The sequence below is a fragment of the Pan paniscus genome, chromosome 13 (assembly GCF_029289425.2).
Source record: "Pan paniscus chromosome 13, NHGRI_mPanPan1-v2.0_pri, whole genome shotgun sequence".
NCBI classification, from domain to species: Eukaryota; Metazoa; Chordata; class Mammalia; order Primates; family Hominidae; genus Pan; species Pan paniscus.
The window spans coordinates 122,468,957-123,622,389 of NC_073262.2; the positions used below are offsets into that span (position 1 = coordinate 122,468,957).

Consider the following 1,153,433-nt stretch of genomic DNA (forward strand, 5'->3'; position numbering starts at 1 on the left):
GTGGATTTAAGCACTTGTGTAGTTCAGGAAAGACAGATTTATTCCCTGGGAGTTGTGTGTAACTTACAACCTACATATTTCTGGCCCCTCCCCTGCTTTCCCCATCCTTTTTTCTGTCTTTGGATTTAGAAGGCATCATGTTTCCCCCCCTGGTTTGTTGGTAGTACAACGTTAAGGAGCTTGGGTTTAAAATATTGATCTAGCTTCTCCCACAAAGACTTTGGTTGTTGAGTTTTGCAGCTTGGTATGGCTGACTGAAAGTGGTCTGGGTTGAATTTGCTTAATAGGATGTTTCACTCCCCACGAGTCAATTTTTATCCACTTTATCAAGTTACTTATTGATTACAGCTCTTGTCATGTGCACATTAGTTTGCTGGGAAACTTATATGTTTTGTTTCTTGCTTAGAGTAGGCTAGGAATGTCATGAAGTCTAGTTCACCTGGCACCCCAGATTCCCTCATGTTTAAAGAGGACTCCATTCTGTCTTAGGCACTTGGCTCAGAATTGCAAGAATGACATTTGTCGTCTTGAGTAGGAACACAAATAAGAAGTTTGTGGGTTTCTTTTTTTTTTCCATTTATTTTACTTTCTGGTAACGTGTAGAGGCAATCTCATTCTTTCTTTCTTTCTTTTTTTTTTTGAGACACAGTCTTGCTCTGTCACCCAGGCTGGAGTGCAGTGGCATGATCTCGGCTCACTGAAACCTCCGCCTCCTGGGTTCAAGCGATTCTCGTGCCTTGGCCTCCTGAGAGGCTGGGATTGCAGGTGTGTGCCACCATGCCGGGCTAATTTTTGTATTGTTTGTAGTGATGGGGTTTCACCATGTTGGACAGGCTGGGGCAATCTCATTCTTGAGTAAAGGAAATAAAAGGAATGTACTGGAGCAGAAATTTTGGACTGGACAAGGGGAATAGAACAGAAACAAGTAAAGCTAACTGGTCAAGTTCAGGAGAGGATGGGGCTGAGTGTTTCATGCCTAAGAAGAAAGTGAGTTGGAGAAAGGAAGGATAATAAGCTTTCTGCTTTTGTACCTTAGGCCTGGCCAGCTTTTCAAACATCTTCACTGTCTTTAATTTGCTATCGGATATGGAAAAGTCCATCATGAAAGCAGTGGACTCTAATGAGCTTGATTTAGAAGATTTGGAATGCCTCAGTAGGTCATGTATTTCCCCAATTATTGGGGTTATTGCTGCCAAAGGAACAAAGAGCACCTAGGAACACACTAAAAATGGAAACATATATTTCTCTTGAATCTCAGCTTTGTATGTGCGAATGTTATTTCTAAGCCCAAGTCCAAGCAGAATAGTAAAGTTGTCTTTAGTGCTATCTTATCTCCATTTCTTTACATAACTCAAAGTAGTGAATGATGTTACCCAGAATGTACATAATTTGACATTTATTTATATTAAATTGAGAAAACATTATTATTATTACTATTTGAGACAGTTTTTCTCTCGTTGCCCAGGCTGGAGTGCAATGGCACGATCTCGGCTCACTGCAACCTCCACTTCCTGGTTTCAAGTGATTCTCCTGCCTCAGCCTCCCGAGTAGCTGGGATTACAGGTGTCTGCCACCACCCCCAGCTATTTTTTTTTGTTTTTAGTAGAGATGGGGTTTCACCATGTTGGCCAGGCTGGTCTAGAACTCCTGACCTCAGGTGATCCACCCGCCTCGGCCTCCCAAAGTGCTGGGATTACAGGTGTGAACCACCGCACCCGGCCAGAGAAAACATTATTTTATGTTATTAGTGTTTTCTTCTATCAAAGTGTCAGCAACTAGAGGGCAGGCTTTGTACCTAGGAGGTACCAGCAATGAATATTCACTGTTACAGGCTGTCCAGTCTCAACACCTTTCTTTGTTTTGGAGAAATCCAAGTACACTAGCCAGCCTCCGAGAAAGCCGACACTGACCCCTGTCCCTTGTCTTCATGCTCTTGTATTGCCCCTTCTCACATTGTGCCAGGGTTATTCTGTGTGACCAATAGCAAATGGCAGAAGTGAGGGTATGTAAGTATGAGGCTAGGTTATAGAAGACATTGTGGCTTCTGCTTTGCTCTCTCGGATCCCTTGCTCTGAGGAAAGCCAGCTGCCGTGTTATGAGTGCACCCCAGCAGCTTGCTGGACAGGTCTACACGGTGAGGCACCAAGGTCTTCTCCCAACAACTAGCTGACCACGTGAGTGAACCACCTGGGGAGTGCATCCTTCAGCCTCTGTAAGCTTCTAGATGACCGCAGCCCCACCCAGCTTCTTATCTGCAACTTCATGAGAGACTCTGAGCCAGAACTATCTAGCCAAACTGCTCCCAGAGTCCCAGTTTTCAGAAACTGTGTAGGAGAATGCATATTTATTGTTCTAAGCTGCTAAATTTTGGGGTGATTTGTTGCATAGCAATAGATAGTTAATACATGAAGGAAGGCATGTCCCATCTCCCACAGTGCAAGCCAGAGGATGGTAGAAATTTTCTCTCCCAGCTTGGCACTAACTGGGACTAACTGGCAGTTAGTTCTTGGGCATGCAACCTTAGCTAAGCCAATTAGATATTTACGCTTGGGTTTGTAATCTATGGTGGGCCAATCAAATGCTTGTTTTTGAGACTGACTCGAGTTATAATAAAACAGAGGCCAGTTTAGAATTATCTCCTCCAGCAGCAGCAATAGCAGCAAATGGTGTCTCTAGTTGGTGGGGCCCTTGCGTGGTGCATGGTGTCTGTAGCCTGATTTTGCCATGGCATAATTTTGGATGTTGTTCTGCCTGTTTGGCCTCTGTTTGTTTCCCCCTGTTTTCAGAGTTGCATTATCTAGCCTTCCTAGTAATCCCTCCAATCCCTCCAATGAACTCATTTTTATTTAAGTTAAACCAAATTAGTTTATATTTTATGCAACCAGGAACCGTGACTACGGCAGCATAGACGTACATTTTTATAACGATGGTGGGATCTTCTTTCTCAATGCGTCCATTGCACTGAACGCAGGCTAGGCACACAGTGGGTGATGAGTAGATCTTTGTGGATTGTAGATCTACAGTTAGTGAGTGTCTTTTTTTGTGTGTGTGACTCTATGATTTATTAGCAGCTTTGTGGAAATGGCAATGTAGTACTTGCTTTAAAGGAGTTTATAATCTAGACTAGAGATTACTCACCGCCTGTAGCAATCTGGCCCAGGGATGTGGTGAGAAGAGGTCTCTCTCTCTGGAGGCTGAGCCACTCCACCTATTAGCTGTACAATTCAGGAAAAGTTTGACATCTCAGAGTTTCATTTATCTCACTGGCAATATCACAACCCTTACCACACTGGCTTGCTGTGAGATTAGATCAGGTAACATGTGTGAAAAGAGCACACTGCAGTCAAGGAAGGTCATTACTGAGCACTTACTGCTAAGCTCTGGTTCAGGGCTGGGCTGCCTTGCTCTGATAAATGAATGGTGAAATCTTGATCATCACTCACCTTTACTTCTGCTCAGTTTCCTTATCTGAAAGATGAGCAAGTGGGATTGGAACTGTGGTTTTCAAACCTTTGTTTGTTTCTTCTCTTGAAAAACAAAATCGTATATCGACTTCAACATGAAATAAATGGTATTTTATTAGCATGGATTTTAAAAATAAATTTGTCTATTGTAAACTCAGTCATGGAGAACAACGGGGGCTATTTTGATGAATGTAAACATTTGAAATTAGGATGCTGGATAACATTTGCAATCCAGGCTTACATATTAAATTTAATTCTGCAAATTATTTTGGATGTACATCAATAAGAAACTCCTGTTTTATCTACATATGTAGTTGCAAATGGTAATTGTTTTCAATAGCACATTTTGTAGTCTCAGTCTAGTTAACAGAGAAGGCAGGAGAAGCTTTGGTATGAAGACTGCACGAACAGGAGCTCCTGGAAGTACATGGTGATGTGCAGTGGGTTTAAGTGTGGTCTCCACCCCACATAGGTGTGTCTGTGGAACCCTAGGGAAAGCAATTTACAACCTCCTGGAAAACAGATGATGCTATGTCTCATTTCAGCTCCCAGGTTTAGTGGATCTAAGGATTGACACAAGGTTGATATCTACATAACACCAGTCAGTCATCTCTTTAACTTATAAAAGTAGTACGTGAACATATGCTCACTGCAAACAATTCAAACAACACAGAAGCATAAAGAATGAAAAGAGTTCCTTTCCCTTTTCTCTGGATCTTGTTGGTTGCTGTGCATTCACACACATACACACATAGGCTGTTTCTATTCACATAAATGGGATCATACTATACGTGTTATTCTGTGACCTTCTTCTCTCTCTCTCCCAACAACATCTCTTGGCAGGCATTCTATGAGAAAAGCTCTACCTTATCTTTTGAATCTCTTATTTAATATTTTATGATACAAATATTCATAATTCATTGTTCTATTAACAAATATTTAAAATATTTCCTATTTTTGTTATTATAAGCCGTGTTCTAATAATCACCCTTGTGTAGATATCTTTGCTGGTCTCTCAGTAGAATAAGTTCTGAAAATTGGAATCGCTCCATCAAAAGGAATGTACATATATTTTAAAATTTGATATATGGTCCAATTGCCCTTCCAAAAATCTGTGCCAATTTATACTCCACCAAGGATACACGAGAGGGCTTTTTGCCTACACTCCTGTCAGCATTGAATATTTTTCCTCTTATTAATTTCTGCCCATTTGATGGGTAAAAAAATCTTATTTTTGGGGGGCAGAGTCTTGCTGTATTGCCCAGGCTGGAGTGAAGTGGTGCAATCTTGGCTCACTGCAACCTCCACCTCTTGGGTTCAAGCGAGTTCTCATGCCTCAGCCTCCCAAGTAGCTAGGATTACAGGCACACGCCACCACACCTGGCTAATTTTTGTATTTTTGGTAGAGAGATGGTTTTGCCACATATTGGTCAGGCTGGTCTGAAACTCCTGACCTCGAGTGATCTGCCAGCCTTGGCCTCCTGAAGTGCAGGGATTACAGACGTGAGCCAATGTGCCTGGCCCCATATCTCATTTTAATTTACCTTTCTCTGGTTCCTAGTGAAGCTGAGCATCTTTCCATGCTTACTAGCAATGTATGGTTTTATTTTGATGCATTGCCTATGACTTTTGTTTCCCATTTTCCATTGGGATATAATAGCTTTTCAAATTCCTAATTGGTATCTCATGTCTTTTAATCAGTATTTGATATACAAAACTATTCCAGAGAACCAACAAATCTGAATGGATTTCTTGGAATTTGATGCAGCAGCAATTGATCATATAAGTAAAATGTTTCTATTCATTCGTTAATTTACTCAATGAACATTAAACCATTATTATTATGTGCTACATATTAGAAAAACTAAAATACCAAAGACAGCCTCCTTAAACTCAAGGTGCCCACAATTGACCTGAAGATAGATACTTTATCAATTATAATATTCTGTGATAAATACTCTGGCAAGTATATCTGGGGAACTGTGGGAGTACCAGGTGCACCAGGTGTGGGTTATATGCACAGCATCATACCCTATTAACCCTGAAATTGAGCAGTGGAGGTAGCCATACATTTTTTTATATTAATATTTTTTAGGGAATACATTTTAGAAAGCTGAAATTTCAATAAATGCTTGAAAAGCTGGAGAGGGGAGCTTAGCAGCCTTAGGAAAAAAGAAAGAAAATGGCATGAGAGAAAGCCTTGAGTCTATGATGGGAAAGTTACTTGAGTAAGGGAGTGAGTAGGAGAGATTGGGAGGAATAAAAGAGAAAGTGAGAAAGAAAAAGAAAAGATGATGAATAGTTTCTGAAGTTAAGAGGATCTTAATATAGATATTTATGGAGTTTGGGGACAAGGAATTATAATGTCAAACAAGTCAAGGAAGAAGACTTCATAACTGCCACTGAAGATTTATGAATGCGGACCATTGCGGGAGAAGGCTGAGTCCCTGAGGGGAATTATATCAGCTTTCCTGGGAAGCAGTCAAGAGCGTGGCTAAAGAATTGGGTTTCAGGGCCAGGGAGAAATAAGCACTTACATTTTTTTTTTAAGAGGTGAAAAGGCAACATTTAGTGTTAGAAAGTGGTAGCATAAGGATTAAAGCTGGGAATCATGATAATGGTTGTCTTAGCCTAGAGTTCTCTGAAAGAAGAGCCTGAGGCAAGCAAGGGCTAAAGTGCTGACACTATTTGGGAGGTTCAGGCTTAGGGCTGTGAGGATGAGGAAAAAAAGGAAGTGAGGCAAGATGTGAAATGCCAGTGTGCAAAGCATGATTACACTGGTCATTGCTTCTCAATGAACCTCAACAAAACACAGATGCGGCAGGTCACTCAGCAGGTGTGTTTGCTTTGTAGTGGGACTTTTTGGGGAAGGACTGGAAAGAGAAACCACGTATTAAGGAGAAACTACATCTCAGAGTCGTCCACAAAAGAAATAAAGGGTGAGGAGTTTAATGGCCAGCCTCTTTCTTCCTCCTATTTTCCTTGTATCAAATTTCACTCCATGGGCAGTCGATTGCCCTGTGCTCCAGGTTGTGACATTCAGCATTTTATCTGTGTCCAGAAGTTAAAGTGCTGACCAAGAAATGAAGGAGGCAGTTGAGGCAGGATGAGGAGGAGGGCAAGGTGGGTTTTTGTCCTGGCTAATTCTCAGGCTCTGGTCTCCAAATCCCTTAATTGTCATGAACGTTACTCATGTATGTCAGATCGGGACAATGGCAGACCTGGACTCTCATCCCAGTTTGCCACCGACTGGCTGTGTGGCCTTCAGGAAGTGACTTGCTCCTGTTGGTCTCAGCCTCCTTGTCTATAGAATGGGGAAGATGGAGTAGAGGGCCTCTAAGATTCCTCCAACTGTCAGTGTTCTTGGTATATCCTTGCTGGTCTTGCCTTGTAGAAGATAGCCAGGTACATTGAAGAGAACCTTGCATTTGTAGGGAGAAAGCCTTGCTTTGAGGCTTGGTTCTGTCAAATACTAGCCATGTGACCTTGGGCAGGTCATTCAATTTCTTTGGGCTTCAGTTCTCTCATCTGTAAAATGGAAAATTAATACTTGTTCTGCAGCATTGCTGTGACAATGAGTGTACGAGCATATTAACATGTACAGGCATAGTAGATACTTGATAAATATTGGTACAAAGTTTCATAGTGCTGTGAAGGTAACAGTAGGTGATAATGCAAAAGGAATTTATACATTAAAAGCTAGATTCAAATGCAAGTTACTACTTTACTATTAAATGGACAGAATTAAATACGGAACAGTGGGAAAAATAGTCTAAGCCTGGATATGCAGAAAGCCAAAAGGATTTAATTAAACCAGTGGTAAACTTCAAACCAGACTATGCCACATGAATTTGCCAAGCTCTGGAGTGAACTGAAATAATGAAATGTTGCATTTGTTTGTTGTTGTTATCAAGCTGCTGTGCACTAATTTTTTTCGATTTCCAGTAATTCTTGACACACACACACACACACACACACCATATATATATATATACACACATATATATATATATACACACACACACATATATATAGGAATTGGTCACATGATTGTGGAGGCTGAGAAGTCCCAGGATCTGCTGTCTGCAAGCTGGAGACCCAGGAAAGCCAGTGGTATGGTTCAATCTAAGTCTGAAGGCCTGAGAACCAGGAAAGCTGATGGACTAAGTCTCAGTCCAAGGATAGGAGAAGACCAATGTCCCAGCTCAACAGTCACACAGAAGGGGTAAATTCTCCCTTCCTCTGCCTTTTGTTCTATTCAGGCCCTCATGGGGTTGCATAATGCTCGCTCAAACTGGGAAGACAATCTGCTTTACTGAGTTCAAATATTAATTCTATTCAAATGTCAATCTCTTCCAGAAGCACTCTCATAGACACACCCAGAATAGTGTTTAATTAAATATCTGGGCACTTGTTGATCTAGTCAAGTTGACACATAAAATTGACCATCACACCTTGTGAAAACACAGGGAGATGATGGCTATCTCCAAGCCAAGGAGCGAATGTCTCAGAAGAAACCAACCCTACCTTGATCTGGCACATCTAGCCTCTAGAACTATGAGAAAATAAATTTCTGTTATTTAAGCCACCCAGTCTGTGATACTTTATAACGAAAGGCCAAACAAACTAGTACAGAGCCCCATTTCCTCAAGACAGAAATCTGAAAAGTAATTTTCCTACTTCCTTCGCAGCTAGAGCACAGGCAGGTGACCTCAGTTCTATCCATTAGAGGCCACAGAGGTAGACTTTGGCTCAGACATGAGCAATGTGAGAACACAGGCTCAGTGTGGATTCCATTGGTCTGGGGAGGGTGGCAGTAAAGACATCTGCCTGTTGAGGGTGGCAGTGGCTGCATGTCAAACTTACAGAGCAGATGTGGGTGGCTTTCACCCAGGCAGGGGATGGTCTGTCACAGTCATATATGCACTCAGGACTTGGTGGTATCAATGTGGGAGGCATACGTGTTTTTTTTTTTTTTTTTTTAACCAGGTAAATCCTGTATCATTGTGCATGGTGTTAAATGTCATTTCTGAAAACTTATCCTAGAGCTGTTTCTCCAACCTACCCAAGGAGTTTATAAGCTGTTCAATACCCTTTAATAAACTCCTTTTGCTTAATCCACCAGAGTCAGCTTCTGTTGCTTGCAATGAATGACTCTGACAGATCCATATTCTGATGACCTGATGGGTCCCATCTCCATAGCTTGCCTCTTCTCATACTTGATTCAGCCTGTAGTTGCTGGGACCAATGGTGTCCTTACGAAATTTAATTAGCTCAGGTGGTTCACCGTCAGATTGGCCATTCTTCCAGCGAGTCCCTCTCTGATCACAGGCTCTGCTTGTGGTTAAGTTCATTTCTAGCCGTTTCATAACTAAGTCTCTATCCAGTACTCAATGGTTGATTCTATGTCTTATCCCTACATCCCTTCCTTACAACCTGGGTGAGATTTACAAGAAAGTAGATTTGAAATTAATATAACTCAACCCCAAACTGGGCCTCATGTGGTCCAGCCTTGGCAGAGAATTGCACTCCAAGGAACACAGTCCAGCAACCAAAAGCAATTAAATTAAATGAAAACTGTACTGATATCTCTGGAAAGAATATCAAGGGAAGTAAATATATTTTTTAATGTACAGTAAGACTTAAACATTTCCCCATCTCTGATATTCTCTACATTCCTCAACCCATCAAACTTTTCTCTCTTTCACTTTGATTCTAAACCCAGAGTTGCTTCCATCACCCTGATTTTGTGGGCTCCTTTTTTCCCTCTTCCACCTTTTCTTCTACATTAATCATTTTTATTTTTATCATTTGAGAAAGAATTGGCTTATAATTAGAACTGCTCAGGGACATTGTGGTAGGGTTCTTGTTCTGGGCAATGTTGGATCAGATGATTTAGAAGCTCCCACTATATCTTAGATCTCAGGTTTAGGGTTGTGTCTCTGTTTTAAACTGGACCACAGTATTGGGATTGAGTTAATATTAACTTTTGCCCTCTTTAGAAATCTCTATGCCAGCGACGGGGAGCCCTGGACCCTGAGCTTGATCTAACTCTTGTCTTGGTTTCAATTTCTTTGAGAAAAGTTGATCTTTTCAACATTCCTGCCCTTTCTGCTATAATCAATGAGCACAAGGACATGTGTGTTCAAATGCCTCAGATGCCCCATCAGGGTGTCAACTTCACAACCTAGCTGTGCCAGGCCCTCGCTCGAGAACTCTTTGTTTTGCTCTGAGACAGCATTTTCCAGGGAAGGGATGGGCACTGGCAGATGCTGGAGTAGAGGGAGGCAGTAGCCAGGAGCGTGGATGTCCCAGGTGAGGGGATGGAACAGGATGATGGGCTTGCCTGGCCCACCATGCTCTGGGGCAGCAGTGTTGGGGGAGAGGGAGTGCATGCGCTTAGGGGAAGGTGGCTGTGGTCTGAATCTGCTGCTCACACACGAGGAATATTAGTTGGGACCTGTTGGGTTGCAAGTGACAGAATTCAAACTGGTTTGAAAAAAAATTCAAAGGGGAGAGGGATTTCTTGGCTCCCCAAACTGGGAAGAGCAGCCATTGCTGTGTCCAAGAACTCCAGGGACTTGTGAAGACTTTCTTGCCTCTCCCTCTGTCTCTTTCTGTCTCCCTACGCTTAGCACCTCCTATGTTACTTCATTTTCAATCCCAGTGGGAAGAAATCTTCTTTATGAGTAGCTTGAACTAAATTCTCAGATTTGAATCTCACTGGCCTGGGTGGAATCACATATTCGCCCCTAAACCAGTCTTGGTGGCTGTGGGATAGAGTATGCCGAGTGGCCACTTTTCCCAAAGGAAAAGTGAAATTTTGTTACCCAAGACAGGGAAATGGATCCTGGACTGACAGAAACAGCTCACATCCACTACAATGTAATATTAGCAGTTAGTGATGTCTCTGAGCCCAGTTTCTTCCTGGGTAAAATTCCCACTTCATAGCGCTGCGGGGAAGACTGTAAATAATAAATGCATAGCAACTGTCACATAGCAGGCCTTCGATAATTAGTAGCAATTCTTATTGTTAGGTACAGAGAACCAGCTGGCAGGAGGGAGAATTTTACCCAATGGGAAGATGTAAGTGTGTGTGTGTGTGCATGTGTTTGTGCACATTTGTGTGTCCATGTGTGCACTCCTGTGTTAGCTATCAGGAGGAGCAGGTGAATAAGCCTTGGTTTCTACCATCACAACCTTTCTTTTCCTTCCCCCTTTGCTCACTCACTGTTTTTCTGTCTTTCCTTCTCACCTATCCTCTCCCTCCCCACCTTCTTTTTCCTTTCATTAGCCGTATATACATTCATATATATATATAAAACAACATGGTAGTTTCTTATTATTTGTGACATGAATTAAATTTTTTTTTACATACTGTCTTTATAAAATGATTTGAGATATACACACACATATATGCCATAGAATAATATAAATAGCTGCAGAAATTGGAATGGAGGGAATAAAGAGAAAGTCAAATTAGAAAACAAAGTATATGCCACCCTATCTTGTATAGTTGCTACAGGTGGGCTCTATTTACTGAAAATAAAGCTTCATGTTCTCTAGTCATAATTTAAAAATGGAGCAAGTTGCAAATTTTCTATTTTCTCCAAAATAAGCCAAGCAATAAAGTCAGTTGTATGTGGCTGTGCATGTGTGGCTTTTGATCTCGTCCATGGGACGGTGGCTCTTGATAGTAAAAAGGTCCCACCCTAGTTTATAGGGACCAGAGAGGGTATTAAAGACAAATCAAGATAGGGGGCTAACCAGCCTCCAGGCAGGCAGGAGAAAGGAAATAGCAAATATCTCTTCTGAGGTCCATAGACTTTTAGAGAGGAAAGAGATTAGTACAATGGAAGTATCTGTGGGAAGGAAAATGCAGGTAAAGATGAAGAGGAAAATCTGCCTTGTTAAAGCCCAGCTCCCCAAAGTATTAGACACATGAATTTGCTTCTGTGCTGAGGCCATCTGTGGCCATCAGGCTAGCTGTTTTCTGGCTGATACTTTTTGGGAATGTTATTGTTGCTGAGAAAGATAATTCCATGTCAGAGCTGTCAACAGAATGTGGCCATCTGGACAACCATGTGTAAACCAACTTATTGCTTCTTGAATGCCACCTACAAACATGACTACCTGTCCTTTCTTGTTTGAAGGGGCACTAACAATACTTGGGAAGATGGAAAGTGAACCGGACATTAAGGCAGACATGAGGAATTCTGCCTTGCTTCCTGCACTCCATGGAAAAGGGAGGAGGAACACTAGCTGGGAAAGCTGTTGAGCTTGAGCTGTGGATGGTCTGATGGGAAGAGGATGTGCACAGACAAGAAGCAGGAAGAGAGGTTTGGGTATAAGTTTAAGCCATAGGTTACCAGATTGCAAAGAACCCTAGCCCAACTCTAAACATGGTGCCAGAGCCCATGAGAGTGCATGAAGGTATATGCTTTTCATCTACTGTCATGTCGTCACAGGAGAGTGAAAGAAGGCTCTATCGATCTCAAAACTCACCCGACCCCTCGTGCCCTGGCTGAGTCTGGGGGATCTTCTCTGGGCTTTGCCCTCCTCTTCTGTAAGTGGGGACCCTAATCCTTGCCTCAAGTCCTTTGTGGGGCTGTTGTGGGAATTCCTTTATTTGGAAAGAATTCACCAAGCTCTGACCACACATTCAGCACTGGGTCAGACACTTCGGGGAATAGGGAACAAGGTTAATTCTCAGCCTTTATCCTTAAAGAACTAACAGATGTGAAGGGACTTTCAAGAGTGGTTAGGGCCCGGGTGTGGTGGGTCACGCCTGTAATCCCAGTACTTTGGGAGGCCAAGGCGGTTGGATCACCTGAGGTCAGGAGTTGGAGACCAGCCTGGCTAACATGGTGAAACCCCCCCCCCCACTCCACCTCTACTCTACTAAAAATAAAAAATTAGCCAGCCGTGGTGGCGGGTGCCTGTAATCCCAGCTATTAGGAAGGCTGAGGCAGGAGAATCGCTTGAACCCGGGAGGTGGAGGTTGCTTGTGAGCCAAGATCACACTGCTGCACCCCAGCCTGGGTGACAGAGTGAGACTCCGTTTCAAAAAAAAAAAAAAAAAAAGAAAAAGAAAAAAGAGAAAGGAGTGGTTAGGGGTGTTTGTAGACGAGTTATGCAGACTGAGGTAGGTAACCCACCCCGCCAGGCCTGGACTCAGTCCTGCTCTGCCCCTCACTGGCCGGGCTGGGAACCTCCTTTCTCCGCCTCACAGACAAAACGAATCAGTGGGAGTAGTTGCTGTAGGGGGTCTCTTCAAGGTCCGGCCTATGCTAATCTGACCATTCAAATCCTTGTGAGGCGCAGAGTAGGAACAAAAGCTAACACCTGGAGGTGCTAGGTTTTTAACCATGGCAAAGCCGGGTCATCTTCCCCACCCCAAAACCAAAGGTTCTTCAAAGTGCTGTGACCTTCCAAGTTGGAGCTGTGTGAAAGCAGCCTGGTGGTTCTAACCCTGGCTGCCTGCGCCTGGTGCTGGGGGTGGGGGTAGGGGTGGGGGCGGGGGCGGGGGGGCGCTGGCCTGTCCTGATCAGGGAAGGTGTGAGCCTGACCTGCTGGCTTCGCTTGCAGGGGGACAGGGGAACTGGCTAGTGTCCTGGTATCAGGTGCAGGGTGTGTCGCCGTGGGCAGTGGGTGCCTCTGCCTTTGGCACAGGCGCCATCTTTGTTGTTTTTCTCTTTAAGGGTCTGATCAAGGCAGCTGGAGACTCAGGGAGCCTTTCCACAGCCAAGTGTTTTCGTTTTTGTCTTGGCTGGGCTCCTGGTGCTGTCACTCTCAGTGGCTGCGGGCAGGCCGGTGTTCCAGGAATGTTCTGCGTACCCCGCGGGTCTTCTCCAAGAGCCACCTAAGGGGAGAGTTGAGGGCATTCCCCAAACTGGCGCCCACACTGCCGCTGACCCACAAGCCAGAGGCAAATTCCCGCACCTCGCCTTCTCACAGCTTGTGCAGTCCGCCTAAAGCAGAAGCTCCCCAGGCGTCCCCGCTTTAAGACAGTGTAAAGAAAAACAGGTGCCCACTGGTCTAGTCACATCCCCTATAAAACGGTGGGAGTCTCTGTGTTTTGTGGGGAAACAGCAGAGGGGGGTTGGACTAATTAGTTTCCTCCCAGGAATCTGATTAAGGGAAGGTTAAGCAGTGTGGGAAAGAAAAGGGAACCGCTATGAAGAACTGTCACCGAGGAGAGGGTTTGAAAGTTAATGGCAGCCCGGAGGCGGAGGAGCGTCCTGACTCAGGCAGTGTTCCAGTAGGGGCCGGAGGCCACCTTGGGGAGGAACTAATCAACTCGGCAGAGGTTGGAGTAAAAAACCTAGAAAGTTGGCATTGACTTGTTGCAAAGCTGAGATCCAGGAGAGAGGGCAGCTTTTCCTCCCATCTCTACTCTCGTTATTAGCCAGACACAAGATTTGACTCTTATAAATGCCTCTCTACTCCTTTCTTAAAAACATTTTTTTTAAATGTGGTAAAATACACATAACGTAAAAGTTGACATTTTAACCACTTTTAAGTGTACAGTTCAGTGGCATTAAGTACATTCACGTTGCTGTGCAATCACCACCATCTACCTCCGGAACGTTTTCATCTTCCCAAGCTGCAACTCCATACTCGTTAATTACTCCGCGTTCTCCCCTCTTCAGCCCCCCTTACTTTTGTTTCCATGAGTTTGACCACTCTAGGTACCTCGTGTAAGTGGAATCATGCAGTATTTATCCTTTTGCAGCTGGCTTATCTCACTTACACAGCATCTTCAGGGCTCATGCATGTGGTAGCCTGTGCCAGAATTTCCTTCCTTCTGAAGACGGAAGAGTATTTCATTATGTGCTTATAGCACACTTTGTTTATCCACTCGTCTATTATTGGGCATTTAGATTGTTCCCGCTTTTTGGCTATTGTGAATCATGCTCCTGGGAACATAGGTGTACAAATATCTGTTTGAGTCCCTGCTTTTAATGATTTTGAGTATATACCCAGAATTGGAATAGCTCGATCACATGGTAATTCTATGTTTAATTTTTTGAGGCGCTGCCGTGCTGTTTTCCACAGCAGCTGCACCATTGTACACTCCCACCAGCAACACACCAGGGTTCAGTGCCTCTCCTCTTAATGAGCCACCTTTTTTTCAGTACCCTAGCACTCAGAGGAAGTCTGATAAGAGATGCCCCGTTGTATTTGCCTCTGCCTGGGCCATCAAAAGAGAGACAGAAGGGCCGTCAGCTCCATCTGGCCTCAAATGCCAGGAAGCTGGAAGGTAAATAACCCTGGAAGATGCCAATTCCTGTTAGTAGTTGGATGCATTAAACATTTTACAGGAAGGGCCCAGTCACCATCACAAAGGTAGAAGAGAAGAGACGTGGGTCTTCTTTATTTCTGTTCTAAGGAGCACCTGTGGCTCTTTAAGGCAAGGTTTATTAATTTCACATGTCTCTTTCAGGGCAGGTATCAGTATTTGTGCTTTTTTTTTTTTTCCTCTTATAGGCCCTAATGGAGCCAAACACATCTTCAGGACCCAACATTTATTGAACACTTACTATGCACCAGGCATTGTAGAAGTACTTCAAGTTCACCTCCTCCTGAATCCTCTTTACCTTTTGGAAAGCGTGTGTCCCGAGAGTCACCGGAATCAAAAATACCTCTGTAGCCTAACCTCCCTCCCCCATAAAATGCAGTAGAGTATGACCAAAGATTCAAGTGAGCACTGAAGACCCTTAATGAGAGTTTCTAAGAATGTGACAATAGGAGGACAATAAACTTCCCTGTAGATTTGGAGGCTGAACTTTTGGACTCTGTCTGACCTTAGGCTGTGTGCCTTTTATTTTCCTGCTTAATCAATCTTCACTGATTATCTTGCTTCTGCAGTGACTCAAGGTTATGTCAATTAGCTGTTTCCTAGCCTGGGTCTTCTGCCTAATTGTCAACTCAACTTAAGACAAAGATCTAAGCAGTGAGTTTATTCTTATTCCTCTCTGGAGTCAGAAACGGGTTTTGGAGCTGCCTTCCTGGACCCAGAAGGGAAAAGCATTTCTCTCTGCTTTCTGGACAGGTAGGTCCATCTCTGGCACCCTTGATTTAGTAGATGTGGTTTGTATTCCCTCTTCCTCCCTGGCTCTGACCTTTACCCTCTCTCTTTGCCTGGGTCTCCCAAGGGCACCTAAAACCTGTCTTCCTAAGCATCTGGCATCTCCTGTGTCCATGGTCACTAGGGGCATCCTGGCCTCCCAAGCCTTCAACCTTGGAGTCACCTTTGACTGCTTCCTCTCTCAGACTGTTCCTTTCAGAATGGGCTGGCATCTATCTCTGGGATCTGACCTTCTCCAGCCAATGACACAGCCAAGCCTCCCACAGAGTCCAGGCTCTGATCTCCTCACATGCTGATTTCTGGAGCAGCCTCCTTCCTAGAGAGTGTTTTCACTTGCAGCCTCACCCCTCCTGGTACATTCTATAACCAACAGCTAGGCTAATTTTCTCCGAGTGCTATTTTGATTTTGTCACTCGTCCATTCAGAAATCGGCAGGAGCTCCCATTTGCCTCCTACCTTTAATCTAAACTCCTCAGCATGTGTTTGAAGACCTTTGTAAACTTACATTTAACTACCCTCATCTTCTGCAACCTTCTGGCTTCTCATCTTGGCTCATAGCACGTAGGTTGCTAGCTTTGGGGCACGGCTCTCCCCTTGCCCCTCCAAGTCATGTCTATTCCTATTAAGACACGACAAAGATATTATGAGCAGGGACCTCACCAGGTTTGTTTGACATTATATTCCTATGTCCTGGCTTGTCACGTAATAGGTGCTCAATAAATATTCGTTGAATGAATGAATGTTAAAGACACATCTCTTTGAATAACACTCCTTGCATTAATCAACACACAATGAAAGACTTTGAACTAAGTGTTTAGGTCACAAGATGAATAAGCTTCTTCTCAAGGAGCTTGCATTTTAGACCTAGAAATATGCCGCATTTCCTTGATTATAAGATGGATTGAGGCCAGCCATGGTGGCTCATGCCTATAATCCCAGCACTTTGGGAAGCCAAGGCAGGCGGATCACTTGAGGTCAGGAGTTTGAGACCAGCCTGGCCAACATGGTGAAATTCTGTCATTAGTAAAAATAACAAAATTAGCCAGGCTTGGTCGTGAGCACCTGTAATCCCAGTTACTGGGGAGGCTGAGGCAGGAGAATTGCTTGAACCTGGGAGGTGGAAGTTGGAGTGAGCTGAGATTGCACCACTGCACTCTAGCCCGGGGGACAGAGTAAGACTCCATCTCAAAAAAAAAAAAAAAAAAAAAAAAAGAAAGAAAGATGGATTGATTGTAAGATGCAGTGTTAACTTAAAAGGAGATTTTGGGGATAAAAGAAACTTAAAAGGAGATTTTGGGGATAAAAAAAGATTACCACTTTAATTATACACAATGAATGTTGGGCCTTCATTTCAGAAACTTTGAAATATGAAAAATACAATACATCATAGAATGGAAAAAATAAAGTGCTGCAATATGGGGCTTTGGTGCCGTAATAGAGGGATGTAAAAGATTCAGGGGAAGGATCTTTTGTACTCTGTCTGAGCTGGATCTTGATTGGTTTCCCAGGTAAGCTGGGGATGGAAGTAGACATCAGTAGGCTCTGAACACTGGCATTTCTACCTCTCAAAGCTGTGTGGCCTGAGACAAATGACTTAATCTCTTTTAACCAAGTTTCCCCTTCTGTGAAATGGAGATAATAATAGAACCTACCTAGTCTCCAGTAGTTGCCATTTACCAAGCAGCTACTATGTACCCAGCCTGGGCCAAGTGCTTTATATGTATGTTATTTAATCTTCATTCGTAGAAAGGATTAGCCTAATCCTGGCACATGGGAAGCATTCACCAAATGGATTGAATTAGTGGATATGAGTTTTGGTTGTTGTAGGTGTGGTGTTCTACACCTGTTTGATGTTCATTCACCCTTTTTCTGGTAACTCAGAATAGAATACCCTTTGGGGAAACATCTCTCCCACTGTCAGTCCATATTGGTGGGGCTGCTCCCTCTGCCCCTCCTTATGGGGCCCAAGGGTGGGTATGTGACCCCATCTTGGCCAATGAGACTGTTGAGTCTCCAGGCAGCAGTGACTGGTTCAGAGATGGTGCCTGACCCCAGGCTGTTGGATCTAGGAAGAGGACGCTTCTCTCTGCTGGGGTTGGTAGATTAGTGGGAAGTGAGTCTGAAGCAGCAGAGGGCATCTTGTATGATATCCTGAGCACCTGGCTAGGGGGAGGGCAGGCAGGAAGGAGATGGATCCTAACGGGGCATTCGGATTCAGCTGCACCGGTTCACCCCAAGGCTTTTCAGGGAACGTTTCAGTTACTTGAGTCAATACATTTCATTTTAAATTTTTTGGCTTAAACTTGTTTTGCTTGGAATGTTATACTTTATGCAAAAAGTCTTCTTTGACACAAACAGAAATTCTTCTTATTATAATTATATAATTTTTATAGTGATACTTAGTGTGTTCTTGGAGGGTGAGAAGAAACTCAGTGTAACTGGAGCATAGGGGTGTGTGTGTGCAGAGCTGAGCCCATGTTAGGCACTTGAATAGCTTAGCTACAGTAAGCTTAGCTACCCATGAACAGCCTATGGGTTAACTAATTGCACAAGACTGGAAACATGTTCAGAGAAAGAGTGGGGCACCTGACGGTTATTGGAAGACTTCTGAAGAGGGAGGCTAGCTTGCTGGGTGGCTGAATTTTTTAGGACTTGGGAAATGTGAGAGTTGAGCCTGTTGGGAAGACTGTGCCCTGGCAAGGAGTAGGGGGCATGGTGCTGCAGGGAGCCAGTGAGCCATGCAGACAGAGGGCAACACAAATGTATGCAGAACAAAGGGAGTAGACGAGAGCAGAGGGAACACGGAGCAGGCAGACCAGTCTGGGAGCTAACACCAAGGACTTTGGGTCTAGCCGGAAGTGGGGGCCAGGTCCTCCCTCCTCAGCAGCGCCTCATTACGGATGCACCATATTTTATTCTGTGAAGCAGGATTGTCAAGCAGTTGCTTGTGTGCTTTCTTTGATCTTCTAATGTGTCTTTCACTCTTCTACATTAGAGTGTGAGCTCCCCGGTAGGAAGCAGTTCTGTCTTTTATTTTTGTGCCATTTTAGCATGGTGGTGGCTAATGCTCAGCCCCTGGAGTGGTCTGCCTGGGTTTAAGTCCTGGTCCAGCACTTGCCAGCCTTGACCCCTTGGGCAAATCACTCATTCTCTCGGTGTCTCAGTTTCTCATCTGTAAGATGGGAATACTAAGAGTATCTTTCTCAGAGAGGTGCTGGGAACATTAAATGAGCCAGTACCTAGCATGTAGTAAGGCTATATAGTATAAGCTATTCATTATTGTTATTATTATTTCCACCGTACAATGTTCATTGGAGAATATTAAATTTTCCAAAAGAGGAAGCTCCGGCAGAATGGTGAAGTGCCTTGCCTAAGGCATTAACTGACTAGGGGAGGATAAGTACATTTTTGCAGTCCAGGGAGGAACCTTAACATCTCTAACCAAAACCTAGCTTGAGGGTGTTTGTGGGGGGATTTGGTTTTTCTCTTGATCCCCCTGCCTATTCAATCCTTTGGAGTTCCATCACTGACATCACCTCTCTGGGGGCTGCTGGTGGGGCAGAGGCCCTGATTGGCGTAGCAGTGAAATGCCCCCTGGCTGTGGTCTTGGCTTGAGTTTCTTCTCCTTCTCAGGCTGCTTTTATTTGGAATACCAGGAGCATCTGTTTGCAGGGTTTCCAGCACTCCTGGGCTCTCATAGCAATGGGGTCTCACTGATATACGGTCCCTCGTTACTACATGGAAAGACGATTTACCTAACAGATGGGCTCTTTTGAATATTTATGTCTGGACACATCTGTTCTGGACTTGAAAGTTTAATAAAGCTTTTCATTTTCTGAAGCGCTTGTGAAGCCTGTCTGTGGTGAGCTGACAGCCCCCCTGGGTCAGCTCCTCTGTGGTGACTCTGGGGCATGGGGTCCAGCTTGGGTCACCCCATTTGGCAGGCAGCCACACTCTCCAAACCCCTCCTCCCTCTCTGTGGCAAAGGACAGCAGGGCTGAGGGGCCAGAGACAGTTGGTGGGGTGCTAACTCAGTGGACCCGTTGAATATGTCCACAGAGAGGAAAGTAGCAACAGTTATTTGCAAAGGGGAAAGTGTTTTCTTGCACTTTGTTTGTCCTTGGGAAGACAGGTTCTCTGTGATTGGGTAAATGATGGAGCAGCCTCACCCTGTCTAGGTCTTTGCCCCTACAGCATACTGGGGTTCCTGGCGGTGTCTACATGGATGTGTAGAAAGAGGGCTTGGACAACAATACTCTCAAAACTGGGATGTCCGAGGAGTATGCCTTGAGTACCTCAGCTTCTTAGTTCTTGCAGCCCATTTGGTCCTCTCCTGACCTTGGTGGCATTCTCTAATGGCTCCACCCACAAAGGCCCTGTTCCAGTCCAAACAGGCCCCCAAGAAAGAATAATAAAGGAATATCAAAACATGCCATGCAAACATGCATTGACTTCTTACCTGTGCCCAGCACTCTGCTAAACTTTTTATCTTTATTATCATTCTGGTTATCACTGCAACACCAAGGTAAGAACTCTTATTACCTCAATTTTCCAGATGAAGGAATTGAGGCACAGAGAATTTAATTGACTCGCCTAAAGTCACACAATTACTAAGTGGGGCAGCCAGGATTTGAACCCAGGCCATCTTACACCAGAATCTAAAGTGTCAATGCTTTATTGCCTACTGATTGGAATCTGTCAGCCAGTATTTTCTAAAATGTGTTTTTTGGAATGTAAGGTGCCATGATCAGGTAACTCCAAATGCTATTTCTCTTCAAGTGAATTTAAAATACACATCAATGTCATAAAGGCTCTGAGGAGTTCTGCTGTAAAGAAACTTTGCATAACGATGTTTTCAGAATTTCTTTGAGCACACAAATTTCTTTTCCTTAATACCAATTAACAAAGCTACTTTGGGAAACGTTATTGAAAATGAGTGTTGGCTTAAAGTCTTCTCTCTCCCAGGTACACTTGCTCTGAACAAAGTTCAAAACTTTAAGTCTGAGAAAGCAGGAGGATGGGAGTGGGTAGAAATCATATTGATGGGATTTTAAGTATCATTAGGTAGAGAGAGTTTTCTTAAGGGGGAAACTTTAAAAAGCACTGGATTACTGTCTACATACATTTTTAATTTTTATTTTAAAACTGTTTAAAGCTTACAGAAATTTGCAGAAATAGTACAAAGAACTCCTGTACATCCTTTGCCCTGAGACCCCACTCAAGTTTTGCCGATGTCCCAGAGACATCCTTTATAGCAGTGGATCCGTGCCGGGGTCACAGGTAGCACTCAGTCATTGTGTCCCTCTAGGCTCTTTCAATCTGGAACTGTTCCTCTGTTTTTCTTTGACTTTTATGACTCTGAAAATTCTGAAGTAAACAGGACAGTTATTTTGTAGAATGTCCCTCAATTTGTGTTGGTTCCTTGTTTCCTCTTGATGAGACCAAAGTTATGTATTTTGAGTCAAAATATCAGGAATGCTGTGTTCTTTCCATTGAAATCTATGGGTGGTAGGTACATGATGTCCATTTGACCCGCTACTGGTAGTATTAACTTTGATCCCTTGATTAAAATGGTGTCTGCAGATTTCTCTGCTGTAAAGATACCATCCTCCCGCCTTGGCATTTAATACATGTCTTGTGGGAGGTATTTTGATACTGTGTAAAATCCCATCTCTCTCTCCACCTTAAACCACTAGTTTAGCCTCGCTTGATGTTTCCTGCCTGAATTAATTGTTATTATGGTGGTTGTCAAGTGGTGAATTTCTAATGTCGTGGCTCCTTCTGCATTTAGTAGTTGTCTTTCTACTACAAAGAAAAGCTTTCCTTCTCCCCATTTATTTATTCATATAAAAATATATATCTATGTATAGATATATGGATTTCAATTTTATTCAATGGCTATAATCTGTTAGTATGATAATTTATTTTGATGCTCTAAGTTTTCCAGATTTGGCCATTGGGAGCCCATCCAAACTGGCTCCTATATTTCTGACACGTCCCCATCATTCTTGAAGCACTTCCTTACTTTTTGGCAGCACTAGATGTTCCAGGCTCATCTTCCACTTTCTCTGCCCCAGCCCTGGAATCAATGATTTCTCCAAGAAGCCCTGGCTTCTTTTAGTGAAGAATTATATTTAGAAATGAAGATTCATGTAATAGATGTGCTCATTGCCAGTGGGATGTCACTGCTTTCGGGCCCTATCGATGGGTAGAGGTAGGGAGTTACACATTATATAATACATATAAACTAACATCTATATTTCATATAATATAGACATAATCTGTTTCTATATATTGAACTCCATGAATTCATACCGATGCTTCCAATTCCAATCCAACATCAGGAGGTATATTCTAGTTTTCTTCCTTTCTATATTTGTACCTTCCTTTTTGATTGTAAGAAAGCTGGCTCCTCCTAGCTCAGTCTCCCTCTACATAGTTAATCCCTCAGTTCCCTGATTCCTGCCTCCCTTGCGTGCGGGCCCTGACACCAGGGTGTGTCTGCATCTCCCAGGGCTACTATCTCATTTAGGCCTGCCTAATGGTGCTTTGATGAAAAAAGGAAAAAAAGGAAGGAAGAAGGGAAGGAGGAAGTGAGGCAGGGAAAGGGGAAAGAAGGAAGGAAGCTAATAAAGGAAAAGAGAGGAATAGAATGGGAGGAGAGCTATATGGATTTTGAAACTTGATTTTTATATTCAAGATGAAAAAATTGGGGTTTGTGGTAAAGTCAGTATCCTTTGATACTCTGAGATATTCATTTATTGTAGTCTTAGTATTCCCATGGGCAGAACTGAGACCAATAAGTAGAAATTAATGGGTGGCATATTTCACCCTAGTATCAAAAATATTATCTAGTCAGACTTACTCAACGATAGAATGGTCTTGGTTGCAAAGAAATGAGCTCCCTGTCAAGAGATGAGTTCATTTAGGCACTATAGGACCATCAGCCAGAGTGACATTGCATTGGGAAAGAAGTTGGTTAAACGTCCATAGTTCTATGTTGAGGTGGTAATAGTGGCATAGCTGGAGGCCAGCATTTGATCAGGCTACCCAAGGAGCAGTGACACCAAACACCCCTATGGGTGGCTAAGGAGGCAGCCAGCCAGCAGCGAGGGGGTCTCCCAGAGTCCTCTGTGTATGCAGCCCCGGAGCTGCACAGCACAAGCTGCACCTACGTGAAGAGCTATGTGTGTATTTGCAGGATGAATTTGCATCTCGAGATGAAACGTAGCTCCAGATTGAGACAGCTCTTAGTTCCAGTGCCAACAATCTAATGTTGGCTTCAAAGGAGAAACTAAAAATGTTCTTCTTGGAGCAAGTTCTGGCCCTTGTATTTCTTTTATTGTTCCCAAATGGACCACATACTGGGGCACCTTTGTGATTGCCTAACAACAGTAACCTGTCAAACACAACAAGCAAAGTCCTAAATGGTTTCTTCTCAGGAGCAAATCCCAGCATCAGATGTTTCCATTCTCTTGTCTCCTCATTTTTACAGCCCCCGCCCAATCAATCTACCCAGAACTTTACCTTAAAGAAGCTGGAGTTTTGACATCTTTTCAAATGTTCAAACAAACTGAAGTCAGAAAGTTTTTTTTTTTTTTTTTTTGAGATGGAGTCTTGCTCTGTTGACCAGGCTGGAGTGCAGTGGCACAATCTCAGCTCACTGCAACCTCTGCCTCCTAGTTTCAAGCGATTCTCCTGCCTCAGCCTCCCTAATAGCTGGGATTACAGGTGCCCACCACCACGTCCAGCTAATTTTTGTATTTTTTGTAGAGACGTGGTTTTGCCATGTTGGCCAGGCTGATCTCAAACTCCTGACCTCAGGCGATCCGCCCACCTCAGAGTCCCAAAGTGCTGGGATTACAGGCATGAGCCACCCTGCCCAGCCCGAAAGTTCTATATAGTGCCAGAAAACATGCCATCAGCTGCCTGCCTCCAGCAACAGTTCAACAAGCATTTGTTGAGGGTCTTTCTTGTGCCCAGCTGCTATGCAAGAATGAAACAAGATATCCAGGGTCCCATTTCACAGAGGAAAAAACTGAGGCAGAATCACAAACAATAACAACTGGCAGCATCAGTCTGCATCTTCCTTTCTCACTTCCCACAGAGTGAAGTAGTTGCCTTGTTGCTGGGGAGGAATGGAGGGGGGCTCACCCACCTTCCCAAAGTAAAACTAAATGTCAGCTTTCATGACTGTCTTTTTTTTTTTTCTTTTGAGATGGAGTTTCACTCTTTTTGCCCAGGCTGGAGTGAAATGGCATGATCTCGGCTCACCACAACCTCTGCCTCCCAGGTTCAAGTGATTCTCCTGCCTCAGCCTCCTGAGTAGCTGGGATTACAGGCATGCGCCACCACACCCGGCTAATTTTGTATTTTTAGTAGAGATGGAGTTTCTCCAAGTTGGTCAGGCTGGTCTCAAACCCCTGACCTCAGGTGATCTATCTGCCTCGGCCTCCCAAAGTGCTAGGATTACAGGCATGAGCCACTGTGCCCGGCCTCATGACTGTCTTTTGTTTTCCCAATGAAGGGGCGGAAATCAGAACCATTTTGGACAGGCAGTCAAATCTTGACAACACCCTGCATCTGGACACTTCTTTAATACAAAGTCTGATGCTTGCTAGCTGGTTTGTCTTCACATATATGTAAATGTTTATGTGCATATATATTTTTCAGTATGAAGTGTTTGTGCTTTGGATGCATTATTTGTAGGCGGGCAGCCATTTTAGTCACTGTGAATCCTGAAGAACAAGCTGTACCATCAGGGAATAGCAATAATAGTGGCTGTTTATTGAGCAAATTGCTGCACGCTAGTTCGTATGTGCCTTATCTCCTTAAACCTTCACAACGGCAGAATGAGAGGGGTTAATTTGCAGAGGAGGAAACTGAGGCACAGAGAGGTTGTCATGTATTTCACCCAAAGCCCCACAACTAGAAAGTGGGAGATTCACGTTTTAAACTCAGACTTCTCTGACTACGAAAAGGCAAAGCCTACCATGCAACGCTGCCCCTTACAGAGCATTGCCCCCAAAGCCGGTGGCCAAATATTGGGAGCAGTTATAATGGGTGGCAATGGGTCACAAGGGGGCCTGAAGAAATAGGGTGCATAAGAGTTAAAAAAAACTTCTGCCAGGGAGGTTTTTCATGTGTCTTTTCCAAAGGTCAGAGTTCAGATTTACGATGTTGGAATACTCATGAGTTGCTGCAGTGTGCAATACCAGGGTACTAGGGAGAAAATTTTCCTGTGATATAAATTAACCTAAGGTGAGGGCTCCTCTGAACTAAGGTTCAGATATGGCAGATGTGATCAAAGCAACCACACAACCCACCTGGGAGGCTGGGGATTCACATCTTAAAATAGTAATTAATGATTTGGAACATGGCAGTGCCTATTTTCATCCATCTGCCCAACTGTCTATCCATCCATCCATTTGTTATCAGCTATTTGCAAAACCCCCTACTGGAGCCAAAAGAGGTATACCAAAAACAAGCCAAACCAAACCAACCAAATGAATCCCTCATAAGTAGCTTTGGATCAAGTTGGGGAGAGATAGATATATGCAAGAATAGATAAACCGCAGGGCAAAGATGTGTCTGATTAAGTATCAAAATGAGTGATCCAGATAGCAGATGTTTTACAGGGACCCAGAAGAGGGAGGTCTTTGAGGATGTGGTGTGGCCGGTCTGGCCATGTTGGTTGCCTTCAGGGATTATTGTGGCACCCTTGAGACTGCCTGGAGTCCAGTTAGTTTCCATCTTGATACAAGATGAATGGAAAAATTGGATTTATGGTCTGCCCACTGCTGAGATACAGTTTGGGTCTCTTTAGGCCTGTTTGGAAATGAGGTGCCGCCTTTAATCTTTAATATCAGTTAGATGGTTCCAAAAGATTGAAAGAAGATGAAACAAACAGGTATTCATTTGAGGAAGGACTGTTGCTCTTCATTCCCTGGTTTGACTGCCAAAATATAATGAGAGTTTGTTTGTATGTCCAACCAAAGCCAGAAAACCCAGCTACAAAACCAGATCTCCAGCAGCTGACTCCCCTGGCTTTTATGACCTCAGGGGCTATGAGGTTGACAGTAGGGGACCCAGACACCGAGGAGGCCTTGAATGAGAGGTGCAGACATATGTGACATAATTAGGCAGCCTTTATGAGGCAAGCAGGGAGAAGTCATTAGGGCTGCTGTTTAACAAAGGGAAACTTCCTGCTCCCACCCCCCCATTAAAGAGCTGCTTTTCAACTGTGTTGGGCTTCTTTGATCCCTGAAGGCTCCTGATGTTTTGCTCACATCCTGTCATGATATTTAATGATGCTTCACGTGTGCACCAGGAGCACGGCCCAACTTAGCATCATTTGGGGAAAGGCATTGTAACATGGCAAGGTTTTGATGTGATTCCTTGCATGGCCAGGTTAGTGAGGTGGCTATGCAGACACCAGTGAGTGTATTGATTCCACTTGGCGGTGGAATCCATTGAAAGGAATGATGGAGAGACCAAGATATTGCCAAGTTCTTCTGCAGTTCCTTATTTTGGGATCTATATATCAGCTGGTACACTGCTCAGGAGAAGAGAGAAGGAATTTGGTCTTGGACAGCCTTCTTTCAAAAGGCTGAAATGTTCTGGAGGAATGGGTCTCTGCCAACCTGTGGTCATACACATGAACAGCTGCTAAAAGGAAGACTAATAGGCACTTACGGACCACCCAGCCCATACCAGATATATGAATCCTACAAAATTCCTGGTAGACACTGTTCGTGTATTCTGCTGTTTGCCTAAATACCTCTGGAGAAGAGGAACTTAACACCATAAGGCAGCACAGCTATTGTGCTTGTTCTGATGGTTTAAAAGCTCCTCTTCATTTAGTTGTTTATTGCAGCTTCTAACTGGGCCAGAGTGCTGCACTTGGTGGCTACACAGAACTGGGCTCTTCTTGGTCAGAGTTCTTAAAAAACTCAAAGGCACTTGGGGAGTGTCCCCTGAGTATTCTCATTTCCAAGTAAGAACCCCTATTTCTGCTACTGTTCCTCCCATTCCCTGGTTTCTATACCCTTATATCTGATGGTCCTTCTTGGAAGGTCCTGGTAGGACAACTTTACTACCCTTGTTCTTTAAATGCTGATTAACTTTGCTTTGGCCTTTTTGGTAGATATTAAGCCCAAATCTCTGAAATGGGGCAAGAATCTCAACATACAAAGGCAATAATTTGGATTTCCTGTAAAGTTCCAGAATGAATCCCAGTTCATATTCCAAGTGTTGGCATCTGTTAACATTTCTTTTCCCTTCTAGACTATTTGGATTAAAAGCATATCAGGGGCTAACTGCTTGGACCTCTGTCTTTGGTGCTGTCACCCAGAGGACAGTCTGACTGCCTCCTAAGTGAACACACAGTGGATTGAAGCAATTGTTCCTAGCTGCCATGCAGTGGAGATGCCTCTCAGTCCATCCACTTCCATCCATCTGCATTGTTACCACCTTGTTCAGGCCCTGTCATTTCTCTCTTGGATCACAGCCAGAGCCTCCTAATCATCTCCCACACATATTCCTGACCCTTTCCAATCTGTTCTCTATGCAGCCTCTGGAATATATATATTTTTAATTTTAAACATAAATTGCTAGTAAAACCCAAACATGTTATCATGGCCTTCAAGATCCTGCAAGATCTAGCCTCTGCTTACTTCTCCAGCGTCATTTTGTACCTCTCTTCCCCCAACCCTGCGCTATCCACGTGGGCCACCTTTCAGGTCATTGGGCCCACTGGCTTCTTTCTCCCACACTGGGCTTTTACATGTGGTTCCCTTCACCTGGAATGTTCCCCTTTCCCATCTCCCTGCCTGGGTGCTTCCTTTGTATCTTCAGACCTTAAATATCATCAGCTTCCATACTGCATGCAGAGAAAGACCCTCTCATATCTCAGATTCCCTGTTATTATTATTTTTTTGTAGAGACAGGGTCTCACTATGTTGCCCAGGCTGGTCTTGAACTCCTGGGCTCAAGCGATCCTCCTACCTTAGCCTCCCAAAGTGCTGGGATTACAGGTGTGGGCCACTGGGACTGGCCCCCCCTGTTATCATTGTCTGACCCTACACTATTTACTTTGTAGAACTGATCACAGCTTGTAATTATATATTTGTTGGTTTACTTGCTTATTTTCTGTCTCCCCTTGCCTCCCCCACTACTACGTCCCTGTAGATTCTAACTCTATCAGTTAGGGTCTCTCTGCTCTGGTCTATTTATCCCCAGCCCGAAGCTTAGCTCCTGGTGCATGATGAAGGTTCAATGTATAGTTGTGGTTGAATGAATGAATAAGTGAATGGATGAATAAATGCAGTGGTATATTTGAGTGTTAGCTGTCCATCAACTTGAATACAAGATTTATTATTGAGTTAAAGCCCTTATATTTTAAGAGAAACTTTAAAAGACAAAACCAGTTTTGCTGAAATAATCATCCCTTTTGATTTCTTTATTCTCTGTGTCCCAGTAAAATGAAGTTTTATTAGAATCTCATCAACAATGTAAATGCAGGCCCCAATTACCCTGGTCAAATTACAGATCTTCCTCTTAGATTTATATCACTTTTATTTTTGACAGGCTGAGAATATTTTTTAAACAGCCCTTTCTTGAGTGCTTTAATGCCTCATCCAGATGAAAAAAGAAAAGAAAAAGAATTTGAGACTTTGAGCACCATTTCTCTCATTCCAAAACAAAGGATTCAGATGTCTTTATTTTTTAGGTAAATTTAATTTCCCTGCAATTCCACCCAAAATCACACAGTGGAGAAAGATGATTGTAATCAATCCAATGCTTTCAGGTGTAATCTCTGAACTGGAAAATCTCTCAGTTTCTTAAGGCTGCTGTAACAAAGTACCACAAACTGGATGGCTAAAAACAACAAAGTGTATTCTGTCACAGTTCTGGAGGCCAGAGTCAGAAATCAAGGTGTTGGCAGAGCTGGTTCCTTTGGAGGCTCTGATGGAAAATCTGTATCATGCCTTTCTCCCGGCTTCTGCTGGCTGCCGACAGCCCTTAGCATTCTTTGGCTTGTAGATGCATCACTCTCATCTCTGTCTTCATGTCTCCCTCTATTTCTTCTTATAAAGACAGCAATCATTGGATTTAGGGCCCAGCTTTCCAGAATGATCTTGAGATCCTTAATTTCATTACATCTGTAGCGACCCTATTTCCAAATAAGGTCATGCTCTCAAATACCAGGAATTAGGACTTGGACATATTTTTTTTGGAGAACACAAAAAACTGGGTCATGAGATTCAGAGAGGCAAAATGACTTGCCCAAAACATATAGGTCCTTAATAATACAGTCAGAACCACAACAAATCTTTTGATCTTTGTACTCTACTATATTATCTCTTGTCTCTCAAAATAATGCACTCTTTTGCTTCTAAGGCAGTTGTTTTATACATACATACACACATACAGATATGGTTTGGCTGTGTCCTCACCCAAATCTCATCTTGAATTATAGCTCCCAGAAGTCCCACGTGTTGTGGGAGGGATGCTCTGGGAGATAATTGAATCATGGGAGTGGTTTCCCCCACACTGTTCTCATGGTAGTGAATAAGTCTCACAAGATCTGATGGTTTTATAAGAGGTTTCCCTTTTTGCTTGGTTCTCATTCTCTCTTGTCTGCTGCAATGTAAGATGTGCCTTTCACCTTCTGCCACAATTGTGAGACCTCCTCAGCCATGCAGAAGTGTGAGTCCATTAAACCTCTTTTTCTTTATAAATTACCCAGTCTTGGTTATGTCTTTATCAGCAGTGTGGTGGCTGCTGGCACCTCTTGGCATTCTTTGGAGAATAGACTAATACAGTAAATATATATTTATATTTTATACACATACATATACATATATATTTTATATATATATATATATATATATATTCTCTATTAGAACCCCTTTGATCACCTGGAAATCAGCTGTACAAGCCCCTATAGGCCCAAACCACATTAGTCAATCTAGTCCAAATAATAAACTAGTTTGTGAAGATGATTTTTTTTTTCTGTTTGGGAAAGAAGATAAAGGATCACAAAATAAATTTCTTATTGAGCTGATTATATCTATCTGGCAAAACTATATTTGTTGACGATCAATGGCAGCCACTCAAGCCCCTGTTAATTATAATTTCCTCAACCTTGTCTTTGACTGCGCAGCCTAGAAGCATTTGATGCCTCTAGTTAGAGCCCAACAGGTAGCAGCCATGGTTGGAGTGGTTGTTTGGTCACAGGTGGGGCAGTGGCCTTTGGCCATGTTCTGCCCCAACACCCACCCTAGATAATGGTCAGACACAGTATACATGCCAATAAGTCCACCTAGGTTTTCACAGGATTCAAAGCATTTTGCAGGAAAATAAAGCAAATAGAACCACAACCATTTCCTTTTTCTCATTTTCTTTTCTGTTTTTGGTGGGGGAGGAGTGTGAAGAGACTTGATATTCATGAAAGCATTTTACAAGCATGTGAGTAATGAAATCCATGTTTTAAAGATGTAATGCATTTTACAGGCTCTCTTAATCTGCCCTTGCTTTCCTTCTTCCTTATAAAAAATTTAGTGGTGATTAAATTAAAAGAAAACGGAAGTCATAATAAAATAAAAACTCACAAGCTCCACAGTAATTTGTCATTGCCACAAGTATTCATGGTACATCCTTAACTGGCACCCACTACTCCTGTGGTCTGGATAGGACACAAGTGTTAAGTTCCTTTTATTAGGCTGCTGTACTACCCCTTCCTCTTCTACCCAAGAGTATTGGGAAGGCAAGTGACTGGATAGATAACTATAAGCAATCCATTCCTGAACTATAAGGCTAAAGATTATCATTACTCAGCTGTATAATAGAAAACCCAACTTGAAATCCCTTTAACAATAAAGATTCACCAACCTCAGCACATTAACTTTTTCCTCAGACCAGTGCCCCTCATGGTTTCAAGATGGCTGCTGCAGCTCTGTGTATGTGACATCCAAGCGTGAGGACATTCAGCAGGTGTATTAGTCTGTTTTCACACTGCTACAAAGACGTACCTGAGACTGGGCAATTTGTAAAGGAAAGAGGTTTAATTGACTCACAGTTCCACATGGCTGGAGAGGCCTCAGGAAACTTACAATCATGGCAGAAGGCAAAGGGGAAGTAAGGCACCTTCTTCACAAGGTGGCAGGAAGGGGAAGTGCCGAGCAAAGGGGGAAGATCCCCTTATAAAACCATCAGGTCTCATGAGAACTCACTCACTATCAGGAGAACAGCATGGGGGAAACCACCCCCATGATTCAGTTACCTCAACCTGAGCTCTCCCTTGACAATGGGGATGATGGGGATTACAATTCAAGATGAGATTTTGGGTGGAGACACAGCCAAACCATATCAGCAGGGAAAGAAAAATCCCTGTTCCTTGTTTTCTCTCCTAAACAAGAAACCTCTTAAAAGCCTCCACAGAAACTTCTACTTCCATTTCATTGGAAGATTTAGGTCACATTTGCACCCTAAACCAATCTCTGGTAAGGAAATGGAGCTTCCACCATTAGTTTAGCTTATCACATTAGTTTAATCGGGGTATAGGTTACCCAAACAAAATTGAGATTCTGTCCCCAAAAAACAAGGAGGTATAGCAGGACCATTTTGTTTACAAGTGTCAGGACATCCAGATAAAAATGGCCTAAACAATAATAAAAATACCATTATCTCACCTAACAAGAAGACCACAGCAGGTGACTCGAGAGGTGGTAGCTTCAGCAGTGCAGGGATGTCAGGCTTCTGCTGGCCTCTTGTAATTTCCTTGGCTTTTTCTTGGTTTTACTTGTGTCTGCCACAGCTCAAAGCATTGCCTATATTCAAATGCAGGAAGAGGCCAAAGTCCCAGGATTTTGCCCTCTTTTTAGAGCACTGGAAACTTTCCCAATGACTCGCAACTCTCTCCTTCCTGTATCTTAAGGGTCAGGGTTACATCACAGGCCTAGGTCTGTATCTATCACTGGCAAGTGAATGGAATCAACAGGATTGGCTTAAATAAATTAACATTTAACATTTACCCTTGGGACGGGAGGGGGTGTCCTTGGCTGAAGACACAGGGTAGAAGGGAGGGTTGCTGCAAACATCTGGAGAATATTCCAGCATCTGCCAGCAAGGAAGGAAGGGGCTGGGAATGACTCTTGGGGAGTGCACCATGCATGAATCTGTATCTCGCTAGTGGGAAGGATTATAGCATGTATCTAATGTAATTGAGGGGTGTTCATTATTGGATTGGAAAGATTTAAGGGCCACAGACTTCTCAGTGAGAAAGATATGGAATGTCGTAGTCACTTCTAACTCATGGGAGCAGAAGTTAGCAATGCTTTTTTCAGGATTTCTTCTTCTTTGGGTTACAAGCAGAAAGACTGAGACTCCTTTAGGAAGTATGAGAGATACTGAGATGGGCTGCTCATGAGAACCCCCCTGGTGTGCCCCTGGCATGCAGGGACTAGGAGAGGTACTGACCTCTGTTTAGCTCAGCTTCTTGATTTATATCTGGGAAGGGAGATTCAGCTCCTTTCTCCTGATGCTGCCAGTCTAGGGCCTTTTATCTCCCATTCTCTCCGAGTTGTCCAGAAATACCTCTGGAACCTGTGGGTCTTCTTCCTCTAGTTTTCCATGGGACACCACTGAAAACTAGGCAAAGCTAGTCAGGGGGTTGTCTATTACAGCTTTTCATCAGGATACAAGAGAGCTGTGCACCGTTACTGTTCCAGGGGGTCAATTTGGAAAGCATCCCCACTGGACTCCAGTCTCCACTCTGTCACCTTCTAGCTTCTTATTTTTAGCAGTTTGGCTTAACTTGGTTTCCCCAGTTTTGTCACTGGCTGCTCTGCAGGCTGGAGTGGTGTAAGGTCTTGTCACTGAGGAGTGGTAAGTCTCTGAATAAGTCTTCACAGTTATGAGGCCTAAGTTCTTTGTCTCGAAAATAGGGACAATTACCCTGGCTTGATAAAAGTGATGCATACTATGCAATGGAAGATGTTTATACTCTGCAAGAATCCCCTTTTTTCCTCCTCTGAAGCTTTGCTCCAGTTCCTTTGTGTTTTAGAATCTGCGTGTTTGCTTGTTTACTTATTTATTTATTTATGGCAGTGAGAGCGAGACCCCTTTACCTGATGGCCAGGCTCAACAACAACTGCTCTGAACTCATCCATCCTTCATTAATATTCACCCGGTGCAAAGCACATCGCTCTGGAGGCCTCTCCTCTATGGGACGCTTTAATGTGGCAGTTATGAAAGCAGCTCAGACCGAGCTCGATTAGCATAATAATGAAGCTTCAGTGGCAGTGTTTCCATCCTCAAAGGAAATAGCTGGAGTGGTCACAGAGCCTTTAACAAGTACTGCTTTAGGATAAAAACGGACAGGGTGGGAGATGATGGATGGCAATGTGGAATGTGGGGAGGGGACTGTTGGGGGTGGGAACTAGCAGGGGAAGTGGGGGAAGAGATTGTTTGCTTTTCTTTTGCCTTGTTCCTAAGAGATGTCATCTGCAACGACAGAACTTCCATTAGTAGTGGGCCTTTAGAAATGCACAGGTTTCTGCATTTCCAGAAAAACGTAACGTTAGTTAGTGTCTCTTTTGGCTGTAGAAGAAAAAAAAAAATACCCAGCCCACAAGAGCACTGCACTCTTTCAGATGTTAAGTAACTCCTGAAAATAAGTGGGTAGGCATTATTATCTCCCTTTGACAGATGAATGCACATCCAAACATCCATCTGTTCGTCCGTCCATTCATCCACCTTCTGTCTTCCTTCAGAAATGATTTAAGGCAGTTTCCAGAAGAGGTACCCAAAATCTCAATGCCAGGTAGAGGCAGTGCTCCCATTTGAACTCAAATCTCCTGTGACTTTTCCTCTAACACCATGATTCTTTTAAAATCAATTCAGAATTCAAACCAAGGGCCCTACTTTCCTGACTCTTGCGGTTAATTGTCAAGAAACAGGTTCAGCTGGATTTCAGCTGATCCACACATCTTGCCTCCCAGTTGTTTTTGCAGCAGAGGGGTCCTCACCTGAGTATGGAGTGTGCCTCCACAGGGCCCCTTAATTGGCCGTTGACCCAATCTGGGCCAGTGTAATAACTTCCATTTGCACATGTTGGTTATTTTGCTGGATTTTTACAAATCTGGGATCAGCTGTTCTCTCATTATACAGACATGGGAACCAGCAGGACAGCCAAAGCACACCTAGGCTCTCTCCAGACATGAAAAATCAAGCACTATGTGGGAGGAATAGATGGAGAAATTCAAGAAAATCTCAAGGCCTTGCTAAAAGGGTAACCTGTGTATGACCACAGGTTACCTGGGTAACTCTTACCCAGTTTTGAGTGAACCACACGCTAAGATACCCATGCCTGACTTTCTAGAAACTAGGAGTCCAGGTTTTTGCCTGTCAATGAAGAGTCAAACTGTGTAAAATATTTAAAAGTGTTTTATTCTGAACCAAATATGAGTGACCAAGGCCTGAGGCCTAGTCCCAGGAGGTTCTGAGAACATGTGCCCAAGGTGGTCAGGCTACAGCTTGGTTTCATACATAGGGAGACATGTGATACCAATAAGACACCAATCATTACATGTGGGATATGCATTGGTTTGGTTTGGAAAGGCAGGACAACTGGACGGGGGTTGCTTACAGGTCAGAGGTGGATTGAAAGGTTTTCTGATTGGCAATTGGTTGAAAGAGTTATTATCTAAAGGCCTGGAATCAGTAGAAAGGAGTGCCAGGGTAGAGATAAGGGGTTGTGGAGACCAGGGTTCTTATTATGTAGATGAAGGCCCTTAGAGGCAATGGATGGTAAATGTATCCCATTCAGACCTCTAAAAGATACTGGACTCTCAGTTAATCTCTTCAAGATTGGGAGGGCCTGGACTGGAAGGGGAAAGATCTAGTTATGTTAATGGAGATTCTTTACAGATGCAATTTCCCCTCACAAGAACGGCTTTACAGGCCATTTTAAAATATGGTAAAGAAACATATTTGGGAATAAAATATTTTGATTTCCTTCTTTATCTATCATGTGATGTTATGCCCAGGTCCGGTTGGAAATTAAGCCATGTTATATAGGATTAAATGAAACTGTCACAGGCATGCAAACCAGAGCAACTCCATCTTAAATAGGGGCTGGGTAAAATAAGGCTGAGACCTACTGGGCTGCATTCCCAGACAGTTAGGTGTTCTAAGTCACAAGATGAGATAGGAGGTTGGTAAAAGATATAGGTCATAAAGACCTTGCTGATAAAACATGTTGCAGTAAAGAAGCCGGCTAAAACCCACCAAAACCAAGATGGCCATGAGAGTGACCTCTGGTCATCCTCACTGCTACACTCCAACCAGTGCCAAGACAGTTTACAGATGCCATGGCAATGCCAGGAAGTTATCCTATGTGGTCTAAAAAGGGGAGGCACGAATAATACACCCCTTGTTTAGCATATCATTGAGAAATAACCATAAAAATGGGCAACCAGCAGCCCTTGGGGCTGCTCTGTCTATGGAGTAGCCATTCTTTATTCTTTTACTTTTCTAATAAACTTGCTTTCACTTACTCTATGGACTCGTCCTGAATTCCTTCTTGCGTGAGATACAAGAAACCTCTCGGGGTCTGGATTGGGACCCCTTTCCTGTAACAAACCCCTCTGATGAGACTTCATGGTTTGCAGAGCGTGACTCCTTGGGCACCTTAGATAGGAATTTGGACAAGAGGAAAAAAAAAGGTCAGAGTTCAGTCCTTAGCCAATTCTGCAAAATAGGCATGAAAGCACACAACTGCCACATTGGGTTGTGTAGGTAATGGGATCAACATAACCAGCAGGAAAGAGAATTTTGGTGGGATTTTCTACAACTTGTAAGAGAGACTTCTCCCAACGCACTTGGAAGTTGACTGTAGATGTCTTGCAGGCCTTGACGACTGCTCTTTCCCCCAGCTGCAGGCAGGGGAACTTGTATTTCCTTCCAGGTAACAGTGTTGTCCATTTACCATGATACTGTGGGGCTTTGGGTCCTCTTGTCAGAGGCATTTGGACCAGAGCGACTCCATCTTGAATAGGGGCTGGGTAAAAGAAGGCTGAGACCTACAGGACTGCATTCCCAGGAGGTTAGACATTCATAGTCACAGGATGAGATAGGAGGTCAGCGCAAGATACAGGTCACAAAGACGTTGCTGATAAAAAAGGTTGTGGTAAAGAAGCCGGCCAAAACCAAGATGGTCGTCCTCACTGCTCATTGTATGCTAATTATAATGCATTCATGCTAAAAGACATTCCTACCAGTGCCATGACAGTTTACAAATGCCAGGACAATGTCCAGAAGGTTACCCTATATGGTCTAAATCGGGAGGAACCTTTGGTTTTGGGAATTGCCTGCCCCTTTTCCAGAACACTCTTGAATAATCCACCCCTTGTTTAGCATATAATCAAGAAATAACTAGAAGTCTAGTCAGTCGAGCAGCCCATGCTGCTGCTCTGCCTATGGATTAGTCATTCTTTTGTTTCTTTACTTTCTTATTAAACTTGCTTTCACTTTATTCTGTGGACTTGGCCTGAATTCTTTATTGCATGAGGTTCAAGAACCCTCTCTTGGGGTCTGGACAGGGACCCCTTTCCAGTAACACTATAGTTTTTGACCTACTGAAGAAAAAAGAGGAGGAAAAACAGCTGAAAGTCTTACCTGAAGCCCAGTCTGGCTGTAATTTTCTTATTTTTCATTCTATCTTTAGCTCTTATTTCTTCTCTGCAGGTAATCCAAGGCTACTCTCCCCCATGCTCTTCCTCTCCCAAGTTGTTATTTAAAGTACAAGGGCTTCTGGATACCTCCTCTCTGCCTCTGAGCTGCAGGGAGGGCGGGCAGGGATCACCGGGGCAGGTGCTCACTGTCATTCTTCCCGACAAGGTGGGGCAGGCTCTCTCCTCCAAAGCCTCAGAGCTAGGGTTGATAAGCGGCCGTGTCAACTGCTTTCTGCCAGAACGGGCCCTGAATCTCCCTGGAGTGAAACACCTGCTCCTTGGGTGGGCTGCACCAGGAGAGGCAAGGGACGAGAAAACTGCTGGAGGTTGCACTAGTCAATTAATTAACATCATATAACCAAGGGGAGAGGGAGCTCTTGAACTTGATATGCAGACTTATGCAAAATAATATGTAGATTATCCCAGGTTTGGAATGAAGAATTCTGGATTCTGGCATTTTTCTTAAATAGGAATTTAGTACTGCTGAAGCTCAGAGAGAATAGGAAGTGGACATATTTTGAGTTAAAACAGTTAAGTCTTTCCTAACTCGAGTGCATGATAATACCCACTGTGTATAATTTGGCAAATACAGATAAGGCTCACTCCATCTATCTGTTTAGCTTTATCACCCTGTTCCCTAGAAATTTCAATCTTGAAGGCTCCAACTGACCTTTTTTCAGAGGTGTTGGAACCAGAGCAACTCCATCTTGAAAAGGGGCTGGGTAAAATGAGGCTGAGATCTGCTGGGCTGTATTCCCAGGAGATTAGGTGTTCTTAGTCCCAGGATGAGATAAGAGGTTGGCACAAGATACAGGTCACAAAGACCCCACTGATAAAACAGGATGCAGTAAAGAAGCTGGCCCAAACCCACCAAAACCAAGATGGCAATGAAAGCGACATCTGGTCATCCTTATTGCTCATTACACGCTAAAACATTAGCATACTAAAAGACACCCCGGCCAGTGCCATGACAGTTAACAGATGCCATGGCAAAGTCCCGAAGTTACCCTATATGGTCTAAAAAGGGGAGGAACCCTCAGTTCTGGGAATTGCCCCCCCCCTTTCCCGGAAAACTCATGAATAACCCACCCCTTGTTTAGCATATAATCAAAAAATAACTAGTTAGTCAAGCAGCCCATGCTTTTCTGCCTATGGAGTAGCCATTCTTGTTTTTTTGTAAATTTTTTTAAATTTTACTTTAAGTTCTAGGATACCTGTGCAGAACGTGCAGGTTTGTTACATAGATATACATGTGCCATGGTGGTTTGCTGCATCTATCAACCCATCATCTAGGTTTTAAGCCCCGCACGCATTAGGTATTTGTCCTAATGCCTTTCTTTTAGTCCTTTGCTTTCTTAATAAACTTGCTTTCACTTTACTCCATGAACTTGCCCCAAATTCTTTTTTGCATGAGATCCAAGAACCTTCTCTTGGGGTCTGGAGCTGGACCCCTTTCCGGTAATGCTTTCAGTCATGCTGGAGCAGCATATTCAGGGCACCTGGCCACTATGCGTTTCCATCTCTGAGCTTTGCTTAGACCTTTACAGAGTAGCAAAAAGCCATGCAATATGTTGTGGGGTGTGCGTTTCAGAGCTAGACTTGTGTTTGAAACCTGAGCTTGGACGACATTATATAACCTTAATGAGCCTTAATTTTCTCTTCTGTAAAATGGAAATAATATCAATCCTAGCACAGTTTTGTGACAAGTAAATGAGATATGTTGCCTGGCACATAGTAAGCTCTGATGCTTATCCAAATCTGATGCAAATGTTAAAGCCCAGCCTGAGTTCTACTTCCTTCACAAAAGTTTTCATTTCCATCGCAGCTTAAAGTAATCTCTACATTCTCTTGAAGTATTAGCTATGCAATTCATCTGCAAATTAAAAATGCATTGCTTTATGACTTGTCTTTTTTGTTGTTTTATTAATTAACCTTGTGTTGTTCTTTGATTTACTCTTCACTTCTTTATTTCTTGTCTTCCTAACTTGACTGTAGGTCTTTGAGGATGGAAACTATGTCTTATGGTTTTTAGCCTCCCAAGATGTCTGGAATACATCTGCGCAACAAATACTTGAACATCTTCCTTTCCACAGATTAAGAACCAGAAACAAACACATCATTAAATACTCATAAGTGGTCATCTAGACCACAGAAGGTTTCTTCCACAAGGAGCTTACACTCTGACAACAAGAAAAGCCCCATTTGTTCTCCTACCCTTGTTTTCTATCTTGCATGCACGATTTTAATGAGGAACAGTAATGTCCAATGTTAGCCCGGAGTTTCCAGCAGAAGTTAATAGCAGTAGGCAGAAAACTCATGGAAAACCAAAAGAAGAGGTGGGAAGTCTTCTTAATTAGGTCCTGCTTGTTGAAAAGGGTGGCATCAGGAATAGGACTTACCAGGCATTTAACGTCTCCATATGATCTTATCAAGCCTTGAGAGAATTAGCTGTGGCTCAGCTATTGTAGCCATGTTCTGAGCCCTGGATGCCTGGGTTTCAGGGTTGGAGCACTGTCATTGCAGAATTCCTGCTTTTCCCTGGACTGAAGCAGAAGATCTCAGTGAAATTCAGTAGGTCATTTACTGAGTGAAATACCTTGATCTGTTGCTTATAGCTCTGGAGAAATCTTAGGGAGCAGATAAGAAGGTTTATGTAAAATTGTTCAGTGTTTTAAAAGACACACACACACACACACACACACACACACACAATTTTCCACTTTAACCACACTGTGATAAACAGGGTTATTCTGTAAAGTGATACACTCTATATTTGGGGTCATGTTTATTGGACAAGAACTCTTATTTTCTATACAAGTTCCAACATGAGACCAGAAAATGTGAACAATTATAAGAGTTTTATACTTCTCCCAGGGTCATTGTGAGGATGAATGAAATCTGCCAGAACCTCAGTTTTGTATCCTTGGTAGACACAGCTGAATACAAAAACAGGTTCTGAAAACCCTGGGTTTTCCTTTTGAATGGCATGGTTAATACTAAATACTCCATGCACATTTGTTACATTTGCATATAAATATGAGTTAATCTGAGGATCTGGGTATTCACAGGAATTCAGACCAAATAACAAAGCCATGTTGATAAGCCTGGTGTCTTCAGTACCTTGTCTTGGGTTGGCTATGCCCTGTGCTCTACTGGGCGGATGGTTGGCACCAACCCTCAGGTTGCTGCTCAGTGGGTTCAATTTCTTCTTTCTTTTTGATCTCCTGCTCTTTCTTTTATTCTCTCTTGCTTCTGTTTTTCTACCTCATCTTTCTCTTTCTACCTCTCTCCCCTTCCACCTCTACCTCTTTTTCTGCCTTTCCTTTCTCCCTTGACCAATTTTTCCCCCAGTAAAACACCAGTAAGTTATACATTGAGTAAGTGATATCTGGCAGGCTCCTTATTCTTAAAAAGTACTGGGTATAAATAAACAGGTTTCAAATATAATAGAGTTCTTGTAAAAGAAAAAAATAAACAGGCCAGGTGGCTCCTCCCTGTAACCTCAGTACTTTGGGAGGCCAAGGCAGGAGGATCACTTAAGATCAGGAGTTGGAGACCAGCCTGAGAAACATAGTAAGATCCTGTCTCTAAAATAAAATTAAAATTAAAAAAAAATTAGCCAGGCGTAGTGGTATATGCCTGTAGTCCCAGCAGCTGAGAGGGCTTAGGTAAGAAGATTGCTTGAGCCCAGGCTTTTGAGGCTGCAGTGAGCTATGATCATGCCACTGCGCTCCAGCCTAGGTAACAGAGTGAGACCCTGTTTCATAACAAACAAAACCAAAAATAGGCATGACATTGATAAAGATTATCTCCTTAAGAAAACGTAGTCAGGGTCTCCTGGACTTTTTTTCCACTAGGTAACTCTGCGTTGTCCAATTTTACCAAGAATTCTGCCAGGACAATTTAACCAGACCTCCATCCCACCTCACCTCCTCTATATCTGATCACCTTCGATATCCAATATGTCATCAGATTCCTCATTTTCCTTCATTCCCCAGGGTGATTATTGATCACCCTGGTCTGCCTTCAGCAAGAATCCTATCAGATTGGTTTAGCCGGAATTGCCCCCTTCCCCCTGGTATTTTTTTTTTTGTAGTAATTTTCTATCTTCTGACCTCCCCCTTCCTCCTTGGCTATAAAATTCCAACTTGTTCATGCTGTATTCAGAATTGAGCCCAATTCTATACTGAGGTCTCTTTTCCCTTATTGCAATGGTCCTGAATAAAATCTGTTTTTACTGTTTTAACTACCGTCTAGCTCTGATTGACAATATCTACAAACAAACTGCACACACAATTTTGCTCTTGTGGAATTACAGAAAGGACTATTTTTTGGTGATTAATGCTATCCAGCGAGCCATGTTTCTAGACTCTCATATAGGTACAGGTGGGAAGGAACCGATTTAGTTTTTAGCCCCTTCCTTCCTTCCTTCCTTCCTTCCTTCCTTCCTTCCTTCCTTCCTTCCTTCCTTCCTTCCTTCCTCCCTCCCTCCCTCCCTCCCTCCCTCTCTTTCTTTCTCTCTTTCTTTTCTTTTCTTTCAACAGAGTCGTGCTCTATTGCCCAGGCTGGAGTGCAATGGCACATCTCGGCTCACCGCAACCTCCACCTCCCGGGTTCAAGTGATTCTCATGCCTCAGCCTCCCCGAGTAGCTGAGATTACAGGCGTGCACCCCCAGCTAATTTTTTGTGTGTGCTTTTAGTTTTTATTTTGTGTGTTTTTAGTGGAGACGGGGTTTTGCCACATTGGCCTGGCTGGTCTCGAACCCTTGACCTCAGGTGATCTGCCCGCCTGATGGCTGAACTCAGTGGGAGATGGATGAGTAGCCACTGGGTCTGGGCCCAGGAGGAGACCCAAAGATCCATGGGGTCCTTTTCCTGCTATGAAAAGGAATTGAGAAAACTTCCTGTACATTGTTAATGGTAGGCAATTGGAACTCTATAGTAGCAAAAAATTTTTAAACTGTTACATTTTAATTTCTAAACTTAGGTTTTGGGATGAATCTATCCCAGGTTTCAAGTTGTGAGTCCTAAAAATTTGAATGCCCAAGCCATACTAAATCTATACATTTAGCATATGGAAGTACATGTATGTATATAAATTTATATGTAAATTTCTCTCTATATATATGTGTTTTATTATTTATTTATGTATGTTACTGAAAGAGTAATAAGAGAAAATACTAAGTTGTTTTAAGTGTGTCAACTTACTTCTATCTAGAAAGTTAGAATACTCCCTGTCCATGGAATCAGATCTCTGGGCCATTATTATCATTACTATTATTATTATTATTAATGAAACATTTGGTTTATTATTTTCACAATAATTTAAACATGTGTACAATTTGCCAGTTTTGTGTATTTTCTGCTTTTCATGTCTCTGCATATCTCTTTAATGTATTTCTTTCAAAAAATGTTTATTTCCATAGGTTTTTTGGGGAACAGGTAGTATTTGGTTACATAAGTTCTTTAGTGATGATGTGTGAGATTTTGGTGTACCCATCTCCCCTGGGCCATTATTTTTGAAGATATTGAAAAATACTACATACCAGATCCTGTTCTGTTTGCCTTTGATTTTTAGCAGTTTTCTCATAATGTCCCTAGATTTTCTTTTAAAATGAATCCCATTGGAGTTCTAGAATCTGTGGCATAATTCCTGTAATGAATTTTGCAAAAATCCCAGTCACCATTTCTTCAAATATTGTTTCTTCTCAATTCTTTCTCTTATCTTCCAAATATAATTACACATATATTAAATCTCTTCAGCGTATTCTCTATGTGTCTTATCCTTTGCTGTTATATTGCTCATCTTTTTAGTATTTTCATTTTTATTCTTCTATCTTCCAGGTAACTAATTCTCAGCTGATCTCATCAGTTGTTAAACACATCCATTGGATTCTTAATTTCTGTAATTGTATTATTTTGTTCTAGTATTGCCACTGAATTCTTTCTTACATAGTTTCAATTCTCTGATGAAATTGTACATCTTATAATTTAATTTTTTGAGCATGGTAGTTGTAGTTATTTATTTATTTATTTATTTATTTTTGAGATGGAGTCTCACTCTGTCTCCCAGGCTGGAGTGGCATAATCTTGGGTCACTGCAGCCTCTGCCTCATGGGCGGAGTGATCCTCCTGCCTCAGCCTCCTGGGTAGCTGGGATTACAGGCATGCGCCACTACACCCAGCTAATTTTTGTATTTTTAGCAGAGACATGGGGAGGTGGTGGGAGGGGTTCACCATGTTGGCCAGGCTGGTCTCAAACTCCTGATCTCAGGTGATCCGCCCACCTGGGCCTCCCAAAGTGTTGGGATTGCAGGTGTGAACCACTGTGCCCAGCCAGGTGTAGTTACTTTAAAGTACAGGTTGGATAACATCAAAGTCTGGATTTTCTGTGTTTATTTTTATTGTCTTTTATTTCCACTTGGATTTTGATTATTTCTTATCTTTTGTTTGCTTGGTTAGTTTTGACTGCATGCTGCTGGGCATTATATATGAAAATTGTAAAGGCAGTTCGAGGCTCTGGGTCATGCTTACTCCAGAAAGCACTGACTTTTTCTTCTAGTAGCAGTTAGTCTAAGAGCAGATAACCTTAACCCAATCAGAGACTGAGTTGATTTGGACTTCATTCTTTGCAAGAATAAAGAACAAGCCTTGATCTACTTATGATTTATTCTTTGGATTTACCAGGGCACTCTATGTTGGTGGGTCTTGGAGTCGAACTTTTGATCCTCCAACCCATGGGATTCTGGTTCACTCTGCTTACCTTCTCACCTATCAGCTGCTTTTACTTTCAGAATTGGCAGTTGCTTCAAGGGCAAAAGCGGCCCTAAGATGCTAGGATTACCTGTCTGTATTTCCCTCTTTTTCCAGATCTTGGCCCCTCAAGTTCTCACCATCTTAATGCTGTCAGATAGATATTGTTTTTAATCAACAATTTGTTCAATTTTTCTGAGTCATCTCAGTGGGAATGTTGGTCCGTAACAACCAGTTTGTCATTGCCAGAAATGGAAGTCTAACAGGCATACATTATCATTTCAGTTATTCCCCACAACAGCTGTATAAAGAAAGTAGTATTATTATGATCCTCTTTTACAGGTGAAGAAAATTCTCAGAGACGGTTAGGTAAATAGTCCAGGTCACTTGATTAAGAGGTCCTGGGGCTGGGAATTGAACCGGGGAAGTCTGACTGTGAAGCCTCCTTTTCAATCTTTTTCAAAGATATTGCTGCTGTATACTGTAATTGACAGTTTATTTGTATTTATTTCACCTGCTTTATTGTACATTTTACTTTATCTCATTATCAATACCAATAATACTTGTCTTTTCCATGATGTGTAAGTTATGTACATTCTTCAGTGCTGCACTGATGCCAGATAAAATTTTGGTCATCAGACTCCTATCTTTTTCTTTTAAATTTTGTTCTTGTTCTTTTTCTTCCTCTCTGCCTCCCTTCCATCCTTCCAATGTTTAGTGGTTTCAATTCTGGAAGTATAAATCAGAGATCTCTAGTTTTGAGGGTTAGCTTTATCTAGAATAGAAAAGCTTTGGCTCAAGTCTCCATCCCAGGAGTCTGGAGTCTGGAGCTCCACTGGTATTTCTCCCTGGTGTTTTTGCAGATTCGTAAAAGATGCATGTTCCTGTAGTTGCCTTTCATTCTAATTTCTTGTTCCTGCTGAGCTTCTTGCTCTTGTACATGTCTTGCTGCCTTTATCTCGTTTTTCTGTCCTGCATCATCTTGAAGGTTGTATGCAGCTCCCACTTTTTTCAAAAGTTCCTCCAAACCCAGGCCCTTCCTTATAGTATATGTTTCAAAAGGGTTGGGAATCACACTGCAAATTAGAGGTGATATTTTACTGACAGTTACGCACCACTCAGCCTTTTCCATCATAAGAATTTCTCTCTCACTCTCATCCTTAAGTCTTTCAACTCTCTTCAACTGGGGGTCCTGTCTCTCTCAACTTTTTTCTCCTTTTCTTGTTCCCTAAATCTCTTCCTTCAGTTACCAGTAAGCAGCCAACTTCCCAATTCTGATGACTTACCTAGCTAAAACAATTTACCTCTTCTTTGTGCAAACCTTTTCCAGGGGCCCTCATCTTCCAAAATGAAATATTTTGAACTTTTTTTTTTAACCAAAAGAAAAGTTTGCTCTCCAAGAGAAATTTTGTCTTCCTTCTAAATATCCTGGCTCAAAATACACTTTGCTTGTAAAAATAATAGTTTTCTTCCTCTTATTACATCATTGGTAGGAGACTCACATCCATGCTATATCATTTTATTTTATTTTCTGTTGGCTTCTAGAAATAAGGTGATATATGGTATAGAGTTCTCATAGTTATTCAGTTGGTATTTAACCCTTATTTGTGCATTATTATGTTTTTCTTTTAAAAATCAATGAACTCTTTAGCATCAATGAATAAAATCATTTTTATCTTAGAATTGGGTTGAAATCTACACTCTAAGATGAAACTATAAACTGAAGCAATCAGGTTTCATAGCCCCTTTTTATTCATTTGGAGTCCTATATTTATGCTCCCACAAGTGTGGAAGAGATTGCAGGGCAAAATAAAGCAATGCTATCTGATCATGAACCCACATGGAGCCTAGACTGCAGGTCATAACATTTCTTTACTTCCGCATCAATTGGAGTTTCAGTTGATATGGATTTATACTGGATGAGCACCTGAATCTCTTCTCTGTTCATCTCCCTGCCTTTCCTTCCTACCGCCCACCCTCAAGTTATTGCCCACCCCCAGGGTCCTGGTGTCACCCTAGTTTACCAGGTAAAGTTGAGGGCTCCTAGATGTTGTTGCTGGCACCATCCTAATGGCTATGGCTCCATAGAGTCCACTAGGCTGATGGGGAGAAAGGGCCACATCAGTGAAAGGAAGGAAAACCTCCTCCAGGCATGTATCATTCATGAATCACATGGGTTTGTAGCTGGGTAGCAGTGGGCTGATGGAAAAGGTGATACAAAAGCCAAGATCTGGGTTTCTAGGGCTTTGCCCATAGGAGGAGCTCACGGTCTGGTAGGTATTGGGAACAGTTATTTTGGAGCTGTGTGGAGTAGTGATCCTGTGCATTTGTTGGAGTGTTCAGATTTATCAAACTTTCTGATTTTTGTAACATCCCAACAAATTTCCTGTCTCCACTAGTAATTACTGTGTAGAGTTCTAATTTTGCTTGGTGTCCAGACTGGCTTCTCCCCTGGGCAGTGTCCATGTTTGCTGTAATTGGATGATGCCACACAATCCACTGCTGTTGCCAGATTTCATTATGACTTGGCGTCTTCTGTATTAATTTCCCCACTTTGGGGCTGTTTCGCAGCAAGTGAGGCCAATTTCCTTTTCAATAGCGCAAATCTGTAGACCCAATTTGAGCTGCGAGCTAAGTGGGTGCATTTGCTCAGCTCTGATTGACTGACAGTGTTCTCTTTGTTGATTTGATTTTTTTTTTTTTTTTTTTAATGAAAGCTTGATCCCAAGAGGCAGCTGGCACTCACTGGAAGCCAGAGGACTCATCCTTGGAAAGCCCAGGAATACATCTGGGCAGCTGGTTTTGTCCAGAATTATTTTGTTCTAGTTTAAGTTGTTGGGGAATGAGACGCCAGGTCTGCAGTCTCCTCTGCAGCTCTCACCCCAGTGGACCAAGAGGCCTTTGTGATCCAGTCACTGGAGGAATCTGGAGTCAGAAGGATGTAGGAGGGTGTGAATAGATTCACCAAGTAAAATACAAGATGCCCAGTTAAATTTGAATTCCAAAAAAACAACAAATAATCTCTAGCGTATCTCATGCAATATTTGCCCAATACTTTTTAGCATAGGTATGACCCTTGCAATTTCTGGGAAGAATTGCATGGTACATACTTATACTAAAACATTATTCATCAATTATCTGAAATTCAAATTTAACTGGGTATCCTGTATTTTTATTTGCTAAATCTGGTAACCCTAGGTGTGTATGATATGAAAGGATAAGTGCAGTTGGGATTACTGTAAAAAAGCCAAGAGGATGAAGGGATAAAATCCAAACCCAAGGGGGAAAGAAGCTTCCAATGGATTATTTGAAAAAGAGGAGCACACCCACGAAAAACTCACTTAATTGGCACAAAATAAAAATAAACATAGCTCATGGGAACCAAATTTGCTATTTTAGGCTTCCTAGCAACAGTAAAACAGGAAGAGTTGGTTTCTTAATGATTCATATCCCCCCTTAGACATTAGTGATGCCATGAAGTAAAAGCAGATTAATTTCTGATTTGGCGGCACATAGACCAATAAGTGTACATCACATTTACCTGGAGGGCTTGTGAAAACACAAATCGCTGAGCTGCATGCTGAGTTTCTGACTCAGTAGTTCTGGTGTGGGGCTGGGAATTTTGTGTTTCTAACAAGTTCCCAGTTGATGCGGATGTGGCTGGTCTGGGCACCACATCTGGGGCATTTTGGTTTAAACTTGTGCTATCAAATACAGTGGCCGCTAGTTCTTCACATATGGTTAGTCTGAATTAAGATATGTCATGTAAAAACACACCAGGTTTTGAAGGTGTAGTAAGAGAAAAGAATGTATAGTATCTCCATAGTAATTTAAAAATATTATCATTTTGACTACACATTAAAAAGATATCTTGGATATACTGGGTTAAGTAAGATATATTATTAAAATTAATTTTACCTGTTTCTCTTTTTTTAAAAAAATATGGCTACTAGAAAATGTAAAATTACACAAATGTAAATTACACATTTGTAATTTAACTGGGTGTCCTATTAACTCAGCTATTTCTATTGGCTGGTGCTGTTTCAGGCCACCATTTGGGTCTAAATCTGGACATCCATAAATTAGTGTGAAGGAGATAGGTGAGAATGCCTTGAAATTTTGTGACGCGTTCTTGAGTTTACTATCTCTTCTAAGACTTACTAAATTCTCTCCCTTGGGGATATCTTTTGAAAAGTTAAACATATTCCAGCATCCTGGTGCTTGATGCAAGTAGGCTTTGCAGGGAGCCCAAGTAGCGGTAGGGCGGGCTATGAAAGGCAGGCTTTATCCTGGGAAGGTGCGAGAGAGGACTAGCTGTTACTCCTGCTCAGGGACCTCTGCTCTGATAAAGGGGAGATGGTCACCATCAGAAAAGTGACCACTTCTGTCCCTACAATTGCCTCCTTGCCCTGTTTTGGCTATTTGCTGGATTGGAAAAAGAACTCAGTGATGGTGGAATCTATAAATAAACATGGGATGGCCAGTCCCTAAGAGGTCCCCCTTTCCTCCCTTTTCTCTCTCCAGTCAAAACTCAGCAAGAAGCCTGGTCCAGGTCTGGGTTCTACAGCTAATAAGCACATGCTGAACTTGAACAAGATTAGAAAGAAAGCCCTAGAGAAGGTTAAAGCATCAGAAAATTGAATTTCTGACAAAAGGCCAACGTTGGACTATTTCCTTTGGAAAAGAAAAGCCTTCAAGTACCTGAAAGGTTATCCTACAGAGGTTGTAGATAATTGTACTGCCCCTACCAAGAATAAAACTGGTGGAAAAACATTTAAACTGCTGTGTGGGGGATTTGGTTTTCAGGCAAAGAAGAATTTCCTGACACTGAGAATAGTTTATCACTGGAAGACTTTCTGTTATTGTCTACCCAGCCCTTTGCCTCACATTTTTTGCCTATACTGCAATGACATTTGTGGGTGATTTCCACTCCCTAGGTATGGATGGGATCAGGAATTATGCCCTGAGATGTAGTGGAAGGCTTGGTGTCATTTTGGCCAGGGAAAAGATGCCAGAAGGCATACCTTTTGGTCTTTGCCCAATTTCTGATTCCCAACCTTTGTAATCTTCCCTCTTGCAATTGATTATAGTTACCCAGGTTTTTAGTTTAAAACATGAAGTGAGCTTAACCAGAATAGGAATTTATTAGAAGATTGTAAGCAGTGGTGGGCTGGAGCCAGTATAAGCTCCAGAGCCTCAGATGGGTGGACTTAAATCATTACAATCCCAGGAGCTTTGTAAACTGGTTGGTGTCACATTGTTAGCTTGAAATCAGCCATGGTAGGGGTATTTACACCATGGAAATTGGCAAACAATACAATTCAGATCCCTCTGCCTCATCTTGCCCCAGGAAAGCCAGTTGTTAAGCATTAGCACCCATAGCCAGATGTTCAGTAGCATAACAAATGCTTCCTGTGCTCATGTCACGTCCCCTTGGTTGACCTCTGTCTGATGTTAGCTGTGGCTGTAGTAGTTAGTTCAGCTGCCCACAAATTGCATCTCACCCCGTGTCCTCTGTCTGCATGCTCTTCTCTGACTCAGGGCTTCTCCTGAGGCCATGAAGTTTGCCCAGTTCTTACAGAGGGCAGCCTGGCAGTACTGGGGAGTCAACACTGCCAAGTGCAACCTCAACAAATGGGGTTGGAAGCCAGGGGATAGACGCTTCAGACATTTATCCTTTGGAGGGAGAATTTTGCATTTCATTCTGCATGATTCTTCAGTGGGTCCCCACTAGGACTGAGCCCCAGCAACTCATTAACTTTTCTTCCTTTTCTGTTTTACTCTCCTCTTTCCTTCACTCCTGATTCCTGGGATCACCAAATAAATTACTTGCACCCGTATTTGAGCCTTAGGCTCTGCTTTTGAGGGAACTCAAATTGAGACAGTTAGCTCAGAGAGTCCTTAGAGGAGCCAGAAAATCAGGCTGGTGGCCACATAGCCAGAAATGATGGCCCACGTTGTCCACAGAGCTGGGTGTGGACACTGCTGCCACCCCCATTGGCCACAGAGATGTCACTGCTGATCCTGGGCACTAAACATTACTGCTAGAAGTTCTGTCACTGCCTGTGGAAACCAGATATAGTTGCCTCTACTCTTGACAGGTGCTTCTTTAATCCGTTAGCTTCTGGCAAAAGCCTACAGTGATTGAAGACGAGTGTCTAATTGGTGGGACCTAGATCACATCACATTTACACTTCCTTTATAGCTGTAAGGAAGATTGGGATGTAAGTGTTTCCGTTATTTATTGCTGTGTAGTAAACTGCCCCCAAGTGAAGTTGCTTGTAACAACTATTTTATTCGCTCATGATTAATGAGTAGCAGGTTGTGCTGGGCTTAGCTGGACAGTTCGTTCACGTTTCTTGCCTGGAGTCACTCATGTGGCTGCACCACCTGGCCACTCTCCCAGGCCTGGATGGTCTATGGTGGCCTCACTTCCATGACTGGTGGTTGGTCTTGTTGTCTGGGCTTCTCTTTCTGCATTGGCTTTCATCTTCAAGGAGACTATCCTAAGTTCCCTCTCATGGCAGCACTGAGTTCTCAGAGGGTGATAATGGAAATTGCAACATCTCTTGAGGCCTAGGTTTCAAAGTCACAAAACATTACCTATACCCAGACTCAAGGGGTCAGATAATAGATACCAGCTCCTGATGGGAGGAAAAGCAAAATCACATTGCAAAGGGACAGGCAAATGGGGATAAGAGGATTATTGTGGTCATGCTGCTAACAATCAGTGTTTTCCACAAGGGAAGACAGGAATTCATAGGGTGGAGAATTCCCCACTATAGAGAAGACGTTCAAAGGTGTTGTGTGGGTCAAAGGAGTGACACATGTTCACTCTAATTGGCTTTCTCCTGAGTTGACTGATTGCATCTCCCATTCTTATCCCCAGACCTCTCCTGGGCTACTGATCTGCTAGAGGGACCACTTCCTGCTTCCAGTCTCAAAGGTGCATGGCCAGAGAGGGATTGAAGTTGGCCTTGTGGCCCATGTGGCCCTGAGTGGATGCAGCACAGAAACTGTACAGGACTGGAGTCTGATGATGAATTTCACTTTTGAATAATTAAAATGAGAGTTCTTAATAAGGCATTGTTTAGAAGAAACACACTGATTGTGTAGGCATGTACTGTTTATTAACATTTAATAATTCAAAAAACATTGTGAATACTGACTCTTAGAATTGGACCAAGGCCTGAACCAGTGATAAATCTTGCTTAAATTATTGACTTTCTGGCTGGACGCGGTGGCTCACGCCTGTAATCCCAGCACTTTGGGAGGCTGAGGCGGGCGGATCACGAGGTCAGGAGATTGAGACCATCCTGGCTAACAAGGTCTCAATCTAAAAATAGTTTTTTAGGTTTTAGTAGAAACCCCGTCTCTACTAAAAATACAAAAAAAATTACCTGGGCGTGGTGGTGGGCGCCTGTAGTCCCAGCTATTCGGAAGGCTGAGGCAGGAGAATGGCGTGAACCCGGGAGGCGGAACTTGCAGTGAGCTGAGATCCAGCCACTGCACTCCAGCCTGGGCGAAAGAGCGAGACTCCGTCTCAAAAAAAAAAAAAAAAAAATCATTGACTTTTTTCACACGGGAGTATGATAATTAGACAGGAAGAGGAAGGAAAATGAGGAGGGGAAGCTAATGCTTCTGGGGGCTGATGTTGTGGCAGGCGCTAGCCTGGGCACTGGCTCATGCTTGCATTGCTATCTCCTTGCCTTGCCTGTGAGATGGGAAAAACAAGCCTCAGAAAGTTTACACATCTTGACCAAGGTCAAGACTAACTAAGACTACATGACACAGTGAATCAAGATTCACATTTGTCTGACTCCAAAACCTTTGGTTTCTGCACCTACTGTTCTACCAGGAGATAAAATTTCAGTGCCTTCCAGAGGTTTCTCTAAAGAGCTCAATCATCTACTGGTGTGTTTGCTGTTTAAGAGCTTGTGCTCTAGAGTCAGAATGGACCTAGATTTTCTAATTCTGATTCTGCTACTTGGGAACTCTGATCTCAACTTCTTAGATTCTCAGTTTCCTCATCTGTAAAATGGGAATCATAATAGTAAGTCTCTACAATGTTAGTAAGCATTTAGCATGGTGCCTGAGCTAGTACATTATGGTGATACCAACTGTTATTGTTAATAATAACTACTAGCAATTAGTTTCCTTTCCTATGTTTTATGATCTGTTTAATACTGTTTAGTCAAACTGAAAAAATATTGTTGATTTAGTTTTTGGGGTAATTATATGTGCTGACTATGGTACAATTGGTGGAGTTCCTGTCTAGATAATCTAATTTGGTTATTAGGTGCTTAAATTCTTGTTGAAATGAATTGTGAAAAAATACCCTTGAAAGCATTGTTTCAGCTGTTTAATGATATGTTTAGTAGAGATGTGATAATGATGGAACTGGATTAATTATGGGGTCCTCCAATGGATTGTTTGGTAGTAAATTTTCAGATAAGTCCAGGTGTCAGATGAATGGTTTAAATTTCAAGTTTACCTGTAGCAGCATGAGAGATGGAACAGGTCATTTCTGAAGAAAGACTTGTAAAGACAAAATATTTGAGTCTTTCAGGATGCAGAAGTTGATATTATTAAACTGCAAAGGAAAGAGAAGGAAGAGTTGTGCATCGCTGATTTACATTTATTTCTGTCTTGGCAAAACTCACACGGGGCTTCGTGGGAAACATTCTGCATAATCGTAATCACCAAAATCTATTTAATGTTCACTGGTTTCCAGGCACCATGCTAAGTACTTTACGTGTATTGTCTTATTTATTCCTTGCATGAAACCTAAACCAGTAGAAACTATAAGCTCTTCTCTGTCTACACACAAAGAAGGTAGTCTTTTACTCAGAAAGCCTAAGTAACTTGCTCAAGATCACATAGCTCAAAAAGCGATAGGATGGATATAAACCTAGGCCAACTGACTGCAGACGCCTCACTTTTATCCTAACCAAAACTTGTGAATGAAAGTCCTTTGTTGGCAATGAGATCCCTGTTGACTGAGGAATAAGGAATGGTCTTCAGTATGTATCAGGCACAGTTTAATGTCTATGCTTAAAAGTGTCCCCTTACTTCCTAGCTCTTAAAAGAGATGGAGGGGAAGCCAGACTCTCCTGCTGGATATGAACAGGAGGCATGTAGCCCAATTGCTACTGGCAGCTAGCCATAACATGGAGGAAAGCTGGCCTTAGGCTGAAGCAAATGCTGCAAACAGCGGAGTGGGGAAATGGGAAATTCCTGGGTTTTTGATGACATCAATGGATTGACCCAGAAGCCAGCTCTGTTTCTGAACTTTGGCTAATGTAATCTATTTCCTTATTGAATATGGCAGAGACAGCTAGTTGCCTCTCCAATATCATTCTTTCCTCTAACCAAACCCCAATTTTGTTCAGTGTGGCCATTGCCAGTTAAAGCCTTGTATTTCTCTGTCCCTTTTGTGTGGGGTGGCTGTGCAAAATAGTTCTGGCCAATGAGATATAAATAGAAACTCATGCTGGGCATTTCTAGGAAAGTTATGCTTTTCTGATAAAGGCACTACTTCTTCTTCCTTCCTGATTCCTGGAATACTGGTGGCTGGAGCTGGATGCATGAGGAAAAACAAGAGAATTGTGGAGACCTGGGCTCTAGGCTGCCAAGGTAATGCTGGGGGGCCTTGCCTTCATGCTATGTGAGAGAAAACAAAACTCTGGTATGTTTAAGGCAGTGTTTCCTTGTTCTTGATATTGGCATAGAAATGAAATTCTTTGTGAGTTTTTTTTGTTTTTTGTTTTTGAGACAGGGTCTCACTCTATCACCCAGACTGGAGTGCCATGGCATGATCTCAGCTCACTGCAACCTCTGCCTCCTGGGTTCAAGTGATCCTCCCATCTCAGCCTCCCAAGTATCTGGAATTACAGGCACCCACCACCATACCTGGCTAATTTTTCTTCGCATTTTTAATAGAGACAGGGTTTCACCATGTTGGCCAGTCTGGTCTCGAACTCCTGACCTCAAGTAATCTGCCTACCTAAGCCTCCCAAAGTGCTGGGATTACAGGAGTGAGCCACTGTGTCTGGCCTACAAATACAATTCTTAGCCCAGAAATTGAAATATTTCCTTAATGTGAATCCTTTATTGGTGTTCTGGCTATCTATTGCTGTATAACAAACTACCCCTAAAACCTAGTGCCTTACATCTATTGTATTATTTTTCATGTTTCTATGGGTAAGAAATTTGGAAGAGCCACAGAGAAGACAGCTCGTCTCTGTTTCAGAATGTTTGGGGCCTCAGATGGGAGGACTGGAGTGGACGGAGGCCAGGACATTCAAGGTGGTTTCTTGATTCACATATGGCACTTTAGTGATGTCCCCACATGGCCTCTGTCTATCGGCATAACCTGGCCTTACATGGTGGCTTAGGGCTCCAAGAGGGAGAAAGCAGAAAGTGCCAATCCTTTTAAGGGCTGTGCCCAGAGCTGGTACTGTACCTCTACCACCCCATTCGATTCCTCACAGCTGCACAGACTGAAGGGAGTAATAGACCTAGTCTTCACTTCTTGATGGGAGGAGGAAAGGAATTGATGGTGGCTGTCTTTGGAGACAAGCATCACACTTGGTAAATTGGGAAAGAAGGATTTGTGGATTTGTAGGCAACTCCCCCTTTTTAGATATAAAGGGTAGTCTTAGAACTTAACCTCTATCTGCAAAGAGTTCAGTGCTTCCTTGTGGGTTATATGGTGCTATTTGGCTCTTTATGTTTTTCATCATCAGGCAAGACTGACAATTTGCCATTTTGCCATGGCACCTCTGCAAAGTTGGCAGAGAAGACAGTCATGTACAAAGACAGGAGAATGCCAGTGGTGGATCAGAGAATGAGGATCTGGGAGGGGTGTGTGTGAGTGAAATTAGTCTTTCACTAAGAAGGAGAGAGATAATTTAGGATTGAGTGTGTTGGAGTGAATTAATGAAGAAAGAACCTGCTAGTTGGTATTTGAGCCCAGAAATAATGGGGACTTGGTTGCCATCTGAGAGATGTTGAATCAAGGGTGTTTCCTGATCACCTACCACCAGCCTGGTACCGTGCAGCTATGAACATGGCAGATGTGGGTCCCTTTACATGTTCAGTAAGGAAATGGGGTCTTCATAAGATGAAGAGGTCAGAGTTATTTCCAGTTATAGGGGTTTCAATAGGTTACAAATGGAAGTAAAGACAAAAACTGTAGTAGATTTCAATGCTTGCATTTAACAAATGAATACTTTGAATGTCAAACACCTAAGCAAGTAAACGCAAACCAGACTAAGCCAGTGACTGTGTGTGCCCTCAAGCGGAGGAAGAACTAAGGTTTTTGATCTCAGGCCCATGTGGCAGCCCTCGCAGATTCTAGACATGGGTCTCTAGTGCCAGAGGCAAAGGGATAATGGAACTTTTTAGAAAGTTGACCCTAAAACCTGGGGGTCATGTGGTAGTAGAAGGGTTGACAAGGATTAGGACACGGCCTGCATTGCCCAGGGAGCAGTTGTCTTGGTGGACTCCACTCCTGAACCAGAGCTTGGTTGAGACTGATGCAGGTTGATGTGGTTTAGATTTGGGTCCCTGCCCAAATTTCATGTTGAATTGTAATCCCCAGTGTTGGAGGAGGGGCCTGGTGATAGGTGATTGGATCATGGGGATGAACTTCCCCTTTGTTGGTCATGTGATAGTGAGCAAGTTGCCATGAGATCTGGTTGCTTGTAAGTGTGTAGCACTTCCCCTTTCACCCTCTTTCTCCTGCTCTGGTCAAGTAAGGTGTGTCTCCTTCTTCTTTGCTTTCTGTCATGATTGTAAGTTTCCTGCGGCCTCCTAAGCCCTGCTTTCTGTACAGCTTGCAGAACTGTGAGCCAATTAAACCTCTTTTCTTTATAAATTATGCGGTCTCAGGTAGCTCTTTATAGCAATGTAAGAATGAACTAATCCACAGGTGTTGTTACAGGCTGACCATGAGAGACCCTATAGACAATCTTGTGACAGAGCTGGAGAGGGTCCTGGGAGAAGACTCTCATGGTTGGGATTAGACTTTTATAAAGCCACCCTTCACAAGTGCCTATTTGCATTCACTGACCATGAAATTATATTCAATTTCTGCTGCCAGGCACTGGGTGGGACCCTTTTCTTGCCCATGGTTTAGAGAACACAGAGTAGGTGAGAAATCTCTCTTAGTCTGTTATCTATTAATCAACCCTAAAAGGAGACTTATGTGCTTGTATAGGTGGGGAGGGTGTTCATTTATGGTATCAGTCTTCTTCAGGTTTAAACTGGAAATTCTGGGCTCATCCACAATACTTCCCTCTTTCAAAAAACCTTTATTTTATACTACCCTCACTAGAGGGAGCAAACAGGGAGACAGATTGATGGAAACATGCATGGATGGTTACAGGTTGAGGACAAAGATGCTACGATGAGGGTGTGGGCAGATAAATTGGCATTAGGGCTCCCCTGCCAACCACTGAGCTGCATGGGATGGCCTGTGCTTCTAAGAAATGACTCCTGCTGGCCAGGCCCCAAATCCTTTGCTTGATTGTGCATTTTGGTTTTGTTGAGGCATGAGGCAGTTAGCCTTGAACCAAAATCGAGGAGATGGTTGCTGATGTTTGTGTCAATCAGGAGAGCATCTGGAGGCAGTCTGCCAGCATCTGTCTTATTCCAGGCCACAGAGGAACCCAGGGCAGGTTGGAAGACGGTCTGGGGGCACTCCTGGCTTCCCCTGTATGAAGAAGAGTAGAGTAGTCTATTTTGTGTTGCTGTAAAGGAATATCTGAGGCTGGGCAATTTGTAAAGAAAAGTGGTTTATTGGCCTCATGGTTCTTCAGGCTGTACAAGAAGCATGACACTAACATCTGCTTCTGATGAGGGTCTCAGGGAACTTCCAATCATGGCATAAGGGGAACGGGAGCCAGTGCATCACATGACAAGAAAGAAAGCAAGAAAGAGAGGGGATGGAGGTGCCAGACTCTTTTTAACAACCAGAGCTTGTGGGAACTAACAGTGAGAACACACCCAATCCTGCAAGAATGGCTTCAAGCTGTTCATGAGGGATGCACCCCCATGACTCAAACATCTCCCACCAGGCCCCACCTCCAATGTTAGGCATCAGATTTCAACATAAGATTTAGAGAGGACAAGTGCCCGAACTATGTCAACTGGCAATTCATTGCTTATCTCTCCTGAGCTTGAAGGAAGGAAATAGATTTATTTTCAGAAAGATACTACAGGACCAGGATTGGCCCAGAGGCCACATCACTGTGGGAGGTAGAGAGGAGCAAACAGGGGAAATAGCACCAAAAGCACCAGCCCGATGCCTATCTTTCCGCTATTAGAGATGCATTCCTTTGACACTTCCAGTTTTTCCCAACCTCAGGAGTCTTCTACTGAAATGCAACTACCTTCAAAAACTGATATTTTAAATCTGTGTCTCTCCAATTGCCACAGGCAGTGGTATAAACGGGGATGGAGAAGACCATGTGATAAAGGTAACACAGTCGCCTGCCCCAGCAGAGGTTGCCATTTGCCTAGTAAGAAATGCACAGCCAGGCATGGTGGCTCACGCCTGTAATCCCAGCACTTTGGGAGGCTGAGGCGGGTGGATCACGAGGTCAGGAGATTGAGACCATCCTGGCTAACACGGTGAAACCCCATCTCTACTAAAAATACAAAAAATTAGCCAGGTGTGGTGGCAGGCACCTGTAGTCCCAGCTACTTGGGAGGCTGAGGGAGGAGAATGGCGTGAACCCGGGAGGTGGAGCTTGCAGTGAGCCGAGACCACACCACTGCACTCCAGCCTGGGCAACAGAGCGAGACTCCATCTCAAAAAAAAAAAAAAAAAAAGAAATGCATAGTATTCTTTCCATATTAAAATTAGCCCAGATGCAGTGTAACACAGCACATACTTGCATGAGTGTTTGAGATGTATCTTTAAAGAACCCAGAACACCATGTCACAGGGTCAGCTTTTTTTTGCAATAAGGGATATGCAGTTAGGCTTATGTGATTAGAGCAATTGCATCTTGAATTAGTCCTCTGCTGAGATCAGGGCTTTGTGGGAATCCTTCAAAGACCACAGCAGGTGGGGGGTGGAGGGGAGGACATCAGACAGAGTTGCCTAAGAGGGAGCCATTGAGGAAAGGATTCTTAACTTTCCTTTTATCATCTGAAGTAAATTTCACTGATTTTCTTAGGACTAGTCCAGACTAGGACTGTGTACTAGTTTTCAAAAGCCCAATTACCTGGTATTAACTACAAGCATACCTCAGGAATATCATGAATATCACAATGAAGAAAGCCACCCCAATTTTTTGATTTCCCAGGGCATACATAAAGGTAATGTTTTTTTCTACACTGTAGTCTATTCAGTGTGTGATAGCATTATGCCTAGAAAAACAATGTATGTACCTCAATTTAAAAATACTCTAATGCTAAAAAATGCTAATGATCATCTGAGCCTTCAGTGAGTTGTAATCTTTTTGCTTTTATGGAAGCTCTTACCTTGATGTTGATGGCTGCTGATTGATCAGGGTGGTGGTTGCTGAAGGCTCAGGTAATTTCTTAAAACAATAATAAAGTTTGCCACATGAATCGACTTTTCCTTTCACAAAAGATTTCTTTGTAGCATGCAATGCTGTTTGATAGCATTTTACTTAGAGTAAAATTTCTTTCAAAGTAGGAGTCATTTCTCCCAAATCCTGCCATTGCTTTATCAATGAAGTTTATATAATATTCTAAATCCTTTGTATTCGTTGCCACAATGTTCACAGCATCTTCACCAGGAGTAGATTCCATCTCAAGAAGCCACTTTCTTTGCTCATCCATGAGAAGCTACTCTTCATCCATTCAAGTTTTACCATGAGATTGCAGCAACATCTTCAGGCCCCACTTCTAATTCTGGTTCTCTTGGTATTTCTATCACGTCGGCAGTGACTTCCCCTACTGAAGTCTTGAATCCCTCAACGTCATTCATGAGGGTTGGAATAAATTTCTCTCAAACTCCTGTTCGTATTGATATTTTGACTTCTTTCCATGAATCACAACTGTCCTTAATGGCACCTACAATGGTGAATCCTTTCCATTTTTCAATTTACTTTGTCTGGATCTACCTAAGGAATCACTATCTATGTGGCAGGTATAGCCTTACATAATTTATTTATTAAATCATTAGACTTGAAGTAGAAATTACTCCTTGCTTCAGGGCCTGCAGAATGGATGTGGTGTTGGAAGGCATGGAAACAAGATTAATCTCCTTTAACATCTCCAGCAGAGATGTTGGGTGACCAGGTGTATTGTCAATGAGCAATAACATCTTAAAAGGAATGTTTTCTTTTGAACAGGTCTCAACAGTGGGCTTAAAATATTTAGTAAACCGTGCTGTCAACAGATGTCACCCAGCATACAAATGGAATGTGTCGTTCCGTTTATAGAGCACAGACAGAGTAGATTTAGCATAATTCTTAAGGTTCCTAGGAATGGTAAATGAACATTGGCTTCAACTTAAGGTCACCAGCTGCATTAGCCCCTAACAAAAGAGTAGCCTGTCATTTGATGCTTTGAGGCCAGGCATTGACTTCTTCTCTTGAGGTACGAAAGTCCTAATAAGATCTTCTTCCAACAGAAGGCTGTTCCATCTTCCTTGAAAATCTTTTGTTTAGTGTAGCCGCCTTCATCAGTGATCTGAGCTAGATCCCCTGGATAACTTGCTGCAGCTTCTCCATCAGCACTTGCTGCTTCACCTTGCACCTTTATGTGAAGAAAATGGCTTCTTTCCTTTAACCTCATGAACCTCTGCTACCTTCTAACTTTTCTTCTGTAGGTTCCTCACCTCTTTCAGCCTTCATCGAATTGAAGACAGTTAGGGCCTTGCTTGGGAGGATTGCTTCCTTTGACTTAAAGGAATGTTGTGGCTGGTTTGATCTTCTATCCAGATCACTAAAACTTTCTCTGTATCAGCAATAAAGCTGCTGGCTTTCTTATCATTCATGTGTTCACTGGAGTACCACTTTTAATTTTCTTCAAGAACTTTTCCTTTGCATTCATGACTTGACTGTTTGGTGCGAAAGGCCTATCTCAGCTTTCAACATGCCCTGCTCACTAATCGTAATCATTTCTAACTTTTGATTTAAAGGGAGAGATGTGAGATACTTCCTTTCACTTGAACACTTAGAGGTCATTATAGGGTAATTAGTTATCCTACTTTCAGTGTTGTTGTGTCTTAGGGGTTAGGGAGGCCCGAGGAGAGTGGGAGAGACAGTGGAATGGCCAATCAGTGGAGCAGTCAGAACGTACACATTTATTAAGCTCTCCATCTTGTATGAGCACAGTTCATGGCACCCCTCAAAAAATTACAATAGAAACATCAAAGATCACTGATTGCAGATCACCATAACAGTTATAATAATAACAAATCATTTGAAATATTGTGAGATTTACCAAAATGTGACACAGAGACAGGAAGTGAGCACATGCTGTTGGAAAAAATGGTACCGAGTGACTTGCTCAAAGCAGGATTGCCTAAAACCTTCAGTTTGTAAAAAATGCAATATATGAGAAGTGCAATAAAGTAACGTGCAAAAAACACGATATGCTTGTATTTGAATATGTTTATGTGCAGTCTAACTTTCAGTTGTCTCACTGCTTAGAATCTCAGAATCTTGTCTGACCACAAGCCTCCCTTCTGTGGGACTTTCTTGTTTAGTTGGTCTACGTGGCCATCACCTGGGTGGTGACCTGGGGCTTATTAATTCTGCAACCTTGACACCTCATTGATGCAGCTTATGCTAATTGTAGGTGCTGCTACAGCCTTGGTTCTATTTGTTCCTTTTTTCTCTTTTAGCTGAAACCTCAGGGGGACTGGTTGTGTCATGTTGCTCATTTCCATTTTTTGTTGCTTTTCATTATTTCTGTGGTAGACACAGTGTCAGGCTGAAAAACGTGTATTCCTATTTTTAACACAATGTAGGAAAATCCAGAAGAAAAGAAGACATAAGCATGATTTTTACTAAAACCTATACAGTTCTTCATTTTTCCCTGTGATATTTATTATTTATTTTTAAAACAAAGACTTTGGAGCATCTTAAGCAATTTAAACACACAAAAAACAAAACAAAAACTGTCATACCTGCTCAGACATTCTTGAGCACGTGGTGTGAAAACAAAATGAAGCAATCACTTACTCCAGCAGATTCCCATACCTTGCTAAATACCCTAACAATTTGGCTACAAATATGACTACAGGGGGCAAAGGGGCCTTGGGTTGAACAAGACAACAACAAACAAACCGACCGACCCCACTGACTGGTTGACGAGATGGAGGATACATGATTGCAGAACCAAAGTTGGGGGATGTGATGAAGTAGCAAAGAGCCACAACAGGCAGTGGTTCCCAGCTCTTATTCATTTTCTTTCTTTCTCTTTTTTTTTTTTTTTTTTGAGACAGAGTCTCGCTCTATTGCCCAGGCTGGAGTGCAGTGGTGCAATCTCAGCTTACTGCAACCCCTGCCTCCTGGGTTAAAGGAATTATCCTGCCTCAGCCTCCCAAGTAGCTGGGATTACAGGTGCCCACCACCATGCCTGGCTAATTTTTGTATTTTTAGTAGAGACAGGGTTTCACCATGTTGGTCAGGCTGGTCTCGAACTTCTGACCTCAGGTGATCCACCCGCCTTGGCTTCCCAAAGTGCTGGAATTACAGGTGTGAGCCACCCCGCCCAGCCCTCTTATTCATTTTTAAGTTACTAGTGTGTGGTTGTTTGGTAATGCGCATAGGACACTGTGGGGGTGCTGACATCCAGAGAGAGTGACAGAGGTGTTGGAGTGGGGGTGCTATGTGGGGGAGAGCCGCAGTCTGGTGACAATACTGAGTATGTTACTGTGTGTTTTTGTGTGTCTTTGGAGTGAATGAACATGGCAGAAAAAGACCCTGGAAGGGGAGGTTGAGGTCAGACAAGGAAGGCCCTGAATGCCACATCAAGTTTGCCATGGCCCCCACATTCTGGTGACACTGGTGTTAGTCAAGGTTTCAGCAGGCTCATAGTAGGATAAATTGAGCAGTTAATTAGAGGATCATTTGTAAAGGGGTGAGCATGGTGTGGGGAAATTGTTCAAGGTTAGTGCAGTCCTTGGATTTAAGAAAAGAGAGTGCAGGTATCACCTGCAGGCCTGAGGGTGTGAGGGGGGGGCATGGCTCCCCTACCCTGAGATGGCTGGGGCTGTGTGCAGACCCCACAGGGGAGGAGCTAGGGAATAAATACTTGCTTCCCTTCCTCCATCTGGTCTGATTTCCTAGCGTTGCTGCCTGTACTAGTCAGGGTTCTCCAGAGAAGCAGAACCACTGGTGTGTGTGTGTGTGTGTGTGTGTGTGTGACAGACAGAGGGACAGAGAGAGAGAGACAGAGAGAGAAAAAGAGAGAGATTCATTCGTTTATTTAAGGAGCTGTCTCATGTGATTGTGGAGGCGTGGTGAGTCCGAAGACTGATGGGGTAGGCTGTGAGGCTGGAGACTCAGGGAGTTCAAAGGCTGTCTGCTGGCAGAATTCCTTCTTGCTCAGGGGGAGGTCAGTCTTTGTTCTATGAAGGCCTTCCACAGATTGGATAAAGCCCACCCACCTTATATAGGGTATTCTGCTTCAAGTCCACTGATTTAAATGTTATTTTCATCCACAAAACACCTTCATAGAAACATCTAGAATAATGTTCGACCGTGTATTTGTGTACCATGTCCAACCAAGCTGACACGTTAAAATTAATGATCACACTGCCTCTCGGTCGATCTCAGTCAGAAGCCAGAGGGCAGGGGAATCTGGATGCTGTGGGGGTGTGTCAGCCTCTGAGGCACAGAATGGTAAAGGCTGGACATCGAGGGGCAAACCACTTACCCCAATGTGATGTGGAATAAAGTAAGGGGAGGGTTTTACCTTTGCACCCTCTCTCTTCTGTCTAGAAGCTTGGATTGGGGTCGTGGGTCTTTCTGAACTTTAAGTGTTTCCAGAGACCCTATATAGTACAAGCGCTCCTCCTGCCTCCCTGCAAATGAGTACAAGCATGAAGCAGAAATGAAATCTCTTAAAACACTGCTGGTTTCCTTTTGCACTTTTATTTAATTTTTTTCTTAAACTACACGAATGGCAGTATAAGCCGTGTGCGATTTCAAAAGGCAGTCACCTAGACGGTCTGGAGAAACAGCAAACTTTCATCTTGAGATCCATGTGCCGATTTCACTGTAATAATCCCCCCACATCCTGCAACCTGCACTCTGGCTGTTCTGCACTTGCAGAGGATGGTGCAGAAGGACTTAAGTTGTTTCAAGAAAGATTTAAATTAGATCTGATAAGGAGCTTTATTACTGATGCTGTGGAATACTGGGAGGGGGTCTTTCTGTTGGGCTATTTTGGATTTTGGACTTTACTGAAAAACAAATAGGCCAGGGTCAAATTCACATCAGAGGAACACATGTAAAATGGAGACTTGAAGAGTTATTTAGCTAACGAATAAGAAATGGTTTTTAATAATTGGATAATTACCTTAATTCTCCACTTCATTTTGTATGATGCAATGTATTTTGAGTTCTGCAATGATGTTCTGGAGGAAGTGACAAGAATTGGAAAACTATTATCACAAACAGATGACAAAGTGCTGTACTGGAGATACCATAGGTCTAAATTCAGCTGACCTCAGGGATGGCTTCTAGAAGCAGAAAAGCCATGACTGCAGGGGCCACCTGGATAGGGGGATGCAGACCAGCCTCTGCCCTGGTTAGCAGGAAAGTAGCTGGGAAAGCCTCCTTCCCTCTCTTGGATCTTCCTCCCTAAAATGAGAGTCCAGTCATGTCCCAGAACATGGAGCAGAGCCGTGAGCATCGCCTCTGCCAGATAACACAGCTCAGATCATTATTCACATGCATGTCATGTATGGCATGGCTCATGGGTGGAGGGAAACCAACCTTTTTATTCTGGCTATAGCCGATTGGACTGGGCAGATACGCTGAGGCCACAGAAAGGCCGTGTCTGGGCTGGACATAAGGGATGTCAGAGGCCTCTGGGGTGCCTGGGGGAGAGTCTGCTTAATCCAGGTGCCCACTTGACTAGTAGAAATCAAATCAAATCAAATAAGTGTCTTCTCTTTCAAGTTAATGCTAAGAAATCTGGCAGGTCACTGAACTTGCTACCACCCCAAAATGCCGAGTGATGCATCTGTCTCCATGAGGTTGCTGTATGTTTCAGAACTGGGATGCAAAGTTCAGCTTCCCGTGACACCCGATTTTCAGAAGTATCCTTGCAAGACATTGCCATAATTCCAGGTGATCTGAGTCCCTCTTTCTTGTCCGCTTGACTGGTTTGACTGACTTGACCAGTACAATTTCATCAAGCTCTAACAGTGTGAGATTCCAATTCTACTGTGATGTAATATGGTGCCTGGGAGGCAGGGTGGTGAAGGAGCTAAGTAAATGGGCTCTGGGATCACACCACCTGGATCCATTTTGAGCTCTGCCTGTTAGGTCAGGGTAGGTTCAACCCCTGTAGCACAGGGGACACCAGGTAAGAATGCCTTCACCAAGCAAGATGGGTGTTTATTTCATGATCACTTAACAGTGTGGGTGTAAGCAGTTCAGGACTGATATGGCAATCCTAAAATTTGAGGGATCCAGGCTCTTATCTTGTTGCTTCACCATCTTCAGGGTGTTTCTCTCACCCCTGTGCTTTAGGTGGCTTTCCACAACATCCATAATCCTGCCAGAAGAAGAGGGGAGAGATGAAGGGAAGGTACAGAGGGAAGCTACTCACATCACTGCAGCTAAAACCTATTGGCCAGAACTTAGTCACATGGCAACACCAACTGCAAAGGCATTTGGGAAGTGTCACCTGCATTAGTTTTGTATTGCTGTATGACAAATGAGCACAGACTCAGTGGCTTAAACGACACAACTTTATTATCTCTCAGTTTCTGGGGATCAGGAGTGCTCGTCCTTTGCTCAGGGTCTCATCAGGCTGCAATCAAAGTGTCATCCAAGACTGTGATCCCATCTGAGACTCAGGATGCTTGTCCAAAGTGACTGGTTATGGGCAGGATTTAGTTCCTTGCAATCGCAGGACTGAGGTCCCACTTCCTTGCTGGCTGTCAGTGAGTCCGTTCCCAGCTCCTAGAGGCTGGCTGCTAGTCTCTGCCATGTGACCCTTTCCACAATAAGGCATTGCACCTTCAAGGCCAGCAAGAGCATTCCTCTGACTCTTTCTCTTTAGCAAAGGCCCAGTTTCTTTTAAGGGCTCACCTGATTAGGCCAGGCCCACCCAGAGTCATCTCCCTTTTGACTGACTCAGAGACAACTGATGTGGGACCTTAGCTCCATCTGTAAAATCCCTTTACTGCTATCATATAATACAGCCTAATCTAAAGGGGCAATCATTTCATCCTATTACCAGTCCTACTTGTACTCAAGAAAAGGGGGTTTAAAGGCTATATACATCAGGGGGTAGGAATCTTGGGGACCATTTAGAATTCTTCCTATTTCATAATCTTTATTTGGGTGGCTATATGCCCAGCCAATAGTAATCAATACAATTCTGATTTCTGTAGTTCTATGACTGGAGAAGAATGGGAAAACGATATTGGGGATAACTAGTTGTCTCTGCTATAATAACTTATTATCCATGTTATCTTGTTATTTAATTTTTCTGTGCTTCAGCTTCTCCTATAAAACAGGGATGATGACAATACTTCACTGATAGGTTTGTTGTGAGGCTTAACTTAGATTGCACGCAGAACAGTGCTCTACACATATGAAAATACTCATTAATGGTCAGCAATGATTCCCCTCTTCTTCCTCCTCATCCTCCTCATCTTCCTCGTCCTCCTCCTCCTCCTCCTCCTTCCAAATCATGGATGAAACACAGAAATAAAATAAGGGAAAAAAATTCAAGAGTCATCAAAAAGTCTAGCCATATCTTAATGACTAATGAGTACAAAAGGGGCTTGTTGAAATCTTTCCAATCTTGACCTTTTTTATACAAGTGCTAGACAAGTGGAAATCTGCAGAATATTCCCAGCACCTCAAACTCACCATTGCATAACAAATGATGTCACACAGTGAAGATGCCCCTAGGTGACATCACATCCTGAGAGGAGGAGCCGCTAGGGCAAAACCTCTAGAACCTGATGTGCATTTTGCCAGGGAAACCAGAGTTGCACGATTTCTATGAACTTGAAAGTTAATCATGTCCAGTACAGATACAAAGCAAGAGTGTGCATATGTGTGTGGCATGCCTGTGTGTGAAATTAGCCACATATTGATTAAACTTTCCTATATGCTGAAGGGATGGGGTGGTTTAGAGAGCTGTTGGAAGAAACAAAGCAATGAACTTATCATGTTGCTTGACTCAACGAGCTCTGGGATTTAGAAACTAAATCTGAGCTATTAGTATGTGGCTTTACTTTTTTAATAGGAAAACATTCCACATAGGTCTAGCAACGTTCACGTTAGGGTTTTTAACACTTTCATACGCATCTCAGATAGCCAACCTGGAGTGGTCCTTGAATAACACACAATACAAACAATTATTCCAGACATTTCAAAAATGAAGTGCTACCAGCTTCATTGTGTCCCCCAGCTCTGGCGAGTAATGAAAGACATATTCTTAATGTGAAACAAAAGAGGATTGTGAATATTAAAAAAGCAGCCCAGCCAGTTAGAGTTAAACCGTCGGGATAAGATATTAACTTAAACCACATGTGAAGTGCAGCTGTTTCTGGTGAAGCTTTCATCAGGCTCAAGTGGAAAGATTGGTGGGTTTTAATATGTGGTTTCCAGCCAAGCCAATAGGAATCTGGGGAAAATGTGTGTGAAATCAGGCCTCTGCTGGGGGGTCTCGGGCTCTGGGCTGGCTTTTCTTTCTGTGAACATAAACAAAGGTAACCCAATGCTGAGGGCAAGGCCTGCTCCATCCAAAGGTTTAGCTGAGAGACTCTGGAGTGACCAGCCAGCCTGTGGAGTTTCTGGACTCTTCATTCTCCCTTTCAAGAGGAATGCATAAATAGGTCCCATGGTGTTAAGAGTAGGGATGAAGGAGGAGTCTTCTTGTATCTGTTCCCTGCCACTTCATCTCAGGAACATCTAGAATTTGTTCAGCTCCTAATAACTGACAGCATCAAATGGTGCCAACTCTATTCGAACTTACTGGCATGCTGGTTGGGTTTCACCTCTGAGGATTTAAATTTGCTTAAGAAAAGTGGTGCTATATACGATGCTTCACCTACCTAAGAACATGAAAATATTAGAAATTAATGAAAAAGTATGAGATGAGTGCAAAAATAAGGATTAATTGCACACTATTTCTTTACAAAGACTAAATTAATTAAATAGCTTAAAGGTTGGTTGGGCTGCTGCCTGATTTTGTCCAGCCAGTTCTGGAGGCCCTAGATGATTGCTTCTGGACTCACTGCTGGGTGACGCTGTCAGCCTTCCACTGCTTACCTCCTGCATCATAATATTGCTTTCAGCTTCAGAGGTGTGGAACAGAAATAATCTTTATGAGCCCACAAATTCAGGAGTTGTGGGAGAAAAGTGGAAATGTCTGAACTGTACTCATTGACCTTAGGAAAACAGTTGAAATATTACCATTTCTGTGCATTGATTCATGTATTTAACATTTATTAGGCAGCTAGATGATTCAAAAGACTTTGCAAAATGCTCTTGGGGATGCAAAGATGTGTAAAAGGGAAAGGAATTGACATTTATTGAGAATATACTATATGCCAGACATCACAGAGGCCATTGGATTACATTTTCTCATTTAATTCCCAAAACCTTGAAGGGGAAAGATTATAAGATAAGATCTTTGCTCTCAAAAGCCTTCCAGTCTGTGATTAAATAGTAGATAAAAGACATATTCAAATATCCATGAAATAAGATATTCTAACTATATGCCAAAGAAGAGGTTTTATTGGGAGTTAAAAGTCTGGAGTCATTACTTGGGGAATGAAAGAAAGTTTATTGGAGAAGGCCATATTTGAGTTGGACACTGAAGGTTGGGTAGGATTTAGATTCACAGAGAGGGAGGACAAGGCATGACCCAGGTGAAGGAGAAGATGAGGGCAGGGGAAGCAAAAGGAAGAAGCAATCCCTATGAGTCTCATGCTACTCAGAGGTCAAGGGAAAATCACTTATAGAAGTTTCCCTTATTATCACTTCATGGCTCTTGTACCAGGTGAAGTCCATACCTTGACTTTAAGGCCACACTGTATGAAAAATGCAGGTCTTTAAACACTAGATGCACATTCAGTGCGGTGAGATGCTGACACCATCAGAGGCCTGATCAAATTAAAGCCTGGTGAGGGCAGTGCAGGCTCTCCTTTCCAATCTCATGCTCACTCTGGGGGCCCAAGTGCGTGGAGTGGGATGACTGGCCCAGTGGCCACCACTGTTTCATGTGTGCTCATCTCTCTGTCTAGTTATGATGGGGCTGTGAACTTCAAAGGTTAACTTCACATAGAATTTGATTATGAAGACTGAGATAGGGACCAAAATACAGAGTCAAGTCACTGTGGGTGAGAATATGTCTGTGGAGGTGGGGGCAGTGTTGGAAGGTCAGGATATTGGACAGGCCAGCCCTGCTGGGGACAGAGAGTGAAGGATTGGTGTTTGGACTGCATTTGGTGTAGGGTTTGGTGGCAGTAGGGTATAAGGAAAAGTTTCGGGTAAACTTGTTTCAATACATTGGGGCTACTGGATTGCAGCTAAGAAGTGGAGATGTGTTCTCTGAGAATTAGTCGCCCACATTCTACTTCATCATGTTGCTTTTAGGTTGGCACAAAAGTAATTGTGACTTTTGCCATTACTTTTAATTTGGCATTCCTTGTTGAGTCTGAGAAGAAAGTAAGTGCCTTTTCTAAAGCAGCCCCATTCCTGATGGAATGTTGAAGCTGAATCCTCATGCTTGAGGTTAAATCAATCAAGTCACTAGGCACCAGGCTCTAGGAAGGCTGCAAGGAAGTTTGGCGGACAGTTTCTATCCTCAGGCAGTTCATTGACCTATAATATTCTCATAAGAAGGTGACCAGTAGTATATGGTGAGTCAGGTGCCTATAAGCCCAACCAGTGACCCAAAATGTTGTACTGGTCTCCTAGGGCTGATATAACAAAGTACCCCAAACTGGGTGCTTAAACAATGGAAATTTATTCTCTCATAGTTTTGAAGGTTGGAAGTCCCAATTCAAAGTGTCAGCAGGGCCACATTCTCTCTAAAGGCTCTAGGGAAGAATCTTTCCTTGCCTTTTCTGGCTTCTGGTAGTTTCCAGCAATCCTCGGTGTTCCTTGGCTTATGCCAGCATAACTCCAATTTTCTCTGTGTCTTCAAATCTCTCTCCATAGAGGGACACACGTTTTTGGATTTAGGGCCCACTCTGATCCAGTATGACTTCATCTTAATTATATCTGCAGAGACCCTATTTCCAACTGTGATCACATTCATAGGTATGGGGGTTAGGACTTCAGCATATCTTCTTGGGAGACACAACTCATGCCACAGCAGATGTTAATGTGCAGGCTGGCTGGATAGAAGGACCCTATGAACTGGGATAGTCATGGATGACATCTTGGCATGATGGGACTTGAGCTCTTTATCAAGGATATGTGGTATTTGGATGGAGAAGGGGTGGGCTGGACTCCAAGGAGGGTGGAAGGGGAAAAAGGGAAGAATTATATGGCTGGGGTCACAGAGACTGACTGAAGCAGATTAGAGACTGGCGAGGAGCCAGCCTGGTAGGGACAGAGGAATGAACTGGGGAGTGATGAAGATTGACACTTTGGAAAGAAACTGGGGCCAGATTGTGGAGCTACCCAAGCATACTGGAAAACTGAATGGCTGGGCTTCAACCGTATTTCCCATATTCTGGAAAAAACTCCATTCAACATCCCCAAAAACCTTCAGAAGACAGAGGCAGTCACACATGAAGAGCCTTATGCCCAATCTGCTTCTGAAGTGTATCCCCAGATATCTTGTAAAAGCTTATGGGCCACCCAGTGAAGTGGGTGCCTTGGGTTTAGCCTGAAGAAGACCTACCAGCTCTGGCAAGGGCACTCATGAGGTTAGCCAATATGGCATTAGTAAGGTAGAGCAGTGAGCAAAAGGCCTGGGATCTGCTCTTCTTCTCTTTGGGCATCAGATTTCCCATTTGCAAAAAGCAATGGCTTTGGTTGTGACATGCTGCAGTTTCTTGACTCTATATAATAAAATGGTGTAACTTATGTTTGAATAGACTTAAACTAAGTTCATCTGCAAATATTCCTTCATTTGATACAGCATCTCTATGAGATGGATAGAGAAAAATTTTTACCCCATTTTGATAGATGAGGACATAGACTCAGAGGAAGTTCACTGACTTGCAGAGGCACTGAGCTGGTTAATTAGCGGAGCCAGAACTTGAACACAGGTCTTCAGAATGCTAGTCCAGTGTTTTCCATTCCACACAATGCCTCCTTTATAATCAGAATTTCTCCATGTGCTCATTCATTCAACAAGCAAACATGTATTAAGGGTCCGCTATGTGACAGGTACTCTGATAGGCCCTAGAGATACATGAATAATTAAAGCAGGGTCCCTATCTCAAGAAGGTCCCAGAGTGCTGGTCCAGTGCAAAATCTTGTACATAATGGTCGGGCAGAGACTACACTTCAGGTCGGGTGTCCTCATCCCACCAAGCCAGGCCCGCCATAAGATCAAGGGTCTACCGGGCAATGCTCTTGGGCCAGTTTTTTAAAATTTCAGTTCATAAACATGGAGCTGCTACTGAAGGCACATCTGACTTCTTGTATAGTTTAGTCAGTATCTACTATATTAGCAACACTTAACATCAACTAGAGAGAGGATTGTCAAAAGGGAACTTCTGAAATTGAGTGAACTACTCTTACTGAATTTGTAGCTGTTGTGAAATAACTCTCAGGTCACAGTCTCTTAGATTTGCATTGCATCTCTCAGTTTACAAAGCCCTTTAATAAATGTAATAGCACTTGGTAGTGTTACAATCTGAGACGGCATCTCCTTTAGGAACAAGCAGACCTCAGACCCTACGACCTCTAGGTGAGTGACCTTCACAATTGCTTAGCACAGTGAAACCTCTAGCTCCTCATTTGCAAAATAAAGATGGATGATAATGGTGCCAGTCTCATAGGATTTCTGTGTAGGAGGATGTGTGTGAGGTGCCTGGTTGACCTTCGAGAAATGTGAGTTCCTTCTTCAACAGAGCAATGAATAGCTCTCTTGAGTGAGGGAAGCAGCCCAGCATGCTCAGCTGGCAGGCTGTTCTCCACACGTGTTTTAGACTATGCTGGCCTTTGAGGGAAAAGGATGTGGTTCTCCTGACTCCTGTCTCTGCTAAGATTTTTGCATTGTCTCCCATAGATAAGCTTGGTGCAAAAGTGATTGCGGTTTTTGCCATTGAAAATAATGGCAAAAACCGCAATCACTTTTGCACCAAGCTAATAGAAACCAGTGAGGTAGACAAATCAGTGAGGTATAATTTGGGAAACCTCTGACTGAGTCTACCATTTTTAGTTGCTTTCAATTTGATTAAATTAGTGCCCAAATGCTTAAAGTGGTATGCCCAAGGTCGTGGTCACCAGCCCGTGCCTTCAAATCCAGAGCTCTTTCCATTAAGCCACTTGTCCAAGATACATCCCTCGGAAGTGGTGACATCCTCAATGTGTATGAGAAAGGATATCTTTAGAGATGCTGGATTCAGAGGCTACCCTTCTCAAAGTTCAGCCGGGAGATACGGAATGAAACCACGGCTTTGTTTTACAGCTAATATTTTAACTTAATTTGTTTTGTTCAGCTTGTCCAAATTCCAGGTTGCTGATAAATCAGGATGATGGCTCACACGCTGGTCCCATCTACCAGGGATAAAAGTGACCCAGAAATATCTGGAAGCCCTGGGAGCATTTAGATAGATTCCTTAAAATATGATTCTCCACCCAATCGCCTTGCTAGGGGTGGAGTGTCTCAGGCATAAAAATACGACTTAGGGCGATGAACAGTTAAAGTCTAAGAACTTGTAAGCAATAGAAGCAGGAATTATTCACTCTTACCAGTGCTGGCTCTGTGTTCAGTGTTTGCTCGCCATCTCATACATCTCTTCAGAAGGGAAAAACAACTAGAATTTGCCACTGGGACACATGTATTTTTTCCTGCACTGGAGCTGATGGAGCTGTTGGAAAACACTCTATAAATCTCGTCTCCTGTACCGTGACCTTCAGCCCTTTGGGGCAGCTCTCACTTTATGTTCATCCTGCAAACTGCAGTAGATGAGACTTGCAGCAAGACCCAAGGGCTCTGTGTCCAGCATCCTTGCCAGGTGAACAAAGGGAAAGGAGTTGCCGAGGCCTGGGTTGTTGTTAGGAGTTGGGCTCCGTTTTCCCAGCCAGAAATCAAGCTCACATTCCAGCCGCCAGAGAACAGCAATGCTCTAAATGAGGTCACTGTGTTTGCAAGGGAGAAACAATTATGTGCTTTTCCTCTCGCACTCATTACTCACAGCACTTCATAGGGAGGACATAGCATCTTTTTTGTCTGCCCCCGAAGAAACTTTACAAAATAAAACTGGGTGCAGAAAGAGGCTGACTTTGGAAGAAGGTGCCTCACATTTTATTGGCTAGAAGGTAGATTCCTTTTGATTTTATTTTCCAATTTAATACAAGGTGTGCCTTGAGAAATGCTTATGTTAATTTGAAACAGGAGTAAAACAGTGCCAGGCCCTTGTGTGGCAAGGCCCTGTCTGTCTGATCACACCGGGCACCTGGTCTATAAATCTGCACCAGGGCTTAGACCTGAGGCTGGCTCCCAGGGTTGGGGGAACCAGGGCGATGCTGGGAGTTATCTGGCTGCATGGGACCAGCATGCCTTGTTCTCCAACCACACAGTGTGTGACACGTTTTCTGGGACAGGAGATTCAGAAGGGAGACGTTGCAGAGAGATTTGTAGAGAGGACAGTAGCCTCGTCCTAAGATGAGGTGTGGTGTTGAAGGGTGTATTAGTCCTTTTTCATGCTGCTAATAAAGACATACCTGAGTCTGGGTAATTTATAAAGAAAAAGAGGTTTAATGGACTCACAGTTCCAAGTGGCTGGGGAGGCCTCACAATCATGGTGGAATGTGAAAGGCACGCCTTACGTGGTGGCAGCAAAGAGAGAATGAGAGCCAAGCAAAAGAGTTGTTCCCTTACAAAATCGTCAGATCTCGTGAGACTTATTCACTACCATGAGAACAGTATGGGGGAGCTGCCCCCATGATTCAATTATCTCCCACTGGGTCCCTTCCACATGGGAATTATGGGAGCTACAATTCAAGATGAGATTTGGGTGGGGACACAGCCGAACCATATTAAAGGGGTTCAGAGGCGGCTCTGTTTAAAATTCTGTGCTGCATCATGAACTTCTGAGTGCAGCCCAATCATCAGAATGGCCACAACACCCTCCCCAGTGATCACGGTAGGGCTTCATCTCGTTTCAGAACCTTTGACAAGCTCGAGTTTGGCACGGTACTTCATTTTGGCATGTAACTTTCTTCAGCTATTGTCTGTGAGTTTTATTTTTCTCCAGTGAGACTGCCCATTCCTTGAGGGTCCCCTAGAAGTTTCCTGCCCATCCCTGACTTTAAGCAGACCCAGGCAGGAGAATGAAGCCCACACCACCACAGTCCTGCACCGGCCTCCACTCTGCCCCGCAGTTGATGATTCTGGCCCTTTTGTTAATGACTCTGGATTCTCAAGGCTGAGAGGCCCAGGAACTGAAGCATGGTCTGAGGCAGGAAGAGGAGGGCATCCTTTCTCCACGTTATGCCCTCTGGCTGGGCTTACATGGTTCCCAGGGAGGATGCGCTGTGGGAAAGTGGGATGCAGGAAGCAGAGCCGCTTCATGGCTCCTTCTCTGAGAGTGCGTCTGCAGTGGCTGGCTGTGTGTCTCAATTTGTGTCTTTACGTGGCTGCCAGCCCTACCTTTGCCCACTGTGGGTTACCTTCCTGCCTTGGGGCACCATTGCCTGGGGAGGCATTGTTGTGTGGTGCAGCCATGAGACCCAGGTTGCAGTACTAGCCTTGGCAAACCCACTCTCTGACTGAGCTTGACTCAGTGGCCTTATCCGTCAAAATCAAGTACTAGCTTATACCCTCTCCAGCTTGGCCAAGCCAAGATCCAATGCCAGATCTGCCTGGTTCTGAGGGCTGAGCCCTCCTCACTGCCCTGAACTTCAAGGGGCTGAGTGTGCAGCTCTTTGTGGAAGCGCAGAGTGGGGCTGACAGGTGACACCCCTGAAACCGTCTACAGAGCCACCCACCTGCTGGCTTGTCCAGGCTGTCTTCATTTCAGCTCTCGTGTGAGTAGCTGATGTGGGGCACGACAGAAGCCAGCACCAGCGAGGACAGACAGACAGATCTTATGGCTCCTTTCTCAGTGTCCCAGTTTCAAGGCCCTGTCCTGGCCTTTGAGGAGCCTCAGTTAGGACTGCACTATTCCATGATGATGTGCTCTTGGGCATCTGCAGATTGTTGAAGGGAAGATATTTTCAGCATTTTCTTAGGCATAGCAAGCAGATTTATTTGCCTGTCATTTGCAGGGTTAACAACAACAAAAATAACCCCATAAAATAAAAAACAAACCCAGGCCCCATGCTGGCTGTTTCTCAGCTCTGGGCTTCATTACTACCACTGTCCTGGCTTATGAGAGCCAGCATGGATCTTTCAGTATTCTAGAAGTTTCTGAAACATTGTAGGGTGCAGGTTTAGCAGAGACAGTCTACCTTTCTCGCTTGTGTAATTTGCCTTACAGAATGCTTCTATGTGAGCTTGATTTCCCTCCTCCCTTTTTCATGTTAGCTGTCCTGATTCTAGCTTAATGCTTTTGGGGGTGAAGTGGGGAGGGGTCTGGGGATTAGTGACTTTGCATAAAAATACTACTAAAAGCTCTGTCTCTGGGGTCACCTGACATTTGCTTTCTCTCAGCAGTCGATCAAAGTACAATAATGTTCTCTGGTGAGTTTCCTCTTTCTGATACATTTGATGGTGGTCCAGTGGAAGGGGATAGATTTTTGGAGTCAGTGAGATTTAGGTTCAAACCCCTCCTGTGTCACTTATAGGCTATTTAATCTTGCACAAGTTTGGAAATAACTGGAGCTTCCGTAAGAGAAGGAAGGGACCTTTTGTGACAGAGGAGGGCTATGGCATAGCTGTCAACAGCCCTCAGGTTTGGGTGGGTGCTCACTGTACTAAGAATAGATTACTTATTGATTTTTATTATTATTTTTCTAGTAATTCAGACAGAAGAAATGCTAATTAAATGCCATTTAGTGCTTATCAGGTGCTAGAAACTGTCTATTCATGCCTTTGGTCCTCACAATGACCCTATGAGGGAGGTATGATTATTATCTCCATTTTTCAGACATGGAAATTAGAGCGCAAAGAAGTTAAGTAATTTGTCCAAGGCAACGCTGCCTGTAAGTGGTAAAGCCAGGGCTTAAATCGTGGTGAATTTACTTCTTGCTTTAGGAGATTTTTCTTTGAGTTCTTCCATTTTTTAAAAAACTCGTTTAATATTAATTTCTACTTTTACCTGTGGAAAGAAAAGTGTTAACAGTGGAGAAGACGAGGACTCACTGTTTGGAAAAAATTCTTAAAAGAAAGAAGCAGAAACCCACCATCCCGCTATGTATTCTCAGAAAAGCAGCCCAATGTGGATATCGGTAGAATGGGTCTCAGCTGTGGCAAGAGAAGGAAGAACAAAGTTTGAGGGATCAAAGACACTGTGGCCACCCAATGAGTTTCATCTTAAGCATTACAAGGAATTAAGTGGCTCTTCTGAGTCTTGGAACTTTGGTTCTGTCATCTCTGCCTTGAGCAACTAGAGATAAGTTATTGGTCTTTCTTTTCGTCATTCATCATGGAGGCCAGCTCAGACTTGGTTGAGTTCCTTTAGGTACTGATCCAGAAAAATGGAACCCAAGTTGGCTCCCTGTTCAATGAGTCACATAATAAGCACCCACAGGGCTTGTCCCTGAACCGTGGCGACAGTGCTGTGTGAATGACAACGGGGAATTTGTATTTGAAGCCTCTTTGTAAGCTCTAAATGGATAAGCAAATACAAAGACATATTGTTACAAGTGTAGTGGGTATTGAAGGTTGGAGTGTTGGGTTTTGAAAAGCAAGGGGAACAGTTTGTGTTCTCCATTGGAAAGAAATAGTAGGTAACTGGATAGAAATCATTTTAAGTAAGCAATGTTTAGAGGCAAATTAGAAATTGGGCACCTACAAGGCTCACTCTGAGTGGGGGTGATGCATGGAAAGGACACAAAGGCCTGAATTACTGGAGGAATTTAGGAAAGGGATGGTAGAAAAGCACCTGAACATTGTGTTAAAACAAAAATACATTAAATGAGCATGGGGCGAGATCAAGGAGAAGAGAGTTCTTGGCAGAGGTTGCTGCTGTAATTTATCCCAGACCCTTTAATTCCTGACCACCACCCCAGGGAGGAGATTATCACCTCCCCCAGCTAGCACAATTGGCTGGTATGGAGGTTGTTAACTTGAGAAAATCACCAGAGATAGTATTGGGCAACTTCAAAAGTCCACTGTCTTTTTCAATGAGCTTGTTGTGAAAGGGCTTAAACAGAACACTAATAACAGCTAAAGATCTAGCTGCAGGTGGCTGTCTAATTCCAATCAAAATAATCTTCTCCAAGTCTTAGTGGATAAAGGAGGGCAGAATTAAAAAGGGAACCGAGAGTGATTTTTGGCACGGGCACCAAGTCTGTTGTGGAGGAAGACTATTGGTGTTGGCAGTGCACAGTTAGGTTTTTTCCCAGCAACAAATTTTTCTCTTCCCTTGATGGCTTGGAAGGTCTGTACACAAATGCCTTTGTGTCAGTTGTATACAGCTGCACACACCATGTGGTATTTGCTTTAGTTAACAGTACAGTGGAGGGAGAGTAGGTTGTTGGCTTTTGAAAGAATCAGAATTATTATATACAGGCATCTTTCTCCCTTTCCTAGAAGCTCCCATGCTGGCTTGAAAATATACTGTTTTCGAATTACAGACTTAATGCCCTTAGAGCTTCTTTCTTTGGGGGTAGTTTGTGTTTAATCAATGTTCTACTAGACTTTCCAAGACACTGTTCCTTGGTAATGGATGTCACTTGAATACAATTTTCTGTAGTCAGGTAAGATTGCCAAATGCTAGATCCCACAAATTTTAACAGGTATGTTTACTGCAGGACTTTCCAGAGCCTTCAATGTGCAAATTAGTTTTGAATCACCTACTAAGTGGTACTTTGACTCCCCAAAATAAAAAAAAAGTTTGCTCCAAATCCCAAATTATCTGGCTTTTTTTTTCACAGATGCATCCTGGGAAATACTGTTCTCTTTAAAACTGCAGGAGTGGCCCCCGTTGAGATGGAGGTTGAACAAGCATTTCCCTAGAGTCCTGTGGTCCATAGCGTTGTCTGCTAAGATGCCGGGCTGTCCTGGAGCTGCGGCTGGAGTCAGGTTCAAATGCAGCACCCGGCAGCACACTACACAGGTGTGTGTGTGTGTGTGTGTGTGTGTGTGTGTGTTTGTGTGTGTTATGTGTTTGGGCTGGTGGTTGGAATGAGGACAAAAGAGGAAGTTGGAAGAAGAGATGAGAACTTGCTCCCTCCTCTTAGGAACACCCAAACTTGTGGATTCCTCCAAGAATCTTCCTTCCTGGGCCCAATTGTCAAAGCCTAGTCATAGGTGGAATTGTTGTAAAAGTCATTCCCAAGTGGCTCAGTATTTATAGCTTGTCATTGACGTGAGCAGATTTCTGCAGCTGAAAATAGTGACATCCAGTCATTTGGGCCAATTTGTGAATTTTCCTCAGGGATGTGAGCTTGGGGAGGTAATTTTATGCCAAGAAGAAAGTCATGGAAACAGTTGTTTTCCTGAGAAGACCTGCCCCCTATTTCCCTTAAAAAGAAGACAGGAACTTTCAGATGGCTGTAGTCCAGGAACCTCGAATACAGTTGGTGAATAATCACCCCTAGCTTCATGAATCCTCATGAGGTCCATCATTTTGGCAGCCTTCCTTCTTGTTCCCTAAAAGGGTTTGAACTCGATGTTTCTGGGTCTGTGAAGGCTTCCACATCTTCCATCTAAATCATTTTTATTTGCTGGACTGCAAGGGAAAAACCACACCAAAAGAACTCTCCCCATATCTCTCAGACTTCATGAGCAAAAGGAGAGCATTCCAGAAATGGCAGAGCCAGAAAAACCATAAAGATACACTTTTTGAAAGACAATCTGGAAATGGAGCTTAAAAAGGTTTTTGCTAAGCCTTGATCATGCCAAGTGAATTCTCTTTTAGTCATTAAAGAAGGAAACCTACCCCCTAAGAACCGAAGTTAGCAGCTATATCAGGTCAAAGGAACTTGGGAAGAGAACAGGATTGTTTATTAATCTTATAGTATCTCTTTCCTAATAAAACCCCAATCGTCTGCCTTATGCATGTTACCATAACACTCAAACCAGGTTTGTTGGTTATTTATTTATTTAAGATGTTTGGCCTGTTTGGAAATTAAACACTTTCTTGGATTTCATCTCTTTGGGCCAATGGCAGACCTGCTAGGGGGGTGATCCTAAGAGGATACAATAATAAAAGCCTTAATAGGGTAGCACAATGGGAAAAAGCCGAAATGAATTAGCTTGCTGTGACATGGCTAACATCATTGCATTTATATATGTTTCATTAAGCGGGGGCTTGACAGCTTTATGAGGAAACAGTGGGGTTTGCAATGGAGGAAGGCCCTGTAACCCTGCCAAAGCTGATCTCGGCCTGTGCCATGCATGCTCTTTAATAGAATAATATTTGCACAGTGAAAATGTCATTTTAAATGACTGGTTTGATAATCCCTTAAGCTTTTAAATGATCTGCAAAGTCTGGAAATTCTACCCGTGTTTAAAATTGACGGGAACATTAATGAATGCAAACATTAAAGGATGGTCTCCAGCTTTGTTTCCTGAGTCAGACATCGCTTACTGGGATTTCTTTCCTCTTTTTGTCCCTTGTGCTCTTTCTGCAACACAAGCGTACTCACCGAGCAGCTGCAGTGGCCTTCACTGCAGGGATGTCTTTGGGGTGGGACAGCTCAGCCTGTAGTGGGACATGGACTTACCAGGATTGTTGTTAGCATGCAGCTCTTTCCTGCAGAGTAGAAAAGGCATCCCCTCTGGGAGGGAGCCTGCAGAAGGGAATCCCTTTGGGCAGAACAATTAGCAAAGGGCATGTATCTCTCCAGCTGGCGCATCGTGAGCCAGGGTCTTAGCGTGGTGAGCACAGAGTAGGAAGAATTTAGCCCTTACTGCAGCCCCCTCAGGGAAAGTCCTGCACAACCATATGCAGCATCCCTGGTGATGTCTACCTTGTTTTGTTCAGACCCCCTTTGGACCAGGATAAAAGCCTCCCTGTCTGCTGGACAAACATCCTGTGCGAGATGAGATTTTGGGAAGGCTTTTCCTTGGGAGGACAAAGCCCCATTCAATCCCTTCCTCCTTTCAATGACTCTCGAATAGGGTAGGAAGGCTGTGTAAGGATTACCTTCTCAAGAATAGAGCGATAGATGGAGGGCTTGGCAAACTAAAGCTTCGGGGCCAAATCTGGCCCTCTGTTGTTATAAATAAAGTTTTATTGGAACACAATCATACCCATTCATGTATTGACTGTGGCTCAATGGCAGAGCTGGATAGTTGCAATAGAGACTGTATGGTCCACAGAGCCTAAAATATTTGCCATCTGGCTCTTAACAGAAAAATCCTGCAGATGCCTGTCCCAGACCGCTGGACAAAATGAGGTAGAATCTCTGGCTGGAGTCCTGGCTCTGTCAATTTTTGTATGTCCTTGGGAAAGTTACTTAATATCTCTTTTTCTTAGTTTTCTCATAAGTAACATGGGGATATTTCTGCTCTGCCCACTTCGTGCAGCTGCTGTGAGGATTTAATGATTAAATAGAAAAGTGCTGTACATGTGTGAAGTCTGCCAAGGTCTAGAGATGGTACCTTGGGGAAAGCCTTTTGACCTCTTTAGAGCTATTTCTTTATCTGTAAAACAAGAGAGGTTCTCTGGATTAATACTCGTCAGACTTTAATGTCCATATGTTCAACTGGAGATTTTGGTAAAATGCAGATTCTGATTTGGTAGGTCTGGGGTAGGGGGTGAGATTCTGCATTTTTTACCAGCTCCCAGAAGACGCTGATGCTGCTGGGCTGGTGTATTCATTAAGGTGCTCCAGAGAAACAGAACCAATAGGATATATATATAGAGAGAGAGATTTAAGGAATTGGCTCACTCAGTAATGAAGGCTGGCAAGTCCAAAATATACTGGGTGAACTATCAGCTTGAAAACTCAGGAAAGAGCCTTTATTGCTGTTCGAGTCCAATGGCTGTCTGTGGCAGAATTCCCTCTTGCTTGCGAGAGATCAGTCTTTTGTTCAATTCAGGTCCTCAGCTGATTGAAAGAGGTGCAATATGGTGGGCAACAGCTTTACTCAAAGCCCGCTGATTTAAATGTTAACTTCATGTAAAACCACTCACAGAAAGATCCAGAATAATGTTTGACCAACTATTTGGGCACCCTGTAACCCAGCCGACCCATAAAACTAACCATCACAACTGGGTACCGCACTCGGAGGAGCAAGGGGCCAGATAATCTTGCTGGTACTCTCTGCTCATGTAATTGATGAGCAACTGGCAAATGCTGTTGTAACCATAACAGTCACTTTCCCAGGCACCCTTCTCCCACCGCATGCCTCAGCAGAGGGGTCCTGCACTTGTCCCAGCTCGTAGCCTAACCTTGCATCTGGTAAGAAGAGATGGTTATTCTTCCACTTCCAGGAGGGCTCTGGCCAAACCCTTCGTCTGGCAGCCAGGTGGCTTGACAGAGCAGCTAGTGGCAGGCTGAACCCTTCCTGGCTGGCCTCAGCCTGGACGCAGCTGGAAGGTGTCCCACCTCCCTGCTTTCTTCCCCAGAAAACAAAACTAGTTAGTGGCAACCTGGCATGTGGAGATTGCAGAATTTGAATCCTCCTGCATTTCACTGAAGTGAAATGTCTCCTGTGCTCCCACTGGCTGCTAGTGCTGCCAAAAAATTCTCTCAGGCTTTTGTTTCCAACCACATTTTTCACAGGCCACTAGAGGCTATTGGCTGTTTGTCCTAATTGTCACCTGAAGCCAGTAAGGCCTTTTAAGGAGAGGATTGTCTTGTAGGTAGGGTCAGAGCCAAGATTCTGCCTCTGTGTGGTGGAGCAGGTGAGAGAGGACGGAGTGGGAAGATGGGTCTGGGGATGGTGGTAGAGAAACACATTAACGGGATTATTTGCCAACAATTGCCCATCAAACAGGTCAGGGTGCTAGATTAGACCCAGATACACTGGGCAGCAGTACAGGACTATGATGTAAAAAGATGCAATTTTAGACTCAGACGAACCTAGGTTCAAATCCCACCTTTGCCTCTTTTCCCAGCGGTACTTGGGCAAGATTCTTAACCTTTCTGTAGTTCAGTTTTCTCATAGCTTTGTTGTGAGAATAAATGATACCTATTTTTCCATTCAGAAATCCTCTGGGGCTCCCTGTTTCCTTCTCATCAACTTCCAGATACCCTCTGACTGGATCTGGGATCCCACTTAGCTCAGTCTCTGGCACTAATAGAAATCCAGCAAAAATTCAGCCAACAAATATCAGGCCATGAAGGCCATACACACAATATACGTTTTTTTACAAAGGAAAATGAAGCAGACTAAAGCACTAATTTGATCAATTCACATTTCAATCCTTTAGCTCATGAGTTCTGGAAACTTCAGCAAGTTCCTTGACTTCTTTGTGTTTTGGTTTCCTCTTCTGTAATAGGATAACCACTGGGCTTGTTTGCTGGGATTGTTGTGAGGATTAGATGAGATAATATAGCCAAAGCTTTAGTGTGGACCTGGTACACAGCAAACCCTAGCTCTTAGCTCTTCTTGCACCTGTTATTTCAAGATTCCCCAGGTGTGTTCAGCTGTGTTAAGAAAGGGTTTGCAGAGTAGTGGTTGTGGATTCCCTGCGCAACTGTGGCCTTCAAGATGCTTTAAAAACTAGCTGGGGAACCAAGCCCAAATCTCTGGGCTCTGCTCCCTCACAAACCTTGGGTAAAGAAAACTTAGGTAGACCTGGCCCACAGTTTCACTTGAACTGGACTCTTAACCTTTCTTTTTAACCCTTGCCCTTTTCGCCCAGCACATTCTCCAAGGCTGTGCGAGGGCTTTATTCCTCGTTTCTTGAAGCCACCTTTATGCTTTCTTCTTTACACCCTGTATGTAGTTTCTCATCAGGACCTTGAGTCTTTCTCTACCATGTTTCACGCCAATGCTTCTTTGCTGTTTCTATTAGCCCATCTTGCCTTGGCCTTCTTCCTTGGGCATCTGGCCTGCTGCAATAGCTCGAGGACAGCAGCTTTCAACCCTGGCCACACCAAAATCACCTGGGGGAAGTTTTAACAAGATAATGAAGTCCTAAAGCACCAAGCCCCAAGATTTTGATTCAGCGAGTCAGGGATGGAACCACAGACAGCTGTGTTTTAAAGTCTCCCCAGGTGATTCCAATTTGCAGCCTGGGTTAAGAACCTCTGTTAGAGGCTTTCCTGTGTTCAGCTGCAAAATCAGGAGCCCAGAAGCTTTTAGAACTTTGCTTTTCTCATCTGCAGAAGGGATAGTCCTGCCATCCACCCAACCAATGAGATTGGGTTGGATGCTTCAACCCCAGCTCAAACGCCCGTTAAACAAACAAACAACCATGTTTCTCTCAGATCATGTTTTGCCTTTCGTTGTATTTATTTGAGCACTTATGTCGTTCATTAGACAGTAAGCTGCTTGGGAAAGGATCCACAGCTTGTTTAACTTTGTACCTCCCATAATGTTTAGTATAAGGGCTTGACACATAGTAAATATTCAATATATGATCATTGGATTGATTTTCAGTTGTTTTGTGTGCCCTGCAGGGTCTGGAACAGTACTGAGCACATAGTAAACACTCAATAAACACTGATTGATTGATTAATGTATCTATTCAAAACCTATATAGAGAAAATGGAGGGCACAGAAACAGACCCAGCCCTATATTAACTGAATGGTGGTAGGGAAGTAATTTAACTCTGAGTGCCTTTGCCTTTGGTGTGTGGGTATGTGCAAGAGCTCATGGAAATACACGTACACAAGTAGTGACATACACATACATACAGAGTTCTTGGAAATTCAAGAACTGATCATCTGCTTAGGTGATCCTCTCTGCTACTACTTGGTAGAAACTGAAATGTCATATGAGGACGTTGGTAGACTTAGTTTAGTCATGCTCACAGTAATAACATAATTTAATATAAAAGTATTTTGGAAAGTACCAACACATGCAAGTTATTACAGATGGGTTAGGCACCAACAGGTTGGGACTGTAGATGCTTGGGTTCTAGTCCCTGGGCAGCCTTTCACCTGTTGGACAATATTGGCTACATCCCTTAATGTCCCTGAACTTCAACTTCCACATCTGGAAATAAAGCTTTGCATTAAATCAGCAATTCTTATGCCCTGAAATGCAGCCAAAAGAACACTGATTTTTCAGAATATTAAAGATGTTGATAGGTGTTCAAGACAAATCAACCAATAAACAAATCTTCGGGAAACAAACAAAAGTTGTTTCGGATATACTATTATACTTAAGCCAAATGAAATAACTTTTTCTATTTACTGTGACTCACCAAGGGGATGTGGAAAGGTTTCTTGCAAGCCATTTGGCTCTGAAACACTCTCCCTCCACCCCAGAAAGCTTATTAACAATCGGAGGCATTTGCAAACTCTCACTCAGCAGCGGCTGATGCTCAGTGTACCCTGGTATTTTGCTAAGATAACCACCTCACAGGTTGCCTCTAGGCACCAGCTCACTACGAAGAAAATCTCCTTGTCTGTGATGCTCTTACCTCAGTTTTGTTGGTATATAGTCTTACCTGTCCTTCATTAATTCACCTCTTTCAGGAAGTCTTCCCACCTTGCTCCATCGCATAGTGATAGCCCCTGACTTGAAAGCAGTTAATGCAGCAGAGTAAAAAGAGGAAGGACTTCATAGTCAGACAGCCAATGTTTGAATCCTAGCTCCACCAGCTGTGTGGGTACCTGGTCAAGCCACAGCCTCTCTGAGTCTGGTTGCGTTTGTCTATACTTTGTGGGTAATACTCCATGGGCATTTGGGGTTTGTACCATGCAGTATTTACTTGTCCTTATTCTTTTTTTTTTTGGAGATGGTGTCTCACTCTGTCAGCCCAGGCTGGAGTGAAGTGGCGCAATCTTGGCTCACTGCAGCCTCCGTCTCCTGAATTCAAGCAATTCTCCTGCCTCAGCCTCCCAAGTAGCTCAGATTACAGGTGCACCCCACCATGCCTGGCTAATTTTTTGTATTTTTAGTAGAGATGGGGTTTCACCATGCTGGCCAGGCTGGTCTCAAACTCCTGACTTCATGACTGGCCCGCCTCAGTCTCCCGAAGTGCTGGGATTATAGGCGTGAGCCACTGCACCTAGCCTACTTGTCCTTCTAGTACAACATCAGGTGAAATTTCCCTCTGGGGCCCATCCCAGCCATGCTCTGAGCCAACATGGGGGTAGGTGCCCAGGCCCAAGGCACCACTTTATCACATTCCCCTGGCCATAGCAATGGGCCTTGGACACAATCAGGATCAATGAAACACAGTATTACTTTGCTAATATTTCTAAAAAAGAGGCTCTTGCTCTTTTCTACTGGATTTGAAACTTAGGGCAGATAAAGCCTGAGGATGCTGCAACCATCTTACAACTGTGAGGGGAGAGCCTTTCTGATAATAGAATCAACACAGTAGAATATAGGCTTCATGGTTGGAGTTTCAGCAGCCATCTTGGACCATGAGGTGACCTTGGGAATGGAAATCATAAAAGATGCCTAGGTTTCTGCCACCATGAACGCTATTCCAGTTTTGGACTACTTTTTATCATTTGAAAGTGAGAAGTAAGTATCTATTACATTTAAGTGACTGTCACTGTTTTCTGTTATTCACAGCTGAACCTCATCTGAACCCATAGTTTGAGTCAGCTTTTGTTTTTTTGCTTGTTTATTTTTAAACAGAAAGGGTCCTGTCTGACATAGTCTCCCACCCCCAAGGTAGGATTATGTCATGGGTTGAACTATATCACCCCCCAATTTCATATGAAGTTCTAATCCCTAGTCCCCAAATGTGACTGTATTTGGAGACAGGGTATTTAAAGAGGTAATTATATTAAAATTAGGTCTTTAGTGTGGGCCCTAATCCAATATAGACTGGGATCCTTGTAAGAAGAAGAAAGATGGACACAGATATGTGTGCTAAACAGAGGAAAGGGAAGAGTGAGAAGGTGGCCATATGCAAGCCAAGGAGACAGGCCTCGGGATAGAACCAGATCTACCAAAAGCTTCATCTTGGACTTTTGGCCTCTACAACTATGAAGAAATAAATTTCTGTTGTTTAAAGCCACGCAGTCTGTAGGACTTTGTTATGGCAGTCCTAGCAGACTACTACGGAGTAAATGAAATAATCATGTATAGTAGGCATCTAGCTCAGTGTTTGTAGCTAAGAACCCTCAGCAGATGTGACTTCCTGTTCCCCATGCACTAACTCATACTGTCAGGAAACTCTCTATGGGACAATGTGCTCCATTTTCCTAACTAGATCCTTGAAGGCTCCGAAGCACCTGAGTCAGGACTATTATGCACATTAGAATGCTCAATAGATGCTTATTGATTAATTAGGACTCCCTAGGCCATGCTAGGCAGGCAGAGATGGATTAAGCTGTTTGATAAAGTCTACCCTAATGCACCGTACTTCTCTGGCAGCCTTTTTCTTTAAAGGGAGAAAAGAAACAGAAGGCAGCTTTTACAGTTGGTTGAAATATCCTGGAAGAAACTGTCAGGGGAAAATAGTCATGGAGATGAAGTTGACGGAGTGATGGCCAGGCAGCCCTTTACGATTAGTTTCAAGCTACCAGTTATGTCTGTTTTAATCTGGAGGATGCTTCCGTAATGAAGCGAGTGCGTGAATCTCAATAATGCAAAGTTAATGTTGTTAGCATTGGCCACCATCATTGCTTCACTTTTGTCCAACAGGGATTTTTTTTTTTATTATTATTATCCTCCTTCAGAGCTGTAATAGGATGGAAATATTCTCACTCACTGTTATTTTTGAGAACAGTAAGTGAATGTTAGCCCTTCTGCCCCTTAAATCCATAGCAACAAACCTATTCCTTTTAAAACCTAATTTCAAAACGGTGGCTAGACCTAGAAATCTATCCTTTTAAGCTCACATGTGGTATGGCAGAGGTTATATCTTCACTCCTGTAATTTTCCTCTGGGGAACGACTAGACTTTCGCTAACAAAGTATTGGTTAAATTTCACCCACTGGGAAAAAGAAAACTGACAAAAATGTGTCACATTGCCTGGGTATAGGGCTACAGAAGATTTTTTTTTTCTTCGGTAGTTGGTAAAGATGTAATGATGTTATTTGATCCTGTGCCCTTCTCTGGGTAAAGTGGCAAATAATGTATTTACCTGGATAATTAAGCAAATGTGAAAAACAGAAGGAAAACCAAACAAACAAAATACATATTTTGTCTGGGCTCTCTGAAGTTTTTCCTGAGATAAGATGAGGGAGGAAAGGTGAGATGAAATTATTCAGATAATTGTCTCACTTCTCTAGCTCACTTTCTGCAGGGAGATGGTCTCATCCTTAGAGGTCTAGCCTTTCTGTGGTGTTGGCTCTTTTTAAGCCGTTATCAGGGTAAGCTATTTGAGAGTATCCCCTGTAAAACCATGCAATTTTCTTCGAAGGGTTGCCACAGAAGTTCCATTAGACAGCTAACTCCTAGTAAGTACATTAGAGGAATAATCTTGTCTCATTGGGGCTACTGGCTGAACTGATACTTCTCATTTAAAAAATTTCCTTGTATCTGATTCTGTCAAAAGAAACATTCTTTTAAGAAATATGCTGATTACCAAGCATTCTATTAAATGCTTTATGGCTGAATTATTTTTTTCCTTACCAAGCATCAGATAGCATCAGCTTATAAATGCCCTATTCAAAAGAAAGTTTTGGAAAAATTCACCATTATTTCTACATTTCAACCTTGAATGATATGAGGAGAATCTTATTGTTAACTGTTAGTTTTTGGATGTTTAGCCTCTTTATTTGTCTATAGTTTGCAAAAAGAGTCTGTAGACAGGTATGTGTGTGTGTGTGGGTGTGTGTGTGTGTGTGAATAGAAGAGTCTATTTTTGATTCTTAGAGATACCTGGAAGGACTATTAGTTTACCTATGGTCAGCAAACCCTGATGGTCTGAGACAGGGAGAGAGTCCTGTCCTGCCCTGGATACACAGGGCATCCTTGGAGCTGTTGGGCAGGTCTGCTGCTGTTACCCCCTTCAATAAGAGTTCCCCTCTCGCCCCATCATCATCTGGTGGCTGATAGACTGGGCTCTGTGGGTGGGAGAGGGGTTAGTATGGAGGCAGCAACCAAGGGCATGTGATAGGGGCCTCTTCCAAGAGGGGTGATGGGCACATACTCAGCAGGTGTTACATAAATGGGCCAAAGATGGTCTCTGGATATTGGCCCCTGGGTTGTTTATTTCTTCACTTCGGGCTGAGACTTATTAGATCAAAAGCCTATTGGTGCCAAACTCAGTTTTTTACACGTCCAATTATTTTAAAAATAGCCCAAACAAGCAGATTTTTAGCCACTTAGGGCCTGCTTGCTTTGCATATCCTGCAAAACCTCACCTCCCATCTGCTGGCCTTTGAAAGGCAGGGCCTTATGCTTACAAGACCCAAGCAGCTCCCATCCTTCCATGTTCTCTGACCTAGACACACTCCACCATCCTGCTGAGGAACATCTCCTGGACATAACCCTCCTCTTTGCTCCCCCTTCTGGTCCCCCTCTCTCCCAAGAGTTCCCTGGTTCTCTTCCTCTTCAGAGCAGTAGTTCCTTCTGGACAGTCCCATGATATGAAGGGCTTCTCCTCTAACGCAACCTTGTCCAAATGTCTCCCAGTAAAACTCACTGAGGGTTATTTTTCTCTTTATTAGCCCTCAAATTCTTTGAACTCTCACAGTAGATTATGATCAAGGCCCTGTTACTCTTGGCCATCAGCTCCATACGCTGTCTCTGAACTGAAGGGCTATACATAGATTTGACTGCACTGTTTCTTTTCTTTTTTTGTGTGTGTGTATACCTCTTCTAATTGGGACAATGCTCAGTCTTCCAAATCCTGTCTATTCTGAAACACCCACAGAAATAAATTATCTTACCTACTAAGAGGCAATCATTGACTGGTAATGTTTTTGCTGCTTAAGTATAATGGAAAGTACATAGATGTCATTTTATTATTGTTCTATAAACTGCAGTGTATATTTTAGGCTTTGTGATTACACACACACACACACACACACTATATATATATATATATATATAATGAAATATAAAAAAAGAGTCAACTTTTTCTAACACAAGAGACAAGGGAAAGAGTGGAGTTTGTGGTGGAGAAAGAATGAGACATAGAAATAAAATTAGTATCCAATTATTTAAGGCTGCTTCATGTCATTTGCTAATCTTGTTTTTATAACTAGATTACAAACTTTGTGAGATCGTGGATAAATGTCTTATTCCTTTACCATCTGTGTCCTGCTGCAATATTGGATTAGTATTTGTTCTCAATAAATTTGTTGATGAAGGCAAAGATAGAGAAGAGGAAGTTGACTGGGGAAAAGAAGAGATGGAGGGAAATAAGAGGACAAGGGCTTAGTGAAGAAGAGAGAAATCTAGGAAAGGAAGCTTAGCCAAGTGACCTTAGGCAAAAGTCTTTGAGCTTCAAATTACTAACTTATACATGGGGATAAGATGGCAGGTGTGACTGGATAGGGATGTGGAGTGACTTTTAATGGGGCATAGGTACACTTGCGGGTTGCGTCTTTTCCTATGCCAAAAAACCCATGAAGGTGGCCCTCAGAAGAGCAGGTGACCACCTGGGCTCTGGAATCACCTGGAAAGTCTCAGAGCGTTAGTTAGGAAGAAGGTGCCGGGGGACCAGTTTAGAAGAGTAGCCCCTTTGTTTGGGGGAGATGTTATCTAGTTAGGCTCTTTGTATTTTTAGGGCTCAGAAGGGAAATTCTGGGCAATAGATCCTAGGGGAGGAAAGGAGCCCCCGGACTCTGTGTTGGTAGATCCTGGTTCCTCCTTCACCGAGCTCTCTAAGCTCATGTGGCAGCTGGATGTGGTCACTACACGTGGTTTACAGCTGGATGGAAACCAAAGCACTTAGAGCTAGATTTGGGGGGCCCAGTTAGGAGGCTCCCTCAGAGGAGCTGAGTACTGAGGGAATGGCTGATGTTCCTAGAAAGAGGTGTAACCACCGGCCCCAGAGAAATGTTCACAGACGGTGTGGATTATCAAAGGGTGAGAGGAGTCTTAAAAGGGAGACATTAGACTCCCTGCTAATAAGGCCTGTGGAGATTTGGATGATTGATTAGAAGAAGAAGAGACAATGGGATTCACACTTACATTTACAAAGCAGTTCTGACCAGTTATACTATGATTAAACATGCTGCCTGCCTCCCCATGCATGAGGAGCCGAATATGTATTCCAAGGCAAGACAAGGACAATTATAAAAAGATTTAGGAAGATGCCAAGGTTATGGATTGGAAACCTCTGTTGTTCTAAATCGTGTGGCATCACTTGGGCTTTCTCCCTGGTGCAATTATGTTACAGAAAATCACTTTCATGCTGGTGTCCACAGCATGTGGGCAAAATCAGGGAGTTTAAAAGGCCTTCACGGTTAAGAATCTTGGATTGAACACCACATAACTGGTTTCAAAAAGTCTGAAAACAATGGATACTTGAAAATTTATAATAACTTACCTAGAGGATCACTTGATTTTTTATTGAAGTAATTAAAAATAAAACAACTTCTTCTTGATTCAATTTGTTATTCTTCACCCTCATCTGCCATTGCCAAAAGTTATCCATTTCATTGAAATTTACTAATATGTTTACATACCGGGTACGTTTTTTACTTATAATTTAAAAATCTTCTCCGTATTCCACTATCATCTTTCATTTCTAAATGCATTTATTTATGATTTTGCTTTTTATGTTTATTGATTAGCTTATTCAGAGATTTATCTATTTTACTGAATTTTCAAGGAACCAATTCTTGGTATCATTTATCAACTTTGCTTTTCTATTTTTAATTCATTTATGTATTTATTTATCTTTATTATCTTCTTCCCCTGCTTGAGTTCCATTTTGCCATTTCTTTAGTTTCTTGAGTTGAAAACTTTATTATCTTACCTTCTGTTAAAATAGTAGCAAATATATGTGGTTATATATTATATGAAAGCACAGTTTTAACCATATCCTATAAATATGTGTGTGTGTATATATATATGTGTGTATGAATAAAAATAAATTTAAAAACAAAAATATTATACAATATTGCAGATATTTGCTGGTGAGGCCTCAGGAAGCTCAGGGAGCTTCCATTCATGGCAGAAGGTGAGGTGGGAACAGGCATATCACATGGCAAGAGAGGCAGCGAGAGTGATGCCAGGCTCTTTTAAACAACCAGCTCTTGTGTGAACTCAGAGTGAGAACTCACTCATTACCACTGGGAGGGCACCAAGCCATTCATGAAGGATCTGTCCCCATGACCCAAACACCTCCCACAAGGCTCCACCTCCAACACTGGGAATCGCATTTCAACATGATATTTGGAAGGGACAAATATGCAAACATATCACATTTGTTATTAATTTCCAGTTTTATTGTGTTGCATTCAGAGAATGTGGCCTGATCACCTCTAATTTTTAGAATGCATTGAGGATTTTTAGTACAATACTTAAAAAGCAGAGCAGGTGTTTCTCCGTAAGTTAGGGAGAACACACCCACACACACTCACCCCCCCCGACACACGCCAATGTAACCTTATAGATTCAAAAACATCATTTTTTTCTCTTGTTTTCTGATTACTTGACCTGTCATAGATTGATAATGATATAATAAAGTCTTTATTTGTAAATGAGTGCCAAAGGCAGTGTGATGAATTAATACTTTGGAATTAGAAAAACCTGTTTTCAGATCTCAGCTCCATCTCTTAGTAGCAAAGGATTTCCCAAAAGCAGTACCTGAGACAAGGGTTTGAGTGCAAGTCAATTATTTGATAGGCGACAGGAATACTGGTAAGGAAGTTAAGAGATGAATCAGAGAAGAGGAGGCAGCACTATTTCAGTAAAGTGGGTATCTGTGTTGCTTGATATTTATTCTTTGAAATTTGAGGTTTAATTTATTTGCTGTGAAAACCATAGATCTTAGTTGTACGGTTTGATGAATGTTTTAAATATAAACATCCGTGTAACTTATACCCCTATTAAGGTATAGAACATTTCTATCACCCCGGAAAACTCCTTCCCAGTCAATTCTGTCATCCTCTAGAGGCAATCATTATCCTGACTTCAATCCCATAAATTGGTTTCACGCACTCTACAACTGTACATAAATGGAATCCTATAGTGTGCATTCTTTTGCATCCAGCTTCGCTTTTGCACTCAGCATGTCAGTGAGATTCATTATGTCTTTGCATGTTTCAGTGGTTACTTTTTATTGCTGAGTAGTATTCCATTGTATTAATATATTATAATTTATTTTTCTATTGTTTTTTGATAACCATTTGCACTGTTTTCTGAAGAATATGAATAAAGCTGCTGTGAACATTCTTGTACCCTTTTTTTGGGGGGGGCAAATTTGTCTTTATTTATTTTGAGGAATGTAGTGGTTTGAATGTATTCTCTCCAAACTTTAGGTGTTGCCAATGTGATAGTATTAACAGATAGGGCTTTACAGAGGTAATTAGATCACAAGGTCTCGTCCCTGTTGCATGGGATTAAATAGAAGAAGCTTCACGCAGTCTTTGGCTCACTTGCCCTTTCACCTTCTGCCAGGTGAGGACACAGCATTCCTCCTTCTGCAGGATGCCGCCCTTGCCAGACAGCTGCACCTGCTGGTGCTTTGATCTTAGACTTCTCAGCCTCCAACACTGCAAGAAAGAAATTTCTATTCTTTATAAATTAACCAGGCTCAGGTATTCTGTTGTAGCGGCAACAAAATGAATGAGGACAGAAATCAGTACCAGATAAGTGGGGGTGTTGCTACAACAAAAACCTAAAATTATGAAAGTGGCTTTGGAACTGGGTAGTGGGTAGAGGCTGAGACTGTTTTCAAGTGAATGCTGGAAAAACCCTGTATGGTTGTGAACAGAGCATTAACAGCAATTCTAGTGAGGGCTTGAAGAGAGGTGAAGGCTCTGTCTTCTTAGTGATCACCTAAATGGTTGTGATCAGAATGCTCATAGAAACATGGGCAGTAACGACTATCCTGATGAAGCCTCAGATGGAAGTGAGGAACAAGTTATTGGAAACTGGAGGAAAGGCCACCCTTGTTATGATGGCAGAGAACTTGGCTGAAGTATGTCCAAATCCTAGGACTTTTAAAAAAGCAATGAACTAGGATATTTGGATATAAGCAATGAACTAGGATATTTGGCAGAAGAAATCTCTAAGCAGCAAAGTGTTCAGGATGCTGCATAGCTTCTATTAACTACTTATAGCAAGATGTGAGAAAACAGAAATGACTTAAAGGCAGAATTGATAATCAAAAGGGAAGTAGAACACAAAATTTGAAAAATTCTCAGCCTGGCCATGTAAAGAGTAAAAAAGGCATGTTTAGGAGAGAAAACCAATGGTATGACCAGGTGACCATTTGATAAGGGGGTTAGTATGGATAGAAGGAAGGCAGATACTCTTCATCAGGACAATGACCCCAAAGCTTTTCAGAGAACTTCGAGGCTGTCATGCCCATCACAGGCTCAGAGTGCCAGGGCCTTGAGGGCATAATGGTTTCAAGAGAGGAGTACAGGGCACCCGTGGAAACTTGGATCTTGTTGCTTGGCCACCTTAAGTCTCTGCTGCCTGCATTCCAGTGCAATGCTCTGTGGCTGCCCCAGCTGTGGCTCAGGCACACCAAGACGCAGCTCAAGCTGCCACTTCAGAGGGCACAAGCAATGAGCCTTGGTGGTGTCCCTGTGGTGCTAATTCTGCAGGTACACAGAGTGCAAGAACTGTGGAGGTATGGCTTCCCCCACTTACATTTCAAAGGATGCCTCATAGAGCTTTAGGACCTATGCAAAAACCTGGTGCAGGGGCAGAGTCACTATAGAGTCCTCACTAGGGCAATACCCAGTATAGCCAAGGGGCTGGTGTCACCATAGAGAGTATTTATTAGGGCAATCCCTAGTGGAGTTGTGGGAATGGGGCCACTCCTGAGATCCCAGACATGCAGAGCCACTGGTGTGTAACACCAGCCAGAGAGATCTGCAGGAACTGTACTACAGCCCGTAAGAGGTGAGGCATGAGCTGCTCCCAGCAAAGCCAGGGGGCAGGGTCCCCTGGAATCTTGGGGACCCAACCTCCACTCCAGTGTGTCTGGAAGGTGGGACTTGGAGTCAAAGATTATTCTCAAACTGTAAGATTTAATTTTGTTTGGCTTGTTGGGTTTTGGACTTAATTTGATACTGATTACCCCTTTCTTCTTGCCCATTTCTCCCTTTTGGAACAGAGATGTCTGTCCTGTGCCTGTTCCACCATTGTATTTGGAAGCACGTAATTTATTTGATTTCACAAGTTTGCAGCTGGAGGGCAATTTGCCTCAGGATGAAACACACCTTTGAATCTCACCCACATCTGATTTAGATGATATCTAGATGAGATGCTAAACTTTAGACGTTTGAGTTGATTCTGGCACAAGCTAAAACTTTTGGGGGGCTATTGGGATAAAATGCATGTAATTTGCCTGTGAGAATGACATGAATTTTGGAGGGCCAGGGGCAGAATGCTATGGTTTAAATATGTTCCCACTAAAATTCAGGTGTTGCCAATGTGATAGTGTTAACAGGTGGGGCCTTTAAAAGGTAATTAGGCCATGAAGCTTCCTTTATCATGAATGGGATTAAGGTCCTTATCGAAGAGGCTTCATGCAGCATTTGGTTTGCTTGCCCTTCCTCTTTCTCCTAGGTGAGGACACCATGTTCTTCTACTGTTGTGGATGCAGCCCTCACCAGACGACCGAACCTGCCAGTGCCTTGTTCTTGGACTTCCTAGCCTTCAGAACTGTGAGTAGTCTATTTCTGTTATTTGTAAATTACCTAGTTCCAGGCGTTCTGTTATACCAGTGGAAAATGGATGAAGACGGGGAAATATCTAGGGATTAAATTGATGGGCCATAGGTAGATGTATGTTTAACTTCATAAGAAACTGTTAAATAGCTTTCGAAAATGGCTGTGCCATGTTATGCTCCTACCAACAGTGGATGAACATTCCAGACGCTATACTTTCTCACCTACTTTTGGTGGTGTTAGTGTTTTTAATTTCAGCTATTTGCGTGGACGTGAAATAATATGTCATTGTGATTTTTAATGTGCATTTTCCTGTTGATTAATGGAGTTGAACATGATTTCACGTGCTAATTGACCAGTTTTATAGTTTTCTTTTTGGAATGCTTAAGTTTTGGGTTGTATCTTTTTTATTATATAGTTCTAGGAATTCATTATTCTGCATACAATTTTTTTTGTCAGATATATGTGTTGAGCATATTTTCTCCCAGTCTGTGCCTTGCCCATTTATTTTCTTGAAAGAATCTTTTAATGATCAGAAGGTTCTAATTTGGATGCAATCCAATGTATCAATTTATCCTTTATGGTTACTGGTTTCTTCCCCTTGCAGCACATAGATCTTCACCTCCTATGTTAAATTTATTCCTAAGTATTTGATTTTCTTTTTGATGCTATTGTAAATGGCATTGTTTTCTTAATTTCTTTTTCAGATCATTTGTTAGTGTTAGTATATAGATACACAAATAATTTTTGTATGTTGATTTTTGTACCGTGAAATTTTATTAAATTTGTTTATTCTAAGAGATTTTTGGTGGAGTCTTCAGGGATTTCTAGACATAAGGTTATATCATCTGCAAACAGACAATTTTACTTCTTCCTTTCCAACTTACATGGCTTTTATTTCTTTTTCTTGCTTAATCGTTTTTGCTAGGACATTACTATACTGAATAAAAGAGGTGAGTATGGGCATCCTTGTCTTATTCCTGATCTTACAGAAAAAATTTTCAGCATTTCACCATTGAGTATGACGTTAGCTGTGGGCTTTTCATATAAGGCCTTTATTGTGTCGAGGCACATTTTTTAAAATTTAGTTCTTTTTTAATGTCTTTCAATACAGTTTGTAATTTTCTCCAAAGGTTATATACTTTTTAGATTAGTTTTAGGTTTATATTTTTGTAATTGCCATTTTAAATGTTATCTTCAAAATTATATTTTCTAGTCACATATTAATTTTTCATCATATGCTACCGTATTTCTTTATTATACTTTAAGTTCTGGGTTACATGTGCAGAATGTGCATTTTTGTTACATAGATATACACAGAGGCACATTCTTTTTATAACTAGTTTGTTGAGAGTTTTTATTATGAAAGAACTTTGACTTTTCAAATTCTTTTTCCACATTGATTGAGATAATCATACGATTTTTATTCTTCATTCTGTTAACATGAAGTATCACATTTATTGCTTCGTGTACATTGAACCATTCTTCTGTCCTAGGGATAAATCCCACTTCATCATTGTGTGTGATCCTTTTAATGTGCTGTTGAATTTGGTTTGCTAGTATTTTTAAAGGATTATTTACATCTATCTTTATCATGGATAGTGGACCTATAATTTTCTTTTCTTGTAATGTGGCTACCTGGCTTTGGTATGCAGGTAATACTACACTCATAAAATGCATATGGACACATTTCCTCCTCTTTAATTTTTGGGCAGAATGTGAGAAGCATTGGCATGACTTCTTTAAATGTTTGGTAGAATTCACCAGTGAAACCATCAACTCCTGCACTTTTCTTTGTTGAGACGTTTTTGACTACTGATTCAATTCCCTTTCTTGTTATTGGTCTGTTCAGATTTTCTACTTTCTCGAGTTTCAATCTTGGTAGATTGTATTTCTAGAAATTTATCTATTACTTCTAGGTTATGTAGTTTGCTGGTAAATAATTGTTCATAGTTGTTTCTTATGGTCTTTTGTATTTCTGTGGTATTAATTATGTTTCCTCTTTTTTATTTTATTTGAATCTTCTCACTTTAGTTATTCTAGCTAAATGTCAATTTTGTTTATCTTTTCAAAATAGCAGCTCTTAGTTTCATTGATGTTTTTTGTTGTTTTTTCAAATCACTATTTATTTCTGCTCTGATTTTTATTATGTCCTTCTTACTGCTAACTTTGGGCTGAAGTTTGTTCTTTTTCTGGTTCCTTGAGGTTTGTAGTTAGGTTGTTTATCTGAGATCTCTTTGTTCTTAATGTAGGCATTCATACCTATAAATTTCCATCTTATAATAGCTTTTGCTGCATTTTGTAAATCTCAGTATGTTTTGTTTACATTTTGTTTGTCTCAAGATATATATATTTTTAATTTCCCTTTTGATCTCTGAGTTATTTATTGTTCAGGAGTTTGTTGTTTAATTTCCATGTATTTGTGAAATTTCCAATTTTTCTCATCTTTTCCCCCCTGGTTTTATATCATTGTGTTGGAAAACGCACTTGATGTGATTTTCATCTTAAATTTGTTAAGACTTGTGGCCTAACATAGGATCAATCCTACAGAATATTCCAAGAGCATTTGAAAAGAGTGTTACCTCCCTTTTTGTTTATTCTTATACCAATATCGTACTGTCTTAATTATTATGGCTTTATAGTAAGTCTTGAAGACAGGTTGTGTGTAAAAAAAAAAAACTTCTGGGATTTTGGTTGGGATTGCATTAAAGCTATAGATCAATTTTAGAGAACTGGTGTCTTAGCAATATTGAGTTTTCCAATGCATGAACATAGTATCTTTCTCCATTTAAGTCTTCTTTAATTTTTCCCTGCAATGTTTATGGTTTCCAGTGTAGTGGTCTTACATATCTTTTGTTAAACTTATTCTGAAGTATTTTATGTTTTTGATGATATTATGTTATTCAAAAATTTTCAATTTTTCAAATACTTGCTGCAAGTATGTAGAAATACAGTTGAGTTTTTTAAACGTTGACTTTATGTAGAACAACCCTGTTAAATTCACTTATTAGTTCTAGTAGGTTTTAATTTTGGTAGATTCCTTAGAATTTTCTACATAGACAATCATGTTTTCTGCAAATAAAGGTAGTTCTACCTATTTCTTTCTAATATTTATCCTCATATTTTCTGTTTTTATTGCTTGGGTTAAGACCTCCAGGTATTAAATGTTTGATAGAACTGATGAAAGCAGACATATTTGTTTCCATCTTAGGAAGAAAGTATTTACTCTTCTACCATTACATATGATGCTAGCTATAGGTTTGTGTTTCTGTTTTCTAGATGCCCTTTATACAACTACATGGTTTTTCTTCTACGCAAAGTTTACTGAGCAGTTTTTTTAAAAATATAAAATTATGAGTGTCATAACTGCCAAATCTGTATTTATTTAGATAATCAGGTGATATTTTTCTTTATTCTGACTTGTTACTTATTGGCTGGTCTATTGCTGATCAACAAGTCAGAAAACCTGTCAGAGATTATAGCTTAGCAGCAGTGCTGAGGGATTTCTGGTGAGTTCTTCTCTGTGGAAAGTAACTGAACATGGTAACTATGTGCTTCTTCACACAGCATTTGCCAGAGTGCAATGCCATTAGAAATGGCTTAGCTAAGGGGTAACATTGATAATCTACCACTAAATATTCCCTTCAGAAAAGATTTTGTGTGCTTCCGGGCTAGTCAATTCCAATATTTCTGCAAGTCAACAGTCATAGGCCATTAAAGTCCTGTCAGTGACTGCCAATTAGTAATTGAGAGAACCTCAGAAACAGAGTATGAAGAAATGTCAGGGAGAAACACAGTGAGATGTGGCCACTGCAATCCCTCAATGCAGGACCCTGAACTGGCTGCTTTGGGATTACTGCAACCTTTGTTAGAATATCTATTCCTTGGCTCTACCTCAGATCTTCTGCATGAGATTCTTGGTCAAGGTGAGCTCTGGGAATCAGCATTTTATATAAGTACCCTTGATGATTCTGACACAGTCACGATTAGAAACCAGTGGGGTAGAAGGAACACTGGATCGGGCATTGAATGACACAGGATGATCCTACTTCATTCACCAGCTCAGTTCCTCCATCTGGTTCTCAGTGTCCCCATCTGTATAATAAGGGAGTTGTACCAGTTGGCAGCTGAAGCCCTCCTGGGTGTGAGGTTTTTGGTCTTATGATCTGCACTAAGATTCTCTGGCTTGGCAAATGGAAGATGGGTTGGCATGCGTGGTATCAGCGAAGTTACACATGTGTCACCACACATCATTTCTGACAATCATGTCAAAGCAAGAGAACTGAAAACAGAAATTGCAGCTCCAGCATGGGAGTAATCTCCAAAGGACCTGACAGAACAGCCGCTGGCTAGAAGTTGTCGAGTAGCAGCTGGTTGGGTCTATGAGCTTCTTGCAGCTGTTTGTGATATGTCACATGAATTTTTGTTTTTATGTGTTAATGTACTCTGAGCTATTTTACAGTGCATTTGACATTTTACAGTATAGTAAAGTGTGTACATGCCTAATTAAAACAGATGCGCATTTGATAAAATAATTACTGGATATGCTGAAGAAAAATGGCTAATTATATATACAGCATAAACACCTAAACATATGCTATAAATATATACTTGAAGTACTGGAAAGTAGGTATAATTGGCTGCATTCTCTGTTCGTGCCCAGACTTAGAGTCATTCCTTTAGATTTTCCTGGCCTTGGAATTCACCAGTGTTAGAATTTTCTGCCCCAAATTTGACCCCCATCTCATCCTTTTTTCTCTCCTGGAATGGAGATGAAGAAACATCCTCCACTGAAATGAGGCAGAGTTAATACAACCAAAATATAAAAAGACGACAGTTAACTTGAGTTACTATGTGCCAGGCATAGTGCTAGATACTTACATTATCTCATTTAATCTTCACACTAGCCTGGTGAGGTAGCTGCTATTCTTTGTCTTTTATAGATGGGGAAACTAGAGGCTCAGGGAGGTTGCTAAGTTGCCTAAGATCTCTAAACTGGGAAATGGAAGATACAAGATTCAAACCAAGGTTTCACTGCAGAGCCTATTCTCTTTAATTACGACCCTATACTGCTTCTCTGAGAACATCTTTCTGCCCATCCACTGTGCTCTCAGTTGGGAAATACTGCTGGTGAGGGAAACTCATCTCAAATGTCTCTGGTACCACTTTGTACATTTCAGAATATCTCAGCCCAGGAGTTCTATGATCGTGCCACTGCACTCCAGGCTGAGTGGCAGAGTGAAGCCCTTCTCTGGAAAAAAAAGAAAAGGAAAAAAAAAAAAAAAGAATATCCCAGACCAGACTTCTTCAATAGAAGGTCTTCATGCCTTTTTTTTTTTTTTTTTTCGAATGAGTGGAAAGTCCTCACTAAATGCCTACACACCCTGGGGGTTGTGGTACATGCTCCCAGGTTCTGGGATGCTGCCAGCTGGGTGAATGTGTTGATGTTAGGTGTTCAGAGGCAGAGTTGGATGCCTGTGACTGCTGGAAGTGCTGGGGTAAAAAGTGTTTGGGTTGTGAGAAATGTAGAAAATATTGAGAAGCCCTTTAAAAACTAAACAAGGATTTGTTTTCTCAAGATTAGTCAAGTGGACTTGGCCTTTTTGTAAATCCTCCAGTTTGCTTGGAGTATGGAGAAGACTGAAACAGTTATCAGATCCTACTCATGGGAAGCAGCTACAATCAATCTGTTTTTTGACATTTTGGAGAAATGGGTTATCCTGGCTCTCTATGACTACGTATGATTCTACAAGGATCCTGAAAATAACGTAGGTAGTGATGATTCAGGAAATGCCTAGGGTCACAGCAGGAATATTGAATGTCAGAGTATAAGATGTATGGTTAAAGGCATGGGCTCTTCCATCCACCTGCTATGTGACCTCTGGTCAGTGTCTTAAATGGGTTTCAGTTGCATCTGTAACATGAGAATAGAGTACCTTCCTTATAAGGATTGCTGTGAGGTTTAAATGAAATAATCTCTGAAGTGAGGCACTCAGCACAGTGTGTGGCAGCAGTGAGCACTGTAAAGGGAAGAGGGTGCATTAGATCAATTTATTGATCACCAGACTATAATCCTGGGTAAGCCATCCCTACCCTCTCTTGATCATAATACTTTGATCTGTAAAACAAAATGAATGGATTAGAGGAACTTTTAAGTCACTCTGGCTCTAAGAATTGATGACTCCAGGGTACACATTCTCTAACCTCCTTTGGTCTTCTCACTTCATTTCTCAGCTTATGGAAACCATGCATCCTTAGAGTACAAGTGGAGGGAAAGCCTCATGTATGGTGCAACAGTAAATGCTGTGAAGATGTGTAAAGGACCAGTTTTATTGGAATACCATGTTCTGAGCTGGTTTTCTTCCTTTCCTTTAAATTCCTTCTACTTGAGAGTCCCACTTGGCAGGCATGAGAGTGAAAGTGGGGGACCCCGGAAACTCCCCTGGGCTCCTGTGGTGAGCAAATTCTAGCCAAGGCCTGAGGTCTGTGAGCCTTCAGGGTTTGGAAGGCTTTGCAGGTTCAATCAACTGGCCCACCAGCAAGTGTTTATTGCAGCAACCTCATGGAAGAACTGTTCCAAAGTGGCATAGTTATTACAGCCCTGCTCTAGTCGGGGGAGGAGGCAAGGAGGAAGAGAGCCGTTGGCACAGGTAGCTTGAGAATTCTAGGGCACTGGCCCACCCTTGTTGTGCCCCAGCCTGTAACCCTTCTTGGGCTCTGCATCTGCAGCTCACTAGGGCAGCATGAGCTGAGTTTCTCCCCTTATCCTATACCCACAAGTGGACTTATTGTTAAAGGGAATAACCGTGTTTGGACATATATATGATATTGGGAAGGCATTACTAATGCATGGTTTAAATAATTACCATGTGTAGTGAATTTTTTATAAAGCAAAATCAGTGATTCTTCTTATTAAGATGGTGCTTTGAGCTGTAAGAATGCTATTTTCAGATTCCCTCATGCCTCTGCTGCACATTGCATTGTGAATTTGGCTTCAAGCATACCAAGTCTTTTAGTCACAAGAGGGCACAACTACAAAAATGGGTTAGACCATGTTTTTCTTCTTCCTGTGACTGCAGAGATGAAGGGAATGAAGGTTAGCTCATGAATGGTATGGGGCTGGTGTTTTGGAGTATACTGGGGGTGGCAGCAGGGGCAACTATTTGGGAGTTAAAAGGTCCTGGCGCTGGATATAGAGATGGATTGTGGCAAAGGACTACTATGAGAAAATAGAAAAGGAGGCAAGCTGTAGTTTTGTTTATCAGTCCTTTTGAATTTTGAAACTTCAATTTCCACAAAAGAGCTGATGGATGGATGTCAAGAAAAATGTCGCTGGGGACTTATTCCTTGTTGGAGTAATTAACACGTAAGTGAATGAAACACACTGTTCTCATCTGGTACCCGGTCTGTTTCTTTAGCTAAATCTTAGGCATTTAAACTTATGTTTAATTTAAACTTATATTTATTTAAAATGGCATGTGTCACATTGGAAAATATTCTTGTTAAAGAAATAAATCAAGCATTTAATATTTATAAAAATGGAATAGTCCCTTTATCCTAAAGGTGGAAACTGAAATCTAGATTGATACAGATGTAGTTACCATCACCCACGGTTTATGAAAGAGAATAGATTCATCCAGAGTCCCTGAAAGAAAGATTTATTCATTTCATCCTGGCCATACTTTTGTACCCACAGAGTCAAAGTGTGGGCTGGCCAACTAAATTTGTAATCACCAAGCAGATATAAGTACAAATTAAGGTTACAGAAGGAGATGATGCAAATTAATGGATCTCAGCTGTAAATGGATTTTTGCCTCAAACCTTTTTTTTTCTTCTTTTCTGATGAAAAGCAATAAGGTTATTATATAAGTTACTTCTGAAGAGACTTCTTGTTTTGGAAAAAAATCCAATTTGTTGAGCTTGATTCTCCAACTTAATGGTTGGCGAGCAAGCTTTACAGTATACAGTTGGAGTGAAGACAAAAATTGGGAGGAGAGACCCAGGGCCTATACTAATTTCTAGTGAAGAATTTGGAAGGGTTATAGAGAGAAGTAGTTCCCTGGAACTTTTTTTTCAAGATTGTTAGTGATGGAGAGGATAATTGTATAGACTGATTTTATTCTTTTCGTAAGTAAAGAGGTAACATTTTTTGATGTCCTGAATATGAGTAATTTACTGTACTTTAAGTAGATGGAAAGTTACATCTCATATAAAAAAAAAAAAAACCCTGACAAATGATTAGGAGTTAAACACATTTTCTACCAAAACAACGTTCTCGCTCATAAGAAAAAAAAAAAATCCCTGGTGGGTGTTTTGAATTCCACCTAAAAATAATAAGATGAAGAGAAAATTGAATACTACAAGAGACTAACGACATGTGTGGTACAGCTTAACATTTGGTTCTTTTGAGAGGCAAATTTAGTGTTCTGAAGGCTTCACATCTCATATGGCCATCTGATAGCTAGTGATGTGCTGTGTGGGGGTGTCTAGTTAAGACTGTTAGAGAAGGAACTTCTGCACCATTTCCAGATCTATTTGTGAGATGAGAGTTTTTTTCCCCCCTCTCTCTCCTAAGGAAGAAGAAATGGAAAATTAATCTGGCCTTAACTATCCAACTTTAGTTTTGAAATATTGTTCTAAAGTATGGATCCCTTTTAGGCGTGTATCTTTTTCTAGGTGTGGTTTATCTCAAGACAGTCATTCAAGACTCTGCCCAGCTCTGGGTTTACAAGTGGCTATGTTCTAGAAGAAAATGTTTGACCCTTCTGATGCTGTTCTTAATAATATACACAAAACCTAGTGACTGGAATTAATCTGTTAAGCACATGAAGAGGTATTTCATGACTTTAGTCATTAGAGGAATTCAAATTAAAACTGCACAATGAGATACCACCATGAGCCATCAGTATTGATGAGGATGTGGAACAACCAGAATGCTTATATACTTCTGGTGGGAATGCAGTTTCTTATAAATTCAAACATATACTTACTGCATGACTTAGCAATTCCACTCCTAAGAATTTACCCAAGAAAACATAAAGCATATGAGCACACAAAGACTTAAATTTGCCTGTCCATGGCCATTTTATTCATACTGCTCAAAACTGAAAGCAATCCAGATATCCATCAACTTTGGTATATCCATACAATACTACCCAGGAATAAGAATGGGTCAAGCACCGTGGCTCATGCCTGTAATCCCAGCACCTTGGGAAGATGAGGCAAGAGGATCACTTGAGCCCAGGAGTTTGCAACCAGCCTGGGCAACATCATTAGATCCCATCTTTACAAAAAAAAAAAAAAAAGCTGGGCGTGGTGGCTGGCGTCTGTAGTCCCAGCCACTTGGGGGGCTGAGGTGGGAGGATTGCTTCTGCCTAGGTGGTTGAGGCTTCAGTGAGCTGTGATTGTGCCACTGCACTCCAGCCTGGGTAACAGAGCAAAACCTTATCTCAAAAAAAGTTAAAAAAATGAATTATTGATACAACAGTGTGGATAAATATCAAATGCATTGTGGTAAGTGAAAGAAGCCAGACACGTATGATTCAACTTATATAAAATTCTAGAAAACATAAAACAATAGTGATAGACAGTGGTTTCCTGGCGTTAGGGAGTAGGGAGATGGAAGAGCAGGAAAATACTTTTTGGGGTGATGGCAATTTTCTATGTCTTGATTATAGTGGTAGTTACATGATTGTAAACTTTGTTAAAATTCATCCAATTGTACTCTTAAAATTGGTGGATTTTATGTAAAATTGTAGCTCAATAAAGCTAGTTTAACAATATAGCCACTTATAAACATAGCTACTTGTAAATCCTGAGCTTGGCAATTTCTTATAAAGTCAAACATGTACTTACCACATGACTTAGCATTTCCACTTCTAAGAATTTACTCAAAAAAACATAAAACGTATGACCATACAAAGATTTGTACTTGCCTATCTATAGCCATATTAACCAGTCAACGTGTATGTGTAGAGAGGCTAAATGTGCCACCTTTGCTAGGTGCAATGGGATAAATGTTGTGTCCCTTTCTAAAAAGAAAGAGGTTATGGTCTGATTGAGGGGAAGAAAGATTTCCCCTCATGTTTCATTACAGAACAAGACCATGTATTAAAACATAACTTCACATATTCACAAATTCATTTATCCAAAATGTATATTGAGACATGATTAAAGCCTAGCACTAAACAGGATGTAAGTGATTGCTGAAGATATATCTGTTGCTCGAAAAACTAAAAAATGGAAAAATTTGGATGTTTCATGAAAATAATTCAAGGGTTTACAAAGTAGATCCTCCTTGAATTCACTGGCTATGTTAGGTTCAAATCACTGGGCTGTTTGTGATAATGAGAAAACACTGGCACTGACTGAACTCTTGATTTCAGTTTCATTCTTGAGCCAGAGAAATGGAATTCTCCCCTGACTGCAATTCTCCATGTAGCCTTCAAAGACTGTGGGCCCTTCCTGAAGGACAGCTCTTCTGGTTAGTGAGAGGATGAGTTAGAGGTATTTTCATTCTGTGTATATTCTTAGAACTTTATGGTTGGTTTTCAGTGTGATTATGTAATCCCCATGCAAATGCCATCTGCCATATTTGGCACTTATAAAATATTGGAGATATTTATTCATTTTGCTTGAAAAACAGATTTTGAGAAGTCAGATCTCCCCCTTTCTGAGAACACAACTGTGTAGAGGGTGTGTACAAGTTCTTTCATGCATGACTATGATAACTATTTTTATTCATGGCTTAGCCTATCAACTTGGTGTAAAATTTTTGTTTAAGTTTTTGTTTGCCATTTGGAACCAGAAATTATAAGATCAACTTTAAGGTTTGCCTGCTTTTTGTTTTCTCATTAGTATGAATTTTTACTGTTCTTTTTAAAGGCAGTTATACTTTTAGAATAATATAATGAAGGCTAACTTCTAGATTTGGGTGACTAAAATCTAAAAGAAAAAAAAAAGAAAAAGGGAAAAGACCAAAATTCATCATTATTTGGGTAAAAAGGAGACTAGTTTTCTCTAATAAAGCTGATTTCTGATTCATAAGCACTTAACTTAGAAATAATCTTTACATATAAGTCATTGACCCAATCAAAGAGTTGCTGCTGGCCCCTACCCACATCCTACTTTCTTCCTTCTATTCCTGGATTCCTGGGAAGAAGAGAAACAATAAACTATGAGGTTGGTGCAAAAGTAGTTGTGGTTTTTGCCATTAAAAGTCATGACAAAAACCTCAATTACCTTTGCACCAACCTGATATAACAATACATCTTGGGTATTTGGACCTGTGGGTTCAGAAGTAGAGGAAGAAATAAACAATGGTAACGTTTGAGGGAATGGGATCCAGGAGAATTTCCAGGCCAGGCCCACCTCTCTGTGTGATGGATTCCTTAAATAAAAACAATGATTTCTTCTGCATTCTCCAGAAAATTTTATTTCACTTTCTCTCCTACTGATTGTAATTTTATAAATCAGTAGGAGATAAATAAGATTAGTAGAATTTTATCAATTTTATTAATCAGGACAATTAAAATTCTAATGACTCACAAAGGTCCTACTTAAAACCTTTAAGTAACTTTGAGAGGGTTGAGAAATTGTTAGCTGAGCAGATATTGGAGTAAAATAGTTCAGTTAGCTTTTATTTGACCTATTCCTACCTTTGGCCAATGGAAGCTTTTTAAAAATTTCAACATTTTAACATGAAAATTTTCAAATATACAGAAAAATCCAAAGAATTATGCAGTGAACAGCCATATATATGTTATAGTTATGTCTGAGTTTCCTGTTGCTCCTATACAAATTACCATGAATTTAGTGGCTTGAAAGAACACAAATGTATTATCTTACAATTCTGATGGTCAAAGGTCTAAAATGAGGCTTATAAAAAATCAAGGTACTAGCAGGATGTGTTACTTCTGGAAATTCTAGGGGGGATCTATTCCTTGCCTCTTCCAGCTTTTAGAAGATGTGCATATTACTTGGCTGTGGTCACATCATTCTATGCTTCTGCAGTCATACCACTTTTTCTGCCTCTGGCCTTCTGCCAGGGTCCTCCCTCTTTAAGGACCCTGGGATTACGTTAGGCCCATTCTGATACTCTAGGATAATCTTTGTGTTTTAAGATTCTTAATCCCATTGGTAAAATACCTCTTGTTGTGTAAGGTAACATATTCACAGGTTTTAGGGATTAGGGTGTGCACACATTTGGAGATCATTATTCAGCTTACTATAAGCTACCTCCTATATTTTAACATTGGCATTTTTCTTTATTACATAGCTATCTCTTCATTCCTGTGTTTGGCTGTATCCCCACCCAAATCTCATCTTGAATTCCCATGTGTTGTGGGAGGAACCTGGGGGGAGATAATTGAATCATGGGGGCCGGTCTTTCCCATGCTGTTTTCGTGATAGTGAATAAGTCTCAAGAGATCTGATGGTTTTTTAAAAATGGGAGTCTCCCTGCACAAGCTCTCTCTTTGCCTGCTGCCATCCATGTAACACGTGACTTGCTTCCCCTTGCCTTCAGCCATGACTGTGAGGCCTTCCCAGCCATATGGAACTGTAAGTCCAATAAACTTCTTTCTTTTGTAAATTGCTCAGTCTCTGGTATGTCTTTATCAGCAGCATGAAATGGACTAATACACCATCCATTAATTCATTTTTTTGGATGCATTTCAAAATAAATTGAAGACACCAGAGCACTTTTCCCTATATATCTTAACACATATATCATTAACTAGAGTTTGATATTTGTTTATTGTTCAATTTTTACTTTTTTAATTTCAGAGATAGAGTCTTGCACTGTTACCCAGGCTGGAGTGCAGTGGTGGCAGCATAGCTCACTGTACAGACTCCTGGGCTCAAGTGATTCTTCTGTCTCAGCCTTCCAAGTAGCTGGGACTACAGGTGTGTGTTATCATGCCCAGATAATTTTTAAACTTTTATAGAGATGGGCTCTTACTATGTTGCCCAGGCTGGTCTCAAACTCCTGCTCTCAAGCACTCCTCCTGCCCCATCCTCCCAAAGTGCTGAACTTACAGGCATGAGCCACTGCATCTGACCCCATTATTTTTTTGAGGTAAATTTACATATCATGAATTGCACAAATCTTACTCATGCCCTTCAATGAGTTTTGACAAATGCATATACTTGTGTAATACAAACTCTTATTAAGATATGGAACATTATAGCAGGGTGCCATGGCTCACACCTGTAATCCCAGCACTTTGGGAGGCTGAGGAGGGTGGATCATGAGGTCAGGAGATCGAGACCATCCTGGCTAACATGGTGAAACCCCATCTCTACTAAAAATACAAAAAAATTAGACGAGTGTGGTGGCGGGCACCTGTAGTCCCAGCTACTTGGGAGGCTGAGGCAGGAGAATGGAGTGAAACAGGGAGGCAGAGCTTGCAGTGAGCCAAGATCGCGCCACTGCACTCCAGCCTGGGTGACAGAGCGAGACTCTGTCTCAAAAAAAAAAAAAAAAAAAAAAAGATATGGAACATTACTCTCTCCCTGGAAAGTTCCCTCATTTTTTCTTAAGCAAATCTTGTCCTATTCCAAGTTTGGTAATTTTTCACTATAGGTAAATTGAATCTAGAATGTTGTTACTAAGTTTAATGTTGTTGAAATTCATTCCTGTTGCTGCACGTATCAGTAGTTCTTCCCTTTTGTTATTTAGTGTTGTATGTGTCCACTGTATTAATATAGTACAGGATGCTTAGCTATTGTCCGTTAATGCATGCCAGTTTTCGACTCATGAATAAAGCTGCTGTGAACATTTTCTTGGAATTCTTTCTGTAAACTTAAGCCTTTTTTTTTTTTTTTTAAGAGGAATGAATACTTCCTGACAGTTTTTAAAAAACTGGCTGTTCTAGAGATTATGATATATAACCTTAATTCCTTAATTTTTCATAGTGTATTCATATAGAGTTAAAATTGTACTATTTTATAAAAAATACAAGAACTATTCAGATTCCTTGTCCCTTTTACCCTCACCTTCCATCCTTTATTCTGTAGTTGTCGTATGTATTACATCTATGTGTCATAAACCACAAAATAAATAGGACGTTAAATTTTTGCTCTAAGTGCTCATATGTCTTCTAAATAAATAGAAAATATAAATTTTTTAACCCATATTTTACCACTTCTCATACTATTAATTCTTTCCTAAAGATTCAAGTTTCAACTGGTCATTTCCTTCCAGTCTGAATAATTTTTTTTAACATTTCTTGTAGTGCAGGTATGACGGCAATGGGTTCACTAAGTTTTCGTGTATCTCAAAATGTTTTTATTTTTTCTTTATTCTTGAAGGATATTTTTCTTACATACAATTTCAAGTAGACAGATTTTTCTTCCTGCATCATAAAGATGTTGTTTCACTGTCCTTTGGTATTCATTCTTTTTTCTGATCAGAAGTCAATGGTCATTCATATTATTATTCTCCTGTATATAATGTGTTGTTTTTCTCTGGCTGCACTCAAGATTTTTTCTTTGTTTGATTTTAGCAGTTTGATTATAATGTGCCTAGCTGTATTTTTCTATTTATTTATTCTGTTTTGGTTTACTAGGCTTCCCTTTCTCTTTCTTTCTTTCTTTTCTTTTCTTTTCTTTCTTTCTTTTTTTTTTTTTTTGGAGATGGAGTCTCACTCTGTCACCTAGGCTGGAGTGCACGATCTTAGCTAACTGCAACCTCTGCCTCCCAGGTTCACGCCATTCTCCTGCCTCAGCCTTCTGAGTAGCTGGGACTACAGGCGCCCGCCACCACGCCTGGCTAATTTTTTGTATTTTTAGTAGAGATGGGGTTTCACTGTGTTAGCCAGGATGGTCTTGATCTCCTGATCTTGTGATTCGCCTGCCTTGGCCTCCCAAAGTGCTGGGATTACAAGCGTGAGCCACAGCGCTCAGCCCTTACTAGGCTTCTTGAATCTGCAAATTTAATTTCTTTCCCCTAATTTGGGAAATTTTTGGTCATTATTGTTTCAAATATATATATATTTTTTGAGATGGAGTCTCACTCTGTTGTCCAGGCTGGCATACAGTGGTGTGATTTGGCTCACAGCAACCTCCACCTCCTGAGTGATTCTCCTGCCTCAGCCTCCAGAGTAGTTGAGATGCAGGCACCCACCACCATGCCTGGCTAATTTTTGTATTTTTGGCAGAGATGGGGTTTTGCCCTGTTGGCCAGACTGGTCTTGATCCCCTGACCTCAGGTGATCCACCTGCCTTGGCCTCCCAAAATGCTGGGATTACAGGTGTGAGCCACTGTGCCCTGCTTTGTTTCAGATATTTTTTCTATCCCATTTTCTCTCTACTTTCCTTCTAGAATTCCAATTATACGTATGTTACATCTTTTGATATTGTCCTTTTTGTTTTTGAGGCAGGGTCTTGCTCTGTTGTCCAGGCTAGAGTGTAGTGGTGTGTTGACAGCTCACTGCAGAATTGACCTCCTGGGCTCAAGTGATCCTCCCACCTTAGCCTTCTGAGTAGCTGGGGCTACAGGTGTGTACCACCGCACCTGGATAATTTTTGTATTTTTCTGTGGTGACTGGGTTTTGCCGTGTTGCTTGGGCTCGTCTTGAACTCCTAGGCTCAAGCAATCTGCCTTAGCCTCCCAAACTGCTGAGATTGCAGTTGTGAGCGAATGCTGATACTCTCCTTTTTTCTTTTGAGATGGAGTCTCACTCTGTCGCCCTGGCTGGAGTACAGTGGCGTAATCTTGGCTCACTGCAAGCTCCGCCTCCTGGGTTCATGCCATTCTTCTACCTCAGCCTCCCAAGTAGCTGGAACTACAGGTGCCCGCCACCATGCCTGGCTAAATTTTTGTATTTTTAGTAGAGACGGGGTTTCACCGTGTTAGCCAGGATGGTCTTGATCTCCTGATCTCGTGATCCACCTGCCTTGGCCTCTCAAAATGCTGGGATTACAGGCATGAGCCACCGTGCCTGGCCAATACTCTCCTTTTTAAAAAGCAATTCTTCCCCATTTTTCAGATTCAATAATTTGTATTGATTTTTTTTTCAAGTTCACAGGTGCTCTATTTTGTTATCTTGTTTTCTGTTAAATTTATCTAGTCGATTTTTAAATTTCGGATGTTCTTTTTTTAGTACTAGAATTTCAATCATTTAATAGTTTCTATTTAATGAAATTATCTATTTGTTTCTTCATTATGAGCCAGTTTTTCTTTTTCATTCTTAAGTTATAGAAACTGCTTTAAAATCCTTACCTGCTAATTCTAACATTTGGGCCATCATGGGGTTAGTCACTATTGATTGCCTTTTCTTTTGAGTATAGGTCACATTTTCCTGTATCAATATATGATTAGCAATTTTGGATTGTGTTCTGTATGTATATGGTAAGAAATATGTTGTTGAGGCTCTGAATTCTGTTATGTTCCTCTGAAGAGTACTGATTTTTTTGCTTGTTTGTTTCAGCAGCATTAGCTGGGCTCAGACTCAAACTCTTTTTCCTTTGAGGAAGGCAGCAGATGAAATATGTATTCAGATCTTTTAGCCCTGGCTGGGCTTCTTGGGATCTGCCCTGTGCTATGCATAGTTTAGGGATGAGCCAGAGATTTGGGCTTAGTTTATATGAAAAATTTAGCACTCTCCTTGGTCACCCCCTTTCCAGGATTTCCCCTCTGGCTTTCCAGCTGTGGTGGTCACACCACTGTCTACTCATTATCCAAGCTAAAAGACTGCTGATTTTTGATACCAGTTTTAGCTGTCTGGCCTAGTGTTGACTGAGTCCAGAGACAAAGAACTATAAAAGCACTCAGCATTCTCCTAAGCAAGACTCCCTCTACCCTCCTCCATTTTCTCACTGCTTTGGTGACTTTTTAGGGCCTTAGGGTTAATTTTTATATTTTTAAAAGAGTTTATAGCTGTTTTCTATGAGAGGGTTAGTCTGGTGGGAACATCTCCTCTATTCTCTCAATGGAGCTCTGATTTAAGCAGATAAAGATGAGTTTTAAGCACTGGGTGGAGAGAGTATAGGCCTGAGTGTTAATTTGATGAAGTACTGGGAATGTAGTTCAAAAAGTGAGATTGAGAAATGTCAAACCTAAATGTTTATTACTTCAGAATTTTGTTTCAGGCCAACATATTTCACTACCTCTACCTTTTACTTTTTCTCTATGTCTATCTTTTTCACTTCCTCCTCTTTCCCCAGTATCATGTCACCTACCTCATTTTAGGGCCCAGACCTTAGCAAAGCTAGTGTCTGGGCTACTCTCCAAGAATGCTAAGGACTAAATAAGCATTTCTAGGCTACTTAGGGAATGTAACCACCACCTGTGAATTTGGGTTCTGAACATTTAGAAGCCAGCCTGTGAATAAAGCTTGCCCATACTTCAACATGCAACTTCTTCTAAGTTTCAGTCCAGTGCCAGGGGTTTGTTCTGTGTTCCATCCCCTTCTTTTACCAGTAGCTCCTGAGAGGTTATCTCTGCTAGGCCCCTAGGATATAACTGCTGTACTTGGTTGCTAACTTGTAAAACACTTGACTTTTCAGTTCTCTTTTTAAAATGAACACTCTGTTGTAAAGTCCTATGCCTCTGTTTGTTTCTCTGCCTATGGTACAACCAAGTAGACCATTGCAACTGAGTTAGTTTTTTTCTCATGTTACTAACAGTGGAGTACAGAACAGTTGGGTTAGGGATGGTCCGTGCTGTTGTTTTAGCCAACCAAGTCACCCCAGCCTTTCAGCAGACAGTCAGCCCGTCTGCCACAATGACAGAAAATTGATGATAGAAAGGCCACTTAGGTAGAATGGAGAGACGTGATCTTAAATTCTATTAGACATTCTTCTAGGAAGAAGTGACTCAAATTTTGCAGCTGGAAAATTGAGAGAAGGAGGGAGCTTAAAATTTCTTTATCATTATTATGTTAGAGGGCAGACTTTGAAAGCTTACGACTTCTACTCAGAACACTTAGTTTCTTAAATCTTCTCTTACTTACTCATACACTTTTTGGGATATGCATTGAAAACAGATTCAGTGTACTGGAAAAAAATCAGCTCTGAAAAAACACCTAACTCACAAAACAGCTACATTAAGAATTTAGTGTTCACAGCACTAAAGGGTTATTTGTTTTTATAAAATGGTTCTCTGAAGTGTTCCCTAAAAATACCAAATTCCCTTGGTGCCTTTAAAGTGAGAATCACATTACAAAAATCCTATTTAACAGAACATTCTGGGAACCTACAAGGTGTGATTGTAAAAGATTGTGGCTGATTTGAAGAAAAATTCCAGGACTTACACATTCAAAGGAGTGGTGTTCCCTTCAAAGTAATCACCATGTGGGTCTTTACACTTACCTCATTGAAAATGAGGATGACAGTGTCTCCCTCACTGTGTTGCCCTAGAGGTTTACACGAGATAGCTAAGAAAATGCATGGGTGCAGTAAATGCTCAAGAAAAGAGTAGGTTTTGTCTTCAATTCCAAAGAAACTACAATTACTCATTCATCACTAGAACTCCAATGTGAAAACTATTCTGTGTGTTCCAATGAAGCTTTATCTCTGGTCTGTGGGATGAATTTGGAGTCAACCATGGAGAGTAAGGTAGTGGGCTAATGGACTCTGTGTGTGTGTGTGTGTGTGTGTGTGTGTGTGGTGGGTGTGTGCATGCTGCAATTTGTTTTCTAATTTTTATGAGCTCTTAAATTACTGATCTCATAGGGTGTGTGTGTGTGTGTGTGTGTGTCTTGTAGACAAAGTAACAAATGTAAGAAGCCATGTTTGTTCATTTCTGCTTGCCAGCATAATTTCCCAAACCCCCTGACTCGGTGACAACCTGCAGCTCTCTGGAAAGATGCTTTGAAGACAAAATGGGGTAAGGCACGTGCTTCCCATGTCTCTTGCCTGAGTCACTACTTAGCTTTGCCTTTTCCTACACAGAAGATAATGTCCAACGGGGTTGGTGACTATGCTTCTGTAATCTATGACCAGATATACTCTCACACTGAAGCCTTGATATGATCCTTACTTCGATGTAACTTCTGAACAAGTTGGAGATGAATTTGTACATTCAGAACCTCCACCACCTGTATGTAAGCAATGGGCTGAAACACTGCCTTGGTGGTCTGCCAGGACTGCTCCGTGGCTGGAGGCCTTGATTTACAGTCTTATCGTCCTCCATAAGACTTTTGAATGAAACTAACTTTAATTCTTTAAAAGCTTGACATTTTTTTCCTTTAGCCAACAGTGTGTATGTAAGTATACATATGTATATAAAACATATAACATAATTGTATGTATTATTTATGTATTTAATTTGGCAGGGTGGTGGGGTGGAGGTGAAATAAGTGCTGTGTGTCTGCAGCATGGGATATAAACTCAAATGCCCAGAGCAGTGGATCTCAATCTTTGCCATATATTCAATGGCCCAGCAAACTTTTAAAAATCCTGATCTCCTGCCACACCCTATGCCAATCAATACAGAACCCGTAGGAGGAGATGTCAGTCATTTTTAAAGCTCGCCAGGTAATACCAATGTGCAGCCAAGTCCCGGAGCAGGAACCCAGGCGGTCTTCAGTTCCAGATGCCTCTTAGAATCACCTCGAGAGCTCTCAAAACTTACTGGTGCCTGGGCCCCACCCTTCAGAGATTCTGATTCACTTATCTGGAGTGGAGCCTGGGGTATGGTTTGGGGTATTCAGAAAGTTCTCCAGCTGATTCCAGTGTGTAGCTGTGAACCCCCAAAATTTGAGACAGGTCTCAGTTAATTTAGAAAGTTTATTTTGCCAAGGTTGAGGACGTGCACCCATGACACAGCCTCAGGAGGTTCTGACGACATAGCTTGGTTTTATACATTTTAGGGATATATGAGACATCAATCAACATATATAAAATGAACATTGATTCAGTCCAGAAAGGCAGGACAACTCAAGCAAAAGCAGGAGAATTCAAAGCAACTTGAAGCAACTCGAAGTAGGAAGGGGGCTTCCAGGTCACAGGTAGATGAGAGATAAACGGTTGCGGTTGCGTTCTTTTGAGTTTCTGATTAGCCTTTCCAAAGGAGGCAGTCACATATGCATTTATTTCAGCAGAGGGATGGCTTTGAATAGAATGGGAGGCATGTTTGCCCTCTGCAGTTCCCAGCTTGAATTTTCCCTTTAGCTTAGTGATTTTGGGGGCCCAGGATATTTTCCTTTCACATAGCCAAGTCTGGGAACTGGTGGCTTCAGGTGCCCAGCTGATAAAGGAGAGGGATGAAGAGGGCATAGGGGGTGGCCACACAAAATGGGAGAGCATCTTCTGTAAGGGGGCAGCTGCTGTGCAGATTTCTGTGGGGATGCGGGCCCACTGTCACCAGCCCTTCTATTTTTCAAATGACACTGGAAGTCTGGGTATTTACATAGAAACATCTAATTTTTAAACTGTGATAAAATATACATAACATACAATTTACCATTTAAACCGTCTTTAAGTGTACCTTAAATACATTCATATTGCTGTGTAACCATCACTACCATCCATCTCCAGAACTTTTTCATCTTCCCAAAAGAAAAACCCAAACTGTTAAACAATAACTCCCCACTCCTGGTAACCAATGTTCTATTTTATGTCTTTATGAATTTGACTACTCTAGGTCCCTCGTGTAGGTGGAATCACATAGTATTTGCCCTTTTGTGACTGGCTTGTTTCACTTAGCATCATGTTTACAAGGTTCATTCACGTTGCAGCATGTGTCAGAATTTCCTTCCTTTTTAAAACTGAATAATATTTCACTTATGAATGTATGCGCTACATTTTGTTTATCCATTTATCTGTTGATGAACACAAGGGTTGCTTCCACCTTTTGGCTATTGTAAATGATGCTGCTATGGAAGTGGGTGTACAAATATCTGTTTGACTGACCTGCTTTCAATTCTTTTGGGTACATACCTAGAAGTAGAATTGCTGGAGCATATGGTAATTCTAGGTTTAGGAACCACCATATTGAGCTTTCTAATTTTTAAATGTTTGTAATTAATTCCAACTGAAGCAGCAACAACAACAACAAACATAGCCATTCTGCTAGACTGGCCTTGTGATCTCCAGACTGGCATTTTCCAGAACAGTCCGTAAGTCCACAGGTTCCTTCTCTCTGGGTCTCAGTTTCCTCATCTATAAAATGAGGAGACTGGACTATATCTTTCCTGCTTCTGTTTTGTTCAAACAGTCCAAGGTGTTGGAGTCAGTATTCTAAATTGATTGCAGTTCTTATTCTTGCATGTGGAGCTTGAGTCTCAAGACCAGCATTCAGTATCCTGGGGCTCAAATCTCCAAAGCCCACATGATCCCGGCTGTCTGGATAAGAGGGGGTATCAGACCAGACACATGTTTGGGTCCGATCTGACACAAGTAAAGTCTAAATCAGCCAAGATATAACCTGCTTGTGCTAGCCACAGAGCAGTCAGCGTGCCCTTTTAAGGAAAGAGTAATCTATTTTCCAGTCCCAACAAACTTCAACCACATTTGAGCAGAAAAGATCACATTTCCAAGCTGTAGGTAAGACTGCTGAGGTTGTAATATGATTCTTTGAATGTTTGTGACAATCTCTTAGCGGGAACTCTTTGTTGGCTTTTTAGAGGAAGATGTAGGTCCAGACTTTTGAAAGTTTGTTTGCTTATTTTTATGAGCCCCTTAAATTACTAACCTCTCAGGACCAAAGCACATAGCAGACAGCTGCTCCCAGAATCCTGTGGGTCCTCCCAACTCTCAGGCAGATTTTACCTCTTCATGTTTTTGTACCGAAAGGACTTTAGTTTGTGTTTTATCACTATTTAAACAGGTACAACAACTTCTTCAAACACTTTTTTTCTCTCCTTTCTTATTTTTAATTTGACTCTGATTTTTTTCATAACATACTCACTGAAAGGAAACCAATATTTTTCATACCTTTGAAAAAAATTCATCAACTATTTATTGAGTCATGTCAGGGTGAGATGGAGCATGGACCCCTTTTAGGGGTCTGCTGGTTCCTTCTCAGGCATGAAAATGAAGAAGTACCTGGAGTTCCGTTAAGGGAAATTCCAGGCATCTAGCTAGCCCTGAGAAGTTAGTGAGTGACTTGATAAGAAAGAAAGTAATAATAGCTTAAAACAATAGCCAAAGAAGTTAGAGTCAGGAGACGTTTGGTCCCCTGTAGAAACTAAAGATAACATCTTAGTTAGTCCTTGGGTTCTTTTTCAGAAACCCAGACCCCCACCTAGTGAATCCACTGGCACACAGACCTCAGATAAGGGAGAACTGAGGACTTAGTTCTGAGAACCATTCTTTGTCCTAAATTTCTTCCAGAGGGGCCTGGAGGAAGTGAGATCCATGGGCCAGATCTAACATTCTTTTCTGCTAGCATCTAAAGAAAGCTTCCTTTCCTTGGCCAATGAGAAAATCTTTGAATCTACTTATGACCTGTAAGTCCCTACTTCAAGATATCACACACCCTTTCAGGACAAACCCACGTTTAACCTCATGTATTGATTTATAATTTTGCCTGTAACTTCCGCTTCCCTGAAATTTAGCCCTGACTTTAAAAACCCTTGCTTACAAGCCAAGCTTGTCCAACCCACAGCCTGTGAGTCGCGTGTGGCCCAGGATGGCTTTGAATGTGGACCAATACAAATTTGTAAGCTTTTCTAAAACATGATGAGATTTTTTTGTGATTTATTTATTTATTTATTTATTTAACTCATCAGCTATCATTAGGGTTAGTGTATTTTATGTGTGGCCCAAGATAATTCTTCCAATGTGGCCCAGGGAAGCCAAAAGATTGGGCACCCCTGTTATAAGCCACTGTGGAGGGGGGTCTTAAGCATGAACTACCTAGTTCTCTTACATAGTGCCCCATAAACAAACACCTCCCTTTCTCTTTCCTTTTCTGCAAAATCTCAGGTGTAAATGTTTGGCCTTACTGCACTGGGTGAGCAGGCCTCAGTGTGGTTTGGTAACAAGGGTTTTTTGCCATTTGTGATTCATTTCAACAAATGTTTTTGGTTTCTGTTCATTAGGGAGGAGATGATGCTGGGGTGAGAAAGCATGGGATGTGGGGACAGGCCGGTCTGGCCCACTCACCAGCTCTGCCATTTACTTGGTCTGTGACTTTGGACAAATGCCTCCTTTGGTTGGGCATTTGTAAAATAGGGACTGTCTATCATTTAGGGTTGTAACAAAGATTATTAATGTATGCATAGTACCGGAGGAGGGATGTGGCATGTAAGTATTCAATAAGTGGAAGCCATTATTAATAATCTCTGACCCCCTTCAGATAGGGACAAGATTCAGGGAAATTCTGGGCAGAAAAGGGTGAGTCCCTGGCAAGGGCCCTACCCTCAAGCTGAAAAGCCTGATACTGTAGCCCAAAGTGAGAACTTACATCCCTGTTTTCCCGCTCAAATGTTGCCTTTTCCAAAACTACCCATGGCCCACCCTGCCCTCCATCCTATGCCCATAAAAACCCCAGGCTTAGCCAGCAGAGAGGAGAAGCAGCTGGAGGTAGGAGACTGTTGGAGACTGTCAGAGACTACAGTTGGATGTCAGATAGAAGCGGCTTGACTTCAGAGGGACAGCTTGATGTCGTAACTTCGGAGATTTCCTTTCCCACTCTGTCCCCTTTTCAGCTCACCTTCCAGCTGAGAGCCACCTTCATCAGCAATAAAATTCCCTGCATTGCCCATCTCCAATTCATTTGTGCGACCTCATTCCTCCTGGATGCTGGATAAGAATTCGGGTGCCACAAGTGTGGGTGCAAAAGGCTGTCACAGTGATCCTCCACTGAGCTGTTAACACTTAAGCTGTTTGCAGATGGCAAAGCTAAAAGGGCACTGTAACACTCCTTCTGGGGCCCTAGGGGTCACAGGCACCCCACTAGACACTGCTGTGGGGCCCACATAGTTTTTCTCCTGCTGGCACCCAAAAACACTTGCCCTGGCTCCTGCACCTGTTCACCTGTGCTTCCCCTCCTCCCACGAGGGTGGAACACAGTGGGACCAAGTGAGTAGAGTCCACCCCTGCTGGCACCAAAGCAGTGGCTAGTTCTAGTGCCTGTGCTCTCCAGTTCCCACTTGTGAAGGGGTCAGGGAAATATCCTACTTCATTTCTGGGCATTGAGAAAGAAACACAAGGGGCTGGGAATAGGGAGACTTGGGTTGTTTCTGTTCCTAATTAGCTGTGATCTTGGGCAAGGGACAAACTTGCTGGGGGTCAAGGTCTGCATCGTTTATTTAACAAGCACATAGTAGTTGCCTACCAGTAGGCAGATCTTGCAGTAGGAGTTGAGAATAGGCAGATGAATGGGATGTGGCCAGCTCTAAGGAGCTCACCAGTTAGTTGAAGAAGACAGATACTCCAAGGTGGTGGATAGGCATTAGAAGGGCTGGATGAAACTTTAGTTAGAGCATCAGGGACTCAGCAGTACAAAGGTGCATTAACATTTGCCTTGAGTTACAACAGTTTTAGGTAGAGGCAATTATGGGGCTCTGGTGAGCTTTAGAGGTCTTGGTTACCATGATCTAATTGGAATTACCTTCTGTGTGCAGGGAGTACTTTACTAACCCCTGTAGTGAGGCAGAGACCCCCTCCCTGGGCATCAAAGCAGAAAATTAGGTTTTGTATAAACCATTATATATAAACCTCTTGTTGACTGGCTCTGATAAGAAAGCCATAGTAAGCCCCCAGTGCTTTGTTATTTGCTTTGCAGCAACTTTGCCACCAAGAGTGACCGGCAGGGTGTCTGTGTTTTACTTCAACTCCTGGTTGAAAGAAAATCATTCTTTGTTAATCGCTGTATTGTAATTGTGAAACACCATGTTTGAGGAAGAGTTTCAAGGCAGAAATAGCCTTGAGGTCTAGTTCCCTTGTTTTTTAATTTGGAATGAAGGAAATGCTCTCATCTGAATTCCCCTATAGCCTGCAGGCAGTGGCATTCTAAGCAGTCTGCACACAAAAAAACCAGATCATATTTTAAGAGTCTTTTTTTCTCTCACTCCATTTACCTCTGTTCTATTCAGGAGAATGAAAAAATGGGAATCTTTATTTTTTTAAAAAATGCCTTAAAAAATAACATCAAAACGTCAGTCTTTGCTATTTTCCAGTGCCTGGGGAATTGGCACATGTCTTCAATGCTAAAAGAATGTACTTTTCATGTTGCTTTGCATTGCAAATGAGCTTCATTCTTGGAAGACCTGACAGAGTAGGGGTGGCACATTCACCATTTGGTTTCCTGATGCCCAGAGCGATATGGGGATTCATGAAGTCCAGTGTGGCTGGTGGATAAGATACTGGCTGCCAGAAAGTGGTAGCTCTGGCTCCTTGGTTGATTCTGAGACTCTTCTAGACCTCTGTGCTCATCACACATGCAGGAAGTAAGGATCCAGGGTCAGCATGGGGGCTGGCACCACCCCTTCTAAATGTAGGCATGGAAACTACAAGGCAGGCAAGTTTCCGAGAAAGAGACAGAGACTATGAAACTTACTTTGAAATCATCCATAGTGATTGAAATACAAAAAAAGCACATTGGGGCCGGGTGTGGTGGCTCACGCCTGTAATCCCAGCACTTTGGGAGGCCGAGGCGGGCGGATCACGAGGTCAGGAGATCGAGACCATCCTGGCGTGAACCCGGGAGGCGGAGCTTGCAGTGAGCCGAGATCGCGCCACTGCACTCCAGCCTGGGCGACAGAGCGAGACTCCGTCTCAAAAAAAAAAAAAAAAAAAAAAAAAAGCACATTGGTTTTCTGAATCATTTTCAAGTTATTTAGTTCCCAAATGCCACTCCTCCATGGATCCTCTTCTGAATTCCCATTGTCTGTTCCTCCTCACCCTTGGTCCTGAACTTTCCCCTTCCAAGCCCTAGAACCCTTGTGAAACTGCCTTTGCAAAAATTTTAACAGTGAGAAAATTATCACGGTAAAAGAGATCTAATATAACCAACCCCTGTATTACTTTTAACCTCCAAACTGCTCTTAATCATTCCTGGGCTTAGGCCAAGCTAACTTTGGGAGCTACTTAGTTTATAATTTGAATGATATTAGCCCTTCCCCAAAACTAAACCACTTTTGTAAAGCTAATGAAAGACCACCAGGTTAGGAGAATGAGGAGTCTTACCAGCCATTATTCCAAAGGTCACAAGATTTGTAACATCCCCAATTACTCCTGAAGATAACATGACTATTGTAGAACCTAAGATTGGCCTTTTGAGATGTCTTTTCAGGTTTTTGCATTTCTGGTGACCAATGGCTCTAACCTGGAACCGCCAGCCAGTCCTTTGTCCCCACCCGAAGTCAATTCCCTGGTCTGCCAAACTATCCTTGAAAAACACTAGCCTCTGAATTTTCAGGGAGATTGATTTGAGTAATGACTCTGTCTCCCAAGTGGCATGGCTGGCCTTGTGTCAGTTAAACTTTTCCTTTATTGCAATGTCATGGTCTCAATGAATTGTTTTTGTCTGTGAGATGGGCAGGAAGAACCCATAGGTGGTTACACTTGTGCTTGCTTTGAGGGCCTGACCTCCAGCTTGGGAGGAGCAGCTGGGCCCCAGCGTCCCTGCGGGGAACTGAGCTAGGCCCTCTGGTTGGGTTAGTGAATCTGTTAGGCAGCCCCCAGTCCTCCGCTGCCTTTGTATACATCTCCACACATCTTGCTTTCCCATTACTTCCTTTAACATTTTTCCCCTTAGTGTCCTAGCAACTGTCATGTCTACAAATTAACCTGAGAAAAATGTTGAAAAGGCACCGCTCTTACAGCCTGTGCTCCAGCTCCCCTGCTTCCTCCCAGCCCTTCCTCTGCTTCCTCTGCCGTATGGTACAGTCATTAGTTGCTCCTCCAATTCCCCACTTGGCTGGCTTAGCTGCCTCTCTGCATGCCCCATTCCCATCTTTCTGTGTGCTCTGGTCCTCTCTCTGCCCTCCACTAGACCATAAGCTTCTTGAGCAAAGGGGTTGTCCCTTTCCGTTGTGTAGTCCTGGCACCTCCAGCACAGTTAGGGTGCACGTAGTAGGCATTCAGCAAATGCTTGCTGCATTAGGTTGCACATATGGTTCACATTTTCTAGGAATGTCTGTTTGTTCTGATTATCTGCCAGCCAAGTATACTCTTGGGTAGAAAAAGGGAAATGGACTAAAAGATGTGGTTCAAGGAGTAGTCAACAGCCTGCTCATAATTACTAGTGGGAATGGAATAAGCATAAACTTTCTTGCATAACTAATCAATATCTTAATATATCTCCATTAGCAGGGGTGTATCTTATGTTATTGATATTAAATATCTATCTATTGTGTCAAAAAGGTTTCAGGGTAATTGTTATTGATGGTTAAAATCTTGTCGGTTGCTGACTGTAGATTTTTTTTTTAATGGATGATGATTGGCTGAGATTTATTTTTCCTGTATTGCTATAAGCCAGATTCTCCATTAAGCTATAAAATATTATGATACACTTGAAGCAATGTAATGTGATCCAAACACACAGTTATAACTCATTTCATTATTAGTCTCATGTGCCAAGACATTAGCATAGCAGTTAACTAGTACTGGGATAAGAGTGGTGCTCAGGAATATTTTTTAACAATCCAATTGCATTAGTGCCAGCTATAGTTTAACCATCGGATGGTTATACTCACATGCATAATGATAATTGAGCAATAGAATGCTGACATGAATTTTTGAGGCAGAATCTCTGTTTTTAGCTTTAAATACAAAAATCCAATCCAGAGAACAGTGTGATATCTACCAGCATTTGGTAGATTTCAGTTTGTTAGAAGAGGCTCTGGTTCCCTTTGTCCTCTGTGGTTGGTACCTGAGTTGTAGCTATTTAGAAATGGATTTCTGGAACAGTCTAAATCTTCTGTGCTGTTCTCATATTTCTCTGTACTATCCCAGAGGTATGAAACCACATCATCCAGCCTACCCTTTATACCCAAATGTGGTTCAGAAATCCACTTTGTCTGAGCTGTTGTCCAGATTTTTGTCGTAGGCACTTAACACTTCTCCCATGGAAAGCTGCTGGGATAGAGTATATGAATGGCCCCAATCCTTCATCCTCGCCCTGGTTACATCCTTTACAATGTAACTTTGCAGTTCCTGCCACTAAAGAGGAGTGATGTCTCCCTGCCCTTTGACTTTGGGTTTGGCCATGTGACTTGCTTTGGGCTGTTAGGTGTCACATGACTTATTCTTCACTTCCTGACTTTCCCTACTTTGTGTTCCACTTGTGCTAAATCGTGTGCATTCCTGGAATACATTACACACCTTGGCATCACATATTTCCTATGAATAGTTCTACAATATTCTCTCATGCATCCCCACATCCACCACACCCCGAGGGCACCACACTCTTTCAGGGCACTGCTGACTCATTCTTCAGTCAACACACAGTCAAGGATCATCTTCTCCCAAAAGCTCCTGCCCCCTCACCTCCCACACGCCCCAGGGTCCTTCGGGACCACCTTCTGTTGCTGCACTTGTTGCCTTGTTTTTTAATTTCTGACTTCTTTTCCTATGAGTTCCTGAAGGGCAGGGATATATTCTTCTCCATATTCCCAGGGCCCAACACAGTTCCTTGTGTGTAGGTGGTAAGCCAGCCAGTTTCAGCCCTTTTTCCTTTGGTTGTAACCTGCTTCATTCCAAAATAAGATTGAGTCATGCTAAAAAAAAAAATTGAAAACACAGGATAACAATTAAGTAGATGAAAATTTAGGAGAGAAAGGAAATAAGGGGATAAAGAGATGATGAAATAAAAATTCAAATTGGAGCCCCAACATGCCGGGAAATCCTGTATAATTATTATATTTAGGCCTCTAATTAAGCTCTAAGCTTCTAAGTAGCCAAAGCAAAGGAGAAAAAACAGGAATGGTTATAATGTTCGGTTTAGATACTTCACGAAAGAAGATGTATGTAAGGCCAATAAGCACATTGAAAGATGCTCAACATGATTAGTCATGAAGGAAATGTAAGTTAAAATCATGAGTTACCACATTATACTCACTATATTGGTTTAATGAAAAAGACTGACAATATCAAGTGCTATTAGAATATAACGCAACTGGGACTCTGACACAATGCCGGTAAGAGAATAAAAGTCTGGCAGTATTTTATGAAGTTAAACACATACCTATCTTGTGACCCAGCAATTCCACTAAGTAACTGAGAGACTCATTCATGACTTGTACGCAAAAGACTTGTACGTGAATGACAACAGCAGATTTGTTCATAATAGCTAAGAACTGGAAACAACTTAGTTGTCCCAGGGTGAACAGACAGTTGAATTGTGGTATATTCATACAATGAAATAGTACTCAACAATGAAAATGAACAAGTTGCTGGTATATGCAACATGGATATATTTCACAGGCACTATTTGAGAGACAGAAGCCAGAGAAATAAGATATATATATTATATAATTTATATGAAGTTCTAGAATAGGTAAATGTAATCTACAAGGAGAGAAATCAGATCAGTGGTCGCCGGGGATGGGTATAATATGTGAAAAATTTACTGTAAAGAGACATGAGACAATTTGCTGGTATGATGGCACTGTTGTAAGTCAGAGTCAGCCAACTTCTTCTGCAAAGGGTAAGATAGTAAACGTATTAGGCTTTTCATATTATGGTCTGTGTTACAACTACTTAGCTCTACCATTATAGCCAAAAAGTGGCCATAGACATGTAAACGATGAACATAGCTGTGTCCCAATAAAATTTTATTTGTACATTGAAACTTGAATTTCATATATAGTTCACATGCAATGAAATGTTATTAATTTTTTTCAACTATTTGAAAATATAAAATCCATTATTTTCTGGCCATACAAAGATAGGTGGCAGGCCAGAGTTTGCAGCTCCCATTCTAAATTTCAACTAGGGTGGTTGTTATCTGGGTATATCCATCTGTAAAACTCATCAAACTACTGTCTAAATTTTTGTGTTTATTTTATACTTAATTTTAAGCATAATGTAAATTATGTTTAAAAAAATTTATAGTTTACACGTAAGATAAAGAATGTGTATTTATCAATCAGCTGAAACCCAGATTTTCAGGATAGAAATTTCTCCTCTGGGTTTAAACAAGGTAGAAATTAGGTGGATACTGTTTGGCCACTGGTGGGCTGGCTCTTGCCTGCAGATAGGTTTTACTTGGCCTACAGAGTGTTAAGCATACATGATTTGAATTGGACTAGCCCTTCGGGCAACCCTCGTTAGTTCTGCAGACCCCATCATTCCCTGATAACTTAATTATTATGGGCTCCTTTTCACCCTTTTACAATCAACCTCTCACTATTCTTTTTTTAAAAAAACTTATTATATATTATTATGATATTTTATTACTTATTGAGACAGGGTCTCACCCTGTCTCCCAGGCTAGAGTGTAGTGGTGTGAATGTGGCTCACTATAGCCCTGACCTCCTGGGCTCAAGGGATCCTCCTGCATTGGCCTCCTGAGTAGCTGGGACCACAGACACATGCCATGTCTGGCTAACTTTTTTTTTTTTTGCAGAGACAGGGTCTTGGCATGTTGCCCAGGCTGGTCTTGAACTCCTGGGCTCAAGCAGTCCTCCCACCTTGGCCTCTCAAAGTGTTGGGATTATAGGCATTAGCCACTATGCCTGGCCTTGCTACTTTTTTTTTTTTTTTTAAGATGGAGTCTTGCTCTGTTGCCCAGGCTGGAGTGCAGTGGCATGATCTCAGCTCACTGCAACCTTCATCTTCCAGGTTCAAGCGATTCTCCTGCCTCAGCCTCCCGAGTAGCTGGAACTACAGGTGCACACTGCCACGCCCAGCTAATTTATGTGTTTTTAGTAGAGACAGAGTTTCATCATATTGGCCAGGCTGGTCTTGAACTCCTGACCTCATGATCCTCCCACCTCCCAAAGTGCTGGGATTACAGGTGTGAGCCACTGTGCCCAGCCATTATTCTTACATTTAAGTTGTTTCCCCTGGAGGCAGTGTGTATTTGGAACATGTGCTCATTTTTATTCATTTTTATTTTTTAGCATCTTTAAATCATTTGGGGAACAAAATGTGAGGGTAGGGCCACTCACATTTTTTTTTCTCAGAGCCTGGCATAGTGTTTGCACATAGTTGGAGCTGAGTCAATACTGTTAGACACATGCATAAGTACATTGATGAAAAAGTGTCCTTCAGACAATCTTCACCATGTTCATTCCTCACAAGAGAGTTTTGATAAGAATTAAGAAGCAATGAGTCTGAGACGATGTTGTCTGGTAGGAAAGCAGAGTGGTAAAATCAGTAGTTGTACCCTTCTATGTGTGCACAATGGAAAATATAGACAAATAGCATGTGATCTACACCTGCACTGTTCAATATTGTTCACGTGTGGCTATTTAAATTTAAATTAATTAACATAAATTAAAATTGAACTCCTCAGTTGTGCTAGCCACATTCCAAGTGCCCAACACCACATGTGACTGACTACTGTATGAGATGGCACAAATAATATAGAACATCTCCAACATCAGAGAAAGTTCCACTGGACAGTACTGATCTAGAAACACACTATTTGCGCTAAACAATTACAGAAAACAGAAAAATAGTACGCTTAAATCATTTCTAAAACTTCAATATCAGATATTGATATGCAGTAGGCAAACTGTGGCCCTAAATGCAGTTTTTGTAAATAAAATTTTGTTGGTACACAGTCATGCTGATTAGATTACATAGTGTCTGGCTTCTTTTGCAGTGCTATGGAAGAGCTGAATAGTTGCAACAGAGATGATATGAATGGAAAATCCTAAAATATTATTTAGCCCTTTACAGAAAAAAAAATTGCTGATCCTTGATACATAGCATGAAACTGATTTGTATTTATGGTGTTAATATTTATTTTAAGTGTGTTTTGTCAAAAACTCTACCTATATTCTGAAAAGCAAGTGGAAGAAAATAGAAATAATCGCTGTTAACCTTTTGGCAGATATCCTTTTAGTCTTCTCCCCACCCCACACTATGGTTGTATTTTTTAAAATATAAAATACATAATATATAAAATATTATGTTTTTCAAAGTTGGGATTACAGGGCACAAACTTTTTGAAACTCTCACTCCTACTTCCTATACTGTCTACATTTTCTTTCCCAAGGCAAAGTATTTTATGATCTGACTTTTTTAATGGCTGTATTTTATTCCTTTATGGTTCTGGAGTAATAGTAATTTATTTCATCAATATCCTATGGATAGATATTTGGACTGTTTATAGTTATTGCTAAATGCTAAGTTTTTATTGTTTTGTCTTTCCCAAGTAGGCATTCTCTTTTACATTCTATTAATGAGTAATTTTAAGGTCTTCAAAAAGATTCTTTAACCTGTATTTCTCTAATTGTAAAAATCCAGCCAAACCAGTATCTTTGGGTCACTTGTAGCCAATATTTGAAATTTAGCATACTGTCACACTGTTCTCCTTTTCTTCTCCAACTTTGTTTATATATTCTGGGTTTCAAATCCTGATAACTGTAACTTAATGCATTTTTTTTACATTATATTTCTCTAATTGTAAAAATCCAGCCAAACCAGTATCTTTGAGTCACTTCTAGCTAATATTTGAAATTTAGCATACTGTCAGTGTTCTTCTTTTCTTCTCCAACTTTGTTTATATAATCTGGGTTTCAAATCCTGATAACTGTAACTTAATGCATTTTTTTTACATTATATGATTTTGCATTCAAGAATAAATTTTGACCTTTGTATTTGGTGTTATAGTCACATTTGCCACAATTATTTAGACTTATCTTTATGGTCAGCTGGGTTTAGTGTGTCTCACCAGTTCTTTCATATCTTGATTTCTTCATTCTTAAAACCTTAATTTTGTTTAATCTCTTGGTTGATTGAATTACATCAAGTGATTTTTTTTTTTAAAAAAGAAAAGCTAGATGAGTAATATATATTTTTAGCCTTTGTATATCTGAGAATAATTTCATATTGTATTTACACATAAAAGACAAATGGACTTCTGCCCTTCAAACTCATTAGATACTATCTAATTATTTTTTGGCAATTAGTGTTATCGAACAGAAGTCTGAGGCTGACTCAATTATTTTTTCTTTCATAGATAACCTATTGTTCCTTATTTGGATGTTTGAAGGATATTTTCTTTATTCACATACATTTTAGAAATTGCAAAATTTAATCTAGGTGAGATGCCCCTTTTCATTGATTTTTTTTCTGGTTTATGATAAATTCTTTCAAACAGAATACAGCATATCCATATTTCTTTCACCTAAGATAGTTTCCCTTCATCTTTTATTGTTGCTTTAGTTTTATTTATTCTGGTATTTTCTTCAAAAACATCAATTATCCCTATTTTTTACTTTTTATTCTTTATTTTTCCTCTTCCATTTTCCTTCTGTATTTACTCTCATTGTTTTCATGTCTGCCCATTGCATTTTCAGATAGCATCTCAAGTTGGTCCTGTGATTCATTGATTTGACTTTTTATTGTATTTTACTACCTTCGTCACTGTCACTGTGAAGGTATTACTGTTTTCAGTTTGGGGCAGTCTTTTCTTACTGTATTAGTCCGTTCTCACGCTGCTAATAATGACATAGCTGAGACTGTGTAATTTATAAAGGAAACAGGTTTAATTGACTCACAGTTCTGCAGGGCTAGGGAGGCCTCAGGAAACTTAGAATCATGGTGGAAGGGGAAGCAAACATGACCTTCTTCACATAGAGGCAGCAGGGAGAAGTGCCAAGCAAAGGGGAAAAAGCCCCTCATGAAACCATCAGACCTGGTGAGAACTCACTCACTACCATGAGAACAGCAGCATGGGGGTAACCACCCCCAAGATTCAATTACCTCCCACCAGGCCACTCCCATGACATGTGGGGATTATGGGAACTACAATTTAAGATGAGATTTGGGTGGGGACACAGCCAAACCATATCACTTATCTGACCTGATTTTTTTTTCATATCATTCTGTTGTTTTCTTTTGTATGTTGACTTTTTAATAGAAGCCTTGTGTTGTATCCTTTTAAATTTCAGCTTTTCTTCTTTATCCCTAGGTAATATATTTTCAGAAGTATATCCTATCTCTTAGTCTTCAAGACACTGTCCCCTTTCTCTTGTCTCACTGCATTTCCCCATAGACCCTATGATGTTTATTATTTTCCTTCCTTGAATAAAGCAAGATCTATATAGACCCAGAGTTTGCCAAATGACCATGTTAGTCTATTCACTTGCCCTTCACCCTTTTCTCCATCCATCTAGCTGATGGTTAATGGTCCTCATTTCTTGAGTGGAGGTGTGCTGAAGGTACAACTCTATGAGTGAAAATCCCCATATAGAACAGGCAACTCAGCTCCTGGGAGTCCACTGCCCATTTCATTGATTCTTTGAAACAGTGCATGCACAGAGAAAACCACAATTCCCAGAATGCTCTTGTCTCGCCCTCCTTGACCCTAAAGCACTACTTTACCTATGGAGACCACACTTCCCAGTATGCAGTGCGCCACAGGTAGCCCGTATTATTTTGAGGGGAGACAGAAAACCAGCTTCTGAAGTGATTATAGAAAGTCACTGTTTCTGAAGGAATATGTACAGTTATAAGAAGGCCACACTGTAGCCCCGTGAAGGAGCAGCACCTACACAGTTTTCTGGTTCACACACACACTTAATACGCACTTAATTTGCTAATAGGAAGGAAGGTAGGATCTACAGCATAGTGTTCTGTCTTTCAGCCCCTTCTCTTCTAATCTGTCATCTTTTATTTCATAGAGATTGACACGGTTTGGCTGTGTCCCCACCCAAATCTCACCTTGAATTGTAATAATCCCCACCTGTCAACAGCAGGGCCAGATGGTGATAATTGAATCATGGGGGCAGTTTCCCCTATACTGTTATTGTGGTAGTGTATGAGTCTCATGAGATCTGATGGTTTTATAAATGGGAGTTTCCCTGTACATGCTCTCTTGCCTGCCTGCATGTAAGACATTTGCTCCTCATTCACCTTTCACCATGATTGTGAGGCCTCCCCAGTCACATGGAACTTTGAGTCAATTAAACCTCTTTCCTTTATAAATTACCCAGTCTCAGGTATGTCTTTATTAGCAGCATGAGTAAAGACTAATACAAAGGTGGATCCTTCATATGGTACAATGGGGAATTTGGGTGTCCAGTTTAGTTTAATGCACACTAGAGACTCTTTCCGGATTCTGGAATTCGATTGACCTCCCTGCTGGTTTTTGTTGTTGGGAATTTTGGCATTTCCCAGTGCCATGAGAGTCTTTTAGTGGGAAGTTAGGAGAGGCTGTGTCAGGTGGGTGATTGCTAGCTCAATAATATTTTCAGCTGAATGCTTGACTTATTTTTTCTAAATTAGGATTTCTCAGGCAACTATGTTGTTTATCATTTGATCACTCTTCCTTCCAAAGCCAGCAGTGGCATTGCTGAGAAGCTCCATGATTTCAGCTTTGCTTTTAATGGGCTTCTGCCTAGGTTTGCCTTTAATGGGGCCACCCTTTTCTCTCATCTCTGTACAATTCAAACCACATTTGAAAGGACCATTTGAAAACAGGGTTATAGAGTGATTTCTTCAAATCTAAGGAAGCGTAAAAGAAACCTCAGATAGCAAGTGAAAAAGTGAATCCTTCTTTCCTTGTCTGCCTTGGCTTGACAAAGGGATAACAAAGCTATTGTTAGTCTCACTGGCAACTCACAACAAGAATTTTCTAGTTGTTCTGTTGAAGTTTTGAAGGACTTTCCGAGTCAAAAAGGTCAGTTTTGTATTGAGGACTTGCTATTTATTTTAGAATTTAATTACACAGTGTAGTGACATCTTGGTTCAAGAGACCTGGGTGGGTATACCTAATTTTGAACAAAGTGGGAAATCACTGGAAAAAAAATGATGTGAAATGGAATTTAATGGAATTTACTTCATCACTATAGAGCACTTACTAGGAAATAATTTTCTCACTGATGCGTTAATGATAGATGTTGATGTACAAATGCCAAAAGAGGGATTCCATGAGGCATGGTATTTATGGAAACATATTTTATTAATGAGAAATTTGAAGTTATTTGCAGATATTCACACACAGCACCACTTGCTGAAAGCCACAATGGTAACGTGATACTTGACTTCAAAGTCGAGAATGTGTCTAATCAGTGGATGAGTTTACTGTTCTTGCTTTACCCACGGGTTTTTATTTTGTGGTTATGTCAGAAAAAAGGAAGGACTAACAGTGAGTCTAACCCCAATTCACTGTGTTACTTTAGAGAATTCATATAATCTCTCTGGGCCTCCTTTCTGCAAGTACAGGAAAAGGATGTCTTGGAGGCTCCTCCCAGCCTACATTGTCTGATTCCTTGTTGAATGTGCTTTGCAAGCACAAGGTGGTTTTTGTGCGGTCAGTCCACATTAACTACCCCACGAGCAGCAGGGATCTAGAATTATTTGCTGTGCTTGTTCTCTAGGGCATTCTAATGAGCTATGGCAAATTGGAGCTGTTGAATCTTTCAGGCAAGTCCTGTTCCCCCAGTGATATGTCCTGAGATAGCACATTACAGAAATGAAGATGTGTTTTCATGGACTCTATGCTATAAAATATTTATGCCCTGCCTTTGGTTATATACAGTATTTTGCAGTGTAGGTCATCTTCTCAGCAAAATGTTCTACTCTGAGAACAGCTTCCTAAAGCCCCCATGGATCTTTAGGGCAGGCGCATAAGACAGCCGTACAGAACAAGACACTGTCAAGGCTAATGCCTGAATATAAATGGATCATGCATGACTTAACCCTAAAGGAAGATTTGGTGTGAATAGAATTTCCAAGATATATAATTAACTCTTTTATATTAATGAGAAATATAACCTCCAAAGATGTTAGCTGTCTCAGGATATAGTGTACTAAATTTTAACTCTTTCTCTCCTCCATGTGGAAGAGTGCTCCACTGTTCAAATCTGCCTAGGTATGCAGGGCACAGAATGATTAGAATTGCTGTTCCTTTTGTCCTGTGTTTCTTTTCTGGGACAGTTTGATGACATAGCTATTTATTGGGTCTCTATGCTCTACCTGCCAACATTCTGGCCACTCTGCTGGAGGCTGCAGAAATATATAATATGATTGCTGCCCACAAAAGGCTGTTTCATTGTTTCACTTAGTTGGAGAGTTAAGACATCTCCCAAAGAAAGAAACAAGTTAAAACAGCATATGATGAAATATATGTTATGTGTGATGGGGTTGAGTTCTAATTTATATGATGTTGATAATGAGTATGATTATAATTACTAATAGTAAGGATTAATGCCAGCTGTGGGGGTTAAGGAAAGCCTTTTGAGCAGCAGAGATTTTAGCTGCCCTGTAAAAGATGGGCAGGATATGGGCAAGTAGTAAAAGGGAAGAACTTGTGTGGCTCACTGGGTGAGAAGATTTACCAGCTGCTAGACATAGAGAGAAGGCCCTTAACAGCTGTATCAGCCAGGAGAGTCTAGGTTATGCTTCAAAAACAAACAAGCCCAAATCTTAGCTTAAATCAACTAGAGTTTCTTTTTCATTCGAGTTACAAATTTAGGTTGGCTGAGGACTCTACATTGTCCTCTCTGAGGGATGCAGGCTGAGAGAGTCACCACTCCCTGGGATGCCTCTGGTCACCATGGTGGAAGGAGAGAAGAGAAAATCACACACTGGCTCTTACAGGCTTCTAACTGGATATGACACATGCAGCTTCTTAGGTCCATGGCTAAAGCTAATCACATGTATAAGCTTAATGTCAAGGGGGAAGTGGATTTCTCCTTTGTTCCTGCAAGAAAAAGTACAGGAAATACCGCAGAGTATCTCTTAGAGCACTGCAGTGGTCTGCATCGGTCCCCGCAAGTTCTTGTATTAAAACAATCCCCAATGTGGTAGTTTTAAGAGATGGAGCCTTTTGGGAAATGATTAAGTCATGAGAGAGGGCTTTGCTGTCATGAAAGGATTAGTGCTTTGTGAAAGGGCTGGAAGGAACTAGCTTAGGCTTCTTCCTTTTCCCTCTTCTGCCACGTGAGGACACAGCATTTGTGCCCTACAGAGGACACAGCAACAAGGCTCACCATCTTGAAAGTTGAGACCAGGCCCTCACCAGCCCCCGAATGCCCTCATCTTAGACTTTCCAGCCTCCAGAATGACGAGAAATAAATTTCCATTCTTTATCAATTACCCAGTCTCAGATATTTTGTCATGGCAACACAAACAGACTAAGAAACACCAACTGTATGTCCAGGGCAAGAGAGGCTGTGTCAAATAGTGGATAGCACAAGGATATTGTCAATAGGTGCACCTAGATTGGAACGTTCTGTCGCTTACCGACTGGGACTGCATCTATGGAATGAGATTATTCTCATATCACAAGGTTGTCGTAAGGACTACATATACCAGTAAGTATTGATTTGTTTGGTTATCGCCTGCCTCTACTAACAGCTGGTTTTTTTTTGTTCTAATCTTACATGATATCTACTATACCGCTTGCTCTTGGGTTTCAAGAAAATACCTATAATCTTGCAATAATTTTCCCTTTTTTGCTTAAGCTATCCCAAGTGGATTTTAGTCAAGGCCTGTGCTAGTCCATGGGGTGACTTTGCAAAGTAGAAAAGGGCACACCTTATGAGTGGGGCTGCCTAGGCTTGTAGGCATACAATGACACAGTGACTTTGTATGATTTAAGAAAGGTTCCCTTCCTTTTGATAGTGCTGTCCCAGGATGGACGGTTTGGTAGCAGAGCATGGGTCAGATTTCAGCCTCACTTTCCTTTTTGGAGGATAACCCTGTGCAGTGAATATTGTATATAATCACGTGTTGGCCCTGGCTTTAGCACCTTTTAACAGATTCCTGAGAAAGACAATAGTCTCTTTATTGTCCATCTTCCCCTTGTAAGACAAGAGAGAACCTTTACATGTTACATATTTAGTCTTGCAAGAGTGCTACACATAGAATCCCAATATATGAATTCCCAAGAAAATAACTAAGAGGCATCATGCTCTCGTACTCTTAGAATATCCTCACTTATCTGCTATGTTTCGAATCAGTAGCATAGTTATTTATAAGCAAATCCCACTGATCTTAATGAGTTTAATGAATAAAGAATGAGTATAATAAATGAGTTTAACTTCACCCAGAAATAATTCCTCATACAAAAGAAGTTTGATATTAAACTACCCCCAAATATAATATAATTAAATCACATTAATTCTCTTAGGTATAATGCAATTGTCTGCGCTGTGCATAGATAAGAAGCTGAAAGCAAATTTCTGGCGTGCCTTTGGGAAGAATTTGTGTAACTTTAAAAATAACTCAGAGGAAAACAAGGCCAGAATTGAGAGAGTTTTCTAGTATTTTTCTGTTTATTTTTTTCAAGCGGTGTCTTGCTCTGTTGCCTAGGCTGGAGTGCAGTGGCATGATCATGGCTTACTGCAGCCTTAACTGGAGCTCAAGCAATCCTCCCACCTCAGCCTCCTGAGTAGCTGGGACCACAGGTGCATGCCACCACAGCTGGCTAATTTTTGTATTAGAATTGAGAGAGTTTTCAAAGATTTAGGAGTTACATCACTTACTGGAGCAGTGTCTTGTTTAATGGTCATGATTCACAGGATGAGATTAGAGAAAATATTGACTTCAGCTTTCCCCTCGCTCTGTGGGGAGAAGGGGCCTCTTATTGGAGGCAATAAGGAGAGAAGGGAAATCACCTTCTGTGTGAACACAAGGTCTCTGCATGCTGAGTGGGGCCACCTTCTTTTGTGTGCACTGACACTGTGAAAATCTAAATAGGAGTGTAGTTGGCTGAACAATACCCTGCCTTCCGTGGATGTCTAAGACGTCCCAATCCCAGGAACTTGTGAATATATTACTTTACATGGCAAATGAGATTTTGCAGATGTGATTAAATTGTGGATTTTTACATGGGCAGATTATTTTGCATTATCCAGTGGGCCCAATGTAATCACAAGGGTCTTTATAAGTAAAAGAGAGGGAGGCAAGAGAGTCAGTCATAGATGTGAGGACAGAAGCAGAAGTTGAAGTAACGCAGCCATAAATACCTGCAGCCTCTGGAACTTGGAAGAAGCAAGAAACAGATTTTTCCCGGGAGTTTCCAGGAAGAATCATTATCTACAGGTACCTTGATCTTTAGCCCTATAAAACTCCTATTTGACTTCTGACCACTAGGACTGTAAGAGATTAAGCTTATGTTGTTGTAATCCACTAAATTCTGGGTAATTTGTACAGAAGAAATAGAGAACTATTACGGGGAACAAGGGTGTGGGGCCTTCTTGAGGAAATAGCTAGGGAGGGTGAGAGTGGAGGATATATAGCTAGATCAGGAGTCAGCAAACTATGGCTCAAGGGTCAAACCCAGCTTGCCACCTATTTTTGTACAGCCTGTGAGCTAAGAATTGTTTTTAGCCAGGCACAGTGGCTCACATCTGTAATCCCAGCACTTTGGGAGGCTGAAGCAGGAGGATCGCTTGAGCCCCAGGAGTTCAAGACCAGCCTGGGCAACATGGTGAGACTCCATCTCTACAAAAATTAAAAAACAGGCCGGGCGCGGTGGCTCACGCCTGTAATCCCAGCACTTTGGGAGGCCGAGGCGGGTGGATCACGAGGTCAGGAGATCGAGACCATCCTGGCTAACACGGTGAAACCCCGTCTCTACTAAAAATACAAAAAATTAGCCGGGCGTGGTAGCGGGCGCCTGTAGTCCCAGCTACTCGGGAGGCTGAGGCAGGAGAATGGCGTGAACCCGGGAGGCGGAGCTTGCAGTGAGCCGAGATCGCGCCACTGCACTCCAGCCTGGGCGACAGAGCGAGACTCCGTCTCAAAAAAAAAAAAAAAAAAAAAAAAAAAAATTAAAAAACAAAATTAGCCAGGTGTGGTGGCGCACACCCGTGGTCTCAGCTATTCTGAAGGCTGAGGTAGGAGGATGGCTTGTGCCCAGGAGTTTGCAGCTGCAGTGAGCTGTGTTCATGCCACTGCACTCTAGCCTGTGTGACAGAGCAAGACCCTGTCTTTAAAAAAAAAAAAAGAAAGAGGGCCTGGCCTGGTGGCTCATGCCTGTAATCCCAGCAGTTTGGGAGGCCAAGGCGGGTGGATCACCTGAGGTCAGGAGTTCGAGACCAGCCTGGCCAACATGGTGAAACCCCATCTCTACTAAAAACACAAAAAATTATCTGGGCGTGGTGGTGCATGCCTGTAATCCCAGCTACTTGGGAGGCTGAGGCAGGAGAATTGCTTGAACCCAGGAGGCAGAGGTTGCAGTGAGCCGAGATGGTGCCACTACACTCCACCTGGGCGACAGAGTGAGACTCTATCTCAATTAAAAAAAAAATTAATATCCATAAACCAAGTTCTATTGGAACACAGTCACACTGATTCTTATACATGTAGTCTATGGCTGCTTTTACATAATTGTGTAGCAATCTACCACAGCAAATGGCCGATCATGTACCATCTTGCTTCATCCACCCCCAAACTGAGACTACTATCAGATTATTTTAAATTGAATCCTAGATGTCATATTGTTATATCCACAGAGCCTTCAGTATGTATCTCCAAGTTTTTCTAAAGATAACCACAATACCACTAAAACAGGAGTTTTTAAGAATGAAGAAGTGGGGTCAAGAGGAGAAAAAAATAAGGTGGAAAAGTAGACAAAACCAGGCACAATACCCAGAGGCTGTTTAAAGAGCATGTCACTTACCATAAACTCAGACCCAAGGTTGCATCAATTTTCCTGGAAATCTAGATAGGTAAGAAAATTAGACAGTTCTAAGCATTAAACGTGGAAGCAAAATGTCATCATAAGAGGCAACAAATTAGGTTGTTGAGAGAAAATATCAGATCAAACCTTGAAGCAAGGCCATTAGCTTGGTGGTTCTAAAACCTTACAGAAGAAGCAATGAGCAATGGGGCAGATTAAAGCTTCTTGAGTCCTGCTCAAGAAAGATGTGCAGCTACAAATTTGACTCTCTTATTTCTCCTTTGATGTTAGCCAACTCAGTGGTCATCTTTATGTTCCCTGTAGAGAGGAGAGTTAACTGTGTATTGTCATTTGGTCCCATCTCTGGATGTAGGTGGTAATAACAATTGCCTGCCACTTTCCAGTGACCAAGCATGGAGTCAAGGCGTTGGAAAGAACAAAGGACTCGGGGGGATCAGTTTGTTGGTTTTTGTCCTTTGAAAGAAAATCAGTTTTTGTACCTATTTTTTAAAATGCTGGCCAGGCGCAGTGGCTCATGCCTGTAATCCCAGGACTTTGGGAGGCCGAGGAGGGCGGGCCACGAGGTCAGGAGTTCGAGACCAGCCTGGCCAACATGATGAAACCCTGTCTCTACTAAAAATACAAAAAAATTAGCCAGGTGTGGTGGCGGGCACCTGTAATCCCAGCTACTTGGGAGGCTGAGGCAGGAGAATCACTTGAACCTGGAAGGCAGAGGTTTCAGTGAGCTGAGACTGTGCCACTGCACTTCACCCTGGGCGACAGAGTGAGACTCAGTCTCAAAAAATAAAAAAAATTTTTTTTTTAGATTCAAGGTGTGCAGTTTTGTCACATGGGTATACTGCGTGATGCTGATATGATTGATCCCATCACCCAGGTGGTGAGCATAGTACCCAGTAGTTAGTTTCTCAGCCCTTGCCCCTCTTCCTACTCCCACTCTATTAGTTCCCAGTATCTATTGTTGCCATTCTTTTTAAAATTTTTTAATTTTTTGTTTTAGACAGTCTCACTCTGTTGCCTAGGCTGGATTGCAGTGTGGAATTTTGACTCACTGCCACCTCCTCCTCTAGGGTTCAAGCGATTGTCATGCCTCAGACACCTGAGTAGTTGGGATTACAGGTGTGCGCCACCACGCTCAGCTGACTTTTGTATTTTTAGTAGAAACAGGATTTTGCCATGTTGGCCAGGCTGGTCTCAAAGTCTTGGCCTCAAATGATCTGCCCACCTCAGCTTCACAAAGTGCTGGGATTCCAGGTGTGAGCCACTGCACCCGGCTATCATTGTTGCTATCTTTATGTTCATGAGTACTCAATATTTAGCTGTCACTTATAAGTAAGAACATGCAATATGTTCTCTATTTTTGACCCAAGTATTTTGCCTACCCTTCCTTCTTGTGTTGTGGTGAGCATCTGATGAAAGTGTACATGTGAAAATACTATATAAGTCAGAAAGTGTTATGCCAATATAAGACTTGGTATTAGATTATACTGAGTGGGATATATCTATATATATATATAGATATATGTATTTAAATTTATTTTATTTTTATATTTTAGTTTTGTATAGGGATGGGGTCTCTCTATGTTGCTCAGGCTAATCTCCAGCTCCTGGGCTCAAGTGATCCTCCCGCCTCAGCCTCCCAAAGTGCTGTGATTATAGATGTGAACCACCATGCCTAGCTACCTTCTTATTTTCAACAAAATTTGTTTTGCACCTTCTATGTTCTTCGCTCTGTTCTGTGGATTCCTGGAGGACTATTAAAAAGCATTGGCAGGTGCTACAAATTCTCTTTCTTATTATTAGTGTTTTGTTTTTCTTGTCTGGCAGGGAAATGATATTTTATGTTACTTTGACCTGATTTCACTGCTACTATGGTTCACATGTTTATGAAATGTAATCTACTCAAGAGAAAAGCAGACATTTTTCTTCCTGAGATGCCTGTAGGTTTGCCATGTTGAGCAATAATGATGGAATTTCCAAATTCCTATCAGTAAGAAAACAGCATATTCTTGGTGTGGGGAGTGAGTCTTTTGTGGGAGGAAACCCAGGTCAAGAATTATGTAGGAAAATGAGACAGAAAAAGAATACAAATTCTAAAGTTTTTTAATGACAACCCTTCTAATTTGTGCCTAGAAGATTGTGCATAGGGAGATTACTATACTGGGTTTGAATTGCAACAAATAAGATCATCCACCCAAAGCATCTGGCTTGACCCAGGAATTGAGGAATATAAAAATAGTTATGGGGAAGTTTTAAAGAAAACTGGAATAGTTTTAAAGTTGGAATGGGATCCATTTGGTCTATGACTATTTTACAGGTGTGGTCAAATGAGACATGCTTGAAATGTTTGCTTTTAATAATTTACTGCAACTCATTATAAATGGCAGGGTTGCACTAGTATGGGTATAGATTGCTTTAAGAAAACTCAATATTTATAACCCCACAAATGTATAAATTGTGAATTATGAATTAGGGGATGAGTATCTCCATTATAAAAGAATTTGCCTTCAGGATTCTCTCTTAGAATACTTAAAATATAACTTGATTTACAAATACGGTTTACAGAAATACATCTGGGAAAAGTAAGAGCACACACATACGCATGCTCTGAGTTTAGATTCTTCGTAAAGATAGACAGATGGCATGTTATGTCTCAGGATAACTATACCTGCTATGGGCTTGTCCTTACTACAAACAGCCAGCTCTCTTAACAATCAGAGACTACTTATTGTTACAAGAGGCAATCTGCCATGGGCTCTGAGCATCCCTGTAGTTTTTGCTGGCTATGCTAACAATGCAAAGCTTTGACCATTCTTTACCTGGACATTTGCTAGTATTGTGTTTACTATGAGCAGATTGAGGAATATGGTAATGTCTCTATTTGGGATAGGAAACAGGGTTGCTTACTGCTTACTATAAAACAACATGTTCCCTAAGCTCAGTGCTCCTCATCTGTGCTGCGAGCCTACTGTGTGCAGAGCATCCATCTGGGCCCACAATATTGCTCCGATAAGACTTGGAGGCAAGGAGAACTGATACACATGCTGATGCTCATGCTTCTTGCTGTGCTATGAGTAATAACGTCCTTTGTCTCTGACCCAGGAATCTCTTGCCTTCTGCTAGCACCCATGAAACAGTAACCAGCTAAATTATTAGCTTGTGTACAAGGGTAAAACCAGATCTCAGTCCTGACACTTTTCAATTTGACTGTGCTGAGTTAAATCTGTGGATTTGGGGTTATCTGAGTACTTTGTTGACTTAACATAAAGGCACTTACTACTTTATTTTCTCAACTTTTAATTGCTTAGGACTGCATGCTATATTATTTTTACCTTTTAATTTAGTTTTTTAATTTTAATTTTAATTTTTCTAGAGGCAGGGTCTTGCTCTGTCACTCAGAGTGGAGTGCAGCAGCATGATTATAGTTCACTGCAGCCTCTAACTCCTGGGCTTAAGAGATCCTCCTGTCTCAGCTTCCTGAGTGGATAGAACTAGAGGCCTGTGCCACTACACCTGGCTAATTTTTTATAAAACTTTTTTTGTAGAGCTGAAATCTTGCTATGTTTTAATTTTTTGTAGAGACAGGGTTTTGTCACGTTGCTTAGGCTGGTCTCAAGCTCCTGGCCTCAAGTGATCCACCTGCCTTGGCCTCCCAAAGTGCTGCGATTATAAGTGTAAGCCACCACGCCCAGCTATTTTTGCCATCTTTATGTTCATGAGTACCCAATGTTTAGCTGGTTTTAAACTCCTGGCCTCAAGCAATCTTCTGCCTTGACCTCTCAAAGTGCTGGGATTACAGGTGTGAGCCACCTTGCCCAGCCAGCATGAAACAATAGCAGTACTTTTAGTGTCTTAGGGCTAAGCTAGAGCAGCTGGTGTTTAGCTTAGATTTTTGTGGTTGTTTTCTTTTATATATAGGAAAGGAAAATCGCTGAATCATTTAATTAATGTCATATTCTCCAAGTATAACTCTTGATTATACATAGAAGGGAGAAACTGATGACTACCAATGAATCTAAACATTGAGGGAAGAAAAATGGGACTGAGCCTGTATGTAGGATTTATGAACTGACTACATATATAGGATGTGTATTTTAAAGGTATCTTTAAAATGCTGCTGTGCTGTGTATGGAGTACATCTTACTAGGCTGTGTCTACTTGGACCACATTAGATGGTACTTTGTGTTCTGAGGATTAGAATTCTAGCTCTAAGAAGAGGTTTCTCTTTTGCTTTCCTTAGCCTGGGTCAGCTACTTAATCTCTTAAGTAGGTTTCTCTTCTACCAAAACATCTGGGAAACAATAGATACTATTCTTAAGGTAGAATATATGTGTGGCCTATGTATGGGTGATTTGTAGATCTGATTTGATGCATATATTTGCGAATGGGCATGGCAATGAGCTGGATTTGTTTTAAGTGAACATACAGAAATTTCCAAAGGGATGTTGTTTCCTTTAAATTATCACCTCAGAAATCTATGTGTTATTGCCAAGTTATTTCCAATAACATGGCTCAAACTTTCCTATTACTCCTTTTATGGGAGTGCATTCAGAGTCCAAGATCCAGTGGTGATCAAACTTTGTGCTTTTTAAAAATTTACCAAAAACCATGTAGAGCCAATTCTATGAGTAAAGTGTGAGATCAAATGGAGTTAAAAAAAAAAAAAAAAAGAAGACACACAAAGTAGTAAAATTGATTTTCTTGAGTGGTTTGCAAACAGACCCCAAAGGCTACTGCCAAGCAAACTTCTGGAAACTCTTTAGATCAGGGGCCCCAAACCCCAGGCCATGGACTGGTACCAGTCTGTGGCCTGTTTGGAACCGGGCTGCACAGCAGGAGGTGAGAGGTGGGCCAAGTAGCATTACTACCTGAGTTCTGCCTCCTGTCAGCGGTGGCATTAGATTCTCACAGGAGCACAAACCCTATTGTGAACCGTACATGCATGGGATCTAGGTCGTGTGCTCCTTATGAGAATATAACTAATGCTTGATGATCTGAGATGGGACAGTTTCATCCTGAAGCCACACCCTTCCATGGAAAAATTGTCCTCCCTGAAACAAATCTCTGGTGCTAAAAAGGTTGGGGACTGCTGCTTTGGGTGATGGCAGTCCCTCAGTGTATGGCTTTTCAGTGTCAGCTATGAAGGGACCAATGAATGTGTTCAACCTATTACACTTAGCTGCACGACTGAATTATGCCAGCACGTCAGTATCACCAAGGGTGTGTGTGGGATGGTGGACAAATAAGTAGGTGCTTCATGGTCACCTGCATGATTTGATTAGAATGGGTCTCAGCCAGTTGATTTTTACTATTCAATTTATTGCTTTGAGCTCTGTGAAAAGCCAGCTTCTTTAATAGCAGTGAAACTATTTTAATGACCAGTGACATATTGGTCATGTTAGACCAACACTTATGACTTATGTGGAGACGTGGCCTGTTTTCCACTTTCAGGATTACAGGGGGAGGTGCAGGGAACTTGGGCCTCTATCTGGCCCAGTGTTTTCCAAATTTCCATCATCTTGTATCACGATTTTGCAATATATATGCCAGTGATATTATCTTCTTGAAAATAACTCACTTAAAAAATCATATATTTATGAAGGAAACTTTCTATTACTGCTATAAATGAATAAAACAATTGATGTGAATACAAGAAAACCATAAAATAAATATTCTGAAATAAAATAATGCTATTAAATTCTTACTAGATACTGATTTTCTGAACCCGAGTTTTGTTTTTTGTTTGCTAACAAGGGAGATTAGTAAGTGCTGGAAAGATGTAAAAGACATAGTAAGCCAGTGGTGAATCATTGCCTCTGAGTCTGTTTATGCTGCTGCTTATCCACAACGTTGGGCAGTCTCTTTCCACACTGAGTTCATTCTTGGCCATGTGACTAGCTTTGACCAATGGGCAGTAGCAAATGTCATGTTAGCAGTGACTTGAAAAGTGATTGCTCACTGGGGCTTTTCTTCTCCTGCTGTTCTTGGAACCTCTGACCAGCACATGAATAAGCCCAGGCTAGCCTGCTGGATGATGAGAGACACATGATCCAATCACCCCATCACTCCAGCCAACAGGCAACCAATGACCAGATATGTGACTAGCTAGTTACCGCTTGTGAATCCTCCAGCTACAAAAGTGAGCTCAGCCAAGATCAGCTGAGCCTGGCTTATGTCAGCGGAACCAATAATCCCATAGACATGAGAGCACTAATAAATTATTGTTGTGCCACTAAAACATTTCAGGGTGGTTTGTATTTTCTTTGCTTGAATGAGTTTTTGTTTTGTTTTGTTTTTAAAATTTGTTTGTTTGAGACAGGGTCTTGCTATGTTGCCCAGGCTGGTCTCAAACTCCTGGGGTGCAAGTGATCCTCTTGCCTCAGCCTCCCAAGTAGCTGGGACTACAGGCATGTGTTACTGCACCTGGTCAGGGTGGTTTGTTATTCATCCAGAGTTAACTTAGACCCTAAACTAAGATTTGTTCCAGGCATTTCGTAGCATAAAATTTATCAGTATAATTTCTTTAGTGTTGGTTTTGAGTACAACCACCTGGTCTACAATGAATGGTATATATCTCATACTTCAAGAAACACCGATCTAGTCCAAGCCCCACCTTTTAGGTTTAACAATTAAAGTCTCAGAGAGGTGAAGTGACTTACTCAGACTTCATACTTAACTAGTAACAAAGATGATACTTACACATCAGGTCTTATGTATCCAACCTGAGTTCATTTCCAGAGCATTTTGCTGCCTTTAGGATTGGTGTGTTTAATCATATTAAAGTGACGAGTAGGATTTTTGGGAGTTATTGTGTCAGCTTCTGATATCTTTATCCTCTCCTGAAGGGAGCAGGAATAAAGTTAACTCATAGAATTAAAAATGTATTTTTAAAGTTTTGGATTATCTTGTGTTGTGGATTGAATTGTATCCCTCTCCCCCAAAGATATGCTGAAGTCCTAACCACCAGTATTTGCGAATTTACCTTATTTAGAAATAGGACCTTTGTAGGTATAATCAAGTTAAGATGAGTTCATGCGGGATTAGGGTGAGCTCTAAATCCAGTGTGTCTCTGTGTCTGTATTCGGACACAGCCATATGAAGACAGAGGCAGAAACTGGAATTATTCTGCTACAAAATGCCAAGGATTGTTGAAAATCATCAGAAACGAGGTAGAGGCTAGAAAGGATTCTTCCCTAGAGCCTGTAAAGAGAATGACTGTGCCTTGGTTTCGGACTTCTAGCCTTTGGAACTGTGAGAGAATAAATTTCTGTTTGAAGCCATCTGGTTTGAGGTACTTTGTTAGAGCAGCCCCAGGAAATGAATGTATCTTGCTTGTTTACCTTTGTTTGGAATCATGTTCTATCTAAATTGCACACTAACTAATATGGGCAGTAGAGAAATTGACAGACAAAATAGGAAAGTTAGGACCTCAAAATCAAAAACCAACCCTGTCCCTCCCCTAGAAATAAGCTACCAAATAGAAAATGCCCGCGTGGCTGAGAGTTGAGTGTGTGCACAGACGCAAGTGCAGCCTTGTCTTAGATTTCTTTCCATCAACAAAGAAGAAGGCCCATTGCATTACCTTTGGGCAACTCTGTCTCAGCCCTTGTGCAACAGAGCGAGTCTATTGGCATTATCCTTTCCAGAGTTCATAAATAATGTAGAAATTCAGTCATCGTAGGGGAATTAACATTCACTAAAGAATTCTCTGTAAATTCATTTTATTGGGGGCGTAACAAACATCTGTATCTTCTGTCAGCGAAACTGTCTTCAAGGAGAGAAGACAGGTATGCACAGAATTGACGTTACCTCTTTTCTTCCTGCTAGTGGCATTGTTATCCTAATGCTGGTCTTCCTATTCAGCAGTAAGCGATGTTGGTGCTCACTGTGAATTATCACCTCTGCACTTTGTGCAGTCAGCAGCACCTCCTTTTCTTGGTTGCGTTAATCATAATCTATTTACAGTGCTGTGCATTTTGAAATCCTTATCCTGCTGCATCTAAGCATTAATGAGGCAGCGGGGCAGGGTTTGTAGGGCAGCTGCACCAAGACAATTTGCTTGGTTTCTGAAAACCTCCTCCAGATAATCCAGAAAAATCCTTTACTATGGGGACCCTAATTTGTCTGATTACCTTTTTCCAACAGATGCTGGGGTCATATCCTTAGACTTTCATATTTGTCAGTTTCATTTGGTTAATTCTATTAGTGGCTTATTCCAGACATGAAAGTCATTTGCTATTAGAAACAACTGTTGTCATCTTAAAAGGAAAATCCCGGGGCCTCCTTTCCTTCTGAACTTCACGTCAACAGCATAGTCTGGATGCTCAAAAGTGCTGCTTTGCATTAATTGTCTTCTATCCACCTACACCTCTTTAGTATTTGGGAAATAATGCCCTACAGTGAAGAAGAAAATGGGGCCGTGACTAACATAGGGAATGGGACGAATTTGAAACTGTCCCTCAAACTGGATCTGGATGACACAACCAAGGCTCATGCCAACTTGGAAAATTTGGTGGGTTAGTTTCTCAGTGACTCCTAGCCCCCTTAGAATAACCTGTCACCGCTTTTTTTCTTAAGTATGAAGTTATTGGAACCACCAATGTGCTTGATATGGTTTGGCTGTGTCCCCATCCAAATCTCATCTTGAATTGTATCTCCCACAGTCCCCATATGTCATGTGAGGGACCGGTGGGAGGTCATTGAATCATGGAGACAGATCTTTCCTGTGCTGTTCTCATGATACTGAATAAGTCTCATGAGATTTGATGGTTTTATAAAAGGGAGTTCCCCTGCATGAGCTCTCTCTTGCCTGCTGCTATGTAAGACATGACTTGGCTCCTCCTTGCCTCCACCATGGTTGTGAGGCTTCCCCAGCCATGTGGAACTGTGAGTCCATTAAAATTCTTTTCTTTATAAATTACCCAGTCTCGGGTATGTCTTTATTAGCAGCCTAAGAACAGACTAATACAGTGCTCATCTGCAAAACTCCATTTCCCAGCTTCCCTGCAGCTTGGTGGGACATGACAGCAGTTCTGGCCAATGGCATGTAATGAGAAGTCTGCTGAGGATGTCTGGGAAAATTTTGCTCTTCAAATATAGACGTATTTCCTTCCTCTTTCCGGCCCAATTCTCTTCCCTCCTGCTTGGAATGCCTGTGAAATTTTTGGAACTGGAGCGGTCATCTTATGACCATGCAGGAAAGGCCAACAGAACTGCAGAGACCTTGCCCTGAGGCACTCAGCTACCAAACCAATGCCAGGAACCATCTATCTCTGGACTTTTAGTGTCATGAGGAAAAATAATCTCCATTCTATCCATATCACTGTTAAGTGTGTTTTCCATTACATGCAGCCAAACTTGATAACTGGGTGATATGGGGGGTTTCCAAGAGTCTAGTGTGTTGCTGATGTCTTGGGTTAAAGAGTTTTCAGGAGCTGGAAGGAAATATGAGTTGGGCAGGGAGGAGAAGCCCAGCAGAGTAGGAAGCCCTGGTGTTCCCCATGTGTGTTTCAGACTGGGCCTTTTCTCATAATTTCACTTCACCCTATGGTTCAGAGTTTTATTAGTGTTCTGAATAACTTGTCCAATGAATTCCTTGGGTTTCTGTGCCCTTTGAGAAATTTCATTTAGTGAACAACTGCTTTGTTCATTTCTTCACTAATTTTACATTGCTTGAGAGAAAAAGCTCTGACTGAGGTGAGGATATCTTAGTATGCCTTAGGAAAGAACTGTGTACCTCTGAGTGAATTGGGGAGGAGCAGGATACATTTTGGGGAATTAAAAATGTCACTTTGTACACAAGAAGTCATTCTGATTAAGGACAAATATATTCCCTGAAAGCAGGAATGTGGCTGGATTAGACCATCTCCTTCCCCCCTACACTTTAAAAAGTTGGTTTGAGAATGTTCAAGTAATTATTTACCACCTCAGTCTGAAAATTAGGAGTCTACTGGGGTCTCATGAAATAGTTCTGCTGGGGTGAGGTCTGGTGGTGGCGGGGGGAGGGTAGAGTATCAGCGGGGGTTCCCACTGCAAGGTAGGGAGCTCTGAGCTTGCTCCTGGCTTTGGGGGGTTTCTGTGGATCCCCCTCATGGCCTTGGACCTAGACTTAGAGAAGGACAGTTGGTATGGGCAGGGCTCCAGGGTGCAGAGGGACAAACGTCTGTACAAGGAGAGCAAGGAGAGAGCTGCTCTGGATTCAGTCTCAGTATCTTTCTGGCTAGGCCCTGGGCTATCTTGTTTACTTTTAATTGCTCTGGCTATTCTCTGCACACAGCTCGACACAAAACACACCTCCTTGGACAACAAGTAGGAGGCAGAACCCAGTCTTTAGGATCTAGAAGAACTGGGTTCTGCCCTAGTTCTTCCATTTATATGCTAGCTGACCTTAGGTAAGTTACCTAGACTCTCTGAGCCTTGGTTTCCCCACCTATCAACTTAATTATTAATAGTATCTACTATTGCTACATAATAAACAACCAAAAATCTCAGTGGCGCCCAACAGGAAGCATTTATTTCTCACTCACAGGGCTGTTGGTCAATGGAGGCAAACTTTCTCAGATCACAGAAGCATGAATCTTGGACCCAAGTTTTGGGTCTGCTCCATGTGGGTTGCTCTGGGGCCCCAGCTAGAGAGCAGTGACTGCTGGAGCTGGCTCTTCTGGTGGAGCTCTGAAGCTTCCAGATGGGTGAGAGGGAACCTGCAATGCTTCTTCAGCTTACAATTCTTATACTGTCACTTCTGCCATTCCATTGGCCAAAGCAAGATACATGGCCAAGTCCTGCATCTACAAGTTCAATTTCCTACAGAGTAGGAAATGCATTCCTACTATGGAGGGAGATGAGAATGAATATTTACTGAACCATAATCTAATTACTACTCCCATTGGAAACAGATGTTTTGGAGACTTAATGAGATAATGATGAGGGGCATTTAGCATGGAGCCCTAGACATAGTAAGCTCTCATTAAATATAACTTTTTTTTTTCTGCTGCTGCTGCTGCTGTTCCTGCTATATCTATTCCTGTGACACTCCCATCCTTAGCCTAAGAGATGAAGTTCTGGAGAAGAATGCATGTGAGCAGGCTGTGTACCATTCAAGGCCTTGCTGGCTTGGAGAATCAAAGCTCCCTCCTTTTACCCCAACATGTAATGTTCTTCCCTTTGACCTCAAATGGGTCCATGGAAGCTTCTGAAAACTTCAGGTCCTTGTACATCCTATTACATTTAAAGCATGTTCATGCCCATTCTTATTTGACTCTCTCAATTACTTGTGAAGTAAACTCAGAAGCCATTGCCACTGTCATTTTATGGAGAAGAGAAGAGGTTGGGTTGATCCCAGGTGACATCTGTCCTTTGGGACTTTCTAGTCTACAGCTCAGATGGCACAAAGTGTCATTCTCATTTCTATTTTTAATTTTAATTTAATTTTTTTTTGAGACAAGGTCTCGCTCTGTCACCCAGGCAGGAGTGCAGTGGCACAATCTTTACTCACTGCAACCTCTGCCTCCCAGGATCAAGTGATCTTCCCACCTCAGCCTCCTGAGTAGCTGGGACTACAGGTGCTTGCTACCACACCGGGGTAATTTTTTGTTTGTTTTTGGTAGAGAAGGGGTTTCTACCAAAAACAAAGGCTGGTCTCAAACTCCTGGGCTCAAGCAATCTGCCTGCCTCAACCTCCCAAAGTGCTGGGATTACAGGCATGAGCCACAGCGCTCAGCCCCAGAGTGTCATTTTCATGACACGGTTATTAGTTGAGGTTGGCAGAAATCAAACATAAGCATTTGAAAATTTAGTGTTCATTTTGTCATTCATTCATTCACTCCTTGAATAAAGCAGGACGTTTTGGAGCTCTCGTTGTGTGGTCCATAAGCATGTTATGGTGGACGATTAGATAAGTGCTGTAAGGCATTAGGGGCTCAGCAGACTGCCAATTTCAGGCCCATTTGGGGTTCAGATATTGGCAAGGTGTTGGCAGTGAGGGCCAGAGGCAGGAAGACTGAGCCTTCTAATCACTCCTGCCTTGCTCATTGCTGTGTGTCCTTCAGCCATATGATGTCTCCTCTCACATCTCCTTAGAGCACCCATTAGGTCCAACTAAACTGCTCTTTTAGGATGCACTGGGGCAGTTCAGGGTCCCAACACAGCCTCCTACTCTAATAGGCACCCTTTGATGATGGAGAAGGCAGGTCTGATGCCTAGAGTTGGGGTCGGCAATCTGGGCTGTTGCACTGACTCTGTGGCTGGCTGGGAGTTTGGGAGGCATCTAAACACATTCCCTTCTCTTTCCTTTTCCATCTTCCTGTCTCTGAGATGGAACTTGTAATGGACTGAATGGAGATGGTCTTGATTACTTAGTTCCTTTTTCTCAAACCATAGCTAAATGTCATAACTATTTAAACTTATGAAACAGACAGGGACCATTTATCCCCATTTTACAGATGAAGAAACAGGCTCAGAGAGAGTAAAAGATTTGTCCACTGTGCTGCTGCAATCCCAGGTGACCTTACATATCCTTCCTAGTCTTCAGATTCCTTAATACTTTTGAATTCACAGACACCTGCTCTGTGTTGTCCTTGCAATGCCCAGGGCTTGCCAACCCTTACCTGTCGGTGGTGTGAGGAAGCCTGAAGTAGGAGCAAACAAGGAAGGAGAATTTCTCCCTCTTCCTCCCAGGGATTCCTGGTCATCTACCACAACTCCTTTGTTCTCTACCACCCCACAACCCTGGATCTTGCAAGGGAAGGAAAGATCCATTCAGGACCGAAGCCCATTGGAGCCATTCATGTCCTGGGTTGACGTGGATTCAACTGGGTATGGCTGCTCTGTGTTGGGTGGGCACCCTTACATCTCTACCAGTCCTGGTCCCTTGGCCTTTGATCGTCTCTGGCCTTGGCCTGTTGTGGACCTGAGGTCTCTTGCTTGCTCTGTCAGTCTCCCTCCTACCCTCTTGATGAAGGTCTTGACTTCAGAGGACCTTTCACAAATAATAAAGGTGTCTGGGCTGCCTGGAGTGGGTGTTCTATGCTAACACTCCACTAAGTGCTTTATATCTGCAGTTTGCTCTGAGTGAATTGAATCCCCAGACTCTAGGGTAAAGGTGATATCGTCTTCATTTTACAGACAGGGAAACTATGAAGCTGGGAAAGGCTATTTATTTTTCTCAGGATTATACATCTGGTAAATGAAGCTTACTCCTTCTATAATTTTACTCCTTCTATAATATAATAATATATTACCCCTTCGATAATAGCTGCTGATATGGGCCAGGGGCTTCTTATCCATTATTTGCAATCCTCATAACAACTCTGCTGTCTCATCCTCTTTGTTTACCAAGTGATGGAATTGAGGGACAAAGAGGTTAAATAACTTGCAGTGGGTCACACAGCTAATAAGTTATAGTTATGAAGTTTAAGTGCAGGGCTCTGAGACTCCCAAACTCCTCTTTTATTCCCTTTCTCTTGAGACTTCTTAGACTTCCTCATGATCTCACCGAGCCCTTCTCAAATAACTGTGTGTGTTAGAAGTCTGGTTAAAAGAACATCAAGAACCAAGCTGACAGGCAAAACATGTCTCATTTACAGGGCAGCCTGCGTGTGTTGTGTGCAGAGGGCAATGGTGGGAAGCGAAACCCCGTCCCTGGTCTTGGTAGGTCATGGGCTGATTGTAAGAACGTGAGACCCTCTTACACTTTCTTTTTGAGCATCTCCTGTTGGCACCACCTCCTTTTCTCTTCCTTTTGACTTCTACAATCTTTGGTCTGTGTTGTCACCTCCTTTTGACTTCTGGAATCTTTCATCACTGTTGTCACTCCATGCACTGGCCCACGCCTCTGTCTGGGCCTGTACCCAAGCCCCCTCAAATCATTTGAGTGTCTGCCTTAGTAAGGGAAGCCATGAGGCACCAAAGGTACCAGGAAGTGAACCAGGGTCTTGTCTGGACCCCAGCCCAAGCCCAGACTATGCAGCTAGAAGGAGATCACTGGAAAATGGTATTAGCTCATTGTGACCTTTAGCACCATTGCTGTGGCTTCTTTCCTGCCTTGGAAAAAACTGCCTACTTTCAGTTTTGGATGAAAGTCATCCTACTTTCAGTTTGATGACTCCCCAACTCCCTCCCACAAACCCAGATGCTTTGGGCCAAAATCTATTAGGACAAAACACACCCTGCTCACTCCAGGCTGTGAGAATGGCTAGACTTTGTGCATCTTCTAATCTGATTACATTTCCAGTCCCAACCACCTTCATTTTTCACCTCCTAATTGATTTCCCTGCTTCCACCCCTCCAATTTATTCTTTGCTCAGCAGCCATCCCAATCCTCCTAAATTGTGAGTCTGCTCATGTCACTCCTCTAATGGTGTCTCATGTTCTTTAGAGAAAAAGCTGAAGTCCTCACAGTGGCCTACAGTGATCAAGGGAGGGGCTGGCATTTTTTTTTTGGCAAAGGGGCAGATGGTAAATACTTTTGGCTTTGTGGACCATTGGCGTCTGTGGCTACTACTCAGCTCAGCTGCAGCAGGAAAGCAGCCACAACATGTGAACAAATAAGCATGGCTGTGTCCCAACCAAACTTTACTTATAAAAGTGGGTGATAGGTTAGATTTGGCCCACAGGCCGTGATTCGCTGACCTCCTCTCTAGGTGATGTGGCCCTGACACCACATGGCCTTATTACCTTCTGCTCTTGCCCTCTGCTTTAGCCCACTGACCTCTGTAAACATGCCAAGGCTTTGCTTGGCCTTTGCATCAGCTGTTCAATCTCAAACATTTTCTCCCTTTATCTCCGAGTGGCTCATTTTCTTACTTCTTCAGGTTTCTGCTTAAGTATCATTAGCAGAGAGCCCACCCTGACCACCTTATCAGAAATAGCAACCTTCTCATTTTCTTAGCACCCCATCCCCTTTACTCTGCTTTAGTTTGCTCGATAGCCATTGCTACCACCTGACATCTTTATTTATTGAATGAATAAATGATTCCTTCGGCAAATATTACCGAGTGCCTCCTTAATGCCAGCCAACTCTCTAGGTGCTGGAATCCCGTAAAGAACAAAACAAAGCCCTTGCTATCATTGGACTTTAAGTCTAAAGGGGAAGACAGACAACAAAAGCAGTAAAAATAAATATAAACATTGGTAGAGATAAGTGCTATGGAGAAAATTAGGCTGGGTGGGAGATGGGTTGTGGTGGAGGCTCATGTCTCTGTTTCTCTGGTAGTAGTTGTCTTCTGCCTGGCCTCATTGCTAAGATTTCACGAGTTACAGCAACAGTGACATTAGCTCCCATTGCTCAGCTTAGAAGTTGGTGACGCAGAGCTGGAGCGTCTGACAAAATCCCAGAGCCAATAGGGGGCGCCACAGACTGGGAAGAACTGGCTGTGCAAAAAGGTGTGATCAAGGCAGGGGCAGCCAAGCTTCTGAACACGGTGGAAGGGGAGATGAAGGCTGGCAGCACAGGGGCAGGGAAGTTGAAAGTTGTGGGAGGTAACCGGATCTGAGCGCAACTGCCTCCACTACCTGTGTTTTTCATGGAGTGCTGCCTAAATTACAAGGCGTTACCGAAGAATGCGCTTCTAAGTTGGATGCTTCATAAATCAGCCAGGCATGCATTATTATGCTGCAACAGAGCCCTTGTTGTGTCTTAATGCTCAATGATACAGCACAGAATCTGGGTTGGGCTTTCTATCATCTTGGACGTGTGGCAGGAACTCGCGCAGCTCTAATTGCTCTACGTGGGAATGGATTCATTGGTGCTTTGGCAGAATGACTCACTCTGATCAGCATTTAGATTGAAGGGGCCCTACCTGGAATCACAGGCTCAGAGAAATCTAGAGACCTTAGAGAGTTGATCCTAGTCTAATCTGCTCATGCTACAGATGGGAAAAATGAGGCTCACAGAGAGGAAGTTACTTGCCCAAGGTCATAAGTGGCACTTAGGGACACAAGTCAGGCTACTGATTCTGAGTTAAATACTTGGGTCACCATCCCAGATTCTCAGGAGAGCCGCCGTGCCCCTTCCTAGGCCTGCAGCAGGTGCCTCGGATGGTGACATTCTCTTGCCATCTGACTCAAGCTGCAGACCAACTGGAAGAGGCTGTGCCTCATTTACTTGAACACAAATGGACAACCAGTTAAAAAAAAAAAACAGACTTTCACATTTTATGGATCCTTAGGGACTTAGTGAACTCATGCTCCCAGATTAAAGGAAAGAGGAAAACCATACCCTTCTTGCTGAACTATGCTGCCTGCTGGTTCCCCAGCGCACCCTGGTGTTCTCCGGAATGGAGACAGCCTTTAGGACAGCTGGAGAGCATTATCACTTGAAGGCTTACATTCTGGCTTTTATATTTGATTTACATACATCTGCATACTGTATGCTCTGAGCATTGTTTTCTGTGTCATGCCATCTTCACAGTCTCCCTTCTCCAAGCTCACTTGGCAGTTTGGCTTCCTCAGCTCTGCTGGGTGAGGTGAACGCTTGGTTGGAGTTTGATCTGGAGAAGCATCTAGAAGTTTCACCTCAGCGGGAGAGACTGGGACAGAGAGTGGCTGCTGAAGTCAGTGATGTGTCAGAGTCCAGTGGCCATCAGTTTCCTTAAGGTTCTACAGTAAGATCTGTTTATCACACTCCTTATCTGTCTCTGTCCTGAGCTAACTGTGTTTCTGAGTGCCAGGGGTCACCCATGGGATCAGAATGACTGTCTATGTGTCAGGTAAAGTAGAAACTTTAGGATGCCATGGAAGAGACAGCCAACTTTTGGGCACCCTAGATAAGAAATGTGAATTAAAGCCGCAGTGAGATTCTACTACCCTAGTGGGTTAAAAAGACTGATAATACTAAGAGTTGACAAGGCTGTGGGTCAAGTAGAACTCTTATACATAGGAGGTAGGAGTGTATATTGGTACAATTACTTTAGAAAATTACTTGACAGCACCACCTAGAGGTAAATCTTTGTCTCCCCTGTGACCCAGTCATTCTACTCCCCTGTGACCCCTTTCACCAAGGAAAGGGGGCACACATGTCCATCAAAATACATGTACAAAAATGTACACAGCAGTTTCATTAGTGATAGTAAGACATTGGGATCTACCCAAGTGGATAAGTAAATTGGATATAATCATACAGTGGAATAGTGCCTGACAACACAAAAGAATGAACTACTTATATACTACTTATACATACAACAACATAGATGAATCTCACAGATGTAATATGCAGCAAAAGAAAATAGATACAAAAGAATCTATCCTATAGCATTCTATTCATGTGACATCTGAGAGCAGGTAAAGCTAGTTTATGGTGATAGAAGCAGAACTGTGGTTACCTCTGGTGAAGGGAGTAGACTAGGAAGGGGTAAGGAGAAGCCTTCTGGGGTTGATGGAAATGTTACATCAATAGTAAAAATTCACTCATTCACTTAAGTAAGATTTGTGCACTTTATAGTGTGTCTGTTATAACTCAATAAAACTGAAGGAGGAAGAAAAGGGGACCTGAGTGAGAAAGACTCAGGGTCATTCTGGTAACATGTTCTATGTCTTTGACTTCCAGGACTTGGCCTCTATTTCCAGACTCCTGATACCAGCTTGCTTGATGGACTATGCTCTTTAGCATTGCCCAATATCAGCTCTGCTATTTGCCTATGGCTTGATGTTCAAACACATTCTAAGATTGACACTAACTTCTGATACTTGTACAGTGTATGCTCAACTTCAGGTTTGCCCAACTTCAAGGTGAGCTGATACTATCAGAGCTTGCCTGCACCAAAGTAGCTTTTCTGGGGCCTGCCTTCCCCACTCTCCAGCCCCCTTAATCCAACACTTGGTACTCATGATGAGATAGGCCCCAGAACTCCTCATACCATATTTCCATCAGCTGCCCACAGCTGCCACAAATTCCTGGGGGCACCTACAGAGTTGATCACTTCAGGTCAATGTACAATTGCTGGTTGTACAATAAACCCTGGGGGTCTTAGTGACGTGGATTGCTTAGAAAAGTCTGGACTCCTTTGGGCCATGCTAGAGGCTGACTTAAGGGCTAGAATAAAAAGACCTTCTTGCATCCTTTCCTCTAGGCCAGGGATGGCAAATACTTCATATATGGGCTAATATGTCTTCCCCAGCTCCTTCCTACCCCACAGCAGACATTAATAATCGACCACAGCAAAAATCCTGGATAGAAAAGCATTCTAAAGAATGTACAAGAAAGCAACTATGTATCTAAGCCTCTGGAGAAGAGTTGTTTTCGCAAGACCTAGCTAGGCAGCACCTCCCAAACACAAGGAGAGCTGCAAAGAGGAGAAGGGAGATGAAAGTTCTAGGTCTGGTTTCTTAGAAGTAGATGCTGAAGAGAGGATTTGCCGCAAAAGACTTATTAAGGAAGTGCTCCCAGGTTAGGGAAAGGGATGTAGGTGAGCAAGTGCCATCTCAGGCCAAAGGTCCCAGAAGTGACTTTATTCTGATGGGTAGAGGCACTGTGGGGTGTAAGTTACACTCTGAGTTGTCCAAGGGAACTGGGCCTGTGTACCTCCACACCACTGGTCAAGGGCCTCCTGGAGAGAAGCAAATTCCCAAGAACTCCTGGCTGCCTGTGTGTGGGAAGTGCTCCAGTGTCCTGAGGGCAGTCCTCCCAAGAGGAGCCTTGATGTGAATGCGGGAGGCAAAGGTGCACACACACTGGGGCACACAGAAACAGCAAAACACTCTCCATGACTAATAATAAGGCAATTCAAAAAGATAAGGCCAGTGAGAAAGATGCGGGGCCTGGCCTCTTGGTCGTTAATCCCTCCCTGCTCTGGAGAAGAAGCGCGAGGAAAGAAAAAAGGCTTGGACTCCTCACGGTTCTTACCTGACCCACCTGCATGGTAGTCATTCCTAGTGGATGGACAAGGGAGGGAGGGCAGGGAGGCTGCCTGTAGATGCCACATTACATAGGGTACAGGCAGCTTCTGGAGGAGACTGCTGGCCCCTGACACTCATACAAGGTCCACTAGAATCGCAATCACTTCCATTTTCCCAGCACTGTGTGGTTCCAGAGTCCTTTTACCGGCATGACTGCATTTTCACTGCCTCTGAGGTAGGCAGAGAGTTTAATTTCCATCAGTCATGGAATATAAAGGGTGAATGCTCTCCCCACTACCTTCCTTTGTGCTCCTTCTTTAATTACTTTATATTTTTGTCTGAAACTGACCCTTGATTGTATAGATCCATGGCTGAGCTGGGGAGGGTAAGGAGCAGGTGTTAATGCTCCACCTTTAAATGGCTCTCTCCTTACTCTGTAATAGAATGATTTCTTTTTCTTTTGTTCAAAAAGATTTGGACTCTGGACACCTGGCCCAAGTATTGGCTCAGCACCTGCTTGCTGTTAAAATTCTTGAAGCTCTCTGGGCCTCAGTTTCCTCATTTGCAGTATAAAGAGGTTGGCCTAGATTACAACTCCAGTCCTGGCTCTGAAACTGTGTGCACACATGGCTTCAGGTTATGGGAATTGTGTTTCTTTGTTCATTAGGAACAAAGAGCAGGCAGTATATTTTAAAGGTTGCTACTCTATTTTGGCTTCAGTACCTTAATTTTTAGGTAACCTTTTTCTTTAAGAGGAGGGAACTGGCTGGTATAAGGAGACCTGCTTTTTTCTTTTCTTTCTTCTTCTTTTTTGTTTAAACATTAAAGCCCCTGTCTTCAGGGAAGAAGAGGCTGTTGGATGTGTTTTGAATGTTTCAAATCAAAGCCTGCCAAGAGATGGAGAGCTATAGGTTTCAATAAGCACCTCTTTCAGTAATTTTAAGAATTTCACTTATGAGGATAATGAAATCTTCAGAAACCCTAGGAGACATACCAGAAAAAAATATGACTCATCAGTGGAATTTTCCTGAATACTCTCTCCCCCTACTACATTTGTCCATCAGGAGGGCCTCCTCTGCAGATTCCGAAGACGTCTATAGCCTAATTGGATGATTGGATTTGGGAGCTCAAGAACCTTGGGAACTTGAATACCGCTCCCCACACTTCTCAGGTCCTCCCAGCAGCCTCCAGGCCCGCTGTTGAACATTGTGACTCTGGGGACCCGGCTTGCTGTCATTTGTTGGTGTGTCTGTTGTGGCAAATGTTCCTGCTGGAAGTCTGGGCCATCGAGAGCAAATGCTTGTTTCCTTGGATCCTGCTTCTCACCGTGTGACTTTAATAAAAACAGGTAGAAACTGTCACTGTTTCTGTGACAAGATGTGTAGGCTTCTTTCAGATGTGGAATCTGTACCCTGGGGTTTGCAGGCCTCAGTTGGATGTTAAATGCCCTGAGGTCTATGTGTGTAGACCTTGACTTGGATTATGAGCCCTGCTCCTATGCAGGAGAGAGGGGTAGAGCCGACTTCTTCCCTTTTGTAGGTTTTCTTGAGCTGTTGCCAAAACTCACTCCCAGCTATTTAAAGATTAAGAAATACATTTTTGAGAACTTGATTGGATGTAATTTCAGAAAAAGACACGTACATTTAGAAAAGACAATGTAAAATCCTAAAAGACCCAGTTGAAAGAACGAGTTGATGTTTAATTAAAAGCAGTGGGCATAAATGGATTCTGCACATTTTCGAGGATCAAGTTACCTAGAAAGAAAGAAAACTTGTGGGATGGGTATAATATAAACAGAAAGGGGAGTTAAAATGAAGACTTTAAGAAATTAAAATCAAAAGGGACTCTTCAAAAAGAGTGTCCGTCTTGGGTATTAACCTCCAACATTGAAATGAAAACAATTTTGAGAAGCTTAAAAAAAAAAAAAAAGACAGCCCACATTGCGGCCTGCTTCAGATCTCTGGTGCTTTAGCTTTCTGTGGGAAGCTACAGTTTCCTGTCATTTGCTTGCTGGGTGTAGCATTTGTTCTCTGCCATGTGCATCTAGGATTTCTTACTAGCTATCCAGAGTTATGCTGCCTTGAAAGAAGAGGACATGTGGCTGTTCTTCTAGGCAAGGCCCTCACGGTTTGTGAATCCAGTGTAATGGTTAAAAAATGCTGAGCAGTAACCAGGAGACTTAGGTAAGAACCTAAGACAGAGCTCATGTTTTCATTTCTCACTCACTGTGTGACTCGGGGGAAATTACTTTCCTTCTCTGAGACTCAATTCTCTCATTATAAATGAGATCCTTTCAGTGCTATCCAAAGGGACTTTCTGCCATGATGGAAATATTCTCATATCTGTGCCTTCCCGTGCAGTGGCCTCTAGACAGTGGCTTTTGAGTCCTAGAAAAGTGGCTAGTATGTCTGAAGACTTTCAACTTCATTTAATTTCAGTTAATTTTGATTTATTCTTAAATAGCGACATGTAGCTAGTGGCTAACATATTGTACAGAGCAGTTTGAGATGTTGCTGAAATCCTTTCCAGTTCTAACATTCTACGATTCCACATTCTGGTGCTGAGGCTTGCGTTGCTGGCCAGTCTCAAGCATTCATCAAACTGTTATGCAGAACTTTGCCTGATCCACTTCTCATTTCTAGGGGAAAAAAAAGAGCAGCCAGGCAGAATTCTTCTTCCCAAATAGCTCATAGTTTTGTGGGAGAGAATCACACACTTCTATAAACTGTAGGATGTTTAGGTTGGGACTCCTGGGAAAATGAAAAGTAGAATCAGCCTTCATCAATATTTGTTACACAAGGGTCTTTAACATTCCTCGAGCAAGGATGCACCACCAGGTAGTTTGTTCTGTCTGGGTCTGGCCCAGTTTTCCTCCTTAACCCAGAAACTAAAAGTAATCTGGACATTCACCCGCTGCTGAGTCAAACGTGGTTATTTTTAGTTTTGGGAGCCTTGAAACCTAATGAGGGTAAATGACCTAAAAGAATAGGAGTATGGGATTCTGTGTTTCATTCAGCGGATAAGCACTTACTGCATGCATTTTGAGTGTCAGACATTGGGTTAGGGATTGGGGGATACCATTGTGTGTGAGACAGGCAGCCCTTCACCTTGGGGAGCTTAGGAGGCAGACAATGCACGAGAGGGAAGGATTTTAGATAGTGTTAAGAAAAGAAGATGGTGGCACTAATGCAAATAATTATTTTAAAAATAATTTAGGACACCACAACAAAAGATGCTGGTATTTAGCTTGCGGTCTCTGGTTAGCCATTGGTGTGGGAATAGTGAACTTGGAGTTAAAAAAAAAATGAGTTCCGGGCCTGACTGTGCTGCTTACTTTGGTGTGAAGTTGGGGAAGTACAGGGTTGTTCTGGGGATACAATAATGTGTGTGAAAGGGCTGTATAATCAGCTGAGCACTCTACAATGGTAAGATTCCATTACTATTGTGTAGGCTGCAAAATCTCCTTGTAGATAGCAATTGACTAGTTGAGGTTCTCTAGTTTGGAACACAGGAGGGAAAAGGAGACTCTCCAGAGGGACCGAGAATGTTGTGAGGAACATGAGAAGGATGCTGTGGGTGGAAGGGTCCTCAAACTGTCTTCTTTGAAGCCCTTGGCTTCCACTGAGGGGCTTCAGCAGCAGTATTGGCTAAGGTGCTAGCCCAGTGGGTCTGACTCTAATTTAGCTAGAACCAGGTGTCTTAACTCTTCCCTATATTATACATACTAGCTATGTGTAAAGTGTTACTAAAGGTATCTTTTGGCAATTAAAAAAATACTGGTTAGGTGGATGCTGAGAGAAGGTGAGCTCAACAGGGGAGAGGGGTCAAGGAACGTTGGAGGAGCTCAGGCCAACTTCCCCTCACTTTAGGATTTTGCTTCCTCTTAGGAAGTGGGTGTGAAACTGTGAGGCTGGCAGGAACCTGGGAGAATCCCTGGAACAGGATGGGGAAGGGGCAATGGCTGCACCAGGCATATCTCAACCTTATGTGCAGAGCACCTACGATTCCCATTGTGTTTCCCAAGTCCTGCAATTCATCTTGTGTCCCAAAACAAATACAATTAGGATTGACTGGTTATAAATTGCTTTAAATTGTGGCTATAAACACAAAATGTGCTTGAATCACAGCACATTAGACTGAAAAATACCTAAACTCATCTTATCCCCTAACATCTTAATTTAACAGACAAGAAAACAAAGGCCAGAGTGGGGAATGGACTTGCCTAAGATCCCAGAGTCAGTGGCAGGGCAATAACCCTGAGGTTCTGGATCCTCCTGCAGAGGCAGAAACTTCAGAACCAGGAAAGGCTGAGGCTGAGTGGTCTTTTCCTGGCCCACAGTTTTCCTTCCCTAGGGTGCCTCATCTGTGTGGCATCCCTGCCTAGTAACACATATGAAGCTGTTAGTACACACTGAATGCATGTTCCAGGCACTGCACTAAGCAATCTACTACCTTGCCTCATCGAATTCTTGGTGCTCAGTGTCTCCCATTTGCCCCTGCAGATCCACTTGCTGCTGGGTGCCTCATATGGAATGCATTAAGGGGCTGCCTTGTCTGTTGGGTTCTTATGGTTTCAGCTGAAGGGATGCATGGAGACCCCAAGGGAAAGAGGAGAGTGTGGTTGATGCATTTATTCATAAGCCTCCCTTTCTGTCAGGTTGCTACCAGCTGACTGCGTGCCTGCATTGAAGGTCATAGCTCGCATCACGGAGCTCCTACTTTCTTTGGATGTGGATACACACACTCTTCCAGGTACCCCTTCGGGACTGATAATGGCACCCACTTTACCATCCTCGGGCGCTGCACCCTCCCTTGTGCTTTTTCTGCACTCTCCACACTCCTTTGTCAATAGTTCTTTTATGAAACCCTCCTTGGGTTATCCCAGTTTGAGTGCCCCATCTGCTTTCTCCTGGGGCTCTCATGAATGTTCCACACAGCGACCCTATGAGGGTCATTCATTACTCCCACCTCACATGTGAGGAAATGGAGACACAGAAAGTTAGGAATGGACCCAAAATCACACAGCTAAGGGAGCCCAGGAGGTTCCAGAAACTTTGCTCTTGAACGAGGCATTGCAGCTCCTTGGAGAGCAAGTGAGGAGGGCGGGAGGGTGGGTGATAGGATGGTCCAGGGCTTGACTTCCATCACAGACAGCTTCTGCCTTCTGTCTAAAGTCCCTTTGCAATTTGGGCTTCCTCATTAGTCCCTCCTGTCTATCAGCCCAGCCAGGGCCATTAAATGCTTGGTGGACAGCCTGTAAGAGTTGGCAGTGTGGTGGGGCCTAGAGAAAGTGGACAACAAAGTTCGTTTCTGTGGTTAAAATAAAAACGAAGACAAGACAACCCTTAATTAATTAAAGGAGCAGAAATAGCTCCCGGATGTGGCAGGGGCTGACAGCTTCTCCTCGATGATTTCATTCGGTGGTGATGGTTTTGTCAATATTACATGCTGCCCAGAACCACACACAGTCTCCTCTTCTGTCTGAGAACATTTTTTTCCCCTTTGAGTTGCACAAGCTCAGGCTGGGAGTGACAGAAGCCAGCCTATAGCTTCACTGACCTACTTCCCGCTGGCTCTCCAGCCAGCAGCCCACGCATCATCCATTTTAACCAGCTTTTCAAGGTCAGGACTTTTCACTGCAGAGACTGGCTTTTGCTTGACACAAAGCCAGGTGCCATCAATTGTCCTGTTTACTAAATTTTCAATGTTCTTTTTCTTTAGCTGAGCAAAAAGTATGGGTTGGGCTCCTGTTTAGGACAGATAACAAATGCAGTGACTTTGAGCCTAAATTGGCCACTTCACGTGCTGAAAAAGCAGGTTTTCCACTATTAATGGAGCACCTGGGCCAGACCAAATGCAAACAGTCAAGGATTTAGGCTGTCCCAGTAGACGGTCACACTCCTCTTTTTTTGTGACGCATACAAATGTATGCTCCACATAAACACAATGTCTTATTTTTCACTTTTATGAAAGAATTATATGAAACCAGCTCTTCACAGATAAAAAGCAACTGCTTTGTGTATCTATTACTGTACCTTTCTTCTCAACAGGCTTTGTGAGAAACTTCCAGCTGGAGGTACATTCTTTTCTGGTTTGATAAAGATAAATTGTATTCAGTAAGAGAGAAAGGGGAACATTTTCTTGATTATTCTCTAAATATGAAGTCAGGGGAAATGTGATTTTTTTTCCCCAGTATTCAAAGAAGTTAGTCCCCCTTCATAATGACCCCAAATTTTCTGTGCTGCTCAGCATACTAAAACTGTTTGATCTTGAGAGAAGCTTGTTATGTATGGAGTTCTGGGAGCTCATTAGAGAATAAAGAGGACACGTCGCTTTCTCTACTAATATCTGCTAATCATTGGCTGTAAGGTACGGGCAATATGGTGTAGTGGTTTATGGCATAGACTGTGGAGTTTGAATGTCAGCTTTTCTCCTGCTATTGTATGAATTTTGGCAAGTTACTTACATTGTCCATGCCTCAGTTTCCTCATCTGGAGTGTAGAGATAATAATAACCCTTTAAGGGGTTGTAATGGGTAAATATTAGGTGTTTCAAACAGTGCTTGGTATGTAGTTAGCTTTTGCCTTAGCCCTTTCTGATTGTTGAAACAAAAAAAATGGATAATTTATAAACAACAGAAGTTTATTACTCACAGTTCTGGGGCCTTGGAAGACCACAATCAAAGAGCAGGTAGATTTGATATCAGGTGAGGGCCTGTTCCTCATAGATGGTGCCTTCTAGCTGTGTCTTTTGGTGGCAGAAGGGGCAAACAAGCTCCCTTGGGGCTCTCTTAATGCCTAATCACGAATCCCATTCACCTAAATCACTTGCTAAAGGCCACATCTCTTTGTACTATTGTGTTGAGAATTACATTTCAACATATAAATTTTGGGGGGACACAAACTTTCAGAATGTAGTAGCTTTTAATAAGTGTTAACAATTATTTATCACATGAAGGATAGAAAGTCAGGAATAAATGCAGCCCTATACGTATGAATGCATATGCATGCACATGAGTGTGGAACCAAGTTGGTTGTTTGCTGGGAGAAGGGAGCCTGGAGAAACAGGGAGCAAAGGAAGGGGTGGTGATGGATATTCTAAAAAAGGCTCAGTGAGATCCTGAGGACTGATTCTCTTCTCTGTGGACTTTCAGCACAAGAAGGAAGACAGGAAGAGGCCCACTGCCTCTCAGGTTGTTGTCCTTGCCTGGATAAGGAAGCAGAGAAATGTAAAGGAATACATTCACAAACACACATACACAAAGATAGAGAGGAAAATACATAGACAAAGGCATAGACTAGACTCAGGGAAAGTGGGAGATTTACAGGGGCAGCCACACAGAGTGAGGGAGACAGGGAAAGAAACACAGGTGCAAAGAGGAAGAGCAACACAGGGAAAATGTCCATGCATGTGAGCGTGCGCGCGCGCGCGCGCACACACACACACACACACACACACTCCATACCAAGGAGATGACAGTTGTTCTGGTTTGTTGATGCTAAATTCTTGGATATAGCAGGATCAACATACTGCTGGAGTCAAATTGTGAAGTTGAATTATCTTTTGATCAAATGGCAACATTAAGATTATGTATAGAAAGTTCCTCACACAGTGCCTGATAAAGAAAAGTTATTAATTTTAATAGAATCTTCTTTTAGTGCAGATACTGGCAGAAGAAACCCCTTTCCTGGAGTTTATGTGACCTTACAGAATTTTTTTTATGTGACCTTACCTTACAGAATGTTTCTTTCCCAGGGTGGATGTATCTTGGTTCTGGAACCTCCTCATCTATCGGCATGTCCCCACCACTTTCTGATTTGCTCGTGAGAGTCATGGAGGACAGATGGGATATAACTACTATTTCCTCTCCACTAACAAGCTGGCAAACCTTAAAAGATTGGAGGAATGGGGGCTGGTGGGCAAAGGAATTTGGTCAAAGTACAGACAGAAATAAAATGTCCCTGACTGGGGCACCATATACAGTGAGACCCATACTAAGCAGTGTTTCATATGACTGTTTCATGATCTCAAAATCCTTATGGTTTCTTAAATCCCAAGGAAATGGGCCTGAAGACACACAGAATGTAAACTAGATCTTTGAAATCCCCTTTGGTTATTCTCTAGAAACTTATTTCTGCAGAAGTGCCTTCTGATTGACAAAAGCTCACTTTTATATTCACAATCTCACTCTGTCAAGGTCTAGTCTGAAATCACCCTCAGAGAATATTGTGCAGTAACTTTTAAAAAGCCCAAATCCTGTCGATTTATGCATTTAATTTATTGTTTTCGTTGGTCACAGCTTTGCTTTGTACATACCAAATCCCAGTTTTGAGTGCCTATCGCATACTGCTAAGCCATGATGTTGGAAGGCATTTTTTTAATTTAGAGCTTGAAATTCCCTTAGTTTACTTTCAAGTTTCTAGTCCTTTGGAAATTTATATAAAATTTCCCAGCCCCTCCCAGCCTCCTATTTTCTGCTCCCTTTAGAAGCAGTTAATTAATTTTATTTCTCAAAGATGCTTTGTTTCCTTAAGTAGTTCAGTCTGGCTAGTCTTCCTCTGGGTATCACTTTTCACCAGCACTTTATGCAAACTCATTCAGAAATAGCTCATTGTGGGCCAGTTTTCTCTGTTTGGAAGGACAATTGCTTATGAGGTCAAGGTCCTTATGCATCACTCAGTTATTCAACAGTCTTCCATGAGTCCCTGATTTGGACCATGTCCTCAGGATAAAAAGACTCAACTTCTGTCAATCCCTACCCCCACCCCATAGAGTCCCCAGTAGATGTGAGTGGAGCTCAGTGGGGTCTTCACAGGCACTTTGAGTGTGTGTGGGGGTTTATCCTGAAAATAAAAAAAACATGAGAGCTGGTGAGTAAGACCAAGCCAGTGCCTTTGACAGGGAGTTGAGAGATCATGAGAATACACTCACCTGTCAAGCCAGCAGGACTATAAATGGGAGATAGAACCAAGAGTCAGTTGCCAGACAAACAGCAGATCAGAAAGGGATTAGAGGGAATCAGTTCCAGGATGCCTGCTGTGAGCTCTGTTGGGGTGTTGACAGCTCAGATTTATGGTCTGGCAGGTACACAGTGCATGGAATACAGTGCAGGTGCACAGTGGCTGGACTAAAGGTACATGATCTGGAAGGGGTCTGTCCTGACTCACCATCCCTCAGGCCTTCCATGCAATATGGGATGGAGTGGGCAGCCCCCATTTCACTCAATGAAAGGACAGTGGAATATTCTGGGACATTCACACTTAAAGCCTGATGACTGACTTCTCTTCTGGGTCATCTCCTTTGCATGATTCTAGGTGTGGAGCTGGAAAAAGTATCTGTGATAATCTCGTGTTTCTTTTATTGCCTTCTCCAGCTTCCTGTCTTGAGCTAGAGGCTGAGTCTCGGGGTAGAGACTAGGATGAAGATCACAGGTGCAGACAGGTCAGGATAGAAGGAAGTGGTGATCAAGAAAGTGAATGTGCATAGATGGTGTGGCTTGAGGCAAAAGTCAACATGATCATTTGCTGGTATGACTTAGGGTAGGTCTTGGGCAGAGGTAGATGATGATGACTGAGACATCTCAAGAATGGCCGGACTGATGGAACCAGGCAGAAGTCCAGTGTAGAAATTTATCATTTTGGTTAGTGCATGATCAGAATTGCATGTGGCCTTAGAAGGGTGATAGCTCTACTCTAAAATCTACAATGATGATTTTAAAGGAGTTTTCAGGTTTAAGAGCAAAGGGTCCCTTCGGTTGTCCCTCGTGGGTTTTATATTGATTATAATTGAATTGGATTTAAAATTGTGCCCAGGCCTTAGGGATTTGCTTACCCCTTGTACCCCCTGCTACTTCCAAGCTCTGTTGTGTGGGCTTCTCCATGGCATGTGGAGCCCGATGTTGTGTAGAGGAGACCCACTTAAAATCAGTTCATTTAGGGGATGCCCAGAGTGTCTCAAGGCATAGACAACTCCTGTCTTTTACGCTAACTTACCTTAATTAAGATCACCTGTGTCTGGACTGAGGCACCAGTTTCCTGGGCAGGGAAGTCCTTGGAGTAGGGTGTTTGGCTGTTGTGTCATAGAATAAGAAAACTGCTCTGCAGTGTGAAGGTATAGCATTAAAAAGAATTTCACCACATATGAAGGTCCAGAAGTAAGAAAGTTGACGTTCTGACACAGGCCAGAGTAGAGCACAGACGAGATGGGTCACAGATGACAGATGAAAGATGAGGTACTTTAGCAGTAGGATGTGGCAGTGTGGTGATATTTTTTAATATATAAAATTATTATTTTGATTTTCATCTACAGTTCCTGGTTCATAACTCCCACAGCCCTTGTTACAGTCTTTTGTTATAACTTTGGGTGTGTTAGGCGTCAGGGGCAGGCCTCAGGAAACAGAATCTAATTTTCCCTCCCCTTTCTGATTGTGAGTCGAGACCCTCATTCCAGAGAAGTTCCCACACTGCCTCATACCATGTGGGAAGGAATGCTGACATCATGAAGCTTCCATGGAAACCCCAGAGGACAGGATTTGGGGAGCTTCTGGATAGCTGAACACCTGGCAGTTCCTGGAGGGTGGCACACCCATGGAGAATATGGAAGCTCAGGACCCTTTCCCCCATATGCCACCCTATACATCTCTTTATCTGTATTACTTATAATATCCTTTATAATAAATGAACAAACATAAGTTAGTGCCTCTCTGAGTTCTGTGAGCCATTCCAGCAAATTAATTGAACACAAAGAGGGGGTCTTGGGAACCCCAACTTGAAGCAGGCTGGTCAGAAGTTCCAGAGGCCTGGACTTGTGACTGGTGTCTTATGGGGAGGGCATCTTGAGGCCTGAGCCCTCAGCCTATGGGGGGAGGTCCGACATTCTTTCCAGGTGGATAATTTTGGAACTTAATTGGAAGACACCCAGCTGGTCTGTGCTGCAGAACTAGTGGCTTGCTTGGTGGTAGGGAGAAACCCCCGCCCATTTATTCACAGAAGTCTTCTAGGTTGATTGTTGTTGTGATGGTGTGAGAGCAGAGGAAAAACATGGCTTGTGAGTTTTCCTGAAATAAGCAGAAATGACAGTTCTGGGCCTAAGCTTTAAAGAGGCCAGGTAGTTTCCCCCCTTTCACCCTAGGGAATCCTAGGTGGCCATGTCATGACTGAGAAGTGAGGCACAGCAGCTGGGACTTAGCTGTTTGTGTTCCTGCTGAGTCCAACCTATCACTCACCTCTGCCAAGGCGCCAGACAGGTGAATGAGCAATCTTTAATATTTAAGCCCTGTTGATACCCTATGTCCCTTCAGATGCAGAAAACTTCACATAGAGCAGAAAAGTCACCCAGCTGAGCCCAGTCAGTTCACAGAATCATGAGACAATAAAATAATTGTTTTAAGCCACTAGAATTTGGGGTGTATGTATGTTATGAAGCAATAGGTGGTGAAAGCAAGATATATGTGTGTGTGTGTATATATATATATATATATATATATATATATATATATATATATATGTCCTTTATACTTTATTATAAGACTGGTAAGCTATGACTCATGGGCCAAATCAGGCCCACCATCTATTTTTGTAAATAAAGTATTATTAGAACACATTTATGTCCACTTGTTTAAATGTTGCCTATGGCTGCTTTTGCACTACAATGGCAGAGTTAAGTGGCTGTAACAGAGACCATATAGCTCACAGAGCCAAAAATGTTTACTGTCTGGTCCTTCATAAGCTGACTGCTGACTCATCAGCTATCACAGTAATATACAAAAAGGTGAAAAATAAACAGACTGATCTTTTTTAAAAGTGTATAAGACTCAGTGTGCGAAAAGCAGTAGCATATAGGAAATGGCTTGTCTCAATATGGGGATAGTTTCTAATGTTCCTTGGGCTGTAACAGAATTGGGCTTTGGCTGCAATGTATCTTCCTACTACCATAGAGTACAATAGAGTAGATCTGTGGCCAGATTCACTCTCCCTCCTCCTCTGTGGGAGTCATATACTTCCCTACTATCCCCTGATGTACTTGGCCATGAGGCTTGTTATGGTGAGTGGAAGCTAAGAGAACGTGACATGAACAAAGGTTTTAGCTGCGCATATGTGGTTTGGCTTAACTTCTTGAGCCCCTGCTGTCTGCCATGAGATGAACATACTCCAGGTAGCTGTAGCTGATGTTGCCTGGATCTCAGAATGAGTGACCATGGAGCAGAACTAAACCCTGCTAGTGAGTGAGTCCAAATCCAGCTGAGTCCAGCAGAGCACAGAAAACCTACAGACATATGAAAAATAAATTTTCCTTCCTTCCTTCCTTCTTTCTTTCCTTCCTCTCTGTCTTTCTTTTCTTTTCTTTTCTCTTCTTTCTTTCTTTCTTTCCTTCTTTCTTTCTTTCTTTTTCTCTCTCTTTCTTTCTTTCTCTTTCTTTCTCTCTCTCTCTCTCTCTTTTAAAATTCAGTGACCTACAACAGCAGCTCTGCCATTAGTCACTGAATTTTTTGGAGTTGTTTGTTACTTAGCATCATTGCAGCCATAGCTAATTAATACAAAGCCCAAGAAGCATAGAAAGAAAGGGAATATTCTATACATAAGAATGCTACTAGCCCATTTAGCACCTTTTTGAAAATTAACAAAAGTGATCCTCTGCTGAGAACGCTTTCTTTCCCATCTTCAAAAATTCCCATATAGAGTAGTTATCTTCCCCTACCCATGGGGGATATGTTCCCAGACCACCAGTGGATGTCTAAAACTGCAGATAGTACCAAACCCTGGATATACCATGTTTTTCCCTATATATACATACCTATGATAAAGTTTAATTTATAAATTGGCTCAGAACAATTATAATAATATTCTATAATACAAGGTATGTGAATGTGGTCTTTCTCATAATACTTTACTGTACTCATCTATTTTCAGACTGTTTGACCTCTGGTAACTAAAACTGCAGAAGGCAAAACTGGATAAGGAGACTACTGTAATGATTATGCTATTACAAGACGCTCGATTGCTAACATCAGACATTTTTATAATAGGTAAGTGAAGCTATGAGATCCACAATGTGAATGTCACCCAACCAGAGGTGTTACTTTGTGCCATGTACAACATACACAACCATAGGTGATGACTCTATACTTTGAGAGAACTCAATGAATTGTATTGTCCTGAATTAACTCTTGAATGTTAGAGGCAGGAAGCAGGATTGGTATCATCAAAGACATTAGCTTGCTGCAGAATATTATTTTTCAATGGCAAAAGATATAAGTTATTTCACATAGCTCTTTGCATTTTTTCATGAACAAATTCTGATTGCCCCCTTTGCAGATCAGAATCTGGTCGCAAAGTTGGATGAGGGCAAAAGTAGTGTACTCAGAAAGGGAGAAAAGAAAAGCTCATTTTAAATGTTAAAATATTACCATTGCTTATGCATGGTAAGATTTTACACTTGCTGGTCTTTCTGTTGGGGCAAATGCAAGAGCAATGCCTCTCTCTTTGTCTTCCTTCTGTCTTTTATTCCCCTCTAGGGTAAGGAGGAATACATAGACATTGGTTTACTGGAGAGTCAGAATGGAACTGGGTATGACTAGATGAATTTCCCAGTGACTTATCTAAATTAGTTCAGGCAGAGGTATGTACTTCCCAAATGGCTTGTTATCTAACTTAAGCCTGTGTATCTTAAAGCCCTGGTGAGCACACCATATATAGTAATGGAGAAAACCTAGATTGTATAGTTTGTTGTTGTTGTTGTTTTTTTTAGATGTGCTTTGAATTCTGGTCCTTCAATTTATTAGTGACCCAAGTTTCAGTCTTTGTGTTTATATAACAGCAAAATGAATTCCTATTTCAAAGGGTTGTTATGAAGGTTAAATATAATATACAAGAATAATCCAGAAGAATGTGCTATATACTAGGCATTTGCTGTTGGTAACATTTCCATTTCTCTTCAGGGCAAAGGAAAAATAAATGCAAAGTGAAAAGCTTATATCTTTGATGTCTTTTCATCTCTCTTTTCTCATCTTTAGTGTATAATCTGCCATTTCTCTAGCTCCTCTCTTGCCATCATTTTGTGAGCACTCAGGTTTAAATTTTTGTTCATACAAAGTTGTAGAAACAAGTACATGATTGTAGCATGTGTGTTCCTTGCTCAGTTAGACCCAGGCAAGCCCGGGCACATCTGCATCTCTTATTAGATTCTAAACTCCCTGAAGACAGGGACCTATAAATCTTATCTACACCGTATGCAAAGGGCCCAGCCAGCACCCAAATTCACTGTGAGCAAGTAGTGATGCTTATTGAATTAAAAGTGTGTTGTGCAATAATAGTGAAATCATAACTATCACATTGTGATAATTCTTCCATCTGCTCATTCAATAAATACTTATTGCTTGTTAATTATCTTCATGTCTGAATTTTATGGCTATAAGTAGAAATGGTGATACTGTTGGAGATTTAACTTGGAAAGCAAATGTTTCCTAGCGGTCTTCTTCAAGCTTCTGGGTCAGTTTAAGATATCCTGAAAATAAGCTAAATAGAAGTATTAACTGTACATCAATGCTGATATGAGATGGCTATTAAGCTCTATAAACTCCTTATTTTAAAATGTTGTGTTACTGAAAGCTACCTTTCAAAGATGTTGATTGAATTTCCAATAAGTAAATGTTATATAAATTTGAATTTATAAAATGCAGTGCTAACCATATTTGGCTATTTATCTATTGTGTATGTTGAGCATTCTGATAAGATTTTTATCTGAGAAAATTGCTGTCATACTTTTTTTAATATTATTGCTACCTTGGCATCCACTTTTAGGCATGACAGAAGTTATTTAGTTTTTCAGGTTTGACGTAAGTTATCATTTTTGGCCTAGTTAAAACACCCCTTCTTCCTGTTTGTGATATGGCCCACTTGTTCATTGTCTCACCACTCCAAAACCTAACACATCCCACAGCTGCTGACCACATGATATGGTTTGGCTGTGTCCCCAGCCAAATCTCATCTTGAATTGTAGTTCCCATAATCCCCAAGTGTTGTGGGAGGGACCCAGTGGGAGGTAACTCAGTTATGGGGGCAGTTACCCCCATGCTGCTGTTCTTGTGATGGTGAGTGAGTTCTCATGATATCTGATGGTTTTATAAGGGGCTTTTCCTCCTTTTGCTTGGCACTTTTCCTTGCTGCCATCATGTGAAGAAGGACATGTTTGCTTCCCCTTCCACATGATTGTAAATTTCCTGAGGCCTCCCTACCCCTGCGGAACTCTGAGTCAATTAAACCTCTTTCCTTTATAAGTTACCCAATCTCTGCCCATGCCTATGTCCTGAATGGTAGTGCCTAGGTTTTCTTCTAGGGTTTTTATGGTTTTAGGTCTAACATTTAAGTCTTTAATCCATCTTGAATTAATTTTTGTATAAGGTGTAAGGAAGGGATCCAGTTTCAGCTTTCTACATATGGCTAGCCAGTATTCCCAGCACCATTTATTAAATAGGAAATCATTTCCCCATTGCTTGTTTTTGTCAGGTTTGTCAAAGATCAGATGGTTGTAGATATGCAGCATTATTTCTGAGGGCTCTGTTCTGTTCCATTGGTCTATATCTCTGTTTTGGTACCAGTACCATGCTGTTTTGGTTACTGTAGCCTTGTAGTATAGTTTGAAGTCAGGTAGCGTGATGCCTCCAGCTTTGTTCTTTTGGCTTAGGATTGACTTGGCAATGCGGGCTCTTTTTTGGTTCCATATGAACTTCAAAGTAGTTTTTTCCAATTCTGTGAAGAAAGTCATTGGTAGCTTGATAGGGATGGCATTGAATCTATAAATTACCTTGGGCAGTATGGCCATTTTCACGATATTGATTCTTCCTACCCATGAGCATGGAATGTTCTTCCATTTGTTTGTATCCTTCATTGAGCAGTGGTTTGTAGTTCTCCTTGAAGAGTTCCTTCACATCCCTTGTAAGTTGGATTCCTAGGTATTTTATTCTCTTTGAAGCAATTGTGAATGGGAGTTCACTCATGATTTGGCTCTCTGTTTGTCTGTTTTTGGTGTATAAGAATGCTTGTGATTTTTGCACATTGATTTTGTATCCTGAGACTTTGCTGAAGTTGCCTATCAGCTTAAGGAGATTTTGGGCTGAGACGATGGGGTTTTCTAGATATACAATCATGTCATCTGCAAACAGGGACAATTTGACTTCCTCTTTTCCTAATTGAATACCCTTTATTTCCTTCTCCTGCCTGATTGCCCTGGCCAGAACTTCCAACACTATGTTGAATAGGAGTGGTGAGAGAGGGCATCCAAGAAACTACCATCAGAGTGAACAGGCAACCTAAAGAATGGGTGAAAATTTTTGCAATCTACTCATCTGACAAAGGGCTAATATCCAGAATCTACAATGAACTCAAACAAATTTACAAGAAAAAAACAAACAACCCCATCAAAAAGTGGGCAAAGGATATGAACAGACACTTCTCAAAAGAAGACATTTATGCAGCCAAAAGACACATGAAAAAATGCTCATCATCACTGGCCATCAGAGAAATGCAAATCAAAACCACAATGAGATATCATCTCACACCAGTTAGAATGGCGATCATTAAAAAGTCAGGAAACAACAGGTGCTGGAGAGGATGTGGAGTAATAGGAACACTTTTACATTGTTGGTGGGACTGTAAACTAGTTCAACCATTGTGGAAGTCAGTGTGGCGATTCCTCAGGGATCTAGAACTAGAAATACCATTTGGCCCAGCCATCCCATTACTGGGTATATACCCAAAGGATCATAAATCATGCTGCTATAAAGACACATGCACACGTATGTTTATTGCAGCACTATTCACAATAGCAAAGACTGGGAACCAAGCCAAATGTCCAACAGTGATAGACTGGGTTAAGAAAATGTGGCATGTATACACCATGGAATACTATGCAGCCATAAAAAATGATGAGTTCATGTCCTTTGTAGGGACATGGATGAAACTGGAAACCATCATTCTCAGCAAACTATGACAAGGACAAAAAACCACACACTGCATGTTCTCACTAATAGGTGGGAATTGAACAATGAGAACACATGGACACAGGAAGGGGAACATCACACTCTGGGGACTGTTGTGGGGTGGGGGGGAGAGGGGAGGGATAGCATTAGGAGATATACCTAATGTTAAATGATGAGTTAATGGGTGCAGCACACCAACATGGCACATGTATACATATGTAACTAACCTGCACGTTGTGCACATGTACCCTAAAACTTAAAGCATAATTAAAAAAAATAAGTTACCCAGTCTCAGGTATGTCTTTATTAGCAGCATGAGAATGGACTAATACACCACACTAAAACCTAATGGTCAACACCAGGTTTATGTAAATAAGTTCCCCGCCTTCACAGAGGTTTTCTTTAAATTAGCTAATCAATGAGCCTCACAGGAAAGCCCTTGGAGCTCAATAAAGGGATAATTTCACAGGTTTTCTCTCTCTTCCTCTCCCCTCCCTACCCGTTTCCTCTCTCCCCCTCTGTCTTCTCTTTTTTCCCCCACTTATCCCTACTGGTTGAATTCCCTGCTGCCTCCAGACTCTCCCTGTGGGCACCTGTAACCTCTCTGAGACTTGTGAGTAATAAATTTCTTCTGTTTTATTAATTTTTGTTCACTTCCTCATTGTGTCTCATCTGACACCCGAATGTAACTTTCCCCTATCAGAGCTCACCTACAGAGTGCCTATCTTGGCTTGTGGTCATGCTCAAGAAATAGAGTCCACAAGACCAAATTAAAAAGAAATCATAACAATAAAAATCACAGCAGCACAACTGCTGAAAACACTACTCTAGAGCTATTAGCAAACTTTTTCTGCAAAGGTCTAGATAGTAAATATTTCCAGCTTTGCAGACCATATGGTCTGTTTCACAATCTCTCAGGCTGTTGCACCATGAAAGTGGTCACAGGTGATAAGTATAAAAATGGGCATGGCTGTGATCCAATAAGATTTATGTACAAAAGCAGGCAGTGCACTGGGGGTTTGGCTTGTGGGCTGTAGTTTGTCAACCTCTCGTCTATAGGAGATAGGGTGAGCTTTATCATCTATAGACTTGGGTGAGTCAGTTATTCTCTCTCATCTCCCATGTCCTTACCTGTAGAGGAGAGCTAATAAAACCTACCTCACTGAGTGTTGAGAAGATTAACTAAGATAGGATATAAAAATACCTAGCGTTGTCATAGTTTTCTTTCTTGATTTTTTTCTCCAATAGCCAATGTTGCAATTCATTCTTTCCTTTTTTATTACCCTGATTGGAACAGTTACATTACTTTGGTACAACTACTTTACCTAGTAATTGTTATAATTTAATACTCACAAAAAAAGATTACTAACATTTAATGCTCCCAGAGGAATTTGCATTAGAAACAAGAATTGACTAGCCTAACTGATTCTATCAGTTGAATGTATCTTCTGATACATTCAAAGTGTAAACTAGACCAGTGGATTTTAATGTAACAGAGCATAATGAATTACTTGATATGGTTTCAGAGTCCACATTGCACCCAACATTTAAGTTATCACTAATTGAGTTTCAATGTAATATCAAAGAAGAATACCTGTAATTATCTGAAAAGGCTATTAAAACATTTCTCCATTTTTTTTTCACTGCTTATCCTCACACAGCTGTTTGAGGCTAGGTTTTCTTTATGTTTGGACCAAAACAACATATCATAACAGATTGAATGCAAACAGATATGACAATCCAGCTCATTCGACCAAGCTAGACATTAAAAAGGACCTTCCAAAATAGAAAACAATGTATTTCTTCTCATAATTTTTGTTTTTGAAAATAATAATTTTTCCTAAAAATATTTGTTGCCTTTAACATGAAATGTATTTATATTTTAACGTTTTCTCAGTTTTAATTTTAATATAGTGAATATAGATATAACACACATAAACAGAAGCTTTTTGGGTACTTAATAATTTTGAAGAGCATAAAGGGATCCTGAGACCAAATATTCAAGAACTGCTACCGTAGTATAAGAAGTAAAGGAGCTCAAGAATGATGATAAGTAACAGCTAATGCTTGGCTTGGCTTCACTGTCAGGGAGCGATGAGGGAGCGATGGGGTTTGTGGCAGCCTGTGAAATGCATGCTTTGTGTAAGCAGCACAGCTATCCTTCAGTGCATACTGATTTTTGCTGTGGGGTAAGGCATGTACAGAAGTTCTAGTTTTTAAAGAAAAGCTAACATTCCAGACCTTAATGTGAAATATCTCGATTTTAATATTGGCCGTACATTCAGGAAAGTATTAGCATCATGTGTAGGCCAAAAGAAATCCACCCAGGGACAGGATGCTGCCTGTCAGACATCAGGTGTAGCTTCTGGTCCAGGTTTGTGGGTTGACAAATCTCTTTACTGCAGGAGAATAGTATATGTCTATGGTGATAATATTTATCAGTAAGGGTTTCAAGAATGGGTAAGGATTTCAGAATTTTGTGCAGAGGCTAAAATATTCTTTTTAAAAAAATCACCAAAATCACAAATAGCTTGACTATTGTGTTCAGCCCATTGGGGAGCCTGGAAGAAGAGGGGGCTTTTCTTTTTTTCCTCTGAATCCTTTTTCTGAAAATGAGTGCTTTTTGTCTCTACCCCTCACTGTAAAGAAAACCTACTCCACATAACATAATAGCTCTTTGTTTTATTAGTGTGGTTGTGTTCTTCTGTTCTCAACTGTTTGTCACCTTATACACTGGCAAAAAAAAAAAAAAAAGCAAAAACAAAAACAAAAAAACACTGCTGGATTCCTTAATGTTCTGCAGCTTATAGCTCCGTTTTTAACAAAAATAAAAAACAACTCAGAAGTAGCACAATTGGAAAATTTGTTGGGATTGTCTGAATAAAAATGCTTTTGTCTTTAATCTAACAGACTAATTTTAAGAGAAAACCAATCCATAGAAAATGTGCTTTTATGTTTCTAAATTAAATAGCTCTAGATTTGTAAATGGTTTGAAGTAACAAGTATTGCATACACTCAAATTTTCTTTAACATTTTTTGATATTCTGTTTATTTACAAAACAAATAAGCCCTTCTACAGCCCAACCATCAATTATTATTTTCCTCATAGCAATTATGTCAACATTTTTTTTAGCCCTGACATAATCCATCTTTTTCATTTGTGTGATATAAGAACAAAATCAATTTTTGAGGTCTTTGGTATAATGGAAGCAGGGAGGGTGGAGTCAGATGGCTGTACGTGGATAAGAATTTTCCCTCTTTAATTCGTATTAGCTATGTGGTATAATTTTGAACAAATGGTGAAACTCTTTGAAACCTACTTCTTCTTTTGCAACATGGAAAAGATAAAGCTGATTATGCTGGCAGTGAACACAGGGCCTGGCAGGTGGGAATAACTATAACAATAATAAGAGTTAATCTTGAGTGGGAGTTTATCACCACATACTAGGTATTGATTTAAATCCTCTATACAAATTAACTCATTTAATACAAAGGCCTCTTGATGGAGGTACTATGATCATTCCCAGAGATTAAGTAATTTACCCAAAATTACATAGCTAGAAAATTGAAGAGTCAGGATTTGAACCCCAATAGTAGAGCTTAATAAATCTTTCTTTCCTCCTTTTCTATTCCCTCTCTGCTTTAGACACTTTCATTGTGAGGCTACTAGGTCTGTGACGCATTTGAGTAAAAGGAAAGAAAGGAGATTTGGTGGGTGAAGCACATCTGTGATACACACAGCAGAGCGTGCCCCTGCCAAGAGCACCAAGGATTGGGTGGAGCCGAGAGCTACGTTCAGACTCAAACCCCGTTGTGATGATCACTCTAAGTTTAATATACCTTCGGGAATCAAATTTCATGGATGCATTTGAAGAAAAAGAATACAAAATTTGTCCAAAGGTGAACAGTTACTTAGAATGATAAAGGAAGCAATCTATTTTTAACAAGCCGATCAATATCACAACCACCACAAAATCTAGAAACAAAGGTGTGTTTTCATATGTCAAGGATTTTATAATATTGTTTTCCATAACAAGAACATAAAGATAATTCAGTTTGTTGGAACTTTAAAAAGATTATAAATAATTGAGTAAAGTTCCTTGGAACTTCATAATTTGTTCTTGGTAATGTCATTTACATTCAGGTTGGCTGTTGGATTTGAGAAAACCGCTAGCAAGTTTCATTTGTAATTGAGCTGTTACAGACGATGTACTTAGTTTGTGGTGCTGCTATGGGTTTTTCCGGTAGATCCAATAATTCTGATAAATTTATTTCACATGTTTCCCATGAAAAAGAAAAAAATCAATGACGCATTTATAATTATATATGCTACATTATTGAGTGTATTTCCTCAGTAAGAGAGAAGCTCTGTTCTTATTAGGCAATAAGAACCAAATCTTCTACTTACATTTGTAAATCTCTGATGATTGTAAGAATTTTTCACAGACTGGCTTCTGGTTCCATACATTTCAAATTACATTTCTTCTCTAATACCCACATACTTCCCTCCCGGGTGCCGTAAGATCTCTGAGTATTTTGATATGGCCTTTGGCCCTGGTCCTAGTGCCAGATAAGTGGGCACAGTGGGTGGTAGGGGTGTTCCTACACCAGGACAGTCATCAGTAACTTCACTACGCACAGAAGTGACTGTGAACTACCAAAATACACCCACTGAACTCAGACGAAATGTGCCCCAACTCAACTTCCTTTTAGCTTGATTTCTAAAATGGCTATGGCCACTCTAACACCTGGCATGACGGAAAAGCTGGGTAGATAGTAAATGTGAACAGAAAGCCTTACTAATTTTAACACATGGCAACTAAAATATCTTACTTTTGCACATTTTAAAAAGCAATTGACCATATGCACCATTGCTACGAATCCTCAACTGAACTTTGTGACAAACTCACCAAGTAATTGCAAAAAGATCACGTCACTGACTGGGAGAGAACGGTTTGAAAAAGACACATTATCTTGAAATGATTTCGATGAATGCTAGCTGATCACCTAACTCAGAGGTTAAAAAAGAAGGAGGCAAAAAATTTAGTGCAATTTATTAATTAATCCTGAGGTGATGGCCTCATAACTACAAGCATTGGATGCCATTATCAACCAGCCTTTTAAAGACCACTTGAAAAAGCAATAGATATTACGTTATAGGAATTTTGACGAACGACAACACATCCTGTTCTACAGTTAGGAGACTGGGTACTTGTGCATTGGGATAAAATATCCAGTGCAACACTTAACAGTTCAATTTCATACACAACCTAGATGGGAGTGAAGATGGTCTGCTCTGGAAAACTATAATATAAACACACTGCTATCTGAATTGTTTGTGAAGATTTTAATACAATTGTTTGATGAATTGTGAGAATTGAAAAGGCAGTGTTGTATGATTTTTTATAAATCTTAAAGTATATATGTATAACTAAATAAAATATTATAACTAGATCTAATTATTCCAACCATATCTCCACCATATTTAACCATATTCCAACCATAACAAGCAGCTGCAAAACCTCAGTAGTATAAGCAACAGGCATGCATTTATCACTCTTGTGTGTGTGTGCAGGCCTCCTGGGGTTGCCCTGGGCTAGCCTAGGCTCTCTGGGCCAGGCTCCAGGCTGTGGGCTCTGTTCAAGTTGGCGTCAGGTGCTCTCATTCTTCTGAAACAAGCAGGCTGCCCAGGCATTTTCTTCTCTGGCAATGGCAGAAACATGTAAGATGAAGTCCAACTATGTAAGATGCATGTACGATAAAGCCCAACTATGCAAGCACAGCTCAAGCCTCTGCCCGTGTCCTATCCACTAACATGCCATTGGCCAGCAAGTGATGGGGCTGAGTCCAAAGTGAAGGGGCAGAGACACAGTTTCCATTTGCCTTGAGATGACAGTTGGTCTCACGGCCAAGTTCTGCATCAGTGGGCAGGGTCAGACTTATTCTGAAGTCTGCTATAACAAATTACCAAAACCTTGATGGCTTAAAACAATAGAAATTTATTATCTCCAAGTTCTGGAGGCCAGAAGTTCAAAATCACTGTGGCTGGACTGAAACCAAGATGCTGGCAGAGCTGCGCTCTCTCCAGAAGCTCTAGAGAAGAAGACATTCCTTGCGTCTTCAGTTTTTGGTGGCTGCCAGCCTTCCTTGGCTTGTGGTTACATCATTCCAATCTTTAAGGCAAGCATCTTCAAGTCTCTCTCTCTCCTTCTTCTTCACATCGCCTTCTCCATGTGTGCCAAATCTCTGTCTGCCTCCCTTTTCTGAAGACACTTGTGATGGCACTTAGGTCTCACTTGGACAATTCGGAAAACCACACGGATCTCATGATCATTGACTTAATCACATCTGTGAAGTCTTTGCCATGTAAGGCAACATTTACAGTTTTCAGGGATTAGGACCTGATATTTTTGGTAGCCACTGTTCTGCCTATGAATACCACAATTCTTAAAAATGTATAGGTCAGAATAAAAATCTTGTATTTGGAAATGATGAATCGTTGCATATTTAGAATGGCATTATATTTGGTAATTTAATTGGTTCTGTGGAATTAGAAAGATTGGGAATTAGGGCAAACACTTGCATTCAGGTGTTCAAGCCTTAAATCCAAAGCCTTTAACAGCTCAGCTGCACAGCCCTACTAAACTTCCCTGCCAGCTGCCTTTAAGTCTCTGACCCCTTGACCTTTGACCATTCCCTTTATGATAAGATATAGAAAAATGGTCAAAGAGAGACTGATTTCAGTGGTTTCGTGGGGCCACTAGATACAGACAAGAGGTAATAAAATCTGTATTTTATTGATATTCAGGCCAGAATCCTGCTAGGACATCTCTGCCTGTGGAAGGAGGGCTGGATGGCATACTGGGAATGGCTTTCTAGGATGACTTCCTGTTGCTACAGACTACACGCAGCATTTCTGGCCTTGATGTTGTCTGAATGAAGAAGGCCTAGGAGTTTCACCAAAGGTAAGAGGCTCTTGTGACCAATTTCTTTTTTCTGTTTTTCTTCAGATGGAGTCTCGCTCTGTGGCCCAGGCTGGAGTGCAGTGGTGTGATCTTGGCTCACTGCAACCTCCGCCTCCCAGGTTCAAGTGGTTCTCCTGTCTCAGCCTCCTGAGTAGCTGGGATTACAGGCAGCCGCCACTGCGTCTGGCTAATTTTTGTATTTTTAGTAGAGATGGGGTTTCACCATATTGGTCAAGCTGGTTTCGAACTCCTGACCTCAGGTGATCCACCTGCCTCAGCCTCCCAAAGTACTGGGATTACAGGCATGAGCCACCGCGCCCAGCCTCTTGTGACCAATTTCTTAAAGACTTTGGAGATTTGCTTTGGAGGTGAGGAAACTGTGTAGCTTAGAGTTTTCAAGTGCATGGCAGCTTAAGGAGATACCTCCTAAGAATATAAAGCTCATGTTTTTGTTAAATATAATGGAATCTTAGAGGTGGAAATAATAGGGTAAGTTTAGTCCAGTTGCCTAACTTTACAAATGGAGTAACTGACACCCTGATTGATTAAGCTTTGCCAAAGTTACAGTATTTGCTCCAGGGCATGGACTAGAACCCAGGTGTTTGGAGGCCAGGCTCAGTGTTTTCCCACTGAGATGATGCAATAGATGCCATTTGTTTGGGCTGCCTGGCTTGCAAGGACTTCTCTTTCTCTGGGAAGAGACACAGGGCGATTTTTACCAGCATATTGATTACATTCATTGAATGGCATGAAGGCGTCTTGTAGAATTACACAGAAATATCCTGAGCTTGCTTTTAGATATTGCTGCTTTTATTCTGTAGAGTTGATTGAACCTGCTGCTATATATCTAATGTATGCAAAGCTTGTGACACAGGGGGATTGATCCCATAGGCCATGGTTGTACGGTATGGCCCTGCCTCCCTGTTGAGGGGAGGGTCTCCTGCCCACTCCTGCCCACGAATCTGAAATCTGAAGCGGTGACACCTGGAGAATGGCAGCGGATGCCGCCGTCACTTTGTAGTTGTGCTCTGAAAAGAAGGCAGCATGGAGTCTGTGCTCTAAAAAGAAAGTCGCTTGGAGTCTTGACTCCCAACAGTCATCAGCTCTGTAACTTGGAGCAAGTTACTGATTTCCCTTTCCTCAGTTTTCTCATCTGTCAAATGGAGATAGTGATACCTACCTCGTGACATTGATTCAAGGACTAAATGAGAAAACATCTTTAAAATGTGTACAGCAGTGCCAGTTACACAGTAAATACTGAGCATTTCTGAGTTACTTATCTCCTGCTGGGGGCCAGGAGAGCCCTCTGAGGGGCCTGTGCTTTCTGAGTCCTGCTTATTCAATTCTCATTTGATTCTGGCTAATAACCTGAGATCCTTCCAATAAACATCTTTCCCACCTTTCCTTAAACAGGCCAGAATCAGCTTCTGTTTCTTGAAACAGAAATAACTTTAAAAAATTACCTATGGTCATGCATAAGAGCACCTACATTTTAGGGAGATTATATAGAACGTGATGGCTTTCACCCCGATGTGTGAGTGCGTATGTGTGTGTATCCTGGTAGCAAAAAATGAGAGCACACATTCTATTTGAGAAAAAAATTAAAAACCAATATTTGAGGGGAGGCGTACTAAAAAGTAATGTGTACTGATGATACTTTACATCTGTGAATGGAAGTTGAGCCAGTTAAATCTATATAAAGAGGGGACAGACAAATTGATCCAGATAATGATGTGTAGTGAAATGGATCATCATTAATATATTCAAGAGCTTATTATCAATGCTTAAATTACCAAAATATTGACTTAAGTAACTTTATCTGTCAATGCTAGTAGAGAAAATTGCTGCATCTCACCATATTTATCACCTCACATAGATCTATATAGATATAATATACAACTATAAATAAAGTTCAGCTATTCCATTTAGGGGAGAAAGATCATTTTGTTAGCCTATATTTCATAACATTAGAGGGACTGATTCCTAATATTATGCACCAAATACACTATTGTTTAGCAACTTGCTGTCTTTGTGTTTTGCATAAATTAGATATATAGCAGCAGGTTCAATTAACCCTACAGAATAAAAATAGCAATTTCTAAAAGCAACTTCAGGATATTTCTGTGTAATTCGACAAGATGCCTTCGTGCCATTCAATGAATGTAATAAATATGCTGGTAAAAATAGCATTTGCATTGAATCTGGAGTGGAAAATAGAATCAGTGGGGGATAATAATAAATACTGAATCTCCAAATGAATCTCCAAATCCATTAAGAATTTTAATGTTGTATTTGAAGCTCATAACTCCAGGCAATTCCCTGTCTAACTTAGCTTTGGCAAATGTTTATTTTGAGAAATGCTCAGTCGTCTGTTTTACAAGCTGGTTCTCTTTCACCTAAAACTTTCCATAAGAAAGTTGTTGGCATAAAAATTAACTCCATTTTTGGAAGTCTTGGGCTCACCTGCTTTAGGGTTGAGGACATACATGAAAGGAATAATGACCGTCTGAACAAGGAAGAATCTGAGAGGATATCATATCCAGCCTTGTATTCATAGATTGGAAATTGAGGCTGAGAATGATGAGGTACCTGTGCAAGATCACACAGGAATATGGTAGGGCCAGGATCATGCTCAGTCCCAATCCAAAACTCGTTTCACCACATCCATGTTAACTGTCACTTTACACACAAAGAGACTGTACCCTGGAGAGGTTAAGTGACTTACTAAGAAGGTCAGATGGCTAGTTAATGGCTGATGGTGACTAGCAGGCCTCTTAAGGTTTGTCTTCTGGTTTTGATCTAATTCTGATAAAGAACTGAGCCAATGGGCCCTGCAAACTGTCCTGTGATCTGAAGATGACTTCTATATCTTCCCAAATATATATCTTCCTAGGTTTTGCTTTAATGAGGGAGATACCCCTTTTGTTAATTTTCAGCCCAATGTCTAATTATGAAAACTACCCTTGGGAAAAATATTGGCTCAAATTTGTCCTAAAGCACTCTGGATTTACCCAGACCTCACCAGCTAGTGAGTACAAACAAGATCCCAGTAACATTAGGACCAATGTTTTTCTGGCTCATGGCCTCCGCTGGCATAGACAAAAGTAGATTGGGCTTCTAGCTTAGGCTTTTCTGGGATATCTGGCCACATAGGGGTATCAATGACAAGTAGGGATGAGAAGCAGAGGTGCTAGTATCAAACTTCGCCTATCATGCCATTGTCCCTTTAGACAGTTCCGCATATACCCAGAGAAGCTTCAACAACCTGGCAGTTGCTTTCTATAGCCCTGTTGCTCGTGTCAATGACTAATTTTTCTTTGTCTATTAAACTTGTGACTTCTCTTCCTCAATTCATTCACTCGACAGATTCGTATGGAGCTCCCATCTATTAGGTTCCAGGAACTAGGGATACTATGATGAATGGCCAGATGTGGTCCCTAGCCTGATGGAACTTATATTCTGGAAGGAGACACAGACAATAAATACATAAGCAGACAACATACCAAAGATTTCAGATTACGATCAGTGCAAAGTAGGAACTATACAAAGTGTTATAATAAAGAATAATGGTGGGTGTGAGAGCAAACCAACTTTGTGTAGTGGGGTCAAGAAAGGCCTCTGAGAGGATGACACTTAGGCTGAGGCCTGACAGATGAGGAAGGGCCAGACATATGGGGACCCACGGAAGGAGGAATTCCAGGTAGAGCATCAACAAGAGTGTTGACACGAGGCTAATATGGCTGAGGGGTGTTGAGCAAGGAGGAGAGAGCCAGGAGATACATTTCTAAAAGAAACCTAGATGAATAATTGATCCTCATTGTTATGAAGAGGGAAGGCTATTGCTACAAACAGAGGGTGAGGAAGAAAATATTTGACTCCTATGTTTTTACTCCTCCTGGATATATGCGGTATCCATGTGTTGTGGATACTGTAGTGCTGTGTGCAGATCTCTACTCCAGGGTTGATAGTGCTGTGTGCAGATCTCTACTCCAGGGTTGATGTACCCATCCTAATCCTGGCAATATGACTGTTCACAGCTGTACCTATTACTGGGAATTCCCCCTTCCCCTACAGAAGGCAACTACCCAAAGTTATGTCCATCACCCCTCTCCTGAGAGGAGCCCATGATCAATGACTTCTTGATGTGGAGATCCAAAAGTCTGGGATTCTTGACTCAATTTGGGGTGACTTTCAAGGACCATTCTAGCTCCCCAAAGCATTGTGAGGTCTCTTCCCAATCTCACATTCTTTGTTTATTCTTTATAGGCTTATCTCTTGTAAAATATCCACAACCCAATAAACATTCAGCATGCAATTCTCCATATTAGAGATTATTTCCGGGCAACTCAATCTAGTATAGTTAGTCCTAGGTGTGGCCCTAGAATGCTGACTCCAAAATGGAATTTTGGATATGAGTCACCATTTATTCACCATTTATAGCCAGTGACGGCTGGCAATATCTAGCCCTGGTGGGATAGTCCCTAGCAGACTGAGGCATTGCAATTGTTAAAACTTTCAATAACAGTGAGCTGAAATGGGATACTAGTGGAAGGGGGGCTGCTGCAATATTATTGGCTATTGAGGGCTGTGAGGAAAGTGGTAACTTTAAGGACTATGGCATTGGGTGACTGTTGCTGAGTGCCATTAATTCCTTGAAGAGCAGCAATAGCAGGCTCAGGGTGGTTAATCAACCATTTCAAAATGTGAAAGCCAGAGGTCTCCTTGGCAGCATTTAAGAAAACCCTAATCTACAGTTAGAGGGAAGACAGAGTAGAGAACTGATTCTTCAGAGTAGTGGAGCTTCAGAGAGGGTTGAATTCTTAAGCCTTGGCAGGTCTCCTATGCTAAAGTTGAGGACCTTACAGAGAAGGAGAAGGAGCTACCTCGTGTGATGGGAATATGTGAGTGGATGCACTTTAGAATTTTGAGCTCTCAGGTTCTTCGAAACTTGCTGGGCCTGCAGAAGTGGCACATCCCCCTTGTTAGAAAATAGTGGTTCCCCTTTGTTTGCTTGAGGTTCATGAGGAGGGCTCAAGTGAAGCAGATGACTTATAAGATAATGCCTTGCTCTCTCAGCATCTACCTCTCCATGTCCCCTCTTTTTCTTTTCTTTTCTTTTTTTTTTTTTTCCATTCAACAAATAATGAGGGTTGAGTTATGATATAACCAGGCTTGGGAGGAGCTGGACCTGCTGAGGGAGGAGCGGGACCATACAGTAAAGTAGCCACAGGTCCTGGCCAACATGTACCAGCAGGAACTGGGAGACTATACATGGGACTGGAGCCTAAAGAATAAGTGGGGCATAAATTTGGATGGGGATAGTTTACCAATATGGAATTCTATAATATATAATTTAATACACTAGCAAGGATTCCAAGAGATGGTACAAGGATTCCAATATGCTTCTAAAATGGCTCCTAGAAACTTGGAGAAAGTGAAGGTCCACCTACACTAAGTGAAGTAGAGGATATGACAAATGACAGAGGGAGGAATAAAAAGACTCAAAAAAGTGGGCATGCTAGAGTAGATACACTGCGTTAAGACCAGAAAACCCACTGGTTGACTGAGTTATACAGGGAATCCTAGAGGGACACCATCATTGATAAGAATATCAATAGGGATTGGCTCCTGTAGGCCAGGAATGATGGCAGGAGATGTAATAGAACAGGACTCCCTGATTATAGGGATGCTAGGCTACTGAAGGGAGAGAGGCAGGTGGCTGCATCAAGGAGTGGGGTGAATGATTACAACGAGCAGTCAAAGCCAGAAGAACAGCCATGAGGCGCCAGCCTATAGAAAGATAAGGGGCTTGTTAGCAGATCATGGAACATGGTATTCCTAGAAGGAAGTTGGAAGGACAGCCAACAAGGATATTGCTTAGTTTATACAAATCAAAAGAAATCAAGAATTAAGAGGCTCATGGTTGTCACCTCAATAAAAACTTGTGATATCTTGTCAAGTTTCTAGGCCTGAACTATTTCTCAGTTCCATACCCATTGTTGGAATCTGGGCTGGGCCCTATGAAGAAGGACTCTAGTGTGGCAAGTGTAGTCAGTAGTAATTCCCTAGATTTTTTTCACAAAGGACCCATTTACTCCGATAATTATGCATTGGGGAAAGAGAAATAAGCTATTTTGATGATTGTTAGAGAGTCTGGACTGATAGTAATATCAGGAACCCCAAGTGCCAGCCTAGCCCTACTTTTAAAGTGAAGGTTATCAGGGCCAGGTAGTAAAGAAATCCTGGGGCAGACCTAGATTACGGTGGTTCCTCTGGCTCTAGACCTACTTGCTGGTCATTTTCCTAGTCCCTGAATATGAAACTGGAATGGACTTACTTGGGAGTTGGCAAAATCCCCTTGACCTGAAGGGTAAGAGCTATCTTAGTGGAGGAAGCCAAGTGGAAGTCTCTGCTAGTGCCTCCTCCCTCTCTGAGCTAAGAATGAATCAGAAACAACACTGCATCTCTGACATCAAAGAACTAAAGAAGACAGGACTGGTCATCTCCCTATTTTACTCTCCAGTATAGATCCCAGAAACCAGTTTGATCATGGCAGATGATAGTGGCTACTCTAAACTTGACCAAGTAGCTTCCACAATTGAAGTCCCAAGCTGGAGGTAAGGGTTTTTTTTTTTTTTTTTTTTTTCCCCTGGAGCAGATTAACACAGCCTTGGGCTAGGTATGTGGTCATTAATCTGACAAATTGACAAATGTGTCTTCTTCCATTTTTATTAGAAAATACAGTTTATATTTAGTATAACACATAAGAATAGTCATTTATAATTTTGTTCCAGGGCTATGTTAACTTTTCTCCCTTGTCCTGTATAATCTGAAGGGACAGGAACCATCTAAATATTCCTTAGAATATCACAATAGTCTACTATATTGATCATGTTATGTTAATCAGATTAGATGAACAGAAAGTGGCAGGCACATTGGAGATCCTGATAAGTTGTATGTCCTCCAGAGTATGGGAAATAAACTCTGTGAAGATTCAGGGGCCTGTCTCATTAATGAAGCTTTTAGAGTTCAATGGTGGGTGCCATGCTGGGACATATTCTTCAAGTAAAGGAAAATTTATTGCAACTTGCATTTCTCACTCGCAAAAAAGAAGCACAGTGCTTCACATTCTGGGGGCAGCATATTTTGTACCATTCTTACCCATTGACATGAGGTCATAGAAGTCTGTCTGGTTGAAGTGGGGCCCAGAGAAAGAAAGAGCTCTGCAGTAGGCCTAGGCTATGAAGGAAGCAGCTCTGTTGCTTGGGCCACATATCCTGGCCACGTCTATGGAACTAGATCTACTGGTGGTAGTAAAAGAAAAAAAAGACAACAACTGCGGGGTATTTATGGGAATCACCAATAGGAAAATATCAATATGGATTCCTAGGACTTTGAAGCTAGGCTATTTCATCATCAGCAGAGAAGTACTGTATACACCACTCAGCAAGCAATGCCTGGCACACTGCTGGACCTTGGTAGAGATTGCATATCTGACTGTGGGACATCAAATGATTTGTCCATTATGAGCAGTTGGTGTCTAACCCCCCAAGTCATAAGGCAAGGTGAGCCCATCAGCATTCCATTTTTAAGATGGGAGTGGGACACCCAATGGCCATTGTATGGTGTTTTTCAATAGGTAGAATGCATAGGTCTGGAAACCATGGGAGAAGTAGTAATGGTCCCTCACCATCACCCTTGATGACTCACTTGGGGAATTGCTCCTTTCCTTTCCCACCACTGTAGGCTCTGTGGGTCTGGACGTCCTGGTTCTCAGAGGAAGGATGCTTCTGCCACTGGCTGTGGCCTTTTGACCTTTAAACTGTGGCTGCTACCTAGTCACTTTGGGCTCCTTGTGCCAAGAGACCAGCAGCCAAGGAAAGAAATTCCATTCTGTTACGAGTAATTGATCCTCATTTTTAGGAAAAGGGAAGGCTATTGCTATAAACAGAGGGTGAGGAAGAAAATATTTGACTCCTATGTGATTTGCTGGGATAACTTACTTGGCTTTAATTAAAAAAAAAATAACAAAAGTGAAGCCACTACTGCCTGAGAATGACATGAGAATCAGGAGCTAGGAACCCCCAGAAAGAAAGGTCTGGGTCATCCCACCAGATACACCATTTGGACTAACAGAAGTTCTAGCCAAGAGTGAAAGGAATCTAGAATAAATGTGGTGGAAGAGAATGATAAGTATCGGTTGCAGCCTTGAGACCAACTGTAACAGCAAGAATTTTCTTTTGTAAGTCTTTGTCTTATAAGTTTTTTTTTTTTTTTTTTTTCTGAAAACAAGATCAACCAGAATATTGGAAAAACTGTTCCTATGATGGGGGCAGTCTTTGCTATAAAAAGCAAGTGGATCTGAATTTGTAAGGGGTAGGCTGCAACTGATACTGTTCTGCTCCATTCAGATCCCTCTTTAGAATAGATGGATCCATTCCTAGCTCCTGGGAATATTTGCTGATAATGGCTCACGGCTCTGTCCCTCAGTGGAAATTGCTTTGCAGTTCCAGAGAGCTGCCTCATCCAAGGTGTGCACCCCTTCCTACAAGACAGCTGATGGCCAATAGCTGGCTAATGTGGGTATAAAAGGCCTGGCCTCTTATCTTAATTTGGGACAACTCTCAGGGGCCATCCCAGCATCAGAGTCTCCCACTGGATAGTCTGAAATCTGTGTTGCAACCATATTGTGGGTCAGTTTTTTCCTCTGCATGATCCTCCCTTCCTCACTTCCCTACATCCTGACAGCACTCCCCAGTAAACCTTCAGAAGACAACTTTCCATCTCAGGGCCTTTTTCCAAGAACCCCAGTTTAAGACACAATAGAAGTGGAAACATAAACCAATTCTTTGGTGCTTGTCCTTGAAGCCAAGGCCTAGAACCTTGATTGGATGGAAAGTATCTGTCCTCCTGGGAAAAGGGTATAAACAAGTTTGAACTATGTTGCTCTGAGCTGTTTGCATCTGGAGCCCAGGCCTCTGTTGGGGGTTTAAATTCATGAATGATTGTTATTCTGTGCCTCGGGGAAAATGTGTGGGTTTTGTGAACAGGGGAGGTAGAGTTGGGGGTTGTGGAGAGGACTTGGACTGGTGTTCTTGTAAAGGGAAGTACATTTTGTAACAGGGGCCATGTGATGAGGAATTCAGAGTAAAAGAGGGAAACAGAGGAAGGAGGTAACTCTTTCAAAGACATCCTGGGCTGCCTGTATTGGAGGTTTTGTTCGAGAAATACATTTGGGAGCAAGGGACCCCTTCCAGCCTCTCAGAAATCACACATTCCTTTCCTTTTGAACTATAAGTTGTGGCTGCCCTGTTTTCTGCCAGCAATGATGGGAAGGTAACCTTCATCACCTCATTCACCAGCCTCTCCTGACTGCCATCAACTTGAATAAACAAAGCCTCCGGGGGACGGGAAGTGCAGGGCAGTATTCAGGGTGACCTTGTTTAGCTTACCCGCGTGCTCTTGGTAGGGGAAGGGGGCTTGCATATGTGGTGAGATCTTGGTATTGGCTCCATTTCTTGCTGGGCCGTGGGTGGCCAGGTGCCATGGCTGGGGGCTGGAACTGTAGCTGGATACTCTAGCATGCTTCATTCCCACCTTCCTGGGTGGTACTGTGTCCCTAAGGCCACGGGGACTGGTCCAGCTTGTGCAAAAATGGGTTCCCTGCTCAGGTCTATAGATGAATTGCCAGGCAGAAAAATGAGATCTGCAGTAGGCTCTGCCAGCTGCAGCCTGTGGGCTGGAAGGTAGAGTGGGGGAAGGATGCTGAATAGGCAGGGGGTCGTCATTTTTAGACCATGACTAATAAGAAATCTGGATTTTCTCAGTTGTAAAAACTCTTCCCACTCTTTCCTTTCCCTCTCCACAATGTAATTGCAAAAGTCTAAAGCTCTGGAGTTATTTTCTGTTCTCTTTTGATGGCCTAAAGTGAATTAGAAGCTGGAAAACATTGTACATGGGAAACACTATATGTGTATTGTGTATTACATCTTAAGCTAAATGTTACATGAAAACAAATGGTTTAAGGGAGCTTGTGTGCACAAAAGAGGTTGGCAATCATTTTGAGTCCAACATTTGGCCCACATTAGCAATTTTCAAATATTCATGTTTACATTTGAATACAAAGATTTCTTATTTTCAAACCAACTGCTGCTGATCAGTAGCATAACTTCAAATTTGTTACAGCCTACAGGAATGAGGAAGCAGGAAGGGCCAGAGTGAAGTGGAAACTTTGAACTTGAAGTTGGAAGACATTGGTACTCATCTCTTCTATTTGCTAGCTGTATGATCTTGGGCAACTTATTTAATTTATCTTCCTCCAGTTTACTCATTGATTAAATGAAGGTAACAATTTTATCTCATAGGGATATGGGGATGATCAAGAGAGATAATAAAAGTGAAAGTGTTTTGAAAAGCATAAATTCTACATAAATGTTAATTATTATTATTAGACGCACACGTGAAAGTGGTGCCAGAGCTGAAGAGGATTCAGGTAAATTTCTAGTAAAATTCAGATCCTACTCCTAATTTTAAAATCCTGGCCGGGCGCAGTGGCTCATGCCTGTAATCCCAGCACTTTGGTAGGCTGAGGTGGGTGGATCATGAGGTCAGGAGATCGAGACCATCCTGGCTAACACGATGAAACCCCGTCTCTATTAAAAATACAAAAAATTAGCCGGGTGTGGTGGCGGGTGCCTGTAGTCCCAGCTACTTGGGAGGCTGAGACAGGAGAATGGCGTGAACCCGGGAGGCAGAGCTTGCGGTGAGCAGAGATCGCACCACTGCACTCCAGCCTGGGCGACAGAGCAAGACTCCATCTTGGAAAAAAAAAAAAAAAAAACAGAATCCTAAGGAAAAATTCAGGCCCTGAAAAAGGGCCAGATGTGAGTCACAAACAGGAATATATAAAGCCCTAGGAAACATGGCTGTCACTGAACCCAATTCCTGGTTCCACCGTGTGTTTTTCCATGAGTCCTAGATCCTCACAAAATAACATTCTTTTTCTCTCCACATTTTATGATTTTATGCAGTTATTCATCACTAACCTTCTAGTCCTGAACAAGAGATACTTCTGTTCCATGGTCTACTTCCCTTGGAAATCATTACTGTTGCTTCCAGGTTTATCTCTTAGGACTTTTTCAGCCACTGGGACTTCAAACTCCGCTGATTTTGCCTTAAAAAAAAGATTCATTCCAATTCTACAACATACCAGTTTCACAGAATAGTTCACTAAAGCCGTCAAACATTTAATATAATTGCAACGTTAAGAGTTTAGTGCAAACTAAGCACTTCTACCCATACATCTTCTCATCACATTACAGACACTTCTGACAGCAATCAGACTGTGTGTTAGGACAAGGAGAGAGATACGCAACGATGTTAAATCTGTGTTCTAAAGCCTTTGCTAAACTTTTCTATTTGCTATAGGGCCTTGTAGCTATTAGGGCGTTTTTGGCTGCAAGTAAGAGAAAAATCTCCATTCGGTCTGGACTAACCATAGAAAAATGTATTATCTCACCTAAGAAGACCCTAGAGATTGGGTATGGGCTACAGGTTCAGTTCATCAGGGCCTAGGCTTCACTTCTCTTTTTGTGGCCCTGTTCTCTTCTGTATGTTGATTTCATCCTCATACTATTAGTCTAGTAGTTCTAGGTATGAAAATGGGATGTAGAAGTTCTCCCAAAGAAGAAGAGGGCACACCTCTTCCAGTGTTTCCTTTTTAGAAGTGAGAAGCTTTTCCTTGAAGCTCAAAGTAGATTTCCTTTCATGTCTCATTGGTCAGAATTTTGGGACATATGCTCATTTATAGACCAACATTTGGCAAAGGAGAATATGATTACCATGCTTGCATAAGAACAAATCAGGATCTACCCCCTGGAGCTTTGGGTGAAGTTGCCTTTCTCTGAGTCATGTAGACACTTGAACAAATTTGAGTTCTGAAAGGATGGAAAGAGAGGGAGAAATTGGTGGGGTAGGCAACTCAATGTATCCACTTCTTATCTTTCAGAACAGACTCCTTACTGTGCACCTTAAAAAGTTGAAAATTGCTAACCCTTGCTGAGAGTACTATTGTATACAAAATGCCTTAAATAAGAGCCCAGACAGAAAAAAAAAAAAACCAAAATGGGTGATGATGGAGCAATGGTAAAAGTGAGATGACATGGGAAAGGGGTCTTCCATTCCTTCAAAAAAAAAAAAAAATCACACAAACTGGAAAACACCCTTTAGACAGAAAAATCCCAACAAAGCTTTGTAGAGAATTCTGGCATAACTTTTTTTGTTTCCTTTTTATTTAAAGTATACAGAAGGAAAGTAGAACTCTGCGGCTGAAAGTTGTGATAAGTTATTTCAGAATTAAGCTGTAGAAGAGGAAAATCACAATTTCCTAGACTGAAACAACCACAGCTGGCAGTTGGGAAAAGCAATATAGGTTTTTGATTCTAAGTTGGCTTAAGGTCCAAAGCAATCCCAAGGAGGTTTCGACTCTGAAGTAATTATAATTCTGGATGATTTGGAAAGAATTCTAAACAAATCCCAAGAATAAGGCTAAATTAAAAAGCTACCACTGAAAATAGGTATTATTTACTTGTTTTACACACACTTAAATGTGCTTTCTATAAAAGCTGCTCCATAAGAATCATCAGCTGTATTGCTTACTATTGTTCAGGTGGAGGATTCTTGTTATACTCCTGGGAAGCAGTTTGGTAGAAGAATCCTGAATGCAATAGCATCCAAGAGGGAAAGTACCCATCTGTCTGATGCAGCTGCTATAGTTCTAGAGTTGGTAAGTGAGGCAGGCATCAGAGGGGTGTGGCAACACCCAGCTTTTGTAGGTGTTCCTGCCCCTTGATTTGGGTCTGTGATACCTCTGCAGCATAGGTAGTCTGCTTCTACTCAAGAAGGGTCACGTCTTCACCTATACTCCTTGTCCTCTGCCTTGATTTCTGTCTGCTCTTTGCTACGTCTGCCTCATTGGAGATGATATTAATGGAAGTTTGAAGCATCTCCTCCTCATTTCCAAGCCCAGCCACTCCATCCCTCAACCTTGCATATGTCTTTCTAGGCAGGGATGTTTTCCCACTTAGCCCTGTTTTGTTTCTTTTTGTAAGATAAATCTTCCAGGACTGTTGTTGGTGAGCTAGTCTTGTCACATGCTGTCATCAGGCTCTGTTGATGAAACATCTCAAGAAGACAGACGGGACAGTCTGATCCAGCCATGGGCTGTCAGAGGAGGTGGCCATTCATAGAGCAGATTCTTGGGGTCCCCGAAGGACTTAGTGGCCCTATAAGTTTCAGGAGACTCTCAGATTTTAATACTGCAAGGATAACTGCAGATAAACTCTAGCAGTTGCTCAGCAGGGTCCTATGGAAAATTTTAGATGAGCATATTTGTATATAAGACACAGAGTCCTATTCCTAACCAGTTGTTGACTGACATAAAGTCTGCTGGCAGGGTTAGACTATGGAGTGGGGAGTGCTATGGAGAGGATCAAACTGAGCACCAGTCTGGGATCCATGGCCAAGGCTGGGCCAGTCAGATGGAGATACCATACCAGAAGGAGTGGAAGAGGCAGTTGAGTTGTAACAGGCTGTTACTAAAGAGGAAACTGGGCAAATTTAAGTCCTACTAGTAATGACCAGCAGGGCTATGTCTGTGAATATTTGACTTGTAGATCTTTAGACAGTCATGCTCATGGGGGCTGCACATTTGTTGCCCATTTCCTAAGGATGATACAGGAATTTGTGGATAAGTTGATTTCTTTCTTTCTCTCTGAGATCTGTATTGGGAAGATGTGAGAGGCAGCTCTGTGCTCTGGAAAGGTGAGCAAATAGATCAGTTTAATATGAGGTTTCCTTATGGAAGTTGTTTATATCACTACCAAGCTCTTGGATAAATCCTAAATATGATTACATTCTTAGATGAGTATGTTTTTACTTTGTTTTTATTTTGCCTTTGATAATAATAATAATAATAGTATCATTTATTGATTTTCTTCTATTTTGTGCTGTTTTATATATCTATATCTATCTAATTACATCTTTTTACCCCTCACAAAAACCCTACAAGTTATTATTACTCCCATTTTATGAGTAAAGAAATTGAGGCTCCGAGACTTGACTAACAGCACATAGTAAATGGTAGAGGTGGGAAATAAATCCAGATCTGTGATTCTCCAAAGCCCCAATCTACCCAGTATACCATGCTACCCCACTGAGCCAGGATGGAAAGTGAGCATATCATTCTTTGCACTTCTCCTCCAAGGTGACTTAAAGGTTAGTGGACAATGGTTATGCAAATTGGTCTTTCATAATTTAAGGATTCCTACATAACCCCACAGGTAGCACGTAATCTGATTTATTTTCACAGAGGACTATAATGATCCTACCACTTTAAGACGTCAGCATTTCTGTATGAGAAATATTGTTTCTCTCCAAGCTTTGTGGCTGAGAGGAAGTCAAATCAACATATCCTAAATTCTATTTTAAAGTAGTGATTAGATCCCACCCTGTACAGAACATAAGAAAGTGAATTTAGAGTTAGAATTGATGGGTACCAGATGGCCTGAAAAGGAAGAAAAAAACAAGTAACGTTCAGCAGGAAAAGGTTAAGCTTGAGTGTTATTCAAAGTTTATACAAACCAAAATTTTAGCCTTGACCACCGCTGTAATGCATTTTTCTATTTTCCTCCTACCTTGTAATTAATTAGGACTGGGGCTAAGAGAATGAGGGGAGAAATATCAATGGAGTAGAACAGATGAACAGTTGAGTGGAGGCCTTGTTGCGGTTTGAGTAAAAAATTGGCTTGAAGTTTCCTTACCTTATTTGTGTTTTGTTTCAGACTTCACAGTACTGGAGTTAAAAATATGTATGTGTGTGGTGTTAATGTGTTTAACAGCATGATTGATTTAACAGATACTTGGAGAGACTGACCAGGAGTCCACTCTCTCAATGGCAGAACATCAAGCTTGAGCACCTTTCATTTTGAGTAGCCAGCCTGTAAGACAGCAACTTCCCTGGGCTTATTCCTGCCCTCCTTGGACTTGCTGATGAGCTGAGCATGATGCTTGGCAATGATGCCATTATGAGAGAGGGTGGCTAGGGAAATGGCAGCACCACTGCACTTATTGCTTTTAAATCGAAGCATTGGATATATAAATAAAAGATTGTCATGGTTTTCTTGGTTTTGGAAGAAAAAAGCCTCTCAACAGCAATGTTATTCAATTCAGCTCCTGCTTTCTTTGCCAGCAGCTCATTGAGGAGAATGGGGCTTGAAAGGGGGTGGGGTGGAAGTGGGGCAGCCAGTTGAGCCTCATTAGTCAACAACTGGAATCATCTGGGGTCAGTATGTGGTGACCTCCTGCTATGGCTCCATTGCAACAAAAACCCTTGAGGCCTCCCAAACACATATCAACCCTCAGATATATCTGGAGGAGTGACTTGAAAAAGCAATTTTTAACACACAGAAGATTTTCTGTCCTTGATTGCAAAGGTGATGCTTCTTTGACTCAGGAGGGTCTACTGTTATAGCTTCCCACTTCAGGAGCAACATAATCAGGATCATTCAGCGGAATCTCCTGAAATCCAGAGTATATTTCTTTAGGCAGAGGCTGGGGAGAATCAATCCTGAAACCTGTAGTGTGCCCAACCTTCACTTGGCTTCTGTTCTGGGCTGCTCTAGAATGTCCTGGGCAGTGCGGAGCTGGGCTGTGACAGTGTTTGGTGTTGTATGTTGCAGGAGGGTTACTGGTTCCCAGTGGCCTGACCCTGTCTCTGTGTTACCACTGCCGGAGAACCTGGGCTCATCATCTGTGCTATTGGCAGAGCCGCACTTACTAGTAAATCTTGGCGTGTGAAAGCTGGAAAGCACTTTGGATATTCTTTTTAGGTAATCCTTTTTGTTTTATTGCTGAGAAAGCAAGCCCAGGGAGGATAAGTGACCCGTCAAAGACCACAGAGCCCTTGGTACAGAACAAGGGCTGTACCAACCTCTCCTCTTTTCTCCTAGCCTCAGTTTCTCAGCTTGGTCCATTGCCTTGCTCCTTCTGGGTCTCCTGTGGGGCTTTTCCTGGGTTGGGTCGCTGGGATTTGCCAAATCCTGGTCCTGCCACAGCAGAGACTTGGCTGAGGTCCTTAGAATGTCCTTGGGAAGCTGCTGCCTTAGAAGGTCCCCCTTTGAGCAGCAGACAAGCTTGTTTAGCACCTTCTAGGAGGTAAAAGAGAGTGGAGCCAATTCTGTGTCCTGAATACTGGAACCTTCTTTTCCAGACCCGATTCTCTGGTCTCCCGTGGTGTATGAGTTTCTTGTTAAATTAATGTTTGCCTGTCTGGAGTGCCAGAGGGATATAGACATTATAGGCCAATTAGAGATAAAAATCAAACCAACCAGAGTTGTCCTTTTAAAAATTAAAAGTCCTTTTTATGTGCTGTGGAGGTGTTGGCATTATCATAAAGACTAATTAGGACATTTTACAACATCCTGGTAACAGGAGGAAACAATATTGTTGGTAACTTTAAAGATTATTAAGCATCTTTAGCACTTCAGGTCAGATATTTAAGATGCTTTCTGTGCTCACCTGCTGTTGCTGCAGGAAGTATTTTATTGTCTCATAAGAAGAAATGAGCATTTTGAAGGCATAAATGCCCGGCTGTAATGGACGGTCCTTCACTTTGCAAAGCCCTAAAACAGGGTCTCCAGGAATAGTTGACTGTGACTCCACATGAGATTTGTAACACAGTGTTTATCAGTCTGTGTGTGAAGGCAGTTTCCATCTCGACCACCTGGAGAAAAGCAATCGCCTCAAAGGCAGACATTACTTGTGAGGAGGAGGCTTCGCTCTGGCATTGGCGGCAGGAACAAGGAAACCAGACTGTGCATGTTTCTGTGAAAAATGCTGCCTTCACTTGTAGGCAGATGATTCTCCCACATTCTAGCAGACAGGTTCGAAAGCACTGAAGCACAAAAGAGTGGGGGTGGGAATGAGGGTCCACGGAGAATTTCTCGAGGGAGATCTTGTTTATGATTTGCCAATTCCTCCTAGAAAGCACTGTGAACTCAAGCAGATTCTTCCGAACTTGATCGAAGACAAAAGGCTTGTGGCAGATGTGGGTTGGATGCTGAAATTGCATGCTATTGTCATTTAAAGAATTGCATGTTGTCTTGAAATTCAAATGTCCTTTAACAAATAGGGAAATTATGTGAAGGTCAGACAAAGCAGAAGGGTAAATTTTAGTGTCATGAAAATACCTAAAACCGAAGATCTATGTGCAGAGATTTCCAGGAAGCTAAGGAAATCTTAAATAGTTCCCAGTCCCAATCTGAAGCACTTTAAAGGCTGTGCATTTATAGTGTTATTTATCTGTGAGACTGTTAGAGAGACTTCCACAATTTCAGCAATTTTAATTGAGACTAAAACCACACAATTAGGCTTTACTTAGTTATCAGTGAGAACAGTAGCTATTTACTTTATAGTCCTAATGATATAACAAATGTAAAGAAAGCGCGGGGCAGAGTTGATACTTATTTCTCAGCTTTGTACTCCGGGATTTTGCCACATGAACTATTCACTTTAATCAGGGTTTTTATAGTGAGATTTCAGAATATGGCTTCGAAACATTACCATTTCCTGCAGGCTAGTCTGTTACACTCTGATTCTCACACAACGATTTCTTTTTCTAAAAGTGTATTTTAAAAATTGTAACTATAATGTGGTCTTATTAAACAGAATCTGAAAAAAAAACTTACCAACATACACTACCCACACATAGTTAATATCTTTGTGTATTTCTTTTCACCTTTCCCCCTTATGAATAGATTTATTTAAGTTTTATTTAATTGTAACCACAGTATTTACCTAATTTTATATCCTACTCCTTTCACCTAATATATTGTAACCTTTGCCCATGTTATTTTATGGTATTTGTAAACATAATATTTAAGGGCCTCATAATCTGTTATTAAGTGACTATATTATAGTTCCCATAACCAATCCTCTCTTTTAGACCTATAGGTTGCTTCCAGTTTTTTTGGACAGGTTACAGAGTTAGAGTTAGATTTGAAATCCTTATCTAAATCTATTTTTCCTCCCTTTCCAGACTGCGAATATACAATATGCTGGCTACTCCCTAGCCAGCATGGGTCTTTTTTTCTATCTGAAAACCGTTTGCTAACTTGATAGATCACAAAATGGTATTTGGGATTAACTCGTATTACTTTAATTATTATTCAGATTCTTTCCCCCCATGTTTTGTCAATGAGTTGTACTTCCTTCACTATGCAAATTTATTTCTCAATTAACCTCTTTATTTTAGTTATTTTATCTTATTATGTTCAGAGATTTGCACTTTTTATGCAGTTAAATCCATGTAGCTTTCTTTGTGGCTTTTTCTAATCTCTTAAACTTAGAAATTTCTCTTTACTCTAGAGGTTTGACAAATATTCTATTCAGTTACCTTTTAGGTGCTTTTGATGACTTAATTCTTTTACCTTTTACTCTTTGGTGCCACCTGGTATTTATTTTGGTGTATGGTGTGAGATATAGGTATACATCAGTTTTGTTTCCAAATTACAAAACTATTTTGCTGACTGAGTTCCTTTTTGCCTTGTGATGACTTCTTTATCAGACATTAAGTGTGTGTGTGTGTGTGTGTGTGTGTGTGCATGTGCATGCAAGCTTTAGGCATTTTTCATAAGAAATATATCAAAAGCCATTGGAATCAGTCACTTTCATTTACATATAAAAATATTTACATATTTGCATTGTGATAGGCTCCTTTGACTAGGCAATTATGTGGCCTACTTTGGAGTAAAAAAAATGAGGTGACTGTGAACAGTAGACTATTGTGTGAAAATCCCTGAGAACATCAAGCAAGAGCAGAATCTTGAGCACCCTGTCAGAATTAAGGGTGCTCATCAGATTTATTTATGGAAACCAAGAAACATACACATACAACCTTGGGCTCTATCAGGAGCAATTTTCACTTAGTAGGTCTTATTTGGGGCCTGAGCATTTCCGTTTTATAAAAGCTACATAAATGGCCCTAATTTGTACCCCCAGTTGAGAACAGTCTGGAGCAGGGGTCTGTAAACTATGAACCACATGCCACATTCCAGCCTGCTGCCTGCTTTTGTATGACTCATGAGCTAAAAATGTTTTTTTATATTTTTAAATGGTTAAAAAAAATTTAAAGAATAGTGTTTCATGACATGTAAAAAAATATATGAAATCCAATTCCAGCATTCAAAAATAAAGTTTTATTGAAACACACCTATGCGCATGTGTTTATGTTTTGTTTATGGCTGATTTGCACTATCGTGGTGGAGTTGAGTCATTGTGACAGAGACCATATGGCCTAAAAGCAAAAGATATTTACTATCTGCCACTTTATGGAAAAAGTTAGTGATCTCTGGTCTAGAGCACTGAAGTGAGAATTAGAGTTCCTTGGTTCTGGGGTGTTATGGAAGCACAGTGCTAGAATGTTTTGTTGTTGTTCATTTCGGCAGCAAGATGACTATAGTTATGTCAAGGTTCTAAGGGCAAGAAACAGTGCTGAAAAAGATTATAAATTGCAGGTCTTCTGGTTTTTGCAATAATGTGAATTTGACATCTTGAAATCCTGCTAAAAAACAGCCTCATGAAATAGAAATAAACCACTCTTTAAATGCATGGCTGAACTGGAAAAAATTAAGGGTAATTTTCAGAGGCATCAAACAAGGTAGAAACACAAGCCCAGATGGCTGAGTGTGCACCAAGGTTAGCAGTTGCCTTAAGGGATCTTCTGATCCCTGGTGATCACTTGGGGAAACAGGAGACAGTGCCCTGGGCTAATGCACAGCAGGGAGTTGGATTGTCAGTCCCTCACAGTAACACCAGGACAACATCCTGAAGGACAACATCGTTACTGAAAGGCTGACCTAGAAAATAAAGGCACACAAGGGGAGATAAGAAAGAAACTTGCTATCTTGGCCTTTGGTTCAGAATAAGGAAAAAAATTCTCCCCTGAGAATTCATAACACAAACTAGCCCTTATGCAGATTTGGGGCCTGGATGCACACGAAGTATAAGGGTGATCCAAGAATTTAGTTTAAAGTAGTTTCAAGTTGATAGTGCCCCTAGGTACCTGGCAGTAGCAAATACCTATCCTCTCTGGAGGAATAAACCACCCAACATGTGGCTTATATAATTCCCACACATAAAGTTCCAATAGGCATGAACTCACACATGGATATACACACAAATAACAAAACACATGAGGAACTAAGAAACCATGAGTGAGAGTCAGAACAGATAACAAACAGCAGAAGTGGTCTTACACAGGGTTCAGACAAAGGAACTATCGGATATAGAATATAAAATAGCCACGTTTTATAAATTTAAAGAAATAAAAGAGTAAGTCAAAAGTATGAGTAAAAACAGGAGACCATTCAAAATGACCGACAGATTTGGAAAAGGATAAAATAGAACTTCTAGAAACACACACACAAAATAATTAAAATAGTGCAATGTCAATTTAATCCACTGTCCGACCTTTCAGGAGAACAAGTGACTACCCTAGATGGGTGGTATAGGTGGATACAAGATAGTTTAACAATGACCTGTAGAGAGCTCTGAAGGACAGGCTGAGGAGTTTGGAACTTATTCTGTATGCCCTGAGGAACCTCTGACATCTCTTGATCAGGATTGGTCACAGGAAGATTCAGGTCCCATCATGTTTAACCCCAAGCCTAGCATCTTTCAGAGAACGCAGATATGTACTTCCTTAACAGAGTCAGGGGCGGGCACAGTAGCTCTCACTTGTAATCCCAGAACTTTAGGAGGCTGAGGCAGGTGGGTCGCTTGAGCCTAAGAGTTCAAGACCAGCCTGGGCAACACGGTGAAACCCTGTCTCTACAAAAAATACAAAAATTAGCTGGGTGTGGTGGTGTGCACCTGTTGTCCCAGCTACTCAGGAGGCTGAGGCAGGAGGATCACTTAAGCCCAGGAGGTGGAGGTTGCAGTGAGCCAAGTTTGGGCTACTTCATTCCAGCCTAGGCAACAGAGTGAGATCCTGTCTCACAAAAAAAAAAAAAAAAAAAAAAAAAGAAGAAAAAAGACAGAGAGAGAAGAGAGAGAGAGAGTCTCAAGAACCTGAAATGTTGCAACTCAGTTGCAGGGTGAAAATAAGGGGCATGGTGTTCAAATAGCAAGTTCAATCCTATCATCAAATGGACAAACTGACACATTAATGTATGTGTTATTGATGTAAGCATGACCACCAGTAGGCAGGAAAATGAAACGCAAAAGAAGTCCAAAAGAAAGATGGTGGGCTGAGATAGAGAAATTTTGCAGGCAAATGGGAGCTGTGGCAGGGTGAGTAGGCAGGTAAGTTAACAATGAGTAGAAATAAAGATGGGAAGGAAAACAGTCAAGAATGAAAACACAAAAAGGTAAGTGGTTGCTGATTTAACCTCAGCACATATAGTATCAGCATGTTATGCTCTGAATGTTGGTATCCCCCTGCAAATTCATGTGCTGGAACTTAATCTCCAATGAAATAGAACTAAAAGATGGAGCCTTTAGGAGGTGATTAGATGAGAAGCATGGAGCGCTTGTGAATAGGATGCCTGCACTTGTAAAAGAGGCTTGAGGGAGCCCACTTGCTTCTTCCACCAAGCGAGGACGCAGCAAGGAAGAGCCATCTTGGAAGCAGAGTGCAGCCCCCAGCAGACACTGAATCTGCTGCTACCTTGACTTTGGATTTCCCATTCTCCAGAACTGTGAGCAGTAAATTTCTATTGTTTGTAAATTACCCAGTCTAAGGCATTTTGTTATAGCAGCTGAAGAGATTAAGACACAGCACCAGGGCGTTACCAGTAAACCAATCAATGTGGATCCCAGGACATATGTAGCTGAGAGGGAGGGAATTTTCTCTCATTCTGAAGACCAAGGCCTTTATTTTGTAATCATTCCTAAAATTCTTTGTTAGTATTATTTCCCTAAGACACTCATCTTTCAAAATTACACAATAACCCTGCTTTGTACACTTATTGCTTTGTTTGATATTGTTACTCTTTTGACACTGCAGCACCCCCTGCCCTCTCAACACTCTGACTCTACCTTCTGAAGCCTAACTTTTTCAAAAATTTCCCAGACAGCTCTGAGGAGAGTCTCTGATTCTGCTTATATTCTGTTTTCTGCCTGATCTTCATAGGTTAATCTCACTGTGAGATGGCATGCAATTAATGAGACTTATTATGTTAATGAACACACCAGTTATTATTTAATAATTATGTTAGCGATAAAAACAGTTATGGGTTAATTGTTACAATTACTATTAAAATAACAAACTGAAGGTTTAATTTATGTCTACAGTTCAATTAAAAAGAAATTTAAACAGAATTGTGAGCAAATGACTGATATATAGGAGACAAATAATGCATTTATACGTGTAAAAGTTAACAGCTTTCAACCTCAACCAACAGACGTGACACAAGAAAGATGTGGATGCTGAGAGACTTGGTGAAGAGTAATCTTAGGCATTTCCTAAGAAAAGCAAAACTGCTAGAAAAACATCTCAGTTTGGAAGAACATCAGTGGATAAGATATTGGGACTTATGACTGATTATAGTGTCAAAGTCAAGAAAGTATCAACACAGGACACAAGCCATAACCAGGTCAGGTGAGCTGTCTTCTTGGTCACCAAATAGCCATTGACTTTTGGAAGTTCATCTTACTCTCTTGAATAAGAAATGAGTATTTGTAGAGGCGTTGCTTCCCGGACATCAAAGTAACCTTTACTAGAGTCGGCCTCTGTATCAATGAATTGTGTGTGTGTGGGTACATGTGTACATGCATGTACACAGGCACAGGCAGGCAGACTTCTATGATTAGTCCATTTGCAATGAGGATTCTTTGCCCATAAATCATTTATCTTAAAATCTCCTTCTTGAGATAATGCATTGCAAAAACTACTTGTTAATGGCAAATCAGGCTATGAGGACATATATGGATTTGTGGAGAGAATGTCATGATCATAAGCCATATCTGCATTTCTGCATCTTCTTTATTATTATTTTAAAATGTAGTCTTTTTAAAAATATGTCGCTTGAACTTAATTAGTTTTCTTCTTTTTCTTTGGCTTGGATTCATAGACTATTCTTCTGGGAGGGAACCTAGAGCTCAGCTAGTCCAATCCACTCGTTTTCCAGATGAGAAAACCCAGGACCTGAAAGAGACAGTTATTTGCCCAAAGTTATCAGGTCAATTTGTGGCAGATTTGGAACTAAAATTCCAGCCTTTCTATTTCTCAGACACGATCTCTACTCTATGCTTTCCAGGACTCATCATCAATTATGTCATAAATAATGATATCATTTTATAGTTGAAAAAATTGTACAGTTTTTAAAACACTTTCATATATATCATCTCACTGGACCCTCGTAACACCCAATGAGATAAACTCAGACATTTTTATCTGTATTTTAAATAGATGAGAATCCTGAAATGTACTAGTCTGAGGTCACATGCTAAGTCAATGTTAGAAGTGTTACCGAAAGCCAGTCTTGCCAGTTCTGGCTTATGCTCTTGTATTGCTCCAAGAAACAGGAAAACAAGGGCTGAGATAATAGGGATTTATTAAAAAAAAAAAAACAACAACTCGGAAACTATTTTAAGTTTCCTTTGTAAATATTTTTTCAAAATATCAACCCATCACATCTGAAGAATTTCCCCCTTGGCATGTTCTGCACGAATCCTACAGAGTCTGTGTGGCAGTGGGGAGAGCCAGACAGACATTTGAGCTGTGAAGAGCACGAATCTATATGAACTTTTCATGTACTGTTTAGGGTCAGCAATCCCAGTCCAGTGATGCTAAGCAGTGCTACTCATGAAGCCCAAAGCCCTACCGCCTCTATAGGTATTAAAGAAAGAATGCTAAAAAGGTAAGAATTTAGAAGAATAAGAATGGAAGAAATGACCTAGGAGACAGGGGTAAAAGGAGAAGACGGAACAGTGGTGATGGGTATTATACCAGCTGCCATTGCTTGAAAGTCTACTGGAGTGTTGGGGGTGGGAGATAACCCCTGACAGGAGGAGAGAGGAGTAGAAGGACTATGGTAATGAGGACTAATCAGACGAAAGGGGTGTTTGATATTGGGATAAAGCTGGGGGTTTTATATTAATAATCGTAGTAATAAAGTTAATGGCCCCTAAAATAGAAGAAACACCTGCCAAGTGGAGTGAGAAGATGGTTAGATCCACAGAGGCTCCTGCATGTATTAGGTTCCCTGCTAAAGAGGGATAAACTGTTCAGCTGGTCCCAGCACCAGCTTCTACTATTGAGGATGCAAGTAGGAGCAGGAAAATGGTGGGGAGGAGTCAGAAGCTCATATTATTTATCTGGGGAAATGCCATATTGCGTGCACCAATTATCAGAGGGACTAGCCAGTTACCAAATCCTCCAATTATGATTGGTGTCACCATAGAGAAAATAATGATGAATGCTTGGGTGGTAACAATAACATTGTAAATCTGATCAGTGTCAGAGGCTCTGAGTTGGCATTTAGAATCACCCCTTTCTCCAGCTCTTAACTGACCTATGTCCTTGCTCCATTTGGGATGGCCTAAGGTAGTAGCCAACATGAGTGAACCTTTCACTTAGGTTTTTTCAGGTCCCGTAGACATGGCCAAAATTAATGAAAACAGCTGATAGCTATTAAGAGGAGCTTATAACAACAAAGCTAACATTTATTGAGAGTCTTCTATGTGCCAGGCTCTGTTCTAAGACTTGTATGCATTTGAGCTCTTTGAATTCTCACAGCTCTATAAAGTAATTTCCTTTTGTGGATGAGAAAAATTGATGCACAAAGAAGTGAATTATCTTGTTCAAGATCACACAACTAATAAGTGGCACAGTTGGGATTCAAACCAGGGCCCTTGGGATTAGTCATTATGCTGTATAGATAAACCCTGAGTAAATATTAAATGATTCCAGCAAGGACTGAGTCCTCAGCCTCTCTAGTGCCATCGAGGCTTCTAGGCATGCTGCTGTGTTCCTTGCTCAAGGTGCAAACTGCATGCAAATAAGTGAAACAGGGCAGAATAAGCCCTCCGTGGTCTGACTTTGTAGACTGGTGATTCCATACCCAATATGTTAGTCTCCTAAAAGCCTGTAAAAACCAGTTAGCTGAAGGTTAGGCAAACCACAAGCTCACAAAGGGGCACTTCTTCTGTGATTTAGAATATGCCAGTCTCAATGGACTTGAGCTCAAGAGTGTGGATGTGGTATTTCCAAGCCCTCCTTCACCAGTGAGTTCCGGGGATATATAGTATTCAGCCTTTCAATGAAGGTAGAGGGAGAATCAGTCCTGAGAGGTGTTAGAGTCAGGCCAGGGTTACTGGCAGCTTTCTGTGAAGGAGGAAAAATAAATTAGGAACAAAAGTAATTCTCTGTCTTCGTTGATTTCAGAAGCTGTTTATTTACAAGTGTCATGCAATTTTCCTTCTCCTTTGCAACAAATTTGTCACTGGTGGAGGGAAAAGATTTGCTCAATGGTGGCTCCAAGAGTCTTGAGGAGCTTAGAGCTGCCAAGATCAGGAAATGAAACACATACTTTTTGCTAAGGCAGTTTTTTTTTCCCTCATCAGATCAGTGGTCATGCAGAGAAAAGGAACATTTGACAGGTACACAGGCAAATTTAGTGGCAAGAAAATAGCCATAGCCTCAAATGTATTGTAGCTTCTGATCAGAGCCACTTGAAATAGTCTGTTCAGTTAAAAGAGGCCAACCTTCGAGTGTTGGCTTCTGAGTTCCTGGCTTGAGAAAGGTTGAGTAGAATCTAGGTCATTGCTTCTGTATAGCTATTATAAGGCATTATAGAACTCATGAATCCAATTAGAGTAGAGCAATAGGATTTAAAACAAGTAGGAATAATCTACCTTCAGGGTTAGAGCATGCAACATTTCCTTTGTTCTCCCAAGATGATTTGGCATTTTATAGATTACAGGTCTGTGATGATGCTGAATATCATTTGAACTTATCTAGTTATCCAACACTTTTAGAAGACATGGGGAGGAGATAGCATTTTACTCACCCCTGTGAAGCATTCCCAGTACTCATGCAGCCATTCTGTGTTTCACTTTCAGTATTGTATTCAATAAATTACATGAGGTATTCAACACTTTGTCATAAAATAGGTTTTGTGTTGGATGATTTTGCCTAACTGTGGGCTAATGTAAGCATTCTGAGCATACTTAAGGTGGGCTAGGCTAAGCTATAATGTTCATTAGGTGAAGTGTATTACATGCATTTTTAGCTTATGATATTTTCAACTTATGTTGGGTTTAATGGGATGTAAGTTGAGAAGCATCTGTATGTGTTTTTCAAATCCAAAGGGAGAAGATGTGAATGCTATCTGGCAAGTGCAGGCCATGATTACTAGCTGTACATATTAAAAACATTGAATAAGTTCCCGTTTCTTTTGAGTACAGCAAGCCATAAAGAGGGAGAAGGGCCCCCCTCTGCTTCCCCAACAGGGTTTCTCCCTACGGTTTTGTTTTTGAGTAACTTCAGCAAAAGAGAAGCTCCTTGCTGCAAAGCCTGGTGAGCTCCTGGGGAGGACGTTTGCTCCCTGCTTTCAAGTCGGCATGACATAACCAGCTGAATGGTGGCAGAGTCTCCACTCACCCCTGGACCTGGGCTCTGCCCTTGAAGTGTCCCGTTTGGGAGGTGCTACTAAGAGCTATTCAACCACTGGGGTGAAGGTGGGCGCTTGGAAAAATATGTCACAATCTAAGCATCGAAGGAGGAGCTTGGTGCTTAAAACAAAATTGAAGTATAACCAATCAGCAGTTGTTGTTGACTGTCAGGACCCTGGAGTTAGATGTGTATTTTTGTCTCATGCTAAAAGTAGATATCACCATTAGGGGAAGGCGAAGAGTCTGTAGGCAGTCTGCTTGTGATAGATCAAAGCAAGGAGCATCTCTCCATCAGAAAAAAGCTTTATGGAGCAGACGTTTTTAGGGTTCTTACTCTTTGAAGATTGTGTGGGAAGACTGACTTTCTGCAATACTGCAGGCTGGAGGTGGAGGTATCACACAGGGACATCTGGGCATCAGAACAGCTTTGTCTGCTCTGACAAGGATAAAGCCTTGGCTGATACCAAATTTGGTTTAAGAACTGGGAGGACCTGAGGTTCCTATGCATCCCCGAAATGGAAGTGCACAGATTGCTACTGTCATGGCAATGTGAGCCTGAGCATAAATGGACAAGAATTCTGCTTTTTCCCCAAATCTGGCAGAAGGAGAAGCTGGGGTAGAGTGTCTGCCCTTGCTTCTGGTCCAGGAATTCTCCTTGTTGCCTCCTCTGGATTCCTGCCTACTTTAGCTGTGCCTGTGTGGCCTTCCTCTCACAATTTGTAATGCTGCAAATCATTTCTCCATTATAACCCTCTTCATTGTAAGATGGTGGGTGGGAGGGTAAGTTAGACCAAATATGGCAACTAAGTCTACTCAATTTTCTGAAATTTGAGTTCAACCAAGGTGTTATATAATGGCTAAACTGTAAATGAACCACCTTAAAAAAGATCTAATGAGTTAATTTGAGTCAGAATTAAGGTAGTACTGTTTTTAACTTTTTATTTTGACATACTTTCAGACTGAAGAGCAAAGTTGCAAGAATAGTACAAAGTTTTTTCAGATGCCTTTAATCCAGAGTCCCCCAGTGTTAACATTTTACCGCTTTTGTTTTCTCTCTCTTGCTTTTTCTGTCTATATTTTTTGACAAATTAAGAAAAAGTTGCAGGCAGATGGTTCTTTACTTGTGAATTCCTCAGGATGTATTTCCTAAAAATAAGAACATTCTCTTACACAACCACAGTACAATCAAAGTTATAAAATTAATATTAATGCAATACAATCAGTTGATCTGTAAACCTTACTCAGATTTTGCCAGTTGTTCTAATAATGTCCTTTAGAGTGTGTGTTGCATTCAGTTTTCATATCCCTTTAGCCCTCTCTGCTCTGGAACAGTTTACTAGTCTTCCTTCAAAGTGATACCTATTTACAAGCATCTAGAGTAAAGGAAAGAATCCAAATATTACTGAGGCCACCAGCTTTCCCTTAATTTTTGTAATAGAATTACACACTAACAGAATTTTTACTTGTGTACATGGTCACCCTCTTAAAGACTTCATTTGCAAGATGTGTCCATCACATTTCTCTGGATATGACCATGGGGCTAAAATCCTGGGCAGTAAGAAGTGAGTAGAAGTAATGTGTACAACTTCTAGATCAAGTCCTTATAGGCAAAGAATGTGTTTTTCCTTTCTCCTATTTTTCATGTTTGCAGTATGTTATAGGATGTGCTGGTGGAAGCAGGAGTGCTCCTTGGAAAGGAGAATGATCAACAAGATATCTCTGATAATTGTGAAGGAATCCTAGCAGCCCTTGGCAGTCTTACCTAATCACCCCCACTCCTCTCAGTCTTCTCTAAAATTTAAGGACTTAAAACAAAACAAAACAAAACATAACTACCATGCCATTATCCCATTTAAGAAAATAAAGTTATTATTTAATATTATCAAATATTCATACCTTGTTTTCTTATTATTTACTTTTAAAAAGTTATATTTAATTTATTTAATTTTATTTCTGAGAAGACAGAGTCTCGCTCTGCCACCTAGGCTGGAGTGCAATGGGGCATGATCATGGCTCACTGCTGCCTCAACCTCCTGGGCTCAAGCAATCCTCCCACCTCAGCCTCCCAAGTAGCTGGGACTGCAGGTGCGTGCCACCACGCCTGGCTAATTATTGTATTTATTGTAAAGACGGGAACCAGTCTCCAACTCCTGTGCTCAAACGATCCGCCTGCCTTGGCCTCCCAAAGTGTTGGGGTTCCAGTGTGAGCCACCATGCCTGGCTCTTTGTTTTTTTAAATGAGGAAAAAAAAAATCTATCTTATATGCGTCATTATGATTTTGGGTTTCTTTCTCACAGCAGCTGTACCAGTAACCTGACCAATGCAATTGTGTAAGCCACCATTTAAGAAGTTGTTCAAATCTCTGGAAGTATTTTTACAAAAGGAGAAAGAGAACACCAAATTTTACAGTATAATAATATAACAATGAGGTGAAGTCATGTAAAAATTTTATATTGCTAATTTTATCAAGACTGAAAAATTTTGCCTCCTTTAGGCTTTTAATTAGCTTTTAAAAATCATTACATTTTTCTCATTTGCATTAATGTCAAAGTGTATTTTTTGTGAAATTACAAGGCAGTTTTTGTTATGCAAATTTAAAGTCTCCTTAGAGGAATTTTTGCTTTAAAGATCTGCCCCTGCAATTTTAGTATATTGGCATCAGGGGGCAGTGGAGTTGCGTATGTTCTGAGCAGTCTAGCCTGCAGTTCCACTGAGGACATTAGTGTGAGTCCCTAAGCTAAACATTGGACAAAAATATGATATGCTTACTTAAAAAAAATGTGATACAAACTGAAGAAAATTGGCCTTACAGAAAATACAAACAAATCATATAATTTTCATGTGTTCTTTAGCATAATGAAGCTAAAACATGATCTTAATGTTAAACTAGCAAAAAGACTTTATTTCCCACTTTCTGATTCTCCTAGAACCATTCTCATTAACATCCCTTTTTCTTAATTGCATTTTTCAAGTAAGGGAGTTCTCTCTCTCTTGTAATCTAGACACGGTTAGTCTTCCTGGTTATCTAAAATGTCCTGAATTTAAACTTTTCTCTTTAGCTTCTTGCAAAAATTATTCTCTTATTCCTAAAATATTGAAGGAAAAGATTGTAAATGGTAGCTCTTTATTAAGATCTGTGTTTATCACTGGTTATACTACATATAGTATTTTGCCACTCAGAATTCTTTCAAAATTTTCCCCTCATATAAGTTAACAGAGTTTGGAAACCTATTGGACCTAATCTGCATACAGTCGTTTTTTACTTTATTAACAGTCTTGTTTAGCATCTGGGTTACCAAAGGTAACACCACAAAGAAGACAGAAAATGGAAGTAAAGGGAACAATATTTGAATTAGTTTTTGTTACTTTCATAAAGATAAATCATCTCATGTGATTTGCTTTTTACCACCAATGGGGGCTACAGGAGAGAATGAGAAGGGAATTTTCTACATTTCCCAGTGAAGCTACAAAGAAGCCAGGAACACTTTGTTTTTAAAGCCGGGTGGGGGATAAGTCTGGTGAAACTATGTTGCTTGATCTCTTTCCTGTGACTATGTCGCTGTATATGGCATTTAGGGGCATTTCCTCCTTGATGCATTTTATTTGGAATTACCAGTGTCATTTGAACTAGAAATAACCATTATAAATGTTAGGTACACAATTTATGATTTGGTGTTTTGAAATCATTGCATAAATTAGAAAATAAAATCTGTAGCTCTTTGTCCTACCCAGGGGCAAATTTGTCCCTGGAAAGTTGCTTCCTGTTACAGGTAGATTTGGACCTAGAGTCCTGTCTAGCTCAGCGTGACCTGGATGTGAGACATAGAGTCAAAGGAGATCATTTTGGAGCTTTAAAATTTGACTTCTCCACTGGATTTTGGACTTGCATGGGCCCTGTAACCACTTTGTTTTGGCCACTTTCTCCCATTTGGAATGGCTGTATTTGCCCAATATCTGTACCCCCATTGTATCTAGGAAGTAACTAGCTTGCTTTTGATTTTACAGGCTCATAGGTGGAAGGGACTTGCCTTGTCTCAGATGAGACTTTGGACTGTGGACTTTTAGGTTAATGCTGAAATGAGTTAAGACTCTGGGGGACTGTTGGGAAGGCATGATTGCTTTTGAAATGTGAGGACATGAGATTTGGAGGGGCCAGGGGTAGAATGATATGGTTTGGTTCTGTGTCCTCACCCAAATTTCTTCTTGAATTATATTCCCATAATTCCCACATGTTGTGGGAGGGACCCGGTGGGAGATAATTTGAATCATGGGGGCGGTTCCCCCATACTGTTCTCGTGGTAGTGAATAAGTCTCATGACATATGATGAGTTTATCAGGGGTTTCCGCTTTTGCATCTTCCTCATTTTCTCTTGCCACCACCATGTAAGAAGTGCCTTTCGCCCCCTGCCATGATTCTGAGGCTTCCCCAGCCATGTGGAACTGTAAGTCTAATTAAACCTCTTTTTCTTCCCAGTTTTGGGTATGTCTTTATCAGCAGTGGACTAATACACACACACATGTATATATGTATTAATGTAATTTGTAGCTTTATTTATATCAAGGAAATACATAAAAAATGTGACCCAAAATAAAATGAGCTATTTATTCATGAAATATTTATTGAGCACTTACTATACATCTGATGCTGTATTAAGTGATATGACATCAAAGATTTTAAAAATAAGATTTCTACTTCCATGGGGCTCACGGTCTCTTCCATGTAACACATACTTAAAAGGGTATAGAGTAGATTAATGAGAGACTTGAAATATTATTGAGGCTGTCAGTTTTCATTTAATTCTCATTTTTTAAAGGTATGAACCACTGAGCTATATAACACATGCTTAGTCTTTGTTAGAGCTTCTCTTTAATAAAAAGAAGAATTAAGGGAAAACTTCTTAAGTTTGGGACTGAGATTCAGCTACAATGTGACTCAGACCCTAAAATGGGCAACTTTCTGGAAATAGCAAATCCACTTATAATAGGAAGCAGTTTTCCAGTGACATTTTTTGCCCCTGGGGAGGACAAATTTTGCAAGATTTCCCTACTTTGTTCCCCCCTCCCCACCCAAATTATTTTCCATATATTAAAACATTCGGACCTCACAACAATGTGAGGCAGTAATGTTTCTATCCTCATTTTGTATATGAGAAAACTGGCATACAGTATGTATTAATAACTTATCCCAAGGTCACGTAGCCAGTAAGTGCTAGCCAGGATCTAGACACAGACAGCTGGACTCCAGGACCTGTGCTTTTAACTACTTCTCTATATATTGATGGTCTTGAGTAAGGGGAGAGGGATGGGTTATCTATGACAAAAAACATATCCCTCGTTTTGGAATTTCACTGCAATGCATCTAACATGAATTGAGAAATCAACATGACCCGGCAGTGGTTTAGGCACCAGGAACTCAGAGTCCTCAAGAACTTACCATGGAGTAGGGGAGATAGACATATCTACAAATAGCTATAGTGAAAGGCAGAAAGCAATCAGTGCCCTAAGAAGCTGATGCCTGGTCAGCACAAAGGAGGAAGGAAAGATATTTCTTCATGATTTTAGTGATTAGAAAATCTCACCTAGAGATAATTGCTGGTTTGGGTTCTGCTTGTTTTGGATAGAACTTTTGTTGCCCTTTTTATTCGGAATGGGCAATTCTTGGTTTTATTCCTGTTGGATGAGGTTTTTTTTTTTTTTTTTTCCCGCCTATTATTTGGGAGTACTACCTATCAACAATCAGGAAATTTATAGATTTGTGCTTAGGCTGACACTTCTGTCTTCAGTCTGATGGTAACTTTATTCAGCAATCTTCTTTCAGCTCAGAGAGTTTCAGGGCACTCACCTAATTGTTGGGTGATTGTAAACTGGTTGATATTATCCATTGCTTAGCTCTTTTTGGGTGGAGGGAGCACCTTTCAGCTGGAGGCCCCAGACCTACCCCGGGACCAGGCACTCACAGAATAGGCACTCAGAAGTAAATGTTCATGGAATGAATGAAATGCAAACAATTCACCCTGAGAATGAGGACCCCTCCCTATCTATTTATCATATTGCCTAGTCCAATACACTTTTGACATCCTACCCTTTTAATGAGGACAGAAGCGGTTCATTAAAGAAATTAACCATTAAGTTGAGAACATGAATGTCAATATAGACACAGGCTGTTAATTTGCTGATCACTGATGCATCCAGTGCCCAAAGGACCTGAGACCTTGCACATATTGAAACAGCAGGGGATTGGCACATGGCTGAGACAGACTGGGCCAATATGGAGCTCACGCAATTCCACAGAATCATCCAAAATGAAATTCTCTTCCCCCTTGAAAAATGGATGCTCCTTGGCATCAGACTTTGAAAATATCTGTGATTAGACCCTTCCGTTCCCCTTTGACTGTTTTATTTCCATTTTAAAATAGATTGTACTATTTCTTACTTGTAATTTGGCCTCATGTTGCCTTGAAATAAGAGGGCAATAAAGAAAAGGAGAAGAAATCTTTGATCATCTGTCATACTGTGGAAAATCTGACAGTGACTTCAATTAACAGATGAGACCCCAGAGAATTTCCTAGCCTGAATCTTCCCCCAGTCCTCTGTCTAATTGAGTGGAGGAAAACAGCCTTCACTGGGACCTTGGATGGCTGCCGAATGAAGCCATCGCGTTTCAGTGAGGCTCAAATCTCTGCCATGCTCCGGGCTTTTTTTGCATGCTGCTCTTGCCGGCTGCTGAAGCATAGCAGTCCAAGGATGATGGCATTAGTGAGGTGCGGTGAAAAAAGCACTGGAATGGAACACGGGAGAGTTGAGTTCCTGCCGGCTCTGCTGCAACCATCCTTGGGAGCTTGCAGGTGCTCGTTGCTCTTTCTGGCCCTCAGTTTCCATATTCGTACATGCTTGGATCAGAGTCTCCAGGGTCTCTTTCAATTCTGACATTTGGTGAGTCTTTCTTGCCATGGAGAAAATAGAAAGGAGCTTAAACAGGATAGGTTTGAAAGATCCTTGCTTGGCACATATAAAGTTGGTATCCTAGAAATGGAATTTTTAGAGTGTCTTTGGTAAATGTGAAGACAGTTGAGGCCAGAGGGCAGGATAGACTATGAGGATGGTTTTGGAAATGCATCTGCAAAACCTTCATTCTTCCCTCCCCCTCCCATGCCTGCCCATTCCCTACAAAACTACTAAAGGGATCATATCTGCTAAAATATGAATTCAGTTGCATATTTTTTCTTCTGAAATGTAAGTGCAACAAGGGCAGGGACCACATCTATCTTGTCCACTGAGGTATCCCTAGTGCTATGCCAGTATAAGGTCTTGCTCAGGGGGATGCTCCATTAATATTTGTTGAATGAGTGAATGCACGCATGCTTACAGCTTTTCAATGGTTAACCATAGATTTTAATTTCCAAGTTGAAACTCAATAGTTTTATCCATAAATACCTTTGTGATTTCGCCCTAGTGACCTCTTTATATCCTCATTTTCTACAAGCCTCCTGAATGTATTCTTCCCTCCAACTATCCTGCATTATCTGCAATTCTCCTAGCTTGTCACGATGTTTTGCACTCTGTGTCGTTGTGCGTGTTGCATTTTCCAGGAATATTTTTCTTCTAGTTTTCCTTCTGGTTCACTAGTTCATCAAAACTCACAACTCTCCACTACTGAAAGCCCTTTTTTTTTTTTTTTTTTTTTTTTTTTTTTTTTTTTTTTTGTAGAGACAGAGTCTTGCTCTGTTGCCCAGGCTGCAGTGCAATGGCATGATCTCTGCTCACTGCAACCTCTGGCTCCTGGGTTTGAGCAATTTTCCTGCCTCAGCCTCCTCAGCACCTGTAGCTGGGGCTACAGGTGCACACCGCCACACCCAGCTAATTTCTTTTGTATTTTAGTAGAGATGGGGTTTCACTGTGTTGCCCAGGCTGGTCTCGAATTCCTGAGCTCAGGCAATCCGCTTGCCTCGGCCTCCCAAAGTGCTAGGATTACAGGTGTGAGCCACTGCACCTGGCCTTGAAAGGCTTTTTTGACTCCTCCTTCTTGATTACAATGTAATTGTCTCTTCACTAGTCTCCCGTGGCATCTGATGCACACCTCCACCTGAATAACATTCTGCTCTGCAGCTCTCACAGTGTCTGGCACACTAAATAGAATAGATACTCAGTTAATGTTTGTTCAATGAATGCTTCAAGGAATTAAGCTCTCAGCCCCTATTTCAGACTTAAAGCGCTTCCACGTTTTCTCCTCTTCCATGTGGAAGGTCCCAGAGTCTGTCTGCTTCCTTCTCTTGGGATTCTTCTACCCCTAGAACCTTGGCTACAGAGAAGAAGTCCATTTTTTTCTGTTCAGTCCTGGTTGTTGTCCTAGTGAAAGTTCACAGGCTCTTTTTGTTTATATGTTGATTACTTCATGGAAATAGGAGATAATAAAAATAACGAGCTGGTCCTGGTAGTTACAGAGTTATCACAGTGGCTATTTCTCACTGCCCTCTCTACCCAATTCTGATCATCTTTCCCTTAGTTTGATCCTACTTTTAGATATCTTATAAAACTCTTCCTTCATAATCCATCTCTCTTAGGCCTGAGGATATGGTTGAGGCAGAATATTAATTATCTATTGTTACATAACAACTCATCCGTTTAAAATAGCAAACGTCTATTATTTCACACAGTGTCTGAGGGACATTAATCCAAAAGTGATGCAGTTGGGTAGGTTTTGACTCAGGGTGTCTTGTGAGCTGCCATGTTGTTGGCTGGGCCTGTAGTCTCATCTAAAGGCTCAACTGAGGGAGGATCCTCTTCTAGTTAATTCCCACGGTTGTTGGCAGGCCTCAGTTTTTGCAGGCTCCTGGCTGTTGGCTGGGGGCCTCCCATCAGCCCCTCAGCATGTGGGCCTTTCCATAGGTCAGTTTACAACATGGAAACTCAGAAGTCTCATATCACTACTTTTGCCATATGCTATTGGTCACATAGACTCAGCCCTGGAGCAGTGTGGGAGGGACTACACAAAAGTGTGACTATCAGGAGGGTGGAGCACGCTTCTTGAAGGCTGATGATCGCAGGCAGAATTAGGGCCTTTCATCTCAAGCAGAAAATAACATTTTAAGAGATTCCCACCTAGATGATGCCCAGTTTGGGTGGTCTCTGGTGTATTTGGGGATAATTTTCTCTTTTTCTTCTTTTGTTATGGTCTATAGATTTGTGTCCCCCCCAAATTCATATGTTGACACCTACTCCAGTGCAATAGTATTAAGAAATGGGGCGTGTAGAAGGTGATTAGGTCATGAGTGCAGAACCCTCATGAATGGGCTGAGTGCCCTTATAAAGGAGGCTCCAGAGACCTTGTTTGCCCCTTCCACCATGTAAGCACAAAGTGAGAATATTCCTTCTATGAGAAATAGGCTTTCACTAGACACCAAATAGGGGAGAAACTTGGTTTTGAAGTCTGGCATTAAAGATCATAGCAAATGTTTATGATAGAGCATAGGTTTTTATTTCAATTTCTGCTAGGAAGTTCCCTGAATGTCTCATTTTTCTAAGATGATACTGGTGCCTTGATCTTGGGCTTCCCAGCCTTTAGAACTATAAAAAGAACAAATTTTTGATGTTTATAAATTACCAAATCTAAGGTAGTTTGTTATAGCAGCCTAAATGGAATGACACACTTCCTTATCAATGTTATGGAGTTTTAATCCAAACACTTTTTACAATTCAGGTACATTATTTCAGCTGATGCTGCTTTTGACTATTTGGAACAAAGATTAGCATCCCATGTAGTTAGGAGTGTAGAATGCAATCTTGGCCTTAAGCCATCCTATTTCCTAGAGTCCAAATGGCAAATTAGAATCAACATTTCTAATTTTTGCGTTATAAGCATAGCATTATTTTCAGCACACTGAAGGTAGGTGTCAGGAGGGCAGAAAAGTGCCTAAGGCAGGCTAAAATGATAGATTTTAAAAAATCACCTGCTTTGTGGTTACTTCTATTGCTTTATAAATTATACTTATGCGTTATTCGCATAAGTGATTTTCTAATTAGTTAGTATAGAAGTCCTCAAGGCAAGACAGCCAATGCTGTTGCTCCTCAGAACCTAGTAGATAAATTGACTTGACAGAAACATTTCCAAGGGAATATATTTTAGGGCCCAAGGGTCAGAACGTGGTGTCATGAAGTGGATCAGCACACCACCGCGTGAATTCTCCTGATACACACTGTTCTGCGCCTTCACAGCTCGGTTGCTGGACAGTGGTCTTCAAAGTAACACTCGCAGGGTCCTAGGAACGGGGTACAATGGGGAGGGGCAGAGATGGTTACGGGTGGCCATGAACAAGGAAGGTTCCAGCCCTTCCTGTCTACTCTTTCTGCAAGTAGAGAAACTCTATAATTTTTTTTGTTTTTAATATTGAACTTCACATAACCACAATTGCATTTTGAGAAGAGATTTAGCAGCTTCAAAAAGAAAGCTAAGAACCTGTAGCCTGGGAGACAGTGTAACTGGACATCTCAGGAAGGCATCCCTGAGCACATGCAGCTCTCTTGGTAACCAACTGAGTGAGCAGAGAGATCAAATGAGTTGTTCCTCTTCAACATTTTCCTTTGGGGAAACCAATTTTTTTTTCCTAATGATGTTGCTTTTGTTCAATATGTTGTTAACTGATGAAATCCTATCAAAAGAGTCAAGAAATTCTTCCTAATAACATCTCAATCTTCAGAGGGAGGATCTCACTGTCCTGAAGTCAATTGCAGCTGAGTCTGGTGTAGGGTTTCTCAATCGTGGTACTACTGACATTTTTGGCTGGATCATTCTTCATTGTGGAGGACTGTCCTGTGCACAGCAGCATCCTTGGCCTCTACCGCCAGATGCCAGTAGCACCTCACTTCCTAGTTGCGACAATCAAATATGTCTCCAGACACTGACTAATGTCCTCTGATGGGGGCAAAATCACCCTCCCCCGACCTCTGCAGAGAAGCACTGGTCTGTTGAGTTGAGTACAAAGAACTGCCAACACAACAATGCCATTTTTGGCCCTAAATCTGAGGTTGAGTATGATGCACTGCTCCAGCTTTTCATGTGGTTGGTTCAGAAACAGACTTTGAAGGAATTCTCCCAAGAGAAATGCCAAGAACTTTTGAATAAAGTCCTGGCATTGCTGGAGTAAGTGTTAAGTGTTTGGTCTCCTAAGATAACTTCTTGGAAGCTGGCAGGCTCGTTTGTTGTACCAGTCTAGTAGGTTTGTCGTAAACCAGGCCTGGTACGTTACAGGTTTGTTTTGTTTCTCACCAAAGTGTCTTCCTTACCCAAGGAAAAACTAAAGAGGAGAAAAAAGCACAGTGCAATTAATCTTGTTGTTTTAGTAAAATTTTGGCGGGAAAAATAAGAGAGAAACTTGGTTTTGAAGTCTGGCATTAAAGATCACAGCAAATGTTTGTGATAGAGTACAGGTTTCTACTCCAGTTTCCTTCTGGAAGTTTACTGGATATCTCATTCTTCTGAGCTATAAATGCAATCTCTTATTGTTATTTAATCACAAAAGATACTTTGTTTCCCTACCTGGCACTTGAATAAGTTTCCATTTTTCCCCTCTGCATGACTTCGGGTTAAGAACAACAAAAACAACAACAAAAGAAAAGCCTTATTTGAAGAGAATCTGTCTCTAATCAATCGCAGCTGTAACTTACGACACCACCAATTAAAAAGCCTGGGCTTCGGCTCTGCTCAAATGCAAAGGCCACGTGCTGACCTAGTGATCAGTCACCTTGGGGGCAGCAAGGGTCGAGGGGCATCTGTTTGTCATTTCCTGTCACAACAGTGCCATTTGCAGGAATGTCCAGGGAGCACACAAGGATGGTATGGGCATCCTTCATCAGACATCTCCTCTGATCGGTTTTTGGAGAGAGGCCCCAGGAAAGAAAGTGATTGCTTGGTGCTGAGCTGTGGGGCTCTGTTGCAGGAACAGCATGTGATCCAGGGGCTAGGCTATCCTTGGAGAAGGCCGTGTGTTTCCTCAGTGAAGATCAAAAGCAAGAACAGAGTCTACAGAAAAATACAGTTCAAGAGACCTATGGAGCCACCAGTTGCTATGGTGTGAGGAATAGATGAACAGAAATCTAGAATTTGTGTAGGTTAGATGCTTTCAGCAGAAAGAGCTATGTAAATATCTGGAGGAATAAATGAATTTATTTCCAGGTTACTTTTTTGTTATGGGCTAAGGTCTTCAAAGGATGGGGTTGATAATGAGATCTGCCTGATGTAGGAAACAGACTGAGATAATTGCTGTAAGCCACCAGAGCTTGGCACCTAATAAATGATAGATAAAATTATAAAAATAATGACCATCATTAGTATTAATAGCTCAGAGGCTATTACATATCCCTGTACATATCCAAAGTAAAGAGGAGAACAAGGTAAATATGGAGATGACTTAGATCTTCAAGCTAATTGTGTCTCAGTCACCTATTTTAGGCAAACTGTGAATGATCCAGATAATTCTCTCTGCCCTTGTATTAGTTTCTTGTGGCTGCTGTGACACGTTACCACAAAGTAGGTGGCTTAAAACAATGGAAATTTATTCTCTCACAGTTTTGGAGGCGTGAGGTCTGAAATCAAGGTGTCAGTGGGGTTGCGTGCCCTCCATTCATCCCCAGAACAAATCCTGTCTCGGTGGCCTGTGTCCTCACTGGCAGAATAGAAGGCTGGGACCAGGGTGGTGATATCGGCAGGATGTCCTGACAACGGCATTCCCCTGTGTTTGTTTATACTTAAAACAACTCTTCTCTGTGGTCCAGGAAGGGTGAATGGAGAGGCTCTGAGTGGAGATGACAGGGCTTGGTCACAGATTGCATGTAGGGTTGGAGGCCGAGAGTGGCCGATGATGACGGATTTCTTGCTTTGGAGACTGGTAGTGTTACTGACAGATGTGAGGAAGCCGGGAAGGTGACCCATGCTGAGTGGGCAGCTGGTGCATTTGCTTTTAAAGAGTAGATTCTGGCCTCATTAAAGCGTAGACAGCTCCTTCCTTCTCCATAGAGTCACCGCAACTTGATGTCACCAAGCCCAGTTCTACATTTCAGCTTTTCTCTTGCCTTGTCTGTGTGTGTGTGTTTTGGGGGAAGGGCAGGTAACATGTCAGCTTCACATCCCAGGATGTCAGTAGTCGGAAAATAAAAGCTCCCTGAGGCCTCTTTTTTTGATAGGTCTGCAGAACAATTTTTACCAACTATTTGTAAACGATGTGTGTCACTTCACATGATTTATTATTTTCAAAGGTAGGAAAATATGCAACTTCTTATGCTTAGTCAATAATTAGTTAATAATAAATTCCACCAAAGAACTTCTGTAATTTTCCAAGTACCAGATGTTTTGCTTCTCAAATATCTGTTTTTCCCAGTCGTTGACTGCTATTCGACCATTTAACTGGTTAATATGAGCACCAAGATAAATAAATGGAGACCTTTTAACCCACAGAGTTTGAGTGACAGCTTGGACTAAACCACCAGTCTCCTGCTATAAGAAAACACAAAGGCAACCCTTAACAAAGTTAGACACAGACGTGTTTTGAAGGTCAGGTAATTTATTTTTTTTGAGAGAGAGGAAGGGTAAAGAATTAAATTTTATTAATTATATGTATATTTTTAGTCTCAGGAAGAAATATCCATTTAGTTTTGCAATACTAAGGAACTACACAGAATGACTCAAAGTATTATATATTACAGAACAGGTCTAGACATTGTAGGTTTTCTAAATTAAAGTTGTTTTTCTCTACCTCCTGGGTCTTTGTGTTCTGTCACAAAAATGTTTTTCACTACAATGATTTTGTACCATTTCAGTACTTCTGATCAGATGTAAACACCTGAAAAAAATGTATAATGTTTTTGTTCCTTCAATATGATTTAGCCTTGAATTGGAAACACTGTCACATGAATTTATGGTTTGTACAATCCAGGAAAATGAAATACTAAAATATCTTGTGGTTTTGCAAACTGCAATTCGAACATGCACACATGCCCAGGCACACACATGTATGCACACACATATATATACATTATATATATATATATATATATATATATATAATCACACACGTATGCACATACACAATATCTGAGAAGAAACTGTCCAGTCGGAAGACTGAAGAGTAGAAGTAGAATCAAAACAGCAGGCAACCTGGAGAAAGCTCCCAGAGACAGGTTGCCTCATCAGTAAAACACTTTCTTGTCACTTCCTCAGCTCAATATTGAATTGCACCAGCATTCTCATGAGATTGTATATTAATTTAATAGACATTTCTGTTGGAAATATTTCTCCCCCAGTCATGCAGATTTTATTTCTCTTTGCCTTATCATTCCTCCTTTCCCAAAGTGAGTCATTAGAAACGTAGGATGTGATCCCACACTTGGTTGCGTTGAAGTGTAAGTCATTACTAGATATTAAAGGTTCTTAGTCCTGAAAGGAGATCCTCTTTCCAGGTGGGGAAGAGGAGGGATGGGTCAGAATCTGGGGGTGTGTCTGCTTTGTCTGTTTACACCCTGGCACTCCCTCAACAGGGAAAATCACGCAGGAGCCCAATTAAGGGGCAGGTCTGCTGGGCAATTGCTCAGAAGTGTTAAGACGTCACTGGAAAATTGGAAACAGCCTGTCAATTAATTCAGGTTATTACACTTAACCAGAGAAGTAGGCAGTACCTCCAAATGGAGCTTCAAAAATGAAACACTCCTTTCCAATGCCTTCTCTACCCCACTAAATAAATACTGGATTTAAAGCATATCAATCTGAAGTGACCCCCCCAATTGTTGGGCTGCCTGGTGCACCCAAATGCCTAGAGACCACTCTGTGGCCAGGGCCACTCGGTGCGGTCACTCACTTTTCTGACCACTGCCTGTCACAAGTGATGGGCAGCCCAGGAGTGCCCAGAGTAGGAGACATGGCAGCACAGCACTTCCTGGTCGTGTCCATAATGAACTCTTGGCCCTAATTCCTGCCTCCCACAAATGTTAGTCCAGTCCATCTGCAATTATTTCCCCATTAAATAACAATGACTAACATTATTATTTCTTGCAAATGGCTTTCCTTGTTTCTGCCTGAAATAAGGGACTTGCAAAGTCATAGTCTGTGTTCACAACATTGGCCTTGCTCCTGGCTTCTCTCTTCCCGCCTCTATTAATCCCATCCTCCCATCCTCCAGCCCCACCCTCCCAATTTCTCCCTGTGCCCACCTCACTCCACTACCTGGTGCCAGCCTCCACAGATGCCCTGCCAGTGGGTAGGATGAGCTTGGGTGTGGAATGGAGCATGGCTGGCTGACTTTAGTCAGGATTAGTTTTTAAAAGAACTATATCCAGACCTTAATAAGAAGGTGTTAGAGTGAAAAAAAATTTCCATTGTAAAAGAAGCTTAGAAAACAAACAGTTTCAAATTAGCCACAATAAAAGGATGCGTTATACATGATTATAGAATGTCTGGTAAGTTACAGAGAAGTTTGACCTGCTCCGGAAAACTTGAAAGGGTCTGCTGTGCAGAGAGTGAGGTGGGAGTCCTTGTGTTAGAACCTCTACCTCTCTCAGCTTCAAGTCAAGTTTCAAGCATCATATCCCAGATCACAGAGAGATTTGAGAATGTCAATGGTCGCAACTCTCCTAAAAATGTTGTCTGATGATAAACTTAAAAGAGTTACCTCTAATTTGTACATTTATATATTCCTAGGAAACTCTTGCTCCAAAGCAAAAATTCCCACATTATTTTATTGGTGTATTTTCAGGTGGGTAGCAGACTTATGAATAGAAGGGAATAAACCATTATTGAGCTATTATGACTCAGGACTCAGGAGGATATTGAGCTATGATGATAGCTCAAATTTATGTATATTTATAAATATATAAACTCCTGAGTCATAACAGTTCAATATCATAGATATGTATCTTTATTTTTTATCAAAATATCAAAAGTTTTTATGGACAAATATTAGGATTAGCGTTAAACTGCTATTACAAATAAACCCCTGAATTTCAGTAGCTTAACACAATAATTTTCCTTTACAACATAGCTCAGTTTGGTTTCAGGACAATGATATCAAGGATGGGGTGAGTGGCAGAGGTGGGGCCTCTGTTCCACATGGAGATTCAGGGACCCAGGCTGATGGAAGACTTCTACAACATACAGCTTCCAAGTATACCTTTGATGTCAACATCCAGAGGGAGGGAGTGAAAAGAGCAGGGAGAAGTGAGTTTGGGAAGTTTTATAATTCTGGCTTAGAAGTTACATGTGATCATTTCTGTATCCATTTCATTGGCTAGAACTGAGTCTCAGAGACACCCAGGACTTCAGGGTTGACTGGTAAATGTAGCCTAGCTGAAAGTCAGGAAGAAAAGGAATGGAATGTCTGATGGATAGCTTGTGGTCTTTGTCACAGACACCAGACTATAGAAAGTATGATTCCCATTTAACAGGTAAGGAAGCTATAACTTGTCCAAGATAACTCAGCTAGGAAGAGAAAGGATTTGGGGGTACAGGGAGCCCTGGAACCTCCAAAAATTAATGATTAAGGCGCTGCAGTAATTATAGTTGCTATTTATTGAGGATTGTGCTTTTTTTTTTTTTTTTTTTTTTTTTTTTTTGTGAGACAGGGTTTCATTCTGTTGCCCAGGTTGAAGTGCAGTGGCCGGATCCCCGCTCACTGCAGCCTTGACCTCCCAGGCTCAAATGATCCTCCCACCTCAGCCTCCCAAGTAGCTGGGACCACGAGGTTCTTGACACTGTGCCTGGCTAATTTTCGTATTTTCAGTGGAGACAGGGTTTTGCCATGTTGCCCAAGCTGGTCTTGAACTCTGGACTCAAGTGATCCGTCTGCCTCAGTCTCCCAAAGTGCTGGGATTACAGGCGTGAGCCACTACACCCAGCCAGAGCATTGTGCCTTTACTTCACAATAATAGTAAAATGTATATTTTATTATCCTGGAAGAGCTAGGCAAGAAAACTGAGGCTCAGCGTTGTTCTGTGTGTCCAACAAGAACAAGGTTGGACGAGGATGCAAACTAATTTCTTTCAGACTCAGTAACCTATCTTTGGCCAAACTTCTATAATGCTTCTTACCTTGTCTCCTTAGATTCAGCCCTGAATTTGTAATAACAACTGGATGGAGGTTTGGGGAGGATTAGGTCAACTAGGTTAGCTATAAGTACGTTTTGAGTACAGTTTGTCATTAATTAAGTACAACTTTCTTCCTTCCACTGTTTTAAGGAACAATCCTCCCATTGATTCATGCAACTTTGATTGGAAGTCTCAGTGGCAAAACGTGCATTTAAATTGTGTAAATATTACGGTACTACTTTCCCCCACATATTTGCAGTCGTTATCCTGCAAAAAATGGGGGATGGGTGTTATCATCATAAACAAATGTTTATTGAGCACCTTATTCCAGAGGAGCTCATGATGCTGGGAAATGGGAAAGCATACCATAGGATCCCTGTTCTCCCCAGACTTACAGATGGACTGGGGAGATGGAGCATGGATATATAAAAAGATAAATGATAACACAGGGTGGAGTTTGCTAGGAGCCAAAGGACCAGTGCCAATAATAAGTGCTATAGGATGGCTGGGAGGTGGTTTTTGAGCAGCTGCTAATGTGCTGGCCTCAGTCCTGGGTGATTTCATGTTATCACATGAATCCTCCAGGAACTCAGTGGTGGGAGTAATCGCTGTGGATTGGGATGGCCAGAACGTCTTCAGAGGGGAGGTAAGACTTGAGCTAAGTTGAATTATATGGTGATATTTCTCAACAGTAATGAAAGCTGGCTGAGCAAAAACCCAGAGCATAATTTCTCACTGGCTGGCTGCTCCAGATAGTAATAGCTTCAGTGCCCTTCAGAGTGGAATTTTCCTGAGCCTGTGAAGATGTGTGAGGTGTACCCGGCAGGTAAGCATTCTTCCATTTGCCTTCCACCCGTTGCTTTAATTAAATGCACATTGCTTCTCCTGGTTAGTTCCTCCAAGCCTCCAGAAGTTCTGGAATGTCACTGCAGCAGCTGAAATGGCAGTTTACTGAGTGGAAATGATGCAGACAGGGAAAGGGATCTTTTAAGTCTTTTTTTTTTTTTTCACATTGGTGATGGGGGTGGAGGCAAGGAGAAGGTGGGGTTGGGCTATCGGACCAAGGGAACAAATGATTCTGGGGAAGATTTCCTCTAATTTCTGAGTCCTTTTCTGATGTTATGGCTGCTTCTTTTATATATATATATATAGAATTCAGTTAGATTTGTGGCAGGAGGCTCCCAGATTTACACTCTTCCTCCAGGAATTAGGGAATCACAGAAAAAATAGCTACAGTTATGGAGGGCTTTCTATAAGTTTAAACCCTCCATATGGATTATTTTATTTAATCCTTACAATATGCAGGTAGATTTTACTGATGAGGAAATAGAAGCCTAGAGAGGTTAAACAAGTTGCTGGAGATTATATTGCTGCTAAGAGGTTTAAAGAGGAATTGGAATTTTCAATTTTCTTTAAACTTTAAAAAATGTAACAACTTTGGGGCCCAGGCATGGTGGCTCATGTCTGTAATTCCAGCACTTTGGGAGGCTGAGGTGGGTGGATCATGAGGTCAAGAGATTGAGACCATCCTGCCCAACATGGTGAAACCCCATCTCTACTAAAAAAAAAAAAATATATAAATATATATAAATATATAAAAATATATATATAAATATATAAATATATATAAAATATATAAATATATAACTATATATAACTATATATATAAATATAAATAAATAAATAAATAAATATATATAAATTAGCTGGGTGTTGTGGTGCGTGCCTGTAGTCCCAGCTACTCGGGAGGCTGAGGCAGGAGAATTGCTTGAACTGGGGAGGCAGAGGTTGCAGTGAGCCGAGATAGTGCCACTGCACTCCAGCCTGGGCAAGAAAAGCAAAACTCTATCTCAAAAAAAAAAAAAAAGTAACAACGTTATTAAGACATAACTCATATACATTACAATTCACCCCTTTAAAGGATATAATTCAATGGTTTTTAGTATATTCAGTTGTGCAACTGTTACCACAATTTTTAGAAAATTCTCATCTCCCCAAAAAGAAACCCTCTACCCATAGCAGCCACTCCCTAGTTCTCCCCAACCCCTTGCTCCCCTTCAGCCCTAGACAACCACTAATAAACTTTCTGCCGCTGTAAGTTTGCCTATTTCATATGAATGGAATAATATAACAGGCAGCCCTTTGTCACTGGCTTCTTTCACTTAGCGTAATGCTTTCAAAGTTCATCCATATTACAGCATGTGTCTGTACTTCATTTCTTGCTATGGCTGAATATTCTATTGTATGGCTATACCACATGTTACTTAACCATTCATCAGTTGATGGAAATTTATGTTGTTTTCATTTTTTTGCTATTATGAATAATGCTGCTATGAATATTTATGTATTTTTTTTTCTGTAGGCATATGTTTTTATTTCTCCTGGGTTATACCTAGGAATGGACTTACTGGATCATAGGGTAACTCTATGTTTAACCTTTTGAAGAACTGACAGATTATTTTTCAAAGTGACTGCACCATTATAGATTTCTACCAGCATAGAATCTTCCATGTAAACCACTCACAAGGTCATTTATATCTTGATCACTTTTTCTTTCTCTTTTTTTTTGAGACAGAGTCTCGCTCTGTCGCCCAGGCTGGAGTGCAGTGGCGCGATCTCGGCTCACTGCAGCCTCCGCTTCCCAGATTCAAATGATTCTCCTGGCTTAGCCTTCCGAGTAGCTGGGACTACAGGTGCCCACCACCACGCCCGGCTCATTTTTTGTATTTTTTAAAATAGAGACGGGGTTTCACCGTGTTAGCCAGGATGGTCTCGATCTCCTGACCTCGTGATCTGCCTGCCTCGGCCTCCCAAAGTGCTGAGATTACAGGCGTGGTTGGTCACTTTTTATGCACACAAAATATCCATCAGCTTACTATGGCTCTAATAAAAACCATTGAGAAACTGGAGAATTTTCTTGATGAGGAAACTTAAAGTCGAACTCCAGGTTTGGAAGCTTCAGTGCTTTTTGATTTGAAGATGGTAATTGAGCTAAGTGCTGATGAAGTAAATGATGAGAACTGCCATATTTGTATGTCCCTTCATTTCCTGAGGCATTAGGGAGATTTTCTGCATATTTCTAGAACTGAGTGGTTTTTGGCAGTACATGTGCAGGTGTGGCAATAGCTCAGGATTGTCTATTATTCTGAAAAGCCATTGACATTTGCTGAATGACAACACACAAAAGATGCATAATATCTATGCATATGTCATGCTGATCTCTTGAAATGTTAGGTACTCTGGGCATCAAATTTACTGGGCATCAAATTTACATCAAATTTACATAAACCCAAGGCCATTCTTTTAAGAGGAAATAGAAAGGAAACCTGGAAAGTAATTCTTTTTTGCTCTTTGCAACAGATATGTGAAAGGGGCCTAAAAGGTGATTTTCAACAAGGTATACTTGAATGAGTCTTGAGCCTTTCTGTCTGGGAATGGAGGAGCATTTGCTGAGTGTTTATTCTGAGTGCACTGGGCGGATGTGAGAAGAGAATAAGCCATGGTCTCTTGCCTCTGGCAGTTTCTAGCCTGTGTTACCACAGAATAACTCAATGCTAAGCTGTGATTGTAAGTGCTACAGGGATCGAGGGAAGGGAGAGGTGGAGTGTGCAGTAGTGGCAGCTAAGAAAGCTTACACAGGAAATGGGACCAACCTTACAGAAAGCCAAGCCTAGAACCGAGTTAGGCTGGAAGGAATGGTGAGACTATTCCAGGTGGGGTCAGTGGTACCAACATGACAGAAGCCACAATGTATTTAGGGGTCAATGGACAGATGGGCCTGGCTGGAGCAGAAGATATATGGGAAAGTTGGAGTGAGGAAAGGTTAGAAAGCAGAATAGCATCATGGAAGGAGCATGGGACAGGGAATCTGGACATATGGATTCTGCTTTTAGTTTTGCTACTAACTAGTTTTCGATGCAGGCTCTGTGATTTAGTATGGGGCTTCTGATTCTTAATCTATAGACTATGGGAGCTGAACTAGTCCTAGTTCTCAAATCTGATCTTATATGACAATTCCCCGAGTGTTTATTTAAAATACAGACTCCTGGGTCCATCCTGTGAATGTCATGTTTCCGTAGATATGAAGTGTGGTCCCAGGGTCATGGTTCTCTTGCTGCACAGTGGAATTATTTGACTTGTTTTTAAAACTAGGGATGCCTCAGTTCCAACTCCAGAGATTCTGATTCAATGGGTCTTGGGAGCAGTGTAGGCTTTGGGAGTTTGCAAGGCTCACCAAGTGATTCCCAGGGGCAGCTAGGCTGAGAAGCACTTATCTCTGGTGGATTTGGTGCCCCTGGTTGATTCCAAAGTACTGGAGGCCAGGCTGGAGACTCCATGGGAATGGAAGGTCTCCAGATCTAATCGTAACTCTGAAGGACTTTGATTCTGTAAAAAAGCATGCTGAAATCAGGCAGTGAAGGGCCTTAAATGTTAGACTGATTTATATCACATCTGGTTTTATAGGGAGCAGGAAACAAGTAAGATGTTTGAGCTGAAGAGTAGTTTAAGATGTCTCACCTTTGTACATTTCATTGTTTTAGGGCATGAGAGCCACCACCAGGGGAAGAAAAGAGAAAACTGCCTCTTCATTTATGCGTTTATCTGGAAAGGGTGACCACTGCCAATTCCGTCGTGTGACAGGATCTAGTGTCTCTGCACAGCATAAACAGAAACAGTCAAGGGGGAGAGGTGGAATACAACCCGAGGCCGCGGGGTGGTATGGTGTGGTTGTCACCGAAGTGCAGGCATCCTTAACCAAAGGACAGGCCACACTGGTGGGCTGGAGAGGACTGCAGGCAGGGTGGATTTAAAATTATGTTTTAAATTACATCCTCTTTTCAATTCTTTTAATCCTCAGATGAATCAAGGCAAGCCTCAGTTAATCAGTAGCATGGTTCATGGTTTTAATGGTTCTCTGGTATTTGCCAATCTTCCTTTTTTTTTTTTTTTTTTTTTGAGATGGAGTCTTGCTCTGTCACCCAGGCTGGAGTGCAGTGGTGCAATATCGGCTCACTGCAACCTCAGCCTCCAAGGTTCAAACGATTCTCCTGCCTCATCCTCCAGAGTATCTGGGACTACAGGTGCATGCCACCATGCCTGGCTAATTTTTGTATTTTTAGTAGAGATGGGGGTTTCACCATGTTGGCCAGGCTGGTCTTGAACTCCTGACCTCAGGTGATCCACCCGCCTCAGCCTCCCAACAATCTTCCCTTTTGACAAAGAAGAAGCAGGATCCCCAGGCTTAGAGCCCCAGGTGGCTAACATTATCTAGTTAGAATTTAGTAATATGACATCCCCTGCCTTGTCTAAATCCGTCTGGCCCTTCCCCTCTGGGGGGTTCAGATAGGGAGGATTGGGACCTTCTATAAATTTGCTTCTTGAATAAGCTTGACTAAAAACGTTAGTTTTAAGAGAAGGTTAATAATAGCACAGATGGAAAGGGGAGGCAGAAGGAAAATGGATCTGTGACAGGCTGTACATATAAATGACCCTCAGGAAACACTGGTGGGGTCTCTCCAGAATCTGGACTAGAAGTCGGAAACCCCGGTCAAGGTTCCCAGTGCTGGTGGGCTCCTCCTCTCTCTAGACTATCACAATAACTGTTGGGGTCTCCACCTAACAATCTTTAAATTTCTTTTCAGGTCTGAAATACTACATTTCCATGACAATATTTCTAAAATACAACCCCTTCCCGGAAGACTGATCATATCTGGTTATTGACAAGGGGTCATGCTGCCACCCTCTCTGCTGCCACTGGCTGCTGGGAGCTTGTGGGCAGCTCCCAGGGACTAACCCTGGCATTATTTCTGTGGGACCACCAGCTCCAGATTTCCTCAGAAATTGCAGGGCAAAAACATTTTAAGGAATGTGGGCCCTGCAGGCTAAAACATCAAAATATTTCAAGAGCAAAACAAAACAAAACGAAATGAAACAAAACAAAGCTAGTGAAAACCAAAACAAACCAAATAGCCTTGTAGTTAACTGAATTTTCTCCACTTTTTCAATTTTTTTTTTTTTTTTTTTTGGTGGGGGAATGTTTTTCTTTCCTGAAAATGTTTTGTCAGGGAACAGATGAGGTATTCTATGAAAATGCATTTGCTGCCACTATAGGGATGCTTCATAGATCAACATGAGAAATTCCTCCCCAAACTCCTCCCCCCACCAAAAAAAAGTGTCAACAAGTATCGTTCCATAGATGATTTGGGGGAAGTTTTGTGGTTCTCTAATCTGTGATTCTCAAATGGTGGTGTGTATAAGAATCACCTGGAAAGCTTGCTAAACACGAAGATCCTTGTCTCAGCCTCAGTAATCTGATTGCGCAGGTGTGGGACAGGGTCCGGGAGCGTGGGTCTTTTATGAGGTTCCCAGGTGGTTTTGATACTGATGGTTTAAGACCACCATCCAGGATCCTGCGCTGAGGGAAGGTAGGTGATGCAGTCTCTATCCAGGCCCATCCTGAGGGTGGTGGCATGAACCTCCACCCCTGCCCAATTTTCACTCAGGTTTCAGATTAATATCAAGGGCAACCCTGATGTGATCAGTATCTCAACAACAGAGGGTAGGATACAATTTAAGGGCATAGTTGGAGAAGTTCAAAAATCTATCTTTAAATCCCTGTTTGCTAGCTTTGTGACTTTGGGCAGTAATATGGTTAGGCTTTGTGTCCCCACCCAAATTTCATCTTGAATTGCAATCCTCATAATTCCCACAATCCCCATGTGCCAAGGGAGAGACCTGGTGGAAGTAATTGAATCATGGGGGCAGTTTCCCCCGTGCTGTTCTCGTGTTAGTGAGTTCTTATGAGATCTGATGGTTTTATAAGGGGCTCTTCCCCGGCTTCACTTGGCACTTCTTCCTGCTGCCTTGTGAAGAAGGTGCTTTGCTTCCCCTTCTCGTTCCACCGTGATTATAAGTTCCCTGCGGCCTGCCCATCCATGCTGAACTGTGAGTCAGTTAAAGCTCTTTCCTTTGTAACAGCATGAAAACGGACTAATATAGGCAGGTTGCTTGTATTAGGTAACCTTCCTGTCTCGACCTCCTCGTTGTTAAAATAATCCATAGAAAGCCCCTGGGTTGAGGTAAGCATTCAACAAAAGTTAGCTCTTATTATGGTGGTAGGAGTTAGGATATGGGAGGCATGGTGAAAGTGAAGTTTGTACACAGAAAGTAACAAGTGTAGGTGAGTATGTCAAAATATTGGAAGCTTTGTGCACAACCCTTGTTTGTGGGAGTGTAAAACGGTGTAGCTGCTGTGGAGAACAGAAAAACAAGTGGAGCTTGGATCCCAAGGGTTGCAGATGACAGGGGTGAAAGGTATCCCATCCTGTCCCAGGCCAACTTCTGTGGCTCCCTGGTGCCCTGAGTGGCAGTAAAAGTCAAATGTCCATGGGGGTGGGGTCCAAAGCTTGGAGCCTGAGCAGGAGAGAAAAGTGGTTCTCAGCTTGGCATGCACACGATGGAGGTGACTCAATGTCAAGTTTCTGAGCATTTGAGGGCACCTGGTGACATAATGGAACTCATAGCCAGGTGTCCCATCTCCAAGTCCACCTTAACTATATCCTGGGCTGTTCTCAACACACCAGCCCCTGGGCAGCCCCCAGCACTTGGGGTGTTGGCTAATGCCTCCTAGAAATGGCTTTCTGGGAGTGACTCAGCAAACAAGGGGTTGTTGCTTCCAGAGGGCCAGCAGGGCTTTGTTAGTAGATTGCTCTGGAGCCAACACATATGCTCTAGTTTTTTCCAGGTGCCTATCAAAATTTGTGCACAAACAGTGCAGGCATGAGGTATGTGGAATAAATTCCATATCGTTTTCCTGTATGCAAAAGCCCTGTACCTTGACTTTGACAGAGACAGCAAACCCTTCTCCCCAGGGATGTGTCTGAGTTTCAGAGCATGAATTGAGCCTTTTTGAGCTCTTACAATGTTTTGTTTCAGTCAGTGGTAAAGTCTGCTGACAAGGAAATATGAATAAATTTGAAGAGTAAAATAAGGGGGAATTTTCCTGTATGGAAGACAGAAAAATCAAGGTAGTCAGTCTAGCTGCTGATACTTCCCGACACTGATGATGGAGAGGAGCAGAAAGTCGGCTCTGTAAACTTACCGATCCGTTTTCCCTTTCCCTGCATCCTTTTTTTCTTTTCTCCAACCGCTTACTTCCACTAGACGATAAGGAGGAAGGGAACAAACACAAGAGCAGAGCAAGGAATTGTCTTTTTGGGGATAAATCTCTGATTTTAATCATATTTTGAATTTCTAAAGTTACCTTTCAGTCTTGGGATCCAACTTTATAAATATCTCCCAAGTAGCAGAAAAACAATTACTTTGACCTTCAAGGTGGGCTGTTAATTTAAACACCAATAATGATAGCTTTTATTATATTTAAGGCACAAGTTGTTACAGTGTTCAAACAAACCGGGAAGTTTGTTTGTACAACCCTCCTCCCTTTGACGCTGTTCTCTGGCCACCAGGATACGCTCTTTCTCTGCCTCCTCTCATCTTGAGCCGTTCTTTTCTGCCCACTGTCAGCCCGACATGAATCCAATAAGGGGCCTCCCTCTGTGTCACCAAACAAACTCCTGATGCAGGGGAAAGATGCAGAGCTCTGACTCCAGCCAATAATAACAATGTTGTAACATGTTCTAGATTTGCCTCTTAGGCACTCCGTTTGCTTTCCCCACCTGCCTTTAATTTTTGCCCTTACCACAAACCGATGGAGATATGCATCAGACTTATCAGATGAGTGCGTCCAATAGAACTAAAACGTTCAGTCTGTCTAATTTAGCAAATTCTAAATAGCTACCTTCAACTAAATTCAAAGAATATTATTGTTCCCATGTTCCTTCTTTAAAAAACAAAAACAATTCCTTCGGTTAACTGAATCAAGATAGCCACTAAGAGAATGTCGCAACATATTTTTAAAAAATGGAAATGCAAGAAAATGGAAAGTTAACAGAATATTTTCAAGTGGCAATTTTAGTTTTCACAAAGGCTTAGGTCGGTCGTATTCTGTTGTCATTGAAATATCCCTGGTTTAAACGTAAGTGCTTTAATAACTAGTTAAGGAAAGAAAAACTTTCTTTCCCAGGCAAGCAGCAAAAGAAATCTTTCTGTTAAATTCCTTTGATTACAATAGTTCTTTGTTAACAGATTGTAACTTTGCCCAGGATGGGAGATAAGCTCCTAAAAGCAAGACGACTTGTCCCTCCTGGGAAGAGAAGCTGTTGACCCTGAAGATGGATTGAAAGGAAAATACTTAATGCCTAGCACCTAAACTTTGTTCTTATTTGTCTTTACTGTCTCTGCCTGAGAAGTCTGACAAAATCAACATTAGTGTGGAAATAACGTAAAGCCAAAACGTTCTCCAGCAGGGGTGGATTTTACACCCAGATGGAAAACATGATTCACTCTTGTTGCTTGGAAACCCTTCCCAAATGGGAAAATATCGTCATCATGAGGTACGTCCCTGCCACTCAAAGCAGAAGTTTGGCAATGATGGGATTCCTTTGATTAAGTAGGATATCAAGGGGAAAAAAATATCCACCTTGGAAGACCTAAATCGTCTAGCCTGATTTAATAGCGATCAAGTTAAACAAGTCACCAAATCAGCAATTACCATGGGGGAGGGTCATTGATGGTATTTGGGTCTCAGGTAGGAATAATTTCATCAGAATGGACCAATTATTTTATGATAATGTTTTAGGTCATAGTTCACATAATGAAATTCTAGGGTGCAGAATTGAGGAGGAACTTGAAAGATAATTTCATATCCTCCCATTTTACGGTCAAAGAAACAGAGGCTTAAGCTGTTTTACCCAGTTGGTCAGGATTAGAATCCAGAGCTACATATTTCCAGGCCAGAGGGGCTTTCTGTCTCCTGCCACTGCCTTGTTATTTTATTAGTGGAGATTTACAAATGAGTACAGATGTACCCCAACCCCATCTTGTGAATGCAATTCCCCCTCGTCTGGGTACCCTCCTATCTGTGTCTCCTTTCAGTTCATCGATTGTCATGGTCAAGGGAAAAGGAGCATTGCTTTAAGAAGACAGAGGTAGAAAATGAAGGATTAAGAAAGGTTTAGAGGAAGAAGTAAGAGAAGGAGCCTGGGGAAATGGCTGGGCCGGCTGGGGCGGGTTTCACTGCACCCAAAACAGGGAGGAAGAGCTCTGCTGCCCTTCCCTTTACCCACCCTGACGCCAGCACTGCTTGCTAAGCATCTCTTCCACACTCCATCTCCATTTCCCCCTGCAGTGGATGAATGTTTTCATTCCTGTTATGCCTGAGAAAGTTCCAAAAATACACAGAGAAAGTCTGGTTATCTGATATTTAGAGTTGGCCCCAGAGCAGAAACTACTTTGGAAAGGAGTTTGTTTTCAGTGTCTGTTTGCCAGGACTCAGCATCTTTGGGGAGATTTGGAGTTTGAAATAAGCACTTGAATATTTATGTTTTGTTCCAGCCCATCTCAAGCATTTGAGTTTTTTTCATTGGCTAGGCCCAATTGATTTAATGATAATACCGCAGGTAAGAATCCTGGCTGGACTGCTACTTAACCATGGGCAAATTTCTTAATCACGATAGGCTCTGATGTTCTCACTGACAATAGGAATACTAATGATAATAATAATATACATCTCCTGGGGTTAATGAGGGGTAAATAAGATCATGTTACTCAGGGGGTTACCACAGTGTGTGGCATGCAGTTAGAGGGCAGTAAGCGGTGATTGGCATTGTCATCCAGTTGTAGTCATGCACCAGGTCTTGACATACATCTGTGCTTAACACAATGTTAACCTGAATTAGGGGCTTTCATAGAGTAATCTAGAATTTTTTTTTCCATTTGTTTGAGGATATAGCTATAAGTTTAATTTTCTCTAGCTACTTTGGAAGGATCTCGGCCGAAGCAGAGTCTGGGCATACCAGGCTGTACCTGCTGGTGATGAACTGGCTTCAAGCTGAACACATCATCGGAGAGGCAGGGTGGTAGGCATGGGGAGGGAGGGGTCAATCATTTGGTTCACAGTGAGGACCTGTGACAGGGACCACTTGAGGTGCAAAACTACTTCTGCCCGGGGATCTTTGTCTCCAAAGTATATCACCTGGGACAGGGGCCACTCCTAGTGCAAAACTACTTCTCCCTGGGGATCTTGCATGGCAGGATTATAAAGTTCATGAGACTCTTTCATGCTGAGAATTCTCAACTCCAGTATGATGTACACAGAGAATGTAACTTCCCAATTGTAGCATCAGGAATTTCTAGGAATCCCTGAATCCCACTTTATCATGCCTATAATAAGACTTGGAATTACACCAATTTTAAATTCATATCCTGGTGCCACCACAGACTAGTTTTGGGACTTTGGCAAGTTACTCAATATCCTTGAGCTTCACTGAGAATGCTTTGGTGGAAACTGATTTGTCACGTGACTTGCCCATATGAGGGTTGGATGAAGAGGTGGGAAAGGGAACACAATGAAACACTTTGATAAATATTGATGGTGTTGGCATTGACCTTGGGTAGTAGGAGAGGGGCACAGTCAGGACAGTTGGCATAGCCAGAGTTTCTGGAATTTCTTGAGATCTCTAATTTTGCAAGAAAGCTAGAGCCAGGCAGGTGTCCTAGTAGTTTTTCAAAAAAGTGACAGGTGGATCCCAGATACGAGTTGGACTTATGTGTTTGGGTTTGAGAGTCATCATGACATAGGAAAAATTCCTCGACTTCTCTGATCCTTAGTTTTCTTGTGTTTAAAAGGGGATAATGACTACTTCTCTGCTCATTGTGCAGTGTGTCGGGAGACTCAAGGTCATTTGTATGAAAGTGTTTCGTAAAGTTGCTTATGTAAGTGAAACAAATTCATAATATTTTCTTACTAAAGGAGATGACAGAGTAATCCATAGCTGACTTCCTTCTATCCTTTTTAATACTACCCTTTCATTCTCCTTATTACCACTTACTTGAGGAAGGGGGCATTGTGCTATTTAGTGCAATATAAGAAAACCAGTTGAAGTGATGAGATATTTAGAAGACTTATCACCATGCAAGAGAAAAAAGGTTCCCATCTTAATTATATTAGACAAAAGGTAAATAAATGATGAATTTGTGTTTGACATTTGCGGTCAGAAGTGGGCTTTGCTTTTTCCTAATAATGCAAAAACAAAATGACTTAAAAAAAAATTAGCTGATTTGATGGGTTATAGCACAGATTCGGGGTTAGGGAGGGGGATGGTGATGGAGGCTTGCAATTGAAAAATCAGCCAGAGAGATTAAAGTCTGGAAAATGCCTATAGAACCTATTCAATTCTGCCAAGGAAATTTCCATATCAGAACAGACCACTTGACCATATGCATTATAGCTTTGCCTGCCCCTGGTTTGAACTTTTATTAGGTTATTCCATCTGGCTCCTGGTCACAATTAGAAAGTATTCAATGTGAGAAATCTCTGCAGTCTGAGGTTTTAGTTCACAGAGAATTTTGATAATTCCACTTATCTTTATTGGGCTGCTCGTAAAGAGATTGAAGCTCTTTAACCAAACACTGTCTCTAAACCCATATGGAAAGAAGATGATGGGTAAGCGATTAAGATGTTAAAATGGAGGAAATGCAGGATCTGTTAATGGTCAGAAGGAAGATGTCAGGTGGTGTACTGAGGTATTTGGCTGCTTGTCTGGGATACTTAATGAGTGGGGTGTGTGTGTGTGTGTGTGTGTGTGTGTGTTTATGCACATGCATGCATCATAGCCAGTTTAGGTAAAATTGTGATTGAGGCTATTTCTAATCATTCCTTCCTCTTCATTTTTGTATTTTCACTGCTTCTCCCTCCTAGCAGGAGACTCGGATACTTGATTGCTCTTCTCCCTCTCTCCTCTAACCTTTCTCTTCAAGTCTGCCTTAGGCACTCTCCTGCATACCAAGGGTAATTGATCATTAACAGCTCAGGGTGGTATTAGTGGGGGAAAGGGAGATCTTTGCTATTTTAAGTTTATGCTTCAAAGAAACTCTTCAGCTGCAAGGGGTGGAAATGTTGACTAGGATTTCATGGCAGAGGTCTAGTGCTTGGAAAAGTCACTTTGCCCAACCACCGGAGGATGTTTTACCTGGAGAAGTGTTTGCGAAAGGGAAAAATGAGAGCTGCCTTTAAAGACAGTAACAGATATGAGGGAGATGACTTTGGTGTTGGTGCACTGCACCAAGTGGAGGGAGCTGGGGATGTAAACTCTAAGGGGAGAGATTTCGTCTGAGCTCATGAGGGGGAAGGGTCCCCCACAAGGTGAGGCAGTGAGCTCCGAGACCCTGGCATGGCTGTGGAGGGCATTCTTGCAGTGAGTGGGGAGGCAGGGCGGGACACATTAAGGCCTCTGGAACTCTAAGTACTTCTCGGACCAGTTGTCGGGGGAGGTCATCCTATAATGTGGAGTCAAAGTCAACCTATATTTTTAACAGAAAATGCAGTTTTCCTTTACTCTTTTGTGTTGTGAAAGCAATATCAGGTTTTTAAGAAAGTTTTGGCTGTGCCCCTTTTCCTGCCAAACGCTATTTTTTGCTTCTTCCTCAGTGCTTTGTTCTACATTTTTCAAGTGGTGCTTGGATAGCTCAAATTTGCTAATTTAGACTTTCACAATTTCCTGGAAACCGAATAAATTCCTGCCTTGCAGTTCTCAAGTGCAAGGTCGTTCAGATGACATGAGATACAGCAGAAAAATGGCATCGTTCTCATTTTCAATAAACATCTCCGATTAGTATTCATTTGAGATATTAAGAGTGCCGAGAGTAAACATCAGGGTTTTATCCTCTCATCTAAATGGGCATTAGCTCAAGGTATGTCCCTTCTGTTTTGTCATGATTCATAAATCACCTGCCTGTAAAAATCAAAGGCTGACAATATTTGGTTACCTGTGGCAATGATGGCCTTTCTATCAATGACATTTGCCTTCCTGCCCTGGGTTCTTTGTAAGTACTGGAGCCTTTCTCCCTTCACCTTTGACCTGGTCTTCCTGTCCCAGCATAAACGTCTCCTCTTTTTAATTCTGACAGACGCCTATAGAAGAGCAGTGAAACACTACAAGACTTGGGTTTGTTTGTGTTTGTTTGGTTCTGTCTGCAAAGTGGTCTGGCTGAATATAATCAATGTTATTCCTCTGCTTTGTTGAATGAGCTTCGAGTAATGATGTGCAGATGCCAAATGTGACATGTCTGGGGACAAGGTAGTTTAATTCTAGTCTCATTTGCAGAGATGACTTGCTATCATTAGGGGCTTTGTCTCCAAGAAGCCAGCTGACAGAAAGAGAAAGCCAGCCACTGCTCGGCAATGAGGCAAATGCATGCTATAAAAATGCTGGAGCATTCACTTAGCTATAGACTCCAAGTAGGAGCATTTAAGAACTGAGTTAAATCATTGTGGTCTTTCTTTAGTTTTTTCTTAAATGACAGTTATGAGTCTGTCTCTCAGTTTGCACCATTTGATGTAGGGGGTTTGGAAGGTTGTGTCAGTAAAGCAGACCATATCAAAGGGTCTTGAGCCTGGGAGTTTGGACCAAAGCTCAGCCTATAAATACCTTGTTAGCATTCTGATTGTGGAGTCTGATGAATGGAAGGTCTATGTGTTGATCCCTCGGTGTCCTCCTGGCATTAAGTGCCATTAGTTAGGAATGAAGAGTCTTTCCTTGTCTTCAGATGCCAGCACTGGAAATAAATCCTGATGAAATTATTTGTATTAATCATTTTTTTATTGTGATGAAATATGCTTAACATAAGTTACCACTTCAACCATTAAAAATGTGCAGTTCAGTGGCATTAAGTACATACACATTGTTCCTGCAACTATTGCCACCATCCATCTCTATATCTTTTTCATCATCCCAAACAGAAGCTCTATGCTTATGAAACAGTAACTCCCATTCTCTCTTCCCTGCAGCTCAAGGTAGCCACTATACTACTTGCTGTCTCTATGAATTTGTTCCAGGTATTTCATATATCTGGGAGATCATGGATATCCCCCTTTTATCCCCATTTAATCACTGCTTCTCTCCTTGAGATGTCCACTGCCAGTAGTGTGGCATCGCCTTCTAGCTTCCTTTCATGCATTTACATCCTTGTATCCCTCCTTATACACATTTCTTAAAAAAAAAAATCAATGGGCACTCAGTATTCTAACTGCTCTGCAATTTGCTGTTTTTATGTAATATGTCTTGGAAATCATTTAAGTTCAAAATTCCCTCTTTTACTGGTTTCATAGTATTCCATAATACCACAATTTATTTAAATTGCTCTCAATTGATGGCCATTTGAATTGTCTCCAGCTTTGTACTGTATTGTACTATATGATAAATAGCTATAAACAACTTTTAACATCCTCCTCTGTGCACATGAGCAAGTACTTTTTAGCGCATGATTCCTGAAAGTGGATTGCTCAGCCAAAAGATGTACACTTAAAATTTTCATAGATGCTGCCAAATTGTTCTTCAAAAAGGCATCACTAAGTTACACATTCCCTAAATGAATGATAGTGTTGCATTTCCTGGCATCCATTTCAGCATTTGATATTATTAGTCTTTTAAACTTCTGCCAATCTGACAAGAAAACCTTAAAACTTGGGATTCACATTAATCTACTATTGTAAAAGAAGAATCTAAAGAGGGAATAGGAAAGAGCAGAGGGGTGGAAAGGGAAGGGAAGGATAAAAGAATTGTTCTGGAGGTATTGGTACCTTCTGGGGAATGAGAGGCAAGATTAAGGCCAGTAAGAGCAGGTATTCCTGAAAGCATTTGCCAGCTCACCTCACTTCTGCTGCATTCACAAGCCATGTGGCCTCTTGCTGTGTGGTTGAGGAGTGATCCAAGGTATCTGTGTCCCCATGAGTTGTCCACAGTTGCCTCTGTCCATAGCAGAGGCCAACACGTGCTTGCTCTCACAAGAACAATGCTTTTTGCTGTCCTGAGGCTTAGCTTGAATCTGCTTTTCCTTCCTCACTGAAGGTTTCGTACACTTCTCTGCGATTAGGTGTTCATGATCCCTGTTGATGAATAATGTTAGAAGTGGAGACTGACGCATGCTCAGAATGGACCCCAAGTAGTCTGCAGTCCCTTTGCCCAAGACAACTCCTTTCACCATGGAAAACTGATCCTTGTTTCTGGAAACACAAATCCAGGCTGGTCTTGAATATAGTTGTCCTTGTAGTCTGCAGAAGTGAGCGAACTAGAGTCCCACAGCACAGTCCCTCCCCTGGGACCGCAGGGCCACTCTGGTCACTCCATGTGATTTGGATGGGGCTGTTCACAAAGAAGAAATGGGAGGAGATACAACAGGGCCCTTTCTCTATGTGCCTGTCCTGCTGATTCCACTTCCAAAATAATTCCCAATTGTGCCCACTCTTCACTCCTGCTACCACCACCCCACTCCTGGCCACCACCATCCCTCTCTTGGATGATTACAGTGGCTTTTGAGCCCATCTTCCTTGTCCCTAAGAGTCCTTCTTTCCAGCTAACCCAGTCTCTCCGGAGCAGTAGGAGTAATGTTAGGTTGAAAAATCAGATCATATCCCTCTGTGCTCACAACCCTAGAGCTTTCTATTTCTTGCAGGATAAAGTTCAGAATCTTTAATATGACCTTCTAAGCCCTGATTGCACATGACCTTGTCTTGCCTTCACCTTCTTCTCACCCTCAGCCATTCTCTTCCCAACTCCTACTGGTTTTCTCACCATTGCTGGGATGCTCAGCTTCAGTCTCAAGGCTTTACACACAATGGTCTCTCTGCCTGGGGCTCTCTTCCCTCAACTCTTCATGTGCCCAGCTGCTCACCTTCAACTTAATTTGAAGGCCACTTCCCCAGAAAGACCTTTCCGAAGTCCCACTGGTCCAGTTCTTTTTCTTCAAAGCACTTGTAACAGTGTGGCTAAATGTTTGTCTGCTGATTGTCACTGACTGTTCATAATTGTCAATAATATCCATCTCTCCTTCTACAGTGCAAGCTCAATGAAAGCAGGAAATGGGTACATGATAGTCATTGTTGCATCTTGGCTGTCACATAGTAGGCACTCAATAGATATTTATTGGATAAATCAAGGAAAGCCAGGCATTTCCAATTTACAGCATTATTACTTTCATTTTAGAAAGGAGATAACTAAGGTCTAAGGAGGTTAAAACACTCATGTACATTGAGTGATCACTGCCTACCAGGCACGGTTTTCAGCACTCTGCTTAGTGTGCAGAACAGTGTCTGCTGCTTGCTTGATTCATTTCACCTTGAAGCAACCCTATGAGGTGGTTATTATCTTTATCCCCATTTTACAGAAGGGAACATCAAAATACAGAACTACTGGTAGCAAAATGAGGAAGATCTATTTGCATCATAGCTAGGGTTGGTCCCTGACAACTTTGTAAGAAAAGGAAAGCCAATTACACACTGAATTTGTCTTCCTCTAAGGACTGACAGGCAATTGGCTAACTGCTCTCAAACCAAATGAGCTAAGGAATTAATGACTTAAGTATTCTACTAGGGTCCTGTGCATTTTAAAAGGATTCCTGGTGGATACTGCTTAACTAAAAGGATAGCTCTCCTTGTGGAAATACCAGGGTCTGTAGCAGGCGGGGGGAAAGATTCACAGGGTGACCTCACCCTTCCTGATGTCACATCAGAGAAGATCAGTCCCTAACTCTCCTAGGTGAAGACGTTTGGCCTTGCTTGAGGCTATGCTTGTATCACTCTCTGCCTAGGTGAAAATAACTCTTACAGGGGAAATTGTCTGAATTGCTTCATGGAGATGGACGAATGGCTTTAGGACTTTTGCTTTCTCCTGGGCTCCAGGACGCATTTAGGAATCACATTCCCAGTCTCAAAATAGAGACAAAAACCTACTTTAATTCATTTAATTTACTTATTTATATCTCAGATTTTCCACAAAGGGAGTCAGCCAGAACCTATTCTTAATAGCTTTGAGGCAGCCTGGGATTGTGCAGAGAACGTCTGAGGTCAGACTGGCTGGAGTTTGACTTGTCTTGAATATAGTTGTCCTTGAACCCCAGCTCTACTTCTTTTTGTGTTTTAAGCTTTCTGATCCAAAATTTTCCCTTCTGTAAAATGGAGGTGAGGATTGCTAGTCTATATGTCGGACCGGGAGGATTAGAATAATATGTGTAAAGTGTCCAACTGAGAGTCTGGCAGATCTCAGATAAACATCAAAACAGTAGCTACAATTTTCAATTTAAAGGAATTTGCAAAGTCAAGTTTTTTGTTTTGCAATCTCAGTTCATTGCAGTCTCTGCCTCCCAGGTTCAAGCAATTCTCCTGCCTAACAGCCTCCGGAGTAGCTGGGATTACAGGCACCCGCCACCACACTCGGCTAATTTTTATATTTTTAGTAGAGACAGGGTTTCACCATGTTGGCCAGGCTGGTCTCGAACTCTTGAGCTTAAGTGATCTGCCCACCTTGGCCTCCCAAAGTACTGGGATTACAGGCCTGAGCCACCACACCCAGCCTGAAGTCAAGTTTTGGGGCCAGTAAATTCTCCTAAACTCTGCCCTTATTAAATTTATTAGGTTTTGCAAGGCTTTTAGAAGCACTGGTGTGTATTTGATATATGTGTTTTGTTTTCGCTTCCTCCTAATTCATTTCATATTATAATATTATGAAAAAAATGTGACCCATCTAATAGTCACATTAATCCTGGAGAATGCTTTTTAAAATTAGTATGTATCTTTCAATTATTTTTATATTTAAAAATCTTTACTTGTATTATATTTTCTCTCTTTAGCTACCCATAAAACCATAAAGATTTTATTTTATTGACAGCCATTTTCCTGGGACTGCAATTAGGACACATCTCTGAAAATATGATAATTGCCTTTGAAACTTTGAATGATGTGGAATAATTTTTATTTCTAACATTAGGGTTTTCAAATAATATATGTAATAAAACAGCAAAGCTAAATAAGTATTACATAATTAAAAAAGGGCTCAGCATTTTGATATTTTGTTTATACCTAGTCAAAAGTAGATTGAAGATTGAATATAAAGGGAAAAGGAAATATTGTACAATAAGATAATAATCTGCAGAGGGGTTGCATTGATACCTACCTGTCTTATTTATCCTTGTGTTCTCTGGTCCTAGCACACAGTAGGTGCTGAATAAATGTTGATTGCCTGAATAAGTGACTAGGTAGGAAAATTTTTATATCTTCATGTTGACCTGCATGGTTACAATACATCTTAAGCCCTTTGTTAAACTTTTCATTTGTTCCACAAACTATTATCAAGGGCCCATATGCCAAGTACTGAACCTGGGGATAAATTGATGAGCAAAACCAGGTATAATTCTTCTTTGCTCTCTTGGAGATTTCATTCTTATGAGGGCAAGCCATCACCTGGATAAGAATAAAATCACAACTGTTAAGTCACTGGTGCAATTTAAGAAAGGGACAAACTAGAGTAGTGGAGGGTAGAGGGTAAGTGTTAATGGCATGTGAGGGTTCTGGAGAGGTGGTCCGAGTACAGGCCCAACAAGGCCATTGTATGGACTGAATTATGTGCCCCTCAAATTCATATCTTGAAGCCCTGTCAGTGTGGCTGTATATGAAGACAGGGTCTTTATGGAGATAACTAAGATTAGATGAGGTCATCAGGTCATTAATTCAACAGGACTGGTGTCCTTATAAGAAGAGAGAGAGACATCTGGATGCACGCACACACACACACACACACACACACTCACACAGGAATTTATGTGAGGACACAGAAGTTGGTCATCTGCCAGCCAAGAAAAGAACCCTCACCAGACACCAACCCTGCTGCCCCTTTATCTTGGACTTCCAGCCTCCAGAACTGTGAGAAAATAAATTTACGTGGTTTAAGCCATCCAGTGTGTGGTATTTGTTATGGCACAAGGGGCAGACAAATATAGCCACGTAGGCATCTTAAGGAATCTGGTTGCTACTCCAAGAGTAATTGGAAAATTCTGGAAGGTTTATATATATATATATATATATATATATATATATTTATTATACTTTAAGTTCTAGGGTACATGTGCACAATGTGCAAGTTTGTTACATATGTATACATGTGCCACGTTGGTGTGCTGCACCCATTAACTCATCATTTACATTAGGTATATCTCCTAATGCTATCCCTCCCCCCTCCCCCCACCCCACAACAGGCCCGGGTGTGTGATGTTCCCCTTCCTCTTGCTCAGGCTGAGTACAGTGGCGCGATCTCAGCTCACTGCAAGCTCCGCCTCCCGGGTTCACGCCATTCTCCTGCCTCAGCCTCCAGAGTAGCTGGGACTACAGGCGCCCGCTACCACGCCTGGCTATTTTTTTTGTATTTTTTAGTAGAGAGGGGGTTTCACCCTGTAAGCAAGGATAGTTTCGATCTCCTGACCTCGTGATCTGCCCACCTCGGCCTCCCAAAGTGCTGGGGTTACAGGCATGAGTCTGGATGGTTTTTAAACAGAGGTAGCGTGATCAGTTTTGTATTTTGGAAAGATTACTCTGGCAAGAGTATGAAAAAGCAATTGGGAGGAAATCAGAGAAAACGTGGGTCCTTATGGGGTGAAAAAAAAATCTCAGAAAAACCAATTTAGAGTCTAATTCTCTTTCCATTATGCTGTTCAGAGTTGGGTCTCAAACATTTCTTCCAGGGTGGATTCCAGGACGAATGATCAAAAATGAACGTAAAGCCCCATGGTGTGGTCACCAATAATGGCTCCTATAGTTTATGGAAATCTCTTCCTTGGCTTCTCTCATATCAGACCAGGCAGAAAACATCTCACAGGAAGACAGGGGATGTTGGTGAAAATGTGCTTCATCTGCAGTGCTCCTGGTAGGCCTGGCTCCTTTCTCTCTGCCTCCGAGGTTATTTTTGGTTGAATTCACAGGCCAGTAAGAGAAGGGGAGAAAAGTAAATGGACTTCAAAGCAGAGTTGCTGCAAGATACCTTCCTTGTCCAGCCGTCCCACCTTCTTTCCAGCTATCTCAGTGTTTGTAATGGTTAATACTGAGTATCATCTTGATTGGATTGAAGGATACAAAGTATTAATCCTGGGTATGTCTGCGTGGGTGTTGCCGAAAGAGATTAAAATTGGAGTCAGTGGGCTGGGGAAAGTAGATCCACCCTTGATCTGGTGGGCACAATCTAATCTGCATCCAGCGAATATAAAGCAGGCAGAAAAACATGAAAAGGAAAGATGGGCATAGCCTCCCAGCCTACGTCTTTCTCCCGAGCTGGATGCTTCCTGCCCTCAACCCTGGACTCCAAGTTCTTCAGTTTTGAGACTCAGCCTGGCTCTCCTGGCTCCTCAGCTTGCAGACAGCCTATTGTGGGACCTTGTGATCACGTAAGTTCATACTTAATAAACTCCCCTTTATATATATATATACACACACACATATATATATACACACATATATATACACACACACACACATACACACACACGTATATATATATCTCCTATTAATTCTGTCCCTTTAAGAGAACCCTGAGCAATACGGTGTTTCATCCCCAACCAACATTTCCGATACCCTAAAAGCAACTTTGATGAAAAAATTACCTATAAAATTGGTGAAACTGCTATCTATTGTAATCACTAGGTAAAATAAGCAGAAAATTGATTAGAAAGTTTGATGGGTAGTTTTAAAGAGCGCACTTTTTTCTTTCCTTTTTAAGCTTAAGATTCTGTAGATTGACAATTTTGGCTGGGTTCAGCTAGATGGCTCTGCTATATGTGGACACGGGGCTGGCTAGTCTTGTCTGGGGCAAAAGTCTGTGTCTGGAGTCTGCAGCTGGGTCAGCTTAGGGGCTGCTGATCATTAGCTCGTTGTCTCAATTCTGCTTCATGTCGTCTCTCATCTTTCAGCAGGGCAGCCTGAGAGAGAAGGCAAGCTCAATGAGCAAGCATTTTTCGAGCTTCCCCTTAGGGCACACTTGCTAATCTGGCCAAAGCAAACCATGAGGGCAGCCAGAATTAAGGGGTAGGGAAACAGACTCCACCTCTTGATGGGAATTGCTGCAAGGGAACATTGTAAAGGGATGAGGAAACAGGGAGGGGATCATTTATGGCTGGTTTTACGGTTAAGCTCACCCTCCAGCTTCTGTCATTCTCAGTGCAATGTTGACAAATTTTGCCATGTTCACATTACCATCCCTATTTAGTTTTAAAAGCATCAACTGTAACTTAAAAACAAAAGCCATTCTAGCCTCATACTAAACAATATTATCTGTGAAATCACAGACTTAATGGGCTAGTTATTGTTAATTAGTTGAATGGTGTCCCTCCAAAATTTGTATGTTGAAGTCCTAACCTCCACTACCTCCAAATTTGACTTTATTTGGAAATAGGGTCATTGTAGATGTAATTAGTTAAGATGGGGTCAGACTGAAGTAGGATGGGTCCCCGATCCAATGTGACTGGTGCCCTTATAAGAAGACAGAGAATGCCATGTGATGACAAAGACAGAGATTAGAGTTATGCATCTGTGAGCCAATTAATGCCAAAGATTGCAGGCAGATGCCAAAGCCTGGAAAAGACAAGGAAAGATACCCCTTCAGGTTTCAGAGGAAGCATGGCCTGCTGCCACCTTGATTTCAAATTCTTAGCATCCAGACCTGTGAACCAATAGATTTTTGTTTATTTGAGCTGCCTAATTTGTGGTACGTTGTCATAGCAGTCCTAGAAAGTGAATACAGTTATTTTTAAAGATAAAATATTAAGCAAAACCATATGAAGTTGCCACTTTTAAAAAAATGTTTGAACAACAGCAGTGTCACAGTAAAATAAATAACTACTTGGTTATTAAGAAAGTTTATGGACTACCTAAATTTATCTTGTATACAATCACTGATATATCACTATACTTTTGAAGATGTTGATTTAAAATGTTCTATTCAAAGATAAAGCATTTAAATTTCCTGGGAAGGTCAGGCTGTAGTTAACATTTCTCCCATACAATACTGTCTTTCCTTGTTTTACGCACTTGGGGAAGGATTAGAATAAAAATCTTTAGAATTCATTTGCAAATGCTCTAAACCTGGCTAATTTTTTTTTTTAGTACCAAAGTTAATTTTTTTAAAACACATAAATTGGCCTCTGACCTTGAGATATTAGAAAATCAAGGAGTAAATTTTCTAAAATAGACAAAATGTGCCATTTGGCTGCGAAATAAAATATGTGAATTGAATCAAGTTCCCTTCATTGAGGCAGTCCAAATTAACTTGTAACTACTTTAGTAGAATTAGATCCCAGTTACTTTTGCATGGAAATAATAAAAAAAAATGAAATCTAAAATTTCTGAATCTTGCAAATACTAGCTAATTAGGAGACTTTATCTGTCATGATTATTTTGAGCAACTGATCATTTCCATCAATCAACCAAGCAACCCTGATAAGCCAATCATTTTTTAATCGATGTTGAGCCACTGAAAAGTTGCCATAGATACCAAATTCTACAGCCATCACAACAGAAAGTAAGGTTAGAATTGGAAGTGACAGGTGTATTCATCACATAGTTAACAAGCCTTTGAAGGGAAAGAGAGAGTTTGTCAGAGTCCTTAGGCTGGGTATAAAAGATTGCAAAGAACACTCAAACAATTCCCAAAGAGCACTTCAAAAGAAGGAAGAAGAATCCGGTTTTCATTAGAAATGCAGGAAGATGTTTGCCTGAAATTCAAGCTGTAAGTAACAAGTTCCTTGAAGTCTTGCTTGGCTGTCATTTACCCGGGGTCACCAGCAAGTTATCTTAAGAGTGGAGAGTTTCCTTTTTGTTTCCTTTCCTTTCTACATCAAAAGTAATAAGGATGGTTGAGAGCGTGGGGCGGTAATAACTATAGAATGCAGTCCTGATTGCACTGTATATAAATGTGGAAATTTGAAAGTATATGCATTTATATAGATATAGATGCCCATATGTGTGTAGACATATATATGTATATTTACTTGTTAATACTTTTAGAATCAAAAAGTAGAACCAAGAAATATATTTTGAGAGTCACTGTACATAAGCCAGTATATATTACTAGTAAAAATATTGCATGTCTAGAACATTGGCAAATAGATAAAAAAGGAAAGGACTCACTTCAGGTGAAAAAAACTTAACGTATTTCAAAAGTATAGCACACAACTTCCTTTGGGGCGGGCGAGGCAAACTGGCTTCTCATCCTCGTTACCCGCATCAGCAGTGGGACTGTGTGGAAACACAGGGTTATCCTCAGGCTCCAGGAATGAGCACTGGAGAGAAGCAGTCAGGAGAACAGAGTTCCCACCCTGGCTTTGCCATTTACTCAGTGTAAATGCAAGTTTCTCTAAGACTGTGCAAACCAGGAGGGGAGGGGGGTCTGCCTAGATTGCTAAAGACTTCATCTTGCTCTAACATTCTTTGAGTCTGGGGTTATTTGTATCTATGCTACACAGCCAGCTGTGGCTTACAGGGACCCCTGTGTGGTTTGCACATCCTGTCTAATCATCGGCTCCCATCCGCTTCCTAACACTGTGTCCCGGGGATCCCTGCACACCATTTTGGTTTCATGTTCCTAAAATGCTCCCTAACATTTGGGCACCATAAAAAGAAATCAGTTGAAACAGTTTGATAAATAAAGGAACGTAGGTCTGAATAAGTTCCTGAAGGGCACGCAGTGATCTGGGTGTGGAACCAAAGCAGGACGAGGCGCTGTTCCTCCCCTAGGAGGGTGATTTCTCTGGGTTGCTCTCTCTGGGGAGCAGAATCTTGACTTTCATGCCCACTTGTTCAAGCATTTTGTTTTTCTCTCCTCTATGGTACCTGGAGGAAGAATTTTATTTGGAACTTAGTTATAACTACCAAAATGTCAAGGGAGGAGAAGCAAATCCATATCATGGCATAAACAGTTTACCAAGTAGTCTGTCTGTCTGTCTACCTACCTACCTACCTACCTATTTCTCTCTCTCTCTCTCTCTCTCTCTCTCTATTGTCTGTTTGTCTAGCTAATCTATCTTTTCATCTATCTTTCTATTTATTATCTATACCATCCAATATCTGTCATCTATTTATCTAAACTTATATATAAATTAGTAACCCAGTGTGAGTCTGATATTAAGTACCTCTAATATTCCCTCTTCTTTTTTTCTATATCTCAGGTCATGGCTATGATCAAAATCAATCCATGATGAGTAGTGGCTTCTTTCTTGCTTGTATGTGTGTCACTTAAAAAATTCCTACGTTTCAGTCCTCTCCTGTCCTCAACACAGTCAATGGTTTAATGCCTTGCAAATGTATTAATGCCTTACATACCAGCATTTCTAATCTACATAAATGGATTTTTTTATAGATCTCATTCTGTTTCTTGCTTTTTTTTTTTTTTTTTTTTTTTTTTTTCAGATTGAGTCTCTTTCTGTCACCCAGGCTGGAGTGCAGTGGTGTGATCTTGGCTCACTGTAACCTTCACCTCCTGGGTTCAAGCGATTCTCATGCCTCAGCTTCCCTAGTAGCTGGACTACAGTCGTGCACCATTACTCCTGGCTAATTTTTGTATTTTTAGTAGAGACAGGGTTTTGCCATGTTACCCAGGGTAGTCTCAAACTCCTGGCCTCGAGTGATCTGCCCACCTTGGCCTCCCGAAGTGCTGGAAGTACAGTGTGAGCCATGATGCCCAGCCTGTTCCTCGTATTTTTATTCACCAAGCACTATACAGATCCATCCTTATTGCTGTGTGTCTTCATCTTTTTGATTTGATATTCATTCAGTAAAATATTCATTGAGAATATACTATGTGCCAGGAACTGTTCTTAACTGGAAGATACAGTGATGAACTCTGAAAATAAGATCTTTACTCTCTTGGAACCTACATTTTACCGGGAAGAAACAGACAATAAACAAGTTAACACACAAACAGTATAATTTTGGGGAGTGATCAGAATAATCACTGTGAACAGAATAAAAGATGGGGAGATGATGATGCCTGCAGGTCTACTGTAGATGTGGGGATGGGTCCAGGTTGCTCTAAGGAGGTCATATTTGAGTTGTGACCTGGGGGAAGATCATTCCAGGCAGAGGGTAAAGCAGTGTGGTGTTTACAAAAGACTTATATGTTCAGAAGCAGAACTTTGTAACCCATTGAGTGAGTGGTGAACCCCTTAGGCAGGAGTGGTTAAATACACTCTGATGTACTTTGAGCTGCTTTGGTCCTTTGTGTCCTTTCCTGGGCTTGATGTGAGGTGTGGGTATGAGTGGACAACAGGCAGCAGCCACGGGACAGTCATTGAGTTGCCAAACATTCTTCCTTGATCACAATGAATGGTTCTTCTTTTTCTGTCCTTCCCTCCTTCCCTTTCTTCCTCCCTTCCTCCCTTTCTTCCTCCCTCCCTTTCTTCCTCCCTCCCTTTCTTCCTCCCTCCCTCCCTTTCTTCCTCCCTCCCTTTCTTCCTCCCTCCCTTTCTTTCTCTCTCCCTTTCTTCCTCCCTCCCTCCCTTTCTTCCTCCCTCCCTCCCTTTCTTCCTCCCTCCCTCCCTTTCTTCCTCCCTCCCTCCCTTTCTTCCTCCCTCCCTCCCTTTCTTCCTCCCTCCCTCCCTTTCTTCCTCCCTCCCTCCCTTTCTTCCTCCCTCCCTTTCTTCCTCCCTCCCTTTCTTCCTCCCTCCCTTTCTTCCTCCCTCCCTTTCTTCCTCCCTCCCTGCCTATATTTAATATTTTTGATGTGCTGGGCACATTGCTAAGGGAGCACACTGGTCAGCATAGTCCTTACCCCCACAGAGCTTAGACTCCAAACATTTCTTCTTTTGCATTACATCTGAGGATGTCCTATTTTCTCCCTATCCTTCAAAAGCTGAAAGATAATGGGAGGAATAACATACTCCCTTCTTCTCCATGTTTCCCAACAGGGAAACCCCTCTTCATCGCCACCTTCTCTTGTCCTGGTCATTGCTCAAGGTTTGCAATCTGTCAAAGGCTATTCAGAAGGATTTTATTTAGTTTTTTGCTAGAGCTGTTCACAAACAAATACAAAAAATTACATTTACTAAAAAATAAAATGAAAAATCCAGCTGAGTTTCACAACATTAAGAGATACTAGTCATGAGTCCAGTAAACAAAAATGTATGTTGGAAGAAAGATCTTGTGTTCTGTCAGCACAGAGGACAGTAGCTGATGAATACAAACAGCGACCTCTCTAAGGATGCGCTGGGACTAAATGGTCATTTGTAAGAGAGTTGTTAAGGAGGCTGGGTATGTCCTGTGAACACGGGTCCTGTGGCGTTGTATCTTGACCCTAACCACAAACCACTGGTTAACTCAGAGAATACTTAATAAGTTGTCCAGTTTGCCCAGTTGCACTCTGAAACCTAGCCAATGCCTAACAGTGTCCAAAGGCATTCCCCATCAAGATCATTCCCTCAGCCATTGTTCTGGTTCACGATCTCCTCTCTCTTACCTGCATCCCCCCAATAACGTCCTCACTGGTCTTTTTTGCCTCTGTCCTAGGTACCTCATCTGTATCACAGCCACCTAGAATGAGATTTCTAAAATGCAAATCTGATTACCGCCCCACACCCCTCACTCCCCCAAACTCAGCAGTGGTTCCTTGTTGCCTGCAGAGTGAGAGTAGACTCCTAATCGGGATTCAGGGTCTGCATGGTTGCTCTGTCACTCACCTTTTGAGTCTACTTCGCCTTGCTCTTTCTTCTGTGGCTCCCTGCGTCTGCTGTGCTCCTTCGGGCCTTGGGTTCGTGCCTTTGCTCATGTTGCTCCTCTTCTCGGAACACCCATCCTTCCCTCGGCTGTTTGGAGGTTGCTTCTTTTCAGAATTTCAATCAGGAGTTCTCTCTTTCTCAGTTAATCTTCCCACTCCTGGGAGTCATCTGTTTCTCTTCTGTAAGCATCATCCCAGTGTCTTGCACTTATTTGATTGTATGTTTCTCTCCCCAGTTGGATGTGGAGCTCCTCGAAGCCAGGAACTATTCTTACTCATTTGAATCTTGAGGTCTCGATGCAGCAAAGGTGGTCAACAAGTATTTACATAGATGAATGTGTTCCTACTCATGATGCTGGGACCCGAAATAAGGGCTAGGAATGAGATTCCACATACTCCAGGGGCAAAGATTTGAAGTGGGCTCTGGGATGAGGAGCACAATGATGGCTTAGGACAGGCTGGGCTTGACTCTGAGTGGTCAGTGTGTATGCAGGTGTGCGTGTGCGTGTGTGTGTGTGTGAGAGAGAAAGCGAGAGAGAGTTCTTATGGTCTGAACCCTAGGGTTTGTGCACAAGAGTTAAGAGAAATAAGCCTGGAAAGTTAGGTTGAGGTCTCAAACGCCAGACTAAGGCATTTTTACTACTCTCTCTGTGATGAGGAATGCCAAATGTTATTTGAACCTGGAAATGACATAATCCCAAAGGCACTCACTTGGGATTGACACACTGCAAAAAGCACTTTGGGACACTAATTAGCCCTATGCGGCTGGTTTGATGTTGGGGAGAGTGCAAGCAGGAGACTAGTTTGAGGATGACTGGGATAGACTAGGGATGACCTGATAGGAATCTAAAGTGCAGAAGTGTCAGTAGGAATGGAAGACAAGGCCTTATAGAGTTTGTCCTGATCATCAGGCTGTATCTAATATGGACTCTGTGAAATGTTTGACATGCCTTGAAATATTTTATCAGTGGCCCATGTCTTTCGGCTGCTTTAGAGCTCTTCCAGGGTGAGCTTATGACTGCTGGCTCTCCAAGGCAAAGCAGAGTCAGGAGTGAGGAGAATAGAGCTGAAGTTTGCATCTGAGGAGAGGGTGACCCACCTGAGGATGGGTGACCTTTCCTCCTAATTCGAGATGGAGATACTTTGTTTTATATTGAGGCTAACAAGAATTTTGTGATCAGCAGGACTTCTTCACTCAAATTCACATCTCACTGGGCATGAAGACAACATCCACAATTAGGCTTGATGTATAGGCTTCAACTGCTCAAATGTGGATGGTGTAAGCTAATGCCATCCTCACGTGAGATGAGCTCTACCTCTCAACTTTGGTGACTGCAGAACCCTGATAATATCTTTACATTAACTCTATACCTAAAAGCAGAGTAGGGGCACTTAATGTCAGAGACTCTTAGAGGTCTTCTTTAGCTGCTAATTACATCCAAGTCCTAAATGCTGATGGATAAATTGACATGAATGATCAACAAAAAAGCAAAAATGTTTGGAAGAAGTAACATATTGGCTTACATTTCCATTGAGGTGTGAAGGCTAGGACACCCCTCATGCCTGGCCCCATTCCTCCTTGCCCACCATATACTGCTGTGGCACAGCTTCATGGAGGTGTACCCTGAGAGAACCTTGCCCAGATACCCTGTGCATTTCTCATTTGCTTCTCTGGAGCTTCTCTGATGACGAGGTTTAGGACACTCTAGGAGCCCACTCAACATTTAGGCATGTATTGCCTGGAAGCGTGAGTGAGTTATTGTCTGATGGGGAGATCCTTGCCAATGGGGGTCAGGCGCTGCTGTTAAGTACTGTCTTTTGTCCCTCAGGTGGACAGTTCTGAGGGACATTCTTCACAGAGTAAGCCCTAGTTTCTGTAGTTGTGCCCAGCTCAAGGATATAATGTATTGACCTGCCTTTCTTCCCAGTTTCATTCTTCAATCCCTTTCTCCTATTCCTTGGGATCACCTCTAAAAATAAACCACTGGCATGTGAGCTTGTGTCTCAGGCTCTTCTTTGTGATGGGCAGGGAATCAAGTCAATCCCAGGACGAAGGGGTTACCCCTTCCTGCAAGTGGGTTTATTAGAAGTGGTGGCTGGAAGGACAACGTCAGGACTTAGTCTATTTAGACCTCCACGCCATGTCATAGGCTTAACCGTGTTGTGAACATGTCTTCACCATGTTTGCAGAAGGAACTGGGCAAGAAAATGTGTGTTCCATGTCTTTTTGGACAAAGCAATTCAATCAAGCTGAAATATCTGCCACCACAGGCCTTGCTGGAGAATAATCATGTCAGCATGCTTAACTTGTGACCAGAGTCAATGATGACGGTGAGAGATAGAGATACCATTGGGCTTTGGCTTGTTGCTCAAAGGGCTTTTTAAAAGGCTAATTGATGTTTTTGGTGTTTGTTCTCACCATGCAATTGTCTTCTTACACTGTAGCAAATTTTCCCTCAATAATGAATGCATCTAAATATAAAAGGACCATTTGGATTTTCTGGTATATATTTTATTTTCATAATTCTCTTTCTTCCATTTCTGCTCCTTTTTTTCTCTTGTTTCTCTTTCTCTTTCTCATCCTTCCTGTGGCTAGGAGCTCAGTGCCCTGGGTATCTCTGACCCTCTAGAGGGTCAATGCTTGATCTCATATCATGGAGCCATGATACCTGCTACATCCCCGATCACCTTCCACCATGTTTCCAGTGCATGTGCTCTGTCACTCCCTCCTGGCTTCTGTCCTGAGTGCCCTCCACACCCACTACCTCCAATCTCCACTGAAATAAGACAGATGTAAAAACCTTTGGGCCCTCTATTACCATCCAAAATATTTGTTTGCTTCTCACATCCCCATGTGGGTTTCTGACAGCCAATTGAGTATCCTTTCTCAGGAGGAAAAGTCCCAAGCAGTTCCAAGCAGAGAGTGAAAAGGAATATGAAGCCACTTTTATGGCCAAGTCTCAGAAAAAGCCCAGCTCTTAGCTTAGCTAGGCTAGACTGGCACATTTAACAGCCCCCAGCCCCCTACCTGGAGGATCAGAACCTGGGAGTGGTTATCCTCATTGCCTCACATAAGGACTCTAGTTTTGGCCTCCCATCCTCTGCTGTGAACCCCAGATCACTTCTGCCAACTTGTGCCTGGCATTCCCTGTTCAGCCCATCCTCTTTGGATGGTGACTTATTCAGATAATGAGGGTGACACTCCCACTGGCAGAGACCCTTACCCTCCACGTGACTGCTGCCCTTCCCTGGGCTGGGACGTTGAACAGATGAAGAAGCACATGGAGAAGAAGAGTTGACGTCTTAGCCCTGCAGTCCTTATGGCTATCTCCAGGACTACTCTTAAGGTGCTATTGAAACCAAAGGCTTTCCCAACTTACCATTGAACTTGCTCTGACCTAGATTAATGTTGAATCTTTGCTTAGCAGGGACAGGTGTTCAGTCCCCTGCATGAGGAATCATCATGCAGATGGGGGTGAGCATGGACCTCAAGTGACTGGGAAGAAGTCACAGGCCCAACAGCAGGACTATGTTTTTATGAGCACAGAGGTTAACCTAGGCCATGGAAGAAGACAAGGTTAGCCATCATTCATGGTTAAGCAGATGAAGGTTCCAAAAGGAAGAGGTCCTGGGCCTCCAGCCAAACAAGGCTTCTTCACCCACTGATCAAGGGCTGTGCTTCTGGCATTTGGGTTTCTTCTCATGCTATCTTCTATTTTACCTCTTTAGAATTGCATTGTGTGATGTTCATGAGGAGTGATCTTCTCAGGAGAGTGAAACTCTTTCCTTTGGTTCATGTAAAAGTGGATAAAGCAGACAGTGATTTTCTGTTGTTCTCTAGTTACACCTAGGTCCTGAATCTTGATAGGTTGCCCATAGCAATAGGGCTGGCTTGGCCACAGATGAGTGGTTTGGGAGAAGATCAAGGATAGAGAAGATGATGAATTGCATTGTGTGAGCAGAACTCCCATCACTCTGAGTGAAGTTGATAGATTAGGACACCACTTCTTAAAGTGTGGGCCCCAGACCCTCAGATGCACCTCACCTGGGACCATGTTAGAAATGCAGTTTGGGGGCATTGCACCATAGCTACTTAATCAGAAACTCTGGGGGTGAGATCTATCTAGCAATCTTTTTTTTTTTTTTTTTAGATAAGGTCTCACTCTGTTACCCAGGTGCCTCAGCCACCCGAGTAGTTGGGATTACGGTATACACCACCACGCCTGGCTAATTTTTGTATTTTTAGTACAGACTGGGTTTTGCCATGTTGGCCAGGCTGGTCTCGAATTCCTGGCTTCACATGATCTGCCTGCCTTAACCTCCCAAAGTGCTGGGATTATAGGCATAAGCCACCGCACCGGGCCATAGCAATGATCATCTAATGAGTCCTCCAGGTGATTCTGATGCCTGGCAAAGTTTGAGAACCACTGAATTCAAGGGACTTGACCAGGGACTCTCAAAGTTGGCTGCCTGATTAAATTACTGAGTTATCTGGGAAAGTGGTTAGAAATCTCAATTCTCCAGGTGGCACCCCAGAATAATTAAATTGAAATCTCTGAGGATGGAACCCAGTCGTCAGTATTTTTTTTCTTTTTTCTTTTTTAATTATACTTTAAGTTCTAGGGTACATGTGCACAATGTACAGGTTTGATACACAAGTATACATGTGCCATGTTGGTTTGCTGCACCCATCAGTATTTTTTAAAAGCTCCCCATGTGATACCAATGAGCAGCCAAAGTTGAGAATCACTGGCCTAGGTCCTAGGGAAAGGGAACGTTAATGAGCTGAAAGCGTTTCTACCTGACCACATCTTTTGCTTCTCCATCTCTCCAAACTCAGGGAGAAGAAAGAGCTTTAAAAATGCCCTCACATTGGATAATGTATTTCTTGTATATCAATTTTATCACAGTCTAAGTATGCATATGCTAATCACTTGTCATAATTTCCTTTCTTCCTGAAGTGTGTGTCCCTCGCTAGGCTATAGGCTGGCTCAAGCACTTTTTTCCCTAATACTAGCCTGGCTCTTGGAGCTAAACATGTACTATAGAGGCCCTTGGATTAGGTGCCTCCATCTTGCAAACTAAGGAATTCCCAAAATTCTCTTTTCTGTTTTGAAAATACCTTTGGACTTCATTTGAGATAGTCCTGAGAATTTATAAAATTGAGTTCTGCTCAGAAGAGCATCACTGCAATATTTGGCCCTCTTTGGGGCCCCTCTTAATTTTGTAACTGAGTTTGTAGACAGAAAAAGGGAGAATTTAGAAAGGTTTTTGTCTTTAAATTTGAAAATGACTAGGTCATGAGCATATAGTTTAAAGGGGTCTTCCTCTGGGTAGCTTTCAAAATCATAGCCTGTCAGCGCATGAAGCGGCCTTGAGAACATCCTTTCTCAAGGAGTTCTAAAATGAGAACTCCCTCATTTTAGAGATCTGGCAACCAAGGCCCAAGGAGGGTTCATATTCGCCCCAAATCACACAGCAAATTAGCGGCAGAATCAATCCCAGAAAACAGATCTCTCAACTCCCAGTTGGGTGCTGCTACCCTGGTACATCATGCTGCCTCGTATATTTTAAATTTTTTTTTTTTTTGTAACGTGGGCTTTATCCTCTCTTCCTCGCTAAGGATTTTTATTAAGGATGCCTGTTTTATTTTTAAGTGGCTGATAGAACTCATCAATTAGGTAATTGAGATGGTTCTGAGGATACATTAAGTCATTTTTATATATGCTGGAAAATGAGTCTGTAAAAGTATAATGCAGGGTAATGAGATGTCAAAAGTCATGGAAATGAGAGGATCTGAGTATAATCGTGGAGACTCTGAAATAGGCTTTGGAATTTTCCAGGATTTTTGGAGCACTTTTATTGTTTATATTTTCTCAGTTGTATAGTAATTGACATGAAAAGCCCAAATAGCCATATTTTTCCATTTGAGCCCATGGTTCAGAACACCGAGGATCTTTTTAGAGGATTTTAACTATTTACCACACTTTTAATGAGAAAAAAAGGTTCAAAAATTCCTTTATTTACTTTTTCACATGTTTTATATTTTCTGGATTTCTTAGTGGCAGCTGTAAAAAGGGATTTTCATGTGATCATTTCATTCAGTAATTTGTCTAAACCGAGGCCTTTTCCTTTTTTTTTTTTTTTTTTAATGCATGCCCAGCTGTCACTGTTGCCTGCTAAAGTGATTTTTCTCTATTATGTTGTCACTTTACACTCCCATAGGGTCCAATCCTGCAAGCCGTACATGCATGGAACTTGCATTAAAGTCATGGGAAGCTTTAACATGTGAGAATGTGTGTTCGGGGCCCAGAGGAAGGGCCTGGCTATTGTGAAACCTCAGCTCTGGAGTCCCGACCCGCACTGCAGTCAGCATGCTGGGGTTCAGGCTTATCTCTTATCTCCCTAGGGACCTTGTGACGCTGATACAGCCAATGGCCAGGAGATTTGAGGGGCAGATTCTGCATCTATCCAAAGGGTAAGCTTTCTAGAGTTTCATATTCCAAAGTGTATCCTCTCTGTCCTGATTCACTATTTGAAGTTGATATCCAAAGCAGAAAAGTGAAGGACCACAAGGGAGGTGAGGAAATATTATATTAGATTCAGTATTTTCTTTTGTGTTTTCTGAGGGGAGTGGGGTTGTGTAGTCAGAAAATGCATTGAGCAAATATAAGAGGAAATGGAATTGTGCTCCCCTGGCAGCGGGAGGAAAGCTGGTCAATATGGAGAGGGCCTTGGTTTTCCAACAGTGAATGTTATTTTTTTTCTTCTGATGGCTTGCTTCTGCCTGCTCACATATGGTTTCAAGGTGTATGTTCAATTGATCTCCTGTGAACAAATCAGGATCAAGTGGTTCTTGGGCCTGAAATGTTCTATTTTACCTTTTTGTCCGGGTCTTTCCTTTAAGAATTGAAAGTACTGCTACCTCCACCAGGAAGCCCTCCAGGAATACTCCAGCCTCCCTAATGGCAGCTTTCTCAGACCTCTCAGAGTGTGCATGACAGGAAGGGGTAGCTTCAGCTTGAACCGTTGCTGCTTGCGGATCTGACATGAATTATTATTGGGATGGGTGGGTATTGGGTTGGAAGGAGAAGTAGGACTTTTACCATGGAGAGGGAATTCTCTGAGATAAGAAGACTGGCTATCTCTCTACATAACCTGAATGGAGGGCCTGACAAACTGGTCTCTGCTGACTTGTGAGATCCTGGGCATACACACAGGGGAATTTAGGGCCCAGAGATACAGAAATGGGGACAGGACTCTTTTCTCCAAACTCCTCACAGATCTCCATGTAGTTCTGGTACTGGGAGTTCCCATGTGGGTAGCCCCAGTGAGCCCTATAGAACGAGCCCTGCAGAATCTCAGTGAAGTTACTAGCCACACAGATGGAGGCGCAGCCCCTGCCCAGGAGGCCAGAGGAAAGAAACTCCACAGACTTATTCAGGAGCACGGGAACATCCCCAGGGCCTCCCGAAAATAACCAAGGGAGGTTTGGAGGAAAGACTGCAGTGCTGTGAGAACAGATATGGGCTCAGAGCTCTACAAATTTGGATATTAATACTAAGGCGGACGTCATTGGTGCTTAAACTCTTTTTGAGAGAGCTGTAGGAATGTGACTTATTTAGAATGAAGGACAAGCCTGGATGAGGCCAGAGGGAAGACCCAGGTATGGGTGAGGGGCCCAGATGAAGACCCCTCCACCTCCTCTCACCCTCCACTTCCCAGATCAGTCCTGGGATGAGGTTGGGCTCCTATCGGCACATTCTTGCACACTCTAAGCACTCTCAAAGCTAAGCACCTTCCCAGAGGGAAAAATTCCTCTGTTGGTTTAAATATTTATCCATGTTTCCAGAGCTATTGACCCTGAACTTCCTGCTCCTGAGGGATCTATACCAATCTGGGGTTTGTTTACATGCTGTTTTATTGTAGACATTTTGTTGCCGATTGTCCAATAACACCATGGGGAAAGTGGCACCAATGCACTTAGGTGTGCATGCCACAGGATAATTTTTTGAGACATCTTAATATGTCTTGGGCTAATATATGAAAAAATGGAAAAAAATGAAGTAGGGGAAAGATACTTGGTCTTGAATCAGAAAAGCCAACTTGAATGGCTCTGCCATTTCTAGCTTTATGTCTTGGGGCAAGTCAGTCGAATGGTGAATCTCAATTTCATCCATCTACCTCCCAGAGTTTGAGCGAGGGTCAAATATTTTATGTATATCTTACCTATGCAAAGAGGTATAATATTCATGCCTGTAATATATAATTGACACACATATATACATGGTATTATCTGTGTATATTTATATATTATATACATGTAGATAGTATATATGTAAGCATACCAAAATCTTATTATACATATACATTTTGGAAAACTGAAGCACTGAACTGCGTGTATATTTGGGATTTTTATTTTTGAGATAATGTGGTTCTCACAATCCTTGTTTTGTGTTAGTTCTGCTGAAACATGTTTCCAATGACGTTCGAATTTTAAACAAGAATCACTGTGATATAAGAGCTCAGTTTTAAAAGGACTGTCCCTTCTCCTCTTGGGGAAAATGAAAGTAGGAACAGAAAATCGTCTAATATGTGCCTCTGTTTCCAACTTCAATTTACTGTATAGGCACAGGAACCAAGAGAAATGTAAGTCGATCAGCTGTGAATGGAATGGTGATCTTCATTCATTTTTACTCTCTCTCTCTCTTTTTGTGACTGAGAAACAATAATAAAAAATTGTCTCTTCCCTTGCCTATTTCAAGACAGAGATTTTAAGTGTGTTTTATGACTTGAGCTTCTCTTAGGCCAATCTGCTTCCCTAGTAATGATGAACTAACCCTCGACGTCCATTAGCATAAGTGAATGTTATTTTGTTAACTCTGATGGGGTCCTAATCAGCGCTGATTCTCCCACTGGCACTGCATTTTGGAGGGTGCACCCAGGTGCTCTCCCAGATGTGAAAGGGAGAGTGCTGCCTGGCTCCTTCCCTGCCACCATCCCAGAACCTTCAGCTGCAGACGGTTCATGCCTGACTGAGAACCACTCAAGTGTTGCGTGAGCCATGCACTCTGCTGCATCTAATAAAATCTTTCTCCCTCAGTCCTGCTCTAGGAAAACAGACACTAATGTGAGTGATGAGAGCCTGCCCATGGCCCAGGATGGCTGGCAGCCATGTGCAGAAGAGGCTGGCAATCACATTCCTGGGCATCTCTGCCAAGAGAGAGCAGATCCTGCAGCCCAGGATCCATCACCATTGACAAAGCCACGGGCACAAACGTTCAGTGGTTTAATCTTCTCCTCCTTTCCCTACAGGGGGGGTCCTTGCACTGTGTAGCTTACCTCCTTCCTGGCAGTGTGTGGGCTAGCGAATGAGTATGTTTGCAGGCATGCCTGCGTATGCTGGGTGGAGAGAGGAAGGAGGGGAAATAAAGTCTCGAGATGCCAAACCATGAAGAGATAAAAAGTTTCCTGCATTTGCACTTAGCTCTGCAGGGCACAAAGTAGGTGGGAAAATGGCATTCAGGAATGAGAAGATCTGAGATTCAACACAAACTCAAGCATCTCCTGGAAATTAATCTTTCCGTGTCTCAGAGTCTTGATCTGTAGAATAGAAAACAATACTTGTCCTACATTTCCAGAATAGCCTGAACTTCTATTGACAGCTATTCTTTGTATTGTCCAGTTTATAAAATAAACTTAAAAGTAACAAGGTGAGCTGTAGTATCTCTTGGAGTGTGAGCTGACTGCCCCCTGGGAGTAATTCTGTGACCATAATTAGCCACACAGCTCCTCTGGAGGCCCCTCTAAAGGACCCCCAAGCTTGGGCACATGACCCAAGGTCAGCCAGCAAGATGCCCTGTCCCGGAAATTTACATCTGTTTATAAGCCACATGAGAACAGGGAAGCTTGCAGTGAGAGCACAGCCATTTTCCTGGAACTGCCCCACAAGGCTGTCTCTGAGCCCCTTTTGCTGGGTCCCCAGAGCTGCTGTGGCTCCCATTCTTCCTGAGGTCTGAGATCCCATCTTCCTTCAGTTCTGTAAGTCTCTCGGGTATTCTTCTAATATATTCCCTTGTTTGGCTTAAGTTAGCCCCAAGTCCTAAATGATAGCACTTCTAAGCTTTCTCAACTAGAAACTCTCCATGGAGGACACTGAGTTGGCCTGAGTGGGAGAAGTTTTCCCTGTCACATTGGGTTTGGTCTCGCTTTGGGCTTCATAGGAACAATGCCTTCCACTTTGAGCAAAAGAGAAGAGACACAGTGGAGGTCTCCGGGGAAGTCCTTGCTATCAGGGTATAACTCTTCTGGGATGTTTGGAAAGTAGTCATGTTATGAGGCAATACCACGGTGGAGCTTCTTGATGGGCAAAACAAAGAGGTGGTTGAGATCACAGGTTCTTGAACCAGTTTACCTGGCTTCATATCCTGGCTCTCCTGCTTACCAGCCATGTGACCTCCCAGGCTACTGTGTTTTAGTTTCTTCCTCTGCAAAATGGGGACAATGATAATATGACTTCACAGGCTATTGTAATAATTAAATGACTTAAAACACATATCATGCCGAGAATGGTCCTTGGTATGCAGTAAATGCTCAATAAATGTTAGCTGTTAGTATTATCCTGATACTGGACACTCTTCTGTTATTACCATGAGAGTAAACATATAGAAGAAAATCTCAAGTTGGGTTAATAGGAAAATAAAAGCATTTTTAAAAATAAAAAAAATGGAAACAATGAATTGCTTTTTGCTGGTGCCTAGAGAGACATGCTAATGGCAGAGTTCTCCTGCCTGGAGGAAGAACTTCTTCATACTCTTGACTCCAGACTGGACTGTTCATCCAATAAAGGAGAGGTTTCTAGCCCAGCTTTCTCTCAGCAGTTAGGCTAGCAGCTACAAGGGAGCTAATATGGCCAAGTGCAGAGATCGTATCACATTTTAAAAAATAGACTTTGATTTTAGATACATTTTAGGTTCACAGCAAAATTGAACATAAGATACAGCGATTTCCCATGTACCTCTTCATCCCCAAATGCAGCCTCCCCCATTTCCAATATCCCTCTCCAGAGTGGTGCATTTGTTACAATGGATGAACCCACGCTGACACATCATTATCAGCCAAAGTCCACAGTTTACATTAGAGTTCACTTTTTGGATTTGCAGAAATTTATAATGCATTCTATGGATTTGCAGAAATTTATAATATGTGCCTATTATACCATTATAATAGCATACAGAGGAGTTTGCCTTAGAATCATGAGATTTTTGCTCACCTGGGGTCTGTTGAGCAGACTTTGAGCACATGAGGGCTCTCCTGTTGGTGAGAGAAATGGACTAGTGTTATGGGCTTCAGGACACCTTGGAGGGCACAGGAACTGATGACAAATGTATGTGTGCACCACAACACCCATGTAAAACAAGTCTACTTGCCCCGTGATGAAAAAACTATTCACCTTGACAAAACAGGCTTGATATTCATTTGGAAGCTTGCTTCTAAGAAAGATAAATCCTGCTGTCACTGCACAAAGAGATAAGAAAGACCGGATGACAGTTTTTCATTGATAAAAGATTCTGTCTGTATTTTAAAAGAGTTTACTTTCTCCCCTCTACTGATACCCACATGAGTTAAGGCAGAGATACACTATCTTTCATGTTTTTGTCAGAATGTGTTATTACTGTGGGTGGCGGTGACTCAATTGCCTCATTTAGTGATCTGACTGAAGTAGAATGTTGCCTGTACATGAGCTACAGGGCCCAAATAAAGTACAACCTCCAGAATTAAGAAGCAAGACCCGGAAGCATTCTTGGCTGGAAGGGAAACTAACATGAGTTCATGAAAAATGGGGGAGGTTCGCTGTGTGCAGAACTCTTCCTGGAAATTAATCTTTGCTAATAGAAGTTAAAAAAATTTGCTTATGTCCAGGGTGTTTCTAAAAACCTTACCGGGGAGACAATATTGTACGATAATTAATATAAGATGAGCAGTCATCCAATTTTCACATGAAGTAAGGTGGCAATAAGGTTGAAAGAAAAGAATTAGAGTAGCCATTCTGTCTACAGAGTATGGAGCAGAAATGAAAGTTCTGTTCCTCTTGGTAGGTCCAAATCTGAGTGAGCATGTTCTCACTTAGAAGTGGGAGCTGGGTGATGAGAACAATGGACACATGTGAGGAGAACAGCACACACTGGAAGCTGTTGGAGGAAGTGGGGCAGTGGGGGGGGAGCATCAGGAAGAATAGCTGATGGATGCTGGGCTTAATAACTAGGTGATAGGATGATCTGTGCAACAAACTATGCCACATGTTTACCTATGTAACAAATGTGCACATCCTACACATGTACCCCTGAACTTAAAAGTTGAAAAAAAAATAACAATAGATACACTTAGAGACTTATCTATGGAGATACTCATCAATGTTATTTATGGTAAAGAAATGGAAAACCTTCAATATCTAACAAGAGAGGACGGGGGCCGGGCACAGTGGCTCACGCCTGTAATCCCAGCACTTTGGCAGGCTGAGGCAGGTAGATCACCCGAGGTCAGGAGCTTGAGACCAAACTGGCCAACATGGCGAAACCTGTCTCTACTAAAAGTACAAAAATTAGCCGGCCATGGTGTTTGCACCTGTAATCCCAGCTACTGGCGTTTGCCTATAATCTCAGCTACTTGGGAGGCTGAGGCAGGAGAATCGCTTAAACCCAGGAGGTGGAGGTTGCAGTGAGCTGAGACTGCGCCACTGCACTCTAGTTTGGGTGATAGAATAAGACTCCATCTCAAAAAAAAAAAAAAAAAAAAAGAAAACAAGAGAGAGGACTGGTTAAATAAATGCTAGTTCACCCATTCTAACATAGCCATTGCAAATGATAAGGTTAGAAACTTAAGGCATGGAAAATAGTCATAATTGTATAAAATGTACAAAGTAGTTTATAAAATAAAATGTATTGTGTGAAAAAGAACTTAAGAGTATAAGGCAAATTTGTGGAAGACTTATTATCTTTGTTTTACACTTTAGTAAATTCAGGCTAAACCAATATCACATTAACCAGAATGAAGATTAGGGCTCAAGTCTTCTGACTTCCGGTCTAGATTCTTATGTGTTTTTTTTTTTGTTTGTTTGTTTTTTGTTTTTCTCCCACACGCTATGTATACTTTCTTAAATCTAATACTTTCTGAAACTGGAAGTTTTGCTTCTGAGGATTTATAATACAGCATTTCATATACTGGGATTGGATATAGCAAAAGAATCTCAGTAAAACTCATTTTAGAAATAGGTGAAATTTAATGATGAATGTATTTGAAAAAAAAAAATCTGGGTGAGCAGGCATAGTCCTTCCAGATCATACTAAGCAAAGAAACTTCTGATCCTCATTTGGTTTCCCAGGTAGATTTTCCATTGGGAATAGAATGCACTGGCAATTGATATGAATATTCCAGCCTGCTTATCACTGTTACTTATTAACAGTAGGTTAATCCTCACAGAAACCCAAAGAAATAGGAACTCTTATTAACCTAATTTTAAAGAGTAGGCAACTAAAGCCCCCAATATGTTAACTTATGTTTAAAGGGTTTTGGCATAGAAGATGTTATTGTTTCCATTTGACAGATAAAAACACTGCAGCTCAACACACAGTGGATAAGAACCTGGCTCTGGAGTCAAAGTCTTGTATCCCAAGCTCCATCACTCACTGCCTGGCGGCCTTAGGAAGATACCTGTGGCAGAGTGTCTTGCCCGACAATAGCCACAGCAACATTTCTGCTCCCACGTGCTCTTCTAGAATCTAGCCTTTCAAGGGGTAGAGTCTGTTTTCCCTCCTCTTGAACCTAGGCAAGACTTTATAACTACCTCCATGAATACAACGAGGTGGAAGTGATGCTGCCTGGCTTCTGAGGGTAAACTGTAAAGTTGATGCTGTTTCCACCAGGCTCTCTCCTTCTCTGGGGGCCTTTTCCCTTGGAAACTGCCACCATGCTGGGAGGAAACCCTCACAGAGAGACCTCTGTGGAGAGGAACTGAAGCTCCCAGCATCAAACTCCAGACATGTGAGTGAATACGACTTGAGATGATTCCCGCCCCCTGCCTTTGAGTCTCCCAGTTGAGGCCCCAGACATGGTGGAGCTGAGATGAACCATCCTTGCTATGTTCTATCTGTACTTCTGGGCCCCAGAATCCATACGCTAATAAATGACTTCTTTAGAGCACAAGTTTGGGGTAATTTTCTGCACAGATATAGTAACTGGAACAGTACTTAAGATACTTTTTGGCATCTTAGTGTCCTTGTCTGCAAAATGGGAGTAACAGCAGTATCTGTCTCATGGTGGTTGTGAGAATTTGATGTGCACAAATTGCTCAGTGTACTTCCTGGAAAATAATAATCCAGTGTTTACATGGCATTTACTATGGGCCAGGTATTGCCCTAAGAACTTTACATATATTAACTTTAAATCTTTAAAACAATCTTATGATGTAAGTACTACTTAAATTGTATTTTGTTGAGATGAAATGGACATAGTATACAATTAACCTTTTTGAAGTGAGCAATTCGGTGGCATTTAATACCTTCACCATGTTGTACAACCACCACCTCTCCCTGGTTCCAAAACATTTTTATCACCCCAAAAGCAAACAAGGGTACTACTTTTAAACCCAGTTCACAGAGGAGGAAACTCAGGCAAAGAGAGGGTCATGTAACTTGCCCACGGTTAGACAGATAGTAATGACAGAGCTGGGATTAGAACACACTTGACTCCAGGGTCTGTGATCTTTGCTATCACGCTGGGCTGCCTAGTGCACAGGGAAGTGACTTGCCCAAACCACACAACTGCTACATCCACTGGCAAAGCCCAGATTGCTCTGCTCCTAAAGCTTGTGTATTTTCTGCTGAGAGAAAGCTTACATTGACCATATCAGTCAAGTTTCTGAACACCTGAGTCAACATTCAGGGTCTGATCATTCCATAAACTCACCATGCTGAGGGTCAGACCCTGAGCCTTCCTAAACAACACCCACCCTCCGCCACAAGGTGCGGTCACCCACTGAGGTTACACTTGAAATGGTCAGCTCTGCTGAACATCTTAATTGCCACATTGATCTCTCTGGAGTGGAAAATGTGTACTACCACTCTGCAGTAGAATGGCTATTTGGCAGAGAAAAACATCTCTGGTCCAAAATGAATAATTCTTTTACTCTGTGGCCTACCAAAATATTTGGGTAATTGCTTTAGCTAGAGCTGTCCAATCTTAGGCTTCCTCACCCATGGTGGTTCTTCTGTAGCTGCGTAGACTCTGCATGCATATAAGGAGATTTACAGCTCTTGGCCCTGGACACAGAAATGTGTGCTGCCCTCATAAGAATAGAGTTTTATGTCCTACGGACTCAGTGTAGGTTGGATTGATTGCTTTTCCTTTCTTTCACAGTGTCAACACTCTCAAAATACAGAAATCTACACATGATTTGAGGCTCGAGTCTTAAGCAGGTCCAAGGAGCTGTGAATGCTACGGGCGTAGTGGTCAGGGTCTGGTTAGGAGACAGAAAGCCTATCTGTTATTGAACAGAGATTAAAATCAGTTCTGGCTGGTATGGGTGGGGTGGGGTGGAGGTTGCTTTTGTGGGCCTGGGAGCCCACCTAGAGGTGAAATGCCAAGAATTGAGGGAACACGCAACTAGAACCTGACTGTTAAGCATCATGCTGGCAGAAGACAAGGGATGTTTCTGACATCTGGGCTTGATGGGGCAGTGGAGTGGAAGCTTTGCCTCTTGTTACTTGGGCCTTGTACATGGACCATATTTACCACACGTGGCAGGCAAAAGGATGTCTGGGGTCCTAAGGGCAGGCACTCAGTGTGCTAAGAATAACCATGCTACATGTTCTGCAGGAAGATGCCACTATTAATCCATCACCAGCAAAGCATGTGCTTTGAGTGGTTTTGCTTATTCCAGCAGTCATGGGTCTGCACTGTACCATCCGCGACAGTTTGACAAAGAGGAAGGAACAGAGATTTTGCATTCAGTCAGATCCTGGTTTGAGCTCTGATCATGTCATTTATTAGTTGTGCCACTATGTCACAGTCTTCCTGGGTCTCAATTTCCTCATGTGTATCATGGGACTAATAACATCCATTATGGCTTATTTTTGAAAATGAATGCATGGAATGCTGTAACGTGCACTGCATGCAGTAGGTGCACAATGTAGGTCAGCATGGCATGCATATGCAAGAGAGTGGGGACTTTCTGACCATAAATGGAGCCAGTTAATTAGGCCACACATTGAACTTTAATCTTGGCCTTCACAGCATCCTACTCTAACCAACTGAGCCAGGCATATACTTACTTACAGTGTTGAGTTTATAGAAACTTCAGCTTCAGTGATTTGAATCAATATCAATGTTTTATTCTGGAGGCAATTAGCAACTCCTCAGTCACTTCGTAAATCCACTTTGCAGTTGCCATTTTGAGACAGAGCTGGCATTACGGGGCTTAATTCTGGCAGGTAACCGTTGCAGTTGCCCAGCGGAGCTGCAATCTAGTAATGGAAAAGTGTTTCATTTTAACTATGAAATTTAACACAAAGAATACAGCTGCTCAACCGGGCAGTGACAGTGTATGTTAATTTGATTTATATACATGCAATGTACCATGCCTAATGTTGAATGTTGGAAGACTCCAGCAAGCCTGATACCAGCCACATAAATGAGACACTACCATTACGAACTGACTTCACATGTATAAGCTCACCTGCTTGGAGCAAATAAAGCTGTGGGAGTCAGTCTGTGCAAGGGAAACAAGAAGGAGTGTTCTCCTGCATTGCACACGTGAGGGCTGGGGCTTCCCAAACCAAGGACGTGGCTTTTCTAGAAGTAGTCGTCAGGATTCCCACTATATGCCCAGTCCATCGGCAAGTCCGGGACACTGTGCTCAAGTAAATAAAGAATCTGTGGAGTGGCAAGTGGCTTAGGGCTCCCTGTTGTCTCACGGCATGCCCTACTTGGATAGGAAACTTCTGGCTAACCAGAATCCCTGAGAGCAAAATTCTTACAGGAACTGACAGCCACGTGGAATGCACTTGGCAAAAAAAGCACATGAATATGCCCCTGTGAGGTATGTTGGGGGTGTATGTGGTATGTGTGTGTTGTATGTATGATGTGTGTTGTGTGTATTGGGTCTGTGGTGCATGTGGTATGTGTGTGTTGTGTGTCTGTGTGTATTGCATGTATGGTGTGTGTTGTGTGTATGGCATGTATATGTGTGTTGCATGTGGCATATATGTTATATGTGTGTTGTGTGATTAGGTATGTGTGGTGTGTGTGGTATGTGTGTTTGTGTTGTGTGTATTTGTTCATGCTGGGTGCTTGTGTGGCACCTGGCACTCACATTCACTTTGGACCAACACTGTATAGAGATCTAGGTTCATCCTGGGTACCCCAGTGCGTGGCCAGATCACTTTCTGTCTTCATTTTCCCACATTATAGTAATGACAGTCTATTGACATATGGAAAACATTGAAAGTAGAGGAAAAAAATCACCCCTAATCCTACAGTCCCCTGGGTCTGGCTGCTGCCATTTTGAGATCTTCTCTTGTGATATTTATCCACATGAGTGTGAGAGTGTATTTGTACTCATCAGTGGATGCTACATCTTATGATAACTTTCCATGTTAAATTGCTACTTAGTCTTCATAACTCTCATCCTTAATAGCTGTATAATATTCCATCAGCGCTGTATCATTACTTCTAGTTAGGTGGCTTTTGAGCATTCTGTATGATAAATAGCACCACTCCGAGTATTCTCCATTCCATCAGGCCCGGTCCCCTTTGTCTTCTTTAACTCCGAGTTTAGCGCAAATAATTGTGGCTGTGGCTGTGGCTGGAATGGCTCATCTCTTGGCATCGACAGGTCTCTGTAGAGATGAAGGCATGGTTGGCTAATTCATCTCCCTCCCGTTTCACCCTTCATCAAGGCCTTGCATGGGCCCTGAGGTGGACAGCAACAGGCCAGGCCGCCACTCCAGTTAAAATGCCATGAGCCAGCTCTTTCACGTCGCCTCCCTGAGTGTGCTGCCACGCCCACAGCACCCCAGTGCAGTGGTACCCTGTTGCTGGCACTTCAAAGCCCTTGATGCTGTGTTTACACTTTTGCTTTCCCTCTTTATCCCAGAATAAATTCCCAGGGGGCATGTTTCCTCTTTATCTTGAAACGGGCAGGACTTTTTAGAGTGGAGTAGAACCCTGTGAAGCAATTTATTCTGTGGGCCTCCTGGAAAGGGTAGACTGCTTAAGTGATTTTCTTAGGATTTCCGTGGTTCTCAGGAATTTGTACAGTGTTCCTTGCTGTCCCTGGCCCCGAACACACAATCTTTTGTTGGCTCTGCAAGGGGGAGGTGGTGCATTTTTCCTTGGCACTCTTCCCTGTGTTGTCCCCTGTGCTTCCTCATGAAGCCTCTCGTCCATGTCGCTAGTTTCCTTGATGATCCCACAACCTACCCTGCTCTGCCCTGTCCCTGAGCTGGCACCTTATCATCCATTAGCCCCTGTGCTTCTTCCCCAGCTCTTTATTCCAAGGCTGTCAGTCTTGGCCTCTGGAATTATCTAATTGTGTGGGGATCACATTATTTTCCAGTATGTAAATCACCTGCCATGGGGTAGGCGCCATGTGTCCTGGAGCAATAGGATAACTAGGAGGAGGGAGTTGGCAGAAATGACTCAGTTTTCTGCCATGCTCTTAAAACAAGAATCAGCAGTTGCCACACCAATTGGGAAAGTCAACCTTCCACTTGCTCAGGTCATCTCCCTCATTCCTCTTGGAGCTCATCTAACTTTGTCTCCTTTTCACTGGCCCAGGAAGTAGAAGACTCTTGGACTTATGCCCTCAGTGTCCTCTTTCTCTACCTTCTCTTCTTTCTCTAGCTGGTTTTTGCAACACCCAATGCCCTTTCCCCCAGGAAAAGCTGCTCTCAGAAAGGAGTACTGCAGAAGCGATCTACACCTCCCCGTGGAGTTGGGGCTTCATTACCTTTTTCCAGGGAGGCAGTGCGGTGGTAAAAGATTGTTTGCTCAGGCAGAGCTGACTTCAAATCCATACTCTGCAACTCATTAGTTCTTTGGCTTCATCTTTCCGAACCTCAGTTTTCTCCTTTGTGAAATGGAAATAGCACCTACCTTGGTTGACGTAAGGCATGTAAAATACTTAGCAAAGTTCCCACACGTAACTACTACTTATTGACATGGATTATTTTTATTTGAACCTTAGGTCTATTTGTGGGATGAAAATATTTGAAAAAAGTTTAAGCTGCAGCAGCAGATTCTGGCGCGTGCTTGTATGTGTTTGTCTGTGTGCATGCATATCCATGGATGCATGCATGAGCAGTGATTTGGGGGAAGCTGGGAAATCTCTGAAATCACACAAAGAAAGCAGTCCTGTCCTCCTACTATTAACTTCATTCTACCCATTTCACGTGGATGCCAGTTATCTTTGGTTTTCTTCTTTTAGTCTTTAACCAGCCAGTTGTATAGTTCTTCTAAGCATGATGCTTTTCACGATCATACCTCTTGCTTTCCAAATGTCCACAACCTTGCCTTGAAGTGTCCACTGCCCTCTGCCCTTCAAGCAGAGCACTGTCAAGCCATGGATCTCCAGGGAAACCAGAGTGAAGAGCCCTTTTTAGTGAACAAGGGCAAAATTGTTGGCATGGCAAGAACATTTTGGAAAATGCAGTCTTTTGGAAAGCAATTTGGTAATATCTATAGACATTAAAACTATATATAACTGATTATTCCACCACTAGGAATCAACCCTAACCCTAAAGAAGATTTGCATAATATCCATAAAGAAGTATATCTAAAAAGTTCATTGCAGTGTTATTTGTTGTTGTAGAAAATTGGATACAACTTAGCTGTTTATCAATATGGGGATGGTTAAATGAATCTTACATATAATGGGATATTATATAGCCATAAAAATGAGGTTAATTTATGTGTCTTGCCACAGAAATCTCACCAAGGTGTTGTTAAGTTTAAAACACACACACACACACACACACACACACTCTCTCTCTCTCTCAAAATCTGATCACATCTAAAGAAAAATGACAGAGAAATATCTGGGTATATACCTCTGTATTGAAAATGAGGTGACAGGATGCACACCAAACTGCCGATAGCTGTATCAGTCAGAGTCAATCAGGGAAGCAGAAATATGAAGTATTATGGAATAAGGATTTTATTGTAGAAATTGGTCCTTGCACATTATGGGAAGAGCTGAGCAGGAAAGGGTCCAAAAAGGGAAGTTGAAGGATCAGAGAACAGTTACTCCCCTGCTCTGGTACAGCAAATGGGTAAGAGTATACAGGGAAATCTAGAAGCTAGCATGTCCAGCTGCTGCAGCAGGATGCAAAGGGGGTTTGGGTAAGATTGTCAACTGTTCACGGCTTCCAGCTCTGTATGTTTACAATGAAGCATCTAGAGGTTGTCTAGAGTCACTATTGGTCAAGAGCTTGACAGTTGGAAAGGAAAGCTGTAAATGGAAAGGGGAAGACAGTGATAAACTGGACTTGGCTGGCATCTCTGCTCTGTCTTTCATCACCTTTGACCAATGACAACCTTTAGAATGTAATGACTGCTGCTTCACTTTTGTCTCCCAAATCTCAAGAAACTTCACTTTTGGCCAACTCTAGCCCATAAAAGGAAGGCGATTCTGGGAAATATTGTTCCCAAAGTAACCAAGTTGACAGTGGAATAATTCAGCGCAATAGGGTTTTTACCTCTGAGGAAGGGAGTGAGAGCTAGGAGGTCAAGGCTTACTTGTCCACTATGCTTCACACTTTCCTGAATCCTTCACGACAAAAATGCTCACATGGACTGCTTGTGTGTGGAAACCAAGACAAAAAGGAAATCAGAGTCTCTTGACTTTTTTTTTTTTGCAAACTCTTAGTAGGCTTTCTTCTATCCTTCCATATAATTATCTCCTGTTGCCTTGTTTGTATTATTCTTTTCCTCCATGAGATTGCTAATGATTTCACTTGTTAAACAAAAACTGAAAAGGTACATATGTGTACAAGTGTGTGTGTATGCACATATGTGAGTGTGTATATGTGCATGTGTGTTGCATGTGTGAGAATGCCCTGTCTGGTTTACTCTTGGCCCCTTTCCCTTTAGTAATGGTCCTGTGACCTATGCCAAAGACACCCAAGGGACAGGAGAACCCAGGAGGAGGATTGGTGGGAGAACGATGGAAATGTAAACTCCCTGGGAGATAAAACTCATGTAGCACACAGGGGGGTTTTGTTCCATTAGTTTTTACTGGGAGAGGCACATCCCCTGCTGCTATAGACTGCCTCTCCCTCGGGCACAAAGCCAACTGTGTGTTCTAATGCAGCTGCCTCTTTGCAAATAACTTAGGAAAGAAGATACAGGGTTGAGATAGTTGCATCCAGCATGGAAGCTACAGTTCAAGGCCCTTGGCTTCCTCCTGCGGAGCATAGGAGACTGGGGAAAAATGGTGTGAGCCACAGGTGAGCTTCTGGCTCCCCATCAGTGCACAGCACAGGCCCCTTCAGATGTTGCTTGGGAGTAGAAGTGTCAGTGGACCAACATCATAAAGGTGAACTTGGTGTCAGGGCTTCCTGTTCTCCTTGAGCCAGAGCCTTTGTCTTTTGCCTTCTGTCAGACTGAACATCTGCCAAGGAGCAGGGGAAGTCACTTGAGACGAATATTCCCCTTTCTGAGTTGGCCACCAAGTATCCCATGTATAAGACATGTCACCATTTTGTGAGGGTAGTGGTGGAGCAGTGTGTGGCACAGACAGCATCTGAGATGCCCCTGTGATCTCTAGTTGAACAAAGAACTATGACACAGACATTAACCCCTTCATTCCTTATAAAGAACTCCTCTATAAGGCCAGCATCCAAGAATTCAGCTGGGCTTGCTCAGAGCCCCTTTGTTCCTCCCCTCTGGCAACACCTTCCTCTGGTGGTTAGCGAGCTCCCTGCAGCAGGAACACAGTTGCTGGATTTGCATCCTCAGTGCCTAGTACAATGGCTGGGTTAAAGCTGAGCTCCCTCTGTATTTGTCCACTGCCTCAGCTACTCCCTCCGATTCATCTGACCCTATTTTCTACTCCTTGTTTCCTTCCTCACTCTGAATCTGTCATGATGATCTCCTTCTTGTAGGCATTTGAATGCACCAAGCGTACTCCAGTTTGAGGGACTTTCCATTGACTGTTCCCTATGCGCAGAATGCTCTTCCCCAGAGACCCCATGGCTAATTCCTCACCTCTGCCCAGATCTCACTTCCCAACCATGCTACCTCATTTAAAACTGCAACCTGCCTCCCACTCCTCACTCACACGTTGATACTACATCTTTTACTTTACTTGCCTTTCCTTCCTGAGTATTTATCATCTTCTAACATACTATGTAACTCACTTATTTATTACATGTTTTTGTTTGTTTATTGTTTATATCCCCCAATGTAAAAAGTAAGCCTTTTGAGGGCAGGAATCCTAGTCTGTTTTGTTCACTGATGTATCCTAAGAGCATATAGAGCCTTTACATGAATATTTGTTGACATTTTTTGGAATTCATGGACAATCTTTCATGAAGAAATTGCCTGGAGATATTTCATGTTTTGGGACATTAAGCTGAGAGGACTTCTAGTCAAGTTAGCACTAAAATGAAAGAAGACTGGTATTTCAGAGATTCCTCAAGTTCCTGCAGCGTTAACACAGACTCGGGATGCTGTAATGACAACAAAATAATCATAAATAACAAGGAATTGATTCCTAACTATTGTATAGTGTTCTACAGACGTTGCATGCCTTATATTCGAGCTTCACGATTTGAGAAAGGCAAGGCAGATAGCATTACTCTCATTTTGCAGATGTGTAAACAGCTTCAGAAAACTTAGGTGGTATGCTGGAGGTCACACAGCTAGGAAATGATGTAGATGGATCCTCAGCTTAGGCATTCTGATTGTTAGTTTGTTCTTCTCTGTCACAAGGACTTCCTTTCATATACAGGCTGTTCTTGAGAGCCACATCAAGGAAGTTCAAGACAGAATGGCAGGGATGAGGCACAGAGGCTAGAAACATAAGAGTGGAGGTTGCCCTTGTGCTGTGGGATTCCCTAAAGGCAAGCTATAAGCTGGAGCTTTCAACATCAAGATGTAGATTTTCAGAACAGAGCAGGATGGAGCTGTCTGCAGAAGTTTTGTTATTTATTTATTCTTAATTGCATAAAAAACATAAAGTTATGGGTATATAAAATATATATATATATAATGTATATAATATGTATTTTTTTTTTTTGAGACAGAGTCTTGCTCTGTCACCCAGGCTGTAGTGCAGTGGTGCTATCTCAGCTCACTGCAATCTCCACCTCCTGGGTTCAAGTGATTCTCCTGCCTCAGCCTCCTGAGAAGCTGGGATTACAGGCATGTGCCACTACACCTGGCTAATTTTTGTATTTTTAGTAGAGGCAGGGTTTCACCATGTTGGCCAGGCTGGTCTCGAACTCTTGACCTCAGGTGATCTGCCTGCCTTGGCCCCCCAAAGTGCTAGGATTACAGGTGTGAACTACCGTGCCTGGCCATATGCAGAGAAATTTGATTGAAGTTTCACTTCGAAGAGTGGGTAATATTGCCTTTAGCCAGCCTGGCTCATCTAGGACCTTTTGAGGGTGACATTCTTTAGAGTTGTGTTTCTCAATGGGACAAATCTGGGGGACATTTGGCAATGTCTGGAAACATTTTTGTTGTCACAGCTGGAGACAGGGGTGCTACTGACATTGTAGGTAAAGGTCAGGGATGCTGCTACACATCCTACAATGCATAGGACAGCCCATAATAAAAAATTATTCAACCTAAAATATCAATGATGCTGAGATTGAGAAACCTTGCTTTAGAGTACGCTGGGAATGACTGTTCCTGGTCCCCATCTTGTTCTGTTTTTTCTGGATCTCTAGTTCTTTTCCTTCATAAGGAGTAGAGAGTGGGCTGAAAATCTCTCTTTAAAATGATTCCTTCTTGGGAATTAATTGGCAAAGGGAAAAAGGAGTTGCAAACTTCCACAGCCATCAGCTTGCCACCTGCTGTAGCATCAGTCACGTTCCTGCGTATGCCAAGCCTGGAGGTGGAGAGCCACCGTGTTGTGCTGCTGCTGAGGGTCTGCAGACTTCAAATGCCCTCCCTAAACCAGGGATGAGCTGGTGAACATGGAGGTAGGAGGGCCAGCACTCTATGTTGTCAGTTGCCTAGATGCCCAGGGCATTGTGTAACCCAAATGAACTCCTGAGTCTAATCTCCGTCTTCACAGTTCTCTGGTACTGCTAGAATGCCCAGGGATATTTGTTGTAACTCATCCAATTGGTATTGAAATACTTTCCAAATGAAGGATAAGGCTGTCAGCGACTACTCTGAACAGTAGCATATGCCTGCCAGTGTTTGCTTCCCTTACCAATACAGTCAAATCACAATTTCTCTCCGGTACACAGTGCCTTCCAGTTCTCAGAGAATAATATTGGGTTACAAATGGACCCACACACATCTTCACATACATAATTTTTAATAGAATGTTAAAATTTTTAGTAGAATGAGAAAGCAACTCTTTAAAGATTATTTCTTCCTTCACTATTACTTAGCAGATGAGGAAACAGATCCTGAAATGATTTAAATTATATTCTAAGACTCCAGAGTTAATAGAAGACCAGGACTAGTACTGTGGTCTAGAGGACTCCTAGCTGTGAGCTAGCTCCGCTATCCAAGGGTTAAATAAACTATCAGTTACTAGGATAAAGTTATCCCTTGTTTAGATGAAACGCATTTTACAAAATGTTCAGTTTACAGATTTGAACATCAATATGGACATCAATCCTTATTACAGAGACATGAGTCCTGGCCACCTCATGCTTTGGTATGCCGTGCCTTTGACTTAAAACACTTTTTACTGTCTGGTTTTCCTCTTAGCTCTAGGAAACCTGCTTTCTAGTCTCCTTGGCAGGCAGGCCCTTCTTTCTCTGGCAGTCCTTAACTTTTGGGGTTCCTTAGGATGCTTGGGAAGCTCTTTTCTTTTGCACTTGACATATTCTCCTGGGATAACCTCAGCTCTCCCTTGTCATTAGTTGCTGCCCAGCTTATGTCTCTTTGATGACGTGTGCCCAATCTGTCCTCACCCCAGGGTATGGGTGGGGTGAGTCCAGCCTCTGTGGGGAAGGGCAGGGATGTAGCTAGGAGGCTAACAACAGGCTTTGTGGGATGTACATCTCATTGGGTGAGAGTCTAATCTCTCACCAGATCCTGAGCTCCACCAGGCTCTGCATTTCTTTTCTTTTCTTCTTTTCTTTTCTTTTCTTTTCTTTCTTTCTTTCTCTTTCTTTCTTTCTCCTTCCTTCCTTCCTTCCTTCTTTCTTTCTTTCTTTCTTTCTTTCTTTCTTTCTTTCTTTCTTTCCTTCCTTCCTTCTTTCCTTCTTTCTTTCTTTCTTTCTTTCTTTCTTTCTTTCTTTCTTTCTCTCTCTCTCTCTCTCTCTCTCTCTCTCTCTCTTTCTTTTCTTTCTTTCTTTCTGTCTTTTTTTTGAGACGGAGTCTTGCTCTGTTGCCCAGGCTGGAGTGCAGTGGTGCAATCTTGGCTCACTGCAAGCTCCGCCTCCCAGGTTCTCACCATTCTCCTGCTTCAGCCTCCCAGGTAGCTGGGACTACAGGCACCCACCACCACGCCTGGCTAATTTTTTGTATTTTTAGTGGAGATGGGGTTTCACCGTGTTAGCCAGGATGGTCTCGATCTCATGACCTCGTGATCTGCCTGCCTCGGCCTCCCAAAGCGCTGGGATTACAGGCGTGAGCCACCGCGCCCAGCCCAGGCTCTGCATTTCTTCAGGGCCTAGCAAAAAGCCCAGCATCTTGATATATAATCAACAAATGGATGAATGAAGAAGGGGATTTCAGGGTTGCTGCACTGATGTGAAATGCTTCCAGGACTAGGGGGCTGTGGAGTTGCCTACCTTCTTTAGTTATTTACCACCCAGTGAAAGTGTTCTAAGTGTTGGTTGTGCGGCGGAATAATTTAGAGGACTTCTTTACAGCTAAAGATGCCAAGGCCTCACTTCAGACCTCCTGAGTCAGGACATTGGGATGTGAAGTCTGGGCATGTGTGGTTGTAGAAAGTTCTGCTGATGATTCCATTGTCTGCCTGAATGAAGAATGAACAACTCACAAATTATCTACTGGTTGATTTGCTTTTCTGTGAAAACACATCTTTGGTATCCAGTAGGAAAATAGGATCCCCTTTGTAGTCATTATTCCTGCGCATACCTGTGGCAGGTGTCTGCTGTACTGCCAAATGTAATCATTGTCTGTACTACCTGAGCCCAAGTAATATATATTCTTGCTACCACTGTAAGTATGTGTTTGAATGTCCTGTTTTTGCTGATCCCTGATCCACTAATGTGTGGGTATCTTAGATACCCACCTCATTTATTATTTTAAGTAAAATATTAATTTATTTTTTAGGTGTGGCAATCATAGTAATGAACACAAATAGACAAGTATCTTTGCTCTCACAGAACTTACAGTCCTTGAGGGAGACAGTCAATAAACAAGATAATTAAGTAAGATTTATATACCTAGATGGTGATAAGGGCTGTATTATTTAGCTATTGCCATGTAACAAATTATCTCAAAACTTAGATGCTTGAAACCATAATAATTTATTTCCTCAAAGTTTCTGTGAGTCAGGAATCTGAGAGTAGCTTAGCTGCATGTTTCTGGTTCAGGATCTCTTAGGAGGTTGAAGTCAGGGTTGGGGTAGGGGTGAGAGTGAATAGCAGAAGACATAGTCAGGAATGGCTGGATTCGGGACATATTTTGTAGGTAGTGCTTCTAGATTTGCTGATCAATTAGATATGGGATGTGAGTGAAATACAAGAATAAAAATAAGGATCATTTGCAAGGGTTTTGTCTTGTGCAACTGAAAGAATGGAGTTGGCATATGTTAAGATGCTAAGAAATTACCATACGTCTAGATAAGCTTGCCGCACAAAGTGAATTCAGGCTTCTTCAGTGAAGGTGACCATTTTTCCTTTAACATTTTTAAGCCAGCACAGAGACCCAAAAGCAAACGATGATTATTGAAATCCCTGGTGTCTGTTTTTCCAATTAATATTTAAAAACTTTAGGAAAAAACATGGGCTTGATTATTTTTACTAACCATCATTATTGACAACCTAAAAAAATGAAGAGGATGATTATCAGCAGTATCTACAAAGGGTCAAAGTCCCTGACACTAGCAAGTGTAACTTCAAAGATAAACTAGAAGATGCCTTGGACAGAAAAATAATCAATGCAGGTGCAATAAAGAAATTCATACAAGAATGCTCTCTATGCAAAACAACCAAGAAAACTCTTGTTCCTTCAGTTTAACATTCTCATTTAAAATATTTGAAAATTCATTTATCAGTCGTCTACCCTACAAATATTTATTGATAACCATAATATGCATTAGGTGTTGTTCAAAGTTCTTATTTAAGGCAGGAATATTGAATTGAATCACATCAAATTGCTGATATTTGACCATTTGTGGTTTACAACAGTGGCCATTTCATATTGTTCAAGACAATATTTTATGCAAAAAATTTTGAGTACAGGTTGCTCTAATCAACATGTCATTTCATCACATATGCATATGCTAACATTTGAGATTTTGAGGTCCATTCCTCCTGCACTGTCCTAATTATGTGGCTCCTATTTAATAACTTAGTTGTCCTCATTTCTGTTTTTTTATACCTGTCACACCTGCCTATTGTAATTCAAATGTCATTCCCTCTTTTCCTGTCCCCTGTATAAATGGAACACAGCTGTTTCCTGTCACCTGTGTGTACAGTGTCCCTTCATGTACTTGAACCTATCTGTAAGGTCCTATTATGAGGTATTACTAGGCCTGAGGATGTACTTATAACTAAGTACATCACATCTCAGCTGTTTTTGGTATCAGTTTAGAGTATTAAAGACCAGTCTGAGCCAGTTATAGTCTGACTCTGAGTCCCAGCTGTGTGGATCTTGCACGGATATGCTGTCTTGCATGTAACATTTGTGACAACCTTAAGCTGCTGGTAATGGTGTCCCAGCCTTGAGGGCAGGCTTAGCCAAGGCCAGTTTACAGTTATGATCATCATTTGATAATGCTTTTCAATTTCTTATTTCAGAGCTGAATGTCTGTGAACCAAACCAGAACTGTCTCTAGGTACACAGGCAATTTTATTTAAGATTGCAATAAGAAGTAGTGTGTTTCTCACTTCCCTTGGATTCACCTGCATTTTTTATTCCAATACAACATATGCTCAGCTCTGTACATCTCAGAAACACAACATCTTATCACTCTGTGGGGAAGTTACTCTTTTCCTATTATGTGGCTTCTCTTGTGCTCTACAACTTCATTTTGCTCATCTTGTTCTAGAAAACAACATTCTCAGAGGCTTTCCTGAGTTAAGTAATACAATTACATTGGAATAGCTGCAGGATGTGTCCAGACTGGAACATGATGCTTGTGCTATGTGAAACAGGGTTGCCGTTATTTTTGCCTGTCTTGCTTAATTAGTAGACACACAGCATGACTGGGGTCCAATCCCTACCCTGCTTATTGGGTGTAACACCATGAGGTAGAAAGAGCGTCCGTAGAAATTGAGAAAAGAATTTTTTTTTTTGTGGTACATAAACAATTAGAAGAATGGAGAGAGAATTATCCAGCACCTGTATTCTCAGAGACTCATCTGATTGCCTTGAAACCCATTATATTGTTTTTCTCCCCCTTCTTTATTGCATTTGGCTACGGGCGCAGCGGCTGTCTCTTACAACATCTATTGTTTGATTGCATCCGTTGCTTTTAAAAATCCAGGTCTGTGAGCCCAGTTCCAACTTCAAATGGAATTGGTGCAAAGGGATGGAGACAGCAGATCCTTGCCAGACGTGGAATGATGACTCCATTCCAATCGCATTTCCCTTTAATGAGGATCCTGATGCAGCTCTCATTCCTCTGCAAGTGCCATGCTGCATCCGGTGTAATGGCTGCACTTGATGGATAATTTATGCAAACAGAACACAAACAAGAAGTCATTAAGCCACCCAACGAGGGTCCTTGACTTTTGCAAAACCAAACAGTTATTCTGATCCTGATGAGTTTAATTTTACTTTTGGTTGAGTACCGATGAATATATTATATTTAAAATAAATATAATATTATCAATATTCATGATCAAACTGAATGTCATTTGGTGTTTAGTGTTTTTTTTTAAAGAGTGATACACAGAGCTTGATTTTCATCGTCACCAAGTATTCATATTTAGATCTTTAATCCTATCTTAAGTCTGTTTCTAATGGATTCCAAACATAGCTAGTGAAAAAAAGGAGGAGGAGGGCAATCTATTATTTGGATACATGTAAACACCTTTACTTTTCATTTGAATAGTTCTTGTTTGGTATTTGCAGCTCTAGAATGTGTGTAAATGTGAATTTGAGAATTTGACATAAAGAAACTATAAAACACTGGACCACATAAAGAATATTGATATTGAATATGATTTGGCTACCTAGTGATAAAAATCCACTTACCAGGAAATTAAAATTTAAAAAAGAACTCTTTAGCATGCATAATGCCTTTGTTGTAACTCAAGGGCCATGTAGGTGTACAATGTTTTGATGTCAGTTTACATAATATGTTGTGTTCTCGGTGCTTTCCAGATGCCCAGCAGTTTATTTTAGTAATTTTAATTTTATTACAACAGCATCCAATGATTCGGTTGCTGTACAGCTTCTCCGGGAGCACTCACGTGAAAATCATTAAAGCCTAAATGGTCCTGGCAGGTAATCTCACCATCTTTTCATCTTCCATTCCCTGGAAGGTGGCCCCTGTCGATTGTTTAAAGGAAAAGAAACACTGTTACATGAGGCACAAATAACAATGCTGCATCCCGATCCCTTTCCTGTAGACAGAAAAATAGGGCGGTTGTCAGTCTGTGGAGTGGAGGCTTATCTCTGGGGGGACCTTGCCTCCCAGTATCAAGAGCCACATGGCACCAGCCTCTGGGGTTGACTGAGGCCCTTTAAACCCAGTCAACCCCAGAGGGGACAGGACCTCCCCACTTGTGATGGACAAGCCTCCCAGACCAGCAGCTGGGGCAGTCAGATCTACTACATCCACCTCCTCTGTCACTTTAGGGTGACATGGGAAACGAGCTGGCAGGTTGGGCCCCGCAGCTTCAGGAGAAGAGATCTCTTGGGGAGATCATTGTGAAGCAAAAAAGAGGGAGACCGGAGGAGGACTGCAGGGAAGAAGGGAAGCGAGCTTTCTGAATTGTCAGGCCCCATACTTTTTCCCCAGGGAAGGGGAAAAGGGAAGGAAGGAACTACAAATACACAGTCAAGAGGAGGAATAGATCCCTAGGAATAGGACTGGGCAGTGGGCAGGCCTTCTTGCGGATGATCAAACAGCAATACACCCTTGACAGCTATAGTTGACGTGAATCGATAGACAGCATCACTGGGTCACCTTGGAAGGAATGCTGGTAGCTACACCCTGAATTCTTGGTTGATGCCAACGATTTCCTACTCCTGGCACCCTTATTCCAAAAATATCTTAGAGCCTCTGCCAAAGATACAATACTCAGTTTCCACGTCTAGATTTACTAGTTCTATGGGTATGGAGTTTAGGTGTTTAACAAGTCTCAAAGTGGTTCTGATCTAGACAGCCAGGATCATGTTTTGACAGTCATTGTCTCTGACTCTGAGGTTGGGGGTATTGCAGCTACAGAACTCCCTTCAATCTATAGCTTTGAAGACATTTTCATTTAACTTATGAGTCTCTGAGGACAGCTAATTTTCTTCGGCCTCCCTCTCTCGTAGTTTTCCTCTTCTCTCAATGCCTTAAACCTTCATTCAAGAGTTGGAGTGATCTGAATAGGAGATTGTTTTTAGTTTGGCATCCATGCAAAATTCCATCAAGAGTTCTATAGGTAATGTGCCAGTCTGTGCCCCTTGACTGTGAGGCTAGAGGCAAGAGACTCAAGTACAGAGAAAATATTCTTTCCTGTTCCATTTGAGAGAGGGGAGATGTTTTCGTATATTAATAGGAAAACGTTAATGGATTAGGGAGAAAAAACTGGGCCTATCCTTAGGATATGGATATAGCCTAGCCTTTTTTTGTTTTGCACATGTATACATATGTAAAAAACCTGCACATTGTGCACATGTACCCTAAAACTTAAAGTATAATAATAATAATAAAAAAAGAAACCTCATGGTCTGAAATCATGTCTATATTTATCTATTTATCTAGCAATACATTATTTGGTCTGTTACTGCTGCTGTTACAATCATGTGGCTATATTTCCCAGGCTTTCTTGGTAACTGACATATGAGTGGTTTGGTCAATGGAGACACTTACAGAAAACTAGAGGTAGGGGAGCAGGGAGAAGCCTTCATTTTTTCATCGTGGCTATACCTCTTCCATGATTCTAGCTCCCCATGGTTTCTCCCTCCATAGTTCCAACTTTTACCAGAAAGCTGCTGAACTGGTTTAGGGAACATTACCTTCTCCTTGTGTTCTTTCAGTCTAAGAATGACAGCAACTTTCTGCTGTTACTAATCCCTGGGTTGCTTCACTGGTTTTGCTTCTTAGCTCTCCAGTTACGTGTTACAAATTCCCTAATTAATTTCCTCTGCTTAAAATACCTAGAGAGGAGAGGTTTCTGCTTCCTGGCTGGGTCTTGATTGATTCACTGATCACAGGTAGGCACTCCCTTGCATAGAGCTTGATAGCATTTAAGGAAGGTGGGGTGGTGTAGTATAATGGCTCTGGACTCAAAATGCTGGAATTCGAGTTTTGACTACAGGCAAGGAATTTCATTTCTTTGGGCCTCTGTGAACCTCCAATGTGTAGACCCATTCTCGACTTCTCTTTGTCCCCACAATAACTCTCTCACAAAGGGAACAGAATTTAGACTTTAATAGGCTGATTGAGAGCAATAGAAATATCGTGTATGATCTGCCTTGTGATATGGCTTATTATAATTACTCATCATAAATGCTCACTATATATAAATACTCATTATAAGTACTCATTATAAATATAAGCACTCTTTTATGCTGAGCCCAGGCATAGCTTCACTGACGCTTTTCAACATAATGACCCTGGCAAAGGATAGGATTTGGCAAGCAGGTCGAAACCCATTTTCCACCCATGAGTCCAAGTCTTTATTTTTGTTCAGATTCAAAGACTGAAGCCCAGAGCGACTAAATGCTTATCAGATGCAAGGGAAAATACATTTTCATATCAAAATTATGTTGACATGTCAGCATAGTAACTCTTTTCTTATATATGTGTAAATACACATATATGTATACACACATATATACACATATATGTATGCTTATGTATGCATTTTATATATTGTGTATATGTGATATATGTATATATACATACATGTGTATATACACATACATGTCTATATGTATACATATATATTTAAAATTATAGAATTTGTTTCACTTGGGAAGGCAGCTGTGTGTTCATCTAATCCAATACTTTCATTTTATGGGTGTGAAAAATTAACCTCAGTTCCTGAAAATGGGCATGTGTTTAAGTTCTATGATGAAGTTGAAGGAAAACAATTAAAATTTTTTTTCTTTCATTTTAAGCTATCAGTACATCCTTTTTTTTTGTTGGCAAGTAGCCCACCACCACTAGATGTGCTATAGTTTTTGTACATTTATTTTGACAATTAAAACACTTATCAACTTTATGTTTCATTTTTGGAATTTGGGGAATGGAAAAGTTATTCTGTCCATTGTCACAGAAAATAGAGGGAATGAGAAACCCATACATGACTTTTAATGTCTCTTAAAATTTGCCATATCTCAAGTCTGGTGAAGTCAGCTTGTCTTAGGTCCCACTGAAGTTCTATCCTTTGCAGTCCTATATAGGGGTAAGAGAACAAAAGATGGCAGACAAATATAAAACTTCTGGGATTTCCTTTAGCGGTTTATTTTTGGCAGAGATGATGGGATTGTAGAATATGTGAAACTCTGTTTTACTTTCTGTAATCTGTCTACCTGATGATTTTTTAAAACGTAAGTGGTATAACAGTGATTGCTGTGGATTTCCCATTCATTGTAAAAATGCAAGTGTTTGAACTAAAGAGCAGAGGAGCCGATTTGTTTGGTACATTTCACAGGGACAGTCCATTCCCCATGTATTTGCTCCAGATGTTGGAGAGCATTAAGGCAGAGCTTTTCAGAAACCCGAGGCTGAGATTTTTCCTTGCAGGTTTGTCCATCCTGTTATTCGTATGCCATAGGTTCTCTCAAATTCACCCTTCTGCTATATCAATTAAAATCTTTTACTTTCTCTTTTTTTTTGGTGGGGGGGGTGGCGGTGGGGGGTTGTTGTTGTTAAACTGTGATTGTCTCTGTCTTGAAGCATTTTCACTTAAATGTTTATTGTTCATGATGCACAGCTCCTGAGCCATACCCACCGGAGGGAGGGAGGAGAAACAGGACATCAATCTCACCAGCTGGGTTTACAGCTTCATTGTCTGGGCTGATTTTATGAGAAGAAAGCGCATGGTGGTGGAAGAGAGAAATTGCTAGGGGGTAAACATGTCCTTTGAAATGCCACTCTTGGCTTCCTGACAAGAAAGAAAAAGCCTATGGTGGATTCGTTCAAGCATCGTGATGGAAAAGAAGCCAGGGCTGAGTTTTTGGCAGGGAGTTGAATTTTCCCTTCTCACGTAGAGATTAACTTTCATGGAGGGCACCCTCCCTCCCTGTGTGGGAACAGCATTATCTATCTGGTAGGCTAAATAGAGGGTTGGATTGTCTGAAGAGCCTCGGGGGCCTCAGCAGGATCTCACTGGCCAAGCAGCTTGATTTGTCATTAACTCTGCATCCTAATTATCAACCCTAATTCCAAGAGTCCAGTCGGCCCTCCGTTTATTAGCAGTGATCTCAGTCATCAACCAGCATCTTGGGTTTAGATTGCCTGTGTACAAATGTTATTTTTGCTGTGCACCAGCGATGTGAATTGAGCAAATTTCTCATTATTTAAAATCTCAGTTTCCCTAGCTATAAAATGGGCACAAAACTACAGTGTATCTCATAGGATTGTGGGGCTTCAGGAAGATCACTTGTGAACAGAAATTTGCACAGTGTCTGACCCATACTAAATGCTTAGTAAATGTTGACTTTTTTTTTTTTTTTTTTAAAGAGATGTTGCCATGCATGAAAAACATCCTATATGGGCCAGACATGGTGGCTCATGCCTGTAATCCCAGCACTTCAGAAGGCCTACGTGGGTGGATCACTTGAGCCTAGCAGCTTGAGACCATCCTGGGTAACATGGCAAAACCATCTATACCAAAAATAATACAAAAATTAGCTGAGTGTGGTGACACGTGCCTGTAGTCCCAGCTACTCCTGAGGTAAAGCAGGAGGAACACTTGAGCCTGGGAGTTGGATGTTGCAGTGAGCCAAGATCATGTCACTGCGCTCCAGACTGGGCAACAGAGCAAGATTTTGTGACACACACACGCACGCACGCACGCACGCACCAAAGACATGTTTAGGCAACTCAAGCCATCTCTTAACCTCTAGGCCTGAAGAATGTTACATGGCAAAGGCAGAGGGGGACTCCCTGGTTGAGTGTTGGAAGTTTGCCTTTCTTTGATTTCCTTCTCATTTCTGTAGGAAGTGTGCACTCCCTGCTCACAATGGTGAGATGCAGCCTGGTGTCTTTTGCTTGGGAGGCACCTTTGGCTCTGGAGGACTGAGTAAGCCAAGAGTGCGACCAAAGTATAAGGAAGGACATTTCTGTCTGTTTAGTGCTGACTCTGATGGGATATTGAAGTGTGAGAGGGGTGAAGGAAACCATGAGGTTTCTGTATTGTCCATCTCGGCTGGGTATCACAGAAAAATAGTAGAGCAGGAGCTCTGTCAGGAGTATCATGAATTCAATGGAACAGCATTTTGGTTTTATATCTTGAAGATAGTATGTAGTTGTAGAATTGTAGATAGGTAACAAGACCACATCTGACCACATGGTGTGGAAAGTTGGTTAATTTCTGATAAATATGGCCTATTAATACCAAACTAGAGAAGTCAGGGCTATTTTCCTACCCACATTTCCACAGTGTTTTTTTAAAAGTACATCTCTTTGAGGGTACACACGTATTTTGCCGAGGGATAAACTGGGGTATGAAGTCTTGCTGGACACATCACATCTTATTCATTCATTTAGTAAGTAGTTATTGTGCATGTGTTATGTGTCGGGAAGTGTAGTAGGCATTGGGGTATGCAGCAGTAAATCAGACAGATGTGGGCCGTGCCGTCACAGAGCTCCCAGCCTCTCACCTCCTCACAGGCAAGTGTGGTGTGGGAGTTTGTCCACAAGATGGCTGCCATCAATCCCTTCCCTCCCTTTACTCAAATGTCACTGCTTTGACCACCAGAACATGGTGGAAGTGATGTTATACCAGTTCAGGGCCTGGCCTTTAAGGGGACTAATAGGTTCTGCTTTCTTTATTTCCATTTCTCTGGATCCGTGGCTAGTCATTTAAGAAGTCTAACTACCCTGCGACTTCCATGCTGTGAGGAAGCCACTTGAAGAGGACGTGTCAGGGAAGAACTGAAGAATCTAACAGATAGCCAGAAACTATGCCACACACATATGGTTCTGGCAAGGCTATCCCAGTCTTCTCAAGATGTTTGATCTATTCCTTTGTATTCTCACTAATTTCTTGATTCCCCCAGAACCATGAGCATGTTAAAACAGCGGTTGTTTTGGGCCACACATTTTGGGGTGGCTTGTTAGGCAGCTGTTGATGGTTGGAACACTCAGTGTTTGGTCCATCTTTGATTCCCCAGCCAAGTCCAGTGATGAGCACATAGTATGTGCTCAATAAATGTGCTTTGGATTTTAATAAGCTGTGCTTCACTCTTTCCTCACATTTGCACCCTTGCATTTGAGGACCCCCATATTTGTCCTGAAGAAGAGTCAGACCCAAACTTCCCAGAGAAAAAGTGACACAGAGGCAGAAATTAGGGCATAAGCTATAAGGTTTAGGCTGATTCCACAGGATCTGATTTCCCCAGACACTCCAAAGATAACCTTGGTCTCTATTCACCTTCCTGCCCACTATGCACCCCTTTCAGAATTTCAAAATTGGCTCAGCCTTTACATGTGGATTCTTGAAGATGCAGATCTTGAAGATGTACCAAATGAGGTTGAGGATGTCTTGCCCCTGTGCTAAGGAAGCTCTGTGTCCTATGTCAATGTATTAGTCCGTGGGGAGGCATGCTTAGTTCTTCAAACAACCCTCACAGACCTACTTTTGGCCTTGAACTTGGCTGGCTCTGAAACTCTCCAACTCTGACTCTCAGCTTGTCTCTGGTGATGATCTTCATGTTGAGCCAATTGGCTGCTCTGCTCCCTCTGGTTTTTCCAAGTCAACCTTCCTTAGTTCCTGAGATGCCCTCATGTTCTGTGCCAAGACCTGGTGCTCCCATGAAGTCCTCTGTAGCTTCCCAAAGGAATTTTTCTGCATTCAGAAGGAATAAATTCAGTGACATTTTGCTTTGTTTTCCCTCTGCTCCTTCCTCTCCCCACAAGTGGGACTTTTCTGCACTCCCTTCCCCATGGTATAAACAATGAGCTCATGATCACATGTCAGGTGCAACGAATTATTTTGCTTTGCTTGCAAAATTTCTTTTCTTTTTTTTTTTTGAGACAGAGTTTTGCTCTTATCACCCAGGCTGGAGTACAATGGCGTGTTGGCTCACTGCAACCTCTGCCTCCCAGGTTCAAGTGATTCTTCTGCCTCAGCCTCCCGAGTAGCTGGGATTACAGGCACATGCCACCATGCCCAGCTAATTTTTATATTTTTAGTAGGTTTCACCATGCTAGATCAGAGATATGGTGGCTCTCCTGAGCTCAGTATTCACATCTCCAACTGCCTGCTGTACTACCCTCTCGGACCTCCTGTGGACCTCTCAAATCCTACATTAACAAAGAAATGATCTCTCTCCTAGTCAACTAAGATTTATACCTTGGACTGACCTTTACATATTTTCCTCCCCTTTTTGTCTTTTCACTCTTGTATCTAATCAGCCCTCTGGTCTGCTCATACCTACCTTCTCCATTCCATTGCTACTGCCATTACCTTAGATGGAGGCTTAATCATAAGGTACTTCTCTTGAAATTCCTCTCTCCTCTCCATGCTACCCACCGTGGATTAGCATTAATGGTCAGATTTAGACTCCAAATATGTAGCCACCAATGCCTCTACTGATGGAGACCCTTTGGTGACTCTCCACTCTTCATTAAGACAGAAAATTCACCAGGATCTTTGTGTGTTCACCTTCATGTCTCATTCTGCTCTTTACTACAGCAGAGCTGGGCTACTTTGTTTTCAAGCAAGTGCAAGGCTTTTCTGCAGATAGGACTTGTTTGTGAGGTTTCTTTCTCTAGAATTCCTCTCTTTTCTGAGAGACTATTTACTTTCTTTCTTTCTTTCTTTTTTTTTTTTTTCTTGAGATAGAGTCTTGCTTTGTTGCCCAGGCTGGAGTGCAGTGGTGCTATCTTGCCTCACTGCAAACTCCACCTCCCTGGTTCAAGTGATTCTCATGCCTCAGCCTCTGGAGGAGCTGGGATTACAGGCACCTGCCACCATACCCTGCTAATTTTTGTATTTTTAATAGAGACGGGGTTTCACCATTTTGCCCAGGCCAGCCTCGAACTCCTGACCTCAAGTGATCCACCTGCCTCGGCCTCCCAAAATGCTGGGATTACAGGCTGAGCCACCGTCCCTGGCCTACAAGCCTATTTACTTTCAAAGACCATCTAAAGTTTACCTCCTCCACCCCACCTCACTTTGTATAAGACCCCTTCCCCAGTCCATCCACGGTAGCCCTTTCTTTGTCTGAGCTCACAAAGCACTTGGTTGTTTTTGATGGTGGTAAACCCTGGGTTCTGCATTACAGATATTTGAGCACATCACTGAGACCTGCTAGACTCTAACCTCACTGAGCATAGAGGTTATGCACACAGGCATAGCTGTCCCAATATTTGGGAGATTCTGCTTACTTGACCTCAGCTGAGCCCAGACTATCTATTGGCCAAGATGGGTCAAACCTATTACAACAGATCTGTCTCTTCTGTGCTTCTCTCTGTCTCCCTTGGAGCCCAGCACTTCCATGCACACTTTGCCTTCAGAGGCACTATGCCTGGCTCCTGAGCTTTCCTTTCTCTTTTGACACCTCCAAACTTACCTGTCCTGCTCTTTTTCCTTACATTCTCACTCCTTACAGTAACTAACCTTATAAACTAATGTCAGTGAAGGTGATCATAGTAAAAGAATCAGAAAAGATTTACCATTTGTTTGTGGGTTCCTTGACTGCTAAATGGATCAATGGTTTTGTTTTTCCCTCTGACACATCCTAGTTCAGGATCTTCACCAAGATGGCCTATTTGTGTCACTACAACAGGTCTCAGTCTCTTTTCTCCTGTGATTCACTCTCTCAGCCCTGGAATCTTGCGCCTTGCTTCCTGACTAGTGTCAAAACATGGCTGTCATCATTTTTGCTCATTTGGAACCTCTGTGACCCTCCGCCGTCACAGGCTGCATCTCAGACTTCTTGATCTATCTCAAGTCTTCCATATACAGATTCCAGGCTATCCTTGCATTCCTCCTGCTCATAGCTCGCTCCTTGCTTAACTCCTTTGCTTTGGTCAGACTCACTCCCTCATTTATGGTCTCCATTCCTGTGTCTTCCCCTAATAATGCTCAGGGGTTTCTTGTTTTCCTGACTTGGCTTATGTTTCACCTTCACCCTGGGAGGACTCCCCCCGACCCTCTGCTGCCAGCTCCTCTCTGCTCATCTAAAGCCATCCCATTCTTGGTGCAGATTCCCTTTTCTCCTTAAGCAGTCCTGGGTCGTTTCCCCTCAGCTCTCTCTCTGGTCTTTGCATGGCTCTAATCCTCCCCTGCATCACTGTTTGGCAATTAATCATGCACTGGGTTGTGACGCTTCTTGTACAGCATTGAGCTGTTATCTCTTGTATATTCTTTCACTTTTCTTGCATTTATGTCTTACCTCTTTGAGTTCCCTGAGATCACAGAGCATCTCTTTGGCATTCTTTTTTATCCTCCTCAGTGCCTTGCTTGCATGTCATAGCTGTCCTATAAATATTTCTATAATATCAAGATTTAACCTTCCTCAGGTGAGCACTACATTTCTTTCATAACAGTCGTCTCTGAGGCTCTAAGCCAAACGTGACTATTGTGGACTTTTTCCGATGAATGGGGAGGCAGCGGAAGGGTATATTTTGGCATGTAGAGGCCTTCAGATGTCCTTTAAGTTGTGTGTTAATAACTGTGACTCACTCATCCTGTGGGCTACCACGCACCAGGCTGTTTGCTAAACCCTCTAATGTAATACTGTTTTAATCCTTACCATAGTCCTATGGGAGTAATTACTATCATGATTCCAATTTTGCAGATTAGGAAACTGAGGTACAGAGAACTTTCATCATTTTCCTGAGACCCATAGCCCATATATGTGGTGTGCTGAGACTTTAAATCCTGTGATCTGACTCCAGAGTGTGAAATTTTAGCCACTATTCATAGCACACCTTGACCAATATGCAAAATATCAGTCCTTGTCTGCATACTATTATCCCATTTATAAACGACTTTCATACATAGTGTCTTATTTATCTGACTCCACACTCCTATGAAAAATTGGGCACTCTTAATTTATTCTTTATATTCTATATTTTATTATTTATACTCTAGATATCATTCCTTCCTATAATCTCACACATTTTATGCTGTCGTTAAAATATAATGTAAGTAACACTTAAATGCATTCTCATTGTTAAAAAAACAATCCAGAGTGCCAAAAAATGCAGGATAAAAAGAAAATTCCACTCTTAACTCACCCCAACCATACGCCCTTCCCTGGAGAGAATTACTGCTGTTTCCATATGATACATAACTATCCCTTCACCCCTATGTGTAAGCATGGACAGGTACGTCACATGCACATATGTATACACAGGTTGAGCATCCCTAATCCAACATCTGAAATCTGAAATGTTCCAAAATCCAAAACATTTTGAGTGCTGACATGAAGTCACAAGTGAAAAATCCCACACCTGACCTTGTGGGATAAAAAAAACCTGCATAAAATCACATTCAATCTCTCTGTATAAGGAATATATGAAACATAAATATACTTTATGTTGAGATTTGGGTTCCATTCCCAAGATATCTCATTATGTATTTGGAAACATTCCAGAATATGAAAAAAATCTGAAATTTGAGACACTTCTGGTCCCAAGCATCTTAGATAAAGGATACTCAACCTGTATATATCTATAAATACACACACGTATTCATATATATTTTTCCATAAACATATGGAAATTTACAGTTTTCTACATGGAATTTGCTTTTTCTATAAGTGGGAAAATCTTGTCAGTTTTGGCTCTTTGATTTGCTCTTTTTTCCTTTGCAGTTGTCAGTGTGTCTTGGAAATCTTTCCATGCTTGCACTAATAGATCTCCCTCACGTTTTATCCCAGCGCTAGAGTATTCCCTCTATTGGGTGTGCTATGGCTTACTTAGTCTTTCCTCTATTTTTGAATATTTAGATTGTCTTACCTGGAACGATAACCTCAGTTTTGAACTAAGAAGGTACAGCTCCATAAGGGAGCAGTGAGCTATGTCATTTGCACAGCTAGTTATTAAGGTGGAGCGCTTCCGAGCCAGGTGTCAGGATTCTCCCACCCTGTCCATTTCCCAAAGCTGCCTTACAGCTGAGGAAGGCCGTGGCTGAAGCCACTCTGTGGGACTCCACAAGGAACTTGAGGTCATCTGCAACAATTCCTCTGGCAAAACTAATTGGAGTCAAGATCACACATCAAAAGACTTCTAACCAAATAGCTGCCAGAGATGTATACATAGTTTTATAAAAAAGTGACGGAAGCTTTTCTTCCTGAAATGATGTATTACAAGCACCCATGATTTCTCTTTTTTTCTTTTCTTTTTTATTTTTGTGGGATGGAATCACACTCTGTCACCCAGGCTGGAGTCAGTGGCGCGATCTCGGCTCACTGCAACCTCCACCTGCTGGGTTCAAGTGATTCTCCTGCTTCAGCCTCCCGAGTAGCTGGGACTACAGGTGCGCATCACCATGGCTGGCTAATTTTTTTTGTATTTTTAGTAGAGACAGGGTTTTGCCATATTGGCCAGGCTGGTCTGAAACTCCTGACCTCGTGATCCGCCTACCTTGGCCTCCCAAAGTGGTGGGATTACAGGTGTGAGCCACTGCGCCCGGCCCGCATCCATGATTTCTTAAAATGAGGTGATTTTGATTTTGTTTGGGAGTTTGTTTCCTAGGTGAAAAGGGGACAACAACACCGAATCCCTTGGGGTTTACACGCTTCTGAAGATCATAGTGGGAATTATCATGCCACGTTAGGATGGTTCCAGAGAATCATCAAAGTCTTTTTCCCCTTGTTTTGGAATGGGAGTATGTTTGCAACAGTGCTTGTTTGAAAGTGTAACACATACATTAACACTAACACAGGTAAAAGGCAATGAGATCACGTAATGATGCATTAAAATCTTCAGAAGATCAAATAAAGGTTCAGCATATCTGTATGATCTGGGGTTTGCCAGGAAAGTACCACCTGCTGGAACGTAGTTTGTGACAGTTCTCGTTGTGTAACTACTTGAATGAATGCAAAAGGTCCATTGCATTGTGCAGAAATGCTTTCTCCTTTCCTTTAGATATGGAGTAAGACTTGGACAGTCAGAGCATAGGTTGTCAACTGTTCCAGATATTAACCAAGGTCAATTGAAGGTGAGTGTTTGATGGTAGTAGAAGATTTTCCTATTGACCTTAGTTGGTGCATTCTAACCAGAAGGAGAAAATTTTGTTGTAGGAAAGGAAAAGCATCATTTTCTCTTGTTTCTTTCAAAGTCAAAGATTATTTACATAGACTAAAGTGTTAATTTTCTCAGAAATCAAAGCCACTGGCAGATCGTTAAGTAAAATTCATGTGTGTATGATTAATATTGGATGACCTCTTGCTCTAGTAGAACCTTGCTTTTCAGAAGACATATGGAACTCATTCATGCTTATATTACACATATCTGTTCATATAGATCTTTGACTCTGTGTTCAGTGAAATGTCATCATTTCTTTTACAACAGATCTGGAAGAGAAAATGCTGCTTAGAGCAGAATGTTATGAATGGGAAAGGAAATGAAAGTGTGTGTGAGTGAATTGAGGATCATGACAGTGACCTGTATTTCTACACTGGATAGAAAACTTTTAATAAAAGCTAGAACCCAAGGGGCAAATTTTAGAAATAGGATTTTGCCTTTGATTATACTTCTCTGTGTTTGGACTGCCAATTTGACATTCTGTTGATGAATGTTTGCTTTTGCATCAGCCTCTAATAGGTGAGATTTATGTCTGTTTAGGAGCTACCAGCTTTGTTAATTCATTGGCTTAACAATAAATTAAGAGAGTCCTTTTACAGATGTTAAAATGGATAATTTTAGGAAATTAGATAAAAAATACCAAAATTTTCAGAAATTATTTTCATGGTAAGTGCCTGGATTTCAAAAACAAATAAAATTATTCCTACTTTTAGAGAATTCTCTGACTACAAAGAGTATGCAATTACATAATTCAGGCAATGAAGTCTTCTTATTAACTCAATAAAAACATACTGATATTGGAACAATTAAGCAACCACTGGTAATTAAGTGCCCTGGTAGTTCAGATAGTCATGGCTGCACTGAGGTCTGGGCCTTAGCTGGCAACACTGGGCAGATGGGAAACTGGTGCCTGAGACAAGAAAGTGACCTGGGAAGTGATAACAGTTCTTCTCCTTTTCTTCTTCCTTCTTCCTCTCCCGATGTTTCTTTTGCTAAAATCAATGCCTACCTCTTGGTTTTCACTTTTCTGATCACTCTTTCACAATCTCATTTGCTGGTTCCTTTGCAGGTTTCTGACCTCTAAAAACTCGAGGGCCCCAATCAGTATGCATTCCCTAGGTGATCTTATCCAGTCACATGGCTTTTATATCATCTGTCTGCTGATGGCTTCCAAATAGATCTTCCAGCTTGAACATCTCCCCTGAACCACAGACCCATATTTCCAGTTGCCTACTTGGTCATTTCAGATGGTCCAGTAAGCATCTCAAACTTGACATTTCCAAACCTGAGCTTCTGATAATCTTTGCTAAACCCCTCTCAGAAACTTCCTCATCTTGGTTAATGCAATCTCTTTCTTTTAAAATCTTGGCACTGTCCTTTTATTAAAGTTTTATTTTTAATGGACAAATAATATTTGTACATATTTATGGAATACAACATGATGTTATGATACATGTATGCATTGTGGAATGATCAAATCAGGCTAATTAGCATATCTGTCACAAATATTTATTATTTCTTTGTGGTGAGAAGACTTAAAATCCTCTTTTAGTTATTTTGAAATACGCATTATTATTAATTAATTATAACTAAATTGTTAACTGTTAACAGTCATGTGCTATGCAATAGAAAACCAGAACTTATTCCTCTTATCCAGCTGAAATTTTGTAACCATTGACAAAGATCTTCCCTTTCTGACCCCTCACGTTCATCCCTGGCCTCTGGTAATCACCATTCTACTCTCTACTTCTAGGAGTTCAACATTTGTAGGTTCCACACGTAAGTGAGATCATATGGTTTTGGTGTCTCTGTGCCTTTCTTATTTCATTTAATATCATTAATATCTTCATTTAATATCTTGTTTCATTTAATATCTTCTAGGTTTACCCATGTTGTCACACATGACAGAATTTTCTGTTTTTCTTTTTCTTTTTTTTTTTTTAAGGCTGAATAGAAAATCCATTCATCCAAATGGGCACTTAAGTTGTTTCCATATCTTGGCTATAGTGAATAGTGCTGCAATGAACATGGGAGTGCAGACATCTCTTTGACAAACTGATTTCAATTCCTTTGGGTAAATAAATACCCAGTAGTGGGATTGTAGAATCATATGGTAACTCTATTTTTAGTTTTTTGAGGAACGTTCATACAGTTTTCCAAAATGGCTATAGTAATTTACAATACCATCAACAGTGTATAAGGAAGGGTTCCCCATTCTTTGCATCCTTGACAACCCCTTTATTTTTTGATAATAGCCAATCTAAGAGATGTGAGGTGGTATCTCATTGTGATTTTAATTTGCATTTCTCTTATGATTAGAAATGTTGAGCATTTAAAAATTTATCTGTTGGCCATTTATATGTCTTCTTTTGACAAATGTCTGTTCAAGTCCTTTGCCCATTTTTTAACTGAGTAATTTGTTTTCTTGTTATTAAATAGTTTGAGTTCCTTGTTTATTGTGGATATTAGAACCAATGTATAATTTGCAAATATTTTCTCAGTCAGTGGGTTGTCTCTTCATTCTATTTATTGTTTCCTTTGCAGTGCAGAAGATTTTTAGCTTGATGCAATCCCATTTGTCTATTTTTGCTTTTATTGCCTGTGCTTTTGGGGTTGTACTCCAGAAATCATTGCCCAGACCAATGTCATAAAACTTTTCCCTTATGTTTTCTTCTAGTAGTTTTATAGTTTCAGGTCTTAATATTTAAGTGTTTAATTTATTTTGAGTTGATTCATGTAAAAAAGGCCAGATAAGAGTTCATTTTTGTTATTCTATATGTCAATATCCAGTTTCCTCAGTACCATTTATTAAAAGACGCAGTCCTTTCCCCATTGTGTGATCTTGGCACCCTTGTCAAATCAATTGTCTAGGGATGTGTTTTATTTTTTTTTTCTGGGCTCTATATCCTGTTCCACTGGTCAGTGTGTCTGTTTTTGTACCATTGCATGTTGTTTTTACCATATCTTTGTAATATATTTTGAAATCTGGTAGTGTAATACCTCTAGCTTTGTTTTAGTCCAGGTTGCTTCAGCTATTAGGGGTGTTTTGTGGGTCCATATGAATTTCAGAATTGCTGTTTCTATTTCTTTGAAGAATGACATTGAAATTTTGATAGGGATTGCATTGAATCTGTAGATTGCTTTGGGTCGTATGAACATTTTAATAATATTAGTTCTTCCAGTTCATGAACACAGATACCTTTCCATTTATTTGTGTCATCTTCAGTTTCTTTCATCAATGTTTTATAGTTTTCGGTATACAGATCTTTCACTTCCTTAGTTAAATTTACTTTTAAATATTTTTTTTCCTGCTGCTATAATAAATGGGATTGTCTTCTTAATTTTTTTTTTTTTTCTGAGATGGAACCTCACTCTGTCACCCAGGCTGGAGTGTAGTGGTGCCATCTCAGCTCACTGAAACTTCCACTTTCCGGGTTCAAGCAACTGTCTGCCTCAGCCTCCCGTGTAGCTCAGATTATAGGCACCTGCTACCACGCCTGGCTAATTTTTGTATTTTTAGAAGAGACAGGGTTTCACCATCTTGGCCAGGCTGGTCTTGAACTCCTGACTTCGTGATCCACCCACCTTGGCCTCCCAAAGTGCTGGGATTACATTGTTAGTGTACAGAAATGCTACTGATTTTTGTTAAATTCATTTTGTATCTTGCAACTTTACTGAATTTGTTTGAGTTTTAACAGTTTTTTGGTGGAGTCTTTAGTATTTTCTATATATAAGATCTTGTCATCAGCAACAGAGACAATTTCACTTTATTCTTTCCTTTTGGATGCCTTTTTATTTATTTCTCCTGCCTAATTGCTCTGGCTAGGACTTCCAGTAGTATGTTGAACAGAAGTTATGGGAGTAGGTATCCTTGTCTTGTTTCTGTTCTTAAAGGAAAAGCTTTCAACTTTTCATGTTGAGTATGATGTTAGCTGTGGCCTTATTATATATGGCCTTTGTTGTGTTTTGAAACATTCCTTCTATAACCACTTTGTTGAGAGTTTTTATAATGAAAGGATGTTGAATGTTATTAAATGCTTTTTTCTGTATCTATTGAAATAATCATATGTTTTTTCTTCATTCTGGCAATAATTTATTGATTTGTGTATGTTGAACCAACCTTGCCTCCCAGGGATAAATCCCACTTGATTATGATGATACCCTTTTAATGTACTGTTGAGTATGGTTTGCTAGTATTTTGTTGAGAATTTTTACTCTATGTTTATTAGAGATGTTGGCCTGTAGTTTCCTTTTCTTGTACTGTCTTTGTTTGGCTTTGGTATCAGGGTAACACTGGCTTTATAAAATGAGTTTAGAAGTATTCCCTCCTCTTTAATTTTTCAGAAGAGTTTCAGAAAGATTGGTATTAGTTCTTTAAATGTTTGGTAGAATTTGGCCATGAAGTCATCCAGTCCTGGGCTTTTCTTTGATGACATACTTTTAGTTACTTATTCAATCTATTTACTCATTATTGCTCTGTTCAGATTTCCAGTTTCTTCATGGGTTAGTCTTGATAGATTACATGTTTCTAGGAATTTATCCATTTCTTCTAGGTTGTCCAATTTGTTGGCATGTAATTGTTCATAGTAGTCTTTTATGATCCTTTGTATTTCTGTGTTATGTTTCGTTTTTCATTTGTGATTTTATTATTTGTCTTCTCTTTTTTTCTTAATTAGTGTAGCTAAGCATTTGTCCATTTTTTTAGCTTTTAAAAACAAACTTTTAATTTTGTTTATCTTTTCTATTGTTTTTCTAGTCTCCATTTAATTTATTTCTGCTCTGATCTTTGTTATTCCTTTCCTTCTGCTAACTTTTGGCTTAGTTTGTTCTTTTCTCCTAGTTCCCTCAGGGGTACCATTAGGTTGTTTGTTTGAGATCTTTTTTATCCAGACCATCAACAAACCCTGATGGCTTCTCTTCCTCAACTGCTGCCACCTTGGTCTAAACTACCATCATCTTTTGCCTTCTCACTGGCCCTCTTACCTTTGGCCTTGCCCCTCTGCAGTCTATCCTCACCCAGTAGCCTGTATGATCTTGTTGGAACATGTCATGTGGTTTTTCATCTCTTAAATGACGATAATAAGAGTATTGGGTTAGATCATGGGATTTTCGTGTCTGTAGGTCAAAATGGTGGAATGTTGCTGAACTTCTTATGGTTCAATCTAATACCTACCTCATGAAGGGTGATAAGGACCTGATGAAGTAGTGCCAGCGCAATGCATTGTGCAGGGGCTGGCCTATAGTAAACTTGAAAAATAGTCAGCAATTACTATTGCTAAACAAAGTCCCTGGTGAGTCACACAAGGCCTTCTGAAACTTGGTCCCTGTTTCCTGTCTCCCCTCACATTCCTTTGTGCTTTGTACTTTATATACTGTGCTTTGACAATGTAGCACTTACTGCAGTTTCCTAAACCCATCTGACTTTTTTTTTTTTTTTTTTTGAGATGGAGTTTCACTCTTGTTGCCCAAGCTGGAGGGCAATGGTGTGATCTCGGCTCACTGCAACCTCCACCTCCTGGGTTCAAGCGAATCTCCTGCCTCAGTCTCCCGAGTAGCTGGGATTACATGCACGTGTCACCACGCCTGGCTATTTTTTGTATTTTTAGTAGAAACGGGGTTTCACCATGTTAGCCTGGCTGGTCTCAAACTCCTGACCTCAGGTGATCTGCTCGCCTTGGCCTCCCAAAGTGCTGGGATTACAGGCCTGAGCCACTGTGCCTGGCCACCCATCTGACTGTTTTATGTCCTTTTGCTTTTGATTATATCACTTCCTCTTTCTGGAACCCTCCTCTCTCTAGTCCTTAAAGTTTAGCACCCTACTTCTCTCCCTCCTCTGTATAGGTATCTTCATTCCTCCCCAGTCTGTCCCACCTTTTTCTGTGTTATTTCTGAATTTTGAACAAACTCATTGTATATATTACAATGATTGATTTACATGTCTGTCTGCTTCTTTACTTGACTCTACTTCCTCAAGTACAAAGGTGGTATTTTATTCATTTTGTCGTCAACATCTTGTACAGTGTGACATAAATAGCTCCCAATAAATATTTGGTGAACGAGTGGGTAAATGAATGAATGGACAAGCTGAGAACATGGACACCCTATTTTGTGATAGCTCTTATATGCCAATGAGTGAGGGTAAGGTAAAGATTAAGAAAACATGCAAACTGCTGAGGCATAATGAACACATTTTAGAAATCAGGTTAAATAGGATGCAGGACTCTAACAGGGCAGGAAGAGAAAGCAGGACTGGGAGGCAGAGATACTGAAATGAATTGTATATGAGAGGATGACTGCCTGCCTTTTGGCCTCTTGGTGGTTCCTGATGGTGTGGCTGGCTTTGGTCCCATGGATGACTGTAGGAAGATGTGTCCTGCCAGAGGGTGAGCTAGCGGGCTGTGGGCTTCACTCTGTTTCTGAGTGATGTACTACAGAAGCTGTAAGATGGTGAACAGGTTGAAGAGCTGTCTTTTTAGAGGCCCCAGGCTACACTGGCCTTGGAATAGAATCTCAAATAATTTTTAATTCAAATGAAATAATGGAGGAAAATTCCCCTGTACAATGGAACATTCTGGCCTGGCCTCAAGGCTGGTGGTTTAGGGCTGAGGGTGAATCTGGGAAGGTCCTGCAGGCACTTGTTGAAGTGAGCCCTTCCTCTACAGACCGTTGACCTGGATATGAAAAGTGCTGGTTTGGAAAGAAACTTGTTTGTGTGATAGCTGCATTTCCCTACAGTCCCTGGGAATGAAGTGGAGTGATAGTTACAGGAAAGATATAGTTAAATGGTGCTAAGATCCTGCTCAGTTAGATTCTTTATCCTGCTATGATGTTTCCCGACAAGAATACATAGGTTTGGATGATAACAGGCTTTCTGTCTGGTTATCATCCTGCCTTCTAATGCCTAGTACAGTGCCTGGCAAATGAACAGTGTTCAGTGAATTGTGCTACTAAGGCTGGATCCTTACAACAGAAAAAATGGCCATGGAGTGAGAAATTTAGCAGGTCCAGTTTGCTGGGATTCATCTTGGATAAGGAAACTGAAAGGACAAGATCTCCTGTAATTTTGTTTCATAGCTTAGCTATAGAAGGTAGGACCACCCCAAATTTTCCAGTCTGGTCTGAGTTCTTGGCCCTTAAAATATGTATTACCGCTAGTGAGGGGAAGAGAGTGATTTCATAGTATGCTTGCAGTTAAGGGAAATGGTTACATGCATGGATTTTAGGATGCAAAATCTCTGCTTACAAATCTTGTCTCTGATACATACTAGCCAAATAATACAGAATTCTTTTGTGTCTCAGCTCCTCATTTGTAGGATGAGAATAACAGTGGCACCTATGCCCTTTGATTAAATAGGTATGTAAGGTGGTTGGCATAGTACCTGACAATGAATTAATGTGAACTAATAACATCAGGCTTGATTTCTACAGAACAAAGAAGATGAATTGGTAGTGTAAAACCATGTCCCCTTTGTGCAGGCAGCTGAGAGGCCTCAAACCCTAAGAAGGTCAAACCCTAAGAAGAAAATCCTAGTCTGGCTCTCTAAGAATGGAGGCTCCTGATGGGGAGGAGTAAACCAAAAGTCGGTGGCTTTTTGTCCGAGACTGACCTGCGGAATAACGTATGTTGGGTAGTGGGAAGACGGCAGAGAGAGTAGTTGGACCTTTCCTTTCCTAGGGACTGCCAGGCTTCGTGAAGATTTGCTGGATCTTCTTTGTGTGCTCATAACAAGGATTTCTTTCTGCATATACAGTACTTTACAATTTCTTAACGACCCTGTGTGATGAGCTTCCCAAGTTGCAATGGAGACTTTTAGCTCCCTGTTGCCCAGGGAGGAAGGAGCCTTCTTCTTTCCCAACAGAAAAGGGAGGGCAGGGAGTCCTATAGGGGCCTGGGAGACACCAAGGGGAGATGCCCTTGGGGTTTAAGTCTGGGGTTCAGATATGGTGTGGAATCTCAAATCCCTGATTACCCCTGGGGTTGTCCACTAGAGGTTCACCCATGCAATGTGCCTGTAGCTAAGATCATTTCCCAGAGGAAAATGAGAGTCTACAAGGAGAAAAAAGTCATGGTCTTCCATATCAGTAATGATATCCAGGCTTTGAGTTCTGAAATAAGTTTTCTGGGACTTTAGTTTGATGTCTGTAAATCCCACTCCCCTTTGGATCTGCATATTAACCACTTTTTCTATCGTGGCCCTGATATGGTTTGGCTCTGTGTCCTCACCCAAATCTCATGTTGAATTATGATCTTCCATGTTGGAGGAGGGGTCTGTAGGGAGGTGGTTGGATCTTGGGGACAGATTTCCTACTTGCTATTCTCATGATAGGATATGCTCATGAGATCTGGTTGTTTAAAAGTGTGTAGCATCTCCCCCTTTTCTCTCTATCCTCCTCCACCATGATAAGATGTGCTTGCTTCCTCTTCACCTTCCACCATGATTGTAAGTTTCCTGAGCCTGCTCACCTCCCCCAGCCATGCTTCCTAGACAGCCTGCAGAACTGCAAGTCAATTAAACCTCTTTTCTTCATAAATTACCCAGTCTCAGGTAGTTCTTTGTAGCAGTGTGAGAAGGACTAATACAGGCCCACAGGCATAAGGGATACTGAAGAAAGGGGTATGGGAGGATGGGATCTTGTCCAGGCCCACCCAGTCACTGCCCTAAAGGGGCTGGAGTGAGGAGAAGGGCAGCTGAGCCTGCACGTGTTGCAGGAACCACAGGAAGTGGACACCTGTCAAAAGTTCAAGCATTGGCAATAGCTGGGAAAGGTCTCACTGCTAACTCTCAATCCCCATGAAAAAGAATCGAGGGTATCAATAGGCTCAGAAGATATTATTATTTATTGGAGTGACCTTTGTTGCTAAGTAACAGCATGATTTTCAGACTGTATTAAAAAATTATAATTGGCATGAGCTTTAAATAATGTGAGCTGGCATTGGAGACATTAAGCCACATGGCGGGGATGTAAATTAGCCAGAAAGGTTCACAGGGGGGTCAGTGCAATTGTCAGATAATGCTGAACCAAGTCAAATTAATTTCTAATAATTTGTAGAGGGTAGGCAGCAGAGAAACCACCAAGCTCCTGGAAGCTGTAGGGACCGCAAAGCTTGGGTGTCAGGCTAGAAATATGAGGCCTCACCCATGCCAAAAAGCATTAAAACCAGTAGTTGGAATTCAAGGAATGACATTATTGAAGTTCGGACTTAATCTCATTCCAAGTCCTATTTCCTTGATTTTGCTGGGCAGAAAATGAAGTAATGACAGACAGCCAGAGAGAATCTCCTATGCTTGGGCTACCTGCTTAAATGCTGTCCCTGAATTTTCTCCTGAGTTAGAACACCTTCAAGTGTCAGCAACAGGTTAAGTGTTGAGCTGATCATTAAGCTAGACCCAATTCCTTCTCAGCAGGCTGAAAATCTAAATAAGCTAGGCAGGCAGAACACCAGGTAAATTAAGATACATCTTATCCTTTCACCCCACTGTGAAATGGAATCTTAATGTACAGAGGCCCTGTGGGGAGAAGAGTAAACTCTGGCTATGGACTTGGAGTGGAGGGGTGAGAGAGGAAGCTGGAGAAGCTGGAACGAGTGATGCTTCCAGTGAGCCTTGCTGCCATTCCCCAGGGTGTAGACATGTGAAGGGCAGAACACATGTCTACTAGTTAATTCTCGTGAGCTCCTGAAACTAGGAAAGACAAAGTTGAGATTCTGTGGCTGCACCTTTTTAAGAGGCTTTAGTGTCTTGCCTAGTACTAGGCTGTGCATGGCACTGGAGGCCAGCCTCTTTGTGGGGCTATTCTGGAATGGTACTGAGAGCAGAGGAAGGGGTTTGAGTGAAGGCTAATTTTAAGTCTCTTGCTGAACCATTTTAGAAACCTCTGCTCCTTCTGTTTCTTAGGGATGAGCTCTGGGATTGAGGACTCAGGGAAGGAGCTATATTCTGTCTGTTGTAGACACTATGAATGCTCACCAACGTCTATGCCCCTCTCTTCTTCTTGCGGACAAGGGCAGATGACATTTCAGCATTGAGGAGAGGCATCTAATTCACGCTGGGGAAAGGAGCTACACCGTAGAATGATGTCCTTGCAGTAGGATTTTGTATCATGAAAGCCAGTGGGAGACATTATTATTAAGTACTAATAAGTATGGCTGATTTATTATTCTATGACTTTCTCAAATAAGCATGGTCTAGCTCCCCATCTGATTAAGAAGCCCCAAGTGACTGGGTTTTGTGGTTAGACAAATCTGCACTCACATCCCAGTTTGCCACTTACTTAGCTGTTTGATCTTGGGCAAGTTATTATACTTAAATTTTCTGGGACTGGATGTCTTTTTGGATACGACAGAGATAGTAATAGGCTTTCCCCAGAAGGCTGTGAGGATGAAATGAGATGAGTAGAAAAGCATGTTGCTCAGTGCCTGGCACAGAGTCAGTGCTCAGTATATCTTTGGCTGTGTGACACTGAGAGCAGCAAACTTCTTTATTTTATTTTTGACGCGGAGTTTTGTTCTTGTCGTCCAGGCTGGAGTGTAGTGGCGCGATCTTGGGTCATCAAAACCTCTGCCTCCTGGGTTCAAGCGATTCTCCTGCCTCAGCCTCCTGAGTAGCTGGGATTACAGGCACCCACCACCAAACCTGGTTAAGTTTTGTATTTTTAGTAGAGATGGGGTTTCACCATGTTGGCCAGCCTGGTCTCAACCTCCTGGCCTCAAGCGATCTCCCCGCCTCAGCCTCCCAAAGTGTTGAGATTGCAGGCATGAGTCACTGTGCCCGGCCTGATATCACCAGACTTCTTGTTCTGAAGACTTTATGAACAGAACACCAGACAAGACTTGTTCTTGTGTGCTCCATGGAATTTCTAGATCTTAATTGTTAGTTCAGAATGCCCAGGAAGTGTTTGGGAAATGACTGTTGGAGTACAGTTCTTTAGAGTCCTAATTAGTCAAGGAGAGATTGTTTCTGGAGGACAGGGGTGTTCAGGAGATGGCCCAGCCCCTCCTCAGAACAAGTGTTGACTTTGGAATCAGACAATCTGGTTCAAGTCCTAGGTCTGTCGCTTTCTAGTAGCATGAACTTGTATAGGTGATACACTTTCTCTAAGCCTTGGTCATATTGTCTGTAAAAGGAGGTGATGATTCCTTTGTCACAGGATTGCCATGAAGATACATTATAAAACAAACAACTGACTTTGAGCTGTCCTGAGATTAACCAACATGTAATTTGATATCAATAGAATAGATGATTTTTTTGTTTCCTGTTTTTCCTTGTGTTGAGGATTCCAGAGTTACATAGAGCCAAGGATTTTTAACATTTTATTCTGAAGAATTTCTGAAGAATTTAAGATAATCTGCCAAATATATATATTTTCCAGGTTATAATGATAATATATGCTCTTGTAGAATATTTGAAAAAATAAACACACAACACAAAAATAATAAAACATAACCATAAACTATAATTCCGCAACCCAGAAATAATACCCAGTGACGTTCACGTTTCTGTGTCTTTCCTTCCAGCCTTTCTTTCAAGCATATTCAGAATCATACTATGTGTGCAGATTTTTAAAAAAAAACTTAGATTTCCTGAATTTTTATTATATTATGAGCATACTTGTATTATCATTATTCATTAAGAATAGTAATGGTTAGTCATGGCTACACAAATATTCTATTGTTTGTAAGAATGATTGTATATTTAATTGTTCTCCAAATGCTGGGTGTATGGGTTGGTTTTTCATTATAAATAATACTTTGAAGACCTCTGGGTTGGGTGTCTTCCTTTTGCCTCTCTAGATCCATTCCTTACCTTTTTCTATCCCGCTTTCTGCTCCAGGGGGCCCAGAATCTGGTTTTCCTCAATTGTGCTTTTGCCCTCTGACTTACTCTTGGTTTTGGCCCATTTGGGACCCAGGCAATTGGTATATCTATTTTGTCAGCTTGCTGCCTGCTTTGAGAGAAGGTCACAGAACTTCCTAAGATGGCCGCCTTCTTACAGCTCTTTCTCTGTAGATTCTAGCACCTGCTTCCTCTCCATACACTTTCAGACTGTGAATTTAACAGCCACACTGTGAGTTCTGGAGTACCAGTCAATCCCTTGTGTGCTTTTTACACCTGCCCCCGACTTCTGTAAATAATTCCTTATGAAACCTCTTAAAATTATTCCATTTTGAGCTTGCCATCTACTTCCTGCTGGAGCCCTGAATGTGTTTATACATTGTATACACAGTTGTATGTTTGGCAGTCTTTACATATTTGTCTTATCATTCCTTCTATCTAATATTAATACATTTCTACAAGCCAGTTTAAAATAGCTGATCCTTAGTTCTCTCACCTGTAAAGTGACATTAATAATATCTAAACAGTAGCTGGGAGGATAAATGTGATAATGTATGAAAATTCTTTATAACTTGTAAATTGACTTATACATGTAAGACATAGGTTATTACCACCATCTACTTAACCTTGAAGGAGCTGAAAGCCTTTGGTCTGGTTCCAGGATGAAGTTTTGCAATATCAAACCTTGAAATGTTTTCAAAACCCCAAAGTAGCTGTGGCTAACAGGTTTCTTCACCCTGCTACCATAAACTTTACATTCTTGGCTTTACTACTTTTATTTTTTATTTTGTTTTGAGACAAGAGTCTCGCTCTGTCACCCAGGCTGGAGTGCAGTGGCACTATATCTCGGCTCACTGAAACCTTCGTCTCCCGGGTTCAAGCAAGTCTCCTGCCTCAGCCTCCCGAGTAGCTGGGAGTACAGGTGTGCACCACCATGGCTATCCAATATTTTTTTGGATTTTTAGTACAGGCAGTGTTTTACCATGCTGGCCAAGTTGGTCTCAAACTCCTGACCTCACGATCTGCCCTTCTTGGCCTCCCAAAGTGCTGGGATTACAGGTGTGAGGCTTTACTTTAAGAAAAGGTGATCTTAGGAAACTCTTGTGTTGTCCACACACCTGGTAAGCCATTGTTTCTGCATGAAATTTAATAAGGATGTATAGACTAAGGATTCTCTTGGGTGGTATATGCCAATATGTGGTTTGAAGTACTGCTGGCCCAGGATAATTCACTTTTCAAACCAAAGTGAGCAGTCTTTTTTGAGCTCCTGGGCTGATCTAGTCCATTGCATTCAGCGTGGATCTGTTTTTAAAAAATCCATTCAAGCTCATAAGGTAAAATTTGCCTTATTGGCTTTTTGTCTGAAATTTTGGCAGAGCATAGACAGATTTCAGCATTTATTGCTCTTTGAGTGATTTCCAACTTTGTTCCAGGAAAAATACAATTAATCTTGTGGCAGCCATGATATCAATCCTTATGAGGGGCGAGTTGTTTCAGATATCACTGGGATCTCTAACTCCTTTGACTGTGCTCATCTTTTTGGCTGAAGGTGAGTGTAATACACACCAGGGGAAGCCTCTTTCTTCTACTTCTGCAATTGTCTGCAAAGCCCCAAGACTTGCATGGGTGGGGTGGGGGGTCTTGTGCACCCAGCTGTGCTCCATCAGCCCCAGGAACACATCTGGGAAAGTAGGTGTGAGAGGCCCCCATGAGTGGATGGGAAGGGGGGTTACAGTAAGTGTCATGAGGGAGCATGAGCAAGATCTGGTTGACTTGCATTTGTCCTGTACACAATGGATGCTGTTTGACCCTGGCTAGCTGAAAGGAGGGGGGTTGTAGTCCTTATATTTGGAGACAGTGCCATTGGCTTCCTTCTTCACACAATCTTTGTTTTCATAGTGGTGTGCTGTAGCATGGAGCTTTATCAGGTCCAGGACAGCTGTGGGCCCTAGGGCCACTGAATATATTTCTTTTCTTTGCAACAGTTTTGCAGAGCCTAGTATTAGCCCCACTCTGAATCTGGCCCCAGTTGGTTTAATTTCTCCACCTTGATTATCACCCATGCTGATCCTGGGGCCCAGAGTGTTCGAGCCCTCACTCTGTAACCCAACCAAACTGTGATCTTAAACAAGTTGCTTAACGTCTCTGGGTCAGAACTTCCTCGTCTGTATTGGATTAGATCACAATTTCTCAAACTTCTTTCTTCAAACTGCAAGGACACCTCTGACTCCTTCCCACAAGTGCCCTGCTCTCCTGCCAAACTGAATACATTGTGATCTTTTTGTTTCCCAATAAAAACTCTAATTCATCCCTTGCTAATTTTATCCATTAAAACTGTCCATTTCCTCCCATATCCACAGCTGTTGCCATGGCCACATTACGTGGGCAGACTCAATAGCCCTAATTGTCTCCTGGTGTCCAAGCTTACTCCCACCCTGGCGTCAGAGTGCTCTTGTCAACTCCTCTCTCTGCATTGCTTACAACCCTTTCATGTTGTTCCCATTGCTCAAGTGATAAAATCCAAAATGTTAAACGATGACCCACTAGGCATTGATCAGCTCTTGTGGTATCACTGCATGTCACTCACTCTTCCCTCATTCTCTGGGAAGGCCACCCTGGCCTCAGTCCAGTAGGACCTTTGTGTAAACTGTTTCTTCTGCCTGGATTATCTTTGCCAGTTAACTGACTTTGCTAATCAATTTCTCCTCATCTTTATAGCTCATGGGTCAGTTTTCCAGATGGGGTCAGATTCCTCTGTGATGGGCTCTGCAGCTGAGTGCCCCTCCCTCACAGCATCATCTCAGGGCGACAACATGTGGGATCTGCCCTACCAGAACGAGGCTGTACCTGCACCAGGCCCAGCATGGTGCCCCCAGCATTTAGCACAGGGCCTGGTACATAGTAGTTACCCCATAGATAAACACTAAAGGAAGAAACGAGGGAAGGAGGAAGGGAGACCCAATAGCTCACTTGCTTTGGATAAATTTCCAGTTTCCACTAGAATCTTTTAATCAATGGCTATAATGTGAAATGCCCCATATTCAGGGTACTAGCACTCAGGTTGGAACCCCAGTTGCAGGCAGAGGGAGAGGGATCTGTCTCTCTCTGCTTCCACTGGTACCTTCCTTTTTATTACTGCCGTGGGTGGAGGGAGGTGATGCTGGTGCCTGTAGCAGTGTGCATTCTGTTCCTCTGATTGGGCACTGGCAGGGGTCAGGCAGAGTAATAATACAGAGTGCAATTTGACATAAGGATTATTAGTGGTGGCGGCACACATGAACAACGGTGGTAACACGGATAATAGGTTTGCTTTTTTCTCCTGCCGCAGAGAAGCTTAGAAATCATCCAGCCCAGGATGTCTGCAATTTCCTTATTCATCAGCATTTCCTGGGAATTTTGCTGAAATACAGATTCCCAGGTCCAATGCACACATTCTGATTCAATGAGTCTATGGAAATTCTAATTCAGTAGGCCCATGGAAGGACTTAAACCTCTGTTTTATTAAGTAGGTTAGGAACCACTGACCTAGAGCCCAGTCCCCTTATTTTACTGCATCTTTATTATAGCAGTTTTGAATATCATATAAACATGAACCTACCAATACAGGATTTTTTGTTTTGTTTTGTTTACTCTCATTAAGAAGTCCTAGGCCAGGTTCAGTGGCTCGTGCCAGTAATTCCTGCACTTTGGGAGCCGAAGCAGGAGGATCACTTGAGGTCAGGAGTTCAAGACCAGCTTGGGCAACATAGGGAGACCTTGTGTCTACAAATAATTAAAAAAAACATAGCCAGGGATGGTGACATGTGCCTGTGGTCCCAGCTACTCAGGAGGCTGAGGTGGGAGGACCACTTGACCCCAGAAGGTTGAGGCTGCAGTGAGCCACGATGGCACCACTGCTGTCCAGCCTAGGTGACAGAGTGTGACCCTATCTCAAAAAAAAAAAAAAAAGAAAAAGAAACCTTACATCTTTTTTTTCATATGACATGTAATTTTTTAAAGTGCTCTCACTTCTCTTATCTCATTTGATTCTCATAAAAACCCTTTAAAGTCATCGGGACTACCACCAGCCACCCTCTTGTAGCTTTTGTGGGCGCTGAGAGGGAAGGCGGCCCAGGGGAACAATTGTGGAGGGTACCGCAACATGTCAGTGGCACCTCTGGTTCCACAGCCTTGACACTTGTTTTCTTCTCTAGGAAATGCTTCTATTTAATTCTAGAATGCCACATACCTTATTTCATACTTTATAATATTTAACTTCTGTATTAAACATCTGCAATTAGCCTTAACAAAAATGATTGATGGCCAGAAATTCTCTTGGGTGCCCCCTTCCTCTGCATGAGGAAGCTCTCTCTCTGTCTTCTTTTTTTTGTCTATTAAACCTTCTGTTCCTTAAAAAAAAAGAATGATTGATGGCCTTTCCTCATTTTTAAAAGGAGTGCTTTACAGATACATGAAGGTAAGAAGCTGTTAGAGGAGCTTTTATGGCAGATGGTTCTTGGCAGCAATTGCTTTGCTTTTATGGCAGTCTGGAAATTTTCCTGGGTAATAACTTTCTTTTCTTTTAACAGGCATAAAACAAAGAGGTTCTAGATAGTTGGATCATTATCAAATGATTTTCCGAAGACAACCATAAATTGTCAATAGCATTTAGGCAAAAACAAGAGTTGCCCACATCTGGAAATCCAATGCATAAATTTAAAATTTTTCCTCTTTTGTGGTTTATGATATTCAGCTACCCAAACTGTTATTCCTTAAAGAGCAATTAGAGTGGGGAACTGGGAGAAAGAGATTTGGGGAAAGTTATTCATGCAACTTCCCCAAATGGTAATATTTCTCCTGTGAGCAGAGAAATTTACATTTGGTCTTGCTCTCTGCAAAGCTTCAGTTTCGGCTAAGGAGGCAGAAAATTTAAACTGTGAAAATTAGCACAGAGAGAAATTTGATGGGACTGAAAACAAAACATGCTATTCGTGTCCATTAATTCACTTAACCACTATTTTAAACCTCTGTTATATGATTATATACCAGGTTTTGTGCAAGGCACTGCAGATTAAGGTGCTAAAGAAGCAAAAGTGGATCACGGCCTGACAGGAGAATGCCATTGGATAGAAGCCTTGTACTGTGCTGTATAAAGAAATCATCATCCAACTCACAAATGCTGATTTATTGAGTGCTTACTTTATGCCAGGAACTGTGCCTTACACACGTTAACTCACTTAACCCTTACAACAACCCTGAGCTGTAGACACCTTTATTAATTTCATTTTGTCACTAAGTGAGGCATGCAGAAGTTAAGTAACCTACCCAAGGTCACCCAGATAGTAAGCAGCACTGGGATAGGAATCCCTCAGTCCAATCTCTCAGACCACGCACATGTATGGCAGGATTCTCCCTCAACAAATCCCTGCTGCATGAATGAATGGATGAAGTAATTGCAAGTGTGCTGAGACTTTTCAAAGGGGAAGTACAATATGGCAGAGGGATTTAATCCAGTTAAATCCCTCTCTGAGAAGGTGGCGTTTCTGAGAAGGTGGCGTTTCTGAGAAGGTGGCATTTAAGCTGAGTCCCAGGATGGGACCATGGAAGGGAGTGGTAGAGCTTTGCAGAATGTGAAGTTCAGGAAGACAGCAGAGATCTTGAGCCAGCAGGAACCTTAAACCTTAAAGATCATCTAATATGATCTCATTTCATAGGTGAGAAGATAGGGGCACAAATGATGGTGCAGAAACCTGGGATGACTGGCTTTAGGAAAGGCCCTCAAGTGGCTAACTATAGTAAAAATGGAGAGAGATATTTTTAAAAGCCCATTTACTCCGTTACACCATTAGGCTACAGCAGGGCTTTCTAACCTTTGTCACATCATGGCACACATAAAAAAAGGCACTATTTGGATGGTAAAAGGAGGTTAAAAGGAGACAGCTGTTTGTGGCTAGTGATGGCCATAAGGACTCTGGGTGCTCTAGGCCCCACTAGACAGATGCTGGGTACATCTGTGACCATTCCCAGTATGGAAAACCCAGCACAGATGCATGTGAATGGCTGCCTGGCACCACCCTTCTCTGCTTCCCTCTCCCACTTTGCTGTCCTCCTGCTCTCATCCGTTGCATCTTCAGTGTGTGGGTCCACACAGGCCCAACCTCACAGACACTGGAAAGCCTGGAATCCACACTTGGAAATCTCTTCTCCTCCCCAGCATAGCCTAGTGCCCCACACTGGCCTTTTTTCCTCCAACCCAACAAATGGCCATTCTGTCACCATTAACCTTTTTCTATTGGACAGAAACAACCCAATCACACTCACATTTACTTGTGAACGATTTGCTCTCTATTCTCCTAAGACAATATAAGGGTTTATTTACCTTGTGAAGGAAGGGTTAGTTAACTAAAGGGAGTGAATATTAGAGCCACAGTGATGTTGCCTGGTAAAGAAGGCCTCCCTCCACTCATCCCACAAGGACACCTGGGAAACAAGTCCCTTTTCTCCAGCAATGTTAGAAGTGTACTGTCTCTCCTTTCAGCTATAAAGTGTGATATATTTCCATAAGCCCAGACTAGGTAAACTTTCTTATGTTTTTGTATCTGGGAGCTTATTAGTGGACACTAGGTTCTCTTAATTGCTGGATGGCTGCATAGGGAATGCTTAATGGTACATGGAGAAAAGACGTTGACAAGGTGAAATAGATCTGGCACCTTAGATGTATTTTCATGTAGATGAGAATGTCTGATTGAAGGTGTAGCCTGTTTGTTTTTATTAACAGTTCCAGGATGGGCAGAATCTTAGAGGTTACCTTCTGGTGGGAGGGAGAGAAGAATTGTGTCTAAGAGTCAAGGAAACCTAACTTAAGAACTTCAGAAGCAAGTAGTGAATTCAGTGGTGGACAGGTGGAGATTGCTTGCCTGGCTTATAAATTGTCCTCTGTGTATGTCTGTGTACACTGGTACTGGGCTAGAGGCTCCCACAGCACTCCATCTCCAACCTTTTTGCCTCTCTCAGCTTGATGTGATGGTGCCAATTTCTGACTGATAAAGACATGCCTGACCTTGCCTCTTTCTGTGCTTGGATTCGTCAAGTGGGAGACACACAACTCCTCCTTTTGGAGCGTTCTCTGGTCAATTAAATGTTCGGGTGATGGCTACTTAGCACGAGTACGATTTATCTTAGCAGTGTGGACCTGGCCAACAGTTACCTCATCAGCAATTTGGGCAGTAAGGCCTTAGGTGGTGGTCAGGGCAGGTTAGCAATTAGTTAAGGATTCAGCCCGACTTCACTAACGTAATGTGGAGCATGAGATGTCTGCTGTGCCTGTCACACCTGAGCAAAGGGTACCGCAGCCTCAGTCACTCACCAAACAAGACTGCAATCTGAGGTTGTTAGTCATATTCTGGAGGCGGACCCCTAGTGGGGGTTTCTTAGCTGTTGCCTGGAAGAAAAGAAGAAATTTGGGCTTCACTTAGCAGATGCCACTGTTCTAGTTTCTAGGGAGTACTACCCAACTGGGACATTCAGATATATCTTTAGATATATCTTTAACCTATATATATATATTTTTTTTTTGAGGCAGACAGGAGTTTTATTATTAGTCAAATCAGTCTCCCTGAGCTTTTTAAGGACAGAGTTTTTAAGGACAACTTGGTGGGTATGGTGCAGGGAAGCCAGTGAGCTGCGAGTGCTGATTGGTCAGGTCAGAGATGAAATCATAGGGAGTTGAAGCAGTCTTATTGTGCTGAGTCAGTTCCTGGGTTGGGGGCACAAGATCGGATGAGCCAGTTTATTGATCTGGGTGTTGCCAGCTGATCCATCAAGTGCACGGTCTACAAAATATCTCAAGGCACTCCTCTTAGGTTTTACTATAATGATTTTATCCCTAGGAGCAATCTGGGGAGGGTCCGAATCAGAATCTTGTAGCTTCCCGCTGCATAACTCCTAAACCATAATTTGAATCTTGTGGCTAATTTGTTAGTCCTACAAAGGCAGTCTAGTTCCCAGGCAAAACAAGGGGTTTGTTTAGGGAAAGGGCTGTTATCATCTTTGTTTCAAACTATGCACTATAAACTAAGTTCCTCCCAAAGTTAGTTTGGTCTATGCCCAGGAAGGAACAAGGACAGCTTGGAGGTTAGAAGCCAGTTGGAGTTGGTTAGGTCAGATCTCTTTCATTGTCTCAGTTATAATTTTGCAATGGCAGTTTCAATCCCTCCCTTGGGGTTTTATAACACCTTAATCCTAAGGTGTTGGTTAATGGAGATGGGAAGAAGGTGAGGACCACCCTTCCTCCTGCTGACCCGTGGCGTAGTTGGGGTAGGTGTTGACCCCAAGGCGAGAGGAGTGGAACTGCTTTGCAACTGAACATATTCACGCAGGCCTGGTTGGGATTCCAAGGCTTGCATGACAAAGGCATTAGTATTGTCATCTATAGTTTTAGTACCGCCTTCAAGAGAACAATGTATTATAAGGTAAATAATGAGTACTAAGATAAGGAGTGCAATTCCCGCTTTTAAAAGTGAAGATTTGAAAGCATTAGTGTGGGGACTTGTAGTCCACAGAGAATTTAGGATTTAGTCCAAACTGCAGAAAAAAACTGAGAAACAACTAATAATAGGTGTACTATAGTTTTTTTGAAGCATATTTTTTTGTCTCTCCAGTCCCCATTTTAATTAAGAATAAATCATGATAGGACTGATTTGTTTGCAAAATAAACTTTATTCTTGTTATACTTGGCCTGTTGTTTGCATAAAGCACAGCAAGACTAATTATTAAATATTTTTACATAGGTTATTTTTAGTATTGGGGTTGCTGAAACTTTGTTTTATAAGGAATCTCAGACTGTACTTTTTAAAAGCCTTGAAACCCAGTCACAAATTTATCTATGCCTGCAAGTACCTGTGAATTTCTCACCTTGAGGTCCCAAGATAACTTGGGGCTCCTGGGCCTGTCAGAAAGTGACATTCTTTACTTACCACAGGTCAGGAATCCTGTAGAGGGACTGGGTAGACAAGGTATGTGGCCACCTTTCTTGAGAGACTTTTATTGGCTCTATAAGTCAACTTTGATTCCTTAAAGAAAGCATGCCATTTTGGTCAAAGCCTTGGTAAAATAACAAGTTTCTCCAATTGCGTCCTGTTACAAAAAACAGATTCTTATTGCACTATGCTGCCGTAAGTCGAGAATACTCACAAATCATTTCTAAATTCTGGAGAAATCACGTAGAGAGAAAGCAATATGCTTCAAATTTTGTTCCCAGGAGTATACTTTACTCACTTTCTAAAAGTTGTAAATAACTCAAAAGAGTTAAGTTTTCTTGACTCTGGAAACAAGAGGATTATCGATGTTTAACACATCAGCTCTCCATGAGAGTCCTGGAAGTTTGTTTTCTTGCTCTATTCCAATAGCACAATTTTTAAAGATATCAGAGACCTGACTTCAAAGGTAGCTGTCAGAGTCCTATATCTGATTACAAACTACCTTTTGAAAGGGATCAAAGCAAGACAAATTGTCTATGGATGACAAAAGTCTTAGGACAGCCACTATTAAAGATAACGTATACCTAGGCACGATTAAAGATAACGTATACCTAGGCACGTCAGAATTATAGGAATCTTACACAATTTTGTAACACATACTAATAACATCTTTATATAAATATAAACAGAAGAAAGTTAAACATCATTTTGTATTTAACCTATATGTTCTTATGCGAAGGAATTATCTGTAATGAGACAACATCCCCATCAATCTTAACAAATACCTGTTATCTACCTGGGTGTGTGCATTTAGTCACTACTTTAATGTGTGTCCTTTCAAGTAATACAATGACCTCTAGAGTGGAAGAGTTTTGCTCCCTTCCTTTCTCCCTCCCTCCTTTCCTTCCCTTTCCCTCCTCCCCCTCCTCCTCCTCTTTTTCCTCCCTTTCTCTTTTCCTACCTCCCTTCTTTTTTCCCTTTCTTTTTCTTTTTCTTTCTTTCTTTCACCTTTCAATGTATCATAGCATAATCCTTTGTGTTCCGCTGTGTGAGTTTTCTAGCTTAAGAAACTTAGGGACATTTAATCTTCGTGGTACCTTGGGAAAGTAACAGCTAGTATCAGCTTTTGCATACAAATGGGAGAAGTAAAGCACTGACAAGGAAATGTCTTCTCCATACTTGATATACATTAGGATGAGGTCTTTCATTTGTTGAATTTTAAAACAAATCTAGTATGGTCACATGTCAGTTAATGACTGGGATATGTTCTGAGAAATGTGTCATTGGACAGTGTCGTTGTGTGAACATCTTAGATTGTACTTACACAAACTTAGATGGTATAGCCTGCTACACACCTAGGCTATATGATATAGCCTACTGCTTCTAGGCTGCAAACTTGTATAGCATGTTACTGTATGAAATACTGTAGGCAGTTGTTATACAATGGTAAGTATTTGTGCATCTAAACATAGAAAAGGTATAGTAAAAATACAGTATTATAATCTTATGGGACCATCATTGTATAATAATCTTATAATGAGATCACCGTTGTATAATAGTCTTATACAGTATAATAATCTTAAAAGTGATCTGTCCACTTACAAGATCTGTTCAACAACAGATCACTTATAAGATTATTATACTGTATTTTTGCTTGTACCTTTTGCATGCATGGTAGAGATATTGGCTATTTCTGTGTAATAAGACATTCGATAACTCAGGAGCTTAAAACATTTATTATAGTTACAATACAACATAGTAGTTATTATGTTATTATATATTATTATGTTATTGTTATAGCTCTGGAACCTGGGGGTTGGCTGTAGGCCTGCTGATCTTGGCTGGACTTGGCTGGGTGGCTCTGCTGATCTTGGCTGTATCACATGGTCCCACTAGGCTGGGCATGGCCAGATTTGTTCTGCTCTGTGCATCCTTCATCTTCCTTTTGGGCCAGCAGGTTAGCCTGGGCAAGCTCTTTGCAAGGTGGTAGCAGAGACCCAAGAGGACAAGCAACTTGCAAGGCATTTTAAGTCCCTGGCACACCATACCATCACATCGATTCCACTCTATTGGCCAAAGTGAGTCCCATGCTGAATAAAATGAAGAGTGCAAGGATGGGTCAAGAATTGGAACCTAGAATGCAATGCACCACGTCTAGTGGATGACAGATTCACATAATAATATATATTTTTTCTTGGTGGGAGTGGTAAGGAATGAATATGGAGAGTGCAGGAATTAGGCAAAACAGATGTGATCCCAAGACCAACTTTACAGCTTGTTTTGTGTGCATGTGCATGCACACACACACAATGTTAAATAACAAAGAAATACAATCATTTTTAAAAACCCGGAAAACAAATACTCCTACTGTTACACTGGAATGTGTTTATCCCCCATTCTTCCACATATTGTCTGTGTTTTTATGCTTTAATGTATGCTTTAATTCTCATCTTAGCTTATTTACTCAATTAAAAAAGAGATTCAACCATGGAAAACTCCATCACTCATCACTCAGTAAGATTTGCTCTGGGAAGGGGTGCATATAATTTTGCAGACTCATTAACTATTCATTTTTTTAATTGCACATTCTGGATGCTGTTGGTTTATGTAAATGTTTCTTTGGCGTTAAAAGTGACCTTGTTTATTACCTCCTAGCCTAAAAGAAACTACTGCTTATTAAAGAATGAGAAGATAGGTCACCTTTTAAGGTTTGCAGAAAAGGTTGTCACCAGATGAACTGGAAAGGTTTGACTCAATCAATACCAACTTGTCCTTTCAAGTCATGGAAGGAACATTTATTATAAAAACTGCAGGAACAGGCCCTTGCCCTAAATAAAATAATGTCAGTATTAGCCTACAGGCAAATTTGGAAAAACAACAACAAAAGTCTACCAAAGGAGAGGATTAAGTGAAATTTCTTAAACAGATTTTTAAAACCGTTGTGAACTCCCTTTGTCTGTCTTGAGTAAGTGTGTTACTGTTTAATGAGATTATTTTGATGTTTCCACCAGGTTTGAGTGCAATGTATAACAAAGCGTTCTTTCTATTCCCCTTTCCTCCCAAGGAAATGTCTTTCTGTTGGGCTAACAGTTGATAGCTGAATTATTATACCCAATTGTTCTGATTTATATATTCCAGGTCTGCCTGTAGGATTTTATATTCTGCCTGCCTTTGGGCTATGCTACACTGGGGAACCAGATCGACTTCGTTTTTTCTTTTGCCATCTCTAGCAAGTTAGTGGCACTGGCTGTGCTGATTCTCCATCTTTGCCCTCTCAAATGCTGCTCTCTGACTCCTGTCACTGAGATGTAGTAAAATGTTCTCTGTGGTATAAAGAAGGTAGTTCTAGGTTTGGCTCCCATGGGAATAGCCTATGATATTGGGAAAAATGCTTTCATCCTCACAGTCTCAGTTTTCTTATTGCAAAACAAGAGAGTTAGATTAAGTAATCTCTTTCCAGCTCTAACATTCTTGGATTTTAAGTGCCCTCCAGTCTCTGCTGTGACTCTTTGATAATGATTGACAACCTCAGGGAAGTGAGGAGACTTGCAAATACCCAGAGTTGGCTGGAAGCAGCATAGGGTTAGCATGTGCACTCCAGAGTCCAGGGCAGTGCCCATGCTCTCACTCATATCCCTCTTCACAAACTGTTCCCCTTGCTAGACCTTTAGTATACAAAATGTCTGCACTATGCACTTTGGCACATGTATGTAGAGTACAATTTAGTGGGCTCCTTTCTTAACTTCAATCACCATTTTCTGAAGTGTTCATGAGCTCCTGGCAGATAGGACTATGGCTTTTCTTTCTTATTTTCATCTGACAGTAGTTTATTCAACAGTGAATGCCTACTATGTGCTAAGGTACTGCATTACATGTTGGGGATGGATGCAGTGGTGATTGAGAAAGATAGATGTGAGTTAGGGCAGAAGCTGGAAGTGAGTTTGATTTCCAAGATAGGCAAAACTTTGCCTGGGATCCAGTGTCAGGTTACTTTTGCTCTGGTTTCCTTCTAAGCCAACACATTAGAATAGCAGATATAAAGGAGATGAAGATGCAGGTTGGTGATGAAACTCCCCCAGGTCTCTCATGTAATTATATGGAGATATGTCAGAGGTTTGGTGGTCTTGGCAATCTATGTGGAGGGGGTGCTCTTTGAATTTTATGACTCCTGCTACTTTAACATCTGTAAACTATATATATATACACACACACATATATGTTATATTTGCATGTACATATATATATATATGTATATATATATCTCAATAATTTTGACACTCATTGAGGCATGTGATCTAGGTCTAATGCCCAATCCCCATATTCTAGGCCTGGAAAAAAATCTTACGGTATCAGCACTAAGACAATCTCTCTTAGCCTAATTTCAAGACCAAAGGTTTTTAAACTTACATCCTCAAAGAACCTTCATATAATCTCTTTCCATAGTCCTGGAGCTCACATGCTCTGTGATTGTCTAGTGTTGACTCAGAGTGACCTCAAGGAAAACCAGAACTCCCCAGTTAACCATTTGTTGTTTTTTCCCTCTAGGAGTGGACAAATTCAGATAATTTGTGTGTACTACTTAGTGTTAGGCTGTGAAATTTTTCTATGATTTGGCCATACTCCTTTCTCACAGGAAGAGGAGCTTAATTTCCCTCCTATTAAGGCTGATTTTCTCTGTGCGCTTCTACTTCCCATGTTGATTTATGGAACCTCATAAGGTTTGCTCTCTTGTATTTGTAGTTGAGGTCTTAATAAAAAATTAGATAACATCTGTCTGTCTTATTTTTTAATCTCTAAAATAAAGATAACCATCCCAATGGCATTAGATTCTTGTAAATATTTAGTGATATGATGCCTGTGAGAGAATTTAGCTCTATGCAAGAGACTTAATATATGCTCAAGTGTTTGTCCTACCTGATTTAGTTATAAAGATATTAAAAGACATACAAAGATGGAGAAGTCTAATAGTCCCATTCCTTATTATTACTTGTATTTTCATGTTAAAGGCTTAAGTGTTAAGGACTTGGAAGACAAAATTCTTGAGTCCTGTTGCTTACTAACTTGGAAAATTTACTTTTGCTGGTTTCCTCATCTGCAAAATGGCATTGGTACTACTACTGATTCCCATAAAGTTGTTGAGAGGGTGCAGTCACTTGTATAAAACACCCAGCACAGCACTAGTGTACAGTGGGCATAAATGTTAGCTACTGTCCTTGTTCCTTTAAAATTTTTGTTCACTTCCATGTGCATGTTTATTTCATTGTGATTTTAATGTCTGTACAATTTTGTATCCTGAGATTTTAATTTAAACAAGTTTGCACAGAAATTTAATTTTAATTAGCTTTAATGGTTTGTAACAATCAATAAAACTGATACACTATCGGCTACTCTTGGATATTTAGATTATTCCTCTATTTTTAGTATATAAATATACCAATAATGAGCAGATTAATACATTTGATTTCATCCCATGTATTGAATGATAGCTTTACAATAAATTCCCAGAAGTGGCTTACTGCATTAAAGGGTATGTATACCTTATAGGTAATTATCTACTGCTATACTGCTTTCCAAATAGCTTGCACCAGTAGACATGGATGTTTCAAAGATTTGGCAACATGGAGAAAGATTTTGGCAATTCAGCCACTAGGTCTGGTCTTTTAAGCAGTCACTTTGAGGACTTAGCAAAGAAATGAAAAAGTGATGTCTGCTTTGTCCCGCTCCTTACTGGCTGTTCCCCTACTGTATTTGTCTGTTTTCATGCTGCTGATAAAGACATACCCGAGACTGGGTAATTTATAAAGAAAAAGTGGTTTAATGGACTCGCAGTCCCACGTGGCTGGGGAGGCCTCACAATCATGGTGGAAGGTGAAATGCACATCTTATATGGTGGCAGGCAAGAGAGAATGAGAGCCAAGCAAAAGGAGAAACCTCTTATAAAACCATCAGATTTCGTGAGACTTATTCACTTCCAGGAGAACAGTATAGGGGAAACAGCCCCCAGGATTCAATTATCACCTGCCAGATCCCTCCCACAACACCTGGGAATTATGGGAGCTACAATTCAGGGTGAGACTTGGGTGGGGACACAGCCAAACTGTATCACCTACCCAATACCACACTGTGGGAAACAGAGAAGAGGCAGCTGTTGGTGGGCAGCTGCCCTGGCCTGAGGTATTGTCCCATGCTGTCTTCTCCTTGGCTATTCAGTAGTTTCCTCTTACATGCTCACTCTCAACTTATTCCTCAGTATTTTCCCAGGCAGTTCTAAGTTCTTGGAAACCTGTTTTTGGACCCCATGTCCTGGTTTCCTAACCTGACTCTTTATATCACCCTTCCCCTCCTTATCTCCAATCAAATCCTCCCTCACTTGACGCCAGGTGGCTCCTGAAGCCCAGGGTAAACTATCCTCTCGGCTGTGGGGAATTTCCACCAGCCTTCCCGGGGAGTACCTAAGCTCTCGATTTGATGCTGGCATTTTGCACCTGCTCAGCAGGTAATAAAAACAGTCTCCCCTGAGCACAAAGAGCCAACACAAAGAGGGGAACTGAACTGAGAGCTATGAGTGCAGGTCCTAGAATCAGCTTCTTAGATCCCACAGAGTGAAACCTCCATGAAAGAACTGCTATTTCTCTAGAATAGCACCATCTTCTTCAAAAACACCTGCAGAAGAGGAAACCATTTGGAACAATCTATTAAAGTTGAATATACGCATATACTATGACTTAGCAGTTCCATTCCTAGGTGTTAACAGAAAGGAGTTCCTATATCAACTAAAACACATTGTGCTAGAATGTTAATAGCAACACTATTCATAATACCATAAAAATTGGAAAAAGAATATCCATTTAAGGAAAATGGATAAGTAAAGTGGAAAATATTCACAGAAAGGAGTACCATTCAAAAATAAGAATGAACACACCGAAAGTACATGCAACCACATGAATGAACCTTACAACCATAATGATAAATGAAAGAAGCCAATCACACAGGAGCGCACACTGTGTGCATCCATGCAACATCAGCCCAGTGGCTCCTAGTTGGGGGGAATGGATGGGAGAGAGGATGAGAGGGCTGCTGGCATTCTGACAATGTTCTATTTCTTCATCTGGGTGCTGGATGTAAAGATTCATTGAGCTGCACATTTACAATTGGTGTACTTCTCTGCAAATGTAATCGACAAAGAATATTCCAGAACTCAGCCTAAGCGATGTTTTATTTAGAGTTTAGGATTTTTTTTTTTTTTGGCTCCCTGTGTCAGCGTTGCTTGGCAGTTAAAATGGAAGGAGATGACTAGTAATGGCATCTCTGTCTGTGATTCTTCTGCCTTGGTATTATCTCTTAGTAGGATGCAAGATTGTATCTTACATATCTCTCTGGCTCTGCTGCTTACCTGAGTGCTTGGCACATATAAACTGATCAGTATGTTTAGATAAACTATTTGCTGAAGAGGGCAAAAGGCCTCTCTAGGATTTAGGTAACCAAGGATTCATCCAAATAATTGTAGCAAAAAAATAAAAAATAAAATATCGGAACTTGCTTAGCAACGTGGTGAGTATTGAGTGGTCCCAGGAGAGTTGTTTCTCTGGAAAAGGACCAGCTGTTTTCACAACAGTCCTAATGAGGATGAGTAAATCCGAAGGGTCAAGTCCTTTGGTCAGGTCTGTCAGGCTGCAAGTGGGGAGAAGGCAGAGAGAGGTTTGTGCTAGAGCCCATCAAGCTGCAGTGAAGGGAACTTGGTTTGAAGGTGCTGGGGTGAACCAAGTGGGTGCAGTGCTGGGAGAGCAGGCCACAGCCACCAGTAGGCAGTCTAGATATCAGTTGCTGGGGCCAATCCAAAGTGTGGGAAATAGAAGGTTGAAGCATGGGAGCAGTTGGGGATTGGTGGTTAATGTAAGCAGAGGTCTGCAACCCAGGGAATCAAATAGCAGGAATATGACAATAAGTAAAATTTTGAAACATGTTTGATTGAAGGATCAAGGCTGGTTTATTAAGCATTTTACTATGTGCAGACATTTTTCTAAGTAATTAAAAATACTAATCTCATTTAATACCCACAACAACCTAATAAGGTAAATATTATTGTACCTGTTCACAGATGAGGAGCTGAGGTTCCAGCAAGGTATAATTTATTCAAGATCACGTAGCTTTTCTGTCTCAAAAATGTTGTTTCTTAAACACCAGTTTTTTTTCTTCTTCTTTTTCTTTTTTTTTTTTTTTGAGACAGCATCTTGTTTGATCATCCAGGCTAAGTGTAGTGGCATGATCATAGTTCATTACAACCTCAAACTCCTGGGCTCAAGTGGTCTTCCCACCTCAGCCTCTCGAGTAGCTGGGACTATAGGTGGCACCGCCATGCCTGGCTAGCTTTATTATTATTATTATTATTATTATTATTATTATTATTTAGAGACAGGGTCTCACTATGTTGACCAGGCTGCTCTTAAACTCCTGGGCTTCAGCCATCCTCCTGCCCCAGCCTCTCAAAGTGCTGAGATTAGGCATGAACCTCTGCACCCCATCCAGTTTTATAGCCCAGATTCAAGTGCAGAATTCCAGTTTTTAGATAAAAGTAAGGAGGAAGATCAGGCCTGGGAAGAGGAGCAGGGCCTAGTTTGGTAGGGACTAGAATACTTGCACAGGTATTCAGGGCAGAGGTGGCAATATAGAGAAAGAAGATGGAACCCTGTGCTGGAAATGCATCAAACATAAAGATGAACTAATAATAATTTTCTGAGCTATTCAGCTGCACCTCTCAAAGCCTGAAAAATTAACTTTCAGGTAAAGGATCAAGTGGCCTTAGCCACAGGGGAAGTGCACTTTGGGATGTGGGAAGGACAAAGGCTGGGCCAGGGCTATTCTGCTTGCCCAGCATCCATTGCCTGTTCTTCTAAAAAGAGCGCCTGAGTTTGCTTTGGGGAACTGCTGCTTCTCCTTTTGAGAAAATCTTAGTGAGTCTGTCAGTCAAGGTGCCCCACCTTTATGTGGTAAAGGGATGGCTATGTGGCACAACGGAAGCTGACTAAAATCCCAAGTGGTATGACAAAGGCTGAAAAAATAAAGCATTAAACTAGGGAGAAGCAACCTGAAGGCTCCATGCATTTTTCTTACAACCTAGAAACCCAAAAGGGATCTGGCTCCTGTCCTTTCTGAGACTTTGTTCTTTGCCTTGTTCTTGGATTCTATGAGCTCACCCTCATCCTTCTGAAGATTGCTATATTTTAAAGATAGGTAGAGAAGCTTTCTGTTGCTTACAACCTAAAAACCCTGCCTGATTCAAAGGCAATACATATGAGGATTGTAAAAGGCCCAGACGATGAGTTTCTTTCAAGAAGGGACACTTTCTTCTTTGATTTCAGAGGTCCTAGTTCAATGCCTTCTACATGATAAGTGCTCAGTAAGTGTTGGTTTAATGAACAAATAAATAAATGAATACAAAGAAGACCTTACATCATTCAGCCCACTGTAGTCATGTAGGCATGGCTAAGAACTGGTGGTAAAGCAAATCAGTTAGTAAGGCAGCATCTTTAAGCCTTCATGCCAATCATTTTAATTCAGCCAAGAATACTTCCTGTTATGCAAGTAAAACAAAGCACATCTTCATTTTTACTGCAGCCGCCATTTCTCCTGAGAGAAATGGGGTTACTGTAATTCTTAGTTGAAATACGTAAGGCTTACTCATCCTGTGCATAAAATTGATAACTTGTACATCTGGGACTGTCTATTTCTTTCCTATTAATCCATTTTAGACTTTATAAGTCAACCGAGCATTCAGCTTTTGAAAAATGATTCTGGAAAATTATTTTGCACAAGTACTAGTAAATACTGGCATGTATTCCTGGCAGGGGATGAAAATATTCCATTTAGACTCTGGTGGCCCCATGAGCAGAAATAGTGGCTGGAGAATTGGCTGGGTTGGACAGCAACAAAGCGTGTGCATGCTGGTCAGTTGTACTTTCCGAGTTCCTTTCTATTTAATGAAGATGATTTATTTTAAAATTTCACAAGAGAGGATCAGGCAGATGAGAGACACACACATACATATCAATAATCAGAATGACTAGTAGCGGGAAAATTGTTAGCTTTATTCCTTGGGTTCATGTATGTGGTCAATTGGAAGATTCTAATGATGTCATTAAGTTTATGTCTGTAGACTATAAGCATGGCCAAGCTGTTAATCTTTATATAAATTGTAAGCAACAAGATATTTTGCAGCTTTTAAATGACATGACTCCTGGCAAGTTTAGCCTATTTAATTCTGCTGTTGGCCATCTCTCTGTGCTGAAGGAATGGAAATAGTGGCTTCTTAGAAAATGCTTTTTTGTGGACCCGAGAGATACCAAAATCTTTATAAGCTGACCCAGCACTATTGTTTAGATCAAGGGTGGTGGGTTATTGGATTAGCTGTGGTTGCTACTATAGGCACATCTGACTTTAGAACAGGTCTCTGTCAAAATGGTAAATAGAAGATTAGTAGAATTAATCTGATAATTAGAGCAAAATTTGCAATCTAGTATTTTGTGGCTAAGACTTATTTTAAGATCCAAAACTTGGAAAATTACTGCAGCTTTCCATTTACATTTTTGTTAGTATAAACCTGAACTAATTTAATTACTTCATCTTTGAAGGAATTAATTTATTTTTCATAACTGGCCCCTCCACTAGTCTATTTTAGTTCCTGCCTTGCTGTAATGTAAAGTTAACTAATTTTTTTCTGCTTCTCAAAATTAGTTTGAGAAACTATGGTAACTATATATGGATGCCTAAAGCTGTATGAGAATTGCATGGGGTACAGGTGGAGGGATTATCGTTTTCATCATCACGAATGTGATCCTTATTTGGAATGTATAAAAAGCAAACTTGAAAAATTCACTTTTGGAAAATGAATGCTCTGGTTGGACTGTGCCAGGCCTGGCAGGTGGTAGAAGACAGTTTTGGATCCAGTGAAGGGAGGTTTCAGGAGGCCTCTAGAGCTGGTGGGCCAGAGAAGGGCTGAATCCAGGGTGGACTTAGAGGCAGTGGCTGTGGCAGAGCCTGGGGCCTGGTGATGTAGACAGATCTGACTTATTCCCTGAAACCAACTGTATTAGCCTCAAAATCTGGGTAGTCAGGCCAATGCCAAAGGATCAATTGATTTTTCAGCTTGGGTCCAGCGAATACAAGTCTGATTTGTCAGCCAAGAAGAACAAAAACACAAAAAAGAGTAACAGGAGGTAAGTCTTGGGAAGGATTTTGGAATCAGCAAGTCAGAAGCTAGGCAGAGAAGCTGGGCCCCAAATGAGGCAAGAGTTTGAGGTCAGAGTCTTGCCATGGGTTGAATTGTGCCCCTCAAAAGACATAGTCCCAAACCCCAGGAACTGTGAATGTGGCCTTATTTGGAAATAGGGTTTTTGTGATGTTATCAAGTTAAGATGAGGACATTAGGGTGTGTCTTAAGCCAAGATGACTAGTGTCCTTATAAGAAGAGGAAAATGTCGCGTGAAGACAAGCAGACAGGGAGAATGCCATGTGAGGACAGAGGCAGAGACTGGGGCGATGCAGCTGCAAGCCAAAGAATGGCCAGGGTTGGCCGGGGGGGTGTGGCTCACGCCTGCAATCCCAGCACTTTGGGAGGCCGAGGCAGGCAGATCACTTGAGGTCAGGAGTCCAAGACCAGCCTGGCTAACGTGGTGAAACCCCGTGTCTACTAAAAATACAAAAACTAGCCAGGCATGGTGGGGGCCTGTAATCCCAGGTACTCGGGAGGCTGAGACACGAGAATGGCTTGAACCCAGGAGGCAGAGGTTGCAGTGAGCTGAGATCATGCCACTGTACTCCTGCCTGACAGCAAGACTCTGTCTCAAAAAAAGAAAAAAGAAAAAAAAAAAAAAAGCCCATGGTCTACCTCCCAACCACCAGAGGCTAGGAAGAGGCAAGGAACGATTCAACCCAGAGCCTCAGTGGGAGCACGGCCCCACTGACACCTTGATTTTGGACTTCTGGCCTCCAGAATTGTGAGACAATCAATTTGTTGTTTTAAGCCAACCAGTTTGTAGTACTTTGCTATGCAGCCCTAGGAAACTAAGGCAAGTCTCCTTGTATGTTTCCCACTGTGCTGGCTGAAACCATGGGTAGATCCAATTCCTTGAATGGTGGCCAATTGGGGCCCCCAATAGAAGTGGGAAATGGGAAGAGGAACAAGGCAGTTCTTGTCTACATTAGCTGATCATAAACCTGAGGGCTGACCGATCTTTCCTCTGCCCATGTCATGAGCATCTTGGGTGGGCAAAGCACTCCTATGCTCAAAGTATGAACAGGAGGAGCACAATGTAAAAAATGGCTGTATACCTCATTCTATTTCTCCATTTTTGCATTCTTACGTTAATCATCTTATGTAATCCATATAGTAGAGCAAAGAGGCAGAGAGGTCCATGTTGGCAGAAGCACGATAGAATTTTCTTAGAAATCAACCCCAAGTCTTCAGGGAGTGCTCATGGTACAGAGAGATGCTGACACTAGTTATCTTGGCTTAAGACCTACTCTAATGTCCTCATCATAACTTAATTACATCACAAAGACTCTGTTTCCAAATAAGGCTACATTCACAGGTACCGACCGGGATTTGGAACTATGACATACCTTTTGAAGGGCACAAGTCAGCCCATAACGAGACCCAAGAATCCATTCTTGGTTGTCTGCATTGAGTTGGTGAATGCAGGGATAGAAGCTGCCTGAGCACCATGCGGTTAGAAGTGGTGGAGATGGTGGTAAACTGGAAAGCAATCTGATATGGCATTTTTCTTCAAATGCCACTGCCCCCTTTCCCTGCTGCCCCCAATACCAGCAGGCTGAATTCTGTCCAAGCACCAGTGTCCCAATGCAGATATGCTAGGAAGATCCGGAACTGGAATCATCTCTTGGTTCCTAAACTGGCATCCGCTGTAGCACCGCAGGAAACTGCGTGCTCTGTCTCCTCGCAGAGGCTTTTACCTTGGCCTGTGCTGATCTGAGCGCCAGAGCCAGCCTTGAACTGACCAGGGGCTGACATACTGCCAGCTAGGCCACCCAAGAGGTCTGTCTTCCATCCTGGGCCACAGTCTCTGGGATGCTTTCTTCCTCCTCAAAGGCCCTGGGATGCCACCTGCTTGCCTCTCCCTACCGCCACTTGCTTTTCCTTCTGGCACTCTCATTTTCCCAGACCGGCTGCAAGGTGGATGAGAACACCAGGCTTCCCAACTTTGTGCTGTTTCTCAAGCTTTTTCTCCACATCTAACCTCCACCCCCAGCTACAGGAAGTTTCTTTTTCTCTCTAATTTTTTTTTCTTGCTAACCATCACTGGGGAAACAGACAAGGTTACAAAGTAAAACTCATGAACAAAGTTACAGAAGCTCACAAAGGCTGCAGGGATAAAAATTATTTCTTTTGGTCTTTTCCCATTTTAATTCTCTGTGACTGCAGTTCCTGACTTTCTAGACAACTCTATAGGATGATTTGTGTCAAGTATTGTCTGTTTATCCTTGAGAGAGGGGCTTACTAATTCGCCCCCCCAACTTTGTTTTGAATGAAGGAAAGACTAAATGATAAAATCTTAATTTGTTTGTCAAAATATTGGAGACCCATTAGCACTATTACTACTGAGTATCAATCCAGCATTAAATAATAAAAATAACCTTTTCAAAGTGCCGGGACTCTGTATAACTTCACTGGGGACACAAGAGAATGTCCTTTTTTTTCAAAGGAAGTAAAGGTCAAAGGTATCACGAACATGGTATGACAAAGGGGCAACTATTATATGATTCCACTTATATGAGGTACCAAAATAGTTAGATTCATATAGACAGTAGGACAGTGGTTACCAGGGACTGGAAGGGAAGAAGGAATGGGAGTTTTTTTTTCTTTTGAGATGGAGTTTCACTTTTGTTGTTGCCCAGGCTGGAGTCCAGTGGCATGATCTCTGTTCACTGCAACCTCTGCCTCCTGGGTTCGAGCAATTCTCCTGCCTCAGCCTCCTGAGTAGCTGGAATTACAGGCAGCCACCACCACACCAGGCTAATATTTGTATTTTTAGTAGAGGCGGGGTTTCACCATGTTGGCCAGGCTCATTTCAAACTCCTGACCTCAAATGATCCACCTGCCTCGGCCTCCCAAAGTGCTGGGATTACAGATGTGTGCCACCGCGCCCGGCTGGGAGTTATTGTTTGATGGGTACAGAGATTCTGTTTGGGAAATGAAAAAGTTCTGGAGATGGATGGTGGTGATGGTTGCACAATAATTGTAAATGTACTGAATGCTACAGGACCGTATTCTTAAAAGGGGTTAAAGTGTTAAATTTGATGTTACACATATTTTAACACACACACACACACACACACACACACACACACACTGAGAAATGCAGGGCCAAAAGTAAGGGTAAAAAGCAGATGAGTGTAAGGTGCCCGGAGTAGGTGTTGCAAGCCACCACTCGTTTGGTTGTCTTCCTTTCTCACGGAGGTCATCTCAAAAACAGATGACTCTGAGGTAATGTGGCTTGGTGAAAGTGATATTCCACAGACCTTTTAGCAAGAGTTCTGGAGCTGCGAATCTACGCCATGAAATCTGTGGGCTTCTCATATTAAAAGGAAAAAAAGGTAACACAACACCACTCACCAAATAATGTAAAACGAACATTCTTGTTTTCTCTGGCTTCTCACAGCTGGCCAAAAAAAAAAAAAAAAAAAAAAAAAAAAAGACTCTTTATTTGTAATGCAAGTACAAGAAAACAGGGAGTATTTTTGAGTCCCTTTTGAAATTTTCTTTTGAAACCAGCATTTTCTTGGAGAGATTTATTAAATTCTTAGAAACCGCCAAGCAGCTTTTTTCTCATAAGATAGAATTTGCCTCAATAAAGATTCTTAAATACATGGGCTTTCAAGAATTATAGGTGATTAAAAAAAAGAATATACTTTCTGCCATTAGCATTGAGGTCCATGTCACGTGAGAGTACTTTCTGAGAATATTAACATTATAATATCATCCTGAAATTTTTCATTAAGAAAAAGTCATTCTTCATATACCTACAGCAATTAATTATTAAACACTACAATAAGCTATTCCAAGCTTATTTAAACAAGCACTGAAAATACCAGCCTAATGTTAACCTATTCTGGAAGGAGCTCCCCAGGATTTCAGAGAATGTTCGGCCTCTTTAGAATCACGTTTTAAAGAGGGTTTTAGAGTCAGACAAAATTGGTTTATAACCTTGTCCTATGACTTTTTGGCTTATATGACCTTGGACAAGTCACTTAATTTTCCTGAACCCCAGGTTTCCAATATGTAAAATGGGACTGATGATAGTTCATATCCAGCAGATTGGTAAGATAATTAAATGAGATAATAAGACACTTTGGAGGGGAAGGAAGAGCTGGGGAATCTATTATTGCTCCCTTTGGCCTTTTCATTTGTGTTCATTTTCTGGGTCATATATTGTATTTCCTACTAGGCTTTGCCTGAATACAAAATTGGTTTTATGAAAATCACTGTGAGAATGTATGAAAAATACTTAATATGGTGGTTGGCACACATAAGGGCATCAGTGGTGGTAGATTTGTTCATTCACAACCAATTCATCCATTCATTCATCCATCCATTTAATCATTTATTTAAACAAATATTTATTGAAAACCCCATCTATGGCAGGGGTTCTTCTAGCAGCTATAAATGAGATAGACAAAGGTTTTGTCCTCATCGAGTTCACAGTCTAGTTGTGGAAGAGAGACAATAAAGAGAGAAACATAAACAATTCTGCAAGTTATTCGATGCCAGAAAGCACATAATCTTGGCAGTTGGCTAGAAGGTGATGCAGGTAGAGGCCAGGCTTGCTCTTTGGCAGTTATTCAGTGTGGTTAGGGAATTCTTCCCTGAGAATTTGATATCTGAGTAAACACCAGAGCAAGGAGAAGTTAGGCCTGTGAAGATGTTGGAGAATGGTGTCCAAGTACTTGAAAATCCATTTGGAAATCTAGAATTCAGGGAAGACATTGATGAACTAAAGCTGTGGCAAATTCTGTCCATTTCTTCTTTAGGCTCTGGGGCCCCAGGCCTGACTTCAAAGACTTCACATGCTGGGTGCTGGCTGTGTGCTCACCACCTCCTAAGGACCTGCCAGGTTGCTAGCTCCTGGCTCAGCTCTTGCACCAACAGAAGCAGGCTCTATGCAGCAGCCACTTTCTGGGCCTCAGGCATGCATCTGTGAGTTTTGGGAGGTATGCAGATAAGGCCCTTGAAATAACACAAAATGATACTGTGGTTGACGTGAGCAGAGAGAATCCTGCTTTTTAAAAAATATTTCTGTCTAGGCGTGGTAGCTGCGGTCTATAACCTCAGCACTTTGGGAGGCTGAGGCAGGAGGATCCCATGAGCCCAGGAGTTTGAGACCAGACTAGGCAACATAGTAAGATCTCATCTCTACAAAAAATTTGAAAATTAGCTGAGCATGGTGGCATGCACCTGAGGTCCTAGCTACTAGGGAGGTTGAGGCTACCGTGAGCTATAATCATGCCACTGCACTCCAGCCTGGGTGACAGAGAGAGACCCCATCTCTGAAAAAACAACTCATAATTCTTCCTAGCCACACAGGACATTGGGGCTCTGTTGCACTGGAGACAACACTAAGGGGAGGGACCAAAATCAGTGAATGAGCAGACAACCTTGACAAAACCAAGGGCTAAGGCAGAATGGGAGGATTTGTGCCACAGGTCAGAAATGGAAAAAATAAGCAACAGTGGAGATCCAAAGGTGGGGTGAAGGGAGGTTAAGGGGCTGGATGAATTCTCTGAGACACAGCAGCCACACATCCTCTAAATAGGGTGTCTGCTGCCTTGGTCTTGGGTCTGAAAGTTGCTGGTTCTGTCACTGAATGGAGCTGTTTGTGAGGGAAGCCTTGGGTCTGCAGCAGAATACACTCTGAATCATCACAAGGAAGAGAATAAGGTGAGATTGTTTAGTTGTTGGGTGTGTGAGGGCTCTGGGAGATGGTCCAAGGAAATCAGAGAGTATTAGCTCAATGTGTATGATTTGCTCCAGATTATCTTAGGCATTGTGGGTGACACATTTTCGGGCACTCTGTAGTATTAAACCGCATCATTTCAGATACGTTCAGATATGTGGTCTAAGCAGTGCTTGAAATGCCCCTCTAGAGGGATTCTAGACTATGTTCCACTACTTTATTGTAATGTAAACCATGGAGGTATTACCTGGGCCCTCAGAAATGACTTCTTCCTCTGTAAATAATGAATAATCCCACTCTGATAATGTGTACGTAGGTGCCTTATAAACCAGTGAAAGCTGTACAAATACAAGACTTGGTTGCAGTGAAAAGAAGAGTGAAAACACCATGGAAATAGTGGATGGTTGTAGATGGTACAGCATGAATGTGGCTACCAGGGCATGAAACCCTTCCAGGACAGAGTCTCATTGATGGCAGGACCTTGACGAGGCGCAGTGTTCCATATTCAGAAGTTTAAAGTCTTCAGATTTGGAGATACTCAGATTGATTTTTGTCAGTTAGTTCAGAATGATCAATCCCTAGAGGACTGACCCAGGATACTCAAACTCAAAACAGACTGATGTACACCAGATCACCAATGGTTTATTCAAATGCTTTCCAGTATTAACATTCTAAGGTGGTTTATTTTTTTTGGATTTTGTGATAATCTTTATCCTGTGATTTAACACATTTCACCGGTAGCCTTAGTTTGGATTAAAGCATGTAACTCAACTTTTGTGTCTTTTAGGCTTGGAACTAAAGCTCAACTCCAAAGATTGTGGAGCAAAGAGACAAACATAGGTTAAATAACTCTCACATGTTACATAAGATTTCAGGGAAGTGGAATAGAGAACAGGATGGAGACCTCCCGAGTGCTTGGTTTTACCATTTCTTGGGGGAGACCTGGTATAAGAAACTAATTTTAGACCTCTTTTTACTAGTCATTGTTCTCCCATTAAGTGGCTTCAGAAAATGCCCTTACATAGCCTTGATTCAGACTTTTACAAGGTGTTGGTACATTTTTTCAGAATACAATTGGAGGAATAAATTTGGCTTGCCTGTAATATTATGGGCAAGAGTCTAATACTAATACTAATATTAGACTCTTGGCATACTAATTTGTATAAGCTCCCCCATCTACCCTGGTTGCCATTTGGATGCCTACCTGCCCACCACATTCACATTTCTCCATGGATCAGGCGGGAAAAATAAAATCTAAAATATTTACCAATTACCTCTTTACTGTGGAAAATGTGCATAGGATTCCTCAGAGAAAAAGAAATGAACTACTAAAATGTTAAAAACATGAAACTAGATTTTCTTTAGTTTGCCCCGGGAAACACAAGGGACTCCTTCATGAGCTAATTTAATAATATGCTAGCGGTCTGCATCTATGTGTATATTCAGAGACTCAATACACTTTCAGAGGGAGGCTCCAGCTGAATTGGTTTTTGATAAGACATTTTAAGGGAATATTGGGGGCCAGGCAAGTGACCGTCACCGATCTTTTCAAATCAAGAAGGTCATTCCCATTGATGTTTGAAGGATCAGGTTGGAAATTTCAGTCTACCCTACATTGCTCTGATGACCGGCCAGCACTGTGTTTCCTCCACACTGTGACCAAAATTCAAATTAATAACAATTATATCGTATAGCACTAGTAATCTGTAATAGTCTACAAAAAATTCCTTGAAGAGTCTGGGAAGTAAAAATGATCGTTACCCTCTGTTCACAGATGGGGAAACTCAGAAAGTTTCAGTCAGAAAAAGAGCTAGACTAAGACCCAGGCTATCTGATTATGGACTTTGTGTGTGTGTGTGTGTGTCTATATATATATATATATATATATATATATATTTGAGACAAAGTCTTGCTCTGTGACCCAGGCTGGAGTGCAGTGGTGTGATCTCAGCTCACTGCAACCTCTGTCTCCCAGATTTCAAGTGATTCTCCTGCCTCAGCCTCCCAAGTAGCTGGGATTATAGGCGCACACCACCATGCCCAGCTAAGTTTTGTATTTTTAGTAGAGACGGGGTTTCACCATGTTGGCCAGGCTGGTCCCAAACTCCTGACCTCAAGTGATACACCAGCCTCAGTCTCCCAAAGTGCTGGGATTATAGGCGTGAGCCACCATGCACGGACTGCACTTTGTATTTTTATTTATTTATTTTTTTGGGACGGAGTCTTGCTCTGTCTCCCAGGCTGGAGTGCAGTGGTATGATCTCAGCTCACTGCAACCTCCGCCTCCCGGGTTCAAGCGATTCTCCTGCCTCAGCCTCCCAAGTAGCTGGGATTACAGGCGCACGCCACCATGCTCAGCTAACTTTTTGTATTTTTTAGTAGAGAAGGGGTTTCACCATGTTGGCCAGGCTGGTCTCGAACTCCTGACCTCAGGTGATCCAACTGCCTCGGCCTCTCAAAGTTCTGGGATTACAGGTGTAAGCCACCATGCCCAGCCCACTTTGTATTCTTAATCGCATTTTATCTGTTGGGGGCCAGATGAAAACACTCTTTAGGTAAATTTACTTAAAGGAAATCTAATCCAAATTCACAGAAAACATATTATTTACTTTACAAAACAATTCACAGCAAAATTCTTTAAATGATTAGGATCTCCAGTGTACTTAAAATGTGGTCTAGTTTACAAGCCACTATTCATATCACTTTAGGAACACAACTCCAGCATGAAGATTCACTCACACAGGAGGGCTGAAGGTGAGGGAAGGGAGCCATTTTTGTTTGCAATATCAAAACACTAGTAGATCTCAAAATAACTTTTGGGTGGCACCATTTGACCAATACCCTTGTGAGGGTGTGGTCTATGTTCAAGACAAAAAATATTTAATTATCCAAATGCTCAGAACTTAAATACTCCAGGGAGTTGTTTATCTCGTTTTAGGAATGATGGGAAACTTCAGTAGGGATTTCAGCCTTCTTATTGTCATTGTTGCTAAAGCTACCTTTTGAGTGCTGATGAAAGAAAGTATTTCAATTGCTCAAGTTGGATCGGATCAGAGAAGATGTTTAAGAAATCAGGCAAAATCATTCTATCAACAGGATTAGTCCAGAGGTTGATGACTAAAGAAAACAGAAAAACTAAAAGGAAAGGCCAAAAGAACTTTCATTAGAGTAAGCCCATCTTATTAAACACTCAACCCTGTGGTCTTGCTGACACCGTCACATCACTGAAATTGGCCGCTGATAGGTTGTGATTAAAGCTATGTCAATACAACAGCAAAATACTCGGTTGAAAAGTGGAAGATTCAATTAATAAACGGTTTTGTTTTTCTCCCAGAAGATGCTGAACAACTGGTTTTGTGACATTTTCCTCATTCAACTGAGCCAACCAGTTGGTCTGGTATCTCAGGGATATGGTCTATGAAGTCTTTTTGAAGGCTGCTTCTCTTTGCTTTTAAGTGTTCATTTGTAGATTTCTTTTCTTTTATCTTGGATTCTACAACAATGCCTAGGACTTTTGAAACCGTCATACAAACGTTTCTATGGATTTCAGGGCAGCTTAATTGAATGTACCCCAAGTATCTTGAGTTAACTAACTTTATTCAGTGATTATCACAAATTCTTCATTTCCCAATTTTTGCTTAAATTGATCTCATCTGTGCATTCAAGGATCAATGTGGGTGGGAAATCCAATTACATCAATATTTTATTTTCAGAAAAATAGCAAGCAGGAGGGTCCACTGAGACCCATTACATTTTCAGAGTTCAGCACAATTGAGTGCTATTAAATAAATCATTGGCATATGATCACCTGCCATTTATTTTAGTGTGAAATGATCTGTTACAGTAGATAGAAACTATTCTATACCATCGACAAACAGATAGTTCATAGCCTTAAATTAGTTAGCCTATTTTTGTAACGAATAGAGACTTAATTTGAGTTTTCTCATCCTGGGAACATGAAACAAAATTATATCATACAGTGAGTAACGGTTTGAAAAATTTTAATTTAGTTTGGCACCGTGGGTTCTTCTAATTATTGCTGACTCTTCACACAGCAGAGACAGTGACCCTAAGCCCGGGGGCAAAACAGCTGCTTTTCACCTGCAGACTCATTATCGAACTAATTATTCTTCAAATAATTTTATAATATTCATGCTGAACCTAATTCTGAACCTATAAATACAGGTTTAAGTCGTTTATAGTATGTGCTCCTGCTCATTCCTGTACCCCAACCCCATACTGCATGGTAGAGAAATTGCCTGTTCCAACTACTCAGAGGGACATTTTTTATGTTTTCTATCTTGGATAAGAATTAGTGATCTGCACTTGTGTTTCCAAGGCCAGTGTGGCCCAGCTTTGCTTGTGGCCAAAAGACTGTAGATTAAAATCTTGAATCAGTTGTCAACATTTGGAAATTGGAAATTCTGCACAAGAATCCGGATTCCTGACTTGGCTTGGAAATTGGACTACTGGCAACATGAAAACCCTTTTCCCAGGAGAAAATTAGCTACAGCTAAGTGACAAGCGTCTCCTTCAGAAGGAACATGCACTTGCCACATTTCCAGAGCCAACACGGAAGCTCAGTGTCAGTTGCTGATCGTTAATTTATACCTTTCTCCATTCGTTTTATTTCCTGCTTGCTTCTAAGGTTGTTTAAGAATTTCATGGGCTCTAGGCATTCTTACTTTAAAAGGTCCTGCTTCATATCATATGAAATATATTTAATCTACATCCCACATTAAATATGGAATTTCTTTTTTGGTCATAAATGGTTTAGTAAGGATTGTATAATTTTATTTTTGAAAATAATTTCAATTTTTTCATTTTTTTAATATTATGGAATACATATATATATATATACATACACATATACATATATATTTTTTCAGTTTTCAGGCGATTATCACAGGCCATGGAAAAGCCCAGGCTGGGCACGGTGGCATGTGCTTGTAAACTCAGCTACTTGGGATGCTGAGGGGGGGAAATTGCTTGAGCTCAGGAGTTAGAATTCAGCCTGGGCAATATAGTGAGACCCTGTCTCAAAAAAAAAAGAAAATAAAAGTACATAGGCCTGAGATACTGTGGCTGTAATGCTGTAATGCTTAAGGAATCAAATGATCCCCTGGATCCCCATGGGCATTTGAAGTTCTGACCCCTAGCTAGGTTCAAATTGGCATTTTAGAGAGCTTGTAGGAGACTGGGCAGTGTCCCAAGGAATAAACAAGGCAGAAGTCCACTGACTCACTGACCTGGGGTGGAAGGAAGGGTGTAACTTCCCTGATCTTTTTGAGTTTTTGAGATTTGAGGTTTCTTTAAATGACAGCCTTGGGTCTTACTTGTCTTGCACAGTGCTTCTTCCTAGCTTGGAGTGGGGTAGGGCTGAGGGGTGGTGAAGGGATGGTTTTGGGTATTAGAGACGTTTTAAGACCTTGTTGTTTCTGGGTACATTCCCTTTTTTTTTTTGATACAGAGTCTCACTCTGTTGCCCAGGCTGGAGTGCAGCGGGGTGATATGGCTCACTGCAACCTCTGCCTTCCAGGTTGAAGCGATTCTTGTGCCTCAGCCTCCCGAGCAGTTGGGATTACAGGCATGTGCCACCACGCCTGGCTAATTTTTGTAAATTTTAGTAGAGACGGGTTTCACCATGTTGGCCAGGCTGATCTTGAATTACTGACCTTAGGTGATCTGCCTGCCTCGGCCTCCCAAAGTGCTGGGATTACAGGTGCGGGCCACTGTGCTTGGCCTACATTCACTTTTGAAATATCATCTACATGTCCAGTCACACACCGCATAATAACATTTCAGTCAATGATGGTGGACCTATAAGATTACATAATACAGTATTTTTTCTGTGCTTTTTCTATATTTAGATATGTTTAGATACACAAATACATTGTGTTACAATTGTCTACAAGCAAACTTGTTCAACCCATGGCCCACGGGCCACATGTGGCCCAGAAAGGCTTTGAATCCAGCCCAACACAAATTCTTAAGTGTTCTTAAAACATTATGAGATTTTTTTGTGTGATTTTTTTTTTTCAGCTCATTGACTATCATTAGTGTTAGTGTATTTTATGTGTGGCCCAAGACAATTCTTCTTCTTCCAATGTGGCCCAGGGAAGCCGAATGATTGGACATCCCTGGTCTACAGCATTCAGCACAGTGACATGCTGTGCAGGTTTGTAGCCTAGGTACCATGGCCTATACCCTAGAACGTAGGCGTGCCATTAGTACACTCCATGATGTTCACATGATGATGAAATTGCCTAAAAATGCTTTTCTTAGAATGTATTTCTGTCATTAAGCAGCACATGACTGTAATTTAATTTATTTTTAGTTGCAGTTGACTAGTTTACTAAATTTTACAGTGTAGACTTTTAATTGAACCATACATTAATTTTAGATTTCACAGATTTCTTTTTTGTTCTTATTTTTTTTGTGTTTTTTCTTTTGTATTCTGGGGCCAATGCATTTCTTTTATTCAGTGTCCCAACTCTTTAATTTGTCCTCAGCACTGTCTTAGGCGTGAGGCCTGTTCCTTTGCTGACTTACAGGCACAGCACCTCCTCTGTAAACAGGCCTATGGTATCTCAGAGGTCTGTAAGATTTCTGTGTAGATGGACGATGCTTCACTCTGAGTTTATGTGGCTTAGCTTCTCCTCCCCAGGTTTAGCAGAAGATGTATATGCGTAGGGAGAGCTGCTTTTTAATTTAGCTCTTTTGAAAGGTCCTTGAGGCCCAAGTCCATAATGGCATTGTAGGCCCCTTGATGGGACAAAGGGGAAACTCAGTGCAAGGCAAACAACCTCCCGACATGTGACATTCCTTCCATCACTGTTTATCCCAGGGCCTTACACAGCACCGTTTCAGGTGGAACCACCTGGGAGCTGTTACAAAGGCAGATTCCTGGCTCCACTCCATTCTTACCGAAGCCTTAAGCCAGAAAGTATTTCAGGATGCCTTTTAACTTGATGATAAACAACAGCAACAAAAAACAGAAGCCCTTTATTTTCTCTAATCTCTAATTGAAATATTAGCAGTTATGATAATAGGCAACAAGCCACAGTGGTATTAGTAATGCCTGTGACTTGTCACCCATGGAAATCATAGATAGTTTCATATCACATTATGGTGTTTGTGGGTATCTTGAAATGTCTTCGCTGCTCATTATCACCTCAAAGTCATTGATAGTTATTAGACTAACTAGATCTTACTATTTAATGTAGTAATAAAGAAGCTTGTATATTATATCACCTGTTTCTTTAATATTTGGATAACTGCATTCCAATATTGGTTTTCTTTATTAGTCTCTGTGTTTTATTTTAGATGTTTAAGAGCATTATTCTGAGAAGGTGCCCATAGGCTTTCTGAGACTGCCCCCAGGATCGATGCCACTGTAAGGTCAGGAAGCCTGGACTGGAGCTGAGACCGACTGATTAGCAGATTCACTTTCTGAGATCAGGAGAAATAAAAGCCAGCCTAGGGGTTGGAGGTGGCTAGAACAAAAGCCCCTGTGTGAGAAAGTACCTGGGATTTTAAGAATAGAAAGAGGCTGATGAGTTTTGAGAGTAGAGAGTATGGGAAAAGTGAACGTAGATGGGTCAGTGAGTGGACAGAGGCCAGGGCAGGACTGTGAATTGCACTTTGTGTGACTGAAGGCAGTTGGAGGGTTTCATCAGGGAAGAGATATGATGGTGGCTTATAGAGTAGACAGTAGAGTAGAAAGTGGATTTAAGGAAAGGTATTTTTTGTTTTTTTATTTTGTTTTGTTTTTGAGACAGAGTCTCACTCTGTCACCCAGGCTGGAGTGCGGTGGTGCAACCTCAGCTCACTGCAATCTCTGCCTCCTGGGTTCAAGTGATTTTCCTGCCTCAGCCTCCTGAGTAGCTGAGATTACAGGCACCCACCACCACACTCGGCTAATTTTTGTATTTTTAGTAGAGATGGGGTTTTGCCATTTTGGCCAGGCTGATCTCGAACTCCTGACCACAGGTGACTAGCTTGCCTTGGCCTCCCAAAGTGCTGGGATTACAGGCATGAGCCACTATGCCTGGCCTAGGGGAAGGTTTTTAAGTACAAAAACCTCCTCAAAATTCTAGGCATAAGTGGAAATACAAAAGATAACAATGACATTAGAATATAGTATCAAAATATATTCTTAAATTGTTATATAAAAACATATCTACTTTCTTAACATTGACAAGATCTAAATTTTATATGTGGGTATACACACACACACACACACACACACACACACACACACACACCAATTTCCATGGTGTAGCAAGAATTGACAAAGATTCTTTGCTTGGCCAAACTTTAGTCAGGCTTCTGAATCTTCTCCCAGGCCCATCTGTGTACTTCCTTGTAAAATCCAGTTTTAGGAAAGAGCCCTGCTAAGTCCGTCTAGCAAAACCTTTCTCATCTTTGATATCTGATCATCCTTAATATCTGATCGGTGTCCTAATCCTCTACCATCCCCAAGGTGATGTTTAATCACCCTGGCCTGTCTTCAGCAAGAATCCTGTTAGGCTGGCTTAGTCAGAATCTCTCTTAACCCTAAGGTTTCTTCTTAGAAGGAGTCCACTGACTTCCATACTACTCCTTGGCTATAAATTTCTGCTTGCCAAAGCCGTATTCAGAGTTGAGCCCAGTCTTTCTCTCCCACTGCAAGATCCATTGCAGTGGTCCTTATACCTATCTCGCTGGTTCTGAATAAAGTCTTCCTTACTGGGCTTCAACAATATTATTAAATAATTTTTTTCCTTGATGGAATAGAAGCAGAAGATAGAAGAATAGAGTTGGAAGACTCACTTCAGAACTTACTACAAAGCTACAGTAGTCAAGACTGTGATACTGGCATAAAGATAGACATACAGATCAATGAATATAATTTATGGTCCAGGAATAAACTCTTTCATTTATCATCAACTGATTTTCAACAATGGTGGCAAAGCAATTCAATGGGGAAGGAATAGTCATCTCAACAAATGGATAACTGGAAGTCTACATATAAGAGAATGAAATTGGACCCCTTCCTAATACCACAACAAACATTAATTTAAAATGGATCACTGACCTAAATAGAAGAGCTAAGACTATAAAACTCTTAGTGTAAAGAATAGGAGTAAGTCTTAATAATCTTGGGTTAGGCAATTATTTCTTAGATATGACACAAAAAGAGCAAGTTAAAAAAGAAAAAATAAATAATACTATCAAAATTAAAAACGTTTATACTTCAAATGTCACTATCAAGAAAGTGAAAAGACAACCTGCAGAATGGGAGAAAATATTTTCTTTACTTTTTTTTTTTTTTTTTGAGACGGAGTTTCACTCATTTTGCCCAGGCTGGAGTGCAGTGGCGCCATCTCGGCTCACTGCAACCACTGCCTCCCAGGTTTAAGTGATTCTCCTGCCTCAGCTTCCCGAGTAGCTGGAATTACAGGCCCCCACCACCACTCCTGGGTAATTCTGTATTTTTAGTAGAGATGGGGGTTTCACTATCTTGGCCAGGCTGGTCTCGAACTCCTGATCTCAGGTGATCTGCCCACCTCGGCCTCCCAAAGTGCTGGAATTACATGTGTGAGCCACTACACCTGGCAGAGAACATATTTTCAAATGATATCTGATAGGAAATGAGCATCTAGAATATAGAAAAACTCTTACAACTCAAAAATATGAACAACCCAATTATAAAATGGGCAAGGGATTTGAACAGATATTTCTCCAAAGAAGCTATGCAAATGACCAATAAGAACAGGAAAAGATGCTCCACATCATTAAAATTAGGAAAATGCAAATCAAAATCATGATGCAATACTACTTTATACCCACTAGGATGGCTATAATCAAAATACAGATAATAGTAAATATCAGTGAGAATGTGGAGAAATTAGAACTGTTTGTCACACGTTGCTGGTTGGGAATGTAAAATGGTGCAGCCACTTTGCAAAAACATTTGATCAGTTCCTCACAATGTTAAACATAGATGTGCCATATGACCCAGGAATTCCACTCTATGTATCAACCCAAGATAAATGAAAACATATGTCTACACAAAAATTTGTATTACAGAGATGTTCATAGCAGGGTTATTCACAATAGCTCCAAAGTGGAAACAACCTAAATGCCCATCAACTTGTAAATAGATAAACAAGATGTGGCACATCCATACAATAGAATGCCATTGGACAATGAGAAGGGAATAAAGTACTGATGCATGCTGCAAATTGGATGAACCTCAAAAATAGTAGGCTGTCAAAGAGTCCAGTCACAAAAGACCACATATTACATGATTCTATATGTAGGCAAAGATAGGAAGTAGATGAGTGGTTATCTTGGACTTGGCCTTTGGGGGATAGTTATGGAGATGGAGAAAATGAATGGATTTGGGCCACTACATTACTATGTTTAGTTAGTAAAGGTGCTAAGACTTGCTGATAGAGTGGATGGGGGATATGGGTGAAAGAGAGGGCTTAGAGGTGAAGCAAGTCTAGTTCTCCTCACAGTCCCCTCCTGCTCTGCACATTCATCATGCTGCAGTTGGGTGGCCAATGAATTCATCCAACTGGGTTACCTGGACTCTAGCTAGCTGGCTGTGGCATGAGGAATTTATGAGATCAAACTGCATTTATAGGCATGATGCTTGATGTAGTATTTACCTTGCTAGAAAACAAAGGGAGGTGTCCAGCATTCAGTGAGAATGATGTCTCTGAATTTTCTCTTCAATTCTGGAAAAGTTGGCTATTTGCAGGGCTCTTGAAGAGTAATAACCACTTTAGTCCCAAATGTTCGTATATAGGTCAAAATCATCTTTCTTCCTTATAAGCATTTCCTCTGAGTGTTGAGGGTCTGCTTTCAAGTTTAAAGCAGCTTTTTAGTGGTATCATCTCTTTTAAAACAGGATCAGAAGGTAAATGTTCTGGAGAGACTAAAATCACCTGGGTAACCATTATAAAAGACACACGCACATTTAAAGACCACAGTGCTACTGAGATATGAAACTTTCAGTGTAAATTCAGCCCAAGCTGAGAGGATTTATTTTTTTCCCCTGGTTTTTCTGATGAGAAGTGAGAACAGATATTTGGAGAGGAGGAAATTTCATATCCAAAGGGTTTTGTTTTCATCAGAATCCAGCTTGAACATGATTAACAAGAAACTTGTGAAATACATAGCCACTGTGAAAGAAGATGCTGGTCTTGCTAAAGGCGACAAATTGCCATCCAGCGTTCTGGTTTTATTTCAGAAAACTTACGGGCACTGTGCATAGCCAAGGGAGCTAGGGACAGAAGAAACTACAGGTTCATACAAGAGAAAGTAAAGCTGCCTGTGCTACTGAAAGGTTTTTTTGTTTGTTTTTTGTTTTTTTGTTTTAACTCTCAAGGTTGTTTTAACTCTCAAGCCACTGACAAAAGCATGAGAATAAAATTCCTTTGAAGATGGACTGTAACCTAGACAGGATACACTATTTAAATCAGTGATCTTCACCTCTTCAGACTCATATGAGGATAGGTCAGAAAGAAGGATAGGCACAATCTCCCTTATAGACCAGGATGCCCAGCTACTTAATCAACTAAAGGTTGTGTAGCTTAATGCTTATGAATACTAGCTCTTTGTCCAGACTGCCTAAGTTCAGATCCCAAATTCTTTAATTGTATATATATCATAAGGCAAATTACATAACTATTTTGCAGTACAGATTGCATATTTTACAGTGCAGATGGTAGTACCTAATTCATAGGGTTGTTTGAGGATCAAATGAACTTATTTGTAAGAAATGCTTAGAACAGTGCCTTGGCACATAGCATGTGCTCAATAAATATTAGTATCATTTACTGAGGTCCTATTATGTGCCAGGGAAGATACTAGATGCTAAGGATACAGTAGTAAGCAAGATAGGAAAGATCCCTGTACTTACAGAGCTTATGGTACACTGGAGTCTTATTCACATGGTTAGCCTCATGACACATGGGGTCCAAAGATAAGAGAGTCTGTTCTAGAACTGTGCCAACCTCCACATCCTCTGTGGTGACAGGGAATTTATTCATGACAAAGATGTGGAGTATGAATGCATGCACATAAAAGTCAAAATGTGATTCTCAAATGTGGGCAGAATTGCGGCTGCCCAAATGAATCACTGTTAGTGATGGGAGTCATTTGGGGCGGAAATAAGCCTGTAAATCACTAGCTCACACCTGAGGAGGTGCTGAGTGTGTCAACATCTTTGTTCCTGGCTTGGGAGTGGCTATCTGAGGAAAAGGAAGAAGTGAGTTGAGAAGCAGGTTTTCCAGAGGGAATTACAGCTGCGATGGCATTGATTTATCTATCTCCTCTTGGTTTCATTGTTTTTCTTTTTTAACCCTAATTGGGATGCATTAGTATTTTGTTATGAAAGGGGATTGGTGTTAGCAAGAGGGAAGTTTAATGATATGGAAAACCAGGAGGACCTAAGTCTGCTCCTCTGAAGAGCTGAGTTACTATGAATGGTGAAGTATCACCATCACCACCCTCCTGATATGAAGTCTGCAGTGATAGTTTCTAGGATATTGACCAACAAGCCTTCTACTGGAGGGACTTAAAGCCCACTCAGTAGAAAAAATAATTATTTTCTGTTGTTCATTAGGCTCCATGTATATTGTTCATCAAAAACTGGTATGATTACTTTCTTTGGGATAATATTCTATATTTTCATGCCTCTGTTATACATGGGGGAAGAATGGAAAGACTGCAAATCTTAGAATTCTTTTATTGAGATTCTACAGGCTACAACCTGCTATCTTCTGCCAGTCCTCATCATTGAGTGAATTACCTATGATCATTCTTATCTCCTTAAGGAACTAGAATCTGCCTTGAGAGTAGTAATCAAAACAAACAAACAAACAAGCAAACAAAAAAAGCCCCTAAAACGAGCCCATGCCTCGATGGGATATGTGTTCATTCTGAAATAGCTCGATGTGTGTGTATATGGGAGTGTCCATATTCTTTCTTTAGCTACTGAATATTCATCTTTCAGTGACCTCAATTTATCTGATTACATAATAGGAAGAAGAAAATTATCTTATTAAGTTCAGTAGTCAGGAAACTGCAAAGTTTAATTCTTACTCACTAAATGACCTTAGATTATATCACCTTCTGAGACTCAGTGTCCTCATCTGAAAAATAGGGATTCTAATACCTAACTCATAGGGTTTTTATGAGAATCATGAGAAGTGTTTAAAATTACACAGTAAACTTTGAAGGACCACACAAATGTAGGGGATGATTATCGTATATCCCTCACAAGTTCACATTTCTCTTCCTCCCAGCACAGTGAGTTGCTGGCCCTCAGGGGCCAGAGGCTGGTAGGTTGAATTGAATTATTAGTATAATCTGGCTCTGGTAAATTTTTTTTGTTCCTTTCTCTATCTTGTCTCTTGTAGAGCTACCATTTACTACCTTGTGGCCCAAGTGATCCGTCTAAATTACAAATTATAAATGTGACCATGCCATTTTACTGATTTAAAAAGTCAGGAAACAACAGATGCTAGAGAGGATGTGGAGAAATAGGAATGCTTTTACACTGTTGGTGGGAGTGTAAATTAATTCAACCATTGTGGAAGACAGTGTGGCGATTCCTAAAGGATCTAGAACCAGAAATACCATTTGACCCAGCAGTTCCATTATTGGGTATATACCCAAAGGATTATAAATCATTCTACTATAAAGACACATGCACACGTATGTTTATTGCAGCACTGTTCACAATAGCAAAGACTTAGAACAAACCCAAATGCCCATCAGTGATAGACTGGATAAAGAAAATGTGGCACATATACACCATGGAACACTATGCAGCCATAAAAAAGGATGAGTTCATGTCCTTTGCAGGGACATGGATGAAGCTGGAAGCCATCATTCTCAGCAAACTAACACAGGAACAGAAAACCAAACACTGCGTGTTCTCACTCATAAGTGGGAGTTGAACAATGAGATCACATGGACAGAGGGAGGGGAATATCACACACTGGAGCCTGTTGGGGGGTGCAGGGCTAGGGGAGGGACAGCATTAGGGGAAATACCTAATGTAGATGACAGGTTGATGGGTGCAGCAAACCATCATGGCACATGTATACCTATGTAACAAACCTGCACATTCTGTACATGTATCTCAGAACTTAAAGTATAATTTTAAAAAAATCATTATTTACTCCTAATTGCACACTGAAGAGAGTTCAAGCCCATTACCTGCTTACATCCCTGACCCCCTTTTTTCTCCTCTGGCCTCATGCTCTGTGGTCTAGTAGTACTGCCCTGTTTCCTGCCTTTGTCTGCCCCGTCATTCCCCACCTGGACACCAACCCAGGAAACACAAGGCATTCAATTTGATACTTTGGTGCAGTTACTCATGCTGCTTCCTCTATTTGAAAAGCCCTTCCAGTATCCTTTCTTCTGGTTAACTCTCAGCCCAAAAAGTTCAGGTCAACCATAGTCTTCCCTTAGAAGCCTTCCATGACCACCAGATTCAGCTAATGGGCTAGTCTCAGTGTTTATAGAGCCCCTAGCCATGGTCTTTTTGTCATGGTTGCAAGAACTCATCTTGAAATGATCTCTTTATTAGATTCAGACCTCCTCAGAAGTAGATATGATGTCTTATGCATCTCACCAGTGGATAACATGATGCTTGGCATATGGTAAATGCTCAAGAAAAAATAAACTGAATTACTGCAAACCATTCATATCAATTAGTGTACAACCAAAAGAAAAAGCAGAAACCACTCAATATTGAAAATAGAGGAATTTAATACCCAGACTTTAATTGCACAAATAATGGAAGAGATGAGAAGCCAAACATGGAACAATGAGGCAAATCAGGAAGAAGCAACAGCAGGAAATTCAACCAACCTTGGGAGGAGGTAGAGTTGCCAGAGCTACAGGGCTGAGGCTGCTTAGTGGAAGCTGGAACCAAGGAGGGTCTAACTGCAGACAGCTGGAACCTCCACTGTGAAAGATGATGCCCAAGCAAGAGAGATGGATAGAGAAATGCCATGGTTCTCCCTGCTGTCTGCTGTACATTCTCCTGCTCATTGCTCCTATTGCCTGAAACCAGCCTGGAAGTCAGCTAGGCTGACTAATGCAGCCTGTGGCAAGCAGTTCCCTGTGATGTAGAACTGAGCAGTGGAAGGGTGGTGAAGGGTCTGAGGGCAAACAGGTGGACTCATTGGGGTCCCCTCATTCTGAAAATAAGAGAGATAGGAAGGAAAGCTACCTAAAGTAGCATGTGTAATCATTTCTTCCTTCAATCAGTATTTACTTAGTGCAGGTATTCATGACAGTGTTTTTGTCTGTGACATCCAGATAAGATGATGGGGACTTGCAGATCACATCTCCGTGAATATCACGGATGCACCCAGGAATATTAGCCATTACAAGTGCACATATCTTCTCATTCACCACACGAGAAGGACATTGGGATTCACAGGTGTGAGAACTGGCATTGTTGTGGGACAAAGAACAGAGAAATCACCTGTGACAGAGACAAGTTTCATAACCAACCCAACTGTCCAAGTTTACCATCGTCACTTAGAGGCAGAGAACTGCAAGGCATGGTTAGAAGATTCTCCATGTATAAATGGGCCAAGTGATGTCTACAAATTAGGGCAAACCATTGAAGGAAGATTGTAGAGACTTTATGTGAGAAGGACTTATCTCAACTATTTAGGTATTGATAGTGGCAGTACCCTGCCTGGAGCAGCCACTGCAGGGATGCCAACTGCAGTTGGGGAGGCGCAGCCAGGGCTGTGCACTCCATGGAGTTGGCAGGAGCTGGGAACAGGTGGGAGCCCCACCCTCAACCGAGTTGATGGGGTGAGAGCCCCATGCTCCCGGGCACAGATGCAGTCACCCAGCAATGGCTCTGGACTTGGGTATCTCTACCCTCTTGGGGGCCCCAGGAAGCCCCTTGCCCCCACAGGCTTGAAAGTGCCTGATCCCACTCCCCGGCCTCTCCCTGCTCCTGGTGCCCTCTCTGGAGAGGAGCAAAGATGTGGCCGAGCCTGGGTGCTATTGCAATCCAGCTGGGTGTGCATGTGCTCAGGGTGGTGCTGACACCTCAGCCCCCTGGTGCCTTGGTACCCTCCGGACTTTGGGCACTGACAAGCACAGGAGGGAGCACAAATGGGGACTGAGAGTGGCTCAGGGCATGTCTGTAGGTACCTGTCGGCAAGAACAGCCTGGATGCTATGGATGGAATGTTGATGGCAGGAGGCAGAGAGTTTCCTGGGTGGAAAGGGGTGAGTCCCTGGTGAAACCCCACCATAAGCCTGGGGGCTGCGCTGCCAGTTCTGGTTGAAGTCTGCGGCTGGAAGTGAAAACTTACGGTGCTATTTTTGGGCACACCCATGGACCAATCAGCAATGCACTTCCTGCCTTCTGAGTCCATAAAAACCCCAGACTTAGCCAGACTGGAACAGACGTGGACAGGAGCTACCCACTTTGGGTCTCCTCGACTCTTTGGGACAACTTGCCTGTGGAAAGGAGCTACCCACTGTGGGTGTCCTCTCTGCTGAGAACTGGACACTCATTGGGATGACCTGCCTGTGGAAAGGAGCTACCCACTTCTGGTCTCCTGAATGCTGTTCTGTTGCTCAATGAAGCTCTTCTCTGCCTTGCTCACCCTCCAGTTGTCTGCATACCTCATTCTTCCTGGATGAGGGATAAGAACTCAGGACCTGCTGAATGGTGGGACTGAAAGAGCTGTAATGCAAACAGGGCTGAAACATGCCCCTTGCTCACCATGTTGCAGGTGATGAGAAGGAGAGAAGAGAGAGGGAAAGAAGAGCTGCAGCCCCAGACCTAGGAGCTCCCTGAGCTGGGGCTATGACACCCTCTTTGGGGATCTATGGCTTCTGGTGTCTCCAGGCTTCTGGGTGCCACCATGTTCCCTGGTGCCTGCAGTGGAAGCCACTTGCAGTACACATGGTCCAACCATAGCCTCACAAGGATCTGGCGCCTGTGCCAGCACCTGGAGCTGACCACCCTGCCACAGCCAGAATGCCTGGCACTAGGTGGCTTCATAAATATTTGTTGGCTGACTCACTGCTTTCCTTTTTGCATTAATTCAGAATGAAATATGAGAAAGATAAAGAAGTGACTGACCTTCCTAGCAAACACTTCCCTGGGAAACTGTTGTCTAGGCCTTCTTCCACTCCACCAAGCTGGGCCAAGCTCGGCCACATCTTTGCTCCTCTCCAGAGAGGGCACCAGGAGCAGGGAGAGGCCAGAGAATGGGATCAGGCACTTTCAAGCTTGTGGGGGCGGGGGGCTTCCTGGGGCCCCAAAGAGGGTAGAGATACCCAAGTCCAGACCCTGTACTCACTCACACATCCTTCACTACTCTACCCCTGGCTTGCCCATGGCAGGCATGGGATCTGGGCCGGTAGCAGGAGCTGAGCACAGCCTGCTGGACTGAGTGGGCAGAACAAGCCCAGTGGGCCTGAGCAAAACTCATGCAAAGGCACCACCTGTCACAGAGGTTTTGAGGTGGAAAAGTGACACTCCCAAGTATCCTGTGACAGTATTTCAGCTTAAAAGATTCATTTTTATGGAGTTCTATTATTTGGACAATTGCCTTAAATATGAATTTCAACTTATTTGTATAGACATAACCTACATCATACTGCAAGAGATAAAAAATTTTATAAGGAAAAAATGTTACACAGACCTCACGTTCCATGAATGGTTCAACCTACACAAATGTAGTACATTATTCTTGTGATTCTAATGTGGCTTAGCACAATTTTTTGAACATTATGACTAGCATAGCAAGCTTTTAAAAAATATAAAATAATTTCTTAAGCATTGGGGTATCCATCTATTTTTGTCTAATCTTGGCTATACAAATTCCACAATAATTGTTTTAAAACATTGAAAATTTTTAAAATTGTTGAATCATGAACAATACACATCTGTATTCAGAATTGCTGCTTATATTTTTAAAGTTTGGTGAAGAGAAAGTATAAAAGTAATAGAATCTTGTTTACATTGATGATTATTTAATCATGGGGATGCTGAGCAGATAAAATATTTCTTATTGTTAAAATCCCTACATGGCATTTAAAAATACATGGATTCAAGGTGCTTTATTTTATCTTCAGCATACCACTTATCAGAACTTAATATTTTTATTTGTATTTTTTTTTACATGTTTATTGCTGATATGGTTTGGCTCTGTGTCCCCACCCAAATCTCTTGTTGAATTGTAATTCCCCATGTTAGGGGCAGGGACCTGGTGGGAGGTGATTGGATCATGGGGGTGGATTTCGTCCTTGCTGTTCTCATGATAGTGAGTGAATTCTCATAAAATCTGATGGTTTAAAAGTGTGTAGCACTCCCCTCTTCACTCTGTCTTTCTCCTGCTGACATGTGAAGACATGCTTGCTTCCCCTTCATCCTTCTGCCATGACTATAAGTTTTCTGAGGCCTTACAGCAATACTTCCTGTAAAGCCTGTGGAACTGTGAGTCGATTAAGCCTCTTTTCTTCATAAATTACCCAGTCTCAGGTAGTTCTTTATAGCAATGTGAGAACGGATTAATATAATTGTCATTCTGCACTCCTGTGGGGGGAGGTGTCCTTCTCTCTTGTTTTCTGCTCTGTCCTTGGTGCCTAGAACAGTCCCAGGCACACAGAGGTGACTTCATAAATATTTGTTGGCTGACTCACTGCTCTCCTTTTTGCATTAATTCAGAATGAAATATGAGAAAGATAAAGAAGTGACTGACCTTCCTAGCAAATACTTCCCTGGGAAACTGTTGTCTAGGCCTTCTTCCACTCCACCAAGCCGGGCCAAGCTCTGAATACCCACTTATGTGTGCAGACACTAAAAGAAGAGAAAGCCTGTTAATTGCAAACTGTTTTTCAGTGTTGCTGAAAGGTCACCACTATCAATTATGACATATTTGAAGAGAAGGAAGTCCTGTCTATATGGCAATATATTCCATGGTGTCTAATTTGTTTGCTGTAATAAGGCCAGGCCCAGTTATTGATGAATCAATCATCCGTGTCTTGTATGCTGATGACACCACCTAAGTCTCTCTCTCAGGATAATGGTGTTGCATACGGAGCTTGGTGCTGGGCTGTATATTATTAAACTCCATAAACATGTTGAACATTAATTGCAACTGCTGTGCGAGAAAACATTTTTTTCCTTTTTGTGGTGGAGAGTTAAGTAATTTATACAGGATAACTAAAGCCTGTCTTTAGGCAGTGGTGAAATGCTGTTAAATCAATCCATATGGCCGGTCTCCGCAAGAGAATCAATTGTATGACCTGCATGGGTGAATGATATAGGGCATCTCAGCCGTGCTGAGTTCTTTCTTGCTGTAAACGGACTAGCCCTTGAGGTGTTATCTCCACATATTTCATGAGGAAAGAAGTAGCAAAAATTACCGGGTCAATTTAAACGAAAAATAAATGCTCATCTCAGTTAATTCAAGTGAATAGGAATTTTCCTTGATTTTCTTTTCTGTGTGCGTTCTGCCTTCAGTATCTAAATAATGATCTTAATGCTTCATTTCACTTTTCTGGCACAAATAGCTTAGTTCAGGGGAATAAACATCTTCTGATAAAGGCAGGAGGTGAGGCCTGAGGCCAGGCCTGGGACAAGGGCCTTGAGCTTTTAGTTCCCTGGAAAAGCAGCATGTAAGTTTGGTGCTACCTTTTGATTACTTTCTTTCTGCATGTTAGGGCTTTGCTTCAACTCTTTTATTTTCATTGTAGTCTTTCAACTGATTTATTGGTTTTAAAAGTGTTTTAAAGGGCAACTTTGAAGAATGCCATCAGAGAAAGCAAACTGCTTTCTCACTCCTCTGTCCTCCTAACCTCCCAGCTTTGCTGCTGGCTTGGTTTGATTTAATGTATTAGGGAATAATAATACTCCCCTAATTATAAGGACTCACCTGCATTTTCTAAGAAAAGTATGCTTCTTAATTGGTAAATTCGGAGTTAGTTTTCCCTATGCATCCACAAATGGCATTTACATAGAGTTGTAGACTAAGGAATAATTTAAGTCACATAGATTTATAAAAATTTAGCGACTCTCAGTTTTAAACAGAAGCCTGGTTAGATTGTATCTTGGATTTTCTTTATTGGAGAATGAAGAAAATAAATCTTATAAAATGCAGGGCAGGTCAAGGCACGTGCATTAGTTTTTTACTCCTTGATTTTCCATTGGGAAGCATGAATTGGAAAGCCAGGATGAACTGTTTTGACTGTGATTTGTAGATTATATATATATATATATATAGGTTTTCTCTGAATTTCTTCATGCAACCCTTATTCTGATAGTATTACTTCTTCTTTGAATAGGGGTGTGTGGGTGGAGAAGATTCCCTTCCATCAGATATTAGTCCCTTTTCATACTGCAGTGAAGAAATACCAAGATTGTGTAATTTATAAAGAAAAAAAGGTTTAATTGAGTCAGAGTTACACCTGGCTGGGGAGGCCTCACAATCATGGTGGAAGGCGAAGGAGGAGCAAAGGCATGTCTTACATGGTGGCAGGCAAGAGAGCATGTGCAGGGGAGCTGTTCTTTATAAAACCATCAGATATCATGACACTTATCACTATCATGAGAACAGCACAGGAAAAACCCACCCCATGATCCAATTACCTCCCACTGGGTCCCTCCCATGATACATGGGGATTATGGGAGCTATGATTCAAGATGAGATTTGGGTGGGGACACAGCCAAACCATATCACACTATTTTATTGGATTTTGATGGTGTAGACAACTGCATTAAGCATAGCACATAGAAGTGGTCATGTGATGGGGACCAGATTAATCTTAGTGCCCCATCCCCTTGGTTGTAGTGATCAGCCCAGGGATGGATTTGAGACTCACACCAAGTCAATGAGAATTTTTCCATGGAATTTTTTGTATGGACATATGTTTCTTCGTTTGCTACCTGAGATGTTATAAGTCTGGATTGTCTAATAGGGCATTCCCTAGCACCCTCTCAGACTATCCTTACTCATGGAGGGAATGTTGCAAGAGGGAGAGAATGATGGCAACACACCAACAGAAGCAGTAGGCAGGAGAGAAAGAAAGAATGAGAGAGAGATAGCAAGAGTGAGAGCACACACAAGTGAGAGGGAACTATGGAAAGTGTTTAAGTGCCCATATTCCATGCTTTCTTGAAGCCAACTCCTCCGAACTCCCATGTTTAAAGTGCTCATTACATTTTAGAGGTTTTGAGTTAGTTTTCTGTCATGTTCAAGTACAGGTTCAAAGTAATATATATCTCAAGTGTGTGTGTGTGTGTGTATATATATATATATCTCAAGTGTATATATGTATGTGTGTGTATATATATATATATATAGCACTAATATTAAGCACTAATCACTGCCTTATTTGCCTAGGAAGTACCAACAAGTCTCAGATTTTTGGGACACCCAGGGTTTCAGAGAAAACATAGAATGGCCTTGGGGTTTAACCTGCCTGAAGAGGAAGTGGCAAGAAGTTGCATTTACACATCAACCTTAGGCACAAGTAATTTTTCATCCTAACCAACACCCTAACATTCTTCTGTAATGCCCTCAAGCTTTTAAGACGTGACTTTTTTTTCCTTCAGTTCCTTTTATGTTTCTAGATGCAGCTGTCAACAGTCACTTCTTTATTTTCTTGCTTCTGTTTCTTAGTTTTGTTTCCCATCTTTTGAGATATACATGCAAGAATGGTAATTACTACCAAGCCATGTTGACTATTACCTTTGAGCAGGGGAAAATATGCCTCCCCTAATTCTCTAGGAATGCAGAGAACTAAGAAGCCATGATCCTTTGATAATTTGGTGATCAGAGTCTTTGCTTTGTTCCCCTGATCTTGGACTTCTACAGATTTATGACTACATGTTGTAAAGATTATTTGCCTTCTTTGCAGAAGACTCAGGATCTGATGTCAGATTTGTCATGTGGCCTTGAAACTGTGAATCAAGGTTGAGAAGAGTCAAAGGTTGAGGGAAGCTTCTACCCCTAGGAATTGCCTCTTATCTTTCAGATGGTGCAAGATTTTGCTCTGCTGTGTGCTGGTTCATTTTTTAGATATGTGACCATTTTTGATAGCTATTGAAAAGTAATGCAGAAGAGAGAGCCCTTTGAGGAGATTTAAGCCATTTGCCACCCATATTGCCAAGAGTACAGCTTCATTATGACGTTTACTGGGGAGGGAGATGGCAGAGAGTGGAATGAGTATTGGATATCAAGTTGGAGAGCCTGGGATGGGAGTCTCAGCTTTGCTCTAACTAGCTCTGAGGCAGTGGGCATGTTACTTACGTTTTGGAAACCTCAGATCAAGCAACTGTGAAATGAAGGAGATGGTAGTACTTGCTTCATGGACTTGTTGTAAGATACAAAATAAAAATGAGATAATAAATATGAAAGTACTTTGTGTATGGAAGAGAGTGGCTGAAACATAAGGCAGTGTTCTTGTTAAGATGCCATACATTAAATAGGCGTGACACATTCCAGAAGCATAACACAAAATAAAAATCAACTCTGCCTGGTGGAAGTTTGTTTTTTTGGAACAAAATATTTTTATTAGGATCTAGCAGTTTGAGGAGGTAAAAGATTCTGTGTTCATAATCTTTGTGTAGCTTTAAAATGAAAAACTCTTTGTCTATACTGGGGGACAGGTAAAGTCTGTGAATTGAGCCAGCATGTGCATCCACTGTGAGTGAGGAGATTGTTCTGCTTAAAAACTGCTAATATGTATTTACTGGTTTGGTGCATTCAGAATTGTTTATTCAGATTGTATAATTTCATAAAGCTCAATATTGATGTGTAGACACAGGCAGTTCTGTTGGTTATTTTGGCTGTGCTTTAATGTTTTCCCAAGAGAGAAATTGGGATCCGGGTTTTCCTCGTTGCAGCATGTGCAACTCTACACCATGCACACACATGCGCACACTTCCCACCCACCCACAGAGATTGCCAAATCACTGCAGTATTGAGGCTTCTGTGATATTAATCAGGAGCGTTGTGAATCATCTAAGAATCTGCAAGCCGTGGAGACTGACTTTGCCTGGGCATGAAGACTGCCCCTCCCCTTGGTCATTAGGTCAGATGGTATAGGCGCTGTATCTTGCCATCCCCAAACCTCCAGGGACCATGAAGCCAGGAAAGGGATGCAATGTTCAAATTCAAAACTTTACAAGGGGATGCTGTCTCTCATAGCCCTCCTGGTCCGTCACAGAACAGCTTGATTGCATGGGCACATGATGAAAGGCTCACTGTGATACACTAGGGTTCTCTGCCTCTTTTCATGGATGATTTTGAAAAATAGCTCCAGAACAGCTAATTACAAAATAAATAAAAAGAAGTCTCTCTGCCCAGAAGAGTTCTGAAAACAAAAATAATGTCCTTTTTTTTTTTTTTTTTTTTTTTTTTTTTTTTTACACAGCATCCTTTCCACATAAGCCCAAGGCCAAGAAATAACTCCCTGAGAGCAGGTTAGAAGGGGAAATCTGTGGACATTTTAGAAATAGAGTTTGCCAATTTATTCACATGTATAAAAGATGATTCTATCAATACAGGGAGGCCTGGACTTTCATTAAGAAGAAGAGAATGCAGAAGGGTTTTAACTAGCCAGTTACTGAGAAATCTGTAGAATTATTTGGCAAAAATAAACGCGTAAATAGCAGGGTAGGCAACAGTGAGTAATGAAATGTGCACTGTGATACAAGACTTCTTTAAGATCTTCCTGGATAAAGGAAAACAGCAAACCAAATGTATAATCCACTAGCTAGGTCCGGTTAAGAAGGAATCAGCAAGAGAATCCCATGGAAGGCAGATGCTAGTGTTGCAAATTATTTTGTTTTCTAAGCATCTATTCCCCATTAACACCACCCAGACTTAAAACACAGGCTTGGCCAGGCACGGTGGGTCACACGTGTAATCCCAGTACTTTAGGAGGCAGAGGCAGGTGGATCACGAGGTTAGGAGTTCGAGACCAGCCTGAACAGCATGGTGAAACCCCATCTCTACTAAAAAAAAAAATACAAAAATTACCTGGCTGTGGTGGTGCGTGCCTGTAATTTCAGCTACTTGGGAGGCTGAGGCGGGAGAATTGCTTGAACCTGGGAGGCGGAGGTTGCAGTGAGCCGAGATCACGCCACTGCACTCCAGCCTGGGCAACAGAGTGAGACTCCATCTCAGAACAAACAAAAAACACAGGCTTATCAGCTCCTTGCGGGGGGAAAAGGGAAGAAAGGAGAAGCTACAGGGAGAAGAGCTGTAGAGAGTGGCAGTAAAAAAAGAGGATGAAAGAAGAAAAGGGAAATCCTGGGGAGAAGGTTGGAGAGGGAGTGACAGAGAGAAATGCAGGAGCCTAAGGGAGCAAGATGGGGCACTATGAGGGGAATTGCCCCAGGGAAAGCCTGTGTCTCAGCCCAAGATGTGAGTAAGACTTTCCCTTTGGGGGCTGCAATTGGTTGTGAATTTGATGTCTAAGTAGGTTTAGCATGCTTTCTTCCAGAGCGTGTCTTCCTCTGAAGTTTCTTACCAGAGCCCCAGTCTCAGGCAGAAACATGTGAACTTCCCTCCAATATCTGTCTTGTGCTCCTGCAGGATGCTTTTGCTCTGGGAGAATCTCCATTCTGATGGTTGGAGATGGGGAGGCTCCAATGGGCAGAGCTTCCTGTGGCTTTCAGTCTGTCCTGGGTGAGTTTCTTCTGATCGTTTTCTATGCACAATGAAAGTGAGAACTCTAGATGACAGGTCTGAGACCAGCAGAAACCTGGAGTAGAAGCAGATACACAATTTTAATCATGAAGATCTTGCTATATTAAAGCACACTGGAGACAGGGCACCCCAAGTGCAGGTTGTAGTCTGTTTCCTCATCTGTCTCACAGAATAAAGTAGACTAGGTGAGATAAATGTTCTCAAAAGTGCTTTAAAAGGGTGGGATACTTAAGAAAGACAAGTGACTATTATTGCTATTTTGTATCAGAAAATGTGCTTCTATTTTCACCTGGTTTAAACCAGGGCATGCTTCTTCTGCTGTGATTATCTGACATTTGGGCCCAATAAACAGGTTTCTATAAACCATTCACAGAAAATATGGAAACTCCTCTTCTTCTTGCTCTCCACTTTGTTAACATGGGATACTAGGACTCAGAAATGGACATCTGTGTTCTTGTGGTCCTAATGGAAGAAACTGGGTTTCAAGTGCAGGAGCTGAGGGCCCGAGAGGTTAGGTGATTTGCCAAGTCAAGCCTTTTCCCTGCCAAGTGCCCGCTATAGGATACCACTGTGCTGCTCCAGAGTGGTGCTCAGGTGCATAAGACTCTGTGCTTTGCAGGTTCACTCCCTGCACCCCATCTCTGCTCTGGCCTGGTGTCCTGGATGGGACACAAATGAGCTGACCATTATGAACCACTTAGCACTGAGAGGAAAAGCTGCAAAACACAGGCATGTAAGGGATTTGGGAAAATGAGTTAAGCCAAATTCTACATGAATCCAAGGAATGAAAGTCTGGCTAAAAGGCTGGTTTTGAGGTCATTGACAGTCTTCACAAGCAGGTGACTGGGTCAGTCCAGTGTGATGACAGTGCTGGGTGGCCAGTTTTGTGTGTGGGGGAGTGGGAAAGTTCCTAAATGACATGGAACCAGGAATCTGGAGGAATGTTCCCTGAGAAGGTGGAAAACCTGGAAAGAAGTCTAACCAACAGCCAATCAAGCCTGGACCTCTTTGCACCAGTGGTGGCAGTCTCGAGCCCCAACAGCATTCAAAATTCCAGGTATAGAGTGCAAGGAAGGCGCTTGCGGAAACCAACGACTTTTGGAGTTTTCTCCTTCTGTAGGTTCTCCAGCACCTTCCCCACATGCATAAGCTTCTGGCCACATGGTGGCCAGCTAGATTAGCAACAAACAACTCCTCTTTACCTGGCCTAACCAGCATTCTCTGTTGCAGATGTAGCTTTTCTCCAGGCAGAACCACAGTTTTAGGTGAGTGAGAAAGAACACTTCTCACCACTCTCATTTAAAGAGTCTTGTGAAATTAGAGATAAGAAAAGAGGTTACTTTACAGAAACCATCACAGTGTTTTCTTGGCAGATTGCATATTGAGACAGGAATTCCCACACAATCACAATCTTTTGAGTATCACTGTAGATCACTCACTGTCACCAACATGGGAAAAGGAGGTTTTCTTATTCACCTGCTGCATCCTGTGTGCTACATTCCCCTTTCTCTTCTCCTGTCAAGCTATGTAGAGGAATCTATACTTGCTACCAGCCTTCTTGGTCTATGGAACACTGGCCAGCAACCAAATATGATCAGTTCCATTTCTGTGGGCCATGAAATCTGGACCCCTGGCATCTCCTCTGGCCTCAGGTCCACAGACTGGCCTTTACCAGTGCTCTATTCAGGTGCTTCCCCCAGTGATGGAGTCTGTGTTGCTTCCTTCTCAGCATGTTCTTAAAGACCATGCTCCTCATGGTTCATCTGTGAGCACTTCTGCCATTCCCCTATATACTCAGCTTCCTTCTTGTTGAAGAGCAAATTAAAGTTAGTTATTGTCCCCAGAAACAAAAGAAAGCCCTCTTGCTTCTTTGGTGGTTCCCCCATCCCAGGGTGTGTTTATATGCAGCCAGACTTTTAGAACATGAGAAAGGTCTGTCCTAACAATCCCATAACTACTCATGGCCAGGCTGATTGCTGGAGAGGGAAGTCTAGGACCCATGTTCTTCTGTGTGCAGTCTCACCCTGGGTGTATGCATTCTTCTCCCTTTCATTTTGAGTGGGTATTTTGCCCAGAACTCTGTCTTGGGGGTTTCTTGTCCTCACTTCTTCATAATTAAGTAAGGCCCTTCCTTATTCATCCCTTTTGATATGGTTTGGCTGTGTCCCCACTCAAATCTCATCTTGAAATGTAGCTCCTATAATTCCCACGTGTTGTGGGAGGGACCCAGAGGGAGGGACCCAGTGGGAGGTAAATGAATCATGGGGGCAGGTCTTTCCCATGCTGTTCTCATGATAGTGAATAAGTCTCATGGGATCTGATGGTTTTATAAAGGGGTGTTTCCCTGCACAAGTTCTCTCTTGCCTGCCGCCATCTAAGAAGTCCCTTTGCTCTACCTTCATCTTCTGCCATGATTGTGAGGCCTTCCCAGCCAGGTGGAACCGTGAGCCAATGAAACCTCTTTCCTTTGTAAATTACCTGGTCTGTGACATATCTTTACCAGCAGCATGAAAACAGACTAATACACCTTTTGATGAAATAAGAGCAAATCTGGCCAGGTGCAGTGGTTCACGCCTGTAATCCCAGCACTGTGGGAGGCCGAGGTGGGTGGGTCTTCTGAGGTCAGGAGTTTGAGACCAGCCTGGCCAACATGGTGAAACCCTGTCTCTACTAAAAATACAAAAATTAGCTGGTCATAGTGGTGCATGCCTGTAATCCCATCTACTCAGGAGGCTGAGGCAGGAGAGTTGCTTGAATCTGGGAGGTGGAGGTTGCAGTGAGCCGAGATTGCACCAATGTACTCCAGCCTGGGTGACAGAGCGAGACTCCATCTCAAAAAAAAAAAAAAAAAAAAAAGTAAAAATCTCTGAAACGTGAGGTTGGCTCCTTAGGTGGCCCAGACACATTCTAAGACCTAATTCCTTTTCAAGTTTACTGTCCTTTACAGACTGGGGAGTTTGAGGTAAAGAAAGATCAGGAGGACAGAAGACTATTTAATTAATGCATTACGTGGAAACCACTGCAGGTATTTTAAGTAAAAGGACATTTAATAGAAGGAATAAGGTGGTTATAAAATCCACTGAGCAGGTACCACTAGGCTACATTTTCTGGAATGATTTCCAGAAAAATATGGAGGTGACCCTCCAGAGGACCACCTCTGTAGCTACCACTGTTCATATATTCAAGAGTACATCCCATCAAGAAGCTGCCATCACCGCTACTGCTGTGTAACTGCCCAGGAAGCTGGAGGAGGGACCCTGCACACTTGCAGAAAAGTCTCATGTTTCCCGGACTGTGCTGGTTGGGGACAGCAGCCAAGAGGAGCAGGCAGGTGGTCACTGCCTCACTCCTGCCTTTGAAATCTTACAGGAATGCATCCAGGCTTCAGGTAGAGCCCCCAACTTCAGGAGAGTCTGGGAAGCATAGCTTTTGGTTCTCAACTTCTCTAACTGAAAGGATGGTAGCACAGAGGTTTAAGGACCTAATTCACAGCATCCACCTCAACTGTTGTTGGCTTTTATGCATCTGCTGCATTAATTTTCAGAGTTACAGTATCATTATAGGAAAATATATTGTAGAAAGAGACCTTGGAAATTACATATGTGGTATCTCATTTTACAGGTGTACAAACTGAGGTGCAGAGAAGTGAAGTGACTCCTCTAAAAGCCACAATGCTCATTGTCGGTAGAGACGGCAATAATGCTGGCCTCTTGGCTCTAGATTATTTCCAATTCAGCACTTTTCACTTAGGAGTCCCTGGGCTTGCAGGAAGGCACACAGGGTTGTGTTAAGAATACAAGGAATCAGGCCGGGTGTGGTGGCTCATGCCTATAATCCCAGCACTTTGGGAGGCCTAGGCAGGCAGACCATTTGAGGCTAGGAGTTCGAGACCAGCCTGGCCAACATGGCAAAATCCTGTCTCTACTAAAAATATAAAAATCTGCTAGGCGTGGTGGTGCATGCCTGTAGTCCCAGCTACTTGGGAGGCTGAAGCATGAGAATTACTTGAACCTGGGAGGTGGAGTTTACAGTGAGCTGAGATTGTACTGCTGCACTTCAGCCTGGGCGATAGAGCAAGACTCTGTCTCAAAAAAGAAAAAAAAAAAAGAAAAGAAAAGGAATCAGAGCAAACTAAGATTAATACAGAATTAATTTTACTTGTAATTTTAATTATGGGGGAAATGGTGTTGTTTGCTTTAAACCAAAGCGCTATGTTAGTGTGCACACATTTGTGTTATAAACATGGCATTTCCTGCAAGGGTGAGACAGGCCAGGTTTCAGGACCTGCTTCCAGGGCCTACTCACTCCCTTGTGTTGTTGGGGACCATTCTGGGAAAGAGCTTGAGAAGCTTGGCGGCACCCCATGCTGCTTTCTTGTTTCAGATATTGTCACAATATACTTTTGTTGAGTGCCATGTAAAAGTTTCATTTTCACTCAAATGCCACTTGTTCTGTGAAGTCTTCTCTTATGCTCCCATTGTAATTAATTGCTCCTTTCTGTGCACTTCCAACGCCCCATATTTATTGCTGGATTATAGGACAAATTATGGTGTGCCTTGTTTTATGGTAAACTCCACATGTTCCTATCTCTTTTATAATGATGTGAGGGCATCATGGTCAGGGACTGGGTGTAATTTATTCTGAATCCCAGCACCTAGCACAGCACCTTTTCTTTTCTTTTCTTTTTTTGAGATGGAGTCTCGCTCTGTTGCCCAGGCTGGAGTACAGTGGTGCCATCTCAGCTCATGGCAAGCTCCGCCTCCTGGGTTCACGCCATTCTCCTGCCTCAGCCTCCCGAGTAGTAGCTGGGACTACAGGAGCCCGCCACCATGCCCGGCTAATTTTTTGTATTTTTAGTAGAGACGGGGTTTCACCGTGTTAGCCAGGATGGTCTCGATCTCCTGACCTCGTGATCTGCCCGCCTCAGCCTCCCAAAGTGCTGGGATTACAGGCATGAGCCACCGCACCCAGCCAGCACCTTTTCATTCGGAATGAAGTGGTGGTGGGTATGGGAATGTTTCCTCTCATTCTTTCCTCCTCTTTGGGTAGCATAGGATGGGACTTCCCTGTTCCTTGTGGCAGGGCCATGTGCTTTGGTCTAGCTGATGAAATGGGGTTGACATGGGTCACTTCTAGGCTGAAGCAGTGAAAAGATCTTGTATGACCCTCCAGCGTTTTCTCCTCTGCTTTGATGACTGTAGAGGTCTTATATTGAGATGACAAAGCCACGAGAAGAAAATAGGGTGGCTTCTCTGGAGAGTTACTCCAACCAGGAGAGGAGTTTGCCTAAGGGGAAATAAACATTTTCTGTTTTCAGCCATAGAGCCTCTAGGGTTTGTTTTCCCAGCCTGGGCTAGCCTTTCTTGACTCAGACAAGTGGCCTATAGTTCATGGAATTGCATAAACAGCCCAGATACCTATAGATGTATTTCCTACAATGATACAATTTATTTGCAACTTTCCTCTTCCTCCTTGATATAACCTCTCTTAGACTTTGGGAATTCTGAATGAGAAAGGATAACATGTTGTTAAACTCTACAGGGGCCATGGAAATAACTGGGCAGAAGTTGTCACCCAATTCAATTATGCCATTACCCAGCCTAGGAAGGACTGAGGCCATTTGGAAAGCAATGAATGTCCCCAGCAGATGGGAAGGTACCATATCTCACCCAGGAGTTACTGTACCTTTGACATGTGAGGGAAATTTACAACCCCAGTGGCTCGCCTTCTCCACCTTGGCACCTGCTAATTTTACTTAGTTGTCTGTAGGGAACACAGGAAGACATGGGTTGACTCAATGGCTTTTCACTCTCTGTGCACAAATTTTACTTTGTTTATGTGTGATTGGTAGCTTTCTGCATTTATTATAGATGTGCATTTATTTTTTATACACACATTGTCATCACATATATGCAACATTTGGAGATTATTTCTGGGAACTTCAGAAAAAAATTCAGAAGACAATAGGTGTTTCAAACTGGTCTTATGTTTTGCTGGTTTAGTCTCAGAATATTTTGCCATTATTGACAGAAAATTTTATTCCGGCTCCACCTCAGGCAAGATAGTTCTCCTGTCTGCACAATCCATTTCCCTCTCTGAAAAGTGAGGCTAAAACTTACTCTTCAGGTTGTGTGGATATTGGAGAAAATGTTTGTAAAGGATCCAGCTCATTACTTGGCAGTTTGTAGGTATTTTATAACAATAATTGGGTAATACGTATGTGTTATATTCAGATAGAACATCGCTGTTTGAAAATTATTTATTTTTGAATTTCAGTTGACCCTCACCATGGCTCTTTGAGGTAGGTTTTATTACCTTTATTATGTAGCAGAAGAAAGTGAGGCTTAGAGAGGGCACAGTGAGTTGCGCAAGGTCACAGAGTAAAAAGTGGGAGGCCTACAATCGAATCTGACTTGTGCTGGTGCTGTAGCTGGGAGGTGCCTTGAAGCAGTGATTAACAGCAGAGCAGAGAAGAAAACAGCCTGGGGTCGTTAGTACAGTGCCTGGAAGAAAGTGGGGCTTCAACAAATGGTTATGATTATTGTGTGATAGGTACTGGTAACCATGAACTATGTCACCTAGTTCATCTATTTCAAAGTAATTCATCATCAGGGACCCTTTGGCCTCATCCAAGTAGCTTCTACAAATAAAGCTAATATGTTATTCAGACCATGCTATGTAAACCACTGTGAATAATCAAAGCATTTGAACAAAAGAGGAACAAATTATTAAAAATTATTGGGTGGTCCAAAAGTAACCACGGTTTTTGCCTTTGAAAGTAGTGGCAAAAACTGCAATTACTTTTGCACCAACCTAATAGTTTGTATATAGTCATCCACTGGTCAGAAAGCCATTCTCTGTAAATTAAAATGTTAGAAATAAAATATGGCCCTTCTCTGGGGTACAATAAAAGAACCAGAGGTTTGTACCTTAAAGAAGTTACCATGTATCACATCTCACATGCCTCTGTTCCTCCCAGATGCCAGAAAGCCAAGATGCTGGCTTAGTTCAGGATGGAGAATAATTGTGCATGTCAATATTTATCCTATCCCAACACTCAAATTAGCTCCTCTATAATCAAGCTGGAAAACACACCTCCCCCCTTGTAACCTGCTCTTCTACATGCAGCATTCTTCTGATACAGTTACTCATTTCAATTAATCTGAAAACAGAGGGGGTTGAGCTGCCCATCCATTTGGCAAGGGATTTGGGAATAGGATCAAAGTTGGTTTTATTTCAATAGCGTCCCTGGGGAGCTGTTAATTACTTGGGTTTCAAATCTGATGGCATTTGAAATAGAATATTGAATTACACCTGTGTTTGGGGGTCAGTTTATCTTCTGATATGAAGGTGGATTTGTGGCAGGAAGGAACAGGAGGAAATGAAGTTAGTTTTCTTCCTGTGTTTGATGGGGGAAGGTCTTTGTTGCTGCAATATTCCTCAGGGCTTTGCATACTGGGTTAAACCAATAGGGAAAATTATGTTTCAGAAACTCTGAGCAAGAGCAGACCTCCAATTATCCCTCAAACCGATTAAAAAATGTAATCTTAGATTTGTTAATATGAAATATCACTTGCATACTTACATAATTTTAATTTTTTTTTGGTTTTGAGTACTTAAGGTGAATTGAAAACCAGTTTGGTGGAAAACTGAAAGTGGAATTAATGTTTCTGACTTTAGTGTTCTAATATTTGTGTAGAACATTTAGATTCTAAATTTACTGAAAAATAAACATTTTGTCTGTTTGCAAATTTACACTTGTCAGAGAAGATATCTTATATTGGAATATTTCTCTTGTTCACTAATCTCCAAACATGCTCACCTCTTTTCTGTTCCTCAGACTCCCCAAGCTCTTCCCTGCCTTGAGGTGCTTGCTCTGTGCCCCATCTGTCATTTCCTAGCTCTGTGTTTTATTGTTTAGGCTTTAACTCCAATTTCACTTCCTCCCAGAGGCTTTCTTTCCCACTGACTGTCTCATCACTCTATGTATTCCTTCAAAGCACTGATCACAATTTGCATGTATTTAATTCATTTATTTGTCACAATATGTGGTGTGTCTTGCCCATGCGAGCAGGCAGGGGCTTAGGCTGTCTCCCATACTCCTGTATCTTCAGTACTTAGCCTGGTCCCTGGTATGTTGTAAGCATGTGGTATTTCTTTGGTGAATGAACAAACACATGGAATGAACACAAACCATGGACAAACCTTGTCTTTTCATAGTGCACTGACCAAACCATTTGGATAGTATGATATTCAGGTTCAGTCCTTATGATTTAAAATATAATTTTATAAAGCTGGACAGTAACTGAAAACCTGTTGCAAACCTGAAACCATTTTGGCTAGAGAAAACTTTGACAACACTGTGTATTTGGGAGTGGAGCTATTTATACAGCAAGGACTGCTGTAGCTTCTCTCTTGGTTTCCCTTTAGACTCTATCATTGTTTCTCCATCTGTGGGTCTTTCCTCTTGTCTCCCCCTCTCCCCCCTTTTTTTTACATTCTGCTTTTTGACTCTATTTCTACCCTACAAAAACTGCTGACGATTTTCTCGTGGGTTAGCTAAGAACTAAATACAAGCTATCTTTCTTTTTATCAAATTCATAATAGCTATTACTGGTAGAACTGATGGCAACAAAATAAAACTGACAATGACTAAAACAACTCATGGTAGAATTTGTTATTAGCTAAAAGATGGCAAAATTCAATCTTCTTGACAAAATTTAGACATGCAAAATTTGATTTAGGAAAATTGAACTTTCTCAAAGTAAAGAAAACTCAAAATGGCAGAAGCTGTCACTTAAAATTTGATCTGGCTAAAAAAAAACCTGATTTTCAAAATACTTTTATAAAATTTCTAAGGAAAAGGTTTGATGCTGACCAAATAATATCAAAGAAATGAAAATGACGACAAGATAAAAGCATTTACCTTATTTAATCAAGAGAAGGTGAGGCTGGAGGAAACTCAGTGAATAAATCTGAAAGTACGGGAACGGCTATTGTGCTGAAGAATGGATCGTGTTCTCCTTTTCCACTGACAAAAAGGAAGGTCTGGGAACACAGAAGGGAGCTTAGGAAGAACTTCTCATCACAGGGAGCTGAGAGGCCCTGAGATACATTAAGACAATTTGGGGAGTGAGGGATTGAAAAAGTGTGTATGTGGTGGGGGGAGCCCTCTCTGAAGTTTCTGAAAGAAAATGTAGTAGGAAGCTATCATTCTGAGGTGGTTTAAGTGCATTCCTTTCTGACTGAAGATACAAAGATGAATGAGGAGTTTTCACCCTCTCAAGGACTCTTTTAGGCTCATATTTCTATGACTCTATGACATTTTAAAATTCTGTTTTCCTCTTTGGTAAGAAAGTGAAATTGTGCTGTGTGGAAAAGGGAATGACAAAGCTTTGTTGAGAAGTTGCTTTATATTTTAGTATTAAAACTTTAGTGTTGTTTAAGTGGTTTAAAGATTGTTGTGTTCCTTCAACTTAGGTTTCATAAGTCTAATATTTTTTAGGAATTAGTTTTGTATGTGTGCAATTCTGTGAATAAAATGGTCACTGTGATGACTCTTAAGGATGATGGGTTTAAATTTGGAATAACAGAAATATTCACTCCAAAGGAGGAAACATCTAAAGGTTGAGGAGGTAAAAAATGATCCTTTGTGATAGCAAAAATGTAATTTCAATCTTTTGGAGAAATAATATGCAGATTGTATAAATGAAGAATCTTTGATGATAGCTTCATATACGTACATATGAAAAATGCAGGCAATCATATAACTGATTGTGATTTCTAGGTCTACAAGTCTGTAATAAAGGGTTGCACCAAACAGGTGGGATGGGAGACTGAATGAAAAGATAGGTCCCCTGAATCATCCCAGAGGACAGGAAGTGACTCTGATCAAAACAGGAAAAGGTTACCATGAATAGAACCAAGATGGCAACCATCAGTAACAGGCAGAGAAAGCTCTCCCTCTGATGACTGGGAGAGTAACTCTGCTTTCTCTGCTCCTCTAGCATGTGGGCATCATGGGGGAGGCAGTAATTGTGAAGAAGAGACCATAGTATTCAGGAAGAAAGAAGCAAAGATATCTAGTATGCAGAAGGAGACTGAACTAAAGAGGAACTGAAAGAAAATTCTAGGCTGTTTCCCAGTAATTACGTTCAATGAAATCCTGGGAAATGCTAAGAGACCAAATATAGCAGTGAGTGCACCCTAAGCTAACTTCTCAGAAAAGTAGTAATAAACCATCAGTGGTTGTGGATGAGGTTAATGCATTTTGCAGACCCAAGTGCCAGGAATTCAAAGGTACTGTTGGCCATCTCTTCAGCCTAACGTTAGGTACAGATCATATAGCATATTTTGTTAATATAACTTTGTGGTAAGAATATTTGTCTTGTATTTCAAATACTCCAGGAGTGCAGGAGAATGGAATATATGCCATCTGCCAACATAACACGAAACAAAATACCTGGACGAAATCATGAAGTCTTGCACATGTATGTTATGACACCAGGAAGGCAATGCATATTTTTCTCTTTTCTTAGCTTAGAAAATAGTCACATATCCAGTTTTTAAAAATATCAACTTTCATGGGGATGATGCCAGCAGATAAGGAGATCTACAAGGGCTGGATTAAGTTATCAATGCCTTTTGCTAAGGATTAGAAATTACTAAAAGAACCATGTGAATACACACAGATACACACATAAATATGCACACACACATGCATATACTTGTTTTTTTCCATGTGCTCCTATTGAATTTCCTATGGTGATTAGTAATAAAGTTGAGTGTTTATTTTTGTTTTTTTAAAATAAAGTGTGTTTATTATTTAAGTGTATGTAATTAAAATTATTATTTTATTTTTTAAAGGCATATCTGAGTATTTTATACGTTTTATTTAACAATCTTGTGATTTAGATCTCAAGGCTACATCCATAACTCTCATCTATCTAGTGAAGGATACCCTTATTTTAGGCAAAGTACCGAGGAGGGACAGACAGTCTTATAAGCCCAGATTTCTAAATTGATGGTTTATGACAGGGCATCTCTTTTCCATAGTACTCTGAATAATTAGTGTTTGATATAGAAGAAAAACACAGAGAATTGACCTAAAACAAGATGCTTTAGTTCTGTATATTTTTATATGAATTATGGGCCTAACAGAAGCCTGGATCTTCAAGCCAGTTTTGAACGTTAGGAATGTGCGCTGTTAAAAGGTTAGTTTATTACAGACAGACATGAATTTGTAAGCGATTTGCATTGGTCAGATGAAGTTGTTGTATCTGCACTTCTTGCTGAATAGACTTAAAAAGTCTTCTTATGTAAATTGTTTAAAGATAGGTTTTTTTGCATGTGAAAAAGTGTTGACAAGTAAATCTAATATCGACAGGATTATAGCTTATGAATATTTATGACAACTAAGTACCCTTATATGGATTTCCTGTTGTCTCCTGCAACACTCTCCTCCAAGAAATTTCAGCATGGAGAGAAAGAAAGTTTTACTGCCAATTTGTGCCTGAAACACAAGATGAACAGACGTCTTCTGCATTAAAAAAGGACATAGGCATGCATTAAATCCCTTATGTCTTACTTTTTAATGATGCAATTGTGAGTTATGTTCTTGTTGCATTTGTAATTAGAGGCTGCAGCAGATGGTGAAGACTTATTTTAAAGTGATGTGTCTATTAAAATAAGCCACACTGCCAAATGATTGTTCACTGTAACAGCATCTTTACACCCCTGAAACACTCTGATTCTTTGTTGATGTGGGGTTGATTACCACAGCTGATTACGTATGTGCACATATTTGCTCAAAAATGTATCAGGGATATTTGATATGTGCAATACTTTATTTTAAAGTGTGTGTTATCACAATTATAGATAATGAAGCTTTCAATGAATTATTCAGTTACACCATCTACAAAGGGAATGCAGTGATTTCCCTTTTCAATAAAATTAGGCATGAATCTTTCTAAACTATTGAGGCCGATCCTCCCCACACAGTGGGAGAAGCATTGAACGGAGAATAGGGAATTTCTGAGTATTGAAAGATTCTCTTATCTAAAATCTTGTAAAGAGCAGGTTTTGTAGGGTGAATTCAGTCTATGAATAGTGATGGTTTCTCCAGCTAAATGTGGGGATGGAGGGAGATAGGCATTGAGGAAGGGCCAGGTAAAAATACAGTAGAGTAAGTAGTGAAATTGATGGCAGGTATTGGACTAGGTTAATCTGTGATAACACACAATACCTAAGTCTCAGTGGCTTATAAAGATCTACTTCTCTCTCTGACTACATGTCTACCATGGTTTATAAAAGGGACTCTGCATCATAGTCCATAAGGGACCAGGCTGATGGAGACTACATCTCCACACAGCCTTCTGCAATCCCTTTGCCAACAGGAAAAGGATGTGGTAGCTTATATACTAGCTTTTAAACTTCTTTCTGGAAGAGTCACATGACATGTGATGAAACCTAACATTAAGAAGGCAGAGAAGGCCGGGTGCAATGGCTCACGCCTGTAATCCCAGCACTTTGGGAGGCCGAAGTGGGCAGATCACGAGGTTAGGAGATCGAGACCATCCTGGCTAACAGAGTGAAACCCCATCTCTACTGAAAATCCAAAAAAATTAGCCAGGCATGGTGGTGAGTGCCTGTAGTCCCAGCTACTCAGGAGGCTGAGCAAGGAGAAAGGCGTGAACCCGGGAGGCAGAGCTTGCAGTAAGCATTGATTGCGTCACTGCACTACAACCTGGGGGACAGAGCGAGACTGTCTCAAAAAAAAAAAAAAAAAAAAAAAAAAAGGCAGAGAAGTATAACACTACTCTATGCTTGGACAAATTTAGTGAACAACTGTTATGACTAATTCATAGTGTGATTTGCTGCCAGGCTGTGTGCTCTTTTTCTACCATCTACTCTGACTGTTCCATTTCTAACGTTGTGTCTTGAAATAACACCAGATTGACTCTTTTATGTTTAGCAAAGTATGTAAAGACTTTTAGAAAAAGGTGCAAGTTACCTGGAGGGGCAGAGAAGTCCTCAGTTTAACATTTCCCAAACTGTGTTATTTTAAGAGGTGTTAATGCAGAACAAAGAATTCCATGGTCAACTGCACCTGGGAATCTTCAGGTAAGCAAAGTTATACAAATGTCTTTACTTCTTGGGGCCTTTAATATGTTAATGTCGATATTCATAAGGCCACTGTGTGCAGGATTTCTCAATTCCACAGCATCCCTTTTTCAGGGAGTTTCTTATGGGACCCTATTCTGTGGGAACATGCTTTGGCAATGCTGCTCAGGTCTCTCGAATTGGTGCCTGATGGTAGGTTTGGACATCATTTTGGCTTCTGGGTTGGTGAACACATTGAGGTGCTGGGAGGATGTTGCATCTGGAGAGAGTCTGGAAGTTCCCTGCCACCACCCATCATACCTTGCCTTACACATCTCCACCCAGGTAGATAGTGTCAGAATTGGACTGAATTATTGGATACTCAATTGGTGTCTGTAGAATCTGAGAATTAGTTATTAATTTTGGAAAATGCTGCAGAATTGGTTTTGTTTATCATCTGGAAGGTATAGAGAGCTTCCATTGCTATACCCTCTTCCCCAACCCTTACCCTCTCCCTCTCTTGGAAAGGTAGGAACGTGATTTTGATGGAGAAGGGGCAGAGAAGTTTTATGATAGGTAAATGCATATGTTCTTTGAAGACTGGGCAAGGCTGACAGTTCTAGGTTTGGGAATGCTCTGTGCCATGATTCCATTCCCAAGAGACTGTTAAAATACTTATCTGATATTAAATAATTTGTATGTATAAAACACTTAGAACCAGGCACATGGTAAGCACTATGTGTTTGTTATTAATATTATTACTGGGCTACTAAACTGATAGCAATAATAAAAATAGCCAGTGGTTTTGAATACATTATAGGTTCTAAACACTGTGCTAGGTTTATGGATGATCTCATTTGGTCCTTAAAACACCCTATAAGAAGTAGCTACTCTTATTATGCTCATTTTATAGATAAGGATGCTTAGATTAAGATAAGTTAACATATTTGTCCAAGGTCACATAGCTAACAAGAAGCAAAGGTAAGATTAGATGAACCCAGGCAAGTTGACTACATTCTTAACCATTCTGCCACTTTAACAATTATTCCTTACACTTGCTAGTGTTTTATGGCCCTTAAAGCACATTTGTGTAGGTTGTGCCACTGGTTCTCCACAGCAACACTCAAATGACATGTTCATTTTTAGGGATAAAAAATGAGTCTGAAAGAATTTGTTGAATCCTCTATTAAGAACAGGAATTTTAGCACTTTTCTATATATCTTTTTCTGTGATATATCTTATTCCTTTTCATTTTATTTTTCTCTAGCTCTTTTCCATTTTATTTGATTTTCTTCTCACTTATTCCTCCATCCTGTAATTTGAATTTGCAGCCTGTGAAGAACCAAAAAACAGTTTCTTAGGATAGTCATAAAAATGTCGAGAGAAGTATTAATATAAACTGTAAATAATGTATCTGATGACTTGAGCCCAAAATATGTTAATGAAAATGCCACTGGATTTTATTGAATTTAATGAAATCTTCACTCAATGTGGTCTGTGTGTCAGGTCTTTGGGGAAGTCAAAGTATGTCCAAAACAGATACACAAACACACCCCCCCCAGTGCTGACAGAAGATTGAAAGATCCGGGCTACACAAACCCTCTGAGATGAGTATGGTGGCAGGCTTGAACAGCCATGGTCTCTGTGCTTTGGTCTCCTCTGTTCTCCTTTAAAACTTCCCCTTCATCACACTTTATTCGAAAAATAAAAACAGAGGGGAAGATGGGGCTATAGGGACAAGGAACTGGAAAAGGGGAACCAGGAAAGCTCTGGAAAAGTGTGAAAAGAAAGGGTGATTAACCTGCATGAACATGGTTCACTGAGTGGAATTTTAGCTGTCTTTCAGCTACACAGGCCAAGTGCTAGGCATGCTGGGGGAACCGCAGGAAGCCATGTGGGAATGACACTACCACACTCTCCACGTAGATGAAGGGTATCTTGAGTGTAATGGTGAGCAGCTGTCTCTTTACTCAAATGACAACATGAAAGGGAGAGGCCTGGAATTTCAGCATTTGCCACCAACGTTTAATGCAAGGTTAAGTGGCAGCTGTTCCTAGTCCTGGGTCAGGAAATGTGTGTGAGGGGCAGGGCAGCACCAGTGAGCATAGCAAAGCTGGGACCTTCAGGAAATCCAAGAACCCAAATGCCTGAAGGTTCTGGGTCTTCAGAGTTCTGTCCTTTTACTGAAATAATAAAGTGTTTTCTTTTTTTTTTTTTGTAATAGACGGAATGACCTAAATGTTGAAAAATTATTTAAGAAATGTTGTATAAAGGGTCACAGCAGTCAGATGATTTTAATGAAGTGTTTTATTCGAGTTGATCAGTGTTTGTAAAAAATGGATTTTCAATGCCTAAGTTAGCATGCATGCATTCTCCAGGTAGTTTCCTAGTCCAGGAGACGCTTGGTGGAAGTGGCCGGCTCTCCAGAAATTTGTGAGGGCTCCCGGAGGGGTCCACAGGTGGGTTCGCTTATAATGTCAGTGTTTAGAATAACAATAAATCTGTCTGTGTTCTTCGCAGAAATGAGTAACTTCAGATATGAAAATAAACTCAGGCCTTTGTAAATAGAAGTAGCCAAACCATTAATCTAATGAGAATATCAGGGAAGTGGCTGAGGTAGCCTTTAAACAGCCTTTGTGCTGTCAGTCAGGGGCCGTTGTATTTTCCCGAGAGATGATGAGCCAAGATGGCTTCTCAGCTAATAAGAAGGCAACAGGATATAGCCGAATATATATGTGGAGTCCGGGACCTTTATTTCAATTCTGGCTTTGCCAATAGCACCGTGTCACCTTGTGAAAATTGCTGATTATCTCTGATTTTGGTAACTCATCTGGAAAATGTGGAAGTTGGTGGGATGATCTCCAAGGTCCTGCCTAGCTTTAAAATTCTATGATGCTAGGAATATGGTTTGCCCATCAGTGAAAAGTCACAGAGCCGACCTTGGAAATTGCTTCATGCCAATTAATCTCTTTCCTCCCTTTAGTGGCAAATGATCAGCAAATGGTTTCATCTTATAAATCATGAGTGTTTCCTTAGAACTCCTCCTCCACTGCCGTATAAAAACCAGTGGCCAAAATCTGCTTGTGTCTGAGATAAATGTTAATAAACAGACATTACGAGTACTTCCATGAAGTTAACTCTTGAGATTGAGCTTGCTCAGGAGCACAAAAAGGAGGTGGTTCTGAGAAAATTGTTACTTTTGTGGTGCTTTTTAAAGCAGTCCTGCTGGGAAATCACTTTGATCAGCACACATACACACAGAAAAGATCATTTTTGGCTATTCTCACATTGTAAAGCCCCCAGTGGTGCTCTGGCATTTGTGAGAATGAGAGTTGTTAGCTGGGCACAGCCTGTGTCTGAATTACCTTTGCTGTCTTTGTCCCTTGAGTCCTTCCCTCTTGCTTACTTCCCATTCACTGAAGCTCTGAACTTGATTCTGGTTGTCCCCTCGGCATGCTCTGCTCCACTGTCTGACTGGTCCCAAACCTCGTTTTGGGTTTGTTTTGATGGGGTGCCAGGGATTTATTCCAAAAGATGCACACACTTTCATATTTTTCTTCCGCAGCAAAGAGTTCAGGTCAGAGACATAGAATAAACAGATCTACAAATGCATCTCTCAGTAATCTCAGACTCTTATTTATCATTTGGCCAGGCTTATTTTCTAGATGACCGTAGAAAAATTATAGGAACTAAAAAATTTCTTTGCTCTACTACTGATCAGATGTTCTTGGTTTTTCCAAGTTCTCGATATAATTTATTCTTATCTAAAAAGATGATAATTTGATAGTGTAAAAATAAAGAGTACTTAATTTTATATCATTGAGATACTTTTCTAACGATTCCTTTTATGTCAGTTTACACATAGGAAAAATTCCTTCATCAGACTGTGCCACTGAATTCTGGTTTCAGAAATTGGAGTCCCAGTGACTATAGACCTATGTCCAATAGCACAGAAAGAATATTCAAGCTGAGTTAAAAAAAAATCAAGAAGTATTGTGGTATAACAACATGGTTTATGTATCTTCATCAGAACCAAACCAAGAACAACAACAAAACCTCGTTAACTTAGGTTCTCTCCTCACATTGGATAAGTGGCTGAAATTAGATGATGAGCTTGGTTGTTTGTTGGGCTTGATACTAATTGGATTAGCTTGTTTCTGTGTGTCCTTGATCTACCCATTTAGGCCCAGACACACAGCCAGGGCATTCATGGGTTTCCAGTGAACTAACAGGCAGAGCTCAGTGCTGAAGACTGAAGACGATTAGATGACAGCGAAGAGATGGGATTTTCCTTGGAGGGGTGTGTGTGGGGTACCCCATCATGAGGCATACAATAATCACTAAGGAAGACACAGTAAAACAACAGAGCCCTGCCCAGAGTCAGACAAATGAGCAGCTGCTCAGGAGAGTTGGTTAGAGTTACTTTAGCAGTGTGATAGAGATTTCTGGAAAGGCTTCTTCCATCTTCCACTCAAGCAGCCTTTAGAGGAAGAAAGGCTATAAGCAGAGCCATAGAGACAGATTCAGGGAGAGAAGGAGGAAGCCCAGGCAGGAGCAGCCAGTTTGGGGTGGGTAGGTGGAGAATATGAACTTGGATTCTGAAGGAGGTGAGGGCATTCAGGAAGGTTCAGAAGGTCAGAGGAAGATGATGAAATCCTATGAAGGAGACATCTTAAGGAGCTGAAATTTAAAGTGAAGTTAAGTACTGGTTAAATAACCATCCTGGCTGAAAAGATGAAGGAAAATTTCAGAAGATGGGCAAGATATTTCCTAGCCCCAAGGAAAATCAATGTATTAGTCCATTGTGACACTGCTAATAAAGACATACCCAAGGCTGGATAGTTTATAAAGGAAAGAGGTTTAATTGGCTCACAGTTCAGCATGGCTGGGGAGGCCTTGGGAAACTTACAATCGTGGTAGAAGGGGAAGTGAACGAACACACCCTTCTTCACATGGCAGCAGGGAGAAGAAGAATGAGACCCAAGCTAAGGGGGAAGCCCCTTATAAAACTATCAGATCTCATGAGAACTCACTATCAGAAGAACAGTGTGGGGGAAATTGCCCCCGTGATTCAATTATATCCACCTGGCCCTGCCCTTGACATGTGGGGATTATTACAATTCAAGATGAGATTTTGGATGGGAACACAGTCAAACCAGATCAGTTAACAAACCTGAACACTGGACTCACATTGATTCTTTTCCTTTTGCTTGCTCCTAGGTATGGTTTTTAGTGTACAGTCTTACTTTGTGATACTAAAAATCTAATTCCCCTCTTTTTTTTCTCCCTTCCATTATGAAACCCTACTTATGGATTAGAACCAGCAGCTAGAGGTCGATCCCCACAAGGCAGATTTTTATTTTGGTGGCAGGTCAGAAGTAGGGTATTGGGTTCTCCCCTGCCCTTTCATCTCTCAGTGAGGACTATCAGACATCAGCAGACAGATCAGCCTGGAGTCAGCTGCCAGTTCCCAGGGCACATCTGCCTGTGCTGGCTTGTTTGAGGTGACTTCCTTTGAGGGCAACAAACCAATTCTCATACCTGAAACAAGTCATCTAAGCCTCCCAGAAAGGGTGTGTTTCACTTGTACTGACACACGGAATATGATTCTTGTTATTTTGAGTAAACAGTTCTATACAGTAGAGGGTGGGGCCAGATTAGAAAACAAAAGCCTGGAATTACATTGTTTCTCTAGCACCAACCTCCCTGGGGTGAGCTCACTGCTCAGAATGACACTCTTCTAGTCTGACCCACCTTTTTTGAAATATAGGGTAGCGTTTAATGTCCTCTGCTCTGTGGCAGCTGGAATTCACCTCTTTTGCATGCCAGTTATAATCAGACAGAGTCCCTTTAAGATCCCCAGATAAAATATGTGTAGATACGTCAGTTGTTAACCTGCATTCGATTGATGCACAATTTTCATTTCTATTTAGACCTGTTTGCTTGAGAAATACTGATAATACCAACACATATTCTTTAATGCTATTGGAGCTAGTGGCAAAGTACCCTATTTTCTACTTTATAGTTAGTTTTAAAATTCAAACTATAAATGTGAATTACTTTTCTGTCTGATTCCTCTGGTGTAGGTTATTGTTATGCTAATTCAGGTGTATGTCTTCCCAGACTTTCTAAGTATATAAATCTTCTGTTCTTTTGAACAAATTGGGTGGTTAATCCTTTAATCAGTTATTGAGAGATTGCTAGAAGCACAGAGAGAAAGCTGGACTTCTAAGCTTAGCCATTTGAAGGTCGCCATTGTTATGCATTTGGTGTTTCTCCTTTGTTTTTTTTCTTCTATTAAATGGGAAAGTTAGGCTAATCCTACAGGAAGCACTTTCCTTGAAAGTGGAAAGGTGGAACCCTGGGAAGAGAAGGAGTTCTAGTGATCTAAACCATAGGTAATGCTGCTTATGGGAGCAGTCTCTTGCTCTCCCTCTTTCTGTCCCTCTCCTCCTACATCACCTTTTACATGTGTTAAAATCCTTAGCCAAATTAAATTTAACAGAGTTTAATTGAGCAAAGAACAATTCGTGAATCCAGCAGTCTCCTGAGCCAGAGTAGGCTCAGAAAGATTCCATGCCAGCCATGTGGTGGAAGAAGATTTATGGACAAAAAAGGAAAGTGATGTACAGAAAATGGAAGTGAGGTACAGAAACAGCTGGATTGGTTTCAGCTCAGTGTTTGCCTTATTTGAACAGAGTTTCAACAGTTGGCCTCCTATGATTGACCAAAACTCGGTGAGTGGCACAAGAGTAGGTTACAGTCTGTTTACACTTCCATTTAGGTTATAGTTCATGATGTACAGAGAAACCTTTAGGCCAAACTTAAAATACCTAAGGAGGCAGCTTTAGGTTAAACTTGATTTAACACATATTTTCTGAGAACAAAGATCTGTCTCCAGCAGGCTGGCTGTATTTGTCATTTAGATGATCTGTTTCCTTACAGTGTTTATATGGATTCTGTAGATAACCTTTTGTTAGCATAAATAGATAGGTCGTTTTCCCTTGATCTGTCCCTGAAAATATCAGTTGAGACTCCATCAATTGCTCAAATACTCAGGTGAAATTCAAACACATTACCATCCACTGGCAGTGTCTGACTGTTATCGAGGGAGGAGGTTTAAGTTCATGTAAATGGTTAATGCTGACAGTAGAAGTACAGTGAAACTTTTGGCCCTCAGATCATCTTTGTGTAGGGAGGCCCTGGCTGGAACTCTGTCCTACTTGGGTTGATGATGGTCTCTTGTCCTACTTTATTTCTACAGAAACATGTTCTGAATCTATTTATATTTACAAGGACTGGGTCCATGTTTCTGCAACTCCAGCTGACCGAGGGCACATCATTTTATAGCTCCCCTTCTCCCCAGGTTTCAATCCACAGAGCCTGGGAAGAGCCTTTTTAGGGGTGCTTGTCCAGTGGAAATGGACAAGCTCCATGTGGAACTGGCATCAAGATGGTGCAGTTGCTAGTGTCCACTTGGAAAATGAAAACAAGACGCCGAAATTGGAGGAAATGATAGACATTGAGTTTCTGACTTGGAAGGAGAAAAAATTCTTTGTAAACCTTCTCCCATGGAATAAAGATTCAAATCAGAATCAGAAGTGCCAATGGGAGTCACAGACAAATGACATTTAAATCTTTGTGACTCTGAGGATTTAAAATTTTTCTTCTTTTTTAAAAGTTGCTATCTAAGATCTGTTTAAAATCTAAAGTGACTCACCTCATGTTCTTCCAGTGGCTCCTGTGTCTAACATGGGGCCGGCTGGTGTGATCACAACTTTTCCTTTGTAGGACTTATGTTGAATAGATACAGGTGTTTATAGAATTCTGTGCTGGGCTGCACAAACTTATAACTGAGGAAGATTGCATAGGTAACAAATATAGAGGTTCCTCATATTGAAAATTAAATCAATTTATTTAGAAATACAGGCCTATAATGATGATGATAATCATAGTTACCAACTTGTGAGCATTCACAATGTTTACTACTGCAAATGGGACATTACTGCGTGCTGTTTTATAAAGGAGAACACTGCAGTTCCAATTAGTTAAGTGAGCTGGTAATAATAGAGTGGAGGTTTAAACTTAGATCTATTGGCCACAGTAATTGTTTCAGGGATAATCATATGCTGAAAGCCAGGCCAATGGAAGATTTTAGAAGTAATTGGAAAGAGATGCTCTCTTGGGAGTCCCAAAAAGTAGACGTAAGCCTGAAGCTTCTGTGATAATGTCCTAACGGGAACTTGTTTAAGAATGAAGCCAAAGCAGAAGAAAGCAAAAGAAAAGGAAAAAACGAGATCTCTGAGGACATGATTTCAGCATGTGGATACAGCTATGCCTGAAGCCAGCTGCTTCTGGAATATTTAGTTACATGAAACAATATATTCCTTTTTTTTTGGTTTAAGCCTCTTTGAGAGTTTTCTGTCTTAAAACTGAAAAAAGAAAGGGCCTTGACTATTCTGTCTTTTTTGCCAAAGTTTCTGAGTTCCCAGGAGATTTCTTATATCCCCCGACCCCTTTTGTTTTTGAGACCAGAGTTTCACTTTTGTTCCCCAGGCTGGAGTGCAATGGGGTGATCTCGGCTCACTGCAACCTCTGCCTCCTGGGTTCAAGCAATTCTCCTGTCCCAACCTTCTGAGTAGCTGGGATTACAGGCATCCACCACCAAGCCTGGCTAATTTTTGTATTTTTAGTACAGACGGGGTTTCACCATGTTGGCCAGGCTGGTCTTGAAAAACTGTCCTCTGGTAATCCACCTGCCTTGGCCTCCCAAAGTGCTGGGAATACAGGCATGAGCCACCATGCCCGGCCTTCTACCCTTTTCTCACACCTGAAACCACAATCAGTATTGCAGCATCACAATGCATAGTGGTTGCTTTTTGAAACACATCAGTCCTTCACTAGACTGAAAAATTCTGCAGAGCAGGGATAATGCCTTTCTTTCAGTGTGCGTGTGTGTGTGACTGTGTAATTACTACCTATAGACCCAAACTGACTCCAAATATGCAAAGTAATCTTCAGATTTACACAAGAAATTCTTTAGGTAGCATTATGCATCAAGAAGATGGTTCTCCAACCTCTCCCCAGTATATAAATAGGGCCTTGCTTTTCAAACTTTGACATGCAAACAAATCCTCTGAAGGTCTTGTCAAAATGTAGATTCTTTTTCAGAAGGTGTGGGGTAGGGCCAGACTTTCTCATTCCTAAGAAGCTGCTTACTACTTTGAGTAGCAAAATATTGGGTATGTGTCACCAGTCCTCTTCAGGAAGATGTCAGGTCAGAACATATAAGAACATTCTCATAAATCTTTGACTTGTTAGGTGGTGAAGATGTATTTTTAAGGGCTGATCTCGATTAGATGAACTTAATATAACTTGAGGTGCACAGAGCTGTTATTTTCTTAATCAATTAATGAGCGTTGAACCAATGAATGTTGACACACTTCCCAAGTGATCAATGCATGATGTTACAAAGTCATGCATAAGTGAAAGATCCAAATGTAAATTTATTGGTATAGTTTTGGATTATTCATTGTAACTAGATATTAAGAAACTACCACTTGTAGAGTTTTGATGTTGCATCACAGACTGTGCATGCAGTCTGCAGTGTTGCATCCACAATTAATTGAAAAGGCTAGTAAAGTACTTTTCCCTTTTCACACAAAACATCTGGATGAGGCTGGATTTTCTTCATATATGTTAATGAAATTGATACATCACAACTGATCGCATGCAGAAGCAGATATAAGAATCCAGCAGATCCTATTAAGGTAGACAATAAAGAGGTTTGAAAAAAATGTACAACAATGCCACTCTTCTTAATAAATGATTAGTTTTGGAAAGTATAGTTATTTTTCATAAAAAGATGTCATATAAACATAATGGACTTATCTTTCTTTAAATGAGCTTGTTTATATTTATACATAAAAGTTTTTACAGTTTTAAATTCAAATATGGTAAATATTGACAGATATAATCTACATAAACAAATACTCTATGGGATCCTCAATAATTTTAAGAGTATAAATTGATCCTGAGACTAAAACTTTTGAGAGCTACTACTTAAGAGCAATTCATGTCTTCAGTTTCTATCCCAATTCTGCCATACAAATATCTGAAGTTGCTTGAGCATTGACTAAATTCCAGGTGCTTAATTGTTGCTAACCCTGGGAGGGAGGTATAATTATTACTCTCATTTACAGTCAAGGAAATTGAGGTTTACGGAGGTTTAAAAACTTGCCCAACATCTCATAGCTAGGAAGTAGTAATGATTTGAACTTAGGTGCCTGACTCCAGAAGTCCCACTCTTAACAACCTTACAACCCAGCTCAGCTGAAAAGAAAGATTTAAAAAGGAAAAGAATAGAAGATTTTTTTTTTAACTGTACTACACTCTTCTTAGATAGCAGTGGTGTCATAGGTTTATTAAAAAAAATACTTTTGTTGTTGTTTTGGTTATACTCCTATAACTGCTCCTGTAAGGAGGACCACTTTAGTTCATCTCTGTGAGCTGAATGACTCCTCCACTTCTGGCTGCAGCCTGGGAGACAAAGTCCCAAACGTGCCTTTGTCCTTAGACCACAGGGACAGATTGGCTTTTTTCCCTGATTGCCCAGCAGCTTTTCTCTATTGCTCTTTTTTTCAGCACAGTTTCTGTGTCTTTTCCAAATGTGTATTTCCCACTTCTCCAGTGGATTCTTGGCTCTCAGCCCGCAGCTGAGCCTGAATAAGCACGAGGGGCACAGGGACCCCATCAAGTACACACGTGGCAACAAAGCCACCCACTGGGCTCCTGATAGGGTGAATCGCACAGCTCAGGGACTTTCTCAGGAGATGTTCTCTTCTGGTCCTTCCAGAGCCATAGTCATGCCCATGTGGGCTCAGGAAACAGGAGCCCTCTGGGTCATGTGATAATTGGTGATCACCTTGTCATCACTAGTTCATGATGTAGAGATGAAGTCTAGAGATGCCTTGACTGGAGGGTTTCAGTTTGTGTAATAGCAAGTGGCATTTCAAGGCACACCACTTGGAAAATTCTCCCATGATATAAACACTGTAAATATTTATTTAAGCTCCCCCAACCTCCCACTGCCAGTTCAGAAGCAAATTATTCAAGAGGCTAGATTTTTACACATAGTGTACATAAAGAATACTGTGGGCAGTGAGAGTGTAAACATCCCAGCCATGCAATCTAACTCTTAGTAGAAATTACTTTCCTTGGGACCTAGATGGCATTTCAGATTAGAAATGGTGATTTATGGTGCTTAACCAATTTGCCCAAAGGCATACAGTTAGTAAATGACTTTGGAATCAGATAGATCTTGGATTAAATTCCATTCTTGTTCGTTATCTGTGCAGTTTCTGCATGTTGCTTAATGTTGCTGAGTCTTGATTTCTTTCTTTCTTTTTGTTTCTGAGACAGAGTCTCACTCTGTTGCCAGGCTGGAGTGCAGTGGAACGATCTCGGCCTACTGCAACCTCCACCTCCTGGTTCAAGCGATTCTTCCACCTCAGCCTCCCGAGTAGCTGGGACTACAGGCATACGCCACCATGCCCAGCTAATTTTTGTATTTTTAGTAGAGACGGGGTTTCACCACGTTGGCCAGGATGGTCTGGATCTCTTGACCTCGTGATCCACCAGCCTCGGCCCCCTAAAGGGCTAGGATTACAGGCATAAGCCACCACGCCAAGCGTTGATTTCTTTATCTATAAAATAGAGATCGAAATGCTGTGATGATTAAATAAAATAAGGAATATCAAGTTCTGAGCACAGTCTGGTGCATAACATGTGCTCGATAAATTTTCCATGATGATCATTGTGCTGTTATCTATTTTATTATTTTACAACTCTTATCTGTTCTCATGACGATTCCTCCACCTACTGGGACAGTAAGTTGTCTGTGTTCAGTCAATGCCTAGCTCAATGCTTAATATTTGGGGTCCTTAATAACTGTTTGAATGAATGAATAAAAGAATGAACAAATGATAGGATTATGACAAGAGATTTTTATTGATAAGTGAATTTCTAAATGGAAATGCTGGGAAATCTTGTTGAAATTATCTGAGGCTCAGAAATGACTGGTAGTGTGAACAGCGAGGAACTAGGTGAAAGAATGTCTTTGGGTGGGAAGAAATCCAGAACACAGAGCCTCTGGCTCACTCATGTGGGCATCCATGTACAAGTGTTTCTGTCTCTGGCTGATGACAAACCTTTCCTGGAGGGATATTAAAATGCTTCTATTCTTAGGTAACTTTTGAACTAGGTATTTTGCAGGGAAATGGGAAGTTTCTTTGACCTTTGAAAATCTGCCCCTAATTCAGTTTCTCTGGTTAGGAAATGATTCCTCTGGATTAACTAGTACTTAGGGTAGTATAACTACAGTTAAAAAACAAAGACCCAAATGTGCATTTCTTGTTCTTTAACTACATTGGGAGGGAAAATATGTATTAATACATGGGATGGCTATCTTCCATTAAATAATTCAGGGAATTCAGGTTAAGAGAGGTTTGCCAGATCACCTGGGGATTATCTCCCAGTCAGCTGAATGGGGAAAGGAACATGAGCTGCATGGAAGGTTTCTTAACAGCAGCACTTATCACTCTTGTCTATATTTTACTGGCCAGAACTCAGTCACGTGACCACACCAGACTGCAAGGGGATCTGGGAAATGTCATGTCCGGTTGGCACTTTCTAGTAACAATGTGCAATATATGAAGAGGAACATAAATATTTTGTGAACCATGAACTGTCTTTGCCATACTTTCAAGGAGACCTCTGGGAAGGATGATTTACTGTAAATTAGTTTGTCCCTGCCAGAGAAAGGAGACCTTTAACAGGAAGGTTTTATCCTAGAAAAGGTTGGGGTAAAAGGTTCAGGGACATCAAAGCTGAGCAGTGCAGTCCAGCTGCGGGAAAGAGAGCTGGGACAAGCCTATGTCCTACGGTCCTGGACTCCTCAATGTGAGAAGTAGTGCTTCAGGACAGGACAGGAGAAATACAAGATAGAGACATAAAGTCATCTAATTCACACTTTGCCAAGGATAAGAAATGGCTGCCCTCCAAGGAGCAAAATGGCGCTTGTGGGCGGCCTTTGCAATAAAGTACTTACAAGCCATTTGGGGGCTCTGCTCAGGTGCCTCAAGCTGTGGGGAAAGAATAAGGACATGTTTCCCCCATACTACTTTTACCCCTTCAAGAAGGAGAGGCAGGCTCATTATGTCTCTAGGTGGATTTTATAGTTCTGGATTTGAGCCTAAAAGTTGCATGTGGTTTTCAGATACTTATTTTATCACACTCCATGATTACCTCCATTATGTGTGGCTAACATTGAGTCTTTTCAGATTTAGTAGGGATATAAAAGGTTTAAATAAGACCAATATCAGATGTGTCTGGGATTCCATTTCTTGCATGCGCACTGTAAATAAACGCTAATGAAAAATATTTGAGTTCCAAATTCTGCCACCCCAAATCCTACAAATATGCACATTAAAGCCCCATAATCCCATAAAAGCCTTTTTACTTGTAAATAACACTATCTTGTTTTCCATCTCAAATTTCTTCTCCTGTAATTACACAATATTTGGTTTCCCCTTTTTAGGCAATTCAAATTAAAACTTATTTCATTTCATAATTACAAACATTCATTTTGAGTAAAGACTAATCTGACAGGAATTTGGTTCCAGTGATATTGTAACCCAGACTTATAATAGCAAAGCAATCCATCTCCTGACTAATGTCTTGGAATCTTTTACAACTCTACCCCGGCTAAACATTTGCATTTGGAAAGTTTTATCCTTTTCCTTGAAATAATAATGCTTTATTAAGAGCACAGTGTGATTTGAGTTTTTTAAAAATAATGATTTAAATCAAAGACTTCAAGATATAAAGAATTTAAAGGGTGAGCCATTCTACCCTCTTAGTTTTGGGTTTATTTTATAACTCCCATGAGCTTTAGAGTGGAATGTTGCTTAGAAAAATGTTCATTATTAAGTTAGGTTTCAACTGTTTCCTGAAAAAGGAGAAAGAAAATATTCTTTGTCTGGGTATCATAATAGGTGATAATTTTGAAATACTAGATAAAGTATATGTTATTGCTATTCCGAGTATAGATAGAGTAGAATAAGATCATGGCTGACTGATCATTTAGGCATAGAGAGTTAATATCTAGGAAAACACAGTGTTCATTAAAATGAGAGAAAAACATCACATGGAGTGTTTGCAGAGTGATCATTGCTTATCTATTAAAGTGTAAAAACCACTCCAAAACATGGTGGTTTAAAACAATGATGCATTACGTTGATTACAATGATTCATTCCTCTCCTGTGTCCTGGGGGTTGATGAACTCAGCTGGGCGGTTCTTGCTTGTTGGGGTCCCTCATGTGGTTGCAGTCAGATAGCTGCTGACGCGGAGACATCTGAAGCTTCTACTCCTTGTATGTCCAGCTTTGAGGCTGGAACACCTGCGGGCTGTTGGACCTTTCTCTCTCCAATGGTCTCAATGTGTGGCTAGCTTGGTCTTGTGCACAGCATGGGGGTGTCTCATGTTGTGAAGAAGTGGAAGTAGTAGTCCGTTTTCTCATATGGCAGCTTGTTTCCCTCCCGAGGAAATGCTGTAAGAGACCAAGGTAGGGGCTGCAAGGCTTTTGTGAGCCTGGCTTTGGAATTCCTGGAGGATCACTTCTGCTTCATTCTGTCCGTTGTGAGTGAGTCATGGGGCCAGTCCAAGTTCAATGGGAGGGGATTATCTACAGTCATGAGTAGAGGAATGCGTAGGTCATTGGAGGGCCACTTTGGAGACTGCTGACCACAATCATCAAGCAGTTGGTTCGTTTGCCTACTCAGATCATTTTAATGGGTGAAATGATCGTACTAAATCACAGATGTTTGTATTCAGAAGGATTTGAAGTTTGCAGGAGCAAAGGGAGCAGAGAAAGTTTCTTTGTTAGGTCTACCTCACAACTGTTTGAATAATCTGCAAGTGTGAGTGTGTGTGTGTGTGCGTGTGTGTGTGTCTGTGTCTGTTTGGTGGAATTTTTGATTACTCTGACTACAGTTGTACAATTGACCCCTGAACAATGTGGGTTTAGGGAAACTGATCCCCTCACAGTTGAAAGCCCGCATATAACTTTGACTCTCCCTAAAATTAACCACCAATAGCCTGTTGACCAGAAGTCTTACTGATAACATAAACAGTCGATTAACATGTAAATAGACTGGTATGTACATTTGTCTTATGCACTCATGACATACCTAACCTTTTCTAGGCTCTGTGGTTCATCTTTGAGTTTTTTCAAATTGTTGCAAATCTTTAAAAATTTTTCCAAAATATTTATTTTAAAAAAATCTGTAGATAAATTGTCCCACACAGTTCAAACTCATGTGGTTCAAGGGTCAACTATAGTTTGATTCAGAAGGAGAGAAATATTAAGTGCTTCCATTGTTCCAGGTTTTGTGCTACACACTCGAAGCATTTAATATAATTAGTGGTAGTTTAGTGGTCATGTTCAAATCCTTGGTAGCTTTGAAATTCACGAGGGTAAGTTACTTAACTTCAGTGGGCCTCTGTTTTATCATGTGTAACATGTTCGCGGGGCTTTTGTTCATGGAGAGGAGCACTCAGTTCCTTTTGCACTTTCTCGGTATCCAATTTATTAGCATTATGAATGTATTAATCAATGAGTATTTAAAAAAATATAAAAGCTTAACATTCCTCTAACTCTTCATATACTATTTATACAACAAATAAATTAAAAGTGATGAATTTAACAAATTACATTTTCCCAAACATGTAAATAATTACTGGTTAAATCTAAGATTTCTAAATATTTAATTAAAATTATAAGTCTAACTTATCATATTCTTGTAAATGTTTTAAACACTTTAGAAAGCAGACAACACTCATACAATATTAATGTGTTTATAGTACTAATCAAGAATCTTACATGAAAACCTGGTATAAAAATGGTAATATATCTATTTGTTTCTTCATTATCTCTGTTCTAATTTGGTTTGCTTTTCACCTGGTAGATTGATTTGGTACATTTACTCATCTGGAGATTTAGATGACCTTCCCAGACCTATTGATGTCGTGGATACAGGTTAACATTTTTGTTCCTCGTCCCTTCCCTCAATCAGAGCTCCTAAATCCCTACTGTTATGGTCTGAATGTATACCCCTAAAAAAATGTGTTGGAATTGAACGGTGAATGTTGACAGTAGTAAGAGATGGAGTCTTTGGGAGATGGTTAAGTCATGAGGGTGAAGCTGTTATTAAAGGGCTCGAGGGAATGAGCCCTTTAATAATACTCTTTTGTCATGTGCGGACACCTAAATGGTGCCATTTATTAGAAATAGGTCTTCACCAGACACCAAATTTGCTAGCACCTTGATCTTGGACTTGCCAGCTTCCAGAACCGTGAGAAATAAATTTTTAGTGTTTATAAATGACCCAATCTGTGGTATTTTGTTATAACAGCACAAATCAACTAAGATACCTACCCTTTATTTTTCTTCATATCATTTTTTTCAGCTAATATGTGTATTTCATTAATTTTAGTGTCTGTATATCCATGCAAGAATATAAGCTCTATGTGGACAGATTTTTTTTGTCTGTTTTGTTCACTGCTGTGTTCTCAATGTCCAGAACAGCACCTAGAGCACAGAAGTTGGTCACAATACATATTAAATAAACAGATGATGAACTTTGGACTATGATATAAATTAGCCTATGTGAGTCAGATATTTCCTCTGTAGAGATTCCCAAGTGGGCAGGCTCTGATCTAAGTCAGGCGTTATCCATTACATGGTAAATTGTTCAAATTATTGCTTTTGCTTGAGGTTGTAATTTTTGTTTTTTGTTTTTCTTTTTTTGAGCCTAGGCTGGAGTGCAGTGGCGCAATCTTGGCTCACAGCAAACTCTCCCTCCCAGGTTCAAGCAATACTTCTGCCTCAGCCTCCTGAGTAGCTGGGACTACAGGCATGTGCCACCATGCTCAGCTAATTTTTGTATTTTTAGTAGACACGGGGTGTCACCATATTGGCCAGGCTGGTCTTGAGCTCCTGACCTCATGATCCGCCCACCTCAGCCTCCCAAAGTGCTGAGATTACAGGCATGAGCCACCTCGCCCAGCCAGGTAGTAGTTTTTATTCCTCTTGATCAAGAACTTCTCCTGGATCACACTGATTTATATCCTATATTTATAGAAACTAATATAAGTCCATTTTAGAGCTGCTTGCTTTGAACTGGGGCCTAGACTATGTTAGACACATCTAAAATTTTGAGTCACTTTGGTGCTTTGCAATGACAAATTTCTTATTGGCTATGAAGACCTATAGTATTGAAACCTATATTAAAATGTTGAAGAATTAAATGGGGTAGTCCACATAAGGTAAATGGAACAGCACCTGACAGATATTAAAATCTCAATATTATTATTCTTACCAATATTGCTGTTTTCAACTGTCCTTGCTACAAGGCCATTTGTTTTCTCTATTGGTATTTCTGAGGAATTCCAGTCCAGTCTGAAAGATATGTTAAAAGTTATACATTGAAATAGTTACTTGACAGCAAACCTGTCCATTATATATTTCACCTATAGAACCAAATGCTATATCTCTCACAATGAGCTAATAAGCAAATATAGGAAAATAAATGACTCCTAGAGTAGTAAAGAGTTATCTGCTCTCAACTTCCCCTTCCTTTTTACACAGATCCTTGGTCTACAGATTGTATGACTACAAATATATACGAAGCTAATATTTGTTGATCACATCTTATGTGCAGTGAATTTTGCTATTTTTTATTTATTACAACCAATAGCCAACTGAGATATGAGCTTGTTCTTAAAGATATGCGTTTTTTTGCATGCATTTTATGGATATGGGAACTAAGGCCTAGGTTGGGCACGGTGGCTCACACCTGTAATCCCAGCACTTTGGCAGGCTGAGGCGGGTGAATCATTTGAGGTCAGGAGTTCAAGACCAGCCTGGCCAACATGGTGAAACCCATCTCTGCTAAAAAATACAAAAAATTAGCAGGGCATGGTGGTGCATGCCTGTAATCCCAGCTACTAGGGAGGCTGAGGCAGGAGAATTGCTTGAACCTGGGAGGCGGAGGTTGCAGTGAGCCGAGATGGTGCCACTGAACTCCAGCCTGGGTGACAGTGCTAGACTCCATTTCAAAAAAAAAAAACAAAAACAAAAAAAGAAAAAGGTGAAAAAACCATCCTAAAGTCACACAGCTAAAAAGCATCAGAATAAGAGTTAGAACTTAGAACTCACATAGGACTCACACAAGACCAACTGGATTTTTTCCATTAGACCTTGTTTCGGGGAAGGGCAGTGCTTCTGTAGAACATATGTTGCTGTTGTTACGGCTTTGACTGTTCGATTGTTTTTTCAATCCACCCAATATGAGTTTATCATTTAGCCTCTACTCAATTTTTATTAAGTAAATTTTCCAAATGAAAACTTGAATCCACTATGGCCAGATGCCTGTTGCCAAATATATGAATATAAATGGCATTTATTTGTTGAATACAATGTAAAATTATTTAAATGTAATAATGGTTTGTTATGCTAACATATAATTATGCTAGTACTTCAAGAAGATAAAGTCCTAGAAATGGAATCACAAGTATACACATTTTAAAATTAAATGGATATTGTAAAATTACCCTCCATAATAATTGTAATAATTTACCCCTCAAAATGCTTTTGCTTGTATAGATGTTTCCAACTTTTAAGTTTTGAACTGCTATTCTAGACAAGTACTACTTTAATATGTATTAATTTGTTAGCAATATTGTGTCTTTTTGTTTGCTTATTAGCTATATAATTTCATGTGTTCTATGAACTCTTGTTCATTTTTTTGCTCATTTTAATGTTGAGGGTTTTTTCTTATTCATTTGTAGGAGGTTTTCTTATACTTGAGATTAACCCTGACCTTTGTATGTGTTACAAATTATTTTTTCACATATTCTATCATTTATCTTTCAACTTTGACTACAAAATCCATTTTTCTGACAAAATTATTTCTAAAATTTTAATTATGTACATAAGTATAATTATATAAATTATATTTATAATTATATAATTATATAATTATATTTATAATTTATATAATTATATAAATTATATTTATTATATTTACATACTTTATATAAATTATATTTATTATATTTATATACTTCATATAAATTATATTTATTATATTTATATACTTTATATAAATTATATCTATTATATTTATATACTTTATATAAATTATATCTATTATATTTATATACTTTATATAAATTATATCTATTATATTTATATACTTTATATAAATTATATTATATTTATATACTTTATATAAATTATATTTATTATATTTATATACTTTATATAAATTATATTTATTATATTTATATACTTTATATAAATATAATTATAATTATATTTATATACTTTATAATTATATGTTATATTTATAATTATATTTATATAATTCATAATTATATACATTGTTTATAGTTATATAATTTATAATTATATACATTATATTTATATTTATATAATTTATAATTATATAAATTATATAAATTATATAAATTATCTTTAATTTATATTATATAAATTATCTTTATATTTATATAATTTATAATTATATAAGTTATATACATTACTTATGTAAATGTAACATAGTTTGTTATATTTATATTTATGTTGCTATATTTATGTAATTTATATAATTATAAATTTACTTATGAAAATAATTATAACAATATAATTTGTTATGAATGCTGGTCTGATAACAGTATTAAATAAACATCTGTTTAATGAATCAGCCAATATTCACAGAACTATCTTCAGGGAAAAAATACCTAATTCAGTATATGAGAGAGCTAACCATGGAAGACATAACAATATAATTTTTAATTGGCCAAGAGTATAAAAATATACCTTAAACAACATAATTTTTGGAGAAATGGGCTGCAAATTAGAATGAAGATAGAAATATTTTAGACTGTCATAGCAAAATATGCTCAGGTTCACGAGTTGATACATGTAAGGAGGAAAAATAGAGTACTAAGGAAAATTATCCCTTAGTAGCTCAAAAAAAAAAAAACCCATTTCAAGAAAGGACTCTTGGGGCTAGACACAGTGGCTCATGCCTGTAATTCCAGCACTTTGGGAGGCTGAGGCAGGCGAATCACCTCAGGTCAGGAGTTGAAGACAAGCTTGGCCAACATAGTGAAACCCAACCTCTACGAAAAATACAAAAAATTAGCTGGGTGTGGTGGCACGTGCCGGTAGTCCCAGCTACTCAGGAGGCCGAGGCACGAGAATTGCTTGAACCCAGGAGGTGGAGGTTGCTGTGAGCTGAGATCACACTACTGCACTCCAGCCTGGGTGGCAGAGTGAGAGAAAGAAAGGAAGGAAAGAAAGGAAAGAGAGAAAAAGAAGGAGAAAGAAGGAAAAGAAAGAAAGAAAAGGAAAGGAAGGTAAGGAAGGAGAAGAGGAAGGAAAGAAAGAACTCTTTTCTGTTACCAAAAACCCACAGGACAATCTCTGTTGACATGCACATGTATCCCTTGCCTTTCATTTGTCACTGTTGGCCTGCAAGGGTATTTACTAAGCAGTTTGACTGAGATAGCAGCAGTGGGGCAGTGAAAAATGTTTTGTCTCTACTACTTATTATCTGTGCAGACTTGAGTGGTTTACTTCATTCCTCAGCCTCAGTTTCCCCCTCTGTCAAATGGGAATGAGAATTTCGATGGGATGTCTCATGGGATGGTTGTGAAGATTAATGTGAGCCAGGATATGTGACACCATTTTAAAATCCATACATTCCTATACATCATAAGTTGTTTGTGATGACAATCCATTCATAACATCATTTTCAAACAATGGACAAATTAATCGATTCAGTTATCTTTTACTGAGATGAAGCATGGGAAGAAAATACATGGGTTCTGCTTTAATAGGCCTTAAAAATCTAATAATTACAATTAGCGTTTATATAGCATCGTAGAATTCACAAAGTGCTTTCATCCTCTGTATCATTCATTCATTCGTTCAACCATGGAACTACAATGGTGTTAAATTAGAGCCCCTGACCTTGTGGTTAGGGAAAAACCAATACATAGGAGAGTAAATAAAATACTTAAAAGTTATAATACTTCCGATGAAGGAATTAAGCATAGGGTAGAATGGTAAACCATAGGTATGAGTGCAGAGGGTGAATTTTAGGAGAATGATTGGAGAGTGTCTGAGGCAGTCATAGTCAAGTGGAGACCTAAAAAGATCAAGAGGGCTTGGCTATGTACAGAATTGGGAAGAATGTTCCAAGCAGAAGAATCAAGTGGCTAAGTGGTCCTGCAGCAGAACAGAGTAGAAAGCACTAGGCTCAAACCCAGGGAGGAGACACACAACCGGGCTGGTTGACAGAGGGCTGGCGAGGCCACATTAAGGAGTCTGGATTTTATTCTAAGTACAATGCCAACCCTCTGGAGGCTTGTAAACCAGGTGATTTCTAAATGATGAGAAGATCACTTTACTGCTTTGAGGAGAATGGATTGAAAGGGATAAGAATGGAAATGAGGAAACCACTAAAGAGGCTGTTGCATTAATCAGGAGAGAGAAAGAGAATCTTTATTTAATTATGACCAGTGGAATTTGTTAGATATGAGAGCAGACACATAAACTCTACTGACCTAACTCCATCTCATCCCTGGGGTGTCAGGGGTTCAGAGGAGGAGATATTATTTCATCTAGTTCCAGGATGGCAGTACTCTTTTTTGTCAGCAGTTTTGAGAGTTGAATTAAAATGATCATGGGAATTAAGCAATTGTTTTACATATTTACTTTAACCGATCTGTCATGGATTTATCCATGTCAAACATCTACAGTTTAGGATTCTGATATGGCTTGGCTCTGTGTCCCCACCCAAATCTCAAGTTGAATTGTAATCCCCATTTGTTGAAGGAGGGGCCAGGTGGGAGGTGATTGGATCATGGGGGTGGATTTCCCCCATGCTTTTCTCACGATAGTGAATGAGTTCTCACGAGATCTGATGGTTTAAAAGTGTGGCACGTCCCCCCTTGTGCACTCTCTCTCTCTCTCTCTCTCAATCTCTCTCTCTCCTGCCACCATGTAAGACATGTTTGTTTCCCCTTCACCTTCTGCCATGATTGTAAGTTTCCTGAGGACTCCCCAACCTTGCAGAACTGTGAGTCAATTAAACCTTCTTTGTTTATAAATTACCCAGTCTCAGGTAGGTCTTTATAGCAGTGTGAGAACGTACTAATACAGACTCCGTGTTAGTTTGCTATGGCTACCAAAACAAAGTACCACACACTGGGTGGCTTAAACAACAATAATGTATTTTCTCACAATTCTGGAGGCTGGAAGTCTAAGATCAAGGTGTCATTAGGGTTTCTTCTGAAACTCCTTCTCTGGCTTGTAGACACCATCTTCTTCTCCTTGTGTTCTCACACGATCTTCTTTCCATGTGTGTCTGCTCTAATCTCTTCTTAAAAGGATATCCATCATATTGGACCAATGCCCCTCTTAACCACCTCATTTTAGCTTACCTTAACAACCTCTCTCTCTTTTTTTTTTTTTATTTTGAGATGGAGTTTTGCTCTTCTTGCCCAGGCTGGAGTGCAGTGATGTGATCTCGGCTCACTGCAACCTCTGCCTCCTGGGTACAAGCAATTCTCCTGCCTCAGCTTCCTGAGTAGCTGGGATTACAGGTGCCTGCCACCAAGCCTGACTAATTTTTTTTGTATTTTAGTAGAGATGGGGGGTTTCACCATGTTGAGCAGGCTGGTCTCAAACTCCTGATCTCAGCCTCGGCCTCCCAAATTGCTGGGATTACAGGCATGAGCCACCGCGCTCAGCCTTTTTTTATTTGTTTGTTTGGAGACAGAGTCTCCCTCTGTCGCCCAGGCTGGAATGTAGTGGTGTGATCTCAGCTCACTGCAACCTCTGCCTCCCGGGTTCAAGCGACACTCCTGCCTTAGCCTCCTGAGTAGCTGGGACTACAGGCATGTGCCACCACACCTGGCTAAATTTTTGTGTTTTCAGTAGAGGTGGAGTTTCACCGTGTTAGCCGGGATGGTCTCAATCTCCTGACCTCATGATCCACCTGCCTCTGCCTCCCAAAGTGCTGGGATTACAGGCGTGAGCCACCCTGCCTGGCCTTTTTTTTTTGTATTTTGTTTTTGAGACAGTCTTGCTCTGTCACCCAGGCTGGAGTGCACTGGCGTGATCTCAGCTCACTGCAGCGTCCACCTCCTGGGTTCAAGTGATTCTCCTGTCTCAGCCTCCTGAGTAGCTGGGATCACAGCTGTGCACGACCATACATGGCTAATTTTTGTGTTTTTAGTAGAGATGGGATTTTGCTATGTTGGCCAGGCTGGTCTCAACCTCCTGACCTCAGGTGATCCTCCTGCCTCGGCCTCCCAAAGTTCTGGGATTACAGGCGTGATCTACTGTGCCCAGCCTTAGACTACCTTTATTTACCTCCGAATACATTCTGAGGTACTGGTGGTTAGGGGTAAACATGTACATTTTGGGGAGATGCGATTCCTCCTGTAACAGATTTTAAGAGGAAATCTGTTTTTGGGGAATCAAGTCTGATAATAGAAGTCAAAATACAGTTAACCTATTTCTGGCATTTGCTGAAATAGTTACATTTCTCCTAAGTCTTCAAGAAAAAGATGTCGTTTTCTTTCATAATTAGTACCAACTGTGATGACTTACATGCCTCCTCAAGGGATTGTTCAGCACATTCGCTAAACCTTTGTTAGACTACCAGGCTACCTCTTGTTAATATTCATGTGATTTGTGCTCTCTTTAAGAGTAATACATTAACTTCTCTTCAGCTAGGTAAACTTTGGGGGGGAAATGTGATAAGAACAAACAAGAGCTAGTGTTGATGCACTTTGCAATTATGTGCTTTCTCCATTTTCTCTCCGGTATATAGTTAAAAGAGTCAATTTTTTTCATGCACATTTTGTAGCCATGATGCTTAGAGGCACCCCCTTCTCTATTGAAGCAACCATGGGTGAAGCCACAAGTTGTTTAGGAGATATTAGCACTTCTCTCCCTGGACACAGCCTGAGCCCATGAAAAGAAGACGCTGCGGTCAACGAGAGGAGAGGCCCAGGTCGGTGAAGCTCGGAAGTCTCTCTGTGGGCATTGTGTGGATCCACGCTCACTCAATGGTTCGCAGTTTTGGCTTTTCTTTCCTTTGGTGAGGAGAGAGATTTGTTGCTAAATGGAATTCAGTTGGCTATTGATATTCACGTCTCATGAAAATTTTGGATGCGCTAGTTACAAAACTTTGAGACTAACAAGGTACATGAGTGTTTACCAGCCCATGAGTAATGTGGAGTCGCCACCCTTGAAAAAGCTTTCTGTTCCCCACGTGAATGATCATGATCAGAACCAGGAATGACTATTGGCATCTTCAGGAATCAAAGTTTGAAGCCAGAGAGTTTTTCTGGAAATTGGTGTTGGGCTACAACATGTGGTGTTGGGGGAGATCCTTAAATGAGCAGGGCCTTGGTATTCCACCAGAGAACTTTCACTGGGTTATTTAGGAAGTTGCTGGGGCCTTTGGCTTCTACCACACTAGATGAAGCAGAAAGATAACTGGCTTTGGACTCAGGTGCTGGCTGGACCACTACTAATTGTGTGACCTCCCTGAGCCTCAGTTTTTATACTTGAAAATAGGGATAACTCATAAATGGCTTGGGTCATAGAAGAAGCTTAGTAAATACTTGGAGACTGAATGACCATTTCCTTCCTTACCTCAGTTCATCCTCCCTCCATCCTGCTTTCTTCGAGTTCTTCGTCTCTGTCTTTATCAGAAGCACTTCTTAGAGATGATTTCTTTAGATTTTAATATATCTTCACATGGATTTAGCATACTGCCATCCATCTTAGGGCTATCTTTAATCTGTGTCCTTCACTATGAAGAGAAAATTATATGACCTCTTAAAGGGTTTTGAAGCATTATTATTTAGGAAATAGGTGGAAAGGCATTGGTAATACCACCCAAAGTATGGAACAAGAGAATGATTACAGGGGTAACTGCTTTGATAGCCTCAAAACTGTTGAGCTTCCATATCATACCTATTAGTCTTCATGTCCCTATTGTCTATACCATCACTCAGCCAACAGAAATAATATGTTCTTTCAGACAAAAACTAATTCAAGGCTGGCTTTGCTACTTCAAACTGTGTGAACTTGGGTAAGTCTCTTAGCTTCTCTGAACCTCAGCTTTTTCTGTAAAATAGGAATAATATATAAATGACAACATTGAAGAGGTATTAGAAGCTTAAATACAAAGAATACATTTAGAGCACTTAGCACAGTTGTGGTTACATGTAACTGCTCAATGAATGGTGTTATTTTTCTTGTTATTAATATTGATTCTAATGTATTTTTAAAAAGCCCCTAAGAAAATGTCTAGAATAGTGTATGCTCAGTATGTAGTAATAATGGTTATTTTGATTATTTTTATTGTCACAAGAAACCTTTAAAACTAACATAAATATTCTTCCCAGTGCCATACCTATGAAGGTGCCTAACTAAACCAGGCCCTAAGCTGCTGAGACCCAACAAAGGTGAGCCTGTAACCCACAGCCTCAATGCCAGCAGTTGTCTTGGACTTTCTTATTTTCATGCTTCCTTTTGCTCTTCTATATCTGCTGTGTTCCTTGGCTTCTGGCTTCTGATTTCTCAGCCTGGCCTTGCACTCCTAGCTCCATACATGTCCCTAGCGATCATCGATCAGGTGGCCAGCCTGATCCTTCTGTTTTAACTTGGGGACTGTGTACATGGCTTACCTTATCTTCTGACTCCTACAAACTTCTGCCTTTCCTCTGGCCTCTGCTAGGCTCTGGGATCCCCAACAAGGGCTTAGACAAAATCTAGCCATGATCTGGGTTTGGTCATTAGAAAGTCCTTGATCAATCAAATAGTTTTAAAATTTATTACTTCCAGATATTTATTTGGTACCGAATTCCATCTTGGATACTTAATTCTACTTTTTAGATGATCTCCCTTCATTTCTGCTGATTTATTTGGCTTGTAAGAGGATTCTAGGATCATTCATCTTGTCCTCATTGTGAGAAAGCTGCTAGCTATCTGCTGCTCATAGTATTAGCAATATTTTGTTGATTCTGACTCTGTCACTCTCTGGCACATAATTTTACAAAGATTGCTTTACAGGGTGTCTTAGTCCATTTTGTGTTGCTGTAACAGAATACCACAGACTTGGTAATTTATAAAGAAGAAATTGTATTTCTCATAGTTCCAAAGGCTAAGAAGTCCAATATCAAGATGCTGGCCTCTGGTAAGGGCCTTTTTGTTGTGTCATCCCATGGAGGAAGACAGAAGGGCAAAAGAGCATGTGAGAGAGCAAGAGAGAGCTGAATTCACTTTTATCAGGAGCCCACTCCTGAGAGAATTAACCCACTTCTGTGATAATAATGTTACTCCATTCATGAAGGCTCTGCCCCTTAAAGGTTCTGCCTCTCAACACTATTGATTAGGGATTAAGTTTCCAACACATGTACTTTGGGGGACACATTGAAAGCACTAGAGGGCCTGGTCTAATGATTAGGAGGATCATTGACCAATGGGTAGAACAGACTGAAACACTTTTGGGAAAACTGCCCTGGGTCTATGCCAAAATGTCTAGAGAGAGAGACCAAAGATCTTGCCAAAGCCCTTAGTCCCACTGCTGGCCCATGAATTCTGCTAGTTAAAGGGTTCAGCCAGCTTTAATTAAAAGCTTGATTCTGCAGTTAGCTGCTTGATATCTATATTATTTCTTACCCATTTGAATTCTGCAGACTTCCATAAGCTATTACCAAGGGCTATTTAATACAGGTTGAGTATCCCTTATCTGAAATGCTTGGGAGCAGAAGTGTTTCCATTTTGATACATTTTTTTTTTGGCTTTTGAAATATTTGCATTATACTTATTGGTTGAGCATCCCTAATCTAAAAATCCTAAATACGCCAATGAGCATTTTTTTAAGCATCATGTTGGTGATCAGAATGTTTTGAGTTTTGGAGCATTTGGATTTCTAATTTTCAGATTATGAATACTCAACCTGAATATACATTTCAGCAAATCCTTGTCAAAATAAGCCCAATAAATAAATAAATATGCCAGCTTAGCTCTCTAAACTGTGATCTTCCTCTCATGCAGAGGCTTCCTGATAACAATTAGTAAACTATGGTCATGCTGTGTGTGCCTCTTGGGATCTAAATAGATTTTCATTCCATGCAGAAAAGTGGACAAGTCGAATGCTTAAAAGAAAATACATACCCACACTCCAATAAAAACAACACAACATTTATTTCAGGGTCATTTCATCAGGCAAAAAGGCTGCCTTTTAGCTGCTTCGATGCTTTCTGAAACCTTTCAAGCTAGGAGGAGAGTGATTCTGGTTTGTGTGGCTAAAACACTAGAGAGGATGATTGGTTTCATTAGTCAGAGAGGAGTGATAATATGCTGCAATACTTCTCCAGTTATTGGGCACTTTATGTTAATAACTCATGATGGCTTGAGTGTTTAGGTGTATATTTCAAACTCAGTATAAAATACCATGCCATTAAGAATTTAAACCCATTTTAATTTAATTATGGCCAAGAGCTGGTTCAAGCAATCTCGTGTTTTTGTTGGCTAGTTTTAATATTGCAAATTTCAAATATAGAAAGATTTATTTTCTTTTACTCTTTGCTCTTTTTAGTCTGGATTGTTAAAAACCTTAATCATTTAAAAGAACACAGATTTGGAAAATGAAGTGCAATTGAAGTTATGGAAAATTGTATTTTTCTTCAATACTATTTTGTTTTCCATTTTGAAATGTGCCAAATTTTTCCTGCCCATAATAGATTGATTACTCACATGTTCTTTTTACCTTCTTTTTGTCCTTAAATGACTTTTCCATTATTTGAGCAGCTACACTCTTGTCACATAATTTTTCTGCCATGGCCTAAAGTGAAAAAAAACCCCTACCAGTTGAAAATATATCAAAGTGATTATCATTTAATTACCATCCAAGTCAACTTGGGATATGACAAATTGAGATGATTTCCTGGGTCCTGAATTCTGGGGCCTCCTGTGTGGTGTCTTAGCCTGGCTACTGTAAGGGGGCTGCCAGGGGAAGAGTTAGCACAGGACAACTGGTAGTAAATAATATCTGGGCTCATGTATAAACTGAATCACAAAAGACTACCTTATCCTATGGTTCTACCTTGTCTTATGGTTCCAGAATCCTTCTACACACTCTTCATGCTAACTCATTTTGGTGTCCTTTGATAATCAATTTAACTAGACCTAGCTTATACGAAAATATTTTTTAAAATAAAATGAGTGTCAGGAGTTTGAGACCAGCCTGACCAACATGGTGAAATCCTGTCTAATAGGTCTAATACCGAAATAGGTATTAAATATATATTTAATGCCTATGTATAGCTTATATTCCTGATGGCAACTTTTTAAGGCCAATCCTCAGTTCTCTACTATCTCCAGCCATGGGGACCTTGTGATCTCCAAATGCAGTAGGCAACAGGCTCCCTAAATATAAATCTTGGGTCTTTGAGTTCTCTGTAACTTTCCATTGGTAGCAAACAGTGAAATGATGGATCCCCAGGTGGGGCAGTGTGTCCATATAGTTTTGTATTATAATATTTAATTTTGAAAGTATATAATATTTAATTTGGAAAAAGTACAAGTATGTCAGTCTGGTTTTCTTATATAAACTACAAAATGAGAAAGATAATTGGTTGGTTGGGATATGAAGACAAAAAAATTATAAGGATTTAGATACAGGTTTAGGGAGAGAGCAGAATTACCTTCTTAATTAGCTTATGAATTAGCTTCATAATTATATAATATGTGTCCATTGTATATATATGTGTGTGTGTGTATATATATATGTATATAAATAAAATGTATAGAGGTCATTTTACCTTCCAGTTTTTTTAGTTAGCCAATTATAAATATTTTTCCATGTGGCTTCAAAAGCCTTCATGCTTTATATGTCTAATAGATGAGAGCTATCCCATTGTGTTGCTATAGGATAATTCTCTTAAACCTTATGCCCTGTTGAATTTTTGGTGTGAGATTTTTGAGTAAAGGGTAATAGACAGTGTGACCACTCTTGCTTTAATTGCCTTATTGTGACCAAAAAGCTGGCCAAAATTTACATGACAATCAGCATAAGGAAGTGAACCAATTTTCAATTCAACTTTACCAGCACATTCCCTTCCAGAAGCCACTGTCAAAATATTACCTCCCACATTGCACACTCCCCTTACCACAAACACCCACAGCCATTTCCTGAGGCTTGTCTCTATAGGACACCAAAACATTTAAGGGGAAAGTAAAATGCTCCAAATGCTTCCCAGATGTCTGAATGTGTGGCATAATTTGGCATCAAAATGATTGGAGTTTTCATTTTCCAACTAGAGGGTTGGTAACATGCAAACACAACCTTAATATAGTAAGTAAGTTTCTTTGGTTTTTCTCAAATAGACAAATTCATAAAGTATTTAATGAACACAAACTATGTGCCAGGTACAGTAGAGGGGAATAGAAAGCTTTAGTAAGTATGGAGCCCATGATGAAGTATATGCTGTTCTGAGAAGTATGCATATTGCATGGATGGGGCAAATATAGCAAATATTCATACTGTTAAGCAAGGAGATTGTATTTATTACACACCTGTTTAAATTTATAAATTCAGTACATTACGTTCTGGACAATGTGTCAATTAGCTATCAACATATTTTTCACATGTTAGAGGACAGAAAATGGAGAAAAGGAAGGAGGAAGTCCAAGCTTGTGAGTAGAGGGCAAGAAAGAAATGTACTGCCCTCTTCCCAGTGGCTCATCTTCCACCCTCCAAGCTCTAAGAATGTTGAGTTGTCCTGCTGGTGTGGACTCATCTCAAGGAGATACAAAAAAAAAAAAAAAAAAAAAAAAAAAAAAAAAAGATTGTTCTCATCAACTCCCCTAGTCAGGATTATCTTTCTGAGGTCTGATTGTTCCAATCACAATCTTGGTGGAAGAGGCAGGCTTAGAATCAATCTATCAAATCCAGTGTTACTCTGATCAAAGCATTTCTTTGCTAGAGAATACCCATGTCTGCACCTCTAACACATGCTTTAGGTAGGTGGCTAATTGGAAAAGTCTAGAGCACTGGTCCCTGACATTTTTGGCACCAGGGACTGGTTTTGTGGAAGACACTTTTTCCATGGACTGGGGTCGGGGAACATGGTTTTGGGATGAAACTGTTCCACCTCAGATCATCAGGCATTAGTTAGATTCTCATAAGGAGCACATAACCTAGATCCCTCGCATGCAGAGTTCACAATAGGATTTGCACTCCTTTGAGAATCTAATGCCACTGCTGATCTGACAGGAGGCAGAGCCCAGGTGGTAATGCTTGCTCAGCTGCTGCTCACCTCCTGTTGTGTGTCCAGTTCCTAACAGGCCAGAGACTCATATTGGTCTGCGGCTTGGGGGTTGGTGACCGCTGGTCTAGAGGGAATAATCTGACTTGACTATAGGACCTCCAAGTGACGAGAGGCTTTAAGCTTAAGCAGTCTATCACACTCCTTTTCAGGATGAAAAATCAGAGACTCAAAGGAAGAAAGTGACTGGTTCAAGGTGACACAGCTCATTGATGTCAGGGTGACAAACAAACAACACAGTCCTTCCATCTCTTGGTCTCCTAGATGCTTGTTTTCTTTTCCACCATCCAATGCTCCATGTTCATTCCATAGTGAGGAAGAGGCATAAAGGGGAAGAAGTGAATGATTATATGAAGCTAATTTTACTTATTAAGCAACTACTATTTCCCAGATTCCACTTCTGTGGTAGATTGCAAAGATGGCCCCAGTTCTTTACCCCATCCTGTGTCCATGTGATTTACTATGTAACTTTGTGGCTTCCACTATCACGAGGCAGTATCCATGGCCAACCCCTTGAATTTAGGCTAGCCTTGAGACTGGCTTTGACTCTTAGAGGTTACCAAAGTCTCACTCTGCCAGTTCTGAGCCTAAGCCTCAAGAGGCTTACATGCTTCTACTCTCTTTTGGAAATGTGTCAGCATCTTGAGATTCACCCCGGGCAACCACATAGCCCAGCCTTCATTGTCATCCCAGATTGCAGCTATCCTAGACCAGCCACTCCCCAGCCCACCTGCCACCTGGCTGCAGACTTATGAGTGAGTCCAGAAGTCAGCCATGTCTGCCCTAGGTCAGCTAAACCAACCAGCTGGGCAATAACAAATGCATGCTCACTCTTTTTATCCGATGAGTTTTGGAGTGGTTTTTTACTCAAAAATAACAACAGATATGACTATAATGGTGTCTAGTCATGTGATCCTGATTGTGCTACATATTCCCCAAGTCCCTGCATTCTGAATGGCAGAAAAAGTGTCTGGCCCACCTTTATCCTGGCTCAGCTGGATTTATGCTGACCCCAGGGAAACCTTTCAAGAACTGTGGCACCAACATGGGTATTGTCCTGGTGTGGCATCCCTCAGAGATAAGCTCCTAGGAGGATGCAGTTAGCAGCAATGAAGGCTATAATGAAGCCAGGGGTCATGCAGCTTCTGATGCTCTGGTTCACTGAATCTTTGCTTACGGGATCCCCCATGAACATCAAAGGTCTGTCCTACTTAATGCTTACATGCAGCCTGCTGTGGACTGAATTGTATCCCTTGACACCCTCAATTATATATTGAAGCCCTAATCCCAAATGTGATGGTATTTGGACATGGGCCTCTGGGAGGTAATTAGCTTTAGGTGAGGTCATGAACATGGGGCCCTCATGGTGGAATTAGTGCCCATAAAAGAAGAGACAGCAGAAAGCTTGCTGTCTTTCTCTTCCATATGAGGACAGAGTGAGAAGGTGGCCCTTGGCAAGCCAAGAAGAGAGCCCTCCCCAGGATCTGACCATGCTGGCACCCTGATCCCATACTTCCAGTCTCCAGAACTGTGAGAAAATCAACATCTTTTGCTAAAGTCACCAGTCTATGGCATTTTGTTATGGCAGCCCAAGCAAACCAATACACAGCTGTTTCTAGTTAGGCAGATGTTTGGCATTGCTTCAGGGGAAAATAATTTGAATGGGTAAATGCATTTGTCACCCCAGATGTTTTGACAATGTGAAGAGTTAGCCAATATGTGCTGTGGCTGTCCCAGGGAGTAGTTTCTGGGCAAAGGGAGAAATTTCAGGAGGGGCCAGAAGAAGCTTCTTTCTCTTCTGTGCCGGGGAAGTACATGTTTCTTTTTGGAAAGAGGGTAATAGAACTCTACATGCAAGTCATTGGCCCATGGAGATTTGTGAAAAGCATATAATTCCCTTCTTTTAGCTGTAAACAGTCTATAATAAGCAACTCCCCCTGCTAGTATGCAATTGTCTTCCTTCTTTCAGATACTGGTAGCCACTGTTGAATTTATGATTCAAAACTGCAGTAAGTAAAGTCTTCACAAAGTCAAATGAGTGAGAAGCAGAATGCAAAAAGATGAAAAGTATGACTAGGACTTGTGCCAAGCAGAATTTCCAGTACCCACTCAACTGGCAGGTCTTAAGGCATAAATATTAGGCATGGACAATTGTGCCCCCACTGAGACTTCCTCCATTTCCTGTAAACCAATAATTCTGTTAATTCTAAATTTCTCACGTGTGACTTGGAGAGTCAGGTATTCTGACCACACAACTGCAAGTTGAGCAGACTTTTTCTACACATGCCAGTTAACAAATATTTTCAGCTTTCCTAGCTATGTATGTGATAACAGCTCAATTCTGCAGTCATCCCATGAAAGCAGCCACACACAATGCTTGGATGAATGAGTATGGCCATGTTCCTAAAACACACCTTAAAGAGGTGACAGGCTAGATTTTCCCTGTGGGCTGTATTTTGCCAAGGCCTGCTCTACTGGGTTAAATGAATCAATGGCCACAAGGTGCTTTAAGCAGTGCCTGTAATATGGTGATCTCTTCTGAAGTGTTGGCTATTGGTTTTCCTTGCCTGTCATGAAGCAAGACAGCAGGGGCTGTGCGCTAAGAAAAGTGGGCTAGGAGGTGGTAAATTTAAGACTCAGTCAAATAAAAATAAGAATAGGGGTGAATTTGGTAGAGGTATGCGGAGCCCCAGTACTTGGTAGAGAATTAATTTAAACAATGTAATTCTCTTGTGGTGCCAGGAAATTAACATGTCATGTCCCATCGTGAAATAGGCTATCCTCCCTTTCTCTTCCATGTTAGCTTTATGAACTAACAGTCTATAGATATTCTGCGTGCATAAGCTCCCTTGATACCCTGTACCCCACTGTATCCATAAGAATTATGAGGCCATCGTTGTGACAAGACAAAGCAAACAGAGCTTTAAATCTCAAGGCATGTCATCTTGCATGATTCAGATTGTGTCTACACTAATGTTGTGTCCAAAATTCTTACATGATTTACAAATCTTTTCACTCAATTCTGATTGCATTGGCTCAGTTCTGGATGCATTGCTATATTAGTTTTTTGCAGGTGCGTGAAAACATTTGAGCATGATTAATTGTTTCTCCAAGAGCCAAAAGGTAAATGATGAAAGAATTGGATAGAAAACATGTTAACAAGATATTTTATATTAGCTCCAAGGAGCTAGATCAATTACTATGACGTGTTACATGTTCAGAAGTCAGGAAATTCTAAATTATGGCTCCCAGTATGAACATAACTCAGCCCCTTTGCACATGCAATATTTTATATGACTGTATATGGTGTTAACTTTAATGCTTTAACATCTATGCTTAATGTGGCAACTATAAATTTGAATTTCTTGACTTTAGAGGTTATAACATTTAACCGTACAGCTGCATTGACATACTTACTGCATTCAAATATTTCTTGGGATAATAGTTTGAAAAATAAATCCCTTATATTTACAACCTGGTCTTTTTAATTAACGTGAAGAAATAAAAAGAGTGTGGTCTTGTCAATGTTTAGCTCTGTGGCCCTCTCTGGATCATTTGAACTAAGTGGATTGTGACTGAACAACTTTCACTTCCTCGTGGTTTCTACACCAAATCATATCTTGAGGAAGATGGATTTTCTGAACTTTGTTGTGTTATTTATTTTAGGAGGTTTGATCATCCCTAGAGATGATGTGAAAAATATAAGACGTGCAGAGCTTAATTCCGGGTTGCATTATTTACATTGTAATAACTGTGAATAGAATCCTCTTCATTTTAAAATCTAACAAGAGAGTCAAATAGGAGATTTATAATTTAAAAAATTCTGCATGGCTGAGGTATAACAATTTTTTTCCCATTAAGAAAACTGATATTGTGGCTAAGTGTGGTGGCTCACACCTATAATTCCACCACTTTGGGAGGCTGAGATGAAGGATCCCTTGAGCCCAGGAGTTTGAGAACAGCCTGGGCAACATGGTGAGACCTTGTCTTTCTTTCTCTCTCTCTCTCTTTAAAGAAACTGGTATCAGGGGCACTTGTTTCTTCTAGATACATTTCTTTGCTACCATGTGCACATTGTCTCATGCAAAGAACTTTCTCTAGTTTTAGGAAAATCTATCTCCCTTTTCCTCATTCCCATACTATTTAGGGATACAACTTCCTCTGGTTTAAGCAAATAGGTTGTGAGACCCCTGTCCTAACCACTGTTGGCAAGAAGCTGGAAGAGCCAGGAGGGAGTCTGTACTCTTAAACCACTTTGCTATTATAACTAGTCCCAAGTTCCTTGTTCTTGAGCCAGGTACTCACCCCCCTCCACAGAAACCTACATGTAGGTACAGTCAGTATGGATCTTATTTCATAAGCTCAGGTGTGCAGGAAATGTTGCTTTTCTTTATTTTCTTTAAACTGATTTAATTTTAACTCCTGGCACCCATCCTACCAGGCTGTATTATATGCTGCTCACGAGAGCCATATTTTAAGTATAAAGATATAGAACAGTTGAAAGTAAAATAATGAAAGATGATATTGACACAGTTTGAATATATGTCCCCACCAAATCTTATGTTGAGTTGTGATTCCCAGTGTTGGAGGTGGGGCTTGATGGGAGGTGTTGGGGTCATGGGGTCAGATCCTTCATGGCTTGCCTTGGTGCTGCTCTCACGAGATCTGGTTGTTTAAGTGTATGGCACCTTTTCCCCACTCTCTTGCTCCTGCTCTCACCAAGTGAAGATACTGCTCTTGCTTCACCTTCTGCCATGAGTGAAAGCTCCCTAAGGCCCCCCAGAAGGTGAGCAGAGCAGATGCCAACACCATGCTTCCTGTACAGCCTATAGAACCATGAGCCAATTAAGTCTCTTTTTTTTTCTTTTTTTCTTTCTTTCTTTTTCTTTTCTTTTCTTTTCTTTCTTTCTTTCTTTCTTTCTTTCTTTTTTTTTTTTTTTTTTGAGACAAGAGTCTTGCTCTGTTGCCCAGACTGGAGTGCGACGGTGCTATCTCGGTTCACTGCAACCTTTGCCTCCTGGGTTTCCTGCCTCAGCCTCCTAAGTAGCTGGGATTACAGGCACATGCCACCACACCCAGCTAATTTTTGTATTTTTAGTAGAGATGGGGTTTCACCATGTTGGGCAGGCTACTTTCAAACTCTGACCTCAGGTGATCCAACAGCCTTGGTCTCCCAAAGTTCTGGGATTACAGGCATGAACCACTGTGCCCAGCCAACTTCTTTTCTTTATAACTTACCCAGTCTCAGATATTTCTTTATAGCAACACAAGAATGCCCCAATACATATATACTATACACACACTAACCAAAAGTAAATCTATACTAATATCAGACAAAGTAGATGTTAAGAAAAAAAAAGTATTACTGGAGGTAAGTGAGGTCATTTATTGTTTAAGGGACTAATTTAAAAAATATGATAATACTAGAGAGATCATGGCAGATGGGAGGCAGGATTGGATTGCAGCTACAACTCGGACGGACAGAGAAGCGTGTGGAGGCTTGCATTGTGAATTTTAGCTCCAGATTGACTGCAAGAAAAAACCAGCAATCCAGAGAGGACCCACAGACCCTCTGAAGGAAGCAGACTGCTCCTGCAGGACCCAGGAGACACCTCAAATACTGTGCAGGTATCCACGGCTGAGAGACCCATGGACGATTTACATCACAGGACTCTGTGTAGACAACCCCCAGTACCAGCCCAAAGCTAGGTAGACTTGCTGGGTGGCTAGACCCAGAGGAGAGACATCAATCACTGCAGTTTGGGTCACAGGAGGCCACATCCTTAGGAAGAGGGAGAGAGTACTATATCAAGGGACTACCCCGTGGGACAAAATAATCTGAACAACAGCCTCAGCCCTAGACCTTCCCTCTGATAGAGCCTACCCAAATGAGAAGGATCCAGAAAACCAACTCTGGTGATATGACAAAACAAGGCTCTTTAATGCCCCCCCAAAATCACACTAGTTCACCAGCAATCGATCTAAACCAAGACGAAGTCCCTGATTTACCTGAAAAAGAATTCAGGAGATTAGTTATTAAGCTAATCAGGGAGGCACCAGAGGAAAGTGAAGCCCAATGCAAGGAAATCAAAAAAATGATACAAGTGAAGGGAGAAATATTCAAGGAAATAGACAACATAAAGAAAAAACAATAAAAATTCAGGAAACATTGGACACACTTATAGAAATATAAAATGCTCTGGAAAGTCTCAGCAATAGAATTGAACAAGGAGAGGAAAGAAATTCGGAGCTCAAAGACAAGGTCTTCGAATTAACTCAATCCAACAAAGACAAAGAAAAAAGATTAAGAAAATATGAACAAAGCCTCCAAGAAGTCTGGAATTATGTTAAATGACCAAACCTAAGAATAATCGGTGTTCCTGAGGAAAAGAAAAATCTAAAAGTTTGGAAAACATATTTGGGGGAATAATCGAGGAGAATTCTCCCAGCCTTGCTGGAGACCTAGACATCCAAATATAAGAAGCACAAAGAATAAGTGGGAAATTCATCACAAAAATATCATCACCTAGGCACATTGTCATCAGGTTATCTAAAGTTAAGATGGAGGAAAGACTGTTAAGAGCTGTGAGACAGAGGCACCAAGTAACGTATAAAGGAAAACCTATCAGATTAACAGCAGATTTCTCAGCAGAAACCCTACAAGCTAGAAGGGATTGGGGCTCTATTTTCAGCCTCCTCAAACAAAACAATTATCAGCTAAGAACTTTCTATCCAGTGAAACTAAGCATCATATATGAAGGAAAGATACAATTTTTTTCAGACGAACAAATGCTGGGAGAATTTGCCACTACCAAGCCACCACTATAAGAACTGCTAATAGGAGCTCTAAATCTTGAAGCAAATCCTGGAAACACATCAGAACAGAACCTCTTTAATGCATAAATCACACAGGACCTCTAAAACAAAAATACAAGTTAAAAAGCCAAACAAAAAACAAGGCACATAGGCAACAAATAGCATGATGAATGCAATGATACCTCACATCTCAATACTAATGTTGAATGTAAATGGCCTAAATGCTCCACTTAAAAGATATAGAACTGCAAAATGGATAAGAACTCACCAACCAACTACCTGCTGCCTTCAGGAGACTCACCTAACACGTAAGGACTCACATAAACTGAAAGTAAAGGGGTGGAAAAAGATATTTCATGCAAATGGACACCAAAGCAGCAGGGGTAGCTATTCTTATATCAGGCAAAACAAACTTCAAAGCAACAACAGTTAAAAGAGACAAAGAGGGACATTATATAATGGTAAAAGGCCTTGTCCAAAAGGAAAAATATCACAATCCTAAACATACATGTGCCTAACACTGGATCTCCCAAATTTATAAAGCAATTACTAATAGACCTAAGAAATGAGATAGTCAGCAACACAATAATAGTGGGGGACTTCAGTACTCCACTGACACACTAGAGAGGTCATCAAGACAAAGTCAACAAAGAAACAATGGATTTAACCTAACTTTGGAACAAATTGACTTAACAGATATATACAGAACATTGCATCCAACAACCACAAAATATACATTCTATTCAACAGTGCATGGAATGTTCTCCAAGACAGACCATATGATAGGCCATAAAACGAGCCTCAATAAATTTAAGAAAACTGAAATTATATCAAGCACACTCTTAAACCACAGTGGAATAAAACTGGAAATTAACTTCAAAAGGAACATTCAAAACCATGCAAATACATGGAAATTAAATAACCTGCTCCTGAATGAGCATTGGGTCAAAAACAAAATCAAGATGGAAATTAAAAAATTATTCAAGCTGAATGACAATAATGACACAACCTATCAAAACCTTTGGGATACAGCAAAGGCGGTGCTAAGAAGAAAGTTCATAGCCCTAAATGCCTACATCAAAAAGACTGAAAGAACACAAACTGACATTCTAAGGTTACACCTCAAGGAATTAGAGAAACAAGAACAAACCAAACCCAAATCCAGCAGAAGAAAGGAAATAACCAAGATCAGAGCAGAACCTAATGAAATTGAAACAAAAAAATACAAAAGATAAACTAAAAACTAGTTCTTTGAAAAGATAAATAAAATTGACAGACCGTTAGCAAGACTAACCAAGAAAAGGAGTAAGAAAATCCAAATAACCTCATTAAGAAATGAAACAGGAGATATTACAACTGACACCACCGAAATACGAAAGATCATCCTACTGCTAAAGGCTACTAAGAACACCTTTATGCACATAAACTAGAAAACCTAGAAGAGATGGATAAATTCCTGGAAAAATAAAACCCTCCTAGCTTAAATCAGGAATAATTAGATACCGTAAATGAACCAATAACAAGCAGATAGATTTAAATGGTAATTAAAAAATTACCAACAAAGATGTCCAGGACCAGACAGATTCACAGCAGAATTCTACCAGACATTCAAAGAAGAATTGGTACCAATCTTTTTGACACTATTCCACAAGATAGATAAGGAAGGAACCCTCCCTAATTCATTCTATGAAGCCAGCATCACCCTAATACCAAAACCGGGAAAGGACATAACAAAAAAAGAAAACTACAGACTGATATCCTTGATGAACATACATGCTAAAATCCTTAACAAAATACTAGCTAACTGAATCCAACAACATATCAAAAAGATAATCCACCATGATCAAGTGGGTTTCATACCAGGGATGCAGGGATGGTTTAACATATGCAAGTCAATAAATGTGATACACCACACAAACAGAATTAAAAACAGAAATCACATGATCATCTCAATAGATGGAGAAAAAGCATTTGACAAAATCCAGCATCCCTTTATGATTAAAACTCTCAGCAAAATCAGCATACAAGGAACATAACTTGTGGATAAAGAAACTGTGGTATATTTATATGATGGAATGCTACTCAGCCATGAAAAGGAATGAATTAATGGCATTTGCAGCATTCTGGATGAGATTGGAGACTACTATTCTAAGTGAAGTAACTCAGGAATGGAAAACCAAACATCATATGTTCTCATTGATATGTGGGAGCTAAGCTATGAGGACGCAAAGGCCTAGGAATGATACAATGGACTTCAGGAACTTGCGGGGAAAGGTAGGAGGGGAGTGAGGGATAAAAGACTACAAATATGGTTCAGTGTATGCTTCTCAATTGATGGGTGCACCAAAATCTCACAAATCACCACTAAAGAACTTATGTAACTAAATACCACCTGTACCCCAATAACTTATGGAAAAAATAAAAATAAAAAATATGATAATACCAAATTTTTATGACCCTAATAATAAAACTCAAAATATATAAAGCAAAATCCAGCTGAAGTAAAAGGAGATGTTGACAAATCCACAATTATAATTGGATTTGTTAGAATAAATAGCCAAAACTGTTAGAATAAGTAATTATTCTAATACAACATTAATTGTAATTAATAATTACAATAAGTTACAATATATTGTACAATAAGTTGTAATTAATAATTACAATAAGTAATTCTAATAATAAGTAATTATTCTAATACAACTTATTCTAATACAATTGTGGTTAGAATTCCGACACAACTGTTAGAATCTGTAGACAAACAATACATAAGGATATAGAAGAGTTTATCATCGTCTCCCAACTTAGTTGGCATGTATAAAATTCTTCACTCAGCAATTGTGTAAGATAAATTACTTTCAAGTACCCACAGAACATTTATTTATCAAATATTGACCACATGCTGGGTAATACAGTAAGTCTCAACAAATGTGTAAAGATTAAAATTGTGCATAGTATATTCTCCAGTCACAGTGAAGTCAAGCTAGAAATAAATGCAAAATGATAACTAGAAAACCCTCAAATGTTTGGAAATTAAGCAATACACTTTCAAGTAAATCCATGGGTCAAAGAAGAAATCACAATAAAAATTAAATACATTTTTTTCACTGAATGATAATGAAAACACAACATAGCAAAACTTCTGGGATAAAGCTAAACAAGTGATTTGAGGGAAATATATGGCTTTAAATGAACATGTATAAAAGAGGAAAGGCTGAAAATCAAAGGCGTTATCTTACATTTCAGGAAGTTAAAAACAGAAGAGAAAATTAAAAGCTAGGAAAACAGAAGGAAGGAAATGATAAAGATAAAAAAATCAATGAGCTACAAAACAAATATACAATAAAGAGAATCAACAAACCAAAAGTTGTTTTTTTTAAATTATACTAATGAAATTGAGAAAACCCTAGAAAACTAATAAAGCAAACAAACACAAATGGCCAATATCAAGAATGAAGAAAGAAATTATCATAGAGATCCTATAGATATTAAATATATAATAGAGAATTATGAACAAATAACCCCATAAATCAAAAAATTTGACAAGATGAACAAATTCCTAAAAAAAATTTAACAAAGCTGAAAGAAAAAAATAGGCAATCTGAATTTTCTAGTTTAATTTAAAAAATATGTGATGAAAGTTCCCCGAAGACAATGATGGACTCAGATGACCTCAGGAGTAACTTTTTCTAAATATCTAAGAAAGAATTCACACCAACTTCTCACACACTCTTCTAGAGGATAGTAAAGGAGACATCACTTCCCAACTTGTTTTATGAAGATGAAGATGGCATAATTTATATGCCAAAACTTGATAAATGTATTATTAAAAAACTCAAAGTCACAGAACAGCGTTTTAAATGAACATAGATGCAAAAATCCTAAATAAAATACTAAGTAGTAATGCAGTACAATTTATATATATATATATATATATATAAACTGTGCATACAAACACACACACACACACAGCACTATTACCACCAAGTTGAATTTATTCTGAGAATATAAGGCTAACTTAACATTAGAAAATTAATCAATGGGATTCATAATAATAGAATAAAAGGAAAAAGAGCTTATATCAACTTCATACAAGTCAATACTCATTCACGATTAAAAAATACTTTTAGCCAACTAGAAACTGAGGGAAATTTCTCAATCTAAAAGGTATCTATAGAAAATCTAGAGGAACATCATATTTAATCATAAAATATTAAATGCTTTCCTCTGAGGTAGGGAATGAAATAGGTTGATTACTATTACTTTTCCTATTTAACATTGTACTGAAGAGCCTAGCCAGTGGAATAAGGAAAGGAATGAAATAAAAGATATATGGATTGGAATGGAAGATATTAATATATTTTCTTTGATGAAAATATTCAGTTTGTAGAATATTTGAAATAAATATTATCACTCAGAGAATTTTGCAAAGTCATTGAATGTAAGGTCAGTAATCAAAGTGTTTCCTATATCTAGCAAGAAATATTAAGAAATCGCTTTAAAATGATACCATTTTCACATGAAAACTATTAAATATCGAAAAATAAACTTAATGCAAGATATGTATAACCGCAAAAAAGAAGACTAAAGATGATTATTAAAAGAAATTATAGAATACCTAAATAATGGAGGAATATACCATGTTCACGTATTGAAAGGCTTAAAATTATAACAATTTCAATTGATTTATAGATCAATTCAATGCAATCTCAATGAAAAACCTCAGCAGGTTTTTCTTTTCATGGAAATTGACAAGCTGTGTCTAAAATTTATATAGAAATTCAGACACAAGAATAAGATCAATCTTGAAGAATAACAAAGCTAATAGATTTACAATACCAGATATCAGATTTTAATATAAAGCAAAATGAATTAAAATGTGATAATAGTGGCACAAGCATAAAGCAGTAGAACAGAATAAGGTGTACAAATATAGACTCTCACATTTGTGGTCACCTGATTTATAATACAGGTGTCAGTGCATTGCAGTGGTGAAAGGAATGCCTTTTTAATAAATGTGTTCACTTCTAACCAACAAGGGAAAAAAATAAATCTTTACCCCTATTTCACACCCCATACAAAATGTCAGATTCAGAGGGAACAGTAACCTAAGCATAAAAGCTAAGACAATGAAGCTGCTAGAAGATAACATTTGAGAATGTCTTTGTAATCTTAGGGTAGGCAAAATTTCCTAAACAGAACACAAAAAGCGCTAACCATAAAATGTAAGATTTATAAATTGCGCTACATTAAAATTAAGAGCTTCTGCTCATCAAAAACTCTAGTAAGGAAGTAAAAAGGCAAGCCACAGGATAGATATATTTGCAATACAAATAACCAAGAAAGGATTCGTGTTCAGATTTAAAAACAACAGAAAAACAACTCTTGCCTTAGCCTGCTTGGGTTGCCATCACAATATACCATAGACTGCATGGCCTAAATAACAGAAATTTATTTTCTCATGGTTTTGGGGGCTGAGAAGTCCAAAATCAAGGTTCTGGTGGGGTTTGACTCATGGTAAGGTCTTTCTTCCTGGCTTGCAGATGGTGGCCTTCTTGTATTCTCACATGGGAGAGAGAGAGAGAGAGAAGAAGAAGGAGGAGGAGGAGGCGGAGGGGGAGGGGGGAGGAGGAATAGGAGGGGGAGGAAAGAAGAAAGGAAGAAGAAGAAGAGGAGAGGAGGAGAGGAGAAGAGGAGAAGAAGAAGGAGAAGAATGAGAAGAAGGAAAAGGAGAGATATCATCTGAATTGCTCTCTGCCCCAGGAATCAATCTTTGCTAACTTGAGGGCATTCACACCCCTGTTGAGCGTGTATATTTAGAGAGAAAATTCCTATGGTGCTCCCCCAGAGCATTCCTATTTCCCAATTTTTCCTAGCCTGGTTTGTTTAACTCTTTCTTGAGTTTTGTGAGATACTACTTCTTCCTTTACGAACATTCCCTTTCTGCTACTCATAACCAAAATAACCTAAAGAGAAAAGCAAAAATTTCTACTAGTAAAGGCTTTTTAAAAATCTATTATGTTTAAAACACCCAGGGGGCTATCACAGGAATTTATGCAATGATATTCTTTGTCAGATATGTTTTCATGTTAGCACCTGCTTTTTGTACAAAAAAGGCAGATACTAGTTTTTAATTCAAATTGAAGATACTCTGAATAACACATTTGTATCTACATGTTATAGAAAAGGCAACAGAAAATTGCTTTGAATAATGGGAAATACCTCTGTATCTGAATAATTTAGATACTGAACCTATTTTCATTTGCATTTTACACATTTATACCAGCCATCCCACAAAATACTGAACAAGTGGAAGAATCAATATCTGAATTTAATTTTGCAAAGAAATTTAAAAGCTGGTAGAAATAGAAGATTAGAAGAAGGATCTTATTTCATCTCATCTCATGCAATGTTATATCATCAAATCAAATCTGAGATTAGAGTGTGATCTGTTGTTTTCTTTTAAGAAACTTATTTTAAAAGTACTATATATATTTACATTTATTTTAAGATAACTTTGGGAGGCAGAGGCGGGCGGATCACAAGGTCAGGAGATCGAGACCATCCTGGTTAACACGGTGAAACCCCGTCTCTACTAAAAATACAAAAAATTAGCTGGGTGTGGTGGCTGGTGCCTGTAGTCCCAGCTACTCGGGAGGCTGAGGCAGGAGAATGGCGTGAACCCGGGAGGCGGAGCTTGCAGTGAGCCGAGATCGCGCCACTGAACTCCAGCCTGGGTGACGGAGCAAGACTCCATCTCAAAAAAAAAAAACCACACAAAAAAAGATATATTTGATAAGACTGGAGTTATGATTATTATATTAGTTTTTTATTCCTGATACTTAGTGTACATACATGTTTTGTTTTCACTTTTCCTAGTAATGCAAATTAAAGATTCTATTTTCTATTGTCCTTTTAATTTATTAATCTGGTTGTTGATGGTCTATCTTTTGTTCTCTTTCTATTGTCATTCACCTAGATTGGAGAATCTTTATTATAAATTTTAATTCTTGTCTCTTTTGAATATATATTCTTTTCTTCACTACTTCCATGTTTTTGATAACACTCATCTTGAAATCTTTAGATCATTTTTCCATGACTCTTGGTTTTAATAGATTTCTCAGTTCCAAAAGCTTCTTTATAATTGTATTATTTTCTCTAATATGCAATTGTTAACAACCATAAAATAGAAGTAGGATCAAGCATCTCTCTTCTGCATTCCTGGCTTTACATAGCTTCCACTGGGGCTTTAAGAGCCTCTGCCTTCAATGACATAGGTGAATATCAATCCTTTATTAACATATACATTTGAAGGAAATGTGGCTGCTTCTGCTTTTTCCTTTGGTTGGGAAGACAATTTTTAAATAATATTTAATAATGTAATCGATTAAAATCAAACCCTCCATTCGTTGAGTGCTTTACTGGGCATGAAGCATTGTGTAAGCTTTTTACATATGTGATCTGAGTTAATCTCAGGACAATGCTAGGATGTAAAGTTCTAATTCCACACCTCAGAGGGTTGCTTAAAGAAACTGAACCTTGCAGAGGTTGCCAGTGAATAAATGTCACAGGGCTGGAGAGTGGTAGAAAAAAAATAACATTCAAATTGAAATAAAATATAGGTCTATATAATCCCAAAATCTAAGCTTTTTCCACTCAGGTAAATATTTCTGAAAAGTTTGAAAATATTAACTTAAAGGATAACAGATCTATGAAGATGTATTAAAGAACTTGAAGTGTTTAGGGGATATATGTGTGCCGGGACCATACTAAGTACTCCTTGTTTGCTTTAGAATGGATGATTGATGAAGTTATTAATAAATCAATGATTTAGAAGATAAATTGTTTCGTGGCGTCTTTTTTTTGAACCAGGAGACTAACCAGGTTGGCCTCTTTCTCTGATACACTTTGCATGTTTGTGTATTTGGTGCTGCAGAGATGTTTCAGTCAAGTGAGGAAATTCATGGCTTGTGTAGGTGACTGTGAGTTGATTAAAGAAACACTGTACGCCTTTTCCCCATGTGTCTTGCTTTGGCTCTCACACCACCCGAGCTAATGGCCAGGGCACCTGCAGTCTGTAGGCTCAGCAATTGCTTTTCGGGCTGACAGCAGCTGTCAGCTGAGGGCCCAGGGGATTTCTCATCACAAAGTGATCAGATGATCTCATCACAAAGAGGAGGTTGGAACTTTGTCCACTTCCTGGGCAAAGAAGAGCTCTCTTCTGGTTAGGATGTAATCAGGCACCCTCTTCTAATCAAATTGCACATGGGTGCTTCTAGTTACTTTGAGCTGGTATCTTTGCATCCATCAGCAGATTGACTGGGGAGAGGCTCAAGGGGAGGGGACCTGTGTTTCCGTTGAAGACAGCAGAATTGTCTTCTATGAGGCATTGAAACAGTTTTCATTTTTATTTTTTAGACCAAATCACAAGATTCTGCAGCATGGGGAAGGCTGCAGAAGTCAGGAAGGAGGCCTATGAATACGTAGGTGTCAGAGCAAGTATTGTAGGTCAGATAGGCATGTTCTTGTTTTCAGGGGAGCAGACAGAAACAATACATGCACATGTATTCTGTCCTCCCAGCCAACTCCCTGCAAGAATGAAAGCCTGGCTCTCTTCCTGTATTAACCTTTCTGTTCTGTGTTCATTGGTATTCAGATAAATGATATTTATACAACACCTACAAGAAGCCAATCCCTGTGCTAGATGACACTGTAGAAAATATGAGAGAAGAAAAATTCTGGAATTTAATGGAATGTATAGGCAGAAGATTTTTATATGGATAAGACTTAAATGACCACATGAGATGGCATGAAATTAAAAGATTAATGATGATACATGCAGCCAGTGACACCAGTGGACTGCAAGCTTCATGAGGGCAGCTGCTTTGGGTCTTCACTAGCATATCCCCAGCACCTAGAAAAGTGCCTGCACTTTTGAGCTGGTGAGTCCTGACTCACAAATTTGCTGAATGAGTGAGTGAATGATCAGAACATAGGGGAAGGTGAAGCAATATGTATTACAGCTAAAAGATTAAGCTATGAGATTTCAATTATGGGCCTGCCCCTCACTGCCGAACATTGGGATGGTTTTTTTAATCTCTCCAAATCTCAATGTCCTTATCTGCAAAATGGAATTTACATGAGCACCTAATTCATAGCATTGTTATGAAAATGAAATGAGATCACATAAAAAAGGAGATAAGCACATCTTGAGGTTTATATTAAAGGGTCAATACATTTTAGTTATTTTTTGTATTAATGGCTAGAGTGTCAGTGGAGTTGATTTTACATGGAGAAGAAATCAATAGATTAAGGCAAGACTTGCAATCTACTGGCAGCTCTGACATTCGCAAGATGGAAAATTTGGAGCAAGTCAATTCCTTTCTCCAGATCTCCAATTCCTCATTTAGAGAAGGAGGTGGCTGGAGAAGGTGGTCTCTAAGATTGCATTAGACTTTTTCAGTTTGGAGTGGGGTTGCAAAATCAAACGCCTGCAGAAACCTGGCAGGTAATAGTAACATGTCAAGTGAGCTATGTGTAAGAAAAACTTGATCTCAGCATCAGGGACAATTGAAAGGAGTGGAGACTTGGTAAACTGAACACTGCTGCTGAATGCTGCCATGGGGAAATGCGTGCTTGGCAGTACCATATATTCTGAATTTTTTTCAGAGAAGCTGGGAATTCACATTTTCCATGAATTCTTGCAATTTTTGAGAGCTAGGAATGAATTCAGTTTTTTTCAATTTATTTTAAATATTGTTTGGGCCACTACTTGTGAGCCAAACAAAATACGTCCATGGCCCACTGTGGTTTGATGCTTCCTTTTGGGTCCAGGAAGTTAAGAAGAAGCCAGGGTCTGGAAAACGAGAGTCCTCAGGGCAAGTCTTAACAAAAGCAAAATCACTTGCTGACTGTGGGCTATGGTGGCTTAGCCTCTGCTTTGCTTATAAAGGTTTCTAGGCCTTTATATTGGTAGGCCATGCCTACCAATACAGGAACTTATCTGCAGGTAGTGAGAGGACTGAAACTCAAACCTGTTCCTGATTGGGTTAGAAATACTGAGGTTTTTACTTTGTCTAATATTTTTAGCCACCTTTGGGCTATTTGAGTTGGTTAAGGGTGTTGAGAATGGCATAGGACTCCTAAGAGGGAACTAAAGTTGACACACACCCATGTGCCAATTTTCATGTGCATGTTTAAACTAGCTTTAAATAGGGGATTATCAATCTGGGAAAGGGGATGACCTCTCAGAGTTTCGAAATTAGGATAAGATGTAGTAGGAAGAAGCCTCCACGCCCAGGTGTTTTTGCTATGCTTTTTGTAGGATGAAAGCAGGAGACATGGGATTTAACCACATTGTCCAGAATCACAATTTCTGAGTTTGAGGTCTTGGGAAAGACAGAAAATCCCACCGAATCTATCAGTGTAGCTTGGGCCAATCAATGATTGTGTGAGACCCAGGCTGCTGGTCCAGTAAGAATGCCCTTCTGGATGGGTGGCAGTCAATTTCTACAGATGGAAAATTCATCTTAATTCAACCAACTGATTTCATGTAGGCATCAGCAGGAATCAAACTGAGGATGATATGGTCTTTAGATCATCTAGCAGCTGACCAGAACAATTGATTTTTTTGTAACTGCAGCTTTTCATTTGGCATCATAAAGATGCAACCTAAATAAAGCATTAGCCTCTAGAATGTGTTTAAATTGAGTTTCTGGATACTTTGGCATGTATCCAGTTTTAAATAAGTTCTGATCTAACTCTAATCTCTAATCAAAAGATCCTAGTGTATGGAACATTCCCGTTAATAATGATATCTTAGACATCCATTAAGTCTGGACATTAATTTTATGGAAATTCTCCAATACATCTCCATTAGGATTTTTTTTCTGGGGAAAATTAGTAATAAAAGCTTTTAATAAATGTCATAAATATCTATGTTCAATCACACTATTACCCAAATTAAAGCCAGACCAAAATAGAAAATAGTTACCTCTGCTAAAAGTCATGACCTTCAGAAGACATTCTGAAGAAAGAAATTATGTGCTCTCTTATTACTCAAAATGCATTTGTTACAAAGAATCATTAGCTAGTGGGAGCAAATTGCTACTTATTTGACTACTGCATGAATTCCCTAGTTTTGCATTGCATGCCTAGCAGCTCATGCAATAAACCCTATGGTCCATCCAAGTTGTAAAAACAGGCATAGCAGCCAGGAAAGTCAAGGTTTGAATCCTGCACTCTTTTTGACTAGATCTGAGATTCTGAGCAAGTTATTTACATTTCTTGAACCTTGCTTTCACCATCTTTAAAAGGGGTCCTACCAAGTAGGAGTATGATACATTATGAATGGGGAACATCTGATACTGCTCTTGATGCATGGGTGGTGCTAGTTAAGTACAAGCCATTATTGTTAATATCCAGCATTGAGAGGGAGTTAGGTGTACAGGTTTTCAGAGGGTGGGAAAGAAGGATCATGAGGAGTGAGTGCTGGCTTTTATTCTCATTGCTATGGCTGAGTAAATACAGACACTTTCCTGCCCTTCTTGGGGCCTTTCTTCTATTCTTGGTAACCAATGAGCTAGAAGTGACAGATGGAAAGATAAGTGCATGTTCTCTAGTCCTTTTCTTTCACACCTAAATCTATGGGGTATGGTACGATTACGGCCAATATTTGCCCCATTTGACCTGGCCTCTATAACCACAATAAAGTAAATCCAGTTCTTAAGAAATGTGGGTGGTAGAAACTTACTGGAAACGTGGAAAGACGGGACACAGAACCGGATACACTGGCTTCCCAGCTGCCAGATGGGTGTTGCCTTGCTTTTGGCCTTTGTTATTTGGCCAACACCTTGTACTTTTCAAGCTTCAGGCATCTGGCCTGAGACTCCTTTGTTTCTTGACCTTTTGGCCACCACCTGAGGTCCTTATAAGTAGATAGCTGTAATTTGGAAACATATTAGAAGTCATCTAGTTAGGGGATTTTCAAACTGTTGTTTAAAGACAGCAGGACTCTTTCTTTAAACCAAATCTTACAAGGAAATATAAATGAATAAAAGAGATAAAACTATAATTGCTCTGGTTTTAAGCAAGAGTGGATGGAGTACAGTTTTTCCCATTCATCCTCCTCATTCCAGCCCCCTGCTATTTCCAGGAATAGTAGTTAGAAAACCATAGATTCTAGTTTGATCTTCCCTGAAAATAAGTTCTGAGAGGATAATTGATCTGCTCAAGGTCACATAGTTAATTAATGGAATGATGAGTCTAGGGCACAGGTGTTCTTACTTGAGGGCGATCATACTATTTGCAGCTCTGGTGTTGAACTATAACATCAGAAAATCCTCTCCCCTTTATACCCTGTGCCCCCGTCTACCACATCCCTGATATAATCTCAAGTCAATGTTTCTGAATGCAACAGAACGTCTGGTTCACAAACATAAATACATGTGCGGGGAATGGATGCTAATATTAACAATGGCATTACGTAGAATGAGTAACGTAGGTTTTTATTGAAAGGACCCATTATTTCTGAGGACTCTAACCACTCCAGTTCTGTCTGCATCCAACCCAGGATTAAAAAAACATTTTTAGTTTTTTTGACTATCTAAGACCCCTCTATTCTTCCTCTGATTCCTGCTTGCTTTTATGTCTGACTTAAATGTAGCTTAAATTTCCTAAGAACTGGGAAAGCGCTGTCTCTTGCCTGACTCTCAGATTGTAGGATCAACTGGCTCATGGGTGGGTGGGCCCAGCTCAGGCAGATTTTAACTGAACTCCATCTTTCCGTGTTGCAATGTAAAATCAACAGACTCCACCGACAAACAAGATCAGATTGAGTCTATTACAAAGGAGAAAACTGTAGAAAATTTGGAACATAAAGCTAAGCAGGTAGAAAAAAATAAAAATTACCCATAATTTACCATAATGCAATAGTTTAAACATTTTGGCATGCTTCTTCTCTTTTCTGTTTCTTCCTTTTTTTTCTTTTAAATATAGACTTAATTTATCTTAAGTATTCCATGATTAACAATGTGTTTTTCATTCTTTTTTCCTTTTACAAACAATGTTGTTACAAACACCCTTGTACCTAAGTTTTCCTGTGTCCTTTTGATATACTCTAATAAGTTGGCTAAATGGGTTATTGGAAATGTGCAGTTTTAAGGGTTTTGATATATGTTGCCTGCTCCCCAATTTCGATCTTTCTTTTGAGCTTAGGTATGGCTTATTTAATTTTTTTCTACTAGGCTCTATTTTTAGTCTATTACTAAAGCTCTAAGCAATCTTTCTGCCTTATAACACATTCCAGTTCTGATCACTGCTAACAAAAAAGTCAAGATACATTGTTTCCATATGATCATAAAGATGTCTTTCACAGGTGGACAGTGAAAAAACTAAAACAATTTTAGTTATAAAGTGCTCAGGCCACTTGCATCATTCTTGTTGTTCTATTTTTGTTTTTAGTGTTGTTGTGGGTTGCACTTATTGAGCACTTACTCTGTGAGCCAGGCCCTGTGCTGAATACTTGACCCTCATAATTTCATTTAATCCTCAAGGTAATGAACATTCCTCAATTGACATAGAAAGAAACTGAGGTCCAGTAAGACTGCACCTTGTCAAACGGTTCACAGCTGATTTGGTCAGCAGAATAGCAGCCCCTAAAGATGTCCATGTCCTGACTGCTGGAACCTGTGAACAGATAAAATAGATTTAGCAGATATGACTACATTAAGTATCTTGAGATGTGGTGATTATCCTGGATTATCTGGGTGGGGCCCTGATGTAAACCACTAAGGGCCTTATAAATAAAAGAGCGAGGTGGGAGGGTAAGAGGAAGAGAAGGAGACATGAGGATGGAAGCAGAGTGATGTGATTGCTGAAAGGGGGACATGAGCCAGGGGACACAGGTGACCTCCAGGAGCTGGAAAAGGCAAGGACACTGATTTCTCCTCTGGCACTTCCAGAAGGAGAAGTTAAACAACGTTCCTAGGATCATATAATTAGTGCAACTGTCATCCAGATGACCCCAAGCCTATACCCTTTTTATTTTCTACACAATGCCTTCGTGACAGTTTCAACTATTTATGGAGAACCATGAATGATTTTAGCCAAAGTTGCTGCTTCAAACAAATCTCCAAACTCTTTGAGGGAAACTGGTTTGGATAGAAAGACTTTGCTACCCACCCCTGTAAAAGCTCATCTATTCCTTAGAAACGTATTTGACTGTCAACCAGAGTGGGTGTACAACTGTCAAGCTAGCTTTCTGAAATGACAAGTGTATAAGATTGGCATTCTGTGTCGTCTTGACTGATTTTAATTATTCTTTGGGTTGGAGTGAACACAAATTTTGTTCTAAAGTTGATAATGATAGCCTTCTATTGCCCCTTTTATTTCCTTGAGGGATATATCTACATTTTAAAATTCCATTACATACACATCTGTGGTTACTCTCTTAGTTTTCTAAATGTAATTATCCAGCTAGGCTAAATTATGGAAAAGAAATTATAAAAATCTTTTCCTGCCAACAATCTGAATCTGGCCAGCACATTCCTGGTGGTTCAAATGTTGGGTATAGTTTTTTTTATTCTTTCTACTTCTCCGCTGCTGCCCCCAGACCCTTTTAAATTCCAACATACTTTATAGTGGGACTGATATTTCTTAAGGTGTTTCCTTGAGCACTGCACTATTGCCAAATACATATTTGTACATATTTTGTAGGAATAGGTATATTATAACTTTCATATTAATTTTGAGTTATTGTTCCATAGGAAACAAAAATACACATGGTAGCTTTTATACATTATGAGATATTCATAGAATGAAGTCATATTTAAAATCACAAGTGGAATTTGGAATGTGGTATTAACACTATATAATACTTAATCTATTTTTAGTGAGAATAAAAATAATTGCAACAATTCTTAACAAAATTGGCATAAGCTAAAAGGGGTTTAGGTAGAACCATGGCAATTAAAAAATAAGAGATTCTAAATTGTTTTTAGTTATTTAGTTGTGCTTGGTCACAGACCCTATAAAGTGCTAACTTCTTACTCACACATCATTGATGGGAGGGTGAACTGTTGTAGCATTCCTGGAGGGTGAGAGGACAATGGCGTAATGTGTATAAACTTAAATGTGTGATTGCTTTACACCCTAGAAATTTCACTCCTGGGTAGACACCTTAGAAACTCTTGTAGAAGTCCTCAAGAGACAGATACAAATTAGGATGCGCCCTGCTTACTGTTTATGGTAGCAAAAGTTGGGAGTTACCTGGGACTCCATCCCTGGAGGAATGGCTTTTTCAAATCTGTTCTGTGTTTCAGATGGAATGCAATAGTCAGAAGCAATGTGCTGTGTTTCCCTATAGCAACGTGGAAGTCTTACAAATAAGTTGGGCTGCAAAAGTAAGCATTGCCTTAGGAAGCACGTGGTCTAAAGCAGTGGTCCTCAATCTTTTTGTCACCAGGGACTGGTTTCGTGGAAGACAATTTTTCCATGGATGGTGGGTGGGTTGGGAGGGTGGGGTTGGAGATGGTTTCAGCATGAAACTGTTCCACCTCAGATCATCAGGCATTAGATTCTCATAAGGAGTGTGCAACCTAGATCCCTCACATGCACAGTTCACAATAGGGCTCACACTCCTATGAGAATCTAATGCTACCACTGATCTGACAGGAGGTACAGCTCAGGCTGTAATGCTTGCCTGCCTGCCCCTCACCTCCTGCTGTGCTACCCATTTCCTAACTGGCTACAGATTGGCCTGTAGCCTTGGGGTTGGGACACCTGGTCTGAAGGAAGAAACCCACAGTAATAAGAAAAAGTCTTCATGATTCACTCACTCTTTACAAAGAGGCAACTGCTGGAGCTGGCTGGCCTGGCTTGGAATCCCAAATCTGATTTAACCTCTTTATGTTTCTGTGGCTTCAACTGTAGAATGGGCCTAATACTAGTACAGAGCTCCTAGGGCTTATCGAGGCTTAAATGAGTTAATATCTATAAAGTACTTACAACAGTGCCTGGCCCATCGTAAATACCATATTAACACACAATTATTCGCCTAGTCAGTGAATGTTTATTAATTATTAAATATCAAATGCCCAAGATATAAAGTGCTTATGTCATCCAATCAGAAAAGGAGGAGCCAGAAAAGCTGAGAATTCAATATGCAGCTGTAACTAGGATCATATGGTATGATTCTGGACCTTGAGAATGTCAATAAATAGCAGGGTATTCAAGCAAACTTGTTAGTAATTTTCCTTTGATTGTGTAAATTTAATATTGAGTGGAATACACAACTCTGAATTGAATCTTACTAGCTGGCTATAGTGTATGACAAAATATTTCCTTGAATTTCAGAAATAATCGCAGCTGCCCATTTCTGCATTCTGGCTGCATTCACACACCTGGCTCTCTGAAGTCACAGCTTGTTTGTCACGATGACTTTGCTCCCAGGTGCCTTGTACCTTAAAAAGGCATGCAAACCGAAGCAGGAAAGTGGAGCGAATAAGGGAAGGGCCTGGAAAAACTGGAAGTAAGAACTGTAACCTTGGACTCTTTTCATACCCCAAAAAAGGTTTTATGGATGTTGATCAGTTGTAGGCCAAGAAGGTGGAAATCATTTCCGCCTGAGTGCTGAGAGCCACAGAGGCATCTTCGCCCTGCATTTTCTCTCAACTTGTTCTCTTTTCTAAGCTTGGCAAGAAAGGTTCACTCAGTCCTACCCAACTCATGGTGGAGTATGGTATCCTGTACAAACAAACTGTAGCAGTCACTGGGCCTCTATTCAAATTGTACCGGGTCCTTTTATTTCCTCCCTGGTTCTTAGGGGTGGCTCACCCTAAAACATCATTGGGTGGTAGCTTGGCCCCATTCCAACCAAGTCACAACAATGAGGTGTTTACTGACCTTTGGGATTTTTTTTTTTTTCTTAACCCTAAATCATTTCTTCTCAAACTTGGTGGCACATTAGAATGATCCGAGGGGCTTTAAAAAGTACTGATGCCTTTCTAGGGGTCTCACATTGGGAGTTTCAAAGGTCTTCTGGTGATTCTAACATGTAGTAAAGTGTGAGAACTTCTGCCTTAACCCATGAAACCGCGTGGGCTTCTCGGGGGCCATGTGCACCCTTGGATCTAGGTTGATGAGTGTGAGCATGCAGTGTAGAGAAATATCCTCCAAGAGCCTCACGTTACCCATCTGAGAGCTGCTAGAAACTTTTGCAGTTTTTCCAAGGTCAGTGTTCCCATCACTGAGCACTGAGGTGACAAAGGCTGAATTGAGATACAAATAAAAGCAGCTCAAATTGAATCCTAAGAATTGCTGGTTGGTTCATAATGACCTGATTTCTTCTTTTCACTAAACTTTGTTCAGAAAAACTCTTAAGGAGGTTTTACCTGAAAGGGAGACATATTCTTTTGCTTTCTGTTATCAGATAAAAATTACAACGGGTGTAAAATTATAAATAAGTAAAAACATATAGGTGTATGTATATATATGTGTATATAATATGAACGTACATACATACGCGCATGCACACACACACACATGCACACACACACATACACACACACACACCCTACATGGAGACCAGGCGACAATGTCTGAAATTGGTGGGGGCCAAGTGTATTTCTATTTACTACTTGTACATATTTTCAAGAAAGAAATGAAAAACAAAAGAGGGTATTTCAGGATCATTTGTTGTGGAAGTGGTTAAAAACCCTCCGGGTGATTCTCGTAGGTTCTGATGAACTGTTACAGGCAGTTCAGTTTATGTACATTTCATTTAGCAAATTGCCTGCCTTTTATCGTTTTTATTTTCCTGATTTTGTGTATTCAAATACTACTCCATCTGCCAAAGGTCACAGATCCACCCAGGCACCAGCAAGACTTCCCCTTGAGGAATGGAGTTATTGATGCCCTCAGCAGGGGGTTTCCTGCCCCTGATGCTGCAAAGTTAATTACTGGAACTAACACCATCTCTAGTCTGTCATTCTGCAGGCCATGCATACGGCTGCAACTTCCAAAAATTGTTTTTGGGCTTCTTAGGATACTGATAACCCTGTGTGGCATATAGTATCATTATATTCTAAGCATACACCCCAGGAGATCCACAGATGTGTGGTGGAGAGGCTTGTGCCTCAGCATGTGCTGTTTAAATAATTTTCAGTGTTATCCAGAATCCTATCTTACAGATACTTACCAGAATGTGAAACCAGTTAGCCATTACGGACTGTGAATTTTAGCATGACTAAATAGATCTGCATTGGCAAGACAAGCTTTCCAATATTTGAGAAAAATATCGGAGTACACGCTCTGATATGAGCTGATACATTATTTGGGAAGTGGGACTTACTCTGTGAAACCAGGAAGGCTCCATATAATATGAAATGCACATTCTTCCCACTTTTACAAGCTTATTTCCTCTTGAATATTATTTCTATCCTTTTGGTAACTTTCAAATGGCAAATGGTAGTCCCCGTGATCCATGCATAGACAATTGAGAGATTGAATACAGCACTTCATCTAATGGCTTAATTCTATTTTTAATAAAGTAAATTGTTAAAATAGATCAACCAACATCTGTTATTTTCAACACACATCAATTTTGTGTTTAAACTAGAATAGCATTTGGAGCAAGGTTTCATATAATTATAGAGCTGGAAAATAGTTGAGATGTTACTATGTCTGACCATGATTAATCTCTTTAAAAATCTGCCTCAGCAATGAACTCTGTGGGCCTCTGCATGAATGGAACAACCTGGTGGAAGCTCTCTATTCCAGAGTCAGCTCTACATCCATCCTGTGTCACCTGCTCATATATATGTCTTTTTTTTTTCTTTTCTTCCAAGCCAATACCTTTTACTTGTTTTCTGGGTCATTTTCCTAGAACTTCAGCTTTATGGATTGAGTACTTTTCAATAGTTTCCAGCCTGGGGCCTCCTTTTCTGGCTTGTCAGCTAATCACTTACCCTTGGAGTTAATTATTTCCTTCGTGGTAAGAAAAAAAACTGCAGCCTCTGACTGTTGTCTGCTTGGAGCTGTCTGGTTGTAACAGCTAGACCATAGAGTTCTATAGGACATAAACAATTTCACAGAATGTCAATATTAGACAATACCTGTCTCCAATCACGGATGGAGCAAGACAAAAACAAAACACCTCTAAACATGTCTGAACAGAGTCAAAGACAAGAACATGTCCAGACCAAAATGGCCAAACATTTCCATTTCTGGGCTAATATGAGTGATTGCTGCTTCTTTACCAATTATAGCTTTAGCCTCACTGTTCCTCCTATTAGAAAAAAAATTATTAAGATATCCAATGATAGAATTGCCCTGCTTTCTTTTTTCTTTTTCTTTCTTTCTTTTCTTTTCTTTTCTTTTTTTTTTTTTTTGAGACAGAGTCTTGCTCTGTCACCAGGCTGTAGTGCAGTGGCGCATTCTCGGCTCACTGCAACCTCCGACTCCCTGGTTCAAGTGATTCTCCTCACTCAGCCTCCTGAGTAGCTGGCATTACAGGCACGTGCCATCACACCCAGCTAATTTTTGTATTTTTAGTAGAGACAGGGTTTCACTATGTTGGCCAGGCTCTTCTCAATCTCCTGACCTCATGATCAGCCTGCCTCGGCCTCCCAAAGTGCTGGGATTACAGGCATGAACCACGGTGCCCGGCCAGAACTGCCCTGATTTCTGATGGTACCCTATGTGAAACAAAACTGCTTTCTTAAGCCTTCCTTTAAGTTACCTAACAAGCCAAATCCTAACACAAGTCCATTCTAAAACCCTCTAACTAAGATGCCCATTTCATGGTTCCCCATAATGTGGTGTGTCCTTCAATGTAATGAGCCAATAAGCCTGATTTGGTTGAATATAGGTGTGTGTCTGGTGCTGTTGGGCTGGAGGACATTAGCAATGGTGACCTATTCTCTGTGAAATAGTCGTTCAATGACAACAACATTTCTTGACATCATCTGCAGTCTCTCAAATATCTAATACCAGCCTCCTAAGCAGTCCCACCGGGAACAGATCTGTCCTATGAGCAGACTTGGACCATCTAACCCAATTTCTTCAATTTTCAAATGAAACAAAACCAAACGCAAGCATTTTTCCTCTCTGAGGCCATCAGGTAGTTAGTGGCAAAGCGGTGATTAGCACCCAATCATCTGACGCCTGGTGTAGTGCTTTTTCTGCTCTACCGTGCTGACTATTTAAAGAAGTACAACTCCCAAAGTATAATGCACCTTTGAGCACTAAATTCAATTTACTATCCATCTCTCCTTAATTGAGTTTGGTTTCCATTCTCTCCTTAGAAAACACTTTAACCTTCAAATATTGGGCTCTGTCCAAGGCAGGGCTACCCACACGTTACTTTGAGCTTTGATTTTAAAAGCTCCTATGGGTACTTTCGGTAGGGGCATTAATTTCTTAGGTGTAAGAATCTTATGTAGCATTAACTCTGGTCCAAGCTGATGTTTTCTTTTCTGTTCAGAATTGGCAGTGAGTTCTGCAGTGTAGCTAACCAATGAGAGTTTTTATTTTATTATTTTTAATCTCTCACCTTCCATAATTAAGAGAGAGAAAGCTTCAGACACACACACACAAAGTGAAACAAAATACAAAAATTCTACCACCTGGCCTTCCTGTGTTAAGAAATGGTTACTAGTGAGACTGGATTCTCCCAGGCAATATTATTCACTCCAACCATTTTACTTCTCTTCTTTGTTAATCTCTAAGTTTTCTACCTTTAAAAAATAATTCTTTACACTGTAGTTTTACCCTCTGGATTTATATCAGAGAGACACTGCTTTTTGAAAGGACTTTCTTAAAAAATACACTTTTGAAGAGACAGAATAGTTTCTTGAAATCACAAAAATAATATTGAGGTGTTTTTAAGTAAGAAAGAAAATGGAACTTTGCTATAGAGTAAACCTGTATTTATTATTTTTATATTGCATGCATTTTCATGTCTTTTGAAAGAGGGTAGGTACATATTGATATCCTATTTTTCCATTTAACAATATATAATAAATATAGCTTCGTATTTTTACATGGATTGCATTGTAAATAATTTCAAGGAAGCAGAATATTATGTTAATGTGTCATAAACCTGTTTTGGACATTTGGTTGTTTCTAGTTTTTGAGTTTTTTGTTTGTTTGCCTTGGCAGTATAGAAAAGGCTATAGTAAATATCTTTGTGTAGATAGCCATTTGCTTCTTCTGAATTCTTTTATGTTAATTCTCAGAATTTGGATAATAGTGTTGCTGTTTAGAGACCAGGGACATCTCTATGGCTCTCATTATAGATTGGCCTATTGCTCACCAAAAGGTTGCAGGCTTCCAGCAGTCCTTGCATTACTGAAACCTCATCAAAATTGCATATTATCACTAAAAATATTTGCTCCTTGATTTTGAAACTGTAAGATCACACCTCTACTTTATTTTATTTTGCATTTCTTTTCCATTAAAAGGGAAAATTATCTTTTATCATCTGTTTACTTTTTTTTTGCAATGGCAATTTCAAGTTCTCAGGCTGACCTAAGGTAAATAGAAGGCTGTTTATCTTTTGCTGCATCTCGAGTTGTACACTCTTTAAAGTATTCAAATTCCCACCCTGGAAAAGAGCCAGGCTTCTTTGGAATTTGGGAAACATTTGAGGACAGAAGAGCATGGATCTTGTAGTCTTTATCTAGTAAAGAAATGAGACCCTTTAATCTGCTTCTTTGCACCCAGAATTACATTTTTAGATCGGTTCTGCTCTCCTGGCTTTCGTGGGCATTTTAACTTTAATTCTATAATAATTTTCATTCTTTCTGGTTTTCTTTAGCTGTAATATTTATATTGGGCACTTACCTTCTCTTCATAAGTTGGGAGTAGTATATATGTAGTATGGCAGATTTTATTTTTTTTCTTTTTATTTAAAAGTAGGTCAAGAGAAAAATTTTCTTTCTCCAAAGGCAGTGGGAGTAGAAGTGTCACTTGCTTGGGAGAAGCCTACATTATACGTTTTCTACATGTTTAGCAGTATTTCCTTTTAGTTGAGAAATGCATAATGGTTCTTTCCTTAAAAAAATTAACAATTTTCAAAATGATAATACTCCTTGGATAATCTTCATGCTTTCTAAGTTAAAGTTAAGATTATGGGGACAATGGGATAAACTATTTATAGATAATACTGGATGTCCCCCCAAATTTGGAAACCCCATCACTATAACTCTGCTCTATTTATGCATAGTCTTTTAACCAGATATGTAAAAGCATGCAACTTTATTTTTATGATGAGCCTCACCTTGCTCTAAACTCCTCAGTTCTGTTTATGGTGGAATGGGGGAGGGGCTTGATCTCATCAATTAAAGATGATTCAGTCAGTGGCATTTCTATTAGTCTCTTTCAAATCATCATTTGAAAGCTCAGCCCCCCAATCAAAGCAGGTTTTCTTCCTTTGAAGAGATCTCCTCTATCCTTCCTTCTTCCTAATTGCACGTAGTGTAAGAGGAAGTCTGTATAAGCTATGGAGGGTGGGGATTGGGTTGTAGGTGTTGGTGGGTCCTTGCTGGATTCCTCTGAGAGATTCACTGGCATCTGGTGCTATGGCCCACTGAGTGTAGCTGGGCTCACCTGGTTTGAGGGAATCATGTTGGCTGCTTTTGCTAAAGACCACGGTCCATGCCTTGGCTGACCTACAACCTCAATAATCCTATGAAAGCCCATTGGTCCCCATAGCACTCCTTGCTGACAGGGCTTGCTGAAATTTCTGAGCTCCCAGATGCCACACTTGGCCACAAAGATCTGCCTGGATACCTCATCCATTTGGCTGTATGTCCAAATTTTATCTTCTCAAGGAAGCTAATGCTTTCTATAACATGCACCTTGAAAAGCAAGAGGCAGGTATCCTCCCCTTTGGGGATCACCCAAATCAGTCTGGGAGCTCCCACCACTTCCTTCTCAAGCCTGGGGGTTTATGCTCTCCCCTCCTTTAGGCAGTAATAATGGGATAGCTTTTTAATTTTTATTTTTTTGGCGGGGTCAGGAATCAGATTACTGAAAAGGAAAATATCTCAGAAGACATATCCAAAACGTCATTCCCATTTTCGAGTTTTGGAATAAGAGGTGAAAAGAAGACCCAGGTGAGGTTGGAATGGATGGGAGAAATGAAGAGGTGAATTCCTTGATATACATTTTGGAGAAAACAAACTGCTTATCATATTTAAAAAGATGCTTGAAGGCTGCTTTTATAGCTGTCTCTAGGGCTGCATTAAGTGGTTGACACACACACATACATGGCACACATATATGCACATGTATTAACACATACACACATGGTGTTTGCCATTACTAATAACTAGGAGGGCATGGCCACTCTACTTTTATAACCAGGGAGATAATCATTGTTCTGAGTTTTTTAAAAATCAGAATTTTGCAGCCAATTACACACTTTCCCTATGTCTCAAGTCCAGTTAATAAACTGATTTCTCCATTCTCTCCTTGTTTGCTTGTAATTTAAAAAGCAATGGCTTGACATATTTGGACTGATTACTGAATAATAGTGGTAAAATATTTATTACTTACAGGATACTTCCTATGTAGCAGGTAGTTCTAAACCCTGCAACTTATTAATTCATTGAATTCTCCTAACAACCCTATGGCGTAGGTACTAATCAGTGGCCAGAGATGATTCTGAGTGGTAGTCATCCAGTCCTTCAGAAACTCTGTGAGTCTGGCAGAGGTTAAGAACCTGGAGTGGTTTCTGGGGTGGTGGGCTGTAGACCCTCTAGCTGGCTTCCCCTTGGCCTGCGCCAGAATGCATACGAGTGGCGCAAGGCAGAGTTGATGCCACCCTGAACTGTGTCCCATCTCTGCCCATGCATAGACTTTTCTGCTGTAGTGAATGCTCCTTTTGATGAGTAATACAGGAATCTTGTTGAAATGACAGGTATTTGGGATTGTTACTTTTGCTCATGGCAAATTCCTAAGAGGACCATGCCTGATTTGGAAGGGATATGGGGGAATAGGTCATGTATCAAGAAGTCCATCATGATGATACTAAATATATTAGTCTCTTCTTGCACTGCTATACAGAAATACCTGAGATTGAGTAATTTATATAGAAAAGAGGTTTAATTGGCTCACAGTTTGCAGGCTATACGGGAAGCATGGCTGGCAGAGGGGGCAGGGTCTCAGGAAACTTTCAGTAATGGCAGAAGGTGAACGGGAAACCAGGCACATCTTGCAGGCTTGTCTTACATGGCTGGAGCGGGAGGAAGAAGAGAGAAGGGGGTGGTGCTACACACTTTTAAACAATTAGATAGCCCACTCACTATAATGAGAACGGCACCAAAGGGGAAATTCATCCACGTGATCCAATCACTTCCCACCAAGCCTCACTCCAACACTCGGGATTACAATTTGACATGAGATTTGGGTGGGGATCCAGACCCAAACCATATCACCGTATTAGACCCACTCTGCATTCTGCAGCTCTTTATCCTTTCATACTAAAGTCTCAGGATGACCAAAACATTTCTTCTTGGTTCTCACTCAGATGGGCTTCTTCCCAACTTAAAATATAAACTACTCTTCAGGAAGCACTGTGGCTTACTAAATAAACAGTGAGTGATTCTCAGTGCTCATCACAGTGCTGGGCACTTGGTCAATGCTCAAAAACATGCTGAATAAATGAATGCAAAAAAGTCTTTCCTCCTCCCACACCTGCCCGCCAGAGAACAACCCCCCTTTGACTATAATTTTCCTTTACCTACCCAAATCTTATAAAATGGCCCCACCCATATCTCCCTTCGCTGACTCTCTATTCGGACTCAGCCCGCCTGCACCCAGGTGAAATAAACAGCCTTGTTGCACGTGCACACACACACACACACACACACACACACAAAGAATTTGTTGCTCTTAGCTTTTGCACTGTTTACTTTTGTAGACCTTCCTACATAAGTATTTGTGTATATGTCTGTATTTCCTGAATGAATAACTCCAAGTTTCTTGAGGATAGGGGCCTGTCCCTTATTAATTTCTCTAAGTCCAGCACATTGTACAGTGCCAAGCGCAGAGTGGAGGTACTCAATATAAGTCTGTTGAAATTCGGTGAAATGAAGGCAGAGTGATCTGATACTTTGGCTGGCTTTCAGAAAAATCATCTAGCATAGGAATAGAAAAACTAGAAATGAAGGGAGCCAGGGCTACACTCCCCAAGAGTGATAAATTGAGAAATAAGTTTTAAGCCTGGGAGTGCATTTTGAAGCAAATTGGCAAGAGATATGGGCCATAAGCACATTTCTCAAGGTCTGTGTCATTCCTTGGTGGAATTTTCAGAGGCAGACCTAGCCTGGAATGGTCTTCTCCTTTCCTGACCTCCTGTGTCTCCCATTAACTTCTTTAGTTTGTTATTGGTTTATTGTCCTGTATTAACTGTGTCCTCAATGTTTATGTTTTATCTTTACAGCTTGATTGAGAGCTATTTAAGGGTGATTCTTTCTTGGGTTTTCTTAGGTCTCCCTTTTATCAGGTTCTGGGAGCCTGTTCCCCTCTTTCCAACATCTCTCTCTCTTTACAGCAGGCCTTGGGGAAACTCCCTGTCCTCCAAAAGCCTCTTTCCCACCATTCTGCTTGGGGTTTCTGGCTCTAGTCTTGTAACTCTCTGATTTCTTTCTGCCTTTTCTGCTTTTGCAGAGAAATTTTGGTTCAATCCCCTGCTTCCTTCTGGTTTGCAGCTTTGCCTTCAATGAAATCCTTTGGATTCCTTGTGCTTAAAACTCTGGTTGCAGGCCAGTCATTCCTCTCTCTCATTTCTCCATCCAGTCTGACTCCAGGCTTTTCCCCAGGTTCTTGGCCGTGGGCCCTGGCTTGTCTTGGAGGAGAGTTTGCCCAAAGTGAAGCACTGAGTAAATATTTGATACCTGATGACACATGCTCTCCATGATTCTTTCTCCCATTAAAAGAGCTGTTGTTATTAGTTTTTTAATCTGAGGAATTTTATCTTTATCTTGAAAATATATATAAATGTTTATTAGGTTATTTAATTTCATCTAGATCTTAGGAAAGCATGGATTACTAAAATTCATATGTGGTGTAATATTTTGCCGCCTCCTTATGAAGCATGACTTGGAAAAAGAAATACATAGTCAGTTGGCTGACCCTGGTTGCTATCTTGGGCAAATCATTTACCTCTCTGAACTTGGCTCTTTTCTGTAAAATGAAAACAGAAACGGAGGTCATAGATATGGCATAGAAGTTTGGTGAGGCCCAGTTGTGTTAACATTTGTGAAAGAATTTGTAAACATTAAAGTTTAAAGTTTATTTGTTATGCATATATAAACATTATTATTCTTATATGTGATTAAAACTGTAGCCAAGCACTCTAAAAGTTTTCCTCCTACCCAAGAGATATCAAAATGGAATGCTGTGTTTTATTACAACTAGCTAAAACAATTAAAGAACTTTGAACGTGAGTGACTCCCTTACATCAGTCCTTACTGAAACCTTTCTTTACCTACACACAATAGGACGTGTTGGAACACTCATGGACACCGCACAGCTCTATTGGCTCGTTCCACACTGTGCAGAGAGCAAGTTTGACATAACCACTATCAACTCATTTGTGAATACAGGTTGAATATCCCAAATGTAAAAATGAAAAACTAAAATGCTCAAAAATCCAAAATGTTTTGAGCACTAACATCATGCTCAAGGGATATGCTCATTGGAACATTTAGGATTTTAGATTTTTGGATTTAGGATGCTCAATCAGCAAGTCTAATGCAAATATTCCAAAATCTAAAAGGATCCAAAATCTGAAACACTTCTGATTGCAAGCATTTTGGATATAGAATAGTCAACCTTAAAATTCCCAACTTTTACCTTTAACCTAGTTCAGTACATTTCTTCATTGGACTATATTCTCTTGCCTGGCAACCAAATAAACTTGTACATTCTTTTTTTAAAAATGTATTTATTGGCCAGGCTCAGTGGCTCATGCCTATAATCCCAGCACTTTGGGAGGCTGAGGTGGGCAGATCACTTGAGGTCAGGAGTTTGAGACCAGCCTGGCCAGCATGGTGAAACCCCGTCTCTACTAAAGAAACACAAAAAATTAGCTGGGCATGGTGATGCGTGCCTATAATCCCAGCTACTCGGGAGGCACACACACAGACACAGACACAGACACACACACACACACACACACACACAAAGTATTTATTATTGCTGGGAGCGGTGGCTCACGCCTGTAATCCCAGCACTTTGGGAGGCCGAGGTGGGTGGATCATGAGGTCAGGAGATTGAGACCATCCTGGCTAACACGGTGAAACCCCATCTCTACTGAAAATACAAAAAAAAAAAAATAGCCAGTTGTGGTGGCGTGCGCCTGTAGTCCCAGCTACTCGGGAGGCTGAGGCAGGAGAATGGTGGGAACCCGGGAGGCGGAGCTTGTGGTGAGCCGAGATTGAGCGACTGCACTCCAGCCTGGGTGACAGAGCGAGACTCCATTTCAAAAAAAAAAAAAAGTATTTATTATTATGATTTAAGTCCAGTGAACTTTATTATTTGTCAGCATTATCTGCTGTCCCAACCTCACCTCTTCCTGTATTAGTCATGAGTTTTCTTCTTGCTCCATCTAATTAAGTGTTGGGAACACATCTACCAACCTCAAGTCCCACCTCCTCCATGATTCTTCTCTGATTCATGTCCAGAGATTTCCCCCTTTGCTGAATTTCTTTCATGGTAAAGAACATTTGCCGTCTTTTGGCCGCCCTTCTTGCATTCCTCCCTCCTGATAGCACCTCAGTGCCCTTTGGGGGAATTACTCAGTGGGTGGAGTTGCAGAGAAATGATAAACCCAGGGGCTCTGCCCTCCTACGTGAGAGGCTGAGAAATCCATACAGTTTTTTTCCATTAGAACCTTCCTATTATTGCCCCAGTATGGTCAAAGGGAACAGCCCACTGGACTCTTTCTACTGAGACTGAATCTTGAATAGAATCTTGGAAGACACAAAGAACTGTTAATTCATTTTGAGGCTTCATGCCTCTTCAGCCTTCTTTTCTATCCCATGATACTCCATGTGCTTACACTAAGTTTCTTTTCTACTTCAGTCACTGTTTCATGCAACAAACAGAACCCTAAATGACGCATTATTTATTTCATTTAATTAAACCTGCCATCTAATGCTACACATTAAAATTCAAGCATTTCCTGAGTACTTGTCTTGTCAGCTAGATTCTTTAACTAGATTATCGTATTAGCCTATTGTCCTATGAGTCAACTAGATTCTTTGCTCCATGAAGTCAGAAACCATATCTTATTTTTCTCTGGATGCCTCTCTCTGTCAGTGTCCTAGGGTGCATTTTATTACAAATAGCTAAAACACTTAAAGAACTATAAACCTGAGTGACTCCCTTACACCACTCCTTACCGAACATAACTGAAAATTTTCTTTACCTACAAACAATAGGATATGTTGGAACACCTACATACAGTGCACGGATCTATCAGCTTATTCCACACTGTCCAAAGAGCTAAGACTCTATGAACTTTTGTTGATTAGTAGATAATAGACTGCTGGAGCTTCTTAATACCAGACTTACGCACCTAACCTTTTGGGGAAATGTGCTCCAAAGGTCTGTGGCAAGGACTCTGGATCCACTGTTGCATGTTTGAGCGCCTCTGGACAAGTCTTTAGAACTTTTCCTTTAATTTGCCTCTGCTTCCTTCAAGGGGAAAATGAGATGAATAAATGACCTCCATCAACTAACCACACAGGAGTGGTTTGATGCAGAATCCAATGTGCCAAACACGGCTGTGCTTTGAGCTTCTTAGAAGTATCTACTATATAAATACTATATGCGTATAACCAGAAAGATTTATTTTTGAAAATAAAATGTACCCTTCCTGCTCTTCATAACCCTTTGTTAAGGCATGTGCCTATTAATCTTCCCCAGGGATATGTATATTTCAATAGGAAGAGTGAAGCTGGAGTTTGGCACATCCCTATTTCTTCTCTCCCTCTTCCTTTCTGTTTTGCACACTGCATCTGCCATCACAACGCACTGACACATTACATGGTTAGGTCTGTTTATCTACTCAAGATATCTTTATTGGACACCTACTCTGTGAGGTGCTGGAACAGGCTCTGAGAACATGATGTATAAAAATACTGTGCTTGGGCCGGGTGCGGTGGCTCACACCTGTAATCTCAGCACTTTGGGAGGCCGAGGAGGGTGGGTCATCTGAGGTCAGGAGTTTGAGACCAGCCAGGCCAACATGGTGAAACCCTGTCTCTACTAAAAATACAAAAACTTAGCTGGGAGTGGTGATGTGTGCCTGTAATTCCAATTACTCAGGAGGCTGAGGCGGGAGAATTGCTTGAACCTGGGAGGCAGAGTTTGCAGTGAGCCGAGACCACACCACTGCCCTCTAGCCTGGGCGAAAGAGTGAGAGAGACTGTCTCAGAAAACAAAAAACAAAGACAAATAAAAAAAACCTGTCCTTTGTCACTAGGTAAGACAGATGCATGCATCCCTTCATTCATTTGTTCAACAAATATTTATGGAGTTGACTATGTGCCAGACACTCTTCTGGGTTCCAGGATATGGTAGTGAATAATGCAAACCCCCCTTTGAATTCTCTAGGACATATGCTACAATAGAGGCACATGCAAGTTTCAGTGAGAATGATCTCCCAAGGGAGGCCTCCTGGGACTGAGTCTAAAGGGCATACATGGCAGGAATTAATAGAATGGAAGAGGACACAGATGAACTTGTGTGGAGTTCCATATCATTATAGAAGAGCACAGAAATGTGAAGATGGAACAGATCAAGGACCAGGAGCCAGTGGCAGAAGGGATTCCTTATTTTATGAATATAAAACAAGTCCCTGATAACATGAAAAAAAAAAAATTTAACTGTTTGAAGCTTCCTCCTCCAAATTCGACCCACCGATGTTGGGTCTGAAAAATTTTACCTGCTTGGTTTGCAAGAGGCATTTGATGTTTATTATTCAATCTTTCTATGGAGCAACCATTGCAAGATTGGAACTTCTTTGCATTAAAAGCAGCAGTTGCATAGCATGGTATTCCTGAATTTCTCTCATAGGTAGAGGATGTTTTTGTTACTTTAAGATGCAAGCCAAGTATTATCAGAAGGCATAGGCACTTGGGAGTTACCAAAATTTCAGATGATTCACAAGCTGGCAGTGACAGACGGTGACATCTTGATTTAACACTCCCCTGGTGAAGAGGGAAACAGCAATTTTTAAAACTGCATCCATGACTGTGTTTGGGTCACTTTTGAACCATTTGTATGTAATTCAGGATTTACTGGATTTTTTTGAACATTCAAATGTAATTCCAGGCTTAACAAGTTGCTCTGCAAACTATCAAATATTTATATTGTTTTTTTCCAAATGTATTTATTATTTACTGTACAGTCTATGAAATATTTACACTGATTTTTAAAGAAAAGATATACATTATTTACATTGCCTTGAAATTTCTCCTGATGCAGGTAAAATGACACAGCACAGAAGGCTGAAGGACTCCCAGGGATGCCTCTCAGGTTTGTCAGTAAACGCACGGAGGCTCTGTCCCTCAGGAAAACACCTGACAGTGGAGTTATGTAATTAAAACAAGGTGGGGATCACCCAGGTTTCCTTGGAGTCCCTACTTCCTCATAGTTCTTGGGTCTCCAATGGCAAGAGGGAAAGTTGGAACGGTTCCTACCAGCTTCTCTCTTTATTCTCCCAGGTTTCCAGGTGCCTTTCCTTACAGGATGGGCAGCACCTTGATTTTCTCTCTGGGACCCAGAATATCCCCAGCTGCAGAAGGAATGATTCTTTTCCAGGAAAATAGAGTTGAGGTTCCCCAGATTGAACTGATCGTCAAACTTAACTGGCAATATTATTAATAACATGTATTCTCAGCCTCTATCTTATCCCAGGAGATTCTGAGTATGTCAGTTTGGGATGCTGCCTGGTAATCTATAGTCTTAAAAATGTGCCTGTATGGGAGGATTGCATGAGGCCAGGAGTTTGAGATCAGCCTGAGCAACATAGTGAGACCCTGTATATATAAAAAAATATTAAAAAATAGCCAGGTAGGCTGGGCGCAGTGGCTCATGCCTGTAATCTCAGCACTTTGGGAGGCCAAGGTGGGTGGATCACGAGGTCCGGAGATTGAGACCATCTTTGCCAACCTGGTGAAACCCTGTCTCTACTAAAAATACAAAAATTACCTGGGTGTGGTGGCACGCGCCTGTAGTTCCAGCTACTAGGGAGGCTGAGGCAGGAGAATTGCTTGAATCCGGGAGGCAGAGGTTGCAGTGAGCCGAGATCACGCCACTGCACTCTAGCCTCACGACAGAGTGAGACTCCGTATTAATAAAATAAAAAAAATAAAAAATAAAAATATAAATATAATAAAATAGCCAGGTACAGTTGTGTGCACCTGTAGTCCCGGCTACTCTGGAGGCTGAGGTGGGAGGAGCACTTGAGCCTGGGAATTGGAGAGTCCAGCGAACCATGATTGTGCCATTGCACTCCAGTCTGGGCAACAGAGTGAGACCCTGTCTCCAAAAAGAGAAGCGTGCCTATCGATTCTGCTTGTCTAGTAAGTGTGGGAACCTTTGGAGGAGAACCTTATTTATGTGTGTTTTCTTTTAATTTGAAACATACTTAGATGATCCTCAGTCTCCTCTCATCTGGCTGTCCACCCTCTCTTACCTTGTTTGTAGATGTCTGAAATCACCCTACTAAGTCTTGGTGTATGACTCATCCCCACTCAGGATTGGTGTGGGATATTGGTGTGGGACATTAGCACATGGTCCTTTTCTTAGGCAGATGCCCTCTTGATGAATTGATCTCAAAAAATGATGCCTTGACATTCTTATCTTTGCAACCACTACTGAACTTTCTTTCCTGATAGTAACGTCTTCAGTCCATGCTTCCCTGAGTCACATGACCTACTTCAGCTTTGTTTACAGCTCTACCATACCTGGTTTTGGGGATTTGCCATTAGATACTCTTAGAATCTGTCTTGAAAGAAACCTGAATATAGGACTTAGGATCCTACTTAAGTATGTATTTTTTAAATTTAATTTAATTTATTATTATTATTATTTGCTATTTAGCTTAACACATTTCCACCTTAGTGACTAGAAACTGGTTTCTGGGAGCATTTTTGGCTTTGGATCTCAGTTGCAATGTTGAAATTTGTAGGTTGGCCTAAGTCAAGTAGAAAATACCGTGTATCTAGGCCTGTGATTAGCGCTGTGGGGTAGAAAGAAGGGGAAGACTTTGCTCCTTCTCCATAAAATTTTTACATTCTGATCAAGAGGCTAAAACCAATGTATACATGTTAGTTAGGATAGGCTGCAGTAACAAACAATTTTGCTTTCTAGTCTCAGAAACTTAAAAAACAGGATTTATTTCTTATTAAATTACAAATCAAGCAAGAATTATCAGGGAGATTCGCTTATTTTTGTTTTGTGTGGTTTGTTTTTAAATCACTCTATTGAAGTATAATTTACACACAATGAACTGGATTTATTTTAAGAGTACAATCCAATGAGTTATGACGTATCACCATAATCTGTACATAGATCATTTCCATCACCCAAAAAATTCTCCTGGTATCCTTTCACAGTATGCCCCCATCCTCTGCCCTATGCAACCACTGATCCAGCACTACAGAGTTCTGTCACCATAGATTAGTTTTATCTGTTCCACAATTTCATAGAAATGCAATCATACAGAATATACTCTTTTCTGTCTAGCTTCTTTCAGTTAACATGTTTTTGTGATTCATCCATGTTAGTGTGTGTATCAGTGGTTCATTCATTTTATTGTTGGAGTAGTATAGATTCTGCTTATCACAGTCACTTAGGATCTAGACTGATAGGGGCCTTGTCTCAACAAATGCTTCCAGGGTTGATGACGGATGCTGGGGAAAGGACTCTAGAGGGTCTCTCACCAGCAATTAAATGGCCTAGCCTGAAAGTGATATGTCACTTCTGACTACAACTCATTGGCCAGGACTACTCCTGTGGGCTTCCCCGACTCCAAATGGCAGGAAGAGTGGGAAAGGACAATTCCCTTGTGTGCCTAAAAGGAGGAGAACAGAGTATTGTCATTTACCATAGCATGAAGAGGATACAGATTAACCCTTGAACAATGTGGGAGTTAAGGGTGCTGAACCCCCATGCAGTAAAAAAATCTGTATAAAACTTTTGACTCGGCCGGGTGCAATGGCTCACACCTGTAATCCTAGCATTTTGGGAGGCCGAGGTGAGTGGGTCACCTGAGGTCAGGAGTTCGAGACCAGCCTGGCCAACATTGTGAAACCCTGTCTTTACTAAAAATACAAAAATCAGCCAGTGTGGTGGCATGCACCTGTAATCCCAGCTACTTGGGAGGCTGAGGCAGGAAAATCGGCTTGAACCCAGGAGGCGGAGGTTGCAGTGAGCCGAGATTGTGCCACTGCACTCCAGCCTGGGTGACAAAGCGAGACTCTATCTCGAAAAAAAAAAAAAAAGAAAAGAAAAGAAAAGAAAACTTTTGACTCCCCTAAACTTAACCAATAGCCCCCTGTTAATCAGAAGCCTTACCTATAACATAAACAGTCAATTAACACATTTTTTATGTTAGATGTATTATATGCTCTGTCCTTATAATACAGCAAGCTAGAGATAAAGAAATGTTATTAAGAAAATCATAAAGAAGAGAAAATATATTTACTATTCATTAAGTGGAAGTGGGCTATCAAAAAGGTATTCATCCTTTTCATCTTCACACTGAAGAGGAAGAAGAGAAGAGGAAGGGTTGGTCTTTCTGTCTCAGGGTTGGCAGAGGAGGAAGAAAGTCCAGGTGTAAGTGTACCCATAAGTTCAACTCCTTGTTGTTCATGGGTCACCTGTATATATATAATCAAGTGCTGAGTGCAACTCGTGCAGTACACGCAGTGAAGAGAGAAAGTACCTGCGAAAGGTATAGGGTAAACCTTTGTAGGTGGGTGCAATAGACTAGGGAGAATAACAGCAGCCACAATATCTTTGGTCATGAAGTGTACGCTATGTAACACCAGGAAAGGGGCTAAAAAATTAAATCACCATCCAATTTAATCACGATGACAACCATTTGAGATAGATACTATTTTTATTAATATCTACATTTTATAGATAAGGATATTGAGGTTTAGAGAATGTTAAATACATTTTCCAAGATCTCAGAGCTAATAAATGGTGCAGCTGGGATTTGAACTGAGAGAGTCGTAGTTTAGAGGATGGAGAAAATTTGAGTAAAAGCAAGAAAATGGAAATGAGCCTGGTGTATTTGTGGCACGAGGAAGAGACCACCCTGCCACAAACAGCAGGGTGGTCTGCAATTAGTAGAGGACCAAAGTTAGCTTTATTTCCAATTCTACGTACAGTACAAGGAAATCTTCAAGACCTTTTGGGAAATAAGAGTATTTGTGGTCTTAAAAGAAGTAAAATAAGATTGCTGCCTTTGGTAAATAACTTTGACTTTTGGGGATTTGACCTTTAGTTTTTAACATGCTTTAAGACATTGCTGACCTATGGGATTAGGCATAATTTACTCCTATCATCAGTTTATAAACCTCCCTTTCCCTTGCCAAATCTTGATGGGAATGAGAATGACTAAAACTGATGTATATGGAAATTTGGATTTGTGATTCCTTTCTTTTCAGGAATAACATCATAGAGCTTATTTGTGAATGGAAACAAATTTGAGTGATGGACACATATGGTAATTTGGAATAGCGAAAACAGCCATGTCCGTCAGTTTTTGAAATATTTACAGGGGATGATATCTGTTGATATGGTTCTAAATTGGAATCCCTGTTGACTCAATGTGTGGTGAGTTACTCAGCCCTGAATTATTGGGCACCTGAATTATTGGCTGTTTCTTTATTGGCTATTTCTTGTTATACAGAGAGGGAGAAAATTGAGGAAAGGATAAGCAAGATTCAGATAAAAGGGTAACACCAACAGCAAAACTCTCAAAAAGAGACAAAAAATTACCCCAGCAAGAACAAACAACAAATGATTCTGAAAATTTACCTCTTGCAAAATATGGTTATCAAAGGGATAGTGAAAGGGATAATTTCACGTTAATCATTTGTAGTACCTAACACTCATTTAATTCTTATTATATGTTAGTAGCTTGGCTAAGCATCTTTCAAGGCATTTTCTTATTTAATTGTCACTCCTCTTTGAGGTGGGCAGTATTGTACCCATTGTACAGATGAGGAAATTAGGGCTTCTAAGGAAAAGTAACTTGTTCAAGGTAACAGAACAAAAACATGATTAGGCTAATGCTGTATGTCTCAGTTTTTCCCCTTAATTGATATTTGAAGATACAGTCATCATAAGGACTTGAAGCCTTTAAAGATAATTTACTTATTCATCCCATATTTACTAAGCTCCTAGTATACACCAGAGGCTATACAGGGCTTCAGAGTATGTAGATGAATAAGACACAGTCCTTGACTTTGGGGACTTATTCAACCCGTATATGCTAAACTCCTAGTATATACCAGAGGCTATACAAGGCTTCAGAGTGTGTAGATGAATAAGACACAGTCCTTGACTTTGGGGACTTATTCCAACCATATTTACTAAACTCCTAGTGTATACCAGAGGTTATATAGGGCTTCAGAGTGTGTAGATGAATAAGACACACTCCTTGACTTTGGAGACCTCACAGTGTTTCAAAGAAACATACAATTTAATAGGCAGTAGTAAGGAATTAATCTCACTGGAATGAGAAGCCCATGTGCAAGATATTATGGGAGCGAAGAGAAGCAAAGGAAGTCTTCTGGGAGGATGGTTATTACAGGATCCAGTGTTAGCCAGGGGATGGCAGTGGGGGAGATTCTAGACAGATGGCAGAACCTAAGCAAAGGTCCAGAAGTGAAAACAGCCTGGGATATGTGGGGTCTCTGAAAAGTTTACACAAACGGTCAAGGAGTGACAAGAAACAGTTAGAGTTGAACCCAGGTCACAGACACCACTCATGTACCCGGTTAAAGCCCTTGGTGCTTACCCTGTGGGTGAGGGAGCCTCTGAGGGATTTTAAACAGGTGTAAATGTCAGAGTGAGCTTCTCAGTGCTCAAGGTCAAAGGCTATGGCATTTGAGTTGATGAAGGACAATATTTGGAATTTCCTGATTGCTGTCTTCAACAATCTGTCCTTTTTCATGTTCTATGATGTTCGAATAATATCAGTATTGGCATTCCCCTCCTTTCTTATTTAAAACCGGGATGTATGTCATCTTCCTTTTGTGTTTTCTTACCATAACTCATGAGAACAGGCCTGTGGGAAAACACTGCATTTGGTTTTCGAGTAGCATCCCGGTTCAGGAGAGTGAGTGAAACAGTTGTGGAGCAGGACAAGGGAGAACAGCTTGGTTGTGGTCATGCCATTATCACCAGCAATCCCTGCCTTTTAGTGACTGCAAGGTGCCCGTTGTCTATTGGCACAATGAAATTCAACAGATGATTAACAAAGAATCCACGATAAGGGGCCATTTCAAAAACCAGAATACATTCTACAAAGTGACACATATATGTTGTAATAGAAAATAAGTGTGGTGACACTTTCTATCAGGACTCAAGGGCTACAGGGTATAGCATGTCCAAGAAAAAGGGAAACCACTGATATGTTTAACAGCATTATCTAAAGCAGGGCTCCATATATTTTTCATGAGACAACATAACTTTTAATTCCTAAGTGTGCTTTTTTTCCTCTCATACAAGTATAATAAGAGGTTTAGTGAGTTTGCAAAAAAAAAAAAATAATAATCATCCCACATTTGGTTCCACAAGGTCATAGCTAACTGTCCCTGGAAACTTGACCCTGAATGAGTTTAGGATAATCAACTACAAATTTGCCAGAATGTAGAGCCTCATACAATAAAAATGTATTACTACAGCAAAGCTGTCCAGAAAAAGTAAATTCAACAAAACAGGAAGAAATATACTGATGAGAATTGTGGGCACTTCAGATTTTTAACTGAAAAGAAATCCCAATGCAAATACTATAATGTTGAGATGAAATTTTATTTTTCAAACACAAAACTTTACAGTGGCAAAAGTAATCGTTTAGTCAATCAATGAATACAAGATTTTGTAAATGATTATGAAACAGTTTTTTGTTTTGTGCATGGAAAGTGTGTGTATGTGTGCACGTGCACAAACACACAAAAAGCACTCCTCTTCCTTTTGCTTCATACAAAGTCTGTTGTTCTGATAATCATGCCATGTGCGATTTACAGAGCACACGCCTGTCCTATTGTCCTTGAATGCTGAGTTGGTCCAAATTTTCCTGGGTGCAGTGGTCATGAGCAGGGAAACTCAGAAGCTGCCTGCTGAAAAGCCAGACTGCTCAGGGTATGAGAGGCTGCCTGGCTGAGCGACAGGTTCACATTTTAAGGCCATGAATCCACTGCTCTGAGTTAGGAGTCGTGAAATTGTTGATAGCAAATCACCGCCATGGCCACATAATTCTTGAGGAGGCCTAAAATTGTGCTGCCACGGCACTGGTGCCATATGTTTCTTCCTGCTCTGCTGCCTTGGAATATATAGAGAGTTCAAGGGCAATTGTATCATTTAATCAAACTGCAGCATTAATGACTATCAGAGGCAAAATGAAACCAACAAAAATGAAAACATTATATATACATACACATATATATGTGTGTATATATATTTTATAGTGAAAATATCTTACAGAAAGTCAAGAAATGTATAAAGTAAGTTCATCTATACTGTAAAATCAACCATTCATATTTTATAGAGAGCTATGTTTATGGAACACATTATCTGACCTAGTAGGTTTATGTTTCTGACCAATTTTGCTCTTTACAAATATTGTCACATTACTGCATAGATTTGGGGGTTGAAAAGGACTTAGATGATGCCTTTTACCAAAAGAATGAGTTCGAACAAATTGCTTCATCTCTTTAGGCCCCATAGTTTTCCCACAGGAAAAACTGAAAAAATAAAAAAGCAGTTTCCTATAGCTGTGAAGATGAAATGAAATAATGCACTTCTATAGCCTAGTAGGTAGCAGAGACTGAGGGATGAATTGGTATTGCTATATGCATTGATATTGTTATAAATCCATACTAATTAGTTATGAATAACACCTGGCTTCCAAATGTTTTATTTTTATTAATTTTTTTTTTTTTTTTTGAGACAGAGTCTCACTGTTTCCCAGGCTGGAGTGCAGTGGCGTGATCTTGGCTCACTGCAACCTCTGCCTCCCAGGTTCAAGTGATTCTCCTTCCTCAGTCTCCTGAGTATCTGGGATTATAGGCACCTGCCACCACACCCAGCTAATTTTTGTATTTTTAGTAGAGATGGGGTTTCACCATGTTGGCCAGGCTGGTCTCGAACTCCTGACCTCAGGTGATCCGCCCCCGCTTGGCCTCCCAAAGTGCTGGGATTACAGGCATGAGCCACCACGCCCAGCCCCAAATGCTTTAAATGATCACAAAAGAAAGTAACCAATTGTGGATCCTTTTATAATTATGAAGTCAATCATTTTGACCAACTAATTAGGAAATGAGAATTCATCTAATTCTAGAATGTACTTCCTCCACTAAACTGTAAACTCCCTGAGAGCTCTTAGCTCACCTCTAAACTCTCAAAGCCTAATACCACCAGTTCACTAACTAAATAAAAATCTATTGAATTATCCATATTTACTTTCTCGACCATTCTTCTTTTAGATAAGAATAGGTGTTTCTTACAGCTTTATAAGGGCTTTTTAAGTATTAAGAATATTAACTAACCTGTTTGACTGGCATATTGTTGCAAATGCTTCTTCATTTTTTTGTCTTTTTATAATATTTAGAAAATCACTTCTCAACTAGATACAAATTAAAATTTCCTTTACAGTTTCTTTTGGTTTTCTTTTCTTTTTATTTTCTGATATGGGATCTTTCCGTTTCTCAGGCTGTTCTCAAACCTCTGGGTTCAAGCAGTCCTCCCTGCTCAGCCTCCCAAGTAGTTGGGAATACAGGCACACAAACACAAGACTGTGCCTGGCTTTTTTTTTTTTTCACATTTATCTCTTTTATTGGTTTGGAATTTATTTTAATACAATGTAAAAAATCTAACCTGACTTTTTAAAATTTTTTTAGCAAAATTTATTGGCCAACTTATTATTTACTCTGTTAGTTTGCGATTCTTCTTTGAATATACACACACACTCTTACATACACACGTTTATTAAATGCTAATAAATACATAGTTTTATCTATATATGTATACATATTTATGTGAATATATATATATATGTATTTTCTCACACTAACTGGTTTTATCTTTTTCAAAGTACTAATAACTGTACCCAAAGAAAGACAAATAAGTCTTCTTCAATTTTATACCATTCTTCCACCCAAGAAAGACGTATCATTATTAACACTTTCTTCTACGTACCTCCAGAAATATGCCCTGCCTATACAAATATTTGTTGTATGTGTGTCTGTATGTATGGTGAATATCTTTTTTTTTTTTACACAAGTGGAAAAATCGTCTATATACTATTTGACATTTTGTTTTGTTTTTTTCCTTTACCAAGTACCTTGGAAGTTGTTTTCAAAAAAGCTCTATCTCATTTTTTACATAATTCTATAGTATTCCATTGTGTGAATATTGCAAAAGTTATCTAATCAGTTCCCTTTTGGTGGCCTTATTTACTTTACTTTTGCTATTACAAGCTACATTTCTGGTATTTTTATTTGGAATGTTTCTTTTGTTTATATTTTTTACCTCTTACTATTTAGCTTATGTTGTTTTTAATTTCATTTTTATGTTTTTATTGTTTAAAAATATTTTATAACTTGTTTTTTATCATCTTTAAATATTCCTTTTTATCTCTAATATATGAGGAAATTAATATTTATGATTCTTCCTATCTTTTTTGTGCTGTTTATATTATTTCAATTTCTCTAGGAGTTATTTTGTACTTAAACATATTACACTGAAGCCTGAGATTCATCTGCTTTAAACTGTATCTTTTGACCCCCAGCTTAGAAAGAAGAGGAGATTAGCTTATTTACTCTATTCTCTTACCTCCTTTTTTTACCTCTCAACATTTTTAGGTATAATATTTCTTCATTGCTTTGGTCTATAAAACTCATATCCTCTTCTCACAGTTATTTAGCCTGAATCCTATATTTAAATTTATATAATGTTCACAACCAGTCTTTTCATTATGGCTTCTCCATTCATGTCTTGATTGTCTGAGGTTTATTTACAAGTCGCTTCCCCAAGCAGTGTCCATGAAAACTATATTACCTGAAATTTGGAATGTATGAGGATATATATCTTTGGCCTTTCTAGTTGCAAGTATATAATTATATACTTTTTTAAGACCACACTTTTATTCCCCTAGAACATTGTAGAAAGTGTAGCAGTTTCTAGCATTGAATGTGGCTCGTAGGAAGGCTGAGGCTAAGCTGATGATTTTTTACTCTCATAGTTGATTTGGTGTTCTTGACATCATGCCCACGAGAGTCTGGTAACTTAAACAGGGAAAGTCTGCATTTTTCAGTCAGTGTTATCCCTCTTTGGAATATGATATGGTCTTTTAATCTATACATTTTGGTCCTGTTTTATTTAAGGAATATTTTTTTTTATCTTTTTGGGAAAAAAAGTTTTATTTCCAGATTTTGTAGTGTCTTTAAACACCAATTATGTATATGTTGGATCTTTGTTTGTCTTCCAAATGTGCCATTTTCTGTCTGATGCTATTTTAATAATCTCCATGTTTTTCATTTCTTCTTGCTTGACTTTCATCATTGATTATTCTTGACATTCTTACTCATTTTAGGAGCATTCCTTGAAAGTTTGAAGAAATTTGCCTCAAGCTTTATTTGACTTTAGCAGTCACTGCATTTTGGTGTCTATCTTTGAGCACTAGGTAAATCTACAAAGGAGGAAAAAAAAAAACACCTGAAATGTTTGGCTCCATTATTTCCTCCATCCAGTTTATTCTTTTACAAATGCCTCTGCTTTCTCTGTAGATGTAGCAAGTAATTCTATGTGCTAAATTTCAGTGAAAGTGTTAAATATCTATTTCATGCAAACTGGCTAAGTAATGTTCATGAGTGATTCCTTATTCTGCACTCCAGGATACAGAATATTTCTGCTCGTTTAATATTCATAAAAGGACCATTAGTACATTCTCTATAACCTACATAATTAAACATTGATTAAAAAGGACCAATTTAATAGTGCAGGTTCTCATTTACTCTTCAATAGATAACATGAAGGGAGGTAAACCCCCTCTTGCCACTGCTCTTATAAGTCATTTACTAGAACTTATAAAAGCCAAAATTCCTTCCAAGTAGTTATATTCAGTGTTTCCTGTGCTTGTATATACCTAACAATTGAAAGACAACCTCCACATTAAAAAAATTGGTGGTTTCTTTTTTTTAGGTTTTTAGAAATTAATATTCTCAAAGAATGTTGAAGTTTGTTAAGGTGGCACATTGTATATGTAGCTTTTGATTTTAAAGGTGTTAATTCTATTATCAGCCTATATTTTTCATTATTAGATGGATCTATCAACAAATTATTATTGGATAACCACTTTGTAGAAGATATTGCATCCTGCACTGGACTAAAAATGGTGTTTTCAAAACATATCTCTATCACTGAAAGAGGTCATCAGCTTATTTTTAAACAATTGATTGAATTGGCTGTTTGGCTGACCTGATTTAGTCAATAAGGCGTGAGAAAAGGCAAGCAATGGCCTGAATGAATTTGACATACAGAGGCACACAAAAACCTCCCTTTGGCTGTAGACAGGTTTTGCTATTTCTTGGATTGTTCACTTTTTGTTTGAGTTAATTTTGAAACTAAGCTTCTGTCCTTCCTTTATCACTCCCTCTCTCCTTCTTCCTCCTTGTTTATGTAGCTTCCTGTGTCACTCTGGCTTGTGCTGTCAATGATGTTTTTGCATCAGTAAAATACATAAAAACTGTAGTTCAATATGATTGATGATCCTACCAGCTGAAAAATACTAATGTAGGTGGGTTTTTAAATATTTAATGAGTTATAATCTTAATCTGGTGTTTCTCTGCCAAACCTCATGCCTTTCAGGTATATTTTATCAAGTTACTCTTAATGAGGAGCCAGAAATCAGATAGCCATACAACTCATGTACCTTTGAATATATTTTGGCTTGTGTTTGGCTGAAATCCATGAAGGTGGTTTGATACTGCCTAATTCTGGAGACATCTGTGTCTGATAAAGCACTCTGGTCAGTGTTAAGGTATTTTTTCAACATATGGCCTTTGGCCCAATGTTCTCAGGTTTATAGCAGGGCTGCTGGTGGAGTCAAACCCTCAGGGACACTCTGAGTGACTCACCTGTATTTAGCAGTAGTAATATTTTAGAGTATGTAAAAATCTGCAAGGGTGTCTGTCAATGGAAGGCCCTTCTTGCGATTCAGGATGAGATCTGTTTTAATAAAACCAAATTTTTGAATATGACCTAATCATGAATATAGACTGAATATAGCCTCCCCAAATTGAGTATTCTGAATCATTTTGAAGAAGGTGCTTATAAAGATACAAATCCATTTGATCCATAAATAAACATAAGATTAACAATGAAACCAAGCAATATTAAAGGTAACAGAAATTGCTTTCATTCATATATTTTCCCCTTGCTAGATCATTTATTTATCCTTGTATTCTTTCTCTTTCTTCCATCAAATACCTTTTTTATAAGCCTATTTTCAATCAGTCAATAAATAAGTAAAACTTATTGATATGGGTCAGCTGTGTCCCCACCCAAATCTCATCTTGAATTGTAGCTCCCATAATCCGCACATGTTGTGGGTGGGACCCAGTGGGAGGTAATTGAATCCTGGGGGTGGGTTTTTCCTGTGCTTGTTCTTATGATAGTGAATGAGTCTCATGAGATCTGATGGTTTTATAAAGGGCAGTTCTGCAACACACTCTCTTGCCTGCCACCATGTAAGACGTGCCTTTGCTCCTTGTCCACCTTCCACCATGATTGTGAGGCCTCCACAGCCATGTGGAACTGTGAGTCCATTAAACATCTTTTTCTTTATAAATTACCCAGTCTCAGTTATGTCTTTATTAGCAGCATGAGAACAGACTAATACATATATTTACAACAGAATATGAACTCAAACTGGTGTGCTATTGTTCTCTTTTTACACTGTAAAAGAAATCTTGACATCAGCAAGTAGCATTTATTTATTTTGTAACAAAGGATCCCTCTCCTGAATCCTGCAATTACTCCACTTCTGCAGGTCTGCCTCTGACAATATGTGTGGCAGAGATTGTATCCTCTCACATGTGTGCAGTGATTGTATTCTCTCACATCAGCAAACACTTCCTGCATGTTTACTATGTAACAGGCACTATAACAACTGTTTTGTATAGATTTTTCCATTAGATCTTAGCAACTGTGTGAGGTATGGGTACTATTATTGACCCATTTTATTGATGAGGAAATGGAGACACAGAGAGTTTAGGTAACTTGTCCTAAGTCACACAGATAGTGAGTGGTAGAGATGAGATTGAACCTGAGCAGTCTAATATAAGAGCCCGCATTCTTAACTACCACCACTTTCCTCCCACTACAAATCCAACACAAATTAACAGTGGCCCCTATGTACTTCCTAGAAAGGAGGAGGGAAATTTGAGAAAAATGACAGAGTCTGAAGGTCAGAGTGGAAAGACCTCAAAGTTTATTGAATCCAGCCCGTCTTTGCTATAAATAAAGCAAAAGAGGAATAGGGATACTCATTTATCTGTTTGCATCCACCTAGCCGTCATGGGTGGCTGCATACTAGATCTGTTTCTGCAAGTCTCTTTCTGGTATACGACTTATAGGGATGAAGGCCCATTAAAGATTCATGTTCTATAGACAAATTTCCCTGCAGTCCTTTATTTAATTTCACCCGGTGTATCTAGGGAATTGACTAATGTCACTGTAAACACAGAAGGTTCAGGACTCCAATTGTGGGAAAGAAAAAAATCATTATTGATGAGAAGTTGGAAGAACTGAGCCTCAAATTGCATAGTAACACCCCAGTGTTTTCAACTTCTTTACGTCAACTAAATTTGTGATATTATTTATATTTAAAGGCTTCCTTGGTGAGGATGCAAATTTCCTGGGTTGAGGTATAGAGGCAGTTAATATCCAAGATGCCAGGATACGGCCACCAATGTGAATGCAGCTTTTCAGTGGAGCCCCTGAGCCATGCCTCTTCTCTGAGATCTCTAGTATTGCAAAGATGTGGGCTTCCTTTTTTTTTTTTCTTTCCTCCCCAAAGACTCTTATGATGGGCACTTTTAATTAGGACACTTCTGATGCACAAACGGGATCTACATCTGACAGCTTCCTTCTCAACACATGTTTTCCCTCTCATTCATCCATCTTACTTGTCAGCCTCCTTTTTCCTCTGTGACTATGTTTGAAATGCTGTCCCACACATCCTTCCATTATAGAAAGGAAATCTGACACCTGGGGAGGCAGTATTTCCTTTTACTCTCTAACGGCGGAGGGCATGCTGGCTATTTCTCAAAATAGCACAGTCAGCAGTATTGAGGAACATTAGTGCTTTGTAGAGGAAACCAATGAATATTTTTTTTCTGATGAGATGCAAATTGTACATTCTATATCTCCCATCAGTGAGAACATCATTTTGCCTTGAATAGTTATGCAAGCACCTTCACATCAATTAAGGGGCTGTGATGACACTGCTTTGACATCCCATTAGCCCTTGCCTTTAGTTATGTGTCTATTAGAAGCAGAAATAAAAAGTGATTTTGCCAGTCAGAGGTGGAACTTGAAATATCCTGGTGTTCCAAGGCAGATAAAACATCATGAATCTAAGGTGTTTTGCTTGCTCCCTGGTTGTTTGTCTTTGCAGCTAATATTGGGCTAAATTTTGAGTTCTGTGAGGGCAGGGACAATATCTTAGCTCTTACTGAGACACTGCGGTGCCTAGGGCAACATCTTGCTTATAATAGAATCAGAAATTATAGACTGTTCAATTGTGTCTTCATGTGTACCTTGAATATTTAATGAGTGGTCATGACATGTGGGCCCTGTGCTAGGTGCTCTTCTAACTGAGAAGGACTTTGGGGTTTATTTAACATAATTCTTCATCGTGGAATCCTTCATTCATCAAAAATTTATGGAGTGCTTACTAAGTGCAGAGATAAAAATGACATGGTTTCTGGGTTCAAGAGGATTCTAGTCTAGTGGAAGACCCTGAGCTCCAGAAATGTCAAGTGCCATGCCTAAAGCTACACACACCATTACTACAGAGGTACCAGACTTGGATCTCTTTACTCAAATACTTGATACTCATTTGAATCTTAGCATTCTAGAAATGTAGGGCTACAGGGTCATGCCACTCATTTGGAATTCAAATTCTTCAGCAACAGCTGTCAAATTGAATGTCCGTGGTATATTGGACAAGGGCTAGAGTGGCTCAAAAATGTATGCTTATAAACATTTATCAGATGAGTTGCTCTTAATTTTCTACTTACCAAAGATAATTGAATTTATTTTAGTGTGGCTTAAATATAGTAGACATCTTCAATAATGACAGAAACAGATGGTTTATATGGTGTAATTTCAGAGCTATGGAAAGGTCCTCTGAGTCTTTTAAAAAAACAACTCCTTTCCCAGTATCCCAGTGTGCCTAAAATTTGACCACTACTATGTTGTTTTGATTGTCTCTTTGAGGAGGCTGAGCTGAAGATAAATTTTAATGTAGGGGGAGTAGGTAGAGAAAGTGTAGGACACTTAGAACATAGTAGGCACTCAGTAATTGTTGCCCAAGTAATTGAATATTTTAAATATAAATCAAGGTACAAAGTGCTATAAAACAGGGAAAGAATTCTTACTGCAGAGGGAGGAAGTTTCATAAAAATGTGACACTTCAAGCATTGATGCATGGGTTGAGTATTAACAGGCAGAAACTAAGGTGGAAGAGCTTTCTAAAGAGAGGAAATGTTGCAAGCTTGGGTGAACTAGTGTAAAAGCAAGACATAATTTACATAAAGCAATGGTTCTCAAAGTGTGGTCCAAGGATTTCAGGGGTTCTCCACAACATTTTCAGGGCATCCACGAGATAAAAATAAACTCTTTTTATAATAATACTAAGACGTTATCTGCCTTTTCACTTTCGTATTCTCATAAGCCTACAGTGGAACTTTCTGGAGGCTCCGAGATGTGTGATAGTGCCAGAGCCTGAATGGAGAAGCATTTAGGAGAATCTAGCTGTCCTCTGTTAAGCCAGACAGCAGAGAAATTTGCAGAGATATAAAACTACTGTTTTCACTCAATATTCTGTTTTATTTCATAAAGAATGGTTATTTTTCATCTTATTTATATCAATATATAATGGATTTTTCTTCTTTTTAAATTAATGCTTCAATATTTAAAAAATTTCAGTTTAATTTCTAATGGGAGTAAATACTGATAGACATAACCCACTCAACCATGAACTGTGGGGAGGGAGTGCTGGCTATTTGTCAAAATAGCATATTTGGCAGTATTGAAAACACTGTGCTTTGTAAAGGAGAGGAAGAATTTGTGGTCCTCAATAGTATTTTTCACAGCTTGGTTTTATACATTTTAGGGAGACATGAGACATCAATCAATATACATAAAATGTATATTAATTTTGTCTGGACAGGTGGAGCAACTTGAAGCCTTGAAGCGGGGAGGGGGCTTCCAGGTCATAGGTAGATAAGAAGAAAATGGTTGCATTCTTTTTAGTTTCTGATTAGCTTTTCCAAAGGAGGCAATCAGATATGCATTATTCTTAGTGAGCAGAAGGATGACTTTGAGTTCTGTTTGTTCTTGTCCACAAGGAAATTCCCTGTGAGGGGGTTTGTAGCTTTTTTTTTTTTTTTTTTTTTTTTTATCTTAGTAGCTATCTTTTCAAGGAATAGAATGGGAGGCAAGTTTGCCCTAAGCAGTTCCCAGCTTGACTTTTCCCTTTAGCTTAGTGATTTTGGGGTCCCAAGATTTATTTTCATTTCACAGGAATATGATGTCAGTCGCGATACACCAGGGAAGGCAGGTTACGGTCTTGATTGCCACTAACAGAGTGTTGGTTCCATTCTGTAAGCAAAGAGGAGCCATTGGAGGTTTGCGGGGAGAGATCACCACAATCAGAGTTGTGAGTTGGAAGAAACTCTGGCAAGAGCGTGAAGGATGGGTTAGAGTAGAGAAGGGATTAAAGACCAGAAATGCCACATACAGGGCTCTGACAGTGTCCCGCTGGGAAGGATTGAGGGAATGAAGACCTGACCTAAGGCAGCAGCAGTGGGAATGTAAAGAAGGTAAGGGACTCTTTAAGGTATTAGTGAGCTTGACGATTGCTTGAATATAAGGCAGAAGGAAGAATCAACGGTGACTCCAAATTTGCTTGCTATATCAACACAATTATCACACACATTATTTGAGTTCTTACTAAATGCAAAGCCTGGGCCAGGTGTTATTAAAATGCCAGACTGCTTCATTTCAAATACTGGCTTCAGTGGTTCCCATCTATGCTGGGCAAGTCACTTAGCTCTTCATGCCTCACTTTCCTCATCCGTAAAATGGCAAGAACATTAGTACCTACTTTATTAGGTGGATGTGAAGTGAATTATCACTAATAAAGTGCTTGAAAAGGTGCCTGGCTCACAGCCAACCCTTAATAAATGTTTGTTCAGGAAAAGATGGTGTGTAGGAGATATGAGGATGCAGAAACCGAGAGTCATAGGTGTCTTGCTCCTATATGGAAGTGCAGGAAGGTCAATCACATTTATTGAATCATTAAAAATGAAAGGGTTCTTATATACCCAATCTCTAGTTCCCATACTTACATCTTTCATATAGAGGATAGGGTTGGAGACATTGGCTGTTAGAAATCTTCGTAAATTTTTGGCTGGGTGCGGTGGCTCACTCCTGTAATTCCAGCACTTTGGGAGGCTGAGGAGGTGGATCACTTGAGGTCAGGAGTTTGAGACCAACCTGGCCAACATGATGAAATCCTTTCTCTACTAAAAATAGAAAAATTGGTCAGGCATGGGGGTGCATGCCTGTAATCCCAGCTACTCAGGAGGCTGAGGCAGGAGGATCGCTTGAACCCAGGAGGCAGAGGTGCAGTAAGCCAAGATCATGCCATTGCACTCCAGCCTGAGCGACAGAGCAAATTCCATTTAAAAAAAAAAAAGAAAGAAAGCTTCAATAATTTTTTCAGAAGAATTTTTCTTTTGTTGATTTAAATGTTAGCCAGGTGCTTTACTTAATCAAGGACTTCAAAGAGCAGAGCAGAGTGACCACCTGTGGGTTGGGGATGTGGGAGACCATGGGAAAGTGGTAGGAAGTAGAGAAGGTTGTGATTAGTGGCTTATGCAAAATGGCCTTCTGTTTTCTCCTTAAATTCATGTGAATTTTACATTTTATTCTGTAATATATCTGAGTTTATTTTGATACATAAAGGTCTTTTAAATTACTTACTATCTAGGAAAAACAATGCTTCGGAAAGAGGCTCCATGTTTATGGAGTACCTCCAGCTCTCTGCTGCATATTCCCAGCGGTCCTCTGGTTTGAGCAGTACTGATTTAACCCAATTATACAGCCCCAGTAGGAGAAAAAAAAATACTTTAAAAATCAACACAGTTGATGCTTTAGTTCTTTGCAGGAGAAACAATGAATCATAAAGATTAATTGTGTCTTTTCTTGTGAGTTTAATAAATAATATCAGTTTACAGGAAGGATGAAAAGTTGATATATGTAATTAATGCTGAACAAAAATGCTATAAAGATTTGTACAAAATGCTGTCTTTTTAAATATATGGAGGGGTGCTTTTATTTTAAAATTCATGAAGTCTTGAGTAAGCTCAGCAACATTTTCCTGCAAAGGTAATTGAAGAACCCTTCACACAGCCATCCACCCAAAAAGAAAAGGGATAAAGAAGTTCTACAAATAAACTAAGCGTTTTGGATTGCATTAGGTCCTAGGGAAAGGAATTTAACTTGGATTTCAATTATAAATAAATTTTGGAAAGTTTGCTTGAATGAGTTCTTGCTAGTATGAAGGGAGAGAATGCACCAATATAACAGACAGATCAGGTGGTCACCATCTTGATTTTGTGGTTAACCTCGGCGTTCCCAGTGGTGAACAAGTTGGCACTGTGTGCACCCTGTTGGGATGCAATATTAAGTAAGAAGCATTGCCTGTCAGTTATTCTTAGAAAACATTTTTAACTGAATCTAATCACAGTGTCAGGTCTGACTTCTAGTTTCCAGTATATATGGGAAATGGAAGAACAATTTAAATGACACCATAAGAAGACAAGCAGACAAACCCAGAATGTGGAACACTGGAGGACAATTGAATTACTTCAAGATTTCAGTACAAAGTAATAAACATAATAGTAACAACAATGATAATGTGTTTGTGTATGTGTTGGATAGGGGTTTCCAGAATCTTTTTTTTTTTTTTTTTTTTTTTTATTGAGATGAAGTCTCGCTCTGTCGCCCAGGTTGGAGTGCAGTGGCGCGATCTTAGCTCACTGCAAGCTCCACCTCCCAGGTTCAAGCGATTCTCATGCCATGCCTCAACCTCTGGAGCAGTAACCTCTGGGATTACGGGTGCCCACCACCACAACCAGCTAATTTTTGCTTTTTAGTAGAGACGGGATTTCACCATGTTGGCCAGGCTGGTCTTGAATTCCTGACCTCAGGTGATCCATCCACCTCAGCCTCCCAAGGGTCCAGAATCTGGATTAGATGCTACTTCGAAAGTAAAAAGAGACTTAAATATCAGTTGGTGCGATCTGAATGTGGTTTAGATATTGGAGGAGAGTAGAATATTATTGCTAGTTTCTTAAGCTGGCTTATGGTACTGGGGTTCTGTAGAGCAGACACCTTATTTTTAGATGTGTGCTGAAATATTTAAAGGAGAAAGCAAGTGACTGATGTCACTTACTTTCAAATGATTTAGCAATAAAACTACAGAGATAAAGAAATGAGAAGCACACACACATGGATCAGAGAGAGAGATCTGGTTGCTTATGGCACAATTTTCAATTTTTCTGTAAATTTGGATTTTCTTAAATAATGAAAAGGTGGTAAAATTTTGCTGTAGAAAAAACTTATATATATTCATTTATTCAAACATTCACCGTCTATAATTTGCACAACCATCACATGCCAAGTACTATGTTAAATGTTAGGGAGACAGTGGTGAGAACAATAGACAGGGCCCTTTTGCTGTTGTGAAATTTTAATTTGAGACAGAACACTATTAAACAGTGAGACATGCAAATAAGTGAATAGTCATGTATTGCAATATGTTATTAAAAAAACAAGAATAAAGTTCATGAGAGCGAGTGACAGAGGAGACATAATTGGGATGAGGGTAGAGTGAGTGCCTGGGAGGACCTTTCCAGAAAAGCAGCTTCTTTCCAAGAGGTTCCTTGGGACCCTTCAGTCCCCAGCAATGTCTCTGTCCCACAGCCTCCTGGGTCTTCACACTGTTCCTTCAGCACTTCTTTGGGCAGCAGTTCCCTTCCTGTGCATTTAATCTTGGCATCTCAGTTGGATGGTATGCTCCCTTGAAGGTGAATCTTTGATCTATTCATCTCTACATTCCTCAAAGCCCCATGTCACACAGGAGTTTGATATTTACTAAATAACTATATTTGTGCAGTTCTTTGTACCTTTGAGATTCCTTTTCTATGAATGAACTCATTTGATGTGAACTTTAAAATGGCCTTGTGATAGTTCATTTTATGAATCCTCTTGGCTAGGTTAGGGTACCTGGCTGTTTGGTCCAACACTAGTCTAAATGTTGCTTGAAGGTATTTGTGGATGCGATTAATTTTACAATGAATTGACTTTAAGTAAAACCAATTACCATCCATAATGTGGGTGGTTCTTATCTAATCAGTTGAAGGCCTTAAGATGAAGATTTTTTAAAAAGAAGCAATTCTGCCTCAAGATTGCCACCTGGAAACCCTGCTTGACTTCCCAGTCTACTCCTGCCCTATGGAATTCAGACAGTAACACCAATTCTTACTGGAATGTCCAGCCTGCTGAACTTACAAACAGATTTTGGACTTGCCGTTCCCCATGACTATGTGAACTTATCCTTAAAATAAATATCTCTCTCTCTGTCTGTCTGTCTCTGTGTGTGTGTGTGTTTATATATATTTGTATATACACACACATACTATTACTTCTAGTGGTTCTATTTTGCTAAAGAACTTTGGCTAATACAAGCCCTGGGAGATAAGGACGGTTACTTTTCCCACTTTACAGATATCTAAAGAGAGGCATGGAGCGGTTACACAGTTAATCCAAGGTTCCACACTGAGTTTGTGAGACCTGAAGGAAGCAAGTTCCTTATAACTCAGTTTTTGAAATGGAGTCAGCTGCTTGATAAAATATCCATCTGATAGCTGAAAGAGCTTGAATGTCTGAGAGTGACAGTTTAACAACATTTTCTCTCTTTGGCACTATACTGGGTCTGGATGTTAATCTGGATGACCCTGAAGGGTTTCCAGGATCCACACACATATTTAACAACCACCTTAGATGGGCTTTCTTCAAAGGATACATAAGCCTTCAGCTGAGCGAAACAATCACCTCACTGTAAATGCGTATGGGGACATGAAACCATCAGCAAGATGAAAGATTTTTATCCTTTGCAGTCTGTAATGAAAGCCTGAAAAGGATTTCTCTTGAGATATTCCCTTTTTGATGGATTTTCTTTGTTTACAATGAACCTGGGACTTAAATATTGTAGGCTATTCTTGCTTGACCGAATAACTGAACCACAATATCTGGAACAATAACTTGGGTGTTATTTCAAGTATAGTGGCCCGAATCTTGGTTCAGTTCATACTAGGTGGAATATTAAACAAGAAACAATTACAGTCTACTGGCTCCCTATACAGTGGGCTCCCGAATCTCACAGGCAAGTGAGAGGGTATGCTCCACCAAGCCTCTGGGTGGGACGGTCCTGTGTACGTCGTTTGGAGAAAGATCTGATCTTCTCCTTATCAGGATTACATTTCTCTTTGATGCCTGGACTAAGCTGTTTCCTCTTGCCAAGAGGTTAGGAACCTGCAACCCAAGGGTAAATGTAGGCTTAACTGCCTTCCTTCTCTGCTCATCTATTGGAAAATCACGGGAGTCTAAACTTCTCTATGGAGTCTGCTACCCACAAGATTGCTGGGCTCCCATGCATGGCATGGCCATGGTATTGGGCCCTGGCACTCCACTTTCCCAAAGTGTGTGTTGTCTTGTACAAGCTCCTTTACATTCTTTGCCTTATTTTGCTTAGCTGTGCAATGGGAATAACACTTGTTTCACAGGATTCTTTTTTTTTTTTTTTGTGAGACGGAGTCTCGCTCTGTCACCCAGGCTGGAGTGCAGTGGCGCAATTTCGGCTCACTGCAAGCTCCACCTCCCCAGTTCACACCATTCTCCTGCCTCAGCCTCCTGAGTAGCTGGGACTATAGCCACCTGCCACCACGCCCGAATAATTTTTTTTGTATTTTTTTTTAGTAGAGACAGGGTTTCACTGTGTTAGCCAGGATGGTCTCCATCTCCTGACCTCGTGATCCACCCACCTCGGCCTCCCACTTCACAGAATTCTTAAGAGGATGAAAGGACACCAAATAACATTAATCAAATAATATTAATCAGCAACATTTACTGAACACCAAGCTTGGAACAGCACTGAGCCAATCATTTCACATTTTTTATCCTGCCTGAAAGTCGCAGCAATTGCACACAGGCAGGTGCAATTGGTCCTGTTTTAAAGATGAGGAAATGGCAGCTAGGCAGGTTCAGGGCCTTTCCAGTGGTCCCTTACTGAGTCATTGGCAAGCCATATACTACACTCCGTGACTCAGGAACCCACCAGGGGTGCTCAGGACAGGTCGTTTTTCTCCTCCTTGGTGTAGTTTCTTGCCCCCTTTTCTTCCTGCTCCTCTTGAGGCCTCTTAAATGGAATCCCCAACAAAAGTAGTATAAGGGGTACAGTGTTTCTGCTCTAGCTGATGGGGTCTCCCTGAAGTGAGACTAAAAACTTAGGATCTTAGATATACAGGGGGAGCGTATATCTAATGCAAAGAGAAATAAAGTCATTTCATTCTCTAAGTGCCACTGTGTTCTATGGTCCCAAGAAATTATAAGCTGCTGGAGGTAAGGGGGCAAGTCTGTTAACTTACAGTAGACTCCTGGGTTTTCTGTTAAACAAATGATTTTGATGAGGAAGTTGCAGTTTCCTCCAATGATAATCTGCCCTGTGCATTGCCTGTCTCATTGTCAAACTCAGCTGGTAGGGCTTTGTGAGTTCTCATGAAAAGCTTTATTTCCAGGCAATGAGAAAGTTTAAGGTCAGAAGAAGGACACAGTGCTGAGAATGTAAAAGCTCGTGGGATTTGTTGAGTGATGAGACCCTCTTTAGCACATAGAAAAACAGAAAGCCCTTTCTACCTGTCAAACTAAAAATTTATCGAGACAAGTGAAAAACAAACACAGGAAAAATTATTCTGCAAGCATTATGCTTTCAGGCTTCCCATTCCATTGGAAAAAAAAAAAAACACAAACATTCTCCATCAGCAAGGGGTAAAAGATGAATATTGTAGTGAATGGGATAGGATGAAAGGAGACACCCAGCATATATAGTAGAAGATTGGACTGGAATGGGAACTTAAGGCCTGAGGCATTGTTGCTGTCCTTGTTAAACACAGTGTGCTAGAGGTCATGCTTAAGATTTCAGCAGATGAACAGTGAAGTATCTACATAAGGAGCGGTAAGCCCTACTTTGTATCTAAACATCATAGATGTCAAGTAATAGTCTCCCGAGGGCATGGCTGGCTAGTTGTCTGGAGTGTGGATCAAGAGAGACAGGATTATATTACATGCTCTGGTATATTACATTAAGCTGGGTCCTGATTCAGGGCCAATATTTTAGTTCACTGATGCTTGTTGCCTCGGATCTCTCTCTGGCTGAATTTATCTCCCTGAAGAAACATGGTGGTAAGTCTCATGAGCAGTCCATAGACTATGAAACAAAATGCTGCAGCTCTTTTCTGTCTCAGGATAGAGACATGTAGGAAAATGAGCACTGGGCTGAGAGTCACATGTACTATATTCTAGACCTGACACTGCCATCAAGCAGGTGTTTCACTCAGGGCAAATCTGTTGTATTCACGACAAAACTCCATTTTCTAATCTATAAACTGAGAGAAAATGATGGTTTTCCTAAAATTATAAGCAACCAGAAAACCCTATATAAACGAGAGATAAATTCAGAGAGCCACTGCTTGTGTAACAGACAAGGGACTGGGGACACATCACTCACCTTGTCTTCTGCTTCTTCCCACTATCCATCCCTTCAAGTGGCTTCTACGAATATTTAGGGATCCATAGTTCCCAAAATAGCTTCCCACGCTAATCCAGAGATCGCGAAGCAGAAATGTCAGGGTTTTATTACTGTGATTTTAGATTTGTGGGCCTTCTGTTAAGATTGCAGTAGGAGAATGACTCCTGAAGGTGATTTTTACAAAGAAGATAGAAATGTGCAGGGGGATGTTCTGCAATGCCCAGAGTTTACAAACATTTTAGTCCTTCTCTACAGTGTGGAAAACTGTATTTATTTTTCTTCAAATTAAACTATATTGATAAAATGTTATTATCTGGGTCATGGTTGTATATTGTTTTTGGTTAAAAAAAAATCCACTCTGTTGGTCAGTTTCAAAAGGAACAGTGTGTAAAGACAACAGCTTATTTAGTAGATGTTTTGTCCTGACTCGGAGAAGAAAAGAAGCAGTGGGGAAATAACAGCAGACATTTGTGGAAGAGCTGTGTTAAGGCTCTTGAGTGAGGGCTCTTGTTAGACCAACCTATCAGGTAAAAAAAAAAACAGGAAGTGGAGAGATGGACACGTTTGAACCCTTGGTTTTCTTTCTTTGTTTAAAGAATGTGTCTACGTTATGAATAGATTTTATAGAATCATAAAGTATTGAAATGTTAAAAGTAGCAAAGATCAAAATGATTTTCTCCCAAATGTGGCTTTAGATTTTGAGAAAGAAGCTTTTCCTTTTCCTTTTAATGAATGTTCATACATAAGCAAAGGATTTTGATCTTTTGAATAGCCACTTTAGAGAATGTTCTTTGCAATGTACATACAGTTTTGGAAAGACTAGCAAAGCCACTCTGAGAAAGAGCATGTATTAGTACATTAGGGTAGAATAAGAAATCTAAACAATTTCCCTCAATTTATCAAGATAATTTATCAATACTGGCCCATTATCAAAAATTATTTTTGAGGTTACTAAACAGTTTTCAATTGAACTAGAATTACTTGTGTACTTTAGTGATTATATATATATTTGTACTACCATTTTACTCAAAAGAGAGAATGCAATCAATTAAACCACATGTCTGGAAAAAAAAGGCCACATTTTAGCAATTATTTTACTATAAAGAAGTGTTGCATGTAGAGTCACTGTCAATTACTAGAAATAATTACATATTTTCTTGGGTAATTTCTTGGTAATTAAAGTGTCACTGAAGCATAAGATGCTTTGCTAATGAAAAGGTTAAAAAAACTCATATGAGTTTATCTCTTTTTGTTGAAATGTGGTTCAATGTTTAGTATCATAATTTCTGATTGTTATTGTATAACCTTGAATGGTATTAATGCACAAATCATGAATGTAAGCCAAGTAATAGCTCACTGAGTAAAAAATACATCACTCGAGGTGGTGCAATAGCAATCAAAATTATGACAATAAACATTAAACCATGTTTCAAGAAAGAAAGAACAAAACAGTCTTAACATATTTTTTCCTCCTGATTTTGAAAGAATTCGTGACACTAATTGCAAAAGAATTACCAAAGAGAAAAAACAAACAAATGTTGCGCTATTTATTTCCAAACATTCCATACTGAATAGTATAAATGAACAAAACTGTAAACATAATTTTTAAAAATAAGGAGATTTCCAAAATGGGACTTGGAGCCATTTTTCACATCTGGCATACTATAGAAAAGGCAGCACACTATTTTCTATTTTGAACCTAATAATATTAACTCACCCTCAGCTAGGTGAGGGTTTTCAGTTGTTACTTTAGAAGGAGGAGATACATTTAAATTAACTCACTCTTTGATTTCCCATTCTTCTTGAGACTAGTAAAGATATGAAAAGAGAGTGAATGTGCCCTTCTTGTTTCCAGATTTATGGATGTTTTGTGGGAGGAAGTACAGAAACTCAGTAAATTTCATAGGAATGCAGGCAAGTTCATCTCAAGCAATATTCACCTTGGGATGCCCAGTGAAAGAAAACCTTAGAAGAAAGGTATAAGATAAGTACATTTCGAAGATGAAAAAATTAGGAGTTGGTGTAATGGTGTCGTAGAGCTGGTTATTCCAGCTTGCAAGAGTCAGTTTTGTGCATCTCTTTTCAACTCTATTTGTAGTGACCTCCCTCTTGTTGGAAGCTTGAAATTGGTCATGGTCGGGATAGTTACACAATGGAAATTGAAAAATGTAACCAAACAGGGCTTTTTTTTTTTTTTTTTTTTTTGGAGAGCCAGTTTTTCAGCACACTATTAGTGGAAAGAGAATTGGATCATGGATTTTAAAGTCATGTCAATCAAAACAGGGATCAATGTAGAGGTCAGATAGACAATGTCAAGTAGAGGCAGGCATTTGCATTTATTTACCTTGTTGAAAATGACCCCTAGTTTGATGGATAACCTGAATCAATTGGGAGAATCTGGTACAGTGCTTTTGATTTGACTCTTTACCATTCACATGAAGCTCTCAATAAAGATATGACTTCAGTTCCCCATTCCTCCCACACACTCTTATTAGTCATTAATCTTTCTTCAAAAATCCAACAGAAAAGAAGATTCTCAAAAGGTACGTTTGCAAGACATCTTGTATGACACTCCTTTAATTTTCCAAGGAGTCATCACCACTTAGTGAAAGTTCATGCACACCGTGTGATAGAAGGCATCCCATGGTCTGGATCCCCAGGCTGTCTGCATTCCCACTCCCAATTCTGCACCACACTAGTGCCTTGCTCTTATCAGATTCCTCCTCCTTCCCTCTCAGTCTGTTATACATGTTGGGCACAAACAGATCTAAGTGCCTTTGCCAAGATTGTTCTCCCACTTCTTTACAACCTGTCTAACCTTCAAGACTAAACCAAAGTCACATTCCTCAGAGAAACCTTTCCCCACAGTAGCTCATTTTGTCTGCAATACTCATTGACTTATGTATCAAACTACCAAGCACTGAGAGCTTTACTTAGTGGTGATTCAGTAAATATTTTTGTACAACTTGGAGTGGCAGTTCCCAGTAAGCTCCACGTCCTACAGCCAAGGGTTCCCATTAACTTTGAAAAAAGTTTGGGAATTTACTGTTTTCATGAATAAAGGGATTGTCACCCACAAAATGGGTTGGTTCAGTTGCCTGGTGGGTATCAACCCAATGACCACAACCAAGGAGGATTTAGCAAGGGGATTTTATTACTTGTAACAAGTAAGAGAATACCAGGGACAGCTCCCAAAGCAGTGTCTTCCCAAGCTAGGGGCTGGGTCAGGTTTTATAAGCATAGGGTAATGAGGTATGGTCTGACTAGATCTTGCAATGAACTGATGAAGTGATGCAGGGAGGCAGGATCTGATTGGATCCTGCCACAGGGGTGATGCCAGAGCTCCATCTGATTGGACAATAGATCTTACCTTATGGTGTCCACTTAAGTCAGTCCCCACTCCTTGGTCCCAGCACTTAGGTTCCCCCAGTGGTTGCATGCTTGGTTCATCTGGGCATCCTCGGCTTACATGACCTGAGGGCCCATGGCAAAAGAAAAACACTGGTATATAAAAGTTGAACCAGATTGGTCTGGTGTGTCTGCAGGATGAGGGGAAAGTGAAGAAGAGAGGGCATCTATTCAGGATCAGATTGTAGTCGAATTCTCAGAACTCTTTAATTCAGGATTAATATTTGTGGCTAGATAAGTTTACTTTGTAGCATTATGCTACAGAGAGACTAATCTAAGATCATTAACAAATTCTGACTTATAGCCAAGAATTGAGTCTTGGGAACCCAGATTTACATTTTAGTCTAATTGCTGAGGGATGAATGTCTAACTGGATCCGTTGGGAGAAAGGGTTAAAAGCATTTTTGTATATTTGCAATCCTAGTTCTTCTTTTCCAAGTCTTCCTGTTTGTCATCTTCAAATAACTACATTATAATTTATTAATAAATATTTACATTTTAAAGTGGAAATATTTAAATATGACTTTCATTGGGATGTCATCTTCATAATATTTGCTTTATTGTTACTTTTTTTTCTTGGGTAGTTACCTGATTTTTATTTGTTGTTATTGTTAATCCACCTTTTAAAATCCAATGATCTAATTCTAGACAGAGTGTTTTAGAGAGATTTACTTAAGGTTTTGAAGTTGCTAGACCCACATCTGAACATCTAATCACTTCCCTCTCATCTCCTTGTACTGTTGAACTTTCCTGATTTGTGTCCCTGGGTAAGTCTTGTTTTCATTTTTCTGGAGAACAGCATTGTCTTAAACATTTCTGTCTCCTCACTTTGCTCAAATGTATTTCTTTTGGCAGGAATCCTAACCTGCCTGGATTTGCTTTGGTGTGGGTGTTACCTCAGCTTTCCTTCAGCCAAAATTTTATATGGCTTTGCCAGTTTGGAGAGCCAAGCTCTCTCTTCTGACTGGAGATTATAAAATGGCAAAGATAAGTGCTCAAGGCACTTTTCCTGAGATGATGATTTAAATTTATCATGCTCTCCTGGGGTCCTTGAGAAATAGGCCACTCTGTGATCATTTTTGAGCACTTGCCAGCATGCCTGAAATATGAGGAGAGGGAGAAGATGTGTCTGCTTTTCTAATTAGTTTTTTCCTCTAGTAAGTCATATCCCCTTCCTTTTAAGTGACGGAAAACATTAGAGTTCTTAAGAGATGTCTATTTTCCACTGGGGTTTACATCATCGTTTTATCTAATTATTTCCCAATTACGAATAATAATTAAACCAAATGGTGATGCAAACTGGAGCAGTAACAATATATCTTTTTAGAGGAGCTCCCCAAAGGAGACATAGAACACCAGGGTTGAAAATTCTTTGTTCAGTCTCAACAGTGAGTCTTCAAGGATGCACAAGTCACAAGTCTTGATTTTCAAACCATGTCTGATGTTCCTTGGCCCAGACCTAAGAGGGAAGACCGAAGAATCCAGTATTCAACTGTTTTTGACACCTCAATGCTGTTTTAGTAGTTGAAATAAACAGTTCTGCAGAAGTTAATAACTGTTGATTGAATTATTTTAATGGGAAATATCTAGGATGATACTTAACCAAGAGTCAGAAGACCCGAATCTGGAGTGATAATATGCCTGAGTTTGCCAGGAAAGTCCTGGCAAGACTCTTGTCTTGGCATTATTAAGGATGTTGTCTGGCACACCCCTTTTCACTGTCAGGGTGTTCTACTTTAAACTCTTTACAACTTGCCAGGTGGACAAATGGAATGAGATTAGACTTAAATACTCTTATTGATTCTTACAAGTGTTAATGGATATCTATCTGCAAGATTCTAAGTCTTGAAACAAGTTACTCAAATGGTATTTCTCAACCTCAGACATCTTATTTAAGACCCAATAAGAAACTAACAAATTGAAATATGTACTTCTCATGATCATGCTTAATATAAAAACTAAATTTGTAAAGCTTCTACAAGAAAATATAAGAGAATATCTTTTTGCCTATCTTGATATAGGGAAATAATTTTAGATGAGACTTCATAAAAATTAAAAACATTCTGCTCTTCAAAGACACTATTAAGAAAGTGAAAAGCCACAGACAGGGAAAAAATATTAACAATATGTTTATCTGACAAAGGACTCTTATTCAGAATATATAAAGAACCCTTATAAACAAATGATAAAAACCCTTACAAAAAATGATAAAAAGACAAACCACCCGATAGTTTTTAAATGGGCAAAAAACTTAAATAAACAGTTCCTCAAAAAGGCTATTAGAATAAGTAATGTGTATATTAGCATGTACTTAAATAGGGGAAATGGAAATTAAAACCACAATGAGATATTTTGAACCTATTAAATTTGTTAAAATTAAAAACACTGACACCATCCACTGCTGGCGAAGATGTGAACAATGGAAATGCTCTTACTTTGCTGGTGGGAGTATCAAATGATGTGACCAGTTGGGGAAACTGACCTTCTTATAAGGTTAAACGTATACTTACCCTGTATCCTACCAATTCCATTAAGTATTTATCCAAGAGAAATGCAAACAGATGACCACAAAAGGGCGTGAATATGAATATTGACAGCAGATTTATTTGTAATAGCTCCAAACTGGAAACTACTCCATAGATTGTTAGCATGTTAATAGAGTAAGAAATTTATGGCATCTTCATATGATGGAACACTATGTAACAAAGAGAAAAATTAACTGCAGTTATATGTAATAACATGGATAAGTCTTATCGATATTATGCTGAGAGAGAAAGAGAGAAGCCAGACACAGAAGCGTACAAACTACATGATTGCATTTATATGAAGCTCTAGACTAGGCAAAACTAATCTGTGGTGATAGAGCTCAGCTCAGTGGTTGCCTGAGGGCAGGGGTGTGTGCGTACAGAGACAGAGAGAGAGCTATTAAATGGAAAGTGGAATGAAAGAATTTTCTAAGGAAAGAAAATGTTCAATATCTTTATCTGAGTGATAATACAAAGAGTATGCATAAACAAGTCATTGAGTGTGCATTTGAGATATGTATATTTTTCTTTAAGTAAATTATACCTCAATACAATACTGCAAAAATAAGTTACACAGCTTCTCAGTTTAGCAAGCACATTGTCACACAGTAATGTTTTCCAAATATTTCTAAGCATTGCAATGCTTTCTTTATACTAAAATTTACATGGAATTCTAAGATATGAAATAGATATAAGTGGAGCTCCTAGAGCTGAAGTGAGAAGGGGGTCCTGAAGCTGCATAATGCCTGCTGTCCTCTGTCCAGTCCTCCACCCCTGGCACTGTATTCCATTCTTTTAACAGCTCTGTGCTAGAGGCACTAAAGATTTTTAAGATATTAACTATACAGATGAAGAAACAGGCTCCACGAAATTGTGACTTACCTAAATTACATGGCTAAGAGACGATAAGACATAGACCTGGAAATCATAGCTTGTGATCAGCAATCTGTATACTATATTTACTGAACAAAGCAAGTGTTCTAGGCTGAGTGCGGTGACTCACGCCTGTAATCCCAGCACTTTGGGCAGCTGAGTTGGGCAGATTACTTGAGCTCAGGAGTTTGAGACCAGCCTGGCCAACATGGCAAAACCCCATCTCTACTAAAAATACAAAAATTAGCCAAGCATGGTGGTGCACGCCTGTAATCCCAGCTACTTGGGAGGCTGAGGCATGAGAATCACATGAACCTGGGAGGTGGAGGTTGCAGTGAGCCAAGATCGTGCCCCTGTGATCCAGCCTGGTGACAGAGCAAGACTCCATCTCAGCAAAGAAAAAAAAAAAAGTAAGTTTTTCAAACATTGTGAGGGATATAAAATAGTATAAAAAATGCTCCCAGTTTCCAAAGAGTTCATGGCTTACTTGGTGACTTGCTCAAAGCTCACATGGCTGGAGGTATCATGGAGTTATCATGTTTGGTCAATGAGAAGTACTTTTAGGTAAGGGGCTACCATTCATAAGAGCACAGGTGACCCTTTCCAGTCATTCCAGTAACATCAACAACCAGGCTGGGGCTGTCTTTTGCTCTCTTGGGTGGTTGCTTTTTCGTGGATTCTTTCTTACTTGGCATGAGATAGACTTGGTCAAGGTCATCCCAAATTTCTTTCTACTGTCTAGTTTTGGTGGATCATCTATACAAAGCTTCGAGTTCTCATTTTGATGTGATCACCCATGATTGCTGAAAACACCTTTATTTCCCCCATTTAGATTAGGGCCACATGAAAAACACTGACTGGATGTTTTCAGATCAATTGATGCTGAGGTTTCTTTTCTCACAAAGTCCTACTCGTATATCTCTGCATTTCCCATCCCATAGCAGCTGCCTCTATTCATTTATTTATTTTAAAGTTCAATTTGTGATGCAGTTAGAAGAGACTGTCAGCAAGAGAGAGTCAAGCGGAAAGTTTATTTTTTTTCCCCAGCAGGGAAAAGCCAGAGGAGAAGGGGGATCACGTGTAGGGGGCTTATTGGATTTATTTGGTTAATTTTTTTCTAAAAGTCCTTCCCTCTGAGAGGACAAAGTTCTTTTCTCTTTAAGTGCAAAGCCCAAAGTGGGAAAATTTTAAATTTGATTTTAATTTTTTTTTGATGTGGAACAAACCAAAAAAACCAATGATGCCAAAATTTCTTTAATTGAAATGAAAGAGAGGTTGGAATTCTCCTCAAGGGGACTGGTTGTTCAGATTCTTATTTCTTTCTTATTTATTTATCACTAGAGATGCACTGTTTTAGAAAGATAAAACACTGAGTTAGGAGCTCAACAAACACGTGAAATTGAGCCATAGAAAGGATAAAAAATTGAAACTGATGATGGCCCCACAGACAGAGAGAAGACAGCTCGTGAAGCCGTGAAAAATCCCCTACCTCAACTATTGCCCTTACTGGCTCTCTCCTGGGCTTTCAGTTCCCTGCATTAGAAATATTTCATGACTTGAGTAAGAGCTATACAAAAACAAAAAGAAATGATAAAACCAAAAACCAAAAAATAAAAAATAGCAAATAAATTCCATGGTCAAAAAGCTTGGGAAAAAAATGGAATAAACAAAGACAGTAAAGTCTTTACTGCAGAATTTCCCAGGACTGGTAATATTGTCATGTACATTATGCATCTTTAAAAGGAAGAGCTGCAGTATGTAGCCACGTAAAGACAGCCAAACTTAGCTGAAAGGGAGATTTTACCCATTTGGCCCCCTCCCTCCACCAACATTTTATGGGGCTGATCTTCACTGAAATCAGATTGAGGAAATGCATTAAAGCACTGAAAAATGCTGGTTAAAATGCAAACCAGAACAGGGAGATGATAATACTTGAAGTCATTGTTAAGCAATCTAACTCCTCAGTTCCAATTAGTTTATCAAATTAACTGCAAGTGTCTTACAAAACTCTTGTGAGAAGGAGCTTGGAGATAAAATATGACAGGGGCCAGAGAGTATCAAGGGTGCTAATTGGGAGGCCAGGAAGACATGGTGGAGCAGAAAAAGACAGAAGGCTGGGCGCAGTGGCTCACGCCTGTAGTCCCAGCACTTTGGGAGGCCGAGGTGGGCGGATTACCTGAGGTCAGGAGTTTGAGACCAGCCTGGCCAACGTGGTGAAACCCCGTCTCTACTAAAAATGCAAAAAACAGCTGGGTGTGGTGGTGGGCACCTGTAATCCCAGCTACTCGGGAGGCTGAAGTAGGAGAATTGCTTGAACCCAGGAGATGGAGGTTGCAGTGAGCCGAGATTGTGCCACTGCACTCCAGCCTGGGCGACAGAGTGAGAATCTGCCTCAAAAAAAAAAAAAAAAGATAGAACGTTCCTGAATATTAAATATTTATCCTACCAACCTCAATTCATATGGGTAATATTGGCCTAGAACCAAATAAGAGAAAAGAGATGTTCAATCAGGGTTTACTTAAGCAACAAGAATCATACAAATCAGATTCTAATCTTTCTGTATTCATTTAAAGCATAAAGTCAAATAAATGATTGCCAGCAGCAAGTGGAGTTGTTTAAAATTTCCTCAGCATGCAAAAGTGTTTCTTGGTATATGGAGAACTGATATTCAAACTTGGAGTTTAGCTGGTTTATGGTGATACCACTAGTGTGGTACCAAACCTGTTTCCTTTCATTTCTTTGCACACATTTCAGTGATATTTCCAGTGTCTCATCCAGCTAGATGAAGCCAGGTGATTGAGTTCTGACTAGTGCAATGTGGGCAGAGGTGACAAACTTCACCTCTAATCCTGACATATACAGAAAGTCTTGCACATTCTTGCATTTTTTCAACTCTCCCATCTGCCAGTTATATTCTATCAGGGCAATAAGAAGAGTCACATGATTAAAGCAGTCTGGGTTCCTGAGTCACTGTATGGAGTACAGTCACACAAGCATACACACTGGACTTTGTGTGGGTTAGAAATAAATTTTTATTTTAAGCCACTGAGATTTCGCCTTTTTTGGGGGGAGAGGTTGTGAGTATAGTTCATGTTAATTTCCTTGACTGAGGCAAATTCAAACACTAAGAACATGTATAGCTGCAGAAACTAAATCTAGAGTAAGGCATTGCTAGTAACTAATTCTTTTCATGTTGACTGCAACAGGATGGGCCTTGCCTTACTCCTGACTTGTCCCATGGGAACTATTTTAAAATCAGATTATGTAAGATTAACGCTAAAGCGTTCCAGCTTTCTAATATCTCCCGCTGGTATTCTACTGTTCTCTTCCATCTGCTGCATTAAAAAGTGACCACCTTAAACTCAAACGTTCAAATTCCACTGTGGTGTGTTTTTGGTCATATACAGCACATGGAGCTGTGGGAGGCAGTTTCCCTAGTGATGAAGTGTAGAACCACCCCTCAGAGAATGAGGCCTGGGCAGAACCCAGCCAGAATTCTGTTAACCTCCTGGCCTTCCAATATTTACACACATTGGCCCTTAGCCCAACCCTGCACAGCTGGCTAGAACAGTCCTGGATACTTTAGGAGCTTCTCCCAAGAGAATTCCATGAAAGTAGGAGCTGGTAGGAAAACAAAGATGAAATTAATGTAAACCTTCCTTAGGAATTAAAAATGAATTTTCAGGAATAGGAAACTTTGCCAGGCACAATATTTTTCAGCCTTCTGACAGAATAAAGAGGTTAGGGATTATTTGTGTGCATGTTTACATCTGCTGAAAGTCTCATTTGATAAGAATATATGTATTGATTTGATTTTATATGTGAATGACTCCTTTTGGGGAGTAAATGCTATACTTGCTACTCAGAGGAACTCATAAATCTACATGTCTTCTTTTTTTTATAGCTAACAACAAATTTCAATTGACAACTCAGCTATTTTGAAGCTGCGTAAGATGTGGCCCTAGTAACAGGGTTGGATCTAGGCATTGTGAACCTAGAAATGTATACAATTTTGAGGGCCTTCTTTAAAAAAGTATATTCAAAATTGGGAATTAAAGTTAATATTTGTTTAGAGTAAGAAAAGAAATTACAGCAGGCTACAAAATATAAAAGTTACTGCTGTAAACAGCACAAAATTCAGAAACATTATAGCTCTATTAATATACTAGGATATCTCTATAATACTTTTTCCTATATTTTTGGTTGATCTTCATTGAAACCAAATTGAGAAAACGCTGCATTAAAGCATCGAAAAATGCTGGTTAAAATGCAAACCACAGCAGGGAGATGATACTATTCGAAATCGTTATTAACCAGCCTAACTCCTCAGTTCAAATTAGTTTACCAAATTAACTGCAAGTGCCTTACAAAACATCTGTGGGAAAGAGTTTGGGCATAAAATATGTCAGGGGCCAGAGAGTATCAAGCGTGCTAGACGGGAGACCTGGAAGACATGGCAGATTGATAAAATGACCTTAATGACTCTTTGGCCATCTTATTATATGACAGTATTTTGTAATATTTTCTGTACAGAAAATAGTTCAGTCTCACTGTTGACATGTTTAGAAGCTTCTTTGATCTCACAGCTCATTATTGGTAATTTCATGTAACTCATTAAAATTATTGTTAAATTTGGGAAAATTTCTATCATGTTCATTTCATACATGAGATATTAACATCAACGAACCTTCCCACAGACTATCTTCTTGCTCCCTACTTTTAAACTTGGTTTCTCACCAATACCTGTGAGACACATTCTTCTGGTGCAATGTCACACCTTACCGTGGCATCTGGCCCTGCTCCTGCACATCACGATATTGGGTGAGTTGGTACAGTGGGTAGTAGAAATTCCTGGAAAGACATTTTTGCATTGGGATGGCTGGCAGAAACTTAATTATACACGAAAGTAATGGCAACCCAAATAACTATATTAACCCCAACTAAATGTGTCTTCCAAGTCAGCATTCCTTTAATAGCCTATCTCAAATGCCTGTTTGCAGTATTGCCTTTAGACTGCAGCCATCAGGACCCCCACCCCAAACACTGAGCCTCAGGGGTCCATGCACTGTGGAGTGACTTCCTCAAAACTGTTGAGGTTTCTCTCTGGTTCCTGAGATTGGCTGGGGCTACCATTGCCACCTGGGTGGTGCACATCCAGCCCTGGATCTGGACCTGCATGTGCCCTGGTCCTCATTTCAGCCTGGTATGTTCTCTGACCCTCTACTGCATGTTTCAGGTTGGCCATATACCTCAAAGATCTGTAGGACTCAGGGTTTGAGAGGCCTGATGGGTACACTGTACCCACTGACCAGTATGGCATTTTTTCTGTTTTCATGATAACCTGTGTTGTTGGACTGATTTTGGGTGACACAGGATGAGTTCAGGGCTCTGAACTACCGACCATCTACTGTTAACCCTGGGGCCTAAGCTCTGGGTGTGGGCCTATGCACGGGCTCTCACCAGTCCTTGCTCCAACCGCAGGGCTGCCTCTGATCTACAGCCCCTGAGGGCAATTAATGATGGTAGCAGTTGTCTACTTTGCAGGACTCTTGCCATGGGCATCCAGACCTGTCACTCTAACTCCTCTGCAGGTTCCACACTATCTGTCAGGCATCCTCCAGAGTGGCTGTGCTTCTGTCCTCCAAGGGTTTCTCAAGACTATTGCTCTGTAATGTCAGTGGGCCCTTCCGATTAGTGCAGTTTTTTGCCGCCTGGGAAGGTGGTAGGGTGAGATATGGTGATGTCATATTCTCCCAGGTCACTCTTAAGCCATGCTTAATGCTTAATGGGCATTCTTTGTAGGAATGAGATCACTCTTCCCCCTCCTCCCGTGATCCTTCTTTCTCTCCTCCCCAGTGTGTGGAAGGGGGTGGTACAGTCAAAATGGTAAACAATCACATTCTAGAAACACAATGATTTGGCCTAAATAACTTAAGAGGAGAAATAGATGGTAGGTATGTTGTTCTGTACTTAGGCTATAAAGTAACAAATGGTAAATTTAACCTGACCAGCATATAAATCATTGTTCACATTTTCCTGTATACTTTGGGTAAGACTGGAATTTATGTTCATAATCAAATAAATACAGTAACAACTTCGAGGGTCACTGGAAGCCAGTATCCCTAGGTGGCACAATGGGTGATGTGGCTTATGAGTAATCATGTAAATAGCATTAAATAAATAGCATTAGGACTGCAGAGGCTAGAGGATCAGTATTGTTTCAGTACAAACAGGTTTCAAAAAGCCATAGCAGGATGCAATGGCTCACACCTGTAATCTCAGTACTTTGGGAGGCTGAGGCGGGAGGATTGGTTGAGACCCAGAGTTTGAAACCAACCTGGGCAACACAGTGAGACCTTGTGCCTACACACACACACGCAGACACACACTCACACACACACACACACACACTCACACACACACACACAAATTAGCCAAGCATGATGACCCCCACCTGTAGTCCTAGCTATAGGGGAGGCTGAGAGAGCCTAGGAGTTCAAAGCTGCAGTTAACTATGATTGTGGCACTGCACTCTAGCCTGGGCAACAGAGTGAGATGCTGTCTCAAAACAGTGTGCACACATACACAGGCACGCGTGCACACACACCCCCCCACACACCCACACCCCCATACCCACACACACACTGAGCCATGCATTGTGAATAATGAGTATGCTACTTTTTTCTCATGATGGGCGTTATGAAGTTTGCCAGAAACCACACATTTGATTGTATAGAACAAAAAGAAATGGCTTCTGGCCCAGAATGGGCAAAGATGGTCCCTGGATACTACAAAGGATATTCATGTGTCTTGATAAGACAACAGACATATACATAAATTTCTCATCTACTCATTATCCTAAGTCTTTGCTGACACATCCCTGTACTTCCTACAGGACCATTAATTTTGTAATATTCCATAAAGTTGTTTATATAGACAGGGGTTTCACAAAAATATTTTTGGGGGCTCTGCACACCCTATGGAAAGCTCTGGCTGTGGCCCCTGTAGTGCCACCTGATGAAAGAAAAATGTGGGCTGGGCGCGGAAGCTTATGCCTATAATCCTAGCACTTTGGAAGGCTGAGGAAGGTGGATCACTTGAGGTCTGGAGTTCGAGATAAGCCTGGTCAATATGGCAAAACCCCATCTCTACAAAAAACACAAAAATTACCTGGGCGTGGTGGCATGTGCCTGTAATCCCAGTTACTTGGGAGGCTGAGGCAGGAGAATTACTTGAACCTGGGGAGACAGAGTTTGCAGTGAGCCGAGATCTCACCACTGCACTCCAGCCTGGGGGACAAGAGCAAAACTCCGTCTCCAAAAAAAAAAAAAAAAAAAAGAAAAGAAAAGAAAAAAAAAGATAAAAGTGAAAGAGGAGAAGTCTGATGAAAAAAGGCACATGTCAGTCTAAACTGATTGAGGTAAAAATCTTTTTGTCAAATTTACAAAAACATATGGCCATTGAATACCTTGCAAAGTCCTCTCCCACAGCCCATGCAAAGAAAGGGCCCCGAAACTTGAGGCCTTGAAGCTTCACTGTAAACCTATCTCTGCCAGTTAACTTGAATCTCCAAAATGGTGGTGTTCATGCAGACTACTAGTGAGGCTTCATCCAGACAACGGGTTCAGGGTTTATTTAAAAATAAAATCATTGTTAAAACCTTTTGTTTTTTTATACAATCCTCTCTGCTGCATCCTACTGTAAACCCTGCAGAGTGACTTTTTTTCCCCACACAATTGACCTTAATAGCAAATACAGCAGAATTTGATTAATTCATCTTATATGTCCATAATTAATGTAAAAGGGCCAACAGTCTCTCAACTCTCTTCTCAGAAAAGATCTAATAATGGAGTTCAAGTGCAGTTTAATATGACCTAATTTTAAGAAATATAATGGCTGGAGAATTACTTTGAAAAGCGAGGAGTGCTATGCAAATGTAAAGTATCCTCATTATTATTGCTATTATTAGTGGAGTATCTATAAGTGTATTTGCTGCATTTAAAAATAAAAAGTAAAATAGTCTCTTGACATCTTTCTCTCTGGGCTCCTTGAGGGATCATATCTGTCTTATTAACTGTGGTATACTGGGCACCGAGCCAGGTGTTCCTGGTATTTAGTGGTACTTAAGAAGTATATGTTGAATTAATGGATTAATAATCTCTGATCATATGTTTAGGTTATTTTACTTTTACAAATTTTATGCTGTGATGAATAATTCTTTCAATACTAAATTTTACCGAAATGTAAGTGTTTTCTAAGGATGAATTTCAAGAAGTTTAAAATTTCTAGAAGTCTAATGTTTAGGCTATATGCTTTACGCATTTTTAAGGCTTTTGATACATATTGCCAAACTACCTCCTAGAAATGTTCGTTTGTTCAACAAGTATTTATTAAATACTTATTGGTGTCCAGGCATTGTTCCAAGCACTGGGGAAAAACAGTGATGAATAAGACATACCATCCTCCTGGAGCTTATGTTTTACTCAGAAATAAAGAAGATGAAAGATAACCAAATAACAACAAAAAAGAGATGTAATTTGAGTAGCAATCAGTGCCATGAAGAAAAATAAAAGAAGCAAGAGAGTTGAGTAGATTTGTATTACTGTTTTTAAATATTCACTTAACTCTTCCATTTATGAGTGACTATGGAAAAGGGGAAGGAGAGAGGAAAATACTTGAGAAAGGCAAGTACTCAGACAATGGGGGATTAGTGAACACTGGCTCTGAAATTATGCTTATTCCTGAGGACCCAAAGAAATTCTACGGTCCACTAGTCAACTAGGGCCTTATGGTGTCCAAGCAATCAATGAAATTTTGCCCAAGTCTGTCTCACCATTGGCCAAGTGAGTCAATGGACTCTCCTGTGGTTATTTTTCCAGTTGCTAGAGATGTAATTAGAACAGAAATACTCAGCCACATGATATAGTCACCTGTAGAGTGAAGTCCCTTATGGTAGGAAGGGAGATTGAGGAGATTAGCTGTACCATCAATGATTTATTATATACCCCATCACCCAGAAGCAGCTGGCCTGAGAGAGTCACAGAATGACCAAATAAAGGTTGAATTAATTTTTCAGTGAGGAGAAAACACTGGGTTCTATCTTAAATAATAAAATTAGTGGTCAGTATATGGTGCTGTTTCTCCCACAGCCAGTATGCCTGGGCCCCAGAATCAAGAATAGAAGCACAAATTGTTCTTCTCACTATGAATTTTGATAGCCCACCTACAGAATTTCTAATTCTTATCCCCAGAATGTTCAGATCAGCAGTTTTTTCTGACTTTGTTTCCAAGGAAGGAATGCTTCTATGTGGGGATACAACATTAGTTCAATTGCATTGCCAGTTGAGACTATCTCCTAGCCATCTTGGTAAAGAGTGGAATCCCTGCTAATTAGGAAAATTAATCCTGATTACCAAAGAAAATTGAGTTGCTACCATATGGTCGAGGCAGGGAGCAAAATGGCTGGAGCTTAAGGGATTCTCTGGGGCATCTCTTAGTGTTCCCATGTCCTCTTGGTAAAAGTCAAAGGAAAACTATAGCAACCAGCACAAAGGTGGGACTACTAAGAATCAGGCCTTTCAGGAATCAGGGTTTGAGTCACCCCACCAAGAACCCCAACTACCTGAGGTGCTGAATGAGGACAAGGAATATGGAATGGGTAAAATAAAAAAAAGACAAAAATAATAATTACTAAATATAGTCTTGTGGCCCACTGTAGAAATAACAACTATAGCAAGTCTTTCAAATTCCTCCGTAATACCACCACCTGAGCAGTGCCCACTCTTTTCTGAGTCTCATCTCTTTGGAGCCTCTCCTCCAAGCTTTTAATTTCTGTGAAAACCAACTTCTTCCCTTTGTTCCCTAGTATTGAGTGGTGTTTGCAGCTATTATTCTTATTAGCTTTGTGTTCTCTTTCTATCATTTTAGGTTTCAACCATGATTTTAACATAACACTTCATCATATTTATTTCTCTCTGTTAAGAAACTTAATGTGGTTTCTGTTTTCCAGGTAGGATCCTGATTGTTACACGAACTGTCCACCTCCATCCAGAGCCGTGTGGCTTGTAGTGCCTTCTCGTGGCAGGTATATTTTCCTGCCTGTTCACGTGACTTGTGTTGGCCAGTGGGATGTGAGTAGAGTGTGATACATGCCAAATTTAGGTAAGGCAGATATGGGAGGCTGAAGCAGGAGAATGGCATGAACCCGGGAGGCAGAGCTTGCAGTGAGCCAAGATCGCGCCACTGCACTCCAGCGTGGGCGACAGAGCGAGACTCCGTCTCAAAAAACAAACAAACAAACAAACACAACTAAGCTTTTTAATATTTTGAGAGAGATGTAAGTCCATATGCAGCTGTAAGAAATAACGCAGAGAGATCCCATGGACTCCATCCAGTTTCCCCCAGTGGTAACATCGTGCAAGACTATGGTATAGTATCACAATCAGGACATTGACATTGAATACAATACAATTGTCTTAGTTTTGGGCAGAAACTCTACAGTGATCACATGGTTCAGCTTAGACTCTTGCTCTACCCCTCTGTCATTTGAAGAAGCCTGTGAGTCACAGCCACAGCCAATCTGCAGCAACCAGAATTCCAGATATCATGCTAGGCAACTCTTAGTTTTTCTAAGAACTGAGAATTGGACATTGTGTATTACCTTAACATAACTGGTTGAGAGAGAGAGAGAGAGATAGAGGAAGGAGGAGATTATTCTGAAATTATTCTAGATAGATTGAGCAGTCAGCAACAGCCTCATGGATTAAGTGATGAGACATTTGAGCAGGGACCTGACTGGCGTGAAGATATGAGTCAGGAGAATGGCATGAGACGATCATTCAGGTTGAGGTAGCAGCAGGTGCAGAACACTTGGGTGAAACGAGCTTGGTCCATGTGTTGGAGAAAGAGTAGGGAGCTAAGGTAAGGTGAGGCAAATGCAGTGAATGAGGAGGGGGATGGTCAGCGATGCAGAGGCCTGATACTGTATAGGCCATAATCACAGGAATGGATTTTATTCTCAATGCAGTTTGGGTAATGATTTCCCGGGTGGCATATTCAATACCATGGATAGTTCTAACTATCAAGGACTTCTTCTTTAAATAAAGCTGGGATCTGCTACCCTGTCACATCTTCATTCTTGCTCTATTTTTGCCTTTTGTCTCCTACAGAGATTTAGTCCCTTCTCACGGGACCAGTCTTCATACATTTGAGGAAGGCAGTGATGTTTTCTCAAGTCTCTCTACTTCAGGCAAAACAGTCCTTTTTAGTTAAATTAAGCTTGATTGTCAAGTATTTCACATAGTTTTTTTAAACTTAAAGCTTTAATTCTAGTAATTGGCAATTCATACATTCATATCAGTGGTTCCTAATTTGAGAATATCTAGAATCTTCAAGGTACTGCATGTACATAGGTACCACATTGTTATTTGTGTATGTCTGCCTAATTTGCTACATTATTTTGAAGATGTGGCTCCAGGGATGGGTATTTGCAAATGGGTATTTGACTGAGCCCACATGATTTTATTATATAATGAAGGGATAGAAGGGAGTAAATTCTTATAAGCCAAAGAAGGCAGATCCTTAAAGCAGTGATAGCTACCCAAATTTTAATTTGCATGAGAAACACTTGGAGATCGTGTTAACATTCAGATTCTAAATAAGTAGATATGGGATAGGAGGACCCCTAGATTTCAGCAGATGTTCCTGGTCCATGGGCTACTGTCTCGAGTAGCAAAGTTCTAAAGAACTCAATTCAATAGAGAATTAATCCAAGTGTCAAGGCAGAGGCATTCTCGTTAACCTATAAAACTCTTAATTTCAGTGGATCCCCTCGATCATTTCAGGGTGTTCTCAGATGCCTGCAGAACCATGTAGAATACCTTAGAAAAATTCCCTTCCAGCCATCTCTAGCTTAATACATAGAGACTTTACAGAAAATGATTGACTCCCAAACTGCTCTTGTTCAATATCCCGTATAATTGCATGAATGTCTCCATGGGAGAGTGATGTGATTGATGGTAAGAGGACAGTAGACACACTTATGAAAGATAATGTTTTTTTTAATGGCAAAGCATATGAAGATTGCTCCAGAAAGAAGGAGACAATAAGCCATGCTCCCAGGAGAAGACTTCTCAGGTCCCTGAGTCTCTATAGGAATATATAACAGCTGCTGCTACCACCTGCATGGAGTTAGAGTTCTTGCTTGGTAAAAAGTGCCTGTTTGCCATTATTGGGGTACAGTCATATTCTCCTGTTCGTTGATGATAATATGGGGACTCACCAGCCTGTCTGCCAGTTCGCAGTGCAAAAGCAACCTTGGTGCCATCTTGAGTGTTCACCATCAGACCAGCTGAATTAAAGATTGGTTTCCCAGGTGTAGCATTTCTGAGGAGACCCACATGCCAGGCCCGCTGAAGGTCCATTGCTGTACTCAGGGGCACAACCATGAGTAGCTCATACATTATGATGGAAAACATCTGCTCCTAAGATAGTGAAAAAGCAAAGTCAGTGCTTTACATTTCCCTTTTATTTCATCATGTTTTTCCTCCTAAGTCACCAATATGATAAATGATGCAAGTTTAATTGTGCTGTATCAGAAAAATTGGGGTATATGAAAATATTTCCATAGGAACACTTTTATCCTGAGAAACATTAGTAAAAGTTCAGTGAATTTATAAGATCATAGAATGCCATAACAAAAGGTAAACCTAGAGATGTTCTATTTCATAAAATGTTTGATGAAGTCATCATGTCTTATTATTTTGAAGACAGAATATATTGATCTCTCTGTAGGTTTCACATTAGCCATTTGTAAACCAAAATACTACAGTGGACAATAATGTAGTGGGCACTTTCTAAACCAAAACATTACAGTGACTCTCCAAAACTTATTCCATCCCAGATGAGTCATAAGACTCAATCAGTTTATGTCGCTTTCCTGGTGGCTATTTTGGTCTGGGGCGGACTATGTGCCCTAGGTTGCCGCAATTAGATTGGGATGGAGACTTATATTTCAATGAATGTTAAGAGCTAAGTTTTTTTTTTCTTTTCTCTCTCCTCTTCTCCCAGATGCAGAAAAGGGCAACCTGTATCCAAAAGGTGAAATCAATAAATGCATGAAAAAAATGCATATGGTAAGACAGATAGATGGACAGAATTTGGGTCCTTTTTTTTTTTTTTGAGATGGAGTCTTGCTTTGTCTCCCAGTCTGGAGTGCAGTGGCATGATCTTAGCTTGCTGCAACCTATGCCTCCTGAGTTCAGGTGGTTCTCCTGCCTCAGCCTCCCGAGTAGCTGGGACTACAAGCATGTGCCACCACTCCCGGCTAATTTTTGTATTTTTAGTAGAGACAGGGTTTCATCATGTTGGCCAGGCTGGTCTGGAATTTCTGACCTCAAGTGATTTGCCCATCTTGCCCTCTCAAAGTGCTGGGATGACAGGCATGAGCCACCATGCCTGGCCACTTGGGTCCTGTTGAGGTAAAGATATTGATTACTGGATGTACCACCCTTGGAACTTCTTCTACCTCTGCACTGATGATGCATTTCTTAATTGTTTAAGCCAATCAGAGTAGTTTTCAGAAAACAGAGTCATTAGAAGAGGCACTCTGGAACCAGACTGCCTGGGTCCAAATCCTGTTCTGCTGCTTACTAGATGTGTGGTCTTTGGCAAGTTACTTAATATTCCTGAGCCTCAGTTGTCTTATTTATAAATCAAAAATGAAAACAGTGCCTAACCTTCTAGGGTTACTCAGGTTAAATGAATTAACACATATAAACTGCTTGGAATGGTGCCTGGCTAATAAGTAGACTAACAAAGTGTTGGTTATTATTGTTACTACTTTACTAATATTGCTGATAATAATCTGAATCTTCTCATCCATTTGCTCATTCATTCACCAGATGTGTATCAAGTGACCACAGTGTATGTGGTTGTTTGCTTGAGCTGAGATTTAAACACATTTTTGTTTACTATTTAAACTTTCTTCTTACCTTTCTCTCATCCTTCCTTCTTCCCTCACTCCCTCTGTTTCTTCCTCTTCCCTTCTTCTCTCTCACTTTCTTTTTGCATTAGGCTTATGAGGTAGAAATAATATGTTTTGGGGCAATACATATATGAAAATATTGTGGAAACTTTATGATTGAGTTATCCTGTTTATTAATTTTCAAAAATCATAGTTTTTTCTGGGCCACATGAAAGGTTTTATCTAGTATGAATCAGTAAAAACTCAGTAATATTATTCACTCCCAAACTGGTCATGCGAAAATGCACTCTTTACCATCTACAACACTTTGGATGAAGTTATTCGGTGGAGGCCCAAGAATGAAAAAGCAGACTGTCTGACTCTAAAGAATATTAAAAGGAACAGTGCAGGGAATTTTGGTTAACAAAATACCAGTTTTGCTGATATAATGTGTTATAAATAAAAGTACACTCACTGCCTTCTTTTCCTGGTCCATTGGTAGGCATTCTTACTCCAAAATGTACTTCCCAGTAGAACATCCCACAAAACATGGCAATTATATTGATCTGTGGCATCATCAAATGTTTGCTTGTTGGTAGCCTGGTGATTGGCCACCTTAGAAGAAGCAGGGAAACTCTATGAAGTGGAGCTCCTACAGAGGCATTAACACAAAACTCATTTTGCTGGGGAATTAAAACGTTTAACATATGTGGTGCTAGGTAGCTTACCTTCAATCCCTATCATGTGATGTGCCAAATTTCCCTGGATTTCGAGAAAATAATATGAGTTTTGTAAAGAAATTTCCTCTGGAGTCCCAAAGGAAATGTGGAAAAGGATTTTTGGACTGAGATCTTTTGATTCTAGGTGTGTTTCTTTTTTAAGGCTGTAGTAAAGCCATCTGAGTCCAGTGTACATGGTTAGCATGCCCTCTGCCTATGTGCATTAGTTGTTTGAACTGAATTTTCTCATGCCATAAGCAGTAACAGAATGTTATTTTTAGGATGGGAAAATATTGAGTTAGAATCTGGAAATCACAATCTTCTAAACCCTGAATCTAGCTTCAGCATTTTTCATTATTCCAAGATGCCTGCTCACAAGTACTAAAATATATGAGTTGAAGGCGGGTGCAGCAGTTTTTGAATTTCTCTTTTATTTCTTGTGGTACTGAAGCAATGGGAACGCTATATAGAGAACTAAATGAGGTACCATATGTCACAGTGGCTAGTCCTGTACAATTGGGACTCAAGGAGAACCAAGAAGTCCTCACCTTTTAGTGTCCATTTATCAAGAACTCTTTTTTTTTATCTTGGAATGTAAAAAATTTCAGATGTAATTTTCTCATTTTATAATAGAAATGCCAGAGGAATCCTTTCTATGGAAATTTCTTTTTCTTTTTTCCATGGGGGATAGAAGGTTTTCCATTTCCCATCTTCCCTAAAAATGGTGGAAGTTGACCCTGGAAAAACACGTAACTCCTGTGGTCTATCCTTGCCCCCCCACCTACTATTTTTGGAAGTATAGAAAAGGTTTAATTTTAATCATAATTTTCATTGATAGTATTTTTTTGCCTATAAATAACTTGTTGAAGAGTTTTAAAAATGACTTGAAGGACTCAGGGAACAGGGCTACAATTGATTAAGCAATTCAGCTAGTTGATAAGTGCCCAAGTTTAGTATCTTCTATTCACGTTCTGGAGACAAATACCATATAATATTTTAAGTGACTATTTAGTGCTTGCCATTTCTCCTTCACTGTGGTTGGCTTCTAATGTATGATCTTTCATTCATGCTTCAAAATGATGAGTTTTATTATTATAATTAATAGTTACTATTAATAATATTTGCTGTTATTATAAACTACTGTTAACTGTGATCACTACTATTATTAACATTTTACAGGTGAGGAAACAAATCTTGTGAGATGACATGACTTGCTCAGGTATCATAGATAATAAACGCTGGAACCAGAATTTCTGAATTATACAATATTTTTAAACAGTATGACACCCAGTACATGAATAATTGGTAAACTCTCTACCCAATGCAAAACATGAAGGAAGTAAACATATAGCACCTTTCCATTATTTAGATTTTTGTTCATTTTACTTGAGGCTTATTTCCTTTTTAATTCTTTTTTCAATTTTTGTGGGTACATAGTAGCGTATATATTTATGGAGTACATGAAATATTTTGATACTAGCATGCAATGAGTAATAATCACATCAAGGTAAATGAGACATTCATCACTTCAAGCATTTAACCTTTCTTTGTGTTATAAACAATCCAATTATAACCTTTTAGTTATTTTGAAATATACAATAAATTATTTTTGACTATAATTACAGTGTTGTACTACCAAATACTAGATCTTATTTATTCTAATTATATTTTTGTACCCATTAGCCATACCCACATCTCTCTCAACCCTCATTCACCTTCCCAAGCTCTGGTAACCATCAGTCTACTCTCTATCTCCATGAGTTCAATTATTTTAATTTTTAGTTCCCATAAGTAAGTGAGAACACGTGAAGTTTGTCTTTCTGTGCTTGGCTTATTTCACTTTACATAATGACTTCTGGTTCCATCCATGTTGTTGCAAATGACAGGATCTCATTCTTTTTTTATGGCTGACTAGTACTCAATTGTGTATATGTGCCACATTTTAAAAATCCATTTGTCTGGTGATGGACATTTAGGTTGTTTCTAAATCTTAGCTATTGTAAATAGTGCTGCAATAAAAGTGGGAGTGAGGATATCTCTTCGATATACTGATTTCCTTCCTTTGGGTAGATACCTAGCAGTGGCATAGCTGGATCACATGGTAGTTCTATTTTTAGTTTTTTGAGGAATGCCCAAACTGTTCTTCATAGTGGTTGTACTAATTTACATTCCAACCAACAGTGTATGAAGGTTTGCTTTTCTCCACATCCTCACCAGCGTTCACTATTGCCTGTCTTGTGAATAAAAGCCACTTTAACTGGGGTGAGATGACACCTCACTCTCGTTTTAATTTACATTTCTCTGATGATCAGTGATGCAGAGCATCTTCTCATATACCTGTTTTCCATTTGTATGTCTTCTTTTGAGAAATGCCTATTCAGATCTTTTTCCCATTTTTAAATCAGATTATTAGATTTTTTTCCTATAGAGTTGTTTGAGCTCCTTATGTATTCTGGTTATTAATCTCTTGTGAGATGGATAGTTAGTAAAACTTTATTCCATTCTGTGGATTTTTTCTTCACTTTGTTGATTGTTTCCTTTATTGTTCAGAAGGTTTTTAACTTATTGTGATCCAATTTGTCCATTCTGCATATAGATATCCAGTTTTCCCAGCACCATTTATTGAAAAGACTGTCCTTTCCCCAGTGTGTTTTTGGCACCTTTGTCAAAAATGAGTTTACTATAATGCATGGATTTATTTCTGGGTTCTCTATTCTGTTTCATTGGTCTATGTATCTGTTTTTATGCCTGTACCATGCTGTTTTGGTTACTATAGCTCTGTAGTATAATTTGAAGTCAGGTAATGTCATTCCTCTAGTTTTGTTCATTTTTCTGAAGATAGTTTTGGCTATTCTGGGTTGTTTGTGGTTCCATATAAATTTTAGGATTTTTTTTTTCTATTTCTGTGAAGAATATCATTGGTATTTTGATAAGGATTGCATTGAATTTATAGATTCTTTTTCTAGTATGGACATTTTAACAATGTTTATTCTTTCTATCCATGAACACCAAATATCTTTCCATTTTTTGTGTGTGTCTTCTTCAATTTCTTTCATCAGTGCTTTATAGTTTTCATCATAGAGATCCTTCACTTTTTTGGTTAAGTTTATTCCTAGATATTATATTTTATTTGTAGCAATTTTAAGTGTGATTACTTTTTAAAATTTCTTTTTCAGATTGTTCACTGTTGGCATATAGAAATACTACTGATTTTCCTGTGTTGATTCTGTATCCTGCAACTTTATTGAATTTGTTTATCAGTTCTAAGTTTTTCAGTGGAGTCTTTAGGTTTTTTAAATTTAAGATCATATCATTGCCAAACAAAAATAATTTGACTTTTTCCCTTTTAATTTGAATTTCATTTATTTCTTTCTCTGGTGTAATTGCTCTACCTAGGACTTCCAGTACTATGTTGAATTTCAGTGGCAAAACTGGGCATTCTTGTCTTATCTGAGGTCTTAGAGGAAAGGCTTTCAGTTTTTCCCCATTTAGTGTGATACTAGCTGTAGGTCCTTTGTATATGGATTTTATTGTTTTGAGGTATCTTTCCTCTATACTCAGTTTTCTCAGAGTAATTTTTTTTATCATGAAGAGATGTTGAATTTTATCAAATGCTTTTTTAACATCAGTTGAAATGATCATATGTTTTTTGTCCCTCATTCTATTGATATGATGTATCACACTGATTGATTTGTATAAGTTGAACCATCCTTGCATCCTTGGACTAAACCCACTTGATCATGATGAAAGATCTTTTTAATGTGTTGTTGAGCTTGGTTTGCTAGTATGTTTTTGAGGATTTTTGCATCAATATTTATTAGAGTTATTGGGCTGTAGTTTTCTTTTTTGATGTAATTTTGTCTGTTTTCAGTATCAGAGTAACACTGGCCTTGTAGAATGGGTTTGGAAGTATTCCTTCCTCCTCTATTTTTCAGAACAGTTTGAATAAGATTGGTATTAGTTCTTCTTTAAATGTTTGGTAAAAGTCAGCCATGAAGCCATTGAGTCCTGGGCTTTTCTTTGCTGGGAGAGTTTTCTTACAGCTTTGATCTCATTATTTGTTATTGGTCTGTTCAGGTTTTGAATTTCTTCATAGTTCAATCTTGGTAGGTTGTATGTGTCTCAGAATTTTTCCATTTCTTCTAGGTTTTCCAACTTATTGGCATATAGTTTCTCATAATAGCCACTAATGACCCTTTGAATTTCTGTTGTATCAGTTGTTATGTATCCTTTTTCACCTCTGATTTTATTAATTTGAATATTCTGTTTTTTCCCTAGTCTGGGTAAAGGTTTGTTGATTTTGTTTATCTTTTTTAAAAAAACAACTTTTCATTTTATTGATTTTTGGTATAGTTTTCTTAATTTTGATCTCATGTATTTCCACTCTGATCTTTATCATTTCTTTCCTTTGACAAATTTTGGGTTTGATTTGCTCTTGCTTTTCTAATTCTTTAAAATGCTTTGTATGTTGGGTTGTTTATTTGAAGGTTTTCTACTTCTTTGATGTCAGCATTTATTGCTATAATCTTTCCTCTTAGTACTGCTTTTGCTGTATTTGAGAGGATTTGGTATGTTGTGTTTCCATTATCATTTGTTTCAAGAAAATTTTTGGCCGGGCGTGGTGGTTCACGCCTGTAATCCCAGCACTTTGGGAGGCCAAGGCAGGCAGATCACGAGGTCAGGAGATCAAGACCATCCTGGCTAACACAGTGAAACCCCATCTCTACTAAAAATACAAAAAATTAGCTGGGCGTGGTGGTGGGCGCCTGTAGTCCCAGCTACTTGGGAGGCTGAGGCAGGAGAATGGCATGAACCTGGGAGGTGGAGCTTGCAGTAAGCCGAGGTCAGGCCACTGCACTCCAGCCTGGGCAACAGAGTGAGACTCCGTCTCAAAAAAAAAAAAAATTGAATTTCCTTCATAATTTCTTTATGGACCCACTGGTCATTCAGGAGCATATTGTTTAATTTCTATGTGTTTGTATAGTTTCCAAAATTCCTCTTGTTATTGATTTCTGGTTTTAGTCCACTGTTGTCCGAGAAGATACTTGATATAATTTCATGTTTTTTGAATTTTTAAAGACATTTTGTGGCCTAACATATGATCCATCCTTGAGAATGATCCATGTGCTGAAGAGAAGAATGTGTATTCTGCAGCCACTGGATAAAATGTTCTGCAAATATATGTTAGGTCCCTTCGGTCTATAGTGCAGATTAAGTCCACTGTTTCTCTGTTGATTTTGTGTCGGAATGATGCATCCAGTGCTGAAAGTGGGGTGTTGATGTCTCCAGCTATTATTGTATTGGGGCCTATCTATCTCCTTAGTTCTAATATTTGCTTTTAGTATCTGGGTGCTCCAGTGTTGGGTGCATATATATTTACAATTGTTATGCTGTCTTGCTTAATTCACCACTTCATCAATATATAGTGACGTTCTTTGTCTTTTCTTATAGTTTTTGTCTTGAAATCTATTTTGTCTGATATAGCTATAACTACTTCCACCCTTTATGGGCTTCCATTTGCATGGAATATCTTTCAATACTCCTTTATTTTCAGAGTATGTTTGTCCTTACTATAGGTGAAGTGTATTTCTTGTAGGCAACAAATCACTTGCGTCTTGTTTTTTTTAAATCCATTCAGCTACTTTATGTTTTTTGATTGAAGAGTTTAGTTCATTTACATTTAATGTTACGATTGATAAGTAAGGGCTTACTCTTGCAATTTCATTATGTTTTCTGGTTGTTTTGTGGTCTCTTTCTTCTTCCTTCCTATTTTCCTTTTACTGTAGGTGATTTTCTCTGGTGGTATATTTGAATTTCTTGCTTTTTATTTGTTGTGTATCTGTTGATATTTTTTATTTGAGGCTATCATGAGGTTTGCAAATAATATAACCAATTCTTTTAAACTGATGACAACTTAACACTGATTGCATAAACAAAGGAACAAACAGGCAAAGAGAAAACTAACAAAAACTCTACACTTTAACTTCATCCCACTGCTTTTTAACATCTTATTGTTTATATTTATATCTTATTATACTGCCTATGTCTTGAAAAGTTGATGTAGTTATTATTTTTGATAGGTTCATCTTTTAGACTTTCTATTCAAGATCTGAGTAGTTTATACACCACAGTAATACTGTTATAATAATCTGTGTTTTTCTGTGTATATACTATTGCCAGTGAGTTTTGTACTTTCAGAGGATTTCTCATTACTCATTACCATCCTTTTCCTTCAGGGTGAAGAACTCCCTTTAGCATTTCTTGTAGAACAGGTCTGGTGTTCATAACATTCCTCAGCTATTGTTTGTCTGGGAAAGTTTTTATATCTCCTTTATGTTTGAAGGATATTTTCACTAGATGTACTAATCAGGATAAAAGATTTTTCCTTTGGCACTTTAAATACGTCATGGCACTCTCTCTTAGCCTATAAGATTTCCACTAAGAAGTCTGCTGCCACGGGTACTGGAACTCCTTTTTATGTTGTTTCCTTTCTCTTGCTGCTTTTAGAATCCCTTCTTTATCCTTGACCTTTGGGAGTTTGATTATTAAATGTATTGAGGTAGTCTTATCTGTGTTAAATCTGCTGGGTGTTCTATAACCTTCTTGTACTTGAATATTGATATCTTTTACTTGTACTTGAATATTGATATCTTTTTCTAGTTTTGGGAAGTTTTCTGTTATTATCCCTCTTAATAAACTTTCTACCATGATCTCTCTCTCTCTTTACCTCCTCTTTAAGGCCAATAACTCCTAGATTTGCCCTTTTGAGGCTATTTTCTAGATCTCATAGGTGTGCTTCATTCCTTTTTATTCTGTTTTTCTTTTGTCTTCTCTGACTGTATTTTCAAATAGCCTTTCTTCAAGCTTACTAATTCTTTCTTCTGATTGATCAATTCTACTGTTAAGGAACTCTAATATATTCTTCAGTATGTCAGTTGCATTTTTTGGCTCTAGAATTTCTGCTTGATTCTTTTAAATTATTTCAATCCCTTTGTTAAATTTACCTGATGGGATTCTGAATTCCTTCTCTGTGTTATCTTGATTTTCATTGCGCTTCCTCAAAACAGCTATTTTGAATTCTCTGTCTGAAAAGTGACATATTTCTGTCTGTCTGAGATTGTTCACTACTGCCTTATTTAGTTCATTTGGTGAGGTTGTGTTTTCCTAGATGGTATTGATACTTGTAGATATTCCTTGGTGTCTGGGTATTGAAGAGTTAGATATTTATTGCAGTCTTTACAGTCTGGGCTTGTTTGTATTCATCCTTCTCAGGAAGGCTTTCCAAGTATTTGAAGGGAGTTGGGTGTTGTGATCTAAGTCTTTGGTCACTGCAGCTGGAATCTGCATTAGGGGGGACCCTACCCAGTAATGCTGTGGCTCTTGCAGACTCATAGAGTACTGCCTTGGTAGTCTTAGGTAAGAACCAGGAGAATTCCCTGGCTTACCAGGCAGAAACTCTTGTTCTCTTTCCTTACTCTCCCTCAAACAATGAAGTCTCTCTCTGTGCTGAGGTGCTTGGAGCTGAAGGAGGGGTAACACAAACACCTCTGTGGTCACCACCACTGTGACTGAATTGGATCAGACCCAAAGCCAGTGCAGCACTGGATCTTGCCCAAGGCCTGTGCTGACCACTTCCTGGCTACTGCCCATATTCACTCAAGGCCCAATGACTCTACAATTAGAAGGTAGTAAATCCAGCCAGGCTGTGTCCTTCCTTTCAGGGTGATGAGTTTCCCAGTTCCTAGGCAAGTTTAGAGATGCCATCAAGGGGCCAGAGCCTAGAGTTGGGAACCTTAGGAATCTAGCTGGTGATCTATTCTACTGCAGCTGAGCTGGCACCCAAGCTGCAAGACGAAGTCCTTCCTACTCTTCCCTCACCATTTTTCCCTTTACTTTTTTCAGGCAGAAGAGTCTCTCTCTGTGGCCACCACTGCCCTGGACCCATGGTGATTACTGCCTGGAAACTGTCAATGTTCACTTAAGGCCCAAAGTCTCTTCAGTCAGATTGTGGTGAATGCTGTGAGTCCTCAGTCTCTCCCTTCAGGGAAGTGAGCTCCCTGCTGGCCCCAGGGAGGTCCAGAAATGAGCCGAGGCCTAGAATCAGGGACTCTAGGAACCTGCATACTGCTGTACCCCACTGTGGCTGAGCTAGTGCCCAAGCTGTAAGACGAAGTTCTCTTACTATTCCCTGTCCTTTACGTAAGCAGAAAAGATCTCTCCCCACAGCTGGGAATGTGCTGGGTCACACATGAAGCCAACATGGCTCTGAGTCTCACCCAAGGCCCATGGTGAGTAAGGTCTTGTGGCCACTACTCATTATTCAGAACTCAAGGGCTCTCTAGTCAGCAGGTGATGAATCCTGCCAGGACTGGGTCCTTCCCTTCAAGGCAGTGGGTTCCCTTCTGGCCCAGGGCATGTCTAGAAATGTTATCCAGGAGCTAGGGCATGGAATAAGGGCCTTAGGACTCTTAGCTGTGCCAAATTTTCCTGTGGCTGAGCTGGTATCCAAGTTTAAGATAAAGTCCTCTTTGCTTTCACCTCTCCTCTCCTCAAGCAGAAGGAAGGAGTCACTTCCAGAGCTGTGAGCAGCACTGCCAGGAGTTGGGGAAGGAGTGACACCAGCAGTCCCTTGGTTGCCCCAGCTGGTGTCTCATTAGGTCATGTGCTCCCCAAGTCTGTTGGCTCTGAGCCCAGCACAGCACCAGGACTTGCCGGGAATTGTAGTCCTTGTGACCTAAACTGCCTTTCAGTTTTATTTAGGACCCAGAACACTTTAGCTCACCATGGCGGGGCTTGCTGGAGCTCAGGTTCTTAGCTGGGATGGACAATTCCCCTCTGGCTAGGGTTGCTCTAAATGTTCCCTCTGTGTGGGCCAGCTGAGTTCTGCCCATGTAGCTTTCTGCTGTTGACAGGGCAGCACTGAGTTGCAATGCGAAGTCCCACAATTACCACATTCTTCCTGCCGCAAGTGCACAGATTATCTCTCTGTGCCACTGGGCTGCTGCCGGGGGATGGGGCTGGTGGTGTCAGCGATTCAAGATTATGTCTTCTACCCTCTTCAGTGCCTCTTTCCTTAATATGATGTTAAAACCACTGTGATCACTCACTTGATTTTTGGTTCTTATGAAGGCCTTTTTTAATGTGGATATTTGTTTAATTTGGTGTTCCTGCAGGGAGGGAGAATGATCACTGGAGGCTTCTATTTGGCCATCTTGCTCTACCTCCCTATCACTTATTCCCTTTTTTAAATGACTTGAACAAGAAAAAAAATCATTAGCCTATGTCTCACTACAGAGATGCAACAAATTAATAACTTTTATTTTAATGTGTCTATCTGCTTTGAAAATTTCAATCTGCCCAATGAATGTTTTGGATAAGCTGGGACTCGTTCTGTTAAAATTAGCTCTAAGTCAGTCAGGTGTGGTTTCAATAATCCAATCAGTACATTTTATCTGTAGAAAAAACTGATGCTTAAAGCATAGCAAAGAACAGTTGAAATGGTAGTGAGGAGAGTGGTTGCAGCTTTGAATTTATTAAAGGAGTTTTTGGAGGTGTAGAAAGTATTAAGTGATAGTGGGAGAGCAAGGGACTTAAATCAGAAGGCCTGGCTTCCAATCATGACTTTGCTGCTCACGAGGTGTGCAACTCTGGTTATGCTCCTTGGCCTCCCTAAGCCTTAGTGTCTTCAACTGTAAAAGCAACAACTGTAATTACTCAATAGGATTATTGTGAATACAAAGTGTATTATTGTAAGTGTAACACTAAGATGCCATATGGTACAGTGGCCAGTAGTGAGCAATTGGGACTGAATAAATAATATTTGAAACTGTACTTTAGCACTTTTATAAATTTTACAGAGAAAAGTGGTAACCTTTCTTCTTAAGAGGCCATTTATAGTCATTCTAATAATTGTTTATTTTTATACTGAGATATGGATAAAATGAAAAGAGAGGTAAGAGACAGTCCTGACAGTTAATTTTATTAAACTCATGTTCCAGGAAATAGTTCTTGGTTAGGCACAATGTTTAAGAACAATAACCAGAACAATGACTATAACAATGATGATAATAAGGCCCAGAATTGCAAGTTTTGGCAGCCTGACAATCTGTTCTTATGATTTGTGATTGGACAAATTTTTCTCAAAGTAACAAACTGCTTGTACGAGGCACCAGCAGAATCTTCTGAACATCTGTAGTCAAAGGGAGCTAATTTTGCATGCTTTAAGAAGGTGCAGACAGGGAAGTGTGTCTGTGGAATTCTCTTTGCATAACTCTCTATGAGATGCCCAGTGGATGCTTGGTGATAGTGGTGGACATTTGCACATGAGAAATCAAGGGGGAAAAGAGGAGCCCCACCTGTCATGTTCAAAATACATTATCTATCATTGTTGATCAGGGCTGGTCTGTTTCCTTTTCATAAGAGGGATATTCTGTTTTTTGTTTTTTTTTTTTAACTTGTTTCCTTGAAAATTAAACTGGAAAGTTACACCTCAGGAAATTGGGTTTGATTCTTTGCAGAATAAAAATTAAAAAAAACAAATCCTGCTGGGATAAAAATATTTCATGAATTCAGCAATAACTGAATTCCCTTAACTCCAGGCTTGAGTTAGGTCTCTATTCCAGCAATGAGACCAGCTTTTTGTCAGCATGCTTTCCTGATTCTTTACTCACAACCTGGTAGATTACTTTGGAGTTCATATTAATACTTTGAAACTTCAAATTTCCTTAATTAAATGAGATGCATGGAAAAGCACTTAGACAGTCTAGAGATACAATAAAGCAAATAAAATATTAGTCTCCTTCCTTATTTTTGTATTTCTTTCTTCTTTGCCCCTAACAATGATTGATGAAAAACTTTACATCAATATGCTGATGATTTCTAAGATGATTTTTTTAGAACAATGCTCTGTGCAAACACAAAAGCAAAAATAACAGCAGATAGTTTCTTCCACTTTTTGAGCTATTTTTGTAAGCCCACAAGATACATTGGGTCATTTATGGCTTCCTGGTGAGTTTTTCTTAATTGGATCTCAATGAGGTTCCATTTTATTCAATCAACACCTCAGAGAGAAAATTATTTGTATGAATTTGTGGCCTATTTTTGATTTTGTTTTGATCCTAGTAAGCTATTTACAGTTTGAATCATTGATTGATGGAGAACATTCATGAAAAGTTAAAATTTAATTGTACCACACGACAGAGCATATTCACTTTTATTTCTCCTCTGGGAAATTTTATGGAACATATTTTTCTCTTCGCATCCAGACTGGCAGAATCTTTTAACATAATACATCAAAAAATACTACCCCTAAACTGGTAAATTTATTCAAACTCCCTTCCTTCCTTCCTTCCTTCCTTCCTTCCTTCCTTCCTTCCTTCCTTCCTTCCTTCCTTCCTTCCTTCCTTTATCCTAGCTTACTGTGGGGTAAGAACTTGGTACAAAAAGGTAAAAAGACACATTATTCACTCTCAGTCTATGGGCAAAGATGAGGCAAGTTCCCATAAAGCAGTAATATAATTGCTAAAAAAAAAAAAACCCTTTGGTTTATTTGCAATTGCAAATTCTTGGATATCCTATGTAGGATATTTGTTAAAGAATTTGTAATAAGTGCAGTAATGGACTATTATGCAGACATTTAAAAGTTATATTTTAAAATAACATTTATTAATGTGAACAGATGATCACTATGACTTCCAAACAAAGAGATTGCACACATATACACATACAGAGCTCTCATTTGGAATACTGTAATAATAATAATAGAAAAAGCAAGTGCTGGCCGGGCACGGTGGCTCAGGCCTGTAATCCCAGCACTTTAGGAGGCTGAGGCGATGGATCATCTGAGGTCAGAAGTTCAAGACCAGCCTGGCCAACATGGCGAAACCCCGTCTCTACTAAAAATATGAAAATTAGCTGGACGTGGTGCGGGGCACCTGTAATCCCAGCTACTCGGGAAGCTGAGGCAGGAGAATCGCTTGAACCCAGGAGGCAGAGATCGCAGTGAGCTGAGATTGCACCATTGCACTCCAGCCTGGGCAACAGAGCAAGACTCCATCTCAAAATAAAAACAAAAAACAGAAAAAACAAATGCCAACACTTACTGAGTCCGCTCTGTGTGGCAGACATTGTACTGAACGTGCCTTACAAATATTCATTTAATTCTCACAACAAGCTCTTTAGGTAGGCAATCTTATTAGCTATTCCAATGACGGGGAAACAGACTTAGGAATTACTTCTCTTGCTGAAGATTAAACTGATAAGAAGGTGTAGATTTAAATTTAGCAGGCCTGATACTGAACTCATGACCACTATGCCAATTTCCCCCCACTATTTTATGTTGTTGCTCTGCTTCAGGTGTGAGAAATGAATGCAGCTACTGTGGGAATTATGAATAAACCAAAGGTTATTTTTTGCGTGCTGCAGCCCAGTTGTCCAAACCTGGATAAACCCATGGGAATGTCCTACATGCAGAAGTGTGTGCCACAGAGAAAAGAATACATGCCGAAATCACGGGCCAGATGAAATAAAGATGTGAATAGTGGTAATCTTTGAGCCATAGAGTGTGGAGTGATTTTTATTTTCTTCTTTTGCTTACCTGAGTTTACTAAATTTTCTAAGTGCATTTTCTACATGTTTAGTAAGTACATATTGCTTTTTAAATTAGAAAACAGTTATCAGAAATGAATGAACAAAGTTAAGAAAAATACCTACAGAATAGAGTTGTGCCTATGTAATGAGAAATATTTATGAACGTTAAAATGTAATAATTGTAATGCTTCAATTCAGCAGCACCCCCCACCCCCACCCATATATCAATTAGAGTTTTAGAGTCTCATAGAAAGTGGCTGAGATAAACTGTTAAGCAATAGGAGTGAATGCCTAAGAGTCAAACAAGTCTGGAAAACGTTTATTCTTGCCCAGGTGATGGGCTGTTTTCCAATTTGAGAATCTGAAAAACATTCATCAGTGTTTATGGATAGTGTCAATTAGAAGGGATATGGGAGGCCATGAACCATATCCTTCATTTAAGAGGGCCCTATTGAACCCTAGCCAAAAAGGATTATTGCATTGTCAGAGTTTTACAAAACATATTCCCATATTATTTGCTTAAATCTTATTTTTACTTGACTATCCCCCAAATTGTCTTTATATATACCCTTATGAAGTAGGTTAGGCCCATTTAAAAGAAGTACCACTCTTAAGTAAATGGAAAATATCTGGTTACCTCCATGAGACCTCTATTAGATCACCCTTGAAGCTGAAAAGCCCAAGTTACTTTATCTTTTAAATGGAAGTCTTGCATTTTAAACCTATTTGTTCTGTGCCTTTCCCTCAATAGGCTTCCAGTCTTCATGCTTCCTCCAATGCCGAGAAAAACTTCCTGGATTGTAGCCCCTGGTAAAACATGTTCCTTTATCAAAAATGATCTGCTGGATAGATAGAGTAATCGTGGCTATATTTGCATATCTCAGCATCATGTCAGCTGGCCCTGAGTGGGTGCTTGATAAATATTATAAAATTAATACGCAAATGGCATCTTTTAAAATTGAAGCACAATTATTGGTCCAATGTCATCATATCTTCAATTCTGACTGTTTATGTCTTTTGGTTGCTATGCTTTTTAAAGACTGGTAGGGCCTCTCTTCTTTGTGGCCCTTTCTTCAGTTGGTTGCTCACATTGTTTCTCTGCAGTGAAACTCTCCTCCACATATCCTTTTCATGTTCAATTGTCTTTATTTCTGGATACTCTTCAAATACAAAAGGGCATTTAATCTTGCAATGCAAAATACCAGCCACTTTAAATTTGTGTCACCTGTAAAGCTTAATGTTGTGCTAACTATTCCATCATGCAGATCACTGGCAGAAACATAGAATACCAATATTCTTAAGTCAAAGTCAAAAAGAAATCCACTAGTGATGTTGCCCCAGTGTGCCTCAGATTGACACCAATCTATTGATTATCCTTCTGAGTACAGCCTCTGTAATAATACAGTGGATTGCTCCTGCTATCTATCAAGTATTGTGGTCTCCCAAGGAGTCACAGATGATGCATTGAAATAGTTTATTGGTGTAGAACATCTTTAGTCTCAGGAGAACAAGACATTTTATACAACAAGTGGGTGGTAAATCACATTTTTGAAAATTGAATTATTTTTAAAATGCTCTTAGGTACTGTTTAGGGAAGACCTATAATAAAACCTATTGTCAAATGAAAAATTTGTGAGAAAAGTTAATAACTATCCCCTAATGTATTTCTTTGAAACTGGCTATTTTACAGCAGATTTTCTCCAAGGAGATCGCCTGTATTCATTTTCTTCCCATAAGCTTTATAAAATCTGTAAGGGCTAATAGCTCTTGGAACTGTATGTGACTTATCTGAGGATTAATGACTCAACCTCAGTGCTTCCTTGCTGGTGTCCTGGGCTCTCTCTTAGACCTCACAGCCTCGAATGCCTTGAAAAAAAATGGCTTATCTGCCCAAATCATCCATTACTAAAACTGGCGCTTTCCGGTTTGCTTACCTTTCTTGTGTTGAGATGTTGTTTAAATACAGAACAACTAGAGAAGTTGCTGATGAGATTAGTTCTAATTGTGTGTACTGCTACCAGGAAACAGAAGTTGGCTGGCCATGTTCCAATGAAGTAGGGTGCAAGTGTGATGAATTTGTGGTTTCTCATTTAACATTAATTTGAGACAGATACCTTTGTGCATCATTAAGCCCACTGATAGCCTATAGAAGACTTATGAAATTATATCAAAATTTTGTGGGTACGTGTACCACACTTAATGGTTTTTTTCAGATTCTCAGAGGCCCACAACCTAAATAACTTTAAGAATTACTATGTTATGAGTATCTTTAGTCTTTGGCCCCCTGTTACTAGATTCTTTATTAGATATGCCCTTTAAAAATACATTATCTTTAAAAGTTTAGACTTTATTGGTAGTCAAAGCAATGTAAATATGTGTATCAGATATTACATTTTATTTATCATGTTGGTGAAGTTTACAAGGATGAAACTTCTTAGTGCTGACACACATGTGAGAAAGGAGACACTCTCATACTGTCCCGGTGAGAGGTGATACTCTGGGTGGCAGTTTGGCAAAGGTCTTGAAATATGCATATAATTGGAACAGCAATTCTGTTTTGAGGAACTTATCCTAAGGAAAAGAATTGGACAATTATACAAAGATATGTATCTCAAGATCCTTACTGCAGTCTTGTTTATAATAGCAAGAAGTTTATAACTGTGCAATAGTAGGAATATTCATTTGAGTCAGTTATCATGCACTCATAAATAGGATTTTCACAAAATAATATAGCTGTGATTTATCATTAAGGAAAGACACTCATATTAAATAATAATGGTAGTTATAAAATAATATGTGTAGTATTGAATCGAAACTATTTGTTAGGCATGAATGGGAAAGCAGTCTGAAAGGATATACAATGAAAAGATAATCAACAAAATTATATTTCTGTTTACACTTAAATAATTAGACTTTTGATGGTTTTTCTTTTTTACCTATTTTTAAAATATATATTTTGTCAACAAATATATATATAACCTAATTTTTAAACTTATATGTCATAAAATTATAAAAGGTTATAAAATCCTAGTAAAAAAAGGATGTGTTTTGAGAACAGAAAAAATTTTCTGCAATAATCTAGTGGGTAAAATTTCCGTCTTCTCATTATAGACACTAAGCATTCAATTATTTAGCTATTGATTTGTAGAAAGACGACCACTTCTTTCTTGAAGATCAACTTATGTGTACATTTTGTGTTTGGGTATGGAATTATCATCTGCTATGCGCTCTATCTAGGATCACCAAATGCCTCACTAAAGGTGAGAAGAATGCCATGAGCTTCTTATACTTCATCCTCTTTTTTTCCTCTTAACCTCCAGCCCAAGGCTGAGAACAAAGTTTTCACTGCGTTAATATGTGGCCTATACAAATAAAAGCTAAAGATTTACTTATTTCATCATCAAAACTTTTATGGTATTTACTGGGTTCCAGTCACTATTCTAAGAACTTTGCAAATACAAACTCCTTAATCCTCCAAGTGACCATAGGATTGCAGGATTATTATTATCCCCATTTTATAGATGAAGGAACGGGTGCCTTACACATAGGTGGAGTAACTTGCCTGAGTCCGAGCAGCCAATGAATGAGAGTGAATGTTAACCTTAAAAGTTGGCAATTGCAGTGATATAGATGAAAACCAGTAGTGGAAAAAGTCTGGGTGTTCTTACAATGAGGATGGTTTAAACAGACAATGACAGATGTTTACATTGGAATACTATGCAGCCACCAAAACGTTTTTGATAACTTTTTCCTTTTCTTTTCTTCTTAAAAAACGGCTTTATTGAGCTATAATTTGCATATCATACAATTAATCTGCTTAAAATGTTAAGTCTAATGGTGTTTAGTTTTATCACAGAGTTGTGCAATCATTATCATAATCAATTTTAGAAAATTTTCATCACCCCTCAAAAACACTGAATAAGTTGTACTTTGCCATTTCTCTCCCCACCCTCCACTTATCCTTTGCCCCTCTTCTCCCCACCCTGGGCAATCACCCCTACTTTCCACCTCTATGTATTTGCCTCTTATGGATATTTTCAGACATTCTTCCTAACTGTAATTATATATTCTTTGACCAATATCTCCCTGTCCCTCATCTCCCCTGACCACTCAAGCCTCTGGTAACCATGATGCTACTCACTACTTCTATGAGATCAGCTCTTACAAATTCCACATATAAGTGAGATCATGCAGTACTTTGATAAATTTTTAATGGTGTGAGAAAATGTTTCCAATAAAATATGCATCAAAGATGTCAAATGTATAACTAATACCACAGTCTTGTGCAAAAAAATAGCTAAATAAATAAAATAGAAAATAAAGACCAGTAAGTGACTATAACCAAATGCTAATGGTAACTGCTTCAAGGAGGAGTGAGACTGTAAACAATTTTAATTTGTATTAGTCATTTTGTGATTTTCACAATGAATAGGGTGAACAACATTACTTTAAAATAACAGTTGTGATTTATTTTCTTCCTGTTACTATCTAGCAAGGAAAGCAACACACCTCAAGAAAAACAGCACTACAATTTAAAATCTGGAAACATGATGTCTGTTTCAGTGGTGGCACCAATACATGTTACCCTGAGCAGATATGTTAGGGAACTGAGTATAAAAGAATTTATGAATTTCCCATGAGTTCGGCTCAAACTTCAGTCTCTGGGGAACATGGGTCATTTCTTTCTTCCAGTGCTAAAATTCTGTTGGGCTTCTCGCTTTGTAAAAGTGCAAAAATTGAAAAGTGTGAAGCAAGAGTGTAATAAATAAAAAATACCATAGTAAACAGTAGACAGCCATCTAAGTAGAGGGCTTTGAGGTCTGCTGGGAAAATCTCTACAGAAAACTGGAATGTAGAACTATTTTACTATTAAATATTAATTTGTTTGCTTTTTCTTATCTGTCCAAAATTCTGATACATGATAATAACAATAATGTTTTAGTATGTAATACATTCAACATATTACCAGTAAGGTAGTAGATCTTCTTTTTCTCTAGCTAGAAACACAGACAGCTAGAAATAGCAAAACTGAGTGGATTTTTTGCATAAACAAAATTAATTATTCTGAGGCAGGAATGGAATCTGATCTGGGGACAGAGATGCAGAGAACTTGCTTTACTCTCTCTTTTGCTGGGATGAGAAAGTTGAGGGAGGTACTTTAGGCACATAGCATAGCTAAAAGACTCAGCTAAGAGTGTGGGGGTATATGCATGGGCATGTGATTATCACATAGTAACAGCAGAAACACTGGACTCAAGGAAAGAATGAAATTTTGACAGTGGAATGTAACCTTGCAGGGAGGGGAGATTCCTTTTCTGCCCCTGGGTGAAAAGAAAATTACTGGAGGACTGTGGCAGTGATTCTCGGATAATAAGTTCATCTCTTTCCTAGAGAGGCATTGGATCAGCTTTCTGGGTTAACAGGTTCACTGATGATGCATAATCCATCTACAGTTCATCAGCCTGTGGAATGCCAGTCTGCCATGTTCAATAGCCATACTCTAAGGCACCTGTGTGCCCTGTCTGGCAATTGTCTCTTTTTAATCCTGTCTATACTACTTTGTCTTGCCTTCTTTCCTCACTGTCAGGCAAGCTGGATTAACCTTTATACACAAACTGTGTATTTCTTGTTCCTTGGAAGTTCTAAGATAACTGGGCTTCTTGGATGGAGCAGTGTTTATTTTGTTTGTTTTACTTTTTCTTCTCAAAGTACTGACATTCACAACTGATCCCTTGGATGGAACAGGCATTCCTCAAAGTCTTGGAGTTATCATGGAAGGAAGACCCTGGAGAAGAAGGACCAAGGGCATTTCTAGAGTTACTTGGCATTAGACTGTTAAAAGAAAGTGATTTCATTTTGTACCTTAAGCTCTTGAAGGGGTGCTGGTTGTCATGATGGGGAAGCTGTGGACTACCCCTCTACTGTGTTCCTCCAGAATCCTAATTTGTACACGTCAACACTTTGAAAAGATTCTGCTATTGTTTTTTAAAAAATCTATTCTCCCTTTTCTCTCTTTTTTTTTCTTATGGCCTCAGTAGACAGAAAATATAAACCTTCTCTCCAACATTGACCTTAGTTTAATACTTGATCCCAATGTTCTAATGAGTATTTACTCTTAGATGTCCCACTGTCTTCAAATTAATAATAATCATTATTATGTAGACAGCACCCTCACATCTGCATCAGACATTCTGAGCTTCATGCTGTTCTTCATTCTCCCAGACACTCGGACATAAAAATTCAGAATTACCTTTGTCTCCTCTCTTCACCTGTTCCCACAGCTAGTAAGTTCCTAAGCCTCTTGTGCTCTTCCTTTTGTCTACTGTTTTCCTGAATCAATGTGGCATTTTCTTTCTAAACCAATAGTTAAGGTGCTTATATTAGTCCTTGTTTTATTAACTATCATTTAGAAATGGCAGAAGGCAGCCATTATGAGCCACTTAGATATACCATATAATAGCATATCTACTAGCACAATAGCATATCAGCATTAGACACAGCAGAAGCTACATTAACTAACCCCTATCTACTCAGCTCATCAGTCTGATTCCTTTTCCATTTTGCAAACATTTTCAGTGATACCAATGATCTGCTGCATGCTGTTAGTTGGTTTGTATGTTTTCCAAGCTCCAGTTATGTTTCTTCTCAAACCTGTTTATGCACGTGAAAACTTGCTATTAAAATTATGCAGACCATTTAAATATAAACCCCCTGATTAGTCTGTTCTCGCACTTCTATAAAGAATGAGCTGAGACTGGGTGATTTATAAAGAAAAGAGGTTTAATTGGCTCATGGTTCTCCGGGCTGTACAGGCTTCCGCTTCTGGGGAGGCCTCCAGAAACCTACAATCATGGCGGAAGGGCAAAGGAAAAGCAAGAATGTCCTCACATGAGGAAGGGGAGGTGCTACACAATTTCAAACAACCAGATCTCCTGAGAACTCGATCAGGAGAACAGCAAGGGGGAAGTCCGCCCCCATGATTCAATCCTCTCCACCGCATCTCTCCTCCAACACTAGGAATTAGAATTTGACATGAGATTTGGGTGGGGTCACAGAGCCAAACCATATCACCCCCATTTAAAGAATGACTTGTTTCTTGAAAAATGAAGCCTAATGGTTTTGAAAAACTTAAAAAACAAGTTGCTGAAAAGATGCTGCTTTAAATTAAATATGTAGAATAAATATAGATATGTATTTATATTTAAATGACTTCCTGCTTTAGCTAACTTTTCAATTAATGAAACAACTACTCAACTTGACAATGGGGATCAGAGGCTGTAGTGTGTGCCTTGAGGGAGTGCAGCACAGGAATCCCAAGCATGGGCTCTGGCAGCTGTCCGTGTTCAAGTCCTGTTTCTATTTCTAACTACCTGTGCTTGGCTTTCCTTATCTGTGAAATGAGGATAAAATGAATTTCCATCTCGTATGTGGATCAAATGAGTTAACTTTTGCAATGCACTATAAAGAGTGCCTGGCATATAATAAGTACTCAATAAATATCATTTATTGGTAATTTTTAGGTAAAGGTAGGAAATGGGAAATATTAACCATTTTTAGGTAAAGCTGGGAAATGAGAAACAGTAAGACATGGAATTGACCTGGAAGGAAACCTAAACAATGCCCTTGATGTCCTGCAATTCATAAAATAAGGAGCCACTTCAGTCACTTTTCTGAGAACAGACAATAGAAAAGATAATCCTAGCTATTGTAATTGATAAAAATGCTGACAGTATAAATAACAACGGTATTTTCAAGGTACGTTAATAACTCTTGAATGTTTGTATGACTTTTCTCTTTGATCCATCAGAATAAACATAAGAATTAGAATCTAATTCTAGCTTTGCCACAAATTACTTAGGTGATCTCCTGCCAGACACATTTCCTTTCTAGGCTGAAGATCCCTCTTTGGGCAGTTGGAGGTAATAGCATCTGCCTGTCTACTACTTCACGGGATATAGGGTAATAAGGGTACAGAGAGATAGGTAGGAGAGAGTGGATTAGGGAGAGGCTGTCGACCCCCTGTAAGAATGAAGTCACCACATGACAGCTGTAAGAGAGTGTTCTATCTGGGGGCTTTTTGGGTGGCTGGAATTGAAGGTGTATTCATTTTTTTATAGGCCATACACCTATTCATGTCTTAGCTCTGTGTTCTGCAATTCTCATTTATGGTATAAATGGGAATGATTGGGACTTAAATGACAGGATACAGAGCAGAAAATAAAATAGATGGGAGTGGTTAGTGTGGGATCTGGATTCATTCTACATCTCTCTGTGGACAAATCTGCACAGAGAATATCGTTTGGGCTATATTGGGCTGGAATTTCTTCAGATTTAAAGGTGTTGAGAAGCTTGGCTGCCCATTGTTCAAATAAGGTATATGCAACTGATGTCAACACAATGTGTTGAGGAAATGTCACATCTGTCTGCAATTGGCTACCTCTCCATAGGAGAAACACTGCTGGAAGCCTGGAGACCAGATGTTGCTTTCAATCAAATAGAGGTCAAGCAGCTTTAGACCAAGAATGTCTGCACCTCTCCATCACTGGCCCTAAGAGAAACATGCAAAACATTTCAGTGGAATCATAATTGTTTTAGTTCATGTTCCCATTTTTCCTGGTATATGACATTGAAGTCACTAGTCTAGAGCAACCAAAACAGTGGCCCCTGGTCCAAAGACTATAAAGAAGACATCAGAGCAGTGAGATTCTCATTCACAATGTCACAAGCCTCAGTTCCAGCCCTGGCTTTGCCATTGCAGTTGTTGAGGGAGCATGGAAATATCACTTGTTCTCTCTGGACTTCACTATTTCAAACTGAGGAATGACAGCATTATCCTAGATGGTTCGTGTTATCCTTTCTGGGTTTAACTCTGTAATTATGCAGATATGAAGGAAGCTTGGCCTTGACTAAGCCTTGGGACAGCCACCTGGACAGTAAGTACAGTGAAGTTTCCAAGACAAAGTCTTTTTTAGTATTTTCTACTAGCCCACGAGGGAAAAACAGGCTAGAACAGCTGGTCGGAAACATGTCCTGTGCCAGAGTAAGAAATGACTGATTGTGAACTTAATTTTAAGGGACTCTCCAATTAAACCTCTTAGATTCATTAAAAAAAAAACTCATCCTTTCACTAACCCCATGTGCTGGGAGTTGGGGGGTATCTAGGAGTTAATGTGCATTCCAGGTGGGTTTGCTTCTTGCACATTTGCAAAGGTCTTCTGTTGGAGTGACAGTAAAACAGAAGAGGAAAAACATCCAGGTTTCTTTCCAACTCAATTTCATGCCAATAACTATGCATATATTGAGCATTCATTAAATGAAAAGCTCTCTGTTAGGTGCTGCTGGGGATGAACAGGACATTGTGAAGAGGTAATTGTTCACCCTAGTCCTGATGTTTTTTTTTCCCTGAGTACATCTCCTGCCTTTTCTCTCCCCTGTAGCTCACTTCCCATTGCTGAAGTTGGGGGACATATTGACTAGCAAACTTGGGAAGAACAACTGGCTTGATTCTGCCCTTTTTCCAGGGAGCCCGCCTCCCTGTGCAGGGTATTTGCTCTGAATTGCTTTGTTCCATGGCACCTTCTGCTGCTAAGTTGTTGTCAGGAGGACGGGAACTGCAGTTTTCAGGTAAATGACTTTATAACCTTCCAGTATTTTTGGTATTGGTCAGAGGTATTGAAAAATTAAAACGAAAGAGTGAAATTTGGAAAGCAAATTATACTTGTGGCAAGATGGGCCAAGATGTGCAGTGTTTAGTCATGGAATTAGTATGAGAGAAGGGTCCTCTGACTTTGGTGATTTGTGGAGGTTTGAAAAAACTGCAGATGCATTTTTATAGTTATGTAGCTGACATTTAACTACTGTGACCTGGGTGAGATCTTTAAGACAGCCACACAATATTTTGTCTTTGGTGAATGATGGAAATTTATAGAGGTTTTGTCCATAGGCAAGAGGCTATTTTTATGGAGAGAACAACATCTGTGGGAAACTTCAGCTAGTTCACGGGGGTGACAGAGAGCTCACACCTTGGTTTCTTGCAAAGGTCTGGCTGATAGACTTGAAGCTGAGACATGTGATTATTGAGCAAGAGCTTCTCCATTGGCCTTTTAGGCACTGGTGGGTATAACAATACTAGCTGCACTTAAAAGTCAAGGCAACTGGGTTTTACAAAGCACTGGTGAAGTTCTAGCTTACTAATGTTAGGTCTGGATGTTAACCCAGTCAATGCTAGATTGGCTGTTCTGAATCCCACTCTGCATTCAGGAGCAGGGAGGAAGCTGTAGAGAGACTAAGCCTGAATTCATGTAAGTAGCCCACAGGTTCAAAAATGAAAAATATTCAAAGAACTTTTGGGTGAGTTTCAAGGAGATTCAGTTTCTATAGGTGGGCATACATCCTAAAATCCATGCCAAAGAAAATACGGAATTCAAGTCAGAGGAAGCCAGTGTCTTGAAGAACGCATGGGGCAAAGGGTCTGGACTAGGCCCCTGAGAGCCTGGGCATGAAAATAGCATTAAAGCTTCCATTCAGGGATCCATTTGTGGGGCATGGGGGAAGGGGGAACTTCAGCTGAAACAAATGTGGGAATGAAGTCAAATATCTTCTCTGGCAGGCAGATTTCCTTGGGCTAAGTAATTCTGTAAGAGAGGCATGGAAGTGGCCCATATGACAAAGACTGAACATTCCTGGTCAAAAGAGGGTGGATGTTATGATTAGATAGAGGCCAGACTCAGGGCAGTACCAGAAGGCAAGAGTGTATGGGAGAAATTAAGAAGTGTGGGATACAGGGAACACGTAAAATATTAACCCACATTGGTAGGTGTCTGCTCACTGAACTTCATAGATCGTGGATTTTAGGCAACTGATAGCCATACTTTGGCTAAAAAAAAAAAATGCTTACACCTTGCTCTTCTTCATTCAGATACCACTGAGTCACTGTTATGGTTTTGGCAATGCTATGTTCTCAGCTCATAATTTTGTCTCAGGCAGCTCCTTTAGGGGTTAGAGATTGGCTCTCTCCAAGTTTGGTGGGTGGATTTTCTTGGAAGCTTTATTAACTCCTAGGATGCTTTAAAACATGAAGCTCATCTAAGCTTTGCATTAGATTGATATAACTTCAAAGGCTTTGAATGAACCACATTCAAGTCTGAAGGAGACATCCCAAGCTGTTGCTGTTAAAGGGAACTAATGGAACCCCATTGGTGAAGACAGAGAATAAGTGGAAGAGAGTTGCTATGGTTTGACTCTGTGTCCCCACCCAAATCTCATCTTAAATTATAATCCCCATGTGTCGAGGGAGGGACCTGTAATCCCCATGGGTCGAGAAAAGGATGTGATTGGATCATGGAGGCTATTTCCCCCACACTGTTCTCAGGATAATGAGTGCATTCTCAGGAGATCTGATGGTTTTATAAGTGTCTGGAAGTTTCTCCTTTGCTCTTCTCTTTCCTGCCGCCATGTGAAGAAAGTCTTTGCTTCCCCTTGCCTTCTGTCATGATTATAAGTTTCCTGAGGCCTCCCAAGCCAGGCAGAACTGTGAGTCAATTAAATCTTTATTTATGAATTACCCAGTCTCGGGGCCATTCTTTACAGCAGTGTGAAAACAGACTAATACAAGGATGAATTCTAGGATTTAATTTTGTTTGACTGAACAAGGTAAAAGAATACAATTTGGACATGGATTCCTTTGAACTTCAATTGTTTTGGACTTTAACTGGCTCAATGGCATAAGACTTTTTTTTTTAAGAGAGAAAAGTGGGCTACATAAGCAAAGGAAAACATGCTTGGGAAACAGAAGTCAACTTTAACTAAAGAGTTGGCTCTGAGTGGATGAGAAGTAGAGATAAAACTGTAAAGGTAACAGGAATGGAGTTTTTGAGCTGGAAGAGTACTTTGTGGTCATCTGGTCAAGTCTTGAAGTGGAATCAGGACACCTGTGTTCAAACCAACTCTACGCCAATTAGTAGCTATGTAACTTTATTCAAGCTAACATCATTTGCCTTCGGTTTGCTGATCATTATAATAAGGTTTAAATAACATATAATATGTGGAAATACCTAGTGGAATTCAGACATATATTAGGTGTTCAAAGAGGAATTCTTAAACTCATTGAATCTAAATCTATTCCCTCTCCCAATTTAGTACATGAGATAATTGGGGCTTAAAGAAGTTAATTTTTTTAAAGTTTCCAGAGTTAATAGTGGCAGAGATGAGATTCAATCTATATTTCTCTTTTCTCCCTATCCAGTGGACTTTCTGTTTAAAGTGGCATGATTATTTCAGTAACAGCTTTACAGATGGCTTGTTAGATTAGGATCACACCAGGGCTCTTGAAAGATGGGAAAGATTGTGCTGTTTTTGTCAAATCACTGATAATTTTGGTAATATGAGCCTGGTGACCTACAGGATGGATAAAGGAAAGGATGCTTTTTAGAGGACATTGATTTCTGTTCCATTGTAAACTTCAAGAATACAAGTGGCTAGTCTGTCCTTTTCCCAATATATACACAGTTCAAGCAGTATTCAGTTCATAGATGTACAATAAATATATGTTGAATGAATAATTAAAAGGAATTAATAAATCAAGTAAGTAAATAAGATACGTGCATGAGTGAATGTAGTGGTGTTTACTTACATATTGGCCTTTCACTTCCTTTTTCTAGCTGAACAGCAGAATATTCAAGGTTTAAAAACTCATAAGGACATGGTCAATGTCTTCTGGATCATTACTGTTAGAAATATACTAATTTTACCAAGACCTGTTCTTTCTTGAGAATAGGTAATGAGAATCCAGTCTGGTTAAAAGCATTAGATTCAGAATCCAACAAAATTGGATTTGAGTCTTGACTTGGCTCTATTACTTATTAACTATGTGATTTTGAGCAAGGACTCAAGGGGAGGAAATAGAGCAGAATAGGAAAAAAGTGGCCAATATATGATCATTGACAGATTTTTTTTTTTTTTCCAAATTAGTTTGCCAACCTATGGGAATTCCTGGAAACACTTATTGTCATAATTATTTGCTTTAGCCTGGGCCATACTTTAGCTGATGGGACAAGGACCAACAAGGTCCAGGAAAATATGAATTGTTCATAGATCCAAAACTATTGTGATGCAAGAGTGGCGGTAATGCATTTATTTGTCCAAATACACTGGGAAACAGACACACAGTCAGTTTCACACTTTTCAATTTGTGGAGTATTCATTTACTTTGCTTCAATTTTATATACCTTCCATTTGTGGAGAAGAAGCAGAAGCGATATCCCAATAGCACTCAGTTTGCTATTTATTACCAAGTTCTGGGAAAGAAAAAATGTTCAACAAAGAGAAGTGCTTTCTCCTTTGTCTAAATTCTCAAAGTACGTTGCAACTCCCTTGTCACAATGCACCGATCACCTAGCAATGCAGTTGTTTCTGTTTGTGTTTTACTGTCCTTTTATTATTCTCTTCCTTTCTCTCTCCTACTGCCTAGATCATAGTAGGCATTCACATCAGTTCCCTTACTGTTTTGAAGGAGTGCCTTCCGAGGGCTGAATTTATTAACTGAAAAGTGTTTCTAATTATGTTTTTAAAATTTATTATTATAGATGATTAAGAGACCATGATATTTGCTTGACATACCTAAATTTCTCTTTATGCTGAATGATTTGAACATCCAAATATTGCCTTGAGGCAAGAGCCACCTAAAAGCTTTTTGTATGTCAAAGCCAAGGCAAACCAGGAAAATGATGTACCCCTTCTGCTCAGAATTTAGCTGACTGCATTGAAGAATCTCTAGATTTTGGAAGTCTTGTTCTCTCTTGAAAATGTCCCAAATGACTTTAAGCAAGAAGGTTACCTAGAACCATTCTCATCCAGCAGGATCTTTCTGAACAGAATATAGAGGGTGGGAACTTTTCTTTTTCTTTTTCTTTCTTTCTTTCTTTCTTTCTTTCTTTCTTTCTTTCTTTCATTTATTTATTTTTTGCGACAGGGTCTCGCTATGTCACTAAAGCTGGAGGGCAATGGCATAATCATAGCTCACAGCAGCCTTCAACTGGTGAGCTGAAGCAATTCTCCTGCTTCAGCCTCCTGGGTAGCTGGGACCACAGACATACACCACCATGTTCCACTAATTTTTGTATTTTTTAATTTTTTTGTAGAGATGGGGTTTTACTATGTTGCCCAGGCTAGCCTTGAACTTATGGCTTCAAGTGGTCCTTGAGGGTGGAAACTTTCTACTGCTGAAGGAATCCCTGTGACTATAATCCCTTCTCTTTATCAGAGTTTTGTGCTAGTGGAAAGCTGTGGAAAGCTTGAGTTACCCAAATTATAGTTATTATAGCTTAAGACAAGCACCCTGGAGAGGGAGGGCATCTATGTTTCAGCCCTTACATCCTACCATAGCAATTAATTAGCAGAGCAAAGAAGCAGCAGGATAGATCTATGGAGGTGGGGAGCATCCACCTCTTCCTTATACTATAAACATAATGGTGGAAGAGAGGGAAAATTCTCCAAGTATTCCATGCAGCCTAATAGATTTATTTCAAACTCTAGATATAGCTTTTGCAGATATGGTCCTTATCTCAACTTCTTGCCTTTTGCCCATAGGATTCCTCCTGCAATGCATCCTAAGCACATTAAACTGCTATAGTTTCCCTAATTCCTCCTACTTATTCACACATAGTGCCTTGCATGCATGTTTCTCCATGCCTGGAATGCCCTCTTGGGCAAGTTACTCATCTTTCTAAGCCTGTTTCATCATCTGTTGGGTAAAGATAATCAAAACATCTTCCTCATTGGGGCTATTGAGAGGATTAAATAAGATGATCCGTGGAAAGGGCTTAGCACAGTTTCTGGCACCAATGAGCTCAATAATTGTTATTTGCAATTTTTTATTCATTTGTCTGCTTGACAAAGTTGTGCTCATCCCCTAATAACCATATGAAATATACTTTTTTGCTTTGAAATTTCCATTGTCTGTCAAGTAAATCATTGCTTTTTCTTGTATGCTTCCATATGATTCTATACATATTTACATTATAGTCAGCTGGAATTTATTTAGTTGTCTGTCTTCTCTGAAGGACTGTGACCTTTTGAAGATGGGGACTGTGTCTTGGTCATTTTTTTTTTGGCTTCTGAGTTCCTCTGTAAATAAAAAAATTAATATTTGTTAAATTAATTTTTGATAGAGCAAGTGAGTGAGTCAGCAAATTCATAAATGAAAAAAAAAAGATTCTTAAAAAGATGTACCATGGCAGAATAAATGAAGGTTTCTAAAAGTATGATTGAGAGACTGCAGGTTTTGACTAACTCATTGCTATTTCATGTTTCTGAAAAAAGTTCAAGATTCTATAAGCATTTGTTTTATGAATAGTGAAATATATAAGAATGTTACTGGGGTGGATCAAGAGATTAAATTGACTTAAGGTCAATTTTCTAGCTAAGGAATGAAAGGATGCACTGGGAAAATATGAGCAGCTTTGTGATGAAGAGAAGAGGAACAGAGAAAGTGATCAGAGAAAGGGAGACAAGATGGGAGTGGCTGGAGGAATTTTGGGAGAGAGATAATTGGGACAGGCGTTGAAATGAGAAGCTATTTGGGAGAAGGTGAGAGAGAATTCAAAGAGAATTTTTAGGAAACTTCAAGGCAACTCTCTTTTCCGTTTATCCAAAGAAGCCATCCTTAAACCACTCTAATTTAACTGACTTTCCACATAAAACAGCTCTCCCCATTCCCTCTGTAAAACACAGATACTTGGTGCTGGCGATTGGATGTTTCTCTGCCATTTTCTCTAAAAACATCAGATGTTGGTTAGAGAGACCGATCTTCCCGCATTTGTTTTCTGTCTTCCCTAGATTTGGTTTCTGGAAATCCTTTGCAGCAATCCGCAAGGACTTTCCTGCTTCATGACCAGGTTTTCTTCTGACCTTCCTAGATGCCTCCATCCATAACTTCTGAGAACATGTCCTTCCTAGATTCTTTCAGAGAGGGGCCCTTACTCACAGATGCAGGTCTGTGTTGAATTTCAGCCTTAACTACATGCCCTCAGAACTGCCTCTTCCCTGAGAAGAGGAACCACCTCTCCTGCCCTGTATGTTCTGTACTCCAGATTATTGATTTATCTCAGATTAGTGCTCATGGAGCATGCTGGGTAGCTGGGGACATGGTACATGGCATTTGATCTCTATCTTCTTTGAAACATATCAAAACATTAACATCAGCCTGCCTCTTACATAAAGCTATACTGTAAACATGTCTTTGCTTATATTCTATTTTTGCTTTCTGATGTAGGAAGAAAAAAATAGAAAGTTATTCTCTCCTTATGTATAACCCTATTACGTTGCAAGTAGATAAGCTTTGGAGGAAATAACTAAAATGTGATGTACCTGGTTAGAAACAGATCCTGTAAATTGATCATATAGTAGTAAACACAGTAAAATCGGTGATTTCCTCATGAGTAGAAGGAGAATTGCTACAGAAATATCAAAGGGCAAGCAGAGCTACAGGATTAATGGCCATACACCCTTTTGAGTTTATCAGAGCATGAATTTTTTGCAGGGAGCTGGCCAGGATCGCTGATTGAGTAGATTACTTTGTAAAAGTACAAAAACAGATTTTTATCATGCTGGGATGTTTACAAGCTGATATTTATGGGCTAAAAGTAGAAGGTGAGATATCAAAATGAATTCATCATATTGTTTTTGTACCACATTTTATGATTTCCCAAAGACTGTCTTGACACAGGACATGCATTTTTACTAACACTGCAAGAAAGGGAAAATTTGAGGTGCTGGTGGATTTGTCTTGAGCCCAGTTCTCAGTGCCACAGTGAAAAGTAGCTCCCTGTCCTTCCTATCTGGTGTGATTCCAGGGGCAGTAATAAGGGCCATCTTCTTATGATACCTGAGCCTGATGTACTAATGACTCATGCCTCTGGAGTCAAGTATTGACCTCATTATGTGACCAGTTTAAAAGAACCCCTTAATAGGCATTAACTCCTTAGCCACTTAGTTTATGAAGAGATTTTTATTTCCAACACTAGTGCCTGAAGACTTTATTTGTGTCATGGTGAAGGTGAAAGAAATCCTTGAAAAGGATGGAAAATTGAATAAATAAATTGCAATTTTATTTTAATGCAAAGCTATTTTGAAAATTGATTCTTAAAAGCAGTGTTTAGATTGTCAGTTCTAATCATCTGGGATTTGTTTGATGAATTTAATATCATAAACTTCTGAAGATAATATGAAATCAAAGATGCCTTCCAGCTCAAATAAAAGATTGATCCCACAGTAAGACAGGATTCATGAGTGGGATCCTTCCTGGGCTATTTAATACCCTTTGGCTCTTGGGCATGCCACTTCACACTGAATGAAACTCTGAACTTGACCTGGAAATTGAAGTTGGGTAGGAAAAGAAGGAGAGTTGGATTAGGTGATCTTGGGTCAGGTAAAATCACAGCTTATTTCTATACTGCTGGCTCCATGATGCCTTACTTTGCCAGTTAAAACATCTGCAAAAAATATAAGGGAAATAGATCCACGTACCTATTCAAAAGAGGTCCCTTCACATGTGGCTGTTGGAATTGTTAACCAAATAAGGCAAGTCATAAGCTGAAAGTTCATTGTAAACATGCAACTGCAGATCTAACTGAGGCATGGTTTCCTAACAATCCATGTTTTATTTCCGTGTTAAATAATTCCCGTAAATAACAGATCAACAACTTATTCTTTCTAGTATTTTAATGTGAACAAAAAAATCACTCTTTCTGGAGAATTAGGCTATGGATTACAATTCCTATATTGCAGATGGGGAAACTGAGACTTCATAAAATTTTGCTTTTTCCAAGTTCATACAAGAGAGCCCAAACTTATATGCAAGTCCTAGCTAATCACACTAATTTTTGGAACCCAATTACAAATTGTTGGTATGGTATTTCATGTTTTTTGTTTTGTTTTTGAGACGGAATCTCACTCTGTTGTCCAGGCTGGAGTACAGTGGCACGATCTTGGCTCACCGCAACCTCTGCCCCCCGGGTTCAAGCGATTCTCCTTCCTCAGGCTCCCTAGTAGCTGGGATTACAGGCGCCTGCCACGGTGCTCCGCTAATCTCATGCCTGTAACCCCAGCACATTTGGAGGCTGAGGCACGAGGTCAGGAGTTCAAGACTAGCCTGGCCAAGATGGCGAACCACATATCTACTACAAATACAAAAATTAGTCAGGTGTGTCTGTGTCATATTTTTGAAAATCATTTCCTACAGGTACCCTATAAAATTTCTTTTAGAGGAGGTTAAAACTGATTTAGTGAATTCACATATTATTGGGGTAAATTTGAGAGAAATAAGCCAGCTTTGCCACCTCCATCTGTCAGTTTCACTGTTGGAATGAATGAGGTGGGGACTTTAATATCCATCTGGAAGATATTCACTTTATAACATTGCTATACATCACTGTATGGGTCAGAGAACCAGGCTAATCATCTAAGTAAATATTGTCGTTAAATTATTTCCCATTGTGTGGGTTTAAGCTTCATTAGGTCTAGAGTGGAAAGAATACCATTAGCTCAGTGTTTATGGCTAACTACTATTTTTCATTTTGGATTTGGTGTGATAAATTTAGCAAATAACACTGAAAACAGCTCTTATGCTTGAAAGATGTAATTGAATTGTACTATAGCATTAAAATATTACAACTGGATACAAATTTTATCTATTGCCAGTTCATTTTTATTTTAAAACTTCTGGTTTGAATACACAATAGGCACAGTTTGAAAAGTCCAAGGAATAAAATCATGAAGTGTGCCAATGACCATGACCTTTTTGTTTCAGTTTTTGTGTATGCCTTTTATAGGAGAGTTGCAAAGGCTTGAAGAGTTGGAGAAAATTGCAAGTGAACTTCTGAAGTCAGTTTTAAAAGGACAACCTCTATTACTTAGAATATTTATGCTACAACTAGGCACCCAATTTAGTATGCTGGAGGTCTGCTGATTGCACAGGCAATGGGCCACTTGCATTTGCAATTAACCACTTACACCCTTGTTTTTCCTTACAACCCAAGAGGTTGATTATGTGATTGTAGGTATAACAATTAGCACACACGAAAAGAAAAACCCAGCAGAAGCCTCCTAAGAGTGTCCTTTTATTGAAAGCCTCAAATGTGAACTAATTAGGTTAGCAGGTACAGTAGATGGCCCCCAACATGTGCTATATCAAAACACTTTGCCTATAGTCTAGTTGCTCTTATTGTGTAATAGAAATTGCTCCCCCACCAGTCCTATGTGGGGATGGCTCTCTGTTCCAGTGTAGAAAAAGAGGAATGACATATATGAAATGGATGGGGAAGCCTCCCAATTCTCAGTTATATCCTTGTCACTGTAGGATAACACAGTGGAACTTTTAAAATACCTAGACCAAAGACAGGCCAGAGGAATATACAAGACCCATCTATCTTTCAGATTGTCTTCTTTCTTTTCTTTCTTTTCCCTCTTTCCCTTCCTTCTGTCCTTCTTTGCAATTACATTTTTTTTGCTTCTGAAAATATGGCAAATTAAAAAAATAATGAGAACTCTTTTGGTTTTTCACTTAGAAAAGTTAAAGTATTTAAAATATCACAAATACAGAGTTGAACTCATAGAAAAGAAAGTGCAACACTCATATAATTGCTAGTAATAATAAGTTTATTTGGATGCTTGGGGTTAGTATATAAACCAAAAGTTAGCAGAATTACAAGGAGAATGTGACAAATACCTCGACACATAAAACTCTAATACATTTTAAAAAGTTAGGACTTTTATGTCCAGTAGATACCATTTAGGAAAAAAATATAGAATTTTAAAACAATACAATTATGATGGACCATGTGGTAATAGATCATATATATGGAACATAGGGTTCTGCATTCAAGAATGTACATTCTTCAAAAACATACAGAAAACTTTAATTAAAAATGACCACATACTATGCAAAAGCTCTTTAGTTTAATTAGATCCCATTTGTCAATTTTGGCTTTTGTTGCCATTGCTTTTGGTGTTTTAGACATGAAGTCCTTGCCCATGTCTATGTCCTGAATGGTATTGCCTACGTTTTCTTCTAAGGCTTTTATGGTTTTAGGTCTAACATTTAAGTCTTTAATCCATCTTGAATTAATTTTTGTATAAGGTGTAAGGAAGGGATCCAGTTTCAGCTTTCTACATATGGCTAGCCAGTTTTCCCAGCACCATTTATTGAATAGGGAATCCTTTCCCCATTTCTTGTTTTTGTCAGGTTTGTCAAAGATCAGATAGTTGTAGATGTGTGGTATTATTTCTGAGGGCTCTGTTCTGTTCCATTGGTCTATATCTCTGTTTTGGTACCAGTACCATGCTGTTTTAGTTACTGTAGCCTTGTAGTATAGTTTGAAGTCAGGTAGTGAGATGCTTCCAGCTTTGTTCTTTTTGCTTAGGATTGTCTTGGCAATGAGGGCTGTTTTTTGGTTCCACATAAACTTTAAAGTAGTTTTTTCCAATTCTGTGAAGAAAGTCATTGGTAGCTTGATGAGGATGGCATTGAATCTATAAATTACCTTGGGCAGTATGGCCATTTTCACGATATTGATTCTTCCTACCCATGAGCATGGAATGTTCTTCCATTTATTTGTGTCCTCTTTATTTTGTTGAGCAGTGGTTTGTAGTTCTCCTTGAAGACGTCCTTCGCATCCCTTGTAAGTTGGATTCCTAGGTATTTTATTCTCTTTGAAGCAATTGCAAATGGGAGTTCACTCATGATTTGGCTCTCTGTTTGTCTGTTTTTGGTGTATAGGAATGCTTGTGATTTTTGCACATCGATTTTGTATCCTGAGACTTTGCTGAAGTTGCTTATCAGCTTAAGGAGATTTTCGGCTGAGACAATGGGGTTTTTCTAAATATACAATCATGTCATCTGCAAATAGGGACAATTTGACTTCCTCTTTTCCTAATTGAATACTCTTGATTTCTTTCTCCTGCCTGATTGCCCTGGCCAGAACTTCCAACACTATGTTGAATAGGAGTGATGAGAGAGGGCATCCCTGTCTTGTGCCAGTTTTCAAAGGGAATGCTTCCAGTTTTTGCCCATTTAGTATGATATTGGCTGTGGGTTTGTCATAAATAGCTCTTATTATTTTGAGATACATCCTATCAATGCCTAAGAAACTACCATCAGAGTGAACAGGCAACCTACAGAATGGGAGAAAATTTTTGCAATCTACTCATCTGACAAAGGGCTAATATCCAGAATCTACAAAGAACTCAAACAAATTTACAAGAAAAAAACAAACAACCCCATCAAAAAGTGGGCGAAGGATATGAGCAGACACTTCTCAAAAGAAGACATTTATTCAGCCAACAGATACATGAAAAAATGCTCGTAATCACTAGCCATCAGAGAAATACAAATCAAAACCACAATGAGATACCATCTCACACCAGTTAGAATGGCAATCATTAAAAAGTCAGGAAACAACAGGTGCTGGAGAGGATGTGGAGAAATAGGAACACTTTTACACTGTTGGTGGGACTGTAAACTAGTTCAATCATTGTGGAAGACAGTGTGGCGATTCCTCAAGGATCTGGAACTAGAAATACCATTTGACCCAGCCATCCCATTACTGGGTCTAAACCCAAAGGATTATAAATCATGCTGCTATAAAGACACATGCACACGTATGTTTATTGTGGCACTATTCACAATAGCAAAGATTTGGAACCAACCCAAATGTCCATCAATGATAGAGTGGATTGAGAAAATGTGGCACATATACACCATGGAATACTATGCAGCCATAAAAAGGATGAGTTCATGTCCTTTGTGGGGACATGGATGAAGCTGGAAACCATCATTATCAGCAAACCATCACAAGGACAAACAACCAAACACTGCATGTTCTCAATCATAGGTGGGAATCGAACAATGAGAACACTTGGACACAGGAAGGGGAACATCACACACCAGTGTCTGTCATGGGTTGTGGGCAGTGGGGAGGGATAGCATTGGGAGATACACCTAATGTAAATGATGAGTTGATGGGTGCAGCACACCAACATGGCACATGTGTACATATGTAACAAACCTGCACATTATGCACATGTACCCTAGAACTTAAAGTATAATAATAAAAAAAAAAAGTCAGTATGCTGATGGCCAGGGAGACGGGAGAGAGTTCCCTGACCAGGCTGGAACAGTAATTCCATAAGTGGTCACCTTCTGCTATAGGTTGGTGCAAAAATAATTGCGGTTTTTGCTATATGGCAAAAAAAAAAAACATGATTACTTTTGCACCAACCTATTTAGTTGTTATACTTTTATGTTTGGGAACTTTTCGGTATGCATATTATATTTCACAAAAGAAAAGTTTTTTTATAAAGTGGGAAGGGGCGGTCCATGAAGTCTCCTTTACTTACAAAGTGAACAAAGTATGGTGACAGAAATGTTAAAGGGATTCCAATGAAGGTAAAAATCAACGATGTAAAATTATTCTCCCTCTTTCCATTTACATATAAAAATCAAATGATTTCACCCCCCCAAAAAAAATGACCACATACTAGGTCACAAATAAAAAACAAAATCATTTCATAGACCATTTACTCTGATCAGATGAAATAAAAGTAGAACTGAACAGTGATAAAGAGAAAACAAATCCTCTTTTCTATACATTTGGACACACTACAAGACACTTCTACATGATGTATGAGTGAGAGAAAAAATAAAATTATTAATCAGGAAGTGAGAAAATGTTGAGAACTAAATAACGGTGAAACCACTAAACATAAAAGCTGCTGGATGCAGCTAAAGTGGCACTGAGAGGTAAATGTGCAGCATTATTGCCCGTATTAGAGAAGAAAGACTAAAAGGTAATAATTACATCCAAATAAGAGGGTTATGGTAAAAACAAAAACAGAATAAATCCAAAAAAACAGAATGAAGGAAACTACAAGATAAGAATAAAAAATAATAAATTAGAGCACAGGAATAAAAAGGAATATTAATCAAACCAAAAGCTCGTTCTTTGAAAGAATAAAAATAAACAAAATAAATATGAAGCACAAATACTACATTATATTACACTGATAAATAATATTAGTTATGAAAATGGGGATATTGTTACAATTAGAGATTAAAGGAATTGTAAGATAATGCTATAGAATGACTTTATAATAATAAATTTGAAAATATAGACCAAATAGACAATTTCTTAGGAAAAGGAAATTTACCATAATTGACTAAAAAAAAAATAGAAAGCTTAAGTAAATCTGTAATTATCATGTATATCAAATTCATAGCAAAATTTCTAGATACCAAATGCATTAGACCTAGATGGTTTTCAGGTGATTGGTACTAAAATGTCAAGAAAATAATATACAAACTCTTTCAGAACATAGAAAAAGAGAGAATCTCCAACTAATTTAAGAAGCTACTATTATTTTATTTAAAAAATGGTCAAGAACAATATAAGAAAAAATATAAACCAATTTTACTTGCAAATATTGAAAAAATGATAAAATCTGACAAATTCAGGAGTATATGTCAAAAATTTATCCTCATGACAAGGAAATTTTTATCCAATTAATATAAAAAGATTTCAGCCTCAATGAAATCTACCATTACAAACACCACAATAACGTTTTAAAATAAAAAAAGTTTATGATAATTCCAATAAACGAATAAAAACCATTTATACTATTCAAAACTATGTTTATTAGGAAGTACTCCTAGAAAACTTTGAGTAAGTGTGGAACTTAATTAAGCACTTCTATTAAAAATCTACAGCAAACATCATTGTTAATGGTAAATTATTAATAGTATTCTATTAAAATCAATAAACAAAAAAGTATGCTCACTATCACGATTTCTAATCTACCTTCTCCAAGGCATTGTAGCAAGATGAGAAGAGAAAAAAGATAAATACTAGAGAGGAAGAAACAGTTATTATTCCTCACTTATTATTGTTTGTATAGGAGATAGAAGAGGTTTCATAAACTATTTGAGCTGATAAGAGTTCCTAAGGTTGCTGGATACAAGGTCAATATATAAAAATTGTTTTCTATGGATGGACAGTGAGTAAGTACAACATAAATTAAAAATAAGATGCCATTAACAACAAAAATAAAAGTAATGTGCCTATGGATAAATCTAACAAAAGATGGAGAAAATTATGAACCTAAAGTTTCATATTTGAAACACATAAAAGAAGACTTGGGTAAAAGGGAAAATACACCTTGTTTCTTTAGAGATAGAATCAATGCTGTATGGATAGCATTGTCTTCCCATATTAACCTATAATTACAATGAAACCCCAATCAAATTTACAATAGAACGTCACAAACTCCTATTTTTATTTTTTGAAAAGCAAAGGGCCAAAATAACCATGAGAATCTTAAGAAGATAGTCATAAAATGACAGATGCTGGTGGGGCTGTGGAGAAAAGGGAAGGCTTATACGCTGTTCGTGGGAATGTAGATTCAGCTACTGTGGCAAGCAGTTTGGAGATTTCTCAAAGAACTTAGAAGAGAGCTACCATTTGACCCAGCAATCCCATTGCTGGGTATATATCCAAAATAAAACAAATCTTTCTACCAAAAAGACACATACACTTACATGTTCGTTGCAGCACTATTTACAATAGCAAAGACATGGAATTAACCTAGGTGCCTATCAACAGTGGACTGGATATACATACACACCATGGAATACTACACAACCATTAAAAAGAATGAAATCATATCCTTTGCAACAACAGGGATGCAGCTGGAGCCCATTATCCTAAGCAAATTAATGCAGGAACAGAAAACCAAATACTGCATGTTCTGACTTATGAGTGTGAGCTAAACATTGGGTAATCATGGACATAGAGATGGCAACAATAAAACACTAGGGAGTACTGGGGAGTGGAGCAAAGGGTGAAAAACTAATTATTGGGTACTAAGCTCAGTACCTAAGTGAGGGGATCATTCATACGTCAAACCTCAGCATCATGCAATATACCCAGGTAACAAATCTGCACATGCACCTCCTGAATCTAAAATAAAAGTTTTTTTTTTTTTTTAAATAAAGAAGACCAGGCATTTGACTTACCTGGCACAAAACTTACAGTAAAGTCTAGAAATACAAACAGTATGATAATGACACAGAAATACACAAACAGACCAGAAACAGTAAAAGAAGACCAAGTAACAGACTTATTCACACATGGGATAAAGTATATGACATAGGTGTATGACAAACAGTGGAGGAAGAGTAGGCTGCTCAAAATTATACAAGCCATATCCCTTTTTAACATATGAAAATAAATTCCAGATGGGTTAAACACCAAAATGTGAGAAGAACGACTGTTAAGCATTTAGAAGAAAATACAGGAAATTTTTTTTATAATATTATAGAAAAAGATTTCTTAAATAAGATTAAAAAACATAAAGCATAAAAATTACATCAAGCCAATACTTATAATGCAGAACACTATAAACAAGGAGCAAGGAGACTGGTATAACAGTGATGATGGGTGCCTAGGTATCTGTTACTTAATTTTCTGTATACTTTATATGCCTTTACAAGATGCACAATTAAAAATTAAAAACAATAAAGACTAAAAATCATTCAGGGAGTGTGGAACAGAGAGTAGGGCAGGAGAGCTGAAGATAAGCTTGTTTTTTAACCCTCTGTTTCTCCTCTCTCTTCCTGTCCCTCCACTCAGCTGCAGTATTATTTATGCTACCGATATATACCTCCCTCTAGCCTCTTCTTAGTTCAGCTCAGGACATGCTGTTTTAACTATGCTGAGAGCATTTGGGATAGACTACAGACAGAGTTATGACTAAGAGGTGTCTCTGCTTCAAGTCCTGGCAAGCATTTTCTCTCCAAGTTACCGTGAAGTATTTCTTGGGTCTGTGACAAAATAACTCTTGTGGGGTGGATGCATACCAGTATCCATAAGATGGCACCCAATTACAGCATGCCAATTCACTTATGTATCTTGAAAATGTGCGTTCATTTGTAATCCAGCTTGTGAATTTGCACAGACAATTCCCAGAGAGGTTTGATTGGAACTTAACCTGTTATGGCACTCCCACTTAACTCAATGGATTTTGCAACAGCCCAAAGCTGTCAGCCCACACATCCCCATGGATGGTAAGTAGATGAGGACCTCATTGTACTCATTCAGTTTTATTATCTTAGATCTCTTCCCTAACATATTGGATATCATATGGGGGCTTGTTCTTTATAAAGACCACATTTGGATTTTAGTAGGTCACTGGGCTCCTGGTGCCAGGAGAAAGCCGTGTTTAGGGCAACATGCAAAGAATATTGAATGAACCTGGGCTGAGCTGCCTTCTCGTCATGTGCATATTCATGGAGGCAAGAAAATAAGGCTCTTGGTTTACAGTTCTGTCACTGGAGATGGCCCCAAAGTGCTAAGTGAAGATTGCACCAAGGTTACTTTGAGATATAACTGGATGAATATTGGCTTGATAAATGAAATGAAACCATATGTCATTACATGTAAAAAGGAGACAGAACAACTTTTACCTAAGTTATCTCGCTCACTGTGGTTTTGAGTCAAGACTGGACTTATTTAATGGTTACTTAAAGTCTATTTTTATAGTCTGATTTTGAGGGGCTTTTGGGAAGTACAGTTATTAAAAGATATTTCAACTCAAGATGGTGATTTCTGAAATTCTAAGGTCATTCCATTAGCTCACACTACTGAAATACAATGATCCATCAACTCCAGCAGGTGCTATGTAGTAGACAGCACTGGAGCTTTGCCCTGACATCCTTGAATCACTTTTACCGTTTCTGCACTTCTCTCCCCTGGCTTTGATATGTCTTTGCTTCCAATGGCTCAAACTCATCCTTCAGGAGCTGCTTTGCCTTCTTGGGAGTGTGCAGAGAGCAGAACTAGCTGGGAGTTTAGGTCCTACCTCCACCCTACTCCCAGATGATGGCCCTTAGCCGATAATTGCTAGGGATGTGGCTTTGAAAGGCCAACTCCTAGCCTCTAGTAAGATCAAGGTAATTCTGAGGAGTAACTTACTCTGCAGGCTTCCTCCAGGGGATCAGGCTCCTTCCTTGCCCCCATCTTGTTTCCCTCTTCCTTTTTTGTTTTCTTCTGGGAGCACCTTCCTAATAAGTCACTGACGTATATATCATAGCACCTGCTTCCAGGGAACCCAACCTAATAGGTGGGTGATTTATTAAAGCTTTTCAGAGAAAAGAAAGCTGAAGGGTCTGGAGCAGTTGAGGTGGCTAAGATTAAATCCATGAAGTTAGAAGGGGTAGGAAGAGAAACTTTTATCAGAGGGTTCTGGGTGTTCAAAGAAAATATTGCGCCACTTAAAGCACGGCCTCTGAACAACATTTACCTAAGTTATTGGATAATTTCCTCAGTTCTCTGGATTTGTTTTGCTTGTGGTGTTTCTTTCTTGAAACTGTGTCTTTCTGCTCCTCTTCCCTACCCCAGAATGATCTTCATATGTGAGTTTAAATAAATGTAAGTTTGCTGTTTTCTCCAGAGACAGACTTTACGATCCCTGGATTGGTAGGCTACTTGGAAACGTGGCTCAGATATCATCTGGTTTGGGGAAACATTCATGTTTTATAAGGATATAAAACTCTCTACCAGTTAAGAATCCAGTCAACTGAGAGATACATTATGGTTGTAGGCACACTTAAAGAATTCTGTCTTTGTTTATGAATACACATATAGTAAAAATTAAAAGCTTGACTGGAAATGATAAATATCAAGTCAAGATGGTGGTCACTTGATGGAAAGGGGGAGGGGAATAGAACTGGAGAAATATTTATAGGGATTCAGTTTTTAGTGTAACTGAACAATTGTTAACTAAAGTATTTATATAACTATTGAGTTATACCAATATATAATTTTTAATTTAAGCATACTGGCAGGAACATAAGCATTAAACAAATTAAAAAGGGAATTTCATCTTAACATTTTCAAGTGAAGGGCTAAGGGAAGCAGCATGAAGGGGAATGGAGAATGCCCTTTGCTTAAGATGCATGGTCAGCTGGCCAGGGAGTGAGGGCTGGTCCCTACATTCTGAGTGTATAGCACTATCCATTGAAAACTTCCTCATTTTTGGAAATGTTCTATATTTGTGCTGCCTGATATAGTAGCCATTGACATCAGGTGACTATTTAATCTAAATTAATTAAAATTTTTAAAGATTAAAACTTTGGTTTCTCGGTTGTGCTAGCTCCATTTCAAGTGTCCAGGGGCTATTTTAGGCAGATAGCTGTAGAATGAAGCTTCAAAGCACAGATTTTTACAGACCCACAGATGGGAAAACCAAAACCCAATTTTTTTCTATAGGGGTGAGGGAATTAATTGAGTAAACACAGCTAGTGAATGACTGAGGCCCAGTTTTCTGATTCCTAGTTAATGTTTTAGCCTCTAGCACCCACCTCAGTCGGGGTATGGGGAGAAAGGTGAAGTGAGTTATGTGTATGCAGACATGGATGCTTTCTGCTTTAGCGTAAGAATGACTCTAGTATGTAGGGGTATCTCTTCTTTGCTCTCTAAGCACCCTCTCCATAATCAGACTTTTTCATCCTCTGACTTCCTGTTGAGTTTGTGAAGAGCACTGAGAGGATTTGAGTCTAAATCTGTTGAATAGGAGAGCCCAGAAATAACATTCACATATTTACAGTCAATTGATTTTCCACAAAGTTGCCAAAAACACACAATGGAAGAAGGAAATTCTCTTCAATAAATTATGTTGAAAACTGGATATCTACATGCAGAAGAATAAAATTGGACCCTTGTCTCACACCTTTTATAAAAATCAACTCAAAATGGAATAAAGATTTACAAGTAAGATCTGAAAGTATAAAACCATTAAAAGAAAGCATAGAAGAAAAGCTCCAAGACATTGCCCTAGGAAATGATTTATTAGATATGACCCCAAAAGCATAGGCAACAAAAGCAAAAATAGACAAAGGAGTTGTACCAAAACGAAAGCATCTGTACAGCAAAGGAAACAATTAACAAGTGAAGAGACAACCCATGGATTGGCAGAAAATATTTATAAACCATATTCTGATAAGGGGTTAGTATCCAAAATATATAAAGCATTCAAACAATGGTAAGAAAACATACAACCTGATTTTTAAAATGGGCAAAGGACCTGAATAGACATTTCTCAAAAGGAGGCATACAAATGGCCAACAGATACATGAAAAGAGTGCTCAACATCACTAATCATCAAGGAAATACAAATTAAAACCACATGAAATGTTACCTTATACCTGTTAGGATGGCTACTAATAAAAAAGACAAAAGGATAATGAGTGGTGGTGAGAATGTAGACAAGAGGGAACTCTCATACAGTGTTGGTGGGAATGTAAATTGGTGTAGCCATTTTGAAAACTATATGGAGGTTCCTCAAAAAATTAAAAGTTGAACTAACATATGATGTAGTAATCCCATTACTGGGTATATATCCAACAGAACTGAAGCCAGTATGCCAAAGAGATTTAATGATTAATTGCACAGAATGGAATGTATTATATAGTTCAAAATTGCTTACAAAGTAGATTTTAAATTTTTTGACAACACAAAATATGTATGCGGAATGACAGATATGCTAATGTGCTTGATTTAATCATTCTACGATGTATTCAGATATCAAAACATCACATTGTATCCCACAAATATGCACAATTATTATTTGTCAATTAAAAATAAAATAAGAATTTGGGTCAAAGGATGGTGAATAAGAGTAGGGTATGTGTTCTCCCAATTCCCTCCCTTGTAGCCTCTGAAGACCCAACTCCTGTCCCCCGGACCTCTTCATAGAGCTCTCCCTGAATCAGGCAGGGCTTCAGTAGGAAACACATAGCAATCCAAGTAGGATGATTTGAGAAGAATGTAATGAATAGCTACTTATAAGTAACAGTGGGGAGCCAATATAAACCCTGGGATTGGAAGAGAGAGGTAAGAGAGCAGTTTCTCCACACAGAGATAGAGTCACATAGTCCCCCTGTCTGCTTCTAAGGTATGTGCATGTTTTTTGGTGATGAGATAATTTTACTTGGGGACAGGGGCACAGGAGAGAGCTTGTATTTTCCTCTAGCCTCCAAATTCTTCTTTGTACAGTGTGTAGTTATTCAGTTAAATCAATTGTTATTATCTACAATTGATAAAGTTTTGTATTAGCTAATTTGGGGATATGGAATTGAATAAGGCCTTGTTCCTGCCTTTGAAGCTCTTTGCTACATATTTAGATCTGTGAGACACACATGCATGAAACCATTGGACCAATAAATCTCAAATGTGCATATGAAATATATTAGCACATTATGTATGTGTATGTAATATCTGCTACATTCTGGCTGTATAGTTTGGGACCAGTTGTTTTCTTCCTCTGAGCCCTTATTCACCTGAAAAATTAGGTTCTCTTTCAAGGTCACTTTGATTAAAATGATAATATGTAAAGTGCATCCACTTCTCTAGTGAATGTTTCTACTTGGATGTCGAACAGGCATCTGACTCTTAAATTTAACATACTCCAGTTGAATTTCTAATTTACTTTGCAAATCTATTTCCCTTATAGTCTTTCCATTTGAAGGAATGAAACTTTATTAAGTTAAAAGACTCCTTACTTTTTCTCATATCCCATGTTCTAGACATTAGCAAATCATGTTGGTTCTACCTGTCTTAGTTTGTTATGTGCTGCTCTAACAAAATACCTGAGAGTGGGAAAGTTATAATGAACAGAGATATCTTGGCTCAAGGTTCTGGAGGCTGGGAAGTCCAATATCAAGGTGCTGGCATTTGTTAAGTGCTTTCTTGCTGTTTAATCACATGGTACAAGGTGGAAGGGCCAAGAGAGAGAACCCACTCATGAAAACCCTTTTTCAAAGGCATTAAACCACCCAATGAGGGCAGCCTAACCACCTCTTAAAGGTGCCACCTCCCAATACCAATTTACATTTCAACATGGGTTTTGGAGGGGACAAACATTCAAACCACAACAGCCTTCAAATATATCTCAAGCTCACCCACTTCTCACCACCTGCCCTGTGATCACTGTGTTCCAAGCTACCATCATCTGAGATCTGGATCACTGGAACGTCTCATTACTGGTCTCCCTGTTTTCATTTAAATCTCCTAAGCATGAGCATGTGATATAATTTGGTTACCTTTAGATCATTGAAATTTAGATTCCTGACCTTTAACAATATGTTTTCTTTTGTTTAGTTTTGTTTTTTGTATTTTTTGTTTTTGTTTTTGCTTTGGTAGTCTGTTTTCTTTGGAGACCCTTTTGTGACAATTTTCCCTAAGGCTTTGTGACTTTCATACCTTTTGGTAAGAATAACATACACTTCATTAGATGTTATTTTACTTTATGGAGAACCCACAAAGAATCAAGCACTGAGCTATACATTTTAAAAATAACATTTAATAATCACATTAATCTGAATAGGTAGGCATTCTATCCCCATGAGAAATCACTAAGGAACAGCTTCCAATAAAAGTCATAACTCTGCTTAATGATCTTTGGCTTGAGACATTCTTTTTTGTTCCAAAGATAGATGTTTGAGAGTCTCTGTCACCAAGAGATTCTGAACCCAAACTTGGCCATGGCACATCAATCAAATCTTATTCACCTTTGGACTATGTGTATAATGCATTTGGTAAGCATTCACTGGAGAATAATTTTATTCAAGGAGTGCTGAGCTAATTCAGGGAGGAATAAGGCATTAACCTTGTTTTCAAAAAGCATATGTTCCAGTGGCAGAGATAGGAATGTGCACAACTTACTTCAGTCTACTTCAGAATGATGTGATAAGGGTATTTAAGTCATGTCGGAAGACTAAGCAGCTATTAATGTCCTCAGTATGGAAAATAATTACCAAAATGATTCGAAATCAGAGTTTATTTACACTTTCATTGTGAAAGAGAATCATTTGCCAGTTTAACTAAAATGTTATGATTTGATAACAGGTGTTGAAACAGAAAACTGTTAATAGGATCTGGGTCCCTGCCATAAAATTTAGAGGTTATGGAAATTTAAACACAGTTTACATTCTCTCCATGGCACTGAAACATTTTTGAAGGCAAGAAAATCCTTTTTCTTAAAACAAGTAGTCATTTGCCTAAAGAAGTGACGTGTAAACAAGATCCTCATTCTAAACTTGTCTTCCTTGTGTAGATATGAATATAGACATTTGGATTTAAGTTGTGACACGTGTATATCTGTCTTGAAGACTGACATATCCTTTCCTCTCTTTATTCTTTTGGTTACTATAAGTTTCTTTATCAATCCCATGGTTTTTATTTTTTCTTTCTATTCGAGGAACATTTTGAACACAGGCTAATGACTTCAGTTATCTTGGTCTATTTTTTCATGTCCCCTCCAGAGGCACATTTCAGATAATCACATGCTCTCCTCATTTATCCTACTGCAGCCTAGAATTTCTTGAGTATCTTCTGGAGCTCAGGTCATTTCTAACATCAGTGTGTATGTCACTTGATTTGGGGATTTATTGATCCATTCCCACCAAGTCCACTGATTGATGCAGGATTACACTTGCTTTCAGCTGTATGTAAGGAGAATGAGTTTCAATTAGTTATTTCCAGAGAGAATGGATATCAGTACATATGTTATTTCATGTTATGAAGATGGTTCATAGTAAGTTCTGTGTCTATGGAGAACGTTCAGAAGAATTGTCAGTAATTTCACTAATTTTATCGTTTGTCTCTCTCTGCACAAAAAGGGTTACTGGATGTATATTTAAAAGAACTTTGGAAATAACCCATAAAATCCAAGAGAAATATCCATTATGAAAAATAATTTTTGTGAATGATCGGTAAATTCCCATTAGAGTTTCTCACAAATTGTAATAGTTTCATAATAAGTTAAAACTGGATTTATTATGTACACAGTATTTGGTAATGTATAAAAAGACAACACTGGCTCCCCACACAATACGTTCTGTTGAAGGGGATAATCGATTTGTGCTTTGTATCCCTTGAGAGCACAGATTTAAAAAAAAACAAAAAACTGTGGCAGGAACAGTAATCTTTGCCAAATATCAGATTGCTCCTCTACATTTCCCAGCCTCTCTTGTACTTCATGTAAGGTCGTAAGACCAGTTCCGGTCAATGTCCTTGGAGTGAAAGTGATTCTTTTCACTGCAGAATTAAGGGAATAGGGGTGATTGTGAGTTCTCCATGCTCCTTTCCCCTGATGTGGCAATCTTGAACGTCATGTGTGGAAGACATGGTGATGTTACAAGAGGATGGAGTAGTCTCAGTCTGGGCCCTAACTGAATATAGAGCAAAGCCTGCTGATCTGTGTTGGATACATCCTGTAAACACCCACGTTAACCTCTACAGTGTGGAGTCAGTGAGATTTGGGTCTATATGTGATACCAGAATTACCTTGCCTAAAACAAATACCATTTTTAGGGAAATAAGGTTTGTTTCCTGGCTTCTCTTAATATACTGCCTATAGGTAAATATAGGTATTTACCACAGAACAAAGGTTTATGTCCCTTTTCATGGAAAAGGGAAAGAACTATAACATCCAAACTTACACAAAATGTCATTGCTAAACAAGCTGTTCTCATTTACATAGCATATAAGGATAATGAAATTAATAAGAGAAAACTAAAAAAGGCATACTTCATAAAATATTTTCCATCTGATATTTCTTCCTTTCTAAATATACCACACAGATGTAAAGGCACCTGGATGTCTTAGGAATCAAAATTGTGACCATCTAATGTGGAAATTCAGCATATTAAACATGTAAAAATGCAATGAGATGTTTCCCTGCAGCTGTTTCTGATGCACAGTTCATTGTCTGTCTCAATTAGAAACTCATCTTTTGCAGTACCATTTCCTTCTCCGTGGTTGATTTGATCAAACATCCTATTGTGTAAGCCAAAAACATAGCTTTACCAAATCAGCCGTAGTATTGTTTAAAACTCATCATTCATTACATTATTCTTCATCAAAGCTTATGCTACTAATATCTGTGAAGAAAAACAATCTCAAATGAAGATTTTCAAATCCACTTGACTAGAAGTAGTCTGTGAACAGAGCTTTTCCCCCCCACTTTTTATAGACAAAATGATTCGGTCTTGTGTGGATCACGACAATACCAAACAGATGCAAATAAATATTAAAGTAATATATTTTAGCATTGGATCACAGCCCAAATTCTTTGCCCCAGAAAATTACACAAATGCTCTAGTGTGCATGTGGTTTACATTTAAGGTGTAATGAACTGTTCAAATAGAGAAGGGCAGGCAACCATATTAAAAATAAACATCAAATTTTAACAAAGACACATCCACTTAGTTTGCAAATAGCACTACTGGTTTCAGTTTATTGCAGCCACTCTGGCATATAGCATCTTTGGTGAAACCCAATTTCTAATTTCAGAGTTCACAGTGAATCTGGAAAGGCTGCTATGTATAATTCTTTCATGGAGTAATTGTTTAACTGTGATCACATTGCCAGAGTGAGCACAGTCTCTAACGAGAGGCTAGAAATAAGAGTAAAATAGGAAAACAAATGGTATATAAGTACCCAAGACCGTGTAACCAAGACCACTGATTCAGAAGTCAGTCACAATCTATTTGTGACATGCATCATTATAATAGCACTTACTGACTAGTATTGTAATACCCCGCTCTTGGTTCTGATGCTATCATGTTACACAGCTCTATTGAGAAAGCCTGAGAAGAAACAGAAAGAATGTACTCTTCCCATATTACTTTAGGTTTCAAGGCACCAGCAAGGCATATTTCAAACTTGTAACTCACATGCACACATCTGCAAACACACACACTGCAAGCTTGGTGTTTGCCATCTTTGTTTATAATGACAAATATACCCTGCTTTTTGCCTCAATAAGTGGGTCTTTGAAACCAGGGAAATAATCTTGATTCTCAGCCCAAAGAAAGGCTGGGATGTTGTCTTTGCAAAAGATCAATGAGTGGAATCTATTGTTCCAGTAAACCCCTATGTTCTAGTTTACAGTTATAAACCATAAACTATTAACTTCTCCTGGAGTCTTTCAAGATTCAGCTGATAAAATGACAACCACTCTTGAAATGAAACAGCCAATTCCTGATTTTGACATTGGTTAGAGTTCTGTCTTGGCAACACCACCTCCCTCTTTGCTTGCTAGAGACCGAGGGAGCAATAGTGTCACCCATTTGGGCTGACCAACGGTTGAGTGACAGGATTCCAACTTTGCAGAAATGATGTGAGAAACTTAAAGAAACTAGGTGGAATTATCCCTCCAGGTTGTCTAACACCAGTCAGTTCATTAATTAAATCTTCAAATTAGTTACTGACACCAATATTTTTTTCTGTTATAATGGTCATTAAGGTGAACCTGAATTTGCTATAATATCAAAATGTTTCCAAATCCCTTCTTAGGTTCTTATATTTCTCATAGATTTTCATTTCTAAAAGTCAGATGCTATTTTTCACTTGCCCATTGAGTGAGACTTTTCCCAACTATCTGAAACTTCCCTGGTTTCCAAAAACTTGCAGTTTCACACACACAAAAAATCGTGAACACAAATTTACAAAAGAGATTTGCGAAAAAGAAAGACAAAAATGGAATAAAATGTAATCAGTTACCTAAGATGAATTTAACATCTGTAACTTTCTTTGAACCACTTTTTGCGGGCTTGTTCACTGAAGGGTTTTGCAGAAAGATGGAGTTGACCTAGTTGTCCTGGGGTTGCTTCATGGCATACCTGATTTTCACATATCCTGTAAGGAGTTGGCGTTGTCTCAGGCAAGAAATTCTATTATTTACCCTCCTTCTGAGGAATTTTGCATTTTACAAAGGGGAGGAAACTCTAGGGGCTTTTACAAGTGCTGAACACACTTGGGGCCACCAGGAAAAGAACAAGAACAAGGGTTAAAGGAAGTTAAAAGCCTGTGGGTGGGTGGTTAAAAAAAATCTGAAAAGGTCAGTTTAAAGTACAGGCAGGAAAAATAGAAAAATAAGAATCCCTACAGAAATCTTACAGTAATATTGGGAAACTCATTTATAGTGAAAGGAATGAACGAAGTCCACCTGGTTATTACTGGAAGTGGAAAAAATATTTTAATCTACTTGCTGTTTATTAAAATTGTCTTACAGCCCATGCCAAATTTTCTGTTTTTTAATGACTAAAGTAATATGTGCATTAAACCAAATTCCAACAATATGTGTATTAAAAATACTGCTCTTCACTCTTGTACTTTTCATTTTTAATCTTCCCCACTCTTCCTCATTTTAATAACTATAATAACTATAAAAATTGTTACTATAATCTTGCTACTCAAAGCATGGTCCTTGAATCAGCAGCATTGGCATCCTGCGAGTTTAGTAGAAATAGAGAATTTTAGGCTAGATCTGTTGAATTGGAATCTGCATTTTAACAAGATCCGTCGTCAGTTATATGCTGATTAAAGTTAGGAAGTACTGTCCTGTAACACTGAAATTTCACTTGCTCAGCTCTATCCTATAGAAACACTAGCACATGTGTGTGTATGTGTGTGTATGAGAGGGAGAGAGATATTTACAACAGCAAAAAATTAGAAACAATGAAAATGTCTACTAGCAGGGAAAAAATAAATATGATATAGTCACGAAGTGGAATGCATTGCAGAGTGACTTCTTTCTTTCAGTCTTAGTCATTTATCATCCAGCTGATGCTTTTGAGCCTATCTTTTCCTAATCAAGAGACCCGCCAACATGTTTTACTAAATGGAATAAGATCTACCATAAAGACATGCTATTTAAATCCTTTAGGGATGAAAGTATCTAGAGTTAACTTTTTCAATAACTTTTAAAAATATTGTATATTATACTACACATTATAATTTGTAGATTATATAACACATAAACATATATTACACAATAAATTAAACAAATGGAAAATATCCATCTAGTATCTCTTGCATCCTTCACTTTCCCCATTTATCCCCAGTTGCTGCCCATTAGCTGACCAAGCAGCATAGAGGTTGACTCAGTTCATTTCAAAGGGACACAGACCTGCTCCCAAATCCGAAGGTGTGAAAGAACCAGAGTGCGTGATCTGTCCGCTAGGGAAGACCTGTTGTCTTCCAGCAGTGCTTCAGTTGTTGCTACCTGGAGTCATGTTGAATCATGGGCATCTATGCAGCCTAATCTATATTGTCCATTATTGCAGGACTGCCCCTACTGGGCCTCAACCTTGTCTGGACCACAGGGATACTCGCAGGGCACTTAATCCCACTCCCCTTCTACGTGGTTTCCATGGGTTTCTCGTCAAAGGTTTAGCCACTACTCCTAAAGTGCATTTACTGTATCTGAGTGACTGAGTTAGGAAGAGGAGCACCTGGTTCAATAATGAATCCAGGTAGCAACAACTGAAGCAATGATGGGAGAGAACAGGACTTCCCTAGCGACTGATCACATAACCTGTTCTTTCTCAACTTGCCATTTGGGAGTAGGTCTGTCTCCCTAACCACATGCTGTTCTGTGGCTACATATTTGTAGACCAAAACACTACAGGAGAGAACAGCCTCCAAAGAGATACTTTAACTCACTGATTCTCAACCCTACATTACCTAGGGATCTTTATATAATGCTGACAGCCAAGTCCAACCCCCTGAGATCCTGATCCAACTGGGCTGCATTGAAAAACATTTAAAATGATTTTATTTAATCATCAGAATAACTACAGAGGAATAGGGATGAAGAATTGAAGGGCTTAAAAACCTCAGAATGAATGCCCAAGTCTCCTGCCTATAGGGGCCTTGCTATTCTGCCACTCACTCCCTTGCTTTGCAATGAGACGTAAAGTTCAAGCACCAGAATGTTGCTGAGCTCTGGTATGGATTTGAGCACCTGGATTTGTCTGTTTTAGGATGGTGCTCAGAAGTGTGACTGACATACAGCATACCTTACAAGCTGGAAGGGTCTGGATTCTCCATTCAGATCACAATTTGAGACCCATCAGACACTCCTTCTGGGAGAGAGGAAAAAGCACACTGTTCAATACTTTGTCTTAAAATGTAAAGTTAATGGAGCAGCCTGACTAATATAATGAATTTATTTTGATCTATAACATACTGTTTGATATGTTAGAATGAATTTTATATTAGCTACAGTAAACAGCAAAGAAATGTACTAAGTTCATTCTAGAAACAGCTTTTAAAAAATAACCAGAATAGTTTTTCAGTTTTACATGGAATTCAGATACCAGTAGACGGAGCTATTGTTGGATGGTTCAGTTGCATGATTAGATGCTCTTTTGGACAGGATCTGTGAGCACTGGATGTAGATTACTAAGCCATTTACAATTCATTACTGCATTATAGGTATTAATATCACTTTCATTTTTATCACATCTTGGGGCCAAAAATTTTTTTAAAAGGTCATTTAGCTTTCAGAAACCTATGAATTATGGTGAAAGCATTGTTCTTTCTCTGACTTTAATGTGCTCATTTAGAGAAAAGTTACAGGAAAATACTTTCACTTAAGCTCTGAATCTGACCCTCCTGTAATCCCTCACATAAAATAACTTGTCATTAATGACTTCTTGTATTCTCTGTGCTCATTGCTGATTACATAAATATTTTCTTAACTTACAATAGCATTCAGAGTAAAAGGATGTTTATTGTTTTTAGAATAATAAAACTCCAATTGTAAAAACTCAGGGACTGACTCACCAGAACGATTTAAGATTGGAATGCTTGAATCAATCAGAGGGGACAAGGAGAATTTACCTGCTAAGTGTCAAGCACAGAAAACAGAGCCATTTGGTTTTCATTCTAACAAGAATAAAATAAAATGTTGACCTGTTGCCTTGTTGGGTGACTTTCAAAAGATACCTAAGGTGACAAAGTGGTTAATGATCAGAACATTTTAACTATAGTAGGAGAGAAAACGTTGTTTAAAAATGTGAGGGATTTGGCCTGGCACAGTGGCTCATGCTTGTAAGCCCAGCACTTTGGGAGGCCAAGGCAGGCAGAGCACGAAGTCAAGAGATCAAGACCATCCTGGTCAACATAGTGAAACCCCGTCTCTACTAAAAATACAAAAATTAGCTGGCCGTGGTGGTGCGCACCTGTAGTCCCAGTTACTCAGGAGGCTGAGGCAGGAGAATGACTTGAACAGAGGTTGCAATGAGCTGAGATCACGCCACTGCATTCCAGCCTGGCAACAGAGTGAGACTCTGTCTCAAAACAAAACAAACAAACAAAAAATGTGAAGGATTCAAGCACAGCACTTCTCTAACTAGCTGCTAATTATTTATTCCCCATTTCATTTTCATTACTTAAGAATCAAAGAAAATAATATTTTATTTGTTTTTTATTTTGTGTATTTTTAATGTTTGTGGGTATATAGTAGGTGTATATATTTATGGGGTACATGAGATGTTTTGATACAGGAATGCAATGTGTAATAATCATGTCATGGAAAATGGGGTATCCTTCCCTCAAGCTTTTATTCTTTGTGTTACAAACAATCCAATTATATTCTTTAGTCATTTTAAAATGTCTAATTAAATTATTATTGGCTATAGATATTCTGTTGTTCTATCAAATACTAGGTCTTATTCATCTTTTCTAGCTAATTTTTTTGTACCCATTAACTATCCTTGCCTCCCCACCAACAGCTCTCTACCCTTTTCAGCCTCTGGTAACCATCCTTCTACTCTCTATCTCTATGAGTTCAATTGTTTTGATTTTTAGATCCTATAAATAAGTTGGAACATGCAGTGTTTGTCTCTCTGTGCCTGCCTTATTTCACCTAACGTAATGATCTCTGGTTCCATCCATGTTGTTGCAAATGACAGGATCTCATTCCTTTTTATGGCTGAATAGTACTCCATTGTGTATATGTACCACCTTTTCTTTATTCATTCATCTGTTGATGGACACTTAGGTTGCTTTCAAATTGTGGCTATTGTGAACAGTGCTGCAGCAAACATGGGAGTGCAGCTATTTCTTCAGTGTGCTGATTTGCTTTCTCTTGGGTGTGTACCCAGCAGTGGGATTGCTGGATCACATGGTAGCTCTATTATTAGTTTTTTGAGGAACCTCTAGACTAGTTTTTTTATTTTTATTTTTTGAGACGGAGTTTCGCTCTTTTACCCAGGCTGGAGTGAAGTGGCGCAATCTTGGCTCACTGCAACCTCTGCTCTCCGGGTTCAAGCGATTCTCCTAACTCAGCCTCCCAAGTAGCTGGGATTATAGGTGTCCACCACCATGCCCGGCTAATTTTTTGTATTTTTAGTACAGACGGGGTTTCACCGCATTGGCCAGGCTGGTCTCAAACTCCTGAACTCAGGTGATCCACCCACCTCAGCCTCCGAAAGTGCTAGAGTTACAGGTGTGAGCCACCATGCCTGGCCCAAACTGTTCTTCATAGTGGTTGTATTAATTTACATTCCCACCAAGAATGTATGAGGGTTTCCTTTTCTCTGCATCCTTGCCACCATTTATTATTGTCTGTCTTTTGGATAAAAGCCATCTTAACTGAGGTGAGATGATATCTCATTGTAGTGTTGATTTGCATTTCTCTGATGATCAGTGATGTTGAGCACCTTTTCAAATGCCTCTTTGCTATTTGTATTCTTCTTTGGAGAAATGTCTATTCAAATCTTTGTCCATTTTTAAAATTGGATTATTAGATTTTTTCCTATAGAGTTGTTTCAGCTCCTTATGTATTCTGATTATTAATCTCTTGTCAGATGAGTAGTTTGCAAATATTTTCTCCTGTTCTGTGGGTTTACTTTTCACATTGTTGATTGTTTCCGTCAATCTTATTAGTCAAGAAATTGTTGCTCAGACCAATGTCCTGGAGAGTTTCACCAATTTTTTTTTAGTAGTTTCATAGTTTGAGGTCTTTGATTTAACTTTTTAATCCATTTTCATTTTATTTTTGTCTATGGTGAGAGTTAAGGGTCTAGTTTCATTCTTCTGCATATGGATATCCAGTTTTCCCAGCACCATTTATTGAAGAGACTGTTCTTTCTCAAGTATATGTTCTTGGTGCCCAGTGAATGTTCTTGGTGTATGTTAAAAATGAATTCACTGTAGGAGTGTGGATTTATTTCTTGATTCTCTGTTCTCTTCCATTGGTCTGTGTGTCTGTTTTCATGCCAGTACCATGTTGTTTTGATTACTATGGCTCTGTGGTATAATTTGAAGTCAGGTAATATGATTCCTCCAGTTTTGTTCTTTTTGCTCAAAATAACTTTGGCTATTCTGGGTCTTTTGTGGTTCCATAAAAATGTTAGGACTGGTCTTTCTGTTTCTGTGGAGAATGTCATTGGTATTTTGATAGAGATTGCATTGAATCTGTAGATTGCTTTAGATAGTATGGACATTTTAACAATATTGATTCTTTCAATCTATGAACACAGAACACTTTTCCCTTTTTTTGTGTCTTCTTCCATTTCTTTCAGCAATGTTTTATAGTTTTCACTGTAGAGATTTTTCACTTCTTTGGTTAATTCCTAGGTACTTAATTTTATTTGTGGCTATTATAAATGCGATAAGTTTTTAAATTTCTTTTTCTGATTGTTCCCTGTTGGCATACAGAAATGCTACTGATTTTTGTATGTTGACTCTGTATCCTGCAACTTTACTGAATTTATTGATCAGTTCTAATAGTTTTTTAATGGAGTCTTTAGGTTTTTCCAAATTTAAGATCATATCATCTGTAAATAAGGATAATTTGACTTCTTCCTTTTCAATTTAAATGCCATTTCTTTCTTTCCTTTGTGTAATTGCTCTATTTAGGACTTCCAGTACTATGCTGAATAACAGTGGTAAAAGTGGGTATTCTTGTCTTATACAAGGTCTTAGAGAAAAGGCTTTCATTTTTTCCCCATTGAGTGTGATACTAGCTGCAAGTCCTTTTTATGTGGCTTTTATTGTGTTGTGGTATACCCAGTTTTCTGAGGGTTTTTTTTTTAATCATGAAGAAACATTGAGTTTTATCAAATGCTTTTTCAATGTCAATTGAAATGATCATATGGTTTTTGTCCTTCATTCTGTGGGTATGATGTATCACATTGATTTGTATAAGTTGAACCATCCTTGCATCCCTGAAATAAATCCCAGTTGATCATGATGAATGATCTTTTTAATGTGTTGTTGAACTTGGTTTGCTAGTATGTTTTTGAGGATTTTTGCATCAATATTCATCAGAGATATTGGCCTGTGTTTTCTTTCTTTGATGTGTCTTTATCTGTTTTCAGTAGCAGGGTAATATTGTTCTTGTAGAATGAGTTTGGAAGTGTTCCCTCCTCCTCTATTTTCCAGAGTAGTTGGAGTAGCATTGGTATTAGTTCTTTAAATGTCTGGTAGAATTTAGCAGTGTAGCCATCAGGCCCTGGACTTTTCTTTCCTGGGGGACTTTTTATTATGGTTTCAATCTCTTTACTTATTATTGGTCTGTTCAGGTTTTAGATTTCTTCCTGATTCAATCTTGGTAGGTTGTATGTGTCTAGGAATTTTTCCATTTCTTCTAGATTTTCCAAATTTTTGACATATAGTTGCTCATAGTAGCCACTTATGAGCCTTTGAATTTCTGCAGTATCAGTAGTCATGTCTCCTTTTCCATTTCTGATTTTGTTTATTTGGATCTCCTCTTGTCTTTCCCTAGTTAGTCTGGCTAAAGGTTCATCAATTTTGCTTAACTTTCCAGAAAACTAACTTCTTGTTTCATTTTTTTTGTATTCTTTTCAATTTCATTTATTTTTGCTCTGATCTTATTATTTCTCTTCTTCTAATTGTGGGTTTGATTTGATTTTGCTTTTCTAGTTCTTTTATTTTTATTTTTTATTATACTTTAAGTTCTAGGGTATGCGTGCACAACGTGCAGGTTTGTTACATATGTATACATGTGTCATGTTGGTGTGCTGTACCCGTTAACTTGTCATTTACATTAGGTATATCTCCTAATGCTATCCCTCACCACTCCCCCCACCCCATGGCAGGCCCGGGTGTGTGATGTTTCCCACCCTGTGTCCAAGTGTTTTCATTGTTCAATTCCCACCTATGAGTGAGAACATGCAGTGTTTGGTTTTTTATCCTTGTGATAGTTTGCTCAGGATGATGGTTTCTAGCTTCATCCATGTCCCTACAAAGGACATGAACTCATCTTTTATATGGCTGCATAGTATTCCACAGTGTATATATGCCACATTTTCTTAATCCAGTCTATCATTGATGGACATTTGTGTTGATTCCAAGTCTTTGCTATTGTGAATAGTGCCACAATAAATATATGTGTGCATGTGTCTTTATAGCAGCATGATTTATAATTCTTTGGGTATATGCCCAGTAATGGGATGGCTGGGTCAAATGATATTTCTAGTTCTAGATTCTTGAGGAATTGCTAGACTGTCTTCCACAATGGTTGAACTAGTTTACAGTCCCACCAACAGTGTAAAAGTGTTCCTATTTCTCCCCACCCTCTCCAGCACCTGTTGTTTCCTGACTTTTTAATGATCGCCATTCTAACTGGTGTGAGATGGTACCTCATTGTGATTTTGATTTGCATTTCTCTGATGGCCAGTGATGATGAGCATTTTTTCATGTGTCTGTTGGCTGCATAAATGTCTTCTTTTGAGAAGTGTCTGTTCATATCCTTTGCCCACTTTTTGATGGGGTTGTTTGATTTTTTCTTGTAAATTTGTTTGTGTTCTTTGTAGATTCTGGATATTAGCCCTTTGTCAGATGGGTACATTGCAAAAATTTTCTCCCATTCTGTAGGTTGCCTGTTCATTATGATGGTAGTTTCTTCTGTTGTGCAGAATCTCTTTAGTTTAATTAGGTCCCATTTGTCAATTTTGGCTTTTGTTATTGTTGCTTTTGGTGTTTTAGACATGAAGTCCTTGCCCATGCCTATGTCCCGAATGGTATTGCCTAGGTTTTCTTCTAGGGTTTTTATGGTTGTAGGTCTAACATTTAAGTCTTTAATCCATCTTGAATTAATTTTTGTGTAAGGTATAAGGAAGGGATCCAATTTCAGCTTTCTACATATGGCTAGCCAGTTTTCCCAGCACCATTTATTAAATAGGGAATCCTTTCCCCATTTCTTGTTTTTGTCAGGTTTGTCAAAGATCAGATAGTTGTAGATGTGTGGTATTATTTCCGAGGGCTCTGTTCTGTTCCATTGGTCTATATCTCTGTTTTGGTACCAGTACCATGCTGTTTTGGTTACTGTAGACTTGTAGTATAGTTTGAAGTCAGGTAGCGTGATGCCTCCAGCTTTGTTCTTTTGGCTTAGGATTGACTTGGCAAGGCGGGCTCTTTTTTGGTTCCATATGAACTTCAAAGTAGTTTTTTCCAATTCTGTGAAGAAAGTCATTGGTAGCTTGATGGGGATGGCATTGAATCTATAAATTACCTTGGGCAGTATGGTCATTTTCAGGATATTGATTCTTCCTATCCATGAGCGTGGAATGTTTTTCCATTTGTTTGTGTCCTCTTTTATTTCCTTGAGCAGGGTTTTGTAGTTCTCCTTGAAGAGGTCCTTCACATCCCTTGTAAGTTGGATTCCTAGGTATTTTATTTTCTTGAAGCAACTGTAAATGGGAGTTCACTCATGATTTGGCTCTCTGTTTGTCTGTTATTGGTGTATAAGAATGCTTGTGATTTTTGCACATCGATTTTGTATCCTGAGACTTTGCTGAAGTTGCTTATCAGCTTAAGGAGATTTTTGGCTGAGATGATGGGGTTTTCTAAATATACAATCATGTCATCTGCAAACAGGGACAATTTGACTTCCTCTTTTCCTAATTGAACACCATTTATTTCTTTCTCTTGCCTGATTGCCCTGGGCAGAACTTCCAACACTATGTTGAATAATAGTGGTGAGAGAGGGCATCCCTGTCTTGTGCCAGTTTTCAAAGGGAATGCTTCCAGTTTTTGCCCATTTAGTATGATATTGGCTGTGGGTTTGTCATAAATAGCTCTTATTATTTTGAGATACAGCTCATCAATACCTAGTTTATTGAGAGTTTTTGGCATGAAGGGCTGTTGAATTTTGTCGAAGGCCTTTTCTGCATCTATTGAGATAATCATGTGGTTTTTCTTTGGTTCTGTGTATATGATGCATTAAGTTTATTGATTTGCGTATGTTGAACCAGCCTTACAACCCAGGGATGAAGCCAACTTGATCGTGGTGGATAAGCTTTTTGATGTGCTGCTGGATTCAGTTTGCCAGTATTTTATTGATGATTTTTGCATTGATGTTCATCAGGGGTATTGGTCTAAAATTCTCTTTTTTTGTTGTGTCTCTGCCAGGCTTCAGTAACAGGATGATGATGGCCACATAAAATTAATTAGGGAGTATTCCCTCTTTTTCTATTGATTGGAATAGTTTCAGAAGGAATGGTACCAGCTACTCTTTGTACCTCTGGTAGAATTCAGCTGTGAATCCATCTGGTCCTGGACTTTTTTTGTTGGTAGGCTATTAATTATTGCCTCAATTTCAGAACCTGTTATTGATCTATTCAGGGATTCAACTTCTTCCTGGTTTAGTCTTGGGAGGGTGTATGTGTCCAGGAATTTATCCATTTCTTCTAGATTTTCTAGTTTGTTTGCATAGAGGTGTTTATAGTATTCTCTGATGGTAGTTTGTATTTCTGTGGGATCGGTGGTGATATTCCCTTTATCATTTTTTATTGCATCTATTTGATTCTTCTCTCTTTTCTTCTTTATTAGTCTTGCTAGCGGTCTATCAATTTTGCTGATCTTTTCAAAAAACCAGCTCCTGGATTCACTGATTTTTTGAAGGGTTTTTTGTATCTCTATTTCCTGCAGTTCTGCTATGATCTTAGTTATTTCTTGACTTCTGCTAGCTTTTCAATGTGTTTGCTCTTGCTTCTCTAGTTCTTTTAATTGTGATGTTAGGGTGTCAATTTTGGATCTTTCCTGCTTTCTCTTGTGGGCATTTAGTACTATAAGTTTCCCTCTACACACTGCTTTAAATGTGTTCCAGAGATTCTGGTATGTTGTGTCTTTGTTCTCATTGGTTTCAAAGAACATCTTTATTTCTGCCTTCATTTCATTATGTACCCAGTAATCATTCAGGAGCAGGTTGTTCTGTTTCCATGTAGTTGAGTGGTTTTGAGTGAGTTTCTTAATCATGAGTTCTAGTTTGATTGCACTGTGGTCTGAGAGACAGCTTGTTATAATTTCTGTTCTTTTACATTTGCTGAGGAGTGCTTTACTTCCAACTATGTGGTCAATTTTGCAATAAGTGTGATATAGTGCTGAGAAGAATGTATATTCTGTTGATTTGGGATGGAGAGTTCTGTAGATGTCTATTAGGTCCACTTGGCGCAGAGCTGAATTCAATTCCTGGATATCCTTGTTAACTTTCTGTCTCGTTGGTCTGTCTAATATTGACAGCGGGGTGTTAAAGTCTCCCACTATTATTTTGTGGGAGTCTAAATCTCTTTGTAGGTCTCTAAGGACTTGCTTTATGAATCTGGTTGCTCCTGTATTGGGTGCATATATATTTAGGATAGTTAGCTCTTCTTGTTGAATTGATCCCTTTACCATTATGTAATGGCCTTCTTTGTCCCTTTTGATATTTGTTGGCTTAAAGTCTGTTTTATCAGAGACTAGGATTGCAATCCCTGCTTTTTTTTTGTTTTCCATTTGCTTGGTAGATCTTCCTCCATCCCTTTATTTTGAGCCTACGTGTGTCTCTGCATGTGAGATGGGTCTTCTGAATACAGCACACTGATGGATCTTGACTCTTTATCCAATTTGCCAGTCTGTGTCTTTTAATTGGAGCATTTAGCCCATTTACATTTAAGGTTAATATTGTTATGTGTGAATTTTATCCTGTCGTTATGATGTTAGCTGGTTATTTTGCTCATTAGTTGATGCAGTTTCTTCCTAGCCTTGATGGTCTTTACAATTTGGCATGTTTTTGCAGTGGCTGGTACTGGTTGTTCCTTTCCATGTTTAGTGCTTCCTTCAGGAGCTCTTGTAAGGCAGGCCTGGTGGTGACAAAATCTCTCAGCATTTGCTTGTCTGTAAAGGATTTTATTTCTCCTTCACTTATGAAGCTTAGTTTGGCTGGATATGAAATTCTGGGTTGAAAATTCTTTTCTTTAAGAATGTTGAATATTGGTCCCCACTCTCTTCTGGCTTGTAGAGTTTCTGCTGAGAGATCAGCTGTTAGTCTGATGGGCTTCCTTTTGTGGGTAACCCGACCTTTCTCTCTGGTTGCCCTTAACATTTTTTCCTTCATTTCAACTTTGGTGAATCTGACAATTATGTGTCTTGGAGTTGCTCTTCTTGAGGAGTATCTTTGCGACATTCTCTGTATTTCCTGAATTTGAATGTTGTCCTGCCTCACTAGGTTGGGGATGTTCTCCTGGATAAAATGCTGGAGAGTGTTTTCCAACTTGGTTCCATTCTCCCCGTCACTTTCAGGTCCACCAATCAGACATAGATTTGGTCTTTTCACATAGTCCCATATTTCTTGGAGGCTTTGTTCATTTCTTTTTACTCTTTTTTTCTCTAAACTTCTCTTCTCACTTCATTTCATTCATTTGATCTTCAGTCACTGATACCCTTTCTTCCACTTGATCAAATCAGCTACTGAAGCTTGTGCGTGCATCACATAGTTCTTGTGCCATAGTTTCCAGCTCCATCAGGTCATTTAAGGACTTCTGTACACTGTTTATTCTAGTTAGCCATTTGTCTAATCTTTTTTCAAGGTTTTTAGCTTCTTTGCAATGGGTTCGAAAATTCTCCTTTAGCTCGGAGAAGTTTGTTATTACTGATCATCTGAAGCCTTCTTCTCTCAACTCATCAAAGTCATTCTCCGTCCAGCTTTGTTCCATTGCTGGCAAGGAGCTGCATTCCTTTGGAGGAGAAGAGGCACTCTGATTTTTAGAATTTTCAGCTTTTCTGCTCTGGTTTCTCCCCATCTTTGTGGTTTTATCTACCTTTGGTCTTTGATGATGGTGATGTACAGATGGAGTTTTGGTGTGGATGTCCTTTCTGTTTGTTAGTTTTCCTCCTAACAGTCAGGACCCTCAGCTGCATGTCTGTTGGAGTTTGCTGGAGGTCCACTCCAGACCCTGTTTGCCTGGGTATCACCAGCGGAGGCTGCAGAACAGCAAATATTGCAGAATGGCAGATGTTGCTGCCTGATCCTCCCTCTGGAAGCTTCGTCTCAGAGGTGCACCCAGCTGTATGAGGTGTCAGTTGGCCCCTAGTGGGAGGTGTCTCCCAGTTAGGCTACTCGGGGGTCAGGGACCCACTTGAGGAGGCAGTCTGTCCATTCTCAGATCTCAAACTCCATGCTGGGAGAACCACTACTCTCTTCAAAGCTGTCAGACAGGGATGTTTAAGTCTGCAGGAGTTTCTGTTGCCTTTTGTTCAGCTATGCCTTGTCCCCAGAGGTGGAGTCTACAGAGGCAGGCAGGCTTCCTTGAGCTGTGGTGGGCCCCACCCAGTTCGAGCTTCCCAGCTGCTTTGTTTACCTACTCAAGCCTCAGCAATGGGGGACGCCCCTCCCTGAGCCTCGCTGCTGCCTTGCAGTTCAATCTCAGACTGCTGTGCTACCTGTGAGCGAGGTTCCATGGGCGTTGGACCCTCTGAGCCAGGCACAGGATATAATCTCCTGGTGTGCTGTTTGCTAAGGCCATTGGAAAAGTGCAGTATTAGGGTGGGAGTGTCCTGATTTTCCAGGTACCATCTGTCATGGCTTCCCTTTGCTAGGAAAGGGAATTCCCTGACCCCTTGTGCTTCCTGGGTGAGGTGATGCCCTGCCCTGCTCCGTGGCCTGCACCCACTGTCTGACAAGCCCCAGTGAGATGAACCTGGTACCTCAGTTGGAAATGCAGAAATCACCTGTCTTTTGCATCGCTCATGCTGGGAGCTGCAGACTGGAGCTGTTCCTATTTGGCCATCTTAGAACTTCCCCGCCTTTTCTAGTACTTTAAGATGCATTATTAGGCTGTTTATATGAAGATTTTCTTCTTTATGTAGGGACGTATAGTTATAAACTCCCCTCTTAGTACTGCTTTTGCTGTATTCCATAGATTTTGGTATGTTGTGTTTCCTTTATCATTTGTTTCAGGAAATTTTTCAATATATTTCCTAATTCTTTATTGACTTGCTGGTCATTTAGGTACACATTGTTTAATTTCCATGTATTTGTATAGTTTCAAAGTTCCTCTTGTTATTGATTTTTAGTTTTATTCCACTATGGTCAGAAAAGATGCTTGATATTATTTCAAGATTTTTTCAATGTTTTAAGACTTATTTGGGATTTAAAATATGGTCTATCCTTGAGAATGATTCATGTGCTGAGGAAAATAATGTGTAGTCTGCAGTCATTTGATGAAATGTTCTGTAAATGTCTATTAGGTCCATTTAGTCTATAGCGCAGGTTAAGTCCAATGTTTCTTTGTTAATTTTCTGTCTGGAAGATCTGTCTAATGCTGAAAGTAGGGTGTTGAAGTCTCCAGCTATTATTATATTGGGGCCTGTCTCTCTCTTTAGCGCTAATAATATTTGCTTTACATATCTGGGTGCTCTAGTGGTGGGTGCATATACATTTATAATTGCTATATCTACTGCTGAATTGACCCCTTTATCATTATATAGTGACCTTCTTTGTCTCTTATAGTTTTTATCTTAAAAACTATTTTGTCTGATATAAGTATAGCCAATCCTGATCTTTTTTTGATTTCCATTGACATGGAATATCTTTCCATATCTTTATTTTCAGTCTATGTGTGTCTTTATTGATGAAATGTGTTTCTTATAGACAATAGACCATTGTGTCTTGTATTTTTAAATATATTCAGTCACTCCGTGTCTTTTGATTGGAAAGTTTAATTCATTTACATTTAATGTCACTATTGATAAGTAAGGACTTACTCCTGCCATTTTGTTATTTGTTTTCTGGTTGCTTTGTGGTCCCCTCTCCCTTCTTTCTTTCCTTCCTGTCTAGAAGGAGCCAATATTTAACATAAGAGAGATTAGAGGGTGGATTGATTTGATGAACATTCAATTTTATTTCAGCATCTGGGAGCATTACAGAATTATTTGGTTGTCAGTATGTATAATTCTAGAATTTGATCACATGAATATTATAATCATAATACATTAAAGGAAACATTAATAAAGAGAAGTTGACAGCATAATATTTATTGGAAATCGAATTCAAACCAGGCAGCTTCTGGTTCAAATGATTACTTAGACAGGAGTTGTGATCTGTGCTCATCTTGGCTTAAGACCATTGCATTTCCTAAAATAAGTATCTAAGAACATTTTGCTTGTGATGAACATTTACACTGGAATATATATTATGGAAAATATTTTTTGCATCATAAATCAATAATGAAATAGCCTAATTCTCATTGATCTGTGGCTAAATGGAAAGTGGGCCACAGCTGGAAACATGCGCATAGAAAAACCTGAAGCCTCCTGGATCTCGTGGGTTGTCACTTCACACAGAATGTTTCTGGGCAGGAGCTTTCTCTTTTCTGGGGTTCCTATATCTAGGGAATGTGAGATGAACTCAAAGAAAGCATACACTCTTGTCACTTTTAAAGATCCAAGGTTAATCAAGTCAATAGACTATACTGAAAGAAGACACTAAATCTTTACTGAGTTTCTATTAGTTAATAATGAAGAATGATTAATAAACTCTCAGATGTCAGGTTTGTGAATATTTTTAAGCAATTCTTTCTTTTGTGGAACATTTTACCATGAGTAAGAAAGAGTAATTCCCTTAAATAATCTATTAGCAGCAAAAAAGCAAACCAAAAATTAGCAAGGAATGGTAACAATAACTATGATGTCTCAGTCTAATTCTGTTAAGAGACAGATTTAGTATGCTCCAAGGCCAGAGAACAACTTGAAACAAAAGAAACCATAAAAACACAGTCCCCAAACTGTAAGAAGACCCTAAAAACTCATTCTTCAAAAGCCATTTTGCAGGTCTATGGCTAGCCCAGAGAAGGCAGAGCACAAGCTTTGGCATCAGGTAGAGCAGCAGAGGTTTAAATTCGATGTCTCACAGATAGTGGCTGTGTAACCTTAGGCAAGTTAACACACTGAGGATAATTTGTTTGTTTCCAAAGTGAGGATGATAGTGAAATTAGAATAATGTGCAGTTAATCTTTATTATTCATAGAATACACATTTGCAAATGTACATACTCACTAAAATTTATGTGTAGCCCCCAAATTAATACTCAGCAGTGCTTTAGTGGTCATTTGTGGGCATGTGCATGCACAGAGCCACGGAAATTCTCCGATATGCGAAGCCATATTCCCAGCTGAGAAAGAACAAGGTGTTGACAACATGCATGATGCTCAGCCTTCTTTTTGCAGCTCTCATACTGTAAATAAGCATTTTTTAGGGTACATTTAGTGCCATGTTTTTCTCATTTTTGTGCTTTTTTGGGTGATTTTGCTATTTAAAATAGCCCATGCCTAGTTCTGAAGTGCTGTCTAAGTGTTACTGAGCACAGGAAGGCTGTGACATGCCTTACAGGGAAAATATGTATGTTAGCTAAGCTTCATTCAGGCATATGTTATAGTGCTGTTGGCTGTGAGTTCAAGGTTAATGAATCAACTATATATTAAATAAGATATTATTGAACACAAACACACCTAGAACAAGGTTGTATATTGATGAAAATGCTGTCACCAGAGGCTTGCAGTTCCCTAAACCTATATTTCCCCTAGTAACAATTGTTCAGTATTAGCAGCGACTTTATAGAACATAACTACTGTGAATAATGAGAAGCAACTATATATGAAGTGTCTGTACACTTTGGATTTAAGCCTATTTCAAAATTGGAATTTCTTCCAGCCAACTTGTTGGACCTAAAATATAATGGTATGAATCTGGTTTCTCTCCATTTTCTCAATCTCTATCAGCCCCAACATTATCCTCTGGCCTTTTTTACACGGTAGAATAGATTATGCTGCAATAAATTTTTTTTAGAGAAACATATTCATTAAGTATAGAATGTATGTCAAGCACTTTGCTAAGAAATAGATGCCCTGCAGCTGCTTGGAGATCTGGTAAGATAGAGACATACGTATCAGTTCACAATTGAACATGGCCATGATGTGATGGATTATGGACAAAGCGCAGTGGCAGCACAGAGGATGGACCAGCTGAATGGCTTTGAAGGGAGAGGGATAGAGGAAGAGAGGGCTTAATGTGGGATGTGGCACTTTGCCTGGGCTTTATTGTATATAATAACGTTCACCAGGCAAAGAAGGTAAAAGCAGACCAAGAGAAGAGAATTTCATGTGAAAAGACACGAAGGTGTAAAAGAATATCTTATGGTCAGTGTGGCTGGAAGGTAGAGTGTAAGGTGGGTGCAGGGGAGGAGGGAGGACCAGGGAGAGGGGCAGGGAGTGCCTAGAGATGAGACTTGCAGGAGAAGCTGAGACTATATTGTGAGGGCCAGGTATCCAGGATAATTTGATAGAGACTATTAGGCAGATTTTAAAAATAATTTTTAATGTGAAAAAATACATATATTAAAATTCGCAAAATAAAAATGTATACTTTAAACATTCTTTTAAAGTGAATACTCATGTAACCATCCCTGGGTCAGGAAACAGAACATTTCCAGACCCCTAGAAGCTTGCTTCCACAAGCTTCTTTCTAACTCCAATCCCTTCCCCCATAATAAGGGGAAACTCTGTAATGAATTTTCTGGTCGTCACATCCTGGCTTTTCTTTATGGTCTCACCACCTATGGTAGGCAGAATAATGATCTCCCCAAATCTGAGCGCCCATGTCCTAGTCTCCCGGAACCTGTGACTGTGTTATCTTATATGACAAAAGAGACCTTGCAGATGTGATTAAAATAAGGATCTTGAGATGGGAGAGCACCCTCGATTACCTAGGTGGATCCAATGTAATCTCAGGTGTCCTTAAAAGTGAAAGAGGGAGGCAGGATGGTCAGAGAAGGAGACAGGAAAACAGAAGCAGATGGCAGAGTGATCTGATTGCTGGAAAGGAGCCACACGAGAAGGAACACAGGAAGCCTCAAGAAACTGAAAAAGGCTAAGAATGGATTATCCTCTAGAACCTCCAGAAGAAACACCATTCTTCTGGCCTCTTATTTTTTAAAATTTATTTATTTTTATTTATTTTTATTTTTTGAGATGGATTCTTGCTCTGTCACCCAGGCTGGAGTGCAGTAATGCAATCTTGGCTCACTGCAACCTCCACCTCCTGTGTTCAAGCGATTCTCCTGCCTCAGCCTCCTGAGTAGCTGGGATTACAGGCACCCACTATCATGCTCAGCTAAATTTTTGTTGTTGTTGTTGTTGTTTTTGTATTTTTAGTAGAGATGGGATTTCACCATGTTGGCCAGGCTGGTCTCGAACTCCTGACTTCACGTGATCTGCTCGCCTCGGCCTCCCAAAGCGCTGGGATTACAGGCGTGGATTACACACCCAGCGTGGCCTCTTAAATTTAGCTCCATCGTACCCATTTCAGACTTTTGTCTTGCCAAACTGTAAGATAATAAGTTTTTGTTATTTGAAGTCACCAAATTTATGGTAACCTGTTACAGCAGCAATGGGATACTAATATACCACCCAACATTGCATCCCAAAGCACTATTATTATTATTATTTTTAACTTTCTGTAAGTAGACTCCTTGGGAACATTCTTTCTTGTCTGGCTCCTTTTTCTGCACCCTGTGTCGTTGGACATAGGCGATTTATTTTGAGGCAGAAGAGTGACAAGACTAGATCTATATTTTAGAAGCTGACTTTGACATCAGTGTTCTGCCTGGGAAGCATAAAGGCTGAGAGGGGCAGTACCTGCAAAGGGCCAATGCAGCAAGCCTAGCAAGAAATGGCCAGGATTCAAAAAATAAACAGTGGAGGCAGAGACTGGGGAGGAGGGCTCATAACTGAGTTTAGAACACAGAATCGATAGGAATTGATGTCCAAATAGATGTAAGGGATGAGAGGGTAGCTAAGAATAATTCCAAATACTCTAGTTATACAACTGTGGGGGTGGGATGTGGTGGACACAGGAGAAATTGCTGGTATAAGAAGAAGGATAATGTCTTCAGTTTGAAATCTTTGAAGTGCATACCAGCAGATGTTTCCAGATATCAAAAAGTTTCACCTGCAGATAATATTCCACCTGCTGGGTTGACCTTCTTTTTGGTCAAAAAGATGTAGAGGGAGCAACAGAAACTTCAATGAACGAATCCAATCTTAAAATACAATGGGGATGCCCTACTTTATCCTCAATAATGGATAATTACTTTGTTGTTCAATAGAAGTTAATTTCTACTCCCTCTTTTCCACTCCAATCACATAACAGGTGTAATTATATCTCACACTCAGGGTGATATAATTAATATAAACCTTTGTAGAGGCGCATTTCCAGAGAGTCTTCTTAGGCAGATGATTTAGGCACTTGTCAGGTTTATCACACAATAGATAAATGTTTTCTTCATGTAGCTTAATATAGCAGGGTATCTGCCTCTGAATGGGAGTGTTCCCAGAGAGTCCAGGCAAACAGTCCGTTTATTGCATCTGACAGCTTTATTGCTTTATCAGTTATTTGCTTAGGGAGGATTTTATTATATGTAAAATACTGACATAAATTATGGGGAGGGGAATTGATTTTTTTTTACATAGGTTTGATTCATTTTTCATTGTTTGTATGTGCCAAGTTTGATATTGCACATTTTCTCCTAGTGTATTTATTTAGTTTACAAGTTATTTCCCTGGTTCTACAAATAGTGGTATTTAGTTCTCAATTTTATTCCTGTGACTGCACATGTTCTCAAATTAAGTCATATATATAGTTAATACATAAAATATAGCTATAGGTACATATATGAATGAAATATATATCTAATAAAATTAAATACATTAACTCTAAGAAGAGTTTTAGAGTTTGGCACTTCAAAATTCAGAGAGATGTGATGCCAGTTTCCCTCCTGGCAATCAGGAGAAAACCAAGAGTAGAACCTGGCTGGGGAAAGTCATGTAGATCATCATGATCAGGTAGATCCAGGGGGTCAGCCCAGAAAGGACACCTCAAAGCCATTGTCATGGGGCCTGGCCTGAGAAGGTCTGGGTCCAAAAGGCAGATCTGGATCTCAAGCCAAGCAGAGCCAAGAATAGAGAGAATGTGCTCAGTTAGTGGGGAGGTTCAAATAGAAAGATAGTAGGCATGGAAAGTTGGCAACAGACTTCATGAATTTAGTCATAGGAAGCTGTAGCAGGCACAGTTGGCAGCCTGCCCAGATCCCCTCAGATCTCTTTTACTTGTTTCATGGGCCCATGGTTTTCTACTCAGACCTTCAGAGGATTTTCCTTAGGCACCTGGAGTTGCCTTACCCCAATGGAGGGCCTAAGTTCAGAAGTTACACCCTCTAGGGACAGTTGCACACCCCCTCCCATCCTTTAACCAATGACAGGCGGGTGCAGAAGTATAAAAATCCGGCTTTGTTGCTTTCAGATGGGACAAACTCTGAGGTACCGTTTACACTTTACAGTTCCTTCTGAGACCAGGCTGAGTCTGAAATTGACCTGAAATCACACCATTCCTTGACTTCTTTCCATCTTATCCTGGTTTCCTGACTCCTGTCCTGGTTTCTTCTAGGAGCAGTCCCTTAATAAGTCACTTGAATTTGAATCCTTAGCTCAGCATCTGCTGGGAGAAGCTGCCCTGAGAAAATTGGCGAACCAACTGTCAAGGCAATAGAGTTACAACAGCAAGGATAATAGTGATCATGGTAATAATAACCAACCTTGACTGAATTCTCACTACTTTCCAGGCATGGTGTTAAGTGTCTTCTACATAGTTTTCCATTTAATTCTTCCAAGAGTCCAATGCCAGTCGATGTTATTATCATCTCTATTTTACAGGTGAAAAAACTGAGGCTTGGGACATTAAGCAACTTGTTCCAAGATCAGATGGCTAAAAATTAGAAAGGGCTTCAGAGAGAGCCCAGTAGGACTATTATGGCATATTACGTATTGAACGTTATATTTTAGAACTCTCATCTTTATTTGCTCCACCCCAGCCAGATGTGTCTATTTCTGAGCCTATATTTGGAGTGATGTCGATTTACCTGCTGTATAGATGAACTCTTGGGATATAAGCAAAGCCAATCATTTTAGTGATTCTAATCAGCAGTCTTGCACATTAATAATCTTGTGATTATCAGGAAGCTAAATAAGAAAATCTGGATGGTTGGGGGCGAATCCAGTACTATTGCTAGATACAATGGCAATATTGCTTGGTATCTAGTACACAAAGGTGAATTGTATTGAATGACCATATTGAATGTGTGAATATGCTCAGGTGATTGCTATAGGCAATGTGTATAGTCAGTGGAGAGTGAGGAGGATGCTGTAAGTGCAAGGACCAGTGTCCAGATGCAATGTTTGAACTTTTCACCCAGGATTGACCATTTGCCTCCAGGAGGACTGGATGCCTGGGGCACGAGAACACTCACTGTCTGGAGCTTTTTTGTTATGCAAAATTTTTTTCATTTCTACATATTTCATGGAAGAATAATATATTGAGTTAAAGAGCCTCAAGTGTTTTATAGAGAACTTCAATATGTTTTCTTATCCAGAAGAATCTTGTGTGGTTGAATAATGCCAGGCTAAGTCATGGTGTCTGGTTTCTAGTCTAACTCTATCATCGAATAGATTTGTAACCTTGAGAAAGCTTTTTAAAATTTCCCCCAAGATTTTCATTTCAGGGTTTCCCATCTGTAAAACCAAATTAATAAGTGATCTTTGGAAAAGATTCCTGTTCCCCTGGGACCCTCAACCCTTTCCTTGATGAAAATTATATATCTTTTAATATCTGGTATGGAGTCATCAATAAAAATTTTGTAAGTACATTTCACTATGTTCTTATCAATTCATTTAAATAAGTCATTGAAATATCAGATAAGAGTGACAGTGAAACGTGCACAGAGTATAAGACTACAGCTCAATGAATGTTCCCAAAGTAAAGACATTCATGCAACAAGCACTTAGATCAAGAAACAGAACTTACCAGAGTCCTGGAAGTGCTCCAAGACTTTCCAGTCACTTACTCACCCCATCCTGAAGAGTAACTACTATTTTAACTTCTAGGATGATAGCGTGGGACTGCCTGTTTATGCCCCTAATATAAATGGAAGCAAACTGCAGATACTTTTTTGTACCAGGCTTCTTTCACTAAGTATTGTCCGTGAGATTCACCGATGTTTTTCTGTGTAATTATAGTTTGTTCATTCTATTTTTTTTTGTAAATAATTCCATTGTATGAAGGTCTCAATTTATCTGTTCTATTATAGAGGACCATTTGGTTTGTTGGTTTGTTTCCAGATTTTTTTTTCTTTTTTGTATATTGCCGAGAGTTACTATGAACATTCTTATTTTTTATTTTTTTGCTGAACATATGTGAGCATTTTTTGATGGGTATGTATATACTTAAGAGTAGAAGGGTTGGGTCCTAATGAACACATATATTTAGCTTTTGTCAACACTTCCAAGTCGTTTTTCAAAGAGGTTCTTCAGGGATATTGCATGTTAACATATGAAAGAAGGCACAGAAAAGTCCCTGGACACCTTAGAACATTTCTCCCTTGGTGAGATGCTGAGTATGAACCTGGGTTATTTGTACATATTAAGCCAGAGGTGAGTACCAGACAACAGAAATGAGAAAATCATGGTTATTAGTAAATGAGTTAGAAGCTGTGGGAAGGCAGGTAGGTCTTCCAAGCTAAGACTGTGAAATAGCAGCAGTGTCTTACTGGTCACTTAGAATAGAGGTGCTCAATAGGGAGGCCATTATCTGGTTTGATAGGGACCTGGGAGCCTGGCTTTTTGCGTTGGCATTGAATATGTGGCCAGGAGCTCTGTCCTTTTTTGGGAAGGAGAATTGACCAGAACTGACTAATGAGCATGACATAAACAAGTCCAGGCGGGGATAGACAGATAATTTAGGCCCTGGATGACACAATTAAGGTTTTTGGGTTGGCCATAATACCTTTGGTTTAAGAATCGGAGATGTGGTTAAGAAATAATTTGTAACAAAGAGTAGATAAAACCACTGTGGTTCTAATTTTTGAGACTGTTCCTTATATTTCATTCTTCCCATAATTGCCTTTACTTAATGTCTTAAAGCTCACGGATAGCTTTTTGTGTGGTTTCTACAGTATAGAATGTGGAGTGAGTAATATGCAGACAAATCAAGACAATCAGTGGGGAGACATGGGTCACAATGAGGCGTGATGTACCTTCTGCTAATCCTATAGATCGAGGACTTTGAAGACAAGAAAACACTGGGTGGAGAACTTGGCAACATTTAGGGAAAAAAGTATTAGTTGTGAGCAGGACAGGGAGGAGGATGGGACTCCAAATAGCACTTATTGGGCTCTCTTCTGCCCAAACTTCAGTTCAAATCCGCATTTATAACTCCCAGGGTATATAATTATGTACTCATAATGTACTTGTTTCATTTTGGCCTTTCAGTAAATCCAATAATATCAGTGAGTTTCCACTGGCCAGTAACCGAACATTATAGTTGATGATTGTTGTATGTCTATAAATCTATAAAAATATGGCACATTTCAAAGTGAGGAGGGCTGCTGTGAAGTAAGTTTAATGAGATGAGAAATTATCTGAGTTGTTTCAGGGTGGTATTACTGAAAAAGGGGCAGCGGTAGCCATTCAGTTTATTCTTAGGTCCTAGGCCTGCCTCCAGTCTGGGCAGAATTCTCTATCCTGGGTTCTCAACATTGAGTTCAAAGCTCAAGGAAAACCCTGTAATTATAAAGAGTGCATATTTCCCTGATCTTGTCCTCTATGCATATAAGTCTCTTAGGACCTCCACATGGGAAAAGGGGATTGGTGGAATACAGGATTCTCTGTTCTGGCTTCCTGCCATCTCCTATTCTCTCAATGCAAATATAATTTCCCCTTAAAGCACTATATATATATATAATATATATATATTATATATATATTATATATATTATATATATTATATATATATTATATATATTATATATATATTATATATATAATATATAATATATAATATATATATAATATATATAATATATATATTATATATATAATATATATTATATATTTATATATATATAATATATATATAATATATATATATTTAGAGCAGTTTTAGATTCACAGCAAAATTGAACAGAAAGTACAGAGAATTATCTAATACTCCCTGCTCCACACATTCACAGCCTCCCCCACTATCAATGTCCCAGACACAGTGGTACATTTGTTATAATCAATAAATCTACACTGATACATAATTATCACCCAAAGTCCAGAGTTTATACTAGGGTTCACTAATGTACATCCCATGGGCTTTGACAAATGTATTATGACATTCATCTATCATTATAGTATCATACAGAGTCATTTTCACTGTCCTAAAAATCTTTTGTGCTCCAACTATTTATACTTTCCTCTCCCTAACCCCAAACAACCACTGAATTTTATATTTCTACCATAATTTTGCCTTTTTCAGATTGTCATATAGTTAGAATTGTACAGTATGTAGCCTTGTCAGATTTGCTTCTTTTACTTAGTGATATACATTTAATGTTCTTTTATGTCCTTTCATGGCTTGATAACCCATTTCTTTTTAGCACTGAATAATATTCCAGTGTCTGGCTATATCACAGTTTATCCATTCACCTACTGGAATACATCTTGATTGCTTCCACGTTTTGGAAATTATGAATAAAGCTGCTATAAACTGCATATAAGGATATACAGGTTTTTGTGTAGATGTGTTTTCAACTCCTTTGAGTAAATTACCAAGAAGCATGTTTGCTGGATCTATGGTAAGAGTATGTTTAGTTTTCTAAGAAACTGCCAACCTCTCTTCCAAAGTGGCTGTGTCTTCATTTTGCATTTCTGCTAAAATGAATGAGAGTTCTTGTGACTTTACATCTGTGCTAGCCAGCATTTGATGTTGGTAGTGTTTTGGATTTTAGCCATTCCAATAACTGTGTAGTGGTATCTCATTGTTTTAATTTGCATTTCCCTGATGACATATGATGTGAAGCATCTGTTCATATGCTTACTTGCCATCTGTATATCTTCTTCAGGGAGGTGTCTGTTTAGATTATTTGCCCCATTAAAAGGGTAAGGTTGTTTATTTTCTTAGTGTTGAGTTTTAAGAGTTCTTTGTATATTTGGGATAACAGGCTTTTTTTAAACATTGATATTAAAAATTTATTATTTATTTATTTATGATCCAGGTTCCTCTGTTTTTTTATTTTATGGCAAAACAAAGAAACAGTGTTTTTGCTAGCATAAATTAATTAATGGACAACAGTTTTTTTTTTTTTTTACCAAATCTATTATTTTGCAAATATTTTCTTCCAGCCTATCTTCCTATTCTCTTCATCTTAAAGTTCTTTTAAAGACTTTCATACCTGATTCTTTCACACCATGATAAATCAACCCTACATCCAAGTTTCTAAAAAAGTACTCTCTTTTCCTTTTTCTTGCCCAATTGTCTTGGCTAGAGCCTCCAATACAGTATTGAACTAGAAGGATGAGGACTGACATCCTTTCCTTGTTCCTGCTTTTGGGTGGAGGATATTCCATCTTTCACCATTAAGTACAATATTTGTTGCAGTTTTTTTTTTTTTTTGGTGCATGGAATATGCCTTATCAAATTGAAGAAGTTTCCTTCCACTCATAAAATTTTGAGAGCTTCTATAAGGAATCAATACTGGATTTTAAAATGCTCTTTCTCCATCTATAGAGCTGAATAAAATGTTTTTGTTTTTTTTAGTTTGTTAATATGGTAAATTACATCAACTTATTTTAAAATGTTAAATCACCTTTCATTCCTGGAATACATTTCACTTGGTCATCATGTATTATCATTTTTATATATTATTAGTATAAATTTGCTATAATTTTGCTTATTTTTTTGCATCTGTATTCATTAAAATATCAATCTATAGTTTTCTTTTCCTTAATAAATTTTCTAATTTTTGGTATCGGGAAAATGTTGCTTATAGAATGAGGTGGAAATCATTACCTTCTCTAACATTGTATAAAAGAGTTTATGTAGAATTATTTGTGTAGTATTAATTTCTTCATTTGTGTAGTATCATTTCTTCATTTGTGTAGTATTATTTCTTCATTAAAAGTTTACAGTGAAGTCATTGGGCCTGAGGTTTTCCTACATGGAAAGCTTTTAAATTATATGTTCAATGTTAAGAATAGTTAGAGGACTACTAATTCTATCTACTTCTTATATGAATCTTGGTAATTTGTGTCATCGAAAAAATTAGTTTGTTTTTTTCTGGTTCAAATCTATTGTCATAACATTGCCTTATTATGCTCTTAATAGCTATAGAATCTATAATGCTAACTGTATTCCCAACTGATATAGTTTGGATGTTTGTCCCCTCCACATCTCATGTTGAAATGTAATTCCTAGTATTGGATGTGGGGCCTGGTGGGAGGTGTTTGTGTCATGGGGGCAGATCCCTCATGAATAGTTTGGTGCCCTCCTCACAGTAATGAGTTGATATGAAATCTGGTTTTTTAAAAGATCCTGGCTATTTGTCCTCACTTCCTTGCTCCCTCCCTTGCCAGGTGAATTATCTGTTTCCCCATAACCTTCTGCCATGATAAGGAGCTTACTGAGACCCTCACCAGAAGCAGATGCCAGTGTCATGCTTCTTGTATAGCCTGCAAAACAGTGATCGCCCAAACATCTCTTTCCTTTATAAATTACTCAGTGTTAAGGATTATTTTATGGAAATGCAAATGGACTAACATAGACCATTGGCACTGATGAATAGGGCATTGCTATAAAGATACCTGAAGATGTGAAAATGGCTTTGAAACTGGGTAATAGGCATAAATTACAAGAGTTTGGAGAGTTCACCAGAAGAGAAGAAGATGAGAGAAAGTTTGGAACTTCTTAGAGACTGGTTAAATGGTTGTGACCAAAATGCTGATAGAAATATGAACAGTAAAGGCCAGGCTGATTAAGTCTTAGATGGAAATGAGGAAGTTATTGGGAACTGGAGTAAAGGCCACTTGTGTTACACCCTAGCAATGAACTTGGCTGGATTGTGTTCATGTCCTAGGAATCTGTGTAAGTTGGAACTTAAGAATGGTGACTTAGGATAGCTGGTGGAAGAAATTTTAAAGTAGCACAGCACTCAAGGTGTGGCCTAGTTACTTCTAACAGCTTGCAGTAAGATATGAGAGCAAAAGAATGACTGAAAGTTGGAACTTATAATTAAAAGGGAAGCAGAGCAGAAAAGTTTAGAAAATTTACAACTTGGCCATGTGGTAGAGAAGGAAACAGAATTTTCAGGAGAGGAATACAAGTGGGCTGTGGAGCAACCACTTGCTAAATAAATTAGCATGACTAAAAAGGAGCCAAGGGCTAATAAACGAGACAATGGGGAAAAAGCCTTGAACACATTTCAGAGACCTTACAGGAAGCCCCTCCAATCACAGGCCCAGAGGCCTAGGAGGATAGAATGGTTTCAGGGATCAGGCCCAGGCCCAGGGTCCTGCTGCCCTGAGCTGCCTTAGGAGGCTGCTCCCCAAAACCTTGCCTCTCAAGCTTCAGCTACAGATCAAAGCACCCCAGATGCAGCTTGAGCTGCCACTCTGGAGGGCACAAACAGTAAGCCTTGGCAGCTTTCATGTGGTGTTAAGCCTGCAGGTGTGCAGAATGTAAGAGTGAATGAGGCTTGGCAGCTTCTGCCTTGATTTCAAAAGATGTATTGGAAAGCCTGTATACTCAGGCAGAAGGCTGCCACAGGTGTAGAGCAACCCTCCCACCTTCCACAGAGCTTCTACTAGGTCAGTGCTGAGGGAGAAATGTGGGATTGGAGCCTGCACACAGAATCCCCTCTGAAGTACTGCTTAGCTGAACCATGGGGATGAGGCTGCTGCTCTCCAGATCCCAGAAAGGTAGAGCTACCAACAGCTTGCACTCTGAGCCTGAAGAAGCTGCAGGTTCTTAACTCCAACCCATGAAAGCAGCCACGGGGGCTGCACCCTGCAAAGCTGCCCAAAACCTTAGGAGCCCACCCCTTGCACCAGCATGCCCTGGATGCAGGACATGAAGCCAAAGACGATTATTTGGAGCTTTAAGATTTAATGAATGCCCTGCTGGATTTCAGACTTGAATGGAGCCTATGGTCCCTCTCTTTTGGTTGACGTCTCCCTTTTGGAATAGGAATGCCTGTACCACCATTGTATCTGGGAAGTAAATGTCTTTTAAAAAAAAATCTTACAGGCTCATAGGTGCATGGAATATGCTTTGAGTCTCAGATAAGATTTTGGGCTTTTGAGTTGATGCTAGAATAAGTTGAGACTTTCGGGGACTATTGGGAAGGGGTGATTGTATTTCGCAATGTGAGAAGGACATGAAATTTGAAGGGCTGGGTGAAATAGTTTGGATGTTTTATCGCCTCCAAATTTCATGCTGAAATGTGACCTCCAATGTTGAAGGTGGGCTTAGCGGGAGGTGTTTGGGTCATGGGGGTGGATCCCTTTTAAATGGTGTGGTGCTGTACTCATAGCATAAGTGAGTTCTTACTCTCTGAGTTCACATGAGATCTGACTGTTTAAAAGAGCCTGGCACCAGCCAGGTATGGTGTCTCATGCCTGTAATCCCAGCATTTTGGGAGGCCAAGGCAGGTGGATCACCTGAGGTCAGGAGTTTGAGACCAACCTGGCCAACATTGTGAAACCCTGTCTCTGCTAAAAATACAAAAATTAGCCAGGCATGGTGCATGCCTGTAATTCTAGCTACTTGGGAGGTGGAGACAGGTGAATTGCTTGAACCAGGAGGTGGAGTTTGTAGTGAGCCAAGATTGTGCCACTGCACTTCAGCTTGAGTGACAGAGCAAGACTCTGTTTCAAAACAACAACAACAACAACAACAACAACAACAACAACAACAACAACAACGAGATCCTGGCAACTCCTCCTTCTCTATCTTGTTCTCTCTATCTTGCTCCCTCTCTCACCATATGCTAGCTCCTCCTTTGCCTTCTTTCATAATTGTAAGCTTTATGAGGCTTCACTAGAAGCCAATCAGATCCTGCTGCCAGGCTTGTATAGCCTGCAGACACTTGAGACAAATAAATCTCTTGTTTAAATAAATTAGCCAGATTCAGGTATTCCTTAGCATCACAAAGGAACTATAACACATTAATGTTTATTTTCTTTTTCCGATTAGTTTGGCTAGATGTTTATCAATTTTGTTGATCTTCCCAAAATATTAGCTTTAGGTTTCGTTAATTTTTATCTACCATTTTTCTGTTTTCTGTTTTATTGATTGTTTTTCTGATGTTCATTATTTATTCTCTTCTGCTTACTTTTTTTTAACACTTATTTTATGTTCAGGAGTACATGTGCATGTTTGTTATATAGGCAAACTGAGTGTCACAGGGATTCAGTGCACAGATAATTTCATTACTCTGGTAATAAGCATAAAACCTGATAGGTATTTTTTTTCTGATCCTCTCTCTCTTCCCACCCTCAACCCTCAAATAGGTTCCAGTGTTTGTTGTTCTCCTTCTAGTATTCATATGTTCTCGTTATTTAGCTCTCACTTATAAGTGAGAATATGTGGTATTTGGTTTTCTGCTCCTGGGTTACTTTGCAAAGGATGATGACCTCTACTTCCATCCATGTTCCCATGAAATACATCATCTTGTTCTTTTTTTAATGGCTGCATAATATTCCATGGTGTATATGTACCAATTTTCTTTATCCCGTCTTTCATTGATGGGCATTTAGGTTGATTCCATGTCTTTGCTATTGTGAACAGTGCTGCAATGAACATTCATGTGCATGTTTCTTTATGGTAGAATGCTTTATATTCCTTTGGGTATTGTATTAGTTTGTTTTCATGCTGCTATGAAGAAATACTCAAAAATGGGTAATTTATAATGAAAAGAGGTTTAATTGACTCACAGTTCTGCATGACAGGGAGGCCTCAGAAAACTTACAATCATGGCTGAAGGAGAAGTAAACATATCCTTCTTCACATGGTGGCAGGTGAGAGACTGCAGAACTGAGGGAGGAAAAGCCCTATATAAAACCATCAGATCTCATGCAAACTCACTCGCTATCATGAGAACAGCATAGGGGAAATGCCCCCCATTATCTAATCACCTCCCTCAAGGTCCCTCTCCCAACACGGTGGGATTACAATTCAAGACAAGATTTGGGTGGGGACACAGAGCCAGAATATACCATTCCACCCCTGCCCCCTCCCAAATCTCATCTTGCTCATATTTCAAAATACAATTATGCTTTCCCCCATATTCCCCTAATTCTTAACTCATTTCAGCATTAACCCAAAGTCCAAGTCCATAGTCTCATCTGAGACAAGACAAGTCCCTTCTGCCCATGAACCTGTAAAATCAAAATCAAGTTAGTTACTTCCTAGATATAATGCGGGTGCAGGCATTGGGTAAATACATCCATTTCAAATGGGATAAAAATGCCAAAACAAAGGGGCCACAGGATCCATGCGAGTCCAAAATCCAATAGGGCAGTCACTAAACTTTGAAGTTCCAAAATGATCTCCTTTGATTCCATGTCTCACATCCAGGTCACACTGATGCAAGAGATGGGCTCCCTGGCCTTGGGCAGCTCTGCCTCTGTGACTTTGCAGGGTACAGCCCCCCACCCTTGGCTGCTTTCACAAGCTGGTATTGAGTATCTGTGGCTTTTTGAGGCACATGGTGCAAGTTGTTGGTGGATCTACTATTCTGGGATCTGGAAGACTGTGGTCCTGTTCTCATAGCTCCACTAGGCAGTGCCCAAGTAGGGACTCTGTGTGGGGGGTTTGTACAGAGTTTCCCTTCTGCACTGCCCTAGCAGGGCTTCTCCATGAGGGCTCTACCCCTGCAGCAAACTTTTGCCTGAACATAGAGGTGTTTCCATATATCCTCTGAAATCTAGTTGGAGGTTCCCAAACCTCAATTCTTGACTTTTGTGCACCCACAGGCTCAACACCAAGTGGAAACCACCAAGGCTTGGGGCTTATACCCTCTGATGCAATAGCCTGAGCTGTACCTTGGCCCCTTTTAGCCATGGCTGGAGCTGAAGCAGCTGGGATGCAGGGCATCATGTCCTGAGACTGCACAAAACTGGAAGACCCTCGGTCTGGCACAGGAAACAATTTTTCCCTCCTGGACCTCTGGGCCTGTGGTGGGAGGGGCTGCCATGAAGGTCTCAGACATTGCCTGGAGACATTATCCCCATTTTCTTGGTGATTAACATTCAGCTCCTTGTTACTTACACAAATTTCTGCAGCAGGCTTTAATTTCTCTCCAGAATATTTTTTTTCCTTTTCTATGACATTGTCAAGTTGCAAATTTTCCAAACTTTTATGCTCTGCTTCCTCTTGAATGCTTTGCCGCTTAGCAATTTCTTCCACCAGATACCCTCTATCATCTCTCTCATATTTAAAGTTCCACAGATCTCTAGGGCAGAAGCAAAATGCTGTTAGTCTCTTTGCTAAAGCATAGCAAAAGTCCCTTTGCTCCAGTTCAGAACAAGTTTCTCATCTCTATGTGAGACCACCTCAGCCTATACTTCATTGTCTATATCACTATCAGCATTTTGGCCAAAGCCATTAAACAAGTCTCTAGGAAGTTCTAAACTTTTCCACATCTTCCTGTCTTCTTCTGAGCCCTCCAAACTGTTCCAACCTCTGCCTGTTAACCTAGTTCCAAAGTTGCTTTTGGGTATCATTACAGCAGCACCTCACTCTCTTGGTACCACTTTACTGTATTAGTTCACTTTTGCTGTGCTATGAAGAAATACCCAAGACTGGGTAATTTATAAAGGAAAGAAGTTTAATTGACTCACAGTTCAGTAGGGCTTGGGTGGCCTCAGGAAGCTTGCAATCATGGTGGAAGGGGAAAAAAACATGTCCTTCTTCACATGGTGGCAGGAGAGAAAAGTTCAGAATTAAGGGGGAAAAAGCCCCTTACAAAGCCATCAGAACTCGTGAGAACTCACTCACTATCACAAGAACAGCATAGAGGAACTGCCCCTTGTTCTAATCACTTCCCATGAGGTCTCTCCCACAACGTATGGGTATTACAATTCAAGACGAGATTTGTGTGGGGACAAAAAGCCAGACCATATCAGGTATATACCCGGTAAGGGGTGTATATGTGTGTGTGTGTGTGTGTGTGTGTTTGTGTATATATATATATATATATATATATATATATATATATATATATATTTTTTTTTTTTTTTTTTTTTTTTTTTTGAGACAGAGTTTCACTCTTGTTGTCCAGGCTGGAGTGCAATGGTGCCATCTTGGCTCATTGCAACCTCCGCCTCCTGGGTTCAAGCAATTCTGCCTCAGCCTCCCGAGTAGCTGGAATTACAGGCATGCACCGCCACACTCAGCTAATTTTTTTTTTTGTATTTTTAGTAGAGTTGGGGTTTCTCCATGTTGGTCAGGCTGGGTCAAATGATAACCCTATTTTAAGTTTTTTGAGGAATCACCACACTGTTTTCAATGACTGAACTCATTTAAAGTCTCACAAGTGGTGTATAAACATTCTCTTTTCTATTCAACCTTACCAGCATCTGTTTTTTTGTTTGTTTGTTTGTTTGTTTTACTTTTTAATAATAGCCCATTTGGCAGGTATGGGATGGTATCTCACTGTGGTTTTGATTTGCATTTCTCTAATCATTAGTGGTGTTGAGCACTTTTTATATGCTTGTTGGCTGCATGTATATCTTCTTTTGAAAAGTGTCTGTTAAGGTCCTTTGCCCACTTTATAATGGAGTTGTTTGTTTTTTGCTTGTAAATTTCCATTCCTTATAGATTATGTATATTAGATCTTTGCCACATGAAGAGTTTGCAAATATTTTCTCCTATTCTGTAGGTTGTCTGTTTACTCTGTTGATAGTTTATTTTGCTCTGCAGAAGCTCTTTAGTTTAATTAGGTCTCATTTGTCAATTTTTGTTTTTGTTGCAATTGCTTTTGGCTTCTTGGTCATAAAATATTTGCCCAGTCCTGTGTCCAAAATAGTATTTCCTAGGTTACCTTCCAAGGTATTTATAGTTTTAGGTTTTATATTTAAGCCTCTAACCAATCTTGAGTTGATTTTTTTATGTGGTGTAAGGTAGTAGTCTAGTTCCAATCTTCTGCATATGACTAGCTCATTATCCTAGCACAATTTATTAAATGGGGAATCTTTTCCCCATTGCTTATTTTTGTCAGTTTTGCTGAAGATCAGATGGCTGTAGGGGTGTGGCATTACTTCTGGGCTCCCTATTCTGTTTGATTGGTCTATGTGTCTGTTTTTGTACAAGTACCACACTGTTTTGGTTACTGTAGACCTGCAGTATAATTAGAAGTTGGGTAATGTGAATCCTCCAGCTTTGTTCTTTTCCTTCAGGATTGCCTTGACTAGTCTAGCTTTTTTTGGTCCCCCATAATGTTTAAAATAGATTCATTCTAATTTTGTGAAAAATGTATTTGGTAGTTTGATAGGAATAGCATTGAATCTGTTAACTACTTTGGGCAGTATGGCCATTTTAATGATATTTATTCTTCTTATCAATGAGTGTGGAATTTTTTCATTCATTTGTGTCAGCTCTGATTTTTCTAAGCAGTGCTTTTTATCCTCTTTGGAGAGATCTTTCACCTTCCTGGTTAGCTGTATTCCTAGGTATTTTATGATTTTTCTGTAGCAATTGTAAGGGAATTGTTTTCCTAATTTGGCTCTTGGCTTTGCTATATTGGTAGGAATGCTAGTGATTTTTTGCATGTTGATTTTGTACCACAGAACTTTGCTGAAGTTGTTTATTATATCAGGGAGCTTTTGGGCAGGCACTATCAATTTTCAAGATATAGAATTAAGTTGTCTGCAAACAGGGATACTTTGGCTTTCTCTCTTCCTATTTAGATTCCTTCATTTCTTTCTCTTGTCTGATTGCTGTGGCCAAGACTTCTAACAACATATTTAATAGTAGTCATGAGAGAAGGCATCCTTGTCTGGTACCAGTTTTCAAGGGGAATGCTTCCAGCTTTTGCCCATTCAGTATGATGTTGGCTGTGGTCTTGTCATAGATGGCTCTTATTGTTTTGAAGTATGTTCTTCAATGCATGGTTTATTGAGGGTTTTTAATATGAGTGGGTGTTGAATTTTATCAAAAGCCATTTCTGCATCTATTGAGATAATCATGTGGCTTTTGTTTTTTTAGCTCTGTTTATGTAATGAATCACATGTATTCATTAGCATATGTTGGACCAACCTTGCATTCCAGGGACAAAACCTACTTGATCATGGTAAATTAGCTTTTTGATGTGCTGCTGGATTTGGTTTGCTAGTATTTAGTTGAGAATTTCTTCATCTATGTTCATCAAAAATATTGGCCTGAAGTTTTCTTTTTTTCTGTTGCATCTCTGCCAGGTTTTTGTATGAGAATGTTGCTGGCCTCATCAAATGAATTGTGTTAGAGTCCCTTCTTCTCAACTTTTTTTTGGAAAAGTTTCAGTAAGAATGGCAGCAGCTCTTTATATGTCTGATAGAATGTGGCTTTGAATCCATTTGGTGCTGGGCTTTTTTTGGTTGGTAGGCTTTTTTTATGACTGATTCAGTTTCATAACTCATTATTGGTCTGTTCAGTGATTCAGTTTCCTCCTGGTTCAGTCTTGGGAGATTGTATGTTTTCAGGAATTTATTCATTTCTTCTAAATTTTCTGGTTTGTATGCATAGAGGTGTTCTTAGTAGTTCCTGATGATTTTTTTTTCCTGTGGGTCAGTGCTAACATTGCCTTTGTTATTTCTAATTGTGTTTCTTTGGATCTTCTCTTTTTTCTTTATTAGTCTAGTTAGCAGTCTATCTATTATTTTTTTCAAAGAACTAACTCCTCTATTTGTTTGTCTTTTGAATGGTTTCTCACGTCTCAACTTCCTTCAGTTCAGCTCTGATTTGGTTATTTCTTGTCTTCTGCTAGCTTTGGGGTTGGTTTGCTCTTGCTTCTCTAGTTCTTCTCATTGTGATCTTAGGTTGTTAACTTGAGATCTTTCTAAGTTTTTGACACGGGATTTTAGTGCTATAAACTTCCCTCTTAACACTGCCTTAGCTGTGTCCCAGAGATACTGGTATGCTGTATCTTTCTTCTCATTAGTTTCAAAGAATTTCTGAATCTCTGCCTTAATTTCGTTGTTTACTCTAAAGTCACTTAGGAGCAGGTTGTTTAATTTCCATATAATTGAATGACTCAGTCATTTTCTTAATATTCATTTCCATTTTTATTGTGCTGTTGTCTGAAAGAGTGATTGGTATAATTTCATTTAAAAAAATTGCTGGGTATTGTTTTATGTCCAATTTTGTGGTTGATTTTGGAGTATGTGCCATGTGATGATAAGAATGTATATTCTATTATTTTTGGATGGAGAATTCTGTAGATGTCTGTAAGATCCATTTGGTCCAGTGTTGAGTTCTTGTCCTAAATATCTTTGTTAACTTTCTGTCTCAGTGACCTAATACTGTCAGTGGGGTGTTGAAATCTCCCACTATTATTGTATGGGAATCAAAGTCTCTTTGAGGTTCTCTAATAACTTGCTTTATGAATCTGGGTGGTCCTGACTTGAGTGTGTGTATATTTAGGATAGTCAGATCTCATTGAATTAAAAACACTTTACCATTATATAATGCCCTTTATTTTAATGTTTTTTGATCTTTGTTGGTTTAAAATCCATGTTGTGTGACATTAGAATTGCAACCACTACTTTTTCCTGTTTTCCATTCCTTGGTAGATTTTTCTCCATCCCTTTATTTTGAACCTATGGAGTCATTGCATGTGAGATTGGTCTCTTGAAGACAGCATACTATTGGGCTTTGCTTCTTTATCCAGCTTGCCACTTTGTGTCTTTTAATTTGGACATTTAGCCCATTTACATTCAAGGTTAGTATTGGAAAGTGAATATTTAATCCTGTCCTCATGTTATTAGCTGGTTATTATGCAGACTTGTTTGTGTGGTTGCATTATAGTGTCACTGGACTACATATTTAAGTGTGTTTTTGTAGCGGCTGGTAGTGTTCTTTCCATATTTAGTGCTCCTTTCAGGACCTAAGGCAGGTTTGGTGACATGAATTTCCTCAGCATTTTCTTATCTGAAAAGAATCTTATTTCTCCTTCCTTTTTGAATTAATTTGGCTGGCTATGAAATTCTTGCTTGGAAATGCTTTTCTTTAAGAATGCTTAATATAGGCCCCCATTCTCTTCTGGCCTGTAAGGTTTCTGCTGAAAGGTCAGCTGTTAGCCTGTTGGGATTCCCTTTGTAGGTGACGTGCCCCTTCTCTCTAACTGCCTTAAATATTTTTCTTTCATTTTGACCTTGGAGAATTTCATGATAATGTGTCTGGGGGATGGTTTTCTTGTGTAATATAATGCAGGGGTTCTCTGCATTTTCTGGATTTGAATGATGACTTGTTTAGTGAGGTTGTGGATGTTTTAATGAGCTGTGTCTTAAAATATGTTTTCCAAGATCTTGCTTCCTCCTTGTCTCTTTCAGGGATGCCATTGGGTCATAGATTTTGTCTCCTTACATAATCCCATATTTCTCAGAGGATTTGTTCATTCTTTTTTATGCTTTTTTCTTTATTTTGTCTGACTGAGTTATTTCAGAGAGCCAGTTTTAAACTCTGAGATTCTTTCCTCAGTTTTATCTATTCTGCTGTGAAAATTTGCAATTGTATTATGCAATTCTTGTAGTGTGTTTTTCAGGTCTATCAGATTATGTTGATTCTTTTTTCTAATGATTATTTTGTCCATAAGCTCCTGTATTGTTTTATTGTGATTCTTAGCTTCCTGGGATTGGGTTTTGATGTTCTCCTGAATCTTGATGATCTCCATTCCTGTCCATATTCTGAATTCCATTTCTGTCATTTCAGCCCAGGTAAGAACTAGTGTAGTTGTTTGGAGGAAAGAAGACACTCCAGCTTTTTGAGTTGCAAGAGTTCTTGTGCTAGTCTTTCTCATTTTTGTGAGCTGATGTTTCTTCAGTCTTTGACGTTGCTGTTCATTCAATATTTTTTTTTTTGCTTTTTTCTTTTTTGTTGTCCTTGGGGGTTCAATTATGCTATATGGTGGGTTTGGTTGACTAGCTTTAATTCTAGTTCACTCCTAGGTCTTGGAGAATCCCCCCTCTGATTACTATCTACATACCTGCTTTTGTTGTTGTTGGGTGTTCTGGTCCATGGGGCTCCCTCAGACAGAGGTTGTGGTTGGCAGACAAGCCATATCCTTTCCAGGCCAGACCTAATCTGCTGTCCATGTGCTTCCTGGGAAAACACAGGGTTATGCCTGTCTGCAGAGTTTAGGTAGAAGCAGGACCCCTGGGTTGGAAGCTCTCTGAGTGTGGCCTCAATGGCTATAGGAGGCAGGGGTTGGTGGAGTTGCCTGCCCTGCTGTCAAGATGTTTCCAGGGCAGCAGGAGGCTGTGCCTCTCAGCAAATTCAGGCAGAAGTTGAAACACTGAGCCAGAAGCTGTAGCAGGTATGACTTGCCTGGCTACCAGTGGTGGGCATGGATGTGGAAACCTGCTTTGCTGTCTGGATGCTTCTTGGGACAACAGGAGGTTGTGCCTCTTGGCAAATTCAGGCATAAGCAGGACCGCTAACCTGGCAACTCCAGCAGGAGCTGCCCACTTTGCTTCTGGTGGCTGCAGTGGGTGGGGTCACATGCTCTGCTGTCTGGGTGTTTCCTGGGGTAACAACAGAAAGCTGTGTTCTCAAGCTGGGTTCACACAGAAGTGGGGCTGCTGGGCCAGAAGCTCCAGCAAACATTGCCTGCCTGGTTACCAGTGGTGAGAGTGGTTGGGGTCATATACTCTGACCTTTGGATATTTCCTGGGACATCAGAAGGCTGCACCCCCCAGCTGAGTTCACATAAAAGTGAGACTGCTGGGCTGGAAGCTCTAGCAAGTGTTGCCCACCTGGCTACTAGTGGTGAGGGTGAGTGGAGTGGCCAGCTGGTTCAGGCCAAAGTAGGACTCTGGGTTGGAAGCTGGAGCTGAGCCCCATCTAGAAAAATTAGGGTGGGATAATCTTACTGCTCCCAGGCACTGCAACTGTGTCCTCTATTGGGGCTATGGTGCTGGTGTTGATCTGCTACAGGGCACAAGGATTGTAGAGGTCCCCTTGGACTAGACAGTTGCCTCCGCAAAATGTCCAGGTGGCTCTTTGCCTCAGTCTGAAGCACAGTGTGGGGAGGCCAGCGGGATTCCCCCACTGCCGGTCTTGTGCAGGTCTCTGTGGAGAGTGTGAATCTCTCTGGGGGCTCTCACTCACTCACCCTTTCCTGGTTGGAGAGGTTCTCCTGGCTCTGTGCTGAGCCCAGACAGGGAAGAGAGCAGAGAGGAGCAAAGCTGGGCACCAGCCTGTCTGGGCTCAGCACAGAGCCAGGAGAACCTCTCCAACAAAGGAAAGAGTGAATGTTATACTATATTTTTGTAATTTTGGGAAAAATTGTCAACTATCTTCTAAAGAGATTTAAATTATAAGAAAAACATCTCTTATGTATTTACCCACGTAGTTACCATACCTACCGCTCTTTCTTTGTGTAGACCCATGTTTCTATCTGGTATTATTTTCCTTCTGCCTGGAGGACTTCCTTTAATATTTCTTATATTGAGGGTCTGCTATAGATGAGCTCTTTCAGCTTTTGTATATCTAAATATGTTTTTATTTCACTTTCATTTTTGAAAGATGCTATTACCAGATATAGAATTCCACACTGACACTTTTTACAGTACTTTAAAGATGTTGCTCCACTTTCCCGCTTACATTATGTTTGATGAGAAATCTACTGTCATCCTTATCTTTGTTCCTCCATATATATCTTTCTTCTCTAGCTACTTTAAACATTTTTGTCACTTATTTTGAGTAATTTAAAAATGTGTCTTGCTGTAGTCCTCACCTCCTCCTCTTCCCTCCTCCTTTCCCTCCCTTCTCCTTTTCCTTCCTTCCTTCCTTCCTTCCCCTCCTTTCTTCTTTCCTTCCCTCATTTTCTCCTCCTCCTTCTGCTCCTCCTTCTCCTTCACTCATTGAACTTCTTAGATACTATAGTAAACCCAAGATCCTTGAGTTTATAGTATCACTGTATTTGGAAAAATTTGGGCCATTACTGAGTCAAATTGTTTTCTGTCCCATGTCTTTCTCTTCTCCTTCAGTGAATCCAATTGAACATATATAAGAGGGCTTGAATTTGTCCCACAGTTTACTGATTATTTATTTTTTTAATTGTTTTTCTCTTTAATTTTGGATTTCTTTCTTTTGCCATGTTTTTTTCTTCTGCAAGGTTTAATCTGTCATTAATTCCATCCAGTATATTTTTTTCATTTCAAATATTGTAGTTTTCACCACGAGAAATTCAATTGGGGTCTTTAAAAAATATTTTTCTTTTCCTACTTACTTTTCTGGAACATGTGAGAAAGCATTAAAATAGCTGTTTTAATGCTGATTCTAAAATCCATGTCCATTTGGGGCTTATTTTGGATGATTGATTTCTCTTCTCATCATGGGTTTTATTTTTCTTCTTCTTTGCATGCCGATTGTCTTTTATTGGATAGTAGGTATCGTAAATGTTACATCATGGATGCTGGCTATTTTTGTATTTCTATAAATATTTTTTAGTCTTGTTATGGAACATGGTTATGTTACTTGGAAACAGTTTGATTCTTTCAAATCTTGCTTTTTAAATTTGTTAGATGGGACCTGAGTATTACTTAGTTTAAGGCTAATTATTCTCTACTACAGAGGCAAGACATTTCTGGGTGATCTACCCAATGCTCTGTGAATTCTGAGATTTCTATTCTGGCTGTTGGGACCAGGCTCTGTTTCTATCCCTTTATAAGCACTAAGCACTGTAATCTTTATATTTTCAAGGGTTTGGGTCCCCCCACCCCCAGCTTTGGGTAGTATCCTCATAACCATGCACTGATCAGCACTATTCTGAATACTCAAGGGGAATTCTCTGCTGCTCTCCAGATTTCCTTCTCTATGCAACTCTCTCCTCTCTAGTACTCTGCATGTCAACTCTCACCATCTTGGTCTCCCCAGGCTCAGCTGTTTCTTTAACTCAGAGAATTTGCTGGGCTTCTCCTGGGTTTTCTTTCTCATATCACAGCCTAGAAACCTTCTCAAGGCTGTAATCTGGGACTATCATAGGGCTTATTTTATTTGTTCCCTGTTTCTCAAGGCTATCTATCCTTTATTGCCTAATACTCAATGTCTTTAAACCTGTTGTTTCAAGACATATATTTTGTCTTGGTTGTTTTGGAGTGGGTGGGAGGGATGAAATTTTGGTATTTTCTCTAGAAGCAGAAGTTCTCTACAGACTTTTGTTTGAATATAACCATTATGAACCCTGATGCTGTAACTCTTAAAGAGAGTTTGCTAGTTGCCTGCTACTAACTTTAAAAATTTAACATTACTATGTTCTTTTCTCTTGTCACCTTGTCCTGGTCCCAATTGGCTTTTGTAACTCAAACATGTTCTATAGTGAAATGCAATCCAGCAGAATTTTTTTTATTGCATCCATGGGAGAGGAAAGAGAACCCTTCATAAGATAGATATGGACAGTGACCCCTTTGCTTCATCTAAGAGTTTTCCATTCAAGGCAATATCCTCACTGCGTGTCCCCTAAAAGTCCTTGAGGAATACCAGTATTTCCCCTTGATTTAGAGTTGAGAGGGGTTAGGGTAAGAATGAAAAAGCTAATGGGATTCTGACAAGGTTCTTTTGGCTCTATATTCATCTCTGTGGGAAGAGGGGTATAAGAAATGCTATCTATTACACACAAGAGGCTGTTTCAAAAGGCATGAGAAAATGGGCATGAATAGATTATCCAGATATACTTATGTGATAGACACATAAAATGATGTCTTGATATTCTAAGCATGTTTTAGAAAGAGATTTGTGCAGCCAAATAATGATGAAATAGATGTCCTAAATATGCCATGAGCATAACATTGAAAAAGTATTTTTCCACAGAACACAGTTCTTATCTCTATAGTCAATATTTGATGCATGCTCATTTCTATTTCCTCATATTCAGTCAAGGAGGGAAAAAGTGGATTCATCTCTAAGTGACTGATCATCACAGCTTTACTCTGCAACATTAGGAGAAAGATAAATTATGAAAGAATACAGACTTTAAACAGCCATTCTGATTAGTAAGAGTCATCCTGATGGAGTCAGAAGAATGAGAGTTGAGTTTTCAGAAGCACCATTGTTTCTTCAGAGCATTAAGGGTGATCGACACATGTTGCAAAAAATAAAAATGCTGCTAGTTATTCTAAAGATTAAATGGAGGATAACAAGTAGCATATTATTTGCCTTTTAAAAGGAATCCCAATTAAAAAGTCAGTTTTAGTTTCATGGGGAGGTACTTACTGACTGATTTGGCAATGTCATAAAGTATGGTATTCAATAAGTAGAGAGATTAAAATGAAAACATATACACTATGATTAATGGAAGAAAAGTAAAACCAAGTGCCCAGGCAGAAATAAGACTTGTATGAAATCCACAGTACCAAATTCACAGCAGGTTCTCACAAGAAATATTAACATGCACTTGCTATGTTTGGTGTGCTGAGTTAGGAGGTATCTCAGGACACACAGAGTGTCCGTGCTGTTAAGATACCCCACTCTAATTAGGGATAGTGGACACAACCTTAAAAAGATAAGTGGTCTCAAATGTGAGCCTGAGCCATTCTGGGAAGGCATAATTGAAAAACTGATTGTAGAAGAAAGAATAGTATCTGTGTTCCGTAATGTTCTAACAGCTGGTAATACAGCAGTTAGGAAAATAGGGACACTGCTCTCATGAAATTTAATTCTAGTGGGATTAATCAAATTAAATATGCTCAAGGCAGAATCAAGCAGAGTACATTTTGAAAACAGACAAATAGACAACAGACAAGAAGAACAAACTTTACCTCTTCAAGAAAATACCCTTTCTTACACATAAAAACTGAAAAAGCCCCTTGAAGGTAGTTGGCATTTTATATACAAGGTACGCTATGTACATCATGTCCCTTCCTCCTGAAACATCTCTTCCTCTCATGTGCAAATGAGAAAACAGAAGTTCAGTCAAATTACACTTAACTAAAATATAAAAGCTTGGAATCAAATCCAAGTATATTAGCTGCTAATGCCTATGCTCATCTCATGGCTCTAGGGTAATTGGGAGCCTTGCTTTATCACCAGTTGTTTTCCACCAGTATTTCAGCCACTTCACCTTTGAGCCACGCCTGTCAGAGTCCTCCCACTCTGTCTCATTTTAGAAGGCATCATGGATCTTAAAGTTTGCAGTCTCTTTGCAATACAGGCCAAAGAAGATAAAGCAAGAAACTAAAGAAAAATAAGAGAAGGGTAACTGAAGCCTGTCCTCAAATCATATACAGAGCATCTTCCTCTTGTGTAGGGCGACTGATTGCAGCCTCAGAGTGTTGAAAGAACCTGGCCTTGGCTCATTTGGCTGGGAAGGCCCTCCAGGGTTGGTCTGGATGATTGATCAGGAAATGAAGCTCCCTCCTGCCCGTGGTTTGTGGAGCAGTGGGGGATGACTTGGAACCTTGCCGATCACTTCCAGAATTGGAGAGTTACTGTGCTTATATTAAAAACTCAAATGTAGGGCACAGGCCAGGGAATATTTGGAGCTTGCTATTTATCCGGAGTACTCTATGATACAGACTTGATTTAATTGCTCTCATGCCTGCTTAAGATATATTTAAGCAGGCATCAAACTTTCACTAGGGTTGATATTTTCCCAAAAGCTGGTAAAAACTTTTCAGCACAGATGTGAAGAGGGCCGACTGTTGGGCTCTGTGAGGACAACAGCAGAAACTTCATGGTGGAATGCTGGGGGTCCTTTCAATTCCAAACAGTCTGCCTCTATATCTACTAGCTCCATTCCAGGAGGACTGCGGGGCAGCTTTCAAGAAACTGGGCTTCAAAGCACCCAGGAGGCTCCTCAAACTGAGAGAAGTCCCATGATCAGTAGGAATCTCTTTAAGAAACTGTAAATGTGTGACCTTGAGGAAAAGGTGCACTTTCATGAAGAGAAAAAAGCCCCCCTGGTAGCTGGCAGGATATTGAAGCCAGAGGAGTCCCACAGTGGCATCAAGCTGAGCTGTAAATCCTAGACATTCACAAGCTCCAGGCTGCAGAATCTGTCCCAAGTTTTGATTGTTTCCTATCAATGGTGTTAACAGCTCTGCCAACGTTCCGCAATTGTGCGGGGAGGACAATGCGCTGAGAAAAATCAGTACAGTATTGTTTTATTTTTATGCTATATCCAGAAAGAAAGATCTCATCTATTCATTGTAATACATTTGTCATTTTAGTCTGAATAAATGCAAGGCTATGAGAAAATGCTGATACCAGTTGTCAGAGAAAACTATTTACAATTGTCCCTCCCTTCTTTCTTTAGGCATTTTCATTATAATCTTTTCAGCTTCACAGAAAGATGAACAAAACTTGTGCACTGAGTGTAAAGTGGATGACTGAACTGCATCAGTTATGACCTTCACTTTTAAAGTTAACAGTAGGGGAAGCAAAATGTTGACTTCAGTAGTTTGGTTAATGTTTTCTCTTCTCTATTATGTCTCATGGGATTGGATTTTGTGTGAAGACCTTAAATTCATTTGTTAATTCATTCATTTATTACTCATTCAATACTTAATGAGTGTTGGCTATGAACAAAACACTGGATTAGTCCCTGGAGATACTGCTGTGAACATGACCTCTGAGGTCTTACTACAACCTAGCAAGGGTGATGTCTTCATAAGGAAGGAGGAAATTCTACCGTCAAAATCAGGGCTTTCAAAGAAAAAGAAGAGAACTCTATTAGGCATAGTTTTCCCTATCAGACATTCTTATACATCCCTCTGCCAAGTGTCCGATGAGCTTAAAATAAATCTCTGACTTCTGACTTTTCAGTGAAAATACACTTATTTTTTGTAAGTTTGAGCATAAGCCACTTCGAACAGAATGCGTGAGAGGCAAGGAGTCAAATATTGTTAACTCGTTTGTCACTTGACTTTGCTGAATTCCTTTTTTGTTTGCTTTTTAGGATAAAGGAAATTGATGTGTTTAATTAATAACAGGTGTTACGAGACACCCTAAAAATAGCTTTTGAAACATCAGGCTATCGTTCCTGTGAGTTTAATACTGATTTTATTTCAGTATCTCCATATTTTTTCTAATGTTTTTATCACCACATTAGGGACTTACCTTCGTCCTCTCTATGTGTTTTTAAAGTTGTTTTTTATACGAATCCTTATCAGTGTTTAGGTATTATCCAAAACAAGCATTTCCCAAACTTCAGTCATTTGCGCAAAACCTTAACAATTTTTTTCACGTATTCATCCTATGGCTTTTCTCCTTCAATTATTTTGTCATATCTGATTGTCACGTCTACCACTATGCACATAATATTTTGTTTAAATGGACTTGCTTTTTTAAAAAAACAAAAACATTAAGCTAGTTCATTTTCAAAAGAGACTTTATTACATAAGTGAAAAATACCAGTTTTGCTTACAGTAAATGGAAGGTAATAGCAAAGAAAAATAAAATGTGAGCTCGTAAGTTAAATTCTACTCAGAGGGTTCAGTCTTCTCACCTTTTGTTAAACCAGAAGGTTCAGCCCATGATGGCTGATGTTAAAGACATACTCAGACCCACCCAAGACTTGCTTAGATATAGAAAAATAAAAACAACAGTTTCCTTGCTATGTGATTGAGGATATTTAATGCAATGTCTGGATATCTCGTAAGGTCATCTCCTGAATTTCTGGCGCACTTCAAAGGGCTATAATATGGCCGCACTCCAGGCTCTTGTGGGAATGTCTTTGGCCTGTGAAGAGGCTGCCTTCCCCTGTTAGTGTAGTAAATAGGGGCGAGTGCTTATTTCAAACAACTCTTTCTTTCCTTCAAGCTCTATAACCATTGCCTTCACTCCACTATTCAGAGATAGGGGATAGTTTAAGAGAATCCAGTGTCTCCTCAACAAGGCTTTAACATCTGCAGCTTGTGACATCCATCACCGCCTTTCCATGGCATGCTTCCTGTATTAATTCTTCTTCTCTTTAATTAACAGTCTGATTCTTAAAAATAAACTTTACACTATGTGGATATGAGTGATCATTTCCAGTCAGCAGAACAGAAGGCAATAACACTAGATCATGGCTGAACTCCCTCCAATAATACACTACCCGGCAATCATGACAACAGGAAGTCATTTATCAGGCCCGGGTTTCTCCTATTTCATCTAGAAATATAAATATCTTATTTTTAATAGAGAGAAAGATGAGCTGAGAAGATGATGATGGATCAAGTGGATGACATCAGGGTCCAGCCAAAGCTTTTAAACATGGCATTTTTCAAATCATGGGGAAGGGAGAGCAGAGGGAAGAAGAGGAGAGAATATCAAACTGCATTTTACAAAAGCAGACCAAGCTAAAGTGATCACACATCACGTTCTTTCCCAAGTCTGAGAGGAAATCTGAAGTTTTTTTCAGGTCTATTCATCCTATGATATTGTCACATTGCCGAGAAATGGACTCACAATCAAAAAGGATGGTTTGTTGGCAGTGAAAAATAGTCGATTCCTTACTGCAAATTCATTATGTTTTATCTTTACAGAAGAACTTGTTGTTTCAGGAAAATAAGAAGTCCAGAGATAGAAATTGCTAAGGATGACCTAGGTTAAGAAAGAGAAAGGCTATCCAGGTATGTGCTAGTAAAATACAGGGACGGGTTCTGAACAGAATATTCCAGGATTTCATAGATGATGGAGTGCAGATGATTTTCAGTAAATGTGCACATGACACTAAGCTGAGAGTTTGGATCATATGTTTTTTAAAACAAACCATTTAATAAAATGTATTTTCCTAAAGAAAGAATACTTTGAAAAATGTGAATTGGGGAGGAAGAAGCTTGGAGCTGGGGTAATATTTATGGTAATCTTTTCTTCCCCTATGGAGTAAGTATGCCTGTGGATAGAGTGATATCTTTCTAAGTATCTCAGCTGTCTTTTTCCTTTTCCAGGATTCTTGTACTTAAAACATAAAAATAAACAAGCAAACAAAAGATGAAAAATTGCCATGGGAGCTCCTGAGGAGAATCAAAGACGAGAGTTTTAGGAATTGATCTCATTCCACCATTTGCTATATTGTACCTCTTCCTAGTTTGCAAATAACAGAACTGCTGCAGAAGCTGGTTCTTAGCAGCTCTACATGGCCTGCAAATGAACCATGCTGTAGAGGGTAAAGGAAGACGGATAATAGTTATAGGAAACCTTCATTGTAGAAAGGAGCAGGGAGTTGCTGCTAAATTGTCTACTATATTTTTTTTAAAGATACTATGCAAAGCTTTTGGTCATAAAAACAGCCTCTAGCAAGCAATGCATTTTACATAAAGGAAACCTTCCCAGGAAGGATGGTTATGAATTTGATTATAGGATCTTCTCTTTGCATAAATTTGGTTTAGTCTAAATAAGACTTGAAACATGAAACAATGTCCATGGAGTACAATTCACCAATTGTTACTTTTAATTATGTTCACATGCATAATTCATAAATACACTGCATGGACAAGAGAGAAGAAAAGATAAGAAGGAACAAAAGAGATGAATTTTCCATCAAACAATTACTATATAAATAGACAATGTATTTAATACATTAGTTAGCAAAGTGATTCTTTGTTCTTGCCAGTCTGGGGCTTAAAAACGTTAAAAGAATCCCCAAATTTAACATTGTTAAATTTTGCTAATGTCTCCTTTAAATGAAATAAATAGGGATTATCCTTTTTACGGGGGAAAAAAAAGTAAAAAGTTTTACTAAAATGTGGAGATTTCAGTATGGTTGACATATCATATCAAAATCTATAATATAGTAGATTCTAGTGTGACTTCTTAATATGAAAACATTTAAGAATGGCATTATTTTCTCCTTAGGAGGCCTCTGTCTCTCTCTCTGTGTCTCTCTTTTTTTTTTTTTTTTTTTTTTTTTGGTGCTAGGTATTGTCATTTCATGTTGCTGTGAGGTATTTGCTTTGTATAATCTAGTTAACAGTACAGTATATGCATCATATTGGAATAAAAAGAAGTAATACAGTGATGAAAGACATTACCAAAGAGTCTAAACTATTTCCCAACTCTGTAATATTTATGAAAGCATTTGATTTGATACAGTCAATGATAGCCTTATTTCTGAGATGAAAAAATTAAATAAAATATTGGTTAGGAAATTATATGTTAAATACTGAATGCAAGCTTTATATTTAAGCATTCTTATTGCAAATTTTTTTAATGTAAAAAAAAAAACCTTTTGGTTGATGATGCAGTTTTTAGAAAGCCTGATAAATACTACCTCATTTCCATGATCAATTTCAGAACCATTAGAGCTAGATACAGTCAGGGACATAGCAACCAAAATGTCAGTTCCATTTGTGGTAGAGCTATGGAGATCTTTGTCTTGGTTCAGGTATGTGGCAACAGAGTGCTCCTTAATACTAAATGTTGAGATAACACAGGTTTACCCACCCAGTTTCAAACAGCACTCCAACTGTGGGCTCCTTGCTAGTTCATCAGCAGGACTCACTTTATTAAATGTAGGTTCCTGAAGGAAGCAAGCAAAATATGCACAGCTTGCAGACACCAAGTTACACCTGCTCAGATTCTTCTTCTAAACCCTCCAATCGGATATCTCACTCCTCCTATTTGGGGGCAGGTGTGGGTGGGTAAGGGAGGATGCAGAGTTATAACCCAACAGAACCTCCCTCCATATAGAACTGTCAAGTATTTATTGTTAAACGCTGATATCCCTGCCATACAGGTTAACATTTTTACGTATCATGTCTGCTTTCACATGGACAGAAACAATGTAAGTATGGAATTAGTGTTTGAATGGATAAGGGAATATCTACCCCTAATGATCTTACGGAAATCTGAATTTATTTAAAATACAAATCAGCCTATATGCTATAGCCATGAAAGGAAACTTTCTGCACAGAAAATTCTTTGGCTTCTTATGATCAACATTCGTTGTTTAATTTTCTTCTACTAAAAATGGTGATGATAACAATGTGTATCTTATATAACTGTGCCAAAGATTAAATAGAATAATACACAGTAGTGCTTTGAAAAGTGTCTGGCTTACCAAAAGTACTTAAAAATATAACTGCTATTGTTGTAAATGTCATCATCATCATCATCATCATCATCATCTTTTAGCTCAGGTCAAGATCTGAAGATGGGTGATGAGGATTCAATGACAGATGCACAGGCCATTGGAAGAAAGGTTTCTTTTTATGATTTGGTCAGTAAGAATCATTAAGAGCCCACATCATGACTAGTATTGTAAGCACACAGTGTGACACACAGTAAGTGTAAGATGTAACATCTCTATATCCAAAGCTTAAAATCTACATGATTACATGAATATTTCAGGCTGCCTACAACGTAGTTCAGGAAACAGTGCTTTCCATGGGCCCAAAGATCAGGGAGATTCTAAATGAAGTGTCTTTGCCATCTGACCTTGAAAATCAGATAGGGTGTGTCCTAGGAGCAGCATCAAGAAAGGGAAAGATTTTGAAGAAATGTGGGTGTTTGGCGGATAGCGAGGGGATCGTTCTGATTGGACTGGGCTGGTCTTAACCCTAGAAGAGAATCTAGATACCAAAGTTTGTTCTGGAAGATGCAAGAGGGAAAATGTTTGCTTTTGCCTTTGACTCCCACTGCCCTTATGTGAGGTCTCTTCAGCTTGGGCGTGGTGCTGCCTGCCCATGCAGGTCCATACCCTGTGTTCTTTCCTCAGCCCACTCTCATCCTTTCTGCTGTTTGAAATTTTATCCCTTTATCATAGTCTATTTGGATGGCTCAAAATGCCATAAACTGGGTGGCTTATAAACAACAGACATGTATTGCTCACAGTTCTGGAGCTGGGAAGTCCAAGAGCAAGGTGCTATCAGCTAGCAGATTCAGTGTCTGGTGAGGGCTGTTTTCTCCTGATAACCTCACATGGTGGAAAGAAATAAGGCAGATGTCTCTGTGGCACCTTTTGCAAGGATACTAATCCCAGTCATGAGGATTACCTAATCACCTCCCAAAGGCCCCCCCAATACCATCACACTGGTGACTAAGTTTTCAACATAAGAATTTTGGGAGGGGAACACAAACATTTAGACCATAGCACCCTTTTTTAAGGCCTGGTTTTGTTGTCATTGTTTGTTTGTTTCTTTTCTTTGTGTCCCTTCTTTTTTTAAAAAAATTACACACTCAGTAAAACTTTTTGAGCCTACTGTGTTATGTAGTCATATCTCTCCTTTTTGGTGGTAAGAACATACAATCTGATCCTGAGCCAGAGTAACTAACCATCTAGGTGATCACGGGTGAGTTGCTTAATCTGTCTTCATCTCATTTTCCTCAACTACAAAAGAATTAGTTTGGATTGGATGGTCTTTAATGGCTCACTTATCAGAGATCAACTTTGTTGATCTTTGTCCTAGGGGTTTTTTTTATATTGCCTATTGCATGCTATTATTATTTAATTTTATGATAAGTCTGTCTTATTTTTCCCAAGAAATGTTAAGCCCATTGAGAGCAGAGACTTTGATACCAGCCCACCACCTAACTCAGTGACTTGCAATTGTAATCATTGACTACATCCCTGGTAAAACTCACTGCTACTTATTCTTAACCTATCTACTAGTATGAACCTCATCTTCCTATTCCTTCCGTTGCTTTCCCAAATGCTCTCAATTTCTGATCTCTGCATAATCCAAACAGCATGTATTTCATATTGACTTTCTGTGAGCATTGGTATTTGTATTTTATAAACAATGATAATTCATTGTATATAACAAAGGTAAACATAACAAAGACGGGCTGCCAAGGTGAGTCTGTCATTTGCCCTCATTTGGCAAGTACAACTCGCCTTGTGAAGCATAATGCAAGAGAAATAAAGCTTTCCAAATCTAAATAACACCTCAAAAGGCCGCCATCTATCGTAGGCTGATGTGTTTATTTCTACAGTGTTACCACAGAGGGAACTGCCTTACCCTTTAGGCACCAAACACTGTCAGAGTTTCAGAGAGTTTTGTTTTTAATGCCATATCCTTTTTATGCCAATTAGAGATAATCTCCTTGGGCTCTTAAGTAATTTGTCTGTGCCATCTCAGGCACACTGAAAAGAGTCACAAATCCTTTGCTGATTGGAAGATATTGTGGAAACTCCTCAGGCATAGTTAGAAATTAGTAGAAACTTTTAAGTCAATGTGATGTCTTTTTCCCCCCTTCTTTATCAAATAAAGAAAGCTTCCTACACAGATTAATGTACAAATTAATTTGAAACCCGTTTGATGGGGACTTTTCCTTGAGCTTTACAGACACACACACACACACACACACACATGCACAGACACACACACACACGCACAGACACACACACACACACACCATCCACAGTTGAACAATATTAATGAACTAGGAATTAGAAATTTTTCCCAAGGAAGGGGAATATCACACTCTGGGGACTGTGGTGGGGAGGGGGGAGGTGGGAGGGATAGCATTGGGAGATATACCTAAAGCTAGATGACGAGTTAGTGGGTGCAGCGCACCAGCATGGCACATGTATAGATATGTAACTAACCTGCACAATGTGCACATGTACCCTAAAACTTAAAGTATAATAAAAAAAAAAAAAGAAATTTTTCCCAAGGAAACAAAATGCTTGGGTTAAATTTTGAGATGATTTTACTTTCTCATGGTCCTTTACAATCCCAGGTATTTAGGAGGATTAACAACCCTAGAGTTTATTAGGAATCCTCTTTACTACATTAGGCAACAAACTTCATTAGAAGGAGCAGATTGGAGTGGCTTAATTAATTCCTGATTAATTTATAACCATTATGTTTTCTCATTCTACCCTTATTTATTATGCTAAAACACCTTAGAATGACCCTAGCAGCATTTAAGTAGTAACCTTCACATACAGAAATATAATTTCATGTTAGTGAATGGTCAGCTTTAGCTATCTTAGAAAGGCCCGTGTGACCAGCCTTGCACACAAGAGAGGGAGAGTGGGCTCTGATCTAAACGCCCCTCATCACATGCCCCACTGCTGCTGTGGCCATGTCAAAGTGCTTGGCCCTATTTCCCAGTAACCACCAGTCCCAGAACACAAATGTTTGGCAGGTTTGTTTGAATTGAGCTTCTTGATTCAAAATAAGAATTTCTTTTGCCTTTCAGTCCTGAATTAATGTCTATTACCATCTAATATCCAAATTCTGTAAACTGTACCAGACAGAATTCATAGATTAAGTCCCAATTAGACCAAGTGAGCATTTCTTTACTTTTTGTGGCATGTATTCCCCCTTATAACTGTTTTGTATGTACATACAACTAGTTTTTTATGCATACAATATGGATATTGTTTCTCATTTATTTAAATTTTGCTTTGTAATCTTTCTTTCTCCCTTCCTTCCTTCCTTCCTTCCTTCCTTCCTTCCTTCCTTCCTTCCTTCCTTCTTTCCTTCCTTCCTTCCTTCCTTCCTTCCTTCCTTCCTTCCTTCCTTCCTTCCTTCCTTCCTTCTTTCCTCCCTCCCTCCCTCCCTCTCTCTCTCTTTCTCTCTTTCTTTCTTTTTTGGCAGAGTCTCACTCTGTTGCCCAAGCTGGAGTGCAGTGGCATAATCTCGGTTCACCACAACCTCTACCTCCTGGGTCCCATCGATTCTCCCGCCTCAGCCTCCTGAGTAGCTGGGACTATAGGCACGTCCCACCATGCTCGGCTAATTTTTGTATTTTTGGTAGAGACATGGTTTCATTATGTTGGCCAGGCTGGTCTCGAACTCCTGATCTGCCCGCCTCAGCCTCCCAGAGTGCTGGGATTACAGGTATTCTTTAATAAACATTGATAACCTACTTTATGACACACACTTACAATATAAATGGGCATCCAAAGACATGTGGAAACAAATGCTCAAAAAATGGTTGAAACTTTTTCTTTATTTTATCTACACAAACACACACAGAGCTAAGGAAGCTCTTCAACCATTTTTCACATTATCTTGTTTTTTTTCGTTTGTTTGTTTTTTGGGCTTCATAAAAGATCCTTGTTCTCATTTTGTGGAAATGTGGGCTTGACTGAAGAGCTATTAGGATTAATTAGAGTTTAATAAGAAATTAATATATAAAACATAATGTCTTTCCAATACGCCAGCCATAACTAGTATAGAAAATGGAAGTATCCGATGCCATTCACAAGGGCAAAAAACATGAAAATGCTTAAGGAATATTTTAAAGAGTATAAGAACTTTTAGATTTTATTAACAAAACTGTGGAACTTTACTGAGGGATTTAAATACACATGGAGATATATTTCTATGTAGAAAAATGGAACATTTAAGTATATAAATTTATTCCAAGTGTAATTGTGGATTTGCTGCAATTTCTATTAATTGGATGAGCATATTTTTTATTGGTGTTAGAACTTGACAAAGTGATCTATCTATTTCTTTTAGAAAAAAATGACTGGAAGGAAATACACCAACATCTTTACAACAATATTCTCTTAATACTTTTAAGTCTCAAATTTCCTGAAGTAAACATGTTTGCCTATCATTTGTTATTTTCTTATTACAAAAACACTTTTTGGAAGAAATTAAATGTACTAATCTATGCTCCTTTCCAGATTTCAAAATCTTGTGACAGTGGTGTGATAAAATGAAGGGCAGATATCTCTTGGTTAGCCTTAGAGATATACTTGGAGGAGTATGCAGAGTGATTTGAAGACTATGAATACAGGAAACAAATATTTTCATATCAACATATGAAATAATCCAAATCAACAGAGGACAAAAGAAGTCAATTTGGGTACAGGAGAGACATAAACCATGGGAAACTTCTGTGGGAGATTGAGATCACCTCCACGGGGAGATGGAGATCATTGGTCTTTTCCCCACCTAATTTGAGTGGGTTACTATCCTTTCAGAACCATTGTGAAATGGGAGCCAAATAGCTGAAGGGACAGAGGTCATCTTCCATGTCAATTGCTATTTATTGAAGAAGGAGAACATGTATTCAGGGGATAAGATGAGGTGTGTAGGGACTGTGTTGTGCAGGCAGGGCAGTGTGGGCAAAGATGAGAGTTTGTTTATACGTACATTGAGGTCTTTTAACCATGACAGAATATTCAGGCAGAACTTTTTTAGATTATCAGGTCTTTAACTGTTTATACCTTATACAGACAATGCTTTGATTATTTTCAATTTCAAATGCCATTTAAAAAGAGAGCTTATTTAGGTAATCGGAAATTCAGTGACAATTAATTGCAGGGAGAAAAATGGTCTGTTCTGAAAAGTTCCACTCAAGAAAGCATATCACTAATATTATACTGAAAGACAAAATAGTAAATCAATTTCTCTTTCCAAACGAACTAAATGAAAACAATTTCACTCACGAGCTGAGATGCTAACTGCTAGCTCCCTGTGTAAAGTTAGCAATACCAGCAATGATGCCACTTCTGAGAACCCAGGCTCAAAACAGAAGCACTGCCAGAACTTCAAGTGTCTCCAGCCCATGTGATCACCCCTAATATTTCATGTATGAATTTTTGTAGGACATCTGAAAGAATAAGAAATTGTGTTCATTTATTTCTCTTCTGGTTCCCAGAAGACCACTCAGTTTTATGTAATGCAAGAACAGTGCAGTTTGGCATGGGGAGTCTTCACAGCTCCAACTGGCTGCCTCTTTGGGATTTGTAGCACTGTTTTAGATTTCGGCTTCCTGCCTCACGTTTCTGCTTTGGTTTCCTGATGATGTTTCACCATCACACCAAATGTCTTTTCAGAACAGAGTTCTGTTTAAACACTTTCTTTTATTAAATGTGGTGCAGTTAGTAGGGCTGGATTATATTACATGAAAGTATGTTGGCAAATTAATTACTACGCATCATCTTGTCATGGCAAACTTATATGTGCACACATACAAATGCAATAAATCATTGCTGTGGAGTAAATGAGCTGCTATAAAACATGTTTTGCTACAGTCATACGAGTTGTAATTACTTTGTCATCATGGACCTCATAGGTCTACTCAACAGCAGCACCACAGATGTCTGTACAGCCAAAAAGCAAACAATCAAACAGTTGTGTTGATATATACAACACAAACAAAAGCAGGTTTAATTACTCTCCATCCACCATCCCAAATCTATCAGGTCCCTTGTTACCATATAGAAATAATAGAGGGCTGAGGTCATGTTCTCTTTGCACTAAGGTTTTCTGGAAAGAACGTATCTTTTTGGTTTGTTTTTTCTGTTTTGGAGAAAATCATTTTCAAGAATTTCTAATCACCTTTCAAGTAAAGTCATGAGTTTTCATGCTTGTTTTCTAATATTCTGTTTTTCGGAGAACAGAATCACACACATTTTGCAAATTACACAGTAATGATAATTACTTTTTAATATATTTATAATAGCAACTAAAGCTGTACACTTTTCTAACAAACACAGGTTAGTTGAAGTCACTTAACAAAGTTACATATGACAGTTAATTCTTGCACATGTTTACTTCATCTAGTACTTCCAACAGCCCAGCTGTCGATAGAATTTTTCAGATGAGGAGAATGAGGCAGAGTAAGATTCAGTAAGTTACCCAGGACACACACCTAGCGAGCACTGGGCCCAGAATTCAGTCTCCAGTAGCCTGGCCCCAGAACCCAGCTTCTAACCACTGTGCTGGGCTCTAGCACTTCCCTGTTCCTCCCTGATCCTAACACCCTTCACGCTGCATTCATCGTCGGTCTGAGTTTTTACTCGAGTACAAGATCTGGAGGCGGAGCCTTGTTTTTACTGTTTGCCACTGTAAATGCAGCCCCTGGGGCTGAATCAGGAAAATAGTAGGCACTTAATAAATGTCAAATGAATGAATGAATGATTAAAGCATTGTATCTCTCTTTCAAATTGTTTCCAGGCTGCCCTTTACCATGAGTCTGTGCTTGAGCCCTACAAAAAGAAAGGTGGAAAAAGCAGAAGCAATTTCAGGCCTGGGGAACCAGGTCAGGGCTGCTTGGAGCCCCTTGGTGTAACAGTGGTGATACCAAGGTGGGGAAAGAGGCAGAGGGCACTTCCAGCCTCTTAAATACCACAGTTACTATGGTCCCTATGCTTCCAGTGACTTTAGCACCAGAGGAACTTAGGACCACAGTGCTGGTACCAGGAGGAAGAGCAACAGTGATGCACCCTCTCAGCACTGCTCCCAGCCTTTCAGATTCAGTTCAGTGTTGTGTACAAATGGTGTCAAGCAGTGTGATACTGAGCCATGGCTTTATCACTGTGGTCCTTCTCAAGATTCCTGCAGTAGGGAGGCACCTTCATTATACTTTATGGGCCTGGAAGCTTAGTTGGCATAAATTAGTGCAGGAAGTTGGAAATGGTGGAGAAAAAAAAAAGGGAGATTCCAGATTCTGGTAGAATGGGCTATGTTTGGGATGACATATAATACATCTCCCAGGGACTCCCAGAAAAGTTTAGAAGGATGAAGAGACAGGAGAACCTGTTTTAATAGTTCAGGACAGAGTTAGGTAAATACCAGCTCCATTTTTACAGCCAGGCTAGTATGGCCTGAGGATCTACAGATCACATTTGATTATGTGCAGAAACAAATGACCTAGGGACAACAAATCAACCAACCAATTTATAAGGTGTTTGTAGGGGGCACATGGAGTGAGGGGAAAGTCCACTAAATCAAAAATGGTTTCTGCATAAATCCTGAAGAGCCTTGGGTCTTGAAAACATGTGCTTGTGTTACATACCTGTGTGTGATGTGTTGGAAACATGTTAGCAGAGCAAGGGATACCCAGTCTATGTGATTCACTGGCCAGTTATTTCACTGAAATAACTAGCAGCAATAAATGCAAATTTAACTGATGCAACTAATGCTCTGGAAAATACACCAAGTTTCTTGGATAAAATGTCTATATCTTTTAATAAGAGTTGAAAAATTGTTTTCTCTTAATTACAGTGAGTGGGGGGAGGGTCCATAGGAAATGAAACAGAAGTGTTGGATCATGGGCTGCGGGAATAAATTCTAGAGCTGGGTCAGGATTGAGCTTTCCAACTTGGGGCTTTTTAATAAAACAAACATATGTTGCTTGGTAGACAGAGGCTGTTTGGGCACTTCTTCTTTTGGCAAGGTTCAAGTTTGATAAGAGTCAGAAACTCTCTCTAGCTGGGCAATAGTGTTTGTGGAAGGCAGTAATGTTTTTGTTCAACCACAAAGGGACAGAGTCAGGAAAGAAGTTAAAGCTTTCAAAGGTATCACACTTCATAGATAAAAAGACTATTTACAAGGGGATTCTGAACCTCAAAGAAGAAGACAACTCACCCAACCTTCTTGCTCCAGCCTGTCTGATGTGACTTTCTACACATTTGCCATTTACATTTCTGTAGTTGAACTAGCCCTTGCAGAAAGCCTCCTTAATTACATAGTTGCACAAATACCCCTTCTTCTTGATCAATCACTACTGCTTTTCCTGTTCTCTTTTTCTCTAATGTTGGCACACTGGAGAGCTGCCTATAAACCTCCTCTCATCCTCTATTCTCCACTTCTTTCCCTGCCAGTCCACAAAGGTCTAGGGAAGTGCCTGGGATGGCAGAACTGGTTAAAGGTGAGGGACGAGGAAAAGGGAAGTCCCAATGTCTCCTTTCTCTCCTTTGCCATCACTATCCCAGATTTAACGTCCTCAGCAGGTTCCCCAGTCTCACACTTGGAAATTGTGAAGACTGCTATTCTGCTAGAAATTGGAGGATTTTCTTCCCTGCCTTATTCTGGGTTTGCTGCTGCCCAACAACTCAAACCTTTTGATAATATTGCAGGGCCCCTCCCCATATCCGTCCTAGCACCTGGCCTTGATTTCTGTAATTATATATCAGGGACAGCTAGGTCTGAGACTGCATTTTTCTCATAAGATGAGATAAATCTTACTCTTCCCTGTAGTGTATGCTACTCGAAGACCTCTGTGTGCGGGAGAGAGCCCTACTGTTCCAATACTTTTACTTACGCAGGTACCAGCACTATCACACTTGCAAGTTGCAATGACTGCTATTCTGCTAGAAATTGGAGGATTTTTTTTTCTTCCTTGTCTTAATCTGGGTTTGCTGGTGCCATTGAATTGGGGCTGGAGGGTTGTAATCCCCTCTGCACACAAACATGAAGGCCTGGGAGGTCACAGAAGGTTGAGAAGTCCCACATCCTTAGAGACATCCTGGACATCCCAGAGCAGAAGAATTCTCATGCTATGTGATATAAGAAAATATGTGAACACATATTTTATCTACATTGTTATACAATGCATGTTGTAGAATAAACAGACTTCCTGTGGGCTACTCTGAGAATCTAAGTATGTAACAGCTGGGCTGTTCTAAGTTCCAAATAAATGGTTTTCTTGAGAGGAACCATCGCTAAATCAGGTGCTACCTGTGATAGGCAAAATAATAGCTATAAAAAGATATGAATTATTGCATTATATATGTGTGTCTGTATTTTGTGTATATTTTCTTGACACAATATGATTTTTAAAATTACTTAAACACTGTAGATTTAAAATTATACCACAAATTTGTCTTTTTTGAAAAATGTATTAATGGATATACTCCAGCTAATCAAGAGTTGAACTAAAACCAGAGACAAATTCATGGCAAAGCTATTAAAGCTTTGGCTTCAGGGCCCAACATTCATGAGCCCATCCAAAGCTCTGGGGGTTTAAAGTGTGACTGATATTTTTACTGTGATTGGTTAAAACCACTGTCTCCATCCACTCGGACTCCCTTCCGTTCCTTTCCTCATGCCCCATGACTCTAGGATGGCCCTGAAAATTTTTCTAAATAGTTACTTTTATACCTAATTTTGAATTCACAATGTGGTGCTCTTTTCCTTAAGGAGTTCTCCTCCAAAGGTTATAAAATTCACATTCCTCAAAACCTAGACCTGCCCTGATTAAAGTCAAAACTAGGGTTTTTGATATGAAAGGACTGATGGCGTAGGTCCATGTGAGAAAATGTAGAATTGAAGCTAAATAATTCTTTAAAATATACTGACGACATTTGTGAACACAAACATATACATATTTTTAAAGCATTTTTATCACATAGAATATTTTATGTTATGCCATGAAGCAGAATATATTCCTCTTAGTAAGTTACCAATTCCCCTTAATAAGTTACTACTTTCAAAATTCTTCTCCTTAATCCAGGCTATAGTCATTTAGTCTGTAAGCTGAGCCACAACTGTACCATGATGGTGAGCAGGTTGAGCAATTAGTATGCATTTAAGGTTTTTCTTTAATTTCTTGCTACTCAAAGTGGTTCATGAATCATCAGCATTTACATCTCCCAGGGGCTTGTTAGAAATTCAGAATCTTCCAGCCCTGGCTCCATAGAATCAGAATCTGCATTTGAACAAGATGTACATGTGTTTTTATACACATTAAACATTACTCCAAAAGCCTATTGCAGTTTTGATTGACAAAGAATATTTGGAAATTGGTTCTTTCTTTGAATTTAGATAAATATGGTAATCTTACCATTGGAACACAGCATAAAATTTATCCCAGAAGTCTGTACCTGATATGTTCACCATATCAAATTGAATACTTTGGGAACCCTGACTGGTTTTTCTTAGAATCCTGGTCTCCTCCCTTTCTGCCAATGTTTCAACATGAAGAAGGAGGTCTCTTGGTGTCAGTTCTCAAAGCACCTTTCCTTGCAGATGACTGACAAACAAACCCAGTAGAAGGAGTGTGCTGTGTCTGGCCCATCCACCTGCGGCTCTCATTATTTTTGCCCATGATTCTCATGGCCCTCTAGTTTCATGGCCTCTCTAGTGCTTCCTCTTTTGCTTTCTAAATCGACAACAGCACTTTCACAAGCTGACATTTTCAGATCATGGGGAAGGCTGTGGTTAGTTAAAGGTTGGGAGCAAGTTTGATATCAGCTTCATTCTGAAATACCCATCCCTGCTTCCTCTGGGGCTCCTCTGCCATATTGCTTATTCCTTTTTCAGAAGCACTGATTTCATTTCATTCATTGTGTCTTTTATTATATTTGCTATATGCCTGCCCCTCCAACTGGATTATAAACTCCTTAGAGGCAAAGATAATTCATATTCATTTTTATCCACCCCATCGCATCTACATTTTGTACAAGGTCTTACATATACTGCATACTTACTAAATTCACATGTTGGAAATTTGCTATATAGAGATCTGTGTATTGCCAATCTCTCTCTTTTTAAAATTAGATTTGTTGTCATGGAGACATCAATGATTATGACTTGTAGATTAGAGATAGGAATTGAACAATAAGTCTTGGTTATTGACTAGTAGGATGCTAATGTTGTATTTCCACAGCCCCAGTTACAGCAGATGGACTATAGCACTCTGAAATTTGATCTAGTAACATTCATTAAAATCTGTGAATGAACCAGATGGTAAAGAGTTGTACTGGGGAGAGTGGGCTTAGATGTGATAGAGTCATAATTTTCTGGTAACATTTTTTTCTTTTCAAATGTTATGACCTTTCAAAGAGTTTCTTTCATCCCTCATTCCACTATTTCATGTCATCCATAAAATCAGGGAGAGACAGTGTAGACTCCCTGGTTTGAATCCTGGCTCTGTCACTTCTCAGTCCCGAAACTGCTCTGTGTCTCCAATTCTTTTTGTAAACTGAGGATGATAAAAATGTTTTTAAAAATATTTAATTGAGACATAGGACAGTTCCTGCTACATAGATGTTACAGGCACTGTATGTTTGATATTATTATTATCCTTTAATAAAAAGAATAAAAATAACAAGCCTGTGGTTCAGCTTAGAAGTACAAATACCTCATATTTTGCATAACCATTATGTTTCAGTAAAAACCTGAGGGTACACACTGAGAGATAATTCCATCCATCCAGGCAAAACTTCAGCTAATGGGCTGAATACCATTTCTCATAGATCTGGAGCTTCCCCGTAGGCTATGGGGTTCCAGTGTGTTATGTTTTGGGTTGCTGTCCTTGTTTGTGGAGTCCCCCCATTGGCCTATGTGGTGGACAGACCCTAAGGTGACTTCCAGTGAGTCTCCTCCTCCTGGTGTCCATACTTTTGTGCAATCCCCTTTCCTGAGTTTGTATGTGACCTGTGACTTGTTTCTAACAAATAGAATATAGCAAAGATGATGAAATGTTGTGTTTATGTTTACATTGTGCTATACAACCACTTCTGAGCAGTTGCAGAGAGATTCTCCTGGCTGGCTTGTCAAGTAAGCAGCTATATTGAGGAAGCCCACATGATGAGGAACTATGAGCCTCTAACCTCTGTGGTGTGAGTGTGGCCTTCAGTCAACAGCCGGCCAAAAGCCATGCACTACAACAAAATAAATGTTGCCAACAACCTCAGTGAACCTGGACACAGATCCTTCCCCCATCAAGCCTCCAGATGAGTTGCAGTTCAGTCAGCATCTTGATTGTAGCCCATAAGAGCTTCACATCTTGATTGTAGCACATAAGAGCTTCCCCACCTCAGCCATGCTCAGAAACCTGATCTGCAAAAGCAGTGACATCATAAATGCGTGTAGCTTTAGGTGACTAAGTTTGTGATAATTTGTTACACAGTCATAGAAAACTAATATAATACAGTTACCAGCACATAAGCAGGGCTTACATATGGCAATGGGCCCAGCAGTCTGGCATCTTCTTTGCTGTGTCTTATCAGCTATCTGTGGTGTTTGGGGGCTTTTGAGGAGGGCTTGCATGAGCAAGTCCAAATTATTTTTAGGCTCAATTCCACCTTACAAGGAGTCAGTTTGGGGTCGTGTTAGAGCTAAAAATATTTTTTTCTTTAATCATATTATTCTTTACATTCTCCTTGCCTTTTAAAAAATTAATAGACTTAATTTTTTAGAATAGTTTCAGATGCACAGAAGAATTGAGCAGATAGTATAAAGAACTTCTATAACCACCCCTGCCACACACACCTGAACACACAGTTTGCCCTAGTATTAACATTTTACCTTAATGTGATACATTTGTTACAACTGAGTTAGCCTTAATACACTATTACTCACCATTTATTAACTACAACATAATATCATGTATCCATCATTACAGTATCCTATGGAATATTTTCCACCCTAAAAACCTTCTGTGCTCTGCCTATTCATCCCTCCCTTCCCACCAACCTCTTGTGACCACTGATTTTTTACTGTCTCCATAGTTTTGCTTTTTCCAGAATGTCCCATGGTTGAAGCAACGTTTCTCTATGTTTTTTTTTTATGGCTTAGTAGCTTATTTATTTTTTATTGCTGAATAATATTCCACCGTAAGGACACACCACAGCTTGTTTTTCCATTCATTTATTGAAGGACCTCCAGGTTTGGGCAGGTGCTGTAATCTTTTGTGTGCAGGTTTTTGTATGGATGTAAGTTTTCAACCTAATTGATAAATACCTGGGAATTTGATTGGTATAGTAAGAGCTAGATTGTATGGTAAGACTGTGTTTAGTTTTCTAAGAAACTTCCAAGCTTTTTTACAGGGTGGCTTTGCCGTTTTGCATCACCAAAGGCAATACATGAAGGCTCCCTCTGCGCCACATTCTCCCCAGTATTGTCAGGTTTTTTTTGGACTCCAAGCATTCTAATAAGTGGCTAGTGGTTTCTCATTGTTTTAATTTACAATCCCCTAATGACATATATGCTGAACATCTTTTTGTATGTTTATTTTCCACCTGTACATCTTCTTTAGTGAGATGTTTGTTCAGATGTTTTGCCCATTTTTTTTTGTTTTAAAAGTATACAGTATTTTAAAATCTTTGTATACAGTATTTTGGATAACATTTCTTTAGCAGATATGTCTTTTGCTAATATTTTTTCCCAGTCTGGGGTTTGTCTTTTCATTCCTTTAACAATGTCTTTTGCAGATTAGGTTTTAAATTTTGATTAGAAGTGATCTATTTTTCAGTGTCATGGTTGGCTTGGGATTACCTTTGAATGCAGGAAGTGCCTGGTTTTGAAAACTCTGGGAAAAAGGCGACCAATGTGTTGCTACCCATGTTTTTCCTGTTGGCTGGTCTCAGAAACCCACACAGTATTTTAAGTACACAGAAGAACAGAAGGTTTTGGTAAATCTTACAATTGAAGCTCAGCAGGAAACTAAATTCCCAAATGGCAAATACATAACTGACGGTTAATTTTATGCCCTCTCAAGTCTTCTTTTTCCTAATAATTCAGCTGTGTAGTCATATGAAGTGAAACCAGATAATTTAATTTGTGTTCTCAAAATTTGGATCACTTTGGCTTTTGAAGTAGTTATTAGAAGGGAACACTGTATACCTTTTCTTTTAGAACAATTATTATTATTTATTTGAGGATGGACTTCAGTGATTTTTTGCTAAAGAAGATACCCAATTGCTATAGGGTCACTGTGCAGCCCCCTTTCATACAGTCAAAACTTCTTTTTGTGGCAAAAAATTCATACATTCAAAACTTCTTTTTATGGCAAAACCATGTTCTTCACAATTTGGATATAACTTTCCTTCCCAAGATTATCAATTCCATTTCCACTCTACTCACGGATGTATGTGATAATACTCAAAGTTCTCAGTTAAACTTTGGACCTTTGCATGTGCTTTCTGCTGCTTGAAATGCCCCTTCCATCCCAATCTTTGCTTTTCCTGGAAAGTCCTACTCATCCTTCAAGGCCCATTTCAATGATCACTTCAGATCAGAGGAGGCACTTTGCTTCTTTATAGAACTCAACCCTACATCTCTTGAGCTCCGAGCATGATATGGTTTGGTTGTGTCCCCACCCAAGTCTCATCTTGAATTGTAGCTTCCATAATTTCCATGTGTCATGGGAGGGACTTGGTGGGAGGTAATTGAATCATGGTTCAATTCTTTCCCATGCTCTTCTTGTGATAGTACGTCTATGAGATCTAATGGTTTTATAAAGGGGAGTTCCCCCGCACATACCCTCTTGCCTGTCACCATGTGAGGCATGTTTGCTTCTCTTTCCAGAATGATTTGCTGAGGCCTACGCAGGCCTGCAGAGCTAACTATGTGTCAATTAAACCTCTTTCCTTTATAAATTACCCAGTATCGAGTATATCTTTACTAGCAGCATGAGAACAGACTAATACAGAGCCCTTTCCATGGTAACTGTTTACTCCTTAAGACTTTCTCCTGGAGAGAAAGTTCCTGAAAGGAGGGAACATTTTTTTCTTTACATTTTTGCCTCTGCAGCATCCATTATGATGTTTGACTCATAGTAGCTACTCACAATGGTAGCTGGAATATCACAGATAGGAGAACTCTCTCCTGCAATCCCTACCTATTTCTAGGGAAGCATCTGGTTGTGCTAATGACTCATGAAAACTTTGTGACTGCCAATCACAGCAGAAACAAAATCTTTTCCAATGTTTACTGCTTTTATGAACTTGAAGGAAAGAGGATGGATTATTTTTCCCTTTCTGCTGGTTGTTTAACAGATGTTATTCGGGTTGCACATGGATGTCACATTACATGCAAACCATACCAGTTGTTTAACGTTGGATAATCTTAAAAGGCAAAAGAAGAAACTGTAAATAATGGCCTTTCTCTAGGGATCTTTGTATTTCTTGGTGACATGCTGCTATGTAATAAAATAAATTTTCTTTGGGAGAAAGTAAGTAGGGGAGAAGATTCCTTCTTGATGAATTCTTTTATTGTTAATACATGTTCTTCTAAGCCCAACATTAACCTTGTGTTTTACTATAATATCCTGAAGATACATGTGACTTCAGTCCTGGCTAACTCATAGTATAGGATTTGATTTGTATAAATATTGACTCAACAGTTATTTGTTAAGTCAACTCAATAGGTATTTATTGACTCATTGATTCATATAGTTATTTATTGATTCAATAACCTATAAATAGGTTTTTATTGAGGAATCAAAGAGAAAAATGAATAAATTAATGAATTCAGGGGAGTTTGTCCAAGCCTAATCCTTTCTAAATAAGTGTGGCAAAATTATTTTTAGCACTTCTTTCAAGGTTTTTTGTGATGTCAGATAGGATTATAAAAAAAAGAGGATGAACAGTCTTGCATATTCAACCATGTATTGTAGATTAACTTTCACGTGCAATAATGAGGGTGAGTCAGCAAGGCCACTGCATTGGCTGTACTCATTCATGGAGTGTGCGTTGAGTTCCATATCTCATCTCTGTTCAGTCTTACAATTCTGAAGGAATCTGGAGGTTGACACATGGTCACTACCCCCAGAGCTAACAATTTAGCCATATGGATTAAATGACTTATGAAACACATAGAAAACTATCACAGGAATGAGTTGGAGGTGGGAATTATGGAAAATAGTCTGATTGGCACTGTCCCAATCCTACACATTGTCCATTTGACCCAGGTTCATTGTTGACCATTTAGCTTCTTGTTTATTTATTCGATCACCTGTTCATTCATTAAACAATTGTGTATTGACCACTAGTATATTTCAGGTACCTTACTAGATACAAGGGCATAACAGTAAGTAAAAACATATGCCATTCTTGGCAGTACATGAAAAGCTATACCAACATCTGTTAAATCACAATTCTGGCAAAAACTGCGAACAGAGAGGCAGCAATAAAGCCAAAGAGTATGGCTTATTTATTTTTTTAAAAAATTATTTTTAATTTTTACTGGTACATAGTAGGTGGATATATTTATGGAGTACATGAGATATTTGATAAAGGAATACAAGGCATAGTAATCACATCAGGGTAAATGAGTATCCGTCACCTCTAGCATTTATCATTTCTTTGTGTTACAAATATTTCCATTATACTCTTTTAGTTATTTTAGAATGTGTAATAAATTCTCATTGACTGTAATTACCCTGTTTTGCTATGAAATACTAGATCTTATTCATTCTATCTATGTTTTTGTACCCATTAGCCATTCTCATTTCACCCCGCAACCACTACCCTTCCCAGCCTCTGCCAACCATCATTCTATTCTTTATTTCCAAGAGTTCAATTGTTTTAATTTTTAGCTCCCACAAATAAGTGAGAACGTGGGAAGTTTTTCTTTTTGTGCCTGCTTATTTCACTTAAGTTAATGTCCTCCAGTTCCATCCGTGTTATTGTAAATAACAGAATCCCATTCTTTTTTATGGCTGAATAGTACTCCATTGTGTGTATGTACCACATTTGCTTTATCTATTTGTTTGTTGATAGACACTTAGGTTGTTTCCAAATCTTAGCTATTGTGAACAGGCCTGCAGTAAACATGAGACTGCAGGTATCTCTTTGATAAACTGATTTCCTCTCTTTTGGGTATATACATAGCAGTGGGATTGCTGAATCATATGGTGGTTCTATTTTAAGTTTTTTGAGAAACCTCCAAACTGCTCTGCATAGTGGCTGTACTAATTTACATTCCAACCAGCAGGCATTCATTATTGCCTGTCTTTTGAATGGAAACCATTTTAACTAGGGTGAGATGATATCTCATTGTAGCTTTGATTTGCATTTCTCTGATAAGTGATGTTGAGCACCTTTTCATATGCCTGTTTGCCATTTGTATGTCTTCTTTTGAGAAATGTCTATGTATATCTTTTGCCTTTTTTTTCTTTTTTTTCAGACGGAGTCTTGCTCTGTGTCATCAGAGCAAGAGTGCAGTGCAGTGGTGGAGTGCAGTGGTGCCATCTCTGCTCACTGCAAGCTCCGACTCCCTGGTTCGAGCCATTCTCCTGCCTCAGCCACCCGAGTAGCCACCAGGTGCCCACCACCAGGTCCAGCTGATTTTTTGTATTTTTAGTAGAGACAGGGTTTCACCGTTTTAGCCAGGATGGTTGCAATCTCCTGACCTCATGATCCGCCCGCCTCAGCCTCCCAAAGTGCTGGGATTACAGGCGTGAGCCACTGCACCTGGCCATCTTTTGCTCATTTTTAAACATTATTACTTTTTTTCTCCTGTTGAGTTTTTCAAGCTCCTTATATATTGTGGTTATTAATCCCTTGTCAGGTAAATATTTTCAAGTATTTTTTCTGGTTCTGTGAGTTGTCTCTTCACTTTCTTGATTGTGTGCTTTGCTGTGCAAAAGCTTTTTTTAACTTGATGTGATCCTATTTGTCCATTTTTGTTTTGGTTGCCTGTGTTTAGGGAGTATTACTCAAGAAATCTTTGCCCAATCCAATGTCCTACAGAGTTTCCCCATTGTTTTCTTTTAGTAGTTTCATAGTTTGAGGCATTAGTTTAAGTCTTTAATCCATTTTAATTTGATTTTTGTATATGACGACAGATAGGGGTCCAATTTTGTTCTTTTGCAAATGGATATGCAATTTACCTAGTACCATTTATTGAAGAGACTGGCCTTTCCACAATGCATGTTGTTGGCACTTTTGTCAAAAATGAGTTCACTGTAGATGCATGGATATGGCATATTTATCTTTGACCCTCAGTGTCCTGTATGCTGCCTTGAGCATTGTAGCTACTTAAAAGACCTTAGGGACTGAATAGAACAAGTTTTGGAAGCACTGCAGTATATTCCATCAATAAATGGAAAATTCCGTTTACTTTTCCTGGTACCTACCCAACCATATTCTTTTAATGCTTGTTGACTATCTGATTGTAAATGAATAGGTCCTTATTTTTTCTTTAAGAGTCTTTAGTTATTTATGAAGACATAACCTTCAAGTTTGGTCAGAACATTTAGGTTTGGCTCGTATTGAGTCAGACTGAAATCCTCATTTCTAGGCTCCTTGACCATTTCCACTTTCCACAAAACCATGTCATGTTACAGGTAGTGTGTTGTGGGAGGAGGAATGTGGATTTACAGTTTGGCCTGGATATTTGCTAACTCTGGGAACTTGGGACAGTTTAGCTGCCCTATCACTTACCTTTATGAGAATCATTTGAGACTGTGTGATGCAAACATAGATATATAATTTTTACATTAAACATTAATCATCATTTTCTGAACACACAGCAATAATGGGTTGGGGAAAGATAAACGAGAAGTTTTCAAAAAACAGAATCAGCAAAAAAGTGTGTTGATTTTAATTCATTTTATTATTTTAAGTTATATTTGAAAAGAGCTTACAATAAAATAGTTCTATAATACTTGTTATTAAAACAGCACTCTTCTATCTACTTCTTCTTATTTTTCCCTTTCCAAAGGCAGCTACTTTCAATTCTGTTAGCTGATTATTTTGGTTTTTACTTTCATGTTTCCAAATAACATTCTTGAATTGGTATTTAAATTTAAAAAAATTTCATCATTTTATATTTACTTCACCTCTGGAAAATTAGTTAAATAAAAAAATCCTTCCCTTTCCTGGAACATGGGAATATTCCATATTCCCATGCATATGGTTCCCATTCTACCATTTTCCTAATATAGTTGTGTTTTACTTAGATCAATATGCAGGGTTTAGAGATTAATGGCTAAATAATTGCTATTTGTAGCAGAGCTCCATAGCAAATTCTAACTCTTTTTTTATTATAAAACTTGTATTATAGTTACGAGTCATCTTGCTTTTATACATGTTAGTTTTCAGTGTATTGATCAGGAATTTAACCTCAAAATCTTTGCCGATTGCCTAACTCTTATACAGAATTCAGACTCATCAGCTATTTTCTCAATTTTTTTTTCTCCCTATGCCTGTCTGGGAGCCTTTGGACCTGCTCCCATGTGAACAGGGTGCTTCGTATTGCTCGTTGTGTAGCTATCATCCCAAGATATCTTCTAACTGTTATCCTGGGAATTGAAGTCATGTCTTTTCTATGGTGAATTTTCTTTTTTCCTCTATTTCATGTCAATCTAGCACCAAGATATGAGTCAATTCACATGACAGAAGTTGTTAATCTCTTGCACAAAGTTCACCTTGGGTCTAAATGGCTCTGGATGACTCCTTAGAGCAGCTGTGTTGAACCAGCATCCAGGGTGACTTTCTTTGTGTGTGTGTGTGTGTGTGTGTGTGTGTGTGTGTGTGTGTGTCTTTGTTGTACAGTTCTGAGTTTTGACAAGTAATAGAGCCATGGAACCAACACCACAAATATGATACAGAATAGTTCCACAACCTTCCCCCAATTCTCTTGTCTCCTACTTCTTTGAGAGCTAAACCCTCTTACATTCTTTCTTCCTTGTGATAATGACTTTCATAGTGTGGTGCCACCACATTGACTTGCAAGTTTCTGTGATTGTGGAGGCACGGGAAGGGAACATAGAGCATCGTGCACCCACATTTAAGTGCTTCAGTCTAGAAGTAGCCAAAGCAAATTATTGAGCAAAGCAAACACATGGCCTTGCCTAACTGCAGGGTGTGGAGAAATGTGCACTTTGAAAGAGAGGAAAACAGGAAATATGGGGTAGCCCTACATTACTGAACTCCTCTTGCCTCGCTTCAGATTCTTACTGTCTCTTCTCTTTCTTAATTAACCCTGCCACACTGTGATGACAAGTTCTGTGAGTACTCTGACCAGCTTCACAAGGAAGCAGTCCAGTAACACCTAAGGTTGGGCCTGCACTGCATGCCGCTTTCTTCTGGTCTTGAGCATCTTGGTCATCTGAATGGCAGATACTCCTGGAACCCACTAGATGCTCATACATGTGCCCCCTGGAAGGGCAGGAGAGTTAGCTGCCTGGGGGGAAATTTGACCAACAGCAAACAGGAATGAAACCACAAATGCTTCATTATTTTCTGGGCAGGTGTTCTGAAAAATCCCTCTTCCTCTTTCCTTGACTTTTTTCCTATGAAACTCACTCTTATTCTCTGGATCATACCTCATAATTACACACTACTCATCTCTGGCTATTCTTTCTGGATAACATGGGCTAAGACACATTGTCTTCTACTTTCTTGCTTTTCTGCCTTGTTGTATCAGAGGAAAGGTGGTTCCTAAGAGAAAGTGCATGGGGGGTAAATTTTTTGTAAACTTGATGGCTGAAAACATGTTTATTTTACTCTAACTGTTGATGAGAATTTGACTTTGTATGGAATTTAAGGTTGGAAACAATTTTCCTTTAGAATCCTGAGGGCATTGTTTCACTACGTTCTAGCTTTCAGCTATTGAGAAATCTAAAATCAATTTCTAACTCTCTTATGTAACTTGATTTTTATGTTTACATTTCTGAAGATTTTTGGATCATCTCTTTTTCTCAATCTGAAATTCATAAATTTGTGTTTTGGTGGGTCTATCATTCATTGTCCTGGGCATTCAATTCTCTTGGATTATTTTATTGCTGATTTTCATCATTGTTTTCTCTCTGGAAGTCTCATCACTCAGATACTGAACCTTCTAAACTTGGCCCTTAATTTGCTGATTGTTTGTGTGTCTTATTCATTTGATTCCTTTGTATATATGCTGGAAGTTTTCTTCAACTTTATCTTTCAAATCATCTATTGAACTTTTCATTTCTGTTATAGTTTTACATTTCTCGGAACCTTTGTCTCTTTCTGTTTGAATTTTTAAAAATATGCCTCTGTTCTTCTTTAGCAGTAGCAGTATTTTTTCCTATCTATGCCAACATGCTGGGAATCAAGTGACGATGAGATACGGAGTTGTGGATGGGTCCTCAGCATCCAATATGCCTTTATTCCCCCGACTCCTCTGTTCTCAGTACAGGGTTAACCAACTAATCATGATCTGGTATGCTCTACTCCAGAGAATATCTGCATTTAACTCTTTGCAGGGTGGGAGGGAGATAGTGACCCATTTGCTCAGAGTGAGGGAGGGGATCTGAGCCTCTGACTCTTCCTTTTCCAGACTTTCAATCCTTTGTACGTTTGCCACGCCACTGGCTTCAGCCGTCCTTCCAAAGGACTTGTTTTGCCAGTTTCTGAGGTTTTGAGAAATTATTTGGTGAAAATCTGGTTAGTTCTCAGCTTTTTCTCACTCTGCCTTGAAACGCAGTTTCTGAGGTCTGCTATCATTTATCACTGGTCCATCTGCTCCCCAGCTTCCAAAGTGTTATTGCCACAATCACTGCCATCATCCCTGTTCTTGAAGGTTATAACTTCAGAATATCTCTTTACTGTCATTTTAGTTGGCTTTTAAGAGAATGTAAAAATAGAGGATTATGTCCAATCAGCCATCCTTACACAGAAGTCTTCAGATGGTCTATTTTATGAATTTATATTTTCATAATGCAATAACACCAAACATACAGCCGGCAGATTACTTTCTGGAAGATGCAAATATCTTGAAAATTCTAGTTGATGTTTAACTCACTAGTGTAGTAACATATACTAAAATTGCTAAATATTTAGCCATTCCACAGAATTAAAATTGGACATTTTATGAAGTTTTGTAATGAAACTGCAGATTTCATCAGATGAGAAGGATTTGGGGTGTCAAGCACTATTGACATTTTGGGCCGGATAATTCGCTATTGTGGGGAGTCATCTTGTGCATTGAACGTGTTTGGCACTAGCATGCCAGTAGCACCCCTAAGTTGAGACCACCAGAAAAAGTCTCCAGACACTGCCAAAATTCTCTGTTTGAGACCTATTGTGGTATGATATAATGCTGGAATCAGAAAAACCTTTTCTTTAAAGGGCCAGATAGTAAATATTTTCAGCCTTGTGACATGGTCTTTGTTGTTGGGCAGCCACTCAAATTAGCTCTTTTGGCTTGAAAGCAACCATAGATGATAATATGTAGAAAATAATAGGCATGACTGTGTTTCAATAAAACTTTATAAAAACAGGCAGCAGATCATATTTGACCCACAGATTATAGTTTGCCAACCCCTGATATTGTACAAAGATCGAAGATTTTAGAGACAGTTGGTTTAAGCCACTTACTAGCTACATAATCTCAAGTAAACTTCATAAAAATAATAATGTCTATTACTGGGGTTGTAGTGGGGACCAGATGGAACCTTAAACGTGAAAGTTTCTGACATATAGTACTATGATTCACCTTTTCTGGTCCTTGACAAAAGGGTTGTAATGAAAACAGTGTTAATGCCCATCAGAAACCCCTTGTGTGGTAATCAAATATTCCTTTCTTCTTCACCAGACAGTGAGTTCCGTAAGCAAATGAATTATAGTCATCTTTGTATGCCTTTGGTCCAATCAGTGCCTGGCACAGTGTTGTTTATTGCATTCTGTTGAACTCAATGCAATTTTATCTCATATTTATATTGGTATTGGTTCTTAGAAGAAACACATCTTGATTAGACTTTTTAAAAGAAAATCTTTGCTTCTAACACTAATAGAAATATTTTTGCCAGACAATTTATAGATCAAATAGTTTCACAGATACTTGTAAAAAACATTTTGTACTTTGCCACAACCTCCAAAGAGCTATAATGAGCATTTTCTATTATGTGTATGCTACTAGAAGCACGAAAACATAATGATATAATTTTTATATTAGAATCGATTATGTTTTAACACATTAAAACAAAACCATGTACTGCATATTGTTACTACATACATTTACAAAACCTGACCCTTCCTTTAGAGTCTAAGAATCTACTGCAAATATTTGTAGTACCTTTTTTTTCCTGATGAAATCTATACAATTAAATCATTTTAATTCTTCAGAAGGATTGATGTATGCAGGCAGACTTAATGTTCTGCATATTATAGGCAAGCTGAATGATTCAAAAATACTAATAATAAAACTGGGCCAAGTGTGTGGAATCCCAGAACTATTGCTAGATTTCAATTCTTATGCTTTCCCTCATGTCAAATGAAGGTGTGGAATGTGAAGAATTTAGGATATTGTCAAGCCTTAGAACAAGTGAGTCACTTTACCCTGAAACAACTTTAGAGGACAGTTTTGGGGAGAGATTGCTAATTCTAGGGAGTATTAAGGGAGCTATGTTCTGTCTTGAAAATGAAGAAAAAAATGTTGGATCTTCCAAAGAAACTGTAATATCTCTAAATTCCCAAAAGTGGAAACAAGTTTTGGTATTGATCACTTCTACCTGTTGCTTTCTTGAGGTCTTCAGAAAAGGAGAAGTATAAGCAACACTAGGTGTAAGAAATGAATGACAGCAAAGCCAAACTCACAGCAGAGCAACCACCCACCGTGCAGGGAGGATCCAAACTCAGGTTAGGAGCTGTGAGTAAGCCGACAGCTGCTCAGCATCAATCTTCTGCACATACTAAAGTACTACTGGGAAAAAAAATCAGAAATGTGCTATATTTCTCCATGATAATCTGTACAGAGACAGTGGCATGACTGACATGGTTTGGTTCTGTGTCTCCACCCAAATCTCATCTTGTAGCTCCCATAATTCCCATGTGTTGTGGGCGGAACCCTGTGGGAGATAACTGAATCATGGGGGCGGGTCTTTCCTGTGCTGTTCTCCTGACAGCGAATAAGTCTCATGACATCTGATAGCTTTAAAAACGGGAATTTGCCTGCGGAAGCTCTCTCTTTGCCTACCGCCATCCAAGTAGATTTGACTTGCTCCTCGTTGCCTTCTGCCATGATTGTGAGGCTTCCTCAGCCACGTGGAACTGTGAATTCTCCATTAAACCTCTTCCTTTTTAAATTGCCCAGTCTCTGGTATGTCTTTATCAGCAGCATTAAAACAGACAAATACAGTGACCCACTGAAAATTAACCTCTTTTCTTCTTCCCTCCTTCCCTCTTTCCCCACTTCTCTCTCTCCTTCCCCCCTGCCCCCTTCCCCCTCTGCCCCTTCCCCCTCCCTTCTTCCCCCCTTCCTCCCCACTTCCCCTTTCCCTCCTTCCCCTTCCCCCCTCCCTCCCTGCCCCCTTCCCCCCTCCGTTCCTCCCCCCTTCCCTCTGCCTCCTTCTCCCCTCCCTTCCTCCCCCCTCTCCCCTCCCTCCCTCCCTCCCCACTTCCCCTTTCACTCCCTTCCCCCTTTCCCCCTCCCTTCCTCCCTCCCCCTTCCTCCGTCCCTTCTTCACTTCCTTTTTCTTTTCCTTCCTTCCTTTTTTTTTCTTTTTTCTGTAGTGATATTCCTCTATCTTTAGAGCTTCAGTTGGAATAGAAGTTATTTCTTTTACTGTTCCATGTAGAATGCATAGACCTTTGTGATCTTAATGTCCAAGACCATCAAGCATTTCCTACGACGTATAAGGCTCTATTATGGGAAACAATAGTGGACTTAATGCTTTTTGTTTGGAAGGAGGGTAAGGAAAGTGGCTTGGCCATGAGGTAGAACAGTAGATGCAGTAATGTACTACCAAGGTACCATCAGACTTCTCACCCTCATCCCCAGGACCAACACTGCTGACTGATTACCCTTGATTGACTCTCCAGGAATTGCCCTTGACTGAGGGAAGCTGCCTCTCCCAAGGACCTGAGGACACTTCATTTACCAAATAATAATCAATGTGCTAATGAGAGAGGCACCAGAATTTTTCAACAAGTACAAAGCGGATTGTCCTCTGTAGACCATCACTGATGGAGGGAGATGCTGTTATAGAATTGGGTTCCGTGAAAGCAATGTGGTTGATGGGATTTTGTAAGAATAGATACTAGCTGAAGGTATTTAACTGGCAAAAGCAAAGTGGGTACATTTATTACAATGAAGAGCAATGTAGAACCAGGGAGCCTGACCTAAAAAGAGCTATGTAGATGACGAATAGAACATGGTGTTCCTTGGGACAGTGTTATGGCTTGAATGTGTCCCTCAAAGTTCATGTGTTAGAAACTTAATATTTAATGCAGTGGCGTGGAGAGGTGGGACCTTTATGGGGCGATTGGGTCGGGAGTGCTCTGCCCTTATGAATGGATTAATGCACTAATGCATATTCCTTTGCTCTTCTGCATGCCACCATGGTATGATGTAGTAAGAAATCCCTCAGTAGAAAGATCCTGGCCCCTCAACCTTGGACTTCCTAGCCCCTAGAACCATAAGAAACAAATTTCTTAGTTTTAAAAATCGTCCAGTCTCAACTATTCTGTTATAGCAGCATGGAACAAACTAAGACTGACAGGATAAAAAGTTCAGCCAGCAAGAATATTGCTTGGTCTATACAAGAAAAGAAAACAAGAATGTATGATCAGTAGACAGAAGCCAACTCCTCTAATAAAAAAGTCATAATCTTTTGACCAGTTCTCTAACTCAGAACCCATTGGTAAGAGGGAGATGTTGGGTCCTCACAAGGATAAGCTCTGCAACATCATGGCAAATATTCTCAGTAGTGATTATTCCAAGCCTTCCTCAAAGATATCTACAACCGTTTACTCAAATTCTCATATATTGAAGTGATATGGTTTGGCTGCATCTCCACTCAAATCTCATCTTGAATTCCCATATGTTGTAGGAGGGACCCGGTGAGAGGTAATTGAATCATCAGGGCAGGTCGTTCCCTTGCTGTTCTTGTGATAGTGAGGAAGTCTGATGAGATCTGATGGATACTATAAGGGGGAGTTTTCCTGCACAAACTCTCTTTGCCTGCTGCCATCCACATAAGGTGTGACTTGTTCCTCCTTGCCTTCTGCCATGATTGTGAGGCCTCCCCAGCCATGTGGAACTGTAAGTCCAATTAAACCTCTTTCTTTTGCAAATTGCCCAGTCTTGGGTATGTCTTTCTCAGCAGCATGTAAACAGACTAATACATGAAGGTAGGGGAATATCAAAGCATTTTAAAGATATTTCAATATAGGATCTGAGTTGTCAGGAAAGAGTGAGGACATTTGAGAACCAAGCAATAAAGCGATTTTTGGCCCAGGTCTTCTGGCTCACAAGTCTTCTGAGTCCATAACCAGGGGATCCCTGAATAAATAAATGGCATGGACATACTTGGTAGTTTGAAGAACACCAATGTTGGTTCCTTATCATGTTGGCTCTGATTGACCAAATAACATAAAAAGCTATCAGCTTTGAGTGGGACACAGAGCAGCCAGGACAGGGCTCTGCAGCAGGTCCAGGCTGTGATCAAAGCATATTATCCAGCAAAAGCTATAGTACTAGAGGTACATGTGGTGGGAAAAGGCACTTGTGATGCTTAGCTGGTTGGTCAAGGGCTGGAAGGGAAACAATTGGGGATAAAGGATCTGGGGAAGATGCATCATTCTTTGAGGAAACCAAGTGGCTACTTGGTAGGAATTTCATAAGATTGGACCCCTTCCCCCTGGAAGTGGAAAATATCTATCCTGATAGGAAGTAGACTGATATTCTGGGTATGGGTTTGCTTTTCCTGCTCACAGGACTTTAGCCAGCAGCATTGAAAGCTTAGACAGTTTGATCCATAATATTGCATCAGACCAAGAGACCTACATCACAGTAAAAGGGAATGTGGCAGTAGGCACTTGGTCATGGAATCCACTGGTCCTGTTTTAAACCATAAAGTCTGATGACCTGATAGAGTGATAGAATGATCCTTTGAAGGCCGAGATGAGGTACCAGATTAGGGATGCTACCCCAAGGGGAGGGTAGCCCTCCTCTAGGCTGCAGTATATACTCACAATGAGTATCAATTATATGGTGCTATGCCCCAAAGATGAGGAATATTTGGTCCAGGACCAAGGGATGGTGGTAGTAGTGGCTTTGCCTATCATCACATCTAGCGATTCCTTGGGGAATTTGTTGCTTCCACAACTCTAGGCTCTGTAGGGTCTTGAAATTCCTGAGCCATTGAGAAGGAGCACTTCCACCCTCTCAGTAGCTGTTCCACTGAGGACACAGTGAAAATCTCATTATGCTTTACACCTTGGCTGCCTGCAAATTACTTTGAGATACTTGTGCCAAAAGACTAGCAGGCAAGAAACAGAGTTACAATTCTGGAAGGAATAGTTGACTCTGATCATCCAAAAAAGATAAGACCACTTTTACATAATGAAGGCAGGAAGAATTTGTTTGGCACCAGATGATTCACTGGGGCAAGTCTTGGCACACCCTTACTCATTTTGATAGAGCAGTCATCGCTCGGTATTTTGAGGGCACTGGTTCCAGGACCCCTGTGCATAGCAAAGTCTGAGGATGTTCAAACCCCTTATACAAAATGCCATAGTATTTGCATATAACCTATACACATCTTCCCATATATTTTAAATAGTCTCTAAATTACTTATAATACATAATACAATATAAATGCTATGTAAATAGTTGTTATATTGTAATTTTATTTGTACTATTTTCATTGTATTTTTTTTTTTTTTTGAGATGGAGTCTCACTCTGTCACCCAGGCTGGAGTGCAGTGGCATGATATTGGCTCACTGCAACCTCCACCTCCCAGGTTCACACCATTCTCCTGCCTCGGCCTCCCGAGTAGCCAGAACGACAGGCGCCTGCCACTACGCCCAGCTAATTTTTTTGTATTTTTTAGTAGAGATGGGGTTTCACTGTGTTAGCCAGGATCTCAATCTCCTGACCTCGTGATTCACCTGCTTTGGCCTCCCAAAGTGCTTAGATTACAGGCATGAGCCACTGCACCTGGCCTTTCATTGTATTTTTAATTTTTCTTCTACAGATAGTTTGATCTGCAGTAGTTTGAATCTGAGGATGCTGAACCTGTGGATAAGGAGAGCCTACTTTTCTTGGACAAATGCCCTGTGTCAGAAGAGTGTGGTAAACAGAAGCTCAGCTCCTTCAAGGATGACAGTCTTGGTTACACCACCAGGTGAGTTACCAAGACCAGAAAATGTACTAATGAAGGATGATAGGAGTCTAGAATGGGCATTACAGGAGATAGAAGAGGCATACCAATTGCAGTTTAAAAATCAGCTTCAGTGGTGGCAATTGAAATTTGTCCCATTAATTTTCCTCCTATAAGTTTCTCTAGGAAAAGAGACCAAAGTTAGGGAGCAGTCGTTTTCACATGGGATGAACTCAGTGTAAGAGGCAAGCAGATTGTGGAAGATTAGAAGATAATAGATACTATTATTCCATCCAGATTCCTCTTCAGGACCAAGGACTCATTTTCCAGCTGGCAGGAATGTTAGCTACTGACGGCCATGGCTGAGTTCCTCTTCAGGAATTATCCTCCACTTGAGAGGAATTGCTTTGTTCAGTGTTACACTCCCTCTATAGTGGCAGCCCACACTGGTTGATGTGGGGTACAAAGTCCTGGACCTTGTCTTAGATGGGATAGTTCTGAAGGGCTATTCCAGCTCCAGAACTCCTCATAGGATTGGCTGAGGTCTCCTCTGCAACTGGATCCCAGTTCAACTTTTTCTTCTGCCCAGTCCTTCTTCTCTCATCTGTTGCCAGTTTTATTCGTGAGTGTGTTTCCCAATAAACCCCCTGCATGCAAATCTCAGAGTCTGTTTCCTAGGGAACACAGCCTATGTTGGCTAGTGAAAGAAACTTTTATATGTATTTGGAATAAGCCTTTGGAAGTATATACAGGTTAGCTACCTCTACCCTAAGTGAGTGTGAGTGACTAATGCTATCCAGTTATGGATGAAGGAAAAACTGTAAAATGGAATGTCGTTCCAAAGAATCAAAATGATTTGTTATTCTCAGGAAAATCCCTTCATTTGATCATGAATAAAGATGAATAGAACTTTTAAGAATAGAAAGCCCCTTAAAATAGAAGGTAAATAGCTAATAAAGAATATTGGATTAGAAGAGCACAAAAACATGAACCTGCCTGAGTCGCCAATGTGTCGTTTGGCTTAGGGAATAGTTTATGAACCCAGGAGTGAAATACAGAGGAGGGGGCTGCAAGGGCCCTGATGGTAGATGTGCAGTCCCAAGGTATCCAGAGCTCGGTCAGCACCTGTCCCTTTCCCACAAACCCCTGGGATTTCCCTGAAAGTAATTCCTCCTCTGTCCCTGAGCATTTGTTCTAAGAAGAAGGGGAAATCCTGGCATCTGCCTCCCAGGGCTGCTCTCAGCATTAGGTGCCAGATCCCTCTTCTACCTCTTTGCTGGCAGGTGGATGGGCACACATCCAACCCTGACCAAACTGACTGCTGGCTATGGCTCTGAAGCTGAAGTGTGGAACATGAGGAAATGGGGACAATAGGAAGTCATGCCACCATCCATGAAGATGGCAAGGAGGGCAATGGTGCTCGTGATGACTGTCCCCAAGTGATGCTGCTTTGTCCATGTAATGTTCACCTCCCATGCCCCATGCATAGTCTTCCATCATTTCTATGAGATTCCAACAGGCTTCCAGTAAGTACTATGCTTTACTTAAGATGGTCAGAGTTGGTTTTCATTGCTTACAACTAATTATCTTGGCTTACTTGGTTACCTACCATCCTGCCATTCACTAAAAGGCTGAGTTACCATGAAAGAGGACACAGGCATGTTCATGCTCCTTCTCCTTGCTCCCTGCCAGAACTAGAGTATCAAAATCTGTAGGAAGGGAGAAAACTCAACCGTTCAATATTTGGTTAATGGTTTAATCCATGGTAGAGATCAGCATATACAATATGAGAAGGTGACAGGTATCTATGCTTATGGATGTGAACTTCCAGATTTCAAAGACTTAAGAAGAAGACACTAAAACCGTTTTGTGCATATTGAGTTTGAAATCTAGAAGAATCTGAGGACACAGACTCATTTCAGAATCATAAGGAACATGGTTGTTTCAGAAGATGGGGCCCAATTGCTATTGAGTTTTGGGTATTGAATACATCCCTGATGACAGCTTACTTATCATTTGTCTCTTTCTCATAAAAGAGTACAAAACATGCAAAAATGCTTTTGGTTTCTGTTTTTGTAATTGTTTGCAAGCTGTCAAAATGGTAATTTACTGTATTTTATTTTCTGTTTGGAGATGCTCCACCTTCTTTAAAACATTTTCTACATTGTTCTTTGTTTGTTATTGAATACTGGGAAATAATGCCTGTTCTGAAGCCTGCATTTCTATCCCATTAGAGATCACTGGAGGAGTCTATTTCCTAAGGAAGCAGGCAGGGATGGGGAGTAGGCAGAATGTGCTAAGAAATATGTTCCACGCTATGTTTCACCCACACAAATGGAGAACAAGAAAAGCCCTCCTCCTCAGAAGCTTTACTGCAGTTCTGTCTGGATTTATTCCAGCTCCTTGCTTCAGAGTTCTACAACTGGGAGAATCAGGTTTATAGTCTGTTTTTTTTTTTTTTTTTTAGACAGAGTCTTGCTGTGTCACCCAGGCTGGAGTGCAGTGGCACGATCTTGGCTCACTGCAACCTCTGCCTCCTGGGTTCAAGCAATTTTCCTGCCTCAGCCTCCTGAGCAGCTGGGACTACAGGCACACGCCGCCACGCCCAGCTAATTTTTTGTATTTTAGTAGAGACGGGGTTTCTCCATGTTACCCAGGCTGGTCTTGAACTCCTGAGCTCAGGCAATCTGCTCCACTTGGCCTCCCAAAGTGCTGGGATTACAGGTGTGAGCCACCACACCTGGCCCTGTAGTCTTTTAAATACAGATCATGTAGAAAGAGTCAGATTATTTTCAAATACAATGGTACCATCTGGCCACAGGGATCTTAGAGACCAACATTGTCAAAAGGTTCCTTTTCTTCTTTGGTTTCTATATTTATTATCCATCCTAAGTAAGCTGGGAATAAGTATAGGTGATTAAGTCATTCCCACTCAGAAGCCACTTCGTGTGAGCATTAGAGTTACTGGGTGGAAGGCGCTTTCACCTTTCTGGATACCAAGGGCAACAATGAACTCACAGGACCTCTGTCTATCTATCAGGATTATTTTAAAAACTTGACATTAAAGGGATATTTCTGTTTTCTTGAGTTTAGTTAATATTGTGGGATGATTGGGATCATGCCGTTTCCATCACGATTCAGTTTTGACATTAGGTGCCCTAATTAGTCTATGTGTCTGATTTTTTTCTATCCCTAGCTAAAAAGTATAGTTCACAAGAGCTGGAATCACAATCCCTGCAGCTTTCCACAGGAGGACAGGAATGCCTCACATATAAAGAGCTTCCAAAGTCCTGGCCTCTGAGCTTTGAGAAAGAAGACTGACTCTCCAGGAAGATCACTTCTAGAACCAGTGCAGAATAATTACAACTAGAGGGACTGTGCTGATGTAGGGGAAAGGGGAGGTAGACAGAGAAGAGAGAGAGAGACAAATAGTGAGACACACTGTGGGGCTGGGAGAGACAGAAATGGGAGAGAGAGACAGAGACACAAAGAAGGGGAAAGAGACAGAAAGGAGAAAGTGAGATAGAGACACAAAGAGAGAGGTGATGGGGGCAGAATTAGATTTTCCTTTTATTCTTCATAAATTTTCTTAGCCCAGCCCAGCAGGATATTCTAGGTAGTTTATCCGAATACTTTTTTACAAATGAAACATTATTAATCCCAATTCATAAATAAGGAAAAAGCGGACCTTCTAAGGTGATGCTGCTACGGTGGGGTGCTCAGAGCACACACCTTCTTCCTGTTTCTTGGTAGTTTCTCAGACTGCTGCTCAAGCTACTTGGGCACTGTAAAAGCCTAGAAGCTCTAAAAAAAATGAAAAATTATGCTCTGATTAAGTAATAATATCATATGTTTGAAATCCTAATAGCCTCATTCTTTGAAAAGTTTAAACAGAGGGAACCTCCTGGGAGATCTGGCTTGAGAAGAGCCAGCAATTTCTGCCTCATGGGGCCCTGCTAGGCACCCTTTTCTCCTATTTTTGTTTATCACTTCCATGTTGGAATTATTTCTTTGGCACTACTACTATTATGGGCTTCTGTTAGGAAAACAAAACTTTATCTCAGATGATCACCATATTCAAATTGAACCTATCATTGCATGCCCAATGCCTACTTTTTCATGACACAGATAGAAATGGGGTAGGTCAGTTCCACCAGCAAAGCTGAGCGTAGGTGAGACTGTGATTTGTAGACTGTGATTCTGTGAGATCAGGCATTAGACAGAGAGGTATTGATGTGGGGAGAGGTATGAAATATTTTCTTAACTTTAACAGGAGATACTGTCTATGGCAGCAGATTCTGCAGCTATGATGGGGTATCCTGTGTAACTAAATGCCAAAGGAAGACGTGCAGACAACTTCCATTAGGAAAAAACAACAACAACAGCAACAAACAACAACAACAACAACAAACACACACCATGGTAGTACATACACTAGGCTTTCACTGCATCATGACTTTTTGGAGGACCAGCTGGCTGTCATTTCCAAGTATCAAATGGAATTAAAGGACATTAGTGAATGAATTTGTCACTGATGCCTAAATAGTATAATACCGGGTGTGTAATGTGGAAAAACATGAATGAAGAGAAGCTCTGCTAAAAATGTAGGAGGTTAGATGGCATGCCATATAGTTATCAAAAATGTCAATCCACGGGTTTATTAGATTTGGGGTAGGAGCACTTCTTTCCAATCCTGTTTTAATATTCTATCTTTATTCCTTAAAAACAGTTATCAAATTTGTTTCCTTGTGTCTCCCTTTATTGATTACAAATGTTCCCAATTGTTAAGACCATGGAAAATGGCAACAAACTATCAATTCTTCATGTTAACAAGCACCGCATTTACTCCAAAAGTTTATGAAGAATAGGAAAATAAGAATCACACACAGATGATTTAAATCATGCAGTTTATAAAGATATAGAGAAACAGGCTTTGGCTAGGGTGCAAGTTGCTTGGATTTGAATTTAATTTAAAGATGGACAGTTTTTCTACAGGGTAGGCATTTTTTCTTCCTGAAGCCAGAATAGATTCCATCCAGATGCTTCATGTTTGTGCCCTGAGAGCAAACATTACATGGGAACTGAGCTGAAGGAGCTGAACAAAGCAGCCTTATAAATTCTAAATTCGGGTGATTGCATCATTGAAGTCCTAAACATACTAAGAGTCAAATCCAGCTTTTATTTTTATTGAGCATTTGCAACTAATTCCCACTGATCAAAGGCAACTTAGTCCTTGTTTTTTCCTATTTTTCTTTTTGGCAAATAAATAGTACTCTGGAAGGATGACATGGGAATCACTCTTCTTTCCAACAGGCATACAAATCCGCTGTTGCAAGGAGAAAGTGGAATGGGGAAAAGCAATGCATTTCGGGAATTCATTAAGTGGCTGAATTCATTAAGTGCTGGAAGGAGATAATTTAGATCTTTTTTGTTAACACAATAATTTGCAACTGTATAATTATCAGGGTTTGCTTTAGTCTGGGACAAAATCTGATATTTATACTTAAATGAAAATTACCTACCACTTACACTGACAAAAAAATATGAGCTTCTTAGTTGTGGTTATTGGTAAGATGTGGGGTTATAGAATCTCCACTTTTCTTTTTCCTAATTAGGTTTTTTATAGTCTGGGGGGTGGGTTTTACAGTCTGATGTGGCCCAGAGGGAGATGGTGCCTGTCTAAGGCATGCAACTTAAGAAGAAGCTTAAGCTTGAAGTTGGAGCAAAGAAGCACAGATCTTATTCCTGGTCATCTCAGGGCTTTCTTTATTTAGCTATAAAATAATGAGGACACTATCACTGTGGTGAGCCCAGGGACAAATCCATATATTTGGGGGTCCAGGAATTATGCAATTTGAGAGGCCATCTCTAAGAACAAGAATACAAAGATTATTATTTCTAAGTTGGGTATAAGGTGTTGAAATGGGCTCTTGCAATTTGAGGGCCCTGAAGCTTAAGTGTTATTAAAGGTAAATCCACCCGTGTGTGTGCTAATATCACTGGGAGGAAAGAAAGCGGACTCTCATAGGTTCTCCCAACAATCCATAAAAGAACTGCTAGCTGTGCTGGCTGGTCTGCCTTTGAGAGGGAGGTAGCAAGGTCTTCTGAATAACTGGAGAGGGTGGAAGCAGATGTCTGTCTGCTGGCAAGTGAAGGCTGTTTGTAAGAATTATTAGGTGTTGTCCCAGCCTAAGCATCCACTGATAAGGCATCCTCTGTTTTGTAAACATGATTACTCCTAGGTCCAAGTTTCCTAGGTGGGGATGGTTATGTGTTTGGAACCACTGTGTTTCAGAAAGTCGTAAACTACATCATGCAACTCTCACAGCAGCCCTCGGAGTGTTTTCAACTTCATTTTGTAGATTTGGAAACAAGTATCAAAAGCTTAAGTGATTTGATCACCATCAAGGGTCAGTAAAGAATGCGGACCTCAGCTTGTAGCTCTGAAGTCTATGCTCTGCTCCCCCAACTCTTGCAGAAGAGTTCTTAGGGGCTGCAGCCTGCAGGCGTTGTAGGTAGTTTGAGCTCTCTGAGTGGTCTCACTGGCAAGCTGTTCAGTCAAAGTGACACCCCACTTCTTGGGACAATGGCCCAGACAGGATTACTACACGGAGGACTGTGCCCTGTCTTACGGTTTGACAGTTGGTCACTGGAATGAAAACATTTTCTCTGCTTCAGGCTCAGGAAGTCCTGACCTGGAAAGATGTTAACAAGAAAGACTTTTAGAGTAGCAGATAACCATAAAGTGATGACAGTAACTTTCTTGTAGGAGTATATTCTAGAGGTTATCCTCATTCTGATGCTGCTCATGGAGTCCATTTCATGAATTCCCAAACAGGTGACGTTCCCTGGGCAATAATTATGAGTGTTGGGCCATACTAGACATGGTGATAGGTAGGAAGGAAGAGATGTCTTGCTAGATAAGTGGTAGTAAAAAGCTAACGAGGATCCAATTTCATTTGGGTGCCTAAGTTTCTTAAGAACCTGCTCAAACCTTTGGAAGAGATTTTGATGTTTTAAACACGAAGAAATGATAAATGTTTCAGGTGATGGATATCTCAATTACCCTGATTTGATCATTACACATTGTGTGCATGTATCAAAAATCATATGTACCCCGTAAATATGTACAACTATATGGATCAATTAAAAAAAAACTTGGGCAGGAATGGAGTCCTCTTACTCACAGATTAAACTCTATAAATTTCCTATTTAGAAATATGATCTGCTGTGATTGTGACCAGCATGTATTTGTTATGCTCTGGATGCGTGGTTATTGAATACATGTTTCTTCTTCTTTGAAACCATTGAGAACCACAGAGGTTACCTTCCTCTAAGGTAGGATATTTTTAAAGGCAGTTAAGTGGACGCTTTTGAGGTGAAGGCTTGTGTAAAGCAGGCAGTTCTGGCTCCTTCAGAGCCTCCCTCCAAGCCTGATAATCAAACCAAACCCACTCCCATTTCTGTGACTGTGCTTAGGAGCTTGGAAACAATAACTGTGCTGGGGCAGGTTTGGAATACATTGAAATAGGCCTGTCAAGTCTATACAGGAGGCGATGGAGTATCCACTGACATCATGTAATCAAAAGGAAAAAATTAGACTGTGTGCCTTGCCTGGGAAAAATAGACTTCAACTTAGCAAGCCGTATTTCATGCTCCTTGAACAGAACTGCAATTCCTTCCTTTATTTACTCATGGAGCACCTATTTAACTATATGGTGGTGGCTTACAAATAATCAAAGTGTGGGACTGTTGGTGTGTTTTAAAGATATCAGCTCTGGTGAATCAGATGAAATCCCACCCATCTCAGCAGGTACTAACTTGTTTAAGAAAACCAGCTGTCAACAGGAAAGAAACTCAAGAGGGCTTACCAAGTTAATAATTCCTTTGGCAGGCCCTGAGAAATTTACTGCTTCATCTTTTAGTGAAATGCTGGGTAAATGCAGAAAGTCAGCTGCCTTCCATCAACTGGGAATCAATTATGAGGCTGATTGGGGTGTTTGTTTTTTCAATTACTCAAACAGATCGAGATGCATGGAATGGCAGAAACCTTAAGGCCTTCGCTAAAGGAGCACACAGTGTAGCGATACAGGCGAGAAGGTTCTGAGCAGCAGTGAAAGGCTGGGGAAAGCATGGATTCTCTTCTCTCTTTAGACTGCAGGAGGGTCAGTCTCCCTCTGATCTGCTGACCTGAAGATCCTTATCTTCTGGTGGCTGCCACTGAGTTTTCACCTAGGGCATTACCTGGCAGGGTTATAGGCATCACTGTTACAGAAATTCACTCCCTGCCTTTGCCCTCCCTTGATCTTCCAGCCTCTCCTGGAAAAACCTTTGCTGCATTACTGTTAATTTCAGGTGTGCAATGAAAATGCCAAATGCATAGTTTATGGGACAATGCTGATATTGTTTCTAAATAGACTTTTCATTCACCTGGGAATTCACAAGGCCTTTGTTCTGCAAGCCCCCAATATTATCAGCTTATTGTTAGATTGCCTAACAGTCAGCATTTTTCTGGAAGGAATTTTAAAAGCATACATCCTTGGCCAGTGCAAAAGGGTATTTTTGTACTACAGATATATTTTATAAACAAGTTAATTATGAAGTATAACACACCTACAAAAAAGGGAAAGACACTGCCATAGATATTAGGTAGTCCAGGAAGCTTTCTGACAGGGAGATTAAATAGACTTGTCATAAATGTACTAGCCAAGGGCTGTTTTACATTTTGCTTTTGTCAGTGGAGGTGGCGGTTGGTGGGAAGGGATGAGGGAATGTAAGTTTGACTCTGATGATGTAGTCTTTGAATGAAAATCAGGCCTTCCTCAAGCCTGGTATTTCCAAATTTGTGGAATACTTCATAAATCAGGATGGCAGGCTTCTCATCTAGGAAGACAACCAGACCCAAATCACAGGCAAACACAAGCACACAGGGCACTTTCTCTCCGCACAGTACTCATGGATAAAATTGACTTATGGAGAATGATTTTTAAGGCCAAAGAGAAGTTACAGGAAACAATGAGAAAGAAGGTGGATGTATTATGGTTCAAAAGGTTTGCATTAAAAATGTTAAATAGCAGTGTTTAATGGGAAGCATTAATAGTGTGACATTTAAGAGCGTATACTCTGGGGTCAGAATGCTTGATTTAGAATCCAAGTTCTACCACTTTCTAGCTACATGACATTGAGGGATTGGTTTATTGTCTAAACCTTAGACCCCTTAGTTGTCTAATGGGGATAGTAATACTCCTATCACATAAGGACAGTTACATATTGGCCATCCATGTAAAATCATAGTACAGTGGCTGGCACATAGAAAAAATTCAATAGATATAAGCTGCTGCTACTGCTACTGTTACCATCACTAACACTGCTGGGCTTCTCAGTGCCTTCACTCAGCCAATGAGTGCTATAGGTCTATAGAAGAGACCTGTACAGTTCAGCCTGTTCAACGTTTATTTAACCACTAATGCTTTCTCTGCAGAACATCTGGTTGGAGTCAGGGTTTTTGGAATACCATTTCGTAAACATTGTGACAGATATATCTCCAAGAGCCTCTGGCTCCTATTCTTTAACATTTAGTAGAGAAATCTCTCTCACTTCTGTCTACTTAATCAAACTCTATTCATTCTAATAAGTGCAACTCCAGTTCCTTTTCCAACCCAACCCTGATCTCCCCAGCCGGTGCTTGGGTTCTTTCTCTTGATTCAATTGGCCTGTATCACTTGCATTATATTGTCTCTTGGACTTTTTGTCTTGATGTCCTCACTATTTTAATGGATCTCTTGCCATGCTAAACTTGTCTTCTTTGATTTTATTTTACATAGGAAGTGTTCAGTTTTTAACCTTTCATTGACAATTATTAGATCCACTGGGCTCCCCTCAATTTCTACTAGAACGTAGGTTTCATCAATATTTGAAGTCCTGCATTGGATCTTGATTTCCCACCTGGGTTAAGTCTCAAGCTCACTCGTCACTTCCCTCCTTTAACACTAGAGGAGCTAGTGTTGCTAGCCTTTAGTCCAGAGGTAGTAAGTTACCCCTCCTTCTGATGTCCTTCTTAACCCATGTAACAATTGCCTGGATTTGTATTTCCTTTTTCATTACATTTCTTTTCTCTGAAGTCAATATTTCATTCTGTTTCTTGGGAATATGTTCGTCTCTCCTTTAAAACAATTTATTTTGTTTCCGTATATTACGTAGTGAGGCTTTGGTTTAACAACATTTTATTGACCATTATTTGATCTATTGCACCTAAAAATTTTGCCTGCGGGTGGAGAGCTGGTTACAAAAATAGATGTGATAGTTTGTTGAAGAGAATCAGGGCAAAGGCTCTGGCATTAAGATAATCTGGCTTCTGTTCCATCATTTGTTAGCTATGTGACCTTGGGCAAGTTACTTAAACTCTCGCTCCTGAAGTTTTCCCATGTATAAAAAGGGATCACTTCATAGGGTTGCTGTTTATATTAAAGAAGACAATGGAAGTGTGTCTTTTAGCAAAGTGCTTTGTACCCAATAAAGCTCATAGACATTGTCTGTAATTAAAACACATTTTCTGCTTTCTTAAATCTCGCCATCTGGAGTAGACGCAGAAGGGGCTTTGTGAAGGAGAAAGGATTTGAGCAGGAAGTTGCAGGATGTATAAAGGGAAGTTTGGAAAGACTTTTTCCACTGGGGGCACCGTGGGAGATGAGGTTGGCACAATGGGTAGGAACCGAGAAATGGGGGCATTTGAATCCCAAATTATGAAGTTCTGTAGGCATCAGGGAGTCACTGGACGTCTTGAAACAAAATGGTAATATGTATAGTTTTTTGTTTCAGAATGCTAACTTTGGAAACAGTCAGGAGTAGGGATGGGAACAGAGAGACAATTGAAACAAAGAGACCAATTAAGAGATTAAGTTCCACCATTCTTTTTTTTTTCTTGTTTCTATTTCCCTGGTTCTTTCTTTTTATATAATAGGATTTTTTCATGCAACTTCCATTGATGATCGTCGATGAGACTCTCCTTGGATTTTTTAATCTTCCTCCATCAGACTAGATCTATTTGGTTTACTTCACCCCCAGGAATGCATTCAGGAACAAAATACATTGTACATTGTATGTTTTATTTATGAACCTCAATTCCCTTAACTGCTGACCACTATCATGATACTGCTTCAGAGATTTTCTCTGTTTCTCCTTTTGCTTCCAGTTGGTGCTACGTGTTCTCAGTTTAGTGCCCAGTTCCAGTGGTGAGGGCTATATTCATTCTCAAAATGGAATAATAATGATAAGAGAGATTTAGATAACTTTCAGCCTCTTGATACAACAGGGGCGTAACCTTGCGGAAGCAAAGCTGGCTGCTCTGTTCTAGAATCTTCTGAAACATAACCCTGTTTACACTAGATGCAGTTGTATGATGCAAACTTTCAATCCAGTGAGATGCACAGCAGTGTGTACTGATGACCTTACAGGTGCTTGTCAGAACCTTCCTATTAAACTTGCAGTCTGCTGAAAATAGAGCACCAATACCTCTGGGCACCTCACTTTTGAAAAACAAACTAAACCATCAGATAAGACCATGGGGACTTGGGCTTTATCTAATGCTACACACTCTTTTTAAAATTGATTCACTTTTCTGTCAACCCAATATGTCCATGAAATAGCCTATCTGCTGCTACAAGAACAATTATTAATCTGCCTGAGGTGATTCGTATGGTCTCAAGGCCCTGCTATACTGAGATGGATTGGAGATAAAGCAGACATGGGCTGGCACTTCAGCAGATACCCATTGTCAGACATGTCACACGGTGACAGCTGGAGAACTGCCCCATGGCCTTATGGGAAAGCATAATTCCCAGTTTCCGACAGGTAAGTATGCGTGGGAACAGTCTTACTTTTGTTTGGAGACAGGTACCATAAAGGTCCAAAGACCTTCAAATCTGAGTTGTCCAAATTTTCAAACTGACAGACCTAAAGTCTGTAAGCAAACAGGGAAGTCCCCATGGACATTTCAGTTCACTTGTGCTGTATCTTTCCCCATAATCTAATTCCATGTTGCAATTAGATGTAATTCAAGATATACATAATTGCAATTCATTCAGAAGAGATTTATTTTTTGAGAGGTTCAAAATGAGAAAATGGGCATATTCCTTTATAGGTTTCATTGATGCAAAGTGGATTTAAATAGATCCAACTATATGTATACCCTGCAGTGACTGATTTATCCAAAGTAAAATATACTGTTGACTTTTGTAGAAATTTACATCCTAAGTATTCTCAAACTAATATTAATCTCATTAATGGTGTAATTATCTGAAAGTGGAAATATTATTTCAGTAGCCATTTCGTAATTTCTGTTTATAATTCCAGTCAATGTTTGATCTTCTAAGACAAAATAGGTGTTTATAAGTCTGAACTAGATGTATTTCTATTTTATAGTTACAAATTAGTTCCCAGTGATCCGTGAGGTCATCTCAGGTAAGTAAATCTAACAGACCCCTGAGGGACATCATAATACATTTCCTAGCAGGGAAATAAGTATTAACATCTGAAGCCATGAGAACAGAGACATTTATATTTTTAAAGAAAAACAGACACAAGAAATTTCAATCCTCTCATGAAAATGATTTTCAACAAAATTATATTCTATTCCTTACCAGAGTCACTGAAGGATATCTACATGGGATAACTGGAATAACCACTCACTCAAAACATTAAAAATAAAGGTGGATGATGTTCAGTCAAAATATTTATTTTGTTTATTAGTCAACTAGATTACTTCAGCAAAATAAAAAGCAATACTAAATGTTTGAATTCAAGTCCAATTTAGTCAGAATTATCTATTGCATAGACTTATACTTTCATACAAACCATGAAAATGAAGAATTGTGTTTTGTGTCTAGGGATTCAAATATAAAAGATAAGAACAAAATTACATCAAATCCTGTTTTTGACTTCGATTTCAGTGAGTCATACAAATCCCCGCTTGTCACAAAATGAAGACTCACAAGTAGGTTTCTCATAGGTCAATGATTTCAGAGCAGCAAATACTCATTCTTCCCAGCTGCTCAGTTCCTAGATTATTTTCTGCCTTGACATACAAAGATCTACTTGAGTCTTGAGGGAGGGGGGTGCGCCCCCTCCACCACCACCAGAATGGAAAATAAACCAAGTCAGTTGATGCAGATTCAGGTCTTCTTGAAAATTTCAAAGGTCTTCTGTGGCCTTAGGGAATTTCCATTCTATTCTAGGTCTGAGACTTCCGAATGCCCAAGGAACTTAGGGTGACTGGATGAGGGCCATGGGAACCTACAGCAAAATGCTGCTGGGAAGTACCCCAGAGAAGACCCAGTGTGTGGTTTATAACAATCTGAACCTCAGGGACCTGCCCTCTACTTTTAGCATTACAATCTGACCAAATTAGAATGTTGTTATTGGCAATAGGAACTGTTTTTTGACTATATTTTGGATTTTTGCTGCCGTGAAGAATTAGATACTGAATGGGAATTAACCTCTCTCTTGCCCATTGTCTTAGTTCAGGCTGCTGCAATAAATTACCATAGATTAGGTGGCTTACACAACACATTTATTTCTCAAAGTTCTGGAGGCTGGAAGTTTGAGATCAGGGTGCCAGCACGGTTGGATTCTTGTGAGAACCATGCCTTCCTCCCGGTTCACAGATGGCTGTCTTCTCATGGTGTCCTCGCATGGTGGATACGGAAAGATCTTTTGTCTGTTATTCCCTTATAATATAACGCATTAATCTCATAATGAAGGCTGTACCCTCAAGACCTAATTACCTCCTAATAGCATCACATTGGAGGTTAAAATTTCAACATGTAAATTTTAGGACACAGACATTCAGTCTATGACACCCCTAATCCAAGAGCTATATTTATGAGCTAATAATTGCAATATGCCTTTAATTAGTTTAGAAACACAGGGTTGATCATATAATTCCTCTTCAGGCTTTCAATATTTCTTGGCTTGGTAGTTAATACACTTCCAGATCTGGCCCCATCCTGCATGTTTACTATCTCCTTTCACTTTTTTCAACACATCAGTTTATATGCTGATTCTAACCATGACATCATTTTGTGCCTTTGCTTGCACTGTTTCCTCTGCCCTCTGCCATTGTCCAGCTTGTGACGGATGACTTTCAGGGTCTATCACAAATATTAGACATGCCATACACGTGTTCTCAATTCCCTCAAAAGGAATTAATGGCACCCCTCAAGTTTGTTTCTCTAGTATTTTATACTTCTTTTATTGCAGTACTTAACACATTATAAATAATGGGATGGTAGAGCTTCGTGGTTCTTATAATGCATGCCTTTGTCTCCAGTACTTGAATATTCCAGTGCAAGGGTCAGTTTTAAAGTATCTGGTATGTTTAAAGATAATACCAAATGTTAGTGCTAGAAATGGAGCTGGTAAAATATGTATATTAGCCCCCTCCTCTTTTTTACTTTGAGCTGTTTATTTTCCCTGAGAAACTTCAGGGGCAATAGGTGAGAAGATTTTTCCTGGTCCCTGTTCCTAGGAAAGGGAAAACATCCACCTAGCTATGAGTCGACTGATCCTAAGAATTGTTGCTTAGGGGACCAGCCATCTTTTTCATATGAAGTCATAGCAGAAAATCTGGAACCATGGATCTGGAAACTTTTTTTTTTAAGTTTGGCTCAGAATTAATGCTATGTGTGACCTACGGAATGATATTTCTTGTCATGGGGCTTTTCTCCTTGGGAAAATGAGAGGCTTAGACTAGCAGGTCTAAATTCCCTTCAGATTTGAACATCTGTGATTCTAAAACTCCACACTTGAAGTGCTGTGTAGAAAGCTGGCTGGGTATTAGGTGTTTGAAGGACTTGCTGTTCTGAGGACTACTAATATATTGAATTCCTCTATTCAAATTAAAAATTGTATTTTTAAGGGTAACATTTTTTGCTCAGATATTTTTTCAAATAGGTTTTGCTTCTATTCCCAGACACAGGTGTCTAGAAATGAAGAGAGGTGAGAAAGGGAGCAAGACACAGAATTTGACAATACCAATAATTTGTGTGTAAGGCTGTTTTGTTGAAAGCACATCCCTGAGCCCCTGGAAACCTGAGGAGGGAAGTATGATATGTGTTTCAGTCCTGGCAACAGACGAATTCACAACAGGCTGGCTATGAAGAGGTTTTGTCAGCATTTGTTATCTTGGAGTGTCTTGTCCTAAGAGTGCTCTTGATCACTACTGGTCTGCTGTCTTCCACAGGCCAACAATCGGTCATCTCTGATTAGGAAAATACTGCCAGTGAATGAGATTGTCTGGTTTAGCCACAAAAAAAGAGGCTGTGTCACAATCTGGCAAATTCTAATGAATGGTTGCTGATATGGTTTGGCTGTGTTCCCACCCAAATCTCATTTTAAATTGTAGCTCCTATAATTCCTGTGTGTTGTGGGAGGGACCCGGTGGGAGGTAATTGAATCATGGGGGCTCTTTCCCCATACTGTTCTCGTGGTAGTGAATTGGTCTCATGAGATCTGATGGCTTTATAAGGGGTTTCCCATTTTGCTTGGCTCTCGTTCTGTCTTGCCTGTAGCCATGTAAGATGTGCCTTTCGGCTTCTGCCATGATTGTGAGGCCTCCCCAGCCACATGGAACTGCGAGTCCATTAAACCTCTTTCCTTTATAAATTACCCAGTCTCAAGTATGCCTTTATTAGCAGCATAAGAACAGACTGATACAGTTGCTTTTAGTTATTTATTTCATAGTTTCAGCTGTTTTTATAGTTGTTTGAACCATATCTGCATGACTTTAGGGAAGTTACTTAACTGCCCAGAGCCTCTGTGTCTTTATCAAGTGTGTTTCATGAACTTCTGGGTTGTGGTGAGACTTTTATGAGATAATGTTTGTGAGAACAGATTTTACATTGTTAAACACAATGCACATGTTGGTTATTATAGCCAGTTGGACAAGTAATGGCTAAGAAGTTGTCTTTCCCAATTTCCCAGAGACAATCAGATTTTTTTGTCATCACTGTCTTGTGAAGTATAATCTGTTACATCTACTTGTAGTAAACTTGCCAGTTTGGTAGCTTTAGATCAGATTGGCCAAATTTTCCGTAAATCCATTCTGAGCAGGACTCTGTTATTGTTGGAACTGCAGATCATTAATTGATGTTTGCAGCTGCCAAGACTTTACCACAATTGAAGAAATAGCTATGGAAGTCAGACTTACACCTGAATTTAAGTTTATTCATTTAAATTTGATCCTTGAAATATTTGCTTTACTCATTATGCTGCCTAATTTGCCTAAAATAAATCAGGAATCAGTCAGTACTCAAATCCTGGGGTAATTGGAGTTTTTGGTGTCAGCAGCAGCATTAACATCTATTCCATCATAAGTGCCTGCAACTGTGTGTGTGTGTGTGTGTGTGTGTGTGTGTGTGTGTGTATACAAGAAAGAGAGTTCCTTTTGCCTGCAATTACAAGTAATATTTGGGGAATATTTTTAATCCATCTATAAATGGATATGAAAAGCTGCTATCTAAAAGAGATAAAAGGCTGTTTGTTTTCACATGCCAATATTACCTGAAGAAAAAAGGCTGGAGAATAAATTGGATGAGTATATTTCAATTTATCACCACAAAAATATGTATAGTATCTTTCCAAACTAATAGATGATTTTGATGCAACAATCATAGGAAACAAGTGAGCATCTGGATATAACCCTTAGACAAATAATGTCTGTTATGGTTTAGACATTTGAATTGATTCCTATAAAAGCAAATAAAAGAACACACGTAAGACAGAGGACAGATTGGATTGGATTGATAGTCAGCAATGTTGCCTTGCTTACTTAGAGTCTGCATAGTGTTTTGTAGGGAGGGAGGGATTTCGGCAACTAGAACCTTCATTTACTCAATGGAGTTGTAAATGAAACTTGAAAATGGAGTTGTTCAAGTTCAAGGTTTTGGTGGTTAGGGATTTCTCCTCTTCTTTAGAGTACTGACTCTCAATGGGCTGGAGGGGCTGCATGCTAGGAATTGGTAGGCAAGGGAGACCCATTTGCTTTCTCGCTGATTTATATTTTGGGACCTGGGTCTGTATTAATGGCTTCTCCTGCCTCACCCAGTCAGTCACCAGTGGAGATGATGAATGAGCACGGAGTTGGTCCTGGGCCGTGAGGCTTGTCACAGCGGACAGGAAGCAGAGGAGTGGGGCTGTACAGAGCGGTGACCTTAAACATCAGTGAGGTGGTTCAGCGGCCAACAGGCTAACACAGTAAAATCAGCTACTTTTCCCTTGGGGAGGAATGAGCAAGGATTGAGAGCCTGACTGGATGGAGCCTCAGGCCAATGCATATTGTGGGAACAAGGAGTTTCCCCAGCCAGGGCCCAGGATGGCATGTTCTGGAGGATAAAGAAATGCTGGGGCATGGACCTGCCTTAAAGAAACAATACACCTGTAAGAATGAACACCACATATTGTCTTTTTGCACAGAATGACGGCCAAAAAATTCGCATAGATTCCAAAAGATAACATCCAAGAAAAGAGTCTTTTCAGTTCATTCTCCTAAAGAGAAATCGGAGGCCATTATGAGTGGACAAGGCTGGCATTTTGGGGATAATATAAATCTGTTTTCTTGAGGTCTGTTCTCCATTCTGACTCCTTTTTGTCTGATAGCAAGAACAATACTTTCTGTGACAAAATCAGTATATTGTTTTCTTTAGCAAGATGTAATATTTGAAATGAGGATTGATCTAGAGGCCAAAACCTTTGACCTCTTTTTTCCATAGGCCATAAACGTGACCTGCATCAGACAGACCAAGACACTGCCCTTGCCCAGGCACAACCTCCAGTTATTTGGTCTAACAGGTGAATGCCAGAAATTGCTGGCCTGCCTATTGGAAATGGAATCGCCACCTTTACTGGAGGTGTCAAGTGATGCCCAAACTTAGATTGCACAAATATTATTTGTAATAATATTTTAAAACTAGCAATTACTGTGGTTCTTTAAGGAGAATATCTACAAAATTGACTGAATCCTTTAGAGTTCATCCAAATATTTTGCACTATATTTATATTGGGTGCAATGTAATTAAACAGCAATGTCCTGCACTACTTCCTGCAAGGGATCTGTCACTGACAGTTATACTGAAATTGCCAGGCAGTGGATTGTTTCTGCCAAGTGGGGTAAGTGTTTTAAGATCAGACAAAACAGAGAGAAACTCTTCATGGCATAGGGATTCAAACTCTGTTCCCTGTCATGTGCCCCCACCCTAGCTTGCCATTCTCTCCAGAAAATGCCGAACCCCTAGACTTCCATAACAAAATCCCTGAGATGATTTGACACAGTGCTGCAGCCTCACACACCTGTAATGAGTAGGGCATATTGAAGGCCATTAAGAGGCTCCACAAAATCCCACTGGGGAGGATCATTTTTAAAATATTGCTTCGAGACATTGTGTCATCAATGTAATAGAATTCCCGAAAGGAGAAGCAGCCAGGACACAAGGCAAAACACAGAGACTCTGGAAGGCAGGCAGAACTGGAAAAGTTCCGCCACAACTAGTGAGGAGGGACTGGAGGTTCATATCCACATCCACCGTATTCTCCTTAAGCAATTATATAAAATGTCGTTTACTTCCAATTGGGTGTGAGTTTTATTGCCGTTATCAACAAAATCCTTTGATGTCTTCATAATGACCAACTTAAAGAACCCTGTCCGGTGTTAGTATAAAAGGATACATGCCCCAAGATCCCATCTTTTAGCGCCAAGAGCTTTGTGCATGGGGTTAGCAAAGCCAGATACACAGCCCCCTCAGAGAGCTCTGTCTTAATGAGGTTTCCAGAAATGTGGACAGAGCAGAGGTCAGCAAACTATGGCCCATGGGCCAAATCTGTCTTTAACAAAGTTTTATTGGAACGTAGCTGTAGCTGTACTCATTTGTTTACGTATTGTCTGTAGCTGTCTTTTTGCTACAATGGCAGAGTTGAGAGGTTGCCACAGAGACCTTATGACTCACAAGGCTGAAAATATTTCCATTTGGTCCTTTATGGAAAATGTTTGCTTTTCTGAAAAGAAAGGCATAGACTGAAATATCACTGAACTATCACGAAGCAGCAGCTGGGCACCTACAACTAGACCTGTAAACATTGATCTATTCATTCTTTTTGTTCATTTGCAAACAATTATTGAGCACCTCCTATGTGGCAGGCACTATTTTGGGATGCTTAGGTTTGCAAAAAGTTAGATGAGAATGTCTATCTTCATGGAGCTTACTATCTAGTGCAGGAGAGACAAACCCTAAACAAAAACGATAATAAATAATTATATTATAGAAAGTAATAAGTGCTATAGAAAAATTAGAGCAGGGATGCCTAGGTGGGAAGGCCTTGGAAGGGGTTGCAATTTGTGAGAGTCAAAGGAAACCTCTTTGAGGAGGTGGCATCTGAATGAAGATGAGAAGCATAAGGGAGTGAGCTCCTTGGGCCTGGAAGAAGAATGTTTCAGGCCAGAGAACAGCAAGCAGGAAGGTTTTGGGCAATCTCTGCAGGGTCCCACCTTAGCCACCAGCTCAGCACCACAGGTTGGTTTTCAAGCTGAATGAAAATAATCTCAGAAGGTATTTTTCCCTCTGATATGGCTTGTCTGTGTCCCCACCCACATCTCACTTTGAATTGTAATAATCCTCATGGTCAAGGGTGGGACCAAGTGGAGATAATTGACTCATGGGGGCGGTTTCCCCATACTGTTCTCATGGTAGTGAATAAGTCTTATGAGATCTGATGGTTTTATAAAAAGGAATTCCCTTGTACAAGTTCTGTTGCCTGCCGCCATGTGAGATGTGCCTTCGCTTCTCCTTTGCCTTCCTCCATGATTATAAGGCCTCCCCAGCAATGTAGAACTGTGAGTCCATTAAACCTCTTTCCTTTATAAATTACCCATCTTAGGCAGGTCTTTATTAGCAGTGTGAGAACAGATTAATACACCGCCCCCCCCCCCCAAGAAAATTCTAACAACTCCTGCAGATTTGCCAAGGATTCCATTCAATTCCTACAGATTTTGATGCAATAAACCTGTGGCAGGGACTAGAAATTTGTATTTTGTGAAACAGGAGAGTATTTTAGGTTTTCCAGGTGCCTCTGTTTAGGAACCACTGATCTAAATCAAAATAAGAATGCCCTCCAAATATGCTGAGAGTCATTCAGCATCTACTTAAACACTTCTAGTAATGGGAAGCTATTAACTCTTTTAGAGAGTTAACTTCATAAAATATTTATAACATTTAATTAATTTATTCATTTATTCAACAAAAATGTGTAGCCCTCTTACTATGAGTCAGGTATTGGAAATGCACAAACACATGTTCTGTGCTTTCATTGTTTTTCACTTGTTTGTTTCTGATGGCAAAATGTATATGCTTTCATTTTAGACAGATTGAGAAAAAATAGTAAAACACATAAGAAAAAAATTAGCTCTTTATTTTACAGATGGCAATGTTAATACTTTGGCTTATTTTAATTTTTTTCTCTCTACATTTAAAAGATTGGAATCTCTTTTTCTACTAATAATGTATTTTGAATATTTCTGTCTCTACAAAACATTTTTCTCCTCTGTGCTTTTTAAGAAACATTGTATCCCATATGTTATATATGTGTTTCGTGTGTGTGTGTGTGTGTGTGTGTGTGTGTGTGTGTATAATGGCTAGATTATTTCAAAATACTCACCCCCTACAAAAAATGCTGCAATTAATTTTCTTACAGACTTTCTCCAGCATTTCTAATTATTCATGTCAATGTACGTGGAATTTCTAGACTAAAGGATATAGACTTTTAATGTTTTAAAAATATTTTTAAAAATTGCTTCTCTAGAAAGAACTCCAATTTCCATCCCCATTTCAATTATATGAAAATATCCATGTCTTCATACCATTAGCCATTCTGATTTTTCATTCTTTTGATTAAAAAAGCTACAATTTTTGAAATGTTCTTTCTTGAACTGAGTTGACATTTGCCTATCCAAATCTTCAATCTATTGATCAGACTTTCCTTCGCTGGAGATTTGTGAGATAAGCTCAATTCCTCGTCTTTAAAATGTAATTTCAGATATTTGAAAATAATTATCATGCCTCCACTGTGCTCTGTCTCCAGTTATAGTATTTTTTTTTTTTGCTCTAATAATTACTCCTCCTATAATCTAGTTTCTAGTCTCTTCACAGTTCTGGTATCACTGTTCTTGATAAGCCTCAGTTAATCTGGACTGCTATATGTGTGAGTGTGTGACATACACACGTATGTATATGTGAATATTTATTCACACGTCTATAGACTGACTGTTTGTCCACCTCCCACTCCCCAAATTCATATGTTGAAACCTAATCGCCAATGTGATGGCATGAATAGATGGGGGCTTTGGGAGGTAATCAGGTCATAAGGGTGGAGCCCTCATAAATGGCATTAGTTCCTTTATAAAAGAGACCCCAGAAAGCTCCCTCTCCCTTTTCACCACATGAGGAATGTCTGTACACCAGGAAGTGGGCTCTCACCAGACATGGAAATTGAAGATGTTTTGATCTTGGGTTTCCCAGCCACAGAATTGCGAGAAATAAATGACTGTTGTTCATAAGCCACCCAGTCTACAGAACTTTGTTATATAAGTCCAAATGGACTACCACAAGGATTAAACCAAGGACTGCCACTGTACGAGCACTGTCTTCTTTGTTTCAAACATGATACTGCTACTGGTGTGAGCTAAGTAGGCATTAGTTTTTCTTGGCAACCATGCCACCCCATTGGCTTATAAAGAGACTGGTATCAACCAAAATTCCCAAGCATTTTATAAACAATCTCATAGTGATATCAGGTATCCACCGTACTTCACTGACTCAGTTGCTTTCTGAGGCCCAAGTGCATGACTTTAATAGGAATCAATACAATCTTTAATTCTAGTTTGTCAAGTTCTTTTTGAAAACTGATTTTATCACCAGATGTGTATTTAATACAAACTTGACAAGGACATAGCTTGACTTGTAGTAATTAAGAAAAATACTGGATGACATCTATTGCAGACATCTTGTTCCACCCTACTTGTCTGTTATTGATCCATTATCAACAGACAACATGTGTGCATGTGTGTATAGATATACAGGGAAACTGTAAAACAAATCACAAAGTATTTGCAACTTGCTGATATCAAAATATATTCTTTGTATAGTATTTTTCTGACCTCCTTGCCTGTATTTTTTTGTAATGAAAATTAGCTTAGCATGATTGGTTGATTGTCTATGTTGGCTCTTTGGCTTCAGAATATAGCCAGGGTCAATATCAAGCTCAGCTGTATGTAGTCACTAGTTCCTAACTGTATTTCTCTATTTTAAAACGTATTTCATCTACTAGAACACCTTGCTTTTAGAGCAACGTAAGCATGTGTTCATAAGTTGGCCTTGTATATAAGTCATTTGGGTCTAATGACTTCTATTCATTTCAAACAGAGAGATGTTACTTAACTATCTTCTACCATCTTTACTTCCGGTTCCCTGATAACTGTGCTTGTTACCTACATTTTCCAGTTTTAAAATCATTATGATAGAAGTAGAAGATGGAAAAGGTGATCTTAGATAGGAGTCAAGTTCTCATGCTTTTGCATTATTTGTTAATGATGTTTTATTTATCTGAATTCATGAATTTAAGCCTTTCTCAATCTTAATATTATGGCTATATTTTTAATAACCCAGTGTATTGCTCTTGACACTTTTACTACATCTGTTTTTCAACTTAGAATTTACCTTCATATATGAAATCAATTGTCTTTATCATAACTGACCTATACATTTAAAATAGTTCAGAGATTACAAAAATAGTTTCTCCCTAGTGGTATTTAATATGAACAGATCATTAATAGCATGGGCTTATGTCCTCACATGTATGCTGCTTTTAAGTTTTCAAAGCATTTTATACATTTTTAATCTTAAGAACTAGACTCAGTCATAAGATTAGATTTGATCATAAATCTAAGTTACTTCCTGGCTCATGCAATGTGAGGTGATGCTGAGTAAGGTAGAGATAACTTCATTTTCTTAAGAGCAGTGTGTGTGTGTGTGTGTGTGTGTGTTTGTGTTTGTGTTTTATACATATATATGTTTATGTGAATATGTATCTACATGTTGTACTCCTTATTTAAGAATTTCCACACTATATAAAATAAATATAGAACAAAAACTAATTGGCATCTAACTAAATACAGTGAGGGAAATGCAACAATTTCAATGTGAGGGTCATATTAAAATAAAACAAGAATGTAATCTTAGATTATAGTCTTTTTTGAGGGTGACTAACCATATCCATTTGCCTGAGAACTGGAGGATTTCCCAAGACGCAGAACTTTCAGTGCTCAAACTGGGAAATTCCTGGGCAAATTGGGATGAGTTGGTCACCTTATCTTTCTCCTAATTCTTTCCAGATGACACCTCCCCCTGCTGTTTTATTTTATTTTATTTTATTTTATTTTATTTTATTTTAAACCTGGAATGGTTGACCACCTTCCAATTCTAACACAACTAGCTTTTCTTTGGCCAATTTCGTTTTCTTCTGGCTTTTAGGTACTATTTCTGGTTAGTCTACAGACTATTATTTCCTTCTTAAAACTACCCTCCCTTCCATCTCTCTCTCTCTCTCTCTCTCTCTCTCTGTCTCTCTCTCACCCACCTCTCTTACTTGCTGTCTTACCTTATGAGAGAGCAGCTAGGGCCACACAGTTTCTTCTTAATGTTCTCATTTCAATGTTTACTTTATGACCATGAAATGATCATTAATACCTCCAGATAATTTGCATTTCTATTTTCATTGGGAAATTCCTCTTATCTCTATACCAATGGCCTATACTTTTGTGATTTGAAGTTCAAGTTGAAGCAGCTAAGTTTTATGACACACTTTTGAAGACCTGAAATAACAGAATACTGGAGTTCCCTGGAAGTAGCAACATGGTCTTGATGCTTAGGTCCACATCTGCCAACAAAGAGACTGATCTTTGATCAGATTGACAGAGCCCAGGTGCACACAGGATCCAGTTATATAAGTGGTGACTCTATTCGTTCCTACCTGTCATTGTATATAATGATCAAGGGTTGCAAATTGGGGTATTGTATAGCAAAAGCGGTCCACAAGATGATCATATCACACAATCTTTACAACTCAGAAGGGACTGTTGCAATGATCAGGTGTAACTTACTCATTTTCCACTTGAAGAAACTGAGATCCATTCAAGACATTAAGAGAGTTCCATAATATGACAAATCCGATTAGTGGCAGAACTGGGATCTCCATTACTCAGAACCCATAGCCTTGTTCTCCACTCTATGCTGTTGAGAAAAATGGTGGGAAGGAAATGAAGCAATACAGGAGACAATTGTTCATGATCCAGCCTCCTCATAGCCATCTCTGCTGGAAACAGGCTTGAAACAACTTTGTAAAGTACTGTATCTCCTCTGCTTGATTTCTTTTTGGCCACCTTGAAGTCCGAGATGCTTACAAGGAACCAACATTGGGGTCACTGGCTTTCATATTTTGTTGTTGCTCATTATAGCCCAGAGTTGGCCCCTAATCCATGCCTTACTCCTCTCCTCTCCATTCTTTAATATTAAATTCTTAATTTCTGGAACTCCCATCTCAACTAGGCTTAGTGACTGCCTAGAATATTTACCTAATTATCCAATGACAAGCAGAAGATGGCTGATGTGGGAGCGGTCACCCTCAAATAAGCAGGAGTCCCTCCCTATATGCTTTTGACTTTATTCCTGGCTTTCAACCTGAATCACCATGTAACTTATTATCACTGTTTGGTACAAAGGCTCTCTGTAGCTAGTAATCACTACTATTGTTGAACACATATGCTCTTAAAGCTCAACTCCTATAATGTTTGCCTTTTCTTCATGTCTTTCTTACCCAGAGAAAATTACATATCTTCTTTAAAACAGCCATTTGGAAAAAAAAAGTATGCTCTAAAGCCTTATAAATAAGATAAAAACATGAATTAATAATTATTTTTAAATTTACTTTTTATTTCAGAACAAGTATAAGATTACAAAAAAGCTGTAAAAATATCACATAGATGTTTCTAATACTTTTTATACCATTTACTCTAATGTGAACATCTTATATAACCATGGTGCATTTGTAAAAACTAAGAAATGAATGTCTGGAGATACTATTGACTAAATTGCAGACTTTATTTGTATTTCACCAGTTTTCTATTGATGGCCTTTTTCCATCCAGGATTCAACTGATGTTACTGCATTGCAGCATGTCTTCATGCTCTCTGTCAATCTGTGACAATTTCAGTTTCTCTTAATTCTCATAATCTTGACAGTTTTGAAGAACCCTGATCAAGCATTTTGTAGAATGCCCTTTGCTTAGTCTGTTTGGGTTTCTATAGCAGAATACCATAGCATGGGTGGCTTAAACAATGAACACTTATTTCTGGAGGCTGGGAAGTCCGAGATCAAGGTATCAGCAAATTTGCTGTCTGGTGAGGGTCTGCTTCCTGGTTTGCAGATGACCATTTTCTCATTGTATCCTTACATGAATAAGAGAAAAGAATATCTCTTTAGTGTCTCTTATAAAAACACTAATCTGATGCACGAGGGTTCCATCCTTATGGAGCCTGTAATTAAACCCCAAAGATCCCACCACCAAAACCATCACATTAGGGGTTAGGATTTTAACATATAAATTTCATGGGGATGCAAACATTCAGGCCACAGCATCTCTAATGTGGGTTTAGCAGATATTTTTCCCATGGTCAGACTGGGTTGAGGTTTAGGGGAAAATGTCATGAAGGTGAGGTGTCCTTCTCGTCACATCATTTCAGGGAGTATGATGTCAAGTTTAATTACTTGGCTAAGTTAGTGTTTACCAAGTTCCTTCTCTGTAAATTTACTGTCTTTTCCATTTCTATGCTCTATTCTTCAAAGTGAGTCACAAAGTCCAGCCCACACTCAGGGGAGGGAGAATAAAGCTATAACCTAGAATCTTTTCACCTATTTCATCTCTGCCTGTAAGGTTGTTTCCTTTTGGATTCTAGGCAGCTCCACCACTAGATGGACCACATTTATTTTAAGTTTTCTACTCCTTTTCGATGCACTTCCCTTTTTCCCTTTTCTTGAGACCAACTCTCTAAAGCTTTCCAGTTTTCACCTGTTCAGCATCTATTCTCAGCAGCATTCATCTGATTTTGGCTTCCTCTGATGAAACTCGGCATGGCATAGCACAACTACTTTACTTTTCTAGTTCCCCAAATTTTGAGTTGAAAGATGAGGTGTGTTGGGTTAGAAAATTATTGATGAAGAAACAAGGAGTCTAAGTCAGATTTAATAGATAGAGAGGTAACTCTCTTCACGAGTTAACAACTGATTTCATGGACTAACTACCCCATGAATGTTGCGATGTGAGGATTGGAAAGAGAATCTAGGGAGATACAGAGCTTCTTAGGGGAGCAGACCCCTCTTTATTGATCTTTTTACATTCATCTCCTAAACTGTTACATGGCACTAAGTACATATCCAGTATGTGTGTGTTATTTATTGAGATGCTTTTGCCATTATGTTCAATGGCAAAAACCGCAATTACTTTTGCACCAACCTAATATATAGCTGTAGATTGAAATACACACATTTCTATATAATAGGCACTCAGAAAAAGCAGAGCACTAGGAAAAACAAAGCTTTTGCAGCTGGACTTCCTGGAAGATGGTGTAATTTAGACTTTGGATTTGAATCCCAGCTCAGCCCCTTACTAGCTGTGTGATCATGGGCAAGATATTTACCCTCCTTGTGCTCATCTGTAAAGTATATATATTATGAACACCTATGATATAGAGAAATGAGAAATAAGAGAATTAATCTAGGTAAAGCACTTAGCAGAGTAGAATGCTAGTACATAAATATTTAATCAATATTAATTTTAATACTGTTATTATTCATGATGCTTTAGGCATGGAGTAAGCCACAAGTTATTTTATAAAGTAAAATTACTGCACAACAAAAATACTAGAGCAATTCACTCAACACATTAACTGCAAAATATTAAATGGTCCCTATGTAGTAAATAACTCCATTTCTCTCTTCTAAAACAAAGTTATACATTTGCCTCTATCTTTTGTGCTAAATTTTCTTACAGTTTGGGTTCATTAATTTAAAATATTTTACATTAAGATGTCTTTATTTAAAATATTTTAAATAAAGTTGTATGACTAAATATGAAAAGACGATCATGCCCACAAATTTTGGCATTCTTTCCCTTGATAAGTGGTTTCTAAGATGACTTCTGACATAGGCGTCCTGGACTTTGGGTATCCAGAGCAAGGCATAGGTCCTTTCTCTGACTCTGAGTTTAAGTTATGCAGATGACCTTGGCAGCATCTGAATATTTATCAATGATGATCTTTATATAGGCATTCATTTTGGATATTCTAAAACAGAGATTAATTAACACATACATCTTTATCAATTAGGCTTTTTCCTCATTGGTAAATATGGTCATGAATTTTTGTAGACATAGTTTTGAGATTAGCTATGGACAACTCTTCCACCAAGTAATTTAGTTAGTGAGTTTAAAATATTGTGTGTGCCTACAAGTAGGTGATCCAAAAGAACTGCTGAGCTGGGTTACTGTGTATTAGCCTTCATTATGCAAATAACTGTCCCAAGGGAGCCATCCCAAAGACTGTTAGCCTCTTTCACCTTTAATAACCTGAGATCTCCCATTCGTGATGTGTGCAGATGAAAATATGTTCTGCCTGTGGGTAAAGGTGTTATTAATGCATAATTCTTTAGCTTCTTTCCCTCTACATTGGAATTCTATTTTGGCAAACCTCTTGGGTTTGGTTGTCAGAGAGATAAAAGCTTGTGAACACTGCAGTAGAATCTTGAGTGAATCTTGGTAAATTTAGAGAGCCAGGTTACTCTTTGTGGACTACTCTTTATCTGTGAGTAATACTGCATCTTCCCTTCGCTGTTGTACAGCTGATCATGTTGCACATGCTCTAACTGGCTCTCCCTGGGCTGGAAACCTTTTAAATGTGACCTTTTATTCTCATCTATAGTTGAGCTGAAATTGCCAGTTACATTTCAGGTACAGCCTCTGCTGCAGGAACAGCCGATTCACGGGTAATGTTAGTCTTATGCAGGTAGTGACTTTATCTGGAAGAAAGTCGGCTAAGGTCTTGGAAAGCTCAGAGGAAGTATTACCATTTGGTGGCTAGAACGGTCACTGTCACTTCCAAAAACAAAATCTAACATTACAGCCTTCTAAAAAGGTACTCGCTTGATGCAGGTGTCTGCTGACATGCCTTGTGTGACATGAAGAGGGTGTGATAGTTCACAGGTCTGAAATAGTTACCACGGGTATTCCCAGAAGTTAATCATCAGTAACTTCAACCTTGGAAAGGTTTGAGAAGACTACCAGAGTAAGTGTTAAACCTGATAGGCAGGATTTTCCAGCTTTGCTGATGTCATTTAATTAGGGTCCTACAAACAAAATAAATAAAATATATATTTTTTCCTACATTCTTTCTGCCACCCAGATTTCTGTGAGGTATTCCCTGTCTCAAGGAGACTTTGGGGCTTAGAAGGCAGACTGCTTTTCTTGGAATGGCCCATCAAGAGAGAGAGCCTCCTTATTAACCCCTAGTGTACTTGAAAACTCCATAACTTGACTTCATCTCATGTCTGAGGCAAGATATGTCTGAGCAGTTACCGGAAGATGGGCTAGTTTTGCATGCCCCAGGCACTTAAAAATATCAGCGTAGCACCGTGGCTTATGCCTGCAGTCTCAGCATTTGGGGAGGCTGAGGTGTGAGGATTGCTTGAGTCCAGGAGTTTGAGACCAGCCTGGGCAACATAGCAAGACCATCTCTAAAAAATAAATAAATAAATTAATTAATTTAAAAATATAAGTTAGCTGGCCATGGCGGCACATGCTTGTAGTCCCAGCTGAGGGAGGCTGAGGTGGAAGGATCACTTGAGTCCAGGAGGTAGAGGCTGCAGTGAGCTGTGATCAGGCTGCTGCACTCAGCCTGGGCAGCAGAGCAAAACCCTATCTCAAAAAAAATAATAAGTCAAAAAGCAAAGAAAAAATTATGGTAAAAATCAATCTACCATTTTGGGGAAAGAGGTGGTTGAATTTGTTACTTTTATTATCTATTTTAAATAATTTGTTTAATTTTATTTGAAGATTTTCTTATCTTTTCTTTTTCGTATATATGCTACATCACCTTCTTCCTTACCTCTCCACAGATCTGTCCTCTGTAAAACACTGTGCTCATCATTTTTTAGATATTAAAGCATATTTCACATTTTTCTTTGTTCTACATTGCTGAAGTCTGACCTCCCTTCACTTGACTCTCTTCATGGCACTTTGCTTTATTGATTTTTTTCCTTACTTTTTAAAAAATTCTCGTTTGTGGTTTATCTTCCAGTGAGATCTGTCTGTTTACTTTTATTCTCAGTCTTTAAGACCCTTATTTCTTCACTCTTCTGATGTTTTTCATGTCCTGGAACATATTTGTTTGGCCAAACCTGTTCACATAACATCTTTAATTCTCTTCAAGGTTCTATAGCAACATGATCTCTTTAACCTTAGCAGTTCTTCTTCATAGATGAGAAACTGAGGCACAGCTAGGTCAGACAATGTTTCTAAAATCATACTGTGGAGTACTAGAAGAGTGAGAATTGTTTTTTGATTTCCAAGAGAAATTATTAACCAGTGGATACCCCACTATATGGGCATCACCTGGGAACTGGTGAGATATTCATAATCTCAGGTCCTGCCCCAAGCCTACCAAATCAGCATCTGCATTTTATCAAGATCCCACATGATTCAAAGACACATTAACATTTGAGCAGTCCTGAACTAGACCTCTCTGTTTTGGAGGACTGCTCTCTGAAAGAAACTGCATAACAATGGTAAATTTCCTTTGCATTTATGAGGTTTCTCCTGAGTCCTAGCTGCCCTGATTGAAGATGAGAAGACAGACAGAAACCTAGGTCTTGGTTTCAGTATCTGTCTGATCTGTATTCTGCAATTTAGATTTCAGTTAAGTTGCACTTGTGGAGAATTTCAAGTAGCAAATAACGAAGCAAGTGGAGCACTCTTTTCTAGGCAATTAGTTTTCTCTGTGCTTATTTATTTGTGGTTCGCTGATTCAATTTAGAATCCTCAAACTTCTGGGTGACTATAGGGGCATCATAGCTTTAACACAGCATTTAGTTGACATCTGTTTCTTTGACTATATTTTCTACAATTTCCCGAGCACAGAGTAAAATATATCCAGGTGCTTCATGGGATATTTCAATATCCATAATGATTTTTATTATTTTCCCCAAAATGTAATAAAAGAGACGTTATCTCCTTCATTCTCTTGACTGGATTTTAAATTTAGAGAAGGGGAACAGTATATGCGTTTGACTGCCAGAGGTATAAAGTAAAATCTATTTGATATCAGAAGTAACACAAATCACTGGCATAGAAAACAGTTATGAATATTTTCTCATGGGAGAAAGTATTGTCAGATTTAACCACTTTCATATCAGTTCATGTAGAAGGTGGACATCCCAGTTTAGGATTTCACAGGACAAGAGTGGAGTAATCATGAAAAATGGGTGGAAAAGCAATTTCCAGCTGGAAAAGAAGAAAGAAAACAAAGGTAGATCTTGAGGGATTTAAAAAAAAAAAAAACACTTTTGAATATTTTTGTCTTTTTAAAAATTTTTCATTTCCAAATAAACAACCTTTTGATTTGAAAGACTATCAAGAAGGCATTGTAATTCGAGGCTGAATACTGCGAAATCATGCATATCTCAGAGGTTTGAGATGGAATTTACTTATGTTCCTGAATGTTTGTACCCACTGAGAGCAGTCTGTCCAAAGTTTACATGTGTTCAAGAGGATATGTGGCAATCCAGCAATATTCTGCAGACAGGAAGCCTCTGTCCAACATTGTGATGTGAACCCAGAATCACTGTCCCTCTTTCTTTCTTTCTTTCTTTTTTTTTTTTTTTTGAGACAGTCTTTCTCTGTTGCCGAGGCTGGAGTGTAATGGCGTGATCTCGGCTCACTGCAACCTCTGCCTCCCAGGTTCAAGTGATTCTCCTGCCTCAGCTTGCTGAGTAGCTGGGACTACAGGTGAGTGCCACCACAGCGGGCCAATTTTCATATTCTTAGTAGAGATGGGGTTTCACCATGTTGGCCAGGCTGGTCTTGAACTCCTGACCTCAAGTGATCTGCCTGCCTTGGCTTCCGAAAGTACTGGGATTACAGGCATGAACTGCCACACCTTGCCTCACTGTTGCATTTTTAGTTTATATATATATGTGTGTGTGTGTGTGTGTGTGTGTGTGTATACATATGTGTGTGTGTGTATATATATATATATTTTTTTTTAGTAGAGATGGGGGTTTCACCATGTTGGCCAGGCTGGTCTCGAACTCCCAACATCAGGTGATCTGCCCACCTCATCCTCCCGAAGTGCTGGGATTACAGGTGTGAACCACCACACCTGGCCACTGTTGCTTTTGCTAGACACTGTGGCAGGCCTCTGCAGCCTGATTTCCAGAAGCCCATCCCAAAATTGGGATAATTGGTAACATTATAACCTCTTTCACCCACAATTCACCAAACTCAATGCTTCTGTTTTTAATATAGTAGCAAGTCTGAATGGGACTAAAAGGCCTTTAGACAAAGGTTACAAGTAAAAAGCACTCATCTTCAGAAATGTGCAGAAAAGACATCCAAACACCTGAAATAAAATACATCTTCTCCTTATTCACACACAGTGTTAACCCCCTTCACAAACTCATCGCAGATTAGAAAGCAGATGAGAAAAATAATGCAGCAACATCATGCCTGGCAGAATGGGAACAAGAAATGACGGTTGATGTGATTTTCTACCCCCATCCCTAGTGGACTCATTACCCATATGTCTACAATGAGGAACATAATAGTGACTCCAAAATGGCTTTAGATTCTGGCCACGAGCTGGGCTGGCAGCTGTCTTCGTACACATTCCCACTTTTGTGACCTTCTGGAGGGAGACCTTCTTCTACTCTCCCCATGTTTTCATCCCACTGCTGAAGATTTATTGCCTGGATCTGTTAAAATTCCTTACCAGTTATCCATGATGATAACCTCACAATTACAGAAAGTTATGCAACTTCTGGAAAGCAAGATAAAATGCATCTTTCTTCCTCTTTGCTATGCTGATGCATTTATCTTCCCTTCAATTTTGAAATTCCTAAACTGTATGAGATAGCATGTTCTTTGACATTTGTGCTGATGCTGCTGTTAGCCCTGTCTTTGAAGTTTAGGAGGTGCAAATTGATGTGATTTGAGAGAAAAATTTGAAATTCCCTGGCTTCCACGCTAAATGTATGTACAACTTCTCATTTGAAATAGCGGATTGTCTTAGTACCCAAAGTGAAATTTCTGTTGAAAATCTAAGTTGAAAATTCACAGTGATTCCCAGCAGCGTGCCAATTATGAGCCTTCTATAGTTTACACTTGAGATAACCTAGAATATGTTTGTTTTGTTATTCTAATTTCCTTCCTTCTTAGAATTACCTGCTACTGACTCTTGAAAATTAAGAACATACCATAACATGTGCTTAGAATTGTAGCTACATTGCAAAGCAGTTCCAGTGCACTTTTAAGGCATCTCAGGCAAAACACATTGTAGAAGACTTCAAGTTTGTATCTTCCATGTATTATTTTTCCATGCACCTTTGATATCTATTCCTTGAAAGAGAAGTAATGGAAAATGATAGGATTCTTAAATAGGATTGATTCATTGGCATTGAGCATAGGATGTGGCTCTTGGCTATGTCTGTGAAAAGTTTGTGTGAAGAGTGGCCTATGTGCCTCCCACCTACTCTGCCATTGCTTGAAGTGCTGTTTCCATTAGCATCTCAAGGTCCTGGATTTCTGTGAGATAAATGTTTCATGCTTACTGAGCTCTAATGTGGTGGAGATGTTTAAAGGCTGAATTCAGGTAAGAGTCGTAGAGTACACACATAGATATTGTCCGTGCTGTGCCACAGTTGAGTATTGGTGGTTTCATTCATTCATTCATTCATTCTTTCAACAAATACTGAGTGCCCATTATACAATCCTTTTTCTGCCCTTGAAATACAGCACTGAACAGGAAAACTGCCCCTGCCTTTAGAAGGCTTACTTCCTAGTAGAGGAGTCAGAGAGTAAGCAAATAGATGTAGTGATGGGTGCTATGTGGAAAAACAAAAGCAAGTAAGGAGAAGAGGATGGAGGCTGTCTTAGTACGGTCAGGGAAATACTATTTGAAGAGTTGATATTTGAGCAGAGATCAGAATAAAAATTGCAAATGAGTGATAATGGACAAGAGATGTAGGTCTGGAAGAACATTCTAGTCATAGGAAGAAACAAGTATAAAAACCCTGGAGGCAGGACTGAATTAGATGGAGCAGACAGCCTATCTGTTCTACAATAGACAGAAATATGACAATGACAGCCACATGTGGAATTACATTTTTTAATTAATCACATGAAAGAAGTGAAAATAAAATAAGATTCAAACGTAAGAAACAAAGTAAAATTTAATTATATGGTTTTAACTTAAACATGTAATCAGTATAAAAATTATGTATGTAATAGTTTATTTTTATACTTTTATTCAAAATCAGGTATATTATACTTAAAGCACATCTCAATTTGGAAGCTAAATTTTGTTTTTGGTTTTTTTTTGAGTTGGAGTCTTGCTCTGTGGCCCAGGCTGGAGTGCAGTGGCGTGATCTCTGCTCACTGCAAGCTCCGCCTCCTGGGTTCACACCATTCTCCTGCCTCAGCCTCCCGAGTAGCTGGGACTACAGGCACCCGCCACCATGCCTGGCTAATTTTTGTGTTTTTCGTAGAGATGGGGTTTCACCTTGATAGCCAGGATGGTCTCGATCTCCTGACCTCATGATCCACCCGCGTCGGCCTCTCAAAGTGCTGGGATTACAGGCGTAAGCCACTGTGCCCGGCCAGAAACTAAATTTTTATAAAAATAATTGATCATGAAATCTATCATTGATAACATAGATTCATATATCTATGTCATCTGACCATATTTAAGAGTTTTCTGATAATTAAATAAGTACTGGTTTTTAAATTTTTCTTTTTTCTTTTTCTTTTTTTTTTTTTTTGACAGGGTCTTGCTCTGTCGCCCAAGCTGGAGTGTAGTGGCATGATCTCAGTTCACTGCAAACTCTGCCTCCTGGATTCAAGCAATTCTCCCGCCTCAGCCTCCCGAGTAGCTGGGATTACAGGTGCCCGCCACCACACCCAGCTAATTTTTGTATTTTTAGTACAGATGGGGTTTCACCATGTTGGCCAGGCTGGTCTCGAACTCCTGACCTCAGGAGATGCACCCACCTTGGCCTCCCAAAGTGCTGGGATTACAAGCATGAGCCACAGTGCCTGGCCATTTTTAAATTTAAATTTTTAAACATAAATTGAATAAAATAGGAAATTTGGCCCCTCAGTCTCACTACCCAGATTTCAAGTGCTCAGTAGACACATGTGGCAGTGGCTGCTGCATTGGACATAATGAGGCCAGATTGTCTGGAAACGAAGAAAGCTGTTGGAGAGCTAGACTGGAACCAGATGACAGAGGACTCTGGAAGCCGTGGGAAAATGTTTGGATTTCATTTGGCTTGTGATAGAACGCCACTGAAGTTGAGTGGATAGGTGAGTGGCACGCTTTGATTTGTGCTTTAGAGAGATCTTCCTTTGGCTTTGGTAGGGGAGAGAATGGAGGGTAGAGACCTGATAGGAGACTGTTAGGTAGTTAAGTGAGAGATGAAGGTGCTGGTTTAAAACAGTTGTGCTGCAAGTGTGAGACATTGTTGGTTTCAGGGTATATCCGGAAGGTAGAGTTGATAGTACTTGCTGCTGTATTGTCTGCAGGACAGGCAGCAAAGAGGAATCAAAGGAAACTTCTAGGATTTCGAACTGACCAACTAGATAAACAATGGTACCACAGTTGATATGGAAATGACCAAGGTATAGACAGTTTTGGTGAAGAAAATGGGATTTGGGCAAATTAAGTTTTATTTGTCTATTCGACTTCCAAGTAGATAGCTGAGTTTGGAATTCGGGGGAAAGCTTAAGGCTGTAGACTAAATGTGGCAGTTAGAGTATAGATGGTATCTAATGTCATCCGAATGAGGTAGTCAAGGCACTGAGGGTACCTTGAGGAAAGAAGTCTGAAAAGTGAGTTTCAGGGCAATCTGAAATCTAAATGTTGGGAAGATGAGATGAAGCCAGAAAGTGACATTAAGATAGAGTGGCTGGGCCGGGTGCGGTGGCTCATGCCTGTAATCCCAGTACTTTGGGAGGCCGAGGCAGGCAGATCACAAGGTCAGGAGTTCGAGACCAGCCTGGCCAATATGACGAAACCCTGTCTCTACTAAAAATACAAAAACTAGCTGGGCATGGTGGCAGGTGCCTGTAGTCCCAGCTACTCAGGAGGCTGAGGTAGGAGAATCACTTGAACCCAGGAGGCGGAGGTTGCAGCGAGCCGAGATCGCGCCACTGCACTCCAGCGTGGGTGACAGAGTGAGACTGTCTAAAATAAAATAAAATAAAATAAAATAAAATAAAATAAGAGTGGCTAGTGAGGTAGGAGGGAAATCAAGAGAGTCTGATATCTCAAAGCTAAGTTTATCAGTCTTGGCAAGTAAAAGTTTGTGTAGTCAAGAGAGAAAGAGTAGAGAGGGTTTTTGATTTTTTTTTGTTTTTGTGTTTTTTTTGAGAGGGAGTTTCACTCTGGCACCCAGGCTGGAGTGCAATGGCACAATCTTGGCTTACTGCAACCTGCACCTTCCAGGCTCAAGTGAGTCTCCTGCCTCAGCCTCCCGAGTAGCTGGGATTACAGGTGCCCACCACCACGCCTGGCTAAATTTTTCTATTTTTAGTAGAGATGGGGTTTCACCATGTTGATCAGGCTGGTCTTGAACTCCTGACCTCAAGCGATCTGCCCACCTCAGCCTCCCAAAGAGCTAGAATTACAGGCACGAGCCACTGTGCCCGGCTGAGAAGAGAGTCTTATAAAGGAAATGTTGTGATGCTGTGATCAGGGTATAGGGAAAAGCTCAAGGAAGCAGTTCAGTTATTCAAGGGGTAAAAATGGGGTTACCAAGGCTAAGTCTAAAGGGATGAGAGAGACAGAGAGAGAGAGAGAAAGCAAGAGAGAACTGTGGGGAGAGGTCACCTAAGAGAAAATATGCTCTTGGTTTAAAGAAGCCAATCCATAGCAATGCTGCAGGGAGTGAGCAAGGAATTGGTAATTCACCCTGCCTTTTCTTTCATCTTGCAATCTTTGGCCATTTGCTAAATTCAACCAGAAGACAGAAGGCAAGAGAGCCTGTTGACTTGGTGTGTGCCAGTCAGTCTCCCAGGGCACAGTGCAAGATAGAGAAGGGTGAGTAGTGGATCTAGACGGGCAAATATCTGGCGGATATTCAGCTCACCAAGTGAAGAAAGCCATTAACAGGATAATAACTGAGAATTATATGAAGCAGAATCCACCCCCAGATTTTATTGCTTATATCTTTATTGAGGTGCTTAGCAAGAGACAAGAGATCCCAACTAGAGAATCTGTAATCATTGTCTACATATGTTAATTTATTTCTCTCTTCTGTCTTTTCTACTTCTTCATCTACATAATTCCTCTTAGCTTTTCATATTCCTATCAGTCTTCTAACTACTTCTCTTTTTTCTTTTTTCTTGACTTTCTTCTCTCATTCCCTTTCTTTTTTCTTCCTTCTCACACACTTCTGTCCATTCTAGTCTTTTCCCCAATTTGTTTGTTGAAGTTGATCCATGGAAAGTACCTAAAACAGCTTAGAAACAAAATAATGTATAAATGTCATTCACATCAGCTCAGCCTATGAGAAAAAGAATCAGTATTTAAAAATTAAATGTGGTTGGAGAGTAGCCCTAACATATGTGTATTTTAGAACAGTAATTGTTTCCCCCCTAGAAGAGTGGATGACTTATTTGAGCAAGAATAATTTGAGGCTAGAGCGATCTAACTTTTTAGGTTATAGAAAGGATGTTCTATGGCAGTGAGCAAGCATTAGAGTCACCTGAAGGACTTATGCAAATATAAGTTGTGGAATCCTACCCCCAGCATTTCTGATTCAGTAGGTATGGGGTGAGGACCAAGAATTTGTATTTCTAGCAAGTTTCTAGGTGCTGGTGCTGTTGCTAGTCTGGAAAGAACCACTGATATATTGAGATAGGAAATTACAGTCGATCCTTAAATGGGATTGGGAGTAAACACAGGGCAAACAACTAGATACCTTAAGAGGGAAAACAATGGGTGGTACTTTGGTGATAAATTTGATGACATTCAGAGGCACAGAGGTGTGGGGTGAAAAGCATCACCCAGATACTGCGGATTCCAGTAGAGTGGATATATCCCAAACAACTAACATCTCAGGAGAGATCAGTGCACTCAGGTAAATATATTTTGAATACCTATTACTTGCTTGTATTTTCCACTGCCCACTAGACATCTCTATTTGAATACTTCACAAGCACGTTAAACTCAATCTGTCCAGAAGTCTTATTATCACATCTCCTTCATCCCCAATCCTCTCCCATCTGTATTCGCTATCTGCGTCAGTGACCCCACTAACAAAATCACCATGCCAATAATCTGAGAGTCTTTGCCAGCTCCAATATTCCTTTTGTCTTCCTGTATAACTTACAAACCGATTTTTTGTTTCTCTGCTTCCCTAATAACTGAACTATCTTAGGCCAAACTCTTAACAGTTCTCAGATAGAAATAGACTCCTGCATCTAATTTATTCCTGCATGAATTTGTCAACTGTGCTTTCAGGAATGTTATGTTTTTTGTATTTTTCTGAAATACAGATCTCATCTCTTTACCTCTTTCTAAACCTCTCCTGTGTGGCTTCACATGTTGGACACAGCCTCCTGATAGGGCACCTACCTAGCTTCCTTTTCCGTTTCTTCTTGCCCCCTCCCTAAACTTATTTTCTAACAATATCAAGTGATCTGTGTTTCCCTAAGCACACCATAATTCACAGGCCTGTGTGATTGGCTCGGACTATCTTCTGCACTCTCGTTTCCTTTCTTATCTTCTTTCCCTTTCAAGCCCTATTAAGTCCAGTTCCTTGAGGAAATCTGTCTTATGCAAAAGCAACATTCCTCTTATGTGTTCCCTCTGGTCCTTAGGCAAACTTTTATTTTAGCCCTTAGTGTAATGGTGGTTGTTACTGGTTTATGTGTCTGTAATAACTTTATAGGAAGTCTGTTGCTTGAAGGGTGAAGCAGGTGTCTCTTAATCTTTGTATCTTGAGGGTCTGAAAACTTGGTATTGCATGAGTTGTAGAATTATTTCAGGACACTCAGCAAACTAGTTCTAGATTTGGGTTAAAGTAAGGATGAACTGGAAACTAAGAGGAAAAAAATGTTGAGGCAATCTGATCTTGTATGAACTGTGCCAAGCTCAACAGATGGTCAAAATCTGTGTAGAAAGGACCCTGACTGAGGCTAACCCATCCAGAATACTTCTTGTGTGAAGGATGCTCTTTAACCACTCTCATTCCACTCTGTTCAACTTCCGTCCTTTTGTGTAGCATCATAGTATATATTCTTCACTTGAACTAGATAAGTCTGCCATCTGTCTTCTTCACATCACTAATGATGTACTTCACTTCTTTTAAACATCGTTTTTCCAAGGTCTATAATAAACAGTTGACCTATATCACCTTATTTAACCCTTCCAACAACCAAGCCATTACACAAGAGGCAGCAAACCCCTCTAATTAATAGCATGGGCTCAAGCCAGCTTGCCATGTTCTTGGGAAGGTTATTTAACATCCTCGGGTTTTAGTTTTGGCATCTTTAAAATGGGGCTATAGTGCTTGCCTTATAAGATTGATATGAGCATTGCTGAGTCAATATTTATAACATATTTAAGACTGCCTAAAATATACCATGGGCTATGTAGGTGGTTATTAAATGGATTGTACAATTTTCTCTCCTGGATTTCTCCAGGTTCTCCATATTCCTTTCATCAAACCAAGTGTCTCCCCTCACAGTTCGTCTCATCAGTAATGCATTTTCAAAGGTGATGCAGCTTATCTGAAAATATGAGATTGAATATCAAAGGGACTGGGATCTGTTTCAGGGTCCGCTGCTGGTGCCTATGACATCTTGGGCCCAATCATTGACCTTTTTGTCCTCAGATCGCTTATAATGTGTTGATAATACCACCACATTTGGAAGACTTCTGGGAAGGTCTAATGAGGTTGCATATGCATAAATATGTATAATGGTAAGCTATAAGAGGGTGGAGCAATGTTAGGTGAAACACAGTAGCAGCAGTAACGATAAACATAGCTGCTGTACTTGGCCCAGTCTTCAGATTACTCTGGTAACCTCATTTGGTGGGAGGCCCATACCTACTACTACTGTCTGACACTAGGCTAAGATGTCCCTAGAGCTACATCTAACATTCCTTCCTTTACCAAATATAAAGAAGTATAGACAACGAAGGTCTGGAATCTATTTAAGGTCTGGAATTCTTCAGTCATCTCCCTTTCATGATTAAAACACAGTCAAGTATTACATGACACACAAACTAGTAAGACCACATGTTACACGGCAGCTTTTGTCTGCATACACTTGACTCCTGGGAGCTTAGTAACTATATTGCCTCCCTTTTCTCTTTCCCATCCCACCCAGACCTAACTATTGCTTTTTTTCGTTGCTTAAAATGGCATCTCAGGACTGTGAATGATTCAAAGTTTTGTCTTCTAGGAATTGCTTTTTGCTAATCCCAGCTTTGCACAAAGAAATCATGAAAACAATTGGGTACTTTGTAATCTCACCCAATGAATGCTCAATATTTATTTTAAAAATACTTCTTCCTATGATTTTGACAATTCATCAATCGTCCTATAATCCAAGTAATCTGAAATTTGAAAATTGTTATCTTGACAAATTGAAAATTTTCTTTTGAAAACAAGAAGCGGAATTTACTGTCATTTGTCAAGTGAGGATTTTCCTTTGACTTTAAAGATCACTCTAAGTATTTTTGCAACACTATGCAATTTGTGGTGAATCTTTCCATTTAAATAATATTGCAGTAAAAAGAGAAATGTCAGAGTCCAGAATGAGAATGGCAGAGTATTACTCAAGACAATGTGCTATGGACTAACAGGTTTTGATTCTGAACACATCTAAGAGTGAGTTTCCAGAAAGTCTGGTATCCATTTTGATGATTATGATATACTTACAAATAAATCACAGTTGAGTTCATAGACTCAAATTATTTAGTGTAAAGAAATGAACATAGCAATATGTTTTCTGTGCCTTTCCAATTAGAGTTTAGATCAATTTATCTTTGTGACGATATTGCCTAGTTGAATTTTAAAAAATATATTATGACATGTTTTTGGAGTCAACTAGCTGGAACACAAGGTTTCTGAGGCTCAACATGCATTATTTATCCATTTATACTAATAAACCTTCATATCCCACATGTCCCCTGCTCAGATTTGAATGGAACCTCAAATGCACAACCTGTTTTAAATTTATGACACAACAATTGCTTATGACAAAGAAAAATGAATTTAAAAAACGCATCTATTTCCCCCAGAAGAAGAAAAATGGCACATCTTTTTTTTCTTTAAAGAAATGACATTCCTCTTTCTTTTTTAGAAGAAAAATTATTTATTAAAAAAATTTAAAGATGATAAAACATTAAAAAAGAAAGAGAAATTGATTTGAAGACGCAAGATGGGATTGAGTTGTAATATAAAAGTTGCTGGTCTTTTACTCCTGAGAGGCAGGACCAGTTGATTTATAATCACAATTTTGAGCTTGCTTTCCCCCTCCTCCTCTTCCTCTCCTTCCTCCTTCCTGCCTCTCCCTGTTGGGAAGGGAGTGTAGACATGAGGTGACATGTCTCTTTTGATTTACCATACTGTGTCTTCATTATGAGTGCTGGCGATCAGGCAGTAGTGTTTTCTAACTTCAAAGGCTTCAGCAGCCTGCGCAGCATGCAGGGGAACTGAGGTGCCAGGATACGGAGTAACAACAATATGGTGTCGTCATATTTTAGGAGTGTCAGCTTATTCTTTATTTGTGGTACATCAAAGTGAAAATGAGGACACAAGGAAGCCTTTCCTCTTTGTTATTCTCTTCTTCAGTGACAATAATATCTTCCAACTCAATGTCCAGGCCAGAGTCCTAAAAAACTAGTTCTTTCGAATTTAATGTTTCTCATGCTTAAAGAACTTTAGGGGGAAAAAAAGCTACCAATAATAAACTGGAACAGAAAAGCTGCATGCTTATTGAGAAACATATTTAGAGAATCCAAGAGCCTATTTAGGGTAATGTAAGTATTGCTAGGTATCAGTGAGGAATAACAAGGTAACAATAATAATATTATAGCAGCTAATATTTATTGAGTGTTTACAAATTACCAGATGTTGTTTTAATCATTCATATAGATATTGGAACTGTGGCTCAGAGAGTTTAAATAATTCAACTAATATACAATGTGGTGTGGAGCTTGGACTCCAACCCATTGGACTCAGAGCCCACTCACATGAATATCAATTATTTAGCCGAGTATCATCTGTATTAGGAGTTAGGTTTTCAATTCAGTTCTTGGGGCATGGGGCAAACATCAAAAATAGTCAAAAGATACTGTTAACTTGGCTATAAAATACAGCGTACTTTTTTATTTCTGGGTGTATGGATACAACTGCCAAGTAATGCTTATAAAAATATTTAATAAATAAAAGAACGCCATAGCAAAATGAAACTTTAGATTCCTTTAAGGTACAAAAAGGAGCAAGCATACGTAGCTGCATTTTCTTATATAATATTGATATGTAATGTGACTTCAGTGAAATATAAAAGTGAGGTTACTGGAGGTTGGTTTCTTTATTTGAAAAGAAGCTACATAGATGTAGGTTACAATCATTGAATCACGTGGATTTATGCCCTGTTTTCCCAAGGAATGACCTTTACACAAGAGTCCAAACAAGAGTGTCACCTGGGGAAGTAAAAGCTGCCTGTGACTTGGAGTAAGAGCTTCAGGTGATACAAACACTGTCATCTGTGCTTTACCCCTCCTCCTAAATGCCTGATTTAGCCCTCACAGTGACTGTGTGCTTGGAAATATTTCCATTATTTTTAGAGTAGGTGGATCTTCAAGGATGTTAAGTAACTTGTCCAAAGTCACAGAGTCAGTCACTGTTTTAAGAGTTTGCTAGGAAATCCGTGGAAACCTCTGCTTCTGCTGTCCTTTTGTCAGGTGGTAATCATTCCTTCATCTGCGAAAAAAATATGAGCTTGATAAAATTGCTACCAGGGGAGCATGTGCCACCAAGATTGGCTTTGATTCTCCAGGGATACCCTGTATGTATCAATAAGAGGAGGAGATAAAGGCCGGGGGTGTTCAGCAAGAATGTTTCTATTTTGCTCTATGTCATGATAAATTACGCTTGCTGGCTGCATCGAATATTTCTGTTGAAGAAGAAAGAACACCCCACTCTCAGCATCCAAATTGAGAAAAGGATAGCTGTTCTTGGATGTCATCACTGCCAATCTGCCCTGAAATAAAAGACAGAGTCCATTTCTGCTGTGTTCCAAGGAAGCAGCGAGCCCTAGAACGTGACAGGTCTCTCTTTCTGCCCCTCCTCATCGAGGGAAAGGGAGAACTACTGAAACAAAAAGAAGGAAACCTCACAAGCAGAAGGCTGAGAAACCTAGGCAGATAACATCTCCTTATTTCTTAACACTCTCTTAGAAAATTAAAAGGACTTTGTAGAAAATCCTTTTGACTGATGGAGTAGCTCCGAGGAACAGAGAAAGACAGATTAACAAGATGAAAGACCAGGAGCCAGAGGACCCAGACCAGGAGCCAGAAGACCCAGATGCTTTGAGGGCAACATCTTCCTTTTGTTGGAAATAATTAAGTGGTTCCTCTTATCAGGTAATGAGTGAGGTATTGAACACTCCAGCAGTAATCTGCACAGACCTCCATTCTTCCAGACCTCCCTGCCAACAATTCCGTAAGCACTCAATTCCAGTAAAATCCTTTTTCTGTTTAAAATACCTAGAAAATTTTCTATTTTCCTGACCAGCTTTGACTGATACAAACAGAAAATGTGGTGCCAGGTCCTGCAACCATCATCTTGCAGACAATCCTTTCACAATATTCCAACATGCTGAGGATTCCGAGACAGAAAGACAACAGATTCTCAGACGATGTCATTGAGCCACTGCCCCAGATCCCGACAGCATCGCGTTTTCACTGCTTTTTAGGTAAAGGAAAATAAAATATACTTGGGTCAGTCAAATTAGTTTAGTTGTAGCCAGAGTATTCCTATTTTTTACCCAAGCTTCTCATCTGAGAAATGGGGCTACAACAAGGTTTAGCATATATTTAATGGGATATATGCAGGGTGCTTGGCATCAAGTAACCACTTAATGTTGGTGATTAATGTTGAATCATTTTACTAGTCCTTAAGTTCAAAATAAGATGTATCTTTTCCTCTCAATGAAATTTCTGTGGAGGAGAATTATGCCAATAGAATATGCTTTTCTGAATTCAAGCCTGGACATCCAGTTAAATAAGTTAATGCCAAGTGATAATATTTTCGGTTGACTCCTTTCTATTGCATTTACAAATAGAATTAGTGGATCTGTTACATAGACATTCATGTGTAAAGTGTGAACTGTATGTTAAAAATATAAGTAAGAGATTGAGCTTGAGATAGCCCTATGTGATATAAAGGAAAACAACTTTAATGTTATGGGTATAACTTTCTTTCCTAATGTTCTATAATTATTTCTCATTCCATAATAACTTACTTTAAATAGGGTGACCATTTATAAATGCTCTGCTGGAGACAAAAAAAAAAAAAGGAAAATGTTGATTATATCTCATCAGCAGAGGATAACTGGGAGGTCATTATATTGCTTACTGTTTTCTGAAACCAAGACTGTAATCAGTGCTTCGGTTGGGAAAATCTGTTTTCCTCACCCAGTGGTTTTACCTACTTAGTGTCTTTAATATGGAAAGGTATTTGGCTTGTTCAACTTCTCTAGCTGTGTTTATAAATCAAGATAATCATTATCAGCAGAACAAACAAGAGAAAAATATTATGATAAAATGTGAGATGTGAAATAACAATTTTAAAGGCACAATGCTAATGAAAAACAGAAAATCATTATTTTTTTTTTCTAAAGTGATTTATTTGCCCATGCAGTGTCTTTCCAAATTTGTTTCACTTGCAGGATACTTAAAGGCTGCAAAGATGTACTAATATTGTGGCCCTGAACTCTTGTAGTTACCTATATTTTCAAATCAAATTTCTCCTTCTTTGAGGTCTATAAAAATTATAAAAATAAAATTGCATTCAGTGGCGTCACTAGGACTTCATAATTATCTTTGCATTTTTGCTGTAATCTGTAATTTCTTCAAAAAGTTGAGGCTTTACAAACATGATTTAAATATCTGCTTATGGCAATATAAAATGCATTTAAGTAGCTCTCTTTTTGATTCTTACCACCTTGAACAATATTCTGGTCTCGGTGGACTGACACCAAATTGACAAACCACAGCAAAATTGCTCATACACTGAGCCTGGGAGATAAAAATGGCTGAGTGACAGGTGGGACTAATCAGTTCATAGGTAAAAATCAAGATTGGATTTGATGAGGGGATTTCTTGATCCGTGGTGGATTCAATCCTCTTTTCAATATACTGAAAAGCCATTTTTGCCAAGTTTGATTTTCATTATTCCCAACCCTAGCTCTGTCAGTTTTCTTCAAGGGGACGTCTCAACCCTGGCTTTCCCTAATTCTACAGCTAACCAAATAGCCTGAGGGGAAGAGTTGGAGTTAACAAAAGGGTGGGGAGAAAATTAAATGCCTGGTCTCCTGTGAAATCTATTTTAGAGAACTGCTATTAGTTATGCCAGGAGTTAGTTGCAAAAAAAAAAAAAAAAAGCCGTACACTGAGGTGGCACCAAGACCATTATTACACTTACCTCTTCTCCTTATCACCAACAATGACAAAGAGAAGTGATTATTTTAACATTCAAATTAATTTTCTCATAGCAGAAATCATTATGTCTCTGCACAGATAACATTTTCTTTATTCCTTAGATCAGATATTTTCAACAAAAGGGTATTTCCCAGTCACCAGATGAGCATTTCGTGAATAACACAATGAATCTTTTCTCTGCTTCTTTAACATACATTTTGAAAAAAAGTATCTTCCCCAAGAATCTTCGTGCCTCTCTCCTCATCTCTCCTCAGTGTGAACCTTGGAGGCTTTTACCTGGTTGCTCTGAACAGCTACAGTGGTAGTTGAGGTCCAGAGAGCTTTGTTGGTGATGTGGACCGAGGTGGGTGGGAAAGGTGAAGGAAGGCGCATCTTGTTGTCACCTTCACCAGCATGAGGGGTGTGGACTGTGGCCTCGGTGACTCCAGGACAGTGTGAGTATTTGAAGATAACGTCTTGGCGTCACTGACACAAAGTCCAGGAGTTTGGGGCTGTGAAGGACTTAATCCACCTGCGCTCATGAGATTAATTTACTTTAAAGAAATGAAATGAAAAATTGTGTTTTTGAATCAGCTAGTACTAAAATGCTTATGATAAAAATAGCCATCCCCTGCCCCAGCCTAGTGTTGCCTCCTCAGTAGCAACCTCCTTCAATTCTTCTAGCTGTGTCCTCGATGATTTACCTTCATATTTTAAATAACATGCTTACATTCCTATTTCATTCCTTCAACAAATATTTAATGAGGCTCAGCTCTAGGTGCAGGCTCCCAGCAGTGAATCAAATTGTCAAGTCACTGTCCCCATGGAGCTGACATCCTCATTGTGGGAGGAGCACAGTGAGCAAAATATAGAATATATGGTAATGCTACAGTGAAGAGCAAAACAGGCACGAGGGACAGGGAATGTTAGAGTGAGGTGGACAATTTTCAACACAGTAGAGAAGGGAGGTTAAAAGAAGAATGTAATGTTTGAATTTGAAAAAAATACCAGAAAACGGAGAGAGTGACTTGTAAACATATCTGTATTAGTGTTCTCTAGAGGGACAGGACTAATAGAATACATGTATATATGAAAGGGAGTTGATTAAGGAGTATTGACTCATACGATCACAAGGTGAAGTTCCCACAATAGGCCGACTGCAAGCTGAGGAGCAAGGAAGCCATTCCAAGTCCCAAAATCTCAAATGTAGGGAAGCCAATAGTACAGCCTTCAGTCTGTGGCCAAAGGCCCGAGAGCCATGGCAAACCACTGGTATAGGTCCAAGAGTCCAAAAGCTGAAGAACTTGGAGTCTGATGTTTGAGGGCAGGAAGCATCCAGCACAGGAGAAAGATGGAGGCCAGAAGACTGAGTCAGTCTAGTGTTTCCATGTTCTTCTGCCTGCTTTATTCTAGCCTCACTGATAGCTGATTAGATTGTGCCCACCCAGAATGAGGGTGGGTCTGCGTCTCCCAGTCCACTGACTCAAATGGTAATTTCCTTTGGCAACACCCTCACAGAAACACCCAGGAACAACACTTTGCATCCTTCAATCCAATCAAGTTGACACTCAATATTAACCATCACGATATCTAAGGGTGAAGACTGCAGGTAGAGAAAACGCAAAATGCAGTGTCCTTATGTGTAGGATATGTTGCATGAAGAACAGCCAGGAGGATCACAGGCTGGGGTAGAGTGAGCAGGGGTGCCTAGATGACAATGTGGCCAGACAGGACACATGAGGTGTACACAGGGACAGATTTTATAAGACCTTGCACCTGTCAAGGCCTCAAGCTTTCACTCTGAGTGAGCCTCTGAGGGTTTCAAGTAGGGAAGAGACAAGATCCTAAGATAGGACTTAGATTTAGAAAGAACCTCTCTGCTTCCTGGAATCAGAACAGGTGGGATGGGGGGCAGGATTGAAAGAACCAGGAAGGATGCTTCTGCAGCCCAGCCAAGAGTTAATGTTTGCTCTGATCAAGGAGAGGGTGGAAAATGGGGGGACTTAGAACATATTTTGAAGGTAGAAGCTGGAAGGAGTAGCTGATAGATTGAATGTAAATACCTTAGCAGGAAGGAAGACAGGGGTGACTCCAAGCTTCTTGGCCTGAGGAACTGGAAGAATGGGATTTCCACTAACAAAGGCAAGTAACAGTTTAGGAAAAGCAAGTTTGAGAGAGACGCGAGAGTTGGGCATGCTAGTTAATTTTGAAATGTCTCTTAGAAAGGGTGACTCACAGCTTGGTTGGCCTAGGAAAGTCTTAGTTTACTTTGTTGTCATGAAAAATTATCAATATTATATTGATTATCAGTATCTTCCTTTCACCCTGAACACTAACCCTGTTCAGATGATATGTTCACCTTGCTGCAGGCACCTGACTGAGGAGGTCAAAGAGACATAAGAGTGTGGAGTTCATGAAGTGGTTGTGCTGGGTACAGAGCCTGGAATGAGGAAAAACCAGCAAAGGAGACACAATGAATAAATAGATAATGATGTAGGTGGAAAGCCAGCTAAGAAAGAGGCATGGCAAACTGTGCAGATGTTACATTGGGCCAAATAAGATGAAACTGATATTGACCACTGGATTTGGCTCTGTGGAAGGCAATTGTGGTCTTAGTTCCTGGAGAGGAATGGAAATGAAAGCCTGATTAGAAAGCTGCTCCCTTTTTTGGACATTGATTTCCCACTATGGTGGAGGAAGATTGGAGACTTGTATCTCCCTCAACTCTTCATTATACTTCCTCTCCAGTCTCTTCTCCACTCTTGTTATATCACATTCTCTTTTGCTTAAATCCATCATCTTTGCTTTCTTCATTTTGGATGCTATAAATAATGCTCTGCTAACCCAGGTCATAACCTAGAAAGATACCATTTTTTTCTTAATTAACCCTCTTAATTTTTTTCTTAGAGTTAAAAATGACTTTTTAATTTTTTTGCCTTATTTTCTGTGTACTTTCAGACCTTCAGCATCTCTATCATATGCCCATCAACAAAATGTTTAAAATGCTTAAACACATCATTCTCATTTCCCACTGGAGATTTTACTCTGAGAGCTTATGTCAGTTTTGTACAGTTTGGAGAGGGAGAGGAAATAGATGCATATTTGCCATGTTTAGCAGCTCATTGACCTTTGATCTGAAACCTGTTCACAAAAAGAAAGAAGGTAAAGAGACATCCTATTTTATCTACATTTTTGAATCAGATAAAAACTACATTTTGAGTTTCCAATCAAGTTATGCCTCTACATCTTAGATGATTCAATCTTTCCCTTGAGAAAAAAACAAACACATAAGCCAGATCAATATCTTTAAAGCCAATCTTAAAATGCATTGAATGAAAAAGAAAGTACTACTTTACATTTTTTTGTCTTGAAAACATTCCATATTTCATGAAACTTGATCAGTTATTTTAAGAGAAGCTAGTTCCCCGGAATGTCAAGAGGCAGGCCTTTCTCTGCCTTGTTAACCGTGCTTTGTTCTGCTTTTGACTTCCTTATAGCAGTGGGTTAGGTTGAGAGTAGTTTTCTGTGAAGAGCTGCTGATCTCCAACCAGAAGCAGAGTCAAGTGTTGTGAAGCACATGTTGCAGCATTTTTGCTCTCAGATGATGGAACTGCCTGTCTCCCAACAGAGCTGGCAGGGCCTCTGGTGAGTCAGAGCAGAGCTTCAGGGGCCATTCAGAGCACAGAGGTTAAACACAAAGCTGGAGCCAGTCTGCCTGGATCTCAATCCCAGCTCCTCCACTCACCATCTTTCAACTTTTGGTGCTCTTGGATAGAATACTTAACCCTTGGGCATTGATCACCTCTTTTACAAAATGGGTTTATATATAATGATAGTGCCTGCCTCATGAGAGTTGTGTAATGATTGAATAAATTAAAACATGCAAAACAGCTGAAAGAGTGTGTGACATGATGAAGATTTAGTACACATTAGCTACTATTATTATTTTACTCCATTTTGTATTTTTTTAATGTTTGAAATTTTACTAATCGTTTATTATATGGATGGCCTCTTTGACAATCAGCTTTAACCCTCCATCCAGATAAAATCATGCTGATGAGTTTAGTATATGTCCTTTTAGATTTTAAAATAATTATATATAGTTGATCCTCTGTATCTATGGATTCTACATGGCTAACTGCAGAACTTGAGCATTCACAATTTTGGTATCCACAGAGGGTCCTGGAACCAATCCCCTATGGATATACTATATATAATACATACAGTATATAAGAATACATATAGTATATAAGAATATATATAATACCTATGTATATATTTAGATAATATGTCCAAAACAAAAGCTGAAATTTAGCCATTTGACTTATTCCTAAGCTACTGGGAAAAAAATTAATTTTCTGGGATATTAATACACGTTTCCCTTAGAATATTCCTAAATATTCTTGAAAGATTTCCAACTAATATGCACAAAAATCACTTTTTTATGGTTTACACATGTGTATTTACATGCAGGCTACCTCATTTTATTGAGCTTTGTTTTATTGCTCTTCACAGATACTGCATTTTTTACAGATTGAAGGTTTGTACCAACCGTTCCTTGAGCAAGTCTATCAGCATCATTTTTCCAACAGCATGAGCTCACTTTGTGTCTCTCTGTCAAATTATGGTAATTCTCACATTTCAAACTTTTCGTTATTATTATACTATTTTTAATTATTATTGTCATGGTGATCTGTGATTAGTGATCTTTGATGCTACTATTGTAATTGTTTTGGAGTACCCCAAACTGTGCCAATATAAGATGATGAACCTAATTGATAAATGTATGTGTTCTGACTGCCCTACTGAATCCTACACCCCATCTCTCCCTTTTCTTCAGCCACCCTACCCCCTGAGACACAAGGATATTGAAGTTAGGCCAGTTAGTAACCCTACAAAGGTCTCTAAGTGTTCAAGTAAAAGGGAGAGTCACACATGTCTCACTTTAAATCAAAAGCTAGAAATGATTAAGCCTAGTGAGGAAGGAATGGCCAAAATCCCAGACAGGCTGAAAGCCGGGCCTCTTGTGCCAGTTAGCCAAGTTATAAATGCAAAGGAAAAGTTCTTGAAGGAAGGTAAACGTGCTACTATAGTGAACACATGAATGATAGGAAAGCAAAACAGCCTTGATGCTCTTATGGAAAATGTTCTCTTTAGTGGCCTTGACAGATGATCAAAACAGCCACCACCTTTTCTTAAGTCAAAGCCTAATCCAGAGCAAAGCACTAACTCTATTAAATTCTATAAAGAAGGGAGGTGAGGAAACTGCAGAAGAAAGTTTGAAGCTAGCAGAGGTTGGTTTATGAAGTTTAAAGAAACGAGCTGACTCCGTAACATAAAAGTGCAAGGTGAAGCAGCAAATGCTAAGAAGCTGCAGCAAGCTGTCCAGATGTAGGTAAAATAATTGATGAAGGTGGCCACACTAAACAAATATTTTCCATGTAGACAAACAGCCTTATACTGGAAGATGATGTCATCTAGGACTTTCATAGCTGGTGAGGAGAAATCAATGCCTGGCTTCAAAGAGTCAAAGGACAGGCTGACTCTCTTGTTAGGGACTAGTGCAGCTGGTGCTTTCAATGCTGCTTTTTGAAGCAGATGTTCATTCACCATTCTAAAAATCCTAGAGCTCTTCAGAATTATGTTAAATCTACTCTACCTGTGCTCAATAAATGGAGCCACAAAGTCTGGATGACAGCATATCTTTTTACAGCATGTTTTACTGAATATTTTGAGTCCACCATTGAGATCTACTGCTCAGAACAAAATATTACTTTCAAAATATTACTGCTCATTAACAATGCACCTGGTGACCCAAGAGCTCTGATGGAGATGTACAAGGAGATTAATGAGGTTTTCATGCCTGCTAACACAACATCCACTCCATAGTCCATGGGTCAAGGAGTAATTTTGACTTTCAAGTCTTATCTTATTATTTAAGAAATACATTTCATGAGGCTATAGCTGCCATAGATAGTGATTCCTCTAGTGGAACTGGGCAACATAAACTGAAAAACTTCAGGAAAGGATTCATCATTCTAGATACTATTAAGAACATTTATGATTCATTAGAGGAAGTGAAAATATCAACATTAACAGGAGTTTGGAAGAAGTTGATTCCAACCCTCGTGGATGACTTTGAAGTCATAGCCAATGTGGTGGAAGTAGGAAGAGAACTAGAGTTAGAAGTGGACCCAGAGGATGTAACTGAATCGCTGCAATCTCATAATAAAACTTTAATGGAGGAGAAGTTGTTTCTTATGGATGAACAAAGGAAGTGGTTCATTGAGATGGAATCTACTCCTGGTGAAGATGCTGTGAACACTGGTGAAATGACAACGCACTTTAGAATATTACATAAACTTATTGGATAAAGCAGCAGCAGGGTTTGAGAGGATTGACTCATTTCCAAAGAAGTTCTATGGTGGGTTCAATGCTATCAGACAGCATCACATGCTACAGAGAAATCTTTGTGAAAGGAAGACTCAACAAATGTGACAAACTCCACTGTTGTCTTATTTTATTATAAGAAAATGCCACAGACATCCCAGCCTTCAGCAACCCAACCACCATTCTGATCAGTCAGCAGCCATCAATATGGAGGCAAGACCCTCCAACAGCAAAAACATTATGTTCCCCTTAAGGCTCAGATGATTGTTAGCATTTTTTAGCCATAAAATATTCTTTAATTAAGGTGTATACATTATTAAGACATAATGCTATTGCATACTTAATAGACTCCAGTGTAGCTTAACCATAACTTTTATACACACTGAGAAACCAAAAACTTTATATGACTCACTTTATTGTGATATTTACTTTATTGCGGTGGTCTGGAACCAAATTTTCAAAATTGCTGAGGTATGCCTGTACATAGAAAATAAAAGGTTTTCTACTATGAAGTGCATGTGCTTTTTGGTACACAAATCGCATCATACTGTATATGTTGTCTGCAAGTTGTGTTTTACTCAACAATTTATTTTTGAAATTTATCCATGTTGATTTATGTAAACTTAATTATTTGATTTTAACTTCTGAATACCATTCCAGTGAATAAATATAGCACATTTTATATATTGGTGAGTATTCTAGATTCTCCAGTTGCCTCTTAAGAAGCCTGCAGAAGGGTGTTTGAGTGATGCAGTGAGAGAGAGGTTACTCCCTGAAACTGAAGTTTCCAGCCCTTTAAGCAAGTTTCCCATTCTCTGCTGGGTTCGATGTGATTCCTCCTTTGCCAGAGCAGGTACACCTGCATGAGTGCCGTCAGACTTCCATCTCCTGCTTACTAATTGATTGGATTAGCAGGAGGTCGCAGCAGAAGTCCTCTGCATGCATATCTTGCAAATGCCAAGGGACATTCAGGTGCCTAGCCCACTGTTAATACCGTGATAGTCAGGTGTGTTCCTAAGACGATGTAGAATACATTGCTGCAGATGGGTCTAGCCCAGTTGAACTGGTCTGAAATCAGACACCAAGAAATTGTTCAGGGTACGTTTTGAGCAAGTTAACTGAATCATAAAGCATAAATAACAGTCATCTTAACTGCCAGAATGGTTGTGAGCGATAGCTAATTGAATACATGGTAAAGCACTTTTTATTTGCAACGCGCCCTGCCAGAGGAAGAGGCTTAGAGGCTGGCATCAGGTCAGCACAAAATCTCCTTTGCAGGAAAACAGACTTCATCTTTGAATTCGTGATGCCATAAAAATTCTAATTTGAGAATTTGTGAAAAGATGCACAATCTGTTGCTTCATACAGTCCATAGCTGGAAACACTGGGGCCCATCTGTTCATTGGGGAATGATTTGAGTGTGCCTTCTCGTTAGCATTTTAATTCAGGTGTAGGTGTTTAGAAAAGGCAGTTACTAAAGTTAATCATATGGCGACATGATATGTAAACTTGTAAAGTCAAGCTTCAAGTTTGGGCCATGCTGAGTAGTAATTCCATCCAGTGATCTCTGCGGAAAGTTCCAGTGGGTACAGATATTTAAAACCAAACTCTAGACCAGCCTAATTCTAGGGCTGTATTAGTCCATTCTTGTGCTGCTGGTAAAGACATACCTGAGATTGGGTAATTTATAAAGAAAAAGAGGTTTAATGAACTCACAGTTGCACATGGCTGGGGAGGTCTCACAATCATGGCAGAAGGCAAAATGCACATCTTATATGGCAGCAGACAAGAGAGAGAATGAGAGCCAAGTGAAAGGGATTACCTTATAAAGCCATCAGATCTTGTGAGACCTATTCACTATCACAATAACAGGATGGGGGGGGTGGCAGGGAACCGCTTCCATGATTCAGTTATCTCCCATCGGGTCCCTCCCACAATATGTGGGAATTATGGGAGCTACAATTCAAGATGAGATTTGGGTGGGGATATAGCCAAACCATATCAAGGGACACAGGATGGAACGGGAATGATGGGGCCAAGGCCCTGAGGCTGTTTGTTGGTGAAGTTCTCCTCTCGGTTTCTCTAATGGATCTCTGACTTTTGCTTTGTGAATTTCCGTATACCTGGGAGGCTATGCACCATGAAAAAGTGCTTTTGTGCACAGTAGTTTGAATTCTCCCAGGAAACATCCAGTGGCTATGCAAGGAAAAAAAAAGTTGATTCTCTTGGGCAATATATATTTTTCTCTAGTAGCTTGGGAATATGTCAAGCAGCTAAATTTCATCTTTTCGCTGTTTTTCTACAAAAAAAAGATATCAAAGCACATAAGGCAATTTTACCCGACATTTTTCATTGTCTTTCTAATTGTTCATTTTAATATGTTAACCACCCTGATATTAAGACGTGAGGATACAATTTAAAATGTATTTTATAATTAGCTCAGAATTTGGGGAAGAAAGTTTCAACAGTGGTATTGAAAATGTAGAGGTGCGGTTTAATTAAGTTGTAATTATTTAATTAACAAATGGTTTTTGCCTATTTTATGTCAGACCCTGTATAAAATGCAAGATTAGGGAAAGCAAACATGGTCTTTGCCTTTGTAGAACTTTAAGTCTCCTGGGAGGCTCAGAAACAAATAATCAAGCCAATCCATATGTAATTTCTAATTATGGAAGTGCTATTGTTTGCTATGAGATGCATCATGGGGATGAATGCCCTAGCCTGGAAATGAGGGAGTGCAGCCCCTAGGGTGCCTGTTTTGATGGAGATCTGAAGAGTGAATAGGTTTGGGATGGGACAGAGCAGGTGGGTCAGAATGCAGGCGTGAACAGCTTCCCCTGTGAGGGACAACACATTTAAAAGGCCTTGTGGACAAAGAGACTGAGAGTCCTTTGAGGAATGAAAGTGGGTCTCTGTCACTGGAGGACAGAGAGAAGGGGCAGTCGGGGAAAGGGGAGGCCAGGATTGTAAGGAGGGAGGAAGGGGCAGGGCTGGAAGCTGTGTTAAAACCAAGCTCAAAGCAAAGGGAAGTCCTTGAAGCATTGTGAAAACATCATTCTGGTTGCAGAGTAAACAAGGAAATGAGTGGGGCTGAGATCATCAGTGGGCAGGCTACAGCATTTGTCTAGGTGAGGATTATTTTATGGGACACGCCACACGCTCATACACATGAGGACAAAGAGATAATGAAGGTAAAAGAGACAGAAAGAGACAGTGTGTTTGTGTGGTTGCATGTGTGTGTGTGAGAGGGAGAGACAGAGCAAGAGAGGGAGAGAGAGGCAGGGAGACAGCAAGGGAGAGAAGGAGAGGAGGAGAGATATATATTGATAGAAAGAGCAAAAAGTGAATTAAAAAGTATTGAGAGGATGGATTTTAAAGTTAGAGCTAACTATTCAAATCTGAGGTAATGATAAAAATAAATTTTAAAATGTGGTCTCTTCTTTTAATATCAGGGTGGTTAATATAGGACAATATATAAAAAGAAATATACGCTTCAGGTAAAATTGTTTGTAGAACTTTTCGATCATTTTTCACACAAGAGCTACAAAAATGAAATGTAACTGGTTCAAATCTTGCTTGGCCCAGCCGCTTTGTAACCACATGAATTTGGGCAAGTTTCTTATACAGCTCACCTTCAGCTTCTTCATTTCAGCTGGTGCTAACACTATTCTGCAAGCTGAATGAGGTCACATATGTGAGGTACCCGACTCAAGATCTGCACTTAGTTAGCCTTTACTAACATTACTGTTGTTATTATTATCATGTTAACAAAATTCCAAAAACTAATACATAATTATTTCATCTAGAAAAGCAGGGTACTTATTACATTGTGAATACAAGTATATTTGTATTATGTGAACTCACTAGGTCATGAATATTTTTACCATATGGCCACACCTCAGTTGCGTTTATCCACTATTCTATCCTTTTCTAGAAAATCACTGAATATGAATAATCTCTCTTCATCTCCTTATTTGACATTGGAATGGAGAGAAGATTAAGTAACCTAAAACAAAGTGCTAATTCTCGGATATTTAGAAGGATATTTTGAGACATTTTGTACCAAGCTTTGATGTGAAAAATATGAATTCTAGCTTCAACAATAAGTTAATAAAATAAAAAGTGATAGAATGGGGAAAGGCTTCACATTGTTGATGGAGCTCACAGCCAGGGGCCTGGTGGGAGCCCCAGCCCTGCTGCTGAGTTCATACCAGCTCGTTTTCTAAATAAAACAGACAGTTCATGTCAACTCCCACCATAAGAATGTAAGAAGTACCTCAGGGCTATGACTTGTCCAGATTCTCGTATCATTTTTCTCTGTGTGTGCAGGCGTGTGTGTGTGTGCAGGTGTGTGTCTCTGTGTGTGTGTGTGTAAACTGGCTTCCTTTTCTGTGAAGGCACTGCAAACCTGGCATTCCCTGCATGCCTCAACACATGCTTGCTTCTTGCTCTTCCTCAGTGACTTTGTCCAAGCCCACAATTTCTATTGTTGCCTCTAGGCAGTGACCACAATTTTAACCTAAATAGACCTTACTCTTGAGTGAAAGCCTGAACTCAGACCTGTATCTCCAAGTATCTGTGAGCACCTTCTTTTCAAGTTATAACTAATATTTTAAGTTCAAATAGGTCTATATTGAGATTCTGTAGAAAAAAAATACACTGGAGAAGATCTGAGTATCCATCTAACAGAACCACTCAGTAGCTTTGTGCAGTTAACTATTTTGGGCGCCATTGCCTTTAGCTGTAAGGTGATAGGTCCTTGGTCTAGAATCAGGGGTCAGCCACTGCCTGGTTTTATAAATTTTATTTACAGCCATAGCCATTCATTTACACAAAACCGCCACAGAGACTAATGGCTGTAAATCCTAAAATATTTACTGTCCAGCCCTTTACTAAAAAAGATTTGCCAATTCCTGGATTAGATCACTAGTTTCTAAACTTCTGTTTTCTCCTCTCCCTCTTCCATTTTTTTCCTTTTTCCCTCCCTCTGTCCCTCCAGCCCTTCCTTTCCCTCCCTCCCCTCCCTCCCTCCCTTCCTTCCTCCCTTCCTTCTTTCCTTCCTTCCTTTCTTCCTTCTCTATATTTTTCTTTCTTAGCAACTGAATCCTTTCTCCAAACAATATATTACACAGAAGCCCAGTAGAGAACACAGATAAAAGTAGGCCTCCTCTATTTTGAAGGTTTGAATGTGGGAGTGGTTTTCGGTTTTTCAATTTGAAAGTCACTGAGCTAAATTATTTTTTAAATTCTATAACTATAATGATGTATGTAGAAGTCCTGAATCCTGAGAGCTACCTGGAGTCTTTAGCAAACAGTCAAGCGATTAAATGTGTTTTGGTGCTCCCCTCTTCCCGCATTTCCCCCACTGGAGTCCCTTCTTCGACTTTGTTCTCATCTTCACTCTCCATCTGTTCCTGCCCTCCCTGTGGCTGTCTAGCTGCCAAGGAACCCTAACTGGGGCACACGCATGGCCAGACCCCTTGCAACTGTGGCCACAGTGTCAGACTTTCTCTATCTCTTCTTTGAAGGCGAAATTTTGACTTGATGTTCTCCCCTTGGTATCTGTTTTCTCCTGAATGACAGCTGGCTAATCAGATAAATTCAGCCTGTTAATTTTATAAAGACTGTTAATTTTTACTAATGGCTTAATGAATTTATTCCTCACAGGTAACACATTTGTATTTTAATCAGGGCTTTCTGGAGATGGTGGCTTCATTAACTCAAAGGAAGGAGTTTAGTGGAAGGAATCCAGGCAACATTCTGACAGCTTAAGGGGTATTTAGAGCAAAGGAAGGCTCTGGACGCTGCTCAAATCATGCTACAAATGTGGCTGTCCATGCCTCCTCTAATTTTGATTGAATCAGTCTTCTGTTTCATGGCTATTTTGCTCATTTGGGTGGACAGCCTAATAGGCTGTGTCATTTTTCTCCCACTTTGGGCCGTGTCACCATGGGCATGTGACATAGCACTTTTGGGTCTCCTCATCTGTCCTTTGTAGAGTTATTGGGGGATCAAATTAAATAACATGCATATAAAGTGTGGCACATTATCAGAATCTCAGTAAATGCTGCTTCTTTTCCCATCAAAGTGCAACCCAGATCTCTTGTGTTTAGAAGAAACCTTCATTTTAGTTTCTTGCAGAATTTGTTCCTTGATTTAGAAGGGAAGAATTTTTTCCTCTTTATATTTTTTATCTCACTGTCAATAAATTAGCTAGCTAGAAGAGATAATAACTGGAATCAGAGATGTCCATAACTGTAAGGGACATCAGAAAACATCTAATTTGCTTCTTTTATTTCCCAGACACACTGAGAGGTTAAATGGTTTATGCAGGGTCTCTGGCTGTCTAGTGAGTGGCAGATCTAGAATTAGAAACCAGGCCTCCCAAACTCCCAGTTTCCCCCAAGTCAACAAACAAATAACACACTTTCTTCCCTGAGGCTTCTCTCCTATACTGAAGAAAATGCTGGATCAAAAACTTGCCTTTGGCACAACACACGTAGAGATTTGCTCAGCATACCTCCAAGACTGGCAAGGTTGCATATTTCATCCTATTTGTGATGAGGGAAATGGTCAATCTCTCAAATCCCCTTAATGAAGCAAGAAAATCGGTCATTTTACCTTGACTATCACTTGGCATCTTCTTTTTAAGTCTGCTTCCATAAATAGCAATGAAACCTGCCTTCATCACATTTATTATGGGATGAAAACCAAGCTTCTGCATATTGAAGGCATAACTCCAGTGAGCCACCCTGCCACTTGAACCTTCAATAGGCCTCTTATGCTGTATTCATTTCTTCATGCAAAGCACTCTCTCCTCATTGCTGGATAGCCTGACAAGAAAGTGGCTAGCACAGCTGCCTCACTGTGCCCTAGCATTTGGGGTAATAACCTGGCAGGCTGCGGGTCTCTTTTCCCACTCCTCTCTCCAACCCCCATGCAACTGTTTGAATTTCTCCTTGCACCAGCTGCCCCACCCTCCCTTTCAAAAATTACTTTCAGTAATTACTACAGCTCAAGGATGCTGTCCAATCTAAAATAGCTAATGAGAACCAGTCCTTCAATCTAAACTGTAATCAGCTTATAACAAGCTCCCTTTTCCTGTGCTTCATTACGGTGACACAATCTATTTTTCATACCTCAAAATGATAAGGCAGAGTTGGGGAAAGAGAATCACTCTCCATCATTAGGCTTGCATGAAAGGGAGGTGGGCTTAAGCATGCAGAATTGATTTATTTGCATTCTTCTGTTGCTTTGGTGGCTGCATCTTTGAAAGAAGTTAATATTGTATTTTTGATTTGGCCCTGAGAACAGCAGGGCCTGACAATCAAGCATGCTTATTACAGCCAGGAAAAAAAAAAAAAAAAAAAAAAAGAAGTAGCCTAGCATAGCTCAAGTGCATGGTGATTTATTTGGACATGTGCAGACTTGGAGCAGAAAGTATTTTAAATTCTGTTGAAGAACCTTACAATTCTGTCTTTATCTATGTGTTTCTTCTCTCTGAAATTTGTGTTTGTTACCTATTACCCCAGTAGCTACTTACCTGCTTTTCTTTTTTGTGGGGGGGCCTATGCAAACGCTTCATTGTTTATTTTCAAAGAAAGAACATGGAAGGCACCCACCACAGGGATTCTCACTAGAAGTTTGGGGAATCTGCTTGGCTAATATTGTACAATCTGTTGATAAACACCCAGGCTATTTTAATCTCCTTTTCAACTTTATCCTCCTGAGTTAATTTCCAGACTGTCATTTTTTGCCTGGTGTGATTAAAGTTCGGCCTGTTTAAGCGTCTGCATTCTCCCGGCGTGATTTCCTAGGCATTGAGGCTGTGGCAGAGCGTGCCTTTTAATCCCACCCTAATGATTAGAGCATCTGAGGAGCTGCAACATTTGATGGGTTAATACTGGTAGCTGAGTCCTTGGATTGAATCCAACTCAGTCATCACTTTGAATGAGGCAGTTTGATGAGCTTCAGTAAGGCTGGGACTGCTGTCATTGTCCATTTGAGACTCCAAATACTAGGAAAAAAATAAAAGCCAGTCTTCGACAGCTAGACAGGTCCTAGGGGTATGAATGTCAATAACATACAGTTATAAAATGCAGATTGGGGCATCTTTGTTATATAATTGTTAATGGGCAGAAAAACCTCACAAAGAACTCCCTGCCCTATTATTTATCTCCCTGCCCAAAAAAGAAAATAACAACAAAAACATTAAAATACTTCGGCCAGTTTTTAAAAGTTGTTTTTCTCTGCTTTGTCTAAAATTGTGTAAAAGATAAGGCTAAATTAGAAAATCTTTTACCCAACCTCTTCATTTGTGTAAAATAAATGCACACAACTCATTTAAAATGGGAGGCTTGCAAATTTACTCATTAGACACAATAACCAGTAAGCTGGTGTCTCAACTCAAGAGGAGTCTTCATCAGGCAATTAGGCAAGGTGGTTCTCGGCTGCCTCTCCATCTTCAAGAGTGCTGGATCCAACTTGCTTTTAAAATAGTGAGGCTGTCAGAGGACTCAGATTGAGCATCTGCATTTCAGGCGAGTCCATAAATTAACTTCTAGTACTTATGGCATTCTGAAAGAATGAAACATTCATTGCAATTCATGGTTTGTCTGTTTCAGGAATGTTATGAAACCATGCCTGCTATACAGGGAGAATTTTCTACCTCCAATGTTTATAGGAAGTTATTTTTCTTGCCAAAGCAAGTCATCATACTATCATCCTCTCTCCTCTTTCTCCTTCTCTCCCTCTCACATCAAAGGTGACCCTCTGAAAACATGTAAAGTGGGATACCTTTACAACTTGGTGGCAGGGGACAGAATTCACAGCCTCCTCCTGATTGTTCAATCAGGCCTTCCTCATTCGAGTGTTCAGCTTAAGTGAACTTGAGTCAGCTGGCAGAATATCTGGATTTATATCTTACTGTATTATTTTCTTAAGGGGCATTGATTTCCAATATACATAGTCCTTACCATACTTTCTGCACCTGCCAATGAGTGTCATGATTCTGAATTGTACTGCAAGTCAAAATACCAGTTAGCTGATTCACGTATAGGTCTTTGCTAAAGATGAAGATGAAAGCACCAAGTTGTTTCAGGAATAATATAAATTACAATCCTGTATCATTACTTTTGTCTTTGCCCACATGCACATAATATAATATGCAGTGAATCTTTATTTTTAATTAAGAACATTTCTTAACACCTTCTATGTGCTGGGCTAGCAGTGAGGGATTGAAGATATTCAGACTGGCAGCACTCAATCTGAAAGTTGATGGTCTCCCACTTGGAATCTTTAAGTAAATAGACTTTTATTGACAACATTAATAGAAAGGGAAAAATAATAATAATAAAAGTCTGCTCCTAAGGTGGTATTTTAAAAAATATTTTTCAGATTATATATTCTAAAGTTATCTTTATATCAGTGATTTTAACAATACTATAGAGTTTATCCATGACTAAGTGTTTAAAGATGTTTGCATTGTTTGTTAACCAATTTAGAATTTCATCCTAAGCCTTCTTAAAATAAACTAGGGAATATATAAATGATTTTAAACACTGACTCTTTGTGATATAGTTTCTTAAGGATAAAAAGATACATGAAATATTCTTATCGTCAAGAAGGTTAAAATGTAAAAAAAATGGATTCACTGAGATCACAGTTTACGTGTTTCATATACTGTATTGACAAACACAGCTTAAGAATTATACTAATGCTTTTTTAAAGGTTTTTAAGTTAAAAAATAAAATAAAGGTTTAAAAAGTTACCTAGAAAATTATACTGATGAAATATTTTTCAGTAAACTAGTTATGAGTTGTATCAAAAAGCAAATTTTATATTTACATTGTGTTAAGGGCCACATTGAAGGTGGAGAATACGGCAAAGATAAAAATGGGTAAGGTCTGTACATTTGGATTTCAGAGCTAGTGCTTTGTGTTCAAATTTCTTTTTTTTTTCTGTCTCCCATTTTTCTTCCTCCACCAAAACATAGATGGTATATCATGTAACTAATTTGTTCGTTTTTTCTCTTTAAAATATGAGCAGTCAGTGCCCTCTTTGATAATTACAGGAGGAGATTATTCAAACAAGTTTTATTGTAGAAAACAATCTAAATTCTTTAAATAAAGTTTCATAAAGTCTAATTTATTATCATGATTAACCTCATCAATAACACCTAATGATGTAACATTTTTAATGAAATAAGTTGAAATGCCTCCTTACATTTTCAGTTAGTTTTCATCTGAAGTGATCATGGGCTAATCTTTCAGATAATGAGTTAATGACAATGGAATTTTAGTGATGAAAAATACGCTGTCATTATACGTGGATTCTAGTTAGCAAACTTGTATCATCTCAATGGAATTTAAACACAATTCTCTGCAGGTTTATTAGTCTGACATCTAGGTCTTACTTATGGATTTTCTCCTCACGGTCCATTTGATCAGCTGGCAAAAATTAGATTTTAGGCTGTTCAGAGACTGAAAGGATCATATCAAGGATCCTGAAAAGGGGGAGAAAAATGAAATTAGGAAGCATTGCTCATTGCTATAATCTCTAATTTGAGCAAGAAATTCACATGATGATCAAAGGTGGCAATGAGCCACTGTGATAGATCAGGGCAGTGGTACCAGGGCTTCTCAGACTTTGCTTTTCCAATTCCCACTACCAGAGTCAGAGTGAGTCCAAAATGTGTGGCAGGTGATGGTGCAAGAGGGGCGTGCAGAGAGGGACAGTGGGAAGGCCCCAAGTGCATGGGTTAGTGTTTTGGAATTGCATTTTAGGGCAGTCAAGCTAGAGGTACACATCGCTGACAGTAATAGTATTAATAATGCTAACTACTGTCTATGGCTCAATTACAGTGAAGGGGATATCTGGAAAGACCTCATGGAAGTGGCAGTGTGTAAGCTGAGAAATGAAAGGCAGCAACACTTGAATATTCAGAAATAGAGTAAGGACATTGAAGACAGAGTGAAGAGAGCATCAAGGGAGCCAGTTGTGAAGCTATTCAAATTCCGCGTTGTGGAAACCATCTAAAACCACTTTTGGTAGCTGCAGTTGACCAATGTGGCAGGAATGTTCTCTTATTAAGAAAAAAAATGATACAAATAAGCCTATTAAGGTACCTAAAATATTTATTCATACTTATTTGCCACTGTGGAACTCAATCTGTACATACAGTGATCACTGAATATCACAGAATCAAGAATAGTTGTTGGTAATTTTACTAAAATCTACGGACTGGAGAATGTCAGTACAAACAACAAAATCAGGGGTTGTCAAGATTCATGACCAGTGTTCAGCTGGGAAAAAGTACACTAAAAAATACACATAGAATCACTTATTGTTAATTGAAAGAAAGGAAAAAAAATCTTTCTTGATTTAGCAACACTGTCACAGTCTCACAGATTTTCTCTTTTTAGACCAAAGTAAATCCAGCTCTTAGAGGACATTTTCTGTCTGAGTCACACTGATAAAACTCACTGAATAAAGATGGAAAGGTGACACCAGAACAGTTTCTACCCCCTGGGGATGACCAAAATTGTAAAGAACAAAAAATCACGTTTTTTTTTTTTTTTTTTTTTTTTTAGCTGTCTAATCCCATTTTGAATCAAAATAAACCTGGCATGCTTGGCAAATGAATTTTTTTTTACACTGGAAACACATTTTCTCATAATGCAATGGCTTTTAATCACCCTTTCAGTCCTTAGATTTGAAATGTTTTTAAGCTTAGTTTTGGTTTGGATAATTTTTGCCCTTCTCAATTATTCATGGTGAGAAGAGTAGTCATCTGGTGATTAATACATATTTATTGAGCATGCTTTGTATGAGTAAAGCACTGAGTGAAGCTTCACTCAGTGCTTTAATAATAAAAGATTTCAGCAATTTATTTTACTTTTTAAATACTGTCCTAGCCTTCCAGGGCTGCAGAATCTGGGCTTTGGGAGGGTGGTAGCCCATGAATTATGTTGAAGGAAGCCTAGGTAAAAAGTGCTGTGAAACTAAGAGGTCAGGATTCACTGGTTCTAAGAGGGCTTCTTGGAGGAGGCCTATGTACTTGTTGAGGGTTTTATGTTCAAAGTAGCTTATTTGCATACTCACGTTGGCTTTCGCCTTGACTCTACTGATAGCTGGAGTTGTGGCTGCAGAATTCCCTATTCTAGAACCTCTGTGCTTTTCATTTTCTAGGTAGATGGGATCATTGCTTCTTTGTTCATCAGTACATCCTTAAAATATTTGCATTTGCTAACTAATTGCTAACTAATTTAACATAAAATGTTTACATTAAAACAAATACAATTCTATAACAGAATATAAGAGTCACATGGATTTTTCAAGATAAAATAAGACTTAATGGAGTTTTGCACTTATAGCAAGAAGCTGCTGGAGGAACACATTTACTTTTTTCTGTCATTTGGGGTATTCCAGGGAGATCTGGGGAGATTGCACTAGTGGTGACTGCAATAGGATTAAAAAGGGCCCTAATCCTCTCAACTAAGTACCACAAACCATTCTTTAGATTGATTATTTGTCTATATGTTTTACCTGTGAATGCAGAATTTTTTTCTTAAGCTTGAACAGCATTTCCTGGAACAGTTTTAAGTATGTTAAAAATATTTTATCTAATTCTCACAATGATTCTTCAAGTAGGTATTGTAACATTTACTTTAGAGGTGAGTTACCTGAACCTCAGGGACATCGACTTGCTTAGAGTTTTAGTCAATAAGTGGTAGATCTGAGCTTTGAATCCAATTTTTTTGTTTTTTTTTTCCATTCCACTTACTGCCTCCCACTGGATTTGTCTGAAATGGTTTGTCCACACAAAGGCTTTGCTTGAATGGTGGGTTTGCAGCAGAGTGATGTCATTGAGCTTGAATTGCATTTCCCAGAATTCTTTTCTCTGTAGAGTTCCTTGTTACTGTGGGCCACTGAAGATGTTTTGTGTGTGTGTGCTTTGGGGGCGGCGGGGAGGGGGGTGGATTTGGAAGGTGGAAGTGAAGGAGCAGCCATATTTCTTTTCTGTGAGGAGGTCACTGCTAGGCATGAGACCACACTGGAGCTCACACTGGAGCTCACACTTGTTTACCTGCTGGCTTCTCTTGTGGGTGTTGGGAGATGATTGGGTCCTCAGTGTCTGTAGATGGTGTTGGATTTTCTGCTTCTGCTCCTCCAGCTCCTAAGCCAAGTGTGTGATGAGGGGCACCAGTTTCTCCAGCAGGCATGGTTGGTTACATAATTTGTGGAGCCCAGCGTAAAATGAAAATGAGATCTCTTTTATTCAACAGTTATTTAAAATTTTAAGATAGAAATAGCAGAGCATTAAAATGAGCATGAGGTTCTTCTAAGCAAAGAACCCTCTATGGCTGCATGGGCCATAGCAGGAACCTCTGTCCTCAAGGTTTGAGCCTTGGAAATGATCAAAGACCAGTGTGAATTCCAGGTCAGTCTTGTGATTGATTCTAGCTTGCCCTTGCTTCCCCACCTCAAGCCTACCTTTCCAGCTAATTTCCTGTCCTGCAGGCTTCACTTAAACAAATAGCAGACTCACATCAGCAGAATCATTAGCTCCCACAATTGCATAGAGTCACATCTCTTGAGATAATTGAGAAAATAATTCTCAGTGCATTTTTGGGGGTTTTGTGGTTCAGATGAGGACCCAAGATGAGAAAGCCTGGAAAGAAGTAGAATTAAAGAGATAATCACAGAAGTGTCACTGTGATTACATTATGATCACTGCTGCAAAAGAAGGATTCAGGGTCCTCAAATGTAGTTCCTTTTTATACAAGTGTTGTTTCTGTATTGGACTCAGAAGTTGGTTTTTGGATGCATTTTGTGGGTAGAAGGCACAGGGGAAGATATCTCTATAGACTTCTAGCTAGGCAGAGTAGAAAATATAAATCAATAAATCATTGATTTTGAGTTTGGACTAAACTTTGAAGTCAATATTTCAAAGAATCTTGATTTCTTTTCTCTACCATCCTCCTGACATTCTGGAGTCCCTAACTTTCCTTGGGTAACTCTGGGAAGGAGGAGGTCTCTGTACCATCGAGCCATTCATTCTGTTATGGTATTATTTCAAGGATACCAATGGAGAATCTCTGTTTTCTCTAATCTCTTCATTGAGCTTTACTTTATTTTTTTAATAGTGGAAATAATATTTAAATTCATGATAAGAGCCAAGACATACAATGAGAAAATTCCTGAAGATGAAGAGTGTATACTGTCAGTTCCTTCTTTAAGAACATGGGGAGGCTGGAAGAGGCAGAACAGTATGCCCCATGTAGGCACAAAGACCACTGACAGAGTAGGGAGGCGGCTCTAGGACAGGGTTGGAAAACATTTTCCGTTAAGGGCCAGAGAGCAAATACTTCAGGCTTTGTGGAGGCATATGGTCTCTGTTATGACTGTTCGCCTCTAGTGTTGTAGCCAGAAAACTTCCATAGATGAGACGTAAAAGAACAAATGTGGCTGTATTCTAATAAAACTTTATTGATGGATGCTTGCATTTCATATAGTTTTCACATGTCATGAAATATTATTTCATTGACTTTTTTCAACCATTTGAAAATGTAAAAATCATTCTCAGCTCTCAGGCTAAACAAAAATAGACAGTAGACTGGAATTTGTTGAGCTTTTCTTAGAGGCAAACATCCCTGATGGTAATTTTGCCTAAAATTGGCTTGGCCACAAGGTCAGTGTATTTATAGTGTGTTACCAGGCATTAGCACCATTGAGGGAATTCTTACAATGCAGAATCCTATACCTTAGAAATTAGTAAATTTTAGAAGTAGTCCCGATTAAGCATGTGTATAATAAAGTTATAAAACTATGTATGTAGTATTTAGGTAGTCTTTTCCCTGATTTCTCCCCTTTTGCTTGTGAGAAGAAAGAAAAGTTAAATGGCAGACATGGTCTTAATTGTAATTACTGAGACAAGACTACATATATAAACACATATGGACACATTTATACAACCATGTTTGCATAATATTCTAGATGCATGCAATATATACATATATATGAATATGCATATATATGTATATGAATATGCACACACACGTATGAATGTCTCACACTTTTATATATATGAAAATGTATAGATATGGATACATTTGTACATGCCCATGCACCAGTACATCCACAAAGTCTTGCTTGGCAGCTCTTTATTATAGTGATAAAAATGCTCAAATGCTCATTTGAGAATAATTGCTGATTCCATACCATGCACATGTTTTGACATAGAATGAAGTAGAAATTATCATATGACACTCTCACATCTGGTGAAGTTGGAGGTATGTGTGGAAGCAAACATGATTTCTTTCAGGCCTTAAGCCTCATTAATATGTGTTGTTGAAGTCCTTTATCACATCAAAGCAATATGATCTTTTAATGATGGTTGCTTTGAGTGAAAGGTTTAAAACATGGGTGCAAAGTAAAATTCATTAAAATATCTAAATGAACAAATTGGAATATTATTAATAAAAATATTAGTCTCTAATGGACTTTATAGTGATCTGATTAATTTGAAGTATTTTTCAGATGAAAGACAGAACCATTTAATCTCCCTCTTTGATGCTATTCTCTTATTTTAGCATACTTATTTATTCCTTTAATTTGTGTAGTTTAGCTTTCAACTTGACTTTCCCCATTCCATTTACAGAGATGTTCGCAAACACAAGAATAATTCCTGCTGGTAATGTTGCTCATTAGGAACATTTCCAGAAAGAGAGGTGAATAGTGCTGCAAATATCTCTTCATTTCCAGCCTGGTAAATAATCTGTCAAGACAACACCCCAGCCAATTGTTTAATTGTGTATCAGGCTTAGGTGACAGGACTTGGATATGACGTGACAAAAGGGCTTAGAAAGAGTTATCCATCTTCCTTCCCCTTAGAACAGCAGAGTCTTCAATAAAGACATCCGTTAAGTCTTTATTTCCTAAGGCATAGAGAATCAGACTTCTTACCTTTCAATTAGTAATGGATGAACTTCAAAAAGGTAAGGTTTTCATTCTCATTTTTGCTGTTGCTGGCAGGTCTTAGATACTTGGAGAGTTTAATGGATTCCATCCCCTCCTCTTCTCTGTTTCTTTTTGTTCATACACTTAGGATGACTCCTATTAGTTACAAGTTCTTTGGTTTCCTTTACTTATTTGCATGCATTTAATTATTTTTGAGATATTGACCAGGAGAGAAAGAATAGAAAATCTCTTTGCAGAAAAAGTTTTTTGTTCTTTTTTTTTAATGACTACTTTTTAAAGCTGTTGAATGAGTTCATTTGAGATACAACTTCACCCAATTCACCCATCATCACTTGACAATAAATCTTTCCCAAGCTCAGTTTTCCTACAATTTTCCCCAAAAAGAAAAAAAAAAAGAGAATATGCCCAAGATTAAAGAGGATCTTTCTGGATTAATCTTGTTTTTATTTCAAGGTTTAGTACATTTTTGGATTATATTCTTTTTCAGAGTTCCTAAACTGGTTTTGTTCAAAATGGAGATTGAAATTTCCAAATTATTTCTCTTATTACCAGCACACCTGGAGACCTGAACTGTGGCACTGGATGTAGCTACTGTAAATAACATCTTGGAATCTCTCACCCATATGTATTTGCTCTTATCTGTATGTAAAATGAGACATAGCCTTATTTTCACTTTAACCTAAGTCTGACACTAATGACCTCTCTGATAGTAAATCAATTATCCATCCATCCACCCATTCGTCCACCCATCCCATCAATTTGTGTTATTAGGTACCTACTGTATGCCTAATGTTTGCTAGTTGCTGGAGAAATCATAGTGAGAAAAAAAAGAATCAGTCTCTGCCTCAGGGAACTTACAGTCTCGTGTGGAGTAAGGTACTATTTTTTAAAAATCATGCAAATAATTATGTATTTTCAGTGGAGGAAACATACATGATACCATGACCATGAAAAGTTTTAGTAAGGCACGTTGGACTAGTTAGGACAGGCAAGGAAGACTTCCCTGAGAAAATAATGACCAAGGTGAAGAATGGAAGAGGAAGGAAAGGAATATTAACCAGAAAAGGAATGGAAGAGTGGATATTAGACAGGCAGCAAATTTGTCCTCCCTCCCAAATTTCACATTAAAACAGAAGCACTTTAAATTTATATTGTGAATGACAAGGAATTTATACAATGTTATGGTCATGCAGTGTTTCTAATTTCTGCATTGTCTATAGCTTATAAACAGCTAATGAGAAAAGCTTTGTCATCTTAAGCAAGTGCCCCATCTTCTACAAATGATAATAAATACTTATAGATTATGATAATTATCTCATATCTTGGTTAACATCCCAACCAATAATAAAATAAAACAGAGAGAGTGACTGGGAACCCGCAGTAGATTAGCCACAATTCCAAAATCTAAACAGCTCTAACCACTTAAAAAATTGTAACTTAGTTCCTGATTGAAACTTTTTTGGTAAAACTTGACCTGTGCTAATGTGAGGATATTTATTACTTTTAAGATTCTCAATTGGAGTGTTTTCTTGTGAAGGGCATATGAGAGTGTTACGGAACTTTTAGAGGATTCCATTTCTTCCTCTTCTTTGTTTCCTTTTCTTCCTTTTTGTTCAATCCAATTTTCAAAATTCTGTATGCAAAAAAAAAAAAAAAGAGGCTGTGTGGGGTGGCTCAGCCTGTAATCTCAGCACTTTGGAAGGCTGAGGTAGGCAATAACTTGAGGTCAGGAGTTTGACACCAACCTGGGCAACGTGGATAAACCCCATCTCTACTAAAAGTACAAAAAAAGAGAAAAGAAAGAAAGAAAAAAAAATTAGCCAGGCATGGTGGTGCACACCTGTAGTCCCAGCTACTTGGGAGGCTGAGGCAGGAGACTCGCTTCAACCTGGGAGGCAGAGGTTGCAGTGAGCTGAGATTTGTGTCACTGCACTCTGGCCTAAGGCACAGAGCAAGACTCTGTCTCAAAAAACAAAACAAAACAAAACAAAACAAAACAAAACAAAACAAAATGCGTCTCCAGAATTTCAGATATGTACTCTTGTTCCCTGTGTCTTTTTAATATTTACTTTACTTTTTAACGAAAATTATGTGTGGTGTGTGTGTGCGCATGTCCACGTACATGTGCTTCAAATAGGGGTGGTAGAAAGAAAAGTTTTTGCTGAGAACCAGGAGTTTTTAAGGCAATGTGGAATGAAACATCTGAGGATTGGCTGCCTTGGAAAAAGCTTCATGAAACATTTGCAAGTAGACTTCTATTTCTACTCCCATCTATCAGTCTTTGACATGTGGATTATCTGTAGGAGAGATATTTGACTGTTTTTATTCTTAAACAATTAGGCAAAGACATTCCTAGATCAGATCATACATTATTTCTCACTGACTTCTGTCGTTCTGGCCATGAAAGAGTAAGCAGGTGACTTGTCTTTGTTGATGAGTAGGATTTGTACTTCTCCAGTGGCCAGGAGGAATGGGAAAGATGAAGGCTAGCAAGAAGGCTGGACAGTGAGTTTCAGGGAGGGGAAGGGTTGGCAGCCCAGATTTTCAAAACCTTGAGCTTCACTTCTTAGCAAAGTCCTCCCCTTGCTGGAGGTAGAGTGGACTCGGTATTGGGGTAAAGTTCTATTGGCTTGAGACTGCCTGATGTAGACAACTTCCTTGGAACAATTCTGATTTCACAGTCGGGACCCACATGACAGTATAAAACCCTATTCTCTAAGCATTATAAAGAATCATAGGGTTCATCAATCCAATGTCTCCTTTCTCACCATCGGGCATCCCTTTGCAAGTCTGAGGAAAGCCTTCTATTCTAAGAAAACTGTACATTCACCAGTATTTCACACGCCTTTTTTTTTTTTTTTTTTTAAGATTTCACAGGGTTGGTGAGAGAGGTCCTTAGACAACAGAGTTAGAGCTGTTGATACAATCCACTGGTTATAGTCCATTTCACACTAAGTAAAACTGAGGCCCTTGGAAGCAACAATATATCTCCAAGAACACAAAATAAGTTTATTTTAGAGCTTGGCTTAAAATCCAAATCTAGCTACTTCCACCTCAATTTTTTTTTTTTTCCACAATGTCAGGAGTATATCTCCTTAGCAATTTTTTTTTTTTTTTTTTAGTTTTTAAGGAAAGAAAAGCTGTAACTTCTCTCAGCAGTTTTAAATCCTGGAAGGGCATTAGGCAGGAAAGTCTAGAGTAGTGAATTTCCCACTAAATTTCTCTCTTCCATTTTATCTTAATTTTCCAGTCTCCATTTTAGTTCCTTTAAAAATCTGTCTGGCCAATCTTTCTTCTCTCATGTCCAGGGCTTGTCAGGGATGTGACCACTTACCACCTGCTGACCCTTCACCATTTAGTATTTTGCAGCATTGACCTCCCTGCTGAGCCAGAAAGCCTGGACCAGATTGAGAAGAAATGCGTGTGAGTGGTTGTCCTTTGTTCTGCTCTTGGCTCCTCACTCTGACCATGTGTTCCAGGCAGGACTTCCAATTAGAATGCCTCAAAGAAAAGAGCAGATTGGAGATGCTATGTCCTCCTCCGCCGCCAGCAGGCCTGGGGGTGGCATAATATGCTGCCCAAAATCTTACTGGGAAAGACTTGCTTCCAAGGAAAGAAAATGCGGCGTTTCAGCCCACAGGTAGAGAATAGGAGAAATGGAAAGTATGGCAGATCTGGGCAGGGTTCTGCTGAGATTGATCAGTGTATTCATAGCCTTACAATGAAATGAATATGTCCTAAAGCTGAGTATAATCTTTTCTTATAATTGTTGCATATTTTATGTGCCGTGTCTCTATGTGAGCTGAAAGGAGCTTAAGCCTTATTTTACCTTTGGTATACTCTCTAGAGATACTATATATTTTATACATGTATCTTTAGGTCAGAATGTAAGTGTCATAATACAGAGATTTGAGTTTTTGTTCACTGCTAAATTTCCAATGTCAGAATGGAACTTTAGCAGATAGTAAATACCAGGGTGATATTTAAAATATTTAACTACCAGTTCAACATGGGCAGCAAACATTCAGAAGGCTATAGACAATCTGTGTGCTGGCATGAATGTCAGTCCTAGTAAGCACTCAGTGAAATTTGGTTGAATGAGGTACTAGTTAATAAGAGGTACTATTCTCATATAGGTGATGAATATGTAATTTTGAATTGATTTTTGAGAGTTTACCCACTTAAAATAGGTATTGGGCAATTCACACACACATGCACATACTAAAATATGTGCATGAATATACTTACATGTATATAAAAAATGGTCAGCCTAACAAAGAAATAGAAATAAAAATAATATACCTTTGTGTTGTTGTTTCTTTGAACTTCAAAGGCTAATAATATTCCCTGAATTGGTATGGATATGGGGACTGAATAGCTATAAATCTGTTATTCTACTCAGCCACTATATCCTGGAAAACAGCTTTATTCACATTGACCTGTAAGGGAGTAAATTGATAAAATATTACTGAATAGCAATCATACTGCAATTTGGTAATATGTTTCCCAAATCTTAAGTATATGTTGAAGAGTATTTGGCTGAGGAATTATGGCTCTAAAATTTTATTCTAAAGAAATACTTAAAGTAATTCTATTAATGTACAAGATTATATATTAAATATATAGGGATACTGATTGCAGCATTGTTAATAATAATAAATAAATTGGGAGCTGCTTAAATGTCCAACAACAGGAGATTGGTAAAGTGCATTATATTGCAGCTACACAAGTTGATCCTGTGCAGCTCTGTTATATGTTCATGAGGCCCCTGAATTGATGGCAACTTGCACATTGTGGTCACACAAACAGACGCAGACTGATGTTTTTTCACCAAATTGCTGTAACAAAAATTATGCCTAAGAATATATTAAGTTCAGAATGTACTGAGTAGAAAAAGAAAAAAAAAGGAAAAAGCAGTATTTATAATCTTTTTATTTCTTGTTAAAAAAACACACACCTAGATGGAATGTTCGACACTTAAAAGAGATCAGATGGCACAAAATATAGTCATATAGTTTGGATGTGTGTCCCCACCCAAATCTCATGTTGAATTGTAATTCCTAGTATTGGAGATGGGGCCTGACTGGAGGTGATTCGATCCTGGAGGTAAATTTTTCATAAATGGTTTAGCACCATCCCTTGGTGCTGTCCTCATGATTGTGAGTAATTTATTGTGAGATTTGGCTGTTTAAAACTGTGTGGTACCTTGTTCTCTTGCTCCTGCTCAGGCTGTGTGACATGCCTGCTCCGTGTTTGCCTTCTGCAATGATTATAAGTTTCCTGAGGCCTCCCCAGAAGCCAAGAATATGCCAGCATTATGCTTCCTATACAGCCTGTGGAGCCGTGAGCCAATTCAACCTCTTTTCAAAATTACCCAGTCTCAGGTATTTCTTTATAGCAATGCAAGAACAGACTAACACTTATAGATATAAGCTACTTGGATAGATATATAGATATATAAAATAGATAGATATAGTACCTATAAAATAGTTACTATATAGTTATCTATGTACCACTATATAGATATAGAGGTAAGAAAAATCTGGAATAATACACTTCAATATGTTAATAGTGGTAATTTATTGGTAATTAGGGTAATAATATTTCTTTCTCTTTTATATCTTGGTTAATCCATATCTTCTAAGTCTTCTACAATTGCTATGTATTTTTTGTGAAGTTCAGAATAAATAATAATAAGTGGGAAAAAAGTAGCCCCAAGAGACATTTGTAAGAGAAAGTAGTCCTGCCCAAGTGAATTGGCATGGGCTTTGGACCTGGACATATCCCAGTTTGATTTCTTGGCTTTTTCTGTGTGACCCTGGACAAATCAGTCAACCATCTAACTTCTTATTTATCCATTGAATAGGTGAGTAACTCCTGCCTTGCAGGATGGTCTTAAGGATTCTCGGTGATTTGTATAAAGGTCCTCACATGCTATCCAGCACAAGATAGACCGTTGGTCAATTGTTATTGATTATTACTGGTGTTGGGAGACTATCCCTTTTTAAATTTGAAAGATATCAACCTTTGGCTTTTCTCTTTAAGATCCATCTTCATGAGCCCAGATTGGAAACCTGCCTATTAGGGAACTCAGTATTGTCATGAGTGGTAACCACGCAATGGCATTTTGATAAAGGAGCCGTGTGTTAGTCCACTTTGTATGGATACCAAGGAACATCTGGGGCTGAGTCATTTATAAAGAAAAGAGGTTTATTTGGCTCATGGTTCTGCAGGCTGCACAGGAAACATGGCACCAGCACCTGCTTCTGGTGAGGGCTTAGGAAGCTGACAATCATGGTGGAAGGCAAAGGGGGAGCAGATGTGTCATATGGCAAGAGAAGGGAGGAGGTGCCAGGCTCTTTCAAACAATCAGCTCTCTTATGAGTGAAATACTGCAAGGACTCACCAATTACCACAAGGAGGGCACAAAGCTATTCATGAGGGATCCACCTCTATGACCCAAACACCTCCCACTAGCCCCCACCTTCCAAGTAGGGGGTCACGTTTCAACATGAGATTTGGCGAGGGGTACAAACATCCAAACTATGAAGCCCTGTATAATAAAAAGAAGCTCAGTCTAGGAATAGTTTAAAAATGGGTTTAGGATTTTGAATTGCCATCCTTAGGTTAGGGGTATAGTACATATCTGCTCAAGTAGAGTACATTGTATCTTGAGGGTAACATCCCCTCCTTGACACACATATATATACATGCATATTATAGAGCACAGATCAATGGTTTTGTAAACCAAGAGGTGCTTTGTGCGCTGAGCTTTTTCTTTAAAACTAAAATAAGGCTGCCATGGTGGCTCATGCCTGTAATCCCAGCACTTCGGGAGGCGGAGGTGGGCAGATCACTTGAGGTCAGGAGTTTGAGAACAGCCTGGCCAACATGGTAAAACCCTATCTCTACTAAAAACACAAAAATTGGCTGGTCATGATGGCACACGCCTGTAATCCCAGCCACTTAGGAGGCTGAGGCACTAGAATCACCTAAACCCAGGAGGTGGAGGTTGCAGTGACCCAAAATTGCACCACTGGACTCCAGCCTGGGTGACAGAATGAGACTCTGTTTAACTAACTAACTAAATAACTAAATAAATAAAATAATTGGCAAATGCACAGATATAAACATGGACCCACAAACACAAACATACATGCATACACATGTACATACCTACCTCTCTATTGCCATCACTAGAAGAACTGAGTGATACTGGAGTTTTTGTCCTCATCTTCTCTTCTTCCCATCCTTTGCCACATTTCTTTGCCCCCTGGGAATCAAAGTGACACTCCAAGTATATTTTCAGGGGACTAAGTGCACAATTCAGTGAGTAGAACAGATCTCTGAGAGTTGTCTTGTGGATATGAACTGAAGTTATTCTAAATAAAGGTGCTGTTTGAGGGTGGCAGGGAAGAAGGAGGGCCCTCAGTCATCCTCAGTTTCCTACTTGTTCGCATGTGGCCAGTTCCACCCCTGTCAGACCAGGCTGTTTCTAGTTTGCAACTACAAAACAGAGTTGGTGTCAGTGCAAAATCCTCAGCCATTACCTTTTTTCACTTACAGCTGGTTTAACTCACCAATATAATTAAAATATGAAAGAACAAACAGCTCTTTAAATTTAAAAAAGAAATTGCTATGATATAAGCAAGAATATTATGTAGATTGTAGCAACTAATCACAATTAATACATCTTTATAAAGTTGAATCTGTAAAGATATGTTAACACCAAAGGTGGGGCTGTGAATTTTTTAGGCACAGTCAATTTAATTCTGTACTGGAACTTAATACCCCAACAAACAACTGCTTTTAATCTATCTTTATGGCATTATTATTAAAAGATAAGTATCATTTAAGGAAATGACTCTATCACTGTTTAGCTGTTCCCATAAAAAGCTTTCCTCTTTTACAACTTGTAATTTGGCTTCTGGAAAAACAGCAATACTGCAGGACAGGTAAGAATGAAATTCTTAGGATTTAAAATACTTTTTTGGTGTGGGGGGCTGTTGTAATTGAGTTAGGATTCAAATTTTTTTATATATGCATGAACTAATATGGGGAAATACGGTAGGAGTCCAGAAAACACAATTAAATACCTTTTTCTTACCAAATTTGTGTGTAAGCAGGCCTGAGTCTCCTCAATATTGGTAAGGAGTTAAAGGTTCTATTTAATGAATAAATGTATTCATCTAAACCCTGTCTTTATTCCTGGTGTCACTGACTTTACCACAAGATCCCAACATGTGTTCCATTCCCAGGTGGTCTAGTTCTATGCTAATTAAGATAACTCCCTATGGCAAGCTATTCCTTACACCCAGGGAAATTTCCTTAGGAGGGAGGAGCATGTAATAGGGAATCTGAGGCCTGTATGCAAGGCTCAACTATACCATTCATCAGCTATGGAACCACTGGTAAATAAACTACACTTTCTTTATCTGAATGTCTCATCTTAATATACATAGAAATATAATCCCCCATCTTGGCATACACAACATAGGTGTATTATAGTATTCTGTGAAGCATAATGTAGATGACATACCAAAACTGCAGAGCATTATATAATGTTAAGCTCTGATTACAATTTGGTAAAGATTGGCCATTTGCACGGATGACATGTGAACTTGACTAGTGATGTAGCCAATCAAATTAATGTAGATAGACAGTCATCTAAGCAAGTCCTCAAAGAATAGCCCAGAGTTGGATAATTAGGGGTACCCCTGGATGAAAAATATTTTACCTTTCCAGGTCTCAGTTTTCTAAGTGAGTAAAAGAAATAATTGCATGTAAAGACTTAAAGACTTAACCAGCACTGAGTTTTAGAAGATAAAAACTATTTTCAAAAACAGTTATTGCCTATGTTGTTTTAAAGTAAGATATTTTTCACAGCTCTAATGTCTTTTGATCTTTTTTGTAATAGAAAGGGAAGCTACCACTGAGATCTGCTATGTTGGCATCACAGTGTCCAAAAGTATTCAATAACAGATAAATAGAAAATGAAAATAAAAAGATCAGAGTATCCCCTGGGAATCTGGCAAACAGCATGGTGCCCAGCCATTTCAATCACAGGCCAGTCTAGAGGTTCAGATGCAATAGGTTTCACTTAACTCACTGGGAGACTTGCACCTACTCCAGTTTCCCAAACTAGGTCCCCCTGATATTCAGGGTTTCATGTCTAACACAGAATTGGCAAGCCAGCTTTACCAACAGTCTCTGGGGTATAACTGGACTTCCAGTTCCTCAAAGAATTTTATGTTACAAAATGGCCCCACTGGGTGACCATAGAATTTTCACATTGCTACTACATGATGAAGCAGGGCAGCTGTAATCAGATTTGAAAAATATGTCAAATGAATGAGTCTGATGGAAACTCTGCAAATTGTCCACATGGACCCCCTGGTAAAGTGGGATGATTAAATGAATGACTAAACCATTTGATGAAATGAGGAGCTGGATAGCGTAGCAAACATTTATTGAGCACTTACTATACTTCAGGCACTATCTTGTATTTCACAAGCATCATTTGACTTACCCTCTGAACATCTATTTAAGGAAGGTGCTGTTAGCCCAATTCTCACCAACAAAGGAAAGAATTGAGGCATGGAGAGGTTAAGTAACTTGCCCAAAGCCACACCTACCCAGGAAGCTTCCTCCAGAGTGAATGAAGAGGCAGAATAGCAGCTAATTGCAGATGAGACCCAAAGCGCAAGTTTAACTCTGTTCAGCATTGTGAGTGCTGAGCTGTACACAGCCTTTTCAGCCAGACATGCACACCTCTGTGAACTGTAACACATTTAATATCATTAAATTAATTTCATTAAATCCCTGCACAGAGGACACCTCATGCCTCCAAAGCAGGTGTTCAATGTTCTAGGTTTCAGGTGGCAAGTATAATTTGTTTTCTATTCCACTAGAAAGAAACAAGAATGACCATTTCACATTAACTTCACACTGAGCAGAGATTATCTAAAGGATGATCGATTCTTTTAGTTTCATGCTCTTTGGTACCATTTAAAATTTTAGTGTAGACTGAACAAAAATTGATTATAACACTTTGATAGTTCCACCAATCTGTGTGTGTGTGAGAGAGGGAGAGGAATGTGTGAATGCAAGCATGTGCCCATGAATCATGAGGTTATTTAAGGAGAGAGTATGCTTGAAAAAAAAAAAAAAAGCAAAGACTAAATAGAATAAATAGATTTCTAAGAATGTTTCTGAAGTTTTCCAGTTATATTCAGATTGCTATTTATTACAGAAAACTGGGGCAGTCTTGCCTTATTTTCAGCACTTCTACGCAGAGTAGAGAATGACTGGTGCTAGAGCTGAATCGTAGCAGTGATTTTGTGTCATGGAAAATGATGTCAATACAGTTTGAAGTAGATATGTTTGAATGGGATCTAATCCTTTGGGCAACAACAGTTGAGATATCGCCTAAGTGAAAAGTTGAACAAGTTCAATACGGGACTTATTTTAGCTCTCTAAACTATTGTTTCAAGCTTTACCTAACACAAAAGCTTTATGAGAAGTTTCTTTAAGTCTCTGCATTAGAATCTATTGTCACCTTGGTAGGAATTAGAATCTGAATGTAGAGCTGAAAAGAACCTTAATGAAAGCTGTGTAGTGTTGATATTGTTGGGTGTATTCCTATGGGCGGAAACTGTACATCATTTCAGAAGGCAGATTCCCATTCTCATGGGGCTGCCAGTGCACAACTCTAGGGGGACGCCACTCACATAGAATGCATGTCCTTCAGCTATTCAATGTGTCAGCTCGGGCAGGGTAGGGAGGGGGAGATTTTAAAAAGTGGGTTGTAGCAAAGTGAAAAGGTAATCTTGGTGACAGTTGAAATTAAAATGCAAGTTATAGAATTCTATCTATGAAATTGTGGCCAATATGTAAAAATTAAGTGTCTGTTTTTTCAATGACTAGAAAATGCCCTACAAAGAAAATATTGATTTGGTTAAATGACAGGTTTATGGACAGTTGTGCCTTAAATTTATCTTTTTAATATTGCTATTTAAGTAAAATAATATTATTTTAAACAGCCATAGCCTCCAAGTTGCTGTGCACACTTATTTAGAGGAAAGGCATGCTTGAGGTTTTCTACTTGAGGAAAATCAGGCAGTCAAGCTCCATCATTTGACAACGGGAGAAATGAGGTCTAAACTGCTGAGGCCATTTGGTTAGGGACACACAAGCAGTGACCAAGTGGGATCTCAGCTCAGAGATTTCTACCCCTATAACAAGGTGACTTCCTACCATCTCTCACCCTTGGGAATTTTTCTCCTTCCTTACTAATCATTCATATTCTGATAACTTCTGCAGTAGGCTGAATAATGGCAATCCAAATATATCAGGTCCTAATTTCTGGAGCCTATAATTTTATCTTATTTGTAAGAAGAGTCTTTGCAGGTGTAATTAAATTAAGAATATTGAGATGAAGGGATTATCCTATATTATCTGGGTGGGACCTAAATGTTATCACAAGTGTCTTTGTGATACTTGTGGGAAGAGATTCAATACAACACAGAAGAAGAGATACAAAGATGGAGACAGAGACTGCAGGGATGTGGCCACAAGCCAAAAACACCAAGGAAAAGTGGTAATCACCAGAAGCTGAAAGAGGCTTGCTTCCCTGCAGCCTCTGGGGGGAGCGGAGCTCCATCAACACCTTAATTCCTGGCTTCCAGGTTCTAGCACTATGAGAATAAATGTCTGTTGTTTTAAGCCGGTTTGGAATAATTTATAATGGCAGCCATAGGAAACTAATACAACTCCCAACTTTATTTCTCTAATGCTGACCTCTCTTCTGAATTGAGATTCAAATTTCTATCTTGTGGGTGACTCAATTGCAATTCCCAAATCCCCACTAGCTGCCTTCTCCCCTCCCCTCAATATGCTTCCTAGTTCAGGTAATCACTCACCAATTCTTAATCACACTGGGTTTTACCTCTTTTCTCTTATTCTCCACATCTGATTCTTCACATTTGGTATCCTGAAAACATTGTGTGGGTCATCACCCACTGCCCACTCCCAGCACTGCTAATCTGAGCTAGGTCCTTATCACTTACGTCTCATCTTAGCTTTTCGCATACTTTGTACTCCCATTCTCTAATTTGCTCTCTATGATACCAACAGAATCACCTTTCTAAAAATGGCAAAGATGGTAGATATCCCTATATTTGAAAATTCCTGTAGAATTAAGTCCAATATTAGAGCGTTGCTAAGACGGCAAGAAAGTGCAAGCTCTGGAGATGTGACCACCTGGGTTCCACTCCTCTGGACTCTGCCACTTACTAGCTTGGGGAGTTTAGGCAGGTTGCTTATCTGTATTTCATTCCTCCCTCTATAAATTGAGGATAACATTAGTGCCTCCCTTATAAAGGGGCCATCAAGAATAAATAAACGGATATCTGTAAAGCCCTCAGAAGAGTATCTTGATCACCAATGAAATAGCAGAAAAAGTATGGTTTGTCAATAATAGCAATTATAATATCTAAAATAAATATTGGCTGTGTTTAATATGTCTCACTCTGTCACTCAGGCTGAAGTGTGGTGGCCCAGTCATAGCTTACTGCAAACTTGAAATCCTGGGCTCAAGCAATACTCCTACTTCAACCTCCTGGGTAGCTGGGACTACTCATGCCACCATGCCCAGGTAATTAATTATTATTATTATTATTATTATTATTATTATTTTTGTAGAGACAGGGTTTTGCTGTGTTGCCCAGGCTGGTCTCCAACTTCTGGCGTTAAGTCATCCCCCTACCTCAACCTCCCAAACTGCTGGGATTGCAAGTATGAGTCATTGCACCCAACACCTTTGGAGTTTTTACATTCCAGTCATGTTTACTGTTACAATCTCATGTTATGCCAACTTGTCTGTATTTGTCAGTTTTTTTTCCAAAGAAATGGGACCAATGGGAAATACATATATTACAGGTTGAGCATCCCTATTCCAAAAGTCTGAATCTGAAGTGCTTCCAACTCTGAAACTTTTTGAGGAACAATATGACACCACAAGTGGCAAGTTCCGCACCTGATCTCATGTGATGGGTCACAGTCAAAATGCAGTCAAAAATTTGTTTCATGCACAAAATTATTTATTAAAATATTAAAATAGAAAATGACCTCCAGGTTATGTGTATAAAGTGTATATACATAAATAAATTTCATGTTGAGACTTGGTTACCATTCCCACGATATCTCATTATGTATATGCAAATACTTAAAAAAAAAAAAAAACCCAAATCCCAAATCTGAAGCACTTCTGGTCCCACGCACTTCAGGTGAAGGATACTCAACCTGCATAAGGAATTGCTCATCTAATTACCGAGACTGAAAAGTGCCAAAACCTGCAGTCAGCAAGCTGGAGACCCCATAAAGCAGATAGCATAGCTCCAGTTTGAAGGCTGGCAGACTAGACACCCAAAAGAATCCATATTTCAGTTTGAGTCTGACCGCAGAAAACAACCAGTGTCCCAGATTGAAGAGACTTGGGCAGATGGAGTTCCTTTTACTCAAGGGAGGGTCAGCCTTTTTGTTCTATTCAGGCCTTCGACTAATTGAATGAGGCCCACCAACCTTAGGGGGAGTAATCTGCTTCACCTAGTCTACTAATTCAGATGCTAATCTCATTCAAAACACTCTCGTAGAATGTTTTACCAAGTATCTGGGCGCTCTGTGGACCAGTCAAGTACACACATAAAATCAACCATCACACCTTCCTAACCACACTCTGTGCCAGCTCAGCAGACTCTTGGCAATTTCCTCAACAGAGCTGGCCCTCTTGTGTCTTCTTGCCTTGGCTCATATTGAATTCCTTTCTTTTTTTTCTTAGATTGTTTCATTCTTCATTCACATTGTTCCTCTGCTGTGTCCTGGAAAAGCCCTATTTATTCTTCACAACTGAGTTCAAACCTTACCATCTTCTCTACTTGTGAACTCAATTCTTTCTCCTTCCATAATGACATTAGACTATTCCTATCTCTGTTTCCCAAAAGCATTTAATGCATGGAATGGATCACATTGTTTTAAAATTAGATATGCAGCCGTCTATTAAAGTCAGACATTATAGAGGACAGAAACATAGCTTTACATTTTGTTTCTTAGTATTCCTAGTGCCTGACCCAGTGCCTGGTATATCCTAGATGCACAATACATATATGTTGAACTAATCCGTGGCCCTTTGTGAAAACAGAAAAGATGAGCCTTTCTAGTGAGCAAATTGAAGTTCCAGTCAACTGCAGATTTGCCATTCCCTAAGTGAAGTTTTTCCCAGAAGGCATTCTGCCACTCATTCCCTGCAGAGGGAATTTGGGGACGACCAACAGGAGTACCCTGGCTGAGCTGAATTACTGTGATGGTGCCTAGGGAGAGAGGCAATCTTTGAGGCACCCAGGCGGTAACCTTTATTTAATTGGCAAGATGGAAATCAATGACACATATGGCATTAACAATTTTAGATTCTGGATTAGTTTGCAGTGATATCTGTTGATTAAAAAAATAGATTCAAATAATCTTCAAACCATTTTCGTGTCCAGGAAAAATCCCAAGGCATTTGTTACATTTCTTAATAAGAAATCAGATATTTAAACTTGCATAAAGAACAAAAACAAAAATCCAGCAATTACATAAAAAGTTATCTAAAAAGATATATATGTTAAATAAAACATATAGGTTGTAAAAATATGACTCCCCTGCCTTTGTTTTTCTTGCCCAAGAAATATGTCTATTACCCTTTATTTTTTATTTTAAATTTTAAAAAATATTGAAGATAAACAATATTGGTGCATATCAATCAAGTTGCTGAAAAACACTCCTCCAAACCAAAATGAAATAGCTATTTGTCTTAGTAATTAACTACATCATTTGAGGTTTGCTGCAGGAAACAGAAACTGCCTTAGGTATTTTAAACAGAAAGGAATTTAATGCAGGAAATTAAGAGCTTAGAAAATTACTGGGAAGGCTGGAGGCGCGGATGTCAGGGGACACTGAGGAGACAGCTCAGTGGCCAAACACCACTACTGCATTGCTTGTGCTGCATCTGCCACCACTAACCCTTGACACCCAGAAGCTGCTGACTCAACATGGGAATGTGTCCCTTATCACTCACATCTCCATGACCTCACTTAACAGAAGAAACAGCAGTAGTAGCACAGTCTTGTTGAAGAGTCAATATGACATACACTTTGGGAGACCAATCTACAGCATTTGTGTACTTTGTTATATAAACTTAGAAGAGAAACTTACAGATCTAGTCCAAATCCTGTATGAGAACGTTTTAGAAACTGATACTCTGTGTTCTCAAAAGAACTTTTTAGTTTGTAAAATAACTAAGCTAACACAAAAGATCAGTTTGTCAAGTCAGACTTTCACAAGTCAAGAATCTTCCCCAGTTTCCAGCTTTATTAATAATCCCAAAAAGATATAAGCACTCAAAAGGTGCATGTAAAGCACAGGACAGGTCTGGAACTTTGATGGAGGCTCCCTGTGACTTTCTACACACACACACACACACACACACACAAACACACACACACACCATGATCAGATGAAGTCTCTAATGGAAGTATGCAGGTGGCCTCACATAGCAGAAAACATTTTGGTTATAAAATATCTCCATTTTATACCCCAGAGGGTCACCTAATTTATGTGACATTTTCAAGGAAATTCATAAGTCCTGGGTTTGTTTACCTTAACCCTAAACCAGGTTTATCCTACTAAGATGATATTATGCAATCAATACAAACTCCCTTCCTGAGCAATATCAGTAGTATATTTACCAAGAGGTTCAGCTTGTTTGTAAGGAAATAAGACCAGGTTTAAACCATCTTTGCAAAATTGTGACTGTAAGAAATATGACACATTGCTTGACATATGACAAGCAAGTTGACCCCATCTTGCTTCTGATCTCCAAGCTGTCCTTGGTCATTCCTGGGTGTAGGCCAATCTAACTTTGGGAAGAATTTAGTTTATGGTTTAAACTTAAAACAAAGATGGTAACAGCCCCTCCCAAAACTAAAGCTCCCTTTGTAAAACTAACAAAAGGCTTCAAGGTTAAAATTACGAGAGGGGGCTGAATTCTGATAAGCATGGTTTGTATAATCCCTTACTGCTGAGGGGTCATGTGGCCAGAGGTTGCATGATTTATGACTTCCCCCAGTTGCTCCTATAGATAACATCACTATTGTAGAACCTAAGAATGGTTTTCAAGATATCTTTCAGACTGACCCCACCTGGACTCATGACTTGTGACTCAACTGATCTGTGGCCCCACCCAGAGGTGGACTCAGTGCCTGAAGACCATTTTCCACACCCCTGTGAGTTCATCCCCAACCAATCAGCAGCACTCATTCCCTAGCCCCCTACCCACCAAACTGTCCACAAAACCCCTAACCTCTGAAACTTCAGAGAGACTGATTTGAGTTATAACTCCAGTTCTCTTGCATGGGCCAGTGGGCCAGACTCATATCAATTAAACTATTTCTCTAATGCAATGCCATGGTCTCACTGGATTGATTTTTGTCTGTGCAGCAAGCAGGAAGAGTCTGTTGGGTGACTGCAAGGTTACCAACATTTTCTTCCCCCTGGGGAAGGACCCTTTAGGAATGAAAAGAGAAAGAGGTCACAGACCCACTATTTTAAGTCCTTCCTCCCCAGTATGAAACCTACAGAAAAGCTGGAAGAATAATAAAATAAACTCACCTAGATCCACTATTGAGAATATCTTACATCATCTCCTCTCTCTGTAATATGTGTATATATTTATATATCTCAGATTAGATTCCCCTAAAACAGATCCTGAGATGAGGATTTGGGTGAAAGTGATTTGTTAAAAATATGATCATAGAGGAAAAAGGAAAGAAAATTGTTAGGAGCAGGAGGAAGTTAAATAAGGGTGTGATTTCAGGTGAGTTGAGACTTGCCCTAATCCTGTGTAGATTTCTGATACCACAATGGCAGAATGCTAGAAGAAAAAGCACAGAGGTGGTGAATAGACACACAGAAATAGTAAAATGAATCTAAGAGGATATAAGCAGAGTATCAACAATGTCAAAAAAAAGTTTATGTGTGTGTGTGTTTGTGTTGACATATACTGCACATATACCTTTATATTTTGGTGAACCATTTGAAAGAAAGCTGTAGGCATCCTTGACACTTTACCACTAAATACTTCTGCTTTTACTGCATCTCCTAAATAACCTGCATAACCATGATACCATGATCACATTCAAGAAATTTAACATTATTATCTCATATTAATCTAATATATAAAGTCCATATTCAAATTATCCCAGTAATGCTTTTTTGAACTTTTTTTCGGATCCAAGATCTAATAAAAGATTGCACATTTCATTAAGTTGTCATATCTCTTTAGACCACTCTAACCTGCATTAGATTTGTTCTGTCAACGTTTTGTCTTTTATGAAATTAATAGTTTTGCAAAGTCCAGGCAAGTTGTTTTTTAGAAGGTTCCACAGTTTATATTTGTCTGATTGTTTGCTCACAATCAATGCAGGTTAAATAATTTTGGAACAGTACAAATAGGTGATATTTTGTTCTTCTCAGTGTATCATATCAGGAGATATATAATGCCAGTCACTCCAAAGTTGGTGGTATTGAATTTTGTCAGATGGTCGAGATGTCTACCAGATTATGACACTTTCAAAGTATGATATAACTCAAGCTATTTTAGAATTTCTTCTCCACACCACAATTCTTTCCCACCTCTCTTACTGACAATGCCTTCATCAATTTCTAATTCTCCAGGTACATAGTTTTGAAGTCATCAAAAATAAGCAAAAACCAAAACCCCTTTAATCTAAGCCTACACACTCATAATCTGTTCTCTTGCTAATCCTAAGTTTCGCTTTTGTATTATTTTTAGTGATATTCTTTTCTCTCAGTTATACAACCACAATACTAGTTTATTCCTTAAAGTTTTAGTCTATTAACTCCTGAAAAAATGTATAGGCCACACTCTTATCTTCCATCACCACACCACCTTCTACCTTTTTTGGTTCCATTCTATATGTATTCAATAATAAAGTTAATGTTTCCAAAAGATATTTAGCTACTAATGTGGTAGCTGTAAGAACCTGATAGGTCATATTCTTTGTATTAAATGTAGTTGATACGAAAATTATCTTTCAAGTAAAACTAAACTTTAATTGTGAGATTTCATGCTATTCATCAGTTTCACCTACTATATCTGTGTTAGGGTTCTCTAGAGGGGCAGAACTAATAGGATATGTAATATATATGTGTGTGTGTATACATATAATATGTGTGTATTATATATAATATATAATATATAATATATATTATATATAATATATATAATATATAATATATAAATATATATTATATATACTATATAAATATATAAATATATATAATATATATAATATATAAATATATATATTATATATAATATATATATTTATATATTATATATAATATATAATATATAAAATATATAAATATATATATATATTATATATATTTATATATTATATATTATATATAATATATAAATATATATATTTATATATAAATATATATATTTATATATTATATATTATATATAATATATGTAAATATATATTATATAAAAATATATATAATATATAAATATATAAATATATATTATATATAAATATATATAATATATAAATATATAAATATATATAATATATAAATATATATAATATATAAATATATAAATATATATTATATATATAATATATATTTATATAAATATATATTATATATAAATATATATTATATATAAATATATAATATATAAATATATATAATATGTAAATATATAAATATATATTATATATAAATATATATAATATATAAATATATATAATGTATAAATATATAAATATATATTATATATAAATATATATAATATATAAATATATAAGTATATATTATATATAAATATATATAATATATAAATATATAAATATATATTATATATAAATATATATAATATACAAATATATAAATATATATAATATACAAATATATAAATGTATATTATATATAAATATATATAATATATACATATATTTATATATGTATATATAATATATATATACTATATATGTTATATATATAGTATATATATAATATATATACTATATATGTTATATATATAGTATATATATAATATATATACTATATATGTTATATATAGTATATATATAATATATATACTATATATGTTATATATAGTATATATATAATATATATACTATATATGTTTTATATATAGTATATATATAATATATATACTATATATGTTATATATATAGTATATATATAATATATATACTATATATGTTATATATATAGTATATATATAATATATATACTATATATGTTATATATATAGTATATATATATAATATATATATAAAGCGGAGTTTATTAAGTATAAACTTACACAATCACAAGGTCCCAAAATAGGCTGTCTGCAAGCTGAGAAGGAAGGAGAGCCAATCTGAGTCCAAAAACTGAAGAACTTGGACCAATGTTCAAGGGCAGGAAGCATCCAGCATGGGAGAAAGATGTAGGCTGGGAGGCTAGTCTAGTCTCGCCCTTTCACATTTTTCTGCCTGTTTTGTATTCGCTGGAAGCTGATTAGATGGTGCCCATCAGATTAAGGATGGGTCTGCCTTTCCCAGCCCACTGACTTGAATGTTAATCTCCTTTGGCAACACCCTCACAGACACACTGTGGATTAATACTTTTTATCCTTCAATCCAGTCAGTTTGACACTCAGTATTAAGCATCACAAATTTACCCCTTGTCAATTTGAACCCATACATACCTCCTGAGGTCATATATAATCTTTAAATACAGACAATAAAAAGATCATAATTATACCTAACATAATACAACTGTCCTTCGTCCAACCAAAAATGCACCAATCCCCAACCCAAAATACGATTACACAAAATTAACAATACTTAAATGCTGATATGAAGTCAATAAATCTTATGTCACATGATAAAGGACAAAGAAAGAAAATAAAGATATTTTCTTAGTACAAGTGTATAAATGCACAAACATATTTTTAACAAAAGAAGGAGGAAATACTCATGATAGTCACAGTCTTCGTTTCTGCAGCTGGTCACATGGTCGTAGCTGGTATTGATGACTACCTGCTTCTACTACACATTCTGTATTCCCTTTGCCTTCAGGAAGCACCTCAGCAGGTCGTGGGTTTTTTTCCTGGTGGGGTGACCCAAGCCTTCGTTCCTGAAGGATCTGGGTCATTTGTACTCCTGCCTAGACTGGGTTGTTGTAGTTTTCCATTGACCTTAATCACAAGGCACGGTAATACTAAGAGAGCCCTAATGGATCTTCTGTGTTCCATACACACTCTTCCTTACCTACATTATGGAGTAGAAGACTGATTTCATCTTGATAGTCTGGGTCAGTCACCCCAGCCAACACTGTGACTCCCTTCTTAGCCTGTTGACTTAAAGGTAGGAGGAGCCCAAAGTGTCCACGTGGCAGTCTTAACTTCCAGTTTACTGGAATTGTTGTTTTTGTGTTTCCTTGTGGCAGTGTTCCTCCCTCTGGAACTAAAACCACTAGGCCAGTAGAATGTAACGTCAGAGGAAGCAAAAATTTTCCTAGTGGATCACTAGGGGTGATGGTGAGTGGTGCCACTGGTCATTTGTACTCCTACCTAGATTGGGCTGTTGTAGTTTTCCATTGACCTTCATCACAAGGCATGGTAATACTAAGAGATGCCATAATGGATCTTCTGTATTCCATGCATACTTTTCCTTATCTCCATTATGGAGTAGTAGACTAGTTTCATCTTGATAGTCTGTGTCAGTCACCCCGGCAACACTGTAACTCCCTTCTTAACCTGTTGACTTAAAGGTAGGAGGAGCCCAAAGTGTTCAGGTGGCAATCTTAACTTCCATTTTACTGGAATCATTGTTGTGTTTCCTTGTGGCAGTGTTCCCCCCTCTGGAACTAAGACCTCTAGGCCAGTAGAACATAATGTCAGAGGAGGCAAAAATTTTCCTAGTAGATCACTAGGGGTGATGGTGAGTGGTGCCACTTCCACCCTTTGATTCCTGGACCTGTGAATCCTGGCTATGGGAGAAACATATGGATGCCGATTCAGAGCATACACAGCCTTCTGGAGAACCTTGCCCCAGCCCTGCAAAGTATTATCACCTACTTGGCGTTGTAATTGTGACTTCAAAAGACCCTTCCACATGCTTCAGGATGATGGGGAACATGGTAAGACCAGTGAATTCCATGAGCACAAGCCTATGGCTGCACTTCTTTAGCTGTAAAGCAAGTGCCTTGGTCAGAGGCAATGCTGCGTGGAATACCATGACTCACAGAAGGCAGTCTTGGTAGAAGCACTGTGTGCAGGATAGGCAAACCCATATCCAGCATAAGTGTCTATTCCAGTGAGGACAAAACTCTGCCTTTTCCATGATGGAAGAGGTCCAATATAATCAACCGGCCACCAGGTAGCTGGCTGATCACTCTGACGAATGGTGCCGTATTGAGGGGAGGGCTCAGTGTTGGTCTCTTCTGCTGGCAAATTGGGCACTCGGCAATCGCCATACCCAGGTCAGCCTTGATGAGTAAAAGTCCATGTTGCTGGGCCCATGTGTAACTTCCATCCCTGCCACCATGGCCACTTTGTTCATGGGCCCATTGTGTGATGACAGGGGTGGCTGGGGAAAGAGGCTGAGTAGTGTCCACAGAATGGGTCATCCTATCAATAACTTCAGTTTTTGACCATTCAGAAAGGTCCACCCATGTATCTCCTCCTCAGATATCTTTGTCCCCAATTTTCCAATTATGCTTCTTCCAAGTCCCTGACCATCCAGCCAAACCATCGGCTACAGCCCATGAATCTGTAAATAATTGCACATCTGGCCATTTCTCTTTCCATGCAAAGTGCACAACCAGGTGCACTGCTTGAAATTCTGCCCACTGGGAAGATTTCCCTTCAATGCTGTCCTTCAGGGATGCCGTAGAAAGGGGGTGTAGTGCTACATCTGTCCATTTTCAGGTGGTGCCTGCATATTGCGCAGAACCATCTATGAAACAGGCCTTAGTCTTCTCTTCCTCTGTAAACTGATCATAGGGAACTCTCCATGAGGGCATCAGTGCAGGCTGGGGGAGAGAAGGCAGATGGCAGGAGTAGAGACTATGGGCATGCCACTTTCTCATGTAACTTACTTGTGCCTTCAGGACCTGCTAGAGCCCGACCACGTATATACTACGTTCATTTGATGATGGAATGGTGCTGTGCATGACCCACTTTATGGCTAGATAGGTCAGAAAGCACCCAGTTCATGATAGGCAGTTCAGGTCACATGGTGGCTTGATGACCCATAGTCAAATGTTCAGTTTCCACCAAAGCCCAGTAACGGGCCAAGAGCTGTCTCTGAAGAGGAAAATAGTTATCTGCAGAAGATGGCAGGGCCTTGCTCCAAAATCCTAGAATCCTTTTCTGTGATTCACCTATGGGGTCCTGCCAAAGGCTCCAAACAGCATCTGTATCTGCCAATGACACCTCAAGCACCATTGGATCTGCTGAGTCTTATGGCCCAAGTGGCAGAGCAGCTTGCACAGCAGCCTGGACCTGTTGCAGAGCCTTCTTCTGTTCTGGACCCCTCTCAAAACTGGCAGCCTTTCAGGTCACTCAACAAATGGGCCACAGTAACAGACCCAAATGAGGAATGTGTTGCCTCCAAAATCCAAATAGGCCCACTAGGCATTGTGCCTCTTTCTTGGTTGTAGGAGGGACCAAATGCAGCAACTTATCCTTCACCTTAGAAGGAATGTCTTGACAGGCTCTACACCACTGGACCCCTAGAAAGTTTACTGAGGTAGAAGGTCCCTGAATTTTAGTTGGATTTATTTTCCATCTTCTGGCATGCAAGTGTCTCACTACTAAGTCCAGTGTGTTTGCTGCTTCTTGCTCACAGGACCCAATCAGCATAAAGTCATCAATGTAATGGACCAGTGTGATATCTTGCGAAAGTAAAAAGCGATCAAGGTCTGTCCAAATAAGATTATGACACAAAGCCAGAGAGTTGATATACCCCTGAGGTAGGACAGTAAAGGTATATTGCTGGCCTTGCCAGCTGAAGGCAAATTGCTTCTGGTGGGCCTTATGGACAGGAATGGAGAAAAAGGCACTTGCCAAGTCAATCGTTATACCACGTACCAGGAGATGTGTTAACTTGCTCAAGCAATGAAACGACATCTGGTACAGCAACTGAAGTTGGAGTCACCACTTGGTTAAGCTTACAAAAATCCACTGTTATTCTCCAAGATCCATCTGTCTTTTGCACAGGCCAAATGGGAGAGTTGAATGGGAATGTGGTGGGAATCTCCAACCCTGTGTCTTTCAAGTCCGTGGTGGTGGCACTAATCTCTGCAATTCCTCCAGGGATGTGATATGGTTTTTGATTTACCATTTTTCTAGGTAGAGGCAGCTCTAATGGCTTCCATTTGGCCTTTCCCACTATAATAGCCCTCATCCTACCAGTCAGGGAGCCAATGTGGGGGTTCTGCCAGCTGCTAAGTATGTCTATGCCAATTATGCATTCTGGCACTGGGGAAATGACCACAGAATGAGTCCGGGGACTGACTGGACCCACTGTAAGTCAGACCTGAGCTAAAACTCCATTAATTACCTGACCTCCGTGAGCCCCTACCTTGACTGGAGGACCACAGTGACACATTGGGTCCTCTGGAATCATTATCAGCTCAGAGCCAGTGTCCTGTAGTCCCTGAAATGTCTAATCATTTCCCTTTCCCCAATGCACAGTTACCCTGGTGAAAGGCTGGATGTCTCCTTGGGGAAGGATGGGAGAACGATTCACTGCATAAATTGTCAGTGGTGTAGTGGGGTCCTTCCTCAAGAGGACTCAGCCTCCTCTTCATTCAAGGGGTTCTAGGTCTGTAAACTGGCTCAAGTCTGGAAATTGATTGAGGGGGATTATCTGTTTTTATAATTCAAATTAGTCTTTTGTCCATTCGACTTAGAAGTTTCCTGCTTGTATAAATTAAATAGGAATGCAATAGGCTTCCTGTCAATTTCATTTCTAGGAACACCATAATTAATTAGCCAATGCCAGAGCTATATATGAGTCAAACTATTCTGATTGCCGCTTTGCCTCTGCTGTCCATTACGGTAGCTACACCCCCCTTGCCTTTGACGGTTGAGTGCCGCCACTTGGTTTGGGATCCAATTATTCCCATTGTATTTAAATTTTGTAGTTGAGTGACTGCAGTTCCCACCATTAGATCTGACATACAGAAAACAGCAATTACAGGGTTCTTCAAAGATGCAGGTGCTGCCCTCACAAATCTATTTCACAAGGCATTGGTCAAGATTATATTTCTGGACCCTCTCAGCTGGGATGAGTAGGTCTAAAGTGACTAATTCACTATACCATCCTAATCTCCCTAAGCCTTTGCATCCGTTCCACTACATTAAATCAAGGAGACCAGGCATTTCCAGCTTGCTCACAGTGAACCATCTTTAAATCCATATTTCAGCTAACCAAGCAAATAAACTATTAAAACCTTTTTTAACTCCTTGAGCTGCAACATTAAAAGCAGAGTCCCACTTAGTGGGCACGAATCAATAAATTCAGCCTGATCCAACTGTATGTTCCTTCCACCATTACCCTATACCCTTAATATCCATTCCCATCCCTGTCCTTCAGATTTCTGTTTATATAAATTAGAGAATTCAAACAGTTCTTTTCAAGTGTAACACATCTCCTCATGGTTCACACCCTCAACCTCATCTCCAGGGGCCCACTGGGACTTTAGTCTAGTTATAGATCTAGAAGCAAACAGGAGTGTTGAGGGTGACTCCTGAAGAGAATCAACATTATTTGCCTGGCAACTGCCTCAGGGGAGGCCATCATTGTTGCCTCTGACAGTGCAGGGTTTATCTCCTCAGACAAAGTGGAAAGACTAATGGCAGCATGGGTTGGGGAGGGGATGTTGCCACTACTGGGGACAGGGAAACTGTCCTGCTGGCAAAAAAGGTTCATCAGAGTTTACAAACTCAGTGTCCCCAGCTTCATCAGGGTCCTCCCGCATGTCCCCATTCCAAGTTTCAGGGTCCCATTCTTTTCCAATCAGTGCTTTCAATTTAACAGTAGACACCTGGCGAGGCTGTACATGCATTTTTTCATTAAAGGTCAGCCGCTCTTATGATAAGAGCTTGTGTCTGTTTTTCCACAATTTCAGCTCTTTCTCTACAGGAGTTAAGACTCTCACTTGGGGCAGTCTTAGCATATTTGAAGCTCAAGCTGGGAGACAGAATCCCTGAATTCATCATTCTCTTCATCACTTTGTCCACTGAAATTACGAGCAACCAATCAGCTTCATTATGTTTCTTGGTTCTCCAAATATGTTCAAAAGTATTATGTATAGAGTCACTAAACTCCTTGCCTCTCATAAGTGGTGAATCAGGAGTGTCAAATTTACTTGTTTTGCATAACTCTCTGAACAGTTCACACCAAGGACTATTAGAGTTCCCCATACTATTAGAAATAGAGTCCTTAGCATTTTTGGGTCTAATCATATTAAGCAGCCAACTCCAGAAACCCCAAAACCAACAAAATAACTCCATCCTTAATATTCTGTTCCTCTAGATCCACTCCTGGTACCAAAATCTGTATTAGTCAGGGTTCTCTAGAGGGACATATATAGCCTATTAGTTCTGTCCCTCTAGATATCATAACCATGTAAGTTAATACTTAATAAACTTCCATATATATATGTGTGTGTGTGTATATATATATACACATATATACATATATATATATGTACAAGGTCCCACAATAGGCTCTCTGCAAACTGAGGAGCAAGGAGAGCCAGTCTGAGTCCCAGAACTGAAGAACTTGGAGTCCGATGTTTGAGGGCAGGAAGCATCCAGCATGGGAGAAAGATGCAGACTGGAAGGCTAGGCAGTCTCTCCTTTTCATGTTTTTCTGCCTGCTTTCATTCACTGGATGCTGATAAGATGGTGCCCACCAGATTACCAGTAGGTCTGCCTTCCCCAGCCCACTGACTCAAATGTTAATTTAATTTGGCAACACCCTCACAGACACACTTTGTATCCTTCAATCCAGTCAAGTTGACACTCAGTATTAACCATCACCATATCCAACTAAAATTTTAGTTTACTTCTGATCCAAAAAGAGAAAACTATCTCCTATTGTTTTAGATCTTAATTGGTGCTCTCCTATTTAATTTTAACTTTTTTTCTATCCCAAGGAATTTTTGCATTTTTAATCTGTAATTGCCCTTAAACTCTGTGTTAGTTTGCAAGAGCAGCTTTAACGAAGTACCACAGACTGAGTGGCTTCAACAATAGCAATTGGTAATCTCATAGTTCTAGAGGCCAGAGTCCAAGATCAAGGTGTCAGCTGGGTTAATTCTTTCTGAGGCTATGTGGAAGAATCTTCTCTATGTCTCTCCCATAGCCTCTGGTGATTTGCTGCTAATCTTTGGCATTCCTTAGCTTATAGAAGCATTACCCTTTACCTCTCTTAAGCTCCACCTAGCATCCTTCCTGTGCATGCCTCTTTCCAAATTTCCCCTTTGGGACAATTTCTCCTTTGGTTCCCCTTATGGACACCAGTCCACATTGGATTAAGGGCTCACCCTAGTCCAGTGTGACATCATCTTAAGGAATTACATTCAATAACCCCATTTCCATGTAAGGTCACATTTTGACATACTGGAGGTTGGAGTTTAACACATAAACTTTGAGGGAAAGACACAATTCAGTTCATAACAAACCCTTATATAAACTCCTACTGTATGCACATATATGAGCTATTACTTTCTACTTCTTTGATGTAGTTAAAACATTGTTTATAATGTCTTGCCTTTCTTATTTAATCCTATGTAGTTCTTTTGATTTAAAATATTTCACTAAAATTTCCTTCACACCTACCATCTGCTATCGTAGTAAAACTGGATCCTTACTTATGCCTATAAGCACTGATTGTGTTTATATACTCAGTGGGTATCATTCATTTTTCAACTGAAAGGAGCCCATTTCATGTAACAACAGTTGTGGTTGGATCTGAGACCTCAGATGATGGCAGCAGGGTATTGCCTCTCTCGGCTTCCATAATCTAATTTCTCCCACTTTGACTGCATTTTCAGACATAATTTTTCCCCATGTAGCCATTTGACATGGCCAGGTCTGTATTGATACCCTACATACTCACCAACCCAATGGAAATAAAATGCATGTTCATTTCTGAAACAGTTCTGCGGGCTCCTGACTGTGCATCCCATTGTTCAAGCAGAGATCACATATTTGTCTGTGAGCCAATCATTATACGTGTGCAATAGGTCAAGCTCTGGAGATGCAGGCCAAGTGTGCAATGAGGATAAATTTTACCCAAAGGAAAGTTTTACCCAGGCCTTTTTATTTTTTTGTACAAGAAAGTAGTGGATGCTGAGAAGACAAAACAAACAAACAACTCACCGTATGTTCACTATATGCTTATGCTTCTTTAATTGTTTTATTGGCACCTTCCATATGAAAATATATGCATTTACACAAATGTACTCAAGTGTCATAATTTCTGTAGCAAGTGTGGTTGGTGTTGTAGCAAATGAAGTGGATTTAATTCTCTAAATCTTGATTAAGAGAGTTTTCAGAAACATACCTCTCCAGGGCAAAGTGCAGCATGTTTTTATCTTGTAGGAATAATGCATGGATTATCCAGTACTTTGAATATAAAATGTACAATATAAATGTATCCTTTAATTATGATCCTGAAAGTAATATCTGTTTTCCCTTTCTATTAGGAATAACATCAGGTAACAGAAATAAAATGTAATGAAAGAGAGCAAAATTGATCATACTGGGACCAAATGAGGAATAGGGGCAAAATAGCTAGGCAGATTTTTTCCTCTTGGACAGAAAAGCAAATCCAAACATGAGTTCAACTTGCTAAAAATAAATCACATCCACTTTCTTCACAGGCTTCTTAATGTATTGCAAAAAATGACCTTTAAACTACTGTGAGAGATAGCAGCTGACTAGAAAATTACAGGTATTAGCAGGATAACCAGAGATTAGAGTATTTAGAGTATTGCAAAAAAAAAATACTAAGAGACAGATGTTAATAATTTGCAAACTCAAAAGACAGCTACAATAAAACCCTATATTGTAGTGTTTTTAAAGGATGATTGGGGGATTCATGATAATATACTGTACCTAGAAATCTAAATGCAAATAAATAAAATTACCTTTTTGAGAAATTTGCCATAAAAATTTGATTTTTAAAAATCACAGAAAATTACTGATTACATTTATCAAGTATTGGCCTTTGCCCCAAAGATTTTTAAGTGTAATGCTTTCCTTCATTATACATATCTAACATGCATGTTTACATCTTTTGAAAGACATTCCTAAAATAAAGACAACATAATGATTATAGTCTGTTCACTGTTAATCCTTAGACAGAAGGGCAACATGAACTACTGGGTAAAACCCTAAATTGAATATTAGGAATCATGACTTACAGACATCACTACTAATTTTCACTTGATCCTGCACCAATCATTCAATAATCATTTCCTTTTTCTTCTTCTTCTTCTTCTTCTTCTTCTTCTTCTTCTTCTTCTTCTTCTTCTTCTTCTTCTTCTTCTTCTTCTTCTTCTTCCTTCTTCTCCTTCTCCTTCTTCTTCCTTCTTCCTGCTTCTCCTTCTCCTTCTCCTCCTTCTTCTTCTTCTTCTTCTTCTTCTTCTTCCTTCTTCTCCTTCTCCTTCTTCTTCCTTCTTCCTGCTTCTCCTTCTCCTCCTCCTCCTCCTCCTTCTTCTTCTTCTTCTTCTTCTTCTTCTTCTTCTTCCTTCTGCTTCTCCTTCTCCTTCTTCTTCTTCTTCTTCTTCTTCTTCCTTCTGCTTCTCCTTCTCCTTCTTCTTCTCCTTCTTCTTCTTCTTCTTCTTCTTCTTCTTCTTCTTCTTCTTCTTCTTCTTCTTCTTCCTTCTGCTTCTCCTTCTCCTTCTTCTCCTTCTTCTTCTTCTTCTTCTTCTTCTTCTTCTTCTTCCTTCTTCTCCTTCTCCTTCTTCTTCCTTCTTCCTCCTCCTCCTCCTTCCTCTTCTTCTTCTTCCTCTTCTTCTTCCTTCTCCTTCTCCTTCTTCTTTCTTCTCCTTCTTTCTTCTTCTCCAGCAGAGTTATCTCTGGGCAAAAGTGGAAGGAAATAGTGAGTTCTGGCACCAGCCAGACATGGGTCCCAAACACACTACTGTCCTGCTGAAGTCTGCAGGGGCTGTGTAAGGGGACCGTGAGGCTCAGAGACCCCAGCACCAGCCTGCTTGAGCTTGAATTCTGCCTCTGGCTCTTTTTTTGTGGTGTGGTCTTTCACTAATTACTTAACTTTCTATGCCAGGGTTTCTTCACACTCCAAATGGAGATAATTCTTGTTCCTGGAGTTATGAGAAGTAAAAGGCTTAATATTTTAAAGGAATTGAAACATTGCCAGGGGAAGAATTTGCTGTAACTTGCTATTTAAAAACTCTTGGATAACTAAATCCTGTTTACCTCTTTAGTAAAACAGAGTCGGGATGATGTAGTGCCATATAGTTCATAAAGTACCTAAATGCTTTACCCACCTCGGCCACTCAGTGCATAACAGCTACTTTCCAATGGATGTGAATTTTCCATGATGATAGCGGGACATGGGACAATGGTGGTGTTGTCTCCCTTGATGACAACCTCAAGTTTTAATGATGTCTCTAAACATCCTATTTTCACCATTGTCCTCATATACTTTTAATGCTTATTGTAGATCCATATGAATTCAGTAAACACTTATTTTGACTTATTTTATGTGTGATTCTGTCAGGCACTGGAATGGGAGGCAGATATAAGAGAAGAGCATGTACTTGATGCCTCTACTGGGAATCATTTCTTGCCCCCATCTAATCTGTGTAATCCTCATATGTTCTTTGCTTTAGTCAGCATCACCATCCCCTCGGTTCTTGAGGACCTCTTCCTTCCTCTCCCTTTCCCTCCATATGCAACCAACAGTCAAGTCTCATTAAGACTCTATCCAGAGCCTCTGCCCCCACTGCCACTGTCTCAGCTTTGGTTCATGTTATCCTTTTCTAGCAATATTGATGCAGTCTGACTGACCAACTCCCTACCTGCATCTCCAACACACCCAACCTCCTCCTTTTTTGTCCACTTCTTTTGTGGGTGAGATTAATGGCATTCGTTTCCAAGCTAGCATTCCAAGAGTTTCTTACTGTTTCTCTTTATGTATTTCATGATGTACTCAAACTGATCTTCTTGCTCTTTCTGTACACGCCTTTCCTTATGCTGCTTCTCTTATTCAGGGGAACCCACATCCCCACACCTCCAAAGCTATCTGTATTCGGTGGACAATTTCAAACTATTTCCTGTTTCATGACATCTTCACCAGTTGTCCCCGTCCTTCTATCATTGTTGGAATGATCTCCTCCTCATTCCTATTTTTCCTAACATTTCATCTCTACCTCTCTTATGTCACTTATGTTATAATGACTTGCATTATATTTCTTTTTCTGCCTACCTTCTATTTTCTATATTGTAAATTCTTGGAGAATAAAACACTGTCTGATTTATTTTTGTGTCTTCACAATGCTGAGCACAGTGAATATAGACACTCAGAAATACTTATTTAATGATTAAAGAAATCAATGGGGAAAACATCATGGCATTTATCTTCCATGAGCTCAGCATCTAGTGGAGACGACATATATGTACGTATATACACACACAAATACACACGCACACACACAAATACACACACAACTACACACACACATAAATACACACACACACAGTGTGATGCAAGGCCAACTCTGAAAAGGCAAAAAAAGTATTTGTACAAACATTTTGTTAAGCAGATGTAAACAAATGAATACTTAACACTGGCTGGGAAATTTGATGGGGGTGCGCTTCTAAGAGTGGGTAGAATTTCAGTCGAATATTGAAGGAAGGATAGAAGACATAAGCAAATTGGAAACAAAGACGTTTGGGTTGAGCCAACAGTCTGAGCCAAGGCCTGGAGGCAGGTGAGGGCAGGGTTATGTTCAGGAAACAGTGTCCTTCCTGGTCTCATTGGATGTATTATCCATGAACTTATTTAAGTCGTTTTTTTTGAGACAGAGTCTCACTCTGTCGCCCAGGCTGGAGTGCAGTGGTGCAATCTCGGCTCACTGCAAGCTCCACCTCCCGGGTTCATGCCATTCTCTTGCCTCAGCCTCCCGAGTAGCTGGGACTACAGGCACCCGCCACCATGCCCGGCTAATTTTTTGTATTTTTAGTAAAGATGGGGTTTCACCATGTTAGTCAGGATGGTCTTGATCTCCTGGCCACGTGATCCACCCGCCTCGGCCTCCCAAAGTGCTGGGATTACAGGTGTGAGCCACTGCGCCTGGCCTTAAGTCTTCTGTTATCTGGAAGAATCACATGTATATTTCCCTTGGATATGTTTTTCTCCTCAGTACAGTCTAAGGTTATAGAACCATTTTCTTAATAGTATGTGGGGACAACTCTATTACTGAATAATAGTTATTTTGTGAACTATAGACCTCTCCCCTTACTGAATATAATCAATAGTTACTAAAACCTGTGGGAAGAAATGTGCTCATCTCAACATTCTTATAACTCGACTCACCATTTTGTTTCATGATAGCAGAGTGTGCTACAAATCAAACTTAATATGTATCAGTATATTTTTTAGTGGTGCACCACATTTAATTTTAAAAGAGTTAATTCATTTAAGTGTCATAATACAGCATATAGATTGACAAGCATGAAAAGTTGAGTGGTGTAATGCCCTGCACATAAAAAATGTGCTCAATAAATATTGGCCAATTTGAACTGGAATAGTGTCCACTCATCAGATTGTCTGGCCAATATTTTTCCACTTACCCATCCACACAGCAGCAATATGAGCCACTATGTTGAAAAGTTACATACACACATTCCTGGCCTGTGGGTCCATGAAACACTCCATTGTTTTATAAATAAATCGCCCCTTTTTGTGTTTATATATTTTTTTCTGACTGTGCTTTGGTCTTTTTCTACCCAAAGAATTGGAACAAATGTAATTCGTCACTGCTTCCTTGTGTATCTTTAGATTAAAAAAGAGTATTTCTATACACCATTTAAAAATCCAAATTGAAACTTTATAGTCATAATTTTCAACTTGTAGGAGGCTATAAAGACTCCATACATCCCATCATAGATTGAAAAGTATTATTTTCTATACCAGTATTAAAGGGTGAATACTTCTTGCCCAGAGAACAGAAGGGCTTCTCCAATGGCTATCCCCTCCCAAGCTTGGTGGATTGCATCAGGTTCTCTAATATTTTTTTCTAGAAATAAAACACTAGACTTAATATCTTCACTTCACTGTGAGGCAAAAAAAAAAAAAATGTCTATAATATGATTGTCTTCCAACATTTTCCTTTTATCCTGAATGGTCTTTCCTCCTACACATCCAAACCTCATGGTTGGTGTGATATTTGGTTACATCAGTGAATCATTTCACAAGGATTTCTAGAACTTGGGATCTAAGAGTTGAAATGAATCCAATTTAGTGACAAAAGCAATAAGAATAGAATTCAGGTGCTGTGTGCTGCCATATTCCCCATAAAATAGAGAACAATCATAAGAGAAAATGATCTTCACATCCAGAGGAAACAGAAAAAAATGGAAAGAGATGGCCTTAAAAACAAAATCTACAGTTGATCTTGGGTCCAGCTACAGCTTTGTCCTTCCACTAGCTGGGGTTCTGTCTTTGGATTCTACTAGTCAATGTATTCCCCTTTCGCTTGAGCTTGTTGGAGGTGTATATTTGTCACTTGTTACCAAACTACTATAAGAATTTTGATTCTTCTTGGGAGTCAGGAAGCTGGAGCTAATCATACCAGTGGGGAAAGCCTGGCAGATAGCCACAGGGTGTAGAGCAAATGACAACTGGTGGCAACGCTTAAGCTTCAAAGAGGCAGAACAATAGCAAATTACCTGACCTGAAGCAAAGGGTCTAGAATGGCAGTCAGGTTTGACTATTCCTCTGGCAGACACTAGGAAAGAGTGCCCTATGTAGGAAAAATAGGTCTATTCTGAAATGCCTGTGGCCTTATCCTTGGGTTTGGGGAGTGACCTTGAAGACGCTGAGCCAGCTCTGATGCTTCTGGGCTGACTCCAATGCAGGACTCTCTTTATAGCAGTGCACAAAGGGCCAGAAATGAGAAATTAAATGTAAGTTATGGCTTGAGAACAAATATAAGAGGAAAGAGCAATGGTCCTTGTTCCTCTCATATCTAGTGTCTTAGTTCATTAGTGCTGCTATGACAAACTATCATAGCCTGGGTGGCTGAGAGACAACAGAAATGTATTACTCATAGTCCTGGAGACTGAGAGGTTCTAGATTGAAGTACTAGCGGACATAGTTTCTGGTGAGGGCCAGCTTCCTGGTTCGTAGACGGCCATCTTTCCAGTGTGTCCTGACTTGGCAGAAGGGGCCAGGGAGCTCTCAGGGGTCACTTTTATAAAGACACTAATCCCATTCTTGAGGGTTCCACGCTCATGACCTGATCACCTCCCACCTCCTAATAACCATCACTTTGGGTGTTAGGATTAAAACATGAATGTTGGGGGAGGAGGTGCACACATTCAGTCTCCAGTACCTAAGAAATGAATCAACATCACCTACTTCCATTAGAACCAGATGGCCCTGAACACTGTTAATCTATACCTGTAAGAGAGCCAAGTAAAGCACTATGCCACTTTAGTGATGCAATTGGCTCTTCATTAGAGCATTAGTGTCTTAGAATATGTTTACATGAAAGAGAGAATTCAGATGAGAACATTCCAGACCAAAATATTGAAATTATATAATCTGAAATAGACACTTGGCCTGAATTCTTCTCTGAGAAGTCCAAATAGCAGTAATTGCAGGGTCCTAGAGTCCATCTGGACTCTTAGTTTTTAATGCTGGCTGTAAAGCAGATAAACACATCAGAGGGCAGATTTAGGTGCTTTCTGTGCTTCAGAAAAATAAAAGCCAGTTAGTTGCACAATCGATTGACAAGGAATTATGAAACACCTTATGACTTAGTTCAGTGGAAACTGCCAGAACCTCTCGCCTAAGATTCTCATCTTACCTTGAGAGGTGAGGCAATTGCAAAGCTTTTTTGGATAACATGCCTTAACTTTTCAAATTAGTTTACTGCAAATCTATAAATCAAGATTATTTTTCATTCTTCACTCTGGTGGGCATCCTTTGTCTGGCTACATCCTAGGAGGGAAGACCTTTCCTCTTACCCAGATGTGTTCAGAATGCAATAATTCTCTCACTCTCTCTTTATCGCTAATTGCCCTGTCTCTTAAAGCAGGCAATTGCAAGTTGAGTGTATGGAGGGATGTGACTATGAGGCCTTGTTAAACCAGGACCCGTCAGGTTAGACACTGTGGCATAACTTATGTCTACATTTCTGACCATGAACTTATCCAGATTCCTGATCCTGAATTCTTTATGGTCTATCACATTAATGATGACTATATGAAAATTAAAAATTAAAAAAAAAAACCCGTTTTGTATATTTGAGCCAAAGAAATGTTTCAGAACTTCACAGGGTTTCTATGGTTTGGTTTGGGTTCGACAGGTAAAGAAATTATTTGTTCACTTTTTCCAGTCACCCCATTTCTTAGAAATTTCATTTTCCCACAGTTATTCTCATAATATACTGAGCTGAAGATCATGCTAAGTTAAAAATAAGTGGTAATTTAAATTATTTAACATTTGTATATGATTAGAACACAAAGGCCTACACATACCCTGGGCAGTAGGAATTAATTTATCAAGGTGAGCAGCCCTGCTTTATCATGGTGGCCTAGACAGGAATTAGACAAGTTATATCCATCTTAAATTCTTTTCTAAGGAAGAACGTCGTAGGGCTTAAAATATATATTACTGAATGAGAGGCAAGTTTGAAACCCATAAGTCTCTTTCTATGTAGGGAGCTCTATACATACTATCCAGGCAAATGGATTGCATTTTTCTTTTTATTAATCACAAAGGAGGCACATGCTCAACCAGCCAAGACCAGCTTTATTAGTGAATATACATTCCTTGCACCTAGGTTTATAGTCTGCATGCTGAAAGTGTTTTATATTCTTCCTTCTGGTTATGGCTGTTCAGAGTGATTGAGCTCAAACCCAGTCCTCATGAATTCACCAAATAACCCAGTTCACTGACGAAGAGAGTGATGCCTGTCTTTTTGAGTGGGTCTGCAGGATGCCACATGCCTCCATGTAAAAATAAAAGCCAAAATAGCAAGTACCTTGTGAAGATTTGATTTGACTGCTGCTGAGGACTGAGGAGGTTGATGGGATTTTCCACCCTTCTGCTGGATCTTTCCTTGGTTTGTCCCTACGACTGTGCAGACCAGAACTGTAGTTCTGAACCCTGGATACTTTGCTCCTTACCCGGAATTCACTGAAGGGACACATGATGAATGATCGGATCTGCTTGCCTATCATAAATCTCAGCCAGTAGGGGAGGGAGAGACCGGGCTGACACATCACCTCTGAGGACTGGGTTACAGACTCCTCACTGATTTATCTGTCCATTTCTCCTCATTATGAAAGAAGGAAATGGTTTAACTCAAACATTTTACAGAGACATTTGGTCAGGGGGAGCCTCTTCCAGGGAGAAGAGACTCCTGTCTTCATCTTGTTTATCGCTCTCCAAAAGCCATTGTTCTTCAATCTAGACACAACCACTAGGCCTCCATCAACAGATTTTTTTTTCTTGGAAATAATAAATGTTAAATATCCTTGGAATTTGCTAAGGCCTGTTTGCTTTAGGAAGGAATTTGTTATGATTAGCTTGGGTACTTGGAGCCCAAGAGTTCCTGATAGCAAGTGCTGGCTAAAATGAGCAATGATGAAGAGTCAGAGAGATATGGGCTCAAGTTCGACCAGCCACTTCCCAGCTGTGTGGCTCCATGCATGTTATTTAACTTCTGGGTCTCAGTTCTTCATCTGCTAAATGACGATAATCATAATGCCTATCTCCTAGAGTCAAACAAATTAGTGCTTGTCACATAGTAAGTGCTCAATAAATAATTGTTGTCATCCATCAGCATCAATCCCGTCATCCCCACAGCATGAGCACCAAGATACGAGCAACTAGTTGGAAGGGGACAGTGTATAATTTTTAGCTTTGTTGTCTCCATTATGTTCTAATTCTTTCCTACTGAGGAAACTGAAAATCTCGTCTCCTTGTCTTGGGATTGTGCAGACTTAGTCTTGCATTAAATGTTTCAATCATCTGCATGTACATATAGAATAAATTCCAGTCTCCTAGGCACATATACACATTTACATCTTCCCTTAGATCTGGCTTCTGGTTATCTCTCCAGCCTCACTGCACTCCCTATCTTAAAATATATTTTATAAAAAAGACAAAATTCTCTGCAGTTTCCTGCTCAGCCCCACTTTCATGACTTCTATATGCTGTTTCTTCTGTCACAAACATAGTTTCCAATTTTCTTATAATACATTTTTATTTATCTTTCAGAAATATTTGATAGACACACTTTCTCCTAAACGCTCAGATTTATATCAGTGACCATCCTGTGTACTTTTTCAATAATTTATATATTTCCCTATAGATTATCAAATTGCTGCATTTTAATGAAGTTATGTGCATATAACTGTATCTTCTCCACTAGACTGGAAGCTGCTCAAGGGTAAGGATTGTCAAATCAGTGCCTGAAACAGGAAATTTTCTAAACATGATTTTTAAGGGTGTTTGAGCTTAGTGTTGAGATAAAAGGATTATGCATGTCACTTTCTTCATGTATAAGAATGTAGGAGAAGCAAATGTCTCATATAGTTACAGATGGTTATATACAGAAATATTTATTGATATGTCTATATATGCACAGATTAATATGCACACATATACTTCTTTTATTATTATTATTTTTTGAGACGGAGTCTTGCTCTGTCTCCCAGGCTGGAGTGCAATAGCGCAATCTCGGCTCACTGCAACCGCCTCCTGAGTTCAAGCAATTCTCCTGCCTCAGTCTCCCGAGTAGCTTAGATTACAGGCACCTGCCACCATATCCAGCTAATTTTTTGTATTTTTTAGTAGAGACAGGGTTTCGCCATGTTGGCCAGGGTGGTCTCGAATTCCTAACCTCAGGTGATCCACCCGCCTCAGCCTCCCAAAGTGCTGGGATTACAGGCGTGAGCCACCATGCCTGGCCACACATATATATTTCTTTGGTCTCTTAGCTAAGAGGGCATAAAGAAAGGATAGCCCACCATCAGTGAACACATGTAATACCCAGATGTTGGTTTCAAATACTATTCTCTAATAAAGAACACCAGGGTTCCTTGGAGAAATGGATGATTCTAGGATATGGCAGAAACACGCAAGATAAGGCTGGAGCACCTTTTATTGCCATTAAATAAGGAAGTCCTAAAATACAAGCACACACACATACATACACATTGGGAATATGTCAAAAGGGAAGAAGAATTTTTTAGGAGAGCTCCCAATGACCAGAAGCTGAAATAATTAGATCAAAACAATTTATTGAATTATAACTCAAAGTATAAAATAAATATCCATGAATCTGTACTAAAGAGTATCAATAAATACTAGTAATAAATAGATAATTTAATAAATTAATAAGTCAGGGAGGAGAGACACATCCCCTTAGCACAAGAATTTATATAGCTATTCCAACCTAAAAGATTAGAGTGGCATAATTCTCTACTCTTTAGTTATGGGCTATGTATTGAGACCTCCTTCCAAATAGCACAGTATGGAAAGGGAGGGAGAAAATAACTCTAGAGTTATATACAGAAACCTGATGACTACAGCTTCAGCCCAGTGATTGTGGTTAACATTAACAGCGATAAGCCATGTTGATAGCATGCACCCTTGCCGTGATATGATGAAAACAAAGCTTTTCCTCTGTGCTCTTGCCCTCAAAACTCATAACCCAGTCTAATCATGAGAAAAAAATCAGACAAATTCTATATTAGGGACATCCTATAATATTCCTGGCTAGTACAAACCAGTCAAGGTCATCAAAAACAAGGACAAGTCTGAGAAAATGTCATAGCCAACAGGAGCCTAAGTAGATATGATGACTAAATGCAATATGCTACCTGGATGAGATCCTGGAATAGAAAAAGACATTAGGTAAAAACGAAGGAAATCTGAGTAAAGCATGGACTTTAGTTGATAATAATGTATCAACAGAGGTACATTAATTGCAATAAATGTACTATACTAAGGTATGATGTTAATAATAGGTGCAACTGTGTGTGGGGTGGGGATGGAAACATGGGAACTCTGGGAAACATCTCCTCAATTTTTCTGTAAATTTGAAACTGCTCTAAAAACAAAGTCTAGTAAAAATTACTAAATAGCCAGGCATGGTGGCTCACACCTATAATCCCAACACCTTGGGAGGCTGAGGAAGGAGGACTCTATGAGGCCAGGAGTTCGAGACCAGCCTGGGCAACATAGCGAGACCCCCATCTCTACAAGAAATAATAATAATAATAATAATAATAATAATAATAATAATTAGCTGGGCATGGTGTTGCATGCATGTAGTCCCAGCTACTCAGAGTCTGAGGTGGGAGGATCACTTGAGCCTGAGAGGTTGAGGTTGTAGTAAGCTATGAGTCACTGTACTCCATCCTGGGTGACAGAGTGAGACTCTGTCTCAAACAAAAAGACTAACTAAAAAATGAAAAAAAAAAATGAAAGGAACAAAATCAGGATTTGCTGAGTAACACTGAAGAAATATACCACTTCTTTCTTAACACAGATTCACCTTTCCTTAACATATCTAAATAGTTCATGCAAACAAATTTATGCCACAGATTAAGTCAATAATTATCTCTACTTCCTGCTTTATTATGTGTGTGTAGTTAGGACTGGAATGAGGATACTTCACATGGAATCTTCCCTACCATAAGAACAACATGTTCTACCAACACTCTGATTGTTTTTCAGTCAGTCGTGCCACTATCTAAAGATGCATCCACTCTCATCCTTGCTTAGTGTAGATCTGTGTCCTGGTCATGAGAAAGGACTGTTCCAATTTTCTTTAAGGGCTGACTTAGCAATGATCAAATACACTTGATTAGAAAAATTAAAAGAATTATAATGGCCCTTTTAGTATTTTGGGAAACAGTAAGGTGGGTGAGAGAAGACTAGGCACCAACCTCTTTAGGAGTTTAGGCGGAGAGAGGTGTTTGATTGTCTCACATCAACAAGGAATGAACCTAGAAGCTGGCACTCAGAAACCATCACATTCCAGATGAGCTCTGTTCTGCTTTGTGGTTGTGGCCACAGCCAGTGACTTATTTCCTGGGCAATAAGTGTTTTGGTTCAAGCAGAAACTGCTGAAGTTAGCACTCTTAAAGTGTTAACTTCAGACTTGATAAAGAAAAGCTTAAAAGTTAGCTTGCAACTGTTAATGACCCTGCATTTAGATTTGTGCTTAATTTTATCTACGTGGTTCTATGTCCTTGCTGAGAGCCTCAGCTAAGTCCTTTTGACAAACAGTGGTGTGGGAGAAAAGCAGAGGATGTCTGCCTGACAGGGTGGCCCAGGTCAGCAAATTAATGTTCCTCCTTGGGGCCAGAGCTGACCAGGAGAAAGATGGCTCTGACCTTGCGAGTTTCACACTGGAGGCCTGCAGAGGTGGTCCATCATGGAGGGAAAAAGACAGAGAGGAAAAAACAGCAATTTTGATGAAGTTATTGGATACATCCACTTCCCTTTTAAATTCTAAGACCCATTCCTACTCATGTAGACAAAACATCCAAGTGATGGAATGAATGCCTTTCATTTTCAGACATTTGTAGGGTTGTCAGACCAACATAGCCTGAGGTACGAGAACCTTTGGTTAAGATTTCATTCGTAATTCCTTATACCTATGCTGAGCCTTCAACTTTCCAAGCTGTTCTGCAAACCTACAGTCACCCTCTGACTCCACCCCAATTCTCCAGACAGTATCTTCTCCCATTTTCCCTCAAGGGGGAAAAAAATCAATAGATTAAATGGTTTTACACTGCTTTGCAAAATTGACACTATGATTTTGTAAGTTGGCAGGAATAGGTGGTAGTGGGAGGAGGGCAGTAAGGGGTAGGAGTTTAAGAGCACAGGGTCCTATGCAAAAGGAAAACGGGGCTTTTTGGCAAAAACTCACTAAACATTTCAAGATGGTGACAATGGAGCATTAAAGCAAGCATACTCCGTGGGCGTGCCCGGTCATATGCCCATAAAGCTAGCCCTGGTCTGGAGTATCACAAAAATGGGCTCAAAACCTGACTCTGCTTTTTACAGATTGGTCACTTTGGGCAAGTTTCTCAGACGCTTGAAAAAGGAGAGTAAGAGTATCTACCTCATTTTTAGAGCATTAAATAAGACCATGGATACAAAGAACAAAGTATATTGTATTATGCAGAAAGCACTCAAGAAACTAATAAGCGGCCAGGCGCAGTGGCTCATGTCTATAATCCCAGCACTTTGGGAGGCCGAGGCAGGCAGATCACCTGAGGTCAGGAGTTGAAGACCAGCCTGGCCAACATGGCAAAAACCCATCTCTACTAAAAAATACAAAAATTAGCCGAGCATGATGGCAGGTGCCCGTAATCCCAGCTGCTGGGAAGGCTGAGGCAGAGAGAATTGCTTGAACCCAGGAGGCAAAGGTTGCAGTGAGCCAAGATCACACCACTGCACTCCAGTCTGGGCAACAGAGTGAGACTCCGTCTCAAAAAAAAAAATTAAATTAAAAAAAGAAACTAATAAGGATAATAACAATATTAATAACAGTATAAGCAGGAGTCAGGGGTTGGGTTTGCAGCAACGAATCACTGCCCCCTTGAGCTGTCCCCGGAAGGCAGACGCGGTGTGGCCAGGGGAAACTACTGCCCCTCCGCAGCTGGCTGCTGGCTGCTCATTCCCACCTGCAGGCCTCAGAAAAGGCCACCTGGAACTGGCATTCGACACTCCTCATAGCATAGAAAAGACCAGGAAGTAAGCTCGGGAAACTGCTCCACTGGTTCCCTCCTTGACAAGGGCATATGTTTCCGTTTACTTTACGTGGTCTTGTTCTCCCAGAACCCCAGTCCCTCACCATGGTCTGAAATTTCCTGAGAGCCTAGTGCTTGACCTCCACACCTGGGTCTGTTGAGTTGGCTTCCTGCTGTCACTGCTGCCCTTCGGCCTGCCGTCCACCCGCTTGTTGCCTGTTCACCCCCTTGTTGACCTCCTATGGGCCAGAACTCATAGCGTGTGTGCCCTGTGGCCGTTTTGTCTCTACACTCTCTCTGACCTGACACTGTGACGTCTGTATTTGCCCTCAGGCTGCCTGCTGACTCTTTTTGCAGCCCTTTGCCTCCATTCATTGCACACCCCCCAGTTTTGGCTCTTTGCCCAGAACAGTGACCCTAAGGGGCCCAGGCCTTGTCTGCCAATGCCCCCAAATACACTGGCAAAATGCAGTTCATTTACCCACCCAGCCTAGCCTAGCCCTGCTCTACCCATGGTCATAAGGACATGGAACAGCATCTAGTGGAAATTTCTCCACCTGCCTTGACCTGGGTGCACTTCAAGAATGCGATTCTTTGAGTTAAACCACCAACAGTATCAGTCACTCAGCTTTAATCAGCAGCATTGAAGAAAGCTGTTCTCTCCCCTCAGTGTCCTCCTCCCTTTCCCCTGATTCTGGAAAGGCAGAATGATTGGACATTCTTTCCTTAGGGGTCAGCAAGAGTTCTCCATGAACATGTTTCTTTGTTCTTTATGGTTTGATTATATTCATTTAAAAAAAAATTCTAGTAGGCTTAGTGCAGAATTAACCCTTTGGGATTATTGGTTAGTTGACAATCCCTAATACCAAGCCATTAATTTTTCATTTTGTAGGTATGGTGGCAGTGAGCCAAGTTGCAGTTGGAAGATTAATGGTCCATCTACCCAGGCTTTGGGTGTGCTTAACGTTAAGCTAGAGCAGTGTGAACCTCCCTAACACCAGTAGGTGCTTATGGTCTAGCTGAGGAGACCCAATGTACTTTAAAACATGCAAATGCAGATACTCGAAAATTATTTCAGGCAGTGGTTTTTCTAACAGATAAGTGGTTTTCAAAGCAAGGTCTGGGTATTTGATAGTTTGCAGGTGGCTTCAAGCAGTCTACAACTTGGGAGTCTCTCAAGAAGTGATTATGTTAACATTATATTATTTAGCCACATTATGTGTGATCACTTTCTTCTTCCTGAAATCCTTTCTTCACTCATGGAGACTTCTCTTTCTTGATTCTCCTTCTACCTCATAGGCAACTTTTCTGTCTCCTTGCAGTTCCTCCTCATATCCCAGACTTCCAAATATTGGAACGTCCCTTACCTTTGTGCTAGGGGAAAAGCTTCCATGTGCCCCCCGAGGTTCTCTCTTCCCTCACCCCTTCGCTGCCAAGCTTTGTGCCCTGGGAGGCTGAGCTCTATGAATGACATCATGGACTTTAGTGCTTGTTTGGGTTGTGTCCTCCCAAAATTCATTGTTGCAGTCCTAACCCCAGTACATCAGTATGTGGCTTCAGTAGGTTTTTGCAGATGTAATTAGTTAAGATGAGGCATACTAGAGTAGGGTGACTTCCTGTCCAATATGACTAGTGTTCTCATAAGATGGGGAATTTGCACAGACAGGCAGACTGGGAGAACAAACACCATGTGATCACGAAGGTAGAGAAAAAGATGATACGTTGTTGTGCCAAACTTCTATTGATCCCAGTGGGGATGGCACCAGGTTCAAGAGCCAAAGAAGAGACCCAGAGCCAGCAAATGAGATGTAGGGTTTACATACAGGGGTCAAAGTCCAGCGGTGGCAGGCTGGGCAGGAGAACCGCCTTACATACAGTCCAGTGGTTGGACAGGATAGCCCAGTGGCAGCGGGCTAAGCAGAAGAACCACAACCACCTTCAAAAGACACGCAGTTTCTACAGCATTTTCACTTAGCACCCTTTTTCTAACAACCTCTACCTGGTAACCTTCATTCAACCCACACTCAGGGCCTTGAGTATGGCTGGTGGGCTCAGATGTTCCTTACAGACAGGGGACAGATCTCTGGGTTGGCCACTCCCAGATTCCTTGGAATCACATTCAGGTGCATCTGCCATACAGGATCATTCTCTGGGTATGCTTAAGCTATTGCTATCAGGTGCATCTACCATACATATAACTGCAAGTCAAGGAATGCCAGCATTCCCAGCAAGCCATCAGAAGCTATGGAGAGGAATGGAACAGGTTTTAACAGCAGCACAGTGTCCCTTGTAATTGCCTTGTGCCTTCCTACACCTTTGAAATCCTTTAAAATAGATGTTCTTCTTGCTGCGCAGAAGCTCTTTCGTTTAATTAGATCTCATTTGTCAATTTTTGCTTTTGTTACAATTGCTTTTGGTGATTCCATCATAAAATCTTTGCCCATGCCTATGTCCTGAATTTTATTGCCTAGATTTTCTTCTAGGGTTTTTCTAGTTTTGGGTTTTACATTTAAGTACAGACAACCCACAGAATGGGAGAAGATTTTTACGACCTATCCATCTGACAAAGTTCTAATATCAAAAATCTACAAGGAACTTAAGCAAATTTACAAAAAAAAAAAAACATTAAAAAGTGGGCAAATGACATGAACAGGCACTTCTCAAAAGAAGACATACTATGTCTAAAGAAGGCCTACTGTGCAGCCATAAAAAAGGATGAGTTCATGTCCTTTGCAGGGACATGGATGAAGCTGGAAACCATCATTCTAAGCAAACTATCACAAGGACAGAAAACCACACCATGTGTTCTCACTCATAAGTGGGAGTTGAACAATGAGAACACATGGACACAGGGTGGGGAAAAACACACACTGGGGCCAGTCGGTGGGTGGGGAGCTGGGGGAGGGATAGCATTAGGAGAAATACCTAATGTAAATGACGAGTTGATGGGTGCAGCAAACCAACATGACATATGTATACCTATGTAACAAACCTGCACGTTGTGCACATGCACCCTAGAACTTAAAGCGTAATATAAAAAGGCATACATGCAGCCAATAAATATATGAAAAAAAGCTCAACATCACTGATCATTAGAGAAATGCAAATCAAAACCACAGTGATGTACCATCTCATGCCAGTCAGAATGGTGATTATTAAAAAGTTGAGAAACAACAGATGCTGGCAAGATTGTGGAGAAATAGGAACACTTTTACACTGTTGGTGGGAATATAAATTAGTTCAACCATTGTGGGAGACAGCCTGGTGTTTCCTCAAAGGTTTGGAACCAGAAATCCCATTTGACCCAGCAATCCCATTAGTAGGTATATACCCAAAGGAATAAAACTCATGTTATTATAAAGATGCATGCACACATGTGTTCACTGCAGCACTATTCACAATAGCAAAGACATGGAATCCACCCAAATGCCTATCAATAATAGACTGGATTAAGACAATGTTTTACGTATATACCATGGAATACTATGCAGCCATAAAAAGGCATTTTAGATCACATCCTTTCTAGGGACATGGATGAAGCTGGAAGTCATTAACCTCAGCAAACTAACCAGAAACAGAAAACCAAACACCACATGTTCTCACTTAGAAGTAGGAGGCGAACAATGAGAACACATGGACACAGAGAGGGGAACAACACACAGTAGGGCCTGTCAGGAAAGAGTGTGGGGGAGAGAGCATCAGGAAAAATCACTAATGCACATGGGGCTTAATACCTAGGTGATGGGTTGATGGGTGCAGCAAACCACCAAGGTTTACCTATGTAACAAACCTCCACATCCTGCATAGGTACCCCAGAACTTAAAATAAAATATAAATAAATAAATACTAACTGTTTCTCAACTTATCCTAAATTTGAGCGTGCCATTCATCTCTCAGGCCACTAACTTTTACAGATCTTCCCTCTTTTCTATACATACTCACTCCCTTCCTCATCTCTTATAGGCACATGACTGTCTCCAATACTGTCTCTATGCTAGATGTCACCAATGAATTCCAGCCTCTTCTAATTGCCCACTCATCATTTCTCCTTAGTTGTTTAATAGGCATTGTAAACCTTTACATACCCAAAGTTAAGTTGTCGATATTGTCCCCACACTTGTTCCTCTTACAGTCTTCTGTCTCACTAAATGTCACCCCATTCTTCTAGTACCTTGGGCCAAAAACTTTGGAGTGGCTTAGGTTTTTGTTACTTCATGATTATGTATCTGACATCACACATCCAATCCATTAACACATCTTGTTCAGCCTACATAAAAACATCAATACATCCAGAATGGAGAAGTTGGTGCCCTCGTGCACTGTTAGTGGGAATACAAAATGGTGTAGCTACTGTGGAAAACACTCTGTCAGTTTCTCAAATGATTAAACATAGAACTACCATATGACTCAGCAATTCCTCTCCTTGGTATTGTATCCAAAAGAATTAAAATCAGGGACTGGAACAAATATGTGTATATAATTTCCATAGCATCTTTATTCACAATATCCAAAAGATGGAAACAACTCAAATTTTCATCAATGGATAAGTGGGTTATCATATACAATGGGTATCAATATACAATGGAATATTATTCAGCAATAAAACAGAATGAAACTTTCAGACATGCTACAACATGGATAGACCTTGTAAACATTACAGTTACTGAAATAAGTCAGACACAGAAGGACAACCATGATTCCACTTATATGAGGTACCCGGAATAGTCAAATTCAGAGAGGCAGAAAGTAGACGGTAGTTGCCAGGGGCTTGGGGTGCAGGAGAGGGGGAGTTATTATTTCATGGATATAGAGGTTTTTCTGGGGGTAATAAAAAAGTTTTGGGGCTGGGCGCGGTGGTTCATGCCTGTAATCCCAGCACTTTGGGAGGCCGAGGCGGGTGGATCACTTGAGGTCAGGAGTTTGAGACCAGCCTGATCAACATGGCGAAACCCCGTCTCTGCTAAAAATACAAAATTTAGCTGGGTGTGGTGGCAGGTGCCTGTAATCCCAGCTACTTGGGTGGCTGAGGCAGGAGAATCGCTTGAACCCGGGAGGCAGAAGTTGCAGTGAGCTGAGATCTTGCCACTGCACCCCAGCCTGGGCGACAGAGTGAGACTCTCTCAAAAAAAAAAAGCTTTGCACATAGGTAATGGGGATAGCTACACAGCATTGGGGAGGTATTTAAAGCCACTTGATCATATATTTATGAATGGTTAAAGTGATAAATATTATGGTATGTATATTTTAACATGATAAATTATATACACATATGTCTGTCTATATAATATAAATCCACATATATATATATGTTCAGGATTTTCTCCCTTCTCACCACTTCCGCTAACACCACCTGGGTATGGGCCCATCCTGCCTCACTGCAATGATTGCAGTAGCTTCCTCCCTGGTCTCTCCTCCTTCAAGTTGCTTCATCGTAGTTTATGGTCCACAAGAGTGAGCCAGAATGATCCTATTAACATCACAATATTCAGATCGTGTCATTCCTCCATTTGACACCCTGAGGCATTTCCCATGTCTTCCAGAGTAAAAGTCCAAGTCTTTAAAGTGGCCTGTAAGGCTCTCCGTCATCAGGCCTCAGGCACCCTAAGTCTAGTCTCCTACCTTCTCGTCTCCGTCTCCACTTTCACCCCATGTGTAGTCTCCTTATAACTCTTTCTTCTGTTGCTCTGCCTCAGTCACCCCAGGCCTAGCCTCCTTCCTTCCATCGCTCCTCTCCTTCTGCCCAGCCACACTGGCCTCCTAGCTGCTCCCTGAACACAGCTCATCACTTCAAACACATCGTGCTCAGTGCTCCTCCTGCATGGAAGGCCCTCTCCTTCACTTCTATCAGGCCCTGCCCAGCTCCCATCTCATCACTGAGGCCTTTCCCTGCACCCGCTAGGGAATATTAAGCAACCCCCACCCTGACACTGCCTAGGCTGCTTTATTTGCCTCTGTAGAAATTACAACTATCCAGTGCATGCAATGTATAGTATTGCTTACTTGGTTATTGACTGTATTTCTCTCCCCACCAGGATCCTTGAAGGCAGAGACTGTGTTCACTGGTGCCTCCTCTGCACCTAGAATGATGTCTGGCACCCAGTATACACATGATACATATTCACTGAATAAATGAATGAAGAAAATATCTATGCGTCTGTTCCTGACCTAGATGAATAATTAATGCAATTAATAAAACTTCAGACATTTCCTCATTGGGGTCTGTCTCTGAAATTTAGCCTTTTTTTTAATAATTTCAATTTCAATTTTTTTCTTTTTCTGAGACAAGGTCTTGCTCTGTTTCCCATGCTGGAGTGCAGTGGCATGATCTTGGCTCACTGCAACCTCCACTTCCTGGGCTCAAGCTATTCTCATGCCTCAGCCTCTTGAGTAGCTGGGTTTACAGGCACCCGCCACCACACCCAGCTGATTTTTGTATTTTTAGTAGAGACGGGGTTTCACCTTGTTATCCAGGCTGGTCTTGAACTCCTGAGCCCAGGTAATCCACCTGCCTTGGCCTCCTGAAGTTCTGGGATCAACTTTTAGATTAAAGGGTACATGTGCAGGTTTGTTACATGGATATATTTCATGATTATGGGGCTGGGATATGAATAATGCCCTGTCACCCATAGCTCATCATTTAAAAAAAATTACTTTCCACTTGAATCAGGAGCACATAGATGAAGTGAGCCACAGACCCCTGAGGCCAGTTATATCTCCTTCTGCCTGACCTGCCATGCTTAGGTCTCCAGGCTTATGGCTTGCCTTTCTCCATGTACTATTTTAGGCTTTGGCAACACTAGACTCTACTGAAGTTCTTACAATGCACTGTGACCTCCCTCATCCCTAGCCCTTTACTCAGTGTATCAGTCAGTGTTCTCTAGAGGAAGAGAACCAACAGGATAGATAGACGGTAGATTGATAGATAGATAGATAGATAGATAGATAGATAGATAGATAGATAGATAGATGATAGATGATAGAGATAGATAGGGAGATAGATAAGATAGATAGATAGATAGATAGATAGATGATAGAGATAGATAGGGAGATAGATGACAGAGATAGAGATAGATAAACAGATAAATAGGAAGATAAAGAGATAGATATTATAGGTAATTATTGCTTATGCAATGATGGAGGCAGTGAAGTCTCAAGGTCTGCCATCCGAAAGCTGAAGACGTAGAAGAACCAATCGTGTAGTTTTAGTCTAAGCCCAAAGGGCTGATAACCAGGAGAACCAGTGCTGTAAGTGTTAGTCTGAAAGCCAAGAGGCTTGACAACCAAGAAGAGTTGATGTTTCAGTTTGAGTTCAAAGGCAGAAAAGACCAATGTTCCAGCACCTGCAGTCAGGCAGGAGTTCCAACTAACTTGTGGTTGGGTCAACCTTTTTGTTCTGCTCAGGCCTTTGACTGATTGGTTTCTGGCCATGCACATTAAGGAAGAAAATCTGTTTTACTCAGTCTAATGATACAAATGTTAGTCTCATTAAAACACCCTCACACACACCCAGAATATTGTTTGACCAAATATCTGAGCACCCATGGCCCAGGCAATTTGACATACAAAATTAACCATCACACTCCATTTTAGTCCTCCTTTCACCTGACTATATCTTACTCACAGGTCTCAGTTGGGAACGCCCCTTTTGGGAAGTGGGCTCCAAGCACCTCAGCTCATGATTAACTTTTTGTGCAGTGTACTCAGAGCAAATGCTTTCTTCCTGTCATGGTTCTCCACCTCTGGATTGTAATTTTGGTTTGATTTAAGGAGCAGCTTTTTCTGCTTATGACTGCGTCCTAAAGCCTGGTACAATGCCTGCAGCAGAAGAGGTTCTCCAGATTATTTTTTCCAACTGTGCATATGAGCGATGGTCCATGGAGGGCCTGGAATCCCAAATTCCTTTCAGCAGGGAACACGAGCAAGAGATGCTAAGACAATGAAAGAAAAAGGAAGATAGTGAAAGTGAATGGTGTGATAGCATCTTACAAATTAAATGGAAGACAGAGTCTGAATTCAGTGACAGTTCGTGTAATCATTACACAATTTATTGTATTAGAAAAACTTCAAGGATCCCAGCCTCTGACCTGGCAGGCATTTGGCACCCTCATACTTCAATTCTATTCAAATGGCGGACATGGGCTAACAGCTTCAGCTTCACAGGGGCTCTGTCAGAAATGCATACTCAGACCTACTGAATAAAAATCTGCATCTTAATGTAGTCTCCAGGTGACGTGAGAAGGCGTAGAAGCTCTGAGCTATGGCTGCTAACCAGTTGCGTAAATATGGGGAACTTACTTAACTTCCAGACCAACATCTCCTCATCTGTAAAGTGGGGACAGTGATACCCAGGGTTGTTGTAACAACTAAATGAGATCTCTCCTGCTGGCTGCAGTGCCTGGAGTAGAGTAGAAGTTCAATGGGTTTTAATTTTTTGTTCATCATGAAAGCCATGGGTAAATGGAAGTGGACAGAATGATCACCGTGTCTGCTCTCTAGCTGCTGCGGTGGGACTGTGCTCACCTCAGTACTGATGCTCTTAACAAAAGCTTGCTTTTGTTTACCAATGTTCACTGAGTACTAATTATACTAAAGTTCTGTGCTAGATGCTGTTACAGACCCAGAAGATAAATAAAACCAACGCCCTGTCCTGAATGAATTCATAGAATAGTAGAGGAACATAAACACATATGAAGTCAGAAACTGAGAAGTGCCAGCCAAGGTATTAAGAAAGTTAGAGAATGGAAACATTTCTTCTTAGCATATATTTTATGTTTCCCTAGTAGCTGTTGTCTCAATTTATTTCTCATTACTGAAATACATATTTAATAAGAGGTACCCAGGCTCACCCTACAAAATTAATGACTTTTTACTGTGTTCTTGCTTTGAGCAAGACTTATTCTCTTTCATATTTTAAAAATTGGGATTAATATGCTCTTTCAGAATAGTTCAATTTAATTACTACTTTAAAATTCAAAGAGAAACATCATTAAATATTAATAGGCCAATCTGCAAAAACAAATTTTGCTGGAGGTTTTGCGTAGGTAAATGCAGATTTGAGAAAGTATGACAGCTCTTGAGAAATAATAGGACTAAGAAGCAGTTTGCATTCTCTAGACCTCATTTCCTTACTCATAAAATTGAGTCTCAGAACTGTGATCCCCAGGTTCTGTAGGTCTATGCTGGTGGCATTTAGAAAAATAGCTATTAAAGCCATGTAGGTACTGTTGGTGAGAGAAGGGAACTGACATGGTGTGCAAAAGGGAGTGATGAGGACTGTGGAGAACTGCAGAGACCCGCTTTGGGTGAGAGGGTAGATGTCATGTCTCTTAGGTCCAGCCAGTGTTCCCTGTAGGATGTCCAGAACTGCCTTTTTAGAAGTTGGAAATCTGTATTTTAATGTAAAATATCCTGTTTTTATTTTTATGTTTTAAAATATTAGTTCAATGTTAAGCATGATGCTTGCCAAACCAAGCATATCTATATTCTAAATTAAGTCTTCCGGCTTCAAGTTTGCAACTTCTCACCTATACCAAGGGCCTATGAGCAGTCAATCATCAATCACAATTACCCAACAGAGTTGACCTGCAACTCTGTGATTCCCAACCCAGACAAAACATTCGCCTCATCTGGAGAGCATTTTACAACAAGCAGGGCCTGAATCCCACCTGCAGTGATTCTGATTCAATCAGTCTTGGGTTGGTCTCTGACTTCAGTAAGCTTTCAAAATTCCTCAGATGATTCCAATACGCAGCTGGGTTTGAGAAGCATTGGTCTGGAGGAATCGTGTCTGTTTCTACCTGGCTGCCACCGCCTCGCCTTGCTCCCATGGCTCTCAGGTCCCCAGGACTGCCTAAGAACTTCTTCCAGCAACACTTGCCTTTTTTATTGTTTCAGAACATTTACTGGTGATGAGAGACTCTAAAGAAGTCACAGCTTGCTTCCTTTCTGAAGAACGTTGTGATTTTGGCTCACGTGCAGTGCACAACAACTCTTCTCCAACAGCATGACATAGTCCACTGTCTCAGGATCCCATTTTTCCACCAGCTGCAGAGCAGGAAGGGACAAATCAAAGTAGGTATCCTTTTGCTATTTTTCAATTTTATGCTGTCTAAACAATATTCATAACAAGCGCTGTGGTAAATCTCTCATTTACTGTCACAGTTGTTCTACTGTTTTGGTGTACTTTTATATTTTTACTCCCTCTAAGTATTGAAAACAAATTAAATTCAGCAAAATAGAAGATCCAGGGAATACAACAAATAATTATTCCTGCCAAGCACGAGTATTTAGCACCTGCATGTTTGGGAAATGTTCAAACTGGTTTGCTTTGTATATGCTGTAAAAGTGCTCCCCGGAGCTAAGGAAATCTCTTTTGGATTTACTTGTTATTTATGTATTTATTTGATTTTTAAAATATAGGCAATAGGCAAATTAGGTTAGTTTGCAAGGTCTCTGGGTACAGCCACAAGATTTTGGAATATTGCATTTGGCCTGGATCTCATATCAGAGTCAGGTTTGGGTTATTAATCTGTGGACCTGGGGCTGGATGGATTATATTAAAGTAAGACTTTGTACACTTTCATATAACTCATTTTTGTCATGCGGCATTATATTTCTCAGTGGCTAAAGCTTCACAAATGGCTCATAAATATTTTGTGAATGAAGGTTTGGGGATGATAGTGTGTCATAGCAAGAGTGAAATGATGCAAGAGATGGGAGAAAGGGAAAGTGAGCTGCAGAATTTTCACTGCTCCTGCGTATCATAGAGAACTGATTTAGAGGCCTGTGTAGTTTCTCCTTAATTACTTCAGAGATGGTTTTGGAAAATGCAACTCTAAATGGAGCGCAGGATGATTTATGGTACTATTTTATGAGATGGAATTAAAAATTCAAACCAGAATGTGTAACTGTGGCAGCATGGGGCTACTCATTAAGAGGCAGTGAACGCTGCCATTCATTTGCCTGCACCTGCTGGGGGTGGGGGTGGGGGAAACATGCTGATACCTGCCCACTTGACTGGGCTTGGCAAGAATAAGAGCTTCCTGGATCAGTGACTGGAGAAAAACTCTTTGGGGAGGCGGGAGAAACTCCCCAACGCCTGTAATGAGAACAGCTGGCAACTTACACAGTACAGGACAGTCAGGCATCCACACAGTGTGGAATCCAGACACACAGCTCTGCAATTTAAGAGCCTGTGGCTCAGCTTTCTTTATCTGTCAAACGGGATTGGTAACAACCACAGGCTACTCTGTAAAGATGACATAAAATCGTATATGGAGAAGCCGCTGGTGAACTAGATTATGGAATATAAATGTGAATTATAGTGCGTTATTATAAAATCTCCAAGGAAACTGCCTCAGTATCTTTTATTATTAGCATGAAGCAGAACAATTGCTTCACAACTTGGTGGTCTATTAGGAGGTATGCTAGAGGCCATGGAGAACCCCACTTTGTGAAAAGTATCTGGATTTTGCCCACTAGCATCCATTTAACCTTGATGGAGCTCTGGTTGTGTGCACAGGATATCTTGTTGGATCAGTACTCATGGTCTACTCACATGTGCAAAGAAGAAGCAGTTTCTCCATCTTGTCTATAAGTGATAGGCTTTTTCTTAAGATCACCCTCTTGCTAAGTTGTGGGGATAGATCAACTTGGTAACTTGAATCTTGGAGAGGTGAAATTATCTTTTCATATTTCTCAACCTCTAGGAAAAAATGCTAAGACCTCTCCATTTCCCTTATTTCCTCCCCAACAGCCATCTAAAATGGTTCATGTGACCTTGAGCCAACAGAGTGATGGAATCCTAAGGTCCAGGCAGAATCTTTTGCTGCCTCTGCTCTCTGAGTGGTATTCTTCCGTCCACCTGGTCCCTGTCAGCATCTGTAGCCAGTATAACTTGTGGTGGGTTCACTCTTGCTCCATTTGGTTCAGTAGCTTTTTTCTGCAACCTGGCCTCACCTGGATTCTCTCTTGTCCTCTGAATTTCAACCACATTCCCTTTCCACACCTGGTGTGGTCTTGATATAAGGTTCCTTCTCTCATCATTAGAGGCCGATTGTTTCTGAACTCCACTGCCTTGAAGTTATCCCTCACAGGCTGGCAAAAGATCCCAGGTCCCACCCACACTACACCAGAAACAAGAGTGGCTCCAGAAAGTTAGACCCTGGCCATTCCTCTGATGATAATGTTGGGGTTGCTAATTGCCTTTGATGTCACCCTCTCCCCTCACCTACTCCTCACCAACATGATGTAGTGGTAATCTCTACCAGAATCTGTTCTAGAGTTCTTTGCTTTTGACTTTTTCATCTGTTAGCTAAATTATCTAAAATTCCTCCTGATCTCTGAGTCAAAGTCTGGACTCTTGCCCTCCCGCCTCACGGACTCAGTACCCAGGAACTGCCAAAGGCTGGCTGGACTTGCCATTGTTCTGTAGCACATCTTCCTTCTGTTTTGGCAAACAATCTTATGACCTGGTTGTCATGGATGGAAGGGATATCTTACAACACTATGGAAAACACTTTAAGATCTGAGTCCTCCAGGTTTGGTTCTGGTTATGCAAAATTGCTTTAACCTTTAGATAAATATTTTTCAAGAAAGCCTGGCTTCAGAGCCTTTTGTCTTACTGCAGAATCTTATTCTGAATGACAAACATAAAAGTAGATATTTATTTCATACATACCCCCTCTCCTACACACACAGAGACCATGTATCAGATACTATTCTAGACGCTAGGAATACAGTGGTAAAGAAAACAATAAATTCCTGCTTCCAAGGAACTGTCTTTCTAGGTAGAGTGGCAATCAGTAAACCAAATGAGTAAGTAAAGTAAACATACAAGGTGTTGATATGTGGTATGGAGGAAAATAAAGCAAGAGAGAATAAGTGATGCAGGTGAGTTTCTGGACATTAAGAGTGACATTTGAACTAGACTTGATAGATGGCAAGAAAGAAAACCATGCTATGTGGATTATCTGAGAGAAGGCCATGCTAGCAAAGGTCATATAAAAATTAAAAATAGAGGCCGGGCGCGGTGGCTCACGCCTGTAATCCCAGCACTTTGGGAGGCCGAGGTGGGCGGATCACGAGGTCAGGAGATCGAGACCATCCTGGTTAACACAGTGAAACCCTGTCTCTACTAAAAATACAAAAAAATTAGCCAGGCATGGTGGCGGGTGCCTGTAGTCCCAGCTATTCAGGAGGCTGAGGCAGGAGAATGGCGTGAACCCAGGAGGCAGAGCTTTTGGTGAGATTATGCCACTGCACTCCAACCTGGGCAACACAGTGAGACTCCATCTCAAAAAAAAAAAAAAAGGAAAAAAGATTAGAAAAGCATGTTAATATTTTCAAAATATCCTGATACTTTGTCATCACTGATCCTAAAATTGCTTGGTGCTTTGTTTTAGGCAGGTATATCCACACTAAATATGATTAACAAATTATATTTTCTAAAATGTCACAAAGATCAAGTCAAAAATCTCTGGGGAATCTTCTTATATGACAAAGTCATTTATTTATTCATATAGAATATAATAAGAGCTGTGGATAAACAGAAATGAATATGATGGTGTAATATAATTCCTGCTTTCAAGGAGCTCTTGAAGAGTCAGAGAGGATGGACTTAATGATAAGAGTGTGTAATAAGATTGATGCCAGACATGAGCATGGGGTCTTTTGGAAATGTAGAGGCATTTAATATGCCCTGCGTGGGAGAGGGAAGTCAGAAGATAACTTCTCAGAGAAAGCAATACCTGATGTGGATCTTAAAGGGTGAGTGGAAGTTACCCAAACAATGCCGTGGAAGAGGTGATCAAAGCAGAAGGGGCAACATCAGTTAATGCATGCAGATGGGCCATGCAAGATGAGATAAATGTGGCTCATAGCTTCTGGAAAGAAGACATGAGGTGGGTGATGATGAGAAATGAGGCTGGAGATGTGGACAGAACAAGGAAAGCCAAATTAAGTCCAAATTCCTTCACCGGCACATCTTCCTTACCAGGCACATTTCCAGCAGTGAGTCAACTACAGCCTTTGTTCTGTTTAAGCTGAGCTGGGTGTCAGGAGTGTCTTCCCTCTGCTGCTCATTCCTACAAAGAGTATTAGTTTCTTGAGTCCCGAGTACAGCTGCCATAGCCTGGGAGCCCTCCTTCATTGTGGCTGCCCAGGTGAGCTAACCAATATTTGCCTTAGGTTCCACTCTTGCTAGCTCCGTCACTGCCGCCTCTTGTTGTCATTTAAATGTTTCATGTATGTCTCTTTTCATTTTATGAATTATAAATTTGAGGGCACAAACTACCCTATGTTTCTCCTACATTGTCCAACATAATGTTCTGCATACTCAGGATGTACTTGTTAAAAAATGCATTTCATTACTTTAAACCTGCATTTTCCAATATGGTAACCACAAGACCCAGTTACTTAGATTTAAATTAAGAAGATCTATGAACCTTCAGTTTCTTGATCTCATTAGTCACGTTTCAAGTACTTAGTACATGTATGGCTAGCGGCTACTGTATTGGGCAGCACAGAAAATATTTCCATCATCACAATTGGCCATCACTGCTTTAGAATACTTTTTAAAAGGAATTTCCAGGTGAGAACGGCTTCAGGCCATTTTTGGAATCATACCTATAAATTGTCAAAAGAGTGCCAGTCAATTCTATTGCACGTGATATTAAAGTTATTGATGAAACATTATAATGTGACTCCAGGTAATTTACTTTTACAAGCTTGGCAATACACAAAATGTAGATATTTATTGGAGAAATAAAAATAGTAGCATTTTATTGATGTCTACTCTGTGCCAGGTATTATACTAATATGCTATATATTTTTATGCTATGCATCTTTTAATCTTTAGCCCTTTGAAGTATATATTGTTGAAAAAGAGGAAACTGAGGTCATTCTCATGAAATAAATTACTTAGGATATACAGTCAGGAAGAAGTAGAGCCAGTATCCTAACCCAGAACTGGCGACCCAAAAGTCTGTCCAGAGAATATTTTATTGATCTATCTATCTATCTAGCTAATATTTATCTCTCTCATATATATATATAATATATAATTTGCCAATATCAGCCACCCAGATCTAAGAAATATTACCATTTTCCATATTTGCATCTTCCTATGAAATAAAGACAGCCAGGCGCGGTGGCTTACACCTGTAATCCCAGAACTTTGGGATGCCAAGGCAGGCAGATCACCTGAGGCTGGGAGTTCGAGACCAGCCTGACCAACATGGAGAAACTCCATCTCTACTAAAAAAAATACAAAAAATTAGCCAGGCATGGTGGCACATGCCCGTAATCCCAGCTACTCGGGAGGCTGAGGCAGGAGAATCCCTTGAACCTGGGAGGCAGAGGTGGCGGTGAGCCAAATGGCACCATTGCACTCCAACCTGGGCAACAAGAGGGAAACTTAGTCTCAAAAAAAAAAAAAAAAGAAAAAGAAAAAGAAAAATGAAAGAAAGAAAGACCTACACATTTAAAGACACCTTTAGCCCTTCTGTATTAGTCCATTTTCACACAGCTATAAAAAATATCTGAGACTGGGTAATTTATAAACAAAGACATTTAATTGACTCACAGTCTGCCTGTCTGAGAAGACCTCAGGAAACTTACAATCATGACGAAAGGTGAAGGGGAAGTAAGCATGTCTTACATGGTAGCAGGAGAGAGAGAGTGAAGGAGGAAGTGCTACTTTTAAACCATTAGATCTCATGAGAACTCACTATCATGAGAACAGCATGAGGGAAACTGCCCCCATGATCTAATCACCTCCCACTGGGTCCCCTCCTTGACATGTGGAGATTACAATTCATGGTGAGATTTGGGCGGGGACACAGAGCCAAACCATATCATCTTTCCTGATTCCATTTTTTTTCTTCTTCCTGCTGCAAAGATAACTACTATGCTGAAGTTAGTTTGTTCCTTTCCATTCAGGTGTCAGTAGTTTTATTATGTTTACCTGTATCCGAAAGCAGCATATAGTATTACTTTGAAACTTTTAACTTAAAAGGAATGTAGTATTGTGTGGTTGACATTTCTACCCAATATTTTGTTTCAGGATTTATTTCTGTTGATGCCTGTAGCTTTGGTTCATTTGTCTCTACTGTTCAGTGTTATTCCGTATGTCAATATAGTACAGTTTACTCATTCTCCTATTGGTAGACATTTCTGTTCCTAATTTTTTTCCACTGCACAAAAAGCTGCCGATATGGTCTGCATATATGTTTCCTTAAGCTTATTTCAAGCATTCATCTATGTTATATTTCAGAAGAAAATCACAAGGTGCTTGGTAGTATACATCTACATGTTACTAGATATCAGTAAATTGTTTTTTAAATGGAGATTTCAATTTATAATCCCATTGACAATATTTGAGACTTTTCATTTTCACACACTTCTGTAGTACTGGGAATTTTCACACTTTTAATTTTTTGCTAGTTTGATGAGCATAAAATAAATGGTTTTTCATCTTAATTTTTATTTCCTTAATGAAATTGAGCATATTTTCTTCTATTTAGTGGCCATCCAAGTATCCTCTTCTGTGGCTCATCTAACCTTATTCATTGGCCAAATTTCTTTCTTGGGCTACTGATTTATTTTGTATTGATTTATGGGAATTCTTTATATGTTTTGATTATAAATTCTTTGTTTTTTATGTGGGTTGCAAATGACTTTCCAGTTTGTCTTTTCTTTGTCTTTTCATTTTGTTCATAGATGCTTTCAATTTTGATATAGTTAGATTTATAATTTCCTTCTTCAGAGTTTGTACTTTTAGTATCTTTTTTTTTTTTTTTTTGGAGATGGAGTCTTGCTCTGTTGCCCAGGCTGGAGTGCAGTGGCATGATCTCAGCTCACTGCAAGCTCTGCCTCCTGGGTTCACGCCATTCTCCTGCCTCGGCCTCCTGAGTAGCTGGGACTACAGGTACCTGCCACCATGCCAGGCTAATTTTCTGTATTTTTATTAGAGTCAGGGTTTCACTGTGTTAGCCAGGATGGTCTCAATCTCCTGATCTCATGATCCGCCCGCCTTGGCCTCCAAAAGTGATGGGATTACAGGCATGAGCCACTGCACCTGGCCTGTACTTTTAGTATCTTAAGATATTTTTTTCATATCTCCATGTCAGAAAGATGATCTCATATTTTTTCTAAAAAGTTTTAAAGCTTTGCTATTTATAGTAAGGATCTCAGTCAATTTGGATTTTATTTTTGTGTATGATGTAATATAGGTATCTACTATTTTCATATAGATCACTAACTTGGCTATTTTAGTTGTGACTAGCTACCCTTCTCATTATGCAGAATGCAACTGTGTCATTTATGGAGTCACCATATGTGTGTGGGTCTGGCTCTGATCTCTCTTCTTTGCTGTTGGTCTCTTTATCCCATTGTTTACAATCTTGTGATTTTTGATATGTTATACTACACTGATTTTCCCTTTGTATTGTTCTTTGAAATTGGTTTGGCTAGTCTTAGCCCTTTCTTTTTCACTCTTAGTTTTTGGAACAGCCTGCCAAGTTTTGGTTTATGGTTTTTCCATTCTGCCAAACCACCTCTATTTTAAGTCCCACATGAAAGGCTCTCTCAGGAAGGATGGTGAGATTAAATCAGAAGATGACAGTGGGATGGAGGTAGTGGTTGATCCTGTCAAGCCGTAGGGCCTTTGGCCAAGATGAGATGTAAAGATAGAGGTGAGAATTGATCACTGACTGTGCAGGAGTGAGGTTAAATGCATCATCCACTTGAGCAGGGTTAGAATTAAGATGTCAGACACATCATATGCAGGATGATAAGCCAAGATCTGGGAAGAATAAGGGTATTGGGACACTCAGCGTCTATGATAATTGCCTGGATACTTAGGGGGATGTTAGTTACCTAACAAAAAGCTAACAGAAATAAAGTCACTGCACTGGAAGCAGTTCTACACTAGTTACCAGCCCACCCCCAGATTGAGATCTTCCCTTGTAATAAGACAGCATGGCACAATGGTATAAGAAGCAGGACTTTCAAATCCAACAGATGTGGACTCCAGCCCAGAACCACCACAGGGGAGCTGAATGATATTGGATGAGGTTCTCAGTCCTTTCTAAGCCTCTGTAAAATGAGGAGGATTCTAATTTCTACCTCACAAGTGAGAAAAGCAACAAGAAAAAGGCCTGGCAAAGAGTAAATGCTTTAAAATATCATTTTATTCCATTACAAATGATCATGAACCTATTAAAAGTAAGTCACTTCCCAAATGCCAGAAACTGTGTCCTTATCCCTCCAGTATCCTCCTGGTCAACTTTGGGGGATCCATTTCATTCTGGTGCATGTGCACAGTTATGCACCGCATAAGGACATTTTGGTCAACAATGGATGTCTTATAGGACAGTGGTCCCGTAAGATTATAACATCATATTTTACTGTACTTGTTCTATGTTTAGATATGTCTAGATATACAAATATTTACCATTGCATTGCAATTTCCTACAATATTTAGTACAGTAACATGCTGTACAGGTTGGTAGCCTAGGAGCTACAGGCTATACCACATAGCCTAGGTGTGTAGCAGGCTATACCATCTAGGTTTGTGTAAGTACACTCAATGATGTTCACGTGACAACAAAATCGCCTAATAATGCATTTCTCAGAACATATACCCATCATTAAAGGATTCATGACTGTATTTCTATCTGCTGCAAATAGTGACTAGCAGCTTTTCACTGCTTTGGACTCTGTGCCTATGGATGCCGTAAGCCTCAGCACATAATCTTTTCTCTTCCAGGTCTTAACTTGGGCTCAAAACCCAGCCACTCTTCACTTCCTGGACAGTGAAAGTAATAATAATTTATCTCTGCCTCAGTTTCCTCATCTATAAATGGGTCAAATCCTAGTCTTGGTTATGAATATAAGAAAATGAGAGGATATGCAAAAGTGCTCAGCAGAGTGCTCAGCACATATGGGCCTTCTATAAACATTGGTTAAGTAAATGTACTATGCTAGACAGTGTAGTGTCTAAGAGTCTGTTCACAGATTGATGACAGATGATTTGGGTCAAATATAGGCTCTGCCACTCATTAGATCTTGGGAAAGGTGCTTAAAGTTACTTACTTTCTCTCACCCTCAGGTCTTCCCTTGTGAACTAGGAAAAGGAATGATGTTCATCTCAGGGGATTTGTTCTGAGGATTAGCAGAAATGATGTATATAAACTGCCTGGCACATTGGAACCACTCAGCAAATCTGAGCTTTTATTAAATATTATCACTACACTCCTAGCAGAGGATTGCTTGCTCTGGGGCTTGTTCAATTTGGGATAATATTCGAGTCAAGCGTGAGGGTGATGGCCAGCCTAATGTAATAGAAATTCTAGACTTCAATTTTTAGCACATCATGTGATGGGCAAAGCTGGTTTGCAAGGCCCTGGGAGAACCCTTCCTTACCCCTCCACACCACCCAATTTACCAAAGACCTAACCCATCACATCCATAGTGGGTGTGGCCGGTATATGCATGAGCCATGATCTGAAGCCTTACTGGTTTGGGTCCAGGGGCTGCTCTGCCTCCTTATAGAGCTGGGCCACTTCCCTTCTTTTGGCCTTGGTACCAGAAAAAGAGAAATTGTCTTCTTTCCATCCTAAGTGGCTGGAGGGTGACACAAAGCATCTGAGTTTTCCTCTTTTTCCTTGTATGTTTCAGGATGGGCATCCCAAGGTCCCCAAAGGATGTGACCAGAATGAGGGGTTGGAATCACAGGTGTGCTAGCCACTAAACTCAGTATGTAAGTTGGAAAAAAAGACTTGAGAAAGGGAAAGGAGAGGGGAGTTGGAATTATTTTAATCTTAAAGAAGTTCGATATAATTACAAAACAAAACCTCAGTATCACAGCTGTGGTTATCCACCCAAACAGAATCTTCACAGTTTGTGAATTTAGCTTCCTATTCATTAGTGGCTCTCCCCCAGTTGTTGAATGTGTTCTAATCATAAATGAATTCTTAATAGCTTCAAACCAAAGGAATTACAGCACAAAGGTCACTGTTTATTTTTAAATGGATTTTTGTAATGTAATACCAAAGATTTATAATAAGAAAATTCACTTCTTCTGGAACTAGTTGGAGGATGAAAGGGCACTTTCCTCAAAGCTCCAGAGTGACAATGTCACATTAAAGTCACTGAAATAAATGGAGGTCCCAAGGGTAGCCCTACACTCCCATGCATATACTCACAGGGTTCTGTTTCAGGAAAAACTATCTGTAGCTCAGTCTCAGAGGGCCTGAGAATATTGGCTAGTATACAAGAGCAGGTACAGCAAGAAAAACTAAATTAACAATAACTTAAGTCAAATGAAAATTAATTTATTGCTCTCCTTAAAATCCAGGCCGATATGGAATTTCCATTGTAGTACACAGTCCTCAGCAGCCCAAGTGCATTTATAATTTTCCTCATTTATGGTCAGCACATGTCTGGATGCCAGACACTATAATGAGTAAAGGGGAAGGGGGAGGCATATACCTTGATTTTAAGGACATGAAGCAGATGTCCCACATCTCTTTTCTGCTCACAGGCCATTGGTCAGAATGTGGTCACATGACACACATTATGCAAGGGAAGCTGGCATCTGTAATCCTAGCCCTGGGCAGCCATGTTGTCAGCTAAAAATCCAAAAGTAACTGAAGTGATGTGAAAGATCAGATGAGACCTGGGGCAAACTGTGTTCATAAAGTCTAAAGACATTAATTTGGGTGTACCACAGGGCCTAGGAGAAGTTCCCATTATGAGCCAACTCTCAAAGCCTTCATCCATCTAGGTAGAACTAGTCATCCATTGCTACCTAGAAATGTATGCCTCAGTAGCAGATTTTTCAGACAGTGCCCATATTTTAGGCCCTTTTATTCTATGTAGTCTAGTAGAAGAGATATGAGATAACTTAATGATTACACAAGTAGATAGCTATATATGCCATAGGAGATTCCAATTAAGTGTCAAAAAATTCAGTAAGTACAGGTTATACTTGCCATGTAAATGCCACCTTTTTCATGGCCCACTCATTTGTCATATCTTATCCACTCATAAAGCCAAGTGATGTTAGTTCTTGGCTTTTCTAGCAAAGGTGGCAGCCAAGGAGAAAGTGTTCTAAGCTAAGCAAATAAATGTGTGTGGTTTCATTTTGACTAGGATGTAGGGAGCTGAGACTGAGCAATGTCAGATAGAAGTGGAAGGCTGGGGCCAGATTTTACAAAAGATGTTGGTATTATGTCTTCCCAAACAGATATTGCTAACATTGGACAGGTTCATAGAATTCCACTTACTAAGGCCACTCACTGACTTAGCAGAAAGTAAAATGGAATGTATAGACTATGCTCTACCTGGGTTAAAAAATAGGCTACTATAAACTGTGGCAACCAGGCAACAAGCATTTCTCTCCTCTCTCCTTCCTTGGAATCTGTCCTAGGTAAGAAAGGAAGCAGCAGTAACTGCCTATCTGTTGAGTTTTAAGGGGTACAAAAACTTGCTCACCAACTTCCGATGACAGGAAATTCCCAGGTATTAACTCAGTTTTATTTGGAGTATCATCATAACTGCTGCTTTTATCCCCTCCTTTTCTTTCTCCTCCTCCTTTATCTTTATTACAAAAGGAAATATTGGACTATAGAGGCCTTATTTGTTAATGGATAAAGAAAAATGAGGAACAGGCATTTGGGTTCTAGTTCCAGGTCAGCCTTGAAAGTGTAACCCTGGCTCAGGCCATGCCTAGCTCAGCTCTTTGAAACAGATGTTTCACTGTTTCATACCATTAGAGGGCCTGAGAAGAAGGGACTCCTCAATGACCTAGTTGAAAGATGTATGGCCTTTTGTCACCAAGATCACTATGGGAAAGAAGGTAGTAGTGAAGAGATGATCTAAGAAAGGAGATAACATCAATTTTATTTTTTCTAATTACTGGCACTTGGGCAAGGCATTGGAGTCTTTGTAGGATAAAGACATGAGGATTCTAGACAATCTTTCTTAGATCCAAGGGGTCTGAGTAACACTGGGCATCATGTGGATTTCACAGGAATATAAAACATAATGAAGCTACAATTGACACATCAAATTATTATGGTAATTATGAGCACTCGATTATACATTTAACATGTGTCCCATTGATCATTAGGAAATTAATTAACAATTTAGGTAAATGTAATGACATTTTTTCAGATAATGTGGTCCAAACACACAAAGATATGGAAAATGTGAGAGATTAAGAAAGGATTAGCAAAATAATTTGATTAGTGCTGTACATCTTCTGAATGCTTCAAAAAGTTTGGAATAATCAATGTATCTGACTTTATTTGCCACAGGTGAAGAAGTATCCTGAATGCACTCTTAGCACAGAGCTGTCTTTCTATCTTTGTGTTCAGGAAGTACAGTTTGTATTTTACAGATTTACCTTTAGCTACGTGAAAGCATAGCAAGATGAGGGGTAAAAAATGAGTTAAATAGAAAACAGCGTATTTTTGTTTTATTTTTGTGTTTCCTCAGGAAAGTGCTTTGATTCTTCCTGTTTTTTAAGAACACGTTTTCTAAATGTAAAGTTTTAACCTCAGAGGCATCTTGGAAAGGAAATAATAGACTCAGCTTATATCTCTAGCACTACAAGTTAAATATCTTGAAGAACTTAAATACTTTAAAATACTAGCCATAGTCCTAGCCCTGGGTAGCCATGTAAAATGTGAAAAAAACATATCTATGAGCAGGCATTGAAATAACCAAATGTATGTACTCTAAATACAAAGAGAAAGTAGAATCCTGGGATATAAATAGGCACCAAAGCTGGCTTTTACCTTAAAGGTCTCTGTTGAACCCTGGAAACTCTGAAATTTCAACTTTGATTGCTTTATGGGGTTGGAGGTGGGTACAAGGGTACAGAAATTAAATTTGAAGCCCACTAAAGTGAGGGAATTTAAAAGGAAATTTCTGAATAAGGCTCAAGTATGAATAAAAAAATAAAACCTGTCATTCAGACAAACATAGCAAAGAAACTTGCCCTTCTGAAACATGGCTCTTTGTGGGGGGAGAATAATGTCACCAAGAATGCATAGCTAAAAGCCAGTCTTCATGCAGTTTTTTGGTCAAACATTATGTTACCTGTATAATCTAAAATAAATAGCTAATTTATTTTAACATAGTCTTGAGCTAGTAGTCTCCCAAGTTTATTTTCCCTTTCTTATTCTACAGTAAGAGAAATGGCAAGCAAACTCAAATTCCCCCCGGATTAATTCTGTTTTAACCTAGACCTCAAGATATTCCCATTGAAAAATTTATAAGGAAAAGGTGCTTCCCACATTTAGCATCAAAAAGCTAGTACACACACACACACACACACACACACACACACCCCTCCATCAGTGAGAACCAGCAGAAATGAGATAGCAAAACCAAGACTTCAATATTGGAGGTGTCTTGATTTTGTAAAGACTTGTAAGGTGTTCAATTGCCAGAATTAGTGGATATGAAATATAAATATGTTTAATATGCTTGAATAGAGATTGAAGGCATGCATATAAAATATTAGACATTAAGAAATGAATAAACATATTTCAATAAGAACCAAATAGAACGTCTAGAAATTAAAAGTACAATAGTAATTAACATTAAAACTTTGATGGATGAAATAAACAACTTAGACATAGGTAAAGAATTAGTGTGTTGCAAGATAGATCCAGATTAATTTGTCCAAAAAGCAGTCTAGACAGATGAAACATGAAAAGATGTGAAAGAGATCATAAGAGATATGATAGAGTGAGAAAGATTAATATTTGCCTGAATGAAATTTCAGAAAGAATGTATAGAGTGGAACAGAGAAAACATTTTAATATCTAATAGCTTGATAACATATAATGGCTTCATATGCTAAAAGATACCGACTTAAGATATAGGAAGCTCACTGTACCCCACCCCCACTCCAAGGGAAAAAAAAGAAGTCCACATGCAAACACCAGACACTGAACAGCCCAAAGAGAAAGAATCTTAAAAGCAGCTAAAGAGAAAGATCAAACTGCAAAGAGATTAGGTGGGCAACTGATTTCTCCACGACATTAAGGGAAGACAGAAGACACTATGGAAAGAAAAACTTCTCTGCTTATAAAATTCTTTATCCAGTGAAGCTATCTTTCCAAAATTAGGGTGAAATAAAGACATGTCAAACATAATCTGAGACAGTTTACAACCTAAATACCATTTCTAAGGGATATTATGCAGAATATATTTCATGTAGAAAAAAAGGATCTAAGGCAGAAAGTCTGAGAGGTAAGAAGGAATGATGGACTTGGAAATTGGTAAATAGCTGTGTACAGCTAAACATTGTCAATTCCTTAAAGCAATGAAACATAATATTTCATTTTTTAGATAAAAGATGTTTAGTACTAAATTATTAAAGTACAATAGTATGTAAGTCCAAAGCAACTAAAGTCTTTCTAATTTCAGGAGAAGGGTAAAATAAATGATCATCTTTGGACCTTGATCAATATTTGTGTTAAAATAGCGCTAGATTATTAGGCAGAGAACATATAACTTCCAAACCAGTGATAGCAGAAAGAGGGAAATTGAATTAGAAAATGAAAAAAGAAGCAAAACAAAAATGACAAAAACCCCTCAATAATTTTGAGAGAAGGCAATGAAGAACAGGGGAAGCAGGTTCAAAGAGACAGCATGAAGCAGCATGAAAAAATAAATTTGGGCCGGGTGCAGTGGCTCATGCCTGTGATCCCAGCACTTTGGGAGGCAGAGATGGGCGGATCACCTGAGGTCAGGAGTTCGAGACCAGCCTGGCCAACGTGGTGAAACCCCATCTCTAGTAAAAATACAAAAATTAGCCAGGAATGGTTGAGTGTGCCTGTAGTCCCAGCTACTCAGGAGGCTGAGGCAGGAGAATTGCTTGAACCTGGGAGGCGGAGATTGCAGTGAGCTGAGATTGTGCCATTGCACTCCAGCCTGGGCAACAGAGTGAGACTCCTTCTCAAAAAAATTAAATAAAAATTAATTAATTAATTAATTAATTCAAATATCATAGGGATATACAAATAGTGGTTATGTATATATTGGAATACTGTATAGGAGTGAAAACGAACAAACCATTCCCCCAAACCTGTTCTTTTCTTCTTCCTGGCACATGTCAGCTCTGTCAGCTAGAAATGATTTTCCCAGCCTCCAGTGAAGCTAGGCCCTTCTCTATAACTAAGTTTCTGCCAAGTAAATGTTTGTAAATGTGATACGCTTTACTTTAACTTTGCTTTTACAATGAGATCTCAGCATTTCTTGGTCTAGACTTTTTTCTTTTCTCTTTTCTGGGATGAAATATGACCATGCCTAGAACGAACCCAGCTTTGACCAGACAGTTGTGGTCATAGCTCTAGGGGGTGCCATGGCAACCAGATGGGTGATCCTGAGTCCTGTATGACCATGTGGAGTAAAGCCATACCCTGGCTTGCAATGCTGTCTAAAAAAATCTTACCTGAAAGGGAAATTAACTTGTCTTGTTTAAGCCACTGCATTTTTTTTGTTATAGTAGCTTAGCCCCTGTCCTAATAAATGCCATGTGCATCAATATGAATAAAGCTCTAAAGTATAATGTTCAAGTAAAGAATAATGTCACAGAAGATAGCATATAGTGCCCTTCCATACCTATACACACACACAAATATATATACACACACACATATATATATATACATATGTAAAGTGGGGACAGATACTACATATTTGTGTACATACACATACACAGAGACATTCAATGCTAAACAATATTTGGAGATTTATATACAGGGTAAAATTATGATATCAAATAATCTAAAACTCAGAATAATGATTGTCTTTGAGGAGTACTGTGGAAAATGTTATCGAGGAGTGATACACAAGGGGCTATTTATTAACCTAGATAGGTGGTGAGTAAATGGATGCTAATTCTATTATTATTTAAAATATACAATAATGCTTTATACACTATTTTATAAGTATGAATAATTAACAAAGAAAATACATAGCAGAAAATAGGGGGCCAGGAGGTCTAGGCTCTAGGTCAGGTAGTTCAATTAAGTACATGCACTATCTTTGACAAGTCACCTTAACTCTCTATGTCTCAACTTCCTTATCTGTAATAACAGATTCTTTTGGATTTAAATTCTATACATTTTCATTAAATCTTTGTACAGCCTGGACCATGTTTTCACAGAAGTCATAAGATTCCCTGAACATTGGACTAGTTTTAGAGAATAAAGGTTTTCCTCTCTCTGTAGTTTTAGAAGACAGCATAATTTTGTAGGTTACGGAACAGAAAGTAGAGAATAGATCATAATAAGAACATTTAGAAAAAGAAGTTCAAGAAGCTGAATGAAGTTACCACAATATCAGAAACAGATGTGAATAAAGGTATATGTAAATTCTTTTTCATGTACTGGATCTAAAAAATGTTCAAAATATCCCTGGAAAGTTTTTGTTTGTCTTTTGCTTGGTTTGTTACTTTGTTTTTCTTGGGGAAAGATTTTTTTTAATGTATTTGTTCCACATTAAGCCATGAAATTGTTTAACTGACTTTACTAAACTTCAGTTTCCTTATCTGTAAATGCAGAAAGATACTACTTATAGCATAGGATTATTTTCAGGATTAAATGAGATAATGCAAGCATAGTGCTAAGTACAGCATCTAGCACTTAGTAAGCGTTCAGTAGATGTTAGAGGTGATGATGATGATAAGAAAGGAGAGAAAAATGGTAATAAGGTGGGGACTTCTGTATTTTAAACAGTACAATGTTTTCCAGTAAAAACTCTGGGGTTTTAAGATTGTTTTAATAGAGTTATATTTGGGTAAATGTAACTAAGTCAAGAAAAAAAGCATTCAGTCCCTCTGATGGTGAAGCATTCATTCCATGACCGTAAGGAGAGTGAAAAAAAATGCCCCCACGGGCAGGCATGGCTGCAAAGCCACTGATTCAGCATAAGTGTGAGCCTTAGTCATTCAAAAACCAGATTTTTCAACATCTATCTTTTTCTATTGATATGGGCTTGCTTTTCAGATGTGCTTCTGAATGTCAGTGATTAGACAAATTGGAAATATATTAGCAACAATTATTCTCACTCCTTCTTATTACTTCTTCCTCTCTGTCTTCCTCCTTCTCCTTCTTTCCCTTTTCCTCCCCCTTTTCTTCTTCCTCTTCATCCTTTCCTTCCCTTTCTTCTATTCTTCCTATTCCAATTTTTTAAATAATCATCACAGCATCATCATTTATCAGTTATAGCAAACAACTTTTTTTCTTTCCAGCACCTCTTTCTCCTCCTCTTTTTCTTGATTCTTCTTTCCCCCACTTTATATGGTAAAGAGGAGCATGGCCGTTCCTTCCCAATTCTCTACCCAGCCACAGGTGAAGACACAGGTAGAAATCTGGCTAAACAGAGTAACCCAGCTAGCTGAATATGGTAATTGGTGAAGTGTTGATATCTGCCTCAAGCAAAGCCAATTAGACACTTGTCAGATATTTGAGATTTGATATATAGAAGCTGCAAAGAAGATAGAGCCTCCTTCTTCATGATTAAAAAAAATGTATACAGAAGTTGCCTGTGGCTTTCTTAACCTTAATCATTTGGAAGAATTTGTTTGCAGGAGGAAAGAGGCCAAAACAAATATAGAAGAATAAATGAAAGCAAGAGTGCAAGAGAGGCTGAGAGGAAGAGAGGGAGAGAGAATGAGAGAGAGAGGGAGAGAACTAGGGAAGAATTTGATGATAATTTTTGATAACTGGATTCAAAATTTCTCAAGCCACATTTATACATAAAAGTTTTTAGTTACATGAAAACATACCTTTTAAAAAATTGAGCCAGTTTGAGTTGGGTTTTTGTCATTGATACCCCAAATATTTATTACATGATAACTTGAATGAATTAACTTATTAAAGTTCAAGGTATAAATACAAGCACGTAAATTTGTAATCTAAAGGGACATGCAACATAAAAAATACATATTTTTCAGAGCACTCTTATTAGACACAGATAGTTCAACTAAATTTTTCTGGGAGATATGAATAAGTCATATTCAATAGATGACTCAATTTGAGATAAAGTTTCTTAAGTTTCTAAACGTGAAAGCATCTTTCTTATTGTATTCTGTGAACAGCAGTATACTTATACAATATTTGTTTATAAAATTTGTATGGTTTACAAACAGTAGTATAAGGAAAATTTAACATTTGTCATGCATCACGTGAGTGGCTGAAACAGACACCACATTTGAAGACAATTTTAAAATCAACAAAATCTGTTATTTTTCATTTGCTTTTAGCTCCAAATTTAAACAGAACAAAGTGAATATAGTAAATATTTCACATATGTAAATACTGGTATCACATCTCTATTAATCATGTAGTACAACATTTGATATTCTCAATTAAAACCCTTAATTTGCCTGCTATAGTGCCTGCAGTCCCTGGAGTAATTGCTCTCTTATTTTCCTGGATAACTTATTTAGGGGAAAATAAAATAATGAAATGATCTTAAAAATGAAAAGGCCTGAAAATAGCGCTCTTATTTAAATTACAATACTTCACACTCATCTGAGATTTCTTCATCTCTGCAATAACGCAGCTGTTTTCCTCAGGGTGTTCTCACAAGTTCATAAGGAAAAAAATTGTTATGAGCCTTTGGAAACCCCAAGGAAGGCAGCTGTGTTTTTGATAAACTGGCTACAGTTTCAACACTTCAAGCTATAGAGAAATTTACACGGGAATTTTCTGCATTATATATCCATGAGCAATACATTTTCAACAATAACAACATACACTGTATTTAGTCAAAGTTTACACAGCAGAGCAGCCAGGCTGAACACTGTGAAATTAAAAACCTGACCTTTAGCAGAAGACTCTGCCCTAAACATACAGAGTGTCATTCCCTCCAACCTCTACAAAAACACAAGGGAAATCAGGGCATGGTAAAGAGATGCACTGGCTGAACTTCCCATCAGACATTCCAGCGTCACATGTTTCTTCGCGTTCAGTAGAGGGGATACGTCATAAATCAGTGGCATTAACCAAGGATTTTAGTAAAGAAAAAGTTGACCAGATCTTGAGTGATTGAAGGGTTGGGATGCTGCCAATCCGAAATTCTCTTGTGCATGAGGTTGCACTGAATCTTCCCTGCTCCCTCACCTTTACTGTCAAAGCACTTATCCTTCCGATTCTGGACAAGGAAGGAAAATCCCCAGATTGAACCTGTTTTAATGTTTTGTGTGTACCTTTTTAGGAAGTGTCCCAGGTTGTGTCTACCCAGTCATGCAGGGAAAATCATCATCAGTGTGTCCTATGGTGGAAGGTACTCGCTTCTCCCTGATGTGCTTTCACCCCTTGTAGTTGCCTTTGCCTTGCGTTGAACAGCCTCCTAGATGATTCCTCCAGGCACAGCCATCATTCTTTGTTAGATCTGTTCTCCATCAAGCCAACTCTCGTTATTCAGTGCTTGTTTCTTCCTTTGTGCACCGTTTATCCTGCTGACTTTTCTTTTACAGTTGCTTCTTGCTGCTCTCTTAGGCTTCTAGACAATGGGCATTGCAACAGATTATCTAAGAAAAGTCCAACTTCAACTTACTCTTGAGTGGCATCTCTCTTAAGAGGTCTGTAGAGCTCCATTTATTTGTTTGTCTGTTTATTTATTTGCTTTAAGGAGAGAGTGACATTGTTTCTGTGAATATTCATCAATCTCATTTATTGAGCACCTATGAATTCCTGTTATGGATTATATGTGTGTGTTTTCTAATGAAGAGGACAGAGACAGACAAGAAAATAAGTGACTGTTGCAGCATGATGTGCACAGTCGGCAGAATAGGCAACACTTACAGTGCTGGAACTCAGGGCGTTCTTGTGGGGTGAAATTAGCAGTCTAACCATTCCTGTGCATTGATCATCACATGAGCAGCCTGCATGCGTGCTAGAGCTTCAAGTGGTTGTGCTGTTGAATCAGCTACTTCATGTTAGTCTCCTTTTATAGGTGAGTCTCCGAGGTAAAATAATTTTGCAGAGATCATAGAACTAGTAAATGACAGCAGCAGGATTCACAGGTGTGTCTATTTCCAAAGTCCATTTGTATCCTAACACCAAGGGAGACAATCTTTCTTTCTCCTTTATAAACCTGGTTTTATATCTCTGCTATACAGTCCTGGAATCGAGAATCCAAGCTCATGTTTGTTACACATTAAGAATAAGTGACATCTAATATAGATAAAAATAAATTATGATAATTTGATTAACTTACCATGTTAATACCTTTACTACTTCTCTTTCACTAGGGCTGGGACAACCAGTAGTGTCACAGACATCAAAGCAACTTCATCTGTCTTATGCTAGACATCACCAATCAAGCACCACATACATTGCATACATCAAAACAACTCCATCTGTCCCATGGTAGACATCATCAGTCAAGCACCACATTCTGCTTTGCTTGTGCCAGGTATAGCCAGTGAGGTCTTCTCCACACCGTGCTCTGAGAATGCTGTACCTACAACCAGCCAGCTTTGGCAGATGTCGTGAGCTAAACTGTGTTTCCCCCAAAATTGTATGTTGAAGTCCTTATCCCCAATACCTCAGGATCTTACTTTATTTGAAGATATGATCTTTGCAGTGGTAATCAAGGTAAAATGAGGTCATTAGGGTGAGCTTTAATCCAATATGGCTGGATTCCTTATAAAAAGGGGAAATTTGGAGACAGATATGAACACAGGGAGAATACCATGTAAAAATGAAGGTAGAGATTCACAAGCCAAGAAGTGTAAAAGGCTTCCAGCAAACCACCAGAAGCCAAGAGAGAAGGAAGCAACAGATCTTCCTTCTCAGCCCTCAGAGGAAACCAACCCCAATGGCTGACACCTTACCCTTGAACTTCCAGCCTCTAGAACCCTGAAACAATCAATTACTGTTGTTTAAACCACTCAGTTTCTGATACTTTGTTATGGCAGTCCTACTAAACAAATATAGTAAGTAGGATAAAAGCTATTTCCCACTCCTATGTTTGGGAAGGAAGGCAAAAAACAAAAAAAAACCCAAATTAATTGGTTCTACTCTTTCTTCTGCCACTATGATGCCGTGTACCACCAAAACATTATTATTCTTAATCCAAATTCAGTCTTCCTGTTAGAATCAGTATAATGTATGGTCCCATGTGGCATAATAAATTAGCAATGGATTAAATTAGGTGTTATCTACCTCAAATGTCCTTTAGGCTAAGCAAAGTTAACACATCACATAGCAAATCACGGCCACACTCATAGGCAAAGAACTAATACCATTCATTGGTAGTATGAAGCTGGGAGCAGTGGAAGTCAGCTTTCACCAGTATTCCTCAACCCTTGTCCAAATTGTGCCACTAATAAAGTGTACCTGCTTATGACACAGCCATGCTAGTAAATCTTGATATTAGGCACTATGATGCTTATATATGTTATTTCAACAAATGGCTATTATCACGAAGTAGAAGGATAAAAATCAAAGGATGTGTGTGTGTAACTGTATGTGTGTGCATGCTTCATGCTAGGTGAAAATTAGACTATCTTGTATACTATTGCTAAATGAGTAAGTTAATTGATGAATGAATGAATAATTGATGACACAGTGCCCAAAAAAGAGCATAGGTTTTGGCATGAGGCAGAATCAGGTTGCAAAGAATGAAGCACCACCACAGTAATGTTACTTTATTTCATACTCCTTGCTTTCATTGCCACTTTAATGCAAGGACTGCAGGCTCTCTTTCATTGAGCACCTTGACTTAGTTTTCATAGTCCTATTTCTAGCTTTGGGCAAGATTTATCTAAGGAGAACTAGGTGAACTCAGTTGAATAATTCCCACTTCAGGGACAATGACAGCCTTCTCTTTTAGGAAAGAATGACTCTATTGAAAAACCAATGTTTTGTAAATTAAGATTTTATTAATCAATTACCATCTTGCAATAAGTGAGTGCACTAGCAGAAACCAAGCATGATGTACTGCACTAGTGATCAAAGAGTGTGTGGGGATGACATACCCATTTATGTCTCTCAAGGTACATATTACAATCATAGCTCCCACATTTCCAAGTCCTCTGTGCTGAATGGTACCTATTTTGTTCCTCATTCTTCTAAATTGCCCAATCAACCAGCTGGCCCTGAAGGCACATTCAGCAGTTATGGAACTTTGCATAAGGTAGCTAACGATTTCTTGTGCCTTGTGGATTCCTTTTCTGTGACACTAGAGTTCTTCCTGGTGTCATACCTGGGTCCTTCTGGCTTTTGAAGGTCATAAATAAGGCCAGAGAATTTTTAAAATTTGCTCATATACTTTTATATCATACCTCAAGTTCTCTTAAATCAGTAAGTTGTGACCAGGTGTGGTGGCTCACACCTGTAATCCCAGCTCTTTGAGAGGTTGATGTGGAAGGATTGCTTTAGCCCAGAAATTTGAAGATATGGTGAGCTATGATTGCACCACCTGGGCAACAGAGACCTTGTCTCTCCACTCACCCAAAAAAGTTGTCTAAAACCAACCTCAGAATATAGCAAGGCACTAAATGTTTCACCAAAGAGAGGCATAGATTCAGCATCACTTGACACAAGGGTTATGGCCCTCTCCAAATGGTGTTGGTTGACTTAACTGCCTTTTTGTTGTCAGTACTATAGGTAGGAAAGCTCTGTTAAAAGTTCCTTCTAGTCAAGACATTTTTTCCAACTTGTGCTCTTATTTCCTGCTTCTAAATCTTCTGGTCCTAATATAGGAGCTCTATTTAATTCCAATGAAAATTATTACTTATCTTAAAATAATACCTTAAAATAAAATTAGTACTTACCTTAAAATAAAGCATATCCATGCAATTTTTGAGACATATACTAAAAAATTCTTCCTTGTTTACCTGAAATTCAAATTTAACTGGTTGCCCTGCATTTTATTTGCAAAATCTGGCAACTCTAGTTACATGTAACTTTCAAAGTAATATATTTCCCTATCTAAAAGAAATTAGCATCAATATAAAATTAACTTATGAAAATCTTTTTGTATGTACATTCAACTTATTAATAAAGGCAACTAAATGGAAAAAAAGGTTGAGAAGTACTGTCACCATGGACGTAGTTTATTTTTTAAAGTCAGCTTTTTCTTTTAAGTAGTCAAGGAATCTTTGATAGGACCTTGGCATCTCTGAATGACAGTCTCTTCTTCTCAGCATTGGAAAAAGAGGAATATTTTTGGTTGCCAAATACCCTTATTTGTATCCCAAGAAGAAAATTGTAAAGCTGAAATTATAACTAACTTAGCCAATGTCATACTTCTTTTTTTTTGTCTCACCTGAAGATGCTGAAAGAAGGTAGTACTGCTTTTCCGAAAGTGAAAATGTTGTCTTAATATACTAATCCAACTACATTCTCTCACCAAAGGTTGTAGTGGCAGGCAAAGCCCCTTGGTTCATGTTGAAGGGAGATGTGGAGTGAACTCACTTGGAAGTAGAACTGCATTTATAGAAGAAATGTTATAGCTGAACATGTGAACTTTTTCTGCTCTATAACAAATGTGCCAACTGGAAGCCCACCTGAAAGTCTGCTGCAAAGCCTAGTGCTGACATAATAGATTAACCTTGATAGTTTGCAAACAACTTTTTTGTCTGTACTATTCTCTTGCCTCAGTGATATCACCATGTAATGAGAGAAAGTGATGAGGGAAAAGATAATTATAACTGTCTTAGTGAAAGGTAATTCAGAGCATAGCAAATAAAATTATACATAATTGGTCAAGAACAAGGACTTGAATTTGAGGACAATCAGGTATAGGATGTCTTCTGTCTTCCTTTGGAATGCAGCTCTGTGAGACAGCAGGTACATATTTGCTGCAAAAGTATAACATATGGTGAAGGAAAATTGAAATGAGCTAAGGGGCAAACCAAATACAGTATTTTCTCTTTTCTTTATAATACAAGTGATATGTTGCTAACAGAAAAATAGGATTCAGTGTATTTCGAACTTGAATATAAGGATGATACCCTTTTGGAAACATAGTGACTGACACTGGACATGTATAAGGAGAATTTTAAATGATATATGAATTTAGTAAAGGTACAGACATCATTTCCTAGTGGTCCAGAACATACACAGAACACAAATTGTCAAGCCAAGAGACTTATAAATACAGCAAACTCTTCTGTTCTCAGATAAACTGTAAAAATAAATGAAGTCATCAACAATATCAAGTGTAATTTAATAATAATTTTTCATTCGACATTTAATAGTTTCCAGATAGCTTGATATTTCTCCAAAAATAAAGATAATATATACATTTATAAAATGAAAGCAAGCCGTTAATTATTTTCTAGAAATAGAAGCAAAAATCTGATAAAATATGCAATTTAGATTTATCAGATACATTTATCTATAATCATAGATATCATATAGAAGAATATTTAATAAAGATATGTATTTAATTTGCTTCAGAAGATTTACCTCATTCAGGAAGTGTTCATTTTTTTCTCTGCTTAATTTTCTCCTTTCTATCCATGTTTTTATTTGTGAAGTATACTTGTTTCCTATTATGAGTTATTTGATACTAAAACATTATTTTAATTTTTCTTCTTTAACACAAGTTGGAAAATGACTTTAAATAACTGTACACAGGAACTTAGCAAATGCTTGTCATTCTACTAGACCCTGTGAATGTTAAATGCCCAAGGATAAGAGGATGTAATAGGGTATTTTGATGTGTTTTGCACTTGCTTTATTGTGCATACATAAGGCGCAAAACAGGGACTTCAACATCGTTTCTGTAGTGTCAACTTTTTTCTTGTGTCCTGAACCTAATGATTTTTCTTAGTCCCAAGATGTTTATAATATGGTTTAAGGCATTCTACAACTCCAAAAAGTTTAAGGCACCCCACAACTCAAAAAAGTTCATGGGAATTTAAAATAAAATGGAAAGTAAACAACATTTCCTTATATAGCAGCCCTGGTGGGTATGGCAGGAGACATTCACCAAGATACATATGTAACACAAGCCTTATAAACTTTTTAAAAAGAGATATCATATAGCATATGTTCTTAGACCACAATGGAATTAAAATATAAACCAATAGAAAGATATTTGAAAAATCCTCAAACAATTGGATTTTAAACCATACACTTCTAAGTAACCCAAAGGTCAAAGAGTAAGTCTCAAAGGAAATTAACTAAATGAAGATGAAACCATATTAAAATTTGTGGAATGCAGCTAAGGCAGTGCTTACAGGGAAACTTTATGTTAAATATTTATATTATAAAGGAAGAAACATCTTGATTCAGTAACCTAAGCTTCCACATTAAGGGCCTAAAGAGAAAAAAAAAAAAACACAAGAACAAGTTAAATCTAAAGAAAAGAAAGAAAAGTTATAATAAAGGTAATATCAGAAATCAATAAAGTTGATAACAGAAAAAAAGTGAGAAAAACCATTCAAACCAAAATCTGATACTTTGAAAAGATCAATAAAATGGATAAACTTCTGTGATGGTTAATTGTCAACTTGATTGGATTTAAGGATCCAAAGTATTGTTCCTGGGTGTGTCCATGAGGGTGTTGCTAAAGGAGATTAACATTTGAGTCAGTGGACTGGGAGAAGCAGACCCACCCTCAGTCTGGGTGGGCACCATCTAATCAGCTGGCAACTGCCTGGCTAGAATAAAGCAAAAAGAAGAACATGGAAAGACTAGACTGGTTTAGTCTTCTGGCCTACATCTTTCTCCCATGCTGGATGTTTCCTGCCCTCGAACATCAGACTGCAAGTTCTTCAGCTTTTGGACTCTTGGATTCACAGCAGTGGTTTGCCAGGGGCTCTCGGGCCTTTGGCCACAGACTGAAGGCTACACTGTCAGCTTCCCTACTTTTGAGGTTCTGGGACTCAGACTGTTCCACCACTGGCTTCCTTGCTCCTCAACTTGTAGACAGCCTATCATGGGGCTTTACCTTGTGATCCTGTGAGTCAATTCTCCTGAATAAACTCTGTTTCATATATACATCTATCCTATTAGTTCTGTCCCTCTAGAGAATCCTGACTAATACAACCTCTAACCAGACTGACATAGAAAAAAAAAAGAAAGAGAAGACAAAAAAATAACATTAGGAATGAGAGAGATGGTATCACTATTCACTCCATAGATACTCAAAAGCTAATAAGAGCATGCTACAAATATATTTAAGAATGGAGAGAATAATGCCAAGTCATTGAAATGTCCAAACTGTCAAAACTTGCAAAATAAATATGTGTGTATGTTGTAACTTAAGCATTCCTATATTACCATATCTACTAAAGATTGACACTATAGATAAAAACCTTCCAAAAATAAAAACTTCAGGCTCAGGTGGTTTCTGTTCTAGAGTCTACCCAAAATTTAAGAAAGACATAATTCATCTTTTATAGTTTCTCCCAGGAAATAAGAGAAAAATATACATTCCTTTAATGTAAAAATCAGATAATTATACTATATAGCAGTACATCATCATCAACATACATAAAAATTTTCAATCCCATTAAAATGTAGCACTGTATATATATAAATGTATATATATTCATGTGTGTGTTTGTGTGTGTGTACAGTATTTTGGGATGAACCCCATTTGTCATGGCTATATTTATATAAAATATATAAAAATTTATGTATATTTATATATATAATTATATAAATAAATACATAAAAATCATTACAAGTGACATTCATCCCAAAATACAAAAGGTTCAATATTCAATGTAATTCACCATATTAGTAAACCAAAAAAACACATGATTATCTCAGTAGATGCAGAACAAAACATTCAACATGATTCAAATCTATTGTAGATAAAGGCTCTCAGGAGGCTGGGCGCGGTGGCTCATGCCTGTATTCCCGCCACTTTGGGAGGCCGAGGTGGGTAGATCACCTGAGGCAGGTGTTTGAGACCATCCTGGCCAACATAGTAAAACCCCATCTCTACTAACAACACAAAAATTAGCTGGGCATGGTGGCGTGCGCCTGTAATCCCAGCTACTTGGGAGGCTGAGGCAGGAGAATTGCTGGAACCCGGGAGGTGGAGGTTGCAGTGAGCCAAGATGGTGCCACTGCACTAGCACTCCAGCCTGGGCAACAGCACAAGACTCTGTCTCCAAAATAAAAAAAAAAAATTAAAAAAAAGGCTCTCAGCAAACTAAGAAGAGAACTCCCTTAATCTAATAAAGGGCATCTCTGAAAATATCTGTACTAATATTATGCCTCATGGTGACATGGTGAGGGACTGTTTTTCCTTAAGATTGAAAAGTTGGAAGACTGTCCTGTCTCACCACTCCTATTCAGTGTTATACTGAAAGCACTAGCTCACTAGCTGTGCAATAAAACAAGGCAAAGAAAAGCATATAGATTAGAAAGGAAGAAATAAAACTGCTTTAATCTGTAGACTAAATGATTGTGTAAGTAGAAAATTGCAAAGAATCTTCATAAGAGCCTCTAGATCTAATAAGTGAATTCAACAAGTTGCAGGATACAAGGTCAATACACAAAAGTTAATCATATTCTTATACACAAGCAGTCCATAATTGGAAATTAAAATTTTAAAAATACCCTCATAAGGTATTAAAAACAGTGCTTAGATATGAATCTAAGAAAACATGTGTAGTAAGATCTGTATGCTAAAATCTACACAAAACCAAACAAATTATTCAAAGATCTAAATAAAGAGAAATATCATATTTATGGATTAAAAGACTCAGTATTTCCAAAATCTTAATTCCCCCCAACTTGACCCATAGATTTAGGCATTGCCATTGAAAATCCAAGGAAGCATATTTTATAGATGTTTATAAACTGATTTTAAAATTTATGTGGAAAGAAAAAGGGAGTAGAATAGCCAAAATTATTCTGGAAAAAAAAAAACAAAAACAAAGAGGACTCGCATTACCTAATTTCAAGATATACTATGAACTACAGTAATGAAGACAATGTGGTATTGACAAATGGGTAGATCAATGGAAGAGAATAGCTAGCCCATATATAGACCCATAAACATATACCAACTGATTTTTGACAATGGCGTGAAAGCAATTAGATGGAGAAAGGATAGTCTTTTCAATAATTGTTGCTGGAACACTTAAATACTCACATGACAAAAGTGAATCTCAATACCTACCTTATTTATTCCTGATACAAAAATTAACTCAGAGGAGATCATGGACCTAAATGTAAAATATTAAAAAATAAAACTTTAAGAAAACATAGGAAAAAATCTATATGATGTTTGTATTGTCATATTGGGTTTGTCAGAGGTTTTTTAGATGTGACACCAAAAGTATGATCCATAAAACCTATAAGTTGGGCTCTATCAATATTAAAAACTTAGGCTCAATGAAAAACCCTGTTAGGAGAATGTAAAGATAAGCCCCAGCAGAGAGAAAATATTTGCAAGCCATATATCTGATAAAGGACCTACACCCAGATGATATCAAGAACACTTAAAATTCAACAATATGTAAAGAAATGAACAAAAGATTTGAACAGACACTTCACTGAAGAAGATATATAGATGACAAATGAACACATGAAAATACGCTCAATGTCATTTGTCATTAGGAAAATACAAATAATTAAAACCAAAATTATAAACCACCAAATTCTTATTAGAATAGCTAAAATGAAAAATATTAATAATAGTAAATGCTGGCAAAGATGTGGAGCAACTGGAATTCACAAAGGCTAATCTTGAAAATCAAATTATGAAACTTAAGTAGAGATTGTTAGAAAATTCCAAAGAACATGATTAAGGTAAGAATTAATATGAAAGATTTTGAGTTTCATAAATACACAGATATCTACGTGAAGACAGACAATTTGCAATTTCCACAAAATCGATACCAATTAAAAATTTAAAATATGGTGATTGCTATGGTTTGAATGTGTCTCTCAAAGTTCATGTGTTGGAAATTTAATCCCTAATGCAACATTGTTGAGAGGTGGGACCTTTAGGACACGATTAGGTCATGTGGGCTCTGACCTCATGAACTGATTATGTTCCTATCTAGAGAGTGGCTTCCTCATTACAAGAGTGAGATGTGTCATAAAAGTGAATTCAGCCCTCTCTTGCTATCTCTTGTGTGCTCTTTCACCATGTGATGCCTTCTGCCATGTTATAACACAGGAAGAAGAACCTCACAAGATGTGATGCTTTGGTTTTGGACTTACCAACCTTCACAAGCATGAGCTAAACAAATTTCTATTCTTTATAAATTACCTAGTCCTGTGTATTTTGTTATAGCAGAACATAACAGACTAAGACAGTAGACAGTCAACAGAGAGTAGTATGAATCCACTGTAAATCTTTTCTCACATTTTTAATTTGATAAATCATTATAATCCTTTTCACTTGTCCGAAAGTAAATACTGATATCCTTTTACTAATTCTAATGTCAACCCACTTTTAATGTACCTTTACAAAATTTTTCAAAAATTATTTTTTTAATTGATGTAATGCATTTTTGTTATTCAAGTGACTCCTATGTGTATGTACAAATTATCCTGATCATTCATGAGTTCAGATCTTTTGATATACATTTTCAATGACTTGATGAAATTATTTTGTTCACTGACAACAATAATTACTATGAAAATGGATATAAATGTATAAAATTAAATGATAGTTCCAAATGACAAAACAAGAAGCTGAGCCATGTAAGTAAACAAATTAATTTTCTTGGATATTATTTTACAGGTGTCACATTTGAAATATGTTATTATTGAGTGTATTTGGCTCCATTCTCTTCTACATGCTTTTTCAGTTATCACAAGGAGACGCACTTTCTGGGCTTCTCTACTTATATGTTCTTCCTGAGTACCATTGGTTGTGTAAATGGGGTGAATGGAATGGATTTTTATCTGTATCTTTTCATAAAGTTCATTTTTCTTAAGAAAACAATATGGATTTAGAGTTAGTTTCATGACCTAATAGCTCTGCAATCTTGATCAGGAGAATATCTATCTGAAACTGTTTTCTTTACATCTCAATTAAACAACTAACATGCTTGTTATGAAAATTAAATAAACAATGGTAAGAGATAATGTCTGGCACATAACAGTCTCTCAATAAAAGTTAGTCAATAGTTTCTTCTCTTTTCTCCTTTCCTTTTCTTCATTCCTCTGAGAGAATAATTTATACATTTTATTGTTGTTGATCCCCAAGAATGCTGAAAGTTTAGTAGGATGTAGTGGGGGAAAAATAGAAGTTTATAATATACTTTATAAGGTTACATGAGTTGATGCCTTATAAATTGATGGTTGAAGCCCTTGCTATGTAGGAATATTGCTGATGTAATATAAAAGTATTCTGGAAAGAAATCAAGTCAATTTATCTGAGATTTTAGGGCACCCCAAATCCTGCATAAACCTGCATGTTATAAGTGTGCTTAGAGACACAAAGATGAAGGAAGAGTCCTGGCCTTTAAGGAAGGTGCAACTAATTTGATAGAGATATGAAATAAGCTATAAAGTACCCATAAAACAGAGCAGAATAAAATAAATGCTAGGTTGAGGTAGAAACAGTGTGCCGCTGTGAGATAGGAAAAAGAAAAACTTTGTTTTTATTTGAATTTTAGTGACAGATATTGCAAAAATTGATACAGAAAATGGCAAAAAAGTGACTGGATTTTTCCCATGGTGCCACATTCTCATTTCACACAATTTTGGAGTTTAACTAACATGCATGTCATATAATATGCCAAGTTTGGGCTAAAAGATGGCACTGCGAAAAACAAAGGAAAAGGTATTTTTGTCCCAATACATTAGCTAATGTGCTAATAAGGGAGTCATGTAGGTTAGCTGGCATATTGGTCCATAAATTTGCTAATGTACTTAGGAAATGTGTGCCAAAGTAATTTGGAAGTATTTTCAAGTTCCATATAATAGTGTAGTAGTAGTAGCGGTGGTAGTAGGAGTAATAAAATGGCAGCAGTAGGAATAGTGGCCCCGAGTGCTACTTCATAAGAAAATTACTGTCTTTTTTGTTCTATCAGTTGGCTATATTACTTATCTGTTTGATTAGTGTTTTTATAACGAGTGTCAATGTATGCTTTTTTGCAATATATTTTATTGAGATGTAATTTACATACAACAAAATGCACAGATACTAGGTATACTGTTCAATGAGTTTTGATAAATGCATAAACTGCAACTTACATCTGTATAAAAAATAGCATACTTCCACAATCCCAGAAAGGTCCCAAACTATCCTGTTTTTATTTTTATGATCAGACAGTTTTTATTTTTATTATTACCAATTAGTTTTTTTCTGTTATAGAGCTTCTTATATAAATACAGTATGAATATGTATTTTGTGTCTGGCTTCATTTACTCAACATAATGCTTTTGAGGTTCAGCAATGTAGTTAGGATACTAGAAATTTGTTTCTTTTTATTTTTGAGTTGGATTCAGTGATTTGGTGATAACTGTTTAACAACTGGCTTTCAAGCAAGCAAACAAAAACTGAGTGTTAGTGTTTGTCTATTCCCATGATGTAAATACTCTGAGGGTAGCCAATTTCATGCTACTAACATGTCCTCCATCATTTTGAAAAATTACTGAGAACTGAACAGCTACTTCTTGTGACCCAGCATGAGCTGGCTCCAACACACTACAGGTCATCTCCCATTGTATGAGTATAGTACAACTTGTTTTCAGTAATACAACTTTTATATTATTATGACTAAAGCTCTTACAAATATTCTTTTGCAAGTTTTTGGGTAAAAATACATTTCCATTACTCCTAGATAAATACTTAGAAGTAGAATTGGTTAGTCATAGGGTACGTATAAGTTTAACTTTATAAGAAAAAATTGCCAAACACTTCAAAGATATTGCAACATTTTGTACTTTCAACAAAGTCTAGCAGTTCCAGTTGCTCCATATATTTGATATTATCACTCTTTCTAATTTTAGCAATTTTTATTCAAATCATGTCTCACTGTGTTCTTTTTTTCCTTTTACGACTAATAGTGATGAGGAGTATTTCATGTGCTTATTGGCCAGCTGTTTATGTTTCTTTGTGAAGTGTCTGTTTAAGTCTTTTGACCATCTTTAAGGTCAATTACTGAATTGTAAGAGTTCATTATTACATCTTAACATAAAGTTATTTGTCATAATATATAGTATACATTATATATCTATATATCTATAATTTATCATCTATCAATTATCTATCTATCTATCTAATATTTTCTCCCAGGTTGTGACTTGCTTATTTTCCTTTTTGGTGACTTTCACTAAATTAATGGACTTTTTTTAGAGCAGATTTGGTTTCACAGATATGTAGAAAGTACAGAGAATTCCTTTATACACATTGAAAAAGGGAAGAGAATGCTCAATCTATTTTTTTCCTTTTAAAAAACTGGTGAAAGAGTATCTCAGCTTTTGTTTACCTGAACAAGCCTACAGTTTATTTTCATTTTGTAGAAATATTGTTTTAAATACAGAATTTTTGTTTTTATAGTTTTAGTATTTTTTTCAGCATTTGAATGATGTTATTCCATTATCTTATGGCTTTCATTTTTTCTGATGAGAAGACAGAATATTTTATATTATTTCCCCCTTGGTCCTCATGTATAATATTTTTTTTTCTTGATTGTTTTAGGATTTTTGTTCTTAGTTTTAGATTTTAGAGATTTCCCTGTGATACACAGGCGTAGTTTTCTTTATATTTCTTCTGTGAGCTTCTCAGATTTGTGGTTTGATTATTTTTTCTACTTTGGTAAAATTTCAGCCATTATTTCTTCAGTTTTTTAAAATGAGTTCATTTCTTTTTCCATTCTAGTATTCTAGCTATAAACAAGTTAGGCCCCTTGACAATGCCCTACATTTTTGTAAGCCCTGTTCATTCTTTTTATTTCAGTACTTTTCTCTCTTGATTGATTGTATATGCTTTCTATTGCTCTGTCTTCAAGTCTATTGATCTTTCATTTTTAGAGTTTTTAGTTTGTTATCAAGCCCATTTATTAAATTTGACATGTTAATTATTGTATTTTTCAGTTCTAGGATATTCATATGGCTTTTTAAATTTGTTTGTTTTCATTTCCTGGCTGAAATTATCTTTCTGTTCACTCATTGTGACCATGATTTTTGTTAAATCCTGAGCACACATGTATTGTATTAGCTGTGTGTGTGTGTGTGTGTGTGTGTGTATGTTTGTTTCTATTTTGGGGACCTTGCTGACCCTAGAAGAAATACCTCTTTGGGGACTAGTCAGTTCCTTCAGATAGTAAATAGCTTGTCTTTGAGCCTAACTTTCATATGCAAACCAATCCAGAGCCCACGCCCCCAACCACCTCCTCTACTGGGCTCTCATACTCTGGGAAACTGTCCACCTGCCGTAATTACCCCTGGGCCAAGTACCAGGCAACTAGGGACAGTCCCTATGCCCTAGAGCTCACTAAAATTATTCAAATTAGCCAGTCCTAAGCCTGCTTACTCTGCCTCATCTGTATGAATATAGTACCGTTTATTTTTAACTGTATGAATATAGTATAACTTGTTTTCAATAATACAACTTTTGTATTATTATGACTAAAGCAACTACAAATATTCTTATGCAAGTTTTTGGGTAAAAATACATTCCCATTACTCCTAGATAAATACCAAGAGTTAGAATTGCTTAGTCATAGGGTATGTGTATGTTTAATTTTATAAGAAAAAATTGCCAAACATGTTTTTCAAAGATATTACAACATTTTGCACTTTCAACAAAGTCTAGCAGTTCTAGTTGCTCCATATATTTGATAATATTTGGTATTGTCACTCTTTTTAAATTTTAGCCATTTTGATGAAAGTCATGTCTCATTGTGAAACATTTGAACACAGACACTGAAAATACAGGCTGTGCTTTCCCCTTGATCCCTCTGCCTCCTGACTGATCATGGTGATTCCCCAGTTGGCTCCCCCAGGGTATGGTATACCCCTTCTCTTGGAATATGTGAGTATAACAAATGATCTTTTCAATGTCAGTCATCTCCTGATCTGTTGGCATTGTCATATCTATCTACTAATAAAACATTTTAAAGCACCCACAAACACATATGCACACTTATACATATACCCACATATAAGCATACATATATGTCAACATATTAACATTTGCTAACATTAACATCTCTGGCCTTTTTCCAATTATGGGTCACATTTTCATGCTTCTTTTTATATTTGATATTGATTTCATTGAGTGCTGGAAATTGTTGATGTTTTACTATAATTCTGAACTTTATTTTCATTAGAAAGTGTTAATTTTGTCAGACAATTACTTCATTGTTACATCAGCTTGATCTCATCAATACTTGGTTTTAAGCTTTGTTAGGTTGAATCCAGTAGAGCCCTCACTCTAGGGCATAGTTTTTTCCCTAAGGCGTGTCATTTCTAGTGTTTTAGCTGAATAACCATTGTCTTAATAAGGCCACCTCATCCTACCTGGAGGGAGTTCTAACATTTTCCTGCACCATATAAATTCTAAAATCTCTATTCTTCTCACAGCTTCCAGAAGGTCTGGTAGAATCTCACCTATTGCATCCACAGCTTAGTATTTAGCCAAAGATGGAAGGGGAACCCTATTCATATCCTTGAGGTATCATCTCTAGACAGCTTTTTATCCTGCTGTTATCCTGCTCCATATTTCCAACTCCCTCAGTAGCCTTGATATTGGTGTTGACTTTCTCTGCACAGTGGGACTGCTGCTACCTGTTTGACTCTAGTCTCTTGTACCAATGTTTGGATGTGAACACAGAAAGTTCAGGTGAATGTGACACTAACATTCTGAATATACTTTCTCTTAAGGATTATAGACCCGTGTCTCTGTTTTCCAATGCACAGACAGAATTGCTTCTTATATTTTGTCCAATATTTATACATATTTATAGCAGGAGATCAAGTCTGATACTCCTTTGTCAAAACTAAAACCAGAGTGCCAATATATGCTTTTTTGGGAAATTTTTTTTATGGTTGTTTTCTGAGAGAGGTAAAATGTAAAAATTTCTTACCTTTTTCCTATTACTCATTCTGGTATTGCTTTAGGATTGTTTTTCAATATTATGCCAACTTCAAGTGACATCTGTGAATTTTGTTCTCTTTCTTATTTCAAGTCTTCCATACATGCTATAATTCTTCCACAAATTACTCTCTTACACAATGAATTTCTCTGTGAACTTGTCTTGTCTCATGCATTCAGGTTTTTGAGACCTCACTCTATTATGATGAGCACATTAGGGACTATGTGGAGAACTCATTATGATTTTAGTGCTTTCAAAGAAGAACTATAATGATAAAAACTTGAAGGGAAAAGTACCTTAATAAAGTATATTTTACAATTTCTAATTTTATGAGCTATAATAGGATTTATTGTAAAAGTTTCACAGAATATGATTAACTTTAGTCTGCACAGGCTCAATAATTATTTTGAGATAGATTTAGTTGATTTCTTAACAATAATTGGTTCAGCATAGGATCTGTTTGATTTAATTGCTAATAGAGCCTAAAACAATTTGACCATATTTCAGAATAAGGAGATAAGGTTGATTATATGTTGATATGATTGCAATTCATAGATCAGTAAATTGAGAAATAACTCCTCCAGTGCTTCAGGCCATTCCAATAGTTAATTTGGGTCACTGTATAGTAAGTTCTATTGAATGATGCTTGCTCAATAAACACTGATTGAACCTACACCCTACAAAGAGATTGAACTCAGAGCATGAGAAAACATAGGGAAATCATGGTTACATTTAACATCTTTGTATTTGTCTGCCAGGGCTGTTGTAACAAAATATTACAGGCTAGGTGGCTTAAACAAAAAAATTTATTTCCTACATTTCTGGAATTTTGAAAGTCCAAGATTAAGTTGGTGACGGATTTGGTTTCACCTGATGCCTCTCCTTGGCTAGCAGCCTTCATGCTGTGTCCTCACATAGTCTTTCCTCTGCACCCAGGCATCCCGATGTCTCTTTCTGTTCTAATGACATGAGTCATATTGAATTAGGGCTCCACTCTCATGAGTTTAGTTAGCCTTAATTACCTCCTTAAAGATTTTTCTCCATATACAGTCACATTGGGGGTTAGGGCTTCAACAACATATGAATTTTGGAAGGGGACGCACTTCAGTCCATGACAATCTTCATGTGACAGTATATTCATATGTAAGAATGCATATCAAATAACAAGAAAAATACTAAGCTATGAAGTTTTTGCTCTTAAGTTTTGCAAACAGGATTAAAATTTTTTTTTTCTAAAGAGGACGTAAAAATCCCATAACTGGGCGGTAACTATTTGAAGATAAAATTAGATAAAATAGAAAATATGCAAATACAATTGGAAATTTATAAACTTGATAGAAACATAAGGTTTCTATCATTATATGTGTTAAGATTCAGGCTTCCTAGCTTCTCTTTAATGTCCTCTCTGTTGATGTGCTCTCAGGCAAAGACTTCACACTTTAGTGTGGACCTAATTCTACACCTTTTCACTCTTAAAGATGAAATCTGCATTAGTCAGTGTCCTCTAGAGGGAGAGAACTAACAAGATAGATGCATATATGACGGGGAGTTGATTAAGGAGTATTGACTCACACAGTCACAAAGTTAAGTTCCACAATAGGCCGTCTGCAAGCTGAAGAGCAAGGAAGCCAGTTCGAGTCCCAAAATCTCAAAAGTAGAAAAGCCAACAGTGCAGCCTTCGGTCTGTAGCCAAAGGCCCAAGAGCCCCTGGCAAACCACTGGTGCAAGTCCAAGAGTCCAAAAGCTTAAGAGCTTGGAGTCTGACATTTGAGGGCAGGAAGCATCCAGCACGGGAGAAAGATGAAGGCCGAAACACTCAGCAAGTCTGCTCTTCCATCTTCTCCTGCCTGCTTTATTTTGGGCACACTCGCAGCTGATTAGATGGTGCTCACCCAGATTGAGGGTGGGTCTGCCTCTCCCAGTCCATTGACTCAAATGTTAATCTCCTTTGGCAACATCCTCACAGACATACCCAGGGTCAGTACTTTGCATGTTTTAATCCAATCTAGTTGACACTCAACATTTAACCATCATAAGTTCACCCCTTGTCAACTTGAATCCATACACATCTCCTGAAATCATACATAATCTTCAGATAAAATAAGGTCATAATTACAGCTATCCTTCATACAACTGGAAGCATAAAATTCTCACCCCAAATGCTATTACATAAAGTTAACAACACTTAGATGCTGATAAAAATCAATAAATCTTATGTCACATGATAAAGGACAAATAAAGGAAATAAAATGAAGATATTTTCTTAGTACAAGTGTATATATGCAGAAACACATTCTTAACAAAATAAAGAGGAAATACTCATGACAATTACAGTCATGTAGTTGCAGCTGGTATTGATGACTACCTTCTTTTACTACCCATTCTGTATTCCCTTTGCCTTCAGCAAGCACCTCAGCAATTCGTGGTTTTTTTACCTGATGGAGTGGCTTAAACCTTCATTCTTGAAGCGACTGGGCCATTTGTAGTCCTACCTGAATTGGGTTCTTGTAGTTTCCCATTGATCTTAATCACAGGGCATGGTAAAACTAGGAAATACCCTAAGGAATCTCCTGTATTTCATACATACTCTTCCTTACCTCCATTGTGGAGTAGTAGACTGATTTCGTCTTGATAATCTGGGTCAGTCACTGCAGCCAACACTGTAACTCCCTTTTTAGCCTGTTGACTTAGAGGTAGGAGGAGCCCAAAGTGGCCAGGTGGCAATCTTAACTTTCAGTTTAATGGAATCGTTGTTGTGTCTCTTGGTGGCAGCATTCCTCCCTCTGCAACTAAGACCTCTAGGCCAGCAAAATGTAATGTCATGGGAATAGAAGCAAAATTTTTGCTAGTGGGTCACTAGGGATGATGGTGAGTGGTGCCACTTTCACTTCCACACCTTGGTTCCAGCACCCGTGAATCCCGGCCATGGGAGAAACGGTACCATATATTGGATGCAGATTCAGAATATATACAGCCTTCTGAATAACTTTGCCCTAGCCCTGCAAAGTATGGTCAAAAGGCCATTCCATCATTCTGTCAAACCAGCTGCTTCAGGAGGATGGGGAGCATGGTAAGATCAGTGAATTCCATGATCATCAGTCTTCTGCTGCACTTGTTTAGCCATAAAGTGAGTGCCTTGGCCAGAGGCAATGCTATGTGGAATACTTTGATGGTCGATAAGGAATTCCATGAGTCCATGGATGGTAGTCTTGGCAGATATATTGCATGCAGGATAGGCAAACCTATAGCCAGAGTAAGCGTCTATTCTGTTGGAGACAAACTGATGCCCTTTACATGATGGAACAGGTCCTATTTACTATATTAGTTCATTCTCATGCTGCTATAAAGGACTGTCCCAGACTGGGTAATTTATAAAGGAAAGAGGTTTACTTGACTCACAGTTCCTCATGGCTGGGGAGGCCTCAGGAAACTTACAATCAAGGCAGAAGGAGAAGCAAACACATTCTTCTTCACATGATGACAGGAAGGAGAAGTGCCAAGCAAAATGTGAAAAAGCCCCTTATACAACGGTCAGATCTCATGAGAACTCACTCACTATAATGAGAACAGCAGCATGGGGGTAACCAACCCCATGATTCAATTACCTTCCACCAGGTCCCTCCCACAATATGTGAGGATTATGGGAATTACAATTCAAGATGAGATTTGGGTGGGGACACAGCCAAGCCATATCATTCTGCCCCTGGCCCCTCCCAAATCTCATATCCTCACATTTCAAAACAAAGTCATGCCTTCCCAACAGTCCCCAAAGTCTTAACTCATTCCAGCATTAACCTGAAAGTCCAAGTCCAATGTCTCATCTGAGACAAATTCCTTCTGCCTATGAGTCTGTAAAATAAAAAGCAAGTTAGTTACTTCCTAGATACAATGGGGGTCAGGCATTGGTTAAATACACCCATTAAAAATGGGGAAATTGGCTAAAATGAAGGGGCTACAGGCCTCATGCAAGTCCAAAATCCAGCAGGGCAGTCAAATCTTACAGCTCTGAAATAATCTCCTTTGACTCCATTTCTCACATCCAGGTCAAACCTATGTAAGAGGTAGGCCCCTATAGCCTTGGGCAGCTCTGCCCCTGGGGCTTTATAGGGTTCAGCCCCACTACCAGCTTCCTTCATGGGCTGGCATTGAGGGTTTGTGGCTTTTCCAGGTACACAGTGTAAGCTCTCAGTTGATCTCACATTCTGGGCTCTGAAGGATGGTGGCCCTCTTCTCACAGCTCCACTAGGCAGTGCCCAAGTGGACACTGTGTGTGGGGGCTCCAACCCCATATTTCCCTTCCAGAGGTTCTCCATGAGGACCCTGCAGCAAACTTCTGTCTGGACATCCAAGCATTTCTATACATCCTCTGAAATCTAGGTGGAGGTTCCCAAACTTCAGTTCTTGAATTCTGTGCACCTGCAGGCTCAACACCACATGGAAGCTGCCAAGCATTGGGGCTTGCACCCTTTGAAGCCATGGCCAGAGCTGTATCTTGGCACCTGTTAGCCATGGCTGAGATATAGGGCCCCAAGTCCCAAGACTGCAGAAAACAGCAAGCCCCCGGGCTTGGCGCACAAAACCATCTTTTCCTACTAGGCCTCTGAGCCTGGGATTGGAGGGGCTGCCGTGAAGACCTCTGACATGCCCTGAAGATATTTTCCTCATTGTCTTGGTGATTAACATTTGGCTCCTTGTTACTTAAACAAATTTCTGCAGCTGGCTTGAATTTCTCCTTAGAAAATGGGGTTTTCTTTTCTATCGCATCATCAGGCTGCAAATTTTCTGAAATTTCTTTCTCTGTTTTCCTTTTAAACATAAATTCTAATTTCAAACCATATCTTTGTGAATACATAAAACTGAATGCTTTTAACAGCACCCAAGTCATAACTTGGACGATTTGCTGCTTAGAAATTTCTTCTGCCAGATACCCTAAATCATCTCTCTCAAGTTCAAAGTTCCACAGATCTCTATGGCAGGGGGAAAATGCTGCCAATCTCTTTGCTAAAACATAGCAAGAGACACTTTTATTCCAGTTCCCAAAAAGTTCCTCATCTCCATCTGAGACCACCTCTGCCTGGACTTCATTATCCATATCACTATCAGCATTTTAGTCAAATCTATTCAACAAATCTCTAGGAAATTCCAAACTTTGGCACATCTTTCTGTCCTCTTCTGAGCCCTCCAAACTGTTCCAACCTCTGCCTGTTACCCAGTTCCAAAGTCATTTCCACATGTTTGGGTATTTTTACAGCAGTGCCCACTACCCAGTACCAATTTACTGTATTATTCCATTTTCACACTGCTATAAAGGACTGCTGGAGACTGGGTAATTTATAAAGGAAAGAGGTTTAATTGACTCACAGTTCCGCATGGCTGGGGAGGCCTCAGGAAACTTAACTATCATGGCAGAAGGGGAAGCAAGCACGTTCTTCTTCACATGATGGCAGGAAGGAGAAATGCCAAGCAAAATGTGGAAAAGCCCCTTATGAAACCATCAGATCTCGTGATAACTCACTCACTATCACCAGAACAGCAGCATGGAAATAACTGCCCCCATGGTTCAGTTACCTTCCACCAGGTTCCTTCCACGATACATAGGGATTATGGGAAGTACAATTCAATATGAGATTTTGGTGGGGACATAGTAAAACCATGTTAATATCTTAATCCATATTACTAATTATAAACATTTGCCATCTGGTTATAGGTTTGGGGGCAAAAAAATTCTAAGTTCACATAAACTCATTTTACCTATAGATAAGTTTAGTCCATGTAGTGGAGGCTGCAAGGGCAGGATATGTCCTTAGAACCCCAAGAAGTGATGCTTGAGAAAGAGAACCCAGGTTTACAGAGGCCTCGACATTCAGAAAAGTGTAATCAGAAAATGTAAGGAAAAGTCAGACAAAACAAATAGGTCAGTATGACACATAAATGTAGACTTTTTTGAATGTCCCCTTGAAAGGAAACATTATTTCTGCTACTCTACTCATTTCAACCTGAATTCCTGAATATAGATTTTGATCTTTTGCAGAAGTTACAACTGGTCATTTACAGTTATATTGTGGTTCTTAGTTATGCATATTGGTACTGCCCAGGGATTAAAATTTTCTTTGTTATTCTTCCTGCTACGTTTTTGAATTTGGGATATTTTCCAGGTAAACTTAATATCTGGCTTCCTCTGAAAAATTGACAATATCTGGTTACACCAAATGCTCAATCATCTGACACTGAGTAGTAGTTATCTCTTAAAGGGGCACATACTGTGTGTTCCATCCTCGTCTCAGTAGGCCTACTTCACTCATGTGTGTTATCTGCTCAGACCCAGTAGCCATTTAAATTTATGATTCCTTGATTGAGACAGAGTCTCGCTCTGTCGCCCAGCTGGAGTGCAGTGGTGCAATCTTGGCTCACTGCAAGCTCCACCTCCCGAGTTCCCGCCATTCTCCTGCCTCAGCCTCCTGAGTAGCTGGGACTACAGGCACCCGCCACCATGCTCAGCTAATTTTTTGTATTTTTAGTAGAGACAGGGTTTCACCGTGTTAGCCAGGATGGTCTCAGTCTCCTGACCTGATGATCCACCCGCCTCAGCCTCCCAAAGTGCTGGGATTACAGGCGTGAGCCACCGTGCCCAGCCTGATTCCTTGATTTCTTAGTGGTAGGGAATTTCTGCATGTGAAGACTGGCTGCTTTTTCTCTGAACCATTCTCCTGATATGCACATCTTCCCTCAATGCTAAACTTGTCATTTCTTTGTACCAGAGATAAGAGATTATTGACAATATTCTCCAGCTTGGCTTAACAATATATTTTTTATTTGGGGGAATTTGCTATTTGTAAATATATTTCTTATTTGGGAGAGTCTTTGCAAATTAAATATATTACTTGGGGAGAAAAGACTTTTAATTCCTTCTCTGAGCCAAGCAAATTTTTATTTGTTTTTTGTACAAAACGAGCTTTTGGAAACTTTTACCATGAGAATCTGACTGGGTATGGTCCTTGCCATTGGACTCAAAGTGGCCATAGCTTTCACCATAGGGTCAGGAGTCTGCAGGGTCAAGGGGACATGGATGCTCAGAGACCAGGCTTCCTCCCTATCCCTCTATTCTGGACCAGGCTTCTAGAATTCCTTGCCCCAGTGACCGAGAGCCTACTTCCTGGGGCTGTGCAGGTTTCTTTTCTGGTTTGCTCTTTGAAGGCCAACTGAGCCACCACTGTGAATACTCCTAGGCCTCAGGGGTACCAAGTGTTTGCTATTTGGGAGGGGGCTATGGACATGTGCTCTGGGTTATCCACACACATTTGCATTAGGTCTCTCAAGGAGTGAGACAGATAAAAAAGAAAAGGGCAGCTGAGGGGCCGGGGATCTCCAACTGTAGCACTTCCATGAACCCACAAATCTTAGGGGTGGCTCCAGCTCTTTCCTGCCCTTCACATCTCAACTCTGCCCACCTGCTTTCTTTTTGTCCCTTAAACAGTTCAAATTTACTGCCTCTGTACATGTTATTTCTTTTTCTTGGATTATACTTCTCCTAATTCTTCCATGGCTGACTCCTTCTCACTATTCAAATCTGAGCTTAAAAATCATTGCCTCTCCTAAGGCTTCTTCCCCACTACCAGTCACTTTCTTTCATTTACTCCTTTGTTTTCTGCATAGGACATTTCATAATGTGAAATCAGTTTCTAAAGGCACTTACCTATGTATTGTTCATCTCTTCCCACTTAAATACAAACTCCATGAGAACAGGTAATTTGTCCTGCCTACCACAGTCTCCCTGGAACCCAGCAGAGAGTACATGCTCAATCATAATAAGTTAATAAATGATTGACTGAGCAACTGCACACATGAATAATTGTTGTCTCTGTGCAATATAAAGACAACCACATGCAAAGCTAAAAGTATAGTTTCAATGTCAATATTAATCAAGATAGTCCAGGGTGAGGTGTAATAACTCTCCAGCTGAAAACAGCAAGGTTTACTTCTCATTCAGCTTTTATCAACATGTGGGACAGCTAGTGCTTGATCTTGTGTTGTCTTCATCCTGGAACCCAAGTGACACTGTTCTCCATCTGGAGCATCACTGGTCACCATGGCACAGGGAGGAGGCTATCAAGTCGTTAGCTGGCTCTTGTAGCATCCACATGGAAGTACATACATCAGCTCTGTTCAGATACTGTTGGTCAAAAAAAAAGCCACAAGACTGCCTGACTTTATGAGTGTCTTAAAGAAGTATCAGAAACATGGGTAAGTAGCCCCAGTCATGACCATATTTCTGCTTGACAGATTCTTTACTCCTACTGATTTTAGCAGATATTTTGCTTAGCATCGACACAACTTAAATTTGGAATACAAGTCAACATCTCGTTTGTAAGTAGTCATTAGTATTTTAAATACATACATTTTAAAAAATGAAGTCTCTTTAAAAGTAAAGGCTGTTTTTCTACATATTTATTCTTGTCGTGTTTTAGTTTAAAAAGATTTTAAGTCTTTGAAATTGTTGATAACGTTGCATCTAATTTCTTTGCCCCTTTAAATGTGATTGCTTCTGACATATTAGCCAATATGTTTAAAATAAAATGATGGGAAATCAAGTGGTTTATTCCTCTGCATACATATAGTTCCATAATGAAATTATTCCTGCTGTGAAAAATAAGTTTGCATTTTGCAGCTGGTCACAGTTGGTGAGAACAGAGGGTGTATACATCTTTAATGGAGTGTGTTTCTCAGACTCTTATGACAAATGCAACCTCCCTCATTCTCTCCCACAATTAAGTAAGCAACTTTTGATTTCAAGCTTTCATTAAGGAGATGGGATACATCACACACAGGAACAGCATCTTGGAGGTTGCCTTTTGATCTATTGTCTCTCGTTTCTCCTTTTTTCTCCCTCTGCCTGTCTCAGTTCCTAACTTCCAATTATCTGTTCTTCAGACCCTGCATAAACAATTTGGGTGTATACAGAGGATTTAGATACATTTCATTAACATTCCCACATATCTCATTTAAAAAAGGATTAAATTAAGACTTAAAATTTGCCATTGTAAGACCTTTATTTTCCTATATATCTATTCTTTTTATTTTAGGAAATAGTTTCCTTATTTTTACACTTGATAGAAGCCTTATTTTTAAAGTTGATAGAAGAAACAGGAAAGAAAAGAAGAGTCCCTCAACATTCCTTTGGTTTATCAGAGAAGTGGTTGGCTCTGCATGACAAACTGCCAAATGGTTCTAAGAAGCATGTCAACAATTGTTTTTGGTCAAGCTACTGGATGTGGCCTGTCTCCACGGGTGATAGTTGGTAGAGCTCACAACTATTTTTATTCTTAATAACACATGGAAATATAGACCATAATGAATGAATTGTCATAACATATTTAAAGAGAGGCAATTTTTTAATAATAATTTTAGAAATGCTTACTTCTTTTTGAGATGGAGTTTCGCTCTTGTTGCCCAAGCTGGAGTGCAATGGTGCGATCTTGGCTCACTGCAATCTCTGCCTCCCGGGTTCAAGTGATTCTCCTGCCTCAGCCTCCTGAGTAGCTGGGATTACAGGCGTGCACCACCACGCCTGGCTAATTTCTTGTATTTTTAGTAGAAACGAGGTTTCACCATGTTAGCCAGGCTGGTCTCAAACTCTTGACCTCAGGTGATCCGCCCACCTCGGCCGGCCAAAATGCTGGGATTACAGGCGTGAGCCACCGCGCCCAGCCAAAATGCTTGCTTCTTATGGCAAATCAAGTATTTGTAAGTATGTCTTACATGTTTCTATGAAAAATTTCTCCATCTTTATAGAAAAACAAGAAGGAAATCAGGGATAGGGTGATTAATATCTATTAAAACTCCATATGTGCTAATCGTAATAGTGTTGCTTTACTTAAGTTATCTCAATCTCTCCCTCAACAACCTGTGAAATAGCAATTATTCTCATTTATGTATTTGTTTTTACTAAAGGAATAAGGGTATCCAGAGCTTCACAGAATAGGAAGCCAACAGGAGCCCATCTCACAGTCTTAGACTTATGAAGAAGTATGGTACCGTCACTATCCAAACAGTTAGGATAGCCATGCTTGTAACATTATTATTAAATCTTGTCCTCCAATATTTGATTTTCCAAGGATTTCTGATATCACTTAAGTTATTTTATCATGTATAATTTTCAGGTTGGTTGTATGAAATTATAGCCCAGTAGAGACAAATATGTATTATTTTATTATTGCATTCATTTATTTGTATTAATAATATTTTTTACATATATCATTTAGAATGTTTAAAATATAATTTTAAAAACTCAGCCATGATCCTTTCACCAAAAAATAACTGCTTTTTACATATTGATATATTTACCAGTCATGGTGGTTCATATCTGTAATCTCAGCACTTTGGGAAGCCGAGGCAAGAGGATCACTTGAGCCCAGGAGTTCAAGACCAGCCTAGACAACATAGTGAGATGTTGTCTCTATAACAACAACAACAACAAAATAAAAAGCAGGAGGATCACTTGAGCCCAGGAGGCAGAGGCTGCAGTGAGCCATGATTGCACCAGTGCATCCCTTCCTGGGTAACAGAGTGAGACTATGTCTCAAAAAAAAAAAAAAAAAGGCTATATTTATTTCCAGTATAATTTAATTAAATGTATAATATATCGTATTGATCTTAAGTCTATTGTAGTTTTTATAAAACATAGATTTTACCATATACATAGTTTTATGCTTTCCTTTCTTCACTTAAAATGTTATAATCAGCATTTTTGCTTGACTTTATTGCTAATCAAAAACATAATTTTAATAGCTGTACATTTTTTATTTATGGATATGCAATAATAAATATAGCTTTTCTCCACTGTTTCATAGATGTTTTAGAGTGTATGTAAGATAAAATTACATTCTCTCTACCTATTCCTCCAATTGTTCTCAGTTTCATTCATTTAACAAGTCAGATTACCAAATATTGTATTTTAATTTGCCTTGAATATATCACTCCTGAATCTGCTTTTTACACGGTTTAGTATTATTTCTCCTTCATTTGCCATTGTGAGACCTTTATTTTCCTATATATCTATTCTTTTTAATTTAGGAAATAGTTTCCTTATTTTTAAAGTTGATAGAAGCCTCTGGGTTCAGGGAAACAGAAAAGAAAAGAAGAGTCCTTCAATATTTCTCTGCTTTATCAGAGAAGTAGTTGGCTCTGCATTGCAAACTGCCAAATGGTTCTAGGAAGCATGTCAAGTATTGTTTTTGGTTTAGTATTATTTCTGCAGCAACGATTAGGAGTCTACATTTTAAAAAAGGCAAAATGAAAAACATTGCTGTGTCTTCTATAAAACCATCACATCAAGGAATTATTCACTGCATGGAGAAGGTCTCTGAAATATATTCCTATTAGATATTAGGGATGAACAAGAAACCACTTCCCTGAATAATAAGGTCGCTTTCTTTGACCAGTTAATTTTACTCAGCACATCTTCTTTTTTTCCTAGGACTAACAGAAAGTACAAACCTAAACATAGTGTTCAACTATAGAAAATATTCGTAGTCTAGATCTATGCTCTCCAGTAGAGTAACCACTAACCACATGTGGCTTTTTAATCACATATGGCTATTTAAATTTAACTAAACTAAAATAATTAAAAATACAGTTCCTCAGTCACACTAGCCACATTTCAAGTGCTCAACAACCACGTGTTTCTATGGGCTACCATAGTGAACAGCACACATACAGAATATTTCCATCATTAAAGAAAGTTCTGTTGGACAGCACTGGTCTAGATTATGAATCAAATTATAAATTTATAGCATTTGATGCATCTTTACATTTTAGCTTAATTTAAACTGTCTGGATGACTACTTACTTAATACTTACTGCCTGCTACTTTCTCTGACTTTTAAAATTAGGTATCTGTGAATTGCAAATATGTGGTTAAAAATAATATCCTAAGTTCTTACAATGTTGATACCTAACTGTTAGATGACTAGAGAGGTTATCAAGGCTTACAAAGGGATTTAAAAATTGATTATCTTGGTTATCTAGATTTGCATTGTCACTTTTTTTTTTTTTGAGATGGAGTCTCACTCTGTCGCCCAGGCTGGAGTGCAGTGATGCGAACTCGGCTGACTGCAAGCTCCACCTCCCGGGTTCATGCCATTCTCCTGCCTCAGCCTCCTGAGTAGCTGGGACTACAGGCACCCACCACCGTGCCTGGCTAATTTTTTTTTTGTATTTTTAGTAGAGATGGGGTTTCACCGTGTTAGCCAGGATGGTCTCGATCTCCTGACCTCGTGATTCACTGGCCTTGGCCTCCCAAAGTGCTGAGATTGAGAGATTATAGGCATGAGCCACCGCGCCCAGCCTGCATTATCACATTTTGTAAGGCTCCTGTCCACCTAAGTTAATATGAATGTCCCAGTCTCATTCCCCTCATACAGTCTCATTTGCTACATTCCTTGTGATAAATGTCACTGAGTACAGGCCTTTTCAGTCCCATTAGAGTGATGCTGTAAATGATGATGGTTCAATGATTCTGTACTTCTGTTTCTGGTGTGCAGTGTCCTGTTCATTTCTAGGCACAACTGCAGGCAGGTGAACACTAGGGAGAGTTTCAGGAATAGCAGTGTCAGTTTTGGCTGATGACATGGAATGTTTTATATGCCATTTGGGACATTTGGCTCAGTTTGAAAATCCTAAAGCAACATTCATATTTTAGAATTAGAAATTCCGCATACCTATCTATAGTGTACACTGATTTGAACTGGATTTGAAATAAACATATCAACAGTAAATCTTCTTAGGGCTGGTGATGGCACATACTTTTGAAATGCTTAGGTATAAACAAAGCAAGCATACATTTTCTAGGTTTCACTATACAGCCATAAAACGCTTGGCTATAAATCAGCATGGACCACTTTAATTTCATTTCTTGCCCACATAATCAAAACATGAAGCTCTCTTTTCTTTAACACATAATTCTTCTCAATCATTACATAAATTGCCATATTTCTTAATAACAAAGTAAATGCTTGGGTTCAGCTGTGATTTACAGATTGGGTAAATTATTAGCTATGTGGTTGTAATATGCTGATCTGCTTACAAAATATGTGTTTTAAGTAAATACGTCTATGACTACAGAAAAGAATGTTATCCATTACTATTTAGATCTTTTAAATATCTTCTCTATAGCAGGGGCAAGTACTTCCAGCTGGGTTATATTATTTGTGTTAATTTTTTTCAAGGCTTCATCATCGAAACCTGCAAAAGTTGATAAGGACGTGCCTTCATACAACCACATTTACTATAAGGATGTCACATAATCTTTTGTCACCGATTCACTTTCCAACTTTCAGAAATTATTTGACTAAGTTGAATTTGTTATAGTTCCCAGTTCCCTGATGCCATTGATTGTATAAGTCACCATCAATTTATAGATAATCTTTCTGAGGGTTAAGCAGGGATCAATTTCGATAAAAGTAATGTTGATTGGCAATGAGCTGTCAAATACATTCTGCCATTATCATCTAACACCAGAATTTTTCTGAAGGAAAGAGTTGTTTTGGTGGGCAAAATATTTTGTTGAAGATTTGGGGCTGCTGCTCAGCAATTCAGGTCATATGTGTCTTGGAGGCAAGATTCCATGTCTCCAAGACACATGTGACTGGATTGCTGAGCAGCGATATGTGTGTGTGTGTGTATGTGTGTGTGTGTGTGTGTGAGATGAAGCTCTGCATACAGACCAAAGACTTTGGAGCTTGGGGTGGGGCAATCCTGGAGATAGTAAAAAAGTGGGGAGAGTGATGAGAAGGACATGTACAAATTGGAAGTGAAGCCTTCCAGTTTGACTTCTTCATATCTCCCACCAAATCTTCAGCAAATCATGCATGCTTACAGAAACCCTAGTGGGAAGATGATTTTGTAGAACTTGGTGGAAAGGCCAAAAACGTTTCACACCTGAGTAGTGGCAAAGATGTAGGGGCCAGGCTCAGAAGAACTATGGAGTGTAAATCCGAGAGTCAGTCCATGTTGATACCAATAGATCTAGTCTGTTTATTAGAAGAACGTATCAGTTTAGTTATACAGGCCCTAAGGAGGAAATTTAGTTCTTGTCAGTATTTCTTCAGGATAGTCAAAGCTGCAAAGAGCACCTCTACATGTCTCCTGAAACACACAGAGGAGAACTTCTCTCAAAAATGCACCTAGAAGTATTATTTTTGGTTAATTGTAAATTTACTACATATTTACTACAAATTATCCTCCAAAGTAACTATATAAATTTATGCTTTGATATTCATGAATGAAAGTTTTCCTTTATCCTTATTTTTGTGAACAAAAGACATTATCTTTCTAATCGAGTATGGGATGCTATTTTATTATTTCATTTATTTGTATTTAGTTAATTTATTTTTTGCTGATTGTGAGTGAGACTGGGCAGTTTTCCTTAACTGTATTAACCAGTATGTTTCCCTCTTCTGTGTATTGCCTCTATTTTCTTTGGCAGGCATTGCTAATTGTCTTTCCCTATCCATCCTTCACTTCTTTATCAACAGATTCTAATTTTATTTGAGATCCCAATATGCCCTGGTAAACTTATTTTCTCCTTTCACTTGAGTCTGGAGTGGGGGCCGTGTAACCCAGCTCTGGCAAATGGAAAGTGGGAGTCACTGGGGCCTCCAGGTGAATTTTTGAAAGGCAGGTCTTTTACTTGTGTCCCTGACACGTCACTTCTGTTTATTTCTGGAGCACAGACCTGATACCTGGAGAAAAGGAAGAAGACTGTCCTAGGTGAAGAGAAAGTCTATTGAACAGGAAAGAAGCCAAGCCCTTGATGATTTCCTCAGACTGCTGTGCTGACCCTAGATGGCTTCTTTCCCTACCTCTGATTACGAGAGGAAAATCAGCCTACATTTACTTAAGCCGCTCTAACCACATTTCTTTAATAAGTAGCAACATGTCATACTATTACGGTATCTTTGTGCCATTTTTAATTAGCTTGTTTTTTTCTTATTGATTTCCAAGAGTTCTTAATATATGATAGATAAAAATCCTTTGTCAGTTGTATGTGCCATAAATATCTTCTCCCAGTGAGAGAGATTTTGTTCTGACTCTTTGTCTAACTTCACTGTGGGTTCTGGAAACATTGCTTTCCCTTTCTAGATCTTGGGTTGGTATTCTGTAAAATGAAGAGTAGAGAGTATCCAAGGATTTTTCCAGCTCTTATATTCTGAGTTCACTGATACGGGCTTAATAAACATGTCTCTGAACAGCTGCACAGAGCGGCTGGTCAGCCACAGCCAGTCATCTTGATAAAACTCTTTCTGTCCCTACTGATCGATCACACAATCCAGACTGATTACTTAAGAGACTATTTGCAACCCATTCTGGTTAGCTGTAGAGTGATCCATCTTTTTGAGCATGTATAAAAATACCCTTACAGCTATAGAGTTGAAAACTGTCTTACATTACCCAAGGCAAAAAAAAAAAAAAATCATAGGAAAACAAAAGAACAATATTACAACATTTCAGCGCATGTAATGTTAAACTAAATGGACATGAGTTGTCAACAGAACTTGAAAACAGCATATTCCCCTAATAAACAATAGAAGAAAATGGTGAGTAATTCTTGATATGTTTCAGAAATGCTCATTAAGTTCTATTATAAAATAACAACTTCCTGAAGTAAAGTAGTTTGCTAGTTGTCAGTTTTGGATTTGATTTAAAAACAAATGGTGGATAAATCCTAAAAGTCAAACAAAACAGCAGGTAGATTAGAATGAGTATTTATTCAAGATGGTCTGTTTTCCACTGTTACTGGGAAAAGAAGATGATTTTAAAACTGGGAAAAACCTCCCCTAAATTTTAGATTTTTCTTTGTTCTTGTGTAGAAGCTGATGTAGAAAGGATTATGAGAAACTGTCTGGATGAAATTGACAGAATACCTTTTCAGGAGTCAAGACCATCTTGGACTTCAGCCTAGCAACACCAGCCCCTACATGAGTACTGGGTTTGCCAAAGGGCTTTGCATGACTCTTTTCCTAATTCCTAGGCTCTGGAAGAGACGAACCTGCCAAGCTGTCTAGAGCTGCAACTCTCAAGTTGGTAACAGTTTACATGAGGTTTACCTGAGAACTGAGTGCATGAACGCACTAACCTGATTCAAGTGAATGATATGTGTGAGTAAATAAAGTTTTGAATGCAGGGAGTGGAAAAACAAACAGAAAAACCGTAAGGTGATTAATCACTCCCATTCTTCCCTTACAAGTCTGTTTATGGAAAACGTCAGAGCTGCCTACTTTATCTCATCCTTCATCTCCTGACTCATTAGCTTTTCTTTGTTATAAGTCAAGGGTCCTCTGGACCCTAAAGGTTTCTGGAGTCTAATGACAGAGTTAGCCTAATGTTGTCACTAACTGAACTGGATGGGTAGTCCTGACTTTCCAATGCTAGGTCTTGGGCCTCTCCCTTTCTCTTGCTTCTCTGTGAGATACAGAAGAGAGATGCCTGGGCTTTTTCCTTAGAACCACACAGACTCCTGCTATTGCCTTCTCCCTATTTGTGGCAATGCTGACTCACCTCAGACAAGGTGCCAACATGGCCCCACCCCTCCAGTGCCACCCAAACAACAGCAGCAACACCCAGGAGGCCCATAAACCGAGACACCTCTTGGGGTAGCTTATCTCTGCATGGTGACCACTGGGAGCTGCTCACCTGTCCCACTGGAGTCTGGATTCCATATCTTTAGATTCTCTCTTGCTGCTAGCAAAACGGCTTCCCTCATCTTACCCTGCTTCACATCTTCATTTTGGTGAGGGTCAGAGGTAGGTTAGGAGCCCCGCAGTCAATTTGTTTGTGTCTGTAGTGAGGCAACTGAATCCACAGCCCCTCATCCACAGGTCAGTTTAAGAGTAGTTGAGGCCAGGCACGGTGGGGAACGCCTGTAATCCCAGCACTTTGGGAGGCCGAGGCAGGTGGATCACCTGAGGTCAGGAGTTCGTGACCAGCCTGACTAACATGGTGAAACCCCGTCTCTACTAAATTAAAAAAAAAAAATTGCCAGGCGTGGTGACGCATGCCTATAATCTGAGCTACTTGGGATGCTGAGACAGGAGAAGTGCTTGTACCTGGGAGGTGGAGGTTGCAGTAAGCCGAGATCATACCATTGAACTCCAGCCTGGGCAACAAAAGTGAAACTCCGTCTCAAAAAAAAAAAAAAAAAAAAAAAAGTAGTTGAACCTAGACCTGAGAAATCCTCCTTGCAAGGTGTCAGGTCCCGGCATTACTTCTGCCCCTCATCCCAGGCTCCTTTCTCACTGATGAAGAGGACTCTCTCAGTGCACCCACCATTGGCTGCATCCCTCCAGCAATCTCTTTCATTTTCTCCTCTCCTCTCCCCTTACTTACTATTGTCTGTGAACTTGAATAGATTTATCTGAACTCCAATTTTTGGCCAGAGTTCAATTATTTCTTTTTCTGTGCATATTTGTGTTTTTGTTTGTCTGATAGACTAGTAATGATTTCCCTAAAGGTTCATAAGAGGTATTTGTGTGAATTTGTTGAGTATATTGATTCTTTTTCTCTGGAACGGGGCAGTAGAAATCTTTGATGCCCTTTTCTATATTTATTGGACCACCTGAGTTTACCAGGAGTGCTGGTGAAGTGTTTCCAGCCCACCGAATGTTTTTGATATTAATTCTGAAATGTACATCTAACTTGATTTAAAAAACCAAAACAATGGCTCTGCAAAATGAAAAGAGTAAAAAACCACCCTTGATCTACTTTGTTGAGTAATCAATCCCTTCATTTCTTCCCCATAAGTTAACATCTGGCGGATGCCAGCCTTGATTTACATGCTTATCTGTTCATTCATTATTAAAGTGAAATAAATACCTGAAAGTGTCTATATAAACAAGATACATGATATTTTTGTCCATGTAAAAAGTTCATTCTTCTGCATTTTTTCATCATTCAAATTTTGCACCAAAACAACATGTTTTCCATTACAGTAGTTTTATAGTCAGTTTTTATATCTGGTAAGGTAATCATGATAAATATTCATCTTTTAGAAAATAATCCTTGATATTCTTACCTACTGATTTTTAAATATGGATTTATAATAATTTTTTCCTTAGAACCACCACATCAAGGTATCACTAACAATTAAGTTATACCCATTGTATTGGAAATAGTGATAGCTTTGTAAAATTTCATCTCTCCATTCAGGTATATGTAAGTATATATCTTCATTTATTAAAATGTCCTAGTACGATTTCCTAGTCAGGGCTTACCAGAGAAACATAATAAACAAGACATATATCTATTACCTAAGTTGACCCATAAAGGTACCCATTGCAATACGATTTTTCAAATTTCTTCAAATCTTGTGCATATTTTCAAAGTTTATTCCATAATAGTTCATGTTTTTGCTTGCTATTATAAATTATGATGCCTTTCTCACATTATGTTTTTAAAGTATAACATTCTGGCATAAGTAATGCATATAAAACTTGTAGAAAAGTTCTTGGCACATGGGAAAGTCTTAATGAATACTGTTGTTCTGTGTATATTTATCTAGGCACCTGTCTTAGTCCATTTTATGCTACTGTAACAGAATACCACAGACTAGGTAATTTATAAAGAGCAAAGCCTTATTTCTACACTTCTGGGGGCTGAGAAGTCCAAGAGCATGGTGCCAGCATCTGGTGAGGGTCTTCGTGCTGTGTGATAACATGGCAGAAGTGCAAGTAAGAACGAGAAACAGAGAGGAAATTGGGCCAAACTCATCCTTTTATGAGCCCACTCCCAGGATAACTAACCCACTTCTACAATAATGGCATTAATCCACTGACCTAATTACTTCTGAAAGTCCCCACTTCTTAATAACATTACAATTGGAATTAAGTTTCAACAAAAATTTTGGAGGGAACATTCAAACCGTAGCAACACTTAATACTCTCATACTAGTTTTAAAATTTCCTTTTGTTAACTATTTTTTCTTATAGTTATAAATAATATAATCTAGAAATAAGTTTAATTTTTACCCATTATTTCAATAAATGCCTTGACAAATGGAATTACCTGAAAGTAAAAATCTTCTGCATGGCCAAAAAAAAAAAAAAAAGAAATGAAGAGACAACCCACAGATTCGGAGAAAATATTTGCAAATCATACATTGGGTAAGAGGCTAATATAAATAACATATTAGGAACTCAAACTACTCAACAACAAGAACCCAAATAACCCTATTATAAAATGGGCAAAGGACTCAAATAGACATTTCTGGGGAAAAAAAGCATACAAATGACCAGCAGAAATATTAAAAAGGATCAATATCTCTAATCATCATGGAAAGGCAAATTAAAACCACAATAAAAATAACCTCATACCTGTTAAAATAGCTACTATCAAAAAGATGAAAAAGCAAGGGTTGGCGAGGATGTGGAGAAAAGAGAGTGCTTATACTCTTGTACACTGTTGGTGGGGATGTAAATCAATAAATGCATTGCTTATTGTTTCGGCTGTATCCTCAAAAACACATCTTAATAATATTAATAAAAGGAGACATCTTGGTCTTCTTCCTGAGAATAAGGGGAACCCTATTATTGCATGTTAATTTTCTCCACTAAATTCGCTTTGTTTTATTTAGGGACAGTTTTTGCTTTGTTTATCCTGGCCTCTTTCATACTTTGTATTTTTCTCATTTTCAGGTCACCCCTAGTTGTCTATTTTTAGCAATGTGACAATAAAAGCCGTTTGGTAACTCTTCGTACGTGGAGAGAGCTTTTAGTCTGCTGGACTTTACTGAAGAGTGATGGGGATGCGAAATTTTTGTGATGCTGCCTCAAATGTCAGAAATTGGGGACTTTCAACTTCTCCAGCTTTTAAATCTCGTTGACTCCTTTGTTTGAAAGCATTAGCCAGGTCTTCAGGAGTGTTGCACACAGGGTGTGTGCAGAATTAACTATACAGACTTTAAACGACTCCCTTTTGCTGTCAGGCTCATGTCTTGTTCCTTCTTTTTCTTCTATACCTTGTACCTAATGTTTCTGAGTCTCAAATCTTTCTGAGATACTGGAGAGGTGGAATGCCTTTTTTTCCTGGATTATCATTTTAAGTTCTAATTTTGTTTGTTTGTTTGTGTTTTTTGAAACAGAGTCTTGCTCTGTCACCCAGGCTGGAGTACAGCGACGCAATCTTAGCTCACTGCAATCTTCACCTCCAGAGTTCAAGCAATTCTTGTACCTCAGCCTCTGGAGTAGCTGGGACTACAGGTGCTCATCACCACGCCTGGCTAATTTTTGTATTTTTAATAGAGACAAGGTTTTACCATGTTGGCTAGGCTGATCTGGAACTCCTGACCTCTGCCTTAGCCTCCCAAAGTGCTGGGATTACAGGTGTGAGCCATTGCACCCAGCCAAGTTCTAATAAGTCTTTAAATTAATAATTTTGTTAGCTGCCTGATTTAGAGCCTTGTAAGATGTGAAAACATTATTTAATTTCTAATTTTCTAAAAGCTTTTAAAATTAGGAATTTCAACTCCTTTAGGAAACTCTTGAATTTTCTGATTGTTCTTATTATTTACCCATTATTCAACTTTTCCTCCTCATTCTTTAATTCTTCAGCACTAATTGAGTATTCGCTGTGCTGTAGATGCTTCTTAGAGAATACAAAACTAAGTAGAAGATACCCTGGGCCATCACAAAGCTTTTAATATAATTGAGAACCTGTTTAAACAATTAAGTATAATTAAATAAGTGTAAAATAGATGTACAGGGAAAATGCTGTGGGGATCAAAGGAAGAAGCAATTAATTAGAAATGAGAATATTAGGGAAAGTTCTACATCACTGTTGTCATTTGGGTTGGAATTTGAAGCATGAGAATCTATTTTCTATAGTACTAATAGGGAGTTGTGATGGGCTTGCAGTAATATTCTGGGCCAAAGGAACAGTGAGAAAAAACCAAAAGTGTGGGGAAAAAAGTGAGAATACATGGATAATGGCAAATAACTTTCTCTGGTTGTTCTCTAAGCTGTATGGAAGAGGAGATGTATTTCAAAGTTGAAGGGGTCATATTAATGAAAGCCTTGAAGGATTTTTGTCTTTATGCCACATGTGTGGACACTCAGACTTGTCAAATAGTTTTTACAATAGCAACATGATCAAAACTCTGCTTTACAAAGATAAATCTGGGGAAAGTGTAAAGGATGGATTGGCAAGGTGAAAGATCAGAAGCAGGGAGCCTGGTAAAAGGCCTGAGTTCAGAAAGAGATTAATAGAGCCCAAACTAAGGCATTGGACATAGTAACTGGAAGAAAGGGATAGATAGGAGAGTCACTTGGAATATATAATTGATAGAAATCACAAACTTATTGGAAATAAGGGCTAATAAAAAAAAAGCAGAAATGAAGAATACATCAAGCTTTCCAGCCTGAGTACCTCGAAGAGTTGCAGGATGATTCCCCAAAGTAAACACAAGAAGTGAACAGAAGAGAATAAAGGAAAGGTAATAGGATGCTCCTAAAAGATACCATGTCAGGAAGTAACACTCAAAGCTTCTTTGGTCACAGGAAGGAAAAACTTCCCTCCACTTTGGAGTAGTCAAAATTTCTCCATGTGGAGCAAAGTTCTAGCTTCATTATATTGGTGCTATAACTAAGAAGTTACAGAATTTGATGAAGAATAGCTGGGAGACTTTAACTTAGGCTGTAATGAAAAACCAGATTACAGATACCTGAATAATAAAATGCAATCAGAAATGGTGGCTCTCCAACAAAGACAGTGACACTGAGGGTGAGGTTTACACATACACACAAATACACACACACACAACACATGAACACATACTCACTTGTAGTAGGCCATTTATGGTGGGAAAATTGCATTAATAAGAACGTGGGTGGTCTTCAACCCAGGACTGAAAGGCAAAATTGAGTCTGCCTTGGAATCACCATTGATCTAAAATTATGCTGGAATGCAACTGTGCATGACTACATAACTTAAGTTTGTGCCAAGGAAAGGTAACCCTAAGCTTTTTTCTTCCATCCATTCAGAACATGCAGAGACACCCACCTAATTTCTTGGATGCTTTAATCATGGCCATGGATCAGTCTGTTATTCTGACTCCTCCTGGGCCACTGTGGAGTGGTGCTGGCTGTGTCCTTAAAACAGAGGAAACTCTTCTGGGAGGGGGAGTTGAATATCCAGCACTAAAAGTGCTGCCCTAACTCTAATCCACACTGGGCTCTCCCAGAGGCATGGTGTCAAGCAAAACAAGGGGTTGGGGATGGGGGTACATGACTTCTTCTCTTGTGGCTGGAATTTCTCTAAGAGTTAAACTTTGCCACTCTGATTCCTAAAAAACCTACTTCCCAAGGGCAATAATGTGGCCCCTAGAGAAAATAAACAAGGGCAGAAATGCATTCTTTCTGAAAAGAAGAATTTCTCTGTGTCTGAGTATCCACTTTCACCAAATGATCCATCCACATTATTTAGATTGAGCTAATATAACTATCAGCCATAATTTGCTAATTTACCTTTTTTGATTTCCTGATCAGGGTGAGTGTCCCCTTCTAAAAATCTTCAAGCCACTTGTTCTTTGGATATATCAAGTTTTCCTTTCTCTTACCTGCCATCTACTACACTTCTTGAAATTTTCCATCCTTAGTTACATTAATTAGTCAAGAATTTCCTTGATATTGATTTTGTAACCACACTATAACTTTGTTAACACATTCTTCCACAGTATAATTTCCCTTGGGCACTACCATGGCCTGGGGAAGATCCTATAATGGAGAGACTCTGAGTGAGGACAACAATAATAAAATTTTGCAGTTAGTCCAAAGACTTATGGATGAGAAACTTCAGAACATTTCTGTGGTTACCTCTGCAGCATTAGGCAAAAATCTAACCTCTGATCTTCAGATGGTAGACTATTAGGGCTGGGCTGATGTTACACAGCCGCTTGGTGTGGGGGCCAGGGTTTTAGGTAAGGCGCATCCCCTTGAAGACCTTAAAACAGAGAATGCCTGGTCATGCAAGACACAGCAAGCTGGTAGGACCTGGCCTCTGTCCTGCTTGGTATGGCATCATGAAAAAATACTATGCCTGTCTGTACAACAGATCAGTGTCTCCTTAATAATAACCAATTTTGTTTTTAACAGAAAGTAGTTTATATACTGAAGGTGTTAGTCATTATAATCTTTTATAATCCCTCACTTTTGTATAGTACTTCTCAGTTTATAAAACTCTGCACACACTTGATCTCATTTAATCTTCCTATGACCTCAGGCAGTATACCTTATTAACCTCCCTTTGCAAGTGTGATGACTTAGAACCGTGGAGATTAAAGCACCTTTTCCAGGTCTTTTGCTCCTCCTCCTCGAGTACTTTGTCCAGTAAACCACAACTGCCGCATGATCAAGGGCCTGGATAGTTGGTGCAAGCCTCAAGGCTGGCTTGGAAACATCCATCAGCAGAGTTGCTCTTGATATTTCTTTAGAACTAGGCTGGATGTCCTTGGTCATCACGTTTCTACTGTCACATGTACACATTCTTTCCCTCCTTGCCTTAGTTAGAAACTGCTTACCCCTCCAATCTCAGCTGAGTTGTTGGTCCCTTTTGGAAGCTCTCTCTGACTTCACTTACATCCACCTCATCCTATACTCTCTGCCTGTAACAAACTTGTCTTTTGTGTAATTATGTGATTAATGTTTATGTCCCTTGGAAGCCCTTGTATGTCTATTGAGTAAGAAAAATCTGTTTTTGTTCGTTGTTACGTCTCAGTGCCCAACAGTTTCTACCCCATAATAAGCACTCAATATATATGTTTTTAAATGGTTGAATGAATAATTAAGTCTTACTTGAATAAGTTCACCCATTTGTTGGAAAAGCAATAATTTAATAATCTGGTACTGGAAATGTTTTTAAAGACTTTTTCTCCAACTAAGCAAATTTTCTTATTGTGAAACAGACCATGAAACCAATTGCCCTGGTACTTAAACTATTTCATGGAAGTAAATGAAGCTACATAAAATTAGTTAAGTCAAGCAGAGGAATATTTAAGAAGTTTCAGTTTGAGCACATAAAACTAGTTTCATCCAGAATGAATTATTGAATTTATCAAAGATGTCAAGCTTTTTTTTTCCCCAAGAAGGCTAGCCACAGAAAGACTTTCATACCAGTGGATTAAATTAATTTCCAAGTATACATTTCAGTTTAAGGTAAAGGTAAATGTATCTCAACTGGCCCAAAAGATAAATGTCAATTTATGAGGTACTTGTCTGGCATGCACAAGCTTCTCTCATGAGGATGCTAAATCATGAACTGACAATCTGATTTGTCCATTTTGTCTTTGATGCTAATGCTGTAGCAGGAATGCATACTCATATTGTTACTTGTAGGAAATCTCTCACAGAGTAGTTTGAGTGGTGACACAGAATTTATTGTCTTTATCCATGCTTTTAGTAACACTAACAGACAATTCAGTGAGAGCTGGTGCAATTCCCAATGTACAGACAGAATAAACGAGGCAAATCACAATTCATCATCAAGAATTAGATGAGCCAGAAAAATGCCTTTGGTGAAACAAGTTTCTTGCACTGACCTGTGAGAGGTTTGACTGTGAAATTTTGTCTTCTTAAAAAAGTGAATTTGCAATGAAGGAGTATCTGTAGAATAAAACCAGTGAAGAGCTATAGGAAGCAGCACAGAGATTGCTACATGACACCCCTATTGCTCTAGTGGGAGGCAGCCCAATAGAAAGGGAAGACTGGGAGCTGGGAGACCTGGGTTCCAGTTCTGGTTTGCAGCAACTTTCTGACTAATCATTGACAAGTCTCTTTACTACTCTGGCTCACAGTTTTTATACCTATAAAATGAGGAAAATAAATTATGTATGGCTCCAAATGTGAAATTGCTGCTTGGTTGCATCAGAAGGACCGGGGACTTTTTAAAATGCAGATTCCTGGCTGCTTTCCAAGACTTAACAAATCAGAACCTTTGGGAGAAGAGTCAAAACTTGGGAATCAATATTTTTAATAGCTGCATAGATGATTCTTGCAAATTAATGAAATACAGCTGGAATACTTTCAGCCACAGATTGTAAGCTCTGGCTCCTTCATTCAACAACCTAATCACAATCCATATCTCCAGGGCAGCAATGGAGACTGTGGTGGTGTCTCTGGTTTTGATTTAGCACACCTGTTCATCAGGATGTATTGCCTGGGATGGTTAATGTGTACAAAAAATAGGTAGAAAGAATAAGTAATAACTACTATTGATAGCATAACAGGTTGACTATAGTCAATAATAACTTAATCTTACATTTTAAATAACTAAAATAGTATAATTGGAATGTTTGTAACACAAAGAATAAATGCTTGAGGGAATATATATCCCATTTCCTATGATGTGACTATTTCACATTGCATGTCTGTATCAAAACATCTCATATACCCCACAATTATATGCACCTCATATGTACCCACAAAAATTAAAAATTTGAAAAAATTTGAAAAAGATGTACTGCTTGGATTTTCTAGGCAATGCATAATTTGAGGAATATAGAGCTAAACTATTGTTAGTCTCTTCAGGGTCCATAAATGTCATAAAATAGAAATGGGACATAGCTCTGCCAACAAAGGAGACCCATGGAAAGCTTTTGAGATGACTGTCATTCACAACTTGCATCTTAGGAAGTTATCTCCTGTAGTAGGTGGGTGGACTACCTGTTGCTGCAACCTAGGCAATGGGTCATGAGCACCAGAACCAGGGCAGTGACCTACTGCATACCTAAACCAAGCCAAAGACTGTCAAGCCGACCCTATAGCCTTTTAGAAGGAATGGTGGCACTTCAGAAGCATGTGTGTGTGTGTATGTGTGTGTGTGTATTTTTCTGTAGGACTGTGTTTCTTACTTACATATTTAAGGACATTTGTGCTCTTTCAATATACCTAGATGTGGTGTATGTATGTACATGTGTTTAAGCAGTTTTGGTGGTGTTTTGGGATATGGGATCCAGAACTGCTAGAAATTCCAGTGGGAATTTGAATTGGAAAAGTGATAATTTTCAGACTTGTATTTCTTTCGTTTAAACAACTGACTCATAGTTAAGACATACTTTCAGCATACTGTGTATAATTAACTTTGTTTCCTGTGAAAACCTTTATATTTTGAATCAAGATAATGCTTTTTAATGAAGACCTTTTGGCACAACATTTTAAAAATCAAAATGATGATTTTTAGTGTTAAAACCTTTACATTTCAAAGTAGTAAGAGTTGTATACTGAAGCTAGAATTTTTTAAAGCCAATTCATGTTTGGGTATTTAGCTCATCTTGGCTTTTTTTTTCTTGTTGTACCTCCTAATTGATAGTTTATCCTGATACAAAAGATAAAAATTTAAACCCGTTTATGCTAATATGCAATAACTAATTTACTATTGCATCTTAATTTCTGCTCTCAAAATCTTGTTTTAGGGATCTTATGGGTTGTGGAAATCTCTGTAAGATGGTTTTGGTCTAAGCTACTTGGTTACCAAGATGCCAGTTCAAGAACTAATGACAATTGATATTCATGATTGTACTTGTTTCAGGCAATCCACGCTATGGTTGCTTGAAGGTCTTCCAAATGGTAGCCTTCTCTAGGCAATATTGTCCACTCTGTTATGCTATCAACCAAAGACTGGCTTTTCTCTTTGGCTCCACAGAAATTTATTGAGATAACATCATGAGATCATTGCTATACCCAGTGCTTTTAGACAGGGATCTATGAGCTGCCTGGAAACACAGAGCCAACAACAGGCTTCATTTGAAATCTCACAGTTGAAGTATGTGATATATTAAAGTTCACCTTGCAGGTGTGAGCATTCGGATCACCAACGCTGTGACCTCGCTGTGTGAACGGGAGCTACTACAGGAAGGAAGCTTACAAATGAGCTGCATGGATCCCACATTTTGCTAAAATCAAATAGGACCTTTCTCCTCTTTGTTGAATGCCGTAATACACAAGAAATAAGCCAGCAGGATGCTCATGTCCAAGGTACTCATTTTTTTCACCCAATTCAAAGAGAGCCAGTTTCATCACTTTTATTCTGCAAGAAAAATTTCACCATAAGACAACCAGTTTCCCAAAAGAAAGTGAAATCTTTTATCTTAAGAGAGTAAAAAGTAAATTTTTTCTATGTATTTTAATGAAGGGTTTCTATTCAAACAACCCTTGCTTCTCATCAGAAGTTGTCCTTATATAGGAGAAATTACCTGGACTTTGGTGTCAAACAGACTTCAGTTCTAATCCTAAATCCAGAACTTAATAGCTTTTGCCTTTTTATATCACGTATGTGCTGAGCTTCTATTGTGTAATTCATGAAACAGAGATAATAATAATACTTTATGATAATAATAATACTTTTATTAATATTAAATATTAATAACAATGCTACTGTACTCAGGTTGTGTAAGCCTATGAGTACCACTTAAACAAATTCCCAAATTGTCTCAGGAATAGGTGTGCATGTGTGTTAATACGTGTGCATGTGAACGTTTGTAGTAGAATAAGTATGGGATGGGCACTGGAGACTTGGGTTTCAGGCTCTCTCTCTCTGTCCTACTGTCTTCTGTCTCTGTCTTTGTCTTAGCCTCAGTTTCCTCATCTTTAAAAGGAATATACCCCAGGCAGATGTCATGATGACTAGTTGAGATGATCTATGTAAAGTACCTGGAACATGGCCAACACTCTATGTAAATACTAGTTTTCTTCCCGTTTTCTCTGTATACCTTTGCATATGGAGAGAAAGGGGGAACAGGAGAAAATTAAACGTTGTATATTTCACACTTGCAAAATGATTTCTTAATTATGCTGATGATATTGAACATCCATTGCTTACTTTGAACAGTGAAAATCACTTATACATGTTATCTCCCGTAATTCTTACTCCAGCCCTTTTTGAGAGATGCTAGTACTACCTCTGTTTTATAGATAGCAAAGTTCAGAGGTTTGGGTAACTCACCTGAGATTGAACATGGGTCTCCCGGATTCCAAAGCCAACCAAAGCGTTCAAGCGTTTGCTTTTCTGCTCCCCTAACCAAGCTTCCTTGTCCTTTATTCATGAGTATTTTGTTTGTTTTTTGTTTTGTTTTTGTTTGCTTGTCTTTTCCTGATCTTTAAATCTTTAAATTTAGACCAGGAAGAGAACTGGCTTAAAAATACAGTCAGGACTAACCTCAGCTGTCTTTAGAGTTGTGCTAGTCCAGAAGGTATCATTATTTTTCAGCCTGAGTATTTGATTGTTACTTTTATAAGTACATAATTGAGATGCACTGAGGAAAAAAAGACAGCACTGCACTTTCTCATTTGCTTTGCAACAAAGGTAGATGGTTTGAAGAAGCCTTGCCCTTCAATGATTAGGCAGCTTGTATGACTAATAAGAATATTGTCCCTAAAGGAAAGTGGAACATCTTACAAATACAAGAGCACTCAATTAGAGTTTTAATTTAGAATGTAATTATGTGTGTTTTTTCTCTTTTTTTGAGGAAGAAAAAGAGCTTTTAATCTTTTAGGTGGCTTGTTTTGGTGAAAAAACAATTTTAGGAAGTGTTTAAATTTAAAAAGCTACTCTGCGTCTTGTTTAATTTTGGACCTAGTCCAGTCCCTGAAGGACTAGAAGCAGATAAGTTTGCTTATACCTGGCCTTTTAAGCCACTTCATTTTATAATTCAAAACAGGGATGAGCTGTTGATATGGATTACTGCACTCAGTATAATGAAATTGTCAATATGCTTTGAGATGCACGGCATGTAATCAGACATGTAGAGAAATAGCCCATTCAGTCCCTGAAACAAAAGATTTGCCTTTGAGACCATGACTGTACAAAAGCAACTATGCTCTTTATTTAGGAAATAAACTGGAATGGGGTAGTTTTCTCAACGTGAAACCAAATTTACTCTTTGACCCAAAGCACTCTCCTTTATAGTTTCCATGGACATTTTCCAGGTGGATAAATAAAAGGTTATTGTTTGATTATGGTAGGTCAGGCTCTTGTCTTGTCTGATCAATAATATTATACTTCCTATGACTTTAGAGAGAAGAACAACACGGACGATAAAGACCAATGTGGTTATTTGTAAATCTATTATTTTGAAAGGTCTCCCTTTATCTACCACACGAGTTGGCATGAAACAACTTCTGGGGTTCAAATCTTCTGAACAATGACACAAGTCTTAGCAAATTTCAAGAATAATTTAAAGAGGAAATAAATAGCTTTTTGTTTAACTTGGATCAATTATCTCCTATTGGTAAGTCTCTTTTCCCATCCTGTGTATTTCTTGTCTGCTCTATCATTTGAATGTTTTCTGATAAGAACATTAGTAGAAGCTATCAACTGGACCCTGCAATGTTCTGGGTATGGTTGTAAATGCTTTACACTTACATTTTATGTAATGCTTTAAATTTTGTGAAGGTAGGTTTTGTTTCTCCATTCTATGAATGATTGAAGAGATAAAGTGACTCATAGTTTCCATAATGATTATATGGTAGAAGTCAGGTTTACCCACCTTTACTCTTAATCATACAGATGTACTCATTAAGGATTGCTCTTAATCATACAGGTAGACTCATTAAGGGTTATGAGGTGGGGTCTAGCTCATTCTGCCCTTGTTCTTTGCAGTCAGCCCCATCACTAATTACTGGCTATGCTTTTCTAAAGCCAGTCATGCCAACACAAATTTGGTTAGGATAAGTTTCCTAGAATCCTAGAAATTCAGAGTTTCAAAAAATGCTAGAGGGCACAGGATCCAATTCCTTATATATACTTGTGAGAAACTGAAGACCAGGAAGGCAAACAAGTAAATAAAACAACAAAAAAAACCTTGTCACGATTCACTCAGATAGTAGGTGACAGGACTGAAATTAATACTCCTTTCTGCTGTGTTCAAATCACTCTGCCTCCATATTACTAGTGATATATTTGAATCTTTACTTGTTTCTAAGGATACATTGCAGAATTTTGCATCATTTTTCAAGTCCTGTTTTTTTTTAAAAACTATGTAGGAATTTTAAAAACTCTTGTTGAGAAAATAATTATAGATGAAAACACAAATAACTGGAATGCTATTTTGAGACATCTCAAACCAGAGTAGGAGGCTGAAAATAACAAAGTAAACAAGCCGTTGAATACAGGAGCTGGGAATAGTGTTAAAAAAAACCATACTGTTCAAAGTTTCTGAAAAATACTCAGGTAGTGGGATGATTAGTGGGTACATGATGGGTTTTTGGTGATGTCAACAAAATTCTAGCGTTGATTTGATGATATTAGTATATATGTGCACACGTGTTTATATATATATATATATATGTCTGTATGTATCTATGCATATTTATGTGTATACATTTTTTCAGCTCCCAGCTTCATGCCAGGTACTCTCCACTGTGCCTGGGAAATATGAATCCCTGCCCTCATGAAAAAACATTGGCCATGAGGATTTTCCCTACAACCCAAGAACTATTTGAAGTTTGAAGTCTTTCAGCCCAGACAACACTGGCTATTTTCACCTTTGCCTTCAACTATAAAGGCTGGGCTCTCTCTGCAGGAGTGGGTAAGTGCAGCCCGTGGCGGAGAAGAGAGAAAAAGTCTTTCAGTGCAGTACAGGCTCTATCACAATAGATGGGCCTTATTAGCCATTCTCAGCCTCATAGATAATGCAGTCATGGATGGCATGGTTTGGTCTAGTGAAGAATTGCCCAGGAGATTGTGTTGACATCTGAGATTTATTTTAATCCTTTTTTGCAGATTTTGTAACGAGCATTGTAACAAAGTACGCCAAAGAATCATTACATATCTTATAAAATCTTAATAATACAAAAATTAGAAACGTTTTTCATGCATACGTTCAATTTGTTCAAAGTCCTGATTTCGCTTTGCTGATTAGCATATAGTGCCCTGTGAGGGGACCCTGCCTTTAAGAGATCATGCTCCATGGATTGCGATGTATATTTTTAAATGAGTAGTATGCATATTATGTTTACAGGCCGCTACTGTCAAGTCATATAGTTTGAACTAAATGATGCAGAATGGACACATACCTATGTACACGGGTTCTTTTTTTTTCACTTATTCACTAAATCCTTATTGACTGTCCAGCTTGAGCATAAAAAATAAAGTGAAAAAATAAGCCTTCAGAAATAAAGAGATATTTCCACTGTGGAGCAGAAGATGTATTATGGGGATCTGTCTGGAAAAGTAAATGATTCCTACAAGGGCATGCAGCCGGAGGAGCGGCTGTAGCAAGAATGCAGGACCCAGGGCTGGATGCATGCCTTCTTTCCTTGAGTCCACACTGAATAGTTGCATGATCCCAAGCAAAGCATTCCATCATTTTGACCTTCTTTCCTCAACTGGAAAATGAGATTAATCTTACCTACTTTATAGTGCTATTGTGAAGATGAAAGGAAATATTGTATGCAAAATTACCTAGCACAGAGGAGATAGCCAGTAAAGTTTTTCACTTTTTCCCTTTCTGTTATTTAGTGGTAAGATCTCAAGCAATTCAGTATCCTGAAAATGCAGTGTATGGCACATAGGTCATTGCAATACATTTCCTTCATGAAACTCTTCCTGGCCCTGACTTGGCGTCTCACGCAATGTCCTTCATTTCTCCTCCCCTCTCCCAACCCAGAAGTCAGGTTGTTTGTTTATTCTTTCCCCAGATTTCTGCTTTCTTCATCCTCCAGGCTTCCTTTTCTCTTGAGCATCTATTTGCTTCCCTTTCCTTTCTACAGCATTTTCTTACTCTTTTTTTAAAAAAATTATACTTAAATTATGGGATACATATGCAGAACGTGCAGGTTTGTTACATAGGTATACACATGCCGTGGTGGTTCGCTGCACCCATCAACTTGTCATCTACATCAAGTATTTCTCCTAATGCTATCCGTCCTCTAAACCCTCACCCCCTGACAGGCCCCGATGTGTGATGTTCCCCTCCCTGTGTCCATGTGTTCTCGTTGTTCAACTCCCAGTTATGAGTGAGAACATGTAGTGTTTGGTTTTCTGCTTCTGTGTTAGTTTGCTGAGAATGATGGTTTCTAGCTTCATCCATGTCCCTGAAGAGGATATGAACTCATCCTTTTTTATGGCTGTGTAGTATTCCATGGTGTATATGTGCCACATTTTCTTTATCCAGTCTATAATTGATGGGCATTTGTGTTGGTTCCAAGTCTTTGCTATTGTTAACAGTGCTACAGTAAACATACATGTGCATGTGTCTTTATAGTAGACTGATTTATAATCCTTTGGATATATACCCAGTAATGGGATTGCTGGGTCAAATGGTATTTCTGGTTCTAGATCTTTGAGCAATCGCCACACTGTCTTCCACAATGGTTGAACTAATTTACACTCCCACCAACAGTGTAAAAGCATTTCTTTGGGTTCTATTCTTCTCAAAACCTGTATGTATGTCTGTCTGTATGTACCCATGTATATTTATATGCATACATTTTTATAGTTCCTGTTGTATGCTGCTACCATGTGACACTACTTCCAGGCCCCTTATTTTCCTGGCATCAAAATAGTATTACTGAAATGGTTTTAATCTGGAGGCTTTCCTGATAATAAATAGGGATAACAAAAACATGAGTCATTAAAAAATGAAAATATCCTAAAAATCTCCAAAAATTCTTACTTATGGTTGTGTCAAGACATTGTTACAATATTAACAGATCTTATTTTTACTGCATTTTAACTCCCATCTCTCCCCGTCCAGTCCAAGGGGATAATCGGGCTTTTGACTCAAGAGTTTCCATTTTAAAGCTTGCCTGTAAGTGCTGTCCACCATTCATCATGATCACCCCTGCCCAATCCTCACTCTCCTTCAGACATTAAGGATTTTGTTTCCTAAAGTTAAACTCATGAAAGAGATATATTAAGGGGAAGAGAAAGAGGCAAATACCTTGAGCATTGGGAGAGGTGATAAGAAAACATTAGGGGAAATTGTTAAGGACTAGGAAGAAGATGGTGGCCTGAATTTCTCTGAATAAGGAAAATCGGTGCGGAAATCTAGGGAGGTGGGACGGACCTGCCTCCTAGAGAACCTGGAAACCCAGGAACTGAACTCAGCAATTGTAGACTGTAGACACCAGGGCCCCAACCTGGCAGTGTGTACTTTGCCCAATTTTAGAAAGGCAACTCTGGAATCAATTTAACACATTATGAGTTACCATCATTCCTAGGACTTTCAGACAACTCTGGAGTGGAAGGAAGGAGCTCCAATAATAATAATAATGTAATGAAACTTCCTACTAGTCTAGTTGTATGAGAGCTTAGTGTCAGATTAAATTTGATGTAAGAACCTGCATGTTTGTGTGTGTGTGTGTGTGTATGTGTGTGTGTGAGATATTTATTATGTAATTTGCTAGAATGTGTTAAATACAATGGAGAAAATAAATCAAGAAATGCTGATAGGAAATGTTATAGTTGGAAGAGGTTGGAATCTGAATGTTGTGGACAGGGAAGATCTTAGTGAAAAGAAAACACTTGAACAAAGTTTTGAAAAGGGTGAAGGAAAGAGCGATAAAGAGATTCAAAGGAAAGAGTATTACAGATAGAAGGAAGAGCAAGGTCTGTGAGGCCGAGAGGTAGGAACATGCCTGCTCTAATGAGAGGCACTGAGAAGTTGTTGTAAAACTGCACTGTCCCTGACCATATATAGCTATCAAGCATTTGCAATGTGGCTAGCCTGAACTGAGGTGTATTGTACACATAAACGACACACCAGATTTCAGAGACGTCGTAACGAAAGAAAAACTAAACTATATCATGTGCAATTGGTACTGATTAAATGTTGAAATACAATGTTTTGGATATATTATGTCAAATAGATTGTTAAAGTTAATTGCATCTGTTTTATACATATTTTTAATGTTGCTACTGGAAAATTAAAAATTGCACTTCTTTTATGTAGCTCACATTATATTCTTCTGGCAGTACTATTGTAGAAGATGAGATCTGGAAGGTGATGATGCCAAATTTTTAATGCTCCTTAGGCCATTTGCATTTGTTCTAAGAGGGAGGCTATTAATTTCAAATTATTTACCAAAATTGGGATATCACTAAGAACTCATTGCAGTATAATTTGTTATACTGCAATATATATGTTATACTGAAATATATATATAACTATATATAGCTATATATATAGCTATATATAACTGTATATATACACACACATATATAACATATACATATATATACACATATATACATATGTATGTGTATATATACGTATATGTACACACACATATATATATATATATAAAACACCTTTGAGCAGAAGATGAGCATAATCTACCATTTTTATAACTGGATCACTCTGGGTACTCTTACAGGTTATAGGAGGACAAGGATGAAATCAAGGACACCTATTAAAGGGCATTCCAATAATCCAGGCTAGAGATGGTGCTGACTTGGGTAGCAGCATAGATTATGATATGTGGTCAGATACCAGAGGAATTTCTAATACATTCAAAGTGTGATGTAAGAAAAAAAGAATGAGGATTACTCCCCAGAACGTTTGTCTTGAATATCTATGCAGGTTTGTTTTTCATTCAGTGAGATGGAGAAGATGAAGAGAGTGGATTGGGACAGAAACTCAGGAGTTTAGCTTTGTACATGTTAAGGTTGAAACATTTATTGGGCATCCGGGTAGAGGTTTATGGAGGTAGTTTGATAATCAGGGAGTGGTCTTGGCAGAAGATAAACTCTGGAGGATAATCAATATAAAAATTGGCATTTGGTACCATGAGATTAAATGGTATCACCAATGGAGCGAATTAGAGGTGGGGAAGAGAAGAGGCAGGAGGATCGAGGCAGGGGGAACTCAGAGAGTTCATGAGCAGAACTACTGCTACATTTACCCTGTAACACACTTTGTAGCACTCACTTCTGGGGTTCTCATTGATGTAGACTTATTCAGAAGGAGAAACACCAGTACTAACTGGAAAGGTCCTGTTTGTTCTGGGCTGGACAGTTACAGCAGAAAGAGTGTTAATCAGTGTGAGAAAAGGGGCAGATGTAAAGTATATTCCTCCATATATAGATATGTCATTGTTTAAATGGACAAATTATGCTGCAAAGAACTCTAGTTATATCCCAATTTTGGTAAATAATTTAAAATTACAGCAATCTCAATATCATAGTGTGACATCAATTATATTAAAGACTCCCTGAAATTTCTTAGTAAAATGTTAATTTTACATCACCTTAATTTTTTAATGCTACCCAATACCAGATTTGATGTCCAAATAAAGATGACAAGGTCTTAGAACTCTACAATAGTGGAATCACTGTGACATGCACTTTCTAAATACACATTATGGAGACATTTTCAGGTGCTCTTGACCTTGTCCTCTGGAAAATATGCTCCTTATATGTCCACTTAGTGCTACATTTTGAACTATTGCCTCTGAGGTTTCTGAGTCTCTTTTTCCCCTTGAAACTGGATCAACATGTTCATTTCTTAAAGGTGAAGATTCCTCAGAGGAATAGAAGGTAGAGGCTGAGTGACCAAAAGCAGAATAATGTTATCCTACTGCAGGATACCTACAATGTAATATGAAAAATTAGCTGTTTCTTCTAGAAGGATTTCCCTCTATTCATCTAGCTTGGATGGGAATATAGTGTGGGTAGCTAAGAATTCAGGCTCTGGGGCTGTACTTCCTGAGTTCAAATATTGGTTCTCCCATTCTGTAGTCATTCGATCTTGGGTAAAAATTTAATCTCTGTGTTTCAGATTTCTCACCTGTACAATGGGGATAATACTGCTATTGACATCATAGAGTTGTTGAAAGGATTAAATGACTTAATACTTGTTAAACCTTATACTAGTGCCTCGCTAAGCACTATATACATGTTCTATCTACCCATCACACTTTGTGTTCTGAAATTGCTGTCATCAGGAAGTATTTGTCCTCATTTTGCACAAAAAAACAATTTTAGTTTCTGAGCCCCCATCCTTTTGAAATTGAGGATGTCATGAAAGCCCAAATTTTGTAGTTTTTCCTACTGCCTTGACTCCTCAGACCTTTCGTCATACACTCACGAGTTAATTAAAAGCCATTCTTTGTTATAGCCCTTTTGATTCCTTTATGTCCCCAAGTTCTGCTGCTTTTGTGCTATGTACCACATTTTCATTTCCTCTAGGGGCTTGCCATGTCCTTTAGGTACAATCAGAACACAATTCAATCATTCAAGATGGAGTGACAAACATCAGATTTACCCATTTGCCTGAAACCACCACAAAATGGATATAATATATGAAACATGCTTTGTGGGACACTGGACACCAGGCAGTGAAATTCAATGATCCCTGAAAGACAGCAAACAATGTGAGTCCTACAATTGCCCCAGTTTATGGGCAGGAGACAGTTTCCAAGCCATAGTGCAGAAAAGGGGACCCAGGCAGAGTCTGGCATACTCCTGGAGTTGAGGAGATGGATCTGAGAGCCTGGTAAAACCAAAACAGCTAGAGTTTGCTGGACAGGGTACTAGTGAAGAGAGAGCTGCACACAGAGAGAATTCCAGAGAACTGCAGAGGGTTCTCCTCTAGCATTCAAATGAATATTGATGTACACATGCATGTGAGGAAGTTACCCAACTTCAAGGAAAGAACCACCTAAAAGGATTAGGAACAGCATTGTTCAACATTCAAACAAGTCTGAGAATAGTGCCTGTTCCCACCAGCCATGCTGGAAAACCTCAAGATTTATGAAGCATTGGATAGAATATTTAGGAGGATCTTGCATCAGAAGTGGGAAAAATTAAGGATGAGCACAGCTCTGATCTCACATAAGAAATCTTAAGTGCAAGACCCAAAAGGATCATAGTACCCAAAGGATCATAGTACTTCCAAATAACTACATCCCGGAACAAAGTTTCAAAATATTTATAGAACCACAAAATCACCTAGCTTCAACAAGATCATAGTCACAATATGCAGCATCTAATAAAAAATTACTGATTATGAAAAAAGCAAAACTATCAATCAATTAAAGCCAACTCAGTACTGACAAAGGTGTTAAATCTAGCAAATAAAGGCATGAAATGAGCTAGCAAATAAAGGCATAAAATATGCTATTCTGTCTATGTCACATGTATCTAAAAAATTAAGTAGGAACATAGAAAATTTAAGAAAGACCCAAATCAAACTTTTATAGCTGAAAACTTAAATGTCCAAGATAAAAAATATGCTGGGTGCTATTAATGGTAGATTAGACATTGTAAACGAAAGACCAGTGAACTTGAAGGCACAACAATAGAAACTATTAAAAATAAAATACAGATTCAAAAAAATTGAAAGAGAAAAATAAAGCATCGGTGGGGCAAATTGCAACGGCCTGATGTATGTGTAATTGGAGTCTCTGAAGGAGTAAGGAGAAAGAACATACATCCAAAGAAATCATGACTGAACATTTTCCATATTTGCTGGAAATTATAAACTCACAGATTTAAAAAGCTCAATGAACATCAAACACATGAAACATGAGGAAAGCTACAGCAAAGCACATAACAATTAAATTTAAAAATGTTATAAGTAGCCAGAGGGAAAAATAAGTCACACACTGTACAGAAGAACAAGATAAGGATAACAGGAGATTTCCCATCAGAAACAGCAGAAGCTAGAAGGAAATGGAGCAACATCTTTCAAGTACAGAAAAAAAAATAAAGGTCAATCTACAATTCTAGACAGTGAAAATATCTTTAAAAACAAAACTGAAATAAAGACTACTTTCATACATAAAAGGTTCACAGAATTTTATCACCAGCAGATCAGCAATTTAAGAATGTTAAAGGAAGTCCTTAGGGCAGAAAGAGAATTATATCACATAGAAATATGGATCAGCACAAAGGAAAGGAAACTGCCAATATCAGTAACCGCAAAGGAAAAAACAGAATGGAAGTTTCTTATTCAGATCTTTTTAAGTATAATTAAATCTTTAAACAAAACAAATGTAAAGTCAAGTTTATAATAAATATACAAGTGAAATATATGACAACAATAACACAAGGGTCAGGAGGGGGAAATGGAAGTGTACTATTGTAAAGTTCTTAGGCTGGATCTGAAGTGGTATAATATCACTTGGAGGTAGACTGTGACAAGTTAAAATACATACTACAAACCCTAAAGCAACCACTGAGTTAAAGAGTGATAGCTAGCAAGCCAACAGAGGAGATCAAACAGAATCATCAAATGTGCTGTCTAATGTATGTTTTCCTTTAAATAAATATCATGACATGGCACATGGCTTCTGGAAATCTATTCTTTTGAAAAACAGAAAAGTTAATTTTGAAGAAATAGAAAAGCACCTAGGAAAGTGGAGACTAAATCAAGCCCAGAAAAGCTGGATCTTACACTGATCCCAGGGTATGTCAACCATCTTTGTCCTGCAAATATCCTGAAAACAAGAAGCTTATCTATCCCAAGACTGTTGCAGGGATTAGTTGGAATTTCAAACGGAAGTACAAGACTTGAATCAGGAAGTAATCCACTTCCTTCACTGCATGGGGCAGATTGCAAACTTAAGTGTTGGGTTTCATTTCCAACATTCAGCCACTATATGAAGGCCCCATAAGCCTGTCGGAATTGGCTTACAGAAGAAGGTACTATCTAAAGCAAAATCAGTCTCAACAACTAGCCTATGTCTATTAAAATACATTTAAAAAAATAAATAAATTTTATAAAAATGGTACAATCTTACCAAAACAGTGAATATCTTTCTACCTGCAGATGTCAACCAATTCTTGGAAGAAAAAAAACATAGATGGAAGAATATTAACTGAAAAATAGAGTGTAAGGAACATCAACTTGAAGTATCAACAATGAGATTCCTCTAATAGGAAGAGAAATTGACCTGCCTATCAGAGAACCCCAACCAGGGGATGCAAGTGAGAAGTAGAATAGAAATCTGAGGCATTTTAGAGGTATTATTCGTCTATATATATCACAGCTGTCAGCCCTTATTTCCTACTCCTTCTTGAAAAACACCTGACTGCTACATGTTATTCCCCAATCAAAACAACAACAAAGAGTTTTGGGGTTTGGGGTTTTGTTTTTGTTTGTAAAATTGGAAGGTATTGTCACAAGGGAGCAGACTAGATAGTGTGAAGGCCAGTCACCTTGAGAAAACCCTCCTCATTCTGGCATTTGAGGAAGGCTACCTCCAGTATAATGGTGAGCCCAAGCCCATTCCTGCTGAATTAAAGCTTCCAGCTAATAAACGAATGCCCTCAGTAAATCTTTCTATTGCTTAATTTTTAAATGCGAAAAAATAACCGAGGATCATCAGACATTTGAGGAAATAATTCACACCTATGGAAAAACTGATCAAAAGGAAAATGAAGTGACTCAGGAACAGAGAATCACTTAAAAATCTGAAATCCATATTCATAAAAACCCAAGGAAATTTTACATCTGTAAAACCAAATCGGCATGCTATTAAAAAGGAGCTATCAGAAAATAAGAAAGAGCTCTTGTACATTTAAAATACCTTTGCCAAAACTAAAAGAAGACAGGAAAAAGTTGAAAGAAAATGTTTAAAGACAATAAAACCACCAAAATATAGAGCAAAAAGACGAGAAGTCAGAAAACATGGAGGAAAAGGGAGGCATAAATTGAAGACAAATTGGTTAGTTTCTGAAGAAGAAAATGAAGAAAAGGAAAGAGGAGGAACTATCAGCGTGCCCAGAAGGTACTCAGCAAATATTTGAAGAATGGGAAAATCAACAGAATCTTGGGTTGGCTGTTTATGAACAATGTGAAGTTGGACAAGTTGCTCATTCTGTCTGGAGTTTCTTCCTTCACAGCATGGTGGGTGGTAGGTATGAGGCTTTATGTTTTGCAAATTATTTTGCATTTATTATAACTGCCTTTTTAAATTTAATAATTGTTATAAAATAGGACATAGCCCTACAATATATTATCATTGCTATATAATTAGTATTAATTTTTTAAAACTGTAGGGCATTTATTAAAAATTCCCTTTTACCTATCACATATGCAAACTGATGCTCCTATGTCCTATTTAAGGGATTACTTTATACTTTAAAAATGTCTTATTGAAAGGATACTTCTCAACGTACATTGGCCAGGCTACTCATGCTACATAAAATTATGATAGAGTTGATTCATGTTGAAATTCTCTTTCCTTGTCAATTATTCTCTTCTGCTACTTCCCTTCTAGGTTCATTTAGAAACAAATGGAATTTACTATATCTCAAACTATTGAATTTTAGGTAGCTTTGGCTAGTATACAGTATACTTTATCTATGAAGATTCAATTCATAAATACATTCATATGAATAGTTTTGTAATTCCAATCATTGCATTTTGGTATTTTTTCTATTTTAAATAGAAGCTGATTGAAGGCAACATCAAAAAGTGACATCCAAGTACCTTTTCCCAAAATCATATATATTTTGAGCCTAGGAGACACTTAGAGTTCATGCAGTGTAATTCAATATCCTAGTGTTAGAAATCAGGAAACTAATGAAGGACAAGATTGGTGAAATCTATTCTTCACGGCGGAGCCAAGGTTGAACCCAAATCTTCTAACACCTAGAAGAGTGTCCATTCCGGTAATTAAAAAAAAAATTGTTGACCATCTATGTATTCTAAAAGAAAAAAACGTAAATTCATAACAAAAGATAGACATTTCTAAAGTAAATGCAGTCTCAAGGGATGAGCTAATCATGTGTACAGAAGGTGTCAAGTACAGTGTAAAAGCAATTAACAAAATTGAAATGTATTCTTTAGTTATTTAAATCAGATAAGTGAGAACGTATGTTCTTACATGATATCATAAAGCCATTCTATTTTCTAATCTTGTTACAGAATCACCAAAGGGTATTTTATTTTCTGTCTTACTTTCTACTTTTCTTGGTTTAGTAATCCTTTTAAAGGAAAAAAAAAAACCTCCCTAAAATTGAAGTGAATACATTTAATGCAGTATAATCAGCTTCTAAATCTACTTAACTGGAGCCCCATCAGGCATTTAGTGCATTGAATGAATGGCACAAATGGGAAACGTATTATAATGAGGACCGGGTGAATTTTGTGAGACTAAAACTTCACTTTCCTGAAATGTTTTTAAGCATCTGATTTTGTAGTCAAGTATAAGTCAATTTGCATAGCTCCTTATTTGCATTTGACCTAGACACCTGCATTACTTTTTGGAGAATTCTACTTTTATGGTGCTTTTGAACACTTCACTTCCACCCCACTATGACAAAATGCATTTTGCTTGCTGTGGATCTTTGAGGGGTGCACAGTGTGATTATTTTTAACTTTTCATTTGTATTCATTTAGGTTAGAACAAGTTGTTTACTTTTATTACAAGGCTGTTTTGCTTTTCATGGGTTTATTTCCTCATTCATTTTTGAAAAACAAGATTTCGTTTTAGAGATGTGGACTTTTTGTGACAATAGACTACAAATTATACCTATGGATACTGTCACTGTTCATGTCCAGATAAAGGGCTTCCCACTTCTGCTGCACTAATATCTAGATTACATTTTTCTGTCTTGACTGATCTTGAGGAAATAAACATTCAAAACTCACATGTCCTAAATTCAACTTGTAAGTTTCCCACTTCACTTTGCTGCAAAACAATGCATTACTCTAAATGCCATCATTGTTCTTCTTTTTGTCCAACTTGAAAACATGGGAGTTACCCTTGATTCTTTTCTCTCCCACCCTCCCGCATGCAATGAGTCCCCAAGTTCAACTGAGTCTGCCTCCTTCAGAGGAGAGATTGGGTCTGTTGCTTTGCTTCTCCATTCCCATAGCCCTTGTCTCAGTTCAGGCCCACACCATCCCTCCAGTAGACCAGTTCAATTATCCAATTTTCCTCCTTTTCAATGTAGCATTTTTTCCAGAATTAAAGTGGAAATAGCACACTGCCTTGCTCAACATGCGAAATGCAAAATATCCCGATTGCTTTTAGGATAAAAAATTAAACACCTTTCATGCTATACATGACATCTTCAAAATCTGGTCTCCAACTCCTTCTTCAACCTCATACTCCCCCCTGATTTTGCCTCATCTGACTCTCAAGCCACATGGAATTTCTTCTTAAATAGCATTGCATTGGTTCTTCACAAACTTCTGAACTTGTATATATACTATCCCTAGAATTCCCACTTCCTGACTGCATGGCTGGTGGTGTACGTCAAGAAGAATAATGGGTTTTCAGAGTATAGGTGGCAATATAGGGTTTTTATTCCAGTCTTCCCACCATTAACTACCTTGACCAAGTTACTTAGGGGAAGCAAGTGTCAGTTTCTCATCTCAAAAATTGTGATAGTAATACTGTCTACCTTGATGGATTTTTGTGAGGAATATGTCTGTAAAGAGTGAAGTGTAGTGTCTGGAACATGGTGATCAATGAATGTTAGCTGTTATCAGTGCTAATCACTAGAAATAATAATGCCATTATCATCGAAGGAGATCAAAGCTACTAAAGATATCCTGTTGTATTTCATAAAAACTGCCTAGAGGTAAACTTGATAGCTATGGCAAAAACGAAAAAAAATGCCTTTTCTCTACTATGCCTTAAATAATCTTCTAATTTGTAAGTCAAATCTGTGATTATATATAATGTAATTCATCTTCTATGGATGTCCATGGAAAGAGCTGAAAATTACAGTCACCAAGAACATATTGACTGCTAGATATTACTTATTTGATTAATAAATTAAAAACTTCTGCGGCTCACTCTCCTGAATTTTCTTGCATAGGAGAAGAGTCATCAGCAATTTCCTGGCCCTAGAAAGGCAGTTTTCACAGGGAGCATCTCCAGAGAGGTGCAAGGTGCAACTGAGATTTTAGTCCAGAAAGCCCCTGCTGTTTCCACACTCTGCCTTTTTCTTTCTTAATCTTCGTTAGCCCTTCCTATTATTTTTACTTTGCCTCTGGGTTCAGACTCCAGGGCCTGCTGGAGGGGAGTGGGGGTGGTCAGGAGAAGGCCCTGATTTTACAGGTTCTTTAAACACTCCCTCCAGGGCTCACCCAAAGGGCTGAGCTGCTTCCTTCCTCTCCTTTCTTTTTGACATCCTCTGCAGTCAGCTCTTGTTTTCGCTTTCTTTGTGGTCAGAACTACCTCTGCTATTGAAGTGATCCTTTCACCCCAACTCCCAGAACAGCCATCAGCGCCTGCTTCTTGATAGTCCAGAGAGCAGGAGAAAGTCTGCTTCACTGTTGTTTGAAATAAGTAATTACTAGAGTTCCCAAAAGTGGATGACAAAAAGGTAAATTGAGTAGGAGGTTTCACTGGGTGATGCCAAGGTCTCTTTCTGCACTGCCTCTTATGATTCTAGGTTTAGAGGCATTTTATTTTAAAATCTCCCATTGACCAAAAAAAAAAAAAGCAAAAATATAAGTAAAGGGCACACACGGGCTCTCACTTACATTAGAGAGCAGTCTGTCTGCCATAGTGAGAAGCAGGAGTTTGAGTTTCTAGTCCTCTGGCATGACCCCTGGGATCACCGGCCATGCAGCCTGGTCCCCAGGTTCTCTGCATTCCCCTTGGGCACAGAGCTCGTTGCTACTTTGTGGGCTCAAGGAACCATCATGATTTCAAGGGAGGCTGGGATTAAGGAGTTCCAGCTCTATTCCCTAGGACAGTTCCTGGGCATCCTGGTGTCTTACTAAAATGCTTTAGTGGCCACAGAAGAGTTGAGATGTGGAGGGAGGGAAGAGGACTGAGGCTTAGGCTTGGAGGCTTCTATCAGCGCTCTCCATTTGGCATTCTTTCACCTGACAAAAGTTTACCGAACCCCTCCAGGGGCCAGGTACTGTGCTGGATGCTGTTGGGATACAGGTGACACAATCAACAAGGACTCTACTTCTTGGACAAGAGCCAGGAGGATGGGGTTGTGGAGTGCAGGTCAGTGGCGGGGGAGCTGGCAGGGGTAAGAGCAAATAAGACAATTTTAGTGAGTGATAAGTGCTATAAACATTAATTAACCACTTATAAAAAGAGTGATTTGAGGGGCTGCCTTAGATAGGGTGCTGCCTGAGGAGAGGGCTGTGGCTCTGCCAGGAAGTTCAGGGAGAGGGTTTTCTAGGCAGACGGTCTGAAGACTGCAGAGAGCTAAGCCAGGAAGGAAGCCTTGTGTATTCAGGAACCATGAGCACTTAAGAGTGTGTCAGAGAGAAGGCAGGAGGCAGGTCACACAGGCCTTACAGAGTTTGGATTTCATGCTAATATACTGGGTTTCAGGTAAAGTTTCAAATGAAAAAAGGAGTTGTCATACAATGAGTAGAATCTGGAGATAGAAACCATAAACTAGGTTGAAAAGAAGTTTAATAGAAGTACTTATGAATTCTGTTGGATGAGTAACTGCAAAATCACAGAAGGACTGTGTTCTGGGCCTGTGGCTGGGCCAGGCTTTACCTGATGGGCCAGGCTTTATGTGGTGCTTGGAGGGGCTCAGGAAACATTTGTCTGTCTACCTACACTGCCAAGCTCTCCCGCCAGCACTGTAAATTTTTCCTGCAATCTTTCTTCAGCATCCTTTACAGAGAAAGGTTAAAGGTTGTGCTCACTTTAAAGGAGAAATATTTAAAAGGATTCTGTTTTCAGAGAGCATGTGTTGAAGGGTGTATTTGGAGCTGAGAGGTAATAAATTAATAACAAAACAGAGATTCAGTGGCTAAAAGTATATAAGAACCCTACTTGATGTCAGGTTTACTTGGTAATGTTCCTGCCCTGACCTTGGCCTTCATTTCCATTATCTGTGCCTATCAGAAGAGGCATTGCCCTCTGCCCTTGGATCTTGCTGTCATCTCTGGATTTTACTGTAGTTCTCAGGCCCCAGGTATATATTTTTCATGTTCTTCCTAATCCCCTAATCTTGGGGCAGAAGATCTGCCCTGCTGTTCTTGCATTCTTCTGCTGAAGCCTACCTGGCATCCAGCTTAACATCTGTCTCACCCTTGCTGTTGGACTTCCTGGCACTAGACTACCTGCCTACCAGTCTGAGTTCCTAAGTACTGCTGCCCTGGATTCTCCTCTGCTTTCTACCACTACAGCAGGGACCACCCTCTCACCATCTATTCCACCTGCCCCAGGACAGCAGAAGCTGCCATGTGCCAGAGGAAAGAGCCCAGGCTCTGGCTTTACCTCTGCTTGCTCCATAGCAGGGTTGTTGTGAGGAATAAAAGGAAAAATAATTTGAAATCCAAAGCATAAACCGCCTAAGCAATGACTGGCACATAGCAAGTGTTTGAGTCACTTTAGTTTCCTTTCATCCCAAAGGGCAGCTCCCAATCCTGCTGTGAGCATCTCGTAGCTGGCTCCATCCTCTGGTAAACCCCAGTTCATGGCCAGTGTTTCCAAAAATAAGTATAACAACAGCAGCAACAACAATGCTTGCTATTTATTGAGCCCTTATTATTTTCCAAGGGTTGATAAGCATTAACTCATTCTAACATTAAAATAGCCTTTTATGGAGATGGCATCAATGTCTTTCAATAAATGAGGAAACTGAAGCTCAAAGACTTTAACTCATCCGAAGTCACACATCTACTGAAGAATGGTGCTGGGGCTCTAGGTCACATATCACAGATTCTGCTTTTGATGCTCTTAACCAAAGGTGCCTCCTAAGATAGAATATCAAGAGCTGATTAGCTCTCCTGGCTCTGAGCAAGTGCTCAGGTCTCATACTGGGCATCTTCTGGGAAAGGCACTAAACCCTAGTGCTTCAAAATGTTATTTGGGGATAATGATACTTATCATTCTCAACACAATATAATAAAGATTAATTAGTGGATGTTGGTAAAGCACTTTGAAGGGGAGTGATTTAGGCATAATCACAAGTCTTACCTCTCATTGATCTTGAGCATCCTTTTTATTTAGTATTGATTCATTGTTATTGACCCAGCTTGATGGCTATTAATCAGGCCGGCTCAGGTTTTACCATTTCCAAATACATTTCTGCAAATTGGTAGTATAAGTTATTTTTGTCATAATGCATCCAGGCTTCCAACTGTCATTTTAACTGAGAATTTGAAAGGTTGAATTAATTCAACCTTCAATGACAGTTTTTTCATACTTTTATTATAGCTATTAATACATGGTATCATAATTTATTGCATATGTGTCATTTGAGGCTTCTCCATTTGAACTCCTTAGAGAGAGGATTATAATTTCTTAGTTATCACCAAATGAAATGGCTCCAGTAAGTGCCAAACATGATATCTAACATCTACTTCAGCTAAATATTAGTTGAATGGACGGGATTGTCTAAAACAGTTTAGTGTACTTGAGGCAGATTATGTTGAGATTGGGTTTAAGGACAAACACTTAAAGATGATTAAAACTTTTAGGTGGTTAAATTACCCAGTTTATTTTCTCTCCCCACCTGTTATATACTACACTTGCTCAGTAGCTACCATGGCCATCTTTGCAATCACCTTGATTTTCAACTTCTGTTTTTTGCTAGAACCTATATAGAAACAGCACAAGACAAGAATTCTGAACAGTTGTTTTTTCCTTCCAGGAGGGAAGCATTGATGCTAGAGATGCAGTGTTTGCTAAATGCATACCAGTGCTAGACATAGAGCTGTACACAATGATTAGGTGAGATACTGTCATTTACCCAGGCATTGTAGGAAAGCAAACTGAGGCTCATGAAGATCAGGTACCTTGTCTCAGTCACACAGCTAAGAAGTAGAAGCTTCTGGACTTGAAGCCAGATTTTGACTGGCTTTAACTCTTGTAGCTTTCAGCCACAACATAACTCCTTCCAGAGTTGGTAATCAATCATCCCTCTCCCCTTTCTCATCAGAGAAAACGTTTCAGCAAATATTTAATCAATACTAACAATATGGGATTCTGCAAGTAATTCATTACCACTTATTTTCATTTTATTTTACAGCTTGGTCATAACAAAAATAGAACAGACAGAGGGCTGTTGTGCTGGTGCTGAGAGAGGCTCTGAACAGGCAGGAGAGATTGAGCAAAACTGGATAACTCTAGCAGAAAGCAGATGCTGAATGGGATTGGCTGTCTAGGCTCAATCCCAGGGAACTGATAAGACAGAACCGTGTGTTCAGGGAAAGTGATAAGAAAGAACTGGGTCAATCTCAGAAACATTTGCAGAGTTCAGGTGTTGAAGAAAGAGACATGAGCTCTCCCTTTTGTATTAGTGGACTGTTGAAGTGAAGCCCCTGAAACCAATTTTGCACTGCATAGTGTGACCTTGGAGCAGGCATAGCCCTATGGTGACTGCAGAGAAGAGGATATGAGAATCTCATTGTAAATATAATCACCCTGTCCTGTACTTGGTAGCTCCTGGTCTTCTAAGGTTGCATCTCTTTCTCCTCTTCCTTCTCATTTCTGCACCGCCTTTCAGTCCTGCTCACTCCACCTTCCCCACCAGCAGTTCCAGCCACCATGGAAGTGAGCCCCACTGCAAGGAATACTCAGTAGAAAGACAATGTTTGGACCAGAGACGTGGTATTTTTTTCTCTTACTATCCTGAACCCTCTGGCAAGCAGGAAGAAAAGATGAAAAGAGAAGAAGAAGGCAGCAAGGTTGTGGCTGAGGTGAAGTTCTCAGCATCCATCTGAATTGGAGAGGCTAATCTGTGTAGCCTGTGATCAACCTCTCCACCAATACTGTCAGCACCAGGTAGGGGGAGGTGAAAATACTGGAGTTTCAGCACAAGAAGAAGCTCTGTCTCCATGTTAGTAATGCAAAAATGAAGCAGAACATAACCATAGATCATGGAATCTTTAGGACCCTCAGAGACCTGAGGACCACCTTCCCATGACTCATCAGGTTGGGAGACTGGGGGACAGTGCATTGTCAGAGAGCCCACATTCAGAGGTGGGATGCTTAATTCATCCTTCGATGCATTCATCACATAGTTTTAAGTATCTACTACATACCAAGCTGTGTGTTATATATAATGTATGAAGTATTGAACGAAACAGATTCAGACTTGCCCTACAGGAGTCTACACTTCAATGGAAAGGAAAAAGCAAGACTCGAACTCTTCTGCTTACTCCCACTGGATGCTCCCTCCTGAAGACCTCAGCATGAATCAGGACTGGAGGCTGTTCTGCTTTCTTCTCTTGGTCGGTGCCTCTAGGCTTACATCTCCCAGAGAAGCTCAAAGAGACGTTTGACTTTTCTAGCTAAGATTCCTATGCTGAGAGGGAAGAAGGAAGCCGGGAAAGAGAAACAGAGAGAAAGAACATACTGTTTCTCCACAGTTGAATGGACTCCAGAGAGGGTATTTCTGCAGCAGCACAGAATCCCCTGGTCCTCATTTGCCCTGCAGTATCTCACTGGAGATGGGTTCCACAGGGTCAGACAATCCCTGTCCAGCATAGTCCTGAGCCTCCTGGGACAGCCCTGTCTCTCCGATGACATCTGTTTCTTCTTGTCCCATGGCTGGTAAACTATTTCCCTAGATCTGTAAATGTGGGTGATTCATACAGTTAGCCATTGTTCCAATGAACCTGGGACAATTTCTGCCTCTTTCTATTATTATCTCATATCATGAGTCCAATTTGATTGAAGCTTATGGGACATTGAAAAATGCATATATAGGATGGTTGCGGTGGCTCATGCCTGTAATCTCAGCACTATGAGAAGCCAAGGTGAGCAGATCACTTGAAGCCAGGAGTTCGCGATCAGCCTGGGAAGCATGGTGAAACCCTGTCTCTACTAAAACTTAGCACAGCATGGTGGGGTGTGCCTTTAATCCCAACAACTCGGGAGACTGAGGTGGGAGGATCACTTGAACCTGGGAGGTGAAGGTTGCAGTGAGCTGAGATCTCACCACTGCACTCCAGCCTGGGTGACAGAGCAAGACTGTCTCCAAAAAAAAAAAAAGCATGTATATATACACACACACACACACAAAATTATATACAATTATATACATAATTTATACATGTATATATATAAAGTATATACTTGTATATATATAAAGTACCTTAGCAAAAGAGACACTGGCCCATGCCAAATTCCTCCCTTATTTTTACAAATATGTCAAAGAAATTTGTGAAAAGAATCCCCTTCCTTAGGCTTTAAAAATAAAACCTGACAACATGCATTGACCACTCTCAGAGTTATAAATTCATAAAAGATTCAAAAGATTCAAAGACTACAGCTCTCCTAAGAGGAATAACTTTATAGGGAAAGAAAGGAATGAAACTGGAGAAATCTGTGATTCCTAGCTCCAAAATGACCCCCAGGACTTTCAGACTATCTTGGCATCTGTTTATGTTGCTGAACAAGAAGATGCAAACACGAGTGGGACTGGATGTTTCGTAACTCCTTCAACTTAACCTGAGCTTCAGTTGGCCCAATGATACTATAGCATTTTGGGCTCTAAAAAGACAATCCAGACTGGTGGTAGTGCTAAAATAAAGATTTACTCTCAATCATTGCCAAACAGATTAAATAACATAGATGTTACTTTGTTTCATTCTATTTTTTATGACTTGAACTATTACAAGTGTACCCCATCCAGCTCCATAATTGCCTAGCAGATTGTTGAAGGGTGGTTTTCTATTTCTGCAGATGGTGCCACCTACAGCAGTCCTTCAGTTGTTGTTTACTCTGCCAGTAGCCTTGGTCATGATCTCCTAATAGCTCATTTAGGAGAGAAGAGGGAACCATGTGGCATTTCTGTTCACAGTTCACTCACAATCAGCAGCCAATGTTATATTGTCATGGATACAGTGGTGCAAGGGGTGGACAACTGCTGATTATGCCAAATTCATTTCCAAGTTATTGCTCAGATACCTAGTGAAGAATAGAGATATACAGTATATGTGGCAAAAACGTATTAAAATGATCACAACAAAAGCCTGTTTATCAAATATTCAAGGCTGCAATAATTATTGAGGGATGGTTTCATTTAATATTATAGAAAAACTTGTTAAGATAGAACCAGAGCTGAATTTAATTGAAGTGTCTAAAAATGGCTGTAATTGTGTTTCTAGGTTACTGTTATCCCTATATGTGCTGTGAATGGGTTATCAGAGCTTTCATTGCTTTAAACTTTTTTTAAAGATAATATGCAAAACTCAAAAAGTTCTTTTCAGGTCCATGAAGTTCTCTGTTTGAAGGCCCTTAAAACATAGTCAATAGTTATTCAAATACTGTTCATGATCTTAATGATCACAATTCTTCTCCTTCTCCTCCTCCTCCTCTTTCTTCTTAGGACAATAGGAGCGTATTTTGGAAAAATTATAAAGTAGCTACAAAAAATTACTCTGCAACCAATGTACTTTCCAAAACAAAATGATATCATAGGGAGAAAAGAAATGCTTGCCTATTTTGATATTAGGTATAACTAATATGTTAGTCTCTATCAAATTGTAGGTTATACTCTTTGCATGTCTAGACTAGCAGTGTAGTGGAAATTTTATGCAATTGCTAAGATGATTCAGACTCCTGTCTGATTTTTTTCAGGTAACTGGAGAAAATACATAGGCAATATGGGATAATTATTGGATAAAGACAGATGCTTTGGTACATCATTTCATCATGAGGATAAAATTGTAACTTATATTTCAACTACAAACTATTACGTGATTTTAAAATTACTGAAAGAAAGTGAGAAAGGGAGATTGAGAAAGGGAGGCAGAGAAAGGAGAGGATGAGAGAAAGGCAGAAGAGAAGAGGGAAAGAGAAAGAGAAACAGAGAGACAGAGTCATCTAGGTACACATTGTGAAGAGCAATAAAAAATGTGTTGGCACATTTTGCTGTCCTCTGAGATATCACTAAAGACATGGGAGTAATTTGACTCAGTGTTGATTGATGTTATTATCAGCAGTATACTCTCTATGAGGGTTTTGCTCATGGCAAAGTGAACACCTAGGAAACTCATTCACCACCTGGAGTTTAATCTCTCATGGAGCCTAACATGGGGGTGGGTTAACCATAGAAGAGCATTTCGAAAGGAGGAAGAAAGAGCTGACTAAGGTTAATGTATTTTTCATGGAGATATCAAGTAATCTATCCAGTATGTAATAGATTTGAAGTTAAATATGTAAGGATTGCTTAGAACATAAAATCTATTAAGTATCTAAAAATAAGTATTTAATAAATACGTTTAGTAGATAAATCTATAAGAAAAAACATGTTTATTAAAAATGCCATCACTGATGTATTAAAATTACTGGTATGATGCAGAGAAATTTAGATTATTTTTTAAACTGCACAGTCCAAATTCTAATGCTGGCATTTGTGATTGAAAAATCTTTAAGAGTTGATCAGGTGAACAAAATTAGACCAAAAATTTTGTTCATCAAACAAAATGTCTGTGACATTTTAACTCATGATGAAACTGACCAAGTTTGAATTTCTTTTCATTTTTTTTCTTGTCTTGTAGGATGTTTCTAAAATCTTTGCCCAAGTTTCTCTTTTATAGTGGGATTTATTTAGAAAAAAGGAAAATAGAAAATATTTGATGTTTGAAGGGTATAAATGATTAATATCAGATAAGTTTTAAGATTAAAAGAAGAAAGAACAACGAGCTATATGCTAATCAAATACTTTTAAATGTGATATACTTTATATATATACCATTTCTGCCCAAGGTAAAGTTAGAGAAATGACAATGACAACTGTAGGTCATGATAAGAAGGTCAATTGCTTGTCTAGACGCTGTCTTTGATAACAATAAGCATTTTAAGATAGAAGGAAAGCATATCCCTTTCAAAAAGGTAACTAAATAGGGTGATGTGTTCTTCTATTACCAATAATTGGCCCTGGAATTAAAAGTAGAACATTTTCCTTTCAGTAACTTGCTTGTGCATCAGACTAGATACTGCCTTCTCTGTTGTAAATGAAACTCAGAGAAAAGAGAATAATTCTGGTTTTAATTAAGGTGATGCATTATTAGAGACCACATATGAACACATTTCATGTTCATTATTGTTAGATACTATATGAAATTTATAATGACCTCTTTCAATAGATTATATGCATCTATATGAACTAGACAGTATTCACACTCAGTTTTATCTCTTATTCCTTAACATCTTCCTTTCATTCTTGGTTATTATGGTTTCTTAAGGGATTTTGCTGTCATTTGTTTGTTTCTACCTACATTTTTATTATCAAGGATATATATATATATATATATATATACATGATATCTCATAAGACACTAAGCATTTCTCTTCATTTCAGTTTTTCCTTTTTGCGAGGGTGAGTTTTATTGTGATTATGAGTAGAATTGAACCTGCTAAAGGATGCTGGAGCTAGCTGAATTTAAACTTCGTCAGGTTACAATGCAAAAATATCATGACAAGAGTGTTTCATCTTGTCTTTTGATGAGCACAGCACAAAGTAGAAAATGCTCCCTTTTAGCGCTGACTGCCAAATTTCTAAACTGGTGCTCTAATTACACCCTGCAACATGAAGGCTTGTCCATTTGCACATCAGGGTAGAGCAAATCCCATAGCACACTGGAGGGTTGGTGCTGTCAAATGAACCAGGACAGTGGTTAAATGACTCTGTCTTATAATCTTTTTTCTTAACATTTTGTAATAAAATTTTTCAGACATATCACAAAGTTTTGAATACCTGTATACTTTCCACCCTGCATTTTACCATTAACATTTTGCTGCACTTGCTTTATCTCCTATCTATCCCTCTATCCATCCTGCTACCTGTGACAATCCATCTTATTTTTGAGATGCATTTCAAAGTGAATTGCAGTGCTGTTCTTCTAAATACTCCAGCTTGCTATAATGGTTTTGATGAAGAAAATGGATGCATTTCTCCCAACCAAGTCTGAAAAAGCAATTTTTGAGAGGCAAATAAAGGTAGAGGAAATTATTTTCCAGGAACAAAGATATGGGGAAAAATAAGTTTTGAGACACCACACGGGGTCATTTTATAACATGCTGTTCTAGTCCTGCTGGAATTTAAATCAATATGCCTTTTTTTCTCTCTGGAGCAAGAAAGAATTGCTCATCATAAGATTTGTGTGACATTCTTAGGACCAGCAACACATTGATATTAACTTAATACCAAGTGATGATAAAAATACGAGAATTGCTAGTGGATTTTGTTGTTATACCACTAAGCAGATATAGGACCATTTTGTTTATATATGCTATTAAAACCCAAATAGTAGAGTCAGGATGGCCTGGCTTAGAATGACATAAAAGTCATTTTATTAGACCATTGTTTTGCTAAAATGATAAGTATTAATACATGTAACAAAGTAATTGAGATACATGTTCATCTCTGCACATTATTATGTTCTTTGGCTGCGCAGTGACTCAACCTTACTTGGTAAAAGATGGCTGAGTGAGTTACAAAGCAATGTAGTGAGTGGAACTAGGAGTTCTGAACAGGAGATGTTAGAACAATCCCTTTAGTAGAAATTCTTAAATTGGAACAAAGATAAATTATATAGGGCAGTCCTCAATCTGCCATACACACAGAATTAGAGATGATTTAACTTTGGGACCCTTCATGTTTCAATGATTCAGGAATTGATAAATGGGGCAGGATGGTGCATAATGTAAAATGATTATACTGTGCAACCTGTGTGGCAAAGAAAAATAGACACACTCCTGTTACCTAGGGGTAGAGGATGATAGTGAAATGAGAGAGTTCCCCAATTCCCCTTTCAGGACATGTGACAGAGGTGTGGCTCCCCTGTTGGATCACTCAGACCCCTTGAGGGAGGGGGAGCATGCAGAAGGACAAGTGCAGAGGCCGGGTGAGCACTTTGGGCTGGTTCTAGGGGTGGGTGCCTGCAACCCTGGGGTTACAAAGCTCCTACAGCTTTGCCACCTGCGGATGGCTTGAGTGTTAACCAGCTCAGTTAACCCTCTGCCTTTTCACAAGGGCAAAGGGCCAGTACAACAACTTTCTGTAACCCAAGCTCTTGTCCAGTGTCCTGGAAAGATTAGGTCACACATGGACTCAAAGGATGAAGGCAAAGTTTTATTGAGTGGTGGAGGTGGCTTTCAGTGAGATGAATGGGGAGCCGGAAGTGGGGGATGGAGTGTGAAGGCGATCCTCCCCTGGAGCTGGGTTGTCCAGCAGCCGGATTCCTCTCCCACCACCCCCAGACGAACTCCTCTCGGTGTTCAGATGTTCCTCCTCTTCTCCCTTTCTCTCCTGCGTTGTTCTGCCTTCTGTCCGCTGGTCTGCTGGCTTGCTGGTCTGCTCTGGAGCTTGGGTTTCGGGGTTATATGGGTGCAGGATAGGGGGCATGGTGGGCCAAAAGGCAACTTTTTGGGTATGAAAACAGGAATGTCTGTTCTCATTTAGGGTGTGGGTCTTCAGGCTTGAGGGTGGGCCTTTGCAGGGGAACCACTGTCTTAGACCCAGTATTTCCCTGTCTCCTGTCCCTATCAATAGGATGGTGGAAAACAACCATGGAAGCTTACAGAGGTTGACTGGGACCCAATCTAATGGTAATTCAAAGGAGGAGGACTTGTAATTCCACCAGGGTTAGACAGAAAAAGAGAGTACTTCAGAAGGTTATAAAGAGCAGAGAGAAAACTGATTATGGTGGTTGAACTTTGGAAGGGAAAAATGGCCACTGAGTAGGTAAGGAGAAAGAATGGGAGGTATACAGACCTTTTCCATGAAATGACATGACATTTGATCTATGGGATCCTCCACATGGGGGAGCTTCTGATTCTTTCTTTTGCCCAGAAGTGTCTACACATCCATGTGTAAGGTCTGGATGAGGTCTCATATCTTCCAGTCAACACTCCTCGGTCCTTCTATCCATAGAGATCTTGTGCCTGGTAATATACCCCATCCCACCTGGGAAGCTGACACAGAGGGGCATCTGGAGAGAAGGAAAAGGACAGCAGCTATAGATTATGCACTATTTTGGTCAAACAGAGAACTATCACAAAATGAGAGGCCTGGAGGAAAGTCAGCCTTCTAATTTTATACAAAGCTTAAGTGATTCACCTAATAAGTTCATACAGCAAGTTAATTAAAAGCATGGACTTTACCTTGACTTCTAGTCCAACATTGTTAAGAGGAAGTGAGAGATGAAGAAAAATAGACAGAATGGGAAGGAAAAAGAGAGGAGGAGGAGAAGGGAGAGAGAGGATGGTAGAAAAAGAGGGAAAGAAAAGAAAAGAAAAGAAAAGAAAAATATAGATAAATATCACCCAGTCCACTAAAATATTTTATTTCTTAATTTTTTAAATATAACACACACACTCACACACACAAATACTCCTTTTTATAGGCAAACTATATTATTCATTTATGCATATATTATTCAACTATGCACTCTTACTTTCCCCAGGCTAACCAAATGACTCAATTTGGTAAATTACTGCAGTAATTACTTTAGATGTCATTTGTTCTCCGATATTTTCATTAAAAAGGAAAAAAAATCCCACTATTTTAAAATGTCCATAAATTCTAAAATTATATCTTTAACTTCCCCACCTTGTTTTAGTTTAAAACATTCTGTTCTGTCACCTTCCTGACATCCAACCATGACCGGATGAGTGTCACGGAGGCTGCAAGTTGTTAACTTGTAGAGAACCAGACAAACACATTCAATGCCTTCTTCCCTTCCTTGTTCTCCTTTAAATATACTATATGTATATAAACATTTCCATAAGGAAAAAATCAAGAATTAAGTAATTAGCTAATTTAGGTAGTTTTCCTCAAAACTTCTATAAGAAAGAAAAAAGACTATTTCTTGACATTTTCTGGAAAATCCCCCCAAAATTCCACATAGCCCCACTCTGCCATCCAGGGACCACAGCCAACCACCCCTAACCTCTACCCTCACCCTCAAATAACCTCACCTTCCTTTCCTTTCACCCACACTTGACACACGTTGACTCTTTGCTAGCCAAATGTTTATCACTTTGTTAATAAGAAATGGGGTAAATTGATTATATGAAGATGTATGTCTTCTCCTCCTTTGTTCTTTTCTACAAAACAAAAGTCAATGGTAATCTACTTTATAGTCACCTTTGTGGAAACCCATTTTTGTCTGCTCGATAATGGAAGAAATTTGAATATTAGCAAAGGCATAGTTTAGAATAGGTACAATCAATAAACAATAAATATAGCCCACAGAGATTTTGAAAGTGAACATATTTCCTACATTATGCTATTATACATGCTAAAGGAAAAAAGCCTTCTCTGAATATCAGAGAAAAGAATTAATGAGGTAAATTAGATTTAGAAGTTTTCTATTGGACCTTTGCCAAAAAATGCTCATATTAATGCATTCTTATTTTCGTATCGTATAGGAGGTTTTCATATTTATGTCAACAAGGGTTACAGCATTGTGCAAAAGTTGAAGAGTCTGTGAGGTTAATTATAGGGCATACTTTTTAAAATTATATATAATTGGCAAAAACAGATATTTTTCTCTTTGCATAGTGTCATCTATTGCTTCTATCTATCATCTATCACCTATCATTTATCCATCCATTGAGCCAGTCAGGCAGCCAGCTAATGTATAATACATCTGAGGATGTGCTAGGGTTAAAAAGAAGAATGAGATACATTCCCTGTCTTGAGTAAGTTCACAGTGTAACAAAATGCCCTGTCTTTCAACTTGGGCTTCACCTCCAGAGGTTCATCTAGGGCAGTCCTTAAGGCCAGAGAATAAATATGACATGTCTGTCTGCAGCTTCACTCTAAGGCTAAGCTATTGAGAGTATTAACAAGTCACTTCAACATTTTTATAGCTAAAACAAATATGGATATTTCATGGAATACAGGCAAAATTTGCAAGGACGTAGAAACATTTAAGAGTAAACAAAGATCCTGACTGATATTCTGTGATTCCAGAGGAGGAATGGCTGTTTGGCTCAAACCCCCAGAAGGAAGCATAGCAGGTATAGATGCACCAGGAAAGAATGTGGGGACTTACACCAGCTGAGCAGGTAGAGCCAGTCTGGGAAGGGCCTCAAATGCTATGCTGATGAACTTGAACTTTATCCCAGAGGCTCCGGGAAGTCACAGTGAGTGAACCAACACAATGAAGCTCTCCAAATAGTTTCAGTCTTATTGGTAGGCTGTTACCAGGCATTGTCTAAAACTTGTTGAGGCAGCAAAATAAAATGGATATTGTGCTATAGATGGTGAGCTAAAAAAACCTCCCTTTTGGTTCCACCAACCAACCACTAACCACGTAAATGCACTTGTGTAAGTACCTCAGGCTATCTGAGACCCAGCCACCTAATCTACTAAAGAGAGAGAAAACCATTTGCCCTTTTGCCCTGACAGGGTCATTATGTGTCCCAAGGGAGACTATGTCCATGAAAGCTCTAGGTGAATGGTGAAGCACTGAACAATACATTAATGAGTCATCGCAACTGTGAAATAAAAGCACTCAGTAAATATTCTCATAATTTGTATGTGTTTCCCAATCCTGCTTTCATTATTTGTAATTCATATAGCCTGCCTTTAGTCACAGGATGAAGGGGTCAACTTCTTGCAAGACTGTTGTTTTTCTTTGTTTGTTTGTTTTTTATGACATGTAAGCACAGCCTCCAGTGCAATAATTCAGTAGTAGCTCAATAAGTGTTTCTTGTGTGACTGTTCTTATGGCCAAATGCTTTACATCTAGCCTTGTTCATGTTCCCGTCAAACAAGTGCAATCTCCTTCTCTTCCTTTCTCTTGCTGTTTGTCAACTACATGTTCAGAATGATGCTTTGACCCTGAGCTACTTGAGGCCATCTGGGTGTCTCCGTATTTCTATAGAGCCATTCATCTCAGAGCTTCCTGATTGCTGTTCTCTGTATTCTTTTTTTTTTTTTTTTCTTGAGACAGAGTTTTGCTCTTGTTGCCCAGGCTGGAGTGCAATCATGTGATCTCGGCTCACTGCAACCTCTGCTTCCCAGGTTCAAGTGATTCTCCTGCCTCAGCCTCCCAAGTAGCTGGGATTACATGTGCCCACCACCACGCCCAGCTAATTTTTGTATTTTTAGTAGAGATGGGGTTTCACCATGTTGGCCAGGATGGTCTTGAACTCCTGACCTCAGGTGATCCATCTGCCTTGGCCTCTCAAAGTGCTGGAATTACAGGCATGAACCACTGTGCCCAGCCTGTTCTCTGTATTCTTTTACCCAATTCTCTGCTCTCTTAACAGATAAGTTTAACCCAAGTTTCTTTTACATTATCATTATTTATTTATTTATTCATACAGCAAGAATTAAATGTGTCCCTACCTACAGCATGAGATTCTGGGAAAATAATAGGGAAATTGAAATTTTTTGTTCCTGGCTTGAAGGTGTTCCAGAAGGGTGGGATGAACAAATATGTAAGCAATTACTAATAAAGCAATGCAGAAAGACTAGAATAAATGCATCAACAAAGCATGTGGGCTTTCCAAGCAGACACTGACTGACTCTGCCTTGGAGAATCTGAGGAGGCTTCACAAAAAAGGTGGCATTAAAGAATCTCAAATAATGATGACTTATTTCTTATTTACTCTCCTGGTCATGTGTAGCCCAACTTGTTTCAAAAACTATTTCAGATGGATCTCAAAACTATAGGTAATCCATATAAAAGTAAGTGAGGAAATCAGGATATTGAGAAAATAGGAAGAATCAAATAAAATAAAGGCATGGTGAGATTAGCCCACACAAAAAAAATAAATAAATAAAAAGAGACCTTTAGGCTCAACAGAGATGGGTCACAGATTCAGCTCTGAGCTAAAGCAAAGAAGAGAAACATCTGAAATGCATCAGTGTGCTTAAACACAAACCAGCTCTGGGAGATCTCAAATATTCTTGGTACTGAGAGACATTTCCTTGGTGGCCCCCATAAAGAAAACCCTGTGAAATCTTACAAACAATACTTTTAAACAACTTCACTACAGTCAAGAGGGTAGCAATTTTCATGGGTTTGTTTTCACATCTTATGGGAACCAATGGCAGAATGTCCATGCCAAGTTCAGTAAAAGCAATTCTGTGTTGTCAGGTATACAACTCAGAACAATGATATAATTTTGCCAGGTGGGGCTGGAATTTGGAGCTGAAGAAACAAGATGAACTGCGCAGAGTTGTGAAAGTGCCTGAAGTGGCTGTGGAACCAGCCAGAGTTTGGCATGGCTGCAGCATAAGGTGTGTCTGGGAGCTCCCGCTGCCTGTAGGACAGAATCCAAACTCGTTAGCATTGCAAACGAGGTCTCTGATGATATGGTTCTCTGCCTATATGTCCTGCCTCAAGCACTGCTACACCTCATCCCCACCCTTGAACTATAAGATTCAATCTTTCTAAATGTTTAACTTTTTATTTCCTAGATATCCCATGCTCTTTCATGCCTATATACTTTTGTTTAGGTAAGGGCCTCGGCCCAGATTGCTGTAATCTACCACATACCTATCTCTATCTGCCAGGTCTGTTTCTCTTTCTCTTTCAAGACTCACTATCCTCCATCGGCTCTGTAAAGAACCTCTTAGGTTGCATCCAGTACCTCTACTCTAGATTCCATAATGCCCTGGTCTATCTCTTTGTGCCCCTCATTAGATTTGTAATTGTATGTATGTGGATATCTTTGCCTTATGTCTAATCTGCAGCAATGTGATAAGATTCTGTCTCATTCATTTTTATTACCTACCATCTGATAGAATGTCTTACCTAAGTAGGTATTGCATAAATATTTGTGGAAGGAAGGAAGGAAGGAAGGAAAGAAGGAAGGAAAGATAATTGGAAGTGACAGGCAGATGATGATACTAGACTAGTTAGGTGGCTGGGAAAAGATTGCAGAAGACTCCATATCTATGCTAAAGATTGTGAACTTCATAGAAAATGGAGCACCATTGAAGATGTTTACACAAAGGAGTTAATGGGAAAATTCAGCACTTAGGAAGGATAACTGGATGCATTGTGTGGGTGGACTGAAGGACAGGCAGACCACTTGGTGCTTATTGCAATTGCCCTGGTGTGAAATAGTACAGGTCTGAGCCGAGACAGCTTAAAGAGCACGAAGAAACAATTGTTAAGTCTAAATGATCAGAGCTTGGAACCAGTTTTTTTTTTCTGAAACTGCTTTAAAGACTCTGCTTGACAAATACTTCACCAGCTCACCAAGTTCTTTCCTGCTCATCATTTATTATTTTTAAATTGAGATGCGATATACATAAAGTGTACCAATCTTAAATACACAAGTCAATGAACTTGATATATTTATACAGCTGTAACTACCACCCCGATCAAGAGAAAGTACATTTTTTTGCATATCAGAGGGCTTTCCATGTCCCCTCCTAGTCAATATCACTTCTCAAAAGTAGCTGCTATTATTTGTATCATCATTGATTAGTTTTGCTTGTTCTTTTTTTTGAGACGGAGTCTCACTCTGTCGCCCAGGCTGGAGTCCAGTGGTGCGATCTCGGCTCACTGCAAGCTCCACCTCCCGGGTTCACGCCATTCTCCTGCCTCAGCCTCCCGAGTAGGTGGGACTACAGGCACCTGCCACCACGCCTGGCTAATTTTTTTGTATTTTTAGTAGAGACAGGGTTTCACCGTGTTAGCCAGGATGGTCTCGATCTCCTGACCTCATGATCCGCCCGCCTCAGCCTCCCAAAGTGCTGGAATTACAGGCATGAGCCACCACACCCGGCCTGCTTGTTCTTTACATAAATAGGCTGCATAGTACACACTCCCTTATATCTTTCTTCTATGTTGCTGCATGTGATTATAATTCATTTATTTTCATTAATGCATATTTCATTTTATGAATATATCAAAATGTATTCATCTATCCTGTTTATAGGTATTTGTTATTTTTTTCCAGTTTGTGGCTATTTTGAATAAAGTTTCATCATTTTCATATCTTAAATTGTTCCATGAGTCCTACTTGGACTATAAAAGGCAATTATATTGCAAAAAGTCTTGGACTTGGAGTCAACACTGGCTCTGGCAGTTATTAGCTTTATAACATTGGCGATTTATTTCACAAGTTTGTCTCAGTGTTTTCAGCAAAATTGTGATAACTCTCTGAACTCACTTGATCCTAAAAACCACATAGGGCCAGACCTAGTATGTGTGGGATGGATGCCGACATGAGAGTATCAGGAGGGGAGTCTGATTCACTCACTGTTGTAGCTGCCGAGCCTGACATGTATTTAACGCCCCCAAACTGTTGAATAAGTAAATGAATGTTAATAATAGTTGATAATTTTACCATTAATCTTCCCTGTCTAAACAATAAGGCTTCCTAGTAGACTTTTTCGTCATATACCAAGCCATTATGGGATTCATGGATAAGTGATTAAAATACATACAGTACACAAGCGTGTTCTAGTGACTCCTACATTTATCTTAGCTGAAATATGCGATGTGGACATTGCCCAATTTTTGCTGCTTTCTCAATCACTGTTTTCTTAACGTGACATTCTACAAATGGAGGGACTGTTGTTTGAGCAGGCTTTGGGCCCTGTGGAGCACTTCTCAACACTGACTCTTATGATTGAGAGCAGATGTTACTTCTCCTTGTGTTTGGCTTTTAGTGCCATTTTAATCCTATTCTACCAAATGCACTTAGCTCTTCTTATTCACTGTAAATACTTGTAACATTTACCAATTATGTGCAATTGTTTAACATCAGCCAATTTGCCACCCTATCTTTCAGAAGTACACCTATTACTGCTACCTTTGCTTGAAGCTTCTGGGTAAAGATCCTGTTGGTGCTCATTAGCTCTGTGCCAAAACAGCTATTTACTGAGGGAACAATGAAATCAGCCAGCTGTTTTGGCTACATGATACAAAAATAACTGCTTTGACTCCTGTAGAAAGAATGACAGGTTTTGGTTTTTGTTAAGCGAGAGCCTCACTCCGATTAAAACTAATTTTCACACATTATGTTAGCTAACGAGGCAATATTATGATAAACAATGAAAATTTGTTAAATTTGGAAACCCTTTCCTATGTCCCTTAATTCTGGGTCAAGTCTGACTTCTAAGAAAATTTACCTAATGAATTGTGAGGCTTCTATGAATGGTTAAAGGGCCATTCAACTCTTTGTGCCAAACACCAGACTCTTCTCTCAAATGCCGATTAGACATCTCCTCTTGGGTATTCTATAGGACATAAAAATGCAACCCACCCCAAACAAACTCTTTTTTCTAAATTTGTTCCTTCTTTCCTATACCCTTCTTGGTGGCTGACAATAGTCAGTTGTACAAACTGGAGTTGTCTCTCCTGTACCCCACCTCACCCACACCACTGGGGGCTGTATTGAACCTGTGACTCACTTTTGTGGCCCCAACCTCTTTATCCCTCTCCTCTGCTCCCTCATCTCCCTCTCCCCTTACACTATCATAACTCCAGCCCTTCACATCATTCTCCTAGATTCTTGTTTTTGCTTCCTCCACTTCCAAAATCAACCCCCTTCCATTTTTTTCCATGCTTTTTTTAATGAAATTGTTTCTAAAATTAATACTAAACAATGCCATTTCCTCTTTAAAATCTATCATTGTCTTCTCAAAGCATTCAGGGGACATTTATAGATGCCTTTTCTTGATATGTAAGGGCTTCTTGCATGAGGTGGCCCTGGCTTGGTGTTCCAGGCTCATCCCCACCCCTCTCTGACAGGTATTCGTCACTCCAATAATAATAAACTTTTTCAAAAGTGTCATGCAATGCTTTTTGTGTCCTTGTGTTTTATTTTTCATTTTATTATTGATACAACTTGTTTATGAATATATTCTCATTATGCAAAATTTGAGCATCCTAAGCTATGCAAAACGTAATATGGAAGTCCCTTTTCTCCCCAATCCCAACTTCCCCAGTGCTGTGCTGTTTCAAGCCTCTGCATCTACACATATTCTCCTCTTTGTCTAGGAGGCCATTCTTCCATGTTATCTAGCAAATTCCCTGTCATCCTTCAATGCTCAGGTGGAGTTCTGGTTGCTCAGAGAAGCCTTCTCTGACCCCCTTTGTAAAACAGGTGTGGGCTGGGCATGGTGGCTCACACCTGTACTCCCAACACTTTGGGAGGCCAAGGCCAGTGGATCACCTGAGGTCGGGAGTTCGAGACCAGCCTGGCCAACATGGTGAAACCCCATCTCTACTAAAAATACAAAAAATTAGCCAGATAAGGTGGTGCATACCCGTAATCCCAGCTACTCGGGAGGCTGAGGTAGGAGAATCACTTGAACCAGGGAGGCAGAGGTTGCAGTGAACTGAGATCAGGCCACTGCACTCCAGCCTGGGCAACAGAGCAAGACTCCGTCTCAAAAATAAAATAGGCGTGCATCCCTAGGCTTGCGTTTCACCTTGTACATGCCTGAACGCTAACATTTGTACTTGTCTTGCAATTATTGATTTGGTTGTCTTTCTCCTCAGCTGGAAGATAGGCTTCTTCAAGGAAGGGAAAACTGTCTTGCTTGGCTTTGTGCCCCAATATCATGCTCAATAACTGTTTGCTAAAAAAAATGAATGAGCAAGTTGTTTAACTTGTTGTAGGGTCCATTTGCAGCAAGAGGCAGGAAATAGCCACAAGGAAAGAACTTTTGAGTAATGGAAAGTGATCTTCTCTACAGTGATAAGCTCAGGACATTTTCTTCCAACCTGAAGTCATAGAGATAGAGAAACATTTCCCATAGCAGCAGCACAAGACAAAAGACATGTATAGGGATTTAAAGAATGTCAGGGAGTGATGACTATTCTATGTGGATTAATGAGCTAGCAGTTAGGAAAGTAATTAGAAATAACAAATTCTTTAACCATATGTATGATGACTTCTATGCAGCCTATATATCAAGGTTTGAACTCTGGAGTTTACATATGAAGAGTCTGAGATATCTCCACAGTGAAATGTCAGATGCAGTCAGTCTGGCATGGGTTGGCTTGGGGCACTGAGGGTCACACGCTTCAGGAGATTGAAAAAAGATCAGAGGCAGGCAGAGATGGCTCATGAGCACTCCTGCCTGAGTTTTAGCAAAGTCCTTAAATTGGTAAGGTAGTTCATGCAATCCGGACATGATCACTTCTGAATATTGTTTGTAAATTGCTGAACCTGTTTAAGTTAACTTAGCTGTATGTATAGAATTTATTCCATAATGCAAAGTGATTCTTTTCAAATAATATGTTGGTTGTTTTGATAAGGTCTCAAGTTAATGAAATCCTAAGATGTTATCAGAATGTCACCTGAAGCAAATAGGTACAAATAATATTGTCCTGCTCTGCTGGTGTCCTGATTGGTTAAAGCAACAGAGGAATCCCTATATAGGCCCATTTCATATCTAAATATGCCATGCAGTGCATGGATAAAAATGAAAAATCATATTAATACAATACTCTGAATATGTCTACATAATCATACATACACTTTCTTTTATTTTCAAGATACATTATTTTCCCTAAGTTGAACTGATTATATATAATGTGACAGTATATTATAATATAATGTCATTACAAGTAAAACAGAAAAAAAGGATAAATATAACAAAAACAACAAGAATGCAGAAACAACAAGAAGTTGTAGAAGCAGTGATTGGAAACCTGGCATGAATTATTATGTGGATTGTATTAAAACTGAGGCCAGAAATGAGAGGAAGTCAAGCAAGATTAAACAACACTAACAATGACATTTTATGAACAAGTTAGAACTATAAAATTTTCATAGAGAATTAAAAATTGAATAATAGCTTTTAAGGAAAGATAAATATCAGGAGGTCAAGAGATTGAGAAAGGTGAGAGAATATAAAGAAATTAGGGTACATGCATCCCTGTATTTAGTTTCTTCAATGCTGCTAATTTTAAAAAGCGTATGTGCTGAAAAATAAATAAAAGTTAATTGATTGTAAGGAAAACATGTTAGCAAGACAAAATTATTGAAATTAAATATAAATCACATAGCTAATTTACCTATGACACATAAGAAATATTTTAAGTGCAAAATCTTGTGAAAATGGAGGTATACAAAACTGCCTCCAGTGTTCTGGGTAAAAGAAATGCACCCCATTGACCTGGATTTCTTCCCTTTCTTTCAGTGCTCACATCGCCACCATCTTCCTCTTACCCTCTCCGATAACCCATTTTCTGCTGACTTATTGGTGGCCTCCTTTTTGCCAAATTCCAATGGAGTCATTCAACTTTTCTTATTAGTTGACCTCTCTGACACAGCTGACCATTTTCAACTTCTTGAAAATTTCTCTTCTCTTGATTTATCTTTGGTCTTTGGTGATTTTCTTTGTACCTCTCAAACTACTCATTTCCAGGTTCCCTTACTAGCTTCTTTTTCTTATATGAGCCCTTGCATTTTATATAAACTATCAACTCTCTTCTATTGCCCCATGGGCTCTCTGAGGTCTTAGCCACTTCCAAGGTTTCGTCCCCCAATTACACAGCACTGCCACCCCACAATTTGCCAGTTGACTCTACCATCTGTACTCTATTCTGGTTTGTTCTGCTGACTGCTCAGATTCCCTATATGAGCACCTCATTATTTTCTTAAAATGGACACATTTTTCTCTACCTCAGATTCTCTTTCTCATTTATATCCCACCAGAAATGGCACCATAGTTCACACAGTAAGTTGCTGAAGTAAACTTGGGTTCATTTTTGATTCTTCCTTCTTTTTTACCCACCATGCCACATGGTCATCGAGTTCTGTCAACTCTACATTCTAAGGTTTGGTTTTTAAATACATCTCCTCCCCTTTTTCTTCTTGTGAGCTTCTTAGCCTAGACCTATATTCTCTGTCACCTGCACTAGTTTCTGGCAGGTGAGTTAGAATCATGGCCTCCTTAATGATCTTTCTGTTGTCTATCTCTCCCTCTAGCCATTCATTCTCCACATTTCTTCCAGAGTAATTCTGCAGAAATGCAATTAGGATCTTGTCACTCCCCAGATTTAAATCCTTAAATGGTTCTTAATCACAATGTAGCTAAAATCCAAACCACTCAGCAGGGCAAAAACAACAACAACAAAAAACAACACCAACAACAACATTCGCTTTATTCCCCCAAGTCCACCAATTATACACATGTTGACCACCTCCCTTCCCCACCCCCATTGCTGATTCTTTGTCTTATATTTTGCCTTTTGTCTTGTTGTCTTTCAATCCATTTTCTTCCTGGTGAAATCCTCCTCTTCCACTCAGATACAACTCATGAATTTCCTTCTTTAAGAAACCTTTCTTGTGGGTAACTCTTATTTTGGCTGTTTCATGATCTTGTGCACATGCCCCAATCATAGCACCAGACAGACAGTCTTGTGACCATCTGTTTACCCACCCGTTTTTCCCATTAAGCAGAGATCTTAACATTTTTTCAGATGTGACACATTTCACAGATGACATTCAATAGTGCAACACATTTCCACCAGTATTCCCAATGAGGTGGCTATAACTCCACCATTTTTTTTCCAATCAAGAAAACATATTAATAGGAGTGAGAATGACAGATGATAATGACCTTGGATCTGTCCATGCACACGTACATGTGAATTTATTTGTATTTAGAAAATCATTTAGCACTCTCATTCCAAAGTCAGACTGCCCAGGTTTCAATTCTGGGTTTATCATTTATTGCCCAAAGCCTCTAATGTATTATTTAACCCCTATAAGCCCAGTTTCTTTCTCTATAAAACAAGTATTATAATAAAATTTAATAAGAATTAAAAGGACTCTTGAGAGGATATGAAAAATGTTTTTTTTAAAAAAACCTAATTCATGTGACTCACTTAGTGGTGGGAATATGAAGTGTTCCCAGTAAATTTTAGCTATTATTATTACTACTGTTTCATATAGATGGGTCAATTTCTTCTTCAGTGGATCGTAGTAATTCACTTTTATTTTCCTGCTACAGAATCTGACTTCACGTGAGTACATTTGTGAAGAGACAGAAATGATTATCCTTGAGGCTTCTGTTACTCATGAAATTGGAGAAATAATGCCCATGACATTGGACAAAATATAAAAATAACACTATTTGAGATCATCAAATACATAAGGCTTGTGCAATAGGCATCCTAATGTTCCTTCCTTTCCCCCAGCGAAACCTGCAAGCCAGAGGTAAAAATGAGGGCAAAGCTCTTCAAATCTTTGGAAGCAGAACGGTGTTCTGAGACGACAATGAGATCAGCTTTGCTCAGTTATACAAAGAGAAAAACACTTTACCAGGAGAGGCTCCATCAACCTGAACAATGAAGAGAAAGAAACAAGCCTGGTGATTGGAAAGGAAGTTCTTTAAGTGTGAATTGCTCCGAGTACAATATAAACCTTGTCAGTTATGGGATTCCAGCTGTTGTTTTATTGCCTTTAATTTCCCATTAGTGGTTTAATGTCTGGGAAAGGTATCCGGCCTCCAGGAGGGGAACTAAGGTCTAAGGTCGGAATTGTTGTTCTTGTCTCTGCCAACATTTTGAATAGTGTTTAAACAAAGCCATTCAAATGATTATCTTATGCCTAATTCTTATAAGGAGTGTTTGTGACTAAAATAAGCTCTTCAGGTGCCCTTTCTTCCTCTCCTATGTCTCTTCCTCTACTCTTCTTCTACCCTCACCAAAAAATGAGATGCTGAAATAATGCAAAAAAGTTATTATAATATATAGTCTTATAGTCGTAGCTATTCCTTGCCTGGGGTGGGGTCGGGGGGTGTTGTGGGGAGATGGAGTGTGTGGCATTGGAGGATGGGCTTTTCTTTTCTTTTCTTTTTTTTTTGAGACAGAGTCTTGCTCTGTTGCCAGGCTAGAGTGCAGTGGCAGGTTCTCGGCTCACTGCAACCTCTGCCTGCCTCCCAGTTTCAAGCAATTCTCCTGCCTCAGCCTCCCAAGTAACTGGGACTACAGGCGCGTCACCACGTCCAGCTCATTCTTATATTTTTAGTAGAGACAGGGTTTCACCATGTTGGCCAGGAGGAGGATGGGCTTTCTTATCTCATCTTACCTTTCCTGCTCCATGGAGTAAACATCTTCCAAGTGTGTAATGTCAAAAGGGAGGTGTTTCAGTTGCGTATACTTTGATTCTGCCCCTTACCCAGCAGATTGCTAGGGGGTATCTGGCTGGTGGAATTAAGTTATGTGTACTGCCACAGTAAAGTAAGATTCATTTCTTGATCATTATGAAACCTATTGGTGTCCATGCTTCATTCTAGCTGTAGACTGAGGCTTGAGGGGAACAAGCATTTAAACTAAGATAGGGCTGGGCCCAATAGCTTTCTCCTGTAATGCCAACACTTTGGGAGGCTGAGGTGAGAGGACTGAGGCCAAGAGCTTGAGACAAGCCTGGGCAACATACTGAAACCCTGATTCTACCAAATTTTTTTTTTTTTTTTAATTAGCTGGACGTGGTGGAGAGTGCCTGTAGTCGCAGCTACTAGGGAGACTAAAATGGATAGTTTGAGCCCAGGAGTTCAAGGCTGCAGTGAGCCGTGATCACAACAATAGAGCAAGACCCTGTCTCTAAATAAGTGAATGAATAAACTAAGAAATAATTGATAGATAGATATTTTTGGACTATAGTTAAATATGTTTAGTTTATATCATCACACTTATTCTCACAGTATTCAAGTGAGGTATATAATAGTATTATTTCCATTTTGAGACCAGGATTTAAAGATTCTGAGAAGTGGAGACCTACAGGCGTTAAGTAGAAGGGATGAAACTCAAACTCATATTTCATTAAATAAAAATTCCTTACTCTTCTATCTGTCCAACTTTCCCAAAAGAGAAAGGTAGAATTTCTTCTCTCTTCTGAACCTGAGATTTTGCATTGCTGAGAAACTTTAGGTAGTAAGAGGGAGAGCTACTCCCTGTCACTGATTTAAAGGGGGCTGGGTCTTCAGATCTGAATTTGCCACTACTTAGTTTATGCATCCAGATACAGTCATCTATTGAGTCTTGAAGGGCTGAGTACAAACTTATTCATTGTACCTCCCATCAAATACACTGAGATTTCTACAGAAAAGATCGAAAAGACTCTCTTTTTTGTATGTCTGATTTTCACATCTTTCTGTCGGGTTTCAGGGGGTCAGGTAATGAAATGCAGGTGTATTCCTCTGACAGCCAGAATGAGAACGTTACAAATATTTGGTCAGAGTATTGAGCACTTATAACTGGTAGCCTTGTAATAGCAGCATTCTTATTATTCCAAACCCTGGAGTCAGGATTTCCTGGTCCTGAACTCTAACATGAGCCATATTTTTCCTGTTTAGCCACAGACACAATGGTCACCTTAACATGCCCAAGGGTTAAATCAATTGCAATAGGGTGATAAAACATATATAAAAAAAACACACACTAGCAGTTAATACCTAAAAGGCCAATTGAATTCAATGAGAATTTTTATTGAAATCTGTGGCTGAAGAGCAATCACTTAGCTTCTGTTCATGGCTTATGTTTGAGAGAAGCAATCACAATTATTAGTTGAGGCATATTGTTTTCTATTAAGCAATATATGAATATTGTTGATCCTGTCTATACTACTAGGCCCTACTTAACTCTACATATTTCAACTCTTTCCAGTTAAGGGATGGGTTATTATGGTGTTTTGTTTTTAATCTTATAATTTATACAAGATTAAACATGACATTTCCATTACAAACCCATTCCCCAGCTGGCTTAAAATGTATATATATACACATATATGCATATATGTGTATATATAATGCATATGTGTATATATATACACATATATGCATATATGTGTATATATATACACACAAAAAATATTGCATTTTGGCAATACTTTTCCCATACCATTACATAGCAGATATCAAAAGTCAAAATACTGCAGTTTTTCAGCGATGACTGTCACGTATGCTCCCTGAGCAGAGTTGAGGCAGATGGCGGTGCAGAAGGGGTGGGAGACCTTGCCTCCCATGTTCTCAAAATGCAGAGGAAAGCAGGCCTTACTCTGCCAAAGCCGTGTGATGTTTGGCTCCAAATAAAGTTGGACCTTGTCCTCTGTTTCTCCGTCTTTTCCCCACCTTCTGTGTAGAGACCATTGCCTATCTTAGTTACCATTCTGCTGTGCAAATTCTGCCAATATTGGCATGTGTATGTGGCCCAAAGTGGAGAATCCAGACCCAGAAGGAAGCATGCCAGTCACTCTCTCTCTCTGCAAGCCAGAGCAGAGGTCACTGAGAGCACCTCAGGTATAAAGTTATCCCCAAGATGGAAATTCTGAAATTCCCTTCGTTAAGAGCTTTTTGCTGATTCATGATTTGAGAATTTTTCTCTTTATGTCTAACTACTAGTCATGTCCCCATGATATGTAATTATTGATTTTATAAAAATTAACTCAGTCATCCAAGTGGTTGGCTCTTGTGCCAATCATATTGAGAGGCAGAATTTTAGTCATTAGGGACATGAGAAAACTTCCATTATCAACTCTAAACATTGATTTGATTAAAATTAAGCCTTCTGTCTTAATTACAGTCATTGATACTTTCATACCTATAATTATGGAAGAGTATATCATGGAAGCAAATTTCATAGTCATCCTTACAATAGAAATATGAATAGAAACTTTATAAATGTTTTAGTGGCATTCTCCTTGCAGCAGCTAGTAGCCTCTATTTTGACTTTTTGTTGATTTTATGATTTTGCTTCTTTTGAAGTACTCCAAGGATATAAGGAAAAGTGGTAATTTGATATTTTTCTACTTTATTCTGTCATTTTAGAAAGCAAATTTGAGTAAGATACGCAGGTTTCTTATCCCTTTGACCAAAATTACGGAGGAATGGAGAAGTGAAAAATGACCATAGCCCTCTCCTGGCAAGATTTTGAAGTGGTTGGAAAGTACCTGCCTCTGTGCTTTTCCTCATTGAGCCCCTTTTTCTTCTAGTTTCTTTGTCTCTCTCTCCCTCAGTGATGTTATGCTTATTATGTCTTTGTCCCTGCCAACACTTGCTCTTCAGATGTGTCCGCACTGAACTGGAGTGATGCATCTTCATTCAATTTATTTTAAATCAAAGTCAATGGATCACCTCTCTTGAGAGAATTGCCTTTTATTCCTTATCTGTAAATACTAAGAGGGAAGCTTTGAAATTGTTTTAGAATGAGGAAATGAAGAGCTGTAATGAACCTTAAAAATGTCTGATACATTCTTATAATTCATCCATTTGTCTACTTTTTAATTTTAGAAAAACATTTCTGAATGTCTCTGTGTTCTGGGTGCCATAGCAGGTGTTAGTAATAAATAAAATATAGTTTCTTTCTGAAAGTGACTTACCCTATCAATCTAGTAAATGAGGAAGTAAATAAAGTCATGTAATTGAATTCAAATTTGTAGATGCAATTATATTGCCCTTACAGAGTGCAGTACAGATGAAAAGGAGAGGGGAATTTAGTATATCTGATGAAAGAAGTCAGACAACATTTCACAGAGAAGGTTATATTTGAGAGAGTCTTAAAGGAAAAGTATATGTTTACCAGGAAACATAGGAGAGAAGGGCATTAAAGGCAAAAAAGTTGGGAGGATAAGCGAGGAAAAGATATTCTAGAGATAGAAAAATCACAGGGACATTAGATAATATTGCACATTCAGGGGCCTTCAAGGAGTTCATGTAGCTAGAATATGAGATGCAGAGAAGAAACTTCAAGGGAACTGATAAATCTGGAAAGGAAGTTAGGGGCCGTGTGTGCTATGTCAGTGTTGTTTGCTCTGAATTTATTTCTGGCCTTTGTGCAACCCTAGATATATCCATTTAATGGTGACTCTTAAGGTAGATATTTTGTGTAACAATACTCCAGACATAATGATATTCCCGTTTCCCTGGTCTAACATGGCAAGAAGCTTGAGCTTGTTTGATGGGAAAGACCTTGAAGGATTTTAGACAGAAAAGGAACACGACCAGATCTGCTTTGTCCGCAGCAAGGAGAATAGATTGAAATAGGACAAGCCTGGGAACACATCAATGATAAATACTTGAAACATCCCACACAACAGAGTCTGAATACAGTCGGTAACAACAAGAAAGCTGCAGGAGATCTTGAGCAGATAGAATCAACTGGATTTGGCCACCAATTAAATGTGAGAGATGAAGAAGCAGTCTTGGGAAAGTCCCCAGTTTTCTGATGAGAATGCTTGCATGGTATGGCATTTCAAATAAGACCAAGTCTGTGGGAAAAGATGAGCTAAGCTGAGGGCATGTGGAACTGGGGATATAAGTGGGACATCCAGGGAAACTGTTTTGTAGACAGTTTACAGGGGTCTTATGTGAGGCCGTTCTTGTATTGCTGTAAAGAAATACCGTAGGCTAGGTAATTTGTAAGAAAAGAGGTTTAATTGTCTCACATTTCTGCAGGCTGTACAGGCAGCATAGCAGTCAGCATCTGCTTCTGGGGAGGACTCAGGAAGCTTCCAATCATGGCAGAAGGCAAAAGGGGAGCAGGCACATCACATGGTGAAAGCAGGAGCAAGAGAGAGACAGGGAGGTGCCAAACACTTTTAAACAACTAGATCTCATGAGAACCCACTCGCTATTGTGAGAACATTACCAAGGGGATGATGACTAAGCCATTTATGAAAAATCTACCCCCTTGATTTAATCACCCCCCCACCCCCCACCTCCAACACCGGGAATTACAATTGAACATGAGATTTGGGTGAAGACACAGATCCAAACCATATCAGGTCTGGTGCTCAGAAAATGGGCTGAGTAAGGCTGGAGGTACACGTTTGAGAGTCACTAGCACCAAAGTGGCAAACCGCTCAATGGAAGTAATTATCCAGCAAGCATTTGGAAAGAGAAAAGCATCAATGTTGAAACCCTGCTGTGTGAAGACATTTAAGAAGGGAGAAGAGTTATCACCAGAAGGGGTCAATAAAGAACAGTCAGAGATATACTAAGAGTTGAGGGTAGGGAGAGGAGTTATAGAAAATAATATAAGAACCATAAGCTATAAAAAAACCATTAAATCAGAGTTTTAATGACACAGAGAAATGCTTACTTGAAAATAAAGAAAAGGAAAGGAGGGAAGAAAAAGAGGGGAGGGGAGAGAGAAAGAGAAGAAGCACAGTAAAAAGGCTTTCTTCTTTGTTGACTTTTTTCACTAAAAATACAGACTAGACTCTTAGGCTAATGTGGCAGTGATAGGAAAAGCCTGCATGAACAAGAAGAGAGAGATGACAAGGGACATTTTCACACCTGAGTTTGGAATTTGATGTGCGTGAAAGAGGGTGTCAAAAGATGAAGTCGGCATCTAGGCGGTGCCAAGGAGCTTCAACTTTATCTCAAAGGAAACATCAAAGCATTTTAAGCAGGGCAGAGATAAATCCAGGGTTTTGCTTTAGAAAGAACATTCTGACAGCTATGCAGAGGAAGGCTGGACCAGAGCAGGCCTACAAAAGAAGATTAGTCAAGAGGTTGGTGAAATCCCAGCCAGGGAAGATGAGACCCTTCATGAGGGTATGCCAAGTGGGCACCAACCCCATGACTGCTTGGAGATTTTCTTATCTGTCTTTGATAGAGTGTGGCTTGTTGGTCCATCCTGGGGGTCCTAATAATAGCCAGCAGTAGGAGCAACAAACCAATTGCCCAACTTGCTCAGAAGGCAGATACTAAGCGTTGCTGCTACTTTGTATGACCATTCTTGGCTTTCAACAGAACAGTGTTTCTACTCTCCCCTCCACCATGCTGCAGCTCTAGTCTGGAAGAAGGATTGTGATTTCAGCACCACACAATTGCTCAGCTCAGCTCTAGAGGTGCATTTGCATCTGAGCTCTATGAATGGTACCCACCAAAGGCTTGCAGTATGCAGTTTTTAGCCTTTAAAGGGATTTTCCACCTTTTCTGCCATCCCTCACATAGGAGAATTACCAACAGTAATCCTGCAATCTTCTTGACCTATATTTTAAAGCTGTGGTTCTCAACCAGAGGCAATTTCGCTGGCCCAGGGGACATTTGACAATGTCTGCAGACATTTTGGTTGTCACAACTGGGAAGAAAGATGCCAGTAGATTGTTACTGGCATCTAGTGGGTACAGGCCAGGGATGTTGCAAAATATTCTACAAGGCACTGGACAGTTGCCTCACCTGCCCCATCCCCCTACAAGAAAGAATTATCTGGTTCTAAATGCCAACAGTGTCAAGGTTGAGAAACTGTATTCTAAAAAGCTGGAACACTGTTTTCTTAAGAACATTTTATTTCATCGCTTATCACAAAAATGTATTTGTCAGGTTATCTCTTTCCAGCCATCTTGTATCTACTACAAAGTGAAATGAAGGGTTGAATAAGTTGTCTGGCTAGGTCAAACCAAAAATTTAAAAAGAATTTTACTCATTTATTAAGCATTACTCTAATTATTTTTTTAAAAAACATTAATGGTTCAAAGTGTGCCTAAAGGTGCTAAAATTCTCCACTGTAGTTTCAGCTTTGGACCGTGAATTGATTGAGAAAACAAAAGTTGAAACATGCAGATAGGTTATCTTACAAGAGTTTGGTCAAAAATATTAGTATTTTCAAGTACCTGTAAGCTTTTCCTACATATACTTAAACTCTGGTAAATCAGAGAAGATACCATCCTCCCTCACCCACTCCACTGAAATAGGATCCAAAAAAACAAATGCCCCAACCTTCATGTTTGTACATTGAGATTTAGTCAACAGGTATAGGGCATTGACCCTCTTGAGAAATAGCCATCATCTAGCAGCTTCTCTCTAGAATATTAGCTTCATTTTCTTTTATTTTACTCAGAAAAGAGATTGTATTCATGTTATAATCCTCTCTTCCGGGATATTTCGAGGAAAGAACACATTCTGGCAGAATGCAATAGATCTATGCCTCTATAAGGCAGAAGACAATTCACACATCCCACAATTACTAAAAATGTATTAGGCTTATATTAGAAAGATAATCTGTCTTCTTAGCAAAGTTTCACTTAGTTTTTGCCACATTCTGACTTCCACTTTTTTCTAGCCATTATATATGATGTTAAAAAAAATTCAAACAGAATGCTGTATTTATCATAAACTAAAAATAAAACATATGTCATCAGGGCAGGTATTTAAGCATTCAACAACTCAAGTGAATGGTTAAAAAAAAAAAGTGTTCTCTGGAAGGATTATTTTATACTGTAATAAGCGAACTCCTTAGGATTAGCATGGGGACCAATGAGTCACACAGGAAACTCAGAAAGGTAGTCTGGGGTGGAGTCAGAGCCCACTGTGTTCTTCCTCTTGGCAGCATGCTGATCAGGACCTTTGTCTAAATTGAATCTGAAATTGCTTTTCAATGTCATCTTGGAATTTCTAGAAGGGCACTCTGGCACCATATGTTCCCTTCTGACTTTGAGTAGGATTACCATGAGAGGCAAAGTCCTAAAATGTACCGAAAGTCATTTTTTTATGGTTAAAATATTTTCAAATAAGATAAAAATCCAATATGATTGTAGAGAAACCTGTTGCTGTTGTTTGTTTTGGAACACACTTCTAATCTTTGGTTATATGACTTCAAAATAAAAGGAGTCTGGCAGTTTAGACAATAGTTTGTATTATTACATACCCTCTACTCTGAGCTTCTTTAATAATCCATGCATATCTCTGACACTGCATTTATCATATTAAATTTGAATTATCCCTTTATGTGGCTGTCTCCTTCATTACAGTGGAAGAATTCAAGATAAGGACTATGTATTTGTCCATGTGTCATACCCAATGCCTAGTCCAATTACAAAAATAAATAAATGCACAGATAGATGGTTGGAATGGAATTGGGCACTGAGAGATAGCATTGAGAATAGGTTGGAGGTGGCATTAATTTGGGCTCAGGGATAGCTGGAGCATATACTATTAATGAATTTTCAGGGAAAAGTCAAAGCATCAGGGTAAAATATATTTAGAAAATGCTGGGTTTGTTTTTTATAAACAAAGAGAGTTTATCATTTGTCTATATGCATTGTAAAATTTTGAAAAGAAATAGAGCATATAACGCTTCAGAAATTTATTTGACCACATCACACCCATTAACTATTTCAGAAATGGTATTCAGCAAAATGTCATTTGGAGAGTGTTGGCTTGTATCCAGAGGCCTTCTTCAGTGAACCATCTTTATTTTATTTTATTAATGTTATTATTATTATTACTGTTTTTAGAGACAGGGTCTCGCTCTGTTGCCCAGGCTGGAGTGTGTTGGTGTGATCATAGCTCACTGCAACCTCGACTTCCTGGCCTCAAGTGAGCCTCCCTCTTTGGTCTCCCAAAGTGCTGGTGTTATAGGCGTAAGCCACCATGCCTGGCCCACTGCACCATCTTTAAAAGAAAGTCCAGAGCTATTGGTGAGAAAAAAAAGGAAGAAAATAGGAACTTGAAAGGTTAGGTTTTGGAAACTTAATTCTCTGAGTGAGTAGTGTGGGTTTGTAGAAAAGGTAAATTATTATTAGAAATTATTGGAAATTAGAATATTATTATAGAATTATTAGAAATTATTAGACAACTATGAGTTGGGTAAGTGCCAAGCTTCAGGGGGAAAAAAAACCACAAAAAACCCTAGAGATTTAAAGAAGTAGAGTTCCTAAGTCAAACTAGTGACAAGATACCCAATTGTACTTGTTTTTAATACATTTTTAACCCTTCATAGTTATATATGAAAGTGGCTTTAACTACTGTTTTTCTTGCCTAATCAATGACCTTCAAACCACTACCTCAATGTTATCATCTCTTAAGACTCTGCCTCTCTCTTCCAACTTTAGCCACAGGAAATCATTGCTGTCCTTCAAACACGCTGATCACACTCTGGCCTCAGGGTCCTTGTGTCATTTTTTTTTCCCTATGTCTGAAAAACAGTTCCCTAAATACAGCTTCTTATTCTGCTCTCCCAAAGGGCACTCCCTCAAAGATTCCTTCTCTATCTAAAATATCCTGCCAATACTGCCTCTTAATCTTCTTTACTTTTCTTCACAGTGCTTACCACTGCTTGAAATATTACATATATATGCATGGTTTGTTTTCCTTTACTGGAGTATAATGTTAATAGGGCACTGGATCAGATATTAAGGGTGTAAAGACAAATAACAGACAGTCCTTGCCTTCATGGAGCTTCCAGGCTTAGGTGAATATAGGTCCTTCTCTGTCCTCCATTCCCTGGACACCCCAGTCCTAATGAAGATGCCTTAGAATCTGTGACAAAGAAAGAAAACCAAGAATGGTTCAGTAATACCGAATTTTGCACAAATTTGCCAAAGATGTGAGAAAATCCTAGTCATAGAACTTCTTCACAATGTGATTGTGAATTAAACACACCTTTGTAAAAGGTGAAATACTGTAAAACCACATATTTATTATTATTATTAGTGTTTAACAAGCGCTTTTTATTTAAGCTTGTATTTCTGAGCTAAACTAATAAATTCGTCTTTCAAATGAACAACTTGTCTCTAGGCATAAATTGGGTACATTCAGAAACACATTAGCAATTTTAAGCTCACCAACTTTTAGAATTCTAATGCTGGAAGGGACCTCAGAGATCGCCTAGTACAATCCCCTCATTTTCATATTTATGCTTACGGCACTAATTATTACAATCTACTGCAATGAACAGTGGTCAATAGGCATTAACAGAGCCAGAGGAGTGCTCTACCAACTTGGCCTCTAATTGGCGGTTGCAACTCAATCTTGGCATAAGAGAAGGATTTTTTTTTCTTTCCTATAAACATATAACCTTGGTCTACATAAAGTGTTTCTTTCCATATTGAAGAGTGAGACAGTGGAGAAATTATGCATTAGAAATTAACTGAGCTTTTCTGTCTTTGCCAAAGTACATTTTTGTAGTAGGGAGAAAATAATCTGGATTGAAAATTGTTCATTTAATGTTCTGAGCCATTCTGAGATAAATATTCTGATGTGAAAATTCAATGGACTGCATGATCTAAAGGAACATTCAAACAGGAAGTAGTCAAATCAATAGTGCAATGATCACGCTAGAGAAAGAAAAATGTGTTATTTTATTAAGACACATTTCAAGAACCAGGGTGGCCTTCCTTGATAATTCACTTCAAAAATCAGCTTGTGGAAATGAGTGCAGGCATTTGTCAGTGACTCTGAGGACTTTAAGAAGTCTTTGCACTGTTTGCACTGTTTTTATAATTCCACTATCATTTTTTTAATCCCCTGCTATAAAGTACAAATGTCATTAAAGGGTCATTTTGGGCTTTTTGTTGTTGTTGTGGTTGGAGGGTGGGATAAGAAGTGAACATTATCCAAATTTTAACACTTTTTTTTTCTTTTTCTTTTTCTTTTTTCTTTTCTTTTCTTTTTTTTTGGAGATAGTCCCACTCTGCTGCCTAGGCTGGAGTGCAGTGGCAAGATCTTGGCTCACTGCAACCTCCACCTCCCTGGTTCAAGCAATTCTGACAGCAATTCTCATGCCTCAGTCTCCCAAGTAACTGGGATTACAGGCGCAGGCCACCGCACCTGACTAATTTTATATTTTTTATAGAGACAGGTTTTCACCATGTTTCCCAGGCTGGCCTCGAACTCCTGGCCTCAAGTGATCCGTCCACCTCAGCCTCTCAAAGTGCTAGGATTACAGGCATGAGCTACTATGCCCAGCCCCCTTTTTATTCTTCATTATTTTCATCGATTAAATTAAGGATGATTGAAATATTCTTATCACCATAATTATTACTTAATATTTACAGATCTGACTTAAATTTTTATTATAATTGGTTTTAAATACTTTTAAAAGAGTTTGCAAGGAACAGGATTGATCAATTCAACATATAAAGGATAGCAAAATAATACTCTTGACTTGGATATAAACTATTATATGTTGGAGTTTATATATACTGCACACTAAAAAAAAACTTGTAAAAGTTGTACAACAGTTAAATGGCTTTTTAATTCAACAATACACAGCATTTGGTTTAACTGACTCTTACTGGCATTCACTTGTCACTTTGGGATTGTGGACAGAGGCTAAACTGTTTACCAAATGAATACTCAAGCAAAGCTCCACTGTTACAATTGAAGAGGGATAACAGCAGTCAAGCACTGTACCAGCGTATGACTAATAACTCCAGGCAATAAGCTGCCTTAGATATAGATCTGTGTTTTGTAATGAAAATGTAATCATAAAACTTAGACTGGAGTTTCTATCCTGCTAAGCCAAGTTACCATCAACAAACATGTTAATACTTGACAGCACATTTCAGCACCTTAGTGTCAGAAAATCAGGGCATGCCAATTTTATTCAGAGCTCAATGAATTCCACCTACTTAGGCATCTCCCAGCTTGTGGGTTAAATGTAATTTTAAAATTCTGATTGCTCGATAATTGATAGTCATATTTTAGGAATTGTATTGTGTTTCTTTCTTTCTTTTTTTTTTTTTTGAGATGGAGTCTCACTTTTGTTGCTCAGACTGGAGTGTAGTGGCGCGATCTTGGCTCACTGCAACCTCCGCCTCCCAGGTTCAAGAGATTCTCCTGTCTCAGCCTCCAGAGTAGCTGGGATTACAGGCATGCGCCACCACACCCTGCTAATTTTTGTACTTTTTTAGTAGAGAAAGGGTTTTGCCAAGTTGGCCAGGCTGGTCTCAAACTCCTGACCTCAGGTGATCCACCCGCCTTGGCCTCCCAAAGTGCTGGGATTACAGGTACGAGCCACCGTGCCTGGCCGGAATTGTGTTTCTTATTCAAGAGGCAAGTAATAATTTATAGTAAAGGGTTTTTTTTTTTTAAGTAAAATGTGTCTAATGTTTCACAGTTTTAAATACCCTGTGGCTTATTTAACAAGGATATTTTATAACAGAATTATTCTATTCCTCTTTTTCCTTCTCTCATGTCCTGTGTTGTACCTTATCCCATGTGTCAAGACAAATGTTTCCTATTAACAAGACTGCGTTATACGTTTTAGGACTTATTTTTAGTCATTCATTCCCCAAACATTTATTAAGTTTCTTTTCTAGGGCAAACAACACTGTTAGGTGCTAAAGCTACAAAAATGAATAAAACAGGAGTCCCTTCTCACTGGGAGCACACAGGATAGACGTTCATGTAAATAGATACCCACAATATATTTTCATAAATAATGTAATCAAGTTAGGGATGAAGACAGTGGAAGTTTGGGAGAAAGAACAACTCAAGTAGACCAAGCAAAGCCTGTAAAGAGGAGGCATTGGTTTTAAATCTAGAGAAGAAGTAGGAATTTCTTAGGGAAAAAAAAAAAAAGAAGAAAGTTTATTCTAGGGACAGAGATGGCATGGCCGGGGCCCAGAATGGCTTGTAAAGGGACATTTACCTTTGAGGAATGGTGAGGAGTGGGGTGGACCTGGATTGAAGAAACCAGTTGGGAAAAATGCCCTGCGGAATATGTGGGCAATATTGTTAAGAGCCTTAAATGGGCTTTGCCAAACTACTTGGACTTTATCCTGACAAAACGAAACAGTACATGGTATTAAAATACTAATTTAGACTTTTAAGATTATTTCCTGTTTTTTCACCTGTCAGTTAAAAAAATAACGTTTTGGTTGGCTTCACTTACTTTGCATATGTTTCCATGGGTTACTTTAACACCAGAATGGCATCTGTGGAAAACAATCTGAGCCCAAGACTAGAGTCTAAACGCACAGGTTTTCTCTGAATGACAATATTCAAGAGACTCACATAAAGCCCTGATCATCAATCCCCAAAAAGATTAATGTCCAGAACAAGTTCGGAAGATCAATTAGGGAACTTCAGAACAAAGCCATGAAGCATGTCTCTACGGCTATGGTGGGTGGAGTAGGCAGACGGCTGCATGTTGATATTTATGGAACGTTAAAATAAATAACTGTGCCCAAATATCTAACATCCATAATTGAATGTATTGAGGTGGGGAAGGCACTGTCCCCTGAAATTGCTATTAAAGCACTAGCATCTTGCCTAGAAGTTACTGTATGAGCATATTAGCATCAAGCGCCCCAGCCACCTAAAACACACCAGGTATTCAGTGAACTCTCAATTGGAAAGGAAAGGAAATTTGAATCTGAGGTATCGCCTTCCCCACACTGGCCAAATAATGGCATGGCAGAAAGTCCAAAGGAGGCAGAGAGATGGGATGGAACTAGGGAGAGGTGTGAAAAAGCTTTAGTTTCTTCTGACCCAACTATCACATCCATCATCATTCTGAAGGTTTAAAAGCCTGAGTCACTAAGTCATAGAAACTAAATTGGGGGAAACAGAAGCAAAACAAAGACACTTGTGGCTAAATACATTCAGGTGTCTGTGAGGTAGCAGGTGTTAGATTTGAGTTAACTCCTTTTCCAGATCGGAAAGGACCCTCAGGTCTCCCTAGATCTTTGTCATTTGGTCTGACCACCATTGGCCTTTCTTTCTGGCATCATCTTGGCTCCACTTGTCCCCTGGAAGGAAAAGATCTTTCTTACATAAACTCAGTATTTTATCTCTCTGAATTCAGACTGACTTCGCAGTTGCTCCCATCCCCAGTGTCCTAGACAATTCTAGGGTTCCTGGTAGGGCCTGACCAGTCCGTGGCAGCTTTTGTGACATGCTGATCATTGTCTGATACATTCCCCTAGCCAGCTTAAAGCTGAATGTCTCTAGCTCCCAGCCGTCGACCTCAGTGGTGGTCCCACCTCATGTTGCACTATTCTCTTCCTTGTCAGCCCTCTGTGACAGCTTAAGGTGGAGTGCTCTTCTCCCGCATCAAATCCCCTTGTATCCTTCTTTCCACCTAGTGAATGACTATCTCCATTCTACTTGAATGTAGAAAACGTCAAGGATTGACAATCCAGAACTCACTGACTGGCCAAGCATCCAGTCCAGATTACTTCATCCATAATAATTTCCCTGGGATGTGTATATGTGTGAGGGGAGGATGGGGCTAGGGTTGCGTAGCAGAATCCCAGAGTCTCCATTATCACTGTGTATTCACATAAACAAAATATGTGCTACAGTCATCATTATTATAAATTGAAAATAGTTATTGAACACTTACAGTGTGCCAGGCATGTAAAAATGTTTTTCATAATTTTACAATTTTAGCTCTAAATGTCATAATGTACTGCCCTTAGAAAAAAGATGCCAGTTCTCTACATTTGCAGAGCATTAGGCTTGATATGACATTTTTCCAGAGCTCCTTCTGGTTTCCTCAATAGAAATCACCACTCTGCCTCTCTTGACTTAACGCGGGAATATTGCCTGTCTCTCAGACACGTACACACACAGGCACACAGCCATGTGCACACACACACACACACACACACTCACACACGATTTTCAATTTCCTCCTGCTTTGTGTTTCATCGGGGTTACGGTCACAGCGGCTCCCCTGCGGGCCCCCCACTTTGTTAGCATTCTGATGTTCACTTATCAGTGAGTGAATCAAGAACAACACATCCCCTGGTAAATTGGGAGTTTAAAAGGTGTAGTCACAATACGACAAAAAGTGCACATACGACATTATGAGCCAAAGTGAAGATTTTGAGCAATGTAAAAAAAAATAAAATAAAATAAGCATTTTTCTGCAGCATTTCTCACCTAAAAATAGCAAAGTTGGAACATAAAGACAAATTTCTTAAGGCTCCCAGAAAGCCCAGGATTTAAAGAAAGTGAAAGGAAGCATAGATCCCACCTGTGCCTTGACCCATTTTCTGAGATAATAAACCAAAGATCCCCTGCCTCCTCACTCGCCACCACCCCCCTGCAGAAAAAAAACTCATGATGTTACATAGAATTCTTTATTATTTCCACAATTTGTCAATACCCTATTTTCAATTTTCCCATGGAGAAGGAATTTCTGCCTGGTTGAAAGGAACATAAAAAAGCTATCTGGATATAATTCTGCTAAATACCCATGATTTCATAATAAAGCACTCAATTTAAATAGCTGTTCTCCAGGGCACTGATTATGGTATTTCCTCCTTAAACTGAACAAATTTCCCTTCCCTTTTCACAGATAAGTGCCAAATCTTAGACATAACAACCTGCTTTTATAAATTCAGAGTATTTCCAGAGTGGCAGGACATCAAATCTGAAATATGTAATATCACCAAACTAATGTTTTGGTTTGTCCTCAGAGCCCAAATCATGTTTTAAATCAACATCAGCAAGCACTTTACTAAAGATCTCTGAAGAGTTAAAAAGATCATATAGTATGGCACATAAAAGTAGCATATTTTCCTGGTATATACCTATTTAACGGTGTTATTATATAATCATGGATTTAATGCATTTGAGTTTTACTTCCTTTTTTATTGGGAAGCAACTAAAATATTTTTCTTACCTTAAAGATACTCTATTATATAATAGGACTATTAAAGCACCTCAAATATCATAATATGTTTAGATTTATCCACACTTGAGACTTCCAAAAGTCATTATTCTTGAAATATGTATTATTTTGATAGATGTCCATTTTAATTATTTGAAAGATTCAACTTTAGACTCCACCTTAGGGGAGGCCTTTGATCTAGGCTAGTTGATAATTGATGTCCACAAATTCAGTATTCTCTTTGGACTATTTTCTCCCTTTCCATGCTTGTAACTTTTAATACCTGGTGCTTACACCTTACGAAGTTTATTTTAGTGTACATGTCCTTCAGGATGGATTGTTATTAAATTGTAGTAACCAACAACCCCCAAACTGTAGAGAGGCTTCCGACGAGGAAGGTGGATTTCAGTCATGCTGTACTTCCATCTGGAGTCAGCAGGGGGCTCTGTTCTACACTGTTCTCTCTCCGGGGCCCAGCCCGCCCAAGCAGGACAATCTAAAATATTGCAGATCATGGTCATGAAGGGAGGGAACATGGTGAATCATACACCGGCTTTACCCAGAAAGTAGAAATTTTTTTTTGGTTTTTACCCAAAAGCGAGACACAAATCTTTTGCTCACATCCTCATGACCGAAACAAGTAATAATGCGAAGGGGTGCAGCAATGCCATGGTATCACGTGCCTGGATGAAGGGGACCCGGAAACGCTAGTGAAGAGCATTAAGGAGCCATCCCGTTCTGAAATACATAGTACACTGTCCTTTGCACGTGCAAAATATGCTCACCCTTTTTTTTCCGGGTGAGACAACCCAAAATTGCCATTCGGTCACAGCATGTAGCTCAAAGTGCAGGATCTCTGGGTGACAGGAAGGATGGGAAGTCTTCACAGCAGGGGGTGAGGTGCAATAGTCTGTAAGTCCAGTGCCAGTTATGCTCCCCACATGCTCAGGACCCCAAAATGGAGCAAACAAAGGACCACTGAAATAAAGACTCGCATTCAGACAGAAGAATGGGGGCACACACAGCAGACATAGGACTGGCTGTAGCAACTCTAAATTCTTATTTCTCAAGTATTTCGAGGACTACCTTTACATTTTTATTTTTTGAGACAGGGTTTCACTCTGTCACCCAGGCTGAAGTGCAGTGACACTATCTCTGCTCACTGAAACCTTGACTTCCGGTGGTCAAGCTAACTTCCCATCTCAGCCTCCCAAGTAGCCAGGACTACAGGCATGCACCACCACACCCAACTAACTTTTGTATTTTTAGTAGAGACAGGGTTTCACCACATTGCCCAGGCTGGTCCTGAACTCCCTAGCTCAAGTGATCTGCCCACCTTGGCCTCCCAAAGTGCTGGGATTACAGGAGGACTACCTTTAATTAGGCACTGTTTTCACTTCCTGGAAGTAACCCCCTTGTCCTTGGATCTCTGTGGCTCCTGGTTCTGCCCTCTGGGAGAGTCTTCCTCTCCATTACTCTCCTTCAAATCCAAAGTGGGTATCCGAAGAATATGCCCACCTGAAAACTGAGCAGTCTTCTTGCCACACTTCCTGCCTGCAGACAATTGGGGGTCCCTGGGTCATTTGGAGTTTCAAACAGTCAATCAATTTTAATGTAAGTTGATGATCCTTTTGGTAGTATAACTCCCTCAAAAATTAAGTTGGCTTCCTATATACTTGACAGTGAGCTCTGTCTCAACCACAGTCCTTTGTGAGACAAAATTCTGACATTCTTTGGCTTTCTCATGCCCATACCTTTCGCGTCCTGCTTCATTAAAGCTCTGCTGAGCCCATCAAGCTTTAGTGGAAGAATTACATACTTAGTCTCCTTTTTGTTCAATTGAGTGGATTTAATGGACACCACATCTTTGGTGAGACCTTTGATCTGAGACCCCTTAATTCTTTCAGTGATTTTAACAGTAGGTGTGAAGGCCGTACTCTAAATTTACCTTTGTGAAAAGGCTACATGTTCTTGCCTTTGTTTCTCTAAGAAGATTTTTCAGTTTTATCTTTTGCTGTTAAGGAATGAAACACAGGTGCTACTTCAAATTCTAAATGTCCTCTAATTTATGAACTCCCTCTATTTCCTTTCAACTTATTGCAAATTTCTCATTTGTTCTCTGGGCTTATCCCTTTTTTTGTAATATACCTTCCAAAGCAACCACCAGCAACCGATACATACTAGCAGTTTCCAATCTCTTCCCTTAAAGCTACCAATGCATTAGGTATATAATCTGCTGCCCAGACTACTGTGCGGTTTTTGAGACAATTCCACTAAAGGTTTCACTGTGGTATTGCGTTGGTCATCACCTTGTTTGCCTTCAGTGATAGCTTCCGTGTCACCTGCTGCCTGAACACTAAGCCACTGTCATAGAGTTCGGGATTGTGGTCTCATAGTACTCCTCTTCAAGTTTCCATTTTCTGTGTTAGTCCAGAATGACTGGGTTAAAGCTGTGGCAAGAAGAAATTTCTCAAATCTCAGTGGCTTAAAACAACACAAGTTTATTTTCACTGGTTCTACATGTCCATCTCGCAACCTGAGGAGGCTGTGCTTACATATCTCTTACCTAGAGATCCAGGCTACGGAGCCTCCACTATCTGCCCTGTCCTCAGGAAGAGGGAAGGGTGTGTAGTGAATCAAGGATAGGCTTTTAAGATCTTCTGCCTTGAAGTGGCCATTTTGAATCATTGGCCAAAGAAAGTCACATTGTGGTGCCTAATTTCAAATGGTTGCCAGGAAGTGCGAAGTCCTTCCTAAGCACGCCGTAAATCCTTTAATACTAATTTCCGCTTCATCTCTGAGCATTTGCACATGCTGTTTGCTCTTCCTGGAACATCCTTTCCTTTCTCTCCTCTGCCTTATAAAGTCCTAATTCAAAACACAGTTCACAGGTCCCCTATGTCAGTGGTCACCAACCTTTTTGGCACCAGGGGCCAATTTCATGGAAAACAAATTTTCCCTGGACAAGGGCTGTTGTGTGTGTGGAGTGGGGGTGGGTTTCAGGATGAAACTGCTCCTCCTCAGATCATCAGGCATTAGATTCTTATAAGGAGCGCACAACCTAGATCCCTTGGATGCGAAGGTCACAATAGGGTTTGCACTTCTGTGAGAATCTACTGCCGCCCGCTAATCTGACAGGAGGAGGAGCTCAGATAGTAATGCTTACCTCTGCTATGTGGCCCAGTTACTAACACGCCACAGACCAGTACCAGTCTGCTGTCCAGGGGTTGGGGGTCCCTGCCCTATGTTACAAAACATTTCTCAATATGACATTGAAGAAAAAAACCCTACTCTCTGGTGTTCTTATGGAATGTTGCTCCAGCATTTGCCAAACTGCATCCTAATTATGCATTCATGTGATTTTTCCCACTAGACTTTGGACTCTTGAAGGATATTATTTGATTATTTTTTCAATTCCAAGTACCTACACAGTGCCAGGCACATGGTAGATGCTAAAGGAATTATTATGGAGTGAATTTGTTTTTGAGATATCAATTATAAAATCGAAGGCTGATTCTTTCCTTTAGATTAAGATTTTAATTATACTTTTTGTTATAATAATTTTGAATGAAGGATTTGGTCTTGCAGTTATTTTTATTTGAGATGATCTTCCATTTCTTTCCTTTCATTCCATCTTCTATTATCACAGTCAAGGCTTTCAAAACAATGCACTTGGACTACTCTAACAACTTCTTAGCTAATGTGCTTAGTTTTACTCCTTCTCATTCATTCTATGGCTAAGATAATTACTTCTCATCATGAAAAAGCCATTGTTTTGACCACACCATGCCCCAGAACCTACAAGGATTTTCTATCATTTGTCGGTTCTTGCTCTTAAAATACTATCAAATTTGGAACTCAGTTTTCATCTCACAACCTATTTCTGGTTGTCATTATCCATTCCTTCTCAAAGCTTCCACTCTCCTTCAGTCTCAACTAACTTCCCATTGATTTCAAAATAAAGTCAAGGCAACTTTAGGGTTTTCTAAGACCCTTCATGACCTGCCTCCTTTCTTTCAACTCTAGACTCAACTTTCTCCTTATTCAATTCTCTACTTCCATATACAACTAGAGCTACATCTAACTTACTCAATTTCTTCAAATCTGTCTCTTCTCTCTCATTTCTAGAACTTTGACCTCACTGCCTGAAACTCTCTTCCCCTTCCTTTTAAGAGACCAATTCTACTTTCAGTATGACATTCTTCCAGTATGCCTTTAACTGCTACTTCATTGGAATGCAATCATTCTCGACTCTGCTGGATTGGTCATGGATCTGTTTAGTATGCTATACTCCCACATAACATCACCTGCCACGTTTTGTTATTTTCATCTAGTTAATGGTCTAGGGCTGAGTGCTGGATCATATCTGCATGTCTACAATAATAATCATAATGGTTAATATATATTACGTACTTTTGCATCAGACATTTTGATAGGAATTTTGTATAATGTTGCAGATACTAGCTAGTAGTTCACTAAATCCTTTCTATTTCCTGGAAACTCAGCTGGATGGCATTTCCCAGGCTCCTGTGTAGTTAGATGTAAGCAAGTGATCACATTCTATCCAATGAGAGGTGAGTGGGATGATAAGCATCACTGTAAGATCTAGTGTGTAAATCCTCTCACCCAAGATCATCTTAGTTCTCTCCCATTTCCCTGAAGAGTACAGCCTGAATAATCCTGTAGAATGGTATCATACCAAATCAAATACCTATTGACCTCGTAGGAACCAAAAATAAACTTCAACTGTATTAGGCTATTTTTGGTTACATTTTTACAGCACCTACCATTTTCTAATCAATGCAAACACATTTTTATTAAATTATTGGGTATGAATATTATAATAATTACCACTTTTTATATGATTAAACTCAGATAAGGAAAGATGAAGTAACTGCTCGAAGGTAACACAGGTAACTGATGTGGCCTAGATTCAAATCCAGACAGGCTGACCTCAAAGCTCAAATTTTAACAACAGTGCCCTCCATTTTCTAATCAATGCAAACACATTTTTATTAAATTATTGGGTATGAATATTATTATAATTACCACTTTTTATATGATTAAACTCAGATAAGGAAAGATGAAGTAACTGCTCGAAGGTAACACAGGTAACTGTTGGGGCCTAGATTCAAATCCAGACAGGCTGACCTCAAAGCTCAAATTTTAACAATAGTGCCCTCTATTATTATATTACATATTAAAATGACAACAACATATTAAAGTGATAAAAAATCAAGCAGAAACATATTTTAAAGCTACAGTGATTGAAAGAGTGAAAGAAAACAGAGAATACTGGAGTAGAATCATGAAGCTCAGAATCGGAGTCCTATTGTATAACTATTGAGCCAATAATGGTAATGTTTCAAATTAGAAGTGAAAGTTACATATTTTCATACTTGTAGATATATATTATAGATGGATTAAAAATATTAAATATAAAAATAAAATCACAATAAAATTATAATAAAATGGCAGATTGTATTCTGATTTTATTTCTAACTTTTAACAAAACATTCAGTACTTAGTAAATGTTCAACAAATATGTTAACAATGAATCTGACTTTATGACTACCTGTCATCTGACTTCATGCCCCCATCCATTCACTTTGTTTCAGAAAATATGTGTTTTGCATACCTGTAGAGAGAAAAAATCCCTACTACAGGTATAGTTTTCAGGTTCTGTGAGATTTTACGTTACAGAGGATATTTTAGTTTATTTTAGAAGTGTTAAACAGTCTTACTAAAGAGTATAAATAGAAAAAAATGTACCTGGGTAAAAATCGTGAAAACTTAAATCTTATATTTCTAAGGACAGAGATCAGTTCAGAATTGTTTAGTTCATACTCATGTTCATTTTACTTATAGGATGTTTACTGCTAACATGATTAGTTGAGGCATTTGGTCAATATATTGAAAGGCAAATAAAATGTCATATTCTATGTGTTCATTAGCAGAGAGTTCAAAATGATCTTCTGTTTATTAGGTCCCCAGTTCTTCAAAATCAAAACTTGGAAAATCTACTCAGAAAATTTCTAGTGGCCAGGAATCTTTTATGAAGAAGACCTAGGGGCTTAGGTCAGTATTAGTGTTTTTAATAGAAAAATACATATATTTTATCATATGTCAATTTTTATTTCAATTAAAGAACTTATATGAGAATGCCTGAAACATCTGTGATTTTTCCCAGCCCTAATATTTAATCGTTTTAGCAGGATGTCAAGGATTAAAAATTTGCCACTCTTCCTCTGGAGTGGTGAGGTCTATCTTTCCTTCCCTTGAATATATCTGACCTACTGTCTGGTAGAATGCAGTGGAAGTGATGCTGGGTGGCTTTAGGAGCCAGACCTTAAGATATCTGCAGCTTGTGCCTTTGTCTTCTTAGAGTCCTGCTTCTAGAAAGCAAGCCACCATGTAAGAAGTCTGTGTTAGTTTGCTGAAGATAATAGCTTCCAAATTCATCCATGTCCCTGCAAAGGACATGGTCTTTTTCCTTTTGATGGCTGCATAGTATTCCATAGGTTATTTGTACCACATTTTCTTTATCCAGTCTATCACTGATGGACATTTGGGTTGATTCCATGTTTTTGCTGTTGTGAATGGTGCTGCATTTATTGAACATACGTGTGCATGTATCTTTATAATAAAATGTATCTTTACAATCATTTAGGTATATACCCAGTAATGGAATTGCTGCATCAAATGGTATTTCCTGTTCTAAATCTTTGAGGAATCACCACACTGTCTTCCACAGTGGTTGAACTAATTTATATTCCCACCAACAGTATAAAAGTGTTAGGAAAAATAGCTAATGCATGCTGGACTTAATACCTAGGTGATGGGTTTGTAGGTGCAGCAAACCACTATGGCATACATTTACCTATGTAAAAAACTTGCACATTCTGCACATCTACTCCAGAGCTTAAAATAAAATAAAATAAAAAGTCTGTGATGCCAGTAGCCAAAGACGTTCCTTTATGCTACCAGTCATTCCTATTATGCATGCCTTTAGGAGTTCCCTTTGCTAAAATCTGGGCTGGGCCTGTGACTTGCTCTTGATTAATAGAGAGTGGCCAGGGTGATGCTGTGTCACTTGGAATTCAGGTCATAGGAAGCCTAGAAATTTCTTGTCTGAACTTTTCTAGATACACACTCTTGGGATGATCCCTCTTAACACCCAGCTGCCATGATGTGTGAAGTCAAAGTCACATAGAGGAGGCCAGGTGTAGGTGCTCCCAGTGATGCTTACATTTGTGCTCCCAGAAACAGTCAACATCAACGGCCAGTCCTGGGCCCAAGCTTTTGGGTATCCAGATCAGTCAAGCCTTAGGATAACTATACCCCAGTTAATATCTAGCAGCAGCCACATAAGAGACCTCAATACTACGAGAAATTATCATAAATTATTGTACTGTTACAAACAATGGACAGCTGGAGCAAAATCTGACTACTCTGAGACTTTCATAACAGAGCAGCCTTCTCTGCCACTGTGAAGGATGGCAGTATGACTTCCCCAGAGGAGCTACTGGATTGGCTGAGAGTCTTATTATCTCTTAGCCATGCAAGAAGAAAGAGACCACATTCAAGAACACAAAGAGCCAGATATGCAAGTGAAACCTTTTTGGACTGGCCAGCCCAGGTTAGCCACTCATGAACACAGATGAGTGAATGACCCCAGGTGACACCACAGGGAGCAGAGAAATGCTTCTCTGAGCCCTGCCTAAGCTCCTAGCACCCAGAATGGTGAGCAAACGAAAGGTTGTTGCTTTATACCACAATATTGTGCAGTAATTTGTAATGAAGCATAAGATAACTCTGTATTTTGATAATCTCAAAATACAGGGTATTTGAGATTAGATCTATACATTCAAAGCTAGATCTTTTTAGACTTTGATTTTAATATGTGTATAAATTAACAGGAGCAATGGACTAAAGTGTGAAAGTGCTTTAGGATAACTTGCTGAGTGCATCGAGAAGAAATGAAATTATTTAAATACTTATGGCCAAAGTGTTGGATGGGAACAGTGATGGAAAAGGTCGGAGAAGGAGACTGAGCTACTCCTCTATTTGTGGAGGACATGGGATAGGTTATCTTGGAGGATGTAGGACTCTGGTTGCTCAGACCTGTCACTATCTACCCATGGCACACAGAGCATGCATTTGTGGGCTGCTTCTCTCTCCCACCTCCTTCCCTTTGACACCTTTTTCATCACTTCTACAACTCCCCAGAAACATAGGCATATTCTCACTCCTCACTGTAGTGTCACCAGCATGTCAACTGATCACCAACATTTGAGTTGTTGGGAGAAAACCAAAGAACACAACCAATACATAAATCTCCCTATGACGGATAATTCTCTCTTCCAGTTGCTTTTTCCTCCAGCCACTTCTCCAGATAGACAACAAGCTCAGTGGGTGCTGCTAGAATCAAGGCATCTGCTTACCCACAGTCCCCTGCACTAGAGCTATCAGCAGTTTCTATGTAGAGCAGGGAAGCCAGTTGATATTAGCTGCTCCCCAAAACCATGCATCCTGTCATTTCTCTTCACATTGTCATACTAGTTTGAAGCCCACCACTTTCCAGAAAGCTCCACCCCCAGAACTTGGTTGTTTATTTATGGACAACATGCTCTTGGACCCTAAAATTCTGGTTGGAGTTTGATCTGAGCAATTGTTAATTGAACAGTGTAATTGGAACAGAAAACAGAGCAACCATCTCTGCCACTGTGAAGGTCAGAAACACGACTGCCCCAGAGGAGCTGCTGTATTTGCTGAGAGTCCTGACTCTCAGGTCATTGACACTGTTCCCTTGGATCCAGCCCTCAGAGAAAGAGTGCTTTTCCAGAGTGTCTTCCTGTCCCCATCCATGCGCAGGTCAGCTCTGCAGAGCACGGCCTGAGATTTTTCATTTCTTTCATTAAAAAAAAAAATCTAAAGTATGCAAATGTTTAGCCTGAAGGAAGAGCTGGCACTTTCATCTTTCAGTAAGTAAAGGAAGCAGTGGTGGGAACGACTAGTGTGGATTTAATTCTAACCTACAAGGAAGGACATGTCGATGGGCTCTGAATAACAGGAAACTTAGAAGAAAGAAGTGATCTCATGTTAGAGTTGCTAATTATAAAACACAAATATAATGAGTATATCAGACGCAGACTCAGGCTTTATAAAAGCAAATTTCAAAAGGTTCCAAGGAAATGTACAAAATAAATGTCTCGGTTGGCTAGAAATTCTAAAGTAATGGAAGATGGACATTCTAAAAATAAGTAAGCCAGGAGCAAGGAAACAGAAAAGGACATGACAGTCCCATAAATGTTTTCAATGAGGAAAACATCTGGAGGAGCCTGGAGTGGAAGGTGATACAAAAAGAAATCAGTGGCTGGGTGTGGTGGCTCACGCCTGTAATCCCAGCGCTTTGGGAGGCTGAGGCAGGCGGATCACGAGGTCAGGAGATCAAGACCATCTTGGCCAACATGGTGAAACCCCGTCTCTACTAAAAATACAAAAATTAGCCAGGCGTGGTGGCATGCACCTGTAGTCCCAGCTATTCGGGAGGCTGAGGCAGGAGAATCACTTGAGCCAGGGAGGCAGAGGTTGCAGTGAGCCGAGACTGCACCATTGCATGCCAGCCTGGAGACGGAGCGAGACTCTGTCTCAAAAAAAAAAAACAAAAAACAAAGAAAAAAGAAATTAGTGTGGCTGCACAAGAAACCTCTGACTCATTCATATTTTAAAATACCATACATGGAAGACAGAGGGAAGAATGATGGCCCAAGCCAAATAAAAATGAGTGACAAACTCGGCAGGTATAATGACAAGAAAGTTAATGATTCACAGTAAATTAAGGCTTGTAGAAAATGCATGTAACACTTAAAACATCTTTGGGTGAATTTAGGTTATAAAGAATAGGGAGGACATAGACTTGTTACTGAGGCAGGATTATTTACAAATGAAAGAGAATGAAATAACAAAACCAATAAACAAATACTCTACTTCAATAATTCCTATAAGGAAAAAGGAAATCTAGATATTAAAAAGGTAACAGACTGTATTTAAATAAAATTGGTGTCTAAAATGGGTTAACAAGGCACTGACCCAACAGCCTGAAATGGTTCCCTTCTCTGTGCCCAGGCAAACTGTTCCCCAGAGTACTGCAGAAGGAGAGAAGCATAGCCAATCTGAGGGACAGTGGCCGATAAGAAGCCTCACTACTTGAAGTTTGCTCCACAGCCTGGCAGTGCCATATCACCTCGAAACTTGATGAAAATACAGTCACAGGCTTCACCTCAAGCCTTCTGAAGCTGTATTTTAACTGTATGTCTTGTGATACACACACAGAGTAAAGTCTGGAAAGCTCTGTTAAAAAAAAAAGAGAGAGACAAATAGCATGACTTTCAATACAGGTCAACTCTGTACACTAAAGCTTGCTGAGTTTTGACACTAATCTCAGCAGAATTGGAGGAAGAAGGATTCCAGAGATGGCTTATGTGCATATTGAAGGGCTGTAGTCATCTCTAGGCCTGGGAGAAGTTCCCTAGGAACTAAGCACACGCACTCAAGCCATCTCAAAGTAAAATGAGGGTGGTATATCAGAATGTCAGGTACTTTTGTGTGTTTGTGAGAGAACACAGCATAAGGGTTAAAAAAAAAAAAGGCTCAGCTGGGCGCGGTGGCTCACGCCTGTAATCCCATCACTTTGGGAGGCCAAGGCGGGTGGATCAGCTGAGGTCAAGAGTTTGAGACCAGCCTGGCCAACGTGGTGAAACTCCACCTCTACTAAAAATACAAAAATTAGCCAGGCGTGATGGTGGGTGCCTGTAATCCCAGCTACTCGGGAGGCTGAGGCAGAAGGATTGCTTGAACCTGGGAGGTGGAGGTTGCAGTGAGCCGAGATCGCACCATTGCACTCCAGCCTGGGCGACAAGAGTGAAACTCCATCTCAAAAAAAAAAAAAAAAGGCTGGGGAGCCAGGGTTCTGAGTTCAGATCCTAGTTTTGCCACTTGCTGTGTGACTTTCACCAATGGCTTATGTTCTCTGTGTCAGTTTCCTCATCTGTAAAACAGAAAAAAACAAAACAACAAGAAGAAACAACAATGTCGCCTGTAGCATAGGTTGCTGTGAAGAGGAAATAAGCTGATAAAAGTAAAGCACTTCTAAACACATATGGAACCTGGATTGGATCTTGGAACAGAAAGAGAACAGTGATGAAAACTGGTAAATTCCAAATAAAACCTGTAGTTGTAGTTAATAGCAGTACATCACTGTTATTTTCTTAGTTTTGACAAATGTGCATAGTTATGTAGGATGCCAACATTGGAGGGAAGTGGGTGAAGGGCATAAGAACTTCCTGTACTATCTTTGCAATTTTTCTACAAATCCAAAATTTTCTCAAAGTTTACTTTTCCAAAAAATAAATACTTCCTAACATAATAAACACTCTATAAATGCAAGGCTAATTGTGCCTAACACATAACAGCACCTAACATATAACAGCACCTAACATGTAATAAACACTCAGTAATGTGAGCTATTATAATTGTTTTAAAAGTTTGTTTATTGATAGTCAGTACATAAAAATTGAGAGAGTCTAATATAGGAATACTAATCCTGATTCAGCAATGCCTCTTGGATAAAGATTTAGAAGATACAATTATCATGTTTTGAGTTAGGATAAAACTCGAAGAGAGCTAGTATATTTAAAGCTTCAATCCACTAGATTTCCTTTAAGCAAAAGACATCCACTTTAGCTTTAGTGTGGCTTATAAAATCAGAGGAGGTGCAGGATAACAGGCCCTGGAAAGGGAGGATTAGGGAAACTCTGGCGATCTAAGAAGCAGGAATGAATGGATAGTCTATTCAGCAGGCAGCTCAGGGAGGTATAAACCACGGTAGTTTTCATCTTTGGGTCCCTGCAAGACTCATATTCCAAGGAGCAAGAGCAACTAATTAGCCCAGCCTGAGTTATACATTCCCTCTGGAATCCAGCACATGAACAGAGAAGGGAGGAGGAAGCTGTAACAAGAAGGAAGGGAAATAGACCCTAGGCAGGCAAAAGGAACAGAAATCCAGAGGAGACCAGAGTTTTGAAAAGATCTTAACAAAATGGAAAAGGATTCACATACTATAAAATCTGGCAACACAGTGGGACTCAATCTGCCACCTACCTGCCCAGACAATTCACTAGGAGGAGGTTAGAGAGCATCCTCAGTGGGTGAAGGTCCTCCTGACACAGCACTGATGAGAAGGCCTTCCTGCTCTTGTTTGGGTTCCATATTTTAGTGGAAATTTTTAATCTGAAATAAATAAGGTAATGTTCCTGGAGTTGCCATTGCTGGGTACCATGATCTCTAAAGTGAGATATATGTAACCCAGAGAGGAGCAAAATAGTTCTTTGTGGGAAGGTAAAATTATTAGAAGTGCTATTAATATTTACATTTTATAGAGAGAAAGAAATTCATTGAACCTAAGTGATCTTTGTTCTACAGATTGTCACTGGCATGCTCTCTGGGACCAGAAGTTAGATGATGGTGTGTCACGTACCCTGTACCATATATGGGGTTGGAGCAAAGGTTTCATCCTGGTGCCCACACTCCCATGTGCTCTGGGGATCACGACATACTTCAACTTAAACAGACCCAGTTAAGTCGGTTTGAGAAGTGACTTGAGAAGTTTCTCTCAATGAGGCACCAGATCAAAAGTAAAACTAATGGTAGAACAAGGAAACCAAACAAGATAGGAGAACTTGTACTTCTGTTCCCAGCACAAACTGCTTATTAGCCACATGAAGAGCTAAAAGCAATAGCAATCTAAATAAGCCTAAAGAAGCTGGCTAACACATTTGAAATAGTCAAGAAGAACATCTGAACTATGGGTTTCGATCTGTAACATTGAATGATAAACCTTGCCCTAAAACAATGGTTCTAAATCAGGGGTGACCGTGCCCCTGAAGAGACATTTGGAATACTAGCAGTGCCTAGATATTTTTAGTTACTAAAACTGAAAGGTGCTATTGGCCTCTAATTGGGAGAGACCAGGGATGTAGTTAAACCTCCTATAATGTACATTGTATAGCTCCCACCACCAACAAAGAATTATCTGGCCCCAGATCAATAGTGTTGATGTAGAGAAACCTTGAACTAAATTAAATATGTATTGCGCCTTGAGATAGCAAATGTATATTATCTAGGCATATACAATTTATAAAGTAACATATAAAGTTAAACTTATAACAATATATATTCAAAATACATTTATGGGAGACAACTGTAAATCAGTAAAAGAGTTCGGACACCATCAGAATAGCACATATCAGATGCTTGTAAAAGTTATTGTTTGCCTTTATTTAAAGGCTGGTTAAAGTTTTTGAAACCATGTCACTGGACTTATTGAAGAATCTGTGATTATAGAATATAAAATAGAAGATGAAGAAGCGCGTTAGCTGCCTTCAGAAAGCTGAAAGAGTATTCTGTAGAAGAAAGATTTGTCTTAGTGGTGTATCTCCAGAGAGTCAGAGCTAAGATCACTTAAAAACCAAAAGGACTATTTTGATGGAATAGAAGGAAGATTTTTCTAACAATTTTCTTGTCCAGGTGATGAAATGAGCCGATGCACTATAAGCTGTTCTCACTTGGGATGGAATGTTGGCCAAGATGAGCTATATGGGTCTCAGCTTGACAATTCTGCAAATTTCTTCTTAAAAGCGTAAACAGCTTCTCATGCAGTTTGTGCTGTACTCCAATGTGCCACACTATGTCTTTAAAGTAGAGGTTGCTAAGTTGTGGTCCTTAGAAGTGTGGTTTGTTTTCAGAATGGTGTTTAAAAGCAATTATAAAATAATACTCAATATTTAGCAATTTTTTTTCTTATTCAACTTTTATTTTAGAATAAAGAGGATACATGTGCAGGTTTGTTACAAAGGTATATTGTGTGATGCTAAGGTTTAGAGTATGACTGAATCCGTCACCCAGGTAGTGATCAGGGTACCCAATAGGAAGTTTTTCAGCCCTTTCCTTCCTCCTGCTCTTCCTGCTTTAGTTGTCCCCATTGTTTATTATTCCCATCTTTATGTTTAGCTCCCACTTATGAGTGAGAACAAATGGTATTTGGATTTCTGTTTCCATATTAGTTCACTTAGGATCATGCCCTCCATCTGCATCCATGTTGCTATAAAGAACATGATTTCATTCTTTTTGATAGCTGTATAGTATTCCATGGTGTATATGTACCACATTTTCTTTATCCAATCCACCACTGATGAGTACTTGGGTTGATTCCAAGTTTTTGCTATTGTGAATATTGCTGCAATAAACATAGGGTTGCATGTATCCTTTCAGTAGAATGGCTTATTTCCCTTTGGGTACAACTTATGGTAGTTCAACTCTTCATTTTTGAGAAATCTTCAGATTGCTCTCCACAGTGGCTGGACTAATTTACATTCCCACCAACAGTTTGTAAGTGTCTCCTTTTCTCCACAGCCTCGCCAATATCTGTTGTTTTTTGACTTTCTAACAAAAGTCATTCTGACTGGCGTGAGATGGTATCCCATTGCGGTTTTGTTTTGCGTTTCTCTGATGATTCACGATGATGAACATTTTTTCATATGTTTATGGGCCACTTACATGTTTTCTGTTGAGAAGTGTCTGTTCATGTCTTTTGCCTATTTTTTGTTGAACTTGTGAGGATCAGCTGGTTGTAAATGTGTGGCTTCATTTCTGGGTTCTGTAATCTGGTCTATTGGTCTATTTGTCTGTTTTTGTGCCATTACTATGCTGTTTTGGTTACTGTAGCCTTATAGTATAGTTTGAAGTCAGGTAATGCGATGCCTCTGGCTTTGTTCTTTTTGCTTAGGATTGCTTTGGCTATTTGTGCTCTTTTTTGGTTCCATATGAATTTTATAGTTTTTTATAGTTATGTGAAAAGTGACATTGGCAGTTTGATAGAAATAGAATTGAATCTGTAAATGGCTTTGGGAAGTATGGCCATTTTAACACTATTGATTCTTCTAATTCACGAGCATGAAATATTTGTCCATTTATTTGTGTCATCTCTGATTTTTTTCAGCAGTGTTTTGTAGTTCTTGTAGAGATCTTTCACCTCCTTGGTTAGCTGTATTCCTAGGTATTTAATTTTCTTCATGGCTATTATAAATGGAATTGTGGTCTTAATTTGGCTCTTGGGTAGAACATTATTGGTGTATAGAAATGCTGCTGACTTTTGTATATTGATTTTGTATCCTAAGACTTTACTGAAGTCATTTGTCAGTTCTAAGAGCTTTTGGGTGAAGTTTTTAGGGTTTTCTAAGTATGGAACCATATCGTTAACAAAGAGACATAGTTTGACTTCTTTCCCTATTTGGATGCCTTTTATTTCTTTCTCTTGCCCGATTGCTCTGGCTAGGACTTCCTGTGCTATGTGGAATAGGAGTGGTGAGAGTAGGCATTCTTGTCTTGTTCCAGTTCTCAACATTTGGAAAGCAAATGGACTTAACATAAGCAATCCAGGTTTCAGGTTTCAGATTTCTTCTGTAATATGAATAGATACGTCAATATCAAGTCCATATTACTACCTAGCAACCAGAAGCTGGGATTGTCTGCTTTGCTCATTTCTATAACCTGCTTTAACCCTACAGTACTTGAGTTTTGGAGGTAAGTAGTCGTTTAGGAAGCTGACTATAGCCACAAGACTTGGCTGCTTATCCTTCTGCCTTCATTTACTAGTGGTGTAACCTTTGGCAAGGTACTTACCTTCTCTTTAATTTTTCATCTGGGATATGAAGATAACAATAATACCTACCTCATAGGGGTATATAAAGATTAGTTGAACTCACTACATACAAAGTCCCTGGAAAAGTTCCTGACACATAGCAGGTGTTCAGTAAACGTGACAATTATTTCAGTTTGTGGCCCCTGGTAGAAAGGCTGCCTGCTATCACACATTCTTGGAAGAGTGTTTGAGTCAGCATGGGTCCATTGATCTGACATTACCATTTTAATGGATGTTGCGCTAGGAACACAAGTCATGTTTCCATGCAGAAACTGAAGCAATAGTCTAGACCATTTTTATATGTCAGCCCTATGACTACGTAGAGTAATGAAAATGAAATAAAAAGTGGTTGGGGAGATGAGAAAGGACAGTTTGCTCTGTTTTATGTATCTTTGATAATTTCATGTCAGAAGTTCACCGTGGAAACATGAATCTACACAACTATGACTTTGGGGGAACAATGGACACTATCACTATAGTTCAGCACAATGACACTGGAGACTAGAGGAGAGAACTTAAAAGAGAAATTTAGACGAGATGGAAAGAATAATGTTCAAAGATGTCTATTCAAGCACCAAAGGATAACTTGAGTTCCCAAAGACAACTAACCTAGCATTTCATCATCTAGGATATTCCAATCAGTTAATTTCAAACGAAGCTTGAGTTAAAATTGCATTATCATCTTGCCTTGCTCAAATTAAAGGTTTATTTTTATTAGTTGGATAGGTTTTCTTTCAGTTTTATGGAAAAAATTGAAAAATGGACAGAGTCCATTAGGAGATATATGGGATTTAGTGAATTTTTACCCAATGAACAAAACCTGGCTTTGAAATTGGTTGTATAACCTTCTTATTTCAGGATCAGGCTGATCAGAGATGCCACACATACCTTCTGCCATTGGTTGCTATGCAGAGCAAAACCACAAGGCCTAGAAATTGCAGGTTCGTTCATTCTTCAGTGCTTAACAATCTCCCAAGGAAGGTAGATGCATTTTCCAAGATAGCAGTTTCATCAAAGAACAGCCGATAATGACAGATAAAGAGCAGCCTGGCGGCTTGAGCTTATGTCCGTTTCAAGGATTTACTGAATACTAATAGAACATGGCTTTTGTTGAGAAAATGCCTTTGCAGTCAGTGATTGCCTTGTGTCGTTAAACCTAGCCACCAATTGTTTTGCCCCACAGGATCTGTAATACTTTACCAAATCAGGGAAAAATATTAATTAGATTTTTTTTAATTTAGGAAGAAGTTCGACTTTAAGTATGTATTTATTTATTCAATAGTGAAAAGATTTGTGTGTATGGTGAGTGATTTCTGTTTCGTTACTATAGAGTGACACATGGTACATGTGGGAGGCAGAATGAAATGACCTGTAATCCCATTCTAGTAAAGGCAGTTTGAAGCATATGTTATTGGGCCATCCCGTACATACACACCCTGAACTACACAACTATGCTTTTCATTACATGTTATGTTACACTTTCTCTATTTGTATACATTGGTTTTTACCTCTCAAGCTGTAATATACATTTCACAAGGTCATGGTCCTAGTACTTCTTTTACTCGTCCATGTTGTTATTAAGAGAAATTGGGCACATGTCATAGGTTGAAAATACATGTTAATTGAATAGCACAGATTGTGAGTTCAGAAAGTGACAGGAAAAAAGAAGGCGGCTTTGGCAGATTCCAATAGAAGCTGAGTTTTTAAAGGAGTAAACGGAAACATATGAAAAATTTGACCTAAGTGATGGAAAAAATAAAACTCTGGGAAGGCGGCTTGTTCCAACTTTCTGCTAAGCCAAGACCTTCAAAACAGGAATTGACAATTTTGAATGATGAAGAGAAATCTTTGGCTATACCAAAATAGATGTAATCTTCAAATTACATAGACTACGGAGATGTAAAACCAGATTAAAAATCTCAGTTCTTTGAATATTTGATATACAGGTTCCCCTCTCACTTCTCTCTGTTTTTCATCTTCATGACTTTTGGCCTAATAAAGACTTCATTAAAAATAAACAAAGGGGTGTCTGGTTGCCTTATTTACTGGTGATAATCTTAGGAAATATGTTTACTTTCCTTCTGAAACCAATGGTCTTATCTCCATTCACTTGCATTTGTATCAATGAAAGTTACTTGAAATCGGCATCACATAAGAATTTCAACCCGGTATCTTAATATGATATCAGTCAAATATTTGGGCTGAGGTCACAAACACAGCCGTGAGGTGGGATTAGTGCCTTCAGCACTTTCTCTGAAGTTGTTAAAGAGGGGGTGAATGTCATGCCCACTGTCATGGCTTTTGAACAAAAGTTCTGATGATTTTTTATGTAAATACCAGCATTTTTGAAATGTACAATTAATCTGTGTGTGAATCAAAATGCTGCCTCCTCTCCTACAATGGATGAGTGATGGATTTTGATTGTATCAGGGCATACTCAGGCCCTCCTGTGTTTGGGTAGCTTTCAGAAAATCAATACATCACTGAAGTCCTTCCTACAGAATTTAAAGTAACGGAAGCAACCACCTTGAGTCACCACATCTATAAATTTTTACAGTGCAGTTCACCAGACATATGTCCTTTATTCTTTTCTTTTTTTTTTTTTTTTTGAGACGGAGTCTCTCGCTCTGTCACCCAGGCTAGAGTGCAGTGGCGCGATCTCAGCTCACTGCAAACTCCACCTCCCGGGTTCATGCCATTCTCCTGCTTCAGCCTCCCGAGTAGCTGGAACTACAGGCACCCGCCACCATACCCGGTTAATTTTTTGTATTTTTAGTAGAGACGGGGTTTCACCGTGTTAGCCAGGATGCTCTCAATCTCCTGACCTCGTGATCTGCCTGCCTCGGCCTCCCAAAGTGCTGGGATTACAGGCGTGAGGCACCACGCCCAGCCCTATTCTTCTATTTATTGCATAAGAGAAAAGACGGTAACTTAACATTTGTTGAACAAGTCCTATGGGTCAAGTTTTGTTTAGAGCCTTAACATGATTGACTCTTCCATAACACTCTGAGTGAGGTGTGGTTATTGTCATTTGTACAAAAGGAAATTGAAGCAGAGGAGTTAAGTGACTTGCTCAAGGCACACACAGCTAATGGATATTAGAGTGGGGATTTGAATCTAGATCTATCTTAAAACATAGTCCATGATGATTATTCTTTTTCTTTGTCTCTCATTAAAAATAACAATTTTCAATTTTCTGCAATTCTAGCACTCTAATTATATCATATTTATAGAACTGGCATTTATTAGGTATGACCACATTCCACAGCTTCACTTACTGCTTTAAATGTATGCTTTTAATCCTCATCATAATTCTGCAAAGTCGGTAAAATTATTACCTCTTCTACATTATGAATGTGGAAACTAAGGCATAGGAATGCTATTTAAATTTCCCAAGGTCATGTGACGATTTAGTGGCAAACCAGGATTTGAGCCCAGGCATGTGGCTCTAGAGTCTGTCCTTGTAATCACTATCCTCAACTGATATACTCTGTATGCTGCACCGTGTTAAACAGAGCACAGATATAGCTCTGATCTTAAAGTAAGCCATTTAGTATATTGATATCTAATTACCTAATAGGGACTCAAAATAGAGTTTCTCTGGGTGTCTCCTTTCAAAATGGTTTATGCACTAGCTGAATTGGGGTGAATAAATAACATTTCTCTGTGCTATGAGTTTTACGTGTTTAGGAGTTAATTTCTCCTACTTAATAACACTGTATCTGTAAAAGACCAATTCTCTCTATTCTGTTAAAAACACAGGAGATTCTTTAATAAAAGTATAATTTATGTGATGTTTGCCCACCAAATTATCTTTTCTGTTCACTATAAATTAATTACAGATGGTATATGGGCCAAAGTGGGTTACAATATATTCAGGCATTCACATTATTTCCAATAGAGGACTCAAAGTAACATCTTAACAAATTGCTTTGACTTTTTTTTTTAATAAAATAAAATAAATGGGCATCTTGCTTGCCTTTGAAGATCCCTTTGCTAATCTCAGATTGCCATCTGAAATTTTAATTAGTGAATTGAAATGTGCTTACACAAAGAACCTTGTCCAAGTTGTCTGTTTCTGCCAAATTAAACTATTAAACTAAGTAACCTAATTAAAATCCTTTTAGCTTTTAATCAATATTTTATTTACATCCATATTTCCCAGGAAGCTTAATGAGTTTTTTGGAAGTGACAGTTATTTCTGTCCCATTTATCAAAGTTCAATTTTAAGAAGTAAGTTATCTTCTCTAAGGCCATGGAGGCAGCAAGAAACAGATGAGGACATCTTTGGTGCAGACCCCTCTGTCCTCTACCAGCCCTGGGTGCACAGGAAGCTGGGCAGTGCTCCTGCAGCTTCCGGGTGAGGTAGACAGCTGTGGGAAAAGATAGGAGCAGCTCCACTGCCCTACACACAGCCAGCCCCTCTGCCCTTTCCTCCCAGAGACCCTGGCAACATACCTGGCAGTGATTACAGAGGGTGAAAACCACAATGTGCTCTCCAAGGAAAAAAGTAGGTTTCCCTATTGCTTATTCTTGAGAGTCAAATAGTTTCATGAGGGGCCTGGGCACGGTGGCTCACGCCTGTAATCTCAGCATTTTGGGAGGCCAAGGCAGGTGGATCACTTGAGGACAGGAGTTCAAGACCAGCTTGGCCAACATGGTGAAACTCCATCTCTACAAAAAATGCAAAAATTAGCTAGGCATGGTAGCAGGCACCTGTAATCCCAACTACTCAGGTGGCTGAGGCACAAGAATTGCCTGAACCCGGGAGGCTCAGGCTGCAGTGAGCAGAGATTACACCACTACACTCCAGCCTGGGCAACAGAGTGAGAGTCCATTTCCAAAAAAAAAAAATAGTTTAATGAGGTTTATGAAAATAGCATTCTTTTTATTCATTCCCTGGTCATCCTTCCTCGCTCATCCCATTTACCAGAGGCAAGCACTTTCAGATCACTTTATAAATTTATCAATGTCTCTAAAAAGCATACTTACATGACAACTTCCTGATTTCTAAATTTTAGACCTCAACTATTAATTTCCTACTGTGCAAAATAATGACTTAGCTTTCTTTAATCTCCCCTACTCCCATCCACATCCACATTTCAACCACACATCCCATTCTCTCAATACAAATACAGCAGAATTTTGGTTCTATAGGTATTTAATGTTGATAAACACTATTCTTACTTAAATCGGTAGGATAGAATAATTTCTTCTCTTGCCTTGAAAACTCTTTTTTCTTGGGTTTTATGTCCTTGTCTCCTTAGTTTTCTGTGTCCATCTCTAACCTCAATTTCTTCCCTAATGGATTAAATCTTCCGGAATACAATCAAACATCCTACATTGTAAAAATGTGATACTCTTGGAGACATCACTCCCAGAGCCTCTGTCCAGGCTGGTTGGTCTTTACAGGTGGTAGACAACTGCCACTCTGAGATCACCCTTCACCATCCTGGGGAGTCCTTCATCTCTCTATGGAGTCAGGCCTCTGCATTCCTGGATTTCAGTCGTCATATTTGTTGGTTTATTCTCATGTCTTGGTAAGGCACATTCTCCTACATATTCCTGAGAATAAGTACCTGGAAGGTAAATTTTCTAACATCTGACATGTTTGAAAAATATCTTCATCCAACCTTTGCACTTAATTAATAAATAGTTTATCTGGGTACGGAATTCTGGGTTAATGTGGGATATTGTATTTTCCAAAAGTAGCTACAACAGCTCCCATCCCACATGCTACTAGAATGTGACTTTGATGCTCCTCTCATAGAGATGGGAAGGGGTCTCTGTTCCCTGATCTGAATTGAACAGACATGTGACTCTAGTGGTAGTGACGCTATGTGACATCCAAGGGTAAGACACAAAATGTTGTCTAGGGTTAGGGTTTTCTTCTTTTTTTTTTTTTTCTTGAGACAGTTGCTCTTGGAACCTGACCAATGGGTTGTGTTCCTCATGCTGTGAGGAAGCAGAAACCACTCAGTGGAGACACCCACATGAAGTGGAAATGATAGCAGCAGCAACTCACCAGCTGCGTGAGTAAGCTCACTTGGAAGGGAATTCTCCTGATCAGCCACGCCATCCTGGTTCATGCTACATGGAGCAGGCAAGCATTCTCTTGTGAACCTTATCCAAAGTGCAGATTTGGGAGAAAAATATATGATTTAGAGGTTTGGAATTGTTTGCTACATAGCAAGAAATAACTGGGACTGTTAAGGAAAAAATCCCTAGGAGTTTTGAAGGTAGAAATCCTGTCTCTTAGACTTCCATACTGTTGTGATAAGCATGAAGGAATTCTAATTTCTGATTGGCTTCACGTAACATTTTAAAATTTTTATGGAAATTTGTATGGTTTCATTTCTGGCTCTATGCTGAAATTTCACAATGCTGAGCCCTGGTGTGAGTCTTCTTTCATCCATTGTGCTAAATACCCACTTGATGGACCCCTTAATCGTGGTAAATGATCTTGCATTTGATCTTTGATGTCTTTTTCTCTTGCCTCTATTCTTTCGTTTTGAATATCTATATAAATATTGAATCTCCTGGACTGATTCCCCAAATTACCTATGCTCTATTTCATTGTTTTGTTCTTCCCCCTTTTCTATCTTTTTTATGATTTGTTTTACTTTCTGGCATATTTCCAATTCTTTGTCATTCAACCATTCTTTGAGACTTTAAATTTCTTTGAGCATATTTTGAATTCTCCAGCATTTGCTCTTTGCTCTTTGAGTTTTGATAGTTTCCTGTTTTTTCTTCTCATGAATATACCATCTTTACTTACCTCTAAGATAATACTAATGATAAACATAGTTTTAAAAAAAACTCCCTTTTTTTCTTTATGTTCTTATATGTCGTTTCTTGTGTCTCCTAAGAAATCAGCCCTAGAAAAAACAAACACGTTTACTTACAAATATGGCATTTTTCTTTTTTTTTTTTTTCTGTTGGCTCTTTAGACTAAAACAAAACAAAACACCTTTCTGCATTGTCTGCCTCCTTCAGGTTATCTTTTTCTTTGTATTTGTCTTGACCTCTGTCTTTTGTGTTAGAGAATTTCCATGGAAATTGAATGCTCATCAGCAATCCAGTTGCACTAAGTGTGGTGCACCAAAAAGCAGAATAAGCTCTGTGCTACACTCTTGTCAATCGTGAGCTCCACTTCAGGGTTAATTTGGGTGACTGGCCATTCCACTGGAGGAGCACAGATGTCAGTATATGGGTCTTTTCTGTTGATCAAATTTATGTGGAAATAATTTTCTTTCTTTCTTTCTTTCTTTTTTTCTTTCTTTTTTCAATAAGATTGGCTTTCTGAGTTCTGAGAGGTGAGTGGAAAAAGAGAGCTGGAGCTCACAAAATGCAGAATATGAGATTTCACTTAACTCTCTGTTTCTCAGCCTTCATTAGGACCCTCAACTGTGCCTGATGTTCTCTACTCCAGAGGCCCTCTTTTTATCTCATTCATACCAAAGGAGTGAAGTACAATAAAATCTCACTCCTTTTCTCTGGGTGGCCTATGGAGAGAGTGGAGATTGGATCTCAAACTATGTTTCTCAAAGGGACTTTAAAAAAATTATTTGTTTTATGTCTCTCTCACATAAACATATCCCTCCAAGGGCCCTGGTGTTGTAAATTTCTGATCATCTTGGAGTTTCTGCACAAAGAATTGCGTTTCTTCTCATTGTTTTCCTATTGCTAAGCCAGCTTGTGTGTGTGTGTGTGTATATGTGTGTGTGCGCGCATGTGTGTGTGTCTGCTAAATCCATCATTAAGTGGTCCTTTTGTTTTTGAGCTTCCAAAATGTTGTTTCTCTATTCTGTCCATTTTTTCTTTATCCTTCTGGGATAAAAACAAAACAACAGTAATGGATACAACCCTTTATTGTCATTAGACTGAGTTTTTGAGAGAAGTGGAGATAAACACCAATATCATTATGCTATTTTTGTGTGACGAACTATCAAACGACTTTACAACTGAGTGTCTTAAAGCAGTAAATATTGAATATTGCTGAGAGTCCTTGAATCAGCTGCATAGTTCAGGTAATCTCACCCAGGTCTAGCCGACCTCTCCTGGACTCACTTAGATATTATGGTGAGCTGACAAGTTGGCTGGACTCTGACTGTCCTAGGATGGTCTGATTCATATATCAGAACATCAGCTGGTTGACCAGCTGTTTGCTGAGGTGATGAGTTTGCCCAAGCCATGGGTCTCTCATCATCCAGGCTTTTCTAGGCTTGTTCTCTGATGGTTCTTAGGATGAGCTTTCCAAAGGCAAAAGCGAAGCATGTAACCCTTATGATCGCGCATGGCATATCATCTCTTCCACCACAGTCTATTCGCCAAAACAGGTCACAAGGGCAATCCAGATTCAAGTAGTGAGGAAATCTTGGTGGACAGAACTACAAAGAGACATTTCAAAGGCTTCGATATGGGGAATGGTGAAGATGTGAGGATATTCCTGCAATCAATCTACTACTTAAGTTCAATCCAGTGATTTTAATCAGAATTCCCCTTGTGATAAATAGAATAATGGTCCCCGAAAGATGTTCACGGAATAATCCCTGGAACCTGTGAATATGTTATCTTTCATGGGAAATGGGGCTTTGCAGGTATGATTAAATTACGGATGTTGAGATAGGGAGGTGATCTGAGATTATCCTGGTGGGTCCAATGTAATCATAAGGGTCCTTCTAAGGGGTGGTAGAAGAGGAGGAGTCAGAGGAGATGTGAAGACAAATCAGAAGTCTGAAAGATGCCATCACAGGTAGGGCCCACAAACCAAGGAAGGCAGAGAGTTTCTATGATATGATTTGGCTGTGTCCCTACCCAAATCTCGTCTTGATTATAACTACCACGATTCCCACGTGTCCTGGGGGGAACCTGGTAGGAAGTGATTGAATCATGGGGGCGGGTCTTTCCCATGCTGTTCTCATGATAGTGAATAAGTCTCATGAGATATGATGGTTTTAAAAATGGGAGTTTCCCTGCACAAGAACTTTTCTCTTGTCTGCCACCATGTGAGACGTGCCTTTCACCTTTCACAATGATGGTGAGGCCTTCCCAGCCATGTGGAACTATAAGTCTATTAAACTTTTTTCTTTTGTAAATTGCCCAGTCTTGGGGATGGCTTCAGCAGCAGCATGAAAATGGACCAATACATCCTATAAGGTAGAAAAAGCAAGCAACAGATTCTCCTCTGGAGCCTCCAGAAGTCACGCAGCTATTCCAACAAATGGATTTTAAGACTTTTGATTTCTGAAAGTTTTAGATAATAAATTTATGTTGTCTTTTAAGCCATTAAGTTTTTGATAGTTTATTGTATATTATTAGAGAAAACTAACACATCTCACTGTTCTTTCAGTTCAGCCATGATATATTTGGATTTTTGCCATAACTACATGCCACTTCTATTATTATTTTCTTCAAAAAAGAAAATCTATTTTGAAAAAAATATATTCCTATTGTAAACACTAATATATCTGAAATAAAGAGGTATTCCAGTTTTTTAACACACATAAAATAAATGAAGTTATTAAGAAAACTATTTGTTCATATTCCACAAGAGGGGTATATAGTATGCAGCATTTCTCAATTTTATTTGACTATGTTGCTCTTTCTTCGTGAAACTCTAATTCACTAATTAGCTGATTGAATATTTTGTTGAGCACTTACTATGCACCAGACATGTGTGAACAAGAAAGATGAAATCTTGTCTTCATAGAGCTAACACTGTAGTGCAAAACACAGACCACACATACATTTTTAAAAGTGCATAATAAAATACAGGCTCTAATAAAGGAAAGAAAGTGCTGTGCTAGAGGACAGCTGGGCAGTGTGGGGTGAAGTTCTGGGGTGTGGGCTAGGCTAGTATCTGGCAAGATTAGTTCCCTGGAAAGAGGTCATTTACAGGCTCATATTCTACTTATTTCTACATTGAAATCATCCAGCTCCATGGGGTCAAAATTAAGGAAAGGATTTTCTCCTTCTGGCCCTTCTAATTTTTGGCCCCACTAATCCATCAGCAAATTCTGTTGATCATTGTTTGTAAATCCTCTTGCGTCACTTACTTATTTCCATTCTCAATTTCTCACCCAGGCTAAAATGCTTATAGCAATTCTTACAAAGCCTCTTATAAAGTGACTTTTCATCTTTTTCTGCACTGGTAGCCTGGATGGATGCAACATGCTCCCCAAGGATTGAAATAAGTTCTGAAGATGAGGGTCAGGGCTAGAAGTCCCACAGGTGATTGACAGTGTTTCCACAGGCAGGGACAGTTATACTTCAGTGACTCCATCACTTTGAGGGGGGGGGTGCCTCATTCCTACTTTAGGACAACATAAGTGTGGTTTCAAGGCTGGGCATGGTGGCCCATGCCTGTAATCCCAGCACTTTGAGAGGCCGAAGTGGGTGAATCATGAGGTCAGGAGTTCAAGACCAGCCTGGCCAACATGGTGAAACCCCATCTCTACCAAAAATACGAATTAGCTGGGAGTAGTGGCAGGTACTTGTAATCTCAGCTACTCAGGAGACTGAGGCAGGAGAATCGCTTGAACCCGGGAGGAGGAGGTTGCAGTGAGCTGAGATCATGCCACTGTACTCTAGCCTGGGTGACAGAGTGAGACTCCACCTCAAAAAAAAAAAAAATGTGCCTTCTCCAGAGAAGCAACTGAGAGCTACAGGTGCTTAAACGGAAACTGTGGGTCTACTTCCCTGGCTGCTTGTGCCCTTCCTGAACCAACGCTCTCTTTTTTACAGTGCCAACCAGGAGCAAGCCTGAGAGCTTTCAAGGTGCACTAAGATAAAGAGTAATCAGTTTCCCAATCTTCTTTAAACTGCCAATACACAAAGGCAAATAGGAGCATGTTTATATCAGTTTTAGGCTTGTCTTCAAGTTCAGTCTTTCCCACCCAGTGCAATCTCTGACCACTTGTTTTGGTGTGCAGGTGGGTGTGCTTTCTGCTTTATACAACACCATCATGCCTTTTAGAGTAAAAATGTATTTTAGAGATTATTTAGTTCAAACAGAACAGTTTAAGAGATAAAGTCTAGAGACATCATGCAACTGGCTAGAAATCACATAGCTAGTCAGTAACAAATCTAGGATTCAAATTTGGGATTCCTGACTTGTATTCCAAGTCAAAGCTACCATATTGACTTTCATGCTGAGAAAACGTAGAATTGAGACAAATGGTTGCTTTAAAGTGTATTTACAACTCTTGTTTGAAATTATATAATACACTCTTAGATTTGTTTTACTTTATTAGAGTATAAACATTTGTTGGTTATAATTGCCTACAATACAGTCTATGACATATATATTTTTGGCTGAATTCTTTCTTTCTTAACTTGTGTGTCCTTGATAGTAAAGGATTCATTATCTTCTCACTGTCCCTATGTCTGGGGAATTTTACAATAAATGTTTCGTCATTCTTTTGGTTTCCCCTGTAACAATTTTCAGTGTCCTTACTATGTTAACTAGAAGAAAATATAGCAATGCTTCAGAGATGTCCTGGAGGGCCACTTCTTGAAACTTTCTCCGCTATAAATCACAATGTGTTTTCTTTCTTTTTTTTGCGGGGGTGGTTGGAGCGAGGAATACAGCTTTAAATGTAGACCTTCCAAGAACAAATTGCAAGGGGGTTTTCTCCAGTTAACTACTCTCAGAAACATGTTTAGAATTGTTTCTACACTGTATCCTTCTTTAGCAGTCCCCAAATATTATAGGAAATCATTAGATAACAGCTATTTCAATTCCCTGTTCTTCATCCAACCAGTGCCAAGGTGACCACCAAAGCATTTGATTTCTCATGTTCTGATTTTCAAAAAAAACTTCAAAACTCTTTTTAAACAAACTGTCCACTCTATTGACAGGAAAATGGAAGACACAAAGCTAATCAAAGGTTTTTATACTCTTTACCTAGTGTCATGGGCAAACTTAAACTATGGTGTTCCTAACCAGTACATGTTTGCTTGTACTTTGGGTACTTCAGGCACAACAAAGTGCAGCACACATGCCGTTTCTCTCATTCCCTGAGACAGGCAGACATAACCAACCAATCACAGAACCTTGATGCCAAGGCTTTATGTGTCCTCAAAATCTTTCTTAATACAGCCTCTAGGGAGCCACTACACAATAGTCACCTTACGTATGTGGATTTCAAGCCTAGTAAGCAAAGCTGTACTACTATAGTTATTATATCTATCTTTAGAAAGCACAGATAAGAAATCCTAAACATGAACAAATAAATGATTCATATAGTATTGTTATCCCCCACTCCCTTTTTTTTTTTTTTTTTGAGACAGAGTCTGGCTCTGTTGCCCAGGCTGGAGTACAGTGGCACAATCTCGGCTCACTGCAGCCTCTGTCTCCCAGGTTCAAGTGATTCTCCTGCCTCAGCCTCCCAAGTAGCTGGGATTACAGGTGCCCACCACCACGCCTGGCTAATTTTTTTATTTTTAGTAGAGACAGGGCTTAACCACATTGGCCAGGCTGGTCTCGAACTCCTGACCTCAAATGATCTGCCTGCCTTGGCCTCCCAAAGTGCTTGGATTACAGGCGTGATCCACTGTGCCTGGCCGATATATTGTTACTCTTATTGCTTTCCCTTGATGTTGTCCATTGAAAACATTTTTTTTTAGTTGACAAAGGCTTCCCAGAAATTCTTCTTTCCTTAGTGTAAAAAACCTTTCGGAACCTTAATACTCCCTATATCATTAGTTAATTCTCACACTGCCATAAAGAACTACCTGAGACTTGGCAATTTATACACAAAAGAGGTTTAATTGACTCACAGTTACTCATAGCTAGGGAGATCTCAGGAAACTTACAATCATGGCGGAAGGTGAAGGAGAAGCAAGGCACCTTCTTCACAAGGCAGCAGGAGAGAGACAGCAAGAAGGGAAGTGCCACACTTTTAAAGTATCAGATCTCATGAGAACTCACTCACTATCACAAGAACAGTGAGGGAAAAATCTCCCCCATGATCCAATCACCTCCCACCAGGCTCTTCCCTTGACACATGAAGATTACAATTTAACACAAGACTTGGGGGGGGACACAGAGCCAAACCATATTATTCTGCTGCTGGCCCCTCCCAAATCTCATATCCTTTTCATGTTTCAAAACCAGTCATGCCTTCCCAACAGTCCATCAAAGTCTTAACTCATTCCAGCATTAATTCAAAATTCCAAGTCCAAAGTCTCATCTGAGAGAAGGAAAGGCCCCTCCACTTATGAGCCTATAAAATCAAAACAAGTTAGTTACTTCCAAGATACAGTGTGGTTATAGGCATTGGGTAAAGGCTCCCTTTCCAAATGGAAGAAATTGGCCAAAACAAAGGGGCTACAGGCCCCATGCAATTCCAAAACCCAACAGGGCAGCCATTAAATCTTAAAGCTCTAAAATCTCCTTTGACTTCATGTCTTACATCCAGGTCACACTGACACAATAGATGGGCTCCCAAGGTCCTGGGTGGGTCTGTCTCTGTGGCTCTGCAGGGTACAGCACCTTCGGCTGCTTTCACAGGCTGGGGTTGAGTCCTGCAGCTTTTCCAGGCACACAGTGCAAGCTGTTGGTGGATCTACCATTCTGGGGTCTGGAGGATGGTGGCCTTCTTCTCACAGCTCCGCTAGGCAGTGCCCCAGTGGAACTCTGTATGGGGGATCGAACTCCACATTTCCCCAATGCATGCCCTAGTAGAGATTCTCCATGAGGGCTCCCTGCAGCATACTTCTGCCTGGACATCCAGGCAATGCCACACATCCTCTGAAATCTAGGTAGACGCTGCCAAGCCTCAACTCTTGACCTTTGTGCACCCACAGGCTCAACATCACATGGAAGCCACCAAAGCTTGGGGCTTGCACTCTCTGAAGCAATGGCCCATGCTGTACCTTTGCTTCTTTTAGCCATGGCTATCTCGAGCCGCTGGGACACAGGGCACCAAGTCCCAAGGCTGCACACAAAACCATTTATTCCTCCAGGCCTGTGATGGGAAGGGCTGCCATGAAGATCTCTGAAATTTCCTGGAGACATTTTCCCCATTGCCTTGGTTATTAACATTCAGCTACTCCTTACTCATGCAAATTTCTATAGCCAGCTTGAATTTCTCCCCAGAAAATGAGTTTTTATTTTCTATTACATGGTCAGGCTGCAAATTTTTGAAACTTTTATTCTCTGCTTCCCTTTTAAATATAAGTTCCAATTTCAGATCCTCTCTTTATGAGCACATATTAGCATACATTTTTGGAAAAAGCCAGGTCATATCTTGAATGCTTTGTTGCTTAGAAATTTCCTGTACCAGATACCCTAAATTATCTCTCTCAAGTTCAAAGTTCCACAGATCTCTAGGGCAGGGGCAAAATGCTTCCAGTCTCTTTGCTAAAGCATAGCAAGAGTGACCTTTACTCCAGTTCCCAATAAGTTCCTCATCTCCATCTGAGAACACATTAGCCTGGACTTCATTGTCTGTATTACTATCAGTATTTTGGTCACAACCATTCAACAAGTCTCTAGGAAGTTCCAAACTTTCCTTCAAGTTTCTCTCTTCTTCTGAGCCCTCCGAACTGTTCCAACCTTCCTTTGTTACCCAGTTCCAAAGTCACTTCCACATTTCTAGGTATCTTTATAGCAGTATCCTACTCTCAGTACCAGTCTTCTGTATTAGTTCATTCTCACACTGCTATAAAAACTACTGGAGACTGGGTAATTTATGAAGGAAAGAGTTTAATTAAATCACAGTTCTGCATGGCTGAGGAAGCCTCAGAAAACTTACAATCATGGCAGAAAGTGAAGAAGAAGCAAGCACCTTCTTCACAAGGTGGCAGGAAAGAGAAAGCGAGAAGGGAAGTGCCACACTTTTAAACCATCAGATCTTGTGAGAACTCACTCACTGTCATGAGGACAGCGAGGGGGAAATTTGCCTTCATTATGCAATCACATCTCACCAGGCCCCTCCCTGACATGTGGGGATTACAATTTGACATGAGATTTGGGTGGGGACCCAGAGCCAAACCACAACATTCTCATTGGTAAAATGTAGATGTGACTTGAATTAAGTTTCTCAGTTCTAAAAATATGTAGGTCTATTATTTGTATCCAAGAACATTTGTGAAGAAAACCCATTTACACTGCTGTAGAAATTAGTATTTAACTAGAGACATTGTCAATTTAAAAATTTCCCAAAAAGAAATGTTTCTGAAACTCTAGTGTGTATAAAAAGTACTAAAAGAATGTTTTCAAGTTACATGATTATATATACCAATAACATGTAAGTAGAACCGGTACATAATACATTTTTCTATCATTAGTAAAATGTGTTATTTCAAAATGGAATTAGTGCCATCATGTAACATGCCTGTGAATGTGTCTTTGTCACTCAACCAGCATCTAGCTTAAAAAGAAAAAGCAAACAAACAAAAATGGGAAAAAGATTGTGGCTTAATATGGCCAAGGACAGTCAAACCTTTGGGTCTTGGAGTCATGAAGTATGGATATCCTTCTTAGGATTATACTCCTATTTTTTCCCACCCCACTTAGGTCTTCTACTTTATCAGCCGTGTAGGGAATGCATTTTAGTTGAGGGGAATGGAGGATATGATTCATTAATGTTTACAAGTCTCGAGTTGTAGAGAGCCTGTCATGTTCAGGAGAGATGGAGATTAGGCTGACCTTCTATACTAGTTTCTTACACAGGGAGAAATAAAATGAAAATAACTAAGGATAGGTCAACTCAGTCACTACCATATAATAGGTCAGGAAGTCCAATAACAGCAATAACTAAAAACAAAAGAAAGTGAGATGATTAAACCACAAAGCCCTCAGGCAGAAATTGGCTTTAGAAACCTAGCCATCTCTGTTGTGATGGGCTGGGTATCACTCTATATTCATAACAATAAAGTGAATTTGAAAGAGAAATTGAACTTTGTAAATGAATATTTACATATGTAAATGAATATAAGCTCTCTCCTAGAGACAGAGTTTGGGCACAGCTCACTTAGAAATAATCATGTTCCTCCTTTTAAAAAAATATATTTTTGTACTGATTTTATAGTAGATATTGATACTATCTCAATCAGAGAGAAATACAGAAAACACAAGACAAATATGTTTAGTTATGTAGATAGTTTTTTATCATGCATATTTAGCCAAAAGTTTTACTCTGTTTATTAATGGTAGATCCCTAACCTGTGGTAATTGTTAGGGTTGTTACCAGTGTTTCAATTCTGGTGGAATTTTACATCCCTTAGACCATGTGACTTCCATTGGCCAATATAGCATGATGAGGAACATGAGCAGCAATGAGGTATTTAATTCTGGGTGGAAGCCTTGGTGAGCCCGCATGAGATCAACTATGTTCCTTTTTTCCTGCTCTCGTGACATTATAGATGTAGAGGTTCTGTCATCCTGAGTCCCTGAGTGGGAGTGACACGGAATAGAGCTGCTGTCAACCTAAGAGAGCAACGTAACATACATGGGAAATATATTTTGGTTAAGACACTCAGATTTGGAGGTTGTTACTGCAGCCTAGTGTAGCTCATTCTAACTGATAAGCAGGATTTCTCCAGCATTTAGTGTTGTAGCAGAATTGCATGATGAAAAAGCAGTAACACCAACTTAGCTGGAGAGAATATTGGATTCAAATCACTTAGCTGTAATACAATCCCTTCTCAATACTCTATAGTCAGTTAAGTGCAAATCTCTCTGGTGGCTTAAACTCTCCTTACTAGTACTTTGTGGATACTCCCAAATCGTAGAAATAAACAGATTGATCCAGGGTCTGGTGGGGGAAGAGAATCAGAGTAATGATTAAATGCAGGAGACTGAATGGGTAGAGGGATCAGTTTTACTGGAACACATGTCAGAAAGAACCTAATAGTTCTACAAAGTGAGTAGTAAGGATTTCTAAATTCATTATGAGATTTGAAAATTCAGTAACCCTGTACTTCTGTATATCAGGGATCTGTGATAGGCTAAAACTGTAAGACCAACAAATAATTAAATTGTTTGAACAGTTAGATTATAAAAACATGAAAATCAGGATGTCATTTACTTACAGTGTGACTTACTGAAGTCATTTAACCCCTTGGCCTCAGCCTCCTCATGTGCAAAACAAAAATGTTTTAAATAGACATGAAATTAACATTTGAGCTAGATTTTGATAAGTTCCCTTACATACGATGGTAGGCTGGTAAATTTATCAACTGTGTCTGTGTTTGTGTGTGTCTGTGTGTGTGTGTGTGTGTTTTTCTTAGTATTTGCCCCTTTTTTTGGTATAAATATTTCCAACCGGGACAGTTTCCTGCTGTTAACCTAACGTGACTGAATGCAGAGCTGGCAAAACTTGCTGCTGATCATCCTTCATTGGAGCAAGAACAGGCTAGCTTCAGCACCTCATGATTATAGTTGGTTGGTGCAAAAGTAATTGCGGTTTCTTGTAATTACTTTCAATGGCTAAAACAGCAATTACTTTCATATTAACCAATATCTTTACTGCTATGATCCTTGCAAATAAGATGACTAGTGAGAGCTTCATGATTTATTCTGATTTCCAGGATCTTGACTCTTCTCTGAAATTTTAGGATTTACTGTATGCGCCATTCACTTGGCATTTAACTGCATGCTTTCTTAGACATGTCTCACATTTACATCTTGTTATTTTGTTTAATTTAAAAATATTTTGTAACTGTTTGATAGAGATATGTCTTATTTTTCAAGCTGGAAAATACATTACATGGGGGAAAATTTTTGTTTTGTGCCTCTCAGTGTCTCTTCCATATCTTGGCCCATTTAATGGTTTTTTTAGGTAAAAGTAACATTTAAATGTTTCCCCTGCTTATTTCTGTGCTGAATAAAGTCAGCTTAATATTTTCATGTATATACATGTTTAGCAAACAATAAGCCTAAATGGTTATTTTGCATGTAAGGTGCTGTGCCAAATGACATTTGTCAGTTTTATGTGCAGTTATTCTAAATTACAGATTTCAAAGATAATAATAATTATGAGGAAGAGGTTGAGAAAAATGAATATTTGGTAGAGTTTTATGTTAAAATAAAGTCCTCAGAAAATCTATATAACAATCTATGCAATAATATAGCCTACTTCCAATATAAGTGATCAGATTGTAAAATACTGACAGAGCTGCAGACTTAAAGAATAATTCACCATTTTATTGTTTACAGGCACAAATGCCCAATCTGATGACAAAATATGCTTCAAACATCTGTTAAAAGGTTCTTTGGTTCATTTTTGTTTCTAAGAAAGGGAATATTAATATTGTTGGACGTTCAAATTATGCAAGTGGCATTCATTGTAGAGCATAGTATTAATTACCAACTGAATCAATGAAAGAAACAAAAAGCAATTGTTTGATTCAAAATAAAAGGTTGGAGACATTTATATGTCTGTGTACGTGTTTATTTTCTGTTTCTCTAATATCCTGCTTCAAGAGACAAACTGGTATTCATCAAAACGAGCTAGTTTTATGGAAAATCAGTGCAATTCAGCATCCTTTCCCAAATTGGAGTAATTTAGATAGAAATAAATCATAATGGTGCTTATTTCAGGCTTCTTAGCATGTGCCAAAAAGTGTTCATTAGCTGTCCCTATAGAGGTTCAGGACACTAAGAACCACTGTATCTGGATAGTGGCACACAGCCATAGCACCACCACAAGCAGCATTGGTCGATAAGATCACTCATATTTTCAAAACCAAGAAAACTAAAGAACATAAATCATTTCAGTTATGTATGAATGTGCTAAAAAATGAGAAGATAACTTTTTTCCTAATGGCTTCATTTACACTGAATTTGGATTTGTGTGTTGTTATTTTAAAAAAGGAAGAAAAGGTGAAACACTGGAAGTCATGGTCTGTGTCTAGGAAGTAGATGAAAAACCAACAGCTGACTGAATAAATTCAAATTCTACAGGATATTTCTGTAATTCATAGGCTATCACAAGTGATAAATAAAAGCAATGTTCTAATTCCTCCAGTTAGCCAATTTTTTTGAAATGTAAATCTTTGGTGGCTTTTCTTGGTTTATTTCTTGGTTTCTGTTTTTACTGTAAGCACTTTATATCAGTGAACTTGAGGAAAGATCAATTGAATTTTAAAAGTCTGAAAAACAGAGAAAAATAAACTAAAATACATGAGGACCTGTGGAATAATAGCAGAAGATCCAGCATTTGTATTATTGTAGCCAATAATACAAATTGACTATTTCTGTAGACTACTATTATTGTAGTCAAAGAAAGGCAGGAAGAAGAGTGAGGAGCTAAAACAGCGTTTGAAGAAATAGTGGGTGAGAACTTTCCAAATTTACTGAAAGATGCAAACCTACAGATTCGAGAAACTGAATAAAATTCACATATTTACATATTTTTTATTTCCATAGATTTTGGGGAACAGGTGGTGTTTGGTTACATGAATAAGTTCTTTAGTGGTGATTGCTAAAATTTTGGGACACCTGTCACCTGAGCAGTACACACTGTACCCAACTTGTAGTCTTTTATCCCTCATACCTCTCCCACCATTTCCCCTGAGTCCGCAAAGTCCACTGTATCATTCTTAAGCCTTTGCAGCCTCATAGTTTAGTTCCATTTCTAGGTGAGAACATATGATGTTTGGTTTTCCATTTCTGAGTTACTTCCCTTACCATCCAGGTTGCTGCAAATGCCATAATATTGTTCCTTTTTATGGTGAGTAGTATTCCATGGTATATATATATACACACACACACACACACATATAAATATATACATATATTTATACATATATATATGTATATATATACACACACACACATACCATGAATTCTTTATCCACTCACTGATGATGGGCATTTGGGTTGGTTCCATATTTTTGCAATTGCAAATTGTGTTGCTATAAACATGCATGTGCAGGTATCTATTTGGTATAATGACTTATTTTCCTCTGGGTAAATACCCAGTAGTCAGATTGCTGGATCAAATGGTAATTCTACTTTTAGTTCTTCAAGGAATACCCACAGTGTTTTCCATAGTGGTTGTAATAGTTTACATTCCCATCAGCAGTGTGAAAGTGTTCCCTTTTCACCAAATTCCCTCCAAAATCTATTATTTTTTAATTTTTTTAAATTTTGGCCATTCATGCAGGAGTAAGGTGGTATCACATTGTGCTTCTCATTTACATTTCTCTGATTATTAGTAATGTTGATCTTTTTGCATATTTTTGTTGGCCCTTTGTATATCGTTTTTTGAGAATTGTCTATTCATGCCCTTAGCCCACTTTTTGATGGGATTGTGTGTTTTTTTCTTGCTGATTTGTTTGAGTTCCTTGTAGATTCTGTATATTAGTCCTTTGTCAGATATACAGATTGGGAAGATTTTCTCCCACTCTGGGGGTTGTCTGTTTACTCTGCTGATTGTTTCTTTTGCTGTGAGGAAGCTTTTTCATTTAATTAAGGCCCATCTATTTATCTTTGTTTTTGTTGCATTTGCTTTTGGGCTCTTGGTCATGAACTCTTTGCCTAAGCCAATGTCCAGAAGGGTTTTTCTGATGTTGTCTTCCAGAATTTTTATGGTTTCAGATCTTAGATTCAAGACCTTGATCCATCTTGAGTTGATTTTTGTGCAAGGTAAGAGATGAGGATCCAGTTTCATTCTTTTACAGGTGGCTTGCCAATTATCCCAGCATCATTTGTTGAATAGGGTGTTCTTTCCCCACTTTATGTTTTTGTTTGCTTTGTTGAAGATCAGGTGCCTGTAAGTATTTGGCTTTATTTCTGGTTTATTTATTCTGTTTCATTGGTGTATGTGCCTATTTTTATACCAGTACCATGCTGTTTTGGTGAATGTTTGAAGTCAGGTAATGTGATGCCTCCAGATTTGTTCTTTTCGCTTTGGCTATGTGGGCTCTTTTTGGTTTCATATGAATTTTAGGATTGTTTTTTCTAGTTCTGTAAAGAATGGTGGTGGTATTTTGATGGGAATTGCATTGAATTTGTGGATTGCTTTTGGCAGTATAGTCATTTTCACAATATTGACTCTATTCATCCATGAGCATGGGATATGTTTCCATTTGTTTGTGTCATCTATTTCTTTCAGCAGTGTTTTGTAGTTTACCTTGTAGAGGTCTTTAACCTCCTTAGTTAGGTATATTCCTAAGTATTTTACTTTTCTTACAGCTATTATAAAAAGGGTTGAGTTCTTGATTTGATTCTCAGCTTGGTCTCTGTTGGTGTATAGCAGGGCTACTGAATTGTGTACATTAATTATGTATCCTGAAACTTTGCTGAATTCATTTATTAGTTCTAGGAGCTTTTTGGAGGAGTCTTTAAGGTTATGTAGGTATACAATCATATTATCAGCAAACAGCAACAGGCTGACTTCCTCTTTATTGATTTGAATGGTCTTTATTTCTTTCTCTTGTTTGATTGCTCTGGCTAGGACTTCCAGTACCAACTGAATGGAAGTGGTGAAAGTGGGCACCCTTGTCTTTTTCAAGTTCTCAGAGGAAATGCCTTCATCTTTTCCCCGTTCACTATTATATTGGCTGTGAGTTTGTCATAGATGGCTTTTATTACATTAAGGAGTGTCCCTTCTACGCTGATTTTGCTGAGGATTTTAATCAAAAAGCGATGCTAGATTTTGTCAAATGCTTTTTCTGTGTCTATTGAGATGATCATGTGATTTTTGTTTTTAATTCTGTTTATGTGGTATATCACATTTATTGACTTCATATGTTAAACCATCCCTGCATCTCTCGTATGAAAATCACTTGATCATGGTGGATTATCTTTTTGATATGCTGTTGGATTTGGTTAGCTAGTTTTGTGTTAGGGATTTATGAATCTATATTCATCAGGGATATTGGTCTGTAGTTTTCTTTTTTGTTTTGTCCTTTCTTAGTTTTGGTATTAGGGTGATACTGGCTTCATAAAATGATTTAGGGAGGATTCCCTCTTTATCTTGGAAATTGTGTAAATAGAATTGGTATCAATTCATCTTTGAATGTCTGATAGGATTCAACTGTGAATCCATCTGGTCCTGGACTTTTTTTGGCAATTTTTTAAAATTAACATTTCAATCTCACTGTTATTGGTCTGTTCAGAGTTTCTAATCCTTCCTGGTTTAATCTAGAAGGGTGTATATTTCCAGGAATTTATTAATCTCTGCTAGGTTTTCTAGTTTATATGCATAAATGTGTTCATAGTAGTCTTGAATGATTGTTTGTATTTCTGTGGTATTGGTTGTAATATCTCCCGTTTTGTTGCTAATTAAGCTTATTTGGATCTTCTCTCTTCTTTTCTTGGTTAATCTTGCTAATGGTCTATCAATTTTATTTATCCTTTCAAAGAACCAGCTTTTTGTTCCATTTATCTTTTGTATTAAAACTCATATATTTAAAAGTGAGAAAGGTTAAGGGACCTAAATGGAATGGAAACTACAGACCAGTAACCCTGTACACTTACTTGAGTAGTACGACATTGAGATATCTTCATTTATATCTAAATCCATATTAGCAGAGATCCAGAGCAACAACTACAAAGATTATACAAAAGATACACTGTTATATACTGCAAAGAAACACTAAAAATAAATCAAGATGGAATCTCCAAAATGTTCAAGATCCCACTAAAAGACAAGGAAAGACAGACATAGGAATGAGGAAACAGACAAGACAATCAGAAAACAAATAATAAAATGGTAAATTTAAGCTTTAAAATGGTAATAAGTACCTTCAATATAAATGGTCTAAATACACTACTCAAAAGATGGAAATTGGCAGAGTGGATAAAAAGCATAATCATGTTCATGTATATGCCATTTGCAAGAAATTCACTTAAAATTCAATAACATAGGAGGGTGGAAAAGAAAATGGAAACACGCACACACTCAATACCTTTTAAATAATCAGAAAACCCAAGCAGAATTGGCACTATTAATATTAGATAAAAAGATTTCAGAGCAAAGAAAATTACCACAGACAAATAAAACGTTACGTAACGATAAAAGAATCAATCCACCAAGAAGAGATTACAATTTGATTTGTGTACACACAGAACAACAGAGCCTCAAAATATGTGAAGCAAAAATTCAAAGATGAAAGAAGAAATAGACAATTCCACAATTATAACTTGGGACTTCAACACTGTTTTCAGCAATTGATAGAATTAGTACATGCAAATCAGCAGGAATACAGAAATTCTGAAAAATACAATCAACCAACAGGATCTAAATGACACACCTGGGACACTTCACTCAACAATAGCAAAAAACATAATTTTTTCAAATGCCATGGAACATTCACCAATACATACCATATCTGACCATAAAACAAATGTCAACAATTTAAATGCATTGGTATCACATCGAGTGTATTCTCTAACCATAATGTAATAGGTAGTCAATAATGGAAAGACCACAGTAAAATACCTAAGTATGTGGAAATTAAACATTACCCTTCTAAATAATTAAAGGATCAAAGAGAAAGTCTCAAAGGAAAGGAAAAAAATGCATTGGACTAAAAGGAAAGGAAAATAAAACATAAAAATATTTGGTGCATAGCAAAGCAGTGTGGAGAGGGAAATTTGTCACACTCAGTGCTTACATTAGAAATGAAGAAAGGTCTCAAATCAATACTATAAGTTACTACATAGAGAGACTAGAAAAAGGACAAAAACTGAAAGCAAGCAGGAGAAGGAAATAAAGAGCAGAAATCAATGAAATTGAACATAAGAAAACAATAGAAAACATCAATGAAACAAAAAGCTGGTTATTTTTTAAAAATCAATAACATTGATCAACCTCTAGGAAGGCTGAAGAAAATAAAAGTGAGAAGACATAAATCACCAATATCAGGAATAAAATGTAATACATCATTACAGATCATGCAGTCATTAAAAGAATCTGAAGGGAATCCTATGAACAACTTTGCACTATTGAACTTGAAAACTTAGTAGAAATAGACCAATTCCTTGAAAACCACAAGCAACTAAAACTCAATCTAGATGAAATAAATGATCTAAATTGTTAATATACCATTAAAGAAATGTAATTTATAATTTAAAAGCCCTCTAAAAAGTTTTCCAGACTCAAATTTCTGCACTGGTGATTTCTACCAAAATTTAAAAATTAACAGAAATTTTACACAATCTTTTCCAGAAAATAGAGAGAACACTTCCCACAGCAATTTATAAGGCCAGTTTCAGACTCATACCCCAAACAGACAAAGATGGTATAAAAAAAAGAAAACAAAATGAACTTAAATCCTCAAGAAAACAGTAGCACATATAACACATAATATATATATATATAAAAGTATACATTATGAACAAGTGGAATTTATTTCAGGTACATAAGGCTCTATGTATTCTTTAAATTTCCTTTGAACATTTGAATATCGATAGGAAATCTATCATATCAATAGGCTAAAGAAGAAAAATTATATAATATGATAATATCAGTTGATACAGAAAAAGCATTTGACAAAATCTGACATTTATTCCTGATAAAACCTCTCAGAAAATTAGAAATAAAGAAAAATTATTTCAACTTGATAAAGAACTAATAAGTTAGTTTGGCAAAGTCACAGGGTCCAAGAGCAACACACGAAAGTCAATTACAGTTTTATATAATAACATGGAACACGAGGAAATTAAAATAAAAAAATACAATTTACAATAAATCCAAAGAATGCTTAACAAACATGTAAGGGGTTCTGTGTGCTAGAAATTACAAATTTCTGATAGAAGAAATAAAAGAAGACCTAAATAAATTGAGTGACCTAATATATTTATGGATTGGAAGGTTCAACTGTGCCCAAACTGATCTATAGATTTAATATAATTCCTATTAAAATCACAGCAAGAATTTCTTAAATGTAGGTAAGTTTATTTTTAAAATTATATAAAACCAATGCCCTAGAGTGGCTGAAGCAATCCTGGCTAGGGCTAGTAAAGCACAGGTCACTCTACCCAATAGTAAGTCTAATAATATAGCTACCTTAATAATGCAATGGAAACATGAAAAAGATATGAAAAGATAATTAATAGAAAGGCAAGTGGCAAATAAACTATAAAAGATTGTCAATGTTACAAGTAATTTAGTAAATATAATATAAAAGAAAAAGATGTTATATTTTACTTAAATTGTCAGGCATTCAAAAGTTTGTCAATAACTGCATGAGAAAATACATACTCTTATAAACTTTCTATAGAACCATAATTTTCTATTACTTCTTTGGAGAGCGCCTTATCAATATCTTTGAACTTTAAAATATGCATGTGCTTTTTAGAGTTTTTGTTTGTTTTCTTCTAGTTCTTCTGTTATTTCCTTTTCCTATAGGGCTGGTGGTTGTAATTCTGTTTATCTACGATAAGAATTGTATTGTTGTTGTTGTTTTTTGTAGGAGGGCTTCCTCAAATATTTTAGAGTGAGACAATAAAAAGTTGTGTATAGGCCAGGCGCGGTGGCTCACACCTGTAATCCCAGCACTTTAGGAGGCTGAGGAGGGCAGATTGCAAGGTCAAGAGATCAAAACCATCCTGGCCAAATGGTGAAACCCTATCTCTACTAAAAATACAAAAATTAGCTGGGCGTGGTGGCGGGTGCCTGTAGTCCCAGCTGCTTGGGAGGCTGAGGCAGGAGAATCACTTGAACCCAAGAGACAGAGGTTGTAGTGAGCAAGATTGCACCACTGCACTCTAGCCTGCGTGACAGAGCGAGACTTTGTCTCAAAAAAAAAAAAAAATTTGTTTATCGTCTGTCTATATGGGTAATATTATTCTTTAATAATGATAGTCTGTCAAAGTGTGAAGTCTTTCCTCTAGAATATTTTCAATTTTTAGAGAAGGAAATTTTAAAATATTTTTCTATAGCTGAAGACGTTCTCTGAAAAAAAAAAAAATAGGGTGTAGTGGGAGGGAGAGCCCTCCATACACAGACTTTCAATTCATCCCCCTGGTTTCAGCCCAATGCCGCTCTCACATCTTTATTTTTCTGCTTTCTATTTTCCTCCTCAGCTTTGTGTCTCTTTTCTGTTTTCTGCAAGGTAAATTGGCTCATTCTTTGGATTTATCTATCTCTGTGGTTTTCCATGTACTGCTTTAGCAATTTCTACTGTTCCATCAGCTCTGTAGAAATATGTTCTGATCATTCCTATCATACAGACCATCTCTTTGTAAAAAAAATTATTCATTATGTTTTTAAATGATTTTAGGACTCTTTATTATTGCTCTACAGAGGCCTCTGAGGAGGCAGGGTATGAGGCTTATCTGTTTTTTAAAAATATACATTTAGAGGTTCCATTAACATACGAATAATCTTTCCTCATATTTTTTTCCATATGCACTCGTCTTTTCTTTTATTAGAAACATAAAACTAAGTCCACAGTAAATTTAGTTTTTGTAAGCAATTTTGTGGAGATGGAAAGTATCTTCCAGGGAAAGTTCAGTCCCTAAAGCAAGAAACCAGAGTCTTCTCCTGGCAGTCTATCTCTGCTGGAAAAATTAGAGAAAATAAAAAATAAAAAAGGAAAAATACATAAGAATGACTCTGATATTGATTCTATATACATTGTCCTTTACATTGAATTTTGTATTATTTTATTATATAATAAATGAGAAGAATGACAGTACAATACAAAGGTAAATTAGGAAAAAATGAATAGAAAGGCAATTAGAGACTACAGGGAAAACTGAAAGCTACACGAGAAGGAATAAAATCAAATGAAAATAAAGGAAACAAAAATGGAAGACTAGCTCTGTTATGAAATATTTATATTGTCAAAATAATGAAACATTTTTATTGATTTATTTATAAAATATATTTATTTTAAACTTTTAAAGATAATTTTATAAAAAGTATAAAAAATAGGACTACATTTATATGAAAAAAATACAATATAATTAACCTTGATAGTGCAAAAGAAAAAAATTCTGATACTAGAAGTTGAAAAGATATTGAGGGAGAGTAGTTAGAGAGCTAAAGATAATTAGGCTTTACTACAAACCTTATTTTGTAAAGTGAGGTGTAGTAAAAAAGAAAATAAAGATATTAATTGCCATAGTAAAATACCTAATATTTCAAATGTTATCAACAAAATAACTTAGAGATAGATCTACACTGGAATCTTTTAAGTAGACAGAAGATAGCAATATAAATATGTTAAAATCAATAAACAAGACCAACGGGTTGAAGCATATTATCTAGACAAGTGAAAATAAGTATCAGAAAAAAAAAGTTCACAGAGTTATAAGCGTTTACTCCTAGAGAATGGGATTTGATGGCAAGAAGTATGGGAGGGAGGCGGCCGGGCGCAGTGGCTCACGCCTGTAACCCCAGCGCTTTGGGATGCCAAGGCGGGCGGATCACGAGGTCAAGAGATCAGACCATTCTGACTAACACGGTGAAACCCCATCTCTACTAAAAATACAAAAAACATTAGCCGGGCGTGGAGGCGGCGCCTGTAGTCCCAGCTTCTTAGGAGGCTGAGGCAGGAGAATGGCGTGAACCCAGGAGGAGGAGCTTGCAGTGAGCCGAGATCGCACCACTGCCCTCCAGCCTGGGCCACAGAGTGAGACTCCATCTCAACAACAACAACAACAAAAAGTATGGGAGGGAGGCAGATAATAATATTTTTGAACCTGTGTACTTAATTACTTTAACTAAATATAAAAGTTATCTAAAACCTATGTTCATTTATTTACAAGAATAATTGTGGTTTCACTGTGATTTGAAGGTTTTTTGTTCCCATAATGACAGAGAAATACATAAATCTTTTAAGAGAATTTGAAAAATAGAGAAAATTTCAAAATATATGAATACTTAGCATATTATTAACATCCTGTTATTTGTCTACCTTATTCTTAGCACAAATATGTATTTTATAAAACTTGTATTAAAAGCTCTTTTTAAAAAATCCTGTCTTGAATATTTTTATATTAATAGTTTATAAAAACAGGTTTTAATTAAACTTATTGTATTACTTTATATAATAATTTAACTAATCATTGATTGTTAGGCTTTTTTCTTTTAAAAATACCTTTCTTAACAAATATTTTTATGATTAACCATGATTATTCCTCAGGACAAATTTCTACATGTTATTGTCATCTAGCCAGTCGTTCTTCATAAAGATTGTATGAATACATATTCCCAACTAAAGTGCATGCTATAACTGTATCTATGTAACTTCATTCACACAAGTTAATGAGATTATTTTAATCTTTGCAAAATTTAATAGGGAACAGGCATCTTCTTACAGTTCTTTGAAAACTAGTAATAGGCTGATTTTGTGTGTGCATTGGCCATTTTTAATTTTTTGAAATTATCTTTTTTATATTGACTTGCACAATTTTTATATTGATTTATAAGTATTATTTTCATACTAGTTTGTAAGACTTCTTTACATATTAAGGGTATTAGCAGATCTTAAAAATGATTAATAAAATGTAAGCATGGTAATATAATGGACACACATTTATAAAACAGACTCTTAGGAAGGAGGAGATGTTTATGGGTCCTGTTAGAATTGGGAACTCATATTCTGATGCTGGACAGGGAACTGGGGAGTCTGAAAGAGGTTAACAGAAGGAGGTTTTTAGCTTTATTAAACATCCCTTTGCAGAGGATGACTTAATTTGAATTTCCTAGTTGGCTGGAAGCTAGATGTTGATATTTAGTTGGTTCTAGGGAAATAAGTACAATATTTCTTGCATATGTTAATTTATGGACTGTGACCTAAACCCACTATGTTGATTATATAAGCATGTGTTCCATAATTTCATGGAAAGATTTTGTGAAGACAGGCCTTGACAACTCTTGATAATTGCTACTTCTGAGAAGTGGCATGGAATCTAGGGACGTAAGATAGAATGGAACTCACTATTTATCGAAAACATGTTTGTAATGTTCAGTTTTGTTAAACCAAACTGAACATTTAATTTTTCATTAGCTGTATAATAGAAAATTAAAAATGGAGACCTCCATATACCACATATTTACAAATTATACAATATGCATGTTTATTCATCGTATTATATGAACAGTATATATGAATATCCATATTTTAATATTTGAAATAGCTATTTTTATAGCTTTAAAAACTTATGTTTAAGGTTTGCAATACATTTTCATACTATGAATCTGCATTTTGTACTAATTGTTGGTTTTTTAATGTTTGCCATAGGAAGGATATTTTATTAAATGAAGGGCATGTAATGTTCTTAATAACAGACAAACGGCCTGCTATTTAAATATATCTGGAGAGAGGGTATGAAGAAATACACTGATTTTAACTGCTCTTAATTTTCTCTCTCTCTGTATCTCTCTATCGTTCCTTTATCTCTATCTCTGTCTCTATCCATCTCTGCTTACCAAGCGTAATACTCTTGTTGAGATGAAGAAAAAATGCCCCCTTTTTGGCTTCCTGATCCCAACTTTCATCTGTCTTTAGAATTCAACAGGCATAGAAAAAGTTATATTTTCATGGATGTTACTGACACTTTTCAGCCAAAATGGGCTAATCCTTATTCTTCTCTTGAACAGAGGCGAACAATTGTCCATGCTTTCTGAAGCTGGAGCTAGAATATATATATAAATTTAAAGACACTTTTCATTCACATGAGCTGCTTCTCTGTTAGATCCTTTTGTGCCACGAGATGACTACCAGGCAACAACATTCAAATACTTGTTTCAGGATAGCTTAACAAAAGGATTTCTCAAAGTCGCTTTACAAAAGATTTCATATACCACATATAACAAAAGCCATATTTATTTTATTTATTTATTAATTCAGAGATGGAGTCTTGCTCTGTCATCCAGGCTGGAGTGCAGTGCGCGATCTCGGCTCACTGTAACCTCCGTCTCCCGGGCTCAAGCGATTCTCCTGCCTCAGCCTCCCGAGTAGCTGGGATTACAGGTGGGTGCCACCACGCCCAGCTAATTTTTTGTAGTTTTAGTAGAGACAGGGTTTCACCATGTTGGCCAGGCTGGTCTTGAACTCCTGACCTGAAGTGAACTCCTGACCTGAAGTAATCTTCCTGCCTCGGCCTCCCAAAGGGCTGGGATTATAGGCATGAGCCACTGTGCCTGGCCAAAAACCATATTTAAAGAGAAAAAAAGATAACACATATTTTAAATGAATTTGTAAAACCTTTCTTTAAAATGAAACTCACAATAATCAGATTTTTATGTGGGTTGATATTATTCTACTAAACGTACTTTTTACCACCTAAATTTGATGAAAAAGAGGAAGAGGTTATCCATCAAATACAACTTTACCCACGAACATAAATCTGAAAGAGAGAGAGGGAGAGAGAGAGAAACAGACTGACTCAAAGAAAGGTGGCCAAATATTCATTCTTTGGCCAAGGCATGAAATTATATTTTGGCCTCATTATAGATACAAAACCAAATCATCAAGCCAATGACAAGTATGATATTCTATGATACTTACTGGCTGGCCCTGTGTACACATAAATCAATAAAAAATTGATCATCTTTGTGCATTTGATCCAACTTTCTCCATCAATATAAATGCCTGGTAAAAGACCATCATTTTCAATAGTAAATCAGCTGTGATTGATCAAATTTATCAACTGGTATGGCAAGAGATTATTTGACTTAATCTTTTTTTTTTTAATCCAAGCATTATAGACAGAGGTTTTGATTTTTACCTTCTTGCTCAGCAAGAGAAACATGATCAGAAATGCATATTTAAAAACAGTCAGTACAGTGCTGAAGATGTTTGTTTCTTGATCTGAGTGAATGGTAACTTGGAGGTATTCACCTCCTGAAAATTCATCCAAATTTAGGCCTATGATGTGTGTAGTTTTATGAATGTGTGTTACATGGAGATTTTTGAAAAGCGACAGTCACTATTCTCTAAGATATGGTGATGTGTGTGATTTTTATCTAGAGGCAATGAAATTGACCACAAGTGACATTTGAATGCTTTTTAAAATCATTTTCTGACTCATGCCCAAAGCATAATTTTTCCAACCAAAGGAGTTGCATGAATACAATTGTTCTCTCATCTGTATAGTTTCATATTCCATAGCCCTTTAAAATGATTTTCTTTGGCTTTGTCAGATTAATATATGAGTTGGTCATTTTGAGCACTTTGATTATGATTGTATAATTTCCAGTTCAAGAGACAGAAGCATTATTGAAAATAATTGTTTTCTGGGTGAGCACAAAGGAGAGGTAAATGCAATGAAATCTCAACCACAAGTGTGCTAATATTATCCACAGATTTAAAACATCACCTTAGGTTGAAAGCGTGGCTCACAAATTTTGAAATGTTTGAAACAAATTTGTGATGAATAAAAAATTTCTGCAGAATCCAGTTGATTTTTCTATAAACTCACAAGAGATCTTGGTTTCCCAAAGTTCCTGGATCCCAAGATTTCCTCCCTCAATATGTATGTATTCTTATAGGAGTCTTTCATTGGTGTAGCAGAAGTTATCTACCTTAAAAAAATAGGTAAGTCATGTGTTTTCAGGATGCCTTAAAGGAAACTAACAAGTAGTCTGATGTTTTGTTGAACATAAAGATGAACAAAAGCAACAGTAAACATGACAATATTAAGCTTATCCATCATTACTATCACTGTTGTCACAATGGCCATTTTCATTGATTTATCTGCTAAGTCAAATGCCAGGTGTTTTACCTGTAACACCTAGAATAAAAACTAATCTATTACTATCCAAAACCCTATTAAATACTATATTTAATATTTAACCGTATATTTGATGGGGTTATTGAATTCTCTATTATATTCATTTTATAGGTTAAGAACAAAAAAATAGAGAGCCTGTGATATTAAGTTTCTAAAATTCAAGATAAAGTAACTTCTTGAGAGAGGGAGAAAGATGGGATTCAGGCAGGGCACGTAAGGAGCTTCACAGACCAAGTTTTTTACTTTCTTGAACTAGATAAGTGAATAGTACATTCAAGAATGAATGCTGTATCACTCTCATACCTTGTGATTACTTATAAATGTTATTTTGTATTTAATCAAAATTTTAACAAGCAAAACCTGAGACACAGAGCGGTGTGGAGGGACCGGTTACAGTGTCCACTGTGCAATACTGCCTCTCACATTCATTTTATAACCATTTTAAGATTTCACTGTATTTCTGCTTTTCAATGTGGCAACCAATTATGTCTCTCTTGTATCTACTTTTTGACTACTCAATAAAATCAGTGTGCCTATAGTTGAAAATTGTGCAATTTAGTTACTTCAGTGTAGGAGGAGTAAGGTGTTACAAACATGGTGTTTTAACAATGGGCCCCAATCTCAAAGCACTACACTAATTTTAGTTTAGTGGAAGCTAGGAATCAGAAAAGGACACGTGTATTTCTTATTAAACTGAAGTACTGAAGTGAAGAAATCTAGGTGATCTAGACCAACCTAAAGAACGCAGCAGGACCAAGGAATACGGAAAAAAAAAAAGAAGAAAGAAAGAAAAGAAAGAAAGAAAAAGAAAGAAAGAAAGAAAGAAAGAAAGAAAGAAAGAAAGAAAGAAGGAAAGAAAGAAAGAAAGAAAATTTCCAGATTCTAAAAGGAAATAAGATAAGATTGGGATGGGGATAGGGAAGTTGAAGGGAAATATCTAAGATGAAATATTTTAACTGAACTTGTGAGTCAAGACATTTAAAACATCTAATAGACCAGAAGGGGACTGAAACAGGGAACCTTCAAATAATATTTTGATTAGCCTCTACTTCCATTCACCTTGGAAAAAAATTAGTTGTTGAATAAATAAGACATGGCAATCTCTTCTAGCTAATTGAAATGTCCAATATTGGTTTGAATGTGTATGGATAACACTGCAAATAATTCAAAAGCATATTAATTAATGAGAGTAAAATTAGATTCCTAGTGGGTGACCTATCTGGTGCATCACTCAAAAGAATTATATTTATCAAAATTTTACCTAAGTTTACTTAGTGTTAACCATGCAAGAAAATGAGGACATATTCATTTTTAACTTCAGCAAGTGTTCCATTTGGGAATAGTTGAATTAAAAGCAAACCCTTAGCCTCTATGCTGGGAATAAGCAGAGAGAGAGCCTAGAGATAAATAAAATGATCTAGTCAGATTTAGCATGATACTAAAAAACAGAAAATGCTTTTGATGAAGCAAGTTCTGAGGCTATATAAAAAAAAAGTATCCTATAATTACAGCTGTGATAAATATCCTCACTACAACATGAATTTGGGTCCAATAAACCCGTTCCAAATCCCCTGATTACCTCTTTCTTACCTCTAGTCTCAGTTCAAGATATTTCAGAAATTAACAGACATTTTTCAACTGGTTGCCTTGGAGAAATTGTTTTTATTGACTGGACTGGTTTCCAGTAAGTCAGAAGAGTGAGGAAGAATCTGTCAAGGTAGGCTAAACCAATTCAACTGATTCTTACCCAACCTAACAGTAAATAAACCAACAATAATGATGTGCTTTTCACGTAGCATATATAAATGCTGTCTGTGAAAGTTGAAATTGAATCTCTCGTAAGTTTTAGTCAATTAGATTTATGAGAACAGTAATACAGATTGAACATCCCTAATGTGAAAACCTGAAACTTGAAGTGCTCCAAAATCCGAAACTTTTGGGGTGCCACCATAATGCCAGAAATAGATTTCACACGTAAGTACTTAACACAAACTTTTGTTTCATGCCTAAAATTATTTTAAAATATTGTATAAAATAATCTTTAGGCTACATGTATAAGATGTACATAAAATATAAGTGAATTTAGTGTTTACACTTGAGTCCCATCTCCAAGCTATCTCATGATGTATTTGCAAATATTCCAAAATCCGAAAAAAAAAATCAAAATCCAAAACACTTCTGGTTCTAAGTGTTTAGAATAAGGAATACTCAATTTATAGTATATCAACTGTAGTCTATGGACCTGAAATCAAAACTTCCTAATTAAGCTATATCAATACCGATGGAAAATATCCATCTTGTTCATTCATATCAAAAGGAATGAATATATTTTGATAAATTAGTGAACAGGGTAAATATTTAAGTGTAATAAATATCCAAGGGTGACAACACTAAAATCAGACTTAGGAGGTATTAATTTCAGGATTGTTTTGGCTGCCTTAACAAAAACTAAATAAAAGTGGCTTGAGCAAGGTAGAAGATTTATTTCTCTCTCATGTAAACTGTGAGTTGATGGGTGGTCTAGGCATGTGGAGCATCTTTGCTTTGTAAGGCCATCCACTGCCTCAGGTTCCTCCGATTTTACTTATCTATTCTCATGAGAATGGCCAAAGCTGACTCGCTCCTACCATACTTCATGACCAGCACACATCTACATTCCAGCAGATGAAGGGGGTAGAGAGTAAGCATCTTTCTTTCAAGAACGTGACCCAAAAGGGTCACACATCAGTTTTACTCATTCACTGTCCAGAACTAAGTCACATGACAACATATGCTGCAAGGTAGGCTGGGAAATGTAGTCTCTGGAAGAGCAGCCACATACCTCTGTGAAGACTAGGTTGGCTCTTTTCACAAAAGAAAAAGGGGGAAAATGGATATTAGGGGAAATTATAAGTCTCATCAAATAAGACAGCCGAATATTGGAAAGGACCTTAGTTTTCTTATTTAGGAATTAATTCTATTATCCAATGATATCATTTTTCTATGACCAAACATTAGCCTTCAGCTTATTTGGAAGTTATTCCTGCTACCCAACATACTTTCGACAATGCGATTATTATCTTGTGGATTTGGAGAAACTCCACCTGCCCCCAAATATTTCTCCACAACTTGGCTTTCATGGCTCCTGAAATTTCCATTTATTCTTTAAAGAAAAGTATAGATTTTAGGTTAGAGCGACCCAGCTAATAGGTTTCAAATCTGGGTCGATCTAACCTAAAATCTATGTTTTCTTCTTTATGAAATGGAGTGGTACTAACTTCTTGTATGAGATTTGGAGATAATATATGTAAAGCCCCTTTTAGTATAGGAATTATAATATCTTCAGATAATCGTTATTTAAATGTGGAACTATGTATTATTAAATGAAGGTAACATCTATAAAATAGACTTAGTGCTTATTTCATCAAAAGCACATTTTAGACATTGAGTTTTATGGGAACAGCAATTTCTCTTTAGTTCTCTGTCTTTACTATCACCTCCAAAGGGTTTAAATTTATTTCAAGACTCTTTTGAGAATGCAGGCTCCTTCCAAATTTTCAAGCTCCCTTTTAACATCCTATGTGTTTACCTTATTTTTTCTAGTAAGTCACCATGACAGCAGCATGTTTTTTCCTGTCTCTGTAATTATTTTTTATATTTTAGAGAAGTTTCAGTTTGCAGGTAAAATTAACTGAAACTACAGAGCTCCTACTTATTCTCTCACTGCTCCCTCAATAGTTTCCCCTATAATTAATATCTTGCATTAGTGTATTACATGTGTTATAATTGATGTCAATATTGATACATTTTTATTAACTAAAGTCTATATTTCACATTAGAGTTCACTCTTTACATTATACATTCCACGGGTTTTGGCAAATATATAGTGGCATGTATCTACCACTACAGGATCATACAGAATAGTTTCACTATCCCCCAAATCCCCTGCACTCCACTTATTCATCCCTCCTTCCCTCCCCTGGAGCCCCTTTCAAACGCTGATCTTTTTATTGTCTCCATAGTTCTGCCTTTTCCAGAATGTCATAAAGCTTGAATACATACTACGTAGCCTTTTTAGAATGGTGTCTTTCACTTGGCAATATACATTTAAAGTTTCTCCATGTCTTTTTGTAGCTTGATTGCTCATTTCTTATCATTGCTGAAGAGTATCTTATTGTACATATGTAGCACAATTAGTTTATGCACTTACCTGTTGAAGGGCATCTTGGTTCTTTCAAGTTTGGGCAATTATGAATAAAGCTGCTATAAACATCTATGTGCAGGTTTTTGTGTGAACGGAAGTTTTCAACTTATTTGGTTAGATACCAAGGAGTGTAATTGCTGGATAATATGATTAAGTGTTCATTTAATTTGGTAAGAAACTGCCAAACGGAATTACAAAGTGGTGGTACTATTTAACATTCCTATCACCATTGATGAGAATTCTTTTTTGTTCCATAAGAACATTTCTTGTTAATGTTTTGGATTTTAGCCATTCTAATAGATGCATAGTGGTATCTCACTGTTGTTTTAATTTGCAATCCACTAATGACATATGATGCTGAACATCTTTTCATGTGCTTATCTGCATCCATACATCTTCTTTGGTGAAATTTCTGTTTAAATCTTTTGCCCATTTTTTTTAAAGTAGGTTGGTTGTTTTCTTATTGTAGAGTTTTAAGAGTTCTTTGTATATGTTGAATACTAGTCCTTTATAAAATGTGCTCTGCAAAAATTTTCTCCAAATCTGTGGCTTGTCTTTTAATTGTCGTAATGTCTTTTGTAGAGCAGAAGTTTTTAATTTTAACGAAGTGCAACTTATTGATTTTTTTCTTTCATGGATTGTACTTTTGGTGTTGCATCTAAAAAGTCATCACCAAACCCAAAGTCACCTAGATTTCCTCCCATGCTATCTTCTAGGGATTGTGTGGCTTTGCATTTATTAGCATGCTATTTTTTACCAGCCTTTTTATATACACACACATAATTGATGGCATGTTTTATTGGTGGAAATTTATAGCAGAAATATCTCTGACTAACCTGTAGAAACTACAATTTATTTATGGCATGAATTAATCCAAATTTGTTTTTCTTTTTCAAAATTATTTTTACTAGTCTAGTCGTTTGCATTTTAATATAAATTAGAATCAGTTTGCCAAGTATGACCCAAAAAGCCTGCGGAATTTTGATTAAAATTGCACTGAACCTGTACATAAATTAGTGAGAACTGACACCTGTGATTCGTGAGCTACCAGGGTAATCCCTCTGTTTGATTAAGTGTTCTTTGATTTCACTCAGCAAATCTTTGTAGTTTTTACTGTACAGAATTTTGCATTTTTATGCTGTTGTAAGTGGTATTTTTAAAACTTACTTCTGATTATGCAGTGCTAGCATACAGTACACAGTAATACAACTGATTTTTGTCCATTGACCTTGTATCCTACCACCTTACTAAGCTCTCTTATTAGTTCAATAGCATTTTCATAGTCTTTGGAATTATAGACAATTATGTCATCTGCATTTAGAGATGATTTTATTTTTTCCTTTCCAATCTGTGGCCTTTTATTTCTTTTCCTTGTCTTATTGCTACTTCCTACGACCTCCTGTTCAATGTTGAAAATGATTGGTGAGAATCATCATTCTTGCCTTATTCCCAATCTTAGTAGGAAAGTATTCAGTCTTGACCTCTTGGGCTCAAGCTATCCTCCCACCTCAGCCTCTAGAGTATCTGAGACTATAGGGACATGCCACCATATCCCCCTAGTTTTTAAATTTTTTGTAGAGTAGGTTTTTGCTCTGTTCTCTAGGCTGGTCTTGAGCACCTAGGCTCAAGCAATCTTCCCACCTCAGTCTCCCAAAGTGCTGAGATTACAGGCATGAGCTACCACAGCTAGCCTGAAATGTAGTTTAATATGGTAAATTGCATATACTTATTCTCAAATGTTAAACCAGCCTTGAATTCAAGGGATAAACCCCACTAATCATGTTGAATTTAATTTGCCAAATTTTGTGAATAATTTTTGCATCTTTTTTTAGGATATTTAGTCCATACTGTACTATTCTTATAATGTCATTGTCTGGTTTTTCTATCAGGTTACTGCTGGCAGAACAGAGAAAGAGAGAGAGCAGGAGAGAGAGAGACAGACAGAATCCACTAGTAGAATAAGCCATGATCACCACTCAAAACTTGTAAGTTTACTTCTTTGCTAACAGATATTGGAATCATTAAGTTTGCTCTTAAAAAAGTATTTTTGTTTTGTTTTGTTTTGTTTTTTCAGTTGCTACTACTTGATCAGTACCTGGAATTCTGAGGAAAACCCTATTAGAGATTGCAAATCCAGTAAATAAAGGCAGCAGTGGTACCTTGTTAAAAACATCAAATCCAAAGTGCTCTGAGGAGGAATATGTACGGTGTGTTCTAGGGACAGAAAATAAGACAAACGTGGCTGGAGTATTGGAAGGGGAAGTGAGTGTTACTAGAGAAGGTCATGAGGTGAGGCGGGCCAGATCATATGGGTCTGTGTAAGCTATGGCAAGGAGTGTGGATTTTATTCCAAGTAAGATGGAAAGTCTTTTTGAAGTTTTAAAAACGGCAATGTTATGATTTGTAACATCTGAGTTTATGTTTACATCGTGGCCAAATTATTTTATAAAATAATGTAATAATGGTTCAACAGTTTGATTGTGTTGCCCTTAAAATTTCACAAGACTTAAAATTTTCTACACTATTCATTTCAGTATTGACTGTAATTTAATAACTCAATTAGTAATGTTAAATAAATTATTTGTTACTACCTATTGAAATTATATATATATATATACACACACACATATCTGTTTAATATAATATACATGTGTCTGATATATATATATATTTATGAATTATATATGAAAACACTGGCTTTCTTGATTTCGTCGGATGTTTTCCTTGAACATTTACCAAGCCATTGGTATTCTAATGCTATAGAAACTGGTGTTAATAACTCTATTATAAAATGTCTATTGATAACCTTTAAATATTCTTATAGAAATAGTCTTTTCAGGGGGCTGGGCATGGTGGTTCATGCCTGTAATCTCAGCACTTTGAGAGGCCGAGGCAGGCGGATAACCTGAGGTCAGGAGTTCAAGACCTGCCTGGTTAATGTGGCGAAACCCCATCTTTACTAAAAATACAAAATGTAGCCAGGCATGTTGGCGAGCACCTCTAATCCCAGCTACTTGGGAGCCTGAGGCAGAAGAATCACTTGAACACTGGAGGCAGAGGTTGCAGTGAGCCAAGATCGTGCCATTACACTTCAACCTGGGTGACAGAGGGAGACTCCATCTCAAAAAAAAAAAAAAAAAAAAATAGTCCTCCCAGTTTTGCCTAAAATATCAAAACAGCCAATCAATATTTAATTGATGTTTCCAACTTAGATATATAATTTGGAAAAACATTTTAGTAGGCTTGTGCTTATTCATATGAAATAAGTAACTGCATATATGTTACGAATAATAAGGCCTCAGGATATCTGGCTCCCCAAAACACCCTTAATTTGAAGGAGTCAGGGAAGTAGCATCCACATTCAATGTATTTATGAGAACAGTCTAAGGTACTTCAGTTGTTAAGATAGTTGTCTGGTAGCAGAATATAAAAACCTATGAGAACAGGAAAATTATATTTTAAAGAGAAAGGTTTTCGAAATCTAAAATTCCAGGTGTGTAGGTATCATGAAAGGAAGGGCAGATAGGGCACCCTTTGCCCATCTCATAGGTCTGCCAAATTTGACCTTAGTTTTTACAATATTTTAAATCACCTAATTTTTAGTTACAAGTTACCTTCATAGATTCAATTGCCTTAATGAGGTTCAATTTCTTCTTAAAAAGGGTATTACCATTACACCACATTTTAATATACATTTTATGGCTATCCATCAGCAATACATGACTTGTTCAAAATTAAAACTATATTTTTATGTGAGTTACATTTGGTGACACTTCAAACTAATTTTGAAGATTCACTGAGTATAATCAAGATCATAACAAATTTCCCCACATTTTGTAAATAAAAAATGTATTTATAGATATTAGTAAGACTATTTGGTGTTCCGTTTTTTAAGCCCGTTAGAAAAGTGCAGTATTACTGTGGGAGTGACCTGATTTTCCAGGTGCCATCTGTCACCCCTTTCTTTGACTAGGAAAGGGAATTCCCTGACCCCTTGCGCTTCCCAGGTGAGGCAATACCTTGCCCTGCTTTGGCTCGTGCATGGTGCGCTGCACCCACTGTCCTGCACCTACTATCTGGCACAAAAAAAAAAAAAAAAAAAAAAAAAAAAAAGACTATTTGGGAACACAAAGCTATAAGATTAAACAAAAGGTTATAATCTTTTCTTGTTGGGGATCATCTGTTCTTTAATTTCAAACTAGAGTCTAAGATGATGTAGAAAATATGTTAGCTATTTCTTAAAGTGAACTTATTAAAAATGAGGAATTGTAGTATAATTCCAAGATTGAAGGGTGATGAAATATCTATTGTTTGTGATCTTTTCCCCTCACTCAAAATCATATGATTAAGAATGGGTGTGAAATTACAAGCAATTAATATTTATATTATTTTTGAGACTGTTACAGAGTTAGATTTGTGATTAACAAGACAAAATTCTATCAAAGACTGTGGTTTTGCCTTTAATTTCACATAATGTTAAGTATTCTTACTTAAAAGGAGTATGTTGATACTTTCTATGCAATATGGTACAAAAGAAAATTTATTTATTAATTATCTCTCTTCTTGGAGTTTCAAAATATATTAGCCATTGGTAATGAACAAACATGCTAAATTTTATGAAGTGAGTTCCCTTCTCTTTTTCCTTTTTTTAAACACTAGAACATCACAAGGTCAAATGGCAGATGGTTTGAGAGCCCCATCACAGACATTTTACATAGCAACTTTAAATGAAAATTGTATTATTTTTTCTATTGTTTCATAAAGAAATTACTTCAAAGCTTAAGGTTAAAATAAGAAATATTTATTATAACACACAGTTTCTAAGGGTCAGGGAAATGAGAGCTGCTGGTGCTTCTGGCTGGATGGTTTTCTTAGAGTTGCAGTGAAGATGTCAGCCAGGGCTACAGTCATTTGAAGGGTTGACTGGGGCTGGTTAACTCACGTGACAGTTGTCTAGAGGTCTCAATTCCTTGCCACATGGGCCTTTCTGGAAGGCTACCTAAGTGTCTTCAAGACACTGCCTCTGGCTTCCCCCCATAACTCTCAGAAAAAGCAAGGCAGAAACCACAATGTCTTTCATAACCCTGTGTCAGAGGCATCAAACCATCACTTCTGCCATGTTCTATTTGTTACCTAAACCCACCACTGATACAACATGGGAAGGAACTACACAATGGCATAAATACCAGGAGGCAGAGATCACTGGGTATCATCTTGGAGGCTGGACACCACAAAATAAGAGTAAATTGAGTGTGAGGAGGTTAGTTTGATTTCTTTTCCTCCTTCCTCTCCTCTGCCTCTTCCCTCTCCTTCTCTTCTTCCTCCTCTAATTTCTAAGAGACACATTGTAATCACCATTAGTCCTGCATTAGCTACAAATCTAAGGACACTCATGCTCATGTATATACATGAGCCAATAAACAAATAGACCTATTTACTTGCAATTTAGCATATGAAATTTTTCCACGTGCAAAACAATTTAAAATGTTGATTCAGAGCCGAAAAAGAATCCATATTCAAGCAACTATTGCTCACTATTTTACTGGAAAAATGCCATGTTGGCAATCTTTATTAAGTTAATAGTGACAATTTTCATAGTTTTACTCATTTTAATTTTCTTGGTTCACCTAATAGTTTCTGAACATTGTAAACTATCTTGAAATGTATTCTAAGAAAATAAAGATTTCTCATCATTTGAGTAAATCTTTTCTACTAATTTGCACATAAGTAGATTAATCATAGGTAATAAATAAATAAATAATTGAAAGAAATTTTACATAGAAACTTCCATACGTGTGTTTTTGAATGATGCATATCAAAATGGTCTTTTCAAATATTTTTCAGTGTGATTCATTAACCAGCAGCATTACTAGCAATGCTTACGAAAAACTGTGGTTTCTTAGACCCTACCCAAAGCCTACTGAAGTTTGAAGCTACTGAGTTTGAAGTCCACATTTTAGCAAGCTGTTAGGTGATCCTTATGCATACTGAAGAGGTCAAGCTGCTTCTCTTTGCAATATACTTTTCAGATTTAGCAAAACCCTATTTCCCATATTTGCACTAGCCATGCTCTTTTGGGTGCTAGGTTTCCTTGTTGTGCTTGAGCTTTAATTTACTACATACCCATAACATGCAATCACAGTATAAAGAAGGGTGTGTTCCCCACTTGGGTAGAACCTTGCCAGATTGCCCCACTTTATGTGGGTGGAGAAGAATCTGAAAGTTGAGACTTCAATTCAGGGCTAGCAAGTCTATACACACATCAGCACCACTTAATCCTTTAAAATGCTCTATATTTTAAATGTTTTCCATTTTTCTTTAGTGGAAATAATAAAGTGGCTTTAAATAAACAGTTTCTTCTGTTTCAGAAAGTTGTGTGTTTATCTCAGTGTGGCCAATCAATGGATTCCAAAAGGTTTATGGTTTTTTTACTCCTATGGGGCAACCAAAGGCTAAATTCTAAAGGATTTGGAAATGTCAGCTTGTAATACAAACTGTGTTGGCCTCGGGGCCTGAGATCACAACCGTAACTCACCATGTTTACAAATTATATCATTTGGTCTAGTATACTAACTGTAAACTCACCGACAATTATAGTAGAGAAAGAATTACAGTCAGCCTTTTTCCTTTTTTTTTTTTTTTTGTTGTCTGAACTGTCATGACATATGGATTCCTCATCAGTCCTCAAATCACACAGAGGGCCTCCCTAGAAGCTACTCTTGAAATCAATAGGCAGCTAGGCTTTCAGATGAAATACGGAATTGCTATAGACTTTTTCAGAAGGAGAACAAATGGTTTCACTAAACGAGTCCCGTATGTTATTCCAGGCAGATGTACACACATCTGTGATTTTTAATAGAAAGGATGAAAGTATTACATTTCATTAGGTAAGTTACACATTTGAAAAGTCAGTTTTTTCTTCAGGCTATTATTTTTCTGTTTGTTGTTCCTTCTTATCCAATTCTCTCCAATTGTGCTCAGAAAGGCATGATTGTGCACCCTTCTGAGGACAGAATGGTGATTCTTTACTTCTCTCTCAATATCCTCTTTTCCTTTTTCTTTCTGTACCCCACCTCCTCTTTTCTGTCTGTCCTCTTCTCTTCCCATTTATGTAGCTTTCAAAGTTGTCTTAACTTTTTATTTGGCCTAAACAAGATCCGCTCACTTTAAGACTTTGCGCAAGAGAAAGGTAAGTAGTTTGTGGCTCTTCGCAACTGGCTGCTTCCATTGCCAAGTTGTGCAGTCTAGGGAATGCATAAATCCTAAACTGTCAAATATTGCCACTGAGCTTGTGCTCAAAGGATTTGGCAACTTCAACAGAGTAAAGAAACACCGGCCAGCTACGGCGGCTCATGCCTGCAATCCTGCACTTTGGGAGGCCGAGGCAGGTGGATCACCTGAGGTCAGAAGTTCGAGAGCAGCCTGGCCAACATGATGAAACCCCGTCTCTACTAAAAATACAAAAATTAGTCAGGCGTGGTGGCATGCCCCTGTAACCCCAGCTACTCGGGAGGCTAAGGTGGGAGAATTGCTTGAACTCAAATCCAGGAGGCAGAGGCTGCTGTGAGCTAAGATCGCGCCACTGCAGTACAGCCTGGGTGACAGAGTGAAACCCTGTCTCAAAAAAAAAAAAAGAAAAAAAAGAAAAAAAAAGAAAGAAACACTACTTATCCGCTAATAGCCTGATAGGTGGTACATTTGCTTTTAGAACATTGTACAATATTGACTCTGGATTATATTAATATTGATATAAATATAGATATATAGATACCAATACAGATATATCTGTGAAAATGTAACTCCTTTACATTTCACATACTATATATATATTTCATATTTCATGTGAAATTATGTATTTCACATATAATGAATATACTAATATATATGGAATTATGTATTTCATATATATTATTATTTGCATTATATCCATAATATGTATTTCATATATATTAGTATATCCATATTTGGAGGGGCTAATAAAGGTGGCAGAAATTAAGGGACAAAGAGGAATAGTGATAAGACAGATGATATATTTATATTTTTATTCTAATAAATACATTAGCTGACATATTAAGAAGTACTAGTGCCTGTGGAGAGGGGAATGTGTGTATGTGTGGTACCATCTGTGAAAATTTTCTTTCCAGCCAAAAGGTGTTGTGAACCATCAGCCATCGTATTTCTTGGGTAGCTGTCATTGATCTATACCTGACATTCTAGGCAAGATCCCATTAGAGATTGCAAATCCAGTAAAGATAGAAGCCAGGAGGATGGGTCACAAGAAAAGATAAGCGTTTATAGGAAAATGCTATACATTTTAAGGTAGAAATAATGACACTTCATTAAAAGTGCTTAGAAAATAATATGTTTTAGAAATTATTTGTAGAATGATATTAAGAAAGTGGAGAAACAAGTTATTACAAAAAAAATGAGAGTTTTCTCTCTCCAACTTCAAAACTGGACTAGTGCATCGATTGGCAAGACTGGTCAGAACCATCCAGGAAAAGTCAATAGTGAGGGCAGCCCTCCACAGAATCTAGCCTGTCAGATTTCCTAGAGTTCCTTCAACCTCCACCCAGCAGCTACGGGAGCCAAGGGCTTTGCAGTGACCCAGGAAAACAGTCTGATGGAAACAGAACAGCTCCTTTCAGGTGATTCCTTGGGTCTGAAACTCAAAGTCAGTCCCCAAACCCCCAACATTTGCCAAGGCCAAGCATTGAGCTCTGTTCCCTCCTATCTATGCATACTTCTTATAATCTCTGTTCTTCTTTAGGGACCAATTTAGTGTTCATTATAATTTGATATAATGTCTAAAAACTGTACATTTTCCTTGGGCTCAACCACTTTCCAGAAGTATAGTAATCATCTTGTCCTATGTGATCAGTGTAATGGTGGGAGCTTCATCGTATTTTATTGTGGCATATTTTTATGTGAAGAGTAATGCTTATATGCATTTTTAAAATAATCTACTTTAAGGTTACCCACCAGTGAATTTTTCTTCTCAGGTCAACACTATTTCTTCTTTAATCATCAGCTTGGTTTTTTAAAATACCACAAATCTCTCTAAATTCAATATTGGTCTATTACTTTGGCTTCCTTTTTTTGTCTATAAAAATAAAAAATGAGATAGAGATGTTCTATCAGCACCTTTATGAATATTGATATTTCTCAAAAGTATGCTGTTATACTTCAGGCCTGCTGTAAAGAAAATATGGAATGAGCTTCTGGTTTCTTTGAAAAAAAAAATCAATGAAAATCTCAAGACAAGGCATAATGTCAAGTAAGTCCAATAATCAGACCATAGCTAATGACTAAAAAATCATGACGTGGCAAAAATGAAGTTTTATGCCTGTTCAGGTTACTAAACAAAAAATTGACTGATCTTCAACTACAGCAAAAACAATGGAGAATGTATTGTACATCCCATCAAGCCTTCTGAAAGGTCGTCTAATTAACATTTTGCATTAACTCTTACTCTTCAATTTGACCTCAAAATACCAGAAATATACTGTGGCATATTAGAGTTTCATAGTGATTATAAACACAAAGAAACAGAAAGCTAGAAAGCACTGCAAGTAGGGAGGACTTCTCCCTTTGCATCAGAGATGTCAGAAGAGATAAGGATACTGAGAAGACAGCTGGACATGGAGGTGAGCATAAGATGGACTCAGGACGGTGATCCAAATACCCTGATACAGACAAAGGCAGCTTAGTTCAAGAGTTCTTAAATAGGAGTCATCGGAGACCCACAGCTATGTTGCTCTCAGGATAAAGGCAGTCCTGAATCTTGATTATATTAAATCACGTTAGGCGTGTTTGCAGAGTTGGCTGCACAAATAGATTGGAGAGGATGCTTATAATATAAAACGTAGATACTCAAATAAAATGTTTCCTATTCTGCTTATCATGGTGGTTCAAATTCCACCACTACTGATTACTCTCTGAAATGCTGAGTTGCTGCAAACAGTAAGAGACTGGGAGTATAGAAGAAACAAGACATATAAGAGGTTGATTAAAAAGTCAATGAAATATTTAATAAGCAACTACTACATCAATATATTTGTATGAAGAAGGAGGAAGGGATATAAGATGGAATTTATTTTTTCAATGAGTAAACATTTGCAGAATACCCAGGATGATCATGCATTGTATTTGCAGATGGACAGATGGAATGACAAATAACAACCTCAGCCCTAGAGAAGCTTTAACTTTTATAATTTTTTCCCAATTTTCATATTAAAGAGACAAAATTGATAAAGTTTAAATTTTCTCAAAAAAGTACCATAATAAGCATGTGAATACCTCCCTGGCAAGCAAGGTATCCAGGTTCTCTCATCAGAACTGACTAGAAGGCTGGTGCGATCCATAGAGAGGAAGAACAGTGTGGTGCGGAAGCCTATCTGAGAGCCACATGGGCAGGGGAGCCCCCTCTCCCGAGCCAAGGAAGGCAGCGAGTGAGCATGCTACCCAGCCAAGGAAACCGTGCTGTTACCACGGAATTGTGCAACTCATGGATCAGATTCCACTTGCGAACCCACGCCACCAGGGCCTAGCATCCCAACCCTGGAGCTGTGCAGATTCTCAACAGCCTCTCAGCTGGAGCCTACTGAACTCCCAGCAGAAGGGGAAACCGGCACCAATGCTGAGGCTGTATGCTGTCTAAGCCCTTTGAACTCCTTGGGGGAGGAGCAGCAGCCAGCACTGGGTCTCGCAACTAACATGGTAAGCCCCCTGGGCAGGGGAAGGACAGCATCCATCTCTACAGCTCCTGGCTGCACTTTCCCCTGCTAAAGCCAGGGAGGCTGGAGGGCTTAGTCTCAAGATGTGCCCCCTAAAGTGCAACACACTGGCTGTGGCAGGCTGCAGCCAGGGCACCTCTTCAGGCCTGACCCTGACCCATCCTTCCTCATTGGTTGGGGCTTCCCTGCAGGAACTCCAATAGCTCCAACCAGAGGCTCAAGGACAGAAAAGAACAGGGCAGGGGAGCAATCCTACAGGCATCAGATTGGTGCCCATCGAGGTCAGAGATCCCAGAAGAAGGAGCAGTCACCCACATTTGCTGCTCTCCAGCTTCCTTGAGTGACATCTCCAAGTGCGGGGGCGAACCAGATGAAGAGGACCTGAAGTGAACCCCTAGAAAACTGCAGCAGCCCTACAGAAGAGGGACCTGACCATTGAAAGAAAAACAAACAAACAGAAAGCAACAACAACAGCATCAACAACAACAAAAGGTACCCACAGAAAAGCCCTCCAAGGATCAGCAGCCTCAAAGATCAAAACTAGATAAACTCACAAAGATGAGAAAGAATCAGCAAAAACAAAAAACAAAAAACAAAAAACTGAAAATCCAAAAAGCCAGTGTGACTCTTCTCCTCCAAATGATTGCAACGTCTCTCCAGTAAGGACGCAGAACTGGATGGAGGATCAGATGGACGAATTGACAGAAGTCCGGCCCTCTAGGTGGTAAATTCTGAGTCATTCTTCAATCTCCAGGACAAAAACACTTTGCAATTGTGTCTGGGTTAGTTCCGAGTCTTACGCTAAATGGCTTTAAATTCAACTATAATTAAGACTTACCTGAGAAAATGTAACTCCTTTACCTGTTAGCAGAAAGTTACCCTGCGTGTGAATGGAGGATCTGTGGCTGAGGTGGATGGAGTTTTATAAATATAAAAATCATGTCGTCTGCGAACAGAGATAATTTGACTTTCCCTCTTCCTATTTGAGTACGCTTTATTTCTTTCTCTCGCCTGATTGCCCTGGCCAGAACTTCCAATACTATGTTGAATAACGGTGGTGAGAGAGAGCATCCTTGACTTGTACCAGTTTTCAAAGGGAATGGTTCCAGTTTTTGCCCATTCAATATGATATTGGCTGTGGGTTTGTCACAAATAGCTCTTATTATTTTGAGATATGTTCCATCAATATCTAGTTTATTGAGAGTTTTAACATGAAGGGACATTGAATTTTATCAAAGGCCTTTTCTGCTTCTATTGAGATAATCATGTGGTTTTTGTCTCTGGTTCTGTTTATGTGATGTATTACATTTATTGATTTGCATATGTTGGACCAGCCTTGCATCCCAAGGATGAAGCCAACTTGATCATGGTGGATAAGTTTTTTGATGTGCTGCTGGATTCAATTTGCCAGGATTTTATTGAGGATTTTTACACCTATGTTCGTCAGGGATATTGGCCTAAAATTTTCTTTTTTTATTTTGTCTGTGCCAGGTTTTGGTATCAGGATGATGCTGGCTTCATAAAATTAGTTATGGAGGAATCCCTCCTTTTCAATTGTTTGGAACAGTTTCAGAAGGAATGGTTTCAGCTCCTCTTTGTATTTCTGGTAGAATTTAGCTGTGAATCTGTCTGGTCCTCGGTTTTTTGTTGGTTGGTAGGCTATTAATTACTGCCTCAATTTTGGAACTTGTTTTTGGTCTATTCAGGAATTCAACCTCTTCCTGGTTTAGTCTTGGGAGGGTGTATGTGTCCAGGAGTTTATCCATTTCTTCTAGATTTTCTAGTTTATTTGGGTAGATGTATTATAGTATTCTCTGATACTAGTTTGTGTTTCTGTGGGGTCAGTGTCATTTTTGTCATTTTTGTTGTGTCTATTTGATTCTTCTCTCTCTTATTCTTTATTAGTCTAGGTAGTGGTCTATCTATTAATTTTTTCAAAAAAATCAGCTCCTGGATTCATTGATTTTTTTGGAGGGTTTTTCATGTCTCTATCTCCCTCAATTCTGCTCTGATATTAGTTATTTCTTGTCTTCTGCTAGCTTTTGGATTAGTTTGCTCTTGCCTCTTTAGCTCTTTTAATTGTGATGTTAGGGTGTTGATTTGAGACCTTTCTAGCTTTCTGATGTGAGCATTTAGTGCTATAAATTTCCCTCTTAGCACTGCTTTAGCCATGTCCCAGAGATTCTGGTATGTTGTCTCTTTGTTCTCATAGGTTTCAAAGAACTTCTTGATTTCTGTCTTAATTTCATTATTTACCCAGGAATCATTCAGGAACAGGTTGTTCAATTTCCATGTAATTGTGTGGTTTTGTGTGGTTTTGAGTGAGTTTCTTTTTTTTTTTTTTTTTTTTTTTGAGACGTAGTCTTGCTCTTTCGCCCAGGCGGGACTGCAGTGGTGCCATCTTGGCTCACTGCAAGCTCCGCCTCCTGGGTTCACAGCATTCTCCTGCCTCAGCCTCCCAAGTAGCTGGGACTACTACAGGTGCCCACCACCACGCCTGGCTAATATTTTTTGTATTTTTAGTAGAGACGGGGTTTCACTGTGTTAGCCAGGACGGTCTCGATCTCCTGACCTCGTGATCCGCCCACCAGGGCAATCAGGCAAGAGAAAGAAAGAAAGCATACTCAAATAGGAAGGGAGAAAGTCAAATTGTCTCTGTTTGCAGACGACATGATTTTTATATTTAGAAAACCTCATCCACCTCAGCCACAGCAGGGCAAACTCAGGTATCCGGTCAGTGAGTGTTAGCATGTAGTGTTAGGTATGTAGTTGTTCTCTTCCAAATAATAGAATGCAGGATTATAAATACAACATAATCAACTTAATATCAAATTTAAAATTAAAATAACAAGCTCCATGCACTGTCATCATCAAGGTCAAGGTGACCAAAGTCCAGCCCTCTAGGTGGTAAATTCTGAGTCATTCTTCAATCTCCAGCACAAAAACACTTTGCAATTGTGTCTGGGTTAGTTCCGAGTCTTACACTAAAGGGCTTTAAATTCAATTATAATCAAGATTTACCTGAAAAAATGTAACTCCTTTACCTGTTAGCAGAAACTTACTCTGAGTGTGAATGGAGGATCTGACTGAGAAGGTTAAGAGGAGTGAGGACATGGAAGGACCACACAGGATCAATGCACCTTTGCATGATTGAGGGCCTAGAATAGGGAGAGGTGTATTCCCTGCCTTTGGACATAGGACATAGGGCACCTATGTGTAGGGATATATGTGCAGGGTTAGCCGGATGCTCCTCACCTTAAGATGAAGTAATGGCCCAGCACTGTGGCTCACACCTGTAATCCCAGTACTTTGGGAGGCCAAGGTGGGCAGATCACCTGAGGTCAGGAGTTCAAGACCAGCCTGGCCAATATGGTAAAACCCCATCTCTACTAAAAATAAAAAAATTAGCCGGCGTGGTGGCAGGCACCTATAGTCCCAGCTACTCGGGTGGCTGAGGCAAAAGAATCGCTTGAACCTGGGAGGTGGAGGTTGCAGTGAGCCAAGATCGTGCCACTGCACTCCAGCCTGGGTGACAGAGTGAGACTCTGTCTCAAAAAAAAAAAAAAAAAAGGTGAAGTAACACCCCAACAAACCCATCCTAAATTAAAAATATCGTAAGTCAAAATGCATGTAATATACCTAACCCACAGAACATCACATCTTAGCTTAGCCTACCTTAAATGTGCTCAGAACACTTACTGGGTAAAGTTGTCTAACACAAAGCCTGTTTTATAATAAAGTGTTGAATAGTGCATGTAATTTATTGAACACTATACTAAAAGTGAAAAACAGAATGGTTTTATGGGCACTCAAAGTACAATTTTTACTGAATGTGTATCACTTTGCACCATCCTCAAGCTGAAAATGATAAATGGAACCATCGTGAGTCAGGGATCTTCCGCACGGGGATAAGTACAGAGGTTTCTGGAGCCTTACCAATTCAGGAAAATTTTGGGACTTAATAAGCACAAGGAGACATGGAGGACTGGACAATTGGGCATAAAAGGAATATACACTTAAGGGATATGAGCCTAGAAAAATTGGACAGATGGTATTTTATATTTTCACTGAATTTTCTTGTAAATGTGAGCAGTCAATAAATGCTTGAGGAAATTAGAAAATCTGGTCAATGAGTGTTATCATTTATATAATATTTTGGCCCCTTAAGTTGTTTTTCTCGAACTTGTTTTTATATTAGTCAATAAGTATGCACAATTTCATGTTTCAAATGTTTTGGCAAATTTCTTCATTGGTTTTTTCCCAGCTTTAATTTTTGCATCTGGCAAGAGTTTCTGCAAATTCCCTGTGGTAAAGATGGCAGGCCGCCCTGGAGATCTTCTCTTCCTTGTGGGTTGGCTGTGGCTCGGAAGTGGCGGCTTCCTGGAGCCTGTGTGTCCATTCCCAACTTCCTTGCATCTAGGTAAGGCCTCATGACTAAATTCTGGTCAATAAAATATGGGCAGAATTGATGTTTACCACTTGTATGCCTCAGTCATGTTAAAAAACAACAACAACAAAAAACAAAACAAAACCACCTGTGCAATCCTGTGGTCTCTTACTTAGTGTCAGCTGGATGTTGTCTCCCAGGATCCCAGGATAACCCCCAGAGCCACGTGTTGAAGATGATGGTTTGGTCAGTCTGGATCCCTCTGTCTCCCACTCCAGCTGTAGATTGAACTTTCTGTGAGCAAGAAATGAATCTCTGTTTAAAGTCATTTAGGTCTCGCATGTGATGTGACTTTGTGTCTTTTCTTATATAATTGGGTATCCTCTTGGTGCACAATGAAACCCACTTATTAATTCCTTTTAATGTTGGTGTCTTGGCTCTAAAGAGCTGGCACATTGCATACATGTCTGCTAAGAAACCTATAAATAGCCTGTAGTCAACTGTGTGTATCTGGTCTCAGATTCTTTCACAGAGACAGGTCCCCTTTGAAAGACGAGCCTCACAAACTTGGCCACCATGTGATAAGGCCTTGTCAGCAACAGAGAATTGGGGGTTCAACTTCAAGAAAATCCTAACTATAGTCATTGTCTCCAAAGGTCATTCCCAGAAGGTGGTGGTGGCCATTATACAACTATAATGGGATTCCAAATCAAACACACAAATGAGGCAAGAAGATTTTTATTTTTTGTATTCTGCCTTTTTTCCTTCTGCAGCTTTAGAGAAGTGACAGATCAAGGGCAAAAGCGGCTTGTACTTGTTATCCAAATACTCTATTCTGAATGCTATGGGACACCGGCACAGCAGTGCCAGCCACAGCTGAAAAGAAAAGTTTGTACTTAACTATCTGTAGCAAAAAGAAACACAAGCAACAAATAGTTCTGCCATCCATGGCCAGTATTTTGATTACGAATCCTGAGATGTACTTAACCAAAGATATCTAAATGATTAACTTTATAGAAAGTCAATGACAATGTTCAGTCAAAGAGAATAAAGTTAAACTAAGGGATGGAGAAAATGCCCCATTAAGAAGAAATTGCATAAGCCACTGCTGTGGTTCTATTTTTGCAGGATAATTAAACCGATTTAAAGGAAAGATGGGATTAAGAGACAGAAAGTGAGAGGTCATCTAATCTACCAGTTTTTCAAAAGCCAATTCTCTGATCTGTGCTAGTCCGAGATAATGTCTTCCCCGTTAATGGACAAATGAAATAAATTAGGAAAATGAATGAGCTTTTAATAAAGTATGCAACATAAATTATATTCTCTATCCTATGAACATGTGCTTCTTAATTTTTATACTAAATGTTCTTTCTTCAAATAAATTTTAGTCATAATAGTGTTTATTGATGGTTTTATTTTCTTTTTAATATCTTTTACTGAAAAATAAAGTAGCCCTTAGTTCTTTTATTTATTTATTTATTTTTGGAAATTGTACTGGTTTCTGAAATTCTAGAAGCTATTCTAATTTATTCCTTGAATAAATTACATCATGTTTTTTAGAAAGAGGGAGCATTTTATAAAATCTCTGAATAATACTTGTCTATGCTAAAGATATTTCACCATTAGAAATGCTCTATTTTCTCTGATACTAAGGGTTAGATGGTTAAATTACTTTACAAATTTTTTTTCCTGCCCAGTAACATAGAAATGTAGAGCTAGACTGGGCACTGAAAAACATCTGGTTAAATTACTTTCTTTTATATAGAGATGCAGGTGGAGACACACAACAGTAAGGTCATTGGATCAGTATCCTATGATTGGGTAATTGCACAAATAGGTCCTTTGAACTCTCAGCCATACTGTTTTCTATGTACCATATCGGCACCTTAATTAAATAGCACAGCCCACTTCTCAGGTGAAGCTCTTTCAAGTTTTGACAAGCTTTGGTTTAATTTGATTCTTACCTGAACCACATCTATATTATAAAAATAATAATTCTTAATAGAAATTGCATGTCATTTGAATGTTAGAGTAATTGTATACTCCTTTATATATCCCGTGTAGGGAAAGCCTTCATATGGGGAAGCACTTGCCAACAGGGTGATCATGATGCCAATGGAAGGCTCTATAATTGGGAGAGTTGGGCTTACTTCAAGGATAGAGAAGGGAGGAGAGCCAAACTAAAACAATTTTTTTTCTTAAAATAGCTTACATTTTGGCAAACAACAATTTTTATTTACAACTTATACACAAATGAAAACAAGATATGGAGAAAACTTGTGTACAGTTTTTAAACAAACTGAACTCTTTTACATCCCATATTATGATAGAATTCCAAACTTTTACAGGAAATGGAGTTCCCTTAAAACATGATCCAACTTGAATCTGTGTCGCTGGCAGTTTTGAGTCTTCAAAAGATAGCTATTTTAAGCTAAGCTTTCTAAAATCTATTTCCTTACAACTGTATATATAAAAAGTGTACTATTATAGGAATATTAATACAATCCCCATTTACAAATTGTAGAGGGGATATAAGTGGAAAATATGAAGTAGAACATTTCAGAATGGTGCAGAAAATGAAATGGGAAATTGCTGCTGCTGTGTTAGCCCTCCTTCTCCCAGAAACCAGAGAAAATAACTCCTCTCCTCCCCTTAGCTGTGAAAGCAGGGAGGGTGCTTGGGGAGAGGGTCAGAGCATACCCCATGCGGGTGTCAAAATTATGCTTTGCCTGGTTGGAAAATGAGTGTCTGACTTACGGAAGAATCACCCTTTGGCACATCTGACATGTATAAAATTCTCCTCAGTGGAGTATCCCACTAGGATGAAGCAAGTATTGCATAAATGAAAACCTTTATGATGCTATCATTTACTTGTTAATGTGTATACAGATGTATAACAAGCATATATGTGTGTGTGTGTGTTTCTGTACAACCATATGTATAACTGAATCAGCCTTTGTCTTCTTTCACTATCTTATTCTACTTGCACATTTAGGAGTGGTAGGAATCACTTATAACCCTGGCCTATCCACTCCTACCCCCGCTCATTTCCGCGTCCTTGGTACAAAGGCTCTAACTGTGCTCACCTGGGCTCCGTGGGCGTGTCTCTTCCTCTGGGTACTCACTGCCATAAACAGCGCTTCCTGCTGTATGAAATTTCACTCATTCCTTCCTGCCTACCTTCCAAGTTCAAAACTTCTGGTCCTATCTGTAACTGCCCACCTTTCCAACTCAATCCCTTATCAGAGTTCACATTTTTCCCCTTTTCCCTGATAATGCCCCCATTCTTCTGCTCACACCAACTGTTACATTCTTAAGTTGAGATCTGTCCTTTTTTGTTGTTGTTTGGTTTACCCTATCAAGAGTTTATATTAAACAAAAGGGTGCAGTTTAGATAAATAAGTATGTGTGCATTATTATTCTAGAGAGAATTTTGTTCACAATGGGATATATAATTGATACACATTTCTCTATAAAATTTTTAAGTTTTAAATGGGAACGGTAGGCAAGTAAACTTACATGGGAACTAGAATAATGACCCTCGGATTTGGTACTGTGGCTTTTGTTTTTGAACTGAAAATTTCTACTGTCAGTTGATTCACTTGATAACCTAGGTAAAAATACTGAATGGTTTTGTTTTAGCGTGTGTGTGTGTGTGTGTGTGTGTGTGTGTGTGTGTGTAAAAATACATTTTGACATGATGGAGATAGGGTTAGCACTGTTCTAACTCCTACTTCAATCTCTACATTTCCACTTCATGCCCCACCAGTCATGCTTAGTAAATAGTGAATTCTAGGAAGTTTGAAATATATGTTTTCCATAGTAAAATTTATTATAACTACGGTCAAAAATATACCAGTTGCCTAAATTAACTTTTAGTAAATATTATTCAGACACATAGACTGACTCCTAATGTGTAGACTTCAGCATCTGTTGTAATATTTTCATGTTTCTGTTTACAACTGACTACTTGGAAGCCATTATTTCATAGAGTTGGCATCACTGGGCTATTCAGTGAATGTAGAGTAGGGGTGATGGGCATGGTATGTACATCCTCTGGCTTTTGTAACTGTGTTTTAAGAAGTGGATTGGCATGCCTCTTATCAGTCAATGGGCTAAAGGGATTCTGTTGCTATTCTGTAGTATTTCAAACATAGAGAAGAGCTCATGAATGTATGGGTCATTATACTCTTGCTGGCTTTACGTGTGGATAAAGATGGATGACTCCCAGGTGTGATGTGACAGCCTCTACAAAAACCTTTCCCCAACATTTTCTCTCTTCTCTTTGCTTCTTACACTACTGAAAACAGAAACAACAGGATACTAGCCTGTGGGGTTAAGGCAGTGCAGCCTAGCATGGACTCTGGAGCTGGATTACTGAGTCCAAAGTTCAGTTCCAGTAACTATCAGCTGTGTGGCTTTGATCATCTACCTAACCTCTCTGAGCTTCAATTTCCTCATCTCTATTGATGAAGAAAATAATAGCACCTGATCATCGTTGTGGGGTTAAATATGTAGATATGTACAAAGTACTTAGAACAGTGGCTGCCAGCTACATAGAATGTGCCACTGTGGCTATTATGATTGAGGATTTTTCTGGAGATAAAAGACACTGAACTAAAACCGGAAATCAGTAACTTTACTGTGTCCATAGGAAGTCTACTGGGTAGAGGAACTCTGAAAGAAAGAGAGGATATCAAAGATAAACTAATTTGTTTGGAGGTTCACCAAATCTTCATAGTTCTAAATATCATATCCTCTGAAAAGCAGATATTTTTGCATTTTTACTTATTTATTTATTTATTTTTCAATGTTGGATTTTTTAAAATTATACTTCAAGTTTTAGGGTACATGTGCACAACGTGCAGGTTAGTTACATGTGTATACATGTGCCATGTTGGTGTGCTGCACCCATTAACTCGTCTGGAAACCATCATTCTCAGCAAACTATCGCAAGGACAAAAAACCAAACACCGCATGTTCTCACTCATAGGTGGGAATTGAACAATGAGAACACAGGGACACAGGAAGGGGAACATCACACACCGGGGCCTGTTGCGGGGTGCGGGGAGAGGGGAGGGATAGCATTAGGAGATATACCTAATATTTTTGCATTTTTACAACCAAACAAAAGTATTCTGAGAAATGCTAGAATGGCAGCCTCTGGCAAATGACTTGGGATCCAAAGCAACTTGCCATCTTAAGGGAGCAATTTGGGCCTCCAGGTACACTTATCCATGCCTACTGCATTGAGTTAGTCCTGCCCCCAGTGTAAAACCAGAGGAGCCAAGCTTTACAGGCCATTCTAGTTTCTTCTGGGCTAGCCCCAGAACAAGTTCCAGGATGGTCATGTCTTCACTGCGGCAATCCCAGAATACTAAGTTTCTCTGATGATGAGTTCTTGGGTATGTAAATGACAAAAATTCTCCCTAAGGACAATCCTTAAAAGCAAAGAGCATATGAAGTTGCCTGTGTGATGTCACTTAAGATAACAAGGGGATGTCTAGCCACCCCAAAACATAATTTAAAAATGAAATAATATAAACATTGAAAGGGATGTTAAATATAAATTATTCTAGTGAGCATTATTCACATTGTCTGGCATGTAGCAGTTGCTCAATAAATGTCGAATAAATGAATGGATTAATTAAAATATGGCCCAGCTTCTGATGTAGCTATAAATTTCACTGTGTAAAGCTGGAACATTGGTAGTTATAAAAAATTTACCACCCAATCCAAGATTAATCAACCTCTTTTTTGTGCCATGGATTTCTTTAGCAGTCTGATGAAGGCCATGAACTTCTACTTAGGATAAGGTTTTTTTTTGTTTTTTTTTTTGTTTTGTTTTTTTTGAGACAGTTTCACTCTTGTTTCCCAGGATGGAGTGCAATGGTGCGATCTCGGCTCACCACAACCTCCGCCTCCTGGGTTCAAGTGATTCTCCTGCCTCAGCCTCCCGAGTAGCTGGGATTACAGGCATGCACCACCAGGACCGGCTAATTTTTTGTAGTTTTTTTTTTTTAGTAGAGATGGGGTTTCTCCATGTTGGTCAGGCTGGTTGCAAACTCCCAACCTCAATTGATCCACCCACCTCGGCCTCCCAAAGTGCTGGGATGACAGGCGTGAGCCACCGCACCTGGCTGGATAAGGTTTTTTTTTGATGACTTTATTGAGATGTAATTGAAGCACAATCAACTTTACATATTTATGTTGAACAATGTGATGAGTTTTTACATGCACAAATATCCATGAATACATCACCACAATCAAGATAAAAACATTTAATCACTTTCCAAGGATCCTTCATGCTCATTTGCAACCTATTATTCCCCAGGCAACCACTGATCTTTTTTTTTTGGTTTGAGACAGAGTCTCGCTCTGTTGCCCAGGCTGGAGTGCAGTGGCGCAATCTCAGCTCACTGCAAGCTCCACCTCCTGGGTTCACGCCATTCTCCTGCCTCAGCCTTCTGAGTAGTTGGGACTACAGGCATCAGGCACCATGCCTGGCTAATTTTTGTATTTTTAGTAGAGATGAGGTTTCACCATGTTAGTCAGGCTGGTCTCGAACTCCCGACCTCAGGTGATCCACCTGCCTTGGCCTCCCAAAGTGCTGGCATTACAGGCGTGAGCCACTGCACCTGGCCGATCTTCTTTTTATACTTATTTTATATTTTCTAGAATTTTTTATAAGTGGGATCACACAGTATATGCTCTTTTTGTCATTTATAAATGTCAGTTCAATGAAGACGGTTAATAATGTTATTCTGGTCTGTGTCTTTGCTAAGTTTTTTGTTTAGTGTGTTATCAATTACTGAGAGGTAGTTATAAAAATTTCTGCTATAATTGTGGACTTCTCTATTTCTATTTAATTCAGTCGATTGTTGCTTCATGTATCTTGAGTATCTGCTATTAGGCACTTACACATTTATAATTGTTATTTCTCTTTTATCATTATGAAAAAAATCCTTTGTATAAGCAGTACTACTTTCTATATTGAAGTATACTTATCAGATATCAAAACAGTCAGTCCAGCCTTTTATTGCTTACTGTTTGTGTGGTATTATTTTTTTCCTTTCATTCACTTTCAACTTATCTGTGTTTTTATATTGTCTCTAATAGGAAACATAAAATAGAGTCTTGCTTGAGTATCCACTCTGTTAATTTATGCTTCTTAATTGTAGTTTTTGGACATTTGACATTTAATGTAATTATTAATATTGTTTGATTTAGTTCTACCATTTTATTGTCTGTTTTCTGTTTTTCTCCTGTGTATTCTGTTTCCTTTTTTCTTCCTTTCTTTGGCATGCCAGAGTATTTTTTTAACGTTCTGATTTAAGTTTTCACTACTTGGCTATATTCCTTTGGATTTTCTTTTTTCTTAATGGTTGTTCTAGTGATTAAAATATACATATCTAACCTATTAGGTCTATCTATATTGTACTACCTCATTCAAATGTAGACATTTATATTGCATTTATCATATATGTACTTACACTATACATATGTACATAGTTTATACATTACTTATATATACATACATATATTACCCCATTCAATAATTTTATTTTTTGCTTTCTATAATTACACATATTTTAAGGAACTTAAGAGGATAATACACTCTGTTATATTTACCCACATTTTTACCATTTATGTTGCTGTTCCTTTATTTCTGAGGAAACAACTTACCCTTGGATATAATTTCCCTTCAGCCTATAGACCCTCCCTTGAGTATTTGTAGAACAAGGCTGATGGTGGGAAATTATTTTAGTTTCTCTACATCTGAAATGTCTTCATTTCACCTTCATTTCTGAAGAATATTTTCACTATATATTGTACTCCGATTTCACTTTTTTTTCTTTCAGTGCTTTAAAGATGTCATCTTACTGTTTTCTCACCTCCACATTAGCTGATAGGAGGTCCATGGCCAATTAGGTCATTGCTACACTGTCCATAATATGTCTTTCTCTCTAGCCACTTTCAAGGTACATATTTATCTTAGGTTTACAACAATTTGACAAAGATATTTACAAGCATGATTTTCAATGAGCTTATCCTGCTTGAGATTAACTGAACTCTTTGAATCTCTAAATTGATGTCTTTCCCCAAAATTGGGGAGTTTAGAGCCATGATTTCTTCATACTTTTTTCTGTTCCAAACTTTTTCTTTTACTTCCAACACTCCAGTGATGTGTATATTTGAATTTTTTAATATCGTCTCGCAAATTCCTGCAGTTGTTTTCTCCCCCATCCCTCATTTCATTTCTCCCTCTGTTCTTCACATTGGACAATTTCCATTGTCTATCTTCAAATTGACTGAGTTTTTCCTTTGTATCTCGATTTTGTTGATGATCCCATTCAATGACTTTTTTCATGTTAGAGTTCCATTTTGGGGTTGAAATTTATCACTTGGTTCTTTTTTATATATAGTTTATGTTTCTCTGATGAGAATTCCTCTTTCCATTCATGTCAAGTGTATTCTCTTCAACTTAGAAAGCATGTTATAATAGCTGCTTTAAAGCCTTTATCTAACAATTCTAACACCTTGGTCATGTCAGAGTTGGTATCTTCTAGTTGCCTGGTCCCTTGAAAACTGATCACATTTTCCTGGTTTTCTCATGTTGGGAATTTGGGAGCATATCCCAGACCTTGTGTACATTCTGTTGCTTAGACTCTGATTCCTCTAGAGGATGTTGAGGTGTTACGTTTTAGTAGAAAATCAGTTCAATGAGGGTCAGACTGCAAACTGTGCTCATCATCTTAGGGCTGTGTTCAAATTTCAGTTCAGTTTTAAAATATTTGCTGTGGTTTGGGTCTGCTGTATGTGTATATAGAACCTGAGATTTCTATGGGTTCAGACACAGAAATAAGGGAACTCTTCTGGATTTCTCCGCTCCAAGATTTGCTCTCAGACTCTCCAGCCCACAGCTACCTATTTTCCTGGTTCCTCTGGCAATGAAATGATCTCTTTTGGAGCTTAACTGCCTGCACCGCAAAGACTGCTTTGCTGCAAATGGGGCTTTCCCTCAGGCGAAAAAAAATAAAAGTGAAACTCGCCTACATATGGTTTATTTCTACAAGATGAGAGTCCCCTTAAGAAGCAACCTGTATAGTTGTTTTTTGTTTCTTATCCATGAGTTTCTAGTTGTAATCAATGGGATATAAGGGCTATTTTGTGCTTAGGCTCCAACATGCTGAAACTGAAACTCCCAGAAAAGGATTTTGTTAGTTTTTCAAACCTAAACAGGTGTATTTTATTATCCATTTTGCATTCAGGAATTTTACCAGTTCTCTAGTGAGAAGAAATTTACGTATAATCAGAATGCCATTATACGTAATTTGTGGTTTTGTTGTATATTATTAGGCTTCAATTAACTATATGATAATATGTTTATAATTCTCCTTTTGAATGTCATTGCCATTCCTTTTGCTGTCTTTGCAAAACGAAGTCCCAAACTGGAGAAACAAGTCATTCAAAATCTGGGTACAACTTTAGAATAAGATTTTGAATGCTGAAAATAAATACATAAGACAAGGAAAGTTGATTGTGTAATATCCTCATTAGATTGTGCATCGTATCTTAATTCTCCCATTAAGCCATGTCATTACAAAATGTTAAACTGGGGAAGTCCTTCCAAGTCACTCAGGTTGCTCTCATTATTATACAAGCGAACTGTTGAAGACAATAAAAATAGAGTGACATTTCAAAAGTCTAGAGTCTATTAATATCAGAACTCTACTTTAACCCAGATCAATTCTATTCTGATCAATTCTATTGGTCTAGTCCAATTCTGATCAATTCTATTGGTCTAGTCCAATTCCATTTCTCCACATTAGAATTAGGTATTGAATCCTTTAAACTGAGGCATTGTATTTTCAAGATTTGTCATGGAAAGATCATTATATGTCCATAAGCCTTATTAACTGCAAAACATTTTAAGTGAGTTTTTTTCCAGGAATATTATGAGTCATTTTATTTAATCAACAAATAATGCTCTGAACTATGTATCATTTTTAGCTCCATTTTCCAGATGAGGAAACTGTTAAGAGGTTAGTGATATTAAGTATCTTGTCCAAGGTTGCAAAGCAAGTATATTGGCCAAAGCTAACTCCAAAATTTATAAATTGACCATTTTGGCCCCGAAGTTCATAGTCCTAAATCTATTAAATGGTGTGTCATGATCTGGCAAAAACAAATGAACAAAAGCTTTTGTAAATTTATTCATATGAAATTATGTAACATTATATGTAATAAGATTTATCCTGGAAAATCTGGGCTGTGATTTACACATAGGCAACCAATATATAGTTCTTGAGTAAATGAATGATACCATCATCTTCATCATCATCATCACTACTAATAAATGTTATGTATCATTTGTTGTGTGTCATGCACTGTTATAAATATGTCATATGCATTGTCTTTCTAAGATCTCAGAACAAGTCATTTTAATACAATAGATATGGGAATTGAGACACAAAGAAGTTGAGTAACTTTCCCAAGTTTGTAAAGTTAGTTAGTGGTAAAGCTTGGGGCAAAAGCCCAGGCAGCTCTGCAAACAGTGTTTTTACCCAATGTAAAAAGAAGAGCACATGTCCAGTACTTTTTCAGTGAGGAAATTACCTTTAAATATTGGTTTTATTTAGTAACACATCATTAGGCACCATTTGACATTGGTTATCACGTCATTATTTACTTTTGCAATTTCAACACCCCCGCTCCTGCCATCTTGGCTACTGTGCCTCAAATGGAAGCAGTATGTAAGAGTTCAATCTTGCTTTCTGGCCCTCTTTCCTTAATCATGAACATTTTACTCTTTTAAAAAGTTTAAGTAGAAACAGACCTATTTAGGAAAATAGATTAAATAACCATACAACAGTATTTCTAAAGACAACTTTTAAAAAATGTATTAAAGACAAAATAAATACAGTATGATTTTGTGCCTTTACCAGTAGACTCTCCCATTTCCTTTACCTGCTTACCCCTAGTTCCTCCCTGAAGGCCATTATGAAGCCTAACTCAGTCAAAGCTTTTGCTTCAGTGGGTGCGTTCCCTGCATTTTGATATGTCACCTGTATCTTTAGAATTGGTCTTTCCAGTTGTGTCATTCTAATAAAGTATATTCTCTTTTTTAGAGAGATCAAAGAAAGATTCTTTGAGGCTAGTGGGACCATATGTTATTCCTCTTCATACTCACCATATGTCTAATACTCAAAAGTGTTTGGCAAAGTCTCACTTAATGATTGAATGGGGAGAGTCCTGAGCCAGGTTATCACAAGTGCTGATAAATGTTAAACTGAAACAGAATGAGTGAGAAAAAAATGCACTTCCTCCATTTCCTCACTCTTCTGCAATGATTTTTTTTTCTGAAGACAAGAACTCCAACTGTTTTCTTTCTGGTCCTCAACTTCTCTCCTCTCCACTTTATATTTTTCTGACCTGGCTGGGTGGCAAAATGCTTGCATTTAACCTTTGTTTTCTTCTCTAATTGTCTCTTCCATCTGGCTTTCCATTGCCAAGTATTTCTTCAAAATAATTTTCTCAAAAATACACTTTTATTCCCCAAAGTATTTTAAACAAAACTTAAACGTGGCTGTTTAACTTTTGTTTGAACTAAACAGATGTTTAGTTCAATGTCATGATATCTAGAGCTAATTTTCAGGAAGCAATGCCTTGGTGAGAAAACATAAGCCTGAAATATCTTTCAGTAATTGCAATTGTATAAAGAAGAATTTTTGGAAAGTGCAAACATAGACTTGTTTATTGTGATGTCTGTGGATGTAAAAATAAAATTAATAGGAAAAATAACATGAATTAATTAACTTGCCTCAAATAAAAGATTATTTCCTCAGCATCAAGTGAAAAAACAAAAACAAAACAAAGATGGGTTCTGAAGGCATCCATGCTCATTATGGCAGAAAAATAAAATATTTTACAAGTTAATATTTGCTAACGTACAAGTTGCGTCCAAGGTTTGGATTCTATGCTACACTCCTGGGAACTTGTTCAGTAACGTATGTGTGAGCTAGAGATAGGAAGTGCTTTAAATGAGCCCCTCCAGGTTCTCTGAAACAATTTTGATTCAGCTCTGCATCTCCTTATTAAACTCATGTGGGACTTGCGGGTGCTTGGACATGAAAGCTGCAAATTCCTGACACGGTTGTGACCCTTGGTGGTGGGCTTTGCAAGACAATAAAAAGGGTGAGTCCCCAGCTGTGTACATGTCAACTAGTGAACCTCAAAAATAGGGTTATTGACGAGAGAGAAAGACTTAATTTATATAGGTTAAAAAAAAAAGGAGCACCAGGCAGAGAGTAGAGAGATGGCAAAACATGGAATAAGAAATAGGCTTAAGATGTGGGAGAGGATGGAAACCTGTACCTTGCTGGCCTCTTAAATAGAAAAAGGAGAAAGCAATAAGCAACAGAAGATTCTTAATGATCTGAATATGGCCACAGATGCCTGAGGCTGGGCCTATTTCAGGCCAATAATGAGCTTTTGGGCTTATGGAGTCATTTATTTGGCTCTACAGTGTGGAGCCCAAAGGTGCTGTTCATTAGGAAGCAGGAACTTTACCTAAGGGTTGTTTGTGTTGGTCTTTCTTGCCAGAATGAATTGTTCATTAGTATCGGAGAGAGATCCACCCTCTCTCTCTACAGATAAATTGTTTAAAATAAAACCTGTTGATTCGGATTTGGGTGAGGGAAGGGAAAGAAGTGTTCAATAGAAACTGCTAAGCCCCTTTGATGATGGTTGAGGGGCAAACAAGCCTGCGCAGCGTAAATAAATCCCAAATCACTGCCTGACTAACCTGGTTTTATCATTAAAATGGTAAATTAACTTGGCCCTGTGTATGGTCCAGTTATTTGGGTTAACTTAATGATGTAATTGGATCAACTAAGTGATAATCCACTTGCTAATTCAAGCTATCAGCTGTAAGTCTCATTATATAGTTACTGCACCTAACCATCACCATCAACCAGCCCAAGGATTTTCCCGCAGTGTGGAAACACGTAGAGGTGAGTAGGAGATGGAGAGTTCTAGAATTTGGAATGCCAAAGGCTTGTTGAATGTAGCAGCCATGCAGCAACTCCTTGCTTGTCTTACCTCGTGTGATAGTATAGACATCTCTTACTTTTTACTGGAAAATCTGGGTTTAATAGTATTTTACAAGTGATTATTCCCTTTCATTGTAGACCTTTTGTCAGTAATGGCATGGTCATGTTAACATGTTTCTTTGTTTCTCTTTTTACTGAAATTCTCCGGAAAGTATTTTGGAGAGTTGAAGATACATGTAGCCTAGAGACTATAGTAGAAAAACTGTAAAAATAAAAATACAAATGAATTAGCCAAAAATAAACTTTCTTTCCAGATGGAGATTTTGGTAGTCTGGAATGAAATGCACAAGAAGGTTTAGGTAACTGATTAGTGACAGAAAGCCTGGAAAACAAATGCTAAGCTACATGAAGGGTGCTGCTGGTGACACTGGCGATGCAGATTTGATGAACACTTTCCCAAAGGGTAGAAGCAACTGACTGCTGCAAATCAGAAAATCAGCTTTGTCCTGGAGGCTCCTCTTAATTGAGGTGAATTACTATGTTGCCTTAATTACTGTGCTTTTCCCTAGTACTTCTGGCAAATATTCCATTGGCCTTGATTCCAGCACTATCCATTGAAATGTTGTAAAATTACCGATGACTGAAAGAGGGAGCAACACATTAGAGAGACCCTTAAAGATTGGATTCATTTTTGTGAGGGTCCACTGCTAATGCTTTCTCAGCAAATTGAGCTGTGTAATTTAAACAGAACACATCTTTTTTCACAATAGACTCGTAGGATACGGAAGTATACAAATGCTTTCAGAGCCCAAAGTGACAAATTAATAACCTATAAATTAATTTTATAGGTGTCTTTTGTATCTTTCCCCCTGATTAGTTTAATGTTCCTTTCCTTTTTTATTCAAAAAGTTCTCTTTCCATCAATTCTGCCAGGACTGGGAATCTCAAACCTTTCAGCTATTTCTAATCTTCAGTACTTGGAATCACTAAGCAGTGAGGACTGTCAACATAAAAATTCATTGTACCCACCAGCTGCATTAACATATTTTTTTTTTTCCAGGAGCGTCTCCTGCTGCTGGTTTTCATGTTAATGCATTTCCAGTGTCTTGCTTCAAGTGAAAAGTGTCCTGTTTCTCTCTGCCCTAGGTCCATATGAATCTTTTCCAGTGAACAACTATTATCACTCTTGGAAAGTGTGAAATTTTGTGAATGTAACAGAGTAAATTATTATTTTTAAAAGTCAATTTAGCTACCCTCTGTCTGTTTCACTTGGCTTAAAAAGAATCAAATTACCAGTGCCAAGCTCAGCAGTTGGAACTGTCTACCTACAGAATCAGACTGAAGAAACGAGAAAATGATATGCATTTTCTCCAAAGCAAATGTTTGCCATTTGCTCTATAACTTCTAATGCCTTATAATTTCATAACATAATGAGCTATGAATCAGCAAAAGTTGCTTTATTATTTAACCTTGTTACTATTTCCAATCACATATTGCCTAGACTATGTCATGCCTTCCTGATATTGGCAGTATATAACTTTCATTATAAAAGACAATATTTAAATCATTTGAAGGTGTTGCAGACTGGAGATTCAGATGGATTTCTTTTTACCAGGGGCATTTTCTTGGAACAGTAATTTCTTGACTACTTCTTGTAGTCTCTGGATACTTGCCATTTATCGATTTCATAGTGTGTTTCAAAAACTGACAGCTTAGTTGTGAATTACCAAGGAAACTTTATAAGAAATACACAACTGAGCAAACCATGGCTCTTCATCCATATGCATCATTTTAATACTTACCAACATAAAGATGGAAGGAGATATATTAATACTTTAAAAAAATTGGTAAACATAAATACAAAAAATTATGAGAATAGTATTAAAATTCTCATATACCCAGTAACCAGTGTTTAAAATGATAAAACTGGGCAGGGCGTGGTGTCTCAAGCCTGTAATCCCAGCACCTTGGAAGGCTGAGGTAGGTGCATCACCTGAGGTCAGGAGTTCAAGACCAACCTGGCCAACATGGTGAAACCCTGTCTCTACTTAAAAAATACCAAAAAAATAAAATAATAAAATTAAATAAAAATTAGCCGGGCATGGTGGCAGGCACTTGTCAAACCAGCTACTCAGGAGGCTGAGGCAGAGAATTGCTTGAACCCGGGAGGCAGAGGTTGCACTGAGCCAAGATTTCGCCACTGCACTCCAGCCTGGGTAACAAAGACTCTGTCTCAAGCAAAACAAACAAAATTATAAAACTGTCTTCATCTTGCTTCTTTGCACTAAACATGCTTCTGAGATTTATATATGGAAACCAGTAGCTCCATCTTGTTCTTGATCACTGTGGTGTGTTCTTTTATTTTCCATAATGTATGTATAGATATTCTTACTGTTTGATATTTAAGTTGTTTTTATTCTTATAGCCATGGTAAGCAAGGCTTCAAGAGACATTGTTGACAAGTCTCCTGATGCATATGTGCAAGGATTTTCCTGTAATATATATTTGAAATTGCAGCCGTGGTTCCTAGAGCAAACAGGTTTTTAACTTACTAGGTATTGCCAAGTTGTTCTCCAAAGTTTCTCTCATTTTGGAGGACAATTTTCTTTTGCAGCATCGTGACTATTCCTTCACAATTCATCAGTTTATGGTATTTTGATACTTTAAACAAATCTTGCCAAATGAATAGTTACACAATAACTTTTCTTTAAAAAAAGGAATAAATTTCGTTTTCCTGATGCCTTGTTAGATTGTGTACACTTTCATGAATGATTTGCCTTTGGTCTGACTTTTCTGTAAATTGCTTTTCTAGATCTTGTGTCCATTTTTCTACAAGGTAGCTTGATTATTTCTTATACATACATAGGACAATTTTCAAATTTGGGTACTAATCCTTTATTTTACTCATTGTGAATATTATCTTCAGTTTTTGCTTATTCAACTTTGTTCATTATTCCTTTTATGGAAAGCATGTTTACATTTTAATGCAGCTAGTCTTAATTATCTATATATTTTTTGAGTTATGCTTTCAGCTAGGAAATACATTCCCATCAGAGTTTAAAAAGAAATTTTATTAAACATTTATTTAATAATTGTAAAGTTGTTTATTTCCTATTTTGTTTTTTAATCCCTTAAAATTAATTTGGAGATATAATATGAAGTAGAAATTTAATTTAATTTTTTCTGTGAAGAAAACGAGTTGGGAGGCTGAGGCAAGCGAATCATGCGGTCAGAAGTTCGAGACCAGCCTGGCAGACATGGTGAAACCCCATTTCTACTAAAAATACAAAATTTAGCTGGGCGGGGTGGTGCGTGCCTGTAGTCCCAGCTACTGCAGAGTCTGAGGTAGCAGAATCACTTGAACACGGCAGGTGGAGGTTGCAGCAAGCCAAGATCTCACCACTGCACCCCAGCCTGGGCGACAGAGTGAGACTCAGTCTCAAAAAAAAAAAAAAAGAAAGAAAAAAAAAAGAAAACGAGTTGAACTAATTGGCCTAACACCATCCCTCACGGATGTGTGATGCTGTTTGTCACATCCCAAATTCCGAGACATGCTTGGTCTTTCTACAGGCTCTGAATTCCACTGCATCTAGTCCTTCATCTGTTCCTCCATTAATATACACTGCTTTAAATCTGTAGCTCTTTTAACAGTTTTTACTCTCTGGTAGAGTAAGTCTCCAAACGTTCTTTATTCTTTTAAACTGTCATGGCTGCTATTGGAACCATATTCTTTAATATGAATTTCAATAATAGTGTTTTTAGTTCCATCAAAAATGTGTTTGAGATTTTTATAAAATATGTAAATATATAGACTAATATGGAGGGGAGGATAGATATGATATTAAATATCTCTATTCATAAATAAGAAATATATCCCTATTGAATCAAGGGTTTTTTAGGAGCTTTTAATTGTATTTTGTACATTCTTCTGTTTTTGTTCATCTTTTGTTTGAGTTATTACTAGGCTGCTTAAAATTTTTTGATATTATTTAACTGTATCTTTAAAAAAATATTTTAAATGACTTTTTTATGCTTATATCAATTCCAGCAATCCTAATGAAAATTCTTATACATTTTAATTATTTGTTTTAGTTTCTTTTGGATTTTCTTTATAGAGAATTGTCTCTTTATCATCATGCTCATTTCTTTTTCTTTATTATTAGGTAGGAAAGAACTGCTAGTAAAATGTTGAGTAGAGGTGATACTAAGCATCCTTATCTTATTCCTGACTTAATTAGAACTGCTTTTGAACTCCATCATTAAGTACTGTTTGATATAGATAAACTTACTAGGAAAAAAAAGCATATTCAATTAAATATTGAAAGCATATCAATTTTATATTAAATAGAGCAATTGCTTTTGCTATGACAGTTGAGATGATTATATGATTTCTATTTCCTGATCTGTTAATGTGGTGAATTACATTACTATATTGACATGTAATACCATTGTTGTATGTTTTGAATAGTTGAATGTATGCATTATATATACTCGGATATTTTACCACAACACATTGTTGAACTTGGTTTTCTAATATTTTATTTATATTTTTCCATCTACATTCATAATAAGATTGGGCAATAATTTTATTTTTGAACTGTCTGTAACAGATTTAAGCATCAAAGATATACAGATACATACTCTGAAAAGCATGGGTCTCTCTCTTTTTCTCTTCTCTCAAATAGTTCAAATAAGACAGAATTCATGCATTCCTTAAAAGTTCACTGAGATGCCAATAACACAGTTTGAAACTGGTGTTTTGTGCATTGTGTGTGTAGAAAAAGTATTACTATATGGAAAGTAACCATTTACTATTAATTGAATTCTTCTAATGGTATTATTTGTCTAACCATTTCATGTTTATCTATTCTATAATAAATTATAGTTAATTATGATTTTGTGTAAAATTTTACAGTTACCTCAGTTTGCAGATTTATTGGCATACATTTTTTCAAAGAATTCTCTTCTGAATCTTTAAATTTCTACTATATTTGAAATCATGGCACCTATGATAATCATTGATATTGCTTCTCTGTGCCTTCTCTCTTACTTTCTATGACTGAAGCCCAACATTAGCATTCTTGGCTGTCATTTTCATTATTATGTCCTTCTTCAGTGGAAATGTCCTTTCCCCTCCAGGTGTTAATGTGTCTCCTCTCTTGTCCCTCTCAAAATATGAGAAGACCTGGTAGGCACTTACAGTTTATGAGATTTAAAACAATTTTTTTTTCCTAGGGATATTTATAGCTCAGATAAAACAAAGAAGGATGGTTTAGAAGAAGGGATCTATAATAGAAGTTCCAGCCCAGGAAAGTCGTAGGCATTTGTGGGTTCAGAAATACCTTCAGAACTTCCCTAAAATCATGTTATATAAATAATTTCCTCTGACCAAAGGCCACCTCTACCATTAATAAAAATCAAACTTAGTAACATGTGTGTCTGAGAATATTTTGCTCGTATGGTTTGAGAATATTGTTCAGAAGTACAACAAATACATTAAAATAATTATTTGGGAATTTCTTACATTTAGAATCATTCTATGTGCTTCAATTTTTGAGCTTTATATCATAAGCTTAAAATACAGTGAAAAAGTGATAAGGACTTATTTTAACTTCATTGTATATCTTTTAAGCAATAAAGTGTGGAATAAGAATACATAAATATGAAATTATTTGATGAGATCATATGCCAGAGAGTCTTACCAGAGAGTTTTCAATTTTGTTGAGCTTCTCACTGCCATGAGAAAATGACAAGAGATTTCAACAATTCTCCCAGAAAAATATCTGCATAAAATTTGGAGGTACAATGATCCTAAAGCCCAAATCTGAATTCAGGTGATAACCTCTGATTCTGGACCATCCAATACGTTTTAGCATATGGGTAAAACTAATCCTGAACAATCCTAGAAATAGAACTGTTAACATGTTTTAATGTGATAGTATCTTGTTATTAACAAGTTTTCTGAAATCAGATGTGTGAGGTCAGTGATATCAGTTTTAATTCAGGACCGTTAAGCAAAACAAACAAAAATAGCAGATGCCTTTTTAATGCAAAACATAAAATTCATGATTTATATTGGAAAGATACTCTTTCTTCCCAGGTTTCCTTACCCTCCTGTCCTCACATATGTTCTTTTGCTACTTACTTGAATTAGATGACATTCACCCCCAAGGATCAGATCTAATATTCTGTAAGATTTTTTTTCTAAATCTCTTTTGCACTATTAGATTTTTGCAATTTTAGAGTAAAATAAACCTCAGGGACATAAGGCCCCCTGAGAAATAAAATTTAAATCTATTTCTGGTTACTATTTTGTGACTCCCAACTTAAACATATTCTCTTTCTTCATTTTTTGTCTCTCTCTAGCACACAAAAGCCCAAATTGGCATATACTTATTTTTTGAAGTTAATGGGGTGAGGTATATATTAGATTTTTTTAAGCATTTGGGAGGAGTTTCTGGAAAACTTTTAAGATATTTAAGATAGTTCATGAGTGTTGAAAATCACTATTTTTATATGTTATGTATTTGTATTAAACCAACTCTTCTGGAACATTGCTTGGGTAAATTAATGTCATTCTGCACTCTTTTAATGCTTTCAGAATTTTATGGCCTTTTACAAAATGGGATAACTCATTTCTATGTAGCAGATAATTTATTTTACCCATTAAAAGGGTTCTACAGGGTCAAAAGTGATGTTCACTATAATCTAAATAAATCATTTGGCTTTTTACAAATAATATTTATTAAAACCTCTATCAGAAATGGAAAAACAAAATGTAAAGTTTCCAAACAGATCTTCATCTTACTTAGCAAATAATGGAACATTAACATGATTATTCATGAGACTTATTCTTGAAGGGTATTCTAATTAAAGGATATACTAGAGTTCATGAGTTTCAATTTGGAAGGAAAGAAGCTCTACTTTTCATATAAATATCTTGATACTCATTAGGAATAATCATTGAAATGATTTTCTAAAATGAGGGATTATGTTATAGTTAATGAAGCTTGTATTCAACAGTGCATATTAAGAAAAGGCAAATTTCCTCACTTATAAAATTTCCCAGGATGTTAAAAGATGTAGCGTTGCTCTCACTGCTGTGCTTGTGTACTGACAAGCAGAGCCTGGCTTCATCTGTACCCACTGCATAATGTGGAGGATTTATGTAAATGATATTAGTGCAGGTGCTAGGAGACTGTGGACAATTCCTTTCAGGGGATCTCAATAAAATGACACTGAGCTAAATCCTTGAATTCGATAAAGCAATCAGCTGGGCAAAGCTGCAGTTCATTCTCTTAGATACATATAATATACTTTAATAATGCCATAAATCAATTTAGTTTTTATGTTTTTATGAAATGTGCATGTGTGTGTGTGTGCATGTGTGTGTTCTCTCAGTTTTTGCACTCATGGCTGATCTTCTCAAATAAAGAATGAAAGCTTGTTGTCTGTTGCAGTGATGCTCACAGGCTGCGTAATCAAACTTGTAAGTCCTGCAAACAGTCCTGTGTGATATTGGACATGTTTCTCTAAATTCCCAATTTCTTCGTATGTACAAAGTTGGTCTACTCTATTTGAGCTACTGTAACAAAATGGCAGGAAACATGGCAAACTGGGTAGCTTTATTTCTTACAGTTCTGGAGGCTGGGAAGTCCAAGATCTAGGCATCAATAGGTTTGGTGTCTGGTGAGGACCCTCTTTCTGATTCATAGATGCAGCTTCTAGCTGCATCCTTACATGGTGGAAAGGGCAAGGCAGCCCTCTGAAGCCTCTTTTGTAAGGGCAATAATCATATTCATGAGCGCAAAGGGGTAGGGTGACCAACAATCTCAGTTCCTCCAGAATTGAGGGGTTTTCCTAAACACATACTAACACCAAGAAAATCCCAGGCAAACTGGGAGGACCTGGTCACCCTAACAAATGGGAAAGTAAAGATATCTACCACGAGTGGTGTGCCGGAACCAGCTTCTACTAGCTAGGAGACCCAATTGTGAAATAGTCAGGAATTTTGTGGGCCAACTTTAATATACTCAGAAATTTTGTGAGCTATTGGTAGCTTTAAATTATCTATGCTAGGAATGTTTACACCATAGTAATAAGCAGATGCTACAAATTAGGGTTTTTTTTTTCTCCTCATAGAGCCTGTTTACTAGCATGTCACTGCCTATCACACAATAAGGCTGGTGAAATTCTATTGAAATAATCCATGTAAAATGCTCAGTGGAGTGCATGATACAAGGTAAGTGCTAATTCAGCATTGTTGATTAGTAATTTATTATTATCCCTATTAATTATGCATTAGCAGTCAGTAAATATCTGTTAAATTGAACTGAACTGTGCCTGAAGTCACTCTATATAACTTATTTCAATGAATTAAAAAAAAGTTCAGAAGATAGACTAAGTTTATCTTCTAGGTCTCCAAACTGGTGGTTTTGTCCGCCCTCTTCACTTTCTCTACATTTCCTCTCTATGAACCTAAAAAGGCCCTTGTCCCCCAGTCTGGCTAGGCCAGTGTCTCTAGCTCCAGGAGTGTGTAAGAATTATACATTGCTACTGTGCATGCATGGGGTGAAGCAAATAGGGTTATGTTAATTAGGTCTCTTCCAAGAGGACACAATGAAGATGGCCCCTCTGTTGTGACTGACACCACCACCACTTGACTTGCCCTTGCCCACTGACCAAATCTTCCCATTTCTCTGATATCCGAAACTGCTAAAAGTTCTTATATTTAGTCTTTGAATTATAGAGTTTCAGACACCTCTGTCAGTGCGTGTCTGTTACGTACTTGGAAAGGTAACACACATATTAGATCATCAACAAAGTGCAAATTAGGTTATCAAGTTAACTCTAGCAAAGATCCTTGCTTTAAGGAAATTGGCCCAGGAAAGTGGCCAGATGAAGTTCGGAAACTGGAATGTTACAGGAGAGGGCAGGCCTAAGGGGAAAGGTTATAGACATCCAGTAGGCAGCATTGGAAAATTCAAGTTCTTGGGATGAAGGAGTGAATTAAAGGTGTGGAGGGCAGAGCTGGTGCATGAATAAAGCCAAGATAAATAAAGACACTTATGCATCTACAATTCTTGATTTTAGGGAAGCAACCCTCTGAATGTCCAGATTGTAGAAAGAAGTTGGAGTGAAGAGAGGTAAAATGGTTTTAAGCCTCATCATAGCTTTGTCAGGCCAAGCCTAGATCTTCAAGCATAAAAATGTGTGACTAAGAGTAAATATGTCTAAGTAATTTAACCTCTGGTTTATTAGGAATCCTAAGTTATGAAAATGAAGACACTGCCTGGACTGATACAAGACAAATGTATCCTAATCCCAATGTATTAATCATCATTTAAAGGCTTTGTCCCCTCTCTGGCTTTGTCCAGCCGCAGTCAGCAGGCATTCCCTCCTAGGGAGGAACAGATCAATCCCTTAGGATGTTGATTTGTGCTGAAGAGCCCTACTGGTCTCCCAGCAAGCTATTTCAAGGAGAAGCAGTGTGTGAGCCAGTCAGTTCCTTCTCAGTGTTGAGGGATTTCCAGCTGATCGCTCTGATTGCTCTCATAGAGATAATGTAGCATCATAAAAGGGGAGTTTCTGTAGCAGCTTACTTGCAATCAATGGCTGCCTGTGGTGTTCCAGCTTTCCTTGATGTGAATGCTAGTTTCAGTCTTCTATACAGTTTAAGAGAGAAAGGGAAGGGATGGCTAAGGGCTACAGGTGAATTTCTGTCCAGACCTAGGTTTTCAAAAGTGCTGGCATAGTAAGAGGGACCAACTGGAAATAGCAGCCACCAAGGTATTCCCAATACATGGACATGCATTAGACACCCCAGCCCTTGTTTTTTTTTTAAAGATTCAATCTCTCTATTGAACGATATGCTCTTTCCTGTATCTGTTTTTATTCTTGCTCTCTCTTCGATGGTCCCTTGGCATTTAAAACTATTGACTGAAAGCTTTTTTCCTTTCCTCAAGTCAATTCACTTCAGAAAGTATCTACCCCCGTGTCCCCAGCAGCACATTTCATCCACACCACGAAGCGAACAGAAAGAGACCTAAAGCTTGGTCTATGTGCTTCTGCCACTCACGTCCAAGGTGAGTATCCACTGCACATTTTTTAAAGAAGTGAAACATTAAATAGTTACAACATCATACATGATGTTAGGAAACGAAGAATTTATTGTGGATAAAGAATTGAAGCAAATGTTCTAGACCTTTTTGGGAATGCTGCTAATTATAAAAATAAAAGACAATGCAAAGAAAAGAACAAAATTGTAGGCAAAGAAAACTAGAGCATTGAAAGCACAGGGTTTGGAATAAACAGCATGTGGTGTTGGGGTGTTTGTGTGTGTGTTGTTTGTTCTTTCATGCAACAAATATATCCCGAGCTGCTACGTGTGCTGGCATTGTTCTAGGGAGCTAGGATGCAGCCTTGAAAGGAACAGTCATTGGTCCCCTGCAGTTCATTTTCTAGTAGAGCCAGTAAGTAAATGAATGATTTTTCAAATATTAGAGATTAGTACAAGTAAGACAATAATACAGGATAAAGTGACAGAAAGTGTCTGGGGCGGGGAGGATGCTTAGAGTTAGGATGGCCAGGGAAGGCTTTTCTTAGTTGATGGCAATGAAGAGAAAACAAGACCTGTGGAGTGGAGGCAGAGCTTTACAGACAGAGGGACCAAGTCAAGGCTGCAAAAAGGAAACATTTTGGCAGGCGAGAAGCAACCCTGATTCTACATTAGAATTACCTGCAGAGCTTCTACAACTATATCCCTAATTGGGCCCACCCCCAGAGAAATTGAGTTAATTGTTTTTGGGTGGTGCCCAGACATGAGTATTTTAAAAACCTTCTCAGGAGATTCAGATGTCAAGGAAAGCTGAGAACTGCTGGGGTGGAGCGCAGTGATTCTCAAACTCAGGAATCAAAATCGTTAGGGAGGCTTATCATATTGAGATGGCTTAGCCCCATCCCTAGAGTTTCCAATTCAGTAAGTCTGGGGTGGGGCCCAAGGATTTGTAGTTTTAACAAGTTTCCAGCTGGTGCTAATGCTGGTCTGGGAACCTCACTTGAAAACCAGTGGGTTAGAGAACAGAAACAGGAGCCAGTATTGAAAGAGGATGTGAGCGATACGGAGGAAAATAGAAGGAAGTTGAAACTTCTGTCCTGTAAGAGAGAAAATACAGAGCACAGCTACAATCACAGAAATGACGAGGGCAGAGGCAAAACTAGATCATTCTGGACAACGAAGGAGAAGATATACAAAGCAAAGTCCAGACACAGATGGCAGGACAGAGCAGAAACCAGAGGAACTGTTCTGGATGAGCTGGGTAAGACACGAATGTGGAAAGGTAGACACACACACAGAAAAGACAAGCACAGAAATGGCTGGGGAAAGAGGGACAACTGGAAGGACTATTCTGGAGTTTGAGAGAATGGCCAAATGTAGAGTCATCAGCACTTATAGATGGAGTTTCAGCGATCTTGTAGAGCGCCTTTAGGTAGGTAAGTGAAACTAGAAGTGAAGGCAGGCTGTGAATGAGAGAAAAGTTGAGGAGGTAGAGGGAAATCAGATGCATATCCTTGAAACTGCTGTAGGTCTGCTAACTCATTCAGGGAGCAGGCAGGTAATGGAAGTCAGTGAAGGGGGTCAGTTGTGAGCACCTGGAACAAGCATGCTTGGTCTAAATAGATAGCAGAGACAGCTCCGGGTGATGGTTGTCATTCAGGATCACAAGTCTTCTTACTGCCCTGCTAAAGGTGCCAATGTATGCAGCTCTTGAAAATGGGCTTCAATTTGTCTTTAAGACATCATGCTTGCTAAATCTGTGTATACCAAATCAACTGGCTTTGTGGGCTAGTTTGCTACCTTTGGACTACTTAGTATCTATGATCCTTTATATCTCTCAATTTTCATGATGTGAGTAAAGGATTAGAGATGTCACCCAGGAGTGTTGTCCAGTACTTCAAAAAAAGAGAAAGACAGTTGCCTTACACATGTGAGTTGCCTTATGTAAGCATAATGGGAGTCAAGAATAGTCACTAACAGGCTGCCTTGATCAAACCATAGAACTAAGCACAAAGAAGATGTACTTTATATCACACTAATGGGTCTGTTCTCAGTTTGGAGCATGAACTATAAAAAATAGCAAGCTTGACCACTTGTATGTCTTTTCTTTGAAGAAGTGTCTGTTCATGTCTTTTGTCCACTTTTTCATGGGGCTATTTGTTTATTCTTGTCAAGTTCCTTATAGATTCTGGATGTTAGACCTTTGTCAGATGCATTGTTTGCAAATATTTTCTCCCATCCTGTAGACTGTTTATTCTGTTGATAGCTCCTTTTGCTGTGCAGAAGCTCTTTAGTTTAATTAGGTCCCACTTGTCAATTTTTGTTTTTGTTGCAATTGCTTTTGAGGACTTAGTTATAAATTCTTTCCCAAGGCTGATAATCCAGAATGATGTTTCCTATGTTAGTAATAATGAGAAAAATGCAAACTGAAACCACAATGAGATACCATCTCACACCAGTCAGAATGGCTACTATTAAAAAGTCAAATAACAACAGATGCTGGTGAGGCTGTGGAGAAAAAGGAATGCTTATACACTGTTGGTGGGAATGTAAATTAGTTCAGCTACTATGGAAAGTAGTTTGGAGATTTCTCAGAGAACTTTAAAAAGAACTACCATTCAACCCAGCAATCTCATTACTGGGTACATATTTAAAAGAAAATGAAACATTTTACCAAAAGACACATGCACTCATATGTTCATTGCAGCACTATTCACAATAGCAGAGACATGGAATCAACCTCGGTGCTCATCAGTAGTAGACTGGATTAAAAAAAAAAGTCATATACACTGTGGAATATATGCAGCCATAAAAAAGAACAAAATCATGTTTTTTTGCAGCAAACCAGATGCATCTGGAGGCCATTATCTTAAACAAATTGACCCAGGAATAGAAAACCAAATATCACATGTTTTCACTTATAAGTGTGAGCTAAATATTGGGTACTCATGGACATAATGATGGCAACAATGACACTGGGGACTACTGGAGTGGGAAGGGAGGGAGGGAGCAAGGGTGTAAAAACTATTGGGTACTATGCTCACTACCTGGCTGACAGGTTCAGTTATATCCCAAACCTCAGCATCATACAATATACCTTTGTAACAAACTTGCACATGTACCCCCCTTATTCTAAAGTAAAAGTTAAAATTATATTAAACAAATGATAAGGATACACTAGTCGGCATTCAGAGAAAACTGGCCAGGAATGTGAGGCTCTTCTTTTTCCAAGTCTAAAGAGAAATTGTTGAATTACTTGGCTATCATTCAACAATGAGTCAGTGGAACTGTTTTCACATTTCGAAAGAATGTCTTTAGAAAGAGGAATTTAATTTATTCCAACCAGCACAAGTGGACTTTGTGATAGAATTTCCTCCCATTTAATGAGTGTCTTTCCATTGTCAGAACCATCTGTGTGGGAGTGAACTGCCCAGGGAGCAGGAGCTTCCCATCTCTGGAAGGGACCATACACAAAATGCACAACCACCAGAATTAGTGTTGAAGGAACTCAAACATGCAGTGGATTTTTGTAAGACGACCGTTTATGAGCCTGTAATCTGTGTTTTTATTATTCTATGTTTCCTCGCAAATGAACAAAGTTTTGAAGAACTTGCGTGAAGTCAACCCGAGTATGTGCCCCAACGATCCTGTAGCTCTGGTTTGTCACCATCACTTCCCTGGCTAACTCAGTAAGCCACAAGGCATGAGTGACTGCAATTTTGGGCCATGTTCAATCTGAACACATTCCTGGATTCTTTAACACGTTTGCAACATCAAAGGATAGGAAGCAGGAGAGGCAATTAGACGCAGTGCTTGGTAATCAAGTTGAAATCCTTTTACTACTTGTAAGGAGCATTTATTAAGCCCCTGCTAGGTACCATTTCTATGCTAAGCCTTTCCTTAATTTATCTCATTTTGTCTTTTTAACACCCCAATGTGGTTGCTACACTCTCAGTACCTATTTAACACTTGAGGGAAGTTAGGGCCCCAAATCAGAGCCAACAAATGAACTCAGGTCTCTCTAAGATCCATACAACCTTGGACAAGTCATTTAGTCCCTGGAAAAATTAGTTTTGACATTTTTTAAATGAATATACTCTTTTTATCTTGGAAGTTTGTAGTTTCAAGTGAGCACCTCCATGTGAACTTTCTGTAAATTTTAACATGCAGATATCACTGTAAAAATATGTGAATCCATGAAAGAGAACCTCAGTGTGTTTTTCTATTGCTACATAGGTAGAAGAGGTAGAAGAAGATGTCTTGTGATTATGGGCTTTTTAAGTAAGCAGTGATTTAAAACCTTTTATAATTCTATGCTATGCCCTGGAAGTAATGAAGAAAAGAATTAAAAAGACAAACTGCTATGTAGGCAGATCTCAGTATTTAAAAATCAAGCTTATAATGGGATAAGCAATTGTCTCTATGTGAGACCTGGCAATTTAAATGCTAAAAGTAGAAAAGCTGGAAAATAATATTTACATTTTAATGCAATATTCAACTAAGTGGCTCCTCATCTTTAAAATATTTGAGAAGCCTGATTTTCTAAAATATAAAAATACAAATTATATTGTATTTCTTTGAACAGGAGTGTCTGTGTACTAGTAGTGAGAGTGCACTAGGTACAATTTATCTTAATTAAAATCAGCCACATCGTCCTTGATCTTTATTGAGTGTGTGTGTTTCATTTAAATAAAGTCATAATCTCTTCTCCAGATACACACACCCTTTCACCAAACTCCTTAGAAAATGAGCTCCCATTTTATTGTGTTTATGCATAAACAGAACAGTTATTCGGAAAAAGTATTTGAGAGTCCACCTATCTAGCTGACAATGATAAGTTCAATTTGTGGGTTTTTCTTAATCTTCTTGTTCTCATGCTTTGAAAAATATCTTCATGATTAGAAACCATTTCTGTATACATTATTAACATATTTGACACTACACGAGGTAGCCTATGTTTGTATCACATTTCCTTCTGAGAAGAGCAGCTGGTTCCTTTTGCTGCTTAGTAAAGACGAAGGTTATTTTTCTCCATCTTAAATGTTTGCCTTCTATCAGGCCTACCCTTGGGTTAGTTCTGGCCCTATTCCCTCCTTAAAGCCTGAATCAAATACTGGAGTTTGGTTTCTTTCCTATCTCTACAGCAATTACCGTTGACACTACCTACTAAAACACTTACAAGACAGCAGGACTCAATTGTTTTTCCCCTCAGCAGAATACAGTAGTGAAAGAGAATCCTTAAATGGATGCCTAATATGTAAAATAGGGAAGAGCCTAGCAGGGCCTTTCTGTTAGAATCCATTAGACCTGAGTTAGGAACCTCTAGTGAATTCTTATAATTTTATGTTGTCTTGACATCTATTTTCTTTCTTTCTCTCTTTCTTTCTTTCTTTCTTTTTCTTTCTCTCTCTCTTTCTCTTTTTTTTTTTTTTTTTTTTTGACGGAGTCTTGCTCTGTCACCCAGACTGGAGTGCAGTGGCACGATCTCCGCTCACTGCAACATCTGCCTCCCAGATTCAAGCGATTCTCCTACCTAAGCCTCCTGAGTAGCTGGGATTATAGACGCCCAGCTAATTTTTCTATTTTTTGTAGAGACAGGGTTTCACCATCTTGGCCAGGCTGGTCTTGAACTCCTGACCTTATGATCCACACACCTCAGCCTCCCAAATTGCTGGGACATCTATTTTCAATACAAGTTTAGCTTTTTCATGCCATAAGGGCTCAGTCACCCTTCACAGTTTCCAGTTCTACACTACACCCAGATGGCTCAAGCCTATAGCCAGAGATAAAAACTTAGAGGCATCTCTTTCATCTCGTTTCCCAGAAACTTCCTTTAAAGGGACCATTCAGGTGTTTATTTTTAAATTGGTGCAAAAAAAAAAAAACGCAATTACTTTTGCACCAACCTAATCTTTGCCCATGAACTTAAAGTGACATGCATCCTATTCCCTTATATATACTGCTAGTTGCCACAATCTGTGCACTCATTCACTCTCTCTCTCTCTCTGACTCTTCATTCCTGCATCACGTGACTGGGACAGTCCTTATTGCCAGAGCAATGGTCAGGCAGTTGCACACGGGTCATACAAGAGCTACAAGGGCATCTTCCAGTATAAACAAGTTTCCCGTGTGAGGGACCTCCTTTCATGGGTTGAAAAATGAGGCATTAGGCTGTCCACCAGGTCCAAAAGTATTCCGTGAAAGGCATACTTCCACACTCATGTCCAGGTCCCTTCGTTTTCTGTTAGGGGAGGGTTGTTGGTCACCTCCATTTAGCTGGGGGCTCTCAAAACAGAACCCCTTCTGTATCTGACCAGCTGAGGCCCTCATCAGAACTCCTGATTCCACAGAGAAGGATTTGAAAACCACTAGAAAAAAAGTGACAAATTCTAGTTTCTACAGGGGCAAGGCAGATAATATAAAGGAAGGAAATGTACTGGTGGGATCTGGGCTACACGAGGGGAGCATGCTCAGTCTAAAGGGACTGCTACATCTCACACTAATGTCAAGTAGAAACTAAAGGCCCAGTCTTTCCAGATCATTATCATTCTTCAAGAGAAGACAGATTTCCAGATTGCCTTTAATATGATATTCTCAACTTATGAATATTGTCAATAAATTTATTTTTATTTTTTATAAAATGATGGATAGGCAAAATAAAGCACATCTGCTAGCCAAATCTAGCCTGCAAACTCTCAGATAGTGACCTCTGCATCTTTAAATGTAGACCTGAGTAAAGAAAAGATCATGCTTGTTATATTTGTAACTTTGTCTTCAGTGCCAAATATAATAACCCCTGGTGCAGAGCAGGTATTCAAATTTGTTGAATGAAAGAATAAGTGATGAATGGCTAGATTGTCTAGACCACTGTCATAATGTTTCCAGTAATTTCATTGTTTTCTGCCTTAAGTGAAGGCAATGTGGTATGATAGAAAGAGCACCTGGTAAGAAGAGAAGGTGTGGTTCACAGTATAAATCTGTCTACTCTTATTTTACTTGCGTCTTAGTTTGGTTATCTACAAAATGAAGCTGAGATTAGATGACTATATTATTTTTTTCAACCAATACTTCAAGGAGCTTTTAAAACTTTGGTAAGCGATGACTCAAGTGGCTTCTGAAGGGATGAGATGAATGCCTGATAAGGAGAGAGTCTTTGGGATTTAGGGATTCAGAAGGTTACATTTGCTTTTTGGTAAATGATAGCAGTATAAACATAATTATTTTTCTACTTCTTTCCAGAACCTTGCAGAAATGACAAGAAAGGTTTGATTGTTTGATTTTGTAATATAAGGCATAAGAGAACAGACTAAGAGACAGGCCAAGAGAGCGAAGAACAATACAAGAGCAAAAAGAAATGAGAAACTGGGGACTTAGCCAACTCAAGAATGTTTAATTCTAAGTCAGTCTGCTACTTTTTACACCAAGTCAAGTCTTGTAGAACTCTTTGATTCTTTGGACTATGTCCATGTATAACCTTTAAAATGTATTTTAAAAGGATACATTTTAGCAGAAAGTTCTAATGTTAAAAATATTGTAAACCCCTTGAATAGAAAGTCCTCCAGGATTTACTATTCTATGATTATATCCAGCACAGTAGGCTGCATTGTATGGAGTTGTGGGTTTTGTACATTCCTCTAAGTCCTGATACAACACATGTTAGATGGGCATACAGCTTCAGATTCATAAATGCTTCTTGTCAAGACCACATTGTTCTGGCATCTTTACACACAAAAATCAGAAGGAGAGGCTGGGCATGGTGGCTCACGCCTGTAATCCCAGCACTTTGGGAGGCTGAGGCGGGTAGATCACGAGGTCTAGAGATCGAGACCATCCTGGCCAACATGGTGAAACCCTGTCTCTACTAAAAATACAAAAATCAGCTGGGTGTGATGGCGCACTCCTGCATTCCCAGCTACTTGGGAGGCTGAGTCAGGAGAATCACTTGAACCCAGGAGGTGGAGGCTGCAGTGAGCCAAAATCGCACCACTTCACTCCGGTCCAACAGAGCAAGACTCTGTCTCAAAAAAAAAAGAAAAATCAGAAGGAGAGTCTGAGGAAAGACATATAGCACCTTCCCTGGTAATGAGTTCTGTGAAATTCTGTGCTTTTAAAGCTCACTGTCACATCTTTCATTTATGAAATCTCTGTAAGAATCCAGGATCCAAGTCATTTGTTTTAGAAATTCATTAATTGGCCTTTCAGAGCCAAGACAACAAGTATGGCCAAAGAATCATTTCTGATGAGATCAGTAATAGCAAATCTGAAGCAATCTCATTTTAGAAAATATCTAAGTGGGTCTCACTCATCAATGTGTTTCAGATTCTTTCACGGCTTCAAATATAATGGACAGAGCTGGGTTTCCTTGAGATAGCATTTCAGTGAAACACTTTTTAATTCATTTTACACAGCTCTTATTAGATTTGTAAGAGGATACACACTGAATAAGCACTCCATGGTCACTTGAGAGGAGAGTAGTTACGTGACTCATTTAACAGGCAATTACCTGTTTAAAAAGAGACAAATATCCTGTGTCTGACAGAGGCTATGACTGCATGACATGAACCAAATGTTTGAGACTATTGAAAAATCCTACAATGAAGGGGATTCTGGGCTCCTATACAGAATTCACTGGCCTTCAACTAGTAAAAAATAGATGTTTGATGGAACTGTTATGAATCTCGCCATCTTAATCATGGTAATGGTTACACAGAGCTACACGTGTGATAAAAATGCATAAAAATACACACACACATACGAGAATGCACATAAAACTAGTAAAATCTGAATAAGATTGGTGAATTGTGTCAATGTCAGTGTTCTGGTTGTGATATTATACTGCAATGTTAAAAGAGTTTACCATTAGGGGAAAGTGGGTGAGGAGTATACAGTCTCTCTCTATATTATATCTTACACTGCATGTGAATCTACAATTATCTCAAGATAAAAATTCACAAAACCTAGCAGTTTTTGACTGCATCTATTGATGCGGTATCACCCACTCTACCAGATGGCTTACTGTCATCATCCCACTTATATGTACTGTGAGATAAGGGTGTGGCTCTTACTTCTGGGCAGGTGGGCTTCACATGGAAGAGCAGCTTCTAAAAGACTCGTGTGTTTCAGAATAGTATTGCTGATGCTGGAATTTAGGTTAAGATGTAATCCTTTTTTCTCCCTATTCTCATGCATGCTTTGGAATTTGGCATCAAGAGAGTTGGCATGGCACCCTGCCTTTGTTTCCTATACTATATATGCTGATGGTTTTGTTTAGCTCTGGATCAGTTTGATAGAGATATTAGAGATGGTCACCTGACAGACAGGTTATTGGATTCTTCTGAGAGCATATTTGTGAATTGCATTAATGGTTTCTTTCTGTGCCCTTTGCCATGTAACATTGTAGACATCCATCTACAAATAGGGCTTTGTTTCTACCCGTTGACTCTGGGCTTGGCCTCGTGTTTGTTTGGGGTAATGTTAGCAGACATGAGCAAGCAGAGACTTGAAAATCATTTGTGCGGTTGAGCTTTCCCTTTTGGACTTAGAACATCGCCAGGACAAGAATGTGCCTGGAGTAGCCTATCCTTTAGCAGGAGGACGATGAAAGAAAGGTGGAGCAGAGCTGCCCAATTAAACTGCACCAGCAAAAGTTCAGCCTGAAGCAGAGTCCCTGGTTGACCCACAGACTTATAATAAGCCCAGTCCACAGTAGCTGCCCCACGGACACATGTATTCTAATTGTTGATTGTTGTTTGAAGCCATAGGGTTTTGAGGTGATTTTATATGCAGGAGTAGTTGGTAATCATTATAATTGTGAAGGATGGCCTTTTGGATTTCAGATAGGCGACGGGGATCTGAAAGATCGAAATAGAAGGGCAGTGTGTGTGGTGGGGGGCATCTGTTAATTCTCCACACTTGTAGGAACTAGAATACCAAATGGCAACTGAGTTACAGAAAATGGACAGCTACCCATTATTACAGTGTAGGAGATAAGGTCTCCTTAGGTCATGAAGTTAAACTGATGCTCAGATACCTGAGCTTTTTAATTAAGTTCATTTGAACAAAGACCAAGTGGGGTTGAACCAGCAACAACGAATTAAGTGGCCTAAACTATTAGGTCTATGGAGAAAGAAATCAAGCAGTATGTTGAGGTTAGATCTAGATCAGGAGGTAGAATTTTTTTTGTGAAGGTCCAGATAGCAAATATTTTACACTTTGTGGGCTCTACACTCTCTATCACAACTTTTCAACATTCAACATTGCTAACATGCAAATAAATGTGATTGACTACATTCAATAAAATTTCATTTACAAAAACATAGAGTGTCTGGAATTGGCCCACAGGTTATAGTTTGCTCACTTCTCATCTAGATTCTTGTAATAATATTGTATTATTGAATAAAACATTTAAAACTAATTATTTGTGGAAATTTAAGGTAAAAAATGGTAAATATGTGGCATGTATACTCAAAGTTCTCCCTTTGAGCCAACAATAGACATCACAATCTTTCCTGGAATTCTTTCTCCCAGATTGGAAATGTCCTCTGAATTCTTCGTATCTCAGCAATCCAGACAGTTTTTACCAATTTGTCATAGCTTGTAAGCTACATAAAGGAAAATAATAATAACCACAACTCAAAGGCTTCTCTTTTATCAGCCATAGAAAAATGTTACAACTTTACAAAGTGACTGAATTTAAGTTAAACCCTCTGACAACAAATTGGAGGTAAGTGTAATAGAATAATAATAAAAACATTGAAATCATAAGAATTTCTTAACGTTATTTTATGTCAAAGCATTTGCTTTTGATGTATACATATTTGCTTTTGATATATACATATTTGCTTTTGAAGCTGTGAAACTTGGATTGAAGATACAGTAGGGAACATGAAGACCCATACTAGGGATCATCTGGTTAAGGTGGAGAGTAGAGTTGTAAAAAAGTAGGGACATTGGAGGTGGAGTGAGGAAAGAGTTGTTTGTAAAATTAGATAGGTTCCTTGGTGTGATACTCCATGAATGTAGCTACACCATGTGTCTGTGGACAGTGAGATATGGTGATGAGACAGATTGGGTAAGAATCTTGGTAACTAATTCCCTAAGCTCAGTGGAGGTGAATGTAGTCTTTGCCACAGAGCTGTGATGGCTGCAGATGGAAGAAGGTTTGAAGAAAAACAGTGAACACTGCAAGCTATTTTGAGGAAATCTGTCAAAATTGAAAAGTATTTTCTCCTCAGTGGTCCAACATAAGTCCAATGTGGATTATTGATCATGGTTTTGGTAATTTCACTTGAACTGAGCCTAAATAATCAGGCACGTGCTGTGCTGAGTACTGCCAAGGTTGTTTAATTGCAAAATCAATTCCAAGGCACTGTAGCTCCTAGCCAAAGCCTCTTTGCTAATCAGGCCTGAATGTGTTGGATGGGGGTAGCCAATAAGATGCAACACTGGCCTTCTGTTATAACAATGGGATTTCCTTTTTACAGTTCTTTATGGGGCCCTCATCCCTTGGTAATGGCTTGTGAACAGCTTGAACTCCTCAGGCAATTCTTGAATAATCTTTTCTCCCACACAGCCATAAAGAAGGCCAGCCTGGAAACTTGTATCACATGATTTGATCAGTCTGCTGAGAGGGCTGGAGAGTTCTCTTGATATGACACTTATGAAGTGGTAATAAAGCTGGGTCTGATCCACAGTGGCAGGTGGCTCAGGCATCAGCAATGCAGTCATTTAATGAGATAAACTTGAAAACACCAAGCAAAAGTTTGGAGGACTGAATGTTTAGTGAGAAAGTTCAATGAGTAGAGTTATTCTTTGGAGAGGGTCCCCCCAAAGCCTTGGAAGAAGTAAAAATTGTAGGGCTATGACTTTGGAGTGAGCCCATAAAACTTTCTAATTCTTGCCAAAACAGAAAGGATTTTAAAATGTCAAGTTGGATGTGGTTCCTCTTGAAGCAGGACTTACAGTTGCCCTGGAGTCACAGGGGGTTGGGCTGAGGACAACTTTGACTTAATTTGCATTTTCCCAACCTTAGTCCGTTTTCACACTGCTGTAAAGATACCACCTGAGATTGGGTAATTTACAAAAACAGAAGACATTTAATTTACTCACAGTTCTGCATGGCTAGAGAGGCCTCAGGAAACCTACAATCATGGCAGAAGGTGAAGGGGAAGAAAGGCATGTCTTACATGGTGGCACAAGGGAGAGAGATGTGGGCAAAACTGCCATTTTTAAACCATCAGATCTCATGAGAACTCCCTCAGTATCACGAGAACAGCATGGTGGAAACCACCCTAATCGCCTCTCTCCCACCAGGTTCCTCCCTTGACACATGGGGATTACAATTTGAGATGATACTTGAGTGGGAACACAGACTCAAACCATGTCACCAACCTATGCCCTACTGAAAGACAGGTATTCTGAGATCAAGTGACACTAATCATCCTGAGCTGAGATTTCCCAGTATTCCTCTCTACCTCCACTCTTTCTTTGACACCTCTCTGACCACTCCTCAACCGCCAACCCCCATGCACATCTTCGATCATGAGAAAAAAACAGAAGACAGGACCTCTCCTCTTTATCTTGTTTTTGTGTTCCAGACTCAGAGTCTCTTGTCCAAAATGGTTGGTCAGACAACTTATGAGTGAAGCTGAATCTAACAGTGTCAAGTGTCTATAAATTGTTACGCTCTCAGCAGATCACAAGGTCAAGAAATCGAGACCAACCTCACCAACATGGTGAAACTCCGTCTCTACTAAAAACGCAAAAAATTAGCTGGGCGTGTTGATGCACACCTGTAGTCCCAGCTACTCAGGAGGCTGAAGCAGGAGAATCTCTTGAACCCGGGAGGCAGATGTTGCAGTGAGCTGAGATCACACCACTGTGCTCCAGCCTGGGCGACAGAGTGAGACTCCGTCTCAAAAAAAAAAAATTGTTACGCTCTCTTGTCCATTAAATCTCAGGTAGAAAATATCTGTCAAAAGTATAGATACCCTCAGTATGTCAAAACATGAAGTTTCTAGACACAAACTCCATTGACCCAATTCCTAAAATTCTTTAAAAAATCTTCTCTGCACTCTGAATCCCCTGAGGGGGTATAAAGATGAGAGGGGTGTTCAAGACTATGGGGCCAAGAGGTAGGGAAGGGATAAAAAATGTTGTAAGACCTTGAATGTGTGAGGCTTCTGAAGGAGTCTTTGCAAGACAAGAGCTGGTTTTTATTTGCCATAAAGGATTTCAGTAATGCTGCTCCTCATGTGACTCATGCACTTGTAGACTGGCCAGCTAACAAAACATCTGTTTACAGAAAAGTGATGAAATATGGAAAGTATCACTGCTAATTGTATTTCTATTGTACACCTTTCATTTTCTTTCCAGGCTAGAAGCTCGGGAACTTTCTTCATTCTTTTATTAAGAACAAAATGACCAGCAGGAGAACAATGTGAAATTCACTGAGACCTGAATGAAATGCAAGAAAATATTATTATGAAATGGTCTACCTAATTAATAATGTTGATAAATTGAACTTCAGTGTCTGGTTGACAGCTGACTTAATATAACCTAAATAGGAAGACAATAAAACTCATCTAGGGAAACTCATTTTAAAGTTTATTAATGCTGTTTTCCTCAGTCTGTACGCCTGCTGGCAAATCATTTTATTTTCAGTGATAGAGTCCTGCAGAACCCTATTATAGGCTGTATAACCTACATTATGGTCCTTCTGTGTTAGAGCGGGAGTGACAGACAGTCCATCCCCATCTGGAAATATCATTTAATGCATGCTATGACTGATTAGATGGAACAACCTCTTTCTACATAATGAAGTTTACTACAGAGAAATTTACAGGAAAAATATTCAGTAAACACTAAAATACCAAATATTTGCATCTCTATCAATGATCATCTGGTCTCTCTCCCTAAAATCCTATAACTGTACATTTTAACATAGCTGTAAACACAGTGTGTGCACGCGGTTTTGTGTTTTTACTTTCTTCACCTAACATATCGCATGCATATTTCCATAATGGAATATACAATACAATTTTAAAGCCCACAGACGGTTTAACATATTGATGTATTTAGTGAATATTTTAATACCACTTTTCTGTGCTGAAGCTAATATCCTAACATCTGCCAATTGGAAGTAATTTTTAACTGAATTAAACATATATGTACTTGTTTCCCAGGACACACAAGCCTGAAAGATGAAAGATGCGGTGTTTATACTTCTCCCTAGGAAGAGCCATAGGCCTTGGGCCCCATCAAGGTAATTCTGGACCCTAGCCCCAGGTCCCTTTCTTGTGATGATAGAATTCTTTTGAGGCTTTGCACATGTTCTTGGAGAGCCATTATCATTTTCCTCTTTGCCCCCATATGGCTCTCCAGCTGCTACATATTCAGCATGCTTAGTGTGTTTCTATCACCCCTTGACTGCCTTTCTGAATGTTGGTATTTCGTTCCTTGGTGTGGTTCTAGTTGCATAACCCTCAGGAAGTTGCTGTCCTGATTAGGGGAAGGAATCTCTTTCCATCATGGATAAAATCATGCTGTTGCTTCTCAGCTTTTATCCATGTACTCATTCATTCATCAGATAGCAATGAGCACTTTCTAAGGCTTTGGTCCAACGCATGACACTGGGGATATAGTGGTAGACATGCAGATACAGTCTCTCCCTATGAAGATTACAGTCTTGCAGTTGTCTTCCATTACTCCACGTTAGTGTTGTTGTTATTTTTACTTACTTTTTAAATGTAGTATTACCTCACTACCACCAACCTCCGTGAACATAGTGAATTTAGACTATACTGTCACCACTGATATCCAATCAATATCCCCAGGGCATTATAATATATTGTTTCCCCTAACGAGCAAAATTTTTCCTCCCCTAACTTATTCATTGAAAGGTTAAGTTTGTCCCCTGAACTTCCTCTCAGCCTCATTTTTATAAGTATGAATGCATCTCATCCATCTGCTGCTTCACTCCCAGACTCTAACAACGAGTGCTTTTGGAGATACACAGAATAAGACCATTTGGAACTTCATTACATATATATGTGTGTGTATATATATATATATATATATATATATTTTTTTTTTTTTTTTTGAGACAGAGTCTCACTCTGTTGCCCAGGCTGGAGTGCAGTGGCGTCATCTCGGCTCACTGCAACCTCTGCCTCCCAGGTTCAAGTGATTCTCCTGCCTCAGCCTCCCTAGTAGCTGGGGCTACAGGTGCAAGCCACCACGCCCAGCTAATTTTTTGCGTTTTTAGTAGAGATGGGGTTTCACCATGTTAGCCAGGATGGTCTCGATCTCCTGACCTTGTGATCCACCTGCCTCAGCCTCCCAAAGTGCTGGGATTACAATCGTGAGTCACTGTGCCCGGCCACCTATATATAACCTATATATAAATTTTTATACCTAACAATGTATGTGAGGTGCCTCACTTTGAATTAAGTAATGTAGACTCATGTGTTTCATATATTGATATAACACAACATGCTAAAATGGCTAAAAATGAGAGCTATAGAAATAAATTTGCTGTTCATATTCAGGATTTCTGAGGCTGGTGACAGTATCCTAGCAACCACTACCTGTTACTTGAAGCCACCTAAGTTAAAAGTTGATTGCAGAATGAGGAGATGAAGGGGTTTAGAAAGGAAGGTGAAGTGGAAAATCAACCATTGAAAACCCCCAGGGATGAAAGCCTTCTATTTTATTATCTTAAAATATCTGAAGTGTAATATGGGAGAGGACTTGGTGAAGTTCCTTCAACATTTTATATAATATCCTGGGGGTAAAGAGGAAAGCTTGACTTCCTCCTTTCCTTCAAAGAGCTCTTAATTCCCTTATGTTTTTACTTACTATCCCCAGTGTGCTAGCTACTGCAGGGACACGAAAACAAATAGGACATCTGGGATGAGCCAGATGGAGCTTAATTTAGGCTTTGACATGGGCAGATGACCTTTCTTAATTTTAGATTCTTCAAGTCACAAGAGATAAAATTATGACCTTTCAGATTGTTGAGAATGTATTTAAAAGTCTCCTGCACCTTGTATTGACATATGGTTAACCAGTCGCTTCCTTCCTTCCTGTTTCTTTTCTTCATTTTCCCTATTTCCTCCCTTCTTTCCCTACAAGCCTTTATTTCTCCCTTTCATTATTAAAAAGATGATAAGCTCCTTTCTAAGGTCAAACTAATTTTAATGATAAACATTTATATCTCAACATCAAATTTTATATATATATATATATATATATACACACACATATACATGTATACTTGTTAGATTAGAATAGGAATGCCACAGAACTTCATAAAGGGTTATAAAAAATACATGTACTAAAATATGTAACAACATGTAACTGTAACAAAAGACATAAAGGCTCTGATATGGTTTGGCTGTGTCCCCACCCAAATCTCATCTTGAATTGTAGTTCCCATAATTCCCACACGTTGTGGAAGGGACCTGGTGAGCGATAAATTGAATCATGGGGGCAGTTTCCCTCATACTGTTCTCATGGTAGTGAATAAGTCTCACAAGATCTGATGGTTTTATAAGGGGTTTCCCCTTTCACTTGGCTCTCACACTCTCTTGCCTGATGCCATATCAGACATGCGTTTTGCCTTCCACCATTAATGTGAGGCCACCCCAGCCATGTGGAACTGTGAGTTCCTTAAACCTCTTTTTTCTTTATAAATTATCCAGTCTTGGGTTTATCAGCAGCATGAAAATGGACTAATACATGCTCCATTTGGCTACAGTTGTTTTATGCAAATATATGTGTATCTCATGTCAGATGTGATGTCAGTAAGGGAAGGTGGTGAGAAAAAGTATACATGTATTTTGGAGGGGACACATTGAAACCACAGCAGAAGACATGGAGGTAGAGTTGGGGAGTGGGTTGCTATGATTTGGCTGTGTCCTCACCCAAAATATCATCTTGAATTATAATCCCCACTTGTCAAGGGTGGAACCAGGTGGAGGTAATTGGATCATGGGGGTGGTTCCCCCATGCTGTTCTGGTGATAGTGCATGAGTCTCACGAGAGCTGATGGTTTTATAAGCATCTGGCATTTCCCCTGCATGTACTCACTCTGTCCTGCCGCCCTGTGAAGAAGGTGCCTGCTTCTCCTTTGCCTTCCGCCATGATTGTACTTTTCCTAAGGCCTCCCCAGCAACGCGGAACTGTGAGTTAATTAAACCTCTTCCCTGCATAAATTACCCAGTCTCGGGCAGTTCTTCATAGAAAGATGTATTCATAATTTCATAAAACATTACAACCCATCAGAATCTGATTGAGAAAATCAAAGTGATATTCATGATAAAAACAACCAATATTTATGATAGTAACAATAAAAGCACAAGAACATTTATTAGGGATTTATGCATAGATCATCTCTTCTGATCCTTACTATAATCCTGTGACACAGTTTTTATTGTCACTTTCAAAAAGACTAAAGTTTAAGGTATGAGATCCCTATGAAATGGTAGAGGTAGGTAGAATTTGAAACCAACTCTTATGATTCTAAATCCTAGGTTCTTTCTCCTATAGTATGCTGTTCATATTTTCAAATAATTATATATATAAGCCCTCCCTTATAGAAGTATAAAAGTTTATATCAAAGATTAGGGGAGAAAACTGTAGTTTTTCTCACCACCTTCCCTTACCCATATCACATCTGACACAGAGACACACACACATTTGCATACACAGTTGTAACCAAATGGAGCCTTCATGTCTTTTGCTAGATACATGTTGTTACATATTTTAGTACATTTTTAAATAACACTTTATGAAGCTCTGTGACATTCCTATTCTAGTCTAGCAGGTTTTTCTCAAATAATGACTTCTCAAAGAATAGATTTTTAAATGAATCTAATCTTTCATTTTGAACAAATGATTTGATCTTGAACAATATTTATTTAGACCTTATTGAATAGATATGCTTGGAATTTTATGTCATTAGCCAATATACATTAATCCCTTTGGCTCTTATTTCACAAACCTTTAAGAATGGCACCAATTCTTTTGTTGCATCTCAACTTGCCTTCTATCAGCAAGGAACTCTGCTACTGACTGTGGTAACATATCCATACTTGAGTGTGCGATGAGTGTTGTGATAATGGCAGAGAGAAAGGAAATGCATTTCCCAAAGCAAAAGGGCAAGAGAAAAAAGAATTTTTGTGGCCATTGGAAATTTAAATTAAATAGCTTGAATTCTAGCTCAAGAGTTTTGTGCTCTTTTAACTCATTCCCCATCTCTACCACCATACCTTCTGCTATGGTTTGAATATGTCCCTTCCAAAATACATGTGTTAAAACTTAGTGGTCAGTATAATGGTATTAAGAAGTGGGACCTTTAAGAGGTGATTAGGTCATGAGGGCTCCTCCTCTTATTAATGGAATTAAGGCCTTTATGAAAGAGGCTTTGGACAGAACTGGGCTGGCTTACCCTTTTGCCTTTCACTTTGTGAGGATACTGCATTCCTCCCCTCTGAAGGATGCAAGAACAAGGTGCCATCTTGAAAGCAGAGAGCAGTTCTCACCAGATAACCTACTAGCACCTTGATCTTGAACTTCCCAGTCTCTACAACTGTGAGAAAATAGATTTCTGTTCTTCCTAAATCACCCAGTCTTAGGTATTTTGTTATAGCAGCACAAACGGACTAAAACATCTGCCTCTGCATGTTCGATAGGTTTGAACAAGCAGCGGGAATTAACAATGGCAAAATAATAGGACCTCAGCTATTGGCAGATGCATAAGTGACCATGGTACTGGTTGGAGGAGAGAGATGACCCTGTGAAAGAATGAGCAATACTCAGTTCAACAGGAAATTCAGCCAAGTCATGAGCAAGAGATGGGCTGCTGCAATCTTGTGGGAACCCCTGTATCAGCAGCTTTAGAAATACCTCTTCTTGGCTAGGACTCGGCTATGGATTGAAATAGATCTCAGAGTAGATCCAGGGTTCTAGAGATTATAGCACAGCCGTCTTCAAGGACAAGACTGACGTCATTCTGAGCCACACATATCACATTACTGAAAAGATTAAACCTTAATTAGTTAGATTGTAGTGAATAAAACTTACTCAAATTGTGTATCCCTCCAGCTACCCAATCACCTACAAACACACAGTGATAATAAGAATGAACACAAGGCTGTATTTTAGACTTACTCTGTAGGTCCAAAGGCATCTCTTTTGAACTGTGATACAATTAAAAGTATAACACACACATTAAAAGAATATTCTTCAGAGATGGTGAAAATGAGTTCAATTTGTATGAAATGACAGAAAATGAAACCATCCAAATATCAGTACTCTCATTCTTCTCTGAGGCACAAAATGCCACAGCTTAATAGGAAAGTTACAAATTAGCTACAAGGGAGAAAAAATCTTCAGACATACAGGGAGCCTTTTCTTTATTGTTACCTTGATAAAACTATAGTCTTTCAAGAAAAATTACCATCTTCACAAACTCTGATCATTCATATTATAACCAGTGATGAGAAAGTAATGGTTAAGGACAAAGTTAAAAGATTTGCCTCAAATTATTACCACCACCACTGCATTTTGATATACAAATATGAAATAACAATTACTTCGCAATCATTTATAAATTCTAAATTATACCAAATAGTACATGTTCTTAGATACAATGAAGAAACATGAAGGAATCCTATTAGCTAGTAAGTGCCTCTATCCATATGCCAGCCTAAATCTCTGCTTGCCCATTGTGTTGTAATGAATTCAGAAAATCTCCATGGTAACTTCGAGACACATATCTATCCAAATAACTGAGTATTTTCCATTTGTCTCACATATTTTACTTTACACATGGACTTGCCTTGTCACCTGACTGCATTTATGTGAAAATTATATACACACAAACACATGTGTATATACATATACCCACCCAAATTTCTAAAAATAATTTCAAAGAACTCAGGAAAAACTGATACAGTTAGCACAGAGCAGTTAGAGACATTTCATTGAGATTGTTAGAAGGAGAAAGATAGTGGTACTAGGAAAATGAGACAAGATAATTTAAATGTTTTGCTAGTCCAGTAGTCTGGGTAGAAAGAAAAATGTATTTCTTCCTTATATAGTTGTCATTTGACAAAAAAGAAGTAGAAGACAAACTCATCTTCATCCTTAATTGAAATAGGAACTAATTGAGTTGTAGCTTACATAAAAGACATTCATATTGTGATTAAAAAAACACTCCTACCAAACTGAGGAAACATCTAAACACAAGCTGTATAGAAACACATGTCAATTTCATTTACAGTTGACAAAGCCCAAGGGACAGAGTTGACACTATACAAGTCTTGAATACCTTTATGGAGGTAACATGCCTGAATATGCTCTGAGAGGTCAACCAAAGATTACCTAGGTACCTAGTGAACTAGGTGAGGTTGTTCTGTTTCCATACTCTTTCATCTAATTTTCCCCCGCTGCCATCCAGTCACATTCTGCTCACTCCTACACATTGAAGCCTATTCCTAGGGAGGATCTGATGGTTCCTTAATTAAGTCTTTTTATTTTAGGACTCTTCAGTGTTTGAATTTTAAGATTTGCCTCCAGTATGAAACGAGAGGACTTTGCCTTCACTACTCAGCTTGAAGAAAGAGGAAGAGATTTATTTGGGGCGGAGAATGTGAAGCCTTCCCAGTGACTGCCTCTTCCACAAATTGTCTTTCTGTTCCAAGGCAACGACCTCAGTGTTGTCAACTAGGAGGCACCTGAGCTAGTAAGGAGAAGTCAAGCAAGAGAGAGATTCGCCTCATCCCCAGTAGTTAAATAGTTTGCTCATAAAAAATTTCGGAAATATATTTATTAAGGATAACTATGTGCAACAGTTTCTAAAATGTCATTTGGGATGTTGCATGAGTGATCAATGTTAGGGTGGCATGAAAATCCTGAACTGTATCTAGCAGGCTTTAGCAGCTGAAGGCATTTTGTTTAATCCTGTAAATACATACCAGAGTTTAACTGCATTGACAATTATTTTACTGCTGACCCATGGACCACAGAGTGGTTAAAAGCAAGGGTGTTTGAGGCAGGTGGCCTGAGGGTTCATGTCCCTGCTGCATCATTTACAATCTCCATGACCATGGGCAAGTTACTTAACTTCTGTAAGCCTTAGTTTTCTCCCCATAAGTTAAAATAAAGCTGTACCTTCCTTATGAGTTTGGTAAGACAAATACCTTAGACAGTGCATATAAAGTAATTAACACCATGCCTTGAATGCAGTAATTGCTCCAAAAATATTAATTATTGCCACTACCATTCTACTATCATTACAATTGTTATTTTCTCATATATTTGCTCAAAAATACAGTGGAAATGTAAGCATGTAAACATTATTGTGTTCAGTATAATATACAAACATTAGCATAAGTATTTCCTTTCTCATGAGCTTTTGCAGAGATCACCTGCTAATGAATGTGGAAAAATAGAAATAAATTTAGAACATTTCTGTAGAATCAAAGTTATTTTCAGGTTCTCTAACACTTGAAAACAATAAAAGCATTTTAAAAATTTTATCGCAGAGAACTCCCTTAAATCAAATGCTTTGAAATATTTTAAAGAAATGCTAATTTGGAGATCTTAAAAAAGAATGAGATCTAAAAGATATCAGATGGCAGACCAAAAGAAAACTGGGCATAATTTTCCAAAAAAAATATTTTATACTCTGTCCTTCATTTTCATTTATTTTGGAGTAAGTTTCCATGGAGTTCTATCTTTGTGGAGTAATTGAACGAGGCTGATGTCTAAAAAGCAAGAAAATATTCTAGAAAATTAAGCCTGAAAGCTAACATAACTTTCCCTCTTGAAGCATTTAAGAAGATGGGATTTCTCAAACCGGTAATCAAAGATTATCTGGATCAGAGTCACCTGGGGGCATTTGTTAACAAGGCAGATTCCTAAACCCCAGAGGCCACACTAAATCAGAGTGTTGTCCTAGTAATACACATCTTAAAAAGAGTCTCTTTACATTGTTTGTCATTTTGATAAATTCTGGGTGAATAAATACCTTCTTTGGATATTTTAAAGGAAAGCACTTCTTTTGCTAGTATTTATTTTAAGTGAAAGATCATCATGGCCAGGTTTTTTAAATTATTGTTATTCATTTTTGGCTTTACAAGGCTGGCGAATATGCTTCTCATTTCTGGCTACAGCCAAGCATTAGAAATGGGTCACCACGGCGTTAATGAAGGAGTGCACTGAAATAAAGGTGTGAGGTAGGGGCATTTCCTATGCAGTGCCTGTGCGGTTGCTTGCCTGTTCAATCATGTGTTCATTTATACCTCCAAGACATTTCTTAATTGAAATGGGTCTATTTAACCCAGTCCATATAATACATAAAAGCAGCCTTATATACATATATATGGGATCTCAGATAACAGGCAGAACGTGAGGGAGAACATTAGCTGTCTCTATGCAAAAATTTTTAAATGGATTATTAATGAAACATTAAAACCAGTCTTCAAAGGACAGCATTTTTTTACATGATCCCCATAGGCTGTATCTTTTTTGCAATAAACCTATTCGTGTAAATTGGGAGCCATATTCTGTCAGATCTGTGAGTAGCATTTCCACGTACAGTGTTAGAAGAATCATTGAAAGAAAGATGCTAGATTTGAGAAAGATGAAAGAAAAAAACACTAAAATGGCCTAATAAAATTTCAATTTGCAAAATATGATTTTATACATTTTCATCTGGGCATAAATTTAATAGATCACCACCTAGATATATTTGGGGTCTCTGCCAAATCTCTTTAATTTCTTTGCAACGGAAATTATAAAAGCAGAGAAGGGTGTGTGTGTGTGTGTGAAACAGTCAAATGCTATAAATTGTCTTTTACTGTAACTTAAGTCTCCTTGAAATTCTCTTTTTTTTTCTTTTTGAGATGGAGTCTCACTCTTTCACCCAGGCTGGCGTGCAGTGGCACAATCTCGGCTCAGTGCAACCTCCGCCTCCCAGGTTCAACTGTTTCTCCTGTCTCAGCCTCCCAAGTAGCTGGGACTACATGCGTGTGCCACCACACCCGGCTAATTTTTGTATTTTTAGTAGAGACGGGTTTCACCATGTTGGCCAGGCTGGTCTTGAGGTCCTGACCTCAGGTGATCCACTCACCTAGGGCTCCCAAAGTGCTGGGATTACAGGCGTCAGCCACTGCACCTGGCCTGCTTGAAATTCTTTAGTATGATTTTAAAAACGTGAAAGAAGGCTTGAACACTAAAAGATTTCCTAGAAAATGAGGTAAGTTTGTGCCTGCCAGTATTTTTGAGTCCTACCATTAAAAAAGTACTCAGAATTCTCTGAGTAATGTTTTAAATATCTATAGCACAGTAAAATAAAACTAACCAAAAACCCTACACACACACACACACACACACACACACTCCTTACTACTAAGGAATATCTATCTTCAGAAAAAAAAAAATGAATTTCAGGAGATTGGAGACAGCTTATTCACATTTCGTGTTCCTCTAAATGCTAAAAGTTTCTTTGCCTAATATTCCTTTATTTTTTCTCATCCCTAATATTGCTTTCTGGTATGGACAGGCATTTGGGTGGCAGCCAATCAGCAAGATATCAGTTGGGGGAGTTTGAAAATTACTGGAAACCACAAAGTTGCTCCTCATTGCTGCATGGTGAAAATGCTCATATTATGCGTGCAATGGCATTCATCGTCCATCCCACCCTTGATTCTTGAGGAATTTGTTTTCTAGGCCCCAGAACTGGATTTATGGTTTTCTTAATGAATCCAAAGCCATGTGACCAACATGGTGATTATTAAGATCTTTATTTCCAGCAACTTAGAAATTCGTGGCCAGTGATGACCATTTTCTGATTTCCATCCCCAACCTTTTGGCATGTTAGATTGATGTCTATTTTGGATTGGGTTCATTTGTGAAACCTATGAGAATTAACTTCTTTCTTAATCCATCATGGCTTTCTGGTAACTCCTGTAAAGTTTCTGAGATGGGGCCTTTCCTCCATCCAGTCATCCCCTAATTTTATGCCAGGATGCGTTTTGAGCTTTCTGATCCTTTCTAAGTCCCTCCTTTCTTAGAGAATCCCATCTTTAGGTCAATACTGGCTTTCCTTTCTAGATTTTACTATTTCTGGCAATCAGTCCTAAAATCTTTTCCATCATCTTGGAGATAAGATGGTCTGGTTGATGTTTCATCCTCAGTGTTTGAAAGAAGATCTCCATTTCTCCTGGGCTCTGCCCTTGGCTGATTTCTACACAACCCTATTCATGTTGCTAATGCCCCAAACAACCCCCAGACTTGGAATCAATAAACCAACCCATTTATCTATTGCTGCCTGTGTTGAAGGGGCAGCATGTCTGAGTTCCCTCTTTGTACATCTCCAGGATCTTCAGGTTATCTTCCAGCACAACAGCAAAGTTTTTGGAAGTTCATGCACACATCCAACCTCTTCCTACCTTCCCTCAGTATCACCTTTAAATTACTGAACTGATTGTAGGCAGGCGAGACTCTACCTTAAGGATTCTCTAGGAGTTCATGGATTTATGAAGAGAATGTGAGAGAATCCACGGGGGGGATCACTTTAAGGAAAATCAAACATAATGGTTTTTAGGTGGTGTATTAGGCTGTTCTTGCATTGCTATAAAGAAATACCTGAAACTAGGTAATTTGTAGAGAAAAGAGGTTTAATTGGCTCACAGTTCTGCAGGCTATATAGGAAGCATAATGGCATCTGCTTCTGGGGAGACCTCAAGAGGTATAAAATAATGGCAGAAGGTGAAGTGGGAACAGGCATATCATGAGCAAGAGTGAGTGAGCCAGGTACCACACACTTTTTTTTTTTTTTTGAGACAGAGTCTCACTCTGTCACCCAGGCTGGAGTGCAGTGGCGTGATCTCAGCTCACTGCAGCCTTGGCCTCCCGGGTTCAAGTGATTTGACTGCCTCAGCCTCCCGAGTAGCTGGGACTACAGGTGCATGACACCACGCCCGGCTAAATTTTTGTATTTTTTAGTAAAGACAGGGTTTCACCGTGTTAGCCAGGATGGTCTCGATCTCCTGACCTTGTGATCCCCCGACCTGGGCCTCCCAAAGTGTTGGGATTACAGGCGTGAGCCACCGTGCCTGGCCGGTGCCACACACTTTTAAACAGCCAGATCTGGTGAGAACTCACTATCGTGAAGAGAGCACCATGTGGATAGTGAAATTTACTTATGAGATATCCACCACCATGATCCAGTCACCTCCCACCAGGCCCCACCTCCAATATTAGGGATTACAATTCAATATGAGATTTGAGTGGGACAAATATCCAAACTATATAAGCTGGTGACCAAAGATGATAATGTCTCATTAGCAAAATGTTAAAGTTCTCTTGACACTCAGGGTGCCCAGGGTGTCTTTCTTATTATCACCACCTCCATCATCACACTATCGCCATATATTTGGGTAGCACTTTTTTTTTTAACTTTCAAAAGTGCTATCACCCCTCTTGTTAACCTCACAGCCACTCATTAGCTCTGACATTTACTAGAGTGCATTCATTACTTAAATGAGATTAAATCTAAAATCAGCACATCAGGCAAAAATTGTGTAGAATTAAAATTGCCCTTCAAAAATCTCTTTAAAAGCTCATAAAATGTAGCACAAATGATTTTGTGTTTACTTCGTCTTCCTTATGAGGGCAATCTAACCAGTTTTCCTACTGCATTGAAAAAGATTACTTTTTTTTTTTTTGGTTGGGTACCAGAAGAAGTAGTTTATATGCATTTGGGGCTTTGTGGTAGGAAAACTATCAGTGCTGTTGTTATTTGCTTGAATATGTATAGTTGAATTTGCAAAGTCAAATGCTCATACGACATAATGCTACTGAAGTCTCTCCAGGTAAAGATCAGGAGGGATACAGGCAAAGTGAAGTTAAGTAATTTGCCTAAAGTCACAGCTAGCTACTGAAAGAAATGAGTTTGATATCCCAGTCCTAATTTAGGGTTTCCTCCTATTAGATGGAAATTGGCTAATTACATCTACCTCTGGGAACTGATTGATTGCTAATGTTTGCCTGGTTTCCTGAATTGATTAGGGTTCTGAAGCCGAGTCTAGGCTCAGCAAAGAAGAGCACAAAAGTCATCAGTCTGGCCAGGTGTGGTGGCTCACGTCTGTAATCCCAGCACTTTGGGAGGCCCAGGCGGGCGGATCACTCGAGGTTCAGGAGTTCTAGACCAGACTGGCCAATATGGTGAAACCTCGTCTTTACTAAAAGTACAAAAAAACTAGCTGGGCATGGTGGTGCACCCCTGTTATCCTAGCTACTAGGGAGGCTGAGACAGGCGAACTGCTTGAACCCAGCAGGTGAAGGTTACAGTGAGTGGAGATCCTGTCCCACTGCCTTCAGACTGGGTGACAGAGTGAGACTCCATCTCAAAGAAAAAAAAAAAAAACATCAGCTTGCCATGGGGCAGAGGTGAACTGTTCATCTCAAATTTGCAATTTCCCCACTAGACCACACTACCCAATAACTTGAAATGGGAATATGGAGCAAAAACAGGGGAAAAATCAGAAATACTTTTTTCCTTTCTCAACCTATCTGTACAAGCACATGAAAATCTTAAATTCAAGAATTAATCAAATATTTCCAGTATGGTTTCATTAAATGAGAAGGTATAAGAAACAGGAGAAAACATTAAGAGAAGAGATAATTGATTAACTTTTAAGTGTATCTTTATGATGGACAAGTTCTCAGAGTATTCATTAACTAATGGAATTATGGCAGTGTGTGATTGCGGTCTCTACAGAATAGGAGGTTAAAAAGTGCAAGGGCGTAATAGCCCCTCATCTCTCAAAGAGCTGGGAAATGGCCCCAGCACACTCACCTATGCTGAGAAGGATCAAGGATCTTATTGATATTCATGGTTATATTCGTCTAAGCCTCAGTAGATGCTTCCACTTACGGACAGTCCTAGAGGATTAGGGGAAAAGAGAAAAGAAAAACCTGACATTACATGCGGGAAACAGCCATTTAGAGATGGTGTGTCATCGCGTTCATGATTCCAGGGGGATTCATCTTGACAAAACATTTTACCCAATCTCCCTCAAGGCTGCTGGAAACCAATCCCTGTTAGTTGTCCAAGCATGTATGGTGCCTGCCCCTAGTAGTGGTCCCTGGTTAGGCATGAGGACAAGACAGCATGGGAACAGTTGTATAGACCTGCCCCCTAGAAGTCTCCTTTCACAGAACCAGCAGGGTTGGGTTTCTTTTACTCTGACATAAAGGGTCACCTTCTAGTTCGATGGGAAAGGAAGGCTCATCTGTGTCTACTGCAGAATGGCCAAGAGAGCAGCCTGCTTCCTGCTGTTACTGGACATTGTTTGTCTTCAGTACCTTTAACTGCATGGGTGGGCCACCCATCCTCCTTCAGCCTTTAGGAAAAACTCTAGCTGCCCAGGGTCTTTGTAGGTGGCAAATTTTTACTCAAAATTTGAGTGTTCATAATGATGTCAGGGTACAGTGAGGAGACATTCTGATACTTCAGAATTGGAGACAACTTAGTCTTGAATAATAGACATTAGCTCTTCTAATGTGTTCTTTGGTTATTCTGGTTATCTGGATTATCTCTCTGCCCATTTCCCCTCTTGGTGGTCACTGCCTCCCTCACGGCCTCTTCCTGCCCTCTCCTTCCTTGCCTCGGACGTGTCTAGCATAGCTCTTCTGGGCTACTCTGGAGGAGTCCTCACCCCTAGACTTCTTGGTTGTCATCTGGAGCTCCTAAATTCCTAAAGTCCATTATTTTACTATGCCTTTGAGTTTCACATATCACTCTAATTTGGAACTGTGGCAAGTTTTTGTTTGTTTTGTTAGTTGTTTCAAAGAGAGAAAGAGAGAACTAAAATGTACTGAGTCTCTATTAAATGCTAGGTATGATACTGGGAACATTTAAATGATTTTATCATTTAAGAAATAAACTACCTCTATTTCTCACAGTGTTTCGGCACCTGAGTGCTGAATTCAGATAAGACCAGGTTCTCATCCCAGCCCCAACACTCTCATAAGCTCTTGGGCAAGGTTATTTAGGTTATTTAACATTTCAATTTGTTCATCTGTAAAGCAGGCATAACAACCCCTGAAACATGGACTTCATGTGAAAATTAAGACACCGTGAAAGAAATGCACATGGAACCTCGATTAACCACATACTGCTGCTACAATTACTAGTAATATTATTATGAAATTATTAACTGTTTCTGAACAGTTCAGTTGGAGAGACAAAATACATGCTTACTTCCATTTCTATGACATGATCACTCCCTGGGAGATCAAAGCCAAAGTGGTCCAAAGATAATTCCTGCCAAAGCACCCTCATAGTGTCAGAGGCATTTGAACCAGAGCAACTCCATCTTGAACAGATGCTGGGTAAAATGAGGCTGAGACCTACTGGGCTGCAGTCCCAGATAGTTAGGCATTCTAAGTCATAGGATGAGATAGGAGGTCGGTACAAGATACAGGTCATGAAGACCTTGCTGATAAAACAGATTGGAGTAAAGAAACCAGGTAAAACCCATCAAAACCAAAATGGTGATGGGAGTGACCTCTGGTCATCCTCACTGGTACACTCCCATCAGCGCCAGGACAGTTTACAAATGTCATGGCAACGTCCAGAGATTACCCCATGTGGTCTAAAAAGTGGAGGAACCCTCAGCTCTGGAATTACCCGTGTTTTTTCCAGGAAATTCATGGGAAATCCACCCACCCCTTGTTTAGCATATAATCAAGAAATAATCATAAAAAGGGGCAATCAGAGGCCCATGCTTCTGCTCTGCCTATGAATTATTTCTTTACTTTCTTAATAAACTTGCTTTCACTTTATTGTGTGGATTAGCCTCAAATTCTTTCTTGCACAAGATCCACGAACACTCTTTTGGGGTCTGGATTGGGACCCCTTTCCTGTAACAATAGCATACTGTGTCTGCAGGGTGTTGGATTTACTGAGGACCCATCAAGAAGGGGATCACTCCCATCATCACAGGTCTCAAGGGTCATACACCAGCCTATCCATGCTTGTTTTCAGAGACTGATAGTCACAGAAAATCCATTTCCATACCTGAAAGCTTCAGATACACTTATATATTAGTGTTTTCTCATTACTAATAGAGTATAAGAAAAGAATGGTGAACGTTAAGAAAACAAACAAAAAAGCAATGTGAACCTCTTACCTTGTGCCCTGAATGCTCCTTGACTGCTGCTTTCTCCCTGTCCAGCCGCTGTTGCACCCTGGCCCTGCTTGTTTTTCTCCCGCTAGGCTCTTACAGCAATAGAACAGAATGCCATTTTACAAAAAACATAGAAACCAAGAGCTTTCCTCCCCCACTTAACTCTTTCTGTGCCAGCCATACTCAGAGCAATAGAGCAGAACACTGTTTCATGTGAAACACACAAAAAATGAGAGCTTTCCTAAAGACTGGTAATAACTACTTATCATTTTATAATGGATAGGAAGATTTCATTTATCATCTCAATAGAAACTATTACCATATGTAGGAGTAAAATTAATCCTGAAAAATATGCGAGATCTATATGAAGGATAAACAAGAAATTTTGGTGAAAGTCTTAAACAGCCGGGATATGAGAATAGATATTCATGGAACATGGGGAGCTTTTGATTTATCTTATATTATAAGTTAATGCCTCATCTAGCTATGTGGCTAGATACAAACTTAAGCTGGCAAAGACTGTCAAAAACTCACCATCGGTGCTCCTATTCACTAACACCCCTCCTCCTAATTTCTTCATATTAATGATCCCAACGTTCCCCATACCATTAAATCTTAACCTCATCTTTAATGCCCCCTTCTTCATACAACTAATCTGTTTCCATGTCTTACTGAACCCATACACTATACCAGGAGCTGCTTGATAAAAACTTACAAAGCTGACACTTCCTAACACTGAGATACTCTTCCCTAGTATATCACAATATACTCCTAAGTCTCCCTGCTTCCCCTCCCTGTGGTCACTAACCTAGTCCAGGTGGAACAATGGCAATCCTCTTCTCGCTGATCTTGTTATACACCCTCGGTATTCATCCTTATCTTATACAGTCATTGCAGTCATCTCCCAGTGCAGCTCTGAACTTGTTACTTCCTCGATTACAAAGTCTCAATTGCTTTCCATTTTATACCCTCAAAAGTCCCAAATTTAGAATTGTCATGAAAGCCCTCCACAATGAATGTACTTCTTACAGTCTTAGGGCCTCCTCTTGATTATTTCGAATTTTAATTTTATTGTGAAATATGTACAACCTTCAAAAAGTATAAGGGGCTCATGCACTGCTAAGCCTAAACAAAATTAAACAATACAATTGTTAAAAGGAATAGTTCTTCCCTATATCTTTTGTTTCTTTTCATGCAAGGGGCACCCAGTTGGCATAACGCACTAATGTATCTTGGGAGGTGGAGTAATTAGCAGATTGGAAAACCTTGGAATGTGGAGCTCAGTTTCTCCTGCCTTTCTCTGGGGAATGAATCTGACTGCAGAAAGCTCAAGTTTGTATCTGCAACTTCTTGCTAGGATTACCTGTGGCAAGGTGGTTGAATTTGCCTAAACCTAAAATCCATTTAGCAGATCTGAGCTACATTTTTGAGTTTTGTCTTTTTTGTTAACAAACAGGTATTTTGCTCTATAAATGGAGTCATGACTAGATAACATTTGAGGATGGCTTCTTTTCATTCAGCCTAATTGCTTTGATCTATGGTAGACAGCATAATGCTTCCCCACCTCAAAAGATGTCCACGTTTTTATTCTCTGAAACTATGAATATAGAAAATACAGCAAAAGAGATATCATTGCTGTGATTAAGGACTTTGAGATGAGAAGAGCATCCTGGGCTCTCCAGGTGGACTTAAAATAATCCCAACGGCCCTTTTAAGAGGGAGATAGGCCCGGTGCAGTGGCTTCCGCCTGTAATCCCAGCACTTTGGGAGGCCGAGGTGGGCAGATCACGAGGTCAGGAGATCAAGGCCATCCTGACCAACATGGTGAAACCCCGTCTCTACTAAAATATAAATAATTAGCTGAGTGTGACGGCGAGTGCCTGTACTCCCAGCTACTAGGGAGGCTGAGGCAGGGGAATTGCTTGAACCTGGAAGGCAGAGGTTGCAGTGAGTCGAGATTATGCCACTGCACTCCAGCCTGGTGACAGAGCACGACTCTGTCTCAAAAAAAAAAAAAAAAAAAGGTTAAAGAAAAGTAGGAGATGTGACAATGGAAGCAAGAAATTAGAGTGATATAAGGAAAGGGTCATGAGCCAATGATTGCAGGCAGCTTCTAGAAGCTGAAAAGGGGGAAGGAAACAGCTTCTTCCCTGAAGCCTCTGGAAGGGAGTTAGCCTAGCTAAAATGTTGATTTTATAATTTCACCCTCCAGAACTGTCAGAGAAGAAATTTGTGCTGTTTTAAGCCACTGTATTTGTGGTCATTACAGAAGCAATAGGAAGCTAATACAAAATCAATCTATTCTATGCATGTGTCCATAGTTTTTCTATTTTGATTGCTGAGTAGTATTCCGTGGTGTGGAGGTACCACAGAGTTTAATTATTCTTCTGTTGAAGGATATTTGGGTCATTTCTAGTTTTGGGCTGTTACAAATAAACCCACTACGTACATTTTCATACGGGTTTTTGAATGAACATATATTTTCACTTCCCCAGCATTAGTGCTGTAGAGTATAATGGCTAAGTCATATGGTAAACACATGCTCAAATTTGTAAGGGACTGCCATATTTTCCCCCTGCTATTTTTTTGAGATAACTAAATTGAAAGATATTGCAAGACTGGCATAAAAAATATCTCTGACCATTTGAGCTCTAATACAATTCTTGAGTCCCCAAAGTTATATAAGCAGGAAGCAAGATCCAGTTTCTATATAGCCCCCAAGGATTATACACTTCCTAACCCATTTCAGACATTGTAGAAAGAATGATGGGCAAAAGGAATCTCTAGGGGTGCTGAGGACAAGATAATTCCTCCCAAAGAGCAGAATTGAGATCTAACCAAAAAATGATTCCAGTGTCAGGCAGAGGGAACTCATAATACCCACCCAACAGAATTAGATGGCTGTCTTCCTGGTATGTGCTCCCATTGTCACTTTTGTGAATGGTTATGTTTATTGGAGTTATACTATCCATGATGATAGTGGAGGTGGGGACGGGAGGGAGTATTTGATTTTCCTTTTGATTCATAAATCACTGGATGACAAAAAGCCCCATTCAGACCTAATGCAGAGAAATGCATGTCACCGGGAACGCTGACTTTGAACTGAATTTCCCACGAGATAGGACTTTGGATGTTTCTCTGAGCAAGAGTGGATATGCTTTACGCATGATGTTTTAATGAACAATTTAATTTAAGAGTTTAATTTAATTTAATATGTTTTAATGAAATAGGTATTTGGTAACTACAAAATAAAGACTCAATCGGTAACTGCTAGATGAATAGCCAACTCATTTTCTCTTCTTTCTGGTCTAAATTTCGGTCTACATTTTCAAATAGTCTAAATTTCTCAACCTCTTTTAGTTAGGCGTGGCAGTGTTACCTGTTGACCAGAAACAACTTTGCTGGTTGCGTTAAAATTCTGATAATGTGAGATTTATCTGCTAACAGCAAGCATTGCCCCTAGCTAATACACTGTCTTATTCCATAAATAATTCTATTATTTTACAAAAAGTATGTTTTCTAAAGTTTGTATAGCTATTGTTCTTTAGGTTAAAGAAGTTTCTTTCTGTTCCTGATTTTCTAAGAATTCTTAATATAAATGCATGTTGAACTTTTTCAAAAGGTTTTTCTGTCTGTAGCAGTTAATGTAATTGCGTATACAGATTTTCCATGGTTAAACTACCCCAATATTTCTCAAATAAACCCTATTTGTTTTACCTATAATGCTGAATTTGGTTTTTATTTGTGATTTTTGTATCTATATTCATAATTAATACTGTCCTATCCTATAATTTTACTTTCTTTTACTATTCCTCTCTGATGTTTGTGTAAATGCCATATTATAAAATGAGTTAGTTAACTTTCAATGGAGTTAGTCTGCCAAATATATCAAGTCACATGTAGATTTAGAGAGAAACTCATCCATAAGATTTGCATTCTGAATAGATGCCATTTCTGAGTTCCTTGCTCCCTTTTTCTCGGGCTGCCCCATGGACCCTTCTTAAGGAGTCCAAATAGATCTCTTAAAAGAGCGGCATACAAGGCTTGCTTATTTCTTGGATAAGAGAGATAGAAGGCCATCTATTTGGACTCTTTCTCTGACTTACTGAGCTTACTTTGCTAAATTTTATGCTCAGCTTTATGTGTTTATCTCTTTTTTGGCTTCAAACAAGAGATCGTCCTACATCTAGCCTCAGCACCACAAAAGTGACAACCTTGGAGCAAATGAGAGGGACTAATGTTGCAATCAAACAAGATTATTTGATGTTTGCCTAATCCCTGGCAAATCGTCACCTCTGTAGCTTTGCACACATTGTTCCATCTACCTGGAATGGGCTTCTTTCTCATCCCTGCATTTCTAAATCCTGTTATTTTTCAAGGCTTCACTCAAATGCTATGTCTTCCATGAAACCTTTCCTCATAACCCCTATACCACTTTGGATTTTTCTTAGTGCGTTTTTTTTCTTTACTATTTAATTAAACATTACTCCAAACCTTACTAGTTTAAATGACAAAAACATTTATCATCTCACAGTTTCTATCAGTCAGGAACTCAGGAGTGGTTTTGTCTTTCTGTTTCAGAGTCTCTCCTGGAGTTTCAGTCAAGAAGTCAGCTTGACTGGCTCTGGAATATTGGCTTCCACACTGGCTCCTTGCATGGCTGGCAGGCTGATGCTGGCTACTGATGGCAGGCCTCAGTTTCTCTCTACACAACCCATGGCTGCTTGGATGTCTTCCCATGCAACTGGCTTCCTCCAGAGCAGGTGATTCAAGAAAGAGCAAGGCAGAACCTAGAATATTTTTTATGACTAAATCTCAGAAGTCACTCCGTGCCATTTTGTTGGTATTTTATTGGTAACACAGGCAGCCACAATTCAGCACAGGAGGGGACTACACAAAGGTGTAAAAACCAGGGGGCAATCGTTGAGGGTCATCTTGAAAGCTGAGTACTGCACTTACTCTTTTGCATTGTGATTAGTTTTGTTTAATGTCATACCATCCTGAGAGGGAAAATTCATTTTGGGGTTCTCTTTTTCATCTTCTTATCTTCTACATAATCAGCATGTGGTAAATACATGATGCATGTTTCATGAGAGAACAAATAAACAACGATAAGAAATTCAGGTGGCATCATAGAGACTATTAGTCCTTTCATTTAATGATACCATCCAGACAGACAAATGTTAGTCATAGTTCTTGGAACAGGAACAGAAGTGGCTGTCTGGAAACTACTGTAACTGCAAAAAAAAAAAAAAAAAAAAAAAAGTGACCTATGTTTGCCATTTGCTTTTGCCTTAATATATTTTATATACATCATTCAAAAATATGTGTATTTAGGAGAAGGGGCTCAGTCTTTAATATACGGCACACTTAGAAATGTTTCAATCATATGGTGGTATCTGCCATCACAGAACAAAATACTTTATGGAAAAGATTGATGTTACTTTAGTTTAAGGTGTCACACTTTTATTGTGCACTCATTTTAGGCCATTTTATGTTTGGTAAAAAATGGGACAAAACAAAAAAACAAAACTAGCTCTAAAACATTAAGTCATTCTTCTTGCTGTAAAGAAATTCACAATACATGCCAGCACTTATAAAATGAAAATGATGCAGAATTTATAGAGTTAAGTTACAGAAGGAAGGCACTGAGATTTTCATACATTCAATTATCTAGAAAAGCAAATCAATTTTGTTTTTGTTAATAGCAATGAAATATGCATGCCACTCTTTTAATTAAAGCTGTTGAGAACACATGTGTTCATTTTATGCCTATAGATTTCCTCTGGGAACAAGTCAAGCTCTATGATAAAGCATAGTGAAAATAATTTATATGTAAAACAATAAACTCAATTCACTAACCTAGAATGTTTCAAATGAGGTGTTTTCAGATCACCCATCTCAGGATCTCTCTGGGAAAGAGGGTGGTATTAGCTAAATTGTTGATGACTAGGATTCACCTGAAATCTACAAATAAATTGCCCTAGGGGGAGGCCAGGAAATGTTTAATAAATGACTCAGGTAATTTGTATACACACTAATTTTGGAAACCAGTTATCTAACAGCAAAAGTCAGTGTACAATAATTGGTAAAGGACAAACTTCAGAAATGCAATCCTGAACCCAAAAGAAAGAAAAAAGGCAGCTCTCTGCACCTCTCTCTGTGACCTGCCAAGTGTCTGGAGATTGTGAACAACTTCCAATACACTTTCTGTTAGACAATGATATCACAATTCATATCAGAATTCTTTCCAAGTCTAGCAGTCCTGACCTGAGACGAGAATAATAATGCGTATAACCACAAAATGAGTCAGTACATTTCTGCTTAGCCTGGGACAAAAAAAAAAAAAGAAAAAAGAAGAGGAGTTTTCCTGAGTTTTTTTTTTTTTTTTTTTTTTTTTTTGAGACAGAGTCTCACTCTGTCACCAGGCTGGAGTGCAGTGGCACAGTCTCAGCTCACTGCAACCTTCACCTTCCGGGTTCAAGCGATTCTCCTGCCTCAGCCTTCCGAGTAGCTGAGACTACAGGCTTGTGCCACTATGCCCAGCTAATTTTTGTATTTTTAGTAGAGATGGGATTTTACCATGTTGGCCAGGATGGTCTTGATCTCTTGACCTCGTGGTCCACCTACCTTGGCCTGACTTTTTTCCTTCTGTGATTTTGCAGAATTAACTGCTGCAACAAGTGTGAATTTGGAGCTGGGGCCAATAGTTTCGTCTATTGAGGAAATATCTCTCATTCGCATTTTCTTCAAACACCTAGAGGGGAGGAGGTAGAAAAAATATTAAAAGCCAAAAAAATGAAAGGAAGCAAAAGACACAGAGACTAGTGCCATGAAGCAATTTGTACATACTCCCTATACAAACAATGGTGAAGCCGACCAAATTCATCCAGGTGTCTTTTCCATACCTCACATGTTTTATTCTATTAGGTTTGTGCAAAACTAACTGTGGTTTTTGCCATAGAAAGTAATTGCAAAAACCGCAATTGCTTTTGTACCAACCTAGTATTCTGAGACATGGTAGAGGAGAACTAAAGGGACCGTGGTTATCCACACTCCCACCCATAAGATATTCCTCATAAGAAGAGGTGCACAATCAGAAAAGAATACTGAGCATGTTTTCCCCTGAAAATGGAAACAACGCTTCTGGTTGGTCAAAGTACCATCTTGTTTAATTTCATTGAAAAATTAATATATGTTCACACAGGTTATAAAGGCATTAGAAGCAACATTGAGGGAAAACAAACTTTACATGTTTTTTGCTTAATTAATGTTAACATTTCCATCATCTTCCTCTTAATTTCACTTCAGTAACTACTGAAGAGTTCTACTTTAAATCAGGATAAATAAAGGCTAACCCATGAAACACATTCACCCCCCAATCTTGGTGACTTAAGAACGGTTTGATTTTCTCATATCAGGGTCCATACAGGGATACGGGTGTGTAGCATGTCTCTATTTCCAGGTTTCCATGATTTTCAAAGGAGTACAAAGGAAACATGAGGAAACATACACTGCCTCATCAAGTGTCCACCCAAAAATGAAATGTATTTTGTAGGCCAGAGTAAGTCATATGGCCGCATCTAGCTGCAAGAAGTGGGAAGCACAAGCCAGCTATGTTCCAAAAGGAAGAAAGTGAGAAATATTTGGCAACCAACACTAACAACTACCACGAGTCTCAATCAAACCTAACGTCCACATTTACCAAGAAAGTGTAGTCCCAACTTGAAACATTTTTAATTGAACTTTTTTCCTACCTTTAATTTTCCTTAGATGGTAAATAGCATCTACTCAAGTTCACTTAATATATATTCAGACATCCTATAGTTCTTATCCTATTTGGTTCACCTTATTTAAGGTGATGTGTGTCAATACCTCCTCCTACTACTATTGTGATTTTGCTACATTTTTTGCTTTCATTTTTCTCTTGATAAATATGTGTGTGTGTGTGTGTGTGTGTGTGTGTGTGTGTGTATAGGTAAATTAAAATACTGAATTGTTTGTCCTGTAATGGTTCATAGTTATTACAGCTTTGTTTATGAATTGTGCCCTCATTATAGGGCAGGAGTTAGTCATGTGAAGAAATGTGTATAGAGTAATAACATTCCAGCACCTATGAAGGGGTACAGATAGAGTATAGAATAAAGAGATACCTTCTAGATAGTAGAAAACCTGCATTCAAGCACGTTAAGAGAACAGGGAGCTTGCACTAAGAATTACAAGAAGTAGTTGCTTCCTTTTGGAGCAACAGTATCAGGCAAGGAATTGTGAGAAACGGAACTGGAGAGTTAGACAGGGTCTGGGTGATGTATCATTTTTATCTTTCTTATTCCTGGGATGATTATGCTGAAGCAAAATTAAGTACAATAACTCTCAACAAAAATGTTTGAGAATGATGTGATCACTAAAGTCATCTCATACTTAAACAAACATGTTCAATCAAAATGACTTGAATCTCAGTTATAGAGTCACTGAAATTGCAGAAATTAGTTTTGGCATGAAGTTATGTTACCACAGAAACACTATGATCTGATGGAAAAAATTCTCAATGGGGCACATGAAGATTCATGCCCTATTCCTGTTTTTTGTGGTAAAGCAGTTTTATGACTTTAGATAACTTAGGTAACCTTTGTGTCTCAACTTCTTCATAAATAAGATTGATGTTTTTACAGTTTTTGTATTTAAAGCATAAGGTTATAGCATAATGGGTGTGTAAAGGTCTCTTGAAAAATAAAATTAAAATTATCATAAATAATCAAGATATTCTTGATCCCCATGATAAACAATTCATAGGACATGCCATCAATATTCAAAGTAATAAAAATCTGACATTTAGTCTAGGCCTTCAGTGCTGATGAAATATTCTATTAGATTTTATTTGCAATAAATCCCATCAAGACTAGAATTACTTCCTAAATAAAAATGTAATATTTGAAGATCAAGCCTCTCAAAAAATTAGACTGATGTAAACTAGACCAAATTTTAAACATCTCTTTTAAACATACATATGTATGACTTACAATAAGGGCCTCGTCATGACTGGCTGCTTGGGCATTCATTTAAGAACTCATCACAATAATTAGGATGATCACTTTTAATTCTGGACGGTGTCATTTTGTAAACCATTGTAATTTTCCATTAATTATAAATGTTGACCTCTTGACCAATCAGAACATTTTCAATCAGTTTAATTATTCCTCAAGAATCCCAATTACTTTGTCAATAATCAAAATAAATGCCATTAGTCATAAACTTTTTACGTGCCATTTAGTGAAAGCTACATTCATTTGAAAGTTAAACCGCCTTTCCCATGTTTCCTTTAAATTTGATTCTCATGATGCTCAATGGCATGACAAGAGCTAAGAGGACGTTGGGGACCCAAAGTACCAGGAAGCAGGAAGTCATCTAAACAGACCCTAAAAAGGTTTCCACATCATCAGATTTCTCAGCAGAATCCAATGCACTGATAAGAATTAGGCCTTGCCTTCCTATTTTAACAAAACCCTTTATTCAATATGTATTTAATGACTATTTAATATGTACCAAGCACTGTAGTCATCTTTGAAATTTCAGAGACAAGATAAGGTAGACAATATCTCTGACTACAAAGAAACCATAGCTTTTTGTTTTTTGTTTTAAATTAAGGCAAAATATACATAGTACAATGCTCAGAAATTAAATGGACAATTGCATGAATATTGACAAGTGTATTCACATGTGTCACATGTGTCACATGTATTCACATGTGTCACAAGTGTATTCACATGTGTCACAATAAAACATGTATCTTCGGTCTTTTATCTCAGTTCCTGATATAGAGTTTCTAAAACCCTTGTAATTTCCTGAATGATGGAGAAATAGGAGTGACTTACAAAGAGCTCCTAAAGCCTTTGGAACTTTTGGGTGGAAGAAGCAGCCTTTGTTCTAATTTGACGACTCTAGCTGGACTCCTGGATAGTCTGGTTACCAGAAAGACCAAGCCATGATTGAAGGTTTGGAGTAGTTTTTAGCCTCATCCTCACCCTCCAGAAAGGAAGAGGGGCTGGAGATTGATTTGAGTTAATAATGGAACATGCCTACATGATGAAGCTTCCATAAAAAATCCATAAAGTTTAGAGTTCAGAGAATTTCTGGGTTGGTAAATGTGTCCACATGACAGCAGAGTGGTACATTCCAGCTCCACGGGGATAGACATTCCTGTGCTCCAGACCTTTCCAGAACACACCCTATGTACCTCTTCCTCTGCCTATTTATATGTATCCTTCATAATAAACCAGAAAATGTAAGTAAAGTGTTTCTTTCAGTTTTGTGAGTAATTACAGTAAATTATTGAAACTGAGGAGGAGGTTGTGGGAACCACTGATGTGTAGACAAGTTGGACAGAAATGTGGGCACACTGGAGTCTACTACTTGCAATCAGCATCAGAAATGGGAGGCAATCTTGTGGGACTGAGGTGGGTTTTATTTGTTTGTTTGAGACAGAGTCTCGCTCTGTTGCCAGGATGGGGTGCAGTTGCACAATCTCGGCTCACTGCAACCTCCACCTTCCCGGTTCAAGCAATTCTCCTGCCTCAGTTTCCCGAGTAGCTGGGACTACAGGCACCCACCACCATGCCCAGCTATTTTTCGTATTTTTAGTAGAGATGGGGTTTCACTATCTTGGCCAGGATGCTCTCGATCTCTTGACCTCATGATCTGCCCCACTCGGCCTTCCAAAGAGCTGGGATTACAGGCATGAGCCACCGCGCCCGGCCAGGACTGAGTTCTTAATCTGTGCCTTTGCTCTAACTCTATGTAGAATTAGTGTCAGAATTAAACTGAATTGTTGGACACCCAGTTGGTTGGTTGGTTTGGAAAACAAAACAAAACCAACTTCCACACTTTCACATTTGGTGTCAGAAGTGTGAACAGAGGAGCAGTTTTTCTTTAGGAACCAGCAACCCATTTAAGATGCAGCTTCTATCCATTGCCTAAGTTTCCCCATGCTCCTTTCAGTGGATTTCCAACCCTCATGGGCAAACTCTGCCCTGATTTCTATCAACACAGATTCTTTTGGCCTGTCTTAGAAATTCATGAAGGGGGATTCCTACAATTCATATTCTTTTGTGTCTAGCATCTTTTGCTTTCATCTAATGTAACATTCTCAAGATTCATTTTTTCCTTCTCATGTTCATTTTTTTTTTATTACTTGGGTGGTATTCCATTGTATAAATATGTCACTATAGTATTTGTTTTTTAAAATTTGTGTTATTTCCTGTTTTGGCTATAATTTATAAAGCTGCTATAAATATTCAATAATGGACTTTTTATGAATATGTTTTTATTTCCCTTGGGTATATACCTAGAAGGGAATAGTTGAATTGTATGGTAAGAGCATGTTTAACTTTAAAGGAAATTGCCAGTTTTCCAACATGATTGTAACATTTTACACTTTAACCAGAAATGTACTTTTTGTTTGTTTGGTTTGAGACAGGATCTCACTATGTCACCCAGGCTGGAGTACAGTGGTGTGATCTCAGCTCACCACAGCCTCAACCTTCCTGGCTGAAGCAGTCCTCCCACCTCAGCCTCCTGAGTAGCTGAGACTACAGGCATGCACTACCACGCCCAGCTGATTTTTGTATTTTTTGTAGAGACAGTGTCTTGCCATGTTGTCCAAGCTGGTCTCGAACTTTTGGGCTCAAGCGATCTGCTCACCTAGACCTCCCAAAATGCTGGGATTACAGATGTAACCAGAAATGAATGTTTGATCCTTCCAATTGTTCCATGTCATCATCAACGTTTGCTGTTGTCAGTGAAGTTTCCCTTTTCATGTGCTTATTAGACATTTCTATGTCTTATTTTGTAAAGCTTCTGTTCAAGTTGTTCAATTTTTAAACTTGAGTTGTGTTATCACTAAGTTTTAAGAGTTTCTAAAAATACATTCTGAATATAAATAATCTGTTAGGTATATGTATTTCAAATATTTATCTCAGTTTGGGGCTTGTCTTTTATATTTTCTTAATACTATGTTTTTGATGAGGAAAGTCATTTAAATTTGGTGAAGTCACTTTATAACTTCTATTTTTTATAGTTAGTGATTTTTGCATTTTCCAATAAATTTGTTTCTTACTATAAGATAATAAATATATTTTCAAAAAGCTTTATAATATTAGCTTTTATATGTAGGTCTATGATACACTTCAAATACATTTTGTGTGATGTGAGGTAGGGATCAATGTTCATACTTTTCCATTCATGTATCTAGTTGATCCAGTGCCATTTGTAGGTGAAAAAAAAAAAACAACTTTCTCCATTAAATTGCCTTGAATCCTTACTTAAAATCAATTGACTTGATATTTGAGAATTTATTTCTGGATTCTATTTTCTTTCATTGATCTATTCGTCCATCCACGTGCCAATACCACTGTTGCAACTTAAGGTAAGCTGTGAAATCAAGTGTATACAGCCTCCATTTCCCCCTTATTTTTCAAGACTGTTTCGGCTTTTTCTAGGTCTTTTTTATTTCCATAGTAAGTTTTAAAATTGACTCGCCCATTTTGGTAAAAACAGTTGCTTTAGTTGCAATTGGGATTTCATTAAATCTATACATCAATTTGGTGAGAATTGTTATCTTAACGGTTAATAATATTGAGTCTTCCAATCCACAAACACACTGGTTGGACCAGACCTCCATCATCTTCCAGTTCTATGCAAAACTCATCTACCACTGTGAGGCTCTCAGTCCTGTAGCAAGTGCTGCCACCTTCTCCTTGGCTTTGCGAGTTCTCTCCCTATGAAGGCACAGCTCAACCTTCAGTCCAGAACCTACTGGAAACTCTTATGCAGACTTTTCCTGAGCTCCTTTCTCCTTGGCTCTACTATTTCCATCCCTTCCAGCAACACCATATTTAAATCTCAGCCTTCTTGGCTCAGCAAGACCACCTCACTCTGCCTGAGATCTACTTCTGTGTGCACTGGTTTAGAATGTATTCCCAGGAAGAAAGCCAGAGTAAGCAAACATGACGCTAAACTCATGTTTATTCCCTTTTCTCAAAGATCACAATCTTATGTAGACTTTTTTTTTTTTAATTTACGGAAATAGTTGCCTCATAATTTCTCAAATTTTATGTTCTTTTTTTAATGGGAGAGGGTAGTCTTGATCAGTTACATCATCATGGCAAGCAGCAGAATTATTGCAATTTATGGCTTTAAAGAGTTGGACAAACATTTAACATGTGATTTCTAAATTTCAAAATAAATACTGTACTGTTTGTGTATGTATGTGTGTGTGTGTGTGTGTGTGTGTAAGAGAGAAGCTGCCATAGTTTAGAGGTTCAAAAAAGGCCTCTTGGAGCAATTGATGTTAAGTATACACCTGAAAGTTTAAGTAGAATCAGGCAGATGAAGAGAGAGGGAGAGAGTTAAAGTGCTCTGTTTTTAAATTATGAAGCATGAAGACTATGATCAGATGCTACTGCAAGGAATCAGTGGCTAAGTCTCAAGCATGTGTGAAAACATCATTATATTCTTCAAATGTCCTTCTCTCTAGGGCCTGTCATATTTCCACTTGCTTCCAGAGGAAGGGCATGCCTCACACTGTTAGGACTCCCAGTAACTGAAGTTTAAATAGCATTTCTATGATGGGTACTTTCTGTCTCCAAAAGATTACATGCCAAATTATCTAGATAATTCAGAATTCCTTTGTATAATATCATTTTTCTAGATAAAGGAATATAAAACAATTTTAGACTAGGATTAGCAAAATGGTCTTTTATGTTCAAATTTTATCATGAAAATTTCCATATTAAATTTGTTTGAGGAACACAGGAATCTCACCTCTACTAAAAAAGAGAAAACCTTAAAATATATCCATAAATTAAACTGCACTAATTACCTACTTCAAAAAAATACAGTACTCTGTTATCTAAATGACAAAGGAACTGACTTACGATCTCTGTCTTGGACTGTCCCCTGGAACCTGCTCCAAAAGGAGCCAAGGAAAAGCCCTTCTCCGCCATCTTGGTTTTGATTTTGGTATTGTTGTAACTCTCTAGGGATACAAAAGACTTGTATATAATATAACTGGGGTTTACCTTTTTCTTATTTTAGCAACATTAAAGATTAGTAAAATTTTCCTGATATACTCATTTGTGTATTGAGAATTTAAATTACATTAGGAATTCCCATTTTCAATTAAATTTTATTCCCTATGTCTTTCAAATATCAGGAGGGAAAGTATCAGGCAAAAGGAAAATTATTAGCCAAGGATGTAATCTCAACGTATCTTGTTATCCCACAGTTTTTAGTGTCTTTCTCTTCTTCTGTACCTTGGAGACTGTAGTCAAGCTACATTCACATTTGCAATCTTATGGTCTATTTTAGATTTGTAGCTAGACCAGCTTTCAAAAAAATTCTGTTCACTCTGCAGTCATATATATTTATAGTCCTCTGGAGGATAACGCCTCTTCAAGGCATTAAACTTATAGACTCAGGTCATATTCCAGCCCATGTTGTCTGAGGTTCAGAAAGTACAATAACATTTGGCCATTTTGGTTTGTTTTTGAACATCTGTTCTTCTGTTGAAATGTCAGAAAACCCATTCTCAAGTCAAAAGATAAAAAATGGGATTGATTCTTTCTTTATGTGTACACAGCAAGGCATTCATGCAAAATACTAATGAAACTCCCAGTAGGGGTGAGGGAGGTAAGATTTGACAAGAAGCAAGTTGAATTATTTAGACAATGTTAACGTTATTTTACAACTAAATAAGGACCTTTTAATTTTTTAAAATAAACCTATTATTTTGGAATCTATTTAGATTTACAGAAAAGTTGCAAAGGCAGTACAGAGATGTCCTGTGTACCTCACACTCAGTCTCCCTTATTATCAGCAGTTTTATTAGCATAGTATATTTGTCACAATTAACAAACTAATATTTATATATTATTATTCACTACAGACCATATTTTATTCAGCCGTTTTAAGATTTTACTAATGTCCTTTCTCCGACCCTGCAGAAGATAACACACCACATTTAGTCATCATTGCTTCTTAGGTTCCTCTTGCATGGACAGTGTCACAGACTTTCCTTCTTTTAGATGACTTTGATAGGAATCTTGTAGGTTTTTCTCTCAGTTGAATTTGTCTGATGGTTTTTCTCATAACTAGGCTGTGATTATAGATTTTGGGAAAAAAACACACAGAATTAAAAGGCCATTTTCAGCTGGGCATGGTGGCTCATCCCTGTAATCCCAGCATTTTGGGAGGAGGCCGAGGTGGGCGGATCACTTGAGGCCAGGAGTTTGAGACCAGCCTAGTCAACATAGTGAGACCCCCATCTCTAAAAAAACTACAAAAATTAGCCAGGCGTGGTGGCACACACCTGTAGTTCCAGCTACTTGGGAGGCTAAGGCAGGAGAATCACTTGAGCCCGGGGGGCGAAGGTTGCAGTGAGCCAAGATTGCACCATTGCACTCCACTCTGGCTGATGGGAGTGAAACCTTGTCTCAAAAAATAAAGATAAAATAAATAAATAGCCATTCTCATTATATCTCACCAAGGGTATATATGAACAATATGAGTGATCTCTGTTGATGTTAATCTTGATCACTTGACTGAGGTAGTGTTCGTCAGGTTTCTCTCCCTTAACATTACTTTTTTCCCCTTCCTTTTCCACCCTATCCTCTTCGGAAAGATATTATTATAGCCCACACTTTAGGAGTGAGATGTTATTCTCCACCTCCTTGAGGGCAAGAGTATCTACATAAATAATTTGAAATTCTTCTGCATGGGAATTTGTCTATTCATCCTCATTTGTTTATTCAATGATTTATATCCTTGTGGACTCATGAATATTTATTTATATTCAGCTTATAATCCAACACTACTTCATTTATTTTGTTGCTCAACTTGGTCCATTTTTGGCCATTGAGAGATGTTTCAATTGGCTCCTGTGTGCCCTTGACATAAACAATGTGTTCTTGTTGTTTATCATCTTTTTCTTGAAATGCAATAAAGAAAAAATACAGTAGGACAAAAATTATAATGCATATATATGTTGGTGAAATACACAAATGGGTACAATTTGTTGTTTGGAGCTGGAAATTTCATCATGGACCCAACACTAGGTTGTCCCTGCAATTGTTCCAACAGCACCAAAAATGTACATGAAATTTCTAGAAAATGCAGGTTTTTAAAAAAATTGGTTTTGATTTTAATTTTGTTGCGAAATGCTTAAAACAATAGAGTAAAATCACAATTTATTGCCTAGGTTAGAGAAGTAAATGAAATGTACTTCCTTTATTTATTTTTTTTCTTTTGGAAGCAATACCACTAATGCCAGTGCTCGAGCCTTTGAGTGGCTTTTATCTCTTGCTTTTATCATCCTTCGTGATTCCTTTCAGTTTTTTTTCCCCCCTCTTAATCTTGTTTCAAGTACCGCCTTCTTCTCCCTGATCCCCTTCCTCATCTGTCCCTCCAGGCAAGTCTCTGCTACTTGGTTATCCTCAGACAACAATTTCTTGATACAAACTAGACCTTGTATAAGATCCTCTTCCTCCTGGGCTTGAATTATTTCATTTGAAAATACAATGTTTGGACTAGATGATGTCCCAAATATCATGCATATCTAAAATTTCATGATTCTGGCAACCTATGGTTTTGCCAATTATTAAGAGATTATGCCACAGAATCCCCTGCAAAGCAGCTAATTGCGAAAACAAGTTGCACACAGAGTAAGTGACAGAGCCAGGAATAGCTCCAAGTCTCTGACCATGAAGAATCACCTGAGGCAGGAGAATGGCGTGAACCAGGGAGGCGGAGCTTGCAGTGAGCCGGGGATCTCGCCACTTCACTCCCGCCTGGGCGACAGAGCGACTCCGTCTCAAGAAGGAAAAAAAAAAAAAAAAAAAGAATCACCTCAGGCCAGGCGCGGTGGCTCACGCCTGTAATCCCAGCACTTTGGGAGGCCGAGGAGGGCGGATCATGAGGTCAGGAGATCGAGACCATCCTGGCTAACACAGTGAAACCCTGTCTCTACTAAAAATACAAAAAAAAATTAGCCGGGTGTGGTGGCGGGTGCCTGTGGTCCCAGCTACTCGGGAGGCTGAGGCGGGAGAATGGCTTGAACCCGAGAGGCGGAGCTTGCAGTGAGCTGAGATCACGCCACTGCACTCTAGCCTGGGCGACAGAGTGAGACTCTGTCTCAAAAAATTAAATAAATAAATAAATAAATAAGAACCACCTCCCCAAGCCTCTCCACTCTACTGCTTTATGCATGGTGTTTAGCCTTCCTTCCTTCCTTCCTTTTCCTTCTTCCCTTTCCTTTCCTTTCTCTGTTTTCTCTCTCTCCTTTCTTTCTTTCCTTTCTTTCTTTCTTATTTCCTTCCTTCCCTCCTCCCTCCCTCCCTACCTCCCTCCATCCCTCTTCTTCCTTCTTTCCTCCCCTTCCTCCCCTCCCTTCCTTCCTTTCCTCCCTCCCTCCCTCCTTTCCTTCCTCTCTACCTCTTTTCTTTCCTCCCTCCCTCCTTTCCTTCCTCCCTCCCTCCTTTCCTTCCTCCCTCCCTTTCCTTCCTCCCTCCCTCCCTCCTTTCCTTCCTCCTCTTCCTCCCTCCCCTTCCTCTCCTTCCTCCCTCTCCTTCCTCTTCTTCCTCCCTCCCCTTCCTCTTCTTCCTCCCTCCCCTTCCTCTCCTTCCTCCCTCCCCTTCCTCTCCTTCCTCCCTTTCCTCCCCTTCCTTCCTTCTTCCCTCCCTCCCTCCCTCCCCTTCCTTCCTTCCTTCTTTCCTTCCTCCCTCCCTTCCTCTCTCTCTCTGTCTTCTTTCTTTTTCTCCAGGCTCTGAAATTAATTACCCTCACAATTCCTTGAAGCCTTTATTTTACTCTATTTGATCAGCACCAATAGCTTAAGAGGAGAAATTCATCTTCATGATCCTTAGTATATTGCACTGTGAAAAGAGCCTGTACTCTTCTCCAAGCAGATTGAAATGCATAATTTTTCAACTGAATGCAAAAGAGGAACAACAAGGATTATTTAATACAGTGACTAATTCCCTTTCTCTCTCCAATTAGTCTGGGTTTAAAGAAGTGAAAAAAATTGCAAGATTTTCCAAAGACTTAGCCCTGTTTCAAGTGCTTTGAGAGATAGGAAAGGAATATAAAATACATTGCAGGTATGAAATTAACAGTCTGCCATTGGAAGGGCAGTATTAGTATACCTGAAATCATCAGTTTACAATACAACATTATGTAATTAATGGCTAAGTTGTGTGGGACTGCCTCCTTGCCCACCATAATACCTAATTCTGGATATCCTTTCAAATGTGCTTTTGATTCAGAATAACAAAGTTATAACAAGTTGAAAATAACACAAAAGTACTTTCTTTGCCTGAATCATTATATTTTCTCTTTAGTGCTGCCATTGTAAATATGAACTGTATAATGTATGGGGTACTTCTTGACATGTTTTCTAAACAGGGGCTTCAGGCCAGGTGATGTTCCTGAATATTTGTAATAAAAGTGACAACTAAGGAGAAAGATTATGGCATCTGATACCATGTGGCCATTTGGTAGCAGCTCAATAAATATATATCAATTGCTTTCCTTCCAGGTGTGATGAAAGATCACCTGGTTCCCTTAGAATCACAGAAGTAAAGAAGTAGTCAGGATTCATCAGAGCATGCTGTGCCAGCTTCTCAGATGAGTGTATCCTTGAATACCCAGTATCCAGAGCTTCTCTCTGCATCCCTTTGACTTTTACCAGTAAGGCTCTTTTCCCTTTACTCAGAATGAGCATGCCAACCTTTTTCCATTTTTTTTCCAAGTCTTGCTAGTAACCTTTTGTGGAACCCACCAGCTAACTCTTCTGAGAAGAGAGAAACTAGAGCTGCCTATTGCAACTCTCTCATCTTTCTACTCTGGTCTATAAAGGCTTCTGCAATCCTACTCAACATTTCTTTTCTCGGAACATTTTCCCAGTGGAAAACATTTCTGCCTTCAATCCAAGATTAAATTCTCTGCCTGTGTCCCTGGGCTTCTGTGATGAGTATTCTCTCTTCCTAGAACTCCCTTTTCTCACTGCCCTTGTAATGGAACTCAGCTCCAGTCTTGCCTCCTCTAAGTAGGGTGTCTTCTCTTTTTCTGGGCACCATTACACACTCAGGAACCTCAAAGGAATGCAAACCCATGGCAGCTATTTCATCTCCCCTAGCATGTTAGGTTGGTATCCTCATTAGAACTATTATGCCCTCAAATGAGGAAGCTTATCTTATTTGACAGATGGATATTTGTCTGAAATTTTCCATATTTGTTTTAATACTTATTAAAAGTGTAATAAATCTTTATTGAGGAAAGTTCAGAAAACAGAAACCTATAAGAACATACAAATAATTACTGATATCCCACTTCAGAAATGGTTACTTTTCAGTTGTGTAAATTTCCCTCTAGTCATTTTCTTTACCAAATTTATAGAAATAACATTCCATTTTACATTTGTAAAATATTTGTAATTTATATCTTTCTTTCCTGGCTCAACATTATATTATAAGCAGTAGTTCACAGCATTAAAAGGCCTTCAAATATATAATATTTATTTCTATAACTTATTTAACCTTTCCAGAAATGTTTTTTGTTGCTGTTGCAAATTTCTACATATATATAAAGTTATGGTAAAAAAATTTTTATACATAAATACTGTCCACATCTATTAAGATTTTTCCCTTAAATCAGCATTATTGGCCTCATAAATATTATTAAAAATGTTTAAGAAGATTCTTAACTATACTTGGCAAATTGTTTCCTAGAAGTTAGCACTAACTCGTATTTTCATGTGTATCGTATGAAAATGACAATGTCAGTGTCCACTCATTAGTATCAATGACTATTTTTGAAATCTGCTAGTTTGATTGGAAAAAGTTAGTATCTGACTTTTAAACTGGCATTTTCTTGATAATAAGTTGAAAATTTAGCATTTCCTTAATAAGTTGAAAATTTATCATTTACAGGTATTAGTTATTTGTATATCTGCCTTTGGTGAACTGTCTACATTAGTATTTTGGGGGGAGGTATTTTTTCTGCTGGTGTCTTGGCAATGAACTCTTTAGGTATGAAAGACATAAACATTTATTATTTGCATTTTTTAAAATTTATGAAATTTTAAATGTAATTTTTAAAAATTCAAAAGTTCAAATTTATCCTTTTGGTTTATAATAATTCATTCTCCTTTTATATTTATCAAATACTTCATCTACATAAATGTATAATTATATGTGAGATTTTTATGGTTTAATTATTTGCATGGTACTAGAATGTTCTTGAGAGTATAGTGTTGGATAGAATTCTAAATAAAGTTTTATTTCCTTATAACCTAATTTTCTATAGCATGTTTAAGTAGCCCATTTTTCACCAATGTTTAGTATTCTTCTATTACATATTTACCAAGTTTATTAACTGTTTATGTAAAATGCCTTATGTATTTATTTATATATTATGTTTATATGTATACTTATAATATCCATATATAAAACTTATTTAAATGTATATACACACTTATATACATTATGCCTATAAACATTGCTGTATACATGAAAGGTGTATATAACAGATACCTAGTATATACTAATATGTTCTGACTATATATTTTTATATGACTATTGTGTGTCAATATGTGTGTATGTCTTTCCTAGGTTATCTAATCAATTTCATGGATCTACTGATCTATTTATGCAATAGTAAGACTATTTTAATTATTGCAGTTTAAAAATACCTGGTAAGAAGGCCCCACCCTTTATTCTTCTTTTTCAATGTTATAACAATAGGCTAACATTTTATGTAATATAAATATTATATAAATAAAACTTGAGAATAGCTGTTGCTATCATATGAATGTTTCTGTCTTCCCAAAATTCATATATTGAAATCCTGGTGCCAAAGATGATGGAATTAGTAGGTGTGGCCTTTGGGAGGTGATTGGTTCTGAAGGCTTCATGAGTGGGATTAGTGGCCTCATAAAAGAGGCCCAGGGGAGCTCAGTTGCCCTTCTACCATGCTAGGACATGATGAGAAGGTGCCATCTATGAACTAGGAGGTAGGCCCTAGACAGACATCAAATCTGACAGCATCTTGATCCAGACTCTAGAAGTGTGAGAAATAAAATGTCTCTGGTTTACAAACCACCCAGTTTACAGTATTTTGCTAGAGCAGACTGAATGGATTAATAGTTCACTATGCCATGTCTTCTCCTTCCTTACTGTCCACCATCAAAATCCTTAAAATTCACCTGAAATTTTATGGATTCTGTGTATTAACTTGGAAACAATTAGAATTTTTATAATATTCACGTTTTGTCTTTGGGAATATGACCTGTCTCTCCAAATCTTCAAATCTTCTTTGACATTGTGTTTCTGTTTTATAGTTTTGTTCATACAGGTCTAGGTCCAATTTGGGGCTGTTATTGGATTTTTATCCATTTTCTAATTGGCTATTTATGATCTACAGAAAATGATTTGTATATTCATAACAATCTGATTTCTGTATTTTTTAAACTCAGAAAGTTTTTGCAGTTAGTTTTTTTATTATAAAAAGTTACAGATGTACAGGAAGTTTTATATAATATAATAAATATCCTCTGTAAGGGATTTTATATCTATATTTATACATGAATTTATATTTTCATTTCATTAATTCATTAATTAACCCTTTTTAAAGTGTTATGCATATATTTTTATGGTTTTCAGATTATGTTTAATACCTTCTTAGTATTTCAGAAGCAGCAATATTTTGAAAATAGCTAAACATAAACTTTGGCATGTGTTGTTAAGGAGTTAAAAATATGATAACAAGCTCTGAAATTGAGGCAGTAATTAATAGCCTACCAACCAAAAAAACCCAGGACCAGATGGAGTCACAACCAAATTTTACCAGAGGTACAAAGAGAAGCTGGTACCATTCCTTCTGAAACGATTCCAAACAACAGACAAAGAGGGACTCCTCCCTAACTCATTTTATGAGGCCAGCATCATCCTGATGCCAAAACCTGGCAGAAACACAACAAAAAAAGAAAATTTCAGGCCAATATCCCTCATGAACATCAATGTGAAAATCCTCAATAAAATACTGGCAAAGCAAATCCAGCAGCACATTATAAAGCTTATCCACCACGATCAAGTCAGCTTCATCCCTGGGATGCAAGGCTGGTTCAACATACGCAAATCAATAAACATAATCCATCACATAAACAGAACCGACGACAAAAACCACGTGACTATCTCAACAGATGCAGAAAAGGCCTTCGACAAAATTCAACACCCCTTCATGCTAAAAACTCTCAATAAACTAGGCATTGATAAAATGTATCTCACAATAATAAGAGCTATTTATGACAAAACCCACAGCCAATATCATATTGAATGGGCAAAAGCTGGAAGCATTCCCTCTGAAAACCAGCACAAGACAAGGATGCCCACTCTCACCACTCCTATTCAACATAGTGTTGGAAGTTCTGGCCAGGGCAATCAGGCAAGAGAAAGAAATAAAGGATATACAAATAGAAAGAGAGGAAGTTAAATTTTCTCTGTTTGCAGATGACATGATTGTATATTTAGAAAACCCCATTGTCTCAGCCCAAAATCTCCTTAAGCTGATAAGCAACTTCAGCAAAGTCTAAGGATACAAAACCAATGTGCAAAAATCACAAGCATTCCTATACACCAATAATAGACAAACAGAGAGCCAAATCATGAGTGAACTCCTATTCACAATTGCTACAAAGAGAATAAAATACCTAAGAATACAACTAACAAGGGATGTGAAGGACCTCTTCAAGGAGAACTACAAACCACTGCTCAACAAAACAAGACAGGACACAAACAAATGGGAAAAGCATTCCATGCTCATGCACAGGAAGAATCAATTTCGTGAAAATGGCCATACTGCCCAAAGTAATTTATAGATTCAATGCTATCCCCATCAAGCTACCATTGACTTTCTTCACAGAATTAGAAAATCTACTTTAAATTTCATATGGAACCCAAAAGAGCCCATATAGCCAAGACAATCCTAAGCAAAAAGAGCAAAGCTGGAGGCATCACGCTACCTGACTTCAAGCTATACTACAAGGCTACAGTAGCCAAAACAGCATGGTACTGGTACCAAAACAGGTATATAGACCAATGGAACAGAACAGAAGCCTTAGAAATAACACCTCACATCTACAAATGTCTGATCTTTGACAAACCTGACGAAAACAAGCAATGGGGAAAGGATTCCCCATTTAATAAACGGTGTTGGAAAAACTGACTAGCCATATGTAGAAAACTGAAACTGGGCTCCTTCCTTACACCTTATATAAAAATTAACTCAAGATGGATTAAAGACTTAAATGGTAAGACCTAAAACCATAAAAACCCTAGAAGAAAACCTAGGCAATAGCATTCAGGACATAGGCATGGGTAAGGACTTCATGTCTAAAACACCAAAAGCAATTGCAACAAAAGCCAAAATAGACAAATGGGATCTAAATAAACTAAAGAGCGTCTGCACAGAAAAAGAAGCTATCATCAGAGTGAACAGGCAACCTACAGAATGGGAGAAAATTTTTGCAATCTATCCACCTGACAAAGGGCTAATATCCAGAATGTACAAGGAACTTGAACAGATTTACAAGAAAAAAACAACCCCATCAAAAAGTGGATGAAGGATATGAGCAGACACTTTTAAAAAGAAGACATTTATGCAGCCAACAAACATATGAAAAAAAAGCTCCTCATCACTTGTCATTAGAGAAATGCAAATCAAAACCATAATGAGATACCACCTCATGCCAGTTAGAATGGTGATCATTAAAAAGTCAGGAAACAACAGATGCTGTAGAGGATGTGGAGAAATAGGAACGCTTTTACACTGTTGGTGGGAGTGTAAATTAGTTCAACTGTTGTGGAAGACAGTGTGGCAATTCCTTAAGGATCTAGAAGCAGAAATGCCATGTGACCCAGCAATCCCATAACTGGGTATACACCCAAAGGATTACAAATCATTCCACTATAAAGACACATGCACATGTATGTTTATTGCAGCACTATTCACAATAGCAAAGACTTGGAACCAACCCAAATGCCCATCAATGATAGACTGGATAAAGAAAATGTGGCACATCTACACCATGGAATACTATGCAGCCATAAAAAGGATGAGTTCTTGTCCTTTGCAGGGACATGGATGAAGCTGGAAACCATCATTCTCAGCAAACTAACACGGGAACAGAAAACCAAACACCGCATGTTCTCACTCATAAGTGGGAGTTGAACAATGAGAACACACAAACACAGGGAGGGGAACATCACATACCAGTCAGGGGAGGGATAGCACTAGGAGAAATACCTAATGTAGGTGACAGGTTGATGGGTGCAGCAAACCACCATGGCACATGTATACCTATGGTAACAAACCTGCACGTTCTGCACTTGTATCCCAGAACTTAAAGTAAAATAAAACCCAATAAATAAATAAATAAGTTAAAAATAGATCCAAACTTTTATTGAATTATTGCTGAGGTATACATTAATAGGGTATTGGAAAGACAGTCTGTGATGAGAAAATAGGTTTTATCTTTTGCATCAGCTGCATGTGGCTGTTAGTGGCTGCTTGAAGCATTCTCTTGAAAAGGATAATAAGTCTAAGACTAAACTCAATGTAAAGGAATGGTGCACTTGATTACTAATACCTGACATGGATGCAGAAGAAAGAAATAATGACACCTGCAGTACAAAATTGACATCTGTGGGCCAAATCCTCACTAGATGAAGCAAAAGTCTTAAGTCATATTTAAACAAAACTAACATTTAATTTTTTGTTTTTTTGTGTTAAGTACAATTTCATGCTAATAAAAATTAACATTATCAAACTTTAGTTTATGAATCGCTAACCACACATTTCAAAGTTTGAAAGGTACACAAGGTGTAAAGTTAAAAACTCTGCTTCCCATTACAAGAAAAAGACCATTATTCAGAGTAGTTTCAGGTTCACAGCAAAATTGAGAGGAAAGTACAGAAACTTCCTATTTCCCCCATGCTCCCACCCATGCCTAACCTCCATTATCAACATCCTCCTGCAGAAGAGTAGGTTTGCTACAATTGATGAAGCTACTTTGATACATCATTGCTACCCAGAGTCCATAGTTTATATTAGGGTTCCCTCTTTGGTGTTGTACACTCTATGGTTTTTTTTAGAGCAGTGATTTCCAGACTTCTTACTTTTGAAGATTTCTTTTTTTATGATAGAAGTATCATGGACTTCACTGTAGTACTGTAAGATTACATATTTTCTCAAGCAATGGATAAAGTCCAACTATTATATGCCCAATTAACATGTTTAATTTGTGGCCGGGCACTGTGGCTCATGCCTGTAATCCCAGCACTCTAGGAGGCCGAGGTGGGCAGATCGCGAAGTCAGGAGTTTGAAACCAGCCTGGCCAATATGGTGAAACCTTATGTCTACTAAAAGTACAAAAAAATTGGCCAGGGGTGGTGGCGTGTGCCTGTAATACCAGCTAATCGGGAGGCTGAGACAGGAGAATTGCTTGATCCTGGGAGGTGGAGGTTGCAGTGAGTCGAGATTGCACCACTGCACTCCATCCTGGTCCACAAAGCAAGACTCTGTCTCAAAATAAATTAAATAAATAAATAAATAAATAAAATTGTTATTCTGTTACTTACAATTACATCCACATGTACTTGAAAAAATTATTTATGAAATATATGGTTTTATTTATTCAGTGTATTGACAGTACTTGAAAGACATATTGACCCTCAACTCCCTTTGCAGTTCAATGGTAAAATGACCAAAACCGCAATGATAATGAACAATACTTAACCATTTCCCAACCAAAACAAATCAGAGAAACAAAACCTGCAATAATAAGAGAGCAGAAAATTTTAAATCATGATGATTTATAGGGTTTCTATTTATGGAGTGTTTGCTGTCTGTCAAGGATTAAACTAAATACTTTTCATTCCTCCTTTCTTTTAGTTATCATGACTATGCTATGATCACATATTAAGTTTGCACAGTGGATAAGTTGTGCACCTAGGCTTTAAGGATGGATCTCACTGGCTCTAATCCGTGTGTTGTTGCCACACATCTCCTGCCCATCTAAGCATCTAGTTAGTCTAAGGCATTCTGCTTTGGGGTTTAGAATATATTATATATTGTAAATTTAATTTCAGGTTTATCTTTTAATTATCATTGTCTTAGGTCAAGATTAAGATAAATCGGCCGGGTGCGGTGGCTCACGCCTGTAATCCCAGCACTTTGGGAGGCCGAGGCGGGCGGATCATGAGGTCAGGAGATCGAGACCATCCTGGCTAACACGGTGAAACCCCGTCTCTACTAAAAATACAAAAAATTAGCTGGGCGTGGTGGCAGGCGCCTGTAGTCCCAGCTACTCGGGAGGCTGAGGCAGGAGAATGGCGTGAACCCTGGAGGTGGAGCTTGCAGTGAGCCGAGATTTGCGCCACTGCACTCCCGCCTGGGCGACAGAGCGAGACTCAGTCTCAAAAAAAAAAAAAAAAAAAAAAAAAAAAGATTAAGATAAATCTATATGTTTTGAATGCACATTAGCTGAGGACCACTTGGGATAATCCAGAATAAAATATGTGGTAAGAAAAATTTAGATGGGTATTAGATTATTACAATGGGTGACTGGAAACTGGGATGCCCTATATCCAAGAACACACCCATGGTTCTTGAAATACATATTTCAATTAACCCTATATAAAGGGAGATAAGACGAATCAATAAAGCTCAAATGGCTTACATTTGATAAACTGAAGAAATAATGTTTAGATGACATAGAAGTAGAGAAAAAATTAGGCACCTTAGAATAAAAGAAGACTCATTTTTTTTCCTTTTTTTGGGACAGAGTCTTGCTCTGTCACCCAGGCTGGAGTGCAGTGGAGCGGTCTCCGCTCACTGCAACCTCCGCCTCCCAGGTTCACGCCATTCTCCTGCCTCAGCCTCCTGAGTAGCTGGGACTACAGGCGCCCACCACCACGCCCGGCTAATTTTTTGTATTTTTAGTAGAGACGGGGTTTCACCATGTTAGCCAGGATGGTCTCAATCTCCTGACCTCGTGATCCACCCACCTTGGCCTTCCAAAGTGCTGGGATTACAGAAAGACTCACTTTTAATTTTACTTTTACAATTTGACCAGTCTTGGCTACGTCACATAGGTAATTTAAACACACACATACACACACACACACACACACAATTATTTTAATGTTTGAACAAAATTTGAAACTGTTAAGTTTCAGTTTCCCTTACAATCAGCCCTGTTTTCCAGTCCCCTGGATAATATTGTAGGTCCTTATGTGAACTGCTTTTTTTTTTTTTTTTTAATTTGGCTCAAGTGCGCACATTCTATTGGCCTTTGTATCTATAAAAGGGATCTCTTTCATAAACACTTTTCATTGCCAGTACTGTAGGAAATGCAAATATACCGCATGGCATCTGTTTTGCAATTAATTAGTGTTAAAAAGAGACAGCAGCTTTATTATTATTTCTCCAATAGTTATTTCCCAAGACAAGATATGCTTCTTTACTTATCACTGTGAGAATAATTCTGCATTGAGTGCCCTGTGACTAGAACTAAAAACTTCAACATTTAAATTCACCTTCTCCCCCTAGCTGGAGAATTGAAATCACTACATCACAAATATTCCATCACTTCTACAGGCTATGAATCAGGGCACAAGGTGAAATATTACAGAATGACATCTAGCATTAATTATTATGACATGGCATGAATCCTTATATAGATATATTTACAGCAGTAGCCATTATTGTTATAAAAAGTATTAATTACATACTATTAATCCATTGTCCTCAGTGGGTTGACTCATACTAATAAACATTAAAAATGATTCAGATTTATATTTGAGATCATTTTAGTCTTTTATAATTGGTGAAAATTGAGAAATATCAAAAGGTTTACTTTATGGGTTAGTCCACTGAGATTATCTTATATCACATGATCCCCCTAGGTTGGTGGGAATAAAGAAGTCACTAATTGATGGCTGGGCATGGTGGCTCAAGCCTGTAATCCTAGCACTTTGGGAGGCTGAAGGCGGGTGGATCACCTGAGGTCAGGAGTTCAAGACCAGCCTGGCCAACATGGTGAAACCCTGTCTCTACTAAAAATACAAAAAGTAGCTGGGCATGGTGGCACATGCCTATAATCCCAGCTACTTGGGAGGCTGAGGCAGGAGACTCTCTTGAGCCCGGGAGGCAGAGGTTGCAGTGAGCCGAGATTGCACCATTGCACTCCAGCCTGGGGGACAGAGCAAGACTCCGTCTCAAAAAAAAAAAAAAAAAAAAAAAAAAATGAAGTCACTAATTGAACTAAAAATATGTGGGAAGCGTGAAAGTGGGAGTCAAAGTGTTTGGCCCCTTAGCACTTTGTAAACATAAACGCAGTTGTGTCTATACAGATGTGTTTGCTGTTTACTAAGCAAATATTATCTTTGCCAAAAATTCAAGTGCCATAACTTTGTTTCCTTTTGTGTAAGATCAGTTGAGTTTATGTAAAGTACGTGCTTTTATGTAAATAGCATGTTTAATATTACACTGAAGACAATTCAAAATACAAACATGAAAGCTACTTTTTTTGTTTCTTATGCCTTCATTTATGTTGGTTGGCAAACAGTCTAGTCGTGTTCCTTAATGTGGCACTTTTGGTCAGTTCATCATATTCAACAACTTTAGGTTAACTCAACAGGAGAACTTTTAAGAAACTTGTTGCAAGTTATGAATGGAAAGAGAATGTCAAAACCAGTAATGCAAGAACTTGTTTTCAACGTTGTATTCCAGTCTGTCACATCTCTACTTTTTCTCAGGTTTTCCATTTTGTGTTAAAAAATAAATTATACTGTAGTCTGAAAGTTGACATTCAGTTTACCAGGCTGTAATAATTTTTAAGACAACAGTTTAAACATTCTGTTAGGCAATAGGAGTTTTATTCTTTAGTCAAATGCCATTGGTAATTTTAGAATGATGTATTTCCCTTCAGCACTATAGAAGTTGAAGATTATATGCTCTGGCAGCCACATTCTGTGACAAATCTGAGTAAATTTACATAATATTTCATCAATTCCTAGTGGGGGAAGGGCATTTACAAAGGAATTACCGGTCCTTAGAAAGACGGCACTACACAGTGCAAATAATCACATAAATTAGGTTTTTGTAATAATCAAATTTGGGAAAAATGTAATTGAATTCTGGGGAAAGGGATCAACAAAGGAATGCAGAGACTGTGGGACTTAGCACTTCATTTGTGCTCAACTCAGACGCAAAATTTAAAACACGAAAGGAAACTAAGACACGGTGGACATTTTTATATTCTCTGTCCTTTATAAGATTTCAGAGGACATGTGGAGATATCCAATTTACTACAAAGAGTAAAAGGAACTGTACAGGTCTACAGAACTGACACTCAAGATTAGTGATGCTATTACCTGTATCAAAAATTCAAAATCATGAAAGTCACGATGACTCATGACAGAGCAGGACATTGTGATGTGGCTCATCTGGTACTGTCAGTATTCTGGGATCCTTTCTCCCAGACCCCCACTGTACCCATGACTTCAGCCACATCCCTGCAATTGACCTCATCCCTGACCCTCACCCCTCATACTCACTGTAGCCCAGACTCCTACCCTTTCATTGGTCATTTATTGTCACCTTCTCCTTTATTCTTACTCCCCCAGAAATCAGCTCCTTCCTGAGCTGCATCCTGTAGTTGAGAGAAGCAGCTATCAGTGATAGATAGGTCAGGCTCAGAGACAGGGTGAATGATACCTCTTATTTGATAAAGAAAAAAGAATAATAACATCAAAATGGCAATGGTTGGGCCAGGCGCAGTGGCTCACACCTGTAATCCCAGCACTTTGGGAGGCCGAGGTGGGCAGATCACAAGGTCAGGAGATCAAGACCATCCTGGCCAACATGGTGAAACCCCGTCACTACTAAAAATACAAAAATTAAGCCAGGCATGGTGGTGTGTGCCTGTAGTCCCAGTTACTCGGGAGGCTAAGGGAGGAGAATTGCTTGAACCTGGGAGGTGAAGGCTGCAGTGAGCCGAGATTGCACCACTGCACTCCAGCCTGGGCAACAGAGTGGGCAACAGAGACCTGGGCAACAGAGACTCTATCTCAAAAAAAAAAAAAAATGGCAATGGTTGTTGTTGTAAGCCTTAACATAAACTGGATGTGAGAATCAAATGTCCCTCCTATTAAAATACGTGGTGTCCAAATGCCACACACCCCCTGTGGCAATACTGTCTGGGGCACTGGCTTGGCCCTGAGAGGAAAGTAAAAAATGCCCTGTGGATTCTAATAGGTTGCAGTCAAATCAATCCTACCCGACATGCAGGGAGTCAGATGGAGAATCATGCTATTGTCACTGCTAGTTTGACTCTGAAGAGACTTAGATCCAAATTCATCAGGCATTCCTCTGCTCAAATGTGGAATATAGAGTTTATCCATATGACTTGTATGAAGGCAGCATTGTTGTAAGATAAAGGAGACAATTATTTTGTAAAGGATTGTACCTTTTCCTTAGCATTTTTAATGTTGATGGTGTGGGATCATATGTTTCATAAGCTGAAAGAAACTTAAGGTGACTATTTGCTTTACTGATGTTTGTGTTTCAGATAGGAATGCCTGAGGTTGAATGGCACACAGAGCGAGAGAGCTTCTGACGCTATTTAAGTCTCTTGGTGCCGAATGGCTGGTGGACTTGTCAAGGCTGGGAATGTCGAGGAGTCGTAAGTGGGTGGCAGAGTTAAGAAAAAATGACAAAGTGAGAGCTGGTTTTTTTTGAACTCATATTCTCCTCTTTTTCTCCTCTGAAAATATGGTCACTCTATTAATTTCTTGTTAACCAACTGTATTGGGAGACAACGGGTCCTGAAGTAATGTCTCACCTCATATTATGAATTGGAAACAAAATTCCTCATAAATCTCTAAACAGTCTGTCTTGTTTTGATATTAAAGGGGAGAGGGAGAAGTAGAGGAGGGGTGAAGGAGAGAAGCAGGCAGGGAGGGGAAGCAAGGGGATGAAGAAGAAGGGACAGTGTCTAGAGCTGCAACATAGAGCAATGCCTCTGTCATAGCGGCAGCACTTTTCCTAAGTGGGATTGAGCTCTCCAAGGTGCTCCCTTCCTCCTCTCTGCCCTGGGAATTTTTAGCATCAGCTGCTTGCAAAAGACCTCTGGATCCCTAACCATGTTATTGACTTCTCCAGCCCTTCTGCAGGATACTGGCTCAGTCACCACACACAGAGCATCAAGTCAAAGGTGAAAAGTGTTCAGGGGAGCTCTGGAGAGATAGTGGGCTGTCTCTAGGACAGCCATGCAGCAGGCCCCCCTCCAAACCTTCCTGCTCTAAGTAACCAGGCTTCTCAGAATAAATATTTCCCTAAATGATTCACTGAAGTGGTATAACATGTCATGTTCACAAATCTAAACTCATATATAAATACATGAACGATTATGTTTCTTCCTGAACCAGAATGTTGTCTTTCTTTTGGTAGGCAAAAGTACTACTGGGTTTTCACAACTATTATTATTAGTGAACTAAAATGAGCATAGAAGACAGAATGCAGTTTTTCTTGGGAAATATAGTGAATTCTCAACAATAGTTTATGTCATTCCTATATGTAACTGTTTAAAATGTGATAAAATTTAGGTTCTAAATCATCTATGTAGGAAGCATTTTAAAACATTAAAGATTAAATCATTAAAATAAGATACTGATATATTTAATAATAGGGATGTAAAACATTTTGTAGAGATACATACCATGAAAAAAATTTAAAAAGATAAATAAAAACTGAAAAGAATTTGCAACACACACGTTTGGAAAAAATTAATAACCTTGCTGTAGAAAAGGTTCTTATATATCACAAGAAAATGCTGCTATAGACAATGGAAAATAAATACAAATGGTACAAATATGAATGCTTAATCTTACTAGGAATGAAATGATTGCAAATTAAAATATGTATAGACTTATCAATCTCAAATGAGACCAGTTTATAGAGATATTGTTAGAAATGAAGGGTAAGAAAACTCTAAAATGCTTGTGGGAAATAAATTATTTTACAAACTTTTGGGAATTACAAAGCTGACATTATTTAATGATTCTGCTTCTAGAAATTTATCCCTTGAAATTTGGTGTTAAGTTCACAATACAGTTGTGAAAAGCAATGCTCATTGCAGATTTTATAATATTGGAAATTATCAAAACCTACTTTTAATATAAAAGTATTAGAGACATTCTAGGGTATTTATATGATGGATATATTAGGAATCGTGCTCATAAATATTAATAAATTATAAATATTAATATATAAATTAACAAATATTAATGCATTACTACATGTAAGTTTAAAAGAACTTCAAGTATGCAATGTCTGCAAATAATTGTGTTTGTTAATAATGGAAATATACATTTATATCATTCTTTTTAACTCTGTGCATATATGTATGTGTATATATATGCATATATATAGTATCTATCTCTCTATATGCATATATATGCACCTCTCAGTGTTAATGATAATTCTAGGTGTCATAAATGCATAAAAATATTATGTGATTTTATATTTAAACAAAAAATTTGCATAAATAAATCTTTCTCCTCCCTGTCCCTCATCTCTCTTACTTACCTATACTGACTTCCCTGACCCTATTCAATGTTCCAGATAGCAACAGAAGGCTGTAGTGGTGTTGGGAAAAAGAAGTAGAATAAGGTGAATATTTAGTTCACCTTGCTTTGGAGACAGCCTGCCACTCTCTTTAGGTCTCTAAGGAATGAATAGGCACATCCTCTTCTAGACCCGCTACTGGTATTTTGCTAGCACCTTCTGTGCTCTGACATCCCCTGCACATGCTTCGGATAGCTATGTCCAAGAAAAAAAACCGTTCCTTCACAATCCTCAATTTTTATATAAAATGAACACTGGTCTTTTTATGTAGCTATAATTCTCATAACAGCTTTTAGAAAATACTTTAGTCAGGAGAAAACAACTTCAAGTCATCCTGCAGGACAAGGTGCTTCATGGTTAGTATTCACTCCTTGAAAGTAAACATTTCATGAGAAGGAGGGGAAATAAGGAAGGGAGAGGAGAAAGAAGAAGGATACAGTTATCCCTTAGTCTGTATAAATGTGGCTTTGGGAAATTTCAAAATACTGATGTGATCGAGGCAAACTGATTCACCCTAAATAATTTAAAATCTTAAATAAGATTTCCAAGCTGGATCAATTAGATGAATGATTCTACCGATCATAGGGAAGCTAAGCTCTCTTAGACACTGTAATAGAGAATGCCTTCTGAAAAATAAGAAAGGAAGACAAAATGCTCCTAGTTACGGTGAAAAAAAATCACGGGAGACATTCTTATAGTCCAGAGACAGCAGTGAGTCTGTCAACATCAGTAGAGAGAAGATTCTGGAGCGGCAAAATGCCGCAAAGACTGACTTGCTGAATTCGTCTGAAAATGTAAGCCAGAATAACCGTTCTAGTGCTAAAAAATCACCACCATGACTGAACATATTTCTGCTACACCTAAATTCTCCACTTACTGTCATTTTTATTTCTTTTCTCTTTAGAACAAGTAAAAAACAGGTCTCAATTTTAGGAAAAACGTAATTCATTCTACAACTGACTTGGCTTGGCCATTCCTATCATAAGATGTGAAAGAAGAGCTGGAAAGTAAGTGTTATTAAAAGACTAGTTTTTCAATAATAGAATAATCGAAGAAGTAAAAATGTATTTAGGCATGAAAGCAATCGTTTGAACATAAGGTGAACTTTAACTGTTAGTGCAAAACAGTATAAAATTATAAAGAAAGCATTCGTTCGAGTTTACGTTTAAACTTCCAGAAGAAAAATAATCTTAAAATAGTCCCAAACATTTGGAGCACTTTTGAATTAGGATTCTTTGAAGCATGAAGATAAATTGATTCCAGGATGATTCCACAAAGGCACCAAAAGAAGTCATAAAGCTGCTGAGTGCATACAACTGTTGAATGTTTAGTCTATAAGCTCAGCACATTTTCTAGACCTGGGATGATGGAGATTTTATTGCAGATGGGCAAGATGGTTTAAGTTGGGATAAGGCTATCATTTTGATATACCTGTGAGGCTTAATGTCTCTAGCCCTCAAAAAGTCCTTAAAATGCAAATGTCAACCACACCTAATTGCTTCTGAAGTTTTAGCTCATTTTAAAGGATTTACAAAGAGTCAATGTTTCCTACCTAGCAACCTACATTGTGTTAGTTGTGTATGAACATATGTGAAACTTCCTAGTGTAATATAATTTTATTAGACAACCTGAAAACTTTACAGACATAATGTATTAGGTAATATAGTAATTCATTAACACATTGTGTGGCTTTTAATTTTTTTTTTTTTTTTTTTTTTTACTTTGAGAATTTGGTTGGCTGAGGGAAAGAGGATAGTACAATAAACTATTAATGGTTACCTGGAATCAGTAATTCAAATAGTTTAAATAGTCAGAATGTTAATTTGGAGTCATTTAATCAAGATACTGATTAGGTGCTATAATTTATATCCAGAAAGATAATATGAACCAGGCATTCTACTATTTAGAATCTTGGTCCACGTGTCAGTTCCAATGGAGCCGTTCATGTTTAATTGCATTCTGGGACCACATGTGTGTTCCTGCTTATTTACAAGTCTTCTCTCCCCACCTCCTGGGATTCCTTTATCAATCTTTCATTTATCCTTTTAATCTTCACAGGGCTCAGTGCATTCCTTCCTACAGAGAAAACAGAACAGCTTGTGTACCTCCCACAATTCTTTACAAGATCTCATTTCTTGATGGTTGCATGGTAGCTCATTAAGCTGCTCTCACTGAGGGTATGAGATGCTGAAGAAGAGGGGAGGTGGCTGAATGAAAAGGAAAACCAAATATGCACAGGTCCCATGGGCATGTGGGCTTCAGCTATATTAGGGAAAAAGGGAGGGAAATCCTGTTTTTCTCCATGTGGATTCCATTATCTTCTTCTCAGAAGGACAAGCTTGATAGGTCTGCTTTGATGGTGCAGTATTTAGAAAAGAAAATATCGGGCTTGGAGCCAGATAGTCCTGAACTGCAATTCAAATCTTAGTTCTGCTGCATTTTGTCTCCATGGCATTGGATGAGTTGCTTGAATTCTTTAAGCTACAGTTTCCTTAACTACAAAGTGTCAATAAAAGTTCTTAATTTAGCACATTATTTTGAATATGAAACAATATAAATAATTTTGATTGCATGTCTCATAGAATTCAATAAATGGCAGCAATTGCTATTATTAATCCTACTAAATGGTTCAGAAAATAGTCCAGCTTCTTGTACACCTACAAACTCATGGCTTATGTAGCCCTAAGCCCAAGTATAGCCTTGGTTACCTTTCAAGATGACCTAATTTAATTGGTTTAAGTCTATAACCTGAGAATCTATCTCCTCCCTGGGTCTGAATAATCTGGTCCCTTCCAGTTCAAAAACGCTGGCTACTAGGTATAAAAATGTTTTATGGGGAAAAAAATGTAACAATCACAATGGAAAAGAAAGAGCAAAGAACTGTAACTCTCTTACATTTTTTTTGGTTTTGGATTTTTGATTTCAAAATATCCATAGGCTGCATGTGGTGGCTCACACCTGTAATCCCAGCACTTTGGGAGGCTGAGGCGGGTGGATCATGAGGTCAGGAGATCAAGACCAGCCTGGCTAACATGGTGAAACCCCATCTCTACTAAAAATACAAAAAATTAGCCGGGCATAGTGGTACACGCCTGTAGTCCCAGCTACACGGGAGGCTGAGGCAGCAGAATCCCTTGAACCAGGGAGGTGGAGGTTGCAGTGAGCCGAGATCGCACCACTGCACTCCAGCCTCAGTGACAGAGCGAGACTCCATCTCAAAATAAATAAATAAATAAATAAACCACTAAATATTTGGTCACTGTTAACTCTTTGCCGGAGTATGTATGCATACATTTAAATATATATACACATATATGTGGGTGTGTATTTATATATAGGCATAAAATGCATTGAAATATTCTGAAAGTTTCACAATCTATTATTAACCAGTAACCATGTGGAAGTGAGTGGGATTCAATGGGTAGTGAATGGGAATTTTTAAGATTTTTAAATTCTAAGTCTGTATTATAATTATTACAAAATCATATTTCATCTATTATTTTTTCATTTTTGTTTTTAAAGAGCAGTATTCATTTACCTTTAACAATTCTTCATCTTCTCCTGCCTTACTAATTACTGCAACCCAATTTCTGTCCCTACCACTTCATAAAAACAGCACTCGCAAATCTCATCAGTGACTTACTAATTGTTAAACTCAGCAACCCCACTTGAGTTTTGATTGTACTTGACTTCCTGTAGCATTTGCCACCGTTATGCTTATGGCCCTTCTTTGAAATTCTCACCTTCTATGACATTACACTCTGTTGCTTCCTCTCCTACTTCTGTAATTATTCTGCACTTTATTTAATTTTATTCTGCTCCTTATTAGTTCCTTAATTGAAGGCATCTATACAAATTTTCTCTTGAGCTGTCTTAAGCATACTATTTTCTTGAGCGGCTTTAGCAATACTCAGTGATACAACTTGCACATTTCTAAGCAGAAGATTCACAAATATTCATCCTAGTCTCTCTCATAATTTTCTGCACTCAATTTCTAGTTTATAAGCCAGAGAGCTACCCATCAATCTTTCATGGGTAACTTAAACTCTGTATGTAAAATACTGATCACGTAACTGTTATCGCTACAACTTTCTCCCCATCCTGGGTTTCATATCTCACTTACATCATCTGCCAGAGAATGAACTCATCATCTGTGCATATAGGGTGGAAAGGTAATTCCCCAAATTTAAGAGCTATGTCTTTGGGAAAATTGTTAAAACTACCAGAATATTAGATTCATCATCAAAGAGGTAAATGTTAGTAATTATAATGTTCCCTAATGGTTGATGAGATTTATATATATGTAAATAACTCAGTAAGATGTGAAAAGATTTTTTAAAATAATCTTACTAGACACTGAAACTAGAAACCTTTGTGTAAGTTTATTTCTTTCTATTCTTATAATTGCTTTCCCCCACAACATGCCTTTATTAATAAGAGTATCAGAACCTACCAATTATTTTGCTGAATCATCTCTTATTTCACTCCCTTCTTTCAAGAACCTCATCTTTTCTAAATTGGATTATGACAATAGCCCTCACTAGTCTCCTTGCCCTGTATCTCAATAGCATTTATTTGCTCCCATTGCCATCCTAATAATTTCCAAATTCGTGATTTCATTAACACTTAAGCCCAGGACTTCTACAATCAGGATCCCATCTCTCCTTCCAGCCTTATTCCTTACCACCAGCTCTATGCTCTAATCAATTCAAACAATATACTTCTGTCTCTCTTTCTTGCTTGCTTGCTTGCTTGCTTGCTTGCTCTATCACCCAGGCTGGAGTGCAGTGGCATGATCTCCGCTCACTGAAACCTTTGCCTCCCAGGTTCAAGTGATTTTCATGTCTCAGCCTCCCGAGTAGCTGGAATTACCAGTGTACACATGTATTCCACTCAGCTATTTTTTTTCCTGTATTTTTAATAGAGATAGGGTTTTGCCATGTTGACCAGGCTGGTCTCGAACTCCTGACCTCAAGTAATCCGCCTGCCTTGGCCTTTCAAAGTGCTGAGATTACAGGCATGAGCCACCACGCCCAGCCTCTTCTGTACCTTTACTCATATTTGTCTCTTTGTCTAAACACCTCTTGCTTCTTCCTTCTTTATGTATTGAAACACTATAAAGTTCATCTCAAAAGCTTCTGCCACCATTAGAGATTTTCTGGTGACCTGCCATCCTATAAAGAATTCATTACATCCTAATTTTCTCTTCTACAACCATTGACTTTTATTTCTATGCTACCATTATATCATGCCTTCTTGTATCCATTCACTTGTGCATTCATTCAGCAAAGACTTTCAGAGTGGATATACTATGTTGGCTCCTGTGAATTACCCCAGTGGCCCAAAGAGGTGCAAGCTGTGTAGTTTTCTTTCTTATACTATTTAAGTTCCTGCAAGATATTTCTGAGTCCTTTCATCTGTCCTTCTTTCTACAGTTCAGCTCATTGTTTGCATAAAATAGATGGTTATCAGATGCTCGTTGACTGAATCAGGTCAGCATTTACAACAACACCCTCTGCAGAGTCCATCTCTAGAAATAAAGTGTTAGGTCAATGATACTGTCTCCAGAAGATTAGCTCGCTTATTTGTAATCAAATTCTCTCTGAACATCTGAGGTACAAACTAGGTTTTCTTTTTTCAGGGAGTCCAAACTTTCTCTTTTTAAGTCTGTTTCTGCCATATTTATGAGAAAATATTGACTGAAAGAAAGCCTAAGATCAGGCATCTCCATAGAATTATTTCTTACCAGACCTGGAATTTTCAAAGTACTCCAGCCAATATTCACCTTGGGTACACACTGATTAAGCTTCTTTGGAAATAGTGAAATTATCTTGGGCTCTCCAGGGAGGGTGATAGCTCCAAATCCCCAGTCCTAGCTGAAGTTAGCTCTCACCTTTGAAATCTGGATGGCCAATAGTCTTGTCTTAAATACTGCTAAATCTTTTTAAGTAACATGAGCAAAAGGAATGGGAGAGTGGTGCTAGTGAAGTCAGGGAGTGAGGGCATAGAGGAGGTAGAGTCCAAGCAGAGAGCTTAGAATCCTTGTTCTAAGTCAGCAGACCCCGAAGACAAAGGAGGTTTAGTGGCAATTTGTGTTTCACAGCCTGTAAATCATGTCTGCGCTCTACCAGGTCAAGATGTTTTTGGAGATTTCTTTTAGTTTCATATTGCACATCACACTCACCTTTTCCATGCAAAGTGTTAGAAGGTTGATTATTTTTCTGTTAGTGAACATTTGCATATGTAAAAAGTCCCTAAGGTTTTTTAAAATAAGCTTCCTGTATAGAAATTTTAAAAATATATTAAATCCCTATTCTGTTTCTGAATCCATCAAATATGTAATTCCACATACTACTACAAATAATATACGACCTTGTAACTTTATAAGGAGACAATGAGAAAATGCTTTCAAAAATAATGATAGCCTTTCTTTTTCCAATCCAGGTGCTTGTTTCTTTTTAGTGGCAAATTATTTAAATAACTGGATATTTTGTTCTATGTGAAACTACTAATTGATTTGTGTGATTTTTAAATAGTTACTATTCTTTTACAAATGAAAGGGTTCATTTTTAATTAACATCAGAGAAATAATTATGACTCTATCATCTACAGAGGAAGGAAACAATTGTATAGCCGCATAACAAATGCATTCATTAAAAGTATTTTGTGGAGGGGGGAGTTTTAACCTTGGAACAAGATTACCAGTTTTCAAATCTGATGCAATGAATATGACTTTTTACTTTTTTTAAGCAAAATTTTTATTTGGCAGTAAGGGAAAACCAGATTAATTTTTGTTAATTGCATGTGGTTATGAACATCTACGATTAATCACTTCAAGTTTATTAAGATGAACACATTGGAATTATCTTTAAACAAATTTAATGATTTTTGTGAAAATATACTGTTCAGATAACCTAAAACCAAAGGACCAGCATAGGAAAAAAAGAAGAAATGAGGGAAGGGAAAGGGAAAGGAAAATGGAAAGGGAAAGGGAAATGGAAAGGAAAAGGGAAAGGAAGGGAAGGGAAGGGAAGGAGGGAAGGAAGGGAGAGGGAAAGAGGGCTGCTATTTAAGAATTTAGGAGTCATAAGAGGAATCCAAAGTAAAAACTTTGTAATAGCTCCTTGGGCAATATATTTTCCTGAATATAGATCTAAGGTTTGAATTATAAATTACAGAGTATTTGAACTGAGTGATATAAAGTCTGCTAAATGGTACCTGATTCCCAAATATCTAGGCATCTGATACTAAAATTAGTTTCTTAAAATATTTGCATAAAATAACAACGGTAGCTAATATTTATTAAGCACTTGTCATATGGCAAGCATTGTTTTAATTTCTTTATTTGTATCATCTTCTTTCAATCACTTAAGCACCCTATGAGATGGTTGATATTATTACCTCCATTTCACAGATAAGAAAACTGAGGAAAATTAAGTAATTTGCACACATTTTGTACAGTTAGGAAATGGTAACTGGAGGTCTAATTCCCAAACTCACATCATTAACCATTATTTTAGTCCACATGAAAGTGAACATTTTATTCTGAAATGATCGTTAATTTTTTTAATCTTAGAAGACCAAAGCTATATGCCTCTCCTGCCACAGGGAGTCAAGGGATGCTTAGAACAGACATAGCCATCTTCCCAAATACATATGGTCTCATTTTTCCGCCACTTTCTCTAAAACTGTTTAAATAGTCATCTTAATAAACTCCATGTCAGCATATGGCCTGGCCAATAGTTATTAAGGTATCATTTTGGACAAAAGCTTTGAGCTCGGGAAGATAAAATATTCCTGCTGTTACTTCTCCACTCTCCTATCCTAACCAGCTACATTTCTGAAGTTCAGGTACATCCTCACCAATGCATTCATTTAAGTTCCAAATATTTAATCATTTACTCCAGGAAGACAAAACACAGAGGACCCTGAAGAGCTGTGTTTTAGAAGCCTTGGTGCTGCCCATGGTCTAAGTCAAATTACTTTGGCTTCCAAGTTACTGAGCTCAGTGTAAAATGGCATGCAGATCCGAATGCTTCTTTGATATTTTTGATGTGAAAAGAAGCTCTCAGCATTGCTCCCTTTATGTTCACTCGTAATGCTGAAAAGATTTTGCAGATTTTATGGAATTCCCACTGAGAGAGATGAAATGCTCCCTTTAGACGGCCCATGTTTTAATGATTGAATAGGCACTCAGCACATTGTAGTTGCTCAATAAAGGCTTGTTGAAAGGAATTAAGTTTTATCAATGGCTTGATTCCAAGAAAAGCATCTGTTAGGATGATGCAAGTTCAAATTTGGATGCTCGTTGTGTGGCTTATTTAGGCCAGGTGTTCAGTAAAGAGACTTTGAACTGAAATGTTAAAATAAAGAAAGGTGGAAGCATTTTAAAGGTAAATCAAGCATAGTGATACCTTACCTTTTTATCACAGTTGCCAGTTTTTTATCATCCTATGAGGCAGGCAGAAAATATTGTCTCAATTTGGCAGGTTAAGACAATTGAGACTAGGAGCAGCAGGAGTTGCATCTGCAAGATTAGTTGGTGCATGATAACACTGAGACCAGAGTGGAGGAGATTTAACTCCAGGCAACCACACCACACTGCCACTCAAAGGAAAGCTCTCCTGAAACCAGACAGCATTGTTTCTGTGCCAGATCTATTTACTCTACCTCCACCCGAACTTTCCTTCCCACAAGACTTAATTACTCATTGCTAGTACCATGCACATTCAACAGTCACGTGTATGGTATTCATTAAGAGAGAAAAATAACATAAAATAGCTCAGCTATGTATCTGCTTTCCCCCAGGAAGAGTGAAATGACTCCCACAGACAGTGGTGGAGCCTTAGGGTGCAGATGATGGAGAGGAATGAGAAGGGAAGAGGAGGCGGGAACGCTGGTCTCAGTGGGTGGGGCGGATATTTACATGAGCTCCTCGCCTCACTCCATCAACTTTATGACTCACCAGTGCACAGCAATTACTCCTCCTTCTCTAATATTTCCCTTGGACAAGCTGTCTCATTGTGCTGCTGATGTTCATAAGGTTTGGGGGAGATGAGTGTCCCTGAAGGTTAGATACATTTTTGTTAGCAAGGAATCCATCTTGCATAATTCTTACAGTGCAAATTAAACATAACTTTGAGTATCATAGCTGATACTTTTATTGCTGTGTGGTGGCTGAACTGCTGTTAGAAACACTGAATTTAACATTGTTCTGAGCCATGCGGGTGCTCTGCAGTGTGTGAATAAATGCCTAAGTTGTTTGTGGTTCAGCAACGAAATAATCTCAGGCTCTGACCCAAAATATACACAAACGTGAATTCTTTATTTTCCAAAATTTGTTTAGCTTTCATTTAGGAGATGAGGAGGGGAGGTATTAAAATGTGGGAATTTGGCTGCATGTGAAAATAAGGAACATTGAAAATGAAGTTAAGCATCTTCTGAAACTCTCAAACCTGTTTTGGATATCCAAATAAATGCAGCAAAAATAATTTATTGATTTAGAGAATTCTGGAAGACTCCAGGTTGATGGAGCACATGTTAATTATTAGATCTTTGTCTTCATAAGACTTTATTGATAACAGAACATCTAAGACAAGTTTCCTCACTGCCATTGGAGAAGACCCAAATTCTAGGAACTGGGCCTTATCCTCCAGAGCTTAAAGAAAGATATCAGTGCTAAATAGCCATGTTGAGTCTAGGAACACTTTAGTCATTAACTTATTTTTGGCTCCCCTCTGTGTAACGGCAACAACAGTCTTTTTAAGGGAAAAACATATTTTTGTAGGTAAAATAACTATGTACTGAAAGTATTATAATCATAAACTCCACATATCTGGGCTCTGAGTAAGTCTATTAGTCCATTTTCACACTGCTGATAAAGACGTACCTGAGACTAGGCAATTTACAAAAAAAGAAGTTTAACTGGACTCACAGTTCCATGTGGCTGGGGAGGCCTCACAATCATGGCAGAAGGCAAGGAGGAGCAAGTCACATCTTACATGGATGGCAGCTCACAAAGAGCGTTTGTGCACTAAAACTCCCCCTTATAATAACCACCAGATCTTGTGAGACTTACTATCAGGAGAAGAGCAGGGGAAAGACCTGCCCCCATGATTCAATTACCTCCCACCAGGCCCCTCCCACAACACGTGGTAATTCAATATGAGATTTGGGTGAGGACACAGCCAAACCTTATCAGTAAGCAAGTAAAAGAGCATAGGATACTAAAAGGTAGTTAAGGTCAATGACTGGGGCTTAAAGTGAACACCCATATTAGGCCAGCTTTGAATATCTTTTCAAAGAATAAGTGTCCGGAGGTGCTGTTTATCTGACCATCGAATTAGCCTAGACCACTCTGGTAACTGGTAACGAAGGAAAAAAATCACAGTGCAGCTACAGGGCTAGAGGGTGGAGGGGAGCCAGGGGAAAATAACCTGGCCAGACTGGAGAAAATAATACTGATTCATTTTTCTTAGGAGTAAATACATGTTGAGCACCTATTAATACAAGGTGTAAGCCCAGGCACTTCAGCACTTTGACTTAGATGTGTGTTTTACCTTCACTGGATATAATATGCACCTGTAAATACTCTTAATGAATGGCAGAAAGTAATACATTGCGTAAAGGAGTGATAACAAATGAGCTGTGTCAGCTGAAAGGAGTCTAAAATCACTCCAGAGATGACGAGCACGTGAGGCTTTTAAGCCAGAATTAAAGAAATGTGGGGCATGGGGCAGTGTCGGCCGTTTCAGACAAGAGGAATATTATTTTAATAAATGTATAATAACACAAACAATATTAACAAAAGCACAAAATTGAAGAAGTATAAAATTGGCATATGAAATGACTTAGCTGGCTAAAAGGATAGAGTGAGGAGTCAGGGTGAAAATTATGTAAGAATAAGTTGTTTGGGGTTCTTTCTTTACATAACTGTTGAAGATTTTATGTGTCTACTGATCAAACAAGTTATACAGGGGCTGTATTTAGGATTAATATGACAGTTGTGTATATGTAAGGTACATTGATAAGGAGACCTGTAGAGAGAACATTGCTGTAGTTTAAATAAGAAGAAACAGGGCAAAGGCTTGCTAGTCCCAGGCACAGCAGAGAGACAATGATACCAGGAATTTGGGGTGAGTTCCCAGAGAGGCTAAAACATTAACCGAACTGGGAAATCAGAAAAGGGGGAAGCTTTTCAATGGAAAATGAATGAGCTCAGCTCCAGATAATGCCTTAGAGATCACGATTCAGATAATCTAACTCCAACAGGAGTTAGAAATCCAATCTTGAAACCCAGGAGAGAGACCAAGATGGTAAATATAGATTCGAGAGTCATCCGCTGCCTAGATGCAATCACTGAAGCTGACAGATTAGATGAGAGTGTTAAGGGAATGATTGCAAAGGGAAAGAGGAAAGTCAAGGACAAAGGCCCTAATGTCTTTCTTTTGGGAGTGAAAATCTTGGACTTCTAAATAGTCACTGCTTCACCAAGTGCATTTCTTTTCTTCCAAAATATCGTAGGACTGTTTGCAATATTCTTAAGACAGAAGTTGCCAATATGTTACTTAGCAGTAGTTAACAAATTTCTCTAGAAAGTTGAGTTTCTAATGCACCTCAAGTGTGTTGTGTGTAACAATGGTGAGAAGAAAAATGATAGTAGTTGTCCATCTGTGTGTGTTGGGGGGGCAGGAATAGCCAGATTTTCTTTATCATAAAAGAGCTAAATAGGGAAATGTATATAACTATTTCCACCATAATATTAGCGGTATTACTAAAGCTATTAATAGTTGTTACATACTATACATGCCATTTACCCTTGCAACAATTATTTGAGGTGGGCACCGTTATCATCCACAGTTGATGCACAAGGAAGTGAGTCTCAGTATAGTTCAACATCTCTCTCAGCATCACAAAACTATTAAGCAGCTGAAAAAGATGCCAGTTACTGACTCTAAAACTGAGATATTAATCACTGTATTTTTCTGCTTTGACGTTATTTCTGAATCAATGGTAAATCAGTCTGCTAACCTATGCTATTATCATTATATACTTGTCCATTTATACTTTGCTTGATTTAATTTAATTTTTGAATTTATATAAAGTAAAATGGTCTTTTTTTGGTATACAGTTCTATGATTTTTAACACAGGTATAAACTTCTGTAACATTTACCACAATCAGAATACACAACGCAACCATCACCTCAAAAGCTCTCTGGTGCCATCCCTTTGCAGTTAAACCTTCCCCTTCCCATAGTCCCTGGAAACTGCTGATCTATTCTCCATCACTGTGTCTTTCTCTTTTCAAGAGTGTCTAATCTAAATGGAATCATGCCATATGTAATCTTTTGAGACAGTCTTCTTTATCTCAGTACAATGTCTTTGAGATTCATCCAAGTTTTTGCAAATATCATTAGTTTTTTGAGTAGTTTTCCATTTTATTGATGTAATCCCTTCAGCTTATCCATTCACCAGTGGGTGAACATTTGTTTTTTGTTTTTTTTCCTTCAGTTTTTAGCAATTATTAGTAGAACTGCTATAAACATTCTCATCACACTTATTCTGTAAACATAAGTTTTCATTTCTCTAGGGTAAATACTCAGAAATGGAATCGAGTCATGTAGCAAATGTACTTATATCTTTTTTTGAAAAAAGCCATTTGAGGTAAGAGAAACCTGTTGTAACACCTACAGGAAGCCATCTTGGCTATCTGTGAAAAAACACTTCCAAAAACATGCCGTTGGCTGGGCACAGTGTCTCACGCCTGTAATCCTAGCACTTTGGGAGGCCGAGGCGGATGGATCATGAGGTCAGGAGTTCAAGACCAGCCTGATCAATATGGTGAAACCCCGTTTCTACTAAAAAGACAAAAATTAGCTGGTGTGGTGGTGCATGCCTGTAATCCCAGCTACTCAGGAGGCTGAGGCAGGAGAATCACTTGAACCTGGGAGGCGGAGGTTGCAGTGAGCTTAGATCGCGCCACTGCACTCCAGCCTGGGCAACAGAGCGAGACTCCATCTCAGAAAAAAAAAAAAAAAAAATGCTGCCAGTAAAGCAAAGAGTTGTTTACTAATGTCAGGCTAGGACACACAGAATCCAGAAAGGCATCAGCAAAATCTCCAGACTTCTGTAGAAATCATGTAGAGCCTTCTTAATAGTCTACAGGAAAGCAGTTGAGGCCCCAATATACTATGGCTTGTCACGTCATGAGTTTTTACGTGGCTGAGGCCAAACTAGGATCCTTAACTCCCAAACCGTGGGAAAGAACTGTTCTGGAAAGGCAAATGGAACTCTTCTCCCAGAAGAAGCCACAACCATAGTGGGAGTAGGGCTAACAATTACACGTTTTGAAGACAAAGAAATATATGCCCTGTTTTAGACTTTAAGGACTTTTTAATGGTGTACATGAGTATGCTTATCAAAAATTTCTCTATTTCAATGTTCCGAAGTTATAAACATGAATTTTAAGTTTTCTGTAAATATTTAAACATGAATGATATCCTTTTGTAAATATAACATCATATAAAGAAGTTGTGAAGAGTTGGTTTTATTCTGGGCATTTTGAGGTCATCTGATGTAAAACAAATGTTTAATGCTAACCAAATAACCCACTATGTAAATAACTATACCTCAAGTTATACTAAACAACATGAGGTATAATAGCTTATGAAGTCTATGTGTTTAAGAGCAATGTTCATTTGCTGTAAATAGCATAATTATTATAACTTTTGCTCTCCCATTAGTTGAATTCCTCATGAAATGCTTTGTTTTAAGGTCTGCTGAGTTTGGCAGATAATAAAATAATAAAAATTCTAGTATTTTCCAACTGAAAAAGAGAAGCATAATGGAATTCAGTGGTCAACAAGGGTGTATTTAAAAATAGCATTAATTCCTACCTCAAATATAATGTCTGTGAGGAGGACTGCTATCCAAGGAAGTGTGAATTTAGTGGAGGAGGCAGAAGCAGAAAAGGGTAAAAATGATGAGATCACTGTGCATCTGATGTAAAGATTATTGATAGAATTACACAGAAATCATGTGTGGCTAAGAAGACCACCACGGGTTTGTGGTGGTCTGAGAATCTGCTATGTATTTTTGGCATGGATCAATGTCCAACTCTGTCTGTGTAGCTAGTGAGGATGCAGAAGCCAGCTCAGCTCCAGAGTAGTGACAGATGATGTTCTACATAGATCGTTTACTTCCTTTATAATCAATAAAATATAGTTTGCTATTTTTTTAAATGAAGAAAATGATGAAAAGCACCAAGTTAGAGAAAAAAAAAATAGAGAAGTGATACTGGGTAAAAAATAGAGACTCCCAACATAGAGGAGAGGAAAAGGTGGTACTCACAGCACCAGATGGTACCCTGAAGAGCCTGGTCCTCATCATTTCTCTGATGATAACTGTCAATCTTGATGTTTCTTAAGGGACTGGCTTTTTTTGCAGGATTGTTGATATTCATGTGCAATCTGTTGACTTAATGTTTAATGCTGTTTTATGGCAAATGGTACATGTTTTCAGTGGCTTGAGGGATCTCTCAGTGATTTCTTTTCCACTTTGTAAATCCCAGTGTCTTATTCAGGTCCCTGTGCCATTAGTCCACCGAAGACAATGTCCTAGACACTCTCATCACCCAGGAACCATCTTCCTGGTGACCCCGTCCACAACGAACGTGGACAGAGAGGATATGGAGAGACTCCTTTATTAATCTGTAATGGAACATCAGCAGAATGAGACTAAGAGATGATAATACAGAGGAAGAAACAATTCAGGGCAGGGAAATGGAGGGGAAGCAAATTCAGAGTAAGGGCAGATGAGGCCAGGGCCGGAGATGAAGTTCGAGAGTGCTGGAGCTCTGGGTTCGTACTCCAGTGGCGCCATGCAAAAGCCAGTGGCTTTCCCAGTATTATCCCCCATGGTGGTGTTGGAAAACTTTCTTCATTTTGCATGGAGGCCAGGCTGTAATTGCGAAGTAGAGGCTGGAGTGAGTAGGGACTCAGGGAACACAGTGTGAAGACCAAAAGTCTTGGCCAACAGCAGAGACAAGAAGAAGTGCTGTATACCCAAAGACAAATCTGAAGAGATCAGAGCAAAAATTAAATTTGGGATACCAGAGCAAGCACTCATTAATATATATGTTAATAGCAAGTATTAGTATCAATACTGCTGTTAGTAATTATAATAGACTGATTGACTATCTGTGACTTCTTTTCCTACCTTGCCTTAATGATAACATTCTCTTTAAGCCAGATGTTCTGGGAATGGATGCCTGGTTTTAATTCACTAGTTAACATTTGTTAATGTCGCTGGGTCAAGACACTATACATGGGCTGGGAGAGCTAGGAGAAAGAAACTGTTGTGGAACAAATCACTTCCTACTCTCTGGAGACACTTGTGTCACAGAGCTCTAGGAGAAAGTATAGGTGCTTTTTGATTACCAAGCATTCAGACCAGGCATGCTAACTGGTTAACTATCTGTCATGTGAACCCCCCCACCCCGGGCTCTTCTCAAAGGTCTTATTTCTCATTGCTGGAGAGAGTTTACTCGCCTTAAGAGATACACTGCTTCATTCACATTGCAAACACATGAAAACAATTGAAATGCCACATACAAATATGCATCACCATCCATTTATCCTGCAGACACATACCATTGTGAGTAGGGTAAGTACAAGTGTACTTACAGCAAGATGTAACCTTTGTGAGTGCTGTTTCATTTGAGGTAATTATGTTGTTCATCTTTAGAATTGAGCTGAATAAGAAAAGAGAGTTTTTAATCTATTACCCCTGAATTTCTCCTGATCCCCTTTCCATGAAGAAGCTGGACTCAAACTCCAACATTTCTGGAAGTCATCATTTAATTTTTTTTAAATTATGATATACCAATCATATCAAAGAACATCCTGATAAATTCTCAGTATTCCTTAATTCCTGAAACACTAAGTATTCATTTTTTCATATTCCTCATTATTATCCAAGGAAATGCATATTTTCCTAGTTACATTTCATATATTCTGCTGCTTCTCCACAGTGGATCATAATTTTTTCTTACTTTTTCTAAGTAGCTTTCAGATTTATAATTTTAATAACTAATAATTCTTATTTTAAGGCTGACAATGTCTTCTACCTAATTTAAGACAAAGAGTCTTGTCTATTTATGTACAGTTAGAGAATAAATACAACTATAATATAGCTATGGATATTCATTGCTAAGACCATATTGAAATAATGGAGATTCTTGATTATATTATTATAACCAAGGCTAAGTCCTGAATTTGGCAGCTCAAGTACTTTAAAATGGCTTTTTTGTTGTGCTAAATATTAAATTTAGACATTAACTTTCTAGTGGATAGCAATCAGGTTAGATATATCTAGGATATAAGTGACTATTCATATTGTTAAATATAAGAAGGGAAAACATGCCTAAACATGTTTGTGGTTCACCCATCACTAATCTCCTTAACACTGAGTCCTGAGACTCCAGTGAGTGCTTTGAGGAATGTTTTGAGAATCAGTAGGCCTTTGTACTTGACTCTTCAGCTAACTCTCTGGGTCGATGACAGCTGCTCTTGCAATTAGCCCTTCCCCTGACCTCATGGTCAACCACAATAGCCTTGGAGATTTCAGGAAGGGAAACTATTGCTTTTTAGGTATCTGGACAAGACCTGCATGTGTGCAAATTAATAGGGGAATTGTTTTCTGTGCTTTATTCTCCTTCTTCTCTCTTGGTTACAAATTGTCCTCATTCATATGTGACAGGCACATCTGGTTACCTACTCTAATGGGTGCAGAAATGGATCTAACAGGAAGGGGAAGCCATATAATACTCCCCAGGAATGTTTAAAAGAGGATTCTTCAGGCTTTCATGGAAAACAGGAGTTTTAAGGGGACATCCTAGGTAAGTTATTATATAAAAAAGAGAATTTGCTTGCATGACTTGTCTCTCTTATTTCTCTCTTAGAAGGTAGAAATATGTAGAATAAGATGATACTAGGATGTGTCAAGAGTATAAAAACACAATATATGAAGCAGTTAAAATCTTTAACAAGTTGCCATGATAGGTTTATAATGAGCTAAATTCCCTTCCTTTTCCTTATCATCACTGAATCCTCCCCTTTTATCAAAGGATTGTAGGCCTTGAATGACCACTCTCTTCAGGCCTGTGTCTGCTGAGTCCAGAAGGCAGACTGCAGCTCAGAATCTAGGTTGGAGTCATCTGGGGATGGGGTAAGTGACCGCATGTCAATAAGCCCAGCTCTCTTTCTCCTTCGTGCTTTCCTTTCATTTCAAACAGGTAGAGTTGTCTGTAATTTGTGAGAAATAGAGTTGAACTGGAGAAGATCAGTCAATGAGCATGCCCACAGAAACTTGTTACATAAGAAACCTAAGAATCAAGAGAGGAATTGGAACAATGAGAAAATAACTGCCAGGAAAGGAGGTGCTAACAGCAGAGTAGACTGAGATATGGTTCTGAGAGTAGCAGGAGAAAGTCAAAGGGGAGATTGAAAGTGGAGCTGGAGAATAAGCCAGTGGTGAGCTCTTAGTGGAAACGATGGAGGCAGTCAAAATAGTGAACACATACTAAGGCACAATTCCATAGTAAAGCATTTTTTTCTAAGCCTTTTCAAGCGATGGTGACATGTAAAAACTTGTCCAAACACATCAAGGAGAAGAGGAATGACAAAACTAACTCTAGTCCCAACTATCCTTTAGTCTCAAAGGAAGTAAAAAAAGGAACGATTGTTTTCCAGAACGCCTATGGAAACAACATTCCAGAAATGCTGTTCACTTTCCTCTTGATCAGACTACCAGAGTCTTCCATAATTAAGAGGGTTACACAACTAACTTCCCCAATTATATTTTGTGTATTATGACAATCCTGCCTAAGTTGCTTTAGAGGAAAAAATAGAAATATAAGTTAATAAACATCAGGAAAATTGAATTGATAAAATAAGGACATTTTTACAGTACAGCCCAAATAATTCAATAATGTATTATGATAAAAAAGATCACAGCAAAAACATTCTTTAGAATAATAGTTTTAATCTGCCCATTATAGTTGTCCCATTCTATATGAGAACGCTGAAAAATTAGAACATGTTTTTCATATTTACTCATTGAGCTGTTTTAGTTGTCAAAGCACAGAGATAAATCTATGCCAGGAAGAATATGACTTAATTTTATTATCTTTTATTGGTGTGACAATGGGAGCTGCCACATTACATAGAAAATGTTTCATAAATGTTTGTGAAATGAACTAAGTAAAAAAATAAAAGGAGTTGCAAAAATAAAGGGAGTTGTTGTTATTTAAATACCACAAATGACTTTCAAATAAAAGAAAATTTTAAAAATAGTTCTAAGAGGGGGGAAATGTCCCCACTGCGAGGTGCTTAAGAAGGAGATAGGAGTATAGGCTAGGAACAAGTCATTAAGGACAGTAGTCATTCCAGGAATTCCTGATGAAATTAGCATTTTAAAATATTTCCAGTAGAATTAAAATTTAAATTCTCCTGTGAAACATCATTTGGCAAAAGGCGGAGAGGTTCTACCCATGGAGGTCAGGGAGCATTCCCAGAAGACAGGAAGAGCAGATAACTCTTTTATCTTGAGTCTCTCACACATACTGCCAAGTTTTTGGCAGCTGCCTCTATTTAAGCTGCATCAGATCAGTGCCTGAGAGATTTTGGATTACTCTGAAGTTGCTGCTTTGACCGTATTAGTGATATTAAACCAATAAGACCATGGATTATTCAAATTGGCATCCTTGAATGATCTCAAAACCTTTTTAGCAGGGAAATTCTGAGTGCCAAGAAATTTGAGTTAATTAATGCTAACGGCATTGATCTTTAATAAAAATTTTCCTGTAACAAAAGTAATTGTTAATTTCTTTAAAATAGAGATGGAAGGTGTACACCAGTGGGACTTACTGAAAGTCGATTTTTTTTCCCGTGACCCCAGGGGGCATGTGCCAGTGTCTGGAGACATTTTTGGTGTTACACCTGGGCAGGAAGTGTGCTATGGGCATCTAGTAAGTAGAGGCCAGGGATGCTGTTAAACATCCTGTAATGCTTACAGCAGCCCATTATCCCACAACAACGAATGATCAGTCCAAAATGTCTATAGTGCTACTATTAAGAAACTGATATAGAAGTATAAAGATAAATTATCATGTTATTTGAGGGAGCACCAGATTAAAGATACTTGGAGATTTTGATGTATAGTCTTGAAAACTTCTTACATAGTACATTTCCCCTGTGTCTGAACTACTCCCTAATAATAAATTAGGCCTCTTATGATGCTGCATTAACTGTTTGAAACCACTAGGGAGCTATCAGCATGTTACTACTGTGGTGTATTAAATACAGCCTTAGGGTATTTAGAAAGTTATTGGGATTTTCAAAGGTACGTAATTTACAAGTGAGCATTAAGAAAACCAACACACGTGAAAGGGACATAAATGCACTTAAAAAGGAAGACATAAACAAGCTCAAATGTTCAGAGGACACAATCTTAGTTAGGTGTGTGTTTGTGTGTTAAAGGGAAGGGAGTCATTAGTAAGGAATGGCTGGAGGTGAGTTTTGATCTGGGTTTTCAAGAAAAAGAAAATTATAGATTAGTTAGGAGTACATTCTAGCAATTCAGTAGTCTTTGTTAATGTAAAACAGAAAGTGGTTAAATGCTAATTCAATTTCCTAAGGGCTTTCAACAAATAGGAGTTGAAGAGAGATTAGTATCTACTGAGCAAAAACTATTTAAAATTAATACATCTTTTGATAAATTTTACATAGATCTTTATGATAACATTAATAAAATGTTCTGCATACCTAGAGTATGATTGATGACTTTGAGCTATATGTGTATATATATATACACACATATATATATACACACATATATATACATATATATACACACACACACATATATATATATAATAACATTTTACAACGTCACAAATTTAGCTCACTAATTGCATGGCGGGAGAAGTTGACTTAAATCTGTGTTGGTATTCTTTATTAAAAAGAATGGACAAGTTTAAAAGGGGGGTCTTTAACCATGGGTTTAAAATACAGTGGGAATAATTTTTATTTTTACTTTTGAGATATACTTCTGGAGAAAAGAAGAGATTATAGCTCTCGTTGTTAGACCTGTTTGTTCCCTGACCCTCTAGCAGGGTACTTTCTGCACATGCAAACAGAGATGGGAGGAAGACTTAGTCAAGTCTGAAATAGCCCAGGAGAAATAGTAAAATAATATAGTTAAGAGCAGATATTTTATTTTCTAAATATGCTTTATACATTAACTTTGGTAGCTATAATATTTCATTGTCAATCTAAATAACAAAGAGAGGCTCTCTAAAAGAAAATGATGTTTACTGGGGAATAGTGTGTTGAAGTGAATACGCATGCCATAGTAAACTATGTGTGTATTCAGGTTGGTGAAGAAAGACAAAGGTGCTGGGCGCGGTGGCTCACACCTGTAATCTCAGCACTTTGGGAAGCCAAGTGGGTGGATCACCTGAGGTCAGGAGTTTGAGACCAGCCTGACCAATATGGTGAAACTCCATCTCTACTAACAATACAGAAAATACTAGGGCATGGTGACGTGCACCTGTAGTCCCAGCTACTTGGGAGGCTGAGACAGGAGAATTGCTTGAACCCAGGAGGCAGAGGTTGCAGTCAGCCGAGATTGCACCACTGCACTCCAGCCTGGGCAACAGAGCAAGACTCTGCCTCAAAAAAAAAAAAAAAGAAAGAAAGAAAGACAAAGTGTTTTTAAAGCAAATAAGGAGGATTGCATACTTGTTTTGAAATAATTATCCTTGACTACAAAGATCTACAGCAAGGGTGATGCCAGTCTGAGGCTGGACAGGCAGCTGTTAGGCAGATGTCTTGCAGAAGTCTTTTCTGTGTAAGGTTGTGATGGCCTTTGCACAAGGTTGTGTTGTTTGCAGTCTTTTGTGATAGTTTTTGTTGTCAGGTATTCATGCGTGAGAACTCTCCATAGCCTTCCTCAGCTCTAGCTGTCAGGATTTTTCTAACATTAGTGACTTCATTTTGATTCTGACAACTTTCACATTATCTTTTGGGAGGCCTTGAGGGGTGAAAACAATTTTGTAACAGAGTGGTTTTTAGAGAAACTTAAGAATTTTGGAATATTGTGTCCTCTGCCCAAATCCGGCTAACCTTTGGCCTCCATGGTGGCTGGAACTCCAAAGACAATGTGATGTTTAATAGAGTGTCAACTTGATTGGATTGAATCATGTGCAGTATTGTTCCTGGGTGTGTCTATGAAGGTGTTGCCAAAGGAGATTAATATTTGAGTCAGTGGACTGGGAGAGACCCGCCCTCAATCAGAGCGGGCACCATCTAATTGGCTGCCAGAATGGCTAGAATAAAGTGGCAAAAGAAGGTGGAAAGAGCAGACTTGCTGAGTCTTCTGGCCTTCATTTTTCTCCCGTGCTGGATGCTTCCTGCCCTCGGACTCCAAGTTCTTCAGATTTTGGGCTCTTGAACTTATGTCAGTGGTTTACCAGGGGCTGTCAGTCCTTTGGTCACACACTAAAGGCTGCACTTTCAGATTCTCTACTTTTGAGGTTCTGGGACTAGGACTGGCTTCCTTGCCCCTCAGCTTGCAGATGGCCTGTTGTAGGACTTCACCTTGTAATCATGTGCATCAATTCTCCTTAGTAAACTCCCTTTCATATATACATCTATTCTATTAGTTTCGTCCCTTTAGAGCGCCCTGACTAATACAGACAATATCACTACCAAAACAAGATTTCAACAGACCTTTGATGGTTAATTTTACATGTCAACTTGACTAGGCTGGGGTACCCAAATATTTGACCAAGCATTATTTTAGATGTTTCTGTGAAAGTATTTTTTAGATGAGATTAACAGTTAAATGAGTAGACATTGAGCAAAGCAGATTACCCTCCATAATATGGGTTGATCTTATCTAATTGAGTTGAAGTCCTTAATAAAGCAAGGACTGATGTTCCTGGAGGAAAAGAGACTTTTGCACCAGACTGCCTCTGTACTCAAGGTGCAACTCTTCCTGGGCCTCCAGCCTTCCAGCCTACCTTCCAGATTTTGGACATGTTTGCCTCCATGATCCTGTGAGACAACTCTTTAAAATCTCTTTCTTTCTCTCTCTCTCTCTCTTTCGCTGGTGCCCTTCTTACAATGGTTCAACTTAACAATTTGTTTAGCTTTATGGTGGTACCCATACAACCATTCTGGGTTTTGCTTTTAGAATAATATTCAATAAATTACAGAAGATATTCAACACTTTATTATAAAATACGCTTAGTGTTGGATAATTTTGCCCAACTGTAGGGTAATGTAAGTGTTCTGAGCACATTTAATATAAGTTAGGCTAAGCTAGGATGCTTGGTAGGTTAGGTGTGTTAAATGCATTTTTGACTCACAATACGTTCAACTTACAGTGGATTTATTGGGGTGTAATTCTATAAGTCAAGGAACATCTGTGTACACACACACACACACACACACACACACCCTATTGCTTCTGTTTCTCTGAATAACCCTAATATCGAACCAAAGACCACAGATCCAGACTACAGGGCATCTATATACTACTTTTCTTCACACTCTCTTTCCTTCCACAAATATTTGGTAGATGTTATTATGTAGAAGTTACTGCAATAATGTCTGACTTATGATGCTGAGCAAGATCAGACATTATAAATGCTGATACAGAGCTACAGAATCTACATTAACCTAGCTAAAAATAGACTGTAAGGCAAGGAGAAATACTAGAGGTAAGGGGGGGATATTTCATAATGAATAGAGTTAAAAACAGACATTTGGAATATATCATAAATGTAATTTGCATAATCCTGATACCAAAGCTTCAAAATAAGTAAGTGAAACTGATAGAATAAAAAAAGATCAGTAGATAAACCTACAAACACAGTGAAAGACTTTAACACACCTTTCACACCAGTTGACAGGGCAGGCAGACATGAAATGAGCCACAATTTGGAAGATCTAAATAATTTACAAAGATCTGAAAATTAATAAAATTGGCCTCATTCTTGTAAATATGATTGTGCTCATATTCTTTTCATGAGCACATAGAACTACAAAAATCAATCATATAGTTAGTCATAAATTAAGCCTCAATTATTTTTCAAAATTCGGGATAATTTAGGGTATATTCTCTGATTATATTGGCAGTAAGCTGGAACTAAACAACTAGAAATCCCAAATCACCTAAACAGTAAATAAAACATTAAACATTACAATTCAAACATGAGTGAAAGAAGAAAACAAAATAAAAATAGGGATAATTTTAAAGGGAGTGGTACATCATTTCAAAAATGCAGCCAAAGGGCCAGGTGTGGTGGCTCACGCCTGTAATCCCAGTAGTTTGGGAGGCCAAGGCGGGTGGATCATGAGGTCAAGAGATAGAGACCATCCTGGCCAACATGGTGAAACCCCGTCTCTACTAAAAATACAAAAATTAGCTGGGCGTGGTCATTGCGCCTGTAGCCCCAGCTACTTGGGAGGCTGAGGCAGGAGAATCTCTTGAACCAGGGAGGCGGAGGTTGCTGTGAGCCAAGATCATGCCACTGCACTTCAGCCTGGAGACAGAGCACAGCTCTGTCTAAAAAAAAAGAAAAAAAAAAATGCAGCCAAAGGAGTACTTAGAAAAAAGTACACTTGAAATGTACATATTACATAAAACGACTAAAATACTTAAGCCTCCATTTCAAGCCATGACAACAAAAATAGCAAATTAAGGGAAGAAAGTAAATTACAAAGATTAAAAAGAGAAATGAATTTAAAAATATAGAAAAAAATATGCCATAGAAGATTCAACAAAGCAAAAGTCTGTTTAAAAGACAACAAAATGGTAGCTCTTGAAGAAGGTAGATTAAAATAGAGAGATTTTCAATGTCAGGAATAAAAGAGACTCTCATTACAGACACTGTAGACATCAAAATGTTATTAAGAATAAGAGTAGCAGTAATATGACAATTTGGATTAAGTTTTTAAAATTCTTAAAAAAAAGACTTACCAAAACTCACAAAAAAGTTCTTGTAAGAAATTGAAACTTATTAAAAACGTCCTCACATAAATAATTCTGGGGTTATGTAGCTTCACTGATTCTTCCAAACGCAGTGGTAGAAATAACACTGATCTTGTGCACATTCATCCAAGAAATGAACAAGTGTTTAAGACATTCACACTGAAAACTCAAAACATTATTGGGAGAAATTTTTAAAGACATAAATAAATAGAGAATATAATATGTTCATGGATTAGAAAACTCATCATTGTAAATATTTTTATTCTCCACAAATTTAACCTATGGATTTCATATCATACTAATAGAAAATGGAAAAGTCTTCCTAAAATGCATATGGTGATGAAAAGTGCTGAAAATAGCCCAGACTATTTTAAATGTCAAAGTTGGGAGACTAACAGTAAGAGATAGTAAGACTGAATCAGGCTGTAATTATAGCAGTTTTATACTGGTGCAAGGAAAGGCAAACTAATAGTACTGAATAGAGTCCACAAATCAATACACATGTGCAAACACATGATTTACACCAAAACAACACTAGAGTGGAATAGAAAAGATGGCCTTTTCAATGAGCAATGCTGGGTCAACTTGTTATCCACATGAATTAGTAACGTGTGTCTTGGCTTCTATTTTGTATCATATACAAAATGCAACTCCAGATGGATTGCAGATCTAAATGTGGAAGGAGAAACAATAAAGCTTTTAGAGGAAAATACAGGAGGACATTCTTGTGACCTTGGTGTTGGCAATGATTTCATAAACAGGACACAAAAGGAACTAACTATAAACAAACAAAAAAAGACAGATCAAAGACAAATTTATTTTAACATCAAGAACTTGCGTTCATCAAAAGACATCACTGAGTAAAAATACAGCCCCAAAAGTAGTTGAAGTTATTCTCAATATGTGTATCTGGCAATAAGTCACATCCAGAATACATAAACAATCCCAACAAATTAATAATAATAAAAAAGACAGACTATAGAATAAAAAAAGTCAAAAGACACTTGAATAGATCCTTAAAAACAGAAGATATTAAATGACAAGTATATGATAAGGTGCTCATATTTATTAGTCATTAGGGAAATACCTATGAAAACCATAATGTGATAAAACTGAATATCCATCATAATAACCAAAATGTAAAAGACATTTAATGCCAAGTGTTGACAAGGATGTGGAACAACTGGAACTCTCATATACTATTCATGGGGGTGTAAGTGGTTTATCCTCTTTGTATCTTCTATAGATAAACACACATAGATCCTATTAAGATCCTATTATGTATGCAGCAGCTCCACTCCTAAGTGCATATGCAGAAGCAAGGAGTCCAGTCCCAAACTAGAAACGGCTCAAATGCCCATCAATTTTAATATGGATGAGGAAATTGCCATATATTCATACAGTGGAATTATACAATAAGAATGAATAGGCCAAGTGTGGCGGTGGAAGCCTGTAATCTAGCACTTTAGGAAGCCAAGGCTGGAGGATTGCTTGAGCCCAGGAGTTTAAGACCAGCCTTGGGCAACACGCAAAACTCTTGTCTCTACAAAAAAAAAAAAAAAAATTAGCTGGGCCTGGTGGCACGTTCCTGTAGTCCCAGCTACTTGGGAGGCTGAGGTAGGAGGATTACTTGAGCCCAGGAGGTTGAGGCTGCAGTGAGCCATGATCATGCCACTGCACTCCAGCCTGGACAACAGGATGAGACCCTATCTCAAAAAAAAAAAAAAAAAAAAGAACAATACGCACCCACATAAAAAATATCAATGAATCTCACCAATAAAATACTGAACTTGAAAAAGTCAAATACAAAAGAGCACATGCTATAATGCTTCCAATTATTTACAAAGTGCAAAACAGGCAAAGATAATCTATGCTGGTAGAAGCCATGATAGTGGTTTAGCTGGTTTAGGATCGTGTTTCAGGAGGGAAGAGGAGGCACTAAAAGGAAAGCAGCAGGAATGCTTCTGGGGTGTTGATAATGTTATGTTTCTTGAACTGAGTGCTGGCTACTAATATGGGTTCCGTGTGTAAAAATTTACCAAGCCGTACATTTGTAATGTATTCATTTCTGTGTATGTATATTATACTTTTTAAGCATTAGGACAAATACCTAAGGCATGCAAGGCTTAAAGCCTAGATGATGGGTTGATAGGTGCAGCAGACCACCATGGCACATGTATACCTATTTAACAAACCTGCACGTTCTGCACATGTATCTCAGAACTTAAGGTAAAATAATAATAATAAAAAAGCAGTAAGCTTAAAAATCAGAAAAAAACACAAAAACAAAAACAAAACCAATAAACCTTGGCTCTGGAGGTCAGAGTACTTGGGTCTATGTCCCACACTTACTAGCTAAGTAATCTTGGGCGGGTTATTTACCTGTACTGTGCCTCACCCTTTATATGGAAGATGGCCATAGAAGAGTACTTAGTTCCCAAGCTGGGAGGATCACCTAACGATGCATTTAAAACACGCAAAACACTTCTCAAAAAAAAGTGACCACTCAAATATTGGTTGTCAAAGAATGGCTCATAGGCAATTTAGCTAGAACTCAGCTGAAGTTTACTCACCTAAGAGGGAGTTCAATCATATATAGACTGTCTCTCCGAAAGGTAGAATTTTAAAAGGCATAATCTGCAGATGGACTATGAAATAGAAAATCTTATTTTATTTTCTCCTAGGGTAAATTGATTGACTAAAGTTACCAAGGAGGGCAATTTTCCCTTGAGCAGACTGGAAGAGTTATTGAGGAGAGAAGAGGAGGTCTTTGAAGGTTTTCCAGAACCTTCTGCTCTCTAGGTAGAAGAGTGATTGGTCCTTAAATGAGTGCCTCCTCCTTAAGCTAAGGCTACAGCTTCTCTGTCATTGTGATTCTCATTTTCCTCTTCTGGTCAACCTCAGCTTCCAAAGGAACTAAGGTGACCATGAGGACTTCTGTCTTAGAAATGGTGTAATCAGCTGCATGTCAGCTCAGGATAATGGCTGCGTAGCATCTTAAAGTACCTGCAAATCAAATAGTGGAGAAAGGCAAGAAATATGAGTGACATTATAAGAAACATTTAGGACTTACTTGGTTTCAGTTTTTTGATTCACCTAGGCATAACCAAAAAAACAGTTCTGGCCAGGCATGGTGGCTCCCAGTGCTTTAGGAGGCCAAGGCAGGAGTATTGCTTGAGCCTAGGAGTTTGAAGTTACAGTGAGCTGTGATCACACCACTGCACTTCGGCCTGGGAGGCAGAGCAAAACTCTGTCTCTAAGAATCATTTTGGCTGACTTTAGATAACCAGATGACTGTTCATCTTAATTAATTGTTTTACTTCCTAAATTGCTTTCCCAGATGAAACAAGATATTTTAGTAATTACATAGGCTCCACCTTTGATGGCCAGTCTCTATGGTTGTGGGCAACTTTTATTGCCTCGAACTACTTTAATTGGTTAATACATACTGCTGTATTAGGCCTCTAAAAGTTATCCTGTTTCATTTTCTATCTGGACCAGGGTCAGGGATAAATTACAGAACACATTGTTTACTTGGGGAGATGCTAGGCAATGTAGAATTTCTTACAAGCCAGTGTATTCCAGTATCTTAGACTTCTAAGAAATGAACGTAGGCCAGGCACGGTGACTCATGCCTCTAATCCCAGCACTTTGGGAGGCCGAGGTGCGTGGATCACTTGAGGTCAGGAGTTCGAGACCAGCCTGGCCAACAAGGTGAAATCCTGTCTCTACTACAAATACAAAAATTAGCTGGGCATGGTGGTGGGTGCCTGTAATCCCAGCTACTCGGGAGGCTGAGGCAGGAAAATCACTTGAACCCAAGAGACGGAGGTTGTAGTGAGCCAAGATGGAACCACTCCACTCCAGCCTAGGTGACAGAGCAAGACTCCATCTCAAAAAAAAAAAAAAAAGAAAGAAAGAAAGAAGAAGAAGGAGAAGGAGAAGAAGAAGAAGAAGAAGAAGAAGAAGAAGAAGAAGAAGAAGAAGAAGAAGAAGAAGAAGAAGAAGAAGAAGAAAAGAAAGAAAGAAAAAAAAGAGAAATGAATGTAGGTTTATCTGAATGAAATTCAAGCAACCTTTTCTGGGCTGATGAACACATCCCTGTGCCGGGAAGATGGCAGGATCCAACTCCACAGGGACAGAAGCTCCTGTGCTTGGGATCCTTCCTGACTTCATTCTGTATGTACTTCTTCATCTGGCCATTCATCCATATTCTTTATAATAAATTGGAAAAATGTTTCCCTGAATTCTGTGAGCTGTCCTAGCAAGTTATCAAACCCAAGGAGGGACAGCCATGGGAGCCATTTATAGCCAGTCAGAAGCACAGGTCACAATTGCCACTTGTGTCATCTGAAGTGGTGGGCAGTCTTGAAGGATGGAGCCTTTAACCTGCAGGACCCAATGCTATCTTCAGATAGTGACTGTCACAATTTTAATTGAATTATAGGACATCTAGTTGGTGTCCACTGCAGAACTGCTGCTTAGTAGGAAGAAACCCCAAACATCTGGTCACAGAAGTGTCCTGTGCTCTGTTAAGTGTGAGAGAAGGAAAAATTGTTTTTTTCTATCTCATACACAGCCAGAGGGAAAAAATAATAAAACATAAGAAAGAAAAGAAGAAAACACGACATTATTATTCTGATCATAGATTTTGATTCAATGGTCTTAGAAAGATGTCTACAACTGATATAGTCTTGTCCCTCAGATACTTGATACAACTGTCTACTACTGGGCCAAAACTCTTCTGAGGCATTTTAGTGAGCCTCAGAGCTAGATCTCCAGGTGAACTGAGTGTCCAGATTGTAAGATCTGCAGCATATTTATATTGGGAATGCTGGATCCATGAGAGATATGTTGCAGAGTTGAAGAATTGGTTAATGTAATTGAAATGTTTCTTTCTAATGTGATGCCAAGGCTGACTTCAACTTGTGTCTTTTCAATATAGCCAATCTCTCCAGGTTGTGTATCAGATGGGGATGTATCTGGTTGTATCACTTTTGGAAGGGCAGCTTATCCCTCTTGGGCATGAAGCAATGTACGTAACATTCATTTTTAATAATAGCTAACAAAATCAGAATAAAACATGGTAGACTCTGACAAGTTCTTAAGTTGCCACTGCTGATAGAAAAAGCCAGTTTACTAAACATAGTCCTGAATGCCTTGAGGATACTTGCCCGTGGTGCTTACGGCTGCAGCATTTACTCTCAGATAACTTTGCTATGATGGATCTCATTTTTATTACAATTTTTGCATTGCTCTAATATATCGACTTTGGAAACAATAGACATCATTCTATTTATTCTGTGCTTAGTAGTGATATTTCTATTTACAAAATATAGTAAATCTCGATCAATCACTGAAAATGTCAAATCCTAGAAAATGTAGCATTCCTTTGGGGCATGGTGACTCATGCCTGTAGTCCCAGCATTTTGGGAGGCTGAGGTGAGTGGATTGCTTGAGCCCAGGAGTTTGAGACCAGCCTGGACAACATAACAAGACCCCATCTCCTAAAGTAAATTAATTAAATTTGCAAAAAGCAAAATGTAGCATTTCTATATTATTACCTGATGTTAGCATCATTCTCAAAAAGTTGTTGGTCAAAGATTCATTTGATAAGTTCGAGTTTTCTGAAACAGATGATTCTGATGCTTCAGACAATTCTGATGTCAGTTCTGTTTAGAAATAACTCCAAGAACAGATTTATATTTTATTTCCAAATTAAAAATCAGTCAGATTTGCTTCAGCCTTGTATTTTTCCATTCTCACACTGCTATGAAGAAGTACCCAACACTGGGTAATTTATAAAGAAAACAGGTTTAATTGACACACAGTTCAGCATGGCTGGGGAGATCTCGGGAAACTTACAATCATGGCAGAAGGGGAAGAAAACATGTCCTTCTTCAAAAGGCAGCAGGAGAGAGAAGGGCTGAGCAAAGGGGGGGAAAAGCCACTTATAAAACCATCAAATCTCATGAGGACTCACTATCATGAGAACAGCATGGAGGTAACTGCCCCCATGATTAAATTACCGTCTACCAGGTCCCTCCCACAACACATGGGGATTATGGGAACTACAAGTCAAGATGAGATTTAGGTGGGGAAGCAGCCAAACCATATCAAGCCTCAAAGAGCATGTTTATGTAAAATTAAATGAGTCCTGGCAGCGAGATGCACTTTATTTTTTTTAATTGAGACAGAGTCTTGCTCTGTTGCCCAGGCTGGAGTGCAGTGGCATGATCTCGGCTCACTGCAACCTCCACCTCTGGGATTCAAGCAATTCTCCTGCCTCAGCCTCCCGAGTAACTGGGACTACAGGCACACACTGCCATGCCTGGCTAATTTTTTTGTATTTAGTAGAGAGGGGATTTCATCGTGTTGCCCAGGCTGGTCTTGAACTCCTGAGCACCTTTTTTTTTTTCTAAACAGGAAAAAGGTTAAATTCCCTTTTCTCATTTTCATATGGGAGCCAAAAGTCATTTTTCCAAAGATTGCCTTCAGTATGAACTTCTTTTCACAACCAAGGCAATAATTTAAATAGCTGTTTCACCACCACATGTCATGTATATCCCAATCCTTGAATAGATAGATTTTTAGTGCCTTCAGTTTTCTAGACCAGAGAACCCATTCCAGACTTCTTCCATTTCCTCCATGTCTTGCTTTGGTGCCTGCTGTCCACTGCCAGTCCCAACCTCTCCACCAATAAGAAGGGCTATGATCGCAAACAACTAACTCTGATTAATTTAATCAGATAAGGACTATATAGGAAAATATTGGGTAGTTCAGAGAATCAACAGGAAACCAGGAGAACACGATTTTAAAAATTAGCAGAAAGCAAGGGCAGCCAGGAAGACTGACAAGATCCCATAACAAAAGTAACCTGATTAAAAATGCTCTGGCCATGGTCCCATGATGGCAACCACACTGCAACTAATACTATCACTACTGCTGCTGCCACTATTGCTGGATAATATCCACCAATGCCAGCACCACTGCCACAGAACCACTGGGTGAATATGAGTGGTCTTCTGTCCCTGCGTCTGTGCATCACTCCATTTAAACTCAAAGTTCAAGGTGAGAACATTGGAGTGTCTCAACTTTGATTTTGCATTTGAGCTCTACATGCCAGCAATTTGGGAAAGTTGAAGGCAAAAAATAATATTTTACAAACATTAGAGGAAGTTTTAGACATTAGCATGAAAAAAATGACAAATTTCCCCTATAAAACCTGCAACAAGATTTTATGCTAGACAGAAAAATAGATACGTAGATACATAGAATTATGCATGAATATATACACATATACATAAAGGAGAAAGATCTTTCAGGCTTTGGGAGAAGAGCCACAGAAGAGATGTATTATTTTATTTATCTGGCTTAAATTCATTTATGCCTCTCATCTCTTTTATATGTTTACTACAACATACAGTTCTGACAATATGGCAAGCTTCATAAGCGAAGAGAATGTATCTTATAAATCTAGCATCCTCTTTAACTCCAAACAGACGATGCTGTACAGAATATGTCCCTGATAAGTAACTATTGATTTATTGATCCTTTATGTCAATAGCTCCTTGAGCACCAATTGATTCATGAGTAAAAAGAAAGGCCGAGATGTTAGAAGTAACCCACAACTGTGAAGAAAACTATGAATATCAAGGGATGGGCAAGATCAGAGAGTGTGGCATTGAAACTAGTAGGTATGAAAAAGACTCATGGATTTCTGTCTTTGAAATCTAAGGTAAAAATAAATGAAAATCATAACCATTAAGGACTGAAAATCGAAACTAGCTGTTTCATTTCTTTAAAAGCATACTCAATGCAACTATAATATCTACTTAAAATAATACCATACTTGACTATCTTAATAGCATGCACTGTTTTCCCCCAGGAACATAAGGAAAGAGATGCTATTTTACTCGAAGCTGAAACCAGACCCACCTGCTATTAAATATATATATATATATCAGTTTAACTTGTAGATCTAGACATCTAAAGTAACTAAAGGCCTCTCGTAAAGTACTTGTATTGGCATACTTCATGGCCTCCATTTTGTGCTTGCAATTTTGTACTAATTAGTATTGCCAGCAAAATTATACATATTCCATTGACCCCAAATGATAAGTTTTGCTCACACAACTAAGGCAAAACAATGGCAAGCTTTTTCAGTATTAGGCCCAATGATGTTTTTGCAAGAAAATTCTGAAAGGGCAAATTCTTACAAGGAAATATATTGAACTCTTAAAAGCCCAAGAACATTTCTTAATTAAAATGTCATTGCTTGAAAAATTCAATTATGCTTTAATATTTACTCAGCTGGCTCTATTGACATATAGAGATGTACTTCACCATGATGGCAATGTTGAATGGTCTAGAATTTTAATATGCAGAACTTATTAGTGATTATGGAAACCAAGAGGCAGATCAGCAAGGGTCTAAATGACCTAGGTCATAAGTAAAAGTTCTAAGAGAGAAAATGCAAAGATAAAATAACCTGGATTCCTTATAGTATTTATTATTAAAAGGGAAAAAAAAGCACCTGACAGGAAGGCATAAAAGAAAGCATGCTAATATTCTCACATATGAAAGTCAGTTTGCATATGTTTACAAAGATGTTTGAAAGCCAAACCTGGTGTGTGCAGGTGAGGTGTACATTGGGAGAGAAGAGTAAGACTGGTAACAATGGCAAACTTTTGTCTTCAGAAAGAGCATGGCGGGGTTACCCACAAAGGAAGCATGCCATGGAGACTGGAGATGGGAATGGCATCCTGGTTAGTTTTGATGGAGATGGTCAGAACCAGATATTCATATGCTGTTTCTCTTCCCCATACTAGATTCCAGGAGAGTGGATACACAGAGGAGTCTCCAAGGACATAGGACACAATCTATTACTAGATAGAATTTTGTGTTCAAATCACCATAGGATATTCTGCACTCGAGAAGGTCAAATGAGCTTAATAAGCTCCAAGCCTCTCTTTACCTTTTTATTGCAAGTTCAGAAACAGGTTACTGGTTCAGAAACAGGTTTAACTGGCCTCTGTCATTGTTCCTTTCACCCAGGCCAGCCCCGGAATTTGGCCCTCTGCATTTCTGACTTTCTTCCTTCCGTTTTTTTTTTTTTTTTTTGAGACAGTCTCGTTCTGTTGCCCAGGCTGGAGTGCAATGGAGCTATCTTGGCTCACTGCAAGTTCCGTCTCCTGGGTTCACGCCATTCTCCTGCCTCAGCCTCCCGAGTAGCTGGGACTACAGGCACCCACCACCACGCACAGCTAATTTGTATATTTTTAGTAGAGACGGGGTTTTGCCATGTTGGCCAGGCTGGTTTTGAACTCCTGACCTCAGGTGATCCACCCTCCTTGGCCTCCCAAAGTGCTGGGATTACATGTGTGAGGCACTGCGCCTGACCGGCCCTCTGCATTTCTTCACAGTGAGAAGATGCATGCAAAAGGAAAAAACAGAGCCCTGCAATTCAGACTTGAAACAGATGTGGCCCTCTCCACACACCTTTTCCTGTGGACCTGCCTGTGATTCCTACATGGCCTTCCTAGAATTGGTGATGCTGGATAATCTAGGCCACTGGTTCTCAAATTTAGCTGTATATTGCATCACCTGGGTAGATTTTAAAACTACTGATACCTGGGCCCCACTTCCAGAGATTCTGATTTAATTGGTCTGAGTAATTGCCTGGGCATCAGTTAAAGGGTCTCCAGGTGATTCTAATAGGTAGCCAAGGGTGAGGACAATTGGCCTAGGCCAGAGGCAATACAACAGTTGCAAGCAATGGAGGGACCAGTAAGAGCACCTGCAACGTGGAAAGACAGTCAAGAGAAAGATATGAATAATAATGGGGCAAATGACAGCAAACCATGTAAAGGAGCTTTTTTATTTCTTTGCTGCACCATGGAGGACCACTCAATAGTAATTCTGACTGCCTAATCTATTTTTTTAACCCAGACTCACCGTGGTGAATAGATACTTCCACCGCAATCAGACTTCTTTAGATGTATAAATGTTTGGTTATTGGCCTTTTCACTTTTATTCAAAAATACAGCCTCTTAATTTAATATACTATCATCATACTCTGTAAGAAAATTGGGACCTGGTTAAAATACATGAGAGGAGAAAAACCTATCCCTTGAAAGAGTAATCTTTAGCAAGTACTGTAGGCAGTCAGGATTCATCAGGACAATTTTTTTAAATAATTTTTTTCTAGTGTTATCAAATAGGAGCTGGCCTTTATGCCAAAAAATAGCTATGTACTCAGGAAACATGATGAGAAGAAGAAACTGTATAAATAATATGCTTTGAGTGGCAGGAAATAAAACTCAAACTGGTCTAAACAATAAAGGAGATTGTATTGGTTCATTTTTATTGCTATAAAGAAATACCCGAGACTTGGTAATTTATAAAGGAAAGGGTTTTAATTAACTCACAGTGCTGCATGGTTGGGGAGGCCTCAGGAAACTTACAATCATGGCAGAAGGAGAGGCAGCCATCTTCTTACTGCGGCGACAGGAGAGAGCGAGCGTGTGAAGGCGGAACTGTCAAACACTTAACACTTATAAAACCATCAGATCTCACGAGAACTTACTGACTATCACAAGACCAGCATGGGGGAAACTGCCCCCATGATCCAATCACCTCCCACCAGGTTCCTTCTTGAACAGATAGAGATTATGGGGATGGATTATAATTCGATATGAGATTTGGGTGGGGACACAAAGACAAACCATATTCGAGATGTATTGGCTTATATGTAATGGGATATCTAGAGGCATAAGAGGTTTCAGCTGGCTGGGCGCGGTGGCTCACGCCTGCAATCCCAGCACTTTGGGAGGCCGAGGTGGGCAGATCACGAGGTCAGGAGATCGAGATCATCCTGGCCAACACGGTGAAACCTCGTCTGTACTAAAAAAAAAAAAAAAAAAAAAGAAAAAAAATTAGCCGGGCGCCACGGCGGGAGCCTGTAGTCCCAGCTACTCGGCGGGCTGAGGCAGGAGAATGGCGTGAACCCAGGAGGCGGAGCTTGCAGTGAGCCGAGATCGCGCCACCGCACTCCAGCCTGGGCGACAGAGCGAGACTCTGTCTCAAAAAAAAAAAAAAGGTTTCAGCTGCAGTTTGGTCAGGATTTCAACTCGATTTCTCTACTGTTTTCAGTTCTGTCATCTCTTTTGTATTGGATTTGTCCTCAGGCTAGCTATCCTTATGGGGGCAAAATGGCAGACAGAAGCTACAGAGGAATCTCCTTGGTTGGTGTTTTTCATTTGCAAGAAATTGTATCTTTTGGCTGTGCTCTTGAAGGCATCAGAAAAGTTGTTATATTTTCATTTCAGTCCCCAGAAAACAGCTTCTAAAATCTTATTGTCCCAAATTGGACCACATATCCATCCCTGAATCCATTACCATAGCTAGTAGAATGGAATGGCTTGAGCAAGACAGAGCCCACTCCTGAATCTGGGGGTGACATCAGGCTTTGTAGAATTATATGAGAGCCCAGATGTAAATTTTTTAAAAAAAGGAAATGAGAAGAAATGGGGCTGGGCAGATAGCAAGCATATGTATAAAATAACTTCCAACAGGGAACCAGGGTAGCTGGGTTCCAATTTAAATTCTACTAGTTTTGTGTCCTTGGTAAACAAGTCACTTTTATTGTTCAAATGAGTGTATTTGACAAGGTGATCTGATTTCTAAGGTCTTGTTAAAACCTAAAATCTTAACTTTATATCTCTAAAATATCTTGTGCCTGAGATACTGGCTTTCAGTTCTATTTTGGGGGACACATTTAAAGAAATAGATTTGATTTATGGTCTGGGGCAAAATTGTAAAAGGAAATTAGAAGAATGTTTCCACTTTCCTTTGGTAACACAGGCACCTCTGGTCTTTTTAGCATCTACTGATGGAGTCAACTACTGGCTTCTTTTTTACTATTTCTCTGAGTGACTGATAAATGAGAGCAATTTCTCTGACTTGTATAAGAAAGGATTTTCTTATATTTGTTTTAAGACTTCCTAGAATGATTCACTTTGCTACCACCATTCTGTTGCACTTGCGAAATGTTATGTGACACTGCTAAGGTAAATTTATTGAGGCTCTCAATTTTAATTAGTTTTTTTCTCATATTTTCTCTGAAAAGTTAATCCCCTTTTAATGAAATTGTAAAATATAAGCAAATCTTACATGACACTTTTATCACCTGCTCATCTGAGATCAAAAGTCTAACTGTATTGCCTTCTAAAATTCTACCAAATTTTAAGTGCATATTAAGATGGTAATTTTTATCTCAGATCAATGGTTGAGCTTTAATTTATTTGAGCAAAATAAAACAATACAGATAATGGTTTATTGCTGTATTTCAACATATTTTATAGTACTAAGATATTATCGTAGTGATTTTTATCACTGTTTGAAGTAAAGTAGGAAGCAGATTCTTAACTTGAAAACTTAATGGGTCTAAATTTTCCATCAGAAAATAATCTACCAAATAACATCTTCATAATGAAAAAGGGATTTGCTCTCATCTCTCTCCCAAGTTTTATGATGTAAAATAGTACCCACTGTTACATGTGAGTGATTGTAAAAATCTAGCACATGTGAGAGTTTGCTGGAATAATAGTATTATTCCTTTAGCTTAGTGCTAAAGAAAATATTTGTACTCTAATCTCTGTTCTGAATTTTCCAACTATTTCTTACATTGAAGACCTGAAATGGCATGTTTGTCTCCATGAACAGTGCAATGGTATCCTCCATTTAATTTGGGCACCCAGTTTATATTGTTTTAGCTTTCTTCTTTATTTATGATCAAAGTATAGGTTCACTTTGTAGCCTTATGCTGACAATTTACAACCAGCTCATAAATGCCCTATCTTGTGATTTATGGTGGGCCTCCTACTTGCTGTCCATGACCTCTTTCTCCCAGGTCCCCACTCATTGCTCATCTCAGGCAACCAGTTGAAATTCATTAGCTTAGGTACCTGTTGGAAAAGGAAAGCCAGCGTTTAAACAATGTCTACATTATCTCCAAGCTCTTGAAGCCAGTATGTCAAAGGAGTGAAATATAATGATTTGTAATGATTGGGTCTGCCAACTGCTCAGAGTAAGACTCAACTTTGTTGATAAGTGTAGCTAACACTTATCAGAGGAAAAACAAAAGGCAAAACTAGTGTTGGTAATGAAATTAATTGAGAAAAAGCCAGTCTAACTGTCAAACTAGAAGAACCTTGAGAAGAAAGGCAGCTTCTAAAGGTCAATACTCAGCGTGCTGTAATCTTTACCATCTGTGTTCAGGCTGGTAAGATTCTGAGACTGTCATATGTAGCCCTTTTTCTGAAAATAACAGACAAGGGAAAAAAAGGCTTGCCCAACAGGGAGCCTGGATGTACTTAGCTGGATAGAAAATGAAAACACTATATGGTATAAACTTAGGATGACCCTTAATTTTTCTTCCCCTTGACCTACATGGGTCCACAGATAGTTTCAGAAAAGCAGCGCCATGGCAAATTGGAATAATTCCGTCACCAACGAAATGTAATATAATATTTACAAGGTGGAACACTAGGCAGCTCGATTCAATATGAACACCCTCTATCGTCTGACTCTATCTGATGAAGGCTAACAAGGCCATCACCATGTTTTCCTAGTAAGAAAGTTTTTTTACGTAAGTGGAAAAATGGACTTGGTTTCTCTTTACTTGAAGATTTGAAAAATATATAGAAATCTAGAATGTTGTGATTCTATATATAGTGGTATAGCTTACTCTTATTAGAACAATATTTAGAGGTTTGGTATTATATAGGCTTTTTAGAAGACTTATACCAAATATACCAGATGTTTATTACTACAAGGGATAATTTCATGCACTCTCATTTCTTAAATCAGTAGTGTTTTTACATAATGGAAAATGATCAAAGAATAAATAAAAATATGTAATATTCATATACATATAAATGTATATGATTGTATATATGCATATATGTGTATGTAAAAATTATATAACATATATTATTATTTATTAGCTAAATCATGAATAAACTTTAAATGATTCTATTGAAACTTTGTATATTCTAATTAAAGTATAAAATACTATTGTTTTACCTCCCTCTATTATATACAAAGTACAATGTTTTCAATATTGTTCATAGAATATCAACTTCTATTTTTTTCTAAAAATCCAATCCTTCAGAGATTTTTCAGCTTTCACTTTTCCTGTTGCACTACCTCCATCTCTAGATGACATCATCTATAGAGCTCATTTTTTATGCATATGACTTCATTTTATACTCACAACATCCCGAGGATTCATGAATACACATATGACTTCAAAGATCCATGATACTGTCTTATAATAAAACATTTCCCTGGATTCATTGGTGCTATTTTAACCATGAGAGGGGTGGCAGGTTTTACAAAGTATGCTGCCATCTAAACTTCATAAATAAAGCTGTAGGTTAACTGATTTGTTTTTCTCTTCTGTGATTTCCTTGATTTGTTTTAGAAACACAAAAAAGGAATTTCTCGTCTCTGCAACATTTGTCACTGCTTCCACAGCCTCCCAGGAAAATAGGATCCATAACATCTTAGACATAAAAAATAATAACACTCTCCAAATGCTAGTTAATAAAATGCTCCGCCTCTTTAGGAGAAAGAGATATTTTATTTGTATTCATTAGGGTGACCTAACCACTCACTAGTACACTTTATTATACCTCTCCTGTGTGATGTAATAGCTTGAACACATGAAAATAAAGCATGCAGATCATATTGCTTTCTCTCTTCCTGTATTTTAAACACAGGTACCCTTAGCCTCTCCCTTTTCCTATCCTCCCTTTTCATTTCCTCCTCTTACTCGTCTTCTCTTTGTTTCCTTCTCTTTCTCCTCCATGATCTGCCCACCAAGACTCCCCTAACGAGCCATTCATTTTTATATTCTGAAGGCAATCTTGTTGGTTAAAGCCCCTGTGAGATTTCTTGAGTGGGTTAGGTTTATTTTCTTGTTTTGCTTTGATATCGTGGGTTACGTATTTCTCATTTCAACCGGTTTATGTTGACCTAAAGACCTTTTCTATTTGGAAGAATGCATTGTTTTATAACTAATTAGTAAAGAAAAAATTATTGTAATTAATGAATATAGAATGAAGAATGAAAAGCTGTTCTAGAAAAACAGAAATAGAGAGAAAAAGAAACTTTTTCACAAAGGCTGCTAAATAAATGACTCTTTCCCTTAGTTTTAGGAAAAGGAATGTCACCATTAACAAATGATACTACTCTGAGCCTATTATGTTGAATATTATGTCACTGTCAATCACTTGGCAATCCACAGGGCAATACTTCTCCATAATAACTGCCAACTTTAGTCAATATATTTGCATCATTTTACTTTAGAGGCTTATGAAATGCAAATAAACATTCTACTAATAGTGCTTCTTATTTAATTAGCTCTGCCTGGCAGATATTCTTTTTCTTAAGCACGGCCTTAAAAGTAAGAATTTCAATTCCAAGCCCGATTTGGCCATTTAACAATTCTTTGTATTGTTGACCCATTGTTTTGAGGTCGTTGACCAAGGAGATAGGAATTACAACATGAGAAATAAGACCCTTTTTTGAAAGAAGGTACACAATGCAGAAATCTGTCATTCAGCATATTATTTAAAAACTCAGAGAAAAGAATCATACCCACATTGGTTTCTAAACTAGTTTTAAAAAACATCTTTGGGAAATGGATACTGTGTTTCTGTCTGAAGCCAAAGTCATCCATTACAAATATTTTGCTCTGTTATTCTACTGCATGTATGCACATGTTTACCCAGCATCATTTATTTTGAGAAAATATTGCCTAATTCAAATGCTTTATTAGCATAATTTTTATTTGCATTTCTCCTTCACCCCATAGTAATTCTGTTTATATAGAGAGTAGACAAGTGACACAGGCCTGGCAAATCAGAATAACCCACGACCCTAAACAATTAAGAATAGAAGCTGCCCAGCTAGTTGTTTGCGGAGCCTAGGACCATTATCTAAGATCTATTCTGCCCTCTGGAAGGGATACCCTATTTCAGAAACCTTGACAGCCAGCTTGGATTGACCAAGGTGCTTTGTTGGATGAAGTGAAACAGGTACTCATCAGCTTTCTATCCTCTTTTCACAATTTTTGACTACGTGGAACATGACCTCAACTCAGTATTGCCAAGGAAGCAAGGCAGTTTGATTGCACTTCAGGCACTTAGGTTTAAACTATGAGGATGATGCGTTCACAGATAATTGAGACCAATGTGAATTACACATTTATATTAAGAGCCTGTTAGAAGATATTCCAGCCTACCTATATCACTAATGTGACACAATCTTAAGATGATTTATTTCTTTGGATTAAGGTGGTGGCATTCTTTCTTTTTTTCTTTTATAACGCCAGTTTAAACTATAAATCTCACATGAATCCAGAAATGTACTTTGAAAAGAAGTTAAGCTACTCTTGTAGAGCAAACAAGAACTTTTTATTATTTATTTATTTATTTATTTATTTATTTTTTGAGATGGAGTCTCACTCTGTCGTCCAGGCTGGAGTGCAGTGGCGCAATCTAGGCTCACTGCAGGCTCCGCCTCCCAGGTTCACGCCATTCTCCTGCCTCAGCCTCCCAAGTAGCTGGAACTACAGGCACCTGCCACCACGCCCAGCTATTTTTTTTTTTTTTTTGTATTTTTAGTAGAGACGGGGTTTCACCATGTTAGCCAGGATGGTCTCGATCTCCTGACCTCGTGATCCGCCCACCTCGGTCTCCCAAAGTCCTGGGATTACAGGCGTGAGCCGCCGCACCCACCCGAAGTTTTTATTTTTTGAGAACTCCTTCTGTTCCAATCTCTTGCACTCCACATGGATCCCAAGATTATTCCATGGAAACACAAGTCTCTGCAAAAATAAATGTTTGAAAAAAATTAAGACATTGAATTATTAATTGTATAAGAATCATCTCTTCAGGTTCAATCATTCCTTGTGGTATATTCCTATGTCACTAATACTCTAGAGGTTACTCATTTTAATTAGTAAGAATATATAGAAATGGGTGAGTGAGTGGATAGATGGATGGATGACTGAAAGCAGGTATGTATTGATGAAGGAGAAAATGGGAAAAGATAAGTCTGGAGCAAGGGGTAGAGGAGATGGTAATGCCCCAATTGAGGGGAACACTTGACATGCCAGCAACATTATAGTGGATCCCTAAAGAAGAGAGGTTGGTTTAAGAGAAAATTAAGGATAACAGACATGGAGTCAGTATATTTCATCTACTTCCTAACTTTGCTGAGGGAAGAGTCTGTCACAACCAATTTCTTCCTTGACTTAGTATTATATAGATACAGCCATGGCTGATAATAAGGGTGAACCCATGTGGGGCATTAAGACACTGCCACCCACACCCGTATGTGTTAATTTACTTCCTGCCAAAACATGTCTTTTGAATCATGTAGGCTTGTGCTAACGGAAAAAGGCAGCATATTCAATGGAATGTAGAAAAATATTCATGAAATCGTGGGTCTGTGACTTCCCACAAGAAGTTTTGGTTTCTGCTTTCAAATCAACCTGTCCAAGTGCTGCTCAGAGGCTTATAGATTATGGAGATCAATTCAAAAAACCTATAGCAATTGCTTGTGTAGTTAAGATTCTTATTTTCTATTAGAAGATTCCTAAGTTGTTAGTAGAACAATAGGCAGAAAACAGTGTTCAAACCATTTACAGGACACAAGGGTCTAGATAGGTTGTTGCAGTGTCAGGGCGGGACAAACAAAACAAAAACAAAAGCTGTAGATCACATTTAAACCCTCAGGGTAAATATGAACAAAGGGTAGACTATATATTTTTAAGGCATCTGGGTGTAAACCTTTTTTTCCCCTCTTTGCCAGAAACCATAGTGTTTATAGGCATGTTTTACTGGAAATCTGCTGCTTCTCACAATGTTTCCTGCACAACTGTCTTAGTAAAACTACATCTGGAAATGACAAGCACACAGTTGTAAATCTGAAAGTCAGTGTGTTGTTGTAATAGCTTGCAGCTACAGTATGGCTGTCTTGCTGAACACCAAAGAGTTATAAAGACAGAGGCCAGCTGTAGCTACTGAAATGAATGCTATTTTTCTGAAGGGATAGAATGAGGTTTAAGAGGGTTATAATGTCTCCTGTTAAAACTACGAAATGGAGCATTGAGCTGACTGTCTCTTGGACAAATCAATTATTTCAGAAACTCTGACAACCAGCCTGGATAGACCAAAGCATGCTTTGTTGGATGAAGCAAAAACAGGGAGAGATCCATTGACTTGTAGACCTCTAGAGTTAGGTTGGGTCATAGCAACCACCTAAATCAAATGTCTCCCTAAATAATGAACTTCCCTTCTCAAGAGCCACAAAATGCCATCCTCAAATACTAGGTTGAACATTTCAACAGTTCTCAGTCCTAAATGACTGACGAGATCCATATATAGGTCCCAAACAAAGCAACCTATACACTTAGCCTGAAGTTTTCCCTATGCTTTGGTTTGAATGAGTCTTCTCCAAAGTTCATGTGCTGAAATTTAATGGCCAGTGTGATAGAATTAAGGTATGGAGCCTTTAAGAAGTAATTACATCATGAAAACTCCTTTCTTATGAATGGGATTAGGTCCTTATTAAAGAGACTCCACATAGCATTCAGTTCTTTCCCTGTTTTATTCCTTTGCCCTTGTAAAGGCACAGCATTCCTGCCTTTCAGAGAATGCATCTAGGAAGGTGAAGCTGGGCCCCTCATCAAACACTAAAACTACCATTAACTTGATTCTGAACTTCCCAGCCTTCATAACTGTAAGAAATAAATTTCTGTTCTTTATAAATTACCCATTGATAGGATTTTGTTATAGCAGCTCAAACAGAATAAGACACCCTGTGTGTGTATCTTTGGATCATTTTCAAATTAACCTGGGGAATCAAAGAACGATTCATCACTATGGGAGTTTCGTTAAACCACATGTTGATATCAAAGCCATCAGTAAGATTGCAGTGATGAGTTAAGCAATGATTAGTTAATAATAAACAAAAGTAAAATATCAACCAAATTTTAATTTATTATTTAAATAATAATTGAGCATTGGTATGTTTAGACACTATGGGCTTTGGTTGTAACATATACATATATGAGCACTTTTTATCTTTAAAAATGGCTTATACTTTCAGTAATGTCTCTAAGCTGTGTATATCAACAGGTGGAAATTTAAAATAACTACAGTGTCTTACTTCTTCTTTGCTCTGCTTCCAGCATGTTAAAAATGGCTTATACTTTCAGTAATATCTCTAAGCTGTGTATATCAACAGGTGGGTATTTAAAATAACTACAGTGTCTTACCTCTTCTTTGCTCTGCTTCCAGCATGTTCTTTCTTCCTTCCTTTCTGTGTCAGAGGAAGAACAGATCATCTTTCCTACAGGGCCAAACTAGCTTTTTATATTTCTTTCATTTCACTTCATTCTCAATTTCAAAGAGATCACAGTATTTTATTATTTATTTTTTCTCTTGTGTCTTCAATATTTGAATTCCCCTTCAAAGCCTTTTTTCCTTGCTCTCAATCATACACAAATCTCTCCTACATGAAAACATTTTGAAATGAATTATATGGCCCGCTGAATCTACCAGAATTGAAGAAGAAAAGTCTCATCTTGTCAAAGAATAGCTTTTATAAGATCCATGAGGGTAGGGCAGTGTCTGATTCATTGGTGTTCCCATTTTCTAAAGGCTGCCCAGCCACAGTAGATGCTCAACAGGTATGTGTCAAATAAACGAATGGAAACAGTAAATGGGTGAATAAATAGTAATGCATATAGACTAGCTTAACTTTTACCTTAACTCCCTCACAATTTACTGGCTGTTTTATTTCCCCACATCAGATTCTTCAAAAGCACCCTGATCTGCTAGACATCAAGTTATTATTTCCATAGCTTGTTCCAGGTCATCATTTTTCTATCTTTGATATATATTTAACATTTAACACTGTGAGCTCCCCATTACCAGCACTGCCCCGAAACACACACACACACACACACACACACACACACACTCACTCACTTATTAATAGAGTTTTGTAGCTTTCATGAGAAACCAGCATAGTTTTCATCCCACCTCTTGCTCTATGCATCACGGACTCCCTCACTGTTTTTGACTTTTCTGAGAGACACTTCTCCCTTGGTTCCAACTCCCCTACGTGCTAAACGTGAACTTGTCTCAGCTCACTTCTTGATGATCTAATGGCTTCTCTTTCCTTAGAGGGAGGAAAACAGTGGGGAGGAAAGGATAAAGAGAAGAATGGAGGCTGGGCACGGTAGCTCACGCCTGTAATCCCAGCACTTTGGGAGGCTGAGGCGGGCGGATCACAAGGTCAGGAGATAGAGACCATCCTGGCTAACACAGTGAAACCCCGTCTCTACTAAAAAAAATTTAAAAAATTAGCCGGGCATGGTGGCTGGCACCTGTAGTCCCAGCTACTCGGGAGGCTGAGGCACGAGAATGGCGTGAACCCAGGAGGCGGAGCTTGCAGGGAGCCAAGATTGCGCCACTGCACTCCAGCCTGAGCAACAGAGCGAGACTCCGTCTCAAAAAAAAAAAAAAAAAAAAAAAAAGAAGAAGAATGGAAAGGTTTAAGTAGGATTTGTAGCTGGAGAAACTCTTTCTAAACAAGCCTAATACTTTTGCTTCTCCTGTTACCTCCTTCCTCTGTTTCTCAAATTGTGCCCTCAGTACAACCTATGTCAGAATTGATACAAATATTGATGTCAGGCTCTACCTTAGTCTATTACTCCTTCTAAAATAGAATTCCAAGGATGGGACCTCCAAAATCTACATTAAAAACAAAACAAAAATCAGTTTTTTCTAGTTTGCAGAGAGGTTTGGGGACCACTGAACCATGTAAAACTGCATAGAGGTAAATAAATAATGAGAAAATAGATATGAAAAATTATCCATTCAAAGGCTATGGCACCTGGATCATTCATCATAACCTACAAAATCTACTGCAGCCTCTTCCTCTCCCAATTTTACAAGAGTCCTGTACTGAACTCAGCTGTCTCCAGTATGCTGAAGACTATTTATTACTTCACCTTCAATATGCACAGGTACCTCATCCTATAGGAGATGACTCTAGCAAATAATTTTCTGTGAAGTTGGTAAATCGTTATGGCTTTTCAGAGGAGTTTTCTCAAATAAGCAGAGATCCAACCAAATTATATGATTTGCTGAGACTCTACTACTTCTATTTCATTACAAGTCCTACAAATTTCTACTTCTATTTTCATCTTCACCTTTTTTAATCTTTACTACCTGTACTAAATTTTTACATCTCAAACAAATCAATTTCAATAACTCTACTTTTTGAAATCAAAATATTCCATTTATGGTGTTATGCATATTAGCAACAAATGTAAAATTACTCCTAAAATTTTAAGGGCAGGGATAACTGCAAATACTTGGCATAAAACATGATTTAGTTATATATGATAATGGGACTAGTTTATAGCCACACACAAAATAAGTGACATTTCTTTGTAACTACATGTGTATAGTAGAAAGAGAGAGAAGGGAAAGAGAAAGACTGATTAAAAACCAATGGGCTGGCTGGGCACAGTGGCTCACACCTGCAATCCCAGCACTTTGGGAGGCCGAGGCGGATGGATCACCTGAGGTTGGGAGTTCAAGACCAGCCTAGTCAATATGGTGAAACCCCGTCTCTACCAAAAAAAAAATTACAAAAATTAGCAGAGCATGGTGGCTCACGTCTGTAATCCCAGCTAGTCGGGAGGCTGAGACAGGAGAATCACTTGAACCCCAGAGGAGAGGCAGAGGTTGCAGTGAGCCAAGATTGCGCCACTGCACTCCAGCCTAGGCGACAGAGCGAGACTCCGTCTCAAAAAAATAATTTAAAAAAATTGACTAATATTTGTTTTATTGACACACATATTCATTTCACTCTGTCTACATTCCTATATCTTCCCTTTTTTTTTTTTTTTTTTTTACTCTGTGACACCCCTAAAGAACAACTGGTTCCTGTCCTGTCCCACTTCCTGGCCATGTTCCTCTTGGTATTTAGCAGTGACTGTTCTCCTAGGGGCCATACTGTGGCATATCCCCTATGCAGGAGCAGAGAAAATCCTGCCACCAAATGTGAGTAAAGAAATGCCTTCAGAACTACAACTTGGTCAAAACCCTACAGCTCTTTTATCAGGCCCTGAAATTAGATTGAGAAACATACAGAGTTTTACAAAGAATAATGATACCAATAGCTCCTGGTACTTTTAGTTCCTCAATTTTCTTTTTTGTTTTTTCTCCTTTCAAGCCACTGCTGTTCAAGAAGGACCTCACTGATACCTGACATGACACATCAGAAAATAAGTGTGAAGTCTGGCTATGCTATAACCCTGAGAGTTCACATTTGTGGTTCAATCGTGGCTACATGTGAGCTGTTTACACTCTAGTTATCTCTTGAAATTTGGCAGTCATTACTTATCTATGTACAATTTGACTTCTCTCTTCCCGCCGGGGAAAAACTATGCCTCGTTACCATCTTTATATCTTTTATCCATCTTCTTTTTAAAATTAGTTTGTTGATGTTTCTCTTTCTAATTATAACATTTGGGAAATACAGAAAATTCTACTGGACATGAAAACTCATGATATAACAACACTCACAATATCATTATCCAAAGGTACCCACTGTTAGCATTTTTAGTACTTCCACTCAACCCTTTTCCTTTCCTGCCTTTTTAGAGGTAAAAATCATACCATGCATTTTTAATTTTTTCTTCACTTTTCTCAGTATTTTATTATAAGCATTTCCCATTTAATACAAAACTTCATAAATATTATTGGTTTCATGATTCCCTACTAAAGGACAATCATATAATTTATTTGAACAGTTTCCTAATTGGGGATATTCAGACTATTTCCAAGGGTATGAATAGCACACATTTGAGAAATGAACATGAAAGAGCATTTTATTTATGCGTCTAACCAATTTGTTTCCCTAGAAGTACAGAGGCAGACTCAATGAATCAGAGTGAGTATTTTTGTGGCTCTCAGTACATACAACTTCTGCCTGTTTTCAAACCTGATTTTAAGTTTTACCTAGTTCCAGATAGTTGTGACTACATGTAGTTAATGTTCATCTATGAGAATTGCTGACTAAATATAAGAGAAGGTAATTGAAGGGAAATGTAATGAAAAGGGGGTAATTTTCTTGGAATTTCCATTTTGAAGAGTTATTTTATCCTTGATTAAGTTACACGTCAATTTTAGTGTGACTTTTCTGACTAGAGAGAACATGCCAGACCTTTTAGCTTTCCTTTAGAAGTGGTCTTCAGGATTTTTCTTGTTTGCTTTTTCTTCCAATTCTTAAGTGAATTTAGGCTCTCTCTTCATTTTTCTGATGCAAATATCCATGTGGTCTGGACAAAGGAGATGCATTCTTCTTTTGTCCTTCCCTACTATTGGGTTCACTTTAATCTGTAACACAAAGCAAGTTATCCCTCTATTTTCTAAACATTTTTGTGCTCTCAGTTTTATTCTGTCCAGTTTCTTGTTTAGCTGCCTAAATTCTCCCAGCTCATTCACTCACAGCCACTTCTGGATGATACTTGTTGCTTCAGGTTAATCACTCCTGTATTAGTCCATTTTCATGCTGTTGATAAACACATACCCGAGACTGGGCAATTTACAAAAGAGGTTTAATGGACTCACAGCTCCACCTGGCTGGAGAGGCCTCACAATCATGGTGGAAGGTGAAAGGTATATCTCACATGGCGGCAGACAAGAGAAGAGAGTTCGTGCAGGGAAACTCCCCTTTATAAAACCATCAGATCTTGTGAGAATTATTCACTGTCAACAGAATAGCATGGGAAAGACCTGTCCCCGTGATTCAATGATCTGGCACCAGATCCCTCCCACAACACTTGGGAATTGTGGGAACTACAATTCAACATAAGATTTGGGTGGGGATACAGCCAAACCATATCAGCCTTATCCAAACTGTGGCCAGAGAGCTATGTACTCAGAAGGGTTTCCAATGCCACCATTCCACAATCTTACAGTAAAATGTCATCAAACATTCCTGTTAAATGTTGTTCACTTTGTTCTCACTCTGACATAATTCTCTTTCTTTTCTCTCTTCAGGAAAGAGAGCTAAATCCTTCCACTGAGTCCTATCTTGTAAGCAGATCATTCCTTCTCTACGCAGAGCTGTCGAAGTCACAGAAAGCACTAACATTCCAATGGTGATTTTCCTTAAGAAACAGCATTTTAAACAGTGACTGGGGAGATGAGTAGCTATGGCTTCTCTCTAACTGTGGTTTTGTGTGTCTTTGTGTATGAGCAGCAGAGGGCAGTGAAATGGGCGGAGGGATAAAAATAACCAGTCCTTTTATGTTTGGATTGAAAAAAATGTCTTGCTAATGCAGTTCTACATTTAACAATTTTTCTTAGGTAAGTTAGACATTTAATAGCAAAAGTCACTGATGTTCTATGGAAGGACTTCACCAGTCTTCTCTATAAATGACAAACTGCTGGAATGTAAAACATTTGGTTTTTTACAAATGCCTTTACTCGGGTTGGAAGTCGTGATCTATGTTTCAGGTCAAAGGCAAGAACATACTTTCCCCTATCTGTTTCCTGTCTCCAAGCGATCAATCATTTATTTCCCCAGGGAATTGTAGTTCTTGGGCATGTGGCCTGTTTTCCATTGGCTTCTATTATCTTTTGCTAATTAGATTACAACCTAGTATTTACCTTACTATGTGGCTTTGAGACATTCCCCCCTCCCCCCGCCCCCCGCAGTGTTTTTCTGTTCATTTTACGAATGCTGCACCTCATGAGTTCTCTTGGCCTGCTTTGTTAAACCAGGCAAAGTAAGGAGCTCTACATTCACCTTTGAGGGGAAAGGAGTAAAAAAAAAAAAAAGAAAATTAATTAATCTTACTCTATGTTCAGATCTAATTCACCTTTGAGGATACGCCCTCAGGAAATTTTAGAGTTGTTGCTATCTCTAGACTACTTTAGATTTTATTTTATAACTCTCACCTTGAATTTACATTTTGCTTATACTAGGTAAAAATTTATTATCTGACACCAAATAGTATTGCGTCCCACTGTGATGATTAATTTTATGTGTCAATTTGGTTAGGTTATGATGACCAGTTGTTTGGTCAAACACCAGTCTAGATATTGCTGTGAAGGTATTTTTTAGATGTGATTAACATTTAAATTAATAGAATTTGAAAAGCAGGTTATCCTATATAATATGGGTGGGCTTTAGTAAGGCAGACAAAGGCCTTAAAAGACAAGGACCCACAAAGAGAAAGGAAGTTTTGCCTCCAGACTGCACGATAGAATTTCTAGCTTTTACCATCAAGACTGCGACATCAATTCTTACCAGAATTTCTAGCCTGCCCTGTAGATTTTCAACTTGTGAGTCCCCACAAACGCATGAACCAATTACTTGAAACTTCTCTCTCTCTCTCCCGCTGTGGGTGTGTGTGGTGTGTGTGTGGTATGTGTGTGTGTGTGTGTGTGTGTTTGCATATATATGTATCCTCTGGGTTCTGTTTCTCTGGAGAACCCTGACTAATACACACACTTTGCCCCATTCACCCTCAGTCTTTTCTGATTTTTTTTTTCCCAAAGATTCTATTTATGAAGAAACTTTCTTCTAAAACTCTGTATTAATCCAAGCACCCATATCCTTCAGTTTCTATTAATATTCTGAGCTTGTAAGGATAGATACATTGATTTCTAGTCAATTAAAAGGTCTTAGGGCCTTAGGTACGTAAGTATCACAAGGGAATATAAGGTAGTCTAGCTGGAAAGGCAAGAAACCTTTCTCTACAGCACAGAAGAGACATTTATCATAATGGAATTATTGGCTGTAAAATGTCTAACGAACATTTTCAATTTGGATGGAATCTGGTTTGCCATAAACCTTATATATTAGAGATAACATTTTAAAAGTTGGCTACAGAGGTTCTCTGTAGGGATAGGGGAGCTGTATGGAGCATATATCAAATCTCCTGTGAAGCTTTTGAGAACTTTCTCCTCCATTTTGAGAAGAGCATCTCTGTCCAGGGCATCTCTGCCCATGCTGCTTGCATAAGCTTCCCAGGACACACTCACAGCCCTCCCCCTCCAGCCCCTCCTCCTCACTGTCTTCCATCATCATTTCACTATCACTGGACTCTTGGGAAGAACAGAACAGGCAGAGAAGAGGAGGCTTTCTGACACAGAGTTAGAGAAAATTTTCACCTGAAGGCGCAAAGTTTATTTTAGAACTTCCAAAATATTCTAGACCCCCCCTCCCCCAACCAACAAAGACTGGTGTCAGATGATTGGTTGCAAATTTCTTTCTGGGAGTCCTGGCAGGACTGTCTATTGCTACCTTACCTCCTAATCTCTCAAACTCTTTCTATCACAGTGTAAAAATAAGAGATGGGAAGAACTGAGGACCAGACAAATGGAACACACATTAAAGAGCTCAATAATTTTGTCAACCTAAAATAACCCAAAAGGTCAGAATCTAGTTTAAAGAGAGTTTATTCAAGTGCAAATGTTGAGGACTGCATCCCAGCCCAGCATACACTTCCAAGTTGCCTTGGGGAATGCCCTGGAGACCAAAAGAGAGGCTCAAGTTTTTAAGGAAAAAAAAGGATGAATCAGGAGAAGGGCAATTATGAAAGTTGTTCATTGGGAATTCTCATTGGTTTACAGAAATCACATTGGTTAATGATTGGCTATACATTGCTGAACTATAGGGAGTATAGGGTTTTATAGATACTTGGAATCAGTTAGTCTAGAGCCTGCATAGCAAGTGGTTTCAAGACTTAATTATTTAGCTCAAGGGAGAGTGAGATGTGACTGTTGGTACATTTTAAATGACTTTCTGAGCCTGATAATTTCAAAGGGCTTGCATTCCTCTGATGAATTTTTTTTTCTTTCTCAATTCTTTGGGGTATTTTTGTGGTGGGGGCACAGGGGAACAGCATCTCACTCTGTTGCCCATGCTGGAGTGCAATGGTGCAATCATAGTTCACTGCAGCCTCAACCTGGTCTCCAGCAATCCTCCCACCTCAACTTCCCAAGTAGCTTGGGAGGCCCACAGACACGTGCCATCAAGCGTGGCTTTTTTTTTTTTTAACATTTTTTTTTTTTTTTGTAGAGAAGGGGTCTCCCTGTGTTGCCCAGGCTGGTCTCAAACTTCTGGGCTCAAGAGCTCCTCCTGCCTCGGCCACCCAAAATGCTTGGACTACAGGCATGAGGCATGGTGCCCAGCCAATTCTTTGGTTCTTATTGAGCATTTCATTTAAGTGGTACATTGGTAGAATGTGTACTGGGTAAATGTAAGACATAATCTTCAATATATGGCTAGCTGAACATTTCTCATGGTTGAAAACTTTAAGTGACATTAGAAAATGAAAATGTGGTACATTTCCTACCTTCACCAAGGTTCCAATTCAGTTGAGAAGAGAAGGCAGATAGCCCGAAAACATAATGATAGGACTGAAGAAATTCCCAAGAAAGAGCTTTCAGTGTTAAAACTAGAAGAGCCTCAGGTAACCAAGGATGAGTTTGTCACTGTTGAGTATCAAGGAAGGGTGAGGGCCAAGAGTGGTGGAAAATAAAGAGAAGTCATATAGATGAAGCAGAATTGTGAGGGAAGTCATTCTGGATTAGGTGGAACTCTAGGGATTTAAGATTAGGGAGGAAATGCTGAGGCAGGAGGAAGGAGGCATTCCAAGAAGAAAGCTCTGGAGGAACAAGGAAATGAGGCTAGATTAAGCCTAATGCATCCGAGAGACAGCAGGGAGATAAGAAAGGCTAGTTGGATCAAACCCACGCATTTAAATTTTATTCTGTTAACAATAAGAACCAATGGATTTTGAGCAGGGTCCTGTCATGATCTAAAGAATATTTTCATTTTAGGTCATAAAAAAGTTGGATAGGAGATAGAGCAGACTAGAGTCTGAGAGATCAGATATTTTCCTAATTAATGTTTGAGGAAATTAAAAAATATAAATTCATTTGATTGCATTAGAAAAACAAAAGTCAGAACACATATGAGAAGCATGTCAAGGAAGAGCTGGCAGAAAACTATAACTGATTTGGAAAAGGAGTGGATAAAGAACATGGAATCAATGATGCTGTCAGACCTTCTGGAGTCAGAATCACCATGATCCTGGCATCCTGCGAACTCATTCCCTACCAGGAAAAGCTGATGCCTTTGGTTCTTAGGATGACATCATCCCTGAGGCATGTAAAGGGATTTAGCCTCCTATTGCTAATGCCTTAGATCATCTGCTAGCTGGTCTTGGGTACATGTTTGTTTTGGGTCTGTGTCATGGGTCCACAAACTAAATATATATATATATATATATATATATTTATATATATATATATTTATATATTATTCTATATTCTATATTCTATATTCTATATATTATATATTATTATATTATATATTTGTAAATCTATTTCAACTTAATTTCTATTTTGAGCTCACTTGAGCCAGGGTAGCAACATTTTCTACACAGGTTTTTGAGCCACAATAGTTTTACTAAAATCATACCTAAATTTTGAGTGTTTAAGGTGTGGCCAGAAGCATGGGGGAAAGGCAGCCACAATCTGGGCTTCAAGTCATCTTTCCAGGTGGCCTCTGAGATATCAGTCATGTTCTGGGGACCCACAAAGGTGGCTGCTGAAATAACCCTCATTCTCTCCCAACGAACTGTTGCATGGCCGTTTTCTCCTCCAGCGATGTCTCTGCCTTGCTTGTGAGCTTGTGTCTGCAGCATGCCTGGCTTGGTGGGTCATAGAAATCTCTGCCAGTTGGCTAGGGTTCCAACCACCCCAATCCACTGTGCAGCTGCCCCTTTTCTGGGGTTTGTTTGCCTCCCTTAAAAAGGAGGCAGCCAAGCCCCATTAGCTGGGGCTAACTGATACTAACCTGGGCCCCTCAAACTGACGAAAAATCGCTCCTCTACTCGTTTTTCTTTTTCTCTTTCCTTCCTTTCTCTTCCTTTCTTCCTTCCTTTCTTTCCCTCCCTCTTTCTTTCTCTCTCTTTTTCTTTCTTTCTTCCTTTCCTTTCCTTCCTTCTTTTTTTGTTTTTTTTCCAGAGTCTTATTCTATTGCCTAGGCTGGAGTGCATTGTTGCAATCATGGCTCACTGCAGCCTCAACCTCTGGGTCTCAAGCTATCTTATCTCAGCCTCCCAAGTAGCTGGGACCACAGGCATACAGCACCGAGCCCAGCTAATTTTTTTATTTTTCTGTCGAGATGGGGTCATCCTATGTTGCCTAGGCTGGTCTTGAACTCCTGGGCCCAAGTGATCCTCCTGCCTGTGCCTCCCAAAATGTTAGGATTACAGATGTGAGCCACCACGCCCAGCCAGCCCCCAATTCTTGACTTTGCCATGGATGGACTGATACTTTTATAAATAAAAAAGTAATAAATAAAATATAAAAAGGACAAGCTTATTTTTTATATCTGGGTCATTAGACATAAAATTACCATGTCCAATTTTGATAAACATTTCTAAATGCTTCCTCCTAATATCTGTACTCATTTTATTGAGGACTAGTCGTACCCACGGGTCCTCTTCCATGATCCACACCTTAACTGCCATAAATCTACCTCTTCATTTTTGGCCCAGAAGGACCATTTCTGATTGGGGATAGAGTTGAAAAGAAATCACATAAATTATCAAGAGAAAAATAATATCTCAAGATTCTTTTGCCACATATTTAGCATTAAAGTTAAGGTTCTCTGAGCACTGCATTCTACCCCAAACCACACACACACACACACACATTGAGTATTTTAAAATTATAAACTGGGCAACTTACTGAAACTCTGGGAAACGTCATCTGTAAAATGGGACTGAACATCACATCTATGAAAGTTCGTAAGTACAGAGGATTTCATAAGAAAATGTCCATAAAGTGTCTGCCTTTCATAGGTGATTGGGAATCGAGGCTGTAGCTATTACCATAAAGATACAGGCTCAAGGAAAAATGAAGTTAGGGGTGAAGGGCTCTGAAATCCATTTCAGGAAATAGGCTTTCAAAGCAAGAAAGATGAGAAGTACTTGGTGTGTCTTTGGGTCTTTATCACGGAGCTCTAAGTTCTTGCTGAGTGTAATCTAATTAATCTTGCTCATACTTATGGAGGTGTCATGTGCTAAGCATAGTGTGAGCTATTAGACCATTAACCACCAGAAGCCTCCCCACTCTGTGACTCAGATACCTATCTACTAGACTTCTTTACCACTTGAGAGTTTAACAAGTCCCTGTATTTATGGTTTTTAAAGCACTTTTGGATGCTGGAGGATTAAGCGCACTATAAGAATGTCTAGCTTGCAATAATAATATCATAGCTTATTCTTGCAATGTTAACTACTCCAACATACAGGATTTTCAATATAATCTAGGCAAACAAATCTTTAAGCTATCTTTCTTGTTAACTAAAAATGACACAAATTTAAATTAATAGCCGATATAGCAATAAAACTGCTAAAAGATAGGATTCATTGTGCATTAAGCTCTAGATTCTTTATTTAGGTTAGGAGTGATTATGTGATAATAGGATAAATGCTTTGCTAAAAAAACTAAAATACTCTGTATATCACAGAGGCATATTACATTTGTAGGGCATTAATTTACCTCATTATGCAATAAAATTTTTCTTTTTAAGTGAAATCTCAAGAAGAAATCAATTTGCTGAATGGAACTCAAGATACGTTAACCTTGGATAAGAATCAGCATTTGGCATATGTTCCATGTCATCCAAATAGCTTCCTCTTGACCTTTAAAAAGAGGAAATGATTCTAGAGAAATCCTAACACATCTTGGCAAAAATTCAGGCATACTATTCTACTCACTCAAGATGTTTTCCTTGAAAGAATCATGGCTTATCCCTAACACCTAAGGGCAATGAATAGTTTGAACAGAGTTGTGCTGCTCTGAGTCAAAATAGTTTAACACTATATCAAGAAAATATGTTAGAGTAAATATTTTAATTTAGTAATGACTCTACAAAGTTACTGATTTAAAAATCAAGCAAAATTTCATTTACATATTGTTTGACTACTAAGAAGACTACCTCTGGTTCCATTGTAGTAGCCTGTTTAGATGGCCATGGAAGTAACTTCAATACAATCTACTTAGTTGTCCAAGTCAAAAGCCAAGAGTTAGCTCTTCCTTCTGTTTCTTTCCTTCATCCTCTCCACATCCAATCCATCACTCCATCCTGCCGGTTTATCTGCCCAATTATATCTCAAACCTATACATTTCTGTCTATCTTTATCAAAATCTGAGTCTCAGCCCTCATCATCTTTTTCCTGCCTGGAGGGTGCAATTGCTTCCTAAATGGGCTCCCAGCTTTCTATCTTACCCTGTTATGGTCTATTCTTTATATAGCCTAGAAGGATATTTTAAAAATGTACATCAGATCATATTGCTCCACTGATAAAGCTTCAGGTGACATTCTACTACATTAGGATAAAATCGATGTCATTCTCTGGGTCAGGTCTACTTCTGCTTTTTATTTCATACCACTCTCCTCCCTTTTCACCATGATCTATCCAGATGGGCCTGTTGCTTTTACTTTAGATACTCAAAAGTTGTTTTCAGTTTATTTCCCACTGTTATTCACTTGGATGGAATACATTTCCCCCAAATTTTTGCAAGCATGGCTCGTTCTTATTAGGCAGGTCTTACCTCCAATATTTTCTTCTCAGAAAGGTCTCTGACCATCCTATATGTTGTGATCATTTTCAGTTACTTTCTATTCCATTATTTTCTTTGTATGACTTAACACAAAGAAATACCTTACAGCCCGGTTGATTGGTTTGTGGTTTATTTCCCTGGACCAGAGGCTTCGTGAGAATCATGACTGGATCTGCCTTATCACTCTGAATCTCTAGACCAGCACTGTGCCTGGAACTCAGGAGACCCTCAATAAATATTTATTGAATGTGCTCCTTGACTAAAGCATGTAGATTCTGATAGGCAAAGTGCTGGCTGATGAAAGGGCTTCCTGGCCTGTCCAAAACAGAAATACAAAAGGACAAGTATTCAGCCTATTTGCATCATCTTAATAAGCTGTCATCAAAGACCTCTTTTAAACAAGCAAATTCATTTAGAAATGATTGGTTTGTTAAGCCCTTTGAACTACCTCTAGAGGCTTATGATTGACTGATGACATTTCACGCACCTTTAGAGTGCTGTTCTTAATGTTACTACATTCTCTTGTGGACTATTTCAGCAATATGTTACTATTTGCCATTTTTATTTTCACCCCATAAAGTACATAAATCAAAAAGAATGTTGCTATCATGGATGATCGACATTTTGTCAATTTTTGCTGCCAGGATTAAAAATAATGTTTGGACTGTTCTCCCAAGAGATATTTAATTCTCTTGATAAATTAATGGCTGGCCTCTGACAGAATAAATGAAACTCTTCTTAATCTATGCAATTAAGGAAATTGGCTCATATATATGCTTGCTTCAGGATGCTAACAACATAGGCAGTACATGGCCAGAAACATAGATTACAATCAGGAAGGCAACCTGGAATACTGGCAGCCAAATTCACTCCATTTGCCTTAAAATGTTTAAATACAGCTGATGTAAAATGGAAACTTCATATAGAGAAGGTGGTAGGAAAAACATGTCACCCTAAGAAAGATGACATGAAGAAAATGAAAAAGCAAAATACAAAAATGCATTTCAATTTAAGATCTTCAAGTGGATTAAGTAGACTAGAACATATTTTGGTTATACACATTTCATTTTTTAATTAGAAATCCCTTTGAGATACTGTTTCATCTAGGCCTCCATCAGCATTTTCTCCTGTCCCTTTCTTTATTTTTCTATGACTTCATCTGGGACATTCCTCCAAAGGTCAATCGCCTCGCCAGAATGATCCACACAATTTTTAAATGTCAGGGATCAATGACGGTGGCGGGGGTGCAGCAGAGGTGGGAGGAGGTAGGGCAAGTGTATAGATGCACCTGGGACTTGTCTCAACAGGGGTGTGGGAGGAATGGAAAGGCAGGCTCAAAGAGGTGGGGAGAAGAGCAAAAGGCAGAATCTAGAATTTGTAACTTCTGGGGCCAGAGGAAGCCGCAGCCTGACATAGAGCCATGTGGAGCACACCCTTTATGCCTCCTTTGCAAGGGAGGCTGGCGAGATGCAGGTCTCACTAATGAGAAAGACAGTGACAGAGTACAAGGCAGGGGATGCAGCAGACACAGAAGGACGGAACAGACATGGGGATTTTCTAGCAAGGCACATTTGGATTGTGCTTATCTTGGGGTACACTCTGGGCCTTCATGCAATTAGGGTGATGAAAATTAGGAAGCAACCTAAAAGTTTTATCTAATTGCCACTCCTGTCTTATCCCCTATTCTTTGTAATACATAGAATTTGTTTGGTTGTTCTCCAGAATCTCTATTCTCAAGAATCCTGTAAGTATCTTTGTGCTATCAATGCTCCATCTGATGCATTCGTCCTTCTACTTCAGTTCCCGCTGCCCTTCTGGCCTCTCCTTCCAGACTACTCTCCATTCATACTGTTGTTGGATGAATGACTGATACAGTAGCATTACCTCTTTTAGGAGTCTGTGTGTTAACTACCATTAGATCCTTAAGTTAAAAAGATGAGGGAAAGTGAAAATGTAATGGAACATAAGTAATACAGTCTACTTACTGTTGTTTACAAACACAGTGGTCATTTTGAAAAGATTCATATTTATCCAGCATGAACCTAAAGTCTACTAAAAAAAAAGGCATGCAAGAAATGTCCGTTTATTTTATTTAAATGAAACTGAATAATATGAAGCCTCCATCCTTGTCGAAAGATGAGACAGTCAATCTTAGAAATTGCTACTCTTGTTCCCTTTCTCTGACCTGACTCCTGATCAAGTCAGACCAAATACTTGGAAAGTTATGTGATGCCCAGAAAGCAGGGTCGTGGCTGTGAGCTGCAGGTGTCTTCCCTGTCCAGAGCTGGCTGCAGGCACATCTGCTGCTTCTTAGCCACGCATGCGGCTGGGAAACTTTGCTGAGTCCCAACCATGCTCCTACTCCTCCTTGGGACACAGCAACGAGGCAATGCAGGGAGAGATCCATGAGTGCAGAGTCAGACTTCCCATTTGAGACATGCTGGTCATGGAGACCTCACCAGGGGGTATCTTTTCAGCAAAGGCTGAAGGAAGTGAGGGGGAATCACATAGAGTGGTAGACTAACAGCCTACAAGCATGGCCGGGCACGGTGGATCATGCCTGTTATCCTACCACTTTGGGAGGCCAAGGCAGGTGGATCACGAGGTCAGGAGTTCGAGACCAGCCTGGCCAACATAGTGAAACCCCATCTCTACTAAAAATACAAAAAAAAAAAAAACAAAAAATTAGCAGGGTGTGGTGGTGGGAGCCTGTAATCCCGGCTACTTGAGAAGCTGAGGCAAGAAGAATCACTGGTACCCAGGAGACGGAGGTTGGAGTGAGCTGAGATTGCGCCACTGCACTCCAGCCCAGGTGACTGTGAAACTCCATCTCCAAAAACAAAATTGAAAAATAAATAAATAAATAAAGTGCTACAAGCCATAGGCTTCTCAACCTAAAGGGAGATTCCTCCTCCCAGGGGCCATTTTCAACTGTGTAGGTGTCTGTTTGGTTGTCACAATAACTGGTAAGGGGTGAGGGATAAAGGAGGCACTCTTGTTGGTAAATAGGTGACAGAAGCAAGGAACCTCAAAATCCTGGGATGCACAGGACATCCACAGACAATGAAGAACTCAAGAAGAGTCCAACAAAAAAATGCCGGTAACATCCTTGTTGAGAAATGGGAAGCAGAAAGAGCAAGTGAAAAGCCATGAGGCTGGAGCACTCCCACACAGCCCCATGCACACTTTTTGTTAACCTAAAGCAGGACTGCTGTGGTCTCCACCCCCTCATACCTTCTCCAATCGCACTGCAGCTCAGCAGCTCAGACGCAGCTTGTGCTGTGTATCTGCCCCTTGGTGATGTGTGCATTTTATCCCAGAACTTGGAGTACCACAGGGCTCAGGAACTCCATGATGAGAGCACGCATGCTTGTCCTTCAGACTTGTGGGTGAATTTGCTGGTGGTGACTGATTTACATAAAGTAGGAAAATCACTGGGATTTCCTACAGTGGGAGACCAAAGGTCCTATGTACTTTGCTCACATGCAAAAAATGCTCTTTACCTGGAGAGTTATTTTGTAAATAAAATAAAACATAAAATAAAATAAAATAGGGGAAGTTCAATACTCCCCAAGAATTTCATCCACTTTGCTGGGAACGCTAGAGGAAAATAGCTAACACTTTTCATAGATAACTTAGACTCTAATTGATCAATTTATGGACTATATTTGTGAAGAAATGAAGCATTTTGCATTTTCCATTTCCATATATATATATATATGTGTGTGTATATATATATGTGTGTATATATATATGTGTATATATATATGTGTGTGTATATATATATATATACACACATATATATATATATATATATATATACACACTTATATTCATATATTTTTTTTGACAGGCTCTTGCTCTGTTTCCCAGGCTGGAGTGCAGTGGCATGATCTCAGCTCACTGTAACCTCCGCCTCCTGGGTTGAAGTGATTCTCCTGCCTCACCCTCTCGAGTAGCTGGGATTACAGGCACGTGCCTCCACGTCCGGCTAGTTTTTGTATTCTTTAGTAGAGAAGGGGTTTCACCATATTGGCCAGTAGGCTGGAACTCCTGGCCTTAAGTGAACCACCCACCTCGGCCTCCCAAAGTGCTGGGATTACAGGCATGAGATACCACGCCCGGCCCATAATTTCTTTGACAATGAAATTGTCTGGCATAGTTGTTCTACAGTTCAGATCCTCTCTATAATTTTTTTCCTTTCTCATTTTAGTATAAGCCTCTAAAATAGTAGGATAAAAATATTAGGCTATACTTTGATAAATTTAACTTTTTTAAACAATAAATTTCCTCGTGGCTTTAAAAATCCATTTAATAGAATCCTCCTGTGTGTTTGAGCTACTCTTTCTCCATACAATGAAATCACACATGCTTATTAATAATTCTGTTGTTTTACCACCTTTGAAGAAAAACATTAAGCATTACCTTTTTATTCCACATTTTATTTTATTTTATTGAATAGGATCCCAGAAGAGGCATCAAAAAAACTTTGCCTCCAACTACGGTTCAGAGTACATTGCCTCACAAGGCCCACTAGCTAGCAAGCCATGCTATAACCTAACTCTAGCAACAGATTCCAGTAAATAGAGCTGCCTTGGTTGACTGGATCATTGCTCCCTTATCAAGACTGCTTTGTTGTAAATAAGGGAGCAAGGTCAGAATGAAGGCATGAGTTGAAGCAGGACTCTCATACCTTATCTCTGACCATTTTCTCACTCAAAGATATTTTCTGTCCTTTGGTAATTCTTTAGTAACTCTTGCAGAACTGGTTGAACAGAAATACACTTCACCAAATTTCTTTTCTAGCCCTGAAGGACATAACAATACATCTTCTCTAGCAGGGAAGAAGGGCCAGCCCTGCCTTTGCTCTTTGCATATTTAACCTAAGCTGAATTTATAATCAATTCCTAGGATGGAATATTTAATGCTCACTGAGAGCCTAGGCAGCAACTGTTCAAGGCACTTTTCAGCAGACTCTGAGAGACACCTGTAAATGCTCCCACGAATGATTTGGGTCACTCTGAACCTGGAAATCTAAGCCATGTCCTAATATTTCCTATTCATATTGATTATAGCCACATGGACACCATCAGAGAAGCTAAATCCTTTCAAAAATTTAAACTTTCCTATAAGAGGGAAATAGAAAAATATATGTTTTATTTATTGCATAACCCAATTCTTTTACCTGCAGGTTTTCATTTCATCCCTGGAGTAAGTTATCAATGGTTTGCAGTGGAATGAGGAAACACGTAGTATTCTTTCTGCAGCATCTGTGCATCATTCAACCTGTGGCATATTTTGAGATTTGACATGATATCCAATATTGCCAAAGAGAAACCGCTAAGATATGACACCATCATTATCCTAAACATTGAGGGAAAACAGTTTCAATTAGGTCAGAAGTTCTTCAATAACACCCCCTAATTATCTCCACTTTTGAAGTCTCATTGCAATTAACTCAAACACTTATTATGGTGTTCATTCTTGTTTCTTTCTTATACGTGTACTGTTTATTTTTAAGCTTGATCTTCTGAATTGGATTAAAAATCCTTTTAGGATTTTATCATTTCTGTTTTTCCACAACACCTGCAGTAGGAGGAAACTACTGTACATGCCCCTGAAACGTGGATTAAATAAATAAATTCAAAATTAGCCATGAACCTACCCAGTATTGTTACTATTTCAAGAATTGTGAAGGATGATCATTACTAATAATTGAAGGTAGAAGACTTGCAGGTAGAACAGCTTGCTTCGGTAATATAAACTTTGTTGAATTGCTCAGCTTTTAAATAAAATGCAACACACGCTATTTTCACGAGCAAGAAGATTTTTTGCCCCAAAATACTCACAACAATCCATAAACATTATCCATTATCAAAATAAATGTTCCCTAGCTAGAGTGTGGATCTCATTAGGGCAGATATCATTCTTCCTCTAGATAGAAATTAAATATATCTATAATGTTTATATGTCAGTGCTTTACATGGGGTAAGTACTCAATAAATGTTTAATTTATTTTCTAGAAATTTCTCATATTTTGGCAATAAATTAAATGAATAATTTAATTTTTTTGTCTCTTACTAGAATAAATGCAGACTTTAGGGCTCAATGTATGGCCTTTTAAAGGGATAACAAACTGGATTATCCAAGTGTGGCATGCCACCTGTGTGGGGAAAAAACAACCAATCTTGCTTCTTCCCCAATCCCAGGATCTGAGTGGTGTGGCTTATGCAAATTACCATGAGAACACCTGGAGCATCATGGAAAACTGGCAATAAGTCCATGAGTATGGATGGCAAACCCAGGGCTAAGAGCGCTAGCCTTGCAGGGGAGATGATGCCCAAAAAGAAGACATGATGACCCTAATTACTCTGTCTGTGATCTGAGATCTGAGCTGTCTAAGTAGGCTTCATCTGACCACATCGGCAAGGACCCCAGCCTTAGAAGTCTCTGGACACCAAAGACAATTCTGTTGCAATTACAGAGATGGCCGGGGGTCCATTTGAGCTAAAATAGGGCCCAAGTCTGGGGTCTAGAGTAAGGGGTGTGGGGTTTACTGTGCCATACACCGATTCTAGTAACAGCTAACACCACCCAAGGTTATTTGGCATTCAAAATAGTGCACAAGCACAGTTGAGCATGTGGCCTTAACCCCAAAGGTGAGGGTTAGTAGGTGATGCTACTGTTCAATGACATCAAGTTATTGGGATATGACTCTTAATAATATCACATGTTAGCCTGTGATTGGTTCAAGGACTGGGCTAAGCTGAGCAGGCAGTGCTTAAGTATAGGTTGTCTCAGTGCTTAAGTATAGGTAGTCTCAGTGCTTAAGTACAGGAAAAGCCAGCCCATTCAGTCCTAGGTCTCTAAACCTGATTATATCTCAATACCTGGTGTTTCATCTTACGTCCTTAAACAATCCTTGAATGGCCATCAGTAAGTTATTTCTAAATCACCCTGCCTATGTGAAATGATTTCTCTCATTGGCTAGCTTCTCAGCTGACCCCTGAAGTTTCCTAAAGGGTCTTAGCCACTAAATACCAGTAAGTCAACCTTGTCATTGATATGGTCGTTTTCATGACATATGTAAGAAATTGACACACAGAGATGATATGTGGCTTGTCACAGAAAAATTAGTTCCAGGGCTAGCAATAAGAGTAAGGCCTCTAATATGCTCTATCATGCAATGTTGCATTTTCTTTTTCCATTTCCAAAATGATTTTTTGCTTTACCTATTTAAAAACCTCTTATTCTAAACTAGGTTCTGTCACTATTTGTTAATTCTTAATAAATTCTATCTGTAGCCGGCTTCAGGCTAAGTTTTCCCTGTAAAGGAGCAAAAGAAATAATCACAATATTGGGATTTTTTAATGAGAGAATCACCAAGCCAACCTAATTAAAGAAGGTCAATTAAACATAGCACTAAACCATCTGAAGTACAAAGAGCAATTTTCTGTTTAGAAATTCAGGATACAGCAATTAACTGGTTAATTTGACATGTAACCAGGATACAGATTCCCAAAGCACAATGCTGTTTCTTAGACTTTCAAGTACTGTAGTTACTTTACACTCATTTTAACAAGCATTCACTTGTGGGTTAAAATTTCTTTTGTAGGTTGCTTTGGAAACCACATAGTTGAGTAAGATTCAAAAATCAGTTTAATGTAGTCTGCCTCTATCCTGTTGTTATCCTACCAAACCCATCTCTTGGTTAATTCTTGATTTAGCATCCAACTGGGAAGACAGTTAAAACTAATGTCCTTTGGAAGAAAGCAGCCAAGTAAAATCATTCTCAATTAATCCAGAAAACCTTCAATTTCTCATGAAGTGGTTCTCAGAATTTAGGGTTAAAATACTACCTAGAGATGTGAAAAATATATTAATTAGCGGGCTTTCCAGAAATTCAGTTGGTAAAAGGTGAGGTCCAAGAATCTGCATTTTAGTAAGAAGACACTAGTGATTTCTATGTGCTGCACAGACTGTATTTGGAAATATTCATTCTTTATAAAATGATGTATTAAACACCCTCCAAAACCTCTCTGTGCACCTACTTGTCCCAATTACAATATTAACTTAAATTTGATAGTCTTGTGTAATAGAGAATCCAAGGATCAAAAAAGGCTGTTCCGTTTTACCTACTGCTTTGTGATTTATCTTACAGAGTTAAATAGAAGGATGACATCTTGAAACTACATCACCTTAAGTTTACTCCTCCCTACCCCGACCAAAGTCCAGAGCCTGTATATATTTGAAACCTAATCTCCTTAATCATGTGCGTCTCTTGACTTAAGGTTTTTATTTACTACTTTTCTGTGTCCCTACAGAATTGATTACTGGGTGAACCATTTCTGGCTCTCTCCAAAAGTTGATGTCTGCGTGTTATATAGAGTTAGACAGACCCGTCAGGAGTTTCAAGGATATTATACAGGTGGCTACGTAACAGAGTTAACAGGGATGTGAGAATATGTCCCACAGGGAACAGAGGTTTCCTTTTTTCAAAAACGGAAGATTGATGTAAACAGAACATTAGCAAAGCTTCTATTCTTCAGCAGGATTTCATTTAAAAAGCGAGAGAGAGAGTGCACAAATTTTTAGGTTGAGGCCTTCTGCCTCTTGATCGTGCAACAGAGATATATGAAAAATAAACCGATTCATTTTCAGAGCCTGACAATAGTCAATATGATGAATTGAATAAATGCTACCCCAAGGAGTGCTTTTTAACCTGCTGCTCTTTTTTCATTCTAGCAAAAATGCCTGTCCTCAAAGCAGAGCCCGGGTCAACCTTCACAAACTGGCGTGAACTCCAAGCCCATCTCCTGAGCAAAGGGAGTCCTGACTTAGTGCATTTGAAATGCAGGCCCATTGTGATGCCCATCTAACCCCTGAAACTGGGTCACTGATAGCTCTGTTTATACCCAAACAGCATTCAGTTCTGGGGTGTCTCAGTGCTTAATGTTAGTGGTCTAGAACTCTCTAAGGCAGAGTTTCATAACTCCAAGCAAATTGTTTTACTACTGTATCTTACATCTCTGAAACCAGCCACAAATTCAAAGAGCCCCTGGAATCAACCTTTGTTCTGGAATCCCTGAATTCCTAGACCTTCTGAGTAACCACTACAGAATCTTCTTGAGCCCAAAGTGATGTCTTAGCATGACAAAGACGCCAAGATTTTCACCGCCATACGAATGTGCTCCTAACCAAAACAGACCAGTCATATCTGTTCATATGACATTTTAACTACGCATCACTCCAAATCATAGACCTATGAGGCCTCAGATGACATGAAACCCAAGAATAATCTATTGCTATTTAAATTGGTTCATACGTAGCTCAAGGATTACCTGGTAATTGTACCAGGGAGGTACCTAAGCCCATAAGATTTAAGTGAGGCACAATTTTCTGCAACATGAAATTTGCTTTTAAAAGCACGAACGAGTGGCCGGGCACGGTGGCTCACGCCTGTAATCCCAGCATTTTGGGAGGCTGAGGCTGGCGGATCATGAGGTCAGGAGATCTAGACCATCCTGGCTAATATGGTGAAACCCCGTCTCTACTAAAAATACAAAAAAAAAAAAAAAAAAAAAAAAAATTAGCCGGGCAGGGTGGCAGGCGCCTGTAGTCCCAGCTACTTGGGAAGCTGAGGCAGGAGAATCACTTGAACCCAGAAGGCGGAGGTTGCAGTGAGCCCTGAGATCCCACCACTGCACTCCAGCCTCCGCGACAGAGCAAGACTCCATCTCAAAAAAAAAAAAAAAAGTACGAAAGTACGAAAGAGGCCGGGTGTGGGGGCTCACGCCTGTAATCCCAGCACTTTGGGAGGCCAAGGCGGGTGTGGATCACCTGAGGTCAGGAGTCCGAAACCAGCCTGGCCAACATGGTGAAACTTCGTCTCTGCAAAAGTACAAAAAATTAGCCGGGCATGGTGTCACGTGCCTTTAATCCCAGCTACTCTGGAGGGTGAGGCAGGAGAGTTGTTTGAACCCGGGAGGCGGAGGTCGCAGTCTGCGGAGATCGCGCCACTGCACTCCAGCCTGGGGGACAAAGCAAGACTCCACCTCAAAATAAATAAATAAATAAAAATAAAAATAAAAAGTATGAAAGAAAAGTACATTTTTATATTTATATTTAAATATTATGGAGCAGGGCACACAATTTGACTGGACTTTGTAACATAAAAGTAAGATTCCAAAGAAAATTTTTGCTTGCATTCGTCTCTTAGGGACCAATATCTTAGGGATATCTTAGGGAATATATTCATTCTCTTCTGTCGCTGAGGCATGTGTTTGGAAAAGTTGGGAACCACTATGCCAATATTCTCATTTCATAGAAAAAAGAAAGTGAAGCCATGATTTGTTCGAAGTCAACAATAAACTGGTATCAGAACTAGCTATGTTTCCTTTTCATAGCCTTCACTTGTATTCTCTCTTGCTCAGTCTCCCTTGTTACATCATAAATCCCAGGAAGGTCATTTTTTATTTTTAGATTCTGCTAAGGTTTACATGCAAATAATTCCAATAAAGATATAAGATGATATAAGACTGACATATTTTCAAAAGTCATGTATAATTAATATGTCTAATTATTTTCTTGAGTATTTTCGCAGGAAAAGGGAGAAACAGAATTTAATAGTGGTCTGGGAGTGAACATAGCTTTCTTAAGAATGTGTGTATGTGTGTGTGTGCTGTGCACGTGTATAAATGTAAATGTAAGTGAGTCTAGATTTCTGAGTTTTGCAGTAGAAATGCATTAGGTAAGACAAATATAGCATAAAATAAGAGAAGCCCAAAGCACTGAATACACATTTCCCTATTTGCAATTGTGCACAATATTATAGCAGTTGTTATAACCCAAATATTGCATACCTAACCTCGGCCTTTTCCTTAGAAAAATCATGCCTTCTTGAGTGTTTCCATCACTCATGTGAAAATACAGCTAAACATCTTTCCACTTGCAGCTGCTCGAAGTAATGGATTATGCCTTTGAACTTGCCAGTAAACTTCACGGTCCCGGTATAAATATCAAACTTGTCAAACTTGCTTTCCATGGAAGCCCTATAATGAAAGGCTTATCTGTTTGGGGGTAAGTTAATGCCTCAATGTTGCCTCAAAGCAAGATCCTGAGAAAATTTAGGTTGTAGAGAAGTTCCTGCCAGCTATCAGGGTCATCTCTGGCCAGGCCCAGAGGCTGGTTTCACTGAAGTTTGGATCCAGCCACTCTTCTGGCTTCTACAAAGCCTGGCGCTTTCCCGGTGAACTCTATGCCTTCTCTGCTCTCCCCTTCCCTTTGAATCAGCACTTCAGAGGATCAAAGAGGTCCACATGCAAGAGCTACCATGGAAAACAGTCAGGAGGGTATGATGGGATTTCACCAGGGACCTAAGGGGTGCCTAATGCTGCCAGGCGAATAGCTGAACAAATACGGCTCAGCCAGCTCATTATCAGGCTTCAGGTGGCAGTCTGTGAGGGCCAAGGACAATTTATCTGAATCTGGGTTGTAAGGGAATAGCTAACAGTTTTCTTCTTTCTGGGAAACATAGATTTAAAAAAAGAGAGAGAAAACCCTGAAACAAGATATCTGCAATCTGATAATGACAAAACCACATTTCAGTGTTGAATTGCAGAGGGCAAAAGAGTATTTTTTAAAAAGGGGAGTTAGAACAGAAATAATATTAATAAAGTAATAAGAGTGGCTTTGGAGCACTTGCCTTACTGATCTGTTCCTTGCAAACACTTAAGTCTAAATCATGTTTTCATCATGAAAAGCTGGCCTCCCGCGTGGATGGGCTGTTGATTTCTTAGCCATCCCTACTAGGCGCTGAGCATCTGAGCATCAATCATCAAGAGTCTTATTGTATAGGAAGACCAGGGGTCTTTTGTTTTCTCCTTTAGGGTAGTTGAGGAATGATTTTCTAATGAGAACCTTCTGGTCTTCTTTAGACAAGAAACTTTGTGATCTCCAGTTTCCACACTACACCCTAGAAAAAGGCCGTGGGTTTTAATATGCTCTGTGGTACAGAACCAAAGGAAAAACTCAAGGAACAATTGCTGATCATCAGATAAAGCCCTCTGAACAAATGTTTCTACCTGGCCCCACTAATAAAGATGCCAGACCTGTTGTTTCTTTTTCTTTTTTCTTTTTTTTTTTTTTTTCCCACTTCTAGATCTGTGGCCAGCTGTATTGTAGTTAAATTTCAAAATACTCATTTGGCAGCTTTGTATAGTGGTACTATAATGTTTATAAAGCCCACGGTGCTAGTTTGAAAGTGACATGCACAGATATGCACTTTAAAGGGGGCATAAAATGAACAATATGCATTACCAAATGCAATACCCTGTATTAACCACATTCATATGAGTTTTGTATTTACTCCAATAAAACAGTAGTGCCAGATGTAAAATTAGCCTGTAAAACTTTCCCTCTACTTTACCATCCACTATTACTACTCTCAAATACCAACGTACAAAGGTGGCATCTTTCTTTAAAACAAGACGTTTAAGAAAAAGGTGTATAATACATACCACATGCAGCACACATATATTCATTATATACCATACATATTTATATATATATATAACATACGCAACATATTTCACTATTTATGATGTGTGTATGTATATATACACACATATATAAAATAGTTACAATAATTTTAATTATTGAGGAAATTGAATGAGGCTCTCTCATTTCCAATTTGACTTGCTCATGCCATATATTAAAGGCATTTAAAAAGCCCTGTGTCCTTGAAAATTGTTCCCCTGATGTGTATCAATATTCTATTTTTGAAAGAGAACAATATTTTGTAAAGGACATTGGTGGTGGTTGCCCAGCCAGTGCACCTTACTCATCCTTGAGATAAAACCATTGGAATTTTCCTTGGGGAACCCACTTGTAGCTTAAGCCAGTTAACCCCATCCCCTCCTCTGTAAGCTGGGGCAGCAGTGGGCACAGAAGCCAGGCATGGATAAGCAGGTCACTTGGCCACCACTGTCAGCAGTTATTTGGTCTTGGATGGACATGTGAACCACACCAGGGCCATGAGCTGTGGTACAGACTTTCATTAGAACCTTTGGGAAGAGAAGACACTTGCATCATTAGACTTGAAGCTATGAAGAAGTGTGTCTATTGCATGCATCTGGGACTGCAGAGGAGGCCACCCAAGAATGGAGCTTACCCATTGGAAAGCCCAGTTGAAGAATGGAGAGAAGCCAGTCCGAGTTTATAAGTTGAGAGATGGCTCCAAGTGTGCCAAAGGCCAGTTCTTCCATGGACTTCTCGGGTAAGTGAGTTGGTAAATCCCTTTGTTGGCTAAGCCATGTTAAGTTAGAGTTTCTCTCTCTTGCAACTAAAAGTATGTTGACTAATACATCTTTATTTCATAAGTTCCAGTTAATTTTCTCAGAATAATCTGTAAGTTAAATATTATTATCTTCATTTAACAAATTAAATATCTGAGACTCAGAGGAGAAAACTAAGTTAACTCACTAGTCCAAGACAATTAGTCAGTCACAGAAGAGAGACCTGCCTAACTCCAGAACCTAGGTTTTTAATATACATGAATCTAGGGTTTTAAGTGTATCTTTAAATGTGAATATATTTGAAAGGAGAAATAATTTAAGCAAGTTATAAATAATTTAAATCTTAATTAAATGAAAGATCTAAGTGTACCTTTAGTTCAAAAAACGAACTTCAAAGGCAGCGGAATCTGAAAGAAGGCCAGATGTGTGACTATACTGATGAGAAACACTTGGAGATAGCAATTAGCAAGAGGTGACATTCACTGAGGGCACATAAATGAACGGATGTAATCCCCCCCCCAAACCCCATGAGATAGATACTATTATTATCCCCATTGTGTAGATGGGAAAACCAAGGCACACACAGGTATAATAACATGTTCAAAGTTATGCAGCTTCTAGGTGCAAGCAGCCCTCCACATCTGAATCTTATTTTAATGTACACGGAAAAGTAGAAGATGCATTCTTAAATAGAATGTATTACTTGTGCTAACAAATACTGTAAATTGCTTTGACAGAAATATTCCTCTAGAATTCTGCAGTCTCTAGAATATGGTTTGATAAACCACCTGATCAAACAAACGATTTCGCCTTTAAGACTTCACTTTAAGAAAACCTTGCTAGAAGGAGGATATGAAATGTTTCCAACACACACACACAAAATGACAATTGTTTGAGGTAATGAATGTGCTAATTACCCTAATCTGGTCACTCACTATACATTATATGAATGGAAACATCATGATCTGTCCAATGAATTTGTAAATTATTATTTGTCAATTAAAAAAGTTAAATTAATTATTTTAAAAAGAAAACCACTGTTGTATGGAAATGTATTATAAACCATTATTTTCCACTGACATGCCTAGAAGGATGGAAATTATAAAGACGATAGCTCTCATCACTGAGAAGTTTATTTGGCAGATTCTGAAGTCCTAAGGTCTTTATATTTTAGAAAAAAAAAAAGTGGGGGAAGTATCAAAGACTTTTCTTGCAGCCTAACTGCCAGAGATGTTACTGGAAGTTATTTGATAATTACAGACACAGTGCTGGCTCTGGGGTAATCAATATGATTTTCAATAACTATTTAACATGACTCTCGAGAATCTAGGTAAGTTCTGAAAATATAAGAGCAAAAATTGTGTATGAAAAGGTGTATTCGTAGGTGACATATCTGCACTAGTGATCTCCAAACCTTCAGAGGGTTCATTGATAAGGAAGGGGTAAAGGTCACCTAAAATACTTCTCTTTAAGCAACATGGATTTGAGTGGTCCTGTTCTCTGTCCATTTTCAATGGTCTACGGCTTTTAGACAGCTATGAAAAGAGCTTTGTCTAAAGCAAATCTTTAGATGGTCCTATATGACCTTACCCTAATTTCCCAGAGACATTGGGTGACTTTTCCTTTGTGAGGAAGATCAGGCAGAGAATATCTTAAAAGAGGATAAAAAAGATGCTGAAGAAATGAAGGGAATGTAATTCTTTCAAAACCTTGCCATAAAGCTACCTCCATGTGCTAAGAATAATTTCACATTATAGATGCCTGCTACTTTCGGGTCTTTTATGTAAAAATAGTAACTTTCAAGTAGCGTATATAATGGTCATTTTAACCAGCTGGAGCAGGGATCTTCATATTAAGCCCCAGCAGCCTGACCATGACTTCCTGGGACATGACTAAGAAACAGACTGGTCCAATCCATTGGCTCATGAAAATGCCTATAAATGCATTTTTAATAGACCTTGCTGCTTATGGGAGTGTGTAGGGAGGACATGGCTGAGACTTTACAAAATATCCCATTTAATTACTCGGTAACAGGGTAGAGTAGGTCTCACAAAAGAGGAATCATTACTTTAGAAATGAAAATACAATTTTCTAGAACTCTTTTCTAAATATTTGGAATAACAACCCAGGGCCCCATATCGCTATTTTTGCCCTGAAAGCTTTTCCAAATACAACACAAGGGAACACACTTGTGAAGGGAACACACTTCAAAGTTCACAATTTTTTAATTTTATTTCTATTTTTTTGCAGAGACGGCAGTCTCACTATGTTGCCAAGGCTGGTTCAAACTCCTGGGCTCAAGCGGTTCTCCTGCTCCAGCCTCCCAAAGTTCTGGGATTACAGGTGTGAGCCACCACCCCCAGCCCAAAGTTGATAACTTATTTCTCCATTTCATTATGAATGGCCATGTTAAAAACCAAAGAATAAAAAAAGAGAGAGAGAAAAAGCAAAGCAGTGCATAATGGAATACAAAAGTAGTGTTCTACAAAACAGTTCACTTACATAGGCCTTAAATACATCTAAAATGTAATTTTCTTCTTAGAAATACAACTTTTATGTCACCTATCAGTATAATATCTTACTATGTAAAGTAGATTTCAAATGTTACTTGATAAGTCAAATTTTATTGCAGTTTTTACTCCCCACAACTGGAAGTACTCACTGCCTGCATGGAAAAAAACTATCATCTTGCCATCAGATCTTAGTGTTTGGTTGATATGCATTAATACTAACATTATAATTCACAAACTATAATATGGGATGAAACTCAGAAACAATAAGAGAAAAAATGGCCATAACTACCCTATGCTATATCTGTATAAGCTTTTGCGTTATCCATATTTTGGTTCTGCTTCATTTGTGTGGGTAATGAAGAACTGACTGTAATTGCATTCAGTTCATTGATGCTGAATTCAATCTTAGGTCTGAGGTCATTACCTGACTATTACACATTGGCATTATAAATGCTCTCTAGTGCTGCAACGGGTAGTCTTAGATCTGCTGGAAGCCCGAATTTTTTAAATTTGAGTTTAAGAATTTGCCTAATGTCCTTACGAAATAAAGATTAATAAAACTCTGCCCTGCGTAAGATAAATCAAGCAAAGATAATTATATTCATTTTCATAATTTCTCATTATAATAGCCTTTCATAAAAGAAATCAAAAGTACTTAGATTTGGTTACTAATAGGTATATCTAACTAATATATGACAGATAATAAAAGATAATTTATGTAAAAAAAATCAATGCATTAACATTGATTGTGAAACAATTCTGGAGTATCAAAGCAAACAATATGACAGAAGAGCAATATCCTTGAAATAATTTCTTGCTACCTATATTTTGGTTAGGATGTTTTCTATCTTTTTCCTTTTAATATTTCTTCACTCATGCTGGAATTTGTTTTCAACTCTAAAATGAACCATTACTTTAATAACAAGATTTTTCTCAAAAAAAGAAACCTTAAGGTATCCACTTTTGAATTTACTAATCATAAAATAAATATGTATCCCTGTAATTATACAACCTATTTTCTTCTGTATTGCAGTTTGAGTCTAATTATTTTTATAATCAAAAGATTAATATTTGTTGAATCATTTTGATGTTTGTCATTATGTAGGGCTTCAAAATAACTTTTTTCCCCCAAGCCCGTGTTCTCCACCTTCATGTCTTTAGTACTTTTAAGATTGATAGTATTTCAGCATATACAAAAAATACTAAGATATATAATCTGCATTTCTATTTGGTAAACTATATTACGGTGTTACATTTTTTGTTCTTCATCGATTACCTACTTTTAGAAGTTCTACAAGGTCTCTTAAATGTCAGTCAGAAGATATTGACAGATGTTCATCTCCCTTAAGCTTTCAGAATTCAAGAACAGATTATATTAAGTTCTCCTACCTTTGAACATTTGATGATGATTTCCAAGAGTTTTAGCTATTTCTATTGTTTTTAGTTGCAGGTAACCTGCTCCATAGAGAATGCATTTTCGTTTTGACTCCACATTCTGTTATAATGTTAAAAATAAATTTTACTTGAAAAATTGAATTTTAATCTTTAGTGAAAATTCAACTGCATGTGGAGCCACCATTGCCAAAAATGTAATTAAGGTGACAAGAGAAGGGAAGTCACCTCTACACACAGCTGATCTCACATATGTGCAGTCAAAGATCAGTGCTTCACAATTACTCCCTGCCTGGTACTGATAGTAATATGCAACTCAATATCACTAATATTAAATTAGACAAAACAAAACCGTACCTTAGACTAAGGTATTTCTGCTTTCTGAAATTCCCTCAATGTCTCCCATATTTGTTTTTCAGATTCTGAAATTTTCAAGGCCTTTGTGTTCTTTGGCAAAGGAATCCTTCTCTCCTACAACCTCCTCTAATGCGTGTTATTTCATGGTTATTTATGCATCTGTCTTATTTATTCTAGTAGATTGTAACTGTTGAAGCATGCATGGAGGACTGTGTTTCTCTCGCCGCTTTTAGCCTGGCTTTCTGTGCCAACATCTTCCTGCATAGCTCTGAGAGTTTCACCAAAATTCATTCAGTGCAAAGGTATAGGGACTACCATTAGCTATACTTTGTTAAACTGGCCATATTACAGAGTTATCGAACACAGAGATTAGTGAGAGTTCTAATCGTGGGTCCCTTCTGCTGTATATCTGAGGAAATCCATTTTTTTCTTCCAAAATAATTATAGTGAGAATGTTCTGCATGCCAAAAATGTTCATTCTTAGATATAAAGATAGGTTATGAAGAAGAGGCAGGATTCATATTCCTGCTTACAGTAGCACATAGCAAATGCTGTTGAATGAGCGATTTAATATCTGTTGAATGAGTGATCATATAAATTACAGTCTCTGTGTATTCATGATCTATTGCTGCATAACAAATTATCCCAAAACTTAGCAGCTCAAAGCAGCAAATATCAACTCACACTTTCAGTGGGTCAGGAAACTGGGTGTGCTTTTAGCTAGCTACCTCTGGTGCAAGGTCTCTGATGATATTGCAGTTACACTGTCTTCAGGGGCTACAGTCATCTCAAGGCTCAAATGGGCCTGAAGGATCTGCCTTCAAGCTCACTCATGTGATATTAGCAGGTTATAGTTGGATTTGGGGCCTTTGTTCCTCATCATGCTGTGAGGAATCCTCACAGCCTAATAGCTTTACTTCACCCAGCATGAGTAATCCAGAGAGAGGGAGAGAGAGAGAGAGAAACTTCAAATGCTCAAGATGGAAGTCACAGTCTATTTTTTTTAATAACCTAATCTCAGAAGTGGCTTTTCACCATTTCTCCCATATTTTATATCTCAGAAAGAGACAGTAGTGTAGCTGACATGCAAGGGGAAGGGATTACACAGGGCATGAATACTAGGAGATAAGGAATATTGTGGGGTTCTTCTAGAGGCTGCCTACCACAAAGTCCATGTGACAAAATATTGCTCTATCATGCTGAATATAATAAACTTGCCAGAAATGGCTGCATGTAGCTTGGAGGTCAAGAGAAATAAAGGGAAAGTGGCTTAGCACCTCGTATCTGTAGAGGCTATCATGTAGAACAACTTGTTTCCCACCTTGTTTGACTTCAGAGTGTGTTCTTGTTCAGGCTTATTAAAGATTATTGTTGAGGACAATAATCTACCACTTAAGCCTCACATTGATAGCATCAATTTTATTTGTTTTTATTTATTTATTTATATTTTTTTTAGAGACAGAGTCTCGCTCTGTCACCCAGACTGGAATGGAGTGGTGAAATCTCTGCTCACAGCAGCCTCCACCTCCTGGGTTCTAGCAAGTCTCCTGCCTCAGCCTCCTGAGTAACTGGGACTACAGGCATGCGCCACTAAGGCTGGCTAATTTTTTGTATTTTTTTTTTTAGTAGAGATGGGGTTTCACCCTGTTGCCCAAGCTGGTCTCAAACTCCTGAGCTCAGACAATCAGTGCTAGGATTACAGGCGTGAGCCACCTCACCTGGCCAATAGCGTCAATATTAACCAGTGACTTCCATTTTTAAAAACATATTTTATGAGATGATCTAGTAAAAATTCCAAATACCCAGTGATACCCAGTGAGATGAATAGAATAGAATAGAATAGAATAGAATAGAATAGAATAGAATAGAATAGAATAGAACAGAATAGAAGACGATTGTGTTTCAGTTATTTGCAGTTATTATGGGAAATCATTTGATGTATCTTTTTTAAAAAAATCAAGTAAAAAGAGAATTATTTTCTTTTTTACCATTTTTTTTACTTCAACTTTTTTTAAAACAATTTCTTGAGTATAGCTCAATGCAAAAGAGGGAGGAAAATCTTCCTAGTTCAATTGTTCAGTTTGCTTTTATTAATTGAAATATCAATACAATAGAAAAAACTATAATATTCTTACAGTTGCCACATTTCTTGATATTTTGGAATTAGCCACTGAGCATTCAAGCCTGAAAATGGCTCTTAAAGAGAATGCCTAACAACATAGAACAGCCAATGGAATGTGTGGAAATTATTCTTTCTAGGATTAGGAAATCCTAGAACTAATCCGGGAGGAGCAAATGCAAGTGCCATGAAAGGTTTATCCTTTCTACTTCCTGAGCAGTACATTTTTCTGGGAGAGAATGGAAAAAACATTCAGCAATAGCTGTGGGTGAAAAGAGGAGTCACCCCTATGCAAGGGGAGTCGGTGCCTAGAAAATCAAGGCTGCATGGAGCACAAAGCCTCAGATCATGGCCTCCATCTTAGGTGAGCAAAAAGCAGACTCAACAAGCTGCTCAAGATCACATGTAAGTTAGTGTTGAAGTTGCCAGCAAGTAGAAACTCCCTCACTTTCCAGTATCCCCCACAGTGCATTGCAATCACCAGCTACCCTGAACACTCCAGCTGTCTCTTAATTTGGCTTCTTTCTGAGTGTCCTCTCTCCACTTCCCAGAACTGAGTCAGAAAATCTCCGGTAGGTAGGCCTATGGGTCACACCCACTCCACTCTCTGCATCTGCTTTTACCTCTGCCAACCATCTCAGACCTAAGAATTTATGAACTCAGTGACAACATAATTCCTTTCAAAAATGCAGACATTGAGCATACACAGATTTATACCCCTGTATCTTCTCAGCAAGCAGGAACCTGTAGCTAATGATTGACTGTTCTGCACTGAATGTGCAGATTGCTCCCGTAGAAAGCCATGGAAGACTCATTTAGGAAGGGGACAGGCAATTCTGTTCCCTTCTCATAGCACCTTGCTGGCTTTTTTACTGTCTCCTTTTTCATGTTTTTTATCTCTATTGTTCTTTCTACTTATCTGATATTGATGGATAATTTGCTATATATATTGGGAAGGAGAGATTCTTGTGCAGCTTGTTTGGGAATCCAGCTTCATGGAGATCTTATAGAATAGTCAGTAAGACTCTTGACCCAGAGTGCCAAGGTTCAAATCCAGGCTGAGTCTCCTATTAGCTGTGCAAATGATGTTACTTCTTCCTCTGCTATTGTGAAGACTGAACAAATATGTAAAAGCTTTTAACAGGGCCTGTTAAGAGTTAGCTATTCTAATTGGCCTATTATTGCAAATTACCCTATAAATTTAGACAATCCCTAGGGCTGGGGAGGGACAGAGACCTGAGCAGAGTAGATCACTAACTGAGATTAGAACACTGAATCACAAAATAATCATGACTTTGACTGACTTTACCTAGAAAGGAAGAAATGGCATTTTTTGTTTGTTTTGTTCTTAGGTAGAAATGGGGATATGAAGTAGAAATTAAGGTGCATAATAGAAATATATTTTTAAATTACTGTTGTTATCTGAGTTTGTAAATTGTGAAAAGATTACAGCTACTACCCATATAATCACAACAGGGTAGAGTAAGACGTTAACTGGGGATAGAGTAGGAAGTTCAAATGCAGAATAAAAGAAGTCTGCAGAGGAGATATAACTTTGCCGAAACCAAACAAGACTAGAGGGAGACAAGGGGCAGGTGATCCAGGTGGAGAGTATCCCTTTTTTTCAGCTCAAGAAGTGACAAAGAGATTGGCAATCCCAAAATGGGCATATTCGGCAAGGCTTCAGGTGGTACCTGGAAGGATGCCTGTTAAGGAGGTAAGGCTGGATATGTAAAGAAAGGATAGATCATGAGGGGATTGATAAAGGTGTGTTAAGAAGCTGGGACTTGACTGAAACAATGCTCTTGAGTCTTTAGGGGTTGATAGGGTTTGGCTCTGTGTCCCCATGCAAATCTCACTGCTTTTTGGTTTGTTCGTTTTGTTTTGTTTTGTTTTGAGATGGAGTCTTGCTCTGTCACCAGGCTGGAGTGCAGTGGTGCGATCTCAGCTCACTGCAACCTCTGCCTCCTGGGTTCAAGGATTCTTCTGCCTAGCCTCCCGAGTAGCTGGGATTATAGGTGTGTGCGACCACGCCCAGCTAATTTTTGTACTTTTACTAGAGACAGGGTCTCACCATGTTGGCCAGGATGGTCTCGATCTCTTGGCCTCATGATCCACCCATCTCAGCCTCCCAAAGTGCTGGGATTACAGGCATGAGCCTCCGCACCCAGCCCAAATCTCACTTTTAATTGTAATACCCGTAATCCCCATGTGTCAAGGGTGGGACCAGGTGGAGGTAATTGGATCATGGGGGCAGTTTCCCCTATGCTGTTCTCATGATAGTGAGTGAGTCTCATGAGATCTGATGGTTTTATAAGCTTCTGGCATTTCCCCTGCTGGCACTCATTCTCTCTCCTGCCGCTCTGCGAAGAGGTGCTTTCTGCTATGATTGTAAGTTTCCTGAAGCCGCCCAGCCATGCAGAACTGTGAGTCAATTAAACTTCTTTTTTTATAAATTATCCAGTCTCAGGTATTTCCTTTTCCTTATAGCTATGTGAGAACAGACTAATGCAGGGATTGAAGCAGAAGATTTATAAAGTTACTTCAAGTTTAAATATTAAAGTTTTATTTTTAACTGTTTTCTTTTCCCAATGGACAACTCTCCTCATTGTTGACACAGATATATAAAATATATATGGTTATATAATATATATATTTATCTATAATGTATTTATTACATATATTTATATATAATATTATATATATATATATTTTAGCAGGGCATTGTATGGAAGGGGCATAAAATGAAAGAAGGGAAAAGCATCTATGGTAGGCAAAGAGAAAGATTTCTGGGAGTTGTCTTCTTTTTTCTTTCTTTTTTTTTTTTTTGACAGAGTCTTGCTCTGTCACCTAGGCTGGAGTGCAGTGGCACCATCTCGGCTCACTGCAAGCTCCGCCTCCCGGGTTCACACAATTCTCCTGCCTCAGCCTCCCACGTAGCTGGGACTACAGGCGCCCACCACGACCGGCTAATTTTTTGTATTTTTAGTAGAGACAGGGTTTCACCGTGTTAGCCAGGATGGTCTCGATCTCCTGACGTCATGACCCACCTGCCTTGGCCTCTCAAAGTGCTGGAATTACAGGAGTGAGCTACTGCGCCCAGCCCCTTGTTTTCTTCTTTTAATGAAAACAACACAATCTTGTTTTTTGTTTTTTCCACCTCTGTTCAACCAGTGATTTTTGCAAAAAAGTGAGCATCCTTTGACTTTTTGATTCTCTAAGGGAGCTATTGCCAAAAGGAACTGAGAGAAAGAGAGCTTGAGTCCTTAAGAAAAGAATGTATTGGTAGAGAAAGAAAAGAAATCATTCCACCCATATTCGCCAATGAAAGCTTCTTTTCCAGCTTTGACTTGTTTTGCACTCTCTTATCCTTTCTCCCCAGCATACAAACACACATATATATTTTTTTACATGAAGCATTTCTAAAACATTTGGTTCCAGAGATATTCAAACACATTGAGTAAAGTGATTGCCTAATATCTTGATTTTCACTCTCATATTCTATCAGAAGACCTTGTGATCATTCTGTGATGATGAAGAGAAACAGAAGAATTTAAGACCAAAAACTCAGCTGTCTCTTAATCCTTGAACCATTTCTTACTCTATTTTTCTGAATACGCTGGTAAAGAGATGGAAATGGATCCCTTTAGAAAGGGCAAAAATGATTTGTGGAAAATATATAAAGAGTTTGGAATGGACATTCCAAACATCTCTAGTCAGTTTATACATTATGTTCTTTTTAAAAGGACAGAAAAATCTTCTTTGGAAGAGAGTGGATCATTCAAATATGGTCAATAGCCCTACGATTTTATTATCAAATTTGAGTGTCTCAGAAAGTGTGAAAACCCATGGGCTAGAAGAGGGAGAGGTCAGAAGCTTCTTGTTATCTGTAACAATCTTTCGTCCTTGTCTTCACTACATGTCACCACTGAAAGCAGCAAGGGACCCTCATTGTCTCAAGGCAAAAATCTATGAAAATCAATTGTTATATTTAATGCTCATTTAAGATGTAAATAATGTCATTGATTTTTTCTTAATATTCTTTATTTTAAAATTGTGTTTATAAAAGTTCTCTCTCGTATCTATGTGTTTCTCTATTTGTAGGTTTCAAAGTTTTCAGTTTAATCAAGTTCTCCCAACCCTGAGTTCATAAAGTCTGACATTACTCAACCTTACATCTTCAATCATAATTGTTATGAGGTGTCCAAACTACCCTATGTTGCTTTGTAAACACTCTCAAGGGTTTAACGGATAGTTCAATTAACCAGATTATACCTTAAGCATGTTTGAACTGAAGGGAGTTATCCAGTCTTCAAGTATACATCCCTCCTGTCAAGTCTTTTACCCCCTAGACACAATGTTACATGGAACATCAATGTAACCAATGTATCAACAAGTAAGCATATAATTACTTTCTCTGAAGCAAGGAGAAAGGACTTGGGACCCTGCCTATTTGGTTTTGACCTTCTCATCCTCTTTTCTCAAGGACTGTCTTGCAGTTTAAGGCTATTTACGATCCCTTAGGAAAGCACAAATCTATTTCAACCCATTCATTTTACTAGTGAGGAATCTATAATCCAAAAGAGTTGATTCTTGTAACATCTCACAGACAGTGGTCACCAAAACTAAGACTTTCATTCAGGGGTTCTAAAGTCAAATCTTGGCTTTTTCAACTATAAGATCCTGGATGTAGAAACCATGGTTTTTTGAATTTATTTTTAGTCTTCTTGCTCATTCAAATCAAATTGTGAGTATGACATAGGCTATTTATTAATTAGATGGGTATGTTAATCAAATTGGACAGAGCTGAGTGAACCATTAGTGTTGGGGATTTAAAATTTAAGTAAACAACAAAGGTATGAATGGAATTGGGGGATTGACCCTAAAGCAAGGAGAGGGGCTGATTGTAAAAGTCTTGTGCCAATATTTCTCAGAACGGTACTAGCATTGCCTAGATTCATGACGATGCACTATGTTCCCAATAAAGTAGTTTCCAAAATATTATATTGCTCATTCTGAGGTATTTCTTTGTAATATAACTTAATTATACTATCTAAAGTAATAAGAATGCCAATAATGTCAGACATACTCATATCCAAAAATAAATACAAAACATTTTAAACTCAAGTTTACATGCCTTTTGGATTACCTACTATTTTGGGATTATTTTTGCATTGTTTCTCCTCATTAACACTAATGATTAAGGACTAATGATAAAATTAGCTGATGGGAGAACATCACATGTCATAATAAATTCTTTCTGTCTTTTGTAATAAAGACCACACTCAAATGTTAACTTGTTGAAAAGTAGAAATTATAGAAAACCACAATTACATTTCACCAGAAAAGGAATGTAGATACTCATGTTTTGCACATCTAAATCCAAATGCCTTAAAAAAGCAGTCATACATAAATATACCAAAAAAATTTTAAACCTAGTAATATAAATATTTATTGACCCAAACAATTGATTTTATCTAACCTTTTCAGGTGTTAGAATTGTAAATATTTTGCAATTACCATAGCACCATTTGGAAATCAATTTGGATTATTACTATTGAAGCCATGTGTTTTGGATTTTCAAGAAGAGTTCTGACTTCCAGGGCAGTCCTGATTGCCAATATCCTGTCCTGTTATTAGGCCATGTGTTCCACAAATGTTTACTATTTTTTTTAAGGAAAATATTCACTAAGCTCCCAGTTAAGTTGTTTGGATAACAGATCATCATTCCCATTCTCCCATCTTGGAAGTTCACTCAAGCCAGAGTTTATCCCAAAGCTCTAATACTCCCCCAAAGAAAGTGAGGAGGACAGCCTGAACATTCTAATCCATTGTGGGAGAAATATGAGACCTCTATTTCAAACTATAACAACCTCAGCAACTCAGGATTCCACAGGGTAAGAGCGGCAGATGCAGACCCATTTTCAAACCAAAGCTTGCCCTTTTCTGAAGATAAGTTGTCAGGCTGACTTTGGTCTTTCATGGACCCAAATCCCTGGGATGGTGCTAGAAGCCATTTGGGTGCTCTAGGAGAGGCTTGTTAGTGCTTCCACACCCCATCCCCCACTTTTGTAGTTAAATTGCATACAAAGACTGCAGATTCCAAACTCTATGGTTTGATGAATGTCATGCAGCTGGAAAGCATAAGGGAGGTCAGAGTTGGTTGCCATTGTGCTAAGGTTGTCCTATTTTCATGTAAGCAAAAAAGATGACTAGGAAAATATAAAACTATTGTTCACGCAGAACTAATGCTAAACTAATGAAACTTCTTTAATAAATAACAGAACTTGTCAGTGGTAAAAGTCTCATCTGGCAGTTCACATGACTTTAAATACTATTTAGCCACTCACATGTCATAAGCAATATCAGTACATGAGAAAAATGGTGACATCTGTTTTTCTCAATATATGTGTGCATCTATATATGTGTGTATGTGCATGTCTCTATCTTTAATCCATTTAGAAACTAATGAGTATAAATTTACTGTAAGTAAAGCACTTAAATTATTACTTTTAGAAGCAAGGTCTCATTCTAGGTTGGCCAAGCTGGAGTGTAGTGGCTGTCATCATTATAATTCACTGCAGCCTCAAACTCCTGGCCTCAAATGATTCTCCCACCTCAGCCTCCCAAGTCATTGGAATTATAGGTATGAATCACCATGCCTGCCTCCTAAATGAATTTGTTTTTAAACTTCACCAGACAACACAGGGGGAAATAAACAATCCTAGAGTTCAAATGCTTGCTTGATTTGGAGTATTTTCCACATATGTTAAATTTGTCTTCACCTTGATATATTAGTCCATTCTCACATTGCTATAAAGAAATACCTGAGACTGGGTCATTTATAAAGAAAAGAGGTGTAATTGGCTCATGATTCCACAGGCTGTACAGAAAGCATGACGCTGGCATCTGCTCGGCTTCTGGAAAGGCCTCGTGTCACTTACAATTGTGGCAGGAGGTGAAGGAGAAACACACACATCACATGTTTGGAATAGGAGCAAGAGGGTGGGGGAAGGTGCTACACACTTTCATACAACAAGATCTCATGATAACTCACTTGTACACCGTCATGAGAACAGCACCAAGGAGATGGTGCTAAACCATTCAGGAAGAACCAACTTCATGATCCAATCACCTCCCATCAAGACCCACAACCAACACTGAGGACTACCATTTGACATGAGATTTGGGTGGGGACACAAATCCAAACCCTATCACTTGGTGAGTATCAAGTAGTGGGAATGCCACTGGATGGGATCTTGGTGGATGAACAGTTACTTCCTCCATAAGTTAGCCATTCTCAAAGGTGCTCTAACTGTTACAGAATCCTCAAGTACCCTTTTAACAAGCTTTCCCAAGTGGTCTCACGATCCTAAAGCTTTAGGACCCCATTAGCAGAATTTATCTTGGGCTGTGACTATGCAGCTGGTTACACAGCTGGGAAACCAGACAAAAGAACAGTCAATCAATTCATTTTGGCTATTTCCATGATTACTAGTAATTGCTCCAGCTGTACTAATGTATAGTGATCAATATTCATTGTAAAGAGGCAAAAATGGACAGCATGGATGCCCCTTTGTCATTTTATTTCACACATGTTGTCCTGGCACATATACATAGAATGATTCATTCAACTGGCAGCACCTAGCTTCTAATTCTCCCCTTGCAGAATGCCACTATTGACTATCAATGACTATTAAAAACAAAGCAAAACAAAACACTCTAACAACTGGGTGCCTTAATTAACTCAAAAAATAGTTTGGAGGATAGATGGATGGATAGAGGGGATGGCAAAATGCCAGTGGTCCAACATCTGCAGTGTTTAGATACTCAAAGTTGCATCCCAGCAGGTCAGTTGAGTCCTTGAATCTACCCAAAAAGTTGGATGATAAGATAACTAAGAAAGTGAGCTACAGTGAGGACTCCAAGGAATCCCAAATACCATAGGACAATGAGAGATGCCATCTTATTCTTATCCTTGGGCTTTGGTCAACTGTACTCCTGAAGGAGAACTACCCTCTTTCTGTGTCTCCTTTGTCCATACTGAACAAGTTTCTTAGAGATGGCTTTCAAAAGTTTGCATGAAGTGTCAGCCTCAAAAATGTAGAGGCCAATTGAGACCATTGCCAGGCCACTCAGAGGTTTCCAATTTTTTTTATTTTTTTGCAGAGGAGGGGACCAAAAAGGGAAGAAGGGCATCTCCTGGGGACCCTGGCAATTGACCTTGAAATCTGAGCCCATTTTTATTCTTTCTTTGAGAAAACCAAAGAGTTTTTGCTAGGATGATTCTTTGTCTCTTATCTAAGGGCTTTTGGCTCTATTGAATGAAAGATTAAATTTCTATCAGAACATTTTAAAAATTAGGTGAATGAAAGAATGAGTGAATGATATCAGACATATGTATAATCAAAAGTTCTCTCTATAGGTAGAAATATGGAAAGTTTTTGGTTTGAATTTCCTTTTTAAAATAAAACATTAATTCAATTAAATGTCATAATTGTATCTAGAGAGCAAAACACAAACGCTTAGCCATGCCAAATCTCCTTTTTATGAATTGTCTTCACTGTCTAACATTCAGCTGCTAATATATTTTTCTCCCCTAACTGAGCTCCGCTCAACAGCATTAGGTTTAGGCTTTAACTTTTACCTGGACTCAGTGTATGTTCTAAATCAATCATTTTATCACCTGAGGCTTCAGTTATTTCATTAATAACAAAGGTTTAACCTAGCCTTCTCCAGATGCTAGGAGACTTTAGACTAGAAATTACTTATAAGGTGGGGGCATAGTAATTAATTTTGTGTTAAGAGCTCTTGAGACATGGCTCTTTACTTCACACTCTCACCTCTTCATAATGGAAATTTTCTTCCACTATAGAATGGAGGCCATGTAACACCAGGTATTCTCAGCAAATTACTATCTGATTCAATTTAACAAGAATGCAATTGGTTATAAGAGAAATGCATAATATTAATCCTCATTATTACATAAAGCTTTCTTTCTTATGACTTACTTTCACATATGTTATCTTATTTTTATTCTCACAATACCTTATAAGCTACTAATTAGGTAATGCTCTATGATTTGCACCCTTACAGTTTTTAGGCTTTCAATTACAGGACTGGCCCAGGTTCTACTTGATCAATTTTTCTTAGTATGGTGTTTTCAGAAAAGCTGGTGTTTGGCTCTAGTTGTGAACTCAAAGAGGAGCAGCAGAGCAGGTTTTGTGAATAAGCCTGGGTGTAGGCCTGGCACAACTTCTTGGGAAATTTAAAGGAGAAAGTAACTTTTTCTCTCCAGATTTTAGCTTCATTAGTTGGAAAATAAAGGCATTTGTCCTAATGATCCAAAACTCCCTTCTAGCGCTTTGTGATTCTTTGGAACTGATGGCAGAGCATAATTTTAATTATGTGTATTAGCCAGGTACGGTGGCTCATGCCTGTAATCCCAACACTTTGGGAGGATTAGCAAGAGGATCACTTGGGTCCAGGAGTTTGAGACTGGCCTGGGTGTCATAGTGAGATCCTGTCTCCATTAAAAAAAAAAATCAAAAAAATTAACTGGGCATAGTGGTGCAAGCCTGTAGTCCCAGCTAGCTGGGAGGCTAAGGTGGGAGGATCACTGAAGCCTGAGAGGTTGAGGCTGCAGTGAGCAGTGATTTTGCCACTGCACTCCAGCCTGGGAAACAGAGTAGACCTTTCCTCAAAAAATGAATAAATTAATTTTAGGTACTGAATTTTCAAATTATTTCAAATACTGATCATATTTCACTTTTAAATTATTAATACTAATGACTTCCATTGCAGCTAAATCCTTGGCGTGTTCCTGGCCCTTGGTTTGATTCATGTCACTCCAGATGGGGTAATAAACAGAAAATCTGGGAGTCTGAGCTGAATGTACCAGGATGCAGAAAGGTCTTTTGGTTGGAAGACTATTATTAATATTAATTGGGGACAGGGCATTGCCTTTTAACTCTGTGTGAAACACAATGTTAAGGATTTCATACACTTTATCTCATTTAATTCTTTAGATAACTCTCCAATGTGCTTGTCAATATTCCCATTGTATGGGGAAACAGAAGCTCAGAAAATTTAGATTACTTGTCAAAAACCACACAGATAATGAGTGATGGATCTAGGGTTCAAACTTATGTGTGACTGATTCTAAAGTCAATATTCTTTATGATTACCTACCACTGCCTACTTAGAAATTGAAAGGCACACACAAATGCACATGTATACACACATATATACACATATATGTACTCCAGAAAATGTGTCTGCATAGAAGTAAATAAATGCTTAATTGAGAAATGGGTTGCATATATGAATGCAGGTGACAGTGTTTCTGTGGGTGACCTGGTCTGTACTGGTTTTAAAGGGTCTAAACAAAGTTGTATGAACCTAACCCTCCCGTCCAGGTGCCAATGAGTCTGTATTAGTCTGTTCTCATGCTGGTAATAAAGACATACCAGATACTGGGTAATTTATAAAGAAAAAGAAGTTTAATGGACTCACAGTTCTACATGGTTGGGGAGGCCTCACAATCATGGCAGAAGGCAAAGAAAAAGCAAAGGCATGTCTTGCATGGTGGCAGGCAAGAGAGCATGTGCAGAGGAACTGCCCTTTGTAAAACCATCAGATCTCATGAGACTTATTCACTATCACGAGAACAGCATGGGAAAAACCCATTCCCATGATTTAATTACCTCCTACTGGGTCCCTCCCATGACACGTGGGGATTATGCAAGTTACAATTCAAGATGAGATTTGAGTGGGGATACAGCCAAACCATATTATGCTGCCCCTGGCCCATCCCAAATCTCATGTCTTCAAATTTCAAAACCAATCATGCCTTCCCAACAGTCCCCCAAAGTCATAACTCATTTCAGCATTAACTTAAAAGTCCACAGTCCAAAGTCTCATCTGAGACAGGCTCCCTTCCACCAATAATCCTGTAATATCAAGAGCAAGTTAGTTACTTCCTGGATACAGTGGGGGAACAGGCATTGGGTAAATACACTCATTCCAAATGGGAGAAATTGGTGGAAAAAAAGGGTTTAAAGGCTCCATGCAAGTCCGAAATCGAATACGGCAGTCATTAAATCTTAAAGATCCAAAAAGATCTCCATTGACTCCATGTCTCACATCTGGTTCATGCTGATGCAAGAGGTTGGCTCCCACGGCCTTGGGCAGTTCCACCCTTGTGGCTCTCTGGGGTACAGCCCTTTTCCTTGCTGCTTTCATGGCCTGGCATTGAGTGTCTTCAGCTTTTCCAGGCACAAAGCGCAAACTGTCAGTGGATCTACCATTCTGGGGTCTAAAGGACGATGGGCCTCTTCTCACAGATCGACTAGGCAGTGCCCCAGTGGGGACTCTGTATGGGGGCTCCAATCCCACATTTCCCTTCTGCGCTGCCCTAGCAAAGGTTCTCCATGAGGGCACCACCCCTGCAGCAAATTTTACCTAGACAGCCAGGCATTTCCATACATCCTCTAAAATCTAGGTGGAGGTTCGTAAACCTCAATTTTTGGCTTCTGTTTGCAACTGCAGGCTCAACACCACGTGGAAACTGCCAAGGCTTGGGGCTTGCACCCTCTGAACCCACTACCTGAGCTGTACTTTGGCCCCTTTTAGCCACAGCTGGACTGGCTGGGACACAGCGCATCAGTTACTTAGGCTGCACACAGCAGGAGGGCCCTGGGCCTGGCCCACAAAACCATTTTGTCCTCCCAGTCCTCTGGGCCTATTATGAGAGGGGCTGCCATGAAGGTCTCTGACGTCTCCTGGAGACATCATCCCCATTGTCTTGGTGACTAACATTCAGCTCCTTGTTACTTATGCAGTTTTCTGCAGCAGGCTTGAATTTCTCCCCAGAAAATGGGTTTTTCTACTCTATTGCATCATCAGGCTGCAAGTTTTCCTTTCTTTTATGTTCTGCTTCCTCTCAAATGCTTTGCCACTTAGAAATTTCTTCTGCCAGATACCCTAAATCATCTCTCTTAAGTTCAAAGTTCCACAGATCTCTAGGGTGAGAGCAAAATGCTGCCAGTCTCTTTGCATAACAAGTGTCACCTTTGCGGCAGTTCCCAACCAGTTCCTCATCTCCATCTGAGACCACCTCAGCCCGGACTTTATTGTCCATATCATTATCAGCATTTTTGTCAAAGCTATTCAAAAAGTCTCTAGGAATTTCCAAACTGTCCCACATCTTCCTGTCTTCTGAGCTCTTCAAATCTCTAGGAAGTTCCAAACTTTTCCACATTTTCCTGTCTTCTTCTAAGCCCTCCAAACTGTTCTAATCTCTGCCTGTCACCCAGTTCCAAAGTTGCTTACACATTTTTGGGTATCTTTACAGCAGTGCCCCACTCTCTGTGGTACCAATTTACTGTATTAGTTCATTCTCACACTTCTAATAAAGACATACCTAAGACTGGGTCGTTTATAATGAAAAAGAGGTTTAATGAACTCACAGTTTCATATGGCTGGTGTATTAGTCCATTTTCATGCTGCTTATAAAGACATAACTGAGACTGGGCAAGTAACAGAAGAAAGAGGTTTATTGGACTTATGGTTCCACGTGGCTGGGAGGCCTCACAATCATGGCAGAAGGTAAAAAGTGCATCTCACATGGCAGCAGACAAGAGAAGAGAGCTTGTGCAGGGAGACTCCCATTTTCAAAACCATCAGATCTTGTGAGACTTCTTCACTATCATGAGGACAGCATGGGAAAGGCCTGGCCCCATGATTCAATTACCTCCCATCAGGTTCCTCCCACAACACATGGGAATTCAAGATGAGATTTTGGTGGGGACACAGTCAAATCATATCATTCCAACCTTGGCCCCTTCCAAATCTCATGTCTTCACATTTCAGAACCAACTATGCTTTCCCGACAGTACCCAAAGTCTTAACTCATTTCAGCATTAACTCAAAAGTCCACAGTCCAAAGTCTCATCTGAGACAAGGCAAGTCCCTTTCACCTATCAGCCTGTAAGGTCAAAAGCAAGTTAGTTACTTCCTAGATAAAATGGTGGTACAGGCATTGGGTAAATACAGCCATTCCAAATGGGAGACATTGGCCAAAACAAAGGGGCTACAGGCCCCATGCAAGTCCAAAAATCCAGCAGTGCAGTCAAATCTTAAAGCTCCAAAATGATGTCCTTTGACTCTGTCTCACATCCAGGTCAAGCTGATGCAAGAAGTGAGCTCCCATGGCCTTAGGCAGCTCCACCCCTGTGGCTTCACAGGGTATAGTCCCCTTCCTGGCTGCTTTCACAGGCTGGTGTTCAGTGTCTGCAGTTTTTCCAGGTGCACAGTGCAAACTGTAGGTGGATCTACTATTCTGGGGTCCAGAGGATGGCGGCCCTCTGCTCACAGCTCCATGAGTCAGTGCCCTAGTAGGGACTCTGTGTGGGGGCACCAATCCCACATTTCCCTTCTGCACTGCCCTAGCAGAGGTTCTTCATGAAGGTTCTTCATGAAGGCCCCACCCCTGCAGCAAACTGCTGCCTAGGCATCCAGGCATTTCCATACATCTTCTGAAATCTAGGCAGAGGTTCCCAAATCCCAATTCTTGACTTCTGTGCACTCGCAGGCTCAACACCACATGGAATCTGCCAAGGCTTGGGATTTGCACCCTCTGAAGCCATGGCGCAAGTTCTATGTTGGCACCTTTCAGCCACAAGTGGAGCAGCTGGGATTCAGGGCACCAAGTACTTAGGCTGCACACAGCATCACAGCATGGGGACCCTGCTTGGCCAATGAAACCACTTTTTCCTCCTAAGCCTCTAGGTCTGTGATGGGAGAGGCTTCCATGAATACCTCTGACAAGCCCTGGAGACATACGCCATTGTCTTAAGGATTAACATTCAGCTCCTCATTACTTATGTAAATTTCTGCAGCCAGCTTGAATTTCTCCTCAGAAAATGAGATTTTCATTTATATCGCATTGTCAGGCTGTAAATTTTCCAAACTTTTATGCTCTGCTTTCCTTATAAAACTGAATGCCCTTAACATTACCCAAGTAACCTCTTGAATGCTTTGCTGCTTAGAAATTTCTTCAGATACCCTAAATCATCTCTCTTAAGTTCAAAGTTCTACAAATCCCTAGGGCAGGGGCGAAATGCTACCAGTCTCTTTGCTAAACATAACAAGAGTCACCTTTGCTCCAGTTCTCAACAAGTTCCTTATCTCCATCTGAGACCACCTCAGCCTGGATTTAATTGTCCATATCATTATCAGCATTTTGGCCAAAGCCATTCAATAAGTCTCTGGGGAGTTCCAAACTTTCCCACATTTTTCTGTCTTTTTCTGAGCCCTCCAAACTGTTCCAACCTCTGCCTTTTATCCAGTTCCAAAGTCACTTCTAAATTTTTGGGTATCTTTTCAGCAGCACTGCACTCTACTGGTACCAATTTACTGTATTAGTCCATTTTCACACTGCTGATAAAGAAATACCAGAGACTGGACAATTTACAAAATAAAGAGGTTTATTGAACTTACAGTTCCATGTGGCTGGCGAGGCCTCAGAATGATGGCAGAAGGTGAAAGGCACATCTCACATGGCAGCAGACAAGAGAAGCAAGCTTGTGCAGGGAAACTCCCATTTTTTTAAATCATCAGATCTTGTGAGACTTATTCACTATCACAAGAACAGCATGGAAAAGACCTGCCCCCATGATTCAGTTCCCTCCCACCGGGTGCCTCCCACAACAGGTGGGAATTCACGATGAAATTTGCATGGGGATACAGCCAAACCATATCAGCTGGGGAGGCCTCACATCATGGCAGAAGGTGAAGGAGGAGCAAAGGCATGTCTTATATGGTGGCAGGCAAGAGGGAGTGTGCAGGCAAACTGCCCTTTTTAAAGCCACCAGATCTCATAAGACTTATTCACTATCATGAAAACAGCATGGGAAAAACCTGCCCCTCATGATTCGAATACCTCCTACCAGTTCCCTCTCAGGACGCATGGGGATTATGAGAGCTGCAATTCAAGATGGGATTTGGGTGGGGACACAGTCAAACCATATCAGAGTCAAATTAGCTGCCAATATCAAGTTTTCTTCCTTATTTTTTTCCCTGCTACCTGCAATGGAACACAAATACAGAGGTGTGAAAGATGTCTAATACATTTTGCAAATATCCACCATTCTTGAGAACCAGCTTCCTCTTGTAGTGGTGGGCAGAATGTGAAGCATGTCTCCTTGAACAAGTCGCTTGCAGGTGGCAACTGACTTTGTTTGCAATCTGGTGACTTCACTAAAGTAGATGTTCTTTTTTAAATGAAGACTATCTATTTGTTAGAAAAATCTGATTTTCTTCAGAATAATACTTTGGGACAAATAGAATTATCATGAGTTGATTATTTGAACAACTAGAGCAGAGCAATAAAGTTGCCTTTAAAAGTTTGTGTATAGCACACAAATTCCCCCACAGTATGTATTCTATACTGAGTGGTTATGAGCCATTGACTGACCAGAAACATATCTACCTTAGTGTCTTATGACACAGCTACCATTTCTTTTCTTTAAGAATAAAGACTAGTTTCATTTGGAAGTTATTACCCCTTAGATGACCAAATCCTGACCCAAGATGCCTAATACCTACTCTGCCTTTGAAGCATGATAGTTAGTTATTTCCCCATCTGCATGTCTTTTTTAAAAACTTCTTAAAAGTCTGTGTAGTTATGACAGAGACCAAGAGTCCACAATGTAAATGTGCTTCATTAATTAACTCGATGATTTGGGGGAGTAATGAACATTTTGCTATTTGACATCTGGTAGTGATTTACAGTAACAGTAACAGGAATTCCTAGTTTACAGAAGTGCATATGTATAATATGATTCCTTTTGGTGTATAAAAAACAATCTCCCTGCTGCTTTTCTTGGAAAAAAAAATGGTAGGAGCAAGGGATTTATCAGGATGGGGTTAGACCTTAAACTTCACGTAGATTTATAAGTAACTAACCAGCTTAGAGCAAAATGTTGTGTGAGCTTTGTAATATGTAAAATCTGGTGTTTATGTAAGCTCTCAGGCTGGCTCAATACCAGTTACTGGTGAGTGATATCTAAACATAAAATAATTTCTACATAAACTGTGGGTTTGTAAAAATGTAAGCACTATATTTGTGTGTAGTCTGAAAGAAGGTATTCTTTGAAATAGATTATTAATGTAGGGCATGATTCTACCCACTGTATTTTTGTGAGTTTTTCTTTTCTTTTTTCTTTCTTGGAAGACTGATTAGGGACTTGGGTCTTTACCAAAAAGTCAACATGTACTTACACAAAACTTGATATGTGATACACTGACTAAAATGAAGTTTACAATTTACTTTAAGTCGACCTTGCTACTGTGCAATGAAAGTTTTAAATGAATGCATAATCATTAGGAATGTGTGGCCTCCAACTAAGCTATTAGAGTACAGGCAGGCTTCTTGGTAGGATTATCTTACCTACAACACCGATGCTATGTTAATGATTAAATATATAGAGAAAAAAGTCACTGGGCTGGAGGCAGAAAGAAAAATGAGATTAGAAAAGATTTTCAAATCATGAGAATTAAGCATTAATGGGTAGTTGTTTAGACTTAAGAAATGCAATACTGTTTCCTAGAGTGGTACATGAAATTAGGTATTTATCCCTTTTAACAAATTCCACATGTAATGAATAAATATGTCAGTGGGGCAGTTATGATGCTTTTTCAAAGAACTCTTTCAAGACTTCTTTGCATAGTCAAACTTCTTCACAGTCCTCTTAATAGAGTCACTTCTGCATTGAAAGTGGCATTGACATCTAGAGAAAGGAAAATCAAAACCAGAAGGCAAAAGTAGGGATGGGGTGGTTGGGTAATATTGGCAAGAAGAGATGCCACCCCATACGTGACCCTGAATTTGAGGCTAAAAGACAAGCCCAGTGGTTTCTCTCTAATTTCTGTCCACATCCTACTAACTGAGGCCAAAGCTAGCAAGACACTTCCTGGTGGTTAGTGCTTTGGAAAGAGAATGGTTTCTTGCTACGTCAGTGGTGACTGCTGCTGTTGCAATGACAGAATCTCATCTGAAAATGGCTTAAGAAAAGAAAAGTAATATATTATCTCATCAAATTAAAATCTCAAGGTAATGGCTGGTCTTGGGGATTTGGAATTCACACATTTTCATCATGAATCAGTTTCTTGCTATCAACGTTCTCTGCCTTGCACTGTGTTGTCTTCATCATCAAGCCCCACATAGTGACTCCCAATAACTCCAGACTCACATTCAATACATGCCTTAGAGCCAAGCAAATTTGGGCTCCAGTCCTGTACCTGTGTGCTTCTGTGGGCCCAAATATTACAAACACAAGAAGCTCAACTTTACTAAAGACACCAGGGTACTTCGTCACTTATAGTTCTGAGCTGAGCTCTGGCACAATGCAACCTACGACCTAAATATCTCTTGTGACTAAGCCTCTTCAGGCCCCAGGGAAATGCTTCCCTCTATTACCCCAAGACAATGATCAGTTGCTTCCAAAGGCTGTTAGGTATGTAGGTTGTTAGGCTGCTGACCCAAGATGTGGGCACTGCTTTGTAGTCAGGGGCTATTTGAGCAGCAGATGCACTTAGGTAGGAGGGAAGACAAATTCATCAACTTGTCAAATCTTTTCAGAAAGCAGGAATAGAGGACTTCTCCCATAATGAGATATCCTTCTCAGCTGGTGCTGCCTGCTCATTTTATTGATTCTGTTTTGTATTTGCATCCATAATTCTGGAAGAACACATGACTTAACACAATTCTTACAACAGTTGGATACAGTGGCTGAGAAATATTTTGCAATATTAAACAATTCAATTATTCTTAAATTTGTACATATTTAGGTTCAGATAGAACATAAATGAAGTAGGATACAAATTCTTTACAAGGATCACTGGATCGACACTGAGTGCTAGGATAGTAATAGCTTTATTTCTATGAAAGGTTTGATAAGTTTTAAATAGTTTTCAAAAAATAAGATAAAAGTTAACTTTATTTAAGTACTTTTATTTAAAACTGTACAAAAGTTAATTACAATTTATATATTTTGAATATTTTAGAAAAAATGTGAAAATCACAAAAAATTAACTTTGTTAAATTTCAATTTTAATTTATACTTTTTATTAAGATACACGCAGATATGATATACTTTGGTTATAGTTACGTATTATCCTCAAACTTTTTAGATCATTAAGAATAACGAGTAATATTTTCTTAATTTCTAGTCATATAAAAATGGCAGAATTAAGCCTATTTTAAAAATTTTACCATTATGAAGGTATGGCTGTGTCAAGATAGAAAACTAGTACATGTTTTATTTAATCATTTATTATGTTGAGGTGCAACTTTAAAATATGTCTAATGTATATGTCTCCATTTGCATCTCTAGCCCAGGCTCTGCAGACATTTAGGGAGGGTCTGAGCAAACCATTTCAACACCAAGCCCAGCAGAAGAAGTGGCCCTAGAAAGCAGTGAAAGAAATTTTGCTCAAACATAAAGTTCTGGAATTGAGTTTCATTTGTACCATTTGCCTGATGTAGTCAAATTTCTATTATTTTTTACCTATCAAAGACCTGGTTAATATTGCAGTGCAGCAATAAGTGAGTGGACCAATAGTTTTAGAGACCTTTAAGTTTCATAGACTAAGAAAAATGTGAAAATTTCTGACACATGATTTTAGAAAAAAATTAATTTGGCTGAAAGGTGAAAATACAGACCTTAAACTATGCTTCCAGACACCACCTGTAGAGATTTAATTTCAGTTGAAGAAGTTTTGTTTTGTTATGCAAAGGTGAAAATAAAGACTAGGAACCAAAAAACCTAGAAATGATTCCCACATCCTTATGGTTTCACTCGCAAATTTCTCCATAGGTCACTCTCTGCCCGGAAGACTGCTGGCTCCTGTGTAGACACAGGACCAATAACTAGATGTTTCTCTTACTGCACACATAACCAAATTATCTCTAAGCATAAAAATCAATGTTAATAATTTAGAAATACAACCCAGCAAGACATCTGATCTCAAATAGTATACAATAAAAACAGTTCCAAAGGACCCCAAATCAAATTGAAACTTACTAATAATTATGAAACCATACTACATTTTTGAAAGTTTTATATATAATTTTTTCAAAGTCCTCTGACATTTATCATCTTATTCAATGACAATTTGGACAATGTAGTAAACTACACTGATTTGTTTTCCTTTTCAATTAAAGGATAATGTTGCCCTAAGAAAGGTGGTGGGGCATTTCCTTACTTTACAGTTTAGTAGTTTTTTGCTTTGTGAATGTTTGTAAATGTTTTGATCCACATGGATGTAGTCCAAATAGATGCTTGGGAGGGGTTCAAGTGGTTTCAGCAACAATGTTATGCTATTTTCTCATATATAAATAACCAGCCATACCCTTTTTCAATTAAGGGACAAGTATTGGTACCCAAACTGACAAGCTAAACTACTTGCTTAGTAGTCTCCTACGATTTTATAGTGAAGATGAATCATTTCCACTTCCATAATACGGAATTGACCAGAAACCAGTCAAAATTAAAACAAAATTGATCATTTTCATTCATAACATTAAAATTGTTATTTTTGGTCTATTTTGGTTATGTCTAGTGTCCCTGAAGACTAACTAAATGAAAAGTGCAAAGGACAACTTGGAAAGGACAACTTACTGGAGGTTGTTAGTATTAGACAAATACTAACAAGAGGGCTTGGCATCACATGACTAATATCAGTCATTACGGGTGATAGACAACCCAATTGAGCTCTTTGGCCTTTCAAATCTTCCAAGGGGCATATTTACTCCCAATGACTAGAGGTGGGTGTAACTCTTTAACCTACCTGGGTTATATGAATCGCTTCTCTTTACAATTGAAATCAGCTTTTACATTTATAAAAGCTTGTTTCTTGGAAGGGCAAAGATGATCGGATTCATTCATGTGTTTACTCATTCTCCCAGGAAACCTTTCTTGAGCAGCATCCTGTTCAACTAAGACCACCATTCCTCAGGTAAGTCACATGCACTAAAGCTAGGTCAACAGGGAGCTGTTCTTTTTTTTTTTTTGAAATGGAGTTTCACTCTTGTTGCCCAGGCTGGAATGCAATGGTGCAATCTCAGCTCACCTCAACCTCCGCCTCCTGGGTTCAAGCGATTCCCCTGCCTCAGGCTCCCAAGTAGCTGGGATTACAGGCATGTACCACCACACCCGGCTAATTTTGTATTTTTAGTAGAGAAGGGGTTTCTCCATGCTGGTCAGGCTGGTCTCGAACTCCTGACCTCAGGTGATCCGCCTGTCTCAGCCTCCCAAATTGGGGAACTGTTCTATAGGCACCTTACTCACTCATATCCAAACCCTGGCCTTCAAAAGAAAGCAAGGACTTGGGCTGAAACCATGTGCATAATATTCCATTGAAGTTGAAATTTACTTGGGGTTTCTGTCCACGCAACCCTCAGAGAGGATCTTTCCAATTCACCTTTTATCTCTTCTTTATCATCTCCAAAAGAGGATTCTGCGGTTGCTTCCAAATCTCACACTAAGGTTATTGTCAACCAAGCCTGCCATTAACATGATTTGTAAGTGAAAGGAGAAATTACAAAAAAAAAAAAAGATTGGCCTTTGGCTTAAAGTATTTTTTACTATTTGTAATAATAACATTAGCTGGGTATTTAATATGTTAAAAACTCAATTAAGATATACTTCTTAGTCAATTTATTTTTTGTATTAATTTTCTTGGCCTGTTATACTTCCTACTGGCCAAGGAAACAAAGTTCCTCCTCCAGCCCTTAATTTCTTAACAAAATTGCCATCAAAGCAAGTACCAGAATGATTGCCTTTGCATACACTATCACTTTGCTGGAGCCAGGTGGGAAAGTTTGTCTTTGGACTCTGTAAAGGAAAATACTAAACTGGCTCATTGTTAAATGACAAAAGCATTTATTTAAAAAATATAGGGATACTACAAGCATAAGCCTCAAAATCGGTGTTTATAAAGTAGAGGATCTCACACCAAAATACTCCATTTCTCAGATCTGTCTCAGCTCCTTTCTTCATAGGCACTGCCAGCCTCCCACTCTTGTCTTGAGGAGCACAGAGTTTTGCATAGCTGTGGACTTAAGGCCAGTCACAATAGAGACTGGTAGACACTGGCCGAGCAGCTGCCTGAGAGGTGGGACAGCGCCCAGTAGATCGCTCTCAAGGCTGGGCTCTGTTGCTCTGCCATTGTGGTACAGGGTCACCTTGAAGCACTTCCAATATACTTCTAGTGTGTGTGGAGATGACCCTCTTCAATCAAGAAAATTTGGGAGTGAAACTCCCCTGTTAATTCAACTAATCTCATAATTTACATTATGAGTCAATTCTTACGAATATGACTGTGCTGAGTCAAAGTTCACAGTTGCTGTCTAGCTACGATTCCAAAAAAGCCTCTAGCACTTTGTCTCGTTCATGATAGCTGTTCAAAACATAACTGCTGCCATCACTTTTCTTGTTAGAGGAGGGAACACACCGTGGAACGTCTTACCAAGTTCCAGGCAACTTGAGGGTATTGACTCACAAACACTGAAAGGAATGAGTAAAAAGGTAATCTATTTTTGGCTTAAATAAACTCCTATTTGCATGGTTGTTCTAGGCTTCTCTTTAAGGGCCCCATCTTTCTTCATTCCAGACAATCCCCTTTATCCTTCACCTCTACCTCCATCCCATAATACACACACACACACACACACACACACACACACACACCACCACCACCACCACCACTATGGCCACCATAAACAACAAAATAATCTATTTGTCTAAACTCTATCAGCCTGTGTCTCAATTATCATCCTTCACTGTCCTTGGGTGAGAACATATTCTGACATCTCTCAATCCCCCAGAACAGCCTTAGAAGCATCTTGTTCCCTAAGCATTTCCCAGGGTTGCAGGACACCACCCTTGCACACTTGTAGGTAATCCCACAGACCCCAAGAATGTCAGAATGACACAAAGCAGTTCAGATCAATGCTCTCCATTCTCAACCAGATTTTCACAGTTTTGTACAAAACAAAAGACCCTTTCTTTAATGTCAGTTGAGGCATAGTGAGGACTTGTTTTCTCAGGGTTGTGGACCCCTGACCTATTTAGGCAAGAGGTAAGTAAACAGAAGATGAAAGAAAAGTTTACAGAACCTCTACAGACCCGAGGGATGTCCCCAGAGCAAGAAGTTCCTTTGCGGAGACTAAAATCTGCCCCTGCTGCCTGTGCAAAAGGAGGTTTGGGGGAAGGGGAGGGAGAAGGGAAATTGCTCACCTTGTACTCAAAGCTGGAGCCAGATGTTCGCTTTGACTTTGCTCTGATGCTTTGGGTTCACTTATGCGCCCAATTCATCCCAGCTTCCATCAGTTGCAGATCAATTTCTAAATTGTTCTGGGAAAGCCACATAATGAAAACTTGTCAGTGAAGAAAAATGACTAGTGTCAGTTCTAGCCCTGACTCGTGACCAGTTACTAGTAGGAGTTTAATGTTCCTAGGGTTTCCCTTAGTGGAATATCATATATACCACCTTTCTAATGCACACAGTAGTGTGAATTAGCTTTTTGAAACTGCAGGAGAGCCTATAATTTAAGGACTCAGGGCCATAACCACAGCAAAGGAAAGGATTAGGGTTAAAAATAGAATGGTCCAAAAATACCACTGGAAGCATTTGTACCTAGTATCAAGATTTTGCCAAAAGAAAGAGCAGCCAGTATACTCTCAACACCTCCTTAGAGAACGTTAAATTCAGAAACACAGCTTTAGATTTGTTGATAGGATACATAAAACCCAACATTCTGTGGCTATAATTAAATCACTTTAAAATCCCAATCTAAAACACAATAACACATTTTTCAAATCATTTTGTCACATAAAGAGGATGGGAACACTTTAAAAGTGGATATTTGGAAATTTTGTGTTTGAGCTAGTTGGTGAGTTCTGCCAGGAGATAGGTAAATTGCTTACAGGTGCAATTCCATTGTATTCAAATGAAGGTATTTCTAACTCCACCTAAACAAGCAACTGGAAAATGTTGGAGGAGTTATTGTGAATTGAGTGTGGGAGGTGCTTCATGGATCTCCTCTCATTACTAAAACACATTATGAAAAGCAAGTCAGTTGTTTGCATGTCCTGATGGCAGAGTCAGACGACAGGGCGGGGAGATCCAAGGTGCCTTCTTGCATAAAAAGAAGGTATAGATTTAGGGTCTTTACTAAGAAAGAATAAACACAAACAGTCTACAAATTTGATGGTAAGTGTAGGATAATAAACATAAGATTATCGCCATAATTGTAGGCAAGATTCTGGTTTCCTAATTTTCTTTGACCTCGTTATTCCTACTGATTACATCACACTAAAATGCACTGAAACTCCATATTTAGGGAGTTAATCCTGTCTGTTAATTGCAGTAGCCTCCTAACTGGTTTGCAGTTTTCCCTCTTGTTCCCTTAGTGTTACCACACAGAAATAAATCAGACCACACCTTTCTACTGCTCATTACGATCCAGCCTCTTACCTTGTGTTTTCAATGCCTGATCTTTCAATCCCTGTCTCCTTCTTCAAGATTATCGCCCATTCTCTTCCTCCTCACTCCCTCATTTTTAGGCATCCTGGCCTTTGTCATATTCCTAAGAGACATAGAACTAGTTTGCACTTGCTTTTTCCTCTGCCTGAAATGCTCTTCTCTGAGTATTTTCACACAGCTTTCTTATTTCATCCATGTCTTGGTCAATTGTAACTTTCTCAGGCAGGCTTTATTTGGCTTTCCAAAGAAAGAGCCATTCTGCCACCTCTCCTATCTCTCTGAACACTTTATCTGTCTTTTTTTTCCTTTACATCACTTATCACTACTGGACATTAAATAATAGATGTATGTTATTCAATATTATCTTTATCTCCATTAGAATGTCAAATTCTGAAAGGGAAGAATCTTCTCTTATTTTTATTCACCACTGTATTCTCACTTACCTAGAAAAGTAAGAATCCATAAATGTTTGTTGAAATGGAGAAACATCCATAAAGAGTGAGAAAAGAATTCTGAAATAGGTACACACTAAAATGTTCATAAAAATAATCCCATCAACTCGTGCCTCCCAAATTTGCCAGATCATAAAAACCATTTCAGTAGCTTAAAACAAAACAAAACAAAACAAAATCAAGATGAACACTTAGGACCCATCTCAGACTTAGTAATTTCGGGACTTCAGAGGAAGGCCTCTCTGTCTTAGTTTGCTCAGGCTGCCATAACAAAATTCCACAGGCTGAAGCCTTAAACAATAGAAATTAATTTTTTCACAGTTCTGGAGGCCGGAATTCCAAGATCAAGGTGCTTATAGATTCTGTTTCTGGTGAGGCCTCTCTTCCTGTCTTGCAAGCAACCACCTTCTAGCTCTGTCTATGTTCAAGTGGCCTCTTTGTACATGTGCACAGAGAGAGAAATATGGCATCTGCTGCTCTTCTTATAGGGACACCAGTCCCATAGGATTAGGGTCTCACCCTTATTCCCTCATTTAACCTTAATTACCTCCCTAAATGCCCTATCTTCAAATATATATTACAGGTTAAAACTTCAACATATCATTTTAGGGGGACATAATTCAGTCCATAATGCTCTTAAAAGCTATATATTTATAACAAGATCCAAAGTTCCTAGGCAATTTTTATGGCCAATAAAGTTTGTGAAGCAGTACTTAAGAATGAAAACAACACCCCCAGCCATATGGAAAACAGTCCTGTGGTTCTTTGTGTTTAAATCAGTCTTACAATATGGGGAAACATCCTTAGAAAAGGATTTTAACATTAAGCTAAGGTTTCCAGTGTATTGAAAGAAGAACTATACAGCTATGAAGGATAGTAACCAAATTCTAACCACCCACTCACCCCCCCTTTTTTTTTTTTTACTTTCAAAGTTTCCGGAGAAAGTCAAAGTTGTTCCTCAGTTTTAATGAGATTTACCTAAATGGTCTGTTGATTGAAGAGTCTAAGCAGGGTGCTAGTGATGGGGGCAGGAGGCAGATAAATTCTAGGCAGGCAGGGGCGGGTCCCTGGCAAAACCCCATCCTCAAGCTGAAAAACCTGAGACCACGCCCCAAAGTGAGAATTATATACCAGTTTTCCCGCTCAAATGCTGCCTTTTCCTAAACCACCCATGGCCCCTCCCTCGGATCACAAGGTCAGGAGATGGAGACCATCCTGGCCAACATGGTGAAACCCCGTCTCTACTAAAATACAAAAAATTAAGCCTGGTGGCGCGGGCCTGCAGTCCCAGCTACTCGGGCAGCTGAAGCAGGGGAATCGCTTGAACCCGGGAGGCGGACGTTGCAGTGAGCTGAGATCGCGCCACTGCACTCCAGCCTGGCGACAGAGCGAGACTCAGTCAAAACAAACAAACAAAAAACAAAACAAAACAAACAAAAAAACTCCAGAATCCAGCAGAACGAGAGCAACAGAGAGGAGAAGCATCTGGATGTTGGGGGCTGTAGCTGGATGTCAGAGAGAAGTGTCTTGACTTCAGAGGGACAGCTTGACAGCATAACTTTGGAGAAGAATCCAGCGGGAGATGGCTGGACTTCAGGGGAACATTACCTTCCCACCCCATCCCTTTTTCGGCTCCCTTTCACACTGAGAACCACTTTCATCAGCAAAAAAATCCCCCGCATTTACCATCCTTCAATTCATTCATGCAACGTCATTTTTTCTGGATGCTGGACAAGAACTCAGGAGCCGCGGTGTGGATACAAAGCTGTTCCACTGGCCCTTTGCCCTTTCTGGCGGAGGGCAGCCACCTCATGTGAAAAGGCAGAGGGTCCACTGAGCTGTTAACACCTAAGCTGTCCGTGAATGGCCAAGCTAAAAGAGCATTGTAACACTCCCTCAGGGGCTTCAGGGGTTGCAGGCATCCCCGTGGACACTGCCTTGGGGCTTGCAAGGATTTTGCCCCTGCCAGTGCCCCAAAGTGCTCGCCCGGCTTCTGCACCTACTCACCTGCGTGCTCCCTTCCGTGAGGGGTGGAATGTAGCGGGTCCCAGTGATTGGAGTTTGCCCCTGCCAGCACCGAAGCAGCCAGCTTGTTCCAACACTTGGGCACTCCAGTTCCCGCCTTGTTCGCTTCTATGCTACCTCCTGCAAGGCTTTGAGAGCTGCAGGGCTGAGTAAACAAGGAACCCCTGTCACAAGTCTCATGAAGGGGTCAGGAAAATATCCTGCTTCACTAGAGTGACAAGGGTGGGGCAGGTAGACAGCTATTGTTCTAAAGCTCAGCGTTTGCTGGGGGAGGTCTATGTATTAAGGTGGCAGGTCCAGTTTAGGCCAGCTTACCACTTCTATTGCAAGTTCAATTTAGAGCTTACCTCCTCTCAGGCCTGGACTTGGAGAGGAAAGGGGTTGTGTTTTGCCCTTCTACTGCTTCCCACCACCCCTGTTTTTTTAAGCTCCTCAGGGTTAAGTAGGAAGGTGAAGATTAAAAGGACAAAACTATTTTTCATTAGGTGGATCTTGTGGTCTTCCTGTGGCTATCAATGTGCCTCTGTGTGACAGTAGCCTAGCTACTGTCTTGAGGGAACCTAAGTGAACTATGTAAGGCAGTAAGCGGAACATGGGGGGATCTTCCTACTTCCCAGTTCTCTGCTGGAGAGATGTTCTATGTTTTGACCTCTTTTGAAATCCCCTTAGCTTCCTCTCCTGTAGATACACTGTTATCGCTTGTTATTATGATTCCTTTGACTGTATTTCGCAGTATCTTAATGACTGATGGAAGATACAGGTAAAACAGGCCAAGTAGTGAGAGTCTAGAAGGTTTCATGGTGGAATTTTCTCTCTTTCTACTTCCTTTTCCACCTGCTGAAATAGACAAAAAGGAGACAAGCTGGCTTCCCAAGCTGGACTACAACCAGGAATTGAGATGTCGGCTTCTTCCAGCTACAGATATTCCTCATCCCATCTTCCTGGGAGCTTCCTCTTGCTCCCATCTGGGGAAAATACTGACCTTTCCTCCTAGGCCAAGCCCTCATTTAACTGTTTTGAAATTCCCTCTCTCCCCTGTATCTTCTGATTATGTAGGTGTTGGAAGGAAAGAGGATGTAGCAGAGCTGGCTGATCACATCGTCAGAGGCCCAGGATAGGCTTAGGAGGCACTGGCAGTGTTATTTTTAACCTTACACCAGCAGTCCCAAGCTTTTTGGCACCAGAGACTGGTTTCATGGAAGACAATTTTTCTACAGATGGTGGGTGAGGGTAGAGGATGGTTTCAGGATGAAACTGTTCCACTTCAGATCATCAGGCATTAGATTCTCATAAGGAGTGTGCAACCTAGATCCCTCGCACATGCAGTTGACAGTAGGGCTCGTACTCCTGTGAGAATCTAATGCCACCACTGATCTGCCAGGAGGTAGAGCTCAGGGAGTAATGCTCACCTCCTGCTGTGCTGCCTGGTTCCTTACAGGTCACAGATAGGTACCAGTCCACTGGCCAGGGGTTGGGGATCCCTGCCTTACAGCTTGAGCTGCAATTCTGAAACAATGGGAAAAGTCCGATTCACATCCACTGTCAAAAAGTTTCATGAGGCTTACATGTTTGATACATAGTTGCAAGTTTCTGCCAATGCAGACTCTATATGATATGTCCTGTGTCACTGAGGGGCTTCCGGAGGCTTCTGATGGACCACTTAGTAGCAGGTTTGATTTTTTTCCTTTACACAGTAAATAAACCCTTGGATAGACTAAATTTTAAAATCCATCGTTATCTTCTCACAGTGTTTGAAGATTTTTTTCCTAATTCCTTTCCCATCAAATTTTGATACCACAGATAAACTTTCTAAATTTTACGTAATAACTAATATTTTCACACTTCCCCTCCCAATAACTGGTTTTCACTTCCTTGGGGGCAGTATTGCCCCTATTGAGAATTCATGGAGTAAAGTAATAGCATTGAAACAGCAGATTTCAGAGTACTCTTAAATATAATATTGTTGTATAAAGCTCAATTACCATAACTCTTATCCGAGGTAGTTGTTAAAATTTTTTAAAGAAACACTTCAGGTCTGCTCTGAAGCATCCTCTTGGATTGCACAGCAAAGTTCTTAGTTTGGGAAAACTATGATCACCAAAATGGGTCCCTGAACCCAGTACCCCATTACTTGGGCAAGCTGTTTCATAGTTGTTCCTCTTCAACTTCCATTTCAGCCAAAAAAAAAAAAAAAAAAAAAAAATCCAAGAATTATAAGCCCTTTCCTTCATCAGATGTCCTCTTTATAGACACTGGACTTCATTCAAATTTAACCTTTGAGGACAATGCCAACTCTATGTTTCTTTTGATATGTAAGTGCTACACTTTGTCAAAGCCTAATTCTCTACTTGAGTCTGTTATGTCAGAGAGGGACATAATGTGTGATTTTCTGCTTTCACCTTAACTGTAAAGGTGAACTTCAAATTTTCAATTAGAAGTAATAGTCTATAAACTTCCACATAAAAATGTACAATTTTCTTTCCCAATACATAGTCTTATTCTTTCTCATTAGAGAGCTATATTGAACAATGGGGCTTTGCTTATACATGGTAACGAAAGTGCCATGCCTGAAAAAAAAAAAAAAAAAAAGCCATAAAATGGGAGCCCAAAACAAAGGCTTGAGAAATTTATATAAAGATTTGGGGTTTTGGTTGGGTGCAGTGGCTCACGCTTGTAATCCCAGCACTTTGGGAGGCAGAGGCAGGCGGATCACGAGGTCAGGAGTTCAAGACCAGCCTGGCCAAGATGGTGAAAACCTATCTCTACTAAAAATATGAAAAATTAGCCAGACGTGGTGGGTGGCGGGTGCCTGTAATCCCAGCTGCTCAGGAGGTGGAGGCAGAGAATTGCTTGAACCAAGGAGATGGAGATTGCAGTTAGCCGAGTTCATGCCATTGCACTCCAGCCTGGGTGACAGAGCGAGACTCCGTCTCAAAAAAAAAAGATTTTGGGTTTTATTGTAATTCCCCTGAAATAATGCTATACACAGTACCTTTCAAATTTCTTCCATGACAATAGGGAGGAAAATTGGGGAATAATAAACTATTCCTTTATTCATGTACTCGCCTTACCTCTCACCTGCCACCAACCAATGTCATCAGCTAAGCATTCAATTGTAAGAATAATTACAAAATTAGGAGTTAGAATTTGGACTTGTATAGAGTAGTTTTATCTTCTATAAAAAGAATTCCACCGGAATAAAATACGAAAAGCTGAATAAAACGTAATAATAGAAAATTAAGAATGAGAGAGAAAATGCCAAGAAGTAATCTTGTTTTTATAATATACTACATTCAGCTACAAGTAACAGAGAGCTTCAACAGCTTAAAAAAAAGAAGAATCCCAGAGATAAGGCATGGTTTGGTGACTGGCTCAATCATGGTGTCCTGGACCCAGGTTCCTTCTACCTCTCTGGTTTGCCATTCAGCCACAGAAGCTACTTTCCTCATGGTGATAAGATAGATGCAGTAGCTCCTGGCACCCCATCCAGGTCTGAGAAGGACAAAGTCAGATTCTTCCTTGTGTTTCTTTTTATTAGTCAGGAAAAGCTTTCTTGGAAGGTTCCTAGCAGACTTCCTTTTATGTCTTCCTGGCTAGAAGTGTGTAGGGCCACCATGAGTGGGTTAGAAAAATTCCCGAGGGCCTGCAAGTGGTAACAACTTCCTAGTAAAACCAAATAGTTTAAGCAGAGGAGGATGGAAACCAAGATAACTTTAGAGCACAGCCAGCCAGAAAGAGGGATGGAGTGTGGGGCTGGGGGTTAGCAGTTGGAGCAGTCACCAGGTCACCAGAATCTGTTCCATATTTCTAATTCTATGTAACAGAAATGGGTTTCATTTCTCTCTTGAAAGATTTTAAGCTACAAAGTGTTCTGGAGCAATTTTACCTGTTTCATTGAGCACTATGAAGATACAACCCCAATTTGCATACTACTGAAGTTCAATGTCCATTGTCAGTACCTTGGTGAATGTAAAGGAAAGTTTTAATTTAGACTTTCTGGCTAAATTCTGCGGTTTTGGTGTAGACTTAAGCAACCCTCCTTGAACTCTCCAGTAATTTTTGCTACTGATCTCTTTCCCAGTCCATTCTCCTCAATCTTTTTGTAATTCTCCATTCTCTTGGTTTTCATAACCATTCACTGCCTTCCCACTATTTTTTTGTTCCTTTGGTTTCACTTCGCTGATCTGTGATCATCTTCTGCCTAAGACCAAGCCCATTGGTCAGGTTGCTTTGTCTCTGTTTCTATTCCTTTGGAAATTTCATGTGCTTTCAGGGCATAAATGGCCTCTTCTCTGAAGCATAGATCAGAAATTGCTAGTCCAGTTTTTATATTTCTTTAGAGAAATTCTCTCAAATTCAACTTGGCTAAAAGTTATCACCACATCTTTTTCCCCAAACTGACTGGTGACCCTGAACTTAATAGTATCATCATTCTGGTGTACTCAGACTCAAAACTTTGTATTGTGATTGACTCATTTTTACATTAGCTTCTGTATGATCAAGTAAGACCTACTGATTTATTCATTTATTTATTTTCTGCTGAGCCGTCTCTTACACTGGCTTCTTAAAAGAGATAATGCATATAAAATACTTAAAGTAAGAAATTAATACATGTTTGCTGTTATTATAATAGTACAGAATAGTACATTGAGTTACTGAAAAATCCTCCTGTTTCTACTCTATTTAATTTCTTTCTGAATTCATGGTTCACATCTCCTTACACATAACAATACTCCTATCACATAACAATACTAGTACCATGTTATTCCCTTACTTAAGATTTTTTGATTATTTAGTACCTACCTGGCACTATCATTTCATCTCAGTATCTCAACAATGCTATTCATGATCTTTTATTCTAAGATTATCCTATTGATTCCTCAGTAAACCTCTCCTTTCACAGAGTCACTCAATTTTTTATTTCTTCTTTCCATCTTGCCTCCCTGACCCCACATTCAGGGGTTAGTGTAAACTGGGAATGTTTAATCTACCTTCCTCTGTGTGTTGGTGTGAAAACCAAGCACCATATTGTTGCCCAAGGTCAATTGATTACTGCTGGAGAGACAGAGCCTTGATTCAAACTCAAATGCTCTGTCTTCTCATTCAAAGCTCTTTTGAATTCACCACATCTATTGCAGCATGGTATTGCTGCTGGCATATTAAATTCATGCTCAACTAACCCTGCTGTTCATTTTTCACATCAATCCAGCCTTCCTGGTGTCCTGAAACTTTTGACACAAAACAGAAGATTTTTAATGGAGACTCAATATTTTTTAATTGTCTACAGCTGAGTGTTCTGAGTCGGTCAAGATCACATCCTCCATGATGTTCTAGGTACTGGGCAGGACTTAGTAACTACCTGCTGACCTAATGCCCACCAGAGCACAGGTTTAGGTGCTCACATTAGTAAGCCATGGAGGACATAATTTTGTCTCACTTATACTTAAAGCAAACCAGTGAATCCAGCTATATATATATATATATATATATATATATATTTTTTTTTTTTTTTTTTTTTTTTTTTTGAGACAGAATCTTGTTCTGTCACCCAGGCTGGAGTGCAGTGGTGCAGTCTAGGCTCACTGCAAGCCCCACCTCCTGGGTTCACGCCATTCTCCTGCCTCAGCCTCCTGAGTAGCTGGGACTACAGGTGCCCACCACCATGCCCGGCTAATTTTTTGTATTTTTAGTAGAGATGGGGTTTCACTGTGTTAGCTAGGATGGTCTGGATCTCCTGACCTCATGATCTGCCCGCCTCAGCCTCCCAAAGTGCTGGGATTACAGGCGTGAACCACCGCACCCGGCCCAGCCTCATATAATTTAAAGCAACTTTTCTGACCATGGAGTCAGAACTATGTTTAATGTGGCACATAGTCATATATGTAGCCCAAAAGACACTTTTACAGTGACTCAATATATAAACTTGGAGTGGGTGCAGATAATAAATGGCCAAAGGCTTAATCTGCAATCAGGAATGTGCTTATCAACAGCTTCATGTTCTTAGTGGATGCTTCTCTAGCTTTGGCCTCTAGTTTTCCTTAAAGGGTGCAAAGACAAATAATTAGGTCTTTGTTATTGGAATCTAGTTTTGTGGTTTTTTTTTTTTTTTTTTTTTTTAATGAGACAGAGTCATGCTCTGTCATGCAGGCTGGAGTGCAGTGGCTTAATCACAGTTCCCTGCAGTCTCAAATTCCTGGGCTCAAGTGATCTTATTCAGCCTTTTGAGTAGCTGGGACTACAGGCATGTGCCACCATGCCCAGCTAATTTTTTAAAAACTTTTTGTAGAGATGGGGTCTCGCTATGTTGCCCAGGCTGGTCTCGAACTTCTGGCCTTAAGTGATTCTCTCACTTCATTCTTCCAAAGTGCTGGGATTACAGACATGAGCCACCATGCACAGCTGAATCTCTATTTTTATATCATGTCCTCATTTACATCACAGTCTTCCTATGTGAAAAATAAGGGAAGATTCCAGTTTAAGACAGAAAAGTAGTGACGGGGACATGAGGTAAGAGAACTGGCAGAAAGAACAGGAATAATCTTTGTTTTAGAAAGTTTAAATGTGGAGCATCTGGATGAATTCAGACCTTATGCATGATCTTATATTAGATCCTGATACCTCCAACCAAAAAACAGGAAATATAAGATAACCAGTGTAGTCAATATACAATAAGTTATAAGCAGGAGAGAATAAAATTAGAAACAAAAGCAAGAAGACATGAATGAAACAACATTTTAATGTTTAGTTCTTTTTGGTAATATCTACACAACAAAATCATTTCTCAGCATTTTCTCATAGCTATGCATAAATGCTAACATTGACTATGTGATTGGGGATAAGACTCAGAAGACTTAGTGGTTCAGAAGTGAACAGGAATTATGTCAAAGCTGTGGTCAGCAGGACAGAGTCAATTGCCTTAGAATGATACCAAGCGCAAAGTTGGTTTGCAGATGAAAAATTAGTTTCTCTTAAGCCAAGAGAATACAAATTAGCCATTAGACCACATCTTCTGCTGATTGCATTGTTCTGTCCAGCTGATGTACTTGGTGGCATGTAGATAAGATTTTGGTATCCTTGTTTAAATCCTCATACATTTATCTGGCTTCATTCTTCGTTCATCTGTTTAGGACTATTTGGCTATTAATGAAAACAAAACTGTCTCCTGAGACAGAAATTGTTTTCAAACAGTCTCTAAGCTGACTCTGAATTTTTGTAACTGCCTCTTCTGTTACTCATATCTTTGACCTATTTTAAGTACATCATTGCCCCAGGGAAATTACTATCTCTTATTATTACATAAGATCCAATTATCCAATGCATCATTATCACATAGGAGATAACATATATGTTTTCCCCTTGAATGTTGCTTTAGAAAGATTGACTTGGTTTCCTCTATTAAAGAGAGTAATAGGATTCTCTTCTAAAAGTAGTCACTTATAGCATAATTACTTTCTCATTCAAACCCTCCTCAGATGTGCCATTTGTCCTCTTAGTACAAGGCAGTTATTGAACTATTATTGATATGATTAACAGTATTTCAGCTTCTCCAAATTTAATGATAAACTCCAAATGATAATTATAAGCTATTAAAATCAGCTTATAATGTGTTTTATCTTTCATAGTCCATATAATCCCAAGACGTAGAGGATCAATTAACTTTAAAATAAGTTTAATAGAAAAGGTCTATTAATATTTTAATCATGCTGTCTGAAGTTACCATATTTATTTTCCACCCCCTGGAAAATAGCATCATTCTGATCATCTTCATACAAATAAGTTTCTCACCAGACTAAAAGAAAACCTGTGCCCCCAACTGCCTTACTTGGTTTGATCTAGCATCCTCTTCTTTGTTTTAATATAATATCTAGCATTTCTTAACTGATTTCCATCCCAAGATCATCTCTACCCACTTAGGAATGATTTGGTTGTAAAGTAACATTTATTTGAGAAGTTTAGGATGCCTGGATGAGTACATGTGAGAGACATGACCAAAAAGAAGAGAGGGATGGAAACGGAAATAGAGAAGGGAGGTGGTCATTCGCATGACAAAGGTTCTTGGGAGCAGCAGTTACTTAAATCCACATTTCCACTAGCCTCCTTCCTTAGGATGATTTGCTTTGCTCTAATCTTTTTGAATTTGGAGAGGAGCTCTTGAAGATCTCTGTACCTCTGCAGTCGAGGGCCTGGGTTAATGAAGAGTACACATTTACGATTTGTTTGTGCAATCTGTTCACTGCACAGCTCTGGCCTATAATGATTGCTCAGTTAACCAGTGTACCTTTCACTTCAAAGTATGGCCATCACCCCTCTGGAATTCTCCAGTCAAATGTGTCCATTGACAACATTTCTGCAAGGACAAAGCTCATATCATTGGTAGTTTAGGCTTTTGATTGACAAAGAAGGACAACGATAGACCTCCCTCAATGGAGCCGAGTGACTAGAAAGAAGTGTGGTCTAGCCTCAAAATGGAGGAGTTCCTTAGCCATCCTATCAAATTACATAATGCATGCAAAATCCAAGATGCACTTAGGAATGTTTACACAAGTTAGTGGTCATCTAACAACTGAACAGGCACCTTCAACACAAAGATGAATGGAAACAGAGCCTGCACTTGAGGAGCAACTATTCTAACAGACAGATCGCAAGAGGTGCCTGGAATATGATCAGCACTCATACATGTCTGAATTAAAATACAGTTAAGTAACTAATTGTCCAAAATGAAGGGAGAAATTAGAGCACCCTAGGTTTATCAAAGTAAACGTCACAGAGGAAAGAAGAAAGTCAGTGTCAAAAAATGAACAAGATGTAGAATTAGTCTATAGTTAATTATACGGTCAGGATTTAATTCATTTCACTAATTACTCCTCAGCTGCTCTACTGCTTGAGTGGTTTACAGTTGCTAATATTATAGCCTGGCTCGGGTTGCATGTGTTTCTACATAAAGCCTGTGTTAGGGTCTGCTAGTAGGTGATAAATGCAAGTGGATTCCTCTCTTCCTGAGTGTGCTGCAGAGAATTTACCATGTCCTGGGAATTAGCAAGTGAAAAACATTTTTTTTTTTTAATTTGTGAGGCCAAGTGAGGAATGGAATCAGGGTTAAATCCAAACAAAGCTTGGCCCTCTCAGTTTTGAAAATCTACTTGTTGCTCTTTAATCACTGAGTTCTCAAGATCATGGATTGAACCAGCAGGACTAAAATTCTGGTGAGCTTCAATTACAGGTATCTCCAAAATTTATGTCACTTGTAGTATACCGCTATTGAGAATTGTCCTAATATTTTATGTTGATTGGTATGTGTAAAAGTCTTTCTGTATATTTACATTTTTAACAACACAAATAAATGTGTCCTAAATTTATTGGATCATGTGCCTACTGTGTTGTTTAAAACTAATCTTATCTTTATAATAACTCTATAATTATTTATATTCTCCCATTACAAAGGAGAAAACTGCTCATTCTACTTTGTCCTTACAGTTTCTGCAGAACACAATGTCACACGCATGCTTTGGATGAGCATGAGCTTCAGAGAGCATGTTGAAGCCATATGTCTCCAAGATGATTTTTGCATTTAACCACCCTGGCCAACAGTGTAGGTTTTTTCTCCCCCATTAGCACTGGCACCCATTGGGGCAAGAACTTAATGAATGTGCCTTGATTGAATTAAGAGATGATTATATTCTCTTAAATAGAAGCACATTTTTTTAAATGCCCCTTAAATCCTACAGTGAGAGCCAATAAAACAAGCTGGAAAATCTATGCCAGGTTAAAGTTTCCTTTGCTTCCCTTAAGTAACCCCTAGAAAGCAAAATCTCTAGGATTCGAATGGACTAGAAATTTATGGCAGAAACGGCTTCATCCTCTACTGAAGTCTTCTTTTCTTTGTTAAGACAGAGTCTCACTCTGTTGCCCAGGCTAGAGTGCAGTGGAGTGATCTTGACTCACTGCAACCTCTGCCTCCCGGGTTAAAGCTATTCTTCTGCCTCAGCCTCCAGAGTAGCTGAGATTACAGGTGTCTGCCACCACACCCAGCTAATGTTTGTATTTTTAGTAGAGACGGGGTTTCACCATGTTGGCCAGGCTGGTCTCAAACTCCTGACCTTAGGAGATCCACCTGCCTTGGCCTCCCAAAGTGCTGGGATTACAGGCGTGAGCCATCACAGCTGGCCCAGAAACCTTCTTTTCTTATGGGCACCTCAAGATAGCTGGGCCTTTTCCAATAAGTTATCCTTTAAAATGCAAAAAAGAACACAGGTAAACAAATCTTGACACAGGAGTCCATTTTTCTGCTTACAGGAAATATGCATTTCCAGAGCTCTTTGAAACACACTGACGCCTTCTTTTAAAACATTCTCAGTAAATAAATTTTCATCAGTAATTTTTAAATTATAAGGCCACATAAGTGGACTACTAAAAGGAGAACTGAGAGAAATCTTCTGTTGCATATCCTTTTTCTTAGCTTGTATTCGCTTTTCAAAATCTTAAGATACAATATTTTCCTCTGTGAGCTCATTAATTCCTTCCAAGGAATGAACAATTAGCAGGATGACCAAGGAAGCCACAAAATGTGGGAATCTAGTTTATGAACAAATGTATTGACCTTAAGATCAGTGTTATAGAAAAGATACATAGTTGCTTCTTAGAATCATTAGGCAACTATCTGCTGGCATTTTAGTCCATTCCAATGAAAAAAGGCATGTGGCAATATAAAAACAATAGCACCATTAAAGATAAGTAGTCCTGAGCCTTACATTCCTATAATAATAATATTGGCCTTTTGCCTCGGTTACAGCAAATCTATTAAATATTCATGTCGATGTTTATTTTCTAAATGTAAAATGGAATCAGGATAACAAATAAAGTCTACCATCTGGTGATAATATTGGTTATATATTATATTTTTTTGTTTTGTGGGCTTTTATACGTTTGATTCAAGGTAGCTTACTGAATAATGCATAAACGTCTTTAAAAATGCATTTGAATAGTTGACGTTATAGTTGGTTGTCAGGGTCTTCTCTTGAACTAAAAAGTAGTGATTTTCTTTTTGTACTGAACAAAACTACGGAGAAGATAGCCATTAAAAACCTAATTGGTTTTGAGTCAAAATATTTTTATGATGTAGATTCTATGTAAGTGAGTTCACTTTCTAAGAGGAAATCACAATAGTCTCTATAAAGGTTAGGTTTCCTGATGCTTCTTCTTAGGAGAGCTTTGTGTGTGTGTGTGTGGATTGTGAGTAATCTAAAAATAATCTAAAGATATAAGACATAGGCTGTATTTACAAAATCTAAAATTACAAAATGATATATAGCTATGGAGAATGACATATCTTTTTGTTATAGTTTTGCCTTTTGGAAGGGATCATTTTTATCTTTCTATTCATCATAAACTGGTGGTACATATATTTATACTTTACTTCGGAGGCAGAATAGATATTAAAGGTTTAGCTTCTTTCGTTAGGGCTTTCTAAGTAGTGACTGTCCATAAAGCTGCCACAGTCTGAGTTCTGATTTTCAGTTCTAGATGCTCAGGAACTTGACTGTATAAACATACCTTGCGATTTTTCATGCTTGGTGGTAAACCGTCTTTAATTAAGCAAACTCATAGAAGATGGATTGATAGTGCGAAATCCCCATTTATTAATTTCCAACAAGAAACATAAGCACAAATTAGACTCTGGGCCAGCTACGTTATTGGTAGAGCCCAGTGCAAAATGAAAATATTCAGCCCTCTGTTCAAAATGATCAGGAATTTCAAGGTAGTGATGGTAGAGTATTAAACCAAGCACAAGGCCATTCTACGAGAGGGGGCCTTGTCCAACTGAGTAGCTTACATGCTCATGAAGCTGGCCCTGATTAAACTCATACATCTGTCAAAGATTGCTTTTAAGTATAGAAATAGGGTAGAGGGATTTGGAGATATACCTGCATTCCTGACAACACCAGTTGAATTACTCTTTCCAGCATTACAGTGTATGGAAACACATTAGCACTTCCTACTGTTGGTTCATTTTATTTAGCTCACTGCCCTTCTGCTGTAGTGAGGCAGTCGCTCTTTCCATCATGTTACAATCCAGTTGAGCTGCTAACAGCTTTTTGCAAAACACCGCGTCTTCTTAATTGGATTCAGTAGATGACCTAGTCTCATCAGCTGCACTTTGAAAACACACCTAAGTGTACATTATATTTTATACATAATTGGCGGGCTTTTAGTAATTTCCATTTCAGAGGATTGCCTTTCTCAGTCCTATCCCTGGACTGAGAAGAAACTTATAACAATCCTCTCTGCACTGACTAGGCTTTATGTATTTATTTAATATGTCTTTATTGAGTACCTACTATGCATTGGATGCTATAGTATTTAATATTATATCACACATTTTTCACTGAGAATAAACACATGTATTTGTCTGTTATGTTGGGCATATATATTAGTTGGGAGAGTTTTGATTACATTAATAAAATCCAACTCAAACTACCCTAAAAATAGATAGAAAGAAAGAAAAATAGATGGATGGATGGTGAAATGGTTTGGCTGTGTCCCCACCCACATCTCATCTTGAATTGAAACTCCCACTAGTCCCATGTGTCATAGGAGGAACCCAGTGGGAGGTGATTGAATTATGGGGCTAGGTCTTTCCTGTGCTGTTCTCATGCTAGTAAATGAGTCTCATGAGATCTGATGGTTTTAAAAATGGGAGTTTCTCTGCACAAGCTCTCTCTGTCTGCTGCCATCCATGTAAGATGTGACTTGCTCCCCCTTGCCTTCTGCCATGATTGTGAGGCCTCCCCAGACATATGGAACTATAAGTCCATTAAACCTCTTTCTTTTGTAAATTGCCCAGTTTCAGGTATGTCTTTATCAGCAGCATGAAAACATACGAGTACAGACGCATAGACAGACAGATGGGACAGATGGACAGATAGATAGATAGATAGATAGATAGATAGATAGATAGATAGATAAATAGATAAATAGATAGATAGGTGTTTTCAAGTTTGGCTGATTCAGTAGTACAAAACATGCGATTAGAACCTCCTCCTTCTCATCCTCCTACTCCTACTTCTCCTCCTCTCTTATTCTCCCTATTATCTCATTTCTTATGATCTGGATTTATTGTCAAAGCAGGCTCCCTCCATGTGGTGGAAAAAATAAACTCAAATACCTCCAAGCTCACATGCCAGAGGGAGAGAACATCTCCCTGTTTGAGCATCCAAAATGATTATTTCAAAAGATGCCCATTGGCCTTACTCAGATCACATGCCTACGCTGAACCAATCAATGCATTCTGGGGCCTGGCATACTATTATTAGCTACCTATGAGACCATGATTGACAGCCTCACTGGGAAGTGAAAGGGCAGTTTACGAAAGGAAAAAGGAGAGGTTTTGTTACCAGAGAAGGAGGAAGGAATTCTGGCATGGTAAAAACAATACATGTCTCCTCCAGCATGACTACATTAGAACCCTATGGTGGAGTGTAAAGAGGGCTTAAGATTTGAACTCTGGAGAAAGTTATGTGCTACTAAGAAAGTTATGTGCTGCTGTGTATGAGAATGGGGTCAAATCGCTGTGGTCAGAAGAGCAAATCATTTTGATTCTTTAGGAAAAAACACAAAGCAAATAGACTGACTTGTTATATGATTCTCAGAAGAAACTCCAGAAAGTTTACAATTCAGCTATCAATTTTGTCCAATCTCACCTCATATGCAGAGAGACAATATGTGATTTTTTTGAACTTGGCCAAATGTTTAACTCATAGAATCTAGAGTTCCCAGTCTAGAAAATGGCCGTATATGCTTATTGTACAGCCTTGCACCAAAGACAGAAGCAGGCCAGCACCTTCAGGGTTGAAGATAGGACTTGGGTTTCGATACTTCTAAAAGTTGCATTATTTCTTGTATGCCTCTCTAAATCTATTTCTAAATTCCAAATAAACCATATTTTGGCCACTTCTCCTGACCCTCTATGAGAAATGTCCAGAGTCACTCACATGGTTCATACCAAACAACATTTAGCATTGTGTAGAGTTGATATTTCCAAGTACTTATAAATTTTTTTCTTGAATTTTATCCTTACAATAAACTTTGAATAAAGGTAATAGTATTATTATATAATGCTAAGGGACTTGGCTAGAAGTAAACAGCTCTCATGAATAAACTTGTACGCAGGTATTATGATAATTGATTTTGTCAGCATTCCATTTCTGCCTCTCTTCATGTAAGATAAGGTACAGCAACATAAAAAGCTGCCGTACTCTACACACAAAAGATGCGCTCATGTCTCTTTCAAGCACCACTCCTTCCACCCACACCCACACTCCAAGAGTTTGAAAGTGCACTCTGGCCCATATGACAACACATTAGAAAAAATGTCTCTCCTGTGTATATTCTTTATCTGTGGGGTGATGGGACCCTGAAGCTTGTCTCCAAAACTCCTCAATTGCATCAAGCAACACTTCTGAGAGCCACGGTGACAGCTGATGCTTATCCTATTTGAGCCGAGAAGGGGAGGCACACTTTTCCTTCTGCTCCTTTGCAGGGATGCTTGAACAGGTTTAGGAGACAGTAGGTCTCACCTCATGTTTATAATCTTAAAGAGGGATTGCAGTCACTGAAAATCTGAGATCAGTGAATCATCGCCAAATTACTGAGAAGTAATAGTTGCAACAACTATTATAGCTTTTTGCAAAACAACAATACCACAACCACCACCAACAAAATCAGTAACAGAAGAGTCTGCTAACTCCAGCATCTTATCAATACTGCTGTGGTCATTTCAGCATGGTCTAAATGCTATTGTCATCTTGGTGTAGAGTCTCAAAGAAGGAGGTGTTTAGGGACTGGGGCCACTGCATCAAAGAGACAGTGTTGACACTGGGCTGATGACAAGGGCTGCAGGAGCAGGTTCTTACTGGACAACAAAGAAATTCTCATAGTGTGGATTTGTCACAGACATGGCACTCAGGGAGAAGAGACAGAGAGACAGAGAGTTTATATATGTAATTTTTATTTTTTTTAACCTCAGGTGTAGAAGAAGAACAGGATAAAAGTTAAATAAATGATATGGAGTTAAGTCCCAGGAACCAACTAAGGAAAATTAAAAATAGCAAGATCCCTAAATAGAGTGTCAGGGCTGTCTGCTGCCTAGGGTCCTGGAGACTAGACATTCCAGGGAATCTACCAGGGCCCTAAGAAAGCTTTTGTTTTCTCCCTTAATGGATTCTCTCAGCACTTAAACAGCCCTAAATATCTCTAATGGCATTGACGTTCCCAAAAGACAAGTTGGCAGTTATCTATGAGCAATCATCTTTTCAGAATGCTGCGGTTCTTCCCTGGGTGTGTTCCTCACAGCTCTGAGACCAACAGGGATGCCATCTTGGCTCCTAAAAGAAGGAAAAGCTGTGATTCTATTTCAGAATCTTTTGCTAAAACTTGCTCAAAACAGTCTCCATTTGTAAAATGTCATTAAAATAATCTTGTTTGCATTAAATAATGATATCAGAAAGAGCATAGCTATTAATAGTACAGGCTTCAGGTATAATTTAACCCATTACAAAATAATTCTTTCACTGCTCCCTTATTCTTACCAACACATGGGTTTTTTAAATGTTATCTTATTTTTAAGACTTGTCAAACCAAAAGTGTTTCAGTCCAACCTTTCTACCCTTCAAGTTCAGAGGCTGTTCCCCATCAATCCTTCTTTTTCTCTCCTTACTCATTCATTCAAAGCTGCCCTCAGGCAAAATTGTGAAGTCTGTGTTACTTGCCTGCAGTGCCCCTTTATCCCTCTTTCACCACTTTTCTCTGCTTTTTTAAGAGCCCTTGCCTTCCCTTCCCTTGGGCATTCAGTGTTCTTGAACTGTCTGGCTGTTAAGAAGCCTCTTCAGTAGTGACAATCTAGTCATTAACCCACACTCAGGACGGCTCATTCCAGGATCCCTAGAGGACAACAACAAGTAGGATCAGACCCTCTGAAAGCCCGTTGCAAGCTGTGAAACCCTGGGCAACTCAGTCACTCTGAGCCTTACTTTTCCCATCTGTTCAATGAAACAATACTTGCTTCAAAATCCCCCCTCACATCTGGAGTCCCCCTCACCCCCTACTTGCCCTCACCATCCTACTTGCCCTCACCTCTTTGCTTCACCAGCTCTCTTTCGGGCGGGCTCTCCCTTACTCTTTATCAAGTTTTAGCTTAAATTTTATTTTGGGGAGATCTTCCCCAACCAGCCTAAGAAGCTACTTCCCTTCTACTCTAATGGACGCAATTGGAAATACATAATTATATTATGTTATTTCATTCATCTGGTTGATATTAACTTTTTTTTTTTTAACAGTCTGCCTCCTCTACCAGACTGTAACTCTGTGAGGGCAGGTGTCCTATCTTCTTCCAACCTCACTGCTACTCCAGATCCTAGCACAACACAGAGTACTTGGCACTGGAAAGTACTCAATACACATTTTGTTTAACCTCTGTGAGCATGTGCAGAGATAAACTAAGACCACCCTAACCAGAACAGAGGCATTTCCTTCAGATTGTGGTAGAGCTAAGAGAGTCAGCCACCTTCTCTTGTGCTTTACAGAGACTCAAAGGCTGATGGAGTTTTATAGTGAAAAAGAGGGAAGACATTATTAAGCTCTGATTGGAGGTTGTCAGCATAGGGAAGCTGGAGGTAGGTGTCTTATGTGATTGGTTTGAGGAGTATATTTGGCTTTCTCTGTTGGTCCTGAGTTAGGAGTGATGGCAAGGAGTAGACCAGCTATCATTCATCAACCAAATCTGGATGTTCTGGGCTGATTCCTGTGGAGGTTGAAGGTCAGAGGTCTATTGTCACATGTGGTCTGGCCATTTAGTCTCTCATAGGATTCCTTCTCCTTTCTTTCTATACCCAGTGCATAACCTATTCTTTCAAACAATGTACAAAGGGAATATATTGATTAGCTTAAAATAAGCTGTTAATATATGATAATATATCCAGGCATATCCATTTCAAAGAGAATTGGCATTTATTAGAGCGATCGAGGACTCAAACAAAGGAATGGATAAGAATAATGAAGACCAGTGAGAAGAGCAATATTTAGGAGTTGGTTTCCTAATCAAATTGCACTGCAGGAATCGTCCTTTGTTTTCTCTTTAAAATGTACAAAGGATAAGGGGTTAATCTCTTAAAAGGTATAAATCTCAGTTATGGGAGACCAAATAAGAGACATTTGATGCCTGTGCATTGACGCCAAGACACACCATGCACATTGTCACCCCTAAAGTCCCTGTGTCCCTGGGGCTCTGTGTCTGGGGCCCTTTGCCCCTTATCATCTCTAATCGAGGCTCAGCACTTCAAGACACACACCAAGAGTCATCCCTCTCCAGGCAGTCACTGCCAACAGCTCCTCTGCTGTCCTCTAAATTTCTGAATTTCTTATCTGTGTCACTCAACACTTTAATGACACTTTGCAGTGGGATATTTCTTATGTTCATGTTTTTTCTTATCAATTAAATTGGAAGTTTCTGTGACTTTTGTGTATCTGCCACAGAAACTATAATAGATACACATTCAATTGATTCAGCTATATAAATGCTTTCGTCTATTAATAACCATAGGAAATCAATAGACATTAACACTTAAAAGAAAAAAATAAGATTATTTTACCTTGCATATATGTGGATAGTAATGCATAATATTTAACTACATGGGTTCTGGATTAGGCTGGTGTTTGGATCCACAAGAATGTACATCATGTGTACATTCTTAGGCAAGTTTATAAAATGTTCCTAAAGTTGGGCTACCATTTTATAAAATGAGAATAAAAATATATATCCTATGCAGAACATACTGTATATAAAGTATTTGAGACCTAGTAAGTAATCAATAAACATTCATTTTTGCTATTTAAAATGAACTAAAATTATACGTTAATATTTGTTATAAATAGTCTATTTGTAATACATATATAGTTCTAAAGGTTGGGTAATTTGAAAAATGTTTGGATTGTTTTTTAAAGTGTTTAATGGACATGAAAATTAAATTGATTAAATCTGTAGAGAATATATTAATATTATGATTATTTACCACAGTTTGATTTCCAAACCAGAAGAGTCATGGTCTAGCAATAAAAGACATGTGGCAGTGGAGAGGTATTCTTTTCTTGCCTCTCAAGCAATATACTCACCAAATGACAGTTTCCTGAAAGAACAGAGGTCACTATGGTGTGGTATAAAGGCTTCGACTTGGAATCAAATCTACCATGACTCAAGATCTACCATTTGCTAACCATGTGAATTTGGGTAAATCACATATCTTCATTAAATCTTTTTCCTCATTTGTAAAATGGAGATAATGAATTATATTTAACTCAGGAAGAATGAAACACAAATATGAAGGGATTTCTGTTTCTAACTATAATTGACATATTGCAGCAGAATAATCTGGCACCAAGAATAACCAAGAAAGTCAAATAGAATATATATATATGTGTGTGTGTGTGTGTGTGTGTGTGTGTATACACACACATATATAAATCTGTGTGTAGGCATTGGGAAATTGTGTAGGTAACCAAAATGTGAGGGTGAAGATCCCAGGAAAAAATGCAGGTCATTAAGATAAGCTCAACTTCTCCATACTTCTCTTCCTCTTGGGGCATTTGTTAATTTTCGGTATGAGTGGTAGTGTGAGAAGCCAGGCAGACAGCTGCCAAAGGGCAGGGGAGCCAGCAGAGCTTCTGAAAATATCATGAGGCTTGGAAGACAAACACTGGAGTTCAGGCCAAGAGGAAATCAAGGGCTTGGGGGACCAAGATCATGGAAAATAAAGAGGCATGGGGAAGTCAGCCTGACAGTCTCTGGTACTCTCCATTAGACATTTGCCAATTCTTCATTGAGCAGTGTCAGGGGTTAAGAAGCTAAGTAAAAATTAGCTGAAAAGGAGAAGAGAGTTTTTGGCAGTCTCACAACACTGGGTAAACAAAAACTGGAATTCAGCACTGCCAAGGCAAAGAGGTCATAGTAAACACTCTAGTCTTTTAGTCTGGACCATTGGCAAGCTTCACTCTAGGAATTGGAAATAAACAAAAAAATACACTGAGACTTAAAGAGACTGCAAATTAGCATTGGGTCAAATCATTTCCTGGCTATATTAAGATAAACCCTTCTTACTTAACAGTAGGATAGGGTGAATCCTTATTGTAAGAGCACATCAGCTAAACTCTATCATACTTATTATGGAGAATGCCTGGCATTCAACCAAAATTGCTATTCCAAAATTGAAAGACAACAGAAACAGAGTTACAGGTTAACTGGATAGATTTTTCAGACATAGACCCTAAGTTGACTCAAATGAACAACTTCAAATAAATAAATAAATGACAAAATGCAAATTTAAAGAAATCAGAGATCTAGCTCAATGTTTAATAAAAAAATGCCCATGCCTGCAAAAAGAGAATAATGTGACTAAAATCAATGGAAAAATAGACAATAGAAATAGACACAAATGATGCAGCTCTTGGAATTAGCAGACAAAGACTTTAAATAGTTATTAATATTTCAAGAAAACTAAGAAAAATATTAATAAAATAGAGAAAAATAAGAATTTCAACAGAGCAAATATTTCATATTTGCATATTAAAAATAGTGCTGTATTATATGAGATTATTTTCTTTAGAACAGGTCCATGCTTTCCTATAGCAGACTGAAAAAGTGGGAGCTTATCACTTTGATCTAATTATGCACTCAGTTGAAGACATCATTGCAAAGTTAAGGCTCGGTCTACTTCTGTTACAGGAAAGGGGACTCGATCCAGACCCCAAGAGAGGGTTCTTGGATCTCACCCAAGAAAGAATTCAGGGCGACAATTCTCGCAAATAAAAAGCAAGTTTATTAGAAAAGTAAAGTGGTGAAAAAACTGCTACTCCATAGACGAGAGTAGGACGTTCCTGAAAGCAAGAGGAGGAACGTGTCCACCCTAGGGACAATGCTCGTATATATAGAGAGATGTGCTCTGCTTCAAGGGTTTGTGATAAAGGGTTAATTTTCTTAATTACTGTATTTTGCCAGAATCGATATTATTATCTTTAAAGCAAAATTAGGAATGCCGTTGTTCTCCAGATATCGGGATATCTGGACACTCCCAAGTCTGGGTCTGTTTAGTAAACATTATTAATTTATTCCCTTAACCATACCATAAGCATCTAGAGGCTGGGAATGCCTAACTTTCTGAGAAAGCAGCCCAGCAAGTCCAAGCCTCATTTTCCTAGGCCTTACTCAAAATGGGTCGCTTTGGTTTGAATGCCTCTGACACCTCTGGTTCTCCCATATTCTTGAAACATAACCCTGGGACTGAGACCAAGGGTATTCACAGGGGCCTAGCCCCTGTTGGGTCCTGCACTCTCATTGTCATCTACTCAACTGTATGGGACTGAGGAACATTCTGCTCCACTTTTTAGATGTTTTCAGCATAGCTCTTTAATTTCCTGTTCTACACAGCTTTAGAATTTGGCAAATGTGTTGAAACACTGGCTGTGTGTCGGAGGACTGTAAAGTCCCCACGTTTGTCTTTCCAGCTTTAGAGAACTGTAAAAGTCTCACTTGTTGGCCATTCCCAGCCTTTCTCCCAGAATGGATCTTGGATCCCTGGCCTGTTGCCCACACCAAGAATCTGCAAATCTTTTTAGGAAAAAAGGCAGCTACAAATGATACACTCACATTTCTTCATTTGTCCTCTCTTTGGAATCTCAGTCCTTCTAGTTCTCATTGTTTCAGCAGCTCTCTGATGCCTTTAAGCAAATTTTTCTTTTTGTTTTATGTAGGTTTTGAGTTGATCTCAACATGAGCATTTGTCTGCCTCAAGCTACTCCTTCCTGCTTGATTAGACTAATAATGTCAAGTGTTGGCAACAACATGAGGCAACTGTGACTTTCAAGTGTTGTGACAGAGTGTGAATCAGTACAACCATTTTGGAAATTGGCAATAGTATTCATGTCCCATTGTGACATAGCAATTTTCCACTAAGGACTATACTAACCCACAAAAATGCATCTATATATTCACCAAAGGACACGCACAAAAGCCCCAAACTGAAAACAACTTAAATGCCCATCACAGCTGAATGGATATATAAATTGTATTATATTTGTTCCAAAAGGAGAAAAAACTACAACCACCGTGATGGCCAATTCTATGTGTCAATTTGACAGGGCCCAGCGGTATCCATATTAAGCATTATTTTGAGGTGTGTCCAGGAGGATGTTTCTGAATGAGATTTACATTTGAATTGGTGGGCTAAGTAAATTTCCCTCCTCAATATAGATAGACATCATCCAATCCATTGAAGGCCAGAATAGAACAAAAGTTGGGAAAAGGAGGAATCCGTGCCTTTTGCTTCCTGCCTGCCTGCCTGAGCTGGGACAATGGTCTTCTACCCTTTGACTGGACTTACAATCTCATCTTTCCCGGGTCTCCAGCTTGCAGATGGGACTTCTCAGCCTCCATAATCACGTGAGCCAGTTTCTCATAATAAATCTCTTCATACACACACACACACACACACACACACACACACACACACACACAGAGGTTCTGTTTCTCTGGAGAACCGTAATACAACCATATACAACATGATGAATCTCACACTGTTTAGCAAAAAGCTAGACATAAAATAACACTTAACATTTGAAAAAAAATTGCAAACAGCAAAACATCATATCCATAAGGAATTATTATTGCTGAAACATGCACTTAACAATGTATAGAATATTGCTAGGCCTTGGAAATTTTATTCCCTATAAATTTAACTCCTAATAATTTTATGTACTTTCAGTGAAAAATCCATAAACTGAATTTTAAAAAATGCAAGATGAAAACAAAAATATACTGGTCTTGAGATAAACTTAGTAGTCAGTATCAAGACACTCTGCTATCACTACCATAAGTTGCTTTTTATTTCTCTAAACCAGGAAAGCTGCCAATGTGTTCAACATTCCACAGCTTTTATCTCTCTGGCTCAAATGCAGAGCTGTATATTTTTGCATTTCTTTGGCCTGATATATGTCTCTCAATTTTGTCACTTATGTTTGAAAGCGTTAAATCCTAATTTGGACTGCTTATCTTCAATCTGATAATTGTGGAGTTTAAGGAATGTAGTGGCTACATCACATGCCTTCTCTCAATGTTTTGACAATAACAAGTATCTTTTCCAATGACCAAATGCTCCTGATTTTGTTCTCTGATTAGGCCTCACAGTACTGCACAGTTTTTTTCCTGCGCAATATTATTTTTACAAAGGGAATATTTTGAAAAAGATCTGAGAAGACAGAAAGACCTTGACTGAAGTTAAACAATGCCAATGTTTACCATAGAAAGGACTTAATATAAAGGACTACTAATACTTGAACACATCTCATAAATAAAATCAATTATATATGAGGCTGGTTTTTCTCAAAAAGACAAATTCTTAAGTTGAGGCATGTCAGCATGCTTGGTAAAAGCAACTTGTCTGAACCTCATTTAGAACTATTGCACATGAGAAGTTAAATATTTTTGCAGCTAGACATTGAACTTACCGCTTCACACATCTGGAATATCACTTCTTACACATGCTGATTTTTTTTCTTAAAAAAAGGAATGTCATCATTGGATGATTTTTTTTTTCACATAGAACTTTAAAAAATATCTCTTATTTCTTCTAATTTCAAACTGACTGAATAGTTGCAAGAATAGCACAAGGAATTTCTGTATATCCATATAGTCACGTTCACCAATTATTTGCAACAAACTTATCCCTTTGCTTCATCATGTTCTCTCATGTGCACACACACGCAAACATACACACGTATTTTTTCTAAAATAAATACATGTCTTTTATTTGAGAACGAGTTGAAGATATCATGCCCCTTTACCCCCAAATACTTTAGTGATTGTTTCCTAAGAATAAGGAGTATTTCAAATTATCAAAACTTACCATTGGCCTGTATTATTTTCTAATCCACCATTCACATTTTTTTTCAGGCCAGGATCTAAAACAAGATCACACATTAATTTGTCTGTCCTGTCTCTTCAGCCTCCTTTGATCTAGCACAGCCCACCAGCCTTTCTTTGCCATTTTTGATCTTGATATTTTAAAAGAATTAAAGTCAGTTAATTTGTAAAATATCCCTTAATTAGGATGTATCTAATGTTCTTTCATGTTGAGTTTCAGGTTACGCATAAACAATGCAGGAATGCCATAGAAGGGATGTCGTGTTTTCCGTGTATCACATCAGGAGGAACATAATGCTGGGTTGTCACTGATATTAAGCTTGATCATTTCACCATGGTATCTACCAGGTTTTTCTCAAATATTACCCACACATTTTACCATCTGTTGGAGATTTTCTCACTTCATCATCCCTTCTATATTGATGAGTTGGCATTCTTCTGTATGAAAAGGCTTTTACTTCCCTCCCATTAATTCATTTATAAATTTATTTAATTACTCTTATAGGGACTCATGGGTTCATATTTTAAGCAATGAGTTATAATCCATTATTATCATTGTTTATTTTTATGCTCAAATTATCCAGGATTTGGCAGCCTCTACAAGTGTGCCCCTGCGTGTGCCTCAATGTGTGTGTGTTTACATATTCTCATCATTCTTTGAGAGTTTTCTTATTTCTGGGTACATGTCTTTTTTTGAAGGAACCCAGGTTTCTTTGAGTGGAGAGTGGTATTTTCTGGTATCAGAGTGGTATTTTCTAGTACCGTTTCTTTTAGGTACCATCAGCAGAGTTGAAAAACTGTTTTAATACATCTATGCCTCTATATTTTAATGTGTATCTATATGTATATCTATAGCTGTAAAACGCAGGAGTTTATATTGATACCTCCAATTTCAATCTAGTGTCACAAGACATGTTCTAGTCTTCTAGTCTTCAATATTTATAGCTCTAACACCTCACATGGAGTGCATTTGGTTTTCCTTTTTCATTTCTCTCTCCGTCTCTCCTCCTTTCCTCCATTGTTTCTAAATGCACTTTATCTTTTAAAAGACATTAGTTATAATATTGTAAAAGTCTCAAAATATTAAATCAGTGTTAAGGATGACCAAAAAAAAGTTAATGGTCTAAATACATGGTTTTTTTTCCATAAAATTAGTGACTCCAATTTTAAATACTACATTTTGCTTATACATACAAGTTTGCTCTACTCATTATGTTGTAAATTTCTTTAAAATTTGGAAAAAGCAAATTTATTTTTATTTTTTGTAAGATCATGGTTATATGGAGGTAAAAAATACTGTCATTCATTTGTGTTTAATGGAAACACATTCATAAGTGTTTCCATTAAGTGATAGGTTAGGGCATAATGGATATCTTTCGATTTTGTCAAAGTGTGATGGAGAAAGAACTTCTTTCACTGAAATTGTCAGCCTGTGTTTGTTCAATGCCTATGATGCACAAGGATCACCAATGTAAATTTGCATCCATCAGAAATGACAAGAATGACCTAGATTATTTTTCATGAGTATTACCTTCCGTTGCCTTTTGGAAAACAGACAAATACTATAGTCCCAATGTCTGTTCCCACCCTCCTTTTCGAAAATGCAATGCACGAATAATGGACTATGGGGTCATAAAAATATGTGAAAGTACCAAATAGAAAACTGCTAGTAAACAAGTGTGAGGTGTATTGTTCTACATTTGGGAGGAGAAGAATGTGTCTGTAAGGAGATGAGGAGGGAATAACCCAATAGCCAGTTAAATAAACAAACACTTAAATAAGGAAAACAATAAATAAAAACAGAGAAAATGCACTTTTGTTTTTTGCGAGGTTCGGCCTTTCAAATAACACTTGATTTGGAAGTAACGATTCCTTACCCATAAGCTGAAAAGAACAGAATGACTTTCCAGACCTATGCTTCAGAACAGACTGGATAAATGTCATGAGGAATACTGGGTATAAGACCAGAATGTCATTGTAGCAGTTGGATTTATAGTCAGCAAATCCAAAATGTGTGTTTAAACGTCACAGCCACATTGCCTGGTGCCACTCACATATGAGCAAAGGTGATTGAAGGTTTAGAGAGCCTGTGGTCCAGGTGTGGCCTGACCAGAGAGAGAATCACTACCTGGAGAAGGAGATGAAAGAAAGATGCAGGAATTATTGCAGCACCAGAAACTGATGTCTCTGAGAGCTTGACACAGTCAGTGCAGACCACCTGGGCACCAAGTTCCACATGATAGAATGAGAACCATGTCTATTGTTTCTGTGGCTGGACTGAACTTGTTTTGGGTTTTGTCTTTTTTTTGTTATCAGTTAGATGGAGAATACTGCTGTGTACTTCATATACTCCTGTGCAGAAATGTGCAAATGCCAACAGGCGAAGGGGAGAAACACTGAGAGAGGGACAACAGCAGAACAGTTGCAGCTGCAGGAAGGCCAGCAGCCTGGAGTGTTAGGAAGCCATACCTGAAACCTCTGGCGAAGGGGACGCCTAAGCTCGGGGCAGGATGCTGCCCACTGGACAGAGCCTGAGGATGACGCAGAAAGGTGTCAGGGCTGGTGACTTTACTTCCAAGCCCTCAACCTCACTCCTGCCATCAGATTCCCTGCTAGAGGCCAGCCTCTTTATCTCTTCAAGAAGCTCTCATGCTGGAAGAAATTAATTCTCATTTTACACATGAAGAAATTGAAGTTACCATAGCCCCGACCATCCGATCTCAGGTCTGCTGGGCTTTCCACTGAGCTGTGTTGCTTTGTTGAGTTAGAAATGTTTATCATTCCTTTGGGGATGGAGGGAATTGAATGAGATTATACCTGGTGAGGGGCTTCTGGCAGAGACTGTCTTATATTCATTCTCACACAAATACAAGGTCTCTATGTGTCTAAGGGAAGCATTATTAAAACAATAGCTGACTTATTTACTGCCCCCTTTGTGACATGCATTAACTGAAGGACTCTACGTATATTAATACATTTAATCTTCACAGAAGCCCTAAAAGGCAGGTGTATCATCATCCCCCATTCTACAAGTGAAAGAATTAAGACAGAGGGGTTAAGTAAGCTGTCCAAGATTACTCGGTACATTGACTTGCCAGGGCTGCTGTAACAAGTTACCGCAAACTGAGTGGCTTAAACCACAGAAATTTATAGCCTAATTGTTCTGGAATCTGGAAGTCTGAGAGCAAGAAGTCAGCAAGGCTGGTTCCCTCTGGGTGGTAGGAGGAAGGGATCTGCCTTTCTCCTTGGTTTATGGATGGCCATCTTCTCCCTGTGTCTCTTCACATTATCTTCCCTCTATTTGTGTCTGTTCAAATTTCCTCTTCTAAGTACACACATCATATTGGATTAGAAGCTGCTTTGGACTGAATTATGTCCCCCTACGGAGGAAAGTCCACGTGAGGACACAGAGAGAAGGCAGCAATCTGTAGGCCAAGAAGAGGGCCCTCACTAGAACCCAACTATGCCAGCACCCTGATGTCTGACCTGTAGCTTCCAGAACCATGAGAAAATAAATTTATGATGCTTAAGCCATGCAGTCTATGGTATTGCATTATGGCAGTCTGAGCTGACCAAGACAGACCCTCCTCTTAACTAATTGTATTGTTAAAAGAAAAACTTCAGGCTGGGTTCAGTGTCCCATGCCTATAATCCCAGCACTTTGGGAGGCTGAGGCGTGTGGGTCACGAGGTCAGGAGTTCAAGACCAGCCTGGCCAAGATGGTGAAACCCCCTCTCTACTAAAAATACAAAAATTAGCTAGGCTCAGTGGCAGGTGCCTGTAATCCCAGCTACTCGGGAGGCTGAGGCAGGAGAATAGCTTGAACACATAGGGGTGGAGGTTGCAATAAGCTAAGATCATACCACCGCACTCCAGCCTGGACGACAGAGTGAGACTCCATCTCAAAAACAAAACAAAACAAAACAAAACAAAACAAAAAGAAAAACTTTAGCTGAATTAAAGTTTAATTGTGCAATGAACAATTTGTGAATCGGGCGGCCACCAGAATCATGCCTTATTCAGAGAGACTCCAGGGATGCTTCTGGTCAGAGCAAATTTATAGACAAAAAAAGAGGGAAGTGATGTACAGAAATCAGAAGTGAGGTGCAGAAACAGCTGGATTGGTTACAGTTGGTGTTCGCCTTACTTGAACACTCAGCAGTCTATGAGCAATTGAACTATGGCTGCTGGAATTGGCCAAGACTCAGCTATTGTTACAGGCTCATGCTCCTAAGTTAGGTTTTCAATCTTGTCTGCCTGTTAAGGTAGGTTACAGTTCATCCACAAGGACTCAAATATGGAAGTATAGAGTCCTTCTCAGGCCATATTTAGTTCACTTTAACAATATCTACAATGACACCTTCTCCAAATAAGATCATGTTCTGCAGTACTGGGAGGTGACTTCAACAAATGAATGTTGGGGGGATATAATTAGGCCCATAACACTCAGCTTGTAAATTACAATGTCAAGATTGAAACCTAGGTTGTCTGGCTCGAAAGTCCTCACTCTAAACCACTCTGTTATATTGCCCACTAAGTAAAATAACCTCCTAATTCAACAACTATTTATTAAGCGCTTGCTGTGTACCTCTCCTTCCTCTGTCTCTGCAGTTCTCGTCTTTCCTAGAAAGGTTTTTCTCTGTTCCTCTTTGTCACTTCTGATAAAGTAATGCCTTTTTTTTCTGATCAGTGACATCATTTTACTTCTTGTTTTCAATTAAGCAGTTGTTCACTGAAAATGTACCATGTCACCATCACAAAAGATGGTTAAGTTATCATCACTTCACTTTCAAACAAATACTGGCCCATGTAGAAGGATGTCTGCTTGTTTACTTTCTGACTGTGGGCCTCTGAATATGCTAGTGTTCTCACCATTGCATTCTTGGTGGCTAGCACATAGTTAAAACTTAATAAACATTTGCTGAATGTTGCTATTTCAAGTGAATTTGTCAATGCAGACGTGTCATTGCCTATGGTCCAAAATCTATTTAATTGGTTTAAATAGGCCTCATCAGGCAAACCTACAAATATTCTCCAATTAGGATTAACAGACGCGTTATTCTTTCTAGTGAAACTGTCTCTGGATAAATTTAATAACCTTTCTCTTTTCATGAATGCATACATGTCACAAAGATAATGGGAGTTAAAATAACCCATGGGAAATGCTTGCCTTTATAAGCTACAACTCAAAGAATGGCAGTATAGAGCTTGACTGCAAAATAACATACATGTTTGTGACAAATTAAGTGTTCTGCTGTGGACTAATGGACACAGCATTTAATGAGGTTTACATAAATGAAGGTGATGTGTAACTGACTTGAAATTAACTTAAAATGCTATAGAAGTTGTTCCAGGCATGGTGGCTCACACCTGTAATCCCAGCACTTTGGGAGGCCTAGGCAGGCGGATCATCTGCGGTCAGGAGTTCGAGACCAGCCTGAGCAACATGGAGAAACCCCATCTCTACTAAAAATACAAAATCAGCTGGGTGTGGTGGCGCATGTCTGTAACCCTAGCTACTCAGGAAGGCTGAGGCAGGAGAATCACTTAAACCCAGGAGGCAGAGGTTGCGGTGAGCTGAGATCGAGCCATTGCACTCCAGCCTGGGTAACAAGAGCAAAACTCTGTCTCAAAAAAAAAATGCTATAGAAGTCATGTTTTCCCACAAATCTTATCACAACCACACCTGAATTGCCCTCCTTCCTGCTTCCAATCTTTTTTTTTTTCACTCTGTCTTCTAGAACACCGAACCAACTTTATTGCTCTCCTACTTCAAAGTGTTGGCACCCAATGCCTACAGAACAAAGAACAAACTGTTTTGTTTTTCTCTCTCCAACTTATCTTTTATTGCTTTTCTGACTCACATGCAAAACCTGATATCCTCATCCGATTGTTCTAATGAAGCCCATAGAAGACTTCTCTGCCCTCTGCTGCTTATAGCTCTTTGTACACTGGGCCAATGACTAGAATAAGTGACACCTGCTCTCCTTTCCCAGCCACCCCTATTAAAACCATCAAGGCCCATTTGAGTCATCACTTTCTCTGTGAAGCCTACTTTGAACTTCATCTTCTATACTAAGGAGAAATAAACACTCTTTCTTTCACATTTGTCTGAAATGTTGTCCATCCATATCTCTTTTTCACCATTTCTCCGCTATGACATAAACAAACTGAGGACAGGTGTCATGTTTTATCTCCATTGCCAGTATCCTGTTGGACGTGGGCAGAGAAACTTCCACATAGTATGTGCTCAGCAAATATATATTAAAAGGAGACAGGAAGGAAAGAAGAAGGGAAATAAAGAAGGAAGGTAGAAAGAATGGATACCGTAAGACACTTCAAAAAAAAAAAAAAAAATCACAGTCACCCAGTCCAGTGCAGTCATCTACAGGATGGGAAGGAAAGCAGCACTCCTTTGCTTTTTCTTCTATAGATACAGGGAGAAACAGAAAGAGTTTTTAAAAACTAATTTTGATTAGTTATGAATGAATATCTACCTAAGTACAAGTAACCAAGTTAAAACAAGTTTCAAAATAGGAAGATGGGGGCCGGGCATGGTGGCTCACACCTGTAATCCCAGCACTTTGGGGAGTCAAGGCAGGCAGATCACTCGAGGCCACCAGTTTCAGATCAGCCCGTCCCACATGGCAAAACCCCATCTCTACTAAAAATGCAAAAATTAACTGGGTGTAGTGGGGTGCGCCTGTAGTCCCAGCTACTTGAGGCTGAGGCACGAGAATCGCTTGAACCCAGGAGTTGGAAGTTGCATTGAGCTGAGATTGTGACACTGAACTCCAGCCTGAGTGACAGAGTGAGACTCTGTCTCCAAATAATAATAATAATAATAATATTAATAATAATGATAATAATAATAATGAGAAGTATTTGCTAATACCTGGGAATTATTTCAGCTTCTTCATAATATACTCAATAACTGTGCAGAACCAAGGTTAGACATTGAGGTGAAAAATAAAAATTCCTTCCCTCCCCAAATGTGTCCCCAAATCCAGATGTTTAGCATAGAGGTAGACAAAACATGCAGATGATTAAATTTGTTCATTGTCCATTGATGTGTTTTGACACAATGGGTGAGGTTATGAGTCTGGAGTTGTATATAAAAGCCCCCATGCTTATTTATCCTATAGTTTATATAATAAGACAGTTGCCAGGAAGTGAAGAGTGCAACAGAGTTAAACAGAAGGAAATATAAACATGATTTCCTTTGAATAGAAGATATGGAATGTCACTTCTGATTGCTAGCATGAGAACTTTAAAATTTTCCCCCAGGAGAGATTAATAACAAAATAACTTTTTTAGTTCAAAGATACACTTAATCTTCCAATATGCTGGCTCAAGGCTATGCCAGGAAGGCCTCTTCAAATGGTTTGTGGGTTGTATAGCTTTCAAGGATTGGTTATATTACTTTCTAAAAACAGTTTGAATTAAGAGTCTAGAATACCCCATGGTAAATTTTATTTTTCGAAGTTGGCCGCAATACGACCTCTCATCCCCCATGCTTTTCTCACAATATGACTCTGACACTTTTCTCAAAGAAATGTGGGGGCTGTGTTCCCTCTCCTTGAACAAGGGTGACCTTGTCATTATTGCAGAGGTATGACTCTATGAGACTCCCAAGTCTAGGTCATATAAGATGATACAGCTTAGGTCTGCTTTTCTTGGGTCTCTGGCTCTTGACACCCACCCACCACTGCATAAAGAAAGCCAAATAATTCATGGAGAGGTCTATACGGGGAATATCTGAGGCCCCCACCCAGGCAGCCCAAAGTCCTGACCAAATTCTCAGACAACAGCCAGAAGAAATATGCCTGCATAACTTGGGTGGCTGCGATTGATACTGCATGAGATCAGTTGTCCCTGCCAAGCCATGCCCAATTTGCTGATATGTAAACAAATACAGGATTGTTGCTAGTTTGGAGTTGTTTGCTATACAGCAACTAATAACTGGAAAGATTCCTAAAGGGAAACAACATGCATTTCGACTTCCAGCTTTGTGCCATCTGAAAGTACATTTTTAAACTTAATTTGTGTGGTAGGCAGAATTATGGCTCCCCCAAAGATGTCCACATCCCAATTATCAGAACCTGTGAATATGTTAGCTTATTTGGCAGAAAGGAAGGGACTGTGATCAAGTGACGGATCTTGAGATGGGGATATTATCCGGGTTGATCCGGGTTAACCCAAACTAATTGAAGGGGTTCTTGTAATTAAAGAAGGGAGGCAGGAAGGTCAGAGTCAGAGAGATTTGAGGATGCTGTGTTGCTGGCATTGAAGACAGAAGACGGAGCTATGAACCAAGGAATGTGGGTAGTTCCTAAAAGCTGGAAAAGGAAAGGAAAGGGCACATTTTCTTCTAGAGCTTCCAGAAAAGAAATGTACCTCTGGATTGTATTCCACCGAGATGTGCTTCAGACCTCTGGCTTTCAGAGATATAATACATTTGTGTTATTTTAAGCCATTAATTTTGTGGCAATTTATTACTGCAATAATAAGAAACTATTCCAAGTAGTTATATTTCTGCAGCTTAATTAATAACACATCCCCACCCCTCCTTAAATTGATCCTGGGACAATAACTAGCCCTTAAGCAAAACCTCAGCATAGTTCTGGATTAGAAAGGGCTTTAGGGACTAGAGTCTCCAGCCCTCGGGGGTTAGTGGTAGGAGTGAGACTCAGAAAGGATTAATGGGTTTTTCAGAGTCCTGAGAAGGTTCAAGCCTCAGCAGGGAGTATATAACTCCAAGACCAGTGCCTGTCTTCAGTATGCCTCTATTCTGGCTTTTGGAGATCTGAGGGTCTCTTTCTCAGTTGTCCAGTGTTGTTCTACTGATTCTGGTGGAACAATAGATGAACTCCAGTTTAGAGTTCTATTCTAGTTGCCTCTCCCCTAAGGATACCAGTGTTCCCTTTCTCTTCATTAAAATTTTAATTCCTTATCTCATTTGTGTTTCCAAAGACTCACAGATTGTCTTGGTGAGTGCAGAGTAATTTGTCATTCTTTCAAGGTAATATGCACATAAAAGCCACCTTCAACTTTTTTTTTTTTTTTTTTTTTGAGACGGAGTCTCGCTCTGTCGCCCAGGCTGGCGTGCAGTAGCGCGATCTCAACTCACTGCAAGCTCCGCCTCCCGGGTTCACGCCACTCTCCTGCCTCAGCCTCCCGAGTAGCTGGGACTACAGGCGCCCACCACCCCCACCCCGGCTAAATTTTTATATTTTTAGTAGAGATGGAGTTTCACCGTGTTAGCCAGAATGGTCTAGATCTCCTGACCTCGTGATCCGCCCGCCTTGGCCTCCCAAATGCTGGTATTACAAGCGTGAGCCACTGCGCCCGGCCACCACCTCCAACTCTTAAGGAAAAGCATGTGATTTGCCTATAAAAAAAACAGTATTGGTTAAGGCAGCCTCTCCTAGCTCCCTCTCAAGTCCTACCTTCTAGATAGCTGCTGAATTACTTAAATCATTAGTGAGAATGTAAATTTGTTCAGCAGTTTTGGAGCTCAATTTGACATCAGCCATCAAAAGTTTAAATGCACACGTCATCTAACCCAGCCACTTCACCTTCGGTTAAATAGGTATGCACAAAGAGACATGCAAAAGGATGTTATTTATGAGATGGCACACTCATATTCTGGAATACTTTGAGCCATTAAGAAAAGATAAACTAGACTTTTTTATATACTAAAATGGAAACTTGTTCAACGTGTATTGAAGGGGGGAAAAGGTAAGCTATCAGTTTATATCATGATTTGCTTTGTATTTTAAAAAGCCACATTTTTGTATCCATATATGACTTTATGTAGGGGTGGCCTTTATACAGAGAAATTATATATTTAACTCAGAATCCACTTATTCATTCATTAATTGAAACTATAAGCTGACCCCTCTGAGACAGGCTGCGTGTATATATATATGTATAATATTATGTATAATAATATTATATATATATAATGTATATAATATTAAGTAAAATAGATATGGTACAAGTCTTCAAGAAGCTCACAGTGTACCGAGAGATATATAAGATAATCTTTTAAAACTAAAAAATAGAATACATTTTAAAATATTGATAAAACTTGTGATAAATGCATGATGCTATGACAGAGAATGAGGAGTGCCCTCTATATACAGGATGATGTGAGAATACTGCAAGAAGAGATGCCATTTCAACTGAGACTTGAGGAATATAACTCTTGATTCAATTGATATACAGGATAATTTGGCTCCTTCTTCTCATTCACTAGTAAGAAACATGAGAGTTAACAGTATGGGCATTGCAGAGTTTAAAACACAGGTTTATAAACTCCCATTCTGCAAGTACCAAAGGTGAGAAAGTTTGGTGTGTTTCACGACCTGAAAATTCACAGGTAGAAAGAAAACAAAAAAAGGAGGGGAATGTGGAGGGAAGGGGTGAGTAAGTTTGGAGGGGGAGATGACCACACTGAGTAGCAGTTCTCAAACCTTTTAGTCTCATGACTTTCTGACTCTCTTGAAAATTATTGAGGATCCCAAGAGTTTATATGAGTCATATTTATTGATACTTATGACACTGGCTATTCAATGGTGAATTTGTAAAAATAGGTATTTATTTCTTCATTTTAAAATAATAAGAAACACATTACATGTCCTAGTAAGTTGAATGCTGATTTCTCCAAAGTCTCCTAATCCTGACATGTCCTAATCTCCAGAACCTTTAAAAGTCACCTTTTTTGGAAAAAGAGTCTTTGCAGATGTGACAAAGGGTCTCAAGATGAAATTATCCTGGATTAGGGTAACCCCTAAATCTAATGATAAGTTCTTATGAGAGATGACATGAGGAAACAGACACAAAGAAATACATGGGAGAAAGCTACATGAAGAGAAAGGCAGACATTGAAATGGTGGGTCTACAAGCCAAGGAACACTGAGGATTACTGGTGAGAAGCTGGAGAGAGGTGTTATCCCTCAGAAGGAACCAATATCAGCATCTTGGTTTTAGTCTTCCTACCTTTGGAACTGTGAGAAAACAAATTTCTGTTATTTAAACTACTAAGTTTGTAGAATGTATTAAATCAGTCCTGGGAAACTAATACACATGCCAATGTAAAGAGAATCATTTTATGAAAAGTAACCATAGTTTCTAAAATACAAACAAATGAAAGAGAAGAATGATACTATTCTGTATTTTTGCATATCTCTTTAGTGTCTGCCTAGTAGATGACCGCTACATTCCTATATGTGCTACTGAATTCAAACTGCTGAGATATGTTTTTTTTTTTTTGGTTGAAATATATGAAGAAAATTCAGCTTTACACAATTGGAAATTTGAGTAATATTATAGCAGATGTTTATACTGTACATCAAAGTATCTTCTTTGATACTACACCAAAACTTGACAGATGGGACTTTCTTAAAGGTAGTTGCAAACTGGAATCTGAGATCATATTAATAAATTTTTAATACATTTTTATATTAATTACATAGGCTTACCTTGAACATTGAATATGTCTTTTCCCTGTTGTGATTTTGAACATCACATGTTGGTCATTTGGAAAATCTTGGTTCACTGAATAATGCAGATCATCCAAATGTTGACACATTCCATTGTATATTATCAAAGAAAATTACATTCAGTAAAGCCACCACTTACGTTATGGAGAAAGCATCAGGAAGCTGTCAAGCTCACAGTGGTAGATAAAAGTTTTTCAAAATTTGAATGTTTGTTTGAAAGTTTGAATTTAACATTGGCAGCAAATACTGTCAATTGCTTTCCTCAAAGTGACAGATTTATCCAAATCTGAATAAACATAATTTTGTCAGGCATTCTTTCAAATAAAAATGGTGCTCCTTGAAAAAGGTGGCTAGTTCAGCTCACAACTCAAACAATTGCACAAGTGTATATGTACAGTACTTTCCATTTTGCCACACAGAGTATTAAAAACTGTGTACTTGAGAGTTGAAATTTTGAAAAATTAACAATTTTTAGTGCTTCATCAAGGATATTCTTATGTGAAGTTTGCTCCCCCCCACGTTTTTAACTGCTAATGTATGGCAGAGAAAAATGCAAAATCAGTGGCATAGATTGTTGCCACCACCTTGATACATACTAGGGGCCAACAGTTTTATTCACTATTGCCTTTGCAGCATCCATGAAAATATTAACAGGGTAAAAAGGCAAATGACGTTTTATAGTATTATGAAAATAACTTTGACCAAATTGACCCCTGAGTTCAGAGACCCACTCCACCCTAGGGATCTGCAGATCATACTTTAAGAACTGCTGATCTAGAGTCTTATAAACTGTGAGAAAGAGTTAGATTTTATTTCACTTACAATCAGCTGCTCTTGGTGGGATTTTAGCCAAGGAGTGATGTGATTTAATTTGAATTTTGAAAAGATGACAGAAAGATTTCTTAATTGAGGAAGTGTTTGATGGTACCATTTACAGAGAGATAGCAAAGACTGCAGGAGAAGGTGAAGGAAGGAATATTAGCAGTAGCTTGGGACACATTACATTTGAATTGTCTATAAAACATTCAAATGGAAGGGCTTAGTAGGCAATTTTGTTTTTAAGCCTGGGGCTCAGAAGTGAGGTCTAGCCTGGGTTTGTAGTCTTAGGAGTCGTTTACATATGGATAGAATTCAAAATTAAGATGATTAATGATATCACATAGGAAGAGAGTATAGAGAATAAAATAAAAAGGGAAACCTGAACTAAACCCCGGGCAACTTAAACGTTTCAAAATATTTAAAAAATGGTTAACCTCCCGAGAGTAGGTTGGAGGACACTGAGATATTAGGAGAAAGAGGAATTTGCCATTATAAACTGTTTTAAAATTTTCCATTGAGCATGTACTCTTACTTTTACAGCTTTATTGAGGTAAAATTATTTAAGATATACAATTTGATAAGTTTTGACAATATGTGCACAACAGTGAAACCATCACCACAATCAAGAAGAGGAACAAATCAAGAAGTTTCCTCATCACCCCCTGTAATTCATGCCTTTCTCCCCTCATTACCCAGGCAGCCACTAATCTGCAAGTACATCATTTCATTAAAAAATAGAAATAACAAACAAACTAAAAAAGAAATCAATCTAATCAAACATCCTTTTGCAGGAAGATAAGGCTCTGAGAAATGCACTAGCTTTCATAGAATGATGTAGCTTTTTAGGGACAAAGAATCATTAGAACCCAATTTTACTCACTTCCACTTTGGGGACCTCTTTACTGTAACAAGCTGCCTCCACTCTTTGACCTACTGTCCTGATCTTGTTCTTTCTTACTTGTCTCTTCTTAGACCATATCTCTTTTGAAAGTATTTGAGGAAGAATTTCTTCTCTGTAGGTTGGAGTCACAACTTGATATGTTAACACACAAAGCCTTCAGTTCTGACAGCTACTGGAGGCTGCCTCAGAATACGTTTATTAGCCTTGAGAAATACACCAAAGATAGTTTAATCTTCTCTTCTATCAGGAATTTCCCATTGCATTTCACTTTCTTTGTCATGAAACAATTTAATAAACTTTATGTAAACCTTAAGTTTTCAAATCTGCCAGTCTTTGAGCAAAACACTGTTTTTCAACAAGGGAAGCACTGAGAAGTAGAGCAAGATGCTGAGTTTACACATCATTGCAATTACATTAATTCACAAATTGTCCATGTTGAGTTACCCCAGAATTAGAGTCTGAATCGAATAATTGAATTTAAGTAGTTTATTAGAGAGGAGATTCCAGAAACCACTGGAATAGGAATGAGGAAAATAAGACTGGGAAGAAACAAACATCAGTAAACTATGTATTATCAAGCCAATTATCTCTTGGGGCAAGTGAGGCTCAATCTTGCTGGAGAACTCTAGAAGACACTGTAAATGGCCACCACAGAGATTTCACATCTGAAGAGTGAGAAGGCTGCGATATTTTTCCTTTATGCCATCAATCTTTAGCTGAGTGCTTCTCCAGGGGTCACGAACCTCCTGGAACTTTCTACCTCCCCTCTGCATAAGTGAGGGACACTAGAAAGCCCTCAGGTGATTAATCATAGGTACTTGCAGTAGGGCACTTCAGGCGTGTGCTGGGTTTTTAATGTAGGGAGGAGATGTATGCAAGGGCACAGCCAGTGTCTGCTGAATGAACCATGTGATGGGTTATTTGGGAAGGGAATCTCAACTTTTAAAGAATCACAGGCTTTGTACTCTTCCTGTAACTTCCCTAATAATGCTGTAAGCAAGCTGTAAGCCCTCTGAGAACAGGATGCATATCTCATTCATTCTTGGGCCCTCAGAAGGCCTGATCATAACAAGTGCTCAACAAATGTCCAGTAGTGACTTTGTAATCAATGGACTAAAATACTTTGCTGTAAACTACATTCAGATTAACTGTGGAAGAGTGTATTGCAGTGTTGAGGAGTACATAGCTCTAGAATCAGACTGCTTAGATTGTAGCCTGGCTATATATGCCTTAGCCATGTGGCTTTGGGCAAGTTTCTTAACCTCTTTGAGTCTTGATTCTGTCACCTGATCCATAGGCAGTATCATAGTTCTTATGCAATTGTGTTGCTATAAGGATTAAATGAGATAATTTGTGGAAAACAATTATCATAAAGCCTGGCACCTGTTAAATGGGAAAAACCTGCTAGCTGTTAATATCATTGATCACTTGAGGAATATCTGACTGCCCAACATCTAAAGCAATCATATTACAGTTGATGAAATCAAACTTAACACATATGTGTGGTTAAGTAACATAACTGTGATCCTGTCTGAGGCACACTTGTCAAAACTAATTATTTTCCAATAAGAGGTAGACATAACTTTACCCCAATCTTCTCACTCTTGAACACTGTGTTTTCAAATATTTAACTTATTTGGGGAAGTAGCCCTGTGTTTAAAGTTAAAAAGATGTATCAACATAAACCCTTTTAGTAAGACAGTTTAAGATAAGATTTCAAATACTATTTTCCAACTTTATAGATAATAGATTTTATTATATACCAAAATACTAATTGTGCTGTCTCTTGAATTTTTATTTGTGTAGTTTCTATTTCTGAATGGTTCATTTACCTTGTAAGTCAAGGTTAGATTTCTATGATTTCTTTAAACTGTTTGTTAAATTACCTCCTCAGTAAGAAGCAACATGCTGGGTGCCTGAGGTCACTTGAGCCATTTTCTGCCTTCAAGTACAACAATGCTGAATATATCTTAGATAGAAGACAATGTACTCTAGAAAACATTTTTATAGCCATTCTCAAGAATACATTGCCATAAGAAATAATTTTCAGTACATGTCACACCACTTTATCACCTCTCCTCTTCTTTCATCACCAATGGAAATGAAAACCCAGCAACCTTTGTAAATATAACTAGAAATTATCATTGATTATCTTTGTTTTGTATGGGCTAGATGGTCCGTGGCCTTTTTATCTTTTGAGGGAAGCAACTAAAGATTGTAGAAAAATCACTTAACTAGGGATAAAAAAATATACAAAGTCTGGTCTTAGCTTTGTTTGCAAGCCTTTGATTCAGTGATATCACAAGCACTGTTGATAATACTTTCATTCAGTGATATAACACTGTGGATCAGAGTTTAGATGCACCTGAAAAAAATATAGGCAAAGTCTGTGGATATAGGGTTGGAAACATAACCACCAATTCATTATTATAGAGACAAGGATCTGAATTACTAGGTTAATCTAGGGAAGGCAGGGAAGATCTAAGTAACATTCTTCCATATAGAGTTTAAGATCTGAGATGTCCATGCAAACAAAGTTGGGCATATGTTCTAGCAAATGAACACACATGTGGTTGGGAAAATCCCATCTTGTTAAGGTGGTCCAGTAGCAGGAGAAATGCAGTCTAGGGCTCCCGCTAGGTGGCTGGAACTCAAGGGAGAAGACAGAGGTAAAACAACAAAAGACATGGACTGTAGAGTACAGAGACAAGGTCCAATGCAGCCTCCAGAGACAGAATGATGCCAGAGGGTGGAGACTTAGTAATGGGGAGATTGAGAAACACCCACTTTTGTGAGACTCCAGGAGCAAAATTGGCTTAGGAACCAGGACTGGTCTCACACTGGGAAGGGATGAGGGAATGAGGGTATATATTCATTACCTATTGTTGTGTAACAAATTACCATAAAACTTAGCAGCTTAAAACAATATAAATTTATTATTTCATAGTTTCAGCAGGCCAGAAATATAGGCAACAGGGTCCTCTGGCTTAAAGGCTCTCATGGAACTGCAATCAAAATATTGCTTAGGGCTGAGGTCTCATCTGAGTGCTCACATGGAGAAGGACCAAGCTCTTCCAGTTGTGGGAAGAATTCAGTTTCTTGAAGGCTATTGGATCACGGCTCTCAGTTCCTTGCTAGCTGTTAACCAGGGGCCACCCTCAATTTCTCGTCATATGGCCCTCTCCATGGAGCAGTTAAGAATATGGCAGCTTTCTTCCTGAAAGCCAACAAGGAAGGCTGTCTGCTAGGAAGATGCAAATCAGAATCTTACGCCATCTATTAATGAAAATGAATCTATTATTTTTACTGAATTCTGTTTGTTAAAAGCAATCACAGGTTCAGCCCACACTCAAAGCTAGAAGGAATTACACAGGTTATCAGTACCAGAAAATGGAGATAATTAAGGGTCACCTTAGAGTCTGTCCAATATGGGGAGCTAACATCTTATCAAGTAACCACTGTAACAAGGTAGAGTGCTCTTAAGTGTGTGAACTTTAGAGGCATGGAGCCAGGAAGGATAATGTAGTATCTGGAATTAAAATATCCCCTTTTTCACATCAATTTCTTCAGCTGTAAGTAGACAGGGTATGGATTAAGGTCTCATCTAGTTCTCTGGTTTCATCCCTTCAGGATTTTCTATAAGCTTATTGTTGAAACCTTTCCCAGTTTTCCAGATTATTTCTAAAATTATAGAGCCTGACATTGTACTCGTTCTTTTATAAAGGGTCTGCTTGAGAATAATGGGGTTGTAAAGGATGACTATATTCTTAAAAATGTACCTTAGCACACACAGCCATGACACTTCTGAAAAATAGGGTACAATCTGCATTTTTGTATACTAATACATTTTTAATTAATTATAAAAATTTACCATAAAAGTAAGCCTATCTAAAAATTTATTAAGTAAAAAAATAAAGAATGAGTGAGAAGGGAGTGCTAAGAGGTGAGGTGGAAGCCAACTGACATTTATGAAGCACAGTTGTGTGCCAGGCAGGATGCTAACAGACATTTGACCTTATAACTTTATTTTGAAATGTGAGCAATTACTTTTTCAAAGACTCTCTCGTATATTTCATATGTATTTCTTGTTTTTTACAAACTCAACCCCAGTGTGTTTCTTGCATTTTCTCCAAATTTTCAATTATTTTACATCATCCAACTCCCCTCCTGAATCCCTTGAGATGAATGTTGTAGAAAACATATCACATATGCTTTTGATAGCAAATTGAACTTGTTCAGATTTTTGTTCCCCTAAGCAGGAGGAAATATTTTCTCCTAGGATCCCCATGATGACTGTCATTCAAATATAATCATGAAAACCAGCAAGAAATTGACTGGTTTGCTGTGCCTATGCTAATGTTGGTTGGAGTTAGAACTGAACCTCAGGTGACAGAGATGGTGGTTCTTATCTTTCATGAATCAGTGAAGGTTCCAATTTGTATTGGAGCAGCCCTTTTCTATTGGGTCAGCCTTCTGGCTGGATTCAATCATAGTTTCCAGCCTGGGCTTAATTTGGTAGCTCAGTATAGACACAGCTTCAGTCCGTGGCCTTTTATTGCTCTAAGACCAGTTTTCAAATAAATAACTGGCTAAATGGTTTCCAGATGCTAAAATAAAAACTATACAGATGCAAATATATTACATTTAATTTCAAGGCTGTTTAAGGTTTTTACTGTACCTAGAGAAGACAGCTATAAAAAATACACATCACTTTAGCGGAACATACTTCATCAATTACTCTATTAACAACAACAATGTGAAAAATAAGGGGTGAAATTGAGTATGATAAAGCAATGGAGAAAATGAATGTAAACAAGAAATGGAATAAGCAAGGGATTAATATTGAACCATAGCTACCCAGAGTACTGTTCAAGTCTTTCTTGAGAATATGATGTTTCTGACCACCGATCAATAGGGTCCAGGATTTTGAATCGCTTTTCTCATAATGATGAGGTTTTGGGACACTTGCGATCATGCTCCTCTGCCCTGTCCTTTTTATGACCCACAATACACACTCCCAAGATGGCTCTGTGTGGGATAGTAGTCACAGAATAAGGAACCCTCCTGTCAGCAAGCCCTAAAATATTGGGTTCATTAGCACCAGTCTGTCTGTATTTTGGCACTCCCAGGATGCAAGGTGAGAATAGATTAGTCATCCCTAAGGTTACATGGCTGAGTGTACAAGAGGAGAAGTTAGGATGACACAGAACTATTCTCATTATAACAGGAAATTGACATCCAATCAGAAAATGCTCACCCACTGCATTTAAAAATATGTAAAGCAACGATCAAATTAGGTGGCAATAGAAGAAACCATCTTTGAAAAAGAACAGCTCAGGAGAGAAATTAAAAGATAAAGTTCACAAAATTTAGATTGACATTTGTTTTATGGAAGTCATAACCTTAAAATAACAGGATCTCAATTATATGTAAAATTTTAAACTATTAATCCATGGCATTTCTCAGGAAGGTAGAAAGAAAAACTATGCTATTGGATTGGACTATAAAGAACAAAGAAAAAAGGACATTAAGAACTACTTCAATTTACTTTTATAGGAGAAAAGCAGATCATAAAGAAGAGAAAAATAATCTAGCTTCATGTGAACTAGGAATGCTGAGTCAACTGTCCTTTTACAGAAATCCCTGTAAAGTCATGAATTATGATGGAAACCCTTTGGTTCCTACCAGGTTACACGGTGAATGGGCTAAAATAATCATGAAGAGAAAAGCCCACAAGCCTTCACGTGAGGACGGGGAGATGACAGGGATCTGATTCCCTCTGAGCTGGAGCACAGAGAATCTCTCAATGATTTTGTCAGTCTGACAGTGTGGAGCAGGTGCTTCTCTGCACATGTCTGCAGCTGGAGGAGCTAGGTAAAACGGTGCTGCCATGATCCTTTCATCCCTGTAGGTTTTAAACTCCATGAACAATTTTAACTCTCTCCCATTGGGTTTCTATCTCATTGCCTCTGTATCTGGATGCTCTTGCTTAGTCTGGCTTAAAATTGCAATTTATGATCTGACTTTTTAAATTTGGGAACTTCTGTTTAGCCCACAGATTCACCTACCTTCTTCAACTCTTCTCATTAAAGTCCAGAGATGAATGAACCTTGCCCCAGTGTCTAATACAGGTTCCTGGTGTCCCTGGCCCTAATGTCAACTCCACAGTCTTTAATTTGTCTAAAAGCATAGACTGTGTATATTCTAGCAGACCCAATTTATAAGAAGACCGAATCACATTCTTATGGGTATGATGTGATTCCCAATTATTCCACAGGTACATGTCTCTTAGTGTTGTGCATACATACTTTCTAGCCAGCATCTTGCCTCTCCAACTTTGTCCTGCATCTCACCAGACTCCAGGAAAGAAGTCAACTGACAAGTTCAAGGGGAGGCCATAAAACATGATGCAAAAAAGTACGGGGCAAAGCGTTAGATGACCTGGGCTGAAAACCTACAGATGCCACCAACTAGCTGTGTGACCTTGAGAAAGATCCTTTCTCCTCTAGGTGAGGTGCCTCATTTGCAAACTCAGCATGTTAGACTCAGTCACCAAGACCCCTTAAATCTCTGACATCCAATGGCTTTAAGCAGAAAAGACACAGTATTTTGCTGTGTTTGAAGAATCTGTATTCTGCAGCTTCTAGGGGAATGGATAGAAAGTGTTAAGAATTTAGTCAGCATTCCAGTGAAAGAATTTTTGCATCTTTGCCCATTGTTTTCTTCCTCTGACCTTGCTCGTACCACAAAGTTATAAGAAAAAAGACATATCAATGGCTGCATTTTATATCCATGAAAGAGAACCCACCAAGAGGCTTTCCATTCATGCGTTCAGCATCACTACACTGCAAACCAGTGGGATTCTACTGCATTTATTTAAACTTCTGTCATCATCATTGTGAATACAACCAGAAGTCTCCTGTGGGCTTCTAGATGAAATCCTGAATGTAAAAAGTAAACAAAGTAAGCCTCTCACTCTCTATTCTCCTGGCGGCACCACTGGTATTTAATGACATAAGAAATACCTAGAAGCTACAGCTAAGAATGAGCATAAAAGTGACAATCCATGAAGCAAGAATGCACATATCCTAAATTCCGAAATCAGATTCCATTTTCTCAGGGCATCAGTCAAGCTGAAGTTATATTTTCCTCTATCCTTACAAAATTTACTGTAACAGAATACTTTTTAAAAATAGAAACTGTAGCTTAGTAAATAGAGTTTACTTCAGGTGAAGTTCGTCTTATGCCCCCATGTTTGCCTCTTCTGTGCCCTTTAGTCCTGAAATCGGCTTTTCCTTCTTCCTTCCTCCTCAGGAACAAAGCATCCCCATGGTCTGTTATGCTCCAGGGTAACAGAAATAACAAAGGAATACAACAATCCTAATATTTGAAATACTTTTCATGGCCAATCTCATTTCGGTATATAGAGCTTGTCAGATTAGTGGGCAGAGAACTGATCAGTTTTAACCATTCTAATTGCTAGTTTGTTACATTGAGAGCCAGGGGTGTCCAAGGTGTGGGTTGGGTGGACTGTGTCTCTTAGTTGCAAAGGCAACATGCATGCAGTGTGTCAGGTACGACAGGAGTTGGGGCAGGTGCCTTAGGTACAGGAAAACAATGCCTATGAAGAAATGGATCAAAGTGGCATCACTCAGAGTTTGAATGAGGATGCCACTGGCATATGAAGAAGGGGATCAGGATCACAAAACCAGGCTTCCAATCACTTCTCTAGCACCAATTAACTCCTTGGCTTTAGGAGAAAGACTGCATCTTTCTGCATCTATTTCCTCATCTGAAAATTCATTCATTGCCTTTTCTAAAAGAAATATTCCACTTAATTCTTATTTTAAAGAATGAATAGTTGGAATGTTCAGGTAAAGAGAAGAGCAAGAGAAAAGGAGTGTGGAAACTGGAAAACACTCAGCAATTTAAAAACCAGTAAATCCTCCAATATAACCAGATTTCATGAGCTTGAGAATGAGGCAGATGAGAAGGAAACTCTTTGTAGACACCAGCTATGGAGAATTTTTTTTCTGTTATATTGGGGCATCAGAACTATTCAGAGAAGACAGGAGACAGATTATATTTTTAAGCAGAAAAATGGCAATATCAGGGGGCACGGCTTCTTTTATCACTTGGAGCGTGAATAATACCATATTAATATTGAAATTAATTAGATAAGCCTTCATTGTTCAGATTAGCAGGGCCTCCTACCCCTTTCTCTAGACCTGTGCCCTACTTGTCTTGATAGTCTAAGAATTGTAGGGTATAGATCAGTCCAAAGAGAATAATCATGCCTCGGAACAAAAGACTATGCACGAAGTGAAAGAATGAAATCGTATGTTTTCTGCTGTCTCTGCTTCTGTCATTGATGTTGAAAAGTGGCATTGTCTTTTAGAAAATTGACTTCTCTAAATCCAGCGTTTTCCCTGCTCACTTCTGCAAGGACCAAACTGTTTGATCTACAATGATTTTTTAAAGTAAAGAGGATGAAGAAAATGGAGGTTTCTCCCAAAGTTATGACTACTTTATCTAGCATTATACTTGGATAGAAAACTCTATACCACCATCAGCTTGAGCTTTCACATTTTATTTTTTTAAATTCATTAATACAGTCATTGCTCCAGGAAAGTTGTATCAGAACAATTGTGGTTATCAACACAAATTCTCTTGACCTCTGTATTCTGTCTTCTCAGGCTAAAAGTTTCTCCTTGTCCTCATTCCAAGTGCGTACTCATTTCCTGCTACAGAAAAAATGACACCTCTTCGTAAGGAAAAACCATGTTGTGTTACCACTGTATTTTAGATAACAGCCTGGAGCAAATTCTCAAAGCATTCGAGCCACATGCACAAAGGTGAATGACTGTTAAAATACACATGGTTCAGATGGCTGGCTTCCACCCTGAACCTAATGAACGGAACTGAGGATGGGATTGGGAATCTGCATTTTCAACACATTCCTCAAATGATTTGTATGCATACCAAACTGTGAGAACCACTAATCCAGCTGTTGAGAATAAATAGATGGAGAAGGCATCAGAAATGAGGAGAACAATTAGGAAGTTTTGTAATCACATAGGCAAGCAATGATGAGAGTTGTTACTTTAAGTGATTGTGGTAAAGGAGGAGAGGGCGTGCTTGAGAATCATTTCAGATGTGGATTTCACCCACTTGTAGCATTGAGATTGGAGTCCGGTTGAGCTGGCTTCTGTGTGTATGGTGTCACCATTTTTAGGAATGGTTCTCAGTGCGAATTTCTCCATCTCCTTTGCTTGCAGACCAAGCAGACTACATCTGCATCCAACTAATTCAGCCAAACTGATCTGCTGAAAGCAGACAAATCTGCATCAAACTAATTACAGAATTGGGGATGGGGTCAGTAGTTTTAATCACACTTTCAGTCACGTTTTAGCTATTTATTTTGTTCTCTGCATGAACAAAAGCAACTGGAATATACAAAGAAGGCATCAAGATGGCGCAAGTGTGAGGCTGTGAGCTGGGATAGCCACCAGGAGCAAGCAGGCCACAGTCTGTTGGCGATCAGAGCAGGGAATATGAAACTCATTCTGTACCATAGGGAGAGAAGGGCCTGACTGCAGCTTTCCAAAAACTCAGAAACATGAGTCTGCCATGTTTTTGAATCTTCAGCCTAAAGACACCATAGTACATACAAGGTATCACCAAGGATGGGGACATGGAAATACAAAGAAACAACAGCCATGCTTTAGGGCAGGAATCCTCAAAATATTCCCTTTTAAGGAACACAGCCTTTCAGGAGGTTAACAGGTTTGTCTCAGTGGCAAACACAATAAAATAAATTGCTTGAGAGGCTGAGGCAGGAGAATGGCATGAACCCGGGAGGCGGAGCTTGCAGTGAGCCGAGACTGTGCCACTGCACTCCAGCCTGGGTGACAGAGCGAGACTCCGTCTCAAAAAAAAAAAAAAAAAAAAAAAAAAATTGCTTGCATATCTTTAGGAAATAGGGGCTTGAATAATGTTAACCAACTTTCTTTACTGCACTACTTTCTGGAGCCTCAAATAGGATAATACGCATAGAGGCTGCAGTGTAATGCTTATGAACAAACACCCTGGACTAGGAAAGCTGAAGTTCAGTTGTTAGTTTGGCCACACACAAGGAATGTTGATCCTCTGTGTTCTTCAGTTTCCTTGTCTATAAAAGGTACGTAATTATCATTCCCAGCATCATTAAGTCATGAGAAATATGTAAAATAATGAGTGCAAGAGCTTAGCGCAATGCTTGGCACCTGGTAAGTGCTTAGTAAAGCCAGCTTAAAAAACAAAAACCAAAACAGAAACAATCAAGAGGGAAAATAGCATTTTGTAAATTTACTTGACCTAGGATGGTTTGGAAGGTAAGAGGAGGAAATACATATGTATTCATGGAAGAGTATTCTTCAAGACAAAATTTAGAAAATTCTGCACTAGGAGATACTTATCTTTAGGGGGTAGGTGTCTACAGGATCTTGATATAAAAATATAAGATGCTTGTCAAACATCAGCATTCTCTCCAAAGGCCACTGTAGGAAAATATACTGTGACAAAGCAATCTTTGAATGAATGTGTGAACATTCAAGTCTTGGAAATCTCTGGATGTCTGTAATGTAGGTAGAAGCATGCTGGTATATATGAAGCAGTAGTTTTAAACTCTGCCTATATTTTAGAATCACAGGGGTAAAGGAATGTGAGAAAGGCTTTAAAAAGGAATTTCAGGATCCCAGCCTCGGAGATTATGATTTCACTGGTCTAATTAGAGCCTAAGATTTAGGATTTTTATTTGGTTTTGTCTTAATTTATCAAAGTATTTCTAATATGCAGCAAGGTTTGAGATCACTGGTTAAAGGTATAGAGTATGTTATCAATATATTAAATGACTTATTTATTTGATATTTCACAGAATAGCTAAAGGGAAGTAGCCATTTTCCCTAAAGAAAAGATCAGCATGTACAGATTAGAGGCAACCTGAAGAATTTTCATAGAAAAGTTGGTAGAAAGAACATGAGAATACTTAAGAACACTCAGGGGGTGGGGTTAGAAATGATGCTTCAGAAGTGAGGTCAAGGATGAGGAATGGGAGATGGAGGCATGAAAACCTTACTCTGCCTGTACCTCTTTTTTGCAGAAGGCTGCTGAGGGCATGGTAATGAGCCCTGATAGAAGAGAAATGATTACAAAAATGATGATGATGATGATGATGATGATGAAGGTGGTGGTGGTGGTGAATATGAGGAAAGTTTACAATTAGTGAGCCTTCAATAGATAGTGGGAACTGGATATTTTTCTTATTTACTTCTCAAAAAAAGGTCTATGAAATAGATGTCAAATGAGAATATCTAGTTTCTAGTTATGTAGTGGTCATTATAACCCTTATCTCCCTTCTATAGACAAATTGGAATACTTTGATCTTTAATAAATTTCAAAACCAGGAGTAATTAGGATAAAAAAATTAATTGACTTTCTTGAGGAATTAAAAGCTGGTCAAGTTATAAAAATTCTTTTCTGGCCGTGCATGCGGTGGCTCACGCCTGTAATCCCAGCACTTAGGGAGGCCAAGATGGACGGATCACGAGATCAGGAGATCAAGACCATCCTGGCTAATACGGTGAAACCCTATCTTTACTAAAAATACAAAAAAATTACCCGGGCATGGTGGCGGGCGCCTGTAGTCCCAGCTACTTGGGAGGCTGAGGCAGAAGAATGGTGTGAACCCAGGAGGTGGAGCTTGCAGTGAGCCGAGATCACGCCACTGCACTCTAGCCTGGCGACAGAGCGAGACTCTGTCTCAAAAAAAAAAAAAAAAAATTCTTTTCCAAACTGCAATCCTTTTACTGAAAGACAGATAGACAAATACACACACACACTCACACACACACAGCCCTCTCTTATGAACTATTGGCATTAATGTCGTATGTTTATTAACGTCCTGAGGAAGAATCCAAGAGCATGTTTTCAGAAGTCACGGTATTTTTTTTCTAGTTGTCTGTATTGCAGATGTTCTCACAATAAGAACGTCCAGTTACAAGTATGCAAGGCGTTGACCTGATATCATGTGGAACCTGGTGGTCCACCAGAACACTTGAAATGGAATTCAAATCCAGATGTCAAGGACTATAGACAGAATAATTCAGCCCTGAAACTCTATTCCTGAGACAAAGGTGATAGACAACTTCTGTCCTTCAACCCTATCCTTGTAATAGTTTGAGAAGTTTAGAAAGAGTCATTTCAATCTATGTTTAATTGTTAATCTCTTAATATAACTGCTGTAGTTGGTTAAAAAGTCTCAATTATTTTCTTAGAAACTCGCTTATGTAAAGGGAGAAATGCTTGAAAGTCCATTCATTTTGCCTCTGAATAATACAGACCTTCCAGACAAACCATTTAAGAAATGTTTCTTAATTTTCTCACTTACCACTTTTGAATAATATAAAACAAATCTGTGTTTAGCTTCTGCCAGACAATGCATTGAGGACTTCCATCGTTCCCTGGGAATCATTACATTGTTTTGGTTTGCTTGGGTTCAGAGCCCTTGAGATGGCCCTTGACTTTCAGATTCATTTAAACTGCTGAGTTGGGACTGGTTTCCATCTGTGACCATAAAATTGCTTTCAGTTTCTCCAAACTCAGCCCAGGTTTGCTGAAAGCGCATCTAAGAATTGGCTAGGGTTCACCGCAAGGTTTGCAGATCTATTTGATTATTTAGCTGTTCAGATCCCAGTTTCTAAATTGCCAGGTGAGAACTTCACCTGGTTGGAGATTAGCTCATCTGGAGGCACTTGCTTGATACCCATGCCTAAGTCTAAAGGCTGCATTCTTTAAGAGTTAAAGTATCTGAAAGGAGAATACATGTCTCCATATCTCAAAATGCCTCTTGAATTTTTCCCCAGATGAATAGTAAAAGTCTTCTCTTTTCAAGCCTTTCTGGTATTTAACATGTGCCTCTGTTCCCTGTTAGGTCTTCTATTTCACTGGAAGTTGCTGGGATTATGTTTTCCAGTTGATTCTGATGTGAATTAAGGTTTTCCAAATGTGAATGAACTGAAAGATGGTCAGGTTTCAAAATCAATTAGAGACTAAGCAGTGTGTGGAGGCAGTGGGGCATGCATTTAATAGAAGTATATGTGTGTAAGCATGAGTAGAAGAATGAATTTTTATGATTGAAGGTCAAAGAATGGAAAATGGAAGACTTTTGAATTATGGAGGGATATATGGGGCAGTTTCTGGTAAAAATGGTGTGTCATAGATGTAAAAAAATTGAGCTTTATAATTTTAGATTTAATACAATTTAAAAATTTGTCTCTTTAAATAGATTTTAGAAACAGTGGTTAATTTCATTTTGCCCCCACTTCCCTACTGCATGAGCCCTTGCTAAATCAAGGTTAAATTCAGATACTTCAGAATGATTTATATCTAATTTGGAGATATTGTCATCATTATTTTAAAACATATTCTTGACTTGTAATAACTTTTGGTCCTAATGCTACTGATCAGCTACTGCTTATCTATATTCAGAGCTATTCATATGGCTAAAATGAAAACTAAAATTAGGACTTAAAATTACTTTGAAATGATTATGGCTAACATTTTAAAAGATCATTTTGATGGATCTCTAATAAAAGTTAGTTTTGATGGTACCAACAACTAGTTTTATTTCGTCTCTGAAAACGTCAATCGAGGTGTTGTTGCTATAAATTTCGCAGTCTAACAGTATAATTGCGTTGAAAAATAAGGAACTAAGACAAAAATAAAATTTTTCCATGTATAATTACATGGAAAAAATGAAGAAATGTGATAAAAATATAAGTAGAAAGCAATTTAATGAGTTGGAGGAATAACAGATTATTTATTTAATTTTCCTGGTGCACAGAAAATGTTCACTTGATAAATGTGCTTATAAGACAGGACTGGTTTACATACACATTGCTAAAATTTTACATAGTCCAATCTGGAGAATAATCACATATGGTTAGTGACACCTTTTAGAAATTTCATGATTTTGTTCATTTCTAGCTCCTCCATGAAACCTAGAAAGGTTTTCTACTTACAGTGTGTATACTAGCCACAGTGATTCAGATGTAATGTCACTAATATCAAAATACGCTACACTATCTGTGCTACTGTCTTCTATGATAGGTACAATTCTAGAGAAAAAGTATTTTTCGTGGCTTATTTTCATGTCTTTGACCTCACCATCCGCAGCTGGTGAGATCAGAGATGGCCAGATTCCATATTTTTGCTAATACATTATAACAATCTACTGAGTTCTCACGCACTTTGAAAATTAATAGGGTTGGTGGAGAATTGTCCTTCTTGATCTGCCTAGAAGACATGGCTATTTTGGCTTGCATGATATTCTCCCTTGGATGTAAATTTAAGGTCATTTAACCTGTTCTCAGCCACTTCTGGATACAAGCTACCCACAGTCTAGTACCCAAAAAGAATTCCTATAGAGGCTACTGTGCTCCTCTTGGGATTCATTTTTCCCCCCCAAAAAACCTAGTTTAATGTGAAATCACCTGTAGCAAAAGTGATTAGGCAGGAGATGTCTGAGATTAAACATTTCAAAAGGCATTATCCTTGTCCTCAAATATGTGTATCATTACTAAGGGACCCAGCTGAAAATTTTTTGAGAAAAGAGGAAAACAATCCACAACATTTGTTTTTGGTTCTCCAATTCTGTTTTCACTACAGGTAAATATATATATATATATATATATATTTAAATTGTATTTTATATATATATATATATATAAAATACAATTTAAATATATATATATATATCTTTGTATAAAACAGTGTTCCTGAATATGCTGGCTTCATAGAGATACTTCTGGAAGTTCTAAAAACAGAAGTTAATAAACAGGTTTCTGGCCAGGCACGGTGGCTCACACCTGCAATTCCAACACTTTGGGAGGCTGAGGTGGGAGGATTGCTTGAGACTGGGAGTTGGAGACCAGCTTGGGCAATATAGTGAGACCCTGTATCTGCAAAAAATAAAAATATTAGCCAGGTGTGGTGGTGTATGCCTGCAATTCCAGCTACTCAGGAGGCTGAGGTGGGAGGATCACTTGAGCTCAGGAGTTCAAGACTCCAGTGAACTATGATCACACCACTGCACTCCAGACTGGGCAATGTAGCAAGACCCTGTCTTGTGGTAAATAAATAAATAGGTTTCTTCTGAAACAGAAGTTTTATTTTACAAGTCTTTGTTGTAGTGGTTGTTGTTTGCTTTTGTTTTTGTTTAGGAGATTTTGTTTGCATGTAAATATTTTTAAAGCCTCTATTTTTGCTGACTGTACAAAAATGGTTTGTACACATTAATTTATTCTTTCTCTATCGAACATATATTTACTCATCCATCATTTAGTCAATGTTATGGGCCAAATTGTGTTCACCCCACCAAATTCATATGTTGAAGTCCTAACCCCCATTATCTCAGAATGTGACCATCTTTAAACATAAGTCTTTATAGGGGTAACTAAATTAAAATGAGATCACTATGGAGAGCCAGTATTCAGTATGACTGGTATCCTTGTGATAAGAAGAAGACATTTGGACACAGCCACAGACAGGAGATGACCGTCTACTAGCCAAGGACAGAGGAATGGAACAGATCTTTCTCTCAAAGCTCTCAGAAGGAACCAACCCTGTTGACACTTTCACCTGAGACTTCTAGCCTCCAGTACTGTGAGAAAATAATCTTTTATTATTTAAGCCACTCCATCTAAGGTACTTTTTTTTTTAACACAGCCTTAGCAAACTAAAAGCCAATCAATGGAAATGTATTGAGCAATCAACTACATGGAAGTTCTAGACTGGAAAGAAAATACAAAGAAGGCTTCAAGAGATGAGGATAGCTGATACTGATATAAAAATGAGATAATAAAAGGGAAGATTAGATAGTGGGGAATAGAAGAGAACCAACATTTCTGGAATATCTAGAGATGGCACCCATCCACCAGGTGTTTAACATGAGTAACTCAATGCAGAACACACCAGCTGGAGTGTACCAGAGGGTCCCAATAATAGCTGTGAGTACCTGATTTCTCTTAGTCTTCTCTCCCACAAAAGTACAGCAATCTTTGTTAAAAATCTCTCTCTTCTATTTCCTCGACAAAGAAAGAAGATCTGGGGTGGGGAGTGAGGTGACTGCCTGTATTTACCCTTGCAGACCTCATGATTTCCATATGGAAGCATCTTCCAAGTCATGGGGATTACAGTCATCATAACCTGGATGACTCTCTTTTTTGATGTACAAAGTGTCTCAGAGGCTCTCTTGTTTTCCAATACACTTATGTGTTGCTTAATGATGGGGATATATTCTGAGAAATGTATACTTAGGTGATTTTGCCATTGTGCAAATATCACAAAATGTACTTACACAAACCTAGATAGTAGAGCTTCTTGCTCCTACGCTACAAACCTGTACAGCATGTTACTGTGCTGAATATTGTAGGCAATCGTAAGTATTTGTGTATCTAAACATAGAAAAGGTACAGTAAAAAAGTGGTATTATAATCTTCTAGAATCACTGTTGTATGTGCAGTCTGTTGTTGGCCAAAATGTTGTTATGCAGCACAAGACTGTAATTGAAAATGTTTCCCTTTGGTCACGGAGCTGTTCCTCCATTCACTTCTGAGTTTACCCCACAAAGACCATTTCAACAGAAAACGCAGGTATCACCCTTCACTACCATGGTGGTTTAGATTCCCTCCTGACAAATCCATTTACACTACAGTAGAGATGCACTCTGGATTCAACTGTAGGACTCCACACATTCTTAAATTATCTTAATCTTCCCCACAGCCCTCTAAGAAAGTTATTATTAAGTCTCTTTTACAGGAAAGATCAATATCATATTTTAGAAAAATAGCCAAGTCTGGATTTGAACCCAGGATTCTGAATTTCCATCCCCGATCATGCCCCCACTCCCTTTAAGGATCAAAAGTGGTGGAATCCTGGGCATTTAAATGAGTGTAAACTTTTGGGACCCATGGTAATATTTGACTCGAAGAGAATTCTGATCTAATCTCATAAAGAAATGGGAGTGAACCTCTTTCTAATTGAGAATCACCTGAGGAACTTTGAAAACACAGATGCCCAGGGTTGCCTTTCCAGACATCGGTTTCAGCTGCTCTGAAGTGAGACCAAGTATCAGTATTTTTAGAAGCTCCCTGGACAATTGTATTATAGTATACAGCCAGGTTGAAAAGTACTGCTATGAATAGTAGCTGTATATTGTTGAGAAAATAAAAGGTAAAAATGGGGAATATATGCTATTAGGATTTCAAAGCAAATTAATAGAACCATTAATACTTAGCTAAAGAGTTTCTATTAATTTAATAGAAATAAGCAAAGAAGCAAAAGAGAAATCAACATAAAACCGATCATTTTTTCCCTTCAAGAATGTATAGACATTATTATTATTAATCTTTTTAAAGTTGTTTGGTGGGATACCAATTGGTTAAAATGGGAAAAAAAATACTTAGAGAATCAAAACCCAGATATGTATGTTCCATGAATTGCCAAAGTGTATATCTTTCTTTATATAAATTTAACTTCTGTAGAAATAATTAAAAACCTCTTGCTGAGAATCTTTTCCGAGCTTATTTTAAGGTCCTTTATCGGGCAACAGTTCATCCTGCTGTCCAGCACTTTCTCATTGTCCCTTAACCAGACTGTTACTATAATGCTTTTCTGAGTACTAAATGCTTTCTTTCTTCCTTGGGCTTAAAAATTGAAGTCATGGTTTTACTATTTGAAAAATCCAAAATTCAAGCTGAACACGGATGTTAGTTACACTGCCATGTTTAAACACTTTTTGATAGAAAATGCTTTATTGTCACTGATTCAAAGCCACAAACATGCTTTGAGTCCAATTCAATATATTTCTTATTTGTTTCTGATTTTCATTTTTTCCTTTTAATTATTATTAGAAGGTATAAATTTCCAAAAAAGCTTGGCCTTGACAAGGCTCCATTATTTGCACATGACAAGGTTTATCAAAAACAGTTGGATTTTTCTAAGGAGTCTTTTATGTTTCCTCCATAAAATATAAATAAATGAAAAGGATTAGACTGAGGAAACGGAGTATAATTCATCACCAATGTGAAACACAGTCAACAGGTTGCAGTTGGATGAACTGTAGAACTTGGGATACTGCTCCAGGCAAGAAAATGCTCTTGCCCATGCCAACATCACCGGCATCTTTAACTACAGTAAAGGAGCAGGGCCGATTTTGTGGTTTGTGATGTCATCTTAATTTATTAGCCTTCTTTTGTTTTTTTAGTGTTTGGTATATAACTCTAAAGCTGGGTTTGACTCCTGAAAATCTATCATATTCTCAACTATATTTGATTCTAAGTTATACTTAAGGCTCCTCTCCCCATTCCTCCTCTTCTCTTTCTTTCTCTCTCTCTCTCCAAACAGAAAAATAAAACAATACAAAAACACACAAAGGCATTTACCACTGCAAAGACAGTGGTTTATTAACAGACTTTGCATTTCCAAACAAATAGTTAGCAATTTAAAAAAAAAATCATTTTTATGCATATAAATGCAACATTGCTCTACTCTTACAAAATCAAATATTTTAGCTAGTTTGACCTAAAACGTAAAATTACTTTGGCTTCTATATCTGGCTCTAATTTTGTCTGCACTGTGCCTATGCAGTCTCATTCGTGGTGAAATAGAAATTCATGGCACAATTTCTCCCTAAAATCTGTCTGAACTTGCAGAAATAAGAGACTTTTCAAGTTCCATATTCTTTCCCTGAACTTCCATTCCTATCTAATAATAATAGAGTGCTTTATAGCATATAAATCACATTTCTGTTTAAAAGTGACCTTCTCTGTGACCTTTTTGTCTCTGCCTGTCAGCACGCATTCTTCTAGTAGTAATAAGCCCTAGCCAGGAATGAGTGCTCAAAATTAGACTGATTCCAGGAACCGCCCATATGAAGGCTGGAATATAGCTCATTTTGAAGTTAAATAACTTAACAGCTTTCCCCAAAAGTAGACAGGAACTGGATGTGTCATTTTAAACAGAGAAAAGTTTACCAATTTTTGAAAAGGAGAAAAAGAAAATATGCCAATAAGTTTGCAGTTTGAGAAATCCCTCTAAAAATGATAATCTAAACACATTCACATCATCATCTGTTAAAGCAGAATTAGGAATTTCTTTTTAATTCTAGTCCAGTTCTTAGAAGCCACAAGAAATTGGAAACTTTGTCTGTTATCCTTTTAACCTAGCATTCTTTGGATCTCATAATTCTTCAAAATTTAAAATAATATACCATTATGATTCATTTTAGCAGAACAAATTTACTTTATGTTTTAGAAAGGGTGGGGGTTGCTGTGTTGTCCAGGCTGGAATCCAGTGGCTATTCACAGGCACCATCCCACTACTGACCAGAACGGGAGTTCTGACCTGCTCTATTTGTGTGTATGTGTATTAACCTTCATTTACAAAGCTTCAGTACAAACACCATAAGCACACAATTTTCTGGTTTTAATATTTTCCCAATAAAATAATCCCACTTAATGGCTATAACAACTGTATCATTTGCTTAGGGAAAAAAGAAGGATATAAGATTGAGTCTTGAGAGGGGAAGCCCCAGAAAGATTTTAAACCGACTAACTGGTAATAGAGGGGCATTTTGTTCTCTTTTCAAGCAAATAATTTCATTTTAAATCTCTGGTGTAAATTTATACAAACCTTACTTTGGAGTGAATCATAATGAAAAAGCAGCTTTCTTCCATTAGATCAATACATTATCCAACCTATTTTGCATTCAAAGTTGACTTTTAACTGTAAGAAAATTGCTTTTACCTAAATACAGAGTTAGGGAGGCAAAGGAGACCAGCTGTGCAGTGGCCCAAAATATTAATTACTTCCTTACTATTTAAGCTGTTTGGACAGTCCTGTCCAGAAAGAAAGAAAGGAGGAACATGGGCTGTCCCCAAGATCACAGAATCATAAAACATCAGCCCTATCACATGTCTTGGAGATTATCCACAATAGCATTTCCCAGCATGCATCAGGGGATATAAATAGTACCCTAGGAAGAGGGTGTCTCAGTCAAGGATTTGGGGATGCTGAGCACGCTGTATCTCCTCTAGATATTCACTTTCTACACTAACACATAATGGACACTGAGAACAGCGAGTTGTTTCCAGGGAAAGCAGCCCACGTACCTGTGTGAAATCTAGCGTTTCCTGCATTTAATTGTTCATTGTGGGCCGGGCGTGGTGGCTCACGCCTGTAATCCCAGCACTTTGGGAGGCTGAGGCGGGTGGATCACGAGGTCAGGAGATCGAGACCATCCTGGCTAACACGGTGAAACTCCGTCTCTACTAAAAATACAAAAAATTAGCCAGGCGTGGTGGTGGGCGCCTGTAGTCCCAGCTGATCAGGAGGCTGAGGCAGGAGAATGGTGTGAACCCGGGAGGCGGAGCTTGCAGTGAGCTAAGATGGCACCACTGCACTCTATCCTGGGCGATACAGTGAGACTCTGTCTCAAAAAAAAAAAAAAAAAAAGAAACAACAAAAAAAAATTGTTCATTGTGCACACTCCTGTCTCTTCTATACTTAATTTCCTGGGAACAATGTTCTTAGGACACTAATTTGAAACTCATTGTTTAAGAATAATAGAACAAAGTCCAGAGAAGCAAAATACCAGCCCCGAGATCTCATAGAGATCAATGCTAGAACCCCAGCCTCTAACGCTCACACATTTTTGCTGGACACCTTCAAAGAAGAGATGAATTTACATACTATCTGTACACAGATGAGTTCTTTGCTTGTGACCAGCCCATATGCTTGTTTTTATTCAGTGAGATGTTTTCATGAGAGACAACTTTCTAGGTCCGCAGGAGCCACAGGCCACATGAATGATCATGGCAGTTATGGAAACATAACCTTTCAATAACATCCTATCCAGTCACACACAAAGACACATGGCTATATACACGGGTAAGATGAGTGCAATAGAACATAAAAGAGTCAAACTCATATGTGAAGGACCTGCCTTTAATAAATATCACCCTAACATCTGGTTCACTGGCTAAGTTCCCCTGAGTATCTTCAAGTGGACCCGGAATCTCATGCTCTTCCCCTGGAGTTTATGAAGGTTCAGGAAGCACACAGCGAGAGAAGGTTTCTTTCTTCTTCTCTTACTCACATCTGTGTACAACTTTGATTTCTCTCAAATAAAAGTGGATGAGTTCACAAGTCAACCCTATTGCTCAAAGCATAGTAGAGTATGGAGATCTGGAGACACTGACTACTCTGGCTTGGGATGGGTCTGTGAGCCAAAGTTCAAAAGGGACTGTTAATGGATTAGAAGAACCCTTAATGGTAAGCAGAGGGAAACTGCCAACAATTGCAGGGCTCTGCTCCTCCCCACTGTCCTGTCTGCTCCAATCAGCCCCATCAGTCCTATCAGCAACTTTCATCACAGCTGAGTCCTTTGAATGGCCACAGTGGGCCAGGTGGGACATGGGCCAGGCTCTGGAGATTCTTCAGAATTGAGTTTAAAAGGAGGATGAATTGGCAGGTGGCAGTTGAATTATCGAGTCCTACTCTCTTGTTCGTGTCAGCAGCAAGCTATTCTTCTTTGTCTCAGAGACAAACTGCAGGCCCCAGGCCTATCAAAAACAGTGACATAGAACCATAAAGATCTCAGTGGAGGAAAAAGAAACAATGCTTCTTTTCCTTATGGAAGTGATTGCTGATCAAATCACCCTGTTTAAATACCAAGGCAAAACAACACAGAGGCAAAAACTTCTCTGCATCCTTAATCATTTGTGGGACTGTTTCTCTTCAACACTAGCCCTACATTTCTGCAGGATGTGGTACTTTTCTTTATTATTTTCCCTTTAAGTTAAACTCTGGTGCAGGGCCTCTCAGAGTTTAGTGTGCATACAAATCACCTTGAGATCTTGTTAATATACAGATTCTGAGTCAAGAAGCCTGGACTGGGGCCTGAGATGCTGCATTTCTGTCAAGCTCCCAGGTGATACTGTTGCTACTGGTCCACCACCATATTTTGATAGTCAAGGCTCCAGTATATTTCAAGCATGGCTGAGTCACTGCAATTGTTAGCATTACATGTTCACAAGCCAGTCACTCAACAGTAGATTGAATTCCCAAATAGCTGTTTTGAGTCGGTATTAAAAGTAGAGATGGTGACTCTTTTTTCTAAAGTAAAAAGAATGTTACTGAGGATAATTGAATAAAATGAGGACATTTTCAATCAGTCATTTCCTTCAATTTATCATTATAGCTCATGAGCTTCAAAACGGAAAATGAATGATAATGAATATGAATCGAGTGTCACTTACCTGAACTTTTACTCTCCTGTAAAAACAAATGCAGATATTATACCCCAAGGGCACCTCAGAACTCTTCTCTGTAAACCTCACCTTTGCCAGACAGGGCCAAATATCAGAAGGGAAATTAGGTCAACATTTGAATGAGTTTTGTATATTTTTGAAATTTGATCCATTTTTATTCACTTTGGGCAATATAAAGGTCAAACTCTGCACTTGAAAAAATGCATTTTAATCATGATGACTTATCCCAGCCAGTCATCCTGGAAATGTATTCCAAGGTGCTCAGTCAATTTTTTCCTTTTGAACAACCACGATTTTCAGAAAACAAAATGCATCTGGCTGATTAAGTCACTGAATCAGCCAGAAGCTTCTAACTTGTGTAACAGAGAATAGGAATGGTGACGAAAAGCCTCGGAACCGCTAAAGATTTGTGATGAATATGGCCTTTGTCATCTACAAGAAATAGCATAAGATCCAAGGTATCCCCCATGTGTGCAAGAATGAACTTAATGATTCAAATCCAAGATAACTTTCATGACCCACTTTCATGCTGCTTTTTCTTTTTCTTTTTCTTTTTTTTTTTTTTTTTCCTTGAGATAGGGTCTCACTCTGTCGCCCAGGCTGGAGTGCAGTGGCAAGATCACAGCTCACTGTAGCCTGGCCCTCTTGGGCTCAGGCAATCTTCTCACCTCAGCCTTCTGAGTAGCTGGGGTCACAGGTGTGCGTTATTACACCCAGATAATTTTTTAAAATTATTTTTTGCAGAGACAGGGTCTCACTAT

General features: G+C 39.4%; 4 long non-coding RNA genes across 7 annotated transcripts; 2 read left to right on the top strand and 2 right to left on the bottom strand.

Annotated features, from left to right (window-relative positions):
• Positions 1-62,518: 62,518 nt before the first annotated feature.
• LOC130541301 (uncharacterized) lies at positions 62,519-63,357 on the bottom strand. Its single transcript, XR_008955346.1, has 3 exons — positions 62,983-63,357; positions 62,713-62,847; positions 62,519-62,621 (listed from the first exon to the last, which is right to left on the bottom strand). It is a non-coding gene; the product is annotated as an uncharacterized LOC130541301 (long non-coding RNA).
• Positions 63,358-100,350: 36,993 nt separating this feature from the next.
• LOC103786116 (uncharacterized) lies at positions 100,351-959,867 on the top strand. Of its 4 annotated transcripts, XR_010109414.1 has the most exons (16): positions 100,351-100,685; positions 166,724-166,839; positions 177,599-177,755; positions 603,972-604,121; positions 635,131-635,246; positions 722,579-722,755; positions 784,533-784,714; positions 786,753-786,966; positions 788,069-788,265; positions 894,303-894,398; positions 907,414-907,569; positions 928,734-928,833; positions 930,557-930,676; positions 941,176-941,371; positions 944,832-944,911; positions 951,195-959,867. It is a non-coding gene; the product is annotated as an uncharacterized LOC103786116 (long non-coding RNA). The 4 variants fall into 4 exon arrangements; XR_008624591.2 differs by lacking the exons at positions 635,131-635,246; positions 907,414-907,569; positions 928,734-928,833; ... (2 more) ...; positions 944,832-944,911; positions 951,195-959,867 and adding exons at positions 684,089-684,202; positions 894,488-900,070 and having other exon boundaries at positions 100,352-100,685; XR_008624590.2 differs by lacking the exons at positions 635,131-635,246; positions 907,414-907,569; positions 928,734-928,833; ... (2 more) ...; positions 944,832-944,911; positions 951,195-959,867 and adding an exon at positions 894,488-900,070 and having other exon boundaries at positions 100,354-100,685.
• Positions 646,172-656,074, top strand: LOC134728713 (uncharacterized). Its single transcript, XR_010109415.1, has 2 exons — positions 646,172-647,118; positions 647,270-656,074. It is a non-coding gene; the product is annotated as an uncharacterized LOC134728713 (long non-coding RNA).
• Positions 834,641-959,985, bottom strand: LOC117979469 (uncharacterized). Its single transcript, XR_004670330.3, has 3 exons — positions 959,859-959,985; positions 957,521-957,606; positions 834,641-834,731 (listed from the first exon to the last, which is right to left on the bottom strand). It is a non-coding gene; the product is annotated as an uncharacterized LOC117979469 (long non-coding RNA).
• Positions 959,986-1,153,433: the final 193,448 nt, after the last annotated feature.